We start from the raw sequence: 971402 nt of genomic DNA on the forward strand, positions 1-971402 counted from the left end.
TTTCCATTTGCAGACTCTATTCCTCACCTCCATTCTCTCTTGCCAACAAGAGAGAATGTGTGGGTCTAGGCCCCTGGGTCAACTGCAGTGTTTCACGGAAAGATAAAGCCCATTCAAATAATCCTGTATGTTTGCACCTACTTTGAAGCCTCACCTCAAGAGAAGAGAAGGGTCTTTTCATCTTCACTGCACAGACTGGAACAGAGGTGGCAAAATCTGCTGCTCAAGGCAACAGGGCAACTTGGAGTGATGGGGAGATAGTCAGGACCTGGGTGAGCCCTGTGTAAGTTGAGTGAAGGATCATGGTACTGGTATCCTGCTGGACCCAGACACTGGTTCCCACTCCCTCCCCATGGCTTGGCCTATTTCCCAGTTCCCACTGCCCAGCCTGGAGACCTCACACTTGAGTCCACCTTCATGCATAGCTGTACTGGAGGAGCTTCGAACTTTAAACATTTGAAAGCACCCAGGAATGTTGAACTTCGTTAATCAGGTACGAGGGGTCCAGCTTCTTATTCATTCCGCCAACAGAAGCTCCCATGACGATTTAAGGAAGAGAGAGCAATTCCATCTCAGAACATTCACAGTTCTAGTCCATTCTGTCTTTGAATCTCTTAGATCTAATTCCTTATCTGTTCCATCTTGAAACTTTCAAGGTTTTCATTCCTTTGAAAAAAGAGCCTAGATCAGATGCCTGCCCTACTAGAATTTCCGTGATCTAATTTCTAATACAGTCCACCCCAGAACTTTGGAAAAGTGTGTGGCAAAGAATTGTGTGTCCCATTCTCTACCATGAATATCTGCTTGTATCCAATTATTCCTCCAGTCAATCTTTTCTGAGTGGTGACTGCAAGCCAGGCACAGGGCTGGGAACTGAGAACAGAAAAGGGACCCGGACAGAGGGAGACAAACACCGTTAAGTACATGATTATGGTGTTGTGTACTAAAATCATAAGAATGTCCTCTAAGTCCACTGTGTGCCAGGCACTGGAGAGAGACAGCATGGCTCCTGCAGGCACCTGTGGCTGACGGCTTTTAGAATCACCATCAGAATTACACATGAGAACAAATTAAAATGCAGGTCTTTAGGCCTGAGCCCTCAGAAGTTCTTGTTCTGCCAGTCTGGATCAGTAGGTGGGTCCAGCTAGAGTGACCCATCGTCCCAGTTTGCCCCCAATCTAAGGGGTTCTACAGGAGGTGGGGCTTTCAGTGCTAAGACCAGGACAGTCCTGGGCAAAGTGTGGTGGTTGGTGCCCCCTAGACCCAAGAGTCTCTATTTTTAACACACTCTCCAGTTGATTCAGACACAGGGAATCTGCAGGGCCAGGTCAGGACAGAGAGGAAGCCCTGAGTTCTCATCTTCCCTGGGACAGACTCTGAAATCCAGAGGAGTTTGTGCAGGCAAGGCTGGCTGGCAAAGGATGGGTAATCCAGGCAGAGGGGGCAGCCAAGGCCCCCCGGAGTAAAAGTGCTGGTGAGGTCTAAGACCCCAGATCTGCTCACCTAGGTCTGCTTCAGAGCATTCCCAGCACAGCAGGCCAGTGCAAGGAGAAGTAGAAATTAAAAAGGATTTGATGAGCCTAACTGAGTGGAGAGGTCCGAGCTTGCCCATACTGCCAGGCCAAATTTCCCTGCAGCCCCCAGCTGGGCACAGCTGAGCTATGGCTTCTGTGAGCTGCAGGATATTTGGAATAAAGGCTCAACCTTAGAAAAGTATTAACGAAAATGTCACAGGCACTAAAGTCAAAGCAGATGTGAAGCCAGCTACACTGGCAGACATAACTGATAAGAAACAGCCCAGGAGAGAACAAAACCTCTTGAGATTAGGTCAAGGGCAGACAAAAAAAAAAAAAAAAAAGACATCCAGGGGTCCCCCATGGCAACTCAGAGGAACACTGTCGCTCCTGTGGAACAAGCTGACATTTTTGTGCTGCTGTGTTATATATTGACATACCAACAGGACAGCGTTCAGAGGCCTCCACATCAGCAAATAAATATTACGTCTCCATCTTCAGCTAAGCAGAGCTGTGGTGCATTCCTATTACTTCATGTGGATTAACCATCTGGAAGTTGAATCAAGCCACAGAGTAAAGAATGAGATCCAATTTTGCATTCACCAAAATAAGCCGTACTAGTCTCAATTTATGGCAGATGGTTATGCAGTCTCAGCGGGCCAAAAAATCTCTCTGCAAAAGAATAAAGTTTATGCCAATTACTGTAATAGGAAACAGCACAACAACTGTGTGGGGTTGACTAAGATCGCAGATATTGCCGTACAGCTCATAAACTGTGGGGGGCCAGGGGAACTATGGGGACCCAGTTAATTCATTAAGATAACGCGAGAGAAATGAGGAGCAGAGTTCGTCATAAAACAGAAATATTTCCCTGCAAAGGATGGGAGGGAGTCGAGGTAGAGTGGCTCCTATCTGGGTGGGGCCTGGGTCATGCTGCAGGCAGGGCCAGGGAAATGGTTAATGGTCACAGGGAGGCTGCCTGGTGACCAGTGGGAAAGGTATAGGAGGAGAGCCGTTAAACTCTGGGCTTCTCCAGTCCATTCACTCAAAACAGGTCTGTTGAGCACGGGCTAGTCTGTGGCAGGCAACGGGCAGGCCTCGAGCCTACCGTGGCCAGTGCCCTGCACTCCTGGGATCTGGCCTTAAGGAGCTCCCGGCTTGGCGGTGCCCAGAAGGGTGGCTGGTCGAGTCGGAAGGTCCAGGGAGGCTTCTTGGAGGACACGGCCCTGGGGCTGAGGATGAAGGATGAAGAGGAGGGAAAAGGGCTTCGGGCCTACAGGACACACTGTGGGCTTTGGTCTCAGAGAACCTGGAAGAAGGCTATCCTGGCTGCAGCCTGGTGGTGAGGGGCAACAGCTAGGCAAAGATGGAGAGGGTGGCTGGGCCTCTTGGGCCCAGAGAGGTTTGTCTGTGTCCTGAAATCAAAGATGGAATGATATGCTCTCTCTTCCTTTTGGATAGGGATCTTTGGCTACAGGAGCTCTTGACTCTTTGCAGCTGAGAGAAGCTTTTAAAAATTTTTTACTTTCATTTTGAAACAGGGTCTCACTGTTGCCCAGGCTGGAGTACAGGGGTGTAATCTTGGCTCATTGCAGCCTCAACTTCCTGGGCTCAAGCTATCCTCCCGCCTCAGCCTCCTGAGTAACTGGGACTACAGGTGTGCACCACCACACCTAGCTAATGTTTTATTTTTTATTTTTTGTAGAGATGGGGGTCTTTCTATGTTGCCTAGGCTGGTCTCGAACTCTCAGGCTCAAGTGATCCTCCCGTCTCAGCCTCTCATAGGGTTGATATTACAGGCATGGGCCCGGCCTGAGAGCAGCTTCCTGACCTATGTGTGCTCAAGGAGATGGGAGGGCAGTAACTCCTCACTCCCCAGGGTGCTGTCATGATGGAATGAGGCACTATAGCACAGAGGAGGGATTCACTCTTTCTCCATCATCCTGCCTGAGGAAAGCGCTGCCGGTGACCTCCTGGCCAGCACCTCCTGGGATAACGGCTTCCATATAACCTGTTCCCCACCCCCACCCTGGGAACTTTCGTGCCCTGCTAGGACTCAAGTGGGAGGGTTTAGGCAGTTGGTCTGGGACACATCAGGTTTCAAAACAAGGTTGCCCGTTTCCTATACAACGTTGGTTCAGCTCTCATATTTGTTTTTAAATGAATGCTGACATTTGGGGTTCACAATAGGGTGACCAACTGTTCCAGTTCCCCCAGGAATGTACTGGTTTTAGCACCAAAGTCCAGCCTTCCAGGAAACCCTCTATCCTGGGCAAACCAGAATGGCTGGTCACCCTTGCTGAATAACAGACCAACCAAGAGGCAACCCCAGCGTTGCAGAGATTTCCACGCATCACTGTGGCCATGCCTGTCGCACAGCCACATTCTGTGTTGGTATAATGACCTCGCGTTCCACCAGCAGGACACTGAGGCTCAGGGGGACTGCGACCACTTGGGGGCTCGTTGCTTGGTAAGTGGAGGCAGTGGGCTTGGAATGCAAGTGTTGGATGCTAAAACCCCAGCAGCAACGTCAGTCACGACCACTGAGCTGCACATTCTTGAGATAGGTTGACAAGTAATGGAACGAAGCTCTTCCCAATCAACAGCAATCCCACTGTTCCTTGCTTGGCCAGAGATCTCTTCCCTGTTCCCATGAAGGCCTGAGCAGACAGAGGCCATCTCCTCTTGGTGGCCCGGAGCCAGGCTGGGACTGGCTGCCTAGTCACCCACAGAGTCCCCCTCCTGCCCACCCCCCCCCCCCATCCCCAAGGATACTGGATGCCCTGCGGCATAACCTGCGGGGACAGCGGACCAACGTGGAGAGTGAATCGCAGGGCAAGTGGGAGAAGCCCCTGCCTGAGGCAGGGAGCTCCCCAGCAGGAATGCAGGAGCTGACCTCAATCGCACAAGTGGAAAATCTGAGCCTGTCGGGTTGGAAGAGGCTGGGAGGAATCCTGAAATACAGCCCCCACCCCCACATGGGCTTTCTGGCACGCACCGTGCGGAGGAAGGGGAGTGAGCTCATGAGCCATGAGATGCCAAACTGAAAAAATCTGATCCCCAGTGTTAGAAGGCACCGCTGGACAGTCACATATAGAAAGGGTGCTTGAGGCCTTGTGTCTTACAAAAAGTTTTAGTAAGATTCTCTTGTCAAGTAAAACACTGAAGACAGTTCTGGGGGAAAGGGAGGCGTCTACCCACGATCCCCCCACGCTAACAAAACCACCACAGAGGCTCCCTTCTGGATGCTGGCAGGCCGGGAGACTTCCTGCCTGGCCATGGCAGGAGAGGGAGGGCAGGTATTCTGATTTCTCACCCTGCTGCAGCACAGTTCCTGTCTCTGCATTTCATTATCATTAAACCTTGCCCTCCAAGTACTCCGAGGCGGCTTACAATAGGAGGCATGGATACAGGAGACCTGAAACCCTCAAGCCTCCCAGCACCATTGCAAAAACCAAGGATGAGGGGTGGGAAGGGGGAATGAGGAGTTATGGCAGAAAGCCTTGCCTGAGGAGGGTGTCTCGGTTGGATGTAAAATGCAACATGGGGGTTCCTGACACCAAGACTGAGGGGATGCTCAACACTGTCTAGGAAGAAATGTTTTCTTGGCTCTGGGAAGAATCAGCCATGGAAGTTTACTCCTAAGGGGTGTCTGGGAGCCTAGGGTGTCCATAATAGAATTTTTGTCATTAGGGTCGCCCCTTGCTGAACGCCACAAGCATGGCGCTTTGCAGTTCTCAAAGACAAGGCAGCAGGATGAGCACCTCTGGAGTGGCCCCTGGATGACAGCCCTGGCTCCACCATTTTTAGTAGTAAAATCTGGGGCAAAATATATTAATCTGCGCCTCAGCTTCCTCAAACATGAAAGGATAGTGGCAGCACCCACTTCATAGGGTGATTGTGAAGATTAGAGGCCAATGATGTGCTGTACCTGACTTACAGTAGGTGCTAGCTATTAAGTGCTGGTTGGTACTGCTATTATTGTTTGCAATCTGATATGTTAAGAGGAATAACCATGAAAAGAATCTTAAAGCAGGGGTTTGGGAAACTGTGGCCCTTGGGCCAAATCTGGCCTGCTGCCTGTTTGTGTGAAGTTCTGTTGAAACAGCCATGCCCATTTAGGTAATGTCTATGGTTATTTTCCCACTATAAAGGCAGCATTGAGTAGTTTAGTTGCAACAGAGACTGTATGGCCCACGAAGCCAAAAATATGTACTATCCAGCCCTTTATAGAAAGTTTGCCGACCTCTGATTTAAGGGAATGAATAGATTGAGTGATGTCTATGCATGGCTGTTCTGGGCTTGATCCTGAACCTCCCTCCAGCCTCACTTGGGAGAAGTCTCTCGTCCTACACAGCACCTCCCTTAGAATGACACTGGGAGAGAAGACTATAGGACACATTGGGTGGGGAGCACTCGCAGCACCTCTTGGTAGGCTGAAAAGTTGTTTCAGGGACTCCCCGGGCCATGGGAAAGTGGAGACGGCGCTGACAACCTGGCATCAGTATTCTGGGCTGCAGAGAGCCAGCATGCAATGGGATGCCCAGAGGCGAAGCTTTTGTTTAGCACATACATTAATAAACACAGGAGGCCACTCCTTCGTTCCACTTCATGAACCTCCCTCAGTCTGGAGTGCAAGGCAATTCTGCTATCGACTGATTAGCAGGTGGTGTCAGAATATATAAGGGATCAACAAGGCGGAAGCATGTCATGGCGATTTACTGCTTCCTAGAAATCCAAGAAGTAAACAGATTCAACCCAAGGTGGAGTGTCACTGACTCGCAGAAACTCTGGGCTCATTTTCTAAGCAAAGGCCTGGCCTTAGCACATCCCATCAGAAGCCAAGACCCCAAGCCCAGGGTAAGGTGTTCATATAGGGAGTCGTATTTCAATCGTGGAAAAGGTACAGGATAGCTATGAGCCTTTTTATGAGTGTAGGATTTAGTTTAACAGCCACAGACAGCATTTTCTGGACAACAGATGTAGAGAGAAACTATGCCAGTTGAGAAGAGTTTAATCAGAATTATCTTCTTTTTTTTTCTTTTTTTTGAGACAGTCTTGCTCTGTCGCCCAGGCTGGAATGCAGTGGCGCCATCTCGGCTCACTGCAACCTCCTCCTCCAGGGTTCACACCATTCTCCTGCCTCAGTCTCCTGAGTAGCTGGGATTACAGGTACGTGCCACCACGCCCGGCTAATTTTTGTATTTTTAGTAGAGATGGGGTTTCATCATGTTGGTCAGGCTGGTCTCCAACTCCTGACTTTGTGATCTGCCCGCCTCGGCCTCCCAAAGTGCTGGGATTACAGGTGTGAGCCACTGCGCCCAGCCTATCTTCATTCTATTCCATACATCAACTGTCTTTGTTAACCCATCATAGCTCTGCCCTTCAGCTTTCTGTGCATATTGGTGGGGGATCAGGTGCTTAGAGCTATTTCTGTGGTCAATGTGCATGTTTAGGGCAGCAGAGAAATCAGTTTGATTCCTTCCACCTGTGACTGACCCTGTACAGGCAGTGAGACTGATGAGCCTCATTGGCTTCACTTTAAGAATGGCAGAAGGACACTGGCTTTGGCTGCAGTAGTTTTTTGGGCCTCAGGAAGTCATGCACGTGTTCCAGAAGGGGCACAGCACCAAAGCTAACTCTGGCAGAGACTGATTATCCACACAATCCCCTAACCAAGGCTTGGCAAATGAGGCATGGCCTCTCCAGTCAAATCCAGCCTGCCATTTCTTTGTGTAAATAAAGTTTTATTAGAACAGGTACAGTGCTCATTTATGTGTCTTCTGTGGATGTTTCTGCATTGTGAGGGGAGAGCTGAATAATTTGTAGTAGACCATATGACCCACAAAGCCTAAAATCTTTTACAGGAACTTTTCAGACCCCACCCTAGATGAGAGGATGGTGCATCACAGCATAGTTTGCATTGGACCAGGACATACAAAAGGGGCAGGATTTCAGTCATTTGGGGGCGTTTTTTAGACTTAGGGGCCAGTTAGGATTTCTGACTTGGGCAGCACAGCCAGTGATACAGTTAACCGATAGTAAATGCAGACAGTACATTTTGGGGAAGGAGGAAGGACTAAAAAGAGTTTTGCTTTAGATTCGTGTAGTTTGCAGTCTCTGAAACCTCTGGTTTAGGTGCCTGGAAAGCAAGGAGGGAAATGAAGACTTGGAGCTCTCTCCTCTGTTCTCATCGAATTTTCTACAATCAGCTACCAAAACTACTACTTCCCACTGCTAGTTGGTAGGCTTCAATTCTGAGGGCAGAAGTTACATCTTCCTGACTTTTTAGTTATTAATCCCTCCGCTCGAACCCTAGGACTCAAAAAGGGCCTTGGCACAGGGCAGGCAGATATCTGCTATAGGTAAAAAGGAGCCATTTTCAGAGTCAGTTTCCATCAGGGAAAGTTACTTGGGGGCACAGCTGTGGCGCCTACCTCTAAGGAGCTCCCAAACTCTCTGGGACACAAAACACACAGAGATCTAAAGATGACATCTATTAACCAAGGCATAGTCTGTATGAGCCAAATGAGGGGTGTGGACTGCTGCAGAGGGAGTCATTCCAAGTTAAGGTCTCCTAGAGGAAGTGCCACTTGACGCCAGAGCTTTGAAGAATGGGTAGGGGAGAGAAGGCAGTCATCTCAATGATCTTCCAGGAAGAGAGAACGGGAATTCTCTTAGCAATTTACCCCGTCCTTTGAACAGAGAGCACACCAAACCCAAGCCACAGAAAGACAACTGGTAGATAAGTGATATTTTCTTTTCTTTTCTTTTTTTTTTTGACAGAGTCTCACTCTGTTGCCCAGGCTGGAGTGCAGAGGCACAATCTTGGCTCACTGCAACCTCCACCTCCCGGGTTCAAGCTATTCTCCTGCCTCAGCCTCCCAAGTAGGTGGGACTACAGGTTCTCACCACCATGCCTGGCTGTTTTTTTGTTTTTTGTTTTTTTATTTTTAGTAGAGACGGGGTTTCACTATGTTGGCCAGGCTGGTCTTGAACTCCTGACCTCATGATCCGCCCGCCTCGTCCTCCCAAAGTGCTGGGATTACAGGCATGAGCCACTGCGCCCAGCTGATAAGTGATATTTTCAAAGGCTCCCCACATGGGTTCCCCACAGGGTGGAGGGCACAGGTTTACACGAGCTGAATTTTTTCAAACCAGTCTTTCTAGCACAGCAGAACTGACAAGAGATGAGAGTCCTGAAGACACAGTCTGGGTACAGTGAGAAGAGCCCAGAATGGAGGAAGCATTCTTTTTTCCTCTAGGGATAAATTTTAGTTCATGATTTAAGTCAATAGAAGAGAAAAATGTAAATGCCTGAGGAAGTCATGAAGCAGCGATTCCTCCTAAGAGGCTGTAACCCCCACTGGGGAGTGTATGTGATCTTGAGGGAGTGGGGGAAGTAAAAATGAGTCCTAAAATATTTTTAAAACAACAGATGCCTTCCAGTGGGGGCCCTTTTGGATGGAAGAAAGGGATGGCCACCAAAGCATCAGGTGTCCCAGCTGCTGAGTACTGCATTCAATATTTAGCCTGGCCTTGGAACTTCTGTGAGAGGCAGTTTTAGAAGAGCTGCAATCTCTGCTTTCCAGGGCAATCCGGCTGAAGAACCAGTTCTGAAGAGACCTGCTACTGCTTAATGTTTCCAAATCAGAAAACATAACCCCAAGTGACACTGGCAGGGTTCCTGGGAAGCACTCCGGGTTGGCAGGAGATGCTCCAAGCTCAGCGGGACAACTTTTAACCTGTTCTCCAGCACTCCCTCTCCCTCCCAATCATGCAAAGTCCCAAATCCTAACATTGGCAGTAAGTTTAACTTGAAAACATTCCTTCTGTATCCACAGAACTCCACCTCGCAACATTCTATGGCTCTCACATGAGAGCTGAGGGTCTAAGAACAAAGAACATTCTCCTTCCAAATGAGCAAGAACAGGAAATCCCACACGGTGCCCTTGTCAACTAAGCTGCTGAGAGGTACAAAACAAATGTTAACAAATGTCTCTTATTTCCTCAGACAAGATTTGTGGAGGTTGGGCTGCAACACTTTTCAATTTAGCAAGTTGAAGAGGGGACAGAAAGTTAAACTTTAAAAGCCAGGTGTTAGGTCCACAAAGACAAAAGATCCAAGTGATTTTAGATCATTTAGGAGGCCATTTGGTAAATGAATGAAACAGGAGGGAAGAAATCACCCCCGCTGTGCTAAAGGATATAGTGTCTCAAGTGACGCTGACTACCTTACAGCTGGGCATCATGGCCTCCAATTAGAGACAAAGAGTCCAAGACTCAGCCAGGAACCAGGAGGGCCCTTGGGTGTACCTAACCCCACACTGCCCAAGGACTGGCACCCTAGGCTTCTTGGGTCCCAGCTGCCAGGCTGCCTTGGTGACTTTTGCTTTCTCATCTATACAATGAGGATGGTGTCTAAGATCTCTCTCAACCAACTCTACTCTTAATCACACTGCCTTGTAATTTACCTGTCCACATGTCTGTCTCCCACACTGGAATGTACACTGCTTTCATTCATCTTGGCAGAGAGACCCGAGTGCCCGCTGTATCCACGCTCAGATGGCCAAGTGCATGAATGATAGTGTCACCATAAACGCAAACACAATGTCTGAAACACAACACTAAGAAACTTACCTCAGAAAACAAACCACTAAGATATCCCAACATATAACATTATATATTAAATCCAACCATACAGCTGGCTACCTCTCCTTATGTTCAGCAGTTCTACAATATGAGCCAGAACCACAAGAATATGGTTGTGACACGCACAAAAAGAGCAGACTGGAAAGGACTAAATCCTAAAAGGAGAGGTAAAAGGTGACCACGCACCAAAAAGCCCTAATCTTCAAACAATCAGAAACAAACGGCAAAATCCTAAGTGCTTTACAAATACGATGGGTTTTCCCTGTTTTCCCCTTTAAAAATAAATCTGAAAACCACTGAGACTAATAATATATAATCCTTTAGTTTACTGCTTAGCTTTTAAAGACAGAAAATTACTTAAGAAATCAAACGTAACCACTTAGTGTGGCACAGGTACATTTCAAGAATAAGAATTTGCAATTAAAACAAAATAATTTTCCCAGACTGGTAGTGCTGCGAATTACAGAATTCTTGAAAAACAGAGTAGTGGTCTGAGGTGTTTCAAACCAGACATGGCTCAGGGAAACAACCACTCAAGCACACAAGTGGCATTTTGTGATCAAATTTATTTTTTGTTTAAATTTCATTTACTTTGTTTTACTGTAATTTACACAAGAGACTGGCAAGTAAACTAGGTATTTTACATTCACCACACATTCCCTCAAATCTCCACAGTTGTTAGAAAAACATTAAAATCCATGTGCCGGGCTCTCATTTCCATGTGCACCTAAGCTCCCAATGATACTACAGATGCCAGCGAGAGTTAAGTTCATTAAAAGGAGAGGGCTAGACTCTTTATTTCACAAAATTAGCAATAATCTTCCTCGCACCAAACACTTTGCAGACAATGATTATGCTCTGACAAAACCTATCTTACAACAGTGCCCAGAGAGTAAACATCAGTCTTTATCCTGAGTACACAAAGGATGTATGAAATGTGGGTTTTGTCGCTGAGGGTAACAGGGTATTGCAATGCAGTAGTGATGATCCTACACATCCTTCCTTGTCTGATTCACTGAAATCACTCCAGTGGGGGAGGGATGCAGGACATGTGGGAAAACTAGGAGCAGGCAGGGCAGGACTGTCAGCAAATCAGATTACTAATGTGATTTGACTGCAGGGGTTGGCGTGTTTTAGGAGGGACAGGAGGTTAAAAAAGACAGTTTGTGACCTGAAGGCTTCAACAATATAATTCTATTCAAGCTTCCAGGACTGACAGAGGAAAAACTGGATTCAGACAGAGAAAGCAGATAAAAATCTTACCTAGCTATTGTTCCTTCCTTTAAATAAAAAATAAAATAAAAAAAAGTGGCAGCCGTTTCTGACCAGCACTCTCATGAGGCCTATTCAGAATCTGTCCTGATGACGTCCTACTTGAGAGCACATCCCACAGTCGGATGTCCACCAGTCTCTTGGCGGGGCCTCCTCACCGCACACAGGCCAGACTCACACTGAATCTTAAACTGTTCCTATCTCAAAGTCACCATCTCCTCCTTGAAGTGTGTGTTTCCACAAGAAGAGCAAAATGTCATCACTAACTATATCCTATCATGTGAGCTCTGAGGAATCTAGACCATTTGCATAGTTTCCAAGCTGTAGTTACAGAAAACTGTCATCTTCAAAACAAGGCTCCATGAAGTGCTATATTTCCAACTTTTCTACACAGCCTACAATCCTATTAAGACTAATTTCTTCATCAATGTGTTTGTCTAACAGGAGCCTGAAAATTGTCTAGTATTTATTATAAATCAGAAACCGTCATCTCCATTTTTGCTAGGTTTGATGTAGAAAAATATTTGAAATTTAAAATACAAAAATCCAATAAAAACCAGAAATTTTTTTTAAAAGGATTTTTCCCTCAGGGCAAACAAGTAAAAACTGGCCTGTAACTTTGCTCCTTACTTTATATTGTCAAATTTGGCTACAAGATAATGACCATCCAGAAATAAATAGTTATAAATACATTCAGAGTTTACATCCCAGATTCATTGGAACACCAAAAAATTTTGAAGAAATTTTCTGTGGGAGTCTACTGCTTAAGGGACTAAAAAAAAATTTATAAGAGACTGACTTAAAAGAAGAGAAAAATAATAAAAGGCTATATATGTTGGTCCACAACTTGACATTTATGAAACATACCAGCTAGTATTACATTGCAGTCAATTTGTCCATTAATGGTATTACTCTGATAATTATTAAAATCTGTTCCAGGTATATATATTGAAAATATTTTCTTTTGCATTCTTGCTGAAGATAGGTACAGTACTTTGGAGAAATTGTACTAATCCCTTCAGTATGTCTGTATGTACATATATACACAAGTGTGTGTATCTGGATCTGTAGCTCTACATGCGCTTTATATACAGCTACAGACATATGCACACATACATATATACACACGTGGTTGAGAACCTGTGCATGTGTGTGTATCATCACAAGCACACATCTGGGAAACGTCAACACTGAAAGATACTGGTCAGATTCTTCTTCACTCATCACTGGCTGCGCTTGTTCCCCTCACTTGACCTTGATTACGTAACTGTAAGAAAAGTGAAAGACAGTGCAAAATGTGTTAAAATACAGAGACAGGAAATGTTAGACAGCAGCTCGTCACACACACTCTCCAAATGCATCAAAACTTTTGGCAGAAAATGTACCCCAACTACTGCATCTTACAATTTTCATCTGTTCAAAAAGATTTTGGTCTTACTACTAATGCCACAATATATTGTCTCATCAGAGGGGAAAATAAAGTCGAGGCAGAAATAAATCACAAAAACTTAGGAGAGTTTAACAAAAGTAACAATAACTTAAATTTTTTTTTTTTAATGAACATGGAATTTAAAAGTGTTTGGGGGGAATCTTGGAAGAGTTACTTCATTCTTATTTGGCACAACTAGCTTTTCTCACAACTGAACATTTCATTCATCCCAATGTTCAAAAATTAAAGAGCAGGTAGCTCATGTGGGGCAGCAAAGAACCACAGTGGAGGGAGGGGAGTGCTACAACTCGTTCTCTTTATAATAAACATTATAGTTCAGTATAAACAAATGATGACAGCATACTGTTGATTTTTGTTTACTCACACTGGTTTCAATTTGTGAAGTAGATTTTGATTTTTTTTTTTTGCATCTCTGGGAAAATTTGTTATATGGGCATATAATGTGTTAGAGAAATAAGACCACAGATATGGTTTACACCATAAATTAAAACTAAAGTGCATTTACGCAGCGTAAACCTAACTGTAACAACTGAAGATGAAATATCAAGGAAGACTTTCTGGTGCACAGAAAATATTGCAGCCAAAATAAATTATTGAGGTTGGCTCGTATGGTATGGGATAGAGGATCTTTATTTGATCTCAAGTGATTTTGCATATTTCCTTACTAACCACAAATGTTTCTACAAAGAACCAGGTCAATTAACTCAGTATTGAAAAATCAGCTAGCTTCCAGGACAATGTGCTACATGATGAGTAAGAGCACCTGGCAGCTGGGTTCTAACCCATAACACTAAAAACTAACCCAGGATTACTAAATTCAACCTGGTCCACAGGTAAAATTTTTAAAGACTATTAATGTGTTCACTATTAATTTCTAAAATATCTTTTAAATTCTAAAAATAAAACCACATTTAACACTTAGAGCTTCTGCTCAGCAAGTTAACTGCCCATCACCAAAAAGGTATAGGTTTTGAAACATCTTTTTACCCAGGTCTTCACTTACACAGTTTGATATTGTCTCTGACCCTACAGGGGACTCATCTAGACATCAGCAGCCGACGTGCCTCGAACGGAACCCCTCTTACGCATCTAAACGTAAAATAAAATTGTGAGCTGCTGAAATCAGACTCTAAATAGGGGTTAGTAAGCAAGGGGAGAAAAAAGATCTAGAAGAGATTATGAAGTGATGTTCATAACCATATCCACACTAAGAATGAAGTTCTGTGGCCCCTCAAATAACCTTGGTTTGAAGACATTCTTGCAAAAGGCTTTTCTTAGCACAAAAAAGGTTTATCTATCCTTAACTGTAAAAAACAAAAGCCTGCAGACTGATAAAAAATTATCAAAAACAGCCAATGGGTAAACAAATTGTTTGCCAATATAATGTGAGAAAATACCCCAAGGGTCTGGTCCATATTTGCATAGTCCCTAGGCCAGACAAGCAAGCCATGAGGGTGTGGGCCACACCTCTTTGCTGCTTCTGAGAACAGGGTCTCTCAGTGGAGTCCTTTAAAGGAAGTTTACTGAAAGGAGGGAGAATGAAAGGGAGAAAAGGCAAGCACAGAAACAATGTATGGCAAACCATGAAGGGCACATAGATGTATTAGAAAGGACAGGCATTCATAACAATAGCCTCCAGACAAATGACACCACTCAATGAGAAAACAAAAAACCAAATGAACAGAAAACAAACAAATGCAATAAATACGTTAAAACTCAACACATCCTCGCCCCCACCCCCGAACCGGAGGTGCCAGTTAAGAACAAACAGGTAAAATGTTAACCTAAAGTCCTCCTTCAGCTGCTGAGCCTCAACCCCAGGGCAGTTCCCTGCAGATCATAGGCAGGGGCATTCCTCGTGTGCCTAACCTCTCAAGATGCTAGTTCTCTCCAGGGCCAAAACCCATTTGAAAGAAATCCAATTCTTAAAATATTTGTGAATTAAGAGCATTATAACGTCATTAAAATCTATCATCAGGTGTCAGGGGTCAGGACCTCAAGGAAAAAGAAATTCCTGCGTGTGAAGAGGACTCTAAAATGGGATGCCTCTTCAGGAGGCAGGTGCTTTCTGGGTAGGCATTCTTGGCCTGCAGGCTTGATGCTGCCCAGATTCTGAGGATGCTTTCACAAAGCCACCATTAGGACTCAAAGCAGCAGCATCTTGATTCTGTGTGTGGAATCAAGCACTCCCCAATGACCTACAGCAAAATAACTTAAATGAGATTCAACGTTAAGATGCAGCACTTAATGGTGAAATTTGTCTTAAAATGTTTTTGAGATATTTGACAAAGCAACTGCTATATACCCTCACTCTGAACCAATGATAGATTTTCCACCAGCTTTATGAGGGGGTTAATCAGTTTCAGCAATGTGGGTATAAGAATGGTGACACTAAGGAATTGGGCTTTTACTTGTCTATCTTACACCTTCTTCTCGAGTGCAATTCCCAACTCACAAATAACTGATCTGCATGGAGCAGCAGCTGCACCTGCAGGCCCACTGCCATAGGTGAGAGCAAGAGTCACCAGCTCCACAGCGGAGGGTCACAGCGTGTTGAGGCTGGGACCATTCTGTGTTCAGGTATCGTGAGGCTTGAGAACTTGTTAGAGAAGCAAGAGCACTTCCCTGGGGGAAGAAATCTCAGTCAAGTTCTGTCCAAGGGGTCCAGAGATAGGGAGGGTTTAGAGTCCAAACCAGATAGGGCTTATCACCTGGTCAATGGTAACTACTCTTCCCCATGTGACACACAGTTCTTCAGCATAAAAATTAAAAACTGAGAGAAGGGCTCTCTCCCAAGGGTTTGAGCTGTTGGTAAATCCTTGTGGGAAATGCCAGTGCTGCATCATGGGCTTAGCGTGTTTGGGTGTCTCTTGCTGCTTCTGTTTCATGTTCAGTGGACACCCACCAGCTGCTTGGAAGGGCCAAAGGCAGAGCTGGCAGGTATTCCTGAAGCCTTGGGCACTTGGAGGGAGTGAAACCAGACAAGGCAAATGGGACTAAAACTGGATAGGGTAGCGAGGGCCAGAGGGGTGCTTGTTAGAGTCAGAGAAAGGCACCTGACTCTTGAAAAAGGGAACACAGAAGTGGGAGAGAGGCCTAGAAAGAAAGGTAGGAAGTGCCCATGATCTGCTCTTGCCTATTTAAATGTTTTGCCTGTGGCTAGACTAAAAATAAGGAATGAGGGGGGTATCTTCCACTCTTGCCATCTCATCACCCTATTCCCTATATCCAGAACTCAGAGTCCTAATACTAGTATGAGAAATTGGGGTCAAAGAGGCTTATGCTGGCTAGTCTAGAAACCAAACCCTAATTTATAACATTGTCTCTATGGGAAAATATGTTCCAAATTTCAAACAATCAACTTAAAATTTTTTGGAACAAAATCCATTCATAAGTTGGAGTCTGCCTATAGTTTACTTTATGTATAAGATAAGGTTAAAATATTTTATTGCCTTCTAAAGAAAATATGTCCTAGTCCTCTCAGAAGGTTTATATAAAACTAATTAGAAGCAGATCTGCTGTAATCACCAAAAGTAAGCAATTTTAAACAGATTCTTTACGATGCTATGTGCCAGAAAAATAGGTTTCCTTTTGTGCCAAAGAATCTGATTTGCTGCCATTCTCCTGTGATTAAATGGAGTTCTGCCTCACACGCAGGCGTTTGTCAAACGCTCACACCTGCAGGGCTTCCAAAACTGGACCTGCTGGCAGGACTCGAGATGACCACATGGAAACCACTAGCAGGCCCTGGACATTCCTTGGGTTTGTTTCACCCATGGGGCCTTACTGCCAACTGAAGACAAGCATGGCCCAGGGCAAAAACAAAACCAGACACATGCAAGAGGAAGCCAGGGAAGAATCCATCTCGAGGAGAGAGAAGACGCCCACTGGCTGCCGGCCCTGCCCACTGGTGGTGGGGAGCAGCTGGGATGGGCTGTAACACTGAACTGTGGCATGCTGACCTCCTGTCCAAGGATCACCTGAATCTGCCCAAAGCTTAGGAAGAAATAAGGATCACTGCTAGTTGGGGGAAGCAGAGGAGGCATTTCCAGAATTAGTAACAATACCATTAGCCTTACCTTTTCTACAAAAAAAGCGAACTAGGACTTATCATGTTAACATTTGTAAGCTTGCTATGATACAAACTGAGCCAAAAGCAACTTAGTCTGACAAAGTGTCTAAAAGGACTGTGAACCAGGAACCAGCATATAGAACTAAAGCTAGTGTGTAAGAAAGAATACAGAACCATTAGATATTTAACAGGTAACCAATTCTAGACTGAGAAAACTCTAGTCTACCTTCACGCAAGATGCTCAACAAAAGAGAGATCAGAATATGTGAAGGAATAGCAGTGTCTAAGAAACTCCATTTTGATGAGAATAAGTAGAATAGGGAATGATTTTTAACAACACTCTTCCTAATTCTAACTCTGTATTTACCAAGCACGTATACAGTTTTAGAAAAGGGAAAATTAGAGAATTGCCATAGAACAGCCAGTCTTACTGTTTCTAGTTCTTTCTGAGTCTCGTCTTCCATTCTCCTAATGTCTTCCATCGTGAGATCGATCCACTTGTCAATCCAACAAAAAAGCTGGCGATGGAAGTTTGTAAATATCCGTTTTTCTTGCTTTTAAAACAACAACAAAAAAGTAGCATAAGATGACAAAAACCTAAGATTAATGACACATTAACTTTACATGTTCCAATTAACCCATGAAATTTACACATTTGGTTCAAAAAGACTACTCTGTAGATTTGTGGAAATCATAATTCCATTTAATTATCATTGTGTCCAGCAAAATTAAGCAAACAAAAAAAAACTTTCCCTGTGAAATGAAAAATAATCTCCTAGGCAAAGGTGTCATGATCTAGTAGAAACTAAAAAAATGTGGTGTGTATGACCTAATCCAACACATTCCTGCTGGGACTGATTTATTTTTACCTTTTTCTAAATGTCAATGAGCAAAGGTCAACTAGATTTCTTCTGCTATAAAACTATATACTGTCATTCTTAACATTCACTATGAGGTGGAATACAATAATGCATTGAAAGCAAAGAGTCCTGGGTTCTTTTATTAAATTAAGAATCATTACAAACTCTCCCTTAATTTTTCTACACAACATGTTGCTGCCACTATTATAAATATATTTAAAAACCATGTATATAATTAGTGGTTTCAATTGCTGGATTATTTAAGTTTTATTCAGCTTTCCCAAGAAGAGAGAAAAGTGCATGGAACAGTAAGTACTTCTGGACAATATTCAACTTAAAAATCTTCTTCCATGAATAGAAAGGACTTTATCAATTACATATGTGACTTCTATTTATCAGAACTGGATTGTTAATCTATGATTATGATCCAAGAGGAAGGAAGAATGCCAATATTTATAGAATGCTGACTGTAAGCAGGCCCATGAATAATCAAAGTTTCCAGCACTTTGAGATCCTTGTCTTATAAAATACTACAGCAGCTATAGTTTAAAAATAGAAAAGTTATGATGAAACAGACATAACTAATTGTGGAGATCTGAGATATAATGAGGGCTTCTTTATAATAATAACAGAATATTCACCCTACAGGAAAAGTAAACACCAAGGAAATGTTTCAACATTCCTAGGTAGTAACAACCGTGTGCATTTATAAAATTCCAATTCTCCCCTCCTCCCAGATCTAACTGCCCATGTTACTTTCACTTTAATAAAGAAGACATAAAAAAGAAACAAGCAGAATCTGGATCCTCAGATTGTGTACCTTAGTTCACAGTGTGCCCATTTTTCAGTAAAGACCTCTAAAGAAGACATCCCCTGTGACAGCACAAGGCACACATACATATTCTGAGAGATATGGAGGGTAGGGGGAAGGGTCCAGCTGAGATGGGGCAGGGGAGTCCTTCAGCAGGCTGGGCCCGCTCTCTCCCTCCAGTCAGGATCAGAACACCAGGTCCTCTTGGGGACGTGCTGTATGGGGAAAGGGTTCTCTACAGAAGCGCTGGGCAAACCATAAGGTAAGCACTTTGAACAAAAAGCTGCTGTGCTTGTCTCCAAAGAAAGTCCCTTAAAACCTCTGCTGCCATCTGTCTTTGCTGCTTTGAGGTATAAAGAAGGGCTGAAATGAATTATGTAGGGACAATAATTTTCATATCATAAAGGAGGAAAAAAAGTAACAATAGAGAAGAGATCCCATTAATAGCTAGCTCCGCTCTCATCCTAAATCTAAGTCACCACATTTTGAGCAGATTTTACCTTTTGAATGAAGTTTTCTACTTTGCTTTGCAGTCCCCACCACTTGAATTTGATGGTCACCAGCTTATAGGCACACATCTGGGGACAGTCAGGGCTGTTTGCCAGCTCCTTCTAGATGAGAAAAATTGAAAAGGAGAAATTATGACTTACATATTTATGTTTTCATTAAAATTGACTGTTGTATAACGACATCATAGACATACATGAAGAAAATTACAATCTCATGTGTTTAATTCAGATATTTGAAAATTTGAAATCATTTTAGCAAAAGCCGCAGTATTCCCCTGCTGTAAACCCTCCTTCCACAGACCAAGTTACTTCCTAGCTCTAAAGTTTAATGGGTATGTTGCTCTGCCTCAAATTACACTATTCAGATTTCATATTAAATACCAAATTCTATTCACATCAAACCAATAGTGAGCCTTTAATACATAAGGGTTCTCATAACACCATTACCGCACTCCCACTGTGGATGTGGTGAGGCACAATAAAAAATGACAAGGAAGTTCAGCCTTCTTCTGTATCTTCAGATATTGGCAAGTGGAGCTGCACTGTTTATTAACTGAGGTATTTTCAATAGAAGGGAGATATGAAAAGTGATGCAACAGCAAAAATAATCTGTAATTACCAAATATTTGGAGGTAAATCCTATACATACAGACTTCAATTTCCACAAATGACTACACCTCACAGTTTAAATAGTGTAGTCAGGAATCAAATCAAGACTTGTTCTGGTAAACAAGGGAAAATAAACTATTTTTTTAAAGAGCCAAGAGATGCTGGGCACACTGGCTCATGCCTGTAATCCCAGAGCCTTGGGAGGCTGAGGTGGGAGGATCACCTGAGGCCAGGAGTTGGAGACCAGCCTGGGTAAGACAGCAAGACCCCATTTCTGGAAAAAAAAAAAAAAAAAAAAAAAAAAAAAGGCTGGGCACAGTGGCTCACACCTGTAATCCCAGCACTTTGGGAGGCCGAGGTGGGCAGATCACTTGAGGTCAGGAATTCGAGACCAGCCTGGCCAACATGGTGAAATCCCGTCTCTACTAAAAAATACAAAAATTTGCTGGGGGTGGTGGTGGGAGCCTGTAATCCCAGCTACTAGGGAGGCAGAGGTTGCAGTGAGCTGAGGTCACATCATTGCCCTCCAGCCTGGGCTACAGGGCAAGACTCCATCTCAAAAAATAATAATAATAAAGACATAAATAAACTGGGGTGGGATGTGGTGCACTGCAACCTATGTTATTATTGATGATTTCTGTGAGTCTTACTGAGGCTTTGCCTTACTTAGTGAGTTCAATATACTAGCATGTTTATTTTCAGGAAGGAGTGAGTGGGTGTGAACCAGGAGCTTGCAGCATACATCAGTGACTTAAATACACAGGTCCACTTCCAAGGTGATGTGTGCAGAAGACCAAGATACTTCTGAGCTGACCCAGAAAAGCCTGGAACAGGTTCACAGCAGTGAGCAAACACAGGCATGGTCCTGTCCTCAGGGGCTCGGTCTACTGCAGAAGGCACATATCAAAGCACCACAGACAGCAGAGGCAGACTGCAGGTATGGTCTGGGGAAAAGAGCCATTCTGTAAACTTGAAGCCCCAGTGTTGGTGTGCTTACAAGATGATTAAAAGAAAAAAAAGGGACATCATCTTAGGACTGTTGTGAGGTTGTGCGGACTGAGTAAGGCAGTGTAGTAGGTGCTTAGTAGGTGAGACTGAAGGGCTTAATACACATTAGTTCTCTCTTTCTCTTGTTCTTTAATAAACGTTGTATTGACCACTTTTGAATCTGCAAGACAGTTTTGAACAAATTGCCTCATAAGAGAAGAAAGTCACTGCAACACGACGGGGACCCCTTTTATAAAAACTAAATCACTGAGTCAAAGGCCAAAGCTGCCTCTCCCATGGGCTCTTCCCTCTTCACCGCTGTCCCTGTCTTCACACGGTGGTGCCCAGACTTCACCACTGATCCAGTTATCAGTCCCACTGGGTGCTGCCACCACTGCTTGTCAGCTTCAACTTACCAGCTTCAACTCATCCCACTTTCAAAAAGCTGCGTGTGAGCAAAGATTCTCAAATCGGCCACATACATCCAAAAAATGATTAATTTCTAGGTCTTATTCTAAACCTCAAGATTATTTTTCCTTTATATGACTGAAGCACCAGACTACATTTTTCCCCATTATCTACCATGGCCCAGTTTTAAGTTAATTCTAGGGATATACTATATGAAAAATTATTATCTTGGTATTATTAATGCAACTGAATGTTCTATAGAGTCCTACATGATTGATCAACTTTTCTCAAGATATTTGTTCTGTAGTAACATTTCATCTTCTGAAGAATAACCTGATACATGGGCTAAATCAACGAGGTAACACCAGTAAGCAGTTAAATAAAAATATTATAGTAAACTGTCCTCTTGCAGGTGAGCTCTGTTAACAAAATATCTTGGCTAGCTTAGCTCTATTTTTCCATGACGTTTCCCCCCTAAAACAGAGTACCAATGCGAAAATTCAGGATGTATGTGTATGTGTATATGTATACACACATACAAACCCATATTTTAGTAATATAATTCAGCAGGTATTAAGTGGGCACCATTTACCCTTTACTCTGTGCTAGGTGCTGTCAGGGGACATAAATGTAGCTAATAGAGAAGAGGATAATTATGTAAATAATGCTGCCCTTGGTGTCAATATTCTCACCCCGGAAACATCCTCCTGCTGTGGATGCTGGCTTGGGCTAAAATCAAATATTTACATACTACTCCCCTTGCTCTGCAGGCCCCTGGCACTTAAGCTGGGCTCCTGGATGCAGAAGCAGTCAACAAGCCTTCCATAAGACACAGCTAGTTTCTAAGTGCCCAGCTTTATTGAAATGACAACAAAGTTGGTCTTTCACAGATCATTTTATCAATAAACAATGAGCCAATGCTGAAGTACTTCCTAATCCAATGAATGTCACTGAAAATCCTCATATGCAATACAACTTGGGTATATGTAGAATATGGCACTTAATTGTGAGATATAGCTGCCAAACAGTAGCACTAGACTAGGAGTGCTACTTTGTTAAACTTCCTGTTTAACAAAGGTCAGGATCCTTAACCTCTCTGGGCCTCATTTCTCCCTCTGTAACAGGAAAACTAGACTCTATCAGGACTTTTCATTCTCCACTGAGGAAAAACTAAAAGCAGGGGTGAGCGAACTAAGGTCCTTGAGGGCCAGGATTGGTCTAGGGCTGTAGGTGGTAAACATTACATATCCTTGACATCCAATGACTTGTCCTAAAACTTCCTACAATTTTGTGTTTTATTCTGTAATATGCCTGGGCTTCAGAAAATATTCCCCTGCCTGCCACCCACCCATAGTGAATTTCCTCTATGACTGAGTACCCCACCAAACTGCTGATGAACTCTAAGATACTTTCCAGATTGAACATTAGAAGGTTCTATTAATTATGAGCTCTGAAAGCTTTCTTTTACAACTTCAAATCATTGGACACTTTGTACTAAATGAAAATCCTGGGTGCACCTAGAACACTGATGCTTCAGAATTCTCCAGCAATTTTATAAAAACAGTGGGATGAAGCATGGTTCTAATTAAAGGAGTAAGCTAAATGTAATACAAATATGCCTACACTAAACTTGAGCTCCAAGAACAGAGTACACATACGTGACTTCAACAATTAACCAAGTTTATTTCTCACATTCTTTCTAGTGACTCTGGCAAGCAGCTCAAATCAATTAATACTGGTAATTCATAAAGTGACATTGGTCTATAAAATTCATTTTAGAAACTATAAGCCACGGGACAAAAAGGAACCAGTTCCCTAAGATATCTTTTCAGATCTAAAATGTATATTCAGTCCCAATCTGATTTTTGTTTTCCATTCAATTTACAAGTAATTATTTTTTTAAAAACCGTTCAGAGAAGAACACGTACCCAACTAAAAAACAAACAACTAAACAGCCTGCTGCCTAAAAACATAAACATTACCAGAAGAAAGTTGAGAACACACAAGCTATATACATTTTTTTCAATCATTATTATTATTAATGTATACATGATATCTAAAAGTTCTCATACAATTCTCAAAATGATTTGTGGGAGTCATCTGTTAAATGTGAGCTACAGTTATTTAAAGTACTGATTAAGTTAAGAATATGGCTTTGAAAGTCTCCATACTTATGACGGCACAGAAAATAGTGAAAATGTCTGAATGTCGTACATTAACCTAAAAGAATCCTTTTGGTATCTTCTCTCTGGAGTGAAATCTGACACTAGGTAATAAAAAGTCTTAAAAGCTGTTCATATCCTACCCTGTACCCTTTAACCTGGTAATTCCACTTTCAGAAACATATCCTATTAATCAAATAAAGAAATGATACCACAGATTTATCTGTTAACAGCAAAAATCTGGACTTATTAATTATTAACTGAAATACCCACTACAGGAGACAGGTGAAATACTTCATAGGCCTTCCATACGATGGGCTATTATGCATACAGCCATTAAAAAACATTTTTTTCCAGTGGTGCAGTGGTTCACACCTGTAATCCCAGTACTTTGGGAGGCCGAGGCAGGTGGATCACCTGATGTCAGGAGTTCTAAATCAGCCTGGCCAACATGGTGAAACCCCGTCTCTACTAAAAATACAAAAATTAGCTGGTCATGGTGGCGGGTGCCTATAATCCCAGTTACTCGGGAGGCAGAGGTTGCAGTGAGCTGAGCTCGTGCCATTGCACTCCAGCCTGGGCAACAACAGCAAAACTCAAAAAAAAAACCTCTCAAAAAAAAAAAAAAAAAGAAAAAAATTCAAATAACAGTCAACAATGTGGGAGGAAAAGGGAGAATTAATATAAATAGGTATCTATGTATGGTACAAACATTCCTAACAAAATAAACTACAGGAATCAGAAAATATACCAAATAATAGTAATTAAATGAGACTACAACTAATTTTTTTCTTTTGTGTACAATTATTTTCAAAGTTATCATTTAAAAATTTAAAAAAACCTAATACGCTGAAAAACAAATTGACTCTAAAAAAGTTTTTTTGCCCTCAGCAGAGTATTTTCGGACAAAGACCAACTTTACCCTAAATTATCTGGGTACTATTTCAAGTCTTCATTCTTCTTTCACTATAAACAATCTGGCTTTTGGCTTCTTTTTTCTGATGTTTAATAAATTAAATCTAAACAAAGCTAAACAAAATCAAGTTAAAAGCTGAATTAAGATCTTTAATATGTAACTTTAGTCCATCCCATATTTAATTTTTCTTGAAAGCAATCACAAGGTATACATGCAAAATAAAATGATCAACTCTTCTAGGTTATCAGCAACATGCTAGTGAAGAAATGTGTAACCTTTAAAATGTGAAAAATCTCAATGGGGCAAATATTTGGGACCCCAATCTCAGAGCAATGTTCTAGAATCCACAGGACCCAAAGAAGTTCCAGCGTCTCTGCCTAGCTCTCAAGAGGTTCACAGCCTGTGGCAAGGCAAAGCTTCCTCTCTGGCTTTAAAAAAATACAAATGTTGCGCGAAGGGTGAAAGGAGGGAGAGGAACAAAAAAGATAACTATTGGGTATGGGTGGGGGGGCGGGCGGTGAGAAATATTATGTACAACAAATCCCCCTGACATGTGTTTACCTACATAACAAACCTTCACATGTACCCCCAAACCTAAAATAAAAGTTTAAAAAAAATGTTTTCTGATTCTTTCTTCTTCATTGGCTAAAAAATAACCCCAAAGCAAATAAAACCAAAATCTGAATTAAGATCTTTGACACATAACTCCAATCCAGCCCAAACCTAACATTTTCCTCCTCTAAGGCAAAACAGTTAACTCTTTCCTAATCTGAGAGTAAATAAAATGATTTTGCTAATAAATTGAGTTTTACATAAAGCATGAAAATTTAAAAGGACAACTTAAAAAGGTAAAGAATGGTTGATTACAAAGAGAACAATCAAAAGTTCTACAAGATGAACGTCATGGGCTAACAAGAACCTCAAATTATGACTCATGCTACGTAATTTAAATTTCATCTGTAATACAGTAAGCACTAGTTGTGAAATGTTTCCAAAATTGTATTTAAATAGTTTGTATATTCACTGAATTCCTTACATTTCATGTTTCTAACTGTAAATGAAACTCCCAAGCCTGAGTCATGTTTTTAATTTAACAACACATATTAGGTTACTCTAAGGTATGTGGATGAGGTCTTAGGGGGAGTAATGTATACTAGAGGCACACAATGTAACTAAACAAAACACAGTGTGTTTAACTGGAGGAGTGAGCAATCAGTACATGTTATCCACAAGAACTAGTTTCTCGAATCTGTGACAAACAAATATAAACAAACGTAAAAGAGATTTAACATTTTTTAAAAAGAATCCAAAGGCATTCTGGAAATGTATTTTCTAAAAATACAGTCCCTTCAGTTTCATGAGACTTGTCAAGTTTACACATACTTTTTCCTATTTAAAACTGTGTTGGGATGAAGATGGAATAGGTATGTGCTACACTGAACCAGAGTTAACGCTTTGCAAAGACACAGCAGTTTCTATAAGGCTCATAACTGTCTTCATATTTTCATTTTTCAATTTTAGGCAATGTGAATGCTTACTTTCAGCTGCCGATTTTGTGATGTTAAGTTTCCAACCCAGATTTCACCAAGAAAGTTAAAAATAAATGCACTGCTGGGAGTGCTGCCAGTGTGTGTGCATCAGTAAATATCAACACAAGATTACGAAATACATGTGACGTCTATGTACTGAAATTTCAAGCAGAACCCCATTCCCCAACTCAGCTATTCTCTCTACTTAGGTAACCTAAACTTTATTTAGGTAACCATTTATTTTAGTAGCCATTTGGACAGACCCAAATTGGACATTATATTTCTGTAAATACATGGGAAGTCCAATATTTGATTTTTATTTGGTTTAAGGTAGTTAACTTGAATCTAGCAAATACTTACAAGCCCCTACTATGAGCAAACCTCCCTGCTTGGCACTGACCCATATCAAGGTAAGTCAGACACAAAGCCTATCGTTTAAAATTCAGTGTGAACAACAGGAGATGGAGGAGGTGGGGGGAAGGAAGACAGGGGGAATACATAAACCACCACCCTGACCCAAGACACACTGGGAGCCATGAGAAGGTCATCGGCAAGACTCTAGTGGCATTCAAAGGTGGGGGAGTCCCATCTGGTGGGGTAAATGGAAAATATTAAATGGAAGAAGTAAACGTGAGATTAAATGTGAGTTAAAAAAGACTGAACTAATTGTAGGTTAATCTAATTTCACAAAAATAGGTGAAATAAGATCCAGACAGGAAAGCTTACTGCCTGTGAGAGGATAATCAGTCACATTTTCCATGTTCCCCCAAACTTAATGTTTTGTGTGGCTCACACCCATTTTACTAAAGAGGACTATGTTAAATGCTTCATGCTTGTGTGTGATTACTCCAGGAGTGACACTATTTTCAAGTAAAACCCCAAGTTCACCTTCAAATGAAACTCATGAAGAAAACTTTGTTTCTGGAAGTGTCTGGAAGAATCTGCAAGAAGCTCACACTGCCAAATCACTTCTTGAACCTGAATAAGACATTCATTCGTCTGTGCCTGAATCCTTCAACTCTGTCTGAGAACAGAGACATTCCATAGCCAAGATAAGGTTAGAATTAATCAGTTTCACTCTTTGGGCACTTAGCTTCTTAAAGTCATGGAACAGCTTTTTTTTGGTATCTTCTGTAGGAGTTAATATAATTAGTACATACTATGTGCTATATATTTATTTTAAAAATCAAATAAAAAATGTAGTCATCAAACTAGATATTAAAAAAAAATCAGCCATGCTTGAAGGTCTGCTTTATTATACATAATCCAAAATGTGGTCTAACCAGAAACTAATTACTAAGCTCTTTATGCCACCCACTATGGGGTTTCAAATGTGAGATTACAGGGAGGGAACATGTTTTTAAATGTTTCGTATCCTCCCTGGACCTCACAGACAAGTCGAGGCTAAGAAACAAGAGAGCACCTCCCAGTGTTTCTACTAGGGCGGCTAACAAGTAAAAAACACTGCTCATAAGCCACTTGAGTCTCTGGGTGGCTTTCCTGCCACTCTCTATCTCAAAAGAGATTTCCACACCTGAATTTCAACTTCTCCCTCATCACTCACTTCTACTCCTCCTATCCCTGGCCAAAAAAATTTTGCAGTTTCCTTATCTTAGGTCACTGACACCAACGGTACCAACATCTTTTCACAGACATGGGGTAGACAAAGAAAGAAATCTTGGTAGCATGGCAGTAAACAAATTAACATCTCTATAATGCAGAAATATGGTTTCCCTCCACTGGCATGAAGTATCCAGAATGGCCTCTACGGCTGTTCTAGAATGAGTCTAAAGCTGACTGAGCAGCTAAACAGTATGAAAACCTGAAAGGCCAAGCTCGGACTGCTGGAGCATTTGTTCAGGCTAGAGTTAACACAGAAGACAAATGGGGCATGCCTTTATGTTGAGAAAGAACATGTACATAAAGATAATTTAAAAACCACCATAATTTCTGGATCAACTTATTTATTTGACCTGATCCCCTTATATATTCCAAAGTTCAGAGCTCTGGCTGAGACTTCCGAGACACATCAAACCCTATAAGGAAGAGACGCTTTGACAAAGCCTCTTACAAAGACCTTTAGAGGCCTAATTATTAACTATCATGTATTTGTAGACACAGAAGCTTAAATCTTCAAGAGGTGTCTGGCTTAAATGAAGGAAGAAATGAGGCCTTGCCATGGGATAAAAATGAAACCATAATCTTCAAAGGTAGTGTTTCAATCTGTTAAAATAACAATTCCTCACCCAAATCAGGAAGGGAAACTGAAAAGCTAAAAACAAATGGAAACAGGTACACACACACACACACACAAATACACGTGCACACAGTGCTATAGAGAAACAAGACATTTACATCCATCAGAAATGCACAGTTCTGCCTTGAAGCAAAAATCTTAATCAGGTTATAAATCGCTTTCCTATTACTATGCACACAGTCACTTCATCAAGTGCCGAACCCTAAGTAACAAAAATATAATTTATGCACTCAGATTTTAAAAATTCTTTCTTCAGAGGGAAAATAAATATACAACTGAGGCCTGCATCTCTGGGTTTGTAGTTTTTTAAAAACAAAAGATATGTATCACATCATAGGCTAAAAAAATTGTCTGTACTCTTAACAAATGTGGAAAATATGAAAATATATTCCTTAGCAACCTCATCGTCCCCTGCTAGTGAATCCTCTCTAAACTGTGTGGCTCTATGCTTTATGCGTGACCAAATAAAATCACTCATTAAACATATATAACCATGAGGGGTAAAGACACGTGAACCCGGATGTGTTTAACAATCCCTAGATACCAGAATGAGGGGAACACATTCTAGAATGAGGGGAGCTCTCTGAATACTAGACAGATAAGAATTATGCATCATAAATACAGGGGCACATTTATAGATCTCAGCGACCCCAAGAAACGAAAGACAAAAGCATGATAACAATAACGGTTAACATTGATTGTGCACTTCTTCTGTGCTGGGAACTTAACATTATTTCACTCAGTCTTTACAACTACCTTCTGAGGTAGTTACTAAAATCATTTCCATTTTGGAGATGTGGAAATCAAGGCTCAGAGTGAGGGTTAAGTTATAACTTGTGTAGATTCCCAATGGCTTTTTAATGGATCTCCCTTAGTGCCTCGGACACTTACAGATTCCCTGACCATTGAAAACCTACCACTAGTGTAACAGAAATTATCAAATTCTGGCAAATACCATGAATAGGGCATCACACAATTGCCAATGATGCAACAGGGCATAAAAGGTACAGAACGGTGATCTAGGAGTCACTGGATTAAGAGTTAAAATCTGCTACATCTCCATACCTTACGCACTGCTGTAACTACCACCAAATCAGGTGTTCCAGAAATGGCAGACATTCTGCTGTTTCTCCTACAACTATTACGTGTGTTTCTCTGCCCAAGTTTCTCAACTATATAAAATAAAGCAGCTGAACTTACACCACAGGAAGGTTGTAAAGATTAAATGTAACCTTGTATAGTACCTGGCACCAACGAAAAGTTTCTTTACCCCTAGTCAGTCTGGTGCAGACAGGAAGTAAATACTGCAATAATTCAGAGGGAAAATACCACCATCAGACAAGTAAGGAAAAGTTTCAAAGAAATCATAGGATTTGCATTTAGCTTTGAATAGACTTTGGAATCTGTACTGGTAAGGCAGGTTTCTGCTGAAGGTTATGTGTGGGATGGTTCACAGAGGCCTTTTGAGAGAGAGACTGTGGAACTACCAGGCAGCTCTTCTATAAGAACATTCTTCCACACTACCCTGGTTAAGTGGGTCCACAATAAGATTTCTTCTTCCTTTCAGCCATAATTATCATGTTTGTTCCCTATTTCTTCCTTGTATTTCAGAAGTATAAAAATTTCCAACTATTATCGTTCCCCAGTGCTACCCTCAGTGCCTCCACCAGGACAGTAATTGGCAAAGAGGGCCTGCTGAACATGTTTACAGAAGACACTGGTAAGATCAAGTCCAAAGGTTCCTATTTTCCTGCATGCCATATTATCAGCTATCTTCTTAAGCTTTATTTCCCTCCACAGCAGCAAGTGGATGGCTTAATTATTATCAGTTATTCTTGACTGCACTAGTTATTTCTGAGATCACAGTAATTCACAGAAATTCAGTCAGGCAGTAGCTCAATTTATAAGAGTAGCTGGATCCACCATCATCTGGATAAAATGAACAATCAACAGGCAAATGGGCAGAAACAACCAGCACCCTACCAGCCTAATAAGTTACTGTTTAACACAGGGGGGAAAATGGAAAAAAACTGCAGTTCTGCAATCTTCAGAAATACAAAATTCACATTATTTCTAAGAACTAAACCTATTCTAGAATTTCAATCATTAGTCAATAATAAAAGACAAAGCAATATCAGTTAAAAATCAGGCCAGACATGGTATATATTCCAAGTTTCTAAAAAGTTAGAAATCAGTACAAGTCATAGTACCAAACTACTTTTGCTGCCTGTTATAAAATCACGAGTTCCTATAGGAAGGATCTGAGCCCAAACATAAAGCCCACCACATAATGTAGCATTGTCTTTTAATGTTTATACTTGAAAAGCTAATAATTTCAAGAAAATACAATATTTGGCCAGGCGCGGTGGCTCACGCCTGTAATCCCAGCACTTTGGGAGGCCGAGGTGGGCGGATCACGAGGTCAGGAGATCGAGACCACGGTGAAACCCCATCTCTACTAAAAATACAAAAAATTAGCCGGGCGCAGTGGCGGGCGCCTGTAGTCCCAGCTACTCGGGAGGCTGAGGCAGGAGAATGGCGTGAACCCGGGAGGCGGAGCTTGCAGTGAGCCGAGATTGCACCACTGCACTCCAGCCTGGGCGACAGAGCGAGACTCCGTCTCAAAAAAAAAAAAAAAGAAAATACAATAATATTTAATTCACCTCTGGGTCTCAACCTCATGCCCCTTTACTCCCTGTAAAAGTATTGTCAGCTAGAGCTACTACTCACTGGAACAAGATGTACTTTTTTAGAAGTTACAGCACCAGTGGAGGTAGCCACCATCTGGGCTGCTCTCTGGCATGGTGTCCTTGTTTAGAAGACCGGTGTGAAATCTCAAAGGGCTTCTCCTCCAACTAAGATTGAGTTCTAAAGTCTGAAGCTAGAAATCTGGAAAAGGCTGGGGACACTAAATCCATTAAAGCAAATTTACATCAAGTAGGCTGAATTTGTTAATTTATAAGTGGTATATATCACTTTCTGGATAATATAGATTGGGAATTTGTCCCTGCTCAAATCTCATGCTGAAATGTAATCCCCAATGTTGAAATGCAATCCCTAATGTTAGAGGTAAAGCCTCTAACAGGTGTTTGGATCATGAGTGCAGATCCTTCATGAATGGCTTGGGCCATCCCCTTGGTGATAAGTGAGCTCTCACTCTGAGTTCACATGAGATCTGGTTGTATAAAAGTGCATGGCACACTTCCCTGCCCCACTTCCACCATGTGAGACGCCTGCTCCTCCTTTGCCTACCATGACTGTAAGCTTTCTGAAGCCTCCCCAAAAGCAGATACCAGCACTATGCTTCCTATACAGTGTGCAGAACTGTGAGCCAATTAAACCTGGGTTTTTTTGTTTTGTTTTGTTTTGTTTTTTTTGGGACGGAGTCTCGCTCTGTCGCCCAGGTTGGAGTGCAATGGTGCAATCTTAGCGCACTGCAACCTCTACCTCCCGGGTTCAAGTGATTCTCCTGCCTCAGCCTCCTGAGTAGCTGGGATTACATGCAAGCACCACCGCGCCCAGCTAATTTTTGGATTTTTAGTAGAGATGGGGTTTCAACATGTTGCCCAGGCTGGTATTGAACTCCTGACCTCAGGTGATCCACCCACCTCAGCCTCCCAAAGTACTGGGATTACAGGCGTGAGCCACTGCGCCTGGCCCAAGCCTCTTTATATATTACCCAATCTCAGGTTCTTTATAATAATGCAAGATTGGCCTAACATGCTAAGTATTAAAACTGGGAGAATTTTGAACTAAACTCTACCCAGAGAACAAATGTGAAAATAATATAGTTATGAATCATTTCTTATAAACCAAAGTCAAATTCATTTTTCCTTTTAGTTGATGCACAAGACAGTCCACAAAACAGTCTAACACCCAGGGAGAACCACTCAATGAGTTCTCTGTGGGGCTGTAACAGTAATCCTCTATCTGCATGCGACTAGTACCTAGACATCATTTATCGATGACCTGTAACTGGCTTCAGCACAGACAGGTTGGTTACCAAGTAAGACCCTGGGAGTGGAAAATCTGCTCTGGGCATGTTTAAGTTTTTATGCTCTTGTCAAATTAGCTGTAGTAACTTGCCAATAACACATTAAGACTTCTTTAAGGATGTGTCATTTAGTTTAACAGATGTCTTTAAAATGCATTATATTTCTATAGCAATTTAAATTATTACCTTGACATTACCTTACTTCCATGAATAAAGTAAAGGTGTGTACTTTATTTAAAAACAACTACTGGCTGGGCGCAGTGACTCATGCCTGTAATCCCAACACTTTGGGAGGCCAAGGCGGGTGGATCACCTGAGGTCGGGAGTTCGAGACCAGCCTGACCAACATGGAGAAACCCCGTCTCCACTAAAAATACAAAATTAGCCAGGCATGGTGGCGCATGCCTGTAATCCCAGTTACCCGGGAGGCTGAGGCAGGACAATCACTTCAACCCGGGAGGCAGAGGCTGCAGTGAGCCCCGATTGCGCCACTGCACCCCAGCCTGGGCAACAAGAGTGAAACTCTGTCTCAAAAACAAAACAAAAACAAAAACTGCTTGCCACAAAAATTGTTCACTCGTGTTCTGCCTTCCAAAAATATAACTATTAAAAGTCCAGGAATATGAGCTTGGGTGAAGGGAGCTTGTTCAGTTTTTAATAAGACTAAAGTTAAACTATAAACCGTCATTTAAAATGGATTTTTATACTGCTTCAGGTCTCAAAAGAGAACATTACAATCCCCAAAGACTAAATCACTTGTCTCTTTTAAGAGTTATTGGAGCAACATTATGCTGAAAGTGACAGTCTGGCTCTGTTCTGTTTGTTAATGCAGCACAGATTTGCTGGCCAACTGCAACTGGCTGTAAGTCCTTATCGCAAATAAAACTATTTTTGTGCCATTTCTATTTTTCACTTAAACGTCACCAGCTCTTCAAGACTCAGGACCTGTCAAGTGTTCTGTTGCCAAGACTCTGCCTGTCAGAAAGGTCAGCATCCAGTACCTTCCAGTTGGGTCCCAAAGGGCCTCTCTTGGTCTTGACTGACTGGAATAATGCTGGGTCTTCATCAGCTTTGTAGTCCTGCAAAGCAAAACAAAGTCAGAGGCAGAGAAGAAAACCAGAGAATATTCTTTAACCGTGCCAGAATAGCTCTTTGCAGCTACCAAAACACAGGACAGAAATCAATTAGACTCACTGTGCTTTTGCGTAAAAGTAGAAAAATGCTTCTTTAAGACACTGTTTTCAGTTTGGTTTCCTTTGCTTTAAACTTTTACCTTGGGCTAAACAACTACATAATAAGAAATAATAAAAGTCCTGGACTAGCAATCCATTCTGACTGGTTACTGGACAGCTGTCTCCAATGACAAATCTTTCAACAGTTTTTTAAATAATTTAAGCATTTTGATATATGGATAATCACATTCAAAGAATAAAACATACCCATCCCAGTTTTGACACTACAGGTAGATGATGACACTGGACTGTTAATGCTGGCCAGAGCAACTACTGTGGCTGGGAACAAAATCAGAACTATCGATTCTGCAGCACCCCCAACCTCTTCCTACAGCTGGGTCTGTGGTGGACATCTCAATTTCTTGACTGGCTTCTCCAAACCCTTGTTCAGAGAGCCCTGGGGTTCACATGGCTTGGCTTCCTCATAGAAGGACTGCACTCACGTCAGCCCCTCACTGTCAAAGGAGGCGAAGGAGGGGTGTCACGGGACTGCCTCAGTTATATACCACAGGGGAAAGGCTCTAAAATGAAGGTTTTATTCAGGGTTCTAGTGTGTGTAAATTCTGTTTCCCTTAGTATATCTTTTTCCTGACAGAATGGAGGAAATGAAAAAAGAAAATCTTTTAAAATCTATCTGCTTTACAAAAGTTCTCTTGTCATTACACACACACACTCTCTCTCTCTCTCTCCAGAAAAAAAGATAAAATTACTTTTGAAGAGCTAGAGCCCAGATTAATAACAATAAGAGAGACTTGCAACAATAACTTGATCGTGGTCGGTTGGTCAGTTTAAAACACCGCAAAGAAAGAGACAGCAGGGAGAGTCCTTTCCTTCTTGAGCAGACTTTCTGACTCTGGGGTCCTTCAGAGAATTCGTGAAGAGGCCCCATACTTAGTGAAAAATGCCCAGATGAGTCAGATATGAAACCTTAACTAAAAATCACTGTTCTAGAGATAAGGGCAGTACGAGCAAAAGCAAGAACTGAACATGCTCCACAGTATAATACGAACTTTCCACAAATCAAAAAAAAAAACAACAACAACAACAACAAAAAAACACGTTGAGAAGTAGCACTCAAAACTCAACAGTTACTCAGTAAGTGCATATGCCATGTTAGTAATTCCTAAAGAGAAAGTTACAAACAAATTATGTGAGGAAGGAAAAATGTTCAGTTCAGAGAGAAAACAAAACTTTAAAGAAAGATAAGTCTGTAAATATGTGACCCAGAACTTGAAGCCTCTCTAAAGGTTGTCTACAAAAAGGACCAACAATAAGCTCAAATTATTAAACAGCAAATAGGTCTGGCTATACTGGGTCTTAATGCTTTACAATATGCAATGTGGCATAGCCACAGGCATCAGCATTACCCAGGAACGACAAACTGGGATGGACAGTCTGCAAGGAGCTGGACAACTGGACTTACTTCCTATGTCTGGGCAAAGCAGCAGAAAGATCAGTTACTGTCAGCAAGTGTGAATTCTTAAACTACAATTTTGAACTGCATCCTAAAAATGAATAACTCCACTTCTGACTGACAAAAGAATCAACTGTGTGTACAGGTGGTTTCAAGACCTGGATTCACAATGAGAAATAAGCTACTCTATTAACATAAATAAACCTGTAACACCATAAAACATTTTCTTCTGGTCAGAGGTTTGGAATTAAAACCTAAAAGCAAGCTCATTTTTTTTCAAACATTGAAAGTATTTAACATTGTATCAAATAATCACTTGCAGCATCATTTCCCTCAATCAAAATCTAGTTATTGAACAGCCACCATATAGAAGGTAGCACACCAGATGTTATTAATAAGAGGTAATTCAAGGAAACAGATAAAGTAAAAGAGAACTAACACAGTTCTGGCTCCTAAAGAATCAGTCTAGTTGGGATAAAGAAAGAAGCAAGCAAAGAACAGGTAACTCAAACCCCAGGAAGTACCTGTTAACTGCCAACAGAGAATGGAGACAATTACTGTCAGAATCAAAACCAAACAAAAGCAGCAAAGGAAACACACTTTTAAAACGAATTTTAAAATCCTGTTTTAACAGGAGAAAAATGTGAACTATGGATTCACAGAATCATAGAAGTAAAGCGAACCTTAAAGACCACCCAAGCTCCTTCATTTGACAGATGCTAAAACCACAGTCTGACGAGGAAGTGGTAGGGCTCACCTACCCCAGCACTTCAACTCAATCCTCCTTAACCTCCGTCCTGGGCACATTCTGGTACACCTCACAGGATGATGGCAAAAGGTGTCAACAAATGCCAGACAATCAAACCACATTTCAAAAATACCAAGAAGCCGCAGCACTAGAGATATCAAAGTGGATTTTCCTATGAAGTACAATTGTGTGTATGTAAAATATCATACACATATACATATGTATATATGAAATGAAGTCTTCCCCTCTCTGCTTTTTCTCCTCTTGAATACAAAGCAGAAAATATTAAAGATATTATACTGAAAACGTAACAAAACCCAATTATTAACAATAGCACTTTAACCTTGAAAGATGAGAATAATGAATCTTGTCAAGACCCAGGAATTTCTGTTTTACGTTAGTTTGAATATGAAGAATACGTAAATGTTTAATCAGCTGAATTAAGTTGCAAGATATTAAGCAGGAAGTAGCTTTTTAACAACCTCAGTTTTGTATTTCCACAACAAACACCTAATTTTTTGAACAGTATTTTCTTTGCTACATTTTCACTATTGGGTATCTAGTTTGGTCTTGCTGTATCTGAAAACTGGCCAATTTATATCCGTATCACAATGAACAAATATATTCCTTCATGTATGACAGTTTCAGCATACAGAATGCAACCTCAGCTACCAATTATAGCTGCAAATGAGCAATAGTGTGGAATGAGACAGCCTGCTGGCTTTGTTAGTATTCTGTCTCCTTTGGGATCCCATGGGGAAAGGGGAGGCTCTGATGAAGAGAAGCCCTTGGCTCATGGTTTATTGTGCTTGCCACCAGCTGCAGACTTCTCATCTCATTAGTTCTTTTAGAATACTGTGGGTGAAGACAGCTGTAGCCTACTTGAGTCTTCAGCTCCTGGGTATTCTGAAGGCTGAATTTGCTATGCACTTTCTGTAATCCTTGGGAAAAAAAGAGAGCAAATTCACCAGGCCAAGGAAATGCATTTTTAAAATGGGTTTTAAAATCATGTTTAAAAGTAGAAAAATCTTATTGCTAAAGTGCACTATGTTTAAAATTTTTTATGATTCAATTTTAATTATCTGTATAATGCCCAGAGGCCTGGCCAGAATAAGGGCTTAGTAAAACCATCATTATCAAGTTAGGTGTAATATCCCTAGACACTACTTGCTCCACCAATAATAGTGCCTGAACAACGAAAAAATACAATAGTATCAGCATAAGGTATATTCGGGTTAGTGTTAATACAACTCTATTTAATTGAAAACTCTTATTTAAGAAAAAAAGGCAGGATAGCCTTCGGAGAACAAAACAAAATATAATATGGTAAATAAATGGATTACTGAGTCTCCACACTGGAGCCACAGAATACACTCATTAATTTCTTATAAATAACTGTTTTCTGTCACTGGAATACAAAAGTTGTGCTACTTCTTGGGTGTACATCTGTTACTACAGATCTCAACAGAAACTCTCAATAGAAACCGGATTCATTTCGAATACAAAGAATATTAGTTTCATGAATCTTTGAGTACAGTGGCTGCCCCCAAAAATGAAAGTACAAAATCTGTCTGTGCTGAGCCAAACTAAATGTCCCTGAGCCCAGATTTAACTCCTAATTATGAATGGGGAAGTGAGTAGGAGGTGGGGGGCAGGCTGGTAGGAGTTTCTTGACAGCTTGTGGAAAAATTGAGATGAGCTCCAGACACCAGAAACTGCTTAAATAACCATGCATGGGTTACTAGAGGTGAGGCTAAGTGTAAACTAAGGAAAAGAGGACCCAAACCACAAGCATTAGCAACTCCTTGGCACCTGCTTATAAAAGATCAACCCCTATTTTCTATCCTGTGGAGAGGGGGTGTTTTACTGGGCAAACATAAAAGCTTGAGAGAGACATTAGGATCCTGCAGCCTGTTATATAAAATGCTTTCCTTTAGCATACAATGATTAATTAGGTGTCTATTAAAATAGCTCAAAGATAATCATTAAGTTTTAAATGCATGGGTATTGCAGTTCAACTTAGCAAGGCTTATTTCCTCTAATCACATCCTAAAAATAAAGCCCAGGATGGGGGATAAAGCTGAATTAAATATGAAGATAAATAACAAACATCATTTATTAGCACTGCCCTGAATTTTCCAGTATTGTGGCACCTAAATGAGTTCCTGGATCCTATCACTGTTGACCCTAATGCCAAACGAATAACTAACTCAAGCTGACAAAATTCAAGCGAGACTCCAAAGAGTAAGTAAGCCCATTAAAAAAAAGTTTGCATTAAATTTTGCAAAAGCAAATAACAGAGGTGTAAAGAGAAATAACATTTACTAACTTGTTTAAGAAACTGATTTCAACAGTTATTTTCAAATAAGCAGCTTTCTTTTCTATTTTTAATTACATCTCCCCAGTGACTCCTCAACCTTTCAGGTTCCCACAGAGTACCATTAATATAGTATAAGTAAATCTCATTAATTCAGGTCCTACTACCTTGGAATACATAATCATTCGGACAGGGGCTGGGCTGAAGTTTATCTTTGCATGATCTATGAAAAAAAGATTTGCTACACAAATTAATAGAGTAACAAGATCTCAGGAGGGCTGTTTAAACAGTTCAGAAGTGTTTTAGAGCAATTCAGAAGCATTCATTTGCATATAATTATTATGCTAATTACAAATCATTCTTATCTATTCATTAAAGCAGATTCCCAAAGGACCACTAATTGTCAATAACTTGTTGGCCTAGTTTCTGTTACTGAATGTACCTCAGAGGGACAAAACTGCATTAAAAAATATTCTATAATTCAGTCCTCTCATTAAACCTTACTGGCTTTCCACCAATGAATCCTAAAAGCTGAATTTTAAACAACTGTATTGAAAACTGAGAAATGCAGTCAAATCTACACCCCTGAACATAACACTTTTTTTTTTTGGTAATCTTTCTGATCTCAAAGAGACCCTCCATAGAGTCCTGAGATGGTGGGGGTGAGCCTGGCATGTGGGTGGTGGGAGCACTGCTAGGCTAGAGCACAACTAAACTAATCGCTCATTCCATTCTTTCTGATCTTATCCTTATCCCCAACACTGTCATGTTTATGAAGGCAGACTCCTAAAGCCTTTGGAAGGATACAAATTAATAGAGAAAGAGAAAGAAATCAGAATTTCAGCCCCAAGAAAAGGTTACAAACAGATGGCTATGTGACACACTCCATATCCTACAACACAGCAAGGAAACCAAATAGCTGTGCTCCAGGATAAGATGAGAAAGTGAGGCCCAATGGAGCAAGCTCTTGAGATTCCTGTATAGCCCAGAGCTACTGGAGCTAGTGAGATGCCTTAAGCAGCTGCCCATGGGCTACACCCCAGCATTCTCCTCAGGGGGAGGTGGGTTCCCGCTTTGGGCAGTTCATGCACAAATATAGAATATATTTATTATTGTAATATTGTATTTATTACTAGTATATGTTTATATATTATAGCACTTAAAAATGAAGATATTTCAAACTCTATTACCAATGAAATGAGTTTTAACAAACAAGTTAATTCCATAAAGGTGTTTGTTAAACATTACATATTTTAAAATTATACTGCATATACCTGAAATGTAAGTGATACATTTAGAAAAGTTTTATTTACAAAAAGTCATGTTTCCTTAAATGACAGTAAATCACTGAACATATTATATCAATTTCCTTAAACTGAAATGGGGGAAAACACCCTAGTAAAAATTCAGAGTGAGCCCTCTCTCACTCTGAATGTTAGTTCATGATTTGGCCTTTAGCTTCTAAGTCCCAAGATTCCATTTAGTCCATTAGCATTAAGTTAACAAATATTCAACATGAAAAAGTTAAAATATGAAAAAAATTAAACATTTTTTTAAAGTAAGAACAAAATCCAATAAGCAGCATCATTCCTGCTACCATTTTGAAGCACACACTTATGTGTCAGGCCCCCACATTCTCCCAGTTAATGCTCAAAAACTTGAAATAAAGGTACTGGACTATCACCACCACTAGGGGCAGGGAAGTGAAATTCTTTGCCAGAGTCCACCATCACTGAGCAGAAGAGCCAGGACTCAGATGCTGCCCTGTCTGACACCAAAGCCAACCATGATCCTTTATTGAAAAAATGTGATTTACATTCTACCATTTGATTAGACTCAAGTACCTGAAGGGACGCCTGCTCCCTCTCAGCCTAGAGAGCCTTCCTTAAAAAAGAGTTTACACGGCTGAAAAGGGGCTTTTATAAGAAACGCACTGTAAAAACTTGACTTGGAGCTGTTTATGCTTATTTCTTTACAAATATCTGCCATGAGCTGCTCAAAAACATTTTCTGGCTCTCAGAGAATTTTATCCCCCACCCAAGGAACTAGAGCAAATCCTATTCACACCCCCATCACCTCCATTACCCTCCCCGCCTTTTTACTTTTAAAACATGGAAGAAATTAGGAATAAACCTTAAATTAATAATGGTTTCTAGTGAAAAAGCATTTTGTACAAAACATGCTTGTACACACCGATTTTTTTTTTTTTGAGATGGAGTTTCGCTCTTGTTGCCCAGGCTACAGTTCATTGGCACGATCTCGGCTCACTGCAACCTCCGCCTCCCAGGTTCAAGCGATTCTTCTGGCTCAGCTTCCCGAGTAGCTGGGATTACAGGCACGTGCCATCATGCCCAGCTAATTTTGTATTTTTAGTAGAGAGGGGGTTTCTCCATGTTGGTCAGGCTGGTCTCGAACTCCCAACTTAGGTGATCTGCCTGCCTCAGCCTCCCAAAGTGCTGGGATTACAGGCGTGAGCCACTGCACCCAGTTAATAAAATTTTAAAATCCTTGCTAATGTTTAAGCAAGCACGACATAAGCAATATGTTGTTTTCCCACAAGAGGGCACTATCCAACCATGCCTTCGAATATAGTGGACATTCTCTAAATCTACTACTGGAAATGATCTGAAAGTGTGTGACCATGTAAGGCAGTGGAATAATGTAGGAAACATTTTCACATTTCTTTTTAACAGAAAACATGCCTACATTTATTTATATCTTCTTTGAAGATGGGGGAAAAATCTCTAACTTACTACGAAAGACCTTGACAACAGTCTGTTTCACAGTAAAGGCAAGATGAGACAAGCGTTTGGCAAACAGAAATTTCTTAAGCATAAGCAAAATCACTGCTACCACAAAACGTGTATTTGAGGTGCTTTCTCCCTAAGTTCAGGAAAGCTACCATCACATGCATTCATCTTGAGTTAGGAGCTGGGTCACAATTCTCATGTTTTTATTATGCACACACTTTAATAAAGAGTTTTTGGATCACACACCCTAGTGATAAGTAACACATTTTTAAGAGAGAAATGAACATGTAGGTTCATTTTAACAGCAAAAAGACATGGTACTCTACTGAGATCAAGTGTGTCTCTGCTCATGCTGAAGAAAACAACCAAAGCAGCATTTGGCAACCATAGGCCCAGCTAGGACTGGCTGGATCTCAGCCACAGACTTCTAATAAACAAAAGCTCTTTTCAGGTCTAAAGAGCCGGGTAGCCACTGCACAGCTCCAAGAAGCAGAAAGCCCTTCTTAGGAAATAAGCAGCAGCAGTTGGAACAAATGTAACATCTAAAACACAGGAGCTTCTTGAAAGCTGTGAGAGAGAACCAAAAGGACTGCTGACCATTTAGGGTATCATCTACCAAAAATTAATTTGGAGGATATATTAGGTTGACCCATAAGAAAACGTCATTTCTGTAGCTCAAAAGCTTACAAATATTAACAACTTCACATGGCTTCAACCAATATTTAACTTTTTCTGGTCATGTTCCATCATTCTTTTTCATTTTGAAAAGACAAAAGTTTTAATATTATAAAGATTATTTAGAGAGTGCAATGACGAAGTTTTTTCTAAAGGCAGTGCAGTAAAGCATGTGTTACCAAGACTATCTACTCAAGTATGTAACATCTGGGCATTGTCTCAGAGAATGTATGATCAAAAGAAAAGATACACCAAATCCTTCTGAGAGCACAAGAGACAAGCACTGCTTAAGGTGTGACCAAAACTTACATGCCCCTAAGATTCAATCCAAATAAATTAAACCAAGTTTCATCAGTTTGCCAACTTTTAGAAAATAATATGTTTAAAAAGAGCAAAAGACCTTTTTTTTAAACAATATACACCCATGGTTTAAAACAATTAAGAAGTGTCAGATTGCTCACTAAAAAAACTCAAAAAATGGAATGGTATGTTCAAAGTGAAAAGAACTAAATGTATGGAAAAGCAAATCATTTATGTTCATTCCCAAAGGCAACTGAAATTTCAAAAAAACAGGTACTGGCTTAGTATATTCCTGCCCTCAACTAAAACAGGACACTGTTCTTCCTACCAAGACATACTCACCAAATAAAGAACAAGCAAAAAGTACAAACTTTAAAGACCAATTCAGTTTCTTTGACATCACAATCCTTAAAAAGATTAACCTGAGACTTCTACAAAGCTGCTCAGAAACAGTTTAGACAAGCCCAACAATCCCATTATAGTCCTTTGACAAGCAATTAAAATGTCTGTTCATTTAGTAAACTGCAAAACTCCAAAACTCGTGGCTCTGATTAGTCTTTGAACTTTGACTATGGCTGCAGCCTGGTGCCCAGCACTGGTCTGTATCAGCTGTAAGGAAAAATAACCCTCTGGTGAAGGAGCACTCACATACTACACAACCAACAGTTGGAACTTGTAAGTCACTTAGACACACTTCAGCATGTCCGCGATTAAGAAACTCACTCTCTTTAGACAGATACAATTGTTCCTTTAACTGGAGAAAGATTTATCCACAGTAACACAAAACAAACAGTAAGTTCCAATAAATGTTAATTTGAACAAATGAGAAAATGTATGAGTGGTGTTCCCTGTAAGTACCCACACCAAAACACATCTTTGGGTGTCCAATCCTTTTACTCTATTGCACATATGCGAACTTCAAAATACATCAGAGTTCAGCAGTTGTGGGAGGAGCTGACCAAGACTACTACTGATAAAAACTGGGGTTTCAGGGGACTAGGGAAGAGGGATGGAAGAACAGCTGCTGCCTGTTTCCTTCAAATAAATTAAGAATGCTCTTAATCAACATATTGCAAAGGAAGAAACATCATACAGCAAAAAGTTGTTCTCGAATGACAAAAATAAAGTCAGGAGCTCTGCATTAGAGTCCTGGCTCCCCTTCCACTGCTTACATGGCTGGGGAGTTACAGCAGTTCCCTGGGCTACAAATTCTTTTAACAGTACAAATAAAGGTTGAGGGGAATATTGCTGGACCATGGCCTCCAACTGAGATTCCTTCTGCTTCCAAAATCCTAGAAGGGTGACTATGCTACAATCTTCACCATTAATAATGTATACTAGAATGCAGCTTCTCAAAGGTGGGCATGCGCAGGAATGGCCTGGAGGGCCAGAAAGAGCCCTGAGCCCCACTCCAAAGATTCTAAACAGGGAAGGGGCAACTAATTTGCATTTCTAATAAGCTGCCTGTGGGCAGACTACACTTGAATGCAAAGGGACTCAGGGTTTTGGCTTGAGTCCTAATAAAGGCTTTGACAGGCAAGCTCTGAAGTTAGCTAAAAATGCTCCCCAGCGACCCTCAGGGGCTCTAAAAAGAACCACCTCTTAACTTCCAGGCAATCTTCAGAGAACTGGACTAGTGGACAGACCCAACCCACAACTGGAAGTCATGCATGTACAGACCTGCCTAATGACCATGGTCTCCAAAGGAGACCAAACTGGGGACAGGACGGGGGAGGTGTGAGTGAGCTGGACTCAGCAGAGGTGATTCAGGTGTTGCAAAGGAGGCTGAGCTGTTTATCAGCAGCCTCATCCTCCCACTTGGGAGTGCCTGTGTCCTCTGGGGTATTAAGAAAAAAAATGTGACTAGTGAGTGGACCCACAGCTTTGCTGCAGAAGCTGGTGCTGAAAAAGCTGCTTGCACGAAGTGTTTCTGCTGGAAAGAGATGTTGCAGACTGGTCCAGAGTCTCAACAGCAGCAACAACCCAGGGACCACAGTGTAGGGAGGGAAGGCTGGCTGCCTGGGGCAGGCAGGAGGGCTGCAGCACTCGAAGCCCGTAATTGTATCCCCATTACCCCCTGGGGGGGACATCTGCAAATGAGGAAACGTACCAGAAAAAAGGATAGAGATTTTGGGTAAATATGACAGTGGAAATTATATTCATGGGCAGGTAAGGAAGAGGCACATGAGAGTAACAACTAGTGTGAAGTTAAAAAGGACAAAAAGATGAACGTGATATGAATGAAATCCGAGCTTTATCTTAGGAGCACAACAAACTTACTGCGTAGCCCACAAAACAGGGACCCCTCCTACTCTGCAGGGAAGTTCCCTATCAATCAGAGCATACCCTGCACATTCTGTGACCCAAAACCAATATGGCACACGAGTTTCTAGCTTGTGTCTCTTCCTTTCAAGAACATCATCCTTGGTGATGCTGAAAAGCCATGGTATTGGCACTGTGGTCACACAATGCTAATGCTTGATCTTGAACCATCTCATTTAGGAAAAATTTCACCATGAACTGAAGCATTACACTCAAACATGCTGAAAGACGAGGGGAAAAATTTCATTCTCTCTTTAAATTTGCTTCATTTCAATATTAAATGGATCCTGATTTTTAAACTACATCTCTCAATTTAATGCTTTTATATCATTATTTCCTTATTATTAACATGTAAAAAACACTCAGATGTTAAGGTGCATCACTTTTAGGTATGTAAGCCTTAAAATTTTGGATTAAACATTGTTTCTACTTAAAAAGTACCTTGAAAATTATACAAATAAAGTCACATAGTATGTACTATAGAGGAAGGCTGATACAATCCTTTCTTGTTATACATAAATATCTAAAAATGTGGTTCCAATTTCTTTTTTTTTTCTAAACCATGCTCATTTTCTTTCAAATTACTTCCAAAAACGAAGGTCTCTCTGATGTTAATCGTGTGTATACTTCAGCTTACACTTTAAAGAGTCTTCCTCTCCCGGGAAGTGACTTTTGTATACAAATCATGGAAAGCTACTTAGACAAAGTGCTGGAGATGATTAAAAAGAGCCAGATTCAAATTTATACCTAAAAAAAAAAAAAAAAAAAAAAGCAGAAGCAGATGTCAACTGACTCATTTGTGTATATTTTGGAAATGTGCTGAAGATACGCATGTGCATTTCATCAGGACATTTAAGGAATCCTAAACTTTTTACTGTGGTTGTGTATCAGTGACAACTTTAGAAATTAAAAAACTTTAAAACTTACACTGTGGTGTTTTATGCTGGATACTCCTGGCTCTTACTACAATTTGATCTAACCAAAACACTTTTTAATCTGACCAAAAAGGTATCTGCTCATTTAGAAACAACACTCAGAAATTTTATTTTCTTCAGACAGTCTCTCTCTGTTGCCCAGGCTGGAGTACAGTGGCATGATCATAGCTCACTGCAGCCTCGAACTCCTGAACTCAAGCAATCCTCCTGCCTCAGCCTCTCAAAATGCTGGAATTGCAGGCATGAGCCACCATGTCTGGCCAAAATTTTTAGAATTTAAGGCATATAATATATATCTTATCCAGAATTACTAAAGAAGGAATTAAAGTAGCATTTTATTTTTTCATGTACTATTTGAACAATAAAAACTTCAACTCCTCCAAAAAGCCTTTTCTTCTTCTTTTTTATAATACTAGACAGAAAAAACATTTGCAAATTCTCTCTGATCTACCAAACCTTTATGGAAGAGCTTATGCCACGCCATGCATCCAGCATCTTGCTAGGTCCTGGAAACAGAAATGATGAGTACAGTACAATCCTGACCACCAAGAGGCATCTAGCTTACTGAGGAAGACTTTTAGAAGTGATGCCTGGGTTTAAAACAAGGGGCTCTGAGGATGGAGAGGGTGTGAGGTGTGTCCTGCTGGAGCATGGTGTATTCTGTGACCGCTGGGATGACCGGCAGAAGGACGCTTCCCTCTTAAAGGATATAACACCTTAATAACACTTCACTACAATGTCACTTTCTCTTGAAACAGGAAATCCGTTTCCTATGGTAGGTACATTCTGAAGGGACAAAAGATACTAAGTGAGGACATTATGCAGAAATCCCAGACTACTTGGCTTCTTTCATCAGGAAGTGATGTAGCTTCTAGAAAATTACAGAGAACAGTGGCTAAAGCAATAGTCATATACAGACTTCCCACAAGTCATCAACAAAAAGTCTTAATGACCCATATATTTAAATACATATGATTTTTGTAGCAAACTACTCTGTGACCCTAGGTCACACTGACAGATTTTTAAAACAAATCCTTGTTCCTAGAGTTATTGTGATGATGTCACCCTCCAATTATGTAAACATGTCAAAGCATCCACTCAAGTATTCAGTTATGCCATGAGTCAAATCCCATCTCTTCTCTGCATGGTGAAGTATAGTTCATAAACACTACCAAAGACAGCAAATCTACAAGAGTGGTATACAAGCCACCTGACAACCTAGCTGAGAGAGTTAAATCTTAAGAGTAATCAACAATCACTCTGAATTAAAATATTTGGGGCTGCATTTGTATTAAATTCACCTGCAGTGACAGAAAGCCCCCACCAGGTGGAGTTTCAAATTCTTGGTTTCTTGCACTCCCAACTATTTCACGTTTGTCCTGACTCCGAGGACTTCGCTCAAATTTAATAATGCAGCTGTTTTCTTTCTTTTTAAAAGCAAGTAATATGAAAGAAACTCAACCATTTAACTTTTTTTTAATTAGCTCACTCAAGAAAAACCAGAAGTCATTAAATACAGAATGAAAAATCACTGATTAAATCAGACTGAGACAAAAATCTCCAGGAGTCAAGGTGCCACAAGTACGAACTTTGAGGATCACTATACCTTCAGAAGGTCTTCCTAATTTTCTTTTTCCAAATCACCACCAACACATTCATTTAAGGGAGAAAAGGTCAAATCATGAACTTTTAAATTGGGTAAGACTATAGACAGTGATTTACCTGACTTCTGGATATTCACAACTGCATAGGTAACCAGATTCTGCATGTGAGGTGTTACCACTAAACACAGGCGCATTAGAGGAACATGAATTCCCAGTAGTCACACGATCTCCCATTCAGAAGGTGCTGCCCTTTGGTCATAAAAATAGTGTTGAGAAAAACGCAGGTTCTAGCTACAGCCTCCTAGTACAGGCCCAGACATGATGGTGGTCTTGTGAAAGGGGATCATTCCCTGCTTACAAAGCAAGAGAGTCAGGCTCCCAGCTGAGCTGCAGGGTAAGAGCTGGGGCTGACTGAAGGGGTAGGATCTGTATCTGGCCATTAACCATTCCCCATCCAACCTGAGCCTCCACAAGCTGTCCTCTGGTCCCCAGAACAAGACAGACTCAGCAAATCTCGGAAGGAGATTCTGCTCCAATATCCCCACCCACCCCACCTCCCCAGGTCTAACAGGTGACCCAATCCATGGGGTGCAGCCCCACCCCCACTCAATCCCACACCCACTTACTGGCCTATTCATAGTTACTAAGCTCTCAATTCTAGTGTCACTCCAATCCTTAAAGAGCAAGTTTTAGGCACTAAACATTGACTGCTGGTATGGCAGATGCATCCTAAAGTGAACCCCTCCCTGCCATAAGTCACCCTCATGTAATTCCCTCCCATTAAGTGCAAGCAGAACCGCTAACCTGCTTCTAAGCCACAGACTGTGGCAAAGGTAATGGGAGGCCATTCCCTTAATTAATCAAACTAATCAGGTCACATTACCCAGCCACTAAATATGTAGTGATCTGTTATGCAGCAACAGAAACCATACAGTTGGTGAGGAGTTTATCCCCTGATCCACTGCACACATCTCTGTCAGACCTCAACTCTTCCATCCCATTCCTGTCCTAAGGGAAATCACTATTAACGGCATCTTATGCATTCTTCTTGATAGTCCATACATAACTAAGCAAACTATTTTTCTCCCTTTTAATATAACAAATGGAAGCATACTATACATACTTCTTTGTCTTTCTCCCTCCAGGTTGTCTTGAAAAGGATTCTCCATCAGTACAAATAGAGCTCACTCCCTTTTAATGATTGCACTGAACTCCATCACGAGTGTGCCATAATGATTTTAATCAGTTCCCGACTGATAAAGAAACACTTAGACTTCTGATCTTAGGTTTATACACCTGTCACTTTACAGTGGGTAGAGTTAATTCCTAGAGGCAGAATTTTGCTGGGTCAACAGGCTATGTACACTTGTAATTCTGCTAGACTAGCACCAGTTCCACTAATTTATATTCCCACAGACAATGTATGGGAGTGCCTGCTTCCTCATCCCTTGCCAACCCAGGTGTTATCAAAAGGACATCAAATTGATTTTGTATTCCAGTACAAACTCTTGGTTCACAGTGTTTAGTTTCATCATTATTCTCAAGCTCATCAGGTTCATCTGACCGATACTTATGAAGGGCCTACTCTGTAAAAAGGAAACAGGTTGCTAAACAAAGAGAACAAAACACACCAATGAAATGAGCAAAAGCTTCTGAAATTCAGCAGAGAGGAAGACTGATTTCAACTTGAAAGAAATCTCCCTGGAGGAGGCAAGCTCCGACCTACCTAGATCCTGAAGGACATGTCAACTTTGGACAGAGAGAAAGGAGTCCCAGAAAGGAGGTGAGAACAAGCAGTGTGTTGGAACAGGAAAGCATAGGGTATGGTCCGTGGCACAGCAGTGTGAGGAGAGGAAGAGAATGCTCAAGTGGCAGCTCGAAGAGTGACTGCCCTGGCAAGGCCTGAGCTAGGGAAGAATCAGTCAGCTGATCTGAGAATTGGGATTTCCACTTTAGGCATTAGCTAAGTGATCATGAGAAATACTAGCTTACCTGGGCTTCAGGAGGTTAGCCCTGAAACCAAACTTTCTGTAGCTGCAGAACTGTGTGTTCAAAGTAAATCTTACAGTCAAGACTAACGACAAGCAAGCACAACTGCGCTGGCAGAGGGAACAGAAAGGAACTCAGCCCCTTATTCTAGTCGCTCCATCCTGATAACCTGAGGGAGGAGGGGGTAAGAAACTCTTAGGATTATGTGAAGCACAGTCTAAATGCAAGGAGGCCTAGGTAGCTAAGGTTCCCTTCAGCTCGAAAAACTACTCCAATGCAATGTCAGATGGTACACCTGTACCTTCATTTCTATTCTGCTTGCCTATGATTCATTTATTAACAGGAATTCACTGAGTATCTACTATATTTCAGACAGTGTTATAGGATCTGGGGAGACATGGGCTAAGGTTACAAAGACTCTTCCCTCTCAGGTTTAATTTCTACTTGGAAGGGAGAGAGAAAAATGAAGAAATAAACGTATAATGTGTCAGAGCAACGAGTGTAAGAGGAAAAAGTGTAATGACTGTTCCACTCATCAAAACTCTACACATCCTCATGTCAGGAGTCTTTCCTTCAGCCTTTTCAGCTTTGCATTCTTACAGATCATCTGTTCTCTTCTCTGAAATCCTACAGCACTTTGGACCACGCTATAAGCCTCTGTCACTTGTTAACTACTTCATTGTACTGGGCTTCTCTTGCTAAGACTGTAAGTCTCTTGTGGGTGCTATACAAATCCTCGACAGCTACCACAGTGCTGCATGCACAGCACTGGTACACACTGCACAGGCATTCAGTACTATTGACTGCTATGACATTACCGTTTTAGAATAGCAAAGGTGTTATGCCTTTTCTCTACACTGTAGACTAGAATATTCGAGTGACAAAATTACCTAGAAGGGCAGAATGAAATGAACAAATTAACTTAACAGAAAACCAAATTGGATCTGGTAAGAAGTAGTGACCTTCAGGTGGTCCAGGTGTTTGGGATAGAAGCTAATCCTAAAACACTAACTAGTCAAGGCCCAAACAATGGGGCGGAAATTAAAGGGTTAGAGTGTAGGGGCAGCTGTCAATGCCTGTGAAAGTGGACAGACAAGGATGTGCAGAAGAAAAGAGCAGACCCAGGGTCCCTGCACCACTAGATTTCAGTCACCTCCTCCCTGAAATGGGGGTCTGGTCCTAGCTCTCCTGCCACCACCCATACCTGCCTTCAACACCGCCTACCCCCACACCCTCCATCCCAACCCTGGAAGCTCAATGCTCTGTTCCAGGCTTAAAAACTGTCAAGGGCAACTTTGCCACCAAAAAGTTCCTTTCTCTTTCTTTTTGTAACACAGAAATATGCATACTGGAATTATTTTTTTTTTACATCAAAAGGTCTGATAATCCTTACGTAACAGTTCTTTAATTATCCCCCAAGACAGCACATTAGACGAAAAGCTCCTGTGACACAAAGGTCTACAGTAGCACTAGTCACAACAGCCAAGAGGCAGAAAAAACCCAAATGTCCATCAACAGATAAACGTATGAAGCTGGGCGCGGTGGCTCATGCCTGTAATCCCAGCACTTTGGGAGACTGAAGCAGGAGGATCACAAGGTCAGGAGATCGAGACCATCCTGGCTAACATGGCAAAACCCTGTCTCTACTAAAAATACAAAAAATTAGCTGGGCATGGTGGTGGGCACCTGTAGTCCCAGCTACTTGGGAGGCTGAGGCAGGAGAATGGTGTGAACCCCGGAGGCGGAGCTTGCAGTGAGCCGAGATCGCGCCACTGCACTCCAGCCTGGGAGACAGAGCGAGACTCTGTCTCAAAAACAAAACAGAACAAAAAACAGATGAATGCATGAACAAAATGTGGTCTATCCATACACTGGAATATTATTCAGCCATAGAAAGGAATGAAGTACTGACACACACTACAAAGATGAATCTTGTAAATCAATGCGAAGTATAAGAAAGAAGCCAGCCACAGGAGGCTGTGCGTTGTATGATTCTATTTATATGAAATATCCAGAATAGGCAAATCCCAAGAGACAGAAAACAGGTTAGCAGTTGCCAGAGGTTAGGGGGAAGGAGAATCAGGGAATGACTGTTCATGAGTACAGGGTGTCCTCTTGGGGTGATGAAAACGTTTTGCAGCTAGACAGTGGTGATGGTTGTAGGACCCTGTTAATGTACCAAATGCCACTGAATTGTTCATTTAAAAATGGCTAAAAGGGTAAAATTTAGGTTATGTGTATTTTATCCCAATAAAAAATAGTTCCTGCAAATTCAATAAACTTTAAAATAAATTTATATCTTACTAATCTCTAAAACGTAATGGGAAATTAGGAGCTATGAACATCAAAAAGCCACATATACGCAGGTTGTGGTTAGTCCCCAATGCTTGGTGTGAACACAGACTCTCGGAACTCTTGTACAACTAGAGCTAATAATAATGATAATTACAGCTAGCATTTACTGAACTACGCACTGGCTGTATGATAAGATCTGGCTCTGTGTTACCACCCAAATCTCATCTCAAATTGTAATTAACACATGTCAAGGGAGGGACCTGTAATCCCCATGTGTCAAGGAAGGGAGGTGACTGGACCATGGGGGCAGCTTTCCCCATGCTGTTCTGGTGACGGTGAGTGAGTTCTCACAAGATCTGTTTAGGAGTTCCTCCTTCCTCCTCCTCTCTCTCCTGCCGCCATGTAAAACGTGCCTGATTCCCCTTCCACTATGACTGTAAGTTTCCCAAGGCCTCCCCAGCCATGCAGAACTGTGAGTGAATTAAACCTCTTTCCATTATAAATTACCCAGTCGTGGGTAGTATCTTTACAGCAGTATGAAACAGACTAATATACTCTTAAGTGCTCACATTTAATCCTATAATTACTCTCATTTTACACAAGATAATACAGGCAAAGAGAGGCTAACCAACTTGTCCAAGATTAAAAAGCCAGTAGGTGGCAAAGCCTCAGAATGGAAATCTGAAGCCCACCTAGTTTTAGAATGTATGTTTTTAGTCAAAGCTCCATACCTCACAACACAGATCCTCCTCACTTGGGCTCAATCCAGTCTTTTTCACTAGCTATCCACCCCAAACATCACCCTTTTCACACAGAGAACTACCTACTCAGCCTTTGCATGTGCAGTGCCTTCCACCTGGAGCACCTATCTCAAGTGCTGCTGTCATGCATCCAGTGCCTCCTCTCCTCTCTGAAGTCTGTGCTGAGGTGGAGGTGATGGGAACCAGGGCCTCCACGGTTCTTGTGCAATCAATCTGCCCTTACTCTGCTCTTTCCACCAGCATTCATGCCTGTAAACACTGCCCATTTTCGCCTGAGGACAGGAACAAAGAATTTTTATGCCTCCAGCAAAACCAAAGGTATCTTGTACTCTGCTGGTGAACAACGTAGACTGCAAACCTATGGACCGTTAAGTCTGAGTCAGTCGAGCCATTTTGTTTGGTCATTATAGCATTTTCAAACACCAACAACATAATGGGAACGCCTTCCCCAGGGCACCCGATCCTGGTGTGGCATACTGCTGCTTGGTATTTTAGTGATGGGCAGCTCCAGGCTTGTAAGCTGTCCTGACCTAGTCATTAACTAACTCACTCATTACTCCCAATTACTTCTCTTCCCATCATTCTTTCACATATAGTAAATCTTAGCTGTAAACAATACCAAGAGAAATAAAAGGGCATAACAGATATATCATTTCATTTCTACAGACTGAAAAACTCCCTATATAATGTCAAAGGTGGAAATATCCCTAAAATTGAAACAACTTCGAATCACAGCAAAACTAAAATTTAAGAACTTCTAGAACAAAAGTCCCTTATCAGTGCTCACACTTCTAAGCAGGAAGGGGGCCCTAGCAGAGTTGGCCCAGCCTGGCACTGGGTCACTGCTGGCAGTCTCAACCCCAGCGACATCTGAGAAAAGGTCGGGGACCTTTGTTCAGGCAAGTTTACCTTTAAATTTCAACAGCAAAACCAGACATTTAGTGTTTGACTTATTTCTGTTTCACTTACAATACTGCTCAAGTTCAGGGAATAAGCACCAAAAATAGAAATGGAAGGGGATGCCTACTGAACACACCGTGCTTGACCACGACAAAACAAAGGGTACCACTCTTCTTCCAAAGCTTTAGTTCTCTAGATTAGAGGAAGAGGACCAGTGCTTGTATTTACACGTGCTGTGTAAAACCAAAGCAGCACTTAGCACACTATAAAGTAAGAACCACATTAATATTCACAAACTTTGGCAAGATGAGACAGGGGTCTGTTTTTTTCTTTTTTTTTTTTTGAGACGGAGTCTCGCTCTGTTGTCCAGGCTGGAGTGCAGTGGCGCGATCTCGGCTCACTGCAAGCTCCGCCTCCCGGGCTCATGCCATTCTCCTGCCTCAGCCTCCCGAGTAGCTGGGACTATAGGCGCCCGCCACCATACCGGCTAATTTTTTGTATTTTTAGTAGAGAAGAGGTTTCACCATGTTAGCCAGGATGGTCTCGATCTCCTGACCTCGTGATCTTCCTGCCTCAGCCTCCCAAAGTGCTGGGATTACAGGCGTGAGCCACCATGTCCAACCTTTTTTTTTTTTTTTTTTTTGAGATAGGATCTCACTCTGTCACCCTGGCTGGGGTGCAGTGGTACAATCACGGCTCACTGCAACCTCAAATTTCTGGACTCAAGTAATCCTCCTGTCTAAGCCTCCTCATGTAGCTGGAATTACAGGCACATGCCACCATGCCCAGCTAATCGTTTTTTTCTTTTTAGAGACAGGATCTCACTATGTTGTCCAGGCTGGTCTCAAGCTCCTGTGCTCAAGCAATCCTCCCTCCTTGGCCTTCCAAAGTGTTGGGATTACAAGTGGAAGCCACTGTGTCCAGCCTAAGATTATTCTATTATGCTTACATACATAATCTTTATCTTGAGTCTTAATCTGGCATGGGGAATAAGCGTCTTTACTTGTGAAAAAGAAATTTTTTTATTAAGTCAAAAGCCAGGAGTAGAAATATTTACATCTTAATAGGATTCAAAATAGAAAGCTAAACAACTATTAAATTAAAATACTCTATACCTACTTCTGGAATCTAAAAGAACATTTTTAAAAAGATACTCTACACTAACCATTTTCCACAAATAACAACTGTAGCTGAGTTACTAAATACTTGTACGCAAATTAAATTTTTGCTTTCTTAATCACATTTGAAAAGTAAAAGGGACCTAGCTCGAGGGAGAATTATTTTGTAAACAATGTGTTTTTTGTTTTTCAATGAAAACAACCTACATTTCCCAGGTATACTGGGATTTCTTAAAGGGATCACTTGCACAAAGCCAAAATCTACACAGAAAACAAATCGCCTTCTCTCTTACTCTGGTCTCTTTGCTGCACAGACGTACTAGACTACACTCCAAGCTCACTTCGGCATAGAAATGTAGGCCATACAAGAAAGAAAGGAAGTAATTTTTTTAACTTAATCCCAAATGTGATAGTAGAAAATAATTTTTAACTGTAAAAGGGAACAGGTTAAATGTCATTGAGTAATACTTACTGCTGGTTCAACTTGACTTCTATCTGCAATATCTATATGGACAATTTCAACAGTTTTCCATGTGTTTGGATCTAAACCATGTACCTACCAATGACAAAGAGAAAAGAAACAAAACAAACTGTAGATTATTCTATTATGCTTACACATATAATCTTTATCTTGAGTCTCTCAGGGTACATTATAGGGAATTAAAAGACCCAAATTATTATTTCATTATATTAGCTGTCTGACATTTTGCAGGATCTAAAAGTCTTTTATTACCACTTATAACCCCAAATAATAAGGAAGGAGAGAATGAGGATGCTGCCAAATGAATAGAAACCTGTCAATATTATCTTCTGACAGTCCTCACAGATGATTTATATAACTAAATATATGAGACCTATGCTTAACCCAAATGATACACAACAAAGTACTTGTAACCTTTGTAACCAACAAAGTCCTATACAAACATAAGGTGACATTACAAGTAGAATTCAAATGATGCACTGTATGGTCTAAAATCTCTCCAAAATTTGATTATCCTAAAGCTATTCAGTTTCAGTATGATGCCAACTCCTCTCTACCGCATGTTGATCAATCATTTATTTCTGAAATGCCATCTGTGAACTAATTAGGAATTGTTTGAAAACTGCCAAAGATATGCCCGTTTAAAAGCTGAAAATATCAGATTAAGTCATACAGATTAATGCACACCAAATAATCTTATCTAGATTATAAATTATAGAGGATTACTATGAAAAACAACATAAAGGCTGGGTGCAGTGGCTCACACCTGTAATCCCAGCACTTTGGGAGGCTGAGGCAGGCAGATTACCTGAGGTCAGGAGTTCAAGACCAGCCTGGCCAACATGGTGAAACTCCATCTCTACTGAAAATACAAAAGTTAGCCAGGCATGGTGGTGCATGCCTGCAGTCCCAGCTACTTGGGAGGCTGAGGCAGGAGAATTGCTTGAACCTAGGAGGCAGAGGTTGCACTGAGCAGACAGCGCGTGATTGCACCCCAGCCTGGGCAACAAAGTAAGACTCTGTCTCAAAAAAAAAAAAACAAAAAGAAAAACAACATGAAATGTCAAATGATCACTTGAAAGAAAACTCAAGTAAAATACTACATATTAAAATTCAAAGTTCTATTAACTGGCATCAATAACGTAAGAGCACAGTAATAGAACAGTAAAAACAGAATTTGCCACAATCATTAACCTACTCTCCTGGAATGAATGTGCATCAGAAAACAGAAACTGCTGAGTCCCACCCCTAGAGATTCTGGTTCGGTAGTTCTTGGGTGAGGTCAGAGTATTTGCATTTCAAACAAGTCCTCAGATACTGTGCTGCTGCTGGCCCATCCAAAGACCACACTTTTGAGAACTCCTAGACCAAGGGCATCAACCTATACAACAGGACTTCCCAAGTTCCACGACAAACCTTACCAAAAGTTAATGATTACATTTTTTTAAGTCCTAACTCAAAGATGTTCTTGAATCTTAAAGAGATAAATGTGAACCAACTTATATAAGTCAACAGCTTTTCAACATTTTTCTAAGTCATTCAAGTACTTTATCCCTCCTGCCTTTTGGCCATTTCTCTAACATGAGCCCATACCCTTGCAAAGCAGACAAGAGGTAAAAATTAAAGCAATCAATCCTGCTATGCAGAGCAGCTCTGACAAACACTCAGATATAAAAGCAATCTAATTAGCAAAACTAATGGCTAAAATTGGGCTGGGGATTATCTGTGAATTTTGTTTACTCATGCTCTCCTTGTCTCGGATAAAGAGAGTTGCTGATCAAAACAGCAACTTTACCAAAGTGTCAGGGCAAGGGGACTGATAGGGAAAGCCTGTTTGGTTTCTGGCTGCTTGCCCGGCTCATCTCAATTTGACACAGCTTGGTGCGGTCAGATACTAGTCTAACACAGGTGACATTACTTTGATGATGACAAAGTGAACTACATATAGAATTCTCGTTTCCAGGGACTTCTGTACTAAAAGTGCAGAGTTGAAACTTACATTTTCTAATGTTCCCAAGTCTGGTTTGTGCCATGTTTCAATTTTAATGAAGAAATCATCTTTCATATATTCATTCTGCAGAAAACACAACAGGAAAATGACAGTGATCTTCTACCTGTTCCTTGGTGCCCATGTCTGAGGGAGCTTTTCCCAGTATAGGCATCCATGCTTTGACTCTACAAGGAGACTGATCCTCATGTGACAAAGAATCATTAGCTACCGATTTTTATAGACTTGTCAGGCAAACCAAATGCTGCATGCTTTTAAATAATTCAAACAATTCTACTTGCCACGTGGCATATCGGGCTAATAAAGAAGCTGTGAGGTCTGATAAACAAATATGGCGTTTGAAGGGAGTAACAAAAGCAAAATAAAATCAATAGGGAGATTTTGAGACAAGGGTGGAAAGGGCCCATGAACACTGGGAACATGTGGTAGAGTGTGGCGGCTGGTTGGTGGGACACAGGAAGGAACCATGCAGCGAGGGGCAGTTAGCAAAGAATGGTTGAAAATAATTACTGTGTAAAACAAAGTTTAAAGATAAAGAAAGTATGAGATACAAAAATAGTTTTACTCACCGTTACAACTGAGGCATAATGGAGAGGTAGGTAACGAAAGAAGAAAAATTTCAGAATATTAATTGGAGCCAAAACAATCTGTCCCAATACTTAATGTCACAAAGACTAAACTATCTGAAAACAGAACATTTATTTAGCAATTTATGTCTGCAAAACAGTTTCTACACAAGTGACACTATACAGTACATTAGATTATGGAGTACAAATAAAATATGAAGAATAATCTAATTTTAAAAATAATGCTAAAAAGAATAATAATGTCACAAAAGCAAAACATTATTTATAAGGTCAGTTTAGCAAGTGATAGGATGCTGTTTCAGAAGTCTGTCCTATTCCTCCTCTATTATGTAGCAATTTAAGTAAAATATTGTTGAAACGCACCAAAACACCCTTCTGAGTGTAAACGACCTTTCTTTTGGCTTACCCCTGGAGCCAGCATAGTCAGCTAGGACCCCAAAGTGGCTGCCATGTGGGAATGAACTTACGTCTGTCACAAAGTTCTAGGGGGAGGAACCCAATGCAGCCCTTCCTCTGCCATCATTCTAGCAGTGACTATCCAAGAACCCAAGGAAGACCTTGCTCAGTGTAACCCTTCTCAAAGACACTGGTACTGGGAATCCCTCTCATTCTCAGGGTGGAGGGGTGCAATGGCTGCTGGGGGCCAGGCTTACTTGTTCTACAGTAGGGGTACGCATTCCAGGCTTTCTCATGAAACACCAAGGAGCCCTCGGGAGCAATCATCCTCACGAATGCAGGAACTTTGCTGGGAGAAGAGAGATACTGGATATATTTAACAGCACCATCAATTCTTTCTTGGTATCTATCCAACTGCTTGAAAGAGTATGGCAATCAAAGGTGACCACGTTCTAAGTCTGATGAACTAGTTTATTTCAATCCTAAAGTAATCCAGTAGAAATGAACACACAATTTTTTACATTTTAAATAAAAATGATTAAGAATATTTAGCTGGGTAGGGTGGCTCATGCCTGTAATCCTAGCATTTTGAGAGGCTGAGGCAGGAGGATCGCTTGAGCCCAGGAGTTTGAGACTAGCCTGGACAACATGGTGAAACCCTGTCTCTACAAAAAATATAAAACTAGCCAGGCATGGTGGCACATGCCTATAGCCCCAACTATTCAGGAGGCTCAGGTGGGAGGATCACTTGAACCTGGGAGACAGAGGTTGCAGCAAGCTAAGATCACACCACTGCACTCTAGCCTGGGCAACAGAGCAAGACCTTGTCTCACAAGCAAAAAAAAAAATTAACTGTATAAAAGGTTTTGTGTGTGTGTGTGGTTTTTTTTTTTAAATAGAAGCAATTATTTCTTAAGAACTTCTGATCTACTACCCCAATGTAAAACCTAAGAGTTAACAGCTATTAAACCTGCACATTAATACAATGTAGTTCTTAGAGTTAGATGACATTATACTGTTTCTTAATGCAAAAAACCCCAGAATAAGGAGATATCTCTGAATAAAAGTCTGAATACATTTTACAAAACAGACCTGAAGAAAAATGACAATGTAAAGGACCCATGCAGAAAATGAGAAATTAAAGCATATCCAAGTATAAAATTTTGTAGGTATGGGAGATGAATGTCACTTGCTGCCTCAAGTATATTCAGAGGAAGAGAAAGGTTCAATACATGATTAACATATGAGAAGCTTGTGCAAGCATATGATAATCTGAAACAATCCCAACATATAAAGGGGCAAAAGTCATCCACAGGCCCATTACAAATAGAAAATGTTACTTGTTAACAAACAAATGGGAAAATCAGTCTTAACAGTCTTCAAATAAATGCAAATGAAGTGACTGATTTAGTGACTGGAGCGTACTGTAAAGAGTAGTTTTGCTTGCACAGACTTTTCACACAGATCGAATTCAAATCCCAACATCACCATTTAGAAGCTGTGTGACCTCAGGCCTGCTACTTGGCTTCTCTGAAATTCCTCATGTGTTGAATGGAATTCCTATTACCTGCTCTGCAGGGTTATTAAGAGAATTAAATCAAATACTGGAATGTGTTTAGCACATTGCACAGTGCAACGAGCTCAAAAAATGGTAGTTACTGCTTTTTAATTATAAGCTGACACGGAGCTGGGTATTTTCATATGCCTTTCTTCATTTAAATCTTCCTTAATGTCTTCACATCCTTAAAAATGAAAGGAGCTAATTCTTTGTTCACTTATTTCTTTTTTCTTTTTTGAGACGGAGTCTCACTCTGTTGCCCAGGCTGGAGGGCAGTGGCAGGATCTCGGCTCACTGCAAGCTCCACTTCTTGGGTTCACGCCATTCTCCTGCCTCAGGCTCCCGAATAGCTGGGAGTACAGGCGCCCGCCACTACGCTGGGCTAATTTTTTTGTATTTTTAGTAGAGACGGGGTTTCACCGTGTTAGCCAGGGTGGTCTTCATCTCCTGACCTCGTGATCCGCCCGCCTTGGCCTCCCAAAGTGCTGGGATTACAGGCGTGAGCCACCGCGCCCGGCCTGATCACTTCTTTTCAAATGGTGGAACAATTCATTCAAACTTCAGAAACACCAAGCCAGGATAACTGAAAATAACACCACTTTAAAAGTCAAAGAGTATCTAGCTGTCCAAAAAATTTATCCCATTGCTAAAGAACTAGAACCAAAATCCCTTTAAGTGTGGGTGAGGTCTAATCAGGGTACATGAGGATAATTTTTTAAGCCAAGCTACAAGACTACCTATTCATCTGAGAGTATGACAAACAGATCTATCAATGGTTCAGTTGGTCAACTTAGAAAAAGCAGGAGAGGCCAGGCGTGGTGGCTCACGCCTGTAATCCCAGCACTTTGGGAGGCAGAGGTGGGTGGATCACCTGAGGTCAGGAGTTTGAGACCAGCCTGGCCAACATGGCAAAACCCATCTCTACTAAAAATACAAAAAATTAGCCGGGCATGTTGGTGGGTGCCTGCAATCCCAGCTACTCGGGACACTGAGGCTGAATTGCTTGAACCTGGGAGGTGGAGGGTGCAGTGAGCTGAGATCATGCCATTTCACTCCAGCATGGGTGACATAGCAAGACTCTGTCTTTAAAATAAAAAATAAAAAAAAAAAAGAAAGAAAAAACAAAAAGGCAGGAGAAACAATTCTGTATTAACTCAGACACATATTTTAACTATCCATTTATTCCTATAGTGCCTGATATGTGAAGAACCTTAATATTCATAAAATGTTCTAAAATTTGCTGACTCAAATAGAAGGAAATTGGCATTTATCATTAAAGGCCAACATGAGCCAAATCTACATGAAAATTTTAATATTTCTTTATCTCGCTCCCAAATGCCTACTATCTTATTTCTAAGATACTTTTCCCACCATGTGAATTCCAGCAGTTCATTTTATGTTTTGACTGAGTTAATAAAGTCCAAATCTATAAGCTAGATTTCAAATTTTTTTTTTTATGTTTAATGTGAGAACATTATCAAATACATCTCTCCTCAATGAATCTAAGTAACTGACTAAACGAGGAAAATGTACATACGGAGTAAATAAAATTAAATTTCAATTCTACTTCAAAGGTTAGAAATTTTTATTAATGGCAACCTTAATATATTCCTAACATGGTAGTAGTTCAAGTGTGCCAGGTATATATAATTGAGAGCATATACATCATTTTGCCACCACAGTTACCACTTAGCAAGGCACTTTAGTAAAATGCAGCAGATTCCTCATTTGGAAGCTTAGAGAGCCTCCGAAAAGAACAATTATTAACTGAATGAACAATAGTAAGACCCTTTAGTAAAATGTAGCAGATTCCTGTTTTGGAAGCTTAGAGAGCCTCAGAAAAGGAACACTTATTAACTGAATTAACAAAATGGGAGATAGGCCTTCAAAAACAAACATGCAAAAAAGACAATCCTTCAGTTGTCCTCCCAAACTATTCACAAAATGGTGCTCCCTCATGATAAACCAATACTTGGAACAGCGCTCACTTACCTCAAGGTAAACATGGCTAGATTTCAGCTGCTTAAGAGTGAAGAGTTAAGAGTTACCCATAGCACAATGCCCAGGACCATGAAGACTCTTCAGGAATACATACCGCTTCTCCCACTCTGAATAGTACTTTAAGGCTATTTAACTTCAGGGTAAAATATGACCGTAAGGTACACTGAACACCTGATCTAGGCGCATTCCTTTTTTAATCCTATTCCTGAGATAAATAATACCATGCACTTTTCCCTGGATATTATTATGTCTATCTGTAAACCACACAAGCAAGACAACTTTTCCCACCCTTCTCCTTCCCACTGCAGATGAACATCAAAACACAGAAAAATATAGAAGAATTTGAAGACCAGATTAATTTACTGTAAATAAACCAATTAATCTTTCATTTTACGATCAACTGAAATATCCCCTAAATACACTGTGATGCCTTCTCTTCACTAGTCAGGAAAAGCTCAGCTGAGAAGGCAAGAAAAGAAAAGAAAGGGCCAGGTGCGGTGGCTCACACCTGTAATCCAAGCACTTTGCCAGAGGTCAAGGTGGGAGGATCACCTGAGGTTGGGAGTTCGAGACCAGCCTGGCCAACATGATGAACCCCTGTGTCTACTAAAAACACAAAAATTAGCTGGACACGGTGGCAGGTGCCTACAATCCCAGCCACTTGGGAGGCTGAGGCAGGAGAGTCGCTTGACTCAGGGAGGTGGACGCTGCAGTGAGCCAAGATCACACCACTGTACTTCAGCCTGGGGACACAGTGAGACTGTGTCTCAAAAATAATAATAATAGTAAATATATATATACATACATACATAAAATACTGGGTACCTCATTCATTCATCCACTCAAATATTTCCTGTGTCCACTGTGCCAGGCCAGGGGCTGTGTAAATAATGGTGAGTACGCAGGGACGACTCCTACTCAGAACTTATTTCCAGGGATGGAGGCAGAAAACAGATTAGTAAACAACAAAACACAAAGAGAATTACTTAACAAGCAGTGCAGTGAAATTAAAGAACAGGGTACTGGGCAATCAGTAAGTGGAGCAAGGGTATTTGGGAAGGCCTCTCTGAGGAAATAATATTACAGCAGTGATCCAAGGGTACGGAGGCAGGGAACAGAACAGCAAGCAGAGGGAACAGCATGACTACGGGTCCTAAGACAGCAAAAGACTTAACCTGCTTGAGCCACTCTCAGGCCTCCAGCATGGCTAGACTGCAGTGACTAAACATGGAGAGAGGGCAGAAAGACCACATGGGCCCCACCTTATACGTCACAGAGTTTAGATTTTATTCTTTGTATGATGGGAAGCCACTGAAAGCTTTAAAAAGGGGAATGGCACAACCTGATTTCAGTTTTACGACCATTCTGGCTTTGTGTGAAAAATTAATTGGAGTGGGCAAGAATGGATGGTTGCAAAAATTAACTCAAAATGGATAAAGACTTAAATAAAAACTAAAACTATAAAATTCTTATAAGAAAATACAGATGTAAATCTTTATGATCTTGGATTGGGCAATGATTTCTTTGATGACACCAAAAGCATAAACTACAAAAAGAAAAAATAAATTGGACTTCATCAAAATCATAAACTATTTTTTTCTTTGGTTTTTTAAGAGACAGGGTCTTGCTCTGTCACTAGGCTGGAGAACAGTGGTGTAATCATAGATCACTGCCACCTCTAACTTCTGGGCTCAAGCGATTCTCCCACCTCGTCTCCTGAGTAGCTACGACAAACAGGTACGCTGTACTGTAACCGGGCTAATTTTTAAATTTTTTTGTAGAGATGGGGTCGCAGTATGTTTTGCTATATTGCCCGGGCTGGTCTTGAAATCCTGGCCTCAAGCAATCCTCCCACCTCAGCCTCTTAGGTAGCTGGGACTACAGGCAAACACCAAAATTAAAAACTTCTTAAGCTTCAAAAGACACTATCAAGAAAGTGAAAAGATAATTCACAGAATGGGGGAAAAATCTGCAAATCACCTCTATGATAAGGAATTAGTACCCGGAATATATAAATAAGAAAACTTAACAAAGAAAACTCAATTTCAAAATGGGCAGCCAGAGGCCAGGCGTGGTGGCTCAGGCCTATAATCCCAGCACTTTAGGAGGCCGAGGCGGGTGGATCACCTGAGGTCGGGAGTTTGAGACCAGCCTGACCAACATGGAGAAACCCCGTCTCTACTAAAAATACAAAATTAGCCAGGCGTGGTGGCGCATGCCTGTAATACCAGCTACTCGGGAGGTTGAGGCAGGAGAAGCTCTTGAACCCGGAAGGCGGAGGTTGTGGTGAGCCGAGATCACGCCACTGCACTCTAGCCTGGGCAACAAGAGTGAAACTGTCTCAAAAAAAAAAAAGAATGGGCAGCCAAGGCCAGTGGCTCACACCTGTAATCCCAGTACTTTGGGAGGCTGAAGCAGGAGGATAGCTTAAGCACCAGGAGTTGGAGACCAGCCTGAGCAATACAGGGAGACCCCCACCTCTACAAAAAAAAAAAATTAGCAGGGCACAGTGGTGCACACCTATGGTCCCAGCTACTCGAGAGGCTGAGGTGGGGGGATTGCTTGAGCCCAGGAGTTCAAGGCTACAGTGAGCTATCATCAAGCAACTGCAGTCCAGCCTAGATGACATAGTGAGACCCTGTCTCCCAAAAAAAAAAAAAAAAAAAACTAAAAAGAAAGTGGGGGTGCAAGATTTGAACAGATATTTCTTCAAACAAAGAAGATATACAAATGACCAAAAAGCATTTGAAAAGATGTTAACATCATTAATCACCAAGAAAATGCAAATCAAAACCAAAACCACAATGAGATACCACTTCACACACACTAGAATGGTTGTAATAAAAAAGATAATGAGGATGTGGAGAAACTGGAACCTTCATACACTGCTAGTAACATTATAAAGCGGTGTAGTTGTTTCGGGAAGCTGATTGACAGTTCCTCAAAAGGTTAAACACAGAGTGATCATACGACCCAGCCAATTTCACTCACAGCAATATATATCTCCAAGAGAACCGAAAACATGTTCACACACACACAAAAAAGTATGCACAAATGTTAACAGCAGCATTACTTGTAACAGCCAAAAGTGAAAACAACCCAAATGTTCAACAACTGATGAATGGATAAACAAAATGTGGCAGGCCTATACAATGGAATATTACTCAGCAATCAAAGCAGTAGTGATACATGCTTTAACACAGACAAGCCTTGAAAACACGCTAAGTGAAAGAAGTCAATCACGGAAGGCCACATATTACATGATTCCATTTATATAAAATATCCACAGTACATCTACAGAGACAGAAAGTAGATCAGTGGTTGCCAGGCACTCGGAGGAGGGGGTAATAGTCAGTGACTGTTAATGAATACGAGATTTCTTTCTGGATTGTTGAAAATGTTCTGAAATTAAGTAACAATGGCAGTTGCCCAACTCTGTGAATATACCAAAAACTACTAAAGTGTGCATTTTAAAAGAATAAATTTTATGGCATATAAATTATATCTCAATTACTTTTAAAGTCAGAAAAAGAATGGATGGCAAAATATCAGCCAGGAGGCAAGTCTAAGAGAGAGAATGGTAACTTTGATTGATTAACAGTAATGATGGAGATGGAAGAAAGAAAAGAAGATACATGAGGAGGGAAATTACAGAAATGATTTAAAAACCCAGTTTGTGGGAAGGGAATAAAATAACCAGACACAAACTGCCTAACTTCTGGGAGACAAGAGACTCTAAAGTCCTGGAGAATTACAAAAAACAAAGAGAAAAGTATTTTTCACACAATAAAAGGGGAATAATAAATGAAAAATGAGATACACCATCAAGAGGAAACAATATATTTCAGAAAATACTTCTGATATTTTTCAGAAACAGGATCACTCTTGATTTGGAAAACTCTGAACTGTGAAAGATTTAGGACTAAACTACATATAATGACAAATAACGTGTCTATGATGGCTAATTCTTGACTCAAGAACAAATTATGTTTGGCTGATATTTATAAATTTTTCCTTTACTTTTTTTGTTTGAGACGGAGTCTCACTCTTGTCTCCCAGGCTGGAGTGCAATCATTATCTTGGCTCACTGCAATCTCCGCCTCCCAGGTTCAAGCAATCCTCCTGCCTCAGCCTCCCAAGTAGCTGGGATTACAGGTGCCTGCCACCACATTCTGCTAAATTTTTTGTATTTTTAGTAGAGACGGGGTTTCACCATGTTGGCCAGGCTGGTTTCGAACTCCTGACTTCAAATAATCCACCCGCCTTGGCCTCCCAAAGTGCTGGGATTCCAGCCAAGCCACCACACCCAGCCTATTAATTTCTTACAAGTGCAAGATGCTCTCTGAATGTGAAGAAGTATATTACAATCAATCCTTTCATTTTCAGGTGATTTAAATTTCTCATTTTTAAACATAATTTAAGTTCCTGGCAAATGACTCCTTTTGCTTACAAAAATGAACTCTTACCTTGGAACCACATGAAATTTTAAAATAACTATTTTTCAATAAAAACCTCTTCTGTTTCGACCTTTGGGAAACAAGGTGGTTCTGGAGTTGGCAAAGCTTTATAAATTCCCCATCAATCAGGACTGACTGAAGATGGTGAAAGTGTAACACTTATGCAGAATAAGAAATAATAAAGCTGACTTTCCTCAAGAAGGGTGAGCAAATAAACTAGCAAAAAGGACTGGTCAGTGCGTTCGTACAGTGAGGTCTCAGGAGAGCTACAAGCTTTTCTCTGAAATACCATCTGAAAGTTACAACACATTTCTTTGTCTTGCTCCAAAATTCTCTGCCCAGTAAATTCCTTCCTCTTTCACTACCATCTACTACTAAGTGAGTATTAAAGAAACAAACTTTAGTGGAAAACAGGATACAACAAGACAAACATGCACATATGGAAATATATGACTAGGTATCAAAATGAGTTGAAATGACAAATATGATGGATTTAGGGAAGAGGGATCGAAGTGAATAAAATCAGCCATGGAATGCCTCTGCATAGGATAGTTCTGAGGTGTACTCAGAAAACCAAGCAGGTTATGAGAGGCCCCAGCATAAGGGGCTGAAAAAAATGCTCAGGGTGGGCTGAACAGTTTATGTTAGGAAGACAGCAGAGACTGGCTTGCTTACAGCCAAGGGTTTTTGTTCTGGATGGACTTATACAATTGGGAATCTTAAATACCTTGTTAAGTTTAGCTTTATTTTGGAAGAAGACTTTAGACGTTAAAGACTTCAGAGAAAGTAAGAGATGGTGAAACCTGTGGTTTTGGAAGAATTTTTCTGTAAACTCCCAAGGAGTTAACTTCAGGAAATGGAAAATAACTCTTCCACAGGATTCAGATGTAGAGCAAAGTGGTTAGTTGAGCAAAGTGGTTAAGAGGGCAGGTTCTGGAGTTGGTCTGTGTTCAAGTCCTATCTCTGCTACCAAATAGCAGTGAGACATGGGGTAAGTTAAACCTTTCTGGACCTCAGTTTCCTCACTATAAAAAGTTGCTGTGAGGAATGAATAAACTCCCACCTAAAACACTTCCAATAACCCAGTGACCAGCACACAGTAAAAATACATAAGTACTAGATCTGTTCAGAATTACCATGGGCAAACACTCACTCTAAGTTATCAAACAAAATATGGACAAAATCTCATTATCCCATGAGATGATGTATCACCTGAGATTCAAGGAAACCAGACATTTCAAATGTCCCGTGCAATGAGTAACCAACTTTCAGATTTTGTCAATATTCACAAAGACTGTTTCTCAACCTTCTGGTTGAGATTAAGTGTATATATGCTACCAAGAAGTGTTTTGCTGAAACGAGAAAGCATACAGGTCAGGGAATCCAGAGACCTGAGTTATACTGGCTAAAGTAGATCTCAGAATTTCAAGTATCTCAAAAGTAAAATAAGGTCTTGGTGGCCTTAGTCAAGTTTGTAGTTTTATTGATGTTATATAGTGATGGTGCACCCAGCTTAGGATAATTTATGGAGTAAATGTTGTTGAAAAAGCAAACATATTACTAGACACAAATTTAACTTCCTCAGGGAGAGCTCTAAAACTAGCTAGGGACTGTGGGTATGTCTTCAGCATGCTGAGATGATGCCCTAAAGAAAACTGTAAGTCTCATGGGGCTGCACCTTTAGGCTTGCCTTGGGATGGAGGTCTTTCCTGCAGAACAGTGAAGGCCTCAGCACTTACTACTAAATGATTCTTTGCCCTTCCATAATATAGTTATCCTGTGGCTGATGTGCTTTCAATGTTGACACTGAGAAATTTGTCATTGTGGACATCTGACTGCCCCATAGCCATTCCCTCCTCCAGAGGACAGCAAATGGGCCCTGTTTTGCCCAGTTTATTTATTATTGGTTAGGTTTTTGTTCCTCACTACTGTCAGAATAGTCATTATTTCCCGTGCTGCCTGAGACTCATTACTGCCACCCTCTTGCCTTTTTCCCTTTCCTGTCTCATTCCTCTCTGTGCTTTTGCCCACAGCTGCCATCTTTGTGTGATAAGGCCAACCTTCTATGGGAATCAACCCTCGCCATCCCAGCAGATCCCCTCTCTCCCTTCTCATGGGAGTGCCTTGTATTCATCAGGCATCTGGGACAAAAGGGTGTGGGATTTGAAATCAGAGCACCTAGGTCTCTGTCACCATTCTGTCACTTATTAGCTGTGACCTTGGGTAAATGTGTGCCTTAGTGTCTTAGGTACAATATGAATATCGTCTATTTCTCAGGATTGCAATGACAAGTAAATGAGTGCATGAGAGGATAAAACCACAGGGTACCCCGCTCCTCCTAGGAATGGAGAAGTTGTTCTAGAAGCCCAAATGTGCTGGAAGGTTGGCCACCGAGAGCCAAAATCTTCTTTTATTTAACCACTAAAAGCCTGAGAGGAATTCTGAACCTCATCCCCAAATAACCTCCCCGGAATAAGAATATCTCTTGCACTAACCATATTTATCTAGCCCTCTTCAACTTACGAGACTCCTTATTCATGACTGGAGTGTTACCTAAATCAACTGTTTCAAAAATCATATTTAACATTCCTTTTCTTTCTCATAAAAATGAAAATACAGAAGAGAATATTTATCACCTGGTAGTGGGATATGGGTGATTTAAGTGGGATTTTTTAAATCACCCATATCCCACTACCAGGTGATAAATATTCTCAACATCTTAATTTACCTTTTTTAGGCTTTTTTTTTTCTGATTTTTTTCAAAACACATGTAACGTATTATGTATTACACATTATTTCAAACTGTTCTTTTCCATGCAAGAATGTATCAAACACTTCCTCAACATTCCAACTCTTAGATTTCAACCAGAGGACATTTTGAATCTATTTCAAATTTATTTACTTATAGGATAGTGATCTAAACAGAACATCAGAGGCCAATAAAAAATTTTATACATCAAACTTTTTGGCTTATTTTAGAACCCCCAGGAAGAGTCCAGTGTCTTTAAGAGGAACTTTTATATGTGGTGGGGTATACTTCAATTAACAGGTAAATGCAAAAATGCTAGAAAAAGAAAGCTGAGTATATATAAGCAAATTTAAAACTTTAAATATATATAGACTATACCATCTGGAATGCCAAAATCTTCTCTCAATAGACTTATTTTTCAGATATACTTAGAGTACTAACAAATTAATAGAAACCATGAAAAGACCTTCCCTATGGATAATTGATTGATCAGAGTTACTGCTGTATTTCTTAAGTCAAACCAGCAACAGAAGCAAAGAAATGCTGTATTCTAAGCGAAAATAATGATAAAATTTAAGGTTCTATAAAGAGATAAGATTATGTGTCACTATAAACCAAGGATGAGTAGGTTATGGGTCACTGTAAACCAAGTAGCAGAGTTAAGCTGAGGAAATATAAAAAAAATCTGATCATGACAGCTACAACTTTAAGGAGTTCCACAAAACATGAGTATGATTCATTTCAATATGAAGAGAATAGAGGCAAAAGATCCCCCACCTGTAATTAACTAGGGAGACAATGACAAAATGGACTCTTAAAAGCCATTACTGGTCTTCTGCCCTTAGATAAACACTGGTAGTACTTTTTTTTTTTTTTTTTTGGCTTGTTTCTTCTTTTTGTGGAGATGAGGTCTCACTATATTGCCCAGACTGGTCTCAAACTCCTGAGCTCAAGCAATCCTCCCACCTTGGCCTCCCAAGTTCTGGGATTATAGGCCTCAGCCACCGCACTTGGCCAGCATTTTTTGTTTTAAAATATTTATGCCAAAGATACAGATTAGACTGCCAAACTTAAGGGAATGTGCAAAAAAACTTCAACAAACCAAAGAGAAAAAAAAAACAATGAAGAAAGCATATGAAGAGTCAAAAGTCATACAAGAAATTCAAATGGTCAATTAACATAAAAAGACATTCAACCTCACTAATAAAGAAATACAAATTTTAACAAGAGACTATCTTTTGTCTACGAAATTAGCAAAAATTAAAAAGAAAACTATGGAAAAATACTATCAAACTCTTGAAGGGCAATTTTGGCAGTAATATCAAAATTTAAAAGGTGCATGTCCTCCCAGCAATCCTTTTATTAATTTCTCATTTTATAATTTCTCTTAGGAACAGTAACCTAAGGCATATAGACACATGTACAACCATGTTCATAAAAGTTTATTTTTTGAGACAGCGTCCGTCTTGTTCTTTCGCCCAGGCTGACGTGCAGTGATCACAGCCCACTGCAACCTCTAACTCCTGGGTCCAAGTGATCATCCCACCTCAGCATCCCAAGTAGCTGGGACCATAAGCGTACACCACCATGCCCCACTAATTTCTTTTTTTTTTTTTGAGACGGAGTCTCGCTCTGTCACCAGGCTGGAGTGCAGTGGCGTGATCTCGGCTCACTGCAACCTCCACCTCCCTGGTTCAAGCGATTCTGCTGCCTCAGCCTCCCAAGTAGCTGGGACTATAGGCGTGCGCCACCACACCCAGGCTAATTTTTGTATTTTTAGTAGAGACAGGGTTTCACCATGCTGACCAGGGTGGTCTCGATCTCTTGACCTCGTAATCTGCCCACCTCAGCCTCCCAAAGTGCTGGGATTACAAGCGTGAGCCACCGTGCCTGGCCAATTTTTTTGCTGTTGTTGTTGTTGTTGTTGTTGTACTAGAGATGGGGTCTCCTTGTGTTGCCCAGGCTGGTGTCGAACTCCTAGGCTTAAGCAATCCTCCTGCCTCTGTCTCCCAAAGTGCTGAGATTACAGATGTGAGCCACCACACCTGGCCAGAAACATTATTTATAACAGACAAAAACTAGAAAATTCTAAAATACCTAAATGGACTTACAACATAGGGAATGGTTAAGTAAACTATACTATGTCCAGAAGAAATTTTACTTAGCTTTAAAAAGAATCACACAGATATTAAATAACAATATGGAAGATGTTCATCAGAAATAAAGCAAACTGCAAAACCATTCGTATGGTCCATTTGTTGTAGAAAACTAAAATTGATACAAGTAATACATCGCTATGTTTTAAAAATTCCTTTGAATATATACAGAAAATGATCTAGAAGGATAAACTCTAAGCTGCTTCTAGTGTTTCTCTCTGTGTTACAAATATTTGATGGCAAGGAGCAGGGACTAAGGTTTTATCTGAATTTTTGTTATAAGCAGATATAATCCTTTTCTAATTTACAAATAAAGGAGGAGGTTCTCTCAAAAAATTAAAATGCAATATATTATCACACTGAAATTAAAAATGTACTTCACATCTACTAGTTAAGTTAGCTAGTTACATGCATCATAAGTAAGCCAGGTAGTTACAAGGCGTCAAATGTGAACACCGCTTACCTCTTTAGGTGATAAATTTTGTGCGTATACTGTCCCTTTTCTCCATCCTTCTCATAAGGTTCATTCTTTAAGACTTCAATTCCTTCTCCACCACCAGTCTCATTCTTACTAGCTTCTGCAACAGAGTAAAGCTGCCCAACCTGATACTGAAATTTCAAAGAATACAGAAACTGAGTAAGTCAGTAGTAACTGCAGAAATTTAGTATGCTAAAATCTTAATAATACAGATGATATAGAAAAGCATATCCAAACCATTCAGCACAACTGTGTTCAATATGAAAGCACAACTGTGTTCAATATGAAAACACAACTCAAATTAGAAATTAATACGTTTAGGAAGACAAACCACAGATTATTATACAGTTTTAAAAACCTGTATTTTATAAACTTTCATTATTCAACAAATTTGCCAGTTACAAATACTCTGGTGCCTTTACACTACCCATTTATCAAGAAAATGTCTCGAAACTTGGTTTAACTTTTGAACAATATATATTTGTACTTTACAAAGCATTTTCACTTCTATTATTTCTCATTTAACTAAACAAAATTCCAAGAAAGTTATGGCAGAAATACAACTGGCACTTTGCCAACTAAAGCTGAGCAACCAGCATATTGTTCTTAATGATAAAGGGGAGGGATGTAAACTGTAATAACAAAAGCCTGGAAATCCAAAGAAACATAATAGATAGTCCAAATCTTAGTAGACTTCTGGGGTCATTTTTAACTTATGACTTATTTATGATACACTCAATTTGGTCCTTCTTCAGCTAACCAGAAACAGTATTGGGGGCCCAAGATCGGAAATGGTTCATTGTGAGTCCTCAAGTAAAGAGAATAAACAGAAACTGTTTTTAAAGTAATATAAATGTATACATATTACCATAAAAGGTAGGAAATTGCTGACAGTAGCTTCTATTTCATTTAACGTGAATCAGAAATCTCAGAGGCCTGCATCAATACCTGTAAGTCAACTGTATTTTCTACGCCAATCTGGAGTCGCTAGTTCCAACAAATGTTGGAAAAAGTTCTCGTGTTCTAATTTGTTACACTGACCCAACTGTGGCACTATCTTCCATCACTTCAAATTTGGCTAAATTTCTTCCTTCTAATGAAAACAGCTTGAAGAAGTGTATTTCTTCTTCATAAGCATATTTTCAAAGAAAAACTACAAAAATCTACCTCTAAGAATTTGTAATTTCAAAATTAACATTTTATGTGAGGGACCAAAACAACAGGTAGTTTAAGCTCAGTAAACATTCATATCTACAAATCACATGGAGATATGATGCTATCTTGCCTATTAGTTAAATTTAAAAACACACCCACACACACACTCTTACTCAATTTGGAAGTGTTTGGGAAGTTGAAACCAAACATGTTTCTTAAATGCTCCCAAAATAAATTTCTGTAGGGCCTGCAGACAGGACTGCATTTCTCCTTTTGGCTTTCCATGATACAACACTAGGGTTAGTCTAATAATGCCACAATCCTTAAATACCTTCAACATGTACTTTTAAACACTATCATATTCTAAAACAGGACTAAAATGAGTCTAGGTCAAAAGATAAATTTCATTTTGGTCAGGAACACACAATAACAAAATTCAAATGAACTGTATCCAAAAAAACGTTAATGGACTGACATTTCATGGCATGCTACTTAGTTTTCTCTCATTCTCCTTTTTTAAGAATAAAAAATTAAAAAAAAAAGAATAAGAAATAGACACAGAAGGCATGTTTTAAAAATGTGCATACAGGCCTGGCACAGTGGCTCATGCTTGTAATCCCAAGGCTTTGGGAGGCTGAGGCAGGTGGATCACTTGAGGTCAGGAGTTTGAGACCAGCCTGACCAATATGGTGAAACCCGGTCTCTATTAAATATACAAAAATTAGCCAGGTGCAGTGGCGGGTGCCTGTAATCCCAGCTACTAGGGAGGCTGAGGCAGGGAGAATTGCTTGAACCCAGGAGGCGGAGGTTGCAGAGAGCTGAGATCGCAATACTGTACTCCAGCCTGGGCAACAGAGCAAGACTCCAACTCCAAAAAAAAAAAAAAAAAAAAAAGTTGGGGGGAGTATAACAAAAAGCCGAGAACAGTATTTTCAGTGACAATACCAAGACTCAAAAAGATTTCCACAAGCTGATTCAACCAGCTGAAATCAAAAGAAAAAGTCTAACAGAAACAAGTGTCAATTTCCACATTCAACTTCAAACAATCAATTGTGCAAATAGAGAATAGGGTGCGTAGCTTCTCTGGAGTGTTTTAATACAGTGAATACTCCTGAGATATAAACAACTGTGTTCAAGTCTACACTAAACAGTGCCAGACAGCTACTCTTTTTCACTTCCTGCATTTCTTTCTGTCTTCTGTCAGCTGTCACTCTTAGGTTATCAGTTTGTTTTGTCCCACTTCCAAGTCACTGCTTCTAATCTACTGTCAGCTCTAGGAAAACCAGATAACTGAGCAAATGGGAACTGTGTGCAAGTTACAGAAGAGCCTAGAGGGTTTTATGGGTTTTGCTATATATATCTTGATTTCTCAGAAGCTGTTTCTGCTCTTATCTTCATTCTTGGCTACAATACACATGGCTATAACTGCAGGACATGCAAGTTCTGAATAGGTGATATATGTCTGTATCATGTCCAGACTGAGGAAAACAATAAGCTCTTACAGTTGTGTGCTGGTCATACCGTGTCTGGAATACTGTTTTCAGTTCAGATCAACAATTACAACACATATAGTAACAGGACCAGCTGGTAGCAAGTCCACATATCATGCTGTATTAAGCCAAGTGAATGTGCTGGGAATGTTTAACCTTGAGACTTTCTAAGATGAAATAAAAGTGCTTGTGGGGGATGGGGTTGGCTGGAGGGGAGAGCTGCCATCAGAAAACCTGAAGGATTAACCACTACAAGACAGAACAGGCTTATTTCCCATTGCTCAAATGGGATAAACTGTAAACAAGAGTCAAGCATTATAGGAAAAGCAGATTTTGGTTCAAACACAAATGTTTAAAATGTCCAACAGTAAAGTAGGCTGCTTCTCTAAGCAGCAAGCTACTTAACCTTAAAGTACTTAAGTTGAGGCTGGAGCCTCATTTCTCTGGGATGTTGGAGAAAGAATTCCTGCACTAGACAGGAGGTTAAACTACATTCTTTAGACTCTTCCAAAACAAGGCAGTGTAGCAAGAAATTCATTACCATTCATTTAATTCATTTTGCAATTCATTGCAATTATCATTCATATAATTAATTTTGTCACATAAGGTGGAATGAAAAGGTAAATCAATACTACGAAAATGTGAGTTTAGAGTAACATATCAAAGTATAGTACATATACCAATAAAATGATGCAGAAGCAAGAAAAACTCACCTCCTGAACAGAACATGGCAAAACCACACGGCTAAAAAGACAAAAGAAAAAATATATATATTACATATGAAATAGCTTTAAACACAGATCTCTGAAGAGGTTTTACCTTAAATCCAATGATAACAGAGACAGGTCTCTTAAATCAAAAAAACACAAGGGTGTCATTTATGGAAGAGGGTCTTTGCAATGCCTACACCATAATTGGGGAACTAAAACTATCATTCCTGGGTCTCAATGATCATTTGCATTTAGTGTTCCCAGGACCCCAAACAGCAGCTGCAGAGATTCTTGTGAGTAAAGAAAAAAGAGAAAACTCAACATTGAAAATTGCAGGGTAAAGAACGTATTATTTGTAGATTGTCTGGTCAGGTTGCCCTGACTAAATTTTTAGTATGGTTTCATTCTCCACCTATATACTGTGCATTTTGTTTTTATGATGCTTCTTACAGAATACGTGTCTTGAATCTCATTGAATAAATGCTTCCAGAAACTGTTCCCCCACTATTCAATTATTCCTCAAGTTTACTAAGACAAAAATAAGGAGTCGTGTAGAATTAATAAGAAAAATTTTACTATGGAAACTATTTGAACCTTATAATAATCCCTTCCAGCATATATACAATATAAGGTTTACATGTGTTTGATCCTGTCCAAGAGTTTCTTATTGTATATACCAAAAAGATGTCATTATAGCTCCATTGCAAGCAGTCTTAAAAGATAAAATCCAAAAACAGTATCATGGTATATTATTTTATCAAAATATTGCATCTTATCTCTAGATTTTATAAGAAGAGTCCTTAATTTATTTCCACCATAAATCCTGAAAACCAAGAACATCCCTGTATAACAATGGTCTCATAATTATAGTTGGTTCCAAGACAGCAACTTCCTTTTTTGTGGGATGGGGGTATACGATCCTTCTCATACTTTCCTAATCTTACCTGTCATTTTATGGAAAATTTTCAATAGTTTTCCTCATTCCAATTTCTTTTCAGCTATAATTTCTTTTTCTTTTTTTCTTGCAGTAAGAGTCATTTAGCTTATTGTTTGTATTAGTGACAATCTTTTTGGCCTAGGCATTTTTTTTAATAGTCTTTCTTATTCGTAAGTATGAAGAGAGTAGTAGAACCCAGATTATATCTAGTTTGCATTCCAGCTACACTTTCCATCTACTCCTTTCTCCCTACTCTCCTCAAACATCTATGTCTGAATGTTCACATTACCTCAATCTCCAACATGCACAAGTCTGTTACTCCCTCCCCTTTGACTACTGAGTTACTCGCCACTCTTTTTCTTTCTGGTAACGGTGATTCAAAAACAATGAACACTCTCAAACCCACAATGGTCACTAATTTCTACTCTCCATCAAGAATAAACTTCTTCTAAGTCCTTCTATACCTAAAAATTCCGAATCATTTCTCTTCTCAGTATACACTAACTTGCTCACTGTCCCAGAGCATAAAATGGGGGAGAGGAAGACTAGAAAGCCATAGGTTGGGAGCAGATTATCAGGACCTGGAATACTATGGTAAGAAATCCATTAAATTCATTAGGCAATAAGGAATCCCAAAAGGTTGGTCCAAGAGGTAAGTGACAACTACAGCTGACCTGAAGAAGTCATCTGCAGGTGGTTGAAAACACTGACAAGCAGGAGAAGTGGGGAAAGCTATCTTTTGGGAGGCTAGGCAAGAACTGTCACAAAGGCCTGAACCAAGATGATGGACTGCAGAGGGAATGGAAGGAAGGGATAGAGAAAGAAGAGTTAGTCTTCCCTTAAGTTTCACAAAACCAAAGAATCACTGCTGAGTAATTTTACACTCACTAACAGGAAGATCCCTATTTTTATTTAAGAACACTTTCAAGGAAATTCTTTCAAAAAATGAAAGTGACTGATTAAGACATTCAGAACAATGAGTCAAGTAATTTCTTCAAGATTTGCTTAACAAGTAAAAGGGAAAAGGAACATACAGGCTTTGATTTTCTGTTGTTATTCTAAACGCAGTATTCAATTTTTAGTGCCAGTTGAAAATGTTCAAATGTCTGAAAATCCTCATAAAAATAATTTCCAAATGGAATCAGTAACTAATTCTTTAAAACCAGGACTTTACATTAATGGTAACTTCATCTACTGCTTAAATAATAACTTGAAGGGAAACAGCCCACCTCGAAAGTCATTTCTAACATTTTAATTCTTATAAAAAAATAAATAGAGGGCCAGGTGCAGTGACTCACACCTGTAATCCCAGCACTTTGTGGGCGGATCACCCGAGGTCATGAGTTCCAGACCAGCCTGGCCAGCAGGGTGAAACCCTGTCTCTACTAAAAATAAAAAAAATGTAGCCAGTCATGGTGGCGTGCGCCTGTAGTTCCAGCTACTTGGGAGGCTGAGGCAGGAAAATCGCTTAAACCTGGGAGGCAGAGGTTGCAGTGAGCAGAGATCATGCCACTGCACTCCAGCCTGGGCAACAGAGACTCCGCCTCAAAAAAAAAAAAAAAAAACATAAAAATAAAAAAGAATTTTATAAGACAACAAACATTTGCCAACGTATTTTAGTTACCAATATCTTCACATAGGAATAAGCTATTCGTTGCTCCTAACCAACAAGAATTTTAGAAAGTTGACTTGAGAGTAAGAAGTATCAATTTTTCATTGAACAACACTGAATTCTTCAGAGCATGTTAGGCCTAGATGCTGTGCTAGATACTGACATTACTTAAGAAACAGCTTCTACCTTCAAAAAGTCTAGGAGGAAAAAAAAATCTAGGGGAGATACACATGAAGAGTTAACATCAAGAAACTTAATTTATAACTCTTTGGGAAAAATAATTAGACTTTGGGCACGTGTCAACATTCATTATCTGGGTACATTTAAATCTTCATAATGAAAGCAAATGTCTGCAAAAAGCACAGTGCGCAAATTCCCAATAGGAACTGCTTTCCAAGAGTTAGCTTCATACTACTCACATACTGTCAAAGGGATCTACTGAATACTGTGTGTCTGTAACACTTTTGGAGGGAGGAAATACTCCAATGAAAGAAAAATGACTGGATCTATTTAAAATCAGTTCTGCAATTCACTTGCTGTGTAACTTGGTCCAAGTCAATTTCCTTCTTATTTTCTCCATTTGTTTTAGTGTCTGCCACCCATCTACCCACATCATCTAGAAGTCAGAGTAATGAACACTTGTTTGATACACTGTATAAACGACTTGGAAGAAAAGTTTTATATAAACCCAATATTCAGTACTATAAATAAGCTTTAATTGAGAATTTTCACTCTACCAACAAAAGGCAAAATGTCTCTTCTCAAAATCCCTGTCACCGACCAAAGTTATCATTTTTCATCAATTCATTAACAAATATTTACTGAGCACCTATTACATGCGAGGGACTATTCTAAAAACTGGGGATATGAGAGTGAGCAAAACAAACTCATGGCCCTTACATGTAAAAAGAGAACACAACTAGTAGGAGAAAAATAATAATAATAAATTGTATTGGCATGTTGGATGGTGATAAGTACTATGGAGACCGATAAAGCAGGGAAGACAAATACCACCCCAAATAGTGGGAACTACAATTAGGTCTTCAGAAAGGGATTCCCTGAGAAGGTGACGTCTGAGCAAAGACCTGGAAGGAGGTGAGTTAGTGTGCCAAGGGAAGAACACTTCAAGCAAAGGGAACAAAATCAGGTGGAAAGGCCTTGAACTGAACTTATTCTAGAGTAGCAGAGGAACAGCAAGGAAGCTTACGAAGATGGAATGGGCAAGGAAAAGGTAGTAAATGAGATCAGGGCAGGAAAAAAAAGTGTAAAGCCTTGTAGCTGTTGCAGAGGCTTTGACTTTTATTCTGGGTGAGACAGGGAGTCTTTGGGAGGTATTAAGTCTCAGAGAAGTGCATCAGTGACTTTTTAAAGGAGGTTTAAGAACACTAAAAATAAGGTGTCTGAAGAAAGCTAAATTAAGCCAAAAATATTTCTAAGAATTTAAAATGAAGAATTTGAAAACCAACGAATGGGCCATACTCGACCTCCCTAGCTGCCCAAAGGATGCTGACGACACGAACCAGCTGCGACAGACGAACATTCAAAGGCAAGCAGATTTCCGTAATGTTTACAGTCCTTGCCAGTAGGAAAAGCCGTGACTTTTCAACAAAATCACTTGGCCAGTCGGATGCACCTCGAAATCCCTCCATTTGACAGAGCACGTGTTAACTTCTAAGAAAGTAGGTGGGGCCCGGGATGTCACCTCATCTTAAAACATGCGGAAACCAAAAAGAGAAAAGGCTCTCCCGTCAAGTCAGCGGAGCTGCCCAGGAAAGCAGAGGCTTTCCGGAATCCCGGCTCCACCACGAACTTCAAGGCGCCAACGTCCCACCGCGAGTCCTGACACGAGGGCTGCCTTCAACCGGCAAGCCCATCTCCCGCTGGTTACCAGGGGACTCCACCCCGGACGACAAATCACAGTCAGAACCAACATGTCTCTCCCACCCTCGGACTGCGGCTCCTTCCCACCGGCGGGCCTGGGGGTGGGCCCAGACCCAGCCTGGGGGTGGGGGGTTGGGGAGAAGGCGGGTCCCAGCGGAAACTCCCGGCCGCGCCTTCCCGAGCCATGCGCTCCGGCCGGGACCCAGCCGCCTTCGCCCCGGGGAAGGGAGAGGCCGTGTTACCACAGCAATGCCTGGAGGGCCGAGGGGCGCACTCGCTGAGGGGCTTCGAAGGGGCCGGGGTAGGGAGGGGGCGCCCGCAGGGAGGGGCTGACACAGGGCTGACTCCGATTTAGGAATATCCTGCCACTTCTCCATCAACAAATCTCCCATCACTGCCGTCCCACGGCCTCGCTCGCGCCCACAGACCCACTCACAATTCCTTGATCAGCACCATCTTCCCGGAACCCCCTCACAGCTGCCGCCGATACCACCGCCGCCGCCGCCGCTACCGCCTCTCACAGCGCCTGCGCGACCCCGCCTCCCTGCCGCCCCCGAGCCACCGTCGCGCCTGCGTGCTTACACCCTTCCGCCGCGACCAGTCGCGTCAGCGCGCGAGGGGACCTAGCTCCGCCCAGTTTCGTGCCCCACCCCGGGCACACGAGGCCTCGACTGCGGTTGCGCAGCCTGCCGAAGAGCGTGTGGCTTCTACTGCGGCTGCGCAAGCTCGACGCGCGCACTCTTGTCTGCTTACGAGGGCTCCTCCCTTCAGCTTTGGTCCCTCGGGGCGTCTGGGCAGCCTACGCTTTCCGGTGAGTTTTCCAGTTGGTTCTTTGGAAGCCGTTTTGCGGTGACTGGTTTTCTGCTGTCTCTTACTGCTTCGAGTCAGGGCCCACCTCCTTGACCGACACCTCACCTCCATAGTCCACATAAAAGACTCCTGACAGGTTCTGGCGGCAGCCGACGCCAGCTTCTGTTCTCCTCCCCAGCCCTTGGCAGCTCAGGTTCCGCGGGAGGATGTTCACCTGCTTCGCGGTCTCGTGGAGGTCCACCGCGGCGGAGAATCCTAAACCTCACCTGTGACTCGGCAGGATGAGCGGCCAGCACTCCCGACGGAGGCCCTCTGGGGGAAAAGAGGCCCTTGGCCTCGAGACCCAGGAAAGCGGGCTGTTCAGGAGTTGGTTCGCGCAGTTACAGCGAAAGCGCCGTGGGCCTCAAAGCCGCAGCCCGGAGGTCGCTGGCTTGCTCTGTGCCAGACACGGTTCTAGGCAGTGGGGATGCATCTAGAAGCAGACACAGTCCCTGTTCTCAAGAAGCTCACAGTCTAGAGGAGACAACTCAGTTGGAAAGAAAGCAGGGAGAATTTGGGGTGGTGGGGAAGTGCTATGCTATGAATACAGTGGAGTACTGGGAGAAGCAGAGGACTCAAGACAGGGGCTGTCTTAGGAAGTGCTATGCTATGAATACAGTGGAGTACTGGGAGAAGCAGAGGACTCAAGACAGGGGCTGTCTTAGGAGGCGGTGTTTGAGCCTAGCCTGTTAGGATGTGAGGGGCATTCCAGTTGGAGGGAAATATGACCTGAGGATGGAGTAAGTTTAGGGTGTTCAAGGATCAGCTAGAGGGCAGATGTGGCCAGAACATCCTAAGTGAGGGTGGGAAATGAGCTGGGACCAACTGGATCACTAGGCCATAGTAAAGAATTTGCCTTCTAAGAACCATGAGAACATGTTGAAAGGCTATTAAGACGATTAAAATATCACGAAAACATTTTTGTATAAACATCTGGTGTATCTGATAGTGGAATACATCTGTGGAGTTAGGGCTGCCTCCAAAAAAATAATGGAAATGAACTGACTCAGTGACTCCCACGGACTGCCTTAGGAGAAAGTTTCTGGAATGTCGAAACTTCCAGAAACTTTCTCCTAAGGCAGTCCCTGGGAGTCACCGAGTTTCTCTTATGTGTGACTAGTGCTAGTTATTGTGAGGGCAGAGATTTAAGGAAATACACGCTCTTTCTTGCAAGAGTTGAGAAGCTTAGAATCCGCTTTGTTGATTGGACATTGGATTTTATGCCAAGTACTGTGCTAAGTAATGGAGATATTTTATCTCATTTCACCCTTAGAACATTATGAGATGTATTTTAGCATGTTTTAGGAGGGGGAATAAAATGAGATTGAGGGAGCTATGTTAAGTGACTTGTACTAGCTTGTTTGCAGAGCCAGGTTTCAAGTCCAGATTTTAAAAACTTCAAGGTCTGGTCCATTTATTTCACTAATTTCCTAGATGAAAGTGAAGTTGGGGCGTGCAAACCATCTTTATGACAAATAATTATTCTCAATTATGGAAAGGAGACTAAAGTCAAATTCTAGAAGATATTTAGAAAAATTAAGGGATTGAGTACTATAAATCTGTATGCTTAGGGAGTGTTCTTTAAAGTCTAAGGAGGCAATATTAAAATTAATTGCCAAATTTATGTGGTATGGAGTCATTGTATGTTGTAATCTCTCCCCACGTTATGCTTGTTGAAAAATATAACTTTTTAAACGTTGCAGATAAATTTATGGTTGACATGCTTTATCATTAAGAAACATGAGGACATTTTACGTAATTTCTCTAATTTTTGAAGTCTCCCACAAGTGTTCACTAGTTCTTTTGTCTGCATAACACAATTCTTCTCATAGATAGTACTCAGATGTTTGTGAAATAAACGAGACAGTATGCTGGATGGAGCATACCTCCAAACCAGTATACAATATAGACGGTGCCTCCCTTTCCTATTGTTTAAAAAAATTATTTGATGATGATACTTGTTCAAGTATAGTAAGGCAGACTTTATTCAGGACCTTCAAAATAAGTATACGGACCACTGTAATGGGATTTTGTAGTGGGGGAAAGAGATTGGGCTCAACTGTGAACATAGCATAGGCAAGTAAGAATTTATAGCCAAGGAGCAAGATAGTTGGGGGTAGGGCGATCAGTGGATGGAAAATTATTAAGAGGACACATCAGGGAGATTCTGGCTTAAGTAACCTAACATAATTCTTGCTGAAGACGTGATCAGACATCATCTGGGGAATGGTGGAGGATGAAGAACAGATACCAAGGATTGGGGAGGTTCTTGTTAAAACTAGATTTTTTAACTGTTGCACAGATAAGCCTATGCTTGACTAAAGTTTGGTCGGGAGTGTATCTTTGTCACAATCAAAAGATTCGTATTAAAATACTCAATTGAGAAACAAGGATAGATAAAGTAACCGGTTTAGATGTATTTATTGACGGAAAGATTAGGTTGCTGGAAAACATGAAATCTATATAATAAAATAATCCTACATTACATCTATTTACAGGATAAAAACGGCAGAATGAAAGAATTATGAGTGGGACTAGAGAATAGGAAAGACACGAACCAACGCCCAAAATGAGAAAGAAGGACATATAAAGAAAAAGACAAATACAAGTGAAAAAAATAGACTAATGGATTAACGTCCCTGTTGTGTGACATTTTCTTGTATGACAGCTGAAGATGTTGAACCCTATGGTGCATTTTTGCAAATAGTGTATGAAGTGGGTTGTAAGTTTTACCAGTAATTGTCTATAGATACAAAAAGGAGCCAACCTCTTTTTTTTCTTTTAGTGTGATGTTCCTTGTTCTATCTTCGAACTCTCAAAGGTAGCCTTTACACAGATGTTCAAACTAATTCTACCAGTGTCATATGTCTACCAATCTCATTACTTCCCTTGTATGTACTTCTAGAGCAAAGAGCTCATTACAGTAAGAATGATGGTAAATTTTACTGAGGCAAACAAAGATTTCTGAACGCGAGCAGTGTGTGTGAAATGCTTATGCACTAGCTGATAGCATAACTCTGGTCAAAGAAATTTGGTCACTGAAATATTATAATTGAACTTAGCCCCTAAAGTAGCTGTTCTTAACCTGGAATCTGAAGAACGGCCTGTTGGCGCTCCCAGGGAATTTGTGAACCACTGAAATTATATACATAATTTGATGTCTGTGTACTGTGTACATTTATTTTTCTTACTTTTTTTTGAGATGGAGTTTCGCTCTGTTGCCCAGGCTGGAGTGCAGTGGCACCACCTCAGCTCACTGTAAGCTCCGCCTCCTGGGTTCACACCATTCTCCTGCCTCAGCCTCCCAAGTAGCTGGGACTACAGGTGCCCACCACCATGCCCGGCTAATTTTTTGTATTTTTAGTAGAGATGGAGTTTCACCATGTTAGCCAGGATGGTCTCAATCTCCTGACCTCGTGATCCGCCTGCCTTGGCCTCCCAAAGTGCTGGAATTACAGGTGTGAGCCACCGTGCCCGGCCCTGTTTTTTCTTTTTTCTTTCTTTTTTTTTTTTTTTTTGAGACTGGAGTTTTGCTCTTGTTGCCCAGGCTGGAGTGCAATGGCACGATCTCGGCTTACTGCAACCTCCGCCCCCTGAGTTCAAGCTATTCTGCCTCAGCCTCCCGAGTAACTGGGATTACAGGCACCTGCCATCACGCCCAGCTAAATTTCTTTTGTATTTAGTGGAGGCGAGGTTTCACCATGTTGATCAGGCTGATCTTGAACGCCCGACCTCAGGTGATCCAGCCGCCTTGGCCTCCCAAAGTGCTGGGGTTACAGGCGTGAGCCACCGCTCCCGGCTCATGTGTACATTTATCTAAGGGAGAGGTTTGTAGCTTTCATTTGCCTTGCTTTCTCTGCGTTTTGCCATCCCATTTCTTTTTATCTTCTGCACATTCCAGAATGATCTTGATTGAGGATCTTTCTATGAAAACTAGAAGTATTCCCAAGAATGCTTTAATTTTGTTAAATATCAGGGCGTAGGTTATAATATTGTATCACTCTGGGACGGACAGGGTTAGGCTTTGGAGTAGAAAGACCCTAGCCTCAATCCTGCACTTTCTCTGCCACTTACTGTTCTGAACCTTGAGAAAATGACTTAATCTCTCAGAGATTCAGTTTACACTGAAACTCAGTTTTACACATCTGAAAAAAGAGGACTATTAATATCTGCAACAGATTTAAGGACTAACAAATATGAAGTATATAAAGCACCTATGTTATCTACTTTACTGGATACATAAGTGTTCAGTGAATGGGAACCATTTAAAAGCTTACAAAAAGCAGGAACAGTAATTGAAGATATCAATCTATAGAGTAACCACTATGTTTATTCATTATTTGTTACTCTAATACTTGCATAAGAACGTATATGTGCATTCATGCGTGTATACATATTGGCCATCATTACCTTTTGTCTGTTGTGTATAATACAGATTCTTGTTCTTCTGTGTCATCACCAACATGTAATATTGTCAGAATTTTTATTTTTTGTCAGTTTATTGGTTTTAAAACTCTTATCTTGTGTTCACTTTGCATTCCTTGCAGGTTGAGGATGTTTTGTTTTCTGGTCTTAGTCTCATTCTTCTTTTTCCTATTGGTCTTGTTCTTTTCTTTTTGATTTGTAGGGTATATTAGGATGGTGCAAAAGTAATTGAGGTTTTTGCATCGTTGAAATTTGTCATTTGATACTGGAATACCCTCTTAAACCTTCTTAAATGTGGTTATGTTATACATCATTTTAATGGGCATTTCTGACTTTGTTTTTTTTTTGCTAATGACTTATTACTTGCTGTTTATATTTATTTTAGACTATGGAAATGATATTAGACAAAAAGCAACTTCAAGTGATTTTCTTATTTGAGTTCAAAATGGGTCATAATGCAGCAGAGATAACTTGAAACATGAACAGTGCATTTGGCCCAGGAACTACTAACGAACATATAGGGCAGCTGTGATTCAAGAAGTTTTGCAAAGGAGACTAGAGCCTTGAATATGAGGAACACAGTGGCCAGCCATTGGAAGTTGACAACAACTAATTGAGAGCAATTGTTGAAGCTGATCCTCTTACAGCTATGCAGGAAGTTGCCTAAGAACTCAACGTCGACCAATCTATGGTCGTTTGGCATTTGAAGCAAATTGGAAAGGTGAGAAAGCTCAATAAGTGGGTGCCTCATGAGCTGAGCAAAAATTTTTAAAATCGTCATTTTGAAGTGTCATCATCTGTGCAACAACAACAAACCATTTCTCAATCAGATTGTGACGTGCAACGAAAAGTGGATTTTATATGACAACCAGTGATGACCAGTTCAGTGGTTGGACTGAGAAGCTGCAAAGCACTTCCCAAAGCCAAACTTGCACCAAAGAAAGGTCATGGTCACTGTTTGGTGCTCTGCTGCCATTCTGATGCACTACAACTTTCTGAATCCCAGCGAAACCATTACATCAGAGATGTATGCTCAGCAAATTGATGAGGTGCACCGAAAACTGAAACACCTGCTGCTGGCATAGATCCACAGAAAGGGTCCAATTCTTTTCTTTTCTTTTTTTTTTTCCGAGACATAGTCTCACTCTGTCACCCAGGCTGGAGTGCAGTGGTTCAGTTTCGGCTCACTGCAACCTCTGCCTCCCAGGTTCAAACAATTCTACCTCGCCCTCCCGAGTACCTCAAATTGCAGGCACCTGCCACCATGCCTGGCTAATTTTTGTATTTTTAGTAGAAGCAGGGTTTCACTATGTTGGCCAGGCTAGTCTCGAACTCCTGACCTCAAGTGATCCACCCGCCTCAGCCTCCCAAAGTGCTGGGATTACAGGCGTGAGTCACTGCGCCTAGCAGGTCCCAATTCTTCTCCATGATAATGCCCAACTGCATGTTGCACAACCAGTGCTTCAGAAGTTGAAGGAATTGGTCTATGAAATTTTGCCTCATCTGCCAGATTCACCTGACTTCTTGCAAACCAACTACCACTTCTTGAAGCATCTTGACAGGTTTTTGCAGGTGAAATGCTTCCACACCAGCAGGAAGCAGAAAAATGCTTTCCAAGAGTTTGTTGAATCCAGAAGCATGGATGTTTATGCTGCAGGAATAAACAAATTTATTTCTCGTTGGCAAAAATGTGTTGATTGTAATGGTTCCTATTTTGATTAATAAAGATGTGTTTGAGCCTAGTTAATGATTTAAAATTAATGGTCCAAAAATGCAATTACTTTTGCACCACCACTAACACACACACACACACCTACACATTCTGGATTTGAATTCCATGTTGATTATGTGCACTTGGAATATTTCTTTTCCATCTGTGGATTGTTCTGTCACTTATTTTCTTTAATAAATGGGTTTCTGAACCTCTGTTGTATTGACATTTTGGGTCAGATTATTCTTTGCTGTGTAGGCTGTTCTATGCCTTGTAGGATGTTCAGCAACATCCCTGGCCTCTATTGGCCAGGTGCCGGTAGTACCCCTCCAGTCATGACAATCAGCAGTGTTTCCAGACATTGCCTAGTTTCTCCTGGGGGGCACAATTGCCCTTAGTTGAGAACCACTGGTTATAGTGACTTTGTTGTGCAGTTATCCTGCTAACATTTTTTTATTATATGCCAGACAAGCCTTAAGTGTGTCATATGAACTAATCCTAACTCATTTACTCATCACAACAATATATGATGTAGATATTATTGTCCCTATTTTAAAGAGGAGAAATCTTATGTCCTCTAATATGCAGAAAATGTTAACTTTACCAAGCTATAACTTACATATAAAATGCACCTATTTGAAGTGTACAGCTGTAGGGTTTTGTTAAAGGTATACTCAGACTTCTCTAGAGTTTCATATCATTTATCATATAGTGCTTTTTGTATCTTCTAGCATAATGGTTCTGAGATTCCTGAATGTGTGTCATTCAGACCTTTTCATTGCTCAGTGGTATTCCTTTGTGTGGATATATCAGAAATTTTTTATCCGTTTACCTAGTGATGGATTTTTCAGTGCTATACAGTTTTTGGTCATGATAAAGTTGCCATGACTAGATGTATAGATGTCTTTCTGTGGATATATGTTTTCATTTCTGTTGGATTATAAGGTAAGTGTATGTTTGGGAGAAGTGGCCAACAATTTACAAAGTGGTGGTACCATTTTGCATTCCCAGCAGCAATGCGTGAGAGTCCAGTTACTCCACATCCTCATCAACACATTTTAGCCACTCTAGTGGAAATGTGGTATCTCATTGTAGTTAAATTTGCAGTTCTCTGAAAACTAATGATGTTGAGCACTTTTTCATGTACTTATTGGTCATTTGTACATGTTTTGTCAAGTAACTATTCAACTCTTGCCCATTTTCAAATTGTTCTTTTTCTGTTTTTGAGTTGGAAGAGTTATTTGAATATCCTACATATAAGTCCTTTCTCAGATGTTTGTGTTATGAGTATTTCCTCCCAGTCAGCTGCTTGCCTTTTCATCTTAGTGGTATATTTCAAACAGCAGAAATTTTAAGTTCTGATGAAGTCTAGTTTCTCATTTTGTTTTATGGTTCATGCTTTCTGTGTACTTCCTGAGAAATCTTTGCCTAAGCCAGAGGCACAAAGATTCTTATTTTACTGTGTTTTCTTCTACAAGTTTTAAAGTTTTGGCTCTTACATTTAGGTCTGTGAGCCATTTCAAATAAGTTTTGGTGTATATGTGAGGTAAGAATCAAGTTTGATTTTTTTTTTGCATATGTATATCCAATTGTAGCCCCCATTATTAAAAAGACATTTCCTTTACTCATTAGTTGAAAATCAGTTGACTGTGTGTATGCGGGTCTATTTCAGGAGAGTGTTCTGTTCCATTGGTCAATATGTTTATGTAATACCACACTGCTTTGATTACTATAGCTATATAGTAAGTCTTGAAATCAGGTGGTTTATTTCCTCCAGTTTCTACATTTTCAAAATTGTTTTGGCTCTTCTAGGATTTCATTTCATTAATTTGTTTAAAAAAGAACCCTGGTGGAATTTTTATGGGACTTTTCATTCAATCTGTAGAACAATTGGGAAGAATTGAAATCTTAATATTGAATCTTTATAAATGGTATATCTCTTCATTTATTTAGATCTTCAATGTTTCTCGGCTCTTGGCAGCATTTTGTAGCTTACAGGGTATAGGCTTTGCAAATATTTTGCTTTATCCTTAAGTATTTTGTGGTTTTTTTAAAAAAATTGTAATTTTTAAAAATTCCTCAAGTATTGATAATATGTAAAGATAGACTTGATTCTTGTTTATTCCCCTTGCTGGACTCATTTGTTACAAGAGTGGTTTTGTGTGTTTTATAAGATTTTCTATATAACAGTCTCTGAGTAAAGACAGTTTCATGTTTTTTTCCAATCTTTATGATTTTTATTCTTTTCCTTTATGGCACTGGTTAAGAACTCTAATACTGTTGCTGTAAGTGGTGAAATCAGTTTATTGATCTTTTTTTTCCCACCAGCCCATGTAGAGAAAGTTTACCAATTGGATAGATGTTTTTACCTCGTTCTTTGATTTTTCTCTACTTATTTTCAATTTGATTGATTTTTACCTTTTATTACTTACCTCTGCCTAGTTAGTTTTGGTTTAATTTTTTCTATTTTTAGCTTTAAGATAGAAGCCCATATCATTGCTTTTAGACTTTCTTCTCAAATATAAGCATTTAAACCTATAAATTCATCTCTAAGTTCTGGTTTAGCTGCATTTATATTTTTATGTTTTCATTGTCATTCAATTCAAAGTATTTTCTAATTTTTTTTTAACTTTGGACTATTTGGAAGTATATTAATTACCAAATATTTCAATATTCTCCACATTTTAAAGTTTCAGTTTAATTTGCTTACAGTCCAAGAATATACCCTGTATGATTTTAATCATTTCAAATTTATTGAAACTTATAATCTAGTTTGTTCTTGCTTTGTGTATTTTGAGGTTTTGTTAGTAGATCCCTACACCTGTAGGACTTTTATGTCTTCTTGATGAATTATCCTCATTATAGTTGTGGCATACTTCCCTTTATCCTTGATAATATTCCTTGTTCTGAAGCCTATTTTGCCTGATATTAACGTAGAGTTTCAGCTTTCTTATGATTTGTGTTTGCATAGTAGGTATCTTGTTATTCCTTTTAACCTTTTTGTCATTGTAGTGATAGTAATTTGTACACAACATATAGTTGGACCTTGCTTTTTAATCCAGTCTGATACTGGACCTTTTAAGTAGAATGTTAGGCCATTTATATTTAATATAGTTATAAAATGGTTGGGTTAAATCTACCAATTTTTTAATGTTTACTGTAGAGCTTATAAGATGTATCTGTAACTTTACCACAGTCTACCTTTAACCCTTTTCTTAGAAAAAAAAAAAAAAAAAAGATGCAGCTCACTGCCAGCACTCATTTAATTTTACATAAACATGCTTTTTGAGGATGAACCAAATCTGATTTCCAATGTGAAAATAAAATATAAAAACTGTTCTTGGAGTTATTTCTAAATAGAACTAACATCAGAATTGTGTGAATCATTAGAATCATCTATTTCAGAAAAATTGGATTTATCAAATTTTTGGCCAACAACTGTTCAAGAACTATGTTAACATCACTCATAGGAATGCTATGTATTCTAGGATTTGACATTTTCAGTGATTGAGAATTACTATATTTTATAAATGGAAATACCACTACTAAAAACAGAATGCTATAAATAGAATGATGTCTTTTGTTTCCGGAGTCAATATTACTAGAGCAATGCAACAATAATTATAAAAGTGAGATATTTTGTGGCAAAGGTATCTCACGGTAAACTCTGTAGCTACAAGTGCTGCCAGCAGGTATTCTTGGGGCAAATGGGAAAAGGGTTAAATGGAATTAAACTGTTTCACATAAAATGTAAGAAAGAAGAGTATACTTTCATCTCTCGTCTTGTTTTTACAATCTCACAAAACATCATTATTTTGCTTTAAAACAGTCAGTTATTGGCCGAGCACAGTGGCTCACGCCTGTAATCCCAGCACTTTGGGAGGCCGAGGCAGGTGGATCACTTGAGGTCAGGAGTTCGAGACCAACCTGGCCAACAGGGTGAAGCCCCGTCTCTACTAAAAATACAGAAATTAGTCAGGCATGGTGGCACATGGCTGTAATCCCAGCTACTGGGGAGGCTGTGGCAGGAGAATTGCTTGAACCCGGGAGGCGGAGGTTGCAGTGAGCCAAGATCATGTCATTGCACTCCAGCCTGGGCAAAGAAGTGAGACTCTGTCTCAAAAAAAAAAAAAAAGAAAAGAAAAAAAGTCAATTATCAACCAGGTACAATTTTCATGCCTGTAATCCCAGCACTTTGGGAGGCCAAGGCGGGAGGATCACTTGAGGCCAGGAGTTTGAGACCAGCCTGGGCAATATAGCGAGACCCTATCTTTCAAAAATTTTTTAAATAAAACTGAGAAAATAGTATTTTCTATTCTCTTGCTAACATTTGTTCAATATTTACTTTATGCTGGGTATTCTAAGTGCTTGGCATGATTTAATACATTTAATCTTGTAAGCAAACACATGATGTAGGTACTACTATCTATTTTACAGTTAAGCAAAGTGAGAGACAGCTAATTAACCCAAATTTAGTCAACTAGCTGGAATGTGAACCCAGCCAGTCTGGTACCAGAGCCTGAGTTTTTAACCACTTTGCTATACTGCCTTCCTAAATTGGCCATGACCTCCAGTATAGTTTCAAGCAGAACATATAAAAGTAGGCGTTTTTTTTTTTAAGAGACAGGATCTCCCTTTTTCACCTAGGCTAGAGTGCAGTGGCGTGATGGTAGCTCACTCCAGCCTCAAATTCCTGGACTCAAGGGATCCTCCCACTTCAGCCTCCTGAGTAGCTGGGACTACAGGCATGTACCACCCCACCTGGCTAATTTTAAAACTTTTTTTTTTTATTACATGGGGTCTCACTGTGTTGCCCAGGTTGGTCAAACTCCTGGCCTCAAGTGATCCTCCCTCCTTGGTATCCGAGAGTGCTGGGAATATAGGTAAGAGCCACCATGCTGGACTGGACTGGCATACTTATCTTGATCTTGACTTTAAGATGCTTCCAGAATCTAAGTATGTTTGCTACAGGTTTTTGGTAGCTGCCCTTTATTAGATTAAGGCTGTTTTCTTCCTAGTTTGAGTTTTTGTCATGTTCAGTATTGAATTTTGTGAAATGCTTTTCAGTGTTGAAATAATCATGTTCTGCTTTGTTCTGTTCGTGTAATCTATTCCATGACTAGATTTTCTGATGTTGAGCCATCCTTGGATTTTCAGAATAAACCTTAGCCAGTCATCATTTATGTTATTTTTTATTTTCCATTGGTCAGCTGTGATGTTAGGGTAGATTTGCTCAATAGTTCAGGAAATTAAAATTATGAAGCTGAGACAGATTTACGAATAGTACTGATTTTAATTTCAAATAATAGATGAATGGCTTATTAGCTGGCTTAAAATGAAGATGGCCTATGTAAGATATATCACTAATTTTATTTGAGAAGTCTTCTTAAAGCACTTATTTTTGAATAGATAAGACAATCACATTTCATAATTCAAATTGTATAAAGGAATGTGTACAGTGATACCCCTCTTCCATTCCTATCTCGACACCTCCAGAAACCAATATTACCAGTTTTTTTGTCCTGGAGATTTTGCATATATAAGCAAATATATTTATTTTCTTTGTCCCTCTTTAAAAAAAAGAAAGAACATGAATTGCAGTATACACGCTATTCTGCATCCTGCAGTTTTTCTTGATCTTGAGGAATGTATGAGACAAGGTTCAGTCAGAGAAGTGGAGCTACTATGTGTGTTAAGACATATGGCATTTATCAAATGAATTGGCCTTTACTCAGTTGTGGGAGTTGCTGAAGAAATGAAGGTCCAGAAGGGAAAGGTGGAGAATGAGAGGAGTCACTAACCAGGCTTTCTGAAGGATTAGTGTGGTGAACAAGTCAGAGCTTGTTAGGGAAATCTGGGAAACAGGCACATCCAGCTGCTGAGGTGAGACTGCAGAAAGGATAGTATGCTTTCAATAAGAGCAGGATGTGAAATGGAGGAGAGTGGGGACAATCTAAAGCTTTCCACATACCTTTGTGAGTGTCCATCACTATCCTAATCCTGAAATCTTCATTGAGTCATGGCTGTTGCATTGTTCCTGCCTTCTAAAATCTTGTGCAAATTCCTCTTGGCCAAATCTTACTCAGAGCCATACAAGGAAGGGGATTCTGGAAAACAGTTCCAAGCTTAACTTTACTAACCCAGCACAGTTCAGCACCAAGAGCATGCCGTATTGATATGTAAAGGCAGCTTTATCCCCCTGCCCTTTTTTTTATTGTGGTAAAATACACATAACATAAAACTTACCATCTTAGCGATTTTTAAGTGTACAATTCAGTGGTTTTAAATACATTCATCATATTGTGCAACTGTTACCATCCATCTCCAGAATTCTTTTCATCTTGTAAAACAAATTTTGTGCCCATTAACAATAATTCCCCGTTATAAGTAGAATCACAGCATTTGTCTTTTTGTGACTGGCTTATTTCACTTAGCATAATGTCCTCAAGGGTCACCCATTTTGTAGTGTTTTGCAGAATATCTTTCCTTTCTAAGTTTGAGTACGATTCCATTGTGTGAATATACCACATTTTGCTTATCCACTCACACATGGATGGACACTTAGCCTGCTTCCACATATTACCAATTACAAATAATGCTGCCATAAACATGGGTGCACAAATATCTCTCTGAGACTCTGATTTCAATTTTGGGGTATATATCTGGAAGGAGAATTGCTGAATCATAAGGTAATTCTATTTTTAATTTTTTGAGGAATCGCCGTACTGTTTTCCCCAGTGGCTGTTGCCATTTTACATTCCCACCAGCATGATGGGGGTATGGATTACTCCACATCCTTGCCAACACTTATTTCTGTTTTTTTGATAGTAGCCATACCAGTGGTTGAGAGGTAGCATCTCTCATAGTTTTGATTTGCATTTCTGAAATGAACAGTGATGTTGAGCATCTTTTCATTGCTTTTTGGCCATTTGCTTATCTTTGGAGAAATGTGCATTCAAGACCTTTGCCCATTTTTAGTCAAGTTTTTTTTTTAATTGTGGAATTCTCTATTCTGGATATTGTTCCCTTATCAGATATATTATAAATATTTTCTGCCATTCTGTTGCATTTTTACTGTATTGTAGTTTTTAAATTTTATAAAATCCAGTATGTTTCTTTTTTGTTTCGTTGCCTGTGCCTTTGGCATCATACCCAATAAGTTATTGCCAAATCCAGTGTCGTCACACATGTAGGCAATTATACATTTCAGGTTTTGTTTGTTTTTGTTTTTTTTTTTTTTGAGACGGAGTCTTGCTCTGTCACCCAGGCTGGAATGCAGTGGCGCAATCTTGGCTCACTGCAACCTCCGCCTCCCAGGTTCAAGCAATTCTCCTGGCTCAGCCTCCCGAGTAGCTGGGACTACAGGTGTGTGCCACCATGCCTGGCTAATTTTTTTTATTTTTAGGAGAGACGGGGTTTCACTGTGTTAGCCAGGATGGTCTTGATCTCCTGACCTCGTGATCCACCCGCCTCAGCCTCCCAAAGTGCTGGGATTACAAGCGTGAGCCACCACACCTGGCCTTTTTGTTTGTTTTTTTTTAAGAGATGGGGTCTCACCCTGTCACACAGGCTGGAGTATAGTGGTGCAATTATAGCTCACTGTAATTTGAACTCCTGGACTAAAGTGGTCCTCTTGCCTCAGCCTCCAAAATAGCTGGGACTGTATTTGGGACTACAGGCGTTTGCCACTATACCCAGTTAATTGTTTTTGTTGTTCTTTTGTTTTGTTTGCTTTTTGTAGAGCCAGGATCTTGTATTGCCCAGTATTGCCTTGAACTCCTGGCCTCAAGCAATTCTCCCATGTCAGCCTCCCAAAGCACTGGAATTATAGGCATGAGTCATGGTGCCTGTCTCATTTTAACTTAATTTTTGTATAGGGTATTAGGTAAGGATCCAGCTTCATTTTTCACCTGTGGATATCCAGTTTTCCCAATGCCATTTGTTGAAAATTCTGTCTTTTCCTCATTGAATGGTATTAGATAAAAATTATTTGACCGTATAGGCAAGGGTGTATTTCTGGGCATTCTGTTGTGTATATGCAGTGTGATTTAAATTGTCTCCTGTTGGTACCCACTTAGGCTATATTCAATAGTTGCTATTATCAGAGTCCTGCAGTAAATACTCGTTTACATAGATCATTTCATGTAATGTATAAGTGTAACTATAAGAGAAATTTCTGAAAGTGGAATTGTTAAAGGGTAAGTTTAACATATTGCAGTTTTTACATATTTTGTCTAGTTTTCCTTTAAACTGTACTAGTATACACTTCCACACACAATATATGAGAGTACCCATTTCCCCAAACTCTTCAACATCGTATTTTCAAACATTGTTTAAAACCTTTTGGTTGTATGATATAGTACTGTAAGAAACACACTCACCCATCCAAACCCGAAGAATGGACTTAGAGGCACGAAGAACAGCGGAAGTGAGACTTTAATAACGATCTTGCAAGGTCGGGTGTCTGAGCAGGTACATCCAGGGAAGTCACAACAGGTAATTTATCTCCTAGCACACAAGTCCCTCCACCAGTTCTGCATTGGTTGAGTACTATGGGGTTACAATTTTCCAAGACGTTGCCTAAGTTTCATTATCCCCCTTATAAGGTTATACCCCATCCCTTTCCCTGCTTAAGTTTCGATTTCCTGATAACGAAACTTTCTTTCCTTTTATGGGCTGAACCCTCCTCTACATTCTGTTTGCTTATTGTGACCTAGGTGCATTAGCCAGGCATTTTGTCACATTTGCAGGCTAGCTGCCAATATTTAGATTTATCATGCCTTGAAAATTGACCATTTAAAATGTTTTCTTACTGTACAAATACAAAAAAGTTACATAAAACGAATTAGTTACTGTAGGGAGATCAATAGTTGTTACCTCCACCAGGTCAAGAAATAGACCTTTGCCAGTCTTTCCATAAGTCCTTCATGTACTGTGTTCTAGTCACAATTCCCTCTTCTCTAAAAGTAACTGCCTAGCCAGGTATGGTAGCTCATGTCTGTAATCCCAGAACTTTGGGAGGCCAAAGAGGGAGGATCACTTGAGCCCAGAAGTTCAAGACTAGCCTGGGCAACATGGTGGGACCCCATCTCTACAAAAAATAAAAAAAAATTATCTGGGTGTGGTGGCATATGCCTGTAGTATCAGCCACCTGAGACAGGAGGATGGTTTGAGTCCAGGAGGTCCAGGCTGCAGTAAGCAGTGATGGCGGCCACTGCACTCCAGCCTGGGTGGCAGAGTGAGACTCTGTCTCGAAAAGTAACTGCCTCCTTGACTTTCATGGGAATCACTTCCTTCATGCTTTTGATCACCCTACTGTGTAGCTCCTAAACTCTATAGTTTCTTTTTTGTTTGTTTTAACCTACATGTAAACCTGTTCTTTCACCCCACTCTCCCACCTACCATACAACTTGTTGAGGAAATTGAATTGTTTGATAGAATTCTCTGCACTCTGGATTTTGCTGCTGTTAGATCTTATTATGGTTTGGCTGTGTCCCAACTAAAATCTCATCTTAAATTCCCACGTGTTGTGGGAGGGACCTGGTGGGAGATAATTGAATCATGGGGATAGGTCTTTCTCGTGCTGTTCTCCTGATAGTGAGTCTCATGAGATACAATGGTTTTATAAGGGGGAGTTTCCCTACATGAGCTCTCTTCTCTTGCCACCACCATGTAAGAAGTGCCTTTTGCTTTCCGCCATGATTGTGAGGCCTCCCCAGCCATGTGGAGTTGTAAGTCCATTAAACCTCTTTCTTTTGTAAATTGCCCAGTGTCAGGTATGTCCTTATCAGCATCCTGAAAACAGACTTATACACATCTACAGGCTTGACTAGGTCCAGTTGGAATATTTTTGGTAAACTTATTTCATAGGTGGTAATGTGTTCTGTGAAAACACATATATATAGCCAAGACAATGGGAAAATTAAAAAAAGAACAACACATGTATATTGTCTCTTTGTGGTGATAGCAACCATTACTGCTAAATCCTTAGCTCCATTAATTTATTATGGAATGGAAAATGGAGTCATTCCTAATCATTTCTTAATTTATTGGCTGGAATATTTCTGCAAAGAGAAGCTGGTCATTTACTAGTGCAATTTATATAAGAAAGGCAGAATAGACCCTTGATTTTTGTCCCATTATTTACCAGTTCTCAAATGCAAATGTTTCCTGTTATCCTCAAAAGGTGATCAGTTACTGTTTCTTAATGTGGACTTAAACAAATCTGAAATACCGATGTCAATTTCACTTACTGCTCTTATTGCTCAGAATGTTCTATCTTTGGCCAGTTGAATCCCTTCAAATTGTCTCCTGAATCCTGCTGATGTGTTCCTGGTAAGTAGTCTTTGACAGCTTCATTGGTATAACAAGATCTAGCACAAAAGCTTATCTCATATATTTTCTGCCGTTCCAGACTGGAATCAGCCATTTTACCAAGAAAGTTGGGTTTCTTTTACTGGCAAATAGTACTTCAAGAGCACAGTCTTATGTAAGGTAAGTCATGGCTTCTGGATTTGTAATTGTTTTTAGGCCTTTTTAGTTGCTAGGGCGAAAAAATTTTGTACACTTAAATATATAGATAATGTGTAGGGATATCGATTATATAAATATGACAGGAACACTTAATGTATTATGTGCATACAGTTGACCCTTGAGCAACATGGATTTGAACTGCACAGATCCACTTATATGTGGATTTTTTTTCAATAAATATATTGGAAAATTTTTTGGAGATTCACAATGATTAAAAAAAAAAAAAAACACTTGGCCGGGCGTGGTGGCTCACGCCTGTAATCCCAGCACTCTGGGGGGCCGAGGCAGGCGGATCACGAGGTCAGGAGATCGAGACCATCCTGGCTAACATGGTGAAACCCCATCTCTACTAAAAATACAAAAAAATTAGGTGTGGTGGCACGCGCCTGTGGTTCCCAGCTACTTGGGAGGCTGAGGCAGGAGAATGGCATGAACCCGGGAGGCGGAGCTTGCAGTGAGCTGAGATCACACCACTGCACTCCAGCCTGGGCAACAGAGCAAAACTCCGTCTCAAAAAAAAAAACAAAACTTGCAGACTGTGTAGTCTAGAAATATTGAAAAAATTAAGAAGTTTAGTACGTCATAATGCATAAAATGTGGGTATTAGTCCATTGTATCATTACTGCCATAAGATATACACAAATCTATCATAAAAAGCTAACATGTATTAAAATTTATACACACACACACAGATCATACATGATGCCATTTGCAGTTGAGAGAAATGTAAACAAAGATGCAGTAATAAATCATAACTGCCTAAAGTTAGCTGTAGTACATACTGTGCTACTGTGACAATTTTGTAGCTACCTCTTATCTTTATTGGTGTGAGCTCAAGTGTTGTATCTTTAAAATGTAATGCTAATCATCTCCATGTGAGCAGTGTGTCCCAGTAAATTGCATATCATAGTAAAAAGTTATGCCTTGTGGTTCTCTAGTATTTTTTTTATTGTATTTGGTGTAATACTGTAAACTTTGAGTAACACATTGCAAAGTACCACTAGTGATGCTGGAAGGGTTCCCAAGAAGCAGGAAAAAGTCATGACATTATAAGAAAAAGGTGTATTGCTTGATGAGTACTGTAGATTGAGCTCTGCAACTGTAGTTGCCCACCATTTCAGACATATACTTCATTTTGTGACATAAACATATGGTATCAGTAAATACATTACTAATATTTTCTGTGCCTAACTTTATTGTAAGAATACAGTACATAATACAGCATAAGAATACAGTAAAATATATGTTAGTTATCAGTAAGGATTCTGGTCAGCAGTAGGCTGTTAATAGTTAAGTTTGCAGAGAGTCAAAAGTAATATTAACAAATGGATTTTTGACTGCACAGGGGCTGGCACCCCTATTCCTAGAGTTATCTAAGAGTCAACTATAAAATTTATGTATCATCTAAATATGTGACTTAACATATTTTGTTATAAATAAGTATTATGTACAAATAGACTAAGCATACAAATTATAAAGTATATAAAAATAGCCTTTTTAAAGATGAAGTACCTTATGACTTTATACTGACTTCTAACTGAAGTCTAAGACCTCGTAATTTTTTACTCAACCTCTTTTATATCTTCACCTTCTTTCCCCAACACTGAGAATCCTAGTCCCTTCTAAAGAACCACAATCTTGGATTTCTCCATTCCCCATCCTCCTTACAGTTCTCTTCCACAAAATTCTATAAACGCTCAGCTTCATTATTTTCCATAATTTAAAGGACCAGAATTTTTGTAGCTAAATTATTTATTTGTGTGCTTTGAGACATACTAACTTAAAATCATAGAAGTTTTAAAGCTGTAAAGGGTGTAGGAAATAATCGCTTTAGGTTTTCCCAACTTGGAAGAGCAGTGCCACTTAGAATAAATAGCCTGGGGGATCTTAGCAAGCTGGAGTGAAGGCAGAGAGATCAGCTGTAATGTTTTACATCCATGCATTTAGGTTTTCTTTTTTTCATTCAGGAAACATTCATAGAAGCCCTCGTGTATTCTAGGTGCTGATGACACTTTCATCCACAAAGGATGCAGATCACTCAGTATGTGTTGAAGGAAATTTTTATTTATTTTTGAAATGGATGTTGAATTTTCCACATCTCATATTTTATGGTAGAATGTGGCAGTATTGTGAGATTCAGGTAGTACTTTACAAAGAGGGACAAGTGATGCTTAGAGAATAGAAGCTTGAGATGGTTTTTTATTTTTATTTTTCCTGGAGGACTATGCTGAGATGAATAACCTCCGTGATCTTGTGGCTGTATGGTTGATGCTGCTTCTGTGGCTAGATCTAGGTCAGGCTTACCTGGACTGGACTCAAAGACCATGTCATTTTTGTTGTATGTACACATCTTTTAAAGACTGGTGATCATCCTCATATATGCATCTGTACCAGCTCCCCCTCTTGGCTATGTCTATTAATACCCACATGTTACACAGTACTGGGAAGAATATTGGCTTTGGAGCCAGGAAAACTGGCTGCACCATTTATAGTATCTGAGACCTATCTTTGATATAGTAATAATATATACTTTAAAGATTAAATTATTTAAAGCATATTCCCATTACCTTGGGAGGCCAAGGCGGGTGGATCACTTGAGGGCAGGAGTTTGAGACCAGCCTAGTCAACGTGGTGAAACCCCATCTCTACTAAAAAATGCAAACAAAATTAGCCAGGTGTGGTGGCACATGCCTGTAGTCCCAGCTACTTGGGAGGCTGAGGCACAAGAAATTGCTTGAACCCGGGAGGCAGAGGTTGCAGTGAGCCTAGATAATGCCACTGCACTCCAGCCTGGGTGACAGAGTGAGACCTTGTCTCAAAAAAAAAAAAAAAAGCGCACATATAGCATATATAGGCACCATACAAAAGCTAGTTTTCTACTCATTGTCTTATGTTCCATATCTTTTTTTGTTTGTTTGTTTGGAGACAGGGTCACTGCAACAGGGTCACTGAATCCCAGGTTCAAGCGATTCTCCTGCCTCAGCCTCCCAAGTAGCTGAGACTACAGATGTGTGCCACCACACCAAGCTAATTTTTGTGTTTTTAGTAGAGATAGGGTTTCACCATGTTGGCCAGGGCAGTCTCAAACTCCTGGCCTTAGGTGATCTGCCGGCCTCAGCCTCCCAAACTGCTAGGATTAGAGGTGTGAGCCACCGTGTCTGGTGTATTTTCCATATCTGAAGAGATGTTAATTACTCTCACTTCCTCTTCCCTCTAACTAGGATTTTCTTTGTCGAGTTTCTCATATACCTTTCTTTTCTGTTTGCATGGATACCATCTAATCCATTTCACCCTAATCCTTAATCTCATGAATGAACTGTTGTCATATATTGCAGTAGTAGAGATGAGTGTTTGTTCTGTCTCTTTTTATTCACATTTAAGAATTCTGGCCCCACACAGTGGCTCATGCCTGTAATTCCAACACTTTGGGAGGCCACGGTGGAAGAGTTGCTTGAAGCCAGGACTTCAAGGCCAGCCTGGCCAACATAGTGAGACCCTGTCTCTACAAAAAATAAGAATAAAATTAGCTGGTCATGGTAGCACACACCTGTAATCCAGCCACTGAAGAGGTTGAGGCAGGAGGGTCACGTTTGCCCAGGAGTAGGAGACTGCAGTGAGCAATGATCGCACCACTGCACTCCAGGCCAGGTGACAGAGCAAGACCCTGTTTTGGGGGTGTGGGGGAGGAAGTACTTCTGACATAAGAGGTAAAAGACTAATATAATGAACATCTGTGTGCATAATAGCTAAGAAATAAAACATTTCCAGTAAAAGTGAAGCCCCCATGCTTACCTACCTGATTGCATCTCTCTCTCCCATTTCCTTCCCCCTCCTGCAAGTTTCACAATCCTGAATTATTTTAGATTAAGCTATCATTTCAAAATTAATACATGTCCCTGGCTGGCCATGGTGGCTCACACCTGTAATCCCAGTACTTTGGGAGGCCATGGCAGGCAGATTGCTTGAGGCCGGGAGTTTGAGACCTGCCTGGCCAACATGGCGAAACCCCATCTCTACTAAAAATATAAAAATTAGCCAGGCGTCATGGTGCGTGCCTGTAATCCCAGCTACTTGGGAGGCTGAGGCCCAAGAGTCACTTGAACCCAGGAGGCAGAGGGTGCAGTGAGCCGAGATCACGCCACTGCACTCCAGCCTGGGTGACAGAGCAAGACTGTCTCAAAAGCAAACAAAAGTAACACATGTCTCTGTCCTGAGGTCATAAAGATATTCCATATTCTAAAAGTTTTAAGTTTCACATTTTATATTTGGGTCTTTATCTGGATTTACTTTTTGTGTTTTTTCCCCCACACGTATAACAAATAGTCTTAGCACTACTTATTGAACAGTCTATCCTCTGACATAATATACTAACTTGACATATATCAATTTTTTCCAGGTTCTCTGTGATATTTTTATAAATATTCCTATTTTTGAAAACAATCTGTTTTCTCTCATTTTTGAATGCAGTACTCCATCTATAACTGCTAGGTCAAGTTTATTGTGTTTGAATACTCTACCTTCTTAGTGATTTTGTGTGTGTATATACTTGATACAACAGTAACTGAAAGAGATGTGTTAAAATTTCTCAGTACAGTGACTGATGTGGTTTTTATTCTTGTTCTGTTTTTTTGCCATATATTTTCAAGACTGTGCTATTAGTGTGTAAAAAGTAGAACTTTCATATGTTTCAGGTTAATTGATCTTAGATGCCATGCCTCTCAAGATATGTTTTTGTCTTATGTCTGATATTCAGGGAGCTGTACCAAGTTGTTTTGGGTCAGAATTCTCCTGGGATATCTTTTTTCTTCACCTTTTTAAACTCCTTTATTATAAAAACAATGTTACCATATGCAAAACTAGAAGAGTGTAATGAATTCCTGTGTGTCCATCATCTATCTTTAACAGGTATGAATTTGGCATTCTCATTTATTCTCCCTCCTAGTTTATTTCTTCTGGGGGGTATTTTAAAGCAAATTCAAAACATCATATAATTTCTTCTATAGGTATTACTAACTTTCAACTTTACCTTATGTTCTAAGTGTGGCTCCTGTTAACAGGTTATAGGCAGATTGTATGGTTAACATTGACTTTCTAGGCTTTTTTAATACGTTCTGATATTCTTTTAATTGATTGTCTATTTCATTTATTGTGGGCTTATTTCTACAATTAATACATGCAGTATTGTAGAAATTGTAGAAATGTAATACAAGTTTATATTCACTCCACATATTCCTTTTGTTCCCCTGTGTTATCTTTTTGGTTTAAGAGTTCTTCCCCCACCCTACTTACTCAGTTTTGCTTATCTATTTTGTTAGAATTCATATGCTTTTGTGTATTTTTTTCAATTATTATACTAGTTTTAGCAGCCAGCCAGTCTGTCTTTCTCTCTTTCTTTCTCTTTCTCTCTCTCTTTCTTTTCCTCTCCTTTCCTTTTTTTTTTTTTTTTTTTGAGACAGGGTCTCACTCTGTCACCCAGGCTGGAGTGCAGTGGCACAATCATGGCTCACTGCAGCCTCAACCTCCTGGGCTCAGGTGATCCTCCCACTTCAGCTTCCCTCGTAGCCAGGACTACAGTCGGGCACCACCATGCCCAGCTAATTTTTCTTTTTTTTTGGTTTGTTTTGTTTTTCATAGAGATGGGGTTTGACATGTTGCCCAGGCTGGTCTCAAACTCCTGAGCTTAAGTAATTTGCCTACCTCAGCCTCCCAAAGTGCTGGAATTACAGGCATGAGCCCCCACATCCGGCCTACAAATTTTTGTTGAGATGGGGTCTCACTGTGTTACCTAGGCTGGTCTCAAACTGCTGACCTCAAGTGATACTCCCATCTCAGCCTCCCAAAGCGCTGGGATTACAGACTAAAGCCACCACACCTGGCCTTCTTTTTGTAATTTTTAGAGTTGGGGTATCTGTTTGTCACCCAGGTTGAAGTGCAGTGGCCTCCTGAGTAGCTGGGACTATAGGCATGCACCACCATGCCTGGCTAATTTTTTATTTTTATTTTATTTTTTAGAGATGGGATCTCTCTATGTTGCCCTGTCTGGTCTTAAACTCCTGGCTTCAAGCAGTTCTCCCTCCTTGGCTTCCCAAAGCAGTAGGATTACAGGCATGAGCCACCACACCTGACCACATGCATGCTTAGTCTAAAAAACATTATTATTACCCTCCTCATGAACAATGCAAAGACCTTAGAATGCTCTAACCTTGAACAACAATTTGAACAATATACTGGACTATATATTGGCCCCATCCTGTTTTTCTCTTAGAAATCAGGCATCTCTGTATCAGAGATGTTGTATCATACAACAAATTAGACATTTATTTTATGTTTTATACAATAAATATTTAGATTTGCTTACCATTCCCTTTTGCATCTCAGCCCTTACATCTTAGTTAATTTTATTTGAAATTTGCATTCAAAAGTTGAATGGGTTTAAACTTTTGAGTTTGCACAAAGGGCTTTTGGTGGTAAATTATGGGATCTTTTTGTCTGAAAATGTCTCTATTTTGTCCTTATTCTTAAAAAAGTGCTTTGATACAGAATTCTAAGTTGAGATTTGTTTTCTCTTGGCATGTTTAAGATACCATTGTCCTGTCTTCTGGCTCTCATTGAAATAATCTAATACCTAGTCCTTTGTAGGCAATACAATCTTCTCTCTCTAGTTTTTACAGAAATATAACATGCATACAGAAAAGCACAAAAATTATATGCTTGGTACATCTCCAATAGTAAAAGCACTCATGTAATCATACCTCGATAAATAAATAAAGCATTATCAGAACCCCAGATCTACTTCTTTTAGCCCTTCCCAGTATTTACCACCCAAAGTTAATCAGTGTTTTATCTTATTCCATGATAGATTGGTTTTTCCTTATTTTACACTCTTACATAAATGGAATGTTAAGATAAACATTTAACAACTAGCTTTTTTCTGCTCAGCACTACATGAGATTCATCTGCAATAGTTTATTCATTCTCATTGCTATCGAGCATCCCATTATTGGAATATACTACTATTCCATGTGGTACTATCACCATGAGGCGTGGTGGCCTGACCTCAAATGACTTCTTTTTTTTTTTCTTTCCGAGAGGGAGTTTCGTTCTTGTTGCCCACACTGGAGTGCAATGGTGTGATCTCGGCTCACCGCAACCTCTGCCTCCCAGATTCAAGCAATTCTCCTGCCTCAGCCTCCCGAGTAGCTGGGATTATAGGCATGCACCACCCGCCTGGCTAATTTTGTATTTTTAGTAGTGACGGAGTTTCTCCATGTTGGTCAGGCTGATCTTGAACTCCTGACCTCAGGTGATCCACCTGCCTCGGCCTCCCAAAGTGTTGGGATTACAGGCATGAGCCGCCACCACGCTGAGCTTTTTTTTTTTTTTTTTTTTTTTTGAGATGGAGTCTTGCTCCGTCATGCAGGCTGGAGTGCAGTGGCACGATCTTGGCTCACTGCAACCTCCTCCTCCCGAGTTCAAGGCATTCTCCTGCCTTAGCTGCCCGAGTAGCTGGGATAACGTGCACACCACCATGCCCGGCTAGCTTTTTTGTATTTTTAGTAGAGACGGGGTTTGAAATGTTGGCCAGGCTGGTCTCAAACTCCTGACTTCAGGTGATCCCACCCACCTCAGCCTCCCAAAGTGCTGGGATTACAGGTGTGAGCCACTGTGTCAGGCCTTAGATGACTTTTAACAGTAAAGTGTTATCCCATCACTTTCGGAGGCCTAGGCTGGCGGATTGCTTGAGCCCAGGAGTTTGAGACCTGCTTGGGCAACATGGCGAGAACTCATCTCTACAAAAAAATTTAAAAATTAGCCAGGTGTGGTGGCATGCCTCTGTAGTCCCAGCTACTCAGGAGGCTGAAGCAGAAGGATTGCTTGAGCCCAGGAGTTCAAGTCTGCAGTGAGCTATGTTTGTACCAGTGCACTCCAGCCTGGGCAACAGAGCAAGACCCTGATAAAAATAAAAGTCATTTGAGTTGTTTCCAGTTTTTGACTATTACAAATCATGCTATTTGTCTTTTATTGGCATTTGTGCTCATTTCTCTTGTATATACCTAGATATGAAATTGCTGGTAATAAGAAACTGCAAAATAGTTTTCAAAAGTGGTTGTGTCATTTTATGCTCCTACTAGAAATGTATGAGAGTTCTGTTTACTCCATAAAAACTTATCAACTTTGCTGCTCTCAATCTTATCAGCTTTAACCATTTTGCTTGATGGGTAATGGTATCTCATTGTGGTTTTAATTTAAATTTCTCTGATGACTAATGTGCTTGTTGGCCATTCATATATCTTCATTTGTGCAACTCTCTCATTTTTAAAATTGGGTTATTTGTCTTCTTGAATTGAGCTATAAGAGTTTTTATAAAAAATATATTCTGGAGGCTGGGCGCGGTGGCTCACGCCTGTAATCCCAGCACTTTGGGAGGCAGAGGCGGGCGGATCACAACGTCAGGAGATCGAGACTATCCTGGCTAACGTGGTGAAACCCCGTCTCTACTAAAAACACAAAAAATTAGCCGGGCGTAGTGGCGGGTGCCTGTAGTCCCAGCTACTGGGGAGGCTGAGGCAGGAGAATGGCGTGAATCTGGGAAGCAGAGCTTGCAGTGAGCCGAGATTGTGCCACTGCACTCCAGCCTGGGTTACGGAGCAAGACTCCGTCTCAAAAAAAAAAAAAAAAATATATATATATATATATATATATATATATATATTCTGGATATGAGTTTATTGTTAGATATATGTTTACTTAATGGTGTTTTTTAAAGAAAAAAATTTAATTTTGATTAATTCTAGTTTATCAGTTTTTTAGATCTTATTAGATCTAGTTATAGTTCATGTCTTTTGTCTTCTAAGAAATCTTTTCCTACCTCAGAGTTGCAAGGATTTTTCTCTTACATTTTCTTCTAGAAGTTTTGTAGTTTACTTGTTTTATTTAGATCTTCAATCCCTTTCAAGTTAATTTTTATCTGTGATCTGAGGTAAAGGATGTGGTCATTTTGTTTTGTATAGGCATATTCAGTTGTTTAGTGGAATATATATATATATTCTTAAACCAAGAAGACAGCTTTGCTTACTCTAAGTTTATAGTAAGTCTTGGCCAGGTGCAGTCACTCAGGCCTGTAATCTCAGCACTTTGGGAGCCTGAGGCATGATGATTGCTTAAGCCCAGGAGCTCAAGACCAGCCTGGGCAACGTAGGGAGACCCTATCTCTGTGAAAAATAAAATGATTAGCTGGGTGTGATGGCACACACCTGTGATCCCAGGTACTCCGGAGGCTGAGATGGGAGGATTGCTTGAGCCTGGGAGGTCAAAGCTTCAGTGAACCATGATCCTGTCACTGCACTGCAGCCTGGGCGACAGAGCGAGACCCACTGGGGTTGGCAGGGGGTGGTAGGGGGAGAGTTTATAATAAGTCTTGAAATCAGTCCTCTCTTTTGGTTATTTTTCAAAATTATTTGGCTGTCCATTTTTATATACATTTTAGAGCTTGTTAATTTCTACAAAACAATCCTGCTGGACTTTTGAGTGGGATTGCATTGAATCTGTTAATTAATTTGGGGGGAATTTACCTCTTCACAATATTGAGATTTCCAGTCCACTAACATATCTCCAATTGTCAAGTCTTCTTTGATATCTCTTGGCAGTGTTTTATACTTTTTATTATAAAGGTCTGAAACATATTTGTTCCTAGCATTTTATGATTTTGGATGCTATCGTAAGTGATATTTTATTTCAATTTCCAATTGTTATTACAATATACACATTTATGATTGCTACATCTTCCTCATGCATTGAACCTATTATGAAATGTTTTTATCTCTGGTAACATTTTTTGTCTTGAGGTCTTCATTATCTGATTTTAATATAGCTACTTCACTCATCTCGTTCATACTTTTGTTCTTTTGAATAGTAACCTTTCTGTTCATTTACATCCTGTCCTTATTTAAAGAGCATCTCTCACAGACATCATCTTGATGGATAGGGTCTTTCTTTTTTTTTTTTTTTTTTTTGAGTTGGAGTCTGTGTCACCCAGGCTGGAATGCAGTGGCACAGTTATATAGCTCACTATAAGCCTCCCACTCCTGGTCTCAAGCAATCCTCCCACCTCAGCCTCTTGAATAGCTGGGACTACAGGCACAAGCCACCACATCCAGCTAGTATTTTTACTTTTTTTTTTTTTTTTGTAAAGATGGAGTCTCACTATGCTGCCCAGGCTGGTCTCAAACTCCTGACCTCAAGCAATCCTCCCATCTAGGTCTCCCAAAGTATTGGGATTACGGGCATGAGCCACCATGCCCCGCCTTTTTTAAAAATAAAAATTGATTCTGACAAATATCCGCCTTTTGGAGTGTTTAGTCCACTAACAGTTTATGGAATTATTGGTACAGTTTTATTTAGTTGCTTTTTTGGTCATCATTGTTTATCTCCTTTGTTTTTTGTTCTTCTGCTTTTCTGTTTCTGCTTTGTTATTCTTCTGTGTTTTTTAAAGTGGTTGCTCTAGGAATTAAGATGTATGAATTCATAATCTACTTAGACTTAAGATTTATGTATCACAGCACATGAAATATAAGAAACTTTTAGCCATACAGGCCCATTTATTCCATTCCCCTGTCCTTAATGGAATAATACACCTAGAAATGTGCTCAACCCCCATTATACAATGTTATAACTTTTGCTTTTATAGTCATATGTATGCTAATGAAATTAGTGGGAAGTAATAATGTTTTATATTTATCCTTGTATTTACCATTTATTGTCCTCTTCATTTCTTTGTGAAGTTCTGTGTTTCTATCTAGTATCCTCTGCTTTCGGCTTAAAGACCTTCCTTTAGCATTTCTCTTTTTTTTTTTTTTTTCATTTTTGAGACAGGGTCTCGCTCAGTCACCAGGCTGGAGTGCAGTGACATGATCTTGGCTCACTGCAACCTCCGCCTCCCAGGTTCAAGCGATTCTCCAGCCTCAGCCTCCCAAGTAGCTGGGACTACAGGCGCATGCCACCACACCCAGCTAATTTTTGTATTTTTAGCAGAGATGGGGTTTCACCATGTTGGCGAGGATGGTCTCGATCTCTTGACCTCGTGATCCACCCGCCTCGGCCTCCCAAAGTTTTGGGATTACAGCGGTGAGCCACTGCGCCCGGCCTCCTTTAACATTTCTTGTAATGCAGGTCTACTGACAATAAATTTTCTTGGTTTTCTTTTATTTGAAAATATCTTTATTTTACCTTAACTCTTGGAGAATATTTTTACTGGATGTAAAATTCTGGTTTAATTTTTTAAATTCCTGTAGAACTTTAAAGATGTTTCATTGTCTTCTGGCTTTTATTGTTTCTGATAAAAATCTGAAGACATTTTGAATCATCCATTCTTCCCCGTATGTTAGAGAGAGAGCGTGTGTGTGTGTGTGTGTGTGTGTGTGTGTGTTTCCTCCAGCTGCTCTTTAATTCTTGCTTTATCACCTTGGTCCAGGCATATGATGTGCCCAGGCAAAGTTTTCTTTATATTTATCTTTCTTGGGGTTCACTGAGCTTACAAGTTTATGTTGTTCACCATTCTCAGTCAGTTTTTGTCCATTATTCATTTCTTTAAATATTTTTTTCTACTACCCTTTCTCTTCTCTTTCTGGAACTCCAGATTTGTGATACTTTTTTTTGTTTTTGTTTTTGTTTTGTTTATAGTTGCATCAAGTCCCTGAGGCTCTGTTCATCTTTTGATGTATTTTTTTCTTTCTGAAGTTGGCTAATTTCTATTGTTCTCTCTTCTTGTTCACATATTGTCTATCTTCAAACTGCACTAAACCAACCCAGTGGTTTTTTATTCAGATATTATAATTTTCTAATCTGAAATGTCCATTTAGTCATTTTATTTTTTTATTTTTTTATTTTTTTATTTTTTTTATTGATCATTCTTGGGTGTTTCTCGCAGAGGGGGATTTGGCAGGGTCATAGGACAGTAGTGGAGGGAAGGTCAGCAGACAAACCAGTGAACAAAGGTCTCTGGTTTTCCTAGGCAGAGTGTTTGTGTCCCTGGGTACTTGAGATTAGGGAGTGGTGATGACTCTTAACGAGCATGCTGCCTTCAAGCATCTGTTTAACAAAGCACATCTTGCACCGCCCTTAATCCATTTAACCCTGAGGGGACACAGCACATGTTTCAGAGAGCACAGGGTTGGGGGTAAGGTCATAGATCAACAGGATCCCAAGGCAGAAGAATTTTTCTTAGTACAGAACAAAATGAAAAGTCTCCCATATCTACTTCTTTCTACACAGACACAGCAACCTTCCAATTTCTCAATCTTTTCCCCACCTTGCCCCCTTTTCTATTCCACAAAACTGCCATTGTCATCATGGCCCGTTCTCAATGAGCTGTTGGGTACAGCTCCTAGACGGGGTGGTGGCCGGGCAGAGGGGCTCCTCACTTCCCAGTAGGGGCGACCGGGCAGAGGCGCCCCTCACCTCCCGGACGGGGCGGCTGGCCGGGCAGGGGGCTGACCCCCCCACCTCCCTCCCAGACGGGGCGGCTGGCCGGGCGGGGGACTGACCCCCCACCTCCCTCCGGGATGGGGCGGCTGGCCGGGCGGGGGGCTGAGCCCCCCACCTCCCTCCCGGATGGGGCGGCTGGCTGGGTGGGGGTGCTGAGCCCCCCACCTCCCTCCCGGTCAGGGCGGCTGGCCGGGCGGGGGGCTGACCCCCCACCTCCCTCCTGGACGGGGTGGCTGGCCGGGCGGGGGGCTGACCCCCCCACCTCCCTCCCGGACGGGGCGGCTGGCCTGGCAGGGGCTGACCCCCACCTCCCTCCCAGACGGGGTGGCTGCTGGGCGGAGACGCTCCTCACTTCCCAGACGGGGTGGCAGCCGGGCGGAGGGTCTCCTCACTTCTCAGACGGGGCGGCTGCCGGGCGGAGGGGCTCCTCACTTCTCAGACGGGGCGGCCGGGCAGAGACGCTCTTCACCTCCCAGACAGGGTCGTGGCCGGGCAGAGGCGCTCCCCACATCTCAGATGATGGGCGGTGGGGCAGAGGCGCTCCCCACATCTCAGACGATGGGCGGCCGGGCAGAGACGCTCCTCACTTCCTAGATGGGATGGCGGCCGGGAAGAGGCACTCCTCACTTCCCAGGTGGGATGGTGGCTGGGCAGAGATGCTCCTCACTTTCCAGACTGGGCAGCCAGGCAGAGGGGCTCCTCACATCCCAGACGATGGGTGGCCAGGCAGAGACGCTCCTCACTTCCCAGACGGGGTGGCAGCCGGGCAGAGGCTGCAATCTCCGCACTTTGGGGGGCCAAGGCAGGCGGCTGGGAGGTGGAGGTTGTAGCGAGCCGAGATCACGCCACTGCACTCCAGCCTGGGCGCCACTGAGCACTGAGTTAACGAGACTCCGTCTGCAGTCCCGGCACCCTGGGAGGCCGAGGCTGGCGGATCACTCGCGGTTAGGAGCTGGAGACCAGCCCAGCCAACACAGCGAAACCCCGTCTCCACCAAAAAAATTCGAAAACCAGTCAGGCGTGGCGGCGCGCGCCTGCAATCGCAGGCACTCGGCAGGCTGAGGCAGGAGAATCAGGCAGGGAGGTTGCAGTGAGCCGAGATGGCAGCAGCACAATCCAGCTTTGGCTCGGCATGAGAGGGAGACCGTGGAAAGGGGAGAGGGAGAGGGAGCCCGTGGAAAGGGGAGAGGGAGAGGGAGAGGGAGAGCCTAGTACATATAAAGTCTACTTCTGTTATTACCCATTTAGTCATTTTATATAGTGCATATTTCTCTGCTGAGATTTTTAAATCTTTTCCTTCCTCATAAGTATGTTCTCTTTTATGTCCTTGAACATAGTTGTATTCACTGCTTAAATTCCTTGTATGTTAATTTCAACATCTGGGGTCCTCCCAGGCTAAGTATCCATTCGAAGTTTCTTGAGCATGGCTCACACTTCCCTGTCATCTATTTATGTGGCATACTTTTGGATTGTATCCTAGATACTCTGAATGAAGCATTGTAAAGACTTTGGATTGTGTTATCTTCTTCCTAAGAGTACTGATACTTTTCCGTTTTAAAAAAATTAAGTCGGCAGGGCATGGTGGCTCACGCCTGTAATCCCAACACTTTGTGAGGCCGAGGTGGGTGGATCACCTGAGATCATGAGTTCGAGACCAGCCGTCTCTACTAAAAACACAAAATTAGCCGGGCATGGTGGCACATACCTGTAATCCCAGCTACTTGAAAGGCTGAGGAAGGAGGGTTGCTTGAACCTGGGAGGCAGAGGTTGTGGTGAGCCGAGATGGCGCCATTGCACTCCAGCCTGGGCAACAAGAGCGAAACTCTGTCTCAAAAAAAAAATTAAGTCATTAGGTTGGAGGAACTGGAACCTCTTATTCCCTCTACGGTAGGCGGCAGCTGAAACTTTAGTTCAGTTCGTTTAGCCTTACCTAGGCTACTTGGAGACAGCCCTTCAGTGTTTACAAATACAATTTGGGAATACTCCACTCTGACTCTTACCTTAATAGCATTTTCCTCCTAACTAGCTACTGTGTTTGCCCTGAAATCTGTCCTCTGGGACAAGAAAGTCAAACTATGGATTTTAAAACTGAGTTTTAACATCTATGCATGGCATGGATTGGAGTCTGCCCAAAGAAGAAAATGGAATTTATTCCAGTGCTCAACTCCGCCCCCTCTCCTGCAAAATCTTCCTCCTTTGATTGCTCTCCAGTGCCTTTAGGTAGTTTTGGTTTTTGTTTTTCGTTTTTTGTTTTCCTATTTCGTTGAGGGTTTATAGTTGTTATTTGTGGAATTATTATTCTGATAGTGGCTACTCAGCCACGATTAGAAGCAAAGTCACTTGGTTCTTTTTGATGCCTGCAGTTTTATAGATACTCATATGAGGACAGTGGTCCTCACAGGTCCCTATTTGAACGTGTGAATTACATGACAGGTAGCAGTAACATTAGCCATGACAACCCTGGCTTTGGCTGTTAGATTCGGCTGTAGTAACTGGATCAGGAACCCTGTATTAGAGTTAGTTAGATCAAGTCAAGGTATTCCTCCAAACTGTGTGATGCAAACACTGCAAACATAAGAGTGCCAGTACGTTTCAACAAGTCTTAGGTTTCATATCCATGTAGAGCTGAATACCAGAAAAGCCCATTTCATGTGGTCAGTAAATGTTAAATCATTATGATAAACAGCTTTAGTCCTTGTAAATGATTTTAAAATAATATATAATTTAGAGTAGTGATGGATTTGGGTGTGCCCAAGGAAAAGAAAATTGCCTACAATATTAGGAAGTTCAAAATACATAACCATCTGTGACTTGATGGAGGGGGGTGTAACATAAAGATGTATGATGCTATTTGTAAAACTAATTTCTCTTTCCATTTAATCTCTTGTTGCCTAAGAAAATGCAGCTAGTAATTAAGATACCATTTTGGTCTTGCTTGTAAATGCTGTTGCCTTCATTAAATTTCACACTTGTGAAAAGGAGCTATTAAGAGACAGCCTAAGGTAACACTTTTGAATAGCTAACTTTGTTAAAAATACGTTTTCCAAATTTCTTGCAATAAAATGTAATTGCATTTTCTGTTTTCACTTGTGTAGAGTCTTCTCACATATTATCTGTTAGAGATAAGACTTGGTGCTAGAGGGAATATTTTGGCAAACTGGAGTAGTACAGTGACTTTTAAGTTCTTTCCTTGCCATTCATAATAAATAAAGTTTTCTGGTTTCTCTGCTAGTTTTTCTTAACATTCACTTCTCATAAGCTTAAGGAGTAGCACTGAGAGGTTCCAGGATATATGCTATTTTGAAACAGTGTCAAAAATTTGAAAGATTTGTCATTAAGTTACGCAAAGTGGTTAGGAGGCAGTCAATAAATAATCATTAAGCCTGTATTGCAACACCAGTGTACCTTGATAGCACAGCTACTACGTTAAACAAAAAACAGGGTGGGGGAAGAGGAAAAAACTATGTAATCTTTTGTCGTTGGTTATACAAAATCATAGCCAATGAAAATATGTTCTATTTTACAAAACTGGATACATAGTAAACGTGTTGCTATTGTATACATGAACAATGAACTTATGACATGTATTCTTTATCCTTTCACGTGTTTTAATATTTTCCATTGGATTTCTCCGTCTTTATTTCTGTGACTGGTCTATACCAAGACTAATATTAATAGATGAAAATGTTTTGAGGTTGATTGTATAACCTTTAAGCTTCCCGCATCAGTTTACCTTAAGACAGATCTGAATTCACATATCCTTATTAGTAGCTTAGTCATATATAAGAAACATTGAGTGCTCTTTTCCACTAATTTAAAGTCCCTTTCATGTATTTTCAAAGTGACAGTATTAACATGCTTGCTTCTAAAGTTCTTTTTCCAGATACTGATGTAAAGGTTCTCCTCTATCCTACATTAATTTTAACCTCAAAAGATCACCTTGAAGAAAAAATTTCTAGTTTTATCATTTAGGTTTATTTTGGCCTTTGCCTCTTCCTAAAATTATTAATAGAATGTAGTTAGTGTGACTGAATTTTGTGATATGGATACTTTCTACAGAGAATAAGACCAAATCTCTAAATTTGCTTTGAACTGAAATGTAAAATGCTTTTGAATCCAACAATTTTTAACCTAGTTTGAGATCAAACTACTATAGATTGTGCAATTGAAGTATGTTTTCTTCAAATGAATACACAAAAATCTATAACCTACATGTATATGCAATCAGTGAGTACCTAGAAGATACAATTTCAGTTAGAATAAACTCAAGAGCTCTATTGTACAACATGGTAGCTGTAGTTAAAAACAATGTATACTTGAATATTGCTAAAATAGTAGATTTTACTCACCAAAAATAAATGATAAGTATGTAAGTTAAGTACTAAATAAATAAATTATCATTTTTAATACTAATAGAAGGAAATACCTAGGAATGGAGTTAATGCACATACTTTAAAGTTATATAAAAATAACCTTGTACCATTCCTGAAAAATACATAAATGTAGACTTGAACAAATGGAAAGATAGTGTTCTTGAAAAGGATGTTTCATTACCACAAAAAATGTCATTTTCTCCCCATGCTAAAAAATAAACATAGTCCCAGTAAAAATACCACCTTTTTTTTCCAGGAGATAGAAAGCTTAATTATAAAGGCATGTATAAATAAGGAAGAATAACCAAGAAATCACTGAAAAACAACAATAATGGGTGAAGTGTGGCTAGCCCTAGCAGATGTTAAGACATACTATAAAAGCCTCCACAACTAGAAGAGAGTAATGTCACATTACAGACAAATCAACGAAACGGAATAGAAATTCCAAAAATTAACCACATACTAATGGAAATTTGGCATATAGATATGGCCATCTCAAATCACTGGAGGAAAATGGACTTTTAATAAGTAGTATTGAGATCACTGAATAGCAATTTGAAAAAAGATTGAATGTAAACCTCATATTGTATGCCAAAATAAATTCAAGGAGGTCAGAGAGATAATATAAAAAATGAAACCATATAAGAACTAGAAGGAAAAAAATGGGAGAATCCTTTATAGCCAGGGAGTGTCAAAAACCTTAAAAAAACACATATTCATCATTTATTTGCGGTAGGAACACTTAAAATCTCTTTTAGCAATATTCAAGTATACATTGTTATTAACTACAGTCAGCATGTTGCACACTAGATCTCTTGAATTTATTCTTTCTAACTGAAATTTTGTATCACTTGACCAGCATCTCCCCAGTCCACACCTCCAGCCCCTGATAATCTTACTCTCTGCTTTTATGAGTTTAACTTTTTTTAATTCCACATATTGGTAATATCATGCAGTATTTGTCTTTTTCTGCCTAGCTTATTCCACTGACGTTGTCACATAAATGGCTGAATAGTATTCTTTTGTGTATATATACCACATTTTCTCCATCCATTTTTGTCTATTGATAGACACTTAGATTGATTCCGTATCTTGGCTGTTGTGAATAGTGATACAATGAGCATGGGAGTGCAGATGACTCTTTGACATACTGATTTCACTTCCTTGGGATGTATACCCAGTAATAGGATTGCTAGATCATATGGTAGCTCCATTTTTAATTTTTTTGTGGAACCTCTGTACCGTTTTCCATAATGGCTGTACTAATTTACATTCCCGCCAGCAGTGTGCAAGGGTTCCCCTTTCTCCACATCCTCTCCAGCCCTTATTGTTCATCTTTTAAGTAATAGCCATTCTAACAGGTGTGAGGTAATGGCTCATTGCAGTTTTAATTTGTTTTTCCCTGATGATTAATAACGCTGAACATTTTTTAATATACCTGTTAGCCATTTGTATGTCTTCTTTTGAGAAATGTTTTTTATTCAGGTCCTTTGCCCATTTTTTTAAAAGACGGGATCTCTCTCTGTCACTTGGGCTGGAGCGCAGTGGTGTGATCACAGCTCACTGCAACCTAAACCTCCCAGGCTCAAGTAATCCTCCTGCCTCAGGCTCCCAAGTAGCTGGGACCACAGGTCTGTACCAGGCCTGGCTTTTTAAAAAATGTTTTGTAGTCTTGCTACGTTGCCCATGCTGTTGTTGAACTCCTGGCTCAATCAGTCCTCTCATCTCAACTTCCCAAAGTGCTAGGATTACAGGCATGAATGTGAGTCACTGTGCCTGGCCTTTTGCCCATTTTTAAATTGTGTTGTTTTCTTGCTATTGAGTTCTTTATATACTTTTTGATATTAACTCCTTGTCAGATGTATGGTTTGCACACGTTTTCTCCTATAGCTTGTCTCTTCACTCTGCTGATTGTTTCATTTGCTGTGCAGAAGTTATTTAGTTTAATGTAACCCCACTTGTTTATTTTTGCTTTTGTTGCCTGTGCTTTTGAGGTCCTATCTAAAAACCCATTGCCCAGATCAAAAGCCTTTCTAACTCTGACTCAATCTAACACATTAAAGAAAAGGTTAATGTGACTGCACAAACATTAAAGAACGTTTGTATCCAAATACTTTAAGGAGTAAACACAGAGCATTTGCCATTTGTCTTTCTGTGCCTGACTTATTTGTGTCACAAGAAGATAATCTCAGTAACATACAATAACATACAATACTCTTAATCTCAGTAACGTGCAGTAACATACAAGGAGCTCTCACAATGTGAGAAGGATAAAAACTCAGAAACTTGAACATTCAGTTCACAGAAAGAGACAAATGGCATTCGAACATACGAAAAAATGCTCAATCCCACTCATAAGGAAGTTCAAATTAAAGCTACACTATGATATCATGCAGTGAAATACTACTCAGCAATTGCTGATGCCAATATAATGTTATGTGAAAGATGACATTCTGAAAAAGGCAGTAGGCCAGAAATCAGTGGTTGACAGGGACCAGAAATAGTGAGACAGGACATGAGGCAATTGGTTGCTGAACATGTTCTGTGTCTTGGCTGTGGTGGTGGTTACATGAATATGTGTTTACTGAAACTCATTGGACTATACACCCCAAAAACGTGAATGTATTGTATGTAAATTATACCTCAGTAAACCCGAGTTTTTTCTTTCTATCACTGTTTGATTGGAAATAAACCTAAATTTTAAAACAGTCAAAAGCCACACTATGATATTTCTTACATACAGCTTAGCAAAAATTGAAAAGTTCACGGCACTGTTGGAGATGCAGTGGAGAAAGAGGCTCTATCATACATTACTGGTGGATATACATCTGTTAGGGAGGTCTGTCCCTTTTGATATTAGTGGCAAATATTTTTCCCACTTTGTCAGTTTTGTTTTGAGTTTGCTTATGTGCAAAATGTCACAATCTTTATCTAGAGGAATTTCACAATATCTAACAAAATTACAGATGCATTTATCCATTGGCCTATCTATTCTTTTTCTGGTCTATTCTACTTCTATTGCTGTCTATGTCCTACCTCATCCCACAAAAGAGACTACTATTGTTGTTGAGTATGCTATCAAGATTTTGTTTAATGCATATACATGCAAGTAGAAGTGAACATTCTTCCCCTTCCCCCTTTTACGCAGATGCCTGCTCTACACACCATTCCATGATTTGTTTCCTTCACTTCTGATATCTGAGAGATTTTTACATATCAGTACATGAAAATCAGCCTCTCTGTGGGTTTTCTTTCAGGGGAGTAGGGAGTTAAGATTTTTTTAAAATTAACGGTCTAGAGTATATTTCACTGAGTGCATAATTTTTTATGTAACTAACCTTATAGTGGACATAAGATTGTTTACTCTTTTTCTATTACAAAGGATGCTGCAAGGCAGAATCATTATGTTTATTATCTCGTGTATGTATACTACATCTATAGGATACATTCTAAGAATTAGTATTGCCTAGTAAAATGGAAGGTACATGTGTAATTTTGAAGGTTATTGACAGATTGCCATCAACAGGGTTTGTAGCCATTTACACTGTTAACCAGTGATGTCTGAGAATGCCTGTTTCCCCTCAGCATTGCCAACATGTTATCAAGATTTTAGATTTTGACCAAAATCTTATTTTAGTTTTAACCTTTGGTCAGTTCTATATACTAGGAAGATTTGTCCTTTGCGATATGAGTTGCAAATACGTTTCCCACTTTGTCATTTGTTATTGTTGAGTTTTATTTTTCTGTATTTTTTCTTTTGAGTTAGGGTCTCACTCTGTTGTGTAAGCTGGAGTGCAGTGACACGATCATAGCTTGTTGGAACCTCCACCTCCCAGGCTCAAGCCATCCTCCCACTTCAGCCTCCCAAGTAGCTGTAACTACAGGTGTACACTACCAGACCCAGCTAATTTTTTAATTTTTTTGTAGAGATGAGGTCTCACCATGTTGCCCAGGTTGGTCACGAACTCCTGGGCTCAGGGGATCCTCCTTCCTCAGCCTCCCAAAGTGCTGAGATTACAGGCACGTACCACTGTACCCAGCTTATTTTTATTTTTCTTATGTTAAATATCTTTTCTTGTATGGTTTGTGGATTTTGAGATCAGTTAAAAAGGCCATTCCCAGCCTAAAGTTATTAAAGAACTTTGCTCCATTTCCTTCTAGTGTCTTTATTATTTTATTTTTACATTGAACTCTTGGTTCATATGGAATAGATTTTGATGTATAGTGTAAGATATAGATCCAGCTTTATTATTGTTCTAAAGTAGTGAGTTGTCCAAATCCTAGAATAGTGATTTGATATACCATCTTTACCCTATATTAACTTTCTGTTTATCAGAATCTGTTTCTATTCTTTCATTTCATTGGTCTGCCTATTACGTGCTAGTACCAGCTTTCTTAATTGAGGCTTTTACTGTTTGGTATGACTAATCCCCCTGTTATAGTTATTTTTCCCCTTGAGAGTTTTTATAGATATTTCTACATTTTGTGTTTCCAAATGAACTTTAGAGTCACCCTATCTAGTTCAGCAACAATAAAACCTTCCAAAACAAAACTCAGTACTATCCAGAAGCTTATTATTATTATTATTTGAGACAGAGTCTCACTCTGTTGCCCAGGCTAGAGTACAGTGGCACGATCTCGGCTCACTGCAACCTCCACCTCCTGGATTCAAGTGATTCTCTTGCCTCAGCCTCCCAAGTAGCTGGGACTATAGGTGCATACCACCATGCCCGGCTAATTGTTTTGTATTTTTAGTAGAGATGAGGTTTCACCATGTTGGCCAGGCTGGTCTCAAACTCCTCACCTCAGGCGATTTGCCCACCTTGGCTTCCCAAAGTGCTAGGACTATAGGCGTGAGCCACCGTGCCTGACCTGGAAACTTATTTTTTAAAATAAAACTACCTTAGATGTGTATATTAGCATCAGGAGAATTTATATTTTCTTCCCAAACAAGAGCATAGCATGCTGTAAACTTTCAATACTAGAATTTTGGCTTTGCATTTGAAAATTAAAATAAAATAACATTAATTACTGCAGCATTAGTTTATAATGTCACAGTATCTGTAAAACCATTCACAATTATATTCACTAAATTGCTTTCAGCAATATGCCCCTCTTTGACCACAGTTATTTACTTCTCTGAGTCTCTCATACATTCTCATGGAGCAAAGGTTATTTTCATAAACACTCTTAAGTGTTGGCCTGACATTATGATACAGTTTTTAACCACCTACTCAGCATATTGTCTCCTTCTATGCTTTATCTCACCACTTGCTTAGGTCATATTGCAACAGATTAAACACAAATATTTTATGGGTATTTTGAAAATCCAAATGAATAGAAAAAGCAGGAATATAGCCAAATATAAGCAAATATTTTAATTAGTTTTTCTGTATGCTAGAAATATCAGTTTAGAAAATACAATGGGGAAAATATCCCTTTTAAATAACAACAAAACTATAAAATACCTAGGAATACATTTAATAAGAAATATACAAGGATCTATTTGAAAAACATAAAATTTTAATAAAGGAAATGAGAAACATTTGAATAAATTGGAGAGACATACTTGAATAAGAAGACAATATCATCAAACTTCCCTTAAATAACATTTATACTTAATGCAATTCCAACAAAAATAAAAACAGGACTATTTGGAAGTTTAAGAGTTTATTTCGAGGCCAAAGTGGGAAGATTGCTGAAGCCCAGGAGTTTGAGACCAGCCTGGGAAACGTAGTGAGACCCTGTCTCTACAAAAAAAAAAATTAAAAAATTAGTTGGATATAGTAGTGCACACCTGTAGTCCCAGCTACACAGGAGGCTGAGGTGGGAGGATCGCTTGTAAGTGGGGGAGTTGAGGCTGCAGTGAGCCATATTGTACCATTGCACTTCAGCTTAGGTGACAGGGCGAGACTCTGTCTCAAAAAAAAAAAAAATTGAAATTTTTAAAAATTAAATAGGATTTTTAGCTTAACACATTTATTTTGAAGTTCATTAAGAAGGAAGAACTGGCCGGGCACGGTGGCTCATGCCTGTAATCCCACTACTTTGGGAGGCCAAGGCGGGTGGATCATGAGGTCAGGAGTTTAAGATGAGCCTGGCCAAGATGGTGAAACCTCATCTCTACTAAAAATACAAAAATTACCTGGGCCTGGTGGCAGGTGCCTGTAATCTCAGCTACTCGGGAGGCTGAGGCAGGGAGTTGCTTGAACCCAGGAGGCAGAGGAGGTTGTAGTGAGCCGAGATCATGCCACTACACCCCAGTCTGGGTGACAGAGTGAGACTCCATCTCAAAAAAAAAAAAAAAAAAAGAACCTTCAAAATCTTGAAGCAGCAGCATGAGGACTTGTCCTATAGGATACTAGAATGTACTATAAAACTGCAGTACTCAAAACTGTGTGGCAAGAACAGGTTTAATTTTTTTTTTTTTTTTTGGAGACAGAGTCTTGCTCTGTCACCCAGGCTGGAGTGCAGTGGCATGATCTCGGCTCACTGCAAGCTCTGCCTCCCGGGTTCACACTATTCTCCTGCCTCAGCCTCCCAAGTAGCTGGGACTACAGGCGCCCACCACCACGCCTGGCTAATTTTTTGTATTTTTAGTAGAGACGGGGTCTCACCATGTTAGCCAGGATGGTCTCGATCTCCTGACCTCATGATCTGCCCGCCTCAGCCTCCCAAAGTGCTGGGATTACAGGCGTAAGCCACCGTGCCTGGCCCAGGTTTAATTTTTAAAAAGCAGAAGAAACCACTAAGGTACCAGAAGTAAATGTGTTTTGCTCCACCATTGTATTATAAAAATTTGCAAAAGTACAAAGAAATGAAACCTAAATGAATGGAAAGACATTCTACGTTCATGGATCAGAAGATTCATTATTGAGATGACAGTACTCTGTAAATTGATCTAAGATTCAATAGCAAAATTGCAGCTGGCTTCTTTTCACAAATTGACAAGCCATTCTTAAAATTCACATGGAAATTCAAAGGGCCCAGAATAGCCGAAACAATGTTGAGAAAGAACCTTGGGGGTCTCACACATCCTGATTTCAAAGCTTACTACAAAGTTATAGTAAGGAAGACAGGGTGATACTGGCATAAAGATAGACATATGGACCAATGGAGTTCAATTGAGAATCTAGAAATAAACCCATATATCTATAGTCAGTTGATTTTCAAAATGGGTGCCAAAACAAGGATGCAGAAGAATGAATTTGGGCACCCTACCTCACACCATATTCAAAATTAACTAAAAATGGATTACAGACGATGTTAGCCAAAACTATAAAACTCTTAAAATGTAGGCATAAATCACTGTGAACTGGTGGTCACAATGTTGGTTTCTGAGATATGATACCAAAAGCACAAGCAACAGAAGAAAAACCGAATTGGACTTTATCTAATTAAAAACTCCTTTGCTTCAAAATAATCCATCAAGAAAATGAAAAGACAACCTACAGAGTGGGAGGAAAGATTTACATTTGATAAGGGATTTGTATTTTTAATACTTAAACTCCCATAACTCAATAATAACCCAAATAAAATATGGGCAAAGGATCCAATATGGTTTGGCTGTGTCCCCACTTAAATCTCACCTTGAATTGTAATAATCCTGGCCAGGTGCAGTGGCTCACACCTGTAATTCCAGCACTTTGGGAGGCTGAGGTGGGCGGATCACTTGAGGCCAGGAGTTCGAGACCAGCTTGGCCAACATGGCAAAACTCCATCTCTACTAAAAATACAAAAAAGTAGCTGGTTGTGGTGGTGCATGCCTATAATCCCAGCTGCTCAGGAGGCTGAGATAGGAGAATCACTTGAACCCAGGAGGCGGAGATTGTAGTGAGCCGAGATCACCCCACTGTACTCCAGCCTGGGCAACAGAGCGAGACTCGGTCTCCAAAAAAAAAAATCATATCTCAATAGAGCTATTATTAAAAAATCAATTTGCATGAGTTGCTCTATTAATAAAAAAAAGTGACCATATTAGATACAGAAAAATCATTTGACAAAATCTTTTCTTTTTTTTTTTTTTTTTGAGACGGAATCTCGCTCTGTCGCCCAGGCTGGAGTGCAGTGGCGCAGTCTCAGCTCACGACAATCTCCACCTTCTGGATTCAAGCGATTCTCCTGCCTCAGCCTCCCAAGTAGCTGGGATTACAGGCACCTGCCACCACGCCCAGCCAATTTTTTGTATTTTTAGTAGAGATGGGGTTTTACCATGTTAGCCAGGCTGGTCTCCATCTCTCCTGACCCCATGATCTGCCCACTTGGGCCTCCCACAGTGCTGGGATTACAGGCGTGAGCAATCGCGCCCAGCCTCGTTTGACAAAATCTAACTTTCATGTTTGATAAAAATTATTAGCAAACTAGAAATAGAAGGGAATTGCCTTAACATAATAGAGGCATCTTCAAAAACCCTGAAGCCAGCATGATACTTAATGGTGAAAGACTGAATGCTTTGCCCCTAAGATTGGGAACAAGACAGGATGATTTTCTCCTCATCATAGGTCATAATTTCATGTTTCTTTGCATGCCTGATTGCTTTTTGTTGGATGTTATACATAGTGAATTTTACCTTTTTGGGTGCTAGATATTTTTGTATTCCTAACACATTCTTGAGCTTGTTCTGGGACACATGTAAAATACTTGGAAACAGTTTCATTCTTTTGGGTCTTGTTTTTGAGATCTGTTCGGCAGGACTGAGCTGTTGTCAGCCTTGGGCTAATTACTGCCCACTACTGAGGCAAGACTGTTGTTTACTTCACCCAGTGCCTCATGGAACATGAGTCTGGCTGCTGGTGGGAACAGGCACTTTTCTTGCCCTTGTGTGAGTGCTGTGACATCTAATCGTTTCAGGTGGTTCTTCCCCAGGCCTCGGGTAGTTTCCTCATGTACATGTATAGATCATGAGTGACTCTGCTGACCTCTCAAGGTCTCTCTCTGGGCAGCTGCCTCCTCTCTAGCATTCTGCCCTTCATATAAGTCACTTAGTCCCCCTCACACTCTCATTCAGCTCTGTCTCCTCAACTCCGGGAATCCTCTGGACTCCAAAAGGTTTCCCTCCTGTGCCAGGTCTTGGAAACTATCCAGGCAGTAAGCTAGGGCACTTGGAGAGCTCACTTCATATGTTTCCCATCTCTCAGGGTTACTGACCTTTGTTGCCTGATATACCTCAGGTCTTGAAAACTGTCGTTCCATGTATTTTGTGTGTTCTCTGAGTTCAGGCAAGACAGTAAATGTGGTCAGTTACTCCACGTTGGCTGGAAGCACGTGATTTTTCTCTTTACAAATCTGACAAGGTAATTCAAAGGGGAAAAGCTGGTCTTTCCAACAGATGGTGGTAAAACAATTTGATATCCATATGCAAAGGAAGGAAGGAAAAGGAAAGAAAAGAGAACTTAGACCCTTACTTGGCACCATGCACTAAAATAAATTTCAAAAGGATTATTCATAGGCCTAAATGTAAGAGCTAAAACTATACAACTTCAAGAAGAAAAAATAGGAGAAAGTTTTTCAGCTTTCTGTAAGGCAGTGATTCCTGAGAGAGGACCCCAAAGCACAATTCATAAAAGGAAAAAGTAGCAAATTAAACTTCATACCCAGCAATTCCACTCTTTGGTATATACCCAAAATGACTGAAAGAAGAGACTCAGATACTTTTACACCAATGTTCATAGCAGCGTTATTCATAATAGCCAAAGGTGGAAGTAGTCCAGATGTCCATCAACAGATGAATGGGTAAATAAAATGTGATCTATACATTATACAGTGGAATATTATTCATAAAAAGAAATAACATTCTGATAGATGCTGCAACTTGGAAGAACCTTGAGAACATTACGCTAGCGGAATAAGCCACAGTGGACAAATACTGTATAATTACGCTTCTATGAGGACGTGGAATAGGCAAATTCATAGAGACAGAAAGCAGACTACAAGTTACCAGGGGCCATTGAGGGAGTAATTGTTTCATGGTGTGTTCATTTCCTGGGCCTGCCATAACAAAGCACCACAAATGGGTGATTTAAAATCTAGAGATTTATTGTCTCACAGTTCTGGAGAGTAGAGATCCAAAATCAAGGTGACAAAAGGGCCATGGTCCTCTGAAACCTGCAGGGGAATTCTCTTTGCCTCTTCCTCACTTCCGGTAGTTGGCAGGTAATCTTGGGTGCAAATGCCAAAAATCTGACTTGCAGATGCATCACTGTAATCCTCCATCTTCCCGCGGGGTTCTCCCTGTGTGTCTTCCCTCTGAGTATGTCTGCGTCTGCATCCGCGTCCAACTTTCCTTATGACGACACGAATCAGATCAGGTTAGGGCCTACCTGCTGATCTCCATGTGACTGCATCTGCAAAGACTCTGTTTTAAGATCCTGAGGTACTAGGAGTTAGGACTTAAACATACCTTTTTGTGTGTGGGATGCACTTTAACCCATAACAAATAGGCACAGAGATTCTCTTTGGGATGATGAAAAAATTCTGGAAATTTGTGGTGGTAATGGTTGCATTACACTGCGTGCACTTAATGCCACTGAATTTTACACTTAACAATTATTTAAAAATTCACCACAGTAAAAAAACAATGCCTGGAAAAATACTCAGCAAATGTTAAAAGTAGCTTTCTCTGGGTGGGGTGGGATTTCGAGTGATTTTCTTTCTTCTCTGTATGTTTATGTACTGTGTATAAATAGAAAATTTTTAAAATAGAGTTAATCCTGAAAAAGAGCATATACAAAAGCCTATTTTTCTCTATTCAAAGTTCACCCTTTAGTGGAAAATTAAACCCAGTTACATGACCTCTAGTTTGATAAGATAGCGGCTCAGTGAGAGTTTTCCTGCCCCTAAAATGTTTGTTTTTGTTTCTCTATTTTAAGGAGTCTGGATATTTGTAATTCAAAACTCTGTACATTTAAAAACAATCTCTTTTTCAAAATAAGAAGCAATTTTCTTTTAGGTGTTTGTAGGGGTTGCCAATTCGTGGGCCAGTGCACTATGTTAAAAAAACAAACCTAGAGATTATTGTAAAATTCAGCTCTCATTCTTTACATTTAGGAAAAACTGAGGGATACGCCAAATTTCTTTCATTCAGTTATGATAAATCCAACCTCTACATACGTAGTAGATATGACAGATCCTACCACTACTTTGTGCTTGATTGTTCTAGAGAAGTGTTATTTAAAAATTGTCAGTTTTCATTTTCCACTGTCAATTTTCAGGCATAATTACTTTATTAGAATTAGAGAGTTGATAAAAATAAGACTTAAGGTAACGTCATTTTGATTTGGTTAGTTTTGTTTATATAAGCATTTATGAATATAATTTGATTCACAAAAGGAGTAAATATTGTTTTGAAGGATAGTGCTATCTCCTTTTCATGATCAATTGAGGAAAATGTATCAAGTCAGGTATAAAATGTCTGCTTTATATGAACTGTGGAAACTAGGCCAGCAAATCTCAAGTTAGGGAACCAGGAATAGTCTGGATCTTTCTGTAAGTCACACTGAATGTTCTTGTCTGCAAACTATTCTGTGATATTCTCTGAAAGGGATTCTAAGCTTATTTGGAAAATAGAAGTAGGGAAATATTTATCTGTTAACCATATTCAAATCCTGATGAATTAAAAAAAACTACCTTTCTATGTGAGATATAACTTTATAGTTCAGCTTCATTTTCAGAAAATGGAAAGTACGGATACTATTTATTGGCATTTAGCCCTTTAAAAAGCTTTTTAATACAAGATTAGCAAGATATTAGAACTGTGGTAATTGGATGTCTTTCAGGGTAATAAACCATTAAAGTTTATGAGTCATGTTAACAGAAAGCCTTCTCAGTTCCACCATTTCCCTCGATCAGTTCATTCTCCAATAAACATAAAATCCTCCTCCTGGAGTTCAGAGCACAGCAAGGGAGAAGAGAAAAAGCTAAAACAAAATCCAGAAAGCAGTAAGTGGGAAATGTTAGTAACCTCCTGAACCTTGGGCTCGTGACAAATGTCCAGGACTCGGGGCATTGCTGGCAGCAGCAGGATTTGGCTGCGGGAAGTCTTCTTCACAAGAACTTAGTCCCTAGTTTGTGGTCTCAAGATTCTTGGAGACAATCCAGATGTGTTTTCTTGAAGTCATCCCAAAGCCGCCTTAGTAGTTAAAAAATAATAATGATGATTAAAAATAGTAACAGAGCAACATTAAGGGCTCTGGTCCTTTGTGTGGGAGGAGTCAGTTGACAGTTCCTTGATGTCTGGGACAGCTGCTGGAAGCCTCTATTGTGTAGACAGAGCAGGGTGTGGACCCCAGGCCGAGTCTCTGAGCAGAGAGAATGGATGCCACTTGTGGCTGGTGTGGACTCAGAGCTTGCCAGCAAGAAGAGTGCCACGCTCTGCCGCTGACATCATCCCTCCTCAGGGGTGCCTTGGATGCATGCTGGGGGAGCAGCTGTGTGTTTGATAATGGAACACAGTCTGATAAAACCCTAGTGTAAGCAACTCAGTTACTGTCTTCCTTAGCCCTTTCAATACTTGACTCATTTTATTTTTGTTTTTATGAGTTTTATGCTGTGCTTTTATTTTGAGCTCCTTAAAACCTTTATAGAAGTTGAAGAACATATATGTATGTCTATTTCTGCATGTATTAGTGTAACAAAAATATCTGAATTTACAAATAAAAATAGGTTTCTTTCATGACTTATGAAAAGCATTATGCAAGTCCTGTTGCATGTGAATTTTCTTTTAAAATAATTCTTTGAGGCTAGGCGCAGTGGCTCACACCTGTAATCCCAGCACTTTGGGAGGCCAAGGCGGGCAGATCACCTCAGGTCGGGAATTTGAGACCAGCCTGGCCAACATGGTGAAACCTTGTCTCTACTGAAAATACAAAAATTAGCCGGGCATGGTGGCAGGTGTCTGTAATCCCAGCTACCAGTGAGGCTGAGGCAGGAGAATTGCTTGAGCCCGGGAGGCGGAGGTTGCAGTGAGCCGAGATTGCGCCGCTACACTCCAACCTGGGCAACAGTGCAAGACTGCATCTCAAAAAGAAATAATTATTATTATTTGGTTACAAGTTTTCAAAGAAAATAAAGCCATTGTTTGCATTTACTCTTCAAAAATAGTATGTGAAATGCCAGAGGTTCTTTTGTGGTCAGGAAGATGTACCAAAAACACATCCTTCTCTAGGAACTGCAGCATTCTTCTGTGAATTCTAAAAGTTTGAAAAGTCACATTTGCAACTGTGTAAGTGTCAGGATTCAGAGGGCTGGGCATGATGGGCATGACCTCAGGAAAGTTTGTGTCTACTTGATCAGTTGAGGCATTTTAGAGCCCTGTGCACTTCACCACTTTTACTGAGTTTTAAAGATTAAAGTCAAAGTAACCATTCTTTAGCCTCCATAGTCAGCCTAATGGAAATTTTCACTTCTCGAGGTTAGAAATACAATAAGGTTGGTGAGCTAATTTTCTTTGATGCAGTTGGCTGTATATCGCTGTCTACAACTCCATGGCAAATAGCCTGTGTACTTATTACCAGCCAAGGCTGGTCGATAGGGTTATACCACCCAGTCTTTCAGGATGATGAAAGCGTCATCAGGCCAGGTGCGGTAGCTTATGCCTGTAATTCCAACACTTTGGGAGGCCAAAGCAGGCAGATCACTTGAGGCCAGGAGTTTGAGACCAGCCTGGCCAACGAGGCGAAACCCCGTCTCTACTAAAAGTACAAAAATTGGCCGGACATGGTGGCGCACACCTGTAATCCCAGCTACCCTGGGGGCTAAGGCATGAGAATCACTGGAATCTGGGAAGCAGAAGTTGCAGTGAGCCGAGATCACACCACTGTACTCCAGCCTGGGCCACAGAGCAAGACTCTATCTGAAAAAAAGAAAAAAAAAACTTCATCAGTTACTCAAACTGGATTAATCAACTTGGTCAGGTTCCAGACAAATTTTTATTTTTATTTTCTTGAGACAGGATATCTTGCTCGGTTGCCCGGGCTGGAATGCAGTGGCATGATTACAGCTCACTGCAGCCTCAACAACCTCCTAGGCTCAATTGGTCCTTCTACCTCAGCCTCCTGAGTAGCTGGTACTACTGGTGCCATGCCTGGTGAATTCCTGTAATTTTTGTAGAGATGGAGTTTCACCATGTTGCCCAGGCTGGTCTCAAACTCCTGAGCTCAAGCCACTTGCCTGCCTTAGCCTCCCAAAGTGCTGGGGTTACAGGCATGAGCCACTGCACCTAGTCCCAGACAAAACTGACAGCCTTGCTACACTGTCAGAATTAGCCAAATGTTTTGGAAAAATTATTTGTTAATACAATGAAAGTTTACCTGACATTACCTTCATAGGACCTCCTTATGGGTACATTTCTCAGAAAACCAATGGTGTACTAAAACAAAACTATTTTAGCAAAGTTTTTATTTTAACCATTTTGGATGGAAAATTTTCAGCACAGGTAATTAGCATTTTGTTTTGTTTTGTTTTTTTGAGACGGAGTCTTGCTTTGTCGTCCAGGCTGGAGTGCAGTGGCACGATCTCAGCTCACTGCAAGCTCCGCCTCCCGGGGTCACGCCATTCTCCTGCCTCAGCCTCCTGAGTAGCTGGGACTACAGGCATCCAACACCATGCCCAGCTAATTTTTTTGTATTTTTAGTAGAGACCGGGTTTCACTGTGTTAGCCAGGATGATTTCGATCTCCTGACCTCGTGATCCACCCGCCTCGGTGTCCCAAAGTGCTGGGATTACAGGCATGAGCCACCGCGCCCAGCCGATAATTAGCATTTTTTAACCAAAGTATTTCAGACGTAAAGGTACAGAGAATAACAATGAAAACCCATGTGTCTACCATCTACTCTAGGAAATAAAACATTATAAATACAATAGAAACTGTTGGTATAGTCCTCCCAGATTGCCTTCTGTCCCCCAGACCCACCCTTTATGTAAATGTGCTGTTACCCTTCTCATGTATAATCTGTAATAGATTCTTTTTACTGATCATTGTTGAGTGGATTTATCCACGTGGGGATGTGTGGTTCTAGTTCATCCATTTTCACCGCTGTACATTTTGTCATTCTCTTCTTGGTATTTAACTTGATTTTAACATTTTGCTAGAGTAAATGATACCATCACGGACATTCCAGTAGGTCTCTTGTGCATATGTATGCTTTTCTCTAGACTGTGTACTTAGGAGTTGAACTGATGAGTCATAGGGTATAAACATCTTCCATAGTTACCAGTTACTTTCCAAAGTGTGTCCCCAGTTCACAGGTAAGTCATGTTTCAGGATGTCTTTCAATCTGAGTTTGATATTTCCTTATGATTAGATTCAGGTTATACATCTTTAGCAGAAATATCACCAGTAAAGCTGCCATCTTCTCAGTGTATCCAGGAAGGACCTTTATTATAAAATTGGCACATGATTCCAATTTGTCCCATTTCTGATTATGTTTATTTTAGTCACTTCATTAAAATGCCATCTGCCAGGCTCCTATGTAAAGTTACTCTTTTTCTCTCTGTAATTGATAAGTATTTTCTGGAGAGGCACGTTGAAACAATGTAAAATCCCATTTTTCACATCCACTTCCAGCCAGGAGGGAATTACAGAGACCAGACTTATCCTATGTCTTAAACAGTAACAAAAAATCTACTGAGGTATAGGACACAGCAGTTTGCAGACACTGGAGGTTGGGCACCGCCAGCTGTGGTGCCCTGAGCGGGGAAAGTGAATGAGGTGAGTGAGCCCCAGGAAGTTCCCCGCTTACCCCCTGGAGTGTTCAGGCCTCAGCGCTGGGAGGGAGACCGAGACTGAGCTTGCAGTTGTGTTGAGGTTGAGGATTTAGGGAGGTCAAGGTGGCAAGAATTAACAGGACAAAGACCAGAGAGGAGAAGGCGGTGCAGAGGACCCTCCTGGGGCTTCAGCAGGCGAGTGAGGAGACCACCTGAGGCCAGACAAAGAGCCGCGGTAGAGGTGCAGGCAGGACAATCTGTGGAACACAAAGGGATGGGAACAGTTCATGTTCCCAACAGCCGGAGTGGAGAAATCTCACGATGTGTGGCATTAGACAGGGTTCCCAGAACGGCTCATCTCAGTGCAGGGGCTGGCTTAGCCCGGGCTAAAGGCTGCACCAGCTGGTCCCACCTAGCTAAGCTTACAAGCAAGCCCTGCAAGATCAAACTGGAACTTAGCCATGTCCTAGAACAAAGCACAGAAATATTTAAAAGAATACAAAAGATCAAAAACCCTGCACCCTACAATTTAAAAGTCACCGTGCCCAGCATCTAGTCAATAATTGCTAGAGTTGCAAAAAAGTAGGAACATATGAGCCTTAAGGAGGAGAAAAATGCATTAGAAACCGACCGAAACGGCACAGATGATGGAGACCTTGGCATTAGAAAGGCAATTATAAATACATATCATGTGTTCTAGGAGGCGGAGGAGCAGGACAGGAACCATGGAAATAGGGTTCAAAGAAGCAAATGTAATTCCCCCAGATGGACACTATGCTGTTCCTCACCCAACCTTCGATTCATTCGTCACTATGGACCCAGTTTCCTACTTTATTCGATGGGTTATAATTTGTTACTAACATTATTTATTTTGATACTCAAATTGTACCTGATTTGGCCAGTGGGAGCCCCTTCAAATTGTCACCTGTGCCCTTTTGACAAGGCCCAGTCATTCTTTGAGTACTTCTTTACCTTCTGATATGCAAGGTGTTCCAGCTCTGCCTGAAACCAGTCATTTTTCCGAGGAGCCCTGGTTCCGTTTAGTGGAGAACGGTTTTTAGAAGCCGAGTTCTGGGTATTGGGTGCTTTCTTACTATTGGGGCGTTGCTGCTGCCAGGCTCTCCCTGTCAGAGCTACGGAACATATCTGTATGTCTAGATTGGTTGATTGATTGATGCAAACCATAAGCTTATATCAGTATTTCCAATTCTAATACACACCACATAGGGTTCATTCTAGTTCTCAACATTTGTAATAACTCCAACAGTGAGAAGCCTCACTCCCATGATGCATCATAGATTTGTGTATTTGAGCAGTCCCCTGTGTGTAATGCATTCCCATTGCTGCCACCACTGCCCTGTGGGGACCCTCCGTCACCCCACTCAGGCTCCCACACCACACACGGGTGTGGGCCACTGTCACTCCTCCACATGGGCATTCTTTTCACCTTGCCTGTGCTCTGACATCCTGCATCGCCTTCCCCACCCCCAAAGGATGCCCTCCTCACCCTGGCCAGCCTCTATCATCCCTCCCAGGCCGCCACAGCTCCCCCACAACTCGGCCGCCTGCCTTGCTCACAGCCACCTAAGGGCTTTGTTCTGAATGTTTTGGGAAGGAGTAGAGGAAGTGCCTTTTGATGAACAGAAGTTCATCTTATTTATGGTTTGTGTGTGTATTTAAGAAATCTTACTTTGAAATTATAACAATATTCTATAAAGCTCATAAGTTTTATTTTTCATATTTAAGGCTTTCATTCAACTTTTTATATATGGTAAGAAGTAGAGATCCAGTTTTTCTTCTTTTGAAATGAATATTTCTTATGAAATGGTTCTCCACATTATTTATTGAATAGCCATATTTTTCCCACTGATCTGCAAATACCAACTTTACATACACTTGTGGGTCTAATTCTGAGCTATTAGCCTGATCTCCTGGGCTAATAATTACCACATTATCTTATTTACCATAACTTTGGAATCAGCCAGGGTCTAGTCAGGAAAACAAACCTCTCTAAGTATGTCAAGCAAGACTGGACTCAGTGTGGCCAAACCATGGGCAGGAAGGAAGACACGGCAAAGTAACAGCTACTTCTCAGGTTTGCTTCTGACTTTCTGAGAGATGGGAAGATGGAGACACCACAGAAAAATCTCCAAAAAACTCAGCTGTCCCAGGTACCTAGGCCAGCCAACACTTTATTTGAGGTATTCATTCAGGTTGTTACACATTGCCATAAAGTATTTTGTTGTGTAAATACACTGTCATTAACTTACACGATAGTTGATAGTCCATTTTCTCAAATATTTTCTTTATATTTCTCACTTTTTATGTCCCATTTAAGAAATGTTTGCTACCTTAAGGTTGTGATGGTAGGTAGTCTCGTGTTTTTTCCTAAACAGTTTTCCTAGATTTTTCTGCCTTTTCACCTTATCTTTTATATTTAGATATACAATACACCAAGAATTGATTTTTTTTTTTTTTTTGAGATGGAGTCTCGCTCTGTTGCCCAGGCTGGAGTGCTGTGGTGCTATCTGGGCTCACTGCAAACTCCATCTCCCGGGTTCAATTGATTCTCCTGCCTCAGCCTCCCAAGTAGCTGGGACTACAGGCACCCACCACCACGCCTGGCTAATTTTTGTATTTTTAGTAGAGACGGGGTTTTACCATGTTGGCCAGGATGGTCTCAATCTCTTGACTTTGTTATCTGCCCGCCTCGCTGGGCAGACGTGCTGGGATTAGACGTGAGCCACCGCGCCTGGCAAGAATTGATTTTTTATGTATGGTATGATATAGAGGTAAATATTAATTTTTAAAAATGCATATTCAGTTAACCAAGCTCCATTTATTGCAAAGTGTATTCTTTCCCCACTAGACAGCACTGTCATCTTTGTCATAGGTCAGGTGACCACATATGCGTGGGTCTGCTTCAGAACTTCCTGTCGTGTTTCATTCATCTGTCTTTTTATCCTCGCACCAGTTCTACTCTCTTAATTCTCATAGCTTTGTACTAGAGCTTAGTTTCTGGCAATGTAACTTCTCCAGCCTTGTTGTTCTTCTAGACTGACTGCCTTGGATATACTTGGCCTTTCTGCATTTCCATATACATTTGGAATCAGCTTGTTAATTTCTACCAAAAACAAAACACTGCTGAGGCTTTTAATTCATTTATGCATAATAAAATGCAAAAATATTAGGGGTACAGTTTAATGAGTTTTGACAAATGCCTGCACCCATGTAATCAACACTCGAGTTAAGATCTAGAACACAGTCATCACCTTAGAATGTTCCTTCATGCTCCTTTCCAGTCAATCCCCATTTCCTACTAGAGGCAACCACTCTTTTGAAAGATTTCTGTCATCGTAAGTAGGTTTCGATTATTCTAGGACTCTGTATAAATAGAAACGTACGAACTCTTGTTTTTTACTTATTTTGCTCAACATATGGTGTTTTATATTCACTCATCTTGGTGGATATATCAGTTCATTCCTTTTTGTTGTTCAGTATTCCATTGTACGACTATACCAGAATTTGTTTATCCATTTACCTGATAATAGGCATTTTGTTTTTTTCCAGTTTGTGGCTGCTATTGATAAGGCAACTATGAACATTCTTAGATGAGTCTCTTTGTGGACATCTTTTTTCATTTCTCTTGAGTGAATACTTAGGTATAGAATTTGATTGGGTGATAGAGTGGGTGTATGTTCAATTTTATAAGAAACTATCCAGCTGTTTTCCAAAATGGTTGCATCATTTAACACTCCCACTAACAATATGTGTGAATTCTAGTAGCTCTATATACTCAAAAACATTTGATATGGTCAGTCTTTTTAATGTAGCCATTCTCAAGGTGTGAAGTGTTTTTTTATTGTAGTTTTAATTTGTATTCCCTGATAACTAATGAGTGAGCACATTTTCAGTGCTCGTTGATCATTTGTATATCTTCCTCTGTGAAGTTTTTGTTCAAATCTTTTGCCTTTATTTTATTTTTTGATGTTTTATTGTTGCAGGAGTTTTATATATATTCCAGATACAGGTCTTTTGTCAGGTAAACGTATCACAAAAATGTAGCACACATTTTGTCTTCTAAGCTGTGGTTTCCTTTTCATTTTCTTAATGATATCTTTTGAAGAGAAGACAGTTTTAATTTTGATAAATTCCCATTTATTAAATTATTTCATGGTTAGTGCATTTCATGTCTTAAGAAATCTTTGCCTGACTCAAGGTCAAAGACATATTTCCCTGCCTGAAGCTTTATAGTTTCAGCTTTTACATCTAGGTTTATGATCCACCTTGAATACATTTTTGAGTATTATTTGAGGTAATTGTTAAGGTTTATCTTTTTCTAAATGATATGTTGTTATTTTAGTGCTATTTGTTGAAAATATTCCTTCTTTGTTGAATTGCCCTGGAACCCTCTATTGAAAATAATTGACTATATGTTTGGACTCCGTTCTCTCCATATACTCTGAACCTTATTCTGTCCTCCAAAATATTTGATTGTATGCCAGAACCACATAGCTTTTACATACCATAGCTTTAGAGTAAGTCTTGAAGTCATTCTCTTTTGCAAGTTTGTTTTGACTTTTCTAGATTCTTTGCATTTCTGAATAATTTGATTTAACTTGTCAGTTTCTAGTGAAAAATCTGCTAAGATTTTTCCTGCTAATATTTTGATTGCAATTGTGTTGAATCTATAAATCAATTTGGGAAGAACTAGCAGCTTAACAATATTGAGTGTTCTATCCATGAACATTGTATATCTCTCTATTTATGTATGTCTTTAATTTTTCTCAGCATCATTTTATAGTTTTCAAAGTAGAAATCTTGCATCTGTTTTATTAAATTTATTATATTATATATATTTTATCAACTTTGAGGTATAATTTACATAGTAATTTACAAATGCTCCCATTTTAAGTATACAGTTTATATTTTTAATCAATTCTTTTATGTTTATTGATGCAATGGTAAACAGAATTGGTTTACATTTTATTTTCCAGTATTTATTGTTAGTATATAAAAAAATTGCATTTACTATTGGATGTGATGGCTTCATTTTTTTACTCTTGAACAGTAAATATCCTTTATTTCTTTATGACATTGATGTGTTGAAGCAATCAGGTCAGTGGTCTTATTGTGTTGTTCATAACTGTGGCCATTAGGCACATATGGCCCTATCCATGTAAATTAACATTAAAATTTTCCTTGATCACACTAACCTCGTTTTAGGTGCTCAGCAGTCACATGTACCTAGTGGCTACTGTATTGCACAGCACAAATTTTCATTATTGCAGATAGTTCTATTGAAAAGCACTGTGTGGAGTGGTGGGGTGGCCCCACCTTCTGGATTTGCTTCACTGTTCTCTTATGTTGTTGTGTAACTCATTAAAATAATCCCTGTATTTATAGAAAATTGGAAGTTATATATATAATATATATATAACTGTTTTATATATATATGTTACATATATATAACTGTTATATATATATAAGCATATATATATGTATGCTTACTTAGATCCAGATTAAACTTGTATTTCAAGACTACCTTAGGTGATGCTGTACCCTTTGTACTGCATTACAAAGAACTAAGAATTAACCACTAGATTTTGTACCATGGATGTAGCTATTGGTCTTATGTGGGGCCAAAAACCTGATTTGAGGGGGTAGTTCAAGAAAGAAGGGGAAGAGTGAAATTGGAGACACCAAGTATAGACCAGTTGGGAGCTTTGTACTGAAAGGAGAACAGAGAAATGGAGTGTTAACTGGATGGGGATATAGTACTGAGTTGGACAGCTATAGCGTATTTATGTGCTGATAGGAATGATTCATCTGAGAGGGAAAGCCTGACAATGCAGGAGAGAGAGAGGAGAATTATTAAAGCACTGTTCTGCAATAGGCAAGGGTGAGTGAGTGGGTCTGGGCTAGTGAACATGTTGGCCATGGAGAGGGGCCCAGAGGCTCTGCCCACAGGGTGGGAAGGCAGAGCATAAGCTGGTAAGAAGGGACATGGGACTTCTCTATTTATTTCATGTTATACTGTCCAAGACTGTACAGTACTGTAGTGGCCTTCATTATAAGGCCCCAGACCTTCATGTTTTGTGTGTCCTTTTATGACCTATGTATAGCTCTTCTTCCTTTGCTGTCATTTCTGTCTCAGTTTGCCTGACTCTACAGCCTTCCTCCCCACCCCATTTGTAACTTGCTTCTATTTATGCCATAGATTCAAACATCCACAACTAAGGCCATTAAATTACAAAAGAAAAAAAAAAAGACTGCCATGTAAGTTACCCTAACTTGGAAGTAGCTAATCCTGAAACTAGCATGGCCTGGAACTTGGCTACTTTGGAGACTTTTTTGGTCTCCCTCCTAGTGTCTTTGCATCTGTCCTGTCTTCCTCTTCGCTTCTCCTCTATCTGCTTATGCATGGCTTTTGTGCCTCTGTCACTCTGGGCTGCACGTGGTCGTGATGGCCCACTGACCTCAGTTTACATCACCAGCCTTTGGGTCTTGCTTCAGCTGCAAATACCGGATCTTGTCAAGATGTTCTGGATTGAATTCATGAGAAAAGGAATCTGGTTGGCCAGTTCACAGGCGTTTTTCTGACGTGTCACGGGGTTGGCTGGGCCATGCAGTCTGTTTCCTGCTCTTGCCTAGTCAGCTGCAGCTGGGAGAGTAAGTCCTCCATCCAGTAGGAAACACAACTGCCTGGGTTCACAACTCCCTAGGCTGGGCTGAGGCAGTTCTGGGGAGGGGTGGTGAGTGGATGGGTAGGGGCACAGTGGTTGTGTTTTCATTCATCAAGGTGTTTAAATTGTATCACGAAGACAATGGCATGTAAGTGAAGTGCATAAGCTGTATTTTATGGACTTGCTTTTCTCTTTTTTTTTTTTTTTTTGCAAACAGGGTCTTGCTCTGTCACCCAGGCTGGGGTGTGGTGGCATGATCATGGCTCACTGCAGCCTTAACCTCCCAGGCTCTAGTGATCCTCCCACCTAAAAGCCTCCCGAGTAGCTGGGACTACAGGAACAGGCTACCATGCCTGGCTTATTTTTGTATTTTTTTGTAGAGACAGGGTTTCACCATGTTGCCCAGGCTGGTCTCGAACTCCTGGGCTCAAGCAATTCCCTCGTTTTGGCCTCCCAAAGTGCTAAGATTAAGGTGTGAGCCATTGTGCTTGGCCTGTTTTATGGATTTTCTAACACCTGTTTTAACTTTCTGCTTATTTTTTATTGGCTGTATTCTACTTATCATAAACTCTGAGCAAATATTTGTGGAATGAATCACTTTTGAAATTACAGATAAGAACTGCCTTTTTCATTCTGACCACATGTTAATTTTATTTTACTTTTGCATTTTTGGTTTAGAATGAAAATGGCTATACTTCAAGAAGATCTGTATAGGAAAAAAAAATTAGACTGTTGGCAAAATGCTGCCAGGCAAATCAGAATTCAAATCCCTTTACCTGTCTTAATTAACTAAAAGTATAGACTTTCAGTTCTGCTCCTGGGATTTAAAGTTTAAAACTTTTTATTTTAAGTAAATATATTGACAATATTTATATACTTAAGAATATTATTATTCCCTGAAGCCCAAATGCATAATTGCTACAAATTTAATAAATATCTTGAGATTGGATGAAATTCATTTGAGAAGCAAAATGTTTCCTTAATGCCAATGTGTCCCTTTAATGTGTTTGGCTCCAGATGTTTGGCCTCATTTGCTGGAGTGGATGCAGCATTAGCCTGTCAGTTCCCTGCTGTTTGCCATTATTTAGGAGTATTAGAGGCTGTAAGCCTGCATGCTCATTGGGAAAGTTAAAGAAAGGCTTTAAATAGAGGAAGGTACCAAGCTGCGGCCCCTGTCCAGAATATCTGAGGTTAAAAGCAACACAACAAAGTGACTATAAATCAAGCATTAGAATCCTAAAAGTAGCTGCAATAGCTAAGAGCAGTCCTACTTGTAACCATCTTTCATATTAGCTGTCAACTGATATCCCGAAGCACAGAATCAAATCTTCATTAAGAGCCATTCTCTCCTTCAAAGGACGTGTCCAACAAAATATGTATTCTACAATGGAATATGCAAATTCTTTAGCAGTAACAGGGAACATAAATTGGATTTCCTGAAGTATTGGGGCCCACACTGTTGTGCTCATAAATCCTTGCATTATGTCTCATTAACCTTTCATACTTAGATGTAGTCTGTAGATTATTGTATTATACTAAAGTAAAAGTCTACTTTAACACCAGTAGCAGGGTATAGTTCTTATACTGTGTCTTAAGAAATGGTAGAACCACTTGGAATTCCCTTTACATTGACATACAAATTTTATTTTCTTATAATGGGAAGATAATAGATTTTGCCTCTTGTATAATTATAGTGTAAACCATAGAACTCATCCACCCCAGTTCTTAGGGTCATAATGTTCTCCAGAATTTCATGCTTATTATAAGGTTTTCCGCATATGAATGTGTTTATAGGTATCCGTTTAGGGTCGGAGCTCTGGTCCCTTAGGAATACCAGTTGTGTGTATATTAGCAAAGACCAACACTCCCAAGTCACTAACACATAGATCCACTTTTCAGTTTGTGTTTTCTTAGTTTTCAAAGTACAGAGGTTTGCTGGGGGCGGTGGTGCATGCTTGAGGTCTCAGCTGATCCAGGAGGCTGAGGCAAGAGGATTGCTTGAGCCCAGGAGTTTGAGGTCAGCCTCGGCAACATAGCGAGAGCCCCATCTCTAAAAGTAAATAAATAATAAAATAAAATGCAGAGATTTAATGGCCAATATTTTCTTTAGGATTGTTATGTCTAGGTTCACACATGGAATGGTCCTATTGTTTTCCTATACTCTTCACTGGTTTCAGAATTAAGGATAGCATCATGAAATGATTTGGACATCATTTTATATTTTCTAAACAGTTCATTTTGAAAAGAGAGAGATTAGCTGAAAAAAAACTCCTAAAAGTTTGGTGAAATACATGTAAAACCACCTGGGCCTGTTATTTTTTGGAGAGTTGGGTAAGGGCAAAGAGTTGTGATTACCATTGTAGTTTAAGTTTCTTTTCCTTCTTACATCAATTTTGGCACTTTATCTTTTTTCAAAACTTTTAATGTGTTTTTCTAAAAGTTTGTGTAATCTAATTATTGTATAATTGCTAATAATATTTTTCACTGTTCTTAAATTTATTATGAAGTAGTTCAGATATATAAACAGTTAGAGTTGTAAGTCACAGTGCTTTGCGGTTGAAGTCGCCCACATACCGCTCCTGACGCTAATTCCACCGCCTCGCCTCCCGCACGACAGTACCACTCCCGCGTGTGAGAGCCCTCATTCCCAGCATTTCTAGATACCTCCACTGCATGTATGCACCTGGACCCTGAAAGGCGTTATTTTGTATTTTCATATATATTGGCATAAAATCGTTCGTAGCGTTTTCTTATTCTTTGATCTCAGCTGCGTCTTTAGTTAGATAGCCTATTTTCCTTCCCTTTCCCTCTCTTTCTGACTCACACACACGCACGCCCACACACATGCACACACACGATTACCATTCCCAGAAATCAGTGTATTTGTCTTTTTGGCAAACTTTGCCCTTATTAACCTTCTATATTGTCTTCTTTTATTTCTGACCTTTCTTATTCCCTCTTTTATTTTCTCTCTGGGTATATTATTCTTTTTCTAACTTCTTGAATTGGTCACCTAGCTCAGTAAGTAGTTTTTGTTTTTTCCTAACATACCTCAGTACTCCAGTCTCACAGCACCAGTGTCCTTCTTCGTCGCTTGGGGCTCTTGCAGTTACATAATTTAAATATTACCCTTGAATATAAACATTTAGGGCTATAAATTTTTCTTTAATATGTTGTATTCCACTAGTTTTATGGAATTATAAATTAATTTTCTTTATAACATAATGTATACATTTTCTGAAAATAGCATGTAAGCAGAAATGAAAATAATTATAATTTTATTTTATTGGGTGAAAGTGATAATGTTTGTAATCTACTGTGCAAATTCTAGGCGAGTATAGAATAAATAAGAAACACCACTGTCCTTAATAAAAGAAAACCTCAGATATTCCTAAGGTAAATCTGGAGGCATCCACCTATTTTGATATGTTGTATTTTCCCATTTCTATTTTGAGTTCTTCCATGGGTCATATGCTATGTTGTCCATTTTAAAATGTCTAAGTGATTGGCTACTTTTTAGTTATCCTCTTGTTATTGTTGCCTGACTTAATTGTATTGTGCTCTGATTATGTGGTAGTAATTCTTCGATATTTGCTGAGACTTGCTATGTGGCCTGTGCATGGTCTATTTTCATGAAATATTCCATGTGTGCAGGTGAAGACCGTGGATTCACTAGCTGAAACTGGGTTCTCCTTAACCGCGTTTCAGAAGCCTGCTCACAGAATTGTTTAAACCTACCACATACTTTCTAACTTTTTGTCTGCTGATCTGTCAAAAGAGTAGTGGCTTAAAACCTCCCATTATGATGTTTTTTCAAACTTGTAGTTCTGCCAATTTTCTTCATGAATTTGGAGGCTATGTAGTTAGCTGCATACAAATTTAGAATCTTGCTTTTTGCTAAGTTTATCATTAGGAAGTGGATCTTTGTGTTTATTAGTGCCCCTTACTTTAATATCTAGTTTGCCAGTCCTTTTACTATCAGCCATTTGGGGCCCTTATGCTTTGGTGGTTTTCTTTTCAAATAGCATATAGCCTTTTAAAGAGCATGTGGCTTATTGCCATCATCTGTCAATCTACTGCTTGTTTAGTTCACTTACATTTATAATGATTACTGATATTTTTGTCTTATTTTTTAATTTTAATTTTTGTGGGAACATAGTAGATGTATATATTTATGGGGCACGTGAGATGTTTTGATCCAGGCGTGCAATTCGTAATAATCACATCATGGAGAATGGGGTGTCCATCCCCTCAAGCATTTATCCTTTGTGTTACAAACAATCCAATTATACTTTTAGTTATTTGAAAATGTACAATTAATTTCATCTTACATTTGTCCTGCCTTTTAGATGGTTTTTGTTGTTCCTTCCTTTTTCTATTCCTTTACATCAACCAGGGTTTTACAAAATGAATCTGTTTCTCTTCCACTGACTAGTTTGGAAGTATAACCCTCTACTTCAATTTCCGTGTGTGTAACTACATATATTTAACTTACTCTAAAAATAATCTACAATTTGTTCCTAAACTTATAGCACTTTAACTCCCATGTTTTACATATTATTGTCTAGTATTTTTTGTTAGCCAAATGAAACATTACTCTTTTTATAAAGGCAATATTTGTGTTCATTTATGCATATTTACCCAATTCTTCACTATTCCTTCATGCTTCTCACACTTTTGCATATAGAATTATCTTCCTTCTTTCTGAAATACTACCTTGGAAGTTTTGTTAGATGATATAGGGATCTGGTGGTGATGAACTCTGTTTCTGTTTGTCGAAATACGTATTCAACTGTAGAACTTTCTGGCCCTCCAACTATGAGTAGCGTCTAAATCACCCCCCCACCGACAGTGCCCCCAGACCAGAGACGTGCGGGACAGCTCTGCTGCATGCACGGTTGTGCTCTCTGCTTGGCGGATGTGAGGCTATGGTGTAGAGATGGGGTTAAAACTAGAGAGATACGTGCTCAGTAATGACACACGGCCACTCCATGTACTGCAAAGAAACCTAGACAGCGTGGAAAGAGTAGAGAAAGTGATCCAGATACAGCACTTAAAACTGAGGGAACTCATGCTTTAATAGACACTGAAAATCACAAAGGAGGAAGGCCAAGTGCCTTAGCAATCTCAATAAAAATATGAAGTTCTTTTTACATGGTAAATTTCATAATATAAAAAGTTTAATGTCTGGAAACGGTGTAATTTACAAAAAAAGTCCACGTAGGCCAAAGATGGCTAACACTGCATATAAGGAACGTGAATGCCAGTGGGAAGGTGTCTGAGGAGGGGCAGGGCCACAGGTGTCCTGACAGGGAACATCTTTGAAGGATCTGGCACAAACAAGGGCCCAGTTCACAAACCACAGGTACACTCATTTTAGATAGAACAGCAGAATAGGTGATGAAAATTATACAGTTTTCACTTGTTGCCTACTTACTGAAAACAAACCAGATTATTGCATGGCATTTTTCCAACCTGAACTGAAATTATCAAGGCTACAGTTCTTCTTGTGGGTCTGCAAATGTGTGTGGCTGGGAGGTGGCAGAATCGGCACGGGCCAGGGACCGGCTGCAGTGATCATACACTGGAGCGTCACTGGGACAGAGAGAGCAGGATGAGGACAGCGTGGGTGACACCTTTGTCTCCTGCTAAAACCCAGCAAGTTTCAGTGTGGACCGTGAATTTTTAAAAAATGGACTGGAGGTGAAAACTTTCATTTTGTGTTGCACATCAGTGTGGATCAAAATGTAAGTTTTAGTAGCAATTTTTCTCTTGGTATTTTGACTTAATTAAAAAAATCAAATTAGTTGAGTCATTTACTGGAGATAATTAAGAAAGCTTTGACTCCCTTGCTCTGTGGTCCTGCTGAGGTTTCTAAGAGAGGGGAGTTGTACGGCTTATAGTCATTGTATTTACATCTGATGGAGTAGCAGAGGGTGGGGCATGCCAGTTTCCTGAGCTAAAAGGAAATATATGCAATGCTTTCTGCAAATGGTAAGCAAAAACTGTTTTGTAAATATTACATCCATGGACTCCTCCCAAGTGGGACAAAGAGCCAAGGGCTATGCAGGAGGCATTTGCTTCCATCCACATGGCCCTCACATACCCTGGGCTCCCCGGACGCCAGTCAGTCTATCCACTACCTGACTTGCTCTTCCTAGACTGGAGAAACAAAACGTTATTCCATTTTCTGTCATCCATACCAGGAGTCAGCAAACTTCTTAAAAGGCCAGGTATTGGCTGGGCGCAGTGGCTCACCTGTAATCCCAGCAGTTTGGGAGGCCAAGGCGGGCGGATCACCTGAGGTCAGGAGTTCGAGACCAGCCTGGCCAACATGGTGAAACCATCTCTATTAAAAATACAAAAATTAGCAAGGCGTGGTAGTGGGTGCCTGTAGTCCCAGCTACTTAGAGGCTGAGGCAGGGAGAATTGCTTGAACCCAGGAGGAAGAGGTTGCAGTGAGCCAAAATCGCACCAGTGCTCTCTATCCTGGGTGACAGAGCGAGACTCTGTCTCAAAAAAAAAAAAAAAAAAAAAAAGGCCAGGTATTGAATATTTTATGTGGTGTGGGCCAAAGGCAAAATCAAAAATATGATGTAATTACTTATATAACCCTTTAAAAAGGTAACTTAGCTCATGGCTGTGAAAAACCAGACCGCTGACCAGTCTTAGCCTGTGGGTCATAGTTGCCAACCCCTGATCTACACAAAGAAATCTTGGTGAATTATACAATTTCCTTTAATTCTAAGTGCATACTTTTTCCAGTGTAGCCTGAAACATTCACTGTGATTTTATGATTTTACATCCATTTTACTCATACAGGAACACCAAGACTGACATACACATAAAGTGGCAGTGACTTTACAGTGGCCTCTAGACTGTTCTATCATTTTATCACTTTTGTTTTCCCTTCCTTGAAACTTATATTTAAGACAGAATAAAACCACATAAACCATTGGCTCTTCAGTATGAAACCTAAAACAACAATGTACATGGGACTAAAACCAGGTTAGAGTCCATGAGTAACTCCTAGCTGGCTCAATAACCACAGGAAGCGGCAGGGTGGTGGGGGTGTTTGCTAGAGAGGGGCAAATAGGGCCGCAGCCTTCCCCTCACAGAAAGAGAGCACAGACCCCAGAGCTTTACTCCAGGGATCCTTGGCACTTGGGAAAGAAGGAGGCTGAGAGATTTGCTAAGAGAGGGACAGCCTAACCATCTGCATATGGATTTAGAAACTTGAGGTTTACTTTTCATTGTTAAGAACCTGATTTTGCTATCTAATGCACAGTGCTATAAATTTGGTCTTCACTTGCTACACTGGTACTTTTATTACCATTTTTTCCCCTACTAACATAAAGAAACCCTCATAATTGCTGGCTTCTTTATAAAGTACTTCGCTTTCAGTGTTGGGATCAGGGCTAGAATAAGACATGCTTATTGTTGGCGTTTGTCAACATGGCTGTTGGTTAAATTAAAAACCCCTAGGATGGAGCTCAGGAGAACACAGATTGGATAAATATTATCCTTTCTTCTTTTCAGAGGAGTACACTGAGGAACAGGTGAGATTGTCAGTGTATGCGCAGAAGCTGAGATCCCACCCATGGTTAAAACCCCCACCTGGGGATCCTGAGGTCAGTGCCCCCTGCCAGGCCCCTCAGGTCTGCTCCATGTGCTGCTGGTGGCCCAGGCCAGGTGGCCGCCCACCTTCATGAGGAACCCTGTAGTGAGGTGGGTAGGATTTTAATTTTAGAATTACCTAAAAGATACTTATCTAAATTCTCCAACAAAACTCAGTACTAATACGACTTTCAGCATTTCCTTTCTTTATAAAATAAATTAATGGTTACCCCTAACTAGATGATTCCCTTGTCTTGCCTCAAGCTGGCAACAATTTAAGTTACCGTCAGAGCTGTAGGAGAAGTCCACCTCCACTTTTTAAGATACATCTCTCTCTTCCCGGTTGGCCGTAATCCAGGCATACATCCCAGCAAAAGGCCCTGTTGCTTAGGATCTGGACGTGTGGCTTCAGCAGTGGGGGAGGGGCCAGTCCTTCGGACAGCTGGAGCACAGGAGGCTGGCCAGGGCCAAGGTGAGGGCCTGGGGGCAGCTCACAGAGGCAGGTGCTGGGATTGTGGGGACCTGGCAACGGATTTAGATATAAGACAACTGAGGGACCTGGAGTTGGGAAAAGAGGAGAATAAAATTCAGCAGCTAATAAAAGGGAACAGGAGCTGGAAGGCGGGATTCTGGTTAAATCTAGTTAGCCATGGAAATTTTTTTTTTTTTTTTTTTTTTTTTTTGCTTATAAGGAAACGGAGTCATTTCAACCTTTCCTTCCAAACTTGATAATTACTTATTGATGACTATTCAAAATTTGACATTTTAAAAAACTTTTTGAGCTTTTAAAAATAATAGCTATAAATGCAAAGTACTATTGATAATAAAACCAAGTTGTTTATCCATATACAAAAAAAGGTCAATAATGTTTTAAAAGCACAAAGTTGCATTTTAAATCACAATTGCATAGTTCTAAAATGCCTGGATAAGAGTTACATAATTTTTTTTTAAGAAAATTCAAGTTTGGTTGACAGCGGGACCCAAAGGACATTTGCAGAGCAGAGTTCAGAATGGAAGCGCTGTTTCAATGTGAATTATTGCATTGTTGCTGAGATATTACACTATCATGAGACCAAAATTGCTACAATTTAATTACAAATCATTGGCATTTTAAAAACCATTTTTCTGTTTTTGGCTAATATAACAACACTTTCCTGTAGAATTCAACTGAAATTTCATATATCCCACCCCCAACCAGCAACCGAAAGCCTTAGAAAAAGCTCTATTTGTATTTCTGTGTATAAAAGGTACTGCATATATACCTCTTAGCAAAATATGTGCTCCCTTTCCTCTCCCCACCCCAGAACCATGATCATTTTTGTACAAAATCCTGGTGAAGAATCATATCAAAGATGAGAAGCAGGGAGTTCAAAGGTAAACAAACATTTGGTGAAGTATGTAGGAAATTCCATGAGCCTCCTGTACCAGCCCCACAGAAGTCCTGGCTTTTGGTGAATGTGGCCCAGAAAAGCCACCAGTGTGTGTGGCAGCCTTTGGACGTGGTGGTGCCCCTCGCCCGCAGAGCACAGCATCACGAGGGTGCCGGTGGCTGTGGGGGGACTGCACTCAAGGAAGGGCTGAAGCAAACGCCAGGCCCCCATCTGCAGGCTGCTCAGAGTCAGTGGGTATAAAAGATGCTTTAGCATTTGGAAGAAGGGAAAAATCTTCCTGGGGACAGGAACTTGTAGCCATTTCCAGAAGGAAGTCTCAAAGGGCGCGCAGGGGCTGCGGCGGGAGGGCCGGCAGGCAGCGGCAGTGAGCCCAGCGAGGTGGTCTCGGTGCGCCAGTGTCCGTTGGGAGGGGCTTTCGGTGGAGCTCCGTCATGCTGCTGCAGGGACAGCTCCTTCAGTTCAAGCTTATCCACTCCCTCCTCCTTCTTATTGTGCCGTGGTGACAAATTCAACAGACTGAGGACATCCCTTTTGGAAGTCATCGTGCCAGGAGCCCCCCGGAAGATCTTCATTGGCCCTGTGGAATGCTGGGGTGTGCTCTGCCAGAACATCTTCAGGTTATGGACAGCCTGCACCTTTTCATCAATGGCTGCCATTTTCAGTTTGTCTATGTCGGGAGCGTCTGCTGGACTTGAGCGAGCAGATCCAGCTGAGGAGTAGGAGAGAGCTGGGGAGGGTGCACTGCCAGCAGGAGACTGGTGGCCGGAGCTTGGGGACATGTTCCTTGGTGATTTGGAAATGTGAGCGCTGTAAGGAGAGCTGGGGTACTTCAGTTTAAAGAGAGGCTGGTCCAGCTGGGAAGTCTGTGAGTCGCAGCCGGGCGATGGCCGGCCACTGTGCTGACTCGGGCTGTCTTTGATGGACATCTCTGAGGTGGTGGGGCTGCTATATCCAGAACTCACCTTGGGCAGGGAGGAGCTCCTGGCTGGGGGCTTTGGTTTAACAGTGACTGGTGATGGCTGACTCTTCTGATGGGAGAGAACAGGCCTGCTGAACGCACTGGTTTCTGACGCTCTGAAGACAGCAGTGCTGCTGGGCGCCTGAACGCCGTCTTCAGGGTTATTACTCTTGCTCACCTGGCCGCCGCTCCTCTGAAGACGCTCCACCGCAATGAGATGACTCTGTGTCTCCTCCAGAATTTTCTGGGCTAACTCTTGTGGATCCAGTTTTGGGTTGCTTTCTTCTTGGGATTTCACGGTACTGTCCGTTTCTGTGCTAGACTGGTCTGATTCTCCTGTATCTGAGCTTGCTAGTTTTCCCACCTTTTGGAAGGGTGAGTTGGGGCTGGGAATCAGAGTCATTTTCACTGGAGAATTTGGAGTGCTGATGCTCCCTTTGGAGCTCACCGAGACTCTCATGCCTCCGGCTGTCCCAGGTTGGGGTTGTTTGTGGTCTGGTGAGAAGCATGTGTTTCGGTTTTCTTGGTAGGTTGCCAACGGCTCGTTACTGATGATAGAAAACCCTTCATATTCTTCTTCATCTTTGTTGCCTGCAGGGCGGGTCTGGGGAGGCAGCTGGCTCCTAGGCAGGGTGGATCTCTGCAGGTAAGCGTTCTTGGACCGGTCATGGTCCTGCCGTCCTCCGGGGCCTCCACCCTCTGATCCACCCTCGGGTTTGGAGACAAAGCTCATTGAGGAGGCAATGGAGCTCAGACTGTACACAGAGATGGCATCTGAGGCGATGCTGTCCGCACCGGTGGGAGAGAAGGGGGGTTGCTGGTAACCCAAGGGCAGGGCGTTGGAAACAGACTGAGCAGAAGCAAGAGACTCCAGGGAGGAGGAGCTGTCAAGGCTGAGGCGCTTGGGTAGCTCAGTAGAATCTAAGCACAAAACACAAGGGCCCAAAGGGCAGTTAGAATTCTATATGGTTTTGATTTTCCTTTCAAAATTTACAACATCTTTATATGCACAGAAGCTAGCAAAGAATTATGCAAGAAGAGCTACTCATATTAATCTTACAATCCTCAAAAACATGGTCCTGTTAGAAAAAGTAAATCTAACATAGTGACAAAATCATTCTAGGAGAGCTCACAGCCACACCCACCCCAGACCCACCATGGCCCATCTCCACTCTGCTCCCTGTCGCATGCGGGGTCAGGGTAAGCAGCATGGCCCTGTATCCGCCTTCCTCTGAGCAGGGCTGGCCATGCTCCTGGGGTGGGGGCCCTTTGCTCAGCTGGGGCATGTGAGCAGTCTGTGACATCTCCTGCCCTCCTTTCCAGCTCCATCCCAGCAAGTCCCTCTGGCATCACCTACACTCGCTCTCCACACTGCCTCTCCCCCATTCTCTCAACTTATTCCATTCAGGTTTTAGTCCCTATCATTCTTATAAAGGTCACCAGTGAGGTCCACACTGCCAAATCCAGAGTCCATTGCTCAGTTCTGCAGTGAGACACACCCTGCCCTCACCACCCCCTCCTCCACAGGCCCCTCCTCATCCTTGTCACTCTGAACCCTGGAATGCCCACAGGACACAATCCTCTTCCCCTCCGACCCGCATGCACCCCGGGTGATGCCATGCATGTTTCTGTCTCCATGCCAACCTCTCCCCTGAACTCCAAACTCACATACCAGCTGCCTGCATGGATGCCTAATGGATATCCCCAAACCGAATGTGTCCCAGATGGAACTCAAGCCCATTCCTCCTGCCAATTTCCTGACCTCAGCAGAGGGCAATCCCATTTTGGCAGTTCTTCCAAATAAAAAACAGGATACCACTTTGACCCATCTGTCATGACCTTCAGCAGACCCCGTTGGTTCCACCTGCAAACCATAACCACCTTCCAAGCCAGCATTTGCTCTTCCCACTGTAGCCAGCTTGGCCCTTAAGAACATCAGTCGGGCTGGGTGTGTCCCCAGGGCCTGGAAATTTCCCAGGCCCACATGACCTGAGTGTCTGCTCCCGTCAGGCCCTGTGGCCCCACAGAGGACAGGCACGCCTGTCGCCGCGTTCCCGTCTGCTCTGCCACCACCCTGTCACTTCCAGTCCCTTGCCCTGCTTGAGCACGTGCCAGCACCTCATACATTCCAAGTTCCATGAGAGCAGGGAGTTTTTGTTTCCTGCTCCTGAATAGTCCCTAACTGTTCCCTAACATACACAAAAAATGTTGATTCACTTTTCTTCTGCTTCCCAAAATGTATGTGCTGGTGTTGGCCCCCAGGGAGAGCGTGGCAGGCCCTGGTGGAGAACTGGTCTGAGGGCAGGCTCTTACCAAACAGAGACAGCAGGGACTGGAGCGCAAAGTGCACAGTCCGTCGATTAGCTTGCTTCCCGGTTTTCAGGATTACTTCCTCCTGACCAACTTCACAGAGATCAAAACCTGGAGGAACAAAGAATATAAGCATCTGCTTCCTTCGGGAAGATTCCAGATCTTGAAAATGAGCGCTATAGGGCTCCTTGTGCAACTTCATGGAATGCCTGCAAGGCCCTTCAGCAAGCATTTGGGCCTGGGGCTTCCCCATGTCTGCACAGACGTTGGTCATGTGGCAGAGGGGTCGGGCTGCCCCACCCAGAACATCCACTCTACGCAGCCCCCATTTGGCGTGTGTGTGGCTCTCACTGCCTGGCTCTCCTCTGTCCCTTCACGGAAAGCACTATGGACCAGAACTCAGTAAGGCTCACTCACGTGTTTTTTTTTCCATTTTTTTTTCACAGAAGTACAGTCTATATAAGACTGTCCAGGACAAAAACTGGCCACTCCATTCAGCATTGACAGCAGTATTTAAAGCTGGTGCATGGTAAGGTGAAGTTTCTCAAGGGCAAAGACAATGCCTTCATGCATGTTCAGTGTCTGCCCCCGTGGGCTTTGAAATGATCGCTGACAATGGGGGATCTGCAGTGACTTCTCTGCCTCTGCCAAAGCCCAGGGGTGCTGCTCCCTAATTCTAAGGATTCTAATGAGACTCAGAGCAGATGTAACACAGGGCATGGAGCTTCCTGAGCAACAGGCTGGCTAACAAACTGTGGACGTGGTACTTAGACGCATTAAGAGACATTACAGGGACACCAGCAAGTATGTCTCCCTGGGGAGAAGCCAAGTGCAGATGCTGTGGCCACAGATGATATGGTTTGGCTCTGTGTCCCCACTCAAATCTCAAGTTGTAATCCCTGGATGTCGAGGGAGGGACCTGGTGGGAGGTGATGGGATTGGTTCGCATGATAGTGAGGGAGTTCTCACAAGATCTGGTTGTTTGATAAGTGTCTGGCATTTCTCCTGTGCTGTCTCTCCTGCCACCTTGTGAAGAAGGTGCCTGCTTCTCCTTCGCCTTCCGCCATGATTGTAAGTTTCCTGAGGCCTCCCTAGCAATGCAGAACTGTGAGTCAATTAAACTTCCTTTCTTTATAAATTACCCAGTCTCGAGTGGTATCTATCTTTATACCAATGTAAGAACAGACTAATACAGACAGGGACCACAAAGCAAGAATTTAGGGCCTGAAGAGTCTTCAGCATTGAAAATCTTCACTCAGAATCCCTGGTCCCTGCATTGAGAGCACTGGGTAGATCACTGAACTCCCCTGACAATACTGCAAAGTGCTGGGTACCTACGATGCCACACCCTCTCCTCTGACCTCACAGTGTTAAAGTAAGGGGGCCCATAGTACACGATGTTACTGTCAGCATGCTGTGTGTTGTGACTCAGCAACAGCACATTCACCAAAGGAGAAACCCCTCCGTCTCTCTCTCTAGGCAGCCAGCCTTTTGACTTGTATTCGGGGATCTGGAGACTATCATTCCCTTAGGAATTAGGTTCACTAGAGGAGCATTCTGGTCACTATGGGACATTTTCCTCTGAATTTGAAAGTAAACAGCCCCTGAAAGCAACAGGAAGACATAATCAGAGAACTCAGCATTAAAAACCAATAATGAATAGTATCAATGTAATGCTTCCATTAGAAACCTCTACTTTTACCAAAATGATTTAAATGGGGTTGCTCAGAACTGAGTCCTCTCCATCTCTGACAGCCCATGCTGGGTTGTGAAGGTGTGTGCTTATTGCTGAGGACTGGAAAGGGGGCATTTCTTGGAGCCCTGGGAGCGAGCCAGCCACCTCTCTCCAGATGACAGGCCTACCGGACACCACTCTCCTCCCCGAGCTGTATGTCAAAAGGCCATAAAGGTTGCAAATGCATGCAGACCGACTCGCCCCTTGAGTATCAGTGGCTCTTGGAAAATACAGAGAATAACTGGAACATCAACTAGAGTCCCCCATAATCCCAACACCAGAGACAGCCTGTGTTAAGAGTTTTTGGGTTTCCTTCTGTACTATTCTTGATGTATCTGGCAAAGGGACCTCAAAAGCAGGGAGTGTGCAGGGGAGGAAGCCTGGCTCCACCACCCCCACACCAAAGGGAGCCTCAGGCTCCATGAGGAAGAGAGCTTTTCCTTTATAAAGCAAGGTCTTGGCCAGCTGCGGTGGCTCACGCCTATAATCCCAACACTTTGGGAGGCTGAGGCAGGCAGATCACTTGAGCTCAGGAGCTGGAGAACAGCCTGGGTAACATGGCGAACCCCTGTGTCTACAAAAAATACAAAAATTAGCTGGGCGTGGGTGGTGCATGCCTCAAGTCCCAGCTACTTGGGAGGTGGAGATTGCAGTGAGCTGAGCTCGCGCCACTGCATTCCAGCACCCCAGCCTGGGTAATAGAGTAAGACCCTGTCTCCAAAAAAAAAAAAAAAAAAAAAAAAGGTTGTGGTTGTGGTTTCGTCTTGCTGACTCACTCGTGGCAATGCCCCCAAGGCTTGCCCTATGGCTTCTCACAGAAGTGACAAGAGAAGCATCCCGGATGGGAACCCAGCCCTTCTCAGTCTAGCCTCCATCTGCTGCTGCCTACATAGAAATTTACTATGTTTACACCAGAAAAATGATGCTTTAAACCCACAGAAGAAAAGCATGTAGGCCAGGAGCAGTGGCTCACACCTGAATCCCAGCACTTTGGGAGGCTGTGTGGGAGGGTTGCTTGAACCCAGGAGTTTAAAAAGACCATCTTGGGCAAAATGGTGAAACCCAATCTCTACAAAAAAAGTTAAAAAAAAAAATAAAAAACCAAGTAATACAACCTGTAAAGGATGCCAAGCTTCTAATCCAAGGGGATTCAGAACCCCTGTGAGGCACTGTAGCTCCCCACTTTACCTTCACAATACATGGCGTGTCTGAAAACACACGGAGCCAGCCTTGAGGTAGTCGGGGAAGGTCACCCACAAAACAGGTTAGACAGTGGGACCCCCGAGCGGGAAGAAGCTTGCTTTTTTTTTTTTTTGAGACAGAGCTTTTGCTCTTGTCGCCCAGGCTGGAGTACAGTGGCGTGATCTCAGCTCACAGCAACCTCCGCCTCCTGGGTTCAAATGATTCTCCTGCCTCAGCCTCCCGAGTAGCTGGGACTGCAGGCATGCGCCTCCATGCCTGGCTAATTTTTGTATTTTTAGTAGAGACAGGGTTTCTCCATGTTGGTCAGGCTGGTCTCAAACTCCCAACCTCAGGTGATCCACCCACCTCGGCCTCCCAAAGTGCTGGGATTACAGGAGTGAGCCACTGTACCCGGCAGGAAAGAAGCATTTTTAAGGATTCTCTGTCTGGCCATGTCTGACAGCTCATCCATATAACAGTGAGGTCAGACAGTGCCATCTTCTCAAGGGTGTCCACTTCTCTCAGTTTAAAATCCAAAGGCCTTCCCTGGCATCACAGCCCACAGATCTGCCCTGCCCCCTACCCCGCCCTGACCCCTCCGTGGCTGTTCCCTAGGCCTGGCACTTTCTCCTGCAAACATCCCAGTCTCTGTGGGCCTGTCCTGGCCCTGCTCCCACCCATCTGCTTCTGCCTGCCATGGTGCTCCCTGGCTTCCTAAGGCGTCCCTTAGACACTGTATTAGGTTTGTTCGTGCTCTCCCAGTAGAGTGCAAGCTCTAGGATGGTAGGAATTTAGTCTTTTGCTCACTGCTGCATCTCCAGTGCCTGGAACATTGCCTGGCACATAACCGGTGTTCAAAAGAAACCTGTGGAGTGAATGGTTCCCGAGCCAGTCACTGGGCCCCTAAGTGGGGCAGGAGGGGAGTGGCTCACAGCCTCTTGTGTTCTATCAACAGATGCACTATTACAGGTACACAGCAATATGTCAGGAGTCACATCTGCATGTTACAAATGGTAAAAAAGGGAAATCGAGTGTCCTGCACTGACTGAGGCCCCTGCTATGTGCAGTCCTAGGTACCCATGGTCTCTCAGAGGTGGTTTCAATAGTACTGTTTTCCTGCCAGTTTTGAGTACCCGTTGACAGAGGACAACACTGAAACCATTATCATCTTAAGACTCTAATTTTAGTTTTCTTTAGCTCCTAATAACACTTGACCTCCAATAATACTAGAGTCTAGCAGGTTCATGGTAAGGTAATGGGCACAAATGACAGAGATGAAATCACAGTGCAGAGGAAATGGCACAAAGCCATTTGTGCCATTTGGGAATCCTGCTAAACCACTGGAATCTAAGTTAACTTTTTTTTGGAAGAAAAAGAGAGATCCTCTGCCTCAGTCCTCCTGAGTAACTGGGACTACAGGCATGCACCACCATGCCCGGCTAATTTATTTTTGTAGAGATGGGGTCTCCCTGTGTTGCCCAGGCTGGACTCAAACACCTGGCTTCAAGTGTTCCTCCCCCTCAGCCTCCCAAAGTGCTAGGATTACATGCGTGAGCCACTGTACCCAGCCTGAGTTAACTGTTTTAAGATAATATTTAAGAAGACACTGAGATACTTTGCCCAACAGAAACCAGGAGGAAAAACAGAGATTTAAAAGATGGAATTCAAGAACCCATTAAGTCAAGGATTCTCTGCCTACCTAGAGCTGCCAGGAACTCGTGGCATCCCGGGAGCCGCCACAGCTGGACACTGATGGAGACCTGAATGGGAGCTGATGCCAAGTCCTGCTCCTTCTCGCCAGCCTGGAGCTGAACCAGCACCTGGTGGAGCTGAGGAAGGGGGGACAGCGTGAGCACCCTGTGTCTCCTTCCCCTCCGCCCACCTCAAGACTTGACCCATTATTCTTATGTCACCTGTCACTGGCATCGCTAATGACCCTCTCATGTAGCATTTGAGATTCTTTTTCAGGTGCATTCATACCTACTGTCCTGCTGTCCTCTGTGTGGGAAGCTCATGGGGCACTGGGGCAAGAAGCTGTGTGGCCTCCTGGGGCCGGGGCCAGGTTCTGCTTCCAGCCTTGTGTCTTCCCTCAGGCGTGGGAGAGCCTCACAGGAGAGGCCATGGAGAGTAGAAGGGGTGAGTTAGGGGACCGGCCACCTCCCACTTTCTTAAGTCACCTTTAGGACCTTGAGGTGGATGGCGAAGAGGAACCCGGTTACATCTTAGAGCCTCACAGCTCGAGGAATTACCCACGTGGCCCACTCAAGTGTCCATTTCCTTTCAGATTTCAGGGTCTGTGGCCTCTCCTCAGGGGTCTGTGTGTGGGTTCACAGAGTGTCACTCACTGAAAGCTGGTTCTGCCCCTGCTGTCTGGTGGACCTCAGGAGGTCAAATCAAGGACACAAGAAGGGCGGAGCAGGAAGAGGGGAGGCAGAGCAGAGAAGGGGACGGGCCGCCGGTCCAGCAGCAGTGGGCACCCGCCTGGGGCGCCGCAGCCCGTGTGGCTCCATTTGACAGCACGTGCACCCCGAGCTCAGAGCCTGCCCAGGGGAACTCGGGGGTGGGTGGGTTGAGGGGCTCACCTGACAACAGTTGCTACTTAAAGTAGTACTCACCATTCCAACCATATTTTTAACAGCCTTCGGCCAGCAGATTATAAGAAAAAGAAAGAAAAAGAGAGAGAAAGAAGAGAGTTTAGACTCAAGCACAGGCTGTTACGCAACATGAGCTGATCACTGTTTAGGAAGCGCCACACCAGGCCCGCGGCTCTGACTGGGAGGGGAGAGGAGCAAGAGTCAGCAGGGGACACACAGGAGAACGGACAGCCACACCCAGGCCAGCCGCGTGCGGATCCAGGGGCTTAGGGGCAGCATCAGCCAGGCCTCCCTTCCCAGCCAGTAGAGGCTCGGGAGGGAAAGAGCACAGCGGGCATTTGTAGCCAGCTCAGGAAACCAAAGTCCCTGGTTCCTGAGTGACCCAGGAAAGGTCCACCAGCTGCCACCACTGGGGGCAGCCTCGGGACATGTCCCTAGGGCCCAACAGCGTATCAGGTAGAAAGTCCCTGTGCTCCCATCAAAAGCAAGAAATTAAGCAACTGGCTTTTTGGCCTCTCAGCACAGCCTTGCAAATGGAGTATAATTTTGGCTTTCAGATTTTGTAGAACACAGACCTCTAGACCGCCTGGGTTCAGGATGCTTTAATATGCAATGTTCTGGAAGTGTCTTCCTGATGCTATTCAACGAGCAGGCGTTAATACACTTATTACAAAATGAGCAGGGACTCAGCCAAGGGGACAGGTCACTGTTGGTTCTAAGTTCCAAATCCAGGTGGAAACAGCCCCAGGTAGCACTCAGTGTTTCAGAGGCTAATAGTAGATGGAGCAGCTTTATTTCTCCATAGAAATATTTCCACTTCAGTGAAATTTGCTGGCAAATATCTCTAATAACAACATATATTACTTTTTCAAATTGTTACACTCCAAAATGGCCAGAAAAGCAGCTCTGTGCTCTTCAAGGGCTGCTCCAGCCTCCAGAAGTGCTCCCACAGCTGTCCCCCAGGGGCTTGGTCCAGACCCTCACTGGCCAGAACGCAGTGGTACAGCATGGGTACTGAGAAGCTCCCAGGCCAAGCTGCAAAGGACCTACATGATGCTAAGAACTGGAACCCTCCGAACTCCTGAACTAGATCTGTATTTTCCTAAAAGAAAGCACATCTGCTAAGCAGTGTCTTGCATTAGAGTTGCTCCTGGGTTCGCTGCTTTGCCTTGGTGACTATCTTGTTTCAGGCATGGTTAAGTACTTTGATCAAAGAAGTGTGGGAACACCTGCAGCCATCCTGGTGGGCTGGCCCCACACCTGGTGGCTTGGGGAGGGTGGCTGTAACACTCGTCAATCAGCTGAAAAAGTGGGTGGTGAGGAGGACAAGGTTCAGGAGACCACCGAGTGGAGATTTCAGGAAATGCCCTGAGACCACAGGTGACAGGGGCCCCATAAGCATCCTCTGAAGGCCCTGGATGCTCAGCACATATGAGAACACTATGCAAACCTGCCACTCTGTGCCCCTCTGAGTCAAGCACCCAGCTTCACCCTGGGGTTGGCCGCACAGCTTCATCAGGGCCACAGCTGCCCATGACAATGCCAATAGCAGCCAGTGTCTGCCGGTACGACCTCTCATCATGCCGGTAAGGGGCAGTGCCGCTGGCACGGATGCCTTGGCATCATAGATGGAAACAGCAGGTAAACAGCACTTGCCAGGGAGGGCTATTCTCTTACTCCCGGCCCTCACCTTCTCCTTTGAATCACAAAGGCGGTGAGACTGCATTCACTTACATGTTCCTATTTAGGGCCAAGTTGCTCTGCCTTTCTAAATCAGCATGGGCCCCAGGCCCTGGCTCAGCCCTCCAGGCTCGACTTACCCGGCTGATGAGCTGCTCGCCCGTCTCGGAGGCAGTGATGAGTTTGCAAAGGGCTTGGAGGGCAGGATTGGGCAGACCTAAACCAAGAAAAAAGGGTAGAAGTTATTCAGAAGGGCCTCTGCACCCAAAAGCCTGCCACCTTCCCAGGGGAAAGAACCCTAAATCCTTGGCATCGGTGGCATTTTTCAGAAGCTCAGCACAGCTAGACATGTGTGTCTGTGTGTGCCTTGGAAAAGGACAGCGTGGTCTCCCAGGAAGGTGGGTGGAAGTGGGGTGAGTCCTGACCCTGCCGCAGTCCTCTAGGCGTGGCCACACTCCCAGGACCCAGGCAGCACCACCCCGAGTCAAGCACCCAGCTTCACCCTGGGGTTGGCTGCACAGCTTCATCAGGGCCACAGCTGCTGATGACAATGGCAGTAGTGGCCAGTGTCTGCCGGCACGACCTCCCATCATCCCGGGAAGGGGCAGCGCCAGTGGGGCGCAGATGCCTGCCATCACAGACGGAAACAGCAGGTAAATGGCACTTGTTTCCTCCAGGTGTGGAGATGCTTGTATCTGGGACCCCCTGCCATTTCTCAGGACACCCTCCTGCTCCTAGCTGGGAGATCCAGCATCCTCATGAATGCGGGGCCCAAGGCCACCAACTGTTCCACCTGCTGTCAGCCAGGCCTGTTGCCCCAGCCCTACACCCACAGCTCACCCAGCAGGGACTGGAGTGTGCTGCTGCACTGCTGGAGCCGGTCGCCCGGGTCGGAGGTTGGGAAGAAGACAGCCGCTGGCAGGCCGCTGGTTGGGGGGTCCAGCCGGAAGCCCACAGCGGTGAGGAGGGCCTGCCAGCCAGGGATGCCGCCCACTTTGTTCTCCACACTCTGCTGGGACGTGTACATGGCGTTGCGCTGCCCATTCTGGATGCGCTGCAGGGACTTCTCCACCTGAGGGGGAATTGGGGGTGAGTCAGAGACCCAGGCCAGCCCTGGTTTCCATCCGCATGGCTTTGAGGGTACACAAAGCACCAGGGTGAAGCAAGGCTGACTGCTGCAACCCCACATAGCCCACGTGGCCAGGCCTGAGGATGTGACACTGGGGCACTGACTAGGCATCTTGCAAGGGAGGGCACAGAAGGGAAGGATTTTACCATCAGAGCCCTCGAGGGCTGGTACAACAGAAGGATTCTGTCCCTCCCCTAAACCAACCCCTTCCACACTCTCCAGACAGTAAAGCATTTGTGTCTGAACACACAGGTCAGGGGCCTGCCTCAACCATGTAATGGCTCCTGCCCACTAGGATAAACCCTCAGGCCCTTCAGGAACCCCCTCACTGCCCACAGCCCAGCCCCATCATGGGGTCTTGGCTGGCAATGCCCTTCTTCCCCATTCTTCCCACTCAGCCTTGGTCCCTCTGCACTGGCTTCTGGAGCCTATACCTCCCTCCACCGGGAAGTGCCCTCATGTCATCCAGGGCCTGAACAGGTGCCTGGCACTTCTGCGCTGAAGTCACCCAAGTCACTGCTGCATGAACTACATGAGTGAGTGTTTTAAAGTGTTTTAACAGTAGTGCAGGGCCTCAAGGCTAAGTGGCAGCAGCTGAGGGGCGTGGTGGCTTACGCCTGTAATCCTAACACTTTGGGAGGCCAAGACGGGCAGATCACTTGAGTCCAGGAGTTCAAGACAAGCCAGAGCAACATAGCGAGACCCCAGCTCTACACCCCACCCCCTAAAAACACACCAAAAAACAGTAGTGCAAACAGCTTTCATCAGGCCTCCCTGGGCCACTCTCTAGTGGAAACCCCTGTCCACTCTGGGATGTTGGGTGCCCTATGAGGCACATGTGCCCTCACCAGAGGGGCATGAGTGGTCCAAGATGTCACCTGAGGTTTTTTTTTTTGTTTTTTTTTTTTTACAGTAAACACTGGGATGCCGGAGCTCAGGCATCCCAGACAGGAGGAAGTGTGTACTCACACCAGCCAGGAGGCAACAAGCCTGCCTGGGAGGACAGACGATCAGCCCTGGCTGTCCCTCGGGAGCGGGGAGCCTCCAAGGCACACTGCCCACTGGGTCAAGGAGTATCCAGGAGGAGTTAGAAGGTAGGGGCTGGGGAACTTGACCCATGGCCCCCACACCCACCCCAGAAGATAATACCAAGGAAAAAGAGGAAACCCTTAAGTGGGCCTGAGGGGCCTCAAGGCCATGTAGGGGCAGCTGAGAGGCCTGGCCTGGGAGGAGGTGACAAATGGGTAGAGAAGGCAGTTCCATTTCCCCAAAAAAGCAGTGTGTAGTGGCAGCAAGGACGGAGGGACTTCGGGGGTGACGGGACCTGAGAACTGAAAGGCTCCAGACAGTTTCCAGATACAGGGTAACAGTGGAGAGGGCCTCCCAGCACCCTGGGTGTTGGCCTCCTCGAGCCAACTAGGGGCACGCTGGGGGCTTGCTGGTCACAGTGTTCACATACTGATTACTTTCAGGCCTGAGGAGACCCTAAGCTTCAGAAATGTGTGTGACTCTATCCTCAGAAGTGCATGTAGAGCTACCATGCCCAGGCCCAGGTGCCAGGGTTCTAGAGGGCCCTGTTCAGGCCCAACCCACGGGCAAGAAGTTTGCATGGCCCAGGAGACATGCTCACTCCCAGGCCTGCATCAACGCTGCCCCCGGTCCTCCATCTTAACCATGGATGGAGCTAGGCTGTGCAGCAACCAGCCTGCAAGGAGGCCCTGGGGTCCGTGGCAGATTTGGAAGGAGCTTGGCTGTGGCATAACTGTTCACCCACGCTGCATGGGCCCCAGGCTGGCACTGGGCTAGGAAGATGTGGGGTGGGCCAGGGCTGGTCTTTCTGGCACAGCACTCTAAATGATTTGAAACGGCCTTCCAGGTTGTTCCCGAGGTAGAAGGATGAAACAAGTTTGATGTCACTGCTTCTTGACTCAATTGATAACTTTTACACATGTAGCTGTGGGCCCTCCATTTGTGCTCTCACCTGGGCTCCACAGATGTTGGGGCAGGCTGATCAAGGGCATGATCAGACTTGGACTCATTAGGGGCAGACTGGTATCATCTGGTGGTAAAATAGGACTCTGTGCCAAGTACTCACATTTTCTCAAATCCTCACGATAACCTTGAACTGTTCAACTTTTATCACCCTTTCCAGATGAGAACACTGAGGCTCGGAGAGCCAAAGTGACTTGCCCAAAGCCACATGGCCTGTAAGCTGCTAGGTTGTGGGTCACTGTCGTCGGCTGCCCTTCCCCCAGGGTCCGGGCGAGTACTGCTACAGCCACCTGTATGACACCACACACCATGCCCACCCCTCAGGCCAGTGGGCTCATCCCGGGGACGTCTGCAGAAGCACCCTGGGGATACTGCCCACTTTGTGCATCACGCTTTGCTGGGACATGGGTCTCCCAGCAGGCTTATCCCAGGGACGTCTGTGGAAGCCGGTCAGTGCCATCCTGGACACGGCCCCAATCACGGTGTCCTCTCCAACTGCTCACATCCCCATGTAGGGAAACCCTTGCCTTCCCCTTCTCTCACAGCACTGCCAGCTCTCGTTGAGTGCAGGGTGCCCGACCCCCTTACCAGGTGCAGCAGCACTCGCAGGGCGTCCCGCGCACGCTCCGGGTGCTGCAGGATCTCTGTGAGGGCCTGGCCGATGAGTGATGAGGGGCTGTTCAGCTTAACGTCACTCCCGATGAGCATGAACCCTGCAGAAAGCAAAGGAGGGCACCTCAGCAGGACAGCTGGAGACCCCCAGCCCCACCCCAGCTTCTAGGGCTCACTTACGCCTCGAGGTTAACCCAGCAGAAAGAGCAGGGCCTGGCAGGGGAGCAGCTCACAGGCTGGCCTGGGGCATCTGACTCACTGGATGGTGATGTGGCACCCTTTTGTCCCCTTCCTTTTAAGAATCAATATTGTTTAGCTGTTCAGGTTAGTGGGGCCTGCTATTTTGCACAAGGGAGCCAAGGGAAGTGCAGTAGGAAAACCTGCCTTGTTTTCTCTGAAATTCATCTTTGTCTATCCTTAGGCCTTTAGGGGGGAACACGCCAGGGGAGGGGAGGTGTGCTCATCTCCTCCTTGCCATGGGGGCCATGGGGAGGCGGGGAGCGGCTACTCCTCCAGTTCTAAACCAGCAAACCAAGTTCGGCTGGGAAAGACCAACTGGGCTGAGGAGCACCGCATCCCACCGTTCCTTTCCACACTCCCTTCCGAAACAGGGCCTGGGGGAGCAGGTTCTCAAGCCCACGGGCAACTTTAGGACCAACCTGCCCCCAAATCATGTAGGGAAAGGGTTTTCTAAGATAATGAGCTGTTTTTAAAGGTAACAAGAGAGCATCACTAAAAATGGTTTCATCCAGAACAAAGTTGTGACTTATCTATCAACAAAACTAAACAAACAAAGATCCTTTTCAAAATGCCATGCCCGTAAGCACACTGGGCAGACCTGCAGAGACAGGAAAGGGGCCAGGTCCCCACAAGCCCTGCAGTAGGTTTTGTGGGATGCTGTGGGGCCCAAAGCCCCTTCTGACTGCCAGGAGCAGGTTGCATAGGACTTGTGTGATGAGGACAATAATGGAAACCACAGGGGTCACCTCTACTTTCTGCATCTCCTCAGAGCAGGAGGAGAAGCAGGTGAGCAGCCCTCTGTGCCTGCTTGTGGATGCTTCGCCTGGCAGAACCAAGGGACGGCCGTGAGGTGACTAGGCAGGGCAGGGTATGTGCCTGTTGGACCAACTAAATGCTTCTTTTCAGCCATATGAAGAAACAGGAACAATTCTATTTTGTTTTTTGAATAGCTCTGTGAAAAATACTACAGTTGTGTTTGTAAAGTAAGCAAAATGTTTCCATCTTTCAACAGCATGACCCACCTGCCTGGCACCAGCACCTGGGGCTGCCAGGCAGCCACCCCTGCAGCTGTGTTGACAGGGCCTGGCAGAGGGACTGACCCACCTTTGGAAAATGACACCAGCAATATCAGGATGTGTCAACTGGATTTATGTTAAGAAAATAGGATTTTGGGTGTTCCTCTGTTTCCCAAAGTTTGAGACACTTTCAGACACTCTGCTTTGCGGTTGTGGCCGATGTTACCCATGGGTGGGACTTCTGCTTTGCTCTAGATTTTTGTAACACCCTGGGGAGTTTCAGGGACCAATGCTGAGAGAAGACCACAGGCTGACACATCATGAGGTATGTTGGTAAAACAGTCCCGGCTGGCCAAGAGGCCACTGAGGGAACAGGCCCAGGGTTTGGTTTGTACTCTGTGAGTCTTGACCTGGCAGGGTCTCCTGCACAGCAGAGTCCTCTGAGTGGGACCCCAGGGGAAGCAGGTTGTTGCCTGGAGCTGAAGCAGCTCTGTATTCAGGAGGGGTGCCTGCCTTCCCATCTCCCCTGTGACCAGATGTCACAGAAACATTCTCTCTTTACTCTCTAGACCTTCTGGGCAGGTCCACTAAGAGTATGTATTCTAGAACATGCAGGGCTTGAAGCTTCACAAGATATTCAGTGCACTTACAGATCCTGTCAAATGTGGACCGGGTGGTGTCATCGCACCACCATCATCCCCTTGTTACCCCTGAGAACACAGCTTCAGAGAGGGTAAGTAACCTATCTCAGGCCACACAGCCAGGACATGGAGCTAGATCCATCCTAAGTCTTTCTACCACACACTCCTTTCTACAGTCATGGGTTAAATGAGGGTGCCATGGAATGGGTCATCCAGTGTACACTGACATCAGGAGGAGTTTCACATTCATACACTCATGGCAAATGGTTCTGTTGCTCCCTGGTCCAAAGATGATCTTAATAGTAGGAAAAACTCATTTGGCAGAAGCAAGACTCAGCACACAGGCTCTCTCCGAGTCTTCTGTGGCTGGCCTTGCCCTGCCCTCCCCTCCCCAACCCCACTGGCAGAATAAAGTCGGGGGGCTGTGAGGACTGAGCCCCAGGCCTTGACAGGCACCCGCAGCCGGCCGAACTCCCACCTGCCCAGTTGGAAGGGTGCGAGAAGGCCTTGCTGCTCTGCACCACCTTCATGGCCTCCCCCAGGGCGGCGCTGGCTTTTAGGCCGTTCAGCAGGGATGAGTAGAAGGCATGGATGAACATCTTAGAAGCAGCCACTGGCACAGGCCATAGAGACACGAGGACACACTGAGCGCCGGCAGCCAGGAAGGCCCTTGTCAGCGCGATGACCCCGTCGGCTGTGACTTTGCTGTTGGACTCCTGGGAGGAGCCAAGCACCACCAGCTTCACAGGCAGCTGCAGGTCCAGGACGTCGGCGGCAGTAAGCAGCAGCTCCTGCAGGGGCGGGCAGTCCGAGATGCTCTCCCCATCACTGGCATCGTCCTGCACCCGCAAGGACTCAGGGATCGTGTAGGGGTGGCCGAAGGAGCTCTTGCTGCTGGCAGGGTTGCCGTCCATGCTGGGCGTGAGGACCAAGGCCGACAGCTTCCAGGAGATGTGGGTGGCAAAGTGGACGCATTCAGCCTGGGTCAGGGCACTCATGACCCTCTCCTTGGTGGCCACACTGCCCACTAGGGGCTGGCAGCCCAGCAGCTCGGACACCATGTAGGCCTCTTCCTCGGCCGATGGCATGGGCCCCCACAGCCACCTGTCCATCACGGCCGATGGTAGCTTGGGGTTGCCGATGACAGCCGCCATGGATGTGGAGCTGGAGTATGTGGGCGGGTTCTTCCGTAAGTGAGACTAGGAGGGGAGGGGACAAAGCAGACCACCCGTCAGACAGAATAGCCAGGCTGCCCGGCAGTGGTCGGCCGAGCACAGGGACGGCCAGCTCTCTGCTGGTTGAGCTTGAATCCACCTGTTTCCCCAGTCACCACATTCACTCTTATTTTTCAACATCTGTTTGACACAGGTGCCTAACTTACTGAGAATCATGCCTGCTGTGATGAGCCCTTGGAAACCATCAGGACTGGATGGTAGGGGTCCTGAGAGGATTGGGGGAGGAGGCCTTGATATGACAGAGTGGACAGAGGCTGTGGAACCCAGGACGGCCAGCCTGCTCCACAATCCTCATCCCCACAGACCTTCATGTGTGGCTCCTAAATAAGAGGAAACCCACTCCTGATAAGTCAGGGGCTTTGAAAAGTGATTTTGTTTAAATGGTGCAAACAAGCAAGCCAATCTTGGGGAGACAGGGCTAAACTAAGTCCTTTAAGAAGCTCTACATACTGACAAGATTCTAGTTCCCTTCCACCTTATATGCTGCAAAGTAAAAAGTATCACTGAATGAGAAAATCAGCATAAAGAAGCCCAATAATGTCTGCCTGAGTTTCCCCTATGATGACTTTTGGTACTTTTTGGGAAACATTAAGTATGAAGTTATTTCAAAATAATTTTTTGGTGCCTCTGCTTGGTGATGCCTTAAACTCTGGGTAAGAGAAACACCAGATGCCTGTCATGAGATGGCCTTCTCCAGGTTTCTGGTTAAGCTACAAACAGCTAGCTGGCTGTTGTCATCAAAATAAAAGCTTTCTGAAGGTGGAGGCATCTGATACCCAGAGTGCTGCTATCAGCCGGCATGGTGGGCCGCTGGGTGGCAGGAGCGTCGAGAAGGCCAGCTCGCTTCCTATCTGGGATTCAGAATCAGCTTGGAAACTTGAGAGACCTAGAGAAAATAACTTCTTTCACTTTGAACTGATTCTTTGCTTCATAAGAAAAGTATTATCCAGCCACAAAAATGGTCAAAATTCAGATCTACAAAAACCTGTCAGGCAGAAACTGACCCCACTTAGGCCACGCCAATGAGCAAGTCATCAAAGCAGCCAAGACAGGTCCTGTGGGGGCCACCCATGCACAGGGCCCAGCCTCGGTTCCTAACCCCACCTATGCTTTCCGCCACCGTAAAAAGGCCCATCTGGGTAAGACCTGTCCCGCCCGCCGTGGGGTATTAGGGCAGATGGGGTCTGAGGGCTCTGAGAGCAGCTGGCAGCTCAAGGACATCCGGAGTTGGAGGATGGAGCAATGCAGGCCCTTGTGTTAAAGACAGTCCTGCAGCCGTGCAGGCAGGGATGCTGCAAGTGGAGTGCCAGGCGGGTGCGGAGCCCTGTGGGACTGTGGAGGGGTCAGAGGGAAGCCAGGATTTTGGGGTCTCTGAGAGTTTGGAGAAGGGGAAGAAGATTAAAGCTTGTTTCAAAAGTTTCGAATCAGGTGGGCAGGGCCAAGGGTGGCTGTGGGGTGAGACCCATGACTCAGGGTGGCCCACTGTTACTCTCTTGATTTTTGGGCGTTTTTTTCCAAATTGATTATTCTTGCTGAATGAGACCTGAGTCCTTGACTGCCCCCTTAAAGCCACCTGACTTGTTTTCAGTTCCACTGGCCTGTCGGGCTGTTTTCCACTCAGCTCCACTCTTGCTTGTCTGCCCTCCCTGCCTGGGGCCCAGCCAGCAGTCAGCTCAAGGGCCAGGTGAATTGGGTGGCTGTGCTCTGCCCACTGGGCATCGTGTGGATGGTGGGTGACCAGCCCCCTCAGGTGCTCAGTCAGGCCTCAAGCCTCACTATGTACCTCAGAGCAGCTCAGTACCCTGATGTCACAGCAAAGAAACTTAGACATGACACAAACTGTGGCTTCCCAAGGCAGCAAAGAATGGCCAGGGGTCATGAGGGCCGTGCCCCGCTTTTGGACAGACCTACTCTAAAGTCACGCTACCTGCGTGCAAATCATAAAATCAACACTTTTGAGATCACAGCTATGCCTTAGTAACACAGCCCAGTCCGACCAGATAGACGGTGCCTCGTGACCCGAAAACAAGCCCCCAGCCCCCCACCATGTGTGTGAGCCTTACCTTGGACTGCATGCTGAGGGAGCGGATGGAAGGGACAGCAAGGAGGCCGAAGCGCTCATAGAGGTACTCGTTGGAGGAGCTTCCCTTCAGGAGGGCGAAAGGAATGAGGTAGAGCTCCCCCTCCAGAACCAGGATGAGCTGCCGGTGCCGGCCCACGGGGCCGCTGGAGTGCATCAGGCCCTATGGAGCAAGCACAGAGAGGCTGACATGGGTGGCCCAGCAGGCAGGGGTTTCAGGCACCAGGACAACCCTGAGCCCTAGCCTGGATGACACAAGCACGAGCAGGTGAGGCCTGTGGGTGTGTGGGGCGCCATGGGGTGTGGGGCGCCATGGGGCATGGGCCGAGTTGCAGCCCTGCAGGAGCGGCACCAACTGGCATGCTCGCTTGTGGACTGGCAAGGGCTGGCCTGGCAGCATCCATCTGCCTCACAGTCCTGAGAAGGTTAGAGGACAGTTTCTTGAAGTTCACAAGAACCTGAAGTGGGTTGGAGACCGGTTTGTACCGCACAGGCACCCTGAGAAGGGGTGGGAATGGCCCCTCTCAAAACAAGATCTGTTTTCCATTTCAGTGGACAAGAGGCTAGAAAATCACAGTGAGGACGGGAGGTCTGGGGGCTGGCATGACAGCCCCTGTAGAAGGGGATGGGCTGGGTTCTAGGACCTTCCGTGACCTCCTCTGAGAAAGAGTGGCCCCTTGGCTCTGGGCTTGGGAGGTGCCATCCCCACTTGTTCCCTCTGGGGATGTCAGGGGACCCAATACATAGATGACTCCCATCCCTCTTGAAAGGCCGAGCATGAGGACTCGAGGCAGGGTGCGCACAGGGCCACAGCGGACACAGCCTCATTCCTGTTCATTGCAGAACAAGGCTAAGGGCGCGGGCATCTTAATGAGAGCAGCAGGCAACAATCCTGGAAGCTGGGTCCACACAGACTGAGGTGAACAAAGAGGTGGCGTGGAAGCTGCTGCTGCAGCCCAGAGCCTGCCAAGAAGGTCCCAGGTCCACAGAGCCTGCGCAACACTGGGTGCCAGGGGCGGGGCTGGCCTGCCCCCCAACCCCATCTGCTGAGGAGTGGCTGACAAGCGGACACCCACCAGGGTGCCACTCGCTTGTGCCTGGGGAAGCAAATGTGCTCGCTTGACCCGTCTGATGTGCTGCCGTGGGCACTTGACTGAGAGTGGCAGGGCACTAGGCTAACCCAAAGTGACACATGCCTGGCGGGATGTTCAGTCTCTGTAAACCCATATGGTTTTTTTTTTTCTTTCTTTTAAAAAAAATTTCTAGCTCCATCTAGCGAAAGCAGAAATAAAAATTATTAGGCCAATTTGTTTTTCATTTGTTTGCTGTAAGAGCTACAGCATGGGCCAGGCACCGGTGGCTCACACCTGTAATCCCAGCACTTTGGGAGCCCAAGGCGGGAGGATTATCTGAGGTCAGGAGTGCAACATGGTGAAACTGCATCTCTACTAAAAATCCAAAATAACCGGGTGTGGTGGCATGCACCTGTAGTCCCAACTACTCAGGAGGCTGAGGCAGGAGAATCGCTTGAACCCAGGAGGTGAAGATTATAGTGGGCCAAGATTATACCAGTGTACTCCAGCCTGGGGGACAGAGCGAGACTGTCTCAAAACAACAACAAAAAAAGAGCTACAGTATTTCCCAAGAGGAGGTAAATTAATCACTGTTCAATTGTGCAACCTAGGCAGGAAGAAGTAGGGGTGTGTCACAGTGACCCCGACACTGTCTATGGATGAGCTCTGGGTTAGCACAGGGAGGAGAAAGAGTTGTAGGCACCTGGGCCCCATGGCCTGCCATGGGCCACACCTGAGCTCCCTGGCCGGCTCCATAAGTAAAGGTGGCTCAGGGGGCTGCTCTGGAGGGCAGTGCCACCACACCGTGGAGGTGTGCCAGTGAATCTCGAACCAGCCGCAGTGGCACAGCTGATGCTGCCCTGACCCTGCTGACAGGGTCAGCAGCTGTGACAGTGATGACCACCTGCTGCTCCGTGGGAACTGTGCTGCCTGAGAATGGGTAGTGTGGGGCTTGAGCCACCTGCCATGTGCAAAACTGGACCCACCTCCACTGTTCCAGAGTCGCAGGGCTTTGTTGTGACAAGATGCCAGCCCCAGCCCCAGGCCTGCAGGTCCTTCCTGGGCTCCTGCTGCCTAGGCCCAAACCACAGTAAGTTTCTGTCAGATATCATCCCACAGGCTACTGCCTTCACCAGGACACACGCCGCTCATAGACAAGTCCCTGGTCATGACAGCACCTAACTGTGAATCGGAGGGAAGCTTGGCAAGCTGAAAAATGGAGAAGTGAGGCTGGAATCCACGCAGAGCAAACATTCACTGGCAGCCCATCTTTGTAGAACTCTGCTAACTCTGCCCACAAAACCTCATCTGCGGCACAAGCCTAATGATCAGAGAATGCATGTCCTTGAAGGCAGCTTGTCTGTCTTCTCCAACACTCCACCAGGGGTGGGGGGCATCTCCTGTGGCCCTATTGTCAGAAGTCTCCCAAGCTGGGCCTCGACTTTCCCATCAGCCACTGAGTGGTGTCCATCATGTGCCTACTGGGGACCGTAGGGAAGTCAGATACATTTAGGATATGGTCCTTGCTTGCAGACTTATGATGATGTACTTAGAAAACTAAAATGCACACAAGAGGCCATTGCTGAGTGAAACTCAGTATTGTCAAATGTAACACCTTTATGGCAGCATGGCAGCCCCAGAACGGGGAAAGCCTACCCAGGCTGACGCTGGGCCCACCCAGGAGGGTCCGTGAGGGTTGGGGAAGGCCTGGGCAGATGCTGTTGCCAGGTGAGCACAAGGCTAAAGAGGGACATGGGAGCCAGACTGTGGGGGCGCTGAAGATCAGGCAAGAAAGTGTGGTTCTTGTTGGCTGTCAGGACCCGCCATGCCTTCTCAAGCTGAGCCCTGCAAAGCATTGAGAGGCAGCCTGCCTGCCTGCGGGAGAGGGGGCTATACCCAAGAGTAATTCAGACCAGGGCATGCCCACCAAGAGAAGAGACAAGGAGACTTGCTGGGACTCAGTGAGAGTGACCTTAGCAGGTGAGGAGAAGTCTGAAGTCCAGGCTGGGAGATAGGGAGGCTGTTCTCTGAACCTCATATCCCAATTTGGAGGTCTGGGTCCTCCCTGCATCATGCCTAGGAGCTGGTACCAAGCTTGGCTCATGCATACAACCCTGGGTGAAGGTCCCCAAATGGGACCCCTGTCCAAACTCTGTGAAATGAGGCAGGTGACAGTCGCAGCTGTTCTCTGAAATGTGTGGGCTTGTGGGGAGACAGGTAGAACAGCAGGCTGACAGCTCCCGTTCAAAGGGGGAAACTGATTGGACATGTTAGAGATAATGCCCAGGAAACTTGTGAGCTCTGCCTCTGGTGTATGTGTGCTGTCCTTGCACTGAAAGATTAGTTATAATCCAACGTGAACTTGAAAAGGGGAAAGCAAGCGATATCTCTATTCAGCTTACATATCATCAGTCAGACTACAAAGGAGAGACATTCAAGGAAACACTATTCAGCACCTGGGCCTGTCAGCCTCAGAAAGGGCATCTGCTGGCCTCTTAAGGCTTAGGGTTGAACAATAAAGTGGCTCACGCACCAGCCTTACAGCAGCAACTACCAGAGTCTCCAACAGATTCCATCAAAGACTCAGATGTTCTGACCTCTGCAGTTTCTAGTAATGGGATTCCCGAAAGCAGAAGATGACAGGGCCAGGTGCACTAGAATCTGTCCCTTCCCCAGGGGTGCCGCCCTGCGCTCTCACCAAGGGGCTGTGACCCTGACTGTGGCAATGTGAGTCCAGGCAGCAAATGATGCTTGAGAACTTACGGTGTTCCAGGCCAGGTGAGGGAAAAGGGGAAAGACAGTGCTGGGCAGGCAGGCCACCATGCACAGCACTGTGGGGCTGCCCTGGGGCGCGGTGATGACAGGGGTTCCGTGAAGGTGCAGTCTTTGTACAAGGAGAGGGTTGTTCCTTCTGACAGGGTGGGCAGTGAGTGCACTGGAGGTGGCTTTGTGCAGCTGTTGTCAGTTTACTGCCTCTCAGGTCCTGAAGCCCTTGTCACTATCCGCTCTAAGACAGGCTGCATTCCTTCAGCTGTTTCTCCCACGATATGCAGGGTGCTGAGCTGTGTCAGTGGAGTGCACTAAGGGGCACTGAGGAGGCAGGAGCCCTCCTGCTGGCCTGGGTCAGTGGTGGGTGAGGACATCCAGAGGGGCCTGCCCAGCCACGGGCCCAGAGCGCTGTCCCGTTGCCACCTTGCAGTCTCGGCCTGGTGATAATCTTCCCTCACTCCCAAGGCCTCCTGCCTCTGCAGGTCCCTGGACTCCCTGGCACCTATCACCACTGGAAGCTGATGGCTGCTCTCCTGCCCACACTCAGGGGGCTAGCGCTTGCCAGCAACTCCAGACTGGCTCTGGCCTGGCCAAACAGTGGACATATCTCTGTGTCCTGTGGGCTGAATCACACCTCCTCCCATGTTCATTCTTTACTAGGTACACTCCCTCAGCCCTAGAGAACCACACAGCTTCCCTATATCTTACAGTTACTTGCCTATCATAGGTAATAGTTCTCAATACTAAACGTCCCTGGTTAGCCTACGGTGTGGTTTCTGTCTCCAGATGGACCCAGAGGATGAAAAGCCGTGTCCAGTGGCCCAGGAAGGGATGCTGCATGCTGGGGAAAGAACAGGGGGTCTGAGGGGAGGCCCTGTCACGGAGTCTGGGTCAGCCTGCCAAGTCAGGGTGCTCCCAGCATCTGGAATTGCTAGATGGGAGGCGAGGGGTGAAAAACCAGTAGGGTTGGGGGTAGGAGCTCTGCACACTCCAACAAGACACTAACCTCTCTGCACCTTGGTTTCCAAACCCACAGGACAGCGCTAACATCCATTCCTCACAGCCCTATGAGGCCAAGGTAGCTGCACAGTGGGTAAAGCATCTAGCCCCATGCCTGGCACTGGTGTGCACTCCAGATATATTGGTCAAATGCGAATTTACAACTGTCTTCAGTGCTTGGAATAAAGTGATACTGCCCCTATTATTTATACTATTCTTTTCTCCTGGCCCATAATCATTTTTCCAGTATTACTCATTCCCTTTCTCTCTGGCATTTACAAACACTCATGTGGCTAAAAGAGACAAATGGCTTCTCTGGAACATCCAGCTCCAAATTTTAACCCAGAGACTATGAGAGACAGAGGTCATCACATCCCCCTCACCTCATCTTCACGTCACCATCGCTATCCTCCACACCTGCTTACTGAGCCACCACCAAGCAGTTACCTTGAAGTCCAGTTTCCAAGCCCACAGTTCTCCCAGGCAACCCCCAATGGATCCCGAATGTGTCTTTGGGTGGTGAATTCTGATTGGATTGCCGTTTCGGTCAGCGGGACCTTCTGCATATGCCCTGGTTGAGTACAGGTCGAGCTCTTCAGAAAGCACTCATAGCAAATGTTATGTTGATCATGTCCTAATCTGGAGTTTAAGAAAGATGCGCTCCTTGCTTATCGCCAAGGTTAGAGGATCTGCAGGTGACCTCCGCGGGGCACCGGGGAGTTTCCTTTTTACTGGCAGACACGGCAGGCCTCTCAGGGGTTCACAGTATCATAGGCCAGAGGAATGAAAATCTCTGATCACCATGGGGGAGGGAAAGAAAATGCCTGGGTCCATGAGCTTTCAGACTGATTAGACTTGGGATGAAATGGACTTTACTGTCTACAATAAGGATTCCAGAGGCAAAGAGCTTCAGGGTATCCAGATACCCCAGAACTGTGTATAGGGCTTCACATTTTTTCCTGACTGATATTGAACTGTTTAAGGTAGAGGAACCCTTTCTGTGATGCTTCTGGGAAATCCTGTCATCATGGGTGGATACATACAGTTTTGGCAAAGATCACACACCTCCTGGAAATCACCCTCAACCATAACTGAAGCCCACCAAGACTGTAGATACTGTATTTCAGCCAGAAATGGAAAAGCGGACATTCAACCCATTCAACTGTATGCTTTGGCCAAACAACCGCCCACTGGTTTGCCTGAAGAAACTAAGAGGTATTGGAGAAACGTGACCAATGGCCAGCAAGAGCCAGAAGGGCCTGCCTGAAACCCAGGGTCCAACTTCAGCCAAATCAGCTTGAAGGGACTGTTCAAGCTGCAGGAGCCTCTGTGCAGTGGGCAGGGTTGGAGGGGCGGAGGGGAGCCTCTCTCTCTATCTTGGCTGACCTGGTAAAAATGATCCCTCCACCCCTAGTGGCAGAAGACCCTGACCTGCCTGGAACCTGCCAGGGTAAGGTTAAGATGTCTGCTTGTTGAACACCAGCTAGAATAGAGCCAGCACGCAGATGACACTCATGTAACAGCAGCCATCCAGGTGAGAATGCCACTTACCACGTGAGATCTTGCTGGTTATCCTGGGTGCTGCCACCACTGGTTTTAGTCATACAGACAGTTTGCAAGTAATTGCCTCCATTTTTCCTCCTCCTAATCAGTTGTGAAAATGCTTGTTGTCCTTGGGTGATGTCTGTCCTCATTTGAATATCACTACAGATGTCTCAATCAGAAATCAATTAGACAGCCTGGTGGTGGGGCTGCCAGTCTCAAAGGCCTCATACTCTACCTCATACTGGAATCTAGGTCTGATTGTTTCTAAGGACAAAACTTCCCTGGCTATACCCAAGCCTCCCAATCTATTTAGAAAACAGGCAGCCACGTGGTCAGTCTCATTCCTGTTGCATCTGTTCTAGGAGAGGCCGACTTATCCTGCTACCTGATTTTGCAAGGGGTATTTTACAAAACACAAGGGAGTCCTTCCCCCCAGGGCAGTGATTACAGTCATGACCCAACCAAGGCAAAGCCACTCTCATGGCCGAGCCCTCGGCAGAGCTAGACCCCTGCTTTCACTCTTAGATGAGAAGTCTTAGGTGAAATCCCTGAGCTCCAGTGCTTGGAAAGCAGTTCAACAGCCTAACAGACATAAACAAGTTTTGAATAAGTTTCTAGGATTTTAAACAGGTGACTCCACACTTCATGAATCACAAGCTGAGGTGAATGAGATGTACTTTTCTTTCTGATCAAAGTCATTTGCTTTTGCTACCTGTCCTAGAACCTTGGTTTTTAAATTTAAATATAGGAAACAGGGAATTTAAATAAAGGGAAATAAAAGTAAGGATAACAGAGACTCTATAACTAGAGCAAGTCCAAACTCCAAGGATCCTGAAAGATCCCCAAATCTGGACCTTTGAAGAGTAACTTGACCAAACGTAAGGTATTCCTTAAATCTGGTTCCTTGATTATAGCAGCTGCTGGCTCTGGACGAAGGGCCCAACTGAAAACTCAGGGGTGATTTGGGATCTGAGTGGACGAGTGGCTTTGCCTACAGCAGCCCTGCAGAGCCCTGCCACAAGTTTGCTGTTGAGGGAGGGACGCTGGAGAGAACTCGGAGGCAGCCTTGTGCCTTGGGGTGGTGGGGACAGGACTGGCCCAGATCAGTCCAGGGCAAGAAGCAGGAAGTCCAGGTCAGAGACATGGGTTACTATCCTTCACTCTAATTTGATTAAAAACTAATACCACAGACACAAACAGGTCCCAGTAGTCCCTTTCATGCTAAACACTTGCAACTTTTCTTTAGTGACATTTTCTCCTTTGGGGACTACACAGGATCTGACTTAATGTTTGATGATGGCTCATGTGCAAATGCAACCGGGCCCTCCTCAAAGATAAGCGGACATGCTCACCCCATCCTGACAGCAAAGGACAGCGTGGTTCCAGGAAAGAGCCACGACAGTGTTTCCCTTAGGCCAAATTAAATCACATACTGGTGTAAGGCCTATGGTAAAATATTATTCTGTTCCACTTTTCATACTGTCTGACCTAGTCCCTTAGCAATAGGACTGCGGCTAAACAAAGGCAGTTGTTCAAATAATTATATGCCCCATGTGAAGAGGCTAATCGTTTTAGTCTTGAAGTGTCAGTGATTCACAGTCTTGGACTTTTGGCTTTGATGTGCATTCTCACTGAAAATGTGGAGAAGGGTCTGGCTTGGCAGCTGACAGCGGCAGCTCTGGAGCCGGCTAGCGGTGTTATATCGCCCTCTTGTGGCCTCTGGAGCAGTGCGTGGGTGCTTGCAGCCAGAAGCAGAATGATCCAGTCCTTCCCCTCCACCTGGGCAGCGCAGGTGACGGGTGCCAAACCCTCCCGAGATGACGGGGTCTGACCTGCCACAATTCGGCATGGCCCACTGGCCTCGGGTGCTGGCCTCCATCACCACCATTAGCAGTCTGTGAGTGACCAGACATGAGAACACAGGCCCCTGGCCCAGATTTTCACCTGTCTTCCCCAGGTTTAGGACAGTGTGTGCCTGGCACAAGTCAGTAAATATCTGTTGAATGAATGGATAAAACTGGGGATGGAGAGGACTCCTAATTAGACTCCAACTTTTCAGTTAAGTGTTTTTACTGATACACAATGGATCATTTTAGTTAGCCAAGGAACAGTGCTTGCTCTGATGATTTACTTTAATACCTTTAAAAAGGTTTCACTCTGTCTCATTTAAAGCAGCCAAACTCCTTCCCCTGTGTTCAAATACCTGACTCACAAAAGATTGTATTTGTAGATATCAGGAACTAAGGATATGCTTTCCAACTGCATGCCTCACCTCAAGATAGGACTGCAGCCTGTGGGCGGGTTCAGGGGCCCCTTCACATTCTCCACACAACCAGCTCTGAAGGGCAGCAGAAGCACAGGGTGCTGCTAGCAGCATTTCATTTTTTGAAATGCTGGTGACAGTGCTTTTTGCTTTTTCCAGTGTATAAAGGCATTATTCTGATCATTGTTCTAACTTGCTTGAGGCTTAAGTCCATAACCTTCCCCCTTCCTAGCACCTCTACAGGAAAACTAGGTTGTCCTGAAGCCAGCTACCACTAATCCTGATAGCATATTCTTTAAGTCACGGGAAAGTCTGCAGGGAGAAAAACTCTAAAACACATGGCACAACTTTTATACATTCAGAGGATCCCTTTCCAGGACGACCTGTGGCGCTGGGGAAGCACTGGGATGGGTCAAGGCAGGGCCACCTCCTGCCCTCCACCTCTTCCTGGCCTCCACCAAGCCAATTTCTGCCTCAAGTACAGAGCCGCCACAATAGTCACTGCCTTCAACTGGCTCAGCGTGGACACCTCGGCCAGTGAAACCATGCTCAGGGGTGGGGCCTGCAGGCATGTCGACTGGAGCATGCTCCCACCCTGAAATCACTGTGCTGGCTGGCAGAGGCAGGGGGCTCACTAGATTCAAAGCTCCTCGGGAACAGGCCCAGCCCCGTCCTTCTGCTTCATCCTCTTGGGAAAGCCCCCAAGTTCAACCCAAGAGCGGCCATGAAAAGCCTATTGGCTGATTTCTAAGTTGTCTCTTCTGCTTTCTGTGCCAAACTAGACCCAAAATGCAATGCTGCTTTGGACCCCATACCATTCCAGAAACTTTACTGACCGCCAACGTGTACCAGGCCTTGTAACAGCTTCTGGGGACACAGAGATAAGGGGCAGTCCTTGCCTTCAGGGACTGCAGAGTGGGCAGCAAGCACAGAGCTAAGTCCTGAGTCCAATCAGGCACAGCTGCCTCTCTGTATCCCTGGGGGATTATTCCAGGACACCCCTCAGATACCAAAATCCTCAGATGCTTAAGTCCTGGTATAAAATGACATTGTGTTTCCATTAACCTTCAGACAACCTCCTGTATACTTTAAATCATCTGTAGATTATTTGTAATCTAGATTACCTAACAGAAGGCCTACATGTCAGTTCGTTCACATGGACGCAGTGTAGTAGTCAGCATGTAGCAAATTCAAGTTTGGCTTTTCATAACTTCGGGGAATTAAAAAATATATATTTTCGCTGGGCATGGTGGTTCACGCCCGTAATGCCAACACTTTGGGAAGCCAAAGCAGATGGATCGCCTGAGCCCAGGAGTTTGAAACTAGCCTGGGCAACATGGTGAAACCCTGTCCCTACAAAAAATATAAAAATTAGCTGGGCGTGGTGGTGCACACCTGTAGTCCCAGCTATTCAGGAGGCTGAGGTCAGGGGAGTGCTTGAGCCTGGGAGGTCGAGGCTACAGTGAGCTATGATCACTGCCACTGCATTCAAGCCTGGGGACACAGCAAGACTCTGTCTTAAAAATATATATGTATTTTTTCAATCCATGGTTGAATCCATAGATGAGGAACCCATGGATATGGAGGGCTGATTGTCTCAGGTACCATAAAACACATCCAGGTATGTAAGGGGCCCAGTGGTGGGGAGGGGAATGAAGGGATCCAGGAAGGTAAGGAGAAGAGGCAAGGAAGGTTTCAAAGAGGAGGTGACACCTCAGCTGGGCCAGAGAGATGAGAGGAGCCTGCCAGCGCCAGATGACCTGAGCCTCATGGGGGCAGAAGGGGCAGTCACAGCCAGTCTCCATCTTTGCCCTCTGCTCCCCTCCCGGTCCCCAAACACCAGTGCAACATTAATGGAACAAGTAATCTGGGGACCTGAATGCAAAAGGAGAAATGCAAAGGGAGACAGGCAAAGGCCTCAGAAGGCCCAAGTGGGTAAAGAATGGAGAGTCCAAATAACCTTCAGAGGAGCGGGGATCCCTGGGAAATGCAGGCCTCAGGGCGAGCAGGAGGGAAGGCTGGTAGTAAGTCACTGAAATGGTTTGCATGACAGTCAGTAGCAGTAAAGAAAACTTGGAAAAGCAAGGGAGCTAGGTTTATATTTCTTCCTCCAAGGTATGGCACATAAATCAGGGTAAGTGATGATGGTATCTCAGAAGCTTTAAGCTGGAGAATTCTCTGCAGTTTTGGTCATCTCATTAAAAGGAGGACGCAGGAGAGGGTCATAATCCTAAGAAGGGAAGGACAACCGAGCATGTGCACGGACTGCAAGAATGTGCATGCAAGGATGTGATCGGATCCGGGAGGCCCAGGAGCACAGGGAAGGCTTGGAGGGACAGTGGCAGTGACCCGGCACTCGGAAGAGGTATCTGGGCACAAGAAGCCACTGCTCGCCAGGCACACATTCACTGCTGCTGCTGCCTCAGGGGCTTTATGCACCTGTATGTTTTTTTTGAGATACGGTTCAGTTCTGTCACCTAGGCTGGAGTGCAGTGGTACGATCATGGCTCATTGCAACCTCAATCTCCCAGGCTTAAGCGATCCTCCTACCTCAGCCTCCCCAGTAGCTGGGACTACAGTTGTGCACCATCATGCCTGGCTAATTTTTGTATTTTTTGTAGAGACGAGGTCTCGCTATGTTGCCCAGGCTAGTCTCGAACTCCTGGGCTCAAGTGATCTGCCCGGCTCGGCCTCCCAAAGTGCTGGGATTACAGTCAAGAGCCACTGTGCCTGGCCAGGTGCTTTACACATTTGTCTAACCTGCTCTAACCTGTTGCATTGGGTGTTATCATCCTCATTTTCTAATGAGGAAACAGATACTCCAGGAGGGGAAGCAGCTTTGCCATTGTCACCCAGTCAGAAAAGGGCAGTGCCAGATGCAAATCCAGCTCTGCTGGTTCCCAAAGGCTCTGTGCTTTCCACCACACCCTGTTCCCAAGCCAGAGAACATCCAGAGGGCACTGGCAGGTAGTGCAGCCTCCTGACAAATATTAGGCAAGACACATCCTTGGAAGGCCAGGCAGGGAAAGGTATAGGCATTTTCTGGGGACAAAGAAATCATTGTGCAGATGTGGTTTCCCAGGGATACATTTCTCCTCCGTCATTTGGCTGGAGCAGAAGAGAGAGCTGCTGAAGGCCACTCCAACAGCTGTGAGACAAATCTCCCACCTGGCTGCAGACTACTGGGAAGAAGGGGCCATGCAGCCTGGCTAACAGCAGCCTGCTCGCCTGCTGCAGGCTCCCTGGGCTTTCCTAACAGTCTACACAAAGGCATCTGATGGGCTCACCATTGGGATTTGCGAAGATCCTGAGCCCTCCAGCACTCTCTGCTCAGTCAGAGGGCTGTGTTTGAATTAAAAAGTGATGTGCAAAGACCAGGGCAGGTGAATACACACCACAGAAAACCTGTCTGTGGCAGATTATGCAAGGGTGTCTTTAACATTAGACTCTATGGTGGAGTCAGTGATTCCCAACAATATCTGAGGCTGAGGGCAAGAGGGAGGTGGGAATTAATTCTCTGAGACTCCATCTCACCAGAAAGCATAGCCCTGGCTTGAAGTTGCTCAGACAGGATTCTAGGATGAGAGGTGGGGAGGTGGGGAAGCATTCATTCCCAGTAGGGTGTGGGCACAAGGTGCAAAGAAGCCCTCTGGGAAGGGCACAGCCACGGCCACATCCCCGAGGCGTCTGCTAGGTGGGAAAGGGCACAGCCATGGCCACATCCCCGAGGCATCTGCTAGGTGGGAAAGGGCAGCCTCGGCCTCACACTGATGCACGGCCCCTACTGACAACTGCTTAGAGGTGCACCTGCGCCTCCCTGAGCCGCACCATCACTCTGTTGGGCAGGCTGGGAAGGGAGCATCATTTCATTTTGTACATGAGGTCACTGAGGCTGAATGTACCCGGCTTGTAGGGAGCAGAGCTAGGGCTTGAACCCAGATTTGCAACTTAAAGCTCAAGGCCTCCTCCACTACCAACCAACCAACCAAGTCTGTGCTCCACCTTATTTTTCAAATGCTCACTGAGAAGCTGGACAGAGCGGACTTGTGTTCTGGAAAGCCTCCGGTTGTCTCAGGAGCCCATTTTGGTGTCTAAGAGGGATACATGTGGGCGCTGACTGGTAAGCGATGTGTTCTGATGCGGAGGAGCCTTGTGCCCCCAGGAGGTGCTTACCCCTTCCATGGGTGCGATGAGCAGGTCATACAGGGCACGGAGCGGGGGCTTGGCAAACGAGCTCTGCCTCCTGGGAAGAGAGGAGGTCCCGTCCTGGGTCGGTGACACAGTGTTACTGAACAGGCTCGTCATGCTCTGGCAGCTCCTGGGGAGGGAAGGGCCGAGGGATCAATCAGGGCCACTCAGACAGGCAAAGACTCACCCTGGCCCTCTAAGCCATGCCCCTGTATGGAAGGCAGGCTGAGGCTTCACAGCAGCACCCCCGCCAGCCTCCCTCCCAGCTCCATTCCGTTCTCTTCCCTTTCAGGTAATTTTCACACTACAGTGAGCACTGTCAGAAACCGCAGGGCAAACCAGCTGCACACAACAGCATACATTTCTATGGAGTTTTTCTACATAATCAAATGTCCCTAAGTGCTGTTCAAAGGATTTAATTACATCCTGTGTGGAGCAATTGTGTGCAGGCAAACGTGAGGACCATTAGGAATCAGCGACAGCCACCAAGCTGATGAGGACAGTGCCCCAATGCCAATTCATGTACCAAGGGGGCTGCAAACAGGACAAAGAGCATGTTGGCCCCCACCTTGGGCTCAGAGCAACCGCTGAGCACCCACCTGAGCCCCAGCACGGGCTCTGTGGCAAGGCAGTAGAAACCCCTGGCCCCATGGCCTCATTGGGAAGATGCTATGACCAGGCAGCAGCTGCAGAGTGGGTTGGTTTGAGTATGGCTGTATAGTTTTGTTTCGCTTTTAAATTTGTGTTCCAATGTTTCCAGGCATAGTTTTATTAATACAGAAGCATTTTCAACCCCAAGGACCCCAAGCTTCATACTTCCAACATGGGATGAGAGCATTCACTGATTCATTCATTCACTCATTCATTTTGAAAATTTTCCCCAAGCACTGGCTGTCTGCCAGGCACTGGTATAGTCTCTGGGAACCTACAGAGGACAAAATGCACAAGTGAGCAGAAGAGATACAGGGAGGGGAAACGAGTCCATTTCCAATGCAGCAACAAGGCTGCCCACACGCATCCTCTCAGCACCTGCCCTGTGGCCTGGCCACTGTGGCCGCAGCACAGCCATCAGTGACATTCTGTGCCTGATTACTGGACAGACAGTGATTTTTTTTTTTAAACAGACAAGGTATCATCCTTCCTGTAGGAGATAGCTTTAAAAAAAAAAAAAAAAAGACAAAGTGTTGCTCTGTGACCCAGGCTGGAGTGCAGTGGTGCAAACATAGCTCACTGCAGCCTCAACCTCCTGGGCCCAAGTGCTCCTCCTGCCTCAGCCTCCTGAGGAGTTGGGTCCACAGTTATGTACCACAACACCTAGCTAATTTGTAAATTTTTTTTTGTAGAGATGGGGTCTCACTGTGTTACCCAGGCTGGTCTTGAACTCCTGGGCTCAAGCAATCCTCCCACCTTGGCCTCCTAAAGTGTTGGGATTACAGACGTGAGACACCACACCCCACCATCAGTGATCTCTTAACCTCGATTTAGACACTGTGCATAGTTTAAGAGTTTCTGCTACATACTCTAGGACTCTTAAGGGCAAAGACCATGCCTTAAACCAGATACACTGCTGAGGTTCAGTAGGTACTCTGGCTACTGGCAGTGACAGCAACTAGATTGTTGCCGAAGAAAAGCACAGAAGGCTGCTCCTCTCTGCTGGTCCAGGCCAGGAGCTGTGACATCAAAATAAATTATTTGAAAGATTCAGTGATGTGTTTTCCAGGTAAGGTTTCTACCCCTAGCTCTCTCCCACTCCTCCCAGTGATCTTGGCAAGGCACCACTTGACCTAAATTCTAGGGTCATGCCAAGCCAAGCTCTCAGCACCCTCAGCCCCCAGCCTGGTGCCTGTGAGAGAAAAGCAGAGCAGCAGGACTTGGAGGGCCAGGGAGCCCACTCACGTCCGCTCCCTGGCCTCACTCGCTCTGGAAATGTGTAATTACAAGTGACGAGGGCTGCAGCATGTCTTTGCCATCAGAGCCAGTGAAGCACAGATAACCCCGGAGTGACACTCAGAGGCTCACTTAATTCCACAGAATACACTGCAAAGAGCAATTCTCCCCTTAAGGAGAGATTACCAAATTGCTCTCCCGAGGAGACGCTTTGGCATGACGCGCGGTGTCTGTCACGGCACTGTTGGTTACCACACACACGTGTTCTCAGCAGACAGGCAGCATGGCCCCAAAGAGCCTAGGCTGCCATCCAGACAGCAGATGGGCAGCAGCAGGAGCACTAGGTGCCCTCTTCCTATGTACCTCAAGTTTCATAATCTAGATGATGGCCTGGACTATGGGCTCATGTACCCCCAACTTGAGGTGCCTGAGTCTGATCAGTCCAGCTGGGGGTGACCGGGGGAGTGCCATACCCCCAGATAGTGCTGTGGCCCAAGGTCCTCAAGATGACTGATGGGGACACTCCACAAACCTCAAGGCCCTTCGGCTTTGAACTAAACAGGCTCCTACTAGAGAAAGAGACCCCAGCTCTAGGGAGTTCTCAGGACAGCCCCAGCTGTCCAGGGAGACCCAGGAGTTCCTTCAGCTGCTCCAAAGCTTGGCTACTTACTCCAACAAATCAGAACCAAACACCCGGCCCATCTGACCCCTCCCTGAGGAGCACAAGATGTCAGGTTGGACAGTCCCTGGAGGTCTGGGCAGGGTACCCCTACTGGCAATGCTGAACTACACAAGGAAGTGCCAGGGAAAGGCTGGAGTCTGATGCCGGCCAGCAATTCAAAAGAGGAAAATGTCTGGAAGAAGTGGTGGACAGACGTGCTGAGCTCGAATCCCAGCCTTGGGCACTGCTTCATGCCCTGCAATCAGGGGCAGTGTCATCTAGGGGCAGGGAGTGTGGGGCCTGGAGAGGATGGCTGCAGCACGTGGAGAGCCAGACAAGGCTTGGGCATGTGAGCTAGAGACAGGCCTGGGGCAGGAGGGCAGAGACCAGGCTGTGGATTCCAGGGCCTAAGTGCTAACGGTGGTGGCATCTTTTTATTGAAAATGCCATGAGTGCCAGAGGCATCTAAGGGGCCCGGTGGCGCTAACCCATCCCACATATGTCACTGCCCATGATGTGCCAGGCACCATGGGTGCCACCCAGGCCATGGGCCTTTGTCCTGGGTTCCAATGGAGGCGGGGCAGCACCGGGGATAAGTCCCTGACTCCCACTGCTGGTCGGGCTGAGCTGAGGAAACGCTCTTTGGGACAGCACCATTTGATCTGGGCTACAAGGGATGACTTGGTGGTACCCTGCCTGGACAAAGTGGAGGAGGTCATTCCAACAGAAGAACAACACAGGGAAATAGAGACTGGGGTACTTGGGGCAGTGAGTGTGAGGAGTCATGCGGACAGAGGGCTGGGGATGCAGGCCGAAGAAGAAAGTGGGCCAGATGGGCCTGGGCACTGGGCAGAGGATCTGGGGTTATCTATGGGGAGAAGCAGTACCTCTTACCTCTTTAAACAACCAGGCTTGCCTGATCAAGAAGTTCCTCTCCCCAGGCTACCAGTTGTTTCCTAGGGGATGAGCATAAGGAAGCCACCTGTGTCAACACCCCTCCCCTGAGAACATTCCCCCCATCCCCAGGGCTAACACAATGCAGATTCTTCAAGAACCAGAGATTAATGGGGTGGCCAGGGCACCCAAGCTCCAATGAAGGCTCTGCCTCTGAGTCTCAGCTGAGCACCCCCTGCCTGGAACTTGACCTTGTCCTGCTCTCTCCAGGCCGCCAAGCCCACCTGTGCCCCATCAGCACTTGCTGGCCTCTGCCCCCCTAGATGCCACATCAAGCACTGGCTCTCAGCCTCCCACCCTGGCCCTTCTTGCAACCTGGCAGCTCACAGACCAACTATCTCTGGAGCAACAGTTCCTGGGCACTGACCCTAGCCAGCCCAGTCTGGGTGGGCCCAGCAGGACCTGGCCACGGGGCCCCTTGCATTCAGGCAGGCGGTCCTTTGAGAATACTCCTCTGATCTGTGCTGCTATTCACTCTGTGTGTGTGTGTGTGTGTGTGTGTGTGTGTGTGTGCGCGCGGAACCCGTCCCTAGAGAGATCCTTTTCAAAATAAAAACAAAAGCCTAGAAATAGTTGGTAATTATGAAACAACAAACCAAAAAACCAACCAACCTGAAACCGTGATTTGAGGTCAAAGTAAATCCATCAGGACTTTCTCCCTGAGCAGGAGGCATCTGTGGCTAGCCGCCCAGCCCCGCAGCAGCAGCCTTCGCAGTCCTGCATCTGCTGGGCCCAGTGCTGCCTTCCTGCCCACGCCTCTTCCTTAGTAGCTCTTCACACAGCAGCTGCCTCTGGTTTCTCCACGCTATTGGCCCTGGTCCACCTTGACAGCAGCCACATGTGGCTGGTCCCCACTGGGGAACTGCCCTGGGACTGATAGGCTCAGGGGCAGGGAATGGGAGTCAGGGGTCAGGGGGATGGCAGGCAGGAAACCAAGGCCAAGAGCTACTGAGGGTCCCTTGAACCCTGGGAGCCGTCCGCCAGAGGTGCGCATGGTGGGAGGGTGTCAAGCTGGGACTCAGAGGACAGGATGTGGCAGGACACAGCCCCTCCCTGGTTGCATGGGCGGACCCAAGGTTTCCTTGCCTCCACCATCATTAGTGCTGCTGCTGCCTTGTGCAGACTGCTGGAAGCTGGTAAGGGTGAGCTCCCTTTCACATGCAGTTTCTGTTCTCACTGCAACAGTTAAAGCAACTAATTGCACCTGTCTTACTGGGATACCTCTGCCTAGAGATCTGCATAAAGATATATTCCCAACAGATCAAAACAGCAAAGCAGTCAGCTCCTTAGCCCTGAGCCTTACTGTTCACAGCTGGGAGTGGACCACCAGTTTGCCTAGACATGTCACCAAAGAGCTGTGACTCTGGCAAGGAATGTCACTTCCCTCTTTTCCTTGCTGGTAAAATAAAGGGTTGGGCTAAAGTTCTTGTAGGGCCTCTTCTAGGGTTAAAAAAAATTTTTTTTTTTTACTGATGATCAATCCAACTGGAACTTCTAGTTTTAAAAAGTGAAAAATCTCCTCTATCTAGGCAAGCCCTCAACCCCTCTGCTGAACCTCAGCCCTTCCTATGTCTCCTCTGTGTGGGCATCAGGCATGGGACAGTTAGGGTGCAGGCTCAGCTTTCTGGTGGTGTAATCTGCCCAGGAGAGTTGGCACTACTGATACATGTCCTTGTGGTGGTGTGGTTTTGGGCCTCTGAGTCACAGCTGGCTGGCAGCAGGCACCCCAGGCTCTTGAGCCCAAGGTGGCAGAATGCTCACAGTGGCTAACAGGTGTGCACTGGAGTGTGAGGGATGACCTGCTCTCTGCCGTCCACCTTCCTACACTGTCACGACAACCTAGTCCTTCACTGCTTTGTAGAAGAACGGCCACAGAGGGCCGGGGGCTCCTCAAGGCAGCACTTTAGAGTATATATAGTATTGCTCTGATCTCCACAGGCCTTTCACCCTGGCTGACTTCTCTTTGCCTCAGCTCTCTGGGCTCTAGAGAACAGTGCTTTTCGCTTGCTAGAATGGGAGCTTTGAAAGGGGTGGAAACATGCTTGCCACGTGGCAGGAGCGTGAGCCGTGGCAGGGGCCATGCTGCCCATTTAGGAATGAAGACAGCCCAGAGTAGAACACACATGCACCCCTCTGCCGGCACAGCCAGGCCTGCCACGGCGGCCTCACCGGCTCAGGGCCTGTGAGGTTACTCCTCCTCTTCAGACGAGGAACCAAGGACCAGAGAGAGCAAGAGACCTGCACAAAGCCACCAGGCTGGCAGGGCATCAGGCCTCCCACTTGGCAGGACAGGGGCTTTTGCTGTGCCCTCCCAGCCGCTGTGTCCCTAAAGGTGGTGTGATGGTGGGTGGCCTCTCCTGGGGGCTGCAGCTCCGGGCTTCACAGCTGCACCACCCAGGGGCTCCAGCAGGTGGCACTGGCTCACTTTTCTCACAGTCTGTCCCGTGGCTGCCAGGACCCAGCTGGACTGACAGCCTAGCTCTCAGCAGAGGATCTTCTCACCTCACACTGTCTTTATTGGTTTATTCTTCAGATGATGTTTATTAACCTACTTCAGGAACATTTTCATTTTCTCCAAAGCACACAGTCTGTGTGGTGGCGGGAAAAGGAGAGGGCCCAGCATGCATGCAGAGAGAGGTGAGGCCACAGAGGGTCTGCGAAGAGCAGCCAAGGGGCAGAGGGGTCAGGGGCGTGGCTCATGTCTCTGGAATGATGACAAATGCCAGCTGGGCTGGGCTCGTGAATCTTCCCTCGCTGCTCATGAATCTTCCCTTCAGGGAGGATGAAGGGCTCTATTCCTGAGGCAGGAGGAAGCCAACACACTGCTCACACTCCTTTGGGCAGTCTGTGCTGCAGCAGTGCCTGAGAGCGAGGATGAGCCTGTGTACAGCTGCTCCCTGGCTTCCCGTCCACACTCAGCTTAAAGAGCAGAGTTAATTCATGGTGCAGACAGCAGCCTGGGCAATTCCCCCTCCCCCAACACACACACACACACACACACACACGCACGCACGCACGCACGCACACACACGCACACACACAGAGCTTTCTCAGGCTCTCACACTCTGAGGTGGAGAGTGAAATGCACGCACCCACTCTGCTTGGGCCAAACAAGCTCTTTCAGGCAGCTGGGACCCGACAGACCTCCCTGTGGAGTCTGCCCGCCCTGCCTTCTGCGAGGCAGGCTCTCACCTCAACCCACTCTGCTCTGTCACCCCTCACCTGGCTTCCAAGGCAGCATTTCTGCAGCAGTCTGGCATTGAGGAATCAGGTCTCCCACGTGAAGAACACAGCACTGCCTCCTTGGCAGAGAAGCATCTACGTGGGGTCAGCAGATGAAGAAACAGGGGCTTGACTCTCCCTCAGCCAAGGCTAAGAAAAGGGCTCTGGCTCAAGCCTGAAGATGACCAGGATGTTGGGGGCCCACCTAGCCCTGAGATTCTGGCCCTCCTGTCTCTGCAGTAGGGCTGACCAGATGGCTGGGAGGAGGGAACAAGCATGCTAGAGCTTAGTGCAATCTTGAAGAACCTCACTGGCTGGCTGGGGCTGTCTGCTCCACACACATCAACCCAGAGGCAGCCACTACCATGGGGCCAGCGCTGTGAGACTGCCTGGGGAGGGGCAGCTAGGAAGGGTACCACCTGAGGAACGCATGAAGGGGCGACCTGAGGGAAGGCTTTGCTCCTCACGGCACCAAAGAGAAAGGTGGTGCTCATTCACCCATTCAACACGGGCTAAGTGCCTCCTTGGTGGCCCTGGGTGAGCTGCAGCGGGGGAATTCAGTGAACAGGGAGATTTGGTCCTTGCCCTCGTGGAGTTCACAATTTGATGAGGACCAAGCAAGGCCCGATAGCAGCTGTGTACATGTGTGCTCACATGTGTGCGTCTGATCTTAACGCTTGAACACAGGTGGTAGAACGAGGCCTCTGGGAGTGTCTTCCTTTCTGCCTCTTCCCTGTGTCCCGCCCTCCTGCTCCTCTGGGGCTCAATTCCTCACCAGGCACTTGGTTCCTTCATGGTCTGTCTAGATATAGGGCCAGGAATGCTCACCCCAGGGCACATCTGGCCATGACATCTTTAGGATGGCTGGAAGGGAGGGGTGAGAAGGGAACTAAACTGATATGGGGCATCTTCTAGAGTACGGACATGGAATCTCAGGGCCAGGTGGGTCCCCGCCATCTTCTGGGCTGTGACGTGAGTACACCACTCGCATCCTCTTCCAGCCCTCAGCCCCGTTCACTGTGACTAATGAGTAAACAAAGATGCAAGGTTAAACATCTCCTCTAAGGCAGCAACATCAGGGGCAAGGCCCCATCACTCCATGCAGTCAGGCAGCAGAAAGCCTGTGGCCTGAGGGGGCGCCCTCTGCTCTCTGGGGAGCCGAAGGCCTGGTGCTGTATGGCATCAGGCCCTGAACCCTCATCTGCCTCATCTGGCTTGTGCCCTCTATCCCAGAAAGGCAGACACTGCACAGAACACCAGTCCAGGGGCCATCTGTGAAGACCCTGTCCCCAGGTCACAGTTCTACAGGGGTCAGGGAGGGTCCTCGGTGGTGGCAGCTCATTCAAGGTGTGGCTGCCATTTCTCAGCCCGTCATTTCTCTTCTGATCAGACACATGGTCCTCACCTTCTCAGGATGTCTTTATTGCGCATATTCACCTGCCATGCCCTCTGTGCTGCTCTGCGGTCAGGCTGCCCTGGGGGGAATCCTGCCTCAGCCCCTCACTTGCTCACCTGCTCACACTCACTCAGGTGAGCCCCTCAACCCCTCTGGGCTGCAGCTTCCTGCCTCACAGGCGAGGACTGCACCTGGCAGACTGTCAGTGTAGCTCCTGCTCTGCTGTGATCGAGCTACCTGGAAAATCCTTTGGTTCCTTCCTCCCTCAACTGAGCCCTAACCAGGATGCTCCTAAATCCCCTCTGGGGCTCTCAACTGAGCTGCATCTTCTGAGGTAGCTGGCCTGAGATCTGAACCTGAGTTTTAAGACATCAATGGAAAAATTAATTGGCAAATACATTATATTTAAGTAACCAGAGATGCCTCAATTCAATTAAAAAACAGGATTCTGAAACCATTCAGTGACTTCCCTCCACGAACATCCTCACACGAAAGGTTGTCTCCTCTGGGAGGTGAACCTGGTGAACACTGCATTTTAAGTACTTATGCAACAAGCTGTGGGCGCTTCTACCTGTTCCCCTCCTTAATTGCCATGTGCCTGGCTGCTCCTCCAGAGAAGAGCCACAAGGCTGGGCAGGTACAGGCAGGGACCCTGGCTCTTACGGTGGTGCCTGGCTCCTCTCAAGCTCAGGAATGAATCTGGAGCTGCATGTGGCTTCTCTCCCCTTGCTCTTGGACTCTCCTGGGCATGCTGGGTCCATGGTAGGTTCCCTGCCTGGGCTAAGGGTTATGGCACATGCCTCCACCAAGAGGGTCTGCACCTGCCCTCCTGCAGGAGCCACGGCAGCAGTTGGTGGTGCCCAGCCTCTGCCCACTCTGGGCATTGTGCTGTGGCCATCTGCTCTTTACTGTAACAAGTATGAGGCTCTAGGGCCAAGCCTGGAGATGCTCACCTTAAAAGAACCTGATGCCCAGGCCAGCCTTGCACAGGCTTTTCCTGCTGACCCCATTCAGAGATCAGAACGAAGGCCCAAGCCAGGCAGTCATTGGGGTGGGCTTCTCAAGTGCTCAGGGATGGAGAGAAGAAAAGACAACCTCGTGTATGGCAGCCTGCCCAGCTGATGCATGTCCAGCAATACAGCAAAACCCCCTTCCAAAGGACTTTCCACTTTCAATTTGTGGGTCCAAGCCTGTCCCTGAAAACAAACCTGTGGGGTCGAATTCACTTGTTCACAGAGAACCTCCAGAGCTGGATTAGTCAGAGTTGTCTGAAGACAGAATATGCTGCCTCAGGAGGTAGTAAGCTCCCTGTCATGGGAGGAATTCAGGCAAAAGATGGGTGATCACCTGGCAAGGGAGTTAGATGGATGAGGGCCTGTGGGGCCGGAGCACTGTCTTTGGAGTCTGGCAGACCTGGCTCCTAATGCTGGCTCTGTCATTTTCTAGCTGTGAGACCCTGGGCAACTAACTTAACCTCTCTAAGCCTCGGTGTCATCATAGTACCCCTCATGGTTGCTGCAGGGATTAACTAAGATAACACATGTAAAGCACTTAGCACAGTGCTGAGTGCTGGGAAGTAATCAGCAGACGCGCACTGCTGTCATTATCATCTTTGTTATTGTTGTTATAGTTACTTAATTCCCTCCCTCCCTCCCTTCCTCCCTCCCTCCATTCCATGCCTGTACCTACTTAACACACAGCACCCTGCTAGGCTCCTTGGGGATACAGAGATAAATCAGAAGTGACTGAGCCTCGGGCGAGTGCACAGCCTGGGAGGGGAGAGGGCATGGACACAGGTGACAAACGCAAGGTGCATGGTTGTGGCTCCCTACCCGCAGATAAAGCACCAGGAAGTTTTAGAGAAGGGAGAAATGTTTCCAGTAGGGGCAATCCAAGATGGATTTGTGAAAGATGCTGTGTTTGAGACAGTGCCTCAGGGGAAAGCCCTCTTTGGCCATGTCCCCATGCCCAAGTGAAGACCCTGAGATGTGAATGGGCAGGTCTGGGGTTCCTCTGGGTTAGGACAGAGGGTGGGGGGAAAATGGAACAGGAAATGGGAAGAATGGCAAGGTGGGACTGTGAAGTACTCAGATGCCAAGATCCACACTTCCACCCAACCCCACTGGAACTCCTGTGACTCCTGTCAAGAGAGGGACACAAACAAAACTGCGCCCCAGCCAGAGGGGGGACAGCGATGACCATCAGCCTGTCCCAGGTGGGTGGTAATGGGATCAGTGTGAGGGACAAAGTCACATCCAGTGAGGGGCAGATTTCATCTCTGCCACTGACAAGTGGGCAGACTTGGCTTGGGGCAATTCACCTTGCTGAGCACCAGCAACCGTTTGAGGCTGTTGATAGGCATCAAGATAGGCAGGGACAGGACAGGGGCTCCTGCCCAAAGCCTGGTGACTGGAACCAGCAGCTGCAGCAGCTTTTGGCAGGGAAGATCCTTGCCCAGAATAGTCACAGTGAGGTGAGTATGGGTGGATGGCAGCCACGGCATGCTCTACATGCCCACATTTAATGTGGCACAGATGACCTGGAGGTCAGAGATGGAGAGAACACTCAGCTCCTTATTGGGGCCAGAAGCCAAAGAGGCACCAACAAGGAGCAGGGGACAGAGATGCAGGATCCCAGCCAGAAAGCTGGGTATGCAATCTTGGGGGTTCAAAGCCAGGGCTATAGCTGTAGCTGACGGCAGATTGGGTCATCACTCTGCATTTATTCAAGGTGTTTCCAGTGGCCCTGAGAGAGGTTGTAGCAGGAAGAAGCATCAATCTATCAGTTTCTTGGTGGAGATTTGATCTTTTGGATCTTTTGAGTGGTTGATTCACCCCTCAGAAAAGAGCCTTTAGTGCCGTAGAAACCTCAGACTCAAGGTGGGGAGAGAAAGAAACTACTTACTACACAGCAGGATTGATCTCGTCATCATTACCCTTATTGCATCCTAGTAACTACTCCATCGGTAAGCAAACGTAAAAAGCTCAAGGTTACCTTAACACAGGGCAGAGCCAGGTTTCAAATCAAGGTCTGGCTTGCCCCAGAGCCCAAGATTTCTCCTCTGCACTGTGTGCCTCACTACAGATAAAGGCCTAGACCTAGGAAGACAGTGATCAGCAGATGGCCGGCCTACACTGGGCTTTTGCAGCACTGCTGCAGCACCCTCCGTACGGCCCTAAAGCAGGGTGGCCCACATGTACATTCATAAAAAACCACAGCCTGGCCAGGTACGGAGACTCACAAGGATCCCAGCATTTTGGGAGGCCAAGATGAGAGCATCACTTGAGCCAGCCTGGGCCACAAAGCAAGACCCTGTTGCTACAAAAAAATAATTTAAAAAAATTGGCTGGGTGAGGTGGTGTGTACCTGTGGTCCCTGTTACTCAGGAGGCTGAGGCAGGAGGATCACTTGAGCCCAGGAGTTTGAGGCTGCAGTTAGTTATGACGGCACCACTATAACCCAGCCTGGGTGACAGAGTGTGACTCTGTCTCTAAACAAAAAAAGAACTACAACTACACATCCATGCAGACGCACACACAGCAGGACACGTGTGTGCCAGGTCTCAGCTTACAGGCCAGGCTGGCCTTGTGGAGATAGCTCTCCTCTCCAGTCACTGCTCTCCACTGTCCTGCTGACACTTTCTTCCCCGCGCCTTTAGGAAGTCCTCCTGTGTATTACAGTCACTGCATTCCCTCCCACCTCCACTGTAGGCCAGGCTTTCACGCATGGATTTGGAGGGCAGGGCAGGCTCTGGGAGCACTACTGCCTCTCCACTTTCAGGGCCTGACCCTCAGGTGTTGAGGGCAGAGGGGAAGGGGGCAGGGAAGAGCTCTGCAGGGTTTCCTCCGCACCCCTCAACGCGGCAGCAGCTCTGGCTCCCCCGGAACCCTCCACTCTGCCACTGGCTGCACACTCCATAACATGCGGTTGGGGTCCCTGCCCAGCAGACAGCCTCCTGGGTGGGGAACCAGTAAGGTGCTGGGCCCATGTGACCCACCCAGCAGGACACACACACACACCCGTGCCACGTTAAATGTGGGCACGCTGAGCACTGTGGCCGGCCCACTCCCACCTAGCATCCTCCCTACTTTCTTTTCTCCCTGTTCTATAGTCATGGAGGCTGGGCCCACGGGATGGAGGGGCCTCTTTCCCCATGTAGCAGGACCCCAGTTTTTGTTGGTGATTCTCTGGAAGGACCCCCAACCAAGCTGAGGTTCTCTCTTGCTGATTCCTTATCCAGTCTTCTGTGAGAGACCAGAAGTGTCTCTCACAGGGCACTAGAGGGAAGTTGTCTAGCAGGGCACTAGAGGGAAGTTGCAGAGACCTGAGGGTGGGCTCTGGCCCTGTTGTGCACCTCTCTTTAGAAAAAGAAGACTTACTTCTTTGTCCTCTGTTTTGGCTCTAGTCACTGCTCTCTGGACAATAAGAAAGTCCCTCTCCACATTGCGTCACACACAGATATAAAGTGGAAAATTAAAGACCTAGGATGCTTGTTGCACCAATGGTGGCTTACAGAAGTCAGGAAACTTCTCTGGGATACTGGCCCTAAATGACTCTGGATGGGTGCACCTTACTTAACACCAACGCAGTCCCTGTAGTCCAGGATCCAGGAAGCAGTCAAAAGCCTGTCCTGTTCTTCTTTGTCTTCTACAGCAAATGTGATCTGCTGACTGACCCAGGTCCGGTCACATACACACATATCATATATACATACCACACACAAACACACACATAGAAATACAACCCTGCACATACAAATACACACATACATTCCCACAGAACCTCCCCCGACACACACACAGACACTTACATGCATGTGCTGGCCTACCAGTCCTCCGCGTCACTCCCAAAGGGTAGGGCTGCTGCTCTGCCCTCTGGGGCTCACACCAAGGTCAGGGTGCTGGCCAAGAGAAGGGTCTTTGTTTTTCATTCAATAGCAGTGCCTACCCTGGGTTCAAAATGCAAATGTGTTTTCTGCCAATAGGCAAGAAGAAAAGTAGTGATTGCAGAGACCTCAAAAATGACAGCAGAACAAAGAGCAATTCCTGAAGTGGCAAGGGAGAAAAACCTAAAGCCAAGTCTCACTTGACTCGCATTAGCTACAGAGGCCTCATTGCCAAATCAGTCCAGCAAACCACCAAGGAACAAAGGGGCCAAGGAATCCATAAAATCACCGAGCTGGAGAGCCCCCAGAGAGGGAAGCCCTTACTGCTCCAGTACACAAGGCCCTACACACATGGTTGCTTCCATATCACCTCTGTTGGCTCCAGGCTACGAGCACTCTGCAAACGCTAGCCACTATCAGCAATCTGCAGAAAAGCCACTTCTAGCCGCTCTGTTCAGTCACAAGCCAGTGCACTCTTAGCCCAGATCCCTGGCCATACATGGGACAGAGAGGGAGGCCTGGGACCCCACAGCAGGGCAGGGACAGGCTGGCAGGGAAGCTGCGAGGCATGTTTTGGCACCTGTTCATGGGCAGATCTCCCTCCTCTCTGGCCTATGTGTGCTCAGCTATAAGACGTGAGGCTGCACTGAAAGTTTGCCAGGGAAGTTTGCACTGTTCTAGCAAGGATACCTTTGCCTCCGTGGTTCCCTCAGCTGTAGCTCCACTCTCTTGTGGATGAAGGCCAGAACCCCCCTTCCTGGCTTCTGAGAGACGCGCCAGAGAACACGCAGTGTTGCAAACTTTCCTGGGCCTTAACGGCTTACCACATTGAAGCGAGAAGAATGCTGGCTATTTCCCTCATCCAAAGGGTCGGGGTTGGAAGAGTCTGCAGAGACCCCTTCAGTTCCTTTGCTTTTCTGAGGGTGGGACTGGATTGGGTCAGACCTTGCCAAGGGAGCTGGGTGCAAGCTCTGGGGCTGTGGGCCTTGCTGCTCCCCACTCAGTCCCCAGGGCTGGGCACAATACTCAGCCTGGCTGGGGGCGGAGATTGTGTTGTATAAGCGAACCAACAAATTAATCTACAGCATTGTGCTCACTGGTGCTATTGCAGGGCTGCTCAGAAGGACAGAAACCATCTTTCCAAAATGAGCACTCCACCATTCAAAGTGCACAGCACCCAACCCTAGGGTTGATAAGCTAGGGCCCTAGATATACCTGGCTTGACCCTTTTCTTCCATAGTGCTGAGGTCCTGGGGGAACTGGTTCCTGACTGCTGGAGTGCCTGCAACCAGGTCACCATGGATGCCTGACTGTCTGCTTTGGCAGCTCTCTCCTGTGAAGGACTTGAGGTAGGAAGGGAAGAAGGATGGGGGAGGCTACAACCCAAGATGGCCAACAGCTGCTGCATAGGCACACAGACGTCTCATCCCTTCCAAAGTTTCTCCACCCACGTTAAGAATTTAAGTTTAGCACTATTCTTCCCACTTTACTCCAAACAACAGAAACCCACCAGTTGTTCAGAGCCTTCCACACATTTAGTCGGTCAGTGTGTTATTTATACATTGGCTCCTTTATTCCCACATTACAGGAACCCTGCAGGGTAAGAAGCCATCCCCATTTCACAGATGACAAGACTGAGGCTGACAGAGGTGAAACTGCCTCCCTAGTGTCCTACAGCTTGTGAGTGGCAAGGCCAGAGGCTGCACTGTGAGCTCTTCACACTCTAGTTTATCACCACAGCTTGCATCACCTGGCGGAGGTAAGTGTCACCTGCCTTCACTGGCTGAGAAGTTGGCAGAGCAAGAACATGTGTCCAGGCCCAATCCCAGGCCTCCACAAACCTGGTTGCATCCCTACATGAAACCAAAAGCCATGAGGGACACCTGTGAAAGTGGCTGGGAAGAAGGAACTAAGGGTGAACTAGCTTGAAGTTTTGGCCTCCTTACAACCAGGCTGCCAGCTCCTACATCCCCTGCCCTTGGCTCCCTTCCCACTCAACTCAGCCCTGGGAAAGTCAACACACATTTGTCACCCTGACAGCACAATAATGAGAGGAAATCAGGGCCTGGAGTAGGAACAGACAGGGCGCACAATGCCCTGCACAGCAGGGCTGCCAAGCAGAGGCTGCCTCCCACCCAGTGCACAGTCACTTCCTGCCTGTGTTATAGGGTCAACCAGCTGCCCTTTAAAGGCAGGCCTTCAGGCTGTGGCAGGGACCTAGGGAGTCTGTGATATCTTTCCAAAGAGGTCTATCAAAATGTACTCCTAGGTTGTTGCCAGGCAACCAAACAACAGTGGGACAGGTGTCCCTCAACCCCAACCGCCTGCCCTGTTTATCCGGACGCAGCTCAGGTATCACTCCTAAGAAAAAGATGAAGGGGTGTGCTGGCTTGGAAATTTCAAACTCGATTCATCTTAAAGCCATTAAGGCCTATTTGGTCAAGTGACAGGGAACTGAGGTCTTGGCACAGATGGGTGAGCCTGGGTCTGGATGAGTGCATTCCTAGGCCCAGTTTCTCCCTCCAACAGCACTAGCATTCTCACTCTCCCTGACCTCCCCGAATCTCAGGCCAGGAAGTCAGTGCAGATACCTGGCCCAGGAGTTACCTGCAGAAGCTAGCAAAGAAGTATGTGAAGTTGCTCTGGCTTCTGCCTGATGTTTGGAAAGTCAGCTCTGAGGCTATGTGAAGAAGCAGCCAACTGTCCCCTGGGACTCCTATCCCAGCCAAATGAGGATTGTCACGTCAAGCCTGTCACTGTTTTCTCGCTTGAGCTGGAGATGCTGCTGTGAAGCAGAGGCCCTGACGGGCATGGGGCTGTGGAAGCATCATGCTTGCTGCTGCAAATGCATGACACGAGCCAGAAGCCTAACCAGCTGGAAGGAGCCTCCACTGAAAGCACATTATCTGTGCTCAGAGCACCCTGCCCTGCAGTGGGCCTGGGGAAAGCGCCCCACGCTCACCTGTTAAAGAGGTTATTGCGGCGAACCATCCGCAGAAAGCCAGTGGGGTCAGTGACCGAGTTGAGTTTGTTGTTCATCTCTTCAAATTGCTGGTCCATGATGTCTCCCGCTTCACTCTCTGTCTCACTGCTGGCACAGGCCCTGCAGGAAAAATTGCAGAAAAAGCCAATCAGAGAAAGGAAGCGCTGAGCTATGGAAGTCAGCTCTGAGGTCCCATGCCATTCTGTCACCAAACGAACCTCTAGTACCGTTGTCTCCAGATGACAGCATCACCCCATTCCCTACTCAGTGTCCCTGAGGCCCTCTTCCTGAACTTCTTTTGTCCACTGCTTCTCAAGATGAACTCTGGTTGGTTGTTTATGGGCTGTCACCCCCGACTCTGCTGTGAACTCTCTACAGGCAGGAGCTGTGTCTGAATAAGAACTGTATTCCCAGCACCTAGCTTATGTATGACAGACTAGATGAGGTGCTGTCTGTGATGGGCTGGTCAGGCACTCTTCCCAGCGTACAGCTGAGGCAAGTGCAGCTGTGAGGCAGTCCTCCCTGCACAAGCTGCAGTCCAGTCCATTCCAGAAACAGTAACTAAATACCTACATTGTGTTGGGTACTGTCCTAGGCAAGGGGGACATGCAGCCTAAAATGGCATTTTCCAGATGAGGAGACAAACATGCTGACAAGTGGTTGCAGTGCTAGCAGGGCAGGCACCGCTGGAAACGCAAACTTGAGAACTGCCGCTGATTTGGCCCATTTTCCAAGCTCAGCATGAGGAGGTGACCATTTTTGAATTAATAAATTCATATTTCCCCTATGACAGACTTTAACAGAACATCCCACAATGTGTTTTAAGTAAACAGAAATACCCAGAAGTACCTTGATTCATCAGCATGATTAAAATGGCAAAAGGCTTATTAAATGTAAAAGCCATGCACTGTGTGCCCTGATGACACACGGACAGCCAGGCCAGGGCAAATGTGTCTGTGGGAGTGCCGCCAGCCTGCAGCCATCCTCCTCCATGCCACACCATGCCTCCCAACCAACTGAGGCTCACAAAGGCACATCTCTATGTTGAGCCCTCACCTATCCTAGGCATCAGGACCACATTCAGACTTTGCGGAGTTGCTTACTCATACCTCGCCCCCAGATAACTCTAAGCCCACAGGAAAACTACTTTCAGACCTTCCTACTAAGGACCGGTGTGAAGAAGTGGAGGGCACCAGGGCACTGCAGGCAGCAGACAGAGTCGCAAGCCCCTCATGTGCTAGGCAGGTGGGACTCTGGAAAGGGGCAGACCTCCTGTCGCTGAGAAGAATAAGGCTTGGTGCATAGAGATTTGGGTTTAGGACAAACATGACCCACTTCAAATGGCCAAGCTGGCGACACCTGTGACAGAGAAGGGAAATAAGCCCCTCATTCTGGGGGCCAAATGAGACATGGCATGTAAAGCTGCTATGCAAACTTGCATGCTCTATGTGAACACCAACCATGGTGTGATGGCTAAATTTATGTCAACGTGACTGGGCTGCAGGGTGCCCAGATATTTGGTTAAACATTATTTGGGATGTGTTTGTGAGGGTATTTCTAGATGAGATTACCATTTAAGCTCGCAGACTGAGTAAAGTAGACTGCCCTCCCCAGTGTGAGTGGGCCTCATCTGCTTATCCATTGAAGGCCTGGATAGAGCAAAAAAGTAGAGAAAGAGAAAATTTGCTCTTTCTGCACTGTCACCAACCTAAGGCATCAATCTTTTGCCTTCAGGCTTGCACTTGAACTGAAACTTACCCTACTGGCTTTCCTGGGTCTGCAGCTTGCTGTGGCAGATCCTGGGGCTTCTCAGCCTCCATAACCACATGAACCAATTCCTTATAATAAGTTTCCTTTATCTCTTTATAAAAATAAATAAATAAATATACAAGCACATCCTATTTATATCTACTTAGTGTGTGTGTGTATATATATATATAAAATATATATATAATATATATTATATATAATATATAATATATATTATATATATATTATATTATATATATAATATATAATATATATTATATATTATATATAATATATATTATATATAATATATGTTATATATATATTTTATATATATTATATATAATATATATATTATATATGTTATATATATTATATATAATATATATAAAACATATATAATATATATAAAATATATATAAAACATATAAAATATATATAAAATATATATATAGTGTGTGTGTGTGTGTGTGTGTTTGTATATATATATATCTCTTTTATTGGTTCTGTTTCTCTGGAACACTCAGATAAAAACATCTAGTAATTATCTCAGAACTACATTGATGACTGGTAAAGTCCTGGCTATTAGCCTGCTTTTCTTCCCAGCCTTCACAGTCTGGAAATGGCTCTTTAAACACAGCGCAGTACCTGGCATGCAGCAGGTATGCAACGGGGAATTGCTGAATGAATGAATGACCTATGCTGGAGAGAATTTTATAATGTGCGAAGTATTTTTACACAGATTTAATTTTATCTCTATGACAACTCTGTGAGGTAGCTCTTATTATCTCTACCTTATATCTAAGGTGACAGAGGTTTGGAGAAGCCAAGGAACTGGGCTAAAGAGTACTAGGTGGTAGAGCTGGGTCTGAGTCCAGCTCAGATCTGTGGCACTCACTGACCTCCCTCCCCCTCCCCCTAAAAGGCTCTAAGTTTCTCACAGACTCTATGCTTCTCTCCTGGGGTTTGACTTCAACAGGCAGGGGCTGAATACAGGAATTAGGAGAAACCAGGAAACTTCTAGCAACGAAACAAATCACCAAGCTCCCATCATGCTGGAGAGCTTTTATTCCTCTCACTGCCTCATGGATGTCAGCTGAACAGGCAAGCAGGTGAAGGCTTGAAAGGCTCCTTTGGGAGCTGAAGGCCCTTCACAGAGACCCTGGTAAATATTACTCAACAAGCTCCTCTGTCCAGGGACACGTTTATCATCTGAATGCAACTGCCTGCTTGGAGCTGAGAAATCGGCTTGTCATTCAGCCTTTGCAAAGGGGAGAAGAATTGCCTGGGACCGGTATCAGCCTCCATTATCTTGCAGTTCTGTTCTTACTGTCAGCCACAGACTGAGCCCTCAGTATCTCCTGCTTAATGGGGTTGTTTCCTATTTCCTGACCCTTCAAAGTATTAACACCGAAGGGAAAAACAAACAGGCGATGTCATAGATAAAGGAATCTCCCATTTACAAAACAAGCCTCATATCTGTATAGTAGGAGTCCCTAGTGCCTTGCCACCAATCCTCACAGCACACTCACTCTCCTGCACCCATTTCTCTGAGTGACTTTCTAGAGATGGCACATCTGGTCACCATAGGCCCTGATTCAATTCACATTGCTTCAACAATGATTACTGGGTAGGACCCATGTGTAAGAACTACAGGGGCTAAACAGATGAGGGTCACATTATAGCTGCCTTCAAGGCTCTTACTATCTGGTATGACTAGTATCCTTTAGTTCTCCCTTCTTACTAGCCAATCCCTTTTACTCCAATCTCTACTAGAGTTAACAATTCTTTATCTTAAACTATCTCTGTTCAAATTATTGTGTGGTTTCTTATTCTTGTTTTGATACTGACTGATACATACTGTATGTTAATTTAAAAAACAAAATAAATCCTACTATTCCCAAATCCTGGGAGGAAGTCAGGAAAGTAAGATAAGCTTCGGTGCCCCTCACTCATTCATGTGGTCATTAGGCTGCCCAACCCTCAAAAACTCACTGTGCAACCAGTACATCCCAGACACTCAGCTGGGGCTGGGATTACTCAAAGGAGGAACACTTCTGCCCTAAGAAGCTGCTAGATACGCACACTAATCTCTGCAACATGAAAAATAAATTATTACGTAGTAGTACATGTATGTATATAGAAAGACTGAATGGACAATCATTACAGGATGAGTAGGGGAGACAGCAAGAAAAGAAAGAGAGGAGAAGGGAATGAAATATGAGAATGTGAATAAACAAACAGTGGCTGTGCAGAAAGAGCCCCTAAAGCATTTAGTCTCATGGCCTGATTTTAGCCACTACTCTGATGGCCATGATCTGAAACGGAGAAGAAACAATAGAGACACATTGGCTTTGCAGACAAAACTGGTGGTCATAGCTCAGCAGAGGATAACTCGAGGGAGAGAGGGCCCATGAGCTGGGTGGCAAGGCAGGAAGAGTGGAAAAGGAGGGCACTCCTGGCACACCAGCTGCTCAGGACTGGCAAGCTAGGGAGGCACCAAAAGCTAAGATTCCGCCTGTCTTCTTCCCAGTCTGCTTACGTTCCACTCCTGTCTACCCAGCTCTGGACCCTTGGCCCTGCCTACCTGTCTTGCCCTCCAGACTTGGCCACACGATCGATTTCTCCTTCCCTCGTGGCTCTCTGGACCTGAGGATTCTGGCTCAGACATCCTTCATGGGCCCTTTCTACTCCTGGACTCTGGAGGGTAAAAGAGGACTCTGTTCTTGTTCCAGGGGCCTGACTTGGCACTTGCCCATCAGCCAGAGTCCTGGCTGGACCCTGCCCTAGTCTTCTGTCTGGAGTTAGGTAGAAGGTTGAGGTCTGGATTATTACGGTCATGAAGAACAGTGAGGGCAAAAGGTCAAAGTCAGTACAAGCTGGCCTAAGCAGAGGGCAGCAAGGTATACCTCTTGGCAAGGGCTGAGAGGGGAGCTGGAGAGAGGGAGCAGTCCAGAGGCAGGCAGTAGCTGCTTCATGGTACCCACCTGCCCTGCCAGCATCTGTTCCAGGGATCCTGTGAGAAGCCCAGATCCTGCCTGCTCTGGGGAATATAAATCATGCCGTCACCAGAGGCAGGCTCCAAAATGCTGTTCATATGCAGCTTTCCCCAGAGAGATGGAAATGGCTCATGAATCAAGCACCTTGGAGCTGTGCCAGAGCTCATCCTGTTCTTGGGGACAGGGCTTGGCAAGAGGCTCCAGATAGGATTTTCATTTGCAAGCATGGCCACCTGATCTCTCCAAGAACATGCTTGCTCTCTGTCATTCCCCTGACAGTTGCAACTGAAGCTCCACAAGGCACACTTTTATTTATGTCTCAACATCCTTTTACTAACTCATTGTGTCTCCATTCCCCACCCCCCTCCAGGCTTCTTGTGCACTGATAACCAGTTATTTGCCAAAGACCAACCAATTGCAACCCTGAAGCTGAAAACGACAGGCGAGAAACTCCATCTTCAGTTTCCTGTGCACAGGGCAGTGAGATAGCTCCTACACCACTGGCCCCATGCCCAGTGGAAACAGATCAAAGGCAGCAAAACGCTCCTCCTTTCAAAGCAAGGATCTTTTTGCAATTGGTAAAACTTCAGAAAGCAAGTGTTAGTGAATTTGCAGCCACTGCCTATAATCATTTTGTGCCTTCTGATTCTAAAAGGCCAGGTCTAACTGTGCCAGCACCCTATGTTGCGGATTCTACAACCAGGAAGCAGAGGGTATCCTGGGGATCTGAAAAGGTGCACAGATGACAATACCATGGGCACTTACTAGGTTTTGCACGGGCCGGTCTGCCAATAGCTGAAAAGGCCCACCCATTTTTCCCAGTAGCCACTTAGCAAGAGTGCCAGAAAATGAAGACATGAGACTTTGGGAACTCTAGATTTCTGAGACCTTTGAAATTTTCCCGTGTGACTTACTTACCAGTTCCTGTCTATTTTTTCTTACCGACAATTAGTAAACTTTTAAGACGAAAAGAGCCTGGGCTAAAGAAAAACAGCAGGGGTTGCAATCTTAGTCTCTGATAAAACAGACTTTAAACCAACAAAGATCAAAAGAGACAAAGAAGGCCACTACATAAATGGTAAAGGGATCAAGTCAACAAGAAGAGCTGACTCTCCTAAATATATATGCACTCAATACAGGAGCATCCAGATTCACACAGCAAGTCCTTAGAGACCTACAAAGAGACTTAGACTCCCACTGTCAATAATAATGGGAGACTTTAACACCCTTCTGTCGATATTAGACAGATCAATGAGACAGAAGGTTAACAAGGATATCCAGGACATGAACTCAGCTCTGGACCAAGTGGACCTAATAGACATCTACAGAACTCTCCACCCCAAATCAACAGAATATACATTCTTCTCAGCATCACATCGGACTTATTCTAAAATTGAATAATAAAATAAAATAAAATTGATTTACTACAAAATCCTTAGTAAAACACTCCTCAGCAAATGTAAAAGAACAGAAATCACAACAAACTGTCTCTCACACCACAGTGCAATCAAATTAGAACTCAGGATTAATAAACTCACTCAAAACCGGACAACTACACGGAAACTGAACAACCTGCTCCTGAATGACTACTGGGTACGTAACAAAATGAAGGCAGAAATAAAGACCTTCTTTTAAACCAATGAGAACAAAGACACAACATACCATAATCTCTGGGACACATTTAAAGCAGTGTGTAGAGGGAAATTTATAGCACTAAATGCCCACAAGAGAAAGGAGAGATCTAAAATTGACACCCTAACATCACAATTGAAAGAACTAGAGAAGCAAGAGCAAACACGTTCAAAAACTAGCAGAAGGCAAGAAGTAACTAAGATCAGAGCAGAACTGAAGGAGATAGAGACACAAAAAGCCCTTTAAAAATCAAGGAATCCAGGAGCTGGTTTTTTGGAAAGATCAACAAAATTGATAGACCGCTAGCAAGACTAATAAAGAAGAAAAGAGAGAAGAATCAAATAGACGCAATAAAAAATGATAAAGGGGATATCACCACTGATCCCACAGAAATACAAACTACCATCAGAGAATACTATAAACACCTCTACGCAAATAAACTAGAAAATCTAGAAGAAATGGATAAATTCCTCGACACATACACCCTCCCAAGACTAAACCAGGAAGAAGCTGAATCTCTGAAAAGACCAATAACAGGCTCTGAAATTGAGGCAATAATTAATAGCTTACCAACCAAAAAAAGTCCAGGACCAGATGAATTCACAGCCGAATTCTACCAGAGGCATAAGGAGGAGCTGGTACCATTCCTTCTGAAACTATTCCAATCAATAGAAAAGGAGGGAATCCTCCCTAACTCATTTTATGAGGCCAGCATCATCCTGATACCAAAGCCTGGCAGAAACACAACAAAAAAAGAGAATTTTAGGCCAATATCCCTGATGAACATCAACGCAAAAATCCTCAATAAAATAATGGCAAACCGAATCCAGCAACACATCAAAAAGCTTATCCAACATGATCAAGTAGGCTTCATCCCTGGGATGTAAGGCTGGTTCAACATACAAAAATCAATAAACGTAATCCAGCATATAAACAGAACCAATGACAAAAACCACACGATTATCTCAATAGATGCAGAAAAGGCCTTTGACAAAATTCAACAACCCTTCATGCTGAAAACTCTCAATAAATTAGGTATTGATGGGACGTATCTCAAAATAATAAGAGCTATCTATGACAAACCCACAGCCAATATCATACTGAATGTGCAAAAACTGGAAGCATTCCCTTTGAAAACTGGCACAAGACAGGGATGCCCTCTCTCACCACTCCTATTCAACATAGTGTTGGAAGTTCTGGCCAGGGCAATCAGGCAGGAGAAGGAAATAAAGGGCATTCAATTAGGAAAAGAGGAAGTCAAATTGTCCCTGTTTGCAGATGACATGATTGTATATCTAGAAAACCCCATTGTCTCAGCCCAAAATCTCCTTAAGCTGATAAGCAACTTCAGCAAAGTCTCAGGATACAAAATCGATGTGCAAAAATCACAAGCATTCTTATACACCAATAAAAGACAAACAGAGAGCCAAATCATGAGTGAACTCCCATTCACAATTGCTTCAAAGAGAATAAAATATCTAGGAATCTAACTTACAAGGGATGTGAAGGACCTCTTCAAGGAGAACTACAAACCACTGCTCAATGAAATAAAAGAGGATACAAACAAATGGAAGAACGTTCCATGCTCATGGATAGGAAGAATCAATATTGTGAAAATGGCCATACTGCCTAAGGTAATTTATAGATTCAATGCCATCCCCATCAAGCTGCCAATGACTTTCTTCACAGAATTGGAAAAAACTTCTTTAAAGTTCATATGCAACCAAAAAAGAGCCCACATTGGCAAGTCAATCCTAAGCCAAAAGAACAAAGCTAGAGTCATCAAGCTACCTGACTTCAAACTATACTACAAGGCTACAGTAACCAAAACAGCATGGTACTGGTAACAAAACAGAGATATAGACCAATGGAACAGAACAGAGCCCTCAGAAATAATGCCACACATCTACAACTATCTGATCTTTGACAAACCTGACAAAAACAAGCAATGGGGAAAGGATTCCCTATTTAATAAATGGTGCTGGGAAAACTGGCTAGCCATATGTAGAAAGCTGAAACTGGATCCCTTCCTTACACCTTATACAAAAATTAATTCAAGATGGATTAAAGACTTAAATGTTAGACCTAAAACCATAAAAACCCTAGAAGAAAACCTAGGCAATACCATTCAGGACATAAGCATGGCCAAGGACTTCATGTCTAAAACACTAAAAGCAATGGCAACAAAAGCCAAAATTGACAAATGGGATCTAATTAAACTAAAGAGCTTCTGCACAGCAAAAGAAACTACCATCAGAGTGAACAGACAACCTACAGAATGGGAGAAAATTTTTGCAATCTACTCATCTGACAAAGGGCTAACATCCAGAATCTGCAAAGAACTCAAACAAATTTACCAGAAAATAACAAACAACCCCATCAAAAAGTGGGCAAAGCATATGAACAGACATTTCTCCAAAGAAGACATTTATGTAGCCAACAGACACATGAAAAAATGCTCATCATCACTGGCCATCAGAGAAATGCAAATCAAAACCACAATGAGATACCATCTCACACCAGTTAGAATGGCGATCATTAAAAAAGTCAGGAAACAACAGGTGCTGGACAGGATATGGAGATACAGGAACACCTTTACACTGTTGGTAGGACTGTAAACTAGTTCAACCATTGTGGAAGTCAGTGTGGCGATTCCTCAGGGATCTAGAACTAGAAATACCATTTGACCCAGCCATCCCATTACTGGGTATATACCCAAAGGATTATAAAACATGCTGCTATGAAGACACATGCACACGTATGTTTATTGAGGCACTATTCACAATAGCAAAGACTTGGAACCAACCCAAATGTCCAACAATGATAGACTGGATTAAGAAAATTGGCACATATACACCATGGAATACTATGCAGCCATAAAAAAGGATGAGCTCATGTCCTTTGTAGGGACATGGATGAAGCTGGAAACCATCATTCTCAGCAAACTATAGCAAGGACAAAAAACCAAACACCGCATGTTCTCACTCATAGGTGGGAATTGAACAATGAGAACACTTGGACACAGGAAGGGGAACATCACAACCCGGGGTCTGTTGTTGGGTGGGGGGAGGTGGGAGGGATAGCATTAGGAGATATACCTACGTAAATGACAAGTTAATGGGTGCAGCACACCAACATGGCACATGTATACATATGTAACAAACCTGCACGTTGTGCACATGTACCCTAAAATTTAAAGTATAAAAAAAAAAGACCTAGAGAAGGAAGAGCAAACAAATTCAACAGCTAGCAGAAGGCAAGAAATAACTAAGATCAGAGCAGAACTGAAGGAGACAGAGACACAAAAAATGCTTCAAAAAAATCAATGAATCCAGGAGCCTTTTTTAAAAGATCAACAAAATTGATAGACCGCTAGCAAGACTAATAAAGAAGAAAAGAGAGAAGAATCAACTAGACACGATAAAAAATGATAAAAGGGATATCACCACTGGATCCCACAGAAATACAAACTACCATCAGAGAATACTATAAACACCTCTACGCAAATAAACTAGAAAATCTAGAAGAAATGGATAAATTCCTGGACACATACACTCTCCCAAGACTAAACCAGGAAGAAGTTGAATCCCTGAATAGACCAATAACAGGTTCTGAAATTGAGGAAATAACCAATAGCCTACCAAACAAAAAAAGTCCAGGACCAGACAGATTCACAGCCGAATTCTACCAGCGGTACAAAGAGGAGCTGGTACCATTCAGTCTGAAACTATTCCAATCAATAGAAAAAGAGGGAATCCTCCCTAACTCATTTTATGAGGCTAGCATCATCCTGATACCAAAGCCTGGCAGAGACACAACAAAAAAAGAGAATTTTAGGCCAATATCCCTGATGAACATCAATGTGAAAATCCTCAATAAAATACTGGCAAACCGAATCCAGCAGCACATCAAAAAGCTTATCCACCACGATCAAGTCGGCTTCATCCCTGGGATGCAGGGCTGGTTCAATGTAGGCAAATAAATAAATGTAATCTATTACATAAATAGAACCAATGACAAAAACCACGATTACCTCAATAGATACATGAAAGGCCTTTGACAAAATTCAACAGCCCTTCATGCTAAAAACTCTCAATAAACTAGGTATTGATGGAATGTATATCAAAATAATAAGAGCTATTTATCACAAACCCACAGCCAATACCATACCGAATGGGCAAAAACTGTAAGCATTCCCTTTGAAAACCGGCACAAGAAAAGGATGCCCTCTGTCACCACTCCTATTCAACATAGTGTTGGAAGTTCTGGCTGGGGCAATCAGGGAAGAGAAAGAAATAAAGGGTATTCAATTAGGAAAAGAGGAAGTTAAATGGTCTCTGTTTGCAGATGACATGATTGTGTATTTAGAAAACCCCATCGTTTCAGCCCAAAATTTCCTTAAGCTGATAAGCAACTTCAGCAAAGTCTTAGGATACAAAATCAATGTGCAAAAATCACAAGCATTCCTCTACACCAATAATAGACAAACAGCCAACTCTTGAGTGAACCCCCATTCACAATTACTACAAAGATAATAAAATACCTAGAAATCCAACCTACAAGGGATGTGAAGGACCTCTTCAAGGAAAACTACAAACCACTGCTCAACAAAATAAAAGAGGGCACAAACAAATGGAAGAACATTCCATGCTCATGGATAGGAAGAATCAATATCATGAAAATGGCCATACTGCCCAAGGTAGTTTACAGATTCAATGCTATCCCCATCAAGCTACCAATGACTTTCTTCACAGAATTGGAAAAAACTTCTTCAAAGTTCATATGCAACCAAAAAAGAGCCTGCATTGCCAAGACAATCCTAAGCCAAAAGAACAAAGCTGGAGGCATCAAGCTACCTGACTTCAAACTATACTGCAAGGCTATGGTAACCAGAACAGCATGGTGCTGGTACCAAAACAGATATATAGACCAATGGAACAGAATGGAAGCCTCAGAAATAACACCACACATCTACAACCATCTGATCTTTGGCAAACCTGACAAAAACAAGCAACGGGGAAAGGATTCCCTATTTAATAAATGGTGCTGGGAAAACTGGCTAGCCATATGTAGAAAGCTGAAACTGGATCCCTTCCTTACACCGTATACAAAAATTAACTCCAGATGGATTAAAGACTTAAATGTAAGACGTAACACCATAAAAACCCTAGAAGAAAACCTAGGCAATACCGTTCAGGACAGAGGCATGGGCAAAGACTTCATGCCTAAAACACCAAAAGCAATGGCAACAAAAGCCAAAATTGACAAATGGGATCTAATTAAACTAAAGAGCTTCTGCACAGCAAAAGAAACTATCATCAGAGTGAACAGGTAACCTACAGAATGGGAGAAAATCTTTGCAATCTACACATGTGACAAGGGCTAATATCCAGAATCTACAAAGAACCCAAACAAATTTACAAGAAAAAAAAAACCCCATCGAAAAGTGGGCAAAAGATATGAACAGACACTTCTTAAAAGAAAACATATATACAGCCAACAGACATATGAAAAAATGCTCATCATCACTGGTCATTAGAAAAAAGCAAATCAAAACCACAATGAGATACCATCTTATGCCAGTTAGAATGGCGATCATTAAAAAGTCAGGAAACAACAGGTGCTGGAGGGGATGTGGAGAAATAGGAATGCTTTTACACTGTTGGTGGGAGTGTAAATTAGTTCAACCATTGTGGAAGACAGTGTGGCGATTCCTCAAGGATCTAGAACTAGAAATACCATTTGACCCAGCCATCCCATTACTGGGTATATACCCAAGGGATTATAAATCATGCTACTATAAAGACACATGCACATGTATTTTTATTGCAGCACTATTCACAGTAGCAAAAACTTGGAACCAACCCTAATGTCCAATAATGATAGACTGGATTAAGAAAATGTGGCACATATACACCATGGAATACTATGCAGACATAAAAAAGGATGAGTTCATAACCTTTGCAGGGACTTGGATGAAGCTGGAACCATCATTCTAAGCAAACTATCGCAAGGACAAAAAACCAAACACCACACATTTTCACTCATAGGTTGGAGTTGAACAATGAGAACACATGGACACAGGGCAGGGAAGGAACATCATACACTGGGGCTTGTCAGGGGGTGGGGGACTGGAGGAGGGAGAGCATTAGGAGAAATACCTAACGTAAATGATGAGTTGATGGGTGCAGCAAACCAACAGGGTTGTATACCTATGTAACAAACCTGCACGTTGTGCACATGTACCCTAGAACTTAAATTTAAAAAAAAAAAAGAAAAGAGCCTGGGCTTCCTTTTAGTGATAGCAAAGAAAGGCTGGGAGACATCCTATTCTATGGGCTGCCTCACATAGGAGAAGAACCCAAGAAACAGAGAAGCGATGTGAGTCTTTAAATCAGGAATACAGGCTACACGTTGGGGATGAGGAGAAGGGGCAGTGTAGTAGACAGCTTTGGAGCAAGCTCTAACCATAAACATTCTACTTCTAGAAACTGCCTCCCTGGGCCAGGCACGGTGGCTCATGCCTGTAATTCCAACACTTTGGGAGGCCAAGGCAGGTGGATCACAAGGTCAGGAGTTCAAGACCAGCCTGGCCAAAATGGCAAAACCCTGTCTCTACTAAAAATACAAAAATTGGCCAGGCGCGGTGGCTCACGCCTGTAATCCCAGCACTTTGGGAGGCCGAGGCGGGTGGATCACGAGGTCAGGAGATCGAGACCATCCTGGCTAACACGGTGAAACCCCGTCTCTACTAAAAATACAAAAAAATTAGCCGGGCGTGGTCGCGGACGCCTGTAGTCCCAGCTACTCGGGAGGCTGAGGCAGGAGAATGGCGTGAACCCAGGAGGCGGAGCTTGCAGTGAGCCGAGATCGCGCCACTGCACTCCAGCCTGGGCGACAGAGCGAGACTCCGCCTCAAAAAAAAAAAAAAAATACAAAAATTAGCTAGGCGTGGTGGTGGGCACCTGTAATCCCAGCTACTTGGGAGGCTGAGGCAGAGAACTGCTGGAACCCGGGAGGCAGAGGTTGCAGTGAGCCAAGATCACGCCACTGCACTCCAGCCTGCGTAACAGAGTAAGACTCCGTCTCAAAAAAAAAAGAAAAGAAAAGAAAACAAAAGAAATTGCCTCCCTGATTCACAGGGTCACATATGGTGACCATCCTTCCTGCACTGGTGATTGGATCAGACGTGTATTACTGCCCTAAGCTTGGCCTGTCAGATTCCTTTCCCCAAAATTTGTGCACTGGAATTCAGGGGAGCTGAATGTAACTTCCTGTGGCTAGTTCTATAGGCTGTGGGTGAGCACAGGAGCCATCCAAGGTGGCTATTTTCCCACTCTGGGATTAGGAGCAGAGAGCAGTTTGCACCTCCAGCTGCAAACTGGAGGTCTGCAGTGGGAGGTGCCAAATGAAGCAGCTGAGCAGTGATGAGAACCAGACTGCCTCCCACAGCCCAGGGGTTCCCACAGCTTTCCTTTAGTGGTCCAAGTTTGCCCTTGGATTTCATGGGACTCCTCACCCATACAACCTTATTAGAAATCCCCTCTTTGGATTAAGCAAGGTTTGGGGAGGATTGCTGTTGGGGGAGAGGATGGGCAGGGCGGAGATGTGTCCTCAGGGACCTGTGTGTCCTTACTGCCCAAAGCCACAGCTCTCTAATTGCTCTGGCATCATTCAAACTTATGGGCACGTTGGAGAGTCAGTGGGTAGAGAGACTATGAGCTGCACACTAGAGCAAGATGTGCTAGAACCATCCATGAGGGCAGAGACAAGTGAAAGCCATTCTTCTCAGAAAATTCCTCCCAGTGGGCCCAATATCATGCCAGAGAAAATGTGGTACTGCCAGCACCGTCTCTGAAGTCAGATCCACTGGTTCAAACCCACTGTAGGGGCTAGCAGTGGGGGCCCTTCCAGTATTTGCTGTTGACACTGCCAGGAGCTAAGAACAGTTTCTCATCAGAAGGTCAGTCACTATCACACATTCACTGGTCTCTCTGGAAATGCTTATATTTGAATGAGGCTAGATTTAATTCCTTTCTCTTCTTGTACCTCACTTTGGAAATTGCTTTTCTCTGTATCCTCTCAAGTCTGTAATTTATACTATTATCTAACAGCTGTAATTTATAGAACAAACCTTCTGTTGGTCAGAAGGCAAATGATACATTAACCTGCCGAGAATCTATACACACATGAACACAAAACACACCTATGAACAATCGATGAATTCTGTGTGCTTTGCTAAACTGATAAAAGTCCTCTTCCAAAATGCTTTCTTAAGAGCATTTTCTTTTCTTTTTTTTATTATTATTATACTTTAAAGGTTTTAGAGTACATGTGCACAACGTGCAGGTTTGTTACATATGTATACATGTGCCATGTTGGTGTGCCGCACCCATTAACTCGTCATTTAGCATTAGGTATATCTCCTAATGCTATCCCTCCCCGCTCCCCCCAACCCACAACAGTCCCCGGTATGTGATGTTCCCCTTCCTGTGTACATGTGTTCTCATTGTTCAATTCCCACCTATGAGTGAGAACATGTGGTGTTTGGCTGAATTTTCTTAAAACAACAAAGCCTTCTGGCCTCAGGGATCCAGAACAATTGTGCATTTTTAACTGAGAAGCATTTTTTGTACACATCCTTTTTATCTCATGGCCTGGAATTATCTAGTCTATACTTAAGTGTTAAAGGAGAAATACAGGTTTTCCCCTAGCTTTTCTTTGTTAAAGGAGAAATACAGGTTTTCCCCTAGCTTTTCTTTTTTCAGTAAACACAGTGATCAAATACATAAATAGGTTTCACTTCCGTTAGCTCAATAGCCTGTGTGTATGAATACACAATGACTGTAATCTATTGGAAGGCCCCATTACTTGTTGTCTTATTTTTGAAATCTTTGCCGAGAAAGTGTTAGCAATGGAGTTTTCCCCTGATGATGTGGCTCTCAAACCCTCTCCTCCACCAATTAGGTTTAATCACAGCGATAAGGCTCAACTCAATCAATATGAATGCTGTCTAGTACAGGTTGAGTATCCTTATCTGAAATGCTTGGGACCAGAAGTATTTTGAATTTTTGATCTTTTTGGATTTTGGAATATTTACCAGCTGAGCATCCCAAATTCAAAAACCTGAAATCTGACATGCTCCAATGAGCATTTCCTCTGAGCATCATGTTGACGCTGTGAAAGTTTTGGATTCTGGAGCATTTTGGATTTTTGAATTTGGGATTCAACCTGTAGTAGAAACAGCCCAAGGCCTGGAGTCTAGGATACATTCCTTCTGGACATCACCTATGGCACTCAGGGGAAGCAAACCTTTCTTCTTCATAGGTAAAATAGAGATAATAATAGGATTAATGAAATAATGTCAGTGTATATAGCACCTATCACATAGAACCTGGCACCTGCTAGGTGCTCAGTAAACTCAATGGACATTTTTCTTTTTTGAATTCTGTGAATGTGTTTTACCTAAGAATTAGACACATGCAGACTCACATATACAGATATATCCAATAGAGTCATCCCGGCCAGGTGCAGTGACTCATGCCTGTAATCCCAGCACTTTGGGAGGCCAAGGCAGGCAGATCACTTGAGGTCAGGAGTTCAAGACCAGCCTGGCCAACATGGTGAAACCTTGTCTCTACTAAAAATACAAAAATTAGCCGGGTGTGGTGGTACATGCCTATGATCCCAGTTATTCTGGAGGCTAAGGCAGGAGAATCACTTGAATGCAGGAGGCGGAGCTGGAGGTTGCAGTGAGCCGAGAAGGCACCACTGTACTTCAGCCTAGGCGACAGAGCAAGGCTCTGTCTCGAAAACAAAAAGAAAGTCATCCCAACAATAAAGAACTGTTTTGAGACCCAGGCAAGAGCATACATGAAAGTTCTTTGTAAAAGGCAGACTATACAAATGAAAGTTGTTATTAAAAGTACTTAATGAAATTTTTAGCTGTACCAATATTTAGTAGCAATGTGTGTTGTCCTTAGTGAAAATGCCATAGGCTAGAAAAAATAGTGTGGTAACTTCATCTACTTTCTTTTAATTCTGAAAGTAAAATACACTTGTGGCAAATACAGTCACATGCCATTTAATAACAGGAACATGTTCTGAGAAACACATCATTAGGCAATTTCATCACTGTGTGAGCATCAGAGAGTGCAGGTGCACAAACCTAGCTGAGACAGCCTACCACACACCTAAGCTACCAGCCTATTTCTCCTAGGCTACAAACCTTTACAGCATGTTATTGTACTGAATACCATAGGCAACTGTAACACAATGTTAAGTATTTGTGTATCCAAACATAGAAAAGGTACAGTATAATATGGTAGTGTAATCTCTTAGGATCACCATTGTGTATGACATTGTTGACTAAAACGTCATTATGTGGTACATGACTACTTAAAATTGATTCTAAAGGTAACCAAGCAAAAAAGTAAAAGCCCCTCTCTCCTCCCACAAAGTGAGCACTACTACAACTGTGTACATAGGCTGCCTGTATACATATGCTATATACATGGCAATATATACACAGGATGCCTGTACACATAGGATATACACACAGCAATATATACACAGGCTGCCTGTACACATAGGCTATACACACAGCAATATATACACAGGCTGCATGATTGTTGTATGTGTGGATATACGTGCATGTGTGTTTGTATATGTGTGTGCACCTCTTTAACGGAGGTGTCAATGCAATAAATATCAGATATGGGCACTCTGCCTCACCTCCCCATGTCCAGATGCACATAGGAAATGGCTTTGAGAACCTGTCTCAGGACTTTTGGGTCTCCACCTAGATCGTGGTCAGAGACGGCCAGAGAGAAGGGAATGAGGAAACTGGTGATTTCTTTGGAGAGAGTTACCACCATACAGTGAGTCCCCATCCCAGCCCCTTTCGGAGAGGAGTGAGGGGGCACCATGTTCCACCTCAAGCCTCACAGGAGGTGTTGTCATGGCACCTCACAGGGGATACCACTCAGAGAGCTTGGAAACGTGCACCCTGAAGTCAGGGGAGAGACACGCAGAACTGAAGCCTGACCCTTGCTGAGTGGAGTCTCACTGTCCCATCCTGCTTCTGCCCTGCCAGGAGGGTGAGGCTAGGGAGGGGATAGCCTATGCTGCTAGAGTTCACTGGGGTCAGGGATACAAGATTGCTTCCTGGGGACCAAATGTGAAAGAGCAGGCAAAGCTCATCTTGAGTTCTGTCCTGTAAAGTCACCTGGAGAGGCCATAGAAGGTGCCCAACCAGACGCCAAGGGCTGAGAAGAAAAGCGGAGGACTAGAAAGGCACCTACCTGGGTCCAGCAAGCCGCAGGGCCCCTCTAAAGCGCCCACAAAAAGCAAGGCTCCACTCTAACCATCTAACAGGCCCAAAGTTCGCAAAGCCATGTATCCAAGCAAGAATGATCCCGTCTCCCTCTATCCCCTTGCCATAGCATCAAGTGGGTGGCAGAGGAGGTGGGCCTGTCCCATTACTCTCAGCAGGCTTCCAGCCCAAAGCAGGCCCAGGTGAGTGTGATGATCTCTTCTCCTTGGCAACAATGGAACAAACCTTGGCTGCTGCATATGACCATATTCAAGTGAAGAGGAAGAGGGATTTCAGTGGCCTCATAACTTAGTTGATAACAAGAGTATATCCTGGGCTCAGTTTTTTCTTCTGGTCCAGGAAATCATATTGCCGGTAGGCATGAAGGAAGGGAGGCAACCTTGTCCTCTTCCTCGATCCTTTCCTGGAATAAGCCTGTTGCTCAAAGTTGTGGAGAGAACTGCCCTGCTCCCTTCCACTCCTCAAAATGAGGCCCTGCACTCAGAGCCACCATCCCGTGCAATAGGACTCTGGGGCAGGTAGCCATTCTTGTCAACCTAGGAGGTTTTTTTCTGCTTGGGTAAATCCATGCATAATGGGGTTCCTGGCCTCTGAGAAGTGAAGGTGAGGAAGCTAAAGTGTCCAGAATGGAATGTACTCATTCACCCACATATCTTGGAGGCCCTGTAAAGTGCAAGATGCTATAAGAGATCCCACCAAGTGTCAGAGTCTGTGCCCTCAGAAGTTCTCAGCCCTGGACAGGAGCAGAATGCAGACAAACATGCCTCTAGCACAAGCCAGAAGCTAGCAAGTGTCTAATGCAGAGAGTCACAGAGCTTTGGGGTGGGAGATGTGCCACCTAGTTCAGGGAGACCCTTTATGTCCTCTCAGAGGCAGCAGCAATTAAGACGAGTTGAAGAATGAGCCAGGATTGGAGCAAGTTAGGATGGCAGTGTAGGATATCTGGGTCGGGGTGGGGCTAAGAAACAGCTAAAGCAAAACCACAGACGTGGCATTAAGATAAAAGACATAAATTCTTTCAAATTAATCTTCCAAGAACTAGCACATCGATTAGGCCTTAACTGCCTGAGTCCACATATGCTGTCCACCACCTAGAGGACAGTGCAGAGTCTGGTGTGAATACTGCTGTCATCTAACACCAGTCTAGCTTTCAAATCTTATCTCCCATCACTGCCTGAGACAAGCCTGCTCCATCTAAACCAAGCACTCTCCATTCCACAAACACACCTTGCAGTGGGCCACCTCCCTGCCTTGCCTAGGCCATTCTCTTGACCTAGACTCTCCCTTCTCCATCAACACTGACCTGCCATGCATGTGAAAATTAAGCCTCTCCCTCCAAGACAAGCTCAAATGCCTTCCCCTCTAGAAAGCTTCCCCTGAACACCTGTGGCCAAAAGGGAGCTCTCCCTTCTCTGTGCACCTCCAGCAGCACCTACTAAGTGAATAACTCCTTAAGATCCAGACCATAAGGAGCCTTCAGTCTGCCCATCTTTGCCCCTGATTGAATGGACAGGTGTGGAGGCACGGACCCTGTCTCATGTCTCTGATCCTCATAAGGGCTAGCATCAGGCCTTGGCTACAGCAGAGCTCAGCACAGGCTGGGTGGCCGTATAAGGACTCCTGAAGGCCTCCTTGACCTCATCGCCTGCACCTGGGAGATGTGCCACAGGAGCAGCACACCACCTTCAGAACAGCTGCGCAATGGTTTTAAATCCCACCATACAGGTTAACTTCTGTCCCCTCCCAAGGAGAACCAAGTCAGTCACTGGAAAAATAAAATCGGCACCTTTAAGTAAACAGTGGCTTTGCAGCAACTGTAAAATGCCTTTCTTCCATTTCCTTTTTAGAACCTTAAACTTTCTTCCTGTGAGGCGACCAGAGAGAATAGGAACTGTTACAGAAAGGAATTTAAAATTTTTAAAATTTTATTTTAGCAGGGGTGGTTTGGGGTCAGGTTTCTGGAGCAGCAGAGGACTAGTGCTCTAGGAGGCTGGTCCGAAATCCATGGCACCTGGCTATTCCTTCCCTTCCCCCAGCTGGTTGGGGACTGTATAATGGGTCATGATGGCCCCACTGAACTTAATCATGGGGTGTGTGAGCACATACACATAATGTGAGGTGGTAAGCATATGCAGCTGTGAAGGTGGGGTGTCTACAGCGTGGTAAGGTCACAAGATGAGTGTGTGTGAGGGGTGTGTGCAAGCACACTGGTGTGTGAGGGGGTGGAGTGGGCTTGGCACATGAGAGCTGTGTATGGGTGTATGTTCGTGAAGAGTGTGTGTAGGAGCAAGGGCCTGTGGGGAAAAGCATTCTATCAGGTGAGTAGCTCTGGGCCCTTCCACTGGGCCTCTGAAACAAAGTACCCATTCTGATCTGGTAGGGCTCTCCAGTTCCAAACCTAAAGGGCAACAGAGTTGAGACACATTATTAATGACAGCTGAAGTCAATTACTGAGTGTCATGGTCCTACTTGCATATTACCATGAATCCTTATAGCTGGAACAGCTATAAGGGTACAGCTGGGAGGTAGATCTTATCTTTGTTAAAGATCCCTAAAGGGAGACTCAGAGGAGCTCAGGCACTTATCCAGGGTCCCACAGGTAATAAGCAGCAGAAGTAGGCCCCGGAGCCAGGTGAGCTTGAATCAGGCCTGTTCATTCCCCCGTCACCATCCCAGCCTCTAAGGGCTCAGAAGCTGCCTAATCCAGGGACACATTTTCTAAAGGCAATCAGGGGCTGAGAAGCTCAAAGTTCACAGAGGCATTTCCATTAGTACAGCCCTCTTTAGCAGCATCAGCTCCCATATGCTATGCATTCTTTTAAATTTCATTTGATTCTGTGTTCTTGTAGAAAACACAGGCTATTATAACTGAAAATGGTCTTCAAAGATCACCATGAGGTCCATTTCCCTTGTTCACTAAGAGCCAAGAAGGTCTCTGGAGAGAACATTTGCATATATTACGTACATGCTACATGTTATTTAGGAGCATTTATACATCAAGGGGTTCGAGACGCACGATGGCAGAGTGTGGGGAGTATGGGCATACATTTTACCAGCTGTTAGAGAGACCTGCCTGCGTCAGTGTTTAAAGATTTTTGTTTCCTACACATGCACTAATACAAGTTATATTAAAAAGCCAAATGACCGCTTTAACAAATGAAAAAGAGATGAGGGTTTAGGATAATGAGATTATTATAGCAAAACTCATACTGTGCCGCTTCTAATGGGAATCCTACAGCTAGACCTCCACATAATGCTTTGAGAATGCCCCCCTCAGAGTTGTTATAAATACAACAAACCCCAATATGTCATAATGAAAATGCATATTCTAATACAACATGATCTCCTTAATGAGGCAAACTGGAGGGGGTGTGTGGTAGCTTGATTTATAATCCTCTGAATTTAGGTAAATTGCACACATTTTAAATTTCTATACAAATAGTGTCACCAAGAGCTATCAAACTGAGTCTATTTGGTCTCGATAAGAGACCACTTAACAGAGAAAGTCAGGGCGTAACCAAATGCTAGGCAACAACCGGGGGTAGGGAAGTTATTTTTCATATGGGATGTGGTCCTTAAAAGCTAGAAGTGACTTTTAAAATTATTCCCTATTCCCTAGATCTTTTGTAAAACCACCTAAAACTGAACAAGTCAGAGGGAGAGTGCGACTCCCAGGCTCCTGGCAGGAATCATGGAAAGCCTTTGCAATCCCCCATCTCTGATGTTTTTTGAACAGTCATATTTGCTATTGTCTAAATTGAACTTTGGGTGAAAATAGTTTCCTGTTTGCCTGCAGTATTTGTTTTCTGAGAGGATATTCAGAAACATCAGTTTTCTGAAACAAGTCAAAGTAATATAGGATTTCCTTTGTTAATATGAAAGTCTTTTACCTCTGGGATAGAGCCTGTTTTCTCTTTCTCTTTCTCTCAGCAAAGAATATTTCCTTCTCTCTCTAATTGGATTTCTACAAGGATCTGTTTCCCCTTCTCTCTACCAGATGCTCGAGATAGAGCACTGTACAGAAAGCTGCTGGCTGATGTCGTTCCTGTCTTTTTCTGCCACATTAACCCGGTAGGGGGTTTAACAGCCCGAGATTTTGAAAAGCTGTTGTCAAGTCATGAAAGCCCCCAAACACAACTTAAATGGTTATTAGCTAGTGGGAAACGTCCCCTGCATTCTAATCCTTCCATTTAAATAACAATAATAAAGAAAATAATAACAATAAGAGTAAACTCCATGGCTTCGAAGCCATGATTATACCCTACCACCCATCGTCCACACAGTCTACAGCAAATTTATATGGGGCCTAAGGGTGAGGTGTATGGCGTTTGGCTTGGTGGGCACTTCTGATTTTGCAGCCAGCCAGCAGGGGTCGCCCAAGTCATCTAGCAGTTACATTGGAGCTTCCATGACATCCTGGATAATTCCTTTAAAAAATCCAAGGCACAGACAAAAGAGCCAAGGGGGTTCCTTGCTGTATTAAAAGCCCTGAAACACATGTATTTGCCAAACAGAAAGGTGCAGAATTAATTGGAAAAGAGATGGAATGGAATTTGTATTTCCAGTTCCCTTGGGGGTTTTATAATTAATAAATATTTGTTAAGTCTTTAACAAGTATAAAGTACCATATATGTGCGGAACAAAACAAGCTTTTGCTGGCATCAGAATGTGGTGCATTCTGTACTTGATCAAAAGACATAAAAGTTAAGAATAAGCAATGACAGCAGTGCCATATAGTGACCCTTTATCATGTGCCAGGCATTTCCTAAATTTCCTCACAATGACCCATCAAGGTAGATCCTACTATTATTCCTATTTCGTAGATTTTTGTTAAAAGCCCCACAAAGCTCTGCAAGATTCAGTCACTTGCCCCAGGAAGCCCAGCCAGCAACTGGAAGAGCCCAGATTTAAACTGGGGTTTATAGCTAATACATCTTCTCAACTCCCAAACTGATGTTTTTTCTACAGCCCTATTGTATAGCCAGCATAACAAAATTTATGTATTCCTTATGCCAAGGATACTAAAGGAAATGCTACCATAGAAAAAAAGACCAGCCATTTTCAATAATAATTAATGAAGTACAAATTGTGTAGGTAATACAAAAAAATTGTGTTGGCTATGGGGCTTCTGAAATAATGTCTCGAGTGTTTTATTTCCTTATGTATATTCAATACTTTATAAAATGTCTACAGATGTGAAAATTATAGTAAATATGTTCTGCAGTCTTAATTGCTAAATGATCACAAAGTAACTAAACAAGAGGTGGCAGGTTGCCCTGTGGCTTTATTCATCTCTTTCTGGAGAGCAGCAAAATCATAAAGTCTTCTCCGACACAACAGGTTTCTATGGTTACAAGAGACGTAAATATATTATATGTCCTGTGCGACGTGAAAGGACCAGCCAGGCGCTGTGTGTGCAGCAGACCCCCAGAGGGAGAGCACTCATGTGGATGGCACTCCACAGCCAGCTAAATATTTGTTTCTAGGTTTACAATGGGGTAGAAGCAGGAATAAAAGCTGTTGGTGCTAGAGAACCTGTCTACATAGCTCAGCAAATGTATTGGCATGTTGGCAGTAAAGAAATGCATAGAACGAAATGGCTTCTGCTTTGTCAGCCTTGAAAACCAGTCCTTAGTGAGCTGTGTGAGGGAGAGGCTTTGTCCATCATCCCTTCAGGATGCAGGATGGCCTGTTGTCTCCCACTGCTGGGCATCTGCACAGAATCTACATGATCCAAATTATTCTGTTGGTGGTTTATGTATTTTTTTAACCTTAAAGAAGCATAATCAGATAGTGGCTACTGAGAAATCAAATAAGGAAAGTAGTTTCCATTCAAGATAGGATAGGGTCAGAGACCTCTGTCTGAATCCAGGATTTACTATATGTATCATAAGAAGTGACAAATTACAATAATCTGCATCATTAAGACTGAAGATGGATTACTGGAAAATCCAAATTCAAAGAGCAAGGGAAATAACAGCTTAGATTTCTCCAGAGTTATTTTCATTGCATAAATTGTGAAGCAATGTTAAATGAAGAAATGCTGTTGTCCATTAAATAGAATCCCTGAAACCCTGAACTGTACCCTTTCCTTGTTTAATTCTGAAGTCTTTCACAGATCACCTGCCTTTGACTGCACATATTCCATGAGCCCTGGAATCCAGAAAAGTAGTTACTGGGACAGCTACATTCCTCTTTTCTTTTTTTTAATAATTAGAGAAAGGGAAAACAAGGACAGGCTAAAAATCCCTAGGAAAGAAAGAAGCAATCTCTTCTGGAAAGACAGTATTTACCTGAAGAAACTGTTCATTGGTATCCTTTAGAGAAAAAAATAATGACTGTTCCTGGCCACTTTTGCTTTTAAGGTTTTTAAGAACACATTACACATTCTTATTTTAAATATAAATGCATCCTGATGTTTGTTAGCTAAAGGAAGCCTTAAATAAATCCCTGACACACTTAGTGAGTCAGAGGGGGTGATCTGGGTTAGGAAAATAGAATAACAACCCCATATGGGGAAGAAAGGGCACAAATGCTGGGTATCTGACCCTCCTAGAGAGAAAGTAAGGAGCCTGGTTTCCTGCAGCCATCCTTCATGATCCAGAAATGTGGTGAAGGCAAGAATGGAGAGGGAATGATGAAATGGACCAAAGGGAAGACTGTGGTGATCCCAGGATGGTCCCGCATGCAGCAGATTGCTTGACGAAATGAGGCTGCCTAATGAGTAGCTTGGATTGATTTGAAGACATGGAAATAGGCTGAGGCAGTGCCAATGGTCCCTCCCGGGGTTTGGGTCATGTCAGCTGGCTGCTATGTATGCCAAACACAATGCAAAACCAATATTTCCAGGCTGAAATGTAGGGTTCCAAATGTGTCATTTGGGTTTCATTTTAAAATCAGGGTTTGAGCCATGTCTTTGGCCCAGATAAAAGGATAAGGAGGTCAGGACAAAAATCAAGGATAAGAGAGGGGTGTTGCAAAGGACAGAGCAGAGAGGGAGTGGTGATGGCTTCCAACTCATCCACCCGCCATATTGTCCCCTTTATGTAATGTGATAATCCTGATATACAGCCAACGCCCTCCCTGTGTGGGCTCCCCTCCACACATATCTGCTGCCATCTCCAATCCCCAGCTCATGTCACTCTACACCCTTGGAATGTTCCATCCTCTCTTTAGACAACCCACATCTTTCCCCATCAATAAACTCTGCTTAATATTTACCTCCTCCATGAAGGCAATCTCTCTGACTAATCCCAACTGGCTTTGAACATACAAATCCTTTTCATCTAACTTTTAGCATTCAAGGGTTTGGTTATATAAAATCAAAGATCATTTCCAGCTCTAAAATGTTATCCATAGTTTCACAGAATAGCTGAAAGAGCACCCACAGTAAAGAGAAGTTCCCTGTCTTTGAGTCCAGTGTGTTTCTGGAGCCACACCCTGCAGCAGATCAGGGTTGGGTTCACACTATTCCATCTGTTTGGATAAGTTCAGCAAGTCTGGCAGTATATGAGGGATGGGTAAAAGCAATGATAAATCAGTGTGTTTATTAGACAGTACTGAGTTAAAAAGCAGTGAAAAACAGGTAATGTCTATTCTTTCATTCACTCATCAAATATTTGCTGAGCCCCCATGCAGCGAAAAGATAGGGAGTAACAGACACAGTCCCCGCTCTGCTACGAGTCAAGAAAATACTGGCTAACAACTGAGCACAGGGATACTCAAAGCTACACTCTGAGTCCTCAATAACCTGTAGAACGATTAGTGGAAGAGCAAGATTGGTATACACAAATCAATACTTCTAAAGGAGCTCTATGTATGAGACAAAATGGGATAGAATGGAATGGCTAAAAGTGCTACAAGTCTTTGAAACAAAGGAAAAAGATAGGTTGTTCTGAAGTTAAAGAAGTCAAGTCCCTTGAAGGACATCAAAGATTTAGATGAATAGAAGAAAAGAAGAAAAATAGACCTCCGCTTAATGTCTACCAAAGATTAAGGGCTGTGCTAGGAATTTCCCAGACACTATTGAGTGTTAAGGCTCACAACAACTCTATGAGGCAACGATCATAACCCCCATTTTATAGATGAGAAAAGTAGGTCTAAAGAATGTTAAACAACTTGTCCCAAATGACATAGCTAGTAAAGTGCAGGGCCAAGATTTGCCTCTAAGTTTAATGCTTTTTCATGCACTCACCTACCCCACTCCCTTTCTCCCCATGACCATCATTAATCCATGCAAGGCCATCTATATCACCACCCATCTGTCACTCATACCATCACCCCTAGGCCCTACTCACATTCCTTTCCCCCACTGGCCACCATTCTAATGTGTTTATTGTATAGCATTTTGCCTGAATTTCTCCCTCTAAATCTGTATGTAGGTATTTTAATCATGTATATGATATCACCTTATATAGTTCATTCTTTCTTATTTTTCCATGACACCCTATATTTTTAAGATCAATATGTACATGCTGTTTTATATATTTTCCCAAAATTTTACAGTGAAAAGCGAAACATACAGAAAAATTTAAATAATTTTATAGTGAATACCTATATTTTACTGCCTTGATTCTATCATTAGCTTTTTTTTCAGACATGGTGTCTCGCTATGTTGCCATGGCTGGAGTGCAGTGGCTATTCACTATTCACAGGCATGATCCTACTGCTGATCCGCACCAGAGTTCTCACCAGCTCTATTTCTGACCTGGGTCAGTTCACCCCTCCTCAGGCAACCTGGTGGCCCCTTGCTCTCAGGAGATCACCATATTGATGCTGAACTTAGGGCGGACACCTGATCAGCACAGCACCCTACAGCCCACAGCTCCTGGGCTCAAGTGGTCCTCCTGCCTCAGTCTCCTGAGTGACTGGGAATACAGGCCCATTATCATTAACATTTTAATAAAATTGCTTTATCACATACCTGTCCAAGTAGTTTACCCTCTTTCCATTCATCAACTCATTTTGTGTTTGGATGTAATTCAATGTAAATTACAGGCTTCAATTAAGGTTCCCTTAAATACTTCAGAAGGCAATTATTAGCCATAATACGTTTATGGTTTTTAATATAAAATTTATATACAATAAAAAATATAAATAACTACGTAAAATGAATTGCACAAATCTTAATGCACATTAAGGAAGTTTTGACAAAGCCATGCACTTGTGTTCATAACTCTATCAAGATTTAGAGCATTACTTTCATCCCAGAAAGTTCCTTCATGATCCTTCCCAGTTAATTTTTGCCCCAGCCCTGGAGGCAAATCGTCTGATTCTCTTCCACCAGAGATTAATTAGGCTTGTTCTAGAACTTCACATAAATGGAATCATATGGTATATGCTCTTCTGGGTAAGGTTCCTTTCAATTAACAAAGTATTTTTCGGATTCATCCATGTTGCTGTTTGTATTTACAGCTTGTTACTTTTTACTGGTGGGTACCATGCCATTGTATAACCATAGCACAGATGAGTCATTCGCCTGCTGATAGACATCTGTGCTCCTTTGTGATTTGGAGGTATTATGAATAAAGCTGCTAATGACATTTATGTAGAATTCTTTTTGTGAACATATATTTTCATTTATCTTGGGTAAATACCTCAGAGTGAAATTGACGATCCATAGGGTAGGTATTTAGTTTCATAAAACTGTTCAAACTTTTTCCAGAGTTATTACATATTCATAGTCACTCCAATAATACATAAGCATTTTAGTAACTCTACATCCTCACCAACATTTGTATTTTCAGTTTTTAAAATTTCATCCTTTCTAGTGGGAATGTAGTGGTATCTTCTTGTGGCTTAAATTGGACTTCCATCATGCTAGATATTTTTTGATGTGCACACTCCCATTCACAAAACTTTTTAAATCAAGTGTTTGTTTAAATCTTTCCACGTTTTAAATTGGATTATTCTATTAATTAAATTTTAGGAGTTCTTTACAAATGCTGGGTACCAGTCTTTTATCAGATATATGATTTGTGGCTTGCCTATCCATTTTCTTCATGATGTATTTTGATGAGTGTAAGTTTTAAATTGCGATGATATCTAATTTATAATTTTTTTCTTTTCTGGCTATTGCTTTTTATGACCTGCCTACCTCTAAGTCAGAAATATTCTCTTCCATGTTTTCATATAACAGTTTTATAGTTTTATTTATTATGTATAAGTCTATGATCCATCTTGAATTGATTTTTGTGCTTGGTATGAGGTAAGGTTCAAGATTGTTCTCTTCTATAGATATACCCAGTTGTTCCAGCATGATTTGTTGAAAAGACTTTCCTTTCCCCATTGTATTGTTTTGGTATCTCTGTCAAAAATCAAATGACCATATGAGTGTGGGTCTATTTCTGGGCTCTCTATTCTGCTCCACTGAGCTACCTGTCAATTCTTATGTGCCACACTGTCTTGATTACTATAGCTTTATAAGTCCTGGAGTCAAGTAGTATACATTCTCCAACTTCACCTTTTTTTCCCCCAGATTGCTTTGGATATTCTAGGTCAAATATCAGCAATGCTTCTTTTTTTTTTTTTCATTAAAGGACAGATAATAAATATTTTAGGCTTACGGGCAATATGGTATCTGTCCTAACTACTCAACAGTAGTGTTGTGGCATGAGAGTAACCACAAACAATATGTAAACAAATGGCTGTGGCTGTGTTCCAGTAAAAGTTTATTTACGAAACAGTAGCTGGTCTGCAGACCACAGTCTCTGAACTTCTGCTAAGCCTTGGGCATTTCCATACATATTGTAAAATCACCTTATCAATTTGGAGATTATGACTGATATAGTGTTGAGCCTAGAAGTCAATTTGGGAAGAGCTGACATCTTAACAATGTTGAGTCTTCCAATATGTTAATATGGCAAAGTATACTGACTGATTTTTTTAATGTTAAACCAGCCTTATATTTCTGGGATAAAGCTACATGGTCATGCTATATTTGATTTGCTAATGTTTTGTTAAATATTTTTATACCTATATGCTTGAGTAATTTGGTTTGCAATTTTCTTTTTATCTAATATCATTGTTAGGTTTTGGTATTAGGGTTATAATACAAGTTTAATACAAGTGGAAGTGGTTCCTCCTCTTCTATTTTCAGCAGTTTGTGTAAAATTGTAGGGTTTTTTCTTAAATATTTGATAGAATTCATTAGTGAAATCATCTAAACTTTGAGTTTGCTGTTAAAAAGGTTTCTGATAATGAATTTAATAGATATAGGGCTATTCATATTTTGCTTAATCTAGTATTAGTTTTGGTAAAAGGAATTTTTCAAGGAATTTTTTCATTTCCTCTTAGTTGTCAAATTTATCGGTAGAAAGTTGTTCATAGTATTCTCTTATCCTTGTTATGTCCATAAGATCTGAAGCAATAAGGTTTCTTTCAGCTCTTATAGTCATAATTCATGTTCCATCTCTTTCCTTAGCCAGTATCACTGAGGGTTTGGTTTATCAATTTTTTGCTCTTTCCAAAGAAGTGATTTTAGCTTTATTAATTTTTCAATGTTGTTTCTCCGTTTTCTCTTTCATGGATTTCTGTTCTTATCTTTATCATTTTCTTCTTTCTACTTAATTTTGGGTTTACATGCTCTTCGTTTTCTAGCTTCTTTAGGCATAATCTTATATCACTGACTTTCTACTTTCCTCTTTTTCTACTATAAACATTTAAAACTATAAATTTCCTTCTATCTATGCTTTAACTTCATACTGTGATATGTCAGTTTTCTTTATCATTTATTAGAAATATATTTAAATTTCTCTTTGTTTTCTTCTTTGACCTATGGATATTTTAGCAGTGTGTTTAATTTCCAAGTATCTGTGGTCAGAACATGTACCCTATAGTATTTTAATCATTTTAACTTTTATCAAAATGTGTTTTATAGTCTATTTGTTGACTGTACCATGAGCACTTGAAGAGAATATGTATTCTTCAGTTTGGGGATATAATGTTCTATAACTATAATTAGGTCAAGGTGATTGGTGTTTTTGTATCATCTATGTTTTACTGGCTTGTATTTTTTCTAATTATCCTATAAATTTCTAATTATAGCTATTATTTATCAATACAGAGTGGTGTTAAAATTGCCAAATACAACTGCAGAAATATCTGTTTCTTTTTAATTTTATCAAATTTTGCTTCATGTAATTTGAAACTTGGTCACTAGGTAAATATACATTTATGGCTTTTAATGTCTTCTTGGTAAATTGATTCTTTTATCATTAAGAAATGTCCCTCTTTACCTCTGGTAATACTCTTGGTATTATTAAATATTAAATTAATATTTAATCTGACTGAAGGCACTCCAACCACCTCTATGATTACTGTTTACATGGTATATCTTTTTCTACCCATTTATTTTCAATCTATAGGTAAATATCAGAGATTTTGGTTCTGCTTTTTAAAAAATCCATTTAACAATGTCCTTTAATTGTACTATTTAGTTCCTTAATATTTATTGAAAGTACTAATATTTAATGAAAGTGCTCAACTTTTTTTTTTAAAGATCCTTTTGTTATTATACTTTAAGTTCTAAGGTACTTGTGCACAATGTGCAGGTTTGTTACACATGTATACATGTGCCACGTTGGTGTGCTGCACCCATTAACTCATCATTTACATTAGGTATTTCTCCTAATGCTATACTTCCCCCCTCCCCCAACCCCACCACAGGCTCCGGTGTGTGATGTTCCCCACCCTGTGTCCAAGTGTTCTCATTCTTCAATTCCCACCTATGAATGAGAACATGCGGTGTTTGGTTTTCTGTCCTTGTGACAGTTGCTCAGAACGATGGTTTCCAGCTTCATCCATGTCTCTACAAAGGACATGAACTCATCCTTTTTTATGGCTGCATAGTATTCCATGGTGTATATGTGCCACATTTTCTTAATCGAGTCTATCATTGCTGGACATCTGGGTTGTTTCCAAGTCTTTGCTATTGTGAATAGTGCCACAATAAACATACGTGTGCATGTGTCTTTATAGCAGCATGATTTATAATCCTTTGGGTATATACCCAGTAATGGGATGGCTGGGTCAAATGGTATTTTTAGTTCTACATCCTTGAGGAATCGCCACACTGTCTTCCACAATGGTTGAACTAGTTTACAGTTCACCAACAGTGTAAAAGTGTTCCTATTTCTCCACATCCTCTCCAGCACCTGTTGTTTACAGTACACCAACAGTGTAAAAGTGTTCCTATTTCTCCACATCCTCTCCAGCACCTGTTGTTTCCTGACTTTTTAATGATTGCCATTCTAACTGGTGTGAGATGGTATCTCACTGTGGTTTTGATTTGCATTTCTCTGATGGCCAGTGATGATGAGCATTTTTTCATGTGTCTGTTGGCTACATAAATGTCTTCTTTTGAGAAGTGTCTGTTCATATCCTTCATCCACTTTTTGATGGGGTTGTTTGATTTTTTTCTTGTAAATTTAAGTTCCTTGCAGATTCTGGATATTAGCCCTTTGTCAGATGGGTAGATTGCAAAACTTTTCTCCCATTCTGTAGGTTGTCTGTTCACTCTGATGGTAGTTTCTTTTGCTGTGCAGAAGCTCTTTAGTTTAATTAGATCCCATTTGTCAATTTTAGCTTTTGCTGCCATTGCTTTTGGTGTTTTAGACATGAAGTCCTTGGCCATGCCTATGTCCTGAATGGTATTGCCTCGGTTTTCTTCTAGGGTTTTTATGGTTTTAGGTCTAACACTTAAGTCTTTAATCCATCTTGAATTAATTTTTGTATAAGGTGTAAGGAAGGGGTCTAGTTTCAGCTTTCTACATATGGCTAGCCAGTTTTCCCAGCACCATTTATTAAATAGGGAATCCTTTCCCCATTGCTTGTTTTTCTCAGGTTTGTCAAAGATCAGATGGTTGTGGATGTGTGGTGTTATATCTGAGGGCTCTGTTTTGTTCCACTGGTCTGTATCTCTGTTTTGGTACCAGCACCATGCTGTTTTGGTTATTGTAGCTTTGTAGTATAGTTTGAAGTCAGGTAGCTTGATGACTCCAGCTTTGTTCTTTTGGCTTAGGATTGTCTTGGCAATGCAGGCTCTTCTTTGGTTCCATATGAACTTTAAAGTAGTTTTTTCCAATTCTGTGAAGAAAGTCATTGGTAGCTTGATGGGGATAGCATTGAATCTATAAATTACCTTGGGCAGTATGGCCATTTTCACGATATTCATTCTTCCTATCCATGAGCATGGAATATTCTTCCATTTGTTTGTGTCCTCTTTTATTTTGTTGAGCAGTGGTTTGTAGTTCTCCTTGAAGAGGTCCTTCACATCCATTGTAAGTTGGATTCCTAGGTATTTTATTCTCTTTGAAGCAATTGTGAATGGGAGTTCACTCATGATTTGGCTCTCTGTTTGTCTGTTATCGGTGTATAACTCAACTTTAAGTCTACTATCTTTTTTTTTTTGAGAGTCTCCCTCTGTTGCCTAGGCTGGAATGCAGTGGTGTGATCTCAGCTCACTGCAACCTCTGCCTCCTGGATTCAAGTGAGATTCTCCTGCCTCAGCCGCCTGAGTAACTGAGCTTACAGGCATGTGCCACCATGCCTGGCTAATTTTTTTTGGATTTTTAGTAGAGACGGGGGTTTCACCATGTTGGTCAGGGTGGTCTTGAACTCTTGACCTCAAATGATCTGTCTGCCTCGGCCTCCCAAAGTGCTGGGACTACAGGCATGAGCTGCTGCATCTGGTCTACTATCTTATTATTTTCTGTTGTGCCCTGTGGATTTTTTTTTAACTCTTCATTTTTTTTTTTTTTTGAATTATTTGAATATTTTCTAGAATTCTACTTTATTTTGGCTTTTTATTTTTTAGGGACAGGGTCTCTCTCTGTCACCTAGGCCATAGTGCAATGATGCCATCGTAGCTCACTGTAGACTTGAACTCCTGGGCTCACGTGATCCTCCTGTCTAGCCTCCCAAGAAGCTGAGAATGCAGACGCAAGCCACTGTACTTGGCCCGAGATTGATACTTTCTATTGATCTATAAGTTCATTGTTTTCTTTGTCATTTCCTTTATGTTGTTAAGCCTACCCAGTGAATTTTTAATTTTAGATATTGTAATTTTCAGTTTTAGAATCTCCATTATGTTCTTTTTTATAGTTTCTAGTTCTACTCTGACAAAATGCCTTATATTTTTATTCATTGTGAGCATAGTTCATTGAGCATATTTATAATTGCTTTAATATTTTTGTCTGCTAATTTCAACATCTGAGTCATTCATAAATGGTATCAGTCTTTTCTCTTAAAAATGAATCACATTTTCCTGGTTCTTTAAATGTGAAATAAATTTGCAGTGTAACCTGGACATTGCAAAGGTTATGATGTAGATTTTGTTATACTCTTCTAAAGAGTATTTTTTTTCAAAACAAGTAATTAACTTGATTGGATTCAAATGGAAAACTCAGTTTCTTGAATGGCACCTCAAATCTCAGTTTAGTTCTTGTATCTTTAGCTAGAATCTAAAGATTCTAAATGCATAGCTAAAGTCCCAGGCATTTGTGGTTCAGGGTTCAGCCAGAGATATGGGCAGAGTTTATACACAAAATCTGAGTTTTCCACTCTCTAGGTCTTTCCATTCCAAGATATCCATGTCCCCCTCATTTTCCAGAGGCTGTGGTTGTCCTGAATGCTGTCATCTGGTTCTTCAGAACAGAAAGGCTGTAGCTTTGGAGCTATTAAATAGTTTAAAGCTATTGGAGCTTTAAACGCCAAATGTGGCCATTGGCCATGTTCAGACCTTAGGCTAAAAGCCATAAGAATGGGAAACACACTCTGCCATTCCTTTCTTCCATGTTTTGACACCTCTCCAGAATCTGTGTCCTTTAGGACCTTGTGTTCACAAGCTAGGACCTTCAGGCAGTTGGTATTTCCCCCATCCTGCCCCACTGCCCACCACAGAGAGTTTTTGTTATTTATGGGAAGGTTATCCTAGAAGGAGCTTATTTCATTATACTGAAAGTGAAACCATTGTAATATGCATTGCTGCATAATATGCCATGGCATGTATCCACCACATTTTACCTGTCCACTCTATCAGTGATGGATGCACAGCTCAGGTTGACTCCAACTTCCCATCCACACACATAACACAGTCCAGAGCCTTTTCTACCACATGTCTCTGTAGTGAGAAGGCATCTGGATGGAGATATTATCCCAAGCAAAAGCCATGAGGTAGGCGTGTGAACCTAGCATGTGAGGGAATGGAGAGAAGAGTAGCACAGCTGCAGGGTGGCCGAGCAACAGCTGATGTGAGGACCCATGAAGAAATTAGTCAATGAAGGTTTAACTGGGGGAGTCACAGGAGAGCTGTGTTTTAGGAGGGTTCTTGTATCTGCAGAGCATTTGTTGAAATGAACTGTAAAAAGACTGGGGACCAGGAATCTAGTTTAGTGTCCTTTTTTTAACCCCATATTTGATGGGATATGAAATAGGATAAGCATGGCAGACAGGGTAGGGGATGGATATGAAAGAAGTGACATGTGCTTATTAACTTTCCTATGGATGAGGGAAAAGTGAAATACTGATGGTCATGTTATATTTAGTTTGCAAGGCTGCTCCTCAGGAACTGAAGATGAAGGAATAGAAAGAATGCACTAGAACTCCATGTCTGTGGGTTTGCTGCTGTCTTGGGAGTCTGGTGGTATCACTGACACACAAATCAGAGGGAAAAGGATGACTTCAGGTTTGGATGAAGTCTCCAAATAACCCTCTGGGCCTCCCTACTTCAAACCTCTCTGATTCTGTGTTTCCAAGTGTGGTTTTATGACTCCCTTCTAGAAAGTGGAAAACTCAAATTTTGTGTATAAACTCTGTCCATATCTCTGGCTGACCCCTGAACCACTGGACAGAAGAGCATGGAAAACTCAAATGGGGATAATAATACCTGCTTTTGTTTATTTTCTATATAATAAAGGTAAAGTGAGATAATGGAATAAAAATATTTTACTCCATAAAATATCATATATAATAATATTTTATTGTTAGATAGACCCAATTATACCCCTCCCCCAAATAACATCATACTTTCAGCATCAGCTCTACATTCAGAACTAAGAAGGCAAAGCAGTTTTACTGTATTTATTGACAAACACTATTGCTGCCCTCAAGAAGCAAGGAGACAGACATATTAAATGAGTGAGACTATCTTGGAAAAGGTATCCAGTAAACTATAACACTGGCAACTCCAGGGAGGAAAATTAGGTGGTGAGAAAAAGAGATGGGAGGGAGACTGTTCAGCATTTTTTTCTTTTGAACCTTTGAATTTTGTATCATGTGCAAGTATCACTTATTCAAAAACTAAAAATGCAAATAGTTAATGAGTATATGCACATTAGAGAGCTATCAGTGTACTGATGCATCATTTTGATACATTATACATAGGAATGCATGGCTTTCCCTATAGCATCCAGAAACCAATGATGCCACTGGTATTCCACCCAGGCCACGCCCCTTGCATAGCGGCTTGGCAGCAGCTGCAAAACCTCATTGGGTCAGCCAGGACAGACTCTTACCATGCTAGGGTATTTCCTTTCAGTGATTATGGACACATGTTCTCTTCCCACAGTGGTATATGTAAGGATAATTATACTTCCCACCAACATGAGATTCTTCCAAAGAAGGAAGTGAAAATCCATGGATACTAAAGAAAGTATGGGTTACTCTGCCACAGTTCACAGTCTACATACTTAGTCCTCAATTCTTCTTTCTCCACTGACTTAGCGTATGCTTCGAGGTCACTGATAATCTTTAACCTAAGTGAGCTGACATTCTTTCCAGACTGCTGTGCCATAACATTCTTCTTCTTCATAAAATGGTCGGGCCAACAAGAGTTAGGCATGCTAACTGTGATCATTTTTCATTTAAGAAAACACCCTATAAGGCCAAAATAATTTAAGAAAACATGTTTTCTATGGTTAAACTGAGGGCCAGCGAGCTCCTTTGACAGCTCTGCTGCTGCAATACTTAACACAGCTAAAGTGTCACAGCCTCAGGTGCCCTTCAGAAAAAGGAGATAATTTGTTTTCTTTTTTACTTATTTTGAATGATAGCATGACAAAATTATTCAACTTTAATTCTAATAGAAAAATGGAGTAAAAAAAGAAAGAGTTCTACACCATTTCAGACTGTAAGCTTCCAATGAGTTAGGCTCTGTCCATGTCAGAAAGGTTTAGAGAAGGGATTTTGGCTTGGACTGTGCACAGCTAAAACCTTGTCTCCCTAAACATTTATTCCAGTTAGGTAATTTTCTGCCAACACAATCAAAGACATTACTAGGAAATGTGCATATTTCATACTTGATTTATTCTTATAGCATTTGCTGGACCAAACCAAAATATTAATTTTCTAGTTTTCTCTACAACCAGAAAGTGAGTCTTCCCCCTTGTACGCACAATATTTCTTGCTTAAAGGCAGATACTCAACAAGACTTTTAACTGTTGGCCAGGGTTTTTTATTAAGACAGAGATATCTCTATTTTTTTTTCCAGCCTTACTGAGGCATAATTAACAAATAAAAATTGTATATATTCAAAGTGTATGTAATACTTTGATATATGTATATACTGTAAAATGATTATGATTACCACACTCAAGTTAATTAACACATTAATTACCTTACCTAGTTACCATTTGTGTGTGTGTGTGTGTGTGTGTGCGCGCGCATGTGTAGGACACTTAAGATCTACTGCACTGGCAAATTTCAAGCGTACGATACAGTGTTAACTATAGTCACCATGCTGGACATTAGATCTCTAGACTCACTCATCCTACATAACTGAAAGTCTATATCCTTTCACTGACTACTACTCATTTCCCCCATCCCCAAACCTCTGGTCACCACCATTCTACTCTCTTCTTCTATGACTTAGATTTTTATAGTCCACATATGAGCTCATACAGTATTGGTCTGTCCAGCAGGTTTTAAAAATGGTTCTTTATTTTCCCCTTAAAATAACAGACCTTGTGGAATATTTAACCAAAAAGACCAAGACAGAACAGGCAAAATGATCTTGAGGTGTCTCACTGGACAACTTGGGACCATGGGGTCTTTCTCAAATGCAAACCTGCCTATTCCACACTTCTGGCCCTGGCTGCAGGGTGCGTCCCCCTAACCCCCTTCATGGCCTCCTGGGGTCTGTCGCCAGGCACCTCTCCAGCCTGTTTCCAGTGGTGTGCTTGATATTCCTCCCTGCATCTCCCTAAGTGTGGCACTGCACCCCCTACCTTGCTTGTACTGCTCCTTCACCTGTGTTTGGCAGGGCAAAAACCCACTGCACTTCCCGCGTAGATCAAGCAGCCCTTTCTCCAGGAAGCCTCTCCTGACTGAGCCCTCCCCAAAGTACCAGTAGCCCCTTCCACCTCTGTGTGCCTGTGGGAACACAAATCCTCCTTCCACTTTTCTCATAATAACCAACAGTGGCAGCAGCTACATTAGACTTCTTACATGCCCAGCTCTATCCTCCTGCTTTTCAGGTATTATGTGTATTGTTACAGAAGTTCCATGAGATTAAATTGCTTGCTAAAGGTCATGTAGCTAGTAAGTGGCAGAGTCAGGATTGGGCATATTTGTTTATTCTTTTTCTCTCCTATTAAAGTGAGAACTTCTTATAGCAGGAAACATATTGGCTTCATCTCTGTAGCCCCAATACTCAGCAGAGGCCCAGGCATGTAGTATGCATCTGACAAACGTTTCCTGAATGAATGAATATTTCAATAATTCGGTTTCTTGCAAGTTAGACTGATTGCAATATCTCTTATAACATGAAATACTGAAAATCCCAATGATAAGAAAATAAAATATTTGGAAAACTGGGGGGCAAGCAAACTTGGTGCCCATCATAAGACGAACGCTAGATGTTTGTGAAGCTTACGCTTGTGTTTCTAAGTGTCTCTACTCGTGACATCTACAAACCTACGAGCTCCTCAAGGAAAGAAACTGTGTTTTTGCTCTGAATCCTTGGGACTCATCACAGCCACTGGCACAACAGAGATATTCACCAAATAGTTGCTAAGTGAATAAATGGGTTAAAAATAAATGAATACTAGACTTCAAATTCTATTTGGGTACAAGGCTAACTTACTTGGAAGAACACTTTTAAAATTGTCCATTATACTTTCATTATAGACACTTCACAGCTGTTCTTTTAAGCAGAGTTATATCACACTAAGTGATATTTTATTTATCTCCTCTTTGCTACCTGCTTCTTAGCTCATTTTGATTTAGGCAGCTTCAGATTTATCCTGGAATCTACGTGCCTAAGCTATGTAAAAGTTGAGTAGACCAGTTTATTCATATACTATTAACTTAAACTTAGCTCATCTCTAATTTAGTGTTACAGCAGCAAATAATTCAGAACTTCATTATTGCAGGCCAAATTCCATTTCTATAAATACTGTCATAAACCCCAGGCAACACCCACACATCTCAAACATAGGAAAAACTCCATTACAATTAAAGACTTTTCATGAGCCTTGACAGAGCTCTAATAAGAGCTTATCCACAGTAAATGCTCGCCCCTTAAGAGAGATAAAAGGCTTGGTGGAAAAAGCAGTAAATTGGCACTTGGAGACCTGGGTTCAAGTTCTGACTCTGACATTTTAGCTGTGTGACCTAGGATAAATCAGTCAGTCTTCTGAGACTCAATTTTCTTGTTTCAAAAAGAGGGGTCATAGTTGTCCTGCCTCTCTCAAAGGACTACCGTAAGAATTAAACTAGGTACTATGTGCAAAAACGCCTGGTAGGTGTTAAAGCACCACTGTGTAACAGGTGATATTTTTATTGTTAGAGCTGATACTTTATTCCATTCTGGGCTCCCACAACTTAATCTCTTTTTTTCCTGTTTTTTAGTCTCAGTGGGCAAGGAGTTTATATTCCGAGGTCTCTATTTCTTTAAAATTGCATTTCTCTTTCAAACGAAGTCAAATATGCAACAGATCCAAGTCTGTTTCAAGGTTGAGCTAAAATCACCAAAGTAATTACTTAGGGGGAGTTCAGGGAATTGTATGTAAGATTAAACGATCACTTTAATGTTTGAATAGAAAAATAGGTAAATTCTCAAGGACTGCTTAATTATTTCTTTCATGATGTGGCTTGATATGAACTATTTTTATTTCAAGAACTGTCCAGGGTAATGAAGGATTTATTTTTTGAAAATATTCTCCAAGCCAAAGGACTTTTATTTCTCAACGAGAAATCATTTCCCTTGCTCTCAAATTCACTACAGTAAGATTATTTAAATGATACGTCAGATTGCACTGTGACAGAAGATTTCTCTATTTTTTCATCTCATATATATTTCTAAGTTTTTCTCTTCCCTGTTGTACTGCTGATGTCAGTGGGACTGGGGAATACCCAGTACTCAGAGACCAAAAGGAAGTTTCCAGAAGAGGAGGACAAAAGTCTACCAAAACCTCCAAAAAGACAGCAAGAGTCTGGAAAGGCAGTGAGTGAGTTATTTTCTTTTGATCTTTTTCTCTTCCTCAAACAAAATCATTTGAAAGCAATTTCAGAGCCCCAGGAGGCATGTTGGCACTCTGTTTTTGAGAAGTCTTTTTTAAGGCCCACGTTTGTATTCTAGTTCCATCATTTAATTGAACATGAATCCTTGGACAATTCACTGAAGAGTTCTGAGCTTTGACTTTGTGCTATGTAAAACAGAGACCACAATCAGCACCTTAGAGGATGTTGCAAACATCTCGTCAGTTCATACAACTATGTCTGACACATGGAAAGTGCCCAAAGAGGTCATTTCTCTCTTCTTTGTCCAAAAAGAAGCAAGCTGAGAGGCTCTAATAGGAAGTGAGAGCTAAAATGTGAGAATTAACTTGGCATAACAGAGCACTCAGCAAAGCATCTTATATATCTTGGCTTATTAATATTACTCGTTAGCATAAGATAAAACAAAAATTGTATCTATCTACTGAGAAATTCTGCCTGCCACGGAAAACCAAAATGACAAGTATTATATAGAATCTGGATTCTCTTGCCTGTTTGACTCATTTTCAAAGACAAGTTAGACAAGTAGCTTTTTTTCTCCTTGAAACTTTCATCCAACTATTAATTATCTATCCCTTTTCAACCTAACCACTTCTAACATTCAAAAACACCACATTCCAAAGTCCTTACTATAAGCTCCACGGAGTTTGTATTTCTAGGATTTAAAGCACAACGCTGAACCAAAGTACGAAGAAGCAGACAAGGAGAAAAATACAATAAAGTATTAGCCTACACTAAATTGAAAGGTTGTACAAACACACACACACACACAGAAATGCCCCTTGTTCTTTTCCATTGTACTCTGGTATTAACCCAGGTTGCTCATTCTGTGTCCTCCTTTGGAAATAAATTTTTTGCCTGTATATAGTCAGACCCATTCTAGCAATGATCAGAAAACTTCTAAGCTTCAGCTTTAACATAATTATAAATAAACAGTTCTTATATGGGGAAAAAAGGTAGAATTACTTCATGTAATCATTCAATGAATATTCCCTGAGGCCCAGCTACATTCCAGGTTCTGTACTGATGTAAACTGAACAGATCAATCTCTGCCCTCAATGGGCCTCCAGTCCAGTGGGAGAGTGAGAAATTACAAAGTTAACCTCCACACAATAAATACTACTGTGATTAGGGACAGCCAAAAAAGGAAAGACACAAGGTGCTGAGATAGATAAAAACAGTAAAAACCCAAAAAAGTAAGACTACTCAAGCCTAACAGATAGATTTTTTTTGAAAACAACCCCAAAGAAATTTCTGTAGAGAACAGGGATGTGGTATCCAAAACATCATTAAAAGGCAAGTCTAGGATGGGTGCAGTGATCCACTCCTGTAATCTCAGCACTTTGGGAGGACAAGGTGGGTGGATCACCTGAGCTCAGGAGTTTGAGACCAGCCTGGGGAACATGGTGAAACTCCACCTCTACAAAAATTACAAAAATCAGTTGGGCAAAAGAGGTGGTCTGGTGGTAAAAAGAGGCAAGTCTAAAAGAGATAATTTAAAGCGGATAATATCTAAAGGAAAGAAAATCAGTGTTGTGTGTCATTCAGTCTTTCCATTTCATCTTCATCAAGAAAAGCTGTGTCTAATCTTGAGGTGATAATCAATATACGTGACACAGTTTCAACCTATTAAGCCTAAATTAATAAATATACATACTAACTTACAGTATAATTTTCAAGCTATCCCACAGCTATATTCTTTCAAGAGCACAGTATGTCAACCCAACTTTAGGCTTTAGCTGCAAGCATCCATTGCTACTCGATTCAACTATGAGACAGGAGGTGAGGGAGCAGCAAAAGAACTAAAGCCTCTATGAGTAACACACTTGAGGAGGCCCTGGTGTCAGGGCATGGGAGGAGAATGAGTGCTGGACATCTGGGGGCCAAATCCAAGGGTGGGAAAGGTAGTCAGTCCTTTCTAAAAGCAGGAATCATCTAGTAAGGCCACCAGAAAATGATGTGTTATCTCCTGACATCTCTAACTGGCAAGAGGCACACACAAAAATTAAGAAAAACACAAGTTTACGATGACAACTTCGTCTCCACCAGCCAGCATATTTTTGGAAGTGACAGATCCTTAAATCAATTCTGTCTCTCCCTGCTTATTAGCAGGAACTCCTCACCGCATTAGCATAAGCCTATGAAAAGCTAGGAAAGAACACCTCATTACTTGTGAAGCCTTAACGAGTCTTAATGTGTTACTAGGAATCGGAAGAGTGTCATAAGCTGGCTTTGGGGTCAAGTTTTGAGATGTGGATGTTAGCTCAAGGTCTGTCATTAATTACCTGATCTGGATTAAGTCTACCTCTTTGATCGTCCCAGATGATACTATATGTTCATGGCACTTCACAGGAGTGGAAGTGGATAGGAAAAGGCTAGAGAAATGTAAGAAATAACTACGAAATGCATGTTATCACTGAGTCATGCTCTGTCATGTAGATGATTACAGGCTAACCACACATTAATGATGCTATGTTGACCGTGTGTGCCAGAGAAGGTGTGGTTTATTCTACCAGCCCCCAGTAGTTTGTTCTCTCACACCCTTGCTCATCCACTCATCCAGTAAACATTCATGGAGGCCTCTTGTGTACTAGGCATGGTCAGGAGCTCGAAATGCAGACATTAGGCATGATCACTGCTAAGTCGTCATCTGGCCTGCAGGGACATTCATCAATGGGACTAAGTTCAATTGTCCATCTGTGTTATTGAACTAGTTAACCAACAAGTATCCATTAGGGTGCTATGTATTGTGTACCCAGACTCTTCTAAATCCTGGTCAGGAGGCAGAGAAAGTGGGCAAACATGGGTGGGTCAGCTCCACAGCAGGTATCCTCCACTTCAACCAGTTTGGCCCCCATTTTTGGCTCTTACCCCCCTGTGTAAGCAATTCCTGCCTTCAATGCATACTGAAGACATCTAGGAAAAATGATGCCTCAGCGAATATAACTCCAGGGGATCCCATGCTATCAGAAGAAGAAAGTAATTGCAAGCTTACTAGAATGTGCATGGTGCAGAGATAGCAGGGGGAAGCCGGCTCCTGTTGGAACACAGGGTTTACACCAGGAGATAGAGTGGGACACACAATGGGGCCTCATAGCCAACTTCATCTCCAGGCACTCCTCCATCACTGTTCTTCTCTGGGGCTGATGTGTGCAGGAGTGCTTGGATGACAGTGACCTCTTAGAAAATGCCTTAAGTAGCAGAAAGCCAGAAGCACTGATGGAGGAGAAGATAGAAGGCAGGCGGCCAGGCTAGTTCTGTGGGCATGTTATCATAAGAGCCCAGCCTGGCATGGGAGAAAAGAAGGGGTGATTCTAGAAGCAAATGGGTAATATCAAACAGAGGTTAGTGACTGATTAAATCAATAGCAATAAATGAAAGGGAGATTTAAGGACAAATGATTCAAAAGCCTCAAAACTAAGGAAGTTGAGAGGGAAAGATGGAGGCTTTCAAATAAATGGGAATAAATACACACCTGATTGAGGAACTGCATGAGAAAAGGTCTGATTTTGGATAGGCTGAGTTTGAGGTGAATTCCAAGGGAAAGTCAAGCTTAGAAATCAAGGGAGACACTGAGCCAGGGACATATATCTGTGTCCTTGGGATAGATCAAATTTCTAAAGGAATGTCCATTAACCAAGAGTGCCCATAGTTTTGGAGCAAAAGGAAGATGAGAAGCCACAGAAGAAGATGGAGGAGTGCTTGCAGATGCTCACCCACACAGAGGTGTGTGCTATGTTAAGGGAAGAAAGATATAAGCAAAAAAATGGTCAGCCATCAGATGCTGAAGGAAACAAGGAGCGTAAAGCCTGAGAGAAGATGATCCTTCTTTCTCCAGGTCTCCGCAGACAGTGGGTATGAGTGGGAAACTGGATCATTGTTCAGCACACATCCACTCCTGTGGGAGGAATATATTCTTTGCCCTACTGATGTTGGGCTTGATACGAGATTTGCTTTAGCCAATGAAATGTGAATGGTCAAGAGGTAAGCAGAGGCTTGAAATGTGTCTCTATTTTGTTTTGTCTCTTGCAATCTTAACTTTTACCATCTCGACTTGTGGACACAGAAGGAGCTGACTTAAGCTTAACGGGCAGTATAAAAAACAGAACCACCCCAGTTTACCCACAGACCCAGAACAAGAAATACATGCTTGTGGTTAAATGTCTCTGAAACTCTGGGATGCTACATGGCATTATTGGAGGAAAACCTGGACAGTACTGTGTGAGTTGTGGGTCTGACACAGTTAAATGTGCTCCTTCAGGGATGGCACCCTCTGGGCCTCCTTATCACTGTGCTTAAATCACAAAAGTACAAGCAAGATGAAAAACAAAGCCTATTTCAACCAGTTCAAAGAGGAACTTGGTGACTATATACTAGGGTTATTTTCCTCAAGCCAGAGAAGTCAAGAGTTACACATTAAATATCTTAAATATCGATTGTTACATAAAGTTTTATAAAATCAACCAGAAAAAAAAGACTGGGGAATTTTTTTATCTTGCCCTGGGGTAAAGTGCAAGATATACAAAGTCAGGGATATTGAGATTTGATAAGTTCAAATAATTTTTACAGAATTGGTTGTGGCAACATCCAGCTAGCAGCTGACATGGAACCATGAGGGGAAGGACTGAATGTCTGAATTAATCAACAGATTCAGAATCCCACCCTGTCCCTTCTCCCTCCAGCTCCTGTTCTAATAGGAATGCCATCCCAAGCTTTGGGACCATGAATAAAGCATTTGGGACAAGAGATAAAAGAAGAAATGTCTGGTGTTCAACAGTGCCTCTGCCAGGTGTTCAGGGCATCTAACAGATTGGTCCCTGCCCTATGGCACAGGTGCAGAAGTGTCAGGCCCTGGTACAAGACAGCCTAGATCATTCTGAATTCCAAGCCCTCACGCTTGCCCAGTGACAGGCTCATGACATTTTTCCCCACATCAATGTGGTCTGTTTTTTGTCTTTGGGCTGACACTACCATTCACCAGATTATCCCCCCCATGTACAATGGGATAACTCACACCTAGCAATTTCAAGAGCTCTGCTTTTAAAAAAGGTCATGAGGCCGGCGCAGTGGCTCACGCCTATAATCCCAGCACTTTGGGAGGCCAAGGCAGGCGGATCACCTGAGGTCAGGAGTTCGAGACCAGCCTGGCCAACATGGTGAAACCCTGTCTCTACTAAAAATACAAAAATTAGCCGAGTGTGGTGGTGCACGTCTGTAATCCCAGCTGAGACACGAGAATCGCTTGAACCCAGGAGGCAGAGTTTTCAGTGAGCCAAGATTGCACCAATGCACTACAGCCTGGATAACAGAGAGAGATTCTGTCTCAATAAATAAATAAATAATAAAATAAAAATTTAAAAGGTCATGAGAAACATAAAAGGAGATTCCATTTAGACTATTTCAGAGGTCATTCAAGAAGACCAATTATAGTTATCCTCTTACTAAGCTGCTGACTTACACTAAGAAGCTTACAAAAGCCTTCTGAACTCATTTTGTTCTCAGCCTTTCAGAAGGAGTAGAAATTCAAGAATCAGGAGCACAAGACGAGTCTACAGTGTGTCCACTCATTCCTGCAACTGCGTCTCTTTAGTGCTCTAGTCCCTAATGTGGCATCAACTTTTTTTTTCCTCAAGCCGATACAGCTGAGCCTGAGTGAGTCACTTCACAGATAAGGCTATGTCTGCCTTTTGGAAGCCAGCCATGGTAGGAGAGGAGGCCACAACAAGACAGAACACAAGAGACTCAGCCAGGAAATCCCATCCTACTTGAGAAGGAGCCCAACTTTGGATCTTACAAGAAAGGGGTGAGCATCAGGAAGCAGAAGCTGGGGAACTGTGATGTAGCAAGCTACAATCCCTGCAGCAAAGGACAGACTATCTTCCTCCTGCAAACACCATTCAACATCTGGAATGTCTGGGCCCTTTCTTTCCTCCATGCCCTTGGCTGGTGAGAAACTCCTCTGCCTGGAATGGCTTTTCTCCCCTCACCCTTTAGGGCCCAGCTAAAATGTCACCTCCTTGGAAGCCTCTTGAATCACTGCCTCACCCCCCAAGTAGGCAGAGCGAGGCACAGGCCTCTTTGTTCCGACCTTTATCAGAGCACTTCTCCCGTGGTAGATTAATAATTTACACGTTTGTTGCATGCTCCACACCGTGAGCTACTGTAAGGCCAAGAATTCCAGCTATTATTCATGCATATATCTCCAGGCCCAGCATCAGCCCTGGCACAGACTGCATGCTCATAAAATATTTTCAAAATGGCAGTACCCTAATTTAGAATGAAATTGGAAACTCTTTGTTTTAAGGAATAAAATAAGTGCCAAAATATATTCTATCTACTTTTTCTCCACAGAGTTCTGGAAAGGATTGGGGGTAAGAAAAAACACTTGTCTTGCAAAGTAAAACCTTATCAATTTGGATTAATTGGGAGGTCAGTCTCAATTAGCAAACAACCTTAATTAGAAATACCTATAATGATAATTTTAAATGTTCAAAGACCCACTGTACATTGAATGAGGCTAATGATGCAGCAATGGCATAGTCACCAGTGCGTGGGGACTGCTTTAAAGAACATATAGAAATAATTTGAATCAGTCTATCAACTGTCCATTTACATCGATATGTTAAAGATATCCTAGTTGCAATCCTGCTTTTGTAATTCATTTGCTTAAAAACCCCTGCTTTTTTCCCTCTTTTTGGGGAGCTGAGGTAGGGGGCTAAAAGGGAATCTCTCTGGAATTGTATTAATCATACATAATCTTTGGATTGTGACACTCTTCCATCATGCACAACCTGTATTCATTCATGCTTTCCTTCTTTCATTCACCCAGAGATGGGATCTCATTCTGTTGCCCAGGCTGGAGTGCAGTGGCGCAACCATAGCTCACTGCAGCCTCAAACTCCTGGGATCAAGTGACCCTCCCACCTTAGCCCTGCAAGTAGCTGGGACTTCAGGTGTGTGCCACCATGTCACTGCTTTCATGTATTTATTTTGTAATTTTAAATAATGTAATAAACATGCACAAAACCACTACCCAAAACAAAAGCCAGGATCTTGAGAATAACATACCTCTAATCATTTGCTACTTCCCAGTGAGTCCATCCCCAGCCTGAGGTAGGTCCCATCCCTAATCCCATAGCAATCACTCCCTGGTTGTCCTTTCTATACAGGTTTTATTGCATCTATCTGTATTCTGAAAAGTGTATTTTTATTTTTGTCTTTAACTATTAAAAAGATGTCATCCTGTAGGTAATGTTTTAGAATTTACTTTTTCACTTATTAATTATTATAGTTCTATTATGTAGCCACTATCTTAGGGTTCACTGTGGCTCATTTGTTGTTGAAACCTAATAGTCCATTTTAGGATTGCACCTCTATTTATTCATCTACTCTCTCACTAATGCCATCTGGGTTGTTTCCAGAATTTTGCTATTGTTTACAGTGCAGCTTTGAAGATTCCTGTTCATGCACAAGACTCTCTCTTGGATATTACACCTCAAGTGTAAAGGGTATGTACATATGCGATCTACTTATTTATTTACTGAAACAGGGTCTCATTCTGTCACTCAGGTTGGAAGGCAGTGGTGTGATCACAGTTCACTGCAGCCTCAAACTCCTGGGCTCAAGTGATCCTCCCACTTCAACCTCCTAAAGTGCTAGGATTACAGGTATGAGCCACCTCACCCAGCTAATATTCAACTTCCGATGGTTATGACAAGCTTCTTCTGATGTGGTTATGCCAATTTACTCTTCGACCAGTCATTTAAAAGGTAGCTTGTGGACTGACATCTCCTCCAATACTCAATATTGTCAGACTTGTTAATATTTGCCACTTGTTATCAGTGTAGAATCAATGGAGTTGTCAGCATTATAAACAAGTGTAATCTAAATTAACCAGTATTTTGAAATAAGAAAATGTATTTGATTATAAAAATAACTTTCACTGTAGAAAATTTGTAAATATAGAAAAACACCAAAAGGGAAAAAATAACAGCTATAGTTTATCAAGGTTTAATCTTGCTTTACAATAAAGGAACATTTACCCCATTAAAAGGGCAATCTACAATTGCAATTTATTTAAAACCCCTTGTGAGTGCTCCTTCCAGACCTGACCTACTACTGAACAAAGCCCTACCCAGTCTTAGATTCCCTAAAGTGCCAATGCACCGTTCTAGGAGCCCAGGGAACAATTTACATACTGCAAGATGCTGGCTAAATATCAGAGTTAAAAACTGAAGATGTGTTTTGAAATTCATAACATCTCCCTTATGGGAGGCTCATGTTCTATACAGTGTTTTCAATCTATGCCTCTTTTGATCTGTGAGGAAGGGACTGGAAGTTCTTATTAAACACTTAATAAAAGCACTTCTTTTATTTTTAAATCCATTTTCAGAAACTCCTTTGTAGCATTTTACTTCCTTTCGGCAGCAAGATGCCATTAAAGAGAGCAAAAACAGTCTGCAGAATAACAAGGACACCATGGCTAGGCTGCGGGTAATTGAATAAAGGTGTCCCCCAAGGCACAGAGACTCAGTTTCTAGGGGCACAGTGCATTTTACAAACACTAGCCCAGCATGAACGGAGTCTGCTTACAGCACATCTTCTGGTGACTAAATTTCAAACTTACTGATGTCTAACCATGTGTCAGGCACTGTGTTAGTAAGAATTCAGAAAGAAGGACACAGCATCTACCCTCTAGGGCATCACCATCTGCTTGGAAAGACATACAAACTACATAAATATAAAAATGGAAAGAACAAAATAAGTGCTATTATTAGGTACACAGAGGGGAGCAAAGACCTGATTTGGACCAACAAGGATGGGAATAATTCTGATGAAAGCAGTGTGAAATATAAACAGAGCTCCAAAGGGTGATTAGACTATCTATAGGAAAATATAGCCTATAAAACAAATTCAGGCAGAAGGGAGAAGCGCTTCATTCGCAGAACTAGTCAGTTGTTCATGCAAACATTTCTTAAGCATCTACTATGTTCCTGAGCTGCCCTAGAGACTGGGAACACAAAGAGGTGAACGAAACTAACAACGGAGCTTCTGAAAGCCTTTTCAGAGAAGATAGGAATTTGAAGGATGAAAGAAACCAGTCACAACAAGAGCAGGGGGCAGAACTTTACTTAGAGAAGGAAGCGCATGTGGATAACTCTAAGGTGGGAAAGCCCTTGGTGTAAACTAGGAGGTGAAAGGAGGCCAGGGGGCCACATGGAAATGCTAAGCTGAAGAAGGGTTATAGGTGCTGTTGAAGGGTGGGCAGAGGCTAGATCACACAGGCATACAGGTCAGCATAAGGAAAGTGAGCTGGAGTCTAAAGACCATCAGAAAGTCTGAAGACATTTAAGTGTGTTTGGGGAGCTTTGTGGTGGGTAGGAGGGCAAGGAAACAGAATCCCAAATACATCTTTGAAAGACCACTCTGGCTAATGGGTTTGGAAAGCCATGAGAGGGAGAAGGAGAAGACAGATAAGATAGGAAGTGGTAGCAGTGGTTTAGGATAGAGATGATGGTGACCTGCACTGTGCATGTAGCAGTGGTGACAGAAGTGGATTGATTAAATATGTATTTTTAAAATACTTTAAACATTTGTGATAAAAACATATCATAAAATTTATTCTCGTAACCATTTTAAGTATATGGTAATGTTAACTATATGTATCTTGTGTGCAACAAATCTCAAGAAATTTTTCATCTTATAAAACTGAAGCCCTATATCCATTAAACAACTCCCTTTTACCCCTCCTACCCATCCCCGAGGACCACCATTCTAGTTCCTGTTTCTAAGAGCTTGGCTACTTCAGATACCTCAATGTGAAATAAGCCAATCATACACAAAAAGACAAATATTACCAAATGAAATCATGTAGTATTTGTCTTTGTTTGTGATTGGCTCATTTCACTTAGCATAATGACCTCAAAATTCATCCATGTTGTAGCATGTGACAGGATTTTCTTCTTCCTTTTCTTCCCCCAGTACAGAGTCTCGCTCTGTCACCTAGGCTGGTGTACAGTGGCACGATCACAGCTCACTACAGCCTCGACCTCCCAGGCTCGTGTGATTCCCCTACCTCAGCCTCCTGAGCAGCTGGTGCTATAGGCATATGACTGCATCTGGCTAGTTTTAAAAATTTTTTTGTAGAGACAGGGTCTCACTGTGTTGCCCAGGAAAGTCAGGAACTCATGGGCTCAAGCGATCCTCCTGCCTCGGCCTCTCGAAGTGCTGAGATTATAGGCATGAGCCACCATGCCCAGCTGATTTTCTTCTTTTTTAAGGCTGAGTAATATTCCATTGTATACACCACATTTTTAAAATCTGTTTATCCATAGATGGACTTTTCGGTTGCTCCTACCCCCTGGCTATTATGAGTAGTACTGCAATGAATATGTGTGCCAATATCTCTGAGATCATGTTTTCAATTCTTTTGTGTATACCCAGAAAGGGATTGCTGCATTGTACACTAATTCTATTTTTTAGAGGAATGTCCATACTGTTTTCTATAGCAGCTGCACTATTTTACATTCCCGCCAACAATGCACAAAGGTTCCAATTTTTCCACATCCTGGCCAACACTGGTTATTTTCCATTTTTTTTAAAGTGACCATCCTAATGAGGAAAAAAGTTTCTCATTATGCTGTTGATTTGCATTTCGCTGATGATTAGTAACGCTGAACATCTTTACATATGCTTGTTGCTCATTTGTATACCTCTTTGAAGAAATGTCTACTTAGGTCCTTTGCCCATTTTTAAATTGGATTTTGTTGTTGTTGTTGTTGTTGTTGTTGTTAGGTTGTAGGAGTTTTTATATATTCTGGATATTATCAGATACATGGTTTGCAAATAATTTCTCCCATTCATAGGCTGCCTTTTCAAAATGTTAATTATTTCCTTTGCTGCATAGAAGTTTTCAAGAAGTTTGAAGTAGTCCCTTTTCTCTCCTTTTCTTTTGTTGCCTGTGCTTTTTGTATCATAACCAATAAATTATTGCCAAATCCAATGTCAAGTAGCTTTTCCTCTATGTTTTCTTTTAGGAGTTTTAGACTTTCAAGTCTTACGTTTAGGTCTCTAATCCATTTTGAGTTAATTTTTGTATGTCGTATAAATAAGGGTCCAACGTTTTTCCTTTTGCACGTGGATATCCAGTTTTCCTAACACCATTTATTGAAGAAATTGTTCTCTCCCCATTGTGTTGCCTTTGTACCCTTGTCGAAGATCATTTGACATACACATAAGGGTTTATTTCTGGGCTATTTATTCTATTTCATTGGTTTATATGTCTGTGTTTATGTCAGTATCATATTGTTTTGATAACCGTAACATAGAAATATACATATGTACATATATTTATATATTATAATTATATATATAATATGGACATACATACACACACACACACACACACACACACATACACATATTTATGTACATATATATTTTTTGGAGGCAAAGTCTCAGTTGCCCAGGCTGGAGTGCAGTGGCACCATCTTGGCTCACTGCAACCTCTGCCTTCCAGGTTCAAGCGATTCTCATGCCTCATCCACCCAAGTAGCTGGGATTACAAGTGCATGCCACCACACTCAGCTAATTGTAATAATATTTTGAAATTAGGAAGTCTGATACCTCCAGCTTTTTTTTTTTTTCCTTAAGATTGCCTTAGCTACGTGGGGTCCTCTGAGATTTCAAATGAATTTTAGAATTTTTTTCTATTTCTGTAAAAGTATGCCACCAGGATTTTTTTTTTTTTTTTTTTTTTTAGGTGGAGTCTCACTGCGTTGCCTAGGCTGGAGTGCAGTGACGCGATCTTGGCTCGCTGCAACCTCTGCCTCCTGGGTTCAAGTGATTCTCCCCCTTCAGCCTCCTGAGTAGCTGGGATTACAGGCATACGCCACCTTGCCCAGCTAATTTTGTATATTTAGTAGAGACGAGATTTCACCATGTTGGCCAGGCTGGTCTCGAACTCCTGACTTCAGATGATTCACCCGCCTCTGCCTCCCAAAGTGCTGGGATTACAGGCATGAGCCACTGAGCCCAGCTGCCACTAGGATTTTGCTAGGGATTACACTGAATCTGTAGATCACTTTGGATAGTATGGATGCTTTTTAACAATATTAACTCTTGCAGTCCATGATCATAGGATATCTTCCCATTTATTTGTGTCTTCTTTAATTTCCTTCAGAATTTTCTGTAGTTTTCAGTATATGGGTCTTTCCCTTCCTTGGTTAAGTTTATTCCTGAGTATTTTGTAATTTTTGATGCTTTGGTAAGTGGGATTGTTTTCTGAATTTCCTCTTCAGATTGTTCATTGCTAGTGTATATAAACACACTTGATTTTTGCTCATTGATTTCATATCCTGCAGATTTACTAAATTTGTTTATTAGCTCTAATAGTTTTTTGGTAGAATCTTTCAAGTTTTGTACATATAAGATCATGTCATCTGTGAACAGAGATAATTTTACTCTTCCCTTTTCAATTGGGATATTTATTTCCTTTCCTTATTTAATTGCTCTGGCTAGCACTTCCAGTACTATATATTGAAGATATGACAAAAGAAGGCATCCTTGCCTTGTTCCTGGTCTTACATGAAATATTTTCAAATTATTGCTCATTAGTATGATGTTAGCTGTGGATTTTTCATATATGGCCTTCACTATGTTGAGGTAATTTCCTTTTACTAGCTTGCAGTGTGGTTTTTATCATGAAAGGGTGTTAAATTTTGTCAAATGCTTTTCTGCATCAATTCAAATTATCATGTGTTTTTTGTCCTTCATTCTGTTAATGTGGTGTATTATGCTGATTGATATTCACAGGTGAACCATCCTTATATTCCAAGAGTAAATCCCACATAGTCATGGTGCAGAATCCTTTTAATGTATTATTGAATTCAGTTTGCTGGTATTTTTTGAGGATTTTTGCATCAATTTTCATGATAAATATTGGTCTACAGTTGTTTTACTTGTGGTATCTTTGTCTGATTTTGGCATCATGGTAACTCTGGCCTCATAAAATGAATTTGTAAGGTTCTTTACTATTTAATTTTTAAAACGAATTTGAAAAGGATTGGTGTTAATTCTTCCTTAAATATTTGGTAGAATTCCCCAGTGAATATGGTCCCAAACTTTTCTTTATTGGGAGGTTTCTGGTTACTGATTTAATTTCCTCACTAGTTATAGATCTGTTCAGATATTTTATTTCTTCATGATTCAGTCTTGGTAGGTCATTCAAAATGTATTTTACAGAAATATATTTCTATAAATCTGCAAGATTAATTGATTAGAATGAGGGAAAGAAAAAATAATGGATGATGATTCATTTTTTTGTCTTAAGCAACTAGTTATACGATGGTGCAGGAACCAGGATAAAGATTAAAGTAGAAATGGGGACATTAAAGAGTTAGGCTTTAGGCGTTTTAGACCAGAGGTGCCTGGAAGATATCCAGATATAGATGTTTATTGACAGCTACACATAAAGATCCAGAGCTCAGAGACCCCTGAGCTAGAGTAGAGAGACAGAAATTACAGGGTACATTTAGAGAGCAGAGAAGAAGGCATAGTGGTTGAAATACAGTATTCACCAAGAGACAAGAATGGAAAATAAACCCAGAATACCTTCCTAGAACTAGATCACAGTGACAGGCTCTGACACTGGGGTTTTATTCTCTGTAAAGTCAAATTACAAAAAAGTTTCTTCCCCCTTTTGTATGACAGAATTGTTTATTCATGGCTATTTATTTCTCATTTAAAAGTACTATATGCAAATTCAGCAGTGGAGCCAAGATGGCCGAATAGGAACAGCTCCAGTCTACAGCTCCCAGCAGTGAGTGATGCAGAAGACGGGTGATTTTTGCATTTCCAACTGAGGTACCGGGTTCATCTCACTGGGGAGTGCCAGACAGCAGGTGCAGGACAGTGGGTGCAGCGCACTGTGCGTGAGATGAAGCAGGGCGAGGTATCGCTTCACCAGGGAAGCACAAGGGGTCAGGGAATTCCCTTTCCTAGTCAAAGAAAGGGGTGACAGACGGCACCTGGAAAATCGGGTCACTCCCACCCTCATACTGCGCTCTTCCAATGGGCTTAACAAACGGCACACTAGGAGATTATATCCCGCACCTGGCTCAGAGGGTCCTACACCCATGGAGCCTCGCTCATTGCTAGCACAGCAGTCTGAGATCAAATGCAAGGCGGAAGCGAGGCTGCGGGAGGGGCGCCTGCCATTGCTCAGGCTTGAGTAGGTAAACAAAGTGGCCAGCAAGCTCAAACTGGGTGGAGCCCACCACAGCTCAAGGAGGCCTGCCTGCCTCTGTAGGCTCCACCTCTGGGGGCAGGGCACAGACAAACAAAAGACAGCAATAACCTCTGCAGTCTTAAATGTCCCTGTCTGACAGCTCTGAAGAGAGTAGTAGTTCTCCCAGCACACAGCCTGAGATCTGAGAAAGGGCAGACTGCCTCCTCAAGTGGGTCCCTGATCCCCGAGTAGCCTAACTGGGAGGCACACCCCAGTAGGGGCGGACTGACACCTCACACGGCTGGGTACCCCTCTGAGACAAAACTTCCAGAGGAACGAACAGGCAGCAGCATTTGCGGTTCACCAATATCTGCTCTTCTGCAGCCACCGCTGCTGATACCCAGGCAAACAGGGTCTGGAGTGGACCTCCAGTAAACTCCAACAGACCTGCAGCTGAGGGTCCTGATTGTTAGAAGGAAAACTAACAAACAGAAAGGACATCCACACCAAAAACCCATCTGTATGTCACCATCATCAAAGACCAAAGGTAGATAAAACCACAAAAATGGGGAAAAAACAGAGCAGAAAAACTGGAAACTCTAAAAATCAGAGTGCCTCTCCTCCTCCAAAGCAACGCAGCTCCTCACCAGCAACAGAACACAGCTGGACGGAGAATGACTTTGACGAGTTGAGAGAGGAAGGCTTCAGAAGATCAAACTACTCTGAGCTAAAGAAGGAAGTTCGAACCAATGGTAAAGAAGTTAAAAACTTTGAAAAAAAATTAGATGAATGGATAACTAGAATAATCAATGCAGAGAAGTCCTCAAAGGACCTGATGGAGCTGAAAACCACGGCATGAGAACTACGTGATGAATGCACAAGCCTCAGTAGTCGATGCGATCAACTGGAAGAAAGGGTATCAGTGATGGAAGACGAAATGAATCAAATGAAACGTGAAGAGAAGTTTAGAGAAAAAAGATTAAAAAGAAATGAACAAACACTCCAAGAAATATGGGACTATGTGAAAACACAAAATCTACGTCTGATTGGTGTACCTGAAAGTCATGGGGAGAATGGAACCAAGTTGGAAAACACTCTGCAGGATATTATCCAGGAGAACTTCTCCAATCTAGCAAAGCAGGCCAACATTCAAATTCAGGAAATACAGAAAACTCCACAAAGATACTCCTCAAGAAGAGCAACTCCAAGACACATAATTGTCAGATTCACCAAAGTTGAAATGAAGGAAAAAATGTTAAGGGCAGCCAGAGAGCAAGATCAGGTTACCCACAAAGGGAAGCCCATCAGACTAACAGCTGATCTCTCGACAGAAACTCTACAAGCCAAAAGAGAGTGGGGGCCAATATTCAACATTCTTAAAGAAAAGAATTTTCAACCCAGAATTTCATATCCAGCCAAACTAAGCTTCTTAAGTGAAGGAGAAATAAAATCCTTTACAGACAAGCAAATGCTGACAGATTTTGTCACCACCTGGCCTGCCCTAAAAGAGCTCCTGAAGGAAGCACTAAACATGGAAAGGAACAACTGGTAGCAGTCACTGCAAAATCATGCCAAATTCTAAAGAGCATCAAGGCTAGGAAGAAACTGCATCAACTAACCAGCAAAATAACCAGCTAACATCATAATGACAGGATCAAATTCACACATAACAATATTAACTTTAAATGTAAATGGACTAAATGCTCCAATTAAAAGACACAGACTGGCAAATTGGATATAGAGTCAAGACCCATCAGTGTGCTGTATTCAGGAAACCCATCTCACGTGCAGAGACACACATAGGCTCAAAATAAAAGGATGGAGGAAGATCTACCAAGCAAATGGAAAACAAAAAAAGGCAGGGGTTGTAATCCTAGTCTCTGATAAAACAGACTTTAAACCAGCAAAGATCAAAAGAGACAAAGAAGGCCATTACATAATGGTAAAGGGATAAATTCAACAAGAAGGGCTAACTATCCTAAATATATATGCACCCAATACAGGAGCACCCAGATTCATAAAGCAAGTCCTGAGTGACCTACAAAGAGACTTAGACTCCCACACATTAATAATGAGAGACTTTAACACCCCACTGTCAACATTAGACAGATCAACGAGACAGAAAGTCAACAAGGATACCCAGGAATTGAACTCAGCTCTGCACCAAGCAGACCTAATAGACATCTACAGAACTCTCCACCCCAAATCAACAGAATATACATTTTTTTCAGCACCACACCACACCTATTCCAAAATTGACCACATACTTGGAAGTAAAGCTCTCCTCAGCAAATGTAAAAGATGAGACATGATAAGAAACTGTCTCTCAGACCACAGTGCAATCAAACTAGAACTCAGGATTAAGAATCTCACTCAAAACCGGACAACTACATGGAAACTGAACAACCTGCTCCTGAATGACTACTGGGTACATAACGAAATGAAGGCAGAAATAAAGATGTTCTTTGAAACCAATGAGAACAAAGACACAACATACCAGAATCTCTGGGACGCATTTAAAGCAGTGTGTAGAGGGAAATTTATAGCACTAAATGCCCACAAGAGAAAGCAGGAAAGATCCAAAATTGACACCCTAACATCACAATTAAAAGAACTAGAAAAGCAAGAGCAAACACATTCAAAAGCTAGCAGAAGGCAAGAAATAACTAAAATCAGAGCAGAACTGAAGGTAATAGAGACACAAAAAACCCTTCAAAAAATTAATGAATCCAGGAGCTGGTTTTTTGAAAGGATCAACAAAATTGATAGACCACTAGCAAGACTAATAAAGAAAAGAGAGAAGAATCAAATAGACGCAATAAAAAATGATAAAGGGGATATTACCACCGATCCCACAGAAATACAAACTACCATCAGAGAATACTACAAACACCTCAACACAAATAAGCTAGAAAATCCAGAAGAAATGGATAAATTCCTCAACACATACACCCTCCCAAGACTAAACCAGGAAGAAGTTGAATCTCTGAATAGACCAATAACAGGCTCTGAAATTGTGGCAATAATCAATAGCTTACCAACCAAAAAGAGTCCAGGGCCAGACAGATTCACAGCCGAATTCTACCACAGATACAAGGAGGAACTGGTACCATTCCTTCTGAAACTATTCCAATCAATAGAAAAAGAGGGAATCCTCCCTAACTCATTTTATGAGGCCAGCATCATCCTGATACCAAAGCCTGGCAGAAACACAACAAAAAAAGAGAATTTTAGACCAATATCCTTGATGAACATTGATGCAAAAATCCTCAATAAAATAATGGCAAACCGAATCCAGCAGCACATCAAAAAGCTTATCCACCATGATCAAGTGGGCTTCATCCCTGGGATGCAAGGCTGCTTCGATATACGCAAATCAATAAATGTAATCCAGCATATAAACAGAACCAAAGACAAAAACCACATGATTACCTCAATAGATGCAGAAAAGGCCTTTGACAAAATTCAACAGCCCTTCATGCTAAAAAGCCTCAATAAATTAGGTATTGATGGGACGTATCTCAAAATAATAAGAGCTATTTATGACAGACCCACAGCCAATATCATACTGAATGGGCAAAAACTGGAAGCATTCCCTTTGAAAACTGGCACAAGACAGGGATGCCCTCTCTCACCACTCCTATTCAACATAGTGTTGGAAGTTCTGGCCAGGGCAATCAGGCAGGAGAAGGAAATAAAGGGTATTCAATTAGGAAGAGAGGAAGTCAAATTGTCCCTGTTTGCAGATGACATGATTGCATATCTAGAAAACCCCATTGTCTCAGCCCAAAATCTCCTTAAGCTGATAAGCAACTTCAGCAAAGTCTCAGGATACAAAATCAAGGTACAAAAATCACAAGCATTCTTATACACCAATAACAGACAAACAGAGAGCCAAATCATGAGTGAACTCCCATTCACAATTGCTTCAAAGAGAATAAAATACCTAGGAATCCAACTTACAAGGGATGTGAAGGACCTCTTCAAGGAGAACTACAAACCACTGCTCAAGGAAATAAAAGAGGATACAAACAAATGGAAGAACATTCCATGCTCATGGGTAGGAAGAATCATTATTGTGAAAATGGCCATACTGCCCAAGGTAATTTATAGATTCAATGCCATCCCCATCAAGCTACCAATGACTTTCTTCACAGAATTGGAAAAAACTACTTTAAAGTTCATATGCAACCAAAAAAGAGCCCGCATTGCCAAGTCAATCTTAAGCCAAAAGAACAAAGCTGGAGGCATCACGCTACCTGACATCAAACTATACTACAAGGCTACAGTAACCAAAACAGCATGGTACTGGTAACAAAAAAGAGATATAGATCAATGGAACAGAACAGAGCCCTCAGAAATAATGCCGCATATCTACAACTATCTGATCTTTGACAAACCTGACAAAAACAAGAAATGGGGAAAGGATTCCCTATTTAATAAATGGTGCTGGGAAAACTGGCTAGCCATATGTAGAAAGCTGAAACCGGACCCCTTCCTTACACCTGATACAAAAATTAATTTGAGATGGATTAGAGACTTAAACGTTAGACCTAAAACCATAAAAACCCTAGAAAAAAACCTAGGCAATACCATTCAGGACATAGGCATGGGCAAGGACTTCATGTCTAAAACATCAAAAGCAATGGCAACAAAAGCCAAAATTGACAAATGGGATCTAATTAAACTAAAGAGCTTCTGCACAGCAAAAGAAACTACCATCAGAGTGAACAGGCAACCTACAAAATGGGAAAACATCTTTGCAACCTACTCATCTGACAAAGGGCTAATATCCAGAATCTACAATGAACTCAAACAAATTTACAAGAAAAAAACAAACAACCTCATCAAAAAGTGGGCGAAGGACATGAACAGACACTTCTCAGAAGAAGACATTTATGCAGCCAAAACACACATGAAAAAATGCTCACCATCACTGGCCATCAGAGAAATGCAAATCAAAACCACAATGAGATACCATCTCACACCAGTTAGAATGGCAATCATTAAAAAGTCAGGAAACAACAGGTGCTGGAGAGGATGTGGAGAAATAGGAACACTTTTACACTGTTGGTGGGACTGTAAACTAGTTCAACCATCGTGGAAGTCAGTGTGGCGATTCCTCAGGGATCTAGAACTAGAAATACCATTTGACCCAGCCATCCCATTACTGGGTATATACCCAAAGGACTATAAATCATGCTGCTATAAAGACACATGCACACGTATGTTTATTGCAGCACTATTCACAATAGCAAAGACTTGGAACCAACCCAAATGTCCAACAATGATAGACTGGATTAAGAAAATGTGGCACATATACACCATGGAATACTATGCAGCCATAAAAAATGATGAGTTCATGTCCTTTGTAGGGACATGGATGAAATTGGAAATCATCATTCTCAGTAAACTATCACAAGAACAAAAAACCAAACACCGCATATTCTCACTCATAGGTGGGAATTGAACAATGAGAACACATGGACACAGGAAGGGGAACATCACACTCTGGGGACTGTGGTGGGGTGGGGGGATGGGGGAGGGATAGCATTAGGAGATATACCTAATGCTTAATGACGAGTTACTGGGTGCAGCACACCAGCATGGCACGTGTATACATATGTAACTAACCTGCACATTGTGCACATATACCCTAAAACTTAAAGTATAATAAAATAAAATAAAATAAAAAATAAAAAATAAAAAAATAAAAAATAAATAAACATTTTCAAATGTTTAAAAAAAAAAGAAAATGTGGCACATATACACCATGGAATACTATGCAGCCATAAAAAATGATGAGTTCATGTCCTTTGTAGGGACATGGATGAAGCTGGAAACCATCATTCTCAGCAAACTATCGCAAGGACAAAAAACCACATACCGCATGTTCTCACTCACAGGTGGGAATTGAACAATGAGAACACATGGACACAGGAAGGGGAACATCACACACCGGGGACTGTTGTGGGGTGGTGGGAGGGGAGAAGGATAGCATTAGGAGATATACCTAATGCTAAATGACGAGTTAATGGGTGAGCACACCAACATGGCACATATATACATATGTAACAAACCTGCACGTTGTGCACATGTATCCTAAAAGTTAAAGTATAATAATAATTTAAAAAGTACTATATGCCTAATTGTAAAAAAAAAGTTAAAAATAAGGAAAAGTAAAAAGAATAAAATAACAAGCATCTATAATTCCACCATTCATTTATAATCACCACTAAAATATAGCCTAGTCTCCTTCTGAGAATTTTTCTTTTCATACCCATATTTTATATAATTACAAAATTTAAATTATACTATATACAGTAATTCTATATCCTATTTTTTTCACTTAATATTTTGTCTATGTGATTAAACATTTGGCTATTTGATTAAAAATTCTTTGTAAACATAATTTTAATTGCAACATAACATATTGAATAGATATAAAATAATTTGTAATTCAATTATTGTTGTATATTTAGGTTGTTTTCAATGTCTTCTATAATATATAAACTTAGGACAGATACTAGTATGTACAGATCTTTGCTCCACTTCTATAATAAAGAATTTTGAGATCAAAGGGCATAAACATGTAAAAAGATTTTTTATACTATTGGCAAATTGTTTTTAGAAATGCAAAATCCAGGTATATCCCTACGATATGAGCCTGCTCATTCACTGCATCCTTACTCTCACTGAGCATTATGGTTTTAAAAAATATTTACTAAATTTGTAGATGAAAAATAATACTTCAGTGAAATTTTCTTACTGTTTTCATGAAACTATGAGACAGGAATCGCTCGCACAAACACTCCATTCCAGTAAATTCAAACCATGCCAATAAAGTGTTTAATTTTAATATTATAATCAACAATATGAGTTTAAGCTCACAAAATATAAACAAATCTCTAACAAGATTACTCCAAAGCAACAGGAAAAACCTTATTTCTAGCAGTCTAAGGGGAAGATCTAGGCTACTGACGGCAGCCCAACAAAGTGATGCTGAGTATCAAGCCACATAACCTGCTAGAGATCCTAAGGACTCATTAGAACTTGTTAGCTCTCTGTATAGAGCAGAGGGGAAATGGTTAACATGGGAAACACAAGCAAGTTGCAGTCTTCCCTCTCTCTCTACCTTTGATGACGAGATGAACTATAACTCAAAAGACATTTTTCAATTCAAAAGGCACCTGGAAACAGAATTACTCAACCTCCAGTATCATAGAAAAGAACTGCTTAGCCACATGTATTTAAAGTTCAACCATGACATCCAATGAGGAGCATGGAAGAGTGAGACCAAGGGTAATCCTCTTCTTTCTTCTGGTGAATTTTAATCTAGATATCTGGAAATTTGGATTAGGTGAAATATACTTTTTCATACAGGCTGAGCCCCATGAATGCTTGGTTTAGACTGAGATGACTTGGATGTGGTCCCCACATTGCCATAAGGGAGAGGCCACCTTCACATATGCAGAGGTTTCAAATGGCAGGTGTCATACACCCAAGTACCTTTATAATCTCGGTGGCCAGCAGTAGAAACACGAAAAAGGGAAAGCCAGCAGGGCAGACTCTGGCAGTGCCCATTTCTAATACTATCGAAAGGAGGGAGAGTCTTGGCTTAGGGACACAAAGTCCCATCGGCAAGGCTGACCCCATGATGGACATGTGGTCACCGTGCTCTCTTAGATCCCTGCTGTCCCTCCTCCCACAAGTATTTGAGTGCTCACTCTATAAGGTACTATGCTAGAGATTAGGGATCCTGATGAATAAGGCAGACATAGCCCCTGCTCTCACAGAACTGAAAAAGAGTAAACAACAGAGTATATAAAACCTTTTAATTAAAATTGTAGTAAATGCTTAAATGAAAATGTCGGGTATAATGAGAATGTATCAATGGGCATAAGGGGTAGGGAAACCTATGTTGGGAGTTGTAGAGGCTTCCTTAAGGAGAGAATATTTGAGCTGAGCTCAGAGGATGAGGAGAATTAAGCTGCCAAAGGCTACCCCAGGCAGTATGCACAAAGGTCTTCAGCAGCCCTTGGTGGAGAAGATCTCTCAGATGGTCCTCCTGCCTTCCCTTGTTCAGGTCCCATGCTTCTTGTCAACCTTTCCAACTATCATTTGGTTTCTCATGTAAATATACTTGAAGATAGAGAATGTACATAATACCTGGCATTCTAGTTTGCACAATTTTCTTTGAGCTTGGTTAATGAAAGTTCGCTTCCAAGAGGCAAACCCTCTTTGGGCATGTTAGCAACATCAGTCAGGTTTTCAAACTTAGAAGGCCATACTTTAGAGCTTGCCCTCAGTTCTGGGACAGTAGGGGCTATGTCTCCTTGTTCATCAGGATCCTTAATCTCTATCATAGTACCTTATACAGAGTGAGCACTCAAAATACCTGTGGAAGGAGGGACAGTGGGGGGACTAAGAGAACTTGGCGACTGCATGTCCACCATGGGGTCAGCCTTTTCAATGGGACCTTGTGTCCCTAAACCAAGATTCTCTCTCCCTTTGATAGTGTTAGAAATAAACACTGCCAAAGTCTGCCCTGCTGGCTCTCCTACTTTTGGGTTTCTATTGCTGGCCAGCCATGCCCCTCTAATTCTCACTTTGGACATGCAACACCTTTGGTCAGGTTATAGTCTAATCACACTGGCCTAAATTTCTGTCTGCCGAAGCAGCTTTGTATACCTCTGGTCTAATGTCTAACCTAGTTTATTATGGTCATTTATAATTTCAATCTCAGAGGGCAGCCTTACTTCCAAGTTCTTGGGAGTTACCACCCTGTCAACCCCTGTAATTGCCAAACTGTTGCCTGGGTTGTTAAGGACGGGGATACTTCAGGATGCACAGCAGTCACAGGATAAATAAGATAAGCACGTGTGCAAGTGGCTAAAGCCTGTACCTACGTCATAAAAACAGAAGCTAGAAATGAAATTCTTATATTTGGCTACTTTCTCAAAATATGATATTAATTTTGAAAATTAAAAACAGAACAAGCACTGGCCTGGAAGTCTGGGTGAGATGTAGACTGTTTTGATCCTGGCTCTGACACTAACTTGGCTGTCAGCAAGTCCTATTTCAGTGTTAACTTCTGTTAAATGAAGGGGTTGGACTAGATGACTACTACAGCCCCTTCCAATATTGACATTAAATTATTCAATAATCATTTTTCACCTAAGAACTCTTTCTTCCCCAACTTAATAAGCACCCCAAAGATCAGTCCAGCTGTTGGCAGCAACCACTGCATACTTGGGAAATTTGGGTGAAGCATCTCTAAATAAATCACAGAATTACCTAAGGATTTTCATGATTACAAATGAAATCATTCAGGAGATGAGCAGAGATTCTTGGGACCTGATACAAGCTAACATAGCAGATTCTCTGACACACAGATCTTCCGAACCCTTGGTAATCACTGAATGGAGAACAGACATGCCTGGGAAATCTGGTTACAACCCAGCTCTAAGATACCCTCTTCCTTTGATTTCCCCTAGAAGCAGGGTGCTTGTGGAAATTATTTTTTTCATATGTAAAACAGTCAATCATTATGATAAAATGTTTCCATAAGCTTATACCTTTTACAACCTTTGCAAAAAGCAGTTCCCTTATCTATTCTTCATATTTGAGAGTTCAGCTCCTTTCACCTCACCCCTCAGGCTCACAGATCTGTGCACATATCCTGTCACTGGTACTAAATTACTCTCTCAAATAGGCATTCAGCTATAGTACAAACAAACTCATTATAATTTGTTTATAACAAAAAATAATCTCAGTTTTAATTGGCTGGTATGTTAAATTCAAAGCCATGTTTATGTTTAAACAGTTTACAAATCCTGCTTACAGAATGGGCATGTCTGATAAGGCCCTTCCCCATCTGATGGAAAATCACCAAAAAGAATAAAGACAGACCACTAAGGGGCTTACACTCCAGAGACACATATTTGTTTCTGCTGCAGCAGCTGTGAACAGACTCAGCGCAACCACATGAATTCCAAAAGATTTCTTCTGTTAGCTCAAATAGGATGTTTACAAAAAATAATACCCTGAGATTTATCTGAAAATGGACTTGGGGATGTTTTACTACCTACCTTGAGTAGTGAGACTCCACCCCCAGGGCCTCCCGGACACTGGCAATGTGCTGCTCCAGGGCTGAGCCGGTTGCTGTTGGAAGGGTTGCACTGCTGCTGGCCTGGAAGTCACTTGAGTTTTCCACTGTGTTCTCACCCAGGTAGTGTTCATGAAACTTCACAATTCCTGAAGCAAAACAGGCACAGCCAACATTATACACAATTAGGGTCAGAGAAAGGAGAAGTTGAAGGCAGGGGACAGGAATGCCAATGGTATGTGACTTCTTTGACAAGCATGCCATCCTGCAAACCCTGTGAAAAAATCCTGAAATCCAAGGTCTCAAGAGGGCTTTCTCTATTTTGGTCAGTATCCTTTTCACAGCTTTTACCATTAGGTGTGGTGCTTGAAACCAGGGAATTCAAGATACAGCCTCAGAAGCTCCTGGAATTATGACTACTTCATATGTGTTTCAAAACAGATGCTTCTTAGAAGCACCAACTAGGGAAAGTCTCCTTTCAGGAACAGTGCATGAGTATGCCAAGATATATTCCTTATAGAAACTGAAATCCCAAAGAAAACTATAATTGGCCAAGTGGGAATTGTGTTCCAACAGAGCTTTCATTTCACAAAAGCAAATTATAATAAATATGTAGTATAAAGGCCAGATAAAAACATTTTAAACCATTTTTAAATAAGACTAACTGGTCAATGGTCATTAACGAATTAAAGGAGCAAAAAATGATGGGTGCATGAAATTGAGGCAGTCCACAGTGGTTTTCTGGCGATAAATAGGATATATTCTCAAATGGTAATGAGGTGTGTCAGCTCTGGAAAACGCCGGTCCTCTCTGATTGGATTAGCGCCCCCAGTGAAAGCTTCAGAGCCTCATTAAGAGCAAAAAGGAACGGGAAAAGAAACAATAGGAGCCTCATTATACATGGCTCATTATTACAGGAATTCAGATATACCACCTGTCAAATCATGTCCCCAAGATGTAACAACCACAGAGAGAAGGAGTTTGATACCTCCCAGTCATCAACTGTGTCCTCACGAGTATCAGTACCACTCTGGGAGCTGGGATCCACAAAGATTCCACTGTAGCCAACATTTATTAACCAAGTCACTGTAAAAATCACAATTTAAAACCTTTAGCATTAAAAAGGTCAGCGGTAAGAACATTCTTTGTGGAAAGCCCATAAAGAACATGGAACTAAAGGGAAAAAATTATTAAAAGCAATGCCGAGGCATAGAATGTGTACACACAAATGCTCAGAGCCTAAAAGCATCTGGGAGCTGTCATCCAGCCATCATTTTTTTTTTTAAATCAAAGGCATAGAAACATAATCAAGAAAATCTTGTCAATTCTCACTGGCAGTTAAAGTTTTTGAAACTGGCTTACAGATATTCAAGAAGCTCATTCTTTAAGATTACCAATTATAAGATCCACTTCCCCAGTCAATAAACTCTAATTGGATCTGGTGTGTCTCCAACTTGGTAAAGCCATCAGCATTTTATTATGCAAAAAATACGGCCCTAACAGCTAATTAGTGTTTCTGTATTTAGTGAAACTGTTACAGCCTGAACATTTAATGCTGATTTAATCAAAGGAGATTTTTACTTCTGAAATAGATTTACAGCAGAACTGGTTAAAAATGGGTTCTGTTAAACTCAGAAATTTCAAGCATAAGACTTATTTACAACCTGTGATAGAGTTGCCATTATCATTTTAGTCTCTTTAAGTTTGCCATGACAAAGGGTCACAATTATTAAACCATGTCTAGAAAGAATTCGTTAGGACTTGCAGTCATCACTTTATTAGCTAATGAACAACAGCTGCCTACACACAGGGCTGCTAGTGAAATTAATTCTTCTGCTTTTAGTCTTCCTTGATAAATGCTTCCACATTCAACAGTGAGGAGCAGCAATTTCTTGGGGGAATGAGAAAGCTGGGATGTCTTATTAACTGAATGCCCCACCACGGCATATCCACTGCGGCTGAGGTTTTGCTAAAATCTGACATCAGTTCCCTAGTATGATCTATGATAATGCACCTATTCCACCTCTATTCATTAGACTTCCACAGGTCTAGTCTTCTAATTGCCCTGTTCCCACAGAAAGAGATCTTACCTGTCCCAGGAGCCAGCAGCCAGCTATACAGATAGCCTGCAGCCAGGGAATAGTAAAGCACTAGTCCCCTCTGGCCATTTACCATCTCTAAGATCTGATCAATAGTGACTGGGGAGTAGGGGTCGGAGTCTTGTTGTCCTGTTTGTCGTTCCACCAGAAGATCAGCAAATGCCCTTGTCCGTCCCCTTTCTGCCACAGCCAGGGCTTCATCATGATGGCCTAGGAGACAAAGAGATATGCCGAGGAGTCCATAGTGAGTGTGCTTACTTAGAGAGGCCTATCAGGGACGGCCATCAAATCCTGGGCAGAAACCTCACTGCCTCTACTCTCCAATATGTGACAGAATCTCAGTCACACTGCTTCAGATTCAATTCCCTGCCTCAGATGGTGGGTACAGTGTCCTGCATGACTGATTCCACACTACCCTAAGCCATCAGACCTTCGCCTGTCTTGCAGCCAGCGCCACAAGAGAGCTGATCCAATTCAGTGCACTTGTCCTTAGCCCTGCTCCATCTCTGCTCCACCTCCTGAGTTGCTCCCTAACCTGGCTTTTTTTTTTTTTAACCTCCTGCCTGGCTTCTGACACCAGATTTATTGGTGTCACTTGGCTCTCTACGTGTCTTTTTTTTTTTTTTTTTTTTTTGAGACAGGGTCTCACTCTGTCTCCCAGGCTGGAATATAGTGGCATGATCTCAGTTCACTGCAATCTTCGCCCCCTGGGTTCAAGCGATTCTCCTGCCTCAACTTCCCAAGTAGCTGGGATTACAGGCACGGGCCACCATTCCTGGCTAATTTTCGTATTTTTAGTAGAGACAGGGTTTCGCCATGTTGGCCAGGCTGGTCTCAAACTCCTGGCCTCAAGTGATCCACCCGCCTCAGCCTCACAAGCTGTCTATGCATCTTCTGACTCTCTCTCCTCCCTCCATGCAGCCCCTCTATGCATAACATTGTCCAGCCTTATTCATTTCTCTCCAAATTATACCTCCATCCCTTTACGCATGCCAGTCCCTCTCCTGGGCGTGCCCTTTTCCCTTTCACTGGCCTTGTCTCGAGAAGAGGGATGCTAACAGGTGTCCTGCCTATCGCAAAGGGCTATTTTAAAGATTAAATGAAGCACTACATGTAAAGATGGCTGGCAGGCCTACTTACATCACCACATGTATGACAGGTAGTAGCAATGTTGTTGGAGCTGATGTCTCATTCCATTCTGGGCTCCAACACACTTTTTTCCTTATCCCCATGGGCAAAGAGTTTAACCTTTCAGGTCTCTAGTTCTTTAAAATTGCTTCTCTATCTCAAGCTTTTCCCATCTTTTAATCGAATTTTGAATCCCACTTTCCTTAAGGAACTGGTCTATAATCTAGTTTAAAAGCTAATGTACCAATATGAAAGCACAAAAAAAGTAAAGGAATTGTTTATAAGTGCTGAAGGAACACAATGCAGAGGATTTACTTGTGTCATAAATGTAAATATGGAAGAGTTACTATAACCAGAGTCCAAAGAAAGCAGACAGAAGCAGACCAGATGCTGCAGCTGTGACAGCACTTCAAGGATGCCTTGCTTCCTGCAGTTTGGGTATCAGAAGCAAGTGGAGATTTGTATGTGTGTATGTAAATGTCTCCTTTTACTCTATTAAGTTATTAACTGGAACAGCAGGGACAATTTCTGTGCACACTGGAAAATCGCCCCCTAGGTGCTAGACAGACTTAACACTGTGATTATAATAGATAATAAACTGTAATCCCAGGCAATGAACACATTTAATAGATAAATTTTTCAAGAGGAAATTTGAGTCCTTCCTATACATACAGCAAAAGACAGGTTATCGAAAAGGCCTCAACATCCAAATTCAAAGCCTTTGTTAGTTCCAATAAATATCTCCTGGGAAGAGGCAGATGACGGGGAGCTGGAAGGGACTGGCTGACTAGTTAAGGCCCGGGTGAAAGAAGATGTATGCTGCCCCAGTGTGATGGGGCACATAGGCTTGGGAGAATCATCACTGACTATGCCACAGCCTAGGAGGCAGACCCAGGTGGCAGAAACATTTATTAGACAGCAACCTTTAAAGATGTGTGGATGAGGAAATAGAGAAGAGGCCAGGTGTCTTCTCAGGTACTTCCTCTTAGTCAGATGCTTGAACCACACGCTAGTGGTGAGAGGGAACCTAGGGAGGGAACCTGGTTCAAGCATCCCTGTCTCAAGGACACTTTCTCTGGCTCCCGGACCCACCAGACAAGAGACTTTGTTTCAGGCTGGGTGTCATGGTTCTCACCTGTGATCCCAGCCCTTTGGGAGGCCAAGGCAGGAGCATTGCCTGAGCCCAGGAGTTCGAGACCAGGCTGGGCAACATAGTGAGACCTCATCTCTATTTAAACTTTTTTTTTTAAGAGTCTTTATTTCCACAGCATCTGCGTTTATCCTAGTGCCAATCAGCACTGTACTGGACTCACTGACTTATGTCTCTCCACAAGCTAAGCTTCTTGGGGTCAGGAACCAGGACTTCTTGACTGTAACCCCCAGGGCAGGCACTCAGCACATGGTAGGAGCTCTACTAATCTTTGTTGAATAAATGAATGAATGTTCAATGACTGGTTGTAGTTGTGGCTTCACAGTCTGTTGTCACAACAAATCATATTTCTTCACCGCTGTCACTAAACAACTTGGACACATGGACGCGCACCCGTGCGCACGTAAGCAAGGAGTAACCCCAGCTGTTCTCACCTAGGCTGACGAGCACCCGCTGCAAGGCCTGGTAGGATGATGTCTGCAGGTCAAAGAGGGAGAGTTTGTAGTCCGTGCTCAGCTGTGCCTCATGTCGGATTGTTTCAAACAAGGCTGATGCCCTATAAAGCTGCAAGGAGGGAGGAAGAACATCATCCATTCCCCAGAAACCAATGTCCAGCTGTTTACAGACTAGAGACAACTTTTGCTCATATCTTTGTGCACAACCTAAATATTTTTTACAGATTTGAAAGGAAGAGTCTGATGTCCAGGTGTAAGGAAAAATGGATGTGCTGCGGTCAAGAATAGGCCGAGGCAGACATCCAGTCCAGCATGACTCAGTGAGTTTGGAGCACAGGCTCACAACTCCACTCATTATGTAACGACACCATGTGAGGCGCATTAGGTGATCACCCATGTGAGCTCGTGCTTAGCTCAGAGCCACTATTGTCTTTAAAAGGTAAAATTACCCCGCTAACGCCGTATATATGGCTTGTGCCCACAGCTGGTGCCTGGGCTCACTAGCGCCCAGAGTGAGTAAAGCCATGGTGAAACTGTCTACGCTTCCTCGAGTGTTTTTCCAGCTACCTGCCACTCGCCCACTGACTCCCCTCGGACCTCAGTTAGAACCTGACACCAGGTAGGTCCTTGTGGACCTAAAAAGGCATCAGATCATGCCCAGTAAATTACAGTTTATATAATCAATTTTTGACAGACAAGGGGATCTAAAAGACAGGAATTATAGACTTACGGTCTTAAAGATATTAAAACAGATATTAATCCACCAAGTGCTGATTTTTATTAAAACAAAAAGCCTCTCCTCTTGTCATCAGGCAACCACAATTCACCACCCTCGTGCCTCATGGTGAGTAAGGATGGGAGTGAGAACAGGTATGGTGAAGGCATCCCGGAAATGGACGAGCCTGAGGGGAAGAGAGCGCCACACTCTCTGAAGGGCGATAGCTCTTTGCAGACGGTTCAGTGTTCCAGGCTCAGATCATCACTGGGCAAGCTCCTCAAGGAGCCATGCCCACTCACATAGACACTCTGAGGACCAGACAATTGCCATTCCTAACGGAGACATTGTCCTGATGCTCTAACAGGCTCCTCCATCAGTGAGGCCATCAGACTTTTCTGACTCTGATATTTTCTTTTTTTTTCCCCCTCATGCCACACTGTCTAAGATGACTCTGATATTTATATGCTGGAAACTCAGTATCAAATTTTAAATTTATCCAAACTTCAGAATTCTAAGACTACTTGCTTCTCGGCCTTTTGGCTAAGATCAAGTACAGAATTCTAAGACTAAGAGACATAGACCCGGAGAGCGCTAAGAGAATGTGTTCCTAACTCTGCCACTAATTGGCTGTGTGACTTTTGGCAAGACTCAGAGACTCAATTTCTTCCTCTCTTTAAAGAGGATAGTTTCTACCTTACAGGGTTATTTTAAGGATCAAATTCACTGAGCTATAATAAGTACTTTGAAAATTGCAAATCACAATATCAACACAGGTTTTACTTTTTATAACCAGGAAATTAGAGAGTTAATCCTTTACATTGTCTTTAATCATTTTAAAAGTACAATAAAACACCCTAACATTCTAGAACGCTATGGTGCAAATTCAGTCACATCTCTTCAACTCTTGTGAGCACCTCTGGATAGGAGTCTGGATGTCCTTATCCTTGCTCCCCTCTGTCTAGCACAATGTCCTCTGCAGTCACCACTCACATGCTCGCTATCTGGATGAGTGCGTGATCTTAGATGCAGCCATCTCACTACTCCTCCAACCTAACAGAGGAGGCCTATAACTCGAGGGATCTTTCTGCTCTCCAGGGCCAGCATGACAAGGGACTTTCCTTCAACTACTTGCATATATGCAGAAATATGGCCTTATTGTAAAAGAGGGAGAGAGAGAAGTTATATCTATTAATATATCTAGAAACTTGAAATTTAATTATGAATTTTTGTTTCACTTGTCATGAAATGAATATATCAATGTTTAATGGGGAGCAATAGCAGTTAATATAAAAATTCTTAAGAAATTGAGAAATCTATCACGAGTGAGCAAAAATCTTTACTAATTGTTCAAATACTTCTGGGCTAGTACAGGCGGGAAATCATACACATTAGCCCAAGGGTAGAAGTCAGTGCCTCTTGTAAATGCCATCACTACTAGGATAGTAATCCTAAGGTCTCCCATGCTTCTGGAAACAAAAAATCCACTTCAGTCAGGGGTTCTGCTTACCTGGTGTTGGGCCTCCTCCAAGTTTCCACTAGCCCAAAGGGAGAGGCCAAGGCCATGGCGAATTTTTGCCTCATCTTCTCTTCGGCCCAGTTGCTCAGCTAACCTTAAACCTGAAACCAGATAGAGAAATTTAAGGAAACATAGAAGATGGATAATTCCACTATCCTAAGGAGTCCTGAAGGGTCATTTTACTTTTGTGTTTTTGTTTGTTTTGAGACAGGGTCTCACTCTGTTCCCCAGACTGGAGTGCAGTGGCAGCTCACTGCAGCCTGCACCTCCCCAGGCTCAGGTGATCCACCTCAGTCAGCCTCCGGAATACCTGGGACTACGGGAACGGGCCACCACAACCCGGCTGGCTTTTGTATTTTTTGGTACGGACAGGGTTTCACCATGTTGCCCAGGCTGGTCTCCAGCTCCTGATCCACCCACCTCAAGTGATCCACCTACCCCGGCCTCCTAAAGCGCTGGGATAGCACTGCTCCCACCCAATTTTGCTTCAGGTGTCTATAAAAGAATGTTAACAAGAGCCACTCAGGAGGCTGAGGCAGGAGGACTGCTTAAGCCCAGGAGTAAGAATCTAGCCTGGGCAACTTAGTGAGACCCATCTCTGTAAAAAAAAAAAACAAAAAAACAAAAAAACAAAAAAAGAATACTAACAACACAGCTAGATAAAATGAGGACAAGAGCTGAATCAGCCAAGGTAGAATAAGCATTGTCTTCAAATTCTGTGTTGGTAGCAACATTTCCAGGATGTTCCAGGACGCCTCGGCAAGAGCCCAGGTGATGGCTATCAGCAGGAGACAGGTTTGCTGGGCAGGCAGAAACACTAAAACAAGTGAAACTTAACCTGGTCACCCTCCTAAATTTGAAATCCATAGCTTTGCAAAGGAAAACTCCTGGCTGATAAACTTATCTAACCTGATTCTTTGGCTGGCAAAGCTCTTCCTGATAGTTAAATACAGAAGGCAAAAGAATATTCTTCCTTTCTCACGTGCACAGCATCCAATGAGTGTTAATAGAAGATACATACGATGTTCTCCTGAAAGCAGAATATGAACACAGCCTGACCCTGCCTTCTGTTACTGATGTTACTGACACATTTCATGTCTAAACTATTTTCCTTTTCAGTCTAAGACTTTGATGTGCCTCAGCGGGGTTGCAAAACAAGTGCTATTATGAGGCAAAAGCCTTAAATGAAACCATCCTCATTCTAATAGCCTTCAGGTAGGCACCTGCAGTTTGGGTCACTTACCCACAGCAAGCTTCTGGGTTTCAGGACACCAGCAACCTTGAGGGCTTTGTGAGAGTCAAATCTGAAGGCAACCATTTATTGTATTGGTCACTAGGCAGTTCTCAGCATCACTTTGCCCTCATTATCCTGCTCACTGTACATAGAAGCTAGCTTGTGCAGAGACAGCATGAAGGCTCCCACCGTACAACTGCACACACAAAGGAAGGACTTCCTTCTTCTAATCTAATTCAGGGTAGATGGAAGCCTGCCTCTGATCATGCTGGGCCTGTGCAATTTCAGGCTTTTGAAAAGGAACTGAGTCTGTTGAGACGGTAAGAAAAGTGACACTCAGGTTCAATGTCATAAATATACATTTCAAAATGCTCATAACTCAGAAAACTTAGAAACAACATTTTAAGTCATGTTATTGGGTAACAAAAATATTTGTAAATAATTCACATTTTTAAACATCTCACAGAATAGAAAAACAAATGAAAGAAGATGGTTCTTGGGAGAAAACCAGAAGGATACCGATTGTTTAAACCTTCAATAAGCTAAACACATTAATTCTTCAATACAGATGTCCCTTCTAGGTCAAGATCTATGAGTCAGAAGTAAAATTCACTGAGACAACTCCGCTTAGAAGCCATGTTCTATGAAAACAGGGACTTTGCTTTGTTCCTGCTATACCCTCAGCATGTAGGACTCTAGCTGAGGTTCAACAATGAAGAGTTAAAAGCCCACTGGATAGACATGGTATCTGTCCTGCCCCAGCTTCTCTCTGCTTCTGCCTCTTAGGAACCTGACTCACCCATCCAGCTCTCCTAGAACCTATAGTTTGTCAGGGACTGGTTCCAGGAAAGTCACCAAATTGATCCATGCTCCCTTTCTTCATCTGCAAGGAGAGGAAGGGCTGGGTGAGACCAGTGGTTTTATCCAGAGGTGTCTCCCTCCACAGCACCTGGAGAGCTTGTTCAAAAGGCTCAGACCAGGCCCCACCTGTGAGAGTCTATTGCACTGAAGCAGGGTGATGCTGATCTACAAGGCCCCACAGCCTCATCCCCTCAGAAAGCCAGGGGAGAGGGAGCAGTAGGGTGGTTTCCAGATAAACTAGTCCCTCCTTGCCAGAGGCTGCAGACCTAACTCAGAGCATTCGGAAAGCACCATCCAGGTGTCTTGCACTCATGAGAAGAGGCATTTGGTTTGGCCCACGAGGAAAGCCATCAGCTGCAGGCTCTCTAGTGGACACATCCACAAGACAGACACTGTAGAGATGCTACAAATTAGAGTTTTTAGATCTCTGCAAGACTTAAAAAATTACAAGAAACAATAAAAATGAACTTGAGAGTTTTCCACAAATATAGAATTGTGTTGCAATGTCTCAGGCAAACCAGCTGTTTCATGGAAACAGTATTTCAGGAAGTACAAAAGAACACAGCTGAAAGGTTGTCATATGACTGAATTTAATAGTTTTTACAAATTCAACTGAAAATTGCTCCTTGTCTGTTGGAATTTTACCACAGTCAAGTTTCAGGAAATTAGAAGCCAACATTCTCATTTAATGCATAGAGGCAGAGCCCCATGTGGATAGAAGCGGAGGTAGATAAGGTCTGGGAAGTGGCTTCCAGACTCTCTGTAACCTCTCAGACTGCAGGCCAGTGCAGTCCCTGGTCTGTTGCAAAGGAGACCAGCGAATCATCAGCTCTTTACCCACTCTCCTCTTTGCTTGCTGCTTCTCTCTCTCCTGGCTTCCCAGTGGGGGCTCAGGAGTAAAAGGGGGTAGGATGCCCAACCCTACTCTGCAACTGTGAAGTTAGAAACAACTTCAGAGAGGATCTTGTATGGTTTCTGGGTTGGAAAACTCGGGCTGGGCCCTACTCCTTGACTAACTGACTACATGATTAGGATTGAATCACTGTACTTCTCTGAGCCTCAGGTGATTCAACTGCAAAAATGGGAATAAAAAGATATACCTCACAAGACTATTGTGAGAACTGAATCAGCTTAAATAAACTTTATGTGCAAAGCCCCCTGGAAATGAGAGTTTTTGCTTGAAATCAGTAACCATTCCTTTTACCAGTGAGCTATCTGCCCTTTTTCCCTTCTAGGGTGAGAGGATCCAATATCCCTGTGTGAGAAGGACTTTCAAGAGCAGAAAGCCTCATCTCAATGTAAAGAGGTGGAGGGCAAATACATTGCTATGGGGCTTCTGCCTTTCAGAGGAAGGAAGCATCCAAGGTCCAACTGTGCAGCCTTCAGTTTCTAGGCCAGCCTGAACAAGACCCTACTGTGGCACCAACCCAAGCACTGTAGGTGACAAATGCTGAGAAAGAAGCCTGGTTTACTGCTTGAGTGCCCCTCAGACTGATACTTCCGGATTAGACCTCAGCTGCCATGTCAGAACTGACTTCTATAAAGTTTTAATATAGTTAGTTTAGATATTCTCTAGAGGGACAACAGAGCCTGGAGCAGATGGGCATTTTCTTCTGATTCGAACCCTTATAATTCTTTAGGATTACATCTTACTTGATTCATCTGTGCGAGAACGTGCTGCTCATTCCTGAGAGGGTTCTGAAAAGCAAGGAGGGTATCAGCTCCTTGGGCAGCTGGCAAGCAGTAGATGCTGTCACTGAGAGAGTAAGACAATCTGGGTCCGAGAGAGCAGGCCAAGGTGCTATGGACAATGAAACACCTTAGTACTATCAACGGACACCTGGTGGGGACACCGTGATTCTGGAGTTGAACTGACAATGTGGCCTCTGAGACCCTTACTCCACACAGAGGTGGCCATTCAAACTGTGCATACTTCCCTCTGAGTCTTGAGTTCTGACTCTGAACTTGATTTCAAGTAGGCCAAGAGAACACAATGGGCCTTTTCACCTACCTTCCTGTAAGTACATGACTGCTTGGGAATAGTTCTGCAAGGCATGATGGGTCCTTCCAAGGCTACTATATGACACCGTCTTGGCCACCAAGTCATTCATCTGTGCAGCAATGCTCAAGTGCTGTTCTTGATAGACCACAGCCCTCTCGAAGGTGCCCAGGGATTCATAAGTCAGGCCCAGGTTCCCATAGGCTCGGCCCTGGCACGTGGGGTTGTTGGTTTCCTCTGCTATCTGTAGATCAAGCTGGTGGTACTGCAGGGCTGTGTCATACTCCCCCATCTGCTGGTAAACGCCCCCCAGGCCACAGGCTGCGTCACTCTCCAGGGCTCGGTCTTTCATATCTCTAGCAATGTTCAGCTGGCGTTCAAGGCAGGAAATGGCTTGTTCGTAATTCCCTAATTGGCTGTGCAGACTTCCCAGCTCTCCATAGGCCTGGGCTTTATTGAAGGCCTCCCCAAGTTCATGGGCAACCACGAGCCTCTTTTCAAAGCACACAAGGGCTTGCTGCAAGCTCCCCATTGCCCTGTGGGAATGTAGACAGAAAAGCAATGATATTATTTCGTGCAGGTGCAGACATGCTAAAGCCCCTGAGTAAATGAAAAGCATTTGTCACTGTCACTTACTATAGAAGCTCTTAACTCCTCTTCTAGCTAAAATCTATCATGTGCCCTTAGAGTGAGATGCAGAGGAATTTCATAATCTGGAAAGCAATTCAAAAGTCATCCCTTAGTGACCTTCCCAAGAGCTTGAGATTCAATGGGATACACACCCCAGAGGAAACATAAAATATATTAATAGGCACAATGATAGCAAGTGAACTGTTTGGTTCTTCAGGCCTCCCAATTTCCACTACCGCTTAGACTATGTTTTTGAAATCACTTTACAGTGGCTATAAATCTTTCACCCTGAGGTTCTCAGAGCACTCTGTGGGTGAAGATTTAGTTTGACCCTTGCCCTTCCTCCACTCCAGGAGCCCTAATCCCCTGCCTCTCTGGTGGGGCCATATATCCTGCAGACACAGGCACCTTCTTGGGTTCCCCACATTTAGGAGAAAGTATCACCTTGACCAACAGTGTGTCTTTTTGTGCTGCTAAGAGAAGACACGATAAGCGTGGAAAGAGCATGACCAAACCAGTTGTGTGGGGCACATGAATTAGTTCCCCTGAGCCTCCGATTCTGGTGATAATAAATCCCACATCCCACAGCAGATGATAATAGATATAGAGTAATACAAAACTGTTAAAACTATTAAGATATCTGTGCAAGGGACCTTGCACAGATGATGCATGCAACATAGTACATTTATGCATTCTCCTATTATCAGGTGGCTTTTCTGAGGAGCAACACAATGGGGTCTAAGTAATTGGTTAGGTGCAGATGTTGTATTAATAAACACATTCATATAATGTGGGAGGTATTCAGAAAAGATCAGTGAAAGTGACTTGTTCACCTTCCCCATCCCTATTATCCTTCTCATTCTAATGTAGTCAAAAGGCACTGCATTTGGAGTCACAGAGCCCTGGGTTTAACTCTCAGCTGTCCCTTTTAAGCTGCATAATCTTAGGCATTAACTCAATTTCTCTGGGCTTTAGTTTCTTCGTCCATAACATAAGGGTAACAACATCAACTACTTAATTCAAACAGTTGTTGGAGGAATCAGATGAGATATGTACGAAAATGTTTGTAGTTAACAAACTGCCATGCAGACATGAAGTTGCCTTTACTGCCACAAATGCTCTTTTTGCAGAACTATAAACCAAAATTGTCCTTGGTCATTTTTACCTGTGTCCATTTCCCAGGCCCCGGTAAGCCTTGGCTTGGTCTTGCATGCGATTCAGACTCTGCGCGACAGATAAATATTGTTCATAGTATTTGATAGCTTCCTCATAGTCACCCAGGGCTTCGTAGCAATCCCCCAGGTTGCCATAGGCCCGGCCCCTGTCGAGCACAGACTCATTTCCACTTAGCTGCTGTAGCATGGCCAATTGCTGCTCAAAGTAGCCAATGGCTTCTTCCATCACATTCATGTTCATCTTTGTGATGCCCATGTTGCCATAGACCTGGGCTTCCAGACTCGGATCCTTCAGCTTTTGCCCTAGATCCAGTTGCTCTTCATAACACTTGAATGCCATTGTGTATTTCCCAAGGGCCATGTAGACAGCAGCCAGGTGCCCATGAGCTCTGCACTCCCCTGGCAAGTCACTCAGCTCCTGATATACCTCCAGTTCCTGTGTGTGATAACCCAGGGCCTTGTCATACTTCTGGATCATTCGGTATGCAGTGCCCAGGGCTGCATATGCACTGGCTTCTAATCTTCTGTCCTTTACCTGGTGAGCTAAGCCCAGTTGCTGCTCATAGAATTTTATTGCACCATTTATATCTTTTTTACAGATGAATATATCGCCCAGGTTCCCTAGGGCTCGAAATTTAGCCTGGGAATTATTCAGAGACTGGGCTAGGGACAGTAGGTACTTCTGACACTCTTCAGCTTTACTGAAATTCAGCAGAGCCTTGAATGCTAGGCCCAAGTTGCAGTAGGCTTTTGCTTGGCTCAACTTGTCGTGAAGGTCTTTAGCCAGTGCCAGATCCTGTTCGTAGTACTTCACTGCCTCCTGATAGTTTCCAAGGCAGTAATGGGCATAGCCAAGATTGTGGCAGACCTTCCCTTCTCCTTCCATGTCTTGAAGGTCGGGAGCAAGCCGGAGGTACTGTTCATAATAGGGGGCAGCCTGGACATACTCTCCCCGAGAGCAGTGGAAATTGCCCAGGTTGCTGAGGGCCCGGGCCTCGCTCTGGATGTCTCGTAGCTCCCGGGCGATGTTCAAGTGGTTCTGATAGTGTTGCAGGGCCCGGTCATGGGCACCCAGGGCCTGGTAGGCCACGGCAAGGTTCCCATGTGTGGAGGCCTGTGAGGCGCGGTCATTCACTTCCATGGAGATCTGCAGCTCCTGCCGATGGTATTTGACCGCCTGGTCGTACATGCCCAGGGCGTTGTAGGCATTGCCCATATTCCCATAGGCACGGCCCTGGGCAGCATAATCACTCAGCTCCTGGGCAATGCACAGGTGGGTCTTGTGGAGTTTCAGTGCAGTGTCATAATCACCTTTCATCTGGTGTATGATTCCTAAGAAAGAGAATAAAAGAACAGACTAAGACTGAAATAACTGATCTGCAATGTAGAAAGAAATGTAATTTGCATCTCAATTTATAGTAAAATGCAATCCAGATGAATTAAAGAATTTAAAATAACAGAAGGTAGAATTAAATATTTATCAGCTCTCCACAGAGAGGATAGCTTAAGTTTCAAAGCAACAGAAAAAAACATTTACTGATTTTATTACAAAAATAAGAATGTTTGTACTACAAATACATATCTAAAATTAAAAGGCAAAACAATACTGGAAAATATATTAAACATAAATGAAAAAGTTCAATAGCCATTGCGTGTAAAGAGTTTATTTGGTTTGATTTTTTAAAAATGAAGATCCCAATTTACTAAAATAGGCGAAGACCTGTAAATGTTAGCAGACAACTCACATCCAAAGAAATACAAAGAGTAACCACAGGGGAAAATGCTAATTTCCTTTAATAATCAATGAAATGCAAAATAAAGCAACCCTGAAGTACCATGTTGCTTCGGCTAAATTAGCAAACAAAAAAATTAACCACAACTCCTACACTGATGAGATTGTCCTAAAATTGGTAAACACACCAACTGCTGGGGACATAAACTGGAACAACCTTTTTGCATAAGCAGCCTGGCAAGAACCACAAACGCGCTCCTACTCTGACCCAGCAATCTTACTCAAGGGAAAGTATCCTAAGAAAATAATCTGACAAACACAAAAGATTGCATAACAATACACGTAACAACCTTCAATGTGGCACTATACACTACTGGAAAATCAGAAACATCTTAAATGTGAAACACTGGGGGATTGTATAAGTACATTTTGGTATATCAACTCAATAGAGGATTATGCAGTCATTAAAAAGATAATTATGAAGTCTATGCTGAAAAATGGGAAACAATGTTCTTGTAATCATATTAACTGGAAAAATCAGGAAAAAATGCTGCATGCTCCCGTGACAGTAACTAGGAAAGTTAGTATGTCCATACACATGGACAAGCTCTTGACGGGGTTATACAAAAACAAAAATAGTTGCCTTGTTAGGTAGTGGAATTTCAGTAATTTTTGTTCTAAAATCTCTTGTAATTCTGCTATACTTTTACAATCGACAATAACAGTGCTCCAAACAAACCTCATGAACCATATTATAGCTGCTAAGCTAAACTATTGTTTTAACAAGCAGTTTTAAAAAATGAGTTATATCATACATATCATAACTATAAAGTGGTTTCAAATGAGGGATAGCATAATGGTAACTTGGACGCTGGCTTTAAGGAGAGCTTCGTCCATCCCAGTTGGGGCTAGAGTGATGGCCACCACTAGAAAAGGTGGAGAGAAGCTAGTATGCAAACAGGTTTCTCCTTGCCTTTGGTTTTGAACATGCTTTTCCATGCATCAGTCTGTGAGCTTTCCAGTGGTGACTAAAACCTACAGAAGCCCCAAAAGTCAAAAATGCCAAGATGTGTTCTGTTAAAACATCTGAACTAAAAATAGATGCTCTGAGAAAGAAAGCTGTGAAAACCTAGCCTCCCCAATTTGTGTATCTCTCTGACACTCTTTAATCATTCATTCACTTATCCAGCAGACATTAGCTGGGCATTTATTGTATCAGAACTTGTGGTGGGCAGCAGGGGTAGAAAGAAGAATGAGGACAGAAGTCTCTGCCCCCAGAGAGCACACTGGGTGAAAAGGCAGACAGTATGCATGATCAAGGCTGAAGTCAGGGCAGGGCAGGAGCTGCGGCTGCAGTGCAGGGTGAGTCTGTGGGGACCACTCTGCTGGTCCTGACTCCTCCCTTGCATGCTGTGGAGATCTGCCCTGCCACAAGCGTCACATCTACTCCTGGGACCCAGCCATCTCTTTGACTTAACTGGACTTAGGGTAAATCATTTAGTGTTTTTGAGTTTTATGTAGTTCATCTATAGTTCATATATTTTCTCATCTATAAAATGAGAAAAATAATAAACATAACACCAACCTTAGGAGGTGATAGTGAGGATCAAATGAAATAATGTATGTGCAAGAGCACTGTAAAACTGCAGAGTGAAATTGCAATATTAGTTATTGAAATTATTCCCTTCCAGGAAAAGAAATTCTTGAGGTGCTGGAAATTAAATAAGCCATGGTAATTCTTCTGTATATTTTTTATGAGTAAAATATTTCATAATTTAAAAATAACTACATAAATCATGGTACATTTATACAATGGAATAAACATGGTGACATTAAAAATGGTGAGGGGCTGGGTGTGGTGGCTCACACCTATAACCCGGCACTTTGGAAGGCTGAGGCAAGACGATCGCTTGAGCTTAGGAGTTCAACAGAAGCTTGGGTAACATAACAAGACCTTGTCTCTACCAAAAATTAAAAAATTAGCTGGGCATGGTGGTGTGAGCCTGTAGTCCCAGCTACTTGGGAGGCTGAGGTAGGAGGATCATTTGAGCTCAGAAGTTCGAGGCTGCAGTAGGCCATGATCACACCACTGCTCTCCAGCCTGGGTGACAGAGTGAGACCCTGCCTTTAAAAAAAAAAAAAAAAGTTAAGTTTATTGACATAGGAAGAAATTTACAATATATTAAGGGGATATATGATCCCAAAACAGTACATTTTAATGCATACTTTAGTAGCATTGTGTATAGACATACATGTTTATATTTAAACATATAGCATAAAATGTATTTAAAGGTTAAGAGTAGTAATATTTGGGTGGTAGAATTGTAGTTTTTTTTTTCTTTTTACTTACATGTATTTTAATTTTTTTTCTATGAGGAACATATAACCCTTGGTTTAAAAACAGTATTTTTGGACTCCAATCCAGTAAGAAAGTAACATTCCTGGGGACTGGGTCTGGTCACTTCCCTGGGTTAGAGATGTCACCAGGATCCTTGCTGGAAGGATCAGAGTTTTTCCGAATCTGTCTCAAGGTTAGAAAATCTAAGCTTCCCGAGAGGAAATAATACCTTAGCATCACCTACAACCCTCTTAATGCTGAAAAATTATTAGTGACAGAAACGTTTCAGTTCTAAAGACCTGAATTTAACATGTGGTCCTAAACCACTTCTATCTAAAGAGAAAAATTTCACATTTCAAATTTCCAGGTTTCCTCAGAGGAAATTTTTTTTTTTTACATTTCTGCCTCTCTCCTCATTTACTCCCTCTCTCCTCAGCTTCTGTATTTTTTAAATTAGGGTCAAAATATCTGCCCAGCCATGAGTCAATAATTACGAACAGAGCCGGAGCTGGGGAGGGCAGAAGGAGTGCCCAAATCTCCCTTGGAGCACTTTCTCCCACAATCATGCCTTTGCAGTGATTTTTTTTTTTCCCTCACAGCTTTTGGATTTTATTGCAATGGTTTTCTTAAGCCAGTATAAGCACTTGTTGTTTGCTAAGATGGGGGTAAGAGGAAGCAAGTGGTGAGAGGCAATTGGAGGCAACTGGAGGAAGCTTGGCTTTCCTATATGGCCCATCACCACCAAAGACAGGTCTCCTTGGACGCTCCCCACTCTCCTGCAGGGTGGGACTTACCTCATCCTACAGGAAACTGGCTAAGCATTAGAAAGGCACAATATAATAGAAAAGGCACAGGACTCTAAGCCAGAAGTACTGTTTACAAGCCTGGCTCCCACCTCATTCAGCTGAGTGTCTTTGAGACACCCAATACCTCTGAGCCTTTGTTATTTTTTTAAATTGAAAATATTTTGGCAATTTTTGTTTTCTCACTAATAAGGTCATATTATAATCATTTCAAAGACATAGCTTGAGAAACATAATAGTATGTATCAATATACTTTGTAAACTAAAACATGGTATCTAAACATAGTATGACCAGTATTTAGAGAGTGAGAAAAAGGAAAGGAATTCTGTTTCTCTGACTCTCATGACCTTAAGAGTCTGGGCTAGTTAATAGGGAGCAGTTGGGATGATAATGGCTACCCAGGGTTCAATGATTTGTGAAAGAAACTGCCTGCTGGTTATGGCAAAATGATCTGATCTCCAGCCAGCTTCCCTATGCACTCTACTGTTCTCCTGTCCTCCTTATCTTACTTTTCCAAGGGCCTGTAAAGAATCATAAGAAGACTCTCAAAGGCTTCCTCATGCAGACAAGAGTAAGAAGAGATGGATGGGGCCGAACTGGGAATTTTTCATCCTCCCTGTGTCTCTACTGTCCCAGCCACTGCCAGCCTGGGGAATTCTGAATGGAACATGACACACTCTTGGCAGCCTTTCTCTTTGTTGAGGCAACATAAAAGCGGCCCCAGAGCTGCCAGCAGAGTGACTGCACATGCTGAGGAGATAATCTGCAGATCCTCCTTCCCTTTCGAGACCACAGCTTGATTTTCCAGGGCCGTCAGTCAGATGAAGACTTACAGAGGGCCTGTCAGCAGGGGCGTGCTAGGTGACAACGTGCTGCAGGGAGGGGAATTAAATGAAGATTAGTGGGGCAGAAGATCCTCACAAAGCCGAGTTCTCAGGAGGGTGTGTGGAGAAAGGACACATGGTTATGAATTTATACATCCTCACAGCAGGTCTCCACCTATGGGTCAAGAACGGTCACTGCCATGGGAATAATAATAGCTACTTCAAAGGGCTGTTGTGAGGGCCAATGCGATCATGCTCAGCAGAGGCTGGCCTAAGTGCCTCAGACATAGTAAGTGCTCAATACATTTTGCTTTTATTATTAGCCATTACCAGCAAAGACCAAGGGAGGTGTGAGCTGCACAAGCCAAGCAGAAAAATTACTAAACATAGAATGCAGTTCTGGCTGCCTTTTCTCTTATGAATTTTGTGGAGGTAGGGGCCTCGGTGCACCGCCACCAACAATGGAAGTGGTCTTCTCATGTATTGAAAGTGTTACAGTCATGATTATTAATAGTACACAACCCAAATGGGGCTTTAAGAGATGATCTATTTTTTCCTCTACTTTCAAACAAATTGTTTTCTGCTCCATCCTACTCAAATCACCATCTATTCTCAGAGGCAACATAAGATTTGGGAACTGGAAAAGGCCCTCCCATGGGTTCACTTTCTAAATGATGTGACCTGGCGAAAGTAATGGAGATTCGTCTCCAGTGAGAGGAAGTGAGTTAGTGGCAGAACTGAGGCAAAGGACTCTCAGACCCACTGCCCTCAGCAGGACCAGCCCATCTGCTTTCAGGACAAGCTGGAGACATGAAGTAACTCTTATTAGTCTTGCTAGGGGTGACATAGGACAGTGGGTATGCTTTATAAAGTTCTCTTCCGTTAGAAATATTTATAGAAGCATTTACACATGAAACAACGTGGTGTCCATGATTTGCTTTAAAAATTGTGTGTGTGTGTTTATGAAAATAGATGAAACAAGATTAGCAAAATGTGGAAAACTGGGTTATGAGTATGTGGGAGTTCATTATACCATTTTCTCTACCTGTGTGTTCATGAACATTTCAATAATGGAAAATTAAATAATAAAGGTATACATAAAACTTTGCACTGCATATATTCTTCTATAATCTTTTTGGATCAGGAAACTGTTCCTTGCAGCTAAGTCCTGACGTGGATGTTTAAGTCCACTTTTATGTCTATGGGACAACAGTAGAAAGAAATTGGGTTGGTCAACAGCCTCTGTAGCTGCACCAGCCTCCATATCCTTTTCCAGGCTGGGAGAAGAACATGTAGAGACCGAAAACTACACAGCACTTTGTCCTGTTGCCTTGATTTCATTTCAAATGATCTTAAAGTATAGGATGATATTTTGTCTATCAAAGACCCAAATGGCTGAGAAATGGCTAAAATGGCCAAGAAAATCTGCTTCACAGAAAAGTGCTGTGTACTCCCAACTGTTCCTCCCAGTCCTCCTCCTCATTGGGAGAAGTGGTCCCAGGTTTTCCATAGGACCCATAATTCTAACCCTAGATATCTTTAGGTTCCCTGAACCCTCTCCTTCTCAAGTTTTCACATATAAGTTCTTCTCATTGTACTTAAAATATTGCAAAGCTGAGAGTGAGGAGGAGGTGACAGACCTGGTTAGTAAACAGATGGCTAGAATCAAAGGCATGAGAGCAAAGTGCTCTGTGTTAGAAATGCAACCAATTGGATGTCTTATCTAACACACTTGCAGGTGACTATTTATTAATATGCACCTGGAGACAAATCTCCATTATTTTTGCCAGTGATGGACAGCAAAGGTATAGATTTTTTTTTTTTTTTGAGACAGGGTCTCACTCTGTCACCTATGCTGGAGTGCAGTGGCATGATCATGGCTCACTGCAGCCTCAATCGCCCAGGCTCAAGAGATCCTCCTGCCTCAGCATCCCATGTAGCTGGGACTACAGCTGTGCACCACTGTGTCCAGCTAATGTTTAATTAATTAATTTTTGTAGACATGGGATCTCACTATGTTACCCAGGCTAGTCTCAAACTCTTGGGCTCAAGTTATCTTCCTGTCTTGGCCTCCTAAAGCACTGGGATTGCAGGGGTAAGCCAACATGTCAGGCCAATACAGATATTTTTAAATGCAGGTAATTCCAAAAATGTGTATCATTTGACTTCAGCTAAAAGCAACTTCCTGATAGGTAAGCTTTTCTTGAGAACCTCTCTGTGCCTGGCTCTCTACTCCATGATCTCATTCATGCCCCAAAACAAGGTTGATACTGTGGTCTCAGAGCCCCAAAAGGTTCAAGAGCTTACTCAGGCCCACACGGCTCTAAGTGGCAGGAGTGGTACTAAAACCCAGGTTTTTCTGACTCAGAAGTCCACGCTCCATGCTTTTTTTATTTTTTAAGAGACAGAGTCTTGCACTCCAGCCTGTGACCCGGGCTGAAGTCCAGTGGCACAATCACAGCTCATTACAGCCATGACCTCCCGGGCTCAAGTGATCCTCCCACCTCAGCCTCCCAAGTAGCTGGGACTACAGGCACACACCACCATACCCAGCTTAGTCCACACTCTTTTACCTTCTCCCTTCATCTGGAAATGTCGTCCAGTAAAAGACAGGCATGATTCTGTGCCCATTTCTTTTCCCTCACCATACACACAAATATTTGCATCATGTGCCAATTTCTTCTTTATTAACATTAGTATACTGCTGTGGCAAACCAAGCTCTTAGCAGCTGCATATGAACAGATTGATGGCCTGGCTAAATCTGTATCTAGAGAGCAGAGAAGTACACATTAGATACAAGAAAATCCTAAAAGATTAAGAAATGTAGTAGGAGGATGCAGATGTAATCTGTGTGGGCATCACCTCTGGAGAACTCTTGGGCCATCGCACGTCTGTTCTGCCATCCTTTAACTTAATTACATCTGTCTCCTTTTTCTACTAAACCCACCAGGCTCAGCCTGTTCCTTGAAGGATAAGTGAAGTTACGAGCCTGTTATCTTCTTTTGCTTCAACAGCAGTTTAGGATGTCTTCAGTGACATTGAGAGTTCGGTGGCACTTCTGTTCCAGATCCCAATTGCCCTTCCCTTCTGTTTCAACTCTGAGGAGCCTGCTATAATAAGGTTGGGAAATCTCTGTACCACCTCTCCCTCCTATAAGCACACTCCATTGGACGCTATCTACCTTTTAAACCAACTTTGGAGGAAATAAAATGTAGTATTTTTGTAGAGACTATATTTTAGAGTCTAAATGTATTATTTATTTGCTATATATTTATTTCTCCAAATGCAGAGAAATAGGTTCTATTGCTCACCCCCAGCCCTCAAGACTCCCCCTGATGCTGACTGGGAGCAGGGTCAGTTCCTCTTCAGTCCCCTCCCACCACCATCCCAAAGGCTTGGGCTGAATGAGCAGTGACGAGCCCACTGGAACCCACAAATATTCACTGCCTTCATGCATAGCCCTCCTTCCCACTTCCCTTGGATACTTAAAGACTAAGACTGCAGGTGAATAGCTCAGAAATTCCCTGAGCCTGTGCCGCTGTAAATCCTGAGGCAGTGGGGAAGATTAATTGTGCCATGAAGTAAGGGAAGTAATAATTAAACCTATTTAAAAAGAGGTGGCTGGAGAGGGGTGCTCGTGATAGATGATGAGGTAGGAAGTGCTAGGCACAGTCATCTCTAACGGCTATGGTCGGGCCACTGGGAGAGACTTGGTGGGAAGCCCAGAGCAGAGTGAAAAATATGCTGGGCCTGCCTGGCCAAGCCCCGCCATTAGTCACTGTTGGAAAAGTCAGAGTGTGCCTGGTTTTCATTCTGGATCACAATAAGAGGTGGGAGGCAGCCTCATAAGTTAGCAATGCAGGGAATGTTACAAGGAGTTAGCTTCAGTATGAAAAACACATTTGTTTAGAGGCATGGGATAGAATCACTGAAATGCTGACACAACTGTTTCTTCTCCTCCCTTGAGCTAAGACCCTGAAAGCTGAACCAGTACCATCTCCTTGGAGCACCTTCTGAGGGTCCCTCTAGCCTACAAAGTGTAGTCAAGTGGAATTTGTGTGCTTTCCTGATTCATACCCAATCCAGTCTTCCTATGCCAGCCACAGAGCAGTCCCATACTCCCTTCTGCTCAATCCTACCCTGCCTCTTCTGCCTGTGAGTATCCTATTCACTTGGATTGGATTACCTTTCTTGCCCATCTGCAGTAGACTTTACCAATGCTTCCTGCTATCTGGATCTCTTCCACGTTCAGGTATGTATTTCCCACTCGTGAGAAGTTAGGCATGGCAAGTGACTTGCTTTATCCAGTGAAAAGTAATGAGAAATGATTGCGTTACTTCCAGACAGAAGCGTTGAAGAGCTGAAGTGCAGTATTCCACGTTCTCTCTTCCTCTGTCTCATCAACTTGCAGAAGCTATGTATTGTATTCCAGATGGTACAGCTATAGGAAGACGGAGCTAAGGCAGGCTTAGATTAGTGTGTTGCCCCTAAGGATTGCATGGACCTGTGGTAGGCTTTGTATGAATATAATACTTTGTTGTATTAAGCCACTAAGATTTATGGGCTGTTACTCTATTAGCACCTAGCACATCCTGATAGATGTGCCCTCCAATATAAACCCTCCCAGCCCTTGTCACAGCCTACAATTACAAATCATATTCTAACAAAGTCTGTGTGAGACAGACGTCTATTAACAGAAGTTTCCCAAGGAGCTTTTGAGTCTTCCATGCCTCTGGATGCTCTAAATTCTAGCCCTGGATCTAGGGAGACCACAAAAACCTGTAAACTTGAACCAAATTACCTTGGACCTACACAGAATTGTGGGTTATCATGGTGCCCTCAGGTTAGTTAATTTGCTCTTGATTAAAGATTGCTGTTAGAAAAAGCACACTGAAGTCTATTACAATCTTTGCTGTAAAATTTTATTGATACCATACATTTTGTCACCAGAATCCCCCTATTTAAATTCTCTCTTGAGAAATTTCTTTTAGAATTCAGCTACCCTTTCCCTGAGGAATGCTAGGCTCCCGTCTTTTGGATAATAACAATTGTGAAAAAAATAGTTAGAAAGAATGAATAAAATCTAGTATAGTAGTTGATAGCACAACAGGGTGACTGTAGCCAATAATAATTTAATTGTACATTTAAAAATAACTAAAAAGAGTATAATTGGATTATTTGTCACACAAAGGATAAATACTTGAGGGGACAAGTACCCCATTTACCCCGATGGTGATTATTACGCATTATATGCTTGTATCAAAATATCTCATGTAACCTATAATTATATACAACTACTATGTACCCATAAAAATACAAAATTAAATTAAAAAAAGAATTATGGGCTGGGAGCGGTGGCTCACACCTGTAATCCCAACACTTTGGGAGGCCAAGGCGGGTGGATCACCTGAGGTCAGGAGTTCGAGACCAACCCAGCCAACATGGTGAAACCCCGTCTCTACTAAAAATACAAAAATCAGCTGGGCATGGTGGCATGCACCTGTAATCCCAGCTACTCAGGAGGCTGAGGTGGGAGAATCACTTGAACCCAGGAGGCGGAGGTTGCAGCAAGCCGAGATCACGCCACTGCACTCCAGCCTGGGTGACAGAGCAAGACTGCGTCTCAAAAGAAAAAAAAAAAAGAATTATGTATATAGTCAAGGACAGACACTCAGTCAATGACAGACTGTAGATACAACAGTGGTCCCATAAGATTATAATACCATATTTTTAGCATACCTTCTCTATGTTTAGATACACAAATATTTATCATTGTGTTAAACATTTCAGTAGAGTACCCTCCTATACAAGTTTGTAGCCTAGGAGCAGTCAGCTATATACCACGTAGCCTAAGTGTGTAGTAGGCTATCCTATCCAGGTTTGTGTAAGCGCACTCTGATGTTCACGCAATGAAGAAATTGCCGAATGATGCATCTCAGAATGTATCCCTATTGTTAAACGACACATGACTATATTTCTTTCTTTGCTTCAGCCACCAAGAAGCTCTGGCTTAAATATGAAACTCTACTATAACAACTATATTAGCCCTTATATGCTGCATGTTTGGGCTCTTTGATCTTGATTTACTATTTCTATTATATCATCATTTGATATTAGAAGTTAAATAAATCCTTTATGGAATGAAACAAGTTATAAACAAGCAAGCAATCAAAAAATTTTATATCTGTTGCATGCTCAGCTGACTTTGCCTTGGTAATTGGTGTGTCCCCTGAGCCTGCCATTTCTCAACTTTGCTGCCTAAGCTCTGCAATTTGTTTCATGGGTCTTATTCTACAAGATTTAATAATCCAGAATTGCCAGTTATGTGGCACAGTGCTTTATGGTTGAAAGGCACTGTGAGCAGAATCAGAAGATCCCTATTCCCGGCTCTACTACTTCATGTCATCTGCTCTTAAGAAAGTTACTATTAATACTTCTTCTGGCCTCAGGTTTTCATCTATCTCAGAAGGCTATTATGAAGATCAAATGAAACAGTTTCTAGGGTATTGGTATTATTCCAAACAGCTTCAATTACCATAGTCCTCAATATTACAAATAACAAAATAAAAAACTGCCACTCCCTCTAGCATTATTTTGCTAGAGTACAACTCACTGTCTTAGATGCCATCATATTTCCTAAGTAAGTATCAAAGGGAACTTGACACCAGATTGTCTCACCTAAGGACAGTGCAAAACTGTGGGCTCTGAGAATATTATATAGAAGCTCTGCTTACGTGGGGATGGAACCCATTTCCTTAAGTACCAGAGTGTGTAGATAGGGGAGGAAGTGCCCTTACAGGGCCTTTGCAAATGTGGTGGGGGCATTTTTGGTTGTCAAAATATCTGGGAGACCACACTGGCAAGTGTGGGTGGGGCCAGGGATACTAAACAACCTTCACCATGTGGGAAAATCCTACACAATGAAAAGACATCACACCCAAAACGACAATAGCACCACATTGAGTAACACTGGATGCTCTGAGGTAATTTTACACTCTGGCACTACTAATTAATAATCTGAAGAAACAACTTCATTTTTGTACTGTCATCCAGCTGAAGTTGTTAAAATAAATCATCAAAGCTAATTAATTGGGAAGTCTTTTGGCTGGTATCCAATAATTTAAGCAAAAGACTGAGAAACTGAAAACCTTACTTTAAAAATCTCGTTTACTGACTGATCCTCCTCACCAATTTATCTGTAAAATGTAATGCATTAAGAAGACAGATTAAAAAACACCCAAGTATGGGCTTCCTCCTAATTTCACAATGATTATTAATAAGGGAGAGGGGAACCCTTCCTAATAATAAAAAACAGTAGTAGCAATAATAATAATAATGATAATGATAATATACAAAATTCTCTTTTGGTGATCTCATGACACGGCACAAAATACCAAGTATGTGACTCCTAAATAGGCAATTCTAGCTCTGAGTTCTCTCCTAAGCCGTAGTCTCATAAATCTAACTGCTTTCTGAATATGTCTACCTGGATATACCTCAGATACCCTAAAATTCAAAAATGTTTGCTATATTGTTGAGCTTAATTAAATTTAACATTTTAGGGCTCTCATCTGCTTTCAACGCCCTGGGACCTTCATTATCTTATTTGAGTCTAGGGACAAAGGCAGGGTGGCTGGGTCTGCTTTTGAAGACACTCACAGAGGCCATGTGGTCACTAAGATTCAGAGCTAGGACCTGAACTCACACCCACCACCTCCCAGCCCAGCACATTTTTTTCCCTGGGTTACTTTGCCTCTCTGAGAGTCTGAGACAGTAACTGCTACAGAATTCAACTGTGCAACCCAGGGTGAAGGCAAAGCCCATCCCCCAGAGCAGCATCATGCCTTCAGCCCAGGGAGGATAAGAGGACAGCATGGTCTGCCCAGACAAATAGAAAGCCCTGAAAATGAACAGGAAAAGGGAGAAACAGCACAAGAGCTGGTCAAAAGAGTGGCCCTTTAAAATGATTTTACCTTGCAAATTCAATTGCAAAGACAGATGGATGTTTTAGCAAGGCTGGAGAGCAAATTATGAAATCTGTGTTCCCAAGGCAATAGGGTCTGAAAAGCTTCCTTTTAAAAATTCACACTGGATGGAAAATTCAAACTCTATGATTGTGTGAAGTGTTCTAGCTATATTAAGCATAATGCTCTCAAAACAAGTGATTCACATATTCTGCTCATTTTTCTATTAGTATATGGGCTTTTGGTTAGGGCAATTTCAAAAACACTGAAAAGAGCAAAATGGGATTAAAATTGTGAATCCATTTACTGCTTTCAGTTTTTCTTCCGTTTCTGTTTAATTGAGAGGAACTTACATAGGAAATTGGAGGCTCTTGAGGCTGGCTCACTTATGCACATCACAGAGATGCTATTTAAACATGTTTTCCTAGAAAGCTCTTGTAATCCACTTTAAATCTGAAACCCCATTTACCTCTTTATTTGAGCTGTAGACTCACAGGATTACAGAAACCTGTGAAAATCACTTGAACTTGGGCTTCCCAAGACATTTGTTGGTTCACAGTGAACCTCAACCCTACTACATACATCAGGAAGGGTGGGTTCCTTTGCCTAACTATTCTGCCAGACCTTCTTGTCTACACGCTTATCTCCAGCCAACCACTTCTTCCATGCATATATAAATAAAGAAACCACCCAGCTTTTCTCCCTCTGATCACTTACAGCAACGAGTGAGGACACTAAGGCAGAATATCACTAGTCTCAAGACCTAGAGCAGACAACTTTACTGCTTCTGTGGCTTTCTTTTAGTTTTTGTTGTTGTTGTGCATGCTTTTGAATTATTGAGATTGTATAGCAAAATCAAAATTGAACTAAAATTGAAATTTAAAAAATTTCTGTTATGAAAATACTAAATTAAAAAATGCTTGTGGCAGACAGCAAAGGCTGGTGCACCCAATATTCATTTTCAGCTTCCTCCTCCTCTCCTGCCTGCCTCTGCCTATGGGGCTAGAAAGCCAAGTATTTACCTTCCCAGCCTTTCTTACAGCTAGGGTTAGTCAAGTGACACTACTGTGATCAATTAGACAAAAGCAGAACTTTTTTTGGATTTTAGGGTAAGCTTTTGTTTTTGTTTTGTTTTGTTTATTTTGTTTGAGACAGAGTCTTGCTCTATTGCCCAGGCTGGAATACACTGGCATGATCTTGGCTCACTGCAATCTCCGCCTCCCAGGTTCAAGCGATTCTCCTGCCTCAGCCTCCTGAGTAGCTGGGATTACAGGAGCATGCCACCACGCCCAGCTAATTTTTGTATTTTTAGTAGAGACAGGGTTTCACCCTGTTGGCCAGGCTGTTCTCGAACTCCTGACCTCAAATGATCCGCCATCCTTGACCTCCCAAAGTGATAGGATTGCAGGTGTGAACCACCGCGCCCAGCCTGCTTTTTTGATAAAGGGATACAGAAGCAGCTCCCTTTTACTTATTCGAATGAGTCATGAGGTTTGGAGCTTCAGCAGCAATGTTGTGACCATGAGGCATAAGAGGCGAGAACATAAGACAGGCCAAGAGGACTGCAGAGAAATTGGTTTTATTATCCTTAAACCTCTGAACCAATGTCAGGTGCCTCACAATTATTGTTTTGTGAGAAAAATAAGCCCTTATTTATTTAAACCATTGTAAGCCAGATTTTCTGTTTCCTATAGTCAAAAGATTCAATGCAGAAAATATTTAAAAATACAGAAAAAATCCCTATGTATCTATCTTACCTGATGACTGAAGATAATCATTGTTAACATTTTAGAGTAGTTCTGATAATCTTTATGGGTTTTGTTGTTGTTAGTGGTTTCATTTTGTTTTGATATGGGTTGTTTTGTTTACATTATTGAAATCATATTATATGCACTGATTTCAAAACATAAATATAATAAGACCAGGTTCTTAAAGGCAGATAATAATAAAAAAGACTTTGATGACAACTATTTGCCACTAGGTCTTTGATTAGATTTAGATCATTCGTTATAGATTTAAGGGATGTATACAATCATTTTCTCAAAGTTTCTAGGTAATAAAAATGATCACTATATTGTTGTCTACGGCTCTGTTTTGTAGAATAAAAATTGTTTTAGTTTAGTAACTCTTCTAATAATATTCTCACCATGTAAAAATACCTAAGCCATTCTTAGGAAGTCCTGGGACAGAACCACACCAGTTATGGCTTTCGGTTGTATTACACTGGACAAGCGATTTTATTGAAATGGGGTATGAAGGATGTAGACAAAGAAACACATCTTCTGGTACTAACAAAGGAGCCAAAGAAGGGCAGCCAAGGGGAAGAGCAGGCCCAAACTTCTCTTGGCAGCAAAAGCCATCTTACAACACATCAGCTCACTGAAATATGGGAGCAAGATGAGAAACAGAAGAACTTCAAGCCCAGTATCAATGCTTCCCATCCTTTCCTTCTCTCTGTTCTTTCCTTCTGTATTCTACTGATTCAGTTTCCCACTGTTTCAGTTTTTTTGTTTGTTTGTTTGTTTGTTTTTGAGATGGAGTCTCACTCTGGTGCCCAGGCTGGAATGCAATGGCACGATCGTGGCTCACTGCAACCTCCGCCTCCCGGGTTCAAGTGATTCTCCTGCCTCAGCCTCCCAAGTAGCTGGGACTACAAGCGCATGTCACCACACCCAGCTAATTTTTGTATTTTTTAGTAGAAATGGGGTTTCACCATGTTGGCCAGGCTGGTCTCAAATCCCTGACCTCAGGTGATCTGCCCGCCTCGGCCTCCCAACACGTTGGGATTATAGGCGTAAGCCACCACACCCAGCCTCCCACTGTATCAGTTCTTCTCAATTCTACCTTTATTGCACACTTTACATTTCAGGGTCCTTACGATCTTCCTGCTATCATCCAGCTTTTTTTATTCAACCCCTTTCTCCCGTATCAACCTGCCTTCTCAATATTTTTACTTCTGACTGGGGGCGGTGGCTTATGCCTGTAATCCTAGCATTTTGGGAGGCCAAGGCAGGTGGATTGCTTGAGCTCAGGAGTTTGAGACCAGCCTGGGCAACATGGTGAAACCCCGTCTCTACTAAAATACAAAAAATCAGCCAGGTGTGGCGGCATGTGCCTGTAGTCCCAGCTACTCGGGAGGCTGAGGCAGGAGAATTGCTTGAACCCGGGAGGCAGAGGTTTCAGTGAGCTGAGATCACACCACTGCACTCCAACCTGGGTGACAGAGCGAGACTCCATCTCCAAAAAAAGAAAAAATACATATTTTTTACTTCTACTTCATGTCTTTTTGTATCCTACTAAGGATGCCAAACTTTTATACATTTTTCTCTTCATTCTTACAGTAAGCAATTTTTAAAGGTCTGCTTGTCTTCTGAGAATCACTGTTGCCTCTCCCTTATTCTGTAGCAATTTTTCACTTATCTCTTTGTTGTTGTTGTTGTTTGTTTTTTGTTTTTTTCCTGTTTGACCTCAAAGAAAGCAAGCTGTATCTAGGCCCAATATTTACCCAAAACAAAGTATGTGGCTTGTGCTCCAACGGAGTTTGGCCCCATTCTCCAAGTGGTTGGGTGCTAGCCAAATCCCTGTCTCAGATCTATAGCTAGATGATAGAATGATAATATATATAGCAGCTCAATTCCCAGTATATAATAATATCCATTCTAATAGCTAAAATTATTGAAACCTATGTGCCAGGCACTATTCTAGGCATTTTACATTTGTTAATTTAATCTCACAAGTGGGTTGTTAAATGTTGTAATTATCCTATTATTTCAGATGAGTCAGAGATGCTACAGAACTTGCCGTAGGTCACACATCTAGAAAGGGCAAGCTCAGGAAGTCTGATTCTATAGTTCAAGCTCTTAACCAGTACACTCAAATAGCATTAAATGACATCTGGGCAATAAACCAAGGCTTCTGTAAGCAAGATACAGGTAGAGGAGGTAGGATTTAGGGAGACACTATCTATGTCCAGTGATTTACAAATCATCTCTAGATAGCTCACCTGAGACCTAGCCATGGGTCTCCAGTTGTCTCAGGCTGTCACTTCATGCTCTTAGAACTTGGAGTTGAGGTAGAAGGTAGAGGTAATTTTTTAGGACAAAGTCCTATAGGTTCCCCAATTCAGAAAAGATGTATTCTAAACTGGGCTCACTGTGCCTAACCAGTCTCATTTTCCATGTCTCACCAACATGAACTCTCTACTCCAGCTAGCTTTCTTCTGTGTTCTTCGAGGAATAAACTGAATACATTGCATACCCTAGAAAAATAATAGTGGCGATAATGATGACTGAGTGTTACATATACCTTTCCTCCAAAGAGCTCACCATGCTCTCATGCCTCCCCTTTATCATTACCCTATTACTTGGAGGGATGCAAAGTCACTAATCATTTGTTTTCCAGATGGAGAATTGAAGTACAAAGAAGGGTCACAACCTACCCAACATTAGACAGCTGGCTACTGTTGGTATGAACCTGTTTCTTAGCTTAGCTCCTTAGGATCAGGTTCTCTGAGCCCTCCAGAGTGAAAAATACCTCAATTTATTAATCTCTGTTGGCTTGGACTTAATTTTCTAAAAATGTCTTTATCATTCTTTCAACAAACATTTACTGTAGTACCACAGGGGGCATCTGGGATAAAAGATGATGAACACGGCTTCCTGCTCACAACCTCAAGGCAGACCCAATCACAACTCAGGGTAGTAACTGTAGAAATGGAGGCCCAAACACAATATGCAACACCCCCAGCCATCAGCTCACTGTAATTACCACCAATGCTGCCAAAGGCAAAAGAACAAAGAATGCTTTTACATCTTGAACTTTGGAAACACAAAACAGTACAGATCAATACTGCGTAGGCTAACAACAAAAGGATTCATATTTCCTTTATGATGTGCTTCTTATAGGCAGTAGTTCACAAAGATCTGCTTGAAAAAGAATTATCACCAATCATTAATAAGACAAGCCAACTGGCTGAACAGTGATTTTTTAAAATCATTAATAAAATTTATTCAGCACAGAAATATGTTCATAAGTAATTCAGTAAAGCTTCATCTGTTAAATAAAAAAATGTTGCATAGCTCATTACAAAAAACTGGATAAGAGACAAAAGAATGAGTTTTCTCTTATGAGGCATCTGCATAAAGTAGGTGAAAAAAATACTACTCTGGGGGCTTAGAAACTGCACATACCCATCTACAATCCTTAGAGGATCTGGAAAAAATGGAAATTAGAAAGCGGCAAAGTCACTGTATTCTCTATTACTGAAAGACACTGTACCCCTGAGGCAAAAAACAACATATGAAACGAGAGGATGTTTTGGTCCTAGAGAGGATTGGAGAGGACTAAAGAGAGAGAATGAATTTGGCTCTGTGCTCCAAATAGATATGAAATAATTTACTGCAGCATTACATGGTTTCTCCATTGATAAGAGTTCCTCTCCTTAATATAATAAAATAATCGAACCACAGAATTGTTTAATTACTGGGCTGGACCCTGGATATGTCATTCAGATTGATCAAAATCATCACAAACGTAACTATGGCTGGGGATGGCCATGGAGAACTACGAGTTTCCAGTGTTTTATAATCCAGTGTTGAGTGGCAATTTCACAATCTCATGGTATTTGAGGTTAATCCACACTCTTCATTCTTCCAATCCTGCTCTCTACAATGGTTCACTTAAATACAGAGTGACTCTAGTCTAAGTAGTTGTAAAGACTGTACTTCCACAGAAATGTCAGTTCTCAAGGTCTGCTGGACTGAATACCCACTCTCTAATACCCACTATGTTGATTTAGATGGAAAAAGGAGTTCTGTGCCTTATTCTTCTAGTGGGAAAGGCAGTCATTATACAAATATAGGGTCAGCAAAGTAACTGAAGTGATCTCCTAGTTCTGTGTTTTCTGAAACTTTCTCCACAGAGCAGCTGTGTCTCATAAGATGTTAATACTGCAGATGTCCTGAGAAGTATGTGTCTTCCATGGTCAAGTGAGTATGAAACACTGGATTAAACAAAGTTAATACATGACTTCTCAGAGCCCTTCATATACTAATATGCAGAATGAATTTCCTGGAGAGGAATCTAGAATTCCAAATCATTTGATTGCAGGGATATGACAGCCTTATCCACATGTCCTGGAAGAAGAGTTCTATAGAACACAATTTGTGATTTAGCTTGCTCATGCTGGCCTCGAACTCCTGGGGTCAAGCAATCCTCCTGCCTCAGCCTCCTGAGTAGCTGGGACTCCAGGCCACAGTGCTAGGCTCCAAATTTTAAAAATACCTTAATAAATTAAAGCAAAACACTTATTGTTTAGATTGATTCTTAAAAGGTTTGACATAACTATAACCATTGCAAAGTCAGGCCCTGTTAAAAATATTTGGTACAGACAGGAAGAATCAGGCCCTACTAAAAATATCTAGTACACACAAGACTGGGCCTTGGAGATACAAGTAGCTTTTCTATACACTAGGCTAGAAAAAGGCTGTCATGAACTGGAATCTTAAGTCATTTTGCTAAAACTTTGATATATGAGAACATTTATAACTAAGGGTCTCTAAGAAGTGTAAGGCATGATTTCACTGGGTGCAGGGATAAAGCCTGGGGAACACAGCATTACACTTACTCCAATGTAATGGTAGCAACAACCAACCAACCTCCCCTAATCCTTGCTCCCCTCAACAATAAAGAAGTTGTGCTTTCCTCAGTGCTTCTCTAGATAATACTGTCCAATAACATAGATGAACACTTGAAATGTGGCTAGTCCAAACTGAGATATGCAGTAATGTAAAACAGACACAGGATTTCCAAGACTTCGTATGAGAAAAGGAATGTAAAATGTCATTAATTTTCATATTGATTAGATGGTGAAATAATATTTTTTATATACTGGGCTAATAAAATATATTATTAAAATTATTTCATCCTTTTTTAACTTTTAAAATGCAGCCACTAGAAAAATTTAAATTACATATGTGCCTCACATTTTCTTTCCATAGGCTCCCACCTAGGCTGGAGTGCAGTGGTGTGATTATGGCCCACTGAAGCCTCAATCTCCAAGACTCAAGTGATTCTCCTGCCTCAGCCCCTCTCCAAGTAGCTGGGACTACAGGTTCAAATCACCATGCCTGGCTAAATTTTTTTTTTTTTTTTAGGGGCGGGGTTTCATTATATTGCCCAGACTGGTCTCAAACTCATGGGCTTAAGTGATCCTCCTGCCTCAGGCTTCCAAAGTATTGGAACTACAGGTATGAACCACTGTACCTAGACACCTTCTTCATTTCTAGATCCCTGGAACTTAGCTCAGAGTCTGGCTCACATCAAAGCCTCTGTAAGTCTGTGTTGAACTAACTTAAATTTCAAGCGTTGGCTGTTCAGGGCTAGACCCTCTTTCCTGTTAGAAAGTACAGTAGGCTGGGCACAGTGGCTCACGCCTATAATCCCAGCACTTTGGGAAGCCAAGGTGGGTGCAGATCACCTGAGGTCAGGAGTTCAAGACTAGCCTGGTGAACATGGTGAAACCCCATCTCTACTAAAAATACAAAAAAACAAGCCAGGTGTGGTGGCGGGTGCCTGTAATCCCAGCTACTTGGGAGGCTGAGGCAGGAAAATTGCTTGAACCCAGGAGGCAGAAGTTGCAGTGAGCCGAGATTGCGCCATTACACTCCAGCCTGGGCAACACAGCAAGACTCCGTCTCAAAAAAACAAAAAAAAAGTACAGTAAAGAGAAAAGAACATGGGCTATTTTGAATTATTTTGAGTTGAATCACAGTTCTAGCAAACTGCTTAATTTCTGTGAACCTCAGTTTGCTCACCTAAGAAACATGGTAAGGTAAGGATTAAATGAATAAGTAAAGCACACAGCCAATTCCTGTCAGCAAATTATGGAGCAGGATAGAACTTTGGTATCTCCTTATTTTTTTATTTTTGTTTTTGAGACAGGGTTTTGTTCTGTCACCCAGGCTGGAGTACAGTGGCTCAATCTCGGTTCAATGCAACCACCGCCTCCCAGGCTCAAGTGATCCTCCTAACCTCAGTCTCCCCAGTGGCTGGGACCACAAGCACATATCACCATGCCCGGCTAATTTTTATATTTTTTGGTAAAGATGGGGTTTCACCATGTTGCCCAGGCTTGTCTCAAACTACTGGGCTCAAGCAATCTGCCCATCTCAGCCTCCCAAAGTACTGAGATTACAGGTGTGAGCCACTACGCCTGCCCTGGAATTTATTTTACACAATTTATCTAACATTGAGACTCACTTGCAGACCTAAACACGAGATTTTAAGTAAGTCGTACCTGACAATGAGAGCTAGATTGTGTAAGAAGTAAGACAACTGAGGAAATCATCATGTTCAGAGAACTGTGCTCATAAAGATTGCAAAAGATGCCTAACTGCCTTGGACATTTAGCCAGATCTAGACAGCCATATTCAATCTCTCTCTCCCTGAACACGATGTGATTGTTCCATGTAACAATGCACCAAATGCTTTAGGTACTTATGCCACTACTCCCAATGACAGCAATCTCAAAGTTTACCCATATAATAAGTGAAGGGAGGCAGATGAACTGTTCCCGATGGAAATCCCATCAACAGGGGCAAACTAAAGGTTAGCCAGTCCATAAACCAGAAATTCTCAACCTTGGGGTAGACATTGGGATTGCTGAGAAAGATTTTTAAAATCCCAATGTCAGATCTAGATCCCAGACCAATTAAATCAGAATCTCTGAGAGTGGGCATCAGTGTTTTGTAATGCTCCCCAGGTAACGCCAAAATGCAGCCACAGCTGAAATCCACCTTTGTAATCCCTTTCTCATTCCAAGATGTTCTCAAACACTTGCAAAGAGCAGGAGCTTGGCCGTCAAGGATTTAATCTGGCTCTGGCATTTCCTGGCTGTGTGATCTTAAGCAAGTTACTTACCCTCTTGAACTTCATTCTCCTCAACTGTAAAGTGGAGCTAGTATTACCTCCCTCACGAGGTGTGGTAAGGATGAGGTGAATACTTATGTAGAGTGCCTGGCACACAGTGTAGACTTAAAGAGCAGTAGTTGCTACCATTATCATTATTCTCTTCACCTCAGGGGAAATGATTCCTGCATGTGGTAAGGTTGATGTCACTTTTTCCTATGTTTGCACTACATTGGCGGGGGAGATGATGCACGTAAAAGTATTTTGTAGACAGAGGCTCCTCTGAACTTAATGTGAGTAAGAATCACAGGGGACCTTGTTAACATACAGTGGCTGATTTCCTAGGTCTAAGGTGAGGCCAAGGGAGATTCTGAATTTCTAACAAACTCCCAGGAGATGAGATGCTGTTGATCCATGGGCCACACTTTGAGTACCAAGACTGTAGGTGGTAAAGCTCTTTACAGAAGTAAAGCACTACTATTATTTCCTTAACATGGTTTTGGGAAATACCACCATATTACCTATTTTGTTTAATCTTCTGTTTATGAGACTTTATAGCAAGCTTAAAACCTACAAAAGAACCATCTAAATCAGATATCCTATATGGAAAATGCAAAGTTTAAGCAGATTCCTTTTACATTATAGTCTTTCCTTTCTCTTTTTTTGCCATTAGTCAACATTTGACTCAATTTAATGAACACATACCTAAATCACAAGTGTGGAAAACACACTTCTCTTCCCCCACTCCCCAAATTAAAGATATTGCTTCCTTTGCTCCCAAGGAAAAGCAGAAGATTCATTACAGTCTCTCGGGAGCTTGAGGCTTCTTCCACCAATTTATAACAATAAACTGCCACTTTGATGCTTCAGAAACTTCCTAGTTGTATCTTCATAATGATATGGTGTTTCTCAATAATGTCAATAATTTTGTTTTAGCATAAAATTATTAGCATAATCCTGTGAGTACCCTATCAGAATGATAGTGACATTTTGTTTTATACATATGTATCTAGCTTTACATATAAATATGTCTTCAAGAAATTGGGCATGAAACACTTCTGGGTGAATGCAGATGCAGAAAGAATGCAGATGCAGAAAGATAGCTGGCTATTTAAGGTTTTCTATGAAAGATAATTTTGAAAACCAGCCTTGAAAGTCTTTTGGAAAATCTGGATATTCCTTTTGCTACATGAGTGGACTGGATCACCTCAATTGTTGATCACTTCTATAAGGTTCCTTTCAGTCCTGTGGGTTCTGTTTTCTGGGTTTTTTGTTTGTTTTTGTTTTTTACTTTTTACTCTGGTGACAACTTTATCTGTCACCAGAGAAGAGCAGACAGGATAAAAATTAGTTTAGATACTTTTTTCCCAAACTACAATATATAATTCTAAAACATATATAGCTTCTGCCTGAGGAACCAAACGTCATTTCTGTCAATTACTCAGAATATACTCAATTATCCCTTTTATCAAGCCCTTCTGTCATGAGGTGATTCTGACTAACAATGGCAATAGCCAGGGTAGCCAGCAAATACTGGTGATGCCTCCTATGGAAGCATGTATCTCAGTGCTAGGTGGTGGAGATGTTCAGGCAAGGACGGTGAATTTAGAAATCCAATAAGGCCTTTTTTATTTGAAAGGTTTATCTATTAATTTAGTATTATGTTCAAAGGCTTGGTTCTGTTTCTAAATTAAAAACACATTTTTTTTCTCTAAGGTACATGCTGTTGGCTGAAGATCAGTTCCCTATTTAATTTTGTGAGATACAGAGATGTTGCTTGACTTGAGATGGGATGTCCCAATGAATCCATCATAAATTGAAAATATTTTAAATCAAAATGGTCATTTTGTAGACAATGATGGGCTATGAAAAACAAAATACAATATCCAGAAATCACTGGCAACACACTTCTGTACACCGTAGCATGCTGGTTGTTTACCATCATGATCTCACAGCTGACTGGGGGCTGTGGCTCACTGTTGCTGCCCAGCATCTCAAGAGCATATCATACCATTTATCACTAGCCTCGGAAAAAAATCAAAATTTGAACAATGGTTTTTACTGAATGTATCACTTTTGAACCATTGTAAAGTCGAAAAATCTAAGTCAAGTCATCCTAAGTCAGGGACTGTCTGTATATGTACTAACTCTGTGACCTTGGGTATATTATTTGCCCTGTCAAAGTGTCAGTTTCTTCATCTGTAAAATGGTGGTAATACGTATTAGAAAGGGTTGTCTTATGGATTAAGTGAGATCCAGATTCAGGGTTTAGCACAGCTCCTGGAATGGAATCAGGCTCAACAAATGGCTACTATTATAATTTTTATTATTAATATATAGCCTGAATATTCAATTGTTTTAATGATTATTTTCTTCTGCCCTTGAACTAATCCCTAAAACAGCACTGGAGAGGACACCACTCATTATTCAAAAGATTCAAAACATTCAATTTCAGAAATTTAAGGCCATTATGCCAAGTAAGCCACAGGCAGACCACTAGTGTTGTGATACCTTGTTGACCACAATTCCCAACAGTTATACTCTAAGAAAAAAGAAAAATGCTTAGCTATCTGAAATAAAAAGAGAGACAAGGAAGGAATGAGAAGATACAAGACAATGAACTACAAAAGTTGAGATCTTGGAGTCTAATACGTGAATTGCTACAGATACATATACTTGAAGGTGTCCTGTTGGAGGCCATTATGCATTATCAGATTTGTAGCTTCATAAAGTTACACATTTTAATAAGACAAATCTTTTGATATGGAAAGACTGAATGGAGAGACACATTTATTACCAGTCATCCAGCAGTCTGAATATACTTCAATTAGCACAATTCTCAGCCTGGTGACTTCAACAGGACGCTGATTATAGTACAGCAATATACTAAGCCAGGAGAAATGCGTTCTCTTCCTGGCTCAGTATAAATCTGTTGTGTGATCTCATGTTAGTCAAAAAGCCGCCCAAAACGTTACTTTTTTCATCAGTAAAGTAAGAGTTAGACTGAATATTTTTCAAAAAAGCCTTTCCAGTTCCAACATTCCATGGTTCTAAGATTCTTTTAACTCTAGCTTATACTAATGTTCTGATTTTCTAACACGACTCTGACAATATCAGGAAGTACCCAACTGAGAGCTTTATTCAGATCATTGGCTAACTGTACTAAAGGGCAGAGGCTACCTGAAATCCTTCAGCAAATACGACTGTACCGTAACAAGGAGTGTAGTGAAACCACTTACACAGCAGGTGCTAAAATAACATTATTTCCTTCAATGCCATTTTGTTAATGAGTAAAAATAATTGGCTGCTTCAAACACTGTTTCTCTAAAAGTCACAGTTTCCAAGAACCCTATAGACAATGTTAAATAAGGACTTACTATATATGAGATAATATAAATATATGAGACATTTGTAATGGCCGGGCATGGTGGCTCACACCTGTAATCCCACCACTTTGGGAGGCCGAGGTGGGCAATCACTTGAGGCCAGGAGTTTGAGACCAGCCTGGCCAACATGGTGAAACCCCGTCTCTACAAAAAATACCAAAATTAGCCAGGTGTGATGGCGCATGCCTGTAATTCCAGCTACTCAGGAGGCTGACGCAGGAGAATCGCTTGAAACCAGAAGTTGGAGGCTGCAGTGAGGTGAGATCATGCCATTGCACTCCAGCCTGGGTGACAGAGTGAATGTGACTCTGTCTCAAAAATAAATAAATAGGGAGTTCCAAGATGGCCAAATAGGATCAGCTCAGGTCTACACCTCCCAGCGTGAGCAACACAGAAGATGGGTGATTTCTGCATTTGCAACTGAGGTACCGGGTTCATCTCACTGGGGCTTGTTGGACAGTGGGTGCAGCCCACCGGGCGTCAGGTGAAGAAGGGTGAGGCATCACCTCACTCAGGAAGTGCAAGGGGTCGGGGAATTCCCTTTCCTAGCCAAGGGAAGCTGAGATAGACGGCACCTGGAAAATTGGGACACTCCCACCCTAATACTGCACTTTTCCAACTGTCTTAGCAAACGGCACACCAGGAGATTATATCCCGTGCATGGCTCAGAGGGTCCCACGCCCACGGAGCCTCCCTCATTGCTAGCACAGCAGTCTGAGATCAAACTGCAAGGCAGCAGCATGGCTAGGGGAGGGGCGCCCACCAATGCTGAGGCTTGAGTAGGTAAACAAAGTGGCTGGGAAGCTTGAACTGGGTGGAGCCCACCATAGCTCAAGGAGGCCTGCCTGCCTCTGTAGACTCCACCTCTGGGGGCAGGGAATAGCCAAACAAAAGGCAGCAGAAACCTCTGCAGACTTAAATGTCCCTGTCTGACAGCTTTGAAGAGAGTAGTGGTTCTCCCAGCACACAGCTTGAGATCTGAGAACGGACAGACTGCCTCCTGAAGTGGGTCCCTGACCCCTGAATAGCCTAACAGGGAGGCACCCCCTAGTAGGCGCAGACTAACACCTCACGCGGCCAGGTACCCCTCTGAGACGAAGCTTCCAGAGGAACGATCAGGCAGCAACATTTGCTGTTCAGCAATATTCACTGCTCTGCAGCCTCCACTGCTGATATACAGGCAAACAGGGTCTGGAGTGGACTCCAGCAAACTCCAACAGACCTGCAGCTGAGGGTCCTGAGTCTTAGAAGGAAAACTAACAAACAGAAAGGACATCCACACCAAAATCCCATCTGTACATCACCATCATCAAACAGCAAAGGTAGATAAAACCACCAAGATGGGGAAAAAACAGAGCAGAAAAGCTGAAAGTTCTAAAAATCAGAGCGCCACTCCCCCTCCAAAGGAATGCAGCTCCTCGCCAGCAATGGAACACAGCTGGACGGAGAATGACTTTGATGAGTTGAGAGAAGAAGGCTTCAGATGATCAAACTTCTCCGAACTAAAGGAGGAAGTTTGAACCCATCACAAAGAAGCTAAAAAGTTGAAAAAAGATTAGACGAATGGCTAACTAGAATAACCAGTGTAGAGAAGTCCTGATGGAGCTGAAAACCATGCCATGAGAACTACATGATGAATGCACAAGCTTCAGGAGCTGATTCGATCAAGTGGAAGAAAGGGTATCAGTGACTGATGATCAAATGAATGAAATGAAGTGAGAAGAGAAGTTTAGAGAAAAAAGAGTAAAAAGAAATGAACAAAGCCTCCAAGAAATGTAGGACTATGTGAAAAGACCAAATCTACGTCTGACTGGTGTACCTGAAAGTGACAAAGAGAATGGAACCAAGCTGGAAAACACTCTCAGGATATTATCCAGGAGAACTTGCCCAACCTAGCAAGGCAGGCCAACATTCAAATTCAGGAAATACAGAGAACAGCACAAAGATACTCCTTGAGAAGAGCAACTCCAAGACACATAATTGTCAGATTCACCAAAGTTGAAATGAAGGAAAAAATGTTAAGGGCAGCCAGAGAGAAAGGTCAGGTTACCCACAAAGTGAAGCCCATCAGACTAACAGCTGATCTCTCAGCAGAAAATCTACAAGCCAGGAGACTGGGGGCCAATATTCAACATTCTTAAAGAAAAGAATTTTCAACCCAGAATTTCATATCCAGCCAAACTAAGCTTCATAAGTGAAGGAGAAATAGAATACTTTACAGACAAGCGAATGCTGACAGATTTTGTTACCACCAGGCCTGCCCTAAAAGAGCTCCTGAAGGAAGCACTAAACATGGAAAAGAACAACCAGTACCAGCCACTGCAAAAACATGCCAAATTGTAAAGACCATCAAGGCTAGGTAGAAACTGCATCAACTAATGAGCAAAATAACCAGCTGACATCATAATGACAGGATCAGATTCACACATAACAATATTAACCTTAAATGTAAATGGGCTAAATGCTCCAATTAAAACATACAGACTGGCAAATTGGATAAAAAGTCAAGACCCATCAGTGTGCTGTATTCAGGAGACCCATCTCACGTGCAGACACACATAGGCTCAAAATAAAAGGATGGAGGAAGATCTACCAAGCAAATGGAACACAAAAACAGGCAGGGGTTGCAATCCTAGTCTCAGATAAAACAGACTTTAAACCAACAAAGATCAAGAGAGACAAAGAATGCCACTACATAATGGTAAAGGGATCAATTCAACAAGAAGAGCTAACTATCCTAAATATATATGCACCCAATACAGGAGCACCCAGATTCATAAAGCAAGTCCTTAGTGACCTACAAAGAGACTTAGACTCCCACACAAGAATAATGGGAGATTTTAACACCCCACTGTCAACATTAGACAGATCAACAAGACAGAAAGTTAAAAAGGATATCTAGGAATTGAACTCAGCTCTGCACCAAGCGGACCTAATACACATCTACAGAACTCTCCATCCCAAATCAACAGAATATACATTCTTCTCAGCACCATATTGCACTTATTTCAAAATTGACCACATAGTTGGAAGTAAAGCACTCCTCAGCAAATGTAAAAGAACAGAAATTATGACAAACTGTCTCTCAGACCACAGTGCAATCAAATTAGAAATCAGGATTAAGAAACTAACTCAAAACCGCTCAACTACATGGAAACTGAACAACCTGCTCCTGAATGACTACTGAGTAAATAACAAAATGAAGGCAGAAATAAAGATGCTCTTTGAAACCAATGAGAACAAAGACACAACATACCAGAATCTCTGGGACACATTTAAAGCAGTGTGTAGAGGGAAATTTATAGCACTAAATGCCCACAAGAGAAAGCAGGAGAGATCTAAAATTGACACCCTAACATCACAATTGAAAGAACTGGTGAAGCAAGAGCAAACACATTCAAAAGCTAGCAGAAGGCAAGAAATAACTAAGATCAGAGCAGAACTGAAGGAGATAGAGACACAAAAAACCCTTCAAAAAATCAATGAATCCAGGAGCTGGTTTTTTGAAAAGATCAAAGAAATTGATGGACTGCTAGCAAGACTAATAAAGAAGAAAAGAGAGAAGAATCAAATAGACACAATAAAAAATGATAAAGGGGATATCACCACTGATCCCACAGAAATACAAACTACCATCAGAGAATACTATAAACACCTCTATGCAAATAAACTGGAAAATCTAGAAGAAATGGATAAATTCCTCGACACATACACCCGCCCAAGACTAAACCAGGAAAGTTGAATCCCTGAATAGACCAATGACAGGCTCTGAAATTGAGGCAATAATTAATAGCCTACCAACCAAAAAAAGTCCAGGACCAGACGGATTCACAGCCGAATTCCACCAGAGGTACAAGGAGCTGGTACCATTCCTTCTGAAACTATTCCAATCAATAGAAAAAGAGGGAATCCTCCCTAACTCATTTGATGAGGCCAGCATCATCCTGATACCAAAGCCGGGCAGAGACACAACAAAGAGAATTTTAGACCAATATCCCCGATGAACAACGATGCAAAAATCCTCAATAAAATACTGGCAAACCGAATCCAGCAGCACATCAAAAACCTTATGCACCACGATCAAGCTGGCTTCATCCCTGGGATGCAAGGCTGGTTCAACATACACAAATCAATAAACGTGATCCAGCATATAAACAGAACCAAAGACAAAAACCACATGATTATCTCAATAGATGCAGAAAAGGCCTTTGACAAAATTCAACAGCCTTTCATGCTAAAAACTCTCAATAAACTAGGTATTGATGGGATGTATCTCAAAATCATAAGCGCTATTCATGACAAACCCACAGTCAATATCATACTGAATGGGCAAAAACTGGAAGCATTCCCTCTGAAAACTGGCACAAGACAGGGATGCCCTCTCTCACAACTCCTATTCAACATAGTGTTGGAAGTTCTGGCCAGGGCAATCGGGCAGGAGAAAGAAATAAAGGGCATTCGATTAGGAAAAGATGAAGTCAAATCATCCCTGTTTGCAGTTGACATGATTGTGTATTTAGAAAACCCCATCATCTGAGCCCAAAATCCCCTTAAGCTGATAAGCAACTTGAGCAAAGTCACAGGATATAAAATCAATGTGCAAAAATCACAAGCATTCTTATACACCAATAACAGACAAACAGAGAGCCAAATCATGAGTGAACTCCCATTCACAATTGCTTCAAAGAGAATAAAATACCTAGGAATTCAACTTACAACGGATGTGAAGGACCTCTTCAAGGAGAACTACAAACCACTGCTCAATGAAACAAAAGAGGATACAAACAAATGGAAGAACGTTCCATGCTCATGGATAGGAAGAATCAATATTGTGAAAATCGCCATACTGCCCAAGGTAATTTATACATTTAATGCCATCCCCATCAAGCTACCAATGACTTTCTTCACAGAATTGGAGAAAACTACTTTAAAGTTCATATGGAACCAAAAAAGAGCCCTCATTGCCAAGTCAATCCTAAGCCAAAAGAACAAAGCTGGAGGCATCACGCTACCTGACTTCAAACTATAGTACAAGGCTACAGTAACCAAAACAGCATGGTACTGGTACCAAAACAGAGATATAGATCAATGGAACAGAACAGAGCCCTCAGAAATAATGCTGCATATCTACGATTCTCTCATCTTTGACAAACCTGACAGAAACAAGCAATGGCGAAAGGATTCCCTATTTAATAAATGGTGCTGGGAAAACTGGCTAGCCATATGTAGAAAGCCAAAACTGGATCCCTTCCTTACACCTTATACAAAAATTAATTCAAGATGGATTACAGACTTAAATGTTAGACCTATAACCATAAAAACCCTAGAAGAAAACCTAGGCAGTACCATTCAGGACTTAGGTATGGGCAAGGACTTCATGAGTAAAACACCAAAAGCAATGGCAACAAAAGCCAAAATTGACAAATGGGATCTAATTAAACTAAAGAGCTTCTGCACAGCAAAAGAAACTACCATCAGAGTGAACAGACAACCTACAGAATGGGAGAAAATTTTTACAATCTACTCATCTGACAAAGGGCTAATATCCAGAATCTGCAAAGAACTCAAACAAATTTACAAGAAAATAACAAACAACCCCATCAAAAAGTGGGTAAAGGATATGAACAGACACTTCTCAAAAGAAGACATCTATGCAGCCAACAGACACATGAAGAAATGCTCATCATCACTGGCCATCAGAGAAATGCAAATCAAAACCACAGTGAGACACCATCTCACACCAGTTAGAATGGCGATCATTAAAAAGTCAGGAAACAACAGGTGCTGGACAGGATGTGGAGAAATAGGAACACATTTGCACTGTTGGTGGGACTGTAAACTAGTTCAACCATTGTGGAAGTCAGTGTGGCAATTACTCAAGGATCTAGAATTAGAAATACCATTTGACCCAGCCATCCCATTACTGGGTATATACCCAAAGGATCATAAATCATGCTGCTACAAAGACACATGCACACGTATGTTTATTAGGGCACTATTCACAATAGCAAAGACTTGGAACCAACCCGAATGTCCATCAATGACAGACTGGATTAAGAAAATGTGGCACATATACATCATGGAATACTATGCAGCCATAAAAAAGGATGAGTTTATGTCCTTTGTAGGGACATGGATGAAGCTGGAAACCATCATTCTCAGCAAACTATCACAGGGACAAAAAACCAAACACCGCATGTTCTCACTCATAGGTGGGAATTGAACAATGAGAACACTTGGACACAGGAAGGGGAACATCACACACTGCGGCCTTTCGTGAGGTGGGGGGATGGGGGAGGGATAGCATTAGGAGATATACCTAATGTAAATGACGAGTTAAAGGGTGCAGCACACCAACATGGCACATATATACATATATAACAAACCTGCACGTTGTGCACATGAACCCTAGAACAACTTAAAGTATAAGAAAAAAAAGTACAAGAAAAAATAAATTATATATATATAATAAATCTTATATATATAAAAATATATATATAATATATAATATATATAATTATATATATATTATATATAATATATATTATATATATAATTATATATATATATGAGAGACATTTGTAATGTCGTTCCCTGGTTTTGGTATCGGGGTACTATTTGCTTCACAGAATGAGTTGGAAAGTAGCCCCTCCCCTTCAATTTCCTAGAAGAGATTGCAGAAATGTTGTTAATTCCTCTTTAAATGTTTGATAGAATTCTCCAGTGAAACCATCTATGCCTGAAGATTTTTTGGGGAGGATCTTAATTATGAATTCAATTTTCTTATTAGTTATAGCACTATTCAAATTATTAGTCTTAAAGGAACTGGTCTGTGTTATTTCAGTTGTCAAATTTATGTCTGTAGAGTTGTTTACACTATTTCCTTATTTCCCTTTTCATATTTGCAGGTGCTACCATGATATTGTCTGTTTTATTCCCAATATTAATAATTTGTGTTTTTTTCTCTATTTTTCTATCGGTTTTGCCACAAGTCTGTCAATTTTATCGATCTTTTCAAAGAATCAGCTCTTAGTTTGATTTTTTCTATTGGTTTTCTGTTTCTCTGTTGTTATTGTTTTCAGTTTCATTGATTTCTGCTCTTTTATTATGTACTCTCTTCTGGTTGCTCTTTCTTTATTATTTTGCTCTTCTATTTCTAGTTTCTTCAGGTGGAAACTTGCATCATTGACTTGTGATTTTCCCTGTTTTCTAAAGAGCATTTAGTGCTATAAATTTGCCTTTCAGCACTGCTTCAGTTGAGTCCCACAAATTTTTATATGTTGTATATTTTTTCATTTCCCTTGAGACTTTTTCTGTGACTCAAGGATTATTTAAAAGCATGCTGTTTAATTTCCAAGTGTTTGGAGATTTTCCAGACTTCTGTTAATTCATTTCTAGTTTGGTTGCAGTATGGTCAGAGAACATCCTCATTATGATTTCAATTATTTTAAATTTGTTGAGGTTGTTTTATGGCCCAGAATACAGCCTATCTCGATAAATGTTCTGTGAGTGCTTCAAAAGAATGTGTATTCTGCTATTGTTGGGTGGACTGTTCAATAAATGTGAGTTAAATCCTTTTAATTGTGTAGTTGAGCTCTTTTACATATTAGTAATAGGAAAGTCTACTGTATTTACCCATATTTTTGCTCTTACCAAGTTCTTCCTCCCTTTTTGATGCTCCAAAATTTCTTCTATCATTTCTTTTCTGTTAAGAGCATTTCTCGTAGCCATTGTTTTGGAGCAGGTCTGCTGGTGACAAATTATTTAATTTTCCCTTAACTCAGAATGCCTTGATTTCAATTTTTGCTGAATATTGAATTCTGGGTTGATACAGTTCTCTTCTTCTGGCACCCAAAAAACATTCTGCTACTTCCTCTGGCCTCTATGATTTCTGATAAGAATTTTTCTACCATTCTAACTGTTTTTCCTCCACGGGTTTGTCTCTGGTTATCTGCCATTACTTTTCTGAAGTTTGACTCCAATGTGTCTTTAGTGTTTACTTCTTTGGGTTTATCCTACTGGAGTTCACACAACTTCTTGAATCTATAGGTTTATGTTTTTGCCAATTTTGGAAATTTTTCAGCTACTATTTCTCCAAATACCTTTTTAGTCTCATCTCCTTTCTTCTCTTTCTGAGACTCAAATAACATAAACATAAATGTTGGATCGTTTATAGTTCCACATGTCCCCAAGGCTCTGTTCATTTTTTTTCAGTCTATTTCCTTTCTGTTGTTCAGATTGGGTAATTTCTACTGTTCTGTCTTCAAGTTCACTGATTCTTTCCTTTGACCTCTTTATTCTGCTACTGATGCCATCTATTAAGCTTTTTATTTCAGTTATTGTATTTTTTTTAGTTCTAAACTTTCCATCTGGTTTTTCTTTATATCTTCTACATCTTTGCTGAGACTATATTTCTGTGCGGAAGTTGTCCATTTTTTCCATTTGTTTCAAGCTTATTCATAATTGCTCACTCATGCATTTTTATAATGTTTACTTTAAAATCTTTGTCAGATCTTTTGAGCATCGGTATCATCTCAGTGTCAGTATCCACTGGCTGTCTTTTCTCATTAAATCTAAGATCTTCCTAGTTCTTGGTATGATGAGTGATTTTCTATTGAAACCTAGGTATTTTTGATATTATGCTATGAGATTTTCGATCTTACTTGAATGTTGTGTTTTATCAGGTCTCCTCTGACACCACTCTGTTGAGTGACGTGAGGTAGGGGTGGTGGACTGCCATCCTGTTACTACCTTGGGGTGGAAGTCAGGTTCTCTACTTGGCCTCTGTTGAGGGAACTCAACACCAGCAAGCTCACCACTACGTCATTCTTTGGGTTCTCTTTTATGTGTAAGAAAATGCTTATTTATATTATAATAGGATTATTTACAAAATATGCACAATAACTTATTAAATCCATTAATGAATTAAATTTCAAAAATGTTACCCTCTAAATGACTTACACATAGCTTTGAATAGGCAGAGTTGTTGAGGAGTAAAACGCCAGAGCTAGGAGGAGTTTTAGAAGGCAAGTAAAGGAGAAATCCCAGGAAGGCTGTGAGGCAGGCAGGAGAAGGAGTTCAAATAAGTCAAGTAAGAGGACAGGTCAACTGATTTGACATTTAGTAAATCACTGATGACTTTAGCAAAAATAAATTTAAAAGAATAGTGGTGGGGGGAAAGTCAGATTTCAGACAGTGGAGAAGTAAATAAAAGTTGAGGAAGCAGAACTTTGTAAAAGAGTACCTAAGAGAAGCAGGAAGAACATGTGAAGCCAAGTTGGAAAGTGAAAGGGAGAAAATACAGGGAATTCACATCTGATGTTTTCTCTTACCACTGTAATTGTTTATTATATTAGGGTCATTTCAAAGGAAAGATCAAGAAATCTTAGAAACACAGTAGATATATGAAATTAATACAAAAATATCCAAAATTAATTACCCTTATAACTATATCTTCCTAAGACTGATTTGAATGTACATATTATAAAGCAGTGCTCCTCAAACTACATTGATGAAGGGTCAGTTCTGGGGTTTTTTGTTTTTCACAATCAATTGCAGAATAATACTATTGTAAAACACAATAAAATATCACAGCAATGACCAGTTGCTATAAAAGTTTCAAAATGCTTACTATTTTTTGATAAAATAAAATTTCTAAGTAATGACTAGTTGCTATTAAAGTTTCGAAATGCTTACTTTTTGTTTTTTGGTATGGGGTCTCCCTCTGTTGCTCAGGCTAGAGTTCAGTGGTGTGATCATAGCTCATTCTAGCCTGGAACTCCCAGACTGAAGCAATCCTCCCACCTCGGCCTCTCAAGTAGTTGAAAATACAGGCATGCACCACCGCACCCAGCTAATTTTTAAAATTTTTCTGTAGAGATGAGGTCTCATTATGTTGCCTAGGCTGGTCTCAAACTCCTGGCCTCAAGCGATCCTCCTGCCTCAGCCTCCCAAGGTGCTGGGATTATAGATGTAAGCCATAGCACCCAGCCCAAAATGCTTATTTTTGATTCTGCACTTCTCTCCTCATGGACAGGTAATATATAGTTCATGAATTGGCACTGGCCTACACTTGGAGCAGTCCTCTTCTCTAAAGCCGAACTCAAGTTGTCCAGACCTTAAATTCAAAATCTAACTTCTCAAATAAGCTCTAGATGTCCAGGGAAATGTCTAACATGAGAGCATTCCACTTCTGTGTCCCTGCTTGAATTAGTCACGGAAGGAGAGGTTATGGTGTCACAAAGAATGCTCCAATCTCAAAGGTTTACATGTTTAATTCTTGTTCACTTTGCATGCCCAAGGTGATTCAATACAAGGCTCTGTTCTGTATACCCACTACTTTAGTGGCCATGGCAGGTACACAGAGACTGGAGAACTGCACACATGCTTTCCATGGCCTCACATTTTATCAGCCAGAAGTAGTAACATGTCTTTGCCGAGGAAGCTGGAAAACTTGGGAGTACCGCTTAAATCATAAGCAACACAGAGGATGGACTGCTGAGGTTCCACTGGAAAACAAGTATAAAACTACTTTTCTCCTCACTCCTCCAGGGCGCTGAATTAAGGGGCATGGAAAGACACATGTGACTCTTAACTTAACCAGTATTCTCATGGCTGTTGCTGGCTGTTAGCCTCAAACTGACTGGCCACTAGCATCTAAATGCTAGCTGCATTTGCTGGAGTCTTGTATAAGTTCTTTGGAGCCCCTGTGGAGAGACCTATCCATGGCACAATTCCCTGATGTGAGAACTCTCAGATCCCACCTGCAGAGTTACATTCCACAGTCTCATGCTGCTGAGGCTTCTTCATCCTGAGGCAGCGCTCTTGAGAAATGTTCTAGGGAGTTGTCTCAAGCTAACTTCTATACTGATTCACAGGAAATTCATGCATCCACGACTGGCCAAAGAGTGCCAGTTCTCTTTACTGACCTCTCTCTCTCTGCCTTTCCTCTCTCGCTTCTCAGAAGCGTACAGGTAGCAGACCAGCAAGTTAACTACATAATCACATCTCTCTGTAGAACGTGACTACCATTCCTGCAAGAACCTTAAACACTATGAGTAGTTCTCTTGGAGGGCCCTCTTGGTTTGGAGGGAGAATATCCCATTCTGTTCTCCACAGGAGCTTGAGCATCCTTACAACATGGTGGATGAATTCTGCCCGCATGAATAATCCAGTAGGAAAAGTGCCAAGCAGAAGCTGTGTCCTTGTTATGACCTTGCCTCAGAAGTCATATAATATGACTTCTGCCACATTCTACTGGTTAGAAAATAGTCACTATGGGCCAGGCACGGTGGCTCACACCTGTAATCCCAGCACTTTGGGAGGCCAAGGCAGGTGGATCACCTGAGCTCAGGAGTTCAAGACCAGCCTAGCCAAAATGGGGAAACGCTGTCTCTACTAAAAATACAAAAATTAGCAGAGCATGGTGGTGGGCACCTGTAATCCCAGCTACCCGGCAGGCTGAGGCAGGAGAGGCACTTGAGCCCGGGAGGCAGAGGTTGCAGTGAGCCGAGATCGCGCCACTGCACTCCAGCCTGGGTGACAAGAGCGAAACTCCGTTGGTTTTTTTTTTTTAAAAAAAGAATATAGCCACTATGTCTGGCCCACATTCAAGGGAAGGAGAATTAGGCTCTACTTTTTGAAGGGAGATGTGTCAAGGAATTTGTGGACATATTTTAAAACCATCATGCTCCTTAAACACTTTCTAACAAGTTTAATTCATTCTGTGGAATGAACTACAGTATCAATCAGCCAGAGTCTGAAGCAAACAAATATCTGACACAGAAATCATTATAATTTTGAGATACTGTCGAAAGCTGTCAGAACTCTTTATTTTTATGAATGCTTAATAATGGGTAAATGGATGCACTGCTAGACTCTTGGGAAATGAGATCCAAAAATTTTCAAATGCTCCAATAAATCTCTTTCTGTCACATATTTTAAAAAACATTAAGCAAATGTTTACAAGTATTTGCACAAGGGAAGCTTTAATGACTAATAAAATAAGAGTTAAAAGTGTAATATTCCTTATCTTTTCTTCTACCCAGTATCACCATCAAGATGCCTATTCTGGCAGAAGCCCATTCCTCCATCTGCATGGATGATCAGAACAGAAAACAATCCGGGAATATGTTGCTGTTTAGAATTGTAAGTATACTGATTTGGTCAATACAGCCCTGGCTTTAATAGTTTGGAAAAATCCTGAGGCTTATCAAGGCCAAACAACTTGTCCATAGAAAACCCCACAGGCAGTACGTGAGAGACCCTGTGCCCCTCTGACTCCACAGCCAGAGTCCTTTATCACTAGGCAGCGTTTCCTCTCCAAAACACCAAACATTAACTCAATGTGTAGGAAAGATCTGAGGTGGCTTCTGTTCCATTAAAAGGAAATCAATATTGTTGAACTGAACTCAGATACGAACAAAGAATCGAGGACAGTTCAAGTGAATAGAGAATAACAATGACCACTAGTTCTCAAAATACAGATACTTAAAAAGACAAATATAAGCATGAATCACAAGGCTCCAAATTTTCCTGTCTGTTAACTATTAGGATTGTATCTTGATTTCTGAGGTGGGGGGATTTTTATCCTGATTTTGGGGGTTGGGGAGAGATGGGGTGGAGTTGAAACGACTGAAGGAGATGGAGTATAAACATGCTACCAAAACAAACACATTTAATGATGCCTTCTGTGGATCATACATTGTGCTGGAGGACACAATCCTGAGTCTCGAAAGGCCTAGTACCAGGCCTTCAGAAGAAATTCACAGCCTGGATGTGAGGAGAGGCATGTAGGGAAATAAGAACAATGCATTATAATACATGAAACAACAGAAAACAAAACACAGTTTGTAAGAAAGTAGCAACTGCTTCCAGGACCTGGTGAGCTCCATTTCTGTGGTACATTCATGAATTAAAACGACATTGGTAAGGAGGATAAATCCACAGTAACAAGGATAGGATGGCCTTAATCATTGTTCTTATTATTTTGATTAAGGGCATTTTAATCAAGACTGCTTTTAGGAACCATGAGCACTAGGATGAACAATTTAAAAATATCAAACTGTCAAAATGTAAAGGGCTTTCCATTGCAGCAGGGACAATAAGGAGAGTAAACTTGATACCAGGAAGGAAAATACTGCAAGGAAGGAAATGCTTTTTGCCCCAGCATTAGAAACATCAGGTTTCTACAGTACTTGGTCACAAACCAGCTGTGATTTAAATCCCTTAGCTTCTCTGAGCTGAAGTTCCTTTTTTTTTTTTTTTCCTAAACATTAAGGGGACTGGAGTATACAATCCCCACAGTGCCTCTCCAGCTCCAAAATTTGTAATCCTAACGTTGTTCCAAGGAAAATCTCTTTCCCCTCTGAAGTGCCATCTCTGTCTGCACAGCATCCTTTGGCTTCAGGGCCTGAGTCAAATCTCCTCTCTATAGGCTGAATTCATACACATGACTGGGTTCACAACACCAACTATAGTCACCCACATAATTTCTGTAGAAAGATCTGCCATGTGTCAGCAGCTCCCATGATGAGGAGGGTTGTCTTTCCCAGCAAGGTGGCCAAGGTAAAACACTTGCTTATGGGCTCAGGTCTGGGTGTAGTCCTGGCTGCCTGGGTGATCTTGGATGTGTGAGTTCCTCCCCCATAAGGTTGAGAGGGTCTGCTCTCACTCTCTGCAGGGTTGTTGTGAGGACAAACCGAAGTGATTCATAAAGCACTGTACAAATTCAGAGTATCACAGTGATGACTGAACACTCTGGATTCAGGAAATCCTTCAGCTGGAAGTCTTGCTAGGACAGAGGTATGTGCTGTATTGCTCCCTGAGAGGAAACCTGATGTAAAACAAACTCAGCCTCAAGGCTGATGTGCCTCTGAATCTCCCCTCAGAGCAGCTAACGGCTCTAGAACTAATAAGGTCCCAGTGGACTTTTTCTTTAAAGAAGCTTTTAATGTTACCAGGAACTGACAGCAATGCTGTCCACATCAATCCCACTCAGACCCCAGCCTCTGGAAGACATGACCTTAGAAACTCTGCAGAACTTTTCTGTCACTTTCCACCTATGTCAACATTCATGCCACCCACTGTCCCATGTCGAGTTCTAAGAAGTTAAGATCCGTACCTGTTAAAATGGACTTCTAGATTTCCAAAAAAGGGTTTCATGGGACTGTGGGCATTTCACATAGTTAGGCTATCCACGGGCCTGGCCTTTCCAGAAATGGCCAACTTCATGTAATCTTCTTATCCATAAAGGCAAAGATTAATTAAATGTGTAACTAAATATAATTAATTTTTATAACTCTCTTACATATTTATTTAAATAAACCCATAAATCAGAAATGACTTTTATTTCCTCAGACTGATCTTCTTGAGACTTGATTTTTTTACTTGGAAAATATAGTTACTGTAAATACTATAAACTCTGGTTAACCAGCATGTTCAGAGAATATAAAGCTGTAGTAACCTTTTAAATGCAAAGGAAGAGGAGGAGGAGGAGGAGGAGGAGGAGGAAAAGGAAGAGGAGGAGGAAGAGTGATAATATCAAATACATTAATACAAGCAGGTTTTATTAACTGTACTTTTAACAGATGATGAAACACATTCAGAGAGACCCAACAGCAAGTAAATTACAATGCCAGAATTAGAACCCAAATTTGGCTCACTCAGAGGCGCTCAATCTCTGCTTCATTCAGGTCTCTGCTCAAACATTACCTCCTTACAGAGGCCTTCCTCGACCACGCGATTGAAAATGTCCCAGCTGTCAGCCTGGCTCCCTCCTTCCCTGCCATCAACTTGCTGTCTTTTTCAGTCCCCTTACCTGGCTTTAGTTTCCTTCGTAGTACTTAGCTGTATGTTTGTTTAAAAACATGTCTCCTGTTTGATAGAATGCAAGTTAAGGAGGGATTTTAAATTATTCACTGCTTTATCTCTAATGCCTAGAATAGTGTCTGAGACATAATTGGTACTAAATGAACAAATGAATAAAATACCCTAAAATGCATGCATTTTTTCATTACGTCTCACTGAAAGGGAACAGTAAGAAAGCGGATACATATATACACTGCATTATGTCATAATTCTTTCATGATCTGGGTGGTATGATTATAGAATAAAGGTTCAAATTGATTGTGGAGATCACTCATTAATATTTTTACTAAGGGAAAAGAGTAGCTGTCTCCTAGAAACTGAAGGAAACCTTTACAACTGTAGCAGTGTGCTCTTTTTCACACTAACAATCTCTCCTTCCTATCAACTCTGACATAAGAATACACAGGACTCTTTTCACGACAAGTCCAAGAATTTGGTTAGATTATTTTTGCCATATAAAGGACCATTTAATACCAAAACAAACCTCCCACATCAAACAGTTAATTCCACAACCACGAAACCTCTTCTGACTCACCAAGAAAAGCCACATCAACACAGGGACAAGGGATTCATTTATTACACCAAAAGAGTCTCTTCAGTACTTCTTAAGTAACTATAATTTTTGGTCATTTAAATAATTTTGCATTTAATGTAGGCTCTACTTCCAGATTTTTCTGAAATTGATGGAAGACATACCTAATAAAAATGCATTTCAAGAAAAAGAAACAGATTATGAACATCTCGTTTCATCTGGGTTTATGTGAGACTTAACATTCACTATTCTTACTAGACATTCTCCCTGGGAAGGTAAAACCTTTTTAAAAAGTAATGCCTCCAAGGTACATCGTGAAGGCAGACATCTGCTTTATTCAGGCAAAGTAAGTGCCCAGTAAGTGTTGGCTCACCAGATCATGTATGTCTTTCACATAGCAAATATTCCGAGTTCTAAGTCACAAATCTAATACTCAACAATTCCGCCTAGAATAGAGGCGTAACCATGTCTGTGGGAGGGGGAAGGGTTGGGAAGAGATCTGTTCTTCTTCCTGATACCCATGAGCATAATACTGTCACACAGACCTATTTCGTGTTTTTATAATTACCCAAATTCTCTCCTTTTGTCAGAATTCATTCTCAGTAACAGCTTGAGCAATGTAGCAATCGTGCTCTGAAATGACTTGTAAACCACAGACACAAATATTTGGGCCAAGAATGTGGAATCCATTGCTGTCACATTCCATTATTTCTGGTGGAGCAATTCACTAACATTTTGGAATCTAGATCATAAATTATGCAGAGCCTCAGCAAAAGAGCTGAGGAAACAAACTGCTGTAATAAAACTCCTGTTACTGGAGCCATAAAAACAGAACAAAGGAAAGGCAAAGAAGAAAAATCGTGGTTGGACTTTTCTGACATGCCTTGTCCACCATTGTTACTGGTTTCAAAAATGATAATGTAACATTCGGAAAACCATCAGGCAAGCCAAAAATGATACAATAGGCATACTGTCATTCATAAACATCACCACCACCATGAGAGTCCCCAGAATAAAATTAGCTTTTTGAAGAATGCCTGAATGTTGACATAAATTAAAGTGCCTAAATGTACATACAACCAAGCCATCTGTACATTTTTCATGACTCTCCAGGGGTGTGAAATGTCCTTCAACAACAGCACTTGCATAGTGGTCGCATTTTCTGTTGGGACATATCATAAATGTCAGAGGGAGAAAGAGATCTGTGTCACATGTGAACTGAAGCAAGTCACTTTCCCTCTCTGTGGAAACTGACTTAATGGCAGAGCTGGGACTAAAACCCACATCTCTTGACTCCCAAGATAAGAATGACTTTTATTTTGCAGTATGATGCCTAGAGCATGGTAGGGGCTCAAAAATTACTTTGTGAACGGAAGAATGACAGAATGAATGGATAGGTGAGTAAATGAATAAATGGACAAATGAATAAAGAAGTAACAGAACCATTCCCTGTGGTTTGATGCTTATAGTCAGAAAAGGTCAAAAAGGGACATATCATTGAAATACTTTAGAAATAAAATAGAGAACTGAAAAGCCAGATGGTCCATGCTTAGCAAACATTCCAAAAAGCCACTGCTAACTCCAAGAACTCTTTCTTTTCAATTATAACATTGTGTTGGAGAGCACTGGTGTATCTATCTCAAGAGAAATAATGAATGTGAGAATAAAAATGGGTGAACATGTTTCTTAAATAAGACTGCTATAATTTAACACCCATTTAGTATGACTCCCTTTTTCAAGATTTACTGTAAATGAGGGAGAACAGAGAGGGTGAGGGAGGGGCCAAGGACAAAGATGGACTAAAAGTCAGGCATGCACTTTATGAGCACAGCACTGCTTGTGCAATTATTACAAACATATTTAGAAGAAAACAAAATGCTTTTCAAGATCACACAGAAGGTCTAAAATGTTAAAACAGGGAAAAAGGGCTCAGCAAAAGTTAAAACCATATAAGGGAAGAAAGTTATTTTTTCACCAGCAAAGGAAAAAACTTTTCTTCCAGCGAATCTTACAGCACAAAAGACACTGGCCTCAATAACCTGTTTAAGTCAGGAATCTTCAAATTTTTTTACGAAGAGAAACTATTTAAAATTTTCCCAGAGCCTTGACATTATTCAGAGAAGGAGGGAAAGAGAGTAGAGAAAAAGAAGGAAAAGAGCCTAGTGGTGCCAGTGGTACCTCCAAGGCAGAAGGAAGTTTCAGTCCAATACCAGCCACTATTTCCTGAGCCTGTACTGTGCCAGGCACCATGCAAAATGCTTCACATACATCAACTCATTTAATCCTCACAAGAGCCACACCCTTCATTGCTATCCTAGAGATTCTAGTCTTAATTCTATTTTACATCTTACATAACTTTCCCCAGGCCACACAGCTCATAAATGGCAGAGCTACAATTCAAACCAGGGCCTGTCTAATACCAAGGCTCAGGTTTTTCTGTCTCCTGGCTGCCACAGACCCCTTCTGAGAGAATCTCAGGAAGCCAACCATGGCTTTACCAGGCTTAATAGTGGAAGATGGTTTGGAAATCTATCAGGTATACCTTCAAGTTCTTTCAAAACTATAATTGGAGATATGAGTTTCAGAAATCTGGGTTTACCATTACAAAACAACTGGCAGTTTTCTTTCTTTGGTAAAAATGTTCTGGAAAGCCAAAATTGCTGTGCTATGGTCATTCCTTAGCCAAGTCTGCATTTTAACATCCAACTAATTGAGATGAGTGGAGACATCTGTAAGCTTATTTTAAAAAAGACAAATCTCTCGATGTGTAATAACAGCAGTACCATTTACTGAGGGCTTGCTATGTGCTAAGCACTACTTGTCAATTTACGTGGCATCAAAGATTAACAAGCTGAGAGCTAAGCACTAGGAATACAAATGCATCAAATGGGGAGCCCATAGCATAGCCTCTTTGGAGGCTTACAACCTTAATGGGGAGACAGACAAGCAAGCTGACTGCTGCAGGGGAATATGCGAAGGGTGCACCTCACCATCTGGGTACAAAGCACTGCAACGTGCAGAAAAGCACTGGTTTGTATTTGAAAAAGCTTCTTAAAGGAAGGGGTGTTTCCTCACAACAATCCTATGAAGTTGGGAGGAACCTGATGGTCAGAAAGGTTAAGTAATGCAAAGGTACACAGCTATGAAATAAGTTGAGCCCAAGGTCACCTCACTTTGAAGCCACACTTTCCATCAGTTCCTGTGGCATCACAGAAAAATAATCTCCTTAAAGCTCTTGACACATGATTACTTTTACCTTACAGGGGAAAAAACAAAACAAAAACCGACACTAACTTCTAGGTACTCCTTAGAGTCATATTAATATGGCTCTAGTCATTAAAGCGTTTTCACATTCACACTTTCATTTGAGTCTAATGATCTTGTGAGAAGCAAATATATTATTATTGTTCCCCTTTTTTACACATCACAAAACTGAGGCCCAGGAAAGTAATATAACTTGTTCAGGGTCATGCAAAAGGTAAGAGCTCATGTTAGGCTGCTTGAATGTCTAACTCCTAGCTCAGCCGTCTTGGCACCACAAAACATTAGACATACCACCACCTACTTGAGTCTCTCCTTGTTGGTACCTACAATTGATTGCCTTACTCCAAGATCAATGAACGGTGGGGGCAGAGTTAGAATCTGGGGTGGGTTTCTCCTGGTCAGCGTTTTGATTTGGATTATTTTGTGGATCTCTTTCATTTGAAATGTCTTGTCAAAAAAAATGTCAGCCAGTCATAATGGAGAGTTTGTCAGCAAGAGATGAAGACATCAAGTAACAACATGTACTTCTAGCCCCTGATAACCACCTGCAACTTTCAAGGGATCAGAGTATTGTGAAGGATAAGAAATGTTATGTATTTCAGTAGCATTCTCACCTTTCTTTTAGCACTTGGTTTTGTGTGAACAAATGATACGCTCTTTCCACATATGATACAAACTACAATGATAATAATGATTACAACAGTTTTGAGTGTTTATTATGTGTCATTGTTCTAAGGGCTTTATACATACTAACTCATTCAATCCTCACAGCCACCTCATGAGATGGGTGCTATAATTGTCCCTATTTGGGGAGGATGAAGAAACTGAGGCAGAAATCAGCTAAGCATCTTGTCCAGGCTCAGGAAGCCAGAAAGCGGCATACTTAGGATCTAAAGCCAGGCCATCTGATTGAAAGCTCATGTTCCTCACAGAATGCTACACGTAGGGGGATTCTATATCCCAGTGGTGTGTGGGGCTATCCCAGTGGTGTGTGGGGCTGTCCCAGTGATAAATGATAAGGTCACTCTAGCTATAACAACACTGTAAAAGCCCCTAACATTGGCTTGTAGGCAAAATATTTGTATACAGGCTTCTCGGTAATCAAAATGGAGAGAAATCAGCACTGAAATCCAGTAGTTTCTCTGCTACAAGAAGAAGGGAAAAGAACAGTCCAATAGGATGTTTACGCAGAATACCAGAGCCACAGGGGAGAACGATCATGAAAACACTTAGTAAAGGATTTAGCACATAGGTGCTTCTTATTCCCTCTGTCCCATGCACAGTTGTGTGAGTTCTTCACTGACGAACTGACACAAAGAGGATGTCTTTCTCCATCAGGCATTTAAGAAGTACCAGGAGTTGTCAAGGCAGACATGCCAGCTCGCCGGATGGTGCCACAAACTGGAGAATGCCATCTGTTTTGTCAAGGTTGACAGTCTGAAATTTCTGGTTAAACTCCAGATCTCCTTGTTGTGAAGGGCTTGATAACTTTTAGTCCGTTACCTTCTGTTTACTGAGTCACAGAGCGTATCATATCTCCCTCTAGAGCACTCCAACAGCTGGGCCATGTTATAAGCTGTCTTTGTCTTATTTGGGATTAGATATAATGGATTGGTGGAACCTTCCATTTGAATCAGGGAAACAATTACAGAATAACTGTTGTTTCAAATAAATGGCCAGCTCTGACAATCTGGCTCAAGAACACAAATCCATTACTTTTTTTTTTTTTTTTTCTTGCCACTGGGGCTGTTCTGATGTGGGCTTGCTTTACAATCATGTTGGGCACATAACAACAAAGCATTTATTTCACTTTTTAATTGCTCTTGGAAACATTTTAAATGGCACCAATGCAATTTTTACTAGAAAATGAAAGCATTCACTCCCAGAGTAACTTAACTCTTCAGTAGGATGGCATAAAGGACCACTTTCAGAAATCTGTTGAAAACTGAGAGCCTGTATTCAGGAGCTAACAAAGCTATTTGAAAGTCAAGTTGAGAACAGGCTTAGTCAGCAATATGAACCAAAAGTTGCATTCCAGCTTTCACCTAATTCAACAAATGTATTTTCTGCTGTGTCAGAGACAGCCTTAAGAAGAATTTCGGGAACAACATGCAGAAACTGGTTCTCAGTAAAAAAGCTACTTTTTGAAGTTACCATGAAATTACTAATTATGCTGAAGAGTCTTAAACACTTGTGTCTCTTGTGGATTTCATGCTGGAAAAGAGGGGAGACTTCAGGTGGCAGTGTATGAGCAGCCACGTTTCCACCTTGCATTAGGTCTGTATGTGTGCTTAAGTACAGCCGTTATGAAATAGGGATGAGTGAACGAGGATGAAAATAAGCTGTGGGTAAAGAGAAATGCTCAATTTCCAGTTACAATGTCACATTGTCCTACTCACGTAGAAATGCTAGAGCTTTATCTCTTTTCTCAATAATTTTAGCCATTTTCTTTTGAGAGGTGGTGTAACATAAAGAGCACTGACTTTTGATTCTGACAGCTCTGGGCCCACACCCCAGCTCTGCCACACACTTACTATGAGATCTTTGACAAGTTAACCTCTCTGTTCTTTGGATTTTTGATTTCTAAACAGGAATAATAAGCCCTATCTTTCTGAATTATTAAATTAAACAATGAATCGCTGCATAAGAAGCTACACCAAGTATAGTGTTCACATACTGGAGGCATTCAATAAGTGTCATTCCTTTATCATTATTATTGTGACTTCTAAGCCACTTCAAATGTGTGTTGGAGAGATCACAAAGGCCTTTTCATATATTCTCAACGGAAGCTGTTATTTGAATATCTAGAAAAGTGGAACTGCATTAGTTTCCTAAGACTAGATGTTAAATACAGAGAATAGACTATTAAGTTCATGTACTTAAAAGAAGAAACAGTGTGATATCCTAGTGATTTTCTTGTCCAAAAGTCATAAATATTAGGGTTCTTCAAACCTGCACAGAAGACTTCATTTTAGTCATGCTTTGTAAACTTCTTGGATGAAGATCCAAAAAGGTTAATATATTATTTAGTTAGCCTGCTAATCAGACTCTCATTTAGCTATAGGGCAAAGGACCATGTAAAGGAGGGAGAAAATTCTCCTCAATTCAGTCTTCCTACTAACTATAAGGAGTAAAATTAAAATGATATCATAAAACCTAATCACTGCCTGCTAGTTTAACTATTTCTCAAGTTCATTATATTTCTGGTTCACGTAAAAAGCTTTAAGAATGAAGTTCTAGGCTGGGTGCAGTGGCTCATGCCTGTAATCCCAGCACTTTGGGAGGCCAAGGCAGGCAGATCACGAAGTCAGGAGATCAAGACCATCCTGGCTAACATGGTGAAACCCCATCTCTACTAAAAATACAAAAAATTAGCCAGGCGCGGTGGTGGGCACCTGTAGTCCCACCTACTCGGGAGGCTGAGGCAGGAGAATGGCATGAACCCGGGAGGTGGATCTTGCAGTGAGCCAAGATTGCGTCACTGCACTTCAGCCTGGGCGACAGAATGAGACTCTGGCTCAAAAAAAAAAAAAAAAAAAAAATCAAGTTCTAGCTTCTATATACATTCTCTTTCCATGGAAAAAATCATAGAATTTCAGCTTTCTAGAGTATTAAAGAATTTTAGGTATTGTTTACACCAATGAGAATGTCAAGGTATAATATAAAATGTACAGAAATTGCCATTGCTCCCAGAACTAGTCTCCCTGGTCTCTGGGGTCAGAAGCAGCAGGAATGATATCTAGACTTAATGACAGTAGTAAGGCACAAATAGATGAACATAGTAAATATGAAAGATATGGGTAATTATTTGAACTTTAGACTCCAGTTATAAGTCCTAGCATTTCCCATAGTTCTTAGCTCTCATCATCCTTCATCCATTCAAGACATACACAGTAATTAATGAGTCACTTAACAATGAGGAATACATACTGAGAAATGTGTTGTTAGGTGATTTCGTCATTGTACGAACATCATCGAGTGTACTGACACAAACCTAGATGACACAGCCTATTACACACGTAGGCTATATGGTGTAGCCTATTGTTCCTAGGCTACAGACCTGTACAGCATGTTGCTGTATGGAATATTGTAGGAAACTGTAACACAATAGTAGGTGTTTTAGCCGGAAGTCAGATCTGGTTTGGAAAGTTGGTACACCACGGTGAAAACCACAGGCATGAATGGGATCAGTATGTGGAGGAGATATCTGCACTTCCATGTTCACTGAAGCATTATTCACAATAACCAAGATACAGAATCAACCTAAGTGTCCATCATGGATGAGTGGATAAAAAAATGTGGTATATATACACAACGAAATACTAAACAGTTTTCAAAACAAAAAATTCTGTCATTTAAGACAATATGGATGAACCTAGGGAATGCTATGCTAAATGAAATTAGCCGGGCACAGAAAGACAAATACTATGTAATATATGTGAAATCTAAAAACTTGTTAAACTTGTTAAAAACTTAAGACATGAACACATACATTAGCCTAGGCCAACTCAGGGTCAGAATCATCAATATCATTGCTTCCATCTCCATATTTTGTCCCACCAGATGGTCTTCAGGGGCTATAACACACATGGAGCTATCATCTCCTATGATAACAATAGAAGCAGACAATAGAATGGTGGTTACTAGAGGCTGGGAGGTGGGGGATGCAGAGAAGGGAGATGTTCATCAAAGGGTGCAAATTCCAGTTAGACAAGAGGAATAAATTTTAGTGATCTGTTGCACAGCATGGTGACTGTAGTTAATAATGTATATTTCAAAATTGCTAAAAGGGTAGATTTTAAATGTTCTCACCAGCAAAAAAAATGGTAAGTAGATGAGCTGATGAATATGTTAATTAGCTTGATTTAATCTTTCTGCAAGGTATACATATATCAAATATCACATTGTATCCCATAAATATATATACTTTGTCAATTAAAAGTTAAAAAGGAAAAAGAAAAAAGAAAGGCATATGATTACAATCCTACTCTGCCCCAGAGTGCAATGTGTTTTTAAAATTAAGCCTTTAAATAGAGTATAAAATATTGTCAGGAAGGTATAAAATCATAAGCATAGAGCTCAACAAATTTTCACAAAGTTGAGGACAGCTATGTAACCCTACCACTCAGATCAAGAAGCAGAACATTACCAGAGCCTATGAAACATACTTCTTTTTATCATCAAAGACATTTACTGCCACAATCATGTTGGTGGCTTAGAAACTTGGAATCTTCATCTCTAAATATTATCTTCAAATAGAATTCTCCATGAAGGAGAACAACAGAGGTGATCTGAATAATCGTTTGTTAAATCACCTCCAAATGTCTACCTAAAAGATCTGATTCTGATGCTCTATATTTTCTGCTGTTATTTTGATTTTCTCAAAAAAATCATTCAAAAGCAAATTCCTCTAAAGTCACCCCAAAACAGATGGATTCCTTAAGGAATGAACATAAGACTAAAAGCAGAGCCAAATGATTCCAGAAGAAAGACCCCAAAGCTCAGTGCAGTCACATGGCATAGGTCCAGGGTGCAGTGTCCAGCACAGATGGCAGAACCCAGGGTCACATCTGCACTCACCATTGCTGGCAAAGCAAAGGGCTACGCAGGAGCTGTTGCAGATGGAAAGATTTAGGGACAGGCAGGTGTGGGAGGTGCCAGTGCCAGGTGTGGGTTCAGGAGCCAATGACTAACCCATTGCAAGGCTCCCAGGTTCACTGCATAGTACCAGGCAGCACTGCTCACAAAACATGGCCAAAGAACAGCCGAAGGTAGGGTGAGCACCAAAGTGGCAGTACCCCCAGGAAGTAGTGCCCACCTAGGTCTAGGAAAACAAAACTGTGTTCAGAAATAAATATTCTCCAAAGTGATCACTCAAATATTCCTTTCTGAAGTCCTAACAGAAGTGTTATCAATGCTCAGAACTGGGCTGCCTAACGGGAAAAGTCCCCATGGGGGTTTTTGACTCATAAACCTATTCAGCCTCATATGTTCATAATCATTTGTGTAAAGAAGAAAAAACCTCCAAGCACTAATTAGAAAGATAGAGCTGTTGTGTTTTCCTCCTGATCACCTTATCTTCTTTATTCAGTTCTTGAAGACTCAGCTATTAAAAGAAATTAAGTAATTCATCAAGCCCATTTCAATTACCTGCTGCTGATAACATCAGATTACAATTAGCATCTACAAATGAACCAAGTGCCAACTGCCAAGCTGAAACATAAGCTAATTTACTGCTAGACTCTGCCTGCTGGAGACACAACTATGGGACCTGGCAGCGAGCAGCTACTTCATTATTCCAGCAACAGTTTTGCAGCCTCTCTTGCAACAGTCCAAAGTGCAGCTCTGACCAAAATTTACTGCCCCGTCTTCCTCTGCTCACATGTTTACAGATGCACAGTATCTGTAAGCAAATCACAGCTCCTTTTAAATAGCAATGTCTAGACAAGCTGGGTGACAAATCTTGACCTAAAGGAGAGAATAAATATTATTAATATGTATTAGGCACTGATAGGTGTGGGGCACAGCACAGGATGCGCATGTCATAACCTTAATGAGGGTGTGAATCATTTTCTGCGAGGCCTCTGGTGCTTGGTCAGAAAAATCTCCTGCTTTGGTTGATGCTCTCCATTTCTCTTTTCTCCTTTTACATGGGGATAGGACATTCTTGTTCCTTTCTTTTAGATGTCTAGAAAAATCTGTTTCAGGGCCTGTGACATCTCAATTTTTTACATTTATATTTTCTCTTTTTATGGCCCTTAATAGGAACTGCTTTAGATGAAAAGCTGAGGTGTGCAGTTTGGCTTCCTATATCAAGGGCATTATTAGACTTTGACAATTTGTGTAGTCTTGTCTATGCCTCTCGAGTAGAAGAACTAACTGGTCAATAAATGTGTGGGGCTCAGAGGGGGCCCGCAGGCTGTAGCAAAAGACAACATGAAGATCTGAATTTGGATCCTGCCTCTGCTGCTTATAAACTGTATGAATTTGGGCCAGTACCTTTACTTTTATGCCTACCACATAGCTTTGTAATGAGAATTAAATGAAATAATGTTTGCAAAGTGCCTAGCTCAGTGCAAGTAATCAATAGACAATAGCTTCTCTAGGAAAAGAGGAGAAAGGGCCGCTCCCTCCTGGTGGTGCATATACTCCTCTAGGAATGCTTGCTGTCTTCTCCCTGGGCACGAACAGGGACCAATGCTTCAGGGTGGCCCATAACTCTTCTAGTGGTGCTTCCTCTTTTTCATCTTCTTGTGGATGGAAGAAGGGAGAAGGAGCGTCTTTGGCCTTTAGCCCTAGCCCAGGTAATCCTAGCATGCCTCCCACTCAGATCCACAATGGGGCATGTTCTCTTGTGGAAAGATCTGTGGACTTGGAATCCAAGAACTGAAGTCTTATCCTGGCTCTCCCTCATACTCTGTAATCTCAGGTGAGTCACAAATCTCTGAATCGTCATCACTAAAATAGAGTAATAATGGTTTACCTCCTAGGGCTACTGCGAGAACAAATAAGTACTATAAAACACAAATATCATGGATACACTTCTATGTGAGGTCTCACAGACCTTTTGACATATTAAGAGATTATTTAGAATATGACCCCATATATCATTCTGAGAATCTCCAAAGGAAAACATCTGGTTAGTGTACTGACTACCTATAATTAGAAACATTTTACCTATAAAGCTAGGCCTCTTTCCATAGAAAGATTCCATAAAATATCATCAGGTTTCCATAGATTTCCATAGCAAGATAATCCAATGTATAACAATTAAAATGTAAAAAACATTAAAGAGAGTTATTGCTATATTATAGAAAAATTTTTCTCCTACAAAAGTAATTTTTTTAAATTTTTATTTATTTAGGATACTAGGTTTCGTGTGTGTTCACAGTAATGATTTCATTCATAAACTCTATTTAGGAATAAAATATAGCTAAGGTACGATATGGATGTGTATTATATAGATAATATGTAACATTATTCCACCTGACCTTGGGAATCCAGAATCTTCTGATTCAGATTACCAGATTTTAATGTTCATATATGATTTTATAAAAGTAATTTAAGTAATATTTCTTACACCCTTGACTTAGAACAGCTGAGAGTCACCATTTCTGGTGACTATCATTTTGCTGCACTGTAAATAAGAGGAATAATACATAACCAACACAATTGCTACCAAACTTTTACTCCAACACATGACTCCCAGGATGGTTTGAAAATAGGAGAAAAAGAGGCTAAGCATCATTTTATGAGATCTTAATGAGCTTTCATGCTTTGGGTATCCAGAAACTCAAGGAATTAAAAAAAAAACACAAGCATTCTTCTACACCAACAACAGACAAACAGAGAGCCAAATCATGAGTGAACTCCCATTCACAATTGCTTCAAAGAGAATAAAATACCTAGGAATCCAACTTACAAGGGATGTGAAGGACCTCTTCAAGGAGAACTACAAACCACTGCTCAAGGAAATAAAAGAGGATACAAACAAATGGAAGAACATTCCATGCTCATGGGTAGGAAGAATCAATATCATGAAAATGGCCATACTGCCCAAGGTCATTTACAGATTCAATGCCATCCCCATCAAGCTACCAATGACTTTCTTCACAGAATTGGAAAAAACTACTTTAAAGTTCATATGGAACCAAAAAAGAGCCCGCATCGCCACGTCAATCCTAAGCCAAAAGAACAAAGCTGGAGGCATCACACTACCTGACTTCAAACTATACTACAAGGCTACAGTAACCAAAACAGCATGGTACTGGTACCAAAACAGAGATATAGATCAATGGAACAGAACAGAGCCCTCAGAAATAACGCCGCATACCTACAACTATCTGATCTTTGACAAACCTGAGAAAAACAAGCAATGGGGAAAGGATTCCCTATTTAATAAATGGTGCTGGGAAAACTGGCTAGCCATATGTAGAAAGCTGAAACTGGATCCCTTCCTTACACCTTATACAAAAATCAATTCAAGATGGATTAAAGATTTAAACGTTAGACCTAAAACCATAAAAACCCTAGAAGAAAACCTAGGCATTACCATTCAGGACATAGGCGTGGGCAAGGACTTCATGTCCAAAACACCAAAAGCAATGGCAACAAAAGACAAAATTGACAAATGGGATCTAATTAAACTAAAGAGCTTCTGCACAGCAAAAGAAACTACCATCAGAGTGAACAGGCAACCTACAACATGGGAGAAAATTTTCGCAACCTACTCATCTGACAAAGGGCTAATATCCACAATCTACAATGAACTCAAACAAATTTACAAGAAAAAAACAAACAACCCCATCAAAAAGTGGGCGAAGGACATGAACAGACACTTCTCAAAAGAAGACATTTATGCAGCCAAAAAACACATGAAAAAATGCTCATCATCCCTGGCCATCAGAGAAATGCAATTCAAAACCACTATGAGATATCATCTCACACATCTCACATCTCACACATCTCAGATATCACTATGAGATATCTGAATGAGATATCATTCACAGTTAGAATGGCAATCATTAAAAAGTCAGGAAACAACAGGTGCTGGAGAGGATGTGGAGTAATAGGAACACTTTTACACTGTTGGTGGGACTGTAAACTAGTTCAACCATTGTGGAAGTCAGTGTGGCGATTCCTCAGGGATCTAGAACTAGAAATACCATTTGACCCAGCCATCCCATTACTGGGTATATACCCAAAGGACTATAAATCATGCTGCTATAAAGACACATGCACACGTATGTTTATTGCGGCATTATTCACAATAGCAAAGACTTGGAACCAACCCAAATGTCCAACAATGATAGACTGGATTAAGAAAATGTGGCACATATACACCATGGAATACTATGCAGCCATAAAAAATGATGAGTTCATGTCCTTTGTAGGGACATGGATGAAATTGGAAACCATCATTCTCAGTAAACTATCGCAAGAACAAAAAACCAAACACTGCATATTCTCACTCATAGGTGGGAATTGAACAATGAGATCACATGGACACAGGAAGGGGAATATCACACTCTGGGGACTGTGGTGGGGTGGGGGGAGGGGGGAGGGATAGCATTGGGAGATATACCTAATGCTAGATGACGAGTTAGTGTGTGCAGTGCACCAGCATGGCACATGTATACATATGTAACTAACCTGCACAATGTGCACATGTACCCTAAAACTTAAAGTATAATTTAAAAAAAAAAAAAACCTTGGTTTTTTGTTTGTTTTTTTTTTTAAACTTACTTGGACCTTGACTTTTCTCATATGTAAAATCAATTAGTATTCTCAACCTCATAGGTTTTGAGAAGAATTAAATATGAAAATGAATATAAACATGTGACACTGAGTAGGTTTCAATAATCACTTGTTGAATGAAAAACCATAAGCTCTATGGGGGTAGGAGATATTAATATGTCAATTTGATTCATTAAAAGATAGCACAGTATCTACCACATAACTAATGTTCGACAAATATTTGTTGATCAAAAGAATGAATGAACAGGTGCACAAATGAACTAACACTAGTCTTGTTTCCCTTTTCTTTCCAAATAAGTTACTTTCTAGATATAAAATGTTTTTCTGACTAAAAAGAGACAGTTATTTTTAAACTGATTGTTTTCCACAGATGAATTATTAGGTATCTGACCTCAGGCCTTGGTGGGAAGCACCTTCTACCTCTCGTATTTGACCCAATACTAGAGGCGATCAGGCCTGAAACTGATGTGTGTGGGAAGTGGCTCCTGAAATGTACTCACCTTTGTATCTATTGCAGGTGTATACTAAGTCACCTTCATCAGAGAGAGAAAGAGAGAGGAGAAACTGAGTCATGATTCTCATTGTCTCCCTACTGACTTTCCTAATTGCAGTTCATCCTAAAGTGAGATGAGAGATAATTCTGCCTGGTTTCCCAGTAAATAAGATTCATGGTTTTCAGTGTGAGAGGACTTTAACTGAGCCTTCAGTCTAGTAACCTACTCTGCAGCACATCTGAGGTTTGACTCCAAACTGCCTAAATTAGAATGAGAAAGAAGGCCACCAAAAAACCAGAGGCTATAGAATCATTGTTATGCAACTACAGTTGTTTTGAACATAAAAGAAAAGATGGCCATTTTTTTTTCTTTTCTTTTCTTTTCTTTTTTTTTTTTTTGAGACAGAGTCTCGCTCTGTCGCCCAGGCTGGAGTGCAGTGGCGCGATCTCGGCACACTGCAAGCTCTGCCTCCCGGGTTCATGCCATTCTCCTGCCTCAGCCTCTGAGTAGCTGGGACTACAGGCGCCTGCCGCCACGCCCAGCTAATTTTTTTTTGTATTTTTAGTAGAGACGGGGTTTCACCGTGTTAGCCAGGATGGTCTCGACCTCCTGACCTTGTGATTCGCCTGCCTCGGCCTCCCAAAGTGCTGGGATTACAGGCGTGAGCCACCATGCCCAGAAGATGGCCATTTTCTAAGCCAAAATTTATATTAACATTATTTTCACAAGGAGGACAGACATAGAAAATAGCTAGGCTACACTTTATTGTTCATAAGAAATCTAACGACTTTAAATCATTTTTAATTATTTTATTATAAAACAAATAAAAGGTGAATAATAAATATTAGTACATGCTGACCACCAAAGAACAAAGACTTCCTGTCATCTCTATCTTCTTTCTTTTTCTCCATCTCTACAAGTTCTACCCACTTCACCTTTACATGTGCACAGGAAGCTTCTATTGTCCAAAAACCTTCTTAGTGACTCAAATCTCATTTTCCTTGGCTTCTTTGATATAAATGTTACATCATCTACATCGTGGAAGTTCTCTTCTCCCTGAGCTCTCCCTGGATTCCCCCGACCCTCTGTGAGCCTGATTCAGTCTCCCTGGCTGGCTTTCCTATGTATCTCATAGATGTTATTAGGATGATGTTATCTTAACATTTGTTTCCAGTTCTATTTGCTTACATTCCATTAAGTGAGAGAAATACATACCAGGAGTATACAGAATCAAACAAATCATGTGCTTTCCCTAACTAGTTGCCCCTCTTAGCTTTTCTATTTCTTTCTAAAGGCATGACCATCTTCCAATTATTCCAATCACTGTGGCACAACATGGTGATATAAGCTTTAACTCATTCAATCTAACCATACAAATATTTTTGTGTAAGGAGTTACACTCATTGATATGGAAACCACAGAGTAGAACATAGTTCATAGTTCCAATGAACTTCAATTCAGCAGAGGTAAGTATATAAGTATACAACTGCCTATAATTTATGTTCAAATATAAATAGAATAAGAAGAGAATTTTAAAAGTGTTATTAGGGCTCAGACTAAAGAAGTTATATTGTTACTAAGAGAGGCTTCAAGTAATGAATGGTATTTGGGATAATCCTAAAAAGATGGGTGAAGTTTAGACAAGACAGGAACACAGGAATTACATGTGGAAGAAAACTTAAGGAAATGTGTTGAAGCAGGAAAACATGGCCAATGTGGTGAGATTAGTGAAAATGGAACACCTCAGTTTTAGGTAAAGGGTGTATACAGAGAAGCAGTGGAATTTAAAAATGGAAAATCAGACATGTCTGTAATCACGACAGCCTTCATTTAGGGTGAGGACTCTACCTATAATGTGGCATACAATATGTGGCAATGAATGACTTGAGTACAGCTTTAGGAAGATCAATCTAGTACTGATGTGTGGGATGGAAGAGACATGGGAAGAAGGGAATGGTGATAAGGAAAACTCAACTAGTAGGTTGATGCAACAGACTGGGCAGCTAGGATGGTGCAATAATAGAAAAATAATCTTCATGAGAAAATGTAGTTGGCAACTGTTAGGTTGGGAGTCAACTGAAAAATAAGAAAATAAATCAAATGATGACTTCAGAGTTCTAAGTCAGGATGGTATGGCAGGCTGAATAATGACATCCCCTGCAATGTGTCTATGTCCTAATCTCCAGAACCTGTGAATGTTACCTTACATGGCAAAAGGGACTTTGCAAGTTAAGAATCTTGAGAAAGGGAAATTATCCTAGACCATCCAGGTGGGCCTGATGTAATCACAACAGTCTTTATTGGAGAAACGCAAGTCAGGGTCAGAAGAGAAGGTGATGTGATGACAAAAGCAGAGACTGCAGTGATGTATCCTGAAGGAGGAAGATGGCAGCTGACAGGGGCAAAGAAATATATTCTCCTCTGGACTCTGAAAAAGGAACTAGCACTGTCAATATCTTGACTTTAGCCCAGCGAAGCTGATTTTAGACTCCTGACCTCCAGAGCTGTAAGAGAATAAATTTGTGTTGTTTTAAACCACTAAGTTTATGGTAATTGGTTATACAGGAATAAGAAACTAAGGCAGATGGCAAGAGGAGTGGGGCTGTCAAGGGAATTAAGAAAGCTAGGAGTTAACCTAGAAAAAAGGATGTTCCACGTGTGGGCTCACTAACTTCAACAGATCAACATCAAAATGAGATGGAATATCTACTAGGCAGTTGGAAATGTGAAAGTGATGCTCAGGCAGGAAAGAAGTCAGAGCTGGTGAATATAGAGTTGGAAACACTGTGTACTGGAGCAGTTGTCAAAGGTTGGGGGTACAAAACCTACCATTTCAAGGCCATTTCAATTGATGCAGCAAAAGCAGTATTAAATTTATAGCTATAAGTGCCTACCTCAAAAAGGAAGAAAAACTTCAAATAAACAATCTAATGATGCATCTTAAAGGACTAGAAAGCAAGAGCAAACCAAACCCAAAATTAGTAGAGGAAAAAAATAAAGATCAGAGCAGAAATAAAATTAATTTGAAATTAAGAAAATACAAAAGATAAATGAAATAAAAGCTGGTTGTTTGAAAAGTTAAACAAAATTGACAAACCTTTAGCCATACTAAGAAAAAAAGAGAGAAGATACAAATTAATAAAATCAGAAATGAAAAATGAGACATTGCAACTGATAACTGATACTGCAGAAATCCAAAGGACCATTAGTGGCTACTATGAACAACTATACACCAATTAAGTTGGAAAATCTAGATGAAATGGACAAATTCCTAGACACATACAACCTGCCAAGATTGAACCATGAAGAAATCCAAAACCTGAACAGACTGACAACAAGTAATGAGATTAAAGCTGTAATAAAGTTTCCCAGTAAAGAAAAGTCCAGGACCCGATGGCTTCATTGATGAATTCTAACATTTAAAGAGGAACTAATACCAATCCTACTCAAACTGTTCCAAGAAACAGAGAAGAGAATACTTCCAAATTCATTCTATGAGGCCAGTATTACCCTGATATGAAAACCAAAGACACATCAAACTACAGGCCGATATCCCGGATGAATATTTATACCAAAATCCTCAACAAAATACTAGCAAACCAAATTCAACAATATATTAGAAAGATTATTCATCATGACCTAGTGGGATTTATCATAGAGATGCAAGGATGGTTCAATAAATACAAATCAATCAATGTGATACATCATATCAACAGAATGAAGGCCATTTCAATTGATGCTGAAAAAGCATTTGATAAAGTTCAACATCTCTTCATAAAAACGCTCAAAAAAACGGGATATAGAAGGAATATACCTCAACATAATAAAAGCCATATACAAGAGACCCACAGCTAGTATCATACTTAAATGAGGAAAATCTGAAAGCCTTTCCTCTAGTATCTGGAACACGACAAGGATGCCCACTTTTACCACTGTTATTCAACATAGTACTGGAGGTCCTAGCTACAGCAGTCAGACAAGAGAAAGAAATTTAGGACATCCAAACTAAAATGGAAGAAATCAAATCATCCTTGTTTGCAGATGACATGATATTATACTTGGAAAAATCTAAAGACTCCACAAAAAAAAAACCACTAGAACTGATAAAGTCCACAAAGTTGCAGGATACAAAATCAACATACAAAAATCAGCAGCATTTCTATAGGCCAACAGTTAATAATCTAAAAAAGAAATAAGAAAGTAATCTCATTTACAATAGCCATACATAAAATTAAATGCCTAGGAATTAACCAAAGAAGTGAAATACCTCTATAATGAAAACTATAAAACACTCATGAAAGAAACTGAGGAGGACACCAAGAACTGGAAAAATCTTCCACATTCATGGACTGGAAGAATCAATGTTTTTAAAATGTCCATACTACCCAAAGCAATCTATAGATTCAGTGCAATCCATATTAAAACACCAATGACATTCTTCAAGGAAATAGAAAAAACAAACCTAAAATTTACATGAAACCACAAAAGACCCAGAATAGCCAAAGCTATCCTAAGGAAAAATAAGAAAACTGGAATAATTTGAATCATTACCTGATTTCAAATTACACTACAAAGCTATAGTAACCAAAGCAGCATGTAATGGTATAAAAACAGACACACAGACCAATGGAACAGAATAGAGAACCCAGAAACAAATCCACACACCAACAGTGAACTCATTTTTGACAAAGGTGCCAAGAACATACACTGAGAAAAGACAGTCTCTTCAATAAATGGTGCTGGGAAAACTGGATATCCATATGCAGAAGAATGAAACTAGACCCCTATCTCTTGCCGTATCTAAAAATCACATCAAAATTGATTAAAGACTTTAAATCTATGACCTCAAACTATGAAAGTACTATAAGAAAACACTGGAGAAAATCTCCAGGATATTGGTCTGGGCAAAAATTTCTTGAGCAATACCCCATGAGCACAGGCAACAAAAGCAAAAATGGACAAGTGGGATCATATCAAGTTAAAAAGTTTTTGAACAGCAAAGAATACCATCAACAAAGTGAAGAGACAACCCACAGAATGGGAGAAAATATTTGCGAACTACCCATATGACAAGGGATTAATAACCAGAATATATAAGGCACTCAAACAACTCTACAGGAAAAAAATCTAATAATCTGACTTAAAAATGGGCAAAAGATTTGAACAGACATTTCTCAAAAGAAGACACATAAATGGCAAACAGGGATAAGATCTGATCACCACAGAAATGCAAACCAAAACTACAATGAGATATCATCTCACTCCAGCTAAAGTGGCTTATATCCAAAGGACAGGCAATAACAAACACTGGAAAGGATGTGGAGAAAAGGGAACCCTAGCACACTGTTGGTGGGAGTGTAAATTAGTATAACCACTATGGAGAACAGTTTGGAGGTTAATCAAAAAAAACTAAAAATAGAGCTACCGGCCGGGCGTGGTGGCTCATGCCTGTAATCCCAGTACTCTGGGAGGCCGAGGCAGGCGGATCACAAGGTCAGGAGTTTGATACCAGCCTGGGCAATATGCTGAAACCCCATCTCTACTAAAAAACTACAAAAATTAGCTGGGCGTGGTGGCGTGAGCCTGTAGTCCCAGCTACCCGGGAGGCTAAGGCAGGAAAATCACTGGAACCCAGGAGGCAGAGGTTGCAGTGAGCTGAGATCACGCCACTGCATTCCAGCCTGGGTGACAAAGTGAGACTCTGTCTCAAAAAAAAAAAAAAATAGAGCTACCATATGATTCAGCAATCCCACTTCTGGGTATATACCCACAAGAAAGGAAATCAGTATGTCGAAGAGATATCTGTACTTCTGTTTTTTGCAGCATTGTTCACAATAGCTAAGCTTTGGAAGCAATGTAAGTGTCCATCAACAGATGAACAGATAAAGAAAATGTGGTACATATACACAATGGAGTACTATTCAGCCATAGAAAAAGAATGAGATCCTGTCATCTGCAACAATATTGATGGTCATTATGTCAAGTGAAATACGCCAAGCACAGTCAGACAAACATTGCATGTTCTCGCTTATTTGTGGGATCTAAAAATCAAAACAATTGAAGTCATGGACATAAATAATAGAAGGATGGTTACCAGAGGCTGGGAAGGGTAGTGGGGGCACTGCAGGGAGAGGTGGGAATGGCTAATGGGTATCAAAAGATAGAAAGGATGAAGAAGACCTACTATTTGATAGCACAACAGGATAACTATAGTCAATGGAAACTTCATCGTACATTTGAAAATAACTAAAAAGTGTAATTGGATTGTTTGTAACACAAAGAATAAATGCCTGTGGGATGGATACCCCATTCTCCATGATATGATTATTTCACATTGCATGCCTGTATCAAAATATCTCATGTACCCCACAAATATATATACCTACTATGTACCCACAGAAATTTTTCTAAAAAGGTTGGGGGTAACAATGACAAAAGGACATATACAAAGAAATAACAGAAAAGAATCAAGGAACAAAATATGACAATTCCCACATTTAACAAGTGGCAATACAATGGAAAGGAGCCATTAAAATAATGTAGGATATCTGAATAATAAGATAGAGGAAAGCCTAGGAGAGAAGGCAGAGTAAAAAAGGCAGCTTCAGAAAAGTATGTATGTTATAATCCAAGATTTGAAAAGGGAACACAATTTATACACACATGTATATATTTACATATATGATTACACTGACGTGTTTATGTATATAGTAAAAAGGTCTGGAAAGATTATAACCAAATTATTAACAGTAGTTGACTCTGAGGAGTGGGACAAGGGAAGATATTAATGTGAGGGGGTGAGCCTCCTTTTTCTATTTTATACATTTTTATATGTTAAGAATTTTTTACAAAACTAAGTGCCACTTTTGTAACTTTTAAAAATTGTTTGTTTTTTGAAGGGAGCATCAAAAGCCAATGCAGAAGATACAGAAGGAGCAGCCAGGAAGAAAATCAGGACAGTGGTGTTTCACAGAAACCTAGAAAGAGAATTTCACAGAAAAATTAGCAGAGCATGTCAACTACTGATACTTATTAGGGAAATTTAGAAATGTCAAAAATCTTCTAACTCAGCCATGAAGAGATCACTGCTGATTTTCTGTCAGGGAAAAACCCCAAATATTTTTATATTAAACACTGCATGAGTCAAAGAGAAATCACAAATCAACTCAGAAGATTTTAAAAACCCAATAAAAGTGAACATAAAAAATTACGGGATGCAGGTCAAGCAGTGTTTAGAGAAAATTTTGTATCTGTAAATGCTTGTAACATAAAAAACAAAGAATCACCAAGTGCAGTGGCTCATGCCTGTCATCCCAACACTCTGGAGGCCAAGGAGGGAGGATCGTTTGAGGCCAGGAGTTCGAGACTAGCCTGAGGAACATAACAAGGCCTCACTGCAACAACAAAACAACAAATGAAAATTAGCTGGGCATGGTGGCTGATGCCCACCATGGGCAGGTTGCTTGAGCCCAAGAGTTTCAGACCAGCTTGGGCAACATAGTGAGACCATGACTCTACAAAGAAAGAAAGAAATTAGCTGGTCGAGGTGGCATGCACTGCACCTATGGTTCTAGCTACTCGGGAGGCTGAGGTGGGAGGATCACTTTTGTCCAGGAGTGTGAGGCTGCAGTGAGCCATGATTGCACCACTATACTCCAGCCAAGGTAACAGACGGAGACCCTGTCTCAAGAAAGAAAGAAAAGGAAGAAAAGGAAGGAAAGGAGAGGAGAGGAGGGGAAAGAGGAAAGGAAAGAGGAAAGGAAAAAGGACAGGACAGGATAGGACAGGACAGGAAAGGAAAGGAAAGGAGGAAGGAAGGGAGGAATGGAGGAAGGGAGGAAGGGAGGGAGGGAAGGAGGGAGGGAGGGGAAGGAAGAAAGTTAAGAAGAAAGGAAGAAAGAGGAAGGAAGGAAGGGAGGAAGGGATGAAGGGAAGGAAGGAGGGAGTGAGGGAGGGAAGGAGGGAGGGAAGGTGGCTAAGTTTTACATTCTGCTGCTACTCATATCTGATAAACATAGCAATAAGGTCAACTTCTCTTTGTCCTCTTCCCGTCCTGAATCCCTATAGGCAAAGAACCAACCATGTGGTTCCAGTCACAGGGATAAGTTTAGCTCATACTTCCAAACACACCTTCCATTCATTATGTACCCACATCTGTTTGAATACAGGGATAAGATAATATCTTCTAAAAAACTGCCAGTTACCAATTACTTGTCTCTTACCGCTACATATAAATTCCCCCAAATTATAAATGTTTTAATTGTAACCAAGTACTATCAAAACAGTGAATGTAAATCTATCATCTTTAAATAGATCTTTCACAAAAATAATTTTGCATTTACATTAAAACTATTAATATTATTTTTTGAATACACATAATTTTGAGGAAAAAATGCATTTCCTGTGGGGTTAATTCACCAAGTAAAGAAATCCCTGTAAGCAAAAATCCTTTCATGTTCTCATCTATTGATGACTGCTTAGCAGCTTCTCTTTCATTTAAACCAAACATAGCCTATATCATCATTTCATGCCTCTTCTCTCTAATTAAATAAATCTGGTTGCTCTTCTCTCTCTACACATTAAAAGGTTGGGATGTTTTGTTTTTCCAGTATCTCAGAACTCTAATCCTTACAGCACTATGATGACAGGAAGAATTGTGTGATTTAGAGAAGGCAGGATCCAAGGAAATATATCTAAAGAAAGAGGCCAGGTATGGTGGCTTATGCCTGTAATTGCAGCACTTTGGAAAGCCGAGGTGGGAGGATCGCTTGAGCCCAGGAGTTCAAGACCAGCCTGGGCAACATAAGAAGACGCCTGTCTCTACAAAAAAATTTTAAAAATAGCAGGTGTATTGGCGTGTGCCTGTCGTCCCAGCTACTCAGGAGGCTGAGGTGGGAAGATCACTGCAGTGAGGTGTGGTTGTGCCACACCATCCTTGGCCTGTGTACTCCATTCCTCAGTGACAGATGAAGACCCTGTCTCAAAAAGAAAAGGAAAAGAAAAGAGCACACACAATAAGGGTATTCTTTTAAATATAAACACACAGATATCTGTAAAAGATAGTGATCTACTCCAGCTATTTCCAGCTCACGACTTTGACCTGGGCTCTTACAGGCAACCCTGTTCTTACCTAGATTGGAGGATGCTCGCCCCTCTGCAGCCCGGTCCTTGAGATCCTCAGCAATGCCCAGCTGCTGCTCATGGTATTGTTTAGCTCTCTCCAAATCCTGCATGCACCTGGCAGCATGGCCTAGTCCAGCATAGGCCCGCATCTCAATAGCCTTCTCCATCAACTCCTGTGCCAGCTCCAGGACATAGTTATGGTAAGACATGGCCTTGTCAAAGTTCCTCCGGTAGTGATAGGCACTGCCGAGGTTGCTATAGGCCCGGGCCTCTTCTCGCTTGTTCCCCAGGTCTTTGGCTATCTTCAGATGCTGCTCATGGCACTGCACAGCATTCTCAAAGTCACCCATGGCAATATACACAGCTCCCATGTTGCCAAGTTCTCGGGCTTCAGAAAGTTCATCTTTGGATTGCTTGGCAAGAAGAACACACTGTTTGTGACTGGCCAGTGCATTGGGGTAGTCTCCAATGGCTGTGTACACGTGGCCCAGACTGCTCAAGGCTGATGACGCTGCCTGGAGAGAAAAGGATAAAGTGGAGAAATGAAAACACATCAGAATGGTTTTGGTATATTCTGGCAGATAAAATGTTACAGGTTGCAAGATGGCTGAATAGGAACAGCTCTAGTCTACAGCTCCCAGCGTGAGTGACGCACAAGACGGGTGATTTCTGCATTTCCAACTGAGGTAACGGGTTCATCTCACTGGGGAGTGCCGGACAGTGGGTGCAGCGCACCGTGCATGAGCTGAAGCACGGCGAGGCATTGCCTCACCCGGGAAGCACAAGGGGTCAAGGAATTCCCTTTCCTAGTCAAAGAAAGGGGTGACAGACGGCACCTGGAAAATCGGGTCACTCCCACCCTAATACTGCGCTTTTCCAATGGGCTTAACAAACGGCACACCAAGAGATTATATCCCGCAGCTGGCTCAGAGGGTCCTATGCCCATGGAGCCTTGCTCATTGCTAGCACAACAGTCTGAGATCAAACTGCAAGGCGGAAGCGAGGCTGGGGGAGGGGGGCCCATCATTGCCAAGGCTTGAGTATGTAAACAAAGCAGCCAGGAAGCTCGAACTGGGTGGAGCCCACCACAGCTCAAGGAGGCCTGCCTCCCTGCTTCTGTAGACTCCACCTCTGGGAGCAGGGCACAGACAAACAAAAGACAGCAGTAACCTCTGCAGACTTAAATGTCCCTGTCTGACAGCTTTGAAGAGAGTAGTGGTTTTCCCAGCACGCAGCCTGAGATCTGAGAACTGGCAGACTGCCTCCTCAAGTGGGTCCCTGAACCCCGAGTAGCCTAACTGGGAGGCACCCTCCAGTAGGGGCGGACTGACACCTCACACAGCCAGGTACTCCTCTGAGACAAAACTTCCATAGGAACAATCAGGCAGCAGCATTTGCAGTTCACCAATATCCACTGTTCTACAGCCACTGCTGCTGATACCCAGGCAAACAGGGTCTGGAGTGGACCTCCAGCAAACTCCAACACACCTGCAGCTGAGGGTCCGGACTGTTAGAAGGAAAACTAACAAACAGAAAGGACATCCACACCAAAAACCCATCTCCACGTCACCATCATCAAACACCAAAGTAGATAAAACCACAAAGATGGGGAAAATACAAAGCAGAAAAACCGGAAACTCTAAAAATCAGAGTGCCTCTCCTCCTCCAAAGGAACACAATTCCTCACCAACAACGGAACAAAGCTGAATGGAGAATGACTTTGACAAGTTGAGAGAAGAAGGCTTAAAATGATCACTGACGAGTTGAGAGAAGAAGACTTCAGATGATCAAACTACTCTGAGCTAAAGGAGGAAGTTCCAACCCATGGCAAAGAAGTTAAAAACCTTGAAAAAAAATTAGACAAATGGCTAATTAGAATAACCAATGCAGAGAAGTCCTTAAAGGACCTGATGGAGCTGAAAACCATGGCATGAGAACTACGTGACGAATACACAAGCCTCAGTAGCTGATGCGATCAACTGGAAGAAAGGGTATCAGTGATGGAAGACGAAATGAATGAAATGAAGTGAGAAGAGAAGTCTAGAGAAAAAAGATTAAAAAGAAACGAACAAAGCCTCCAAGAAATATGGGACTATGTGAAAAGACCAAATCTACATCTGATTGGTGTACCTGAAAGTGACAGGGAGAATGGAAACAAGTTGGAAAACACTCTGCAGGGTATTATCCAGGAGAACTTCTCCAATCTAGCAAGGCAGGCCAACATTCAAATTCAGGAAATACAGAGAACGCCAGAAAGATACTCCTCGAGAAGAGCAACTCCAAGACACATAACTGTCAGATTCGCCAAAGTTGAAATGAAGGAAAAAATGTTAAGGGCAGCCAGAGAGAAAGGTTGGGTTACCCACAAAGGGAAGCCCATCAGACTAACAGCTGATCTCTTGACAGAAACTCTACAAGCCAGAAGAGAGTGGGGGCCAATATTCAACATTCTTAAAGAAAAGAATTTTCAACCCAGAATTTCATATCCAGCCAAACTAAGCTTCATAAGTGAAGGAGAAATAAAATCCTATACAGACAAGCAAATGTTGACAGATTTTGTCACCACCAGGCCTGCCCTAAAAGAGCTCCTGAAGAAAGCACTAAATATGGAAAGGAACAACTGGTACCAGCCACTGCAAAAACATGCCAAATTGCAAAGACTATCCAGGCTAGGAAGAAACTGCATCAACTAACGAGCAAAATAACCAGCTAACATCATAATGACAGGATCAAATTCACATGTAACAATATTAACCTTAAATGTAAATGGGTTAAATGCTCCAATTAAAAGACACAGACTGGCAAATTGGATAAAGAGTCAAGACCCATCAGTGTGCTGTATTCATGAAACCCATCTCACATGCAGAGACACACATAGGCTCAAAATAAAGGGATGGAGGAAGATCTACCAAGCAAATGGAAAACAAAAAAAGGCACGGGTTGCAATCCTAGTCTTGGGTAAAACAGACTTTAAACCAACAAAGATCAAAAGAGACAAAGAAGGCCACTACATAATGGTAAAGGGATCAATTCAACAAGAAGAGCTATCCTAAATATATATGCACCCAATACAGGAGCACCCAGATTCATAAAGCAATTCCTTAGTGGCCTACAAAGAGACTTTGACTCCCACTCAATAATAATGGGAGACTTTAAACCCCACTGTCAACATTAGACAGATCAACGAGACAGAAAGTTAACAAGGATATCCAGGAATTGAACTCAGCTCTGCACCAAGCGGACCTAATAGACATCTACAGAACTCTCCACCCTAAATCAACAGAATGTACATTCTTCTCAGCACCACACCACACCTATTCCAAAATTGACCACATGGTTGGAAGTAAAGCACTCCTCAGCAAATGTAAAAGAACAGAAATTATAACAAACTCTGTCAGACCACAGTGCAATCAAACTAGAACTCAGGATTAAGAAATTCACTCAAAACTGCTCAACTACATGGAAACTAAACAACCTGTTCCTGAATGACTACTGGGTACATAACGAAATGAAGGCAGAAATAAAGATGTTTTTTGAAGCCAATGAGAACAAAGACACAACATACCAGAATCTCTGGGACACATTTAAAGCAGTGTGAAGAGGGAAATTTATAGCACTAAATGCCCACAAGAGAAAGCAGGAAAGATCTAAAATTGATACCCTAACATCACAATTAAAAGAACTAGAGAAGCAAGAGCAAACGCATTCAAAAGCTAGCAGAAGGCAAGAAATAACTAAGATGAGAGCAGAACTGAAGGAGATAGAGACACAAAAAACCCTTCAAAACATCAATGAATCCAGGAGCTGGTTTTTTGAAAAGATCAACAAAATTGATAGACTGCTAGAAAGACTAATAAAGAAGAAAAGAGAGAAGAATCAAATAGATGCAATAAAAAATGACAAAGGGGATATGACCACCGATTCCACAGAAATACAAACTACCATCAGAGAATACTATAAACACCTCTACGCAAAAAAACTAGAAAATCTAGAATGGATAAATTCCTCAACACATACACCCGCCCAAGACTAAACCAGGAAGAAGTTGAATCTCTGCATAGACCAATAACAGGCTCTCAAATTGAGGCAATAATTAATAGCTTACCAGCCAAAAAAAGGTCCAGGACCAGATGGATTCACAGCCAAATTCTACCAGAGGTATAAGGAGGAGCTGGTACCATTCCTTCTGAAACCATTCCAATCAATAGAAAAAGAGGGAATCCTCCCTAACTCATTTTATGAGGCCAGCATTATCCTGATACAAAAGCCTGGCAGAGATACAACAAAAAGAGAATTTTAGACCAATATCCTTGATGAACATTGATGCAAAAATCCTCAATAAAATACTGGCAAACCGAATCCAGCAACACATCAAAAAGCTTATACACCACGATCACGTGGACTTCATCTCTGCGATGCAAGGCTGGTTCAACATACACAAATCAATAAACGTAAGCCATCATATAAACAGGATCAAAGACAAAAACCACATGATTATCTCAATAGATGCAGAAAAGGCCTTTGACAAAATTCAACAATGCTTCATGCTAAAAACTCTCAATAAATGAGGTAATGATGGGAAGTATCTCAAAATAGTAAGAGCTATCTATGACAAACCCACAGCCAATATCATACTGAATGGGCAAAAACTGGAAGCATTCCCTTTGAAAACTGGCACAAGACAGGCATGCCCTCTCTCACCACTCCTATTCAACATAGTGTTGGAAGTTCTAGCCAGGGCAATCAGGCAGGAGAAGGAAATAAAGGGCATTCAATTAGGAAAAGAGGAAGTCAAATTGTCCCTGTTTGCAGATGACATGATTGTATATCTAGAAAACCCCATCATCTCAGCCCCAAATCTTCTTAAGCTGATTAGGAACTTCAGCAAAGTCTCAGGATACAAAATCAATGTGCAAAAATCACAAGCATTCTTATACACCAATAACAGACAAACAGACAGCCAAATCATGAGTGAACTCCCATTCACAATTACTTCAAAGAGAATAAAATATCTAGGAATCCAATTTACAAGGGATGTGAAGGACCTCTTCAAGGAGAACTACAAACCACTGCTCAAGGAAACAAGAGGGCACAAACAAATGCAAGAACATTCCATGCTCATGGATAGGAAGAATCAATATCGTGAAAATGGCCATACTGCCCAAGGTAATTTATAGATTCAATGCCATCCCCATCAAGCTACCAATGACTTTCTTCACAGAATTGGAAAAAACTACTTTAAAGTTCATATGGAACCAAAAAAGAGCCCTCATTGCCAAGTCAATCTTAAGCCAAAAGAACAAAGCTGGAGGCATCACACTACCTGACTTCCAACTATACTACAAGGCTACAGTAACCAAAACAGCATGGTACTGGTACCAAAACAGAGATATAGACCAATGGAACAGAACAGAGCCCTCAGAAATAACGCCGCGTATCTACAACTATCTGATCTTTGACAAACCTGACAAAAACAAGAAATGGGGAAAGGATTCCCTATTTAATAAATGGTGCTGGGAAAACTGGCTAGCCATATGTAGAAAGCTGAAACTGGACCCCTTCCTTACACCTTATACAAAAATTAATTCAAGATGGATTAAAGACTTAAATGTTAGACCTATAACCATAAGAACCCTAGAAGAAAACCTAGGCAATACCATTCAGGACATAGGCATGGCCAAGGACTTCATGTCTAAAACACCAAAAGCAATGGCAACAAAAGCCAAAATTGACAAATGGGATCTAATTAAACTAAAGAGCTTCTGCACAGCAAAAGAAACTACCATCAGAGTGAACAGGCAACCTACAGAATGGGAGAAAATTTTTGCAACCTACTCATTTGACAAAGGGCTAATATCCAGAGTCTACAATGAACTCCAACAAATCCATCAAAAAGTGGGTGAAGGACATGAACAGACACTTCTCAAAAGAAGACATTTATGCAGCCAAAACACACATGAAAAAATGCTCATCATCCCTGGCCATCAGAGAAATGCAAATCAAAACCACAATGATACACCATCACACACCAGTTAGAATGGCAATCATTAAAAAGTCAGGAAAAAACAGGTGCTGGAGAGGATGTGGAGAAATAGGAACACTTTTACACTGTTGGTGGGACTGTAAACTAGTTCAACCATTGTGGAAGTCGGTGTGGTGATTCCTCAGGGATCTAGAACTAGAAATACCATTTGACCCAGCCATCCCATTACTGGGTATATACCCAAAGGATTATAAATCATGCTGCTATAAAGACACATGCACACATGTTTATTGTGGCACTATTCACAATAGCAAAGACTTGGAACCAACCCAAATGTCCAACAATGATAGACTGGATTATGAAAATGTGGCACATATACACCATGGAATACTATGCAGCCATAAAAAAGGATGAGTTCATGCCCTTTGTAGGGACATGGATGAAGCTGGAAACCATCATTCTCAGCAAACTATCGCAAGGACAAAAAACCAAACACCACATGTTCTCACTCATAGGTGGGAATTGAACAATGAGAACACAAGGACACAGGAAGTGGAACATCACACACCAGGGACTGTTGTGGGTTGTGGGGAGCGGGGAGGGATAGCATTGGGAGATATACCTAATGCTAAATGACGAGTTAATGGGTGCAGCACACCAACATAGCACACGTATACATATGTAAGGAACCTGCACATTGTGCACATGTACCCTAAAACTTAAAGTATAATAATAATAAAATAAAATAAAATAAAGAACCTGATTAAATTGGGGAATTTTAAAATAAAAACAGGAAGCACATCATACTCTTAAAAAAAAAAATTTTGCAGGTTGCTTGTAATTATCCAATCCAGTTGCTAATCGTACTTCTATCAGTTTTCCACAGACCTACGCAGAATTGATGAAGAACACATCCAAACAGCAAGTTCCTAATAAAAAACAATGGTACTTTAATCAGTAACTTTCTATACCTCATCTCCTAGAAACAAGTTGTATTACATATAGTCTTCATTTTAAGGACTTATTGACATTTCTAACATTAATTATGATATTACATCTCTGTTAATACCTATTAACCTCTGTCATATAAGAAAATGTATAAGCAAACGGAAATTAGGCTGGGTGCGGTGGCTCACGCCTGTAATACCAGCACTTTGGAAGGCTGAGGCAGGCGGATCATGAGGTCAGGAGGTCGAGACCATCCTGGCTAACACGGTGAAACCCCGTCTCTATTAAAAATACAAAAAAAATTAGCTGGGCGTGGTTGCGGGCACCTGTAGTCCCAGCTACTCGGGAGGCTGAGGCCGGAGAATGGCGTGAACCCAGGAGGCAGAGCTTGCAGTGAGCCAAGATCACACCACTGCACTCCAGCCTGGGTGACAGAGCGAGACTCCGTCTCAAAAAGAAAAAAAAAAGAAAAAAAGAAAATCGAAATTAATTACTACATATAACAGACCACAGGAAATTCACAGGAGAAATCCATGCTTGGCTTTTTGCACTCCTGGGAATGTCTCTCTTCTTGTCTTCTTCCACGGTAAATGGATATCTTAATGGTAAGAGAGATGTTTACCATGATGACTGATGATTCTGTGACCGAAGGCTCACTGGAGAGGGTCCTGCTCTCTTATCTTTGTTCCTTCAATGTAACTTCATCAGTGTTGGTTACTCTGGAGGGCTTAGATTTGGATGAGTCTCAGAGGAAAAAAATGGGTGGGTTACAACCTGTACTGTACTCTGAGTGGGGTGGTCTCCATTAAGCCTCACCACCCCCTCTCAGGCTCACCCGGCTCTTCAAGCATTTCTCTTCCTGCCTAGAAGCGCTTCCAACCCCAGCCTCTCTGTGCAGTGAGATGCCATCTTCCTAGGCCTCTCACATTGCTTGCCACTCATTCTTTTTTTTTTCTTATTTTGGCCAAGGAAAAGCATGCAAACCCTTTTTGTCTTAAAGGTTTTAATGAAACTGACTCTATGCTGGTATACTGAACCACAAAGGGACAACAAAAATACAGGAGATGTTACATGGTTTCTAGAATCTTAACAAATACTTACAGTCTTATATTCTAGTCTTTGGTTTCCAATTTATTTGCAGATATAAAAGGGAAGTTATGCTGGGATTTTTCTGCCCTTCTTTTTATCCTAAAAGTTGGAAGCTTGCCTACCCTTTCTTTCCTTCATTGCCTGCCTATGGTTAGAGCCATGTGGCTGCCTTTCTTCATGAAGCTCCCTCTTAGTAAGTGAGCGTGTGATCCTGCCAGAACAAAGGGTGTACTCTGTTACACATAGGCAAGTAATTTTTCTAAGGGCCTCCTGGCTAGGGAATAACAATGAGGGGATGCTGTCCCTCCTGGAGTAAGGACATTTCTTTTTATTTATTTATTTATTTATTTATTTTTTTTTATTACACTTTAAGTTTTAGGGTACATGTGCACATTGTGCAGGTTAGTTACATATGTATACATGTGCCATGCTGGTGCGCTGCACCCACTAACTCGTCATCTAGCATTAGGTATATCTCCCAGTGCTATCCCTCCCCCCTCCCCCCACCCCACCACAGTCCCCAGAGTGTGATATTCCCCTTCCTGTGTCCATGTGATCTCATTGTTCAATTCCCACCTATGAGTGAGAATATGCGGTGTTTGGTTTTTTGTTCTTGCGATAGTTTACTGAGAATGATGGTTTCCAATTTCATCCATGTCCCTACAAAGGACATGAACTCATCATTTTTTATGGCTGCATAGTATTCCATGGTGTATATGTGCCACATTTTCTTAATCCAGTCTATCATTGTTGGACATTTGGGTTGGTTCCAAGTCTTTGCTATTGTGAATAATGCCGCAATAAACATACGTGTGCATGTGTCTTTATAGCAGCATGATTTATAGTCCTTTGGGTATATACCCAGTAATGGGATGGCTGGGTCAAATGGTATTTCTAGTTCTAGATCCCTGAGGAATCGCCACACTGACTTCCACAATGGTTGAACTAGTTTACAGTCCCACCAACAGTGTAAAAGTGTTCCTATTTCTCCACATCCTCTCCAGCACCTGTTGTTTCCTGACTTTTTAATGATTGCCATTCTAACTGGTGTGAGATGATATCTCATAGTGGTTTTGAATTGCATTTCTCTGATGGCCAGGGATGATGAGCATTTTTTCATGTGTTTTTTGGCTGCATAAATGTCTTCTTTTGAGAAGTGTCTGTTCATGTCCTTCGCCCACTTTTTGATGGGGTTGTTTGTTTTTTTCTTGTAAATTTGTTTGAGTTCATTGTAGATTGTGGATATTAGCCCTTTGTCAGATGAGTAGGTTGCGAAAATTTTCTCCCATGTTGTAGGTTGCCTGTTCACTCTGATGGTAGTTTCTTTTGCTGTGCAGAAGCTCTTTAGTTTAATTAGATCCCATTTGTCAATTTTGGCTTTTGTTGCCATTGCTTTTGGTGTTTACCACTGCTCAAGGAAATAAAAGAGGATACAAACAAATGGAAGAACATTCCATGCTCATGGGTAGGAAGAATCAATATCGTGAAAATGGCCATACTGCCCAAGGTCATTTACAGATTCAATGCCATCCCCATCAAGCTACCAATGGCTTTCTTCACAGAATTGGAAAAAACTACTTTAAAGTTCATATGGAACCAAAAAAGAGCCCGCATCGCCAAGTCAATCCTAAGCCAAAAGAACAAAGCTGGAGGCATCACACTACCTGACTTCAAACTATACTACAAGGCTACAGTAACCAAAACAGCATGGTACTGGTACCAAAACAGAGATATAGATCAATGGAACAGAACAGAGCCCTCAGAAATAACGCCGCATACCTACAACTATCTGATCTTTGACAAACCTGAGAAAAACAAGCAATGGGGAAAGGATTCCCTATTTAATAAATGGTGCTGGGAAAACTGGCTAGCCATATGTAGAAAGCTGAAACTGGATCCCTTCCTTACACCTTATACAAAAATCAATTCAAGATGGATTAAAGATTTAAACGTTAGACCTAAAACCATAAAAACCCTAGAAGAAAACCTAGGCATTACCATTCAGGACACAGGCGTGGGCAAGGACTTCATGTCCAAAACACCAAAAGCAATGGCAACAAAAGGACATTTCTTTACGAAATATGTTCTATGTCTGTGCACTTCAGAACACTTTTATTAATATTTTATAGATATGAGTGATTTTCTACCCTATTTTCTTTGCCTGTGAAATAGCAGTTCTTGATCAAAATGACTGAGGAAACTTTTTTTAATGGTGCTTGCAAATGGCATATTTGCAAAAAAAAAAAAAAAAGCCCCATATTGTTTTAAGTTGCTTTTATCATTTCACAGATGTTCTAACAAAAAGACTTAGAAAATAGAGAGGAAATAAATACTTAGAAATTTACTTTTCTGTTTCTTTTTTTCTGAGTGGTAGAGAGCAGAAACAATTCCACGCAAGTCACAATGCTGCAGCAGTGTGCTTCTGGCAGAAGCAGCAATGAATTCAACAAAGAGCATGTCACTTGGTTGTGTACTGGCCTCAGGTTCCTACTTTGTGAGCCTCTTTGGGGCTGAGGTTAGGACTTCATGTCAGCACACTGTACAAGGAACTTTCTACTGCTTCCACCTCCACCCATACCCTATCCCCCAAATCTTTTCTTCCTCCTTTGCTGCAGGCCTAGAGACTCAGCCTCTTTCCTCTACTTCAGTAGTTGGCCCTCCCCACCTTATTCTTTGTGGGTTCTTCTCCACCACCTGGCTAGGGAGGACACAACCCACTCCCACCCAGAAATCTTTGTTACCCTCAAAGCGAAACATGCAGGCTCTTTGACTATGGAGCTAGTGTAACTTAGAATCAGATACACTTTGTTCAGAACTGCACTGCCCTTTACTAGCTCAGAGAGCTTTAGCAACTTAACTTCTCTGAGCCTTGGTTTTCCAGACATTTTTAGGCCCAAGCAGCAAGCCAGGAACAGAGAATTTTCAAACCCAGCCATGATCCCCTGTCAAATATGTAAACCATAAATAATTCACTAGATAATTCCAAATAGTAGATCTTGTTGGAGGCAATGAGCCTTTGAACACTGCGTAGGATGGATTTATAAGTCTCAGGGCAGGCACAACACCCCAGGCGTCGCTGTTCTCAGGAACTTCTGGTTTATGGCAACTCCAAATGACAGCCCTGGCATCTTCTGCTTCTGGTTCTTCATTTCTCTAAATGCCAGGGAGACATAGGAGCTGCTTACTAAAGCTCTCTGAACATAAGGAAGGGAATATTTGGGCATTTCCCCTCTGGGGTGTGGGAGGAAGAGGGAAAGACTATTACATTAGCTCTTTCCTGGCATCCTCCAGTTACCAGGCAGTGCTGTCAGGCTGGGACTCTCCGTGATGGGTGTCCTGGAAGTCAGTATCTCTAGAAAGGATGTAATTTATGAAGCACACATCATTGCCTCTGAAACTAGAGAGGCAGCTTGCTATAGTATAAGAATGGAATAGGATTTAGCATCAGAGGCCCTGGCTATGTAACACTAATAAGTATTTTACTTCTTCACTCCTGTTTTCTTTATTTGTAAAATGTTGCTAATGACAATACTGTACATACTTCACAGGGCTGAGATGGCATCAGATGAAGCAGTGCATGTGAGTGCCTTCAGTAAACTATAGAGTGCTCTGTGAATGCATCACTAAGGTGTGGATGGATGTTTTATGATTGCAAGACGGCTGGGCTGAGTTCTGTTACCAAGCAGAAGCTAGTAATGGCAACTGAAAACATCAATCATTATGACCAAACATCTATATTGCTGTCAGTTGCTACAGGAAATAAAGTCCAGTATTTTACAGCCCCTGGGCAAATAACATGTGATGATACTTATCAGCTAAGTGAATTACAAATTAATCACTTGTCTTTGTTCCTGTTCCTGTAGAATAAGCTTAGATCTGAAACATGGTTTCAGGCTGTTAATGAGAATCTGAAGACCCACTATCTATGGGGAATCACAGGCCCCACCTCAAGCAGATGCTGCATTTGCCACTAAGGTTCATGCTGCCTTTGTATATTAATCTCTTTGAGATTTCTGTGCTAAAATAGCAGCAGCTGCTTCCCACAGTGGAAATACTCTGGAACATCTGTATTTGAATACTAAAATGCATACAAACAGTTATGCTAACAAACTATCTGGTTGGAATAAGACAACACTTTTCTCTTTCTACAAGATATAAATTACTCATGTTCTTGCCAAAATATAATTTCCAGCTGCAGATTTAGGCGCATAAGAGTCAGTCACCTCTTGCTCTGTGACCTGAATATTTGCAGAAGAATTGCATCTGACAAGTTAGATTCATGGGACATAAAACCAGAGTAAGAAATTTGTTCATATTTCTTCAAACCACCTTTAAAGGTTTTTAGTTTGAGAAATAAAGTTTAAACTACCCAAACTATAACCACATCGATGACACTACCATTAAATATTATGCTGAAGATTTAAACATGTTTTCCTTCCATCTAGCATGTTTTTCCCTTACCATATGTATTTTTCATAAGGGTTATATTTTGTGGGAGGATTACATGCTTACAATGTTATACACAGAATATTCAATATAATTGCTGATTGATTCACTACATGTCATTGGAAAAATGGGAAATGTACCTGCGGCTAGTACCAGAAATATTGCAGTTCTCTTTTACTGCTCAAATCTACATGCTCCATGTATTCTCTGCCAGTTCAGCGCCCATAAACCAAAGTCCTAGATTAACTACCCACAACCCAATAGGCAGAAATACATAGAAGAATAAGGATAGACTCTGGAATCAGGCACACACTGATTCAAATAACACACTGTGATAACACATATTTGTAACATCTTTGAGACTTAGTTTCCTCATCTGTGAAATGGGAATATTAATATCTCACAGAGCCTTCACGAGTACTAAATAATACAGTATTTATAATGACCCTGGTTCAGAACTCAGCAATAAGATGCTCAAAAATTTTAGATTTTAGTTTTTCTTCCTATCCCAACCAAGATAATACTCACTTAGCTTTTATTCATTTCAAAGATGTGATAGAAGATAACCAGAAAATAAACCATAAGGTTATGTCACCACAACTAAAAAGACAACACAAGAAGGTTGCCCCAGTGATGGTCAAAAATGTCATCAACTTCGTATACTGAAGACCAGCATATGATTCATACTGCTCTTCTGCAAATATATGCATAAGAAAATTCGCCCTTGTAGCGCAGCACCACTGGTGGGCACCTGTAATCCCAGTTACTTGGGTGGCTGAGGCAGGAAGACTGTTTGAGCCCAGGAGTTTGAGGCTACAGGGAGCTATGATCACGCCACTGCACTCCAGCCTGGATGACACAGCGAAACCCCATATCTTAAGAAAAAGCAAAACTAAGAAAAATCCACCCTTTACTTAGGACATTTTGGAATCCAACACATATCCAACACATAATTCAACACATGTACAATTAGGTGTATATCCAACACATAATCTTGGTAAATACACTTCACTTCAAGCAGTGAAAGTTTAGGCCAGCATTGGAGTGTTTGGAGTCTGTTGGTTGGTTCCTTTGTTCATTCATTCTTGCATTCAAGAAAATTGTTTAGGCCCAGAAATAAATTCATGTACCTATAGCCAACTGATTTTTGACAAAGTTGCATGCATCGGAAAATAAGGTAGTCTCTTCAAAAAAAAAAAATAGTACTGGGAAAATTGAATATTTGCATGCAGAAGGATGAGACTAGACTCCTTCTCTCACCATATACAAAAATCAATTCTAAATAGAATAAGGACTTAGCTATAAAACCTGAAACTATGACACTGCTAGAAGAAAACACTGAAAAAGCTTCATGATATTGGGCTGGGCAAGGATTTTTAAAACATGAGCTCAAAAGCATAGGCAACAAAAGCAAAAACAGATAAATGAGATTACCTCAAACTAAAAACTTTTCACAGCAAAGGAAACTCTTAAGAGAGTAAAGAGACAACCTATACAATGGAAGAAAATATTTGCAAACTATACACCTGATAAGGGGTTAATATCCAGAATATTTAAGGAACTTAAACAACTCAACAGGACAAAAACAAAATAACCCAATTAAAAAATGGGCAGGCCAGGCCTGGTGGCTCATGCCTGTAATCCCAGCAGTTTGGGAGGCCGAGGCGGGTGGATGCCCTGAGGTCAGGAGTTCGAGACCAGCCTGGCCAACATGGTGAAACCCCATCTCTACTAAAAATACAAAAAATTATCCGGGCACAGTGGTGCATGCCTGTAATCCCAGCTACTCAGGAGGCCAAAACAAGAGAATCGCTTAAGCCAGGGAGGCAGAGGTTGCAGTGAGCCGAGATGGCACCACTGCCCTCCAGCCTGGGCAACAAGAGCAAAACTCTGTCTCAAAAAAAAATTTTAAAATGGGCAAAAGACCTTAATACACATTTCTCAAAAGAAGACATACAAATGGCCAACCGGTATAAGAAAAAAAATGTTCAACATCACTAATCAGGGAAATGCAAATCAAAACCACAATGAAATACCAGTTACAACGGCTATTATAAAAAAGATACATGAAAACAAGTGTTGGTGAGGTTTTGGAGAAAAGGGAATGCTTATTCACTACTGGTGGAATTGTAAACCAGTACAACTATTATAAAAAACAATGTGGAAGTTCCTCAAGAAACGAAAAATAGAACTACCATATGATTCTGCAATCCCAATACTGGTTATATATCCAAAAGAAATAAAATCAGTATGTCAAGGAGATTACCTGCATTCCCATGTTCACTGTAGCACTATTTACAATGGCCAAGATAGGGAATCAACCTAAGTGTCCAGAAAGGGATGAATGGATAAAGAAAATGTGGTATACATATACAATGAAATATGATTCAATAGTAAGAAGACTAAAATCCTGTCATTTGTGACAACATGTTCGAACCTGGAGAACATTGTGTTAAGTGAAATAAGCCAGACAAAGAATGACAAATTATGCATGATCTCATTCCTATGTGGAATCTGAAAAAAAAAAAAGTTGGTATTATAGAAGCAGAGAGTAGAACAGTCCTTGCCAGAGACTGGAGGGGAAGAAAAAAGGGAGGATTCTGAGGGGTTGGTTAAAAGGTACAAAGTTACAATTAGATGGGAGGAATAAATTCTGGTGTCCTACTGCACAGTAAGGTGACTATGGCTAACAATAAAATACTGTATATTACAAAACAGCTAGAAGAGAAGCTTTTGAATGTTCTCACCACAAATAAATGATAAATGCATGAGGTAATGGATACACTACTATGACTGGATTATTATACAACATAGATATGTATCCAAACATCAAATTGTACACCATAAATATGTACAATTACAATGTATCCACTAAAAAGAGAAATACATTTTTTAATGAGAATTCTCCAGACTCACATAAATATAATAACTAATCTTTGACAGGGTACAAAGGTAGTTACATGGAGAAAGGATAGTCTTTTCAACAAATGGTGCTAGAACAACTAGACATCACATGCAAAAAAATGAATTTAGACACAGACCTTACACATTTAACAACAATTAACTGGAAATGGATCAAACCTAAATGTAAACTGCAAAGCTACAAAATTCCAAGACAACATCAGAGAAAATCTACATGACCTTTAGATATAAGACCAAAAATATGTTCAATGAAAGAAAAAATTAAGTTGAACTTCATTAATATTTAAAACTGTGTTATGCAAAAGATACTGTTAAGAGAATGAAAAGTCAAGTCACAGACGGAGAGAAAACATTTGCAAAACACATAAATGATAAAAGACTTATATCAAAAATATAAAAGCTCAACAAGAAAACAACTCAATTAAAAAATAACGAAATATCTGAAGAGACAGCTCATTAGAGAAGATATGCAGATGGCAAGGAAGCATATGGAAAGATGTTCAACATCATATGTCATTAGGGAATGGCAAACTAAAACAACAATGAGATACCACTACATATGTATTAGAACAGCTAAAATCCAAAAGAACTGACAATATCAAATGCTGACAAGAATATGGAACAATAGAAACTCTCATTCATAGTCGGAATGAAAAATGATACAGCCACTTTGGCAGACAGTTGGGCAATTTCTTAGAAAACTCAACATGGTCTTACCATGTGTTCCAGCAACTGTGCTCCCATGTATTAACTCAAATGAGTTGAACACATGTCCACACGAAAACCTGTGCATGACTGTTTATAACAGTTTTATTCATAATTGCTAAAAACTGGAAGCAAATAAGATGTCTTTCAAAAGGTGAATGGAGAAATTAACTGTGGGATATCCATACAATGGAATATTATTCAGGGCTAAAAACAATGGTGTATCAAGCTGTGAAAAGACATGAAAGAAATTTTAAATGTATACTGCTTAGTCAAAGAGGCTTGTCTAAAAAGGCAACATATTGTATGATTTCAACTATATTACATTCTGAAAAAGTCAAATGTATAGAGAGAATAAAAAGATCAGCAGTTGCAAGGGAGTTGGGGGAGTGGAGGACAGATGGAGCACAGGGGATTTTTAGGGCAATGAAACTATTCTGCATGATAATACTGGACACACGACATTATAAATTTGTCAAAACCCATAGAACTGTACAATACAAAGAGTGAACCCTAATGTAAATATTGAACTTTAGTTAATAATTATATATCAATATTGGTTCATCAGTTGTAATAATGTACCATACTAATGCAGGATACCAATAACGAGAAAATGACTGGGGGAGAGAGAAAGGGTATGTGGAAACTCTATACTATTTGTTTAATTTTCTGTAAACCTAAAACTGCTCAAAGAAAAGTATATTGGGCCGGGCACGGTGGCACATGCCTATAATCCCAGCACTTTGGGAGGCCGTGGTGGACAGATCACCTGAGGTCAGGAGTTCGAGACTAGCCTGACTAACATGGTGAAACCCCGTCTCTACTACTAAATACAAAAAAAAAAAATTAGCCAAGCCTAGTGGCGCATGCCTGTAATCCCAGCTACTCAGGAGGCTGAGGCAGAATAATCACTTGAATCTGGGAGGCGGAGGTTGCAGTGAGCCGAGATGGCACCATTGCAAACCAGCCTGGGCAACAAGAGTGAAACTCTGTCAAGGGAGAGGAACGGCGGGAGGGGAGGAGGAGGTAATTTAAAAATATATAAATTGGAGTTTTCCTCCTTGGGGGAATGGCTAATTCTAGGAAATGGAAACAGCATGAGCAAAGACACAAAGTATGTCGGAGTGTGTTATGATTGGAGAATAAGAAGCCATTTATACCTGGGAGCAGGGGTAGTGGCTGGAGAGGAGTTTGTAAAGGTAAGTTTAGATGAATTCTGTCTGTCCACCAGTTTGTAAAATCTAAAGCATTTTTCATATATGTTGTTTCATTGATCATTATAATAAACCTTTTAAGTGTACGTTATTATTACACCCATTGCTGAGATAAGGCTAGACTCAAAGAGGCAAAGACTCAAAGAGATAAAGTGGCATATCCAAAAGTACACAATTAATAACACCACCAGGGTTCAGATCCACATATGTGAGACTCTAGCCCTTCTGCTCTTTTGACTACATAGTTTAGCCTCTATTGATGAATTTGCAATCCCCACAGATGGGGAATGGGAACCACAAAAGGTTTAAGTGGGGAAGCGACATGACCATTTGTACTTTCACATATTTCCATGGAGTAGACGAAAACTAGGAAGATCTGTAATAACAACAACAAAATACTGTATAAAATAATGACTAATTAGAATACAATTGGGTCTATTTTAAGCACTAATGGTACTTAGTTGTTTGTTTTTTTTGTTTTGTTTTGTTTTTTGACAGAGTCTTGCTCTGTCACCCAGGCCTGGAGTGCAGTGGTGCAATCTCAGCTCACTACAACCTCCGCCTCCCAGGGTCACATGATTCTCCTGCCTCAACCTCCCAAGTAGCTGGGATTACAGGTGTGTGCCACCATGCACAGGTAATTTTTTTTTGTATTTTTAATGGAGACAGGGTTTCACCATGTTGGTCAGGCTGAAACTCCTGACCTCAGGTGATCTACCCTCCTCAGCCTCCCGAAGTGTTAGGATTAAAGGCATGAGGCACCGCGCCTGGCCTAGGGCGGTTTTTAAGGCCATTCACAAATGCTGACTTCTCTCTGTCCAGGCAGGTAAGATTGCACATTGCTGCCTGCATGAAGTCAGGTGTGGGCGGCTATGTGACCTGCTGTGGCTAATAAATAGGATCACTTCCAGGTAAAGCTTTAGAAATCAATGCATGTGTCACCACATTCTCTTTGCTACAGACTGTTCCAACAGAGTTGGTCTTCAAGGGAGAATCATGGCAATGTGGAATAGATCCCTGGCTGATCTGTAATGAATATACAGTGGGCACAAGAAATAAATTCTTATTGTTTTAAGCTACCGAAATATTGAGATTGTTATTATAATATATCCTGGCCGATCCTGACCAACACAATACTGAGCATAAATTAATAATTTCATGCTCCAGTTATCATAGTTATAGTTGAGACTATCTAGTGATTCTATATGTGCCAATTAACACAGGTTTCTGGATGATAAAATTTTGCACATTTTTATAGAAAAAACAAATTTAAGAATAAGGTTCTAAAATCAGAGATTTAGCTAATCTTTAAAAACTTGTATTTATTAACAAAGGTCTGCCTGGTAGTAATTTATCTTTGCATAATTAAAAGAAAACCCCCTGATTGCAGGGCTTTCATGGGGAATCAATAGCTACTCAAAAATAAACCTGTAGAAACCGAAAACTGAATCATGTTCTTGGAGTTTAGTCTTAAATGATATATACTCTCTATTTAATGAGTGTATTGCTGCCTGAAAATCTACCCTTAATCAGCAACTGAGCTGATGAAATAATTGTATATAAAAGGTTAAATAATGTTCATAAACTTTGAGTTGCTTACTCAATAGTCACACAAAATTAATTGCACAACAATAACCAAAGAAATTTTATAATCTATATTGTTGAAGACATTGGCCATGATATCACCCAATATCATCTTTACAAGGATGATGGAAAAATTTTTTCAGATCTCAGTGCTTCCACCGAGCAGCTACTGTGATTTTATCTTAAGAAAAATGTGAATCTTTGAAGCGATCACATTTACTTCTTTGTCGGGGCCACCAGTAAGCTTGTGACCAGATGCAGAGCCTCCCTTTAACAACCAGATAGAATCCCAAAATATGTACATAGTCTGCCCTAGTTTCAGCCCATCATTTGATCCTAATCCCTTCATTATTCTGATCTCTCCCATTTTAGGATTTGCTCCCACCGATTCTTCTTGGATCAAAGTGGACCAATCAATGAAATACACACAAAAAGCACAATTAAATATTAAGAATCTTGGTAGGGAAAAAACTTCCTGAGTGGAATCTCTAAGAACTGTGAACTCACATCCATGGCCTACAAAGAAGAGGCTTAAATACCACATAAACAGGGAAATTTTTAATTACATGGTCTTTAATGGTCTTAAATTATTTCCATACTGTATGTGCTCAATAGCTGGTGTCGGATTTACTACCATCAATCTAACCAGTTTGTTCCAATGCCTAAGCCTAGGGTTGGAGGGATATTTTGCAATCATTACTGAAAAGAAAACAGTGATTTGTACATATCTAAATTCTTTTCTACCTTAATAGTGGGAATAGTTGGTTTTATTCTATTACTCTAAGCTTAGAGAGCTGTTAGTGATAGTTACAGCTTCTCCATGGTAACCTGTCAGCCTTTTGCAATGCTGTGGGACCAGAGGAGCTTTCATAATAATTATTTTTATCAAAATTATATTAGGGTTGGAAGAACAATATGTCAGAAAGATCTATTACCTAGACCTAAGAGTTACTATCACAGGTGATAAATTATTTATAATGCACAGCATTAACACAGCAGTGTTTTCAAATCAAGAATCTGTAAATGTCCTTTGCAGATGTAAATTAACAGATTAATAAGAAAACAAGCTTTCTGGTATGAGAAGCTGGAATGACAGATTAGCTATTAAGTGCAATTTATAGGTCATAAGATATGAAAGTTGGCAAGAAACACTACCTCTCCGGGCTCTATAAATAGTAAAACTGCATTTAGTTTCCCAGAGGTATCCTGTTAGACATTTTAATTACACCATAAAAACTGCCAGAATTTATAATGATTTCATTTTTTTCAAAACTTGATGCTCAATGTAAACTTGATGCAATACAACAGGCATCTGTGCTGTGTGTTATAATTGCCAACTTGCAGCCAATGAAGAATGCCTGCTACTTCCTTCTGAAGGACTATAAATGATAAGGCTGATGAAAACATCAGAGGAAATAAATGTTAATCCTTGACACCTCCTCCAGGATACTTAAGGATTCTCCTATCTCACATGCTAACACCTTCCACTGTAGCCATGCTATCTATCTAGGAAGACGTTTACCAAAGACTGCCTTCTAGCTGGGCATGGGGAGGCCGAGGCTAGAAGGATTGCTTGAGCCCAGTGAGACCCTGTATCTCAAAAAACAAACAAACAAACAAACAAACAACAAAAAAAAAAACCACAGAAAACAAAAAATGAACTCCATTCTATGTAGCTCTTTGGCCACAAAATGATGACCAAGTAAAGCTTCTAGAGACTTCATAGTTCTATTAGGGAGAAACAACTGAGAACTTCTGGCTGCCATCCATGAAATATTAGAGAGTCGAGTTTGTTTGGGGTTAAATTCTCTCACTCACTTGAAATAATTAGTTAGGATTATTTTTGGAAATTTATTTCCTACTCTCAGTCCCACCTACATTTTCATTTTTACTTGGGGGAAGTGGAGGGTGTGTAACCTAGCTTCATAAGCATTTTCAGTGACACAATTCACTACAGTTTCCTATGGAATAATTTGACCTGGATTAGGAAACATATTCTATCACAATGCTATCCAATCAAAACTGTTCCAGTCCACACTTGCCAGCCAACCTGAATTTCGGTGGGCTATAAAACATTATTCTGTAGGGGGTTGGAATGTAGTCGATCACCCTTCAAAGACAGTATTTACACCAAATCATAAAATCTGGCTTTGGCAGGGCAGGATATATTGAAGAAACTCAGAGAGAGAGAGATGGAAAACACACACATGTACAAGTGCACATATGAGAGGCAGAGAAAATGTTTCTGGAAGGAAAAAACAAGAAACCTTTAAATTGGGTGGAAAGGGATCCTCAAGGATCCTGGAGATATTTTAGAGAATTAAGAAACAACTGAGAACTTCTGGCTTCCATCCATGAAAGAATATCATTACAGCCCCCCTGCTAAAAAAGATAGCTCCTAATATAGGCTAAGATCTCCTGAAATGCATGGCTTTTGAATGTTCAGGAACAAATGTCCCCCAATCTCAGCTCTCTGTACTTTCACTAATTCTAGCAGGTTTAACCTCTATCCCCTGTTGAATGATTCCAAACCCAGATTTCACAACAAACGAGAGACAGAGAATTTTACAGCTGGAAGAGGCCTTACAGATCACCTAATCCACAGATTTTCAAACTTTGTTTAAACCAAATTACAAATACATGTGATCTGTATTATTAAAAGTATAGCTGTTTAGGTGAAGTTGGACTAGGATCTACTTTTCTCCTCAAGCAGCCCTTAAGGAAATCTGGCACTCTGTAGGACTCTTCAGGGCAGAATTTGAAAACCACTTAGCAATAAACCCCTTCAATGTCTTTTTTTTTTTTTCAAATGCTGTAGAGACTGAGTCTCACTCTGTCACCCAGGCTGGAGTACAGGGATGTAATCATAACTCACTGCAGCCTCGAACTCTTGGATTCAAGTGGTTCCCCCCACCTCAGCCTTCTGAGTAGCTGGGACTACAGACACACACCACTATGCCAAGCTAATATTTTTATTTTTGGTAGAGATGGGGTCTCACTACGTTGCCCAGGCTGGTCTCCAGTCTGGCCTCAAGCAATCCTCCCACCTTAGCCTCCTGAGTAGCCAAGATTTCAGGGGTGAGCTATCATGCTTGGCCCCTCAATGTCTTTAGGTGTAGAAACTAAGGACAAGAGAGTTCAACTATCTTGGCTGAAGGTCAGCCTACTAATGACCAGTGAAGGCAGGACCAGAGCCAGGTCTTCAGGACCCCAGCTGGTACCCTCCTCATTCTGCTTTGCTGACATTCTATCAGGCCATTTCCCTGTCACCTCAAATCAAGTCCTCATTGTCTTTGCCAAGTCTCTTCTACTCTTTTGGCTTCCATAACTAATATAAGAGGCAAGTGCTGTCACTTTCTTCCAGTCAAAAGCTCAGCATTATCATTGCCTTTTTCCTGTTCTTTGACACATTCGTTTAGCAGCCATCCAAGACCAGCTTTATTAGACTCCTGAAATTATAATGATACTAGTTTTCATTTAATTATATTTATTTTAATGCCAGTTATCTATATGCAGGATCTATTTAGGATTTCTGACAGTTTTACTTTAAATAATAATTTAAAAAATTAATTTAACAATGTTAACAGATGGTATTTTAATACATTTTAAAACATAGTGCTATGCTCTTTAAAATCCCAGCCAGCTATTAGTGGCAAATTCAATGGCAAACTTAGATAACTTCAATTAAACTTTAGTAACTTTTCTAACAACTACTGATTCTGTTCCCTGCATAATAATGGACTTAGCAATCATAAGGTAATACAGTGATTAAAACTGCCTAGGTTTGAATCCTGTGTCTACTGGCTACTTTCCCTTAATTAAGGAAGTTACTCTCTCTGTCTTTGTTTCCTTATCTATAAAATGGGGGTAATGATATTCACCTTATGGGCTTATTATGACCACACATTTAAAGAGCTTAGAATTGTGTCTGACACATAGAAAGTATTTAATCACTAGTAGCTATTATTACAGATAGTAAATACCAATAAAACTGAGTACATTAAGCAATTTTAAAGTCATATATTTATATTAATCTGTTTTGTATATTTATTTAACATTTAAATGTACCAAATTACTGCCCTCCTTCTTCCTCATTATATTAATAAAAAATCCTAGAAATGTCATTTCCCTTGTGTGGCATTTGTCAGTGTTCCTTTGGCACAGAAATTATTTGGGCATGCAAGCGCATAAATATTCCTTTTGGAAATCCCCAAAGAAAGGAGTCATTATGCCCAGATCTTAAAACAGAACATAATACGTTCACTGAAGAAAAATTAAATTTTTAATTAAGATCCTAAGTTACATTTTTAAATTTTTTTTTACCAATTTCCTCAGGTAATTCTGATACTAAAATTATTATTTTTTGATTCGCTTAGCATAAAAATATACAAGCTAACATTAAATATAGGTTATACTGATAGATACAATTTCTAATTACAAGTATGATCAAATTATTCATCATATTAATTTTAAATTTTTCAGTGGTATGCTTGTTTTAAATGAAAATGAATACTAAAAATATGTGCTAAGTTTCAAAGGAAATATGTTCAGTAACAAAAAAGAAATGATTCATGTATATTCTATTTAACATAATAAGAAAAAGTATAGGGTACAGGTTAAGGGAAGGAGGCACAGCATGAGACAGATGAGATGGGAGCCTCCTGATGCCAAGGGTTGTCTTATTCATCTCTGTAACTCAAGGTCTAGCAAAATGCCTGGCACTTAGCAGGTGCTCAGCAAATACCTGAGGAATCGAATTGATAGTCATGGGACTTTAGGTCTGCATAAGGATATAAAAGAAGAAAAGTCCATCCGTCCAAAGTAAGAATGTCAGAATGAATATGTGGTACTAATGTCTTTCAACTCCTAGTCCTCCTTAAGCAAAATTCAGTTACACAAAAATTCCCTCTTGTTTATTTTTCCCTACAGCTGCAAGAATATGAAACCCATAAACACAGGCTGTTTCTGAGTTGCCATCTTGTCTGTCTACACAGAACTCACGGTCCCTCAGATCTGCTCTTGTTCTTCTACCCGCTGCTCTCCACACCCTTGATCAATCTTATGAAATCTATTCCTTTTTACCTTTGTACCGTGCACGAGGCATGAAATGATTAAACAGGAGCTGCTATTATGTTTGTTATAACACTCTTTTTCCTAATAATTGTAATGGTATCCAAAATCATAGTCTGAGAAAATTAATACAACACAAATTCTTACTAGGTATAAATAAAATCTTTCTTAGAAAAAAAGGATCTAATAGTAAGTATGACTACTATTCATTGAGCACCAAGCATACTGTATTTAATAAAATCAAAGTTGCTGTCAATTATAAGAATTTTACAATATGTACCACAAATAAAGGAAAAAATTGTTGTAATTAAATAACTACAGTATGTTTACTTACAGATTATAAGACTATCCTGATTTCAGAGATATTAAAATGTAAAAAAAAAGTATATCTGAGAGTCAGTGAATTATGATATATCAGATGCTTTATTTACATTATCTCAAATACCCACAGGATCCTCAGAAGTAAGAATTTTACCCTCATTTTGCAGATGAGGAAACAAATATTAAATGACTGGTCCAAAGTCAAATAACTAATAAACAGCAAGTTTGGGATTTAAATCCAGGCCTACCTGACTGCAAATCTGTGCATTTCCATCATATTGCACTCCTTCCTCCAGAAATCCCACAAGAAAAACAAAAAATGAGAAAGAAGGCAAGGACATTTTCTCTAAAAGGACTCTATTAGCTCTATTTACAATTAAGTGCTTAGAATAGCTTAGCAAGCAAATGTTTCTAATTTGTAATTTTTTTAAAAAATGGTATTGTCAAATCCTATCACAAAATGGATATAGACTTAGAATTTTATTAAGACTAAGGAAGAAAAAATCTGCAACAATTCTATTACACTGATGTTTTTTGAGCAACATAAAATTTTTTACTGCCTCCCCCACAGATATAAAAATTACCTTTGGAAGACTTCAAGTTTGCCAACCTGCCCATAAGTGTAGAAAGAGATGCATGTTATTTGATTAATAGTATCCTCAGGATTATATATAAATGCAAAGATACAGAATGAAAAGCTTTGAGAATGTTCCTAGCCTAGGTCTGGTTAATATGTCTGGCTTCCCTGAAAAATCCCTCAAAGCTGCACCCGAATGCCTGTAACTACAGATATTAAGACGATGGGCTATGCTTCAGGTATAAGTTTATTCCATTCAGGGATACAGATGGTTTTCAACAGTGACACTGGGCTGTGAGTTCAGAGGACCATTTAAATGTGCCTTAGTAATACATCTGTGATGGGAGCTCTACAGGAAGAAAGAATTAGATCAACTCCTAGAATGGCAGGGCACATTTCCAGAAGGTTCCATTCAAAGTATTATGGTATTAAATAGAGACTGCTGGAAATCATGTAGTTTTACGGAAACCTCAGAAGCCTCTTTCTGAAAAACTCCGGGATTAGGAATGGTTTACTTTGCTGCTAGTAAATGGTGAAAGGAGAGGTGATGACTGGGTCAGTATTAAAGAGAGAAATCAATGGAAGGCAGAGGTGAGGTGCTGAGTGATGGTAGCTCTGATGGTGCCCCACTCCAGATGGGAGTAGGATACAGCCGTTTCCTGTTCTGGCTTCTTTCCAAGAAAGTAGCAGCACATTTTCCCCACAAAGCACACGTTATATCATTTCTAATTACACCTAATCAGCTTATTAGCTTATTTTACCTAATTTTATAGTTCAAAAACGGTGGGAGAGAGGGAATAAATAAAGAACAGGAGGGTAAATAAATCAGTTTTGTTTCCCAAATTCTAAGATTACTCTACTGGTAATGACTTCATTCTGTAGTTGTTTATGTGGCTGTAATATAAGAAAAATAGGTAGAAATGCTGAACAGAGGAACTATCATTGAGCAAGAGTGAGAGGAACTATCATTGACCGAGGGTAAGAGGTTAAGGTTAACTTCTTATCTATAGAGAAATGCAAAATAAAGCCTGGAAAGAAGTGAAAAATACCAGTCCTAAAATACTAACCTATCAAAATAATTTGTCATAAATGTTAAAGTATGATAATTTGAATTTCATTTAAAAAACACAGAATCTTTATTTGCATTTGATGAGCTATCAGAAAGACAGAACTTTGATTTTAACATAATTTTTGGTATAACAAAATTAAACTTCCTGAACCAATGGTAAAAGGCAGAGGCCACTATACACAACCACTATATACTATACACACTATACACAACACTATACACTGTAGGCTCCCCTCAGAATTCGTCACTGTTTCTCAGCACATCCAGATGTGTCCAGGTGGGTTACATTTCCCCCAGGATGCTTCTTCCAATATCATCTCTCTAGCAAGATAAATAGTAGTCCTCATACTTCTCATGGGTGCCATCAAAGGCAAACCAGAGTACAGCATTAAACACGTGTTAGGTACTTGAGAGCAATGTGGTGATTAAGTCAGCTGGAGGCATCAAGGATGTGCTTCAGGGGTTTGGTAATAAGAGTCTGGGAGATATATTCATCATTGGATACTTAATAAAATCCTCTGCAAAACAATGCCCACTGGGAATGCTAAGTAACTGGCACATACTGTGAATACCAGCTGCGTTCAAAGGCGATCAGCCTCACCACAATGGCAGAATCTAGATTTACACTGTAAGCACTCTGCTTTAAGAAACATCAAGAAAACAAATGTTTGCAAAGCAAAGTTTATTCAGTTGATGTATTCACCACTCAACAACATTGAGTGCCTACTATGTGCTAGGTCCGGGAAATATAAAAATAAACGAGACAAGGCATCTGCTCCAAACTCGCTCACAGTTTAGGCGGAGGCAGACTAGAAAAAAGTAAGTGCAAGAGACTTCCAGGTAAATAGAGCAAATGGAAACCCCTAGTTTGCAACTTCTGCTAGAAACCTCAGTAAAATAATAGTGATAAAAAAGGTTTTAAGGCTATAAGCCCATAAAAACAAAAAGACTGAAAAAGATGACAGTAGATGAAAGATATCCACAAAATTTTGGAAGATGGAAAACAGATGGATAAATGGTAGCTAATTTAGTAGGACAGAGAAAATGGAAACCAAACTGCCTGCAAGGAAAGGTGCCAATAAAAGGCAAGCCAAGCCCAGCTGCAGGACCCTGGAAAGGAGCAGGAATTGAGGTACTAAGGGCTTCTGAAGTTCAGGGGAAGGGGTACAGGTCTGAAAACAGAGGATAGAATATAAACTTATATAAAAAGGACCCTAAGTCTGCTCCCCTAATCTGGCAAAAGATGGGGGCCAAGATGGGGGCCTACTGTCTGGAGATGTTTAGAGATGAAGACGGAAATGAAATGTTACACTAAAAACAGGGCGGGGGGGTGGGGGTCAGTGAAAGTCTGCATCCTGAATGGTGAGATTCTCCTCACCCAGTATCCTTCTCGCATTACAAGCCCCTTTGTTCTGCTCAGTTTCCAGAATGCTGGCAGTCATGCTGGAAGCCCCCGTGGAAATTGGCCCAAAGAAAAGATGTGCACAGACTAACATGAGGGGGATTCCGCAAATAAGAAAAAGCTCACCATCGTTTCAACCTGCATTGAAACCATCTGTGAACAAGAGCCACCCAACCACACAGAGGCACTAAATCGTTTTTAGTGCCTCACTCCTCATATGAGCAAAGATTACTAGACATTTGAGGAAAACTCTAATTTGAAAGACAGTGATCAAAATGAACAAACAGAAAAAAGGAACTCAGGGGGAAATGAAAGGGCTGAAGAAAAAAGACCTTCAAAAAAAAAATACAAAGTATTGTTGGGCACAGTAAGCGCATGCCTGTAATCCCAGCACTTTGGGAGGCTGAGGTGGGAGGATCACTTGAGGCCAGGAGTTCAAGACCATCCTGGGCAACATAGCAAGATCTCAAAAATAACAAATACATATGTATGTAAAGTCTTCAGAGACATAACATACTATAACCATGCACCTTTTGAGTGCCATACAAAAGGAACATTCAGAAAACAAGACAGAAGTCTTCAGAATTTTAAATGACAGCATAAAATAATACATGAAGTAGAACAAATCCAAGAAGAATATTACTTCAAGGGAAATAGGATTTTTTAAAAATCCAAAGAAATCCTAAGGAAGGGGGAAGAAAGATAAAATGAGAGGATCGACCCAAGCAGCCTAACATCTGACTAACACGAGTTCTATACATAGAAAACAAAGAAAATGGTGAGGAACAAATTATCAAAAACTTAAGAAATTTTTTCCTAGAAATTGAACACATGAGATTCTACGCAATGAAAAAAAAAAAAAACAAAAAGAAAAAAAAGACCTTCTGTGAAATTTCAGGTCACCAGGGACAAAGGAAAGATCTCCAAATATTCTGGTAGAATTTGGCTTCTCAACAGTAACTGAAAGGTAAAAGACAATCGATAAAATACTGTCAAAATCCTGGAAAAATGGCATTCCAAACTAGAATTCTATTCCTAGCCAAACTACCAATCAAGCTTGAAGACAGAATTGAAGCTTGAAGAAGAATTTTAATACACTTAAAGTCTCAAAAACTTTACCTATATTTTGCTAAGGCAAAAAGAGAATATTTAAAGAAAAAAGAAAAGAGTGCCATCATAATTAGTCAATTAACTGAGTGTAGCACTCAGCTTTACTTTTCTTATTAGGAAGCTTAAGTAGTTTCAAAAAGATTCAACGAGTCTAGTTATTACTAGAGCATTGTGCTGGGCACTTTATAAGCAACAGAAATTAAGAAGGTATTGTTATTCCCCATTTTACATTTTAGGCATAAAGAGGTGAAGTAAATGGCCCATGGTCACCATGGTCACACAGCTGAAAGGTGTCAGAGATTCAAAGCCAAGCTGGCTGTGCCCACAACCTGTTCTCTTACCTGCAGTGTGCGTTCTAATAACTTCTTAAAATATCAGTTACCATCTGCTGAGGGGGTATTTTGTGTTAAGCACTGGCCTAAACATTTTACATGTATTAATGCATTTAATCTTCACCACAATTCTACACGACCGATAATATTTTCATCCCCACTTTATAGCAGAGAGGTTAAGTGACTTGCCCAAGGCCATCCAATTAGTAAGATGCAGTGCTAGGATTTGAGCCCAGTCATTCCAGCTCAAGATCTTATGCTCTGTCACCACTAGGCCACATCACCTTCTCTGAAGTTATTTGGATTCCTCTAAATCTGTTTCCCTATATCTAATGATGAGTATGTATACTTCTGAATCTACCTCTGAGGTATGTTAGTGTAGCAAATGGTGGCCAACAAACATGTTTTATTTGGTTCACACAGTATGTTGTTTAATTACGAAACTCACATGAAAATTCAGCTTTCCAATTTCCATGGAAACAACAATAAAATAACAACAGATCTGACAACTCTGACCCATATTCCCACATAGGAAAAGCCACCTAACTGAATAGTGGCTATCTCTATTAAAGAGTATGTATGCATTTTCAAGTTCCCCACGGACCCCATCACTCCCCATATCTAAACACATTTCACTCTTCTGCAGTACTGCCTGGTTCCTTTGGGAGCTCGTGTTTTGAGGCCCCTGTTCTTATTTTGGGTCTCTCCCACTCTGGGCCACTTTTTCTCTCACCTGCATAACAGCCTCTACCCTCTCCATTCTTCTATTCTACTAATATTCCTAAACTATAGCTCTGACTATGCCAGCCCCTTGGTTCAGAACCTTTGATGACTTCCCAGTGCATGTGAATCTAACCCCTAGGCCTGGCAAATAACGATTTTCACCATGTGATTCCAACCTCCTTTTTAGTATCATCTCCCTCCTCAGAACCTAGACCTCCTGGCATATTTTTGTTCTCTGAACATCCACCTCATTTCCTGCTTCTAGGCCATGGTTAACATTTGCGTTAAAATTTTAATTAAAAGAAACATGTTTAAATGCAGGTTTACTTGATTCAAATTATGCTAAAGGTGCCTTCAAAACTCCTGGTTATAAAATAAATGGAGAAATAAAGAATTACCAACTAAATAGAGATGAAAACAACTGCTTCAGAAATTACACAGTTCTTGCAAATAGGAACAGCTCCAGTCTACAGCTCCCAGGGTGAGCGACACAGAAGACGGGTGATTTCTGCATTTCCAACTGAGGTAGGGGGTTCATCTCACTAGGGAGTGTCGGACAGTGGATGCAGGTCAGTGGGTGCAGCGCACCGAGTGTAAGCGGAGGCAGGGCGAGGCATCGCCTCACCCGGGAAGCACAAGGGGTCAGGCAATTCCCTTTCCTAGTCAAAGAAAGGGGTAACAGACGGCACCTGGAAAATCGGGTCTCTCCCACCCTAATACTGCGCGTTTCCAATGGTCTTAGCAAATGGCACAACAGGAGATTATATTCCACGCCTGGCTCAGAGGGTCCTATGCCCACGGAGCCTTGCTCATTGCTAGCGCAGCAGTCTGAGATCAAATTGCAAGGCGGAAGCGAGGCTGGGGGAGGGGTGCCTGACATTGCCCAGGCTTGAGAAGGAAAATAAAGCAGCCGGGAAGCTCGAACTGGGTGGAGCCCACCCCAGCTCAAGGAGGCCTGCCTGCCTCTGTAGATTCCACCTCTGGGAGCAGGGCATTGCCAAACAAAAGGCAGCAGAATCCTCTGCAGACTTGAATGTCCCTGTCTGACAGCTTTCAAGAGAGTAGTGGTTCTCCCAGCATGCAGCTGGAGATCTGAGAACGGACAGACTGCCTCCTCAGGTGGGTCCCTGAACCCCGAGTAGCCTAACTGGGAGGCACCCCCCAGTAGGGGCAGACTGACACCTCACACGGTCGGGTACTCCTCTGAGACAAAACTTCTAGAGGAACGATCAGGCAGCAACATTTGCTGTACACCAATAACCGCTGTTCTGCAGCATCCGCTGCTGATACCCAGGCAAACAGGGTCTGGAGTGGACCTCCAGCAAACTCCAACAGACTTGCAGCTGAGGGTCCTGAATGTCAGAAGGAAAACTAACAAACGGAAAGGACATCCACACCAAAACCCCATCTGTACGTCACCATCATCAAAGACCAAAGGTAGATAAAACCACAAAGATGGGGAAAAAAAAGAGCACAAGAACTGGAAACTCTAAAAATTAGGGTGCCTCTCCTCCTCCAAAGGAACGCAGCTCCTCACCAGCAACGGAACAAAGCTGGATGGAGAATGACTTTGACGAGTTGAGAGAAGAAGTTTTCACACGATTGGTAATAACAAACTTCTCTGAACTAAAGGAGGATGTTTGAAGAAAAGAAGCTAAAAACCTTGAAAAAAGATTGGACGAATGGCTAACTAGAACAAACAGTGTAGAGAAGACCTTAAATGACCTGATGGAGCTGAAAACCATGGCATGAGAACTACGTGACACATACACAAGCTTCAGCAGCCGATTCAATCAAGTGGAAGAAAGGGTACCAGTGATGGAAGAGCAAATGAATGAAATGAAGCAAGAAGAGAAGTTTAGAGAAAAAAAAGTAAAAAGCAAGGACAACAGCCTCCAAGAAATATGGGACTATGAGAAAAGACCAAATCTACGTCTGATTGGTGTACCAGAAAGTGACAGAGAGAATGGAAACAAGTTGGAAACCACTCTGCAGGATATTTTCCAGGAGAACTTCCCCAACCTAGCAAGGCAGGCCAACATTCAACTCAGGAAATACAGAGAACGCCAGAAAGATACTCCTCGAGAAGAGCAACTCCAAGACACATAATTGTCAGATTCACCAAAGTTGAAATGAAGGAAAAAATGCTAAAGGGCAGCCAGAGAGAAAGGTCAGGTTACCCACAAAAGAAGCCCATCAGACTAACAGCTGATCTCTTGACAGAAACTCTACAAGCCAGAAGAGAGTGGGGGCCAATATTCAACATTCTTAAAAGAATTTTCAACCCAGAATTTCATATCCAGCCAAACTAAGCTTCATAAGTGAAGGAGAAATAAAATCCTTTACAGACAAGCGAATGCTGAGAGATTTTGTCACCAGCAAGCCTGCCTTATAAGAGCTCCTGAAGGAAGCACTAAACATGGAAAGGAACAACCGGTACCAACCACTGCAAAAACATGCCAAATTGTAAAGACCATTGATGCTAGGAAGAAACTGCATCAACTAATGGGCAAAATAACCAGCTAGCATCATAATGACAGGATCAAATTCACACATAACAATATTAACCTTAAATGTAAATGGGCTAAATGCTCCAATTAAAAGACACAGACTGGCAAATTGATTAAAGAGTCAAGACCCATCAGTGTGCTGTATTCAGGAGACCCATCTCACATGCAGACACACACATAGGCTCAAAATAAAGGGATGGAGGAAGATCTACCAAGCAAATGGAAAACAAAAAAAGGCAGGGGTCGCAATCCTACTCTCGGATAAAACAGACTTTAAACCAACAAAGATTGAAAGACACAAAGAAGGTCATTACATAATGTTAAAGGGATCAATTCAACAAGAAGAGCTGACTATCCTAAATATATATGCACCCAATAAAGGAGCATCCAGATTCATAAAGCAAGTCCTTAGAGACCTACAAAGAGACTTAGACTCCCACGCAAGAATAATGAGAGACTTTAACACCCCACTGTCAACATTAGACAGATCAACGAGACAAAAAGTTAAAAAGGATTTCCACGACTTGAACTCAACTCTGGACCAAGCAGACCTAATAGACATCTACAGAACTCTCCACCCCAAATCAACAGAATATACATTCTTCTCAGCACCATATCGCACTTATTCCAAAATTGACCACATAGTTGGAAATAAAGCACTCCTCAGCAAATGTAAAAGAACAGAAATTATAACAAACTCAGACCTCAGGGCAATCAAATTAGAATTCATGAGTAAGAAACTCACTGAAAACCACTCAACTATATGGAAACTGAACAACGTACTCATCAATGACTACTGGGTACATAACAAAATGAAGGCAGAAATAAAGATGTTCTTTGAAACCAATGAGAACAAAGACACAACATGCCAGAATCTCTGGGACACATTTAAAGCAGTGTGTAGAGGGAAATTTATAGCACTAAATGCCCACAAGACAAAGCAGGAAAGTTATAAAATTGACACCCGAACATCACAATTAAAAGAACTGGAGAAGCAAGAGCAAACACATTCAAAAGCTACCAGAAGGCAAGAAATAACTAAGATCAGAGCAGAACTGAAGGAAATAGAGACACAAAAAAACCCTTCAAAAAATCAAGGAATCCAGGAGCTGGTTTTTTGAAAAGATCAACAACATTGAGAGACCGCTAGCAAGACTAATAAAGAAGAAAAGAGAGAAGAGTCAAATAGATGCAATAAAAAAATGATAAAGGGGATATCACCATGGGTCCCACAGAAATACAAACTACCATCAGAGAATACCAGAAACACCTCTACGGAAATAAACTAGAAAATCTAGAAGAAATGGATAAATTCCTCGACACATACACCCGCCCAAGACTAAAACAAGATAAGAAGTTGAATCCCTGAATAGACCAATAACAGGCTCTGAAATTGAGGCAATAATTAATAGCCTACCAATCAAAAAATCTCCAGGACCAGACGGATTCACAGCCGAATGCTACCAGAGGTACAAAGAGGAGTTGGTACCATGCCTTCTGAAACTATTCCAATCAATAGGAAAAGAGGGAATCCCCCCTAACTCATTTTATGAGGCCAGCATCATCCTGATACCAAAGCCTGGGAGAGATACAACAAAGAGAATTTTAGACCAATAACCCTGATGAACAATGATGCAAAAATCCTCAATAAAATACTGGCAAACCAAATCCAGCCGCACATCAAAAAGCTTATGCACCACGATCAAGCTGGCTTCATCCCTGGGATGCAAGGCTGGTTCAACATACACAAATCAATAAACGTAAGCCATCATATAAACAGAACCAAAGACAAAAACCACATGATTATCTCAATAGATGCAGAAAAGGCCTTTGACAAAATTCAACAGCCCTTCATGCTAAAAACTCTCAATAAACTAGGTATTCATGGGACATATCTCAAAATCATAAGAGCTATTTATGACAAACCCACAGCCAATATCATACTGAATGGACAAAAACTGGAAGCATTCCCTTCGAAAACTGGCACAAGACAGGCATGCCCTCTCTCACCACTCCTATTCAATATAGTGTTGGAAGTTCTGGCTAGGGCAATCAGGGAAGAGAAAGAAATAAAGGGCATTCGATTAGGAAAAGAGGAAGTCAAATCGTCCCTGTTTGCAGATTACATGATTGTATATTTAGAAAACCCCATTGTCTCAGCCCAAGATCTCCTCAAGCTGATAAGCAACTTTAACAAAGTCTCAGGATACAAAATCGATGTGCAAAAATCACAAGCCTTCCTATACACCCATAACAGACAAACAGAGAGCCAAATCATGAGTGAACTCCCATTCACAATTGCTTCAAAGAGAATAAAATACCTAGGAATCCAACTTAAAAGGGATGTGAAGGACCTCTTCAAGGAGAACTACAAACCACTGCTCAACAAAATAAAAGAGGTCACAAACAAATGGAAGAACATTCCATGCTCATGGATAGGAAGAATCAATATCGTGAAAATGGCCATACTGCTCAAGGTAATTTATAGATTCAGTGCCATCTCCATTAAGCTACCAATGACTTTCTTCACAGAACTGGAAAAAACTACTTTAAAGTTCATATGGAACCAAAAAAGAGCCCGCATTGCCAAGTCAATCCTAAGCCAAAAGAACAAAGCTGGATGCATCACGCTACCTGACTTCAAACTATAGTACAAGGCTACAGTAACCAAAACAGCATGGTACTGGTACCAAAACAGAGATATAGACCAATGGAACAGAACAGAGCCCTCAGAAATAATGCCGCGTATCTACAACTATCTGATCTTTGATAAAACTGACAAAAACAAGAAATGGGGAAAGGATTCCCTATTTAATAAATGGTGCTGGGAAAACTGGCTAGCCATATGTAGAAAGCCGAAACTGGATCCCTTCCTTACACCTTATACAAAAATTAATTCAAGATGGATTAAAGACTTAAATGTTAGACCTAAAACCATAAAAACCCTAGAAGAAAACCTAGGCAATACCATTTAGGACATAGGCATGGCCAAGGACTTCATGTCTAAAACACCAAAAGCAATGGCAACAAAAGCCAAAATTGACAAATGGGATCTAATTAAACTAAAGAGCTTCTGCACAGCAAAAGAAACTACCATCAGAGTGAACAGACAACCTACAGAATGGGAGAAAATTTTTGCAATCTACTCATCTGACAAAGGCCTAATATCCAGAATCTACAATGAACTCAAACAAATTTACAAGAAAAAAACAAACAACCCCATCAAAAAGTGAGTGAAGGATATAAACAGACACTTCTCAAAAGAAGACATTTATGCAGCCAAAAAACACATGAAAAAATGCCCATCATCATTGGCCATCAGAGAAATGCAAATCAAAACCACACCAGTTAGTATGGTGATCATTAAAAAGTCAGGAAAAAACAGGTGCTGGAGAGGTTGTGGAGAAATAGGAACACTTTTACACTGTTGGTGGGACTGTAAACTAGTTCAACCATTGTGGAAGTCGGTGTGGTGATTCCTCAGGGATCTAGAACTAGAAATACCATTTGACCCAACCATTCCATTACTTGGTATATACCCAAAGGATTATAAGTCATGCTGCTATAAAAACACATGCACACAATGTTTATTGTGGCACTATTCACAATAGCAAAGGCTTGGAACCAACCCAAATGTCCAACGATGATAGACTGGATTAAGAAAATGTGGCACATATACACCATGGAATACTATGCAGCCATAAAAAATAATGAATTCATGTCCTTTGTAGGGACATGGATGAAGCTGGAAACCATCACTCTCTGCAAACTATCGCAAGGACAAAAAACCAAACACCGCATGTTCTCACTCATAGGTGGGAATTGAACAATGAGAACACATGGACACAGGAAGGGGAACATCACACACCGGGGACTGTTGTGGGGTGGGGGGAGGGGAGAGGGATAGCATTAAGAGATATACCTAATGCTAGATGACGAGTTAGTGGGTGCAGCGCACCAGCATGGCACATGTATACATATGTAACTAACCGGCATGTTGTGCACATGTACCCTAAAACTTAAAGTATAATAATAAAAAAAAAGGAATAGAAATTACACAGTTCTTCAAAAACCAGATGGACAAAAAAAGATAAACATAAAAACTAGAAGCAAATGTAAGTGATTACTTCATCTCTAAAATGGGGAAAGACTTTTAAAGCCTAAAAATGATAAAAAATAACAAAGAATAAAATAAAATGATATGACTAAATAAAACTTTTAAATTTATGTCAAAAAGATGAAAATATTGTTAAGAAAATTAAATGGCAAAAAAATTTCCTGAAAAAAGTATCTTCCATAAATAAGGACTGGGAGCAAGAACAGAAAATTCACTAACAGTGTGGGTGTGCCGGCTCACACGTGTAATCCCAGCACTTTGGGAGATTGAGGTAGGAGGATCTTTCAAGGAAAGGAGTTTGAGGCCAGTCTGTGCAACACAGCAAGACCCTGTCTTTATTTTTTAAAATTCACTAACAGAATATTTAAAAAACCCATCAAACATATGGAAAAATTCATCTTCATTAGTGATTAAGGGGTCATAAAGGAAAATAAGATTTCACTTCACCTTTCAAACAGCCAAGTGTGAAAAAGATTTTAAAAATCTCACCATGATGAAAATGGAGTGATAGAGGTACTCTCATGTACTGCTGGTAGAAATATAAACTGTTGAAGCTTCTCTGACAAACTCGTCAGAACGAATCAAAAGTCTGAAAATGTCTTTTGATGAGGTAATCTTTCTAAATTCAAAACCAGGAATTTTCAACTTTGGCATTACTGAAATTTGGGGCTAGATAATTGTTGGTTGTGGGAGGCTATTCTGTGCCTTCTAGGTTGTTTAGCAGCATCCCTGTCTGACCTCTAATCAATAGATGCCAGTAACACACCCCCTCAAAGTTGTGACAATCAAAATGTCTCCAGACATTGCCAAATGTGCCCCAGAGGAAAAATATTTCCCAGTTGAGAGCCATTGCTTTTTAAACAAACAAAGTAATGAGAAAGATGGATAAGGATTTTTGCAGAAAAGTTGTCACATTATAGAAAAAAATTATAAAAATGTTAAATGCTCACTAATAGCAGAATGATTAAATAAATTATGGCACAACCATGTTATGAGATATGAAACATTTATTTAAAATAATATTTTTAAAACATTTAATGACATTTTAAAAATGCTCAATCAGTTAAGATAGTGCTAGCTGCTATAACAAGCACCAAAATTTCACTTAACACACAAAGAAAGTTTGGTTCTTGTTCATGAAACAGTTCAAGGTGGTGCCAGATTAACAGGGAAGAACAGGCTGGAGATAGGGCCCGGTTCCACACACGTATTGAGAGACTCAAGCTGCTAGGAGCTCTGCCATATTTATTTGGTAACTTACAAAGTTACCCGTAGTGTTGGTATCCACCTAGCAGTTGGAAAGAGCATGGATGATTACAACAGGGAGGTCTTTTATGTGCCAGGTCTAGAAGCAGCAAAAATCACTTCCACTTACATTCTATTGTACAGAACTGAGTCACAGGCCACAAGTACCTGCAACGTGGGGTGGGAAACAGTCTACTCATGACTCCAGAAAAATAGAGAAAACAGGTTTGGTAAACCAATAGTTCAGTCCCTGTCACTGTCACAACATAAATGTTAAACAAAAAGAGTAGTTTAATACAACTGTATGTGCAATGCAATCCAAATCTTTCTTTAAAAGCATATTTCTAGAAGTAATATCTTGTAACCCAGTATTTCTATTTCTAAATACACTCTCTAGAGAAATACAGAGGAACATGTACAAAGATATTTAAAAATCTAAGAAATGGCCCAAATGACCATAAAGGGAACTGACTGACTAAAATATTGAAAACTCATATTCTGGAATACTATGCACAGAAGAAATAAGGTAGAACTACATAAACTGAATTGGAAATATCCCTAAGGTATACTGGTAAATGCAAAAAGCAAGAAGCAAAACAATACTTAAAGTATAATGCCACTTACATTAAAAATTATATATATATATATATATATATGTAACTATTCCAGGAGTTCAAGGTTTCACTGACCATGATTGTGCCACTGTACTCCAGCCTGTGCAACAGAGCAAGACTCTGTCTCTTCAAAAAAAGTAATACCTATACATATATATATATATACACACACAAACACTAAATTATTTGTGTGCATGTGTGTATGCATGCACTATGTATGTGTATGTTCATAAAACAAGCTCTGGAGGAGGGTTTGTCATAGTGACACTATTAACATTTTGGGCCAGACAGTTATCTGTAGCAGGAGATGTGTGGAGAGTTCTGTGCCTTATAGGATGTTTAGCAGCATCCCTGGCCTCTACCCACTAGATGCCACTAACAAGTCTTACTGTCTTCAGAAGAATATACACTAAATGAACAAAAGTGTTACTCTGGAGGAAAAATGGGAGAGGGGCAAAGGGTACATTCAGTTTATCTGTAAAGTTTTAAAAACTTACCAGGAGAATCTATCCATTTATTTGCTATATAATTTTTACTTTTTAAAATGTCATAAATACATAAAAACATTAACAATAATTATCTTTGAGCCATGAAACTATGGGTGACATTTGTTGTTCTCTACATATTTTCTATAAATATGTATTGTTTCAGAAAATTAAAAAGAAATAAAACTTTATTTTTATAAAATAAAAGAGAGACAGAGTATATTGCCCAGGCTGGAATACAGTGGCTATTCACAGGCGTGATCATAGCGTACTACAGACTTGAATTCCTGGGCTTAAGAAATCCTCCTTGCCTCAGCCTCCTAAGTAGCTGGGACTACAGGTGCATGCCACCATGCCTGGCAGTAAATTTTATCATTGAAGAAAAGGACAAAGATTTAAAAAATACAAATTCTCAACAGTGCTTACAAATTGGAAATAAAATGACATGTCATTTTTGTTTGCCTTTTGATTTTTGCTTTACAAATTTCCTACAACAGCATGTATTAATTACAATTCAAACAGTTTTATTTTCTTTGAAAAAATCCTAGTCTTAATACATCTGAATTAAAAAGAATGGCCCCAAAAGAATAAATTAGGACCAAATGGAGTGAGAGATAGTGTTGGTACCTGGCTCCCCTCCACAAGACAGCTGGAAATCCTAGCTACAGAGATCAACCACCATAGATGGGAAAGAAAAGTTTAGAACTGGGGTTTAGAATCGGAGGGCTAGAGAGATAGCTCCACTGAGAACGTAAGAGCCATAGGAGAATGTTCATTACATGTGTAACAAACAGGTGGAATACAGTCTTGAACACCTTCTCCAACTAGCAATTAAGGAGCAGAATGGACAGAATGTCAAGTTGGGACACTAGAAATGGCCTAGGAGCACTGCTAGGTACGAGCAGGATTATAAACCTCTGCTGAGATAAGCCCCTGATAATAGGTTCTCAAAGACTTGCTATACTTGGATTTATAAGCAGAAAGCTATATTGTGTGCTACTATCTAAATAAGTAATATTTTTGTTTTTATATTTTAAAAGCACACTTACATTTCTTGGGAAATCTCTATTGTTCTTGTTTTCCCATTTATAAAGGAAAAATAGTATTCATTCAGTCCTCACTACGTGCCAGGCAGTTTATGTCCACTGGCTCACTTGTAACTCACAACACATTAGAGTTGGATAGTGTTATCTCACTTCAGAGGTTGGAAAACTGAGGGTTAATCAGGTCATTAACCAAGAACACACATTGAGAAAAGTATAGGACAAGGACTTGATCAATCTTAAAATTCATTCATTCATTCATTCACTCAACCAAACCAACGTGTACTGAGCATCTATGATCTGCCAGTTAGGCTGCAGATATAAGTGACCATGATGCACTCTGTTTTCATTAAATGTGCAGGGCGAGAGTAGAGCACAGACTTCAAACACGAAATTACAATACAAGTTTGATGAAGACTGGAGAAGGGCAGCTGAGGTCAAAACACAGCAAGAAGACTTAACCTTCTTAGGGTGTCAAGGAAGGCTTATCAGAGAAACTGAGATTTAAAATGAAACCTGAAGAATCAGTAAGAATTAGAAAGGATACTTAGAGCAAGGTGAAGGGGAAGAAGGACAAGAAGCAAGAGATAAGAGAGCATATGGAACTTTCAAGTTACTAAGGAAATTCAGTATAGGTGAGGCATGAAATGCAACTTCAGTTGCAGTAACAGTGGTGAGAAAGAAAATGAGAGAGGATGGCAGCAACAGCCAGGGGAGTTCTCAAAAGGGAATATAAAAGACTGAAATAAGCAAGGAAAAAAGAGTATGGTCTAATTTGGGTTTGTGAAAGATCTGATTACAGAAAGCAAAAAAAAAAAAAAAAAAAAGAGGGGAGCCAGTGTGAACACAAAGAGAGATCAGTTAAGAGGCCATTTATGAGGACTAGGTGAAAGAGAAGAACACAGCCTGAACAGGGGTGATGGCCCTGGGAATACAGAGCTGTGAACAGACGAGGAATATTTAGGACATAGAACTGAATGAAATTAATATTTGTACAGAGCTTCAGAAGCCAAATGAAATAGCCTACTATGAGTACCCATCATATGCTTCACTCTTTACAGGTCATCTTTAACTGCCACAACAATCTTAGGAAGTAGTCTTATCCTCATTTCACAGAAGCAGCAGAGGCTCAGAGAGGTTTAGTAACTTGTTCTCAGTCTCAGGGTATCAAGTGGCAAGGCTGAGATTCAAATCTCAGTCAGTCTAACTTCAGAGCCCAGGTTCTTTTCAAAATATCGTACTGCGTTTGAGTAGATTCAGAAACTTCAAAATCATGCTTTTATTCAACAGCTTAAAAACAACAGAAACAAGGCCGGGTGCAGTGGCTCACACCTGTAATCACAGCACTTTGGGAGGCCAAGGCAGGAGGATCACTTGAGGTCAGGAGTTTGAGACCAGCCTGGCCAACATGGTGAAACCCTGTCTCTACTAAAAATACAAAAATTAGCAAGGCATGGCAGCAGGAGCCTGTGATCTCAGCTATTCAGGAGGCTGAGGCAGGAGAATCGCTTGAACCGGGGAGACAAAGGTTGCAGTGAGCCAAGATCACACCACTGCACTCCAGCCTGGGGAACAACAGCGAGACCCTGTCTCAAAAAAAAAAAAAGAGAAACAAGAATAGGTAGAAGAATTTTCTTTGAATCATCATTCTGTATCTTAGATTTATAAAGCTATAAAGATGTCAAACTAGCAGGGACCTTGGTCATCAGAAAACCACAGAATTTTACAGCTGGCCTAGAGAGACCTTAGAGGTGCACGCACTGTCTAGCTCTTCCCTCCTTCCAATGCAAATGCCACCAAAGCTTTCTATCTGGTAATTTAGGCCTGGTTTTGTTTTTCATCTTTTGAATGTCTCAAACAGAGAAAGTATAAAAAATAACATAAAATACCCATAACCCAGCTTTAACAAATTTTAACATTCTTCCACATTTGTCTCAAATTTTCTCTTCTTTTTTTTAAAGAAAAATCAACACTATGGATACAGTTTATCCCTTCCTTCCCTTTACAGAGTGGCCAGAAAGCTAAATTGGATGTTTACCACTTTTATGAACATTTGACACGATTATTGTATAGTATGAATACATAAAAATGGATAGTTTTGTTTTCCAATTTTATATAAATAATAACATACTGTATACATCCTTCTGTAGATATGGTTTTCTATGCTTATTTGCGCATATTAAATTTTTTTAGTGGAAAAAAACATGGTAAAGTGAGGCAAACATGGACTTTAGAGTCAGTCAGAAATTGTGGCTTTTTCATGTAGGCCCTCAAGCAAGTCACTGAATCTTCTGGAGCTTGTTTCTTGATTTGTAAAATAGGGGTAAGGACCTACCTTGCAAGGCTATTGAGAAGTAGAAGATAGTACCTATCTTCAGGCCTGCCACAAATATTCAATAAATGGTAACTATTATTTGTCACATAAAATAGTACACACTCAAAAAATGGTAGCTATTTTTATTGTAACCTGTAAATGTTCTTCATATTTGTTCAGGAAATTAAGTCTTACAATGGCCCTAAGGTCCCCAGTGCCTGACTGTGCTCATATAAAAGGAAGTGTGATAATTTCCATTGGGTCAAGTCTTTGTGAATTTTTATGAACTCCCCTATCCAGCTGGGCTTGGCTTATTTATTTTCACAGCAGAATTAAACTACCAATTCTTAGATTTCTACTGAATGCCATTCTATATCCCTGTGATCAGGAGTCTAACGTGCAGAAGATTTTTTAAAGCTTAACTGTATTCTCCACCCCCAACCACTCCCACCCACCTGCCTCTGTGGATTAACACCATCTCAGTACAATTTTGTTATCCATAAATTTATTAAGTGTTCATCTTAATTTTCAATAAAAATGCTAAACTCAGGCTCAGGAATGACACCAGCAGAAGCACCACTGTTTATGTTATCTCTGCCTCACTCATCACAAGGAGACTGATGTTGTGCCTTCCAAAAGGTCTTTTGATTATGTTATTGTTATGTTAAAAACGAAAACACAAAAAAGCAAAAGAAAATATGTTTATTCATTGCCTTATTGTTAATACCTTGGTCCCACTCCTTATACCTACCTCTGCCTGTCAAAACTTCACCCATTCTTCATGATTCCTCTCAAGTGTAAACTTTTTCATAAAATCCATCCTGACTTCCCCTTCCCACAGGGGCACTCTCTCTCTTCTGAACGCCAAAGCATGTGTCTGTTGCACAGACTTCAGCAAATAGTTTATCCCTATGTATCCCGGATTAAACCGCAAGCTTCCCCAGACAAAGACATCCCACTCTCTCCTCTTCTAGGCACTTAGAACTGAACTCAACAACTATTAGGAATTAATACACTGTGATAGGATATCAGCCAATATGCAAACCATCACTGACACAGAGAGTAGGGCAACCTGCTTATTTTAGTGGTCACATACATTCAATATCTCTGTCTAAAGGGTAATAGTAATAGCTATCTTTATCAGGAGACTGTCCTGCCTTGTCCTTTACATGCAGTCGTTCTATTCTCATATTAATCCTGCAAGAAAAGTGAAATTGTCCACATTTTCCAGATTGCACTGGAACTGTAATTCAAATCCAGCTCCATCTAACTCTGAGGCCTATGCTCTTTCCACACCATGTGTCTAATACCATAAACAGTAGCCTGACTCTCATCACTCTGTGAAAGACTACCCTGCCACACAAGGAACATAATGATTAAGTAAATCAGGATGCCCTCACACACAGCCAAACAGTAATTCATTAAAAAAACACTTAATCTTTGCCACAGATTCCTAAGCCTCCAGTTATACCATCCCCCAGAGAAAATCCCAATCCATTTGGGATATTAATTATGATAAAAATGTATTAAATACTCATAAATGTTAGACACTACAGGGAACACTAGAGAAACACAGCCATGTATCTATGCTTTCATTCAAAGAAAATTAAATGTCTAAATGATGAGGACTCCTGGTAGCAGTAAATATACTTTATTACTTGCATTTTCCCTATCCTTGTCTTAAAGCTGCTTATTATTTATCTAGTCTCTTGATTTTTGGACCAAATGCCAAAATCTCATATATGTTTCAGGTAAAATACGATCTTAGCAGAGGAGCATACAACCAACTCACTATCAGCCTTATCTCCATCATAATGGTCCTTATGAAATATTACCTATAGTGTTTTCATGTTTCTTTACTCCCTCTTAGACTGAAACAGGGAATAAAAATAGCCTAAACCTTTTAGATGAATACAGTGAAGATAAAGAGATGCTCTTTTGTTTTAACACAACACACACACACACTGAGACGTGGGGAGAGAGGGAGAGAGAAATGACTCCATTCAACCTCATTTACTTCTCCATAGTATAGTTAGACATTTTTTCCTTATAAATATCCTCAAATTTCTATGGCCTATTTTTCTCAGAGCCTCTGTTAAAGGTGGTGCAGCACAGTCATTAATACACATGACCAAACCAAAAAAGATCATGGGCACCTGAAGCCCAGACTACAATTTACACCTGATGATAATTCTGCCAACTGCCCATACTCCAGGGTCAAGTTGATATGAAATTTTAATAAAATGACACTTTCATCTAGTGGTTTCCAAAGGACTGAGTGAAATGAGATTAACATAGAAAAATGTCAGACTGGTGAATGATTGACCTATTTGGCTAGTATGAATTAAATGAGAGTTTTCAATGATGATGTAAAATGAACAACAGAATTAAACATTTGATGGGATAAATATATATAAATTAAATTTCTGAAAGCAGGGCCAACTCTGAAATGAAGGTATGATTTCTCAGATAGGGGAAGGAGCCCACATAAACACAAACCTTTTCCTTTCCCCGTCCATGAATTCCTTTTACGAGCCACATTTATTTCACCATTAGAGATCAGACTTAAATAAAAATAATACCCTGGAAGAAGTAGCACATTGATTTTCATGAAATAACATTGATTTCCACCACCCCTCCACAACTGATTCACACTAAGGTTTAAGTATCTGATGAACAGAAAAGGCTTATTACAGGCCCCGGCTGCACAAAACCCTATGTAGCCAAGGGGTGTCAAAAAAAAAAAAAAAAAAAAGGAGACATTATTGAAAATTGGGAAAGGCAGAGGTTAGAGTCCTAGCAGCTAAAGCAAAACATTAAAATTCTGCCCAAGTCCCCAGGAAGCCAGCTTGCAAAGTCTACTCCCATGATTATTCTAATTATGCATTGGGTCAGCTGTGAGATACTCTGCAGTAATTGCTAATTAAAATACAACAGCCAATGATCACAGACTGGTAAGTGATGATAAATGTATGCATTTAAAGGAAGAAGGGAGAAACTTAAGAAGGTTGTGGTTAACAAATGCTCTGGCCCCCTCGAATTTCTTCTTATAAAATATTCATTCACTATGGGCTCTGACACAAGTTATGGTCCTACACACCTCCCGATCTTCTGTTTAATTCTGTGGAGAAATGACGAAATATGTCCACTTTCTAATCATCTTTCAACTATAATAACATTAGATGCTAATTACAGTATTTGTGCTAGCCCAAGAAGCAGTTAAGTGTCCAGAGCCAGTTCAAGAGAACCTAGTTTATCACGTTGCTCAGACATTAGGCTATAAAGGAAAGGTTAGCCTACTTTGCTGATATACAAATCTGGTTAGTATGTCCCTTGTAGTAGATGAGCTCTGATTAGTATTTTATCTGTTAAATCATTTAAGAACTAGGAGCTACATTTTGCCTTGACTAGCACTAGGGTTTCATGAACAAAAGAAATGGGTCCTCTCATTAGGGGTTTGAAAAGTCACTGAATTTTGGCTATGGGAGGCCAGGAAAAGAAAACATGTATTTCTACTCTAGGAGCCACACTATATTCTAGCTGCCATCCTCATTAGTACTTTACTCAGCATTATAGAAAGAAAGCCATTCAAAAGTAATTTAAGTGCAACTGACTCACGTTGTTACAGATAATGGGGAGAAGTCCGTACCTACTCCGGACGGAATCGGGTGGGGGTAGGAGGTGGCAAAGACAATAAAACTCGAAGGACAAGAGAGACTAGTCAGGACAAGTAATTCATTCCAACATTTAAACACAGGATAATATAAAATGTTATTAGGAAGGTAAATTTGGGATGATCCCTCAAATGTAAATGACATTTAGATTGTCCCAGCTGAGGATTATCTATCACCAAGGTTATCTACAAATTGAATATAGTACCCTTTACTGAGTGCAAATAACTGACAAGCCACTAAGCCCTTCAAAAAGAATGCCACTTGATTTCAAGGGGGCTAAGCAGATGAAAAAAAAAAAAAAGCACAAAAAAACAGGCCTTCAATAAATAGTTCTTTATAGCTGTGATATCATTCTGGGTTAATTTATCCTAAAAATCACTACAAGCGTTCCACTAGAGGAACATAAAAAGATTTGAAAAACACTGACCCAAAAACACTATGCTTGGCTACATGGCAGAATAAAAAGGGCAAGGGGCCACCTTTGGAATTAGAAAGATGTAGAAATGAATCATGGCTCTACTATTTAATATGAATGACCTCTGACAAGTTACTTATCCTTCCGGGTCTCAGTTTATTTGGGCTATAAAATGAGGCCAACAATATCTGACTCTTACAGTTTCTTAACTACGTAAACCCATAATGGAGTACCCAGAACATAGTAAGCGTACAGAAGAAAAAGATTTTTCTAAACTCAATATTAGAACCATCAAAATCAGCATCAAAGGATGGGCTTTAGAGACACTGGAGAGCTAACGCAGAGAGATGATCCAGGGACACGTGGGAATGGTCTCTATTTTCTCTCCTTCAGGGAGGATTTGGCCTTGCTCACACTGATCCTGGTAGAGGATCCAGGAGAGCCCCATGTTTATAAACATGTACTTAAATGAATCACATAGACTGTAAATGTTAAGCTCTTCAGAAACGGTGATAAAAAATCCTAAAAAGGGTGTGGAGTATCAGGTACTCAATATGGCAGAACTTGACTCGCATGAGGTTTGTCTCAAGAAGCTGTGTACCCTGTGGGCAAGGGGCAAGAAAAACTATATGCTGCATCTATAACTACTCTGTGCAGCTACCTCGTTTCTACAAGTCCTATACCTATGATCACTAAACCCAGAACCTATAGTAGGTATATGCTTTTAAGTATGCGTGTAATCTCTTCCCACCATTTTGTAACCTGCCCAAAATGCTGCAAGGTGCTTGAATACTTGCTGAATGAATAAAGGACACATAGGTTTCCCCAGGAAGCACACACTAAATACACAAACCCTAATTTCGTAATGACTAAAGGCAAAGTAACCTAGTATTAGTCAAGCCTAATGGTGCCTTGCTGTGGTTCAGACCTCATTATCACACTTCACCAGCCCTGGTAAAACTCTACACTGCATTAGTCTCTTCATCCATATAGTATGCAACTAAAAGAAGATAAATGGCAGAGACTCCTAGAATAGCTATAAACTTACAGGGTGGGTTGGTGAAAACAGCACCACTCCAGAAGAATCAAAAGAACCAGGTTCAAGCCCTAGCTCTAAGTCTCAACAGTTTCTAACCTTTTCCTGACGTGAGCCAGAAAACAAGGAAGTTCAAAGATCTGGGAATCTAGGAATAAAAATGGCCTAACATTCACATATGACCATATCTACCCTATGGCTTACCAGTCATAGCTATAGTCCTCACTCATACAATGATAACTTGCCTTTTGCTCCTATATAAATTACTATGCTATGAATTCAAGCTATCACAATCCATGGCCTTCCAAAATATAGTATTTTAACTATATATATATGTGCATATATTTTTTCCAAACCTTCAAAGATGAAGAAAAGTTGTGGTCAACACCTGGAACTGACTCTGAGAAATGATAGATCTGAAACCAATTTCGGCCTCTGGGAAGAAGTCTGTCAGAAAATTCTGTGCTCAGATTTTAGGCTGAAGTTGCTTATTCTCTACATATTAGAGGGTCAATCTCGAATCATTCAGAAGAGCAACTGCTCATTGGAATCATCTGGGATCTGCCAGAGAAAATTACTTGAAAACCACTGACTAAAAACAGGTCAGCTGAATTAAAAGGTTTTTCAAACATACAGCCCTGCAAACAGCCTTAGCATACAACAAAAGGCCATTGTTCTCATAGTTTCAAATTTTCATACTCTATAGATCACCTACCACTAAACTAGCTCAGAGACATTAGATAACTGGTTGTACTTCTCTGCACTTCAGTCTCCTTAGCTATAAAAGAGAAGACTGGGATGGCAGAATAGGAACAGCTCCAGTCTACAGCTACCAGCATGAGCGACACAGAAGATGGGTGATTTCTGCATTTCCAACTGAGGTTGTTGGACTGGGGCTTGTTGGACAGTGGGTGCAACCCACAGAGTGTGAGCCAAAGCAGGGCGGGGCATCGCCTCACCCAAGAAGCGCAAGGGGTCAGGGAATTCCCTTTCCTAGCCACGGGAAGCCGTGACAGACCGTACCTGGAAAATCGGGACATTCCCACCCTAATACTGCGCTTTTCCAACAGTCTTAGCAAATGGCACACAAGGAGATGATATCCTGCGCCTGGATCAGAGGGTCCCACGTCCACTGAGCCTCGCTCACTGCTAGCACAGCAGTCTGAGATTGAACTGCAAGGCAGCAGCGAGGCTGGGGGAGGGGCATCTGCCATTGCTGAGTCTTGAGTAGGTAAACAAAGCTGCCCAGAAGCTCGAACTGGGTGGAGCCCATCGCAACTCAAGGAGGCCTGCCTGCCTCTGCAGACTCCACCTCTGGGGAGCAGGGCATAGCTGAACAAAAGGCAGCAGAAACTTCTGCAGACTTAAACGTCCCTGTCTGACACTTTAAAGAGAGTAGTGGTTCTCTCAGCACAGAGTTTCAGATCTGAAAACACACAGACTGCCTCCTCAAGTGGGTTCCTAACCCCTGAGTAGTCTAACTGGGAGACACCTCCCAGTAGGGGCCGACTGACATCTCATACAGACAGGTGGCCCTCTGAGACGAAGCTTCCAGAGGAAGGATCACGCAACAACATTTGCTGTTCTGCAATATTTGCTGTTCGGCAGCCTCCAATGGAGATACCCAGGCAAACAGGGTCTGCAGTGAACCTCCAGCAAACTCCAACAGACCTGCAGGTTAGGGTCCTCAGTGTTAGAAGGCAAACTAACAAACAGAAAGAACATCCACACCAAAACCCCATCTATATGTCACCATCACCAAAGACCAAAGGTAGATAAAACCACAAAGATGCGGAGACACCAGAGCAGAAAAGCTGAAAATTCTAAAAATCAGAGTGCCTCTTCTCCACCAAAGGAATGCAGCTTCTCGCCAGCAACGGAACACAGCTGGACGGAGAATGACTTTGACAAATAGACAGAAGTAGGCTTCAGATGATCAGTAATAACAAACTTCTCTGAACTAAAGGAGGATGTTCGAAGAAAAGAAGCTAAAAACCTTGAGAAAAGATTGGACGAATGGCTAACTAGAACAAACAGTGTAGAGAAGACCTTAAATGACCTGATGGAGCTGAAAACCATGGCATGAGAACTACGTGACACATACACAAGCTTCAGCAGCCAACTCAATCAAGTGGAAGAAAGGGTATCAGTGATGGAAGAGCAAATGAATGAAATGAAGCAAGAAGAGAAGTTTAGAGAAAAAAAAGTAAAAAGCAAGGACAACAGCCTCCAAGAAATATGGGACTATGAGAAAAGACCAAATCTACGTCTGATTGGTGTACCTGAAAGTGACAGGGAGAATGGAACCAAGTTGGAAAACACTCTGCAGGATATTCTCCAGGAGAACTTCCCCAACCTAGCAAGGCAGGCCAACATTCAACTCAGGAAATACAGAGAATGCCACAAAGATATGCCTTGAGAAGAGCAACTCCAAGACACATATTGTCAGATTTACCAAAGTTGAAACGAAGGAAAAAATGATAAGGGCAGCCAGAGAGAAAGGTCGGGTTAGCCACAAAGGAAGCCCATCAGACTAACAGCTGATCTCTTGACAGAAACTCTACAAGCCAGAAGAGAGTGGGGGCCAATATTCAACATTCTTAAAGAAAAGAATTTTCAACCCAGAATTTCATATCCAGCCAAACTAAGCTTCATAAGTGAAGGAGAAATAAAATCCTTTACAGACAAGCGAATGCTGAGAGATTTTGTCACCAGCAGGCCTGCCTTACAAGAGCTCCTGAAGGAAGCACTAAACATGGAAAGGAACAACCGGTACCAACCACTGCAAAAACATGCCAAATTGTAAAGACCATTGATGCTAGGAAGAAACTGCATCAACTAACGAGCAAAATAACCAGCTAGCATCATAATGACAGGATCAAATTCACACATAACAATATTAACCTTAAATATAAATGGGCTAAATGCTCCAATTAAAAGACACAGACTGGCAAATTGGATAAAGAGTCAAGACCCATCAGTGTGCTGTATTCAGGAGACCCATCTCACATGCAGACACACACATAGGCTCAAAATAAAGGGATGGAGGAAGATCTACCAAGCAAATGGAAAACAAAAAAAGCAGAGGTTACAATCCTAGTCTCTGATAAAACAGACTTTAAATAAACAAAGATCAAAAGAGACAAAGAAGGCCATTACATATTGCTAAAGGGATCAATTCAACAAGAAGAGCTAACTATCCTAAATATATATGCACCCAATACAGGAGCACCCAGATTCATAAAGCAAGTCCTTAGAGGCCTACAAAGAGACTTAGATTCCAAACAATAATAATGAGAGACTTTAACACCCCACTGTCAACATTAGACAGATCAACGAGACAGAAAGTTAAAAAGGATTTCCACGACTTGAACTCAACTCTAGACCAAGCAGACCTAATAGACATCTACAGAACTCTCCACCCCAAATCAACAGAATATACATTCTTCTCAGCACCATATCGCACTTATTCCAAAATTGACCACATAGTTGGAAATAAAGCACTCCTCAGCAAATGTAAAGAACAGAAATTATAACAAACTCTCAGACCACAGTGCAATCAAATTAGAATTCAGGAGTAAGAAACTCACTCAAAACCGCTCAACTATATGGAAACTGAACAACGTCCTCCTCAATGACCACTGGGTACATAACGAAATGAAGGCAGAAATAAAGATGTTCTTTGAAACCAATGAGAACAAAGACACAACATGCCAGAATCTCTGGGACACATTTAAAGCAGTGTGTAGAGGGAAATTTATAACACTAAATGCCCACAAGACAAAGCAGGAAAGTTCAAAAATTGACACCTGAACATCACAGTTAAAAGAACTGGAGAAGCAAGAGCAAACACATTCAAAAGCTACCAGAAGGCAAGAAATAACTAAGATCAGAGCAGAACTGAAGGAGATAGAGACACAAAAAACCCTTCAAAAAATCAAGGAATCCGGGAGCTGGTTTTTTGAAAAGATCAACAACATTGAGAGACTGCTAGCAAGACTAATAAAGAAGAAAAGAGAGAAGAGTCAAATAGATGCAACAAAAAATAATAAAGGGGATATCACCACTGATCCCACAGAAATACAAACTACCATCAGAGAATACCAGAAACACCTCTACGGAAATAAACTAGAAAATCTAGAAGAAATGGATAAATTCCTCGACACATACGCCCACCCAAGACTAAAACAAGATAAGAAGTTGAATCCCTGAATAGACCAATAACAGGCTCTGAAATTGAGGCAATAATTAATAGCCTACCAATCAAAAAATCTCCAGGACCAGACGGATTCACAGCCGAATGCTACCAGAGGTACAAAGAGGAGTTGGTACCATGCCTTCTGAAACTATTCCAATCAATAGGAAAAGAGGGAATCCTCCCTAACTCATTTTATGAGGCCAGCATCATCCCGAATCCAAAGCCTGGGAGAGATACAACAAAGAGAATTTTAGACCAATATCCCTGCTGAACAACGATGCAAAAATCCTCAATAAAATACTGGCAACCCAAATCCAGCCGCACATCAAAAAGCTTATGCACCACGATCAAGCTGGCTTCATCCCTGGGATGCAAGGCTGGTTCAACATACACAAATCAATAAACGTAAGCCATCATATAAACAGAACCAAAGACAAAAACCACATGATTATCTCAATAGATGCAGAAAAGGCCTTTGACAAAATTCAACAGCCCTTCATGCTAAAAAAACTTTCAATAAACTAGGTATTCATGGGACGTATCTCAAAATCATAAGAGCTATTTATGACAAACCCACAGCCAATATCATACTGAATGGACAAAAACTGGAAGCATTCCCTTTGAAACCTGGCACAAGATAGGGACGCCCTCTCTCACCATTCCTATTCAACATAGTGTTGGAAGTTCTGGCTAGGGCAATCAGGGAAGAGAAAGAAATAAAGGGCATTCAATTAGGAAAAGAGGAAGTCAAATCGTCCCTGTTTGCAGATTACATGATTGTATATTTAGAAAACCCCATCGTCTCAGCCCAAGATCTCCTCAAGCTGATAAGCAACTTTAACAAAGTCTCAGGATACAAAATCGATGTGCAAAAATCACAAGCCTTCCTACACACCCATAACAGACAAACAGAGAGCCAAATCATGAGTGAACTCCCATTCACAATTGCTTCAAAGAGAATAAAATACCTAGGAATCCAACTTAAAAGGGATGTGAAGGACCTCTTCAAGGAGAACTACAAACCACTGCTCAAGGAAATAAAAGAGGTCACAAACAAATGGAAGAACATTCCATGCTCCTGGATAGGAAGAATCAATATCGTGAAAATGGCCATACTGCTCAAGGTAATTTATAGATTCAGTGCCATCTCCATTAAGCTGCCAATGACTTTCTTCACAGAACTGGAAAAAACTACTTTAAAGTTCATATGGAACCAAAAAAGAGCCCGCATTGCCAAGTCAATCCTAAGCCAAAAGAACAAAGCTGGAGGCATCACGCTACCTGACTTCAAACTATAGTACAAGGCTACAGTAATCAAAACAGCACAATACTGGTACCAAAACAGAGATATAGACCAATGGAACAGAACAGAGCCCTCAGAAATAATGCCGTGTATCTACAACCATCTGATCTTTGACAAAACTGACAAAAACAAGAAATGGGGAAAGGATTCCCTATTTAATAAATGGTGCTGGGAAAACTGGCTAGCCATATGTAGAAAGCCGAAACTGGATCCCTTCCTTACACCTTATACAAAAATTAATTCAAGATGGATTAAAGACTTAAATGTTAGACCTAAAACCATAAAAACCCTAGAAGAAAACCTAGGCAATACCATTCAGGACATAGGCATGGCCAAGGACTTCATGTCTAAAACACCAAAAGCAATGGCAACAAAAGCCAAAATTGACAAATGGGATCTAATTAAACCAAAGAGCTTCTGCACAGCAAAAGAAACTACCATCAGAGTGAACAGACAACCTACAGAATGGGAGAAAATTTTTACAATCTACTCATCTAACAAAGGGCGAATATCCAGAATCTACAATGAACTCAAACAAATTTCCAAGAAAAAATCAAACCACCTCATCAAAAAGTGGGTGAAGGATATGAACAGACACTTCTCAAAAGAAGACATTTATGCAGCCAACAGTTACATGAAAAATTGCTCATCATCAATGGCCATCAAAGAAATGCAAATCAAAACCACAATGAGATATCATCTCACACCAGTTAGAATGGTAATCATTAAAAAGTCAGGAAACAACAGATGCTGGAGAGGATGTGGAGAAATAGGAACACTTTTACACTGTTGGTGGGACTGTAAACTAGTTCAACCATTTTGGAAGACAGTGTGGTGATTTCTCAAGGATCTAGAACTAGAAATACCATTTGATCCAGCAATCCCATTACTGGGTATATACCCAAAGGATTATAAATCATGCTGCTATAAAGACACATGCACATGTATGTTTATTGTGGCACTATTCACAATAGCAAAGACTTGGAACCAACCCAAATGTCCATCAAGGATAGAATGGATTAAGGAAATGTGGCACATATATACCATGGAATACTATGCAGCCATAAAAAAGGATGAGTTCACGTCCTTCGTAGGGACATGCATGAAGCTGGAAACCGTCATTCTAAGCAAACTATCGCAAGGACAGAAAACCAAACACCACATGTTCTCACTAATAGGTGGGAACTGAACAATGAGAACACTTGTACACAGGGTGGGGAACATCACACACCGGGGCCTGTGGTGGGGTGGGGGGAGGGGAGAGGGATAGCATTAAGAGATATATCTAATGTAAATGACGAGTTAATGGGTGCAGCCCACCAACATGGCACATGTGTACATATGTAACAAACCTGCACGTTGTGCACATGTACCCTAGATCTTAAAGTATAATAATAAAGAAAGAAGACTGGATCAGATGGTCTGCATGGTGCCTTCCAGCACTGAGTTTCCATGCTCATTCACTACTGCAACCTCTGTGCTACTATCTCACACAGTATGAAAAGAAGGTAGAGGTTCCAATGATGGATCATATTAATTGGGTTTTGCTGTGAAAAATAATGCCTGCTCTGCCCTCTCTGTTCCTTGCTTCCTTATTTGGTGATAAATTTTCTTTTGTATAAAAACAACTTCATTATGGAATTCATCTCTATGGGAATAAAAGCAAGCTTATCTTGACAAATCTCTAAAATGATTTTAAAGCATGCACACATGGTGTGTGTGTGTGTGTGTGTGTATGTGTGAGAGAGAGGATGTGTTTGTGAATGTAGGTAAGTTGGTGTTGAATCAGAAGACTAGGATCCTAGTGATGTTCTATCGCTCATATGCAAAATGAGGACAAAACCATCTTCCTTACTGATCTTATGGTTACTATAACAGTCAAATGAAATAAGCATGGGAAAATATTTTTAAATCATTAGGAATGGTGCAAATATAAGGCATGTTTTTATTAACTTTTCTTAGTCTTAGGTACAATGGTTTTCTTGAAATCAGAGAGAAAAATGCCATATTTGCACAAAGTACAGGCTAACCAAATTTTGACTTGCTTAAAAATTAAATACCAAAAAGTACTGTGAATGAAAAGCATCCTACACCGTGTAACAGACATTTGTTAAGCCCTTACTATATAGCAGAACCTATAGGGCTAGGCATTCGAGACACAATTGCCTAAATTCTGAGAGGAGATGCACTTTGGGTCACTCACTGCTCCATCCTCAGCATCCAGCACAGCAATGAGACAGAGAGGTACTCAACATTTGCAGAATGAATGAATGAGAAATGAATGGTCTCTGTCTTTGGAAGGCTTAGAGTACGCTATGAAGACCTGGCATATAACTAGTATAGTAGCTATCATAGCTGATTTGAAAGAAGTCCATATCATCAGGGCATGAAGGAAGGAGTGGTCAATTCAACTTGGACTATGTTCAATGAGTGGGAGTGCAAAGAAAGTAAGAAAAGCCTTCAAAGAGGAGGTGAGCTTGGCCTGAACCTTTGGTGCACAAATTCATTAATAAGTCTAACTCTCCTTCAGGCATAAGGTATTTGGAGTGAGAGACATGTTAACACATGAGTTATGTGTTGTAAATTGGGGAGTAGTAAGGAATAGATTGTGTTTACATCATCTTTGCTACACGTAATTCTAGTGAACTGAATTTACATGACAGTCTCATTTACATACAAAGGAAAGGTTAAAAAAACAAAGCAAGAGGCAGTCAATAAGGAGGAAAGGATATTGACAACATTTACAAAGATGCAGCAATATCATAGTCATTACTGATCCTGAGGTCCTCTAATGATGTTGATGACAATAAATATTTTTTTAGTTTTAAAAAAATTTTTTTAGAGACACAGTCTCACTCTGTCACCCAGACTGAAGTACAGTGGTGTGATCACATCTTACTGCAGCCTCAATCTCCCAGGCACAAGTGATCCTCCCACCTCAGCCTTCCAAGTAGCTCAGATCACAGGCGCATGCCACCATGCTTGGCAATTTTTTATTTTTTGTAGAGACAGGGTCTTCCTGTGTTGCCCAGGCTAGTTTTCTCCTGGGCTCAAGCGATCGTCCTTCCTCAGCCTCCCAAAGTGCTGGGATTACAGGCATGAGCCACCGCACCCAGTCTTATTTTCAATAATAAACATTTCATGTGATGAAACGTTTAGCTTCAGTGTGGAGAAAATAACAAATACCCTCAGATATAGGCAAGAGATTTGCTGCAACAAGTTACAGCATATTCATTAGGTGGTATTAAATGGTCCAAGTCAGAGAAGCCATCTCTCCTAATAGCTGAGTGTTAATGACTACACAAGATACACACTGCATATCAAAAGAGCTCATGTACCCTATAAATATATATACCTACTATGTACATGCAAAAAATAAAAATAAAAAACTGAGTGCCAGAAACATCTAGATTGCCAGAAAAATCTATAACTGACCTAACAATAAATTCAGACATGAATATCCAATGAGTTTTGCCATATACCTATTACATCAGTTCAGCCAAGTCACATCTAATTTATGGATTCCATTTAGTATAAAGGAATTGTGGTGATAGAGGAAAGTGATAACTGTATATAATCTCCTAATATCAGGAAATGTATTTTCCAACAGCAAAATCAAGGCTAACAGGATAAAGGCAAAGCACATTTATTGTCATTAGTGAAATGATATGCATCTTTAAAGTGACTTATCAAGTTAGTCTGCTTATAATATTTTATTTTAGTTTTAGCATAGGCATGTAAGAACAAGAAGCAGCACAGTATAATGCATCAGTTCTAAAAACACTTTTTAGTCTCAGGATCATTTATATACTTAATAAGTACAATTCCAACAAACTTTTGTTTATGTGGGTTATGCAGTACATAACAATGTTTAATGTATAAGACATTAGAATTTTTGAATATCTGTTAACCCATTAGAATTATAAATCCTTTACATGCTAATATAAATAACACATTTTTATGAAACATATATCCCCTAAAACAACAAAATAAGGAAAGGAATGGCATCACTTTACACTTTTTAAAATCCTTAATGTTTTTGCTTAATAGAAGACAACTGGATTTTCTTATCTGCTTCTGCATTTAATCTGTTGAAATATGTTGTTTTGGTTGAAATATATTTTTTAAAAAACAGCCTCACATAGATATGTAATTGGAAAATAGATGATGTGAATATCATTCTTTACCATTATACCAAAACTTGACACGTGCTTTTCTAAGGTTAGCTGCAATGTGGAATTTAAGACTATATCAATGAACTTTCTGTACTCTGTTACTTTCAAATGCATTGGTTTATCTTGCACTTTCAGTGGCTCTTTTGCCCACTCATAATTTTATAACATTATGCATTGGCTATTGGAAAATATTGTTCAGTAAGGCTACAGATCTTCCAAATGTTGACAATTTCATTATACAATATCAAAAATTCACCACCACTTCATCAAGAAAATAAGTGTTGGGAAGTTGTCAAGCTCTCACAGTCACGGTGGTAAATACAAGTTTCCCCAAACTCTATCTTTCCCTTAAAAGCATGAATTGGCAGCAAATACTGTTTTCCTTGAAGTGACAGGCACATTCATTCAGTTTTTTTCACTCATTCAGTTTTGATAAAATTTCTCCAAATATTAAGTCTGGAAAAACCACAGTTTTCTTCAGTCATTCTTTCACATAAAAAAAAGTTCTATAAAAAATACCCACTCAGTTCACAACTCAAGTGCACAAGCGCCTTTCTTTTAGACAACCACAGTGATTAGTTGGTATGCAACACAGGTGCTTTACATGTACTACCCATTTAATCACTACAAATACTAAAAAGATCTACTCAAGGGTTGAGATTTATTAAAATTAATGCTTATAATAGCTTCATTGAGGACATTTTTAAGTCAAACTGGCTCTCCCACCCCACCCCACTCCAGCCCTTTTAACTTCAAGTTTATGGCAGTCAAAAATACAATGACTTCTAGTGCAGCTTGGTGCCACTGTCCAGATTCATGTTAAGGCTCCAGCAGTTTTTCCCACCATTACTTTTATACCGTCAGTGCAAACACCAACACAGTAAAAAAAAAAAAAAAAAAAAAAAAAGATAAATAATATCTTAGTATTATTATGAAAATAGTTGTGACCTCATGGATTCCCTGAAAGGATCTCAGGAACCCCAAGGAATCCATGAACCATACTTTGAGAACCACTGATGTCATGGAAAGACATTTTTGAAGTCAGTGGGATTAAGTTCTGACTCTGAGACTTACTAGCTATGTACTTGGGCACATTACTTAATGTCTCTTGGTCTTGCTTTGCTCACTTAACAAAAATAAAGAAAAAAATACCCATTTCGTCTGGGCGTGGTGGCTCACACCTGTAATCCCAACACTTTGGGAGGTCGAGGCAGGTGGATTGCCTGAGGTCAGGAGTTCGAGACCAGCCTGACCAACATGATGAAATCCTCTCTCTACTAAAAATACAAAAATTAGCCAGGCATGGTGGCAGGCACCTGTAATCCTAGCTACTCAGGAGGCTGAGACACGAGAATCGCTTGAACCTGGAGGCAGGGGTTGCAGTGAGCCAAGATCGCGCCATTGCACTCCAGCCTGGGTGACAGGGCGAGACTTTGTTAAAAAAAAAAACAAAAACCAAAAAAAAAACAGCCATTTCATGGACCTACTGTGGAGAAGCTCATAGGAGATGCAAAACAAGTAGCAAAGTACTCAGTAGGTGTTCACAAAATGTTATTTTTAACTCTCCCCTACATAAAATAAGAGATTATCCCATTTTGACACCTAACCAAAGATCAAGAGAGGTTAAATGACTGACAATCAAAAGAACAAAATGGGAAAATTAATATGAGAATGATGCATAAATAACAGATCAACCTAATACTGTTATGAAACTGAGAGATTTGAAAAATGCGTTAGAAAATGTTTGTATTTTCTGCCAGTAAACCTTTGTGAAGCGTCTCAATTTCAAAAGGGATGACAAACATTCATCCTGAACCATTTATCACTATACTTTAGACACCACTGACACCTTTCGAACACTCTCAAGAAAATCTTTAAGAGTTCTTTTATTTTTTCTTTGTCCTCTATTACACACAAGGTTACACTCAACAGAGTCTCTGTGATTCCAGAGTTTTCCTACTCCAGCTGCTGGATCCCATCTGGTGTCCTTTATCTAGGACACCTGTTTCAGGAATAAGACAATTAAGGTGATGAACCAATTCCATGTAGAAAATAGCAATTTCCCATTTCCTTAGGAATGTTAGTAGGAGAGAGAAAAAATGTTTGATAAAGCACAATTACACATCTAATTACCAGATGCTAAGCATTTAGCCAGAACAGATATTCTAATTGCTGTATGTTGTTTTGCTCCACTGAGACATTGTATTAGTTATCTATTGCTGAGTAACAATATTTCCACAGTTTCAGTAGCTTAAAATAACACCCATTTATTATCTCACAGTTCTGTGAGTAAGGAGTCCAGGCATAGCTTCACTGGGTCCTCTGCAAGGCTGCAATCATGGTGTCAGCTAGACCTGGTTCTCATGTGGAGGCTTAATTTGGGGAGGATCTGCTTCCCTGCTTGTGTGGTTGTTGACAGCATTCAGTTCCTTGCAATTGTAGAACTGAGAGCTTCAGTTTTTTGCTGGCTGTCAGGGGAGACTGCCCTCAGCTCCTCAAAGCCACCTGAAGTTCTTTGCCACATGGGGTTCCCCAATATAGCTACTTGCTACCTCATAGCCAGCAAGGGAGAGAGAGACTCCAGCAAAATGAGGGCTACAATCTTACATAATCATATACACAAAATAATGTACATTCTGTCACTTTTGCCATGTTCTATTGGTTAGAAGCAAGTCACAGGATCCATCCATACTCAAAGGAAACAGATCACACAAGGGCATGAAGAAAGGCAGGAATCATGGGGCCCACGTTAAGAGTATGTTTGCCACAGACATGCTGGAGCATGTAGTGTGACTAGTAGAGAATAGGAAAAATTTGAAACAAGCCAAGAATAGGGTGAGGAGAATGAATGAGCTTGACAGTATGGAGAGAAGGAATACAGGCCTAGTATCATCTAAATCTATATCCATAGGGAGGCAACAAATGTGGATAAAGGTGAGATAATACAGACAAAGAAGTCTGATTTGGTAGGTTGTACACAACTTTAAGAGTTAACAGGGACTCACAACGAGTAGGTGACGATGGTGTGGCTCCAGGAAAGTTGTTAGTTGGAGCAGGATCCCAGCATGCAGCTGGAATATGGAAAGAAGAATACAGGCCCTAGGAGGAGGAAGAGGACTGATAAGAGACAGACTCAGTGTCTGCACTAGCTCCAACTGGGAATTGGAAGGCTAATCAGAAAAGCAAGCAAAAGCTCAGTCACAAAAACCAGGAGAACAAGGATAGAGTGAGGGTCCAGTCACTGAGCTCAGGGAGCTTATGAGTGTCTGGACATAGAACAGTTTAGGGTAGCAAGACTAATTCTAAATTCCAATAGCTAATAACCCAGGGTTACGTTTGCTCCAGAGACTCACCTGGTCAGGGATTGACTAGGTGAAGCTGAACTTTAAGGTATTGGTGTTGGGAGCTAAGCAAGAGAAGACAAGAACTGGCTTTGATAGTTTCTCATTGCTTAGGACACTGGGTAGATTCTAAATCCACAGTATGGTATGAACCCCATGATAACACAGCCTCAGTCTGCCCATCTAGTCTTGTCCCCCTGCATGCTTGACACTCCTTAGACTGAAACCACTGGAACACCCTGCTGTGTCCTAAACATGGCACGGACTTGCATGCTTCTGAGACAACCTCTGTTTACTTTCCCTAAAGTGCCCTATCTCTTCTGCCTCTAACTAGAGAATTCTACTTAACTTCTCAGGACCTAGTCCACATGTTACTTTTTCTGTGAAATGGGTCCACTGTCCAGACCTCTATTGTGGCACTTATCATCAAGTTATGATTGTTTATTCTGTGTGTCTTCAACCTAACAGACTATGAATATGAGAAGGAAAGGACCATATCTATCCATTCAACTTTGTATCCTTTGAACCTGGAATAGTGGCTGGCATTTAGTGGTTACTCAATAAAAATTATTGAAACAAATGCAGGAAGTAGTTAAATAACGCTTTATTGATCTTGCCTTAGGAGCCTAATTTAGCTCCCCAACTCTCACCTCCATTTCCGCCTGCTATACACCCACTTCTTGCAATATTGATGGGAGCTCTGTGTATATGCCTGGGTTCACCTAGCTGCTGCTCTTTAATGAGCATTGATGCAGCTGAAGCCTGACACAGAGGGCTGAAAAAACAGCGCTAAATCTTTTATGGACAAACTGCAAATCTGCATGTACAGTCAGACATTTCCCCTGTTGACCTAGAGCTCTGATCACCAGATGTGAGAGGTAAAGCAGAACACAACACCCACATGTTTTCAAAGAGGGAAAATCCCAAGTTTAGTTCATGGCTGCCACTGTGGGTAACCCAGAAAACCTACACGACCCGAAGGTGATTTTAAGTCCCTATCCTTTTGCTGACAAGACAAACATGTCTTGGCACTTGGTACCTTAGTGTCTAAAGCTACAGTAAAAGTATTTCCTCTTTAAAATTCATTCTGCAGTGAGAATGGCTTCCTTCTGCCCTTGCATGTGAGACTTTAATGAGTAAACCTAATGTACACACACAAAGTTGGATCACAGATCCAGCAATTACTACTTCTGAGGCTGGCTATTGAGTTCTGCATTAAGAAATGTTCAGAAGCTATCCACCTCCTATTGGGTGAGGGAGAAAAGGGCTATTCATCATCCTCAGACATGCACAACAGTATCAGTCAATTCTCTTCTATGGTGAAAGATTTTAAGTTGAAATGAATCTTTCAAATCCAATTGTTCATACTCAAGGTGACCCCAACAAGGAGCGGCTAGAAACAAGGCCTGAGCCGATCTGTACAAGCCCTTTTCAGCCTTTTAATATGGATATTAAACCCTAGAAATGGGAACAAATTATGCACACATCTTTTCATTTTAGTTTAAAATATGCACAGATCCATGTTTTAAAATGGCTCTTTGGCCTAAGACAATGAAGGAACTCCATTCATAATGAGGGACAAGCATTAGGTATGCTGACAAAAAGGGAATTAATTTGCTTAATATGTCCTTAGAGTCAGACTTTTGGAGAGAAAATATCCAGGAACTGAAAGGCCCTTCTGTCCAGACGCTCTCAGCATGACACTGAACATAACAGTTGTGTTTCATGGAGAGGGGCGGCCAGAGCCAGCATGTCGTGCAGCATCCTGGCTTGTCTGCTTGCTCTTTGGTCCTTCCTTCTTTCCATCCCACAAATACTCACTGAGAACATACCAATGTGCTTACTGCAATAGGCTCCTTCCTTTCAGAGAAGAATTTATACAGTAGCATAAGAAGCAAAGGATGTGAAAAAGAAACTTTTACTCCACATTAGGTGAAGCCAGCAAAGTCCCTCTGGAAAGGATACTTTGGTTTCTTCTTCAAAAGAAGAAATTGAAATTGAGAAAATATTTACTTCTACTATTCATTGTTAAACATTTATAGGAAGCTACTATAATGATTTCAGCTTTTATAATCTATTTTGATGAGCTTCAAACATCTGTGTTTTAGAACTTAATTATCTGAACTGGATTTGATCTGTTTTTGCATCCCCACAGTTGGCCACAGCAGTGGAACATCCTGAATGATTATAGCCTGAACTTCCCAAAGAGATTTCTCTGAAAAGGTCTCACTGTTCAATAACAGAAGGTATTTTATAGAAAACAAGCACAATTACACAAGTGGCTAGGTTCAAGATTTAATGTGTACATGGTACCTACATGAATAAACATTTTTCCACTATATCTCAAAAATGGAAAATGAAAAGAAATGGCTTTCTAAATTAATATAGTAAAGTTCACAAGAAAGTTATAAAACCTGACATTATAAAGAAATAAAAACTCACAAAAGCCTGATATTAAACCTACCCTTCCACATGGGCTTTGGATTTTGGAGGGCAAATCCCAGGAGACTGACTAATATTTGTACAGATTAACAGTTTATAAAACACTTTATATGTTATTTCTTTTCATCCTCTATAGCAATGATTCTCAACTAGGGCAATTTCCTCCCTCCAGGGACATCTGGGAATATCTGGAGACATGTTTAGTTGTCACAACTTGTGGTAGGAGAGTTGCTACTGGCAACTAGTGGGCAGAGGTCAGTGATGCCGCTAATCATCCTACGATGCACAGAACAGACCCCCACAATAAAGGAGGACCCAGGACCACATCTCAGCAGTGCTGAGGTGGAGAAACCCTTCTCTATAGCAGTGCTTCTTGAGCTTTAAGGTGCATGTGTCATGTTAAAATGCAGTAGGTCTGGGGCAGGATCTGAGATTCTGCATCCCTCACCAACTCCCAGGTGATGCTGATGTTGCTGGTCCACAGAATACCAAGGTTCCATAGCACATGTAGTATGCAATGTGCCTGTCTTATACAGCCCTTCTCAAGAGCCGCTCTGTTCTCAAACCCCTAGTGAGTAGGTTATATGACCACCCTTCCCTTCATGGCTCTTAATACCTTGATGGACCCCAGAACCCAAGTAAGCCAGTCAAATAACCTCTCAAGAATTTATCATGTCTCAGGAACTCTAGAAAGTTTCTGCTAAAAACTAGGAGCTGGCAATCAATTCTGGGAGTTAGAAACTGATATAGGGCTAGGTCCAGAATGGATATGTATTTGGTCCATGTGCACAGAGAAACAGAAGTTTCTGAGCTAAATGGGCTGCTGGAGGGGGTCATGGGGGCAGGGAGATGACTGATGAGAAGCAAATATAAGAAAGTGATCTCCCCTTCATTGTACAGTTCCTCCTGAGGCCCCAGCTGAACTTCTTGCCCCAGCATTCATTAGAAACCTCTATATAGTGTGACTACATTCCCTTTTTTGCTTAAACTAGTTTAAGAAGGTTTATTCACTTAAAACAACTGATTCTTGACCAGAATATGTTCATAATGATTGTCCTCAACCCTGAGATACATGACTATCACTTAGAAATTCGGCAGCTTTCCCAATGTTAGTAAGAACCAGTAAATGGCAAAGCACAATTTTTTATGCCTCCAGATCCCATGCTCCTTAAACAGGCTATCCATTAACGATCAAATAATAAACCTTACAGACTACTGCCACATGTCACAGAAAAACAATGGTGCTGGCTGGGCGCAGTGGCTCACCTGTAATCCCAGCACTTTGGGAGGCCGAGGTCAGGAGTTTGAGACCAGCCTGGCCAACATAGTGAAACCCCATCTCTACTAAAAATACAAAAATTGGCCAGGTGTGATGGTGCATGCATTTAGTCCCAGCTATTCGGGAGGCTGAGGCAGAAGAATTGCTTGAACCCAAAAGGCGGAGGTTGCAGTGAGCCGAGATCGTGCCACTGTACTCCAGCCTGGGCAACAGAGTGAGAGATTCTGTCAAAAAAAAAAAAAAAAGAAGAAGAAGAAGAAAGAAGAAGAAAAGAAAAACAATGGTGCTTCAAATTTTCATTCCATTTTCCCAAGTTACTCATTCCTGCTTCCACCAAGGGAAATGTCTCCAACTCTTCAAATTGAGATCAACTTTTCTGCCACGGACAAACAGCAACACAATTACAAAAAGAAATAATAATGACCTAAAGAAGGGTAGAATTGCACAGATAATTGAAAATAGCATGCAATTTATTTACTGAGGTAATTGACAAAAAATAAATAACATATATTGAAGTGTACAACTTGTAAGCTCTGACATATGTGTACACTTGTAAAATCACCACGGCAGGCAACATAGTGAACATATCCCATCCACCTCCCAAAATTTTTCTCATGCCCCTTTGCATTCCCTACTTTATGTCCTACCTCCTTACCCCTATTACCAGGCAACCACTGATTTGCTTTCTGTGCCTAAAGATTAGTTTGCATTTTGTAGAGCTTCATATAAGTGAAATCATTTTGTATATACTCTGGCTTTGTTGGGCTTCTTTCACTCAACATAATTACTTTGAGATTCAACCATGTTGTTACATGTATCAGTAGTTTGTTCCTTTTTATTAGTGAGAAGTATTCTGCTGTTTGGATATACTACCACACTTTGTTTATCCATTCACCTGCTAGTGGATATTTGGATTGTTTCCAGTTTTTGGCTATTATAGATAAAGCTGCTATGAATGTTCATGTACAAATCTTTGTGTAGACGTATGCTTTCTTTTCACTAGTGTAAATTTTTAGGAGTGAAACGGTTCGGTCATATGGTAGGTATGTGTTTAACTTTGTAGGAAACTGCCAAACTGTTTTCCAAAGTGGTGGTACAACTTTGCATTCTCAGCAGCAGTATATGGGAGTTCTAGTTCTTCCACATCCTTGCCAAAACTCAGTGTGGTCAGTGTTTTTAATTTTAGCCATTCTAATGGGCATGTAGGCTTGCTCACTGTAGTTTAAATTTGCATTTCCCTAAATACTATTGATGTTGAGCTTTTTCTGTTCTCTTCTCTTCTCTTCTCTTTTTATGAGACAGAGTCTCACTCTGTCTTTCCAGGCTGGAGTGCAGTGGTGCAATCTCAGCTCACTGCAACTTCTGCCTCCCCGGTTCACGGGATTCTCCCACCTCAGCCTTCCGAGTAGCTGGGACTACAGGTGGGCACTACCACACTTGGCTGATTTGTGTATTTTTTGGTAGAGACAGGGTTTCACCATGTTGGCCAGGCTGGTTTTTAACTCCTGACCTCAAGTGATCCACCCGCCTTGGCCTCCCAAAGTGTTGGGATTACAGACGTGACCACTGCACCCGGCTGATGTTGAGCATTTTTTAATGTTGTTTTTGTCACTCAGTGCCATTATTTGACCAAGTATCTGTTCAACTCTTTTGTCAAGTTTTAAACTGTGGTATTTGTTTACTTTTATTTCTCAATTATATCTTTCAAAGAGCATTAGTTACTATTTTGATGAAGTCCAGTTTATCCATTCTATAGGACTATTCAGGTCATCTGTTTATTTTTTATTTTGTTTTGTGACAGGGTCTCATTCTGTCACCCAGGCTGGAGTGCAGTAGAGCAATCATAGCTCACTGTAACCTCAAACTCCTGGCTCAAATGATCTTCCCACCTGAGGTTCTCAAGTAGCTGGGACTACAGATGCACACCTCCATGCTCGGCTAATTTTTATTTTATTTTTATTTTTTTAGAGATGGGGTCTCACTATATTGCCCAGGCTGATCTCAAACTCTTGGCCTCAAGTGATCCTCTGACCCTGGCCTCTCAAAGAATGAAGTGAATCTTTACCTTACACCATATATAAAAATCAACTCAAAATGGATGAAAGACCTAAACTCAAGAGCTAAAACTATAAAACTCTTAGAATAAAACATTGAGGAAAAGCTTCGTGACATCGGATTCTGCAGTGCTTTCTTAAAGATGACACCAACAGCATGAGTGACACAGCTAAAAATCAATCAGCTGAACTTTATCAAAATTAATAACTTTTGTGTATCGAAGGTCACTACCAAAGAAGTAAAAAGACAACACACAAAATGGAGCAAAATATTTGCAAATATACCTAAAAAGGGATTTATACCCAGAATATGTAAAGAACTCCTACAACCCAATTCAAAAATGGACTTAGAACTTGAAGACATTTCTCCAAACAAGATACATAAATAGCTAATAAGCACATATTAAGTATCTATTTAATATCACTAGTCATCAGGAAAATGCAAATCAAAACCACAATGAGATACCACTTCGCACTCATTAGGATGTTATTACAGATTTGAAAAAAAAGAAAACAAGTGTTAGCAAGGATATAGAGAAATTGGAACCCTTGTGCACTGCTAGTGGGAATGTAGAATGGTACAACCATTGTAAAAAACAGTATGGCAGTTCCTCAAAAAGTTACCTATAGAATTACCATATGATTCAGCAATTCTACTCCTGGGTATATACCCAAAAGAATTGAAAGCAGGACCTCAAATAGATATTTGCACGTCCATGTTTATAGCAGCATTATTCACAATAGCCCAAAGGTGAAAGCAAACCAAATGTCCATTATAGATTAATGGATAAACAAAATGTGGTATATACATACAATAAAATATTATTCAGACTTCAAAAAGAAGGAAATTCTGATGCATGCTACATGAATAAACCTTGAAGACATTAAAAGTGAAATAAGGCAGACACAAAAGGATGCATACTGTGTGATTCCACTAATATGAGATACCTAGAGTAAACAAATTCACAGAGACAGAAAGAAGAATGATGGTTGCTAAAGGCTGAGGAGAAAAGGAGAATGAGGAGTTGACTGTTTAATAGGCACAAAATTCAAGTTGGGAAAATGAAATTGTTCTGGAGATGGATGGTGGTAGTAGTTACAAAACAATGTTAAAATATTTAATGTCACTGAACTGTGTAGCTAAAATGGTTAAAATAGTAAATTTTGTTATGTATGTTTTACCACAATAAAAATAAATTTTAAAAATATATGTTTGGCCAGGTGCGGTAGCTCACACCTGTAATCCCAGCACTTTGGAAGACCGAGGCAGGGGGATTACCTGAGGTCAGGAGTTCAAGACCAGCCTGGCCAACATGGCGAAAACCCGTCTCTACTAAAAATACAAAAATTAGCTGGGCGTGGTGGTGTGCACCTGTAATCCCAGCTACCCAGGAGGCTGAGACAGGAGAATCGCTAGAACCCTGGGGGCAGAGGTTGCAGTGAGCCGAGATTGCACCACTGCACTCCAGCCTGGGCGACAGAACAGGACTCCATCAAAAACAAAAACAAAAACAAAAACAAAAACAAAAACAAAAAACACACACACACAGTTTAGACTTCACTCAAGATCTGAGGAAGGTCACTCTAAGACACTGAAGATCCTTTTATTGGTAGGAACTTTAAAAATTTTTTCTTTAAATCAATAAATGGAATATAAATATTTTCTAGGTTGTTTAAAAAACTACACCCCGGCCAGGCGTGGTGGCTCACGCCTGTAATCCCACCATTTTGGGAGCCTCAGGCAGGCAGATCACAAGGTCAGGAGATCGAGACCATCCTGGCCAACACAGTGAAACCCCATCTCTACTAAAAATACAGAAAATTAGCCGGGCGTGGTGGCACACGCCTGTAGTCCCAGCTACTCAGGAGGCTGAGGCAGGAGAATCGCTCGAACCTGGGAGGTGGAGGTTGCAGTGAGCCGAGACCATGCCACTGCACTCCAGCCTGGGCGACAGAGCAAGACTCCATCTCAAAAAACAAACAAACAAAAAAACTACACCCTCTCCAATAGGAAAATAAAGTCAATTTCAAGGGAAAAAGTAAGCTAATTTTGTAGTTCTGGGTAGAATATCTACTGTCTTTAAAAATCACACACAGAATAAATAAGTTCTCCATTTGGCTTTAATAATACAAACCGAAAAAATTAAGTGAAGCCAGCTAAAATAAAGGGGGACCAAGTGGATCAAGAACATCCTTAACTTTTAACAGCTATCATAAGGAACTGCTATCAACTGTTGCCAGCAAAAAGCTGACTCCAAAACTATTCAGTTCAACCTTATAGACCTATTCTAGTGTAGATAAATAAAATATGGAAGCAACGAGCTTGTTCAAGTACTCCAGATTCAACTAATTTCACTATTTTGTTATCCTTCTATTTTAACAATATATTTGAGGCTATATAAAGTCAAGGGAGGTCCTCAAAACAATGTTATAGACTAGTAATATGGAGGCAACAAGCAGCTTCCTAAGAGCTGCTAGTCTTAAAAGCTTATTCCCCACCACCCCTTTCAATTCTACAAGCATACGAATCAGGAGTTAAGAACAGTCATCCAGCATTCAGAGTAGTAACTCAAGCCTCATTCTGAGCTCTGTGGGTTAGACACAGCATAACTGCCCAGAAATGTCCACTGCTGCCAGACAGAAATAATGATGTGTTCCTTTCTCTATGAAAGGATTTTGAGAATTACAGTTCTTTAAAACATTTTGAGATGCTTAAATTTAAAAAAAATCTAAAAAGGGCGAAATTCCATTTCTAATGACTGCTTCATGAAGTGGTAATAAATAGAATGCACACATGCAATGTGTCTGGTCTCCGAGCAGAATATTTGAATAGTGGGAACCTGCTATCCAGTTTGGTCCCCAGCTGACAGATACCAGTTGGAAATGAAAGAATGGAAAAAGCCATTGTGGCAGTAGTCTGCATCCTGCAAGAGCAGATTCTGACCGGCATCACTTCCACAGTGAACGGTAACAAAATCTGACAGAGAAAAATTCAGTCTCCTTTTCTACTTGTAATTGTCACATCAGCCCAAGTGGAAGTATGTTATACGAGAGATACAGCAAAGAATGCAAGCAAATATCACTGGCCACAGAAAGGCCCCTCCCAGCCAAACCAAGGCAGAATTTCTCAAGGATGAGCAGTATTCCACAGAGAGATCTGTTGGCTGTAAAAAGCTTATTGATCCTGCTGAAGCTTTCTGCAGATTATTAAAATTCAAGAGATCCAGATGAGACTTGTTACAATCCATTCATAGGTGACTACAACACAAGACTGAGTCTTCACATAGAGGGGAAGGGTCTTTGTCTTCTCATTGCCCAGAAAAGAAAACAACCCTTTTATTCTCCTGGACATCAGAGGAGATTCTTCAAAAGAGGTTCCTCCACATTTCCTTTACATGCCATGCCAGATTCATCCAGGTGCCTTCCCTGAATTACACAGATGTTTTAGAATACAGAGAGAGACTGGGGGAGGTTCGAGAGAAATAGGATATTTTCCCTTAGACGTATATCCTATAGTAGCAGCTGGGAAGGGTCTGAACATTAAGTCAAGTGTGAGTTGAACCAAAATTTTTTCTGTATGGGCAGAAAAATTTTCTATAATTGTAAACTATTAGTTCTCATTCATTCCAATTCCAGGATTTTAATCCTCCTCAGCGAAGAGAAATGACCTAATAGGAAGTCTAACCTCATTACTCAATTCTGTGTGTGAGGTTTTGGCAAAATGTTTAAGAGAGATGTGTGCACCTATGTGGGAAGCCTGTACTGATGAAAAATGTATCAAGTGTTTTATGGGTATGAATTATAATAAATACTAGTATATAACTTGGGTGATGCCCAAGTTATCCCCAAGTACTTATTTAGGTATGTTCTAAAGTTAGTATCTTTCAACAATCTTTTCTTTTCTTTTAACAATCTGTTCATGCCACAACTACTGACTACATATCTAGCACGTATAGGTACTGTGCTAGAAAGAGAAGCTGGAAGGTGGGAATACATAGATAAATTAAACATAGTCTCTGCACTTGAAGAACCAACAGTCTACAGCAGGAGATAGATATGTAAACTAATGCTTTAACACATGGGATAAATGCTTTAATACATGGACTGAATACACGGATAAGTTCTTTAATACACAGAAACACAAAGAGAAAATCAGAACATCTGAGACTAAGGTTTGTTTGCTTTGTTTTGTTTTGTTTTGTTTTTGTTTTTAAACACAAGGCAGGGGATTGAGCCTGGAGTCCTATTTTTAAATTTTAAGGCCAAATCCCTGAAGAGGTCAAAATATATAATTTGCATCTATAACTCTTCTAACTCCTCCTACAGTCACAAGATAAACCTAATACAAGAGTGGCTCATGTCTGTAGATCACAGCAGGGAACTGCTCTTTGTTCTATTTGGTTTACAAGTCCTGTGTGGGTTGTGGAATGTTAGCAGTTTACACATGGCTGGTGAGGAGAAGCTATGCAAGAGTTGTCAGGAACTCAGCTGTGATAGACCAGGCATGGCCATTAGGAAAGCCCATGAAAATAAATGTCTGGAAGGAAGACAGTTGTTGTTGTTCCAAAGAATCAAAGTCAAACATCAGGTCATTTGTCCATCTAAACACACACTTATTCCAGCTTTGATAACAGCAAGAAAACAACTGACAATGGTTTATTAATATGAAACAAATAATCAATGGTGTGAAGATTTAAGGGACGTTTTCTTTCTGATTTGATACGAGCCTTAAATACTTAATCTAGACTTACACACCTAGGGGCCACAGTAGTTCATAATTGAGAAAGTATCCAGCAGAGAGTTGGGAATTATAGATAATTTTTAGAAGGATTACCCTACAACCATGGAAGTCAGGTATTAGCTTTCTTTTATCAGACAGTGATGGGGAAATGCCAGCCCACAGTCTTTTTTAAGGAAAACCACTTCTTCATCCCACCCCTGCTGAGAGCCATAGCTGCTCATGAAGTACCACAGGATTTCAACCATTCCAGCACAGCTGTTTGAGTCAGGTGTGGGCATCTGACTGAAAGCCAATCAATTGAACGATCAATAACGTATTTTGTGACCTGGAATGAAGAAAAGAGCTCCAACCAATCAGATCAATCTACTTTCAGGAATTTAATAAATATTAAAAGAATGTGGCTGTTAAGAGTGAATCTAAAGCCGAAAGAATGCAAAAAAAAAGAGGCCTCATGGGGCAGCCTTTCAGGCATAGGAGCTCATATCAAGGCCTAGTGCTAAGGGAATAATCCTCAGCAAGCAGCAGCAATCTTGACACAGAGACCCTAAGTGGTCCATCACATAGAGAAAGCTGCTAGTCCTTGCTGGAGTTTCCATTCCAGGGTACATGTATCCTCATAATATGCTCCCTTTCTCTTAACATTTGTTTTGCAAATGTCTGTTTGAAACCAACAGAACCCAACTATAAATGAAAAAAACCACAACTCAATGTAATTAAATAATCAGTTGAGTGGTACACCAGCTAGAATCCTGTACATGGCTCAAGACAGAACAGATGGATGGATGAATAAATAAAATAACTAGTGTCTCTTGCAGGTTTACGAATAGTTTTTCTTTCCCTTACTTAGGGTTCCTTTGATGACATCACATTGTCTAAGTAATTTTAAATTTTTTCCATTTTAGGGCTGGGCACGGTGGTTCACGCCTGTAATCCCGGCACTTTAGGAGGCTAAGGTGGGTGGATTGCCTGAGGTCAGGAGTTCAAGACCAGCCTGGCCAACATAGTGAAACCCCATCTCTACTAAAAATACAAAAAATTAGCTGGGCGTGGTGACAGGCACCTGTAATCCCAGCTACTCGGGAGGCTGAGGCAGGAGAATCACTTGAACCCGGGAGGCAGAGGTTGCAGTGAGCTGAGATCACACCATTGCACTCCAACCTAGGCAACAAGAGTGAAACTCTGTCTCAAAAAAAAAAATTCCATTTTAATTTTCAATTGCTTTTCCCTTGTTGCTTTATAATTATTCATTCTTCAATATTATTTGAGCATTAAAATTCTGGATTTTTTTCGTGATAATTTTTTTAAAAATCAAGTATACTGGTAGAAAGAGTAGTCTAAAGTTCTCCCAATTGAGTTATATTAGAATTCTGGATAATCTCATAATTTACCGCTTTTAAATTTGACCATATATCTTCACGTAATTTTGCTCATATTTTAATTATTTTCATTTCCCTTCATTACAGGGAGATATCTCTATACCTCACAAAATGTACACATTTTTATTAATGTATTATTTATACACTCTTCTAGAATGTTGCCATATTGTTTAATATGTGAATATCTGTCCATTATACAACTAGTGAAATAATGAAAAATAAAATAAAATGATAAAAAATAACCCAGAGGTTGATTCCCCAGTTAGACATATGTATTCCAAGTATTCTTCAGACATTACAGACTCACCAGCAATACATCACACCACTCAAAGGCATGTATTGTATTTGTTACAAGAGCACAATAAGCCATAACTAATGCGCATACTACAGTCTAATAGATCACAAGTTAAATGACAATGGAAGAATTTACTAAAATTATTAGAGAAAAAGGACCTTTTTTGTTTTTTGGAGATGGAATCTCATTCTGTCGCCCAGGCTGGAGTGCAGTGGCGCAATCTCAGCTCACTGCAACTTCTGCCTCCTGGGTTCAAGCGATTCTCCAGCCTCCTGAGTAGCTGGGACTACAGACACCCACCGCCACACCTAGCAAATTAATTTTTTTTTTTTTTTTTTTTTTGAGACAGAGTCTTGCTCTGTCGCCCAGGCTAGAGTGCAGCGGCACGATCTTGGCTCACTGCAATCTCCGCCTCCCGGGTTCACGCTGTTCTCCTGCCTCAGCCTCCCGAGTAGCTGGGACTATAGGTGCCTGCCACCACGCCCAGCTAGTTTTTTGGATTTTTTAGTAGAGACAGGTTTCACCATGTTAGCCAGGATGGTCTCGATCTCCTGACCTCGAGATCCGCCGGCCTCGGCCTCCCAAAATGCTGGCATTACAGGCATGAGCCACCGCACCTGGCCAAATTTTTTGTATTTTAGTAGAGATGGGGTTTCACTGTGTTGCCCAGGCTGGTCTCGAACTCCTGAGCTCAGGCAATCCGCCTGCCTGGGCCTCCCAAAGTGCTAGGATTACAGGCGTGAGCCACCACTTACCAGGACCTAAAATTCTACATTAGCCTCATCTTCTAATTTTTTTTTGTTTGTTTTGAGGAGTCTCCCTCTGTCACCCAGGCTACAGTACATTGGCACAATCTCAGCTCACTGCAACCTCAGCCTCTGAGTTCATGTGATTCTCCTGCCTCAGCCTCCTGAGTAGCTGGGATTATAGGTGTGCATCACCACACCCAGCTAATTTATGTATTTTTAGTAGAGATAGGGTTTCACCATGTTAGCCAGGCTGGTCTCGAACTCCTGACCTCAAGTGATCCAGCCACCTCTGGCTCCCAAAGTGCTGGGATTACAGGCATGAGCCACTAACGCCCGGCCTCATCTTCTAATTTAAACACAATACAGAATTAGGGAGAAGCTGAGATCCCTTGAAGTGTTTATCTATATATAGCGAAATAAGGGTGTGAGTAAAATTCCTGAATCCTCAGAGGCATACTAGGTAAGTGGCCTCCACTATGCCCCACAAACAGAATTTACTTCTAAACTAGAATTGTGATGCTAAATTGTTCCAGTGGGAATGTGAGCTTATACACAATAAGCTCCTAAAATATACTCACTGATAGACAACCAGCTAATGATTACCTCCAACTTGAGTTGTGATCTTTTATGTTATTGCCAAGGAAGGGGACTTTTTGATACACAGAATTATGAGGTTGAGTCATATAATATTAGAAAAGGAAAGACTGAGATGTTTAATCTAGCCCTCTCATATGGCAGTTGGGAAATGAAAGCCCAAAGAGATGAAACAGCTCTCCCAGAGTCACAAGAAATGTCAGTGGCAAAGCTGCCACCAGCCCTCAGATCACTTTCTTTTAGTCCAGACTTTACTGCTCTTTGAGTTATTCTCATAATGTCCTTATTGTTTTGTTTTGTTTTTTTTATCCTAAAATAGGCAAGATGAAGAGACCAGAGAAGAAAGTAATATTTGTACTAGAATTTGATGCCTGGTCTGTTGCCTTCCCTCAACTCCATCTAGGAAAGGATAATTACCTTCACCTCCACTAAAACTCCGTAGTAATCAGTGGCAAATCTAACTGGCCTCTAATCTCAGATTTCTCCTTTCCATTAATAATTCCTAATATTCAAGGTAAAACACTGCTGTAAGTGAGGTTCTAGCTAAAGTTAGATAAGAATGGGGTTTAAATGAAGGCTTTTAAACTATAAAGGAAGACTAGCCCTGTCAGATAAGAAAACATTTTATAAAGTTTCTAGAATAGAACAACATGGTAGTAGTGTCTGAACAGACAAAAAGAACACTGGAATAGAACATGAAGTCCAGAACACACACAACTAAATAAGGAAATTTAGAATATGGTAATGGTAGCGTCTCAAAGCACTGAAGCAGATTTTAATAAATGTTGATGGGGAAAACTGAATAGTCTTTGGAAAAAGATAAAAATTAGATCCATACCTCCTACTATACACAAGGATAAACTCCAAATGGATCATAGATTAAAATGTAAAAACTGAAACCATGTAACTGTCCTATTGTTAACTTCGTTAAGTTGGAACTACAATTCCTGGAACCCTCTTCTTTGTATGGGTTCAGGTTAGAATATGCCAAAAGAGGAACTTTTAAGAAACTTGGGAGGTGGAAGTGAAATAGCAGCTACTGCTTTCTAAGAGTCTTCATTGACTAATGTGATGGTGCCTGGTAAGTTCCAGTTTTTCATCTTTCTCCAGGTGACTGCTGATCTTGCTGACCAACAGCAGTCCCAGGTTCATCACCAAATGCCTCGTAATGATTACATGGAAGCAACATCTTCCCCACAGATCCCCTCCACACACCACCTTCACAATCCTAGTTCCGCAGCTAGACATGCTTGGCTTCTCAGGTTTTTCTGCCAGCTCCAGTTTGTCCACTTGCACCAGCTTCAGGAAGAGAGATTGGTGACTTTTGCATTGATCCTCCAACACCCTCTTTTGAACTTTCATTTCTTTAGCTATTCCCACATTTGCATAATGTCTACTATCCTGTATTAAATTCCTTATCCTGTAACATGTATAGTGAATTTGCTTGCATGACTGATATAATTATTGGTGTTAGGAGTAGAGTTCCAAGGTGAAGAATGAAAAGGATGGGAATCTGGAATTGGTTCTTTGATCTGCCTAGACTTAAGTCTTTAAAGGCATTCGGGACCCTATTGATAGTGATAAATAGGACACTGATAATAGGTGGCATACAGTGACAAACAGATAATACAAGTATTACCTGTAGTCACCTGAAGTCAAGTGCCAATAAACTGCAAAGCTTCGGGTGACCAAGACGCTGATGCCATTGTACAACAGTACATGTTAGTGGAAATAGAGTTTAAGGATATGGGCTTGGTCAACTGCTTCCTAAGCATGCTGGAGAACTTGAGGAAAAGAAAATTATTATGTCAACACTTTAAATTCCAGCGTACGTTCAGAGAAAGGAACCAGAAAGCTTCTCTATGATTGTCCTGAAAGATGTCCTTATTTTCTGAAGCCACAGGTTCAAGATTTCAGAAAACTAATTAGGAAATAGAGGGAATGGAACTCTGAAAAATAGGATAAAGACATACAAGCAAATTCTAATGAAGCTGAGGACCTCAAACTCCTAAAGGTTAATCTTTCCTTGCCTGAGAACCTATAATGGCCTCTCCCAAAGTAATTACCTGATTAAAGTAATGGCTGACTAAAACCTGGAACTCCATTTCTCCTTTGTTCCTTTTTCCCCTCTTTATCCTGCCTTCTTCTGGATCAAGTGGGCATTTTTTAGGATCTAATTTTATCTCCTCTATTGACTTTGTGTTCTTGTTTATGTGCTCTCGCTCGCTGGTGCATTCTCTCTCTCTGTCCCTCTCTCCCCACCCTTTTCTCTCCCTTTTTCTTTCTCAATGGTTGCTCTCCACAGCCCTCTTCAACTGAGATTCTATGATAGAATTAAACAATAATGTCCTAACGTGTCCACTGTATGTTATGATCTAACCCCTCTCCCACGCATCCTAGAATAGTACTGGTTACATTCCATTCTTAGGAGAATTGAGACAGCAGTTACTCAAATCATTTTCTGTGTTTCATGGTTGAAATGAGGAACTCCAGTTGAGAAAGACTGCTAGGGTTTACAGTACACATCTTTAAATTAGTACAGTCTACCTTTAAATAATATTAACTGCTTTATGTATAATGTAAGAATCTTACAACGGTATGTACTTTCATTTCTCCCTCTTATTCTTTGAGCTATTATTGTAATGTATTGTTTTTAAACATGTTATAAGCCCCACAATATACTATTATCACTGCTGTGTTACCTAGTCAATCTTCTTCTAAATAAAATCTTCAAAATACATGAAAAAATGAGGGATATCACTTATATTCATCTACATATTTAAATTTTGGCCTCCCTTCTTTCCTTTGTATAGAATCAAGTTTCTGGTATCATTTTCCCTCCACCTGAAAAAATTCCTTTAATAGTTCTTTAGTGCAAATCTGCTGGCAGTAATTTTTCTCAGCCTTTGCTGAAAATGTTGACTTCACCTCTATTTTTGAAGCAGATTTTTGCTAGATACTGAATTCTGGGGGGAGAGTTTTTCTTTTAACATTACCAAGATATCATCCCATCGTTCTCTGGCTTGTATTGCTTCTAATGAGAAGTCAGTACTCATTCTTATCTTTGTTCCTCTTTATGTAATGTAGTTTCTCTGGCTGTTCTTCAGATTCTCTCTTTTATCATTTATTTTCAGTAGTTTGATTATGTTGTGCCTAGTTGTGACTTACTTTATGTTTTTACTGCATGAATGGGGTTCACAGCTCTTTGGGTATGTAATTTTCATATTAGGAAATTCCTTCATCATTATTTCTTCAAATATTTGTATGCCCACTTTCTGGGAATTCAATTACATATATTCTAGTCTACCTAATAGTATCCAATGGATCACTGAGGTTGTATTAATTTTTTTGGTCTTTTTTCCTTTGCTTCAGTTTGGATGTTTTCTACTGATGCATCTTTAGGTTATCTGATCTTTTCTTCAGCTGTATCTAATCTCTTATTAAGCTCCAGTCATTTTTCATTTCTGAAATTGTATTTTTCCAATCCAGAAGTTTCACTTGGTTCTCTCATAGAGCTTCCAGTTTTTATATTCTATCAAATGTTCTCTTCTAAATCTTTGAAAATGTTTATAATATCTGTTTTAAAGTACTTGTCTGTTAATTCCAGCATCTGTGTCATTTACTTGCAAATCAGCCTATTCTAAGACTTGTTTTTAAGTTTTTTAAGGATGAGTCGAGCATAGCCTTTACCAGGGCTGTTTAGTTCTACTTCTAAGATACAGCCTTTTTAGGGTCTCTATTAAATGTCCTGGGTGTTCAACAAGGTCTTTCCGTCTGGCCATGTGGTAGTTCTGGTAGTTGTTCAACTCCCAGGTAGTTGTTCTTTCCCTCAATAATTATTTTTTGCCTGGCTTTGTGGAAACTAACCTCACACAAGTATAGCACAGTATTCACCCAAACAGTGAAGAGGACTCACATGATTTCTGGAGGTCTTTCTCTTTGTTGCCCCTTCCTGTCTCTGTTCCACAAATTCCAGATGGTTCAGACTCCCCAAACTAATATCTATTTTTCCTCAACTCAATGAAACCATTGTGCTCTATGAGGTTCCTCTCCTTACGACATGACCTGCAAAGTATTCTAGGTAGAAACAGAGTAACTGTAAGGTTCAATGCTCTATTTCCCTTCTGTCAGGGATTACAGTTCTGCGTGATTTGCTCAGGTCTGAAAACAGTATTTTCATATATACTGACCAATGTTGTAGTTGTTTACAGTGGAAGGACTAGTTATTCAATCATGAACAAAGCAGAATTTTTACTCTTTTTCTTTCCTTTTGCTTCAATTTCCCTTCTATCTAACAGTTCTGTTCAACGGAACTCTCTGCAATAATGGACATATTCTACAGTCTTCTTTGTCCAATATGGTAGCCAATAGCCACATGTGGCTATTGAGAACTTAAAATATGACCAGTGACTTTTTATTTCAGCTTGGAAATATAAAACTGGAAAGAGCACCACTCTACCGTACAAGAAGAAAAAAAGCTGGACAAAGTACAAATCAATGACTTTTCTTAAATCCATCAGAGAAGTGAAGTCACAGGGTAGATAACTAACCTAAAATATATAGAGAAGCAAGCAACTACAGACAGAATGAGCATTTGCTTACCTGAGATAGGTGCTGCTAAATATCATAAAAGCCACTAGGAAGATTAAACAAAACAGTTTTACCAAATGCCAAAGGCTTAACATAGTCTAGATTGAGAGCATGAAGCCTATGGAGAACACAGACACAGAGAGGTTATTGCTCTCATGTAGGTTTTTTGGGTTTTTTTCCCCTAGGAACTCTACCAGGCTCTCACAGGAGACATTGATTAGAAAGGAATGGGACTTGAAAAAAGGGATGGAGACATATGGGCATATTCTGATGAAGATGAGGACCTTGAGCCCCCAAGGGTTGGTCTCTACTTGCCTAAGAATCTGTAACAGCCTTTCCTGAAGTAACTGCCCTGAAGGAGATCTAATCTTCTTTAGACTTAACTCTCATTCCCTCATCATCTCTCATTGCTTCTAGACCAGGGTTTCTCAACAATGTCACTACTGACATTTGGGAATAAATAATTGTTTGTTGTGGGAGCTGTCCTGTGCATTGTAGGATGTTTAGCAGCATCCCTGACCTCTGTCCACTAGATGACAGAAATGAATGAATCTGACTGTATTTCAAATGAGTAATAGAATCATATTAAAGAATAAGAATTAACCCAAGAAACTTTTCAACCCAGTATTTTGACTATGTGCCCTCAGGCAAAGACAAAAACAATCCTTAGGAAATACTGAATTTGTTAGGGAGTTTGTTTTACAGTGGTATGAATTAGTACTTCTGAAACCATATTCTGTATATTAGAGGACTGAGATAATATACAGAGAATAACAGAAAGTCATGTTCCTCACTGTTGGAGAAGGGAATGACACATACAGAAAGAAGAAGACTAGAAAGAATTCTGCTGTGGTATTAAATTGGAATTGGGGGTATCTATAAGGATTCATAATCTTTAATACTTTTTAAAAATATAATACAGAAATAGCTACAGATATATGTATATAAATGGTGTATACATACACGTATATATAAACATGTATCTATAGGTATACATATGTATATATCTGTATACATCTATATACACACAGATACATGTATACATGTATAAATATATTTTTTCCCTAGCTTAGTCTCCAGAGAGGACCCCAAAACATTGATACCTCATTAGAAATGAGCACACCTAGCACAGAGATCTTGATTTCTAAACCATTCTCCCTTAAAGGGAACCAGGGCTAACTAAAGAAATGGCAGCTTGTGGGACCTGGGCAGGGAAGGCAAACCATAAGGCCGGAACATCTTGCTGCACCAGAAAGTAAATAAATGCTCAAAGAATAATGGAGACAAGTCAAAAGAATGTAGTAATTAGCTTAAAAGGACTCCCAGTCTGGGACAATTTGAGTAGCAAATCAAATTAAATAACAATAGAAATAGTCCTTTAACCCATTTAGCAAAATAAGAAACAAAATAATTCATGAGATCACACTGATACAAATGAATAAATAAATGGTGGAAAAGGGAAAGCTCTTTCTGGTAAAACATCAACATAGAAGGAAGGAACAGAAAATGCACAAAGTCTAGTCTCAAAATATCTCCACACAAATAACTAATAAATTACAATGAAAAAAATAGTAACTTCACGGTAGAGAAACCTGGCAGACCCCACCTGAACCACATAATCAAAGTTCATTTCCCCAGGTATGAAGCACCCCAATACCATGAGTCTCTTGATAAGATGTACTGAGAAGAATAAGCATCACATCTGCAGTATTTTTGCCCCCAAAATGGAAAACGAGGATCTAATCATGAAGAAACTTAGATAATCAAATTAAGGAATATTCTATAAAATAAATGGCCTGTATTCTTAAAAAGTGTCAAGGTCAAGGAACACAGAGAAAGGCTGAGGTTCTAAGCAGACATGAAAACTAAATGCAAAATCTAATCCTGGATTGGATCCTGGACAAGGAAAAATAGCAGATCAAACATTACTGGGATAACTTATTTAATATTAACATAAAATTTGAGTATGAGCTATGGATTTGATAACTGGACTATGATTATGTAAGAGAATACCCTTATTCTCAATAAATACAAATTTAAGTATTTCGGGGCAAAAGGCAACCGTATGTAATTTACCCTCAAATGGTTCGAGATTAAAAATATATATAGAGAAAGAAAATATGGTAAAACAAATGGGGAAAATAATTATTGAATCTGGGTAAAGGGTATACAGGAGTTCTTTATACTAATCTTACAACTTTTTTGTAAGTTCGGAATTATATAAAAATAAAAATTACAAAAATAGGCTTCTTACTCCCTCATGCTTTAGGTTTGGGACTTGAAGTAGTTTGGTTATGACAATGTAACAAAGTGATAATGAAACTAGAGGAAGTACAGAGAAAGGGAAATAAAATAAAGAATTAGAATGTGTTTTGTGGTTATACACTAAAAAATATCAGGCTTTTTTTGTAAATAAAAATGCTAAGTAAGGATATAAACGAAGCATTTCTAATCATAAAGAGATGGCCAAAAAAAGACTCATTCAACAGAATTCTAGGAGTACTACAAGAAGCTTAAAAGTGATACTTTGAAGATAAGAAAAGAAGCATTGGTAAGTAAAATGACATAGCAGAAACTATTTCGGGGGATCTTCGTAACAACTCACAGATAGCCTCTGCTTTTTGTTCCCTCAGTGGAATACACTGCCTGGTGCCACAGCACACCAATTACCTGTGACTAGTGTCTACTCTCCAGCATTCCCCGGCCCTTTATTCCTTCTAATGGAGTGGGTGGTACACTTTACCAAGAGTCTGTTATGACTGCTCCCAAATAAGTTTATATCACATTTACTTGTTACAGTAATTATGCCATCTGACAGAAACTGATGACCTACAAGTGTAGGAAAAAAGCTCTTGTTTCTCTAAAAACTACAGTGAATACTTTCAAAAGACAATGAATCTGAGGCAAATTTGATATAGGTAAAATAATTATAAAATATTAGAAAAAGCCATAAAAATCTAGAGAGGTTGTACACTTAGATTTCTTTTTAAGTGATGCACTCAACTTTTACACCTCTTTGAAGAAAATGAAATTGTAAATGGACGTGGTTTATGCAGGAATTATTTTACAGAACTCTAAGCCTTGAATTAAAGAAAAGTCATTTGTTCTATATCTTAAGGTTATTGGGTCAGTGTTTTTTTATGTTTAATTGAAATAATATGTTTGAATATGTATATATCTTTGTTATAATTTCTATTTTAAATGATTTTTTTCCATTAACCAACTAATTACTGGTGCTGACTGGATTAAATAAGTTTCAATTTTACTTAATGTCTGTGACCAATAATATGAAAGAGGCTGGAAGTAATAATAAGCAGATTCATTTTAGATGACATGTTAAAATTAAATTGACATCAAATTGGGCAGGCAGGACCTGATACACTGTCTCTCAAAGTATGTAGAATGGTGCTGATATGCAAACTATTACTGGTCTGTGACAAGATAGGTACAGAAAATGAGAGTAAATATTTAAAATCCTTTAAAAATCAATTTGACAGAGTCATTTTAATCTATTTAATCTAATAATTAAAAAAAAAAAAAAACTGGGCCAGGCGCAGTGGCTCACACCTCTAATCCCAACACTTTGGGAGGTCAAAGCAAGTGGATTGCTTGAGCCCAAGAGTTTGAGACCAGCCTGGGCAACCTGGCAAAACCCCCTCTCTAAAAAAAAAAACAAAACAAAAAAAAAACAACAAAAAAAAAACTAGCCAGCCACACTGTCACACACCTGTAGTCTCAACTACTTGGGAGGCAGGAGGATCGCTTGAGCCTAGGAGGCAGAGGTTGCAGTGAGCCATGATCGTGCCACTGCACTCCAGCTTGGGTGACAGAGGGAGACCCTGTCTCAAAACAAAACAAAACAAAACAAAAACCTGGAGTTTTCATATTTGGCTCTTTTTTTTTTTCATTTTTCTGTGTGTTTTTATTTGTATTTTACAAAAGTGCTAATCTGCGATGGATTAGAAATTTAAGACTGATATTTAACCACAGGGAGTTTGAAAAGTACTCCCCTTACACTGTGTGAGTTTTGATGCTATCATGAACTACAGACTACAGAGCTAGATAAAGTAAGATCTGGCCCAGCAGCGAAATTCTTAAGAGTTTGAGGCTTGAGTTTTAGAGAACGTGGATTAGATAGCTACCGTAAGCCTCACTGCTTTAGTGGCATGTGGGGTGGGATGGGGTCCAGGCATAATGAGAATGTCCTCTGACACAGAAAAAAACAAGCAGGCAAAAGGTAAAAGGAGTGGAAGGTGGGGAGAGGACATAAGGATAGAGAAATAAATGTAGAATAGCTGTCCCCCAACTTCCTTGAACACAGACAGTTCATTTGATTCATTCAACAAATATGTACTGAGCACTTACTATGTGGTAAGCACTGTTACAGGCACTAAAGGTACAGAACGCACAACATGAAGAGAAATCGTTGTCCTTATGGAGCTTAGATTTTAGAGGTGAGAAAAAGACAGTAAGGAAAATAAATTATACATATTTATTTTGCAGAATCTAAGATGTCACTGATTATTAGATGTATCGATTTCAGAAATGCTAAAATGTGAAAAATATATATGCCAAGAATCAATAAACATGGCAATAAGTTAGACCAGTGGGAAGATCTGAGGGGAAAATAAAGTAGTAAGGAAGGAGGATAGGCAGAGTTGGGCGGGTTTGAGTAAAAGCCTGAGGGGAGTGACAGGATGAATTAAGTAGATCTCTAGGAGAAGAACAGAGGGAAAAGGCAAAGACTAGATGGACAGCAGCCACTGCTTTAACACACAGAATGCTTTCATAAAGACAACATGGATTCCACTCAGAGAAACCTCCTTCAACCACTACATTTACAGCTACCCTTCGTCTCCTTTCAAATATGAGGAAAATAATTTACTGAGAAATAATGTATCTTGATTTTCTAATCAGAAGGTAGGCCAAGGATGATTCAACTATAGAGAAGGAAAAAACTCAAGAAAACACACTGCTATATCTAAATCAGTGAACTGATAGGCAAGTGCTCTTGAATGATTTAACTGACTTCAGAAATTGTTCTCTTGCTATCAGGGTATAAAGAAGGCAAATAAGCTTCAAAAGAGAAACCTAAAGCTCTGTATTTTCTCTTCCTCGAGTACTAAACGGCTGCTCTGAATTCTCAGCACCTCTGCTTCCAGGGGCTTTTGATCCATTATTCAATGTTTTTAATTCATGACAAATTACATCTAAATTTTCTTGCTCATGTTCATTTATGGGACATTTTTATCTTGTCATCTTTTTTCATGTACCGTGCAAGCAAGAAGAAAATATCCAGCACAACATACCCTTCAGAAACAAGCTAATAGCACAATTTGGTGTCAATTTCACAGCTCAGTGAAGTGAAAGTGATCTAGCTGGCCATCCACATACACCTAGAAGGAGGTCTACTGCAAGTGCCCAGCCTTCATGTTGCTTGTGTCATGCCTACAAGCAAGATAAGTTCAAGTAGAAACATTATGTATTCAGAAAGAAAGCAATTATCATTCAAATGCCCTTAGAGCTAGCTAGAACAGAATGTGGAGAGATAAAGCAGAGCCAGACTTTCATTTTTATATTGTGGAGAGTTGTTTTTCAGAAGTCATGCTTATATTCACAAATGGTAGGGAACAGTAGCTTCCCTTTGGGATTCTGATAATGTTTAGAAGCAGAAATTTTATTTAACGGATGCATGAAAATTGAATAACTATCTTAACAGTTTCTCATGCTTTATAATGGAGGCAAAATCATAGACTTTCAACTAATATAAAACCAAAATGCCGCAGGAAGAGTATGCAGCTCCTATTATTAACAATTACAATAATACCAATACCATTATTTACCAGCACATGGTAATGACTCTATTTCATCCTTAGGCCAATTCTGTAAAGTAAGGAGGTACACACATATTAATGATTTTCCCAGTTTTACAGATGAGGAGGCTGAATCTAAGGTCACACTGTTAATAAATGGTATAGTCAGAACTTAAATCCTATTTTTTAGGGTGGACTCCAAAACATCACAAAAGAAATGAACATTTCACTATACTGCAAACTTATGAGCTATAATTACAATGTTCTTAGCCAAAGTACCCTATGCGTTTCACATGATGCACTAAAATAAATGCAATTCATAAATAAATGTTAAACACTGTAGTCTTTCTCATTGGCACTTTTGTCTTTAATGTTGGATCAAGCTAATGAGACTGCTTTCAATGACTTACCACACTACAGACAAATTAACATTTACCACTGCCTCTAGAACAAAGGTCAAGCTCTTCAACCTGGCCAGTAAGACCTTTCACAATCAGGCTCCTTTCCAATCTTAGCCCCCTATATGAACTTTTCACTGCAATCAAAGAGTGACAGTAAATATTCATGAATATGTCTTGAATTTTCCTGTTTCCTAACTTATGCTATTACTTCATCTGAAATGCTTCCTATGTTCTTCTATCAAACTCTTACCCATCCTTCAAAGGGAAGCTTAAGTATACATCTTCCATGAAGCTAAAAGTAAACAGTGAGCTCTGTTCTTATTTACTCTTAGCTTTAATGGTAGAAAAACTTCATCTTTAAGAGCCCAACATCTTCCCTTACACATACTACACATTCATATATTTGTTAAAAGAAGGAATACAATGTTTAATAATAGAAAGAACATAGCATTTGTACACAAGAGACCTGGGTTTAAATCCTCCTTTTCCACTTACTGAGCAGATCATTTGGCCTCATCTCTAAAATAGAGAATAGAAATATCTACATCAGCGCTGTTTTGAGGTTTGAATGAGTTATGATATGCCAACACACCACCCCAAGGTCTGGCATAAAACAGGTATTCAAGAAATGTTTGCTGAATCTGTAAAATAAAGAGGCTAGACTAGATGGACTCTAAGGCTTTTTTCTGGTCTATAACACTCTGTGATTCTTTGAGAAGCTAATCTTAATACTTTTCATGTAATATCTTATATTGCTACTTGTTTCATGTGTCAGTATTTTATGCAACTATGCTAAGAATAGACCCTAGCATAGCTGCATGTGGTAATGATCACAGTGACCAAGTATTTGGCACCTTACATATATAAATTACCTCACTGAATCCTCATACCAACCTAATGACAAAGGAACTATCTTCATTTTCAAATGAGAAAACTGAGGATCAATGGGGCTAAGTAACAGACCGAAGACCACAATCTAGTAAGTGGTGTAGTTCAGCTTTCACCCAGGTCTCTGACTTCAAAGCTCCTATTATTCTTAGTGTGCTATGGGGCCTCTTGAAAAAATGTCAAGAAGAAGGAAGACCCAGCATCATAAATTAGTAAAAATAAGGCAGAATAAGAGATGGGGATGTGCTACACTTCAACGAAAATGGCTTTTTAAAGGAAGATCTATACACCCCAACACCTGGTTAGGAAAAAAAAAATGCATTTCTTGAAAGTAAACAGCATGCAAGCACACACTGAAGCAATGGGAAACTTCTACTAGAGCCCTACCTGAGGGCAAGATCTGTCTGACCCTGGGCAGTTACGCCAAATATAAAAGAAAAATCATTAAGATCAAGATACGTGGCATTCTTTCTAAGACACTACTTTTTTCATAAGTATAAGCAATAGATGATGCGGCTGCTGGGTGCCTGCTAGGACTGCCAGGGACAACACTCAATAAAGAGTGTCTCTAGTGACAACATTCAGGAAGGAAAACAGATTGTACAGTTTGTATATCTGGGCTCTTCAATCACAGAAAATTGAGGGAGTCACACTGCCAGCCAGCTCTTCAGTATGAACTTTCTCATGGTGTGGGTGTGCAAGTCACTGGGATAAGGAATATAATGAGAATCATATGTGACTGCCTGAGTGAAGCTGAGAGTTGCTTACAGTTCAACTCAGCTCAAGAATCACTATTGGCTGCCCCTACGCTGCTTGAGGCACTGGGCTGGGCACCCAAGAGTAGGTGAGAAAAGAGATGTAGTCGAGCCTTTAGGCTGCTATACCGTGAGACAGAGATGGAAACAGATTGCTTCACTACAGTGGGATCAGAGCTACCTATAACAGATGACATCTCACCATTCTCTGAGCACACAGAGGATACCAAGCCCAGACTGGGGGAAGAGAAATAGAGAAGCTTCGCTGGGGGAAAGGGAGGTGATGTCTGACCTAAATCTTACAGAATGAGAATACTTTACCTTGACAAAGAAGGCAGAGAAAGGCCTTGTCAACAAAACAAACAGAGGTCAAGAAAAGGCTAAAATGTATATGATATATGTGGAGAATTAAAAGCAGTTAAGCTTTCTAGAGATAACAGAAGGGGATGAGGCTGCAGAGAAGGGAGGATCCCATCTTGAATGGTTTTGACTACCTACCATGAGTCATTGAAGGGTTTAAGTAAGGTAGGCACATGGTCAGATTTGCATTTTTAATACAAAAAAAATCCCTTTTAGAAGCAGCTAGTAAACCCCTTCTTTGCAAATGAATTGTGAATTGTTAAGAAACAATATCATAGTATGATAAACATTCTAAAAGAACTCAGTCACACTGTTTGCTGCTTACTTGCAGCAGGGCCTGAAGCCCAGTCAGTATTAGTAAGTGGCCTATGATAAATGACCCATTCAACTCTGCAGTAAGGCTGGGGACAGAGAGGGGTCTGAAGTGTCCCTAATGGAAACAGCATGTGTTCTTGTATTTGTATTCACTGAACACACCACATGTGGTGCCCACACATGGCTGAAAACTCCAGGAAACCTTAGAGCCCCTATCTATCTCCTTGACAGTTCTCACTGTAGCCAGCCTGGAAACTAGGGGCCAGTCTGGGGGCTGAATTTACCTTATTCTCCACTACTTTCTCAGGCTCTTCTTCATCATGGAAAAATAAGAGTTAATTCCAAAGGTGCTCTTAAATTAAGGAGGATGTTAGAATTTAAAACAGAATTCTTAACACTGACAACTCAAAAAATATTGTGAAGATAACCAATATGCACCCTACATCATACACGACCTAAATAAGTGGCTAATTTTTTTTTCCAGTTCAATAGTTAAGAAAGAGGAGGAAAAACTTGGAATATGATACCACTTTGCTGATTGCAGCTCTGTCCTTCATAATACACACCTACTGAAGCCAGAATGGAGTTGCTTACTCAAGCAGATAGAAAAGATCCTGCCCAAAATATCTTGTAAAACTATAGGGCTAATCTATGGGGCCAAGAATAAAGGTCTACACTCTTATTTCAAGTCATCGTTTTTTGCAAGTTTGTTTCCTACCTCTTTCCGTGAGGGCTTGGTAATTCACTGGCCTAATTTCTCCCCTTTTCCACATAATAAGAACAAACTAAAACTTAAAGCAGTATTGGGGCATTTAGCAGGGAGGGAAATCCAGAACCATACAAACTGCTTCCTTGTATAGCAGCTTTATCATGTGAGTAAATACTTACTGCACATGTTAATTAATAACAGGTAGGACTCAGAGGAATAGCATTAATTCCTTAATCCTCCAAATCCCTTGATTTGTACTGTATTATATAATTCTTTATATACCCTAATAATAATGTATCCCCTGAAGAGAACCACAATAAGAAGACAAAGCGAGTACCATAACTGGGGGAGACAGAATAACCCAGAGGTCGAGAGCACAGCTTTTAGAGGAAGACAAGCCAGTGTTTCAAATCCCCACTCTGTCACTTGGGAGTTGTGACCTTGAGTCTTCTTATTTGTAAAATGAGGACAAGAACAGTATCTGCCCCACTGGGTAGCTCTGAGGATTAAATAAGTGAATGCACAGAAAGTCTTTATTTCAGTATCTGGCACGCAGGAAAAAAAATGCTCAATATATGTAAGCTCTAATTATCATCACTTCTCATAGGATAGCAAAGCAACTCACTATCCCTACAGATCTTAGGAATAGGTAGAACAAAATCTCCCACAGGTAATTTTTAAAAATCTTTAAAATTAATTTTTAATTATACTAGTAGTACATGAGGACATTCTCCTTTGCCAGAGATAATTTAAGTGAATTCCTACTTGGAGTCAGAGGGCTGAATGAGATAATGTCTTGCAATCTCTAGTAGCTCTAGGAACTGATGAATTTCCCAAGGACAAGGGCAAAAGGTCAGCACCTCCACCAGGACCTGTAATGCAACTGGGATTCAGCCAAGCTTCACTTCCCCCTGAGGCAGGGTTGCATGCCCTCCACGTTGCCTTGAGCTCTCCCTGAGACGGGCAGGCCCTTAATGGTAAACACATTGTCCAGCAAAATGAGAGGATGGATGTGTTTCCAGCTCAGGAAACTTAATAAAAATTCTTTATCTATTTTATTGAAAACTCAGTTCTGAGACATTACCTCAGAGGTCAGGCCTGAAGACCAGCCATTCACTGTTTCATGTTGAGACCAATCCACTGTTCCTCAGAGCGGCTTCTTTGAGGATTTCACTCCTCTTATTGTGATTAAAATGAGGACTCTCAGCTACTTACATATAAAATTTCAATTAACACCCAACTAAGAAATTAATTCTACACATTAGAGAGGTGTCTAATGTAAGCAAGTGGCAAATCTCAGTCCCAGGAAAGTCATGGAGATACATAAACCATTTTCAATATTTCAAAAGGAAATATAGTTTCTCTAGGAAAAACTATGCAGTCTAACAAAAAGTCACATTTCTTTGCTGTTCCCAGAATTCTATCAGCACAGTACAGCCATTCTGATTACTCACACTGACCACTTCAGTGTGAGGTTTTTCTTTTTAATGTCCTGGACGACATAAATTGAAAAGACTATTTAGGCATTCTTTGGTTTATTTATCCATTTGTTATATTTCAAAATTTAAAACTCTACATCTCTCATAAGATTTTTAGCCTTACTATTCTTAAAAGAGGGATTATTATAATTTAAATACTTTAATCTACATTCACAAATGTAATATAGTCCAGTCAGTCATCCTTTGGTATCCGTAAGAGGTATCTGTGGTATCTGTGGGAGGTTGTTTCCAGGACTTACCAGCAAATACCAAATTCCAGGATGCTCAAGACCCTTGTATAAAATGGCACAGTATTTCCATATAAGCTATGTATATCCTCCCTCCCTTCTAAGTCATCTCTAGATTACTTAAAATACCTAATTTAATGTAAGCTCCATATAAATAGTTTTATGCTGTATTGTCTAGAGAATATTAGCAAAGGAAAAAAGTCTGTACATATTTAGCATAGACACAACCATTTGTTTTTCCCTCAAATATCTGCAAACAGCAGTTGGTTGAATCCACAGATGCAGAACCCATGGATATAGTGGGCCAACTATATTCTAGTTATCTGACTGACAAACAAACCCTTAAGTGACTGGAAACAGTGGCTGAGATGCAAGCCTAGAGATGCAGACATCAGAGAATTCATCTCACAACCTGATGGCAAGGAAGGCCCCTTTCTGTGGCTGGCACTACAGAAGCTAAAGAAAGAAGTGGTAAAGTAGCCGAGAGTTATATAATTTTCAAGTCATCAGCTAGGTGGCTATGCCCTTAATAAGAAATTGAACTCTGGGTATCACAAAGCTACTTCTGATTCAATGATCACAGCTTTTAAGAAAGATGGCTATGACTGGTTTTGGTTATCATTTATTTATGCCTCTAATTAATTAAACATGGGAGTATGCACTCATTATCATTCAATATTGAGTTTGTTTCAAAGTCCAACTTTCAAAACATGGGAGACTGAAAGGAGACACAGATGGGAACGATAAAAGGCCTTTTGTAAGGAGCAGTTTGGAAGTTAGTGGTTTAGAGCAGGAGTCAGCCAAATCATACTCACCCCTATTTTTGTAAATAAAGTTTTATTAGAACACAGCTGTAGCTATTTATTTATTATCTATGGCTGTTTTCATACTACAATGGCAAAGTTGGTTAGTTGTGTCCATTGGGCCTGAAAAACCTAAAGTATTTATCATCTGGCCCTTTACAGAAGAAGTTTGCCAACACCAGGTTCAGAAGTACAGCTACAAAACTGGAAATGTGAGAACTGGACTCTATACCTGGCTCTATCACTATTAGGAGAAACAAAAATAGGATATGTATGAATTACTAACTGAAGTGTAAAGTGATTCGCAAATATAGGGTGGCATATGATTAGTAATTAATTTGTGATCTTAAGCGATTTATTTAACCTTTTTGAGCCATGTACCACAATCTAATGTGTGGAATGTTAATATTTATCCTAAGCAATCATATGAAAACATGAGAAAATGTATGTTTTGAAACATTAAAAGGGCTATGAGATAGGGAAGTTTCATTTCACTCTCCATTAAAAAGGATCCTGAATCAGAAATTCTCTCTCTCTCTCAGTATTCCATATTCCATGTGATTAAAAACAAAATATACAGGACTACAAACATTTATCCTAGATCCCTAAATCAACTGATTATTAGCCATGTCAACTAGCTACAAGACATTCTCCATTCAGCTAATAATTTTTTTAGAAGAGGAAATTAAGTTGTATTATATATAGTGGGGACATTACTCAGGAATAGCCACAAAATTATTTGGTATCATAATTTGTGCATATGAGGTGGCTACATGGTAACATGCTATAACTGCCTTTCCAGAACAGCCCTGAGCCAATATGGAATAATTTCTATCTTATGCTCCAACTCATTTGATAGGGCAATTCCAACAGATTTTCAACAGCTCCTTTCCTATTATCCAGGAGTAGCCATAGCCAGTGGGAAATATCAGCTATAACTCCCTAACAAAAACAGAGCTTTAACATTTCACTGTGAGAAAAAATGAAGTCTCTCTAATCATCATTTTAACCTGACACCTGTTATTCTCTATTCCAACTACTGAAATGTGCTCAGCAGAGAATGGCTGCAAGATCAAGAAAGGAGGGGAAGAGGTAGATGATGGTATATATTTCTACAAAACTGAAGCCAGATAGTTAAGCTGTAACTACCATGATTAAATTCATAAATGCAAATGGTGTTGTCTCATCTTCCAAGAAGCATTTATCTAAATGAAACAACTGAAACCAGAGAGAAGCCATTTACTTGCAATAAGTTAGACGCTAGGATCCTTTTTTCTTCTCATTTCAGACTGCCAAGTTCATCTCCATTAGCACTACCAGAGTCTTTTAAAGATGTGGATATTATGGGAAAGACTTGGGTTTGTGTTCAAAGGCCACAAAAGACCTGGCACCATCTTCTGGCAGAACTTGACTACGGGGACAGGTGTGATGATAGTTAGCTCACCCAGCAAGCCCAGATCAATGTTCTGCCGCTCCCCCAGTGAGAGTTATTAATTACATGGTTCAGCTGCTGGTTTTAGAAACATGTTGACTGATTCATTACCAAATGTAGCAGGCCCAAAAGAACAGCATAAAATGGGTAAAAAGACACCCAAATATACATCCTTCCTGTCAAATACTGAGATGGGATTTATGTACTCCAGTATTCACTCAACTCAGTAGCTATAGTTTGTTTTTTTCCTGAAACACTCAAATCATTTTAAAGATACCTATAGAAAGGTTACACAGATATTTCAGAGAATTGACTGAAAACAAAATATTATATGAAAAGAAAATTATAAATACTCTTGAGGGGGAGTATATATTGACTATATATTTCCACTTCTGGGACATTTTCTAAATATAGCTTAAATAAAAAGCAATCATATACAACAATAAATGCAATCAAATTCTTTAAGGAATATATTTCAACAATGTAATGAAAACAATTGTTCAGACTTCCAAATCAATTGAAGTAAATTTATTTTTTGCACATATAAAACTCAGATAAATAGTTATAGTTCTGGTATTTAACTTTAATTATAGATGGAATCTTCAAGAGAGATTTTATTCACATTCCAATAAACAAAGACTGCAAATTGCCTAAATCACCACTAGGTGACAATGAAATGTTACTGCAATGCACTAGCTTATTTTCTAACATCGTATTATACATTACATATTTATTTGTTTGCTCTCTCCTACATGCAGATTAAAGCTCCATGGGGTTAGGAACTTTGCTGTCTTAGTCGCAACTGTAACCTCAGCACCAACCACACAGTACCCGGCACATAGTATCCAATATATACTTGTTAAATGAATAATGATGACTTAACTATGTATTGTGGTAGGAACAGGAAGAAGATTACTCCACATAGGGAGGAGCTAGGTGTGATATTTAAAATATTAAGGAGGTAACACCAAGTCCTAGTATCTGAGTAGAAGAGCGACTGCAGAAGAGGAGTCCAGGATCAAAGGGCAGGTTTCCTATCTGAGTGACCAGGTAAATGATGGTATCATTAAGCAATATAAAGAATTTATGGGGCCGGGCACAGTGGCTCACGCCTGTAATCCCAGCACTTTGGGAGGCCAAGGTGGGTGGATCACTTGAGATCAGGAGTTCGAGAGCAGCCTGGCCAACATGGTGAAACTTTGTCTCTACTAAAAATACAAAAATTAGCCAGGCATGGTGGTGCATGCTTGTAATCCCGCTACCTGGGAAGCTGAGACAGGAGGATTGCTTGAACCCAGGAGGCGGAGGTTGCCGTGAGCAGAGATAATACCACTGCACTCCAGCCTGGGCGACACAGTAAGACTCCATCTCAAAAAAAAAAAAAAGGAAAAAAAAGAATCTGAGTTTTGAAAGGAAAGTAATGAGTCCACAATTAGATAACCTTAGTTTGGGGTACCTAAATGCATGTGTCCAGCAGGCCACTGAATATATGAGGAAAGGAAAGGTTGAGGCTGGAAATATACTTTTGGTAACAATTATAATCATGAAAATATATGGGATCATACAAAGAGAGAATGTAGAGAAAACCACAATGGAAAAGAACATAAACTTGAAGAACATCAACATTCAGTGAGTGGATATATTTGGGAAAACCCCAGGAATTAAAGTGAAGAAGCAATTACAAGGTAATAAAGAATCAGAAAAGTCAAGGAAGAAGAGCACTTCAAAAGAAGTGTTTATTCAGGAATACTTAATGGTGAAAAAAAAAAAAGTCTGGTTAGATAAGAGGCTGAAAAGAATTACTGGGATTTGATAAAATGAAAGTCAATTAGAAGCCATTGAAAAAAAAATGCTTCACTATGGTAGGGGAAAAAATGATTCAAGAGTGACTAAAGCCTAGATGTGGACTCCCTCCCACTAAAACACATATTAATGTCAGATATAACAGCATGTTCAAATCCCTAGGTGCTAGAAACAAAGAGGGAACTCAATACCAAAGCGTCAAGTATGAGAGCCAAAAGAGTAGCGGCTGAGGAACCACACATGAATGGGGAGGAGGAAACCTGGTTCACAGAAGGCAAAGAATCAGAACTGATATTCCCATATAAAGCAAGGACCCTGGAAAGGCCTGCCTCCTCCATGAAACCAGGACCAGGAAAACTATCCCTGGAAAACACAAGAAACCTTGTCATCTGCCTTCTGTATAGGAACACTGTATCCAGTGATAAATTAAAACCCCAGACCTATGTGATGCACAGATGTGGAGTCTGAATTTACATACCACAAATTATACAGGATCTCAAACCACAAAATAAACATTAAGAACAAGTCCTCAACTGGTGAAACCCCTGAGTTTCTTCACCAGAAGCAAATGCAGAGCCGTTTTGTAGGAACTCTTCCACAATCATGCCCAGTAAAAATGATCTTGCAATTTTTTTAAAAAAAGCAAAAGACCACACGAGAAAGCCATTCACCAAGAGGGAGTAGACACAATAAATTGAGAATTAGCACCCTGAAAGGGTGACATAATATAACTGTGGCTATCATTAGTGCAAACACTATTTTTAGCCCTTTGCCTTCTGGGCACCTAAGATTACACCTCTTGGCCCACTTGAGGGAGGAGCTAAATGAACAACATGTGTATGACTTGTATTAAAAAGACAGGCAGCCCGGGCGCAGTGGCTCACACCTGTAATCCCAGCACTTCGGGAGGCGAGGTGGGTGGATCACCTGAGGTCAGGAGTTCGAGACCAGCCTGACCAACGTGGTAAAACCCTGTCCCTGCTAAAAACACAAAATTAGCCAGGCGAGGTGGCATGTGCCTGTAATCCCAGCTACTCAGGAGGCTGAGGCAGGAGAATCACTTGAACCCGGGAGGCAGAGATTGCGGTGAGCTGAGATCGTGCCATTACATTCGAGCCTGGGCAATAAGAGCAAAACTCCGTCTCAAAAAAAAAAAAAAAGGTTCTAGTATGAGATGCTCTTTTCCTCTAGTATGGCAACTGGTGATGCTTAAGATGGTGGCTGACTTCCCAGTCTGGGTCCCTGAGTGACTATAGTGAGCAGAGGCTTTGATGACCTGCAAAAAAAACATATATTAATAGCATACATAAAATATGCATCTTTGCTCTTCTAAATGACTATTTTTGGATTGTTTGTTATAGTAGGATAAGCTAGCCTGTCCTGTCTGATATTAGAATAATTTAAGATCACTTATAAAATGTTATGTATGTTTAATATGACTACATATATTTTTTAAAAAAGGAAGAGTGACTAGTCAGGAAACGTCAGTCATAAGTGTAGGTTATGTTTTCAAAAACTGTGGCTCACATTAGTAGCAAAGAAATAGTACAGTGGCTAAAAGGGGACACAAGGTTGAGGCCTTTAAAAAAAAAATAGTAGAGGCTGGCTGGGGCGGCTCATGCCTGTAATCCCAGCACTTTGGGAGGCCGAGGCAGGCAGATCACCTGAGGTCAGGAGTTCGAGACCAGCCTGGACAACAAAGCGAAACCCCGTCTCTACTAAAGATACAAAAATTAGCTGGGTGTGGTGGCAGGTACCTGTATCCCAGATACTCAGGAGGCTGAGACAGGAGAATTGCTTGAACCCAGGAGGCGGAGGTTGCAGTGAGCCAAGATCATGCCATTGCACTCTAGCCTGGGCAACAAGAACAAAACTCTGTCTCAAAAAAAAAAAATACGAGAGACTTGAACATATGTACAGGCTGATGGTAAAGAGAAAGAGATTAGTGTAAGAGTTAAAGAAAGTAAAGATTCAATGAGTCTCTATCAAAATGTCAATGACATTATTCACAGAAATAGAAAAAAAACTCCTAAAATTTAGATGGAACCAGAAAAGAACCTGAATAGCCAAAGCAATTCAGGGTAAAAAGAACAAAGCTGGAGATATCATATTACCTGACTTCAAAATTTAGTATAAAGCTATAGTAATCAAAACAGCATGGTACTGGTAAAAAACAATGACAACAACAAAAAGCAAAAAAACAGACACATAAGACTGGGCATAATGGCCCGTGCCATAATCTCAGCATTTTGGGAAGCTGAAGTGGGAGCATTGCTTGAGGCCAGAAGTTCAAGACCAGGCTGGGCAACAGAGCAAGATGCCATCTCTACCAAAAATCAAAAAAATTAGCCATGCATAGTGGCACATGCCTACAGTCTCAGCTACTCAGGAGGCTGAGGTGGGAGAATTGTCTGAGCTCAGGAGTTTGAGGTTACAGTGAGCTATGATCACACCACTATACTCTAGCCTGGGTGATGGAGTGAGACCCTGTCTCTAAAAATAATATAAGAAATAAAATACAAGAAAATGACTTGTATTAAAAAGACAGGCAATGACAGATGCTGGTGAGGATGTAGAGAATCAGGAACCTTTGTACACTGTTGGTGGGAATGTAAGTAAGTACAGCCACTTTGGGGCAGAGTATGGAAGTTCCTCAAAAAACCAAAAATAGAAATACCATATGATCCAGTAATCCCACTATTGGGTATATATCCAAAAGAAAGGAAATCGATATATCAAAGAGATACCTGTACTCCCATGTTTACTGCAGCACTATTTACAGTAGCCAAAATACGGAATCAGCCTAAGCATCCATCAATGGATAATGAATGAGTAAAGAAAACATGGCATATATACACAATGGAATATTATTCAGCCATAAAAAGAAGGGAATTCTGTAATTTGCAGCAACATGGATACAACTAGAAGACATTAAGTGAAATTAGCCAAGCACAGAGACTAGATATTGCATGTTCTCATTCATATGTGGGAGCTATTAATAAAAAAGCAAATCCCATGAAAATAGAGAGTAGGTTGGTGGTTATCTGATGCTGGGAAGGGGAGAGTGAAAAGGAGAAAAGGAGGATGAATGGGGGAAAAAAGAATATAAATATATTTATTACCACTGAACTAACTGTATACTTAATAATGGTAAAGACGGTAAATTTTATATACATGTTCTACTTCAATAAAAAATAAAAAAAGAAAGAAAACAGCTTTGTCACATAAAAAAGACAGAAAAGAAAGACTACATATAGTTTATTAACCTTACCTAAGCCCTTCAAGCAAATCTTACAAAAACCATCAGTTGATTTTTATCACCACTGTCCTCAGAAATCTTACTTCCTTTCTTTATACTAATGAAAAAACTATGGAGTAAAAGGCCCTCAAAATTTCCCCTAAAGAATAAAATATTTGTCCTCTGAACTTTGTCAGTCCTCCTGTCTTCTATCTTCATAGCAGAAACCAACTATAATTTTATAAACATACTATAGTTGGGATACTGAAGTGGTGAACATTACTTAGCAATGTCTGTGTATTGGTCCTTCAAAGAGCTGTGCCTGACTTTTGATGCGTAATTTGTTCTTCAAAATGTGAACAGGTTGAACGTGCACAGGTCACACAATGGAATTTCATGTTATATAAGGAATCCTGTTAGGATCTTCACAGATACATTTTCAGGATTTACATGTTCTTCAGTCTTGTTATTTTCCTTCACTTATCAGCAGAAGTCAAAGAAATATTAAAACTGACAGTAAAGATGTACTATTTTGGGCACACCAATAATTTTCTATCTTTATCTCAACTGTATTAGATTATTAGACCTACATATCTTTTTGTTACTATTAGTACCTTTATATTTAAATTTCCCAATTATTTTTATAAATAAGGGAAAAAATGCAATAAAATATACATATAGCTGCACAAACTCACAACAAAGATGGAAATAAGAAAGACATATGAATGTCTAAAACCGGCAAGTTATCTGAACCCCAGAGCATATCAGAAATGCCTGCAAATAAACAGGACAGCAACCCCAATAAAAATTGAGTAACACTTTACAGAAGAGGGAATTCAAAGGCTAAGAAGCATATGAATAGATGTTCAAATTCATTAGTAATGAAATAAATGCAATTTAGAACAACAATGAGGAAATATATTATACTTTTTAGACCAACAAAAATTAGAATGCTGGAGAATGTCAAGAGCTGATGAAGAAGAGGGACACAGAAAACACATTTGTTGAGGTGTAGACTGATATACCCACTCCAAAGGAATCTGGCAGTGTTTGGTTAAAGAGTGTGTGTGTGTGTGTGTGTGTGTGTGTGTGTGTGTGTGTGTCCTACAACCTCACACTTTCAACCCTGAGTATATATTCCAAAGAAATTCTCACACAGGTATTTCAGGGAAAAAATACAAAGGTGACCTCTGAAGTACTGCTGTGGTAGTGGGAAGCTAGAGAAATCTGGTTGTCTATCAGTGGGGAAGTCATTGGCAAAACATGGTGGATGAGCATATATGATGAATATGCATGCAACAGTTCTTTTGAAGCAATTTGTTATTGCTGTAATTGTAATTTCTCCATTCGCTCATCCACCTTTTTCTCTGGACTATGAGCTCTTCAAGGGCAGAGATTGAACCTTGTTGATCTTTGTTTCCAAGTCATCATAGACTGTTTCTAGCCATAGTAGGTATTTATTAAATAATAAATGAATAAAAATGGATTTAATAAAGCTTTTAAGATGAAAAACCAAATAGTGTATACACAATATTAGAACACAATTTTCACTTCTAAGTAAAACAACAATTTGACAGTAACTGCAATAATGGTGGCAGTTTAACATTTTTCTTCAGTTTGGACTTATAGAGTACTAGAGATAACAGAGTAACTGATGTTAGCCCAGAAATGCTTGGGTATGTTACAAAACTATGAGAAATGGCTTTATTTCTAAAATATAAATGCTAGAAAAATCTAGTATGGACTATTGTAGATAACCTCAGATCAATGTATGTTTCTATGAAAAAATGTGTTGCATGTTCAATGGATGAAGCATTAAATATGAAAAGACAGCTCAATGGTTTGTATTATTTCTTAAAAAGAATTGGCTAGCCACATTTATGTATGATGTTTAGAATCCACTAAGAACAGCTATAATGGAAATGTCAGTTGAAACTACTTCACTATTTGCCTTTAAAAGTGTTGTGCTGCATTTTAAAGACACTTAGATATTTGGCATTAAAAACTATGGTGACATGGTCACATGATTTCTCTCAGAGGAAATTGCAAGGAGAGGAGGAAAAGGACAAAAGGAGACACTGGCAGTAGAGGCAGAAAGTCAGTTTTCAGCTCCAACCTTCTGCTCCTGAGATATTCCTCTAATCACAACAAGTCAACTGTCTATGCATTTATCAGGAAAATGTCTTCCCACAATTCTTATATTTTCAGTTGATGCTGTGTTCTCTTGGATGAACACTTCAGAGAAAAGACGGGAACAGATGTGAAAGATGTAATAATTTATTAGGAACTAGTGGAGCTTGTGCTTTGTTCAGGGCAATCACATGTCCTAAAGCATAATATCACAGGACATAAACATGCCTCTAAACAATTCACTTTTTATGAAGCAGAAGTGGAAGAAGTAGAAAACCAGTAGTAGTTGTAATTTTGTACTATAACATTTTGCATTAAAGGGGACACATTTTGAACTAACTCCAAGATACTACTATATCCATTCTATTTAGCTAATGGAACAGGAGTCTATTTTAACCATCTAGAAAAGAATGGGATTAAAAGTCTTTCTATTACATATTTTTATAAATGCATGATACTAGAGAGGAACCCTAACAGGCCAGACATCTGGGGAAAAAAACAATTCCATATTTTTGTGACAAGAACTACAGGTATTATTATAGTACTAAGTCTTCAACCTAGCCTTCTATTGTTCTTTAGAAAGACAAAAAATAGAACTCATTTTTAACATGATAGATTCAGAAAATAAAAGGTGAAATGATCAAAACCCCTAGCCAAATACGCAAACTTTGCAAAACAAAACAAACAACAGCAATAAAACCTTTCGCTAGAAAAACAGCATCACTAAAATTAATCTGCTCCTTGTGTAACTTGTTTGGCATGATTTGGCACCCAGTAAATCTGTACCTAAAGAATGATAGGCCAGTGATTCCTGGACTCAGTACCAATTCAGCTCTAGACTAATGGGTCACTGTCAGGCCAAGCCAGAGGGCTGCCCTTGTCCTTTCATGTAACACTGGTTGTAATTCCAGAATAATATAGCACAGTAAGATATGCACCATCACCTACTCCTACTTTCTCTTCTCACCCTCAGTCCTTAAAAAGAGACTGTCACCACATTTATTGTACAAGATCATAATAAGACTCCAATTTTCTCATACTTCCTCTAGGAAATCCTCCTACTCTGCTTGTGCCTCTGTCCCACTGCCTGGCCCACTCAGGATGAAGGAGGCAAAAACCTGTAACTTTCTTCCTAGCCTTAGGTGTATCACCCTAATTTAGGCTCTCTTGATTTCTCCCAAGGGCAATTAAGCTCATTCAACAAAGTTATAGCGCGCCTACTATGTACAAAACAGTATTCTAGGTTCTGGGTATATAACATAGAACTAAATACACAAAAAAGTCTGTCATCATAGAACATTCTAGTAGGAGAAAACAGACAATGAAAAAATTAAGTAAAGTAATGATATAGTTAGTACAGTAGAAGGCTGAAACCTGTGCAGGAATCGGGAGAATATTAGCAACAGGGTGATCCCTGGAGGCCTCAATGAGAAAGCCCAAGCATGGTGGAAGTCGCAGGAGAGGAGGTTAGAAAGAGAAAAGGAGCTCAAGCTCCGAAAGGTCTTGTAAGGCCACTCAAAGGATCTTGGCTTTTATTCTATGTGAGATGAGAAGCTACTCTGATAGTTTTGAGCAGCAAAGTGGCGTACTCTGTCTGACTTACTATTTTAACTGATCCTTCTGATAGATGTTAATAGGTGTTCCACATAAAAAGAATTCAAATAAATTTGAATAACCCTCTCTACCGAATGCCTCCCTTTATGATTAACAAAATGCCTTAGCACATTTAAAGCTCTCAGAGGTCCTGCAGAAAGAAGTCAATGCTTATTTATTTATTTTCGTGACTGGGTCTCGCTATATTGCTGAGGTTGGTCTTGAACTCCTGTGCTCAAGCAATCTTCCCACTTCAGCCTCTCAAGTAGCTAGGACATCATACATCTAGTCCCATAGAATCATCTCACTATTGGAACACCTTTTAACATCTCACAGAATATAGTTCAGATCTAAGGCCAGGAAACACTGGCCTAGATGCTTTGAGATCTAATATTCTAAGACTCTGTATCAGAAACATTTAATAGAAGACTCCTAACTAAACTGACATTATACAGGGCCAACAAAGTTTGTTATGAAAAATAGATAACTTCAGGCTTTAAATGTCTATCCTTTCTCTTTCTCTCTCTCACTCTCCCTCTCTCTGTCTCTCCAGTGAAATAATAACAAGGAGAAGGAGAAGGGAATCAGGAATACCTGGAAGCAAAGTCAGGCTAAAATATCCCTCAACAGACAGTGATACTAGGCAAAATAAAAGTTAAGGTCATCAGTTCAAGCAGAGACACCTTGGTGTCTCATTTGTCACATAAGAGTAGTTCAACAGCTTGAACTGTTACAACTAACACAACCCTACAGCCATTTATAACCGACACAATGTTTATTCATCTCAGCTACTGACTTTATAAATTAGGCTTTATGCAAGCAATAGTTCGGAGTTGCTAATCTAGAAAAATAGTTTTCCATATGGCAGTATGGCTTCATTAAAGTTACATCTTTTAAAGCAATATATTCATCATCCAATTTGTTTCTTTGATCTTCTCTTATTTACATCAAAGTATCTCAAGTAAGTTTCCTATGTCCATAATATTTCTTAGTCACTGAAGCTTAACATAAACTAACAGCCGATTTCTATAGCTTCCCCTGTGATACAATCAACTATGAGATTTCTGTCTTAAAATGAAAAAATATGAATAAAATAAAATCAGTGCTAATGAAGAGACTAAACTGACAGATCTAGGAGTAGGATTGCTATTTGTTGAGTTCCCCAAGGAGCTGTGACTGACTCTCTCATTTATTACACACATAAAGAGGGCAAATGTGTCATCCCACAAGGCCCAAGTAGAAATGGAGAACTAGGGCTTTCCTTATGGGGAGGGGATGGTTCCTACAATGAGAATGACTACCAGAAGCCAGACCTTTATGAGACTACCAGAGGTCCAATGTGGTTGACAGAGAAGCACACCAAGAACAGAGTGGAAGCGAAGCTACAGAGCCCAACAAACGGGTGAGAGGCATGGGTGGGTCATGAATTAAAACTAGCAAAGACCAACAAGAGGAGACCAAGCAAGCCAAGAAGGCAGTCTGGAAGAATTGTAGAATCAGACTTGAAAAGTCCAAAGTGGTTTTTAAGAAAGCCCTAAAATTGGCTTTCATGGTAAAGCTTTATGTGAGGTGTTGATTGAGATGAATAAGACACAAATGACAGTTTTTGCCATCAAAAGATCAATAATAATAATGACTAGCATCTATTACATCTTTATTATATACTATACATGATGTAAATGTGTTACATTCATTTAATCTCTTTAACAGGCCTCTGAAATATGTTTTAATCCTCATTTTACAGAGGAGTAAACAAAGGTTTAGAGAGATTGAGCAACTCAACTTTTTTTTTTTTTCGGAATTAACAGAGAAGGGCTCTTAATAACACTATTATAAATATTTTCAAGGATTTTAGGGAAAATATGAACATAATGAAAAGAGAAATGGAAACTATTGAAAAGAAAAACAAATAGAACTTCCAGAGCTGAAAGCTATAACGTTCAGCAATGATAGACTGGATTAAGAAAATGTGGCACATATACACCATGGAATACTATGCAGCCATAATAAATGATGAGTTCATGTCCTTTGTAGGGACATGGATGAAATTGGAAATCATCATTCTCAGTAAACTATCGCAAGAACAAAAAACCAAACACCGCATATTCTCACTCATAGGTGGGAATTGAACAATGAGATCACGTGGACACAGGAAGGGGAACATCACACTCTGGGGACTGTTGTGGGGTGGGGGGAGGGGGGAGGGATAGCTTTGGGAGATATACCTAATGCTAGATGACGAGTTAGTGGGTGCAACGCACCAGCATGGCACATGTATACATATGTAACTAACCTGCACAATGTGCACATGTACCCTAAAACTTAAAGTATAATAATAAAAAAAAGAAAAAAAAAGAAAAATTCAGGAAGCATTGACACCAAGGAATGAATAAATTTAGTAAAGATCTTTACTCTTATTTGTTTTGAAAAAAAAAAACTCAACTGTTTAAAAACAGTAAAACTCTATTGCATTTCTGATTCACATATTATAAATACATTACATACAACAGCCCAAAATAAATATCTCATGCCAGTGACACAAAAATGAATAGCAGGCAAAAAAAATTCAGCAATAAGTACATTATTGCTTTAATTATAAACATTCAATCCTGAATGAAGACAATTTACTACATAGTGATGCAGTTTTCTTTTCATTTCGTATAATCATCCTACTCTCCTATACCTACACTATTCAGTACATTCCTGAGTTAATTCTTACATATGTGTGGAGCAAAATGATAATAATAGTATAGTATTGTGCATTTTTAATGGGGTGATATTGATAGATCAGTCCTTAGAGTCTGTATGGCAAGGGATCACGTTGATGAAGCATTTAGGGAAGGCTGACCAGAGAGGATAAGCTTGATCTAAGTTTTGATCTCAGAACAAAAGGAGTAGGGGGTTAGTCAGGATAGAGGATAGGATCCACAAAAAGAGTAGTAGTAAATGATAGTGGAAAGGCAATTAGGAGCTGGATCACAGAGGGCCATGGCTAAAAAGTTTAGACTGATTTGTGGGTTATGGTGACTTGTTGGTAGATTTGATACAGGAGGATGCTGTGTTTAGATCTGCACTTTGAAATTCTACTCTAAGGTCTTAGGGAGAATGGGTTAAAAAGGGGGAGTGGGGAGGCAGAAAGACCAATTCAGAGGTTATTGTTATGCCCATGTGATATGGTTTGGCTGTGTCGCCACCCAAATCTCATCTTGAATTATAGCTCCCATAATCCCCATATGTCATGGGAGAAAGCTGGTGAGAGGTAACTGAATCATGAGGGCAGATTTTTCCCATGCTGCTGTCATGAGAGTGAATACATCTCACAAGATCTGACGGTTTTATAAAGGGGAGTTCCCCTGCACATACTCTCTTGCCTGCTGCCATGTAAGACATGCCCTTGCTCCTCCTTCACCTTCCACTATGAGTGAGAGGCCTCCCCAGCCATGTGGAACTGTGAGTCCATTAAACCTCCTTTTCTTTATAAATTACCCATTCTCGAGTATTTCTTCATAGCAGTATGAAAATGGACTAATACACCATGCCTCTTCCATCATGTGGGAAGCAACACAGAACATAAATTAAAATGTTTAAATGTGTTCAGGAGATGATGAGGGTGTCCATTACAGGCTCTGGGAAGGAGAAGAAAGGATATTTGGAAGAGAGAGATACATAGATATTTCATACATATGATATATAGATATAAATATATGCACATGTATCTGTGTGTACACACACACACGCATGCACGTGCAGGCACGTGTGCTTAAATGAGGTCTGAAGACTGCCTTGGTTGTGCAGAATGTTAAAAACTGCCAGGTTTCTGCATGGAGCATCAAGGGAGTCAGAATGACTACATGGGAGGGAAAAGAGATGAAGAACACGGGTTTAGACCTGCTGAATTGAAAGTACCTGTGATATACACTGAAGACTGCGATATGAGTGTAAAGTTTAAAAGCAAGATCCAGGTTGAAGATATATCTCTAGAGACTTCCAAATGATTCCTTATTTTCCCCCAGAGATAATAGTATCGAATATTAGGCTGAACTATATGAAACTACCAATATTCTATGTTTTCGACCTCTAAAAATGACAATTTCAATATGAGAATCTACTTTATACATGAATTCCTTGAAAATAAGGCAATATGTAAATATACAAGTATTTCTAAAACAGAATCCACAACAGATACTTCACAAATATCCTGGAAGAATAAAGAATAAATGGCATACATTTATGAATCCTGTGCTCATTGTTTTTATGTGTTTTGTAAAATTATTACAAAAATTTGCATATTTTACACAATTAATAGAACTATAAGACTGATGTACTGCTCGATTGTAATTTCAAGCAATTATCTTTTGTGGGGTCATGCACACCATGTATCCATCTCACGATTTTCTGCCCATGTGAGGAACTAGTAATTACAGTTTTTCAAATGGTTTATCAGTGCTCATTAGTTCACTTACTCCCAACCAGTCTTTGTAGAGGGCGAAATGAGAAGAGGTAGGTACCAGACCACCAACGGAAATGTTTTCTCTAAGAAGGCACCTCAGTTTCCACATCTGCAAAGTAGAGGCAATATCACTTGTATCTGCGGCTGACTATAAGGATTAGAGGAGATATTGCACGTACTGCATGGGACACAAGAGAAGCTTAGTAAATGGGTGCTTTTGTTACTATGTCAGTGTTGCCAAATGACCAGCAGCAACTATTCAAAAATCATCTCCTATGTCAGGTTGCTGATGATTGACTATACAAGCTTGTTTATACGCTTAAAATTCTTGGGACAAGAATTCAGTGAAAGCAATGTTGACACAAAAGCCAGCCATAGTAAATAAGACATATATTCAGAAAAACTATGTAGTAACCATTGAATCATAAAGATCTTAGAACAGAAAATGGCCTTTAGAAGTTATCTCATCATTATTCCCTCAACAACACCCAGATAGAGGTGAGGAAGCCTACATATTTCAGGGATGGCAATACTTATTACAATTATTTTAAAAGTTTCTGCTTTTTGCAGGGCATGTAATCCCAGCACTTTGGAAGGCCGAGGAGGGCAGATCACTTGAGTCCTGGAGTTCAAGACCAGCCTGGTTAACATGGCAAAACCCTGTCTCTACTAAAAATACAAAAATTAGCCGGGTTTAGCGGCATGCACCTGTAATCCCACCTACTCAGGAAGTTGAGGTAGGAGAATCACATGAATCTGGGAGACGGAAGTTGCAGTGAGCCAAGATCACACCACTACACTCCAGCTTGGGCAACAGAGCGAGACTCTGTCTCAAAAAAAAAAAAAAAGGTCCTGTTTTTGTGGGGCTTAAATTAAAAAATATGTATGAAAAAGTTAGCTAAGCTGATTCTAGTCACTCTTAGTCCCGTTTTCCCTTCTGACAACATGGACAGCAAGTTTATTACTTTCTCAAAAGGAATCATAGGAATACACATTAAGGTATCTTCAACCTGCGTGTATCATTTTCAGTCATGCTCATTTATGAGATAATTAAGCCACCACACTGAGGTATAATGATTGCACTGATAACCCCAAATCTTCACTCCTTCCAATAGGGATGTGGGTTGACTCTGGGTTCAGCCTCGTTCACTTGCCTAGACAAATAGATGTTAGCAAATGTGATGCTAGCATAAGATTGACAAGCACTTGCTCCTTGTTTTCATCATAATAGTGTGACCAAGGTGATCTGTTAGAGGATGACAGCCTGGTGGGCACTTGTCCCAGGGAGGTCTCAGATATGCAACAGAGGCTGAGCATAATCAGGGAAATTGCCAAGCCACTGACTTCAGCTGACTACAGACAAGTAAGTAAGCCCCATGGAACCCAGCTCAGGTCAAAGATGTATAAGCAAAAATAAATGTGTATGGTTTTATGCTACCCATATTTTGTGGTTATTTTGTCACAGAGCATTATTATAGCAATATAAAACTGATACAATGACCATTAAGCATCTGAAAATTATCTACTTACTAACCCTATAAAAACCCAGACTTCACCAGAATGACTACATGATGGCATCTCAATGACAATGTGAGTTATATGCACAAAAACCACTGTTCTCTAGGTGTTTATAAACAGTCTGATTTTAATACAGAGTTAAATATGGAAGCTTTCCAATTATACCACTTTTAAACTCAAAATTAGAAGGCATCAACAATATTGAATTGCTAGGATTCTATTCACTTGAGAAAACCGAGTAACAGTTGATCTCTAGGTGCATGTGGGGGACTAGTAGTGTACTGTACTACACACTGGGCTAAATGACCTACAATATGTTTCCTATGACCAATTTCTGTGATTTCTTACTCTATATCTTGAAAGAAGCTAGTTACCTAACTACACAGAAATACTGGTTTCTAGTGAGAAGAAAGAACAGTTGGATTTCTATTCCTATTTCCTGGCAAGGTTTCTCCAGTAGGTTTCTCAAGAGTCTAATCTTGGCATATCAATGTGGAAGAAAGTTTATAAGCTGGTAAATCTATTCCTTTTAATAGTCACTCAGGACACTAAAACAGCTAGGTGCCAGGGCAAATCACTCTGTAGAAAATGGGAACAAGACAAGCCTAGTATCTGTAACAAAAAGTAAATATGGATGTCTGATAGTCATAATACTGAATATGCTAACTTGTATAAAATATTTTTTAGTTCTTCAGAGGAAGATCATCATATAAATTAAACCTAGTACTATTAATCCTATCATCCAACCAACACACATGAATTAAACCTGCAGTACCTAATCAGAAGTAGGCACTCCCTAGATATATTAAAGCCAATAATATCAATTAGCACATTTCTAAATCCAAATGTCTTTGCTCAAGTGTTCAGTAATTATTTTTGTAGTCTCTCTAAAATGATTCATATGTCACATTCCAATGTAATAGGACAGGACAGGGATCAAGTCTTTTGGGACTACGACTGGTCAGCTGCACTGAAATCCTTTTACTGACATTTTCAAAGTTTAATATCAGGTATTTTACCTTATTTAAACCTAAAGGGTATGTCAACGCCTAGTGTGCCATCAAGAACAGGCTCTTTATTGTCCTATTAGGGTGGAGATGCATACTCTGTAAAGAGATTAAAAGCAAATGGAGGATGTAAACCAGATTAATGGTCTGATCCCTGCAGCCTTACTGGAGAGTTTACTTAAAATGAAAGCTTTGGATGCTCATCCAACTTTTTCGATTTAACTAAGGTTTTTACTTAAATGGCTCTCATAACAGCATTAGTACTGAAATCCTCTAGCTCATTCTTTCCAAGGCTTCTAGAAAGAAGAATATTGCAGAGAAATGTGATCCAAAGTACCGCCTGCAGTGGGCGCAGGAAAGGAGTGCTACAAGTTCAACAGCAGAGACAGTGTGGGGCGTGTGCCAACAAATGTCCTTTTAAAAGACTGATTCATGAGGTTAGGTAAAAATCTTTTCATCTAGGTCACTGAAAAACATCCTTGAAGGCAGACTGACTTCGAGACTCATCTATGTTAATGATATATGTAGGAACAAAAGCCAATTGCCACAGTAATGCATACTTAGTAGTAAGAACCATTGAACCAGAGCAGGCTCTGTGACATACTAGTTTGAAAATATCTGGTTCTAAAAGAGAATCAGTTTTCCTTTCAAGTGGTAATGAGAATTCCAGATCTTCTATAAGTATGCATTTAATGGGAAATGCAATGATCCTCACCATAGCTTCATGTCTAATTCCTACTTTTTTCCCCTTTGCAGATTACCAGAGAATTAGGTTTTTGGTTGTTGTTCCTCATCTAGACATCTAGTTTCTCAGATGTTAGCTCCTAGACACCCTTCACTTCATCATGGTCTTTTTGAGAAATGCAGAAATATTTCCTCTTCAGTCAAAGTTATTTAATTTCTACTTCTATTTTGGTGAGAAAGAGTAACATTTACTATGACAATCTATTTTTTCTGATACATTTTCTATTACTTAAAAACTTTTTGCACTCACAATCATAAAGAAAGTACGCTATATCTTTAATAACATGCCTAATACAGGTCTCAATGTGCTGGCCAGTGAATGTTTGAATACTGCCAACACCCAGCGGCCTTCTGGCAGCACTGGGCCTTCTAAAAGCTGTTCTCTGGCAATGGTCTTTCACGCAAGCACTAATTTTATTATAGCTAGTTTATGATTTTCCCTCATTTCCCTGCTATTTTTAAATGTGGGGCTGTAACAGGAGGTGTCTAGAGGCCCAGGAGATGAAGGAACCATTACACACTGTTGGGTCTCTGTGGTATCAGTGGTCTTTGGAAGCTAAGGATTCAAATGCAATGTCAAAGGGTATTTGAATACAGGGTCCCTCGGGAAGTGTGCCCAACGAGAAACACATTGCTTTACTCTCTTTATTTTACTTTTAATTTCTGCTTTCAAGTTGTTGTGGTGTCTCAACACTCTTCCCAGTTTTGTTCTTTAGAGTTATTTTTGTACATTGCCCACTCTAGCCCGACCTATTTAGCAACATTTAACAACACTGTCTTGGGAGATGAGTTTTTGACACCCAGCATGAGGTACCAGTACTGACTTCTATAACACAATGTTAAAACAGCTCGTAATGTGAATAAAACCCTGCATGAAAAAATATCAATTTTACTTGATGTTATTCCACATGTAACCCTGGGCTGCAAGTTTTCAGAAAGACTGGCTAATCAGAAAAAAAAGTTTGGAAAATTAGAGTAGTTTGCAAGGATGGTTTATTGGGATGAAGAAAGACACTTATGAAACAGGAGAGGAGGTAAGCCATGTGCTTTTCTTAAATTAGGCTTACTGCTGATAACTGGGATAAACAAGTCTCACATAAGAAGGGGACAACTAGTGTTCTGGATCCAAATCCAACCTGTACCATCCCAATCAACCTCTATAGTGAGAAGAGTGAAGGCAAGAAAGAAGCACAAGATAGAACACAAGCAGCACAATGATAAAGATGAAAACACCCTCACTTTAAGTTGCAAGAAAACACATGCAAAACAGTGGGGACCACTGGTAAGAACTGTTGACAAAAAAGCCAAACTCTGTAAAATATTTGAAGAGACTTATCCTGAGCCTAATGTGAGGACCATGACCCATGACACAGCCCCAGGGGGTCCTGACAACATGTGCCCAAGGTGGCTGCATCACAGCTTGGTTGTATATGTTTTAAGGAGACATAAAACATCAATCAATGCACGTAAGGTATGTATTGATTCAATACGGAAAAGCAGGACAATTCAAAGGGGGAAAAAACAAAAGGCCGATGACAAAAAGAGACACATTGGGAAAGCATTTGAATCCTAAAACTGTATTTTTTAAAAAGAGCAAATATTGCAAATGTGACTATTCAGGGTTACATTCATGCTAAAAACAAAATAAAGAGAGATAGGAAAAGTTACAAGCACATAAAATGATGGCTCTAGCAGTACTATTAAATAGTAGCAATCCCTAGATCAGACATTGCCTAACAAATGTGCTTTACCTGAAGAAGACTGAGAACCCAAAGCAACTCTAGACTTCTTTTTCAGATTGTCATAAATGCAGATTACACTCTGATATTAAAAAAAAAACCCCACAAACTTTAAAGTAGCTTTAATATGTACACAGGTCACTCAGCAATATTTATTCCCCATTAATGTTCTTTTCTATTAATTTATTTCCATATGTGTTTCACTTTTCCTAACATAAAAACTAAAGGGCAAAGATAGGCAACCCAGTCATACATCCTTGTACAGTATGAGACACCAGGTAATCAAGCTGTGTTACCATAAAAGCCACTGTCAGCCAGATCCAGTGGCACATGCCTATAGTCCCAGCTACTCAAGAGGCTAAGGTAGGAGGACTTCTTGGGCCCAAGAGTTTGAGACCAGCCTGGGCAACATAGCGAGACTCTTGCCTCAAAAAACAAACAAACAAACAAACAAAACAAAAGCCACTGTCAATGGCTCTTCTATGGGATCCATAAACCAGATCAAACTCTTAAGCCAGAGTCAGCTCCACTCATTCAATAGTGTATCCTCTGAATTTACAAATATGTTTATCTCTTTTTTATAAAAGAAGCTATCAATTTGACTGATAAGATTACGACTATCCAAGCATTCTTAAGGTAAATTGCAAAAATCCAAGACAATATTCTTTGTGGTTTTTTCAGTCTTTTTCTTTTTCTTTTTAATAAAAGACAGGTCTCACTATACCACCCAGGCTGGTCTCAGGCAACTCTCAACACCTTAGCCTCCCAAGTAGCTGGGATTATAGGCATGCACCACTGCACCCAGCAAGACAATATTCCTTGGGTTAGACTGCATACTCTTTGACTGTGTGTTATTCCACAATCGTATATACTGTACCCTATTCTTCTCTGGCATGCTCATTAAGTTGAGCTGCTCTAGTTAATAAACACTTCTTTAGAGCACTATAGATGAACATAATCTGGCAGTATTCTTTATTAATTATCCTCTCTAGATTGGAAAAAAGAAAACCCTTTACATGTAGTTATATGGTTTGGCTGTGTCCCCACCCAAATCTCATCTTGAATTGTAGTTCCCGTAATTCCCATGTGTTGTGGGAGGGACCCAGTGGGAGATAACTGATTCATGGGGGCGGTTTTCCCCACACTGTTCTTGTGATAGTGAATAAGCCTAACGAGATCTGGTGTTTTTTTTTTTGAGACGAGTCTCACCTTGTCACCCAGGCTGGAGTGCAATGGCATGATCTCGGCTCATTGCAACCTCTGCCTCCTGGGTTCAAACGATTCCCCAGCCTCAGCCTCCCGAGTAGCTAGGATTACAGGTGCCCGCCACCACGTCCAGCTAATTTTTGTATTTTTAGTGGAGATGGGGTTTCACCACGTTGGCCAGGCTGGTCTCAAACTCCTGACCTTGTGATCCGCCCACCTCGGCCTCCCAAAGTGCTGGGATTACAAGCCTGAGCCACCGTGCCTGGCTGATCTGGTGTTTTTATAAGGGTTTCCCCTTTTGCTTGGTTTTCATCCTTTCTTGCCTATTGTTATGTAAGACATGCCTTTTGCCTTCCGCCATGATTGTGAGGCCTTCCCAGTCACTTGCAACTGAGAGTCCATTAAACCTATTTTTCTTTATAAATTACCCACTCTCAGGTATGTCTTCATCAGCAGTGTGAAAATGGACTAATACATATACAGTCTAACAAAAGGGATTTAAAAACAAACCTTAGAGTCTTGAATGTACATGTATTGTTTAGCACAGATGGGGCTTCATAGATGTTTCCAAAATTTGATAATGTTAGCACAATTTCAAAATGTAAGCTCCATCAGAGCACTATTATCACTCAACCAAATCAAGGTTGAATTGATTTTATAGAATGCTGGTTAGACATGGTTTATGACCTCGGGAAGTGAGTAGAAGATACAAATAATACATTATCAGTGATGCAGTGTAAAAGCCAATGGACTACAAATTGGAAGCCCTGATATGAGAATAGTCATTAATTAGCTGTATGTCCTCAGGTAGTTATCTCTATCAGAGCCCTAGCTGTCTCAGCTATAAAATGAGGGCAAGGTGCTCTCTAAGATCCTTATCTGACCCAAAAGGTGTAATTCTAAACAAATGAATATCAGGAATCAAAATATTCATAAAAATCACATAAGAAACTACTTCCTGTTATGACAGACTAGTCTGTAGCAGAAGAATTCATTTGCCGAAAACAACTTTTAAAATTGTATAATTTTAAAAAATCCATTTAAAGGCACTGGAGTGGTATCAAGGTATTTGGGATGGAAGGGACCAAATCCTGGACAGGGGAACTCACAGAAACTTAGCAGAGCTTTCAGCAATCCCCAGGACTAGGGAGATAAAACCTGAAGTTCAGAGCTACCAAGGAAGCCAAAATTTGACATGCCATTACAGAAACGTGAACCCAAGTGTCTGAGCCACCACTACCCTCAAGACACTATTTTATAAGTAGCATACACCTAGAGGAGAAGAAGACAAATAGAAAGTAACTGCAATAAATCAAGTTATTGGCCTTCGCATGGTACTAGAAAGATAAAAGCTAAAGTTCACAGTCCATCAAGGCGGTGGGACCTGGTAAGTACCTCAGATTTAAAGCTGGGACAATTAAAGGACTAAAGGCTAAGAATAAAGTTGAACTAGAAATTGGTTTAAATGAAACCCAGCTTTGAAATATCTAGTTCTTAACTGGATTAAGATGATCTACTCCTACTCTAAATACCTGCCAGATATTAAAGGAAATGTTATCTAGAGGAAGATAATACCATTGAGATTCTCCTAACATATTTTATATACAATGGTCAACATTCAGTAAGAAACTGAACCATGCACAACCAACAATAATAGGACTAAGAGAAGAAATAGAAAATATAAATGAACCCACAAATTATTAGACATAGAATTTAAAATAACTTATTAATATATTCAAGGAAAAATGATAAGCTAGAGAATTTCATCAGAGAACTGGATTCTGTTAAAAAAAAGATTGAAATTCCAAAAAAATAACTAAAATTAACAATGTGATACATAGGCTTAATAGCAAGCTGGACATAGCTAAAGAGAGATCTGTGATCTAGAATATAGGATAGTAAAAAAAAAAATCTAAGCTGAAAGACAGATAAAAAGGATAAAAAATCCAGTACAAAGTATAATAGACATATGGAACATGGTACAAAGGTATAATATATGCAGTAGAAGACCTAGAATAGACAGGAAGAAATGGAGCAGAAGCAGTATTTGAAGAGATAGTAGCCAAGAATGTTCCAATACTAATGAAAAGCATCAAGCCATAAATTCAAGAAGCTCAGTGAATCTCACACAGAATACACAGCAAACCACACCTACACTATTTTACAGTAAAAGTGTGGAAAATTAGGCAAAAGAAAAAGCAAGAATAGAGGGAAAAATATACTATCTTCAATAACAACAACATTGAGACAGTTTTCAATAGAAAAAAGTAGAAACAACCCAAATGAATACATAAATAGTATATGTTTAACAGAACACTATATAGAAATGAGAATACATGAATTACTGGTGTAGCCATCAACAATAATAAATCTAACAAACATAACAATGAGCAAAAGAAACCAGGTACAGAAGAGGATATACTATATGAAACCGTTTGTATAAAGTTCAAAAATAGGAAATACTAGCCTATGCTGTTGTAAGTCAGAATAATGGTTATCCTTTGAGTGTGATTAATATTGGAAGGAGGCAAGAAACGCTAATGAGTTACTGGTAACTCCAGTTTCTGATATGCAGAGAGGGTAAAAGGATACATTTACTTTGTGAAAATTCATTTAAAAATTATTTGTGTACCTTTCCATACATAATACTTCAGTAAAAGTTTATTTAGACACATATACACATCAATGAATAACAGCAGTCTTTAAACTGCAAATTCAGTTTACAAATGATTCACACACAACTTCTTTCCTTCTTTCTACTCACTGCTTAATGTATCTTCCAACTACTCCTTCTTTGGGTTCAAAAGACACTAAGGGATGAGATAGTCTCAGAAATAGGAGCTTAATTTATAGTACATTTATAGATTATTAAGTAAATAAGATACTAAGAACCAGGCTGAGAACTTGGTCCCATTTAAGACATTTCTGTGGTGAACCAATTTAAACACAAGCAAAACAAAAACAATCTAAGACAAGAGAGAAAGATTGTTTCTTAAGAGTGACCAAAAAAGAAGTATGGATTGCCAGATTGCAGAAAAGATGCTATTAAGAATGCATTAGGCTGGGCCTGGTGGCTCATGCCTGTAATCCCAGCACTTTGGGGGCCGAGGCGGGCAGATCACCTGAGGTCAGGAGTTTGAAACCAACCTGGCCAACATGGAGAAACCCCATCTCTACTAAAAACACAAAATTTGCCAGATGTGGTAGCGCATGCCTGTAATCCCAGCTACTCAAGAGGCTGAGGCATAAGAATCACTTGAACCCAGGAGGTGGAGGTTGCAGTGAGCTGAGATCGCGCCACTGCACTCCAGCCTGGGCAACAGAGTGAGACTGTCTTAAAAAAAAAAAAAAAAAAAAGAGAGAGAGAGAGAGAAGCATTAGGAATTTGATAGAGTAGATCAAGAAAACAAATGTAAATACAATATCTTGAACCCCACAGCAAGGAGCCTGTTTGTGATACATTAAATATTTAGCAATCACTGGAAGAACCAGAAGAACTTTAAAATAGGACAGACTATTCAGTCCGCATTACGGAAGTTCTATAAGAAATTTTACACTTCTAAAACAACTCAAGAAAATCCATCAGTCTGGTAAAAGCTTTGGCAAAGATTTTTCCAACTTCATGCATGTTTCACCTGAAATAAGGAGAGAAGGCCCTTAAATTTCCATCACTGCCATGAGTTTGCCTCAAACATTAACACCACTACATAGTTTGTGATACAGTCTGTTAATAAAACAATCTTAATAATTTGGTAGTTGTTTTTCTTACAGGATCTCATATGCAGTGAAGGTGGCTTTAAAACAAATTGGACAATGTTAGGAACCAGGAAGCTAGTCCAGGTTTTACAGTATTGTATATTTTTTCCATTCCAATAATTCTGCAGACTCTGCTGAGCCTTCGGAAAGACAGTTGCTGATACAAATACGCATGTTTTAACTTATAATTGTTTTACATGAAAGTGCCCTTTTCCTCATCTCTTTTATGAAAAAACATACTCCAGCTGCTTTTTTGGAGAGAGTAAAGGTATTCAGCAACAGAGTAAAGCAATCATTTTTTTTTTAACTCACAGTGGGAGGGAGGAAAGGGGAGAAAGTTTAAACAAAAAAAAAAGAAAAAGAAGAAGTGTTTTTCTAACTATGCCGCCTACCCCTACACTCCATTCTGATGCTGAAATGGTGAGAAGATTGTCAATGGGCATGTGGGGTGGGAGCTGGTAAGTTTGATTTCCAAAGGGTGGCTAGGTGATCCTGACCTCCCAGTTGAAACAGCATTGGACTAAAACTGACCTACAGAAAGTGACAGGCTTTAGAAGACAGTTTTATAGATGGCTAAGAGATAAACAAAATAATGACTGTCACCAGTAATTTTTTTTTCTTTTTTTTAAGAAAGGGCCTCACTGTCACCCAGGCTGGAGTGCAGTGACTTGATCTTGGCTCACTGTAGCCTCGAACTCCAGGACTCCAATGATCTTCCCACCTTAGCCTCCTGAGTAGCTGGGATCACAGGCATGCACCACGACGCCTGGCTAATTTTGTGTATTTTTTGTAGACACAGGGTTTCACCATGTTGGCCAGGCTGCTCTCAAACTCCTGAGCCGAAGTGATCTGCCTGCCTCAGCCTCCCAAAGTGCTGGGATTACAGGTGTGAGCCACAGCGCCTGGCCCACTATTTTTTATTATAGGAACCCTTCTTGGTTAGCATAAACCACTGGGATCATGAGCTCATGACTAAAGTAATAGGATAAAATTGTATATCAAAGGAAAAATAAGTACCTGACTGATTTGGATTCAGGAGAAAGATGGATCTGAATTAGTAATAAGATTTGATTAGACAGATGGGTAGAGTTATGCTACTGCCAAATATATACAGTAACTATTAACAGAACTTCTCTAATGGCTTTCTTGGCTAGAGGAAGAGATTAGGGATGATAGTCATGGCAGCAACTACCGTGGCAGCTAAAACTTACTGTCTACATGCTTTATGCTAAACACTGTGCTAAATACTTTATCACAGATTACCCATTTTATGGATTAGAAGACTCAGGCTTAAAGAAGTTTAATAACTTACCTAAGATCACAAAACTAGATTAAGTGTCAGACTGAGGACTCAACCAAAGTCTATGTGATCTTAACTACCACCTTAACCACATTCTGCTTATAAATTCTGATCAACACAGTTAACTCCTTATATGTCTAATATTTCTAGAGAATTTATGAATACCTATTAAAATACTTAATAAAATACTTATATTAGTATTTTATTCATCCTGTAATCATTTTTAGCTCCTTGATTTGCCTAGGCAAGCCTCCTAAAAAATAGTTAAAAAGTAAAATTTAGACTCAATCAATTACCACAAATTCTAACTAAAATCAGTAAAATTAATTAATTAGGGAAGTGTTATCAGAGACTAAAATAATAAAAAAAATTTAGAAAGTTCTTGCCACTCTCAATCTCTATCTTCCAAGAAAGGGTGAAAGACATGTTCTAACACACCTCCAAAAAGCAATGGACATCTGGTTAGCGAGTCTACAGAAGAATATGTATTATGAAATAAAAGCAACAAGCAATTCAATGGTGATTTCTTTGCAATGTGATTTCCTTGTAGAAAAGGAGAACTTTGGGATTCATATATGTTGCATGGTAATTAGAGAAAAGTACCTTTATTCAGGGAGAATAAAAGATTCTGATTACTGCTTAGAAAACAGACTATTTTTAGTGAGCTAAAACTGAAATAAGAAAGGATTCCTAATTTGGATCATCTGTATCAGTGAATGGGAAGGGCATTGTTCTACAAACTATCTTAATCAGATTTTAATTATTCTAAGCCACAATGACAAAAATTAAACAAACCTCAGTGATGGTTTTACAAAATTAAAAAGGACTGTAGGAAATTATCATTTCTGTTGTTTTGTTTTGGAAATTATCTTTCTAAAAACTGGACACACGGTAGATTTTGTTTCAGCATGGATAACTCCTTTGTATCAATCATATTCCAAGTAGCTAGCAGAATATATTTCACATTACTTTAGAAAACCATAAGTATAACACTTATTATTAGCTGTGTAATGTTATGAAAAATCATCCATCCTCTTTAAACTTTAGTTTTCTCATCTACAAAGCAGAAAAACTACCATTAATTTGCTTCAGTTTCTCCAATCTGGCCCCAAGGATCCCAAAGTTAAAAATCAAGAAAGTGCAAGCTTACCTAGCAGCTGTTCTGGTGGGGCAGCCTGCCACCCATTATACCAGAATGACAGCATCTTAGCCGCAAAAATCACACTCTTAGCCTTACAGATTGTCATTAGTATCTTTAGGAACAATACCACTCAAACTCCTCTCAGTCCCTGAATGATGCTGCAGTCTCTGATATGTCAGGTTATATCTGTTTCTCAGTCTTTTAATTTTGATTCTTTATGCTTAACTCTCAGCTATTGGTTCAATCTACAGTCCCTAATATGGGTGTAGCATATGGATTATCAAGCAGAAGGCTTTTGGTATATCTCAGGAAGCCTGCTTCTCTGGGAAACTACTGAATTATATCAAACTACATAAAAATCCACTCCTGAAATCCAAATACCTGCTCTGGGTTTTTGTGGGAATAACATGAAATAATGGATACAAAAATGAGAAATCTATTTGTCAATGGTAAATAATAATCACATGCAAATCATCCATTATCAATGGTAATCATTATTTTAAATGACTAGGATCCAGTTAACATTCTATAAATTGTATCATTATGGATAAAATACTTAATTAATTTAGGATCTTTAGAAGTCCTAAAATTATGACAAAAGAAAACTACTTTAGATATAACAAATTGAAGCAAGTCACTTGATGATGGTCAAATCATATCATTCCTATAGGCTTCCTATTTTTCAGGATAAAATGAGAGGGTTAGCCCTGGTGATTTCTATTAAATTGCATAAAGTACTTTCTCCATGGGACTTATATCTCATTCTCTGCTTCATCTTAGCACTTTCTTTCAAGAGAGAGGTGACTCCCCACGGCAGATGCTGTAAGAAAAGGCTCTGGCCATACAAATCAAAAAGCACTGCCACCATTGCTAAAGCAAAGAAAGACAATGAGTCTGCCACCTCCTCCGTCCACTCATGCCACCCAAACTGCACTTGTAGGATAACGTGCACTTCATTGATTTTGGACATCTAGTTGAACCGGGTTTCAGCCATATATGAACATGTTGTTGTGATATCGTTCTAGGATATGCGGGGTACGTACAGCCAGGAAAGAGATGGGAATTGTGAAGTGGTTTTGTTTTCATGGCATAGGGAGGCAGAGCCAGGGCTACCCAGTGAAATTTATTCCACATGGGTCAGCTCTCACCAAGAATTCGAATCACTAGAATTACTGCTCATCCTTCTTTCACTATCAAGACTTCTATTTTTTATTTTTTCTAAAATTTTATTGTGAAAATTTACAAAGATACAGTCAAAAGAACTGTACAGTGAATAACATAATCCATAGTAAGATTCTACAACTCCTAACATTTTGCTAAATGTGCTTTATAACATATCTATACATCTTTTCATCAATCTGTTTTTTTGATACAATTTAAAGTAAGTTTTAGACATTAGTATACTTTACCCCTAAATACTTCAGCATGTATATCACTAACTAAAGTATTTATATTTTCAGATAAAATTTATAAATAATAAAATGCACAAATTTTAAACATACCATTTGATGAGGTTTTGTTTGTTTTTTTAGACAGAGTCTTTCTCTGTCACCCAGGCTGGAGTGCAATGGTGCAATCTTGGCTCACTGCAACCTCCTTTTCCTGAGTTCAAGCGATTCTCCTGCCACAGCCTCCTTTGTAGCTGGGATTACAGGCATGTGCCACCATGCCTGGCTAATTTTTTGTATTTTTAGTAGAGACAGGGTTTCACCATGTTGTCCAGGCTGGTCTCGAACTTCTGATCTTGTGACCCACCTACCTGGGCCTCCCAAAGTGCTCGGATTACAGGTGTGAGACACCACAACAGGCCCATTTGATGAGTTTTGACACACACATACACCTAGGTAACCCAAACACATATTAAGAGATGAAACATTCCCATCGCCATATAAAGTACCCGTATATCTCTTCCTAGTCAAACCTGTCCTCACCTCCGCTCCCAAAGACAACCACTGATCTGACTGTTTTCGCTACGGATTAGTTTTGCCTGTTCTAGAATTTCTTATTAATGGAATTATAAAGTATGTCCTCTTTTGGTATCTGATTTCTTTCACACAGTCTAATGTTTTGGAGATTTATTCCTGTTGCTACATATATTTTAAAATACACAGTTTTTACATCCATTCTTCCATTGAGAAACACTTAGGCTATTTTCAGATTTTGCTATTATGAGTAAAACTGCCATAAACATTCTTATACAAGCCATTTTATGGACACATGTTTTCAATTCTCTGGAGTAAATATCTAGCAGCAGACTTGCTGGCCACAGAGTTAGTGTATGTTTAGATTTTAAAGAAATGCAAGACTTTTTCCAACATAGTTGTACCATTTCATGCTCCCAACAACAACGTATAAGAATTAAATGTAATACATTGATGTATGCTGTAAATCCTACAATTCAACGGTATACTTTTTGCTTTAATTAGCCATACGCATTTTTAAAAAATTAAAAAAGAAAAAAGTAAAAAAAAAAATTTTTTTTTTGAGATGGAGTTTTGCTCTTGTTGCCCAGGCTGGAGCGCAATGGCGCAATCTCGGCTCACTGCAACCTCCGCCTCCGCCTCCTGGGTTCAAGCGATTCTCCTGCCTCAGCCTCCCAAGTAGCTGGGGTTACAGGTATGCACCACCATGCCCGGCTAATTTTGTATTTTTAATAGAGATGGGGTTTCACCATGTTGGTCAGGCTGGTCTTGAACTCCTGACCTCACGTGATCCACCTGCCTCGGCCTCTCAGAGTGCTGGGATTACAGGCAAGAGCCACCGTGCCTGGCCAAGAAATCTTTTATATTTACCAACATATTTATTATTATCTCTGGAGTTTCTCCTTTTTTTCCCTTGTAGGTCTGGGTTTCCATTTGATGTCATTTTCCTTCAGAATGGAAAATCTTCCTTTAGCATTTCTTATAGCGCAGGTCTGTTGATAATTTTCTTGGTTTTTCCTTATTTTTAATTGTTTTTATTTTGCCTTCACTCTTGAAAATTATTTCTGCTGATTATTGAATTCTGGGGTTGACAGATTTTTTTTTCTTTCAGCACATTGAAGATTTTCTCCCACTGTCTTCTGGTCTCCATTATTTCTGATAAGAAATCAGCCATCATCTGTATTATTGCTCCCCCTCTATCTAATGTGTCATTTTTCTCTAGTTGCTTTCAAGATTTTCTCTTTATAATTGGTTTATAGTAGAATATAAAACATTTAGGTGTTGTTCTCCTTGTATTTATGCTGTTTGAGAGTAGCTGAGGTGTTAGAATCTGTAAATTTATTTTTTACTACATTTGGGGAAAATTTTAGCCACTATTTCTACTAATACTCTCTTTTGCATCATTATCTCTGTTTATCTTTCTGTAACATGTATATAATTATACATATGTAAGACCATTTGATATTGTCCCATAAGACACTGAGGCTCTTTTTATTCTTTTTAATCTATTTTCTCTCTGATTTTCAGATTGGATACTTTCCATTGATCTGTCTTCAAGTTCATGTCTCTTTCTCTGTCATCTCTAATGTTTTATTAAACCCATCAATGACTATTTGATTTTAAATATTATATTTTTCCATTTTATTTTCTTATAGTTTCTATTTCTCTGTTGAGATTTCCTATCCACTCTTTATAAGCATATTTTACTTTACATATTTGGACATAGTTACAGTAACTTTTAAAACTCTTTTCTATTAATTTCAACATCTGGGTTATCTTGGGGCTGGTTTCACTGAATGTCTTTTTTCTTTAGCATGAGTTATATTTTCCTGTTTCTTCATATGTCTAACAACTTTGGACTACATCCTGGACATTGTGAATGATACACTGTATACACTAGAAATTTTGTTATATTATTCTATACAATATCAACTTTTCTGTTTTAGCAGTTAACCGTGATGAACTCAAACACCAAACTGTTTCTCCTGAAGTGGGCAGCAGGTGAAATCTCTATTCAGTTCTTCCAGCCTTACTTGAGTTGCTTGGAATCTGTCCTCATATGCCTAGGAGCTACCTAGAGATCTGATCAGAGTTTATACATAGAATTTGGGGCTCCCCTACATGGCTCTCCCCTTTACAGGATTTCCCATCTCACTTTCTGGTTGTTTTTGTGGCCCATACTCTGCCCTCTGATTCCTCAATCAATAAGGCTACAAGTTTCTATATAATTTTAGTAGCACTGTGAGGATTGGGGCCTACACTCTTACAAAACCAAACAAAAAATATAAAACCAAGGAATTCACTCAGTGTTATTCTCTTTTTCCAAGTGTTAATTCTCTTCCAGTTTCTGCCTGTTTGGTTATTCTCTAGTACCCTCATATAGCTGTTTGTTTTATATTTTGCCCACAGTTTATAATTGTTATGTGGCTGTGCTGATATAAGCGACTTTGCCAGAAGCAGAATCTTCTCTCTTTCCTTTGCGTAGCTACAGGGGATAAAAATGATCCTAATATAAATAGCATATACTATATAAAAATGAAAATAGTCTATGATTTACATTGCTGCACTTTTTGTCTTCTGATTAAAGAGTCAATGTACAAAAGACTCTGGAAGCACTATCCAAAAGAATTTTCTAAGATGATAAAAAAATTTTCTGTGCTGTCAAATATGGCCACTACTAGCCACATTAGTCTATTTTTGTAATTAAAATGTGGTTATTGTGATAGGGAAACCAAATTTTTTACTTTATTTAATTTAATATAACCACATGTGGCTAACAGCTACTACACTGAGCAATCCAGCTCTAACAATCATGTAATCTGGTCTTCCTGTTTTACAGGTGATGAACTAGCAGCCCAAAGAGCTTCCACAAGAGGTCTGTCCATGATAGAAGGCCTCTAGTGGCAAAACCAGGATTTGAATTTAGATCTCCTAATTCCTATTCTCAAGTTGCTTCTACTCTACATATGAAGAGACTACAAAATGTTATGACTGAAAGAGGAGAATGAAAAATATAATAGATGGAGTGACGATAAAGTAGAACTTTGAAAATTACACTTGGAAAAGATGAAACAGCTGAGGGCAGAATGATTTGCAAACATTATCATACATTATACATATATATACATATATTCCCTGGGTGTACAATTTCTTTTGAGGTGGTAATTATTTTATCAGCAGAAGAAAAAGAGCTTTTTATAACTCACTACGGGACCAAAAAGTCAGACTCAGCCGATTTATAATACAAAGTACAAAGAACACAATCAAGAAATTGATGTCCTGTCTCCATTCTTCGCAAGCATTTCCAAGTCCTACACTCTTCAGTGATTTGAGAGTTACTGTTTAGCAATCCTATTTGTTTCCCAAAAGCCTGTAAGATACACACCCCAGAAAAGTTGCCAAGCCTTCCCCTCATGAACTTAATACTCCCTAAGAGGATTTGTTTCTCTGCTAAAATGGAATGCTTTTTACCTTTTAACCCACTCTCCTGTACTATTAGAAGTAAAATAATTACCTCAACTACATTCTTTCTCTCTTACACACACACACACACACACACACACACACACACACACACACACACACACACACCACAAGCCTTTGTATGGATTTCATATTAGCATTATTGCAAATTATATAATAAAGCACATAGTGTAGAAAATGTCTGCAAAAAGGTCCAAGAAAAATAGCACTGTTTTCAGAGAAAGTGCTGTGGTCAGGATGATGTCATCAAAAATCATCTAATTAATTTCCTGTAGCTACATCCTAAAGGAAATCCAGAAGGCTCAATTTTCTCACAAAGTCAAATAGTCTTTTCTTTTGATCAGTAACTGTTCATGCAAACCCACAGGTGTCAAATTGATAATGATTATGATTCACCTTTATTCTTCACAATCACAAAAAATGAAATTTCATTTTAAAAGACTTTTCATGGGAAAGGCATCATCAGAATATAAAAAGTATCCTTTATTTTAGAGATAGGGTCTCACCATGTTGCTCAGACAGACCTTGAACTCCTGCTCAAGCAATCCTCTCACCTTAGCCTCCCAAGTAGTTGAGACTATAGGTGCATGCCACTACATCTCGTTGGAAGTATCCTTATTGAATGTGAATTTTAGATTTTAGTTACCAGGAGCAAAGTAACTGCAGAAGTGACCAGATGATTAAACTGAGTTGGTATTTACTACTTGGCTTTATATGACAACTTCTCCAGCTCTGAGTAAAATAAAGATTATCACTCATAAGAACCAAGGAGAGAAGAGCACTTTTCACCTACTACCACCCTCAGTATCCTTCCTCCAAACCAACAGGCATTTATCATGACTGGCCTGGAATACCATAGGAGGTTTGCCAGGAGATGTGAGCTCCTCAAAGGCAAGAATGATGGCATATTCATCTTTATATCCAAAGGCATTACAGCACCTGGTACATAGTAAGCACAAGCATGTTGAATGGATAAATGGATGAGATTATTAAAATAAATAAACTGTGCCCCTTTCCCACCAGAAACTCCCAATTCTACACTGGGGGAAAGAACACCATTACAAACAAATATATGGGAAGTGCTGTAACTAAGGGATCACCGAGGGCCACAGTTTGTCAATCAAGTTGAAAAAACAAACTAACAGATTGATATCAAGTGCTAAGGTGTTTAGAGCAGGCTTTCTGGTGAGCAATTTGGGTAAATCTTTTAATTTAAAATATGTATTGGATATTACGCCAAAAGCATAGATAACAAAAGAACAAATAAGCAAATGGGACTACATCAAACAAAAAGCTTCTGCACAGCAAAAGAAAACAATCAACAAAATGAAAAGGCAATCTATGGAATGGCAAAAAATTTATAAAATACATATTATATAAGGGAATTCATACAACTCAATTGCAAAAAAATAAATAAAAATAACCAAATTAAAAAAAGCAAAGGACCTGAATAACATTTTTACAAAGAACACATATAAATAGCCAACAGGATTATGAAAAAGTGTTAAAACATCACTAATCAATGAAATGCAAAACAAAATGACAATAAGATATCACCTCATAGCTCTTATGATGGCTATTACCAAAAACAAAAGAGATAACAATTGTTTGCAAGGGTGTGCAGAAAAGAAAATGCTTGTGCACTGCTGGTGGGAATGTAAATTGATACAGCCATTAAGAAAAATAATATAGACATTCCTCAAAAAATTAAAAAAGAGCTACATTATGATCCAGCAATTCTACTTCTGAGTATACATCCAAAGCAAATGAAATCAATGTCGAAGACATGTCTGAACTCTGTTCACTGCAGCATTATTCACAATAGCCAAGATATGGAAACAACCTAAGTGTCAGATGAATGGATTCAGAAAACGGAGTGTATGTGTGTGTGTGTTTGTGTGTGTACAGACACACATACATATACACACATACATACAAAAATATATGTACAATGAAATATTATTCAGCCATAAAAGGAAATCCTGCCAATTGTGAGACAGCAGAGACGACTCTGAAGAACATTATGCTGAGTGAAATAAGCCAGAAACAGAAAGACAAATACTGTATGATTTTACTTACATGAAATTCCACTTATATATGAAACTTTAAAAAAGTCAAACTCATAGAAGCAGAGAGTAGAACAGTGGTTGCCAGGGCTTGGGGTGAGGGAAATGGTGAGATGTTGGTCAAATAGTACAAACCTTCAGTTATAAGACGAATAAGTTCTGGGGACTCTAACACACAGTATGGTGACTATAGTTAATAATACTCGATTGTTTACTTAAAATTTGCTGAAAGAATGGATCTTCAGTGTCTTCACCACCCCCAACTCATACAAACGATAACTAAGTATGATATTTAATTGTTAATCAATTTGCTTGTGGTCATTTCACAATGTATACATACATAAAACAATTACATTGTACACCTTGAATACATATAATTTGTATTCAGCAATTATACTTCAATAAGGCTGAATAAAATTTTTTAAATAATCTAATGTGTAAGACACCTGTAGACCCAGCAATCCCACTTCTCAGATGCTATTCTAGTTCTAAATGTATACAAAGAGACTTATATATGGTCTTTTTTACCGCAAATATGTTCGTAATGGCAAGAAAACAACAACAACAAAACCCAAAAAACTCCCTGAATTTCAACAGTGGACGAATGGCACACCCATAATACATACTAGTACACAGTACAAAACAATGTAGTTGATCCATGAGTGCTCACATTAAAAGAGGTTCAAGATTATTATTATTATTTTTTTTTGAGACAGAATCTCACTCTGTCACCCAGGCTGGAGTGCAGTGGCGTGATCTCGGCTCACCACAAGCTCCGCCTCCTGGGTTCACGCCATTCTCCTGCCTCAGCCTCCAGAGGTTCAAGATTGTTAAGTAACAAAAAATCATTTGGAGAACAATATCACATTCCCATTTATGAAAAATAAAACAATACATTTTTAGACATGTATATTTAAATCCATAGAAAATGGGCTACAACCCCACTAATAGAAAAATAATAAAAGCCACAAATATAATTTAAACTTTCTAGTAATCCATAAAAATGTAAAAAGTAAAATTAACTTTAATAACACATTTTAATCCAATGTAGCCAAAATATTATCACTATATTAAACAATATAAAAAATTAATGAGATACTTTACATTCTTTTTGTTCATTCTAAGCATTGAAGTCCAGAGCTTATTCTACATTTACAGCACATCTCAATTAAAACTACCCACATTTTAAATGCTCAATAGCCACATGTGGAAGTAGCTACCACAATGAGCAGTATAAATCTACGAGAATACACTTCAAACTGGTAACAGTGGTTACTTCTGGAAAAGACAGTTTTTAAATCTTTTACATCAATAACTAACTCATACATTACTTATGTAATGATAAAACTATAACAATAAAAAAACAAGTAGTATGGGAATACAGATGGCTGAGCAAATAACACTGTTCCCAGGGTTGCTGAATATCTGGATCAAGGAAGGGAACCAGGGAAAAATAAAATTTAAAAATACCATTTACAATAGTGAGGATGCACACACACACATACACACACACACACACACACACAAAACCTAAGGATAAAATTAAGAAATGATATGCAACAGTTCTACACTGAAAAGAATAAAACACTGCTGGAAGAAATTCTACAAGGCCCAAATAAATGGAAAAACATACCACGTTTATGGAATATAAGATTAAAATATATTTATAGATTCAATGCTAACCCAGTCAAAATTCCAGCAAGATGTTTTAGCAGAGGAAAGGAGAACTGACAAGCTAATTCTAAGACATACATATATATAAAGAACCTGAAACATCTTCAGCAATCTTGAAGTAGAACAAAGCTACAAAAATTACATTATCAAGTATCCAGACTCATTAAAAAGCTATAATAACTAAGAAATTTACTATTGTCATAAAGATAGACAAAATTATTAACAGAGCAGAGTCTTTATATGTATACCTTATATCTTACTTATGACAAAAGTAACATGCAGTACAGTCTCATGAATATAGAGTGCTGGGTCAACTGGATATACATGTGGGGAAAAAACATGAACTTTAATTTCTACCTCAATGCAAACAAGTTAATTCCAAGTGGCAGTAAATCCAAATGCAATGACCTTGGGATATACAAACATTTTCTTAAACAAGACACAAAAGGCTCTAACTAATAAACAAAAGTACTGATAAATTGGACTTAACTAACATTTAATATGATATTAGGTAGAGAAGATGAGAAGTGAGAAAGAGAGCTTCAATGTGGCAGAAATGACAACTAAACCTGAAAAAGGAAAATGTTGCTAAGGGTCAAAGATGAGGCCTTCTATGCAAAGAGACCAGAAAGAGCAAAGGTACAGAAGGGTAAAAGCAGAAGGCCAGTAGACTTGCATAAACAGATTAAAAGGTGTACAATATACAGAGTAGTTGAAGAAAAGTAATAAGAAAAGGTTATGAAGGGGTTTGGACTTTATCCTGGAGGGAAAAGGAAGGTGTCAAAGGCTAAATTTAAGCAGGCTTTTTCTGATGATGTAATTCATGATCAGAACTAAATTTTAGAAGGATAACTCAAAGAGCTTATAGAAGATGGACTAGATCAAGAAGAAACTAGAATCAGGGCAGGGTTAAAACAGGGCTTCACAAATTAGAATATTTATATAGCCCCGTGTGACAAGAGGTATGCAAAGCTATCTAATAAAATCTACAGCACTTTTTCAAGGAGTATCTTGTTTACTTGAATATTTAGGGAAAAACAACTTCACACTAAAACAAACACTGATATAATGTAGTCATATGCAATATTCATATGAGTAATTTAAATAATTATGACAATAACATCAATAATAACAATAGCATCCCTTTTGCATCCTAATTATGTCTAAGGCACTATCGCCATCAAGCACTTTATATGAACTAATTTAATTCTCACAACAATAAGCAAAACAGATACTATTAGAATCACTTCCTCCATTAAACTACACATACAGAGTTATTTGCTCAGATGTGTGTTTCCATATACCTTTTTCTTTTTACTTTTTAAATTTTGTAATTAAGGTTTAACAACTCTTTACATTGCTGATGATATAACTTGGTATAACCACTTTAGGAAACTAGCAAAAACTTCCTAAATCTAAACATCATATGTATGACCAAATACCTAACAGAAATAAGTGCGATGCTCATCAAAAGATATTCACAAAAATTTTATAGCAGCATTTTTATAACAGCCCCAAACTGGAAACAACTCATGATTCCATCAGTACACTTCAAAGAGTTATATAGGCTGGGCGCGGTGGCTCACGCCTGTAATCCCAGCACTTTGGGAGACTGAGGCAGGCGGATCACGAGGTCAGGATATCAAGACCATCCTGGCTAACACGGTGAAACCCCGTCTCTACTAAAAAATACAAAAAAAAAATAGCCAGGCGTGGTGGCGGGTGCCTGTAGTCCCAGCTACTCGGGAGGCTGAGGCAGGAGAATGGCTTGAACCCAGAAGGCGGAGCTTGCAGTGAGCCGAGATCACGCTACTGCACTACAGCCTGGGCGGCAGAGCGAGACTCCGTTTCAAAAAAAAAAAAAAAAGCTATATAATTTTTAGGTCACATGGTAGTAAATGGCAGAGCCAAAATTCAAGCCCAAGTTTGTTGACTATCTAATTTCACACTCTCAACCACTATCCTATATTGGAAAGAAATTATCTACTCACAGCAGCAGCTTCAGACTTTGCTCATAGACCCAAGTAGTATACATCCTTTTCTCCTCCACTTGCATAAGAATATTTATTAAAAGCTGTGAAAAGTTCTTAGAGGAGGATACTGCAACAGTCTAGGTAAAAGAGATGGGAGGAGGCAGGAAAGAGATTTCTAATACAGAAGAAGAGAATCAAGTAACTAACCAAATATGAGAGTGAGGGGAGGAGGTGGTTTGGGCAACAGGACAATGGTGAATGCAGAAATAGGCACAGATTGAGGGCTCGGTCAACAGAGTTGAAGGTATGTATCCAGGAGGCAGGTGGGTAGAGAGTATGAAGCTCAAGAGACAAATCAGACTGATAAAAAATACTTTGGAGTTACCAGCATATTTGTATATCAGATTTCCTGAATAGAGAACACTATCTCTAATCCTATGTAATTTATGTACTCTTCTGACAATTCATATTAACTCATAGGAAGGCCTCTGTGGGCAATTAAAATTAATTTTGAAGCCATTAAAGTAGACAGAAGGTTAGTCAGAATAAAAAAATCCTGTGGAGAAGATACCACCTCCCCTATTAAGCATCTGACAGCAACAGTAGAAAAGACAACCTATTAAGCTATGCATTCGTGTGTCTGTAGTCCCAGCCACTCAGGGGGCTGAGCCCGGAGGACTGCCTGAGGCCAGGAGTTTAAGGCCACCGTGCACTATGATCACACTTGTGAATAGCCACCGCGCTACAGCCTGAGCAATGTAGCAAGACCTCTGTCTTTAAAAAACAATAAAATTTTTAAAAAAATTTTTTTTGGCCAAGCACAGTGGCTCATGCCTGTAATCCCAACACTTTGGGAGGCCGAGGCGGGTGGATCACCTGAGATCAGGAGATCGAGACCAGCCTGGCCAACATGGTGAAACCCCATCTCTACTAAAAATAAAAATTAGCTGGGCGTGGTGGTGCACACCTGTAATCCCAGCTACTTGGGAGGCTGAGGCAGGAGAATCACTTGAACCTGAGAGATAGAGGTTGCAGTGAGCCGAGATTGCACCATTGCACTCCAGCCTAGGCGACAGAGCGAGACCCCATCTAAAAAAAAAAATATTTTTTTTTTAAAGAAAACCTATTGCTTTTTAAAGGTAGGCAGACAAACTACTTTCAGGCTGCTATCTAGCTACTTTGGAAAATCCTAAAACTTATTACAGCCAAAGACGCAAGGGGTAGAAAGATGCAGTTTAGTATTCTTCCCACGCATAGCATTTACAGTATTAATTTTTGTTTCAAAAGGCAGTTTACTGTATTTTATTTCACTATCAAAATGATGCAAAAGGGCAAACAAGGTATAATTTAGGATCACAGGTACAATATAAGAATAGGATAATCATAAAATCTGTATTGACTGAACTTATAAAAAACTTATATAAAATTGAAGATGGTAAGACTGCTGTTTGGGAGTGTTCTCAAAGATCTAATTAGTGCAATAATTAAGAGGAAAAAATAAGAGTGTAACAGAACAGAGATGTACAAAATTATCATTATCTTCAAATAATTTGCATTACAAGAGAATCAACAAAAAATTATGCACTAATATAATTTTCATGACAAAACACGCAAGATGAACACCCTTCCTACATACCATCAAAAACTATTTTTTTAAAAAATCACAATGAGGGCCTGGCGTGGTCGCTCATGCCTATAATCCCAGCACTTTGGGAGGCCAAGGTGAGGGAATTGCTTGAGCCAGGACTTCGAGACCAACCTAAGCAACATAGTGAGACCTTGCTCTACAAAAATTTTTTTCAAATTAGGCAGGCATGGTGGCATGCGCCCATAGTCTCAGCTACTTGGGAGGCTGAGGTAGGAGGATCAATTGAGCCCAGGAGGTCAAGGCTGCAGTGAGCCATGATTGTACCACTGCACTCCAGCCTGAGTGACCCTGTCTCAAAACACACATACACACACACACACAATGAAAAAAATATCTCATTTCCAATAAGATACCTGAAGTGTATAGGAAAAGAAAATCTCCCTAAAAGTGTAGATCAGTGAGGGGACATGTAAGAATAAATGGAGAGACAGACCAGGCAACTAAATGGAAGACTGACTTGAAAATACATCAATTTATTCATAAGTAATATGTAAATTCAATACAATTCCAATAGACACCCCAATGAATGATTCTCTAAAATCTAACAAAATGATTTTAAAGTTCATTTATGGGGCAAGGGGACAAGAATATCCTAGACATTAAAAAAAAAGAATAATGGTATAGGACTTCTCTAGCAAATATAATGTATTATAGGGCAATAATAATTAAAACTGTGTGTTATTTGAACACAAAGTGCCTAACAGCTCAGTGGGATGACACAGCAATGCCCAGAATCAGACCAATACAAAATAACCAATACCACTATAGAAGAAAACAGGTTTAGAGTATTAAAGTTATTTATAAAGGAAATATAAGCATAAAGCTCTTTATAAAAGAAATTTTAAAAAACAGTCGACCCAAGTAGTGATCAAAGAAATGCAAATTAAAACAATAAGATACTAACTTTTTCTTAACCTATTAAATTGACTTTTTGGTTTTAATATTAATGCCCAGTGTTGGCCAAGGCAGGGAAATGAAACCTCTGATACATTGCTGATAGGCCTGAAACAGATGCAGCTTTCCTGGGAGCAATCAGTAATAAGTATAAGAAGCCTTACTATGTTTATTCCAAACCAGCCCACTTCTAATAATTTAACTAAAGGAAATGATAAGAGATGTATTTAAAGATTTACCTACAAGGATATTTTTCCAGATTTTATAATACCAAAACTTTTGAAACAACCTAAATATATAACAGTAGGAAAACAGATGAAATGAATTATGAGAAAGTCATAAGAATTTCAGTAGAACACTTAATAAAATGAAGAAATGTGTTATAAGTGGAAAAACATAAGTGCAAAAAATTATAATACAGCACTCCAAGAAGATTTCCATTTTGGTTTCAATAAATATAAACAATTATAATTACATATATGACTAAAAGAGCATACCAAAAATATTAACAGTATTTATAATTAGTTATTTTCATGTAATTGTTATGTAATTGGATAAAACTAATAAATATTAACTTATAATTAATAATTAGTTATTTTCATGTAATTGTTATGTAATTGTTATACATAGGCTTATAATTAGTTATTTTCATGTAATTGTTATGTAATTGGATAAAACTAATAAATATTAACTTTTTTTTTTGTAGACAGGGCCTCTCTCTCTCTTGCCCAGACTGGAATACAGTGGTGTGAACTTGGCCCACTGCAACCTTGGCTTCCCGGGCTCAAGCAATCCTCTCCCCTCAGCCTCCTGAGTAGCTGGGATTACAGGCATGTGTCACCACACCCAACTAATTTCTGTATTTTTTGCAGAGACGGGGTTTCACTATGTTGCCCAAGCTGGTCTCAAATTCCTGGGCTCCAGTAATCTGCCCACCTCGGCCTCCAACTCCTGGGCTCAAGTAATCTGCCCACCTTGGCCTCCCAAAGTGCTGGGATTATAGGCATGAGCCACTGTACCCAACACTATACCAACTTTTATGAAAAACAAGATTCTGTGACTATATTGAATAGGACTGTGGTAAATATCTGGTCTTTGCTAAAGCCATGAACTCTCTTATCACTCAGCAAAACATGACTGATATGCTAACCAGAGTTTAGGATCACATTCCAAGTTTCACCTGTTTCACAAAGCTTCCTCAGGTTTATACCAGTTTCTGCCCCTCTAGAATTCCAGAATTTCAGCAGTGATTAAGACAGCATTCATCATTTATTGCTGAAACAATGTTTTAATATTTTCCTGTATTAAAGCTTGCCTCAAAAAGAAAGTAAGTCCCTCAAAGGGAGTAACCCCACACCACACTACCCAGACCTTGAACCCTAAGCAGAGTATTAGGTGCCTTATGAGAAGACATCACACTTAACTGAATTAAATCTCAGAATGGCCAACTAAAACTCTTAACCTAGATAAAATACATATTGCTGAAATAGTTCCCTTTAGATATTTTGTACATTCCTGTAAGTTCTAAACCAATATTAACTCCAGTCTTGACAATTGGTGGCTGGTTTCAGGGATACAGGGATAAAGATTTCCAGTAAAACATGGGCAGGTAAGAAGCAGCATTCAAAAACAACCTTAAAAATTAGAGAAATGCCCTTGTTCACTGCAGCATTATTCACAATAACCAAGATATGGAAACAACCTAAGTATCTATCAAGAAACGAAAGTGTAAAGGAGTTATAGCTCACACACACAGACACATACATATATTGAAATGTTATTCAGACTTAAAAAAGAAGGAAATCCTGACATTTGCAACAACATGGATGAACTTGGAGAATATCATGTGAAGTGAAATAGGCCAGACACAGAAAGAAAATTACTACATGATCTCATTTATATATGAAGTCTAAAATAGCTGAATTCATGCAAGCAGAGCATGGACAGAATGGTGGTTACCAGAGGGGGTTGAGGGAGAGGAATGGGGAGATGTTGGTTAAAGGGTATACGGTTTCAGTTATGTAGGATAAATAAGTTCTAGAGCTCTAATGTATACCAGGAAGCTACAGTTAATAAATCATATTGCATACTTAAAATTTGCTAAAAGAGTAGATCTGAAATGTTCCCCCCCTCCAACAGAAAGTTAAAAAGAATTACTGAATGCTTACTATGTATCAGATACACGAAATAAATTTATGAATAAAAAACTAAGAAAAATACATTAATTTCTCATGAAAATGAATGGTACTTTATAATTCCAGAAGCAAACACAATAGAAGAAACACAGTAGGAAAAGGGGAAATTCCATAGGTCAGTCAAGGAATCAGATAAATATGCTTCAGCAACATCAAGCAGGAGCATGGGCTAAACAGGAGGAACAACTCAGGAGGCCTCTGCAATAGTTGAGCTATCTATCTATGGCTGACAACCCAAATGGGCCACTGTGAAAAGGGAATGGCCAGAAGAGGTTGATTATTAAAGTCTTAATAATCAGAAACTTTGAGGAGAATATTATTAAGCTTAGAAAAGGAATGTGGTAGCTGGACATACTCTCCTCACATAAGGGAAAAAAGAAATTCTCCTCAGGGGGAATTTTAAATCAGCCCTGGAGTCTATTACTTATACATAAGGAGAAGATCCCAATAGGCAGGCTTGTGCTACTGCAGTAGCGGCTATGCAAAGGGCAATTTTGGAAGGGCTTAGAAGTGACTATGGTAGGTGGCAAACCTAAGATGGGTAGGTTTGGGGAAGGAATGGGTACCAGTATTACTTCAGGGTCCCTTCTATCCTCAAAATTCAATGATTTCTTAATAACATATTATACAGCAGAGGTTATAAAACATGACGTAAATTACACTATTGAGAAGAAGGAAGGCAGAAAAATTTCATTGCTCCTGTTTAACATCTATAACATCTATGATATCATAAAGAATGTCCTACAATGATATTTCTTTACCATTATGATTCAGATATCTTAAAAGTCTTTCTACCCTTTGTAGTAATTGGGCTAATACATACACCTTGAAGGTTAGGAAAAAAGAGTATAAATGCAGCTCTTGCCTTTTTTTTTTTTTTTTTCTTTTCCCCCAAGATGGAGTCTTGCTCTGTCACCCAGGCTGGACTTCAGTGGTGCAATCTCAGCCCATTGCAACCTCCACTTCCCGGGTTGAAGCAATTCTCCTGCCTTAGCCTCCCAAGTAGCTGGGATTACAGGCACCCGCCACCACGCCCAGCTAATTTTTGTATTTTAAGTAGAGACGGGGTTTCACCATGTTGGCCAGGCTGGTCTTCAACTCCTGACCTCATGATCCGCCTGCCTCAGCCTCCCAAAGTGCTGGGATTACAGGCGTGAGCCACCGTGCCTGGCCAGCTCTTGACATATTTATAGCAATCTGTCCCTTCACTAAATGGACCTATCTGGACAACTATGCTGTTTTACTTCTTAAACCTGGCTCTCACTTCTTAATGCCATTAGTATATCTGTCTCTAGGAGTCTGATCTCTCATTTCACTCCCTGAACATCAAGAAATCAGATCATCTGGCTTATAAGAATTGTTTGTAATGTTAGTTATTTGGGCAATAAGAACAGTGTTCAGGTAACTCTCTAGAGAATAATATTGCCCAAAGTCCATGGCCCTTCAATAGTCTGTTTTGGTGGCTTTCAAAGGCTTTTCTTCCCCAATTCCTTCCTAGTAGTGCCTGACTATGTTCCTGAGACACGTAGTTGCTGGATCATTTAAACAATATAATTAATCTTTATAAGGTCCCATAGTAGAATTCTTAGATGTAAACATGAATAAACATATTTCTCAACACATAGATTGATTTATAAACTTTTTGTTGCCTCTGCTATTAACCTTCTCTTCCCTATTAATAATATTATAATAAAAGCTATCATTCATGGAATTCCTTTGTGGAATGCCATTATGGAAATCCTGGCACCATGCTGGGCACTTTACATATATTATTTATAATCCTACCACAACTGTGTTTGGAATAAATAGAATAATCATTTCCTGAATAAGAAAACGGAGGAGAAAAAGAAGAGTTAAGTTATAACTACCCCCAAGATCCCACAGCCAGGAAGTACTGCAGCTGGGATTTAAATCTGGGCCTATCTGACACCAAACCTCACCTTCTTTCCACTCTGCAGACAGTCTCTAATCATGTTACATCTACTGAATATTAACTCTTTGAGCATATTATAGTTCATCTCTTTAATAAAGACTATGATGATATTTCTTTACCAGTATGATTCAGATATCTCAATCAAACTCAATATGCTCCTGAGTTGAAAATCCACCAAAGCAACAATGTAAAGAGTTTGCGGTAATAATATCTGATCTAAAAAAACCAATGTTTGCTTTTTACAATTTAATGAGTATGGCATAATGACATTGTTTTTTTCTAATTTTACATAAACTTATGCACATTTGAAGATAATAAGAACTATGCATCTGACAAAGCTGTTAGATCATGAGGTCAAGAACAAAGTCTTCTCTATTTCTATATATCCAAGGACTATGCTTGGATATATAGAACACCCAATTGTTGATGAAAAACAGAATCAGTAAGTCTCAAGTAATACTTTCTTCTGAAAGTAATATTTTAAGATACCTGAAACAGTTTGTTTTTTAACAGAAAATAGAGCTCCACGTTTCCAAAAGAAAAAAAAATGTTTTTGGTCTGCAGATAAACTTCCTACCTCTCGATCTTTGAGTTTCATGGCGAGTACCAACTGATGCCTATGGTTAGTGAGAGCCTCCCGGTAATTTCCTTTGGAGAAGAATGCAGAGCCCAGATTCCCATGAGCTCGGCATTCTCCTGTCTGGTCACCTGGATTGAATTGAGAAAAAAAAAAAGAAAAAATTTCTCTAAGTTATAATGTTATTTATAACATATAATGGTCATCTTAATTTAAGAGCCACAGATTTATTAGCTAAGATTTCACTTATCTTCTATTAGAAAAGTATTTGTTTCTTCCACAAGACCCTATGTGGGGAGTTACTGCCCTAGAATTTAAATCTCTGGATAACAACTGCTTTCATTGTCATAACATACAACTGCAGACAGGGACTTAGGTGTCTTGGAAACAAAAGGTTAAAGACCTTAACACAAACTAGCTGCTGTTTGAGTCCTCACTGACCTGCTAATGACCTTTGATGCTAAACAACCATCAGCTTGTTGGTTCAGTCATTTGACTCCAAATCTACAAAAAAATATCTTTACAAGTATGCTGGTGGTAGATGCACCTTATCCCTTCTCTTACTCCAATCCTGTAAGTCCTTGAATAATCACTATAATGACCATCATAATCATAAGCCATACTTATTTTACAAATGAGAAAACTGGGTCACAGAGAGGTTAAGAAACTTGCCCCAAGTCACACAGCTAGTAAGGGGCAGAGCCAGGATTCTAAACCCAGTAGTCAGGCTCCACAGTATACACTCTTAACCTCTATATTATACTAATCTCCTTCAACAAAATGATAACGCATCCTAATGAAGGAAAAAATTAAAACTAAGATGAAAGATTCACCCAACAATGTTATCATTTGACATATTTTGTAAGCCCAAATCTCTGAAGAGGGCAATGAGTATGTTATTCCACATCTCTTGGCCTTTTGGGAGTGCTGGCACCTTGTTATATGAGAAAGCTGTAAAGACCTGAATAGTCTAAAACAGAGAATGTTCTAGAGGCACTCACTTTTTTTTTCTTTGTTTTATTTTTTGTTTAAGAGACAGGGTTTTGCTCTGTTGCCCAGGCTGAAGTGCAGTAGCATCATCATAGCTAAGTGTAACCTTGAATGCCTAGGCTCAGGCAATCCTCCCAACTCGGCCTCCGGAGTAGCTAAGACACAGGTACACCACACCCAGCTATTTTTTTTTTTTTTTTTTTAAGAAACAGGGTCTCACTATTTTGCCCAGGGTGGTCTCAAATTCCTGGCCTTAAGCAATCCTCCCAAAGCACTGGGATTACAGGTGTGAGCAACCAGGCCATCACTTTTCATTGCATATTATTCTCACTCATGTCATGTTACTCAGCTTTCTTTGTTCCCTTTCTGCATTGAAATAGAGAAGCATCACTCTACCTAAGGTCTTGGCTACATCCAAGTCCTGCTGCATATATCCGGTGCTCTTCTCTGTATTTCCAAGAGACCAGTAAGCACTGCTCAGGGCAGAGAAAACAGAACCTCTCAGTTTGAGGCTGCAGGTGCCAATCTTCAGTGCGGCTTCTAAGACAACCACAGAGGCCCCATGATGGCCAGCTGTCAGGAGTTCCTGCCCAACCACAGACACGACCACAAAGGGACTCTTGTCCAGTTTCATTTTCTGAAGCTGCTGATAAGTGGGCTCGAGGGAGTCTGAAAATAAACAACAATAACAGCAACATAACAGGAGAATGTAGGATGATACAAAAACAATCTTTTCTAATATGCTCTAGAAACAAATGTTTATCATATCTTTTGTGGCTTATTTCAAGTATAAACTCTTCAACCTTTATTCTAGCACCACCCTAACTGTCCACTTATCTCATATGACTAGCATCACAAACCCAAGTCCACTAATTTCCTTCTCCTCACTCTTGCATGTATATGTCTTATCCTTTCTTTTGGCCATTGTGATCATCATGTACCACTTTCCCTGAATAGTTCCCTCTCCTCTGTCCTGTTCCCCTCTCAAAATATTACAGGCACATCCCTCAAGTCCTACTTGTACTGGGAATATCCCCAGGTCCTCCTCTGGCATACATTAATCTGTGTATCCAAACTTGTGCTGCATTTTAATGGTATTGCACAGTTTGGTCATTAACTATTTTAGAATTGTTCTACACGTATTAATTTTTTAAATATTTTTCCAGCTAAATCTAAAGACTGCTATAGGACTACTGTAACACCATAGCAAGTGGCACAATGTGGGTACTCAGAAAACTCATCATGAACACAGGTGAAAGTCCCTAACATGTCTGGCATTTGATAAGAGGTTTGTTTGTGACAGGTCTTGCTCCGTCACCCAGGCTGGAGTGCAGTGGCATAATCGTGGCTCACTGCAGGCTCAACCTTCTAGACTCAAATAAATCCTTCCATCTCAGCCTCCCAAGTAGCTAGGAACACAGGCACACACCATCGTCTGTGGCTAATTTTCAAAAAATTTTTGTAGAGATGAGGTCTCATTAGGTTGCTCAGGCTGGTGTCAAACTCCTCGGCTCAAGCGATCCTCCCACCTCGACCTCCCAAAGTGCTGAGATTACCGGTGTGAGTTACCACGCCCAGGCTGATAAACTTGAATCTGAATGACAGATTAATAAACCCTGTCCATATTTCTTCCTAGAAAATGCAATAAAAGCTCTCCCAACAAAACCCTTGTCATTCTCACTGGTAACCCAGTATCCACTGCTGCTTCTGAGACCAGTAGCCCCCGACTAGAAGAATATTATGCATTTTTCTCGTGGTCATAAATGAAACCATAAAGAAATCATCTGAATTTATTTATTAAGATGGAAGATAAAATTAATGTTGGTCTCATTTTATTTTCATATGGTATTAAAAGAACATAGGGGTCAGTAAGCCACAGGAGATTATTTTCCCATTTGAAGCTAAGTTTGAATGTAGACAACCTCCAAGCTCCTTCTCCCAATTCTTTTTTTCTTTAAAGACAACTGCAGAGTTATTAATGATAGCCCTACAATGAGATGGCACTTAAAAAGCATTTATTATTAGCTTTCCTGAAAAACTATTTCACATTAGTTATTCCACTATGCACATGTAAAAAAAAAAAACTATAAAAGGGGTGGTCTCTTTAAATCTTGAGTCTCCTAGCCAATAGCACTGCATTAAAATGTAATTTTTACAATTTATGACTTTGAATCTAAAGTCTCCACTAAAAAGCTCTTGTCTGAGTCAACAATGCCACAGAAATCTTGAAACCTGGAAACCTGCGGGTGCCTAAAGCATTTTTTTCCTTCAATCAGATCACTAACAGAGAACAAAGAACATTTTTACACCTGTCAAGATTCAAGCCGTGCAGAGTGCTGGTAAACACTAGCTAACCAATGGGGTTAAGTACAGGCACAAGAACCCAGGAATTGCTAGAATACAAAAGCACAATACCATAATGAAATACTGTGAGCAGAATTTTGGTGGTGTTGTCCGCTGATGAGTTTGGCAGTCAATGTTGATCACATCAGCATCCCACTGGCCAATTAGCAGAAACAAAAATAATAGAATTTTAGAGTTGAAAAGACTTTTAAAATATGCTCTCTTAGAAATGAAGAATCTGAGTATTTAAGTGACTTATCCAAAGTTGGAAAGCTTGGGACATAACCAAGATAAGAACACACTGCAGGGCTCTAAGCCCAGGTTCTATGACATCACACCAGGCAAGATTCTTAGTTGCTAGCAACATATACCAATCTTGGCTGCTTGTAAGCAGAAAAGAAACACATTGAGTGACTACTGGGAAAGGTGGAAAACCAGGCTTGCAAACCCTCAGTCAAAATCATACCACAAAAGCTGCCTGGTGAAGGCAACATAACCATTGCAACCAAACACAGGACACCACAGTTTACAATGCTCCTCCCCACACCAACTCACTGAATGCCACCCTTGGAAAATGAGTGTCACCACTGCCACCTCCACCACCAGAACAAATTCTGTGCTATCCTTTCTTCTTTGAACCTTTAGCTTCTGATTCAAGGATGGGGTCCCAGCTGCTAGGGAGAACGGGAAAATTAGGATCTGATGCTTTCAGCTTTTATTACAGATGGCAGAAGCAGAAGTGTATGAGGGAGAATGCCCTAAACTGACAGCCCAAACTGACTGATAGCTAGCAAAGACACTATGCTTTACTTGGTGATATCTTTTCCCATAGCAACCACAGCTAAGTTAGAGAAATAATCATCTAATTGAGCCTCTAAAATTCTACAACAATGGTAGAAAGAAGAGTGAACATTGCCACAGAAAGAAATACCTGGAAGATTCCCAAAAGAGAAAGAAATCTTTAATTGTACGAATTTTCACTAGATGAAAATGAAACTGATGAAAGAGAAGTAAAAGATAAAATTTCCCTTCTTGGTATATAGGAAATACACTTCAAAAGATAAATTATAATGCAAAGATCAATGCAAGGATAATATACAAAACATGCTATAAGAGTTTGGAAAAGGGAGGGATTATCAAGGGCAACTGGAAAGCTTCATGGAAGAAGAAATTGATCTCTTGAAAAAAGAGTAGGGCTTAGACAAGTCTTTGCTATTTTCTGAGAGTAGAAGGCATTTTATGCAGAAGATTTGTCCTAACAGAAGTGCCAGAGAAAATAGATACATGAAATGACAGGGATTGCTGAATAGGCCAGCTTGAACTGACCAAAGAATACTTGTAGGGAAGGAAGCTGATGTGAAATAATGGGGAAAACACTGAGCTAAATACATACAGACACTTGTATTTAAAAGTCACATAGCCTCAGTCTCTCACTTGGTCAAATGTGTAGGTTGAAACTGGTGATTGTTACACAAATCTATTCATGTATATATGTATGTCAATGTGTACAGATATATACACACAAAAGTCCATTTCACTGTATATAAATTTAAAAATTTTTTACTATCAAATTTCTCTGCTTGGGTTGTGATTACGTCTCACTGGTCCACACGCATAATCAAAAGCTCTAGATATACAAGTGGTAAGATAAGTTTTCTAAATGTATAGGTGATCACTACAATTATTTCCAACTCTATTATTCTAACTCCAATTTTAGAGTAAACTTGGGCTATTAGCAAAGGGACTAATTTTGTGATTTTATCAGGCTAGGTGAAACAGAGTTTTGGCAGCCTATAGCTATTAAGATGCTTTTCTTTCTAGAGTCTATGGATAATACATGAAATAGGCAATGTCAAACCAACTCCATAAGAACATAAAGCCCTTTGCAACATCAATTCATCAACCACTAAGTGTTTTTGAAATGTAAAGGCTTTAAAAATTTAAGATGAACAAAATCATATTTCCTAACACTTGAAGAGCTTGTAGGAATGTAGCAGAGGCTAATAATAAGCAAAATCACACTCAACTAAGAGATATACTGTATTTCATCAGTTCAGAGATGCACATTTATTCACATATTAACAATCTCTGAATTTGGGATTTAATACCTCTGAAATCAACAGTGCTATGAAATGGTGTGTCACTTTTATATCTAAAGGGGCCTAAAAGAGCTCTTTCGGAAAACATAAAATAAAAATATGTCATCATAATAGTCGGTAGTTTTTTTCTTTCTTTGTAATACATAAAATAATGAGGCCAGGCATGGTGGCTCACACTTGTAATCCCAGCACTTTGGGAGCCAAGGCCAATGGCCCAGGAGTTCAAGACCAGCCTGGGCAACATGGTGAAACCTCATGTCTATAAAAAATACAAAAATTAGCTGGGTGTAGTGGTACAGACCTACAGACCCAGCTACTCAGGAGGCTGAGGTGGAAGGATCACTCGAGCCCGGGAAGGTCGAGGCTGCAGTGAGCCATGACCATGCCACTATACTCCAGCCTAGGTGGCAGAGTGAGATCCTGTCTCAAAATAATAATAACAATAATAATAATATAACTTTTAATCCAGAGTTCTTAGAAGTGGTAAAATGTGCTATGGGACCCCAAAAGAGAAAGTTGTTATTAACTCTGTCAGGGTAGGTCTGGGAAGGCTTCCCAGAGGAAGTGGTACCTGAATAGAAATCAGAGACGGAGAAACCATAGTGTTTTCTAGGAACTGCAGATAGTTTTAGTTGAGAATATCTGGAGATAAGAAGGAAAGAGAGGCAAGGTCTTTTCTAAGGCTTGAGAGAAACTTCTCCAGTGAGTGCTCATAAAGAGGACCTTAGGTACTACGTAGTGTTCCTTCCACATCCACACCACTACGCCTGCCCTAAACATAAGAGCAATTAGTACTGCTGCTGCTTCCACTCCTCGGTGAGAAGAATGGCATCACACTGCAGAGGAAAAGGCATCCTACAGAGGCCTGCCTTTAGATGTTAGTTCTTGACTTTCATAACAACATTAGGAGATGGATAATATAATTTCTCTCTATGGATACAGACTGAAGTACAGAGAAAGGAAGCAACCTTGCTCAGCCAATGGACTAGCAAATGGCAGTGCTGGAATTAGATTCCAATCTTTTAGGGGAAGAAGCCTATGTTTTTGTTTTTTGGTTTTTGTTTTTTGTTTTTTTAAGACAGAGTCTCACTCTGTCTGTCACCCGGGCTGGTGTGCAGGGACACGATCTCAGCTCGCTGCAACCTCCGCCTCCCGTGTTCAAGCGATTCTCCTGCCTTAGCCTCCCGAGTAGCTAGGATTACAGGTGCCCGAGCCTATGTTTTTAACATAACATTTCAGAAGGAAGCCTCCTGTGAAAAGTGACTCCCACCTAAAACAGAATCAGAGGGAATGAGCCCACTTAGGGTAGACAATTAGGCAAATAAAAGGTGAGCCCCAACTTGACCCTGCAAGAAAAGCTTATACATTTAACAGGCATTTTCCATCAGCACTTCATAAAATCAGCTTCCCTGGGTCCCCAGGAGCTGGTGGAAACAACACAACAGGTGATAGACCATAACTGTAATAGTTTTTAGATTGCCAAATTAACAGGAAGAGAGACAATATACACAAAAGGTCCTCAGCAAGAAGCGGCCCTAGCATCTTTAGAGGAACAAATAAAGGTAAACTCAATCTCACTTGGTAATTACATTAATAAATCCATGGTTGGCAGTAACAGTATGCTACAACACCCAAATTTGCTTAAATGTTTGTAAGATACAATAAACTGAAATTGCTGAAAGATTATCTTAAAAAAAGAAATAGAATATGGTAAAAGGATTACTTGAGAAATCACATAAAAGAAAGTATCAATTTGTATTTATTTTATATTTTCATTAATGATTTAAGAGAAATACATCATATAAAATAATATAAGTATATCCACAGGAGAAAAGGTTTAGCTGATATCTGATTTGTGTGCATGAGTGAAACTAAAAAAATAAAGTAAAACAGATTTAATCAGTTAGAAATACAGGCAACAATAATAAAAAATCAAATGAGCATCAATGTGGAAAAATATAACGTATTTATATGGGAGAAAGGGTATATTAATTTAGGTTGTCCCTGCCTTAAAAGAAATAAAATCTTAACACTTCCACAAAGACCAAACCACAGGAACACTGTGCAGGTCATGAGAGTTTTGTCTGCTTATAGAAGCACCAGGACCAGTTTTCTCTGCTGCATTCAAGGATTACAAAACAGGTTGGTCTGAGTGCAATAGTAGTTACAACTAACTGATCACAACCAGTTACAGATTTATCCTTCTCCACTCTCGCTGCTTCACTTGACTAGCCTTTAAAATACAAAAAAAAAAAAAAAAAAAAAAACAACTGACATAACAGATCAGACGTATATGTAAAGTGAGCCAAACTGCACAGCTCTGCAACAATGGCAAAACTTAGGAAGCTGCACGAGGCTGAAATAAACAACGGCTAAAAAAGTGGGCAGCAGCCGGGCGCGGTAGCTCACGCCTGTAATCCCAGCACTTTGGGATGCCAAGGTGGGAGGATCACGAGGTCAGGAGATCGAGACCATCCTGGCTAACACGATGAAACCCCGTCTCTACTAAAAATAGAAAAAATTAGCCAGACGTGGTGGCGGGCGCCTGTAGTCCCAGCTACTCAGGAGGCTGAGGCAGGAGAATGGCGTCAACCCGGGAGGCAGAGCTTGCAGTGAGCCGAGATGGCGCCACTGCACTCCAGCCTGGGCGACAGAGCGAGACTCCGTCTCAAAAAAAAGAAAAAAGTAGGCAGCAAATGATGAGAAATTTTGTCAATTACAACCATATGACAAAAAGAGAGGTCATTGAGATGTGGGATGATCCACAGAACAATACTGTGCAATGTAACATACTCCATAAATTGTTGGTAAGAAAAGCCCACCTGGAATAGATACAGTGGTAAAGACAATGCTAAAAATAAATCAGATAAATTAAATTGCCTTAAGGGAAGAGAAGAAGATATTGAAGCACTCCAGGCACCAGTAAGAAGCTGCTTTCTCCAGGTTCAGCCTTAGGTCACTTACATAAGATGGGAAAGAACCTGGTAGAGAAAACCCTAACGGCGACAGCAGCTCTGAGCTATTTCCAGCAGCGCAGGGAAGATTTCCCTACATTTATCTAAATAGATCGCTTCAAAGGCAAAATGGTAAGTATGATTCTACTGATCTCAACACATTCACTCCAATATTCTAAGGCAGCAACAGAAGCACCTCAGAATAAAGAGGTAGTATCTTCATGAACTAAATAAAAAATGTTCCATGTAAATTCCCTGCGGAGGGATGTAGGGAGAGAACAAGAAAAAACTAGAAAATGGAAAGGAGAGACAGCATGATTTTTTTCTTATTGTCCATTCTGCCCCGCTCCCTAAGCCCTGGAGCTCCAAAATGCATCTGCTCTAAGTCAGAGTTTATTTATTATTTATTTATTTATTTATTTATTTATTTATTTATTTATTTTGAGACGGAGTCTCACTCTGTCACGAAGGCTGGAGTGCAGTGGTGCGATCTCGGCTCACTGCGACCTCCCCGCCTCCCAGGTTCAAGCGATTCTCCTGCCCCAGCCTCCTGAGTGGCTGGGACTACAGGCGTGCACTACCACACCCAGCTAATTTTTTGTTATTTTTAGTAGAGCCAGGGTTTCACCGTGTTGGTCAGGTTGGTCTCAAAATCCTGACCTCGTGATCTGCCCACCTGGGCCTCCCAAAGTGCTGGGGTTACAGACATATGCCAACACACCTGGCCAGTCAGAGTTTATTAACAGCAGGTCCCCAGGAGGTTTCAGCCTGTGGCAAAACCTCAGCTTTGTAGAGTTTATAAAATCGCATGAAGAGAGAGGTTTTCTTAACACTTTCTTCCTAAAATATGAAATCCCTCAATTTCAGGAAAATATTTTTTATAGCTATGAATTACCCAGAGACCAAATGAGTACTGTTTAGTTTATCAAACTTTTATTTGGCACATACTTTGAGCCAAGTATAATACTAGCCACTATATTAAAAATATCTAAGGCTGCGAACATTTTCAAAACTAGATAAAATGTTGAATGACGCTGCCATCAAAAATTTTAGGTTCATTTCTCCATATGAAAAATTCAAAAACATACCACTTCAGACTGAAAAACAGTTCTGCTTGACATACCCTGATTAAAATGAATCATTATTAGCTGTCTACTGTCTACCATAAATCTGCCTCAGTGTCTCCATCACTCCCCAAAGATAGCAATTGCTATACATACTTTTAGTCAAATCTTCCCAAGAATTCATTCCTCAAAAATCAACATTCCTCAAAATGAAGCCAATCTGTTTTGGGCCTCAGAACTCCTCCAACCTCTACAGTACCATTTTCAATCCATTCTTTTGTTTGTTCCAGAATACCAACTAGTGTAAAATAGAAGTAAGAACAGGGAGAAAATATGTAAACTGGTATCTGTCTTGTTTTTTTCTTTTTTTAATTCAACATAATCTTTTAATGCTCCTCTGAAAAATTTGAGACACAGCCTACAATTAGATATGTATTTCTTTTATGAAATATAAGAATGTCAAATGTCTTATTTGAGTATTTCTAGAAGGCATATATTGGTCCATCTGAGATTCAATTTCCTACCAAAAATGTTGTGGTTTAGAATTACAGAATTTCAGACTACAGAAAAACTATAAGGGTTTTTAAATCATCCCAAAAGCCAAAGAAGTTGATCCATTTACCCACTGTCATACAGTTAGTTAATGAAAAATTTAAGAATGTAATATAGGTCCACAAACTTCTAGGTGAGTTGCCCTTCTACCATACTATTCTGCCTCATTAACATCACTTGTTGGCAGTGATTCTTGATCTTCCTTGGTCTAAAATATCAAATCTTAGCAAATTTGATAACCTATCAATTCTCTGTGCCTGAGCCTAAAGTCTTGGAAGGCTAGAAATGATCTTCTTTAAATTAATGTTATACCAAGTACTTTTATCATATTTACCTCTCATGGGAGATTTCATGGCGGCTTCCACCATCCCCACCAGAAGCTGGAGACTCTTGGGGTCTTGAGCCAGTCCAGATGCAAAGGCTGCCAGGGCATCGGCATGACGTCCAAGGTACTGGAGGGCAACACCCTGTCGGAAGTATGCCTAGAAATAAAAGATATATAATGCATGTTTTGCCTGTGCTCCAACAAGGCTGATGGTGATTCTTTACTAGAACAACAGGTCAGCAGAACTAAGATTGAGATGTACTTGATTTAAAAACCTAGTGAACAGTTGGTAATGAAATGAACTAACTTCTAACATCATAAGCATACTTTTATCAGGCAACTTCTATTTAAAATTTTCATCTTTTCACTTCTAAGACACATCAATTTCATAACATTCTTTGGTATTTATTCACACGTTACTTTTATTGTTTTTGAAGTATTTTAAAAATATTTCTTATCCCACCTTTAATGCCATAAGCTCCTCAGGAAAGGGACTTGAAGATTTCTTTATATCTCACCTAAGTATCTAGTACAGTGCAAAAATAAATGAGATGAATTCTACTTATTTTCTATTTCCCCCTCTTAAATAATTACAAAGGAACAAATGAGTGTGTGATTACTGTTAAGATAATTTTAATAATGAGTGACACAACATGGCCACTTACTTTTAATGTGTTGTTTCACACATAATATTTAAAAGCAATTACCTATATGTGTGCTTTGCTTAGAAACCAAAAAAGGTTATTATCCTTTGTATTCTTTAAGTGAATTATTTTAAAAACTAGTATTATCAATTGTGATTATACGAAAACATTCCTCCTTCTAACAAACTGCAGAAAAGACCAGAGAATTAGTAAGATATTTAAATATTTAAATTTTAGAATTTTAGAATTGTTTTAAGAAACTACCATTTGTTTTCTTTTCTCTTTCTCGTTCTTTTAATAGACAGAGGGTCTCACTCTTTCAACCAGGCCTGAGTGCAGTGGCGCAATCCTAGCTCACTGCAGCCTTGAACTCCTGCGCTCAAGCGATCCTCCCACCTCAGCCTCCCAAACTGCTGAGATTACAGGCATAAGCCACTGCACCCAGCCTGCAGTTTGTTTTCAACTACACAGAGTAAAACCAAGCAGGTGACAAAGTGTTACTTGTATACAACCAGCAAATTAGGTGTTTACCTAATTAAATAATACAAATAACATATAATTAACAAATTCATTGCTTATATGACAACATCTGCTTCTAAAATACTTGGTCTCCTATTCAACTGAAATATTCTTACAATTCTGTTTATAACACAAACTTATTTTTTTCAACCCAATATACTTAGAAATTGTCACAAATTGTATTCATGGGATCTAAATGAAGTTTCAAACTCTTAAAACTACCACTCAATAAAAAATATATAATTTAAAAATTTTATATTACAAATGCATATACACAGAGAGTGAGAAAGCACCTTTCGTGTTTACAAGATATATTTACTTATCTTACTTTTATAATGACTATTTGAGGTAATTTAAGAGAGGCAACACCATTCAGTGTTTCTATTAAAAAACAATCCATAAACAGAATGAATACTCAAATTATTACAGACTACTCAGGCTTCTATTAAAGTACCAGCAGCTGTTAAAACTCAGACCCCAGTAAGATAATAACCTGTAAATGCACTTTCATTACTAATTCATAGGATCACTTCCCTTCACTGGACTCAGCCACTGTTTTAATCTTTAATGTGTTTACAAACATTTTTCATTACCTTTTTCATTTCACTTTTTAGGTAGTTTCTATATTGCAAGAGGCAACAGTATATTCCAACTAAAAATAACTATAGTTTACATAAGTACAGAAATGCTATATTAAAACTAAACTAAAAATATACATATTTATGTTTTTATATACAAATATGCCAAATAACTGTAAACTTATTAAGAGACACAAAAAATGTCTTAGTTACTGATTTCACATATTATAAGAAAAAAATCTTAAGTTAGTATCAATGAATTCTGATAACATCTTACATATTTGAAGCAAAACATTACTTACTTGAGAGGGCAACTGATTTTCCTGTCTGCCAAATAAAAGCACTGAAAAGTATGATTTACCTACTGCTAGGGAGGTAGGTAAAGTTCAGTGTTAAATGCAAGCTTTGGTCTCATGTTCACACAGGAGCTCAAGGAGGAGGTGCATGTTTTGTTTTCTTAGAACGCTTACAAATTAGATAAGAAAAGGTAAGACTGGACCATGCCTCCCACAATCTTGGTTTCCTTTCTTCAAGAAAAGATTTTAAAAAGTGGTATAGGAGAGAAGGTTCAAAGGTCATCTTTGGTCTTCCCTTATGCCCTTCCAGAGTCCCTAATCCAACTTTATAAGATTTACCTGTTAAAAGCTTAGGATTGTATCCCTGTAAAGATAGCATAATGAGTACAGCTCTGACAACTCCCTGTTCCAAACTCAAAGAGTGGGGCTCTCCCAACATTTATCCATGCAATATTCATTGCATGTACAAATGGCTGTTGAATAAAAATGAGTTCTTTATACTTTTGTGAGAGAGATGTCACTATGGAGTTCAAGCTGATGATAAAACCTAGATTGTGAGTTATCGAAATAGAATAAAGAGAATCCAGTACAGTACTTGGCAAAGAGTTAAGCACCCAACGAAATTAGCTATTTTTGTTATTAGCTAATGGGAAAAGAATCTTAATAAGAACACATAATTATAGACTAACAGAATACAAGAGAGTCCAATATTTTAAATATTTTAGCATTCAATATAATATTATTCAATTTCTATCACTGTCTCATTCATTCTTTCTCTTGTTCCATAAAAGACTATGAGCAATCAAGAAACTATATAATTGAGAATTCTCATTGCTATAAGGCTCCCAGACAAAATGTAAGCCACCTGACTAAAATAAATTGGTATTACCAAGTTCTGAGCAAGATAACAGCCACCCATAGGCTTGCCAGCCTTCTCCAAAGGAAAGGTCAGGATATGTTGAGATTCACAGCTGTTTATCCAAGCTTCAGGAAAATTGATGTGACCTGCCAATAGCCTATCTGCTTCTCCTTCTATGGGTTCCAGCTACTAATGTTTATCTTATTATCACAGGTCTCACAGAAAGCCACTTCATCTGGGAGAGGTACAAACTTATATATACAGACGCAGTATATGTGCAGCATGCCAAAGATGGGTGTCTCTAGGGCAATGTTGAATACTTGGTGCCCAGTCAACATCAGATCACATACACACTTACTTCATGAACTTACCAAACATACACCACATGCTGGTCATTGGTTTGGCAGCAGATGGAGAAGAAAGGGCAACATGGACTAACTGTTGAGAACACCTATACCCTAAGTACAATGATTTTAGGCTGAAGCTTTAGCCAAGAAGAAGAGAAATGTATAGGGAGCTAGTTAATACACTGGACTAAAGTGGGATGCCTAGATTTTCAAGTCTTCCATTCATTTATTTTCTTGTTGGTCACCACAAATACACCACAGTGATTATTCCATGCATACTACTAGATGACTTCACAAATCATATAAAGATAACTGGATTACAAGAATAAGTTTCCATTAGTTCTTTCTCACAATTAACATTCCCTAAAAATCAACAGTGCCAGGCACTGTGACACATAACACACACACACACACACACACAAAAAAAAAAAAAAAAAAAAAAAAACAAGACAAGAGCACGCTCAAGGTGCTCACAGTCGAGAGGGAAAAAATATAAAAAGCTCTAAGTGTCTTGACTGCTGGCTGCAGTAAATGATAACTAAAAGTAACTAATGCTGTAAAATTTCAGAGGTAACAAAAATGTAATTAATGACCAAAGTATTTATGCCCTATTGTTAAAATTGTTAGTATTATTAGCATTTGCTTTTTACTAAATGGCATTTCTCTCACCCCAGAGGGTTGAAATAAAAACACTGAAAGGCTAAATAAGTGAAACAGTAAACAATTCACTCTGCAAGTACCTCTGGAAGCAAGGAAAGACCTTTAGTCTTTACTTTCAACACATCATTCCTGGTTCAGAATTCCAAAATGTCACTGGACCAAACAATAACCTAATATCCTACTCTCCCTTGGCCTAAATGAGTAACGAGGTAAACTACCATGTTCACAGGTACATGTGTATAACAACATATGTAATAAATATATGTAATATGTAATGATATATAGAATAGTATATACTCATATGTACAATGCATAACCTAGTACTTATTTCAAGTATTTGCAAATAATCTGCCTTTGATTTTATCTGTATTTTCAAATGTTATAATTTAATTTTTTTTTTTTTTTTGAGACAGAGTCTTGCTGTCACCCAGGCTGGAGTGAAGTGGCACAGTCTCAGCACGCTGCAACCTCCACCTCCCCAGTTCAAGTGATTCTCCTGCCTCAGCCTCCCAAGTAGCTGGAAGTTCAGGTGCGCACCACCACTCCCGGCTAATTTTTTAATTTTTAGTGGAGGCGGGGTTTCACCATGTTGGCCAGGCTGGTATCAAACTCCTGACCTCAAATGATCTACCCACCTTGGCTTCCCAAAGTGCTAGATTACAGGCATGAGCCACCGCGCCCGGCCTACTTTAATATTCTTAGTCCATATTTCAAATTTGGAATTTGAACTTTTAAAATCTCCTGAAGAATAATTATTTCTAATTATAACATGGTTTTATATCTTCTAGTGAATATATGCTTTCCATATAATCACTATCTTTGTTCAACTATACTTGTAAATCACATGACTTTTTTACTAAATGTTCTATTTTAAAGATGATTAGAAATGGGGAAAATAGAAATGCTGATGCTAGTTTTTAAAAAGCAGCACCACTGATTTATAATTTAACACAACTGGGTCAAAAGCAAAAATGATTATAAGAGGCCAAAACTAAAAAACTTTAATATCACTGTATGTATACAAAACAACTTTGTTCAATTGTGATGGAAAACAATAAAATTAGAGAATATGTAAACCTTGGTTTTAAAAGAAAAACTGATTTTTGAAAACTTTATATTTTTAATTTTTGCAGGTACACAGTAGGTATATATATTTAAGGGATACATAAGATAGTTTAATACAAGCATACAACGCAAAATAATCACATCAGAGTAAATGGGGTATCCATCACCACAAGCATTTATCCTTTCTCTGTGTTGCAAACAATCCAATTATACTCTTTTAGTTATTTTTAAATGTACAATAAATTATTGTAGACTATAGTTATCCTGTTGTGCTACCAAATACTAGATCTTATTCATTCTATCTAACTATATTTTTTTTACTCATTAACTATCTCACCTTACTCACCCCCACACACACTACCCTTTCCCAGACTCTGCTAACCATCATTCTACGCTATCTCCATAAGTACAATTGCTAAATGCCCCCCAGTTAAAAGATACAGACTGGCAAACTGGATAAAGAGTTAAGACCCATCAGTGTGCTGTATTCAGGAGATCCATCTCACGTGCAAAGATATACACAGGCTCAAAAGAAAGGGATGGAGGAAGATCTACCAAGCAAATAGCAAAAAAAAAAAAAAGCAAAGGTTGCAATCCTGGTCTCTGATAAAAACAGCCTTTAAACCAACAAAGATCAAAGAGACAAAGAAGGCCACTACATAATGGTAAAGGGATCAATTCAACAAGAAGAGCTAACTATCCTAAATATATATGCAACCAATATAGGAGCACCCAGATTCATAAAGCAAGTTCTTAGAGACCTACAAAGAGACTTAGACTCCCACACATTAATAATGGGAGACTTTAACACCCCACTGTCAATATTAGAGCAACGAGACAGAAAATTAACAAGGATATCCAGGACTTGAACTGAGCTCTGGACCAAGCGAACCTAATAGACATCTACAGAACTCTCCACCCCAAATCAACAGAATATACATTCTTCTCAGCAACACATCGCACTTATTCTAAAATTGACCACATAATTGGAAGTAAAACACTCCTCAGCAAATATAAAAGAACAGAAATCACAACAAACTGTCTCTCAGACCACAGTGCAATCAAATTAGAACTCAAGATTAAGAATCTCACTCAAAACCACACAACTACATGGAAACTGAACAACCTGCTCCTGAATAACTACTGGGTACATAACGAAATGAAGGCAGAAATACAGATGTTCTTTGAAACCAATGAGAACAAAGGCACAATGTACCAGAATCTCTAGGAAACATTTAAAGCAGTGTGTAGAGGGAAATTTATAGCACTAAATACCCACAAGAGAAAGCAGGAGAGATCTAAAATCGATACCCTAACATCACAATTAAAAGAACTAGAGAAGCAAGAGCAAACACATTCAAAAGCTAGCAGAAGGCAAGAAATAACTAAGATCAGAGCAGAACTGAAGGAAATAGAGACACAAAAAACCCTTCAAAAAATCAATGAATCCAGGAGCTAGTTTTTTTAAAAGATCAACAAAATAGATAGACCACTAGCAAGACAAATAAACAAGAAAAGAGAGAAGAATCAAATAGACGTGATAAAAAATGATACAGGGGATATCACCACTGATCCCACAGAAATACAAACTACCATCAGAGAATACTATAAACACCTCTACGCAAATAAACTAGAAAATCTAGAAGAAATGGATAAATTCCTCGACATGTACACTCACCCAAGACTAAACCAGGAAGAAGTTGAATCCCTGAATAGACCAATAACGGGTTCTGAAATTGAGGCAATAACTAATAGCCTACCAAACAAAAAAAGTCTGGGACCAGACAGATTCACAGGCGAATTCTACCAGAGGTACAAAGAGGAGCTGATACCATTGCTTCTGAAACTATTCCAATCAATAGAAAAAGAAGGAATCCTCCCTAACTCATTTTATGAGGCCAGCATCATCCTGATACCAAAGGCTGGCAGAGACACAACAAAAAAAAGGGAATTTCAGACCAATATCCCTGGTGAACATCGATGCGAAAATCCTCAATAAAATACTGGCAAACCGAATCCAGCAGCACATCAAAAAGCTTATCCACCACGATCAAGACAGCTTCATCCCTGGGATGCAAGGCTGGTTCAATATACGCAAATCAATAAACGTAATCCATCACATAAACAGAACCAATGACAAAAACCACATGATTATCTCAATAGAGGCAGGAAAGGCCTTCAACAAAATTCAACAGCCTTTCATGCTAAAACCTCTCAATAAACTAAGTAAGATGGAACATATCTCAGCATAATAAAAGCTGTTTATGACAAACCCACAGCCAATATCCTACTGAATGGGCAAAAACTGGAAGCATTCCCTTTGAAAACCGGCACAAGACAAGGATGCCCTCTCTCACCACTCCTATTCAACATAGTATTGGAAGTTCTCTCCAGGGCAATCAGGCAAGAAAAAGCAATAAAGCGTATACAAATAGGAAGAGAGGAAATCAAATTGTCTCTGTTTGCAGATGACACGATTGTATATTGAGAAAACCCCAACATCTCAGCCCCAAACCTCCTTAAGCTGATAAGCAACTTCAGCAAAGTCTCAGGATACAAAACCAATGTGCAAAAATCACAAGCATTCCTATACACCAATAACAGACAAACAGAGAGCCAAATCATGAGTGAACTCCCATTCACAACTGCTACTAAGAGAATAAAATACCTAGGAATACAACTTACAAGGGATGTGACAGACCTCTTCAAGGAGAACTACAAACCACTGCTCATGGAAATAAGAGAGGACACAAACAAATGGAAAAACATTCCATGCTCATGGATAGGAAGAATCAATATTGTGAAAATGGCCTTATTACCCAAAGTAATTTACAGATTCAATGTTAATCTCCATCAAGCTACCACTGACTTTCTTCACAGAATTGGAAAAAACTACTTTAAACTTCATATGGAACCGAAAAAGAGCCCACATAGCAAAGACAATCCTGGGCAAGAAGAACAAAGCTGGAGGCATCACGCTTCCTGACTTCAAACTGTACTACAAGGCTACAGTAACCAAAACAGCATGGTACTGGTACCAAAACAGATATATAGACCAATGGAACAAAACAGAGGCCTCAGAAATAACACCACACATCTACCACCATCTGATCTTTGACAAACCTAACACACACCAGCAATGGGGAAATCACCCACCTTCTGCATTGATCTTGCTGGGAGCTGCAGACCGGAGTTGCTCCTATTCAGCCATCTTACCAGCCACCCTCCCTATTTCTTTATACCAAAATTTAAAATATTAGTCAGATGTAGTGGCATGTGCCTGTAGTCCTAGCTACTTGGGAAGCTAGGGTGGGAGAATTGCTTGAGCCCAAGAGTTCAAAGCCGTAGTGAGCTATGATGGTTCCACTGCATTACAGCCTGGGAAACAGAGTGAGACCTTATCTCTAAAAAAAGGAAAAAAAATTCTCCAAGTTTGTACAGATTGGCTGTGTACTGGGGACTATCTGTAGTCTTTTGCATAGGTCGCTGGGGATTGTTTGTTTGCAATACAGTGTTTTTGAGGAATATTTGCTGCTTTTCTTCCCTGAGGGAATTTTGAGGTAGGTGAAACAAAGGCAGATACCTTGCATTAATAATATAGGTAGTCCCCAGACAGGTTAGATCAGATAAACACAATCATTTGAAGATAAAGTTTGCTCTGCTCCCTAGAGAACCAGAGACCGAGTTCTCACTATAGGAATGCAGAATGTCAAGTTTAAGACTGTCAACAAGCCAGGGAGGAGGATGGGACAAGGTGAAGCTAAAATGTCAAAGACTTTTATGCCATTTGGAAGTTGCTTTCTTCTGGATTTGGATTTTTTTTTTAACTGGTGTAAACCTGTGACTGTGTTCTAGAGTTCTGACAAAGTTGGTATTGACAATTTTTCTTTAGTTTTTGATATTGCTTCAGAGGGACAGGCCCTTGGAGCTATGATATCTACTTCTCCATTTTTGCTTGGATTCCTCCTTATTATCATGTTTAAGAACTTTTTATCTAACCCTTGGTTACAAACATTTTCTTCTAAAATTCTTATAGTTTTACTTGTTCACATTTAGATTTGTGGTCCAGTTTGAGTTAATTCTTATATAAGGTGCAAAACAGTGTTTTAGGTTCATTTTTATTTATATGAATGTCCAATTGTTCCAATGCCATTTATTGAAAAGAGTAAGTTCCTTTCTTTTTTAGTTCCTTTTCCACCTTTGTAAAAAAATCAATTGTTCATAGTTGTGTGGGTCTATTCCTAGACTCTCTATTCTGTTCTACTGATATTTATCTACCCCTTCACGACATTACCGTTACAGTCTCGCCAATGCACCACAATGTAGCAGTCTCAGTTGTGAGGTATTACCTAGAGTTCTTTGTCTCATGACCAAGAGAATGAAGGAGCATGGACACAAAGGATGAGGTTGGAGTGAAAGTTTCATAAGTGAAAGAAGAAAGCTCTCAGCTGCGATGAAGGGATCCAGAAGAGGGGTGCTGTTTTTACAGTTAAATGCAAAGACTTTTATAAGAAACTGATGAGGGCTGGGTGTCTTATTTGCATAAGGCACAAAGTTCTGGTAGTTCCATCCCATTCTTTTAATGCGCATGTGGGCCCTAACCTTGAGTTACTCCATGTTGCTTTATTCCGCTTACTGCACATGTTCAGGGGATGGAATTTTCCATTGCAGGTGTGTTTGGGCAAGTCACCTGTGCAGCCTTTCTTATCTGTGTGGCTATGGGCATGTCTTAGGCAAGCCCGACTGTGCAAGTTCCCTGATCTGTGCCTGCAGGCTGTTCTTTTGCTTGAAAGAATTCAACAGAGGACCTGCCCTAACTGCCTGTCTGACCTGTTTCTTCCTTTCTCCTCTCTCATTACATTGTGTTGATTACTGTAATTTTTTAGGAAGTTTTAAAATTGGGTTCTATGATGCATCCAACTTTTTCTTTTCAAAATTGCTTTGGCTATTTTAGTTTCTTTGCTTTTCCATATAAATCTTTTTAGACTCAGATGTCTATATGTACAAAATATCTTGTTTTTCATTGGCATTATGTTAAATCTATTTGTATTGGTTCAATTTTGGGAGAACTTGCATCATAACTATATTTAGTCTTTCAGTTCATAAACAGGCTATGTTCCCCCATTTATGTTTTCATTTTGATTTATTTCATGAGCATTTTTTTAGTTTTCATTGTAAATCTCTTACACATATTTTGTTACACTTACATCTATCTAAATAATTCATTTTTTGGAGCTATTGTTTTTGAAAGTTCAGTTTTCAGTTGTTCCTTGCCAGTATGAAATATGATTGAATTTTGCATGCTATTATTATTAATTTTTTTTGAGACAAGTTCTTACTCTGTTATCCAGGCTGGAACACAGTGGTATGATCATGGCTCACTGCAGCTTTGAACCCCTGAGTGCAAGTGATCCTCCCACTTAAGCCTCCTGCATAGCTGGGGCTACAGGTATGAACTACCATGCCTGGCTAACTTAAACTTTTTTTCTTTTTTTTTAGAGAGAGGATCTCGCTATGTTATCTAGGCTGGTCTTAAACTTCTGGGCTCAAGTGATCCTCCTGCCTTGGCCTCCTAAAGTGCTGGGATTATAGGCTTGAGCCACTGCGTCCTGCCTGTTACTGTACTTTCATGTTTTAAAACATTTACTTATTCATTTTTATATCTTTTATTTCTTTTCTGAGTGTTTCAGTCTTTCCATTTGTTATAACAGTTGCGTTTACTTCTTAGAGAATGGTTGTAATAGCTACTATTAAAATCTTTGTGTGATAATTTTAACCTTTATGTCATCTTAGAGTTGGTGTCTATTGATTGATTTCCTTGTGAGTTGAGATTTCCTTGGTCTTTCACAGGCCAAGTAACTTTGGTTTATATTCTGGATATTTTGTTATTATCTTATGAATCTTTATATCCTGTTTATATTTTAAGAAGAACGTAGTTATTGTTTTGTTTAACAAACAATTTACCTAGTTAGATTCAGGCGATAAGTTTCAATACACATTTTATAGACTTTATTCCCAATGTCAGTTAACTTTTCACAGGTTTTGTTGTTCTACTAGGACCTGTCCTTCATATGCACCACTGAGTGTTCTGAGAACTGGAGAGTAGCCTATCCTATACTTTTCACAGCCTTTGGCATGCTATTTAGGGCAAGAACCATACACCACATAATGGGATTGCTCTCATGAGCTCACTCCTATATCTGATATCTTCAACACTTTCCAGCTCTCTGACTGTCTTCCTTCCAATCTCCAGCCAAAAGGTAGGACTTTAGTTTCCCCGTGTTGCCATACATATCCTATAATTATGTCTACATAAAGTATCAAGCAGTGAAAATGCAGAGAGAGGAAAAAAGTATTGTAAATCAGTCTGTACCCTTAAGACCACAGCTCCTATAGTCAGAGAGAAGGGTCTCCTTCCTGAGAATTTAGATGCCTGCCCATTATACACTGCTTTTGCTTGTTGTTTTGGGGTCTTGCTCTGTCACCCAGGCTGGAGCACAGTGGTGTGATCATGGTTCACTGCATCCTTGACATCCTGGGCTCAAGTGATCCTCCCAACTCAACCACCCAAGTAGCTGGGGGTACAGGTGTGTGCCACCAACCCAGCTAATTAATTTTTTTTTTTTTTTTTAGAGATGAGAGTCTTACTATGTTGTCCAGGCTGGTCTCAAACTCCTGGACTCAAGTGATCCTCCTGCCTCAGCCTCCCACAGTGCTGAGATGAGAGGCATGAGCCACTGCCCCGGCTGCCTCCACCGCTTTCGTCATCCCCATTACTGCTGACTTGCCTGGAGTGTGGATTGTGAGAGAATGTTAAGAAAACCAGATTTTCTTTATTCTTTCTGACCTTAAGAGTTCCCTTTTTTGCTTCTCTGACCAAAGAGAAGGCTTTTCTTGGTGCACTTTCTGTTTGCACCCAGTAAGTGCATCCTGATTTGAAGCTGCCTTTGAATCCAAGCTGGTAACACCAGATGGGAAAGAAAAACCAAAACAAATCAGGAAACCCACTGCTGGCTTGTTACTGCTTTGACTTTTGTTCTCCTCCCTTGAGTCACCTGCTACCATTTACTCTTCAGAGTCTTCAGAAAGCTATACTATGAAGTCTTTTCAGGGTGTAGTTGTGTTCAATGGAAAAGATTAAATGAAGTGTACTTGTTCCACCTTGCTTAGAACTGGAACCTCTTTTTGAAAAGATACAAAACATGTTGTATTTTTATACTAGTAAGTATTGAGAGGCAGTCATTTTTCTTTTCCTGTTTTTTCATTTTGATACACGGTACCCTACACACATGTCAATGTAGAAAGATCATATAACATGGGATGGAGGAAAACGCAGGCTGGGAAGTGTATTCTTTTTTTTTTTTTTTGGACAGAGTCTCGCTCCTTTACCCAGGCTGGAGTACAGTGGTGTGATCAAGGCTTATGAAAGCCTTGACCTCCTGGGCTCAGGTTATCTTCCTGTCTTAGCCTTGCAAGTAGTTAGGACTACAGGTATGTGCCACCATGCCTGGCTAATTTTTAATTTAAAAAATTTTTTTGTAGAGACAGGATCTTGCCATGTTGTCCAGGCTGGTTTTGAACGCCTGGACTTAAGCGATCCTCTCACCTCAACCTCCCAAAGTGCTGCAATTACAAATGTGAGCCACCACTCACGGCTTCTAAATTTATTCTGTAGAAAAATGTGTGAAATATTTATGCAAGTGTTTTTTGGGCATATATTTTTGCCTTTCTGCCCTGTTCTCATCACTTACTCATGTCACCCTGTTCAGGTCCCTTCCTCAGATACATGTTCTTTTCTGGAGACTCTTATTACTCACTAGCAATTGAAGCAACTGACAAAGGTATTAGCTGTCAGTAAGCCAGCAATATTTCTTGAACTTTGCTTTCCCAAACACCTAGTCAGAAGAGAGGGACTATTCCAAGAATTGGAGCCAGAGGAGGAGTAGAGATGGGCATTTCTTTGTATTTCCTCTTTTAAAAAACTGTGTGAACTCTCCATTTTATTCTATAATTTTTATATTAAGATAATCCTCTACAGATTATAACAAATAATATAACACTGTGGTGTGGGATGTCAATAATGGGGGAGGTTATACATGTATGAGGACAGGAGTATATGGAAACTCTCTACTGTCTGCTCAATTTTGCTAAACCTAAAACTGCTCTAAAAATAAAGCTTATTAATTTAAAAAATTCTCTTCTCAAAACTTCAAATAACTTTGACATTTCATGAGATGTGTCACATTAGCGTATTGCTTTGCTCTTCTTTCTGGTATAATGCTAGAGAATTCCATTTGAATAATTTGAAGGGAAAAGAAAGAGTTGATAGCCAGAAAGATCAAAAGAGTAAGTCATTAATGGTAGAATTTCATCTGCCTGAAGAAGCCTTATGCAGAGTGCCCATATCTCAGTGTATATCTACTTAGAGTAATAATTTTTCATAGACTGCTTTCTGGAAGGAGTAGATATCTGACATGGTTTGGGTGTAGTTACATTACAGTAGGCAAGATGCCACGTGTTTTTTTCAACAGTTGGTGAGAATTTTGGCTGCTTTAATTCCCATGTTTTTGCTTCACTGTTTTTTTCCTAATCCACCATTCTCTCTGCTACTACTATTTTTTCCATTCTGGTTCTGGTCTTACCATATTGCTCAGGACCAGGACCAGGCTACGTGCATAAAAGCACACATTTGCTGTGTTCTAGGGCTGGGAGAGGATTGGTAGGGCAGGGGCACAGGACTCATGCCAAAGACAGATGATTTCTTGGAGAATGTTCAGGTAATTCTCCAGGTTTTTTTTTTTTTTTTTTTTTTTGGCATGACTTTACACATTTCCTACACTACACCCATAGAATGAAGGCACAAGATATGGAAAATTCAGAACCATTGCTCTAGGGGACTGCAAACTTCTTTCATTGTTTATGTTTAAAGTTTAGAAGAGAGAAACTCCAAGTGATGCTACACACATTTTATAATCTGACATAAATTGTACTTCGGGATTCCCACCACTGCTAGAAAATGACACCTACTTAGTTATTTAATTCCTGGCTGGCATTTTAGTCTTTTCTTTGGCTTCTTATCAAATTTCTAATTCCTTTTTAAAATATGATTTTCTCATAAACCTGTCACCTTAATAACACTTTTGATACAATTAATTTAACATTAATTTTGGGAAAAGAGTAGCTGATATACGAAACAATCAGAACTGAGAGCAGGTTTCCTTTAGAAATTGATTCTAAATGTACCAAAAGTCAACCTAAGAGAGAGAAACAATTCACAGCTGCAGATTTGGCTAGAACATTTATGTCTAGGGCATTTGGACCTCTGATTCTGGGTTCCAAACTAAATAATGGTGTTTTCTAAAATAGCTCCCAGTCCTTTTGCATGTGTTTTCAGCATACAATATGACAGAAAATAAAAGTGAAAAATAGAAGTGTAGTTTTCTGGAGAGGTAGGAATATTTACTCCCAGCTGATCAGGTAAAACACATTGTGACATGAAGAATGTGTTCTTTGCTGATTCTCAAAGTTTTATTTTATTTTTATTTTTAATATAAACTGTCAACAAATAGAAACAAGAGAAAATTCACTTGAAAATATCAGAAGATAAAAGAAATATAGCAAATTATACTGCTGGCAAAAAATCCATTTTTAGGCACCAAACAAACAGGCATTGGCTGAGAAGCTTGATGATGGCTTCTTTTTTTTCTCTTTGATTTAAAGCCTTATGCCTGTAATCTAATTAACATCGAACTGAGTTGCAAGTATAGTGGCCTGTTTGGTTCAATAATAATACATTTATATGAAAGGTTAATGAAATGAATTTTTCCTCCATCCAATTCATTAAAAATTGTTCTACAATCAACGGTTGCTAATGGACTATATATTAAATATTCATGTTCATAAATTTTCTGTGTCATTTCTGATTTTCCTTCATTTCTGCCTCCATACATTGAATTTTACAAGTATAAGATTTTTAAGACAAAAAGCTGATTTAGAGGTTAATTGCACACCATTAATTCTTTTATCAAGGAAGCAGTGTGGAAAGTGGAGAGAGAGAGAATATGACAGTAGACTTGTCTCACTTTGTAGCTCTGTGATTTGGGGCAAGTTTTGTAACCACCTCTTTTGTGCAATAGTCATCATAAGAACTTCTTGCAGGGTATTGTGAGGGTTAGTGATAAACTATGGAAAGCACCCAGCACAGTGTCTAGTACAGAGTAGCTATCCCACAAATGACAACTTAGAAAAAGTTTTGGAAAATAAAATACCTACATATATGCAGCAAAACTTAGGATAATTTATAGTGGCAGGAATGATATGACAATACTGGACTCTTTAATTCTAAAATAGGTATCACGTTTGGGCCTTGGAAAACCCTGTAATAATTATTTTTGAGACTGAGTCTCACTCTGTCACCCAGGCTGGAGTGGCATGATCTTGGCTCACTGCCACCTCCACCTCCCGGGTTCAAGCGATTCTCCTGCCTCAGCTTCCTGAGTAGCTGGGACTACAGGTGCCCACCACCATGCCCGGCTAATTTTCGTATTTTTAGTAGAGACAGGGTTTCACCATATTGGCCAGGCTGGTCTCGAACTTGTGACCCTGTGATCCACCCGCCTCAGCCTCCACAGGTGCTGGGATTACAGGCGTAAGCCACTGTGCCTGGCCAATAATTCTAATAATCAGTGTATCAGTATAAGTCTCTGATAGGAAGGAGTGTTTCATGTGCCTTTAGACAGATTTTTGTATTTCTGTTTTCTGGCACCTGTTTTTTCTTTTCCATTCAAGCCAAAGGACGTTATTCAACCTGCATTTAATGTCTTTTCCAAATAATGAACTTGCTAGATAACTGCAGCCTGCCCAGTCAACTGCCAAAGTATAAACATTAAAAAAAATTTTTTGACTGAAAAGTTTCCCTGAAACGTATTATCTATTATATAGGCTTTTGAAACAGAAGATAACAAATATAAATTAACTACTTCCTCAATGACTCAGGGAGATCATTATGATCATTAATGTTTATTTTGTGCCTAATTTCTGTCACTCCCTTACCTACTTTACAAAAGGTGACTTATAATATGTGAACTGGTGAAGAAGATGAGCCACCTCAAAAAATAGAGCGTAACAGTGAAAGAATCACTTCTGTTCAATATTAAAAGTGCCTCGTCCATCAGCCCTATTCTGGCACTGAAAATACTGAGCAGGAGCATTTCCTAGGCACATTAGTTATATTTTTGCTAATATAACAAATGATCACAAATTTAGTAGCTTAAAACAACACACATTTATTCTCTCACAGTTCTGGAGCTGTTCAAATGCCCAAAATGAGTCTTACAGGGCTCTAACATCAAGGCATCCATAGGGCTGTTTCCTTCTGGATCCTCCAGAGAAGAATCTGTTTCTTGCTTCTTCCAGCTTTAGAATCTAGCTGCATTCCTTGGCTCATGACCACTTCCTCCCATCACTTCAAACTTATGCTTCAGTCTTCAACATTTTCTACTGCCCTCTCTTATAAGGACCTATCTGATTACATTGGGCCCACACACATAGGCCCCCAACTTGAGATTCCGAATCACATTGACAAAGTCCTTTATCATGTAAGGTAACATTGCTTACAGGTTTCAGGGATTAGGGTGTGGACATTTTTGGGGTGCCATTATTCAGCCTACCACGCTGGGCAATCTCAGGCTAGTCACTTAACTTTTGCAAGCCTAGAATAAATACTTAACTCTTCAATGCACAGACACTGATGAAGATCCACAAGCATCAAGACCATCCAGGAAAGTATGACCTCACCAAATTAACTAAACAAGGCACTAAGGGACCAATCCTGGAGAGACAGGGATATGTGACCTTTCAGAAAGATAATTCAAAATATTATAGCTGTTTCGAAGAACCTCAACGAAATTCAAGATAACACAAAAAACAATTCAGAATCCTATCAGATAAATTTAATAAAGGGATTGAAATAATTAAAAAGAAGCAGAAATTCTGGAGTTGAAAAATGCAATTGATATATGAAAGAAGGCATTACAGTCTACTAACAGCAGAATTGATCAAGCAGAGGAAGGAAGGAATTATTAAGCTTGAAGACAGGCTGTTAGAACATAGAGAGACAAAAGAACAAAGAATAGAAAACAATGAAGTGGGCTTACAGGATCTAGAAAACAGTCCCAAAAGGGAAAATCTAAGAGTTATTAGCCTTAAAGAGGACACAGAGGGTGAGATCAGGGTGGAAAATTTATTCAAAGAGAAAATAACAGAATTTTGCAAACCTAGAGAAAGATATCAATATTCAAGAACAAGAGGGTTATAGAACACCAAGCAGATTTAACCCAAATAGGACTACCTCAAGGCATTTAATAATCAAACTACTAAAAATCAAGAATAAGAAAGGATCCTAAAAGCAGCAGGAGAAAATAAATAACATACAATGGAGCTCCAATACAGCTGGCAGCAGACATTTGAGTGGAAACCTTACAGGCCAAGAGAAAGTGGCATGACATATTTAAAGAGCTGAAGGAAAAAACTTTTACACTAGAATAGTATATCTGGTGAAAATATCCTTCAAACATGAAAGAGATATAATGACCTTCCCAGACAAACAAAACCTGAGGGATTTCATCAACACCAGGCCTATTCTAAAAGAAATGCTAAGGGAGTTCTTCAATCTGAAAGAAAAGGACATTGATGAGCAATAAAAAATCATTTGGGCTGAGTGGGGTGGCTCATGCCTGTAGTCCCAGCCATTTGGGAGGCCGAGGTAGGTGGATCACTTAAGCCCAGGAGTTCAAGACCAGCCTAGGCAACATGGCAAAACCCTGTCTCTGCAAAAAATTCTACCAAAGGTACATAGAGGAACTGGCACCATTCCTTCTGAAACTATTCCAAACAACAGAAAAAGACGGACTCCTCCCTAACTCATTTTATGAGGCCAGCATCATTCCGATACCAAAACCTGGGAGAGACACAACAAAAAAAAGAAAATTTCAGGCCAATAATCCCTGATGATCATTGATGCAAAAATCCTCAATAAAATACTGGCAAACAGAATCCAGCAGCACATCAAAAAGCTTATCCACCACAATCAAGTGGTCTTCATCCCTGGGATGCAAGGCTGATTCAACATACACAAATCAATAAACGTAATCCACTACATAACAGAACAAATGACAAAAACCACATGATTATCTTCAGTAGATGCAGAAAAGGACTTCGATAAAATTCAACACCCTTCATGCTAAAAACTGTCAATAAACTAGGTACTGATGGAACGTATCTAAAAATAATAAGAGCTATTTATGACAAACCTACAGCCAATATCATACTGAATGGGCAAAAACTGGAAGCATTCCCTTTGAAAACTGGCACAAGACAGGGATGCCCTCTCTCACCACTCCTATTCAACATAGTGTTGGAAGTTCTGGCCAGGGCAATTAGGCAGGAGAAGGAAATAAAGGGCATTGGTCTAAAATTCTCTTTTTTTGTTGTGTCTCTGCCAGGCTTTGGTATCAGGATGATGCTGACCTCATAAAATGAGTTAGAAAGGATTCCCTCTTTTTCTATCGATTGGAATCGTTTCACAAGGAATGGTACCAGCTCCTCCTTGTACTCTGGTAGAATTCGGCTGTGAATCCGTCTGGTCCTGGACTTTTTTTGGTTGGTAAGCTATTAATTATTGCCTCAATTTCAGAGCCTGTTACTGGTGTATTCAGGGATTCAACTTCTTCCTGGTTTAGTCTTGGGAGGGTGTATGCGTTCAGGAATTTATCCATTTCGTCTAGATTTTCTAGTTTATTTACATAGTGGTGTTTATAGTATTCTCTGATGGTAGTGTGTATTTCTGTGGGATCGGTGGTGATAATCCCTTTATCATTTTGTATTGCATCTATTTGATTCTTCTCTCTTTTCTTCTTTATTAGTCTTGCCAGTGGTCTATAATATTTTATATCATGTGAACCTCATCACACTAAATGAAAATTTTTAAAAATTAACACTGAAACACAGTCCATAAAGGAAGTTTTACAAGCAGGGCTTCCTCAAAATTAAAAGCTTCTGCTCTGTGAAAGACATTTTTAAGAGAATGAAAAGTCAAGCTACTTTTCTAGAAGAAAATATTTGCAAAATACTAACCCAAAAGAGGATGTATATCCTTTATATACAGAGAATTGTGAAAACTTACTGGCTTGAAAACATAGAACCCAATTTTTAAAATGGGCAAATAGATTTGAACCCACTTTAACAGAGAGGATATTCAGATAGCAAGTAAGCACATGAAAAGATGTTCAAAATCATTAGCCATTAAGAAAACACAAATTAAACTATAATAGAATACCACTATATACCTATTAGAATAGCAAACAAATAAAAAAGGAAAAATGACAATACCAAGTGCTAGTGAGGACAGAGAGAACCTGAAACTCTTATATATTGCTGGTAGAATACAAATTCTAGAAAATGGTTTGGCAGTTTCTTGTAAAGTGAAATTTAGACTTATCATATGACCCAGCAATCCCACTCCTAGGAACTTATCTTAGAAATAACAACCTATATTCACACAAAACCAGTATATGAATATTTATAGCAGCTCTATTCATAATTTCCCCAAACTAGAAACAATCCAAACGTCCTTCAATGGGTGAATGGATAGATATGCTGTGATACATCCATACAATGAAACACAAGTAAGCAACAAAAAGAAACAAAACTATTGATGCATGTAATATGGGTGAAACTCAAAGGGATTATGCTGAGTAAAAGAAGTCAGTCTACATACCATATAATTCCATTTATATGACATTTGAAAAAGGCAAAAGTATAGCAATTAGTTGTTGCCAGGGTTTTAAAGGTAGAAAATTTAGAAGTGATAGAATTGTTCTGTATCTTAAGTCTAGTGGTAGTTAAATGAATGTATACATGTGTTAAAATTCATAGAACTATACACACAAACAAGTCAATCTGACTGGAAAGGTTTGAGTAAATAGTGGTAACGATTATATGACTTTATGAATGTAATTCATGCCACTAAAGTGTACACATAAAATGGTTAAAATGGTGAATATTACATTATATGTATTTTTTCACAGCATTGGCATGTGAACTTGTTGTCTTCACTAAATGAGTCAGTTAAGATGGGAATGCTTGTTTTATAATTAAAGAGTGAGAACAAAAGACAGATACCTTTTACTTGGAGATATTATCAGAAGAAAGCATTGACAGTTTCATGACAGCAAGGTCAAGGCATCTGCTAAAAATGTTATAAACCGATTTCTTTGCAAAGTCTGCTTTAACTTTTTATTTTCCAAGTCTGATTTTTATTACTAGCATTTAGCCCATTTGCCAATTTCTCCAAACTGAGTCAAACTATAACTCAGATAAAATCAAGCAATGAGTATATAAAGATCAATCCAGGATTGTGAGACCTGTGGAAGATTGTTTTAAATATATTATACTAAAGGTGTTTTTAAAAGTAAAATAGTACTTTGGACATCTCAATGAAAAGCATACACAAACACAAACACACACACACAGAGCAAGCCCTATTGTGAAATAAAAATAATACATAAAAATGAAATGTGCTTTGTATTTAAAAAGTGCCAAAAACCACTGTGGAAGAAGAGTTACTCATATGCATATTACACCTTATGTAAATGTGTATTATTTAAAGTAAAGCCTCAAAATTAAATTATGTGACTAGACATAATGAATAGAAATATGTGCAGTTGATCTTATTATTCACAGATTCTGTATCTGTAAATTCACCTAATTATTAAAATGTATTTGTAACCCCAATTCTCATATTGTAAGGTATCCTTTTTGTTGATTTCACTGTTTAAAATGACCCCCAAGTATAGTACTAAAGTGTTGTCTAAATGTTTCTAAGCTCAAGGAGGCTGTGATGTGCCTTACAGAGAAAATACTAGTTTGGTAAGCTTTATTCAGGCATGAGTGATACTGCTGTTAGCCATCAATTCAATGTTAATGAATCAACAATATATATTAATCAGATACCTTTAAACAGAAGCACATATAAAAGAAGGTTATGTATTGATCAGTTGACAAAAAGGTTGTGACCAGAGGCTCACAGGAACCTAACCCTCAAACAGTTCAGTATTTGCTAACTCAGTATTTGCAGCAACTTCAAATAAAATAACTACCATAAATAATAAGAATTAATTGCATGTTTTGATTAGAGGAAAAGGAAACCATTTTCCCCTTGGCTTTGATTCCCAGTGAAGTGGCAAATGTGTAGGTGCCTACTGTTCACTGCCCTCTCCTAGAGCTCTAAAGCAGGAAGCAAAGAGTGGATACCTGCATCTATAAGTAGAGGTATAATATCTAACAGTAACCGTATCAGCTACTAGTCATTAAATGTCTCCAAATTTACCAACACTCTTCCAGGTGTTTTATATTCATTCACTCATTCTTTAAACAACTATGTGCCTGACAGCTCAGTGGTAGGCATTGTTCCAGTGAAAACTCAAGAGAGAAATGATAAACATGGTCCCTTGTCTACCTTAAAGCTCAATATCTAGTGCAAGAGACAGGGAGTAAACACACAGTTAATACAATAAAATACATTGTAAAAGTGCAATAAAGAAATAAAACATGTAATAAAGAATAATTAAGAAGGAGAAATACCTTATTTAAAAACATGCTCTGGGCTAGGTGAGGTAGCTCATGTCTACAATCCCAGCATTTGGTGAAGCCAAGGCGGGAGGATGGCTTGAGTCCAGGAGTTCAAGACCAGCCTGGGCAACATAACAAGACCCCCACCTCTACAAAAATATAATGATTTAAAAAAATAGCCGGTAATGGTAGTGTGCACCTGTAGTCCTATCTACTCTGGAGGATGAGGCAGGAGAATTGCTGAGCCCAGAAGTTTGAGATTACAGTAAGCTATAATCACACCACTCCACTTCAGCCTGAGTGACAGAGAGAGACCCTGTTTCTTTTAAAAAATATATAAAAATAAATAAATAGGGCCAGGCGTGATGGCTCACATCTGTAATCCTAGCACTCTGGGAGGCCGAGGCGGGTGGATCACCCTAGGTCAGGAGTTCAAGACCAGCCTGGCCAACACGGTGAAACCACGTCTCTACTAAAAATACAAAAATTAGCCAGGCGTGGTAGCAGGCACCTGTAATCCCAGCTACTCGAGAGGCTGAGGCAGGAGAATCGCTTGAACCTGGGAGGCAGAGGTTGCAGAGAGCCAAGATCGTGCCACTGCACTCCAGCCTGAGCCACAGATCGAGACTCTGTCTCAAAAATAATAATAATAATAATAATAATAATAAAAATATGTTCTGAAGAGGTATAAGCTGAGAACTAAGAATGATAAGCTAACCAAAGAAAAAGCACTATAGAAAGGAGTACAAAGGCCTGAGACTGGGAAAGGTATGATTAGGTTCATAGAATTCAAAGAAAGCCACTACATTAACAAAGAATGGCATGAGATGAGTCATTTAGTTCCCATTTTCAAAAAGAGAAACCTGATTTCAGAGAGGTAAAGAAACTTACCCAAGCTGCACAGATAGTGGGCAAGAATCTCAGGGTAGATTGGTTCGAAACTCTATGTTCTTTTACCTACGTCATGCTGCATCCGACTTTCTTCCTGCTGTCCTATAACTTACCCCCAATAACTCTCCTGTAATTGTGTATATATACATATATAATGTATGTATAGATATATGTATGTGTGTGCATATATATATATACATATAGAGTATTATACACGCATGCAGACACAAAGCTTAAAGAAAAATAAGCATAGAAACCCAATAAATAGGACTTGATGCCAACAAGTACAGTTGAAATACACTGTTTCTCTGTCAGTGTACATCCCAGGATCTTATGTACTTTAAATAGTCACATCATACTGCTGACACATGTTCAGTAATTACATTATCATCCTCATTACATCTCTATAACCACTTGATGCCAGGGCTTTCTCTCAATCACAAGCTAATATAGCTTTCCCCTATGAGACATGAAAAGGAAATGGCTTTTATTTTACAAAAATAAGGTAAAGAAAGGTTAAATTTTACAATATCTTCCTCTTAGCACTTTACAGTTGTCCTAACAGGCAATTTTGTTTTGCACTTTACAGACACTTTAATGCTGAAATGTTCTGTGCCAGGGACTCAGGTTTCCCATTTTCTTTCTTTGTTTTTGTTTTTTTAGGTAGTTATTTATGTGACTGTCCTCCTAACCAAATGGACCAATCTGGGCATAAACCATTTTCTCATTTTCTCTGCTTATAGAAAGGAATGCTTTATTTCAGCAGTGCAGATAACATCTTGAGGTCTCAGGAGGATGACAAATTGAAACAGTTTCTTTCTTGCCTAACATTTCTTACCCAAGAGTCAAGTGATGATGGTGGAGAACAAATCTCTCTTCTCCTGACAATTTGCACTTATTTTCTTAATAGCTCTGCTAAAATTCAGTGAATTTCATTTTGCTTAGAGCCTACTTAGTCCCTGCCAACAGGCACAGGAAGCTTTCATTCATCAGCACAATAGTCCTACTGGTGATGCATTCCTATGAAATTATGACAGCAATTCCAAAAACAAAACAGCAGGGATGGGGCAAATGAATTCTTTTTCAAAAAGAGCCATCAGAATAGCATAGCAGTTCCTATATAACTAGAAACTTAATAAATAATTTTGATTGAGAATTGTTTAGAAATTTTATTCAGGTATAATATCAATGTAGCTAAAAATGACCTATTCCCTAGTATTACCTATATTTCACAAAATCATTTGAAAACAAGCACAACCATGAAATACACAACTGCATAACTCTTTTCATAAATTCAGGTCTTGGTAATTCTGCACAAAGACAGTACCATTCACAGACAACTGGGGCCTCGATTGGCTGAACAGCTCCAGATTTATGGTCTTCTTTGACTTGTTAGGGTCCCTTGCACCACATGATTATGGTGTGCTATTTGACAGATACCTTTTGTGCATCAATGATGTAACTCCATACCTTTTCCAAAGACTGCAAATTGCTAACGTTGTTCCTTTTGTCATTTAAGCTCTCTTTCTATAAAACGTAAATTAAAACTTACTATTTTCTAGTATTATTTGTTGACAAGTTTTAAATGGCAGTATCAAAACGATTTCCTATTTTTAATGAAAGGGATCTTTGGCATCTTATCTGTAACAATTTCACCTTACATCAAGACTGTATTTTCTACCTATTATGTACAAAGATTTTCAGCGCAAAGGGGGTATACAAGAAAAGATAATTAATAGCAGTCAAAAAGCATATAATCAACTTGGGGAAATATATAAATGCTGCACATTAAACAATTAAAGAGTTGTTTCAAAGCAACATAAGAACAAGTGCATGTAAAAATTTAATGTGGGTCTTCCCCAGCTTACAAAGGAATTGTATTCCAAAATTGTATTTTTAGGTCAGTTATCTGGAATGCTTTAAGCATTTTTTCCATTTAAAAATTATGCTGTAAAGATTGGTTATATTCACCAGCCAATTCTAATGGCCTAGTTCACGCAACATGTCACTGAATTATAGGACTAGCAATATTACAGAAAGGAGAAGAAATGGAACTGAAATTCATTGGTAAACTACAACCACCTTCACACGAGTAATCGTATTTAGTCTTAATAATTCTGCAAGGTAAATTATTATGTCTTCCTTTAAAGGTAAGGCTCCTGAAGCTGATAAAGGTTAAGGACTTGCCTAAGCTAAGAGCTTGTAAGTGTCAGAACAGAGATTCAAACCCAGAACTGTCTGCCTCTGAAGCCAGGACTCCACTCCTAGAATATGCAGTTTCCTTTTAAAAAAGCATATATATAAGGAAAACCTTTTTCCATATTCCAAATGAAAATGTTAGGAATATGCTCCACAGCCCCAAAGATTCTGGAGTACAGAAACAATGCCTTTTCATCTTTCTGTTTCCAGCACAGGGTTTGACACAGAATAGATAGCCAATGATTACTGAATAAATAAAAAAATTAACAGGAAATGAGTTCCTCCAAAGTCAGGGTCATCTTTTATCCATATGTATATACATATAGCCTAATACAGATACATAATCTATCCATCAATAAATATTTATTAACTAAAGAATTCCATCTTACTTGTACACCTCCTCTCATTCTGCTTTTTATAAATAAGCATTCCTGACCACTTCCAAATGTATTCATTAAACTCAGTGTCTTTCAAACTCTCAGTTCCTTCCTCCCTCCTTGCCTTCAATGCTGAAATCCAGAGAGAATACATCCATACTTACATCTTTTATGTGGCTAAGCATGCTCCCCAGCTAGGACAGAAATGAATTTAACCTAGGAAGCTTTACCCATAATACTCTTGGATCTCTGAGCTTGAAAAAGATGCACTACCCCCTGGGGAGAAATTATCCAAACTAATATCAATGAAGTGGATTTATCCTGTCCAGAGGAAATGCAAATGAAACTTGGTTGCATCAACTTTCTGAAACTACACTCCTAAAGCAAATTAAGAAACCCATTTCAAGCTGTTTGAAAGGAATGTTGGCTGACACTTGCAAATGAGTCTTCTACAGAGAAGTAGCTCTGATTCTGCAGCTTATCATTTCAAACGGTTTTAGAGATGAATATTCAGATTTCACATCAATTTTTAATGTAATAGAATCCCAAATGCTTAAAAACTAGGTTCCACTTCATAATCTGTCATCCTCTCTACCTTCTTTCAGGATACATTAATTTTTTAATAAGCTCTTTTAACTTAGCTCCAAAGATGCATTTTTTAACCACTACAAGTAAAAAACAATGCATAAGGTCCCTAATTTAATTAATATCTTATGTAAAGAATCCTTGTTAATTATAAAATTGTGACCATAATGAAATAAAAATAGACTTAATAGAAATACAAGTTCTGAATTTCTCACATTAAAAGCCCTTGAAAAAAAAGTCAAATCATTCTCTTAAGCTCACAGATGACTATATTTAATGTCCTACAGCAACCATGTTGATTATTTTCAAAATTATTATGAATATTATTAATGGCAAATGTTAAACTACCAAATATTCTGCAATACTGGTAAGTACTCTCTGAAGTCATGGCTCAGCAATTTCAGTGTACACACATGGTGAAACAAGAGAACCAAGAACAACAAAATCTTCATTCACTTCAGTACAATAGGCTCAGAGCAATGAAACAGAAATACTCATTTGTAAAACATACTTTATATCCACATTTAAATGCCTAATTAATCCTAACAATTAAATGCAACCACTAAACGTTTCCTTTGCAAGATATCTTTTTTATTTCCATAAACTCGAAACCTAATGGAAATCATTGTGTCATTATGGCTAAGGCAATAAATGCCTATTGGTCAATAAGCTCTGAACCTTAACAGGCAGTTAACTAATTCAGCTGGAAATAAGACCAATAGTTCTAATGGCTCCTAATTTCACTGGAAGAGTATACCTTTATGAACTATAGATGGTTTTCATGAGCTCTTCCTACAGCAGAGAACAGCAATTTAAATGTAAAAAACATGCATTTGAAATTCAAGTGCTTACACTGATTTCATTTGCCAGGGAGACCACAGATCAAAAGACGTACTTCAAATATTTAAGTTAAATAGGCAAGACCAATGCAAACAAAACTAAAACAATTTTAAATTACAAGAACCGATTTAGTCTATTTCAAAATCATTCAGATTTTCTTTTGCTTATTTCAAACAATCTGAACCAATTTTTTAAAAAACTGGACAAATGTAACAACTGTAAATACACCTTGTAATAAAAACAAAAAGGGAGGTTAAGAAACCTGATCTCTTCCTGCCGTATCACTCCTCTTCCCCTGAGAATGAAGGCCTCTTAATTTCAACATAAATAGATATAAATAACTTAGTATATAGATATCAGTACACTTGAAATCGTAATAGTCTGGAGACATCAGTATCCACCCAAAACCTGATCCATTCAGCTATATATCTCACATTGCAACAGCAGAGAAAGCATTTCAAGCAATCACGTAAGAACGTCCCTTTGCTCTATGATGCCAGGGAGTAACTTCCATATGAAAATGAACTAGGTTATATTTACTGTTCTGCCAATCTTCAATTCTGAACTGATCATTTTGTGTTTCTAACCACACTTCTATAGCAGCTACACCTATTTCCAGAAATGTCTTAAATTACACATTTCAGCTCCTCCTTCCAAATGACATTTAATTTAAAAACCATTTTGCATACCAAATTTTAAAACCCTATATTTATTAATCACTTACTTTGTTAATTATGGTGAAAAAAGTTAAATCAAAGTATTGTGGCATAATTTTGTACCGAACTTGTGAAACACCTAAGGAAAATAAATCACTGTATTTTCTTTTTTTTATTTTTTATTATACTTTAACTTTTAAGGTACATGTCCATAACATGCAGGTTTTTACATATGTATACATGTGCCATGCTGGTGTGCTGTACCCATTAACTCTTCATTTAACATTAGGCATATCTCCTAATGCTATCCCTCCACCCTCCCCCCACCCCACAACAGACCCCAGTGTGTGATGTTCCCCTTCCTGTGTCCATGTGTTCTCATTGTTCAATTCCCAGTGTTTGGTTTTTTCTCCTTGAGATAATTTGCTGAGAATGACGGTTTCCAGCTTCATCCATGTCCCTACAAAGGACATGAACTCATCCTTTTTTATGGCTGCATAGTATTCCATGGTGTATATGTGCCACATTTTCTTAATCCAGTCTATCATTCATGGACATTTGGGTTGGTTCCAAGTCTTTGCTATTGTGAATAGTGCCGCAATAAACATATGTGTGCATGTGTCTTTATAGCAGCATGATTTATAATCCTTTGGGTATATACCCAGTAATGGGATGGCTGGGTCAAATGGTATTTCTAGTTCTAGATCCCTGAGGAATCGCCACACTGACTTCCACAATGGTTGAACTAGTTTACAGTCCCACCAACGGTGTAAAAGTGTTCCTATTTCTCCACATCCTCTCCAGCACCTGTTGTTTCCTGACTTTTTAATGATCGCCATTCTAACTGGTGTGCGATGGTATCTCATTGTGGTTTTGATTTGCATTTCTCTGATGGCCAGTGATGGTGAGCATTTTTCCATGTGTCTGTTGGCTGCATAAATGTCTTCTTTGGAGAAGTGTCTGTTCATATCCTTCACTCACTTGTTAATGGGGTTGTTTTTTTCTGGTAAATTTGTTTGAGGTCACTGTAGATTCTGGATATTACCCCTTTGTCAGATGAGCAGATTGCAAACATTTTCTCCCATTCTGTAGGTTGCCTGTTCACTTTGATGGTAGTTTCTTTCACTCTTCTTGTGCAGAAGCTCTTTAGTTTAATTAGATCCCATTTGTCAATTTTGGCTTTCGTTGCCATTGCTTTTGGTGTTTTAGACATGAAGTCCTTGGCCATGCCTATGTCCTGAATGGTATTGCCTAGGTTTTCTTCTAGGATTTTTATGCTTTTAGGTCTAATATTTAAGTCTTTAATCCATCTTGGGTTGATTTTTGTACAAGGTGTCAGGAAGGGATCCAGTTTCAGCTTTCTACATATGGCTAGCCAGTCTTCCCAGCACCATTTATTAAATAGGGAATCCTTTCCCCATTTCTTGTTTTTGTCAGATTTGTCAAAGATGAGAGAGTCATACATATGCGGCATTATTTCTGAGGGCTCTGTTCTGTTCCATTGGTCTATATCTCTGTTTTGGTACCAGTACCTTGCGGTTTTGGTTACTGTAGCCTTGTAGTATAGTTTGAAGTCAGGAAGCTTGATGACTCCAGCTTTGTTCTTTTGGCTTAGGATTGACTTGGCAATGCGGGCTCTTTTTTGGTTCCATGTGAACTTTAAAGTAGTTTTTTCCAATTCTGTGAAGAAAGTCATTGGTAGCTTGATAGGGATGGCATTGAATCTATAAATTACCTTGGGCTGTATTGCCATTTTCACGATATTGATTCTTCCTACCCATGAGCATAGAATGTTCTTCCATTTGTTTGTATCCTCTTTTATTTCATTGGGCAGCGGTTTGTACTTCTCCTTGAAGAGGTCTTTCATATCCCTTGTAAGTTGGATTCCTAGGTATTTTATTCTCTTTGAAGCAATTGTGAACGGGAGTTCACTCATGATTTGGCTCTCTGTCTGTTATGGGTGTATAGGAAGGCTTGTGATTTTTGCACATTGATTTTGTATCCTGAGACTTTGCTGAAGTTGCCTATCGGCTTAAGGACATTTTGGGCTGAGACAACGGGGTTTTCTAGCTATACAATCATGTCATCTGCAAACAGGGACAATTTGACTTCCTCTTTTCCTAATTGAATACCATTTATTTTCTTCTCCTGCCTGACTGCCCTGGCCAGAACTTTCAATACTATGTTGAATAGGAGTGGTGAGAGAGGGCATCCCTGTCTTGTGCCAGTTTTCAAAGGGAATGCTTCCAGTTTTTGTCCATTCAGTATGATATTGGCTGTGGGTTTGTCATAGACAGCTCTTATTATTTTGAGATACGTCCCATCAATACCTAATTTATTGAGACTTTTTAGCATGAAGGGCTGTTGAACTTTGTCAAAGGCCTTTTCTGCATCTATTGAGATAATCATGTGGTTTTTGTCATCATGTGGTTTCTTTTTATATGCTGGATTATGTTTATTGATTTGTGTATGTTGAACCAGCCTTGCATCCCAGGGATGAAGCCTGCTTGATCGTGGTATATAAGCTTGTTGATGTGCTGCTGGATTCAGTTTGCCAGTATTTTATTGAGGATTTTTGCATCAATATTCATCAGGGATATTGGTCTAAAATTCTCTTTTTTTGTTGTCTCCACCAGGCTTTGGTATCAGGATAATGCTGGCCTCATAAAATGAGTTAGGGAGGATTCCCTCTTTTTCTATTGATTGGAATAGTTTCAGAAGGAATGGTACCAGCTCTTCCTTGTACCTCTGGTAGAATTTGGCTGTGAATCCATCTGGTTCTGGACTTTTTTTGGTTGGTAAGCTATTAATTATTGCCTCAATTTGAGAGCCTGTTATTTGTCTATTCAGAGATTCAACTTCTTCCTGGTTTAGTCTTGGGAGGGTGTATGTATCGAGTAATTTATCCATTTCTTCTAGATTTTCTAGTTTATTTGCGTAGAGGTGGTTTATAGTATCATCGATGGTAGTTTGTATTTCTGTGGTATCGGTGGTGATATCCCCTTTATCATTTTTTATTGTGTCTATTTGATTCTTCTCTCTTTTCTTCTTTATTAGTCTTGCTAGCGGTCTATCAATTTTGTTGATCCTTTCAAAAAACCAGCTCCTGGATTCATTGATTTTTTGAAGGGCTTTTTGTGTCTCTATTACCTTCAGTTCTCCTCTGATTTTAGTTATTTCTTGCCTTCTGCTAGCTTTTGAATGTGTTTGCTCTTGCTTCTCAAGTTCTTTTAATTGTGATGTTAGGGTGTCAGTTTTAGATCTTTCCTGCTTTCTCTTGTGGGCATTTAGTGCTATAAATTTCCCTCTACACACTGCTTTGAATGTGTTCCAGAGATTCTGGTATGTTGTGTCTTTGTTCTCATTGGTTTCAAAGAACATCTTTATTTCTGTCTTCATTTCGTCATGTACCCAGTAGTCATTCAGGAGCAGGTTGTTCAGTTTCCATGTAGTTGAGCAGTTTTCAGTGAGTTTCTTAATCCTGAGTTCTAGTTTGATCGCACTGTGGTCTGAGAGACAGTTTGTTATAATTTCTGTTCTTTTACATTTGCTGAGGAGTGCTTCACTTCCAACCATGTGGTCAATTTTGGAATAGGTGTGGTGTGGTGCTGAAAAGAATGTATATTCTGTTGATTTTGGGTGGAGAGTTCTGTAGATGTCTATTAGGTCCGCTTGATGCAGAGCTGAGTTCAGTTCCTGGATATCCTTGTTAACTTTCTGTCTCGTTGATCTGTCTAATGTTGACAGTGGGGTGTTAAAATCTCCCATTATTATTGTGTGGGGGTCTAAGTCTCTTTGTAGGTCTCTAAGGACTTGCTTTACGAATCTGGGAGCTTCTGTATTGGGTGCATATGTATTTAGGATAGTTAGCTCTTCTTGTTGAATTGATCCCTTTACCATTATGTAATGGCCTTCTTTGTCTCTTTTGATCTTTGTTGGTTTAAAGTCTGTTTTATCCGAGACTAGGATTGCAACCCCTGCCTTTTTTTGTTTTCCATTTGCTTGGTAGATCTTCCTCCATCCTTTTATTTTGAGCCTATGTGTGTCTCTGCACATGAGATGGGTTTCCTGAATACAGCACACTGATGGGTCTTGACTCTATATCCAATTTGCCAGTCTGTGTCTTTTAATTGGAGCATTTAGCCCATTTACATTTAAAGTTAATATTGTTATGTGTGAATTTGATCCTGTCATTATGATGTTAGCTGGTTATTTTGCTCGTTGGTTGATGCAGTTTCTTTCTAGCCTCGATGTTCTTTACAATTTGGCATGTTTTTGCAGTGGCTGGTACTGGTTGTTCCTTTCCATGTTTAGTGCTTCCTTCAGGAGCTCTTTTAGGGCAGGCCTGGTGGTGACAAAATTTGTCAACATTTGCTTGTCTGTAAAGGATTTTATTTCTCCTTCACTTATGAAGCTTAGTTTGGCTGGATATGAAATTCTGGGTTGAAAATTCTTTTCTTTAAGAATGTTGAAAACTGGCCCCCACTCTCTTCTGGCTTGTAGAGTTTCTGCCAAGAGATCAGCTGTTAGTCTGATGGGCTTCCCTTTGTGGGTAGCCCAACCTTTCTCTCTGGCTGCCCTTAACATTTTTTCCTTCATTTCAACTTTGGTGAATCTGACAATTATGTGTCTTGGCATTGCTCTTCTCGAGGAGTATCTTTGTGGCTTTCTCTGTATTTCCTGAATTTGAATATTGGCCTGCCTTGCTAGATTGGGGAAATTCTCCTGGATAATATCCTGCAGAGTGTTTTCCAACTTGGTTCCATTCTCCCCATGACCTTCAGGTACACCAATCAGACGTAGATTTGGTCTTTTCACATAGTCCCATATTTCTTGGAGGCTTTGTTTGTTTCTTTTTATTCTTTTTCCTCTAAACTTCTCTTCTCACTTCATTTCATTCATTTGATCTTCCATCCCTGATACCCTTTCTTCCAGTTGATCAAATCAGCTACTGAGGCTTCTGCATTCGTCATGTAGTTCTCGTGCCGTGGTTTTCAGCTCCATCAGGTCCTTTAAGGACTTCTCTGCATTGGTTATTCTAGTTAGCCATTTGTCTAATTTTTTTTCAAGGTTTTTAACTTCTTTGCCATGGGTTCGAACTTCCTCCTTTAGCTCAGAGTAGTTTGATCATCTGAAGTCTTCTTCTCTCAACTCGTCATTGATCATCTTAAGCCTTCTTCTCTCAACTTGTCAAAGTCATTCTCCATTCAGCTTTGTTCCATTCCTGGTGAGGAGCTGCGTTCCTTTGGAGGAGGAGAGGCACTCTGATTTTTAGAGTTTCTGGTTTTTCTGCTCTGTTTTTTCCCCATCTTTGTGGTTTTATCTACCTTTGGTCTTTGATGATGGTGACGTATAGATGGGATTTTGGTGTGGATGTCCTTTCTGTTTGTTAGTTTTCCTTCTAACAGTCAGGACCCTCAGCTGCAGGTGTGTTGGAGTTTGCTGGAGGCCCACTCCAGGCCCTGTTTGCCTGGGTATCAGCAGCGGAGGTTGCAGAACAGCAGATGCTGTAGAACAGCGGATATTGGTGAACAGCAAATGTTGCTCCCTGATCGTTCCTCCGGAAGTTTTGTCTCAGAGGAGTACCTGGCTGTGTGAGGTGTCAGTCTGCCTCTACTGGGGGGTGCCTCCCAGTTAGGCTACTTGGCGGTCAGGGACTCACTTCAGGAGGCAGTCTGTCCGTTCTCAGATCTCCAGCTGCGTGCTGGGAGAACCACTACTCTCTTCAAAGCTGTCAGACAGGGACATTTAAGTCTGCAGAGGATTCTGCTCCCTTTTGTTTGGCTATGCCCTGCCCCCAGAGGTGGAGTCTACAGAGGCAGGCAGGCCTCCTTGAGCTACAGTGGGCTCCACCCAGTTCAAGCTTCCCGGCCGCTTTGTTTACCTACTCAAGCCTTGGCAATGGCGGGCGCCCCTCCCCTAGCCTCACTGCCACCTTGCAGTTTGATCTCAGACTGCTGTGCTAGCAATGAGTGAGGCTCCATGGGCACAGGACCCTCTGAGCCAGGCATGGAATATAATCTCCTGGTGTAGCGTTTGCTAAGACCGTTGGAAAAGCGTAGTATTACGGTGGGAGTGACTCGATTTTCCAGGTGCCATCTGTCACCCCTTTCTTTGACTAGGAAAGGGAATTCCCTGACCCCTTGTGCTTCACGGGTGAGGCGATGCCTCGCCCTGCTTTGGCTCACGCTCAGTGGGCTGCACCCACTGTCCTGCACCCACTGTCAACACTCCCCAGTGAGATGAACCCGGTACCTCAGTTGGAAATGCAGAAATCACCCGTCTTCTGCGTCGCTCACGCTGGGAGCTGTAGACTGGAGCTGTTCCTATTCGGCCATGTTGGCTCCCTAAATCACTGTATTTTCTAACCTCCAGTTCAATCATAATCACACTTCCTGCAAAACATTTAGACTGTTCTCCCTGATGACACTAGACAGGGAATAAGAAACAAACCTTGGGCTGGTCCTACCCTTATTATGGACCAGTTACGTGAACCTCAATTACTTTCCTTCTCTGGGGCTTGGTTCCATCATTTCTAAAGTGAGGGGTTGGAGTAAGTGACCTCTTAAGGTGCTTTACAACTGTAACATTCTAAAATCACATTTCTATGAAATGTGATCTTCTTTGCCTTTAATTATTTATAGAGTGGGTAACTGCTAAGGCATCCCAAACGTCTCCTTCATGCCTCCAAATTCACTATAATTTGGGACCTTGTGATTACCACACTTGGTTTCATTTCAATGTCAACTTCTTTCCTTTTCAAACATTTTTTCCTTAAAAAAAAAAAAAAAAAGAAAGAAAAGAAGAAGAACACCTAATATAAAAATCTTGGATAAGTAATCTGTCACCACCATCCTCCCAAAGCAGGGCAACCTTCTCCTTTTAACAAAAACACATGTGATTGGCAACAAGGGTATAAGCCAGGCTATTTCTTTCCATGTGTTAATGAACTTATTGCCAAATGGAACTCTTTCCTTAATTCCAGACCAGCAAACACCATTTTCTGATGAAGTAAAATGACAAAGTACTAATTACAAAGAACTGAATCTGAGTCACAATCCTCTTTAATTGGAAGTTACTGCAGTAATTATTCACAAGTCACATTATCATTAGACCCAAGAAAAAGTCAAAATTGATGTATACATACAGGAACCTCTAATAAACAGGGTCTACAATGAAGGTCCTTTATAAAATGACCAAAGCAGAGAAAATAACATTTTACATTTTAATATATGCTCCACATTGGTTGTTGCTCTGATGCCTTTTTCCAGCATTAAAGATACCCTGAAATACCAAATTAAACTAGATGACTAGGAAGAAAAATTATTTTAATTTAAAGTCTCCAAAGGGTACAGCATGTAGCATCTTTTGAGAAGCCTAAAACAATGTCAAAGATGACTAATGCCCTAAGGAGCCTAAGATGCATCTATCTCTAAGGTCAAAAGGATACTGCCTTTGTTCCAAGTTCACTTGTTAATTAAGATGAATTGAAGATAAATGTAAACAGGAATTTGGGCAACTGGAGACAAATATATCAAAACAATAGAGGAAGAAAACACTGCTCCATTAATTGCAAGGCCATAATAACATGGGTAAATGTCTTGTTTCTTTTGGAATTTATTCAACTTCCTGATTCTTTTCTTACAAGCTTTTGCAATTTTGAATGAGCTCAGCTTATATTATACAGACATTTTTGGCTGGGGGTAATGCCTGTAATCCCAACACTTTGGAAGGTAGATGTGGAAGAATCACTTGAGGTCAGGAATTTGGGACCAGCCTGGGCAACACAGTGAGATCCCATCTTTACAAAAAATAAAAATAAAAATTACGCCAAGCACAGTGGCTCATGCCTCTAATCCCAACACTTTAGGAGGCCGAGGGAGGTGGATCACTTGAGGTCAGGAGTTCAAGACCAGCCTGATCAACATGGTGAAACCCCGTCTCTACTAAAAATACAAAAATTAGCTGGGCGTGGTGGCATGCCTGTAACCCCAGCTACTCAGGAGGTTGAGGCAGGAGAATTCCTTGAATCCGGGAGGCACAGGTTGCTATGAACCGAGATCGTGCCACTGCACTCCAGCCTGGGTGACAGAGTGAATGTGACTCTGACTCAAAAAATAAAATAAAATAAAAAAATAAAAATAAAAATTAGCCAAACATGGAGGTGTACGCCTGTAGACGCAGCTACTTGAAAGGCTGAGGTGGGAAGATGGCTCGGGCCCAGGAGTTCAAGGTTACAGTGAGCTATGACCATGCCACTGAACTCCAGCCTGGGTAACAGAGCAAGATCCTGTCGCTTAAAAAAACAGAAAAAAATTTAAAAAACAAAGATATTTTAATGTTAGTAAATTTTACTATTTATTTGTACTCTGAACATGTTTAAAACTCTGTAATAAAAAGTGATCTATCTTTGGGTTTCTAAGAGCTAAAATTGTTTTTTGTGTTAAATTTCCTAATTGATACATGTGGTCTGGGTTAGAAAACTATGTTCTAAGTGCATCATTAACATGTTTCTGTAATGTTAAACAAAAAGCTAATACTACTTTAAATTATTTTACACTTAAGCTTGAGATTCAGAGTCAAATACTTTATGCTGATATATTTGTTGCTTTCATTAATCAAAAACATATCTATCAACTGAAAGAGAGTAAGCTGGATTTCCACTGCATTTAAGATTTATATTATTCTGATTAAAGAATATATGTTCATTCTAGAAAATTTAGGAAAATATAAAAACACAACCATTGCCCAGAGACCATCACTTTCATTTTTGCTTATATGTTGCCAATATTTTCTATTCTGACATATGTTATTTCACAAAACTTGAAATTCATCTAAACTTTTATTTTCGGCTTAAATTGCTTTAAAACAGTTATTTTGTTACATAATTCTCATAGATAAAAATGGACAAAGCAGGATAAAATATATATGTATGATACACAAAAAACGGTGGTATATGAAATGCACATACATATGCATATATGAAAAATCATGTGTTAAGAGCTCATCTTTCATACAGATCCAATCAAATTTACATTTTAGAACTGAAATATCATAATTCTACCAAATAAGCATATCTACACAGTATGTCTAACTCATAAGCTCTTGATCACATTATAGCCACACAATGCAGACTAACCAGACAAGAGAAGCTATAATAAAGTATAAAACATTTTCCAAATAAGTCTGAGAAATTAACATAAGCATGCACAGACCTAGACTAAAATTTTTATTAGATCCATGAGAGGAAATTACAAACCTTTCAATTCACATCAGTCTTTGCTACTAGAGAACCAACTACTCTCACAAAATAAAGTGAAAATAAATATTTTCACTATGAAAACATCTAGTTGGTGGCAGAAGACAACATACACACATAATGAAAAAGTATAACACCTTATGAACAATGCATACAAAATGTATTGATTTACCTAATATTAAGAAGTATCTCCAAAATGTATAATCCATGAAATTGTTTAAAAATAGAATAAAATAAAATACAACGGAGATTAGACAGAAAAAAAAGATGAGAAAATCAGATGTAACTTTAAAAGCTTCTGATACAGGCCAGGCACAGTGGCTCCCGCCTGTAATCCCAGCATTTTGGGAGGCCAAGGCAGGTGGATCATTTGAGGTCAGGAGTTTGGGACCAGCTTGGCCAACATGGTGAGACCCCATCTCTACTAAAAATACAAAAATTAGCCAGGCGTGGTGGCAGGTGCCTGTAATCCCAGCCACTCGGGAGGCTGAGACAGGAGAATCACTTGAACCTGGGAGGTGGAGGTTACACTGAGCCAAGATCATGCCACTGCACTCCAGCCTGGGCAACAGAGTGAGACTCTGTCTCCAAAAAAAAAAAATACAAAGGGATAACAATGTCCTCTGCCTAATTCAAAAATTTCAATGGATTACTTTTATGGAGCACAAGTAAGTCCTTTAAGTGAGATTTGTAGAATGTGACACTGGAGATGAATATACTTTACTTTGTAACATGTGAAAACATCTACAAACATCTACTGGAGCCTGTTCTGTCTGCACCAACATTTTCATTGAGTACGTTCTGCCTACCAGATACAGCTGCTCTACAGCTTTCAAGGGCTGGTATAAAACTAGCTTTTACCTATTTTTTAAAATTACATGAGTAGTAAAAACTTGGATTAACCCAGTATTCTGGTATTTTCAATTGCCTTGGGAGCTTAGAGGAAGGACAAAGAAAAGGATTCTTTATTTCAACATCAAATATATGCTACTGTTTACATATTAATATAACCACATATATGTATAAATTCAGTTACTTTTTAGCAATACTATAAAATCCAACAGAAAAAAAATAGCATTTACTATTTTTAAAAAGTCTCATTCTTACAGTTATTTGATATCTGGCCTATGCCTGTGAAACAATGTATTAACCACACATATACCAATCCTATAATCACTAGTCTACCAATCTAGTATGGTGTCTGGAAACAACTCAGAAATTAAGCTATATTCAAAACAAGTACCTTCAAGTTGTGTCTTGAAGCAGTGCTACTCACCGAAGAAGAATGAAACATATATTCCCTGAAGCAACATTACCACAAAAATCCCAGCAAATTCAACAAGACTTCTGTTAAAATATTCTCAGCTCAATAAGCTTTCTTCAGCTTTCTTTCCTGATGCAAAGGATCTGATATTAAGATCTTTTTGAAATATGCTTAAGAACTAAGACAAGACAAATACCTTATTGTTAGTATTAAACCACGACAATGACACCACTAGCCAAATCCAAGAATATGAAAGCATTAAGGAAACTGTAGGAATGGATCTCTAATATGCTGAAAGATCTAGAAAGTTTAAAAGAAATATAATTGAAAATATATATTCTTTTGATTGTTATTAAATAAGTATAACTAACAGGCACTCCATTTATGCCCCAACCCAAAAATTATTTTATATTCATCCTAATTCTATAATCTGCATGCAATAAGATAGAGTCCACTGTTAGGATAGTAAAGTTTCCTGAAGGTATCAGAAAACAAGTCTCCCTAACCTTAATTAGGAAAAAGAAGGAAGAGTTTTTCTCTCCTTTCATCTCCTAAGGCTCTGTCCCCATGTGAAACCGGAGGTTAAATCATTCTTTGATTAATAAGGAGTGAAACAGGAAGGAGAAGAAAGGAGAGGACTAATATGAGCAGATCTTTACATATCAGACATTTTACATAAATTAATGTTCTCAGCCACCCCAAAACATGAGAATTACAATTCATTATTTTCAGTGAAGGAGATGAAATTCAGATGGTAAGCAGCTTGCCTCACGTCACATCACACACATTTCTTAAGCAACTGAGTTAGGATTCAAACTCAGATCTGACTTCAAAGCCCCCACTCTTTACATTGTAGTATGCCGCCTCCCTGACTGAAGTTTTATTCAGCGTGGTTTAGTCATAATACCATTCTGTATCAAAATAAGTAACTTTAACCAGCTGGTCTTAATATCATAGAAACTGAAATTAAAAAGAAAATCCCACAACAGCCACAAATATTTGGAACCACATAGGAATATGTCATACTACAGCCAATAAAGTTCTAGTTAATAGAACATCCAAAGCTAGACCCCCAAAATAAAAACTCACAGGAAGGAGAAAAAAATAACTGCTGCCAAAATGCTAATAATCACCCCCTAAAAATTCTTATACAGTGCATGGGACTATTGAATGCTCAAGCCCGGAACCATCTCCTTTCCAAGCCCTCCTTTTTTCCCATTCCCTTGGCCCTGCTCTTGTAAGAGAGCTAAGGAGGCTGGGTAGCTGAGGTGCCTGCGATGACCTTTTATGGATCTGCCTGAGCTTGCTCACAGAGCCCAAGGCAAAGCAACTTTGAGGGTTTGGCAAAGAAACTCAGTTTTAGTTGTTTTTATTTTTAAAAGAAAACATCATCACAAAAACACTGATGCTCTGGTTACAAAAACAAGAAATATTTCTAATGAGGCTCAGTCTCTTTTTCAAAGACTTTCATTGAATAGAAATCAGAACTTAAAACCCAGGAAGGCATATTATATTGGTTTTACAAAAACAACAAAGAATCATGAAATTACAGGGCTTGAAGGGAGCTTGAACAGTAACGTAGTACAACCTCTTCATTTCAAACAAACTGATATTAAAGTATTTAAAATAAATGGGAATTCATTCAATATTAAAACATCTCAGAAAAAAAGTCACAGGTAAGAAATTGTTTTCTATAAGTAACCTGAATCACTCAGTCTACCTTACAAATCTGTAAAGTTTTATTCAGTCTTCAGAGTAGAAGTTGGTGGAGATGGTGGTTTGTGTGAAAGAAAGGAAAACAAATATTATCAAACGTCAAGGCCCTATCCTGGATGCTTTTTTAAATATGTTTTCACTTATTCTTTATAACAACCTGTAAAACAAGTACTACTAGCCCATTTTACTAAGCAGAAATTGAGATTCAAGAGGGTAAATAAATTGCCCAAGGCCATAAGGTAGTTCATAAGGTAGTTAAGATTTGAGACATTAACTCAGGTCTAACTTCCTACATGTTGGTTCATAGTTCATCATTCTTTATACCAGTTATCACCAAACTTGTCAAAACGGGGTACTAAAGTGTTGCATTACTTTCATTCTAATGTATCAGATTGGATTAGGGACCACAGCTTAAATATCTGGGTACAAAGACATGTACTGGCCAACAGCTCTTCTTTGAAACATTGAGGCTACCTTATGTTCACTGGAAAATTCCGAAAGCTAAGACAGGTGACACCAGCTCCAAACTCTCACTAGAGTTTGGCAGCAGGAGATCCAAGCTGGCTAACAATGAGCCACAGAATACCAGGGAAAGATCCAAAAGCTGTCACCACCTGTTAGGGCAAGTGACTGATAATAGCTCTTGCCAAGTGACAAGGAGTGGGACTTGTGGACATAACTTTCTTGCATATCCATGAAAACTGCCTAACAGCTATCCTTGGTGTATATTTAATAGATCTCCAATCTCTGTAACGCAAGACTCTTTACATTCAGACAATGTGTATATTTAGAGGAAGGGGAGCAAGGAAAGGATAGGATGAAATAAAAATGCCTGAACCATTGTTCTGGGAGATAGGGTAGGAAGTAGAGGAAGGCTGTGGTTAAGCACATTGCATTGCACAGTAACAAAGGAAGCAACTTAAATCAAAGGGGAAAAAATTGTCAAGGTACAAGCAAGCAAAAACAAACAACAAACAATATTCAGTGAGGAGATCAGGGTAGAAACAAATTAAAGCTTTTAAAGGAAAGACTATGGCCAGGTGCGGTGGCTCATGCCTGTAATCCCAACACTTTGGGAGGCCGAGAAGGGCAGATCACTTGAGGTCAGGAGTTCCAGATCCGCCTGGCCAACATGGTGAAATCCCATCTCCACCAAAAAATACAAAAATTAGCTGGATGTGGTGGTGTGCACCTGTAGTCCCAGCTACTTGGGAGGCTGAGGTGGGAGAATTGCTTGAACCCAGGAGGTGGAGGTTGCAGTGAGCCAACATCATACCACTGCACTCCAGCCTGAGCAACAGAGTGAGACCCTGTCTCAAAAGAGGAAAAAAAAAAAAACAAAAAAAGAAAAAAGAAAGACTCTTGAAAGTCATTGCCCTTTTCTCCTCAATATATGCTCCTTCAGTTACTTCTACTCCTCTCCACTTATGGTGCACTCTATTAAATTTCACATTTCATCCCTAGAGTTTTGTTGATAGATTTTCATCACAGATAGCTTGAGAATGATCTATATATTACTCATACACAATATAGATATATAAGCACATAAAGTACCTAAAGCCCTGAGATCATCGCGTTTACATCTAATCCCTTTAGGAGCAGGCAAGGCGCACTGAAAAGGGCAGTAGAAAGAATAGCACCTGGCTGAGCGCAGTGGCTCACGCCTGTAATCCCAACACTTTGGGAGGCTGAGGCGGGTGGATCACTTGATGTCAGGAGTTCGAGACCAGCCTGGCCAACATGGTGAAGCCCCATCTCTACCAAAAATACAAAAATTAGCCAGGTGTGGTGGCAGACCACCTGTAATCCCAGCTACTCGAGTGGCTGAGGCAGAATAATTGCTGGAACCCAGGAGGCGGAGGCTGCAGTGACAGTGAGCCGAGATCGTGCCACTGCACTTCAGGGTGAGAGAGTGAGACTCCGTCTGAAAAGAAAAGAATAGCACCTACGCTGTCTTACATATTTTGAGGAAGGAACTTAAAGCAGTGGGGTTTTGGCATCTCCCTTCAGACCTACCAGACTGGTATCAACCAATCAAAACCAAAAGCAGACTGGCTTGTTTCTTCTTTCTCAAGTAACAAACAAGAAGGAAAGAGCCTGGCACATGCCCTTCCTTCTACTGTTCCAAGTCAGTCTAGGATCCGCACCTTGGTTTCAGACAGTCAACCTAGTGCTTAGGGCTGTTATAGAAGAAGATTCCCGTAGGGTAAAATTTGTAGAAGAAAACGGCCATTACTCTCTTAGACACTAGGAACAATGGCAGAACTCACAGATGTGGTCTAAAAATAGGAGATGCAGCTCCAGCCATTGCCCACATGCATGGAGGCCCTCAAGTCTTTTCATACGCCTCTCATCCTTAAAAGATAGAATGAAGCTAAGGGACTAAAGAAAAAAGCTGCTATCCAGGACTCCCTGGGGCTCTCAGAGGGTACTATGTGCAAGCCTACCTAGGACGCCTCCAGAGGCTAATTCTAAGGATCCTGGAAAGATCATGGGGCGTTCCAAGATAAGCCAAGTGTGCTGAGGAACTGAGCTCAAAATAAAGCATACAGATTTTATAACATCCTTGGAATTAACATTCACCTTAGAGGAGGTGAGGCTTCTCTGCAGCTCAGTTGAGCCAGACCTACTTCTCCATGCCTTCAAAACAGGACAGACCCACAAAGGCTACAGAAATATCCAGTTGTTTGGGAGCTGCCTTACAAACATGCGGACCTTTCATTCATGACCAAATGCTACTTAAGAGTTATAGACTACTGCTAACCAATCGATGGCTTCTGATCCCATACTCCCTGCTCAAGTGAACACAGAGAAATGAAATGTCAGGCTCTTTAAACATGTCAACTGGAAATCAAAGTGAAATGCTGAAAGAGAAGTGACAGGTCAGTGTTTCTCTCTAGTATAAATTCCCTGATGCTCACTCTTAAAAGAATCGTCCCAGTCCTTTCCTGTTTGACATTTCCTTCCTAGCTCAAGCTAAAGTGGGTCCTGTGCATAATCACTGATGAACTAAATGCCCACAAGACCACCTCAAATGACACACACAGTGCCCTGACAAAAAACAAAATCAATAATCTGCTGCTCTGTGTCACATGGAAATCCTGACTGCTGTCAGCAGACAGGAGGAGAAGGCTTGGGGGTTGCAGTGGAGACAATTAGGGCCTTTGGAAAAGCAGAGTAGAAGGTAATGAAACCTTCCCAAGTTCATCAGTTACACACACATGCATGTGCACGCACACACACACACAGACATGTACACACACATAAAATGAAAAGGCCATGTAGCCAGAGGTCATATTTTTTCAGCCTGCTAAATTGAAATGATTCAAAACCTCTGTAATTACATAGAAACAGATGAAATTGTTATCTTAACTAAATTGTAAAAGCACTTTAAATGTCATAAGTTTTGATGCAATTTAATATTTTAAATGGACATTGCTCAGTATAGTCACTGATTTTCAACAAAACAGATGGGAACATAATCCATGTCCATTACCAAGACTGAACAAATGCCCATCCATCTGCCTGAATGGTACTAAAGAATACTGCAGAGAAAGCAAAGAGCAAACTCTCTCAGACTGAAGTTACAGAAAAGAGCACTGGAAAGGAGCCAAGAGGTTTGAGTTCCCATCTCAGTTTCTATACCTTACTGTGACTTTAGGCAAGTCACAACCTCTCTGGACCTCAGTTTCCTCTTACACAAAATAGAAATAATCCCTGCCATATGTGTGTCACTAGTTACTGTGATACAATGAGACTGAATAAATTAAAGTGTATTGGAAACATTACATATAAATGTAAGAAAGTATTATAATTTTGTGATTATGTATTGGGGCAAAATATAAAACTCATCATTTCTTACTGTAACCTAAAAAACATTTGAATTAACTTTACACTAACAAGTTGGCAGAAAAGCAAATGAATGACATGATCCCAGTGCACTCCTTGTAACCCCGAGTGCCCAACACTTCTAAAAGAAATTAACCCAATGTTACACTACAGTGAAGATGAGATAGTAACGTACAAAACTCATGTACAAAACTGGCACAATTGTCCAGTGTGTATCTAGAAGGTTGAAAGAGTAAATGTACCTCTTTTCATATCGAACTCATTAGTAGAGAATGACATAAGCACTGGAGAGAAACAGGTCCATTATCTCTCACCTTTCTTTGTCCCTTCCTACACATATTTTACATAAAATAGCAACTAAGGAAGGCTATAAGAGCAGTACTGAAGTGGCAAGTTGAAATATTAACCACATTCCAGATAAAGTATATTTTTTTCTCACAGCTATATTGACTTATTTTCTTGTGCATCTAACAGATTTACTAGCAATTTTAGGAACACACTGTATTGTGTATATGAATTAATATTGTAAGAAAATTTGGATCTTTATTCTTAGTTTTTAGCTTTTTTCAAGGACTAATGACAGCCCTTGAATTAGTTATTCATCAAAAAGTTGTTTTTCATGGTTTAATGTGTTTTGCTCAAATGCTCAAATCCTAAAATTTGCTTCGGGGTCAATCACAGGAATGAAAAGTTTTAGCTTTGATGGAATATTTTTTGAGGTCTAGTTTAGGTTACACTAGAAGATATTCCATACTTTGAGCTGTAAGGAACTCCCATGGATGGAACTGTATTTCTGTAATCACTTTATCTTGTAACCATAGGCTCTAACAAACTGCTAAAGGGATCCACGGCATGCACGCACACGCGCGCGCGCGCACACACACACACACACACACACACACACACACACACACACACACACACACAAGCTTAAGAATCCCTGAATTAGTGGAAAGCCATCATGACAATGCAATCAGAAACAAAGAAGGCAGGAGTTAACACACAAAAGTAGAAAAACAGAAAATAACCTAAGAGATATTTAGGAGACCCCCTTGCCTGACTTTAGATCTTAAAGTGCCAATGTATGCACACATAGAAAACCCAATTAATCTTTTACAGTAAATAAAGTTTGAGAATCACTGTTATAATCCTTAAGAAACACTTCTCGGCTGGGCGCAGTGGCTGACGCCTGTAATCCCAGCACTTTGGGAGGCTGAGGCAGGCAGATCACAAGGTCAGGAGATCAAGACCATCCTGGCTAACACGGTGAAACCCTGTCTCTACTAAAAATACAAAAAAATTAGCTGGGCATGGTGGCGGGCGCCTGTAGTCCCAGCTACTTGGGAGACTGAGGCAGGAGAATGGCATGAGCCCGGGAGCGGAGCTTGCAGTGAGCCGAGATCGTGCCACTGCACTACAGCCTGGGTGACAGAGCAAGACTCTGTCTCAAAGAAAAAAAAAAAGAAACACTTCTCCAGAGCTATCAGGAAAGGACTGGCAACACTGCACATAGAGAGCATCTCCTGACAACATGCATTCTACAAACAAAAGAGCTCATTCTCATAACAAAGAGATCTCAGTTTTATGTGTGTAAAGAAATGGTATTTTAGTCCACCCAAAAAGAAAAATACTACCAAAACAAAAAGAAGATCATATCTTAATATAGGCTTCTATTGTTTCAGCCGTGGGCTCTCTTGATCTCAAGAATCCCATATATGCTTTGAGACGTGAAAAGCCTTTGTGAATAATTGAAGACAAAATAATGAAACCCTAGAATGTCAGAGACATATTATAGTTTTGTAGAATTCATCACGGAGCTTTTAAATTCCCAAATACTACATGCTGAATAATTTATTCCTGTGTCAATATGGGGCCAGCAGATGTTCATTCAGAGCCAATGTTAACCCTCCTCAAGCTGAAGAGCAGGAAAATGGTCTCTGCCTGAGATAGAAGAAGGCACTTAGTCTAAGTGAGATTACCTTGGTGTTTATGAGAAAATTAAAGTAGCTCTGGAAGTCAAGAAAAAGCATACTAGTCAGCAATCTTTTATCAAAGTCTGCTTTAAAGATAAGGAGGAGAATTTCATGAAGAGACACAAATGGTTGATATATAGGGAGCTGATAACACTGCTCTCTTCTTTCAGAAGGGTCCCTGGGGATTTTTCACTGATTCTGTCTAAGAATATCTTTTAGTGGCTTATTGATACTTACCTCCCTCTGTGGATCACTGATTCACGATACAATTTTGAATACTCTGCTGTGTGTTCGTTTCTAGATATTCTCCCCTCTACAACCCACCCTCTAATTCAGTTCACTTTAATTAACAGGTTACACAGAATTCATTTAAGAAGAAAAATAAGGCAGAAGAAAATTACAAAATTAAGCAATAATAAAGTTTAAAGTTTCACCAATGATCTATAAACTTTCAAAACTGAAAACCAATGCCTTAGATCTCATCTACTTATCCCTTATTTAATAGCTTGTTATTGAATACCAACTATGTGCAAAGTAATATCCTAGGGCTGAAAGAAGGACCTGATTAATCGAATATTCTAAGAACCTATTAGACAGATATATATATATATGTCCCGGTAAGTGCAGAGGCTTGCAGTCAGTACAGCAAAAATGGTATATAGGGCTATTGTGGAAAGGCACAGCTCCAAATCTAAAAATAAAGAATGAGCAGAATATATGAAAATAATCTTAGGCTACATTTCGGAGCTCATGTTCAAGAAACGGAAATTCCTAAGTGCCAGAAACAATGAGGAAATAAAAGTCAGAGAGGTAAGCAGGAGCTGGAGCCAATAAAGCTCCCAGGAAGCAGGAGGACTTAGAGTCAGTCATTAGCCTCAACCACTTGGGGGTAGCCCACTGATACCCCCTCAGCAAGAGGTACCCAGGCTGCAGGCTTCATGCAAGCTGCTTGGTAGGAATGAGCCACCTGAATAAAACCAAGAGTTACCAAGGTCTGCCCATGAAATAGGGACTGGAAAAACTGTACCTGTCAACCAGGATAGTGATGTAGATGGGCCAATTTGCACCACAAGAGTTAGATATAATTTAACAGTCTAAAAAACAGTTTAAAACAACTATGTTTAAAACAACCATGTTTAAAATATTGAAGGAGATAAAGAAAGGAAGAGAGGTAATAAGGAGAAAAAAAGGACAGCATGAAAAATAACAAGGCAGATTCGAAAAAAGAATCAAATGGAAACTCTAGAAATAAAAAAGAGGGGACTTCACTGGGGTAGGGAACCTCAACAGGCAGTCCAAATAATACACAGCTGATAACTAGTGGCTGGGAAGATTAACCTAATAAAATCATAATGGAAATCCCAAAACACAGGACAGACAAAGAGGTAAACACAGAAAAGAATATGTTGAGACAAGAAAGCTAGAATAAGATGGTTCAAAAAGCATCAAACAAGAGTTCCAGAAGAAGTTAATAGAGAGAAAAATGTATTGCCTTATATGTTGCAAGCCAATGAGGCCTTAAGGATTGTATTTTTGGACTACTCACAAATTTTTTCAAGCTGTTATTTTTAAAATTTAAATGAATGTATGTATAAAAAGCAGACAGAACAAAAAGCCATCCTAAAACTCATATGGAATCTCAAGGCACCCTGAATAGCCAAAACAATCTTGAAAAAGAAGTGCAAAGTTGGAGTACTCATACTTTCTGCTTTCAAAACTTACTATAAAGCAATGGTATCAAAACAGTTGTCATAATGGCATAAAGACAGACATTGACCAATGGAACAGAACAGAGAGCCCAGAAATAAAGCCACACATGTGGTCGATTGATCGCTAAATTTTCAACAAGGGTACAAAAGACCATTCAGTGAAGAAAGGACGGTCTTTTCAAAAACATGGTACTAAAAAACTGGCTACCCACATGCAAAAGAATGAAGTTGGACCCTTACCTTATACTATACATAAAAACTCATTTTTGCGCATCAAAGGGCACTACAAAGAGAGTAAAAAGACAACACACAGAATGGGACAAAATATTTGCAAATCATATACCTGATAAGAGATTAATATCCAGAATATATGAAGAACTCCTATAATTCAACAACAAAAGAAACAAGCAACCCAATTTTTTACATAGCCAAAGGACTTGAAGAGACATTTCTCCAAAGAAGATACACAAATGACTAACAAGCAAATGAAAAGACACTCAATGTTATTAGTTATTAGAAAAATGCAAGTCAAAACCATAATAAGATATAGTCACTTCACACCCATTAGGATGGCTATTATTTTAAAAATGGGGGGAAAAGTAAAAAATGGGGTGAGAATGTAGAGAAATTGCAACTGTGGTGCACCACACGTAGGAATGGAAAGTGGTGCAGCTGCTGTGGAAAATAGTTTGGTGTTCCTCAAAAAGTTAAACATAGAAATACCATATAATCTAGCAATTCCACTTCTAGGTATATACCCCTCAAAATTGAAACAGGGACTCAGGTAGTTATCCACCAGTGTTCATAATAGCATTATTCACAATAGCCAGCAGGTAGAAACAACCCAAGTATCCATCATCAAATACATAGATGAATACAATGTGGTATGTACATACAATGAAATATTATTCAGCCAAAAAAAATGAAATTCTGATACATGCTACCTCATGGCTGAACCTTGAAAACATTATGCTAAGTAAAATAAACCAGATACAAAAGGACAAATATTTTATAGTTTCCCTTATACAGGGTACCTGAAATAGGCAAATTTATATCAACAGAAAGTAAAAAAGAGGTTATCAGGGGCTGGGGGAGGAAGAATGGGGAGTCAGTATTTAATGGCTAGAGAGTTTCTGTCTGGGGTGATAAAACAGTTCCAGAGCTGCAGAGTGGTAGGTGTTAACAGTTACGTATGTACCTACTACCACTAAATTATACACATAAATGGTTAAAATGGTAAATTTTATGTTATGCATATTTTACCACAATAAATAAATAAAAGAACAAACAAGAAAGCAAGCAGACAGCACTGGCACATGACTCAATGTTGCCTCTTCCTAATGTTACTGATATATATATCAACATGTCTTAACCATCTTCAAAAATAAAGAATATTCTTTACTACCACAAATATGGGTATAAGTACTTAAAAACAAAGGATCTCTAAATAATCTCAAAATAATATGCAGTTGAAGAAAATAATCATTACTGCTAATGTTTATTGAGCACTTAACACTGTGCTAGCCATCATTCTCACATAAACTTCATACAAACACTATGCTATGTATTATTATCCAGACTTTACAGATAAGAAAAGGATGATCTACAGAGGTTAAAATCTACTTGCCCTTATTTAAATGAACACTATGGAGGAAAATATTTCTAAAAATTAAATTGAAGATATTTCCTTTGCAAAAGTATTTTTCCCCCTTTGGAAAAGGAGTTATCACAGAAAGCTTTATTTCGGTGTTAATCCCATCTAGCATATTTTACAAGTTTAAAATGATTTTATGACCATCTCCGGTGCATCAAGGAAGGTATATCTATACAATACTTACCTTTTTAAAAAAGAAGAATCAAGATGAAAACTAATAATGTGTCAAACATCTAATCATGTGCCAGACATTGCACTAGGCATTTTACATATCTAATTTAATCCTTTCAACAAACTTGTGAGGTAGAGATTATTATCCATTTCACTAATAAACAAAAATACAGTAAGTCTAAATACTCCCATTCACTACTTTCAAGTTCTAATAAATATTCTATTAAAGTGGAAGCCAATTCATTCCAATTCCTCAAGGAATCAAAGAATAGTAGTCACGGCCAAAAGCTGTCCAGATCCCACAAAGAGCCAATGTGACAGCTGCCCCCAGCATGTTGCATGGCTGAGTATTCAAAAGCCCAACAGATCTCACACCCAAATAGTGCTCAAGGGCAGAAGATCACCCTGCTTTACTATGGAGTCCAGAACAACGAATTGTGTGGCCTTCTGCTCCAGCACCAGCCCACTGCAGCGAGGAGAAGATAGCCAAATATGGCTGGCCTTGAGCCACATTAAAGGGGCTCACACTGCCCTCCCCTATTTGGGTATAAAGAATAGAATCTAAGGCACCTTCTGTTGCTTTGGAAAATGAAAACTTTTGAACCTCAGTTCAAGAGCGAATAGCAAAAATGATATGATAGATTTTCAGTAAATATTCTGCAAATGACTATATTTAACTTTTCCTTCCCAACTAACTTCATCATATTAACATATAAACATGTTCTGTTCTTTCTAAAAAAGGAAAGGCAAACAACCCCTCTCTCTATCTTCTACTCCAGCTACTACTCTCTTCCCTTCTCTTCAAGGCCAATCTTTTTAACAAGGTTTGTGTCAACTGCTGTCTACACTTCCCACTTCCTCACTTTTCACTCACTCTCCATCCACTGGATTCTCCTCTATTCTATCTCTACCAAAAGCCCTAGTCAAGGTCATTATTACATAGTCCATGGGGTCCCTGAGAAATCTCTAGGGCTCTGAAGAGCAGAGCCAGTTATTTATTTCATAGGGCAGCCACATAATTTGGCTAGTACAAAATGAAAATGAGGGGCTTCTTGTTCAAAAAACAGGAAAAACTTTTCCATTTTTTCCCCATGGTCACGCTCTCAACAAGTTATACTTTTTAAAAAATATTTGCTACTTAATTTGTGCTCCCTCAGGCATGAGGATACTTGAAGGGCACTGTGGACTTTCACAGGCAGCCAGGATACCACCCATGACTTTGTGTGCAAGGTGCACACCCAAACGCACTCATTTTGTGTCCAAACCCAAGCCCTGTCAGGGGTGGAGAGTGGCAGTAGTCACTGAGGCAGGCACAGGGGAGTGGGCAGCTGAGAACCTGTTGCAAGTAAGTAGGGACTGATGAAAAGCTGGCTTGTAGTGGGTTCACGTCCCAGCACATGCTCCATTATCTGAATTCAGTTAAAAAATATAAATTCAAAAAAATTATCATTCAGAATGTCAAGACAGCAACCATATTAATTTCCTAGCACAAGACCTCCTTCTGAGCATGAGACCCCATGCAACTACAGTGGTGGCATGCCCAAGAATCTGGCCCTGGCCATGCTATATAATAATAATAATAATAATAATAATAATAATAATAATAATGTCTGCATAGAACATCATAGTCCACAGAATAACTCCAATTTCATTTTAGTCTCACAATAAACCTATAAATACACATAAATAGGTACCCTCATTTTACAGATTAAAGAACTGACTCAGAAAAATGAAATGCATTGCTCAAGGCATGAAAGAGCAGATGCTAAACCCATGCCTCGTGGCTCCAAGTCCAGGATTCCCCACTACAATGTACCTCCCCAAATAAATGGTAGATGGGAGAGGACCAGTATAGTGACCATTTCTCTACAAGAGCCACTGGTTTAGACATTAGGTGGAAAACACTTTTATCAAATTTATTTTTGGTTTTTTTTTTTTTTTTGAGACAGAGCCTCTGTCAGCCAGGGGTGGAGTACAGTGGTGCAATCATAGCTCACTGCAGCTGTAACCTCCCAGGCTCAAACAATCCTCCTGCCTCAGCCACCCAAGTAGCTAGGACTACAGGCATGCTCCATCAGGCCAATTTTTTAACTTTTTGTAGAGACAAGGTCTCACTATGTTGCCCAGGCTGGTCTTGAACTCCTGAGCTGAAGCGATCCTCCCACCTTGGCCTCCCAAAGTGCTAGGATTACAGGCATGAGCCACCAAGCCCAGCCACTTTTATCAAATTTCTGTCAATTCCAGACAGATTTTGTTAAGTCAATTGAGTTTTTTACATTCTAAAATTCAAAAGCTTTATATAAACATGTAGTCTAAGAGAACAGAAAGAAAGAGTAACAGGTGAAAAGTTAGTTTTCTTCCTCAGTGTTCCCCATCCAATACACACCTTGACCCACCAATGTGGACCCCTAATCACCAGGGGTGAGTCACAAAGGACTCCAGAGCAGCAGGCAACACCACGCTACACTGGGATGCAACATGAGAGCTGATTCGTCGATTTAGTTGGGGAAAAGTTCATCAAAATGCCAGATAGATAGTAAAAACAGGTAAGGTGGCAAAGTACTTGCCTAGAAAATACCAAAATCAAAGAGGGAGCTGTTTTCTTTAAGCTCTTTTTTACCCTCATTCCACATACTTTATATAATTCAGTCTTTCCAGATAATGAAATTGTTGCTAAACTTCTTCATGTTAACATAAAGTACCTTATTTTGAAAATTAAACTCTCAATTTATTCTCAGTTTCCTAACTTGGTTATTAAACAATCTCCCTGAAAGCAAGAATAGAGCATTTTTTGGTCGAACTAAAATGCATGTGTTACAACCATCCACAGCATCGACCCTTCACACTGGCTGATCACCCAGAAAATATCCAAGGAAAAGGAAGTGCAACTGAATGTTAGATCCAAATAGCACAATCTCTCAGCTCACTAGAGCAGAATCTGTCTCTAATACACTGGTCACAGGCTCTATTACTAGCTCTTTTTATCCATCTCGAGGTAGAAAAGCCATAATTTAAACTGACAGCATTACTTGTCATGAAGTCTGTGGGTTTACAATTTCTAAATGTCAGCTTGAACTTCTGACTAGTTCCTTAGAGCACTACACTTTGTTTCTAAAAGAGGCAACATGTCAGCTCTGCATACATAAAAGCAGTTAATCAGCAATTTGCTGTGCAACACAAGAGGAATCAACTGGTATGCTAATAGTCCCACAAAGCACCTTCAATTAGGAAAGAAAGCCTTGTCCTAAGCCAGTAATACCCTCGTATATCACAAAATTCATTCTTCTACTTAGTAGATGGAACATTTCATGCCAAGGAGAACTTATTATTTTGAAGCAATTGTCTGCATTCAGCCTGAAGTACCCATGTGTCCACTGGTCTATAATGGAGGAGCTACAGGCAGTGGGTGAATGAGGACCCCTATGATTCCTGACCCTCCTCACTTGCGGCTTTCATTCAGTTTCCAATGGGTTCTTATTCTTTGCTCTGTCCTTCTTTACTATCCTACTCCTCCCTTTTCTATATAACCTTCACATATCCTGTCTTCAGCTAAGTAATATGGGGATGGGTTCTTACCTATGAAGTACTTTGGTTCCCTTACCTCTCTAGAACATTACTGAACTATATAACAAAATCAATTCCTAAGATATCACTAGTAATAACTTTAAAAATGAGATTACATCATTAATAAGAACATTCCACTCCACTATAAGGGTAAAAACAGTTTGGCATAATTTTTAACTATCAATAGGCTTAAGTTTATGAACTGAATTCTAGAATATGGGTTGGAATAACTAAAATTAAGTAGCAAATAAAAGAAGTACAAAAAACTGTTTAAGAAAACCTCTTCCATTACCCCTAGTGGCTATCTATCTTAGGTATCATATAAGAATCATATCAGAAGAAAAAAATGGTTTGTTTGACTGTAGTCATGTACCTCACCCATTTACACAACCTTTGTCTGTGATAGCCTCTCAAATCAAATTTTAAATTGATCAAGCAAATTGGTTTAGTGATTGGGTCAAGGAAAACAGCTACCCAACTTAATCTAATAATCCACTTAGCCCAAATCCAATAATCCATGTTCTTCATATGAGACATATTTTATTGAAGTTAGAAAATAAATGCCTCTGTATATGCTTCAGCTTTTCTTAGTATCTAAGACATTTGGAGGAAAAGAAAAATCCTTTCTGGATTCAGTGGCATTCACCTGGTGTCAAGTAACAAGTAGTAAGTATATGGATATATATCAAGAAACGTAACCTGGTTCATGGTAAGTCGAAGCACCATCTGCCAAATGCCAAGCAGGTGCATGTTGGTAACAAGAGAAGCTGTGTTTATAGATCACAATAGGCTACCCTACTGGGCATTTTGATTAATTCTGAGACACAGGAAAGATGTCTTATCAATGTCAGGATTAGATAACTCTTCACAATACCATTTGGCCTGGGGATGTGAGAGTGGCAGGGTCAGGGCACAGAGCTCAGATAGCTCCATTCCAAGCAATATACATGACATTATAAAAATACCATACACTTTGAGATAATCTACTTTAAACCTTCCCTACCCCACCCCACCCTGCCACATCTCTAATTAACAGAAGAGAAAATCAAGGCCCAGAAGTAATTTATCCAAGATGACATAGAGCTTGCAGTCAGGTCTCATTCTAAAATATCTGAGTACTAAGCCAAAATATTTACCTCTCTTCTTTCCCTCTCTCCTCTCTTCTCCTCTTTCTCTCTCTCTCCTCCTTTTGTCTTTATCATCATCATCATCTTGAAGCAGCCAGGATCTTTCGTCAAACAAAATCTCAACCAGAATTCCAGTATAAAAAACAGATTAAAAAGGGCCTGCTTAGATGCAAACAGAGAAGAGAGGCAGAGCACAGTGCTAGAATCCTGCTCACTTAACTAAGCCTGCAGCTTCCTCTGGGATCCTGGGTAGAACACTGTGAACAAGGCACTTGAAATCAGGAGAACTACTTCCTTTATAGCCTGCAATAAAGCTATCTTGAAACATTAATTAGAATATTATTTTTACACAAATTTAATATTTTATAAAGCTTTAATAAAAGATGTTGGAATGACAGTTGCTTTTTTTAAAGTTATTTTCTTTGGTTGTTTTAAAAGCAAAGTACAACATTCTCAAAGCTGAGTACAAGGGTATCCTTCTCACTAAGACAACAATAGTAAATCTGAAACACAGAAACATTATTTTTCTTTTATCACCAGTACACATGAACAACTCTGGTGCGATAATTTAGCTGATATTCAAAATTGGAAAACAAGGCCATGAAATGACTGATTGTACAGGCATACTTTGTTTTATTGCACTTTACTTTATTGTGCTTTGCAGATACTGCATTTTTTACAAATTGAAGTTTTGTGACAACCCTGCATTGAGCAAGTCTATTGGCACCATTTTTCCAACAGTGCTCACCTAGTGTCTCTGTGTCACATTTTGGTAATTCTCACAATTTCACACTTTTTCATTATTATTATATCTGTTATGGTGAACTACGATCAGTGATCTTTCATGTTACTATTGTAATTGTTTTGGGATACCACAATGCCTATAGAAGATGGCAAACTTAGTCAATACATGTTTTGTGTTCTGACTACTCCACCAACCAGCCATTCCCCTGTCTCTCTCCTTCTTCTCAGGCCTCCGTATTGCCTGAGACACACAATACTGAAATTAAGCCAAGTAATAACCCTATAATGGCCTCTAAGTGTTCAAGTGAAAGAAAGAGTTGCACATCTCTCACTTTAAATCAAAAGCTAGAAGTGATTATGCTTAGTGAGGAAGGCAGGTCAAAAGCTGAGATAGGCCAAAAGCCAAGACAGGCTAAAAGCTAGGCCTCTTGCACTGAACAGCCAAGTTATGAATGCAAAGGAAGAGTTCTCAAAGGAAATTAAAAGTGCTACTCTGGTGAACACAGGAATAAGAAAGCGAAACAGCCTTATTGCTGATGTGGAGAGTTTTAGTGATCTGGATAGAGATCAAACCAGCCACAACATTCCCTTAAGCCAAAGTCTAATTTAGAGCAAAACCCTAACTATTCAGTTCTATGAAGTCTGAGAGAGGGGAAGAAGCTGCAGAAGAAAAGTTAAAAGCAAGCAGAGGCTGGTTTATGAGGTTTAAGGAAAAAAGCTGTCTCTAAAACATAAAAGCGTGAGATGAAACATTAAGTGCTGATGTAGAAGCTGCAGCAAATTATCCAGAAGATCTAGTTAAGATCATTGATGAAGGTGGCTACACCAAGCAATAGATTATCAATTTAAGTGCAACAGCCTTCTATTGGAAAAGAAGCCATCTAGGACTTTCATAACTATAGAGGAGAAGTCAATGCCTGGCTTCAAAGCTTCAAAGAATAGGCTAACTCTCTTGTTACAGGCTAATGCCGCTGATGACTTTAAGTCATTTTATTCACCATTCTGAAAATCCTAGGGCCTTTAAGAATTATGCTGAATCTACTCACCTATGCCCTACAAATGAAACAACAATGCCTGAATGATGGCACCTCTGTTTACAGCATAGTTTACCGAATATTTTAAGCACACTATTGAGACCTACTGATCAAAAGAAGATTGATTTCTTTTCACTGACAATGCATCTGGCTACCCAAGAGCTCTGATGGAGATGTACAAGGAGACTGATTAATGTTGTTTTAATGCCTGCTAACACAATATACATTCTGAAGCCCACAAATCATGGAGTGATTTTGGTGTTTCGATATGGTGTGGCTGTATCTCCATCCAAATCTCATCTTCAATTCTCATGTGTTGTGCGAGGGACCCAGTGGGAGGTAACTGAATCATGTGGGCAAGTCTTTGCTGTGCTGTTCTCATGATAGTGAATAAGTCTCATGAGATCTGATGGTTTTATAAAGAGGAGTTCCCCTGCACAAGTTCTCTTTGCCTGCTGTCATCCGTGTAAGATGTGACTTGCTCCTCCTTGCCTTCTGCCATGATTGTGAGGCCTCCCCAGCCACATGGAACTGCAAGTCCATTGAACCTCTTTCTTTTGTAAATTGCCCAGTCTTGGGTATGTCTTTATCAGCAGCATGAAAATGGACTACTGCAGTAAATTGGTACCAGTAGAGAGGGGTGCTCCTGAAAAGATAATCAAAAATGTGGAAGTGACTTTAGAACTGGGTAACAGGCAGAGGTTGGAACAGTCTGGAGGGCTCAGAAGAAGACAGGAAAATGTGGAAAAGTTTGGAACACCCTAGAGACTTGTTGAATAGCTTTGACCAAAATGCTGATAATGATATGGACAATGAAATCCAGGCTGAGGTGGTCTCAGATGGAGATGGGGAACTTGTTGGGAACTGGAGCAAAAATGACTGTTGTTATGTTTCAGCAAAGAGACTGGCAGCATTTTGCCCCTGCCCTAGAGATCTGTGGAACTTTCAACTTGAGAGAGATGATTTAGGGTATCTGATGGAAGAAATTTCTAAGCAGCAAAGCATTCAAGATGTGACTTGGGTGCTGTTAAAGGCATTCAGTTTTATAAGGGAAGCAGAACATAAAAGTTCGGAAAATTTGCAGCCTGACAATGCCACAGAAACAAACAAACAACAACAACAACAACAAAAAACACATTTTCTGAGGAGAAATTCAAGATGGCTCAGAAATTTGCATAAGTAACAAGGATCTGAATGTTAATCCCCAAGACAATGGGGAAAATGTCAGCCCTGGAGAAAGCATGTCAGAGTCTTCATGGCAGCCCCTCCCATCACAGGCCTGAAGGTTTAGGAGGAAGAAATGGTTTCATGGGCCGGACCCAGGGTCCCTCTGCTGTGTATAGTCTAGGGACTTAGTGCCCTGTGTCCCAGCCACTCCAGCCATGACTAAAAGGGGCCAGGGTACAGCTCAGGCTTTGCTTCAGAGGGTAGAAGCCTGAAGCCTTGGCAGCTTCCAAGTGATGTTGAGCCTGCAGGTGCACAGAAGTCAAGAATTGAGGTTTGGGAACCTCTTTCTAGATTTTAGAGGATGTACGGAAACACCTGGATGCCCAGGCAGAAGTTTGCTGCAGGGGTGAGGCCCTCATGGAGAACCTCTGCTAGGGCAGTATGGAAGGGAAATGTGGGGTCGAAGCCCCCACACATAGAGTCCCTACTGGGGCACCGCCTAGTGGAGCTGTGAAAAGAGGGCCACAGTCCTCCAGACTCCAGAATGGTAGATCCACTGACAGCTTGCACCATGCACCTGGAAAAGCCACAGACACTCAATGCCAGCCCACGAAAGAAGCTGGGAGGGAGGCCATACCCTGCAAAGCCACAGGGACAGAGCTCCCCAAGATTATGGGAACTCTTGCATCAGTGTGACCTGGATGTGAGACATGGAGTCAAAGGAGATCATTTTGGAGCTTTAATATTTGACTGTCTCTCTGGATTTCAGACTTGTATGGGGCCTGTACCCCATTTGTTCTGGCCAATTTCTTCCATTTGGAATGGCTGTATTTTACCCAATGCCTGTACCCCCATTATATCTAGGAAGTAACCAACTTGCTTTTGATTTTATGGGCTCGTCGGTGGAAGGGACTTGCCTTGTTTTGGATGAGACTTTGGACTGTGGACTTTTGAGTTAATGCTAAAATGAGTTAAGACTTTGGGGGACTGTTGAGAAGGCATGATTCTGTTTTGAAATGTTAGGACATGAGACCTGGGAGGAACCAGGGGCAGAATTATATGGTTTAGCTGTGTTTCCACCCAAATCTCACCTTGAATTCCCATGTGTTGTAGGAGCGACCCAGTGGGAGGCAACTGAATCATGTGGGCAAGTCTTTCCTGTGCTGTTCTCATGATAGTAAATAAGTCTCATGAGATCTGATGGTTTTATAAAGAGGAGTTCCCCTGCACAAGTTCTCTCTCTTTGCCTGCTGCCATCCATGTAAGATGTGACTTGCTCCTCCTTGCCTTCCACCATGATTGTGAGGCCTCCCCAGCCACGTGGAACTGCAAGTCCATTGAACCTCTGTCTTTTGTAAATTGCCCAGTCTCAGGTATATCTTTATCAGCAGCATGAAAATGGATTAATACAATATTTAAGTCTTATTATTTAAAAAATACATTTTGTGAGGTTATAGTTGCCATAGATAGTGATTCCTCTGAAGGCTATGGACAAAGTCAATTTAAAACCTTCTGGAAAGGATTAACCATTCTAGATGTTATTAGAAACATTCATGATTCCTAGGAGGAGGTCAAAATATCAACATTAATGGAAGTTTGGAAGAAGTCAATTCCAACCCTCCTGGATGACTTTGAGGGGCTCAAGACTTCAGCAGAGGAAGTATTAACTGCAGATGTGGTGGAAATAGCAAGAGAACTAGAATTAGAAGTGGAACACAGTGAAGATGTGACTAAATTGCTGCAATCTCATGATAAAGCTTGAACAAATGAGGAGTTGCTTCTTATAGATGAGAAAAGTAAACGGTTCTTGAGATAGAAACTACTCCTGGTAAAGATGCTGTGAACACTGTTGAAATTACAATTAAGGATTTAGAATATAATACCAACTTAGTTGATAATGAAGCAGCAGGGTTTTAGAAGATTGACTCCAATTTTGAAAGAATTTCTACCGTGGGTAAAATACTATCAAACAGCATTGCATGCTACAGAGAAATCTTTTGTGAAAGGAAGAGTCAATCAATGCAGCAAACTTCACTGTTGTCTTATCTTAAGAAATTTCTACAGCCACCCCAACCTTCAGCAACCACTGAACTGATTAGTCAGCAGCCATCAACATTGAGGCAAGACCCCTCACCAGCAAAGGGCTGAAGGCTTGATGATCATTAGAATTTTTAGTAATAAAATATTTTAAAATTACGGTATATACATTGTTTTTTTAGACATACTTTTGCACACTTAATAGACTACATTACAGTGTAAACATAACTTTTATATGCACTGGGAAACCCAAAAATTCATGACTTGCTTTATTGCAGTATTTGCTTTATTGCAACAGTCTGGAACTGAACCTTCAATATGTTAAGGTATGCCTGTAATGAAACATAAGCATCATTACTAACAGCTTAGCTACCAGGAAAAAAGCACATAAACCTGAAAACACACAAGCAAGCTTTGGGAAATTATTTGTAGCAAAAAACATACATGAGATTACCACATGCAAGCATAAGCCATCCATCTTACTCCCTTGGGTGACTCTTTTCATTAGTGCTAATGGGCTCAGGGCCCCGGTTTAGAGGCTGTTTCTGCAAATGCTGGAAGAACAGAAATCTTGTTCTCTTTGGTGAAGCCCATTCTTGTAAATAAGAATTAAATCTGTGTGCTGATAATAACACATGTACACATGCATATTTGTCTGTGTATTACTTCTAATCACTTCTCCTTTTAATTTGAAATTTATTAGTCTATTAGAAATATTGCCAAACATTACTAGTGAATGAAACAATATAGAAATAGTACCAAAATTGGATCCAGTGCACATTTCTAATTAAATCCTTCTCATAGGGATTAGGAATTTTAAAAACAATGATGTGCAAAAAGGCAGTAGCATTGAATGTCACTTACCACAAGTTGCTTAAAAGCAACACAAAATATGGTACATGTCAAATATTTATTAAACATCTATTTGCACATGGCTAAGTGCTAAATACTATATAAAACTGAACACAAAAGGAAAGAATGTGCTACAATTTGGCAGCGGTTAGCTCAACAACTTCTTTCTTTCTTACATGTATGCATGTTGAAAATACCGTTCTATTTTCCTCTATCATTTACTAACTACATTTAACTATGTAAAGAAACAAGGCCAAATTTCAAATAAGAATCCTGTGAAGTTGATAAACCTACGGACAAACATGCAATCCTATCTATTTCCTATAGCCCATATGACATTCTGCCCACAAAGGCAAACCAAATCTAACACAATATATTTTCTTCTCAGCAAGTTTTTCTCTTAAAATATTCACTTATTCTGATTTCCTCTTCTCTCAATCACCCATTCTTTTAACATTTTTCTTACTTAGTGAGTTCTAGTTACTGGGATACAAAGATGAATGAGTCATAATCCTTGTCCCTACTTTCTTAGATCATAGCTGTTAGGAAAAAAAAGATATGCAGATAGTCACAATAAAAAGTAATAAGTACTTAATAGAGGTCTGTCTATAGTGTTACAGTGGTGACGAGAAAACAAATGACAAAATGGCAGGAGTAAACCCCTACTTATCAATAATAATGCTGAATGTAAATGAACTAAACTCTCCAGTCAAGACATAGAGAAGCTGAATGGATGAGAAAAGCAAGATGCAATGATCTCTTGCCTACAAGAAACACAGTTCACCTATAAAGATACACATAGACTGAAAATAAAGAGATGGAAAAGGACATTCCATGCGAACATAAAAAAGACCAGGGTTAGCTACCCTTATATCAGACAAAATAGATTTCAATACAAAAACTGTAAGAAGAGATAAAGAAGGTCATTATCTAATGGCAAAGGGGTCATTTCAGCAAGAGGATATAACACATGTAAATACATATGCACCCAACACCAGAGCACCAAGATAGAAAAAGCAAATATTATTAGAGCTAACAAGAGAGATAGACCCCAGTACAATCATAGCTGGAAACTTCAACACCCCACTTTCAGCAGTGGACAGATCTCCCAGACAAAAAAATCAACAAAGAAACATTGGACCTAATCTGCCCTATAGAAGAAATAGACATAATAGATATTTACATAGCATTTCATTCAACAGCTGCAGTGTACAAATTCTTCTCCTCAGCCCATAGGTCATTCTCAGGGATAGACCATATGTTAGGTCAAAAAAGAAGTCTTAAAAATTTCCAAAAAAAATTGAAATAATATCAAGTATCTTCCCTGACCACAATGGAATAAAACTAGAAATCAAAAAGAGGAATTTTAGAAACTATACAAACACAAGAAAATTAAACAAAATGCTCCTGAATGACCAATGGGTCAATGAAGAAATGAAGAAGGAAAATGAAAATTTTCTTGAAGCAAATGATAATGCAAACATAACATATCAAAACTTATGGGATACAGCAAAAGCAGTACTAAGGGAAATTTATGACTATAAGTGATGACATCAAAAAGAAGAAAAACTTCAAATAAATAACCTAATGATGCATCTTAAATAATTAAAAAAGCAAGTGCAAACTGAACCCAAAATTAATAGAGAAATAATGAAGATCAGAGCAGAAATAAATGAATTTGAAATGAAAAAAATACAATCAATGAAACAAAAAGTTGGGTTTTTGAAAAGATAAACTAAATTGACAAACCTTTAGCCAGACTAAGAAAAAAGAGAGAAGACTCAATTAAATGAAATCTGAAATGAAAAAGCAGATATTACAACCAATATCACAGAAATTCAAAGGATCATTAGAGGCTGCTATGAACAACTATATGCCAATAGATAGGAAAATCCAGAAGAAATGGAAATTCCTAGACCCCTACAGCCTACCAAAATTGAGCCACTGAAGAAATTCAAAACCTGAACAGACCAATAACAAGTAATGAGATTAAAGCTGTAATAAAAAGCTTCCCATTAAAGAAAGGCCCAGGACTCGATGGCTTCACTGCTTAATTCTCATGAACATTTAAAAAAGAACTAATACCAAATCTACTCAAACTGTTCCTAAAAATAGAGAAGGAGAGAATACATCCAAACTCATTTTATGAGGCCAGTATTACCCTGATTCCAAAACCAAAGACACATCAAAAAAAGAAAACTACAGGCCAATATCTCTGATAAATATTGATGCAAAAATCCTCAACAAAATACTAGCATATTGGATTCAACAAGACATTACATATTGGATTCAACAATACATTAACAAGATCACCATGACCGAGTGGGATTTAACCCAGAAGTCAATCAATGTGATACATCATATTAATGGAATGAAGGCCAAAATACATATGATCATTTCAACTGATGCTGGAAAAGCATTTGATAAAGTTCAACGTCCCTTCATGATAAAAACCTTCAAAAAACTGAGTATAGAAGGAACATGCCTCAACATAATAAAAGCCATATATGACAGACCCACAACTAGTATCATAATGAATGGAGAAAAACTGAAAGCCTTTCCTCTAAGATGTAGAACATGACAAGGTTGCCCACTTTTACCCCTGTTATTCAACATAGTACTAGAAGTCCTAGCCAGAGCAATCAAACAAGAGAAAGAAATAAAGGGCATCCATACTAAAACAGAAAAAGACAAATTAGCCTTGTTTGCAGATGATATGATCTTCTGTTTGGAAAAACCTAAAGACTCCACCAAAGAACTATTAGAACTGATAAACAAATTCAGTAAAGTACAGGATACAAAGTCAACATACACAAATCAGTAGCATTTCTATATGCCAACAGCAAGCAATCTGAAAAAGAAATCAAAAAAAGTAAACTCATTTATAATAGCCACAAATAAAATTAAATACCTAAGAATTACCCAAAGAAGTGAAAGATCTCTACAATGGAAACTATAAAACACTGATGAAAGAAACTGAAGAGGACACCAAAACATGGAAAAACATTCCATGTTCATGGATTATAAGAATCAATATTGTTAAAATGTCCATGGTGCCCAAAGGAATCTACAGATTCAATGTAATCCCTATCAAAATACCAATGGCATTCTTCACAGAAGTAGAAAAAAACAATCCTAAAATACCAATGGCATTCTTCACAGAAGTAGAAAAACAATCCTAAAATGTATATGGAATCAGAAAAGGCCCAGAATAGTTGAAGCTATCCTGAGCAAAAAGAACAAAACTGAAGGAATCACATACCAGACTTCAAATTACACTACAGAACTACAGTAATCAAAACAGCATGGTACTAGCATACAGACACACAGACCAATGGAACAGAATAGAGAACCCAGAAACAAATCCATGCATCTACAGTGAACTCATTTTCAACAAAGGTGCCAAGAACATACATTGGGGGAAAGGACAGTCTCATCAATAAATGATGCTGATAAATCATTAAACTATTGACTATAGTCTCCCTGTTGTATCATTAACATGTGTCAACTACAGAAATCTTTGAAAAAGGTTGTCCACTGAATGATCAGTCATCATAACAAGTATTATAATCAGATTAGTAACAGGTCATTCAAAATAAAAGACTGGTGTTAAAATAGGAAGACTCCTTTCTTCATACAATCCACGTACTTCGGAGCATTGGTCATGTTTTTAAAATGAACTGGCAGATTCTTCAAAGATTCATGCTTCATTTAAAATATCTTTCATCACCTTAAAAAGAAATGTCAACACTACCAACTAGTTCATCTCCTTTCCTTAAATATAATAAACGTTTACAGAAGTAAACAAAATCTAGAGAACAAGTTGAATTTGATGTTACCATTTATATAGAACTCCCTTTTTTTAAAGGATTCACACAGCATGGTGAAAATTACTCAGAATAAATGTGTAAAATATATATATAAGAGTAATAGGAATATACAGTAGACATGAGATGAAATCATATATATGCTTCATTTTACATTAAGACTGAATCCTATCTGTAAATCAAAATGTATCCCTTCTGTTCTGAATATGCTCTTTGCATAAACCCCACCCTCTATATCCAAACCCTGCCTTATCGCCTCCCTCTGTATACCAGGAAGCCAACCTATACAGACAACTGCACTCTCTTGCTCTGTGGCTTTGGGTGGGGCTTAGCCAGTGAGAGGCACCGGCACCAGTTAAGAATGCAAGGGGACAGAGAGCTATCAAAGTATTTACTCCCCATCCCTTTCCCAAGACGCCTTACTCCCTCCCTGCCTCACTGCAATTGTTTCAGTGGCTTCATTCCTCTGAAGCTACAGCTTCTATCACACAGTCCTTCTTAACAAGCTCTCATTAGACTTCAATCATACTATTTCCTCCTTTCTCCTTCTGACCTAGAGAAGGTGGTAACTGCTTCCTTTGTGGGTGAGCTAGTCCCAGATATCTTACCATCCTGTCAGTTTCCTTAACCCTGCTCAAACCTCTATAAATAGCACCTTCATTATATTCTCCTCAGTTAAACCCCAAATTCCTACATACTGTATTTCTTTAAAGTGACATAATACCCATTTTGATAGGCAAATGAACACTTTACATAAAAACTATTCTATATCTTGTCCAATCTCATATTCTCCATCTATCTGAACTCTCACTGTAATACCAATGACTGAACATAGACCAATCTGCATATGACATTTATAATAATATATTTATCCAAAGACTTCCCCGAAAAAAATTAAGACTTATCTCAGAAGAAAGGTAAAGATACAGAGAAGTAAAGACAGAAATAGTGAAAGAGTAGTAGAGAGAGAGACAGATAGAGGCACCCATGGTTCAAGAAACACAGAGAAAGAGAGAACTATAGAGAGAGGAGGGAGTAAGAGAAAAGGAACACTACAAATCCTTGCTTTTCAATGCTGTCCCTGGCCCAGCAGCATTAGCAGTCCATGAGTTTGTTAGAATGCGGAAACTCAGGCCTTGCCCCAGATCTAATGAATCAGAATCCAACTTCTAAAGAATATCCCCAGGTGATTCAGGTGCACTTTTAAGTTTGAGAAGCACTGACACTACAGTTAACTCAAGGTCATAGTAACCATTATTAAAGCAGTGAAACTGTTGCTCCTACATACTAAGTCATGAGGTTCCAACACTTAGAAACCCAGGACACACTCTTCAACCTCAGGACAGGTAGCTTGCATGTCTGTACAGATTCAACCTAACTATCTTTGCTACCAGTTTTTTTCACAGTGGGGTCACATGTAAGGAGTTAGTAATAGAACCATTTGTTTCCATACAAATTTTCTTTCAAGAGTTCAGAAAACAGATTGGCCAGGCATGGTGGCTCATGGCTGTAGTCCCAGCACTTTGGGAGGCTGAGGCGGGCAGATCGCTTGAGCTCAGGATCAGCCTGGGAAACATGGCAAAACCCCAGTTCTACCAAAAAAAAAAAAAAAAAAAAAAATTAGCTGGGCTTGGTGGCACTTGCCTGTAGTCCCAGCTACTGGGGAGGCTGAGGTGGGAGGATCACTTGAGCCAGGGAGGCAGAGGTCGCAATAAGCCCAGATTGCACCACTGCACTCCAGCCTGGGCAACAGAGTGAGACCCTGTCTCAAAAAAAAAAAAAGAGTTCAGAAAACAGACAAGCCTGGGCAACATGGCAAAACCTCATCTTAACAAAAAAAAAAAAAAATTTTTTTTTTTTTTTTTTTTGAGACAGAGTCTCACTCTGTCACCCAGGCCACTGATCTCAGCTCACTGCAACCTCCGCCTCCCAGGTTCAAGCGATTCTCTGCCTCAGCGTCCCGAATAGCTGGGATTACAGGCACCCATCACCATGCCCGGCTAATTTTTGAATTTTCTGTAGATACGGGGTTTCACCATCTTGGCCAGGCTGGTCTTGAACTTCCGATCTCGTGATCCATCCGCCACAGCCTCCCAAAGTGCTGGGATTACAGGCGTGAGCCACTGCGCCCAGCCTCAACAAAAAAAAAAAAAATTTTTTAATGAATTTTTTTTATGTTATTATTATTATACTTAAATTAGCCAGACGTGGTGGTGTGTGCCTGTAGTCCCAGCTATTCGGGAGGCTAAGGTGGGAGGATTGCTTGATCCCAGAGTTTCAGGCTGCAGTGTGCTGTGATTGTGCCCATGCACTCCAGCCTGGATGACAGAACAAGACCCTGTTTCCCCCTACCACCTCCCCGCCTTAAAAAAGAGAGTTCAGCAAACAGGAAACCTTCAACAATGACAGATGATAGATTTAATCAGGTAACTCTGAATTGATCATCCACAGTTGGAAAACTTCTGAACAGCTACTACTAAAAACATCTAATTTCCTTTTTTAAAAAATTTAAGAGGTAGTACCCATCCCATGATGACACATGTATTTAAGATATGCTTCATTTCAAATACAGAGTAAATATGTAGTAATTTCACTACAGGATATTTTTATTAAACAGCCAAGCACATAATTACAGAACTTTCAGTGTAAAATTACTGCTGCTTTGAAACTGCAGCATTTCATTCACCCACATGGCAATGTTTTTCTTTCCCTACAGTCCCAGCCACGTTCCCTGAATCCTCCACCAGCTTCCATTTTCCCTCCGCACCTCCCTACTGTTCATAGTTTATCCTTTTTTTTTTTTTTTAATTAGAAGGAAGAGGTAGAAGACACTGATGTCTATTTGCTCCAAGATTACGCTCTTTGTTCTACACACTGGGTAACAATAATTGTTCCCAACTAAAGGGCCAGGCCAGGGACTCGTAGATGCTGATGGTCAGCTTTTAATTCTCCTTTCTTCTCAATGAATCTCGGTGGCCCCTAACCCCACCAACATGGCCCAGCTGGCAAACATCTAATGTGGGGAAAAGCAGCAAGATTTGTGCTGTAGGGGAATAAACACCGAAGTCAGGAGAATGGGGCCATAAACCACACACTGACTGACCAAATGACCCTGGACAAATCATTTCCAAACCTAGAAATGCCTCCAACAGTAAAATGTGGTTAGCTAAATCCCTTCCAGAACAGTATATGTTTCTAGCTGAAGCTTGCATTTAGCTGAACCCCTGTTTTCTTCTAATATATAGCAAAGGGATGAGGGGCAAAGAAGGCCATAACAGCAGGTTAGTGGAGCAAAAAGAGCAAGAAAAGAGAGAATGAGAGAACAATGGATACTGGTGACCTCACCCCTAAAGATAACTTTATACCTTGGAAATATTGTCACATTATTCATTGGATCCTTTCTTTTTCAAATAAAAAATATTTAGCAAGCACACCAGGTACTATGCCAGATGTTCAAGATAGAGAGGAGACAAAAATATAAGGAAGGTTTTATTCCTGTTTTACAAATGTTAAAAAAAAAAAAAAAAGGCCTGGAGTTTGGCTTTCATTTTTACTCCTTCAGATACTTTATGAGGCCCTTCATATGGTACACAAAAGCTTAATTTCTTACAAGCATCCAGTGTTTTTTAAGAGATGACCAAATCAAGGGGAATATGCTAGGCTGCTTTGCTTATACAGTAACACTTACTATCCTAGGGGCTATTAGCAGAATTCATCTATTGGAGAAGAGATAGTGAAGAAGTTCAGAATCTACAGATTGTAACTGCATCTTCAAAACTACCACTGTTCAACATATGCACTCACTAGATATTTTAATTATGAGCAAGTACCATTTAATGTAGATTTATCATCTAGAGTGATAGGTTTTATAAACAAGCTTGTTTAGTAGGTAATTATGAAGACTATAATCATTAGCTAAGAAAATATATAAGAATACTACAAAATAACTATACGAAGTTTACAGAGTGATGTGACCAAAACTAGCTTCCGAAAATGACAGTAATCCTCTGTCAGTAATCATTGCCCCAAAGAAAGTTCTCTCTCTGTAAGGATACTACAGTATAGGCAAAAAACATAAAATAACAGTTAAGGTATTTTGTTTTGTTTTGCTTCTGAAAGCAAACATGGAAGAACGAAGCCATTTTCAAAATGACTATTTTTCAGAAAAAAATGGGAAACGTCCATCCTTTGAAACGTCCTGCCTCCCTTCTTTGCTTTAAATTCCATATAAGCTATTTTGAGCTTACTGCTTTGATCAGATTTAGCTGTAAGTAACTATATTTAGTCATAGACATCTGATCTATAAATAGAATCTACTAGAGGAATTACTATAACTTCCTTGAAATTGGCAAGTAGCAGTTCCATTTGATGTGATTCTAGGAAAGCTTTACACTGAAAAGAAAATGCAGTAAATTTACCTACAGAGAAGACATTTGCTTTCAAAATTACAATCTCTCAAGAGTAAATTTGCACATCTATGTTTTGAAGAAAGAATTGCCATTTAACAGTATCTTAAACAAACATGTATTAATTACTCAATAATCACCCTCAATTTGGGGAAGTAAACAGTAACAGAAAAATTATGTTTTTCCTTTCATAGATATCATGTAAATAATACCTATATATTGAATGCTCGCCACTAAGTGAAATACAAAGATAGGGTTCCTCATTATCCTTGCCTTGAAAAAATATAAAGTCCATTGTTGGTGAACAGTATGTAAATGTAGACACAACTAAAATAGTTCACTGGGAAGCAATATGGGTAGTGTAAAGAACACTTAAACAGGAGTTCCCAAATCACTGATCTGGTTGTGACTCTGTCATTTACCAGCTATTTAGCCTTGAGTTCATTGCTTCTCTTCTCTGACTCTGTTTCCTCATTGGAAAATAGAGACAAAGATTCAGACATCAAATTCTATAAAGTGATATACAAATATTAAGTTTTTTGTTTGTTTGTTTGTTTGTTTGTTTCAGATGGAGTCTCGCTCTGTCACCCAGGCTGGAGTGCAGTGGCACGATCTCGGCTCACTGCAACCTCCGCCTAGCAGGTTCAAGCGATTCTCCTGCCTCAGCCTCCCGAGTAGCTGGGATTGCAGGCTCCCACCACCATGCCCAGCTAATTTTTTTTTTTTTGTATTTTTTTAGTAGAGATGGGGTTTTGCCATGTTGGCCAGGCTGTTCACGAACGTAAGTTGCATATTGAAAAAAAAAGGTGCCAGGAGCAGTGGCTCATGCCTGTAATCTAAGCAACTCGGCAGGCTGAGGCGGGAAGATCGCCTGAGCCCAACACTTCCAGGCTGTAGTGAGCTATGATCCTGGCACTGCACTCCAGCCTGGATGGCAGAGCAAGACTCAAGACTCTAATTCCTTAAATAATAAAAAAATAATAATAAAAGAAGAAGAAGAAAGAAAAGGCCACAAAAAAGAAAGGAAAGCATACCCTAGAAAGTTGGAGTTAGGGTCATTTCAGTTTTAGATCTCCGAAATGAACTTTAATATAAGTAAAGTTAATAATTACTACCATTTATTATGCCTGAACTATGTGACAGGCACTGTGCTGAAGGGCTTCATATGCACTAACTTATTTAATTCTCTGAACAACTTTATAAAGTATGTGGTGGCATCTCATTTGTAAAACTGAGGATTAGGAAGACAGAATAACTTTGCTGCAGATTAATAAAAGGGAAAGCAAGAACTTCAATCCAGACTGTGCTCCTAATTACTATACTATTCTGACCTAGAACTACAACAAAATGGTTTTAAAGAAAATTACTGCCTTATACATGATTTAGAGTATTAAGATTCATGTTTTAGCCCTGGTAAAAGTAAATAATTAGGAGAGGGGAGGAAAGGGTTAAAAACATTTCCACTAATAGCTCTTGCTTTTTAATACTGCTGTGATGGCTAATTTTAGGTGTCAATTTGACAAGATTAAGGAATACCTAGAGAACTGTAAAGCATTACTTCTGGCTGTGTCTGTGAGGGTGTTTCCAGAGAATATTGGCAGGTAAGTCAGTGGACTGAGTGGGGAAGATCTGCCCTCAATGTGGGTGAACCATACAAATGGCTGCAGAACTGGAGAGAACAAAAAGGGAAAGAAAAGGATTTCCTGGTCCCTTCCTCCTGTACTAGGACATCAGAACTCCAGGTTCTATAGCCTTGGAACTCCAGGACTTACTTACACCAGTGCCCCTTAGGTTCTTAGGCCTTTAGCCTTGGACTGAGTATTATTACACCATTGGCTGCTCTGGTTCTAAGGCTGGTTCAGACTTGGACTGAACTACACTACCAGCATCCAAGGGTCTCCAGCTTGCAGACTGCCTGTCATGAGACTTCTTGGCCCCCATAATCTCATGAGCCAATTCCGCTAACAAATCCCTTCTCATCTATCTTCATACCTACCTACCTATCTACCTTTCTATCTACTATTGGTTGTGTCTCCCTGGAGAACCCTAATATAAATCAGAGACAGTCAGCCAAAATGAAATAAATTGGATCCTGATCCTAGTTGCTCAGACTGGTGTAAGCTATGCTCTCCTCTTTTTTTGTGCCAAAAATATATTGAGCAACTAACATTTACTGAGCATTCAGCATGTGCCAGGAACTATACTAAGTGCTTTGTGTGTATTATCTTATTCAATCTTCACAAACTCAGAGTATTATCTTCATTTTATAGATGAGTAAACTTGAACATAAGGAGATTAAATAACTTACTTAAATTCTGCTTCTGGCAAGATGGAGTAACAGGGCAAGATTAACATACCTAATAACTTAAACAACTATAAAATTCAGGAAAAATATATAAAAAAATAAATCTTCAGACATTGGACAAAGGGCAACAAAGGACAATAATCCAGAGAGAAGGGGAAAAAAGGGGTAAGCCCTACCCTTAAGTGCACTGCCTAGAGAGTTTTCAGGCTCCAGCTCTGCGAAGGGGAAGCAAAGAAGAGCCCACTGGTCTTAGTTGGAAAGGCAGAGTTGAGAGCTCAGAGAAGCCAAAGTGCCTAGAGTTCACAAGGCAAAATACTGGAATGGAGACAGCTGCACTGAGAGAAAACTGTAGAGATCCTCAGAGTGCCCGGACCTGACGTCTTCAGCTGAGAACCAATCAGCACATCCAGGTGAGAAAACTACCCAAGGCTGAGGAAAGAAGCACCAGAAAGAAACAGGCAGAACACTCTCCAGAGCTCACAGAAACAGGAATGGTCTTCTCACAAGCCAGAGTGAAAAAAACCTTGTCGGGGAGTACCCAAGATGGCCGAATAGGAACAGCTCTGGTCTACAGCTCCCAGCGTGAGCGACGCAGAAGACGGGTGATTTCTGCATTTCCATCTGAGGTACCGGGTTCATCTCACTAGGGAGTGCCAGACAGTGGGCGCAAGCCAGTGGGTGCGCGCACCGTGCGCGAGCCGAAGCAGGGCGAGGCATTGCCTCACCTGGGAAGCGCAAGGGGTCAGGGAGTTCCCTTTCCGAGTCAAAGAAAGGGGTGACGGACGCACCTGGAAAATCGGGTCACTCCCACCCAAATATTGCGCTTTTCAGACCGGCTTAAAAAACGGCGCACCACGAGACTATATCCCACACCTGGCTCGGAGGGTCCTACGCCGACGGAATCTCGCCGATTGCTAGCGCAGCAGTCTGAGATCAAACTGCAAGGCGGCAGCGAGGCTGGGGGAGGGGCGCCCGCCATTGCCCAGGCTTGCTTAGGTAAACAAAGCAGCCCCGAAGCTCGAACTGGGTGGAGCCCACCACAACTCAAGGAGGCCTGCCTGCCTCTGTAGGCTCCACCTCTGGGGGCAGGGCACAGACAAACAAAAAGACAGCAGTAACCTCTGCAGACTTAAATGTCCCTGTCTGACAGCTTTGAAGAGAGCAGTGGTTCTCCCAGCACGCAGCTGGAGATCTGAGAACGGGCAGACTGCCTCCTCAAGTGGGTCCCTGACCCCTGACCCCCGACCCCCGAGCAGCCTAACTGGGAGGCACCCCCCAGCAGGGGCACACTGACACCTCACACCGCAGGGTATTCCAACAGACCTGCAGCTGAGGGTCCTGTCTGTTAGAAGGAAAACTAACAAACAGAAAGGACATCCACACCGAAAACCCATCTGTACATCACCATCATCAAAGACCAAAAGTAGATAAAACCACAAAGATGGGGAAAAAACAGAACAGAAAAACTGGAAACTCTAAAACGCAGAGCACCTCTCCTCCTCCAAAGGAACGCAGTTCCTCACCAGCAACGGAACAAAGCTGGATGGAGAATGATTTTGACGAGCTGAGAGAAGAAGGCTTCAGACGATCAAATTACTCTGAGCTACGGGAGGACATTCAAACCAAAGGCAAAGAAGTTGAAAACTTTCAAAAAAATTTAGAAGAATGTATAACTAGAATAACCAATACAGAGACGTGCTTAAAGGAGCTGATGGAGCTGAAAACCAAGGCTCGAGAACTACGTGAAGAATGCAGAAGCCTCAGGAGCCGATGCGATCAACTGGAAGAAAGGGTATCAGCAATGGAAGATGAAATGAATGAAATGAAGCGAGAAGGGAAGTCTAGAGAAAAAAGAATAAAAAGAAATGAGCAAAGCCTCCAAGAAATATGGGACTATGTGAAAAGAGCAAATCTACGTCTGATTGGTGTACCTGAAAGTGATGCGGAGAATGGAACCAAGTTGGAAAACACTCTGCAGGATATCATGCAGGAGAACTTCCCCAATCTAGCAAGGCAGGCCAACATTCAGATTCAGGAAATACAGAGAACGCCACAACGATACTCCTCGAGAAGAGCAACTCCAAGACACATAATTCTCAGATTCACCAAAGTTGAAATGAAGGAAAAAATGTTAAGGGCAGCCAGAGAGAAAGGTCGGGTTACCCTCAAAGGGAAGCCCATCAGACTAACAGTGGATTTCTCGGCAGAAACCCTACAAGCCAGAAGAGAGTGGGGGCCAATATTCAACATTCTTAAAGAAAAGAATTTTCAACCCAGAATTTCATATCCAGCCAAACTAAGCTTCATAAGTGAAGGAGGAATAAAATACTTTATAGACAAGCAAATGCGGAGAGATTTTGTCACCACCAGGCCTGCCTTGCAAGAGCTCCTGAAGGAAGCACTAAACATGGAAAGGAACAACCGGTACCAGCTGCTGCAAAATCATGCCAAAATATAAAGACCATCGAGACTAGGAAGAAACTGCATCAACTAATGAGCAAAATCACCAGCTAACATCATAATGACAGGATCAAATTCACACATAACAATATTAACTTTAAATGTAAATGGACTAAATTCTCCAATTAAAAGACACAGCCTGGCAAGTTGGATAAAGAGTCAAGACCCATCAGTGTGCTGTATTCAGGAAACCCATCTCACGTGCAGAGACACACATAGGCTCAAAATAAAAGGATGGAGGAAGATCTACCAAGCAAATGGAAAACAAAAAAAGGCAGGGGTTGCAATCCTAGTCTCTGATAAAACAGACTTTAACCCAACAAAGATCAAAAGAGACAAAGAAGGCCATTACATAATGGTAAAGGGATCAATTCAACAAGAGGAGCTAACTATCCTAAATATATATGCACCCAATACAGGAGCACCCAGATTCATAAAGCAAGTCCTGAGTGACCTACAAAGAGACTTAGACTCCCACACATTAATAATGGGAGACTTTAACACCCCACTGTCAACATTAGACAGATCAACGAGACAGAAAGTCAACAAGGATACCCAGGAATTGAACTCAGCTCTGCACCAAGCAGACCTAATAGACATCTACAGAACTCTCCACCCCAAATCAACAGAATATACATTCTTTTCAGCACCACACCACACCTATTCCAAAATTGACCACATAGTTGGAAGTAAAGCTCTCCTCAGCAAATGTAAAAGAACAGAAATTATAACAAACTATCTCTCAGACCACAGTGCAATCAAACTAGAACTCAGGATTAAAAATCTCACTCAAAGCCGCTCAACTACATGGAAACTGAACAACCTGCTCCTGAATGACTACTGGGTACATAACGAAATGAAGGCAGAAATAAAGATGTTCTTTGAAACCAACGAGAACAAAGACACAACATACCAGAATCTCTGGGATGCATTCAAAGCAGTGTGTAGAGGGAAATTTATAGCACTAAATGCCCACAAGAGAAAGCAGGAAAGATCCAAAATTGACACCCTAACATCACAATTAAAAGAACTAGAAAAGCAAGAGCAAACACATTCAAAAGCTAGCAGAAGGCAAGAAATAACTAAAATCAGAGCAGAACTGAAGGTAATAGAGACACAAAAAACCCTTCAAAAAATCAATGAATCCAGGAGCTGGTTTTTTGAAAGGATCAACAAAATTGATAGACCGCTAGCAAGACTAATAAAGAAAAAAAGAGAGAAGAATCAAATAGACGCAATAAAAAATGATAAAGGGGATATCACCACCAATACCACAGAAATACAAACTACCATCAGAGAATACTACAAACACCTCTACGCAAATAAACTAGAAAATCTAGAAGAAATGGATACATTCCTCGACACATACACCCTCCCAAGACTAAACCAGGAAGAAGTTGAATCTCTGAATAGACCAATAACAGGAGCTGAAATTGTGGCAATAATCAATAGTTTACCAACCAAAAAGAGTCCAGGACCAGATGGATTCACAACCGAATTCTACCAGAGGTACAAGGAGGAACTGCTACCATTCCTTCTGAAACTATTCCAATCAATAGAAAAAGAGGGAATCCTCCCTAACTCATTTTATGAGGCCAGCATCATTCTGATACCAAAGCCAGGCAGAGACACAACCAAAAAAGAGAATTTTAGACCAATATCCTTGATGAACATTGATGCAAAAATCCTCAATAAAATACTGGCAAACCGAATCCAGCAACACATCAAAAAGTTTATCCACCATGATCAAGTGGGCTTCATCCCTGGGATGCAAGGCTGGTTCAATATACGCAAATCAATAAATGTAATCCAGCATATAAACAGAGCCAAAGACAAAAACCACATGATTATCTCAATAGATGCAGAAAAAGCCTTTGACAAAATTCAACAACCCTTCATGCTAAAAACTCTCAATAAATTAGGTATTGATGGGACGTATTTCAAAATAATAAGAGCTATCTATGACAAACCCACAGCCAATATCATACTGAATGGGCAAAAACTGGAGGCATTCCCTTTGAAAACTGGCACAAGACAGGGATGCCCTCTCTCACCACTCCTAGTCAACATGGTGTTGGAAGTTCTGGCCAGGGCAATCAGGCAGGAGAAGGAAATAAAGGGTATTCAATTAGGAAAAGAGGAAGTCAAATTGTCCCTGTTTGCAGACGACATGATTGTTTATCTAGAAAACCCCATTGTCTCAGCCCAAAAACTCCTTAAGCTGATAAGCAACTTCAGCAAAGTCTCAGGATACAAAATCAATGTACAAAAATCACAAGCATTCTTATACACCAACAACAGACAAACAGAGAGCCAAATCATGAGTGAACTCCCATTCACAATTGCTTCAAAGAGAATCAAATACCTAGGAATCCAACTTACAAGGGATGTGAAGGACCTCTTCAAGGAGAACTACAAACCACTGCTCAAGGAAATAAAAGAGGATACAAACAAATGGAAGAACATTCCATGCTCATGGGTAGGAAGAATCAATATCGTGAAAATGGCCATACTGCCCAAGGTCATTTACAGATTCAATGCCATCCCCATCAAGCTACCAATGACTTTCTTCACAGAATTGGAAACAACTACTTTAAAGTTCATATGGAACCAAAAAAGAGCCCGCATCGCCAAGTCAATCCTAAGCCAAAAGAACAAAGCTGGAGGCATCACACTACCTGACTTCAAACTATACTACAAGGCTACAGTAACCAAAAGAGCATGGTACTGGTAACAAAACAGAGATACAGATCAATGGAACAGAACAGAGCCCTCAGAAATAACGCCGCATACCTACAACTATCTGATCTTTGACAAACCTGAGAAAAACAAGCAATGGGGAAAGGATTCCCTATTTAATAAATGGTGCTGGGAAAACTGGCTAGCCATATGTAGAAAGCTGAAACTGGATCCCTTCCTTACACCTTATACAAAAGTCAATTCAAGATGGATTAAAGATTTAAACGTTAGACCTAAAACCATAAAAACCCTAGAAGAAAACCTAGGCATTACCATTCAGGACATAGGCATGGGCAAGGACTTCATGTCCAAAACACCAAAAGCAATGGCAACAAAAGACAAAATTGACAAATGGGATCTAATTAAACTAAAGAGCTTCTGCACAGCAAAAGAAACTACCATCAGAGTGAACAGGCAACCTACAACATGGGAGAAAATTTTCGAAACCTACTCATCTGACAAAGGGCTAATATCCACAATCTACAATGAACTCAAACAAATTTACAAGAAAAAAACAAACAACCCCATCAAAAAGTGGGCGAAGGACATGAACAGACACTTCTCAAAAGAAGACATTTATGCAGCCAAAAAACACATGAAAAAATGCTCATCATCCCTGGCCATCAGAGAAATGCAAATCAAAACCACTATGAGATATCATCTCACACCAGTTAGAATGGCAATCATTAAAAAGTCAGGAAACAACAGGTGCTGGAGAGGATGTGGAGAAATAGGAACACTTTTACACTGTTGGTGGGACTGTAAACTAGTTCAACCATTGTGGAAGTCAGTGTGGCGATTCCTCAGGGATCTAGAACTAGAAATACCATTTGACCCAGCCATCCCATTACTGGGTATATACCCAAAGGACTATAAATCATGCTGCTATAAAGACACATGCACACGTATGTTTATTGCGGCATTATTCACAATAGCAAAGACTTGGAACCAACCCAAATGTCCAACAATGATAGACTGGATTAAGAGAATGTGGCACATATACACCATGGAATACTATGCAGCCATAAAAAATGATGAGTTCATGTCCTTTGTAGGGACATGGATGAAATTGGAAACCATCATTCTCAGTAAACTATCGCAAGAACCAAAAACCAAACACCGCATATTCTCACTCATAGGTGGGAATTGAACAATGAGATCACATGGACACAGGAAGGGGAATATCACACTCTGGGGACTGTTGTGGGGTGGGGGGAGGGGGGAGGGATAGCACTGGGAGATATACCTAATGCTAGATGACGAGTTAGTGGGTGCAGCGCACCAGCATGGCACATGTATACATATGTAACTAACCTGCACAATGTGTACATGTACCCTAAAACTTAAAGTATAATAAAAAAAAAAGAAAAAAAAAAGAAAAAAACCTTGTCATACATAGGACACAATAAATTCTAAAGTAAAAACACAAACCCATGTAATACATAGGACGTAATAGATTCTAAAGTTAAGAAAACATGTAATACACAGGACATAATAGATTCTAAAGTAAGAAAACCCATGTTATACATAGGACTAGGACATAATATATTCTAAAGTAAAAAACCAAATAAAACCTTGTAATACATAGGACATAATATATTGTAAAGTAAAAAAAAAAAACATGTAATACATGGGACTAGGACATAATATATTCTAAAGTTAAAAAAAAAACCTTGTAATACATAGGACATAATACAAAGGAATTCCTGGGCTCAAGCGATCCTCCTACCTCAGCCTCCCTAGTTGAGATTACAGGCATGAGCCACTGCTTCTGGTGCCTTTTTTTTTTTAATATTCAACTTTCTTTACAATATTTGTATATCACTTTATAGAATTTGTGTCTGAATCTTTGTCTCTATTTTCCAGTGAGGAAACAGAGTCAGAGAAGAGAAGCAATAAACTCAAGGCTAAGCAGCTGGTAAATGACAGAGCCACAACTAGATCAGTGATTGGGGAACTCCTGTTTAAGTGTTCTTTACACTACCCATATTGCTTCCCAGTGAAAACTCTTCCCAGTATTCCCTCAATAGTGAGGCAAAATTAACATAGACCAAAGGCTACTCTGGTCCTATCTAACAAACATTAAAAAAGTCTGAAAAGGATCAAACCATCTCCAAGTAACTTAACAGCAACAAAGCTCCACAACAAAATTCAAAAATATTTCATATATATAAGAATATCTAGCATTGAACAAGCTAAAATTCACAATGTCTGGCAGGCATGCAAATAAGGAAAATAAAGCCCATAAAGAGGAGAATAATAAACCAATAAAAATGAAACTAGAAATGACATAGGTTAGTAGACAAGGATATTGTCTCCTAAAACAGTTATTATAACAATATTCTATATGTTCAAGAAGCTAGAAAAAAACACGAGCATGCTAAGGAAAGATTGGAAGACATTTTTCAAAAAGACACAAAGCAAAAAAATGCAATGTCTCACATTTAAAAATGCAGAGGGGACCAGGTGAGGTGGCTCATGCCTATAATCCCAGCACCTGGGGAGGGCCAAGGTGGGCAGATTATACAAGGCCAGGAGTTCAATACCAGCCTAGCCAACATGGGAAAACTCTGTCTCTACTAAAAAATACAAGAACATTAGCCAGGCATGGTGGTGCACACCTGTAATCTCAGATACTTGGGAGGCTGAGGCATGAGAATAGCTTGAACCTGGGAGGCGGAGGTTGCAGTGAGCCAAGATCACACCACTGCACTCCAGTCTAGGATACAGAGTGAGACTCTGTCTCAAAAAAAAAAAAAAAAAAAAGCTAAAAACCAGAGGAGCTGGGCACAGTGGCTCATGCCTGTAATCTCAGCACTATGGGAGGCCAAGGTGGTAGGATCTTTGAGCCCAGGAGTTTGAGACCAGCCTGGGCAACATAGGGAGACCCCATCTCTACAAAACAATTAGCCAGGCATGGTGGCATGAACCTCCCAGATACTAGGGTGGCTGAGGCAGGAGGATCACCTGACCCCAGAGGTTGGGGCTGCAATGAGTTATGACTGCCACCACACTCTACCATAAGCAATAGAGCAAGATTCTGTGTCAAAAAAACAACAACAAAAAAAAAAGCAGAGAGAGAGAGAATAGGATTAATAGCAAATTAGAAACCAAAATAGATTAGTAGATTTGAAGATATACCAATTGAAACAATTTAAAATAAAACAGGACAGTGTTTTCATAGAGAACCAGTGAGCCGGGAGCAAGTTCGAGCAGCCGAATATACAAGTAATTGAAGTCTCCAAAGGAGAAGAGAGACAGGAGAGGGCAAAAAAATATATTTGAGAAAGTAAGACCTGAAAATGTTCTAGGTTTAATAACTGTTATTGCTTAAATAAAAATTAATAAAAACTATACCAAGACACATCATGATCAATTTTTTAAATACATTAATAAAGAAAAAAATCTTAAAAGCAGCCAGAAAAAAATACAGATTTTACAGAGAGAAAGCTAAAAATGACAGCTAACTTCTCACTAGAAACAATATGAGACAGGTAAGTGGAGCAACATCTCTAAATTTCTGAAAGAAATCTCTAGACCTAGTGAAAATATCTTTCAAACATCTAAGCAAAAAAAATATATAATTTCAGACATATAAAAGCTGATTTGGAAACAGTGTGATGGTTCCTTGAAAATTAAAAATAGAGTTATCATATGACTCAGCAATTCTACCTATGGGTATATACCCAAAATAACTGAAAGCAGGGACTCAGACATATATTTGAATACCCATGTTCAAAGCTGCCTTATTCACAATAACCAAAGGGTGGAAGCAACCCAAGTTTCTATTGAAGAATACATAAACAAAATGTGATATATACATGTAATGGAATATTATTCAGTTTTCAAAAGAAAGGAAAATATGGCACACACTACAGCATAGATGAACCTTGAGGACATTATGCTAAACAAAACGAGCTAGTCATAAAAAAGACAAATATTGTATAATTCCACTTATATGAGGTAGCTAGAATAGTCAAGTTCATAAAGACAGAAAGTAGAATGGTAGTTGCCAGAAGTTGAGGGGAGGGGGAAATGGAGAGTTGTTTAATGAGTAGCAAGTTTCGGTTTTGCAAGATGAAGAGTTGTGGAGATTAGTTGCACAACAATGTGAATACATTTAACACTGCTGAACTACACATTTAAAAATGGTTACAATGGTAAATTTTATGTTATGTGTATTTTATCACAATTGGAAATAAATAAAAAGATTTTTTTAATGTGAAAGACTTCAGCAACAGCAGACCTTCACTACAAGAAATGTTACAGAAAAGACTGACAAAATCATGTATCAGAAGTGACTTAAGGAGACAGGACAATTAAATGCAATGTGGAATCCTGGATTACATCTTAGGACAGAACAAGGACATCCACGGGAAAACTAGAGAAATTTGTATGGGCTACAATTTAGTCAATAATACTGTATCTGTGTTAATTACACTATGCTTCTTCAAAATGTTAACATTAAAGAAAGCTAGGTGAAGGGTATACAGGAAATCTCTGTTCTAGTTTTGCAACATTTCTGTAAATCTAGTATTATTTCAAAATAAAAAGCTCAAAAAAGAAGAAGAAAGCCGGACTAGCATAGCACTTCCGACAAGAGCTGAAAGCCCCACTGTTAATATAGGTGAATACACTCCAAGATGAGCACATTTTAGGTCTAACTCATAGGAGAGAGAAGCAATTGTGTTTTGTCTGTTTTAATTAAACAAGAATATACAGGATAATAAGGGCAACAGACAATGCTGGAAACTATTAAAACTCACAGCCTACATATAACAAAATCAAAAATCTCTTTCTCAAAGCTGTGACACATGTGACAGTGAAACAAATCCCAAAATAATCCAACAAATGTAGGAATTTAAGTATATAAAACATATCAGAGGAATTAAGAATAAGGAACATGCTAATAAAGGACTGGTTTGTGTAATTCTTATGTTGGGTACAAAATCCAGTCTCTTATAATCAATCCTTTATGCTGATGAATAATAATTTTCTGGATCAATTTCCATAAGAAAAAAGCATGTTTTTTCTTCTACTGTTCCTGTCCATTGACATGCAAAGATTTCAATCTGAAGAGGCAGTTTTATGTAACAGAAAAAGCATGAAACTGAAATTACTATTTGTTGATCAGCTACTCTGTTCCAGGTACTGTTCTAAATACTTTATACATGGATTATCTGATAATCTATTTAATCCCTACGACAAACCTAAGCAGGATGTGCTATTATCACTATTTTTACAGATCAGTGCTTGTCTTGGATCTTCCACTATGTCACTGGAAAAGTTTACAGGAATCATAACCTCTCTAGGACTTAGGAAATTAACACCTATAAAATTTTACTTCTAGCATTTATTTTATGCCTGCTGTTTTGCCTTACCTACTATGAATTCCTACAGGAAGGGGCGGTATTTATCTTGGTATTAGACACATACATGTACTAGGTTTACAGTTGTTAAAAGAGAAAATGTCAGTGGGGAGGCTGAACTAGAAAAACAAGCCACTGAGGTTTCTCACATTTCCATCACATTCTCAAAAAAAAAAAAAAAAAAGTGTCAGGAGACCCAGTAGAAGGAATAGACTGGAAATGAGGAATTTCAGGTCTGCCCCCAGCTCTACTGATTGGCAATTTGGCCTTAGGCAACTCACAGATTTCTCTCTAAGATTCTCAACCAGTCCAATAGAAATTATAGTATCTGCCCTTGATTCAGCAGATTATTGAGAGGAATGAATGAGCCTACCTTAGAGGCTTCTTGCAAACCTAAAAGAGATAAAATGTGTGAAGCTCCTGGTATAAGATCAATGCTCAATGATAGCAGTTCCCTCCCTTCCAACAAGTATTCAAGGACGGAGCTGCCCTATTAGTAGATGGTGCCTTCCTGTCTGCTGCATTTTAGTAACCTGGCATTTTTACTCTGATGATATTTTTTGTGGTATCCTACAAATGTTAGTATAGAGAATGATTCATCATGTAAACTAAAATCACTGCTTGCAAGTAACTGCAAACTGCAAATTACAGGGAGAACAGAGGTTTAAAAATGTACTTTAAAATAATAAAAACTCAAGAGAAGTCACTTAATCCAGTATTTTATTGGAAATTGGACCAACTCCAATTCTCTTAAGGGTACCACAGTTTGGTAACCAGATGTTAATACTGTTCTTCTGCCAAAGAAAACTGCAAGATTTAAAGGGTATTTTTTCCTTTAAAAATTATGTTCTATTTATATTTCCAAAACATATATTTCTCTGATAATCCAATAGATTAGAGTAAAATCTAATTGAAGTATCTCTTCAATCTCCATGCTACTCTAAGATATATTTGAGGTGCACTGGGCACTGGAAGAGAAAGTGCCGATTCCTCGGTAAATAGGCTAAAGGGTAAAATGGACAACAGTAGATAGCTAGCCCAACATTCAGATTTACAACTAAAAGACAAGCATTGTGGAAGCAGCCCAAACCCAATAGTAGAACTTAATTATTCCATTGTAACTAGCAACATGAGCCTCATTAAGGGATGGGAACAGTAGTCATGAAGAAATGTGACTGTTGGTAAGATCCAAGCTGTCAAAAGAAATAAAGTAAACCCTCATCCAAACCAACCAAATTTCAAAGTAAAGTAAATTCTCTGTATTTTTCCCTCAAGATACAAATATAAATATACTAATCTACAGTATCATAATAAAAATTATGACAACTATACCAAGAGCATTTTGTTATTCTCTACTAGACTTGGTAAGAGCTCTGAGCTGCTTTCTCCACATCATCACTTGAGTATTCCCTGGGCCTCAAAGCTGTTTCTGATATAAATGAAGCACAGCAAATATGATATTCACCTTGTAACATATTCAAAGTGTAGATAACAGAGATTTGATTCTTTGGCAGCATTATCCATGGACTTGACCTTTGGTAATTGTTCACAAATTAATCAGTTATCCAATACAAGTAAATGATCAAATGAACAGAAAAGCTAGAATGCAACAACATTAGATCAAATCCACATCTTCTGTGTAAACACCTTCAACATACTATCTTATCAAAAGAAATAAAAGCTAGAAAGCACAACACTAGACCAAATTGACATCCAAGTGGCTACAGCAAGTAGCTATAGTAGTATAAAATAAAGTAGAACCAGAGATAAAGAGGGACATTTACAATTAAAAGGGGCAAATTCAACAGAAAGACATATCATCATAAATATGTATGTATGCACATAATAACAGAACTTCGAAATGTATGAAACTATTTGTACCACCACTATTTGGTCTCCCACTTTCTTGAACCACCTTCACCTAAATTCCTCTAAACAAGATCACAAATGACCTCTAGTATTGTTAAAAATGATGACCAATTCTCAATCTCATCTTACTTGACCTATCATTTACTCACCTTCAAAAGATTGTCCTCTTTTGACCTCAATGGCTTCATTCTTTCTCCATTCTTCCAAAGTCTATCATAATTCCAGGTAAGAAGTACTGTACACAAGAGATTGGATGTAGACAGAACAATTCTATTCATTTATTCATTCACTGGCCATTATTTCTCAGTTTCCTTTCCTAATTCTTAACCTGATCTTTCTTTCTTAATATTGGAATGCCCAAGATGTGGTTTCCAGACCTCTCCTGTACTTATTACATCTATTGCTTTATACCTATGTACTTTCTTTGGTGAAAATGGCATTGTTGAGTTTGAGACACTTTCCTTTGTCCACAGCAGCGATATGTTGATCCCAAATTGTCCCCTCACCCATTTCTACTTATTATTTGTGATTTCAGGGTAACTGGCTATGGTTATAATATACATCTCACAAATTTACAACTCAATTGAATTACAAATGTATACTCAAATCTCCACTTGGATATCTAATAAACATCAAAAACTGAACTCTTACTTCTAACTCCCTTCCCCTAAAACCTTTATCCACATTATTTCTCTACTCAATAAATGGCAATTTCAATCTACCAGTTGCTCAGGTCAAATGATTCTGCTGTGTTCTTTTTCTCATATCCCACATTCAATACTTTAGAAAATTCGGTTAGTCCTACTTTCAAAAAGATACCTAGAACGCACCTTTTCACCACTCTATTGCTACCACCTTTGTCCAAACGATCATTTCTCTTGCCTAGATCACAAGGGCCTCCCAATTGGAATTGGCCTCGTGTATCTGGTGTCCTCACAGCCTATTCTTCACATAGCAGCTAGGATGATCCTTTTGAGCGTTAGTCTGATCATGTCAACACTTTGCTCAAAACCTCTGATGTCCTCCTATTAGAGTAAAATCTAAAGTCTTTACCATGGCCTTCAAACCCTATATGATCTGCCCTCCCCTAAACAACTTATTTGACTTCATCTTCTTCATTCACCCCAGTCAAAACAAACCGTTCTCTTTGTTACTCTGTGAGCACAGTAAGCACATCCCCTCCTGTGGGCTTTTACCCCTGATGGTCCCTCTGCCTACCCCAGAAGCCACATGGCTTTTTCCCTTATTTCCTTCAGGTCTCTGCTTATACATTACTTCTTAAGAAACACCTTTATGTTCTATCCAAGATAAAATTGCACCCCATCCTCTTCATCACTCTTTTTTTTTAAACGTTTGGTTTTTTTGTTTGTTTGTTTGTTTGTTTGTTTTTTGTTTTGGTAGAGACAAGGTCTCATTATGTTGCCCAGGCTGATCTCAAACTCCTGGCCTTGAGTGACCCTCTTGCCTTGGCCTCCCAAAAGACTGGGATTACAGGCCTGAGCCATGGTACCTAGGCCCTTCATCACTCTTTATCTCTCCTCTTTACTTACTTTATTTTTCTTCTGAGTAATTATCATCATCTTCCATACAGTATGTTTACCATCTCTTTGTCCCATACTAGAACATAAGCTCCATGAAAGCAGAAACTTTATTTTATTCAGCAACAAGTCCCTATTGCCTAAAGCAGTATCAGTTACATAGTAAGTATGCATTCAATACGTGGTGATGAAACGAAGGTATTCTCCCAGTTAACTGGGTATCTTCAATGCTTCCTCTGCCTTGTGACCCACATCCCATTAGTCACTAAGTTCTTTCAAGTCTATAACTAAAATACTCCATTACATCTCTCCATTTCCACTACCACTGCTAGGTCAGCCCCTTATCATCTGTCTTCTGCAACGGACTTATCACTGCACTTTCTGTACCCAATCTTTGTCTACTGCATTTCCTAAGTAGAAAGATGACAGACTTTAAAAATTAGACAGGTGGCTGGGCATGGTGGCTCATGCCTGTAATCCCAGCACTTTGGGAGGCAAGGGGGGGCGGATCATCTCAGGTCAGGAGTTCGAGACCAACCTGGCCAACATGGTGAAACCCCATCTCTACTAAAAATAAAAATTAGCTGGGCATGGTGGCATGCGACTGTAATCCCAGCTACTCGGGAGGCTGAGGCAGAAGAATTGCCTGAACCCAGGAGGCGGAGGTTGCAGTGAGCCGAGACTGCGCCACTGCACTCCAGCCTGGGCAACAAGAGTGAAACTCCGTCAAAAAAAAAAAATTACATAGTTATAGGCTTTACTTGAGCTGTCATTTCCAGCTATGTGACCCTGAACAAATTATTTGCAATTTTCTTTTTTCTTTTTTTTTTCTTTGAGACAGAGTCTCACTCCTTCGCCCAGGCTGGAGTGCAATGGTGCAATCTCGGCTCACTGTAACCTCCACCTCCTGGATTCAAGCAATTCTCCTGCCTCAGCCTCCCAAGTAGCTAGGGTTACAAGGCTTCAGTTTGTTCACTTGTAAATGTAGATAATAATATCTACTTTTAATAGATGTTAATTTTTAATATACTTTTTTACAGTTTACATTTTTACAGTTTTAGGTTCATAGCAAAATTCAGTAGAAGGTACAGAGAGTTCCCATACACTCTCTCCACACTTATAATACCTACTTTTCAGGATTATCATGAGGAGTAAATAAAATAATATAAAATATACAATTTTATTAATAGTAGAAGTATACATAATAGGCACTCACTTATTGTGAATTTTTTACTTTCCAAATGCCTCTGATCAGGTTATTTCATGCCTCAAAATTTTAACTGGCTTACCTCTACATAGGGAATGAATCAAATTATTTAGTCTGATATTTAAAATACTACAATTTAGCTCCATCCTAGCTTTCCAACTTTATCTTTCACTAAATATCCCCATCCACTAGCCCATATGCAATCTTTACCCACAACTCTACTCACTATGTCTGATCACATTCAGCATTTTCCTACTTCTGTTCTTTGCTCCACCTCTGCCAAAAACACTTTTTCCCTCCAGTAAGTCTGCCAAAATCTTCCAAACTTTCTAAGCCCCGCTCGAGTCCTATTTTCTATAAGAAGGCTTCACCAGTTTTAGCAGTTGGCATTCATCTCTTCTCCAATACTTTCACATTACTTTGCTTATGCCTTTTCCTCCTGATCTCTCATGATGGGCAGGGACCACATCTTATTCAGCAATTAGTACAGTGCTGTGCAATCCTTGGCATTCAGGAAGAGTCTGTTGAATTAAATGAATTAAATTTAATTTGCTGACTATACAATCACAAGTTACTCAACAACAGATGAGAAAGCTAAAGATTCATACCTAAAATATTTGTCCTTGAATGGGTATAGGGTCAGACACAGGTATTTCTTTCTATACTATGACTCCATAGGGTCTAAGAGCTTTAAAAAAATGCCTTGGGGTGAAAGGGAGAAAGGAAGTAAAAGGGAGAGAAGACACTAAATATTTAATAGCTACAGAATCTTGATAATCATATACTACTGCATTTTGCCACTTCTTGCAGTGTTTCCTTGAGACATTTTTAAACTTTCATCATTTAACTTTAACTTTCTTAGAGTTTGTTTTTTGTTTTTTGTTTTTTTGTTTTGTTTTAAGTTATTATTATTATACTTTAAGTTTTAGGGTACATGTGCACAATGTGCAGGTTTGTTACATATGCATACATGTGCCATGCTGGTGCCCTGCACCCACTAACTCGTCATCTAGCATTAGGTATATCACCCAATACTATCCCTCCCCCCTCCCCCCACCCCACCACAGTCCCCAGAGTGTGATGTTCCCCTTCCTGTGTCCATGTGTTCTCATTGTTCAATTCCCACCTATGAGTGAGAATATGGAGTGTTTGGTTTTTTCTCCTTGCGACAGTTTACTGAGAATGATGATTTCCAGTTTCATCCATGTCCCTACAAAGGACGTGAACTCATCATTTTTTATGGCTGCATAGTATTCCATGGTGTATATGTGCCACATTCTCTTAATCCAGTCTATCATTGTTGGACATTTGGGTTGGTTCCAAGTCTTTGCTATTGTGAATAATGCCACAATAAACATACGTGTGCATGTGTCTTTATAGCAGCATGATTTATAGTCCTTTGGGTATATACCCAGCAATGGGATGGCTGCGTCAAATGGTATTTCTAGTTCTAGATCCCTGAGGAATCGCCACACTGACTTCCACAATGGTTGAACTAGTTTACAGTCCCACCAACAGTGTAAAAGTGTTCCTATTTCTCCACATCCTCTCCAGCACCTGTTGTTTCCTGACTCTTTAATGATTGCCATTCTAACTGGTGTGAGATAGTATCTCATTGTGGTATTGATTTGCATGTCTCTGATGGCCAGTGATGGTGAGCATTTTCTCATGTGTTTTTTGGCTGCATAAATGTCTTCTTTTGAGAAGTGTCTGTTCATATCCTTCGCCCACTTTTTGATGGGGTTGTTTGTTTTTTTCTTCTAAATTTGTTTGAGGTCATTGTAGATTCTGGATATTAGCCCTTTGTCAGATAAGTAGGTTGCGAAAATTTTCTCCCATTTACTAGGTTGCCTGTTCACTCTGATGGTAGTTTCTTTTGCTGTGCAGAAGCTCTTTAGTTTAATTAGATCCCATTTGTCAATTTTGGCTTTGGTGTTTTAGACACGAAGTCCTTACCCATGCTTATGTCCTGAATGGTATTGCCTAGGTTTTCTTCTAGGGTTTTTATGGTTTTAGGTCTAACGTTTAAGTCTTCAATCCATCTTGAATTGATTTTTGTATAAGGTGTAAGGAAGGGATCCAGTTTCAGCTTTCTACATATGGCTAGCCAGTTTTCCCAGCACCATTTATTACATAGGGAATCCTTTCCCCATTGCTTGTTTTTCTCAGGTTTGTCAAAGATCAGATAGTTGTAGATATGCGGTGTTATTTCTGAGGGCTCTGTTGTGTTCCATTGATCTATATCTCTGTTTTGGTACCAATACCATGCTGTTTCGGTTACTGTACCCTTGTCGTATAGTTTGAAGTCAGGTAGTGTGATGCCTCCAGCTTTGTTCTTTTGGCTTAGGATTGACTTGGCGATGCGGGCTCTTTTTTGGTTCCATATGAACTTTAAAGTAGTTTTTTCCAATTCTGTGAAGAAAGTCATTGGTAGCTTGATGGGGATGACATTGAATCTGCAAATTATCTTGGGCAGTATGGTCATTTTCAGGATATTGATTCTTCCTACCCATGAGCATAGAATGTTCTTCCATCTGTTTGTATCCTCTTTTATTTCCTTGAGCAGTGGTTTGTAGTTCTCCTTGAAGAGGTCCTTCACATCCCTTGAAAGTTGGATTCCTAGGTATTTGATTCTCTTTGAAGCAATTGTGAATGGGAGTTCACTCATGATTTTGCTCTCTGTCTGTTGTTGGTGTATAAGAACGCTTGTGATTTTTGTACATTGATTTTGTATCCTGAGACTTTGCTGAAGTTGCTTATCAGCTTAAGGAGATTTTGGGCTGAGACAATGGGGTTTTCTAGATATACAATCATGTCATCTGCAAACAGGGACAATTTGACTTCCTCTTTTCCTAATTGAATACCCTTTATTTCCTTCTCCTGCCTAATTGCCCCGGCCAGAACTTCCAACACCATGTTGACTAGGAGTGGTGAGAGAGGGCATCCCTGTCTTGTGCCAGTTTTCAATGGGAATGCTTCCAGTTTTTGCCCATTCAGTATGATATTGGCTGTGGGTTTGCCATAGATAGCTCTTATTATTTTGAGATACGTCCCATCAATACCTAATTTATTGAGAGTTTTCAGCATGAAGGGTTGTTGAATTTTGTCAAAGGCCTTTTCTGCATCTATTGAGATAATCATGTCGTTTTTGTCTTTGGCTCTGTTTATATGCTGGATTACATTTATTGATTTGCGTATATTGAACCAGACTTGCATCCCAGGGATGAGGCCCACTTGATCATGGTGGATAAGCTTTTTGACGTGCTGCTGGATTTGGTTTGCCAGTATTTCATTGAGGATTTTTGCATCAATGTTCATCAAGGATATTGGTCTAAAATTCTCTTTTTTGGTTGTGTCTCTGCCCGGCTTTGGTATCAGGATGATGCTGGCCTCATAAAATGAGTTAGGGAGGATTCCCTCTTTTTCTATTAATTGGAATAGTTTCAGAAGGAATAGTACCAGTTCCTCCTTGTACCTCTGGTAGAATTCGGTTGTGAATCCATCTGGTCCTGGACTCTTTTTGGTTGGTAAACTATTGATTATTGCCACAATTTCAGCTCCTGTTATTGGTCTATTCAGAGATTCAACTTCTTCCTGGTTTAGTCATAGGAGGGTGTATGTGTCAAGGAATGTATCCATTTCCTCTAGATTTTCTAGTTTATTTGCGTAGAGGTGTTTGTAGTATTCTCTGATGGTAGTTTGTATTTCTGTGGTATTGGTGGTGATATCCCCTTTATCATTTTTTATTGCGTCTATTTGATTCTTCTCTCTTTTTTTCTTTATTAGTCTTGCTAGCGGTCTATCAATTTTGTTGATCCTTTCAAAAAACCAGCTCCTGGATTCATTGATTTTTTGAAGGGTTTTTTGTGTCTCTATTACCTTCAGTTCTGCTCTGATTTTAGTTATTTCTTGCCTTCTGCTAGCTTTTGAATGTGTTTGCTCTTGCTTTTCTAGTTCTTTTAATTGTGATGTTAGGGTGTCAATTTTAGATCTTTCCTGCTTTCTCTTGTGGGCATTTAGTGCTATAAGTTTCCCTCTACACACTGCTTTGAATGCGTCCCAGAGATTCTGGTATGTTGTGTCTTTGTTCTTGCTGGTTTCAAAGAACATCTTTATTTCTGCCTTCATTTCGTTATGTACCCAGTAGTCATTCAGGAGCAGGTTGTTCAGTTTCCATGTAGTTGAGTGGTTTTGAGTGAGATTCTTAATCCTGAGTTCTAGTTTGATTGCACTGTGGTCTGAGAGATAGTTTGTTATAATTTCTGTTCTTTTACATTTGCTGAGGAGAGCTTTACTTCCAACCATGTGGTCAATTTTGGAATAGGTGTGGTGTGGTGCTGAGAAGAATGTATATTCTGTTGATTTTGGGTGGAGAGTTCTGTAGATGTCTATTAGGACGCTTGGTGCAGAGCTGAGTTCAATTCCTGGGTATCCTTGTTGACTTTCTGTCTCGTTGATCTGTCTAATGTTGACAGTGGAGTGTTAAAGTCTCCCATTATTAATGTGTGGGAGTCTAAGTCTCTTTGTAGGTCACTCAGGACTTGCTTTATGAATCTGGGTGCTCCTGTATTGGGTGCATATATATTTAGGATAGTTAGCTCCTCTTGTTGAATTGATCCCTTTACCATTACGTAATGGCCTTCTTTGTCTCTTTTGATCTTTGTTGGGTTAAAGTCTGTTTTATCAGAGACTAGGATTGCAACCCCTGCCTTTTTTTGTTTTCCATTTGCTTGGTAGATCTTCCTCCATCCTTTTATTTTGAGCCTATGTGTGTCTCTGCACGTGAGATGGGTTTCCTGAATACGGCACACTGATGGGTCTTGACTCTTTATCCAATTTTCCAGTCTGTGTCTTTTAATTGGAGCATTTAGTCCATTTACATTTAAAGTTAATATTGTTATGTGTGAATTTGATCCTGTCATTATGATGTTAGCTGGTGATTTTGCTGGTTAGTTGATGCAGTTTCCTCCTAGCCTCGATGGTCTTTACATTTTGGCATGATTTTGCAGCAGCTGGTATCAGTTGTTCCTTTCCATGTTTAGTGCTTCCTTCAGGAGCTCTTTTAGGGCAGGCCTGGTGGTGACAAAATCTCTCAGCATTTGCTTGCCTGTAAAGGATTTTATTTCTCCTTCACTTATGAAGCTTAGTGTAGCTGGATATGAAATTCTGGGTTGAAAATTCTTTTCTTTAAGAATGTTGAATATTGGCCCCCACTCTCTTCTGGCTTGTAGAGTTTCTGCCAAGAGATCAGCTGTTAGTCTGATGGGCTTCCCTTTGTGGGTAACCCGACCTTTCTCCCTGGCTGCCCTTAACATTTTTTCCTTCATTTCAACTTTGGTGAATCTGACAATTATGTGTCTTGGAGTTGCTCTTCTCGAGGAGTATCTTTGTGGCGTTCTCTGTATTTCCTGAATCTGAATGTTGGCCTGCCTTGCTAGATTGGGGAAGTTCTCCTGCATGATATCCTGCAGAGTGTTTTCCAACTTGGTTCCATTCTCCCCGTCACTTTCAGGTACACCAATCAGACGTAGATTTGCTCTTTTCACATAGTCCCATATTTCTTGGAGGCTTTGCTCGTTTCTTTTTATTCTTTTTTCTCTAAACTTCCCTTCTCGCTTCATTTCATTCACTTCATCTTCCATCGCTGATACCCTTTCTTCCAGTTGATCGCATCGGCTCCTGAGGCTTCTGCATTCTTCACGTAGTTCTCGAGCCTTGGTTTTCAGCTCCATCAGCTCCTTTAAGCACTTCTCTGTATTGGTTACTCTAGTTATACATTCTTCTAAACTTTTTTGAAAGTTTTCAACTTCTTTGCCTTTGGTTTGAATTTCCTCCCGTAGCTCGGAGTAATTTGATCATCTGAAGCCTTCTTCTCTCAGTTCGTCAAAGTCATTCTCCGTCCAGCTTTGTTCCATTGCTGGTGAGGAACTGCGTTCCTTTGGAGGAGGAGAAGCGCTCTGCTTTTTAGAGTTTTCAGTTTTTCTGCTCTGTTTTTTCCCCATCTTTGTGGTTTTATCTACTTTTGGTCTTTGATGATGGTGATGTACAGATGGGTTTTCGGTGTGGATGTCCTTTCTGTTTGTTAGTTTTCCTTCTAACAGACAGGACCCTCAGCTGCAGGTCTGTTGGAGTACCTGGCCGTGTGAGGTGTCAGTCTGCCCCTGGTGGGGGGTGCCTCCCAGTTAGGCTGCTCGGGGGTCAGGGGTCAGGGACCCACTTGAGGAGGCAGTCTGCCCGCTCTCAGATCTCCAGCTGCATGCTGGGAGAACCACTGCTCTCTTTAAAGCTGTCAGACAGGGACATTTAAGTCTGCAGAGGTTACTGCTGTCTTTTTGTTTGTCTGTGCCCTGCCCCCAGAGGTGGAGCCTACAGAGGCAGGCAGGCCTCCTTGAGTTGTGGTGGGCTCCACCCAGTTCGAGCTTCCGGGCTGCTTTGTTTACCTAAGCAAGCCTGGGCAATGGCGGGCGCCCCTCCCCCAGCCTCGCTGCCACCTTGCAGTTTGATCTCAGACTGCTGTGCTAGCAATCAGGGAGATTCCGTGGGCGTAGGACCCTCCAAGCCAGGTGCAGGATATAATCTCCTGGTGCGCCATTTTTTAAGCCCGTCGGAAAAGCACAGTATTCGGGTGGGAGTGACCCGATTTTCCAGATGCCGTCTGTCACCCCTTTCTTTGACTAGAAAAGGGAACTCCCTGACCCCTTGCACTTCCCGAGTGAGGCAATGCCTCACCCTGCTTTGGCTTGCGCATGGTGCACGCACCCACTGACCTGCGCCCACTCTCTGGCACTCCCTAGTGAGATGAACCCGGTACCTCAGATGGAAATGCAGAAATCACCCGTCTTCTGCGTCGCTCACGCTGGGAGCTGTAGACCAGAGCTGTTCCTATTCGGCCATCTTGGTTCCTCCCTCCTTTTTTTTTTTTTTTTTTTTTGAGACAGGGTCTTGCTCTGTCACCCAGGCTAGAGTGTAGTGGTATGATAAATGGCTCACTGCAACCTCGACCTCCTGGGCTTAAGCTATCTTCCCACCTCAGCCTTCTGAGTAGCTGGGACCATAGGTGCAAACCACTATACCCAGTTAATTGTTTTATATTTATTTTTTGTAGAGATGAGGTCTCGCTGTGTTGCTCAGGCTGGTCTCAAACTCCTGGGCTCAAGCAATCCTCTGACCTTGGCCTCTCAAAATGCTGAGAAACCCAGATGTGAGCCACCAAGCCTGGCCTTTCTCAGATTTTCAAACTAGATGATCAGTTCTACATAGGCAGAGTTCACATCTAGCCAGATCTAGCACTTTTACAGTCGATTCTTTTACAACACAAGCTTTCTACAGTACCACTTAGCTCATGTCAATAGCATATAGATATTGTATTGGTTCATGGGTGTGATTTTTTTTTCCTAGGCAAGAGGAGCTGGAATAGAACAGAATTCAGAAAGAAAAGCAAAACAAGGCCAGATGCGGTGGCTCATGCCTGTAATCCCGGCACTTTGGGAGGCTGAGGCAGGAGGAATGCTTGAGCGCAGGAGTTCAAGACCAACCCGGGTAACATAGTGAGACCTCATCTCCACACAAAAAATAAAGAACTAGCCAAGTATAGTGGTGCATGCCTTTAGCCCCAGCTACTAGGGAGGCTGAGACAGGAGGATCATTTGAGACCAGGAGGTCAAGGCTGCAGTGGGCTGAAATCATACCACTACACTCCAGCCTGGGTGACAGAGGGAGACCCTGTCTTAAAAAAATAAAAAATGAAAAAAAAAAGCAAAACGGCTTCAGCTTGGCTGTTGCACATACGGGCTCTTCATTTTATTTAAGAAAAATTCAAAGTGAAAGCTTGCATACAAGGCTAAAAGAGGTGTTAATTCTTGGTTCTCATCTTGGAGCAAGCCTTACTTCCTTCTGTGCCCACCTTAATGGCAACTCCACTGGCTCAGAGCTCCACTTACCTTTTTGTTTTTGTTTTTGAGATGAGGTCTTACTATGTTTCCCAAACTGGTCTCAAACTCCTTGGTTCAAGTAATCCTCTTGCCTCAGCCTCCCAAGTAGCTGGGACTACAAGTCCCACCATGCCAGCTCAGGGTTCACTTCCAAATAGCTCCACATTTATACAAGCCAGCATTTTTTTACTCTTTTTTGTGCATTTTTAATTTAATATAATCTATGGCAACCTCCACCTATGCTGAGCTGCCTGCCTGGGCTGTCCAAGCCCTTGTTTTCTGGGTACCATGGGTCAATGTTGCACAGATTTTGAGTGGTCTGCACCGAACCCTATTTTTTAATAACCCATTATTTTTAGTATACAATTTTGTAGAACGTACAAGTATCATGTTTTATTAAATATCTGTTTATCCCAAGCCACTAGCATAGTGCCTTGAATATAACACTTAAAAGTTTAATGGAATCAATTTGAAAACAACTAAAAACATTTTATTTTGCTATTGTTCCCCTGATCTTAAATCTAAAATCAATTTGTCATCTCCAAACTCTCGGATTCCTAAAAACTCTCAGCCCCACATAAGGGGTACTTCCCTGCTAAGGTTTCCATTCATCACACCAAAATCACTACTTAAACAGCTTCTGCTAATACAAGATTCAATTTACTGTTATAAAAAGATCTAATCTGCAACAACATCCGTATGACTGTCAAACCCCAATAAGCAAGGTGACCTCTCTGCTTGGTGATTCAAACTTGGGCCAAAATCAATTGAAAAGCTGAGACAAACAGGGACGGTTTTCTATTCAGTTTCACAGCTGCTTGGGCTACTGCCCAGTCTCCATAATGAGGGTGGTCTCTTGCTTTGTTTTCATGAAACCAACAGCATGTAGAACACACAGCATTTCAATAACATATGAATTTCAGCCTTCAGGATATCATATTGTCCCCAGTTGCTTGATATTTTGTCTCTCTCCTCCTCAGAACAGTCAGAAACACACTGGAGCACACACATAGTAATACTATGACCATGTCCTCCAGAACACACAAATACTATGACTTCTACTTGAACCAGCTTAAATGATCTGCTTATTGTCTACACACTGAATAACCAATATACCATTTTAAGTGAAAGCCTCCATACTTCTATCTTTAATTTCAAATCCCCAGACAGGAACATGAGTTTCAATTTAAAAACCCAGAGATCAAAAGTACATTGTACTGTATGTCTAACCAGGCCTGACAATGCTCCTTTAACCCAATTTAGAGATATGCATGCATATGTATGTATTTCCATGGATATGGCAACAGGATTTGTTTTTAACACATACAAATATCTGCCATATATAATTTTTACAAAGAGAGAGCAAATTAATCTTCCTCCCTTCCTTTCTTCTTTCTTTCTCTTCCCTGCCTCCCTACTTCCTTCCCTCCTTCTTCTTCTATCCCTTCCAGGGAGGCAAGTGTGGTACTAGAAAACATTTTCCTTATAAAACAGCAATAACTGGCCGAGGTGGGCGGATCAGGAGGTCAGGAGATCGAGACCATCCTGGCTAACGCGGTAAAACCCCAACTCTACTAAAAATACAAAAATTAGCTGGGCGTGGTGGTGGGCGCCCGTAGTCCCAGTTACTCGGGAGGCTGAGGCAGGCGAATGGCATAAACCCAGGAGGCAGAGCTTGCAGTGAGCACTCCAGCCTGGGCGACAGAGCAAGAGTCCGTCTCAAAAAACAAAACCAAACAAACAAACAAAAAAAACCAGCAACAACCCCAATACTCGTTGTTACTGTGTATTTATATAAACTTTGTGTAAACAGCCCACACATCCTTGTAGGACGGTTTTACCCCTGATATATGCTGCTCAACCTAATTATTTACATTACAAAATATATTCAAATAACAGCAACAATATTTTTAAACACCATGCACCCAAGGTCTAATAACCATTTGGATATGAACTATGGCTTATCTTTCATCAAAGCAAGCAAAATCAGGAAAGGCATTTATAAATTTCATATAGAAGCCCTAAGAATGTGAAAAATATTCACAACTATGACTAATGCAGACAAATAATAAACTCAGAGAGGTTAAGTGGTTTGTCCAAGATCACATAGCCATTTGGTAGCAAAACTTATTTATCATTATTATCCAATGTTCTTCCCATTATTCCACATTGCTCCCCTCTGCTAATAGGTCAGAAAAGATACTACTTCAAATAGTAATGCTAGGCATCAGATAAACAGTCTAAAAGAAAAACTTGACTTGGGGGAAATAGAATTTCTAAAGAGTGACAAATCAAAGAATGAAGTATGTGTGTAATTTGGTGATTACATTTTCCAGAAACTGGCAGAAGAGATTTCACTAGTTCAAAGAAAGCCAAAGCCAAAGGTTACCCTCTCCATTAGAAAATAAGAGCGATTTCACTAGTATTGAAAGGCCCAATCTGACAACTGGTAGTAAAAGCAATCTGTCCACTGGCTGGCTGTTCATACTGGGCCACATAGCTCAACTTGTAAAGGTTGTAATTCTGAGTTATCAGTTTGTGGATGTAAGCCTTAAACAAAGCCCAAAGCAGCAGCCCAGATCATTTCCTCTGTCCCCCTCCCCAACCCCTTTTTAATGAAGCCACAAATTCAGTGGAGTCTGGAGATTTAAATTCTAATCATTTTCCCTTTGCCCTTTAACATTGGTGCTCCCAAGGGAACCTTTACTTCCAAGCATTAGTATTCTAGGACCCTGAATCAATAACCCACAGCTCTAAAAGGCAAGAATGCCAAGTAAATGCTGTTTTCTTCCTCCCTCCCCATCCCAATTAAGGAAAATGAAATTTATAAGGCTGTGGAAGAGTCTCCAACAGAGACACTATAATAATAAAACCACTCAGAATATCTCCAACCAGACTAAACAAAATGCTGCACTCAACTTGCACACAGCAACCATGTGATAATCCACTTGACTACATTTAGAAAGAATGCTTCCCAAAAGAGGGCACTTACGACTATGATTGTCTTTCTGTCCCTGCTCCCCATCCAAAACTACCAGGCACCAATACTCACCTTATTCCTCTGTACACAATGAAATCTACCAGACCACAGCTCGATACTGCTTTACACAGAGAAGGCTGGCTGTGTGGAAACCAATCCAATATTAAGAATAAAAACAATAATTTTAATTTTCAATTTAATGAATATTTATTGAACATCTTTTATATAGCAAACAGTGAGCTACATGCTGGCGATAAAGTTAAAAAGAAAAAAATCCAGTCCCTGATCTCAATAATCTCATTAACTAGTGAGATAAAGAGACAAGGGAACAAACAAAAATCTAACAAAATTCCCTTAGAGTTCTATATAGCCCTTCATAACTTTCATAAAACCTTTGTGTCCTTTAAAGCTCATTGATCCTCACAAGAGTCCCGATGTAGGTAAGGCAGTTCTTACTGTCCTCACTTAACAGGTGAAAACACAAATTCACTGCACGGAATTGTCATGAATAAGAGGCAAGAGTAGTAACACACCACAAAGCTAGTGCTCACAAAGAATGAGACTGTATTTAATGAAACCACACATAATGTTGCATCCTAACTACATGAGACAGCACAGGCAGAGAGTGAACAGCTCTTACAGCAAAACAGTGCTGAAAGGATGACCAAGTAAATAGTATACAAACCACGGATGCTTCTGATAGACATCAAGACTCTGTGATACTCTGTAACTCGACTGAACCATTACTGATTTGTTAGTGCTGTTTTGAGTCTTTTATTTCCTTCAGTAATGTCACCAAAATTCTAGTATTAGAAAATGTGCCACAAACATGAGAAGCTAAGAAACACTGACTTAAGAACACAGAGCTAATACATGGTAGTATAAAACCAAGTTTTTGATCCCGCATTCTATGTTCTTTCTCCTATAAAATACAGCCCCAGATGTACAAAGGAAATCGAGATCATACGAATTTCACTTTGGAAAGGTATCCTTCAACACTCCAGAGGGCTTTGAGTCCAGGATCCCTGGGTGTATCCCAAGTCTCCAGTAGCCGCATAGTAAGCCCTAGAATCCCATATACACTCAGAATTTATTAGTTAGGTCTGAACATTTTAAAGGCACCAGATCAGGCTGGATCCCCCAAGAGCCTAGTTCAGGTCTAATCTTCAAGGTGACACATGTTGCCCCCAGACTGACTCCTGAAACATAGGTACTGTAAGTTGCAGTATAAACCTGGTCAGGCTAGAACACTGGTCCCCGCCCCATTCCAAATCAAAGAGGATCTGGTTAAGTGCCTGAAACTGTCATCCTGAGAACTATGGAGCCCAAGTGGTTACAGCAGCCCCACTTCTGTGGTCAGGAGAGACGGAGAGGTGGCCAGGGCTTGTGCGCAGGAGAGACAAAGAGGGGGCCAGAGGGGGCCACTGTGGATTAAATACAGTGGCCCCGCTTCTGTGCTCAGGAAAGATGGAGAGTGGGCCAGGGCCTGTGCTCAGGAGACACAAAGAGGGGGCCAGAGGGGGCCACTGTGGATTAAATATAGTAGCCCCATTTCTGTGCTCAGGAGAGATGGAGAGGGAGCCAGAAGAGGGGAAAGAGAAACAGACAAAATAAATACCAAGAAGAGGAGGAGCAAGAAAACATGGGAACAAAAATTAGAAGCATGAGCATAAAGAAGGGATGAAAGACGTGAATCTGCTCTTCCTTCAGTCAGCCTCCATTTCTGTGAGCCTCTCACAGTGTGAACACTTTGACAAACTGAGGGTGACTCCAGCATGTAAGGCATTATTCCTCTCTAAACATCATGGCCCCTAAATGCAAGCCAAGTATATCTAGGGCTCAACCAAATAAATGGTGCTTTGTTATAATGATGCAGAAAAAACCTGCTGTGCCTGCTGTGTTGAATTTACTGATCTCTAATATGGAATTTCTAAATGGATTTTTCAAGGTAATTTTGACTATTTCATTATTCACTTTATATGCTAACTTTGGAACCTACCCCCCAAATAAGGTATAGCTTCATAATAATATTTTTCTCAAGGTAAACATGACCTATCAAGTGAGTATTGCCAATCTTTTACCATTAATCTTCTTTTTAATTTCCAGTTTATCGCTTCTATATCCTTCTTGTTACTTCAATTTAAAATAACAGGACTACAATAACTGGTTCAGATATATGTGTTTTTAAACTTAAACATGGACTACAGAAATCAAAACAGTTGTTTCGGGAGTTATGTTGCCTTTTTTTTTTTTTTTTTTTTTTTTTTACATTTCTAACGGTAGTGATCTGGCAATGAACATTCATTGCATTGGTGTTGATCCTAATATACGATGTACTTCAACTCTACCAGACTTTTTCATTCTCCAGCCAACTGTCTCCTGTCAGCCTTTGTTTGAAATTTCTTAACTTCTGGGGATTGCTGCCAAACTCTTAATACCATGAACCCTGCATTATCTCTGTAAAATTTAAATCCCTGCCTATATACTCCAGCTACCCAGCTCATTTCTGAGCCCTATCCAGTACAACCTTTATATAACCTGAGACTAAAACCGTCTTTTTTTTTTTTTTCTTGAGACAGGCTTCCTTTGTCACATAGGCTGGAGTGCAGTGGCACAGCCATAGCTCGTTGCAGTCTTGACCTCCCAGGCTCAAGTAATCCTCCCTCCCATCTCAGCCTCCCAAGTAGATGGGACTACAGGCATGCACCACCATACCTGGCTAATTTTTTTCAGTAGAAACGAGGTTTCACTATGTTGCCTGGGCTGTTCTCAAACTCCTGGGCTCAAGTAGTACTTCACCTTGGCCTCCCAAAGTGCTGGGATTACAGGTGTGAGCCACTACGCCCAGCCTAGAAACTTGTATTATCAGCCTAAAACATAACTAGAAAAGTAAATTTCTATAATCACACAAACTGATAAATTTATCTTAAATACTATCAGTTCAAAGATAATAAGTTTCTAATTCTTGTTGTTTCATATTATCAAAATCACTGTATTATTGGTCCATATATTATCCTTCAAAGCACTCCATCCCTTGCCTTGCCTCACCTAGCCTCACAACAATCTGATAAGCCATCCTCATCTACAACCAAGAGAAGAATTCACCAGATATTCATCTTCAACAGGCAATTTTTAAAACAGCCTTCCATAATAATAACAGAAATATGCACACTGTAGAAAATTAGAGAATACAGATGAGCAAAAAATCTTAAAACACTTCATATTCCCATCGTCCAGAAAGATCAGCACTGTATGTATATCCTAGTAGTCTTTTCCCCATCCCAAATACACATATTTTTATATATGCATTTTCAACAAAATATTTCATTCTACATACTTCTGCAATCTGATTTCCAAAGTCAACAATCTTCACCTTTCCATTTCAGTAACTTTTCATCTTGTCTAACTCCTAGATGAAATTCGGTTATTCAAGATGGACTCCAGCTGGTATGTTCAAATTTATACCAAACCTATAACCATCATCAACCAATTTTTACTTAAAGCTCTGTCTGCCATGCCAGGTATGATCTGTCTTCTTCCCTTTGCCAGTGTGTATGGCTCCTGTCCTGCTCAGCATCTCAAAGAGTGCCAGGACTCTTCCTTTTTAAAAAAATACAAATACATATTCACCAAGCTTTGAAAAGGCACATATTCTATTCTTATTTTAAATTAATCCTTTAGCTTATTTAATTCTTGTTTATATTTGAATTGAGAAAGAAGATGGGGTATTAAGGGCAGGAAAGACCCAGTGCACACATAGTTCTATATAGTAGTGGTAGTAGTAGCAGTGGCAACAGTAGCAGCAATAATACCATCACCCTGCACTTGGAAATGTCTCTTTATCCCACACATACAAAACTTAAAGCAAAACAAAATCCTTTAAGTTTGTAAGCAGCCTTTCCCAATCTGGAAGAAAACAGAACCTTCAAGTTAGAGGCCATATTGTTCAAACTGATTGAGATATATATGAATTTTGTGACTTAATATGTAAATATTGGCTAAAATATTTAGGATAGCCCAGATGGTAACAGCAATAGTGCCAATTCTCCAGGCCACTTTTTAATGCATTTCTAGTATTATTATTTTAGTCTTTTATATTCTAAACAAGTATACATAAGAAATCCAACAAGAGTCCAATCTAATTTCTTCAACTCTTAGATTCAAACATTTTTTTAAAATATACAAATATATATTCACTGAATACTAAAAAGGCACAAATTCTATTCTTATTTTAAGTTGATGTTTTAGCTTCTTTAATTCTTATTCATATTTGAGTTGAGAAAGAAGATAGGAGTAGTAAAGGCCAGAAAAATGGAAATCAGGGAAGTATGATAAGAAAGATGGTACAGAGTTGTTTATAGTCTAAAAAGGAGAAGTCTAAGAAGGAGAAGGAGGAGAAAGAGGAAAAGGAAGAGGAGGAGAAGGAAAAGAAGGGGAGGAGGAGGAGGATGACGACGACGACGACGACGACAACTACTACTAACTTCTTCCAGCTGAACTATTTTCAGTGGGCTAAAGTCTCCTGATAAAGACACATTCATTAAAAAACTAAACCAGGGCCAGGCACAGTGGCTCATGCCTGTAATCCCAGCACTTTGGGAGACCGACGTGGGCGGATCATCTGAAGTCAGGAGTTTGAGCAGCCTGGCCAACATGGTGAAACCCCATCTCTACTAAAAATACAAAAATTAGCCAGACCTGGTGGTGCATGCCTGTAATTCCAGCTACTCAGGAGGCTGAGGCAGAAAAACCACTTGAACCCAGGAGGTGGAGGTTGCAGTGAGCTGAGATCGCGCCACTGTACTCCAGCATGGGCAACAGAGCAAGACTGTCTCAAAAAATAAAACAAAATAAAAAACTAAACCAGGTCAGGCACAGCGGCTTACATCTGTAATCCGAGTACTTTGGGAGACTGAGGCAAGATGATTGCTTCAGGCCAGAGGATTCCTTCAAGCCAGACCAGCCTAGGCAACAAAAGCGAGACCCCATCTCTACAAAAAAAAAATTTTTTAATAGAAAAATTAAAAATTAACCACTAGGCTCACAGGAGAGCATAGACATAATCAATTAATTTACTGATTGATGATGCCAGACCTAAATATTAACTTGTTAGAAAAAGTTCTATGCATTTAATTCACAACTGCTATGTTTCAGACACAGGATTTTTAAATTGACCCTTTTCTTAGATAAAACCCAAGCTCTCCCTCCCATCTGTTTACTGGTCAAGTTCCCCTACCCTTGGTCCAAATTTAAAGTCTGACTTCAGCACTAATTACACTTAAATATGTACTCCCAAAGAATACATCTATCAGTAAAGGCTAATGCACTGAAGACTGAAGTGTTCTCTTTAATCCCAGAAATGGTAGAATAGTAATAGCAAATACAATACCACCATTTTATGTGAGCTTGTCAGAGAAAACTTTGGCATGGTAGGCCTAGGAGAACACGTTTCCAGTAGCAGTAGCAGATGGATGACACGGAAAAACAAGCTCCTGGTGTCCACAGTGAATAATGCCTAAAGTGGTAACAGGAGACACAGGGCTTACAAGCACTGTTATTTTATAAAGCATAGAATGTCAGTTCACCAAAAGTCCTGTGGTGACACATGCAATAAATAAGACCTATTAACACTTTTCTTTACCTAAAATCACCCCCAGAGAGTTAGTTAAGTAACTCACTTCTTAATTCACGTTGATCATTATGTGTCATTGGTTTGTGATCTTTGACAACAAGGGCTTTCTGGACTTCTATACCTTAAAATTTTTAGGCCCTACTTTTTTTTAGGCCTATCTGTAATTATTTCTCATTTTAAAGTATCCAAGTATAGAACTGAGCAGCACATCTATGTCAGACAGATCCAGTTTCAAACCTCAGATCACTATGTAGTAATTCTGTGATTCTCGGCAAGTTACTGACCCACTCTTAAGACTCAGTTTCTTCCGCTCTCAAACAGTCATTCTAAAACTCTCACAGTACTGTTAAAATGTAAAGCAGCGTAGGCTTTGCACACAGGACACACTCAGTAAATGGTAACTGTTGCTATCATTAGCGTTGACAACTTTTCTCCAGTAAGTGTATGCCTCTGTTTAACTCCATCTGTGAAACTAGAAACGAATTTCAAAAGTTTCATTTCCAATCATGCTCTTACCAGCAAGATTTAAGATGTCTTTTTTATTATAAGTCTAATTACTCTTGGGTCAGAAATCAGCAAGAGGCCCATCTAACTTCTATACAATCTCCCAGTCCCCAGAAGGTAATTTAACCTACGGAAGTAGCCAATCTCAAAAGCTAAAGATGTTGTGCTTTTGTATCTCCTTACTGGGCTTAATCTGTTAATTAAGCAAACCAGGAGAAGTAAACAAAAGTTTACCTCAACCAACTCTTGCCAGACTTATAGAGGGAATACAGAACATGATCACCAGTCTTTGCTATTGGCCAATAGTCTATTGTAACCAGGGCTAGAGACCCAACACGACTATCTATAAGGCTGACACATGGAAAAACGATTGGTCCAAAACATTTTGTCTTCATCACAGATGATTCCATTATGAATAAATCCGTTTTCCTCCTCAGAATATTAATAATACTGATGTCCAGAAGAAGATGTGGCTTAGAGAACGGGCAGGTGGATTCCATAGTGACAGTTCAACTCATAAAATGAACAATTGCCCTGCACCTTTGTTTAAATATGACGCCAGGATCTAAAGTCAAAGTTTTGCTAACATTTATTCATGTTACCTTCTGTTTTAGGTCGTCTATACAGATACCACCCTTAGCCTGATGTCTCCATGAAGGCTCATTTTGCCTTTCCTTCAGCTCCCTTACCCAAGTGCTTCAGGAGAAACATTAAATCGATGCCTTCAACTTCCAACATACCTGGCAGCCCATCAAAGCTGCCTCTTTAACTGTAAATGATAGTATCCTGTCTCGCAAATGCCCATTTTGTCTGCTTCACGTATAACAAGGGTGTGAGAGGCTACAGGAGATATTAGACAGGTTTTACTCGGTTTCTTGCCATCAAAGGTAAACAGTTTTGTATTGTTCAAAGCAGTCATGGGTCTCATTTCCTCATAAAAACAATAGAGATTGACACCGTAGGGCTAAGGAGGTCAGTCAGTGCTGAAAATGCAATTAGGGAAGACAGACTTTTTTTAAGTAAAGAAACATCTGCCCAAAAAGCTTAGGTAACAAGCCTCCATCATCATGTGGCTTTGGCTTGGCTTTTGATCTCTTTTCTCAAATGACAGGCTCCAGAGGCAAATGACACATAGCTACTAACAAAAAGACATCCTAAATATTAATTTAAAAATTTTTAACTAGAATATATGTTTTTTGTTTGTTTGTTTGTTTTTTGTGAGACAGAGTCTTGCTCTGTTGCCCAGGTTGGAGTGCAGTGGCACCATCTCAGCTCATTGCAAGCTCCGCCTCCCTGGTTCACACCATTCTCCTGCCTCAGCCTCCCGAGTAGCTGGGACTACAGGTGCCCACCACTATGCCCGGCTAATTTTTGTATTTTTAATAGAGATGGGGTTTCACCTTGTTAGCCAGGATGGTCTCGATCTCCTGACCTCATGATCCGCCCGCCTCGGCCTCCCAAAGTGCTGGGTTACTGGCGTGAGCCACCGCGCCTGGCCTATATGTGTTATTTTTTAAGATATACACACAAAAAGCAAACGGTGTTGTTGGTAGATGTAGACCACTGTTCTACACACACTTGTTATCCTCTCCAAGCACCTGCCTATGTGTCAGCCCATCTGATTCCCTCCTCTCCTGCTTCTCACTCATGGCCTGCATCCCAGGACTTAACCTCCAGTTTCTTCCCTCTCTCTATCATTCTTTCTATCACCGCTTTTCCACTCACCCCTGATTTTCTCACTATCTTCTCAGATGTACCTCTATGACAACTTATTACTAGAAGCATTAACAATGGCTTCACATTAGGTGTCAAAGTCTCAACTGTTCATTTTATATATCTCAGAAGGGCAGAGTTTTAAGGGAGATGAAGTTTGGAGAAGTGAGGATGATAATGATCACCACCAAGGGTCAGAAAAGGTGGGAGACAGCAGAAATTTGTTTTGAGTCATACGGGGCTGGGAATGACCAATGACTGATGGCAGCAGGGCTTGATTATGTTACTTTCTAATACCTCCTGAAATGCATGGTATTTTTCCTGTTTGCCCATTGGTTCACTATTTAATAGTGTGTGTTGTTGAGACAAGAGATTTTATTGACAGCTCGGAGCAATTAATAAAGAATTCTGTCTTCACGCAGGGTTTTCTTGAAGAAGGCTCAATTTACTTGGTATTCAGTCTGTAAGATCATGTTCATTCTGCTAAAAGGATCATATGTCAGTTTTTACTCATACACAATTCATCATGCAGAAGGTTTTTTTAAATGATTTTGACAATGTTTTTGAGATTTAAAAAATTGAAACATCCTATATACCTAAAAATAATTTCTAAGTTCCTTTTTAAGACTATGACTACGATTGCATTAAAAATATTAAAATCTATGGTAAAGTGTTATTTCTATTTGTCATTCACTCAACAAATATTCCTGAGCAAACCACAATGTGCAAATGATTGCAATGGGCCCAGTGGAGACAAAAGGGTGGTTACAGAGCCTTCCTTCAAGGAGAAGCATTTATAAATGTGCATATACAAATAGCTATAGCAGAAGGTAGAAAGCATGACCTACCACAAAAAGGATACAGTAAAGCACTCTTGAAGTACAGAGGAAGAAGAGATCCATTTCAACTGAGGGACTCATGGAAAAGATAGTAATGGTGAGTAGGTCAGACAAGAGGCTAACAATTTTACTGTGTAGTAGAATTTCAATTTCTATGAATTTCTCTGGGAAGCTAAATTTCCCATGGAATTTACAGGGACTACGTCTCTCTGAGGTAAGGGGCAGGACTCAACTCTGGACCAGACTAAAGACTGGCTGAAACAGGGAAGAGGTGCTGAAAGCACCACTCCATAAGATACACCCACCAGCACCATGACAGTTTACCATTGCCATGGTAATACCCAGAAGTTACCACCCCCTTTCTAGAAATTTCTGAATACACCTCTTCATTTGCATGTAATTAAAAGTGGGTATAAATATGACTGCAGAACTGTTCCTGAGCTACTGCTTTAGGCACACTGCCTATAGGTTAGCCCTGCTCCACAAAGAACAGTACCTCTGCTGCTGCTATACACTGTCACTTCAATAAAAGTTGCTGTCTAACACCACCAATTCCCCCTTAAATTCTTTCCTGGGTAAAGCCAAGAACCCTCCTGCGCTAAGCCCCAATTTTGGGGCTCGCCTGCACTGCATCTTGTTCTTAGTATTCCTGTCTATTACATCTCTCCAGTTACCTCTTCCATTCACTGAAATGAAAATATAAGGAAAAAACACAAAGATTTAACTCTTAAATTACAATGAATTAGTGAAGGGAATAAAATACAAGCATAATTCACTCAGCTAAGGCTTATGCCCTTTGTATTTGATAGTAATAATCCCACAGTAACTAGAACACACACTTATCTTATTAACGAGACTAGAATTATTTTAATTAGGTATCTCCACATGCACCAACTGTTAGAAATTAGACTGTTTTGAAACAGTTGTTAATGACTTAACACGGCAAATGTTTTCCCAAATTTCAGGCTGAAATCTACGTTTGAGACAGATGGGGAAGAGCCTGGCCCGCTGTGTAGTGGAGGAACAGCCTGGTGGGCCTAGAGATGCATTTTCTACCGGGATTCAGCAAAACAATCCTAGGGACACATAGAAAGATAATCATAAACTTTGATAACATCTGTTACATTAAAAGTTTGAAGTCTGGCACTAGTAAACACCTAAAAATTGGGGAAAATGCTTTATTTCAGAAACAAGTCTCTAAATTTCAAAATTTCAAAACACCTAATGAGAACATCAGAAGTCCAAGGTCTAATCCTAGTCTTCTGGTTAACCTGGGTGAGTCTGTGCTCGCCCTTTAACAGACCCTCCTCTTAGACAAGAATCAGGACTCATATGGAGTTCCTCTCTATGCTTTACCTCCTCTGGGAAATGATTTTGTTTTCAGTTTATTGTTAATTCATGGAAAAGCTTTAAAATTTTGGAAAGGCTATTAACAAATTTACAAAAAATTTTACTGGACCAGTTTTGGCCCTCTGAGGAGGCACACGCCCTAGAAATTCTAACCTGTCTTAAAGAGGTATGTGGCCTGCCTGAAGCAAGATCAAGATGTGTTGAAAAGCAGTAATTATAAAAGGAATAAATTTTATGTTTTGACAACTGGATAAGTTATATTCTCTTGGTACTTCTTAGAAGGTAAGTCTCCAACTGCCTATGGACAGCAAACAAGTTAAAAAAAGCGGGGACACAATAGTGGACATTTATTTATTCTGACTTATTTTAACCTAATTAGGGAGAAAATAAATAAGAGTTCCCTTCCAACCTGTCTAGTCTTTTCCTAGACCGAGACAAAGATAATTCTGGAGAAAGCAGGAGAAGAAAAGCAAACACAAGCACAGCAATACTAACTTCCAAGGCTTATGGTATTTTTGTGTCTGATGTTTCTCCAAGGCTCTACTGAACAAAGGCCTTTCCCCGACATGCTTGTCCAGTATGCCAAGTTCCCAGGTTCGGGAATATGGAAGAATTGTTACACATACACATATACACACACACACACGCACACACACACACACACACAGTAATGCCTTATAAAAGGTTTTAGTGTTTAGATTACACAGATTGTCTTGATTTTCTATACAGCTGAGAATCAAAGTAGGTATGGCTTAGTAATCCACTTAATTGCTTCACTGCCTGATTAAATTTGTCAGAGCACTAATCTTATTTTATAAGAAAGAAAAACATTACAGTTGTTACAAGTGACAATAACATTTAGTCTAGGTATTTTTGCAGTATTATGGGCTTTGTGACTTGCGCATATAATGAATACAGGGATAGAATCACTCGCTGACAAATTCTTATCTCCCCTATTTTTCTAGTTCTTACATGGCCAACCACTTCTATTGAAACATAATGATCAAAGGGGCCATTCTATTGGATGTGGCATTATGCCAAGTATACAACTCAAGGAATTAAATTGAATGTCACATAGTCAACATCCTTTCTAAGGCCACAGGATATCAATTAACTCTTAGAATGACAATATTCTGGAAAAAATTGTTTATAACTTCTCCCTAACCTCTCTTATATTTTAGTAATTTCTCTTATATTTGGGTTACATTATGGGACTAGTAACTGTGCATTCAGCTTTCTGTTTTCTCCTTTTTTATAAACACATTTTTATAGAGTAGACTTAATTAATACGATGCTAGGAAGCCGACTTCCTAAGAGTTGCACAGGACTGAAAAAAAACAATAAATAACGTTTCTAAAACATCACTATTTTATGTGGCAAATATACAACTTTCCAATCCCATTCCTCAATGAGTTGTTTTAGTTCCTTGGGAAGAACAGGGAGATTGAACCATGTGTCTTCTAAAGTCTGTTCCACCCAGAAGATTTCATATAATTCTCAAAGTAATGTTTCACTTCATAATAAACACAATTAGAAAACACTATGATGAAAAAGTCCCAACTTTCATTTTTTTTTTTTTAGACAGAGTCTCACTCTGTCACCCAGGCTGGAGTGCAGTGGCGTGATCTTGGCTCACTGCAACCTCTGCTGCGCAGGTTCAAGCAATTCTCCTGCCTCAGCCTCCCGAGTAGCTGACATTACAGGTACCTGCCACCACACCCGGCTAATTTTTGTATTTTTAGTAGAGACGGGGTTTCAACATATTTGTCAGGCTGGTCTTGAACTCCTCACCTCATGATCCACCTGCGTCGGCCTCCCGGATGCGTAAGCCACTGCATCCGGCCCCAACTTACATTTTAAAACTCAATCTTAAGCCAGTGCTTTTCTACAGATGCCTTACAATGACTACAGGCCACCAACATGTGTTGGAAAGTAACCCGCAATTAAAATGAGCTCTTCAAATGAGTCTTGAACTACCACATCTGAAAGAGAAGGTGAACAAAGTGAGCTACTTCTCATGTAGGACAGATGGTACAGTTACTCAGAGTTACTTAAGAACTAGGCAACAGTATATCTTGCATAGAATTTCTTCAGATCATGTTTCATTATTCACTAAACTTAAGGATGAATCTCTTCTGAGCTACTGCAGCATAGAGGAATCAGTTCCAAGCTTCCAGCTGCAATTTATGACTCTTATCCTTGCTTCCTTGTCCTCCTTGTAATGTTATACAATATCCACCTTCAAAATGTGGGAGTTTCACTCTGCCCTTTTCCTGCTGTGAAAAATTAGTGATAATCATGAGAAGAAAAATAACAATTCTTAAATACTACAGTTCTTAAAACTAAAAAAGAGATCATTCTCATAATCATGTCTATTGTTTACTGACTCATATTATTAAAGAGCCGAGAGAAGTGCATCTTTCAGAGACAAAGAAATTCAACCCAGCAGTCATCTAATTCAATCTCTTATTTGATGCCAAAATTCCATCAACAGTAGCCCTACAATCCAGAGCTGACCATGTCTATTAACAGAAAATCACAACTTCCATCAGCAAAGCATCATATCCTGAGACCATTCTAACTCTTTGAAAGTTCTTCTTAAATAAAACGAATAAGCCAAAACATGTTTCTGTCATTTCCATCACCTGCTCCTTGTACCACTTTAAAAAATGTACACACGTTAATATATATTATATACACATATGTTATATGTGTTTATGTTATATATAATATATATAAAAAATATATGGAAACATATATATGTGTATATATAATTCATATGCCATAAAATTAACCTTTGTGCTTTTTTTTTTTTTTTTTTTTTTTGAGATGGAGTCTCGCTCTGTCGCCACTGCAGTGCAGTGGCACGATCTTGGCTCAGCGCAACCTCCGCCTCCCGGGTTCAAGCGATTCTCCTGCCCCAGCCTCCCGAGTAGCTGGGACTACAGGCGCACAGCACCATGCCCAGCTAATTTTTTGGATTTTTGCTAGAGATGTGGCTTCACGATGTTGGCCAGGATGGTCTCGATCTCTTGACCTCGTGATCCGCCCATCTCGGCCTCCCAAAGTGCTAAGTGTTTTCTTTTTTTGAGACAGAGTCTCGCTCTATCACCCAGGCTGGAGTGCAGCGGCACGATCTCAGTTCACTGCAATCTCCACCTCCTGGGTTCGAGCAATTCTCCTGCCTCAGCTTGCTGAGTAGCTGGGACTGCAGGCATGTACCATCACACCCGGTTGATTTTTGTATTTTTTGTAGAGATGGGGTTTCACCATGTTGGCCAGACTGGTCTAAAACTCCTGACCTCAAGTGATCTGCCCACCTCAGCTTCCCAAAGTGCTGGGATTACAGGTGTGAGTCATCATGCCTGGCCTGTGCTATCTTTTAAGACAATGCAGAACAAAGCTAATTCCTCTTCCATATGATAATCTTTCAATGACTTGAGGAAGTTATTATATGCCTCTTCTTCTTACTAAACTAAACTAAACTTCTTACTAAACATAGGCATTTCCCTCTGTCATTCCTCATTTTAAATAATTTAAAATCACCTCTCTCATCCACTCTGCTGGCCTTGGTGACTATTGTGAACATATTCTGGTTTATCTATATTCATCTTAAAATTACTTAGGCTTTATCAGAAACATGCTAAATAATGAATAAAAATAAGTTATGGAACTGTAGTAAATATTTCATTGTGAAAAGGAACATAGATTGTATTCGTGTGAGAGAGAAGAGGAAACTGTGAATCCTAAGCACAGACCTTAGTAATCAACAGAAGATGTGTGGGATTCAGAAAGAATGAGGTCATTCAAAAAGGGGGAATAGCCAAGTAGGTTGAAAGGAGCCCAAGAGAGACTAAAGCAATATGAGGAAAACAAAACTGGTATTCAGCAAGATTACAATCAGAAAGATATTTAAATGATGAATTTAGAATACATTTGTGAGGATGAAAAGATAAAATGCCTAGAAATAGAAAAAAATAGTAATTTAGTGAACTAGCAAATAACATGAATTTATAAGGCAGAACTCTATTTTTCAACCTTTTCTAAAGAAAAGAATTCCATCTTTAACGATGTAAAGTTCAATATACAATATTTTTCATTAATAATTCTTACCTTGGATGAAATTAAAAAAAACAAAACACAAAGATAAACTGAACAACTATTTCTAAAATGGTAATTTGAAAATAAAAAAATGAAAAAAAGACTTCATTTTTATTCAATTCCTTTATTTTCAAGTTTGTGTAAGAAATAGATGGACTAAGTTCTCTTGCTAAACAGGCAAAGTTTTTATATTCTAATGAACACCTGTTCAGTAGGTATTATTTTTAAAAAAATCGATACCCCAGAACGAATTCTTCTAATAGGTTTTAGATTAAAGCAGTGCATCTTTGTAATGTTTTGTCGCCTTCAAAACTTTCTGTCAAGTCCAGCTTTCAGAGTGAATAACAGAAACACTTGGAGATCCTAGCTATCTGGTGCCAAGAAAAGCAACTACAAAGTTGTTCAACTCTTATGAAAAGGCATTCCTACTCACGGAATAGCCATGTTTATCACATCTAGAGATCTAAAAGAAAGCTTATTCCAAGAGTCCATTCTTAATATGTAGTCTTGGAAAAGAATTCTGATTCAGAAGAACGTTCTTATCCTTCCTGAGAAACTCAGAAAGAGGTTCTGCAAAGAAGATCTGAAAAAATTCATCAGAAAGCAATGCTTATAAGATAATACCATGTTCCCCGACAACTAAATGAGAACTACATCCTTTCCAAAAAGGCACAGGATGAAATAATGCCTGCAGGAAAGTACTGGTTTCACAGCAACAGTTACAATGTCAGTTTAATAGCTTTTACTATTGATGATCTCTGTGGTTGCAAAGGCAGTGAAAATAGTGCCTTAAGAAGAATAGTTCCAACCACTATATACCTAGCAGTGTATAAGGAGAAACAAATGTACTACCTGAATTATTCAAGTTTTCCTTACAAGAGATATGAGAAACAACCAAAACCAAAAATTCCTTGTTGCCATTCTGAGATCTAGCCAACAGAATCATAACATACAGGTTCGAGGATCCTGCTCTCCAGAAGTTCTATACCCTGCTGGTTGCCTAAAATAAAAACCCTACATCAATGTTATTTCAAAATATTCAAATACTTTAAAGTATTACAATTTCAATGTAATAAAAATACTATGGTCACTAGAAGTAATGAACAAAGAATAGTAAGGCAAGTTCTATAAGTGGGTTGACACATCACTGAGGCTTATCCCCTGTTTTAGTTGGTGAAGGAAGCTGGGATTACACAGGTTCTCCAAATATATGCCTTGCTAAAGGACACAAAACTGCCTTCAGATTTCTGAAGATCTGTTCTTTAGAAGATGAATGGAGGCTGTGCCTGATGGCCACAGCCTTTGTCACTTCTTGGTTACAACTATTACAAACTGCCTCAGGTTGCTTAGCAGACCTTCCTGCTACCCTTCTGCAGAACAGCTCCTTTCCAGTTCATCCTCCACCATGCAACCATGCATCCTCCACTATGTGGTGGTGGGGGGGAGAGGGCAGAAGTGGGAGAAGAGCTCATGATTCTCTGCCAAGTTTGGAAAATGTCTATTGAATGTTTGCTGGCTCCTAAAAACCAAAACTCCTTAGCCTGGCATACAAGTCCTTCACAATATGACCCTATCTAGCTTTCCAGCCTTGCCTCCTTATGACTTCCAATCAAATGTATGATGATCCCACTACAATACTCTTCTCTCCCTACCAGATATGCCAGGTGTTTTCACAATTCTGTGCTAGATATATGCTTTCCACACCCTTCTTCCATTTGACAAAATTTTACTCTTCCTTTAGTGCCAGCTCTGCTCTCAAAGTTAAAGTTTGTTAGTGTACTGTTCTTACGTTCATTTCACAATCTCAGCATGGACTGTGTTTTTATGTAGTTTGTGTATTTAGGCATGGTGATGCTTAGTGACAGAAAAGGGAGGAAATGGGGCAGGTGGGCTGCAGAGACAGGAATGTAAAACAGTGGTAGGCAAACTTTCTCCATTTAAAATATTTTATCTAAACCCTTGGCTATCAGCTTTATGATTACTAAGGTCTGTGCTTATGATTCAGTTTCCTCTTCTCTCTCACACTAATACAATCTATGTTCCTTTTCACAATGAAATATTTACTAGAGTTCCGTAACTTATTTTTATTCATTATTTAGCATGTTTGTGAAAAATCATCTCACTCGCTGTGTTATTTATATATCTAATGCCTAGCAGCACATTCAGGTGGGTTTCTATGAAGAATCCAGGCATCGAAATGCCTAATCACTCCTTTCAGATTAGAAACTTTCTAGTCGTCTCAGCCGGGCGCGGTGCCTCACGCCTGTAATCCCAGAACTTTGGGAGGCCAAGGCAGGCGGATCACGAGGTCAAGAGATCAAGACCATCCTGGCTAACAGGGTGAAACCCCGTCTCTACTAAAAATACAAAAAAAAACTAGCCGGGCGTGGTGGCGGGCGCCTGTACTCCCAGCTACTCGGGAGGCTGAGGCAGGAGAATGGCGTGAAGCTGGGAGGCGGGGCTTGCAGTGAGCCGAGATTGCGCGACAGAGCGAGACTCTGTCTTAAAATAAAAAAAAAAAAGTTTCTAGTCGTCTGATGTACTATCAAAAAACAATGTAAACTGGATTTTATTTTCATGAAATACTAAGCAATAAAATTGGATTTTATTGCTTAAATGTTGCAACGAACTCTGGTACTTACACCAATACCAGAGGCAGCTTGGAAGGCAGCCACAGGGGTTAAGGGGAATTAATTTTGCTATAGAAAAACATAACTTATTTTAAATTTATAATGCAGGAGAAATGCCTTACATTTAAAAACACTCTGTCAAAAATTATTTAGAATGCTAAAGAAACAAATCTATGTTTTCAGTAAATTTCAATTAAGGCTAAAATTTTAAAAAAGGTGGTAACTTTCCACCACCAATAACATGGGCTGTGGCTCATATCATTAATGATGATACAGCAAAATAAATGAAGGAGGACTTTACTTGCTTTGGGCTGTGAAGAAGCAAAGTATAATGACAGCCAAATGACATTAAACCCAAAAGAGAGGTGGAAACTATGTGATCTTCAAGCTTTGTGGAAAGTATTATAAACATGAAGAGAAGAATGAACAATTCAAACTCAGAAAAAAATTCTGTTTAATCCATTATGAAACCTAGACACATGTCAAAGCTTAGATGAGCTTAAATATTATTCTTTTCACCTATTTCTGTCTGTCAATCATTAATATGTCACATCATCTACTTTTGTGTGTTGTACGCACATTTGAAATAAGTCTTCATTTCTCTTCCAAGTAAAATGAGTAAGTACATAACAGAAAGAAGGCTGTACTCTGGCTTGATCTCCTTTGGTTGGAATTCACACCAGGAAATGACCTTTCAGAAACAAACACCCTGCACAGATGCAGCATAGCTCTCTTGAGAGTAATAATAAATCTGAAGTTGATCAGACTGCAACTGAGGAGTGCCTGCAGGAAGGAATATTTGAAACATTTGGGATGCTAACTGCAACCCTCTAAAATAATGTAAAGTGATGGAGAGTATAAGGAGAGCCCAGTGTGTCATGTTCTAGGGAGACAGTTCTTGTCAGACTGAGATGTCTCAGGATTCTATCAACTGAGAAGTCAGTTCTGAGTTGAAAACTGCAGCAGAGTTGGCCTATGGTGGGAAAAGCATTCTGACTGGAGACAAGCAACCCAGAGACATGTGTGTCAGAGATGAAGTGGCAATGTAGATAATGAGAAAAAAGCAGCAGAAACAAGTATCTCAAAACCATAATTTTCTATCCAAGCATTTACATTAGTGAGTGGATATGGGGAAGAATTGAAGAGGGAAGGACAGGACAGCGATGTAAGACAGTCCCTGAGGGAAGAAAAGTGAATACGCAAAAGAAAAGTGAATACGCAATGATCTAAGAACCAAAAAAGTAACAATATTCTGCTAATTGTCTAATAAATTCACAGTCTGTATAATTCAATTTCCAATTTTGCATGGGAACTTCAAGAACTATCATCCTTTGAAATAAATGGAGTAATAAGCAATAATCAGTGCAATATTTACAACTCTTAAAAAATTTGTCATGAGGTTAGACAGATTTGATTGGTCTACTTTTAATATTTTAATCGCATACTTTTTTGAATTATGGGAAAAAACCAATGATCTAACACTGTATTCTAGTAAAATATCTGAGACAGGTTCTTACCAGCTAGCTCACAAGTTTAATTATAATTGGCCCAATATGAGCACTGCCAGATGGATTGCAAAGTGGCTCTGAGATCACATAGGAAAATGATCAAGCAAAACATGTCAAATGAGAGGAGGGTCTGCTGTATGTGCCAAGGTTGGTATGGGGTCTGAGTTTAACAAAATCCTTAAATGACAAGAAGATATTATCAGATAAATGGAATTCCCTTGAGATAAATAAAAGAAATTTTAAATGAAAAAAACAGTTATAGCAAAGTGGAGACTATCCCTTGGAGGCATGCAGGTAAGCAATTACAATTTTTAATAGACAAAAAAAAAATGTAGTACAGATTTAAGAGAAAAATCATGTTGTTAAATCAGAGTGAAACATATTTTCAATGTGACTAGAATTATAGTAAGATCATATTTGGAAATTAATAAAAAGAAATTTAAATACAGATTCACTTAAAATAGACCATAGTAATCAAAAGGTAAATATGATTTGAAACGTCCTTTTAGAGATAGAATAATGTACTGCTTTACACTTTCCCAGATGCTTTCACATATATTATCCCTTGAGATGTACACAACAGTCCTCTGAGACAGGCAAAGTTCTATCCAATTTACAAATAAGAAGCCTGAGGCTTTGAATGGGTACATAATGGATACACAGCAGGAACACAGAAAGACCGCCAGCAAACCTAAATTTGCTAACTGCTGTTCCAATGAGAGGAAAGGGATCACACCACTGTATAAAAAGCTTATGCTACTACAGTTGTACATCTTCCTTCAGTGCTTTATCAGGCATTTCAATCTCTCAAACTGGGCAAAACCCAAATAATGATACAAGTTATTAAAAAAGGCCAAACTAATTTCATAAAATTTTTAAAATACTAAATGTATATGTTTTCTCCATTTTGCAACCTTCAATAAAAAGTTTCAGAATGTGTTTATCTAAAAAAGGCATTGAACTTTCAGAAAAGCCCTAGAGTAAGAAAGCTTAAAGGCTTTCTTTTAAAGAGGCTCCAACATTTTGACATTAAAATTGGAATTTTCCTAAAACTTTCCCTATCTATTCCATAAAAATTCCCTGATTTTTCTTTACACTGAACTCTAAAAAACACATTGGAGAAGCCAATCTCATGGTTACAAGAAGTACATTCAAGAGTCTTATGCTCCCACCTCTGGTTCCATTAACTTCAGTGTACTCTATCATAATATTCTATGGATTGATTTGGGGTTTTTCTCCTTTACCCTTTGAAAGATTTCCTCTCACCAAAACTATGTATTAATTAAGAGGATATTAGAAGAAAATATCATACCCACACACAATTTCCTACATAATTCTGAACAGTCTCAGAAGATACTGATCCTCCATGTGTCAATCTGATGTGATGGAAATTATTTCAATATCATGTGGTTACTACCTACTGAATACAATCTCCCCATCTCCATCCCTAAAGAACTTTATACTTTGCTAGTGACAAATCAGAGGAAGATTTACCAGGCTGTAAAATGGAACTTGTTGTTGTTGTTGTTGTTCTCCTAGAAATACTCTTTTCTTATGTCTATCAATCTTACTGCTTCAATAAAACATGACCCATTAGGGTGAGCTCCACCAACATGACTTGGCTCAGTTTCGTAACTCCAAGATTTTAGATTACCCTTACCAATCTTCACAAGCCATTCGGGAAAGCATAGCACACAACACTGAAACAAAAGGCTCGATGACATAGTAACATACTCAGCAAAGAGACTGGGAACATTTAAACAAAACTGCAAGACTATGGAGAAAACAAAGATTCAGAACTCCTATGATAAAACTTTATTACATTCATTTAATCAACAAATATTCACTAAGTACTTCATCTCTATATAAAGAACATATTCATAGAAAATGCCACATCCATAGCATATCCATAATATTAATAACTTTCCATAAACAATTTTGCAAGCCAGTTTCTTTTAGCACAGTTATTTTTTCCCAATTTAGACAGAGTTCAGAAACAGAGGTTTGCTTGCACAATTCCAATGAGAAGTATCTTATGCTGACATGGACCTTAGGAAAAATAATAAAATCACTGTTGAGGCACGGTGACTCACACTTCTAATCCCATCACTTTGGGAGGCTGAGGTGGGACGATGGCTTGAGCCTAGAGGTTTGAGACCAGCCTAGGCAAGAGTAATCCCAACACTTTGAGAGGACAAAGTGGGAGGATCACATCAGCCCAGGAGTTGTAGCCAGCCTGAGAAACATAGCAAGATCCTGTCTCTACTAAAAAAAAAAAAAAAAAGGACAGGTGTGATGATGCACACTTGTAGTCCCAGCTACTTGGGAGGCTGAAGCAGGAGGATTCCTTAAGCCCGGGAGTTCAAGACTACAGTGAGCTATGACCATATCACTGCACTCCAGCCTGGGCAACACAGTGAGACCCCCATCTCAAAAAAAGAAAAAAATAAGGCAATCTGAAATCACTGTATTCTATGTTGGACAGACATTCTAAAAAGGTAGACGACATATGGCTGACTTAGACGACTCAGGAATTTACAAGGTTTAGATTTTATCTACCTACCAAACACTGTGGTAGACATGTTCACATAGTTTTATTACCAAGGCATATGCACATGCATTTTCATTACATTAGTAAGTTACAATACCCCAAGTCAAGCAGTCAAGCTTCCTGACAGAAAAATGGCACATTTAATTACTAATCTACATATCAGGCAAAGCTTTGGAAACCCTAAGAGCTCTGAGCCTAAATCTTCAAGTCCTCCCAATACATAGATGAGGGCCATTGTATGAGTCTAAACCCAGAAATCAAAAGCCAGCAATTACTGTGGCTTTGAAAATATCAGCCATCTCTCACTCTGAACAGTACACTACTCTTTGGTTTCTCTAAAATACAGCCAACTTCTTATGGCACTCCCAATGCACTAAAAGACAGATCTTTTACCTTTTGTCTGACTGTAACTAAGAAAACCCAGTTTTAAATAAAGTACAAGTATAACCTACAATGGAGGCAATCTCTCAAGATTTAAGCAAAGAAGAATTGAGAGGGAAAACCTTGAGAAGACAGTAATTGGGCCATTGGAGTTTCTTCTCACTAATTATCCCAGAGTGGCCATTAGCTATGTAACCAAGGAGGAAAGTGTGTCAGACTTCAGCAAAGCTGTGTCTTCAGCATCTTATGGAATGCACCCTAAAGCCACTGTGTAATTAACTGCCAGGAAAATGCTGAGCAAGTAGAATAAAGAAGCTATAACAAATCAAATATACTGCACAGTTCAACCCCCAATGACGGCAGTTGAACTGCTTAGAACTTCAAAATACTCAATCAGCATGCATTCCCTTTTCAGAATCTCCAGAAATTAGATTTTTTGAAGAAGCAAAAATACATGCTACAAAAAACGCTTAAACTTACATAAATTCTCAGCAATATGACTTGCTTTATCTAACTGCCCTTAATAATGGTATAGGAACTTAGCAATCAGTGATGCTCAAAGTGTGGGTCACAAAGAACCTGCAGGGCTTTTCTAAAAGAGCTTCATATACTGACTGGAGTCAAACATAGAACAGACAAAAAAAGAGGCACACAGAGAGAAAGAGTTTCTTAAAGGAATTTACTGTGTAGTACTCTCCAATATAACCTTGAGATTTTTTTAGTAATTTTTATCTATTTAACAAATATTTATTAAATATTGAGCACCTATGTGCCTATCAATAGCTAACAACAAACATCAATACCACTTGAACACTGAAATTTCAAGGATCAAATAACTAAACATAGACTGAAACATGTCCATTTGCTTTGAATTTGGAAGTGGGAAAATCAGAAGAAGAAAGGTATTTTTGTGTAAACAATGAAAGCTCATGCAGAAGGTTATCTTCCAAACCTGGCTGAACAAAATCAAAGAGCTTAAAATCAGAATCTGGAGCCCTACTCAAGATTTACTGAGACAGACTCTGTAGGAGCAGAGTCCGGAAATATGTATTTTTTAAAGATCCCTAGGCCTAGATTATTATAATGACTAGACAGGTTTAAGAATTAACATTTTGTTGAATCTACTGTCACTCTTAAGAACCTAAGAGCCAAAGAACCCCTATTACATAAGGAATCATAACTAAGAATCCTGTATAACTCTCTGAAACTGCAATTTCTCACTCTATCAATATTTCCTCCATATCTACTTGTTAAAATTCTATCCATTTTTCACGACAAATTAAGATACTATCTTTTCCAAGAAGTCTTCTCTGATTCCTCAAGCAGGAATTGTTCCCTCCTCCATGTTCTACAGTACTTTATAATATGCTTCTCATATTCTGCCTTGTATTACACTAGGTTGTTTGCATTGATCATCTGATAAGAAGTTAACCTCTTTAATAAATAAAACCTCTCCTATTTAAATATCTGTATCCATTCCAGCTCTAATTCCTTGCCCAAAGTAGATGGTTCATTCATACTTGTTTAATTGAACTAAATTTACATACCAAAAGAGAACTTTAGTATTTTCTTACTGAGGGCATTATTAACAAACTGCTGATTTAGAACTCTTGCTGAAAGCATATGATGCTAAACAGCCTATCGACAATCTAAATAAGAAAACAACCACCTTTGAGGCATGGTACGTCTACATGCTAATTAAACTAGAGCGCTCAATTATGAGCAAACTGATCATGACAAAAGAAACTATTTCACTTTAAATAAAAATCTCAGAATCATAATCTAAGTACAAGACTATATAGTTTCTCTTTGTTTTACTTCTTCCAAGTAACATAAATAGCTAGATACCTGAGAATGCTATTTTCCCAACAGAGGCTCTAAAATGAGACTAAGACTCACTGCTTCTCAAGAAAAAGGGCTACAGATGATTGTAAATAAAAGGAAAAGATCTTGAAATCCATATTACAGGGTATTAATTCACAGATTTATCGGAATTTAAACAATTGAGTTACCAATCTTATCATGAAAGGCTGATTTTTTTCCTATGCAGCAAGTTTGATTTTGAAAAGTTACATTTTTGATTGCTTGGCAGCTGCTACCAGTGTTTGTACAGCCCTTGTCATCACCCCAGATGACTGCTGATTGACAGAACTAATAGACTTTGTTTTAATTATAAAAGAAGACAGATGAAAGCTTTTGGCTGGATGACTAAATGTTCATCTTGAGTAATAAACACGCCTATTTCTCTACCTCTGTATAAAAAATCTACTTTTAATTCACAATTTCATAAGTAGGGCTGCAGTAAAAAAGAATTAGTATAATACAAAAGTCCAAGCATATCTCTTTGAAAAATAGTTTTATTTTTCTGACTTTAATACCAATGAAACATTACTAAACACAAATGCCACTTGAAACTTAAGGACTTTTCTGGTAGTTTCTCTTCTCTGTGGCTACAATAATTCTCAAAAACACACTTAAAGAGAGAGACCATGTAAGCTTTAACTCTTTGACCTTTTGTTTCTTTTTTCTCAAGCAGTTGAAAGAAAACAATCCTAATTCTGCCTTTGTAGCCATAAAACTAAAAAATGCAAAAAAAAAAAAAAAAGGGTGTTTTTGTTGTTGTTGTTGTTGTTGTTTTGAGACAGAGTCTCATTCTATCGCCCAGGGTGGAGTGCAGTGGCACGCAATCTCAGCTCACTGCAACCTCCAACTCCTGGATTCAAGTGATTCTCGTGCCTCTGCCTCCCGAGTAGCTGGGATTACAGGTGTGCACTACCACGCCCAGCTAATTTTTGTATTTTTTAATAGAGATGGGGATTCACCATGTTGGCCAGGCTGGTCTCGAACTCCTGACCTCAGGTAATCCGCCTGCCTTGGCCTCCAAAAGTGCTGCGATTACAGGTGTGAGCCATTGCACCCAGCCAGAAATGCAAAATTTTAAACACTATTTTAGCTGAGACACACTTGGAAAACAGATGTCTTCCCTCTTTTTGCAATATTTTATATTAACTAGTACATATTCATCCAAAAAGTATCATAATTATGAGTGATCTAATAAATGGTCTTTCCCTCAAAATGATAAAAGCAAAAATACCTTATTCTGCTATAGAGGTGCAACCTGTAGAGACTGATAACTAACATGGACCCAAATTGTGCTCCCATATTTTAAGTATTTCTTTCTACCTCTTTCCTTTTATCATGGTTCAGCTAACTACAGAAAAGGAATCTAATGTACAGTACCCAATTCTGTTCTATCTTTATATGCATACATCCAAAGGCACGCATAACAGATACCTTGTATTTCAAAATTAAACAAATAAAAACACAACACTGGAAAACTGATTTGTCTCAATCTTGGAAAAAACAAATAACAAAGTGAAATCTTTACAAAGAATTGTTCTGATTCCATTTATATGGTAATTAATTGACTTTCTGAAAAAAATTACAAATCATTGTTATCATCAAAAGAAACCAGAGCCCCCAAAAAGGTATATCACATTTCTCTGATGACTAATGAGATTGGAATGTTGTCTTTCCATGTATGTATTAGTAATAATTATCAATTAATGGATAATTATCTATTTAAAGATGAAGTTACCATTTATAGAAGAATTGATGAAATTTTGTGACTGTTTAAGACATTTAACAAAATGTCAATAACTGGTACTTCGGATCAAGAATAGTCATGGGCCGGGTGCGGTGGCTCACACCTATAATCCCAGCACTTTGGGAACCCAAGGCAGGCGGATCACAAGGTCAGGAGATCGAGACCATCCTGGCTAACACGGTGAAACTAAAAATACAAAAATTAGCTGGGCTTTGTGGCACGTTCCTGCAGTCCCAGTTACTCGGGAGGCTGAGGCAGGAGAATCACTTGAACCTGGTAGGCAGAGGTTGCAGTGAGCAGAGATCACACCACTGCATTCCAGCCTGGTGACAGAGCAAGACTCCGTCTCAAAAAAAAAAAAAAAAACAAGAGTTATGATAAATACCTAGTCAGGAAAAAAAAACAAAAAGTAAGAAATATAAGCTTTGAACAGATTTGATGGGGATGTTATGGTCTTCGGTGCATTTCTCTTTTAAAAAATTCCAGTGATAATTGTTAAAATGAAAGGAGAGGAGTAAATGAATATAAGTATCTCTGCTAAATCAGCAGAGCACAAAATGTTATACTCAACACAATAAAAGCAACAGTGTAATGTTCAAAAACATGGAAAGAAGGCTGTCTTCCTCTCACTTTATACTTGAATGGTTTCCCTGCTAAATGGCTTTGACGAGGAGTAAGGGATTCTCTATATAAATGGGCATATGTATGAATGGCTTTTTTGAACCTACGTAACGCAATGCCACAAACACTCTGATCTTGTCATCTTGTCACTTGTGATTTAAAACTTCAAGTGCCTCTAAATTCTACACAGTCTTCACGTCTTGCTATTTAATAACATTAAATAAATTTTTTTTTCTTTTGAGACGGAGTCTCGCTCTGTCGCCCAGGCTGGAGTGCAGTGGCGCGATCTCGGTTCACTGCAAGCTCCACCTCCCAGGTTCACGCCATTCTCCTGCCTCAGCCTCCCGAGTAGCTGGGACTACAGGTGCCCGCCACCACGCCCGGCTAAGTTTTTGTAATTTTTTTTTAGTAGAGATGGGGTTTCATCGTGTTAGCCAAGATGGTCTCGATCTCCCGACCTCATGATTCACCCACCTCGGCCTCCCAAAGTGCTGGGATTACAGGCGTGAGCCACCGCACCCGGGCAAATAAGTTAATTTTTATTCATACCTCTATAAGAAGTTTAAAAGCACTTTAAAAATCAGATGAATTTCTAATTTTGCATACACCAAAAGCCTAATTTTTATTTTAAAAATTAATGATATATTTTAAAATATGTATTGTTAACATTATCAATAATTCCTAACAATCAATGGATGGTATAAATTGCCATCTTCTTATTTCCAGTCACCTACTTCTTCACTTAAAATAGTGAAAGCATAGTTTGGTTTTTTAATGAAGAAATATAGATAATACATACCATGTATCTGTCATGTAAAAGTTTTTAGATTAACAGTCAAAAACTACTATAGATTCTTGACATTCCTAAAGATATCTGGACAATTCTAAATCCCTGGGCACCGTGGCTCACACTCATAATCCCAGCACTTTGGGAGGCCGAGGCCGGCAGATCACGAAGTCAGGAGTTCGAGACCAGCCTAACCAACATGGTGAAACCCCGTCTCTACTAAAAATATAAAAATTAGCCAGGTGTGTTGGCACATGCCTGTAATACCAGCTGCTCAGGAGGCTGAGGCAGGAGGATTGCTTGAACCCAGGAGGCAGAGGTTGCAGTGAGCCAAGATTGCACCACTGCACTCCAGCCTGGGCGACAGAGCGAGACTCCGTATCAGAAAAAAAAGAAAAAAGAAAACAACAACAACAACAAAAACAAATTTGCAAATGATACTATAGCACATAGCTTTCCCCACAAAATTCAGTAAAGTATGATAAAATTTTAAGTAATCCGTTTCAGCCCTCTATAGTTCTATAATACTACTGGACTAAAGTAATTTATAATGCCACTAAAATAAATCTGGGTGCAAATAAACTCTAAAGTCCATTAAGTTGCATCATTACAGTAGTTACATTAACCTTACCTGCCTGTGCAAAATCAGAGCAATGCTTCCAAGTCCTGATGACAGTCACTGTATAGCACACAGGCCATTATGACAAAGAGGAGGATGATGGGTGGTGCACAGCAGGCAGAAGTTGGATTACACTAGCAGTAATCCAAATGTGGGCATAGTTATAAAATGGCTTGATATGAGGTTGCTGGGGAGCCAGCTATGTTCACTCATTAAACAACTTACAGTGTATGCTTCAGCAAAATCACAAATTTTGGGATCACTAGAGCAATTTAAATCTTGAATGCTACACCTACAAAGGCCAAAATTTTTTAAACCACTCAACTCATATGAATTAACCTGATGAAATAACTTGGAAAAATACCTGCACATAGAAAGGTACTATAAAGACCCAGCAAATACATTTTCCTGATTTATCATTTTTGGTACTATTTACATCAAGGAATACAGGAAATTAGGCTCTTTGTTTTCTAGGCAATTCCAGTATAATTGGCAAATAGAAATTGTATATATTTAGGGTATACAACTTGATGTTCTGATATACAAATTAGGCTCTTAATAATTACTTGCCCATAACACTTTACACTCCCACAATAAACAAACAAATCAGTAAATAAATAAATGTGTTCTATTGTTTCATACCTTCATGCCTTTGTCTATGGTAATGCCCTGCCTGAAACAAAACCCTCTACTCCTCTCCATGGGGCAAATTCCCACTCCTCCCTCAAGCATGGGAAACCTTCTCTACTTCCTTCAGTTGCTTTTCTCAGTGTTCTCAAGATTTTTACTACATACTTCTATTAGAATACTTGGAACATTGCATTATAATTAAATATTAATATATGTTTCCTAACTATACTCTGACAGAGATGATGCCTTTTTAGGTCCTTTTGAGGTATTACCTCTTTATCCAAGTCATAGTATAAATATAATAACAGCTTCCTTTGAATACAGTACCAGGTAAAAGCATTTCATACCTAATTCTGTGTTAGCGTTGTAGCTGTTTCCAGTAAAGTTCTTACTATTTGGCTTCGATATGAGGTCATTTCTCACCTCTGGGCTTTATTATACCAAACTATAACCACATTTAGTCAAACATTTAGATCTTTGCTAATTTCCAGTTAGCCCCTATCCATATGTTCCTGTTTCACAAACCTCCTGGATTACATCAGTCAGGAATAGCTGCTGGCAGCTGTTTGCCATTCAATTTTGCTACCACTAAAGCATGTGAATATTTCATTGTTTAGGCGTTGTAGAGACTCTCAGCAAACATTTACTCTGGGTTCTTGGATTAGAAGAACATTTGTGGTAGGCAAAAGGTAAATAATAAACCACAATGCTACTCAACCAGTGACCTAAAAGCCTTTTGACATTTGACTCTATTGCTTACTAAGTCACTGTACATATAAATAAAGATCCAATCCTTTGTTTCTACTACAAATTTACATTTCTAAAACACAGTTCTTTAGTTATTTGGTTTATTTAATATAAGCTAAAGTAAGGCACAATAGTTCAGTGGCTTGCAAACTAACATAAAAAGTATCAGAATATGAATTAATCTGTTGCTGACATACTAAATACAGCTGGATGTGTCATTTAATGTAACCTGTCAGAACTCTGTTCTCCTCCAATACAAGCCTATTATTCAAATGTCAAATGATGGACCAATATCCAAGAATCTTCAGTTCTGCATGTGTCAGAAACAAAAACAAATATATTCCAAGGCACTGGCTAAATGCCTTTTACAAGTCAGGCACTATGTTGGGTATATGAGAGAAGATGAATAAGTGCCCATTACTGTGTCCTTCAGGGGTTTAAGATCAAGTGGGAGAAACCAATATAAACAAGCAAAAGGAATGCACGATTCGCTCCTTGAAGACAGGGATAGAGTCTTACTCATCAGTACCCTCTCTGATATATTGAATGGCTGATACATTGTCTGTAATGAAAACATGTTGAATCAATAAACCAATGGATTCATTGATCAAGTGATCAAACTGCAATAATTGCTCTAATGAAGGTAAAAATAGTGCAATTAAAGAAGAGATTAATTCCAACTTGGTGAATCTAGGAGAGCCTCACCATGAAGAGGCTTGGGCAAGGCCTTGAAGAATGAGTTCAACTTGGGCAAGCTGCGATGGAATGAGGGACTTTGGGAACACAGTAAGGGCAACTCTTCTGCCCTACAATAGGGCCCAACAATATCTCTTCAGTCTTGCTCTCCCTCGAGGTCCATTTACTTTGATAGTGGCTGTCATCATCTCACTAGCAGCTAGCTTCCCTCAACAAAATTTTGGCTGAGCACGGTGGCTCACGCCCGTAACCCCAGCACTCTGAGAGGTTGAGGCAGATGGATCACTTGAGGTCAGGAGTTCAAGACCAGCATGGCCAACATGGTGAAATCCCATCTCTACTAAAAATACAAAAATTAGTCAGGCATGGTGGTGCGTGCCCTGTAGTCCCAGCTACTCAGGAGGCTGAGGCAGGAGAACCACTTGAATCCAGGAGGCCGAAGCTGCAGTGAGCTGAGATCGCAACACTGCACTCCAGCCTGGGTGACAGAGTGTGACTCCATGTCAAAAAAAAAAAAAAAGAAAGAAAGAAAATTCAAAAGGCACTTAGTAAATATTTGTTCAATGAATGACCCAACCTAGTGGGGGTGGAAAACAACAACAAAACCTTCCTTTGGTTATCTTCAGTACAGCTGGTAACATTTTCAAAAAGACTTAAAATGCCAAGGTTAACAAAACTAAACAATATTTAAACACACACAAAGTCAGGCTTACATAGTCCATTTTCTGAATCTATCTTTATATAGTTTAGTTGGTTTGCTCAGGAGTTGGATTAGACCATTCTAAATTCCTGAAATAGCTACATTCTAACCCCAAGAGATCTGTCTGTACAGCTTCCCAAGTTTCTTACTTCCTAGTTCCTAAGGCTTCACTGGCATAAGGGAACCACTCGGTGATCCACCATGTAAGAGCTAACTAGTCTATTTTGACAAGACTTAGATCATGCTCTTTCCCCCTCAGTATTCCGCTTCTTACCTAAGCTACTTGGCAAGACAAGGGCTGAGAGACTCAACGACCTTCCTTGATCTCCCCTCTAATCAAGTTCAGAAATGGCCTTTTTTTTCCCCATTAGAGGTCCAAAAGAATAACAGTACCCCATTAAAAAAGTAACCAAGCAAAAATCCATACTTTCATTCAATACCTAGAGATGTTCTACTACAGTTCACACTATCACAGGCAGCATCTCACTTAGAGATTCTTTTCATACCACCTCAAACTTATCTGCCCTTCAACAGTCAGGAAGGAAAAATGCTTTCCCAATTGTGAAATTCACCAAGGGAACTATGCTCTCTTATCTAACTTTATATTGTTAAAAACGTTAGTCCTTTAATAATAAAGTGAAACCTACAGATAACATTTTTCAGGAAAAACAGTAACGTTCTAAGCACTGTGAAAAATTAAATGTGAGAAAAATACTTTGCCACTTAACAATATTGTCATGTCTCTGGGGAAATATTAAATTCAGAAACCTGATAAATGGATTTTACTATGTCACATTTTAGTAACATTTTATAATTTTACAAGATAATATTTTCTTTTTACCTTTCTGCTGTTATCAATATTTTTCTCTTACATCTTTCTATTCCTATAGTCTTCTCATTTTATTTACTTCTCTTGCCTCCTTTCTTTCTTTCCAACTAATTTCAACTATAAGAGGAAAAAAGGCCGAGCGCGGTGGCTCATGCCTGTAATCCCAGCACTTTGGGAGGCCGAGGAGGGCAGATCACCTGAGGTCAGTTCGACACCAACCTGCCTAACATGGCGAAACCCCGTCTCTACTAAACATACAAAAAATTAGCCGGGCTTGGCGGCGGGTGCCTGTAATCCCAGCTACTTCGGAAGCGCTGAGGCAGGAGAATCGCTGAACCCAGGAGGCGGAGCTTGCAGTGAGCAGAGATCGCGCCACTGCACTCCAGCCTGGGCGACAAGAGTGAAACTCCGTCTCAAAAAAAGAGGAAAAGAATATTTCCATATTGATTATGTGTATAAATTATTATATCTAATCCAAAAACAAAGATATGTTAAGAAAGCAATTCCCCAAATACAAATGTTTATGTTATCAAAAAAAAAGAAGTCGAATTCAGGTAAATTAAAGTCAAATTCAGGTAAATTAAGTCGAATAAAGGTAAAGAAGTCTCTCTTCTCCTCCCCTCCTACCTTCCTTTTTAATTGTAGGACTTCTCAGAACCCTCACAATGTGCCAAATGAATCTCCAAGAGGGAGACAACATGTACACCTCTTCTAAACTTTTTTAACCATGGAATTTTTTCTTCCTCAGTAAATCATGTGGAATATACTTTAAGAACTGCCTTCCTCAATTTAAAAAATGAAGAAAAAACAAATTAATATAGGTATAATACTTAAAAGGTTTAAATATTAAAAGTATTGCAAAGAAAGAACAACATCGTACCGTTAAGACAAAAAAAAAAGAGGTAGCACTCATTTTATTAACAATCTAACTGTGAAAACTAATCGGAGGTGAGTATGTAGGAAAATGCCCATCTACCTTGCAGAAGTATTTCAGAGAAAATCAAGCTATGGACAACAATATAATACCATGAAAATATACGAATTTGGAATGGCAAATCCCTTTACTTTTGAAATCACTAGTAAAAATGAAGGGATAAATAAGTCTGTACTATGAAAATACAAAGTGGTTATTAACCTAGACAACTTCTACACATAGTTCAATGCTTAGCTCTTATCATTTCCTCCTCCTTTCTCCTGCTTTTCAATGTTTCCATAGCACCCTATCTGTGGTACCATTGTTATTGTACTGTATTGCAATAATTCATTTTCTATTCTGACTTCCTGTCTAGACTGTAAGCTCATTGAGAATAGGGATCATATTATATCTGAATCTGCATCCCCCAAGTTCTAACATTTCATGAATTATTATTTTATTTTATTTTATTTTATTTTTTGAGACAGAGTCTTGTTCTGTTGCCCAGGCTGGAGTGCAGTGGCACAATCTCAGCTCACTGCAAGCTCCGCCTCCCGGGCTCACGCCATTCTCCCACCTCAGCCTCCCGAGTAGCTGGGACTACAGGCACCCGCCACCACGCCCGGCTAATTTTTTTTGTATCTTTAGTAGAGGCGGGGTTCCACCGTGATAGCCAGGATGGTCTCGATCTCCTGACCTCGTGATCTGCCCACCTCGGCCTCCCCAAGTGCTGGGATTACAGGCATGAGCCACCGCGCCCAGCCCATTTCATGAATTATTAAAAAGCTTATAGTTACTAAATTAAATTCAGTAAACATTCAAAAGACTAAACTGAAGTATCCCAAATCTTGAAATAGTGGAGTCATCATTAGTGTTACTCAATTTGCCTCCTCATTGTGATATAAATAGCCAGCACCTGGCACATAGTAAGCCCCCAGTAAACGCATATAGAAATAATTATTCAATCAATAAATCAAAGTTTGACTACAAATTCAGATCTTAGTAGAACGGGGCTACACACTTCCAAATCAAAGAACAGCTCTCGAGTCACTTGCAGCTTTTGTATCTCACTACCTCTGCCTGATCCTACCTAAAAGCTGCTGTACTGAAGCATGGGTTCTGATAGCTGAAAAATGATGGCCAAAGCTACCTTTCTCCCTCCAGGGCCTCAAACACAGAAAAGTGTCTTCACAATGCAGAGCACTGCACCTGGCATCAAGGGACATAGAAATTCTAGCACTAAGATACTTGCCTCGATTTACTGTAGCCAAAGAAATTCCTATAAAATGTGAACAAATAGGTGCTAACTGAAAAAAAACTCAGAAATTTTAAAACCCCAGCAGCTCTGAAAATCTGAAATCATTTATTTTTGCAGACAATCATAGCCTAAGTTAATTTTCTATACTTAGCACCTTTGTCTCCCATCTAGACATATGTCCATCATTTCTTTTTCAATATTCTTTCCAATTAATTGTATTATACTGTAAGCCCATTTTTCCCACTTCAATTTCTCTCTGTCTTAACCTACACATGGCTTACCTTTCCCAGATGGTATAATTGAATACTTAAAAATTAAAAAGTAGACAGAATTCTGTCTTCACAAAAATGCCCAGAGACACAGCATTCCTTTTAAGCCACAGCAATTACCAATCAGCCTAAAGGCCACCTAAATTTTAAAGTCTTCAGAGAATAGCATGACAGGAGAATGCTCCAAGTATGAGTTAAAGACTCTTTTCACCATCCAGACTATGACTTCTTTGTGGGTTTATTCTCCCACAAGAGAATGTGGGATGTATTATTCTTTTACAATTTGCTTAGGATGGATGTGTAAGTTCTCTCCAACAAGGGCTCTGGAATATGATTTTTTTTTTTTTTTTTTTTAGTGAAGACTACATTTAGCAGAAATTCAAACAGAAGCATGAATTAAGGGGTAATTTCAGATGTAGTGAAAAGCTGTAATGTCCATTCAAAGTAATGAAGGCACACGGCATTAATCTCCTAAAAAGATTCACATGCTATGAGTAGAGCAATTCTATTTCTTAGTGGGAACAAATTAAGATGATTTCCCTTACAGAAATTGCCATAATTACAAGTAATTATCTTGTACTCTCTAAATTTACCACTATAGCACATTCTGCAAATATCATTCCCTTCAAAGACTTTATTTGGAAATACAGGAGAGATTGTTGCTCTGTGAATTGTGCTACAGATCTCAAACTGATTGTTTAACAGTACTACATAATATATGTAGTAAAGACATGGCATTCTGAAGTTGGAAGAGCTTGGAATTCCAAATACAGGAGAGTCCCTTCATCAGGTAACTAATATTACCCAAAGGAGTGCAAACAAAATGAGAATGGCAAACATTCAAAGAGAAACTAGTCAAATGTGGGCTTATGCATGAAACAATGAGCAGAATCATTCTGATATGCATGGGGCAATCATGGAAAACATGTAAACAGCTGCTGTAGTATTTATAAAAATCCTTGCAGAGCCAAATAAAATCCCATCATTTGCAGCCTACTCAGTTTTTCATTTTCCTTTAATAAGAAAATGGGAGAAAAACCAGTTACTCATTGGGCATTAAGAGGAGAATAAGCATGTAAAAACCTAATTTCACTATCTTTGAGGCCAATCACCGTCTGGATTTCAGCTGGCATTTGAAGTCTATTCTCCAGCCAAACTGAGATTCCTTACCATTGTAAAAGAAAAAAAAAAAAAAACATGCCCAGAGCTTGCCTTTCCTCTTCTTGTTGCCTAGAATGTACTCCCTCATCTCTGCCTGGTAAAAATCAGCCTACCCTTCAAGTCAAGTTAAAATACTACTCTACCGTGAAGACTCTCTTGGTCCACTCATTCCTACCCCCAATTCCAAATACTTCTTCATCTCCCATCCAATCTAGCTGTGACCTCTCCTTTAATTCACTCTCCAGAGAACTTTGTGCCTCTCTGGTGATACTTAACATATGCCACCTCATATTTCAGGTATTTGGGGACTTGCCTTATCCCCACTACTAGATTGTAGCCTGAGAAATGCACTTTATTCATCTTTGCATCTCCTGCAGCTATAGTAAATGTTTAATAATATGATCACTTATGATAAATTTGATTTTTAAAATTATTCTAATTTAGAAGCATGTCACTGAAACAGTCTCTAAAATAGCTACACAGTCTATTAAGGAATAATATATATTTTAAACTCTAAACAAATATCTGGTTTTATTTAACAAAAACTGTACAATTTCATATTAATGTTTAAAGCTCATCCATGGTAAGATTATACCTCTGTGCCTATTAATCTTACCTAGTTTATTTGGTCAATATAAATAGTAACTCTACTTGTACATGTAATTACACACAGTCAATAATCTGTTAACTTAAGATCCCTCCCTTAACTGATATCTCTTACAGTTAGAATTTTTATGCTTACATTTTAAACAAAAAGATAAATAAATGTACTAAGTTTCTCCATATTTCATCTTGTTTCAATCAATGTTTAAATATCAGTAGTATAGGCCAAGCACAGTGCCGCACGCCTGTAATCCCAGCACTTCGGGAGGCCAAGGCAGGCATATCACTTGAGGCCAGGAGTTCGAGACCTGCCTGGCTAACATGGTGAGACCTCGTCTCTACTAAAAATACAAAAATGAGCCGGGCGTGGTGGCATGCACCTGTAATCCCAGCTACTTGGGAGGCTGAGGCAGGAGAATCACTTGAACCCAGGAGGAGGAGGTTGTAGTGAGCCGAGATCATGCCACTGCACTCCAGCTTAGGCAAAAGAGTGAGACTCTGTCTTAAAATAAAATAAAATAAAATAAAATAAAATAAAATAAAATAAAATAGGCCAGGCGCAGTGGCTCATGCCTGTAATCCCAGCACTTTGGGAGGCCGAGGTGGGCGGATCACGAAGTCAGGAGATCGAGACCATCCTGGTTAAAACAGTGAAACCCGGTCTCTGCTAAAAATACAAAAAAATTAGCCAGGCGTGGTGGCGGGTGCCTGTAGTCCCAGCTACTCGGGAGGCTGAGGCAGAAGAATGGCGTGAACCTGGGAGGTGGAGCTTGCAGTGAGCCGAGATCACGCCACTGCACTCCAGCCTGGGTGACAGAGCGAGACTCTGTCTCAAAATAAATAAATAAATAAGTAAAATAAAAATAAAAATAAAATAAATATCAGCAGTAAAATGTATTGATTTGTTAATACTTTAAAAATTAGCTTTAGGAATTTTACATTCTCATTCATTCTTAATTCATATGAGACAATGCAAAGATATATTATAGATTCACCTTAAAAAATAAAGTCACCGAGTTCTGCTCAAATTAGCACAATTTGCCCACATTTACAGTTATTTACTGGAAATATTGGTTCTATAATAGCCCAGTTCTTCTAAATTGCTTGTTTCATGAATACTATGAATAGGACAGCATTTATATAGTTCATTAAAATTTCTTGAGAACCACGCTAGCATCAGAAATAATTAGAACAATGACAAGCATATGCAGTTATGATTTACTTATCAATGAGATCTATTTTGTATTTGTGTAAACTGACAAACTACTTACTTTTCACCTAAGTTATTCTACCTTTATTGATAGTAGTCATTAATTTTTCTTCCCTTCTCTTGGTCCTTTGCATCATCTACAGTAACCTAAAGCTAATCCTCCCTTGAAATTATAAAGTATGTGAAGTTTGTGGTCAACATCCTCTATCTCCATTCTCAACTATCTTCTTCTCCTGTCCCCTCAAAACACAGACCCCTTAATGTTGTTTCTTGACTACCCAGGGTCCCCACCAAAGTGGGCCTGTCAGAACAGTTCACACAGTCACTATGGTCTTGATGTTTCATGAATCCTCCCTACCAGCTACATCAAGTGGTTATATGGATCCTGTTTCTCAACATCTTGCTGGATGACTGGCCAGCAAAGATAACAAAGAGCACACAAATGTTACTATCAAATTTGCATTTTCCTATGATTTTTAAAGCCTCAGCACAAAGGAATTTTAGAAAAATAAGTTATAGAAAATGTATCTGAAAGCAAATAAATTTCTCGGTATCTTCAAAATATACTATCTATAAAACTGTCTTGTCTTTTATTTATTTTTTATTCTTTTGAGATGGAGACTTTTCTTATAAACAAACCGAACCCTAGATTGCAAACTCCTAAAGAAGCAGAAGGAGAGAAGCCCAGTGGATACAGCCCTCCCCCTTAAAGTACCCAGGTCAGGAGCCAGCTTCTGAATAGCTATGTGATCCCAAGGGAACCAGTTTACCTTTCTGCTACTCTGCTTACTAGTCTGCAAAATCAAATGCTCCTTACGGTTCTTTTTCTTTTACAAATGTTTTAGTCTAAGTATTATAAATACTATCTAGCAAAAGCCTAGGCTAAAACAAGAAGGATTCTCTAAAATAAATAATATTTGTGTCACTAAAAATAACATTTTAGTTAATTAATATAGAATTAATATTTAAATATGTATTAATTATGTATTAATCACATGGGTTCCTTGGTCATTTCTTCTTAAAAGCAATTGCATATGCTCTCCAGGATATGTAATTCTACCCTTCACATAAACCTCTAATACTAGTTCCTTCCACCATGGTTTTGTATTGTGTGTATTTGTTTGAATAAGTTATTGGGGGAAAAAAAAGGCAAGTCAGATACACCAAAGCAAAAATCAGAAAAGGGGAAACTATAGTGGCATTTAGCCAATCATTCAAAATGTTTTCAGTCTCTGACACTGCATCCTCAAATATATCTAATTCTTGGTCATCAACACCACAATAAATATTATCTTATTTATCAAAAGGTCACTTATTTAACTACCTCAACTATTTAAAACATAGCCTAAAACCAGAAAGTATAAAGGGAGAACAAATGTCAAGCTTTTTGGGGTTTCTTAGTTTAATAAGCAGATAGTTGATGAATTTACATGACAACAGTATTACCTTCAGCAACATGGAAATAAAAATAAAAACCATACAAGGAAGACATAAAATTATTTTAAAAGAAAACATCAATCTGGGATCATTTAGTATAGAAATAAATAATTCTACATTCCTTAAAAGCTCCTAAAGATTTACTGTGTTAGAGCAGTAGAATAATTCATGCTTGTGATAATAATACTGAGTAATCAGGAGAAAGTTAAATCATGCTTAGTACCTTCTGTTTAAGAAGGCAGAAAATATGTAATATATTTTAGAAAACTTCACCTAAAAAGATGGGCAGGTATGGGGCAGTGGTAGCTCATGCCTGTAATCCCAGCACTTTGGAAGGCTGAGACAGGCGGATCATTTGAGGTCAAGAGTTCGAGACCAGCCTAACTAACAAGGTGAAACCCCATCTCTACTCTCCATTCCACCCTCTGTTGGAAAAAAAAAAAAAAACTAATTATTAAGCAGTAAAGACTCAACGCCTACCAAAATGATCATGTATCCACCATCACTCACTGTGACATTTTCTCTTCAAAAAAACAACAGTCTTACTTATGCCTGAAAATCTGTACTTCATAAACACAGCTCCCAAAATATCTAATATTCCTGGATTTCATCCTTCCCTACTCCCCTCTACCATCTTTATAGGTTCAAGCCTATATACATTGAGTTTTTGGAAGAGTGTGTGTCCAAACAATCAGTTCCCACAAAGACCTCCCGGCTCCCAACTCTACCAGGCCCCTATTCCAAATGTCAGCTGCTCCATAACTCAGGCTTGCCTCAACATCTGTGCTTCTACAAGTCTCAGGCCCCCAATATGATGTAAATCTGAAATATTACCTCTCACAAAGTAAATGGTGCTGGAAATATGGGTGCATTCATGAATGACCATTGGCTTACTAACCAGATATAAGATAGATAAATTTCATTCTTTAATAGTTCAAATTGAGAGATATCTACCAGCAAAAAAGCTTATATGCAGCTTTGACAACTGCCTTCAAGCTTATTTCACAAGACTTCTCTCTAAAAATGCTGTTTAGTATACAGAAGGTGTAAGTCAAAGAACATAATTTTATGTCTTTTCTTAAAATGCATGCAAAAAGGACAGAATACTCAAAATAACAATGACAGAACACCCTAACAGAATACTCTAAATGGCAAAATGTGCTGAAAAGGGAATACAGTTAAAGAATTCAATCATGTGAGAATGTGAGAACTCCTCTTAGCTAGAAGAACCTAAAAAGGGTGGACTAACAAGAAAGTTCAGGACAAAGGTTTCCTATAAATCCTGAAAATGTCAGTTAAATGATATAATTCTTACAGCTTTCAATAAAATGACATGGTTTTAGCACATCAATCAAAGCAAAGTCTTAAAGCTGAGACATACATTGTTATTAATGATATAATGAATTCACTGTAGAAGCTAAAGCTGACAGGGCCAGCCGGGATTTCAGGTTTTCCACAGCATGTCATCACTGTGACTGACTAGCAAAATGAAGGTGGCTGCTGGCACCCTTTCTTGAAGTTGGGCCAATTAAACTCTGTAGCCTCTTACACTGGCAATGTTTACTGGCTAGCTCCAGAATAGTAAAGGTGCCAACTCAGATTTCTTCATCACTGACTTCCTTCACTTCTTGTCAAGTCTATTAACTACTCCCAGCTTCTCAAATGTTCCTGGAAGTAGTTTTCTATAGATGACCATTCCCTACCAATTTTACAGAATCAAAAATATTTAGGCCTAAAAGGAATAAAGATTTAGTCTGGTGGTTTACAACCATGGCACTCCTGCACTGATATCACATGATCAATTGTGAGCTGTGTCACAAATAACTGTAACTTTCCCATCTCCTCCCCGTTTTTAATTGAAAGGAAGTTCACATAACATAGAATTAACCATTTAAAGTATTAAATTCAGTGGCATTTAGTACATGCACAATATTACACAACCACCACCTCATAACTGTGACTTTAATTTTAATAGGTGCATAGTTAAGATTATCCCTTTAATGAGTCACCCTCATTACTAATGAATAAGTCACCCTCACTTATATTCAATATTGCATTTCTGAGAGGTTGATAAATGGATAGAGATAAATTTGCAAGCTTAGCATTTCTAATAACTGGCCAGTCAGATCTTGCCAACTGACTGAAGATCACTGTGCATCTCATCCCATAAATATATTCATCATTTATACATTCATTCATTCAGCTCCTCTTCTGTGCCTATGCCCTCAAAACTTTAAACTGATAGAGACAGACATACTGACAGCTTCAGTACAGGGCTACAACTGTGGCCTATAAAAATATAGTCAAAGGAGGGTATGGCCATCTATGCCTGGCAATAGAAGAACTGCTTACAGAAGGATTCACTAAGGAGGAGAAGGCTGAGTTAGTTCTTAAAGTATAACCAGTAACAAAAGGAAGGCAAGTTAAGAAGAACATGAGGAGAAGGCCCTCTAGAAAGGGGAAAGAAACTTAGTGAGCCATGTCCAGGTAGACTATGGAGTATTATCATACTACGAGGAAAAACATATTAAGTACTTTTTATATGCAAGGAACTCTCATAAGCATTTTACATTATAACTACAGAGTCACACTAAGAGCTAGGTGCCATTCACATTAAATAGCTGAGATCTCTGAAGTACAGAGAAGTTAAGTAACTTGGCTACACAGCTGCTGAGAGGCTGGACTAGAATTCAAGCCCAGGCAGTCTAGCTTCAGAGTCCATCCTCTCTATCTATCATGCTACAACCTGTACTACAGTCTTCTTTTTCATCTTCTTCTTTTGAATAAAATTAATTGTTTAAGGTGGATATTTTATGATGTAAACTACAATACGCCACAACACACTGAAAGTGAACAAATGACTTCAACAGTGAGTGGGCACCACTAAGAATCCCTTTGACCTTTCAGCAAATGAAAGCTCAAGTGACAAATCATATCAGAAGATCAGTAAAGCTTATTTTATTTCTTATTCTTTTAATTTTTTTTTTTTTAAACAGAGTCTCGCTCTGTCACCTAGGCTGGAGTGCAGTGGCATGACCTCAGCTCACTGCAACCTCTGCCTCCTGGGTTCAAGCGATTCTCGTGCCTCAGCCAGCTGAGTTGCTGGGTTAACAAGCATGCACCACTATTCCTGGCTAATTTTTGTATTTTTAGTAGAGATGGGGTTTCAATATGTTGGTCAGGCTGGTCTCGAACTCTTAGCCTCAAGTGATCCACGCACCTCAGCCTCCCAAAGTGCTGAGATTACAGACATGAGCCACTGCACCCAGCTCTTATTCTTTTAGAATATAAAAATACATAAAAACATAAGTTCTCAGATTTTCCCATATGCAGTCATTTTCCTGCAACCATCCCCTCTCACCCCAGCCCAGTTTATGCTTATCCCACTTTCGAGAACATTTACTAGACAAGGAAGAAACAGCGTAGGGCTTTAAGAAGGTGAGTAATATGAACAGATATGCATTTTTTTTTGTTTGGGAGTTTGTTTTTTTTGTTTTGTTTGATACAGGGTATTGCTCTGTCACTCAGGCTGGAGTGTAACGGCACTATCACAGCTCACTGCAGCCTCAACCTACTGGGTTCAATCAATTCTCCCACCTCAGCCTCCCACATAGCTGAGACTATAGGTGTGCACCAGTGCACCTGGCTAATTTTTGTTTTTTTGGTAGAGATGAGGTTTTGCCATGTTCCCTAGGCTAGACGTGTGTTTTTTTAAATAATTACTTGGAAGGATTAGAGGGGGAAAAAAGAGGCCAGAAAAAGAAAATCCATTAGGATGACATTTGCAATAAATCCAGCAAGCGATAATAATGAGGCACTAACTATAACAGTGGGGAGTCAAATGTGAAAGATTAAGTGACTCCCCCAAGGCCAAGAGTCAAGAGATCCGCCAGAACCAAAACCTGGGTCTCTTGGTTGCACTGATCTGGGAATGGAGTATAGAATGGATTTGAAGAAAGACTACTATCATGAAATTTCTAAGACTTCTCTGTATAACTACTTTTGTCCACAATACTTATTTTTAAAGTCTGATTTTATACTATTAAATAAACTGTGCCCCAAAATGAATAATATAATGATACCAACTAGCACAGCATTCTGGCAAGTAACTAAGTAATTTAGTATAGGCATATTAAAATTTAAGACTTAGCCTTATAATACAGAAACAAACTACTCCATCATAGAGAAAGCGTAGGGACTTGAAATACATTCTTTTGTAAAAGTAATAAGCTATTCTAAGACACAAATCTACAGGACATAATCCTCACAAATGAGCTTCCAAACAAGGCTTTTAAATGGAACTCCATCAGAGAAATCATTTGAGAGCCAGATTCACATTTTATTAATGAGACAAGTATAACAAGATAAATATATCATATGACTCTCAAATGACATAATTAATGTAGCTTATGTCGACATATTCCTATTAATGGTCTTTTATTATGTGTGAACAGTAAAATAACATTAGATAAGCAATGAAAAAATCCAATCAGCAGCAGCTTTCCTGAAGGTTTTGACTGCAGTCTTATTTACACAGTGTTATCTGATACTAATCCATGGATTTTAAAGAGCAGAAATAGCTTCAGAATTATAAACAAACATGTTCCTATGAGATGAGCATTTTAATTACTATCATTTCTGCAAATATAAAGATGTGATGCATGATATAGTCTCTTGACTAAAGGTAAAAACGGGAAAGTATATTTTTCCAGGCCAATAAGGTTATATGAATAAAAGAATCATGACACTGGATGGGGTACCTGGTTGACAGAGCCTGGTACTATGTTTTAACCATGACTTTCACTGAGATTTTGCCGAGAGTGTGATTTCCCCCTCCCTACTATTGTCTACAAAAGATTAGAAATGAGTGACAAAATATTCTGGTTTTCTTTAACAATCCACTACAGTCTGCATCTATGAATCAACTGAAATATAAGAAAGCCTAAAAATATAGGTTTTAAAAATAGTTCTGACTTACTTTCATAAGAAATAAGTATATATTGAGCAACTATATTATCCTTGGCACCAAAAAAAGAGTTGTAAAATATGGTTCCTGAACTCAAGGAGTTTTAAGTTTAATGAGGAGGCAAGATATACACACAAATAGAGATATATGCACAAGGAGACCAAAAGATTACAACCAATAAAAGACAATCCACTTACAGAGGCACAGACTCTAAATGCTCCAAGAATTCAGAGGTGAGTAAAATCACTATGTTTTTTTTTTCTCAAGAGGAAAGGGGAATGGGAAGAAGAGCACCTTGGTGCTAGTATCTAGAAGTGACGGAGCAAAGCTCTGGCTAACATTCATTTATTGGGATCATCTCAGCTTCATCTTTCTTGGATAAAAATCCCTGGTCAGAAAAATTCCCAAGTATAATGGTAAATAACACACATTTTGAAGTAAATAAGGCCTGGTCCAATCCTAGCTGTGACCCTACCATGCTATGTGACTGGGTAAGTCACTTCACCCCTCTAAACCTCAGTTTGCTTATATGTAAAATGCAAATTATAACACCTACCACCTCACTGGATAAGAATTAAATAAACACATATAGAGCAATTAAAGATGACTAGCATAGAACGAGTGCTTTTAAAATTATAGCTGTTTATTTATTTGTATGATATTAAATGCCATTCTTACCATGACAAGATTGGGTTAACTGCTCAGAATCTTGCTTTTTTATTTTAAACTTTTTTGTGGTATGATTGACATAGAAAAAGCTGTACACTTTTTTTTTTTTAAGACAGAGTTTTGTTCTTGTTGCCCAGGCTGCAGTGCAATGGCGTGATCTCGGCTCACTGCAACCTCCACCTCCCAGATTCAAGCGATTCTCCTGTCTCAGCCTCCTGAGTAGCTGGGATTATAGGCACCATCACCACGACTGGCTAATTTTTTGTATGTTTAGTAGAGACGGGGTTTCACCATGCTGGCCAGGCTGGTCTAGAACTCCTGACCTCAGGTGATCCGCTCGCCTCGGCCTCCCAAAGTGCTGGGATTACAGGCGTGAGTCATCACGACCAGCCAGCTGTACACATTTAATTTATACAATTGAATGAATTTGGACATATAAGTATATACTTGTGAATCTTGCTTTTTAGGGCAATTACATGGCTCTTGGTGGGAGACCTATTGCACTCTAGAAGACTGGGACCTAAGGTTCTCATTGACACTGGGGGCAGAACATGATTAATTTTGTTCTGACAGTTTCTTTGTGAAAAGGTTGGAAACCCTAACTGAATATTGCAGACTCACACCTTTAAAAAGCTTGTTTTAGTATTTAGATTAATCCAGCAAGTAAGCAGAGAAAAGAGAGGAGAGAGCTCCCGTTCAATCATATACCCCAGCTGCATGCTCCATTAGAAACAAAGAAATCTAGAACCTATAATCACTCTCTTACAGTGAGCCTAGGATTTAGAAAAGCCAAAACTAGTAGTGACTGACAGGACACCATGATAGCAAGCTACCACAAATGCTGCTTGGGGTAGCACTCTTTGGATGATCTTCCTAGCTTTGTTAAAATCACATCAATGCAGTATCACTTTTCATCTGTAGGGTAAATGGTTTTTATGAAACCGTTTGGTAAAACACATGGCATGTGACTGTACCACTACAAATGTGTTAGCAGACTGAGCCAGAAACCATGGCAATGATCTGATCATGTGAGTATTCTGGCAAGAGTAAGAAAATAAACCTAATCTTTGTAAAGACTTACTGGTGCCCTACCAGAGTTGGATATCTAATCTCTTCCAAGGGAGCTCCTATTTCCAATGTAGAAGAAACAAGAATTGTTGTCAAGCTACCACCAAATAAGCATATGGTATTTGATGGCTCGGCTTATTTTTTAATCTTTTATGAACTCTGAAGAATTGTATCTGGATCTTTACAACATGATGATATGAGATTATGAATACAGTGAATAAATACAACCTTCTGGTATAGCAATTTAAGCATCACAGAGTGAGTAAATACTGCAGAGTGAATCCTAACACTTGAAACAGAATCTTCCAGAGTCCAGAAATCCACCTGACTGCCAAGAATAATACTTCCGTGGTTCAAGCAATACCAGTACCCAGAGGGGTTTCCACAGACATAACCACATGAGTTACTGCATATTGGGTAAAATAGAAAAAGCAGACGTTTATGAATGTAGAGTTTGCAGACATCTTAAAACTACTCATAAACATGCAATTACAAATATAGAAGAAATGGGGGACTTTAGGAATACGCAGCATCTGTTTAAATTGCTTAATTATATGGTTTCTTCTATGAGTTTTCCTCGTTCTGTCTGTATCGGGGTTGGAGGTGGGGGTGGGGAATATATGGTTCTCTCAACCAAAGTGAATGGAATCAATCTCACTGAAAGAAGCTCTATGATGAGAACTATTATAATATATGAGAGATTCTTGACTTCAGGATGAAGTAGAAAAGACACAGGGTCAGAGGACAAAATGCCATCAATTAGATATCAAAGAAAACCTTTCAATTCACCAGGCTATGCTGAGGCAGGGTTTGTTAGATTCTCTAGCAATAAAACAAATGCACAATATCTTCTCATGCACCTCACACATGATTTCTATTTCAGTTCTGATATAAAACACGGTATCACACATCGTGCCACAAAGAAAAGAGTCAGTTTAGCTAGTTCAAGTAAAAACCAGGCAGCGGCTAACAGAGACAGGTCAAGGCTGGGGAGGACCACAGCACATTCAGTTTGCTATGTTTTCCTTCAGAAGAACGTCAATAAAAACCACGGCCAAATGAGGTATTTGAAGTTTAAAAAAAAAAAAAAAAAGTCCTGTTACGCAGTGAACAACCGGGTTCGCCTAACAGTTAGGGGCAGTCAGACAAGTTGGCAAAAAGGAGCCCTAGCCAAATGTACAGCGGCCAACAACTTGAAGAAAGCTGTCTTTCTCCTTCGACGTCCTAGGGTAGAGGGACCAGTCCCACATTTAGAAACGTTATTTCTGGGACCAATAGCAATTTATTTTGATAGAACCGCTGGATTTTTTTTTTTCTTGAGTTCTCAACAAAGGAGCCATATTAGGAAATAATCTCGCAAAAAGCAAAGTGCCCCCTCCCCCTTTTCCCCATGATCGATTCACACACGCTGGTGCACGCTGACACGCACAGACACACGCCCGTGCACAATGGCCAGCGCAGGCAATCGCACGGGCCCACGAGGCCTCAGGAGCCCCGCAGGCTGAAGGCCCGGCTATGGCCAGCCCCAGGCGCTCAGGCAGGAGGCCTCTCGGCCCGCCGCCCCGGAACCAGCTGCTGGGCTGGTGCGCTGGGGCTGCTCGCCCCCCAGCGGGGCCCTGGGGAAACGGCTGCCAGCGGCTCAGAGCCTTTTAACCCCTTGGGGAAATACGTGTTATAACACCACCTGCGGGGCCTGTGTCAGGGATGCAGCCTCAAATCCACTCCCGCCCCACGCCCCGCCATGGGACAACACCTAGTAGGTCTTGGCTGGCTCCTGCAAAGCTAATCGTGTCGCTGTCTGCACAGGACTTCTAAAGCAAACGGGTGCTTCCGAGCTGTCACCCCTGGGGCTCCAGGCATATCACGAAGGAAAAACTTAAAGGGCAGTGGATGCAGACCAGATTTGGTAACTCGTCCCTAAGGGACTGATGCAAGTCCCAAAGGGACCAGGGCTGTTTGGACCGGCTGGCCCAGCAAACTACGGAAGGGGTGGAGAGACCTGAAGGTAACCGCCCCGTGTTACCCTTCCCCGGGTCGGGCTTTGGGGCCCCGTTCCCCTCTCCAGGACACTTACCTTCTTCCGGGGCTGCCATTTCATCATATTTGTAAAGCCGATACGTGGAACATCAAGATGTTGGCTGGGGACTGGGGGCAGATGCAGGGCAGCGACGACTGCAAGTCATGCTGCCTCCCTCCCACCCCCTAATTCTTTCCCATATTCACTGCGAAGGGAAAAGCCCCAGGAGAGTCCAGTCTTTTCGCCTTTAGTTCAATGAAAAGTATCCCCAAACCACGAACACACTTCCCACCAGGCTAGGAAGTCCCAGCAGCCACCGGCGTACTCCTGCCAGAGCGGGGCATTTTCCCGGCCGGCGCCTGCAAAAGGAGCCTGCAGCAGGGGGTCTCCAAGCTGGCTGCAGAGACCCTCCCTCAGAGAAGAGACTGAGAACGCGAGCTGCTACAGAATCCCAGCCGGGCTTCTGCCATCCAAACCCCTTTTGGCGAATTCTCCTCTTCTCAAAAAAGATTAGACAAGCAATCAAACCCTCACGCGCAGCCTGGAGCAATTCCCACAATTCTGGGTGTATTTCTCGTTTGTAAAATTTAGCAAAGAAAATTCCAAAGATCTGTAATCAGAGCTTCTTTACGCTGTTTTCGCTTCCTTCTTGGATAACTTGGGAAAAGGATCTGCCCTTCTCGAAATGCCTACCTTCCCTGAACACTGTAAATAGGAAAACTTGGTTTGTGTGTTTAGATTTTTTTTTTTTTAATTCCCAAGAACCTTAGTGGGGAAAGGCTGGAAGGAAATCCTGCAAGAACCCAACTCCACAGCTCAGTCTGCACTAATGACTTCCTTCCCTTCAGTGCGAGCACAGCCAGCCCAGCTTCAGCCACACAGAGCAAACGGTTTCTGGGTCTTAGTGCCACGACATCTGCTCCAACACAAAAAGTAAAGCATGCAGTTTCAGAGGCACCCAACGGCTCCTAAGGAATCAAAGCCAAAAACACCTAAGTGGTCAGGAAATCATTTCAAAAGACATACTTAGACTTGTAAGGCAGTTATATCTAGAGAAAAAAAAGGAACAGGAAAGTACTCTAGGCCAAAATCTTAATTTCTGATTTGAAGAAAAAAGATTTGAAGTATCTGACAGAATAAAATATTTTAATCAAGAATTTTACCCCCAATGAACTTTAATAGATTCCATTTCCTACTCTAAATTTAGCACTAATTTCATTACTATAAAAAATATTTCTATGGGGATTGAGTTTCATTCATCTTCTGTGAAATCATTCCATCCTATTTAAGGAGATACATCTACAAATATAAAAATATTATATAATTCTACTATTTATCATCCAACATGTCTGTCAACTCCTAAACCACCATAAAGCTGTTTTGATAGCTGGGAATATAACGGGTAAACTACTAGAATACCAACTGATATGCATAATAATAGTAACTGATGTACCAATGTTCCAACAATGTTTAACTTATTACCCTCAGACTTCTGTATGCATTCCCAGGATTAGCTAATGTGGGAGATTATATGCAGATTGATCACTAACTATATCAGTATAAGTAAGTCATTAAAACACCCAAAACAATTAGTTAACTCAAAGGGACTGCTTTTGAGTTCTTTTCCAAGCCTGAGAATCTGAAATTCAATAGAGGGCATTATCTTTATAATAATAATATTAACAATTTTAGTTGAATGAACAGGCACTATTTATTGAGCCACTAGTCTATGCTAGAACCTATGCCTACATTCATTATCTCACAGCCCTGCAAGGAAGGTCTTATAGTTCCATTTTCCAGACACTGAGATTCAGAGTGCTCATTTACTCAACCAAGACCACACATGTAGAGCATAGCGGGGCTAGAATTCAGACCCACAATGACCCTACTAGAGCTTATGCCTTTTCTAGGACATGCATCATAGCTACATGCGAACTTCTCGTCTCAAAAAACTTAATAAGTACTACTGACTTAAGCACCTATTATTTCACTGCCAGTCCCTGTTCCAAGTACTAAAAATATGAGTAAGATGTTGTCCCTGCTCTTGAGAAGATTACATAACTGCAGGCGGCAGTCACAAGTAACTCCAATACTCTGTATATATTTGACATATCAAAATCATTCTGGACAACTTTACTTGGATATGCTACTAGCACAGAAAGCTCAATAAATTTTAAACCAAATTCATCAATCTACTCCAAAATCAGCTTCTCTTCCCAACTTTCCTTTCTCTATCTACAACACCATTATTATTCCAGGATCACAAACTAAAACCTAAACATCATTCCTTATGTGTAATCTATCACCAAGTCCTCTCTTTTTTCTTAGACATCACAAATTCTTACTGCTGACATCTGAAGCCAGAGCCTCACAAAACAAACATACATTAAGTATCAACTAGATACAAAGCATCACAGAGGATAGAAAGGTATAAGACTAAGTCCTTATGCTGGAGAAAGTTACAAAGAAGTTAGGACAGAACCAAAAACCTATAAGAAGACAACCAGGCACTCACTGTTTAGTCAGTTGAGCAACAAATGAATTAGGTGGTCAATAATTTCAGGTTCTCCAGGAATTACCAAGGATAAATCATCAAAAACTGGGATGGTCAAGGAAGATTTCACAAAGAAACTTGAAGTAAAAATTCAGAGGAGACACAGCTTAGTCTGGAGCCAAAAGCCAAGGTTCTTACCATGGACTGTAATGCTCTTCAAGATCTGGACCCCTCCACCTTTCTGAGCTCACCTTTTACCCTTTTCCTATTCCCTTACTCAGCACCTGCCATACTGCCCTCTCACTGTCCCCAGAACATGCCAACCATACACTTGTGCTCTCTGCCTGGATTACTCTTCCTCCAGATGCCCTCTTGGCTGCCTCCCTAAGTCCCTTCAGGAGTCTATTCAGATATCATATAGAAAGGCTGTCTCTCACAATCTCACCTAAGATAATATACACTATGACTCTCACACTGTTCCTTTCTACCCTACTTACCCTGTTACATTTTCCTTCATAGCCCTGATGACATATATATCTATACACACACACACACACACACACATATGTATTTCTAAAATGTTCATTCACACCACAAGAACATAAATTCCAAGGGAGCAGGGACTTGACTGTTATAATACCAACACCCAGTGAACAGTGTCTGACACACAGCAGGCAATCAATCAATATTTGTTGAATAAAACAATAAAAGAAATAGAAACAAGATAATGAAGAGAATAGTGTCAGCAAAGGAGGCAGACATATTTAAGATGTGTTCAAAATACAAAATAAAAATACCGAGCCGGTATCTAAAATACAAGTATGGGAATGTTAGAGGCAGGGACTTTGTCTTGTTCAACTTTGTAATCCCTACTGCCTAAAACAGTGCCTGGAACAGATACTGGAACAAATACTCAATATTTTTTTAAGGCAAAAGAATGAATGGGTGTAGGGGTGGGAGGATGGAGAATGAATAGTGAATAAATTCCATTCCATTCCATATAAAGATACTTTGGCAAGGTATGTTGGAACCAAATGGCTGGGAACGCTGACTGTAAGGCGATATAGTTTGAATGTTTATCCCCTCCAAATCTCATGTTGAAATATAATCCCCAATGTCGGAGGTGGGGCCTGGTGGGAGGTTCGGATCATGGGGCTGGATCCCTCATGAATGGTTTGCTGCTGTCCTCACTCGGAGTTCACTTGAGAGCTGGTTGTTTAAAACAGTGAAGCACCCCACCATCATGCCCCCATCTTGTTCCCGCTCTTGCCATGTGATGCACCATCTCCCCTTTTGCCTTGGGCCATGACTGTAAACTTCCTGAGGCCCTCACCAGAAGCAGATGTTGGTGCCATGCTTCCTGTATAGCCTGCAGAACCATAAGCCAATTAAATCTCTTTTCTTTATAAATTACCCAGTCTCAGGTAATTTACAGCAATAAACAGTCCTGTATAGCAATGCAAAAACAGACTAACAGATAAGGCAAAGAAATTTGGACTTTATCCTGTAGGATGCAGAGCATTGAAGCTATAAACAGTAGGAAAAGGGTAGAGTTGAAACTGCATTTTTAAGCAATCTAATATACAACAAAATATTAACTATGATTTTATAGAGCTGTTTTTTTCTGAAAACTCTGTGCCTGATTAAAATGCTTACTATGACCACTTGACAGAAAACAAAACTGAAGTTCAGAGGACCTAAGTAACCTGTGCAATGCCACAGAGCCAGTCAATGGCAGCAGAAGAGCTAGAATCCAGGGTTCTTTCTTATAAACCACTGTCTGGGTGATGGGGCTAGGAACCTACAATTGCTTTAAGAGTTAAGAGAGACATTTCTACTTTCTTTACTTCTGACTTGCTATATAACAAAAGTTTTCAGAAAGGGAAGGCAAGTAACATAAATAAGTGAAACAGAGACAGGTTAAAAAAAAGGGGGAATTGTGAGGATTGTAAACCTAAAGATACATGAATCATGTTAAAAGGGGCAACTGCTAAGCAACTCAGTTGATGTCCTTTAGAAATATCAATTCAGCAATATCAGATCCTCTAAATTTTCATGAGAAGCTAAAAATTTCCTAATTTTTAACTGTTTGCTCAAAAATTCTAAAGCATCCTAACAGGCCAAACAAAACCTGCCTATAGGGCTAAATTCCATCTGCAAGTCCTAATTTGTGACTGCTGATTTAAACCACTCAAGGCTTCAGTTTCTCATAGGTAAATTAAGAGACCCAGTATTTCCTAATATGTTGGGGTGGTTTTTCTGAATGCATCTGTGAATCCATATGCATACCACACATGGTCTGTAGACTGAAGTCTCAGTCTTAGGCTCAGATGTTGCTGGACTTAATAAAGTTATTTAAACTGGGGGTGGGAATACAGAATCTGAGAACAGTAAACTGAATCAAGAAGGGAGAAAATATATTTATGTTTCTGAAGAAATAATTAATCTAAAACTTCAAAGTGATACAAGGCTTTAAACTGGTTTTCAATTTTTTAGGTATATTTCCTTTGGGTCGCTTATTTGTGATCTGTATAGCACTTGTTTCCCTGCTGTCTGGCTTTCATTTAATAGGTACCACTCAACAGAGGACTATTACCTAAAGCCTTTAAATACCCACACCATCTTAAATCACCTTATTTTTTCTTCTTTCTTTCTTTCGCTTAATCCAAATTGAACCTGTATTTACATCTGAAATATTTATAGAATTACTATTGTATCAATATTTTTTCATTAGGAATGATTTATATAGAGCTACTGAGCCAGCATAGTTCAGAATGTTAAAATTTAACATTATTGTTTCAAAGATCCAGCATCAAACAGTAATTACACATTTTCCCAGGTCTGTAGGTATTTTTATGTCTCCTTCATTTTTTAACATAGCACTTTGCAGATCACTTCTCTAAATGCAAATACTGAAGAACGGTCAATTAAAATAGTATTTTACTCAATAACCACTTGCCTATTCAAATCTGAACAAAAGCAAGAAAGAGAAAATGAAGAAAACACATCTTTTTCCATTGTAAATTTCTTCAAGATTTCCTAAGGAATGATGTATCTGACATTGATCAAAGGATAAATGCCTGAAAAGGCTAGCCTCACACTTATTTATATTTATTGTGTTTTAGGAGTAGAAATTTGAAAAATTTGTTCAAATTTTGAACCAATTCAAAATTTGTTCAAAAATTAACATATTTGAAAAATATGTTAATTTTCCTACAGACCTCTAAATTGTGTTCAAGTATCTAAGGAGGTGTTAGAGAAATAAAGGGACAAAGGTAGAAGTGTATTTGACACCACAAAAATGTTGCCTCATTAGTGACATTTCACACAGTTGGGTAATCCGAGAATCTCAAGGCCTCACTTTGCTAGAAAAGAAATTAAAATAACTTGTTGCAGGAAGAATTCTGCCACACAGCCCAGGTGATGCAGGACCATGCTCCCATTCCCCTAGCAGAAAACTGCTACAGATCACTCCACAACATTCAAAGCAGATCACCTCTGACCTTACCCATCTCACTTCCTTCCACTATTAGGCAGCTCCAGAAACGCTGAAGTTCCACCCTTTAAATACAACACATTTACTGAGTACTCATTATGTACAAGGGAGTGTTGTAGACACTGTGAGAAAACAAAAATGAACCAGATGATTTTGCCCTTGAGGAGGCAGGAGTCTGGTGGAGGTCAAAAGAGAAGACAGGTACACAACTAATAAAAATAATAATAACAATAGCAGCTAACACTGACTGATCTTGCTATTTATCTGACTCTTAAGAGCCCAACTCTTAGCCCAAGCTAAGTGCTAGAAGAACAAGAATAATTAGTGGCCTATTCTCTCATTAAGTCTAAGGAATCCCTAAAGAGTAATTACGTCTGACTGTAGTAACTGAGAACGGTTTCACAGGAGAGGTGGCACAGTATTCTCTCAACAAGTAGGGAACACAGCATGAGCCAAATCATGGAGGTATAAAAGCGTGAGCTACATTAGCAAGCATCTAATAGATCTGAAATCTATAATGCAAGCCAAGCTGTAATGACCTGTGGAAGGCTGTGAATGCTATTCTCTTAACAGTACAATAATAGCTATCATTTATTGAGTATGTACCAAGCATTGAAATATTTTAACATTTTTTATTTCATTCAAATAACATCTTCCTAACACTCTTATGTAGAGGAACTATTATTATGCCCATTTTATAGGAAAGGAAGCTAAGGCTAAAGAATTAAGCAAATTCCCAACGTATCATGGCTAGAAAGTAGAAGAAAGGAAATTCAAGTCAGTCAGATCCAAAGCCTTGCTTTTAACTTGACTTAGAATACAATGATGAGCCAGAACAAGATTTTAATTAAGGTATTGACAAATCTATTTGAGTTTTATGCTGATAATTCTGCAAGTATTGTGGAGGATAGAAAGAATAGGAAAACAACAAAGACAGGAAGGCCAAATAAGTTTCTGTTGCAACAGAACAATAAGGAATGAAGAGGCCTTGAATTAGGGCAGCAGAAACAGAAAAAGGACCTTTCTGAGAGACATTTCACAAGTCAAACAGGTCCTAAGAGCCTGTTTCATGAAAGGAACCAAGAAGGATTTAAAGGTGATCCCCAAATGTTTCACCATCCGTTAGAAAAAGAGACACTCCACTAATTGAAGTATAGATCACAGAAAAAAATGTTGGATACTGAATTCTGTTTAAGACTTGTAGGATCTAAGGTACTTAGAGGCACAGGGATGTGAAGTTAAGTAGGTGGAGATATGATTACAGTTAAGGATATATATTGATGTAGATATTGATATAGATATGGATAAATAGAGCTATAAAGAGATGGGGGGTCATTGACATGATGATGATGACATATATATATAAAACCTTAGGTTAAAAAAATTCTTCCAGTGATGAAGTCTGGAGCAAGAAGAATTTTAAAAGGAGAGAAAAAGAGAGATCATAAAATTGAGTCTTGAGCAATACCATACTTCTAAACACAACCGACTTCACTGCTCAGATGGAATGTGAGACTTAACCAGTTTCCTGAGGCAGCAATTTTTATTTGGCCAGTAATGCCTGGTTCAAACCCTAGATCCACCACTTACTAGCTGTGTGCTCTTTTGTTACTTCATTTTCCTGTACCTCAATTTCTAACTCTGTACATGGACATAATAATAACACCTACCTATGATTTTTGAGATTAAATTATATATGTAATTATCCACACACAAGCACACACACAATATATCCCATACGTATGATAATCCTATATGTTTAGTATTGTTACTCTACTTGTTTTACTACGCTAACTCTGAACTTTTTTCCTCTTTCATCATACCATAGACTTTTTACAAATTATAAGGGCTGCAAAGTACCAGAAATAATGCTCGTGTGTTTCAGTGGTATAATCATTTTTCTAACGGGACTTCTGTTTCTGTCTACGACACAACAACTGGGACTAGGCTTACTCTCCTAACATAACTAAAAAACTGGATAAAATAAAGGAAAAATACTGCTTTCCAAATGTTTCAGACAATAGGCAGCACAGTACTATGAACCTTAAGATAAGCAAAACGAATGACATGAGCCCTATGATCACTCTGGCTTTCTGCTTGGAGGCACTTTCCAGACTACAGGGCAGGAAAGGGATCCCAAACAGAGCACGAGGATCTTGCTGAGTTGAGAAAACAGAGATTAGTGTTTAAGGAGGATAAAGTAGCTAGAACATTCAGAGTACAGAATTGGAGCGGGCTACGCAGACATGGAGCTCCAGAAATCAGCACAGGAGTCCTCTTAAGTTTTGGCTGAACACTAAGTTGCCAAAATATGGTGAAACTCCACAAGGCAAAGTGGGAGCCATAAGCTGAACAACTGCCAGAGCTCATCAGGACTGCAAGACTTTCAAGTGTCAACCAGACAGAGTGATGGGATATCATTGAATACCTGGGACATTCAGAAGAGACCTCAGAAAGGTCATGTCTTCGCAGAAGGGGTAAACTAGCCCAGACTAAAGTGTACTCTTAACTCACTCTAACAAAGCTTACAAATCAACCTTAAAAAGTGCAACACTCTTTGAAGGAAAACAACAAAATCCAGCACTCAATGAAAATGTCCAGCATTCAGTCATTTTCCAGTGATGCTTATGAAAGAACACAGGTGTTAGCCTGAAAATACAGTAAATCTTCACTTAATGTCATAGATAGGTTTTTGGAACTGCAACTTTAAGGATAACAACATACAGCAGGTCCTCAAATAACATCTTTTATTCAACATCATTTTTATAATGTTAACGAGAAAAAGAAATTTGTTTCATTATACATTAGTTCACTAAAAGTCACAGTTTCCATGAACCTATCAACAATGTTAAGTGAGGATTTTCCGTACTTACTTGTTATCTCTTTGGCAGGCAGTTAGTCTTCATCATAACAATGCTATGACTATGTTATAAATTTTCTTATATAAATCAGGTTAATGGATTGTAATACCTTTGGCTACAATCTTTTCTCTACCAGGTGGCCACAGCTATAGTGCATGTGTAATTCTGCTATTATATAATTAATTGGGGGAAATTTCAGTATGTCATACTTAATTAAAACATATCTGGAATAGATTCAGTGGTCACATATTTGGGCTAGAATATACAGCTTTGAAGTTATTAACTTTCCCAAAGAAACCCTGAGTATTCAGTGGTAGTGACTGTGTGTATGTGTGTGTGTGTGTGTGTCTGTGTGTGTCTGTGTGTGTCTGTGTGTGTGTGTTTTAAATATGTACATTTCATTAAAGAAAGATGCTTGAAGTGGGGGCTTATTGACTTGTGTGTTTTTAACCAAAAGAGGTTGGCCAGGCGCGATGGCTCACGCCTGTAATCCCAGCACTTTGGGAGGCCAAGGTGGGCAGATCACAAGGTCAGGAGATCCAGACCATCCTGGCTAACATGGTGAAACCCCGTCTCTACTAAAATACAAAAAAATTAGCTGGGCGTGGTGGCATGCACCTGTAGTCACAGCTACCCAGGAGGCCGAGGCAGGAGAATCGCTTGAACCCAGGAGGCAGAGGTTTCAGTGAGCCGAGATTGTGCCACTGCACTCCAGCCTGGGCAACAGAGCGAGATTCCATCTCAAAAAAAAAAAAAAAAAAAAAAAAAAGAGGCTATATTTCTCTGGCTATGGTGAAAGAGACATAGGGAAAGTGGGTCTTAATCCTCGAGGAGAAAACAGATCATAGGAAAAGAAAGTCAATAAGGATAAAATATTCTTGAAGTGCATCTGGAGGCCCTCTAATAACTTGTTGCTTAACTCTACACTTATGAATTCATAAGCAATCAAGTGTATTATATTCACAGAGCTAAAATATGGACATGGCATGAGAGAATAACCATAGTCATTTTGTGGGGGAATGGGACGGGGGCGGTTAGGGAGGTACTTTTTACAGTTGTTAAAATGCCTAGCATCGGAATTGCCATACTCTGTTTTGGGGAACTTCTCGATTATCTGAGTCATGGTGAAATATAAAGAATATCTCATGACAGCAACCAAAAAGTTCAGATAATTACTTTCCCCTACCATCTGAGTTAGGATGAAGACACAATACCTAGCCCCAGTTCTTTACCAGAACATTGAATGTAAAGCAAGTGACACAAGGAATAGTGGCACAGAGAACTTGCTCTGGAAGTAGCCACAGCAACATCCAGTTTCTAGGGTCATCAGTGCCAGAGGATCTCATGAGGTATCCTATATCCAGCTCCAACAGTGATGACTCAAGTTCTGGTAGCCAGGGTACAACAGTTCCTGTATACAGTTATGGATGAGATCCAGGTACCTGTTTTCCCTTGGATTCTGCCCATTATCTAAACCTGATTTGCCAGCCACCTTAATGATTCTATGAGCCACTCAACATCTTTTCAATAAAGCCTCCTTTCAACAAAAACAGTCACAGTTGCTTTCTGTTACTTGTAATTCAGAACTCTGACTGACTAGCAAGACACATTAGATTTTGTTTATATTAAAACACAAATTTTTCTTGCATGAACATATCCACAGGTCTTCTGCCCTCTATTCTGTCTATAATTATTCCTCAAAGACCTCAGCCAGTCTCAAACTGCTAACTACCATCTCTTAATTCATGACTCCCATATTTATGCCTCAAAAACCCACTTCTCTGCTGAGCTCCAGACTTGTAACTGCCTACCCAACATCTCCTTTAAGATGTCTAACACACATCTCAGACTTACACAGCCAACAAAACTGGTCCTTCTTCAATTTTATTTTATCTCAGTTAATGGCATCTCTATTCATCCAGCAGCTCAGGCCAAAAACTTTATAGTCCCCTTTGATTCCTCTCCTTTCCTGGCCTCAACATCCAGTCCACTAACAAGTCCTCAGCTCTCTCCCAACAAAATCTAATCCAAATCTTGCCACTTTATCATCATCTCTACCCTTTCTCTTTAGCAACAGATGCCATCAACATCATCTGGTCTACTACAATATCTTCCACTCTGCCTCTTGTGACCCAGTCTCTTAGTGTAGCCAGAATGATCTTTCTATAAATTGGGTTGTACATTTCCCCCTGCTTAAGACCTGCTTAAGGCTTCCCTTTGCACAAAATATAAAATCCAAAGGCTTTAACATGGCCTACAAGGTCATACATGATCTAGCCTCTACTTTTCACCCTCATTTTTTACCATACCTTCCCTTAACTGTGCTGCAGCTATACCTGCCTTCTTATGCTTCCTTTATGACCTTGTTAATTGCAGTTATGTCTACCTGGAATATTCTTCCTGAGGGATAGGTATTTCCTTTTCCACATTCAAGTTTCTTGTCAAATAGCAAGTTCCCAGAGAGGCTATCCCTGACCAAAATTAACCCGCCCCCCTACTCCAAATGATTACATACCCTATTACTTTAGTTTGTCTTCTTCAAACCACTTATTACAATTTGAAATTACATTATTTCTCATTCAACCTCTGTGCATCCAATAGCTTATAAGCTCTATGTAGTGCTATCTGCATTTGTTAACCAATCCTTAAAACATTTCCTAGCATATTAGGTACTCATTAAATATTTATTAAACAAATAAATATAACGTTGGTTATATGATAAAACTAAATATATAGAATTTCCTTTTGCAATAAAATGTTCAGCATGGCATTTATTCACTTGTCAAGGGATGCCTGTAAATACCTTCATTCTTGAAAGATACACTCTCCCAAGGAATACAAAAAGAGGTCATTCCCCTTAAGACAGTTTTACACCCAGGAGTAAGTCAGAAGATACTTAACTGAAAGAAATATGTTTCTGAAAAGTAAGCAGTAATTATTCTGGAAATAATTATTGCCCAATAATGTCTTTTATTGCAAGAACTCCAATAGTGTCACTTTCTGTCTTCATTTACACTGATGAGAATCTTGTATAATCCAAAGATGGGTAGATAAAATGATCTTTAGATAGTTTAACAAATAAATTTAACATACTTTGAAATTTTTAGATGAAGTACAAATCACTTGTCAAAAGTACAATCTTATTTGTCAAAACATGAAAATGAAAAAAGAGAAGACACAGAAATAACAAGCTCAGTGCTGCCAAACTGACAGGCAGTCTTAAGTGAGATAGTCAAAACATACATATGCTAATTTTTAAAGTGCTGTCTATCTGGCCACCCATATGAAAACATGAGAAAGCTTTTTCTTCGTATTTCAAAAGTATATAAATGGGTCAGAGAGTGGACACTCTGATTACCACATTAAGCAAGAGAAATTAAGAGTATAAAGAATTTTCCATTTAAGTTCTGAGTGCACATATAAGAAAACTATTAACTGAATTTCATGGGAGGTAATTCAGAAGATCCAACCCCCACAAAAATATTCATACCACCTATAACATCTAACACAATCACTTCAGTGTTCTGGGTATAGAACACAGTGCAAGAGATAACTTTCCATGTTAGCAGCTGAGGTTAGGTACATATCATAAATGGCAAAAATCACACTTCCAAAACACTACTGAAATTGAGTTAAAGATTTAAATAAAATGTACAGATATTATTTCTAATTATTTTCCTTCTTCATTTAATATAATATAAGGTTTTCTTATTAACATTTCTTCTAAGCAGTCCTCCCTCTTGCAACACTACTGATTCTAAACAAAAGAGCATCATGGCCAGGTGTGGTGGCTCATGTCTGTAATCCCAGCACTTTGGGATGCTGAGGTGGGTGGATCACCTGAGGTCAGGAGTTCAAGACCAGCCTGGCCAACATAGTGAAATTCCATCTCCCTAAAAATACAAAAATTGGCCAGGCGTGGCCTGTGCATGTCTGTAATCCTAGCTACTTGGAAGGCTGAGGCAGGAGAATCATTTGAACCCAGGAGGCAGAGGCTGCAGTGAGACAAGATTGCACCACTGCACTCAAGCCTGGGTGACAAAGTGAGACTCTTTCCCCAAAAAAAAAAAAAAAAAAAAAAAAACTAGCATTTCCTTGAAATGTTCCCTTCATTGGGTTGATGAATTTGCCATCATATCTACACTTACGTCTCACCCACTTTCTAAGATGTGGAATTCAATCTAGTGATACAACTAACTTTTTGCTCAAATTTGCTTTGTAAAGAATGCTGGACCAAGTATTGTGGGTCATGCCTGTAATCCCAGCACTTTGGGAGGCTGAGGTGGGGGGATCACAAGGTCAGGAGTTGGAGACCAGCATGGCCAACAGAGGGAAACCCCATCTCTACTAAAAATACAATAAATTAGCTGGGTGTGGTGGTTGGCACCTGTAATCCCAGCTACTCGGGAGGCTGAGGCAGGAGAATCACTTGAACCTGGAGGTGGAGGTTGCAGTGAGCCGAGATTGCACTACTACACTCCAGCCTGGGCGACAGTGCAAGACTCTGTCTCAGAAAAAAAAAAAAAAAAAATGCTGGTATTTCTAGATTTGGATTCTGATATTCCGCCACTAAAAAAAAATGTGGCCATGTATAATCCGATCCCATTTATGTAAAATGTCCAGAATAGGAAAATCCATAAATACAGAAAGTAGATTAGTGGTCACTGGGGGATGGAGGCAATGAGGAGTGACTGTTAATGGATAAGGGGCTTCTTTTGGGGGGAGATGCAGATGTTCTAGAATTAGATAATGGTGATGGTTGCATAATTTTGTAAAAATACAAAAAAAGTGAATTGTAACTAAAATATACAAATATTATTCTTAATTATTATCCTTCTTCATTCAAAAGGGTGTATGTGGTCAGCTTTCCCCAATTCCTCCCCAAAAAAAGGTTAATGTATAATTCTGTCTACTTAAAACTTTTTCTCTCATAATTTTTTTTTTCCTTGAGACGAAGTCTCACTCTGACTCCGGTTTGGAGTGCAGTGGCACGATCTCGGCTCACGGCAACCTCCACCCCCAGGATTCAAGCGATTCTCCTGCCTCAGCCTCCTGAGTAGCTGGGATTACAGGCGCATGCCACCATGCCCAGCTAATTTTTGTATTTTTAGTAGAGACGGGGTTTCACGATGTTGGCCAGGATGGTCTCAATCTCTTGACCTCGTGATCCGCCCACCTCGGCCTCAAAAAGTGCTGGGATTACAGGCATGCGCCACCGCACCCGGCCCATAAATTTTTAAAATATGTGTCATGAACTACCACTTGTCTTCCATACTAGACAACAAAAATAAACAACTAGCAAACTAATGTCAGCATAAAAAGTTGAGAAAACAGTCTTAGTTGAATGGTTTATTTTATTTATGGGCATGTACCGATGCTATGAATTTATTATAAGTAAGACCATAGAATACATTTCTATAATTATCATTGTCTGTAGCTCATTTGTAAGACAAAATAAAATATGTCAGTATTTCACAGCACTCTATTCAGAACCCCACGGCTCTTGCAGTGTCTTGTTTAGATACATTTGAGCCAATGAAATGGAACAAAGCTTATTAGGCCGAGTAAGATGAAACTAATCTTTTTCTTAATAATAGTATGTATTACACTAACCTAATATATCTCAGCTATGACCATGAACTGTTTAAAAAACATCAACAACCAGTGCATAACCCTTTTCTCAATACCCTCAACCCAGGCCAAAAACGTAGGTGCAAAAGTTGTTTCATATAATCCTCAACAATTTTAGCACCACCACTTCAAAGATAAAATTTTTAAAGTCTAATCTTAAAATACAATGACAATCCTATGTGTTAAAATCAGTTCCAACCTACAAGAAACCTAAAAAGAAAACCTCTGCTTTATGAAGCACGGTCATAGCTCATCGACAAGTAACAGTCACAACTTTTAGACTGTATTTGAAAATCCCAAACCCATGCTAGAAATATAGCAATTTCTAGCTTATCATAGTTATTTTTATGTATATGAAATTTAAAGTCTCACATAATAATCAAATCAAATAGTACCATACTGTTTTAATTATTGGTTTTTAAAATTATCCTTTATTATGTGGTAGGATTAATACCCTCTATCATTAGCTTCATTTTTTCAAAATAATCTTTCATATTTTTATCTATTCATTCTGCCACATAAATTTCAAATTAATCATGTCAACTTCCAAGAAAAATGTGATTTGATATTCTAATTAACATCGTATTGTCCAGAAATAGTCTTGGGCAGAATATATGTCCATTTATTCAATTCCCTTTTATAACTCTAAATGAAGTTTTGCCATTTTCATTATCTAAAATTATACGTGGTCTTTATTTAATTATTTTTAAGTAATTTTTGCATATTATAAATGTGTATCTTTTTTACATTTTATTTTCTAACTTAGAACGCTAAGTGAAATGCTGCTTATTTTATGGAACTCTTATTTTTTCTAAAATCTCAGTCAACTTATTTGGATTTACTAGGTATAAAATATGTTTGCTGTATTTTTACCTTAATTTGATACGAAAATCTGTTTTAAAGTTTGACTTCAAAAAGCTTAGAGTACAATCCAAAATAATAACAAAATACATTTAAATGAATATGAGAGCAACATCTGAGGATTTCTAGAGATACAAAAATAAAATAAAACAAACAAAGTAATAAATTCATCCAAACAGAAGTTCAAAACTTAAGAAAGTATATTTTACCTTGAAAGTAGTATGTACTTCATTTCAAATTTATATCTACAAACCACTTTGAAATGGGTCAATTTGAAAAATCCCAAATGTATCTAAGCCTACTTTTCAACAACTTCCTAGATAATCTCTCCTGAATTAAAGTTCTTACACAAATCAGAATGTGGTAAAGACAAAAACATCTAAGATATGTTCCTGAATATGAGGCCTAATCTTTTTTAAAATTGGTTTCTGAAAGGTAATATAAAAATATTTACCAAAATAGGCCGGGCACAGTGGCTCATGCCTGTAATCCCAGCACTTTGGGAGGCCGAGGTGGGTGGATCACGAGGTCAGGAGATTGAGACCGTCCTGGCTAACATGGTGAAACCCCGTCTCTACTAAAAAGAATTTACCAAAATAATAATACCAATATCAATGTGCTCTAGTTTTATCAGATCATGAATGCATCATGCATCCCAATAAAAGATTATTGAACATAACATCCAGAGCCCAAAGTGTCTCCTAGCTGCAGGGGTGGGTGTGTGGGCGTGTGTGTGTTGACAGAGGGGTAATGGTAGTATTAAGTGTTTGAGTTTGAGAGTTTTTCATTCCTACTCCAAAGATCCTAATCTCCTTTTTTTCTAAAAGAAAGCCTGGGCCAGGCACAGTGGCTCATGCCTGTAATCCCAGCACTTTGGGAGGCTGAGGCACGTGGATCGCTTGAGCTCAGGAGTTCGAGACCAGCCTGGGAAACATGGTGAAACCCAGTCTCTACCCAACAAAATACAGAAAATTACCCAGGCATGGTGGTGCACACCTGTGGTTCCAGATACTCAGGCTGCTGAAGTGGGAGGATCACTTGATCCCCAGAGGCAGAAGTTACTGTGAGCCAAGATGGCACGACTGCACTCCAGCCTGGGTGACAGAGTGAGAACCGGTTTCAAAGAAAAAAAAAATTAAAGAAAGAAAAAGAAGGCCTGAGAAAGGTGCACAGAAGCAGGCAGAAACTGCCTTGGTCTTCAACCCTTCAAAACAGAATCAAAGTGCCACCGACCCCCCTCCTTCAGGTCAAAGCCACCCACATCCCAAGACCAGCTCTTAATTTTCGCAGAAAGCATATATCAGCAGTCTGCTTTCTTTCTTGTTACTACCGTCACTCCACATTAACAATGCAGCTATCTTGCCTTTGTCCTCAGTCTTCTGGGCTGAGTCCTTACCCAAGTTTTTTTTATTCCTTGTCTCTGACTATCCAGAAATCGGAGTCAATGCCTGGCTCTTGCCTTCAAGAACACCTTGACAGCTGACCTAATATCTGTCTCTGATCTTTGGTATGTGTCTTGTCTCCTATTCTGGACTGTCCTCTGGTCTTAAACACTCCAGGGTTGGCTATAACTATCATTTCCAAGGTTGTGCTTTTAGGAAATGTTGGCTGTCCTGCGGAGAGAGAATGGGGAGCCAGGGAAACATATTCACTGAGAAAGTGCTAAATAAAAACAAATACATATACACTTAAAAATAGTTAAGATGGTAAATTTTATTTTACGTGTATTTTACCACAATATAAAATTTTCGGGAAAAAAAAAATAGAAGTGAAACTCAGAGTCGACAGAACAGCTATTTGTCTATCTAGTTTTATCTAGGAGATACAACTAGGATTATCAGAACAAAAGTTGAATAAGCAAAAGAAGCCAGGTCGGACTCAAAGTATCTTAACATGAAGATTTTAATATCAGGATGTTTTGAGTCCAGAGATAAAGTCGTGGGTAAAGGTTGATTGTGGTGGGATGCTTTTTTTGTTTAACTAGTTTTGTAATTACAAAGTTAAAATATATTGTGGTAAAAATGCAAGGAGATAGAAGGATATAAAATAAAAATTAAAAGTCGTTCTTCCCATCACCACCAGTCCTACTCCTCTTTTTCACACACTCCCTAAACTTTTCTATGCGTATACATTTTTTTCCAACTCACATGAGATAATACTTTATGTACAGACCTGCAACTTGCTTTTCTGCCCAAAAGAATATCTAGGACATCTCAGGAGCTATCTAATATGTATGTATATATGTATGTATGTATGCACATACATATAATAGATGGATAGATGATTAATGGTTGATAGATAGATAGATAGATAGATAGATAGATAGATAGATAGATAGACAGACAGACAGACAGATAGATAGGCAGGCAGGCAGATTGAGATGGGGTCTCACTTTGTCACCCAGGCTGCAGTGCAGTGGTGCAAACAGGGCTCCCTACAGCCCTGACCTCCTGGGCTCAAGCAATACTCCTGCCTCAGCCTCCGGAGTGGCTGGGACCACAGGTGTGCATCACCACACCTGACTAATTTGTAAGTTTTTTTGTAGAGACGGGTTTCGCCATTTGCCCAGGCTGGTCTCAAACTCCTGGGCTCATACTCTCCCCCGACCTTGGCTTATCAAAATGCTGAGATTACAGGCATAAGCCACCACACCTGGCCTCCTATGATTTTAAGTAGCTGTATAATCTACAAAAACAATAACTTAATTGACCCACTAGTAGGATCTGTTTATCTACGGTCTGCCTCTGAAAAAATATCTGGCATATGCCCATGCTTGTTCCTCATTGTGGCCTTCTTGCTTATGGTCATTATTTCATTTTCTATATAGTTACCTTCTATTTTTCTAAAACTTTGTTAAAGGCAGAATGTCTATTGTTTCATCTTTATATTCCCAATATGTGCAATGGTACATAGTAATACTAAATACTTGTTGAATGAATAACTATTGACTTACCCAAAGATAAATACCTAATAAGTGACAGAAATGCCATTATACCTCTCAGTCTAGCTCTCTCTTTCCATTAGACTGTATGGTCTTGTAGACTATCCTTAAAAACTGATCAACGTAACACCCTACCACATACAATATCAAACCCACAATTCTTTCGTCAGTTTTTTTTTTCTCTTTTGAGACGAAGTCTCACTCTGCCGCCCAGGCTGGAGTATAGTGGTGTGATCTTGGCTCACTGCAGCATCTGCCTCCTGGGTTCAGGCAATTCTCCTGCCTCAGCCTCCCAAGTAGCTGGGATTAGGGACACCTACCACCAGGCCCAGCTACTTCTTAATAGAGGCAGAGTTTCACCATGTTGGCCAGGCTCGTCTCGAACTCCTGACCTCAAGTAATCTGCCCACCTTGGCCTCCCAAAGTGCTGGGATTACAGGCATGAGCCACTGTGCTAGGCCTTCCCAAGTTTTTTGTTCCTCCATGATCTGGCCTATCCTCTCTCACCAATCCTGTCCTCCTTGACTTCAAAATAAAGCCACCTTACTCCATACATTGTGCTCTCTTCTCTGTCTTTCCCACCAGTCATGCTAACCCCCACCCCGGTCATAACTTAATCTGTTGCTCTATTCTGGAATTCCTTCCCTTCTCAGGTCCTTCCTTCCCAATTACACCCATCATTCACCAACCAGCTTGTCTCAGGATCTTCTCTTCTCTAAACCCATGTCATAATTTTAGTATATATAGTCTCGTACTAGCTATTCTCTGATTGTTTCGTATTTGTTAGAATTTCCTCTCCTATTATCTTTTTAAGGTAGCAACTATATTCTAACAATAATAGCTACAATTTATGTGACTGTGATAGCTCATATTATTTGTTCAAAATATTCACTGCTTCTCTGTATCTAGCCCATTTAACCTCCCTTTGAGGTGAGTATACTTCCTGCTCCAGTGATGTCAGGCTTGGCCATGTGACTAGCTTTAGCCAATAGAATGTGAGTACAAGTGTTATATGCCACATCTGAACAGAATTTTAAGAGCCATAATGTGGTTCCATCATGCTTCTTTTCTCTCTGTCATGAGGCTGGGATCTCTCAGATAAGGGTGAGCCCAGTCTAGGTCCTAAAAGAAAGAAGTTGTGGAACAGGCCTACAATTGACCTACAGTCAATGTGAATAAGTAATGTGAGTGAGAACTAAACCTTTGTTCATTGAGATTTGGGGATTGTTACCCAGAATAATGTAAGCAAATAACTTTCATCCTGTTGCTGCTTTCCCCATCCCCACCTTTCCAACCTATACAATAATAATAATGACAACAACTGCAACCTAAGAAATTTCAAGAAGTTACTTAGGAAGTTCTATGGCTTTCCTTACCTCAAGTCAAAGTGGGACTAGGGGCTTCCAAGAAAATTAGTAATAAAAATTGAGAATACCTGTAGTAAGAGAAGATTGGCATCTCATTCCCCATTTGAATTATGAGACCAGCTGTTCTCAAATTTTAGCATGCAACAGAATCACCTAGATGGCTTATTAGAACACAGATCTTTGGTCCCACTGGGCCCAAAAATTTTACATGTCTAACAAATTTCCAGGTGATACTAATATTCCAGTCTAGAGACCAGGCTTTGAGAAATACTAGGTTAGGCAATGAATATTTGATCTGCCATTATAACTTAAGAGAACTGGCAGAAAGAGGGACAACAGTACAATGGCTTAAATGCCCATAATTTGATACAGCAAAGATATGCAAATTTCCAAAACTTAGGCACCACAGATGGCTTGGGACATCTTCCTGGTATCCTACCCAAGAGGACTGCCAGAAGGCAAGGGGATTCCACAGAAGGAGGCTTTTGGCTGTGCCACTTGATGTGGATGCTGAAAGAAGTTGAAAGAAACAGAGCTGGAACTTACTATCTCACATTAAGAAATTGCAATGGTAGCGTGATGCCTCCAGCTTTGTTCTTTTGGCTTAGGATTGACTTGGCAATGCGGGCTCTTTTTTGGTTCCATATGAATTTTAAAGTAGTTTTTTCCATTGGTGGGACTGTAAACTAGTTCAACCATTGTGGAAGACAGTATGGCGATTCCTCAGGGATCTAGAGCTAGAAATACCATTTGACCCAGCCATTGCATTACTGGGTATATACCCAAAGGATTATAAATCATGCTACTATAAAGACACATGCACACATGTGTTTACTGCAGCACTACTCACAATAGCAAAGACTTGGAACCAATCCAAATGTCCAACAATGATAGACTGGATTAAGAAAACGTGGCATATATACACCATGGAATACTATGCAGCCATAAAAAAGGATGAGTCATGTCCTTTGTAGGGACATGGATGAAGCTGGAAACCATCATTCTCAGCAAACTATGGCAAGGACAAAAAACCAGACACCACATGTTCTCACTCATAGGTGGGTATTGAACAATGAGAACACTTGGACACAGGAAGGGGAACATCACACACTGGGGCCTGTTGTGGGGGTAGGGAGAGGGGGAGGGATAGCATTGGGAGATATACCTAATGTAAATGACGAGTTAATGGGTGCAGCACACCAACATGGCACATGTATACATATGTAACAAACCTGCACGTTATGCACATGTACCCTAGAACTTAAAGTATAATTAAAACTATATATATATTAAAAAAATAAAAATTAAAATAAAAGAAATTGCAATGGGAAGCCACCTTAAAGGGTCCTCCAAAAAATTAATATACATGATCTCACGAGAGAACTATCATTTGGATACCTGCCAATGTCAACCCTTAAAAACTGCAACGACCAACAGCGAGTAAATTACAACAGCACCAGTAAGGTAAGAGACATTTAACCCTTTCCATCATCTTCCTTCACATACTAACACATTGGAAGAGCTAGAGACCCAGAAGAGAGGGGGGAGACGTTTACAAAAAAGTTCCCTCCTAATGAAGTCTGGGCCACTGTCTCTGGAGAAAAGGGAAAGAAGGACTTTGAACTGGATGTGATACTGGAGTTTTAAATTTAACCAGAATTAATTTTTAATACCAAAAGTATGCAGAAAGTTATGGAATCTGGAATCTTCCCAGAAACAGGGACTTGGCAAAGCATGGTTGAAGGAAGTGTTTGTGGGAAAATTAAGTCATGTATTTATATCCCCATAAGACTGGTGAGGAAGCATATGCATATTTACTGTATCAGTAGCTTCATTTTCCTGATTACCTGCATATCTTTTATGATTTCTTGATTTTTATTTTCAATTTTCTTTAGGAAAGGTTTTTTCTATCTATGAAAAAGACTAAATTAAGTGGTGATAAAATTCTGTCTTCACTTCCTCACTTTGGAAGGAAAAAAAATCTTAAGAGCTGAATCTTCTTTAGAACAGAACTTAAAATGAAATATCCTCTTTCTCGCTCAGTATCAGGACTTGTATTTTATCTCTACTTTTTCTACTATCTCTTAAGTTTTTCCCTCTGTTATCACTTCATTTTCAATACTGGAAAAGATGATACTTACTCCACTGTTAATGCTCCCAGAATTTTTACATCTATCTAACTGAACTGCAGCATTCTTCACTGCTTTAATGTCCTCTTCCAGAACAGAAGGAAGCAATACTCCTTGAAAGCCATTTATATTAAGCCAGCTTTCAACTCACAAAAGAACTTGAAATGACCTGATATTGTGGTCTTTTACAGACTTCACACCAGATGCTTTCCATTTTTATAGACTCCCCCAAAACTTCACTTTCTTACTGGATTTCTGTACCTCTGTGTGTCCAGTGATCATATATAACAAGCAGAACTATAAAACATCAAAGATTTACATTTTCTGGTTACTAACTTAGGTTTACAAACTGGTTTGTCTCATTTGGTAGAAAAATATTTTCTTCAGCTAGCTTCCTAAAACACAATCAGGATAAATTCTGCATATAGGCAAACAGCCAGAGTACAATAAGTTAGACCTAGATAAGGAGAAGAGAACCAGAAGTTCAATTTTAATTTTTAAAAAATCTGAATTCCAGAAACAGTCAATTTCCCAACTTTATAGGAGGCACAAAATTATGCCTTATCCTGGGCCGGGCACGGTGGCTCACTCCTGTAATCCTAGCACTTTGGGAGGCCGAGGCAGGCGGATCACAAGGTTAGGAGTTTGAAACCAGCCTGACCAACAAGGTGAAACCCCGTTTCTACTAAAAATACAAAAATTAGGCAGGCGTGGTGGTGCATGCCTGTAATCCCAGCTACTCACGAGGCTGAAGCAGGAGAATCGCTTGAACCCAGGGAGTGGAAGTTGCAGTGAGCCTAGATGGTGCCACTGCACTCCAGCCTGGGCAACAAGAGTGAAACTCCGTCTCAAAAAAAAAAAATTACGCCTTATCCTGATTATATTAATCATGGTTAGATTTAGGTCCTAAATAATTCAAAGTAATAGCGGCTTAACATAAGGGAGACGTTTAATTTTCTCTGATATTAACAAAGACCAGACATCAGGAATCCAAGGTTGATATGCTATCTCAACTATCATCAAAGACCTGTTCCCCTATTCTCCTGCCCCATCTTCGGCATATAACTTTCAATTACAGTCCAAGATAGCTGCTTAAGTACCAGCTGTCATATCCATATTCCAACCAGGAGGAAAGAGAAAGGAAGAAAGGCACATTCTTCCCTATAAAGATATGTCCAAGAAATTGCACTTGATACTTCTGCTCATATCCCACTGACCAGAATTTCATTTTATTCCTCTATACCAGCTGTAAAGTTGGAAAATGTAGCCTTTATTCTGTGTGGCCAAAGGTCTAGTTAATAACTACAGAGTTTATTGCTAAGGAAGAAATGGAAGTGATTATTGGGGGAACACCTAGCAATTTCTGCCACAGTGATTATCACATTTTATTGTTTCTGAGCCCCAGGACTTAACTTGTTACCTCAGGCAAGTCAATTTACATTTTTCTCACAAAAGTCTCCCAATACTTCGCATGAAGAGCATCCACTAGAGAAATGCCAGAAAATACAGGATCATCCTGGGAATGCCAAGAAATTCTCAACATAGAGGCAGCAGTAAATTTACTAAGAATTTTAGGTAGCAGTTGAATAAAACAATGCTGAGTTGATGCTCTCTGTTTCCTCTTTCCCCTTGAGATTCTTCCTCTATACTGCAGGTACAGACAGCAAAAATTTCTATTACCTAGCATTAATACTATATAAGATATGGTATGCCAAACCAAAGTAATAAATCTAAAGAAATCACACAGAGTGCCAAGAATGCGAAATGTGACTTGGCACTATGACTAGCAAAGAGCAGCACAGTGTGTGATTAATCCTGCATGGCCACATTTACATCTCTAATTTGCTCATATAAATGCATTAAGCCAGATGGTTTTAGAGACTAGCACTCACATATACTCGTGGGTCAACACCCGCGTCTTATGTACTTTATGGGTGCCCAGGCTTGGGCAATACCCACCCTTCACCCTTCACTACTTTCCTAGCATAAGCCCCCTTATTTTTCTCCACTTCCCATAATCAGTATTCTCACATTATATACATACATACACACACACACACACACACACCCCTATGCCAGTATCTGTTGTGACCTTGCTAAGTAATACATTAGGAGGATATGAGGAGGCAACTGTCACTTTAACTTAGAACACATTAAGAAGATAATTTTTTAAGTGGGCATTCTATTCTATTTGTGAAGAATTAGAACCCCCATCCAAAAATGGAGTCATATACTTTGTTAATATAAATCATGTTCCATCTACTAAAGAATAATCCACACTAATAACTGGAATTCTTGAAAATGTAATCAAATTCTAAACGAATGCTTTCATTTGTTAAATTTTAAAACTTACCAGGCATGGTGGCTCACATCTGTAATCCCAACATTTTGGGAGACCCAGGCAGGAGACTCACTTGAGCCCAGGAATTTGAGACCAGCCTGGGCAACATAGTGAGACCCTGTCTCTACAAACAAAACAATAAAAATTAGCCAGGGTTGGTGGTGCACATCTGTGGTCCCAGCTATTCAGGAGGCTGAGGTGGGAGGATCACTTGGACCCAGGAGGTCAGGGTTGCTGTGAGCTGTGATTGCACCACTGCACTCCAGCCTAGGTGACAAAATGAGACCCTGTCTCAAAAAAATACATATACTGATTTCTAATTATTACAATAATTCTATATTTATTGATTTGTTGGCATCTACCTCCAACCAGACACATCATGTGAGCCTATTCAGTGAGGCAGCTGTAGTAGCAATTTGTTTCTAGACTAACAATATATTGTTAAATATGGTCATTTTCTTCTATCTCAAGTGCTAGCAATTGACAGATTCTCAATTAGTCTTCACTATGGAATTGTAATATTAGGAATTGTACGTGACAAGCAAATATAAAACTAAGACATGCCTCAGGCATTAGCAAACTTAGAATTTTTGTTATATCAGAAAAGTGAAACAAATCTGCAACACCTGAGAAGAGATTTTTTTTTCCTTGAGACAGAGTCTTACTCTGTTGCACAGGCTGAAGTGCAGTGGTACAAACATGGCTCACTGCAGCCTCTACCTCCGGGGCTCAAGAGATCCTCCCGTCTCAGCCTCCTGTGTAGCTGGGACCACAGGCACATGCCACTGCGCCCAGCTAATTTTTTTCTTTTTTTTTTTCTTTCGTAAAGATGGGTTCTCACTTTGCTGCCCGGGCTGGTCTCAAACTCCTGGGCTCAAGCAATCTGCCTGCCTCAGTCTCCCAAAGTGCTAGGATATTACAGGCAGGAGCCACTATGCCTGGCCCATAAGAGATTTTTTTATTTCAGAGAAATAAGGTACAAAGTAAGAATGCTATGAAAATATGATCATAAGTTCAAAAAGAAAACATCCTCAAAGAATGTGAGCATGGTTTGGGGGCAATGAACACAATCCTCTCTGAGAAAAAGCTGAATAGATCCCTGCAGCACGTCTGCAGCTGATCTACAAATGCTGGGAGCAGTTATAGGAGGGGATCTTCAAGTTCACAATGTAACTAGAAGAGGCCCAGGTTTGCAATCCCAAGACCCACAGAATCTATTTATTTCAGTGACGACAAAAGCTACTTAAATCAACAATCTGAGGGGGAAACAAACAGTAAAGATACACAAGAATCTCATTCTCTATGTCTCCTCTCCCCCATCTAAGCTCAGGTTATCATTTCTTTTCTTTCGTCCTTCATTTCTTTCATACTTAAAAGAGTTCATCTCTCATAATGCTTTTTTTTTTTTGAGACAGAGTCTCACTCTGTCGCCCAGGCTGGAGTGCAATGGCGCACTGCAAGCTGTTGGCCCACTGCAAGCTGCAGCTCCCGGGTTCACGCCATTCTCCTGCCTCAGCCTCCAGAGTAGCTGGGACTACAGGTGCCTGCCACCTCGCCCAGCTAATTTTTTTTTTTTTATTTTTTTGGATTTTTAGTAGAGACGGGGTTTCATCGTGTTAGCCAGGATGGTCTCGATCTCCTGACCTCATGATCCACCCACCTCTGCCTCTCTAAGAGCTGGGATTACAGGCATGAGCCACCGCGCCTGGCCCATAATGCTATCTTGCGGGTTACAATTATAAGACTGGCTCTCATTTGGTTTTAAGAGCAAAGGGATGATAATCATTAAATGTCTAATACTACCTGTTAGATTCACCCTGCCTGGTGCAACCAAAACACTCCAATTATTATTTTCAAGAACATGTATTTTATTCTGCCTCTAATTATAGCTAAATTAGCAACTTTAATTACTCATCCTTTCTTCTCTAGGAACTGCACCTCCTCAACGACTGTGAAGTCTGAGGCCATGTTTGTCCTGCATGAGCCTTCCCCCTGGCCTATGAAACTTAACCAGGGTTGGACACTTGACCAAATTAGAGCTTCAGACTACCTCTTGTGGGAATCTGGAACTGATAATCAACCATCTTGTTAGTCCGAAGTATTCTCTTGTGAACCCAGGACCCAAGGCCATCATTGTTGGTAATATATGCTTGGCACCTGTATGCCAAAGCAGAGAAAGCTAGTCTTCAGAAAAAGAGAGAACCATGAAGAACTGCAGAAAGAAAAGTAGCAATAAGAGACTATGGTAAACTAAATAACAGCCCCCAAAGATATCCAAGTCCTAATCTCTGGAATCTGTAATGCTGGTTTATATGGCAAGAGGTACTTTGCACATGTGATCAAGTTAAGGATCAAAAAAATAAAAAAAATGGGGAGAATATTATGGATTAGCCAGGTAAGCCCTAAATATAATCTTAAGTGACCTTATAAGAGGGAGGCAGAGGGAGATTTTACTACAGAAGAAGAAGGCAATGTGATAACTAAAACAAAATGCCATACTGCTTTGAAGATGAAGGAAGAGAATATGAATAAAGGCAGGCAAGAAATATAGCTCTATATAATGGAAAAGGCAAGTAAACACATTCTCTCCTAGAGCCTCCAGAGGGAACACAGCCCTGGCAAGATACCTTGATTTGAGCCTAATGAAATTAATTTCAGACTTTTGAGCTTCCAGAACTTTTAATTTCTAATTTTTTATTTCATTTATTATTTTATTTATTTATTTATTTTTGGAGACAGGGTCTCACTCTGCTGCCCAGGCTGGAGTGCAGTGGTGTGATCACAGTTCACTATGCACCTTGAACTCCTGAGCTCAAGTGATCCTCTTGCCTCAACTTCCACAGTAGCTGAGACTATAGGCATGTACCACCACATCCAGTTAATTTTTTTCTTTTCCTCTTTTTCTTACAGATGGGGTCTTGCTATGTTGCCCAAGCTAGTCTCAAACTCCTGGGCCTCAAGTGATCCTCCTGCCTCGACCTCTCAAAGCACTGGGATTACAGGCATAAGCCACCACACTCAGCCTAGAATTTTAGAAGAATAAATCTAAATTGTTTAAGCCATTAACTATGTGGTAATTTATTACAGTGGCAACAGGAAACTAATATAGAGACAATGTGGCCTTAAACACACAGACTAAGAGGTGGCTGGCTGGGTTCCTAACTACTTTCTATTTCATTCTTTCACGTTTTCATGCAGCTTAGCCTGAACATCTTGCTATTGGGCTCCATGAGATACCAGTGTTTCATGACAATAAATTCAACATTTTGCTTAAGCCCACCAGAGTCTTAGCTAAGATATAAGCAAGCCCAAGAAGAAGCTATGCAATGTAATTTGAAAAGAATCATAACTCACAGTCTCCAAAAAAAAAGCATCTGCCTCCAAGGTCTAAAACAGTGCCCCAAATTTCTACCATAGGAGTCACCCTTGTAGCTTTAGGTATTGTATGTAGAATGTCCTGTCTTAAAGTGTAACTTTATTTTTATCCAATAATAGAATTCTCTAATATAAGTGCATAAACTGAATCAGCATGCATTTTTTGACAAAATAATGTAAGAAAAACTTACATTTTGCCCTAAAGAATTGGAGTCCAAGAAAAGTACGTTTGTAAGAAGGAAGTTACAAGAAACTGGAACGTAAAACAGCCGTCTGAGAAGGCAAAAATCAGTAAGGCAATAATATAGAAAGAGGAGGTTTTAGCAGGTGAAGAACAACACAAGAGAAGTGAGTACTAAGAGAAGGTTAGACTCGAAATGTGGAGAGGACAAGCACAGATTTTCCCCACGTTTCAGCCGAAGGCCTACTGATTTAGAGGATCAACAGAGAAGCCAAAATATGCTTCACAAATCAAACCTATCTTAGACGCTCAGTACAAAAACTATACTCTACCAACATGAATCCCAGACCTTAACAGAATGAGGAAAGCAGTCCATTTTCAACAATGAAAAATGAGCAGGTTCACCAATACTTTCATCTTTCAAAGCTTGGAAAATTGTACTTTTGTGAATAATTATTAAAAGTCTACCAGTCTTTAGTTTTCATAACAGTATGCAGAACAACTCTTTTCCAAAAAACCATTATCCTTCCATGTAGTACCTTTATGGAATAGGTCATTATGTGCTGGAACTCTTTGTACCTCAATCTTCAATTCACATCAAAAGGCAAAATGTCATTAAAAACTTTGATTAGCGATGCAGAAAAGCAAAATCCCAGTATAATAAAAACCTAATCCAGGTTGAAATGTTACAGCTAAAATCATCAGAAATAAAGATATAATTTCCTAGAACAGTCTCTGTGACAAAAGACCTAGGAGGGAAAAATGCATGTTTAACATAAACTAGGAAGAGCTTGTATTATTTGGTGAAGAAAATGCAGAGTGTCCTGAACAATAAATAACTAAAGTATCATTTATCACTTGGAAACAACAGGGAGCATGAAAGGGCACAACAAGGGAGCAATCACCCAAACAGGATTACTCATGAACTCCAAATGCTCGTCACTAATTACAAATTATCCCATAATACTCTGAAATGATCAAATAGGTTAATATATGATTTGAATTAATCTTCCTAGGTTTAAGATTTTCCTCTAATCCACTGAACCTTAGAAGCAGTGGAGTGTGATTTCTGTATAACAAGAGAAAGAACACTAGGAACATTAACATAATATTCCAATCTTTTGCCAGGCCAGTATCAGATACAGCTCTTTTGCGAGGGTAAAAACTTAATGCTTCATGTTCTGACCTTTATTAGGATATATCTCTTAAAGAAAGGTCTATTCAAAGCCAGAGAATATCTTTGAGTCTCTGGAGTGCAGTGACTGTGCTCAAAGCATCTTTGAATCTTCAACATTTAATAAATGATGTATGATTGATTGATAAATGAGTGATACAATATCACAAACCTTTCTTCAAAGATTCTGCCTTTCCTGAATAGCTAATAAAAGCCCCTCAATAAGATATCATACACTAATCAAACTAAGAAACACAAAAGAGCATCTATTTATATCATTCTATTAATTTACATCAAACATTATATCTATCTATCACGTTTCAATTCTCCGCCTTGTATGAGTTTCTTCTTGATTTCCCTATCACTCTTCTTTTTAAAAATACATTGACATTTCTTTAGTTAAATGGTTGCTATTATCTTTATAAAGCATAATGGTAAAGACTGACTTGTGTAACCATTCTTTAGCAGTGGGAGTTATGAACCTTAAGCGGTGAAGAAATCATTCTTGGGGAGATAGGAGGCAAAAAGGACAGGATAGAAGAACTGCACTTGATGACTTGTCCTGGGTGGTATTAATAGTTTCATAGACATTTGCTTACTAATATATTATTGAATTATACATTTTGTTTTGTATACCTTCATGTTTCTAGATTACTTTTTGACAAAAAGAAAATGTGTATGTGTATGTATGTGTGTGTGTGTGTGTGTGTATCCTCAAATATATAAAGAATGAAACTGCAACTGTAAAATAAGAACAGGTTACTTTTAAATTCGAAGACCAGTTCAGGCAGGTTATATCTGCATAACAAACATTCCTAAAAAAGGGAACAGAGAAAACAGGGAGGAAATGATCAAAGAAATAATTCCAAAAAATTCCCAAAGGACACTGTTTTCTAGATAGAAAAGGCCCACCAAGTGACCAATACCATGAATGAACACACACTCACATCAAGCCATAGTAACAAGAAGTTTCAGAACACTGAAAATCTTACAAGCTTCTAACAAAAGATATTAAAGGATTTAATATCAGAATGGAGAAAGAAAGGATTTGGAATTAGAATGGCTTTAGACTTCTCAATAGGAACACTCTATTTAAGCTAGTTTAGGCTTCTTGTTCGTTCCTAAGGTAAGCAAAAGACCCTTAGCTAAAACACTATTAATCTCATTGTATTTGGAAAATGCATAATCCAAAAAAATAAAAAGAGAAGGTGGCTCATAATTATTCTTATAAACATGAAAGATTTCTTTACACTATAATGAAATAAAAATGAAAAAGGTATGAAAGCTGAAAATGATAAAGTCAACTAACTTAGTAACTGTCAAAAATATTCTTATTATAGGCTGAATTAATATGTTGAGGTCCTAATCCTCAGTACCTCAGAATGTAACTGTATTTGGATATAATGCCTTTAAAGAGATAATTAATTTTGTAAAATGAGGTCATATTGAGATAGGAAGTAGGACTCAACTCTGGAGGTGGGGCTTGAATTCGGGACCAGATTGAGGACTAGCTAAAACAGGGAAGAGGCAAAAAGACCTCTCCATAAGACACACCCAATGGTCAGCTTACTATTGCCATGGCAATAACTGGAAGTTACCACCCCTTTCCATGGCAACTACCTAGAAGTTGCCACCTATTTTCTAGAAATTTCTGAATAACCCACCCCTTGATTTGCATATAATTAAAAGTGGGTCTAAATATGACTGCAGGACTGCCACTGAGCTGCTACTTGGGAAACACTGCCTATGGGGTACCTCTGCTGCTGCTGTACACTGCCACTTCAATAAAAGCTGCTAACACCACTGCATGCCCTTGAATTCTTTCTTGGGCAAAGCCAAGAACCCTCCTGGGCTAAGCCCCACTTTGGGGGCTCACCTGCCCTGCATCAATATGAGTGAGCCCTAATCTAATATGATTGTTGTCTTTATAAGAAGAAGAGATTAGGGCACAGACATACCTGGAGGAAAGCCAATGTGAAAGAAGCAGACCATCTAAAAGCCAAAGAGAGAAGCCTCAAAAGAAATCAACCCTCCTGACACCATGTCCCGGTCTCCTATCTTCCAGAACTATGATAAAATAAAATTTTTTGTTGTTTAAGCTATCCAGTTTGTGGTACTTTGTTACAGGAGCCTTAGCAAACTAATACAATTCTATTAATACCCTGCTAAAATAATTACTACCGGTTAAACATGACAGATTAAACATGAATTTAGATCTTCTCTCTTCCAAAATCCCACTAAAATGACATTTTAAAAATGTTATGATATAAACTCACAAGGAAAAAAAGATCAGGAGAAGAGGCAAAGACAGCAAAGTTTTAAAAGCTAGAAAGCAGATGAACAAGTGGTAACTGACTTAGCAGAACCAAAGAACTGACTTGGCAGAAGCAAAACTTAAGCCAGTAAGGAAAGCTGAGAAGCAAACCAATGTATTTATATGTATATCAGAATCCCTATAAGGCTCAGAAAGTAGAAGTACCATGTACCTCTGGAACCTGAGATGAAGACAAGGCTAAAAACTGGAAGAGAGGTTCAAAGTCTGTTTAAGAAGCAGTTACACTCCCAGAAGACTCCTCCCTCTTATTGCAAAGCCTGAAGAGAGGAAAACAAAGTTCTCTGGGCTGGGAGATACTAGGTGTGGTTAGAGGGTTCCATAATGAAAAACATGTAGATGAATTAAAGGCTTACATGTTTGGCCCTCAGAACACTGACATCATGCCAAACATGTACCCTCAGGCAGAAAAGTAGAAGAGTTGGTGCTGGAAACTGACTACATCTAAGGTAGAACAAAAGACTCAAAAGGATTCTATTAGGCATTCTCTAAGGATATAGCGCAGCCAGATCACCATGTGATAAATAGCATAGTCAATTGGCCCTGCCCTTGCTCAGAGAGCTTGCATTAAGTTTTATTGTACCTCACTCTTGAATAGAAGCAGAAAAGTAAGAATGACAGATGTTTTCTGGAATATATCTAATATAAAAGGCAGGCACCAAAGCAAACAGAAAAAAAGTAATTTGGGGAAAATAGAGAATATGCATATATATGAGAATTTCAAAAAGCTAATCATTAATATCCTCAAGGATAAGAGAATCATGTTTGAATGAAAAAGGAACAGGCTTTACTAAAAAAGAACATTCAGAAAACAAAAGTCCTAGCTACTCGGGAGGCTGAGGTGGGAGAATGGCGTGAACCCGGGAGGCGGAGCTTACAGTGAGCCAAGATCGTGCCACTGCACTCCAGCCTGGGTGACAGAGCGAGACTCCATCTCAAAAAAAAAAAAAAAGAAAGAAAAGAAAAGAAAGAAAGATTAATAAAAACAAGTAAGACAATTATTTAGCTGTTTATTCCAGTTCAGGGCTGCGGGTGGCCAGAGGCTATCCCAGCAGCTAAGGTCACAAGGCAGGAAACCACCCTGGACAGGATGCCCTCCCATGGCAGGGCACACTCACACCCACACTCATACTGGGACCATTTTGACACACCAATTAAACTAATGTACACATCTCTGGAAATGGGAGGAAATCTGAGTACCTGGAGAAAACCCACACTGACATGGGGAAAGCGTGCAAACTCTACCCAGTGGGCCCTGCCAGGAATCCATTTTTTTCCCTCATCAACTTTGTAACCAAACAACATTGGAGCAAACGATGTTACTCAAGGATGCACTTTACTGCTCTTCCTGGTTGACTCTTGTGTATGTGAAGAGTCAGGCTTAGTTAATCAATCCATCAGTAAAGATGTATTCTTATTTATATTCCAAGTAATAACATAAATCTTGTAATTAAGGCAATGCCAATCAGATACTGAATAAATGACAAATTAAATGCTATAAATGTACTTTAAGTAAATTATTTCCAAGTTTATAAATGCCACAGTAGTCATTAATGGGAATTTGGACCTACACGCTGAAGTATGAATGGGAAATCACTAACCCAAAAACCATAGTGTACAGGATGGGTTGCCAAGCCCATCCACTCTCATAAAATACAGTGTTCCTTTCCAAGGAAAAAGCTTACACTAGTTTTTTTCCTACAATAATTGCAAAAATTTCTGCTTTGAATGAATTAGTCCCTCTTTTGCCTCATTTTGTCTCCATTGTTCTACACAAAAGCCAGAGTAGCTTTTTAAACTGTATAATCTTTTAAAATATAATACTTGACATACCAAGAGACACACTGAAGGTTATATTAAGTTATAAAGCAATCCAAGACCAGGACATTACCAATAACTTGTTTCTACCTCCCCCATGCCATCTACCTGCCTCCTGCCTGAGAAAATATTATTCTTAATGTTGTACGTATCATCTCCTTGCCTTTTTTGACATAGTTTTATCACATTATGCCTGAATAAAATATTATTTAGTTTTGCTTGTTTATTAACTTTATCAATGATGCATGTAATTATAGTTCATTCATTTTCCCCTTATGTATAACGTTGTGTAATATGTGATATGCACTGTTTATTCTTTATCTTGTCAATGGACAACTGGGTATTTTCCAGTTTTGCTCCTATTACAAAGTGTTGCTTTCAAAATTCTAAAACATAGCTCCTAGTGCACTTGTATAAGAATTTTCCTATCTAGGAGTCAAATTGCTGGTTTATAAAGTTAAAAGTTCAACTTTTAAAATACTGCCAAACTATTCTTAAAATCAGTTATTCCAATGTATGTTGCCACTAGCAAGATATGACGGTTCCTAGTCATCCCCCACAAAACTGTTAAATGGCATTTCTATAAATCTACTAGGTGGATATAGCATCTCACTATGGTCTTAATTTGCATTTCCTTGACTAGTAATGAGGTAGTACAATTTTGAAACAGAGTTTGACAGGTTCTTATAAAATTGAAATACACTAAGCCATATGACCCTGCAATTACACTCTTAAGTATTTGCTCAAGAAAAATGAATATATGTTTAAAAACAGACTTGTATATGGATGTTCATAACAACTTTATTCATAATAGTAAAAAAAAATGGAAACAATTCAAATGACCATCAACAGGTGAATAGTAGTAAAGTCAAACAATTACATATTATGCAGCAATAAAAATAAATGAATTGCTAGTAGCAGAAATAACATGGAGAATTGTACAGACATTATGTTGAATGAAAGGAGCCAGAAATAAAAGAATATATTCATATAATTCCACTATATAAAGTTCTGGGACAGACATAACTAATTTATATTTGTAGCTGTACAACTCCCCATCAAAATCAGATCAGTGGGGAGGAGCAGCTGACTACAAAGGGACATGAAGGCACTTTATAAGGTGATGAAATGTTCAACATCTTACTGAAGTAGTGGTTACATGAGTATACACATTTCTCAAAACTCATCTGTGTATTTTACTACATGTAAACATAATTCAGATTTATCAAAAACAAAACAAAACAGAAATCAGACCATGTCATTCCTGAGCTCCAAACCCAGCATGACTTCCCAACTGCTCTTAGAATAAAACCCAAACTCCTTCCCATGATCCATAAGACATTGAATGAATTAGCCTATACCCTCCAAATTTCACTTATCACTCTATCCCTCATTAACACATTCCAGCCACATTGGCCTTCTCAATGTTTGTTAGAAATGTCAAATTCTCTTTTTAAAAAAAAATACAAGGAAAAAAAGACATGAGGGCGGAATCTAGAGAAAACAACTAATCACAATGTGTGGAGTTTATTTGGATTCTGATTCAAAACAAGATGGAAAAGAAAATCATTTACATCATTTGTGGTAGATAGATTGCATTAACAGATCCAATGAGTGGCCTTCCTGAATTCACCCAGCTTTCCAGCATCTTTGTAGTCACCTCCCACTCTGACTTACTTTGACCAATGGGATGTCAGCAAAGGTAAGGCAAGCAGAGGCTTGAAAATCACTCATTCTTTCCCACCTGCCCTCTCGCACAACTGGTCTTTGTTCTTTCCCTTCTGCCTTCACCATGAAAACATGCCCAACACTGCCTGCTTAAGGAAAAGACATGTGGGACAAAATCAAGTCAGTCCAATTGAAGCCCAAGATGCAGGAGACAGACAAACCAAGATTAATAAAAAGCATCTAATCCAGCTGCAGGACTCACATGAGTGAGTCCCTCCAAGCTCTGCTTACAGCAACTGGACCACCCAGCTGACCCCTAGACTTCATGATTATTCTTGTATACCTCTCAAGTTTTGTGGATGTTTGCTAAGCTGTGTAATTGCGACAACAGACAACATAAAGCACTTATGAGACAAGTGGAAGTTTAAACACACACTAGACATTTGGTGATATTAAAGAACCATTGTTGATTTTTTTCTAGCTGTAGTAATGGTAGTTATATTTTTTAAAAGTCCTGTCCAGGTGCGGTGGCTCAAGCCTGTAATCCCAGCACTTTGGAAGGCCGAGGCAGGCGGATCACCTGAGGTCAGATGATCAAGACCAGCCTGGCCAACACGGCGAAACCCCACCTCTACTAAAAAATACAAAAATTAGCCAGGCATGGTGGCATGTGCCTGTAATACCAGCTACTTGGGAGGCTGAGGAAGGAGAATCACTTGAACCTGGGAAGTGGAGGTTGCAGTGAGCCAAGATCGCACCACTGCACTCTAGCCTGGGCAACAGAGCGAGACTCTGTCTCAAAATCAAATCAAATAAAATAGTCCTTATCTTTTAGACATGCATGTTGAAATATTTTTAGATAAAATACTATGTCTACAAAATAACATGATGCCAAAATAATATGTGGGTGGGATGGGGTGGGAAGGTTCATCAATGAAACAAGATAGGCTATGAGTTGCTAATTGTTAAAACTGGTGGTGATGAGCATATATGTTTGAAAATTTCCATAATACAAAGTTTCAAAAAAAATCCAATCCATCCAACCTCAGGGCCTTTGCACGTGCTACTACTCCCTCTGCCTTAGCTCACTGAGGTCTCAGTTAAAATATTACTTTCTCAGACAGAACTTTAACCACCTTATCTAAAACAGACTCTCTCCCCAAGTCACTCTTCTACCACATCACCCTCATTTATTGTCTTCTCAGGACTTAGCACTATCTAAAATCACCTTGTTCATTTGTTTATGTTCTGTCTCACCACCACCATAATGCCAACTTATAAACTCCATTTGAGCAGGGGCCTATCTTGCTCACTTCTGACTTCCCAGCATCTAGCACACATCTGGCTCATTGTACGTGTTCAAAGAACAAAAAAAAATCAAGCCACAGCTGACCGGACCAAGTTTCAAATGCACAAGTGAAAGCAATGTAGATTGGTTAAATACAAGGGGAAAAAACACCTCTGAGATGTCTTCACAGAACAACAATTAAAAGAGGTACTCAATGCAGAGTAGCAAGCTAACCCAATCAAATTGTCTTTCTTGAAAATACATACACAGCAGGTGGAAGGAGGGGGCCACTTTGGATTGTTAACTATAAACAAGTTGGTTTATCTATAACAACTACCATCTTTCCAATGTTTGCATCAGAAATGACTACAAACCCGTTATGGTGACTTCCAGTACTCTGCACATATATCCTCACAACTAACTCTCAAACCAAAAATAGTAAGTATGTCTTTTCCTTGGGATTATAAAAATCCATCTAATCACAGAGGATGACAAATCTGAACCTTAATATGATTTTACACTAGTGACTGCTGTTGCATGTAACAGAATTTCCATTCTTGTAGATGCTCTGATTCCTCTATTTGGAATGAAATCTCTAGTTATTAGAGCTGATTAATCATAATTAATTAATAAACATTTTCACGGGGCAGTAGATAACAGGTGACAATCAGAATCTCAAAGCTTACATGAGCATAAGTATATATTCACTGATACTAACCTCAAAATAATCTTCCTTGTTCTCTCTTCCCATTCTCCCCTACCCTTAACTCCACACCCTAGTCTCTTCATCTTTGCCATTCTACCATGAATTCTCAATTTCTCTCTCCTTTCCCTGTTTTCTGTTCCACCACACTTATTCCAATCCTTGTCATATCTGCTCATTCTTCCCTTCCCCTGCAAGCCTCCATTAGAATGAAACTGATTCATATTTTTAAAACATTTATTGAATAATATAAGAAATGAAAAATAAAACTATAAAGAGATACCATTTTTACCCATCAGACTAAGCATCTCCTTGCTGAGGGAGAGAAAAAGGCAAGCAGCAAGCTCCTATCACAGAAGATGAGGCAAAGCCAAATGGGGGTTATCAACATGCAGATTTTACAAGTCTCCAGATGTGAACTGTCAGTCACAATGATTACCACAGCAATCCCACAATGGCTATATGAGAGAAACAAGAGTACTGCTACAAGCATTCATTCTAAAAGCATTTGTTTAATGAGAGTTGGGGAAATTTTTGCAAACATATCCAACATTTCTCTTTCTCTTGTTTTTCAGACACTTGTTTCTCATGTAACTAAGCTATACATAGATCCTAAGGTTTCATGCCAACTATCTTGCCATAAAACTAAAATTTTACACTTGTGACCTCATCACCAACCTCTTGGCACTAATCTCAGGTCATAAACTCTACAGAAAGCCTCAGGAAAATAAACTCAGTAGGAATCTTGAAATGTTCAGAAAATTAATTAGTATTTGGCATGCTGTTTTTAAAAAAAGCCTTTCGTTCTAATTCTGTCAAAAGCAGTCTGGCACATTTCTCTAGCGCACTAACAATCTGATGATTGAAATCAATGTTTTATTTACATCCCTTCTACAGCTTTTCAGTGTTTCATTTGCATACATATGTAAGAACCAAGTCAAAAGCTGAGGTTCCAGAAGCTCGAGGAGGAAAGGGCATTTCATTAGCAGGCTAATTCTAAGACTGTTTCCTATCAAATGAAACAACAGTGAGAATGGGTAGAAAGAAAAGCAAACCAAGAAGGAAAAAAATACAGAAAAAAAATACACTTTACTGTGTCAAGTGTTCACAGCTGATAAAAGAGAAGGTAATTTGCATATTTTCTATTTTCAAAATCATTAATTTCAAAGAATAATCACCTCTGACTGTATGTGAGGCCCTATTTTTTAAGGGGTTTATTATACCAGATAGGTTGATCATCCTCATTTTATAAATGAATAAACTGATGATTATCAAGGTTAAATGACTCCCTGAAGGTCACACAGCCAGCAAATAGCAGAGATGGGACGCAAGTTCAAGTCTAATTCCATAACCCCATGCCTTAACTACTATGCTATTCTGTTATTCTATTCTTTGTGATATATTGCATTACATATATAAAGTCAACTCAACATAAAATCAAGCTATTTCAATACAGATACTTTTAAAAGAATGAAATGTTTCTTTTTGAACTTTTATTCCTGTCATTTATATGACAGAAGACATACCACAGAAATTTTGGTTGTTCATTATTAATTTACACAGAAAAGCAGTTACAATCTACATTTCAGAGTAACACTGGGCTTACTGTTAGATATTTCCCCATTTTCAGAGATGCCTATAATACAGAAACCATTGCTAATAATTAATCATATGGGGATATAAACTGAAAAGAGAATATGAGTAAAACTCAAAAGTTGTGTTTTTTTAAACAATGACTCTGTGTACTTTGTAGAACATACATAAAAGGATATACTTTAGTATGGAAAACACCAAGTCTGGATACTTGGTTATAATTTACAATAGTCTAAATTTTTCTAGATTCTGATTAACAAAATGCAGAAAGTCTTCATATGACAATCATTGTGAAGCCCAACAAACTTACAGAATGAGATTAGGTAAATAGATGAGAATTGGAAATTTGTTCTGTTATGAAGTACAAGCTTTTCTGCTTGATGAGGTAAATGAATAAATTCAAATGTTGAGATAGGATTTGGATTAATTTCTTGGTATTGTTCTCCTCCTTCATTCCTCTAGGAAGAAAGATCATGTCACTCAACAGCAATACTTCCAGCCAATTAAATGTTGGTTTTGTGCTGCAATGCTTCCACACCACCCCCAAGCTGGAAGGATTTCAGCTGTGATGTAGGATCCACAATAAGGGTAAAGTAAGGAAAAGTAGGTAAAATGAGCTCTGCCATACAGGCAGTCAGCCCCATGGGAAGGAAGCAGCCAAAGGATTAGCATTTCTGAACTTGACAAGTGAATTTCACATGCACACAGACTGCATATGCATCAGCTATCTTATTCTGCTCTGTCCCTCATATTACATCAGGTTTTAGCAACTATTTCTAAGTGTGTTCCATGTCAATCAAATATTTTTCTTCTCCCATATGAATCAACTAGCGCAGCAGATACTCTAGTCTAATCATTGCTTGTTCCCACTCCTCCATTTTGCTTAGCTAGTAGAGATAGTAATGGGCAGTCCTTTTTTTTTTTTTTTTTTTTTTTTTTGAGACGGAGTCTCTCTCTCCACAGCGCGATCTCGGCTCACTGCAAGCTCCGCCTCCCGGGTTCACGCCATTCTCCTGCCTCAGCCTCCCGAGTAGCTGGGACCGCAGGCGACCTACATGCCCAGCTAATTTTTTGTATTTTTAGTAGAGACGGGGTTTCACCGTGTTAGCCAGGATGGTCTCGATCTCCTGACCTCGTGATCCACCCGCCTCGGCTTCCCAAAGTGCTAAGATTACAGGCATGAGCCACAGCGCCCGGCCAGTAATGGGCAGTCAAACTGATCACATTCCTTAAGCATTTTAAAAAATAATTTATTGAAGTAAAACTCATGTAACATAACATCAACCATTTTAAAGTGAACAACTGAATGGCAGTTAGTACACTGTGCAATGCTGTGCAACAACCACCTCTATCTAGTTCCAAAACACTTCCATCCATAAAGTAAAATCCCATACTCATTAAGCAGTTTCTTCCTATTCTCCCCTCTCCCTTTGTTCCTGGAAACCACCAATTCACATTATGTCTCTATGGATTTATCTATTATGAACATTTCATATCAATGAAATCATACAATATGTGACCTTTTGTGTCTGGCTTCTTTCACTTAGCAAGATGTTTTTGAGGCTCATTCATGTTACAGCATGAATCAGAACTTCATTCCTTTTTATGGCTGAAAAATTTTCATTACAGGTATATACCACAATTTGTTTATTCATCCATTGATGGATATTTGGGCTGTTTCTACCTATTACCTGTTGTAAATAGTGTTACTATGCTATATGTTTGTTTGAATAGTGTTCAATTCTTCTGTATATCTAAGAGTGAAATTGTAAGGTCATATGGTAATTCTATGTTTAACTTTTTGAGGAATGGCCGAGCTGTTTTCCACAGTCAAGCAAGCATTTCTGAGCACCAGAAATGTATTAGATAAAATCTCTGCTCTCATGAAGTTTACATTCTAATGAGAAAAAATAAACAAGTAAATCATTAATTATATTATATATTTAAGCATACAGACATGTAAGTGTCATGTCAGATGGCAGTAAGTACTATGAAAAGAAAAGCAGAGTAGGGTACAGGGAGCAATGAGAAGACACTATTTTATATAGGGTGGTCAGGAAAGGCCTCTCTGAAACATGAACAGTATGAAATTAGATAATTAAATACTGATACTGACTCAACAGTCAGTGAAACTTTTTTTTTAATGAAACATTATTTCTTTCATGACATTTTCCAAAGCACTCTCATCTTTCTGGTTTGAATAATGTTCCCTTTGTGACATTTTTCTGAATGTTAATTCAGACTGGTAACTTTACATAAAGATCCTTGCTATTTATTTTGTACAACATAAAATAAAACCCATCTGATGAATTTTCTTGATCACCAGCATACTCTGTGGCAACCCACCTACTTTTCTAATATGATTACAGTTAGAGGTAATCATCAAATAAAATCTTGTGGAATGTCAGGACTCTATAAATCTCAAACCTTCAATTTTCCAAAAGAATGTAACCAGCAAATCATAAATAGCTCAAAGTATTAAACCCCACATGTGTGGCAAATACACTAGGCTAAGGGTTAAGAATCCCAGTTCTAGTTCCTGCTTTACCACCTTGGGCAAGTCAGTTACTTCCTCTGGATCTCAAAGTTTGGCTTTACATACAAAAGTAATATGAGTATATACTGCTTTAAAACAGAATTGTTAAGTAGGTAAGAGGGTTGCATTTTTTCATAATTTATAATTCGACTTCATAAAGATTGATAAAAATAGCTTTTCATCTTGCTCTCTGAAGGCTCTGCTACAGTCATCTCCTATCACCCCCAAAGTTTTTTTTATTTTTTTATTTTGGGGGTTTGTTTATTTTGTTTTTGTTTTGTTTTGTTTTGTTTTAGGTAGGGCCTGGCTCTCTGCCACCCAGGCTGAATGCAGTGGTGCAGCCGTGATCTCCCAGGCTTAAGTGATCTTGCCACCTCAGCCTCCCCAGTAGCTGGGACTACAGGCACATGCTACCATGCCAGGCTAATTTTTAAGATTATTTTTTATACGGATGGGGTCTCACTATGTTGCCCAGGCTGGTCTCAAACTCCTGTACTCAAGGCATCCTCCCACCCTGGCCTCCCAAAGCACTCGGATTACAGGCATGAGCCACCACACCCAGCCCCCAAAGTTTTATTAAAAGCTTTATGACTCCATCACTTCGGAATGTCAAATTTATTTGTACAAACAGGCAAACCCCATATTTGTCATTTTTAATATTTAGAGCTCTTCTGATCCCTCCCTGGAAGCCTCTGGGGTAGACAACCTCAACAAAACATCCTATGTACTCATCATACCATAAGTACGCCTCTGTAATTAGTCTCATTCCCTGCTCCTCAGATCCTCTACCAAAGATCTCTCCCATGGACACTAAACTCATAACAAACAGGGCCAACAAGGAAAACCCTCCATAACTCCAACCCCAAAAGAACCTAGAATGACAAAACTACACAGACTTAAAAGAGGAATAAGTAAGCAGAATCTGAAAGAATAGCCAATCAACCTCGTAACTATTCTCTGAAATCTAAAGACTCTTCTGGGTTATCTCTAGAATCCTCAAACATGATTGATATGCCTCATCTGTCTCCTCAGCTTGACACAAAGTACACCAAATAGCATAGCATCTGTAAATCTCCCTAATGAAAGTATCCATAAACTGCTCTCCCTAGAATGGTTCTCAAAGTCCAGTATATTTTTACTATCTTGTCAGTTTTCGCCCATGATATTATGATAGGGTTATTTCATTTTAAAGGTTACCATCCCTTCAACTGCCAGATATCAGCTATCACAGAGGCAAATAATGGAATATTTCTATAATCTACATAGAGTCAACACTTCTTAAAAGGTTGTGAGTGAATGAAATGATCCTAATAATTCTAAAACCTAGTTTGATGAGAAAATTAGAACAGACTACAAAATCTTAGGAAAAATAAAATCCTTCCACTGTTAAATCGGTAATTCACATCACAGCCGAATCAAGCCATTTCATTACATTTCATTTTTAGTTACATGAAAGTCAATATTCTATACATATTATAAAATAATCTAGAGACCAGAGTAATCTATAACAGTGATTTTATGTTGCCTTTCTTTAATCTTAGTATAAATATATAAACTGCTATCTTAACATAAGGTATTTGCCTAATTCCTTCTTCACTTCACTTCTATCCTGTATTTTCCATATCATTTGTCATTCAGTTGGCTTTAAATATATTCATGCCAATTCTCCATGCCCTCACCAGCATGATTAAAAAAATTTTACACAGCATTGATATGGGAGATGATTGATAACAATCTGACTCTTCTTAAAGTGATTCCTTGCTGGGTCTGTGGGGTGGGGAAAAAATGTTAAAAGTGATTTAAAAGCCAGATTTTCTAAAATCCTACTTTTTCAGATGAATATCAAAAGGGAAAGAAAATGAGCATGTAGTCATTCTACATTTAAAATGAGAAGTCCACACTGTGAAAATGGAGGAAAATATATTCACAAAGATTGAGTAACAAACTACTCAAGCCATTTCCTGAAAAGAAACTGCATTTCTGGTTATAATTGTTAAAATTATAGAAAACACTTCCTGTTCTTCAAAAATCACTCAAATGTGGCTCCAAAATCATAGGTATTATTATTTTTAAAAATGTAAAGGTATTAAGAGCAAAATTTTGGTGTTGATAAATTTAAGTAAGGAGCTATTGTGCTAGAAGATAATCTTGGTAAGAGATACACAGTACTAACCCATCTTGCCAAAAAGAAGACAAAGAGTAATAAAGACAATTATAAGGGAAAATTGATTACATCATTTTAAAAAGGGCATTGGTACCTGTGAAATTCCTAGGAATTTTCTTCCTGTGGGATATTGTACAAATGATTTTGTCTTGTCTAAAGTATACTAAAATTACAAATACATACTCACACTAAGGAAAATTGCTTTTACTTATCAGGTTGACAGAAACAAGGAAGGCTTGAAAAACAGATATTTCCAGGGAAGAAAAGTAAAGTAGAAAAGTGAAGGTATAATAAAAGAACTATAATCAGAGATATGGAAAGAAGACAAACTGCATTAATTAATTTTCTTTAAGAAATGAGACTAGCTGCACACTGAGATGAATTGTCTCATTTGCCAAGTGTCCCAAGTGGCAAAGTCAAACAAATAACTCTGTAATTCTTCATTAGTTTTTCATCAAATTTAACCATTTGCAGACTGCCAAAAGTGGGGGGGTGATATCCTTAAAATCTTAAGAGAATTATAACTAATCAACTTTCATGTATATTTTTCAATACCTTCCTTGGTTGAAATAACCAAGTGCCAAATGAAAATGGTATAAATACAGAGCAAAGTCAAATAAGATAAACAGCAAGAAGGGTCTACTCTTCACGGAAGGTCAATTGTAAAGTGGACAGAGCAAAGCCTTTCAGATTACTCACAGCTGGGTTTAAACTCTGACTTTTCCACTTCCTCGTTAAATGTCTCTGCCCCACATTTAATCTCTTGCAACTCCATTTTCATGTAGGTACAAAATGAAGAATACAACAGCACCAGGGTCATTGTGAGATTAAAGATCATTATGACATTAAATACCATGTATATAAAGCATCTGGCTCTTTCCTTAATAAATACTAATTCCTCTAATAAACTACATAAGTCAGGCAAATATTTAAATGTTTGAGATTTACTGTTAAATGATCAAAAATCTGAGTACAGTATGAGACCTTCTGATGCCAAATGATCCTCACTTAACATTTAGTTGAGCAAGTGAGTGGAGGCCGTCCTCAATTTTTATGTACTTTTACCACAGAGGTAAGACTTACGGAAAAATCAATGGTGAATTTTTTTTTCCTTTGGACATAAGCATTTTTTCCCCCTCAGCCCTATTAAAAGATAAATTTTTAAATCAAAATCTAGTTTTTATAGCACATGGGACTTTTTTCCAAAATGAATATAGCCTTATCATTTTTTAATAATAAGATTAATAAATTATCTTTGTTTTTAAAAACTGGATATTATAAAAATATCATAAAGAATACACTTTTAAAAATCCCTGGAAATCTTGCCACCCAGAGATAATAGTGGTTAAGATTTCAATATATAAATATACACATAAACATATATATCTTAGACTTCTTTCTCTGTATAAATGCATATATAAATTTTAATAAAAACTATAAAATTAATAAATTTGTAATAAAAACTGAGATGTTAATGCTCGTTGAGTAGATTTTGTGTATATTTCATTAGCTGTACAAAATCATGAGAATAACATTAGGATAAAATGAATAAGACCTCCACAATCCCTAACGCTAAACTATTTTTATTCTTGCCATGTCCATTTCTAATGCTTGCCATATGGATATATAACTGACATAATTATAAGAGATATAATTTCATATTCTTTTTTCATCCATTGTAAGCATATTCTATGTTGCTGCATGAAAATATTTAAGTCAAATACAACAAATGAGATACTAATAATATGTACCAATATCAAAATATCCTCCCTGATTATGACTTATAAAGCCAAGTCCTCATTTTTGGAAATGACAAATTTAATGGCAAACATACCTACCTTTTATAAAGGATTGAATATTTTATTGCTATGGAGATTAAGTAAGATCATGTAACCAAGTATCTTATATTCAAAATGCATTTTGAAACATATTTTTTCCTTTCTTGCTTTTAGCCTTGAAACATACTTTAAAACTTGGTTCCCCTCCTTTTCCACCAGACGCTCCTGCGCACAGTGCTCGCTTATCTAATTATGTGCTTGCTTAGAAATTCCAGGGGCTAATTTTGAAACAATCCAGGCATAGAGAACCAGCTGCAAATCCTCCAGCTTAGGGGGAGTTATGAACAATTAGTCCACCACTACCAAGAAGTAGTCAAGATGATACCAACCGGACCACCAGACGGGAGGTTACTCAAGATAGTCTACATGTCTCTGAACAATAAATGTAGACCTGCACCCTTCAGCACCACTCCTGCATATTTCCCACACTAAATTTTCCTTATTAAACCCTCCACTCAGCCCAAAAAGCTGCAATGGACTTTCAAGGGAATGTGCCTGGCCATTCCCCAACTGCTAGCATTTGAATAAAGTTGCTTTCCTTTCACCACATCTCACTTCTCATGTTCTGGCCTTCAAGCAGTGAGTAGCTAAGCTTGAGGCAGTTACAGTAAGACATGCTGAAACTCTTGGTAAACCTGCATTATATGAATGTAACACTTCACACAACATTATTATCAATGGGTATGTTATGAATGAATATTGCAAATATATATGACGTTTCTCAATATTCTCAGAAATTTCTTTTCCAGGACTTTTGCTTAAAGCAGAAAAAATAAGACTTTTCCTCTATTATACAACTAGATCCAGGACATGCTATTAAAAAGCATTTTAATATATTTATGGGCTTGTAGGTAAGGGAAAGCTCTAAGGGTGTAAAAAAGAAGTCTCAGGTCTATAGATCCCTGGCTTCTGACAGAAATCAGTGCAAATCCTCCCTGAAATAAATAATCTCCAATTTAGGCCATTACGATTCTCACAGATTAAGTTCAACTAAATATGTACTTGGTATTTTTTAAATCACTAAACCACGTAAGGAAACAAGCCACCATGAGCAAGAGACAGAATAAAAAACGAAACCCCAACAGATTTAAACTTCCAAGTGTATTGCTTTTCCCATGAGAGCAATATATCATCCATCAATATTAAAAAATCATTACTTGGCCAGGCATAGTAGCTCATGCCTGTAATCCCAGCACTTTCAGAGGCTGGGGGAAAGGAATGCTTAAAGCCAGGAGCTTGAGACCAGCCTGGGTAATAAAGCAAGACCTTGTCTTTACAAAATATTTAAAAATTAGCTGGGCACAGTAGGGCATGCCTGTAGTCCCAGCTACTCATGAGGCTGAGGCAAGAGGATCACTTGAGCCCAGGAATTCGAGGCTTCTGTTAGCTAAGATAGTGCCACTGCACTCCAGCCTGGGTGACAGAGCAAGATCCTATCTCTAAAAATCAAATTAAAAATTAAAAAAAAACACACACACATTACTCTGCCTCCATAAGTCAGAATTCAAAAGCTTTATTTCTGTTTCCTATGACACAACCATAACTATCAAAGATGTGAAGACATATTCCTCAAAAATCTCACCCTGAAAGCATTTTAGAATTGCATCCTTTATAAACTGAAGCTTGACTTTTAAAATAGCCATAAAAATTTTTTCAAAATTAATCATCCATATCTTTTTGTTCTTAACTACCCAGGTGCTAGCACAGGAATCAGAGAAAACAGTAGGATATTTTTCTTAGAAACTAAGTAGTAACACTTATATTCACTCTATATTAGTCAAGACAGGCTAGGTTAGCTAGGTATGGTGGTGCATGCCTGTAGTTCCAGCTACATGGGAGGCTGGGGTGGGAGGACTGTTTGAGCCCAGGAGTTCAAGAGCAGCCTGGGCAATACAGTGAGATCTCATCTCCCAAAAGGCGAAATAAATAAATACAACACATATATTAATTTAAAAAATAAAAAAACAGGCTGGGTGTATTAAGGTTCTCTAGAGGGACAGCACTAATAGGATAGATAGGTATATAAAGGGGAGTTTATTAAGTATTAACTCACTTGATCACAAGGTCCCACAATAGGCTGTCTGCAAGCTAAGGAGCCAGAGAGCCAGTCCGAGTCCCAAAACTGAAGAACTTGGAGTCCGATGTTCAAGGGCAGGAAGCATCCAGCACGGGAGAAAGATGTAGGCTGGAAGGCTAGGCCAGTCTAGTCTTTTCACGTTTTTCTGCCTGCTTTATATTCTAGCTGTGCTGGCAGCTGATTAGATGGTGCCCACCCAGATTAAGGTGGGTCTGCCTTTCCCAGCCCACTGACTCAAATGTTAATCTCCTTTGGCAACACCCTCACAGACACACCCAGGATCCACACTTCAAATCCTTCAATCCAATCAAGTTGACACTCAGTATTAACCATCATACTAGGTTATACCAAAGTGATACAATCCCAAAATGTCATGGCTTTAAGTAACAACATTTTTTTTCTTGGTCTCGTTGCACCCCCATTGCTCTGCTCTGTAGTCGTCATTCAGGGATGCAGGCTTCAAGAGTTTGTATCACCTGGAACAACCAAGGCAATGGAATAGAACATGGCAAATTGTGTGCTCGTTCTTTCACATTCCTTTGATCAGAACAAGTCATATGACTACTCGTAACTTCAAGGGAGTAGAGAAGTACAAGCCTACGACGTGCCCAGAATGAAAAGAACCAGAAATACTGGTGGATAGAACTAAAGGCCACCACACACAGTTATTTGGACTATTCAAATAGTAAGATAAACAAATAAATGCTGAACTGAATGCAGTTGAAAGTTTATATAATAATTCCACTGCTAGACTTTAATAGAGGACCACAAGATGGTCTCAAAGAAGTGTAGGCCTGACAACAGCCTCAGGCATTGTTTCCAGATCCTAGGCTCCCTTATTAATTGAGTAAATGGTGCAGTTGTCTTCTAAGCAATTTACCCCACTAACTTAATACTTCTCTAGTCAGAGAAAAAATGGCTGATATTCCACAATAGATAGAAGTCAAATAAAAATTACCATTATGTACTATGCACTTAAAAAATTCCTCTGATATCACTAGAAATGCCTCTTTGCCTAAAGCCTAAGTCAATCATACAGTAGTTTAAGCTGTTTATTCAAGAAGTTTTGTGATATTCAAGAAGTTTGTTTATTTGAGAAGTTTTTTGGGGGGAAATAAAACTATCAAGCCTTTAAGCTTAGGAATAATCTATGAAATCTTCAACTTTGTCATTCCTTCTTGTCCACCTGCTTCTCTCCATCCCATCTCTTTCCCTCTCTTCCTCTTCTTACCGAAGTTAGGTGACAAAAGATACTTTTAGAGAGTTTCTCTTAAAGAGAGCACTGCCTTGGTTTAAAACACCAAAAGCAATGGCAACAAAAGCCAAAATTGACAAATAGGATCTAATTAAACTAAAGAGCTTCTGCACAGCAAAAGAAACCACCATCAGAGTGAACAGGTAACCTACAGAATGAGAGAAAATTTTTACAATCTACTTATCTGACAAAGGGCTAATATCCAGAATCTACAATAAACTCAAACAAACTTACAAGAAAAAAACAAACAACCCCATCAACAAGTGGGCGAAGGATATGAACAGACACTTCTCAAAAGAAGACATCTATGCAGCCAAAAAACACACGAAAAAATGCTCATCATCACTGGCCATCAAAGAAATGCAAATCAAAACCACAATGAGATACCATCTCACACCAGTTAGAATGGCAATCATTAAAAAGTCAGGAAACAACAGGTGCTGGAGAGGATGTGGAGAAATAGGAACACTTTTACACCGTTGGTGGGACTGTAAACTAGTTCAACCATTGTGGAAGTCGGTGTGGTGATTCCTCAGGGATCTAGAACTAGAAATACTATTTGACCCAGCCATCCCATTACTGGGTATATACTCAAAGGATTATAAATCATGCTACTATAAAGACACATGCACACATATGTTTATTGTGGCACTATTCACAATAGCAAAGACTTGGAACCAACTCAAATGTCCATCAATGATAGACTGGATTAAGAAAATGTGGCACATATACACCATGGAATATTATGCAGCCATAAAAAAGGATGAGTTCATGTCCTTTGTAGGGACATGGATGAAGCTGGAAACCATCATTCTCAGCAAACTATCACAAGGACAAAAATCAAACACCGCATGTTTTCACTCATAGGTGAGAACTGAACAATGAGAACACATGGACACAGGAAGGGGAACATCACACACCAGAGACTGTTGTGGGGTGGGGGAAGCGGGGAGGGATAGCATTAGGAGATATACCTAATGCTAAATGACGAGTTAATGGGTGCAGCACACCAACATGGCACATGTACACATATGTAACAAACCTGCACGTTGTACACATGTACCCTAAAACTTAAAGTATAATAAAAAAAAATTAGCTGTCTAAATAAACCAATTAAAAGACAAAAAAAAGAGAAAGAAAATAGCTTAATAGATGCTCTGAAGAAAGTGAAATCAAGAGAGCCAAACTGTTGCTCATAAGAAGTTAATGAATGGATGCCTTCTAGTTAAAGATAACAATTAAAGCTAACAAATTAAACATAAGTATTTAGCACAAACTCTAAAAATAAAATGAGATATTTTATTTAAAGTCATAAACCCACAAGGACCAAAAAACAAACAAACAAACAAAAACAGGAAGGGAAAAAGCGGCAATTTTTGAAGCTGTAAAGTCAATGAACAAGTGATAAGATACCATGCAGATTCAAGAAAGTTAAGTCAAAAAGGAGAAAGCTATGAAACAACCAATTCACATTTAAGAATCTTCTAAAGTTTTGGGAAGTAGCAATAGCAAGTACCTCTAAAAAAAGATGAGGAGATAGGGCTAAAACTAGGATTGGTTTAAAGTCTATTTAAGAATCAATTAGCCCTTAGCATACAGACTGTGGTCTCTAAATTTCCTTTCTCCAAAAATGAACAAAATTCCTCTAATGAATAGTTGATTCCAGGTCTGAAGCAGAAAATACACGAAATGTTCCCAAAACACCTTGTCATTCCAAAAAGTAAGATAGTTTCCAAAGACCAGGGGAGTCACATCAAAATGACTCAGAAGTCAGCTTAAAGAGGCTTAATGGCCCAGAGATTGAGCACTGAAAAGGACAATAGATTGACACACCAAATCCATTTAAGTCCAAGGGTTCACGATACTTGAAAAAAAAAAAAAAAAAAAAGTTTTGGCTGGGTGCAGAGGCTTCACGCCTGTAATCTCAACACTTTGGAGGCGAAGGCAGGTGGATCATTTGAGGTCAGGAGTTCAAGGCCAGCTTGGCCAACATGGTGAGACCCTGCCTCTACTAAATATACAAAAATTAGCCGGGCATGGTGGTGGGTGCCTGTAATCTCAGCTACTCGGTAGGCCGAGGTAGGAGAATTGCTTGAACCTGGGAGACGGAGGTTGCAGTGAGCAGAGATAACGCCACTGCATTCCAGCCTGGGCGACAGAGCGAGACTGAGTCTCAAAAAAAAAAAAAAAATTAAATTAAATTTTAAAAATCACTGCTCCCCTTTGAAGGATGTAAAGAAACCAATTCATTACTGTGAAAACAGGAAAATAAGGGAAAAAAACATTCATTCTGTCTTTCTACAGGAATCACATCACAAGTAACCAAACAGCTGGTGACATTGTTTTGTAGATGTTTTCCATCTAATCAATGCAGATGGAATGAAATAATTAGAATATCTTCATTTTGTAAACCCAAATTAATTTTAGGATCTAGGCAACGGTCATCCACGGCAACTAACATCACAAAAAGAAAAAACAAGATATTAGTGTCTCATGATAGAAGTACAACAATACTTCTGAGACAGTGTTGTCCTCCCTCTGCTCCCTACCCAAAAGATTGCAATTATGATTCTGACAAGGCATCTAATTTCCCTATCAGTTTCTAGGAAATAGAAAGGACACCACAACACATTAAATGGCACCACAAGGATGCAGTCAGTGAAGTCCAAACAGTGAAACACCACATCATTGGTCCTGTCTCTTCAACAAGTAATTTGCGAAGGGAAACAGAGAAAGATATTATAAAATTTAAGAGATAAAGCAACCAAAACAAGGATCTTAATTTAGATTCTGAGTCAAACAAACACACTGTGGGGTGAGAATGGAGAACCATTAATGAGACTATCAGGGAAATCTGAACACTGATTAAACTATCTGATAATACTAAGAAATTACTGTTAATTATATCTAGGGGTGATAATGGTGCAGCCATATGGCCTTTGTTCTTTAAAAATGTCTTTTTCCTTTAGAGATACATACTGAAATGTTTATGAATTAAACAGTGATGTCTGGGATTGTTTCAAAATCATAGATAAAACAAAACTGGCCTTGAGTCTGTACTCACTCTTAAATATTAGACAAAAATCAAGGATCATCTGACATTTGAGCTGTTACAATAATTAATTGGGAGGCCATCAATCTAAGATGGTTCCAGCATCCTGGGTTCCTACTTACACAAACCAAAACTCAACTCAGTGTAAATGGTCATAGTCTAGGCCAATTAGAAACTGTCAACTAATCTCTACCTAGGAACTTTCCCCTACTTAAGCTTAACTAATCAGAAACTGCCAACTACCCCTCACTAGAGACTTTCCACCACTTAAGCTTAACCTATCAGAAACTGCCAACTAACCCCTCACTAGAGACTTTCCACTGGAATGAATTATTTGCCTTGCTTCCTTGTTCATCCTATAAAAGCCTTCCCCTCGTGCCCTTTTTGTGAAGCCCTGTACTGACTGCATTCTGGCTCTGCACAATTCATGAATTGTCAAACTCATGCTCAAACTCTAAAATTCTAATAAACTTCAGTTTATCTTTTAACAAAGTAATGCATCTGAATATAAAAGACATAGACTTAACATAGAAGGAGGAAAGAAAAAGAGGAGGAGGAAAGGAAGGGGGAAGGGAAGAGGAAAGGAAAGAAAACAGGAACAAACTGACTCAAGAAGAAAAAAAAATTCAAAACAATTATAATACCCTCAGAGGGATGAGAAAATATTGCATTGATGAAACAAGAATGGGACACTAAGGAAAAAAGGAATAATCAAAGAGCAAAAATTTTAGAAATAAAAAGATAGGAATAAAAAAACTAACCAGAAGAATTCTGGTTGAATATTAAAATTGAAGAAATGTTGCAGGAAACAGATTAAGTAACAAGAGAGGTGGAAAATGAGAGAGATATGAGAAAATTATCTCCTGAGATTCAATATCTGAATAAAAATAGTTCAAGGAAATCAGAAAACAAAACTGTGAAAATGAAATCATTAAAGAAATCATTCAAAGAAATTTTTCTAAATTAAACAACATGAGTTTTTAGACTGGAAGTTGTCCATTAAGTAACCTGCACAAATGATGAAAATAGAGCCTCCCTAGAGCATACTGTTACATTTCAGAACACTGAAGACAAAAAAAATTCTATAAGCTTCCAGAACTAAGAAGGTTTTCATATAAAGGATCAAGATTTTAAAGTGCATCAGAATTCTCAACAGCAAAAAGAGAACAGGACAATGGCTGAATCCGTTCCTCCAAAATTCAGAGGGGAAAATTATTCCCAACCTCGAGTACTACAATCATTCAAACTATTCATCTCTTGTTAGAGTAAAATAAAGACATTCTCAGACATACAAGGTTTTAAAGTTTTTCTTCCCATGCTTCATTTCTCACAAAACTGCTAAAGAGTATGTAACTCAAAAACAATAAAGAAACTATGGGATACAAAAAATAGTGAATTAAATATAAGGGAATAAAAGGTATTCCTTGTTTGATGGTAAATGAAGATCTCAGGACAATAGTTGTGGAAATAATTCATTCAAATTGGAGCAGATCAGAAGGCTCCAGCCCAGAGAGATTTCTTCAAGAAGATAAAATTGTTCAAGTGCCTCCTGTGTTTGAACATATTAATATAAGTTTAACACAACTGGGTAGATTTGGAGGACTTAATTCATAATATACTTCTCATCTCCAATCTTCTCTTCCCATCATCTCTTAAACGCACACCAAACAGACTTTCACCCCGCCACTCCACCAAATCTGCTCCCATCAATTCATAAGCTCCATGCTGCTAAATCCAATAGTCAATCCTCAGTTCTCATATTAACTGAATCCATTAGCAGCATCTTATAGGCTCATTGCTCCCTCCTCCTTGAAACATAGTTTCACTTGGCTTCCAGGATACACCAGGCTTTCCTGGTTTTCCTCCTACATCACTGCTTGGTCTTTCTCAGTTTCTTTTGCTGAATCCTCCTCATTTCCCCAATCTCTTCACATGTGAGTATTCCAGGTTTCAGTCCTTGGGCCCCTTTACCATTTATACTCCATTCATTTGCGTTTATTCACTTTATATGAATCTATAAATGCGTATCTCTGGCACTGTCATCTCCCTGAACTCCAGATTGCTATATCCGACCTCTCCCCTTAGGTGTCTAATAAATATCTTAAACTTAACATGTCCAAAACCAAGCTCCAGATCTCTCTCAAAAACATCTGTTCCCCTGGCAGTCTTTGCCATTTTAGTTAGCTAAAAGCCCATTCCTCCAATTATTCATGCCAAAAACCTTGGAGTTGCCACTGACCCTTCTTTTGCTCTCACATACCACATCCAATCCATCAGAAAATCCTGTTGGTTCTACCTTTAAAAATATTTCCAATTAGTTAATATGGTAGCTAAAGAAAAAAATTCCCAGAACTTGACTGCTTTTCACCAACGCCACTGCTAATTACCACACTTGTCCAGGTCATCATCATATCTTGGGTAAATTCTGCCTTAGCCTACCAACAGGCTCCTTACTCTGCCCTTGCCTTCTCCAGTCTATTCTCCAAGCAGAAGCCAGAGAAATCTTTTCAAACCCTAAGTCAGATAAAGTCACTCTTCTGCTTAGAAGATTATAAAGACTTCTCATCTAGCTCCAAATGAAAGCCAACATCATGACAATAGCCTCATAAGGTCTTACCCAGTCTAACCCTTGGTCCTCCTCTTCACTTGCTCCAGACACACTGCCTCTGTCTACTCAAGAACATGATGCAGGATCCCACCTCAAGCCATTTCACTTATGAATCCCACTGAGAACACTTTTACCCCCAGATATCTACGTGAATCTCTCTTTCATAGCCTTTAAGCCTTTACTTAAATATCATCTTCTTGATAAAGTCCTCCCTAATGACCCTATTTGAAATTGTAATCCCTCCCCACTTCCAATATTCTTGTGTCTCCTTTCTTGCTTTATTATTCTCCACAGAACTTATTGACATCTAATATATTAAGTATTTTATTTAGTTTACTGTACATCTTTCCCCCTTAGACTCTGGGAGAACAAGGAGAATTTTAATCTGCTTGTGCACAGCTATATCCCTAACACAGAGTAGAAGTTCAACATACTTTTACTGAACGTATAAAAAGGTACATAGAAAACTAAACAACTACAAAATAAATTATTTCTTAACACTAGGGGGAAAATATGAGCAAGAAAGGAAAAGTAATGACTTACTACATAGCTCAGCTATGCAAAGCATTTACACAGTCATAATAAATACTGATTTATTTATTATTTACTCAGTGGTTCTCAAACCTGGCTGCACATTAGAAGCAATTGAAAACTTTTTTAAAAACACGGATACCCAGGATCCTCCCCAAAACACATAAAGCTGAATTTGTGAGGGTGAGTCTCAGGTATCTAGATTTGTTCACTCAAGTTTGCTAGTGATTCTAATGTACAGCCAGAAATAAGAAGCACTCATCTAACCAAAATTACAATAAAACTACAGTGGGCGGCTAGAGGATCGGAAATACATATGTAGGTGTTAGATACAAGAGGTATGAGTTAAATCTTAAACTTCAGTAACTAAAAATCAATAGATAACTGCTAAAACTGAAAAATCAGTAACATTATAATTCAAATAGAACAAGCTACAAGAGTTGAAAAATGTTTGCTTCTGGGAGGAGTGAGGAATAGGGCTGAGGATGGCTGCTTTTTAAAAGTCAGGTTGAATATTTTATTTTAGACTCCAAATTCACATAATTTTCAATTAATAAACTAAATTTATAATTTTTAATGGTAATGTTGAAGCTGGAACAATTAGCAAAAGAAGAGAAAAAGAGTGGGGGCTGAGTAACTGGGGGAAGGGCTAGAGTCTTATAAAGACACAAATTTCCAACGACAGAGTAGCCACGGTTTTCACAGAAGAATGATTAATATTCCATCTTAAACTGGCTGTTGTCAAGGAAATAGAACATTGACCTGAGCCTTCCGTTAAATAAAAAAAAAAAAGGCAAAAAAGGTGGGAAGTGGTGGTGGTAGCAAGAAATTGGTGGTAATTCTCCTCACATGAGGAGCCTATCTTCCTTTAGTAAAACAACGAACAGATCAACCACAATAAGGTTCAACCCTATAGAGGTAACATGACTGTTAGCAGCTATGAATACAGCAAATGCAGTTCACTTTGTTTGTTTTCTTTGTCCTTACACAGGTGACAAAGTAGAAAAATTTAAATTATGAAATCTCAAATACAGTCTAAAATGTGTTCAAATGTAAGTTGAGATAAACTATTTTGGAGTACTCCCTAAACAAGTCATTAACAGGGACAAGGAGAGCATCTTCAAGGAAAAGGCCATATGTTAATTCTTTATTTCTACTGTATTTTGATAGAACCTAAATCCAGGTTTCACTTGAAATGATACTCAGTGTTTACCGAAAGGGGCTCCCTTGGTTTCACAATAAAATGATAATAAAATGATTAGATTGTAAAAGTCCTATTTGTGCAAAACCATTTTTTGATCTGAGGGAACATGAGCATGTTAAGAACATCTAATCATAATTCTTGGTCCCAAAGAGCCCCCAGAAAAGTCCCTACAATATTCCAGAATAAGCATACATTTAGTAGGAGTTCATTCTTATTGATTCACCATATGGGCAGTTCCAGTTGTAAACTTCTGTAAGAAATGTAGAGAAGTGTAATTTCTCTTTTTACTGGGCCAATATATTGACAATTTATTCATAAATAAATTTATTTACTGAGTGCAGTGGCTCACACCTGTAATCCCAGCACTTTGGGAGGCTGAGGTGGCAGGATTGCTTGAGCCCAGGAGTTTGAAACCAGTCTAGGCAGCACAGTAAGACCCCATCTCTGCAAAAAAAAATTTTTTTAATTACCCAGTTGTAGGCACACGCCTGTGGTCCCAGCTACTTGGGAGGCGGAGGTTGGGGGATTGTTTGAGCCTGGGAAGTTGAAGCTGCAGTGAGCCATGATTGTACCACTACACTCAGCCTGGACAACAGAGAGAGATCCCATCTCTACAAAAATAAAATAAAATAAAATATTTATTCAATACATGTTTTTTCTCTCCCTTGCAAGAGTACTGGTCAGGAAGATGTGACTGTGAAAAAATGTGAAAATAAACGAGAAATTTCAGAATGTTTCAACAGTTTCAAATATCTAAAAGAAAAAGTAAACTCTGCTACTTTAAAACTAACTATGAAAAAGTAAGAATTATCAGAAAACTATGTAATTTTCACATCCTTCATTAAACAAGTTTATTGACTAAAGTTTGCTACCTTTCTCAGGGCAGGTAGACAAGTTGACAGTCTCTTAGTCCCATCTTACAATTACTATTTCTATTACAATAAGAAAATATCTTTTTTCCTCTGGGAAAAAAAATGCAGATTTTAGCAATACAGTAAACTAATGGTCATCCTCATTAAACGAATGTTTACTGAAGTATATCATATAGAGAGATTACTAGGGCCTCAAAATAAAATGAAGCACAAATTCACTGCTTCTGTCTTGAAAGAAATAGCATGTGAATTAAAATATAGTATGAAGACAGCATACATGAATTAAGATAGCATAGACTGCAGGTCTAAATTAGCTTATTGAGTAAACTCCAACACTATAATTTTTAATCTTTTTAATATTTTTGTAGAGTTTTTAAAATTGGCATACAAAAATGTACATATTTATGGGGTACACAGTGACATTGCAATACATATAATGTATACTGATCAGATTGGGGTAATCAGCATACTCATCATCTCAAACATTTATCATTTCTTCATGTTGTGAACAGTCACTATACTACTTCTAGCTATTTGAAATTATATATTACTGTTAACTATAGTCATCTTACAGTACTATAGAACACTAGAATTTGAATAACTTTATTGAGATATAATTCACACACCATAAATTCACCCTTTTATACAATTCAGAGATTCTAGTATATTCACAGAATTGTACATCTATCACCACAATCAATGTAATTTATTTATCACCCCTAAAAGTTCCACATCCATCAGCAGTTATTCACCACTTCCTCCTACCCCAAGCTCCTGAAAACCACTGATCTACTTTCCATCTCTACAAATTTGCCAGTTGTGAACATTTCATATAAATCAAGTTATACAATATGTGGTCTTTTGTGTCTAGCTTCTTTCACCTAGAACGCTGTTTTCAAGGTTCACCTACCTTTTAGCATGTATGAATCAGATACATTAATGTATTAAGATCATTTGTTTTAACCCTTATGTTCATATGGCTTTATCCACTTTGCTAACAAAACAGCAAGTGAAAAATTCAAAGATGATGTTGAGTACATGTAATAATCTTTCAAAAATATTTTTCTTATACAAGGATCCATAATTACAGTGAGAAAAAGATTACAAAATAGTAACAGTAAAACCAGTCTAATCTAGGTCTACTTTATCCTTAACATTCAGATTAGTTTAATCTTTTGAATAATATACAATCTTGCTAGGACATAGCTAATTACATTAAAGACTACGATATGCAGAAAGCTTAACATTTATAATAGACAATTCCGTATCACAGCAATCCCATAATTTTCATTAGCAGTAACAATTTCTATTTATTAGCAGTAACAATCTTCTGCGTGATTCCTGACAAACTGAGTTTCATAAAGCTGTACAAAAAATAAAGATGTGGTCAGTAATTTCACAAAATGAGGCAAGAGGAAGATAAACTAGAAATGTATCAATCACTTGAGATGCTGCATTCTTCAGTTAGAATAAAAAAGATGTTGACTTCTCTATTATATTTGCCCTTAATTTGCTTGCAAACTTGCAAAACAGGACATCTAATTTGATAAAACATCAGAGTCCAGAAGGATATTTCTTAGTGGCATGAAGTTTGAACATCTTGAACAATATTCCTCAGTTTCTCTTTCTAAAGCTTGAGAAAAACTCATAAAATGAACATCTGTAGAGCACCTACTATATGCCAAGCACAGCATTATGTACTACGTGTACAAAAAAAGGAGCAAAATGTAACTGTTCTCAAAGAATTCACAATCTAGTGGATGCAGTAAATATAATCATCAGAAAAACAAACATTTATTGAGCACTATCCTGAGACTGGCACTATATTAGAAGCTTTAGATGAATTCAAACCCAGGCTGCCTGACTCTGGAGACTGTTATTAATTATATGAAGATGTGATGTGTAAGGTGTTCCAGGCAAAGGAAAGCAAATGAGTGTAAAAGTAGAAAACGGTATGACATGTGAAGGGAACTGTGATGAGTTTGATGTGGTGAAAAAAGAATTTAGAGGTAAAAAGTAGAAAGAACTGGGGCTAAAAGTTTAGCAGAGGTCAGATCATAAAGGTTCTGGAATGTCATTCCAATGAAAAATTAAAGAAGATCTAAGTAAAGAGAACTTGAAATGTTCCCAACACATAGAACTGATAAATCCTCAAGGTAATAGATATCCCAAATACCCCAACTTATTCATTACACATTCTAGGCATGTAACAAAATATCTTATGTACCCCATAAATATGTAAAATATTACATATCAACGCAATTTTTAAAATTATGAATAAACACCTAAGTAGTTCTTTTTCAAGTAAAATTAAAACATTCACATTTTCATGATAATGCAAGTGAACAGGACAGGAGTCTTCTTGCATTATGCCATTCTTTTTCCTTTTTAAACATAATTATGCAATGTTGGAAAATATACTTTTTAAAAATCATGACTTGCCTATTTGTTTTTTATACCTATTCTCTTTTGATGCAAAGAATTTTTTTAAATGCCATTAAGTTTGAGGTTTTAAAGTGTGTTCTGATGTTTTAAGCTGAACAGCTGATTGGTACTAAAAGCATTCTCTAGTATCCATAAAAGCATATGTTTTTCCCATCCTATCTTTATAAGACTTACATGGTTAATATATGACTCTCATACATATTGCTCAAATGAAACAGAATAGAATTACTATTTTGGGTGATGGTCTATAACTAAAGCCTTGGAAATCTACCTGATACCTGTTAAGAGATAACAGCTGTTTCTACAATGAAGTACCAGTATCTGCCTCGTATAGCATAATCCCCATTATCCCTGCACCTGAGAGGCTTGAAGCTTGGAAAATGTTCATGAACTGATTTCAATATCACTAGATATCATTGGCTGGCTAGCAACACAGTAGGAATCGTGCAGGATCCTTTCTGAAGAAATTATAAAAGAAAATGGGCCAGGCGCAGTGGCTCATGCCTGTAATCCCAGCACTTTGGGAGGCCGAGGAGGCCGGATCATGAGGTCAGGAGATCGAGACCATCCTGGCTAACACGGTGAAACCCTGTCTCTACTAAAAAAAAAATACAAAAAATTAGCCAGGCATGGTGGCAGGCGTCTGTAGTCCCAGCTACTCAGGAGGCTGAGGGAGGAGAACGGTGTGAATCCAGGAGGCAGAGCTTGCAGTGAGCCGAGATCGTGCCACTGCACTCCAGCCTGGGTGGCAGAGCAAGACTCCATCTCAAAAAAAAAAAGAAAGAAAGAAAACATAGAGGCAGCATCCTGAAGTCCTTCTAAAGAGCTTTCCTCAAGATTCTGACAATAAGGCTGTCAGTGCAGAAATCCTGGATACTGCAAAGATTCTCCAATTTTCACAAAAGTGAGAGGAAAGGCCTTAAATCCTTAAACCAAGGATTAAAAACAAGCATATCCTTGTTTATTATCTTATTAATAAAAATTCATCATCAAATGCCACACTACCCACAAGAGTCCATAACTAGCTTTGGCTTTTTTTGGACACTACCTGACAGATTTTTTCTAATTTAGGTTGAATGTTTATATTCTTTCATACTGCATCACATAATGCCTCATGGAAGGCAGGCACTAAACAATTTGTTGATTTTTTCCTGCTAAAAAAGAATGAAATTCCCTGACTACCTCACTAGACGTCTTTACTACTCATTCTTTGTGCTCCAAACACACCTGCCTGATTTCAGTTTCTAAACCTAACAATATGCCTTTCCCCTCAAGCTGCATACGCCGCTCCCTCCACCTGGAACACTCCCTACATCCTCTACTTTCTTCAGAACTCAGATGAAATATTTCCTCAGAGAACCTCCACACTAGGGTATGTCCTCCTGTCACATGCTCTCATCCCCAGTTGTACTCCTTTGGACCACTTACCATACTGTAATTAAATAAATAATTACGTGACTGATTAGTTTAATATCTGGCTCTCTCTTAGGATATATGTATCATGGGTTTTCATCTTTACCCCCAGTGCCTTTCACAAGCAAACTAAAGATGAATATTTGTTGAATAAATGAACAAGTTTGAAAACTAGCTTTACAACTTACTAAGTAAATTTGAAAAACTCACTTAATGTCATTAGGCTTCAGTTTCTGTAGCTATGAAAAGAGAATAATAAAAATGCTACCTCACTGAGTTGTTGGGATTTATGATGAACTCTAAACTTCAAAATGTTACATAAAAATATTAATCTATTATTATTCTCAGCAAGGACATTTCACATTTAATATTGTCTTTAGCCAATCTTAACAGTATTAGCTAAGAACTTTAACGCATATTACAGATTATCAAGATGCTGATAAATAATGGAAGTATCTGGCAAAAATTAATAAGTAGTCATTAGCTCCAGTCAGTAGCAGCCTGTGACAGATTCCAAGAACTGATCTCACGATTGTCAGTTTAATAATAATAGTCCATCTCACAAGAAAGCGTGTCAGGTCTACTGTAATTCATGCTTCAGAAAAAAGTATTTCCTATGGAGTTGGGCTCATGAACAAATACACCAGCTAAAGAATGGATCAATAGTGAAAGATGAGCTTCTCCAGTTCACTCACAATTACGCTTGAGTCAACAGACTAATGTAAATCAATAATTTGTTATATTTGCTACATTTAACAGACTTTGATCTTTAATATAAACCTGGCAATAAAACAACATACATTTCTTTTCCTATGTTCTACAGTAATCTGATCATGAATATGGTAAAGGAAAAAAACTATTTTCTCTCTCATCTGTGTAATAAATCTAAACCAAATTGTTCAGTAACCTCTCTCAGGTATATCCTTCTAGTAACTGTCTTCATAAGCATATTTTTTAAAAACAAGTAAAAGTGAGATATATAACAGGTAATTATTAATCACAAGTAATTTTGAGTTATATAGTTTTCCTAGGTATTCCTATACTAGCCTATATAGCTATGTGTGTGTGTGTGTCTGTGTAGCCATATATATACACATATATATACACATTCATCTCATATACACACATATACACATACATACACATACATATATGTGTATATGCACACACACCTATATATATATAAAATTCCACACTTCCTCTATTGTATTATAATGATGTAGTGTTTACCTGTAAGCTCTCCTAGAAAGACAGCTGTTTGAAGCCATGGCCAATGTCTTTTAAATCTGTACCCTCAGCACCTAGTGCAGTATTTCAACGTAATAGGCATTTAGTGAGTGCTTGCTAAATAAACTGCACAGTCTTTTGCCAACATAACATTTTTCTGATGCCCGACTCACATTACCCAACAGCCAACTTTTGAGGTTGTCCATTCCCAGCTCTGAGGAAGATATGCTCTTAATAAAAAACACTTTCTTGATATAATGTCAGTTATTTGCTTAAAAAAAAATCCAGTGGGAGTGGGTACAGAGATTTAGCGGTGAAATAAGACTGTCTATGAGCTATAATTTAAACAATTTTTGATATAGGTTCATTATACAATTCTCTTTTTTATATATATATTTGAAATTTTTCATAAGTATTTTTTCTTAACTGGAAAAAAGTTTTAAAAGTTTAAAACTTTAGGCCGGGCGCCGTGACTCACGCTTGTAATCCCAAGCACTTTGGGAGGCCGAGGTGGGCGGATCACAAGGTCAGGATATTGAGACCATCCTGGCTAACACAGTGAAACCCCGTCTCTATTAAAAATACAAAAAAATTAGCCAGGCATGGTGGCACATGCCTGTAATCCCAGCTACTCGGGAGGGTGAGGCAGGAGAACTGCTTGAATCCAGGAGGCGGAGCTTGCAGTGAGCCGAGATCGTGCCACTGCACTCCAGCCTGGGCAACAGAGCGAGACTCCGTCTCAAAAAAAAAAAAAAAAAAAGTTTAAAACTTTAGAAGCTTCTCTTGCAAGATGGCCGATTAGAAGCAGCTGCGCTCTGCGGCACTCCGAAAGGAATGAAAGCGGCGAGTGAGTTCAGCACCTTCAGCTGAAATATCCAGGTCCTCACAGTGAAACTGTCTAGGCAACAACAACTTGATCCAAAGAGGACCACAGAAAGCAGAGTGGGGTGACAGCCCACCCAGGAATGGCACAGAGCCAAAGGAACCCCCACCCCCAGCCAAGGGAAGTAGTGAGGGAACCACACTTCTCCCATGAATCTTTGCAACCCGCAGATCAGGAGATCGCCTCAGGAGCTCAGGATACCAGGGCCTAGGGTCCAACACACAGAGCTATGTGAAGTATCTGCAGAGCAGCCACTCAGGCACACAGAGAAACCCAGAAGTTTTACCTACTTCAGCCCCAGAATCCCCCGCAAGGCAGAAGATTCAACCATGCATACCCCTAGGAACTGGGGCTGAATTTAGGGAGCCAAGCAGTGTCACTCTGCAGGCCCCACTTCCACGGCACGTCACTGGAAGCCAGTTAAGACCCACTGGCTTGGAATTCCAGCCGCCAAACAGCAACAGGCTGGAGTCGGCCTGAGTTGGAACGGAGTTCCCGGGGATTCAGCTGTTCCAGCCGGCTGGCTTTGGAGAATACAAACAGTCCGAACAAGGAAGGGTCCCCCACAGTGCAGCCCAGCTGCCTTGCCAGATCGTGGCCAGACTGCTTCCTTAAGTGGGACCTCAATCCATTCTTCCTCACTGGGCGGGACCTTCCTGCGGTGGCTTCAGCCACTCCAGCCAGGGTTCTAAAGACAGAGTCCTGATCTCTCCCTGGGACAGAGCTCCTGTGGGGAGAAGCAGCCACCATCTCTGCAGTTCAGCAGACTCGGCCGTTCCAGCCTGCCAGCTTTGGAGAACACAGACGGTCTGGATGAGGAAGGATCCCCCACAACACAGCACAGCTGCCTTGTCAGGTCATGGCCAGACTGCTTCTTTAATTGCGACCCTGATCCATTCCCCCTCACAGGCAGGACCTCCCTGCAGGGGTTTCAGTCACTCCAGCAAGGGTTCTACAGACAGTACTCTGATCTCTCCCTGGGACAGAGCTCCCGGGGGGAGGGGTGGCTGCCATCTCAGTGGTTCGGTAGACTCAGCTGTTACGGCCTACCAGCTTTGGAGAACACGAACATTCTGGACAAGGAAAGGTCCCCCAAATGCAGCACACCTGCTCTACCAAAAAGTAGCCTGACTGCTTCTTTAAGCAGTTCTCTGATCCCATTCCTCCTGACTAGGTGAGACCTCCCAACAGGGGTCTCCAGTCACCTCCTACAGGCATGTTCGGGCCAGCAACAGATTAGTAATCCCCTGGGACAGAGCATTCAGAAGAAGGAGCAGGCTGCCATCTTTGCTGTTTCACAGCCTTCACTGGTGATACCTCCAGGCATGGGAAAAGCCCAGGCAACTAGGGTCTGGAGCAGACCCCCAGCAAACTGCAGCAGCCCTAAAGAAGAGTGGTCTATCTGTTAAAAGAAAAACAAACAGAAAACAACAACATCAACAAAACAGACCCCACAAAAAATCCATTCAAAGGTCAGCAACCTCAAAAATTGAAAGTAGATAAACCCACAAAGATGAGAAAGAATCAACACAAAAATACTGAAAACTCAAAAAGCCAGAGTGCCTCTTCTCCTCAAATGACCCCAACACCTCTCCAGCAAGGGCACAGAACTGGGGTGTGGCTGAGATGGCTGAAATGACAGAAGTAGACTTCAGAAGGTGGGTAATAACAACCTTTGCTGAGCTAAAGGAGCATGTTGTAACCGAATGCAAAGAAGCTAACAATCATGATAAAATACAGGAGCTGATAGCCAGAATAGCCAGTTTAGAGAGGAACATAACCAACCTGATGGAGCGAGCTGAAAAACAAAACATGAAAACCTCACAATGCCATCACAAGTAACAACAGCAGAATAGACCAAGCCGAGGAAAGACTCTCAGAGCTTGAAGCTATCTTTCGGAAATAAGACAGGCAGACAAGAATAGAGAAAAAAGAATGAAAAGGAACAAAACCTCAAAGAAATATGATATTATGTAAAGAGACTGAACCTATGACTGACTGGGGTTCCTGAAAGAGACAGGGAGAATGGAACCAAGTTGGAAAACATACTTCAAAATATCATCCAGGAGAACTTCCCCAACCTAGCAAGACAGGCCAACATTCAAATTCAGGAAATGCAAGAACCCCAGTAAAATACTGCACAAGAAGACCAACCCCAAGACATATAATCATCAGATTCTCACAAGTCAAAATGAAAGAAAAAATGTTAAGGGCAGCTAAAGAGAAAGGCCAGGTCACCTACAAAGGGAAGCCTATCAGACTAATAGCAGACCTGTTAGTGTAAACCCTATAAGCCAGAAGAGAGTGGGGGCCAGTATTCAACATTCTTAAAGAAAAGAATTTCCAACCCAAAATTTCATACCTGGCCAAACTAAGCTTCATAAGTGAAGGAGAAATAAGATTCTTTTCAGACAAGCAAATGCTGAGGGAATTCGTCACCACCAGGCCTGCCTTGCAAGAGCTCCTGAAGGAAGCACTAAATATGGAAAGGAAAACCACTACCAGCCACTACAAAAACACACTGAAGTACACAGACCAGTGACACTATGAAGCAATCACATAAACAGGTCTGCAAAATAACCAGCTAGCATCATGATGCCAGGATGAAATTCACACATAACAATACTAAACTTAAATGTAAATGGCCTAAATGCACCAATTAAAAGACACAGATGGAAAGCTAGATAAAGAGCCAACACCCATCAGTATGCTGTCTTGACATCTCACATGCAAAGACAAACATAGTCTCAAAATAAAGGGATGGAGGAAAATTTACCAAGCAAATGCAAAACAGAAAAAAAAAAGGGTCTCAATCCTGGTTTCTGACAAAACACACTTTATTTATTTATTTAGTTTTATTTTATTTTATTGAGACGGAGTTTCTTCTTGCCCCGGCTGGAGTGCAATGGCAGGATGTCAGCTCACTGCAACCTCTGCCTCCCGGGTTCAAGAGCTTCCCCTATCTCAGCCTCCTGAGTACCTGGGATTACAGGCACCTGCCAAGATGCCCGGCTAATTTTTTGTATTTTTAGTAGAGACGGGGTTTCACCATGTTGGCGAGGATGGTCTCAAACTCCTGACCTTAGGTGATCCACCCACCTCAGCCTCCCAAAGTGCTGGGATTACAGGCGTGAGCCACCATGCCCAGCCCACAAAACACACTTTAAACCAACAAAGATCAAAAAAAAGACTAAGAAGGGCATTACATAATGGTAAAGGGTTCAATTCAACAAGAAGAGCTAACTATCCTAAATACATATGCACCAATACAGGAGTATCCAGATTCATAAAGCAGGTTCTTAGAGACTTATAAAGAGACTTAGACTTTAGACTCCCACATAAAAATAGTGGGAGACTTTAACACCCCACTGACAATATTAGATCATCAAGACGGAAAATTAACAAAAATATTCAGGACCTGAACTCAGTTCTGGATCAAGTGGACCTGATAGAGATCTACAGAACTCTCCACCTAAGCCAGGCACAGTGGCTCATGCCTGTAATCCCAGCATTTTGGGAGGCCAGGTGGGCAGATCACTTAAAGCCAGGAGTTCGAGACCAGCCTAGCCAACACAGCGAAACCCCATCTCTACTAAAAATACAAAAATTAGCTGAGCACAGTGGCATGTGCCTGTAATCCCAGCTACTAAGGAGGCTGAGGCAGGAGAATTGCTTAAACACAGGAGACGGAGGTTGCAATGAGCTGAGATTGCGCCACTGCATTCTAGCCTGGGCAACAAAGTGAGATTCTGCCTTCAAAAAAAAAAAAAAATACTCTCTACCCAGAAAAAACAGAATATACATTCTTCCCATCACCATATTGCACTTACTCTAAAATTGATCACATAATTGGATTTAAAACAGTCTTCAGCAAATGCAAAAGAACTCAAATCATAACAGTCTCTCAGACCACAGTACAATCAAATCAGAACTCAAGAAATTCACTCATAACCATACAACTACACAGAAATTGAACAACCTGCTCCTGAATGACTCTTGGATAAATAATGAAACTAAGAAAGAAATCAAGAAGTTCTTTGAAACTACTGAGAACAAAGAGACAATGTACCAGAATCTCTGGGATGCAGTTAAAGCGGTGTTAAGAGGGAAATGTATAGCAGTACATGCCCAAATCAAAAAGCTAGAAAGATCTCAAGTCAATAACCTAACATCTCAACTAAAAGAACTAGAGAACCAAGAGCAAACAAACCCCAGAGCTAGCAGAGGACAAGAAATAACTAAGATCAGAGTGGAACTAACGGAGATGGAGACACGAAAAGCCCTTCAAAAAACAATCAATGAATTCACGAGCTGTTTTTTTTTTAAATAATAAAATAGATGACTGAAAGCTAGATTAATAAAAGAGAGAAGAATCAAATAAACACAATAAAAAAATGATAAGGGGGATATCACCACTGACCCCTCAGAAATACAAACAACCATCAGAGAATGCTACAAACATTTCTATGCACGTAAACTAGAAAATCTATTAGAAGAAATGGATAAATTCCTGGACACATGCACTCTCCAAAAACTGAACCAGGAAGAAATTGGATCCCTGAATAGACAAATAACAAGTTCTGAAATTGAGGCAGAAATAAATAGCCTACCAACCAAAAAAAGCCCATGACCAGACAGATCCACAGGCTGAATTCCACCAGAGGTACAAAGAAGACCTGGTGCTATTTCTACCGAAACTATTCCAAAAAATTAAAAAGGAGGGACTCCTCCCCAACTCATTCTATGAGGCCAGCATCATCCTAATACCAAAACCTGGCAGAGATACAAAACATCAAGTCAATATCCTGATGAACATCAATGCAAAAATCCTCAATAAAATACTGGCAAACCGAATCCAGCAGCACATCACAAAGCTTATCAACCACAATGAAGTTGGCTTCATCCCTGGGATGCAAGGTTGGTGCAACATACACAAATCAATAAATGTGATTCATCACATAAACAGAACTGAAGACAAAAACCACATGATTATCTCAATAGATGCAGAAAAGGCCTTCGATAAAATTCAACATCCCTTCATGTTAAAAACTCTCAATAAACTAGGTATTAAAGGAACATACCTCAAAATAGTAATAGCCATCTATGACAAACCCACAACCAATATCATACTGAATGGGTAAAGGCTGGAAGCATTCCCTTGAAAACCAGCAGAAGACAAGGATGCCCCCTCTCCAACATAGTATTGGAAGTTCTGGCGAGGGCAATAGAGCAAGAGAAAGAAATAAAGCATATTCAAATAGGAAGAGAAGAAGTCAAATTATCTTCGTTTGCAGATGACATGATCCTGTATCTAGAAAACCCCACTGTCTCAGCCCAAAAGCTTCCTAAGCTGAAAAACAACTTCCACAAAGTCTCAGGATACAAAATCAATGTGCAAAAATCACTAGCATTCCTATACACCAATAACAGGCAAGCAGAGAGACCAATCATGAATGAACCCCCATTCACAACTGCTACAAAGAGAATAAAATACCTAGGAATACAGCTAACAAGAGAGGCGAAGGACCTCTTCAGAAAGAACTACAAATCACTGCTCAAAGAAATCAGAGAGGACACAAAAAAATGGGAAAACATTTCATGCTCATGGATAGGAATAATCAATACTCATGAAAATGGCCATACTGCCCAAAGTAATTTATAGATTCAATGGTATTCCTATCAAACTACCATGGACATTATTCACAGAATTAGGAAAAACTATTTTAAAATTCATATGGAACCAAAAGGGAGCCCAAATAGCCAAGACAAGCCAAAACAAAAAGAACAAAGCTGGAAGCATCATGCTACCCAACTTCAAACTATACTACAAGGCTACAGTAACCAAAACAGCATGGTACTGGTACAAAAACAGACACATAGACCAATGGAACAGAATACAGAACTCAGAAATAAGCCTGCACACCTACAACCATCTGATCTTTTACAAACCTGACAAAAACAAGCAATGAGGAAAGGATTCCCTATTTAATAAATGGTGCTGGGAGAAATGGCTAGCCATATGCAGAAAATTAAAACTGGACCCCTTCCTTACACCATATACAAAAATCAACTCAAGATGGATTAAACACTTAAATGTAAAACCCAAAACTATCCTGGCCGGGCACAGTGGCTCAAGCACTATAGGAGGCTGAGGCAGGTGGATCACGAGGTCAGGAGTTCAAGACCAGCCTGGCAAACATGGTGAAACCCCGTCTCTACTAAAAATACAAAAATTAGCCAGGCATGGTGGCACACACCTGTAATCCTAGCTACTCAGGAGGATGAAGCAGGAGAACTGTTTGAACTCAGGAGGTGGAGGTTGCAGTGAGCTGAGATCATGCCACTGCACTCCAGCCTAGGTGATATAGTGAGACTCCGTCTCAGAAAAAAGAAAAAAAAAAAAACCAAACCTATAAAACCCCTAGAAGAAAATCTATGCAATACCATAATTCAAGACATAGGCATGGGCAAAGATTTTATGACAAAAACACCAAAAGCAATTCCAAGTTTAATTAATTAATTAAACTAAAGAGCTTCTTCACAGCAAAAGAAACTATCATCGGAGTGAACGGAAAACCTACAGAATGGGAGAAAATTTTTGCAGTCTATCCATCTGACGAAGGTCTAATATCCAGAGTCTACAAGGAACTTAAATTACAAAAAAAAGCAAACAAACCCATTAAAAAGTGAGCAAAGGACATGGACAGACACTTCTCAAAACAAGACATACGTGAGGCCAAGAAACATATGAAAAAAAGCTCAGCATCACAGATCATTAGAGACATGCAAATCAAAACCACAATGAGATATCATATCACACCAGTCAGAATGGCTATTATAAAACAGTCAAAAAACAGCAGAGAAAAAGGAACACTTTTACACTGTTGGTAGAGTGTAAATTAGTTCAACCATTATGGAAGACGGTGTGGCAATTCCTCAAAGACCTAGAGGCAGAAATACCATTTGACTCAGCAATCTTATTACTGGGTACATACCCAAAGGAATATAAACCATTCTATTATAAAGATACATGTATGTATATGTTCACTGCAGCATTATTCACAATAGCAAAGCCAAGGAATCAACCTATATGCCCACCAATGATAGACTAAAGAAAATGTGGTACATGTACACCATGGAATACTATGCAGCCATAAAAAGGAATAAAATAATGTCCTTTGCAGGGACACAGATGGAGTTCGAAAGCATTATCCTCAGCAAACTAATGCAGGAACAGAAAACCAAACACTGCACATCTCACTTGTAAGTGGGAGCTGAATGGTGAGAATACATGGACACACAGTGGGGAACAACACACACTGGGGCCTGTCAAGGTTGGGGGACAGCATCAGGAAGAAAAGCTAACAGATGCTGGGCTTAATACCTAGGTGAAGGGGTGATCTGTGCAGCAAAGAACCACGGCACATTTTTACCTATATAACAAACCTGCACATCCTGCACGTGTACCCCTGAACTTCAAATAAAAGTTGAAGGAAGAAGAAAAAAAAAAGAAAGTTATCTTTTGAATACTTTAACCTGGTTTTTTTTTTTTTTTTTTGAGACAGTCTTGCTCTACTGTCCAGGCTGGAGTACAATGGTGTAAACGTAGCTCACTGTAAACTCAAAAGCTCCTGGATCAGGCGATCCTCTCACCTCAGCTTCCCAAAGCACTTGGATTACAGAAGCATGAGCCACCATGCCTGGTCTGGAAATTTTTTAATACTCATACTGTAAGTAGTGCTTATTAACCAGCCCATACTTTGAATTTTTAATGAACAGTCTGGAAGATATTAGCTCTTGCTTTATACCTATACGAGTCATGCCCAAATGCAGAATGAAAAGAGCCAATGTAAGAGTTAATGTGTCATAGTGACAGCTTCAGCCACCTCACTATTTACTTCTACCCACCGCATCCTTGGTTAAAATTTTAGGAGCTGAAATGGAAGTGGTATATTGACTTTTTCTAATCCAAAAAGCAGTATTTCCTTTACAAAACAAGAACTCCTTCCTTAGGGCCAGGCTCAATGGCTCACACCAGCAGTAATCCCAGCACTTGGAAGGCTGAGGCAGGAGGAGCACTTGAGCCCAAGAATTCAAGGCTGCATAAGCTATGATGGCACCACTGCACTCCAGCCTGAGGAATAGAATGATACCTGTCTCTAAATTTTAAAAAGTTTGTTTAATTAAAAAATTCATTCCCCATTAAAAAGGAGATTTCTAAAAACATTTTACTGACAGGAAAACATCAAGTTAGATTATTAAGTAAAAATAGCTGAGAAAAGTTAAAGAGCATTTCCAAATTTTGTAAAAATAAAAATATACATATATCTATACAGACATATATGTTTCTTATATGTATATATGTCTATATGTATATTAAAAATCTAAAATGAAATATCAAAATGTTAACAGAATTGCTATAACAATATATTTTATTATTTATATTTGTATTTCTAATGTCCTATTATGAAGGGCAAATATTGCTTTTATTTTTAAAAAATTATTTAAAATCATACTGTTATAACAGGCAGTCTTTGTACAAAATACAAAAGAGATTAAGATTTAAGATAGCATCTATTCAAGCTTAAGAAAATAACATTTGATTTTTAGTAAGGACACTGATTTGCTAATAAAAATTTAAGAGTAAAATAACTGGCTACTTCACCTTTTTATATCTCCATGTATTCTTCTACTCTATCTTATATGTCATAAATTTCTAACAGGAATCAATTGCCTTATTTATTTGACATATCTATTAGTGTAGCATTAGAGCATAATGTCTTAAATAATAGTAATGAGAATAATTAAAACACAACAATTATATTCTTTCTGATATATTAGTAAGTGTTACAATGATTAGCAGTACGAGTCTCTCTGATAAAACCCAACTCTACTGGGAAAGAGAACAATTTGGCAAGTTAGCTAAATCAATTAATCATTTCCATCTGCTGCAAACCATGCACACTAAAATATTCTCCCAGCTTTACTTTAATGGAGAAAATGGAACTTTCATTTGGTGTTCATATCATATCAAGAAAGAACATGCTGAATAAGGCCTTCTGAATAGACTACTTTTGAGAGCCAACAAAAGGCCAGAAGCTGGAGAATTAAGAAGAAAAAACCTTACACGGAGTGTTCACTCTTGGCAGCTACTGGTGATCTGATCAGGCTCAGGACAGAACATTCTTGTTTTACTTCTCTATATTTTCATAAAAATGATTTTTCCATTCCAACACTTAACATATGCCTGTGCGCAGCAGTGAGAATAGCATTCACTGACTCTCAATACATATGGTATGCATTCAGTGACATCACTTACCACTACATTTGCCAAGTTGAACCTTTCCTATAGACCACCAAAACACTGTTTCACAGTCTCTGTGGGGCTAAAAGAGTAGTTCCAAAGCAATAGGTCAGTCTTGCAGAATAGAGAGGTTATTAATGTTTCATCCCATATATACCCATACCCTCCCTATCCCCTAATAAATAAAAATCTTTGTAATCCTGTAATGTATTCAGCTTTTATTAACTCTTTCACTGCTGTTTTGAATAACGAAGTGAATACACACTTGATGGCTCTTGTTGCTACAGTGCTCTGGCAGGTGCTGTTTACTTCTTTTTATAGAAGAGATTACAGAGTGAATTTTTATTATGGAGATGTATGAAAATTACTATGCAAGTTGTAAATAATAATTCATGTAACTAATATTTTAAATTAATTATGAAATAAAAATCAAAGCAATTTTTCTATTAAAGAAAAGCTTTCAATAACGTTGTTTTTTCTAATTTAAAGTTAAACATCCAATTTAAAATATTTAAAAATTACTATATGGTGGATTCTATGATCTTCCAAATAGTAAAAAACCTTCATAATTATTTTCAAAGAGGTATTAAAGGCTCTCCTTAATTATTTTTTAAAGCAGTGAAAAATTGGAGGAAAAAGCAACATTACTCACATCAAATTATTTTTTTTCCATTGGTCTATAATATAAAACCACACGTGGGCATATAGGAAAACCAAAATTAAAAGATATTGCAGAAAGGGCTCTTGTGGGGTCTTGCTTCACAGCATGCTGTTTGCTAAAGTAGTTTAGCAAATAGCAGAGCTCTCGAGCACAAACTGTTCAGAGTTTTAAGGTAAATGTCAAGAAATCTAATCTTTGGGCAATGCAACAGAGCACTCACTTTGAAGGGGCTCAGCATCTCTTCATTTAGCCCTTCTCACACGAGGGTGGGATACCAGCTAGCCACTATACATGGCATATGCAGTGGGGTCTGAAATTTTACAAATTACAAAATAAGTCAGGTATCATATAACTTAATACATCTTTTTATAAAAATGGATAGTAATAATTGCCATTTACGAAACATTATGTTAAATACCATAAATGTATAAAATTTTCAAAAAATTTCAGTGAGTTCGGCCGGGTGCGGTAGCTCATGCCTGTAATCTCAGCACTTTGGAGCCTGAGGTGGGCAAATCACCTGAGGTCAGAAGTTCAAGACCAGCCTGGCCAACATGGCGAAACACCGTCTCTACTAAAAAATACAAAAATTAACCGGGCGTGGTCGTGTGCACCTGTAATCCCAGCTTCTCAGGAGGCTGAGGCAGGAGAATCATTTGAACCCAGGAGGCGGAGGTTGCAGTGAGCTGAGATCTGCCATTACACTCCAGCCTGGGTGACAAGAGCGAAACTCCATCTCAAAAAAAAAAAAAAGCTGAGTGAATTCATGTGATTTGGAAAATAAATGATTTTATTATCCATATTTTAACATTTTTAAATAGTAAACTAATATGGTAATGCTATGAATTTTCTGAGGCATGAGATTATCTACTAGACATTGTGATGCTTCTTAAGAATTAAGTATTTCAAAAACAAAATCTATCTAAAAATGTAAAACACAAGAATAATTCTGAAAAATCAATTCAGTTGTAAAATAGGTGCCACGCTTTAGGATAATATAATGGTTTTCAGGTGTTATTAAGAATACTCATCATTGAGTTCATGTCCTTTGCAGGGACATGGATGAAGCTGGAAACCATCATTCTCAGCAAACTATCACAAGGACAGAAAACCAAACACCGCATGTTTTCACTCATAGGTAGGAACTGAACAATGAGATAATTTGGACACAGGGCGGGGAACATCACACACTGGGGCCTGTCAGGGGGTGGGGGACTTGGGGAGGGATAGCATTAGGAGAAATATCTAATGTAAATGATTAGTTGATGGGTGCAGCAAACCAACATGGCACATGTATACCTACATATCAAACCTGCACGTTGTGCACATGTACCCTAGAACTTAAAGTATAATAAAAAAAAAAAACAAGAATACTCATCATCACAAAAAATAATAAGCATGTGAAGTAACAGATATGTTAATCAGCTTGATTTAGCTACTTCACAATGTATTCATATACATATGTCAAAACATTATGTTGTATACCATAAACAGATAAAATTTTCATTTGCCAGTTGAAAGTAAGTAATAAATAAATGATACTCACTACAACTTACTATTCTGTAGTGAGTAAATAATACTCATTATAACTCCTGTTATACTTGAGGAACTTAGACTCAGAGACAATAGTCTCCTACCCAGGGTTGCACAGTTAGTAAATCGCAGAGCTAGGGTTTCAAACCAAGTGTTTCCTAATCTAAAGCCCACCAGCTTTCCTCTATATCAAACTGATCAAATTGAAAAAGACTTACAATAAAGGTATAAAGCTCAAGTTAGAGCATGGGTGAGAACATGTGGTGTTTGGTTTTCTGTCCTTGTGATAGTTTGCTGAGAATGATGGTTTCCAGCTTCATCCATGTCCCTGCAAAGTTAAAGCTAGAGATAAAATTGTTAGAGCTAAAGATAAAACTGTCTTTCCAAAGATAAAAATTAGTAAGTCCTAAATACTAAAAAAATCAAGTTGCTGAAGAGTATCTTCCAGTCAGCTTTTGCCCAACTATAGGCTACACAGAGCATCAATAAAGATTTGGCATACCCAGCATTATTAGGAATCTAAAGAGGAAAAGAAAAATCTTTACAAAAGATAGTCAGGTACTCCCCTTCACCCTCAAAAAAAGGAATGCAGACAGAAAACTCTAGGCAGATCCTAGGAAGACAGAATTATGGCCAGTGAACTTCCAATTAATTCAGTATACAAGCCAATGGCAAGGCTATTTTCGTGGTAAGAAAACTTTTAAGCTACAGAATGTCTCAGTCTTCAGACTTCAAGAATTTCTGTTCCTGATGGAGTCCTACAATTCATCCCAACTGAAAAAACTTCATAAAGTCATTTAAATTTCTTGAATATGTTTACTAAGTACTTATTAAAGCAACATTCTGACTATTCTAATTAGGGCTGTAGGGTGAAAATATTTACAACTCTTTACATCAATACTTCATAATAAACGCAAACACATTCAAAGTGATTATTAGGCAATTTTTCTCTTGTCCGAAGTTTTAATTTTTTTAACATTTTTAAAATTTTTATTTTATTTATTGTATTTTTTTTTAGATTCAAGGTCCCACTATGTTGCCCAAGCTAGACTCAAACAATTCTCCTACCTTAACCCGAGTAGCTGGGATTACAGGTGTGCATCTTTTTTCTGCAGTTTTTAGAGAGGGTTTTTCAAATGTTTATTAAGCATCAATGGCATATCTACTATAAATACTAGATATATCATGCTCAGCAATTCTTAGCAGAAATCTTAAAATGTTCCTATCATTGGCTTTCTCTGCACAAAAATTTCAGATTCATGAAGACTGCTTTAGTGTTGAGCTGCATGGGGTTTGGAGAACTGAGATGTTATCTGGTTTGTTTATATTAACAAATACCTATTCTCAAATCACAGATGATAGACTTAAATTTTTGAAAATGAGTATACAAAGGCCAGGCATGGTGGCTCGCATCTGTAATCCCAGCGCTTTGGGAGGCCCAGACACGAGGATTGCTTGAGGACAGAAGTTCAAGAACAGCCTGGGCAACATGGCAGGGCCTCATCTCTATGAAAAATACAAAAATCAGCCAGGGATGGTGGCACACACCTGTAGTCTCAGCTACTCAGGAAGCTGAAGCAGGAGGATCCCTCAAGCGGTGAGGTTACAACGAACTATGATTCACCACTGCACTACAGCCTACATGACAGAGTAAGACCCTGTCTCTATTTTTTAAAAAAAGAATTACTATATAAGGCTAAATAAGTATAAACACATACAAAGAATTAGTATATAAGATTAAATAAGTGTAAGCACACAGACAAACTTATGTGGAAGTAACATGTTTGGCAGAATTCATCTATCAATTAGGAAGATAGTAAAAAGATAGAATTCATCTATCAATTACAAAAGTAGTAAAAAGGTCTTCATGACTAATATGCTGTACTCAATACAGTCTCCTAGGCCATCATTCAGGGACTACAAATTTTAAATGATGAAAAAAATTAAAGACTATAGTATAGTACATAGAAGATTCTGTTTTTCTTGTCAACTGTGTTGACAGGCTGTGCATGTGCATTGGGCAAGTCACTTAATTTTTCTGGACCTCAATTTCTAGCCACCCTCTGAAATCCTAAGATAGTATTCTTATTTTTTAAGATAATTTTTACAACCTTGGTTATGAAGTTTTCTACGCAATAGCAGATCAGAAATAGTCAAAGAGAGCAGGGAGAAGTGTAGCAGGAAGCAAGCCATTGATAATATACTAAGCGGAAGGTAACAAAGAAGATGACTGAAAATTTTTAACAATCAGATCCAGGAACCCTCACAGTAACCTGGGTCCATTAGGAAAAGAAGAACATACCTCTCCTATCTATGGATAATTCAAAGGTCTTATTTCTCTTCTGGCACTTCAATTTTGCTTTGGTCATTTTACTGAACTGGAGGATGAAGAAAAACAAACAAGACATGAAACTATGCCCCTAAAGAGTTAAAGACACCAATGACTAACAAATGGTTTGCAGGATGGCAGATAAAAAAATAAACAACTTGCTGAAATGCCGAAACTCTCTCTACTTATAAGATAAAACTGGCTGAAATCAGTTGAAACCAATATGGCCAACTGGAATATGCACAGAAATAACTTGCGGACATCACGGTGTTCATTTCTACCAGATGTTTCATACTAACTCTCCCCCAATTTGCACATGGGACCCATGAGGAGGCATGAAGAGGTAACTGTGCATGCCTGAGGACTTTACCAGACCTCCCCTTTCCTTTCACCAATCACCTGCTAATCTCAGCATCTACCCCTCAACCTTTTCTTATAAAATTACTGCCTTAAAGTCAGCATGAAGAAACACATTTGAGCTGGACTGCTGCCTCCTTGTTAGTCAACTTGCAATATAAAGCTTTTCTTTTCTCAAAACTTGGTGTCACAGCATTGGTTTCTACTGCATTGGGCAGCAAGCCCCCTTCTCTTTGGCTGAATAACAGACACAAGTAAAATGTAACACATTCAAGTGTTGACAGTTAAAGCAAAACACAACACAATTTGTGAGCTTTACATTCTACTTAGGACAAAGTAAAGAGAAAGAGAGAGAGTCCTTTGAGTATATCTGTAAATAATACACTATTTTACAGTTCTAATATTTCATAGTAGGCAGTAAGACCAATTGATTTACACAAAAGCCAGTTTCTATAGTTCCAGATGGATGCAGATGGGAAAAAATACTAGATGTGGTCTCATACAATCTCGGTTTGAGTCCCAACTTTACCCAAAAGCAGCAAATAGAAGACAGAAGGCAATAGTCTTTCCTAACTCAACTCTTAATTGAAGATAATAATGCTTATCCTTACAAAATTGAAAGGACCTAATGAACTAACATCTGTGAAAGTGCTTTATAAGTCTGTAAAAGCCTTTCATAAACTAATGTCTCATGTACACATCTTATGAATCTCCAAAACTGTCCCCTCTTACAGTGAATAACTGGAGATCAACTGCATATGTATGAATAAGCTATAAAATCTAGTGAGTTCCTCTGACCAACACTCAACTCACTCAAAGGCAAAAGCAGCAAGATCATCCAGTTAGGTCAAACTACTGATTTCAGGTAGGATAGAATCATTTGTGGCAGACCAACTCACCTATCAAAACTATCCTCCATAGCCTGGGCACCATCAAGTGACCTTGTCTCTACAAAAAGTAAATGAACAAATAAACAAAAAATCAGCCAGGCGTGGTGGCATGTGCCTGTGGTCCCTGCTACTCAGGGGGCTAAAGTGAGAGGATTGCTTAAGCCCAGGAGTTCAAGGCTGCAGTGAGGTATGATCACACCACTGCATTCCAGCCTGGGCAATAGAGTAAGACCATATCTAAAAAACAAAACAGGGCCTGGCAAGGTAGCACACGTTTGTAATCCCAGCAGTTTGGGAGGCCGAGGCGGGCGGATCACTTGAAGTCACGATTTCAAGACCAGCCTGGCCAACATGGTAAAACGCCGTCTCTACTAAAAATACAAAAATTAGCCAGGCGTAGTGGCACGTGCCTGTAGTCCCAGCTACTTGGGAGCCTGAGGCAGGAGAATCACTTGAACCTGGCAGGCAGAGGTTGCAGTGAGCCAAAATGTGCCGCTGCACTCCAGCCTGGGTGACAGGGCAAGACTCTATCTCGAACAGAACAAAACAAAACAAATTCCTCCAAAAATCCAAATAATATATATTTTAAAACTATGTTGAGGCCAGGGGCAGTGGCTCATGCCTATAATCCAGGGATTTGGGAGGCCAAGGCGAGAGGATAGCTTGAGGCCAGGAGTCCAGGACCAACCTGCACAACATAGCAAGATCCTACCTCTACCAAAAAAAAAAAAAATTAAAATTAACTGGGCATGGTAGTGTACACCCACAGTCCCAGCTACTAGGAGGCCAAGGCGAGAGAATCACTTAAGCCCAGGACTTTGAGGTTATGATGAGCCGTGACCAAGCCTCTGCACTTCAGTCTGGGTGACAGAGGGAGACCCTATCTCTTACATTAAAAAAAAAGCCTATCTGTGTAAAGGTGTTAGAAAGAGCTGATTAAGCAGCTACAATTAGAAAAGCCAAGATTGCAGAGAGGAGAAAACAAAAGAGCTGAGCAGATATTCTGCTGCTCCTCTTTCTCTTGGGGCATTGCTGATTCTGGGAAAAGGTCAAGAGGCTGAGAATCCATCTAGGCTCTCCCCCAGCCATAAGATTGCTTCTGGAAAACATAAAACAAGCAGAGCTTTGGTTGTCTCTTGGGGATAGTAACACAAAATTAGAAACTTGAGGGGCCAAGATCCCAGAGAGTAGAGAGAGGTAAAGAACAAAGCCTGACATACAGCCAGCTTTTCCCTCAAGATATCTGTCAAATTGTGCAGGATAGGAGGCTGAGCAGGAAATCTTTGAAAAGCAAGACATTTTCAGCAGCCTCAGAATGCTGAGGAGACGGGAATTGGAATTCAGAACCCATTAGGGCTAGAGCCCTGGTGAACACCCAGAGCTCTTTATGGAAAGCTCTACAAGCTAGTCCTTAGCTCAAGGCTCTGATTGGATTAAAGTGATCCACCCAACACTCTGCCTAGTAGAAGGAAAAAAGTGGACTTCTCTAGAAGATAACACTGTCTGTAACTCCAGAGCTTTTATACACAACGTCTATATTTCTGTAAGATATGCCAAGAAAGAGAATAATATGACAGACAACTATGAGAAAAAAACAAGAGAATCACAGGTAACTAAAAAAGTAGAGTTAGTAAATAAGAACTTTCATAGTACCATGATTAATACGTTTAAGAAAACGGAGAGGCTGGGTGCGGTGGCTCACACCTGTAATCCCAACACTTTGGGAGGCCGAGGTAGGTGGATTACCAGAGTCAGGAGTTTGAGACCAGCCTGGCCAACATGATGAAACCCTGTCTCTACTAAAAATACGAAAAATTAGCTGGGCGTGGTGGCGAGCACCTGTAATCTCAGCTACTCAGGAGGCTGAGGCAGGAGAATCTCTTGGACCCAGGAGGTGGAGGTTGCAGTGAGCCAAGATCGTGCCATTGCACTCCAGCCTGGGCAACAAGTGCGAAACTCCGTCTCAAAAAAAAAAAAAAAAAAAAACAACTGAGACACAGAAAATACTGAGAGAAAGACTGAAAATTGCAGTAGAGGATTAAAATTGTAAATAATAGAACTGAAAAACAACTACTGAAATTTGAACTCAATAGATGGGTTTAACAACAGATTAGTGATGAACTAAAAAGCAGGTCAATGGACAATAATGAACTGAAGCACAGCAAGAATAAACTACTAAAAAAGGTATGAAGTACTAATACACACTACCATATGGACGAACCTGAAAAACAATCTAAGTAAAAAAAAAACAGGTACAAAAGCCCAGATATTGTATGATTATATTTATGTAAAAAGTCCAGAATAGGCAAATCCACAGAGACAGAAAGTAGATTAGTGGTTGTTAGAGGCTGGAAAGTAAAGGCAGGGGAGAGGGAGAATGGAGAGTGATCGTTAATGGGTAAAGGGTTTCTTTTTGGAATGATAAAAATCTTCTGGAATTAGATAGTGGTGATGCATGCAAAACTCCATGAATACATAAAAAAATCACTGAAGTATGTACTTTATAAGGGTAGACGTTATGGTATGTGAATTATATCTGAACAAAGCTGTTATTGAAAAAAAGTAAAACAAAACCCATTATGTGACTTGTAAGAGATATACTTTAAATATAAAGACACAGAGAGATCAAAAGTGAAAAAATAGCAAAAGATGTAACATGTAAACACAAACCAAAAGAAAGCTGGCACAGCTACATCAGTATCAAACTTTAACAAAAGCAGCATTACTAGGCAGACATTCATAGTCAGAGCAATAATTTAATAGAAATAATTAAGAATAGTAATAATAGTCACAGTGATAATAGTAAGTATTTCAGAATAATTCTATAAGTTAACTCAGCAAAAGGATATCACAATTCTAAATCTATATACATCCATATGATAAATTAAGTTATTAAACAAATGGGGGTAGGGCTGGACTAAGATCTCCCATACTCACTCTGGGCAGTCATGGGGATCCACCATTGAGGCCTTAACTAGTCAGAGCTCTAGTCTGCTCTCTCAGGCTTTCAAAGGGATGTCAAGGGAGGTGGAGACGAGGAAAAAACCAGTATCTGAGAGCCTTCCATGTCCTTGGCCCTTTTTATATATTGTCTCAACAAGCCTCAAAATAGCCCAGTGAGAGAGATGCATCATCATTTCAATTTTATAAACAAGGACACAGACTCTCAGAAAGATGAAGTTATTTTTTCATGTACACACAGTTAGCAAAGAACACAGTAGAGCCTGACTCCAGAATCTAAATAGCTTAAGATCTTTAAAAGTCAGGTCCTAAAGAAATCCCATAGAAAACAGGTATGTTTTAATGTTAATAATAATAGCAATGGCAATAATGATATGTTTTATAAAATGCTTAATAAATGCCAAGCACAGTACTAAGAGCTTCACATTAATAATCTCATATTTTTCTTCCTTTTCCTCCTTTCAATCCCTTTTCCTCCTTTCTCACTTTTTTCTTCCGCCCCCTTAAAACTTACATGAAGGCAAAGTAGTACTTAGTAGGAAACCCTGGAGGAGGAAGACTGTGAAAAGGCAAATTCTGAGTAATTCACGATTTTACCAAAATTTACTTCTATTAAAAACTATTTTTAATAGTCTGTTTGAATTTTTTAAAAGTCATTTTTTGAAGGGTGATGAGTGAACATAAGTAGGTAATTACGCTAAAAAAATTAACGATCCCAGCACTTTGGGAGGCCGAGACGGGCAGATCACCAGGTCAGGAGATCGAGACCATCCCGGCTAACACGGTGAAACCCTGTCTCTACCAAAAATACAAAAACAAATTGGCCGGGCATGGTGGCGGGTGCCTGTAGTCCCAGCTACTCGGGAGGCTGAGACAGGAGAATGGCGTGAACCCAGGAGGCGGAGCTTGCAGTGAGCCGAGATCGCGCCACTGCACTCCAGCCTGGGCGACAGAGCCAGAAGCCAGCTCAAAAAAAAAAAAAAAAAAAAAATTTAACGGTATCCAGACAGGCACAATGGCTCATGCCTGTAATCCCAGCACTTTGGGAGGCTAAGGTGGGAGAATCACTTGAGCTCAGGAGTTCAAGACAAGCCTTGGCGAAATGGTGAAACCCTGTCTCTACCAAAAATACAAAAAAAGTATTTAAAAAAATTAATGGTATCCAACAAATATATGCAAAATGTCACCCTCACAACAAAGAAATACAAATTGACAAAGACACCATTATTTACCTCATAAAAATAGGAAGTTTTTAAAATTATAAATTCCAGCATTGTCAAATGCACAGTAAAACAGGCACTCTCATATGTTGGTGATGAAAATATAAATTCATGTATATACTTTTGGAGGGCAATTTGGAATTACATATCATTGACCACAAAAATCATACTATTCTTTAACCATGTAATTCTAATTCTAGGTAAGAAATAATCACAGGCAAAGATTCATGCAATAATGAATTATTCCAAATCATATTTTGTTAATTTCAATAACCATAAAATGTGTTCAAGACTTATTATTGATAGAAAAAAAGTTCATTGGGCTTACTGCTGGGGTTATATGAATTGTGATTTTTCTTCATACTTAGTATATCTTTAAAATGATCTATAACTAAAATGTGCCATTATTAAAAATTTCTTTTAATCCAAAGTTTGGGGGTTTTTTTGTGTGTGTGAAACGGGTCTCACTCTGTCACCCAGGCTGGAGTGCAGCGGTGCAATCATGGTTCACTGTATGTACCGCGACCTCCCAGGTTCAACTAATCCTCCCACCTCAGCCTCTCGAGTAGCTAGGACCACAGGTGCACATTACCACATCTGGCTAACTTTTATATTTTTTTATGGAGACAGGTTTTCACCATGTCGCCCAGGCTAGTCTCAAACACCTGAGCTCAAATGGATCCCTCTGCCTCCGCTTCTCAAAGTGCTGGGATTACAGGTGTGAGCCACCTCATCCAGCCTCCTAAGTTTTGTTTTCATTAGTTATTCCCTAGTACAAATCTTTTAGGCAGAAACACTCAGGTCTTTTTAAACTAGATGACTGAAATTAAGATCACTCTAGGGAAAGGTGAAAATTTTTAAACTTAAGAGAACTTCATTTTTTCTTTTATAAATAAGTTAGTTTAAATAGCCTGGTTATCTATACTCCATGAGGCTTCCTAAAAATAGGACATAAGTACTACAAAATGGAGTCTGTGCAGGTGCCACAAATATAATAAAATTCATTCTTGTATTCTGAAAATTAAACCCTATGGGAACATGAAAAAAGTCTGAAAACTAACAAAATTCATATTTAAGAATCAACTGACCTATTAAAAACCTAAAAGCACTGTTATTTAGTAACTCCATAAGTAACAGGACTTAAAACAATTTGTATGGCTTTTTAGATGGAAATAAATCCATTTTAACAAACACTCTCTATAGTATCTACTATTTTCCAAGTATCATATGAATTCATCACAAAAATGAGATGGCACACCAGTTCTGCACTTAAAGAACTAGAATTCTAGAATTCTAATGAACAAGTCAAAACAATTATAGTAATGCTATCAACAAAGTTGTGCTTAGTACCATGTCTGTAAGTACGGGATGGGGCTGTGGAGTGGGAAACATTTGCAATCAAATACTAGCTCTGCTGTATGTCTTAATAAAATAAGAACCTCTTCAAACTTCAATATTCTCATCTATAAAACTACTAACAATAATAAGTATCTAGTCTTAAAGCTGAAATAAGACAAACTATCTCATTTGATGTATAAATGTTCAATATTTCTTAGATATAATTATTCTAACATCTTTCACAGCTTTAAATTTTTTCGATAATAAAATGCAGTTTCCACTTTCAATAATGGTACAGTAGCTTATAAAGATCTTCCCAACGATAAACATTACAAACTCTGAACAAAGTATTAAAAAATAACTATTTGAAGGCAAAGAATAACCAAAATCAGACAGAAAACAGAAGTGTCAAATCTTGAAAGAAGAGAAATGCAGTGGGCAAGAATAGCATGTATACAGCTATTTGAGAACACACCCAGTCCATACAGTGTAGGACAGCTAGAACCCAAGTAGAACGCCACAGTCTTACAGGCCTGAGGAGTTAGAGCATGAAGAGTCTGTTCCAAACCCACCCTTCAATATGTGCTCTGCAATCCTCTATACAATGAACATGATATTGAGCTTTCTTCATAGAGGATGCTGAAGGATCACTACAGGAGAGAGGAAGAAGCTAATCTGTTTTTTTGTTTGTTTGTTTTTTTATTTTTTATTTTTTTTGAGATGGAGTCTTGCTCTGTTGCCCAGGCTGGAGTGCAATGGTACCACCTCGGCTCACTGCAACCTCCACCTCCCAGGTACAAGTGATTCTCCTGCCTCAGCCTCCCAAGTAGTTGGGATTACAAGCACTTGCCACCATGCCTGGCTAATTTTTGTATTTTTTAGTAGAGATAGGGTGTCACCATGTTGGTCAGACTGGTCTTGAGCTCCTGACCTCAGGTGATCCACCCGCCTCAGCCTCCGAAACTGCTGAGATTACAGGCATGAGCCACTGCACCCAGCCTATTCTAGGTTTTCTACCTTTTGCACAGGGAATCAGTAGTGTAAATATGAGGACACCAGTGGCACTCTGCCCCAGCCAAGTGCTGAGAACATATAGTCTATCAGCAAATTCACAACTGCAGCTCAGCCTGATGATCACCTCCCTATGGCCCACTCAACACAGATACTGCACATTTCAGGATTCCTGCCAACACTGGTGCCCCAACTCCCTCTACTCACTCCCTCCCCCAAAAGTTTGTCTCCTTCAAACTTCCTGATGCCACAGCCATACCAAAATGAACACCACATACTCCAGGCTTCCTGCATGCATTAATGCCGCCTCTTCCTCTGCACTCCCATGTCAGTCACGAGTTGAAGTTTGCCTGTGCCCAAGAGAGTTGCTTCAAGCTTGCCTAGTTACTGCAAACCAGTTCTGGCCTATGCAAACCAGAAACTTCTCTGCCATCAAATGGGCTACAACTACATCTTCTCCAACAAGGTTTCAGACACTGGGGAAGGGGCACTCTTTCCTGGGTACTCTCCCTAAGCTTTAGGGTGCCCTAGAGAGTTCTCTTAAATGTTACAGACACACTTATATAATATACTAAATATTTTTTTGAAACAGGGTTTTTCTATGTTGCCCAGGCTGGAGTGCAGTGGCACAAACACAGCTCACTGCAGCCTTGACCTCCTGGGATCAAGTGATCCTCCCACCTCAACCTCTTGAGTAGCTGGGACTACAGGCACACGCCACCACATCCAGGTAATTTTATTTTTTGTAGAGATGGGGTCTCACCATGTTGCCCAGGCTGGTCTTGAACTCCTAGCCTCAAGTGATCCTCCCACCTTGACCTCCCAAGGTTTACAGGCATGAGCCGCCACCACCATGACATAGCAGGAGGCATCATATAGCAAGACAGAGCAAGTGTGCATGTAAGCTCAGGTCTCTTTTCCTCTTCTTATAAAGCAAACAGCCCCATCATGGGAGGCCCCACCTTGATAACCTTATCTAATCCTAATTACAACATATGAATTTAGGATTGTATTTCCAACAAATGAAATTTGGGGGGCACATTCAAACCACAGCAATGGGGTAGAATGAAAAGCACAGGAAATGAGACATTTTTGAGTAAATATTTTTAAAACGATTATCTTTTCTTCAGTTTCATAAAGGACATATGAATGCTTAAGCCAAAAAATTAAAACACTCTTATGGAGTTTATAATTATGATGTAATATATATGACAGTAATACCACAAAGGATAAGGGGTGGTAAATGAAACAATACTGTTGCAAAGTTCTTATCTTTTACTTGAAGTGGTTCCATATTACTTCTCAGTAGATCATTAAGGATGCATATAGTAATCCCTTGAATAGCTTTTGCAAAGAAGTCAGCTTAAAAACCCAGTGTAGGCCAGGCACAGTGGCTCATGGCTATAATCCCAGCACTTTGGGAGGCCAAGATGGGTGAACCACTTGAGGTTAGGAGCTCTGGACCAGCCTGGACAACATGATAAAACCCCATCTCTAATAAAACTACAAAAAAAAAAAAAATTACCCGGGAATGGTGGCATGCACTTGTAGTCCGAGCTACTCGGGAGGCCAAGCCACGAGAACTGCTTGAACGCAGGAAGCGGAGGTTACAGTGAACTGAGATCACACCACTGCATTCCTGATTAGGCAACAGAGCAAGACCCTGTCTCATAAAAAAAAAAAAAAAAAAAAAAAAAGGAAAAGAAAACAATGAAAACTGAGACAGATGAAGTAAAATTATATTTGCAAATAATAAGATTGAATTCCTGGAAAACACAAAGAAATTAACTGGAAGACTGTTTTTAAAGGCAGTAAAATTACTATGAAAAATAAATGGACTTCAGACATACAAACAACAACTATTTAGAAGACATAAAAGAATGGGGAGGTTCCAAGATTACCAAATAGGAACAACTCCGGTCTACAGCCCCCAGTGTGAGTGACACAGATGGGTGATTTCTGCATTTCCAACTGAGGTACCAGGTTCATCTCACTGGGGCTTGTCAGACAGTGGGTGCAGCCCACGGAGTGTGAGCCGAACCAGGGCAGGGCATCGCCTCACCCGGGAAGCACAAGGGGTTGGAGAATTCCCTTTCCTAGCCAAGGGAAGCCATGACAGATGGTACATGGAAAATCGGGACACTCCCACCCTAATACTGTGCTTTTCCAATGGTCTTAGCAAATGGCACACCAGGATATTATATCCCATGCCTGACTCGGATGGTCCCACGCCCACGGAGCCTTGCTCACTGCTAGCACAGCAGTCTGAGATCGAACTGCAAGGCAGCAGTGAGGCTGGGGGAGGGGCGCCCACCATTGCTGAGGCTTGGGTAGGTAAACAAACTGGCCTGGAAGCTCAAACTGGGTGGAGCCCACCACAGCTCAAAGAGGCCTGCCTGCCTCCGTAGACTCCACCTTTGAGGGCAGGGCATAGCTGAACAAAAGGCAGCAGAAACTTCTGCAGACTTAAACGTCCCTGTCTGACAGCTTTGAAGAGAGTAGTGGTTCTCCCAGCATGGAGTTTGAGATCTGAGAACAGACAGACTGCCTCAAGTGGGTTCCTAACCCCTGAGTAGCCTAACTGGGAGACACCTCCCAGTAGGGGCCGACTGACACCTCATACAGCCAGGTGCCCCTATGAGACGAAGCTTCCAGAGGAAGGATCAGGCAGCAACATTTGCCATTCTGCAATATTTGCTGTTCTGCAGCCTCTCCTGGTGATACTCAGGCAAACAGGGTCTGGAGTGGACTCCAGCAAACTCCAGCAGACCTTCAGCTGAGGGTCCTGACTGTTAGAAGGAAAACTAACAAACAGAAAGGACATCCACACCAAAACCCCATCTGCACATCACCATCATCAAAGACCAAAGGTAGATAAAACCACAAAAATGGGGAGAAACCAGAGCAGAAAAGCTGAAAATTCTAAAAATCAGAGCACCTCTTCTCCTCCAAAGGAACGAAGCTCTTCGCCAGCAACGGAACAAAGCTGAACGGAGAATGACTTTGACGGTTGAGAGAAGAGGGCTTCAGATGATCGGTAGTTAACAAACTTCTCTGAGCTAAAGGAGGATGTTCGAAACCACTGCAAAGAAGCTAAAAACCTTGAAAAAAGATTGGATGAATGGCTAGCTAGAATAAACAGCGTAGAGAAGATGTTAAATGACCTGATGGAGCTGAAAACCATGGCATGAGAACTACGTGACACATGCACAAGCTTCAGCAGCTGACTCGATCAAGTGGAAGAAAGGGTATCAGTGACTGATGATCAAATGAATGAAATGAAGCGAGAAGACAAGCTTAGAGAAAAAAGAGTGAAAAGAAATGAACAGAGCCTCCAAGAAATATGGGACTATGTGAAAAGACCAAATCTACGTCTGATTGGTGTACCTGAAAGTGACAGGGAGAATGGAACCAAGTTGGAAAACACTCTCAGGATATTATCCAGGAGAACTTCCCCAACCTAGCAAGGCAGGCCAACATTCAAATTCAGGAAATACAGAGAACGCCACAAAGATACTCCTCAAGAAGAGCAACTCCAAGACACGTAATTGTCAGATTCACCAAAGTTGAAATGAAGGAAAAAATATTAAGGGCAGCCAGAGAGAAAGGTAGGGTTGCCCACAAAGGGAAGCCCATCAGACTAACAGCAGATATCTCGGCAGAAACTCTACAAGCCAGAAGAGAGTGGGGGCCAATATTCAACATTCTTAAAGAAAAGAATTTTCAACCCAGAATTTCATATCCAGCCAAACTAAGCTTCATAAGTGAAGGAGAAATAAAATCCTTTACAGACAAGCAAATGCTGAGAGATTTTGTCACCACCAGGCCTGCCTTACAAGAGCTCCTGGAGGAAGCACTAAACATGGAAAGGAACAACCGGTACCAGCCACTGCAAAAACATGCCAAACTGTAAAGACCATTGATGCTAGGAAGAAACTGCATCAAGTAATGAGCAAAATAACCAGCTGACATCATAATGACAGGATCAAATTCACACATAACAATATTAACCTTAAATGTAAATGGGCTAAATGCTCCAATTAAAAGACACAGACTGGCAAATTGGATGAAGAGTCAAGACCCATCAGTGTGCTATATTCAGGAGACCCATCTCACATGCAGACACACACATAGGCTCAAAATAAAGGGATGGAGGAAGATCTACCAAGCAAATGGAAAACAACAAAAAGCAGGAGTTGGAATCCTAGCCTCTGATAAAACAGACTTTAAATCAACAAAGATCAAAAGAGACAAAGAAGGCCATTACATAATGGTAAAGGGATCAATTCAACAAGAAGAGCTAACTATCCTAAATATATATGCACCCAATACAGGAGTACCCAAATTCATAAAGCAAGTCCTTAGAGACCTACAAAGAGACTTAGACCCCCACACAATAATAATGGGAGATTTTAACACCCCACTGTCAACATTAAACAGATCAATGAGACAGAAAGTTAAAAAGGACATCCAGGAATTGAACTCAGCTCAGCATCAAGTGGATCTAATAGACATCTACAGAACTCTCCACCCCAAATCAACAGAATATACATTCTTCTCAGCACCACATCACACTTATTCCAAAATTGACCACATAGTTGGAAGTAAAGCACTCCCCAGCAAATGTAAAAGAACAGAAATTATAACAAATTGTCTCTCAGACCACAGTGCAATCAAACTAGAACTCAGGATTAAGAAACTCACTCGAAACCACTCAACTACATGGAAACTGAACAACCTGCTCCTGAATGACTACTGGGTACATAACGAAATGAAGGCAGAAGTAAAGATGGTCTTTGAAATCAATGAGAACAAAGACACAACGTACCAGAATCTCTGGGACACATTTAAAGCAGTGTGTAGAGGGAAATTTATAGCACTAAATGCCCACAAGAGAAAGCAGGAAAGATCTAAAATTGACACCCTAACAACACAATTAAAAGAACTTGAGAATCAAGAGCAAACACGTTCAAAAGCTAGCAGAAGGCAAGAAATAACTAAGATCAGAGCAGAACTGAAGGAGATAGAGACACAAAAAACCCTTCAAAAAATCAAATGGAGGGGGTGGTTTTCTGAAAAGATCAACAAAATTGATAGACCACTAGCAAGACTAATAAAGAAGAAAAGAGAGATGAATCAAATAGCCACAATAAAAAATGATAAAGGGGATACCACCACCAATCCCACGGAAATACAAACTACCATCAGAGAATATTATAAACACCTCTATGCAAATAAACTAAAAAGTCTAGAAGAAATAGATAAATTCCTGGACACACACACCCTCCCAAGACTAAACCAGGAAGAAGCTGAATCCCTGAATACACCAATAACATGCTCTGAAATTGAGGCAATAATTAATAGCTTACCAACCAAAAAAAGTCCAGGACCAGACGGACTCACAGCCGAATTCTACCAGAGGTACAAAGAGGAGCTGGTACCATTCCTTCTGAAACTATTCCAATCAATAGAAAAAGAGGCAATCCTCCCTAACTCATTTTATGAGGCCAACATCATCCTGATACCAAAGCCTGGCAGAGACACAACAAAAAAAGAGAATTTTAGACCATTATCCCTGATGAACATCGATGCAAAAATCCTCAATAAAATATTGGCAAACCAAATCCAGCAGCATATCAAAAGGCTTATCCATCACAATCAAGTTGGCTTCATCCCTGGGATGCAAGGCTGGTTCAACATACACAAATCAATAAATGTAATCCAGCATATAAACAGAATCAAAGACAAAAGCCACATGATTATCTCAACAGATGCAGTAAAGGCCTTTGACAAAATTCAAGAGCCCTTCATGCTAAAAACTCTCAATAAACTAGGTATTGATGGGACGTATCTCAAAATCATAAGAGCTATTTATGACAACCCACAGCCAATGTCATACTGAATGGGCAAAAACTGGAAGCATTCCTTTTGAAAACTGGCACAAGACAGGGATGCCCTCTCTCACAACTCCTATTCAACATAGTGTTGGAAGTTCTGGCCAGGTCAATCAGGCAGGAGAAAGAAATAAAGGGTATTCGATTAGGAAAAGAAGAAGTCAAATTGTCCCTGTTTGCAGATGACATGGTTGTATATCTAGAAAACCCCATCATCTCAGCCCAACATCTCCTTAAGCCGATAAGCAGCTTCAGCAAAGTCTGAGGATAAAAAAATCAATGTGCAAAAATCACAAGCATTCCTATACACCAATAACAGACAAACAGAGAGCCAAATCATGAGTGAACTCCCATTCACAATTGCTTCAAAGAGAATAAAATACCTAGGAATCCAGCTTACAAGGGATGTGAAGGGCCTCTTCAAGGAGAACTACAAATGACCACTCAACGAAATAAAAGAGGACACAAACAAATGGAAGAACATTCCATGCTCATGGATACGAAGAATCAATATCATGAAAATGGCCATACTGCCCAAGGTAATTTATAGATTCAATGCCATCCCCATCAAGCTACCAATGACTTTCTTCACAGAATTGGAGAAAAACTTCTTTAAAGCTCATATGGAACCAAAACAGAACCTGCATTGCCAAGACAATCCTAAGCCAAAAGAATAAAGCTGGAGGCATCAAGCTACCCGACTTCAAACTATAGTACAAGGCTACAGTAACCAAAACAGCACGGTGCTGGTTCCAAAACAGAGATATAGATCAATGGAACAAAACAGAGCCCTCTGAAATAATACCACACATCTACAACCATCTGATCTTTGACAAACCTGACAAAAACAAGAAATGGGGAAAGGATTCCCTATTTAATAAATGGTGCTGGGAAAACTGACTAGCCATATGTAGAAAGCTGAAACTGGATCCCTCCTTATCCCTTGTACAAAAATTAATTCAAGATGGATTAAAGACTTAAATGTTGGACCTAAAACCATAAAAACCCTAGAAGAAAACCTAGGCAATACCATTCAGGATATAGGTATGGGCAAGGACTTCATGACTAAAACACCAAAAGCAATGGCAACAAAAGCCAAAATTGACAAATGGGATCTAACTAAACTAAAGAGCTTCTGCACAGCAAAAGAAAGTACCATCAGAGTAAACAGGCAACCTACAGAATGGGAGAAAATTTTTGCAATCTACCCATCTGACACAGGGCTAATATCCAGAATCTACAAAGAACTTAAAACAAATTTACAAGAAAAACATCAAACAACCCCATCAAAAAGTGGGTGAAGGATATGAACAGATACTTCTCAAAAGAAGACATTTATGCAGCCAAAAGACACATGAAGAAATGCTTATCATCACTGGCCATCAGAGAAATGCAAATCAAAACCACAATGAGATACCATCTCACACCTGTTAGAATGGCGATCATTAAAAAGTCAGGAAACAACAGGTGCTGGAGAGGATGTGGAGAAATAGGAACACTTTTACACTGTTGGTGGGACTGTAAACTAGTTCAACCATTGTGGAAGACAGTGTGGCGATTCCTCAAGGATTTAGAAGTAGAAATACGATTTGAACCAGCCATCCCATTACTGAGTATATACCCAAAGGATTATAAATCATGCTGCTATAATGACACATGCACACGTATGTTTATTCTGGCACTATTCACAATAGCAAAGACTTAGAACCAACCCAAATGTCCATCAATGATAGACTTGATTAAGAAAATGTGGCACATATACACCATGGAATGCTATGCAGCCATAAAAAAGATGAGTTCATGTCCTTTGTAGGGACATGGATGAAGCTGGAAACCATCACTCTGAGCAAACTATCGCAAGGAGAGAAAACCAAACACCACATGTTCTCACTCACAGGTGGGAATTGAACAATGAGAACACTTGGACACAGGATGGGGAACATCACACACCGGGACGTGTTGTGGGGTTGGGGGAGGGGGCAGGGGTAGTATGAGGAGATATACCTAATGTAAATGAGTTAATGGGTGCAGCACACCAACATGGCACATGTATACATGTGTAACAAACCTGCACATTGTACACATGTGTACACCCTAGAACTTCAAGTATAATAATAATAAAAAAAGAAAGATGACAGCTCTAGGAATATAATGGTTACTGTCCCTTAATAAAATCTGTTGCCAAGTATATTAAAAAAAAGGAATTTGGGAATTGTTATGACTCATGACTTTACGGTTGGTTGATTTAGGCAACCACATAGCTTTTGTTTCACTTATTTAATTTAAATCTAATTTATGGACTTGTAAGGGCATAAATATTAATTTTACAGCTTGATTTTGACACAAAGCAAGATATTGAACATTGACAACACCACAGAGGCCTACTTTGTGCTCCTGTCCCTGTTGTTACTTCCTCCAAAGGTAACCACAGCACAGATTCTTAGTACTATAAATTAATGTTGCCTGTTTTTGAATTTTATTTAAATGAGATTACATAGTATATACTTTTGTTGCTAAATTTTATACCTTTGAGATTCACTAATGTTTTTATAGATAGATAAAGTTTTCTTCATTGCTAAATTGTGTTCCATTATACATATATACCACAATGTATCTATTCTATTGTTAATGGGTCATATGGTTTGGCTCTGTGTCCCTACCAAAATCTCATGTCAAATTGTATCCCCAGTGTTGGAGGAGGGGCCTGGTGGGAGGTGACTGAACCATGGGGATGGACTTCCCCCTTGCCGCTCTTGTGATGGACTTCTCACAAGATCTGGTTGTTTGAAAGTGTGTAGCACCTCCCACTTCACTCCCTCTCTCTCCTCCTGGCCATGTGAAGACTGTGCCTGCTTCCCCTTTGCCTTCCACCATGATTGTAAGTTTCCTGAGGTCTCCCCAGGAGCAGAAGCCTATACAGCCTGCAGAAGGGCAAGCTGATTAAATCTCTTTTCTTCATAAATTAAAAAAAAGACCTAGGCCAGGCACGGTGGCTCACGCTTGTAATCCCAGCACTTTGGGAGGCCGAGGCGGGCAGATCACGAGGTCAGGAAATCAAGACCACGGTGAAACCCCGTCTCTACTAGAAATACAAAAAATTAGCTTGGCTTGGTGGCGGGCCCCTGTAGTCCCAGCTACTAGGAGAGGCTGAGGCAGGAGAATGGCATGAACCCGGGAGGCGGAGCTTGCAGTGAGCCGAGATCACGCCACTGCACTCCAGCCTGGGTGACAGAGCGAGACACCGCCTCAAAAAAAAAAAAACCATAAAAAGAATAAATTATCCCCTTTATAGTAACAACAAAAAAAGATTAATAATCTAAGAATAAAGTTAGCAAAGAAAGTACAAGATCTATATGATAAAATCTTTTAAAACTACTTAGAGGCGGCCGGGCGCGGTGGCTCACGCCTGTAATCCCAGCACTTTGGGAGGCCGAGGTGGGCGGATCACGAGGTCAGGAGATCGAGACCATCCTGGCTAACACGGTGAAACCCCGTCTCTACTAAAAATACAAAAAATTAGCCAGACGTGGTGGCAGGCGCCTGTAGTCCCGGCTACTCGCGAGGCTGAGACAGGAGAATGGCGTGAGCCTGCGAGGCGGAGCTTGCAGTGAGCCGAGATTGCGCCACTGCACTCCAGCCTGGGCGACAGAGCGAGACTCCGTCTCAAAAAAAAATAAAATAAAATAACACTACTGAGAAGCACTGAATAAATGTAATAGTCTGTCCTTTCTTGGACGGAAAGACTGAATGCCATAAAGGTGTCAATTCTCTGATCTGTGACTTATTGTTTTACAAATGTAATGCAATCCCAACAAAACACCAACAGAATTTTTTAATTAGGCAATTGGATTTCAAAGTTAACAACAGAAAACATGTAACACTGGGAAGATACTAGAAAAGAGAAATGGTAGAGTACTAGCCCAACTCAGATATCAATTTATAGTTACATACTGTAACTATATTATGTATAATTTGTTTAATATATTAACATTATAATATGTATTATATAATGTAGCATAATTATAAGTATGGTTATGATGTAAGAATAGACAAATTGGCCGGGCGCGGTGGCTCACGCCTGTAATCCCAGCACTTCGGGAGGCCGAGGCAGGCGGATCACGAGGTCAGGAGATCGAGACCATCCTGGCTAACATGGTGAAACCCCGTCTCTATTAAAAATATAAAAAATTAGCCGGGCGTGGTGGCGGGTGCCTGTAGTCCCAGCTACTCGGGAGGCCGAGGCAGGAGAATGGCGTGAACCTGGAAGGCGGAGCTTGCAGTGAGTCGAGATGGCGCCACTGCACTCCAGCCTGGGCGACAGAGCCAGACTCCGTCTCAAAAATAAAATAAAATAAAATAAAATAAAAACAAGAATAGGCAAATCAATGAAAAAGAAGAAAAAGCCCAAATATGACACAAAGACATATGAGAATTTAGAATACGATATTGTTTCTCAGTAGGGAAAAGATGAATGGGTAGCCATCTTAGAAAAAAGTGAAGATAGATCCTCTCATAACAAAAAAAATTCCAGATTGATCAAAACTTTAAATACAAAAGTAAACATTTTTAAATCTTGGAGTAGGGAGAGGCTGTCAAAGAATGAAGGAAAGACCAAGAAGCATAAAAGATTGATAGATCAAAATGTATAAAAATTGAAATTTTGTACATGTTTACAAAAATAGCATAAAAAATCTAAAGTAAATTTAAATTTTACAAGGAAATATATTCATTATACCATTAAATGTAACAGCAAAAGCTGGTAAACACTCCATTAACAAAGAGAACTGTTAAACTACAATACATCTATATGTTTGCTATCAGACAGCTAATAAACTAGCGTAGTTCTCTATAAATACATATAGAAAGAAATTAAGACAAAGAAGCTGTGCGCAGTGTACACTTTGTTGCCCAGCTATGGGAGGCTGAGGTGGAAGGATCCCTTGAGCTCAGGAGTTTGAGACCAGACTGGGTAATATAGCAAGACACCATCTCTTAAAAGAAAAAAAAAGATATAGAAGGAAAGAAGGACATAGGACAGAATAATGTATACAATATGCTATTCAGTATGTGTGTCATTGCATACATATCTAATTTTAATATTTATAGGTATATCTCTTTTAGATTATTCTAAGAGAGAGTGCCTCGCTCTGTTGCCAGGCTAGAGTACAGTGGCATGATCACAGCTCACTGAAGCCTCAACCTCCCAGGCTCAAGTGATCCTCCAGCCTCAGCTTCCTGAGTAGCTGGGATTACAAACACATGCCACCAAGCCTGGCTAATTTTTTTTATATTTTGTAGAGACCTAGGGTCTTGCTATGTTGCCCAGGCTGGTCTCGAACTCCTTGACTCAAGCAGTCCTACCATCTTGGCCTCCCAAAGTGCTGGGATTACAGGCATGAACCACTGTGCCTGGCCTATAGGTATATCTTTATATGGATAGACTATCTGTGATAGTATAAATAAGAAACTGGTAATGCGTGTTGCCTTTGAGAAGGAATTCTGAAGAAAAACCAGATTGCTGAAAGTTGGGTGTGGTGATAAGAAGATAAACATATTTCACTGAATTCCCTTTAGCACCTTTCTCTTTTTTTTTTTTTTTTGAGACAGAGTCTCTCTCTGTCGCCTAGGCTGAAGTGCAGTGGCACAATCTCAGCTCACTGCAACCTCGGCCTCCCAAGTTCAAGCAATTCTCTTGCCTCAGCCTCTTGAGTAGCTGGGATTACAGGTGTGCGCCACCACGTCCAGCTAATTTTTTTGTATTTTTAGTAGAGACAGGGTTTCACCATTTTGGTCAGGCTGGTCTCGAACTCCTGACCTCAAATGATCCACCTGCCTCGGCCTCCCAAAGTGCTGGGATTACAAGCATGAGCCACTGTGCCCAGCCAAGTACCTTTTTTATCTGGAACTATGTGCATGCTTTACATAATCAAAAAGTGAATATTTTAAAGAACTTGTGTGAACTTTTTTTTGACTACCTGCTTGTCTGCTCAGTGGGTGCAAATAACTGAGGTAGATTCACCCCAATACATTATGGACTGTCTACTGTGAGACTATGTGAAAGGAAGGTCAACTTGCCAGATAGACTGCCTGTTGACAGGCCCAGACTTCAGTCCTGCCTGAGGTTAAGTTCTGCAGAAGGTGGTAAATTTGATTGTGAACATACTAAATTTGATGCAACATCAGATTGTCCTAGTGGAAATGTCTGGCAGGAAGTTAGGAATTGAGGACTGGAGCTCGGCAAGGAGAGGAAGGTGGGGGCTGACAGGCTGGGGGGTAGATTTGAACTGGATGAGCTTACAGGTGCTGAAATGTAGAGGTTGCTAGGAGATAAAGTGTCAGGAATAGATTCTTGAGGAACACCTACATGGGCAGAGAGGCCAGGAGCAGTGGCTCAAACTTGTAATCCCAACACTTTGGGAGGCCAAGGTGGGTGCATCGCTGGAGCCCAGGGGTTCCAGACCAGCCTGAGCAACATGGTGAAAACCCATCTCTATAAAAATATACAAAACTTAGCCAGGCGTTGTGGCATGCACCTGTACCCCCAGCTACTTGGGAGGCTGAGGCGTGAGGATTGCTTGAGCCTGGGAGGCTGAGGCTGCAGTGAACCGTGATTGAGCCACTGCACACCAGCCTGGGCAACAGAGTGAGACACTGTCTCAAAAAAAAAAAAGGAAAGAAATAGAGAAAGAGGAGATGGAAAGGACAGTCAAATGGGGAGAAGAATCAGAAAAGAACAAGCCACAAAGGCCCAGGGGTAGAGTATCAAGAAGAAGGTGGTCGACAGTGTCAGACCTTGCATCAGGACAAGAGGGCTGTGTGAGGCCGTTCTTGTGTTGTTATAAAGAAACACCCGAGACTAGGTAATTTATAACAAAAGAAGCGTGACTGGCTTGTGGCTCTGCAGCCTGTATAGGAAGCACGGCACCAGCATCTACTTCTGGGGAGGCCTCAGGAAGCTTTTTTTTTTTTTTTTTTTTCTGAGACAGGATCTCACTCTGTCGCCCAGGCTGGAGTGCAGTGGCACGATCTCGGCTCATGCAAGTTCCGCCTCCTGGGTTCACGCCATTCTCCTGCCTCAGCCTCCGAGTAGCTGGGACTAAAGGCACCCGCCACCACGCCCAGCTAATTTTTTTGTGTTTTTTTAGTAGAGACGGGGTTTCATCATATTAGCCAGGATGGTCTCTATCTCCTGACCTCATGATCCGCCCATTTCGGCCTCCCAAAGTGCTGGGATTACAGGTGTGAGCCACTGCACCTGGCTCAGGAAGCTTTACAATCGTGGTAGAAGGCAAAGGGGGAACAGGCACATCACATGGTGAAAGCAGAAGCAAGAGAGAGAGAGTTGGGTCTGGAGGCAGATGTCACATATTTTTAAATGACCTGGTCTCACAAGAACTCCTTGGGTGAGAATTTTTAATGGGGATTAAGAATTTAAAATCTATATATTCAGTGTGCTTCTCCCTGCAGGAAGTTGTTTCTAAATGAGGTCCTATGCAAACTCACAGATAACATAACAGCATTTTACCATCTATTTGCATAAAACACTGTTAGAGTATACAATATTTATGAATAAATGCCCTTTGTACTATAAAATCTAATACTTTAATACTGTTTTCATCCTTGATTTATTAAGTTGATCAAATTAGGAGCAAATTTTACCAGAGCCAAAACCCATATTTTTCATTTTAAACAATGTTTAACTAGCTTCAGAGCTTAGCATTCAACCTTCAGTATCACTTATAGATTATAATATAGAATCACAGTATTTTCACCAGAGTAAGACTTCAGATCTTGGGTCAGTGTAATATGCTTCCTTCATTTTACAGGGGAAAAAATTGATATCTCAATAGTTTGAATATGTCCAAAACCACACATAAGTCAATGGACAGGTAAAATTGAATCTTTCCAGATCCAGTCTTCACTCTTTATATCAAATGGAATCATCTCACTCCTGATTCCATTACCATAAAATAAGGGAGACTAGCTAAAAGGCAACAAGAAAAGATCAAACTATCTTACAGACTTTTACTCAAAACAGATCTGTATTAAAAATTATACTTGATATACTTGTTATTTACCACACCCTCCAAAGTGTTATGAACTACATGAAAACCAGTGGTGGCTTCCACTTTTGGCCATGATGGAGCAACAGATACCACATCTATGCTCTGCCACAACAATAGAAAAATGAACAACATATATAAAACAACTGTTTTTAGAAACTGAACAATAGGCAGCACAAACGTGTGATGCCTGAGAGAAGGGATACAAATGAATTTAGCCCCATGATTGCCCTGGCTTCTGCCTTTTAGGACCTGCTGGGCCATAATGCATGAAGAGAAATCCCAAACAAAGCACAGAGGTCTTGCTGGGTTGGAGGGTCAGAGGTCAGAGTTAGGAAGACTAAAGCAGTTCAAGGTGGCAGGGCAAAGCCTCCAAAAGAAGCAGCTACTCAGGAAAAGAGCTCAACAAGTATGCAAATAATTGCCTGCCAGAACAAAGCCAAACACTTTCTAAAAGAAAACAATAAAAACCAAATGCACAACAGGAAAACATCAACAATGTCCACAATTTAAATTTTTTATTCCAAAAATGTGAAAAAGTAGAAGAATGTAAAACATAACCCGAAGAAAAATTAATAAAGATTGCCAAAATGACTGAGATGATAAAATTAGCAGACAAGAAAATTAAAAGTTATTGTAACTATGTTCAAGTGTTTTTAAATATATATAGAGAGAGAAGAAAGAAGACATAAGAAAGAGTGAAAAGGAACTTCTAGAGATGAAAAATACAATATCTGAAATATGAAATTTACTAGATGGGCCACGGACATTGGCTCACGCCTGTAATCCCAACACTTTGGGAGGTCAAAGCAAGATGATCTCTTGAGTTTGAGACCAGCCTGAGCAATATAGCAAGACCCCCATGTCTTTAAAAAAAGGTCTTTCAAAAATCAGCTGGGCACAGTGGTGCACACCTGTGGTCCTAACTACTTGAGAGGCTAAAGCAAGAGGATCACTTGAGCCCTGGAGTTAGAGGCTGCAGTGAGCTATAATCATGCCACTGCACTCTAGCCTGGGTAACAGAACAAGATCCCATCTCTAAAAAATAAAAATAAAAATCCCAAAGTGCTAGGATTACAAGCATAAGCCACCATACACCAGCCATAAAAAAATTTTTTAAATAAAAAATAAAAATAAAACTCACTAGATAAATTAACCACAGAATAGATATGCAGAAGATCACTAAATCTGAAGATGCAGCAATAGAATCTATAGAAACCAAAGCACAAAGACTGAATAAAAATAAACAGAGCATCAGCGGCCAATGGAACAATATCAAGCAGTCTACATATATATAATCGGAGCCACAGAAGGTGAGGAAGGAGGGAGGAACAACAAAAATCCGAATAAGTAATGGCAGAAAAATTCTAAATTTGATAAACCTGTAAATCCATATATCCAAAAAGCTCTATGAACCTAAACCAGGATAATCATAATTGTTACCTAACAATGTGAATGGACTTAATGCCACTGAACTGTAAACTTTAAAATGGTTAAAATGTTCAATTCTATGCTATGTATATTTTAACATAACTAAAAATAAATAATTTATTAAAATATTACATTACACATCAATAATAAAGAGCTTTCAGGTTAATCCTGAAGTATCTGAATTAAAACACACTTTAGTAATCTAAGAGTCAAGGAATAAACATAAGAGATAACAGAAAAGATTTTGAAGTAGTTGAAAATGAAAACACAATATATCAACATTTACAGAATGCAGTTAAAGCAGTTCTTGGAGGGAAATGCATAGCTTCAGATGCTTATAGGAAAAAAAGCCAAGTCCAAAATCAATGACAGAAGAACAAAGTAGAAAGAAAACATAATAAAAATAAGAACAAATATCAATAAAATTTAAACAAAATCAAAACGAATTCAACAATATTCATTCATGCTAGTAATCAAGAAATGCAACTTAAAGCAATGTTGAGAAATGTTTTGCACATTACCCTAGCCAAAAATATTTTTTTAAAAAACTAATTCAAGGACAAATAGAGGCCAGGTGCAGTGGCTCACTCCTGTAATCCCAGCACTTTGGGAGGCCAAGTTGTGAGGACTGCTTGAGTCCACGAGTCTGAGACCAGCCTGGGCAACATGGCAAGACCCCATCTCTACAAAATAAAAAGTAACAAAAATAGCCAGGTATGGTGGTGTTCACCTTATAGTTCCAAATACTTGGGAGACTGAAGCAGGATGAATTGAGCACAGGAGGTCAAAGCTGCAGTGAGCCATGATTACGCCACTGTACTCCAGGCTGGACAACAGAGTAAGACTCTGTCTCAAAAAAGAAAGAAGGAGAAGAAAGGAGAAGAGAAAGAATAGGAAGAAGAAAAGAAGATGAAGATGAAGAAGAGGGAGGAGGAGGAAGAGGAGGAAGAGGAGGAGGAGGAGGAGGAAGAGGAGGAAGAGGAGGAGGAGGAAGAGGAGGAGGAGGAAGAGGAGGAGGAGGAAGAGGAGGAGGAGGAGGAAGAGGAGGAGGAGGAGGAAGAGGAGGAGGAGGAAGAGGAGGAGGAGGAAGAGGAGGAGGAGGAGGAGATGAACAACAACAGGAGGGGGGAGGAGAGGGAGGAAGAGGAGGAAGAAGAATAAAAAGAGAAAGAAAAGAAGAGAGAGAGAGGAGGAGGGAGGGAGGGAGAAGAGAAAATCTGAAGAACCTTATATCTATTAAAACAATTGAATTCATAATCAATTTTCCTATGAAGAAAACTCCAGGCCCAGACAGCTTCACTGGACAATTCTATCAAATATTTAAGGAAAAAATAACAATCCTACACAGACATTTTTAGAAAAGGTACTAAGAGGAGACATTTTCAAACTCCTTTGATAATGTAGCATTATACTGACAATGAAAGCAGACAAAGACATAAGAAAACTACAAACCAGTATCTTTAATGAACACAGATGAAAAAATTCTAAATAAAATTGTTGCAAATCAAATCCAACAATATCTAAAAAAATAATAATACACCATGACCAACTGGGATTGATTCTCAAATGTTAAACAAACCTTGTGGCTGGGTGTGGTGGCTCACGCCTGTAATCCCAGCACTTTGAGAGGCCAAGGTGGGTGGATCACCTGAGGTCAGGAGTTTGAGACCAGCCTGGCCAACCTGGTGAAACCCCATCTCTATTAAAAATACAAAAATTAGCCAGGCATGGTGGCAGGCACCTGTAATCCCAGCTGCTCAGGAGGCTGAGGCAGGAGAATCACTTGAACCTGGGAGGAGGTTGCAGTGAGTTGAGATCACACCACTGCACTCCAGCCTGGGCAACACAGTGAGACTCTGTCTCAAAAAAACAAAAACAAAAACAAAAACAAACAAACAAAAACACCTTGCATTCCTAGAATATTTCCCACAGTTGGCTTAACATTTGAAAATGAATCAATGAACAACAATCAGAATAATAAATAAAACCATGTAATCAATTAAACAGATATAAAAGAAAGCATTTGATAGTATTCAAGATCCATTCATAATATACTTTTTAACAAGTCTCATCAAACTAAGACTAGAATGAAACTTTCTCAACATGATATAAGGCTTCTATAAGAAAACTTAACAGCTAACATTGTCAGAGGCATTTGACCCAGAGCAACTCCATCTTGATTAGGGGATGGGTACAATAAGGCTATGACCGGCTGGGCTGCATTCCCAGGAGGTAAGACATTCTTAGTCACAGGATGAGATAGGAGGTCAGCACAAGATACGGATCACAAAGACCTTGCTGATAAAACAGGATGTGATAAAGAAGCCAGCCACAACCCACCAAAACCAAGATGGCCCCAAAAGTGACCTCTGGTCATCCTCACTGCTCATTACATGCTAATTATCATGCAGTAGCTACTAAAAGACACTCCTACCAGTGCCATAACAGTTTATAAGTGCCATGTCAACATCTGGAAGTTACCCTATATGGTCTAAAAAGGGGAGGAACCCTTAGTTTCAGGAATTGCCCACCTCTTTCCCAGAAGTCTCATGAATAATCCACCCCTTGTAGAGCATATAATCAAGAAACAACTGTAAGTATACCCAATCGAGCAGCCCATGAGGGTGCTCTGCCTATGGAGTAGCCATCCTTTTATTCCTTTACTTTCTTAATAAATTTGCTTTCACTTTACTCTATGGATTCATCTCAAATTCTTTCTTGTGCAAAATCCAAGAACCCTCTCTTGGGGTCTGGATGGGGACCCCTTTCCAGTAACATCACACTTATTAGTAATAGTGAATTTTCTCCTGAAGGTCAGGAACAAGGCAAGTATATAAATTATCATCACTTCACCATACTACAGATTCTAGCCAATGCAACAAGGCTAGAGAAATCCCAAGACATCTACAAACAAATTTTAAAAACTAATAGAAGTGGCTGGATGAGGTGGCTTACACCTATAATCCTAGCTATTTGGGAGGCCATGACAGGAGGAGCGCTTAAAGTCAGGAGTTCAAGACTAGCCTGGGCAACACAGTGAGACCCTGTCTCTACAAAAAAAATAAAAAAAATAAAAAATAGCCAGGCATAGTGGCATGCACCTACAGTCCCAGCTACTTGTGAGGCTGAGGCAGGAGGATCACTTGAGCCTAGGAGTTTGGGGCTACAGTGAGCTATGATTGTGCCACTCTTCTCTAGCCCAGGTGACAAAGGAAGACTGTGTCTCTAAAAACAAAAAATAAAAAAACTAATATAAATAACAGGTGAATTTAGCAAAGTCACAGGATATAGGTTCAATATACAAAAATCAATTGTATTTCTAATACTAGCAATAGACAATTGGATATTTAAATTTAAAAATATATATATCATTCACAATGTTATCCAAAAACATGAAATGTTTAACAATAAATCTAACGTAATACATGCAAGACTATATAAGAAAAATTACAGAATATTGCTGAAAGAAACTAAATAAGATCTTTAATTAGAGAAGTATACTATGTTCACAAACAGGAAGACTCGATATTGTTAAGATGTCAATTCTACACAAATTAATCAATAGAATTCAATGCAATTTCAATCAAAATTCCAACAAGATTTTTTGTAGAAATCAGTAAGCTGATTCTATAATTTACATGGAAATGTAAAGAACCTAGGCTAGCCAGAGCAACTATGAAAGAAAAGAACAAAGCTAGAAGACTTATGCTACCTGATTCTAAGACTTACTATAAAGCTACAGTAATCAAGATACTGTGGTATTTGCATAAGGATAGGTATGTAATAAATCAATAGAACAGAACAGAAAATCCAGAAATAGGCCTCAAATATATGGTCACCTGATTTCTGACAAAGGTACCAGGTGCGGTGGCTCATGCCTATAATCCCAGCACTTGGGCCTGGCCAAACATGGTGAAACCCCGTCTCTATTAAAAATACAAAAATTAGCCAGGTGTGGTGGTGCACACCTGTAGTCCCAGCTACTTGGGAGGCTAAGACAGGAGAATCGCTTGAACCCGGGAGGCGGGGGTTGCAGTGAGCCGAGAGGGCACCAATGCACTCCAGCCTGGGTGACAGAGCAAAATTCCTCTCAAAAAAACAACAAACAAACAAAATTGAAGACTGTCAACACCATGTGTTGGAGAAGATATCAAGTAACTGAAACTCTGTATTGTTGGTGAGCATGTAAAGTGGTACAAACACTATGGCAAACAATACTGTAGTTTCCTTGGAGTTACCATGTGACCCAGTAATTCTACAGCTAGGTCTTTACCCAAGAGAAATAAAAACTCATTTACACAGAGACTTGCACTTGAATGTTCATAGCAGTGTTATTCATAATACTAAAAAATAAAACTAACTCAAAGGTCCATCAACAAGTAAATAGATAAATAAATTGTAATATATCTAGAATACCAAAAGAGAATACCACTCAACAATAAAAAGGAGTAAATTACTTATATAAGAGCAATATGGACGAAATTCAAAAACATCACAATGAGCAAAAGAAGCCAAACACAAAAGATTCCATGCTGTGCGACTCCAAACATATGAGACTCTAGAAAGGACAAATATGATCTATAGTGACAGAAAGCAGGTCAGTGGTTGCCTCAGGTAGGGACACGGGGATGGAGTGACTAGAAAAGGGCAAAGGGAACTTTCTGGGGTCATGGAAGTGCTCTATATCTTGACTGCACAGTCAAAATATAAATATATAAATCTGATTGCACGGGTTCATTTGTTAGGTTCATTGAGCATTGAACTATATATTTTAAATGGATGTTTTATAATATTTGCATGTCAATTATACTTCAATAAAGTGATTTTTAAGATCTCTCTGCATGTGTGTATGTGTGTGTGTGAGTGTGTGTGTGTGTGTGTGTCTTATGCACACATACACATGGAACATGGCAGTAATGCTACAATATTCCATGGCTGTGTGCAGTCCAGTGATTGGGACTGCCAAAGTTTTTCCCTGCACAAATGCAGGCAAAGATTCATTTAAGCACGAATCATCCTCCTATACTTCAGCTGAATGAATGAAGGTAAAGTGGTACAAGACTCTACACTTAATTCATTTCAACAAAGTGGTTCTACCATTAATAAACGATGTAAAACTACGCTCAAGATTTTTGTCTCTCCCTTATAAAGTATGCAAAACATTTTCTGCCTCTCATACAAAGTGTCCTAAAGTGTCCTCTTTCTACCCCGTCAATGAATCTAGTATTCTGAGTCACAATTTTATACTGCAATCAAATCCAAGAAGCTGTCATTTTTTTATTTAACATCCATGGGCTGTAGTCATGAAAAATTTACTCACTGTAATACGGTCGCATTCCTTCCATAGTCAGACTCTTAATGATATGATGCAATATTCTTAAGGACATTTTAATGCTGAGGCATGTTAAAGAAAAGTAGCATAAAATAACTCTACAGACATGTATCATTTAACTCTCCCTAGTTAAAAAAAAAAGTAAACAATGCAAAACCAGAGCCAACAGTTAAATACTCGCTAAAGATTAAATAATTTTAAGTACAGACATATTTACTCATAGTTTCTTAGCACTACAATCACTCCATCAAGAATACTAGATACAAAAATTGTGGGTCATTAATCTATATTTCTAATCACCCAATACTGCTGCTCTCTTTTGGAACTCTCTTATGTCACATAATTCAAATGCACTAGTTTTTTATTATTATCTAAATATCATCTAATAAAAGACAAAAGCTCTATCAAGTGACATTTAATTTTCTTCCCATATCTAAGCACTCCATGTTTTTGACAGTGACTTACAGAGTGAGGGGAGTACAATTTGTGTTCACCCTGAGGGATACGGCCTAGCCCCATATCATCTTAGAACAAGGCCCCAAAGCAAATATGCATTTATAGCAAGCTGAGCATGAACCCTTCTCTAAAAATATATGTTTTAACCATGAGCAAAGAAATAATCAATTCATTCTGGTATCTCAGGGTGTTGAGGAAGTATGAGGTAGGGTAAGCGGAGAGACCTTCCAGCCCAGTATCAAACCAACATGGCAATCTCTGAACAATAAGGCAAGCCCAGCATCTCCCACACCATTTAAAGCTACATTTTTTTAATCTAACATCACCACAAATCATCAGTTATAAAGCTCAAAGTCACACTGGTTAACTAGCTTTCACAAAGGGCAGCTTTACTGACATTAACAGCACCATTTCTTACTACCTATGCATCTGTCAAACCATCTGAGCAAATAGCCGAGAGGCAGTATGCCAGGCAGGCTCCTGGCAGATGGATATGGCTGGAAGCATTCAGCAGATCAGTTTGGTGGTGAATGGTAAAACTGCCATTTGGAAATTTGAATTGTCTGCCTAAACACCACCTATCAATCCAGCATTATTATAGTTTAAAGTTTTACAAGAAGGCCATTTTTCTCATCGGCTCATAAACATGTTTCCTTACCCCCATGTCAGTCATGATGTTCTCCTACCTATGATGCCTCTTTTATTCACATCCAAATCCTACCAATCCTTTAGGGCTTGTTCAAGTCCCACATTCTTTAAGAGGACTTCACCTGACTTTACCACTACAATAAGTTTTGTTAATAGTAGTCCAAATACCATGTTTGAAAACTATTTTAATGTTTCCTCCAAATTCTAACACCTCTAAATTCTATTTTTTTTCTTTTTTCCTTTTTTTTTCTGAGATGGAGTCTCGCTCTGTCACCCAGGCTGGAGTGCAGTGGCACGATCTCAGCTCACTGCAGCCTCTGCCTCCTGGGTTCAAGAAATTCTCCTGCCCCAGCCTCCCGAGTAGCTGGGATTACAGGCACCCACCATCATACCCAGCTAATTTTTTTTATTGTTAGGAGAGATGGGGTTTCACCATGTTGGCCAGGCTGGTCTCAAACTTCTGACCTCAGGTGATCTACCCGCCTCAGCCTCCCAAAGTGCTGAGATTACAGGTGTGAGCCACCATGCCTGACCTCGAAATTCTAATTATTGAGCACACTATTATTGTCTATTGATCAGTCTGGTTTTCTGTATATTCATCTTATCATATTTAAGGGCTCTAAGTTTCTTGAGGGCAACTATCAGGTCCTTCTTATTCATTTACTCATTCAACTAACCTTTAGTAAATGTCTACTGCTGCCAGGCCCTGTGTTAAACATCAGGAATGTAAACAATAAAAACAAACAGTTCTCAAAGGATTTGGATTCTCTCCTTTTTAAGTCTATCTTAATTCTTTGGTACTCATTACAATGCCTAAAGTTAATACATAATGATTAATCAACTGTTTGCCAATTAATTGAACAAAAACATCTTTAAATTTTAAAATACATAACAACTATATTCTGTAGGTTAGATCCCTTTTCAAAAGAAGAGCTATGTGGTTATATACTTTTTACAGTTAAGACATTTGCAAACGGAGAGCCAAGATGGCCGAATAGGAACAGCTCCGGTCTACAGCTCCCAGCGTGAGCGACGCAGAAGACGGGTGATTTCTGCATTTCCATCTGAGGTACTGGGTTCATCTCACTAGGGAGTGCCAGACAGTGGGCGCAGGCCAGTGGGTGCAGCGCACCGTGCGCGAGCCAAAGCAGGGCGAGGCATTGCCTCACCTGGGAAGCGCAAGGGGTCAGGGAGTTCCCTTTCTGAGTCAAAGAAAGGGGTGACGGACGCACCTGGAAAATCGGGTCACTCCCACCCGATTATTGCGCTTTTCAGACCGGCTTAAAAAACGGCGCACCACGAGACTATATCCCACACCTGACTCGGAGGGTCCTACGCCCACGGAATCTCGCTGATTGCTAGCACAGCAGTCTGAGATCAAACTGCAAGGCGGCAGCGAGGCTGGGGGAGGGGCGCCCGCCATTGCCCAGGCTTGATTAGGTAAACAAAGCAGCCGGGAAGCTCGAACTGGGTGGAGCCCACCACAGCTCAAGGAGGCCTGCCTGCCTCTGTAGGCTCCACCTCTGGGGGCAGGGCACAGACAAACAAAAAGACAGCAGTAACCTCTGCAGACTTAAATGTCCCTGTCTGACAGCTTTGAAGAGAGCAGTGGTTCTCCCAGCACGCAGCTGGAGATCTGAGAACGGGCAGACTGCCTCCTCAAGTGGGTCCCTGACCCCTGACCCCCGAGCAGCCTAACTGGGAGGCACCCCCCAGCAGGGGCACACTGACACCTCACACGGCAGGGTATTCCAACAGACCTGCAGCTGAGGGTCCTGTCTGTTAGAAGGAAAACTAACAAACAGAAAGGACATCCACACTGAAAACCCATCTGTACATCACCATCATCAAAGACCAAAAGTAGATAAAACCACAAAGATGGGGAAAAAACAGAACAGAAAAACTGGAAACTCTAAAACGCAGAGCACCTCTCCTCCTCCAAAGGAACGCAGTCCCTCACCAGCAACGGAACAAAGCTGGATGGAGAATGAGTTTGACGAGCTGAGAGAAGAAGGCTTCAGACGATCAAATTACTCTGAGCTACGGGAGGACATTCAAACCAAAGGCAAAGAAGTTGAAAACTTTGAAAAAAATTTAGAAGAATGTATAACTAGAATAACCAATACAGAGAAGTGCTTAAAGGAGCTGATGGAGCTGAAAACCAAGGCTCGAGAACTACGTGAAGAATGCAGAAGCCTCAGGAGCCGATGCGATCAACTGGAAGAAAGGGTATCAGCAATGGAAGATGAAATGAATGAAACGAAGCGAGAAGGGAAGTCTAGAGAAAAAAGAATAAAAAGAAATGAGCAAAGCCTCCAAGAAATATGGGACTATGTGAAAAGACCAAATCTACGTCTGATTGGTGTACCTGAAAGTGATGCGGAGAATGGAACCAAGTTGGAAAACACTCTGCAGGATATTATCCAGGAGAACTTCCCCAATCTAGCAAGGCAGGCCAACATTCAGATTCAGGAAATACAGAGAACACCACAAAGATACTCCTCGAGAAGAGCAACTCCAAGACACATAATTGTCAGATTCACCAAAGTTGAAATGAAGGAAAAAATGTTAAGGGCAGCCAGAGAGAAAGGTCGGGTTACCCTCAAAGGGAAGCCCATCAGACTAACAGCGGATTTCTCGGCAGAAACCCTACAAGCCAGAAGAGAGTGGGGGCCAATATTCAACATTCTTAAAGAAAAGAATTTTCAACCCAGAATTTCATATCCAGCCAAACTAAGCTTCATAAGTGAAGGAGGAATAAAATACTTTACAGACAAGCAAATGCTGAGAGATTTTGTCACCACCAGGCCTGCCCTAAAAGAGCTCCTGAAGGAAGCGCTAAACATGGAAAGGAACAACCGGTACCAGCCGCTGCAAAATCATGCCGAAATGTAAAGACCATGGAGACTAGGAAGAAACTGCATCAACTAATGAGCAAAATCACCAGCTAACATCATAATGACAGGATCAAATTCACACATAACAATATTAACTTTAAATGTAAATGGACTAAATTCTCCAATTAAAAGACACAGACTGGCAAGTTGGATAAAGAGTCAAGACCCATCAGTATGCTGTATTCAGGAAACCCATCTCACGTGCAGAGACACACATAGGCTCAAAATAAAAGGATGGAGGAAGATCTACCAAGCAAATGGAAAACAAAAAAAGGCAGGGGTTGCAATCCTAGTCTCTGACAAAACAGACTTTAAACCAACAAAGATCAAAAGAGACAAAGAAGGCCATTACATAATGGTAAAGGGATCAATTCAACAAGAGGAGCTAACTATCCTAAATATATATGCACCCAATACAGGAGCACCCAGATTCATAAAGCAAGTCCTGAGTGACCTACAAAGAGACTTAGACTCCCACACATTAATAATGGGAGACTTTAACACCCCACTGTCAACATTAGACAGATCAACGAGACAGAAAGTCAACAAGGATACCCAGGAATTGAACTCAGCTCTGCACCAAGTGGACCTAATAGACATCTACAGAACTCTCCACCCCAAATCAACAGAATATACATTTTTTTCAGCACCACACCACACCTATTCCAAAATTGACCACATAGTTGGAAGTAAAGCTCTCCTCAGCAAATGTAAAAGAACAGAAATTATAACAAACTATCTCTCAGACCACAATGCAATCAAACTAGAACTCAGGATTAAAAATCTCACTCAAAGCCGCTCAACTACATGGAAACTGAACAACCTGCTCCTGAATGACTACTGGGTACATAACGAAATGAAGGCAGAAATAAAGATGTTCTTTGAAACCAACGAGAACAAAGACACAACATACCAGAATCTCTGGGATGCATTCAAAGCAGTGTGTAGAGGGAAATTTATAGCACTAAATGCCCACAAGAGAAAGCAGGAAAGATCCAAAATTGACACCCTAACATCACAATTAAAAGAACTAGAAAAGCAAGAGCAAACACATTCAAAAGCTAGCAGAAGGCAAGAAATAACTAAAATCAGAGCAGAACTGAAGGAAATAGAGACACAAAAAACCCTTCAAAAAATCAATGAATCCAGGAGCTGGTTTTTTGAAAGGATCAACAAAATTGATAGACCGCTAGCAAGACTAATAAAGAAAAAAAGAGAGAAGAATCAAATAGACACAATAAAAAATGATAATGGGGATATCACCACCGATCCCACAGAAATACAAACTACCATCAGAGAATACTACAAACACCTCTACGCAAATAAACTAGAAAATCTAGAAGAAATGGATACATTCCTTGACACATACACTCTCCCAAGACTAAACCAGGAAGAAGTTGAATCTCTGAATAGACCAATAACAGGAGCTGAAATTGTGGCAATAATCAATAGTTTACCAACCAAAAAGAGTCCAGGACCAGATGGATTCACAGCCGAATTCTACCAGAGGTACAAGGAGGAACTGGTACCATTCCTTCTGAAACTATTCCAATCAATAGAAAAAGAGGGAATCCTCCCTAACTCATTTTATGAGGCCAGCATCATTCTGATACCAAAGCCGGGCAGAGACACAACCAAAAAAGAGAATTTTAGACCAATATCCTTGATGAACATTGATGCAAAAATCCTCAATAAAATACTGGCAAACCGAATCCAGCAGCACATCAAAAAGCTTATCCACCATGATCAAGTGGGCTTCATCCCCGGGATGCAAGGCTGGTTCAATATACGCAAATCAATAAATGTAATCCAGCATATAAACAGAGCCAAAGACAAAAACCACATGATTATCTCAATAGATGCAGAAAAAGCCTTTGACAAAATTCAACAACCCTTCATGCTAAAAACTCTCAATAAATTAGGTATTGATGGGACGTATTTCAAAATAATAAGAGCTATCTATGACAAACCCACAGCCAATATCATACTGAATGGGCAAAAACTGGAAGCATTCCCTTTGAAAACTGGCACAAGACAGGGATGCCCTCTCTCACCGCTCCTATTCAACATAGTGTTGGAAGTTCTGGCCAGGGCAATAAGGCAGGAGAAGGAAATAAAGGGTATTCAATTAGGAAAAGAGGAAGTCAAATTGTCCCTGTTTGCAGACGACATGATTGTTTATCTAGAAAACCCCATTGTCTCAGCCCAAAATCTCCTTAAGCTGATAAGCAACTTCAGCAAAGTCTCAGGATACAAAATCAATGTACAAAAATCACAAGCATTCTTATACACCAACAACAGACAAACAGAGAGCCAAATCATGAGTGAACTCCCATTCACAATTGCTTCAAAGAGAATAAAATACCTAGGAATCCAACTTACAAGGGATGTGAAGGACCTCTTCAAGGAGAACTACAAACCACTGCTCAAGGAAATAAAAGAGGATACAAACAAATGGAAGAACATTCCATGCTCATGGGTAGGAAGAATCAATATCGTGAAAATGGCCATACTGCCCAAGGTCATTTACAGATTCAATGCCATCCCCATCAAGCTACCAATGACTTTCTTCACAGAATTGGAAAAAACTACTTTAAAGTTCATATGGAACCAAAAAAGAGCCCGCATTGCCAAGTCAATCCTAAGCCAAAAGAACAAAGCTGGAGGCATCACACTACCTGACTTCAAACTATACTACAAGGCTACAGTAACAAAAACAGCATGGTACTGGTACCAAAACAGAGATATAGATCAATGGAACAGAACAGAGCCCTCAGAAATAACGCCGCATACCTACAACTATCTGATCTTTGACAAACCTGAGAAAAACAAACAATGGGGAAAGGATTCCCTATTTAATAAATGGTGCTGGGAAAACTGGCTAGCCATATGTAGAAAGCTGAAACTGGATCCCTTCCTTACACCTTATACAAAAATCAATTCAAGATGGATTAAAGATTTAAACGTTAGACCTAAAACCATAAAAACCCTAGAAGAAAACCTAGGCATTACCATTCAGGACATAGGCGTGGGCAAGGACTTCATGTCCAAAACACCAAAAGCAATGGCAACAAAAGCCAAAATTGACAAATGGGATCTAATTAAACTAAAGAGCTTCTGCACAGCAAAAGAAACTACCATCAGAGTGAACAGGCAACCTACAACATGGGAGAAAATTTTCGCAACCTACTCATCTGACAAAGGGCTAATATCCAGAATCTACAATGAACTCAAACAAATTTACAAGAAAAAAACAAACAACCCCATCAAAAAGTGGGCGAAGGACATGAACAGACACTTCTCAAAAGAAGACATTTATGCAGCCAAAAAACACATGAAAAAATGCTCATCATCACTGGCCATCAGAGAAATGCAAATCAAAACCACTATGAGATATCATCTCACACCAGTTAGAATGGCAATCTCTAAAAAGTCAGGAAACAACAGGTGCTGGAGAGGATGTGGAGAAATAGGAACACTTTTACACTGTTGGTGGGACTGTAAACTAGTTCAACCATTGTGGAAGTCAGTGTGGCGATTCCTCAGGGATCTAGAACTAGAAATACCATTTGACCCAGCCATCCCATTACTGGGTATATACCCAAAGGACTATAAATCATGCTGCTATAAAGACACATGCACACGTATGTTTATTGCGGCATTATTCACAATAGCAAAGACTTGGAACCAACCCAAATGTCCAACAATGATAGACTGGATTAAGAAAATGTGGCACATATACACCATGGAATACTATGCAGCCATAAAAAATGATGAGTTCATGTCCTTTGTAGGGACATGGATGAAATTGGAAATCATCATTCTCAGTAAACTATCGCAAGAACAAAAAACCAAACACCGCATATTCTCACTCATAGGTGGGAATTGAACAATGAGATCACATGGACACAGGAAGGGGAATATCACACTCTGGGGACTGTTGTGGGGTGGGGGGAGGGGGGAGGGATAGCATTGGGAGATATACCACCAGCATGGCACATGTATACATATGTAACTAACCTGCACAATGTGCACATGTACCCTAAAACTTAAAGTATAATAAAAAAAAAAAAAAAGACATTTGCAAAACAAAAAATGTGCTTGATTTGCTAACTGGAAGAGATAAGTCACTGTAAAATTCATGGTCTTCAATGTTTTTCTTCAATCTAAAGATTGGAGATCACCAATTTCACAAAATACAGTTGCAAATTATTATATCATACCTTAAATCTCCAAACTTCTAAATTGAAAAGTCAAAGCTTTTAAGTTTCTTCTGCTCACAATCAAATAAGATCTGTACTTTAATTCCCAACAATTTTAGTCCAGTGAGGATTGTGATCAATCCATTTTAAGATCAATGATAACCATTTTCTCTATGACTGTTTAGTGAAAAAATATCTTCCAGTGATGAGATGCAACAGTCTAACAGATAACATTTGCCATTTTCAAAGAGGTACTCCTCACTACATCCCTGAAAAAAGAGGTAAATGGTATTATTGACATTTTGCAGAAGTAGATCTTAAATTCTTTAAAAGAATTTTTTAGGGACAGAGACCCATAATTTCAGAATTGTGGCTACAATTCATTTTGAAATTTTAGCCAAAGCAGTTTAAGATCCCATTTCCTTTTGAAAGCACAAAATGTCAGTAAGGTTTATCTACATTACTATGGTTTCATTATCCTCATTCAAGCTACAAATCTTTAAAGACAAGACTATTTTAGTTTATTTCATCAATCACAAGAATCCTAAATGCCTACTTAAATAACTCAGTGGTCAGGGATTAACTGTAACTGCGATATACTATCCCTGTAACCATCACTGTTAAAGACTAATCAAGTATTCATGCCCTACTTCTATCAGGAGTGTACGTCTATCATTTGTATCAGTAGCAAAGCTAATATAAAAAATTATCTCCAATGTTACTTTGCTCTACAAAAAACTATAAAAAGAGAAAAATGAAACATTAAAAAGTACCATAAATTCTATTTTACAGTATAATGACATAAATGCGAAGGTTTAATAGACTAGCACTGCAGCAAAACATTTGATTAGTCTTGACAGAATTTTATCTACTGTTCCAGAATTAAAAAATAAAAATTAAAAACTAGAAAAAAATTTGAATGGAGTTGTTTTAAGTGATTTCCAAGGACTCACATAAACTTAAGGCAAAGGGGGTGGAAAAAGATATTCCATGCAAATGGACACCAAAAGCAAGCAGGAACAACTATTCTTATATCAGACAAACCAAACTTTAAAGCAATAGCAGTTAAAAAAGACAAAGACGGACATTATATAATGATAAATGGACTAGTTTAACAGGAAAATATCACAATTCTAAATATATATGCACCTAACACTGGAGCCCCCAAATTTATAAAACAATTACTACTAGACCTAAGAAATGAGATAGACAGCAACACAATAATAGTGAGGGACTTTACTACTCCAGGAGATTGATAAATTCCTGGAAATATACAACCCTCCTAGATTAAACCGGGAAGATATAGAATCTCGGGACAGACCAATAACAAGCAGCAAGATTGAAATGGTAATTTTAAAATTGTAAACAAAAAAAAGTCCAGCACCAGGCAGATTCACAGCTAAATTCTATTAGACACTCAAAGATGAATTGCTACCAATCCTATTGACACTATTCCAAAAGATAGAGAAAGAGGGAATCCTTCCTAAATCATTCTATGAAGTCAGTATAACCCTAATACCAAAACTGGGGAAGGACACAGCAAAAAAAAGAAAACTACAGACCAATATCCCTGATGAAAATAGATGCAAAAATCCTCAACAAAATACTAGCAAACCAAATCCAACAGCATATCAAAAAGATAATCCACCACGACCAAGTGGTTTCATACCAGGGATGAGGATGGTTTAACATATGTAAGTCAATAAATGTGTTATACCACATAAACAGAGTTGAAAGCAAAAATCACATGATCATCTCAATAGATGCAGAAAAAGCATCTGATAAAATCCAGCATCTCTTTATGACTAAAACCCTCAGCAAAATCAGCATAGAAGGGACATATTTTAATGTAATAAAAGCCATCTTCGACAAACCCACAGCCAACATTATACTTAACAAGGAAAAGTTGAAAGCATTCCCCCTGTGAACTGGAACAGTTAGACAAGGATGTCCTCTTTCACCACTTCTATTCAACATAGTACCGGAAGTCCTAGCGAGAGCAATCAGACAAGAGAAAAAAATAAAGCACATCCAAATCAGTAAGGAGGAAGTCAAACTGTCACTGTTTGCTGATGATATGATCACATACCTAGAGAACCCTAAAGATTCATCCAAAAAGCTCCTAAAACTGGTAAATGAATTCAGCAAAGTTTTAGGATACAAAATTAATACACACAAATCAGTAGCTCTGCTATACACCAATAGCAACTAAGCTGAGAATCAAATCAAAAACTCAACCCCCTTCATGATAACCACAAAAAAAATAATAAAATACTTAGGAATATACCTAACCAAGGAGGCAAAAGACCTCTACAAGGAAAACTACAAAATACTGCTGAAAGAAATCACAGATGACACAAACAAATGGAAACACAACCCATGCTCATGGATGAGTAGAATCAATATTGCAAAAATGACTATCTTGCCAAGAGCAATCTACAAATTCAATGCAATTCCCATCAAAATATCACCATAAATCTTCACGGAATGAGAAAAAAAATCCTAAAATTCATATGGAACCAAAAAAGAGCCCGCATAGCCACGTAAGACTAAGCAAAAAGAACAAATCTAGAAGTATCACATTACTGACTTCAAAGTATACTATAAGGCCATAGTCACCAAAACAGCCTGGTACTGGTATAAAAATAGGCACATAGACCAATGAAACAGAATGGAGAACCCAAAAATAAACCCAAATACTTACAGCTAACTGTTCTTTGGCAAAGTAAACAAAAACATAAAGTGGGGAAAGGACGACCTATTCAACAAAAGGTGCTGGGACAAATGTCAAGCCACATGTAGAAGAATGAAACTGGATCCTCATCTCTCACCTTATACAAAAATCAACTCAAGATGGATCAAAGACTTAAATCTAAGATCTGAAACCATAAAGATTCTAGAAGACAACATTGGAAAAACCCTTCTAGACACTGGCTTAGGCAAACACTTCATGACCAAGAACCCAAACACAAATGCATCAACAAAATAAGATACATTGATGGGACTTAATTAAACTTAAAAGCTTCTGCACAGCAGAAGAAATAATCAGCAGAGGTCTGGCACAGACACTCACACCTGTAATCCCAGCACTTTGGGAGGCTGAGGCAAGTGGATCACTTGAGGTCAGGAGTTCGAGACCAGCCTGGCCAACATGGTGAAACCCCGTCTCTACTAAAAATACAAAAATTAACCGGGTGTGGTGTCACACACCTGTCATCCCAGCTACTAGGGAGGCTGAGGCAGGAGAATCACTTGAACCTGGGAGGCGGAGGTTGCTGTGAGCCGAGATTGTACCACTCTACTCCAGCCTGGGTAACAGAGTGAGACTCCATCTTTTAAAAGAAAAAAAAAAGAAAGAAATTATCGGCAAAGTTAACAGACAATCCACGGAGTGAGAAAAAGTCTTCGCAATCTATATATCCAACAAAGGACTAATATTCAGAATCTATGAAGAATTCAAACAAATCAGCAAGAAAAAAACAATCCCATCAAAAAGTGAGCTGAAGACATAAATAGACAATTCTCAAAAGAAGATATACAAATGGCCAACAAGCATATGGAAAAATGCTCAACATCACTAATTATCCGGGAAATGCAAATCAAAACCACAATGTAATACCACCTCACTCCTGCAAGAATAGCCATAATGAAAAAATAATAGATGTTGGCATGGATGTAGTGAAAAGGGACCACTTTTACACTGTTGGTGGGAATGTAAACCAGTACAATCACTAGGGAAAACAGTGTGGAGACTCATTAAACAACTAAAAGTAGATCTACCATTTGATCCAGCAATCCCATTACTAGGTATCTACCCAGAGGAAAAGAAGTCATTATGCAAAAAGATACTTGCACACCTATGTTTATAGCAGCACAATTTCTAATTGCAAAAATACGGAACCAGCCCAAATGCCCATCAATCAATGAGCAGATAAAGAAAATGTGGTATATTTTATACCATGGAATACTACTCAGCCATAAAGAGGAATGAAATAATGGCATTTGCAGCAACCTGAATGGAATTGGAGACTATTATTCTAGGTGAAGTAACTCAGGAATGGAAAACCAAACATTGTATGTTCTCACTCATATGTGGGCGCTAAGCTATGAGGACACAAAGGCATAAGAATGATACATTGGACTTTGGGGATTACAGGGAAAGGGTGGGGGGTGCTGAGGGATAAAAGACTACACTTTGGGCATGCTGCTCGGGCGATGGGTGCACCAAAATCTCAGAAATCGCCACTAAAGTACTTATTAATGTAACCAAACACCAACTGTTCCCCAAAAACCTATTGAAATAAATTTTTAAATGCAATATTTTAGTTATGTCTTTTTTAATCCCACAAATTAGATGCTACTCTTTTATACAGATAATTCTTATTTACATTTATCCACATGTTTACTAATTTTGTTGCTCATCATCATATATCAGACTTTTCTGAGATCATTTTCCTTCGCCATAAAATATACCCTTTAGTGAAGGGTTCATGGAAAACTCAGTTTTGGTTTATTAAAAAAAAAAATGTCTATTTTTCAGCTGGGCACAGTGGCTCATGCCTGTAATCCCAGCACTTTGGGAGGCCAAGGAGGGTGGGTCACATGAGGTCAGGAGTTCAAGACCAGCCTGGCCAACATAGTAAAACCCCATCTCTACTAAAAGTACAAAATTAGCTGGGCATGGTGGCACATCTCTGTAGTCCCAGCTACTCAGGGGGCTGAGGCAGGAGAATCACTTGAACTCGGGAGGCAGAGGTTGCAGTGAGTCAAGATCGCACCACTGCACCCCAGCCTGGGCAACACAGCAAGACCCTGTCTCAAAAAAAAAGCCCTATTTCTCTTTCATTCTTAAAAGATCATTTTTCTAAATATATAACACTAGGCCAACTGATACTTTCCTCCACGCTATGCATGCAGATACTATAGCTTCCACTTTTGCTACTGAGAAATCTAACATCAGTCCAAGTGTTATTACTCTCTCAGTAATCCATCTTTTCTTTCTGGTTACTTTTAAGATTTTTCTCATTGTCTTTGATGTTCTTTAGTATATTAGGTATCTAATGCTGCATGAGAAGTTATCCCCAAAACATAGCGGCTTAAAACAATAAACACTTATTATCCCACAGTTTCTGTGGTTCAAGAACTCAGAAGCAGCTTAGCTGGCTGATTCTGGCTCAAGGTATTTTATGAGGCTGCAGCTGAGATGCTAGCTAGAGCTATAATCATCTGAAGGGCTGGCCAGGGCAGAAGGATACACTTCCAAGGTAGCTCATTCATGCCTCATAAGCTGATGCTGGTTATTGGCAGGAGGGCTCAATTCTTCTCCAGTCGGGCTTTTCCATGGGTTGCCTGAGTGACCTCACAACATGGTGACTGGCTTCATCCAGAGTGAGTGATCCAAGAATGGGCAAGGTGGAAGCCACAATGCCTTTCATGACTTAACCTCCAACGTCACACCCCTTCATTTGCACAATACCCTATTAGTTATGAAAGTCAGCCCCATTAAGTGTGAGTGAGGACAATATAAGGGTGTGAAAGAAAGAATCATTCGGGATCATCTTGGAGGCTGGTTACCAGACACAGTTTCACCTACAATATCTTCAGGTGTGGGTTTAATTATTCTGCTTTGTAAAAGTTGAGCTTTTCTATATCTATAAATTCAAGTCTTTCAATAATTTTAGAAAATTTTCAGCCATTATCTCTTCCAATATTGTCTCTCCTGCATTTTCTTGTCTTGCTTTCTGGGATTCTGACTAGAGACTTACATTAAACCTTCATATTCCATTTATCTTAACCTCTCTGTCATATATTCCATTTCTCTGCCTCTGTGCTACATTCTTTGTGATTTCTTCAAACCATCTTCTAGTTCACTAATTCTCTCTGAAGCTAGGTTTAAGCTGCTATTTAACCAATCTGGAGGTTTTTATTCCAACAACTACATTTTTCATGTACAGACATTCTATTTGGTTCATTTTCAAATCTTCTTGGCCATATTTGATACTCTCTTGCTGCTCGCTCATTTTTGTGAGTTCCTCTCTTGTATCTTTAAATATTTTATGCATAGTTATTTAATATTCTATACCTGATCCCTTCAATATCTTAAGTTCTTGGGGTCTGTTGTGTTTTTCAGCCAACTCCTTAATAATGATTTGTTTCCTTCTGTATTTGGTCATCTTGGATTGTGACTTCAAATCTAGTTGATCTTAAACAGAGAATCCTAGGTGGTAAATGAAGAAGGTTTTCCTTCAGAGAGAGAATTTATATTTGCTTCTTCCAGGAACTATGGGCTCTATCAATCTTCTCTGGTTCCCTTCAAGTGTCCCTGGCTTAAGGCTAGAATTTCATATTCAGCTTTCTTATCTTGTTACCTACCTAAGGCTTCCCACTGCCATGCTGATATAAACATTTACCTCCAAGGCTACCTTTCATGATCATTTTTTACTGTTCCAGTCTTAGTTCATAATTTTTAGCTGTAATTTTGTCATCGTTATTTTGGTTTTTTTACTTTTGATAAACATTGTATAATTTCACTTAATTTCTACAAGTCCAGCAATGCATTCGTCAGTGGTTTGTTGTGAAAGGTTCCTATAACCTAACTTGTCTTTTATTCTTCCAAAGGTGAAATACCCAAATCCTTTCCTTATCTATGCTCATCCTTTACTTGATAAATAATTCCAGAGGAACTATCATGGACTAATTTAACATTTATCATAAGTAATTTGTTATTCAGAGTTCATTTACATGGTAAGATGTAAACTGTCACCAAGAAACCAAAAATGATGGGGTATTTTTGTCAAGTAGTACCTCACTGATGTGGATAAAGTGAGGATTCAGCATGTCAAAAATATTGGCCAGGCGCAGTGGCTCACACCTGTAATCCCAGTACTTTGGGAGGCAGAGGCAGGTGGATCACCTGAGGTCAGGAGTTCAAGACCAGCCTGACCAACATGGTGCAACCCTGTCTCTACTAAAAATACAAAATATTAGCCGGGCATGGTGGCGCATGCCTGTAATCCCAGCTACTTGGGATGCTGAGGCAGGAGAATCGCTTGAACCCGGGAGGCGGAGGTTGCAGTGAGCTGAGATCGCACCACTGCACTCCAGCCTGGGCAACAAGAGTGAAACTCCATCTCAAAAAAATAAAAAAGAAAAAAAGATATATTGTAAATACTTAATAATAGATTATCCTAAAGAATTTCCGTTTCTGGCCGGGCACAGTGGCTCATGCCTGCAATCCCAGCACTTTGGGAGGCCAAGGCAGGCGAATCACCTGAGGTCAGGAGATCGAGACCAGCCTGGCCAACATGGCAAAACCCTGTCTCTACTAAAAGTACAAAAATTAGCTGGGCATGGTGGCGGGCACCTGTAATCCCAGCTACTCAGGAGGCTAAGGCAGGAGAATAGCTTGAACCCGGGAGGCGGGGATTGCAGTGAGCCGAGATCACACCACTGCACTCCATCCAGCCTGGGCAACAAAAGCGAGACTCCATCTCAAAAAAAAAAAGAATTTCGGTTTATTTATTTCCAAGTGAATGATGACCCAAAAAGAGTTGATATGTAGAGGGCCTGCTCAAAAATGACTGCTTGAAAATGGTTCACATGATTTCATTAATCATGCATGCCCCTAGATATCTTTATCTTATCCATATGCTTAGAAACAGTTTTTCTACAAAGATCAATTGATATGCCCTAATCCAAAATGTCGGTTAAAATGTCATTAGTTTCACTTAGCCAAACTTGTATAACCAAGATCAGTTCAAATAATACTAAAAATCTCAGTCTCCAAAGAATCCGAAAGTACTCCAGCCACAGTAACTTCAGTTTTTTATTTGCTCATTCGAGTAGTATAGTTTTTAAAGTTCAATCATTTACGAAGTTAAACTTAAGGCCTATAACATTCAGCCCATACCCAATTACCAAGTCTACTAATTCTGCCTGCTGAATTTATCTACCACACTCCATCCCAACTGCCACCACCCCAGCCTAAGACAATATTTATCATTTCTCCCCTAAGTAGAGCAACAGCATCTATTTCCCCACCTACAGTCTTGCCTCTCTGTAGTCCATCATCCATACTATAACCAAAGTGGTCTTTCTTCAGGACATAATCTTAGTATTTGACACAACGGGTCATTCTCTCCTTCACTTAGCTTCTAGGATATCACGTTCTCCAGTTTTTTCTCTTACCACATTGGCTGCTCCTCCTCAGGCTCCTTTGCTGATCTTCCCATCTTTTCCTAAATTCTGAATGTTGAAGTGCCACAAGACTCAGTCCTCAGTCTTCTCTCTTCTATACAAACACTTTCTAAGTATCTCATCAAGTTTTATTATGGCTTTAACTACCACCTACGTGCTGGCAAATCTCAGATTTATAGCTTGAGCCCTGATCTCTCCCATGGGCCCAAATACCTATTTGTCTTCTCCAACTGGATGTCTAAGAGGAATCTCAAATTTAATATCTAAAACAGAACTCTTGGCTTTGTATTACTCCCCTCCAAAAAAAGAATTTCTCCTTCTTTCCTTCCTGTCTCAGAACTGGCATCAGCATTCACCCAGCAGCACAGGTTAAGGACCTCTGAGTCATCCTTGATTCCTCGCTTTCTTTCACAACCCAAATTCAAATCCCTCCAAATCCTACTTGATGCCATCTGGAAAACATATCCTAAATCCAGCTGTTTTTACCACCTCAACAGTTATCACCCTAGTCTAAGTTATCATTTCTTTCCTGGATTGCAGCAACAGCGCTCTAATTGATCTTCCTGCTTCTAGCCTTACCACTTTTTACTTATTCTCTGCCAGCCACCAGAATGACCTTTCCAAAACATAAGTCACTTTGGTTCCCCGCTCAAAACTTTCCAATGGCTTCTAATCATATTTAAAATAAAATCCAACATCTTATCATGGCTTACAAGGTCCTGTAACTTATGACTTGGGCCCTCCTACCTCTCTGACCTCATCTCTTATCTCTCTTCACACTCACAAACTTTCTGCAGTTTTTCCCACACATCATCATTCCCACCCAAGGAACTGTCTGTTTTCTCTTCCTGGGACATGCTTTCCCTAGATCTTCATATGACTCACTTCCTTACTTCATTCAGGTCTCTGCTCAAATGTTACCTAATCAAAGAGGCCTTCTCAGATGACCTCCTCAGGGTGAACTTCCCTGACATTTCTACCTAAAATTGCTACCTCTCCTTCATTTTCTTTTTTTTCTTTGTTTGTTTGTTTGAGACAGAGTCTCCCTCTGTCACCCAGGCTGGAGTGCAGTGGCATGTCTCGGCTCACTCCAACCTCCTCCTCCTGGGTTCAACTGATTCTCCTGCCTCAGCCTCCCAAGTAGCTGGGACAACAGGCACCCGCCACCATGCCCAGCTAATTTTTGTAATTTTAGTAGAGATAGGGTTTCACCATGTTGGCCAGGCTGGTCTCGAGCTCCTGACCTCAAGTGATCTGCCCACCTCGGCCTCCCAATGTGCTGGGATTACAGGCATGAGCCACGATGCCTGGCCTCTCTCCTTCATTTTCTTTTTTTTTTTTTTTTTTTTTTGAGATGGAGTCTCGCTCAGTCACCCAGGCTGGAGTGCAGTGGCGCAATCTAGGCTCACTGCAAGCTCCGCCTCCTGGGTTCATGCCATTCTCCTGCCTCAGCCTCCGGAGTAGCTGGGACTACAGGCACCCACCGCCACGCCTGGCCAATTTTTTTTTGTATTTTTAGTAGAGACGGGGTTTCACCGTGTTGGCCAGGATGGTCTTGATCTCCTGACCTCGTGATCTGCCCACCTCGGCCTCCCAAAGTGCTGGGATTACAGGTGTGAGCCACCACGCCCGGACATCTCCTTCATTTTATAACTCCTTACGTGACTTTGTTTCTTCTATAGCACTTAAGGTTACTGAAAATATACTTTATATTTATTTATCTGTTTCCTGCATAGAATGAAAACTGCAGAAGGCAGGGACTCTGTCATGATCACTTCTAGATCCCCAGTGTCTAGAACAGCACTTGACATGCAGTTGGTATTCAATAGATATAATGTCATTCCCCTGTGAAAAACCCCTCAACAGTTCCCCATCGCCTCTTAGGTAAATTCCAACCTATTTAACATGAATTATAAAACCCATTGTGATATGGTTCCTGCCTCAACTGGAACCACTGTTTTCACACTCTCAATGCTAAGCCTGGAACACTCTTCCATATCCTTTCCTCCTCATACTTAGCTAACCCTTACTTATGCTTTCAACTCTCGTCTTAAATAGTACTTCAGAAAGGCTTTTTTTTAAATCATTCAACTAGGTTTACTATGATTAATCTCCTTGCCATATTTTCTTATAGTAGTTTGTCTTTTCTCTATCATAAAGTATTAGTTGTGTAATTACTCAGTATGTTGGCCCTGACAAAATACATATTCCTTGAAGGCAGTGACTATGTCTGATTTGTATACCATTATATCTCTACTATCTAACACAGTATTTGACACATATGGCATACTCAAATACTTATGGAATTCCCAAGTGAATCATGAAAATTCACACTCACACAAAAAGGTGAATTAGACACTTAGATCACCTTTAAAATACTAAATCATAGTAATTAAGTACTTTGAATATAAGTAATGAGGAAAAAAAATTGCATGGAAAACAAAATTACGTAGTACATGGAGAAGAGAATAAAAAATATAACCACTCTCTTTCAGGCTAATGAAAAATGGCTTCCTAGAGGACTAGCCATAGCAATGCTTACAATTTCTCCATTATAGATGCTTTCAATTTCTCCATTATAGATGTATAAAAGTCTAGGTTTGAGCAAAACAAAAGTTATTTTTCTGTTTCCGATGTGTAAAGGTGAGTTTTAGAGACACTGTCATGAAGACTAGCTGGTGCTGGTATTTCTGAGAGGACAAGGTAAGGTTGGGTCCAAGGACAGTAAAATACAGAGTCTCAAACCAATTGCCACTGCCAGGGTGAAGAACCACCGTAGAAGTGAAACTAACACACAATAAGTAAACAAGAATGAGCATGTACCTTCTCCTATTTTTTGACTTCCATTATCTAAGCACCTTGTACTGGTAGAAGGGAGCAGCTGAAAAAAAAAGAAATGGAGTTTGTCCAGTCCCACACTAGTAACATAAAGAGAATAGAAGGGCAGGTTTGGAGCCGACAAACAATAGCTAAACAACCAGCTCACAAATCTTACCATCAAAAATTGCCAAAAGCACAAAAGAAGTCTTGCCTTCTGACATGAAAGTCAATTACTTCATCACAGGAAGGGTTTTCAAGTGTTTTAAGATAGACAGAAATGGGCCAGCACAGTGGCTCATGCCTGTAATCCCAGCATTTTGGGAGGCTGAGGCAGACGGATCACTTGATTTCAGGAGTTTGAGACCAGCCTGGGCAACATAGCAAAACCCTGTCTCTACAAAAAATACAAATATTTGCCAGGTGTGGTGGCATGTACCTGTAGTCCCAGCTACTTAGGAGGGTGAGGCGGGAGGGTCGCTTGAGCTCAGGAGGCAGAGGTTGCAGTGACCTGAGATGGAGCCACTACACTCCAACCTGGGTGACAGGGCCAGACTCTGCCTCAAAATAATAATAAGAAGAATAAGATAGAAAAAATATACAAAAAATAGAATCTATAGAAATATTTTAAACTAACATTTTTTTAAAGTTTTTTGCTCAATGACCTTACATTGAAAATGTATATTTGTCATCCCTTTCTTATTGCCACAGAAAATGTCAATGATGCTATGAACTTGCTAAAGATAACCTGATTGACTTGAGGAAAGAGAAATTAATATAAAATAAATTTAAATCAAAAGTCTTCTAAATTTCTTGGATTCCTTCATATAAGGTAAGTAATTCTTGGCAAAGCAAATAAGAACTGCAGTGATTTGCTTTGCAACCATATACCTGTGTGAATCAATTGTAAGAACTGCTTAATAATTCTTATCATCAAAACCAAAGATTAATCCAAAGAAGATAAACAGCAACAAGCACATGAAATGATGTTCAACATCATCAGTTGATTTGCATCAATCAATGCAAATCAAAACCACAATAAGGTACCACCTTACACCTACTAGACTGACTATAATTTTAAAAATGGAAAATAAAAAGTGTTGGTTATGGAGAAATTGGAACCCTTGTAGATTGCTGGTGGGATGTAAAATGATGCAACTGCTGTAGAAAAAAGTCTGACAGTTTCCCAAAGAGTCAAACATAGAATTACTATATGAGTCAGCAATTCCATGCCTAGATATATACCCAAAAGAAGTGAAACTCAAACAAATACATGTACATACATGTTCGTGACAGCATTATTATTCACAATAGCCAAAAGGTGAAAACAGCCCAACTGTCCATCAACGAATGAATGGATAAATGAATTGTAATATACACACACAAAGAAATATTATTCAGCAATAAAAAGGAATGTAGTACACTATAATGTACATGAACCTCCAAAACATTACACTAAGTGCAAGAAACCAGATACAAATAATCACATATTACATGACTCTGTTTATATTAAATACCCAGAATAGGTAAATCTACAGAATGTAGATTGGTGGTTGCCAGGGGCTGATGGAAGAGGAAATGGGGAGCAAATGCTTAATGCATATGGGACTTCCTTTTGGGGCAATGAAAATGTTTTGGAACTAAAGTTGGCTGTTGTATAATATTGTGAATACACTAAATCCCATGAATTGTTTACTTTAAAATGATTAATTTTGAGTAATGTCAATTTTACTTCAATTTTTTAAGTGTAAAATTTTTTAATAAATAATATTTTAAACTTAAGGTTGAAATCAGATGTCAAAGATCTTACAAGATACCACATCAAACTTCAGAAAATACTCTTTAATTTTAGTGACTTTTCCACCACTAAATTCAGACTTTTGTTTTATTTGTCCAATTTGGTTTTATTTCAATTTTTAAAGAAAGTAACCATTAATTTACTAATTTTTACATTATAATGACACTAACATATTATAGATAGTTGTTATATTTTTGTCTATGATAGCAGTATTCCGTGGTTTTCCACCCCACTCTGAACATCTCAACAATACTATACAGTGCATTGAGAATAGTGGCTCACTGTAACAATGATTATCAAATATCTAGGTATACCTATCTAACAAGACATATTAGAATACTTCAAGGAACCCCAGATCATTCTGATCCCTCTCCTCTCCCCACGTTACACAACCCCCAATCATCTTACCTGGCCCCACCTCTGCTATCAATCTTGAGAGCCACTGGTCTCAATTTATATATAATTTATAATTTTTATATATTTTATATATAAATTTATAATTTATTATATAAATAAATTTATATATAATATATATATAAATTATATAATTCCAATGCAAAAAATGAAGGTAAAAACAAATGTGTTTATGTACTATTTGGGGGTGGGAGGAGGGAGGCACAGGAAGGGAAGTGACCAATAGCCATCATCAGATTCTCAAAGAGGAATATGACTGCCTGCCAAAAGTGAAGATCCCCACTATATTCGATGAGGCTCATTCACATACAGTACAGTTCTCTAGGTTAACAACTTAATAATCTACAGCAGAAACCAAGTATTACTCTCATAAGCTGGGAAGACAATAGAAACAATATACCTAGGTAAGACATGGCTATGCTCCCTATGTCCCCAGAAAAAAAAATTAAGAAAAATTTTAATCTACCCAAGTTTCCACATGAAATTAAACTGCACCAAAATGTACCAAAGAGGCTACTTTATGATACCTGAAAAGGATATTAAAGAAAAAGTAACATACAGTACTTACAGTGTTTAGTCCTGAAGTGCTAGAACACTATCAAAAGGGATTCCTTGATTACACATTTTGATATATTCTTCACACACATATTCACAAAATCCATCTTTCAAAGAACGAGATCAAATCCAAGAGTTCCCAAATGAAAAACAGCTATAATGAAATCTGCACTTCCCAGCCAAGCTCTGGAAATGTCATAAGACTATAAAAAGAGTTCTTTACTAACTGCTTACTAATTTCAAATTTTGTTTTCAGATTACATTTCACAAATCATAACTGAGAATGGCTGATTCAAGTTTGGAAAAGTATATTTACTATTAAAGATGGAAAAAATTAGAAGGGCTGAAATCATTTTTAAAAGAGATGACAAAATTTTTCCTGCTATATAATGAAATGATTAATTAATATAACTAGAATAATATTTTTAGATTTTCCCTTAATGGAAAATATTTTTCCTTATACCACATCTGCCATTATGTCTCCAGTTAGGGGGCTGGGACAAACACTACTTTGGAAAAGAAAGGGCTATGAAATAAAGGACCTTCCAAACATAGGGGGAAAGTGGAAAGCTTACTCCATTTATCCCTAGTAGGTAAACAAGGGAAAAATCAAAAGTAGGAGAGACTTTTGCCTAGCTCCACATGTGAAACACTGCATCTAGACCATCATGTAGGATGGTCCTGGGACAATATGGTTTGGGGGGAGGAATAACAGCCTTAGCAGAGGAAACAAATGGGCTTGGGTCAATACCCCTGCTTTTGTATGGCCTCCATATATAGAGAGAATCCATTAGTTCTATAAGCTCCTAAGGGACAGAGAAAGCAGTTCCATTTAGGCAGTCAAAACAGTTCAGGACAAGACTAGAGAAGCTTTGTAGAGCACATACTCCTTAACGACTGGCCACAATTCCAAGACACACTCTATCATCATCACAAAATCACATAGCACTTAAAACAGCATACCGAGGCACAGTGGAGGGAAAAGGAAAGGGAGGACACCCGAAAGACTGAGCATATACCTGAAAGAAGCTGAATTCCCTAATGAGAAAGACGTTAACTGGCAAATTTAAGCTAATACCTTAAGCCTCTCCTTGCCTACCACTACTCTAACTGAGTAAGAGGCTTGTGAAAGATTAGAGCCACTACAAAAAATAAGGAAGCTGTATTTTCTCTGAACTTTGAATGCTCGAAGAGAAATTTTCAACTGTGCTACATGAACAATAAGTTCATTGATTTCTCTTTCATTCCCTTTAAACATCAATCAAGATTTTAAAATACTATCATTAATATCCTCAGATAAGACACTGCATCAATAAAACTAAGAGAGTAATTTTAAAAATAAAAAAAAGAACAAAGAGAAAAAAAGTTCTCGAAAATCAGAAATAAGAAAGCAAAAATAAACTCAATAAAAGGACTGGAAGATAAAACAGAAAATATTGGCCAGGTGCAGTGGCTCACACCTATAATACCAGCACTTTAGGAAGCTGAGGTGGCAGGACTGCTTGAGCCCAGGAGTTTGAGACCAGCCTGGGAAACATGGGAGACACCATCTCTAAAAAGGTAAAAATATGCACTGGGTGCAGTGGCTCACGCCTGTAATTCCAGCACTTTGGGAGGCCAAGGCTGGCGGATCATGAGGTCAGGAGTTCGAGACCAGCCTGGTCAACATGGCGAAATGCCATCTCTACTAAAAATACAAAAATCAGCCAGGCATGGTGGCGGATGCCTGTAATCCCAGCTACTCGGGAGGCTGAGGCAAGAGAATAGCTTGAACCCGAGAGGCAGAGATTGCAGCGAGCCAAGATTGTGCCATTGCACTCTGGCTTGGGCAACAAGAGCAAGACTCCATCTCGGAAAAAAAAAAAAAAAAGTAGCCAGGCATGGTAACACATGCCTACAATCCCAGCTACTCAGGAGGCTGATGTGAGAGGATCAATTGAGCTCAGGGGGTCAAGGCTGCAGTGAGTCATGATTGTGCCACTGCACTCTAGCCTGAGTGACACAGCAAGACCCTGTCTCAAAAAAAAAAGAAAAAAATATATATATACACACTCACATATATACACACATATACATACACACACACACCACACGCATATACATACATACATACATATATATATGTTTTTACCTATTAATGATTAGGATTCAGAACAGCTTGCAATTGAAAAAAAGGCAACCAAGGCAGAAACCAAGCAAAATTTGAAGGAAAATTATTTCTAACCTAGCATTCTATAACAAGTCAAACTATCAAGAATTAGGCAGAAGAAAAAGGTATTTTTCAGACTTGTGGCATTCCCATTCACCCTTTCTCGGGAAGCTGCTTGAGAAAGTATACCACCAAAACAAGGGAATAAATAAAGAACGAAGAAGATATGGAATCAAAAACCAGAATTCAACGCAAAACACAGGCAAAGGGAATTTTCAGACTGATGAGGAAGGGAGATTTTAAGATGAAAAACTGTGCATAAGGGGAACGAGCGCTCAATCCTAATTAAACCCAATCAGAAAAGGTGTCATCAAGAAGACATTTACAAAATACTCAACGTGTTTCAAATGTAATGAGAGGGAAATTTAGATAATTGGGGAACAATTTAAAAATGAATTTGTGATAAATACATAGAAAACAAAAGAGGGGGAAGAATGATTATTAACTCAGGGGAAAACAAGGTTTTACAAGAAAGGAAAAGTTATCATGGTATACCAAATGATTCAGCTGTGAACTGCATTTTCAGAGTAATACTAATATAAACAATTCTAACAAGAATTATGATATAATTACATTGGGAGAATGAAAGTACAGAAAGTGTGCATACGTGCCAGAAAAGGGGAAAAGAGTTAAATCCTCATCTTTCATTGCAGGAAGACATTGGATAACACTTTAAGAAGTAACAGCAAAGGTGGTGATTGTTGCACAATAATGTGAATATGGTTAATGCCCCATAAACTTTAAAATGGTTAAAAGGAAGTCCTAGCCAGAGCAATCAGACAAGAGAAAGAAATAAAAGACATACAAATAGGAAGAGAAGTCAAACTATCTCTCTTCACAGATGATATGATGCTATACCCACAAAACCCTGTAGTCTCTGTCTAAAGGCTCCTAGATCTGATAACTAACTTCAGCAAAGTTTCAGGATGCAAAATCAATGTTCAAAAATCAGCAGCATTTCTATACACTAATAATGTCCTAGCTAAGAGCCAAATCAAGAATGCAATCCCATTCACAAAATGGGATAAAATACCAAGGAATACAGCTAACCAGGGAGGCAAACGAGCTCTACAATGAGAATGACAAAGCATTGCTGAACAAAATTAGAGATGATACAAATAAATGGAAAAACATTCCATGCTCATGAATAAGAGTCGATACTGTTAAAATGGTCATACTGCCCAAAGCAATTTACAGATTTAATGCTATTCCTATCAAACTATCAATACATTTTTCACAGAATTAGAAAAAACCTATTCTAAAATTCACATGGGCCAGGCACGGTGACTCACGCCTGTAATCCCAGCACTTTGGGAGGCCAAGGCGAGCAGATCACCTGAGGTCAGGAGTTCGACACCAGCCTTGCCAATATGGTGAAACCCCATCTCTACTAAAAATACAAAAATTAGACAGGCGTGGTGGCGCACACCTGTAATCCCTGCTACCCGGGAGGCTGAGGCAGGAGAATCACTTGAACCAGGAGGCAGAGGTTGCAGTGAGCTGAGATTGTGCCACTGCACTCCAGCCTGGGCAACAAGAGTGAGACTCTGTTCTGTCTCAAATAAATAAATAAATAAATAAATAAATAAATAAATAAATAAATAAAATTCACATGGAGCCAAAAAAGAGCCCGAATAGCCAAAACAATCCTAAGTAAAAAGAACAGAGCCAGGCAAATGACATTACCCAGCTTCAAACAATACGACAAGGCTACAGTAACCAAAACAACATGATACCAAACAACATGATACTGGTACAAAAACAGACACATATACAATGGAGCAGGTTAGAGAATCCAGAAATAAAGCCACACACCTACAACCATCTGATCTTAGACAAAGATGACAATAACAAGTATAATCGGAAAAGGACTCCCTATTCAATAAATGGTGCTACAGTAACTGGCTAGTCATATGCAGAAGATTGAAAGTGGAACCCTTCCTTACACCAAATACAAAAATCAACTCAAGATGGATTAAAGACTTACATGTAAAACCTAAAACTATAAAACCCATAGAAAAAAAACCTAGGAAATACCATTCTGGACATCATCCCTAGCAAAGATTTCATGATGAAGACTCCAAAAGCAATTGCAACAAAAGCAAAAAATTGGCAAGTGGGACCTAATTAAACTAAGGAGCTTCTGCATAGTAAAAGAAACTATCAATAGAGTAAACACACAACCTACAGAATGGGAGAAAATGTTTGCAAACTATGCATCTAACAATGGCCTAATGTCTAAGATCTATAAGGAACTTAAATCAACAAGCAACAAACAACCTCATTTAAAAATGGGCAGAGAACATGAACAGACACTTTTCGAAAGAAGACATATACGTGACTAACAAGCATATTGAAAAATGCTCAACATCACTAATCATTAGAGAAATGCAAATCAAAACCACAGTGAGATACCATCTCACACCAGTCAGAATGGCTATTATTAAAAAGTCAAAACATAACAGATGTTGACGAGGTTGCAGAGAAAAGGGAATGATTAACATAGTTAATGGGTATGTAAATTATTAATAGTTCAGGCACTATGCAAAGCAGTTTGGAGATTTCTCAAATAACTTAAAATAGAACTACTATTCAACACAGCAATCCCATGACTGGGTATATAACTAAAGGAATTCAAAATTCTAACATAAAGACACATGCACATGTATGTTCACTGCAGCACTGTTCACAATAGCAAAGATATGGAATCAACCTAGATGCCCATCAATGGTGGACAAGATAAAGAAAATATAAATTCCATACACCATGGTATACTATGCAGCCTTAAAAAAAGAATGAAACCATGTCCTCTGCAGCAACATGGATGGAGCTGGAGGCCATCATTCTAAGCAGGAACAGAAAACCAAATACCACATGTTCTCATGTATAAGTGGGAGCTAAACACTGAATACACATGAACACAAAGAAGGGAACAATAGACACTGGGGCCTACTTGAGGTTTGAGGGTGGGAGGAGAGTGAGCATCAGAAAACTACCTATTGGGTGCTATGTTTATTACCTAGGTGATGAAATAATCTGTAAACCAAAGCAATGTGACATGTAATTTACCCATGTAACATGTACCCCCAATCCTAAAATAAAAGTTGGAAAGAAAAAAACTTTTAATGGTTAAAATGACATATTTTATGTTATGTATATTTTACAATAAAATCAAAAAGTAACAGTAAAAGCATATGGAAGGTAAGTTCCAAACAAAATGAGAAAAAAGTTGAGCCTTGTTGCCTCGAAAGATCAAGAAAGCTAGATGGTTAATGGGAGGTCAAGGAGATACAAGGCACTACAGAGGAGTGTGGGAATTCCTTGAGCCTTTGTATTTGCTTAACTTTGACAAAAATGAAAAGTAAATTTAAAAAACAAATAAGGAAATTTTAAAGCTGGCATTTTTTTTTCCTGACTGTAAGATTTTAGACTACTCTTTAATTTGTCCTTTAATTAAAGTACAACACACAAAATGATAGTATGTTTAACATCTGAGGAAAGCATATGTCCTGAATAGGTCAATGCTCATAAAAATACATTTATGCCTATTCCTCAGTGCCAAGTATATGAGGCTATGTGGAATTTTGAACACTTGCCAAATTAAGCAAAGTAAATCTTTGCTGAGTAAATCTTCGGCACCACTTCTACCTGACTAAATTTTCTACATCATAAATGAAGCTGTGTATATCTATTCTCACAGAGAGAAACAATATAAATAATTACACATGAAATTACACAAACTCTCTATTGTATTTCCATTAACAATTCAGATACCACCAATTCAGAATTTATAATTCAGAAAAGACAAATTATTAATTTTAAGAATATGTTTAAAAATTAAGAATTTACTTTGCTCTCAAATCAAGACTCCACCATAAATATTAGAGGTTTAAGTAGTTAAAAATGCGCTGCAACTCATCTGATTGGCAAATAATTTAAATTGTGATAACCAAGTGCTGACAAGAATGTACAGCAATAAGAACTCTCTAATTTATCCTGAAGGGCAGCAGGATAATCTGAAACAAATCTTTGAAACATAATTTCATATTATGTAGTAACGGTTAACATAACGTATACTCAGGCTGGGCACGGTGGCTCACGCCTGTAATCCCAACACTTTGGGAGGCCAAGGCAGGTGAATCACCTGAGGTCAGGAGTTCGAGGCCAGCCTGACAAACATGGTGAAACCCCATCTCCACTGAAAATACAAAATTAGCCGGGTGTGGTGGCACATGCCTCTAGTCCCAGCTACTTGGGAGGCTGAGGCAGGAAAATAGCTTGAACCCGGGAGGCAGAGGGTTGCAGTGAGCTGAGATCATGCCATTGCACTCCAGCCTGGGCAACAAGAGCGAGACTCCATCTCAAAAAAAAAAAACAAAAACAAACAAAAAAAAAACCAATAATGTATACTCTGCCACCCAGCAACTTAACTTCAAGAGAAACTCATTGTATAAAGAATTGCTCAGCCCAGAGCGGTAGCTCATGCCTGTAATCCCAACACTTTGGGAGGTTGAGGAAGGCAGATCACTTGAGGCCAGGAGTTGGAGAACAGCCTAGCCAACATGATGAAACTCTGTCTCTACTGAAAATACAAAAAAAAAAAAAAATAGCCAGGCATTGTGGTGCATGACAAAGTCCCAGTTACTGGGGAGGCTGACAGGCACGAGAATCCCTTGAACCCAGGAGGCAGAAGTTGCAGTGAGCTGAGATTGCACCAACAGAGCGACACTGTCTAAAAAAAGAATTGCTCATAGCAACACTGAGAATACTCATGACAGCATTGTTCATAATAGGAAAAACTATGTAAACAATATAAATGTTGGAATTACATAAATTATAGTATATCTATGTCAGTTGAATTCTATAAAGGACTGAAAATGAACAAATTATGACTATATCATCAAAGTAGATGAATATTAAACATGGCCCTGACCTAAAGATGGAAGTCTCAGAAGAATACTTAGAGGATCATTCAATTTATTAAAAAATTTTGAAAACAGGCAAAAGCAGGTAATATTAATACATTTTTTAGGGAAGCTACATATAGCTAGATGGCAAAACTATAAAGAAAAATAAGAGAATGTTTTATTACAAACATAAGAACTATTTATCTTATTAGGGGAGTGAGATGTGTGGGGAAGAACAAAGCATCTAAGGAATTGGTAATATTCTATTTCGTTTTGGGATTGGTTACAAAACTGTCCACTTGGTGATTAACGTTTAAAGCTATGCCTATAAGTTTTATGTACAGTTATGTAATGCTTCACAAAAAGTAAAGGGAGGCCAGGTGCAGTGGCTTACACCTGTAATCCCAATAATTTAGGAGGCCAAAGTGGGAGGATTGCTTGAGGCCATGAGTCTGAGACCAGCCTGAGCAACACAGGGAGACCCTATGTCTACAAAAAGTTAAAAAATTAGCCCAGCTACTTGGGAGGCTGAGGTGGGAGGATCACTTGAGCCTGGGAGGTCAAGGTTGCAGTGAGCAGTGATTGCATCACTGCACTCCATCCTGGGTGACAGAGACCATGTCTCAAAAAAAAAAAAAAAAGTACAGGGAAATTAATCTTATAAAAAACAGAAACAGGCCAGGCGTGGGGGCTCATGCCTGTAATCCCAGCACTTTGGGAGGCTGAGGTGGGTGGATCACAGGGTCAGACGATCAAGACCATCCTGGCCAACATGATGAAACCCCATCTCTACTAAAAATACAAAAATTAGCCCAGTGTGGTGGCATGTGCCTGTAGTCCCAGCTACTCGGGGAGGCTGAGGCAGGAGAATCACTTGAACTTGGGAGGCAGAGGTTGCAGTGAGCCGTGATCGCGCCACTGCACTCCAGCCTGGCGACAGAGCGAGATTCTGTCTCAAAAAAATAAAAAATAATAATAATAATAAATAAGAGAAGCAATAAAGAACAGAAAAATGCATTGAAATTAATGTGAGACTTGTGAACAGTAATTTTTTTCAATTTTTATGGGTACATAGTAGGTATATATATTTACGGATACATGAGATATTTTGATATAGGCATATAATGCGTAATAATCACAGCAGGGTAAATGGGGTATCTACATCACCTCAAGCATGTATCCTTTCTTTGTGTTACAAACAATCTAATTATATTCTTTTAGTTACTTTTAAATGTACAGTAAATTATTGTTGACTGTAGTCACCTGTCGTGCTATCAAATACTAGATCTTACTCATTTTATTTAATTATATTTGTGTACCCTTTAACCATTCCCACTTCCCCCCACCCCCACTACCTTTCTCAGCCTCTGGTAGCCATCATTCTACTCTATCTCTGTGAGTTCAATTGTTTTAATGTTTTTAGCTCCCGTAAATAAGTGAGAAGATACAAAGTGTGTCTTTGTCTGGCTTATTTCACTTAACATAACCTCCAGTCCTATTCACGTTGTTGCAAATGACAAGATCTCTTTTTTAACAGAGTCCCACTCTGTCACCCAGGCTGGAGTGCAGTGGCACAATCATAGCTTACTGCAGCCTCAACCTCCCCAGGCTCAGGTGTCCTCCCATGTCAGCCTCCCAAGTAGCTGAGACCACAGACGTGCACCACCATACCCAGCTAACTTTTGTATTTTTTTGAGACAGGATTTCACTATGTTGCCCAGGCTGATCTCAATCTCCTTGGCTCAAGTGATCCACCTGCTTCAGCCTCCCAAGGTGCTGGGATTACAGGCATGAGCCACTATGCCCAGCCAGGATCTCATTCTTTTTTGTGGCCGAATAGTACTCCACTGTTTGTGTGTGTGTGTGTGTGTGTGTGTGTGTTGTGTGTGTGTGTGTGTTCCACATTTTCTTTATCCATTCATCTGTTGATGAACATTTAGGTTGCTTCCAAATCTTGGCTAATGTAAATGGTGCTGCAATAAATACCAGAGTGCAGCTATGTTTTTGATATACTGATTTCCTTTCTTCTGGGTGTATACCTAGCAATGGCATTGCTATATCATATGACAATTCTATTTTTAGCTTTTTGAGGAAGTTCCAAACTGTTCTCCAAAGCAGTTTTACTAATTTACATTCCCACAAACGGTGTATGCGAGTTCCCTTTTCTCCATATACTCAACAGCATTTGTTATTGATTGTCTTTTGGATAAAAGCCATTTTTACTGGGGTGAAATGATAGCTCATTGTAATTTTGATTTGCATTTTTCTGATAAACAATGATGTTGAACACCTTCTCATATGCCTTTTTGCCATTTGTATGTCTTCTTTTCAGAAATATCTATTCAGATTGTTTGCCCATTTTTAATTCAGATTACTAGATTTTTTCCCATAGAGTTGTTTGAGCTCCTTATATATTCTGATTGTTAATCCCTTGTCAGATGGATAGTTTGCAAATATCTTCTCCCACTCTGTGGGCTGTCTCTTCACTTTCTAGATTGTTTCCTTTGCTGTGCAGAAGCTTTTAACTTGATGTGATCCCATTTGTCCATTTTTACTTCGATTGTCCGGGCTTGTGGAGTATTACTGAAGAAATATTTGCCCACTCCAATGTCCTAGAGAGTTTCTCCCAATGTTTTCTTTTAGTAGTTTCATAGTTTGAGGTCTTAGATTTAAGTCTTCAATCCATTTTGATTTGGTTTTTGTGGCAAGAGATAAGGGTCTAGTTTCATCCTTCTCCATACGGATATCCAGTTTTCTGAGCTCCATTTATTGAAGAGTATCTTTTTCCCCAATGTATGTTCTTGGCACCTTTGTCAAAAATGAGTTCACTGCAGATGTACGGATTTGTTTCTACGCTCCCTATTCTGTTCCGTTGGTCTATGTGTTTGTTTTTATGCCAGTACCATGCTATTTTGGTTACTATGGCTCTGTAGTATAATTTGAAGTCCTCCAGTTTTGTTCTTTTTGCTTAGGGCAGCTTTGGCTATTCTGGGTCTTTTGTGGTTCCATATAAATTTTAGGAGTATTTTTTCTATTTCTGTGAAGAATGTGATTGTTATTTTGAAAGAGATTGCACTGAATATGTAGACTGCTTTAGGTAGTATGGATGTTTTAACAATATTGATTCTTCCAATCCATGTACATGGAATATCATTCCAATTTTTTGTGCCCTCTTCAGTTTCTTTCACCAGTGTTCTACACTTTTCATTGTAGAGATCTTTCACTTCTTTGGTTTAGTTTATTCCTAGGTATATTATATGTAGCTATTGCAAATGAGATTACTTTTTTTATTGCTTTTTCAGACTGTTTGCTGTTGGCATATTGAAATGTTACTGATTTTTGTACGTTTATTTTGTATCCTGCAACTTTACTGAATTTATCAGTTCTAATAGTTTTTGGTGGTGTCTTTAGGTTTCTCCAAATATAAAATCACATCATCTGTAAAAACAGATAATTTGACTTATTCCTTTCCAATTTGGATGCTTTTTATTTCTTTCTCTTGTCTGATAGCTAGGACTTCCAGTACCATGATGAATAACAGTGGTGAAAGTGGGCATCTTTTCCTGTTCTAGATCTAAGATGAAAGCCTTTCGATTTTTCCCCATTCCGTGTAATACTAGCTGTAGGTCTGTTGTACACAGCTTTTATTGTGTTATATTCCTTCTATGCCCAGTTTTTTTTTTTAGTATTTTTATTATGAAGGGATGTTGAGTTTTATCAAATGCTTTTTCAGCAACAGTTGAAATAATCTTATGGGTTTCGGCCTTTGTTCTGTTGATATATCACATTGATTCATTTGCATATGTTAAACCATTCTTGCAACACTGGGATAAATTTCACTTCATCATAATGATCTTTTTAATGTGTTGTTGAATTCGGTTTGCAAGTATTTGGGTGAGGATTTTTGCATCAGTGTTCATCAGGGATGTGACTCTGTAGGGTTTGTTTTATGAACCTTTATCTAGTTTTCGTAGTGGTAATATTAGCCTCATAGAATGAGTTTGGAAGTACTCCTTCCTCCTCTATTTTTCAAAATAGTTTGATCAGGATTGGTATTAGTTCTTCTTTAAATGCTTGGTAAAATTCAGCAGTTAAGCCATCAGATCCTGGGGTTTCCTTTGCAGGGAGACTTTTTATTACAGCTTCAATCTTGTTCCTTATTATTGGTCTGTTCAGGTTTTCAATTTCTTCATGGCTCAATCTTGGTAGGCTATATGTGTCTAGGAATTTATACATTTCTTTTAGGTTTTCCAATGTATTGGCATACTGTTGCTCATAGTAGCCTCTAATCCTTTGAATTTCTGCAGTATCAGAAGTAATGTCTCCTTTTTCATCTCTGATTTTATTATTTGGGTCTTCTCTCTTTTTTTCCTAGTCTGGCTAAAGGTTTGTCGATTTTATCTTTAAAAAAATCTTTTCATTTCGTTGATCTTTTGTATTATTTCTTTCACTTCACTTTCATTTATTTCTGCTCTGATCTTTATTATTTCTTTTCTTCTACTAATTCTGGTTTGGTTTGCTCTTGCTTTTCTAGTTGTTAAAGATGCATTGTTAGATTCTTTATTTGAAGTTTTTCTAAATTTTTGATATAGACACTTATTGCCATAAAGTTTCCTCTTATTACTGCTTTTGCTGTATCCCAGAGATATTGGTATGCTGTGTTTCCATTTTCACATTTGTTGTGAGAAATTTTTTAATTTCTTTCTTAATTTTTTATTGACCCACTGGTCATTCAGGAACATAGTATTTAATTTCCATGTATTTCTACAGTTTCCAAAATTCCTGACTATTGATTTCTAGTTTTATTCCATTGTGCTCAGAGAAGATACTTGAGATTATTTCAATTTTTTTGAATGTTGTAAGACTTGTTTTGTAGCCTAACATACAGTCTATCCCTGAGAACGATCCATGTGCTGAGAAAAATGTGTATTCTGTAGACACTGGGTGAAATGTTCTGTAAATACCTATTAGGTCCATTTGGTCTACAGTGTAGATGAAGTCCAATGTTTATTTGTGGATTTTCTGTCTGGATGATCTGTCCAATGCTGAAAGTGGGGTGATGAAGTCTCTAGCCATTACTGTATTGGGATCTATCTCTCTCTTCAGTTATAATATTTTCTTTATATATCTGCATGCCCCAGTGTTGGGTATATATATATTTACAACTGCTATATCCTCTTGCTGAGCTGACCTCTTTATTATTAAATAATGACCTCCTTTGTCTCTTTTTATAGTTTTTGTCTTGAAATCTACTTTGTCTGATATAAATATAGCTATTCCTGCTCTTTTTTGGTTTCCATTTGCATGGAGTATCTTTTTCCATCCCTTTATTTTCAGTTATGTGTGTCTTTATAGGTGAAGTGTGTTTCTTGTAGGTAACAGATGATGATGTCTTGTTTTTTATCCATTCATCCACCCTATGACTTTTGATTGGAGTGCTTAGTCAATTTGTGTTCAATGTTATTATTGATAACTAAGGACTTACTCCTGCTATTTTATGTGTTTTCTGGTTGTTTTGTGGTCTTCTCTTCCTTCTTTCCTTCCTTCCTATTTTCCTTTAAGTGAAGGTGATTTCCTTAGGTGATACTTTTTAACTTCTTGCTTTTTATTTATTGTGATCTACTGTATATTTTTTATTTGAGGTTACCATAAGGCTTGCAAATAATATCTTATAACCCATTATTTTAAACTGATGACACTGATTGCATGAACATACAAATAAATAAGCAAAGAGAAAACTATCGAAAACTCTACACTTCAGTTCCTCAATTTTTAACTTTTGTTGTTTATATTTATATCTTATTATACTATGTCTTGAAAAGTTATAGCTATTATTTTTGATAGGTTTATCTTTTAGTCTTTCTACTGAAAATATGAGTAGTTTACACCACTGGCATACAATATGTTCTCAGTAGTTGTCAAACTGAACAAATTATTTAATTAAAATTAAAAAGAAGCAAGAACTAAAGGAGGGAGCAAGATGGCTGAATAGAAACCGCCAGTGATCCACCCCTCCAACCCCCACCACTACAGGAACACCAAACTGAACAACTATTCAACAAAAAATCACCTCTATAAGAACCAAAAATCAGATGGGCAGTCCAGTATCTGGTTTTAACATCATATTAAGGTAAAAGGTACTGAAGAGAATAGGAAAGACAGTCCTGAATTGCCTACACCACCCTTCCCTTATCCCCTGGCAGTGCCCATGTAGCATGGAGAGAAAATGTGTTTTGGGGGAAGGGAGAGTGCAGTTATTGTGGAACTTTACATTGAAACTCAGTGCTACCCTGTTACATTGGAAAGCAACACAGGGCAGAACTCAGCCAGTGTCCATGGAAGAAACATTTAGACCAGCCCTAGTCAGAGGCAAATTGTCTATCCCAGCTATTGGAACCAGAGTTCCAGCAAGCCTCACTACCATGGGCTAAAGGGCTCTGGGATCCTAAACTTGAAAGGCAGTATAGGCCACAAGGGCTGCAATTCCTGGGAAAACATATATATGCAAGTACATATATGTATATATACTGTATAGCTATATATGTAGTTATATGTTTAGTTACATGTATATAGCTATACATACATACATATAGCTATATATATGCATATAGCTATACATACATATAGCTATATATGCATATAGCTACACGTATGTATAGTTATATATACATACATTATATATACACATACATACATACACATGTAGCTACACATAGATATGTGTAGCTATATGTAAGTATAGCTATATACGTATATAACCATATACGTATAGCTATATATATGCATGTATGTATATAGCTACTCATACATATGTATAGCTATATACATAACTATACATATAACTACATATATAGTATACATAGCTATATACATATATAACTATACATACATATGTATAGCTATATATAGTGTATATATACGTATAACTATATACATAGCTATATATTACTAATTATATATAGTTATATGTATAGTTATATATAGTTATATGTATAGTTATATATAACTAGTCACATATACAAATGCGTGTGTGTATATATATATACACGAAAAAATTATATAGTCACATATACAAATGTGTGTGTGTGTGTGTGTGTGTGTGTATAAATACACATATATACACACCCAAAAAAAACCGAAGGGCTGAGCACAGTGGCTCACGCCTATAATCCCAGCACTTTGGGAGGCCAAGGGGGAGCAGATCACTTGAGGTCAGGAGTTCAAGACCAGCCTGGCCAACATAGTGAAAGCCCATCTCTACCAAAAAATACAAAAATTAGCCAGGCATGGTGGCACACACCTGTAGTCCCAGCTACTCAGGAAGCTGAGATGGGAGAACCACTTGAACCCAGGAGACAGAAGTTGCGGTGAGCCAAGATCGCGCCACTGCACTCCAGCCTGAGTGACAAAGTGCGACCCCGTCTCAAAACAAAAAAAAATTATACACACACACACACACACACACACACACACACACACACACATACACACATATATATAAAACTAGATAAACAGATCATTTCAATGTATTGTGTTGATAAAGTCAGCAATAAGGACACATACAGGGAAATAAGTAAACATAAAGAAGGGGCACTCTACCCAACCTGAAGGTAGTTATTGACTTATTATTCCTTCTCTGTCAAATAACAGGTGATTATACAGGCTGAATGGATAACTGCACCTTCCTAATTTTCTCATTATAGGGTTGTGTCTTATAATATGATTCTTCAAATCTTATTAAGGTACCATACCATCTTTTACCATCTCCTTTACCTCCCTACAAAGATGCCCTTTATGGTATTTTTAATTTACTTTTTCATGAGTCCCATGAATTTATCTGTCTGCTTAGAACTAATTTTTAGTTGTATTTTTTTAAACTTTAATTAAAATAGAGGCAGGGTCTCACTATGTTGCCCAGGCTGGTCTCAAATTCCTGACCTCAGGTGATCCGCCTGCCTTGGCCTCCCAAAGTGCAGGGATTACAGGCATGAGCCACCACATCTGGCCAACTAATTTTTGGATTTTTTACACAAATTTCAAACATAGCTATATTTAAAGTAAGCATTTACTAGAGAAATTGTAAAAATATTTACCAAATACCAGTAAGATACTAAACACTATGCAAAATCTAGAATTAAATATTCTTCCTACTGAATGTAGAATTATAATTATTTTTATCTGAATCTATTTGCTTTTGTTTGACAAATCTGGTATTAATTCCTAAAGTAATTCATAAAATCTGATTTTTGGGAGAAAACCACTGACTCTTCAGATTTCAGCTATCTATCTCACTCTGAAAGTACAGCAAAGGCTGTCTCAGAAAGTTAAAATCTCAGAAGTTTCAAACTATATCCTTTGAGACTAAATGAAAATCAATATTTATTTAAATCAAATACTCTCATTCTATTATTATTTGACTTTGCAAAGCCTCTCTTCCTTAAGAAAAATAAATTTATAAAAAATAAAGTAAAATTAATTTTAATAATTGTATACATCCAATATGGTTTGGATTTGTGTCTCCACGCAAATCTCATGTTGAATTGTAATCCCCAAATGTTAAGAGGACGGTCCTCATGCGAGGTAACTGGATCAAGGGGGCAGATTTCCCCCTTGTTGTTCTTGTGATAGTGAGTGAGTACTCACGAGATCTGGTTTAAAAATGTGTAGCACTTCCCCTTCACTCTCTCTTCCTCCTGTTCCAGCCATTTAAGATGTGTCTGCTTCCCCTTCACCTTCTGCTATGATTCTAAGTTTCCTGAGGCCTCCCCAGCCACGCTACCCGTAAAGCCGGAAGAACCAACCTCTTTTCTTTATAAATTACCCAGCGTTAGGTATTTTATAGCAGTGTGAGAATAGACTAACACGACATCCTTTGAGATAATACACCCTATAATGTCACAAAATAGGGATGTAGTAATGAACTAATATTAGGAGATTCCAAAGAATAAATAATACATTTTAATTCAGTGAAGAAAAGTCTAAAGTAATGGAAGTATTTAAGGGAGGTAATTATCATGAGTAAATATCAAACACATACATACAATTTGAAATTTCAATCAAGTTAGGAGCATGATACCACTAATAAATAGAATTCAACAATTTTTATCTACAGATATCATTGCAAGAATATTTCTTCCCTCTTTGGGAGGCCAAGATGGGAAGATTGCTTGAGCCCAGGAGTTCAAGACCAGCCTAGGCTGGTGAGACCCCATCTCTACAAACGAACAAACAAAAGAACATTTCTTCCTTTTGTAATATGGCTTTTTTCATATGTATCTATGTTACCTGGCATAATCTTACAAATAAATCATATATCTGTAAGCTTGTAAACGATACATGGATATATGTGGTATATCAAATATCTAATACAAGGCCTTAAAGTTAAGGACTTTATAGACTTTTGAAAGAGTGTATTATTTGGAACACTTTGGCAAGCACAATGTTTTATCTCAAAATATTATTAAGTGGTTTCCTTTTTTGAAAAACAGCAACATTATTATAATAATTTTATGACCTATAAAGCAAAAATTCATACCTATAATTATCAAACATTTTTCTTAGATAATAATAGACAATTACTATACATGTTTTCAAATTTATCTTACCAGAATATATTGGGATGATTAACTGACCAAGCTCTGTCTAGTGCTGGAACTTAGAATGCCTTAAATATTGCTACAGCATTAAGGGGTGATAGGGAGGAGAAGAAGATCCCAAAACGCAGAAGCAAAAATATTTATTTCTTAGTGCCACCAAGAAGACATAGTAGAGCTTAAACAGAAAAACTTTAAAATTACACATAGATTATCCTCACAGAGGATAAGTAAAATGAACTAAATAATCCAAGATATTGAAAATTCATATTTCTTTCAAGGAAGACATGGCTGGTAACAGTACTGTATAAAAACAGTCTAACAGCTGCAACTGTGTATTATTTAAGGAGGACTAAAGACACCACCTAATTATTTTTTAATATCAAAATAGTAAATATAAACATTAAAATGAGAAAAGGAGATTGAAATCCATGAAATGATATATGCTAAATTTCAGGGTAACCTAACATGACTAGAAAACTAATGAATCTCAAAAAAATCCATTAAACAGTTTTATGTCTGAAAAATTGGAATGCATCTTTTTTGCAAATTAAAGACAGATTGTAAAGAAGGGTTAGAGTTGGAAAGTTCCCTGCTCATCAAATTAAAAACAAGAACTCTATTCATTAAAAAAAAAAAAATACTTATGTGGTCAAGTCACATTCTTTGTTTTAAAGTTTTTATATGCAACTTGGGGTAAACATTTTACTTGTGATTCATAATGAGAAATGATCAGTATAATGGGGGTTCCTACAGCACATGGGTACATTCCAGGTGATATGTCAGTAGCCATTTAAGATACCATAGGAAAGGAAGAAACACACCCTTAATACCCAGAGGAGTGTGTTCACATGATCAACAGCTGGACTTGATTAAAAAGAAATAACAGGTTAGGCTAGATGGTGGTTCTTCCATAGTTACATGACGACACAAATGAGAAATGCTGCATTTCTCACAGCCTGTTGCCTAGCGATCTCAATGCCTGCCTCTCTACCCACCCCCGCAATGCAACCACCTCTTCTCCCTTTCTTCCTCTACAGCATTTCAGTATTTTTCTCATTTTATAAAATCATTTTTTAAAAAAATGACATCATAAAAAAGATTGATGTCACTTATAATTTGTGATTCATTTTCATTTTCATAAGCAGGATAAATAGAAACTGAAATTTTTTCTTCAAGAATTAAGTAAAAGTTATAAATGTGTACAATATTGCTTTAAATAAAATAAATTGCACTGGGACAGTGGAATTCCTGCTGAGGACTGAAAGTTAAAATGCCGGATAAAAAGCAGATGACTAACAATTCATTCTTCCTTAAAATCAGCTGTGCAACACAACAGAAGGTTAAGACAGAATGTAGTACTAAGAAAACAACACAGTTTTATGGAACTGTGAACTAAAGAGTTACATTAAATACCCATAATTCCTTGTGAAAATCTCTTTGTTTTTCTGCTTGTCAGCATCTGCATTTTACAGCTGCCTCTTTCAATATGGACCATCTTGCAGAAGTTCAGGAACTTAAAACATTAATATCCAGGAGCTTTAAAAAAATCACAGCATTAATAACTTACACAGATAGGAGTAAAACAGTTAACAAAATTCTTGACTATAAGCTGAGCAGAAAATAAATCTGAAGACTGGAGATGACTATTTACAGAATATAAGAATAAAAATATCTCTTTCAACTTGGCAAAAACATTTATACATGCAAAATTCTTTTAAACCCAAAAAAGCAGATGGGTCAATACCAGGTCTGAGGTATTATTTACCACAAGGTTAAAATCCCCAAAAACTAGTTATTCTTATAAATATATTCTAATTATCTCAATCATGTATTATTTTCTCTCTTTCTCCGTTTTGTTTGTTTGTTTGTTTGTTTGTTTGTCTGGCACAATCATAGACAGCTGACTGCAGCCTGAAACTCCTGGGCTCAAGCGATCCTCCTACCTCAGCCTCTCAGGTAGCTGGAACTACAGGCACATTCTTTTCTCAAATGAAGACCATGTTTTTTTCTTCTGAAATAGCCTGATGTAAGAAATAAAATTCCAGCAGTATTCCATTTCTTTATTTCAACATAATTCCTTTTCTTCCTCATTATTCCAACATAATGACAAAAGTAGCTCTCATATCTCCTGATACCACCATTGCTCCTACTGCTCATTCAAAATATTCATTTCAAGACAGGCTTCTCCCCAGGAACCTGGACTCTGCAGAACAATAGGATCTCTGTAGCATCACCACCTTTACTTCCTTTGTCCAACCTAGCTAAATCTGGTGTAATTCTAGCCTGTCTCTCTCATTTTTTGATATCTTGGATCCATATCAGCCATGTCCAATAGAACTTCATGTGATAATGGGAAGATTCTATATCTAAGCTGACTAATAAAGTAGCCATTAGTCACATGTGGCTATTGAATGTTGGAAGTGTAGCTAGTGTAACTAAGAGACTGTTTTTTAATATTGTATTTAATTGTAATTAACAAGTTTAAATTTAAATAGCCACATATATCTAGCACCTACCATACTGGACAACACAAATTTAGATTGAGTCTTTTTATTCCTACCAGAAATTATTTACTTCATTTTGCAGGTGATGGAGAGTTACTAAAAAGTTGGACTTATATTTTAGAAACCTGTTTACATTTAGAAAGCTTTCTCTGTCTGCTTTACAAGAGAATGATTTTAAGGGTTGGAAAGAAAAATAAATGATGAAGTTCTGAAAAGTGCTCATCAGATCTGACGATTAGGAGATCAATGGTAAACTTGGACTGAGAAGTTACAGAATAGTCGAGGTAGAAACCTAGACTTCCAGTAGTGACTACAAATATAGACTATTCTTTTAAGAAGTCTGGCTCTGAAGAAAGAAAGAAAGGAAGTGGGGAAACTATCCTGTGAGAGAATTTGAAATAAGGACCAGGCCCTTAAATTAATTACTCTATTTAACTTTTTATCAGTAGTCCCCAACCTTTTTGGCACCAGAGACTAGTTTTGTGAAAGACAATTTTTCAATGGACCTGGGGTTGGGGAGATGGTTTCGGGATGATTCAAGAACATGAACATTTATTGTGCACTTTATTTCTATTATTATTAAGTTGTAATATATAATTAAATAATTATACAACTCACCATAATGTAGAATCAGTGGGAGCCCTGAACTTGTTTTCCTGCAGCTAGACGGTCCCATCTGGGGGTGATGGGAGACAGTGACAGATCATCAGGGATTAAATTATCATAGGGAGCACGCAACCTGGATTCCGTGCATGCGCAGTTCACGATAGGGTTCAGGCTCCTATGCGAATATAATGCCACTGCTGATCTGACAGGAGGCAGAGCTCAGGCAGTAATGCAAGCGATAGAGAGCGGCTGTAAATGCAGATGAAGCTTCGCCCACCGCTCACCTCCTGCTGTGTGGCCTAGTTCCTAACAGGACACGGACCAGTATCAGTCCGTGGCCCAGGGGTTGGGGACCCCTGCTTTACATGATCCTCAAAACAAACCTGTAGTAAGCCTTATCTACATTTTATAGAAATTAAGCCTCAGAGGGGCTAGATGATTTGTCCAAGGACACCGTGGTGGAGCTGGGATTTCAAACTAGGGTCTTTTTCATGCCAAAATTCATTGTCTTAAAGGTCAGGAAAGAACTGAAGAGAGAAACTCAGGATTAAAACAATAAAGAATCTGTAGAAAGATGGGCAAGGGGAAGGATAGCATTAGGAGAAATACCTAATGTAGATGATGGATTGATGGGTTCAGCAAACCACCATGCCCCATGTATACCTATGTAACAAACCTGCAAGTTCTGCACATGTATCCCTGAACTTAAGGTACAATTAAAAAAAAAAAAAAAAGAAGAAGAAGCCAGGTGCGGTGGCTCATGCCTGTAATCCCAGCACTTTGGGAGGCCAAGGCGGTCAAATCACGAGGTCAGGAGATTGAGACCATCCTGGCTAACATGGTGAAACCCCCTCTCTACTAAAAATACAAAAAATTAGCTGGGCATGGTGGCGGGCGCCTGTAGTCCCAGCTACTCGGGAGGCTGAGGCAGGAGAATAGCGTGAATCTGGGAGGCAGAGCTTGCAGGGAGCCAAGATTGCACCACTACATTCCAGCCTGGGCAACAGAGCGAGACTCTGTCTCAAACAAAAAAAAAAAAAAAAAAGAAAGAAAGTAGTAAGAAAGATCAATTTTAACTGTGTTTTAGTTACATCTGTATTGGACACAGTTTTACAAATAAAAGTAATAAAATCAATAATATGTAGATTTTTAAAAAGAATCTATAGAAAGATTAAAGATAGAGTGAGAGAACAACCGATGGGGCAAGACTCCATAGATTTCTATCTATGGAAAGATAGACATCAAGTGAATACAAATGTACACATATTTATAGTATAAGGGGATGACAGGAAACAGATGAAATTAAAACCTGATGATCTTTCTTTTCTCTGTAAAGCAGAAAGCAAGACCCTGTGTAAGAGGATGAAAAGGAAAAGGAAAGTTTAAAGACTGATCTTTTGGCATAGTCACTATGGGAAACAAGAGAGGAATGAACCTCATACCTGAAAAATTATTGCCTGTTTATCACTAGGCCTTGGATCTTGATGTTTAGCTAATAATGCTGAGTACCTGACACATTTAAAGCATATATAGAAAGTGCTTCAACCAATATTTTTTATATGAGATCAAAATTCTTTGGATATCTATACAATTTTCAGCTATTTTGTATAAATAATACAAATATATGAAGTGTACCTTTCATTGGACTTATTACAAATCAGAGAAAACTAAATGTGATTAATAATTTTATAACTGGCAGGGTGGTAGCTCACATGTGTAATCTCAGCACTTTGGGAGGCCAAGGCGGGCAGATCACTTGAGGCCAGGAGTTCAAGACCAGCCTGGCCAACATGGTGAAACCCTGTCTCTACTAAAAATACAAAAATTAGCCGGGTATGGTGGCGGGCGCCTATAGGCCTAGAACTTTGGGAGGCCGAGGCAGGTGGATCATTTGAAGCCGGGAGTTCGAGACCATCCTAGGCAACATGGTAAAACCCCATCTCTACTAAAAATACAAAAAAAATTCGCTGGGCATGGTGGCACACATCTGTAATCTCATCCACTCAGGAGGCTGAGGCATGAGAATTGTTTGAACATCACTTAAACTGAGGAGGTAGAGGTTGCAGTGAGCGGAAATCGTGCCACTGCACTCCAACCTGGGTGTGAGAGTCTGTCTCAAAAAATAGTAATAATAATAATTTTATAATTAATAATGCTAAGACCATGCATTTTACCACAATTTAAATTTTTATACAGGCCTTTCAGATCAATCATCTTGAATTCTGAACTCTAAAAGAATCCTCCTAATTTTTATTTATTTATTTTATTTATTGAGACAGAATCTTGCTCTGTCACCCAGGCTGGAGTACACAATCTCAGCTCACTGCAAGCTGAGACTATAGTCGTACACCACCACGCCTGGCTAATTTTTCTATTTTTAATAGAGATCGGGTTTCACCATGTTGGCCAGGCTGGTCTCAAACTCCTGACCTCAAGTGATCCCCCCACCTTAGCCTCCCAAAGTGCTGAGATTACAGGTGTCAGCCACCACGCCTGGCCTCAATCCTCCTAATTAAAACATTCAAAGTCAAATAGCTTTTTAACCTCTAAAGTGTTGGTGATTTTCCTGAAAATTAAAAGAAAATGCACTTATAAAAACATGCTGTTATTATGGCCGGGCGCAGTGGCTCAAGCCTGTAATCCCAGCACTTTGGGAGGCCAAGGCGGGTGGATCACGAGGTCAGGAGATCGAGACCATCCTGGCTAACATGGTGAAACCCCGTCTCTAATAAAAGTAGAAAAAAATTAGCCAGGCGTGGTGGCAGGCGCCTGTAGTCCCAGCTACTCGGGAGGCTGAGGCAGGAGAATGGCGTGAACCCGGGAGGCAGAGCTGGAAGTGAGCTGAGATCACGCCACTGCACTCCAGCCTGGGTGACAGAGGGAGACTCCGTCTCAAAAAAAAAAAAAAAAAAAAACATGCTGTTATTAACAGTAAAATATAATTTTAAAAATATATATAAAGCTGTAAACTTCAGTAATTAAACATACTTTCTGTCATCAGGAACTATAATTTACCTTTAAATGTCATTTAAGCTTGGCTTTGATAGGAACAAAGCTTAAAATTTTAAAACACCACAACACTTTGGATGTGGAATACTGGAAGTAGGGTTACTCCCACCCTTACAACAAGAAAAATGTAAATAATCTGAACAAATATAATTTTCTAGAAACCATCAGAGGGCTGAGGTTGCAGGACAATCAACTATCCTCAAATTTAAAGAAAGGCAGGTGTCTCCACAGAGAAATGGGAGAGGAGCACTTGATTACTGGAAGCAGACACCACTTGCTATGCATCTCACAGAAAAAATGCAGCTAAAATTTATATCAAATCACTAGAGCCAAGTGTGGGCTAACATGAAAGTAGCAACTTCTTTCTTTAAAAAGATTTCAGGTTCAATGGCATACAATACCAATTCATAGCCAACTTCTGGCTTTGGAAGGGATTTTCCTTTGCTCTGCAAATGAGTCTGCCTAGCCTCCATGTCCACAGTCAATATTCAGTCAAACCAAACCATCAGAATCTCGAGTACTACTTTGCTGGTTATCCACAGGACACCTGACTCTGACAGCCAATTTTGTTATAACATTTCAATCTAAGCCTCAACAGGAAACACACCTTCTGCTATATTATCTCATCTAACACTGTTCTTGCCGTTAATTTTTAACACATAGAACTCCAGGCCACCAAGATCAGATCCTAGAGGAAAAATTACCACCTTTCACTGAGTATCATACTTAATTTCTGTATATTGTATGCTTAAGCCTTCTTAGCCCTCATTTCTCTTTCTGATCTCACACAAGGAAAAGAAAGTAGCATTGAAGTACTCTGAAATGAGACCCTCCAATTCTTACCTCAAGCATTCCTAAATTCTAAAGATAGAACTACCAGTCCCCTATCTTCCAACCTCTAGTTTATCCAAATAATCCTGTTGTACAATCTTAGTGACTATCCTCCCATGTTAAATAAAATTTAGAGGAGGCCCTTGATTTGAGCTGAGCTCCTGTATTAGACCCTAATAGACCAAACAGAAATGGAGTCACTCATGTTTAAGTTCCACATCGCCAAACTGAACTACAACTAAGCTGTTTATCTGACTGTTCAAGAAATCAGGAGAGAAATAATGGCCAAATTCCCAAACAAGCCAGCATTAGCCACCATGATAAGAAAGTCCCCTCTGCTTTAACCCTTACAAGGAAATTAACTTTAAAAGGACCCATCTGCTTTTTGTTCCTTATTTCTGCTTTCTTCAGCCTTTTCCTGTCTATACTGACTGCCCACATTGTGGATGGGAGCTCTCTGAACCTGTTCTGGTTTTGAGGGTTGCCTGGTTGTGAGTCATTCTTTGCAAACTCTGTTGAATTTATTTTGTCTACGTTTTTATTTTATCACTCAAGATTGTTATATGTAAATCTACGGTTATGGAGTCTAATGAGGTTTTTGGTAACCCTGCAGTTACCTCTAGTTGAATTATAAAAATAACAGAAAACGGTCGGGCATGGTGGCTCACGCCTGTAATCCTAGCACTTTGGGAGGCCAAGGCGGGTAGATCACGAGGTCAGGAGTTCAAGACCAGCCTGGCCAAGATGGTGAAACCCCGTCTCTACTAAAAATACAAAAATTAGCCGGGCATGGTGGTGGGTGCCTGTAATCCCAGCTACTCGGGAGGCTGAGGCAGAGAACTGCTCGAACCCGGGAGGCAGAGGTTACAGTGAGCCCAGATCATGCCACTGCACTCCAGCCTGGGCAACAGAACAAGACTCCATCAAAAAAAAAAAAAAAAGACACAGAAAACCTGAAACTATAACTTCCTATTTGATTTGATCTCATGGGCTTCTTCCAATGTCTAAATTTTTTTTTTTTTTTTTTTTTTTTTTTGAGACGGAGTCTCTCTCTGTCGCCCAGGCTGGAGTGCAGCGGCGCAATCTCGGCTCACTGCAAGCTCCACTTCCCAGGTTCATGCCATTCTCCTGCCTCAGCCTCCTGAGTAGCTGGGACTACAGGCGCCCACCACCACATCCAGCTAATTTTTTTTGTATTTTTAGTAGAGACGGGGTTTCACCATGTTAGCCAGGATGGTCTCAATCTCCTGACCTTGTGATCCGCCCACCTTGGCCTCCTAAAGTGCTGGGATTACAGGCGTGAGCCACCACGCCCGGCCTCCAATTTCTAAATCTTACAGGAGGCTTCAGTAATACTCTCTGGCTAGGTACAGTAGCTCATGACTGTAATGCCATCACTTTGGGAAGCCAAGGCCGGAGGACTGCTTGAGGCCAGGAGCTCGAGACCAGCCTGGGCAACATAGCAAGACACCCATCTCTACAAAACAAAACAAAACAAATGTAATATTCTCCATGAAAAATTTAGAACAAATCTGTAAGAAGTCCTAATCTTTACAGCAGTGATCCAAGATATTCACTTATATCACAAATTAGTATGATCGATGAACTTTTATAAAACAATTACAGACAGTGGCTCAAGCCTATAATCCCAGCACTTTGGGAGGCCGAGGTGGGTGGATCACTTGAGGTCAGGAATTTGAGACCAGCCTGGCCAACGTGGTGAAACCCCGTCTCTACCAAAAATACAAAATTTAGCCAGGCGTGGTGGTGGGCACCTGTAGTCCCAGCTACTCAGGAGACTGAGGCAGGAGAATCGCAATCCGGGAGATGGAGGTTGCAGTGAGCCAAGATTGCACCACTGCACTTCAGCCTGGGCGACAAGAGAGAAACTCTGCCTCAAATATATATATATATATATAATGGAATTGTGACATTTTGTTGGGGGGAATTATTTTTTATTTGGAGACAGGATCTCACTCTGTCACCTAGGCTAGAGTACAGTGGAGTGACCATGGCTCACTGCACCCTTAACCTTCCAGGCTCAAGTGATCCTGCCACCTCAGCCTCTCAAATAGCTGGGACCACAGACACGTGCCACCATGCTCAGCTAATTTTTTTTTTTATGTTTAGTCGAGATGGGGTTTCACCATGTTGCCCAAGCTGGTCTCAAACTCCTGAGTTCAAGCGATCCTCTTGCCTCTGCCTCCCAAAGTGCTGAGATTAGAGATATGAGCCACCACACTTGACCTAGAAGTTATTATTTTTAAATCTTTAATTAAAGGACATTTATAGGCCAGGCGCAGTAGCTTAGATCTGTAATCCTGGCACTCTGGGAGGCTGAGGTAGGAGGATCACTTGAGCCCAGGAGTTTGAGACCAGAGTGGGCAACATGGGGAGACCCCACCTTTACAAAAAATTTAAAAATCAGACCGGGTGTGGTGGCTCACGCCTGTAATCCCAGCACTTTGGGAGGCCAACACAGGCAGATCACTTCAGGCCAGGAGTTTGAGACCAGCCTGGCCAACATGGCAAAACTCCATCTCTACTAAAAATACAAAAAAAAAAAAAAAAAAGTTAGGCGGGTGTGGTGATACATGCATGTAATCCCAGCTACTCAGAAGGCTGAGGCAGAAGAATCACTTGAACCCAGGAGGCGGAGGTTGCAGTGAGCCCAGATTGCGCCATTGCATTCCAGCCTGAGTGACAGAGTGAGACTCTGTCTAAAAAACAAAAGAAAGAAAGAAAAAGGAAAACAGCCATGTATACTGGCATGTGCCTGCGTGGTCCCAGATACATGGGAGGCTGAGGCAGGAGGACTGCTTGGGCCCCAAGAGGTCAAGGCTGCAGTGAGCCATGTTGGCACCACCGCAGTCCAGCCTGGGTAACAGAGAGACACCTTATCACAAACATAAAAATAATGAACATTTACAGAAAGTGATCAGCAACTTCCACACCCACTTAAATTACACCTAGTACTTTCAGAAATTATAGTTACAAAGCATCTTTTAATATATACATTTTCAATATCTTGATCAGGCTCATGCCTAATTGATCCAATGATATTACTGTTTCCAGGATGCCACACTTTATTTCTATATCACTATTACTCCTCCTCCATTTCCTTTGCTTGTTGTTTGTCTTCTCCCTGCCCTCTGAATGGTAGAGTACCTCCAGACTCAGTTCCTAGATGTCTTCTCTTTTCTATCTACATCCCCTCAGTAATTCCGTCCAGTATCATGATTTAAAATATAAATGTATTTCATATTAGAACTTAGGCCTCTTTCCCAAACTCTAGATTCAAATATTTAACTGCCTACTCAACATTTCACTTAGATGTCCTTTAGGTATCTCAAACCCAACATGTCCAAAACTGAATTTATGATCTTCTTCCCAATCCAACTCTAACTGCAACTTTCTTCATCTCAGTTGATAGCAAATCTAGGTTATGCTGAGGCCAAACACCTAGGAAGCATCCTTGACTTCCTCCAGACTATCAGAAAATACCATTGCCATTATTTCAAAAGATATCCAGAATTTGATTACTACTTATTACCATGATCATCTCTCATATGGATTAGTTCAATGGCCGCCTAACACCTCTCTGCTCTTTATCCTTGACTCCCAAAGTTCAGTCTCAACACAGCGGCCAGAATATTCCTCTCAAAAGGTAAGTCAGATCATGCCACTTTTCTGCTCAAAACCCTCTAATGGCTCCATATTTACTGAGTAAAAGTCAGGGTCCTTACAATGACTTAAAATGACCTACATGATCTAGTCCCTATTAATTCTCCCACCTAATGTCCTATTACTTTCCCTTTCGTTCACTCCATTCCAGCCATATGAAACTCCTTCTTTAACTATGTTAGGTTGTCTCTTGCCTGATGGCCCGAGCAAGGCCAAGGGCATAATTAAGAACACTTTCCAACCTGGGGAACATAGTAATACCCTGTCTCTACAAATAAAAAAAATTAGCCAGGTGTGCTAATGGCCTTGCTCTTCCCCCAGATAACCTTCATGGTTAACCTCCTCACATCCTTCAACACTTTGCTCAAATGTTACCTTCTGCATAAAAACTACCCTACTCCACTTCTCCTACCAGCACTACCTTTACTTTGCTTTTATTTTCCCCCCAAGCACTTAACACTTTTTAATGTATCATATATTTCTTTCTGTTTTATCTCATTAGAAAGCTCCATCTCAGTTGATGCAACTTTTTCTTTGGGGTCACAGATATATCCCAAGTGCATATAACAGTATTCAACATTCAACAGACACTCAGTTAACATTTGTTAAATGAAAGAACCAAATCTCATATGCCAGTGGCCTGTCAGTGGCTAAGGACCACAACGTTGCTAAGAGCCATGAGGCCCTATTCCTTTTTGTTCAATCTAGCCTAATAAATAAATTATAAAACCTACTAGCCTTGCAAATAATGAAAAGCCTGGCAAACTATGGATTCAAGCTATTGTTCCTAAAACAATAAAAACATAAATATAATCCAAAGGGAACCATACCCCATTGCAAGTTTTCGGTCCACACGTAGTATTGAGAGTACACTTATTGTTTGCAGGTAAAACAAAGTTTAGAAGAATTATAACTTCAGAAAGTAGAACTGAAGTTCAAAGTGATTTTAATGAGTTTGTGAAATGGTCTGTTAAAAAAAAATGACCCTTAATAGGTAAAAGTATTCCTTTTATTCCTTGAGGGTCTCACTCGATAGCTCAGGTTGGAGTGCAATGGCACAATCAAAGCATCAAAGCTCACTGCAGTCTCGACCTCCTGGGCTCAAGTGATCCTCCTACCTCAGCCTCCCAAGTAGCTAAACTGCAGGTACACACCACCTCACCTGGCTATTTTTTTTTTTATATTTGTAGAGACAGGGTATTGCTATGTTCCCCAGGCTGGAAAGTGTCCTTAATTATAAGAAGTATACAATTTTAAATAAAATTTACATAGCGCTCTGATGTCTACAAACTGTTTTTATAAAGAATCTTGTTTGATTCTCATACCAAGCCTGTGAGAGATGTGTTACTAACCTCATTTTGTAAATATGGTAACTGAAGCTAACAGAAGTTAAATGACTTTCCTAAGTGACTCAGCTGGTAAATAGAGATTCCGAGACTCAATTCCAGGTCCATGTGCTTTTTAAAAATTTTTTGAAATAATTATAGATTCACAAGAAGTTATAAAAATAGTACAAAGGACCCATGTACCCTTCACCCAGTTCCCTCCAATGGTTTCACCTTATATAGATGTAGTAAAACCTCAAAACCATGAATTCACATTGGTTTCTATACCTTTTTTTATAGTGTCTGGGAGTGAAAATGGACTACAAACAATATGACTCAAAGATTTTTTTTTAATTCAGGTGAAGACAATTTACATATATGAGCTAGGAAGTAATTTCTAGGGATACACTATTTTGCTCTAAGAATTGTGGGAGTATTACATTCCACTTTGATATTTATATTTAATAATGTAAACAACATAGCTGAAAAGTATTTGAAAATATGAATAAAAGATGGTAGAGGGCGGAGCTGGGGGGAGAGTGGGCCTGAATGAAACAGACTGTCATGTGGCCGTCCAAGGGGCCACCAAGTGGAAGGGTAGGGTGGGTAGACTACCTAGGTGGAGCAGAGGCAAGAGCAAGTTGGGCATGGAAGGGCAAGGCCTGCACAAAGTTGGGTGTGGTAGGACATGAACTAGGTTATGAAGAGAAGCTATGAGTGGGGGACCTGGAGAGACAGGGTCTAGGGGGCCTGCTGTCTAATGAGTGGGATTTGCTAGGTGTGGTGGTGAGCACCTCTGGTCCCATCTACTTGGGAGGCTGAGGAGGGAGGATAGCTTGAGCCCAAAAGTGTGAGGCTACAGTGAGCTATGATCACACCACAGCATCTCCAGCCTGGGTGACAGAATGAGACTTTGTTTCTAAAAAATTTAAAATTAGGCCAGGCACAGTGGCTAATACCTATAATCCTAGCACTTTGGGAGGCCAAGATGGGAGGATCACTTGAGGCCAGTAGTTTGAGACCAGCCTGATCAACACAAGCTTAAATTAAATCTGTAATTTAAAAAAAATAAATAAAGGTAAAGTGGGCCTAAGTTGATTTGATAAACTTCTCTTCATTTATATGATTGGTTACGTCACAAGATATCTCTGCTCTGGCTAGTTCATAAAAACAACTCTTGAAACTCATGAATGACGATCCTTCCATTTCAAACCCAGATTTTTTTCCTCCTCCCTTCTGTATTCATGACAGTATTGTTACAATTAACTGCTTCATTCTTGTGGAAACTCTCCTTCATTGGCTTTTAGGACACTGACTCTCTTGATTCTCCTTTATTCTATCTTTTTTGTTTTCTATTACCAATTACCCTTTATCAAAAACCTACCCTTTTCTTAGAGCACAAGTAAGAATCACAGTCACATTTAGGAGAGAGCAATTTTTCCAGGTCAAAAATATTATTGACCATCATCTGGGCAACTTAGCACAACCATCCACTCTTCTAAGGTCTCCTCTATATTTCCCAGAATCCCTTTTGTTGTTTAGATTTGGGTTAGATTTTGCTAATGAAAGGAACCAAATAAGATTTGGAAAGAGCAGAAGCCATTATTCTCTGAAGGTGGCTGGAGGCAGGGAAGCAAACATTAATTTCATAGCAGCTTTTGGGTAAGTCCTTGAGAATCACCTGCTTATTGCTATAGCCCTAAATATATGGCAGAAGCTTTCCCAGAGATGCTTCATAATTGCAGAAGTTTTCCAGTGAGCTTTTGAGAACACTGAAAGTCTTCAGTGTTCGTGTTCGGTGGTCTTCAGCTTTTGAGAACACTGAAAGTCTTCAGAGGTTCGTGTTTCAGTTGTAGCTTCTCTAATTGTCCAAAATGACTTATATGACATTCACTCCCCTAGCTCTTCCAATATTCATGCAAGCCCTAATTCCCAGACTAAAACTTATTCCCAAAATATTTTAAATGCCTCTTTTTGCTGTCAGTTGCAGACTCTTAGCAACCAGACAGACAGACAGGTAGGTAGATAGGTAGATAGGTAGGTAGCTAGCTAGCTAGGTAGGTAGGTAGGTAGGTAGGTAGGTAGGTAGGTAGGTAGGTAGGTAAGTAGGTGGATCGATCAATCAATCGATAGATGAAGAGTTTAGATTGACTGATTGGTTTATATGTTCATCAAATACCCGGGAGGGTACAAAATAATCTAGTAATGGCAATTGCCTTTGGAGAGGAAAACTGAATGGCTAGAAGAATAGAAGGAAAACAGTTTTTACTGTACACTCTTTTTGTACCTTCTTAAATTTTATTGTATAAGTATGTATCAACTATTCAAAAAGGAAGTAATTATTTAAAGGAATATATTCATATAATTTTTGTTTTATTCCTTTAAGGGCCACACAGACCCAGAGGATTTTTCTATCCATGGCCATTTACTAGTTCTACTACATCTTAAATCCCTGTGCAATAAGTAGTGGTGGAGTAGGGAGGGGAAGAATGACTTTTCAGGAATGAGGTATTTTGCACTCTTAAGGAAAAAATCAGCTATAGAGCTATGGTCAAGGCTTCTTGAGTTTGGAAGAAATTGTTTTATTAATTCACTGGTATGTTAAACAACTACTCATGAAAGATACAAAGATGAAAACAAAAAGTTCCCAGGACTATAATTAAGGCACAGATAAAGTACTAGAAGCTGTGATGAGAGACACTGATGTTGAACTTAGAACTTTGAAGACAAGCTGAATTTTAGAGATTTAGCCTCCAGCATTATTTTTAAACTAAATAATAAGCTAATCTTGTCTCTCATTCCCTAAGAGAACTATAACTAAATAATTGTTTATTAATATAATTATATTTATTAATATAAGAATTAATTAATTATATTACTTATATTATTTATTAATAGCAAATAATATTATTTTTATGGCCACTAACCCTAATTCTGTAAAGATGCCTAACCCTAACTCTCCAAAGTAGTACTCTTTAATTAGACAATGTAACATGAAACCTTCTGAGGTCTGGGGAAAAACTGCCATAAATTGAGAATCACTGAAGCACCAAGCCACTGTTAGGATTTTAAGTTTACTTTATCCTTTGGTACTCTGGGGCAGAAAAAAAGGTTGAGACTCATTGTCATAATTCATTTTAAAGTAACATTCAATTTATAAAAATTTTAACCTCTCTATAACTTTCAGGAAAAAATCTGTAGTACAGGACAGTAACAGTATAATATAGTATAAAGCGAGGTGCTCCTATGTGTATAACAATCCCTAGATATCATTGCACTCCAAGTACTGAAATAGATAGGATCCTCTCTTTGAGGAAGGAAAACTCTTGAATACAAGATAATACAATTCTATAGGAAAAGGAAAGTCAAAATATCTCTTGAAATCTTCACCATCTGATAAATAAGAAGTCTCTGCATGTTAAACTGCCACTAATCACTAACAGACTTGCAGTGCTGTTTAACATGCCTAAGCACACAATCTTCTTGGTATATTACTGCCTCCTGGGGGTTACAGTACATTACTACTCTTCTGAGAAAATAATACCAGAGTGAATAGACAGTACGGACATTCTTTTCTTCTAACAATACAATGCAAAAAGTCCATGTTGTAGGCCTTTTAATAACAAGTAGGCCTTTCATAAATAATCTTTTTTTAAAAAAAGCATATTTATTTCTAGCTGACTAATCGGGAACTAAGTACACAATAAAACTTAATTATAGAAAGTGGTTGTTAATATGATTGAGGACATCAGGGCTTATACAGCATTTTGCATTTTCAAACCACTTAGCCAATATTAAATGATTAATCTTTACAACATTCTTGAGGGCAATATTACCACCATCTTTTTGTAGAAAAGTAAATGGCAAGGTTAAGTAAAGTATTAGAAAGTCAAGAATTGGTCAGTAACTAATCAGCAAAGTGCATCAGGAGAATGGTTTAATGTAAAATATGAAGCACTAATACATTAACTCATCTCTAATACCCCTTGACCTACTTCTAGGAGAAATGAATTCTTTCTTATTTGTGACCCGTAGCATTTTCTATATTCCTTTATTATAAAACCTAACACTTTTATATTATAGTTATTGGATTGTCAGTCTCCCTGACTAAACAGTGCCTCCACAAGATTTTGCACAGTGTCCAGCACATAGCAAGACACAACAATGAATCATTCAGTCATTTGTTGAACAAACGATTACATATCTTTTAATAAGTAATAATATGTGACCAGGCGCAGTGACTCACGCCTGTAATCCCAGCACTTTGGGAGGCCGAGGCAGGCGGCTCATGAGGTCAAGAGATCCAGACCATCCTGGCCAACATGGTGAAACCCCATCTCTACTAAAAATACAAAAATTATCTGGGCATGGTGGCACGCGCCTGTAGTCCCAGCTACTCGGGAGGCGGAGGCAGGAGAATCGCTTGAACCCGGGAGGCGGAGCTTGCAGTGAGCCGAGATGGCGCCACTGCACTCCAGCCTAGCAACAGAGCGAGACTGTGTCTCAAAAAATAATAATAACATGTAAGTCACTGTTCTACACACAGGGGATATGGTGGTGAATAAGAAAGCCAAGCTCCCGACTCTCATGGAGCCTGCATTCTACAAAGGAAAGGCAGATGACCAAAAAACAAAAACAATCTGATAGTAAAAAGAGCTTAAGAGGAAATTCAAATAGAATGATGTGACTAAAGGTGGCTAGGTGGTTATATTAGATTAGGCAGTTATATTCAAGTTGATCTCTGAATTGTAAGAAAACAACCAGTCATAATCACATGGAAAAAAGACAATTCCAGGTGTTAAGTACAAAAGAACCAAAGTGGGGAAGAAATGCAAATATTAAAGGAATGGGGGGGAAAAAAAGGCTGGTTAGAGTATAGTGGGCAAAGCAGTGAGTGGTAAAAGATGATTATCACAGAGGTGGGCAGAGACCAGATCAGGGTTTTCTTGGGCCATGATAAGAATTTTATTCTAAAAGAAAAAGAATTTTATTCTAAAAGAAGAAGAATTTTATTCTAAGTGAGATGGGAAGTTATTTAAGGCTCCATAATACTTATTGCTTATTTGAATTGCTGTATTTGCCTAGTAGGTGGCACTAAAAGGAAAATTAATACTTAGAAATGAAAATTACTATTCTATTGGTTAGGAAGCTTTTCTGTTTAATAAATTACTTTTTAGTGAAAAGTTATTTTATAATTAAATGTTCAGACTAAAAGATAAAGCAGCAGTGTCTACTAACATTTTAATAGAAGTTAGAATAATGAGATTTTGACAGTCATTATTGGAAGAAATTGAAGAGCTCCTGCATAAACTACTGTACATTATAGATGACTGTACCAGGATCTTATGCTAATCACTTATTAATTTTGCATAGCCTAAGATATCTCCAAATAGCTCATGATGAGTGCCAGACAGACATCTGGAGAGGAGGCTCCCAAGTGAAAGTATGGAAGTGTCATTGAATATAATAAATCTCTTCCTCTTACCAAAGAAACCAGAATGAAAAAGTAACATATATTTAGAAGCAAGAACACTTCTCACCATATTAACTGAACAAAATACAGCAATAGCCTAGAAATTAAGGTCAGGTTCATATTTCACCTGGGAGGATATAGGTACTATAGAAGCCTCAAGGGTAATACCGAGTCATAACATCAAGATTCAGTTAAATTTAATCTCACAAATAATCACTCCAGAGAAAATATTATCATTTGCTCATTCTAGGTGGCTTGAACATTTGTTGTATTAAAGTTTGTGTATTTTTTGTCTTTAATGTGTTTTTTAGTTGTCATAAAAAAACACATAACACCAAAATTTACTATCTTAGTCATTTTTAAAGGTTCAGTTTAGTGGTGTTAAGTGTATTAACATTGTTTTGCAACAGATTTCCAGAACATTTTCATCCTGAAAAACTGAAACTCTACACTCACTGAACAACTATCCACTTCCCCCTTTTCCCAGTCTCTGGCAACCACCATTCTACTTTCTATATAACTCTCTGTTTTTTAAATCATAATATTACATTGTAACAACACCCAGGCCCCTTCAAAAGAAACTATGCACGTAAGCATCTGAATTGCTGGTTTAGTTTGTTTTTGTTTAAACACAATTTCCTAAACCAAAATGTGTATATTGGAAAGGGCTAAGAATTGCCTCTAATATAGACAGGAATACAGAAGTGACTTAGAAATACACTGTAATATGCACTGCACTATTTCCAGTCCACCATGAATATCACCAATTATTATAGAGAAGCAGGGTTAGTGGCAACTAGCAGTATGGCAACTAGCCAATATATGATCTATTTATATGGAAAAAGTACATAAGGAGAATGAATAGTATTTTTAAAAACTTAAATTTGAGAATAGCCTAAAAGAGATTACTAAAATCCTCTTACCTTTTGCAGGGAGGTGGGGAAGGACAGGGTTTTGCTCTGTCACCCAGGCTGGAGTGCAATGGTGCAATCATACCTCACTGCAGCATTGAGCTCCCAAGCTCAAGCAATCCTCCTACCTCAGCCTTCCAAGTAGCTGGGACAATAGGCACATGCCACCACACCTCCTGAGCTCAAGCAATCCTCCAGCCTCAGCCTCCCAAAGTGCTGGAATTACAGGCATGAGCCACTGTGCCTGGCCCATTTTTACCCTTTATATTTTACAAGGAACTTCCACATACACGAATTCATTTAGGCAAGTCACAAGCCCTCCAGATCTCAGTTTTCTTAAATCGTTTTCTGTAAAACAGGGATAAAAATATTCACCATGCTGACCTCACAGGGTTTAAACCATGGAAAAACTGCAATAACAAATATAAATGCAACTTAAAAGTAACAAGTAGGCCGAGCACAGTGGCTCATGCCTGTAATCCCAGCACTTTGGGAGGCCGAGGTGGGTGGATCACCAGGTCAGGAGTTCGAGACCATCCTGGCTAACATGGTGAAACCCCATCTCTACTAAAAATACAAAAATTAGCCAGGTGTGGTGGTGGGCACCTGTAGTCCCAGCTACTTGGGAGGCTGAGGCAGGAGAATGGCGTGAACCCGGGAGGCAGAGCTTGCAGTGAGCTGAGATCGCGCCACTGCACTCCAGCCTGGGCAACAGAGCGAGACTACGTCTCCCAAAAAAAAAAAAAAAAAGTGATAAGCACTACTGTATGGAGGTAAGTTACCTGAAGATCACCTGAAGATAAATTTTTAAAATGCATTACTTCTAACCAACGAATAGTTACACATTTAGTAAACAGTGACAACATATATGGCAACAATTTATGTCAAATGATTTATAGATTATCCTGGATATAAAGAGTTAGTAAAATTTCCTCTATCCATTTGGGGTATAGGAAACAAACTCTCTTAAATCTGCTAATGTTGAGGTCAAAGTTAAAAGAAGATGAAAATATAAATCTACATACTACATATAACAAGAATGACAAGGGAGTACACTTTATTCCCATGGCATTAAGGATTCAAGACTATAAGTAAAGTTATTCATGATACAGAGCAGCAAATCTTCAGAGAATTAGTGATGTGGTAGATTACAAAACTGTGAGTGAAATGCTTGTTCAAAGAAAATTACAAGAGCACAAGCACAGGCAAGATTCTTACAAGACAAACACACATCAAAATCAAGAATAAAACTACTTCTCTGTGCGCTATATAGTATAAAACTCTGGGATTTACATGAAGAATACTACATCTCACTCCTTAGAAGTAGACTGTATTAAATTTGAGAATATAATCAAGAAGGCCATATAAAATCCTTTTGACTAGTAAGGATTAAAGAAAAAGAATAGCCATAAATGGCAAGTTCTTTATGCCTACTTCTAAATTGTATAATTTAGCCTATATTTTGCCTATACAAATCAAATGTAGGAAGGACAGTTTTATTATTATCAGTGAGCAGGTAAGGCATTATCAAATTCTGAACCTTTGGTAACTAGTTTTTAGAATAAACTTTTTAATCCCTCCCCCATCTGAAAGAAATGCTTTGCTATGACACCATTTGCTGAATGTCCACAATCAGCTTGGCACAATGGCTCATGAACCTTCAGCAAAGCTGACCTGATTATGATGGGATCCACAAAATCCAAGTAATTCAGTCTATGAGCAAGCTGGGTGTGGTGGCTCATGCCTGTAATCCCAGCACTTTGGAAGGCCGAGGTGGGAGGATCCCTTGAGGCCAGGAGCTCACGACCAGCCTGGGCAAAATAGCGAGACACCCATCTCTACTAAAAATAATTTTTCTAAAAAAAGTAACTTAGTCCATGAGGGGTCCAAATAAGGGTAGCCCTAGTATCATGTCAATTAGAAGAAGGCTCTAGATTGAGACTTTAAAGCAGTTATGAGTATGATGAGGTATAAAGGTCCTATTTTCAATAAAATACTGACCAAAAGGTTAAAAGTCATTTGTTCCCCAGGTTCTCTGGAACCAGAGTAACAAACTCTGGTTGTTATTGGGTAACAAATTTGTCCCTCGGAATACAGCAATTTGGCAACCATCCAACTAATTTCATTTCTTTCAGTCCACAAAAAAATATGGGTCATCAGCCATAATTCTTCCATTCTTCCTTTCAACAAATATTTATTGAAGGTTTACAATGTGCTAGGCACTTAACAGTTTGATCAGCCAACATAGCTTACAACTGCCGTAGAACCTTCAAATAAAATAACTGCATAATTAAATCTTGTTGCTTAGTCTTTAAAAAATAATTTATGGGAGAAGCACGGTGGCTCACATCGTAATCCCAGCCATTTTGGGAGTCTGAGGCAAGAGGGATGCTTGAATCCAGGAGTTCAAGACCAGACTAGGCAACAGAGTGAGACCCTATATCTACAAAAAGATTGAAAACAAAAAAAACAGCTGGGCATGGTGGCACACGCCTGTAGTCCCCGCTACCTAAGAGGCTAAGGTCGGGGGGTTGCTTGAGCCCAGGAGGTTGAGGCTGCAGTTAGCTGTAATCACGCCACTGCACTCTAGCCCGGGCAACAAAGCAAGACCTTGCTTCAAAAAATAAAACTAAAAATATGTTCGAGGACATATATCTCAATGAATGCATGCATTAAATACAACAAAAATTGATATAGAGCATGCAAAAGTAAGTGTAAAAACAGAACCAGCTGAACACTTAGCATACTTTCCAATTGTGCAGTTCTACAAAGATGCTGTAAGACTCTTAAAATAATGAGATTGGATAATATGTATTGAATATTTATCATCATACTGAAAAATTTATAATATCTTCAGAGAATACACATATAACAACCAACCCATCAACCTACACAAGACTACCAAAAGCCACATAATGTAGAATAATCTTAACTATAAATTAAACACAAGAGGGCGCACAAGTCTGCAAAATTCTTCATAAAACCAAAGGCAAATTGCATTTTACTCAACAATTTGCAGCTCTTAAAGCATGGTCACAAGGATTTATAAAAGATTCTTCCTGCATGTACTTAAGGCCAATTGTACTAAAAATATGTCCTTTTCTCAATATGCTTTCTAGAAATCAGATCACTGCTTCTGTAATATCTAAAATTCCGTGTCTAAATTGACTTTAAACCTAAATTAGTATTTTATCATCAAGAAAAATTATGATTCTTACTCAGTTTATACCCTTTTACGTTAACTTCTCCTTGGAAGACCTATTAGGAAATTAACCAACTCTTAAAATATTTATTTTCAAATATCACTAGAGCTTACCCATTGAATTATAATAAACGTGTTTATTATAAAACTAATGATCACAATAAACTTGTAGGAAATAGATCTACAATTTTTAGAAATTTATGCAAATCTATATCAGCTGTTTAATTCTTGAACAGTGAATATTCTATTAATAATATTCCATTCCAAGAGTTGCCAACTGATTACAAATGGTAGCCCATGATTTCATTAGTTCACTCCCTCATGAAATAACAAGACCACCTGAGAAGATTACATACAGTAGCCCTCCATATCCATGGGTTCTGCATCTGTGGATTCAACCAGCTGTGGACTAAAAACCTTTTTGAAAAAAAATTGCAGCTGTACTGGACATATAGACTTCTTTTCTTGTCATTATTCCCTAAGTGATACAGTATAACAACTATTTACACAGCATTTACATTGTATTAAATATTATAAGTAGTCTAGAGATGATTTAAAGTTTGTAGGAGGACAGAAGTAGCTTATATGCAAATACTACCTTATTTTATATAAGGAACTTAAGCATCCACAGGTTTTGGTATCCATAGGAGGTCCTGGAACCAATCTCCCAAGATACTGAGAGATGACTATACTAAGATTATAGAGCCTATAGGCAGAAGCATAATCCAAATAATTTAGAAGCACATTCTGCCTAGCTAACCCAAGATTCACAGCAGAGTAAAACCTAGACACAAACACACAAACACACACACACACACACACACACACACACAGTTCTGGGTATGTAGCTCTCTCCAGTTTTATATAGCACTAATGCTGACTGTTATATGTGAAATTATTCTAATGCCAACTCCTATTCTGATATATTCTGCCTTATTCCTATACAAAGAGACACCTGGCACAAGGATCTCTGGTAGACACAAGCACAAAAATATTAGTTATCCCTTACATATTATCAACCTAGGGAAACAAAGCAAGGGATGGACTGGATGCTAGGATCAAGAGAGTCAGGCAAGCAGTCCAGACTAGCAGCAATGAACTGCAGGTTAGGTACTATGGGCAAAGGCTGACAGTCCAAAGGAAAGCACATGGAATATATCATTACAGTGGTCAAAGGTCAAGGCACCAAACAAGAAACTAACAATCAGGAACCCAAGAGTGGTCAAAATCCAGTCACCCAAATAAGTTGCCTGTAATGTGGGCACCTGGTACAGATCTGATACTGCAGCTTAACTATCTAAACTAGAGACTCCTAATATACTTCTTGTCACGTAATTGATCCTGGACCAGAAGGGAAAGGGTGTCTATAAAGGACGTGACTGGAGCAATCATTCAAATTTCAAGAGGGTCTGTGGTTTAGAAAGCAGTACTGTATCAATGATAATGTTCTAATTTTAATGGTGGTACTGTGGTTTTATATCAATGTTACCAATACATACTGAAGGATTTAGGGGGTGATTGCACATCATGTCTGCAACTTACTCTCAAATAATTCAGAAAATAACAGTAATAATAATAGAAAAGAATTACAGGACAAACATGATAAAATGTTAACAACTGGGGGATCTAGATAAAAGATACACAAAAGTCCTTTGTACTAATCTTGCAAATTTTCTCTAAATTTAACATTTCAAAAGTAAAAATTTAAAATATACCAATAAAATGTTAAATGCTTTGACAATGAAGTATAGTATATTTTAAAAGAAATATCTAAACTGTTCAACACAAGAAATTATTTCAAAATAAGAAGGTAAAAAATAAATGACATGCTTTAGCAATAGAATACATCGCAAAAATTAACTAAACTAATAAATACACAGAGCGTTTCTAACTTTAGTTATTTTTATTTTTTTGAGACAGAATCTTGCTCTGTCGCCCAGGCTGGAGTGCAGTGGTACGATCTCGACTCACTGCAACCTCTGCCTCCCGGGTTCCAGCGATTCTCCTGCCTCAGCCTTCTGAAGTAGCTGGGATTACAGGCGTGCACCACCACTCCAAGCTAATTTTTGTATTTTTAGTAGAGACGGGGTTTCACCACGTTGGCCAGGATGATCTCAATCTCTTGACCTCGTGACCCACCCACCTCCGCTTCCCAAAGTGCTGGGATTACAGGCATGAGCCACCGTGCCCGGCCCCTAACTTTAGTTCTTAAAAGCCTTGCTGGACTTCAATGAACAACAAATAATATTTCATCATTTGGAAAGAAATGGGAGAAAAAAGAAGGAATAATATTTCCACTAAATTAAATTAAAAGGCACTCCTTCCAGAGATTGAAATTAAGGTAATAACATAAACATTCTAGAAAGTTATATACAGGTCAATTTTCTTTCTTTTTTTTGTTTTTTGTTTTGTTTTTTGAGACAGGGCTTCACTCTGTAGCCCAAGCCAGAGTGCAATGGCACAATCATGGCTCACTGCAACTTTGGACTCATAGGCTCAAATGATCCTCTTGCCTCAGCCTCCCGAGTAGCTGGGAGTACAGCTACATGCCACCATACCAGCTAATTTCTTTTTTTAAATTATTTTTTGTAGAGATGGGGTCTGGCTTTGTTGCCTAGGCTTGTCTCGAATTTCTGGCCTCAAGCGATTCTCCTGCCTCGGCTTTCCAAAACACTGAGATTACAAGTGTGAGCCACCATGCCCAGCCCACAGGTAGCTTTTTCAATATGATAATGTAAAAACAATCCTTATAACAGTCCTCTTGAAAACTGAAAACAGTATAATACTTCTGAAATATTAGTAAATCTCTGTAAGAAAAAAAAATCACGAAATTTAACCTGTGACTAAATTTATTCAATGACTTCAAGTGTTGCCATAACAAAATATAAGAAGAATGTTTCCATTTTAGTATTAGTAATACTTCAATTTCCAAAAGAGACTAATTTTATTTAAGTGTATTGGTCATCTATCTTACCACTTTAAAAACGTTTTTGAAAAAACTATTTCTTGGCCAGGTGTGGTGGCACACATCTGTAATCCCAGCATTTTGGAAGGCCAAGGCAGACAGATCACCTGAGTTCACGAGATCAAGACCAGCCTGGCCAACGTGGCGAAACCCCATCTCTACTAAAAATACAAAAATTAGCTGAGCGTGTTGGTTTGCACCTGTAATCCCAGCTACTCGGGAGGCTGAGGCAGGAGAATCTCTTGAACCCGAGAGGCAGATGTTACAGTGAGCAGAGATGGTATCACTGCACTCTAGCCTGGCTGACAGAGCAAGACTCAGTCTTAAACAGAAAAAAAAAAAAATTATATATATATATGTCTTTACCACTATTTCTGGAGTAGCTTTCATAACTTTTTATCTGAAATGCTTTTTTGAGAATATTAAAAAATGTTTCTATAAAAAGACTCTGGAAACTCCTGGGATAATTTTCTCGTTTCATTAAGATAGAAAATGCTGGCCGGGCACAGTGGCTCACGCCTGTAATCCCAGCACTTTGGGAGGCCAAAGCAAGCAGATCATCTGAGGTCAGGAGTTCAAGAACAGCCTGGCCAATATTCTGAAACCCTGTCTCTACTAAAAATACAGAAATTAGCTGAGCATGGTGGTGGGAGCCTGTAATCCCAGCTACTCAGGAAGCTGAGGCAGGAGAACCGCTTGAACCTGGGAGGCAGAGGTTGCAGTGAGCTGAGATCGTGCCACTGCACTCCAGCCTGGGCGACAGAGCAAGACTCCAGCTCAAAAAAAAGAAACAAAGAAAACAAAAAGAAAATGCTGCCAAATCTTTATTACAGGAGACAAGACTAGTAGAAACCTTTAAAAGTTGTGTCCTGATACATTTTATATATCACCCACAAAGCGCCTATCTACATTTTAATCAATGTCACTGTCAAGTATATATGACAACAAAACTCTCACTTCATTTTAAAAAATGCATCCACACTCCTTAGTGATAAACATACCATCTAAGAGTTGGAAATGAAATTTATTACTTAACATATGTTTATAACTTAGTCATTAGAATGAAACATTCTTAAAACAAATTAGGACAAACCTGGGAACATAAATAATTGAGCTCCTATTTTCTGAATTTCCTTCACAGCATGATTTCTCTTCTTGCCAGACTTCCTGAATCACTTCCTAAGGACACAGCATCCATCTTAAAGTAGTTGTTTCTATCCCACGAAAGCCTGGTTTCCAAGGAGATGCTATGGACTGTAACATTACTTTAGGCTAACATTTATGAGAAAAATCCCTTTTGGCAAAAACTCTTAGATAAGAAATTCTCCTCTTAGATCAACAATAGTAAAATAAAAACTAAATGTACAAATAAGTAAACAATGACCAGTGGCCTTAAGAGAGTCATTTCAATACCAAATAGAAAAGTTACCAATCAAACAGTGGCAGCTAGAAAACATACTTTTGTTTGTAGTTTTTTCTTGAATAACAAAGAAACAAACACTTCTTTGTGCCCTCTAACATGTACCCAAGAAGAGACAGAAACCTTTCAATCACTTTTTTATCTCATCTCTTATAACAGCACACTCAGTAAAAGGGGATGATTTTCCCCAACACAGAAGGACAGTCCTTTGATGAAAGGTATAGAAGTAACTGCACTTCCCCTGCTAGAACCACCAAACAAGGGCTAATCTCATATTATAGATTTTTATCTTCTTTTTAAGTAAAAACTAAAAAACGTTAAATTGGTATATTCATAATATGAAATACTATGAAGCTGTTAAAAGTAAATTATGTGTAAATTGCCAGAGAAAAATAAGCACATTGCGAATCTAACATTTAAAAAGTATCCCTTTTTAGGAAGATGTTGATCCAAGGATATAAAGTTTCAGTTAGATTAGAGGAATGTCAGTGGTCTATTAAACTGCATGGTGGCCACAGTTAATAAAAATGTGTAATTCAATATGCTAAAATAGATTGTTAATGTTCTCACCAAAAAAGAAATACAAATTTGGTAAGGCAATGTATGTGTTAATTATCTTGACTGAATCCTTCTATAATGTATACATAGATCAAAACATCACATTGTACTCCATAATATATATAATTGTGAATTTTTTTTTTTTTTTTGAGACGAAATCTCTCCCTGTTGCCCAGGCTGGAGTGCAATGGCACGATCTCGGCTCACTGCAACCTCCACCTCCTGGGTTCAAGCGATTCTCCTGCCTCAGCCTCCCAAGTAGCTGGTATTACACATGCACGCCATCATGCATGGCTTTTTTTTTTCTTTTTTATCTTTAGTAGAGACGGGGTTTCACCATGTTGGCTGGGCTGGTCTCGAACCCCTGACCTCGCGATCCACCTGCCTCAGCCTCCCAAAGTGCTGGGATTACAGGCATGAGCCACCACACCCAGCCAATTGTCAATTTTTTAATTGTTCTAAGTATCTCTTTTCTTTAAAAAGTATGTAGGGGTATGTCTGTGAGTACATGTGTTTATGTGTATAAAGTTACAGATATATTGTAAAAGGTCTCAAAAAATATTCAAACTGAATAAAAATAGTTAACTCTAGGGACTGGAATGGGGAATGGGGTGAGCAACAGACATGAGGGAAATATAATTTTTATTGTTTGAAATTTTTCCAAAAGTAACTTTCAGTTACTTTTGTAATTTTAAAAATTTATGTGTGTGTGTATGTATATACATGCAATGTACAGACTGACCAAAAAGACCTGAGCATAGATTCAAATGCATACAAATTATAAGCCTGTCATAAAATCACGTCTTTAACACATAAAAAATAATGGACTATATAATAACAATAAACCATTTATTGCCAAAGATAAACAGGTAATAACAACTGTTCTGGTAATGAAATCCATAACATGAAAAGAAGTGCCCATTGCCTCTGATGGATTTAGTTTATGGTGCTGACAGGTAGCTACTCCAAAATGTGGCACCTAGGCATATCAAATATTTTAAGCTGAAGTAATTTGAGAAATGGTAAGTGCTGGAAGAACTCTCTGACCTTCCTCTGAAGCAGCTCATAAGACCCTCCTTAAACCTGATGGAAAGGAATATCCTTCTCTGTGAAGACAGAGGGATACTGAAAAGAGCCCAAACAGGCCTTGATAAGTTTCTCCCCAGTTTATTACCTCTAGCTCATACCCGCATTGTCCTGTCACATTTTTTCACAACTTTCCACTCCTTATCAAACCTAGCATAAAAATGCTCAAGCTTAACTATTTATTTGGGTTTTCATTTCCTTATGAAGGCTCTCATGTCATGTAAAACTTGGGTTAAATACACTTATATGTTTTTATCTTGCTAATCTCATTTGTCATAGGGGCCCTACTTGAGAACTTGGAAGTGTAGAAGTAAATGTATTTCTTCTCTCCCATAGTTAGAATATAAACTTTTGCTTAAATTTAAAGAAAGCACCACTTTTTTACATATGAAAAAATTCCCTCTCCTGATTATCATTCCATCTATACAAAGCTGAAAAACTGAATTTTCATCTCCTTAAAATCAAGACTAAAATTATGCAAATAATTACATAAGACAATTTTATTGTAAATATTTATTCTGAATACAGTGTTTGACTCATAACTGATTTTTTTAATGTCACAAAACAGCATGCACAGATGTTAAGACTTTTGGAATAGGTAAGTAGAGGTTCTAATTCTGATTTTTTTTCTCACTCTGTAACTCTGGGCGAACTACTTAAATCTCCCTGAATCTTACTTTACCTTTAAAATACAGATAGTACCACCTATAGCAGATGATTGTTATGAGGATCTGCCTTTCACTCATCAAGTTCACTAAGTCTTTACAAAGCATATCCCAAATCCCTCAGGTTCTCTCTATTTCTACCACCACTACTCTAGTCCAAGTTAGCTTCATCATTAGCCTCCCTGCTTCTGCTTTCACTCTCCTACTTTCCATTTCCCTCACAGTGGTTGTTTATACTTTCCCATAAATTAAACTGTGGAAAAACACTTCCAAAATGGCAGAGTAAGGCCTTCCAAAAATCTGCTCTTCCACAAAAGCAATGAGAACACTAACAGAACTTGTCAAAATCAACTTTTTCAAGATTTTGGAAATTAACCAACAAACTGTACCAACACAAGAAGTGTTTCTTCAAAAGAAACAGCTGAGTCTCAGTAAAAGCAGCAAGCTTTGTGGGGTTTTTAACTTGCACTATTTCTATCCCTTTTTCCTCACCTATGTGATCGACTTGAAAACCAGCAGCCTTCTCACCAAAATGGGTATGAAAACCAAAAGCTTAGGAGTAAACAGAGGGGTCAAAATTGTTTGGACCTCTTCAAAATACCCCACCCCCAGAAAATTACCACTATTTGACCTGTCTGGCAGCTTCCTAGAGAAGTTCCATTCACAAGACTGTATTCGGCCTAACTCAGAGGTAGCTGTGTGAACAACCCTCTTCACAGGGCATCTGTCAAATAAAATCAGTGGCAACTGCTTAACATCACAACTGCCTGATGCAGCAATACATATCAGGTAAACAAGAGTTTAATTAAAAACTTTAAAAGAAAAATCTGGATAATGAGATGTCCCTAGGGGGCTTTTAAAACTCCAAAATATCCCTCGGAATCTAAAAATGTGCAGTACTGTGTGCATTCCCAAGAAGGACCTAAGAAGCTCCTAATCTCTCATCTGGCTGTCCTTGAGGTTCTACATAAATGGGAAGTGAAGGCTAAGAGTTGTAATCTACCAGAGTGCTGAAGGTGTGCCCAAACACACACAGGGAACTCTTTGGCAAAGGCTGAGGAACTTAGTAGTTCAAGGCATTTAAGGAATCTCTATCAAGCTGAGGACTACGCTACCTGAGCAGACTTCAGTAGATACACATGACAAAGAATAGAGATTTTAAAGAGTTAGTTTAGGAAAGTCACTAACACACAAAAGCCAATAACAACAACAACAAACTCTGGGAGAGGGGGAGAGCTGATTTCCAAAGTTGCCACATTATATTACCTAAAATGTCCAGTTTTCAACAAAAAAAAAGATGAAACACAAATAGAAACAGGAAAGTACTGCCCATACACTGGGGGAAAAAAAGCAGTAATAGAAACTGTTCATGATAAGAAAATCAAGATACTGGACTTACTAGACGAAGATACTAAATTAGCCATTAAAAACATGCTCAATGGAAACTATGTCTAAAGAATTAAGGGAAAACGTGAGCAATATCTTACCAAATGGAGAATATCAATAAAAAGAAAGTATGTTTTTTGAAAACCAAATAATTCCAGAATTAAAAAATACATAATAAAAAATTCACGGGGATTGCTGGCAAGATGGCCAAATAGGAACAGCTCCGGTCTGCAGCTCCTAGCAAGATCGATGCAGAAGGCAGGTGATTTCTGCATTTCCAACTGAGGTACCTGGTTCATCTCATTAGGACTCGCTGGACAGTGGGTGCAGCCCACAGAGGGCAAGCTGAAGCAGGGTGAGGCGTCGCCTTACCCAGGAAGCACAAGGGGTCAGGGAATTCCCTGCCCTAGCCAAGAGAAGCCATGAGGGACTGTGAACAGTGCACTCCAGCCCAGATACTGCACTTTCCTCATGGTCTTTGCAACCCACAGACTGGGAGATTCCTTCCGATGCCTACGCCACCAGGGCCCGGGGTTTCGAGCACAAAACTCGGTGGCCATTTGGACAGACACCGAGCTAGCTGCAGGAGTTTGTTGTTTTTTTTTTTTTCCATATCCCAGTGGCGCCTGGAATGCCAGTGAGACAGAACCATTCACTCCCCATGGAAAGGAGGCTGAAGCCAGGGAGCCAAGTGGTCTGGCTTGGTGGGTTCCACCCACACGGAGCCCAGCAAGTTAAAATCTACTGACTTGAAATTCTCACTGCCAGCACAGCAGTCTGAGGTCGACCTGGGACACTCAAGCTTGGTGGGGGGACAGGTGTCCACCTTTGCTGAGGCTTGAGAAGGCAGTTTTACCCTCACAGTGTAAACAAAGCCACCAGGAAGTTCAAACTCGGTATAGCCCACCACAGCTCAGCAAGGCCACTGTGGCCAGACTGCCTCTCTAGATTCCTCCTCTCTGGGCAGGGCATCTCTGAAAAAAAGGCAGCAGCCCCAGTGAAGGGCTTATAGATAAAACCTCCATCTTCCTGGGACAAAGCATGTGGGGGAAGGTGTGGCCATGGGTGCAGCTTCAGCAGACTTAAACGTCCCTGCCTGACAGCTCTCAAGAGAGCAGTGGATCTCCCAGCACAGCATTCAAGCTCGGCTACAGGTCAGACTGCCTCCTCAAGTCCGTCCCTGACTCCCATGTGTCCTGACTGGGAGACACCTCCCAGTAGAGGCCAACAGACACCTCATACAGGAAAGCTCTGGCTGGCATCTGGCAGGTGCCCCTCTGGAAAGAAGCTTCCAGAGGAAGGAACAGGCAGCAATCTTTGCTGTTCTGCAGCTTCTGCTGGTGATACTCAGGCAAACAGGGTCTAAAGTGGACCTCCAGCAAACTCCAACAGACCTGCAGCAGAGGGGCCTGACTGTTAGAAGGAAAACAAACAGAGAGGAATAGCATCAACATCAACAAAAAAGGACGTCCACTTGGAGACACCATCAAAGACCAAAGGTAGATAAATCCATGAAGATGGGGAGAAACCAGCACAAAAAGGCTGAAAATTCCAAAAACCAGAACGCTTCTTCTCCTCCAAAGGATCACAACTCCTCACCAGCAAGGGAACAAAACTGGACAGAGAATGAGTTTGACAAATTGACAGAAGTAGGCTTCAGAAGATGGGTAATAACAAACTCCTTCAAGCCAAAGGATCATTTTCAAACCCAATGCAAAGAAGCTAAGAACCTTGAAAAAAGGTCAGACAAATTGCCAACTAGAATAACCAGCTTAGAGAAGAACATCAATGACCTGATGAAGCAGAAAAACACAGCATGAGAACTTCATGAAGCATACACAAGTATCAATAGCTGAATCGATCAAGTGGAAGAAAAAATACCAGAGATGGAAGATCAACTTAATGAAATAAAGTGAGAAGACAAGATTAGAGAAAAAAGAAGGAAAAAGGAACGAACAAAGCCTCCAAGAAATATGGGACTATGTGAAAAGACCAAATCTATGTTTGATTGGTGTACCTGAAAGTGATGAGAAAAATGGAACCAAGTTGGAAAACACTCTTCAGGATATTATCCAAGAGAACTTCCCCAACCCAGACCAACATTCAAATTCAGGAAATAGAGAGAACACCACTAAGACACTGCTCGAGAAGAGCAACCCCAAGACACATAATTGTCAGATTTACCAAAGTTGAAATGAAGGATAAAATGTTAAGGGCAGTCAGAGAGAAAGGTCAGGTTACCCACAAGGGGAAGCCCATCAGACTAACAGCAGATCTCTCTGCAGAAACCCTACAAGCCAGAACAGAGTGGGGGCCAATATTCAACATTCTTAAAGAAAAGAATTTTCAACCCATAATTTCATATCCAGCCAAACTAAGCTTCATAGGTGAAGGAGAAATAAAATCCTTTACAGACAAGCAAATGCGAGAGATTTTGTCACCAGCAGGCCTGCCGTACAAGAGCTCCTGAAGGAAGCATTGCATCAACTAACAGGCAAAATAACCAGATAGCATCATAATGACAGGATCAAATTCACACAAGATTAACCTTAAATGTAAATGGGCTAAATGCCCCATTTAAAAGACACAGATTGACAAATGGGATAAAGAGTCAAGACTCATTGGTGTGCTGTATTCAGGAGACCCATCTCACATGCAAAGACGCACATAGGCTCAAAATAAAGGAATGGAGGAATATTTACCAAGCAAACGGAAAGCAAAAAAAAGCAGGGGTTGCAATCCTAGTCTCTGATAACACAGAGTTTAAACCAACAAAGATCAAAAGAAACAAAGAAGGCCATTACGAAATGGTAAAGGGATCACTGCAACAAGAGAGCTAACTATCCTAAATATATATGTACCCAATATAGGAGCACCCAGATTCATAAAGCAAGTCCTTAGAGACCTACAAAGAGACTTAGACTCCCACACAATAAAAGTGAGAGACTTTAATACCCCACGGTCAATATTAGACAGATCAATGAGACAGAAAATTAACAAGGATATTCAGGACTTGAACTCAGCTCTGGACCAAGCAGACCTAATAGACATCTACAGAACTCTCCACCCAAAATCAACAGAATTTACATTCTTCTCAGCACCACATCACACATCACACTTATTCCAAAACTGACCACATAGTTGGAAGTAAAACACTCCTCAGCAAATGGAGAAGAATGGAAATCATAACAAACAGTCTCTTAGCCCATAGTGCAATCAAATTAGAACTCAGGATTAAGAAAGTCACTCAAAACCACACAACTACATGGAAACTGAACAACCTGCTCCTGAATGACTACTGGGTAAATAACGAAATTAAGGCAGAAATAAAGATGTTCTTTGAAACCAATGAGAACAAAGACACAATGGGCCAGAATCTCTGATATGCATTTAAAGTAGTGTTTAGAGAGAAATTTATAGCACTAAATGCCCATGAGAAAAAGCAAAAAATATCTAAAATTGACACTCTAACGTCACAATTAAAAGAACTAGAGAAGCAAGAGCAAACAAATTCAAAAACTAGCAGAAGACAAGAAATAACTAAGATCAGAGCAGAACTGAAGGAGATAGAGACATGAAAAACCCTTCAAAAAATCAATGAATCCAGAAGCTGGTTTTTTGATAAGATCAACAAAATAGACCGCTAGCCAGACTAATGAAGAAGAAAAGAGAGAAGAATCAAAAAAACAAAATAAAAATTGATAAAGGGGATATCACCACTGATCCCACACCTCTATGAAAATAAACTAAAAAATCTAGAAGAAATTGATAAATTCCTGGACACAAACACCCTCCCAAGACTAAACCAAGAAGAAGTTGAATCCCTGAATAGACCAATAACAAGTTCTGAAATTAAGGCAGTAATTAATAGCCTACCAACCAAAAAAAGTCCAGGACCAGATGGATTCACAGCCAAATTCTACTACAGTTACAAAGAGGAGCTGGTACCATTCCTTCTGAAACTATTCCAAACAATAGAAAAAGAGGGAATCCTCCCTACCTCATTTAATGAAGCCAGCATCATCCTGATACCAAAAATGGGCAGAGACACAACAAAAAAAGAGAATTTTAGACCAATATCCCTGATGAGCATCGATGCAAAAATCCTCAATAAAATACTGGCAAACCAAATCCAGTAGCACATCAAAAAGCTTATCCACCATGATCAAGTGGGCTTCATCCCTGGGATGCAAGGCTGGTTCAACATATGCAAATAAATAAATCCATCATATAAACAGAACCAAAGAGAAAAACCACATGATTATCTCAATAGATACAGGAAAGGCCTTCAACAAAATTCAACACTCCTTCATGATAAAAACTCTCAATAAACTAGGTATTGATGGAACATATCTCAAAATAATAAGAACTATTTATGCTAACCCACAGCCAATGTCATACTGAATGGGCAAAAACTGGAAGCATTCCCTTTGAAAACCGGCACAAGACAAGGATGCCCTTTCTCACCACTCCTATTCAACACAGTATTGGAAGTTCTGGCCAGAGAAATCAGGCAAGAGAAAGAAATAAAGAGCATTCAAATAGGAAAAGAGGAAGTCAAATTGTCCCTGTTTGCAGATGACATGATTGTATATTTAGAAAACTCCATCATCTTAGCCCATAATCTCCTTAAGCTGATAAGCAACTTCAGCAAAGTCTCAGGATACAAAATCAATGTGCAAAAATCACAAGCATTCCTATACACCAATAACAGACAAACAGAGAGCCAAATCATGTGTGAACTCCCATTCACAACTGCTGCAAAGAGAATGAAATATCTAGGAATACAACTTATAAGGGATGTGAAGGACCTCTTCAAGGAGAACTACAAAACACTGCTCAAGGAAATAACAGAAGACATAAATAAACGGAAAAACATTCCATGCTCATGGATAGGAAGAATCAATATTGTGAAAATGGCCCTACTGCCCAAAGTAATTTATAGATTCAATGCTATCCCCATCAAGCTACCATTAACTTTCTTCACAGAATTAGAAAAAACTACTTTAAATTTCATATGGAACCAAAAAGAGCCCACATAGCCAAGACAATCCTAAGCAAAAAGAACAAAGCTGGCGGCATCACACTACCTGACTTCAAACTATACTACAAGGCTACAGTAACCAAAACAGCATGGTACTGGTACCAAACCAGATATATAGATCAACAGAACAGAACAGAGGCCTCAGAAATAATGTCACACATCTACAGCCATCTGATCTTTGACAAACCTGACAGAAACAAGCAATGGGGGAAGGATTCCCTATTTAATAAATGGTGCTGGGAAAACTGGCTAGCCATATGCAGAAAACTGAAACTGGACCCCTTCCTTACACCTTATACAAAAATTAACTCAAGATGGATTAAAGACTTAAACCTAAGACCTAAAACCATAAAAACCCTAGAAGAAAACCTAGGCAACAGCATTTAAGACATAGGCTTCGGCAAAGACTTCATGATTTAAACACCAAAAGCAACGGCAACAAAAGCCAAAATTGACAAATAGGATCTAATTAAACTAAAGAGCTTCTGCACAGCAAAAAGAAACTATCCTCAGAGTGAACAGGAAATCTACAGAATGGGAGAAAATTTTTGCAATCTATCCATCTGACAAAGGGCTAATAATATCCAGAATCTGCAAAGAACTTAAACAAATTTACAAGAAAAAAAAACAAAAAATCCCATCAAAAAGTGGGCAAAGGATATGAACAGATGCTTCTCAAAAGAAGACATTTATGCAGCCAACAGTTACATGAAAAAAATGCTCATCATCACTGGCCATCAGAGAAATGCAAATCAAAACCACAATGAGATACCATCTCACACCAGTTAGAATGGTGATCATTAAAAAGTCAGGAAACAACAGATGCTGGAGAGGATGTGGAGAAATAGGAAAACTTTTACACTGTTGGTGGGCTGTAAACTAGTTCAACCATTTTGGAAGACAGTGTGGCAATTTCTCAAGGATCTAGAACTAGAAATACCGTTTGACCCAGCCATCCCATTACTGGGTATATACCCAAAGGATTATAAATCATGCTGCTATAAAGACACATGCACACGTATGGTTATTGCAGCACTATTCACAATAGCAAAGACTTGGAAGCAACCCAAATGCCCATCAATGATAGACTGGATAAAATGTGGCACATATACACCATGGAATACTACGCAGCCATAAAAAAGGATGAGTTCGTGTCCTTTGCAGGGACATGGATGAAGCTGGAAACCATCATTCTCAGCAAACTAACACAAGGACAGAAAACCAAACACCGCATGTTTGCACTCATAAGTAGGTGTTGAACAATGAGAACACACGGTCACAGGGAGGGAAACATCACACATCGGGGCCTGTAGGGGGGTGGGGGGCTAGGGGAAAGATAGCATTAGGAGAAATACCTTATCTTGATGACAAGTTGATTGGGTGCAGCAAACCACCATGGGATGTGTATACCTATGTAACAAACCTGCACATTCTGCACATGTACCCCAGAGCTTAAAGTGTAATTTTAAAAAATTCACTAGAGGGACTCAAAAGCAGACTTGAATTAGAGAAAAAAATCAGTAAATTGCAATCTCAGACTCTGGTTTATATTATAGGAAACTAAAATTGAATAGTCTCTGCAACATCATTTGGACATATCGGTGTTAGAACTTGAAAGAGAATTCTGGATTCTTGAGTTCTTAAACAATGGACTCCTTTGTCCAGGGAAGTAGTATGGTATAGTAATTAACGACAAAGTCTTCAGAATCACATCAACCTGGGTTTAAGTCCAAATCTTCCAGTTACTAACTAGATGTCCTAGACAAGTATACAATCTCCCACTAAGTATAAATGTTCTCTTTTATAAAGTAGTGATAAAAATAATATCTACCTCACAAGATTATTGTGAGTGTAAAATTGGTATCGCAAATAGAAGGATTTGAACTAGCTTGTCATAATAAGCATTCAATAAGAGCTATTATATTTTATTACTATTATAATACTAGGTAAACCAAGGGGAAACATGAGGTCAAGATATGTTTAAACATTTTTTTCTTAGTGTGACACTGTCATCAGATATAATACTTGACAGATAAAGTATCATATTCTGTATTCAGGTATTATACCTGATGATAGAATTCTGTCATCACAGACAGACACAGTGGTTCATGCCTGTAATCCAAGCACTTTGGGAGGCCAAGGCAAGTAGACTGCTTAAGCTCAAGAGTTTGAGACCAGCTTGGGCAACACAGTGAAACCCCGTCTCTACAAAAATACAAAAATTAGTCGTAGTGGCATGTGCCTGCAGTCCCAACTACTTGGGAGTCTGAGGCAGAAGGATCACTTAAGCCTGGGATGTAGAGGCTGCAGTGGGCTGTGATCATGCCACTGCACTCCAGCATGGGTGACAGAGCAAGACCCTGTCTCAAAAAAAAAAAAAATTCTGTCATCAGGTATAATCAGTGAACAAGAATACAAGAAAAGCTTTAAATCCATGCAGAAAGAGGAGGTATTTTATCATGCACTTTAAAATTAATAGGAGAGTCCCACTATGAAATCTTCCTTTATGCAGTGTTATACCATATGAAAATTCACCATTCCTTTGGGTTCTTTTCCACTGACCCTTGAAGATATCCTTGAAGAACATAACCATTTCTGTAACTCATTATTCACACTAAAGTAATAATAACTACTTTGCAACTGACTTATCTGAAAAGAGGGGATTCAAGAAAATTCCAAAACAGAAAGATAAAGGATAAAAAGGTAAATTAAAGTAGATATAATTAAAAAGGGATATGAGACAGGGCTTGGTGGCTCACACCTGTAATCCCAGCACTTTGGGAGGCCAAGGCAGGAGGATCACTTGAGCCCCAGTGTTCAAGACCATGGGTAACACAGGGAGAACTTTTTTTGAAAAAAAAAAAAATTAAGTTAGCCAGGTGTGGTCTTGTGTGCTAACAATTAGCACACACAGTAGTCCCAGCTACTGTGGAGACTAAGGTGGGAGAATCCTTTGAGCCTAGGAGTTTCAGGCTGCAGTGACCACTGCACTCCAGCCTGGCTGACAGAGTGAGACCCTATCTCAAGAAAAGAAATAAAGGGGGCATATGATATGGTCTACGAATGAAGGTACACGAATATGTACCTTAATATGCATATGAACTGACAAAGAATACTGAGGTGAATTATAAGAACAGTCACAAATTCTTCCTCTTCTGCTTTGGGCTTGGCCATATGAATTGCTTTGGCCAATGGGAGAATAACAAATGCAGTACAAACAGACTTTAATAGAGCTATACAATTGTGTTTGCATTCTCTTACGGTTCTTGGAATTCGACAACCGCCATGCAAAGAACCCCAGCAAAATCTGCTGGATGATGAGAGACACATGGCCCAGTTGCCATTGTTCTCCTGGCCAAAAGCACACCAACTGCCAGAAATGTGAGACTGTCCTAGATATTCTAATCACCAGCCAAACTTCTAGTTTACCTGAAACACATGAGAAAGACCAGCAGAGATCAGTTGAGTCGGCCCAGTCCAGAAGAGTCACTCAGCTGACCTACAAAATCTTGAGCTTGATAAATGGTTGTCGTTGGCCGGGCATGGTGGCTCACGCCTGCAATCCCAGCACTTTGGGGGGCCGAGGCAGGTGGATCATCTGAGGTCAGAAGTTCGAGACCAGCCTGGCCAACATGATGAAACCCCATTTCTACTAAAAATACAAAAAAATTAGCCAGGCGTGGTGGTGGGTGCCTGTAATCCTAGATACTTGGGAAGCTGAGGCAGGAGAATTGCTTGAACCCAGAAGACAGAGGTTGCAGTGAGCCAAGATCGCACCACTGCACTCCAGCCTGGGCAACAAGAGCAAAAACTCCATCTCAATCAATCAATCAATCAATCAATGGTTGTTATTTTAAGCCACTAAGTTTTGAAGTGATTTTTTATAGAGCAAAAGTTAGTGGACACAAGTGCAAACCAAAAATACATCTAAATAAAAAAACCAGGCCGGGTGCAGTGGCTCACGCCTGTAATCCGAGCACTTTGGGAGGCTGAGGCAGGTGGATCACCTGAGGTTAGGAGCTTGAAACCAGCCTGGCCAACAAAGTGAAACCCTGTCTTTACTAAAAATATAAAAATTAGCTGGGCGTGGTAGCGCATGCCTGTAATCCCAGCTACTGGGGAGGCTGAGGCAGGAGAATCGTTTGAACCTGGGAAGCAGAGGTTGCAGTGAGCTGAGATCGTGCCACTGCATTCCAGCCTGGGTGACAGAGCAAGACTCTGTCTCCAAAAAAAAAAAAAAAAAATAGCAAAGAGGTAGGATATCAAAACAATGAAAAAGCTCAAAATGCCAAATTAACAAGAAAAAAAATCAACTAAATACCATTACCAGAGAAGACAGCAGAAAAATAAACAGTGCTTGCTTACAGTAAATGCCCAATCGATGTTTTTGAATTGAAATAAAGAAAATATATCACACATATTAAACAGCGAGCTACACTTATAGGATCCTATATTAATAGGATCTGATAAACTATTCACAAGCATATATATTCTATATATGTGGTGAAAAATAATTCTTCCTTTTCCCTCTGCAACAGAAACACCTGAACAGAATGCTTTATCCATTTTGGAATCAACACATTAAAAAACTTATAAAGCTAATCAATAGGAATTTTAAGGATTCAGAAGATTACTGAGATTATTATAAAGGAAAGAAAAATGCTCAAAAAAGAACTGGATAGTTTTACTAAAAAGCATGTGTATATAAATACAGAGTGATTATTACCATCATGATGATCATCACATTAATAACCATGATGTATTAAATAACTTGTATATAAAAAACTCTGTGCTACATGCCTAACATTTTATTTAATCCTCACTACAACACTTCAAGATATGTAATGTTAACCCAGATACAAATGGAAAAATGGAAGCTTAGGGAGGTATAGCAACCTGTCAAAGACTTCAGCTAATAAGGAGGAACAAACCTAGATTGAATTCCAAAGTACTAGCAGACTTCACTTCACATGCGTATTATGCCAATATACATGAATTTCAGTTATCACAATTAAATAACACCAGTCCCCTAACAACACAATTCAAATTTCAGTTACCACTGTACATCAACTGACATAAATGAGGAGGAAGAAAAAAGGAAAAGGAGAGCATGTTTGTCAGCAGAATAGTAAGAAATACAAAGGGTCTTCAAAAAGCTCATGGAAAATGTGTATTATGCAAAAACTATGCATGGATTTCAAAAAATTTCTGCATCAAAATAAACTCAAACTAACTTGTTATAACATGTCTGAACAGGATCTAGTTTGAGGCACTACGAAGAATAAAACATAAGTTTAGAAACAGTCCCTATCAGAGCAACATAAATTCTGCTAAAATCAAAGCAAAGCAAAACAAACATCAAATTTATAGTAAAGCCAGGGTGGAAAAATGGTAAAATAACAGATGCTTTACAAAGAAATTATGGGGACCATGCGCAAAGAAATCAACAGTTTACAAATAGATAACTTATTTTAAGAAGAGACAAGACCACATTGAAGATAAAGTCCACAGCAGCAGATCATCTGCATCAATTTACAATGAAAAAAACCATCTTATTCCTGCTCTAATTGAAGAGGATCAACAACTAGCAGGAGAAACAATAGCCAACATCGGCCGGGCACAGTGGCTCACGCCTGTAATCCCAGCACTCTGGGAGGTCGAGGCAGGTGGATCACGAGGTCAGGAGTTCGAGACCAGCCTGACCAACATGGTGAAACCCTGTCTCTACTAAAAATATAAAAATTAGCTGGGTATGGTGGTGCGCACCTGTAATCCCAGCTACTCAGGAGGCTGGGGAAGGAGAACTGTTTGAACCAGAGGGGCAGAGGTGGCAGTGAGCTGAGTCTGTGCCACCACACGCCAGCCTGAGCAACAGAGCAAAACTCTGTCTCAAAAAAAAACAAAAAAAGAAAGAAACAATAGCCAACATCATAGACAGCTCAACTGGTTCAGCTTACATAATTCTGACTGAAAAATTAAAGTTGAGCAAACTTTGCACTCGGCAGTGCCAAAACTGTTGTACCAGATCAGCTACAGACAAAAGCAGAGCTTTCAATGGAAATTTTAAACAAGTGGGATAGAGATCCTAACACAGTTCGTTGAAGAATTGTAACCAGAGATGAAACATGGCTTTACCAGTGTGATCCTGAAGACAAAGCACAACCAAAGCAATGGCTACCAAAAAGTAGAAGTGGTCCAGTCAAAGCAAAAGCAGACCAGTGAAGAGCAAAGGTCATGGCAACAGGTCTTAAGGGTGCTCAGGGCGTTGTGCCTGCTGACTTTCTACGGGGCCAAAGAACAATAACATCTGCTTATCATGAGAGTGTTTTGAGAAAGTTAGCCAAAGATGTCGCAGAAAAATGCCTGGGAAAGCTTCACAGAGTCCTCCACCATGACAATGTTCCTGCTCATTCCTCTCCTCAAAAGAGGGAAATTTCTCAAGAGTTTCAGTTGGAAATTAGGCATTTACCTTAAAGTCCTGATTTGGCTCCTTCTGGCTGCTTTTTGTTTCTTAATCTTAAAAACATATTTAAAGAGAACCCATTTTTCTTTAGTTGATAATGTAAAAAAGACTGTTTTGACATGGTTACATTCCAGAATGCTCAGTTCTACAAGGATAGACTAAATGGCTGGTATCACTGCTTACAAAAGTGTCTTCAACATTATTGAGCTTATGTTGAGAAATAAAGTTTGTACCTTTTGTGTTTATTTTTTAATTCCAATTTTCCACAAACTTTTTGAAGACTCCTCCTAAAGGAAGAAATGTGACCACTGGAGCAGAATCTTGACTATCAATCCAACTGACAACACTGAGCAACAAAAGGTTTTGAACAAGAACAATGTTACAATAAAAGGTTATCACAACAAAGTAAGAATGAAACTATAAGAACCTGAACTATAATACTGGCTCTGTTAGGTTGGTGCTAATAGAAACAAACTGTGTAAGATATATATGAAATACATTTAAGAAAAAACGCAGGGCCCCATGGCTCATGACTATAATCCCAGCACTTCAGGAGGCCAAGGCAGAAGAATCATCTGAGCCCAGGAGTTTGAGACCAGCCTGGGCAACACAGCAAGACCCTACCACTAAAAAAAAATAATAATAATAAAAAAATAAAAAGTTTAAAAAAAATAGCTAGGTATGATGGCACATGCCTGTAGTCCCAGCTACTCAGGAGGCTGAGGCAGGGGGATCACCTGAGCCCAGGAGTTCAAAACTGTAGTGAGTCATGATGGCACTGCTGCACTCCAGCCTGGGTGACAGAGCGAGACTGTCTCTTAAAAAAAAAAAGAAAAGAAAAGAAAAAGAAAAAGAGTATGAAGGAATTATTTACCAATTTGATGCAGAGAATGAAAATGAAATAAGATAAATATCTTAAATGTATGAGACTAGCTAAATGGAAGAAATGAACCTAGTGGGAGAACTCAAAACATCAAGAGAATCATTAAATCACTGAAAATATATCACTTTTACTTCCAGTAGAGACTGGCTAGGCGAGATCCTGCTGGACTCACCCCAACCCAGAAAACAACTGTAAAGTCTAGACATAATATTTTAAAAAGCTACCTGAAAGTACTAACGAGTGAAGAGAAGCAGGCAGATTTTGGAGGAAGAGAGCTGTAAAGTGAGTCCCCATTTTCAAGGTGCAAGGGTCAGGTACTGTAAGAATGGTAAGCAAGGGTACAGAAATACTGGTAGAAAAATAGTTTTTCTGGCCTGAGGAACTAGAACACTGAAGGTCAGAAAACCACAGCCTTTGGCCAAGGGGGAAGGGAATTCCAGAAAGAAAAGAATCAGAAAAGAAAGACTCAAATTCTGTCTACTCACATCTTTGGCTAACCGCTGAGTCACACATGTACGGAACAAATTTCAAAGCAGTTCAACAAAACACAAAATATTTGAACTGAGACCAGAGCTTCCACTTAAGAAACAGAGTTTGCAGTTCTAGTCTAACCAAGATAATTACCTGTCAAATATCAACAATTGAAAACTTTCTCAAAAGAAAAAAAAAATCAACTCTAGAAAGTATTCAAATAAACCAATAAATAGCATGAAAAGAATATCAGAGGGACAAAAACAGAAAGGACAAATTAAAAAGGAATAATACAATGGTAGACGCAAAGTTAAAAGCAATAATTGCATTAAAAATAAATGAAGAAAAAATCCAATTTTGGCAGAAATTGACAAGCTTGATTTAAAAAGCAAGACACAACTATATGTTGTCCAAAAGAGATGAATGTTAAATGTAAAGGCACAGACAAGTTGAAAATATATAAACAGAAGAAAATATATAACGCAAAGAGTAAGTAGAAGGCTGGAACATCTATATTAATATCAGACAAAATAGATTTTTTTTTTTTTGAGACAGAGTCTTGCTCTGTCTCCCAGGCTGGAGTGCAATGGCACAATCTCGGCTCACTGCAACTTCTGCCTCCCGGGTTCAAGCGATTCTCCTGCCTCAGTCTCCCTAGTAGCTGAGATTACAGGCGCCTGCCACCACACCGAGCTAATTTTTGTATTTTTTAGTAGAGATGGGGTTTTGCCATGTTGGCCAGGCTGGTCTCGAACTCCTAACCTCAGGTGATCCACCCACCTCAGCCTCCCAAAGTGCTGGGATTACAGGCGTGAGCCACCATGCCCGGCCCAAAATAGATATTTTTTAAGAGACATGATCTCACTATGTTGCCCAGGCTAGACTCCTCAGCTCAAAGAATCCTCCTGCCTCAGCCTTCCAAGGAGCTGGGACTACAGGCATGCACCACCACACCCAGGTCAGACAAAATAGTTTATAATACAAAATTTACTATCACAGATAAAGAGATACATTGCATAACGGTAAAAGGATCAATTTATCAAGAAGATATAATAATGTTATGTGTATATGTTAATAAGAGAGCTTCAATGTATATGAAGCAAAACTTGACAATATTAAAGGGATAAATAGCCAATTCCAAAATCTTAGTTCAAGATTTTAACTTCTTCATTCCAACAATGAAGACAAATAGAATAACAAGACAAAAAAGTCAGCAAAGACACAGAAGATATGAGCAACAAGATTAAGCATCTGGACTTCATTGATATCTATGGAACTACACCTCAAAACTACAGAATACATGTTCTTTCCAAGTGTTCATGGTATATTTCCCAGGATAAACCACATGCAAGGCCATAAAACAAACCTCAGAAAATTTAAAAGCATTAATATTATAAAGAGTATGTTATTTGACTACAATGAAAGTAAATTAGAAATCAACAATAAGATAACTAAGAAAACACAAATATTTGGAAATTAAACAACAAACTTCTAAATAATCCATGGATCAATAATGTGTTTACAAGGAAAATTGGAAAATATGGAACTGAATAATAATTAAAATACATGTCAAAATTTGTAAGATGCAGCAAAAACAGTGCTTAAAGAGAAATATTCAGCTATAAATGCTCATATTTAAAAAAAAAGAAAGATCTAAAGTCAATGGCCTATGTTCTCTTCTTAAGAAATGAAAACAAAGAGCAAAGTAAATGCAAAAAAAAAGTAGAAAAAAGGAAATAATAAACAGCAGACATCAGTGAAAGATAAAATGCACTACAATATAGAAAATCAATGAGACTAATAACTCATTGTCTAGGAAGATGAATAGAATTGATAAATCTCTAGGTAGACTGACCAGAAAACGGCAGATTAACAATATCAAGAATGCATGCTGGCTAACATGGTGAAACCCTGTCTCTACTAAAAATACAAAAAATTAGCCAGGCGTGGTGGCAGGTGCCTGTAGCCCCAGCTACTCAGGAGGCTGAGGCAGGAGAATGGCGTGAACCCGGGAGGCAGAGCTTGCAGTGAGCTGACATCACACCACTGCACTCCAGACTGGGCAACAGAGCAAGACTCTGTCAAAAAAAAAAAATCAAGAATGATAAAATGAACATCACTATGGATTCTTCAGATATTAAAAAGGATAATAAAGGAATATTAACAACTTTATCCCAATAAAGTTGACAACCTAGATTAAATGAAAAGTTACTTGAAAGAAACAATTACCAAAACTGATCTAAAAAGAATTAGAAAATTTGAATAGCCCTACATCAATCAAAGAAATTGAATTCATAATTAAAACCTTCCAACAAAGAAAAGTACAGATAAAGATAAATATGGCTTGACTGGTGAATTCTATCCAATACTTAAGGAAGAAATAATGCCAATCCTACACAAACTCTTTCAGAAAATACAGACAGAATACTTTACAACTCATTACATAAGGACAGAATCACTTCGATACCAAAACCAAACAAATACCTCATGAGAAAAAAAAAGGCTACAGATCAGTATCTCTCTTAAACATAGATGCAAAAATTCTTCACAAAATTTTAGCAAAGCATTTCCAACAATATATAAAAAGAATAATACATAGTGACTACCTGGAATTTACCCCCATTAAAACCAAAGTTGATTTAGTTGATTTAATATCCCCAAATAAATCAATTTAATTTACCATATTAACAGCTAGCTAAAAAAATTATAATTTCAATAGATGAAGAAAAAATAGACAAAATTTGATACCCACTCATAATAGAAATTAAAGGGAATATCCTCCACCTGATTAAGGACATCATGCTCAACAATGTGAAGCTCAATGCTTTCCCACAAAGATCAGGAATGAGTAAAGGAAGTTCACTCCCATGACTTCTAGTCAACATTGTACCGGATATGCTAACCAGCGCAATAGAGCAAAAAGTGAAGAAAAAGAAAAAGAAAGAAAAGGCATACACAAAAGAAAGGAAGAAGCAGAATTGTGATTACCTGCAGACATTATCATGTGCATAGAAAATCCCAAGGAATCTGCAAAAATCCTACTAGAAATTAAAAGCAAATTTAACAGGGTCACATGACACAAAGTACAGAAAATACATTGTATTTCTATAGATTCTCAATAGAAAGTTAGAAAATAAAGTTATTCCATTTATAATAGTATCAAAAGCCAAAATACTTAGAAATAAATTTAACAAAAGACATGCAAGACCTGAACACTGAAAACTACAAAAAGTTGCAAAGGTAATAAAAGAAGGCCTAAGTAAATGGAGGAATACACCATGTTCATGGATTCAAAGACTCAATAACATTAAGATGGCATTTCTCTCCAAACTGGTCTAATTCAGTGTAAGCCCATTAATTTCCAGAAAGGTTTTTTGAAGAAATTGATAAGCTGATTCTACAACTTATATAAAAATGCAAAAATATAGAATAGCCAAAACAACTTAGAAAAAAAAAAGAACAAGGTTGGAAGACTTACAATACCTAATAATCAGACTTACCATACATCTATAGTAATTAAGGCATTATGGTTAAGGCATTGAGATATATACACAGAAATCAGTGAAATAGAGAATCTAGTAATAACTCCATACTTATATGGTCAAATGGTTTGTGACAAAGGTGCCAGGATAATTCAATGTGGAAAGGATAATCTTTAAAACAAATGTTGCTGGATTATGGTTATCATTATCTGGAAAAAAAGTTAACTTTGACTCTTATCTCACACAATACTAAAAATTAACTCAAAATAAATCATAGGCCTAAAGGCAAAAAACATAAAAATTCTAGAAGAAAATCTTTGTAACCTTGGCGAAGACAAAGGTTTCTTAAATAGGACATAAAAAGAAGAAACATAAAGATAAATCAAAGAAAAAACATCTAGCATGCAGTTGGAGATAAGGTACCCACAGACTGAACTCACTGCTTGTGTGGGTTCCCATAGTGCTTTGTTCATACCTCTTTTACAGCCCGTATCACATCAAAATCATTTTCTCATTTAGATAAAACAGACATGTATAAAAAATTCTCCATCTAGTCTCTGGAGCCTTTGAATCTTTACATAAAAAATTAATACTTATGGAGAGAGACAGAAATTGGAAGGTAGCTTTTCACACATCAGACTAGACAAAAATATTTCAGATAAAGACTTTAGAAAAGCAAAGCATTATAATAAAAAGCCAGAGTAGAAAAGCAAAAATTAAAAGAAAAAGGAATTGACAAAATTTCACCAGATATACATTTATAACAAGAAAATGTAAGTGAATCTTCTTTTACCTAATGAGTATATGCCTAGAAAAATAAGTATAAAATCAAGTTTTTATAAAAGGAAACATCCTTTTGCAGTACTGAACATTTCCTTATAAATTAATTTTATTATCATACTACCTCAAAAGAACCTTTTGTGATTTCAATTTTGAACTCTATATTTTAAATACTTTAAATGTTCCTAAATTAGGTTTGCTTAAAGCCAAATATAGAACTAAAATATTAATGTAAAATGGACTATACAATAACTTCACTTACTGTGAAGAGAAAAAATCAGAAACCAATAATATAAATTATCCTAAAAGGGTGATTTTTTTTTTGTCTATAATAATAAAAGTACACTTTTTAAAAGCCATTTTTGGGGTGTAGAAGTCACAAGAAATGCCAGGAGAAGTAGAAATGATAAAGAAAAATGAAAAAGATAAAAGTTTAAAGGTGTTTACAAATATAGGAAAAACACAAGTGGATCAAAAAAGGACAAGAATTGATACTTAATTTGAAAATTAAGCTCTCCAAATTTATAAGGCTCACTGCATCAATTACAGGTATAAAGAGAGAGACAAACAGAGGCAGATATATATGCAAAACCTTGCTAGAATAATCTACTAATTCAAACCTTCAGTAAAAATGTCACAATCATAGCTATTACTTACCAAACATCTACTATGTACAAGTTAAAAATTATCTCCAATCCTTAAGCAACAATCTTCCAAGATAGGTATTATTATTATTCCCATTTATCTTAACTTCAGAGAGGTTAAGAGATTACTCAAAACCATATTGTCATTAATGGAGGAACAGGAATGTGAACCTAGGTTTATGCTTTGAAAATAGCATTCTAGTTCGCAAATAGTATCACATACAATTTTTCTTTTTCTTTTTTTTTTGAGACTCTTCACTCTTGTTGCCCAGGCTGGAGTGCAGTGGGGCGATCTCAGCTCACTGCAACCTCTGCCTCTTGGGTTCAAGCAATTCTCCTGCCTCAACCTCCCGAGTAGCTGGGATTACAGGTGCCCGCCACCACGCCCAGCTAATTTTTGTGTTTTTAGTAGAGACGGGGTTTCACCACGTTGTCCAGGCTGGTCTCAAACTCCTGACCTCAGGTGATCCGCCCACCTCAGCCTCCCAAAATGCTGGGATTACAAGTGTGAAGCCACCGTGCCCAGCCCATATATAATTTTTCTCAACAATTTTTGTTTCATTTAGAATGATTATGGTTACAAAAGTAATCCTTTAGGGAATTACACAATAGTAAACCATTCACAAGGCAGCAGCAATACTAGAAATTCCATTAAATGAGGCCAAGAAGATCTATCAGAGTCAAAGGATAAAGTACTATGACTTTTATTATTATTATTTGAGACAGGGTCTCATCCTGTTGCGCAGGCCAGAGTGCAGTGATGCAATCATGGCTCACTGCAGCCTCTACCTCCCGGGCTCAAGCAATCCTCTCACCTCAGCCTCCCAAGTAGCTGGGGATATAGGTGAGTGCCACCATACCTGGCTAATTTTTGTATTTTTTGTAGAGACTATGTTGCCTAGTCTGGCCTCAAACTTGTGGGCTCAAGGGATCCTCCCACCTCAGCCTCCCAAAGTGCTCAGATTATAGGCATGAGCCACCATGCCCAGCCCTTCAGCATATTATTAATAAGACATTAGGAAACTATTTTAAATCTCTAGGAAATATCCATTAACCTTTGTTAATGGGATGAAATGGTTTTGTGGTTCTATAGAAAATATCTCAAATACTTCAATCACATCTCTTTTTATTGTATGTATTTAAGGTATACAACATGATATTTTTGTTTACTTACATGAAGTGAAGTAATTATTGTAGTCGAATTAATATATTCATCGTCTCACACAGTAACCCTTTTTGTGTGTGTTTGTGTCATAAGAGAACCTAAAATCTACTCTTAGCAATTATCCCTAATACAATACAATATTATTAACTATAGTCCTCATGTGGTGCATTAGATCTCTAGAATTATTCATCCTATATATCTGCAACTTCATATCCTTGGATCTACATTCTCCCATTTCATCCCTCTCCTATCCCCCACCCTGTATGCTTCAGGAGCATCTTAAGAAATTGTTTCTGCTGGGCAAGGTGGCTCACACTTGTAATCCCAGCACTTTGGGAGGCCGAGGCAGGCAGATTGCTTGAGCTCAGGAGTTCGAGACCAGCCTGGGCAACATGGTGAAACCCTCTTTCTATAAAAAATACAAAAATTAGCCGGGCATGATGGCACATACCTGTAGTCCCAGCTACTCAGGAGGCAGAGGTTGCAGTGAGTCAAGATTGCACCACTGCACTCCAGCCTTGGTGACAGACTAAGACCTTGTCTCGGAAAGAAAAAAGGAAAAAGGAAAAAAGAAAAGGAAAGGAAAGGAAAAGAAAGAAAAGGAAAAGAAAGGAATTGTTTCTAAAAGAAACTAGGGGTTAGGTTAGGAGTATGCACACTGAAAATAAAGTATATATAATAAAAAACAAAGATAGTAACTTAAGGGGACTATTCAAGGGACTACAGATAATTACAATGCTTTATTAGAAAAAACGGAAATTTCCCTGATTAAATACCATTCTGAAAATAAACAGTCATTGACAGAAAATAAAATTAATTATTTTAAATTGAAGGAAAGAAACATCATCATACTTCATCTAAAATATTCATTCAAAAAGAGATGTTCCAAAACCTATATAAAGAACTAGAATGTATCTTACTTATCAAGCGGCACAGAGAAAAAAAAATTTAAATCTCACACATACAGGAAAAGAATTAAACTTGCACATGGAAAGCACGCTACAAAAAAACAAAGGAAGCTTTTCGCTAGTGTACCAGCTCAAGGAAGTCATTTTATATTTTGCTGAAGTACAGATTATTAAAATATTAGTAAGTACACTAAATCAACAAAATATTACATTAAAGTAAGAAGCCAGCACAAAAGATTCTATGAAAATAAATCTTCATAGGTAAAAATTTCTACCTTTGGCCATTTGGGATTGAGAAGTCGAGCTTTGATTGCATCATCCAGTGCTTTGTCATACTGCTGGATTTTCATGTAGGCTGCAGATCTATTGCTGTATAAGATGCAGTTCTGAGGGTCAACAGCCAGGGCTTCATTATACAGAACAATAGCTGTGTGGAAATCTCCATCATGACAGGCCTGATTACTCTGACGAACTTTCTCAACAAATTCAGCTTTGCTCAGTACCGGTCCATCAGGACTTCTCTGGCCAATAGTGTCAGCACCAAAGAGAGGAATCTACAAACAAAGAAACTTTATCAGAAAAAGTTCAGATAATCCAGATGGGTTCCCCATCTGCTAAGATTTGAATGTCTGTCCCCTCCAGTTGCACATTAAAATGTGATCCCCAGTATTGGAGGTGGGGCCTAATGGGAGGTGTTTAGGTCATAGGAGTAAATCCCTCATGAATAGATTAATGCCCTCCCTTGGGGGTGAGGGAATTCTTACTCTATTATTTCCAGTGAGAGCCGGTTGTTAAGAGACCTGCCACTAGCCCCTCTCTCTCTCTTGCTTCCTCTCACTTTGTGATCTCTGCATGCACAAGCCAGCTCCCCTTTGCCTTCTGCCATGAGTGGAAGCAGCTTAATGCCCTCACCAGATACAGATGCCTAATCCTGAACTTTCCAATCATCAAAATCATAAGCCAAATAACCCTTTTTTATTTATAGATTACTCAGCCTCAGGTATTTATTTTTTACTCTTATTTTTTTTCAGATGAGGTCTCACTCTGTAACCCAGGCTAGAGTGTAGTGGCACAAGTCACTGCACTGTTGAGGTTCACTGCAGCCTCAACCTCCAGGCACAAGCAATCTTCTTGCCTCAGCCTTTTGAGTAGTTGGAAGCAGAGGCACATGCCACGGCATGCAGCTAATTTTTTTTGGTTTTTTTGTTGTTGTTGTTTTTGTAGAGACAGGATTTCACTATGTTGCCCAGGTTGATTTTGAACTACTAGCCTCAAGAGATCTTTCCACTTCAGCCTCCCAAAATGCTGGGATTACAGGCATGAGTTGCTGCACCTGGCCAAATATTCCTTTATAGCCACACAAAACAGACTAAGACATCATCTGAACCTCAATAAACACAAACATTCTTCATGATCTGCTCTACATTATATTTAACTTTTGTGCCCTGGAAGACAATAATCTTCTCTCAAAGCAGCCAACAAAGGGCCTTGCATGCATATGTGTATATGTATGTTTAATAGTTACATACATGTATATTTGTATTTGTATTTGTTGAATGAATAAATGCAAAAGAGTACTCAGGTTTTTCCTTGGCAATTTAAAGTTATATACTATGGAAAAAATAAAATACAAACATATATGGACACTATAATCTCAACTATGTTAAGACAATTGCACTTAAAATAATGCTGAAAAGCCAGGAACAGTGGCATGCACCTGTAGTCCCAGCTACTCAAGATGCTGAAGCAGGAGGATCACTTTAGCCCAGGAATTTAATACTATAGTGTGCTACAACTGAACCTGTGAATAGCCATTGCACTCCAGTCTGGACAACATAGTGAGACTCCATCTCTAAAAATAAATAAATAAGTAATGAGAGAACAAAATCAAAATATTAATCATACTAAATTATCTCCAGAAAGGTTGTGGAGCATTTTAATTTTCTTAAACTTATGCAAGTTTTAAAATAAAAAATAAGGTTTAAAAAATGTTTTCATGTACCAATGAATCTTTTTGGACTGGCAAATTTGGTGACTATAATTTGGCTACTACCATGAAATTTCAAAGACAAACACCAGTTTTTGAAGACTAGCAAAAACTATTCAGCTGTAACTATATTCTGGCAATTTAAAATCTGTTTTTGATGTTGATTTTTCAAAATTACTAAGTTTTCTATAATTTTATAGCAGCAGTGCAGTGACCTTAAAATCAAAGGAAGCAAACGTGTCAAGTGTTTTTGTTTGTTTGTTTTTGTGGGGTTTTTTGAGACAGGGTCTTGCTCTGTCACCCAGGCTGGAGTGCAGTGGTGTGATCAGAGCTCACTGCAGCCTCAAACCTTCTGGACTCAAGCAGTCTTCCCACCTCAGCCTCCCAAGTTGCTGGAACCTCAGGCATGCACCACCCCGCCTGGCTAATTTTTTTATTATTTTGTAGAGACAAAGTCTCCTCATGTTGCCAAGGCTGGTCTCAAACTCCTGGGTCCAGGCAATCCTCCCGCCTTGGCTTCCCAAACTGCTGGGACTACAGATGTGAACCACAGCACCCAGCCTGTTACTCATTTTTAAAACATAAAAATTACGAACTGTAGAGTACAAAGGGAAGAAATTTAACACAGTAGTATCAAGGACAGCCATTTTATACTTCTAAGCAAGCTTGCCCTAAGTGAAATTAAAACAAAAAGTATTTTTTTCCCTATGTCTTCCTTTAAGATCAAGTCCAGTACCTCCATTCAGAAGAGGATGCATCTGATTTGATGCAATAGGCCAACATATACAAAGAAATAGACTCCTCAAAGAAGTATTTTTATTAAAAAAAGAAAAAATTCCCCAAAGAAAGGAAGAAAGGCAGATCTAATCACACATATGAGCGACTGTTCTTCGTCTGCTCACACGGATATTATATCCTGATTTCCAGGACAATTCAAAACATTAAAGGATTCTGTAAGTTTCAAATATCAGTGTCCAAGTTATATTCAACTTTTTTTTTTTTTTTTTTTTTTTTTTTTTTTTTTTTTTTTTTTTAGGAGAAGTTTCACTCTTGTTGCCCAGGCTGGAGTGCAATGGCGTGATCTCGACTCATTGCAACCTCTGCAACCTCTGCCTCCCAGGTTCAAGCAACTCTCCTGCCTCAGCCTCCCGAGTAGCTGGGATTACAGGCATGCACCAATATTCAACTTTCACATACTGGAAGTGGCCAACCAATAATGCACTTAAAGGTTTTTTTAAAAATTATGATCATGAAACATATTGCTTGAAAGTAAATGGACTATGTAACATTTACCAAACAACCAGAATTTTCAGTCCTTGTTTTTAATTATTACAATATGTAAGACTGATTTCATTTTGGAAAATATGATCATCATGGTTCTGCTTAAGGTCAATACTACCATAAGTTATAGAAACAAATTCTGTATCTGAAAATTCAGGGGCATGACATAAAAATAGCAAGTAAAGACTTTTAAAGTAAGATAAATTGTTAGGTTCATAAGTAGCCTGTAAGTTATTTAAAAAAAAAAAAGGAGAAGAAGAAGAATCCTACTATTACAGTATTCCCTACTTCTCATAAAGAATTGCAGAGTAGGCTGGGCTCAGTGGTTCATGCCTGTAATCCCAGCATACTGGGAGACTAAGATGGGAAGACTGCTTGAGCCCAGGAGTTTGAGACCAGCCTGGCAACATAGCAAGACCCTGTCTCTATTTTAGAAAAAAAAAAAAATTATTTAAAAAATTTGCAAGGTAGGGCACCGTGGCTCACACCTGTAATCCCAGCACTTTGGGAGGCCAAGGCGGGCGGATCACCTGAGGTCAGGAATTTGAGATCAGGCTGGCCAACATGATGAAACCTCATCTCTACTAAATATACAAAAATTAGCCAGGCGTGGTGGCGGGTGCCTATAATCCCAGCTACTCAGGAGGCTGAGGTAGGAGAATTGCTTGAACCCGAGAGGCAGAGGTTGCAGTGAGCCAAAATTGCACCACTGCACTCCAGTCCGGGCAACAAGAACAAGACTCTGTCTCAAAAAAAAAAAAAAAAGAAAAAGAAAAAGAAAAAAAATTTTTTTTTTCAAAAAGAATTGCAGAGTAAGCCAGGTACAATAGCTCATGCCTGTAATCCCACACTTTGGGAGGCAAAGGTGGGTGGACTGTTTGAGCCCAGGAGTTCAAGACCAGCCTGGGCAACAAAGCAAGACCCTGTCTCTACAAAAAAGACAAAAAAATAGCTGAGTGGGTGACACGCACCTGTATTCCCAGCTACTTGGGAGACTGGAGAGGGAGGACTGCTTGAGCCTAGGGGGTCAGGGCTGCAGTGAGCTGTGATCGTGCCACTTGCACTTCAGCCTGGACAACAAGCAAGACCCTGTCTCAGAAAGAAAATAATGGCAGAGTAATAATTTTGGTTCAATGCCAACACAGATAAGAATCAAATTAAGAAGAGAAATCATCTTCATTCTATTACCTCCATGTACAGTAATATAAAGTAACATTTCCCAAAATATATTCTAAGGAAACCTTAGGTCCTCAGGAGACAAGGATGAACAACGTTAAATAAATCTCTTCTTTAGTGAAATATCTCTCACAGATCTTATTTTGCACACTGTGAATCTGAGAGGGGGAAATACCATACATTATAAGATCAAATCACCTTTATAGTGAAGGATCTGGCAAGTCCAGAAATTGCTTGAAACACTGATGTAAACCATTACTAAGGCCTCCAAGAGCAAAGAAAATACCATGGATGAGTCAATACTAGTGCAGAAAGATTCTAAATACTAGAGGAGAACTCTAGTATTTAGAGTTAGTAGTAGTTAACCAAATGTTCACAAAACACCATCAAATGTTCACAAATTTAAAAGAAAAATGCCCTGTAGTAAGTGCTCACAGAAGCTTCTAATTTGTCAAAATATATCTGTGTCTACTCAGCTGGATACTGTGTGGTTGTTAGAAAGCTAAGAAACAGAAATTTCTGGCCGGGAGTGGTGGCTCACGCCTGTAATCCCAGCACACTGGGAGGCCGAGGCAGGCAGATCATGAGGTCAAGAGATTGAGACCATTCTGGCCAACATGATAAAACCCCGTCTCTATTAAAAATACGAAAATTAGCTGGGCGTGGTGGCACGAGCCTGTAGTCTCAGCTACTCGGGAGGCTGAGGCAGGAGAATTGCTTGAACCTGGGAATCGGAGGTTGCAGCGAAAGATCGCCCCACTGCACTCCAGCCTGGCGACTAAGCGAGACTCCATCTCAAAAAAAAAAAAAAAAAAGAAACGGAAATTTCTATGTATGGCTAAAAAGAATAAACATAACTTCCCAAGTCCTTTTCTTTTTTTTCTTTTTTTTTTTTTGAGATGGAGTCTCACTCTGTTGCCCTGGCTGGAGGGCAGCGGAGTGATCTTGGCTCACTGCAACCTTCGCCTCCAGGTTCTAGCGCTTCTCCTGCCTTGGCCTCCTGAGTAGCTGGGATTACAGGTGTGCACCACCACATCCAGCCAATTTTTGTATTTTTAGTAGAGATACAGTTTTGCCATGTTGGCCAGGCTGGTCTCGAACTCCTGACCTCAAGTGATCCACCCACCCTGGCCTCCCAAAGTGCTGGGATTACAGGCATGAGCTGCCACGCCCGGCCCCAAGTCCTTTTCTATCTTATCTGCAATTGATAAACTTCACAGAGAAAAAAGACCTTTGCATGTATTTCTCAGATTATATATATGTTGTACTTAAAATAACCAGCCATATTAAATTCAGGAACTAATTTAATGAGTTAGAATAGTACTCCATAAGGGCTGGGCACGGTGGCTCACGCCTGTAATCCAACACTTTGGGAGGCTGAGGCGGGCGGATCACGAGGTCAGGAGATCGAGACCATCCTGGCTAACACGGTGAAACCCCATCTCTACTAAAAATACAAAAAATTAGCCAGGCATGGTGGCGGGCACCTGTAGTCCCAGCTAGTCGGGAGGCTGAGGCAGGAGAATGGCGTGAACCCGGGAGGTGGAGGTTGCAGTGAGCCGAGATTGCACCACTGCACTCCAGCCTGGGCGACAGAGCAAGACTCCATCTCAAAAAAACAAAACAAGGCAAAACAAAACAGAATAGTACTCCTTAAGGAGATAATGAAAAATAAAATGTTTAATTACTCATTTACTTAGATTAACCATTATTTATTCCCTCATGAGTTCCAAAATAGAGAAAAATATTTTGACTGAATTTCATATACATATAGCGTATGGATGTCAACATATATTAACATTGCTGATATTTTCCTCTGATCCTCTGACAAATTCATCTTAAAAGGGTAGAGGGAGTGTCAGTAACATGTGAGCCAAATGGACTCAATATATGCAGCCACATATAATTACTATATACATAGTATAATTCCAGTCCTGTTATAAATTTTTCTAGCTTTATTGAGGTATAAATTGACCAATAAAGTCGTATATATAGAAGATATATAATGTGATGTTTTGATATATGTATGCATTGTGAAATGACTACCACAATCAAGCTAATTAACATATCCATCACCTCACAGAGCTATCTTTTGTGTGTACATGGTGAAAATACTTAAGATCTACTCTCTTAGCAAATTTCAAGTATATATTAACTACAGTCACCACGCTGTATACTAGGTCTCCAGAACTTATTTATCTTATAGCTGAAGATTTGTACCCCTTAACCAATGTCACCCCATTTCTCACACCCTTGTCCCCTGATAACCACCCTTCTACTCTGTTTTTATGAATTCAACATTTTTAGATCCTACATATAAGTTAGATCATACAGTATTTGTCTTTCTGTGTCTGGCTCATTTCCTTTAGCATGACATCTCTAGGTTCATCCATATTGTTGCAAATGTCAGGATTTCCCTTTTTTTTTTTTTTTTTTAGCTCTGTTGCCCAGGCTGGAGGGCAGTGGCACAATCTTGGCTCACTGCAAGCTCTGCTTCCTGGGTTCATGCTATTCTCCTGCCTCAGCCTCCCAAGTAGCTGGGACTACAGGTGCCCACCACCATGTCCAGCTAATTTTTTGTATTTTTAGTAGAGACGGGGTTTCACTGTGTTAGCCAGGATGGTCTCGATCTCCCGACCTCAGGTGATCCACCTGACTCGGCCTCCCAAAGTGCTGGGATTACAGGCTGGATTTCCTTAAGGTTGAATAATATTGTATTTTGTACATGTGCATTTTTTTTATTCATTCATCCATCAATGGACACTTAGGTTGTTTCTATATCTTGGTCATTGTGAATAATGCTGTATACATGGAAGTGCAGATATCTCTTCAAGATAGTAATTTTATTTCCTTCGGAGACATATCCAGAAGTGGGATTGCTGGATCCTATGGTAGTGATGTTGAGCAGCTTTTCATACCCCTGTTAGCAGTTTGTAGGTCTTCTTTGTACAAATTATATTCAGGTATTTCGCTCATTTTAAAAATCAGGTTATTTATTTATTTGCTATAGAGTTGTATGAGTTCCTTATATATTTTGGATATTAACCCTTATCAGGCATATGATTTGCAAATATTTTATCCCACCCCATAGGTTACTTTTTCATCTTTGTTGACTGTTTCCTTTTTTGTGGAAAAATTTTTAGTTTGATGTAGTCCCATCAGCTTTTTTTGCCTAGTTTTTTGGTGTCACATCCAAAAAATCATTGCCAAGACCAATATTAAGAACTTTTTCCCCCATGTTTTCTTCTAGGAGTTTTAGAGTTTCAGGTCTTCAGTTTTTTTTTGTTTTTTTTTTTTTTTTTGAGACGGAGTCTTGCTCTGTCGCCCAGGCTGGAGTGCAGTGGAGCAATCTCCAGTCACTGCAAGCTCTGCCTCCCGGGTTCATCCCATTCTCCTGCCTCAGCCTCCCAAGTAGCTGGGAACACAGGCACCCGCCACCATGCCAGGCTAATTTTTTTTGTATTTTTAGTAGAGACGGGGTTTCACCGTGTTAGCCAGGAGGGTCTCGATCTCCCGACCCCAGGTGATCCGCCTGCCTCAGCCTCCCAAAGTGCTGGGATTATAGGCGTGAGCCACCGCACCCAGCCACGTTTAAGTATTTAATCTATTTTGAGTTTATTTTTATGTGTGGTGTAGGTTAACGATCCAATTACACTTTATGGCATGTGATAGCCAGTTTTCCCAGGACCATATATGTTGGAAACTATCCTTTCCGCATTGTGTATCAGCTTAAAATAGACTGCTATAACTATGTTTTATGTAAGCATCAAGGTAACCACAAAGCAAATACCTATAGCAGATACACAAAAGATAAAGGAACCAAAGCATACTACAGAAAATCATCAAATCAGCAAGGAAGACAAAAAAGGAACGAAAGGTTTACACAACAGTCAGAAAACAATTGACAAAATGGCAATAGTAAGTCCTTACCTATCAATAATTACTTTAAGTGTAAATGGAGTAAGTTCTCCAATCAAAAAACAGAATGATTGAATGGATAAAAATTCAGGACACAATAAAATTTTTAAATTAAAAAAAAAAAAACAGGACCCAAAGAGATGCTGCTTACAAAAAACTATACGCTGCTTACAAAAGACTCACTTCAGCTTTAAGGATATGCACAGACTGAAAGTGAAGGGACAGAAAAGATATTCCACGCAAAATGGAAACCAAAAGAGAGCAGGAATAACTATACTTAGACAAAATAGACTTTAAGTCAAAATCTATTCACAACAGACAAAATAATTGTTTAATTATAAAAAGGTGAATTCATTAAGAGGGTATAATTATAAATACATATACACCCAAAATCACAGCACCTAAATATATGAAGCAAATATTAACAAATCTGAAGGGAGAAATAGACAGCAATACTGTGATAGTGGGAACTTCAATATGCAACTTTCAACAATGGACAGATCATCCAGACAGAAACCAGTACAGAATACATCAGACTTGAACTATACTTTAGACCAAATGGACCCAACAGAAATGTACAGAACATGCCATCCAACAGCAACAGAATATAAATTCTCCTATTATAAATTTTGATTATTCAAATGATATATAAAAAAACTTATCCCCTCTATATAAAAAATCACAGGTAATTCAAATAATTAAATATTTTGAAATAAAATTATAAAATATTAAAAGGAAAGAATCTTTTATTATGTAGAACTGAGTCCTAAGTACAACACATAAGCCACAAAACAGAATAGAAAAGACAGATAAATATGACAACATAAAAAATTTTAATGTCTGCATGGAAAATATGGATTAAGACCAAAAAGATTAGTAACAAATCGGTTAAAAAAATGCAACACATGATAAATGGCTAGTTTTCTTAGTATAGATAAAGCTCCTAAAAATCAGTAATAAAATGGACAAACAATTCAATGGAAAAAATGGACAAAGGACATACACCGACAAATCACAAAAAAAGGAACTCCATGTGGCTTTTAAACACGTTTTTTTAAATGTGTGACCTCAGTTATTTTAAAAGAAAATTAAAACTTAAAGACAATATTTTTTTTACCTCCCCTACTATCAGAAATTAAAAATTAGCAATACATTTTGTTGGTTAAGGGGGTAAGGAAAAAGTTAAACCCATACATTCATACATTATTGGTAGAAGGGGAGGTCTCGGTATATTGCCCAAGCAGGTCTCAAACTCCTAGGCTCAAGCTATCCTCCCACCTCTCACTACCTAAGAGTTGGGATTACAGGCCTGAGCCACCAAGCCTTGCCTGACACAATTTCTTACAGAACAATTTGGGAACATCTACAAAAATGTAAAAGTTGCATAACCTTTCAATTCTAGAAATTTTCTCCACTTCTGGTAATTTATCTTACAGATGCACTTACATGTGTAAACAAAATAACATATATTAATACAAGGATAGTCATAATAGCATCATTTGTATTAGCATGATGTTAGAAATAATTTAAATGTTAGACAACAGGAAAATGGATAAGCACAGGGCTTTGCAAGGCATAAATAAGTTTTATTAGATCCATGTAATTATTATAAATCCAGCCAAAAGAATAAGAAAGATTTTATACGCTGATATAGATAGAAAAAAAAATCAAAAGGCAGAAGAAATTGTATCAGTTTACACTTCTACCAACAATTTATGAGTGTAACTTTTTCCTTACCCCCTCTCCATTCACCAAGCTATTCTTACGCCTAGAGAGTAGGATCTTTTTCAAATTCACACAAACATGCCATATGGATGAGCAAAGGCATATGTTAGTTGTGTACTGATATGGTTTGGCTGTGTCCCCACCCAAGTCTCATCTTGAATTCCCATGTGTTGTGGGAGGGATTCCATGGGAGGTAACTGAATCATGGGAGCCAGTCTTTCCCATGCTGTTGTTGTGATAGTTAAGTCTCACAAGATCTGACGGTTTTAAAAATGGGAGTTTTTCTGCACAAGCTCTCTCTTTGCCTGCTGTCATCCATGTAAGATGTGACTTCCTCCTTGCTTTCCACCATGATTGTGAGGCCTCCACAGCCAGGTGAAACTGTGAGTCCAATTAAACCTCTTTCTTTTGTAAATTGCCCAGTTTCAGGTATGTCTTCATCAGCAGCATGAAAACGGACTAATACATGTATTTTGAAAGCAAACAAAATAGATGATAAGAGAAAATTTCACCAGAGAAATGACCATGTAACAAAGAATTCAATGTACAAGACTAAAATATATAATACACGAAATTAAGAACTGTGTGAATGGATTTAGCAAGATTTGATACAGCTAACAACAAGATTAATAAACTGGAAGACAAGAAACAGAAAAATCCTCAAAATGATGGCCAGGTGCAGTGGCTCAAGTCTGTAATCCCAGCAATTTTGGAGGCCAATGTGGGTAGATTGCTTGAGCCCAGGAATTCAGGACCAGCCTGGGGAACACGGCAAAACCCCACCTCTACTAAAAATACAAAAACTGAGGTGGGAGGATCACTTGAGCCTAAGGAGGTTTAGGCTGTGGTGAACCGTGATCACACCACTGCACTCCAGCCTGGGCAACAGAGCGAGACCCCATCTCAAAAAAAAAAGAAAAAGAAAATCCCCAAAATCAACTATAGAGGAGAAAAAAAGTAAAAGGGGAGGGGGGGAAAGATGAGCAATAAGAGACCTAAGTAATATACCCAAGAGGTCTGATACACATATAATTAGAATTTAAGAAGGGAGAGAAGGGAGTTAGAAACAATATTTGAATACCAATGACCAAGAATTTTCTAAAACTGATAAGAGACATCAACTCATAAAATATTGAACCCATAGCTTTCAGACTTTCATTCAACTCCAAGATACCACAAAGAAAATCACACCTACGTCTGTCATAGTCAAACTGTTAAAATAATAATAATAATAATAAACAGAGAAAATGTTAAAGCAGACAGAGGGAAATAAGACACATTACCTTGAAAGGAGCTACAAGCTGCATACTCAACAGAAATGACGGAAGCTGAAATAGCACCTAACATAAAATACTCAGAGAAAATACTCTTCAAAACTGAGAGTGAAACAGGAATATTCATACATTACTCATGGGAATATAAAATGGTACAACCACTGTGGAAATAGTACGGCAGGTCCTAGAAAAGATAAACATAGAGTTACTATATGATCCAGCAATTCTACTCTTAGGTATCTACCCAAATGAACTGAAAACCTGTCCATGGAAAAACTAGTACACAAATTTTCATAGCAGATTTATAATAGCCAAAAAGTGGAAACAACCAAAATATCCATTAATTAGTGAATAAACAAAATGTGGGAAAACCATACAATGGAATACTACTCAACCATAAAAAAGTAATGAATAGGCCAGGCACAGTGGCTCACATCTGTAATCTCAGAACTATGGGAGGCCGAGGTAGGTGGATCACGAGGTCAGGAGATCGAGACCATCCTGGCCAACATGGTAAGACCCCATCTCTACTAAAATGCAAACAATTAGCCGGGCGTGGTGGCGCGTGCCTGTAGTCCCAGCTACTCAGAAGGCTGAGGCAGGGGAATCACTTGAACCCAGGAAGTGGAAGTTGCAGTGAGCCGAGATCGCACCACTACACTCCAGCCTGGTGACAGAGCAAGACTCCGTCTCAAAAAAAAAAAAATAAAGAAATGAATAAAACACACATTACAACATGGATGAACCTTAAAAATATTATGTTAAGTGCAAGAAGCAAGTCACAAAAGGCCATATACTGTATGATTCAATTTATTAAATCTCCATAGTAGACAAATCCATTGATATGGAAAGCAGATTGGTGGTTGTCAGAGGATGGAAGGAGAGGAAAATGAGGATTGACTCTTAATGGCACCAGATTTCTTTTGAGAGTGAGGAAAATGTTCTAGAATTAGATAGTGGTATGGTTGAACAACCTTGTGAAAATACTAAAAACCACTGAATTGTATACTTTAAAATGGTGACTTTTATGGTGTGAATTGCATCTCAATTAAAGAAATGAAAACTGAGGGAATTAATAAATAGCAGGCCTACACTAAAAGAAATATTAAAGAAAATACTGAAAGAAAACCATCCCAGACAGAAGCAGAGGAATGCAGGAGGGAATGAATAATACTGGAAAGAGTAAATATATGAGTAAATATAAATGAACATCAGCTATACAAAATAATAAGTTTAAAAATTTATAACACAAAATGCAGGAGATAATAAATGGAGCTAAAGTTCTCTAAGAAAGTATTTCCCAAACCTTAGTGTACGTATAAATTACCCATTCTGATTCAATAGGTTTGGGACAGGGCTTGAGATTCTGCATTTAACAAGCTCTTGATGGCTTAGATGTTGCTCATCTATACATGACACCCATATCAAGGTTTTAAGTTTCTAGCAGAATCTGTTAAGTAGTAAAACTATTACTTTTATTAGACCATATTGAGTCAAGAATGCATGCTGTAATCACTAAGGAAATAACAGGAGTAAAAAACAAGTTAATTTAGAAAAATAAAATCATTTTTAAATTTGATTAATAAAAAAAAAAAAAAAACAAAGTAGGGGGAGGAAAGGGAACATTAAAACAAGTGGGTAATGTAAAAGTTAAACTCCTAAAAGAAAACAGGAAAAGTTTTGTGAACTTAGGTTAGGCAAAGATTTCTTGGCCAGAATACAGTAAGATTATCTGTATGCCAGGTACTCTCCTAGACACTAGAGATAAAACCTGTGAATAGATAATAACAGTATAAGCTGTTTGCCATTTAAAAAAAAAAAAAAAAAAAAAACACTAGCTTCGCCTGTGAAAGGCCCAAGCAGTTTATTTTACCTTGCAAAGCCCTGTGCTTAAGAGGTGAATCCTCCTAACCAGGCTGCAACTATTCAAACCAGCGATCCCAACTGGGATCCTCCAGATCAAAGAAAGATGGCTAATCAAAAGAAAGTAAAGAAGTTGGCCATGCAGATAGATATGGAATTAGGTCTCTAGAGAAAACAAAATTGAGGCAATAAGGACCAGGTATGTTTCAGAAACAGCAAAGAGGTCAGTGTGAAAGAGGTGAGGGTACAAAGTAAAAGGTCAGAGAGGTAACTGGGGCCCAGTGTGTTTAGATCTGCACTGCCCAATACAGGAGCCATTAGCAATATGTGGTCGTTTAATTTTTTATTTTACTTAAATAAAATTAAAGATTCAGTTCCTCAGATGTATTAGCCAAGTGCTCAATAGCCACATGGTAGCTAGTGGCTACCAGATTGGAGAGTGCAGATAGAGAACATTTTTTATTCTTATTTTTTTTTCCTAAAGAGACAGGGTCTCAGCCCAGGCTGGAGTGCAGTGGCTATTCACCATTCACAGGTGTGATCCCACTATTGATCAGCAGAGGAGTTTTGACCTGTTTTCTTTCTGACCTGGGCTGGTTCACCCTCCTTAGGCAATCTGGTGGTCCCCGCTCCCAGGAGGTCACCATATTGACGCTGAACTTAATGTGGACACCATCATAGCGTACTATAGCCTACAACTCCTGGGTTCAAGCAACCCTCCTGCCTCAGCCTCCCAAGCAGCTGGGACTACAGGCACATGCCACTGCGTCTGGCATAGATACAGAACATTTCTATCATCACAGAAAGTACTATTGGACAGAGCTGGTTTAGAGCTTTTGTAGGCTGTCATAAAGATACATAGAGAAGCTAATATAAGAGTGTAAGAGAGAACTAGACACACAACAAGAGGTTAGCAACTCTCAGAATGGCCAAACCCTGAAGCACAATTGCCATTGATCCTTCAATAAATTCCCAGTCCTTGGGTCAATTAAGTGAATACTTCTCAAACGTTTCCTTAAAATTATCTTAGTAGGCATCCTTGAAAAGGTATTCCATGGTCAAACAATTTGGGGAAAATTAACGTAAATTATTTGGGAGAAATTCCTCACCCACATCTTTGAAAAAATTATTTCTTAAGATTTGAAACTTCTTTTAGCTGATTCTAGGTCAATAGTTGCCAGTTCTTTCAAATAATTACTAAGAAAACAGATTTTGTTACTGTAGGTCTTCCTTAGAGACTTTAATATGTTAACGTATATTGTGAGTCTCCAAGAATACATAGACTATACACTGCATCCAAATAAGGATAAGAATTATTATAATTATTGAGTACTTAATATGTCCCTGGCACAGTTCTAAGTACCTTACATATGTTAGCTCATTTACTCTTCACAAAACTCTATTATAAGATAGGTACTATTATTATCTCTAGTAGGGGAAGAAACAAGGCACAAAAAGGTTAAATAACTTGACTATCAAAAGGGGAGGGTGTGAAAGTGTAACAGGCTAGTATGCAGTAGAGGTGATTCAAATCCTTGTGCAGGCTGTCTCTGGAGTCCATGCTCTTAACCATTTTATACTTTTCAGAATTATTTGAATATCTACTATGATAATACAGAACTTGGCCGGGCGCGGTGGCTCACGCCTGTAATCCCAGCACTTTGGGAGGCCGAGGAGGGCGGATCACGAGGTCAGGAGATCGAGACCATCCTGGCTAACACGGTGAAACACTGACTCTACTAAAAATACAAAAAATTAGCCGGGCGTGGTAGCAGGCACCTGTAGTCCCAGCTACTCAGGAGGCTGAGGCAGGCGAATGGCATGAACCCAGGAGGCGGAGGTTGCAGTGAGCCAAAATCGCACCACTGCACTCCAGCCTGGGTGACAGAGCAAGACTCCATCTCAAAAAAAAAAAAAAAAAAAAAAAAGCAAAAAAACAGAACTCTGTTCCTACAGTTTGGGAAATGCTAAATGACTACTGAGGCCTGTCTTTCTTGCAACCTGAATGAGCCATGCTAGAACTATATCCAAAGTTACTTTTGCCCATTTAAAAATGTTCCAGACTGGGTGCAGTGGCTCACACCTATAATCCCCAGCACTTCAGGAGGCCAAGACGGGCAAATCACTTGACCTCAGGAGTTCAAGACCAGCCTGGGCAACAAGGTGAAACCCCGTCTCTACTAAAAATACAAAAATTAGCCAAGCTTTTACACATGCCTGTAGTCCCAGCTACTTGGGAGGCTGAGGTGGGAGGATTGCCTGAGCCCAGGAGGTCAAGGATGCAGTAAGCCGAGATCGCACTGCTGCACTCCAGTCTGGGCAACAAAGTGAGACCCTGTCTCAAAAATTAAATTAAATTAAAATTTTTTAAATGCTCCAGTTCAGAGGGGCGCGGTGGCTCACCCCTGTAATCCCAACACTTTGGGAGGCTGAGGTGCGCAGATCATGAGGTCAGGAGATCAAGACCATCCTGGCTAACACAGTGAAACCCCATCTCTACTAAAAATACAAAAAATTAGCCGGGCATGGTGGCAGGCACCTGTAGTCCCAGCTACTCAGGAGGCTGAGGCAGGAGAATGGTGTGAACCCAGGAGGCAGAGCTTGCAGTGAGCTGAGACTGCGCCACTGCACTCGCCTGGGCGACAGAGTGAGACTCCGTCTCAAAAAAAAAAAAAAATGCTCCAGTTCGTGCTGGGCAACAAGAATGAAACTCCGTCTCAAAAAAAATTATAATAATAATAATGCTCCAGTTCAAGGGCATAACCAAAAAAGAAAACTACAAACCAATATCCCTGACGAACACAGATGCAAAAATCCTCAACAAAATACTAGCAAACCAAATCCAACAGTACATCAAAAAGATAATTCAGTCCGGGCGTGGTAGCTCATGCCTGTAATCCCAGCACTTTGGGAGGCCAAGGTGGGGGATCACAAGGTCAGGAGATCAAGACCATCCTGGCCAACATGGTGAAACCCCATCTCTACTAAAAATACAAAATTTAGCCGGGCGTGGTGGCATGTGCCTGTAGTCCCAGCTTCTGAGGAGGCTGAGGCAGGAGAATTGCTTGTACCCAGGAGTCCGGGGGTGCAGGGAGCCAAGATCAAGCCACTGCACTCCAGTCTGGGCAACAGAGCGAGACTACATCTCAAAAAAAAAAAAAAAGATAATTCGCCATGATCAAGCAGGTTTCATCCTAGAGATGCTGGGATGGTTCAACATATGTAAGTCAATAAATGTGACTCACGACATAAACAAAATTAAAAACAAAAACCATATGATCATTTCAAAAGACACAGAAAGAACACTTAATAAAATGCAGCACCCTTTTGTGATTAAGAGAATGTGATCTCGGCTCACTGCAACCTCCACCTCCTGGTTCAAGTGATTCTCGTGCCTCAGCGTCCCATGTAGCTGGGATTGCAGGCATGAAGAAACATACCTCAAAATAATAAAAGCATGTATGATAAACTTACAGTCAACAACATACTGAATGGGGAAAAGTTGAAGGCATTCCCCCTCGGAACTGCAACGAGATAATGATGCCCATTTTCACCAATTCTATTCAATACAGTACTGAGGATCCTAGCCAGAACACTCAGGCCAGAGAAAGAAGTGAAGGGCATCCAAGTAGGAGGGGAGGAGGTCAAGCTGTCTCTGCCGATGATATGATAGCATACCTGGAGGACCATGAAAATTCCTCCAAAGGACTCCTAGATTTGATAGGGTTTCAGGTTGCAAAATCGATGTACACCGATCAGTGGCACTGCTATGCACTGGCAACAATCAAGCTGGGAATCAAATCAGAAACTCAGTCCTTTTTACAGTGGCTGCAGAGAAGATAAAATACATGGGAATATACTTGACCTGGGAGGTGAAAGATCTCTATAAGGAGAACTACAAAACACTGCTGAAAGAAATCACAGATGACGCAAACAAACAGAAATCTATCCCATGCTCATGGAGTAGAAAAATCAATATTGTGAAAATGACCATACTGCCCAGGGCAATCTGCAGATTCAATGCAATTTCTATCAGGATACCAATGTTATTTTTCACAGAATTAGAGACAGCAACCCTAATATTCTTATGAAATTGACAGAGGGCCAGGTGTGGTGGCTCACACCTGTAATCCCAGCACTCTAGGAGGCTGAGATGGGGGGATCACTTCAGGCCAGGAGTTCAAAATCAGCCTGGCCAGCATAGCAAAACGCCATCTCTACTAAAAATACAAAAATTAGCCTGGCTTGGTGGTGTATGCCTGTAATCCCAGCTACCTGAGAGGCTGAGGCATGAGAATCACTTGAACCAGGAGGTGGAGGTTGCAGTAAGCCAAGATCACACCACTGCAGTCCAGCCTGGGTGACAGAACGAAACTCTATCGAAAGAAAGAAAGGAAAGAATGGAAAGAAAGAAATCAAATCAAAAGAGAACCCAAATAGCCAAAGCAATCCTAAGCAAAAATGACATATCTGGAGGCATTATATTGTTGGACTTCAAATTGTACTATAAGACTGTACTAACTGGAATGGCATGGTACTGGTATAAAAGTAGACACATAGACTAATGGAACACAATATAGAACCCAGAAATAAAGCCAAATACTTACAACCAACTGATCTTTGATAAAGCATACAAAAACAAAAACTGGGGAAGAGGACACCCTATTTGGTATATGGTGCTGGGAAGACTGAATAGCCACATGTAGAGGAGTGAAGCTGGATTCCCGGTCTTTCACCATATACAGAAATCAACTTGGGATGGATTAAGGACTTAAATCCAGGACCTGAAATCATAGAAATTCTAGAAGAAAACCTACGAAAAACTCTTCTGGACTTTGGCCTAGGCAAAGAATTTATGACTAAGACCCCAGAAGCAAAAGCAACAAAGACAAAAATAAATAAATAGGACTTAAACTAGTGAGCTTCTGCACAGCAAAAGAAATAATCATCAGAGTGAACAGACAGCCCACAGAGAGGAAGAAGGTATTTGCAAACTATGCATCTAATGTCAAGAATCCACAAGGAACTCAAACAAATCATCAAGAAAAAGACAATCCCATCAAAAAGTGGGCAAATGGGCCAGGCGTGGTGGCTCACGCCTGTAATCTCAGCACTTTGGGAGGCCAAGGTGGGCGGATCATGAGGTCAGGAGATCGAGACCATCCTGGCCAACACGGTGAAACCCCGTCTCTACTAAAAATACAAAAAATTAGCCGGGTGTGGTGGCGGGCGCCTGTAGTCCCAGCTACTCGGGAGGCTGAGGCAGGAGAATGGTGTGAACCTGGGAGGCAAAGCTTGCGGTGAGCCGAGATCGAGCCACTGCACTCCAGCCTGGGCGACAGAGTGAGACTCCATCTCAAAAATAAAATAAAATAAAATAAAAATAAAAAAAGTGGGCAATAGACATTTCTCAAAAGAAGATATACAAATGGCCAACAAATATATTTAAAAATGATCAACATCGCTGGGCATGGTGGCTCACGCCTGTAATCCCAGCACTTTGGGAGGCTGAAGCGGGCAGATCATGAGGTCAGGAGACCAAGACCATCCTGGCTAACACGGTGAAACCCCGTCTCTCCCAAAAATACAAAAAATTAGACGGGCGTGGTAGTGGGCGCCTGTAGTCCCAGCTACTTGGGAGGCTGAGGCAGGAGAATGTCGTGAACCCAGGAGGCGGAGCTTGCAGCGAGCCAAGATCATGCTACTGCACTCCAGCCTGGGCGACCAAACGAGACTCTGTCAAAAAAAAAAAAAAAAAAAAAAATGCTCGACATCAGTAATCATCAGGGAAATGCACATTAAAACCACAATGAGACACCACTGTATCCCAGCCAGAATGGCCATTATTAAAAAACCAAAAAACAATAGATGGTGACACGGATATGGTGAAAAGGAATGCTTATACACTGCTGGTGGGAATGCAAATTAGTACAACATCTGTGTAAAACAGTATGGCAATTTCTCAAAGAACTAAAAGTAGATCTATCATTTAATCCAACAATCCCACTACTGGGTATCCACCCAAAGGAAAAGAAGTCATTATATCAAAAAGACACATGCATGCATATGTTTATTGCCCCACAATTCACAATTGCAAAGATATGGAACCAACCTAAATGCCCACTGATGAGGGAAAAAAGAAAATGTGGGCCAGGCACAGTGGCTCATGCCTGTAATTCCAGCACTTTGGAAGGCCAAGGTGGGTGGATCACCTGAGCTCCAGAATTCAAGACCAGCCTGGGCAACAGGGTGAAACCCTGTCTCTACTAAAAATACAAAAATTAGCTGGGCGTGGTGGCCTGTGCCTGTAGTCCTGGCTAGTTGGGAGGCTGAGACAGGAGAATTGCTGGAGCCTGTGAGGCAGAGGTTGCAGTGAGCCGAGATCACGCCATTGCACTCCAGTCTGGGAAACAGAGCGAAACCTTGTCTCAAAAAAAGAAAAGAAAAGAAAAGAAAAGGAGAGAGAGAGAGAGAAAGAAAGGAAAGAAAAGAAAGAAAGGAAAATGTGGTATGTATACACCATGGAATACTACTCAACCATAAAAAAAGAATGAAATAATGTCTGCTGCAGCAACTTGGATGAAGCTGCAGGCCATTATTCTAAGCGAAGATGATTCCATTCCAGAGTTAGGGAATGGAAAACGTAATCCCACATGTTCTCACTTATAAATGGGAGCTAAGCTATGGGTACACAAAGACATATAGAGTGGTATAAAAGACATTGGAGACTCAGGAGGTAGGAGGTGGGACAGGGCTAAGGGATAAAAAACTACATATTGGATATTGGGTACAATGTACACCACTCTGGTGATGACTGCACTAAAATCTCAGACTTCACCCACTACACAATTCATCCATGTAATCAAAAATGACTTGTACCCCAAAAGCTATTGAAATAACATATATATAAATAAAATTTTTTAAATAAATTAAAAATATAAAATGATCCAGTTCCCAGTTTATAGTTTTTATAACCTGCTGAGGTTTTGTTTGTTTTAAGAAAGGCTAGGTCATGTCACCTGCAAACTGCATTGACTTGTTAATTTCCATGGTTTAATGCCCATGAATAATAGAATCTTAACTACAAACTATTCAATATAAACTCTAATCTGGAGATTTACCAAAACGTAATTGTGATATTCTAGCCTTTGTATCTCTACAGTGTTCTCTTGAGATGGTTACAAATAAGTCACTACCATTTTATCTGGTAAATAGCCAACTTCTTTTAAGGCTAATGGAGAAAATCATTTGGCTTGTTCAGTTATAATGACAGATTCAAATATACAAGGTCAAAATTAATTATTAAAATTTCAAATTCAACCAAGTTACAAATACATGCAATTTGAACGCTTAACACATAAGCATGAATAATTTATGTTATATGCCATTAAATTTTAAAAGCATTGTTTTTCAGCTCTTATGATAAATAATAAAAATCCCTGAGGCAATTACTGATCTCTGAACTTATTGGTACTGTCACACCTTCTTTTTTTGATAGGCTTTGTGACAGGGGAACCAGTGAAATCAAAACCACTAAAGGACCCTGTTCCTATTAAAATATCAATTTTTGTAAAGGTATAATCATGACTGTCATACAAGCATAAAATGAACACACATCAAAGACTTTAACTCATTAACTAATGAGTGATCCAGTAAGATACTACAACTAGTTCAGAGGAGAATTCCAAGTACCACACATGAAAAGGCAATCAGGAATGCTGAAATGAATTTCTAAATACTAGATGCACGACTGGCCTTTGCAGGGGAGAAGAAAAGGAAAATTGATCACCCTTCCATTTGGAAAGAATAATTTGCGTACCTATGGACAAGAATCACTTATACTGCTATCAATTATCTATGATGTACAAAAATAGAAAATAGCTCAAAGACAATGAAAGGTGCAAACCTCTTAGAATTGGATAAAACAGAAGGGTAAACTGCATTCCAGACCACCCAGTTTTCCACTGAAGATACCCAGTAATCTTTTCGAGTCTTTCACAATTTTTTCTGACAGCCTCAAAGTGCAATATGCTAGAATCAGGGAAAATAAGCTGTTTTTTATGAAATAAATATGATCAAAAGAAACCTGCCATGAGATAATTAGAAGGAAGTGGTGCTAGAAATGAACACAAACACAAAACACAGCACGAACCTAGGAATGCATAATTAATGCAAATATAACTATTTTCAGCATCATCCAAGGGAGAGAGAAACCTAGGTCTAACTATACAAGCATAGGATTCTAAACTTCACAGTCACCAGCGCTCTTACAAGACCTATATTTTACACCAATATAAGAGTCAAGGTTGTCAGGGATGATCTATGATCTCCTGACTGTTCTGTGAGGTATAAAACAAGGTAGTAGTCTAACCTCTCCACTCATTCCCATTTTTTAAAACTTAGGTCTTAGAATCTGAAACAACTTTTACAAGATCTAGAACAGGGGTCAGCAAATGTTAGGTGTGAGTCAAATCTAGCCTGCTGCCTGTTTTTGGAAATACAGTTTTACTGGAACACAGCCATATCCATTCAGTTACCTGTTATCTATGGCTGTTTTGTGCTACAGTGGTGGGACTCAGTAGCTGCAACATAGACCATATAGCCCACAAAGCATCATCTAGCCCTTTATAGAAAGTATGCCAACCTCTGATCTAGCTCAACAGTTGCCAATATGTACTTTCAAGTCTCTTGATCTCTTTTGTTTTTAATTAGAAACGGAGTCTCACTATGTTGCACAGGCTGGTGTCGAACTCCTGTCCTCAAGTGAGTCTCCCACCTTAGCCTTCCAAAGTGCTGGGATTACAGGCGTGAGCCACTGCACCCAGTCACTCTGTCACTCCTTTTTTTTTTTTTTTTTGAGACAGGGTCTTGCTGTGTTGCCCAAGCTGGAGTGCAGTGGCGTGATCTGAGCTCACTGTGACCTCAACCTCCCAGGATCAGGTGATCTTCCCACCTCAGTCTCCCAAGTAGCTGGAACCACAGGTGCTCTTTCGCCTAGGCTGGAGTACAGTGGCACAAGCATGGCTCATTGCAGTCTCAACCTCCCGGGTTCAGGCAATCCTCCTGCCTCAGCCTCCCATGTAACTGGGACCACAGGTGCATGCCACCACACCCGGCTAATTTTTTATTTTTTTGTAGATATAGTCACTTTGTTGTCCAGGCTGGTCTCAAACTCCTTGGCTCAAGCGATTCTCCCACCTCAGCCTCCCAAAGTGCTGGGATTACAGGCACGAGCCACTGTGCTTGGCCCTCGCCACCCTCTTGACCTCTCTTAAACATAAAAAAGTTTTTCTGATCCCTTAATTATACATTTTAAGACAGCTAACTGAGAAAATACAAAGAAATAGCAAAGGCTACTCTGAATTCAGTTTTTGTTTGTTTGTTTGTTTGTTTTTTTGAAATGGAGTTTCACTCTTGTTGCCCAGACTGGAGTGCAACGGCTGGGTCTTGGCTCACCGCAACCTCCACCTCCCAGGTTCAAGCAATTCTCCTGCCTCAGCCTCCCAAGTAGCTGGGATTACAGGTGCTCTCCACCACACCTGGCTAATTTTTGTATTTTTAGTAGAGACAGGGTTTCACCACATTGGCCAGGCTGGTCTCGAACTCCTGACCTCAGGTGATCCGCCCACATCGGCCTCCCAAAGTGCTGGGATTACAGGCATGAGTCACTGTGCCTGGCCTGAATTTAGCATTGCCTTTAAATACATTATATTCCATGCATCAAAACTGTATGTATACATATTTTAAAAAACAGAAGCGTATATGTGAAAAAGTTACTTTATTTACCCAGTCTACAGATACTGCTTGGTGTACATGTGAACTGAACCATGGGCTCTGTTTGGAGTCCCCAAAACCTAGGAAGCAGTGATCTGGTTCAAGTTGCCTTGCTACAGAGAATAAAAGCTTATGCTGGTTAATCAATTCTGCAATCTAATTCTAATTGCTGTCAGAAATAATGGCTTGACAGCAACTACTCTACTGTTTTTGCCAGACATCTTCAAAAATCTCAATAATCTTAGTCTATTTAGTTATCTAAAGGAACATCAATGATAATACAATCTGACAAATTCAAAGGGAAGTTACATTGCTCAGAACTAAATGTCTATGGAAACATTTTGAGATTTTGTTCCACAGGTAATACAGATGTCTGGTAACACCAGTCTAGAAATTTTTCAGACCAAATTCTTCTTAGCTGTTTTTATTGCAAAGCTTTGAGAATATAATTTGTTCCAGGCTGAAACAACAAATATTTCTTCAAAAAAATCTAGTTTTGCCTGCAGGTACTCCCTGAACCTGTTCTGTAAGCCAGCAGGATGGTCCTTCAATCAGATGAGACACCAGGTTAAGCATCTCAATATTACAAAAGGAAACTGACAGCATCTTTACCATTTGCCCACCTGATCCCTATTGTATAAATATGCACTCAGTATACACCACAGAATACCTATACTCCAAGCCCTCACCAGAAAATGCCACTTTATATCATTTCCTGTTCTGAAAGGTTTTCCTTTCATTCACCTAAATCTGCCTCCCTAAAACTCCCATTGATCTGAGTTTTGTGCTTGTGTGGACTCACTAGGAACCCCAAAGTTGGTATGAAAATTATTTTAAGCTGAAGACATTTGAAATTCCACAGATACAGGAATATTTCTCAGAGCTTCCCTGACTAAAAGCAGTGACTTCTGGGAAATAAGCCTGCCATAAATTCCCTCTTTGGAGCAGGTCTACTCCCAGGAGGAAGAATAAAAATAAACATACCATATGCTGAGCATGGTGGCTCATGCCTGTAATCCCAGCACTTTGGGAGGCCAAGGCAGGTGGATCACTTGAGCCCAGGAGTTCCAGACCAGCCTGGGTAACATGGCGAAACCCCATCTCTACTAAAAATACAAAAAATTAGCCAGGAATGTGGTGTGAGTCCGTAGTCCCAGCTACTCACGAAGCTGAGGTGGGAGAATCACCTGAGCCTGGGAAGTCAAGACTGCAGTGAGCTGAGATGGTGCCACTGCACTCCAGCCTGGGTGATGGGGGTGAGACCTTGTCTTAAAAAAAAAAAAAAAAAACCAACCCTACCATAAATCCTCTCTTCCAGGAGTTATATGGCCCTGGAGAAGATGGAGAGACCACTCATACCTGTACAGACTAACATTATCACAAACTTTCTTATCTCTCATTTGTTCTTCTAGAAACCCATTTGTTTTTCTGAAAGAAACCTATTTATTCCTCCCATAAAAGCTGTTTCTCCCCACTTCCCTTCCCATACTAGGTATATAAGCCTTTAACTCTACCCATCTAATAAGCCAGCTACTCCTTTTGTTAGCTCCCTTATACATATCACAAACCCTTTTCTCCTGTTAATGTTGTGTCAGTTTAATTTGCACGGCCCCAGACCGTAAACATAAGAGAGTAGAAGAAATTATTTCCTCCCTTACATGTCCGAAAATGACGTAAGAAGACACTTAAGTCTTCTGTCTTCAGATATTGTGCACTCTCAAATGTCTTGTATGCCTCTGTAACATCTATGGTTTAGGACTATTGTGTGCTGAACTTCCGTTCTTACAACATTCCTTTTTCACTTGGGAGAAAAAATGAGAGAGAAGAGAGAAGGATAGATGAGGACATTATAAAGGGATTGGCTAGATAAGCTAGTCAGAGTACCTGTTCATTTGTCTTTCATAAGCTGTAGCTCTCCCACCATTTCTCCATTTAAAAGCCCAAGTGCCCTCAGTTACTTGTGAGGGCTAAAAGGCAGCAATCTAATAAGTCCTTAATTAAGGACTATGTACACCCAAGGCAGCTTATGCCTTCTCAGAACTGAGATTCTGCTAAGGGCCTGGTCAGGAACTGCTCAGAGGTGACACAAGGCTTAAAATAAATATATATATTTTTTTGAGGCGGAGTCTCACTCTGTTACCAGGCCGGAGTGCAGTGATGCAATCTCAGCTCACTGCAACCTCTGCCTCCTGGGTTCAAGCGATTCTCCTGCCTCAGCCTCCCAAGTATCTGGGATTACAGGTGCCCGCCACCATGCCCGGCTAATTTTTGTATTTTTAGTAGAGACGGGGTTTCACCATGTTGGCCAGGGTGGTCTCAAACTCCTGATCTCAGGTGATCCACCCGCCTCGGCCTCCCAAAGTGCTGGGATTACAGGCATGAGCCACCATGCCAGGCCTTAAAATAAATTATTAAATGCCCACTCCTTTCTTTCCCTTCCCTCACTGTGAAGTGTCATCTTACATCCTTTAGGATGTTATCACAAATTTGTCACTTCAACCATCTTCAGTGGACCAGCAACTCCTTAGGTGGGAAGTGGGAAATGTTTCCTTAATGTTTCCTTTCTAAGCTAAATGCCCTAACTTCCCTCAAATGTTCATCATATGACCTAGTCACTTTTTACGATGCTCTCTACTTAATATGTTCCTCTAAAAATATGATTCCTAAAACTGGACTCAAATTCAAAATAGAGCAGAACAGCTTTTTAGAGCATAACTCTATATTCATTAATGAATACTAGGACTATATTCTTTAGCTTTTTAGAGATTAAATATGGTTAGTTCATATTATACTTACAGATAACCTCAATATCTTTTCCTATAAATTACTGATAAGGTTTATTCATATGTATTTGAACCTAAATGCAGAACATCACTTATAACTGATGAATGTTGCCTTGATTTATCAATGTCTTCAACTATTGAGAACATGTGCTCTGTGCCAGGCATTTACTGAACATTGAACATAATAAAAGAAAATAAACATGGTCCCTACCCTATAGATTACAGACTATCTTGATGATTTCATATCATTCTAGTATATCAATATATCTTAGAATCCTAAATCTTTCCATGTATTATCTATCCATGTCATATTTGTGAAAACTACAAACCCAATAAACATGCCTTTTATGCCTTCATATAGGAAACTGTACTATTAAATAAGACAAGATTTTAAAAAATAGTCCTGTGTCTTGGTACAGACTTCCTGCAAATTTCTATGAACTTTATGGTAGTCTAATTCAATAACTTTATTATCAGTGTCTATAAAATTCACGTTATCCCTAAGATGTTACTTTATCAAATTATTTCAAAAAAACAAGATACACTATTTCATCTTAGAATTCCCCTCACCCTAGGCCGGGCGTGGTGGCTCACGCCTGTAATCCCAGCACTTTGGGAGGCCCAGGCGGGCAGATCACGAGGTCAGGAGATCGCGACCACGGTGAAACCCCGTCTCTACTAAAAATACAAAAAATTAGCCAGGCGCCGTGGCGGGCGCCTGTAGTCCCCGCTACTCAGGAGGCTGAGGCAGGAGAATGGCGTGAACCCGGGAGGCGGAGCTTGCAGTGAGCCGAGATTGTGCCACTGCACTCCAGCCTGGGCAACAGAGCGAGACTCCGTCTCAAAAAAAAGAAAAAAAAAAAAAAAAACTTCCCCCACCTTCAAAATAGGTAATGACAAGTTCTTAAGTGAACCCAGGTTGACACCTACTCCTTATCACCTCTATCTGGTCAGGATTCAGTTAGAAGACAGAAACTACATCAGTTATTTGAACAGATAAAATGTAATACAAGAATTTGTTAACTGAGTTTGAAATTTTTAAGTAAAAAGCTGAAAGGACGCAAAGATAACACAGATAGCAACTGCAGGAAGCAGCTACCACCCCTAAGGCTGAGTTAACAAACGCTCAGAGGAGGGGCCCAGGGAACTTAAACTCAGACTTCTGAGAGGGCACTACTCAGCTGTGCTGGTTTTTCTAATTTCCCAGGAGAGGCCCAAGGAGCCTGGGACTCCAGTGGACTCTAAAGGAAGCTTGATAAAACTGGTCCTCAAATGTTGGGAAAACTGCTAACTGGATCCAGTAACTGCTACAGGAAGGTACCGCTGCTGCAGAGATAAAGAAATGTCATTAAGGCAGCACTCACAGGAACAGCAGAGAGTAAGGCCATGACGAGGATACGAGCAAATCCCTCTGCCTCTTCTAGATCTTTACCACCCACCACTCGCAACAGGGAGCAGCTGGCAAAGCAGAAATGTTGCTTGCAGAATCTCAGCCCCAGGATCACAAAGCGGAATACATAAGATATCTTTGCAGCTAAGAATAAACAAGATGGATGGATATGCAGCAATAATTTAACTGGCAAAATACATTCTGTTCCAAGGACACACAAACTATCTGTTTAATAATCTATAATTTTGTGCAAGGGATGAAAATCAGTGACTCCAATCTGTATCCAACAGTTAATCATCTCGTGCTACTCTGAAGTGTAATAATAACAAAAACAGTATCTCATTGTTCAATTCCCACCGGCCTGTCGTGGGGTGGGGAGAGAGGGGAAGGATAGCATTAGGAGATATACCTAATGTAAATGACGAGTTAATGGGTGCAGCACACCAACATGGCACATGTATATAACAAATCTGCACGTTGTGCACATGTACCCTAGAACTTAAAGTATAATTTTAAAAAATACAAAAAAAAACAGTATCTAACATTTATTTAACCTTACTTCATGCCTAGAACTGTTTAAATAGTGCTTACATATTGCCTGATACTTTATTATGCTACACACACACAAAAAAAGAAAAAATAGTATACAGGTATTGAATTCTTTTAATGCTCACAACAAACCTGCGAAGTAGACAAGCTAGTATTCCCACTTTATACGTGGGACAATAAGGTGCAGAAAAGTTAAAAGTTAAACTGTGTGACTTTTGCCCAAAGTCACACAGTTGTGGAGGGGCTTAGATTAAACCTAGGGAGTCAGACTCCAGAGTCCATGATTTTGACCACTACATACGCCTCAATGCCACAATACACAACCTTCTCTAAATCTAAAGTAGCCTTTGAAATGTAACTCTTGTTGAACACAGTTTACATGGTTTTTAAATTTCATATCTGGATTTGTAGCTTTACAGAAAAGCAAACTCTCACAGATGGAGGTATTCTTACTCTCTACTGAGAACATCCAACCTGACAACACATTTCTGGTACCCTAAGCAATACAGAATAAAGTGGGCAGAATAAAGGCAACAAAATAATCTTCCACACTGCAAAATAAAACTACTACCTTCACTACTGTCCCACTCAGAAATCAGAAGTAAATCAATTCACAGATGTGTACAATTTATTTTCTAAATTATTATTTCTGGGCTGGGCGTGGTGGCTCACGCCTATAATCCCAATGCTTTGGGAGGCCAAGGTGGGCGAATCACTTGAGGTCAGGAGTTCAAGACAAACCTGGCCAACATGGTGAAACCCCATCTCTACTAAAAATACAAAAATAAACTAGGCGAGATGGCGCACACCTATTGTCCCAGCTACTTGGGAGGCTGAGACATGAGAATCGCTTGAACCTGGGAGGCAGAGGTCGCAGTGAGCTGAAATCACACCACTGCACTCGAACCTGGGCGGGCAACAGAGCGACACTCCATCTAAAAAAAAAAATTATTGATTGAAGCTCAAAAATATGCTGGGGTTGAAAATACAAAATTAAAAATGGTCCATGTTCCTTAATATTAGATACTTGCCTTACATTAAAACTTTGCATAAATGGAAATTTAGTAAAGAATTTTTTACTTTCTTACAATATTGTTAAACATAATAATACGCATTTCTAGTGTCATGATTAAGGATTCAGAATTACAAAAGGCCAATGTTAAAATACTTATGCATCTGAAGTTATTATGTACAAAAAGTAATAAAATATTACACAAGAAAAATTTTCAAAAAAATTTTTGAGCCAAATTAATGAGTTCTCTTTCACAACTCCCTCTAAAATTAATCAAAATGTAATGACAATTGTGGGAAACCAAGTACATTTGAAAAAGTTCTGACCAGTAAATATATGAAATAATTCTAACTCTTCCAACTTCAATTAGAAATATGTACTCTAAAGCAGAAGAGTAATCATATTTCATTATAGCTGCTAACATGTTTACAACCCATCTTGCAAGGAGTAAAAAATCTTCATTAAAAATTTTTCTCTAAATTGCTTTGGGTTCACAAACAGACATGATTTGAAACATGGCAGCATAGTCAAAATCATCGAGATGGAAAATAGAATGGTGGCTGCCAGAGGCTGGAGAGAGGGAATAGGGATTTTATTGTTTAGCGGATAGAGTTTCACTTTTACAAGATGAAGAGTTATAGAGATGGATAATGGTGATAGTTGCACAACTTCATGAATGTATTTAATTCCACTTAACTGTACACATAAAAATGATTAAGATGGTAATTTGACATACATTTTACAATTTAAAAATTGAGTGCCGGGCGCAGTGGCTCATGCCTGTAATCCCAGCACTTTGGGAGGCCAAGGCAGGTGGATCACCTGAGGTCAGGATTTCCAGATCAGCCTGGCCAACATGGTAAAACCCCGTCTCTACTAAAAATACAAAAATTAGCCAGACATGGTGACGCACATCTGTAATCTCAGCTACTCAGGAGACTGAGGCAGGAGAATTGCTTGAGCCTGGGAGGTGGAGGTCACAGTGAGCCAAGATCATGCCATTGCACTCTAGCCTGGGTGACAGAGTGAGATTCTGTCTCAAAAAAAGAAAAAAACAATTGAGGAAAAAAAGAGATGATCTCCCTATCATGTAAGAAAACAGCAGGAAGGTGTCTATCTGAAAAGCAGACAGTGGGCCCTCACCAGAAGCAAACTGACTGGCACCTTGACGTTGAACTTCCTAGCCTCTAGAACTGTGAGAAATAAATGTTTGTTGCTAAAAACAAGAACAAACAAAAAATAACTCCATCACAGTATAAAAATGTCTCTAAACATTCAACTGTTTCGACTCTTACAAGGGTAAGAACTCAAATTAATTTTTTTTTGAGACAGAGTCTTGCTGTGTTGCCCAGGCTGAAGTGCAGTGGCATGATCTCGGCTCACTGCAACCTCCACCTCCCAGGTTCAAGTGATTCTCATGCCTCTGCCTCCCAAGTAGCTGGGCCTACAGGTTCATGCCACCACGTCCAGCTAATTTTTGTGTTTTTAGTGGAGACGGGCTTTTACCAGTTGGCCAGGCTGGTCTCAAACTTCTGAACTCAAGTGATCCACCTGCCTCAGCCTCCCAAAGTGCCAGGATTACAGGTCAAAATTACTATTTATTAATAACTACATTTCTAGCTTCACCAGAAATTCCTGCTCAAATAAAGAATATTCCTGGTGTGGTGGTTCATGCCTGCAATCCCAACTACTTAGGAGGCTGAGGCAAGAGAATCCCTTGAGCCTAGGAGTCCAAGGCTGGGGTGAGCTATAATAGCACCAATGAACTCCAGCCTGGGTGACAGGGCCAGACACTGTCTCTAAATTTTTTATTTTAATTTAAAAATAAAATCTGAAATGCATTTTTTTTTTCTTGAGACAAGGTCTCGCTCTGTCACCCAGGCTGGAGTACAGTGGCATGATCATGGCTCACTGCAACCTCAACCTCCTGGGCCGAACTGATCCTCCCACCTCAGCCTCCCAAGTAGCTGGGGCTACAGGCACACACCACCACGCCCAACTAATTTTTGTATTTTGGAGATGGGGTTTCATCATGTTGCCCAGGCTGACCTTGAACTCCTGGGCTCAGGTGATCCTCTCATCTTGGCCTCCCAAAGTGCTAGGATTACATGTGTGAGCCACCACACACAGCCTGAAATGCATTTTTTTTAACAGCAAAAAAATATTTTCAGGAAATTGTATCTTTATTTCACAAACCTGGTCTAAAACTAAAATTTTGAATCAAAACACAACTTATAGTACTAACACATTTTCTCTTTAACTTTTATTTGTACTATGAAAATTGATTCTTCCTCATCAATAACCAAGGAATATACAAGTAGTGATTTTCTTTATCATTTCTTTCATCAGCACAGTAAGAAAAGGAAATTTTTTTTCTTTTAGAGACGGAGTCTCACTCTGTTGCCCAGACTGGAATGCAGTGGCACCATCTCAGCTCACTGCAACCTCTGCCTCCCAGGTTCAAGTGATTCTTCTGCCTCAGCCTCCCAAGTAGCTGGGACTGCAGGCACACACCACCACACCCGGCTAATTTTTTGTTTTTGTTTTGTTTTGATTTGGTTTTTTGAGATGGAGTCTCACTCTGTCACTCAGACTGGAGTACAGTGGCGCTATTCGGCTCACTGCAACCTCCACCTCCTGGTTTCAAGAGATTCTTCTGTCTCAACCTCCCGAGTAGCTGATACTACAGGCATGTGCCACCACACCCGGCTAATTTTTGTGTTTTCAGTAGAGACGGGGTTTCACAATGTTAGCCAGGCTGGTCTCAAACTCCTGACCTCAGGTGATCCACCCACGTTGGCTTCCCAAAGTGCTGGGATTACAGGCATGAGCCACCGCGGCTGGCCAATTTTTGTATTTTTAGTAGAGATGGGTTTCACCATATTGGCCAGAATGGTCTCGAACTCCTGACCTCATGATCTGAGAAAAGGAAAAAAAAAAATTTTAAATATATAATTCCCTTTATTTCAAAGTTGCATAGGAAATTAGAATCATTCTTTTGCTATCTTAAAAACTACTGCTTTTAAGGCCAGCCACAGTGGCTTACACCTGTAATCCCAGCACTTTGGGAGGCCGAGGTGAGCGGATCACCTGAGGTCGGGAGTTCGAGACCAGCCTGACCAACATGGAGAAACCCCGTCTCTACTAAAAATACAAAACTAGCCGTGTGTGGTGGCACATGCCTGTAATCCCAGCTACTTGGGAAGCTAAGGCAGGAGAATCCCTTGAACCCAGGAGGTGGAGGTTGCAGTGAGTCGAGATCGTGCCATTGTACTCCAGCCTGGGCAACAAGTACGAAACTCCATCTCAGAAAAAAAACAATTGTTGTTATGTAGCCTCATTTCATATAATCCCTTCTTCATTATCTAATTTCCATCATCCAAGAAACATTTATATCAGGTACTACATTAAGTATTAGTTTAATAACAGCTTTATAACATTCATTTATTCATTTATTTTTAGAGACTGGGTTTCATTCTGTGGCCCAGGCTACAGTGCAGTGGTGCCAACATAGCTCACTGTAGCTTGGAACTACTGGGTTCAAGGGGTCTTCCTGCCTCAGCCTCCTGAGTAGCTGGGACTACAGGTACATGCCACCATACCCGGCTAATTTGACTGACTGATAGATAGTTTCGTTTTGTTTTTTTGAGACAGAGTCTCACTCTGTCACCCAGGCTGGAGTGCAGTGACACAATCTCAGCTCATTGCAACCTCTGCCTCCCAGGTTCAAGCAATTATCCTACCTCAGCTTCCCAAGTAGCTGGGATTACAAGGGCATCACCACACCCAGCTAATTTTTGTATTTTTAGTAGAGATGGGGTCTCACCATGTTGGCAAAGCTGGTCTCGAACTCCTGACCTCAGGTGATCCACCTGCCTCGGCCTCCCAAAGTTCTGGGATTACAGGCATGAGCCACTGCACCTGGCCTAAAAAATATATTTTAGAGACTGGGTCTCACACTATGTCACCCAGGCTGGTCTTGAACTCCTGACCTCAAGCAATCCTCCTACTTCAGCCTCCCAAATAGCTGTAATACAGAAAGGAACAACCATGCCTGGCTCAGTTTTGTAACTTTCAATACATAAAGAAATTACACTGCTCACATTGTAATTAATTTCACCTTTTCATTAAATTAATAGATAATAAAATTTGATAATAAACTTAATGTCAAATACTGCTTGATCAGTATTATAGAGACAAATTCCAGAATGGTGTGCCAACATAACCTTAAACCTCACAATAAAAACTAGGTTTTAACAATATCCACAGGGAAATTACGTTATTTTCTGGCAACAAGTCTAGCGTTTAGTAGCAAAAGGTAGTTATAATTGATCACTATTTGCTTAGTGATCATACAAATCAAAGACAGTCTAAGGCAAATGGTTAAGAACAGATTCCAGAGCCAGGCTGCTAAATTAGAATCCAAGGCAATTCAGTTTCCTAGCTGGATGGTATTGATAAAGTTACTTAACCTCTCTGTACTACACTTGTCTCACATGTAAGATGGGGATAATAGTGCCTACTTCATAAAGTTGTGAGAATTAAATTAGTTAATATATGTAAAGTATTTAAACAGTACTGACACAGAGTACGCACAATATAAATGCTAGTCTAGCTATAATAATCTCAAACACCTATATTTACAGAAGGAAGAGTGCTTCCACACAAATACTCTATAATTTATATGGTTCTTCCAAATAAGTCTAATGAAAATTTTATTTTTCATAAAATATATTTGGAATTTGTGGCCAATTTCTTGAACAATTATTATAAATGGTTTTCATAAATCTTTGTGAATATTAGGAAGCAATGGATTCAACAAAAGCATTATGTGACAGTGGAGCAATATTCGAAACTCCTGTTGCTACACAAGCCAAAAATGACATGGATCCAAGACAACTCAAAACAAAAATATTACACACAGAACAGATGCAACTGTGCAGTATCAGGAAATGCAATACACTTTTTCTAGTGATAAGACACTTCCACCAGGCGCGGTGGCTCACACCTGTAATCCCAGTACTTTGGGAGGCTGAGGCAGGCTGATCTCGAGGTCAGGAGATCGAGACCATCCTGGCTAACACAGTGAAACCCTGTCCGTACTAAAAACACAATAAATTAGCCAGGCGTGGTGGCGAGCGCCTGTAGTCCCAGCTACTCGGAAGGCTGAGATAGGAGAATGGCGTGAACCCAGGAGGCAGAGATTGCAGTGAGCCGAGATAGTGCCGCTGCACTCCAGCCTGGGAGACAGAGCGAAACTCCGTCTCAAAAGAAAGAAAGAAAAAGAAACTTCACATGGGGCCACATGTCTAACAAAGGTGACTGAATCCCAAAATTATATTGGTAACATGGAAATTCCTGATAGGGGAAGAATATTCCCAGAAGTGTGACCAGTTAGGGCCAAAATAAAAGGTACAATTTACCCAATTATTATACCTAAGTACCCGGCCTTATTAAATATATGTTCCTCAATATCAAATTGTACTAAAAATCAGGAAACTAAGCTCCTAGTAGAGAACTGGTCAAAGGGAAGATCTTCGTGGAGTCAGCAGTTTCCTCTGTCCTACAATTTGGCAAAATAATCTCATAAGCACAAGAAGGTTAATATGCTTGCATTAAAAATGTTAAGTTACTTATAATCCAATTTAAATGTAAGTTCAAATACCTTAACATGTTCACATTACTTTTTTTAATTCACAAAAACGTTCTTATCTATATTTTAAGATGTTTTCCACATACATGCTTAGTGAATTTTCTTTTAGGAGATGTAAGAGAGTCTACAAATCTTTATTCTACTATTTCCCAAAATATACCCAATTACTGGCAAAAATGTTAATAATTATTAAACTGATGAGAAAATATAAAGGTTTATTACTGGATTAAATAAGTTTTTCCATATGCTTGAATTTTTTATACACACAGTATATACTCTATTATATGTATACACAGAATACAACTCTATCAGTATTGAACTTAGTTTGTCATTCCATAAAATGGCCATAGATGGCCAGATCAAGTAATCCTACTCATTTTACCCTGTATTACTGAAAATAAAAATGGGGGTGGGGAAATAAAGACTTTAATATCTTTAATGATGGTTTTTAAGGGTTAGACTTTTATTTTCTGACATTTTTCTACACCTCTAATGAAATACATTTCACATATCGTAAAACTTACCCATTTAAAGAATCCAGTTCAGTGTCTTTTGGTGATTTATTCAGAGTTTTGCAACCATTACCACAATCTAATTTTAGAATAGTCTCATCACCCCATACCCATCAGCAGTCATTCCCTCCTCCTCTCCACCCAACGTTCGTGACAAACACTAATCTTCTTTCCCTCTCTATGCATTTGTCTATGCTTAACTATTTCACATAAATAGAATCATTACAATATGTGATCTCTTGTGACTGGTTTCTTCCACTTAGAATGTTTTCAAGGTTCATCCATGTTGTATCATGCATCAGTACTTCTTCCTTTTATGGCAGAATAATACTCCACTGGAAATAATACTCCACTGGAAAAAAATATTTTGTTTATCCAGTCAACAGTTAGTTGTACTTGTGGCTGTTTTCACTTTTTGGCTTTTATAAATAATATAGCAATGAACATTCATGTACAAGTTTTTGTGTGAACAATTGTTTTGATGTCTTTAGGGTATATATATATATCTGGGAGTGGAATTACTGGGCCATATGGCAAGTCTATGTTTAACATTTTGAGGAGCTGCCAAAGCATTTTCTAAGACAGCTGCACCACTTTACATTCCAGCAATGTATGAGAGCTCCAATTTCTCCACATCCTCACCAGTACTTGTTATTGTCTATCTTTTTAACTTTAGCCACCCCAGTTGATGTAAAGTGGATCTCATTGTGGTTTTGATTGCATGACTGATGACTAACGATGTTGCATACCTTTTCATGTTATTGGCCATTTGTATATCTTTAGGAAATGTCTACTTTTTTGGTTTCACTCTGTCACCCAGGCTGGAGTGCAGCAGTGTAATCACTGCTCACTGCAGCTGCGACTTCCCAGGCTCAAGTGATCACGGGCTAACATTTTTTTCTATTTTTTTTGTAGAGAAGAGGTGTTACTATGTTGCCCAGGCTGATCTCAAACTCCTGGGCTCAAGTGATCCTCCCACCTTGGCCTCCCAAAGTGCTAGGATTACAGGCATGAACCACCTCAACTGGCCTGTTTATTTTTAAATTCGGTTGTCCTTTTATCATTGCATAGTAAGTTATTAATATATTCTGAATAATAAGTCCTTTAACAAATATATATTTGCAAATATTTTCTTCCTTGGCCGGGCGCGGTGGCTCATGCCTGTAATCCCAGCACTTTGGGAGGCCGAGGCAGGTGGATCACGAGGTCAGGAGATAGAGACCATCCTGTCTAACACAGTGAAACCCCGTCTCTACTAAAAATACAAAAAATTAGCCGGGCGTGGTGGCGGGAGCCTGTAGTCCCAGCTACTCAGGACACTGAGGCAGGAGAATGGCGTGAACCTGGTAGGCAGAGCTTGCCATGAGCCGAGATCGCGCCACTGCACTCCAGCCTGGGCGACAGAACAAGACTCCATCTCAAAAAAAAAAAAAAAAAAAAAATTTTCTTCCATTATGTGGATTTTGTTTTCACTTTTTTTTTGAGACAGAGTCTTGCTTTGTCGCCCAGGCTGGAATGCAGTGGCCCAATCTCAGCTCATTGCAACCTCCACCTCCCAGGTTCACATGATTCTCCTGCCTCAGCCACCCAAGTAACTGGGATTACAGGCGCCTGCCACCATGCCCGGCTAATTTTTGTATTTTTAGTAGAGACAGGGTTTCACCATGATGCCCAGGCTGGTCTCGAACTCCTGACCCCAAGTCATCTGCCCACCTCGGCCTCCCAAAGTGCTGGGATTACAGGTATGAGCCACTGCACCTGGACAAAATAAGGCTTTTATCAGAAAATTAAAATAGAAATAAACCCTTTAAAACTAAAACACTTTATTTTTTTTTTGAGACAGAGTCTCGCTCTGTCACCCAGGCTGGAGTGCAGTGGTGTGATCTCAGCTCACTGCAACATCCGTCTCCTGAGTTCAAGTGATTCTCCTTCCTCAGCCTCCCAAGTAGATGGGACTATAGGCTAATTTTTTGGGTTGTTTTGTTTTGAGACGGAGTCTTACTCTCTCGCCCAGGCTGGGGGCCATCTCGGCTCACTGCAAGCTCCGCCTCCCGGGTTCAAGCAGTTCTCTGCCTCAGCCTCTGGAGTAGCTGGGATTACAGGCGCCTGCCACCACGCCCGGCTACTTTTTGTATTTTTAGTAGAGACAGGGTTTCATCATATTGGCCAGGTTGGTCTTCAACTCCTGACCTCGTGATCCACCCACCTCGGCCTCCCAAAGTGCTGGGATTACAGGCATGAGCCACCGCGCCCGGCCAATTTTTTGTATTTTTATTAGAGACAGGGTTTCACCCTGTTGGTCAGGCTGGTCTCAATCTCCTAACCTCATGATCCACCTGTCTCGGCCTCCTAAAATGCTGGGATTACAGGCATGACCCACCACACCCGGCCTAAAATATTTATTACTAAAAATCAATAATATTTTCTTGCTGTTGAGAAAGAGAAAGCAACAATAATGTCCTTCCACTCTTTGACTAAATACCAGGAATTATTTTGCTAGACACCAAAAGTCATATTTGGAGAACTGAAGAGGTAATAATAGTAACTGGAGAGTAGAACAGAAAAAGAGGGCAAGTAGGTGTTGTAGTATGGCTGTAATTGGCCTCACTGTGACCACTACAGAAAAAACCCTTTTTCATCATAGCTATACTGCCCCCTAGGCAAGGACGTGAAGAACATACCTTATTTTACAAGATTAATAGCATAAAACTAACATATAGTAATCTGGAATGTGATTTTTTGAGATCCCACTTGATAAATAATTGATTGTAATGAGGATGTGGTTTTGTGGATAAAGAGTAGGATTGCTAAGAAATAGCAAATGGTCTAAGCACAACAAACCTGACTTTGTGTTGTGGTTTTGCAGGAGTTAAAAAAAGAAGTTGGACCGGGAGCGGTGGCTCACACCCGTAATCCCAGCACTTTGGGAGGCTGAGGCGGGCGGATCACGAGGTCAGGAGATCGAGACCATCCTGGCTAACATGGTGAAACCCCGTCTCTACTAAAAATACAAAAATTAGCTAGACTTGGTGGCAGGCGCCTGTAGTCCCAGCTACTTGGGAAACTGAGGCAGGAGAATGGCGTGAACCCAGAAGGCGGAGCTTGCAGTGAGCCGAGATCGTGCCACTGCACTCCAGCCTGGGCGACAGAGACTCCGTCTCAAAAAAAAAAAGTTAACTGCGAATGTTAAATAAGAGAATGCATTATTATTGTATGTAGCTTCCCCCCTTACCTGGTACGTACTTGGCATTTCTATGCCATAATGGAAGTCAAAAATCACCATGATATTGTTTCAACATACTATGGACGTACTTCAGAAAATGTTAGGACAAATTTGATATCAACATTCTTTGCACTCACAGAATTGCATAAAGAGTATCACTTTGGTAAAGATGAAAATTACTAAGATTATTGTCCTCTAATGTCAATCATCATAAAATGAATATCAAATTAGCATTGATACTTATATTTTGCTAAAACATGCCTACAGAAAACTGGTTAGTGTTTGTTTTTGGAAGACTATAGATAATACAGTGTGAATATACAAGAAATATGAGATGTTCCAAGCATCATATTTGTATCATACTATGTCTCTAGTTTCTTTTCTTAGAAAATAACAATGCACCCAGCTGCTGAAGAGACACCAAAATAAATGTTCTACCAAGTTTAAGTTCAAACATCAGGCTTCCCTCTAACAGTTTTAAAAATAGCAATAATTTAAAGGAAGAAAGATTGTAACCATGAAATTTAATGAAAAAATATTGTTTCTGCTTTCAGGAAAAAAAGTAGTGAAAAAACAGCACACAAAACAAGAATCATGGAGTAAAAATAAAGAGCTTTCAATTATACTTTTATTACTTTTAATATTTAAAATTCACTGACAAATATTCTATATAGCAACCTTGATTTCACATGCATTTGCAATACAACTATGTGGTATGAGAGACTTGCCTTCTTTAGTGGTTCCTCAAGTGCTCACAGGGATTTCTTGGGTCGTAGAAAGGTGATGGGGACAGGAAGAGGCTTGGGGTTTCTGTTTGTGGTTTTTTCTTTGCGGGTTTTTTTTTTTTTTTTTTTTTTTGGTCTGTGGTTTTGGAGTTTTTGTTTTTCTTGGTTTTCGATTGGGTTTGTCTGTTTTTTGTTTTGTGGCTCACTTTTAACTGGAATTAATTAGCAGAAGAAGATAAACAACAAATATCAAATCCCTACCACAGGCAAGGCATTGTTCTAAATATATACCTACATCCTCTTTCATTTAACAATTCTTTGGAATGGATATTACTATGCAATTATACATATGAGAACCATAAAATGTGTAAGAGTTAAGACCTGTTGGCTGGAGCAGTGGCTCAAGCCTGTAATTCCAGCACTTTGGGAGGCTGAGGCGGGTGGATCACTCGAGGTCAGGAGTTCAAGACCAGCCTGGCCAACACGGTGAAACCACGTCTCTACTAAAAATACAAAATTAGCTGGGCATAGTGGTGCACATCTGTAATCCCAACTACTCAGGAGGCTGAGGCAGGAGGATCACTTGAACCCAGGAGGCAGAGGTTACAGTGAGCCAAGATCACACCACTGCACTCCAGCCTGGGCGATGGTGAGACTCTGTCTCCAAAAAAAAAAAAAGGTAAAACATGATCATTGTAAAAATCCCAGCTGTCTTTTTTACAGATATTGACAAGCTGATCCTAAAATCCATTTGGAAATATAAGAGACCCAAAATAGCCAGTCTTGAAAAAGAACAAAGTTAAAGGACTTACACTTAATTTCAAAACCTATTACCAAGCTACAGTAATGAAACAGTGTAGTACTGGCATAAAGACAGAAAGAAATACACATCAAGAGAACAGAACTTAGAGTCCAGAAATAAAACCTTATATATGTTCAAGTGATTCTCAAAAAAGATGTGAAGACCATCAATAAAGGATACTCTTTTCAATATATAGTGCTGGGATAACTTTTTGTATCTATATACAAAATAATAAATTTGGACCACATACCACACACACCTCACACCACACACAAAAATTAAAACCAAATGGATCAACAACCTAAATATAAGGGCTAAAAGCATACAACTCTTAGAAGAAAACATAGGGGTAAATCATAGGGCTAAATCTTCATGACCTTAGATTTGGCAATGGCTTCTTAGACATGAAACCAAAATCATGAGCAACAAAGAAAAAACAGATAAGCTAGACTTCCTCAAAATTAAAAACTTTTTTGGCATCAGAGGACATTATCAAAAGAGTAAACCGGGTGTGGTGGCTCACACCAGTAATCCTAGCACTTTGGGAGGCAGAGGCTGGTGGACCACTTGAGCCCAGGAGTTCCAGACCAGCCTGGGCAACACGGCAAAACTCCATCTCTACAAAAAATACAAAAATTAACCATGCCTGTAGTCCTACCTGCTCAGGAGGCTGAGGTGGGAGGATCAACTGAGCCCAGGGAGGTCCAGGCTGCAGTGAGCTGTGATCCTACCACTGTACTCCAGCCTGGGTGACAGAGTGAAACCCTGTCACTCACACACACACACACACACACACACAATGTAAAAAGAGGCATGAGCCTCTTTTATAGGTGCAGTGGCTCACATCTGTAATCCCAACACTTTCTGGGAGGCTGAGGTGAGAGGATCTCTTGAGGCCAGGAGTTCAAGATCAGCCTGGGCAACACAGTGAGACCCCTTATCTACAAAAAATTTTTAAATATTTGCCAGGTGTGGTGGCACGTGCCTGTAGTCTTAAACAATTATCATATGACCCAGATAGTCTATTCCTTAGGTATATACCCAAGGGAAATGAAAATATACATCCACACTAAAATTTGTACACAAATGTTCATAGCAGCATTATTCATAATAGCCGAAAATTGGAAAAAAAAACTCACATGCCTATCAACAGAGGAACTGATAAAATATGGTATATCCATTCAAAAGATTACTCAGCATTAAAAAAGAATGAAGTGCTGATATACACTACAGCATGGATAAACCTTGAAAACACTGTGCCACGTGAAATAAGTCAATCACAAAAGACCATATGTAGTAAGATTTCATTCTGTGAAACCTCCAGAAGAGCTAAACTCAGAGACAGAAAGTAGGCTAGTTATTGCCAAGGACTAGGGGAAAAGGGAATAAGGATGACTGCTAATGGGTATGGGATTTCTTGTGGACTGATGAAAATGGTCTGAAAGTATCTAGATACCTGTCTTGTTTGTGTGATTCTGTGAACATATTATAAACCACAAAATTCTGCACTCAAGGGGATTTCATGGTAGGTGAATTTATCTCATTTATCTTTATCTCAATAAAGCTTTTTAAAGACACTTTAAAAAGACATATCTGTATAAGCTACAAAAATAACACACTGAGAGACTAAAATGCCTAATTTTTCCATTTTTCTTCTTCAGCGCAATCTCAAGTCCAAAAGTCTTTCCTTCCTATATATGCATATTTTGTCCAGTGAAACAAGAAACTCTATTTTCTTATTAGAAATAAAAAAAAAAAAGCCAGGTGTGGTGGCTCACAGTTGTGCTTCCAGCTACTCAGAAGGCTGAGACAGAAGGATCACTTGAGGTCAAGACTGGGAGTTCAAGACTAGCTGAGGCAACACAGCTAGATCCTGTCTTTAAAAATATTTTTTAGGCCAGGCGCGGTGGCTCACGCCTGTAATCCCAGCACTTGGGAGCCCGAGGAGGGCGGATCATTTGAGATCGGGAGTTCAAAACCAGCCTGGACAACATGGTGAAACCCCATCTCTACTAAAAATACAAAAATTAGCCGGGCATGGTGGTGGGCACCTGTATTCCCAGCTACTTGGGAGGCTAAGGCAGGAGAATTGCTTGAGCCAGGAGGGTGGAGGCTGCAGTGAGGCCAAGATCATGCCATTGCACTCCAGCCTGGGTGACAGAGCAAGACTCCATCTCAGGGAAAAAAAAAAAAAAAAATATATATATATATATATATATATATATATATATATACACACATACACGTATATATTAAGTTAAAACCCTACTGAAATGAAACCAATAAAATAAAATTCAATTTAATTAAAAAATAGTTCCTGAAATATTAATTTTCAAACAATTCTATTTTAGCTTTGACTCTGAACAAAATATAAACCTCAATTTCAAAATATCACAAAGATTGGCTGGGGGCAGTGGCTCACGCCTGTAATTCCAGCACTTTGGGAAGACAAGGCAGGTGGATCACTAGAGGCCAGGAGTTCCAGAGCAGCCTGGTCAACATAGGGAAATCCAGTCTCCACTAAAATAATACAACAAAAATTAGCCGGGTCTAGTAACCCCAGCTACTCAAGAGGCTGAGGCATAAGAATCGCTGGAATCTGGGAGGTGGAGGTTGCAGTGAGCAGAGATCATGCCACAGCACTCCAACCTGGGCGACAGACTGAGACTCTGTCTCAAAAAAATAAAAATAAGGCCAGGTGCCGTGGCTCACGCCTGTAATCTCAGCACTTTGGGAGGCCAAGGTGGGCAGATCACTTGAGGTCAAGGAGTTTGGGACCAGCCTGGGCAACACAGTGAAACCTCCTCTCTACTAAAAATACATAAATTAGCTGGGCATGGTGGCACATACTTATAATGCCAGCTACACCAGAGGCTGAGGCAGGGGAATCGCTTGAATTCGGGAGGTGGAGGTTGCAGTGACCTGAGATTGTGCTACTACACTCCAGCCTGGAAGACAGAGTGAGGCTCCGACTCAAAAAAAAAAAGAAAAAGAAGAAAATTTAAATTAAAAATTTAAAAAATCACAAAGACTACAAATACTCAGGTTTAAGCAAATTCCCACCTTTCTTGAATTAACAGTAATTCATATTTGCTTTGTCAAAAATGTAGATATTTACCTGCCCCAATGGAATGAAATCCTAAAAGCCTAGTGTTCCCAAATGATGAAGAGAAAGAAAAATGCATATTTTAATTTAGAATTTTGATTCAGAATTAATTTTAACCTAGCTGGAGTATACATAATCATTTATGTATTTATTTACTTATTTAAGAGACTGGGTTTCGCTGTGTTATTCAGGCTGGAATGCAGTGGCACAACCTTGGCTCACTGCAACTTGTACTTCCTGAGCTCAAGCGATCCTCCCACCTCAGCCTCCAGAGTAGCTGAGACTGCAAGTGCACGCTACCACACCCAGCTAATTTTTGCGGAGACGAGTCTCGCTATGTTTCCCACACTGGTCTCTAACTCCTTGGCTCACTACAGCCTCAAGGCCCTGGGCTCAAGCAATCTGCCTCCCAAAGTGCTGAGATTACAGGAGTGAGCCACCGCACACGGCCAAGTGGATAGTGTATACTAAGCAACATGTACCCTGCTTTTGCCTAAAACATACTGAAAACATGGCATTGAACACAATCACAAAGTTGGGAGCTGAGAAAAATCATATACTATAAAATAAATCTGAGACATTAATCTCAAGAAGCTCCTGAAAATGTCTCAAGAACTCCTACGCTGCACTCTCCCTAATAATTTAGACTTTCTACAGATATTTTCTGATCATCTACAGTGTGTCAGGCACCATGCCAGGTACCAAGATGCCATGGTGAGGTATACACAAAACCGGCTCCTGCTTGCAGGAAGCCTACTCTCTAAAACAGTGCTTGCCAAGCTCGCCTGATCACAACTTCGGAGCTTGTTTAAGTTCAAAATCGGCTTCCCTGCTTTGGTGAGCCACAGTCCGTGGCATTTTTATCAGGTGCTCCCAATGATTCCTACGCTCTAACGGGTTTGGGAGGCAAGGGTGGGGGTAAGCTCGAGAGCCCAGAGACATCCCGTCTAGCGGGAGCCCCACCTCTAAAGTCCATGTCGCTCAGCATCCTTCCCCCTGACTAGTGGCCCAAACACAGCACGAAGCTGAGGTGGGTGGAACGCTTTCCAAAACAACGCTCTGTCATGAGCCACCGACAGACTTGCTCGCCTCCAGGGACGAAGAGCTCACTCCTCACAAACCCCACCCCGGAAAGGTAGCACCTGAGCATCCCGGGCTGCGCCGACACCTGTCTCACCGCGGGTGCCGCCTACCGCTCCGGTGGACTCCAGTCCCCAGGTTCCGCCCCACGGGGGCTGTGGGGAAGGGGGAGGCGCCGCGCGCATTAGGCGCTGACTGTATACCGACCCCCCCCCCTCCGGTGTGCGCAGGCCAACACCCATACACACCCTCACACACCCACAAACATCCACACACACTCTCGCGGAAACTGAGGCAGGCAGGCGGCGGACCAGGTCCCGCCGCCTCACGGCTCGCGGCTGGGATCGAACCCGGACTGCGAGACGCCTTCCGCCTCGCAGGCGCTCCTCAGCCGCTGAGGCCCGGCCCGGCTCCCACCGCCGGAGTTTCACAAAGAAAGTCTCCCGGCCCGAGCCCCTCACGCACTCACCGGCGCCGACGCCGGCGGCGACTCGGGTTCCCGCCGCCTTCGGCTCCTTGCAGGGGTCGGCCCTTGGGTCGGCTCGGGCGCCGGCGGCGGCGACTGCTCCATCCCCACGGGGACCGGGCCGCGTCCGCCTCGAGCTAACGGTCCCGCCAGCTAGGCGCGCGCGCCGGTTCCGCGCGCCATGTTCCCGCCGTGCTGCGCGCCGCCGCGGCGCCCCTCACTGCCCCCGAACCGCGCGCGCGCCCCCGCGGGCCCACACATGCACCGCGCACGCGCGCGTTCGCCGCGCCCCCTCCCCGCGCGCCCCGCCTCGCGCCCTCTGGAGCTGGCCGCTGTTCCCAGTGTCTCGCCCACCCCCGCCGGGCCGGTCGGACTCGGCGGGTGAGCGCGCGGTTCCCGGCTCCGCACCGCCGCCTGCCTCTCTGCAGACCACCCCGGACCCGACCCCTCGGCCATTTCCCCACACTGCCGCTTTTGCTTCCCCCACGACGCGGGGCCTGGGACGACGGTCCGGGCCAAGAGGAACTTCCCCGCAAGAAGTGCGGAGCTAAGGACGCTACTAAGGGGGCGGGATCGCCATCGTGGAGGTGTGCAAGCACGTGCCTGCGTCCCGGAGACAGCCAGACTCAACGGAGAAGCTGAGTTCAAGTCCCACATCTCCACTAACCTTTGCGTGTTAGGGTCAGGGCTTCGGGACTTGTTTCTCCTAAATCTTTTTTTTTTTCTTTTTTGAGACGGAGTCTTGGTCTGTCACGCAGGCTGGAGTGCTGTGGCGCGATCTCAGCTCACTGCAAGCTCCGCCTCCCGGGTTCACGCCATTCTCCTGCCTCAGCCTGCCCAGTAGCTGGGACTACAGGCGCCGGCCACCACGCCCGGCTAATTTTTGTATTTTTAGTAGAGATGGGGTTTCACCGTGTTAGCCAGGATGGTCTTTATCTCCTGACCTCGTGATCCTCCCGCCTCGGCCTCCCAAAGTGCTGAGATTACAGGTGTGAACCACCGCACACGGCCTGTTTCTCCTAAATATAAGGACTCAATATAATAATCAAGAGAAAGCCTCAGCACCGCGCCTAGCACTTAGTAGGTAGTGATCAAGAGAGAAGACCTCTTAAGTGGTTTTAATGGTTAAGGACCACAGGTTCTCAAGAAAGGGAAATCTCAATTCAAGTCCCGCCTCCATCTCTTGAAAACTGAGAAACCTTGAACAAGTCACTCAGAGGAGCCAAAGATCCTTGATTTCTACATGTGCAAAAGGGGAGTGTGGCAGTAGCACTGCACAGGATTGACTGAGCTTTCAGGGAGATGATGACTGTACGATCATGCCTCTCTTAATCACGGGATGGTTCTGAGAAATGCCTCCTTAGGTGATTGCGTCATTGTGCAAACAGCAAAGTGCATTTACACAAACCTTGTATAGCCTACTACACACCTAGGCTGTATGGCGTAGCCTGTTGCTCCTAGGCTACACACCTCTACAGCCTGATACTTTACTGAATATACTATAGGCACTTATAACACAATGTAAGTACTTGTGTACCTGAACATAGAGAAGGTACAGTAAGAATAGAGTATAAGAAATTTTAAAATGGTACTCCTGTATAGGGCACTTACCATGAAAGGAGCTTGCAGGACTGGAAGATGCTGTGGATGAGTCAGTGAGTGTGAAGGCATAGGACCTTACTGTACACTACTGCAGACTTTATAAACACCATATGCTTAAGCTACACCAAAATATTTTAAAGCTTTTCCATAAATTAACCTTAGCTTACTGAAATTTATCTTAAAAAATCTTGCCAGTCGTGGTGTCTCACACCTGTAATCCCAGCACTTTGGGAGGCCGAGGCAGGCAGATCATTTGAGGTCAGGAGTTCGAGATCATCCTGGCCAACGCGGTGAAACCCTCATCTCTACTAAAAATACAAAACTTAGCCAGGCATGGTGATGTGCACCTGTAATCCCAGCTACTCAGGAGACTGAGGCAGGAGAATCGCTTGAACCCAGGAGGCGGAGGTTACAGTGAGCCAAGATCGTGCCATTGCACTCCAGCCTGGGCAATAACATGCATGGAGCTGTCATCTCCTGTGATAACAGTGCCTTCTTCTTCCAAAATACTTCCTGAAGGACCTGCCTGAGGCTGTTTTATAGTTTACTATTTTTTAATGTAAGTAGAAGACATACATTCTAAAATTATGAAAAACACTACACCAGGGCTGGGCACAGTGTCTCATGCGGGTAATCCCAGCACTTTAGGAGGCTGAGGCGGGCAGATCATTTGAGGTCAGGAGTTTGAGACCAGCCTGGGCAGTGTGGTGAAACTCCATCTCTGCTAAAAATACGAAGATTAGCTGGGTGTGGTGGTGGGTGCCTGTATTCCCCGCAACTCAGGAGACTGGGGCAGAAGAATCGCTTCAACCTGGGAGGCAGAAGTTGCAGTGAGCCAAGATCGCGCCACTGCACTCCAGCCTGTGCAACAGAGCAAGACTCTGTCTCAAAAAAATAAACCAGTAACATGTTGTTCATTATCAAGTATCATATATTGTATGTAATTGTACATGCTATGCTTTTATAGAACTGGCAGCACAGATTTGTTTACACCAGCATCACCAGAAACACAGAAATGCGTTACCCTAACATTACAATGGCTACGTCACTAAGCAATAGGAATTTTTCAGCTCCATAATCATCTTATGGTACCACCGATTTACATGTGGTTTTTCATTGACTAAAATGTCATTATACAACACATGACTGCATATCCCAGGGCCCAATGCCTGACACACACAAAGCTGAGTTTCACTGGTGTAATTCCCACCCTATCCATCCAAGACTCCTAAAAGTTTAATGAAATGGACTCTGCTCCCAAACCCTGTAGTATAAATAGCTGGGAGGAGTTTGCCCAACTTGGGGCTTTAAGGACTCTTTCTTCCCACATCTTTGCTTTCCTTTCTCTCCCCCAAACTTCTCTGAAAACCCTAAAGTTGGCAGGAAAATGGAGAATGTTTTCCCTACTAACAAAAAGAATCTTTGAGAGTCTCTTGGAATTTGTAAATGGTTGCATTTACTAGTCTGGTTTTTTTTTTTTTTTTTTTTGGTTTTTTGTTTTTGTTTTTGAGATGGAGTCTTGCTCTGTCACCCAGGCTGGAGTGCAGTGGCGCGATCTCGGCTCACTGCAACCTCCGCCTCCCAGGTGCAAGCCATTCTCCTGCCTCAGCCTCCTGAGTAGCTGGGATTAAAGGCACACACCACCACACCCAGCTAATTTTTTTGTATTTTTAGTAGAGATGGGGTTTCACCATGTTAGTCAGGCTGATCTCAAACTCCTGACCTCGTGATCCACCTGCCTTGGCCTCCCAAAGTACTAGGATTACAGGCGTGAGCCACCGCGCCCAGCCTTCTAGTCTGGTATTTTTCTTATTCAAGTAACAAAGAAAAAAAAAATAACTCCACCAAGAGTAAAACAGAAAAAAGGAACAAAACTGATAGCATGACTGAAAAGGCCTGGGGTGGTACCTCACTTCAGGCATAGCTGGATACAGGCACTTATACAAGATAAGTCTCTCTAATCTCTCAGTGCTTTTTTCCCTTTGATTACTTCATTCTCAGGCAGTTCTTTCCACATAGTGGCCTGAGCAGCTCCTAACTCACATCTCCCCAAGAAAGCAGAGGCTGTTCCCCAATAGTTCCAGCCAAAGTCCCAGGACTGACTTTCACTGGACCCATTTGGGCCACATGCCCCTGCCTCAGCCAATCACCACATCCAGCCTGGTCAGACCTGGCTTTCATGAAGCCCCTTCAGGAAGCGGTTGGGGTCATCCCCTCCAGAAGGACATGGGGAAAACCAGAAAGTGGGAGGAGGGATGCTTCCTTCTGAAAAATAGGGATACAATTACCACAAGAGGTATCAGGTACAGGGCTGGCACAAACAAGAGCTATCCACGGCACCATCATGTAGGCATGCAGCAGGTCCACCATGAAGCAACCTGGCTGCTCTGCAAAACGGAGTCACAGTTAATTCAGCCAATGAGAAATATCCCTCTACCTGGGTTCCCACCATTCACCCCAGGCCTGGCACATCCCAAATTTGCTTGGTCAAAGGCAAGCAAATTAACCACCTTTTATGCTGCACAAAAAGCTGAAAAGATTATCTTACTTCTCTGGCTCAAGAACTTTCTATGACTCCCTCTGGCTACTTATGTGGCTCCCCCACCCTTAATGATAGAAGCCAACATTCATCAATCCCTTACCACATGCCAGGTACTTTATGGACCTGCCTCCTCCAAACAGCGTAGAAGAGGTTGGTACTCTTACTGCACCCATTTTATAAATATGGAAACAAAGGCTCAGCAACTTGAGGTAATTTACCCAGAGCCAAAGTTAGGAAGTGCAGAGTTCCGATTAGCACAATATTGTTCTCGCCATTGCCATCCCAGCTCCATTTGTTCATGTTTCAAAGTCCTACACCCACCTCTAGCTGGGGGGCCAGTGGGAACAGCTCCGCAGCAGAAGAAGCCTCTAGGAACCCCTTCAGCTTCTGCAGTGGTGGGGGTGGGGGGTAGGTGCAAAAGATACTTAGCTTTACCATCCTCTCCCATAACTTTTTTTTTTGAGATGGATTCTCACTCTGTCGCCCAGGCTGGAGTGCAGTGGTGTGATCTCAGCTCACTGCAACCTCTGCATCCTGGGTCCAAGCAATTCTCGTGCCACAGCCTCTGGAGTAGCTGGGATTACAGGTGCCCACCACCACGCCTGGCTAATTTTTGTATTTTTAGTAGAAGTGGGGTTTCACTGTGTTGGCCAGGCTAGTCTCAAACTCCTGACCTCAAGTGATCCACCCACCTCAGCCTCCCAAAGTGCTGGGATTGCTAAGCCACCATGCCTGGCCCCATCTCCCATAACTTAATGGGATAGGGAAAAGAATTCCTCCAAGAGAAAATTAAGAGTGAGGTTAGGAGAGGAAGTAGATGCTGGGTAGCCTTAAATCAGCAGCTGATTTCTCCCATTGGTGAGTCAATTAGTTTCCTATGGCTGCTGTAACAAATTACCACAAACTGATTGGCTTACAACAACACAGACTTAATATCTTATTGTTCTATAGGTCAGAAGCCTCAAATCAGTTTCACTTGGCTAAAGTCAAGTTGTAAAGGACTGATTCCTTGAGGAGGTTCTGAAGGGAAAACCCATTTTCTTGCCTTTTTCTGCTTTTAGTGGTTACCTATATTCCCTGGATTGTGGCCCTTTCCTCCATTTTTAAAGCACACCACTCCAATCTCTGCACAATGCTATGGTTTGAATGTGTCCCCCAAAGTTCATGTGCTGGAAATTTAATCTCCAATGCAACAGTGTTGAGAGGTGGGACCTTTAAGAGGTGATTAGGTCATGAAAGATCTGCCCTCATTAATAGAGTAATGATGTTATCTCAGCAGAGGGTTAATTATCATGGGGGTGGGTTCCTAATAAAAGGATTGAGTTCAGCCCCCTTTCTCTCTTGATGTGATGCCTTCCATCATGGGATGACACAGCAAGAAGACCCTCACCAGAAGCAGGCTGCTTGATCTTGGCCTTCCCAGCCTCCAAAACTGTAAGAAATAAACCTGTTCTTTATAAATTACCTAGTCTCAAATATTGCGTAGCAATACAAAAAAGACTAAGACACTCAGTCATCATCACATTGCCATCTTCCCTGACTGCTGAGTCCCTCTTAAAAGAGCACTGTGGGCTGGATGTGATGGCTCATGCCTGTAATCCCAGCACTTTGGGAGGCCAAGGCGGGCAGATCACAAGGTCAGGAGTTCGAGACTAGCCTGACCAACATGGTGAAACCCCATCTCTACTGAAAAAACAAAAATTAGCTGGGCATGGTGGCGAGCGCCTGTAATCCAGCTACTCGGGAGGCTGAGGCAGGAGAATCGCTTGAACCTTGGGAGGTGGAGTTGCAGTGAGCCGAGATTGCGCCATTGCACTCCAGCCTGGGCACCAAGAGCAAAAAACTCTGTCTCAAAAAAAAAAAAAAAAGCACTGTGATGGGACACTGGGCCCACAGGCAACATCGGATAAGCTCCCATCTCAAGATGCTTAATCACATCTGCAAAGTCCCGTTTGTCATGGAAAGGAACATAGTCAAAGATTCTGGGAATTAAGATGAGGACACTTTGGAGGGGCCATTATTCAGCCTACCATGGAAGATATCATGAGAGGGAGTTAATACAAAATGCTCTAGAAACAGAGAAAGGCGGCCAGGCACAGTAGCTCATGCCTCTAATCCCAGCATTTTGGGAGGGAGGCGGGTAGATTGCCTGAGGTCAGGGGTTCAAGACCAGCCTGACCAACATGGTGAAACCCCATCTCTACTAAAAATACAAAACTTAGCTGGACATGGTGGCAGGTGCCTGTAATCCCAGCTACTCGGGAGGCTGAGGCAAGAGAATCGCTTGAACCCAGGAGGCGGAGGTTACAGTGAGCCGAGATCACACCATTGCACTCCAGACTGGGCGACAAGCATGAGACTTCATCTCAATTTAAAAAAAAAAAGAAACAGAGAAAAGCTGGCTAACTCTCCACAGTGGGAAAAATGTCCCAGGAAACCACAGCCTCCACATTAAATATTCAAATGAGCTAAAACCCATCTAATTGGCAATCTCAGCCTCATTCCTTTAAACATGCAAACTACCTAAATTCCCATCAAACCCCCTACACCATGCCAGCCAAGTCTCAAAATGCTTATATACCCTTTAATAGAAATTTCCAACCACCACCCCCATTTCCTAAGGAAATGGCTGTGTGCCCTTGACCCTGCCCTGACAGAATCGCCAGTGGCCTTTGAACCATGGCACTCAATTCATGGCATGGCCAGCGAGCTACAAAGTGTCCTAGCATCAACCAAGCAAAGTTATAAAAGCAGATTCAGTGGACGATAAGGAACATTAGTTTTAGAGTCAAAAAGACCTGGGTTGGGTCCCAGCTCTGCCATTTACCAGCTGTGCAACATTGGAAAAGTTACCTTCCTCTTCTAACTTTGGTTTCCTCACCTGTGACATGACAGTGGCTAGAGGACCTCACTCATAGAATCACTGTGAGGACAAGAGCAGCCAAGGGTAAGTCTTTGCACAGGGCCTCCCTGGTCATTATTGGGTCAACAAGACATAACCACATGCCTTATCTCCACTTCCAAAACCCAAACAGCTCTCAAAAACAAGTCATTGTAGCTCATTTGGAAGAAAAGACTGATATGAACCAATATGCAACTACCTATAATCTTTCTCTATCCCTCTTACTGTGAATATTTGCTGTGGAAATATTAACATGTTTGGTCTCCACTGGGGTAGGACTCCATATGTGTAGGACTCCACTGGGGTGCTACACATACACATAGTAGATATGCCTTACCACCTTCGTAAAATTGGATAATTAAATTTCACAACTTATCTAGCCCAAAGGTTTCAGAGACTGTAGACCTGTATCTTTATGAGGGCGAGGATGAGAATATAACCTGGCCTGTTATTATGCACCAAGGTACCTGCTGTTCTCATGAAGATGTCAGCAGCCAGCCAGCCAGTCTCTACAAACTCCACCCCCAACCTCGCTATGCTCCCTTCCCTGGAACTTTCCAAGGGGCCCTTAGAATTTGTATTCAGCTCTCACAGGCTGAGACCAGGGTGACATCCTGGGAAACCTGCCTAGTGATAGCCAAGGTGTAGCTCCAGATGAAAGGCACACAACAACTTTAAATATAAAAAAGCCATTCAGGCTAGGCGCAGTGGCTCATGCGTGTAATCCCAGCACTTTAAGAGACTGAGGCAGACGGATCACCTGAGGTCAGAAGTTCAAGACCAGGCTGGTCATCATGGCAAAACCCTGTCTCTACAAAATATATAAAAATTAACTGGGCATGGTGGCGCATACCTGGAACCCCAGCTACTCAGGAGGCTGAGGCACAAGAATCGCTTGAACCTGGGAAGCAGAGGTTGCAGTGAGCCAAGCCTGCACCACTGCACTTTATTCAGCTGGGCAACAGAGTGAGACTCCATCTCAAATAAATAAATAATAAAGCCATTCAACTAAAGAACCGATTATCAAGCAGAGGCACAAAGCCCAGGTTCCATCAGGTTTTTAATTGTACATCAGTGACTGTGAAAAAGCAATTATTCCCATAATTAAAATACAAACTATAAAAAAACAGACTCAAAGAAAAGAAAGATGACAGAGTGAAAGAAGGTACATTTCTTTCATGTTCAAACCACGGAGTTCACAACACAGCAGCACACACAGCCGGGCGCTTTGTGGTCTCGGCACCCTCGGCTTCCCCTTCACGGGGCCGCTTTCGACTAGTAGAAGGCTGAAAATAAAGGAAAATGGAGAAATGTTCAAAAGAAAATCACTGGCTTCTTTAAGATTATCAAAGTTCCTCAATATACTTCCAGTAAAGTGGGGGCATTTGATGTGAAATTCTAGAACCAAAAATTACTGGTTGTCATCATTGACAACTGAGTCCTCACCACAGCCCGCAACTCAGACATGCTTATCTAATAGATATTTCTCTCCCTTATGGCTTCTGACCTCTGAACGACGTATACTGAAAGCAAGTAGCATAACCAACTTCCTCTTGATCATCCTCTTCTAAATATCAAGTTTAAAAGGACTACAATACCTCTCAGTTGAAGCCCCAAGTCTTGGTCTTTTGCGGGAAGATAACCTTTGTGCCTTAGTTGTTTTCCCATATATAAAATTGGGAGGAAGGCTGGGTGCGGTGACTCACACCTGTAATCCCAGCACTTTGGGAGGCCAAGGTGGGCAGATCGCTTCAGGTCAAAAGTTCGAGACAAGCCTGACCAACATGGCAAAACCCCATCTCACCTAAAAATTCAAAAATTAGCTGGGCACAGTGGCGGACACCTGTAGTCCCAGATACTCGGGAGACTGAGGCAGGAGAACTGCTTGAACCCAGGAGGCAGAGGTTGCAATGAGCTGAGATTGCACCACTGCACTCCGGCCTGAGTGACAAACCAAGACTCTGTTTCAAGAAAAAAAAAATCGGGGGGAGGAAACAGTGGGAAAAAGGACAGCTACCATTCAACAACAACAACAACAACAAAAAAGCAGGACTGGAATTAACTTATATTCACAAAGAATTTTAAAGAATAAAATTGTAATCAAGGAATCAACTACTGACCCAAATTTTAATTTTTTCAACAAATTTATATTTGGGCCTCTAATAGAGTCTTTCAAAATTGCCTTGCAGGTGACCTTTTGGATGACAATCCCTAGCTGTGCTTATCTGTCTATTATGTGTTAGATATTAAACATATCCTGCATTTTTAAATCTAAGGGTGCTGGAGTGAATCAAGTTAAAACAGAGTTTCTACTACATTATAACTGAAACAATGTTAAGCAATTGCTACTCAGGAAAATCTTGAATTTCATCATCTCTGCTTATCAGCTCCTTAAGCCCAGACTACATTTAGTGATCATCAGGAATACGAATACCTGGGCTAGAAACTGGGGTAGAGCTGTGGATTCATTTTCCTCAGACAGAAGATCTTGAAACTTTCTCTTCATGTCTTCATCCTGTGAGGGAATTAAAAACATAAGTAGCTGTGTGTGAAGGATAATAAACTCCTAGAACGACAGGGCTAGCACGCCCCTGTGGAAAGAGGGAGGAAAAAATGTCCGTCCAAGAATCATCCCCTTGATGAAGCTCCCACAGCGAAGGCATTATGTTTTGCCCCCCTCTACCTTCCCAGAGGAGTCTAATTAGCAGTCAATGCTCCATCAATCCTGGCTGACTCACATCCACATGCCTAAAAGCTCTCAGTGGGTCAATCACAGCCTCCAGCAGTCAAGAGTTTCTGAATTAGTATCCAAGGTCCTGAGAAAGGTGGCAATCAGGAGGCCAGAGGCTGGGCCTGACTCCGTGCAGCTCCTCAAATCCTTCCCGGACCACTCTCCACCTGCTGCCCCTGCCATGAATGAGGCCAGTCACCCAGACTGTCCTAACAACCAGCCCAGCACCCTAGGAAAATTCACCCAGCAGATGCCATACAAATTTTCAGAAGTACTTAAGCCCACAATATCACAGAGCTCAGGTCTAATGAGAAAGGGAGACAATAAACAGAACCAAGCATTTTGTTTCTGCTGCAGGAGCGGGAGGTGAGGTGTTTCATGCTGCAGGAGCGGGAGATGAGGAGGGCACAGACAGTGTGTATACGAGTAGCTCCCACCTCTCTGGATGCTCACTTCTGCAGGGTTCAAGGATTTGCATTAGGAAACCCTGAGAGGTGGTCTGGTGCAGCTCTCCCCATCTTCAGCAAGGTGAAAGGAACATCTATAACTAGGAATGTGGCCTTTGAGTGCTGGCCAGAAGCCCAGCTCAGCCACTCACAGGTGGCATGTGCAGAATACAGACCCAGAGTTATCTGATTCCAATGCCTCATGTACTTTCCCACCCAACTCCAGCCCCTCCTCCCACTGAGCCAAGCGTACCACAGTGGGGAAAGGGAGAGGATACAGTAAAGTCCTCCACCATTTGGCAATTTGATGGATATGGAAATTTTACAACAGTAGGTTGGGCATGGTGGCTCACGCCTATAATCCCAGCACTTTGGGAGGCCAAGGTGGGAGAATTGCTTGAGGCCAGGAATTTGAGACCAGCCTGGGCAACATAGTGGGACTTCGTCACTACAAAAAAAATTAAAAATTAGGCCAGGCACGGAGGCTCACGCCTGTAATCCCAGCACTTTGGGAGGCCAAGGCAGGCGAATCGCCTGAGGTCGGAAGTTTGAGATCAGCCTGGCTAACATGGTGAAACCCCGTCTCTACTAAAAATACAAAATAAGCAGGGCATGGTAGCGCACACCTGTAATCCCAGCTACTCAGGAGGCTGAGGCAGGAGAATCGCTTGAACTCAAGAGGCGGAGGTTGCAGTAAGCCAGGATCACACCACTGCACTGCAGCCTGGGCAAAAGAGTACAACACTGTCTCCAAAAAAAAAAAAAAAAATTTAAATTAGCCAGACATGGTGGCATGCACCTGTAGTCTCAGCTACTTGGGAGGCTGGGGCAGGAGGATCACTTGAGCCTGAAAGACATGGTGCAGTGATCATGCCACTGCACTCCAGCCTAGGTGAGAGAGCAAGACCCTGAGGAAGGAAGAAAGGAAAGAAGCAAGGAAGGAAAAAGGGGAGGGGGGACGAAAGAAGGGAGGGGAAAGGCATGGAGGAGAGGGGAGGGGGAAGGAAGGAGGAAGAAAGAAAGAAGGAAAGAAGGACCAGGCACAGTGGCTCACGCCTGTAATCCCAGCACTTTGGGAGGCCAAGGCAGGGCAGATCACTTGAGGTCACTCTGTTTTGAGTTTCTCAGTGTAGCTCCCCATTGCCATTTGACAGCAGCAAGCTCATCTGGATTCCACTCCGCACCCTCTCACGGCCTTACTTAGGATCTCAATTGTCTTGCAGTGTCACTCTCAAAAGTCCATCTCTTGGCAGCCCTTCAGTGAAGCCAAACAGAGTGGTCACAAGCCTAATCAGGCCTATATTTAAAACAAGTAATCAGGTCAGGCACAGTGGCTCATGCCTGGAATCCCAGCACTTTGGGAGGCCAAGGTGGGTAGATAACCTGAGGTCAGGAGTTCGAGACCAGTCTGACCAACATGGTGAAACCCCATCTCTACTAAAAATACAAAAATGAGCTGGGATGGTGGCAGGCACCTGTAATCCCAGCCACTTGGGAGGCTGATGCAGGAGAATCACTTGAACCCAGAGGTGGAGGTTGCAGTGAGCTGAAATCACACCATTGCACTCCAGCCTGGTAGACAAAAGCAAGACTCCATCTCAAAAAAGGAAATAAATAAATAAACATTGATTTTCTTCATGATGTCTACAATTATTCCAAAATATTAAATTAGCCAGGAACAGTGGCTCGTGCCTATTATCCAAGCACTTTGTGAGGCTGAGGCGGGAGGATCCCTTAAGGCCAGGAGATCAAGGCTGCAGTGAGCTATAATTGCACCAGTGCACTCCAGTTTAGGCAACAGAAGAAGACCTTGTCTCCAACAGTAAATAAAAATTAAATTAGAATATCCCTTGAAAGTAAACAGAAGAAATCCTCTATTTCAGGCAGTAAATATGAGGCAGAGTGTAGATGTAAGGGATGCTCCCAAAACTGGGCACTCTGTTAATGACAAAACAGAGACAAGAATCCACATTCCCAACACTCAGTTCAGCGCCAGACCCACAAAACCATTTGGTTTTTTCAAAAACACTGAATTTTCCCAAAATAAAACCCAAACTATCACTAACAGATGCTTTAGATGGTCAGTCTTCATCCTTGTCTTCATTCAATGCTCATTCCTCCTTTTACTGCAAAAACAAAAGGTGGCTAAAAGAGTATTCCAGGGAGATCCTGCAACAGAGTTGAACTTCACCTTCTCCTTGGTTGTTAATAAGTTTTCTTTGACACAAAGAAGTACAAGAAAAATAGACTACGCTTGCTCATAAATTTCAGGCAGATGCAAACCCTGTTCCCAGGCTCAACTGGTCAGCTCTATTTTTTTATTAGAGATGAACACAGCTCCTGTACCTCTACATTTAGACCCAAGAGTTTCCCTATTAGGACACATGAAAAGAGCCAAAAGACATGTTTCTCTTTTTCATCAAAATTAAAATCCCCACATGCAAAGGCACCCTTTGTTTCCAAACCCCTTTCCTCCAGGGTCCCACTGTTTCAAATCTGTGTGGTCTATTAAATGCTAAATCGTCTGACAGATTTCTTCTGGGGAGACTGTAGTTTCCAGGGCAACATCCAAACACATATATGTCTTTTTTTTTTTTTTTTTTTTTTAAGTTTTTGTTGTTCTCAACCTGAGCTGGCCTGAGCAAAACTGTTAGGTGTAGAGGATTGGAACAGAGAACAGGGACAGTCTTCCCAGAGTCCCAGAAGTAGGGGTCGGAGGCTGGATTGCCCAAGGAGTTCCTGGACCAGTAATCCCCAGAGAAACAGCATTTAGCTCAAGTAACAGCCTCTAGCTCAAGCTACCAGTTCTGTCCCCCATCTCCACAGAAAACGGATTGATACAGTTTGGCTTTGTGTCCCTACCCAAATCTCATCTCAAATTGTAATCCCCAGGTGTTGAGAAAGGGACCTGTTGAGAGGTGATTGGCTCATGGGGGCAGTTTCCCCCAGGCTATTCTCGTGATAGTGAGTGAGTTCTCATGAGATCTGACAGTTTCATAAGAGGCTCTTCGCCCTTCACTTCCTTCACAAGCTCTCTCACCTGCTGCCATTAAGACATGCCTTCTTCCCCTTCCACCATGATTATAAGTTTCCTGAGGCCTCCCCAGCCATGTGGAGCTGTGAGTCAATTAAACCTCTTTTCTTTATAAATTACCCAGTCTTGGGCAGTTCTTTATAGCAGTGTGAGAACAGACTAATACACAAACCAAAAGAAAATTAATAGAAAGGGGCATGTCTGTGCTGAATGGAACTGCTCGTTACAGAAGACCAGACATCTATCAGAAAAACCTGCCCAATGTCGTGGCTAATTCCAAAACTAAAGATTAACCCAGCAAAGCCACAACGTACTCCCAACTCTTGGCAGTTCCAAATGAGGTCAGCATTTAAAAATGGCAGCCCCAACCCCTAGCAGGAGCACAGCGGTAATACAGATGAAAGGTGCAGGTGACAGCCTTCATTAAGGACACATTTACTCACCTGAATGAACAAGCACTGGGACCCTTTATACCCAGTCACTTGGGCTTGAGAAATAGCTGGATTCTCCCCAGGGAGGCTGTCCTCCTCCCCCTCCCCCGCTTCCCTGATTTAAGGTTGAAGATGGCTGGAATGCACCCCACCTATGAAGAGCGGTGGACATGGCTGGGGGTAGAGCCAGAACAAGCACTCAAAAGAACACAGGCCAAACAGGAGACTCGGGGCAGCCAAGTGGAACCAGAACAGGACATAAAGTGAGCGTGTACATCCAACAGCCATGAGTAATATCAAAAAGGTTGTAGCCTGGCCAGCACGGCGAAACCCCATCTCTACAAAAAATACAAAAAGTAGCTGGGCATGGCAGCATGCACCTGTAATCCCAGCTACTTGGGAGGCTGAGGCAGGAGAATCACTTGAACCTGGGGGGCAGAGGTTGCAGTGAGCTGAGATCGTGCCACTGCACTCCAGCCAGGGTGACAGAACGAGAACCTGTCTCAAAAAAAAAAAATAAAACAGGTTGTAACCCATCCTCCAAGATACCCCCCATACATCTAAAACAATTAGATTAAACAGACTCAACAAAGTAAACATGTTTCTGTCCTCTGTCTCGTGTCTCTCAGGCAGCAGGGCTTCCCATGCATTTTATGCTAGCAGGCACTGTCCCACACCCACCTGAAGCCACGGGTGTCTTAAGGCTTCTTCTGTCGTAAAACGTGCCTTTGGATCCACTACCAACAACTTCTTGACAAGGTCCAGAGCTAAAGCAACAATTGGGCAAATCACAGTGAAAAGGATAAATATATTATCAGTAAGAGTATGCCAGAATTAACAGGCCACCATTCAGAAAGAGCAGAGAGGGTCTGAGATCATTACGGAGTCAGCAGACAGGGCCCCCTAATCTTCCTCACTCTCTGTATTCAGAGTACTGTGAGAAGACCAGGAATGATAATGACACTCCCTGTCTCCTGCTGCTGGGACGTCAGTCACGACCTCTTCACTGCCTGTTCCCTCTCTTGTTGCTAGACTCAAGGTCGAACTAATTAAAGCTAAACTTCTACCCAATTCTAAGATACTTGGGATGCACAGCAAACTCTCTCTGACATCTACAGATGGATAGGTGACAGTTACTCAGCCAGGGAGAGGCTCCCTGGAACTGCAGACTTGTCAGAAATAAAACTTGGCTACTCCAGCAAGCAACAAATGCACGCTGGCCTGTATATTACAACATTACTATTCCTTAAATATTCTGACATTTAACACAATCACCTATGTTATGTTATTTGACATTTAATTTTCTACTTTCTCTTCAGGGAACTAAAGTTGCCAGGATAAATTATAAAATACAAGGTAACTAATGACATCTAGTTTTTACATGCTTGCTTACTCAAAGGAAACCTTGTAACTAAAAAGTTACAAGTGCATTTATTTTGCTCACTAAAATAGGTACCAGGCACTTGTGTACATTATACTTAACCCTCACAAAAACCTTTTAAGGTAGGGATTATTGAGGGTCCCTTTACACAGAAAGAAATTGGAGATGGAGGTTAAATAACTTGCCTAAGGCCACACAGCTAAGTAGTAGCAGACCCAGGACCTGAGTGCATGCTCTTAATAATTTCCAGTGCCTCTCAAATGGTGTGAAACTAACAATAGAAAATAAGAACAGAATTGACAGGAGAAAACACCATGGAATTTGGGAAGAAACTCCCACCACAGCACATACACATTTTAGCATACCACAAATTCTTAACCCTTTCATATCCATACCTTTCTCTGAGACTTCTGCCCAGACTTCAGGAATGAAGTTGTATTTTCCACTGGTGATCTGATCCTTCAGTGACACTTGAGTCCTATGCTCAGAGAAAGGTGGATACCCACTAAGGCTTAATATTGGTAGAGAGAGAAAGGAAAAGAAATCAAGTGGCATTCTCAGTGGCATTCAGATATAAAGATTTCTTTTTCAGCATAATGAAAAGTCAGATTTTTCTTTAAATCAATGGTCAAAAAGTGAGCTAGGCTGGGCACAATGGCTCATGCTTGTAATCCCAGCACTTTGGGAGGCCGAGGCAGGAGGATCACTTGAGCCCAGGAGTTCGAGACCAGCCTGGGCAACATGGCAAAACCCCATCACTACAAAAAATAGAAAAATTAGCTGGGCATGGTGGTGTGCATCTGTAGTCCCAGCTACTCAGGAGGCTGAGGTGGGAGGATCACTTGACCCAGGAGGCAGAGGCTACAGTTAGCCAAGATCAAGCCACTGCATGCCAGCCTGGACAACAGAGCAAGACACATTCGTGACTTCATCTAATCACCTCCTACCAGTCTGTGCAGCAATGAAAATATTTCTTACCAGATAAAAAGAATAACTCCTAAACTCCAGCAGTCCACAGCACGGTTATACCCAGCAGTCCCAACAGAAACAAGAACTTCAGGCGCCAAGTAGGTGGGGGTTCCACATAAGGTTCTCATGAGAGAGGTCTCTCCCAAAATCTTGGAGTGCCCAAAATCAGTAATCTAAAATTCAGTACAAAAGGGAATAATGTTGAACTTGCCATAAAATAAAAAGATTAACATAGTCTGCCAGTCCAAGAAGACACGTAGGCTAGATCAGTTTCTATTGTACAATTCACACCTGCCATTAATCTGGAATTTACAGATTCATGTCTTTGCAAGTTAGGACATTTAATTTTGCTTAAATTAAAATTCCTGAGCCTAGGAATCTCAACACTCAGGCTTTCCAACTTAACCTATGTCCTCTGTAATCTTACAAAAAGCTTATTATCTTTATCACAGACACTTCAGGATTCTAATTAGTTCTACATGGTTCTTAGACCCCAGTGTCTCAAACTTGGCTGCGCTATGGAATACCTGGGGAGCTTGGAAACACATGCTTATACCTGAGTGCCACTCTCAGCTTCTGAGGTAAAGCCTGGGTGTCATAAATCCTAACAAGAGATTCTAAAGTGATGCCAGACTTGAGAAACAGGGAAAGGCAGCGCATGTGATTACTCATTCATTCATTCACCTATTCTGAGATGATGTCTCGCCCTTTTGCACAGGCTGCAGTGCAGTGGTGCGATCTCAGCTCACTGCAACTTCTGCCTCCCAGGTTCAAGTGATTCTCGTGTCTCAGCCTCCCAAGTAGCTGGGATTACAGACACCCACCACCATGCCCAGCTAAATTTTTGTATTTTTTGCCATGTTGGCCAGGCTGGTCTCAAACTCCTGACCTCAGGTGATCTGCCCACCTCGGCCTCCCAAAGTGCTGGGATTACAGGTGTGAGCCACCATGCCCAGCCCACTCGTCCATTTAGACCCCTCCTCTCTCTCTAAGCACAAAGGTCACTTGTACACAACAGAGCTCAATAAATGCTCATTCGAATCTGGATAAGAGCAGTATCACCTGATCTCTAAAATAATTGGTAACAGTGAAAGGGTCAGATTCTCATCCTTTTTACGCTCCCACTTTTTATTTGAGGAATTAAAAGTTTCTGAACAAGAATCTACAGGAATAGCCACATACAGAATGCCAATTTCTTACCTTTATAAGACAGTCCTCTTCTTGAGATGACAGTAGAACATTCTCTGGCTTTAAGTCACGGTGTATAATACCGTTTTCATGAAGGTACTACACAGAAAGGCAGGCATGACCCTCAGATTCATGCAGTAGATACTTAAGTAGAATCAAAGTTACCAACACATACATCTCACAGCTGGGTGAAACCGTAAGCCGTGATACACACAACCATATTCTCCAAAATCATAGAAAACTGTTGGGGTAAAGTTTACAAATTTGTTTGAGAAGATCTTTAAAAAGCAGGGAAATGAAAAAAGCAACTTAGAACAATTAACCTTTCATTTCACTTTAAGATAATAAACAACTCTTCACACGGCAGAAATGTAAGGTGTCAATTTCAATAAAAATTCAAATGGGTAACAGAAAATGTTTTGAGAACATACCAAATAAACACAAAAATTCCACCAAAATGATATATTTGGTTATTGCAGTCTTGAGAATATTTTTAAAGGGAATCTATACAAATATATATTTGTAAATATCTATTTATGTGATACAAATATATATCTGTTTATGTGAGTTAACCTATTCCTCAATGCAAAGACTTTGTCTTTGAAAAAACTATTGTCTGAAATAGCATATAAAAATGAACAAACACCAACATACTATGCCATATTTCTTTTCTTTTCTTTTCTCTTTTTTTTTTTTTCTTGAAACAAGGTCTCACTCTGTCCCCCAGGCTGAAGTGCAGTGGCACCATCTTAGCTCACTACAGCCTCAACCTCCTCAGCTCAAGTGATCCTCCCACCTCAGCCTCATGAGTAGCTAGGACCATAGGCACAACGCATGCCACTTCGACCAGCTAACTTCTTTATTTTTTTGTAGAGATGGGATCTCACAATGTTGCCCAAGCTGGTCTGGAACTCTTGGGCTAAAGTGACCTTCCCACCTCAGCCTCCCAAAGTGCTGGGATTACAGGCATCAGCCACCATGCCTGGCCATATTTTTTTAGGAAACAAAATTTTCACATATCCACAAACTGTACTCAATTCATGTTAATATTCTTGGTTACTCAATATAAATAAATGGAATAAACCAATAAGGGAGCAATACACTGAGTAGGTGACAGCTACCATTAAAAAGGTCTTGCGTTGTACCCCATAAACATGTACACCTACTATGTGCCCACAAAAATTAAAATTAAAATTAAATTTTTTTTAAAAAGGCTTGTGGGCGGGCACGGTGGCTCATGCCTGTAATCCTAGCACTTTGGGAGCTCAAGGCAGGCGGATCATTTGAGGTCAGGAGTTTCAGAACAGCCTGGCCAACATGGTGAAACCCTATCTCTACTAAAAATACAACAACAACAAAAAAATTAGCTGGACATGGTGGCAGGCACCTGTAATCCCAGCTACTGGGTAGGCTGAGGCAGGAGAATCGCTTGAACCCAGGAGGTGGAGGTTGTAGTGAGCCGAGATCATGCCATTGCACTCCAGCCTGGGCGACACAGTGAGACATCGTCTCAAAAAAAATAAACAAATAAAATAAAATAAAAATAAATTTAAAAGACTTGTGTTTATGGGCTTCAATCTTCTCTGGACGTCCCTCTGGGCTAGAACAAAAATTTTTTGCAAAACCTTTACTGGGAAATGGATCTGGTGAAACCTCCAGGGAGGGCAAACCTAGGTAGATAAATCATAAAAAAATTTCTCTCGATCCTCACTCTGTACAAGGATTGCTCCCAATCACTGCATTTCCTGCAAGGAGTGGGTTTTCAAGAAGAGACTGGAAGGGAATGGCCACAACCACATTTGGTCTGGGAAATGGTGATGTTCCTCAAAGCAAGTGCCACCACCAGCTATTCTTTCATCTAACACCTACTGAATAGAGATGGCTATGTGCATGCCCTGCCGGCCCGCCCACTGCAGCAAACAGGATGCTGCACCTGAAGGGAAACACCTAGTTCTGAGCCATGGGGGACCAACCCATCTGTCACAATCATCACAACTTGCAGATCTGCCCTCGAACCTGCCCAGCTCCCACTCTGAGTTAAGAGAGACTTCTACAAGGATCAAGCAGAACTAAAGAACTAATGATCAAGACCCCTCCAGAAATACCTCCAAGCTAAAGATAGGCGACATAGGGCCATGTTATCTCTTTTTTTAAAGACAGAGCCTCATTCCGTTGCCTAGACTGGAGCGCAGTGGCATGACTGTGGCTCACTGTAGCCTCAACCTCCCAGGCTCAAGCCATCCTCCCAACTCAGCCTCCAGAGTGGCTAAGACGACAGGTGCCCGCCACCATGCCTGGCTATTTTTATTTTTTGTAGAGATGGGGGTCCCACTATATTGCCCAGGCTGGTCTTAAACTCTTGGGCTCAAGTGATCCTCCTGCCTTGGCCTCTCAAAGTGCTGGGATTACAGGCGTGAGCCACTATGCCTGGTCTATTTATTTCTTTAATTCCCTTTCTTACTTTCTCTTAAGCTACACAGTCAGAGCTTTTTCTTTTTTCTTTTTTTTTTTTTTTTTTTTTGAGATGGAGTCTCACTCTGTCCCCAGGCTGGAGCACAGTGGCATGATCTCAGCACACTGCAACCTCCACCTCCCAGTTCAAGTGATTCTCCTGCCTCAGCCTCCCAAGTAACTGGGACTACAGGCACGCAACACTACACCCAGCTAATTTTTGTATTTTTAGTAGAGATGGGGTTTCACTATGTTGGTCAGGATGGTTTTGATCTCTTGACCTCGTGATCCGCCCGCTTGGCCTCCCAAAGTGCTGGGATTATGGGCATGAACCACCGCGCCTGGCCAGTGAGAGCTTTTTCATCTCAGTGAAAGGAGTAGGACATTTTTGCCAAGAAGAGAACAGCAAACACACAGATTCTCTTCTGAGTTTTAATCCACGGTCCCTCGATTTCTGCCTAATTCAGGGAGTAATTCAACTAAAAAAAAGTCAGCTGTCAACAGAATTGAGGGCTTCTTTTACCTGCACAGCCAAGAGCATCTGGTAAAAATAGAGCTTGCAGGTAGCTTCTTTCAGGCGTTTATTCCCCACCACTTTGTCAAACAGCTCTCCCCCTTCCATCCTGAAACACAAAGGCAAGGCAAGGGGTTCATTCCTGGGGGAAAACGCACTTGGACAGAAGACAATAAAACAAACAAAACAAATTCATTAAGACAAGCAAACAGTTGACATTTTTATTCACTTTTGACTCTCATTTTTAAAACTAATAAGGTAATAAGTCTTATTCACAATCAGATGTCCCAGTTGGAAACTAAGGAATGAGATGAAAGGAGTGGGCATTGGAGGCACCTGGGGAACTTTTAAAAATCCAATTCAGTAGCTTGGAAGTGGGGCCCAGGAGTTGCTTTCTTTTTTTTTTTTGAGACAGAGCCTCGCTCTGTCACCCAGGTTGGAGTGCAGTGGTGCGATCTTGGCTCACTGCAACCGCTGCTTCCCAGGTTCAAGTGATTCTCATGCCTTAGCCTCCCAAGTAGCTGGGATTACAGGTATGCGCCACCATGCCCGGCTAATTGTTGTATTTTTTTTAGTAGAGACAAGGTTTTGCCATGTTGGCCAGGTTGGTCTCAAATTCCTGGCCTCAAGTGATCTGCCCACTTTGCCCTCCCAAAAGTGCTGGGATTACAGGCATAAGCCACTGCACCCAGTCAGGAGTTTGCATTTTTATCACACACCACAGATGATTCTGAGACTGATGTAGAAGAGCAAACAGAATTTTACAAACAGACAACCAGGATCTGGACCCTAACTCTACCATTTCCCAGCTTTTGGACTTTGGGAAAGCTATTTAACCTCTCTGAGCTTGTTTCTACCACTTAAAAAATAGGGATGATACCATCTACCTTGATGGTTGTTATAAAAATTAAGAGATGGCTGATGTAAGAAAAGCTCCTGCCACAGCTGCTTGGCAAGGTTATTCCTTTATTTATTTATTTATTTTGAGACAGAGTTTCGCTCTTATTGCCCAGGCTGGAATGCAATGGCTCAATCTTGGCTCACCGCAACCTCCACCTCCCAGGTTCAAGCGATTCTCCTGCCTCAGCCTCCCAAGTAGCTGGGATTACAGGCATTCACCATCATGCCCGGCTAATTTTGTATTTTTAGTAGAGATGCGGTTTCTCCATGTTGGTCAGGCTGGTCTCGAACTCCTGACCTCAGGTGATCTGCTCCCCTCGGCCTCTCAAAGTGCTGGGATTACAGGCGTGAGCCACCGTGCCCGGCTCTGTATTATCACTTTTATTAAACTGTGTTAACTGGATTCAGTCAGGTAACAATCTCCTATTTGATAGCAGCAGATCCACATCGGGCTCCAGGCTCTCCCAGTGCTGTGATCAGGGGTGATCAGGGGTGTTTTTACCATATAGTCTTTTTTCTTTTTTCTTATGTTTTTTGAGACAGTCTTGCTCTGTCCATCACGGCTCACTACAACCTCCGCCTCCCAGGTTCAAGCGATTCTCCATGCCTCAGCCACCCAAGGAGCTGGGACTACAGGCACATGCCACCATGCCTGGCTAATTTTTGTATTTTTAGTAGAGACGGGGTTTTGCCATGTTGGCCAGGCTGGTCTTGAACTCCTGGCCTCAAAGGATCCGCCCACCTCAGCCTCTCAAAGTCCTGGGATTACAGGTGTGAGCCACCACACCCAGCCTGTTGTCTATACAGTCTTAATGATCACCCTGCATAGATACGATTTGCCAACGAGGAGCAAAGCATTCTGTGCCTGCCACAATAGCTGCTCCCAGAAACACTTAATATTTATGCAGGAGCAGATATCAAGACAGGCATCTTCCAGAAATGAGACAGGAAGTTATTCTGATTACACCAAATAACACAAGACATTATCGCCACCGAAATAAACTACCAAGACACTGAAAGATACTCAGGTGCCACCATGCAACCTGGTCCTGGATTGAAAGGACCCGCATAGAAAGTGCTACCCAGGTAGATATTTCAGAGTAGAGTCGTCCCTCAGTATCCATGGGGAATTGGTTCCAGGAGCTCTCTCAGAGACCAAAATCCATTATGCTCAAGCCCTTTATATAAAATGGCATAAGATTTGCATATAATCTATGTATATCATCCCATATACTATTTTTTTTTTTTTTTTGAGGCAGAGTCTCACTCCCATTGTCCAGGCTGGAGTGCAGTGGCACAATCTCAGCTCATTACAGCCTTGACTTCCCAAGCTCAGGTGATCCTCCCACCTCAGCCTCCTAAATAAGAGGGATTCCAGGCACGTGCCACCATGCCCGGCTAATTGTGTGTGTGTGTGTGTGTGTGTGTGTGTGTGTGTGTGTGTGTTTTGTACAGATGGGGTTTCACCATATTGCCCAGGCTGTATCCTGTATACTTTCTTTCTCTATTTTTTTTTTTTTATTTTTTTTTGAAACGGAGTCTCGCTCTGTCACCCAGGCTGGAATGCAGTGGCGCGATCTCAGCTCATTGCAAGCTCCGCCTCCTGGGTTCACGCCATTCTCCTGCCTCAGCCTCCCAAGTAGCTGGGACTACAGGAACCCACCACCACACCCAGCTAATTTTTTGTATTTTTAGTAGAGACAGGGTTTCACCGTGTTAGCCAGGATGGTCTCAATCTCCTGACCTTGTGATCCGCCCGCCTTGGCCTCCCTAAGTGCTGGGATTACAGATGTGAGCCACTGCGCCCGGCCCTTTTTTTTTTTTTTGAGACGGAGTCTCACTCTGTGGCCCAGGCTGGAGTACAGTGGCACAATCTCAGCTCACCGCAACCTCTGCCTCCCGGGTTCAAGCTATTCTCCTGCTTCAGCCTTCTGAGTAGCTGAAGTAACAGGTGTGCGCCACCACACTCGGCTAATTTTTGTATTTTTAGTAGAGATGGGGTTTCATCACATTGGCCAGGCTGGTCTTGAACTCCTGACCTCAGGTGATCCACCCACCTCGGCCTCCCAAAGTGCTGGGATTACAGGCGTAAGCCACTGCACCTGGCCCTGGATACTTTAAATAATCTCTAAACTACTTACAAAACCTAATACAATGTAAACGTTATGTAAATAGTGGTTCTACAGTCCTGTTTAGAAAATAATAACAAGAAAAATGTTTGTTCATGTTTGGTACAGATACAACCATCCATTTTATTTTTCTAAGTATTTTCGATCTGAGGTTTGTTGAATACACGGATGTAAAAACCCACAGTTATGGTGAGCCAATTATAACAATATTGCCCCATGGTGAGTACACACATGTGCCAGGTGCTCTGCTGGGGGATTTCCATCCCTCATAGCATTTAATTCATACAAGGACTCTGCATGTGGGGGTTCATTATAATCCCCATTTAACACTATGAAGATGAGACTCAGAAAAGTGAGTTAAACTGACCCATGGGTGGTCAGCTAGTCAACTGCAGAGTGGAGTTCAAGTCCTAGTCACAGATCCAGGACCTGGAATCCCATACCACCTATTTTTGGAAACATTGGAGGGTTTTTAGGGTTGATATTAACCCCCTATACACAGACTTTGTGGGCCCCACTACTACATACATACGTTGAGGCCCCCCAGGATGAGAAAGGCAAGCCTACATTAGATTCTTTGGTGGCTTTATAAGCATTTGAATGGGAACAGAAATTTTTAAAAAGTTTACTACTTACAATTCCAAAACAATATAATAATCTTCTGCATCAAAAAAGTTTTTAATCTTGATGATGCAAGGCTAAGAAGAGGGGGAGAAAAAAGGGAAAGTAGTGAGAAACTCCCAAGAGGAAAACCACAAGCGCTTAGAACATCTGCCCAGAGGGACAGGGAGGCCAAGAACAGGCATCTGGCCCCCTGCCTCAGAGGCTTGGAAGTTCAATCAGGGGAGAAGGCAGACAGAATCTAGCCAACTCCTCAGTGAGAACATGCAAGAAATTTTCCACCCCACCATGATGGTGAGAGACTAGTTCATATTTCATATGCAAGGATGCTACCTGGGAATGAAGGCTGGGTCTCTTCCCAGTCTTCTTCCTCACTACCCCAGAGCAGAGGTACTCAAGGACAGCCTAAGGAACCCTGAGGGAGACTGACAAGTAGCATGAATAAAAGCAGTCAAGTAGGAGCCCAGCCATGCTGCCAAACAAGGGTTATTTAAGCTCTGGGCAACTGGAACCTCCAGGCAATTGGACCCCATGGAACAAGATCCTACCATTTTTCAAAGGAAGGGGAAAATTCTAATTTTATAAGAACTCTAAAACACACTTGGGTCGGGGGTAGAGAGACAGAGAGAGAGAGAGAGATAGACAGACAGACAGACAGACGCACACACACACACACACCTATGGCTGATAGTTCATGACCGCTGATCAATGCAGGGTGCATGGAGAACACTGAGGGTAAGGAAGAGAATACTGCACATTTTAAAATGCCTATACAATATCATGACTTCATACTTAGCACACCTATTTTTTTTATTTTTCTTTCTTTTTTTTTATTTTGAGACAGTCTCATTTTCTTTATTTGAGACAGAGTCTCACTTTGTCGCTCAGGCTGAAGTGCAGTGGCATGATCTCAGCTCACTGCAACCTCCGCCTCCCGGGTTCAAGCGATTCTCCTGCCTCAGCCTCCTGAGTAGCTGGGACTACAGGCGTGCACCACCACACCCAGCTAATTTTTGTATTTTTGGTAGAGAGAGGGTTTCACCATGTTGGCCAGGTTCGTCTTGAACTCCTGGCCTCAAGTGATCCACCCACCTCAGCCTCCCAAAGTGTTGGGATTACAGCAGTGAGCCACCACGCCCGGTGGGCACACCTATTGTTTTTACGGTACAAAAGTCAGAAGACAGTTAAGCTCAGTGGGTAAATAAAAGATTTGGTGAGTATTCATCAGGGACACACACCCCAGCACAGAGGAGGACTGTAGTTATATCAGAATTAAAAAGAAAAGAGTCATCAGATTTTTTGGTTTTAGATTCAAAAGAGTGGTAAAACTTGCCAGATTGATCTTCCCATAATGTGTATTTCATCATATTCATTACTCATCATTCTGATTAAGATCCTCCAATGGAACCTTCCCACAATGAATTGTTATATAGCAATGAATGAATCCCCAGTTTTCCCACCATAGATGGGTCTTGGAAGCATAATGCTGAATGAAAAAGGCAAGTCACAAAAGACTTCAAAGAGTATGATACAAGTTGAGCATCCCACATACAAAAATAGAAAATCTGAATACTCCCAAAATCCAAATCTTTTTTTTTTTGAGACAGAGTCTTGCGCTGTCACCCAGGCTGGAGTGCAGTGGCGAGATCTCGGCTCACTGCAAGCTCTGCCTCCCGGGTTCACGCCATTCTCCCGCCTCAGCCTCCTGAGTAGCTGGGATTATGAGCGCCTGCCACTGCACCCGGCTAATTTTTGTATTTTTAGTAGAGACATGGTTTCACCATCTTGGCTGGGCCAGTCTTGAACTCCTGACCTCGTGATCCACCCGCCTCAGCCTCCCAAAGTGTTGGGATTACAGGTGTGAGCCACTGCGCCCGGCCCCAAATCTTTTTGAGAGCTGACACAACACTCAAAGGAAATACTCATTGGAGCATTCTGGATTTCAGATTTTTGGATCTGGAATATTCAACCAGGAAGTACAATGCAAATGTTCCAAAATCCAAAAAGATTTAAGACCCAAAAACCTCTGGTCCCAGGCGTTTTGGATAAGGGACACTCAATCTATATCATTTTTATAAGATTCAGAAACAAGCAGTAAAACTATATTATTTAGGGATATACATATATGTGGCTTTAAAAAAGCAAGGGGCCGGGTGCGGTGGCACACGCCTGTAATCCCAGCACTTTAGGAGGCCAAGTCAAGTGGATCACCTGAGGTCAGGAGTTCGCGACCAGCCTGACTAACATGGTGAAACCCTGTCTCTACTAAATACAAAAAAATTAGCTGGGCGTGGTGGTGCATGCCTGTAATCCGAGCTACTTGGGAGGCTGAGACAGGAGAATCGCTTGTACCTGGGAATCGCTTGAACCCGGGAGGCAGAGTTTGCAGTGAGCCAAAATCGCACCATGGCACTCCAGCCTGGGCAACAAGAGTGAAACTCCGTCTCAAAAACATGAAATGAAATGAAATGAAATGAAATAATGAAATGAAATGAAATGAAATGAAATGAAATGAAATGAAATGAAATAAAATAAAATAAAATAAAATAAAATAAAATAAAATAAGCAAGGGACAGGCCAGGCACAGTGGCTCATGCCTGTAATCCCAGCCCTTTGGGAGGCTGAAGCGGGCAGATCACCAAGTCAAGAGATCAAGACCACCCTGGCCAACATGGTGAAACCCTGTCTCTACCAAAAATACAAAAATTATCTGAATTAGCTGAGTGTGGTAGCACAAACCTGTAGTCCCAGCTGCTCAGGAGGCTGAGGCAGGAGAACCACCTGAGCCCGGGAGGGAGAGGTTGCACTAAGCCGAGATCACGCCAGTGCGCTCCAGCCTGGCAACAGAGCAACACTCCAGCTCACACACACACACACAAAGGGACAGTACACACAGCATTCAAGGTAATGGCATTACCTCTGGGTAGGATGGGGAAAACATAAACAGGTAGCTCGAGTCATGTGGTCAGGTTTTTTGTGTGTTTTTTGTTTTGTTTTGCTTTTGTTTTTTGAGACAGGGTCTCACTCTGCTGCCCAGGCTGAAGTGCAATGGGGTGATCATGGCTCACTGCAGTCTCAACCTTCCGGGCTCAAGCGATCCTCCCACCTCAGCTTCCCAAAGTGCTGGGATTACAGGCATGAGCCACCATGCACGGCTGTAAAAAGTACCTTTTAAAGGAGAATAAAGCCAGGAGCAGTGGCTCACGCCTGTAATCTCAGCACTTTGGGAGGCCAAGGCAGGCAGATCACCTGAGGTCAGGAGTTCAAGACCAGCCTGGCCAACATGGCAAAACCCCATCTCTACTAAAAATACAAAAATTAGCTGAGCCTGGTGGCGGGCGCCTGTAATCCCAGCTAGTCAGGAGGCTGAGGCAGAATCACTTCAACCCTGGAGGCGGAGGTTGCATTAAGCCGAGATCATGCCACTGCACTCCAGCCTGGGCAACAGACGGAGACTCCATCTCATACACAAATAAATAAACAAATAAATAAAGGAGAACAAGAAGAAAAGACACATATAGAAAAGGAACAGAAAGAAGGAAAAAGGGAACTGCTTGGTTCTGGTTGGCTTCATAATGGGCAGTGCCAGTACCTATCTGAAAATGGGTGGGGTCTGGAGCTAACAGAGCATGAAGAGGTGTCCGATAGTCAGAACCAGTGTGAGTTACTTCCTCTAGTGTCCGCTACCTCCAGGGTCACTGCCTGGGGCTGTCACAGCTAAAAGGGTCTCTCTACCAGGAATCAGAAGTTACTAACCCACACCTTCCACTTAGGTCATACTGGGAAAGCAGTTCAGGGAAATAACGATCTCTGTAACTCTCCAGGTGTGTTGTCTGCACTGAAAGCTTTAGGAGCACGTCTCATTAAATTCTCACACTGACCTTGTGACATAAGTATTCTTATTGTCTTCATTGTACAGCTGAGGAAACGGGGGCTCCAATAAATAAAATGAACTTCTCAAATGACTTCTCAGCTTCTTTGATAGTACTGAGACAGGAACCCAGGTCTGCCTCCACACTAAAGTCACACTAAAGTGAGGGAAGGGAAGGACAGCTCTATCTGTGCTTACCACCGCCGGGGTCCACAAGACAACTGGCATGATAAGTGTTCGAAAAGTAATCACATCAATCTCTGACTCCAAAGGTCAGGCTCTCTTGGCCGCTAGACTCTACTTATTGTCCCCAAGCATCAAAATGCACTCATGGGCCCATGTTTAATTCCCAAGAGTTTCTTGTGCCCTTGTAAAATGCAAATAAATATGTCTAGAAATCTTTTTTAGGTTTTGAATTCTTCTCTATTGCACTGGACACCGGATTTGTACAAATGTTACGTTTGAAGATCATCTGACATCAGAGAAAATTCCCTGAGCATTTGTGTTTATCTTTTTTTTTTTTTTTTTGTGAGACGGAGTCTTGCTCTGTTGCCCAGGCTGGAGTGCAGTGGCACAATCTCGGCTCACTGCAAGCTCCGCCTCCCAGGTTCACGCCATTCTCCTGCCTCAGCCTCTCGAGTAGCTGGGACTACAGGCACCTGCCACCACGCCCGGCTAATTTTTTTTTGTATTTTTAGTAGAGATGGGATTTCACCGTGTTAGCCAGGATGGTCTTGATCTCCTGACCTCATGATCCACCCGCCCCGGCTTCCCAAAGTGCTGGGATTACAGGCGTGAGCCACCGCGCCCAGCGCATTTGTGTTTATCTTAAGGGTAGGTCTGATGCAACCCCACCCCAGAAAATTGGAGGGCTCCTCTCTCCCAGCAGGGTATGGTGTGACACATGCCTATAGTCCCAGCTACTCAGGAGGCTGAGGCAGGAGTATCGCTTGGTCCTAGGAGTTTGAGGCTGCAGTGAGCTATGATTGTGCCACTACACTGAAGCCTGGGTAACAGAGACAGACTGTCTCTAAAAATATGTGTGTGTGTGTGTGTATGTGTGTGTGCGTGTGTGTGTGTGTGTGTGTGTATGTTAAAGAGAGACTCCTAATCTCTTGGGAAAAGGACCTGGCAAATTCAGAGAGGACGAATAATTTGCAAAAGAAAGAGAAGAAAGCCAAGCAGGAAGGTCAGCCACTCAGGTTCTCATAGGTTTTCAGGTCCACTCACAGAGTTCTAAAGGAACCTGCTGAAGTATTGTGTCAACAACAGTAATTGCTCCTCAGTTTCTACTGACTTTTTTGAGGGATTTGGAGAGGTAGAAAAAGAGAGAAGAAACCTTTTTGCTATTTGGAGGTTAAAAGCCAGAATAAGGCCAGGCACGATGACTCACGCCTGTAATCCCAGCACTTTGGGAGGCTGAGGTGGGGGGATCACGAGGTCAGGAGATAGAGACCATCCTGGCTAACATGGTGAAACCCCCTCTCTACTAAAAAATACAAAAAATTAGCCGGGCGCGGTGGTGTGCCCAGCTACTCGGGAGGCTGAGACAGGAGAATGGCATGAACCCAGGAGGCGGAGCTTGCAGTGAGCCGAGATTGCGCCACTGCACTCCAGCCTGGGCGACAGAGCGAGCCTCCGTCTCAAAAAAAAAAAAAAAAAAACGCCAGAATAAGATCATCATTAGCTGGACAGGAGAGAGGTCTTGCCTTGAGTTTAATGCCATTGCCTAATGAGCTTATGCCTTCATGGGCACTTATGAATTAACGAAGAAACTGGAAAAAAACAAAAAAAAGCAAGACAAGATTAGGCCCACCCTCTAATTTTTCTTCTCACTTTTTAAAAGTGAGACACATTTTTCATTGAGACATAGTCATCATTGCACAAAAAGATAAGAACTAGGCCACAGACACCATTTAATCAGATATAAGGACAGGATGTTGTCATACTTAATGGATACCCTTGGATTTATTTGGATTACTCCAAATAAAAGATATTCAAAAGTGTTAAAACTTCAGGTATAACTAAACCAAATTTACTAAAATTAACACTGTCTTCTCTAATATAACCAGTTATGTCTATGAGATAGAATAATTGCTATATCTTTTGGTCAAGAACTAACTCAGAAGAAATGTCATTTATTTATTTAATCATGAAATCTTTATACGGTATTGTTCACTCAGTAACATTTTGGGGTAAAACTCTTCCCAGCTAAATGACAGCTAGGCATGTGTGTGCATGTACACATAAGTTAAAGAACCCAGGTTAATATTAGCTTTATTTATTCTTTTAATTTTTTTTTTGTTTTTTTTTCTGAGACAGAGTCTCACTCTGTCGCCCAGGCTGGAGTGCAGTGGCACGATCTTGGCTCACTGCAATCTCTGCCTCCCAGGTTCAAGCACTTCTCCTGCCTCAGCCTCCCAAGTAGTTGGGATTACAGGCATATGCCACCATGCCCAGCTAAATTTTTGTATTTTTAGTAGACAGGGTTTCACCATGTTGGCCAGGCTGGTCTCGAACTCCTGACCTCAGGTGATTCACCCACCTCGGCCTCCCAAAGTGCTAGGGTTACAGGCATCAGCCACCACACCTGGCCAATATTATCTTTATTATACTGAAAGGCTTTATACTCTTCTCATATTTTGAGATAGATAAATCTAAGTATGAGTCATATAATAATACTTACATGATTTAGCTTTTTCAAAATTTCTATTTCTGTTTCAACATTGAGAGCTGGGTCCTTTGATAAATAGAATAACAGAGTTTATTAATAATAATAATTGCCAATATTTAAAAAAACATTTACAGTTAAACTCAGTTGACTCAAGGCTGCCTGAGTTCCAAACCCAGCTCTACTCATACAAAGAAATCAAAGCCCAGAGGTCAATGACTTAAATACCTCACCTAAAATAACTTTGTAAAATGCTTGGCAAATAGTAAGCATTCAATAAATGGCCAGGCCCTGTGCCAAGCTCTTTATTTACAGAGATCATGTCTCATAAGCCTCAGAATCCCCATCTTACAGATGGGGCAACCAAGGCTCAGAAAACAGAAGCCACTTGCCCTAGTCTCCACAGTCAGAAACAAGTGTGTTTCCACTGTGTTCATTTTAATTAGTAAACCCTACTTATTAGCTATGGAACTATTTTTATTCATTAAAATGATAAACAAAAAACATGAACGAGAAGGTGTTCAATTAACTATATAAAGAAAATGTGAAGTCAAATTTCTGCTAATAGAGCAGATACAGGTTCCAACTTCAACAGCAGGCTCGCATATTTACTGAGACTCTGACAAGAGGAGGCTTCAGGGTACTAAAGTTGTTCTGTTACAATTCCAAAAGGATGAATCAAGTAACTCAACTTCCTGGGCTACACCCTCCACAAGCAAAGAGGAGATAGAATTACATATTTATGTAAAATAAACTTCAGCTAAGAAACCCAGATGTTTAATTTTAAGAGCCTGCCTCTTCCTGTAAGCCGCTAAACTCATTACCAAGTCAGGGTATACTCTGATAACAGAATGGTCAGAAAGGGTCCAATCTGATTCAAATAATGAAATCAAAACATAAAATTTTACCCCCAGTTTTTAACAATCTAGTTGGTATTTTCTTCTCCCCAAAATGGGAAACAAATCTTAGAATCATAGGGGAAAAGATCTATAACAAAGTGAACACAAAAAGGAAATTCCTCTTGCCATGTGAGAATGGCATTGTCTAGGGGGAAAAAAATTGATCTTTAAAGAATGTGAAAGTATAATAGCCAGAAACAGCTGGCCACTAGGGAAAATGTGATTAGAGGCTGTGTTTTACATTACTTTGTTGAGTCACATGTGGAAAGACCAATGCATTTGGCCATCTCTCCCATACAGTAAATGTGGATTATAAAAAAGTAGTAAAATAAATGGCTGCTATAAAGAAAGGCTATTTCAATGATTTAATTAAAATTTTAAAAATCTATGGCTAATCCATAAACCAGGGATACTCACTGCCATATTACCCAGAACAGCAAAGAATAAGAAATTACCTAAATGATCAGCCAGAGAAATGGTTAAGTAAATTACAATAAAGTTGATGACATGAAAACTCAGTCATCAAAAAGGATGTATTAGGCAAAAGTCTATGCTATAATGCATTTGTGGAAAAGCAAAATACAAAACTGTATATACAAGATGATTTCAACCATCTAAAAATACGATTTCATCTGAACAAAACCTAGAAGGAAAAGGAAAACTGAAAACAGCTGTGGGGTTACAGTGGGGATTATGGCTGAATTTTTTTCTATAATTTCCTGTCATTTATTGTAAAAACAATCTTGTAACAACTTTGAACTTGGAAGAAAAAAAAAAATTTCCCACTATGCTCATTATTATGTACAATTAAATACTTTTGGAACCAAAATTATCTATAAGTAAAAGTTTCTAGAGTAATCAAAGATGCCCCAAAATTTTCCATGTTCTTTGATACTCACAAATTCATCCATCTAAGCAGGGGGTTATTACTGAGTTTAAAAATCATCAATCTAAGATTATTTTGGGAAGTTATGAAGACGTGTTAATAAAAGGTGATCAGCCTTTTATTGGTACTTACTGCCTCTCTTGCTGAACCAATAGCAAACTTCCTTTTGCTGATGATCTTTATGGCTACTTTCTTACATGTTTTCCTCTCGAAAGCCAGCTTTACCTCTCCACAGGCACCACTAGAGGGAAAAACAAAGATAGTGATTGTCTGAATGTTTTTCATTATGAGACCTACCACTCCTGGGTCCACTTCAAGTATTAGAATTTACAGACATTCCATATAACAACCTTTCCATTGTCCCTGTTTGCAGAGGACACAGTGAAACTTCACCAATGTAAAATGTCAAGGGCTTAACAGCCAAAAACACTAAGTCAGCTCCAAATTCCATTTCTGAGCCGAGCCATACAAACATGAGACTTACTGTAGCCCTGGATTGTGAAATTCCCAGAAAGATACTAAGAGAAAAATGAGAGAGAAACTACATATCCGAGAGGTCAGAAAAACATTAACTAGAAACAGTCCTCCCTGGTCAAAAATAAGTGCCCAAAACAAATAACAGTAAACAGAATCTGCAAATGAATAACTTTAATGGATATATTTCTTTCCTTCTTATTCTCCATCTTCAAAGGAAGTGCATAAGCAGTTGATGACATAAGTTGCACCCTAAATCAAATCAGATTACCTAAGAAACCAAAAGTATTACACAATCAGCCTACTTTCAGCAACCTCTCACAGAGATTTGCAGTTAAATGGGATACTACTCATGGAGGAGGAATGCTCTCCAAGCCATTACCCAGAACACAGTTAATCCTGAGTAGGATCTGTCCTCCAAAGCTTGGGTCAGCCCAAGATAATGGCTACTAGGGCATCAATTACCCATTATGAAGTAGACTATTATAACTATTGTGGGTTTTGAAGGGGTGAGTTGAGGGGCTTACCAAGACATCTTTTTATTGTGTTAAATATACATAACACAAAATTTACCACTGTAATCATTTTAAAGTGTACAATTCAGTAGCATTAAGTACACTTGCCAATGTTCTACAACCATCAGCATCTAATTCCAGAACTTTCTCATTAGCTCAAATGGAAACCCTGTACCTGTTAAGCAATTAAGCAGTCACTCCTCACTGTACCCTGTCCCCAGCCCTCAGCCCCCAGCCCCCGGCAACCATTAATCTGCTTTCTCTAAATATTGATTTGCCTATTCTGAATATTTCATATTGATGTAATCATACAATATGTAGCCTTTCATGTCTGGATTCTTTCACTTAGCATAATGCCATAACATTTGTGGTACTTCATTCCTTTTTACAGCTGAATAATATTCCATTATATGGAAGTATCATAGTTTATCTATTCACCTTCTGACGGACATTTATTTGGTTGTTTCCACCTTTTGTAAATGGTTTCTTCAGTATGACAACAAAAGCATAAGCAACAAAAGAAAAACAATAGATAAATTACACTTCTTCATTGTGACTAAAGCTGCTATGAACATTTATGTACAAGTTTTCTTTTTTTTTTTTTTTTGAGACGGAGTCTCGCTCAGTCACCCAGGCTGGAGTGCAGTGGCGTGATCTCGGCTCACCACAAGCTCTGCCTCCCGGGTTCACGCCATTCTGCGTCAGCCTCCCGAGTAGCTGGGACTACAGGCGCCCGCCACCACGACCGGCTAATCTTTTTGTATTTTTAGTAGAGAGGGGGTTTCACTGTGTTAGCCAGGATGGTCTTGATCTCCTGACCTCGTGATCCTCCCATCTCGGCCTCCCAAAGTGCTGGGATTACAGGCGTGAGCCACCGCACTCGGCCACACGTACAAGTTTTTGTCTGAACACTTGTTTGCTTTTTTTTTGAGATATAGGCTCGATCTGTCACCCAGGCTGGAGTGCAGTGGCACAATCTCGGCTCACTACAACCTCTGCCTCCTGGCTTCAAGCAATTCTCGTGCCTCAGCCTCCTGAATAGCTGGGATTACAGGTGTGTGCCACCTCGCCCAACTAATTTTTGTATTTTTAGTAGAGACGGGGTTTCACCATGTTGGGCAGGCTGGTCTCGAACTCCTGACCTCAAGCGATCCACCCACCTCAGCCTCCCAAAGTGCTGGGATTAGAGGCGTGAGCCACCATGCCCAGCCTGGACACTTGTTTTTTAAATTGGGGAATTTATATACCTAGAAGGAGAATTTCTCGGTCACGTGATAATTCTATGTTTACCTTTTTCTGTTGTTGTTTGTTGTTGTTGTTTTTTATGCCCCATAGAGCTCAGATGTTTACCTTTTTAAGAAATCACCAAACTATTTTCCACAGTGGCTACATCATTTTACATTCCCATTAGCAGTGCATGGGGGTTCCAATTTCTCCACATCCTCACCAACAGTTACTAGTTTCTGTTTCCTTATTATGGTCAGCCTAGTAGGTAGGTGTGAAGTGGTATCTCATTGTGGTTTTGATTTATATTGCCCTAATGACTAATGATATTCAGCATCTTTTGATGTGCTTTTTGGCCATTGTATGTGTTCTTGAGAGAAATGTCTATTCAAGCCCTTTGCCCATTTTTTTGTTTTGTTTTGATTTTAGAGACAGGATCTCACTCTGTCGCCCAGGCTGCAGTGCAGTGCCTTTGCCCATTTTTAAATGGCAGGTTGTTTGTTTTTTTATTGTACAGTTCTAAGATGTCTTTATCTATTCTAGACATAAGCCCTTATCAGATATAGGGCTTGCAAATATTTAATCATTCTGTTGGTTTTGTTTTCACTTCTTGATAGGTATCTTTTGAGGCACAAAAGTTTTTAATTTTGATTAAGTCTAATTTATCTATTTTTTCTTTTGTTGCTGTGCTTTTGGTGTCTTATGTAAGAAACCACTGCCAAATACAAGGTCATGAAGAGTTGTCCCTATGCTTTCCTCCCAGAGTTGTATAGTTTTACCTCTTATATTTCATTCTTGGTTCCACTTTGAATTAATTCTTATGTATGGTATGAGGTAAGGGTCCATGTAACTATTCTTTTTAAAATCAGCTCAAAGCACTTTCCAATTTCCCTTCTCCTGGAAACAGTCACCCTTTGCCTGGGAATTCCTCCCCAAGTCCATGCAGCTCTAGCTGGGTGTCTACTATGGCACAACCCCTACTCCTAGAAACACAGGATAGCTACATAACCAAAACTGAGCTGGAGCAGTGAGCCATGATCATGCCACCGCACTCCAGCCTGAGACACAGAGCAACACCCTGTCATTCATTCATACTTACAGCCAGAGTTGCCCTTGAAATCAAATGCTGACATTGGGAGACAGACTTCTCTCTGTTGTAGTTTCTAGACAAAGAAAATATCATTCTGCAGCCCCTGGTAGCCATTTTTCCTACCACATAGAGAGAACAATTCTATAGGAAACCAACAAACAGCTGAATCAAGAGATGGAGCTAGAGCCCTGGTGACACTGCAGGAGCTCTTAGACGCAGTCAACCAGACCATCAGAACTCAAAGACCATGAAGTAAAGCCTAATGACCTCCTAGATCCAGCCATGCCTGAAGTAAGGATTTGCCTGCTTATTTTTATTTTTATTTATTTATTTATTTTAATATTTTATTTTTTTGAGACAGGGTCTTGCTCTGTCACCCAGGCTGGAGTGCAGTGATGCCATCTCGGCTCACTGCAACCTCCGCCTCCTGGGTTCAATCGATTCTCCTGCCTCAACCTCCCAAGTAGCTGGGACTACAGACATATGCCACCACACCCGGTTACTGTTTATATTTTTAGTAGAGACGGGGTTTTACTGTGTCAGCCCGGCTGGTCTCAAACTCCTGACCTCAAGTGATCCACCAGCCTCGGCCTCCCAAAGTACCAGGATTACAGGCGTGAGCCACTATGCCCGGCCTGGCTATTTCCCAGTTACAAAAGCCAGTAAATTTTTTCTCTTACCTGACTCAGTTGAGTTGAGTTTCTATCATTTGCTACAAGTTAGAGAATTCATATTAAATCTTCCCTTAGGAAAACACTGAATTCCATACATTTCTTCTTTTTTTTTTTTTTTTCCTCCCGAGACATTGTCTCACTCTATCGCCCAGGCTGGAATGCAGTGGCATGATCATGGCTCACTGCAGCCTCCACCTCCTGGGCTCAGGTAATCCTCCCACCTCCACCTTCCAAGTAGCTGGGACTACAGGTGCAGCCCGCCACACTCAGCTAACTTTTTCTATTTTTTCTAGAGACAGGATTTGTCTATTGCCCACAGCTGCCCAGGCTGGTCTTGAACTCCTGGACTCAAGCGATACACCTGCCTCAGCTTCCCAAAGTGCTGGGGTTACAGGCATGAGCCACCATACCCAGCCTCATACATTTCTTTTTTCTTTTTTTTCTTTTTTTTTTTTTGAGACAGAGTCTCACTCTGTTGCCAAGGGTGGAGTGCAGTGGCGTGATCTCAGCTCACTACAACCTCCGCCTCCTGGGTTCAAGCTATTCTCCTGCCTCAGCCTCCCAAGTAGCTGGGATTACAGGCATGTGTCACCACACCTGGCTAATTTTTGTATTTTTAGTAGAGACAGGGTTTCACCATGTTGGCCAGGCTGGTCTCAAACCCCCAACCTCAGGTGATCCACCCACCTCAGCCTCCCAAAGTGCTAGGATTACAGGTGTGAGCCACCGTGCCCAGCCCATACATTTCTTAAGAAAGGGTTTGACGGTTAGATTCCAAGCAACCAGTGCAAATACAGAAACATATCAGTTACTGAATTCAGTATCAGTAAACTAAAATTTCTCCCATATAATAAAGAGGATACTGTGCTTAACTATGTTGCAGGAATATGGATGATTATTTCCTTTTATGTACTTTCCTTCCATGTTTCCAAAAATATCAGTAGAAAGACCTTTGTGAGACAGGAAGGGGGATGAAGAGCATTTTGTAATGTGGTAACAGTATCCTGATACTTTCCTAAAGAAATGGTTCTCAAAGTATGATTGGATCACCCCAAGAGGACCCCAAGACCTTGCAGGGCATCCACAAAGCCACAACTATGCTCAGAATAATACTAAGACATTATTTGTGTTTTCCATTCTCATTAGCTCATAAGTATGGAGATTTCCAGACACTACATGGCGTGTGACAACATAACAGACTGAATTACGAAACAAATTACAGAATCTAGCCATCTTCTAACTAAGCCAGATGTTAAAAAAAATTTGCAAAAATGTTGAACAGTGCCTCTCTTCTCACTAATCTTTTTAATAATTATTTTTTATAAAAAATGTTACTCAGGCCAGGCGCGGTGGCTCATGCCTGTAATCCCAGCACTTTGGGGGACCGAGGCAGGCGGATCATGAGGTCAGGAGATCGAGACCATCCTGGCTAACACGGTAAAACCCCATCTCTACTAAAAATACAAAAAATTAGCTGGGTGTGGTGGCACAGGCCTGTAGTCCCAGCTACTTGGGTGACTGAGTCAGAAGAATCGCTTGAACCCAGGAGGCAGAGGTTGAAGTGAGCTGAGATCGTGCCACTGCACTCTAGCCTAGGTGACAGAGCGAGACTCCATCTCAAGAAGAAAAAAATAAATGTAACTCATCTTAACATGTAGTAAATTTACTTAATGAATTAATATAAAAATGTCTTGGCAAAATGCAGTGGTTCACACCGTAATCCCAACATTTTGAGAGGCTGAGGCAGGAGGATAACTTGAGCCCAGGAGTTCGAGACAAGCCTAGGCAACACAGCAAGACTCATCTCTACAATAAAAAATAAATAAAAATTAGGGCCGGGAGTGGTGGCTCACGCCTATAATCCAGCACTCTGGGAGGCTGAGGCAGGCAGATCACCTGAAGTCAGGAGTTCAAGACCAGCCAGGCCAACATGGTGAAACCTCGTCTCTACTAAAAATACAAAAAAATTAGCCAGGTGTGTGGTGGCGGGCACCTGTAATCCCAGCTACGTAGGAGGCTGAGGCAGGAGAATCACTTGAACCCAGGAGGCAGAGGTTGCATTGAGCTGAGACCACACCATTGCACTCCAGCCTGGGCAACAAGAACAAAACTCCATCTCAAAAAAAATAAAATAAAGTAAAAATTAGCCGGCTGTGACGGTGCAAGCCTGTAGTCCCAGCTACTCAGGAGGCTGAGGCAGAAGAATAGCTTGAACCTGGGAGGCGGGGGTTGCAGTGGGCCAAGATCATGCCACTGCACCTCAGTCTGAGTGACAGAGTGAAACTCCATCTCAAAAAAAAAAAGTTATCACCAATAAAATTCGTGAGGCAAAAGAGTTAATTTCAACTAATCATTATCAAACACATCAAAAATGCACCTATCATGATGTATGAAAAATGCTCAATATCTCTAGCCATCAAGGAAATGCAAATTAAAACCACAATGACATCACCTGAAGCCTGTTAGAATGGCTATTATCAAAAAGATGAATAATAACAAATGTTGGAGAGGATGTGAAGAAAAGAGAACCCTGGTACACTGTTGGTGGGAAAGTAAATTAGTACAGCCATTTTGGAAAATAGTATAAAGGTTCCCCAAAAAGCTAAAATTGTAATTACCATATGATCCAGCAATCCCACTTCTGGATATATATCCAAAAAAAAATTTAAATCAGTATGTTGAAGAGATATCTGCACTCCCATGTTCATTTCAGCATTATTCACAATAGCCAAGATAGGGAAGCAACCAAAGTGTCCATAAATGAATGAACGGACAAAGTAAATGTGGTGTATATATACACAATGAAATACTATACACATGGCCAGGCACAGTGGCTCATGCCTGTAATCCTAGCACTTTGGGAGGCCGAGACGGGTGGATTGCTTGAGCTTAGGAGTTCAAGACCAGCCTGCGCAACATGGTAATACCCCATCTCTACACAAAATACAAAAATTAGCCAGGCACGGTGGTACAAGCCCATAGTCCCAGCTACTTGGGAGGCTAAGGTGGGAGGATCACTTGAGCCCTGGAAGTGGAGGTTGCAGTAAGCCAAGATCGTACCACTGCACTCCAGCCTGGGCAACAGAGCAAGACTCTGACACTAACACACACACACACACACACACACACACACACACACACACACACACAGGAAATAAAAAAAGAAATACTTGGCTGGGCGTGGTGGCTCACGCTACTAATCTCAGCACTTTGGGAGGCTAAGGCAGGAGGATGGGTTGAGCCCAGGAGTTCAAGACCAGCCCTGGCAACACAGCGCAACCCCAACTCTAAAAAACAAAAACACACATTAGTTGTGCATGGTGCTGCATGCCTGATCTCCCTTGACCTGGGAGATCAAGGCCACAGTGAGCTCTGATCGTGCCACTACACTCCAGCCTGGGTAACAGAGCAACACCCTGTCTCACAAAGAAATAAAATAAAAATAAATTAAAATGACTGTGTGAAATAACACACAAAAATAAAAATAAAAAATAATACACAAATAGATACCATACAAATGTTATCAATACATAATGAGTGTTATAAAATCAGAAATGAGAAACCACCAATCCCAAATGTACAGGGAAAAAATTAAGTGCATTTATATAAGAAAATAATTTACCTTCCAAGAGTTTTTGACATGATGTATTCATCTCTTAATGCCTTAGGATAAACTGACTGATCATCTACAGTCAGATCAAAAAAGACAAAAACTAAGGAACAAAAGAGTAGAAATGGGTTTCATTAATTTATTCACAAGAGGCGATCACTGATTCTAAAATTTATTCGTCATATGGAATATAAGAACTGTTTTTAACTACATTTAACATGTAACCTTAAGGAAATTAGTATGTATGTAATATAATAGGTATTAGTGGGCTAATACGTATTGTAAAGCCCTTGAGAAATAAATGATAGTCAAATTTCATGCTTCAATGGAACTACAAGCATCACTCTGAAACTAGTGCAAAAAATCCGTAACACAACATTATTTATATTCCTTGACCTCAGAATATCAATCAATTACACTAATATAAAATGCCCATGCAGATTTACAACAGGCCCAGAATCAAAAACCAATCCATCAGTCTGAGCCTAGAAAAAATGGTCTAGGCAAGTAAATATCCCAATGAAAATTAGGCCATCAGTATCACCATACGGGTATTATCATCTCTCAGCCATTTATACCTTTATATATCCGGTATTAAGTATTTTATAGTGTAAACCATATTCAACATATTTGTAAAGCTAGGTAAATAACATTTTCTAAACAAATTCCCTTTTTTCTCCATTATTTGGGCTGTATCTTTAAAAAAGTAATTTATTTATTTATTTATTTATTTTGAGAGAGTTTCACTCTGTTGCCCAGGCTGCAGTGCAGTGGCATGACCTCAGCTCATTGCAACCTCCACCTCCCAGGTTCAAGCAAGTTTTGTGCCTCAGCCTCCTGAGTAGCTGGGATTACAGGCGCACAGCACCATGCCCGGCTAAGTTTTGTATTTTTAGTAGAGACGGGATTTTACCATGTTGGCCAGGCTGATCTCGAACTCCTGACCTCAGGTGATCCACCCACCTTGGCCTCCCAAAGTGCTGGGATTACAGGAGTTAGCCAATGTGCCCAGCCAAAAAAAAAAAAAAAGTAAAACAACTACTTTTTAAATTCTATAACCCAGGACAGTGCTGATGATTTAATAATTTAACCACCCAGGTGGGCCAAGCCTGTGATAAATTATCAAATATTTCAATTCTACAAAGTCATCAATGATAAATTTGCAACTGCCTATGCCATCTTGAAAGGTGAAATTTGTTAAGACCCTTGAGTTTCTCAGATCTCAGGTGACAGCTTTTGACCTCCCTAGAATAACCTAAGGATCCAGTCTCTGGCACAAATCTGAGCCACCTGAGTATATTTCATTCCAGGCTGGTACACAAGAGGCAGGCACTTGTCTGGTGACAGACACCTGCTGGCCACCCAGGCACAAGTGTCCCTCTATGCTTGTAGCTATTCATAACGCTGTATGTCCCAGTGGCATCTGAGAATCTAGAAATTTGATGGGCTCTCATGATGTATTTCTCCTGTCAAGGTTTACTTCAAGGGCTCAAACGCCATTGTCCACACAAGTCAGGAAGGTAATGTAACAGGGTCAGGCTGTGTTGAGTTTAAGACACCATGGAGAAGTGGGGAGAGAAAACATACCTCCCATCTAAAGGAGGCAGCCTCTACTCAGTGCCTACAGATCCTCCGGTTGTGGGACTATAGACTCACTGTGGCCACATATTACAACTTCTCTAAGACATCTGGATGTTCACATTACCACTGTAAGTATCAGTAAATGCCTAATAAAATATCTATAGGCCAAATGCAGCCTGCAGAGGACCAGTCTGACCTACTTTAATAAGGGTCACCTTTAGCCTATATGACATCTTTGTTCAAATTAGAGAAAACAGATATTTATTGTACAACATGGTGATTGTAGTTAACAACAATGTACTGTTTTTTGTTTGTTGTTTGTTTGGGTTTTTTTTTTGAGACGAAGTCTCACTCTTGTCCCCCAGGCTAGAGTGCAATGGTGCAATCTTGGCTCACTGCAACCTCCACCTCCTGGATTTAAGCAATTCTCCTGCCTCAGACCCCTGAGTAGCTGGGATTACAGGCGCCTGCCACCATGCCCGGCTAATTTTTGTATTTTTAATAGAGACGGAGTTTCACCATGTTGGCCAGGCTGGTCTCGAACTCCTGACCTCAGGTGATCTGCCAGCCTCGACCTCCCAAAGTGCTAGGATTAAAGACGTGAGCCACCGCGCCCCGCCGTATTTTTGAAAATCAGCTCAGAGAGTAGATTTTAAGTATTTTCTCTATTAAAAAAAAAAAAGATAAATATGTGAGGTAATGCATGTTAGCTCAAATTAGTCATTCTACAACGTATACATATTTCAAAACATGTTGTACATGATAAATACATATAATGTTTTTGAGACACGTTCTCACTCTCTTGCCCAGGCAAGAGTGCAGTGGTGCAATCATGGCTCACTGTAGCCTCGACCTCCCAGGCTCAAGCAATCCTCCCACCTCAGACTCCCAAGTAGCTGGGACTACAGGAACACAGCAGCATGCCCAGCTAATTTTTTTATGTTTGGCAGAGATGGGGTCTCACTATGTTGCCCAAGCTGGTCTCGAATTCCTGGACTCAAGCAATCTTCCTGTCTTGACCTCCCAAAGTGCTGAGATTACAGGCATGAGCTACCACGCCAGCCTATAATTTTTATTTATCTATTAAATAAATTTTTTAATGTTTATTTAATTTTTTAAAAAGAGGAAGAAAAGTGCCCTTTGGGTAGACCAATGAGAAGGTGGCACACAGCTTGTCAAGGAGAGGACAGACCAAATTTCAGGACCCAGTCGCCTCCTCCCCTAGGTACCCACAAACAGCAAAACCTAAAGCAGCTGCCCTGACTATAACTGTCAGATAGAAAACAAAACGGTCGCCGGGCGCGGTGGCTCACGCCTGTAATCCCAGCACTTTGGGAGGCCGAGGCGGAAGGATCACGAGGTCAGGAGATCGAGACCATCCTGGCTAACACGGTGAAACCCCGTCTCTACTAAAAATACAAAAAATTAGCCGGGCGCAGTGGCGGGCGCCTATAGTCCCAACTACTTGGGAGGCTGAGGCAGGAGAATGGCGTGAACCCAGGAGGCGGAGCTTGCAGTGGGCCAAGATCATGCCACTGCACTCCAGCCTGGGCGATAGAGCCAGACTCCGTCTCAAAACAAAAAAAAAATAGTCAAAATAGTCAGAAACAGGGAAAACTAAGTTAATCATAAAATGTACTTTAGGATGCCCAACATAGACATAGTTCCAAGATACCAGACTGAAGACTGACTGCATGAAAATTCCTTAGGCATGACTTTATTTTGTTTGGTTAGATGGGGTCTCACCATGTTGCCCGAGCTGGAGGGCAGTGGCTATTTACAGGCACAATCATAGCTCACTGTAGCCTTAAAATCCTGGGCTCAAGGGATCCTCTAGCCTCACCTTTCTGAGTAGCAGGGACTACAGACTCATGCCACAGCCCCTAGAGGCATGATTTTTAAAATCCCTACCAGAATCTGGAGAAGAGTGCTTATATGAACTTTTGTTTTCAAAATGTCTCGCACACACAGAGACACCCTCCAAGTCATTCGACTCTCAGATAAGTTTGGGAACGTCTATGGTTTCTTTAACTAAAGAAAAATTGTATTCCTCCTGTCTAATCACGCTGAGCTACTTTTAACTCTATGGGTTGTTTTTGTCAGGTATCCTTTCTAGATATTACCCAGAAAAACAGTTGTTCATTTTAGATGTTATTTTCATAGTTTCAGAAATGGATGCTGATAAAATGCTACCTGATGAGGCTGATAAACATCTCCACTTGCGCAGGATAACCTTGTAGTATTTACAAAGGTAGAAGCTCTAAAGTGAGCCTCTTACAGAAGCACTCATAGCCTAGTACCTGGCATATAAAAAGAGCTCAATAGACCGGGCGCGGTGGCTCACGCCTGTAATCCCAGCACTTTGGGAGGCCGAGGTGGGTGGATCACGAGGTCAGGAGATCGAGACCATCCTCGCTAAAACAATGAAACCCCGTCTCTACTAAAAATACAAAAAATTAGGTGGGCGTGGTGGCGGGCGCCTGTAGTCCCAGCTACTGGGGAGGCTGAGGCAGGAGAATGGCGTGAACCCGGGAGGCGGAGCTTGCAGTGAGCCGATATCACGCCACTGCACTCCAGCCTGGGCGACAGAGCAAGACTCCGTCTCAAGGAAAAAAAAAACAAAAAAAAAAGGAGCTCAATAAATGTATACAGAAATAAATGAATGGGGCTGGACATGGTGGCTCCCACCTGTAATCCCAGCACTTTGGGAGGCCAAGGCAGGCAGACTGACTGCTTGAGCTCAGAAGTCTAAGACCAGTCTGGCCAACATGGTAAAACCCCGTCTCTACCAAAAATACAAAAAATTAGCCAGGCGTGATGGCATGTGTCTGTGGTCACAGCTACTCAGGAGGCTAAGGTGGGAGGATCACTTGAGCCTGGGAGGCAGAGGTTGCAGTGCCACTGAACTCCAGCCTGGGAGACAGAGTGAGACCATGTCTCGAAAAAGAAAGAAAAAAATGAATGGAAAAAATGAAGAAAGGAAAGAATGAGGTAAAGAGGAAGGAAAAATGAATTAATGGCCTGAAACAACAATTCATAGATATCTAAGACTGATGTGGTATAAACTGAATCAATCAATGAACTATAACTTATTTTAATCACCATGATAATTCAATTAACAGTATATGGGCCAGGCGGGGGCTCACGCCTGTAATCCCAGCACTTTGGGAGGCTGAAGCAGGCAGATCACGAGGTCAGGAGTTCAAGACCAGCCTGGCCAACACAGTGAAACCCCATCTCTACTAAAAGTACAAAAAAATTAGATGGGTGTAGTGGCAGGAGCCTGTAATCCCAGCTACTTGGGAGGCTGAGGCAAGGAGAATCGCTTGAAACTGGGAGGCAGAGGTTGCGGTGAGCCAAGATTGCACCACTGCACTCCAGCCCAAGTGACAGTGCAAGACTCCGTCTAAAAAAAAAAACAAAACAAAACAAAACAAAACAAAGTATATGGCATTACATAAAACCAATTAAACCTTAAAACCTTAAAAATCTGTCTGGATGGAACTTTTTCATAATTTTACAATGCAACTAGGACGGCAAAGTTGAATCTTGAGTGCTAACTTACTCATCTTTTTTTTTGTTTTGAGACAGAGTTTCACTCTTGTTGCCCAGGCTAGAGTGCAATGGCACGATCTTGGCTCACTGCAACCTCTGCCTCCCGGGTTCAAGCGATTCTCCTGCCTCAGCCTCCCGAATAGCTGGGATTACAGGCATGCACCACCATGCCCGGCTTATTTTGTATTTTTAGTAGAGACAGGGTTTCTCCATGTGGGTCAGGCTGGTCTCGAACTCCTGACCTCAGGTGATCCATCCGCCTCAGCCTCCCAAAGTGCTGGGATTACAGGTGTGAGCCACCACGCCCAGCAACTTACTCATCTTTACTCACTTAAACCATATTCTGTAAGGACAGGACAAATTTTCCTCCTATGAGAGAGTGGAAAAAAAAAATCCAGTAACCATAAGATAATAATATTACCTTTATTTCTGCTTAGTGACAGTGCAATTTCAGAATTGTTATTCAAAGGACGGCGTTTTCCTTTCCCTACAAGCTCTGTATTTACAAAGGTTCCATTGCCACTGTGATCTTCTATGTATGCAATGTAAGAGTTTTTAGGACCCACTTCCTAAAATAGAGAACATTTTATTTCAAACTTTGAACAGCAGAGATTTATAGTGGGAAAATATCTAAAAACAATGACCAGATTACCAGCTCTCCTAGATACATGGGTATTTGTTACCTACCCTGAAAATCCGAAAGTGTTTCTTGCTGTATGTTCGGTATTTATCTGTTCTTTTCAGCAGTGGTTCATCAAAGCAATATTCACAGCTTTTGTCCCTCCCAAACCAGTAGTTGTCATTCACACATTCTGTAATATAAAAGCATGCATCAGAGGGCTGTTGAATTTCATGTATCAAACGTTTAAAAATTGCTCATAAATGCTAATTGTAGGAAAATAGCCTAAGAAGGCAATCAGAATTATCAATCTGCTTATCAAGATTTTATAAGATTAAAAACTAGGAGAGAAAAAACAACATTACCAATGAGTTTAACAAATGGCAGTTTATCTATAACCACATGGCCAGGCACAGTGGCTCACACCTGTAATCTCAGCCCTTTGGGAGGCTAAGGCAGGAGGATCACTTGACCCCAGGAGCTCATGACCAGCCTGGGCAACATAGGGGGCACCCATCTCTACCAAGAATTTAAAAATTAGTCTGGGCAACATGGTGAAACCCTATCTCTACAAAAAATAAAAAATCAGCAGGGTGTGGTGGTGGGTCCCTGTGGTCTCAGCTACTCAGGAGGCTGAGGTGGGAGGATCGCTTGAGCCCAGGAGGTCGAGGCTGCAGTGAGCTGAGACTGTGCCACTGCACACTAGCCTGGGCGACAGAGTGAGACCCAGTTTCAAAAAAAAAAAAAAAATGGCCAGGTGCGGTGGCTCATGCCTGTAATCCCAGCACTTTGGGAGGCTGAGACGAATGGATCACGAGGTCAGGAGTTCAAGACCAGCCTGGCCAAGATGGTGAAACCCTGTCTCTACTAAAAAATACAAAAATTAGCTGGGCGTGGTGGCGGGTGCCTGTAATCCCAGTTACTTGGGAAGCTGAGGCAGAGAATTGCTTGAACCTGGGAGGTGGAGGATGCAGTGAGCCAAGATTGCGCCACTGCACTCCAGCCTGGACGACAAAGCAAGACTCTGTCTGAAAAAAAAACAAAAAACAATTAACCAGATGCGGTGGTGCATGCCTGTAGTCCAGCTACTCAGGAGGCTGAAGCAGGAGGATCACTTGAGCAAGATAAGCTGATGCTACAATGGGCTGTGATCCTGCCACTGTACTCCAGCCTAGGCAACAGAGCAAGACCCTGTCTCAAAAAAATAAATAAACAAATATTTAATATATATTATATATTTATTTTATATTTATTATATATAATATATATAATTTGTATTTATTATACATGTTATATAAATTTATTTTATAAGTTGTCTTAAATATAATTATATATTTATACACAATATAACATATATTATATATTTATAATATAGTAATTATATTTAAATATATAATAATTATATATTATAATCTATTAATATATGTATTTATATACACAAACACACACATACACATACATATATATATAAAACCGTGAAATAACAAATAGTCATTAAAAGTTCTCGAGTAATTTTTAATGACTTGGAAAATTACTTGCAATACAGTAATTTCCTGCTTATTACCTTCCTGAGGTTTTCCACGATACTTAGCATAAAATCTGCACTCTTCCTCATGGCCTACTAGATGCTCAGGGTCTGGCGCCTCCTACCATTCCAGCCCCACCTCATACCCCTCTCCCCTTGCTCATGACACCCAGCACCACTGGCCTCCTTTCACTGCCCCCAAGAATGCTGGGTTCAATCTGCCTTGTGGTCTTAGCACTTCTTCCCCAACTACACAAATGGCTCATTCCACCTTGCCTTTTGTATAACAGATACTATCTACATAACACTATCTGCCTTTTGGACTCTACTATCATCTCCCACTCAGCTTTCTTTCTTTGAGATGGAGTCTCGCTCTGTCGCCCAGGCTGGAGTGCAGTGGCGCGATCTCGGCTCACTGCAACCTCCACCTCCCAGATTCAAGCAGTTCTCCTGCCTCAGCCTCCCGAGTGGCTGGGACTACAGGCACGTGCCACCATGCCCAGCTAATTTTTTGTAATTTTAGTAGAGACGGGGTTTCGCCATGTTAGCCAGGATGGTCTCGATCTCCTGAACTTGTGATCCGCCCGCCTCGGCCTCCCAAAGTGCTGGGATAACAGGCATGCGCCACCACGCCCGGCCTCCCGCTCAGCTTGTTATATAAACATTACTCACCTGTTATCATAATGTTATCCTGTTTTCTTTCTTTTTGGGTATGGGCCACGGCTGGAAATTACCTTGTTTATTTGTATATTTTCTCCCCACCTCCCTGCATTAGAACATAACCTCCAGGAGGGCAGCTGGAGACCTCTTGTTTAATAGTACAACTCCAGCACTTGGGATATTGCACATGGCAGGTAATTAAATGTTCATTGCAAGGCAGACTAGGGAAAATACTAGCAACTCCTATCAGGAAAAGGAATAATTTCCCTAATAAATGTTAGGTTCCTATAAATCAATGAAAACGCTAAACAGTCCAGTAGAAAAATAGGTAAAGGATATGAAAAGATAATTTACAAGAAACAGAAATACAGCTGGCTCAAACATATGAAAGGTGGCCAAGCTAACCCAATATAAGAAAATTCAGAAATCAAAAATACATTAAGATTTCATGTTTTACCTATTAGATTGGCAAAAATCCAAAAGTTTCATATCACCCTGTGCTGGCAAGAGGTATGAAAAAGCGGGTACTCTCATACATTGCCATTGGGAATACAATTTATACACACATTGTCTATAATTGTCTAGGGAGGACAATTTAGCAAGATCTATCAAAATTACATATGGGCTGGGCACGATGGCTCACGCCTGTAATCCCAGTACTTTGGGAGGCCAAGGAAGGAGGATCACTTGAGCCTGAAGGTCGAGGCTGCACTGAGCTGTGGTTGCACCACTCACTCCAGAGTGAGAGTGAGACCCTATCTCTAGAAAGAAAAAGAAAATTAATAAATCCAAATTTAGTTAGTTAAAAAGATCAACAAGTTGGCAAACCTTAGACAGACTAAACAAGAAAAAAAGAGACAAGACTCAAATTACTAAAATTAGAATGAGAGAGATAATTACTACTGATCTGACAGAAATAAAAATGATTTAAAAAGAATAATTGAACAATTGTGTGACAGTATTAGATGACATAGGTGAAATGGACAAACTCCTAGAAAGATACAAACTACCAAAACTAACACAAGAAGAAACAGAAAATCTGAATATACCCATAAGAAGTGAAAAGACTGAATGATAATCCTAGCACATTGGGAGGCCAAGGCAGGCGGATTGCTTGACTTCAGGAGATTGAGACCAGCCTGTGCAACATGGCAAAATCCCGTCTCTACTAAAAATGAAAAAAAAAAAAATTTAGCCAGGTGTGGTGGCACGCACCTGTAGTCCCAGCTACTCTGGAGGCTGAGGCACAAGAATCGTTTGAACCTGTGAGGCAGAGGCTGCAGTGAGCCAATATTGTGCCCCTGCACTCCAGCCTGGGTGACAGAGAGAGACTCTGTCTCCAAAAAAACAAAACAAAAAAAAAGACTGAATGAGTAATCAAAATATCCCTACAAAGAAAAGTGCAGTCCCAGATTGCCTCACTTTAGCTTGAGCAACATAGGGACACCCCATCTCTATCAAAATAAAAAAATTAGCCACACATGGTGGCACATGCCTGAGGTCTCAGCTACTCGGGAGGCTCAGGTAGGAGTTGGGCCTGGGAGGTCAAGCCTGCAGTGAAACGTGATCGTGGGTAACACTCCAGCCTGGGTAACAGAGTGAGACCCTGTCTCAAAAAAAAAGAAAAAAGAAACACATGGCTGGCTTCATTTTAAATTCTATCAAATATGTAAAGAACTAATACCAATTATTCTCAAACTTTTCGAAGAAACTCGGAACGGAACACTGTCAACTCATCTATGAGGCCAGCAATACCCTCATACCAAAACCAGACAGAGACATCACAGTAAAACCACAAACCAATATCCTTTGTGAATATAGATATAAAAATCCTCAACAAAACAGTAGCAGACTAAATCCAGCAACACATAAAAAAGATTACAAATGACCAAACAAGAATTAACCCAGGACGCCGGGCACGGTGGCTCACGTCTGTAATCCCAGCACTTTGGGAGGCCAAGGCGGGCGGATCACGAGGTCAGGAGATCGAGACCATCCTGGCTAACATGGTGAAACCCCGTCTCTACTAAAAATACAAAAAATTAGCCGGGCGAGGTGGCGGGCACCTGTAGTCCCAGCTACTCGGGAGGCTGAGGCAAGAGAATGGCATGAACCCCAGGGGGCAGAGCCTGCAGTGAGCCGAGATCACGCCACTGCACTCCAGCCTGGGCGACAGCGAGACTCCGTCTCAAAAAAAAAAAAAAAAAAAGAATTAACCCAGGAAAGCTTGGTTGGTTTAACATCTGAAAACCAATTAATATAATACACGATAACAACAGAATATAGGAAAATAGACACAGAAAAAAATTTTGGCAAAATGCAACACCCTTTTATAACAAAAAATACTCAGAAAACTAGGAATAGGAGTAAACTCCTTCAACCTAAGAAAGAGCTTTTATTTTATTTATTATCTATTTATTTTTAATTTAGAGGCAAAGTCTTGCTCTGTGGCCTGCAATCATAGCTTGTTGCAGTCTCCAACTTGTGGCCTCAAGCACTTCTCCTGCCATAGGCTCCCAAAGCACTGAGATTATAGGGTGAAAGAGTCAGAGCAACCAGCCAGAAAGCATTTTTTTTTTCTTTTGAGTCAGAGTCTCACTCTGTCACCAAGTAGCTGGGACTACAGGCTCCTGCCACCACGCCCGACTAATTTTTTGTATTTTTAGTAGAGACGGGGTTTCACCATGTTGGCCAGGATGGTCTCGATCTCCTGACCTTGTGATCCGCCCACCTCAGCCTCCCAAAGTGCTTGGATTACAGGCATGAGCCACCGCACCCACCCCAGAAAGAACTTTTATGAAACATCCACAGCTTAGTCTTCAGATATCAAAGAGGAGAAAGGAGAGAGGAGAGAAGAGGAGAGAAAAGAGGAGAGGAGAGGAGGGGAGGGGAGGGGAGGAGAGGAGAGGAGGGGAGGGGAGGAGAGGAGAGAAGAGAAGAGGAGAGGAGAAGAGAGCGGAAGGGAAAGGAAAGGAAAGCAGAAGGGAAAGGAAAGGAAAGCGGAAGGGAAAGGAAAGCGGAAGGGAAAGGAAAGGAAAGGAAAAAAGAAAGGGGAAAGGGGAAAGGAGAAGGAAAAGGAAAAGGGAAAGGGAAAGACCCACAGCTAACATCATACTTAGACTGCAAACTGGCCGGGGATGGTGCCTCACACCTCTTATCCCAGCACTTTGGGAGGCTGAGGCAGGAGGATCAGATGACAGCAGGAGTTCAAGATCAGATTGGGTAACATGGCCAGACTCTGTCTCTACAAAAAATAAAAATAAAAAAGTTAGGCCAGCCACGGTGGCTCACGCCTGTAATCCCAGCACTTTGGGAGGCCGAGGCGGGTGGATCACCCGAGGGCAGGAGTTTGAGACCAGCCTGGCCAACATGGTGAAACCCCATCTCTACTAAAAATACAAAAATTAGCCAGGCATGGTGGCATAAGCATGTAATCCCAGCTACTTGGGAGGCTGAGGCAGGAGAATCACTTGAAACCGGGAGGAGGAGGTTGCGGTGAGCCGAGATCATGCCATTGCACTCCAGCCTGGTGACAGAGCAAGGCTTCGTCTCAATAAATAAATAAATAAAACTTAAAATGAATAAAGGACCTTAATTAAACATAAGAGCTAAAACTAGGCCAGGCACTGTGGCTTATGCCTGTAGTCCTAACACTTTGGGATGCCAAGATGGATGTATCGCTTGAGCTCAAGAGTTTGAGACCAGACTGCAACATGATGAAATCCCATCTCCACCAAGAATACAAAAAGTTAGCTGGGAGTGGTGGTGCACATCTGTGGTCCCAGCTACTCAGGAGGCTGAAGTGGGAGAATTGCTTGAGCCTGGGAGGCAGAGGCTGAAGTGAGCTGAGATTGTGCCACTGCACTCCAGCCTGGATGACAGAGTGAGATCCTGTCTCAAAATAAATAAACAAACAAACAAACAAAAATTTTAAAAAAGGAATTAAAACTATAAAATTTTGAAAGAAAACATAGGCATAAATAATTAACAAATAATAATAATAAACAGCCTCGGCCAGACGTGGTGGCTCGCGCCTGTAATCCCACCACTTTGGGAGGCCAAGGCGGGCAGATCACCTGAGGTCAGGAGTTTGAAACCAGCCTGGCCAACATGATGACACCCCATCCCTACTAAAAAATACAGAACTTAGCCGGGCACGGTGGTGGGCACCTGTAATCCCAGCTACTCAGGTGCCTGAGGCAGGAGAATGGCTTCAACCCAGGAGATTGAGGTTGCAGTGAGCCAAGATCGTACCACTGCACTCCAGCCTGGGTGACAGAGTGAGACTCCGTCTCAAATAATAATAATGATAAACAGTCTCTATTTATTCAGCACCTACTTTATGCTGGTCATCCTATCAGGATCTTTGTTTACTTGTCTTTTTTTGTTTTTCCTTTTTGTGGAGAATGGGGTCTCGCTATATTGCCCAGCAGGTCTCAAGCTCCTGGGTTCAAGCTATCCTCCCACCTCTGCTGCTCTAAGAGCTGGGATTACAGTTGAGAGCCCCTGCGCCCAGCCTCTTTGTTTTCTTACTTTTAAAAGTGATGTATCCCATTTAGCCCTTTCTCACCATTTCTATTTCTCACTCATCTAAACCTATAGGCCTATCTGAAAAAATATATTGTATTTTATTTATTTGTTTATTTTTTGGAAACGGAATCTCGCTCTGTCACCCAGGCGGGACTGCAGTAGCGCAATCTCAGCTCACTGCAACCTCCACCTCCCAAGTTCCAGCAATTCTCCTGTCTCAGCCTCCTGTGTGGGTGGGATTACAGATGCCTGCCACAACGCCTCGCAAATTTTTTCTTCTTTTTTTTTTGAGATGGAGTTTCGCTCTTGTTGCCCAGGCTGGAGTGCAATGGCGCGATCTCGGTTCACTGCAACCTCTGCCTCCCGGGTTCAAGCGATTCTCCTGCCTCAGCCTCCTGAGTAGCTGGGATTACAGGAGCCCGCCACCATGCCCAGCTAATTTTGTATTTTTAGTAGAGACAGGGTTTCTCCATGTTGGTCAGGCTGGTCTCAAACTCCCGATCTCAGATGATCCGCCTATCTCGGCCTCCCAAAGTGCTGGGATTACAGGCATGAGCCACCACGCCTGGCCTAATTTTTGTATTTTTAATAGAGACAGGGTTTCCCCATGTTGGCCAGGATGGCCTCAAACTCCTGACCTCAGGTGATCCACCTGCCTTGGTCTCTCAACGTGCTGGGATTACAGGCATGAGCCACAATGCCCGGTCTGAAAAATATATTTTAAATCAGTTAAAAATAGCTTCGAGTGTCTACTTATAAATTTAAAGTTGTATATGTGGAATGCAGGTATATTGTTCCTCCATTTTTTATAGTTTTTTCAAGACATCAAAGTTAGACATGAAATAAAACAAGGATGGTGAGTGACAAAACACAAAATGATACATCAGTCCTTCATTTCTTTATATTAACATATTCTATCCTGTTAATGCCAAGTTCAAATTTGTTTATTAAAGAGGCCATTGTAATGTAAGAGAAAGGAAAAAAAACACCATTTTTTTTGGCTGGAGTGCAGTGGTGCAATCCTGGCTCATTGCAACCTCTGCCTCCCAGGTTCAAGCAATTCTCATGTCTCATCCTCCTGAGTAGCTGGGATTGCAGGCATGCGCCACCACACCTGGCTAATTTTTGTATTTTCAGGAGAGACAGGGTTTTGCCATGTTGCCCAAGCTGGTTTCAAACTCCTGGCCTCAAGTGATCCTCCCGCTTTGGCCTCCCAAAGTGCTGGGATTACAGGCATGAGCCACCATGCCTGGCAATGTTAAAATACACACATGCGTATTTTAAACATATGCAGAGCGAAACTTACTATTGGAACCAGGAGGTGTCAGAAAGGGTCAACATGTTTAAATCACAAGGTTGGCTATTTTGAGACAAAAACAAGTAACAAGTAGTCAACAAATGGCCATCTCTATTCTGAACAGCTCTGATTCTCTGAAGCTGTGGCAAACCACAGCAGAGGTTAACTAGTGAAGCTTTTGTGATTAGGGGATAATGTTTGCAAGTTTGAGTGAATCTGCATTTTTCTAGGAAGAGGGTCCAAAGCTACCTTCAGACCTTTGGATGGACAGCACATTGTAAATGTCCAATTATTATTTGTTGAAAGAATAAATGAACAGAATCCACAGCAGGTAACAGCCAGGGCAACACCCAATACTGCCTCTTTGGTTTTACCTTTTATCACATTCAAACTCCAGAATTATTCTAAGAGTGGCTCAAGCATTCTGCTGCAACTAACTAAGGCAGGAAAATAGGGTCTGAAGGCAGGGAATCTATGGCCAATTCACGCAAACTTCCTGGAATAGATGGGCACGGTTGCTCATGCCTGTAATCCCAACACTTTGGGAGGCCGAAGCAGGAGGATCACTTGAGGCCAGGAGTTCGAGACCAGCCTGGCCAACGTGGTGAAACCCCATCTCTACTAAAACTACAAAAATTAGCCAGGTGTGGTGGTGTGTGTCTGTAATCCCAGCTACTCAGGAATCTGAGACAGGAGAATCGCTTGAACCCAGGAGTCAGAGGCTGCAGTGAGCCGAGCCAAGATGGCGTCACTGCACTTGTCTGTGCGACAGAGCGAGACTCCGTTGCCAAAGGAAAAAAAAAAAATTCCTGAAACTAAACAAAAAGGAAGAATTTGCACTCTGGCCTATGATCCGTCCATTCTAGAACCTTCATTTGCATAAGGCGCCAATCCACACCAGTCTTGGAATGGCCGAGCTCCAATTCACTTTGGCCTCTAATGGGCTGTGAGCCGGCGCTTCATTTACATAGGATGTAAACAGTGGGAGACCTCTAGAGGGTACTTGAACCCCAGAAGACTTTGCTACAAGGGCTCTGCAGCCACTTGCTCAGGCCTGCTCCTATCCTGTGACATGTACTTTAGCTTCTATTGCCTTCCACTTCAATAAATCTATGCTTTCATTGCTTGTTCATGCATGATGTTCAATTATTTGTTCAACGTGCCAAAAACCTGGACAACTCCAATCAGAACCTTCCACCTGGTAATACAACTTTCTGTAAGTGTTTTTCTGAACAAAACATGATACTATACAACAAAGGGTCTTACCAAGATTGGCAAATCCATCCTGAAGGGCCCATAATCGAGCCCAGGGGGCAGGGGTAGGCTCCTCAGGTTCTTGGTCCTCAGGTTCTTGGTCCTCAGGAATAGAATAGAGTTCCTGAGTGGACACTGTCTCTAAGGAGCTCAGTGTCCCAGAGCTGGAGTGAGAGGACTGGCTGGAGTTTGGCATCGTGCTGGTAGAGGAGCTGGATATGCCCTGGGACTGTGAGGAGGAGCCTTGGGACTGGGTAACGCTGCCATGGGGCTGTGAACAGGCACTGCTGCCATGAGACTGCTGAGCCTCAACATCCGACTCCCGAGACATCACGACCTCAAAAAGAAAGTGTCCAACAACAAAGGTGAGTTTCAAGGCACAAGATTTAAAATTAAAAAGTAAACGACGGGCCTATTACAACAGCAAAAGAAAAGAAAAAAAAAAAAAGAAACAGGACAAACATGCGCTCCAAAAATTAAAAGTCCTAACAGCCCAGACCTATAGTTCTGGGCTGAGCTTTTCACCAGATCATTGTCACCAGCTCAGTTTTTTGTCTGACAGCCATAAACTACACGGAAAAACAAATTATCTGAAGGTTACAAATAAGTAAAAAGCAATAAAATTGAGCTGGGGGGCTCCTAAAAGCTTACATTTGTTCAATTCTTTTAAATTAAGACTGAAACCAAAAATGTACTGATACAATCAACACTACATTTAAATTTCATATACAGGGGGCCAGGCACAGGGGCTCATGCCTGTAGTCCAGCACTTTGGGAGGCCAAGACGGGCAGATCATGAGGTCAGGAGTTCAAGACCAGCCTGGCCAACATAGTGAAACTCCGTCTCTACTAAAAATACAAAAAATTAGCCAGGCGTGGTGGCGGGCACCTGTAATCCCAGCTACTCGGGAGGCTGAGGCAAGAGAATCGCTTGAGCCCGGGAGGCAGAGGTTGCAGTGAACCAAGATTGCACCACGCACTCCAGCCTGGGCAACAGTGCAAGACTCCGTTTCAAAACAAAAAACTCATATATACAGTCCTCAATTTAACAATGCTTCTATTTAACAATGTTTAGACTTTCTGTGAAAGCAATCAGTAGAAACTTACTTCTCCCAAGTCCTCACATAACCATTCTGGTTTTCACCTTCAGTACAGTATTCAATTAATTACATGAGATATTTAACACCTTATTATAAAATAGGCCAGGTGGCCAGGTGCAGTGGCTCACACCTATAATCCCAGAACTCTGGGGAGTCAAGGCAGGTAGATCACCTGAGATCAGGAGTTCAAGACCAGCCTGGCCAACATAGTCAAACCCCGTGTCCACTAAAAATACAAAAATTAGCCGGGTGTGGTGGCAGGCGCCTGTAGTTCCAGCTACTCAGGAGGCTGAAGCAGGAGAATTGCTTGAGACCAGGAGGCAGAGGTTGCACTGAGCTGAGATCGCGCCACTGCACTCCAGCCTGGGTGATAGGAGTGAAACCCTGTCTCAAAATAATTAATTAATTAATTAAATAAAATTTTAAAATAAAATAAAATAGGCCAGGTGCAGTGACTCACAACTGTAAACCCAATACTTCGGGTGGTGGAGGTAGGAGGACTGCTTGAGGGCAGGTGTTTGAGACCCCACCTCTACAAAAAATAATAACAATAATCTTTGTGTTAGATAATTTTGCCCAACTGTACCCTGACATAAGTGTTCTGAGCATGTTTAAAGGAGGCTAGGCTAAACTATGACGTTTGGTATCTTAGGTGTATTCAATGTATTTTCAATTTAACAATATTTTCAACTTAGAATGGTTTTATTTAGACGTAATGCCATTGAAAGTTGAGGAGCATCTGTGTATTTTGGAAAGAGAAAGAAGACAAAGAATCAGGTGGCTTGATATAGAAGTCAAAAAGAAATTGTACAATAACCTGCTGCATTACTCCAAAGGGTCCATTTACATAAAATGTCACTGGTACCCCTTTTCCCCCAGGCTTGCTCCTAAAGGGAAACACACCTGTTCGTTCAATCTATATTCTCTGACACCTAAGGACCCAGTGACTTAATGAGGCAGAACACAAAGGAAGACAGCTCTTAACAACTCCACCTATCCCTTTGTGATGCTAAGTAACTATAGGGCTTATCTTTTCAGCATCCTAAATGGCCTTCCGGCCTTGATGTAATCTTGCAGGAACCATTCTTTTATAAACTGGAGACCGTAACAGAGGCTTCCACCCTTGTCTTAGAATTAACCTGATAGACAGTTAGACTGTCATAACAAGGCTGGGTGCAGTGGCTCATACCTGTAATCCCAGCACTTTGGGAGGCCAAGGCAAGAGGACCACTTGAGGCCACGAGTTCAATACCAGCCTAGCCAACATACTGGGACCCTCCCCACCCGTACAAAAAATAAGAAAATTAGACTTGGTGGCATGCAGCTGTGGGCTCAGCTACTCGGGAAGGTGAGGTGGGAGGATCACTTGAGCCCAGGAGTTGAAGGCTACAGTGAGCTACGATCATACCACTTACATACCAGCCTGGGTGGCAGAGTGAGACCCTATCTCCAAAGAACAGAAAACAAACCAAGACTCTGATAACAGAACCACCAGTAAAATCAAAGTAACATCCACTGCTGACCTAATCGGATTAACAAAAAAAAGGGAGGGAGAGGAGGGCATTCTCTTCCTCCCCAAACTCAGGCTACTACTCCAGGAGAACATAGGAAACAACACTATAGTAGTCCCCACCATCAGAGGGGGATAAGATCCAAGACCCCCCAGTGGATGCCTGAAACCTCACATAGTACAGAACCCTATATAAATTATGCACAACTTTCTTTTTCCTTCTTCACAATTTCACAAATAGAAGATTAGTTCTTACCATAGACGTTAGCAGCCTCAGCATACAAATTTTTTTATTTCCATATTAAATTGAGATCTTTCACCTTTTCAGTAAAAGGAAACACTTTACAGCTTTTCTTTGCAATATCCAAATTGCCAGCATCTTTTGCTTTGGGGCCATTATTAAATATAAGGGTGACATGAACACAAGCACTGCAAAACCACGTAATTTAAGACTTATGAATTGATTATTTCTTTTTTTTTTTTGAAACGGAGTCTCAGTCACCCAGGCTGGAGTGCAGTGGTGCAATTTCGGCTCACTGCAACCTCCACCTCCTGGGTTCAAGCAATTCTCCTGCCTCAGCCTTCCAAGTAGCTGGGATTACAGGCGCACACCACCATGCCCGGCTAATTTGTTTATTTTTTTTTAGTAGAGACAGGGTTTTCACCGTATTGGCCAGCCTGGTCTCAAACTCCTGACCTCAGGTGATCCTCAGGTCCACCTCAGCCTCCCAAACTGCTAGGATTACAGGCGTGAGCCACCATGCCCAGCCATGAATTGACTATTTCTTATGAATTTTCCACTTAATAGTTTCAGATCACAGCTGACCATTGGTAAGTGAAACTACTACCGCTGATAAGGAGGGACTAAGATACCCACACTGACTGTATTTACACAGCTTTCAAGATACAAAGGTTCTGCCAGGTGTGGTGGTTCATGTCTGTAATCCCAGCACTTTGGGAGGCCAACGCAGGTAGATTGCTTGAGCCCAGGAATTCGAGACCAGCCTGGGCACCATGGTGAAATCCAGTATCTACAGAAAATACAAAAAATTAGCAGGGCATGGTGGTGTGCACCTGTAGTCCCAGCTACTTGGGAGGCTGAGGTGGGAGGATCACTTGAGTCCAGGAGGTTGAGGCTGCAGTGAGCCGTGATCGAGCCTGCACTCCAGCCTGGGTGACAGAGCGAGACCCTGTCTCAAGGAAAAAAAAAAAAGATACAAAGGTTCTGATGAGTTTTCTTTAAAACATACCAGGAAGGCAATGCCAAAACTGAGTGTGCCACACCAGGGACTGCTGGTCTAATACTACCTGAGCCAGGCTGAGTCTTCCCCACAGCTTTTTAAGCAAGACAGGACAACTGGAGAAAATGTGTCAACAAGGTACTATGAGAGATTAGAGGCAAGCGGATCTGGAGTCAGACACTTGAGTGAAACTGTGCATGACTTTAGGTAGATCACAACTTCTCTAAACCTGTTTTCTCATCTGAAAATAAGTAGACAGACCATGAGGATTAAGTGAAGTGATGCATGTAATACTCCCCCCACCCACCCATGCTTGCTATCTGGGAGCTATTGCTATTGGAAAGCCATGCAGAGAAGTGAGTGAAAAACCAAAGTGAGGGCAGCAAAACTCCAGGACTGTAGACAGAAATCCAGTCCCAAAACCTATAAAACTACTAGAAGAAAACACTGGGGAAGTGCTCCAGGACACTCATCTTGGGCACAGGTTTTTTGGGCACAGGTTTTTTGCGTAAGACCTCCAAAGCACAGGTAACTAAAGCAAAAACAGACAACTGGGATTTCATCAAGCTAAAAAGCTTCTTCTGCACAGCCAAGGAAACAATCAACAAAGTGAAGAGACAACCCACAGAATGGGAAAAAACATTTCCAAACTAGCCATCTGACAAGGGATGAATAACCAGAATATATAAGGAGATGAAACTCAACTGCAGAAAGACAAATAATCCAATTTAAGAAATGGGCAAGCCAGGCACCGTGCCTCACATCTGTAATCCCAGCACTTTGGGAGGCCAAGGTGGGTGGATCATCTGAGGTCAGGAGTTCAAGACCAGCCTGGTCAACATGGCAAAACCACATCTCTACTAAAAATACAAAAAATTAGCTGGGCATGGTGGCCCGTGCCTGTAATCCCAGCTACTTGGTAGGCTGAGACACGAGAATCACTTGAACTCAGGAGACGGAGACGGAGGTTGCAGTGAGCCGAGATCGCACCACTGCACTCGAGGTAGGTGACGGAGTGAGATTCTGTCTCAAAAAGAAGAAATGGGCAAAAGATCCGAAAAGACATTTCTCAAAAGAAGACATACAAATGGCCAACAGGTATATTTAAAAAATGCTCAACATCACTGATCACTGGAGAAATATAAATCAAAACTACAGTGAGGCCCGGGCGCAGTGGCTCATGCCTGTAATCCCAGCACTTTGGGAGGCGGAGGCGGGCAGATCACTTGGGGTCAGGAGTTTGAGACCAGCCTGGCCAACATGGTGAAACCCTGTCTCCACTAAAAATATGAAAATTAGCTGGGCATGGTGGCAGGCGTCTATAATCCCAGCTACTTGGGAGGCTGAGGCAGGAGAATCTCTTGAACCCGGGAGGCAGAGGAGGCACTGAGCCAAAATCGCGCCACTGCATTCCAGCCTGGGCGACAGAGTAAGCCTCTGTCTCAAACAAACAAACAAACAAAAAAACCCACAATGAGATACCATCTCACCCAAGTTAAAATGGTTTGTATAAAAGATAGGCAATAACAGATGCTGGAAAGAATGTGGAGAAAGGGGAACTGTATAGAGTGCTCTTGACATAAGTAATTTTATCTTAGAAAAAGGCTCTATCTTATATTTTAAAAGGCATTATACCAACAGGGACCAGATGTTTGTCTAATTAATAAAGACTGTACTGGCCATGCACAGTGGCTCACGCCTGTAATCTCAGCACTTTGGGAGGCCAAGGCGGGCGGATCACAAGGTCAGGAGATGGAGACCATCGTGGTCAACATGGTGAAACCCCAAATCTACTAAAAATACAAAACTTAGCTGGGCATGGTGGCACGTGCCTGTAGTCCCAGCTACTCGGGAGGCTGAGGCAGGCGAATCGCTTGAACCAGGGAGTCGGAGGTTGCAGTGAGCCAAGATCACACCACTGCACTCCAGCCTGGTGACAAAGCGAGACTCTGTCTCAAAAAAAAGACTGTACTAAACCAGATAAGGATATAAATATGTACACGCTTTTGTTATTAGTCCTCACCAGAAAATTCTTTGGTCATAAGAGCAGGACTTTATTAGGTCAAAATGGCTGTCCTAACAGACACCATCTTGCTGTCACTCATGATTAACACCCAGTATCCGCCATCAAAGGCTCTGCCCACATCAAAAACTCTTCCTTACAAGACACTGACACCCCAGATAAAGCCAAAACACTCTCTTTGTCCACATTGCTCTCCTTGGACTGGTTTGATAACCACTTTCCCTATCCCCTTTTCTCCGAATGTTAAATGTTACTTTAATGTAAGATTTTTAATCTATAACATTTACATATTAAATAAATATACTATTGTGTACGGTTTAAAATACTGACTGACTTGTGGAATGGCTTGAGCCTGTGTGCCCATGGCTTTGACCACCAAGTAAACAGGGAGTACTACGGAAAATTGCTTCCTTGGAAACTCCATATAGCTCGTGGCTTTTACAATTAAAATAAAACATCAATAAGTCTGATCTTGTGGAAAGACACAAATGTGCATGGACCTGGTTATGTCTGACCTTGCACTATTCACATACACCACTGGTGGGAATGCAAATTAGTATAGCCACCATAGAGAAGAGTATTGTGATTCCTCAAAAAATTGAAAATAGGCCGGGCGCGGTGGCTCACACCTGTAATCCCAGCACTTTGGGAGGCCAAGGCAGGTGGATCACCTGAGGTCAGGAGTTCGGGATCAGGCTGGCCAACATGGTGAAACCTCGTCTCTACTAAAAATACTAGCCGGGCATGGTGGCGGGTACCTATAATCCCAGATACTTAGGAGGCTGAGGCAGGAGAATCGCTTGAACCCAGGAGGCAGAAGTTGCAGTGAGCCCAGATCGCGCCACTGCACTCCAGCCTGGCAACAGAGAGAGACTCTGTCTCAAAAAAAAAAAAAAAAAAAGAAAAGGTACAGATGGTAATCAAAGGTACAGATGGTAATCATATATGTATACTTTATATCAAAAATAAATAATTTTTTAAAAAATTCCAGAGGTCTTTCAAGTGAAACACAATATTTTTTTCAAGCAGAAAACCTAAGTCCGAAGGAGGACTGATGCCCTCCTACCCACTTCTGGCCACCCCATCCCATGCATTTACTTAGGGACTTATTTAGGGACACGCAGAACATCCTCCTACACAGCTCAGTGCGTTTCCAGTCCCTGCAGCGCCCAGTAGCTAAGACTGGCTTCTCTATAAGTATTTTAGAGATTGAACCTAAAGAATGGCAATGATTACTAACATCTATAGAACTTTTTACGAAGTAACTTCGCTCTGATATTGAAGAATACAACCCTGTTCCTTCTTATCCTGTATGTTCAGGCCTGTTTCAGCTTGCAAGTAATACGGGAAGTGAACTTCACCTCGAGGATGATCTACTGAAAAGGAAGAGAGTCGCCCACACACACTCCCCCTTCAGCTCAAAAATACAGACAAAGCGAAGCTCAGGAGACTCCGTTCGCACAAAACGCTTAAGATGGGATTCGAACCACCAAACACCCAACAGAAGTTCCCCATATGACTCACCGCGTGAGCCCACCTGGAGCCGCACACTCTCCGCAGCCTCAGCCAGCAGAGTGGCGCTAAACCTGCAGATACAAACTCCACCCTCAGCCAATCAAAACCCCCTCCCCTGCCGCCGGACCAATGAGGAGCAGCAGATGTGGCCGTCAGGCGCCGCCTCAATGCTTCCTGGGAGTTGTAGTTTAGAAGGCAGAGCGGAACTTAGAACCCGGGTTCCCCTTGGGTGATCCCGCCCCCTCGACTCCCCAGCCAATCAGCAGCATTAGTCTGGTTGGACGCTCTCTTCGCTTTTCCCCACGAGTGACCACGGCTAGATAGGCCGCCGGCCAGATGTGGCGGGGGAGAGCCGGGGCTTTGCTCCGGGTGTGGGGGTTTTGGCCGACAGGGGTTCCCAGAAGGAGACCGCTAAGCTGCGATGCTGCGTCGCAGGCGGGAAGCAATTATCCCCGCTGTTGGAACTGCGGCGGCCCATGGGGCCCCGGCCGGGAGGACAGGTTCTTCTGCCCACAGTGCCGAGCGCTGCAGGCACCTGACCCCACTCGAGACTACTTCAGCCTTATGGACTGGTACGAGCGACGGTTTCGGGAAACGGGCCCGGGCGAGAGAGACGTCGAAGTCTGGCCTGCGAGAGGGGAGGACGGATCTGGCTTGCGGAAGAGAAGGCGGGACTGATCGGGGGGCGGAGGTCTAGAGAGCAGGCGTGAGAGAAGTGTCTTGATTTCTCAGGAGGAAATTGAGAGGCGGGGACTGAGGGAAGCAGCGTTGAGGTGTGGAGAAGGGAGACGAACGGGACTGGAGGGGCGGGCGCTGAAGTCAGAGGAAATAGGGGGGCCGAGGCTAGAGGGGAGGGAGATTTGAGGGGCGGTACCTACGGGAAAGGGAAGGAGAAGTCGAGGGGCGGAACTTGAGGAAAGGGTATTTGAGGGGCAGGTCCTGGGAGACTGGAAGACTTGAATGAATAGGGTCAGAAAGGTTTAAAGTTGGGTTGATGTATTTAAGAAAGGACTGCAGAAGTGTGATCTGAGATTAGGGAGTAAAGCATGAAAAGCTTAATATTGTGGACGAGGCCTGAGGGAAAAGTGAGAATTGGAGGGAGAGGGTCCAATAAATGGTTTTTCCCCCTGAGGCTGAGGATCTTGGAGAGACGGGGCAGTGTGGATAGAGCTGAACTGGTAAGGAAATAGGACAGACTCTGGGAGTAGAATGTGAAAGGGGTTGAATTAAAATAAACCGGAAGAGACAGGGATGAAGGGACCTGGGCCGTGGAAAAGATAGGGTGGTATTAAAGAAAACATGATTCAGTCACACTTGTTCAAGCACCAGAAAGACTTTCTTCAAGACCATCTTGTAGAGGGGCCACTGCAATAGGGTCTTGCAGTTGGGGAGAGAGATTGGTCTCAACTCCAAAAACAGCATGGGCAGAAGGAAATTTGTAGCCAAGGAGCAGAGTAAACGGGATTCTGGCTAAACCGACCTAACGGGATTCTTGCTGAAGACAGGCCAGGCTGCTCAGACACCACCTGGGGGATAGTAGAGGATGAAGAATCTGATCAGAGATCTAGGATGATCAAAAATATGAGGATCGAGGATTCTAGCTAAACTGACTTAGCAAGATTATTTGCCAAAACTGGATTTTACAAGAAAGCATACATCTGGGCCTAGGAGAAGGTTCAGAAATCTGACTAAAGTTTGGCCAGGCAAAGAATCTTTGTCTGTGTAATTTAGGAATGTCCCTTTCCCTTAACTATGGGATCTTCCCCACCAGTCACTGAACATGTATGAGGGGCTACAGTAACGCTGATCTTTAAGTTCCTCAGGCATCCCCATCTTGCTCCCACCTCGAGGTCCTTGCTCTTGCAATTCTACCTGGACGTCTCTTTCCTCTGATCTTTGATTACTCATCATCATTCAGGTTTCAGCTCAGTGTCATCTCTTTGTCCACTACATCTGCTACACTCTCTGACTCTGTTCTGTGTCCCTTCATAGGACTTACCACTTTCTGAAATTATCTGTTTATATGTTATTGCATCTTCCCCATAAGAGCAAGAACCAGGCTCATGGTAGACAAACCTTTAAATATTTGTTGTATAAATTTAATCTCCCAATTTCCTTCCAGCAACCGTTCCTTCAGAGTTGATACTGCGAAGCTCCAGCACAGGTACCAGCAACTGCAGCGTCTTGTCCACCCAGATTTCTTCAGCCAGAGGTCTCAGGTAGCTTATTGGCCAACCCCAATAATCCCCAAATATGTGTGCACACTGGGTGGCAGTAGCCTTGTGGTTATGTGATTATCAGGGACCGAGCTGGAAAATCAGCTGTGTCTGCCCCATGGCAGTCTGACCCCAGCCTGTCAGACCCAGAGCTGCCATTCACTCACAGCTTTTGTCTGACTTCCCAGATAACTTAAAACCTTTCAGCTGAATATAAAGTCACCTCATCCCACACCAACTCTACTTAACCACTTCCTTAGGTGCCTGCCCATTAGAATATTATAAAACTTTGTGGGCCAGGCACAGTGGCTCACGCCTGTAATCCCAACACTTTGGGAGGCTGAGGCAGGCAGATCACTTGAAGTCGGGAGTTCGAGACCAGCCTGGCCAACAGGGTGAAACCCTGTCTCTACTAAAAATATAAAAATTAGCCCAGTGCGGTGACACACGCTTGTAGTCCCAGCTTCTTGGGAGGCTAAGGCAGGAGGATCACTTGAACGTGGGAGGTAGAGGTTGCAGTGCGCTGAGTTCGCGCCACTGCACACTCCAGCCTGGATGACTCAACGTCAAAAAAAAAAAAAAACTTTGTGATTTGGATGGTAATAGTACTATCTTCATCTCCACTAACAGACTGAAAAGGACTTCTCAGAGAAGCATTCGACCCTGGTGAATGATGCCTATAAGACCCTCCTGGCCCCCCTGAGCAGAGGACTGTACCTTGTAAGGTGATTTCCCAACACTTCTGTGTATGACGTCCTGATGCCCATTATGGCGTAGGACAGCCGCGTCCCCTTTATTCAGCAGAAGAGTGCTTGAGGTCAGGCATGGTGGCTCACACCTGTAATCCCAGCACTTTCGGAGGCTGAGGTGGTCAGATCACTTCAGCCCAGGAGTTCAAGACCATCCTGGGCAACATGATGACACCCCATTTCTACAAAAAATACAAAAATTAGCTGGGCATGGTGGCATACACCTGTAGTCCCAGCTACTCTGGAAGCTGAAGCAGGAGGATCACTTGAGTCTGAGAGGTCAAGGCTGCAGTGAGCTGTGATTGTACTACTGCGCCCTCTCAAAAAAAAAAAAAAAAAAAAAATCCAGGGACCCAATAGTATTTAGCCTCAGAGCACAAGTATAATTTTCTCTGTGAATATTACTTGCCTCAACTGCATTTTTTAAATTGTGATTTTCTAGCTTTTTTCTCTGAATTTCAAGGATTTGATGATGGTAGCTTTTAGTTAAGAGTCATTTTCTGTTTTGTTTTTTTTTCCTCTCCAGAGTATCTTAAGAGGCCAGGCATGGTGGCTCACGCCTGTAATCCCAGCACTTTGGGAGGCCGAGGCGGGTGGATCACGAGGTCAGGAGTTCAAGACCAGCCTGGTCAAGATGGTGAAATCCCGCCTCTACCAAAAATACAAAAAAATTAGCCGGGCATGGTGGCGGGTGCCTGTAATCCCAGCTACTCGGGAGGCTGAGGCAGAGAATTGCTTCCCCAGGAGGCAGAGGTTGCAGTGAGCTGAGATCACACCACTGCACTCCAGCCTGGGCGACAGAGTGAGACTTCATCTCAAAAAAAAAAAGTATCTTACAATCTAGAAAATTTTATAATTGAATAGAATCTTTACAAACATCTAGTTCAACCTCTGAGTGGAGGAATGACTACCCCAAGATCACACCAAGGTCAGATAGTTTTGGGTAGCATGAGTGGAAATCCCATTCCAGCATTTCTGTTTCAGTCCAAGCTTTTGATACCCCTTAGTCTTTCATTATCGGGACAGTTGCAGTTTTCTCTATTAGTGGTATTATGTCCTAACAGATGAGTAGGATTTACATTACTCTGCCCATAGCTTCTTCAACTTATTTTTCTTGCTTTCTGCCCCAATAGCTAAAGCTCCATGGAATAGAGATTCCTGAAAGGACAGATTATGAAATGGACAGGCAATTCCTCATGGAAATAATGGAAATCAATGAAAAACTCGCAGAAGCTGAAAGTGAAGCTGCCATGAAAGAGATTGAATCCATTGTCAAAGGTGAAAGATAAAATAGCACTGAATGTATTTCATTGCTGTTATGAACACTTGTCCAAGGATTAGTGAAAAATGAACGTAGAGTATATAATGGCCCGGGTGCAGTGGCTCACGCCTATAATCCCAGCACTTTGGGAGGCCAAGGCGAGTGGATCACCTGAGGTCAGGAGTTCAAGATCAGCCTGGCCAACATGGTGAAACCCTGTCTCTACTGAAAATACAAAAATTAGCCGGGCGTGGTGGCGGGTGCCTGTAGTCCCAGCTACTCGGGAGGCTGAGGCAGGAGAATGGCATGAACCCAAGAGGCAGAGATTGCAGTGAGTGGAGATCAGGCCACTGCACTCCAGCCTGGACGACAGAGCGAGACTCCATCTCAAAAAAAAAAAAAAAAAAAAAAGAAGGTTGTTTATTTTAAGGAATTAGCTCACGTAATTGTGGGAGCTGACACATCTAAAATCTATAGGGTAGGGCTGGGCGCAGTGGCTCATGCCTGTAATCCCAGCATTTTGGGAGGCCGAGGAGGGCAGATCACTTGAGTCTAGGAGCTCGAGACCAGCCTGGGCAATGTGGCGAAACCCCATCTCTAAAAAAAATACAAAAGAATCAGCCAAGTGTAGGCCAGGTGTGGTGGCTCACACCTGTAATCCCAGCACTTTGGGAGGCCAAGGCGGGTGGATCACCTGAGGTTGGGAGTTTGAGACCAGCCAGGCCAACATGGAGAAACCCCGTCTCTACCTAAAATACAAAATTAGCCAGGCATGGTGGTGCATGCCTGTAATCCCAACTACTCGGGAAGCTGAAGCAGGAGAATCGCTTGAGCTTGGGAGGCGGAGCTTGCAGTGAGCCGAGATCGTGCCACTGCATTACAGCCTGGGCGACAGAGCGAGACTCCATCTCAAAAAAAGAAAAAAATCAGCCAAGCGTGGAGGTGCGCACTTGTGGTCCCAGCTATTCGGGAGGATGAGGTGGGAGAATCATCTGAGCCCGGGAGGCAGAGGTTGCAGTGAGCTGAGATCACACCACTGTTCTCCAGCCTGAGTGACAGAGTGAGACCCTGTCACAAAAAAAATAAATAAAATCTATAGGGGTAGATACGCAGGCTGAAAGTCCAGGCAGGATTTCTATGTTACAGTCTTGATACAGAATTCCTTCCCAGAAAACGTGTTTTTGCACTTAATGCCTCTACTTGATTGGATGAGGCCCACCCACATTATGTAGAGTAACATCTGTTACTTAAAGTCAACTGATTATAAATGTTAATCACATCTACGAATACTTTCACAGGATCATCTAAACTAGTTGGTTTTTGTTTTTTTTTTTGAGACATGGTCTCACTCTATCACCCAGGCTGGAGTGCAGTGGTGCAATCACAGCTCACTGCAGCCTTGACCCATGGGCTCAAACAATCCTCTCACCTTAGCCTCTTGGATAGCTGGGACTACAGGCATGCATCACCATGCCTGGCTAATTTTTTCTGTCTTTTATACAGATGGGGTTTCGCCATGTTGCCCAGGCTGGCTTCAAACTCCTAGGTTCAAAGCAATCCACCTGCCTCAGTCTCCCAAAGTGCTGGGATTACAGGTGTGACTCAATGTGCCTGGCATAGATTAGTGTTTGATCAAACAACTGGGCACCATAGCCTAGCCAAGTTGACACATAAAATTAACCATTCCACATAGAAAAGATTCCAAGGTTCTCCGTTAGACTATATTCAGTTACGTACTTTCACAAATATTTGTAGTGTACCTACAAATATCAAGCACTGTGCATAACACTGAGGATACAGCACGGAACAAGAAAGACTGTGCCTTCTTGGAGTTTATATATGTCAACTGTACCCAAAATGGAATTCCCAAGTGTCTCCCCTCCCCACCTTTCCCCCCCAAAAAAATCTGTTCCTCTTAGGCTGGGCGCAGTGGCTCACGCCTGTAATCCCAGCACTTTGGGAGGCCGAGGCAGGCAGATCACGAGGTCAGGAGATCAAGACCATCCTGGGTAACATGATGAAACCCTGTCTCTACTAAAAATATAAAAAATTAGCCGGGCATGTTAGCACGCGCCTGTAGTCCCAGCTACTCGGGAGGCTGAGGCGGGAGAATCGCTTGAACCCGGGAGGCGGAGGTTGCAGTGAGCCGAGATTGTGCCACTGCACTCCAGCCTGGGTGACAGAGCGTGACTCCGAATAAAAAATAATAATAATCTGTTCCTCTTCCAGTGTTCCCTAAGAGAGTGACACCACTTGCACAAGTGTAAATTCTGAGGAGGCCTTAACAACCTTCTTCTTCCTTATGCCCATAGTCAATCTATTACATCTGAAAGAGCTGACTTAAATTTGCCTCAAATTCATCCACCCATCTCTACTTTCACTGCCACCAGCCTTTTCCAAGCTACCATTCACTCTCACCTGGACAACTGCAGTAGCTTTTCACTGGTCTGTCTGTACCTTCAGGCCCCATCTAACAAATCCCTTCACTGTCGCTGGAATCTTTTTGAAACCCAAGTGTTTTTTTTTTTTTTTTTTTTTTTTTTTGAGACAGAGTCTTGCTCTGTTGCCCGGGCTGGAGTGCACTGGCATGATCTCGGCTCACTGCAACCTCCGCCTCCCAGGTTCCAGCTATTCTCCTGCCTCTGCCTCCCAAGTAGCTGGGACTACAGGTGCGTGCCACCATGCTTGGCTAATTTTTCTATTTTTTTTAAGTAGTGACGGGGTTTTACCATGTTGCCCAGGCTGGTCTCAAACTCCTGACCTCAGGTGATCCATCCATCTCAGCCTCCCAAAGTGCTGGGATTACAGGTGTGAGCCACCAAGCCCGGCCAAAACCCAAATCTAATCACTACTCTGGGCCTTATTTCAGTTGACCAGGTGTGATGGCTTACGCCTGTAATCCAAGCACTTTGGGAGGCTGAAGTGGAAGGATCACTTGAGCCCAGGAGTTCAAGACTAGCCTAGTCAACATAGCAAGACCCCCATCTCCATTAAAAATTTAAAAATTAACCGGATGTGGTGGCGCATGCCTGTAGTCCCAGCTACTCGAGAGGCTGAAGCAGAAGGATCACTTGAGCCCAGGAGGTGGAGACTGCAGTGAACCGTGTTTGCACAATTGCACTCCAGTTTCAGCAACAGAGCGAAAACACATCTCAAAGAAAAAAAAAAACAAAAAACCTTTAAGTGGCTTCTCACTGCTCTGAAACTCTTTAGCATCCCTTACAGGGCCCGGATGCCGTGGCCTCTGCTTCTCTCTGTTTTGCCTTCTCCACTCCAGCCACAATGACCACTTCCAGTTCCTCATCTATACTGGGCACCCTCCTACCCTAGGGCCTGTTGCTTCTGCCTGAAACCCTCCTCTCCTCCGCCCCATTTAAGTTAACCCCTCCTTCTTCAGATCTGAAGGCAATCATCACTTCCTCAGAGAAGCCTTTTTTAAGCTATCTATTAGTAGTGGCTATTTCTTTTGTAGGACTAATCACAGTTATAACTTTACTGTTCTATGTGACATTAATTGATCAATATCAGCCTCCCTCATTAGACTGGAAGTTCTGCAGGAGAAATCATGTCTACTTTTTGCTTCCCTCACATCCTCAGCTCACAGAAAAGTACTTATAGTTTAAAAGGAACTTGGTATTTACTAAATGAGCAAACAGTAATGAGAAAAGACGTTTAAAGCAGTAATATAGAATTTGTGGTGAGGGGACCGTCAGCTGGAGATATGTTGACAGCATTAGGGCTGGGTTGTAGGGATAAGAGAAACTCAGGAGTTGCAGTCAGTGGGCTCAGCTGCCCAATTTTAGACGGCAGGGCAGCATAAAGATCTGGAGTGAGGGCAGTGTGCTACTGACTTTGCGTGACCTTGAACAAATGACTTCATTCCTCTGAGCCTCAATTTCCTCATCTGTAAATGGAGATAATATTAGTACTGGTGGTTGTGGGGATCAAGTTAAATGAGATAAAGCATGTAAAAGCATGTATTCTAGGCCAGGTGTGGTGTCTTATGCCTATAATCCCATTACTTTGGGAGGCTGAGATGGGCAGATTACCTGAGGTCAGGAGTTCAAGACCACCCTGACCAACATGGCGAAACCCTGTCTCTACTAAACATACAAAATTAGCTGGGCATGGTGGCACACACCTATAATCCCAGCAACTTCAGAGGCTGAGGCAGGAGAATTGCTTGAACCCAAGAGGTGGAGGTTGCAGTGAGCCGAGATCGCACCATTGCACTATAGCCTGGGCAACAAGAGCAAAACTCCGTCTCAAAAAAAAAAAAAAAAAAAAAACACTTATTCTAGCCTTATAGTAAACATTTGACTTTGAGCAGCTCACTGACCTTAATTTAGATTAATTCCTAAATTTTCTCCTGTAAGGTATCTGCTATGGCCCAGGTAAAATGAATGTTCAAGGGCATAGAGCTAGTTAATTTTAGGGTCAGGGCTTAAGAACCTCCAGGTTCCTAGTCTATTGTTCTTTTGTGGACACCAACTGCTACCTGAGAGATGAGTTTCAAACACCGGACTGGGAGTCAAGTGACTTGGATTCTGTTCCCAGCTCTTCCACTCATCACCCATGGGACAATTCCCCCAATACCTGTCATTTCCTACCTTAGGGATATAATGTATTTGACAGTGCTTCGAAAGACGACACCATATAAATGACTGACACTATTTATATCTGGAAAATGAGATTACTGGAAAATTCCTCATTTTCTAACAAGGAAACAAGAGAAATATGAGATAGCTGCTGCTTTATTTTGTTTGGCATCTTCTCTCTTATGACACAACATGATGTAAATGTTTTCATTTTCCTGAGAGGCTATACAGTTTGCAAGTGGTTGCTGCAAACACTCAGTAATGCTTTACTGATAGGTGTTCCCAGCATGTTAATGTTCTCCTTGCTGAAATGTCGAAGACCCAAACTGTTTCGTGGAGATAATCAAAGTATATCTTTGTCTTTTTTTTTTTTTTTTTTTTAACTGATTCTATAGCCATTTTATAAGCCTTGGTGATTGCTCCTTAGACCTTTCATGGTTGGAAAAACAGTGTTATTAGGGTCAACCAGAGTTGTGCTAAACAGCAGCTGCCATCATGGTACACACAGAGACAAAGGTTATGAAGCCTTACCCTTGAATACAAACTTCCTCCTTTGTTGTGTTCAAACCAGCATGATTACAAAGTTTAAGTATTGTCTTCATATTATGAGTCTATTTCAATGGAAAAATTAACAGAATGGTTTTCTTTTTCAGCTAAACAGAAAGAATTTACTGACAATGTGAGCAGTGCTTTTGAACAAGGTACTTTCTTTTCTTGACTTTCTTAAATATGGAAAGAAATTTCAAGCACTGAGGCATAGCCATTCATTCAATAACTAGCTATTATATACCTTCCTATGATAGCTATATAGGGAGATATGAAATACTTATGAATCTACATTTCTGCCTTTAAAAAAATGCCTTTAAGAATCTACATTTCTGGCCAGGCACGGTGGCTAATACCTGTAATCCCAACAGTTTGGGAGGCCAAGGCGGGCGGATCACGAAGTCAGGAGACTGAGACCATCCTGGCTAACACAGTGAAACTCTGTCTCTACTAAAAATACAAAAATTAACTGGGTGTGGTGGCACAATGCCTGTAGTCCCAGCTACTTGGGAGGCTGAGGCAGGAGAAACGCTTGAACCAGGGAGGCGGAAGTTGGAGTGAGCTGAGATCATGCCACTGCACGCCAGCCTGAGTGACAGAGTGAGACTCCATCTCAAAAAAAAAAAAAAAAGAATCAACATTTCTGCCTTTCTAGAGAAACAAACTATATCAAAAAAGTGATCCGGGAACAGTGACTCACGCCTGTTATCCCAACACTTTGGGAGGGTGAGGTGGGCAGATCACTTGAGGTTAGGGGTTTGAGACCAGCCTGGCCAACATGGTGAAACTCCAGCTCTACTAAAAATACAAAAATTAACTGAGTGTGGTGGCATGTGCCTACGGTCCCAGCTACTCAAGAGGCTGAGGCCAGGAGAATTGCTTGAACCAGGGAGGCTGAGGTTGCAGTGAGCCAAGATCACGCCACTGCACTCCAGCCTGGGCAACAAAGCGAGACTCCCTCTCAAAACAAACAAAAAAAAAACCTGAAGGAGGAATGAAGCTATTCTCAGGCAAATAAAAATTGAGGGAATTTGGGCTGGGCACGGTGGCTCACACTTGTAATCCCAACACTTTGGGAGGCCGAGGTGGGTGGATCAAGAGGTCAAGAGATCAAGACCATCCTGGCCAACATGGTGAAACCCCATCTCTACTAAAAAGACAAAATTAGCCAGGTGCAGTGGCGCGCCTATAATCCCAGCTACTCGGGAGTCTGAGGCAGGAGAATTGTTTGAACCTGGGAGGCGGAGGCTGCAGTAAGCCAAGATCACGCCACTGCACTCCAGCCTGGTGACAGAGCAAGACTTTGTCTCAAAAAAAAAAAAAAAAAAAAATTGGGCCGGGCGTGGTGATTGATGCCTGTAACCCCAGCACTTTGAGAGGCTGAGGCTGGCGGATCACGAGGTCAGGAGATTGAGAACATCCTGGCTAACACAGTGAAACCCTGTCTCTACTAAAAATACAAAAAATTAGCCAGGCCTGGTAGTGACCATCTGTAGTCCCAGCTACTCGGGAGGCTGAGGCAGGAGAATGGCGTGAACCCGGGAGGCGGAGCTTGCAGTGAGCAGAGATTGTGCCACTGCACTCCAGCCTGTGCAACAGAGCGAGACTCCATCTCAAAAAAAAAAAAAAAATTTGTTGACAGGAGACCTGCCTTGTAAAAAAAAATGTTAAAAGAATTGATTGGCTAGGCGTGGTGGCTCACGCCTGTAATCCCCACATTTTGAGAGGCCAAGGTAGGCGGATCACAAGGTCAGGAGTTCGAGACCAGCCTGACAAACATGGTGGAACCCCGTCTCTACTAAAAATACAAAAACTAGCCGGGCATGATGGCGCTCGCCTGTAATCCCAGCTACTCCGAAGGCTGAGGCAGGACAATGGCTTGATCCCGGAAGTCGGAGGTTGCAGTGAGCCGAGATCACGCCAATGCACTCCAACCTGGGTGACAGAATGAGACGCCATCTCAAAAAAAAAAATTATTTACAGTGGAGGAAATTTATATAGGTCAGAAACTTGGGTCTACATAACGAAAGGAAGACCATTGGAGAAAGGAATAAGTAAATGCAAAATTAAAACTTTTATTTTTTTCATTGATCTAACAAAGTGTTTTCAAAATAATAAAAGCAACAATAGACCGGGCGTGGTGGCTCACATCTGTAATCCCAGCACTTTGGGAGGCTGAGGCAGGCGGATCATTTGAGGTCCGGAGTTCGAGACCTGCCTGGCCAACATGGTAAAACCCCATCTCTACTAAAAATACAAAAAAAATAGGGTGGCATGGTGGCGGGCGCCTGTAATCCCAGCTACTCAGGAGGCTGAGGCAGGAAAATCGCTTGAACCTGGGAGACAGATGTTGCAGTGAGCTGAGATCGCACCATTGCACTCCAGCCTGGGCGACAAGAGAAAAACTCCAACTCAAAAAAAAAGGATAGAAATTCTGACACCAGCCGGGCACGGTGGCTCACGCCTGTAATCCCAGCACTTTGGGAGGCCGAGGCGGGTGGATCACGAGGTCAGGAGATTGATACCATCCTGGCTAACATGGTGAAACCCTGTCTCTACTAAATATACAAAAAATCAGCCAGGCGTGGTGGCGGGCACCTGTAGTCCCAGCTACTCAGGAGGCTGAGGCAGGAGAATGGCGTGAACCTGGGAGATGGAGCTTGCAGTGAGTGGAGATCACCTCACTGCACTCTGGCCTGGGTGACACAGCGAGACTCCATCTCAAAAAAAAGAAGAAATTCTGACACAGGGCCAGGCGCGGTGGCTCACGCCTGTAATCCTAGCACTTTGGGAGGCTGAGGTCGGCAGATCACAAGGTCAAGAGTTCTAGACCAGCCTGGCCAACATGGTGAAACCCCATCTCTGAAAAATTAGCTGGATGTGGTGGCAGATGCCTGTAATCCCAGCTACTCAGGAGGCTGAGGCAGGAGAATCGCTTGAAACTGGAAGGTGGAGTTTGCAGTGAGTCGAGATTGTGTCACTGCACTCCTGACTGGGCAACAAGAGCGAAACTCCGTCTCAAAAAAAAAAAAAAAGAAAAGAAAAGAAATTCTGACACAGGCTCCAACATGGATGAACCTTGAGGACATTGTACTATGTGAAATGTCAGTCACAAAAGGGCAAATACTATATAATTCCACTTATATGAGGTACCTGTGGTAGTCAGATTCATAGAGAAAGTGGAATGGTGGTTGTGGGGGGATAGAGTCAGGAAGAGGAAAATAGAGAGTTATTTCATAAGTAGAGAGCTTCAGTTTTGCAAGATGAAAAGAGTTCTGTGGAAGGCCAGGTGCGGTGGCTCCCACCTGTAATCCCAGCACTTTGAGAGACTGAGGCAGACAGATCATCTCAGGGCAGGAATTTGAGACCAGCCTGACCAACATGGTGAAACCCCGTCTTTACTGAAAATACAAAAATTAGCCAGGTGTGATGATGCATGCCTGTAATCCCAGCTACTTGGGAGACTGAGGCACAAGAATCACTTGAACCCAGGAGGTGGAGGCTGCAGTGAGCCAAGATCATGCCACTGCATTCCAGCCTGGGCAACAAAGCAAGACTCTATCTCAAAAAAAAAAAAAAGTTATGTGGATGGATGGTGGTGATGCTTGCCCAACAATGTGAATGTACTTAATGTCATTGAACTGTACACTTAGAAATGCCTAACATGATGAATTTTATGTCATGTGTTACCAACTTAATTTTTTTTTTTTTTTTTTGAGACTGAGTTTTGCTCTTTCGCCCAGGCTAGAGTACTGTGGCACGATCTCAGCTCACTGCAACCTCAGCCTTTCTGTTTCAAGTGATTCTCCTGCCTCAGCCTCCCAAGTAGCTGCGATTACAGGAGCCTGCCACCACACCCGGCTAATTTTTGTATTTTTAATAGAGATGTGATTTCACCACGTTGGCCAGGCTGGTCTTGAACTCCTGACCTCATGATCCGCCCACCTCAGCCTCCCAAAGTGCTGGGATTACAGGCGTGAGCCACCGCGCCTGGCCCTAAAATTTTTTGAATACAAAAAAGATGTTAAATAGGCCGGGCGCGGTGGCTCACGCCTGTAATCCCAGCACTTTGGGAGGCCGAGGCGGGCAGATCACAAGGTCAGGAGATCGAGACCATCCTGGCTAACACGGTGAAACCCCATCTCTACTAAAAATACAAAAAATTAGCCGGGCGAGGTGGCGGGTGCCTGTAGTCCCAGCTACTCTGGAGGCTGAGGCAGGAGAATGGCGTGAACCAGGGAGGCGGAGCTTGCAGTGAGCCAAGATTGCGCCACTCCACTCCGGCCTGGGTGACAGAGCAAGACTCCATCTCAAAAAAAAAAAAATGTTAAATAAATTAAATTGAGAAATGAAATACGACCAAGGCCTTCCAAGTCCCTGGTTGACATTTTGCCATTACATCTCCCTTCCACAGTAACCACTCCTGAATTTTGTGTTACTCATTCCCTTGCTTTTCTTGATAGTTTTAACCATATATGTACATAATAGTATATTATTTAGTCTCACATATTTTTCTTTATATAAATAATACATATCCTGTGACTTTTTTGCTTAATATTTTATTTTTGGAGTCATCTGGAATGATGCAAATGGTTATAACATATCTTCATTTTAGCACTCTTCACATTGTGTTTTACTTATCTAAGTCAGGGTTTCTCAACCTTGGCACTACGGATATTGTAAGCCAGATAATTCTTCGTTTGGGGGAGCTGTCCTGAGTACTGTAAGATGATTAGCAGCATCCCTGGCCTGTACCCACCTGATGTCAGTACTACCTCCCAGCTGTGACAACCAAAAATATCTCCAGACATTGCCAGATGTCCCCATGGGGGCAAAATCATCCCCATTTGAAAATCACTGGTCTGGCCAGGCATGGTGGCTCACACCTATAATCCCAGCACTTTGGGAGTCCAAGGCAGGTGGATCACTTGAGATCAGGAGTTAGAGAGCAGCCATGGCCAACATGATGAAACCCTGCTTCTACTAAAAATGCAAAAATTGGCCAGGCATGGTGGCGCACACCCTGTAGTACCAGCTACTCTGGAGACCCAGGCATGAGTATTGGTTGAACCCGGGAGGTGGAGGTTGCAGTGAGCTGAGATCACGCCACTGTACTCCAGCCTGGGCAACAGAGTGAGGCTCCATCTCACAAAAAAAAAAAAAAAAGGAAAATCACCAGTCTAAAGGTGTCTTTCTTGGGAACTATAAGCCCCTGGAGGGTATCTCTGTGCCTCAGCACCTGAACTGTAAGCCCCCTGAAGGCAGCTCTATGCCTCAGCACCTGGCATAGAGGAAGCATTCAGTGCTTTCATATCCTCAGTATACCACCACATGTTAGGGAGAAATTTTTAAAACACAACCACCCACCCTTTTTTTTTTTTTTTAAAGAGACAGGGTCTCACCCTGTCGCCCAGGTTGAAGTACAGTGGCACAGTCATAGCTCAGTGCAACCTCAAACTCCTGGGCTCAAGGGATCCTCCCACCTCAGCCTCCCAAGTGGCCAGGACTACAGGCATGTGCCACCATGCCTGGCTAATTTTTTATTTTATTTTTTATTTTTTATTTTTGGTAGAGACAGGGTCTTGCTTTGTTGCCCAGGCTGGTCTTCAATTCCTGGGCTCAAGCCATCCTCCCGCCTCAGCCTCCCAAAATGCTGGGATAGCAGGTATGAGCTCCTGCATCTAGCTTCCACCACCCATTTATTACTTGGGACTGTCCTGAAGAGAATCAACTTCTCTAATTTATGTGAATCCTGTACACATGCTCTTACACAACTCCCACCCCATTTGGTTTATCCCTGTGTCTCCTTAACAATCCAGATGTTCTCCCTCTTAGTTGCTCAGTCTTACTGAGGAATTGATAAGCCCTCCAGACCCCAGGGCTCCACTTATATATGGCTGCCCTAGTCATCAGAGCTGGTTTTATTCTTGCTTGAAATGAAGCCTGACTTCAGTGTCTCTGTCTATTTCAGGTGACTTTGAAGAAGCCAAGGAAATTTTGACAAAGATGAGATACTTTTCAAATATAGAAGAAAAGATCAAGTTAAAGAAGATTCCCCTTTAATTGTGGATAGTTTAAAGTTTAAAAAATAAAGTTCTTGCTGGGCACAGTGGCTCACACCTGTAATCCCAGCACTTTGGGAGGCTGAGGCGGGTGGATGACAAGGTCAGGAGTTCAAGACCAGCTTGGCCAACATAGTGAAACCCCGTCTCTGCTGAAAATACAAAAATTAGCCAGGCATGGTGGCACGTGCCTGTAATACCAGCTACTCGGTAGGCCGAGGCAGGAGAATCGCTTAAACCCGTGAGGTGGAGGTTGCAGTGAGCAGAGATCACGCAACTGCACTCCAGCTTGGGCAACAGAGTGAGACTTAATCTTGAAAAATAAATAAATGAAAAATAAAATTATTGTATATTTCTTTTCTGGCTTCTGGTAATTGGGAATAGATAAGCTTTAACCGTTTATATCATCTTAATTAAGCCTATGGCTCAAGCATTAGTGGATGGCAAAGTTTGTCGTGGGAAGAAACACAGCCTAGTCAGAGCTTGGGTGGTCAGTTCTTCATCTGATACTTGAGACAACATGACCCCAGTGTAGGCTAATGGTTGAAGAGGTGGAGATGGGGCCAATTTGAGGCCCTACAAAGAGGAATCCAAAAAGTTTTCTGCAAAGGGCCTGGTAGTGAATATTTTCAACTTTGTGGACTATATCAAGGGTCCCCAACCTGTTAGGAACTGGACCCCACAGCAGGAGGTGAGTGGCAAGTGAGCGAGCAAGCAAGCATTACCACCTGAGCTCCGTTTCCTGTCAGATCCGCTATGGCCTTAGATTCTCAAAGGAACATGAACCCTATTGTGAACTGCACATGTGAGGGTTCTAAGTTGCATGCTCCTTGTGAGAATCTAATGCCTGATGATCTGAAGTGGAATAGTTTCATCCCAAAACCATCCTCCGGCACCGTCCCCATCCATGGAAAAACAGTCTTCCATGAAACCACTTCCTGGTGCCAAAAAGGCTGGGGACTGCTGGACTATGTGGTCTCTGTTGTAACTGCTGTTCTGCCATTGTGACACAAAATCAGCATAGACAATATGAAAACAAATGGACAGGGCTGTGTGCCAGTAAAACTTTACAAAACAGGTGATGAGCCAGATTTGGCCATGGCTCTGCCAACCTCTGCCCAAGAGCCACAACTTTCTAATGGCATGATCCTCCTCCCTAAGATAGGTAGTCCCCTTTGGTACTGTGGCCTTGGGGCATTCTGTTTGCTAACAAGCAAGGCTGCCTAAGGGTCTCTTTGGTCTAAATTTCAAATTGTAGATAATATTATAAAGAATTAATCTGGTATTAGGCCAGGCGTGGTGGCTCATGCCTGTAATCCCTGCACTTTGGGAGGCCGAGGCAGATAGATTACCTGAGGTCAGGAGTTCGACACCAGCATGGCCAACATGATGAAACCCTGTCCCTACTGAAAATACAAAAAATTAGCTGGGCATGGTGGTGCGTGCCTGTTATCCCAGCTACTCAGGAGGCTGAGGCAGGAGAATCGCTTGAACCTGGGAGGCGGAGGTTGCAGGGAGCCGAGATTGCACCACTGCACTCCAGCCTGGGCAACAAGAGCAAAAAACTCCATCTTAAAAAAAAAAAAAAAGAATTAATCTGGTGTTAAGCACTAACCACTTTTTCTGCTCCATCTTAGTGGAGTGGAGCAGTTGTGATTACTCTCTGGACAGTTGATGCACTTGTCACTATTTCCATGCTCTTCTAATTCAGCCCAGTGCATCTCTACTTCCCCTTCTGTATCTTTGGAAATTCAGTTTAAGTTCTTGATCCCTTTCCAGAAAAACAAACAAACAAAAAAACACTTAAAAAGTCTCTTGATCAGGGAAAATTTGAATAGCAAACAGAAAATTCTGATTTAAAAATTCCAACAAGGCCGGGCGCGGTGGCTCATGCCTGTAATCCCAGCACTTTGGAAGACCGAGGCAGGCAGATCACCTGAGGTCGGGAGTTCAAGACCAGCCTGACCAGCATGGAAAAACCCCGTCTCTACTAAAAATAAAAAAAAAAAAATTAGCCGGATGTGGAGGTGCATGCCTGTAATCCCAGCTACTTGGGAGGCTGAGGCAGGAGAATCGATTGAACCCGGGAGGTGGAGGTTGCAGTCAGCTGAGATCGTACCACTGCACTCCAGCCTAGGCGACAGAGCAAGACTCTGTCTCAAAAATAAAAATAAAAAATAAATAAATAAATTCCAAGAAACGACATTTTAACTCTGGAGATAACTGCCTGTTTATAATTGGAAAAAAGACAGGGAGTCTGAACCAAAGTTTAAATACTACTCCAAGAACTTGAAACTGTAGCTCCTTTGCAGTTTCTTTTTTTTTTTTTTTTTTTTTTTTTGAAACAGAATCTTGCTATTTTCACCCAGGCTGGAGTGTAATAACACGATCTCAGCTCACTGCAACCTCCACCTCCGGGGTTCAAGTGATTCTCCTGCCTCAGCCTCCCAAGTAGCTGGGATTACAGGCACCTGCCACCATGCCTGGCCATTTTTTTGTATTTTTAGTAGAGTCGGGGTTTCACCATGTTGGCCAGGCTGGTCTCGAACTCCTGACCTCAGGTGTTCCACCCGCCTCAGCCTCCCAAACTGCTGGGATTACAGGCATGAGCCACTATCCCAGTTTCTTATCCTTGTTGAAAAATGTGTATCTTGTGAATCCCGAACCAGTTATACTCAGTTAACATTTTATAATTCACTGATCTTTAGAAGGCAAAGTAACCCCAGCAGCTGTCGGGCTTAATGATACTTGGGAACATCCGTACAATTCCACCCCCTCACAATATACTAGGAGAATGAATTACTTGTCTGAAAACACACCAGGAGTCCTTTAAGTAAATAATTACAGCGCAAGCATATGTCCTCATTAAATTGGGTGCTTCTGCAAAAAAAAGGAGGAAATGAAAGGAGGGTTTGAAATACTTGTGTAGACAATCTTCATTCCTTCTTCAGAACAATCATCAGGACCAAAACAATCTGACCACAAAAACAAATCAGATCAACATTGCCACATCTTTGGAGGAACTTCAAAGAAACTTTCCCTTACCTGTTACCATCAGCTGGAAAGGCTGCAGGGCCTCCCAACAAACCATGTCTGATTTGGGGAATAAATTAAAAACACATTATTTCTGAGTCATGGCTTCTGAGGTGAGTGGGTTTACTTTTTTCTCCCCTCTCTTCCAAATTCTTTCCCTTCTCATCTGAAGTTTAACTGCAATTCTAAATCCAGGAACCCTTTCAAGTGTTCCCTAACAAAGCCCTGTGGGAGGTATGCTAATAGACGGCTGAAAAGTTGGCAGCCCAATTTGGTTTAAAGTTTCAGACCAACAGTTGAAGCAAGTGAAGCACCCACTGTCCGCCACCCCCAACACACACACACAGGCACACACACACAGTTCCCAATATAGTGTCAGAACAAATCAGAGGTTTCAACTAATTTGTGACTGTCATCCCAGAGTTTGGTGTCAGACAGTGCTCGTGTTGTGAACTGAATGATTTTGTCCCCCAAAATTCATACGTTGCAGTTCTGGCGCCTCTAAGGAAGTAATTAAGATTCTACAAGACAGGAAGATAAACTGAAATTGACCATGCTGGCACCTTGAGCTTGGACTGCAGCCTCCAAAACTGTGAGAAAATAAATTGCTGTTATTTAAGCTACCTAATACCTGGGTTTAAGTCCCAGTTCCCCTACTTATTTTCCATCTGTATTTTTTTTTTTTTTTTGAAGATGGAGTCTCGCTCTGTCGCCCAGGCTGGAGTGCAGTAGCGCCATCTTGGTTCACTGCAACCTCCACCTCCCGGGTTCAAGCTATTCTCCTGCCTAAGCCTGCTAAGTAGCTGGGATTACAGGCGCCCGCCACTACGCCCGGCTGATTTTTTTTTTTTTTTTTTTTTTTTTTTTGTATTTTTAGTAGAGACGGGGTTTCACCATGTTGGCTGGGCTGGTCTCGATCTCCTGACCTCGTGATCCGCCCACCTCAGCCTTCCAAAATGCTGGGATTACAGGCATGAGCCACCGCGCCTGGCTGCTGTTGAGAGACAGGACTAGCTGGATTTCCTAGGCTGACTAAGAATCCCTAAACCTAGCTGGGAAGGTGACCACATCCACCTTTAAACACGGGGCTTGCAACTTAGCTCACACCCGACCAATCAGAGAGCTCACTAAAATGCTAACTAGGCAAAAACAGGGGTAAAGAAATAGCCAATCATCTATTGCCTGAGAGCACAGCAGGAGGGACAAGGATCCGGATATAAACCCAGGCATTCGAACCGGCAACGGCAACCCCCTTTGGGTCCCCTCCCCTTATATGGGAGCTCTGTTTTCACTTTATTTCACTCTATTTAATCTTGCAACTGCACTCTTCTGGTCCATGTTTGTTGCAACTCGAGCTTTCCATCCACCACTGCTGTTTTGCCTCCGTCGCTGACTTCCATCCCTCCGGATCCAGCAGGGTGTCCTCTGTGCTCCTGATACAGCGGGGCCCCCATTGCCGCTCCCGATCGGGCTACAGGCTTGCCATTGTTCCTGCACAGCTAAGTGCCTGGGTTCGTCCTAATCGAGCTGAACACTAGTCAGTGGGTTCCGCGGTTCTCTTCCATGACCCACAACTTCTAATAGAGCTATAACACTCACCGCATGGCCCAAGATTCCATTCCTTGGAATCCCTGAGGCCAAGAACCCCAGGTCAGAGAACACGAGGCTTGCCACCATCTTGGAAGTGGCCGGCCACCATCTTGGGAGCTCTGGGAGCAAGGACCCCCGGTAACACCGTCATCTGTATTTTGTTTGTTTGTTTTTGAGAAAGGGTGTGGCTCTGTCATCCATGCTGGAGTGCAGTGGTGCCATCTCAGCTCACTGCAGCCTTAACCTCCCAGGCTCAACCAATCCTCCCACCTCAACCTCCCAAGTAGTTGGGACCACAGGTGGGCACCACCATGCCTGGCTAATTTTTTAATTTTTTGTAGAAATGGGGTCTCTCTACATTGCCCAGGCTGGTCTCGAACTCCTGGGCTAAAGCTATCTACCCACCTTGGCCTCCCAAAGTGCTGGGAATACAAGGGTGAGCCACCATGCCCAGCGTCCTCATCTTATTTACTTATTTAAGACAACGTCTGGCTCTGTTGCCCAATCTGGAGCACAGTGGCATGATCTCGGCTCACTGCAACCTCCACTTCCCAGGCTCAAGCCATCCTTCTGCCTCAGCCTTCCAAGTATCTGGGACTACAGGCATGCACCACCACGCTTGGCTAATTTTTGTACGTTTTATAGAGACAGGGTTTTGCCATGTTGCCCAGGCTGATCTCAAACTCATGAGCTCTAGTGATCTGCCCGCCTTGGTGGCCTCTCAAAGTGTTGGGATTACAGGCATGAGCCACTGTGCCTGGACATGGCCTCCTTATCTTTAAAAGGGTAATAATAGTACCTATCTCACAGTGTCATTGTGAAGATCAAGTGAAATAAATTATCTATGCAAATTGCTTAGCATGGTGCATGGCACATGGAACTCAGAGATAATACTTTCTTTTTTTACTTTCAATTATAATTACTTCTTTTATTATTTTTATTGGGAAACAAAATCATGCCTTTCATTGCACCATAAATACATTCTTTCAACAAAATTCCAAGCACCTACTTTATGTAAGAGACCACTTAGCCCTGAGAGAGAACAGTCAGATGCTTCCTGTACATTGGGGAAATCACTTTTCACCAAAAACAAAACAATAATAAAACTTCTGGGCTGGGCCAGGTGTGGTGGCTTACGCCTGTAGTCCCAGAACTTTGGGAGGCAGAAGCGGGTGGATCACTTGAGGTCAGGAGTTCGAGACCAGCTTGGCCAACATGGTGAAACCTCGTCTCTGCTAAAAATACAAAAATTAGCCAGGCATGGTGGCGTGCGCCTGTTATCCCAGCTACTTGGGAGGCTGAGGCAGGAGAATCACTTGAACCTGGGAGGTGGAGGTTGCAGTGAGCTGAGATCACACCACTGAACTCCAACCTGGCAACAGAGTGAGACTCCATTTTAAAAAAAAAGGTTCTGGACTGGGTATGGTGGCTCACACCTGTAATCCCAGCACTTTGGGAGGCCAAGCGGGAGGATCACTTTAGCCCAGGAGTTCAAGACCAGCCTGGGCAACATAGTGAGACCCCATCTCTACAAAAAGTGTTAAAAATTAGCCGGGTCTGTTGGCAGCCTATGGTCCCAGCTACTGAAGTGGGAAGATTGCTTGAGCCCAGGAGTTTGAGGCTGCAGTGTGCTATGAACATGCCACTGTACTCCAGCCTGGGCAACAGAGCAAGACCCTGCCTGGAAAAAAAAAAAAAAGTTCCCATTTGCTTCATAGTTACCGTATGCCAGGGAACATGTGTAGTATTTTGCCTGATTCCATCAAAATAAGCCCAATTTGACTCACTTTACAGATGAAGAAACACACTTCAAGAAGGTAAGAGTTAGCCAAGCGAGGTGGCTCATGCCTGTAATACCAGCACTTTGGGAGGCCGTGGTAGGTGGATCACTTCAGGCCAGGAGTTAGAGACAAGCCTGGGCAACATAGCAAGACCCCATCTCAAGTTCTTTTTTTTTTTTTTTAAGATAGTCTCGCTCTGTTGCCCAGGCTGTAGTGCAATGGCATGATCTAAGCGTACTGCAGCATCCCAGGTTCAAGTGATTCTCCTGCCTCAGTCTCCCGAGTAGCTGGGATTATAGGCACCCACCACCACGCCTAGCTAATTTTTGTATTTTTAGTAGAGATGGGATTTCTCCATGTTGCACAGGCTGGTCTCGAACTCCCGGTCTCAAGCCATCCGCTTGCCTCAGCCTCCCAAAGTGCTGGGATTACGGGTGTTAGCCACTGTGCCCGGCCATGTCTCGATATTTTTTTTAATGTAAAAAAGAAAATTAGAAAAACAAAAGTAAGAGTATTTAAACCCATCTATCTGCAAAGCCTGTGCTCTTACAGGGCTGAACTCACCAAGATTAAGTACCAGCCAATGGGGTTAAGCAATTCATAACGAGAAGTGCCATTTACCAGGGCCTGTGCCATGCCATGGAGAGGTAAGATTTGTTAGGAGTCCCTATGTCCAAAGCCCGTGCATACAGCCTCAGTGGGTCTAGGGAGGGATCATTTCCAGGTGTGGTAACTAAAGAAGAAGGGAAGAGGAGGAATAGAATCCAGACAAGCAAAGAGAAACTATGTCAGGTGTCCCCCAAACCACCCCGAGTTATGATGATTTGCCAGGAGATCTCACAGGACTCAGTATATGGTTCTACTCATGGCTATAACTTTTTTTTTTTTTTTTTTTTTGAGACACAGTCTCGCTCTGTCGCCCAGGCTGGAGTGCAGTGGCACGATCTCGGCTCACTGCAAGCTCTGCCTCCTGGGTTCACGCCATTCTCCTGCCTCAGCCTCCTGAGTAGCTGGGGCTACAGGCACCCGCCACCATGCCCGCTAATTTTTTGTATTTTTAGTAGAGACAGGGTTTCACCATGTTAGCCAGGATGGTCTCGATCTCCTGACCTCATGATCCGCCCACCTCGGCCTCCCAAAGTGCTGGGATTACAGGCATGAGCCACCATGCCCAGCCTCATGGCCATAACTTATTATAGCAAAAGGATAAAAATGAAATCAACACAAGGAAAAGTCTCCTGGCACACAGTCTGATACAAATCAGATGCAAGCTTCCAAGGGTCTTCTTCCAGTGGAGTCACGTCAGACGCCCATAATTCCCCTAGCAACAAGTTGTGACAACACGTGAAAATGTTGTCTGTAAGGAAGCATAGATAGACTCAATACCAAGGGGTTGGCCGGGCACGGTGGCTCACACCTGTAATCCCAGCCCTTTAGGAGGCCGAGGAGGGCAGATCACTTGAGGTGATAACTTCTGACAACCCCACCCCTCATGGATCATTGCCATGAACAGTTTGGTATCATGTGTTTCTTTCAGAGGGGATAAAGCTTAGTACTCTGCTATTATTTACCTGACTTGCTTGCTAAGATTGTTTCTTTTTTTCAGATGGAGTCTTGCTCTGTCACCCAGGCTGCAGTACAGTGGCACGAACTCAGCTCACTGCAACTTCTGTCTCCTGGGTTCAAGTGGTTCTCCTGCCTCAGTCTCCTAAGAAGCTGGGACTACAGGCGTGCGCCACCACGCCCAACTAATTTTTGTATTTTTTTGGTACAGACAGGGCTTCACTATGTTGGCCAGGCTGGTCTTATACTCCTGACCTAAAGTGATCTGCCCACCTCAGCCTCCCAAAGTGCTGGGATTACAGGCATGAGCCACCGTGCCTGGCCGCTAAGGTTGTTTCTTAAGTTCTACCAGTTAATAACTATTATGTAGGCAAATTACTCACTCGCCTCCCCACTGGCCCCGGCTTTTTTTTTTTTTGAGACAAGCTCTTGCTCTGTCATTCAAGCTGGAGTGCAGTGGTGCAGTCACAGCTCACTGCAGCCTCAACCTCCCTGGATAGTCATAATGGAGTTTCCTGCTGGATGGTATTAAGTGATTTTTATTTGCTTTTGTATACTTTTATCAGCCCCACCACTAACTTTCTAAGAAGCTGTGTTCATTTTATAACCAGAAAACATTGTTTTAAAAAAAGGTAGGGGGGAACAGTGGAGATTAACCACCAAGGAAAAAGGAGTCATGAAAGGATTGTCTGGGTGTCTGTACGTCTCTGACCCACCAACCCTATGAGATGTGCGCTGGAAGTAACCTCAAAGAGGCAGGGTTGGACAATCACTAAGAAAAAGATGGGTCCAGGCGCAGTGGCTCATACCTGTAATCCCAGCACTTTGGAAGGCCAAGGCAGGTGGATTACTTGAGGTCAGGAGTTCAAGACCAGCCTGGCCAATATGGCAAAACCCTGTCTCTATTAAACATACAAAAATTTGACCGGGTACGGTGGCTTACGCCTGTAATCCCAGCACTTAAAGAGGCTGAGGCAGGTGGATCACTTGAGGTCAGAAGTTTGAGACCAGCCTGGGCAATATGGTGAAACCCCATCTCTACTAAAAAGACAAAAAATTAGCCAGCTGTGGTGGCACATGTCTGTAATCCCAGCTACTCAGGAGGCTGAGGCAGAAGAATCACTTGAACCTGGGAAGCGGAGGTTGCAGTGAGCTGAGATCGTGCCATTGCACTCCAGCCTGGGCAACAAGAGCAAAACTCCGTCTCAAACAAAAACAAAAACAAAAATTAGCCAGGCATGGCGGTGTGCACCTGCAGTCCCAGCTACTCAGTAGGCTGAGGCAGGAGAATTGCTTCAGCTTGGGAGGCGGAGGTTGCAGTGAGCACCACTGCAGTCCAGCGTGGGTGACACAGTGAGACTTTGTCTCAAAAAAAGAAAAAAGAAAAAAAAAATAAGAGGAGGGGCTCTTAGGGGCCACTGTCAAATTATGTAGCTGCTCTCCCCAGGGTAATGGAGGGGACAACTAACTACAATCCTCTGACTTATGCTTCTGGGGTCTTAAGCTCCAAGGTCTCAGACACACTGTAGTGAGGCTTTCAAATTGATTCCCCATAGCCCTTTCTTCCACAGAATTCAATGAGATGAGCAGACCCTACAAGTTTAGGGCAGGATCTAGGGTCTCAGATCTGGGGTTGGGCACTGGCTAGTTCACATATAGCTGAGGGAATTGGGGACCATAACTTGCCTCAATTTTCTTATCTGTAAAATGGGGGTAGGAAAATCATCCAATTCACAGAGTTGTGAGGAATACTTAATCTGAGTAAAGAGCACTTGAAAATAGAAAGCACCTAATAAATTATTAATTATAGTACATTGCCTGATAAGGGGTATAACTTAGTATAGAATTATGAATTATGGCCGGGTGCAGTGGCGGACGCCTGTAATCCCAGCACTTTAGGAGGCCAAGGCGGTCAGATCACCTGAAGTCAGGAGTTCGAGACTAGCCTGGCCAACATGGTGAAACCCCATCTCTACTAAAAATATAAAAATTAGAAAGGCGTGGTGGCAGGCACCTGTAGTCCCAGCTACTCAGGAGGCTGAGGCAGGAGAATCGCTTGAACCCCAGAGGCGGAGGTTGCAGTGAGCAGAGATCGAGCCACTGCACTCCAGCCTAGGTGACAGAGTGAGACTCCATCTCAAAAAAAAAAATTTTTTTTGAATTAAAGAATGAAAAGAATGGTTGTGTGTGCCTCCCCTCCCAGGAGCTCAGGGCTGGGGCCTGCCAAAGGTGTCTCTACACCACACCCCATGCTCCCTCTCTTCTCTCTCTCTCTGGCTCTCTGGCTTTCACTCTCATTCTCTCTCCCTCCTCTCTCCTTCCTTCCCTCTCTCCTTCTCTTTCTGCCATGTGATTAAAAAAAGAATGAAAGAATGAATTTGGATAGATATTCAAGAAATATAATTAGGTAGAAAAGCAAATTTCAGAATAATATGGAGTATGACTTATTTTTATTTATTTTTTATTTTTATTATTTTTTTGAGACGGAATCTCACTCTTCTTGCTCAGGCTGGAGTGCAGTGACACGATCTCGGCTCACTGCAACCTCTGCCTCCCAGGTTCCAGCGAGTCTCCTGCCTCAGCCTCCCGAGGAGCTGGGATTATAGTTGCCCACCACCACACCTGGCTGATTTTTGTATTTTTAGTAGACACAGGGTTTCACCATGTTGGCCAGGATGGTCGCGAACTCCTGACCTCAGGTGATCCATCCACCTTGACTTCCCAAAGTGCTAGGATTACAGGCATGAGCCACCACGCCCGGCCATGACTCTCTTTTTATAAATATATATTTATGGCCGGGCGCGGTGGCTCACTCCTGTAACCCCAGCACTTTGGGAGGCCGAGGTGGGCGGATCACAAGGTCAGGAGATCAAGACCATCCTGGCTAATATGGTGAAACCCCATCTCTACTAAAAAAAAATACAAAAAATTAGCTAGGTGTGGTGGCGGGCGCCTGTAGTCCCAGCTACTCGGGAGGCTGAGGCAGGAGAATGGCGCGAACACGGGAGGCGGAGCCCACAGTGAGCCGAGATCGCGCCACTGCACTCCAGCCTGGGTGACAGAGCGAGACTCCGTCTCAAAAAAAAAAAAAAAAAAAAAAAATATATATATATATATACACGTATTTATTTTATATGTAGGATCATCTGGAAGTATCGTTTTTGTTTTTTTGAGACAGAGCTTTGCCCTCTCACCCAGGCTGAAGTACAGTGGCATGATCATGGTGTCCTGCAACCTTGAACTACTGGGCTCAAGCAATCCGCCTGTCTCAGCCTCAGTAGTAGCTAGGACAACAGGCATGCACCATCATGCCTGGCTAATTTTTTAGGTTTTATTTTTTTTAGAGACTGGGTCTTGCTATATTGCCCAGACTTGTCTTGAACTTCTGGCTTCAAGCCACATCAGCCTCCCAAAGTGCTGGGATTTCAGATGTGAGCCACCACACCCAGCCTGGAAAAATATTTTTTACTTTTTTTTTCCTCCTAAACCCCAGAGTCAACAAGACTATTTGGTAGTCAAGGCTGGAAAAAAGGATATTTTTTAAGGTAAGGAATGAGGTGGCCATTTGTAGAAATTGCCCAGGAGAGTATCTTTTATATCCAGTTAAGCAGGATTTTACTTTAAGAATGCAAAATTGAATTGTAAATGGCATTAAGAAAACTGAAACCTAATCCATTATCTTGGCAAAGGGGTTTCATTAGTTTTCTCTTGGATCATCACAATGGCAACAGAGTTAGAGAGGAATGGGGAGAATCTGGAAGCATTTTGCAAGTAAAGTCCATAGAACTTGCTAACTGACTAGATATGGGTGTGAACAAAAGAGAGGCATTCACGGTGATGCCTTGGTTTTTGGTCAGAAAGAGAAAAGTACCTTCTGATAGAGGAAACTTGCTTGATACTGGGAGGTGAAGCCAGCTGAGCTTCTGAGTCCAGTGAGGACTTGGAGAACTTTTGTGTCTAGCCAAAGGATTGTAAATGCACCAATCAGTGCTCTGTGTCTAGCTAAAAGATTGTAAATGCACCAATCAGCACTCTGTAAAAATGCTCCAATTAGCACTCTGTAAAATGGACCAATCAGCGCTCAGTAAAATGGACCAATCAGCACTCTGTAAAATGGACCAATCAGCAGGATGTGGGCAAGACCAAATAAGGGAATAAAAGCTGGCCACTTGAGACAGCAGTGCCAACCTGTTCGGGTTCGCTTTCACACTATAGAAGGTTTGTTCTTTCACTGTTCACAGTAAATCTTGGTGCTGCCCACTCTGGGTTTGCACTGCCTTTATGAGCCATAACACCCACCGCGAGGATCTGTGGCTTCATTCCTGAAGTCAGCGAGATCACAAACGCACCTGGCAGAACAAACAACTCCGGACAGGCCACCTTTAAGAGCTGTAACACTCACTGTGAAGGTCTGCAGGTTCTCTCCTGAAGTCAGCGAGACCACGCACCCACCAGAAGGAAGAAACTCCGGACACATTTGAACATCTGAAGGAACGAACTGCAGACGCACCATCTTTAAGAGCTGTAACACTCACCGCGAAGGTCCATGGCTTCGTTCTTGAAGTTGGCAAGACCAAGAACCAACCAGAAAGAATAAATTCCAGACACAATACTGTTAGACTTCAGTGTCCTCCTGTTAAACATAAAAATTTCACAGAGCGTTATAAAACAAGGCTATTCTGACCTTATGGATCACGACAAAAACAAGTTCACTTAATCCTGTCCAAACACAGGCAAAAGCATAAACATTGTCCAAACCACAAAATTGCTAAATATCACTCTACCCTAACTGATACGAAGGACTGTTGCTGCTTTACCAATTACAGGTTGAGCTTTCCTTCATTCCTCACACCTTATAGAAAAGATTGGTTAAGATACCCAATCACAGCCGGCAGATCACTTGAAGTCAGGAGTTTGAGGCCAGCCTGGCCAACATGGTGAAACCCCATCTCTACTAAAAATACAAAAATTAGCCAGGCAAGGTGGCACCCACCTGTAATCCTAGCTACTCAGGAGACTGAGGCACGAGAATTGCTTGAACCTGGGAGGGAGAGGCTGCCGTGAGCCAAGATAGCACCACTGCACTCCAGTCTGGGCAACAGAGTGAGACTCTTGTCTCAAAAAAAAAAAAAAGAAAAAAAAAAAGGAGACCCAATCACAAATTTATCCCCACTTCCTGACAGGATTAATTCCAGAGCAAAGCTGTTTTCTTTCTTTTCTTTTTCCTTTCCTTTTCTTTCTCTTGCCGTTTCGCCCAGGCTGGAGTGCAATGGCACGATCTGGAATCTCAGCTCACTACAACCTCTGCCTCCCTGGCTCCCGGACTCAAGCGATTCTCCTGCCTCAGCCTTCTGAGTAGCCGAGACTACAGGCGCCCACCACCATGCCTGGCTAATTTTTGTATTTTTAGTAGAGACAGGGTTTTGCCATATTGACAAGGCTGGTCTTGAACTCCTGACCTTGTGATCCCACTGCCTCGGACTCCCAAAGTGCTGGGATTACAGGTGTGAGCCACTGCACCTGGCCGAAAAGTTCTTTTTTTTTTTGGAGAGGGAGTCTCGCTGTGTCTGCCTTGCTGGAGTGCAGTGGCGTGATCTCCGCTCACTGCAAGCTCCGCCTGCCAGGTTCACGCCATTCTCCTGCCTCAGCCTCCCAAGTAGCTGGGACTACAGGCACCCGCCACCACGTCCGGCTAATTTTTTGTATTTATTTATTTGTTTGTTTATTTATTTATTTTGTGAGACGGAGTCTCGCTCCGTTGCCCAGGCTGGAGTGCAGTGATATGATCTCGGCTCACTGCAAGCTCCACCTGCCGGGTTCACGCCATTCTCATGCCTCAGCATCCCGAGTAGCTGGGACTACAGGCGCCCACCACCACACCCAGCTAATTTTTTGTATTTTTAGTAGAGACGGGGTTTCACCGTATTAGCCAGGATGGTCTCGATCTCCTGACCTCGTGATCCGCCCACCTCGGCCTCCCAAAGTGCTGGGATTACAGACATGAGCCACCGCACCCGGCCTTTTTTGTATTTTTAGTAGAGACGGGGTTTCACCGTGTTAGCCAGGATGGTCTCGCTCTCCTGACCTCGTGATCCACCTGCCTTGGCCTCCCAAAGTGCTGGGATTACAGGCGTGAGCCACTGCGCCCAGCCAAAAGCTGTTTTTTAAAACCTTCCCTCAAATCGTCTAACACAACCCTAAATCCTATAAAAAGCCTTTGTAACACCTCCTAAGGGAGAAATTTCCTCACTGGAATGAGTGGATAAACCTTTCTTTGTTCAATTATGTACAGGTGTGTGCTTTGGCTGAAGAGCATTGACATTGGCATAAGCAGTTTCGATTGGATGGTGGTGCTGTTGTGAGATGGAAAAAACAGGGCATAATCAGTGATTGGGGGTTGACCATCTGCCAAGCCCAGGCAGGAGATGCTGCCTCTGAATGCCCCAAAGAGGCTGGAAGGCTTGCCAGTACCTGTCACAAGTGCTCTGAGGCTTTTGTGTTTGTTTAAGTCCTGGGTTTACTTTTTTTTTTTTTGAGACAAGGTCTTGCTCTGTCACTCAGACTGGAGTGCAGTGGTGTAATTATAGCCCACTGTAACCTCAAACTCCTGGGCTCAAGCAATCCTCTCACCTCAGCCTCCCCAGTAGCTAGGACTACAGACATGCACTACCACGGTGGGCTAATTGTTATTTTTTTGTTGTTGAGATAGGGTTGAGCTAGACCTAGGATGGACTCCTGGCCTCAAGCGATTCTCCCACCTCCCACCTCCGACCTCCCAAAGTGATGAGATCTCAGGCGTGAGCCACCTTGCCGCGCAACTGAGGTGTTTTTTTGTTTTGTTTTGTTTCTTGAGACGTAGTCTCGCTCTGCCACCCAGGCTGGAGTGCAGTGGCACGATCTCGGCTCACTGCAACCTCCGCCTCCCGGGTTCAAGCGATTCTCCTGCCTCAGCCTCCCGAGTACATGGGATTACAGGCGCGCACCACCACACCTGGCTAATTTTTTATATTTTTGGTAGAGATGGGATATCACCATGTAGGCCAGGCTGGTCTTGAACTCCTGACCTCAAGTGATTCGCCCACCTCGGCCTCCCAAAGTGATAAGATTACAGGCGTGAGCCACCGCCCCCAGCCAGCAACTGAGGTTTTTACTTATCTTCCATGCTGTCCTAAAGCACCACCAACTTCATTTGTAGTAAAATTGTTACATTTTTACTAATAGAGTCACATATTAATAACTGATAATGAGCGTGTATTGTATGTCAGGCACTGCTTTAAGGGCTCTAGATTGTTTTTGTTTTGAGACAGGGTCTCCCAGGCTCAAGAGATCCTCCCGCCTCCACCTTCCAAATTGCTGGGATTACACGAGTGAGCCACCGCCCTGCCCTGGCTCTAGATGTTTAAATTCATGTACTCCGCACATCAACTCTATGATTATATGTACTATTATTATCTCATTTTACTACTGTGGAAACTGAGATACGAAACTTGCGGAGTGAGGATTTGAACCTAGGTCATACTCTTGGCCAGCCAGAGACACCCTAAGCCCCAGCAAAGAGGTCGAGAGGCAGCCATTTTGCTTGTAGTCCGGAAGGACTGCAAATCCCGGCATCCCTCGCGGCAGCGGCCCTCTACACACAACAAATCCCGGCATGCCCCCGAGTGGCCTGAGGTGGAGGGTTCTAGAAGGCGTGACGTGGGGTCGAGAGCGGGATCGGAGGCTGGCGGGTTTCGGCAGTAGCTGTGGCTGCGGCTGCCGGACCCGGGGACGCGGGCGGCCGAGGCCGCCGTCGCAGCCTCCTCGTCTCGCCGGCTATGGCTGCGCTCGGCCGGCCCTTCAGCGGCCTCCCTCTGAGCGGCGGCTCGGACTTCCTGCAGCCGCCGCAGCCGGCCTTCCCCGGCCGGGCCTTCCCGCCGGGGGCTGACGGCGCCGAGTTGGCCCCGCGGCCGGGACCTCGCGCAGTCCCTAGCAGTCCCGCCGGGAGTGCGGCGCGCGGACGGTGAGGAGCCCGTCGGGCGCAGGGCGGGCGGGCAGGCTGGGCGCCCCTCGCGGCGGGCGCGGGCAGGGGCGCGGGCTCCGCGCCGGGGCTTTTTGACTCTCCCTCCCCACGGCCCTCCGCGGGAGCTTCGCAGCCCAGTTTACAGATGAAGAAACTGATCCCCGGAGACGTTAACTGTAAGTCGCCGGGGGTCGCATAGCCCAGGAGTCCGGTCCGAACCTCGGCCCGACTGCGGCCCCGAGAAGTGAGACTTTTCCAGTTGGAACCTGGGCGACTCGGTCTGGGTGCCCCCTCGGCGCGGCCGCTGTTAGTGACAACTTTCAGTGTCTCATCTGCAAAGTATGCCAAGCATGGGACAGAAATGGGTCCTCTTAGTGAGATTATGTAAATAAAGTGCTTAACACAGCGCCTGCCCCGAGGACGTTTCCCTGGTTTGGTCTTCCCTAATCTGTCTTCCATTACGTTGACAAAAGGACAAGTTGAGATTTCACTGTCCAGTTCTGTTGGGGCAATCCACCGTTACCCGACTGACCTGTGATTTGTACCCATCCCACTAGGCTCAGAAAGGGACGTTTGGTATGTGGGGATGAGCAAGATTATTGGAGCAAGAAAGAGGATACTGAAACCACAAGCTCAAGTACATTTCTCAATTGACTGGTTTTTGTTTGTTTCAACAGTGTTTCTGTTCACTGTAAAAAGAAACACAAGCGAGAGGAGGAGGAGGATGATGAGTAAGTTTTCAGTGGTTGTTTATTCACTCTGTGGTCACCGTTAGTTGAACCCCTGTTATAGTCTAAATTACTTAAGTGAAAAGGTGAAACATTAGATGAGTGTCTCTGGAAAGAGACACAGAAATTAGTGACATTGGTTGTCTTTTAGAGAAAGTAACAGTGGCAGGCAGACAGGTCAGAGGGAAACTTTTCGCTCTGTAACAAGTTGTAATATTTGGATTTTGAGCCATGTTAATATTACATCCTCAAAGTAAAATAATTTAAAGGATACATATTGAAAAGTTTTGTTTTTGTTTTTGTTTTTTTGAGACGGAGTCTCCCTCTGTCGCCCAGGCTGGAGTGCAGTGGCGCTATGTGGGCTCACTGCAATCTCCGCCTCCCGGGTTCATGCCATTCTCCTGCCTCAGCCTCCCGAGTAGCTGGGACTACAGGCGCCCGCCACCACGCCTGGCTATTTTTTTTTTTTTTTTTTTTTTTTTTTTTAGTAGAGACGGGGTTTCCCCGTGTTAGCCAGGATGGTATCAACCTTCTGACTTCGTGATCCGCCTGCCTCGGCCTCCCAAAGTGCTGAGATTACAGGCCTGAGCCGCCCTGGCCTGAAAAGTCTTTTTTTTTTTTTTTTTTTAAAGTCAGGGGCTCTGTCACCCAAGCTGGAGTGCAGTTGTGTGATCACAGCTCACTGCGGCCTCAAACTCCTTGGGCTCAAATGATCCCTCAGCTTCAGCCTCCTGAACAGCTGAGACTACAGACTTGTGCCACCAGGCTCAGCTAATTTTTTAAAAAATTTTTTGTAGAGATGGTGTCTCACTATGTTGCCCAGTCTGGTCATGAACTTCTGGCCTCAAGCAGTCCTCCCAACTCTGGGATTACAGGTGTGAACCGTCCCACCAGGCTGTATTACAAAATCTTCTACTCCACACCCCTAGTTTTCCCCACCAGAGACAACCCCCTTACCTGTTTTCATTGTCTCCTTTAGAAGATAATCTAAAAATTTACCAAGTTCACAAGTCTTTTTCTTTTTCTTTCTTTTTTTCTTTTTTGAGACAAGGCCTCATTCTGTCAGGCTGGAGTGCAGTGGCTGTGTTTTTACATTTGTAGGAAGATATGGTTCACACTGTGCAACACATTGATCTTTTCATTTTACTCTTCTGTAGCTTGTTGCGTATCAACACATAGAGAGAGGTTTACGTAATTTCTCTTTCAATAGTTGAATGGAGGCCAGGCGTGGTGGCTCACACCTGTAATCCCAGCACTTTGGGAGGCTGAGAAGGGCAGATCAGGAGGTCAGGAGTTTGAGACCAGCCTGGCCAGCATAGTGAAACCCCGTCTCTATTAAAATACAAAAATTAGCCATGGGTAGGGGTGCGCGACTGTAATGCCAGCTACTCAGGAGGCTGAGGCAGGAGAATCACTTGAACCCGGGAGGTGGAGGTTGCAGTGAGCCAAGATTGCGCCGTTGCACTCCAGCCTGGGCAGTAGAGTGAGACTCCGTCTCAAAAAACAAAAAAAAATAGTTGTGTGGAATTCTATCGTAGGACTTGGTATAGATAATTGACCAATTTCCTATTGATGCATTTCTAAGTTATTTCTAATCTTTTGCTATTACAATCTATCCTGACCATTCTTTTGAAGTTCTTTGTATATGTTTGGAAGTATATGAATGATTTCCTTGATGTGGAATTGCTGGGTCTTAAAGTGTGTGCATTTTAAATTTTGAACATGAGTTTTTGCCAATTTATATGCTCATTAACATCCTCTGAACACAAGTGTGTTTTTAAACTTTGGGATTGCTGCCCAACTAATAGATGAAAAATTATATCTCATAAACAGTCTAATAGAAAAAGAAGTAAGGCCGGGCGCGGTGGCTCACACCTGTAATCCCAGCACTTTGGGAAGCCGAGGCAGGTGGATCGCAAGGTCAGGAGTTCAAGACCAGCCTGACCAATATGATGAAACGCCGTCTCTGCTAAAAATACAAAAATTAGCCAGGTGCGGTGGCAGGTGTCTGTAATCCCAGCTACTCGGGAGACTGAGGCAGGAGAATCGCTTGAACCTGGGTGGCAGAGGTTGCAGTGAGCCGAGATCATCCTACTGCACTCCAGCCTGGGTGACAAAGTGAGACTCTGTCTCAAAAAAAAGAAAAGTAAAAAGGTTTCTCAAAGATAATATCCATGAACAACCAAATAAAAAAGCGTTCAACCTCATTAGTCTTTAGGGAAATGTGTATTAAAGCCACAATGAGATGCCACTCTACTGCCAGTTGTTGGGATGCATGTGAAGCACCAGGAACTCTTAAATATGGGTAGGAGTGTAAATTGGGACCATTAGGATCATTAGGCATCCACATTAAAGTCCTGATTTCGCATCCGGTGTGGTGCCTCATGCCTGTAATCCCAGCACTTGGGGAGGCCAGGGTGGGTGGATTGCTTGAGCCCAGGAGTTCCAGACCAGCCTCGCCAAAATGGTGAAACCCTGTCTCTACTACATACAAAGAAATAGCTGGTGTGGTGGTGCGCCCCTGTGATCCCAGCCACTCCAGAGGCTGAGGCACGAGGAGAAGGCAGAGGTTACAGTGAGCCAAGATTGTGCCACTGCACTCCATCCTAGGTGACAGAGCAAGACTAGATTACCATTTTGGGATGCTGGCAGTATTGTATATCTTTTCTTTTTTTTTTTTTCCCCGGAGTTTTGCTCTGTTGCTCAGGCTGGGGTGCAGTAGTGCAGGCTCAGCTCACTGCCACCTCTGTCTCAGGTTCAAGCGATTCTCCTGCCTCATCCTCCCAAGTAGCTGGGATTACAGGCGCGTGCCACCACGCCCAGCTAATTTTTTTTTTTTTTTTTTTTTGAGACGGAGTTTCGCTCTTCTTGCCCAGGCTGGAGCGCAGTGGTGCAGTCTCAGCTCAGCACAACCTCTCCCTCCCAGCTTCAAGCAGTTCTCCTGCCTCAGCCTCCTGAATAGCTGGGATTACAGGCATGTGCCTCCATGCTTGGCTAATTTTGCATTTTTAGTAGAGATGGGGTTTCTGCATTTTGGTTAGGCTGGTCTGGAACTTCTGACCTCAGATGATCCTCTCGCCTTGGCCTCCCAAAGTGCTGGGATTACAGGCGTGAGCCACCGCACCCAACCAATTTTTTGTATTTTTAATAGAGAAAGGGTTGTGCCATGTTGGCCAGACTGGTGTAAAACTCGTGACCTCAAGTAATCTGCCCGCCTTGGCCTTCCAAAGTGCTGGGATTACAGGCGTGAGCTACTGTGCCTGGCCAGTATACTGTAGCTTTTTTTTTTTTTTTTTGAGACGGCATCTTGCTCTGTTGTCCAGGCTGGAGTGCAGTGGCGCAATCTCGGCTCCCTCGGCACAACCTCTGCCTCCCGGGTTCAAGTGATTCTCCTGCCTCAGCCTCCCATGTAGCTGGGACTACAGGCGTGTGATAATTTTTTGTATCTTTGGTACAGACGGGGTTTCACCATGTTAGCCAGGATGGTCTCAATCTCCTGACCTTGTGATTTCGCTCGCCCGCTGGCCCTGGCCTTCCAAGGTGCTGGAATTACAGTCGTGAGCCACTGTGCCTGGCCTATTCTGTATCTTAAATTATATTGTCATCATTATTTGTTTTGTAATTATTTGTTAAGCTGTATGTTTGATGTAATTTTATGTTTGTAGAATTTTATAGTTAAAAAGGTTAAAGAAGTTTAGATTGCTGATTTAATTTATATTTGTTAATTATAAGTGATACTGGACATCTTTTGTTTTCTTTTTTTTTTTTTTTTTTGAGATGGACTCTTGCTCTGCCACCAGGCTGGAGTGCAGTGGCACCATCTTGACTCACTTTAACCTCCACCTCCTGGGCTCAAGCGATTCTCCTGCCTCAGCCTCGCAAGTTGCTGGGACCACAGGCTTGCACCTCCAGGCCCAGCTAATTTTTATATTTTTAGTAGAGACGGGGTTTCACCATGTTGGTCAGGATGGTCTCGATTCCTTGACCTCATGATCCACCCGCCTCAGCCTCCCAAAGTTCTGGGATTACAGGGGTGAGCCACTGCTCCTGGCTGTTTATGCAAATTTTCTATTGGCTTATTGATCTTTTTCTTATAGGAATTTTTTTTTTTTTTTTTTTTTTGAGATGTATCCTCGCTCTGTTGCCCAGGTTGCAGTACAGTAGCACGATCAGGGTTCACCGCAACCTCTGCTTCCTGGGTTCAAGCAATTCTCTCAGCCTCCCGAGTAGCTGGGATTACAGGTGCGTGCCACCACGCCCGGCAAATTTTTTGCATTGTTAGTAAAGGCAGGGTTTCACCCTGTTAGCCAGGATAGTCTCTATCTCCTGACCTTGTGATCCGCCCGCCTCGGCCTCCCAAAGTGCTGGGATTATAGTCGTGAGCCACCACATCCTGCCAGGAAATCTTTATTAAGGAATGTTTTCTTCAAATTTATCCTTTGTCTTTTAACTTTGTGTATGATTCTTTTTGCCATTGGACACTTCGGATTTTCTAAACTTGTTGATACATAGATTCATAAAACATTAAATTTGAAAGTTCCCTTAATTTAAAAATCACTAGGTCGGGTGCGGTGGCTCATGCCTGTAATCCTAGCACTTTGGGAGGCCGAGGCAGGCAGATCATCTCAGATCAGTATTTTGAGACCAGCCTGGCCAACATGGTGAAACCTCTTCTCTCTTAAAAATACAAAAGTCAGCCGGGCGTGGTGGTGCGCGCCTGTAGTCCCAGCTACTCGGGAGGCTGAGGCGGGAGAATTGCTTGAACCCGGGAGGCGGAGGTTGCAGTGAGGCCCACTGAACAGAAAATATTTATGTTCTTTATTGCCTTAGGATTACTGTGGATAACACAGGAACCTTTTTGCTTTTATCTTTTGCGTTTCTCTCTTAAGATGTTATTATAGATGCTAAAATAAATAAATAAAAAGTTTAAAGTATAGAAACTATTGGCTTAAAAGTTAACCATCTTTAATTTACAAATGGAGAAGTTGAGGCCTTGGGAGGCAGTGGGATGAGACATTTGGATGTCTAATGCCCAGAAGCGTGCTATCATATTATCTTTGGGACTTAATTATCAGTGATCTCTATTTAGAAAGTGGACCTACAGGCATGAAATAACTTAGTCTAAATCATGTTGTTGGAGGTCAGAGCACAGAACCCAGGTGTTAAACTTATTTGCATTTTATAGTGGAATTATTAGATGTGTGGGGAAATTACCTGTTCCCTTTAGATTTATTTTGCTTTTTGGGGATGTGGACTCCCACTCTGTTGCTCAGACTGGTCTCAAACACTGGGCTCAAGTGATCTCCTTCCTCAGCCTCCCAAGTAGCTGGAACTGTAGGCACACACCACGACACTCGCCTTATTCTGCTTTTTCTTAGCTGTTTTTTGTAAGTATAACTATTTTCTGCTTTTCAAAATATCACATACTTTATTTATATATTTATTTATTTATTTATTTATTTTTGAGACAGAGCCTTGGTCTGTCGCCCAGGCTGGAGTGCAGTGACGCAGTCTTGGCTCACTGCAACCTCCCCCCTCCTGGGTTCAAGCGATTCTCCTGCCTTGGCCTTCCTAGTAGCTGGGATTAAAGGTGCGTGCCACCGCGCCCAGCTATTTTTTTTTGTATTTTTAGTGGAGACGGGGTTTCACCATGTTGGCCAGGCTCATCTCAAACTCTTGCCCTCAAGTGATCCACCTGCCTCGGCCTCACAAAGTGCTGGGATTACAGGCATGAACTACCGTGTCCGGCCTAAAATATCCCATATTTTAAAGCTATTGAAATGTGACAGAAATATTAGATGTAGCTGAACATTCTTAATGCTTTCTTAGGAGTTAAAACTAATTATAAACCAAACATTTTGTTTAATAGTTGACTGCATTAAAAAAATCTAGGTTTGAGAGATCTGTTACTTGTCAGATTTTATATTGCCAGAGACTTTAATGTTGGTTTTCACAGTCTTAACATGGAATAGAAATTTCTTTTTGTAAAATACATGCCTCTTCTTTGGCCCTCAGTTTAAAGAATCAGAGGCTGTGGTAGCCATTAATGATTTTTTTTGGTTATAAAGCTGTATTCTGGCCTTGAGACTGTACTTGCTGATGCCCAAGCAATAAAGTACTTTTGGTCTACGTACATAATAGAACAGGGCCGATTGACTATTCAGCTTGCTTCAGACAGCTTTCAGCTAAACACTGGGTATATCGTAGTGCTTGCAAATACTACTTGGTGGTAAGCACTTGAACAGTTGAACCTCCCTAAGAAGGTACAGGGAGTTAGTAAAAATGGCATGGAGATATGATTCAGGAGCTCTGGTGTCTGGTCCTCAAGATACAACTCACTACTTTACTGTGACACTTTGGAGAAGCCAGGTTAGTTTTTCTAGGTCCTAGTTTCCAAATCAAAAAAAAAATGGATTTGATGAATTCTAAAGTTTCTATGAAATACAAATTTGTTTAGGATGTGAAGACATTATGTTGCAAAGTGGGAGAAAATTGGACCCCACTATTGGTTGGACACTGATAGAGCCTCTGACATTTTGAAGGGGACCAAGAAATTAATGCTGTCACCCACACCTGTAATATTAATACTTTGAACAAACCTCATGAGACATGTTTTTGCCCTAAGGGAATATAGAATGGCTGCCAGACCATCTTCCTATATGTTTGATGGAGCAGTAACAGTATGACAAAATATGATGCTGAATTGCTGACTTTTGGTTTCTTTTTTTCATTCATTCATTCATTCATTCATTCATTCATTCATTCATTCATTCATGGTTTGAATTAGCGTCTCACTATGTTGCCCAAGCTGGTCTTGAACTCTGGGCTCAAGTGATCTTCCCACCTCAGCCACTCCAAGTGCTGGTATTACAGGTGTGAGCCACCACACCTAGCCAACTTTTGGTTTCTTTACTTCCCACTTGACCTTTCCGGAACCAAATAAGCAGGAATGACTTTAAGGTCCCACACTGAACACTTACTGTCTGAACAGGCAGAATCTTGCAGGTGCATCTTTATTTGGCAAAGAGCAGTAGAAGAAAACAGTTTAGTGTGGCTATGAGAATAGCAGGAAAAATACGCAGTATTTTCCATCTTGTTACTACACACTTGTCAAAAAAGCTAGTTTTTTAAATACAAAAATTTGATTGGAGATAGGAATGATAAACATTTCATTTATATTAGTTGGGATTTTCATTGAATTTTTTTTCTTTTTTTCAGTTATCCAGTAAGAAAGAAAAGGATAACTGAAGCAGAGCTCTGTGCTGGTCCTAATGACTGGATTCTTTGTGCACATCAGGATGTAGAGGGGCATGGAGTAAATCCCAGCGTTAGTGGCCTTTCCGTACCTGGGATATTAGATGTTATTTGTGAAGAAATGGATCAGACAACTGGAGAACCACAGTGTGAAGTTGCCCGAAGGAAGCTTCAGGAGATTGAGGACAGGTAAATGGGCAGTGTATATAGCTGGTTTTTTGCTGTTCTCTTGTAATAACTCTGCTCATATAAGCTAGTTCTGTTTATCATTTGGTGATACCTTGATCCTTAGCCTCTCAGAAAGACTAAGAGAATTCAAAGTGTATTTGTTTTTGTTTTTTTGTTTTGTTTTGTTTTTTAGACGGAGTTTTGCTCTTGTTACCTAGGCGGGAGTGCAGTGGCGCCATCTTGGCTCAATGCAACCTCCACCTCCCGGGTTCAAGTGATTCTCCTGCCCCAGCTTCCCAAGTAGCTGGGATTACAGGCATGCGCCACCACGCCTGGCTAATTTTGTATTTTTAATAGAGATGGGGTTTCTCCATTTTGGTCAGGCTGGTCTGGAACTCATGACCTCAGGTGATCCCCCTGTCTCGGCCTCCCAAAGTGTTGGGATTACAGGCGTGAGCCACTCCACCCAGCCCCCCCATTTTTTTTTTTTTTTTTTAATTGATACAGGGTCTTGCTTTGTCACCCAGGTTGGAGTGCAGTGGCTCACTGCAGTCTTAACCTTTCAGGCTCAACCCATCTGCCCCCCTCAGCCTCCCAAGTAGCTGGGACTGCAGGCATGCGCCACCACCCCTGGCTAATCTTCGTATCTTTTGTAGAGACGGGATTTCGCCATGTTGCCCAAGCTGGTCACGCATTCCTGGGCTTGAGCAAGCCGCCTGCCTCGGCATCCCAAAGTGCTGGGATTACAGGCGTGAGCTACTGTGCCGGGCCAGTATACTGAGCCTTTTTTTTTTTTTTGAAACAGTGTCGCTCTGTCACCCAGGCTGGAGTACAATGGCGTGATCTCGGCGCTCACTGCAACCTCCGCCTCCCAGGTTCAAGCAATTCACTTGCCTCAGCCTCCTGAGTAGCTGGGATTACAAGTGTTTGCCACCACACCTGGCCAAATTTTTTTTTGTATTTTTATTTTTATTTTTGGAGACAGAGTCTCGCTCTGTTGCTCAGGCTGGAGTGCAGTGGTGCGATCTCAGCTCATTGCAATCTCCACCTCCCGGGTTCAAGTGATTCTCCTGCCTCAATCTCCTGAGTAGCTGGGATTGCAGGTGCCTGCCATCACACCTGGCTAATTTTTGTATTTTTAGTAAAGATGGGGTTTCACCATGTTGGCCAGACTGGTCTCGAACTCCGGACCTTGTGATCCGCCTGCCTCCGCCTCCCAAAGGGCTGGGATTACAGGCATGAGCCATTGCACCCGGCCTTTTTTTGTATATTTAGCAGAGACAGGGTTTTGTGATGTTGGCCAGGCTGGTCTCGAACTCCTGGCCTCAGGTGATCTGCCTATCTCGGCCTCCTCAAGTACTGGGATTACAGGTGTGAGCCACCACGCCAGGCCCCGAAGTATGTGCTTTTAAAGTGAATTCTTCTCATAGAACTACTGAGCGTTTTCACTTACTGCCTCTGAATATTAATTTTGGTTTATGTGATAATTCTCTGAAAAATATTATTCAGATTTGATTATATGTAAAACTTTTTTGTTAAATGAAATGTTGAACAACCCTCTGAGTATAGTTTTTTTTGTTTTGAGACGGAGTCTTGCTCTGTTGCCCAGGCTGGTGTGCAATGGCATGATCTTGGTTCACTGCAACCTCCGCCTCCCGGGTTCAAGTGATTCTCCTGCCTCAGCCTCCTGAGTAGCTGGATTACAGGCATGTGTCACCACACCTGACAAATTTTTGTATTTTTAGTAGAGATGGGGTTTCACCATGTTGGCCAGGCTCTTCTCGAACTCCTAACCTCAGGTGATCTGCCTGCCTCGGCCTCCCAAAGTGCTGGGATTATAGGTGTGAGCCACCACACCCGGCCTGAGTATACCTTTTATACTCAGGTATAGCCTCATTTTTTGCTTGGTCTATTGCTGTATTACTTACTGCTTTTATCCTTTTTTATTTTTAAAATTTTGTCCAAATACTAGAATATATAATAGCTTGACTAAATATTTTTTCTTTCTTCTGCTGCCTTAATTGATTTAGGATAATTGATGAAGATGAAGAAGTTGAAGCTGACAGAAATGTTAACCATCTCCCCAGTCTTGTCCTTTCTGATACCATGAAAACAGGTTTGAAGAGGGAATTTGATGAAGTTTTTACAAAGAAAATGATTGAGTCTATGTAAGTTTTGGTACCTGATTTCTATTTAATTATGATCTTGGAGGGAAGACCCAATGTCTAGACTCTGCCCACCCTGTCCTCATTAGCTCTTTTTATCTCCTGATCACCAGGCAATTGGAGATTGGCTTTTTCCTAGTTCATTAGGGGTGAGCAAAGTGCTTTACAAGCAGGAGTTTGAAGTATGGGGAAGTGGCTGCCTTGCCTACTTACTCTTTGGTTCCTTTGAAGACCTGAAATGGACTGCAGTCTGCTATTTGGAAATGGGATGACTGGCAAGAGAGCCCACTCTCAAGTTCCTGTGATACAGGAACCACATTTTAAAGGCTCTTGTTTACCTGGCTTTCTAAGTGACCCAGGAACAACATTGCGGCCTAGGAAAAAAATAAAGTGGCCCAACAGTGAAAGCAGTTGCTGCAAAGACTGCAAAACAAAGCTCATATTCTTGGCTCATAGCATAGTCCTTCCAGGCCTTTAGCAGAACTGTTTTGCTCTTAATCTAAACACAGTTTATGAGCTCAGTTATCTGGTTTCCTAGATCATCAGAGTAGAAGCAGAAACAGCAAATGAGAGCAGAACAAACAAAACTCCTAACAGGGAGCTGTGACTACACTGTGAGGACAAGAGAGGAAACTGCAAAGCAAACACAATAACCTAAAAAGTAAAGTGGCCTGGGGCCCCTGAGTAATGATTAGCCCAGCTCTGTAATCCTGTAGTCCGTGAAGCCTCCGTGATCTCAAATTGTCATTCACTATGTAAAATAGTAAGGAAGTTAGTTATAAAGTGCCTAGGAAAGACTTTAGATAGAGTTGGCACTCAATAAGGGCAAGTTTCAGGTATCTGAAAAAGCCTCTTAGGACACCAGTCAGTGAGGGCAGATAGATGAGGCATTATTACCTTTGGATACAGTGGAGATGATTTGTGCTAGAAGTTCAGCTGCTATTTGGTCTTTGATCACAGAGGTTTTGCATTAGGGTCCTATCTTGAGCTTATAATTAAGTACCCAGCCCTAAGGGTGGGTAAATAGCCAGAAGTAAGCTGGTCACGTTCCCCTCCAGCCTAAAATATAGCACTTTCTGCTTTTGGTAGTTTTCCAGAAGCTAGCCTTTGAGGGTATCTTGTTTTGTTGTTGTTGTTGTTGTTGTTGTTGTTGTTGTTGTTGTTGTTGTTGTTTTTGAGATGGAGTCTCGCTCTGTTGCCCAGGCTGGAGTGCAGTGGCCCAATCTTGGCTCACTGCAAGCTCTGCCTCCCGGGTTCACACCATTCTCCTGCTCAGCCTCCCGAGTAGCTGGTACTACAGGCGCCTGCCACCTCGCCCGGCTAATTTTTTGTATTTTTAGTAGAGTTGGGGTTTCACCGTGTTAGCCAGGATGGTCTCGATCTCCTGACCTTGTGATCCACCCTCTTCAGCCTCCCAAAGTGCTGGGATTACAGGCGTGAGCCACCACGCCCAGCCAAGGGTATCTCATTATTTTATGTTTTATTTTTGCTTCGTCTTTGGGCCCATACACCATCCCTGCCACAGTGTGTGTGTAACATAGTCATTTTGCCTTAACCATGAAGCTTGTTTTGTTTTGTTTTGTTTTGTTTTGTGTTTTGAGACAGGGTCTCACTCTGTCACCCAGGCTGGAGTGTAGTGGCATGATCACAGCTCACCACAGCCTTGACCTCCCAGGCTCAGGTGATCCTCCCACCTCAGCCTCCCGAGTAGCTGGGACTACAGGCACCTGCTACCACACCCAGCTAATTTTTGTATTTTTTGTAGAGACGGGGTTCACCACATTGCCCGGGCTGGTTGCAAACTCCTGGGCTCAAACCATCTGCCTGGCTTGGCCTCCCAAAGTGCTAGGATTACAGGCATGAGCCACCGTGCCTGGCCCATAAAGCATTATACTTTGTACCTGTACTAAAAGGCATCTGAGATACTTTCAGCATGTTTGTCCAGTGTTTCCTTTTCATTTATAATGATTTAGTATGAGCTAGCTGCCTACATGTAATATTAACCACTACTTAAAAAAATTTCCAACAATCAAGGGCTCTGTGTTTTCATATTGGATTTTTAAATACTTCCAATCACAGCATCATTACAACCACTTGATTTGGTTAAATATACATGTTGAAGTGTGCAGTGTTATGTATTTGAGGGGCCTTTCTAAAGATCAGTTGGAGCCAGGCATGGTGGTATGTGCCTGTAGTCCTAATTACTGGGAAGGCTGAAGTGGGTAGATTGCTTGACCCCAGGAGTTAAAGGCTGCAGTGAGCTATGACTGTGCCACTGTACTCCACCGTGGACAACACAGCAAGACCCCATCTCTTAAAAAAAAAAAAAAAAAAAAGAAAGATCAGTTTGTGTGTTCTGAATCTCCTGTTTTGCTATCATCAGTCCTTAAGATACTAGGTAATGTTGGCTTTTCAACCTACAACTTTTGTTTTCATGTCCTAAAATTTTTTGATAAAAGTCTGTATTTTATGTCTTAGGAGCCGTCCTTCCATGGAGCTTGTTCTCTGGAAACCCCTCCCTGAACTCCTTTCTGATAAGCCAAAGCCATCCTCTAATACTAAGAACTATACAGGAGAGAGCCAAGCTAAGCATGCAGCTGCTGGCACTGCCTTCCCTCAGAGAACTGAACTGTTTTTGGAACCTCGGCAAACAGGGATATCTCTTTATAATAGTTTGGAGACAGCTACTAGCACAGAAGAAGAGATGGAACTCTAGAAACCAGTTTCTACACTAAAGTTGTCAGATGTTAGAAGAATCCTGTGTTCAGTTATGAGACTCTTTGCATAGTATAGGGACTTGAAAGTTTTATGAGACGGGTGTAATAATATCTCCACCTGTGATTTGGGGGTGGGACTCTTTATTTTGGGTAGCCATTTATTGACTCCAACTTTTTGCCAAGGAAGTTTGTCTCAAGGGAAAAGCAGTTTTCTGTGGGGCTTATTAAAGGAATGTTGGTTTACATTCTCTTCAAAGACAAGTATAGAAGCTGTATGTGTAAGGGTGGCTTAAATCATGTCACATTGTCTAAACTATTCAGACACTTGGAGAATATTCTCCTTGAATTAAAAAAGATGATTAAGAAGGATGCTCCTACAACTGTATCCTGACAGTTAAGTCACAGCTTAGTGTGTAGATATGAGCTGTTTACAGTGGTGACTATATATAATTGGGGAGAAGAAGGGAAGAGAGCAGTAGCTTAAGCCTGTGTTGCTAAGAAATTTAATTTCTTAGCAACTTGTAATTTAGTTATCAATTCAATATAGCTCTGTTGATTAAATAGCCGATAGTATTGTGGCTCTCCTCTTTGACTATGAAAATATAGAGAAAGTTTTTCTTTTAAGGCTTTTTTGCCTTGTGCCACTGTTGCTCCTTGGTTTCCCTTGCGTAATTGATAAGCCCAGTTATTCAGTAATGTTTACAAATTAATTGACTTTGAATGATAGTTAAAAGATTATGAGGTAACCCATCTGCAATTTGCCTGTGGGAGAAGCATCCTTTAGTTCATCTTAAGGAAGTGCTTTGTCAGCTAAACCCAGCATTGATAACTTTAGTAATTTTTTTAAAAAGTTATACTTGTATTAGCAAGTTGTTTTTTTTTTTTCCCCACCGCAACCTCCATCTCCTGGGTTCAAGCAATTCTCCTGCCTCACCCTCCCGAGTAGCTGGGATTACAGGTGCCCACCTCCACGCCCAGCTAATTTTTGTATTTTTAATAGAGACTGGTTTTGCCATGTTGGCCAGGCTGGTCTCAAACTCCTGACCTCAGGTGATCTGCCCACCCCAGCCTCCCAAAATGCTGGGATTACAGGCGTGAGCCACAGCACGCAGCCAGCAAGTTGTTTTTAAATGTTAATATAGAAAACAGCGAATGATTAGCTGAAAATATATGAGCAGGTGACATTGAGGTTTACTGAAATAGCCAATTTGACTGGTGCTTAGACTATTGTGCAGTAAACCTAAAAGGTAGTGGAGAATTGCTTCCTGCTAGCAGGAAGCCTTCATCTTCTTGAGTACCCAAACCAGGCTTCAGGTGTCCTTTGAGGATAGCCAGGTTTGAAATTTTTAGTTTCTCAGGAAGAGCTCTTCTATGTGGCAGGGGCTGATAGGGCAAAATAAAATGACAATTTCTTTATTGCTACAGAGTATCCTCTATAAGTTATTAAATGAGTGTAATGGTATAATGCCCTTCCATCACACAACAGGACACCACCCCAGTTTTGTTTTCTGGGTTTCTTCCCCCTTTGTAGGAATCAGATACCTTTTGTAGAAAAAAATGGCTTATGCCACGTAAAGGTGAATTTTTAGAAATCACCTTCTAGGCGTTTTTGGAACCCTTACTGAAATCCCTCCTCTTGTTACAGATGGCGTAGAAGTCACAAGTCTGTTAATTGGACTGTTGCTTCTTTGCCTGTTCCTGCTTTCTCTTTCTGTCTGGATAGTCAGGAAAAGATTTAATGTTTAATATTTAAACAAAATAATGTCTATACAGTAAAATTATTCAAACTTCAAACCAGTATTGAAAGCAGTTGGAAACCAGCTAATAGTTTCTTAATCTCAGATTTCGAGATGAATGTAAACTGTATTCTTTTGAAATGTGCAAGTGTTTGATTCATGCCATTTGATAAACTTCTGCCTTGTAGTCATTGTTTGATGGGACCAACTTGTAAAGTATGAGCCTTAAATAAATCTCCATGCTAAAAAATGTGTTCTAGTGCAGCACAAAAACATGAAGTGACTGCCCGGAGGTAGAGTTAGTGTTTAGGTGGAAAGGGAGATGACAGCTTTCCAAAGAAGGACCTAAAACACACCAAGATTGTCTTCTACAGGAATTGCTGGGCAGGTCTCCGACTAAAGGTCTTATGATGAAAAGGAAGAAACAAGCCCCCAACACAAGGCTCTGATACTACTGGTAAATGTAGGAGAGAATTAAGATTCTGTTAATTAAAATCCAAACAGAGCTTATTTCAGTAGTCAAGTTACCTGACTTGATAATTATTTCTGCAGGATAATTGATGTTTTATGTTCTTTTTTGGACTTTATCTTCTTGCATATGTTTCTACAAAAATTGTTTTCTTCATCCTTGTGGTGCTTATTCATCTGAGCCGTCTCCACAGTCCCAATGCCTCTGCTTTTTGTTTTACTTTTGTAGCATAAGGTTTTTGCTTTTGCTTTGCCTTAAGAGTTCCTAGGGAGTTACCAGGGCTTTTCGTTTTGTGTAGCTTTTGCAGCATGGATCAAACATTGGCTTACTGTGCTAATGTGTGAAGAGAAAAAATTCTCTAAAGCAGGTGAGCTTTAATGAACAAATGTGTATTTTATCTGAGTTTGAGTAGGGTGCGTTGTGGTTTTTGTTTTTTGGGGTTTTTTTTTTTTTGTAATTATATGAAGAAAGTCCAGTTCTCATAAATATTGATCACTTAAAAAACTTTTTCTTGAAAAGGTACACATGTAAAATTTAGGAAAATAACTAAAGTAGGGGCTGGAACCATAAGAAGAATGTTTACCAGCACGTTCATTTATTATTTTGGATTTGGAACTTGGCTTTGTTTTTCAATAGTGACAAGAATGGTTCAGTTCTAGGAATGTTCTGGAAGATGCTGTTAATTTTACTTTAAAATGAGAATCTGGTGTTTCTGTATTTTATCGTTTTCAATAAAACTTCTTAAGTGTTTTGGACTTTTGAGATATTTGTATTACTCCACTTAAATAATGAAATCAGATATCTCCTTTCCTCTGAATTGTAGTTGAAGCAGCATTCATATCAGTGAAGGACTTAAATTTATCCTGAAGGGATGATTATGTTGGGATAAAGCTAAGTATCATATTTGAATTAGCTGTTCCCACAATAGGCAGGCTATGTGTTGCTATTCTAAAACCCATAGACTGCTTTCCACTCAGAGCAATTCACTGCTATTGTTAGTATTTAGATGGCAGTGGTAACTGTGTATTCAAAAATGTTCAAATGGGCCAGGTACGATGGTGCACACCTGTGCCAGCACTTTGTGAGACTGAGGCAGGAGGATCACTTAAGCCGAGGAGAGACCAGCCTGGACAATGTTAGCAAGACCTTTTCTCTTAAAAAAAAAAAAAAAAATATATATATATATATATATATATATTCAAATGTAGAGTTGGAAGTGGCATACAGAGTTCATAGAGACGGGGTTGAGGATCTTTGAAAATGGGGAATGGAAAACCCAGTGATGTTCACTTACATGGTTGTTTCTTTTTTTGCATGTGAGACGGAGTTTTGCTTGTTGCCCCGGCTGGAGTGCAATGGCGTGATCTTGGCTCACTGCAACCTCTGCCTCCCGGATTCAAGCAATTCTCGTGCCTCAGCCTCCTGAGTAGCTGGGATTACGGGCATGCGCCACCACACCTGGCTAATTTTTGTGTTTTTTTTTTTTTTGTTGTTGTTGTTGTTTTTGAGACGGAGTCTCGCTCTTTCGCCAGGCTGGAGTGCAGTGGTGCAATATCAGCTCGCTGCAACCTCCGCCACCCAGGTTCAAGCGATTCTACTGCCTCAGCCTCCTGAGTAGGTGAGACTGTAGGCACGCACCACCATGCCCAGCTAATTTTTTTGTACTATTAGTAGAGACGGGGTTTCTCTGTGTTTGTCAGGCTGGTCTCGAACTCCTAACCTCAGATGATCTGCTTGCCTCAGCCTCCCAAAGTGCTGGGATTACAGGTGTGAGCCACCATGCCCAGCTGGTTCCTTTAAGACTTGACAGGTCACTGGGTGGCAGTATTGCCTGCATATTTACATTCTTTGATAAATGCATTCCTGATTTGGTGGGCAGGAGGAGTTAAGTTTGGGATACAACTACAAAAAGCAAAGCATGGTGGGTTTTTTTTTGAGATGGAGTCTCCCTCTGTTGCCCAGGCTGGAGTGCAGTGGCGCAATCTCGGTTCACTGCAACCTCTGCCTCCTAGGTTCAGGCGATTCTCCTGCCTCAGCTTCCTGAGTAGCTGCGACTACCGGCATGTGCCACCATGCCCAGCTAATTTTTGTATTTTTAGTAGAGACAGGGTTTCACCATATTGGCCAGGCTGGTCTTGAACTCCTGACCTTGTGATCCACCCACCTCAGCCTCCCAAAGTGCTAGGATTACAGGTGTGAGCCACTGTGCCCGGCTGCATGATGTTTTGTTTTAAATCAAAATTTGGAAATCACAGCTAAAAATGATCTAATTATAGGTTTGGAAACTAAAGCCTAAGTAGATCGTGCCATCCTGTTCCTCGGGTCAGTGTTCTTTCCACTTGACCAGTTGGTTTTAGAGTCTTTGCAGATCTAAGATGTCATTTAGATTTTGTTGAAATAACTGATAATATAGTTCAAGCAGTCTAACATTAAACTCCTTGAGGAAACATGGTTTAGTATGTGTCAGTTTGGTACAAATCCTATAGCTGTGTTAATTCCCTAGTTCCTCAGACTACCAGTAGCATCTTAGAGAGGAAGTAGTTGTAATTAGAACAGTGTTTGGATTATAGCTCCAGCAAGACAATGATGTTTGCTTGGGTGCAGTGGCTCATGCTTATAATCCCAGCATTTTGGGAGGCTGAGGTCGGAAAATTGGTTTAGTCCACACGTTTGAGACCAGCCTGGACAACACAGTGGGACTCTGTCTCTATAAGAAATTTAAAAATTAGGTGTGGTGGCTGTTCCCAGCTACTCAGGAGGCTGAGGTGGGAGGATGGCCTGAGTCCAGGAGTTAGAGGCTGCAGTGAGCCATGATTGCGCCATTGCAGCTCAGCTTGAGTGCCAGTGAGACCCTGCCTCAAAAAAAGACTGATGTTTTCTTTCAACAGCTGTTTGGTTGGGTAAACAAGCCAGTCTTCCTATTGCTTTTTTTTTTTTTTAATGTATTTATTTTTTAGAGACGGGGTCTTGCTTTGTTGCCCAGCTGGTCTCGAACTGGGCTCAAGCCATCCTCCCACCTCAGCCTCTCAAAGTGCTGGGATTATAGACGTGAGCCACCGTGCCTGGCCCAGTCTTCCTGTTTCTTAATGAACTTTATTTCATAAGAGAATTGAATTCTTAGGAGACTGGAACGTAACTGATTATTTTAAAGTGTGCCTGGAGTAAGCAGTATTACCTTCTGCCTACAGTTCTGTCCCTACTTTCTCTCTGCTCCAATAACATATCTAGTAGAAAAGCAAGGAGGGGGCCGGGTGCAGTGGCTCACGCCTGTAATCCCAGCATTTTGTGAGGCTGAGGTGGGTGGATCACTTGAGGTCAGGAGTTTGAGTCCAGCCGGGCCAACGTGGTGAAACCCTATTTCTACTAAAAATACAAAGATTAGCTGGGTGTGGTGGCATGTGCCTATAATCCCAGCTACTCAAGAGGTTGAGGCAGAATTGCTTGAACCCAGGAGGTGGAGGTTGCAGTGAGCCAAGATCATGCCACTGCACCGCAGCCTGGGCGACAGAGTGAAACTCAGTCTTTAAAAAAAAAAAAAAAATAGATTGGTGTGACAGGGCCTAGGGAAATGGCATGCAGGCATCTTACCACTTGCCTCTTCAATCTGAGACAACCCTCTGCATTTAATGGAACTCTTGCTTTGGTTTTGTGGGAATATCTTGATTTTTGGTTCTAACCATTCAATTTGGTGTTTCAGTATGAAAATGTCCATGAATACCAGGTGTTTTCTCAAGGCTGTTTAGTAATTTCCACCCATCTGTGCAGGAAATGAAAACCCTGATAATTTACACAGGTTATGTATGTCCTGTCCTGTTAGTACAGCTGCCTCTTTCATGTGGTATCATTGAATATAAATAACTTGAACCTCAACCTCCAGATGCTTGTGCTATAATGATAGAGGATAAAGTACATCTGTAATTACATCTGCCTATACAATCCCTAAATAGGTTCTTGGCCCTAAGGTTTGCAGAGTTATAGAAAATCAGGTGAGATAAAGTTTTCAATCATGGGGTCAGCTGGAGGCTGTTCTTATAATACAGAACCTTTTTTTTTTTAGGCAGTCTTGCTTTTTCACCCAGTCTGGAGTGCAGCGCTGCGATCTTGGCTGACTGCAACCTCTGCCCCCTGGCCTCAAGCGATCCTCCCACCTCAGCTTCCTGAGTGGCTGGGACCACCAGTGCACACCACCATGCCTGGCTATTTTTTTTTACTTTTCATGGAGAGACGGTTTTGCCACATTGTCCAGGCTGGTCTTGAACCAAGCAATCTGCTGGCCTCGGCCTCCCAAAGTGCTGGGATTATAGGTGTGAGCCACCATGCCTGGCCTGTTTCTGAAGAAACTTAAGAGCCTAAGCAAGTTTGTATTGCTGAGCACCAGGATTGGGCCCTGGCTTCAACGACCGGATCTTGAAGGCAGCTCTAGCTGACTTGCCTCCAGTCACTACATGAAAGGCATTCTATTTTTTTTTTCTTTTTTAAATGGAGTTTCGCTCTTGTTGCCCAGGCTGGAGTGCAATGGCACGATCTCGGCTCGCTGCAACCTCTGCCTCCCGGGTTCAAGTGATTCTGCCGCCTCAGCCTCCTGAGTAGCTGGGATTACAGGCATATGCGCCACCACACCCAGCTAATTTTGTATTTTTAGTAGAGATGGGGTTTCACTATGTTGGTCAGGCTGGCCATGAACTCCTGACCTCAGGTGATCCGCCCACCTCAGCCTCCCAAAGTGTTGGGATTACAGGCGTGAGCCACTGCACCTGGCCTACACCAAAGGTATTCTATAATCTACTTTGCCTTGCTGCTTGGGATTCTCTGAATCCTACCTTTTTTCTACTCATTCACTTTGACCTCCCCAGAGTTAGTCTTTGTAAATTGGGAACATAGCATTTAAATGCTAAATTGGCATAGAATGATTTCATCTACTGGC

At 40.5% G+C, this 971402-nt stretch overlaps 5 protein-coding genes, 1 long non-coding RNA gene and 1 other non-coding gene across 25 annotated transcripts; 3 read left to right on the forward strand and 4 right to left on the reverse strand.

Annotated features, from left to right (window-relative positions):
- Positions 1–10712: 10712 nt before the first annotated feature.
- Positions 10713–78545, reverse strand: PITPNB (phosphatidylinositol transfer protein beta). Of its 2 annotated transcripts, none has more exons than XM_004063217.4 (11): positions 78455–78545; positions 73592–73622; positions 70219–70364; positions 57092–57183; positions 56421–56428; positions 55843–55917; positions 53835–53918; positions 33004–33081; positions 19132–19242; positions 17392–17514; positions 10713–12705 (listed from the first exon to the last, which is right to left on the reverse strand). In XM_004063217.4, exons 1-11 carry the CDS (start codon positions 78472–78474, stop codon positions 12655–12657), a joined length of 819 nt encoding a protein of 272 aa, XP_004063265.1. In that variant the 5' UTR covers positions 78475–78545; the 3' UTR covers positions 10713–12654. The 2 variants fall into 2 exon arrangements, with proteins under 2 accessions (XP_004063265.1, XP_055230056.1); XM_055374081.2 differs by lacking the exon at positions 10713–12705 and adding an exon at positions 13886–13977.
- LOC134758232 (uncharacterized) lies at positions 78524–85231 on the forward strand. The gene is made up of 2 exons (XR_010133190.1): positions 78524–78829; positions 81366–85231. It is a non-coding gene; the product is annotated as an uncharacterized lncRNA (long non-coding RNA).
- Positions 85232–139833: 54602 nt separating this feature from the next.
- TTC28 (tetratricopeptide repeat domain 28) lies at positions 139834–857911 on the reverse strand. 8 transcript variants are annotated; one of them, XM_055374083.2, is made up of 24 exons: positions 857682–857911; positions 813655–813933; positions 478635–478782; positions 469685–469957; positions 468299–468429; positions 333029–333536; positions 268518–269859; positions 266735–267258; positions 262620–262729; positions 260374–260503; positions 257653–257871; positions 255546–255711; positions 191997–192137; positions 182754–182849; positions 176015–176159; positions 163176–163355; positions 160356–161076; positions 157957–158081; positions 155088–155319; positions 154388–154464; positions 152589–152612; positions 151673–151802; positions 147060–147167; positions 139834–145667 (listed from the first exon to the last, which is right to left on the reverse strand). In XM_055374083.2, the coding sequence occupies exons 1-24, from the start codon at positions 857781–857783 to the stop codon at positions 144037–144039; spliced, it is 7542 nt and encodes a 2513-aa protein (XP_055230058.1). In that variant the 5' UTR covers positions 857784–857911; the 3' UTR covers positions 139834–144036. The 8 variants fall into 8 exon arrangements, with proteins under 8 accessions (XP_055230058.1, XP_018874062.3, XP_063561099.1 ...); XM_019018517.4 differs by lacking the exon at positions 182754–182849; XM_063705029.1 differs by lacking the exon at positions 152589–152612 and having other exon boundaries at positions 857682–857887.
- LOC115932003 (small nucleolar RNA SNORD42) lies at positions 404342–404409 on the reverse strand. The gene has a single exon (XR_004068392.1). It is a non-coding gene; the product is annotated as a small nucleolar RNA SNORD42 (small nucleolar RNA).
- Positions 857912–865766: 7855 nt separating the features above from the next.
- CHEK2 (checkpoint kinase 2) lies at positions 865767–920111 on the reverse strand. 6 transcript variants are annotated; one of them, XM_055374089.2, is made up of 16 exons: positions 919853–920111; positions 912467–912791; positions 908525–908617; positions 903257–903381; positions 902991–903138; positions 897446–897536; positions 889979–890087; positions 888077–888130; positions 881535–881596; positions 877879–877978; positions 874917–875003; positions 873726–873889; positions 873143–873258; positions 872048–872133; positions 867159–867239; positions 865767–866010 (listed from the first exon to the last, which is right to left on the reverse strand). In XM_055374089.2, the coding sequence occupies exons 2-16, from the start codon at positions 912783–912785 to the stop codon at positions 865921–865923; spliced, it is 1725 nt and encodes a 574-aa protein (XP_055230064.1). In that variant the 5' UTR covers positions 912786–912791; positions 919853–920111; the 3' UTR covers positions 865767–865920. The 6 variants fall into 6 exon arrangements, with proteins under 6 accessions (XP_055230064.1, XP_055230063.1, XP_030861446.1 ...); XM_055374088.2 differs by having other exon boundaries at positions 908489–908617; XM_031005586.3 differs by lacking the exon at positions 908525–908617.
- Positions 920101–935339, forward strand: HSCB (HscB mitochondrial iron-sulfur cluster cochaperone). 4 transcript variants are annotated; one of them, XM_055374093.2, is made up of 7 exons: positions 920102–920415; positions 921966–922062; positions 922690–922779; positions 923942–924086; positions 925573–925664; positions 929321–929368; positions 935185–935339. In XM_055374093.2, the coding sequence occupies exons 1-6, from the start codon at positions 920180–920182 to the stop codon at positions 929348–929350; spliced, it is 690 nt and encodes a 229-aa protein (XP_055230068.1). In that variant the 5' UTR covers positions 920102–920179; the 3' UTR covers positions 929351–929368; positions 935185–935339. The 4 variants fall into 4 exon arrangements, with proteins under 4 accessions (XP_004063272.1, XP_055230068.1, XP_030861447.2 ...); XM_004063224.5 differs by lacking the exon at positions 925573–925664 and having other exon boundaries at positions 920101–920415; XM_019018753.3 differs by lacking the exons at positions 920102–920415; positions 925573–925664 and adding an exon at positions 920679–921021.
- Positions 935340–950806: 15467 nt separating this feature from the next.
- On the forward strand, positions 950807–967233 carry CCDC117 (coiled-coil domain containing 117). Of its 3 annotated transcripts, none has more exons than XM_004063225.4 (5): positions 950807–951241; positions 951919–951972; positions 959188–959412; positions 961422–961559; positions 964035–967233. In XM_004063225.4, exons 1-5 carry the CDS (start codon positions 951057–951059, stop codon positions 964270–964272), a joined length of 840 nt encoding a protein of 279 aa, XP_004063273.1. In that variant the 5' UTR covers positions 950807–951056; the 3' UTR covers positions 964273–967233. The 3 variants fall into 3 exon arrangements, with proteins under 3 accessions (XP_004063273.1, XP_018874050.1, XP_063561069.1); XM_019018505.4 differs by lacking the exon at positions 964035–967233 and adding an exon at positions 962095–963585 and having other exon boundaries at positions 950875–951241; XM_063704999.1 differs by lacking the exon at positions 950807–951241 and adding an exon at positions 951272–951417.
- The last annotated feature ends 4169 nt before the right edge of the window (positions 967234–971402 follow it).

Source organism: Gorilla gorilla, chromosome 23 (assembly GCF_029281585.2).
Source record: "Gorilla gorilla gorilla isolate KB3781 chromosome 23, NHGRI_mGorGor1-v2.1_pri, whole genome shotgun sequence".
In the NCBI taxonomy this organism is placed as follows: Eukaryota; Metazoa; Chordata; class Mammalia; order Primates; family Hominidae; genus Gorilla; species Gorilla gorilla.

Coding starts and splice junctions, on each gene's coding strand:
- TTC28 (XM_055374083.2), bottom strand. CDS start 857,783: ATGGAGCAGTCGCCGCCGCCGGCGCCCGAGCCGACCCAAGGGCCGACC. Junction 192,138..255,545: donor GTGGAGTCTCACTACTCAAG/GTAGGTAGTAAA, acceptor TTTTTCCTGCAG/GGCCTGTGCCAGCAGTGAGA. Junction 152,613..154,387: donor GCGAGCAGCTCATCAGCCGG/GTAAGTCGAGCC, acceptor TGCTGGCCGAAG/GCTGTTAAAAATATGGTTGG.
- PITPNB (XM_004063217.4), bottom strand. CDS start 78,474: ATGGTGCTGATCAAGGAATT. Junction 70,365..73,591: donor TGCCATGTTCTGTTCAGGAG/GTGAGTTTTTCT, acceptor TTGAAATTTCAG/TATCAGGTTGGGCAGCTTTA. Junction 57,184..70,218: donor AAAATTTATCACCTAAAGAG/GTAAGCGGTGTT, acceptor CTCTTCTCCCAG/CAAAGTTCCTGCATTCGTGA.
- CHEK2 (XM_055374088.2), bottom strand. CDS start 912,785: ATGTCTCGGGAGTCGGATGTTGAGGCTCAGCAGTCTCATGGCAGCAGT. Junction 888,131..889,978: donor TTGGTTCAGCAAGAGAGGCA/GTAAGTACCAAT, acceptor TATTTATCAAAG/GACCCAGCTCTCAATGTTGA. Junction 873,890..874,916: donor AAGAGGACTGTCTTATAAAG/GTAAGAAATTGG, acceptor ACTGAATTTTAG/ATTACTGATTTTGGGCACTC.
- CCDC117 (XM_004063225.4), top strand. CDS start 951,057: ATGGCTGCGCTCGGCCGGCCCTTCAGCGGCCTCCCTCTGAGCGGCGGC. Junction 951,242..951,918: donor GGGAGTGCGGCGCGCGGACG/GTGAGGAGCCCG, acceptor TTGTTTCAACAG/TGTTTCTGTTCACTGTAAAA. Junction 959,413..961,421: donor CTTCAGGAGATTGAGGACAG/GTAAATGGGCAG, acceptor TAATTGATTTAG/GATAATTGATGAAGATGAAG.
- HSCB (XM_004063224.5), top strand. CDS start 920,180: ATGTGGCGGGGGAGAGCCGGGGCTTTGCTCCGGGTGTGGGGGTTTTGG. Junction 920,416..921,965: donor TACTTCAGCCTTATGGACTG/GTACGAGCGACG, acceptor ATTTCCTTCCAG/CAACCGTTCCTTCAGAGTTG. Junction 924,087..929,320: donor GATTGAATCCATTGTCAAAG/GTGAAAGATAAA, acceptor TTTCTTTTTCAG/CTAAACAGAAAGAATTTACT.